The sequence below is a fragment of the Mustela putorius genome, unplaced genomic scaffold (genome assembly GCF_011764305.1).
Source record: "Mustela putorius furo isolate JIRA1106 unplaced genomic scaffold, ASM1176430v1.1 tig00003867_pilon_pilon_pilon, whole genome shotgun sequence".
NCBI lineage: Eukaryota > Metazoa > Chordata > Mammalia > Carnivora > Mustelidae > Mustela > Mustela putorius.
Genome location: NW_025422019.1, coordinates 16,540,629 through 17,663,135, shown reverse-complemented (window position 1 = coordinate 17,663,135; position 1,122,507 = coordinate 16,540,629). Strand labels below are relative to the sequence as shown.

Below are 1,122,507 nucleotides of genomic sequence, written 5' to 3'. Positions count from 1 at the left end.
GGCACAGGAATAGAAGGTATGTATTCTGTGGCTCTACTGCCTAGATTCACATCCTGATTTTGCTGTTCACTAGCTGTATAACTTTGGGTAATTTGCTTATCCTCAACTTTCCTCATTTGCATACTCCTATCTCATGGGACTATTGTGGGTTTTAAGACACCTAAAACCCCTATAAAAGTGCTTGATACCCAATGTCTGGCAGATAAGGAGTTTCATCTCTTCTGTCTAATTCTTACATTTACTTACTACATTACTTATGCCCTCAAGTAGAAGGTTGAGTAAAAGCAGTGATGGGGCCATGCTTTTCTTGGTTGTTACTTAATTTAAATACTTGTAAAGTCTCAAGATTAAGTGTGATATTTTCTGTAGATTTTTAATAGATGTTTTTTGTCAGGTTAGTGAAGATTCCACTTGCTAAGAGTTTCTGTTATAAATGTTGAATTTGTCAAATACTTTTTCTGTATTTGCAGTTTTTTTCTTTTAGTTTGAATATGGTAGATTACAGTAATAGAAATTCCTGATATTTTTTAGAACTAGTAGTATTTGATGACTACATGCTACTTTATATATATATGTACTACTGAATTCAACTTGCTAATATATACACAAAAATTCACTTACCTTAAATATGTTATTTTTATTAATTTGGATGATTTTATACAGTGAAGTAAGCTGTACCATAATCAAACTGCAGAACATTTTATTGTCATAGCAAGTTCCATAATACATCTTTCTAGTCAGTCTTCACCTCTGGCAACTAAAGATCTACTTTAATTACAATAGTTTTTGCCTTTTCTAGAATTCCATGTAAATGGAACAATATAATAGTCTTTTGTGCTTGATTTCTTTCTTTAAGCATTATGTTTCTGAGATACATCCATGTTACATGTTCTAATAGTTTTTGGTTTTGTTTTGGAGAAGGGGAGAAAAGGAGAGAATCTTAAGCAGACTCCACACCCAGTGTGCAGCAAAAAATCAGGGCACAATCTTACAACCCTGAGATCATGACCTAAGCTAAAATCAAGAGTCAGATGCTCAACCAACTTGAGCCACCCAGGTGCCCCAATATGTTTCTTTATATTGATCAATAATATTCCATAGAATAGATATGCCATAATTTACTTACCTATTCAGTTGATAGACATGTAAGTGGTATCCAGATTTTAATATATAATAAATAATGCCCCTATGAACATTGGAAGTCGGTGTGGACAAGTTTTCTTTTCTTTTTTTTTCTTTTTTTGTACATACTTAGGAGTGAAATTTCTGAGTAATACAGGAAGTGTAGGTTTAATTTTGTAAAATACTACCAGTCTGTTTTCCAAAGTAGCTGTGCCATTTTGCATTTCTACTAGCAGGGAATGAAAACTTAAGCTGCTCCACATTATCACCAACACTCAGAAGTATCAGGCTTTTTAATTTTAGCTGTTATAGTTATTGTATAGTGGTATCTCATTGTGGCTCTAATTTGCATTTCCCTACTGGTTAATGATGTTAAGCATCTTTTCATGTGCTTATTGGCTATATCTGTATCTTTGTGGAAGTGTCTTCATAGCTTTTGCCCGTTTGTTTTATTGGGTTGACTTTCTTCTACTTGAGTTATAAGAATTCTATATATTCTGAATAGGAGTCCTCTGACAGATCAGATATATGTTTGGCAGCTAGTTTCTTCCAATCTGTGGCTTGCCTTTTTTTTCTTAACTACCTTTCAGAGAGCAAAAGTTTTCAATTTTATGGTTGTGCTTGTAATCTGTTTAAGAAATCTCTGCCTCAGGGGCACTTGGGTGGCTCAGTGGGTTAAAGGCTCTGCCTTTGCTCAAGTCATGATCCCAGGGTCCTGGGTTCAAGCCCAGGCTCTCTGCTCATCAGGGAGCCTGCTTCCCCCTCTCTCTCTGCCTGCCTCTCTGCCTACTTGTGATCTCTCTGTCTGTCAAATAAATAAATAAAATTTAAAAAAAAAAATCTCTGCCTCAGCCAATGTCACAAGTGTTTTATGTTTTCTTCTATCATTTTAGTAATTTGAGCTCTTATATTTAGGTCTATGATCCATTTTGAGTTAATTTTTGTATATGGTATTTGTCAGGGTCAAGTTTCTTCCCCCACTCCAACCCCCCATACTGATGTTTAGTTAATTCAGCACTGTTTGTTGAGAAGACTGTCCTTTCCCTGTAGAATGACCTTAGCAGCTTTGTAGAAAAGAGTTGACCCTATAGGTGTGGGTCTATTTCTAAACTCTGTTCTATTCCATTGACCAATGTTGTATATTCTTGCACAACTACTATAGTGTCTTACTTTTTACAGTTTTAAGTAAACCTTGAATCAGGGAGTTTAAGTCCTCCAGTCTTGTTCCTCTTTTTCAGGATTAACTATTCTAAGTCCTGTGACTTTTCATTTAAATTTTTCTATCATGTCAATTTCTTTTCAAAAAGTCTGCTAAGATTTTGATTTGGATTGTATTGATTCTATAGATCAATTTGAGGGGAATTGCTATCTTACCAGTTTGAGTCTTCTAATCTATGAATATGAAATATCATCCCATATATTTTTAGGTCTTCAATTTCCCCTTGCAGCTTTTATTGTAGTTTTTGGTGTTCCATATACTAGTTCATCACATACCTGTAAATCTAACCATGTGTTTCTGGAAAGGATATATATTCTGTCCTTGTTGAGTATACTGATAGAAATGAATGGTGGTGTTCAGAATGTCCATCTTTGCTGGGTTTTTTTGTCTAGTCCCATCCATTGCAGAAATTGAACAGAAGATTTTGGGATTTTCTGTTTCTCTAATTATGTAAAATTTTGATTTGAACATTTAGAAGCTCTTTGTATCTGTTATTAGGCATATAATATAATTACAATTTTTATATATTTCTGATGAATTTACCCTTTTAGCTGACAAAATGTCACTTTATAACTGTGGTATTGCTCTCTTAAAATCTGTTATCTGATCTTATAGCTGTTAACATCTTCTTGTGCTTTTTTTTTTTTTTAAAGATTTTATTTATTTATTTATTTGGCAGGGAGACAGCGAGAGAGGGAACACAAGCAGGGAGACTGAGAGAAGGAGAAGCAGGCTTCCCACTTAGCAGGGAGCATAGTGTGGGCCTCAGCCTCAGTACCCTGGGATCATGACCTGAGCCAAAGGCAGACACTAATGACTGAGCCACCCAGGCGCCCCGTGCTTATTGTTTGCACAGATCTTTCCTTATCATTTACCTTCAGCCCACCTGTATTGGTGTTTAGTGGGTTTCTTACAGACAGCATATAGTTGGGTCTTGTTTACACATTCTGACAATCTCTACATTTTTTTATAAAGTTTTTTTTTTAAGATTTTATTTATTTATTTGACAGACAGAGATCACAAGTAGGCAGAGAGGCAGGCAGAGAGAGGGGGGAAGCAGGCTTCCTGCTGAGCAGAGAGCTCAATGCAGGGCTTGATCCCACGACCCCAGAATCATGACCCAAGTCGAAGGTGAGGCTTTAACACCCCATGACAATCTCTATATTTTAATTGGAAAGTTTGTCTGACAAGATTTAATGTAGTTGTTTATATAGTTAGATTTGTATCTACCATTTAATGTTTCCTACTTGCCTCCTCTGTTTTTGTTCCTGTTTTTCCTGCCTTTTTTTTAATGACTTTAAATATTTTTTTAGTATTTTACTTTCCTATTGGTATTTTATTTTTTTATTTTTTTTTTTAACATTTTATTTATTCATTTGACAGACAGAGATCACAAGTAGGCAGAGAGGCAGGCAGAGAGAGAAGGGGAGGATGCAGGATCCCTGCTGAGCAGAGAGAGCCTGATGTGGGGCTCGATCCCAGGACCCTGAGATCATGACTTGAGCTGAAGGCAGAGGCTTAACCCACTGAGCCACCCAGGTGCCCCTCCTATTGGTATTTTAATTGAACTTCTTTGTATTGTTTTTTAGTGGTTGCTCTAGAGACTATAATGTACATTCTTAACTTTTATAGTCCACTTAATATTTACTAATTTTATATTTAAGGATTTTATGTCTCTGTTTATAGCCATTGTTTTCTTTTTTATATTTTTTCTCCAGTTTGGATATCTATGGCATATCAGCCTCTGATTTTTGAAAAGGTTTGTTTGAGGGGCGCCTGGATGGCTCCATCAGTTAAGCATCTGACTCTTGATTTGGGCTCAGGTCATGATCTCCAGGTCATGAGGTCAAGCCCTGTGTTGGGCACTGTACTCACTGTGGAGTCTGTTTGCCATTCTCTTTCCCTATCCTTCTACCCCTACCCCTGCTCTGCTCTCTCTAAATAAATAAGTAAATACACAAATAAAATCTTTTTAAAAAAAAAAAAGGTTTATTTGAGATAGAAAGTTTTATATTTAATGGGATAAGTTTCACTGTATTCTCCTAGGGTTTTAAAAAATTTTAACTTCATCTTCTTTTATCTTTTTTTCCTCTTTCTTTAATCTGTAAGGTCTTATTAGACATTTGTCTATTTTTTAAATCTCTTCACCTAATATCTTTAGCTTTTGATCCTATCAATCCTCTCTGGGCTTTTGTTGTTGTTGTTGTTGTCGTTCATTAATTTCTGCTCTTCTGTCATTTTCCTTCCCTCTGCTTTCTTTAAGGTTTTTTTCCCCCCTAGTTTGCTAAGTTTAAACTTTCTGTTTTTATATTCTGTAGTTAATATATTGACTTATTTTTGTCAAGTTTTGTGCCATTTTTTATACCTGTATGTTTCAGCTTGGGTTCACTTTTCTTCTTTAGTACTTAATATTATTTAGTATTCCTCCCTTTAATATTTCTTTAAGTTAGAGCCTGTTGATTATAAATGCTAAAAAGTCCTGTCCTCTTGAATGATAGTTTGGCTCAGTATAAAATTCTAGGTTGGCAGTTATTTTTCCCTTAGATCTTTAAATTATTATACTATTAAACTCTTTTTGTCTGTGAACGGTTTACTGTCAGTATACTTGTTTTTCCTTTGTAATCTGGCCTCTTTCCTTGGAAGGTTTTAAGTTGCGTCTTTATTTTTGATATTCTTCCAGTTTGTGATCTGTTTAACAGTTACTCACTTTGCTTAGTAATGAATATAATGAATGTGCTTTTTGTCTAAGACCCACATCTATTTTTCTTTTCTTTTTTTTTTTTTAAGATTTTTATTTATTTAACAGAGATCACAAGTAGGCAGAGAAGCAGGCAGAGAGAGAGGAAGAAGCAGGCTCCCTGCTGAGCAGAGAGCCCGATGTGGGGCTCGATCCCAGGACCCTGGAATCATGACCCGAGCCAAGGCAGAGGCTTTAACCCACTGAGCCACCCAGTCACCCCCCACATCTGTTTTTCAATTAAGAAAACTTCTCAGCTAGTATCTCTTCAATATTGCTTCTTTATCATTTCCTCCATTTTCTATTAAACTCCGGTTGGCTGAATTTGGGCCTCTAACTATTCTCATATTTTTCATCTTTGTCTCTGTTCTGTGTTCTGATTGAGTTCTTCAGTGCTATCTTCTAATTTATTTACTCTTCAAATATGCCTAGTCTAAAATTAACCCCATTTATTGCATTTTTTCAGTGACTATATTTTTTATTTCTAAATTACTTCATTTATGACTATTTTTGTTCATAAATTCTTTGGTGGGAGTTATACCATCATTTATGCTTTCAATGTTTTATCATACTGTCCTACAAAATATTTTACCTGGTTTTATTTTTTGTTCTTGACATGTCCACATAGAAGGACTCATCACGGGGCACCTGGGTGGTTCAGTGGGTTAAAGCCTCTGCCTTTGGCTCAGGTCATGATCCCAGGTCCTGGGATCGAGCCCTGCATCCGTCTCTCTGCTCGGCAGGGAGCCTACTTCCTCCTCTCTCTCTGCCTGCCTCTCTGCCTACTTGTGATCTCTGTCTGTTAAATAAATAAACAAAATCTAAAAAAAAAAAAAAAGAAGGACTCATCATATGTAAACCCTATGGACTATCTTGAGGAGGAGGATTATAATACAAAAGAAGAAAATAATATATAAACAATAATTAAATGTTCTCTCCTAGCACAGTAGCTTTCATACTGAATTGTTGCCCAGTTGGCTTTTGTAGTAGCTGAGGGTAGCAGGCTCCACAGGAGGTTCTTTCTTTGGCTGTTGAATGGAGCAAAAAAGGATTCTAGGGTAGAATCAGATTTGTTATGAGGCTTTTGCCAGGGACAGTCTCTTGTAATACGTAACTCCGGTATTTCAGATTTCTTTTTTTCTCTGTAACTTATAGTTAAGAGCACTTTATGAAATAAAACTTCGTAGTTAACTTGGGCTGAAACATGAGTACAAGACTTTTAAATTTCTTTTTCCTTGAAGTAAATGTTTCTATATATTACATTATTATACACTTGAGTTACATAAGAATATATTTTTCAGCAAACAAGCTCCTATAAGCACTGGAAGGTGGTTTTTAAGGGGGAGGGTGTTCTTTATTCCCCCAGTTTTATTGAAATATAATTGACATATCTGGAAGTATTTAGAACATTAAAATATTCTTTTGCATGGGTCAGCCTGGTCTTTTTAAGGCTGCAGTTACAGACTCAGTGATACTGGCTTTAGCACTAATTGTAGAGAAAATAGAACATTCCCCTAATTTCTGTTTTAATTTACCCTGCTGGTATTTGAAGATTAATCTAGATTTTGAGTTGTATTTTTTATCTGGTGGCTTCAGTTTCTCAAAAGTCCAATAGACCCTGTTTAAAACAAACATTTTCATTTTGCCACTTTGTTCTAAATGTCAACACCAACCACAAAGGACTATGGTTAACTCACTAGTCAGAGTAGGCCTTTGTTCAACTGTGTGATACATTACCTCCCCAGCACAGCAGAGCCCCCACCATCTGCCCCTTCATGTTCTGACCCTTCAGACAAGCTGCATTTGTCATTCCTTCCCTTTGCTCAGCCATAAAATATTTTCTTTTTATCTCATGGGACTCTGGAAAAGCTCCTTCAACCCTTCCTTTCCTACACTTGCATCTGTCTTCCAAGATCCTGCGCACTTAGAAGAATGGTTCTTCTGCTCCCAAGTGTCAGGGTTGGACAGGAAATCCTGAGATGGCAAATGAAAAGATTACTCCAGATACCTTAGGAGGAGAAAGGAGAGGTTTGAGGACTAGATGCTCTAGTGGCAAAAGGACTTGAGCCAAGCTTTGCCTCCACTTTTATTGGGGTCTTATCAATACACCAAGTGCAAGTGCAAAACAAGAAGGAAAGTATACTTTAAAGGTCAGGACAATGATTATCACAGTGTGTGTTTTAAGGGCAAGCAGTGCTTGCGATGTGTGTGCAAGGCAAGGAGTTTGTAAAGTACGTGACCACCACAGGTGCTTGTTCTTCTTCTAAATTTAAACATTTACTCCCTAGAGCAGAACCTTGAGCTGCAATAAGAATCTGGCTGCTTTCAGCCAAGAAACTTCAAAGGAGGCCCAGCATTCCAGGCACTCCTCCTTTCCTTTTCAATTAGTCCCATCCAGGGAGGCATATACAAGTCAGATATTGTCTATCCAGGCACGTGTGACTCCCACACCCACAATGGCTCAGGATTGTCTAAATATTGATCTGTCCAAATGACTATACCCCAGGCTATTCAACCCATAGAAAACTATATACCACTTTACTATTAAGACCACATGGTTTTGCACCTAATTTTTGTCTAAAATTCTTGTTACTCTTCATTCCTGTTGTTTTTCCAAATGGATTTTTTAAACAATTTGGTGTAGGAATGGGGGATTTAAAAACTTTGAGTTCAGTCCTGATAGGAAATGGTGTGTAATTGAGTCTCAGATCTCTTCATCTGTATAGTAGTTAATTTCTGCCTTGCAGGATTGTGGGGACCAAATAAGAGACACAGGTAAAAGCTCCTTTGTAGTTCTATGCATATAAAATATATTCTCTGAACAGTTATTTTTAATGCTAAGGGCAAGGACCACATCTTAAACTTTCTGTAGCCCCATATTCATAGCAAAATGATGAATACATGTCTTGTGCCTGATACTATTTACAAATTAACTGGCTAATTTTGGTAGTTCAGGGATGAAACTTAATAATTAGCCCAGGATAAAATGTTTTTATACAAGAATTTATTTTTACATTCACATCTGGCAGTATATTGTGTTCATTTAAATCTGACTATGTGTGTATCTATTTAGTTGAAAGACCAAAGTGTGACCCAGAGAACTTTAGATCTAAACAAGCCATCTGGCTAAGAGTGATACCCACAAGTTTGTAAAGTCTTACTGGTTTTTTTTGTACACTCGTTCTTCAAATCATTGTTTGTTTTGCTTAATTTAAATGAACCACCAGACCCTTGATTGCTGCTCAGAGAGATGGGACTGGTGGCTGCTGTTGTTCTTAATAGATCAAGATGTCATTATGTCCCTAGAGCAAGTAAACGTTCTGTCTACTTACAACATGAGTAATCTTTAGGGAACTCTTTTTCCAAGTAACTTTTTAAAACCTTATCTCTTCAAGATTTTCAACTTCTCTGGCAATCAGATTGAAACACCAGCAAGATATCAAACTGGTGATGATAAGACACGGACGGAGAATTGGAAATTTGGAGTCACTGTTGATGAAGTGTAAACTGGCACTCAGCCAGCATGTCTGGAAGACAGTTTAGCAGCACATATTAAAATATGAAGGTGCATAGTCTCTGACCCGTTATTGTTAGAATTTTTCCTAAGAATACAGGTGCACAGAAAAAGATGTTATAAGGATATTTATTGCAGTATTGTTTATACCAATAGAAAAAATGCAAAAAAAAAATTTTCCATTAAATAATGCTATTGTCTATGTTATAGAATGTTAATCAGTCATTGGAAAACACAATACAGGCAGTCCTTGCTTTGCACAGTTGTATAGGACCCTAAAAATAACCATACAAACTAAATTGCAAAGTAATGTTAAAAAAGGGGGAAATTGGGATTATTCTATGACCTTTCAAATTTGTCAAACAAAAAATAGGAAACTGTTTATTTAGTATGTTTTAATTTAAAACATTACAATATTGAGAATTTAGTTGTTTTATTCCTTTGCAAGAAAACTTAGCAAGAGTAATTTGAACAGTGCGAAGGATGAAGATGTGTAATGAGATGAATGTTTTCATGCCTGCTAACACAGCATCCATTCCATAGCCTATGGATCAAGGAGTAATTTTGACTTTCAAGTCTCATTGTTTAAGAAATATGTTCATAAGGCTGCAGCTGCCATAGATAGTGATTCCCTTAATGGATCTGGGCAAAGACAATTGAAAACCTTCTAAAAAGGAGTCACCATTCACTGGAACGAGACTGATACAAAGCGAAGGTCAAGCAAAACTTTATTTCCCGCCAAGCATCAAGAATCAAACTGACTGGTCGGGGCCATCTCTTGCAAAGAGGCGACCCCTCCCAGCCTCACAGACTAACTTTTATAGAGGTAGTTTAGCCGGGCTGTACACAGGTGGCCAATGAGATTGCAATACACAGAGAAAACTGCACAGTCATGTTAGGTCACACACAGGCGGCCAATTGAATTACAATTCACCCTAGTAGATACATACGTGCCCCACTGATTGGATGTCTCTACTTGGCCTGACCTGCCCTTCTATCTGGGTTTTGCAAGTTCCTCTGGGAGGGTTAGGGTCAATCTAAGTTTACTGCATAAACAAAAAAATGGCTCCCTCTGATTAAGTAGGCCCTTATACTAATGGCATCAGGAATGGTGACTCCTTTTTAGAAGGTTTTCAATCCATAGGCTATGGAATGGATGTTGTGTTAGCAGGCATGAAAACATTCGTCTCATTACACACCTTCATCATAGCTCTTGGTCAACAAGCAGCATTGTCAATAAGCAGTAATACTTTTATAGGAATCTTTTGTTCTGAGCAGATGGTCTGAACAGTGGGCTTAAAATAGTAAAACATGTTGTAAATAAATGTGCTCTCTTCCAGTTTTGTTGTTTATAGACCACAGACAGAGTAGTTTGAGAGAATATGTAGGGCTCTAGGATATTCAGAATTTATTCATGGGAAAGGGTCAAATGTCCTATCTGTTAGTGACAGAAATCAGTACTGAGTCCCAGTATGGCACCATCTCTTGAGGAAATCAACCCTTCACCTGTTAGCAAGTTGATTACATAGGACTCTTCCACCTAGAAAGAGCAGCAATTACCCTTGACTTGACTCAACACATACTTAAGGTATTGTTTTTTCTTTCCTTTCCACAAAGCTTCATCTAGTAACAGTATCCAGCAGTTTACAAATCTTGATCTACCAACATGGAATCCCATGCTACAACCCATACTAAGAGTCCTACTTTATATCAAAACAATAGTTAGAATGGCCAAAATTAGCAAGACAGGAAACAACATGTGTTGGAGGGGATGTGGAGAAAAGGGAACCCTCTTACACTGTTGGTGGGAATGCAAGTTGGTGCAGCCTCTTTGGAGAGCAGTGTGGAGATTCCTCAAGAAATTAAAAATAGAACTTCCCTATGACCCTGCCATTGCACTACTGGGTATTTACCCCAAAGATACAGATGTAATGAAAAGAAGGGCCATCTCTACCCCAATGTTTATAGCAGCAATGGCCACGGTCGCCAAACTGTGGAAAGAACCAAGATGCCCTTCAACGGATGAATGGATAAGGAAGATGTGGTGCATATACACTATGGAGTATTATGCCTCCATCTGAAAGGACGAATACCCAACTTTTGTAGCAACATGGATGGGACTGGAAGAGATTATGCTGAGTGTAATAAGTCAGAGAGAGCCAATTATCATACGGTTTCACTTATTTGTGGAGCATAACAGATAGCATGGAGGACATGGAGAGATAGAGAGGAGAAGGGAGTTGGGGGAAATTGGAAGGGGAGGTGAACCATGAGAGACTATGGACTCTGAAAAACAATCTGAGGGTTTTGAAGGGGTGGGGGGTGGGAGTTCGGGGTACCAGGTGGTGGGTATTATAGAGAGCACAGAGTGCATGGAGCACTGGGTGTGGTGCAAAAATAATGAATACTGTTATGCTGAAAATAAATAAAAAATTAAAAAAAAAAACCAATAGGCACAATACCATGGGGTCTACTGATTGAGGAGTCTAGCACCTGGTTAAAAATCTATGCGTGATTTTTCAGGCCTGGCCATAGGTAATTACAAAGGCCTTACCTGGCTTGCCTCATAGGGGAAAATTGCCCTCCCCACACCAGACTGGTGCATGGCCAGTGCATCACAATCTCTGAAGGGAGATGAATCTCTGAATGATTCAGACCCCTTTGGCTGATCATACTCTTCACATATTTGTAGTCACAACTTTCATTCTTAGGTTTTTTCTATCTGAAGACTTGAGCAGAATCGTTCTACAGGTCTGCTCAGACCTCCTTAGAGAGGAGGGGGGGTGCACCCTGCAGGTTCATCTCCACTAGCACAAGTTTGCCTGAGAATCAACAGGCCTCTCCCCCGGAAGACCAGCACAAACCCCTCGCATGCACAAGTCTACTGATCATAAAGTGCTGCATGACTTCAGCTCTAGGGGAAATAGGATCTAGCCTCTGTTTTATTTTTTATTTTATTTTTATTTTTGGATCTGCCTTTTATTTTTTAAAAGGTTTTATTGATTTATTTGACAGAGCACAAGCTGGAGAAGCAGAGGTGGGGGGAGGAGGGGGTTCTCTGCTGAGCAGGGACCCCAATGTGGGGCTCAATCCCAGGATGCTGGAATCATGACATGAGCCAAAGGCAGACACCTGACTAAGCCAACTGGGTGCCCTGGATTTAGCTTCTTTTAACAAGCAGACCAGAACACACCTAGGATCTAACGTCCCCTTTTCCCAATGGACAAAATGACAAGACAGAAGCATTCACCCCCAAAAGAAAGAACAGGAAGAAGTAATGATCAGGGATCTAATCAATACAGATATAAGTAATATGTCTGAACTAGGATTTAAAACAATTATAAACATACTGGCTGGGCTTGGAAAAGGCATAGATGACACTTGAGAATCCCTAACTACAGAGATAAAAGAACTAAAATCTAGTCAGGCTGGAATTAAAAATACTAGAACTGAGATGTGAACCCAAATGGATGCCGTAAAAATGAAGATGAGCGAAGCAGAAGAATAAATCAGTGATACAGAAGATTCAATTACACCTGGGTGGCTCAGTTGGTTAAGCATCTGGCTTTGGCTCAGGTCATGAGCTAAAGGAGTTTGGGATCGACTCCTGCATTGGGCTCCCTGCTCAGCAGGGAGTCTGCTTCTCCCTGTACCCCTCCCCACTGCTTGTGATCTCTCTCTTTCATTCTCTCTCTCCCAAATAAATAAAAAAATAAATTCTTTAAAAAAAAAAAAAAAAGATACAGGGACACCTGGGTGGCTCAGTGGGTTAAGGCCTCTGCCTTTGGCTCAGGTCATGATCCCAGGCTCCTGGAATCAGGCCCCGCTCGGGCTTTCTGCTCAGCAGGAAGCCTGCTTCCTCCTCTCTCTTTCTGCCTGCCTCTCTGCCTACTTGTGATCTCTGTCAAATAAATAAATAAAATCTTTTTAAAAATAAATAAAACTAAAATAATTTTTAAAAGATACAATTATGGAAAATAATGAATCAGCTGAAGAAAAAAAGGGAAAAAAAGGTATTGGATCATGAAAGTAGAGGAACTCAGCAACTCCTTAAGATGAAATAACATTTGTATCATAAGAGTCCCAGAAGATGAAGAAAGAGATAAAGGGGCAGAAGGTTTAGTTGAGAAAATTATAGCTTACAACCTCCCCTAATCTGGGTAAGGAAACAGACATTGAAATCCAAGAAATACAGAGAACTCCCACTAAACTCAACAAAACCCAGCCATCACCAAGACATATGATAGTCAATTTCACAAAATACACAGACAAGAAAAGAATCCTAAAAGCAGCAAGGGAAGAAAAGTCCTTAATCTACAAAGGACAATAGTCTTTAATCTACAAGGGACAGCAGATCTGTCCACAGAAATGTGGCAGTCCAGAAGAAAGTGGCAGAATATACTCAATGTGCTGAATGGGGAAAATACACAGCCTAGAATACTTTATCCAGCAAGGCTGGCATTCAGAATAAAAGAAAAGATAAGGAGCTTCCCAGACAAATAAAAACTAAAGTTCATGACCACTATACCAGCCTTGCAGAAAATATTTTTTTAAAGGGAATTCTTTGGGGAAAAAAGACCAAAAGCAGCAAAGACTAGAAAGGATCAGAGAACATCACCAGAAACACCAACTTTACAGATAGCACAATGGTACTAAATTTATATCCATCAATAATCATTTTTTATATAAATATTAAATGCCCCAATCAAAAGACACAGGATGTTGGAATGAATTTAAAAAAAAAAAAAAACCCATCTACATGCTGCCAACAAGAGACTTATTTTAGAACTAAAGACAGCTGCAGATTGGAAAGTGAGGGGGTCGACAACCATCTATCAATCAATGGATATCAAAAGAAAGCTGGGATAACCATACTTACATCAGACAAACTAAATTTTAAACAAAAGACTAACAAGTTACATTATATCATAATTAAGGAGTCTACCTATCAAGAAGCTCTAACAATTATAAATATTTATACCCCCCCAACCTGGGAGCACGAAATATAGAAATATATAAATCAATTAATAAACATAAACTCATTGATAATACAATAATAGCAGGGGGCTTTAACACCCCACTTATAGCATTGAACAGATCATCTAAGCAGAAAATCAACAAGGAAACAATGGCTTTGAATGACACATTGCATGAAATGGACTTAACAGATATATTCAGGACATTTTATCCTAAAGCAGCAGAATACACATTCTCTTTGAGTGCACATGGAACATTCTCCAGAATACATCACATACTAGGTCACAAATCAGCCCTTACAAGTGCAAAAAGATTGAGATCATACTGTGCATATTTTCAGACCTCAGTGCTATGAAACTTGAAGTCACCCACGACAGAAAATTTGGTAAGACCACAAATACATGGAGTTTAAAGGGCATCCTACTGAAGAATAAATAGGTTAACCAGTAAAATTAAAAAGAAATTAAAAATCCATGGAACCAAATGAAAATGAAAACACAACAGTCCAAAACCTTTGGGATGCAGAAAGGGCAGTCCTAAGAGGGAAGTATATTGCAATACAGGCCTACCTCAAGAAGCAAGAAAAGTCTCAAATATATAACTTCACCCTACACCTAAAAGAGCTAGAAAACTAACAGCAAATAAAACCTAAAGTCAGTAGAAAAAGGAAAATAATAAAGATTAGAACACAAATAAATGATTCAGAAACAACAGAAATAGAACAAATAAAACCAAGAGTTGGGGGGTGCCTGGGTGGCTCAGTGGGTTAAGCCTCTGCCTTCAGCTCAGGTCATGATCTCAGGGTCCTGGGATTGAGCCCCACATTGTGCTCTCTGTTCAGCGGGGAGCCCCCTTCCCTTCCTCTCTCTCTGCAGACACCTAACCAACTAAGCCTCCCAGGTGCCCCTCTTTTTTATTTTTTTAAGATTTTATTTACTTATTTGAGAGGGAAAGTGAGCAAGAGAGAGCACAGGAGCAAAGGGAGAGGGAGCAGAAGACTCACCTGATGAACAGGGAGCCCAAAACTGGGCTCAATCCCAGGACCCTATGATCATGACCTGAGCCAAAGTCAGATGTTTAACCAAATGAGCCACCCAGGCACCCATTCTCAAATTGTTTCAAAAAGTAGAAATGGAAGGAAAACTACCAAACTCCTTTTATGAGACCAGCATTACCCTGATTCTAAAACCAAAGACCCCACTAAAGGAGAATTATAAGCCAACATGAACATGAACATGAATGCAAAAATTCTCAACAAGCTTTTAGCAAATCAACTCCAATAGTACATGGAAAGAATTGTTCACCAGGGCGCCTGGGGACTCAGCTGAGCATCCATCTCCTTATTTTGGTTCACATCATGGTCTTGGAGTTATGGCATCCAACCCCCTGTTAGTCCTGAGCTCTGCATGGAGTCTGCTTGAGATTCTATCTCTCCCTCTCCTTCTGCCTCTCACACTGATGCACTTGTTCACTCTCTCTTTCTCTGTTTGAGATTTTCTCTCTCCCTCTCTCACTAAAATGAGTAAATCAATAAAATCAAAAAAAGAAGAAGAAGAACAAGAAGAACAAGAAGAAGAACGGGGGCACCTGTGTGGCTCAGTAGGTTAAACATCTGCCTTCAGCTCAGATCATGATCCCTGGGTCCTGGGATCAAGTTCCACCTCGGGCTCCCTGCTCAGCGGGGGGGGGGGGTGCTTCTCCCTTTCCCCCTGCTCCCACTCCCCTTGCTTGTGCTCTCTCTGTATCAAATAAATAAATAAAATCTTTTTTAAAAAAGTAATTACCATGATCAAGTGGGATTTATTCCTGGGCTGCAGATGTGCTTCAATAGTCAGTCCATCAACATGATACACAGCGTTAATGAAAGAAAGGATAAGAACAATATGATCTTCTCAATAGATGTAGAAAAATAATTGAACCAAAAGCAACCATTCTTGATAAAAACCCTCAGCAAAGTAGGTATAGGGAGAACATACTTCAACATCATAAAGGTTACTACCATCCTCAATGGGGAAAAACTGAGAGTTTTTCCTCTATAGTCAGGAACAAGACAGGGATGTCTACTCTCATCATTACCATTTAACATAGTACTGGAAGTCTTAGCTTCAACAGTCAGACAAAAAAAAGAAAAGGCATCCAAATCAGCAAGGAAGAAGTCAAACTTTCACTATTTGCTGACAACATGATACTCTATATAGAAAACCCAAAGGACTCCACAAAAAAATTTGCTAGAACTATTACATGAACTCAGCAGTCCCTGGATATAAAATCAACATACAGAAATCTATTGCATTTCTATACACCAATGACACAGTAGCAGAGAAAGAAATCAAGGAACTGATGCCATTTACAATCATGCCAAAAACAGTAAAATACCTAGGAATAAACCAAATCAAAGAGGTGAAAGATCTATACTCTGAAAACTAAAAAATACTTATGAAAGAAATTGAAGAGGACACAAAGAAGTGAGAAAACATTCCATGCTCATGGGCTGGAAGAACAAACACTGTTAAAATGTCTATATTACCTAAAGCAACCTATACATTTAACACAATCCCTATCAAATATCACCAGCATTTTTCACAGTGCTAGAAATTTGTATGGAACACTCCTAAAATTTGTATGGAACCACGAAAGACCCCGAATAGCCAAAGCAATCTTGAAAAAGAAAAGCAAAGCTGGAGGCATCACAATTCCAGACTTCAAGCTGTATTGCAAAACTGTAGTCATCAAGACAGTATAGTACTGACACAAAAACAGACACATAGATCAATGGAACAGAACAGAGAACCCAGAAATGGACCCACAACTCTACGGTCAACTAATCCTCAACAAAGCAGGAAGGAATATCTAATGTCAAAAAGACAGTCTCAGGGCACCTGGATGTCTCTGTCAGTTAAGCAGCTGCCTTTGGCTCCAGTCATGATCCCAGGGTCTTGGGGTTGAGACCCACTTGGGGTTCCCTGCTTGGTGGGGAGCCTGCTTCTCCCTCTCCCTCTGTCTGCTGCACCCCCTACTTGTGGTCTCTCTCTCTCTCTCTCTCTCTCTCTCTCTCCCTGTCAAATAAATAAATAAAATCTTTTAGAAAAAAGACAGTCTTTTCAACAAATGGTGTTGGGGGACACCTGGGTGGCTCAGTTGGTTAAGCAGCTGCCTTTGGCTCAGGTCATGATCCCAGCATCCTGGGATCAAGTCCCACATCGGGCTCCTTGCTCCGCAGGGAGCCTGCTTCTCCCTCTGACTCTGCCTTCCACTCTATTTGCCTGTGCTTGCTCTCGCTCTCTCTCTCTGACAAATAAATAAATAAAATCTTTAAAAAAAAAAAAACAAAACAAAAACAAATGGTGTTGGGAAAACTGGATAGCAACCTACAGAAGAATGAAATTGGACCACTTTCTTATACCATACACAAAAATAAATTCAAAATGGATAAAAGATGTAAATGTGAGACAGGAAACAATCAAAACCCTAGAGAACACAAGCGCCTCAGCCTTAGCAACTTCTTGTTACTCTGAAGGCAAGGGAGACAAAAACAAAAATGAACTGTTGGGGCTTCATCAACAGCCCATCAAGGAAACAATCAACAAAATTAAAGCAGCCTCTAGAATGGGAGAATATATTTGCAAATGACATATCCAATAAAGGGTTAGTATCCAAAATATATACAGAACTTACCAGACTCAACACCCTAAAAAACAAATAATCCACTTAAGAAATGGGCAAAAACCATGAATAGGCACTTTTGCAAAGAAGACATCCAGATGGCTAACAGACACATGAAAAGATTCTCAATACCATTCATCATTAGGGAAATACAAATCAAAATCACTATGAGTAACCACCTCACACTTGTCAGAATAGCTAAAATTAAACCATAGGGAACAATAGGTGTTGTCAAGGATTCAGAGAAAGGGGAATCCTCTTGCACTGTTGGTGGGAAAGCAAACTGATGCCGCCACTCTGGAAAACAGTATGGGTTCCTCAAAAAGTTAAAAATAGAACTACTCTAGGACCCAACAACTGCACCACTAAGTATTTACCCAACAAATACAAAAATACAGATTTGAAGGGTACATGAACCCCAATTTTTTTTAAAGATTTTATTTATTTATTTGACAGAGAGAGATCACAAGCAGGCAGAGAGGCAGGCAGAGAGAGAGGAGGAAGCAGGCTCCCTGCTGAGCAGAGAGCCCGATGATGCGGGGCTCAATCCCAGGACCCTGGGATCATGACCCGAGCCGAAGGCAGCGGCTTAACCCACTGAGCCACCCAGGCGCCCCAAGAACCCCAATATTTATAGCAGCATTATCAACAATAGCCAAACTATTGAAAGATCCCAAATGTTTACTGACTGATAACCGGATAAAGAAGATGTGGTGTATAGATACAGTAGAATATTAGTCAACCTTCAAAAAGAATGAAATCTTGCCATTTGCAATGACAAGGATGGATCTAGGGTGTATTATGTTAAGAGAAAGAAGTCAGAAAAGACAGATACCATCAGTCATATGTGGAATTTAAGAAACAAAATGGGTAAACATATGGGAGAGAGAGAATAGAGGGGGGAAATAAACCAAACAATAATAGATTCAACAATAGAGAACAAACTGAAGGATGATGGAGGGAGTAGGTGGGGGATGGGTTAGATGAGTGATGGGTGATAGGTGATGGACATTAAGGAGGGTACTTGCTATGATGAACACTGGGTGTTGTATGTAATTAATGAACCACTGAATTCTACTCCCAAAACCAATATTGCACCATACGTTAACTAACTAGAATGTAAATAAAAATTTGGGGAGAAAAAAAATGGGAGAAGGGGGAAACCTTGAAGACTTTTTCCTACTCCCCCTCAATGTCCATGAAACTACCATAGCTTTTTTAAAGATTTATTTATTTATTTATTTATTTGAGAGAGAGCACAAGCAAGAGAGCTCATGAGTGAGGGGAGGGGCAAAGGGAGTGGAAGAGAGAGAATCCTCAGGCAGACTTCCCACCTAGTACAGAGCCCAGCTGGGGCTGGATCCCAGGACCCTGAGACCATGACCTGAGCTGAAATCCAGAATCAGCTGCCCAATCAACTGAGCCACCTGGGCACCCTTACCATTGCCCTTTTTTTAAGGTTATCTATTTATTTATTTATTTGACATAGAGAGAGAGAGAGACAGACAGAGAACAAGCAGGGGGAGTGGTGGGCAGAGGGAGTTGGAGAAACAGGCTGCCCATAGTGCAGGAAGCCCCATGTGGGACTCGATCCCAGGACCCTGGGATCATGACCTGAGCAGAAGGCCGACACTTAACCACCCAGGTGTCTCACCATTGCCTTTTGTTCAAAGCTACCTTAATAATGAGATGAACCCCACAACTGCACTGATCCACCTGACCCTCCAGCACCCATCAGTCAATGGGGGAAAGTGCAACAGAGAAGTCTTTGCTTTCTCCACTTTTAGCATCTTGCTTAATACCACTGTATGTAAGGATTTAAGTCTTTCATTTTAGGCTTCTTGCTTGAATCAGCTATTCAGACATTTGGCAGCTCAGCTCTTTCTCAACTCACCTGAGTTTCCAACACTGATTCTATTACACTCTGCACCACCCAGAAGTTTGAAACCTTCTAGAATGATAGAGGGGCCTTCTGAAGGCTTGACCAACATGCCAGCATGGAGATACTGTGCACAGAGGGGGCACAACCTCCAGGACATGGTATGTATATGCCATGAGTCAACAACCACCATAAGATGCACAGTGCCCATCAAGTGGAATACAAGTGTCCAGGATATAAGAGTTGGAAGGAGTGTCCCTGCTCACCATCTCTTCCAGTGATCCCCTTGGAAAATTTGTGCTCCCTTCTCCACAGCTTGAGACCCTGGATCCAGAGGTCCTGGCTTCAGGAGAGTAACACTTTCATCAAGAGACACAGCAGAGCCCCATAAACATGAAACCACAGCTGCTGCTCTCCCATTTTGGGCTCCTCATGCCAATAGCTAGGAGGCAAGGAAGAGTTACAATATGGCAGGTTTAACTGACCTCATTGGCAGTAGCTGTTACGCACTGTGGGGAGGGATCCAGTGGGGCTTCTCTTCATATGACCACTCACCAGATTCAGCCATGGCCTGAGAAGGGTACTGTGGTGACCCATGTCTCAGGCCCCTTTGGAATAAAGTTCTGTAAGCCACACCCAGTAAACAGTGCTGGTTTCTGAGAATGAGGAGACTCTTGCTGTGGCAGGAGTCCTGATGAGTATCAGTTGTAGCTTCAAGATCAGTTGCAGCTGCAAGCACTGCAGTTCATCCTACAAACCTTCCTCTTGTAGGTTGCCAGGAAAAGAGCCAACCAGGATCCTGGAAGGGCTGTTCCTGGGTGCAATGCAGTTACTATATAAAGCAAGTAGTTCTGAGAGGCACAAGTGTCAGTGTTAGTGCACTTTATTATATGTCATCCAGATACCCACTCTAGGACCTCCTCCCCCACAGCTGCTGGGAGTGTTGTCTGTTGAAGGCTCCCAGCCAGATCCCTTTCTGGGAATTGACCTTGACCCAAAGAAGCTGCTTCACCTCGAGTTACATCTTCACAGAGGAAACTTGCATGCAATGACTGGATGATGTTGGAGTCTAAAGCCCTGTTCCTTTGGCTTGATCTGGGACCTCTCTGAGGAGCTGTCTGACCTCCAGAGCTCCTTGTGGGACAGGCTGAGGTCTTGGTTGCAACCATATCACATTCAAATTCTCCTACTACCCCGTTGTGCTTTCTTTATCTCCACTAGGTCTTGATCCTGACCGCACGCCCCCCCAAGTCTCCTGCACACAATCCCTGTCTCAGAGTCCTTTTCTGAGGAGTCACACAATAAGGGACAAACAATCACAGGCCAGCACTCATAGAATGCAGCAGGAGAGAGCACCCTTGGTTAAGTGCAACAAAGAGATCCAGGCTTAGGGCAATACACTGAACTGTGTTTATTGAAAGCTGGTAAGGTACCTTAGGAAATGATTAGAATATATTTAAAACCGAGGCATCTGGGTGGCTCAGTCATTAAGCGTCTGCCTTCAGCTCAGGTCATGATCCCAGGGTCCTGGGGTCGAGCCCCATATTGGGCTCCCTGCTGAGCGGGAAGCCTGCTTCTCCCTCTCCCATTCCCCCTACTTATGTTCCCTCTCTCACTATGTCTCACTCTGTCAAATAAAAATAAATAAATAAAAATAAAAGCTTTATAATATGTGTAAAAACTGAATGTGGTCTCATTTTTCCATCTTAAATTGGCAAGGAAGAACAAAATTGCAGTGGTAGGACTATAATGCTGTACAGAGTACACAAGCTTTCTGGAGGTCAATGTAGTAACATATATCAAGAGTATTAAAATGTTTTCCCCTTTGACTCATTAATTCCTCATCAAAAAATTATCTGAAGATTTAAATTGGGACATTGGGACACCTGGATGGCTCAGTTGATTAAGTGTCTGCCTTCAGCTCACGTCATGATCCCAGGGTCCTGGGATCAAGCCCCATGTCGGGCTCCCTCCTCAGTGGGGAGTCTGCTTCTCCCTCGTACTCTACCCCGTTCACCCTGCTCATGCTCTCTCTCTCAAATAAATAAAATCTTTCTTTTTTTTTTTTTAAGATTTTATTTATTTATTTGACAGAGAGAAATCACAAGTAGACTGAGAGGCAGGCAGAGAGAGAGAGAGGGAAGCAGGCTCCCTGCCGAGCAGAGAGCCCGATGCGGGACTCGATCCCAGGACCCTGAGATCATGACCTGAGCCGAAGGCAGCGGCTTAACCCACTGAGCCACCCAGGTGCCCTAAAATCTTTCAAAAAATAAATATTTAAATTAAATTTGTAAAAATACACTACACAGATGGACTTCATAATAATCTAGACAGCCATTAAAATAATAATGAAATACACTTACCAACTGAAAAGATGTTCATTATATACTGTTGAATTGTAAAAGGAAAGAAAAAAAAAACAGCTTAGGTAATAGTGTGTTTCACATGGAGGGAGGTACATCACCAAAATGTTAACAAGTAATATTTCTGTGTGATACAGCTTGATATAGCTTTTTTAATATTTTTGTTTATCTGTGTTTCTGCTCTTCTTCTGTGAATGTGTATTACCTGCAGTTGTTAAAATTATAATTTACTATAAAATAAGGAATCAATGATTATCTAATTTTATGGAAAACACAATGTAAGGGCCTATTTAGCCAGAGTGGCCCCAACTCGGTTGAAGAGCCATTTTGTTGTTTATGCAGTAAAAGTTAAATTGATCCTGCCCCCACCAGGGGAACTTATTTAAAAGCAAGTCCAGGAAACCAGTCCCAGGTAACAAAGCCCAAATAAAAAGGTGGGTCAGGTAGAGATAAACGCCCTGAATGCAGGGATGAGTCAGGTCAGGTGGAGACACCCAATCAGTAAAGCACGCATACTGTCCCCTAGCTACCAAGGAGTGTGGGCCCTGCCTTTTGGGCACCAATTCTCACCAAGATGATAGGCTATGGGGTGAATTGTAATTCAATTGGCCACCCGCGTGTGACCCAGCATGACTGTGCCGCTTTCTCTGTGTGTTGCAATCTCATTGGCCCCCTGTGTGTGGCCAGGCTCAACCACATGGCTTTGCTCTATAAAACTTAGTCTGTGAGGCTGGGGGTGGTCACCCTCTCTGGAAGAGGTGGCCCCGAACAGTCAGTTTGATTCTCAATGCTTGGCACGAAATAAAGCTTTGCTTGACCTTTGCTTTGTATCGGTCTCGATCCTTTGATTACAGACCTAACAACAGTAATAAGAATCTCCCACTTCTACTTTCCTCTTTTGTATCAATTTATACTTTAAGGATTATGGTATACTGGCATATTTCTGCAATTTGTATTTGTATCCTGCCTCCATCTTTAGGTAAGTTTCTAAGGACCTACCTTTTTTTTTTTTTTAAGATTTTATTTATTTGGGAAAGAGAGAGAGAACGAGCAGGGTGGTAGGGAAGGACAGAGGCAGAGGGAGAAGCAGGTCCCTGCTGAGCAGGGACCCCTCCTCAGGGCTCAACCCCAGGAACCCAGGATCACAACCCAAGCTGAAGGCAGACACTTAAATAACTGAGCCACCCAGGTGCCCCTCCAAGGCCCTATCTACAAAAAACAGCTGCCCACTCCAAGATACTTCAACACTTTGATGAGTGAAGAGGAGTGCACTGAGCGGTAGCACAGAAGGAAGTTGCAGCACAAAACACTAGAGCCGTTTGTTCCTGTTAATTAAAATACAACACAAAACCCATAGAGACCACACCCTTGGATATTTCCGTTGAAGTCGTGCTGGGAATCAGATTCTTCATCCTGTTGCCTCCCACGTACTGTGCAACCAAATGCTTTCTAAAAACCTGCTATGGGGCAAACAATCCTCTCTATTAACTGCTAAAAGGAGCATGGGCTCTTTTTTGGTTTTGTGTTTGTGTTTTGTTTTGTTATTTCAGAATAACTTGTCAGGCTTGCAGCTCAGATCAGAAAAATGTTTCATTTGGTTCCATCTGAACTGCTTGTAGTGCATCTTTTTCTGAGCTGCCTGTCAACCACCAGTCCACTATGCCCAGGTTGAGTCTCCTGGGACTGATAAAAGATGGACGATTAACCCATGACGCTGGCACAGACTGCCATGGCTGCACACTAAGTGTATGAATCTCTCTGTCTTTGAAGAATGGGGTGTGAAATTTCCTTTTTCAGTTTCAAGCCTAGAAGATGGGTTTTATCTTGTGAAATACTGGGTAATTATTGGGCCCCAACCTGTAACAGAAACAATTTAACTGGTTGAGACTTAGTAGCAAAAGGAATAAATTATATCAGTCTTCAGTATGCTCCAGTGTGCCTGGATCCCTAGAATGTAAGCTCCATGACCCGCAGGGACTTTTGTCTGCTCACTATAGTATCTTAGTACTAACGTATAGAAGGTATATTTTCTATCTCAGTACTAATGTATAGCAGATATTCACTAAATATTTCTTGCATGATTGAATGAGTGGAACAAAGTAAGAGGATTGCTGAAATTTTAGGGCAACAGGTAGGGGCTATTGTCCAAATTATCCTTCTCCATCAGAAGACTACAGCCTGTAATTCTATGGTCAGAACTGAACCCATTTACCTTAAGGTTCTTATTTCACTTAAAATGAAAATGCTCTTTGGGCACGAGGGCGGTTCAATCAGTTAAGCATCCAACACATGATTTTGGCTTAGGTGGTGATCTCATGGGGCATGAGTTCCCCACTCAGCGGGAAGTCTGCTTGAGATTCTCTCTCTCCCTTTTCCTCTGCCCCTCCCCCCACTTGTGCACACACTGTCTCAAATAATTTAAAAAAAAAATGAAAATGCCCAACTTTATTGAAAATTAACTTGACGGTTAATGTAGATGTAGAATGTCCATTCCCTTTCACCTAGGGCCGGCCCTTCCAAGAATTTATCATCGAGAAATACACGCACATACAAAGATGTTTAATGCACTGTTGTTTCTGGTGGAGAACACAGGAAGGAAAAGAGGGGTAAAACCTAACCTAATCTAATAGCCATTGGTAAGGGATTGGTTAAAAGTTAAATAAAATTAAATAAATTTTAAAAAGTTAAATTGGTTAAAAGTTAAAAGTTAAATAAGTTAAAAAACTTAACCACTAACTCTCCTTACATTGATCAAAGATTCTCTTAGGACCTTCACTTCATTTCTCCTCCACAGTAGTTCTGAGAGGCATGAGCCAGTTCCTCATTGCTGACAACAGGGACACTTGACAGGCACAGAGGGCAGGAGATGCACTCAAATGGCTCAAAGCCCATGAGGAGCTGGAAGGAGAAACGGGTGAGCCTGGGAAGATCTGACCTGATGCATAAAAGCATCTGATATAGTGATAGAGGTGTGTTTTACATAAACACACACACAAACACATACATAAATATATACATACTATATATTCATACACACACACATATATGTATTTTTAAAGAAGGCTCATCTTTTAAAGATACATTATATACAAGAATATTTACAAAATAAATTATATGTCAGAAATTTGTCCCCAAATAATTTGGCATCAAGAGAAGATGGCGGGCTTATAGACCCAACAAGTTTGGACTAGATGATGGAAACATAGGGGTGCATAATTCTATCCTTTCTGATCTTTTACATATTTGAAAATTTTCCATTATGCACACCAAAAAAATGAAAGAAAATGTGCTCTTTCGTTTCTTAAATGATTTTAAGTCTTCCAAGTTCCCAGTTTTAATCACTCAAAGAAAATGTCTGGCATCAAGCCAAAAACCTGAAAAGAAAACCAACCAGATCAAGGCAGAAAACTGCTTGTGCCAACTGGGTGATGTAATGTTTGCAGAGTTCAGAGAAAAGAGGGAGGATCACAGGCAGGGAGGTCAGAAAGCTTCACAAAGCAGGTGGGACAGTAAGGACACAGGTCTAATAGTTACGAGTGCATATCCCATGTTGATAAGGGGACTATGGATCCCTACAAATGGGAGTGCCCCCCAGATCGGTCCCACATGGGTCCTCAAAGCACAGTCCTCAGGGGGACACACTCCTGGAATACTGGCATTTGATCTTGGCCTCTTCAAAACTCCATTCGTTTTTCCCAGGCATACATCATACACATTCTTGGTCTCTGCTCCCCAGGTGGCAGTGATGCTTATGATGCCCTTCCTAACGTCATCTTCCACCAGCCTCAACTGCTCGTCCTAAATACAGCTGAGGTGCAGAATATACCCACATCAGCAGATGGCAGTGTGCAGTTTTTTTTTAAATATTTTATTTATTTATTTGACAGACAGAGATCACAAGTAGGCAGAGAGGCAGGCAGAGAGAGAAGTGGAAGCAGGCTCCCCACTGAGCAGAGAGCCCGATGTGGGGCTCGATCCCAGGACCCTGGGATCATGACCCGAGCCGAAAGCAGAGGCTTTAACCCACTGAGCCACCCAGGCGCCCCGGCAGTGTGCAGTTTTGCAGTGTGGTGGGCTAATGAGCCTTTCCTGGTGCAGAGGGCTGTAGTGGCTCTGGCTGAGCACACATAAGCGCACTCAAAGAGCACTCAAAGCAAGGTTTCACATACACACACACACATCATACATATAGTAAACCATAATTTATAGTATAGAAATATACTTTAATTAATCAATCCTGAATGGGGTTAAATAATAGACTATATCTGTGCCAGGCATATTCACACATATTATGAAGCACTTTACACATATTCTCTCACTTAATTTTTTTTAAGATTTTATTTATTTATTTGACAGAGAGAGATCACAAGTAGGCAGAGAGGGAGGCAGAGAGAGAGGGGGAAGCAGGCTCCCTGCTGAGCAGAGAGCCCGATGCGGGACTCGATCCCAGGACCCTGAGATCATGACCTGAGCCGAAGGCAGAGGCTTAACCCACAGCCACCCAGGTGCCCTCTCACTTAATTTTTATGGCAACGGCCTGGTTAGCAGGTACTATTATTATCCCACAGATAAAACCCTCCTGCACAGAAAGGGCAGAGCAGGTCCCTCTGTCATTGCACTTGATAAACAGACTGCGCATCAGTCTGCTTCCTGGCCTCCCTTTGCCTGCCCACCGCCTGCAATCTGACTTCCATCCCTTTCATGTCCCTGAAACTCCTTTCACCAGGTTCAGTTGCTGCCAGCTGGGACTGCTCCACAGCATTGTCTACCAACAACGATTGCTTCTGGAATCTCCTCTTTTGACTTTTGAGATTCCCCTCTTATTTCTCTGGCTGTTCTTTCTTAGTCTCCCCCATGGCATTTCCTCCTCATCCTCTCCTTCACTGCTGGTCTTCAGGCTTCGTGCCTGGATGTGTCTTTTCTCTTTCGTCAGATGCTCCCTGGGTGACTACATCTACTTCCAAAGTTTCTCCATCATCTCTTCTGAGGATTTCTCAGTCTATTTCTGCTGCCCAAATCTCTCTCTTCTAAAATGAGAAGGAAAAAAAAAAAAAGCTAGCTTCAACACATCTTTATTTATACATTTTTTTAACAAAGTGTTTTCCTTTCACAATCTTTTCAAAATACGTTTCTGGAAAACGCCCACCATTTAACCCACCAAGCAAAGCTCATCCTCATTCTAAATCAGCTTAATCATACTTACTGTTTGTCAGAACCCAACTTTGTTTTTCAATTCAAACACATGTGTTCATACTTGTTTCAAAAAATAGTCTAGAGGTGCCTGGTTGGCTCAGTTGGTTAAGAATCTGACTTTGAAAAATAAATAAAAAATAAAAATTAAAAAAAAAAAAAAAAAGAATCTGACTTTGGCTCAGGTCATGATCCCCGAGTCCTGGGATCTAGCCCTGTGTCAGGGTCCCAGCTCAGCAGGGAACCTGCTTGTCCCTCTCCCTCTGTCCTCCTCCCATATGTGCTCTCTCTTGCATGCTCAATCACTATCTCTCTCTCACTCAAATAAATAAATAAAATCTTTTTTAAAAACAAAAGAAATAGTCTAATAACCACTAGGAGACAAAGTATGGAACACAATTTGTAAAAGCCATGATTATAAGCAGTCAAATTAACATCAAAATAACACAGATACATAGGGTGCCTGGGTGGCTCAATGGGTTAATCCTCCACCTTTGGCTCAGGTCATGATCACAGGGTCCTGGAACCTAGCCCTGCATGGGCTCTACTCAGCAGGGAGCCTGCTTCCCCCTCTCTCTGCCTGCCTCTCTGCCTACTTGTGATCTCTGTCTCTGTCAAACGAATAAATAAAATCTTTATAAAATAACATAGATACAATGTGATTAATGTATCCATTTTATAATAGCTATAAAAACAAGAGTAAATTTAAATACAGTTTCTCATTCTTTTAATTTATAATAATATAATGTAAGGTATGGTTTAAATAAATTGTGAAATGAGAAGTAGGATGAAATTTTTAAATATTTTTTCAGTAACTGTGTGTGTGTATAATTCTAATATTTAGCTTTTGGGAAAAATGAAATAAGTATCATATAAAAATAGGTAAACACTGCCATCATTCCCACTGCCCTTACCACTACTTTTGATACATATAATGATCAAACTTCTCATATTTAGGTAACTAAGGAGAAAAGCAAATGACTAAAAAGGCATTTCATCAAGTACTGCTAAAAACTAATTTGGTCAGTAGCTAGCATAAAATTTTATTTTGGTAATAAGAGGTACGATAGGTTAAACATTTTACAAGGTGGGGATTGACTATATTTGGAAGAAAATACCTCATAGTATGTTTGATAAATATCTTATAGATTTTGCACACCAGGTAAAATAACTCATCAAAATTTAGCCTGCTAGTTTTATTCAAAGTGAGATAAAGTGTTGGTAACCCAGGAAGATATTACAGTTTGATTTAAAAGTACATTAATCTGTACTGCTACAGCTGTTGAAGGAAGGTTCCTTCCCAGCCTAAGATACATCTCTGGAAAAATAGCCTTTTTTAATTTTAATATAGTCGATGTGCAATGTTGTATTAGTTTCAAGTGTACAACATAGTGACTCAACAAATCTGTACATTACTCAGTGCTCACCATGATAAGCACAGTCACCATCTGTCATCATATGTAATTATAATCCCACTAACTATATTCCCTGTGCTATACTTTCATTCCATGATTTATTTATAACTGAGAGTTTGTACCTCTTGATCCCCTTCACTGATTTCGCCCATTCCCATCCCCTTCCCAATCAGTTCTCTGTATTTATGATTCTGTTTCTGTTTGTTCATTTGTTTTTTTTTTAGATCCCACATATAAGTGAAACCATATGGTATGTCTTTGCTTGACTTATTTCACCTAGCGTAAATACTCTTTGGGTTCATTCATGTTGTCACAAATGGCAAGATCTCATTCTTTTTTTAATGACTGAGTAACATTCCAATACCTTGTATCTACTAGAGATTCATTTTGAAATGTTTACATATAAAATGATATATCTAGGATTTGCTTCAAATTTGTAAGGGAGTGCTAAGAAATATATTTAACCTTGGTGGTATTCCTTCCAAAACCCATAAGTACAGTTTAATCATGAGAAAAACATCAGACAAATTCAAATTGACAGATGTTTTGCAAAATATCTGAGCAGTATACCTCAAAACTATCAATGTCATCAAAACCAAGGAAAGTCTAAGTAACTGTCACAGACCCGAGAGACCAAGGAGATATGACAGTGTGATGTAATATGGTGTCCTGGATGGAATCCCAGAAAAGAAGAAGGACATTAGGAGGAAACTAGCAAAATTTAAATAAAGTATGGAGTTCAGCTAATAGTACTACACCAAAGTTGATTCTTTAGCTGTGACAAACGTATTATAGTAAGATGTTACCAACAGAGAAAAACAAGGCACAGAATATATGTGAATTGATATACTATCTTGCATAACTTTTAGTAAGTCTTAAACCATTTTAAAATACATTTTTTTTTAAAGACAGTAATAATGGTGGAGAAGGAAAAGAAGAGATGTGTGTTGTTGGACCAGGAATGGCCACATGTTGACAGTTACTGGAAGTTCTTTATACTATTCTGTCTACATTTGTGTATATTTAAAATTCTCTTTATAAGAGGGTAAAATGTGTGTGTGTGTGTGTGTGTGTGTGTGTATTTATATATGTATACATATACAGTTTGGGGGTCCTCAGTTTTGATCATTTCCTAGGAGGGCTCACAGACCTCACCATATAATTGTACTCACAGCTACCATTTATTACAGCAAAAGTATAGAAAATAAAATCAGCAAAGAGAAAAGGCACATGGAGCAATCGAAAGGAGACTAAACACAAGCATCCCAGAGTTCTCTTCCTATGGAGTCATATGGAGTGCATTTAATTCCACCCCAGCATCCAACTTGACAACAAATGTCACACTATCTACCAGGGAAGCTCATTAGAGAAGCCCAGAGTTTTTACTGGGGTCTGGTCACATAGACACCCTCTAAATAGCAATATCAAGATTCTAGACTCCCAGAACAAATTCAGCATAAACTATATTGTGCGCACAAACATTTTAGGCACAGTAGGCTATTTTTGTCATTTAGGTAAAGTGTCTTATCAGTGTAGGGAACTTTTACCCATCAAGCTCCCAAATGCTAGCAAAAGGCCAACCTTGCAAGCAGGACTTTCTAGGAATGGCAGTCTCTGGCCTACACACACACACACACACACACACACACACACACAGAGGCATTTGACTTTCTGGGACATAGCAGAGAGATATTACATAACCCACACCCTCCTCTTGCTATGGAAAGTATCCCCACGGCCGTCATTTGGAGACTTCATGTCAGAAACAAAGTTTTGAGAAATCAACCTTGAGGATAGAAGAAAAAGAGGACAGCAAAAAGGAAAAATAGGAAAGATAAGACCTTTGGAGAGGAAGTACCCAAATCGGGTTGGCAAACTGCTCCTAGCTATCTCCTAGATCCAGTGTTATTAGTATGAGGGTTATGGCTGATCTGTAGCACATGGAGTTTGAAGTTCCTAAAAACCATACAAGTGGTCCAGAGCTTGTGAAGAGCTGAGGGGTACAGGGCCACAAGTGTTCCCATTCCTTTCCAATGAGGTAAGACATACAGTCTCAGATACGCTACAGTACATCAGCAGTGAGCACTTTTGTTAAACCTTGTCTTTTGTGAAGAGTGTATTTGTACATGGGGGTTTTAAAGGAATTACAGTAACTTCTGTCACCCTATTTCAAATTAAGAAAAAAATTTTTTCATGTATGGAAAACTCAAAAAATGGAAGTGGGGGCGCCTGGGTGGCTCAGTGGGTTAAGCCGCTGCATTCGGCTCAGGTCATGATCTCAGGGTCCTGGGATTGAGTCCCGCATTGGGCTCTCTGCTCAGCAGGGAGCCTGCTTCCCTCTCTCTCTGCCTGCCTCTCTGCCTGCTTGTGATCTCTGTCTGTCAAATAAATAAATAAAATATTTAAGAAAAAAAAAATGGAAGTGGTCCAGGCTTCTCTTAATCTCTTGGAGGCCCAAGAAAGAGTACTGGTTGATGATACACAAGGTAGAACTCATCAGCACCCATAAGTGATGGTGATGAGAAATAGAAGCAGAAAAATGGGGGCACCTGGGTGGCTCAGTGGGTTAAGCCTCTGTCTTGGGCTCAGGTCATGGTCTCAGGGTCCTGGGTTAGAGCCCAATCTCAGGCTTTCTGCTCAGCAGGGAGCTTGCTTCCCCCTCTTTATCTGCCTGCCTCTAAGCCTACTTGTGATCTCTCTCTGTGTCAAATAAATAAATAAAATCTTAAAAAAAAAAAATAAGGGCCATTTATCTCCTGCCTAATTCTGATAAGGATCAAATAGGTGCTGGTTGCTACATTCTTAAAGGATCTCATAACTGCCTGTACATCTCGCCAAAAGCTAATATCAAGTTGAGTAAGCACCAGAGAACTCATATGAAAGCAGTTTTGAGTAGAAATTCCAAGAAAATATTTGTGATCTAATACTTCCTGCATGTCCCCACCCCCTCGAACACTAAATATATAATCACCAGTTTCATACAGCAAAGGTGCAGCTCTTTCTGCTTATAGGTCCTACCCCCATGCTACTTAAATAAACTTGCTAAATTGCACGATAAAAACCTCTCAAAAATTCCTTCCAAACCAGGCTTGCTCAACGATCCCGCAACAACTGGAATGAAGAGGGTCACCCAACAGACCTTCTTTAGGAGAAAGAAGGGCTCTGGGGCCAGACCACTTACGGGACGCACCGAAGAAGAGGTGTCCTCAAAGGATAACCAAGAATGGCCAAACAGGAGAAAAAGCAAGTGGAACAAAGTTGGGTAAAGATTCCCAGGGAGTGAAGAAAATCAAGAGGACAGAGGATGCAAGCCTTTGGCTATGTTTTGAGAGTTAGAATATGTCAAGGCCATAATGTTGCCTGGCTACTGAAATGATAATATACTCATTCTAAAATACTCCTTCTTAAAGAAATGTGAACTATATTTAAATTTTTGTTAAAATTTAATTTGAAAATGAAGTATCAGCATGTTCCTCTAAGTATAGATTCCAATGATTTATAAACAAATTTAGAGAGTTCTAGTTTTTCTATTAACAAATTTAATTTTGATATTATTTATGGTTAGACATTTTCATAGATCACTTCATAAACTAATTATGTTATGCATGCATATAATGAATATGTATATAATGTAAGTTTGTTGAGGTCTCTATTTGCAATTCTCACGTGTGCTGTTGCCTGGATACATGTGTATGCTATAAAGGTCTAGGTTTGTAAATAAAAACTCTTAAAGTCTCAAAAAAAAAAAAAAAAAAGCCTAGGTGGCTCAGTGGGTTAAGCCCCTGCCTTCGGCTCAGGTCATGATCTCAGGGTCCTGGGATGGAGCCCCGCATTGGGTTCTCTGCTCAGCGGGGAGCCTGCTTCCTCCTCTCACTCTGCCTGCCTCTCTGCCTACTTGTGATCTCTCTCTGTCAAATAAATAAATAAAATCTTTAAAAAAAAAATGTCAAACATTTCGCCGATTTTCCCCACTCAGCACCAACTACCACGACTCTGCCAACGACCCCTACCTAGTACTGTATATACATTTCTTTGGACTCTGATACAGAGCTTCACCTGGTGATTCACAGTTTATTTCCTCCAATTACCCGGCTCAGGCAGGTCTGAATCTTACTCATTTTTCTCTTCCATAGAAGAGAAACTGCTGCTCAGCTAATATCAGTGAAAATGATTTGAAGAACATTTGAAAAACAACCCGAGCCGAGATACAACCTTTTAACCTGCTCCAGAAGCCAAACTTCTCGCGACACCGCCACACTACGCAGGCGCAAAGGCAAAACCCGCGCGCTTCCTCCAGGTCTTTGCATTTGGCGCGAAATCCCGGCTCCGTGGGCGGGGCTGAGGGAGAAGCTGCACTCATTGGGCAGGTTTGGCGCGAAATCCGCGAGCTCTTGCGCCACGATTGGTTCTGGCCATCCCGGTGGGCCGAGGGGGCGGGCGGCGGCGGCGGCGGCGCGCGCAAAGCGATCGCGTAAGTGGTGGAGCTGCTGGTGGCTGCTGAGCGTGTCGGCTGCTGCTTGTCGCCACCCGGCAGCCATGGACCTTGCGGCGGCAGCGGAGCCGGTCGCCGGCAGCCAGCACCTGGAAGTCCGCGACGAGGTGGCCGAGAAGTGTCAGAAACTGTTCCTGGATTTCTTGGAGGAGTAAGTCGGCGGGCTCCCCTTCCTCACGGAACTTCCCGGAGCTTCCCCTCCCCGCTTCCGGAGCCCCGGCGCCCAGGGCCTGCCGACTCGCGGCTCCCGGGGCGGTGGAGCAGCAGTGCGTTGGGGACCCGAGGGGCCACGCACCTCGCAGAGAGCCCCACGCCCCACTTGGGGCTTAGCCGGGCTGTCCCGGAGGACTAAAATTCCCCAGGAGCCATTTTTCAGACTCTGAAAGCAGCGCTTTGGTCCCATCATTCCGTCTTCAGCGCCTGTAAGGCTGGTGGTCCCGTCGGCCCTGGTTACCGGTGTGGAAACTGAGGCTCGGGGAGGATAAGCGCTACCGAGAAGGGAGCCCTGCAGAGTCCTGATTGGACCAGACAGCCAGGCCCCTTCGTGTTGGGGGCACCGAGGGCCCGGGCAACCCCTGGAGCCTATGGAGATAAACTACTGGAGTGAACCCTGCACGTACGCAGATGCTGGGGGGAAGGGGAGTTCCAACCTGCTTGAAAGTGAGCACACTCCCCCGCCTTTCCTTCCGCTGTCCGCTTCCCCACGAACATTTTTTTTTTTTTTTTCCAGTTGCCTTCTAACCTTCCAAGCTCTTGGCCTCTCATAACCTCCCCTGCCTGGCTTTTTGCCACTGCCACCCGTTACTTTTCTTAGATAGTGCAGATGTATCACCTCTTTCCCTAAGCGTATGGACTTTGGACTGTTTCATTAAATTCTTTTTTTTTTTATTGTAAAATATGCATAACATAAAAGTTACCACTTAACGTTTTTAAGTGTAGAGTTGAGTGGCGTGAAGTACATACATGCATTTTATTAAGCAACTATCACCACCATCCATCTCCAGAACTCTTTTTGGTATTCCCAGACTGACACTCTGCAACCACTAAACCGTAACCCCAAACCCTTCCCAGCCCCAGCACCTGAGAACCACCCTTCTCTGTACTATGAATGTCACTATTCTAGGAACCTCATTCATATACTTGGAGTCAGTTTTTGTCCTTTTGTGACCTGCTTATTCCACCATAATGTTATCTTCAAGGTTCATCCATGTAAACAGGATGTGTCAGTTTCTTTTCTTTATGTGTGTGTCAATTTCTTCTTAAGGCTGAATATTTCACTATATGCACATACCACTTTTTGTCCTTTCATCCATGGACTCTTGTATTGTTTCCACACTTTTACTACTGTGAATAATTCTGCTGTCTTATGAAATTCTGATGTATTTAAAACCGTAATTTAATTTACATTCCCTACCTCTGCCTGACAGCTCATTTTTTCAAAGCCCAGCTAAAGACTCAACTCCGTTGTGAAACCCTATAAGCCTTTCAGTCAGCACCAATCAGTTTTTCCCTTATGCTCCTAAGGTACCACTTTCCCTTATCTCTGTAGAGTAACTTACATCTACCTGTCAGTCACTTCATCTTGCATGTAAATTCCTTTTTTTTTTTTAAAGATTTTATTTATTTGACAGAGAGATCACTAGCAGGCAGAGGCAGGCAGAGAAAGAGAAGGAAGCAGGCTCCCTGCTGAGCAGAGATCCCGATGCAGGGCTCGATCCCAGGACTCTGAGATCATGACCTGAGCGGAAGGCAGAGGCTTAACCCACTGAGCCACCCAGGCGCCCCATAAATCCCTTTCTTAACCCCACCTGATCACCACACCATATTGCAAAGGTCCTCAGTTAATGTTTGTTTTCTTTAAAATTTTCAACGTCTTTCAAGGCTGAATTCCAATGTCACTTTTTAAATTCTTGAAATCTTGGGGCGTCTGGGTGGCTCAGAGGGTTGAAGCCTCTGCCTTCCGCTCAGGTCATGATCTCAGAGTCCTGGAATCAAGCCCCATATCGGGCTCTCTGCCTGCCTCTCTGCCTACTTGTGATCTGTCAAATAAATAAATAAAATCTTTTATAAAAATTTTTAAAAAAATGCTTGGAAGTCTTTCTAGATGTTCTTGTTGGGCAGAATTAGTTTATAGGCCCACAGCACAGTTCTTATACCTCCATTTTTTCTCTGATTTTATTGTGGAAGGAACAATTAACATGAGATCTACCCTCTTAACAAATTTTAATATATTACCATTGACTGTAAGTACAGTGTTACACAATAAATCTCTTAAAGCTTAACTATTCAGTCTCACTTGGCTGAAACCTTATGCCTGTTGATTAGTACCTCCCCATTTCCCACCTCTGGCAACCACCATTCTGCTGTCTACTTAATGTAAGCTCAGCATCCAACCTGGGGCTTGAACTCTAACTCTGAGATCATGAGTCACATGCTCTACCAACTCAGCCAGCCAGCCAGCCACCCTCATTCCACTTGACTCTATCAATTTGACTATTTTAGATACCTCATATGAGTAAGATCATACAGTATTTGTCTTTCTGTGATTGGCTTATTTCATTTAGTGTGATGTCCTCAGCGCTCATTTTTGTTGACACATATAGCAGACTTTTAAAGGCTGAGCAGTGTTCTTTTGTGTGTGAATACATTTTCTTTACTCATTTGTTGTGGACATTTAGGTTGTCTTGTTATCTCTTTAATAGGAGTGTCTCCTGTGAGACAGGAACAACATTGTCATTTTTAGCTTAAAGTATCTGGCACAATGCTTTGCAGGTGGATGTCTAGTATGTATCTAACAGAACATGCCATATTTGAAGAAGGAATTGACATTTGCCTCAAAATGAATCTGCATTTTATGTTAAAAGAACAAAAAGCAAAAATGTTTGATAATCCTTTATGTTGCGTGTATAGATGTTTCTGTTTTCCTGAGAACTTGGGCAGTGAAGCACCTCATCTCTGTATTTTTATTCATGTTTTTAAATTAACAACTAGTCTGTAGTTTTCCTTATAGAAACAGAATCTTTGGATTTCACCTTGCATTTCTTGGTTTAATATTTTCCAATCTTAATTATATGTGACAATAATAAAAGAATAGTTAGCATATTTTATTAGAAAATATTAAAGTAGAAAATGCAGATTAAAATCTGAAGGCCTAGTTTTTCTGTGTTCTGGGCAAAGCATTATACAGGCATTCTTGTTTAAAATTCACAGTAATCTTATGAGATAAAGCAATGTCCTAATTTTTTTTTTTTTTCTCAAAAAAGGGGTATAAGTAACTTGCCCCAAGTTACACAATTTGTAAGGTGAACCTGTCTGACCCTAAAGCTGATGAATTTTAACCAATACACTGGATTATCAGGCATTTAGATTGTTCTTTTTACCTCCTCATTCTTAAATTTAATCTGACTTGCATGTACCTGCAGGTTCCAGAACAGTGATGGAGAAATTAAGTACTTGCAGTTAGCAGAAGAGCTCATTCGTCCCGAGAGGAACACGTTGGTTGTGAGTTTTGTGGACCTGGAGCAATTTAACCAACAACTTTCTACCACCATTCAAGAAGAGTTCTATAGGTATGGGGCATTAATCTTCTTTACTCTAAATAGGCATGGAGCCTGTGAATCCAGCTCTTCTGGGACTGCAAGTGTTCGTTTGTGAGGCAGAAGCCAGCTGTCAACAGAGGTGCTTTGATACAGCCAGTGGTCATTTTAGCTGAACTAATTTAGGCCTTTGTGGAGCTGAATATTTTTCACATGCAAATGTTGAAAATCTATGCTTTCTATGTAGTTTTCCCAAGTTTTCAGAGGACCACTTACTTTCTATCAGACATTCAGTGCTATTACTGTGTTCATTTGATTCTTTTTCTTGCCCCCAGGAATAGGTGTTTGAGAAAGTGTGTGGATCCTATTCTCGATCAGGGGTGTTTTTTTAAAGTAATGACATTGTTCTTAAAGCTTAATTTTTTTCTGATTATAAAAGTAATGTGTATGTTGTAAGAAGTTTAGAAAGTAGAGTTAAATAGAAGGAATACATACATATTTACAGATAGTGGGATTACATATATATTCTCATCATCCATAGATAACCATCATTAGCAGATCGGCAAATCGGGAGTTTCCCAAGGATCTTCTGGCACATTTTTTTTATTTTTGTATATGTAACTATTGAGATCATACTGTAGATACAGTCTCCTGCCCTTTCACTTAATAGTATAACGTAATTTTCCATATCATATAAAGTCCCTTGAAAACATTTTAATAGCTGAATGGTATTTCTTTTGGACAGAAACTAGACAATAATTTAGGCTTTCATTTTACTTTTAATTGCTGTATAGAATAAGAACCTTCTCTTCAAACAAAACTTTGTCAGCATTTATATTAAATAAATGTGACAATCTGTATAAATAAAACCAGGTTAAAATAAACATTGTGGACAGTTGTGAATGAAAAATGAAGACCCAGAAGTAATGAGAGACAGCCCTACTCCTTTACTTGGTGGGCTGGGAGGTGGATGACTTCAGTGTTTCTGGTTATATCTGATCATCAGGACTGGTTGCAGGGATAGGCAGCCGAGTTTTGTGAGCATGCACAGCAGGAAAAGTTGTATTGACAAGTGAGAGGGAGCTAGAAAATCCAGGCTGGTTGTATAAACACCTGTACTCATACCTCATGCACAGGCATGTAGCAGTTGTGTCTCCTAAAGGTAGTTCGTTGTTCAGAAGACATTCAGATCCCACTGCTTAAACAAACCAAGCTGCAACAACTATTGGGAATGTGTATAAAGACACTTCAGTCTAATCAGTCAAGTGGTATTTTTCTGCCAGTTTCCTCTCATGTCAGTACACAGATTGCTCCCTTCATCCATTTCTTTCTTTTTTTTTTTTTTTAATATTTTATTTATTTTATAGACAGAGATTACAAGTAGGCAGAGAGGCAGGCAGAGAGAGAGAGGAGGAAGCAGGCTCCCTGCTGAGCAGAGAGCCAGATGCGGGACTCAAAGGACCCTGAGATCATGACCTGAGCCGAAGGCAGCGGCCTAACCCACTGAGCCACCCAGGCGCCCCCCTTCATCCATTTCTTATCCATCAAGAATTATACCTAGAAAAATATTCCAGGCCTTGCATCAAATGAGAGACTGTCTTGCTGGATTGTAAGCCACCTAGATTGTTCAGGTAGATTCATCTTGGAGTGACCTACAGTGTCGGTGCTAGATGCTAATTTAAAGATAGTGGATATTTGGGTATAACATTTTATCTTCTGTGTTTCTTGTCTTAGATCTATTTGTGGTGGGATAGGAGAGGATTGGAAGAGGCTCATAAACCTAGACTAGACAATAGAAGTGTTCTGCATAGTTAAATTTTAAGGCTTGGTTGTAGCCAGATGAAATTGCTTAGTCTCAGCTGTTTTAAACATGGAAGGTAAAGGGGGCCTGGGCCTTGGTAGCCCTCTTGAAGATGACATGTGTTTTTTGTTCATTTGTTTGCTTTTCAGAGTTTACCCTTACTTATGTCGGGCCTTGAAAAACTTCGTCAAGGACCGAAAAGAGATTCCTCTTGCCAAGGATTTTTATGTTGCATTCCAAGACCTACCTACAAGACACAAGTAAGAAACTCTTCTTTGGAAGAACAGGAATTCACCAAACAGTATAGGCATCACTTAATGATTAAAAAACTCAGGAGGTTTAGTTGTTGGGTGCTTTTGCTTGTTTGTTTGGTTTTTTTAATATTTTATTTATTTACTTGAGAGAGAGCAATTGAGTGAGCGACAGCATGAACAGGGAGGTGGAGCAGAGGGATAGGAAGAAGCCAACTCCCAGCTGAGCAGGGAGCCCAGCACGGCTCAATCCCAGGACCCCAGGATCATAATCTGAGCCGAAGGCAGACACTTAATCGACTAAGCGGCCCAGGTTCCCACAGGTTTTGTCTTAAATGTGTAAAGAGTTAGGCTTAGTTATCTAGAAAGTTTGGTTTTGGAGAAATACATTTTTCTAGAGAGATGGAATGGGAAGTAAGTTAAATAAAGACATTTCTGGGGAATATCATATTTCAGGACGCCTTTCAGGGGACATCTGGGGAAAAATCAATCAAGGGAGAAAATAGGAAAACTGTGAACAGTCACAGAAATACATGAATCTCTGGAAATTTTTGTCAGCTTAAATGGCATAACTTTAAAACATTTTTTCTCATTAGCAATTATTATTTAAAGAATAAATTTGCTGGGAGAAATTGAAGTGATATTTTGAAAACTTACACTAATGAAATTATTTGTGAAATTAATAAGTTATTTAATGTAAAATGAGTTTGTGATATAAAGGAAGTGTTTCTGAATTTCTCAGTATACCATTTCTTTCCTGTGATAACTTTACTATAAAACTAATACATGATTGTTTAGAAATTGTAGGTAAGCAGAGAACATTTGCATATAAAATAAAATGGGATCATCTGTTTTATAATTGTAATTTCATTTCTTTGGCATCTTTATTTAGTTTTCATATTAATGATTTTTACTCTGAATGCATATACTTTCTCATTTAGGGATGGGCACATTGACTAAATCATTTTTGGAGAAGAGTCCAAAGAATTCCTTCTTGTTTTTTGTTGTTTTTGTTTGTTTTAACATAAATTTATCTTTGAATACCCTCTCATTGAAATGGAAACATTTCTTAGGTTGGAAATGAATATTTATTATCTGTCTTTAAACAGAATTCGAGAACTCACCTCATCCAGAATTGGTTTGCTCACTCGCATCAGTGGGCAGGTGGTACGGACTCATCCCGTTCACCCAGAGCTTGTGAGTGGAACATTCCTGTGCTTGGACTGTCAGACAGTGATCAAGGATGTAGAACAGCAGTTCAAATACACACAACCAAACATCTGCCGAAATCCAGTTTGTGCCAACAGAAGAAGATTCTTGTTGGATACAAATAAATCAAGATTTGTCGATTTTCAAAAGGTATTTATTAACTTCTGTGTAGTTCAGATTCAGTTTATGGTAATAATTCATCTCTAGGAACTTGCAGTTATCATAAGCTTATTTAGGTGATGTTAGTCTTGGTTTTTATGTAAGTGGAGGATCATTATATGTGACTACAGACTTAAGGCCAAAACTCTTTTTTCTTTTTTTTTAAACCCAAAACTCTTTTTTTTTTTTTTAAAGATTTTATTTATTTATTTGACAGAGAGAAATCACAAGTAGGCAGAGACGCAGGCAGAGAGAGAGAGAGGAGGAAGCAGGCTCCCTGCTGAGCAAAGAGCCCGATGCGGGACTCGATCCCAGGACCCTGAGATCATGACCTGAGCCGAAGGCAGTGGCTTAACCCACTGAGCCACCCAGGCGCCCTAAACCCAAAACTCTTGATGCAAATTCTAATTACCAGTATATAAATGTGTTTCAACCTTTAATTTAAAGTTGGATTGGAAGCACCTTCAGACTGTGACAAAATGTATTTGTCAGAGAATAAATAGTAAACATGATGATAAATAGTAAACGTGATGATGATGATGATGAAGAAGAATGAGAACTAATGTTAATAAAACTTTGAAAAAGTAGAAACTTGTTGGTTTAAGACCAATGCATGAATAAAAGGACAGGCAGAAATGGACATGTTTCTTGATAGCCGTGAAGATTATCATGACTGAAGAAGAGGAGCCAAATTGGAGATCATCTGAGGGATGATTTGGTGTGAGGCATGGAGGTTATCAGGGCCTTAAAATCTCAGGTTGGGAAATTTGGGCCTATTTTGATAAACAAGGGGAATATATTTTCAGGAGATACACTTTTCTTTTTTAAAGGAAGATTAATAGGACATTGGTGTGTAGTATATAACAAGAGACTAATAATTAGGCAGTTGTAGTTACATGGGCAAGAGTTGGATAGTAGCAAAAGGATGAAGGTTGTGGGCGGAGGGCCTCTCAGTTCCTCATAGGATTCTATAACTGTGATGGACATAGGGAAAGAAAAGTTGCAGCACCTCAAGCATTTAAACATGGGGGAATGAGTACCAGACTAAAATAATTAATATTAACTTCAGTTTTTAGTCCTTACTTACTGTTTTAATATCAATCTGGGATTTAGTTTATATAAAGCATATACCCCACCAACAACTCTGGAGAAGAGGTATTTAATATTTGAAAAAGAACATGATATAACAACCAAATACAAGTGTAAATCTGTATTGGGTCTTGGTTTGGCAAAAAACAAACAGTTGTAATAAAGGACATTATTCACAATTGAGGAAATTTAAGGATGGACTAGATAATAACAGACCTTATGGATTAAATATTTAATTGTCTTGGTGTGGTAATATCGTGGTTACAAAAGAGATGGTCTTATTCCTAGGGGATGAATGCTAAAGCAGTTAGGGGCAAAGTATCTTGATTTTTATAACACCTTTCTTTTTAAAAAAAAATTTTTTTTAATTTTTTATTTATTTGACAGAAAGAGAGAGAGCTCATGGGTAGGCAGAGAGGCAGGCAGAGAGAGAGGAGGAAGCAAGCTCCCTGTTGAGCAGAGAGCCTGATGCGGGGCTCGATCCCAGGACCCTGAGATCATGACCTGAGCCGAAGGCAGAGGGCTTAACCCACTGAGCCACCCAGGCGCCCCATAACATCTTTAAAATACAATAGAAATATATATGTGTCTAAGTAATACCAACAGTAGTGTTGAGGTGGCATGTATGAAGTATGTGAAATTTTTCATTAGGTTTCCCCCCAAAATTTGGAGGAAAATCTAACAGAGCAGAAATTTACATAGTCAGTTTGAGCAAGGAGGAAAACTTTCTTTGTTTTGTTATAAGATTTCATTTTTACTTGAGACGGCACAAGCAAAGGGAATGGCAGGCAGAAGGAAAAGCAGGCTCCTTGCTGAGCAAGGAGCCCACTGTGGGACTTGATCCCAGGACACTGGGATCATGACCTGATCTAAAGGCATATGTTTAACCGAGCCACCCAAGCGTCCCAGAAAACCTTTTTTTAATCTTAGATTTTTATTGAATTATTTGACAGAGAGACAACGAGAGAGGGAACACAAGCGGAGGGGGGGAGAAACAGGCCTCCCACCAAATAGGGAACTCAAGGCAGTGCTTGATCCCAGGACCCTGGGATCATGACCTGAGCCGAAGGCCGAGGCCTAACAACTGAGTCACCCAGATGCCCTGCAGAAAACATTTTTTAATGACAGTAAAAGTGAAGTTTTTATTTTTTATTATTTTAATTCCTGAGTAGTTAACATAGTATTTAATTAGTTTCAGGTGTGCAATATAGAGATCCAACAGTTGCGCATATTAACTCATCATGCTCATCATGATAAGTCTACTGAAGGTGGAGGATTTTTTTTTGGTTGTTTTAAAGATTTTATTTACAGGGCACCTGGGTGGCTCAGTCATTAAGGGTCTGCCTTAGGCTCAGGTCATGATCCCAGGGTCCTGGGATTGAGCCCCACATGGGCTCCCTGCTCTGCGGGAAGCCTGCTTCTCCTTCTCCCACTCCCCTGCTTGTATTCCCTCTCTTGCTCTCTCTCTGTCAAATAAATAAACAAAACCTTTTTTTTTTTTTTTAAGTTTTTTTTTTTTTAAAGATTTCATTTATTTATTTGAGAGAGAGACAGTGAGAGAGAACATGAGCGAGGAGGTCAGAGGGAGAAGCAGACTCCCCATGGAGCTGGGAGCCCGATGTGGGACTGGATCCCAGGACTCCAGGATCATGACCTGAGCCGAAGGCAGTCATCCAACCAACTGAGCCACTCAGGCGCCCAACAAAACCTTTTTAAAAAAAAAAAAAAAAAAGATTTTATTTACTTATTTTGAGAGAGGTGAAAGTGAGGGGAGGAACAGAGGGTAAAGAACAAACAGGCTCCATTCTGAGTGGTGCTGAGTGCAGAGCCCAATGCGGGGCTCAATCTTGTGACCCTGAGCTCAAATCAAGAGTCGGACACTTAAGCAACTGAACCACCCAGGCACTCCTAAAGGTGAAGGTTGTTTTTTTTTTTTTTTTTTAAGATTTTATTTATTTGACAGAGATCACAAGTAGGCAGAGAGGCAGGCAGAGAGAGAGAGATGGGGAAGCAGGCTCCATGCTGAGCAGAGAGCCAGATGCGGGGCTCGATCCCAGGACCCTAGGATCGTGACCTGAGCCGAAGGCAGAGCCTTTAAACCACTGAGCCACCCAGGTGCCCCTGTTTTTGTTTTTAAAGATACAGTTATTTATTTGAGAGAGAGCATGAGCATGCACACAGAGGGAGAGGGAGAAGCAGACTCCCTGCTGAGCAGGGAGCCCAATGTGGGACTTGTTTCCAGGGTCCTGGGATCCTGAGCTGAAAGCAGATGATGCTTAACCGACTGAGCCACCCATGTGCCTCCAAAGGTGAAGTTTTTAAACAGGTGTTATCTCTTACCAAACTGGAAGGAGTATTAGGGTAGAGAATTTTTAAGATGAATTTTGGCCAATGTCAGAAGTCTGCATATCATTAAGAGTATGGAATATGTTGATATTTGTGGCATTAATTTAGATTATATGATATTTGAAAAATAATCTCTTCTTGGCCATTGTTACAGGTTCGTATTCAAGAGACTCAAGCAGAGCTTCCTCGAGGGAGTATCCCCCGAAGTTTAGAAGTGATCTTGAGAGCTGAAGCTGTGGAGTCAGCTCAAGCTGGTGACAAGTGTGACTTTACAGGGACTCTCATTGTTGTGCCTGATGTCTCTAAGCTTAGCACACCGGGTCAGTAATCTTCGGCTCAAATCTAACAAATTCTCATTCCCTAAAACTACAGAACATTCAGCTTCTTGAATCTTGTCTTATTTTTGGCTACCCATCAGGATGAGCAAGGAAGTATGATAAGAATAGAGACAAACTGATTTTGCCTCAAAAAGTACTATTCTGAAAAATTTCAATGCCTAAATGAAATCTTTGGGTTTATAGGTTTTGTTTATTTAAGGAATTTTGATTCTCAGCACCTTTGATATTTGAGCTGTGAAACAAACTCTTGTTTGTTCTTTCAGGAGCACGTGCAGAAACTAATTCCCGTGTAAGTGGTGTTGATGGATACGAGACAGAAGGCATTCGAGGACTGCGGGCTCTTGGTGTTAGGGATCTCTCATACAGGCTGGTCTTTCTTGCCTGCTGTGTTGCACCCACCAACCCAAGGGTGAGTCTTAATAGAATAGCAAAGGTTGAGAAAGACCTCCCTTGAGGCTGCCACAATATAGGCTTCTGAAACTACTGAGTTTTATCTAGTCAGTGTTATTGGTTGACTTGGCGGGTGATTCTTTAGTTTTTGTGTTGGTGGGTTGTTTTTTTTTGGTTTTTTTTTTTAAGATTTTATTTATTTGCAAGAGAGAGAGCACACACAAGAGAGAAAGTGCGTGTGCGAGTGTGAATGAGCACAAGCATGCAGGAGCAGTAGGAGAGGGAAAAGTGGACTCCCACTGAGTAGGGAGCCTGCTCAATCCCAGGATCCTGAGATCGTTACCGGAGTCAAAGGCAATTGCTTAACCAATTAAGCAACCCAGGTGCCCCTGATTCTTGTGTTTTAAAACCAGATCTTTTCATGTCTTTCTGACCTTGAGGAGAAACCTATTTGTTTTCTTGTTTAAGAGCTCAGTGCCTTAAGAACATTGATAAGAGATTATATTCATGGTATAATTTTATTGTTTTTTGATTACCGCGGTTGCTTATCAAGCTTCTGGAGAAAGTACAAATAGAAAAATGTAGTGATCTGAAAAGTAAAGTGACTTTCTGTGAGTGATGGATTCCTGGTATTGTAGTTGTATAGAACTTGATTCTGTGTCCTCAGTGGGAAAGCAGTGAGAAAAAGTTTGGAAATTAGTCAAGTATTGGAAGAAGAAGGGTGAATATAATACTATGTTACTTTATGTTCATATCGGTGATTAACATTTTATTACGGGTCATCTCTTGAGCATTCAGATTCATTTAGATAGCAGTTTAAAACCGTGTTAGCTTTTTTGTTTTCAGTTCACTGGACAAGTGACAAACTCTTCAGTATCTTGATTAACTTAGGCCTTACTAGTTTGGGGATTTTTTTTTTTTAAAGCTTTGTAATCAGCAGACTCTGAATAACCTCCCAGGCTATTTTTTTGTTTGTAGTGAAGCTCTTTATGTTTCACTTTACATTGACTGTTCCCATGCAAGTATGTTTTCCTTTCTTCTCCACCCCTCAGTTTGGAGGGAAAGAGCTGCGAGATGAGGAACAGACCGCTGAGAGCATTAAGAACCAAATGACTGTGAAGGAGTGGGAGAAAGTGTTTGAAATGAGTCAGGATAAAAATCTGTACCACAATCTCTGTACCAGCCTGTTCCCTACCATACATGGTAAGAGTTCCTTCCATTTGTGACATAAACTTGAAATCAAAATGATGATTAAGAAACCGCAAGGAATATTATATTAACTATACTAGAACTTAAATTTTTTTTAAAACAGCAATAAGTGATTCCTTACAGCACATAAATCAGATGAAAAGATTTTTTAGTGGACTTACAAGGGGTATTAAAGTCATTTATGAAAGGACAGATATTGCATGATTCCACTTAAAATGAGGTACCAAGAATAGGCAAGTTCATAAGGACACAAAGTAGAAAGGTTGCCTGTGGGGGAAAAGGTTACCTGAGGGAAATGGGGAGTTAGGGTTTCATGGATAAAGTTTCTCTTGAGGATAATGAAAAGTTCTGGAGATGGATAAGGGTGGTGGTTATAAAACATAGTGTATTTAATTCTGCTAAATTGTACACTTAAAAATCATAGTAAATTTTATGTGTATTTTACCATGATTTTTTAAAAAGAGAAAGGTTCACTTGGGCTTCTTTTTCTGGCTTTAGGGTAGAACTGTACTTCAGTATATTTTAATATGTTAGATTAATATGCTGATTTTTTTTTTTTCCCCAAGAAGATTTCGTGATTTTTTTGGTTACATGTACTGTGTCTATACCTTCACTGGTATCTTCCTTTATGTTTCCTTGGCTCTTGGTTGCTAGTTACTCACCATCACTTAATCCCCTTTGTGTGTTGAAGGATATGACTAAACTTTTCCATCTTTCATACTGAATTGGAGTTACGGCAGGAACTCATAGGGTTATGGGTGTTTGTCTTAGGCATATTTAACTATTTATTTTTTTATTTATTTTTTAAGATTTTATTTATTTGACAGAAATCACAAGTAGGCAGAGAGGCGGGCAGAGAGAGTAGGGGAGCAGGCCCCCTGCTGAGCAGAGAGCCCGATGTGGGGCTCGATCACAGGACCCTAGGGTCATGACCTGAGCTGAAGGCAGAGGCTTAACCCACTGAGCCACCCAGGCGCCCCAGTATATTTAACTATTTAAATGTAACTTTTTTTCTATTTAGATATTTGGCCAATGAAATTGAACTGAAATCCTTTATGTTAGTAATCCTATGGATTTTAGAGTGTCCTCTCTTAATTGAGTAGGTGTCCAGATTTTGATCTACCTCTACTTCCAACGCCCCCAGAAATTTATTGGTGCATAACAAATTATCCCCAAAACTTAGTGGCTTCAAACAACAAATAGTGTCTCATACAGTCTGGGTCAGAATTTGAGAGAAGCTTAGTTGAGTTGTTCTGGCTGAGTGGTTTCTTACTCAGTCTTCTGTGAGGATGCAGCTAAGACATCAGCTGGAGGCGCAGTCATCTGAACGTTTTATGAGGCTGAAGGACTTAACCTGTTAGTGTTAGTTGTTAGTTGGAAGCTCAGTTCCTTGCCACATAAATCTCTTCCATAGGGCTGTTTTAGTGTTCTCACAACAGAGCAGCTGGCTTCCTCTAAATCATGCATCCAGGAGAGCAAAGCAGGGAGGAAATAAAATGCTTAGGACCTAGTCAGAATTTACACACCTTCATTTCATCAGTGTGCTATGTTTTTTAGAAGCAAGTTACGAAGTCCAGCCCCTTCTAAGGAGAGGAAACTTAAGCTCTATTTTCAAGTGAAAACATGAAAGAAGTATACTGTTTAAAAACCATGATGCCTCCCAACACACTTGTTTCAAAGATCATAAGTCAGAGAAGTTTTGTTTGTGGAATGGATTTTTTTTTCTGCTTTTATGGGGTGGTTTTTATAAATGTGCCCAGTGCTTAGTTGATAGAATTCACAAAAAGTCATAATAATTAGCATAGAAAAAATGGTTTTTTAACAGCACATTTTTAAAGATCCAGTTTTTTTACTGTACATTTCTTTCTTATATTGGATTCATAAACAGCTTGTAGAAGCAGCCATAAATTACAATCAGCATCTTATCTAATCCATAGCAGTTCATTTGTCATGTTTTTATATTCAACACTATTCACTGTCGGTGATGCAAAAGACGTAAAACATGGGCTATTTCCTCAAACTCTTGGTAACAACAGCAAGATCTGCTGTTAGAAAGAAGTAGCAAGTGCAGTGTGCTGTGGTGGACATAGTTTATTTATGGAGTTATTTGAGAAGTACTACATCATAAAAGGCTTTGTGAGGAAGTAGGTCTTATAAAGAAGGAAAGGCTCCCACGGTGGTGAGCATCAGCATTTGTGACATCTGTGGTATAGATGAGAGCATTGGGACAGTGGTTAGGTGGCTTTAAATTCACAAAACAAGAACTAAGATTAGACACCAGATATTTTTATTCAGTCTTACACTTCACATCAGCTCTCTCAGCTCGTGATTGGTAAACATGCCTTGTAGGTTCTTGTGAAATTATTTAACCTCATATTGAAAAATACCTGGTGTTTTCTTTTTAGGCAATGATGAAGTAAAACGGGGTGTCTTGCTGATGCTCTTTGGTGGTGTTCCAAAGACAACAGGGGAAGGAACCTCTCTTCGAGGGGACATAAATGTTTGCATTGTTGGTGACCCAAGTACAGCTAAGAGCCAGTTTCTCAAGTAAGTGTTTGCCTGAGGTGGTGCATTAGGTAAAACAGTGTGTATAGTTTCAGGCTTTCTCTGCTACCAAGAATACAGTCAGTGTGCCTTTATTAAAATAGGAGTATAAATTAAGACTGCTGAAAATATCTCTTGCTTAGATTAAGTCACCTTAATTTGTTTAACAGAATATGACAACATTTTGCAATTTTTTAGTACAGGAAAAAATTGCCTATAATCCCAATCCCATTTAGAATTCTTTTAATCCTTGTATAATGTCTTTGTATAATCTCTGTATAAGTAAGTCCTTGAATACATGAATATGTATTTTCATGGTTCTAAATCAGAGCATAGATATTTTTAATTTTAATTTGCCCTAAATAATTTTCCATGTTTATTTTCACTATTTTTTTGTTGGTGTACTATAACTTAAAAATTATTTTCCTAGTCTGTCTTCATTTATTTTAATGATTATGGATAGCTATACAGTGAACATCATGATTTGTATAAATTTTTATTTATTTTCTTTTTTTTGTTTCCCTTGGAAAGATCCCTAAGGATGGGATTCCCGAGGCTAAGGATACAAACATTTTTAAGGTTTTTAAATAGGACATGCTTTCCAGTTGCAGTGCAGTAAGGATGAGGCACGTTGTGGTAACCTTAACAGCATGTGTACTAATGGGGCACCTGGGTGGCTTAGTGGGTTAAGCCTCTGCCTTCGGCTCAGGTCATGGTCCTAGGGTCCTGGGATCAAGCCGCATATCGGGCTTTCTGCTCTGCTGGGAACCTGCTTCCTCCTCTCTCTCTGCCTGCCTCTCTGCTTACTTGTGAGCTCTGTCTGTCAAATGAATAAATAAAATCTTTAAAAACAAAAAAAACCCCAGCATGTGTACTGTTTTAGCAATTATTTGCTTATTTTTAAGAAGCTATATAGCAAATACTTGCTTACTTTCAAACTTTTTTTTTTTTTTTTAAGATTTTATTTATTTATCTGACAGAGGAAGATCACAGGTAGGCAGAGAGAGAGGGGGAAGCAGGCTCCCTGCTGAGCAAAGAGCCTGACGTGGGGCTCGATCCCAGGACCCTGAGACCATGACCTGAGCTGAAGGCAGCGGTTTAACGCACTGAGCCACCCAGGTGCTCCTACTTTCAAACTTTTAAGAAACTTAGAGGTCAAAGTAATAGCAACTAGTTTTGAAACACCTGCTGTGTTGGTGCTGTGTATGTATATCCATCTTACCCTCACAGCACCCATACAGGGTTGTAAAATAATCATCTTTTGGGGGGAAGCAAACACAACTTATCTGAAACTTAGTAAATTACCCAACTTCTTAAGGCTAACACGTGACTGCTGAGCCATAAATATTTGTACGCAGATGTATCTGAATGCAAAGCTTGTGCTCCTCATACTTTATCAAGCTGCTTTTCTTTTATTTGTTTCAGAAATTTTGTAACGTGGCACTGTTCTAGAACTGAGAACATTTTTAGTTGGTTTGGAATTTTATAAGTAAATATTATTTCCTTCACGGGTATCAAGGAATAGGCTCTAGATTTGAAAATAATAGTCCTGGGGGCGCCTGGATGGCTCAGTGGGTTAAGCCTCTGCCTTCGGCTCAGGTCATGATCTCAGGGGCCTGGGATCTAGCCCCAAATTGGGCTCTCTGCTCAGTGGGGAGCCTGTTTCCCTCTCTTCCTGCCTGCTCTCTGCCTACTTGTGATCATTGTCTGTCAAAAAAAAAAAAAAAATCTTTAAATTTAAAAAAGAAATAGCCTTTTATATCTAGTGTGGGTTTTTTGCATTTTTATTGCAATATAATTTCCATATCATAAAATTCACTTCAAATTATACAATTCAGTGGTTTTAGTATATTCATAGAGTTGTATGACCATCACCAAACTAAGTGTACAACATATTCATTACCCAAAAAGAAATCCTGTACCCTCTAGCAGCCTTCATTCTCCCTGCTGGCTATAGGCAACAACTAATCTATGTTTGCATCTATCTGGACATTTCCTGTAGATGTAATCATGTACTTTGTGATTACTTTGTGTAATCATGTACTGGCTGCTTCTACTTAGCATAATGTATTCAAGGTTCAGCCATGTTGGAGCATGCTGGTATTTCATGTCCTTTTATTACCTAATATTCATATGTATGTACCACACTTAATAATCTATTTATTAGTTAATGGGCATTTGGATTATTTTTACTTTGGCTTTTATAAGCAATGCTGCTATGAACATTATTAGTATATAAGTTTTCACCTTTTTTTAATTGTAAAATATACATCACATTTACCATTTCAAGTATTTTTACATGTACATTTCAGTGGCATTAAGTACATTCAGATTGTGCAGTCATCGCCACCATTCATCTTCAGAACTCCTTCATCTCCCAAGCTGAAAGTCTGCATTAAAAAAGTAACTTTGGAAAAAAAAAAAAGTAGCTTCGGGCACCTGGGTGGTTCATTGGGTTAAGCCTATACCTTCAGCTCAGGTCATGATCTCAGAGTCCTGGGATCGAGACCCGCATCCGGCTCTCTGCTCAGCACGGAACCTGCTCCACCCCCGCACCCTGCCTCTGCTTGCCTCTCTGCCTATTTGTGATCTCTCTCTGTCAAATAAATAAAAATCTTTAAAAATAGGAAAAAGGATGAGATCCCAGATCATCGCAGTAACATTTTAAATAAATAAACAGTAACTTCACATTCATCCCAGTCCCAGCCCTTAGCAACCACCATCCTTTCTGTCTCTAAATTTGATTGTTCTAGATCTCTCGTATACATGGAATCATATACTATTTGTCCTTTTGTGACTGGTTTATTTCACTTAGCATAATATTCAGGGGCCATCCATGTTGTAGAATGTCTTAGAATTCCTTTCTTTTACAAAAGTGAATAATAATTGCTTGTATGGATTTACCACCTTTTGTTTTATCTCTTCATCCATTGATGGACATTTGTGAATAAGACTGCTGTGAACATTGATGTGCATGTATCTGTTGAAGTCTCTGTTTGCAGTTCTTTGGGATCATTTGAGCTCTTAAAATTTAGGTCCTTTAGGTGCCTGGGTGGCTTAGTTGGTTAAGCATCTACATTCGTCTCCGGTTATGATCCTGAAGTCTTGGGTTCAGCACCACATCAGGCTCTGTGCTCCATGGGTAGTCCGCTTCTCCCTCTCCCTCTGCTCCTGCACCCACTACTGTTCTATCTCACTCTCAGATAAAAAACAAACAAATAAATTAGGTCCTTGATCCATTTTGAGTTAATTTTTTACATCGTATGAGGTAGGGGACTTTATTCTTTTGCATGTGGATATCCAGTATTTTTTAGTTTGTTTTAGAGGGAACGCACAAGAGTGGCAGGGGGAGGAGCAGAGGGAGAGAGAGAAAAAGAATCCCAAGATGGCTTCACACCCAGATTGGAACCCAGTGTGGGGCTCGATCTCACAACCCTGAGATCTTGACCCAAGCTGAAATCAAGAACCAGACACCCAACCAGCTGAGCCACTCAGGTGCTCCCTACATGAATTGTAGGATCCACTTTGTCAGTTTCTACAAAGAAGCCAGTTGTGATATTAAGTGATTGCATTAATCTGTAGATCAATTTGAGGTATATTGTCTTTTTAACAATTTTAAGTCTTTTGATCCATGAACATGTGATCTCTTTCCATTTATTTAGGTTTTTAAATTTTTTTCAACAGTGTTTTGTAGTGTTCACAGTATAAGCTAGTGCTTCTTTAAATCTGTTCAAAAGTATTCTTTTTCATGCTATTGTAAATAGAACCATTTTCTTATTTTCATTTTTGGCTTATTCATTGCAGGTGTATAGAAATACAATAGATTGTGGATCTTTATCTTGCAACCTTGCACCAGTACTTATTTATTGTTTTAGTGGATTCCATAGGGTTTTTTTTTTACCTACAAGGTCATGTTATCTGGGAATAGTGATAGTTATTCTTCCTTTCAAATATAGGTGCCTTTTGTTTTTGTTTTTTTTTCCCTAATTGCCCCAGCTAGACTTTTCAAGTATAATATTGCAGAAATCACAAGAGTGAACATTGTATCTTGTTCCTGAACTTAGGGAGAAAGAATTCATCCCGTTACCATTAAGTATGATGTTAGCTGTGGGTTTTCAAAGATGCCCTTATTAAGTTGTGGGAAATACTCTTCTATTTATAGTTTGTTGACTTTTTATTATAAAAGGTGTTGGATTTTGTCACATGCTTTTTCTGCATCTGTTGAGATCCTTCTTATCCTTTATTCTGTTGATACAGCATAGTGTTGATTTTTAGATCTTAAACCAACCCATTACTTTGGAATAAATTTCAGGTACAGTTTTGTCTTGTTTTGTTTTTTAGATTTTTTGTTTATTTGTTTATTTATTTGGCAGAGATCACAAGTAGGCAGAGAGAGAGGAAGGGAAGCAAGCTCCCTGCTGAGCAGAGAGCCTGATGTGGGGCTCGATCCCAGGAACTGGGATCATGACCTGAGCCAAAGGCAGAGGCCTTAACCCACTGAGTCACCCAGGCGCCCTTGTTTTGTTTTTTAAATATCTCTCTCTTTTTTTTTTTTTTTTTTTAAGATTTTATTTATTAGGGGCGCCTGGGTGGCTCAGTGGTTAAGCCGCTGCCTTCGGCTCGGGTCATGGTCTCAGGGTCCCGGGATCGAGTGCCAAATCGGGCTCTCTGCTCGGCGGGGAGCCTGCTTTCTCCTCTCTCTCTCTCTCTCTGCCTCTCTGCCTACTTGTGATCTCTCTCTGTCAAATAAATAAATAAAATCTTAAAAAAAAAAAGATTTTATTTATTTATTTGATAGAGAGAGAGAGATCACAAGTAGGCAGAGAGGCAGGCAGAGAGAAAGTTGGGGGTAAGCAGGCTCCTCGCTGAGCAGAGAGCCCAATACGGACCTTGATCCCAGGATCCTGAGATCATAACCTGAGGCAAAGGCAGAGGCTTAACCCACTGAGCCACCCAGGCGCCCTCTTGTTTTTTAAGTGGAAGGCCTTCTAACAGATTATTGTTGTCAAACTTTTTTTTTTTTTTTTTAAGATTTTATTTATTTATTTGACATATCACAAGTAGGCAGAGAGGCAGGCAGAGAGAGAAGAGGAAGCAAGCTCCTTGCTAAGCAGAGAGCCCAATGTGGGGCTCGATCCCAGGACCCTGGGATCATGACCTGAGCTGAAGGCAGAGGCTTTAACCCACTGAGCCACCCAGGCACCCTGCCAAACTTTATTATTAAAGACTTCTTTTAAAATGATGTTCTTGTTGTGTATGAACTTCATCTTCCATTTGACAGGAATGTATTTAAGTTGATTTAAAAGACCAAAGGAGATATAAGGCTTTCTGTTTAGTCTGTGATATATATATCTTTATGAATTGATTATGTTTAATACCTCTCTCAGATGTTCTTTAAGAAATTTAAATTTTTGATTGACATAAGCTTGTTGGCTGACATTTCTAGAAAGGACGCTTATAATCATGTGTTAATGAATATGATAACTTTGAACAGGCATGTGGAGGAGTTCAGTCCCAGAGCTGTCTACACCAGTGGCAAAGCATCCAGTGCTGCTGGCTTAACAGCAGCTGTTGTAAGAGATGAAGAATCTCATGAATTTGTTATTGAAGCTGGAGCTTTGATGTTGGCTGATAATGTAAGAATCTTTTATACTTTGGGTTATAAAGAAATCAGAATAGTCCCTATGCTATCAAAAAGGGCTGTAACTTTCTATTAAAGAGATACCCTTAAAAAAAAAACATTTTAGTAAATGATTCATAATTTCATTAATCTTGAATTTAATTGAGATTGTCATCATTAATTACTTCCTGGGCTCTGGAATGTATCACCTGCCCTGAGCCTGTGTTTGCTGTGACTAATAGTTACCAGCATTTGTTCCTTTCCAGACCATGACACCTTTATGGGTATGTTTCTTGCATTTTACATGTATTTGACATAGATCTGTTAGATCTGTAAAGGCATATATAGGCTATACCTCTATGTTTATAGACTTTATGTTCCAACTTTACCCTTCACTACCCCAGTCTAAAATCAATGCTCAGGTGCCAGAATATTTGACCCAGAGATTTACACAAGGTTTTGATGTTGAATAAGAATGCAATAAGTAACCATATATAACTATAACTGAATATAAGTAATCTTGCTCTTGGTTAAAATGAGTCAACATATATGGTTTCTTCTAGCTCTGGAATCTGTCGAACTATCCTACTCTAGTAGAGGAAATTAAGATTACTTACTTACCTTAGAGTTGTTTAGAGAATGAAAAGGTCTCTGTGGTAGCAAACTTGAGTTTATGTTTGCCATTTGGCATCTCAGAGGCAGTTTCTTATGCTAATTTGTTTGGTTACAAGGGTGTATGTTGTATTGATGAATTTGATAAGATGGATGTGCGGGATCAAGTTGCTATTCATGAAGCTATGGAACAGCAGACCATCTCCATCACTAAAGCAGGAGTGAAGGTATGTGTGTTCACTTCTGTTCTACATCATGCCTTAGGCTTAAAGACTAGTGTTGTTCTAGAGACATTCACTTGGATAAAATGCATTATTTCAACATGAAATGTTGATCATTGAAATGGGAAACATAGCCCTGAGCATTATTAATCCAAATTATAGGTACTTTTTGGGTAATTTGAAAATGTGTTGCTATGACAGAAAGCAGAGAAAGTATTGGTGAAATTTTTAGCACTTCATCTCTCAGAATTTCCATCAAGCTTCTGTATTCTTTGATAATGTGTGCTTCCAATTGCAACAAAAAATAATCAAAGTCAGTAGATTATTTAAATGAAAATAATAAGTACAGTATTTTAACCAACTTAGGAACCAAACTTCTTAAATAAAAGTAATGCATTCAAATAGGTAAGGAAAATTTAAGCAGTGGAAAAAAATATAAATTAAAGGGTGAAATCTTCCCCTACAGCTCCTGTCACCAATAAATGTTCAGAAGTTACGGCACTTGCAGAAATTTTTCGTACATAAGTAGGCATAATACATGTAAATTAGTTCTTTGCTCATTTAGGTTCATAGTTTTATTTTGGCGACCTTTCTATACCAGTACATATTAGATCCATTTAGTATTTATGTTACCACATGGTTTTCAAATCTCTACCCCAGTTTGGTTCATTAGGTTTACTAGACTCCTGGTCATTTTCCGCCTTTTGATTATAAGCCATATTGTAGTAAACATCCTTGAACATGCATTTTCCTGTACTTAGCTGCAAGATAAATTCCTAACAGATCGCTGGCTTAACGAGTGTGTGTGTGTGTGGTATCACCACCATTAATATGGGAGTATCTGTTTGCTATACATAATCAGACTTTAGTTTTGATGATTCAGTAAGTGAAAAATGATGCCTTAATATTTTGGTTTGCATTTAGTTAATTATGAGTAAGATTGAGCATTTTGTCTTGTGTTTATTGGCCATTCCCAGATGCCTTTTTAAACCTTTAACAATGATTTCTTTTGTGGTCAGGCTACTCTGAATGCCAGGACATCCATTTTGGCAGCAGCAAATCCAATTGGTGGGCATTATGACAGATCAAAATCTTTGAAACAAAATATAAATTTGTCAGCTCCCATCATGTCCCGATTTGATCTCTTCTTTATACTTGTGGATGAATGCAATGAGGTAACTGTGTGAACTGTCACTGTTGGCTTCCTTTGTTATTTCCAGCTTGATTAATTGAAGGAGACAAGACTGTAGGATGTACTCTCGAACAGCTGGTGCATATGTTCGCACTGACTTTCATTTCTCTCAGAATGGCACAAGATTGGGCAAAATGTTTATTAAGCACATCAAAATAAAGTCACTTTAATTGCTGGTTCCACTTAATTGTGTTAAGGAATATGGAGTTTTTTGTTGTTTTTGCTACTGTTTTTTATTTATTTATTTATTTTTAAGCGATTTTGTTTATTTATTTGACAGAGAGACCACAAGTAGGGGGGAGCAGGGGAGGGAGAAGCAGGCTCCCTGCCAAGCAGGGAGCCCAATGCAGGGCTCAATCCCAGGACCCTGGGATCATGACCTGAGCTAAAGGCAGACATTCAACCGATTGAACCACCCAGGCACCTCTTGTTTTTTTTTGTTAATTCTTAAGAGATGAAAGGAAACATATTACAGTTAACTCCCAGACTCCTAAAGATTTTTAGAGGGATTTTTTTGGTTGGGTATTGGTTTTTTCTGGTTTTTTGTTTGTTTGTTTGTTTGTTTTTAAGTAAGCTTAGAAAAAATTGGGATACCAAAGAAATTTTTTCCACCAAATCAATGACAAATGACAAAAAAATGACAAATGAGTCATTTATCTTCCTATATCTTCCTATCCAGTTCTTGAATGTATTAAGGTTAGCTATAAACTTGTGGATTTACTTGGTTAGTTAATTATACCTAGACTTTTTAGCCACATTGCACAGCTCAGATGTGCACAGAAGTACAAAATGACATTATATGGAAGCTAACATTATGGGCTATACTGTTAATCACTGAGCACGAAAGTCCTGCAGTAGATTAGACAAAATGATTACCTCTTGCTTAAAGCGAAACTTTATTATCTAAATAAAAGCTGTATTCCATTATCTGAATGTTTGGGGATCTTTAGTTTTTTATGTTTTTTTTCCCTTCACAAGTCCATGTAAATATTTAACCCAGTCCTCCTCCTTCCCCATCTCTACCCTCATAGCTGAGCGTTGTCTGATTTTCATATATTTTTGTTTATATGTGATTCTTTAATTTAGTTTTTAAACTTTTTTTTTTTTAAGATTTTACTTATTTATTTATTTGACAGAGATCACAGGCAGAGAGAAGCAGGGTCCCAGCAGAGCAGAGAGCCCTATGTGGGACTAGATCCCAGGACCCTGAGATCATGAGCCAAAGGCAGAGGCTTTAACCCACTGAGCCACCCAGGCGCCCCGCTTTTAAACTTTTTAATGGAAAATAATTTCAAACTTACAAAACAGTTGCAAGAAATAGAATAGTGCATGTAGGACCCATGTTCCCATTATTTCACATATTAACATGTCTATTTGGTGCTTTTTTTGTACTGTCAGAGAGAAAGTTGCTTATTTTTAGTGCGTCTGTGTGTGTATTTTTAAGATTTTATTCACTTATTTGTAAGAGAGAGAGAGCACCAAGCAGAGGGAGAAGCAGTCTCCCCGCTGAGCAAGGAACCAGAGGTGGGACTTGATCCAAGGACCCTGGGATCATGACCTCAGCTAGAGGCAGACACTTAGCCAACTGGGCCACCTAGGTGCCCCTTTTTTTTATGTTAATAACAATTCTCTGATTATCTTCATATAGTCACAAGTGGCTCTATAATGTTGTGGCTAAGAGCATGAACTCTGAACCTAGACTGTTCAAATCCTGGCTCCATTATGTATTGTGATGTCAGACAAGCTATTTTACCTCTCTGGGCCTCAACTTATCTGTAAAATAAAGACAATATTACCTACCTAATAAGATTTTTGTGAGGGTTACATGAGTAAATGCTTCTTGACAGGGGCGCCTGGGTCACTCAGTGGGTTAAGCCTCTGCCTTTGGCTCAGGTATCTCAGGGTCCTGGGATCGAGCCCCGCTCTCTGCTCAGCAGAGCCTGTCTTCCCCTCTCTCTTTCTGCCTGCCTCTCTGCGTTCTTGTGATCTCTGTCAAATAAATAAATAAAATCTTTTCTTTAAAAAATGCTTCTTGACAAACTTAAGGCAACAGTGTGGATATACGGAGCATCCAAGAAATCTGGCATATATGGAGCATCCAAGAAATCTTAAAAGTCCGTTAATTTCTTCAAGAATATTCTTAGAGTGGGGCAAATGTATGTATTAAACTTTTTGATTTTAAATGAAACTGGTACCAAACTTTGCTCAGAAACTTACAGCTGTTAGTGGCACATTAGAGCTTGTTTTTAGCTATAAGTAATTTATTAATGCCAGGGATCATCTGGAGTGGATATTGTTGTGACTGACCAAAGTGATTTTCTTCTTCTGAATTAGGTTACAGATTATGCTATTGCCAGACGAATAGTAGACTTGCATTCAAGAATTGAGGATTCGATTGATCGTGTCTATTCTCTTGATGATATCAGGAGGTATCTTCTCTTTGCAAGACAGTTTAAACCCAAGGTAACTGGCCTTTTGTATTGGAATAGGGTATTTAAGAGGGCATTAAAAAGGGTTCTGTGGAAATTAACTGAACCTGTACTTATTTTTTCTTTTTGAGATTTTCTGTTTTGAGAACAATGTTTCTTCAGAGAGTTGAGAAGAGGAAATTTTCTAAAAATGTGAATAATTTTCTTTTTCTTGTTAGGTGCTAATAAAAAATTTTTAATGGGTGAAGAATTTTGGATAACCAAATAAAGTAGAACATACTTTTATTTCAGCCGTTATTCCTAAGAATCTTAAAATTACATGAGCTCAAATCACTAGTCTACTGAATGTGCTTGAATCTTTCTCTAAGGAGAAATTTGGGTTCCTTTAGGTCATTGTGATGAACATGGCTTAATATTTTACAGTAATTGATGTAGTTCATTTAATTGAATCTGTACTGGATCCAGGACATTTATTTTAAAAGTAAACTTCATAATCCATTTGTGTTTTTCAACATTTTCCTAAAACAGTATACCAAAAAAAAAAAAATTTTTTTTTGAATACCAAAAAAAAAAATTTGAAGTTTTTACACAATTGTCTGCTTCAACTTTTGGGAATTCCTTTTAGATTTTAATTATCTGTCACCTTCACTGATTTTCCACAATATGGGATTGATTCTCACTGTCCTGAAAGAAGCTTAATGAGACATTTAAAAGTAAGGGTTATTGGTCATGTCTGTTGAAGGCGGCTTTTGTTCTCTATGACTGTGTGGTAACCGGTCCTGTGACCTTAGCAGGCTTCTTTAATTAGGCTGAGTTCCTCACTCTGAAAAACTGAGTATTCTTTTAGTATTCTCACTTTGTTGTTGTTATTCAACAAATAATAAGGTTTATTGAAACAGCTGGTGTGTACGTGCATGTGTATAGACCTCTTTTTCCCCAAAGACAGCATAAGTTAATTAACTGAGTTTCAAGAATAGTTTGAGCACTAATTTGTTTAATGAGCTTTGGCATCTTGGGCTTAAAAGGTATTACATCCTATTCCACTGCTTCAGCTTGTTTTATGTCTTTTAGAAATGGCATTTGCTTAACTACCCTGTTGTATTCCTGTTTATAAAATTAGTATATGAAATTCACAGGTGTCCTTAGTTTAGTTTCTTATAAAATGCATTTCAGTGTTCATTCTTTGTTGACTTCAAAGTTTGACCCTTTCAGTTCTCCAGAGTGTCTTAACCTGGAAGGCTCTCAAACTTATGTTTAATGCACCTCCCATTAAGTAGAAAAGCTCTGACTTTGGGGATGTTCTAAAACAGATTTCTAAGGAGTCAGAGGATTTCATTGTGGAACAGTATAAACGTCTCCGCCAGAGGGATGGCTCTGGAGTAACCAAGTCTTCATGGAGGATTACAGTGCGACAGCTTGAGAGCATGATCCGTCTCTCTGAAGCAATGGCTCGAATGCACTGCTGTGACGAGGTATCAAAGTCACTTTAATAATGGGAGGAAAGTGCAATTGATTTGTTGGTTTATAAGCACGTTTTTATCTTTGGTATGACAGTTGAATGCACATAGGATACATGATGCTAGGATTTCTCCCTTGAAAGTTGCTGTTAAGCATTTATTGAATACAGTTAGATTAATATGAAATAATCATTTTGTACATTATAGAGTACATATTGAGGTGAGTTACCATTAAGAGGTAGGTGATCCTCCTGAAGTTTTGTCAGAAAGTCAGTAGAAGACTAGTTACATCATCACATCACAGGAAGGGTGAGTACAGTGTAGTAAGTTATTTTGAGAGAGACCACATTCACATAACTTTCATTATAGTATATTGTTGTAATTGTTCCATTTTATTATTCATTATTGTTAAGCTGTTACTGTACCTAATTTAATTTAATTTGCAATTTATAATTTAATTTATAAATTAAACTTTATCATAGGTATGTATGGACAGGAAAAAAAAACAGTTTAAGTAAGGTTAAATACTACCTGTAGTTTAGGGATCCCCTGCGGTCTGGAACATAATCCCAGAGAATAAAAGTACCTGTGTACCATATTTTATTTATCCATTGATCCATCAGTGGACATTAGGGTCACTTCCACCTCTTGACTTTTGTGAATACTGCAATGAACATGGGTATTTATATGTTTTAGATATTAATCCCTTATCAGATATCTAACATGCAGATATTTTACCCCATTCTGTAGGTTGCCTTTTTTACTCTGTTGATTATCTTGATGCTCAGAAGTTTTTGAATTGTATATTATTTCCTTTGTCATTTTTCCCTTTTGTTGACTGTTCTTTTGACACCACTATCAAATCCGATGTCCTGAGGCTTTTTTTCCTGTGTTTTCTCACATATGTTTTATAGTTTTAGGTCTTCATTCTGTTTTGAGTTAACTTTTTATGTGATATAAGGTAGGGGTCTAACTTCATTCTTTTATATAAGATATCCAGTTTCCCCAGTATCATTTTTTTTGAAGAGACTGCTTTCCCCAAGGAGTGGTCTTAACACTGTTGTCAAAAATAATTTGACCATATATTTGAGGATTTAAGGATAACCATTACTTTATTTAAGCGCAGTCATAGAATATGTCCCCCCTTACAGCATTAACACTGTAAGATGTCATCCAGGTTTTGTGTAGAAGTAGTTTGCCCATTTTCATTGCTGTGTAATATTCTGTCAGTATGTCACAATGATTCACCTATTCTTTTGTTAATGGATGTTTGGATAGTTTCTGATTTGGGTTCTAGTGGGATATACATGTCTTTGGGTCTATATGATATACAGGTGTGTGTACATTTCTATTGGGTATACACCTAGAAATAGAATTGTTATAGGTCGTACGTGTGTTCAGTTCAGTAAAGACTGCCAAAATGCTTCCATAGTGGTTGTATCAATTTGCGTTCCCACCAGCAGTGAATGAAAGTTGTTCTACATTCTTTTCAATACTGTATATTACTAGTCTTTTTAAGCCATTCTGGTGAATTTATGGTGTTAACTCATGTTTTATGTGTGTGTGAGAAAACTAAAATGCTACTATGATTTGGTACAGAGAAAATCTGTGTAGTATATGAAGAACACTGACTTTCTTGATTTACCTCCTCTTGATTGGTTTAGGTCCAGCCAAAACATGTGAAGGAAGCTTTCAGATTACTGAATAAGTCAATCATCCGAGTAGAAACACCTGATGTTAATTTAGATCAAGAAGAAGAGGCCCAGATGGAGGTAGATGAGAGCCCAGATGGTATCAATGGTGAGACTCTTATTTACTGTTCCGGAGTTAGGGACCAAAGTGTTCTCTGAGATGTTATGGTAAAATATACTTGTTGTATAGCAAAAGGGGGAAAAATGGATATTGAATTATACTGCTTACAAAGTAAAATACAATTAAATAGTTAATATAAAATATATATGCTTGAAAGACTGAAAGAAAATACACCAAAATGGTGAGAGTGGACCTAATTCCCCAGCTTTATTTATTGTTATTTTGCTTTTGAATTAAACACTTGTTCTTGAGTACACTGGACCAGACAAATACCAGGTTTTTAAATTTTGTGTATAATATTGCAAATGAACTTTTAGATCATGAAATCTTTATATCTGCCATCCTTCCCATTTAGTTTTTTTTGTTTGTTCTTTGTTTTGTTTTTGTTTTTGTTTGGAGAGAGTGCACCCAAACAAGGAGGAAGGAGGGACAGTGCGAATCTTTTTTTTTTTTCTTTCTTTCTTTTTTTTTTTAAAAGCTAATCCCCAGAACCATTTTTTTTTTTTTTAAAGATTTTATTTATTTATCGGAGGGGGGAGAGCGAGCACAGGCAGAGTGGCAGCAGAGGCAGAGGGAGAAGCAGGCTCCCTGCTGAGCAAGGAGCCCGATGTGGGACTCGATCCCAGGACGCCGGGATCATGACCCGAGCCCAAGGCAGCTGCTTAACCAACTGAGCCACCCAGGCGTCCCGGGACAATGAGAATCTTAAGGAGATTGCACACATGGAGTCCTTCATGGGGGCTCAATCTCACCACCCTGAGATCATGACCTGAGCTAAAATCAAGAGTCAGACGTTTAACCGACTAAGCCACCTAAGCAACCCCTTCCAAATTAGTTTTGTCTTCACTAGTAACATTTACAAATTTGCTTCTAATTTATTTGTAGAATTACTAAATACTAAGTATAACTATATGCTTGTTTAGACGTTATTATTAAAACAGATGTAATATACTTATAAACATTTGAGAGGGGAGTGTTGGAGGCACAAAAACAAGATTCAGATGGTTGATAATTTCACTTAGGTCATGTTGACAGCCCTGCTCCTGTGAATGGAATCAATGGCCACAGTGAAGACATAAACCAGGATTTGGTTCCTAAAGCATCCTTAAGGCTGAGCTTCCCTGAATACTGCCGAATCTCTAACCTAATTGTGCTTCACCTCAGGAAGATGGAGGAAGGTAAGGCTCTACCTAGTGTGTGCACATCCTCAGTCGTTATATAAGTTTTATTTGCATAAACCAATTCTCTTGCTAAAGATTTGTTTTGTCAGATAATAAATTGTTATACAAGTTCATTTTGGCAAAGAAAATCTTTGGGATATCATTATATCTGACAGTCTGAACATTTACCCATAGGTTCATTGTCAGATAAAGGTCATTTGTTTAATGTTCTTGGCCCATTTTAATATTTTTGGGAAGCAGAAGTTGGGATCTGATAATATGTAAAGAAGCGCTTAGCAAATGTTTATACAGATGCAAAATCAGTGCTCCTTAGAATAACTTTACTTCAAATGGATGGACTCTAGGTTATTTATATTTCATAGGCAAGTAATTGAACTGAAAGGACCATATTAGCCAGTTATTTTCTACTAAAAATGAAGTAAGTAAAATCCTTGTTTCTCCATAGGTAAAGTGTGATATCTGAAACTAGTACGCTTCCTTTTTTTTTTAAGATTTTATTTATTTGACAGAGAAAGAGATCATAAGTAGGCAGGGAGGAAGGAGGGGGAAGAGAGAGGAGGAAGCAGGCTCCCCACTGAGCAGAGAGCCCGATGCGGGGCTCTATCCCAGGACCCCAAGATCATGACCCAAGCCGAAGCAGAGACAACCCACTGAGCCAACCAGGCGCCCTAGTACACTTCCTACCCTGACTGTTTTACTATGCTTTTCTAACATGCCTATCATTAATCCCCAGGCAGAAGGGAAAATGATGAAATCAAGAGGCTGAACTTAAACTTTTCATTTGGTGGTTAGCCATCAGGTAGTTCTTACTTAAAATGCTGTCTTCCCTACGTATACTCTCCTCAGTATCCTGCCTGTGATGGAAGAAGAGAACAGTAGAGATTGTCTTACTAAAGGTTTGAGCCCTGTAGTTTTTGCCCTTGTTTCCTTGGAATTGTAGGCCAGTGGGAGGAAAGAGAGAAGGCAGTGAAGAGCCACTGGGACAGACAGGTGTTAGCCCCACCCTCTTCTCACATGAAAACATTTGGGAGTTCACATCTTCTCGTGTTCACATTGTATTTCATTTTTCTCCTTATCATGCAACTGAATTTTAAACATGGCAAACCATTAATCAAACAGATATGGTTAGCACCCGGACACTATATGCATTCCACAGACAAATTCTGCTAGGTCTTCCTTTTAAAAAAAAAAAAAAAGATACTGTTCACCCAGTCAAGTAAGTTATGAATTCTCAGTCTTCAGGTGGGCAGCTCTTTTCTAGTCTAGCACAGGGAGCACAACTTTTTTTTTTTTTAAGATTTTATTAACTTATCTTTGCAAGAGAGAACACAAGCGCAAGCTGGGGGGAGAGGCAGAGGTAGATGCAGACTCCCCACTGAGCAGGAAGCCCGATGTGGGGATGTGGGACTGATCTAAGCCACCCTGTACAGGTTCCCTGTACAGGGAACACAACTTTAAACCAAGAAGGTCACTTAACAAGAACATTTAGATAATGAAATTTCAGTACATGCATAGTAAAACTTTTCAAAGGCATTGTCAGTAAAGCTGGAATTTTCTTGTCTTGATTTTATATTTTATTAGCAATCACTAGAGTCAAGACTAAGTAGTTTTCTTTTATTATACTTCGTTTCTTTTTTTTTTTTTTTTAAGATTTTATTTATTTATTTGACAGACAGAGATCACAAGTAGGCAGAGAGGCAGGCAGAGAGAGAGAGAGAGAAGCAGGCTCCCTGCTGAGCAGAGAGCCCGACGTGGGGCTCGATCCCAGGACTCTGGGATCGTGACCTGAGCCGAAGGCAGAGGCTTTAACCCACTGAGCCACCCAGGCGCCCCTATACTTCGTTTCTATAGTAGTTATATTATCCAAGTTCCAGCTTTTCTTATGACATTTAAGTTCTGCTTTGAACTCTTAAGTAGACAGTCATCCAATGTAGATAGACCTTGCTGAAATAAATTAGTAGTTTTTTATTTTGAGTACATTTCTTGGCTGATCCCAGCTGCATAAAGTCTTCCTTGTTCCAAAAGGAAGAGTTATGTTTAAGAAGTTTTGTTGCTGTTGCTAATTTATGCTTTCAGCTGCTATTGGCAAACGTTCGCATGGGTGATGAAGCATAAGGTGAAGGAAACACGTTCATAGTTTGAAATCCTAATAGCTTTTAGAAACTTGTTTCTTATGATCTCTATTTTATTAGATTTTTTCCCTCAGGATAAAGTGAAGCATAATTTAATACAAGTAATATGACAGGTTATTTCAAGCTTATGCTGAAACATTGCAAATCCTACTTTAGCAGATACGCTTTCTGACAGGTTGATGGTTATCTAATCTGTACATTATCTTGTATATGCAAACCCTACAGATTGGCAATATAGCTTGCTAGAAGGAAAATTTAATCCTTTTGAAATGTATTTTTTGTTGCAGAAGAGGATGAGTCGGCATTAAAGAGGAGTGAGCTTGTTAACTGGTACTTGAAGGAAATCGAATCAGAAATAGATTCTGAAGAGGAACTTATAAATAAAAAGAGAATCATAGAGAAAGTCATTCATCGACTCACCCACTATGTATGTACAGAACTACTCTTGCGTGATTATTAATGAGGGCGGGAGTCCATGCCTTATACCTCTGGTTCATAAATGTTCATTTTTTGTGTGTTCTTGGGATCTAGTCAAAATTATGAGTTGTTAAAAAAGAGAATTTACAGCGGTTAATTGACTTCTTTCCTCTGCTGAAACAGCAGAACCTAAGTTAAATCTGGGAAGGTGGAATTCGGATCTTACTGAGCATTTTTAACTAATGTTTTCTATTCCCTTAGCCGTAAACCTGCAAGCATTCTGACCCCCATCTCTTCTTTACTGTTTCTTCTTCCCCATATCCTCCTACATCACTGAGCTTACATGTGGTCTGTCCCAATGATCACTCTTTTCTCAAACTTTAAGCTGTAATCTCTCTGTTTTACTTGATTGGTGAAAACCCTGCATTGGTTAAATACAATTTTTCTACTATACTGCATCTGAGCAGTTAAAAGTATCTGGAGAAAGACAGACAAATCACGGGCCATGTCTTACTTTAAATATATGACCACTAATCTCAAAGGGACCGTTGTTTACTACATCTTACAACCTCACACTGGCACTGCCCAGTGCTGTGACTTCTCCCACTCTCATATGGGACCATTACAGGCATACCTCCTCCCTCCTCACATCAGTTGGTCATTCTCTATATTCAGCCTGTCCGTAACACTTGTCACTTTTTTTTTTTTTAAGATTTTATTTATTTATTTATTTGACAGAGAGATCACAAGTAGGCAGAGAGAGGAAGCAGGCTCCCTGCTGAGCAGAGAGCCCGATGTGGGATTCAATCCTAGGACCCTGAGATCATGATCTGAGCCGAAGGCAGCGGCTTAACCCATTGAGCCACCCAGGCGCCCCAACACTTGTCACTTTTGATTGCTCCTTCTAAGTCATCATATTCTCCTGGTTCTTCTCCTATCTTGCTAGTTATTTCCACTTAGTCTCTTTTCTCAAATCTTGTAACTTTTTAAATGGAGTGCTATTTCAGTCCTCAGACCTCTTCTCTATTTACATTGATTACCTGAGTGATTTCATTTGGTTCTGTGAGTTTAAACCCATCCACTAATGACTCCCAGATTTAGCTCTTAAACCTCTTCTTTAAACTCCAGATGTCTAGCCAGCTGCCTTCTTGTGAACTGTAGGCATCTCACACTCACTGTGTTCAAAACAGTTCTTCCCCCCACCTCCGCAGGATTCCCATTTACTTACTTATTCTAAGCCTTCTACCTTAGAATCATCCGTGATTCCAATTTCCCCTCATAGCTTCTCCTTTTAGCAGCAAACTGTGTGAGCCCTGCCTTCATTATGTGTATTCTGTGTTCTGTTCTCCCCACCTTTACATCTTTAGCTACTTTGCCTGGACTTTGACAGGAGCATCTTAACTGTCCTCCTGTTTAGTGGCTCCGTGTCCAGCAGCCAGACAGATCTTTTAACAAATCAAAATGTTTTAGGGCCCTACCTTCCAGTCCTTCCCTCATGTTTACAATAAAATCTTGTCTCCGTACCATGGCCTGCAAAACTTACACAATCAAATCCCCTGTTCACCTCATTGCATAGGACTCTTCCTGTTGCTCCTCAGGGGTGGTGGCCTTGTCGCTATTCTTAGACACACCAAACATGAAGACATTTCACTTGTCCTTTGTCTCTTTACCCAGATCCCCTCTTCCATTATGATGTCTGCTCGTATGTTACCTCCTCAAAGAGGTGATTCTTGTCTGGGCTGTCAGAATAAGAGCCTCCTTAGTAGCAATCCCTAATCTTGCTTCCTCTTACTTGATAGTGCTTATCATTGTCTGGTGGTAGGTGTTCAGTTTGTCTCATTAGAATGCAAGCACCAAGAGGGCAGGAACTTTGTTTTGTTAACTACTATATCCCCAAGATCTGTTGTGGTGCCTGGTATGTGGAAAGGTCAAATATTTGTTGAATGACTGAATTTCTGTGTTTAAATGGCAGATTCGGCTATCCTACAGTTTACTTTAGTGTCCACTGTATAAATATTATGGATGTCACATATCAGGGTTATGGATGTCACATATCAGGGTTGTGACATCTGCAAAGTCACTTACTTGTGAAAGTAGATATGAGTGTATGATTACAGGTGGTTATGTATTTAAGGATGCCTGTTGAAAACAGCTACTCAGATCAGAATTTAATAATATCTATGAAAATAAAGCTAAATTGGGGTGGTGTGCTTTCAAAGGTCTTTCTCTGCTGGGCAGTATGTTTGCACCAGGCCAGTCCTTCCCTCCCTAGTGTCTCCTGGGATCAGTGTAAGATAAAATGACCCACACAAGAAATCCACATTAGGACACGTGGTGAAATTAGCTGATCTAAATTGGGGCTACATTTTTAAGTTTACACCACCTGAGCTAGCTCACTACAAAAGACTAGAGAGATTATACTGTGCTGATGAAGTGTTCCCCACTGTGAGGGTGTGTTAGTACATAAAGTGAGCTCTTGAAAGTGACAATAGTGCTCATACTGTGGAGCATTTCTGCCTTCTTTGGATCAAATCACTATTTCCTGAGTTCTCTATGGGCTTGGCAGGCAGTCCCTCTCCTTTGTGGGTTTGTCTTGTTTCGGTTTTTGAGAAAGAGAACACAAACACACATGTGCCCTGGGGGGAGAGGGGGTGGAGAAGGGCAAAGGGAGAAGGAGAGAGAATCTTAAACAGCCTCCATGCCTGATCTGGGGTTTAATGTCACAACTCTGACATCATGATCTGAGCTGAAATCAAAAGTCTTTGGATGCCTAAGCAACTGAGCCACCCATGTGCCCCTCATTTGTTTGGGTACTTTAGAGTGACTTATAGGTACCTGTGGCATATTCTACCTTTTATTAGCTCATAGCTCAGAGTGAAAATTTTTCCATGTTAATTATCTTTAGATTCTACTTCTAACTGAATTATGAATGGATGGTATATGAAAGAGTTCAGTGGCCAGTGATTAAAAATTAACATAAGTGAAATTAAAACACTTAGTGATAAACAATGATAAGCATATTTATCAAGAGGATTTTGCAGTTGCATAATCTTAAACTTCATGCATTGTATTTTTTTTTCCTTTTTTTTTTTTAAGATTGTATTTATTTATTTGACAGGGAGAGACTGAGAGTGAATAATAGGGGTAGTAGCAAGCAGAGGGAGAGGGAGAAGCAGGCTTCCTGCTGAGCAGTGAGCCTGGTGTGGGGCTTGATCCCAGGACTGGGATCAAGACCTGAGCCAAAGGCAGACGCTTAAATGACTAAACCATGCAGGTGCCCCTGTCTTACCTTTTTTGAAATTATATTTACAAGCTGTAGTGTGCTAGGAAGCCTTACTAAAATCACAATGTCTGCTGAGATTATCTGTGTATTTTGTAATTTTTCAGAAGAGGTTTATGGTATGAAAAGGTCTGTATCCTAGTGGGAAAGATTAACAGAATCTTGGTAAAGATTTTCAGGGATAGTCCTTTTTCTTCTAACTTCTTCTGAAGGGGAAATGGAAGAAAATGCTAATACCAAACACTCAGGAGGGTCAAGTTCTATGGATGGGGGCATTTTTACAATATTGCTGGAAAGCTGAAGACAAATGTTTGTGTTCACAGGACCATGTTCTAATTGAGCTCACCCAAGCTGGATTAAAAGGCTCCACAGAAGGAAGTGAGAGCTATGAAGAAGATCCCTACTTGGTAGTTAATCCTAATTACTTGCTTGAAGACTGAAATATTGAAAGTAATTAACCAAGAGATTGTGGCCCCTACTTCTTGGCCTGGAGTCCGGATGTAGCTCTACTAGCAAGAGAAATGTTTCTGGGAGCAAGGGTTCAGGAAGGTTTATTTGGAGGAATAAACGCCTAGTTGGTGTCCTGAGTGTCATATTCCTATAATATGCTTTTATATTAACATAAACTATGTTTCTTGTCTAAATGAAGTTGGAACCCAGTGTGTGCTTTCTGTAAGCAAGACCATGTTTTCACATGTATAGGTAAAGGTCCAGTACTTCCATGGTATGTGAATAACTTGCCAGCTACTGTTTTTTTGTATAAGAATAAAACATTGTGTCCTGCCGTTGTCTGTTGGATTTATTTCCTCCCTTCTCTAATTACTGCTTTCATCTGCAGGTGACCCTTGAATAACATGGAGGTTAGGGGCACCAGATCTCCCAGACAGTCAAAACTCTGTGTATAACTTTTGACTTCCCAAACACTTAACTACTAATGGCCTACTGTTGACTGGAATTCTTACTAATAATTTATATAGGTGACTAACATGCATTTTTTATGTTATATGTATTATATATTGTATTCTTAAAGTAATACATTTTTTTACTTAAATTTTTTCAGTATTTCCAGGCTACAAAGTTTGTCTACAAATTTTTTCAAATTGTTGTAGATCTCTAAAAAGTTTTCCAATATACTTATGGAAAAAATTTATGTATAAATGGACCCACACAGTTCAAACTTGAATTATTGGTGGAGGGAGGCGCAGCTGTACTCACAAACATGAGTCTTTCCCTTTTGTTTAATGTGAGGCAGGTGGGTGGAAGTGTATAGCATTGTAAGCCTCTAAGATAAGGTTCCTGTGAGGAGTCCTTATTAGAATTCGTATGACTGGATAAGGGGCTTTAGGGATTACTTTCCAAAATGAAGTCCAGTTCTGCGTTTTGTTTTTTAGCATAGTCTATAAAAATTAAAACTTTATTCTACTTTTCTCATCATTAGAATGTTCATGATGTAGCAGTTCACACTGTTGCACCTTTTAACAACAGATGGCATTTGGGGGCCTGCAGGACTAGTTGGGGAATGTTTACAGGTTGTATGTGAGTTCACTAATAATAACTTCACTCTCCAGTGGCTTGAAAACAATAGAGTGAGGAGAACTGGGAATGGATGGAGAAATTGCACAGTTAGCAGATGCAGACTATAAACTCCTCTGCCAAAGATACGTTCCTAACTAATGAAGGAAGAAGCTGTGGGGAAGAGGAAACCAGGGTATAGGATATCAAGCTTCCCATTGAGGCAGTTAGGAGATGCTAGCATAAGGCACAGACAAATAACAGGCAGGACATTGGGTAACAGCTAGTGGAAACTTGGGACAGCAACAAGCCTTCTCTGTCCTGACTCCCACCATGATAAAATGAGATGGGGAGGTCCTGGGGGGGGGGGGGAGCCGACTGACAGAAATTTGAACTTTAATTTGATCAAATATTTACCTAAAAGGGAATTTGAAGCATAGGAAAGATGAGTTTTTTTGGTGAATTCTCTTACCAAATTCATCATTTGGGTAGGGGCTTCCAGAGCATAGTGATGTCATTACTATAAATAAAGCCTCAGTTTTTGCATGTTACTTGTCAAGGAGGTAAAGTGGCTAATGGATGATGGAGCATGTATTGAGATACTTATGAAGAAATTAGACACATGTTAAGTAAATGGATAGATGTGTGTGGTTGGGTTTTGGTTTTTTTTTTTTTTTTAAGATTTTATTTACTTGTCAGAGCACAAGCAGGCAGAGTGGCAGGCAGTGGCAGAGAGAAACAGGCTTCCTGCTGAGCAAGGAGACCGATATGGGATTCAATCCCAGGACCCTAGGATCATGACCTGAGCTGAAGGCAGCAGCTTAACTGAGCCACCCAGGCATCCCTGTAACATGTTTCCGAATTGGAAGACTTGAATTTTATAAAGTAACTGATCTATAATGTATTTCCCTTGAAATCACAGATACCATCAATGCGGAAATGACTACATAAATTGTGGAACAGCTGTACTGTAGGATAGTCAAAAATGGGGTAAACCTGTATGTTTGAAATGGAAATACCTCCAGGAAACATGGGGAAAAATGTGCAAATATAGGAGTGCCTAAATATATAAAGGAGTACCTTTATAAGAATATATATATATATATATATATATATACCTAAATATATAAACCAAATATTATATATATTATATATATATATTATATACATATAATATATATATAATTTTATATATTATTATATTGTATATTTATATTATATAATATTATATATAATATATTATATAAATATTATATATTATATATATTTATTTTATATATTATTATATATTTATATATATCTTATATATAAATATATAAACCAAGTATTAACACAACTAAAGGGAAAAATCGGTAGCAATATATAATAGTAAGGAGGCTTCAGTACCCACTTTGATCAGTGAATAGATAATCCAGACAAAATACCTGTGAAGAAACATTGACTTTAAAAGACCTATTAGACCAGATGGACTTAACAGGCATACACAGGATAGTCCATCCAAAAGTAATAACATACATTCTTCTTAAGCACAAAGGGAACATTCTCCAGGGTAGATCACGTTATGCAACAAAATAAGTCAATACATTTAAGAAGATTAAAATCATTGAGCATCTTTTCTGACCATAATACAATGTGAAACTAGAAATCAATTACAGAAGAAAATGGGGACGCCAGGGTGGCTCAGTCAGATAAACCTCTGCCTTGGGCTCAGGTTGTGATCCCAGAGTCCTGGGATTGAGTCCCATGATGGCTCCCTGCTCCACAAGGAGTCTGCTTTTCCCTCTCTCCCTAACCCCCACCACTGCTCACTCACTCCCTCAATCTCTTTCTCTCTCAAGTAAAACTTTAAAAAAGAAAAACTAGGAAATCAAGAAATATGTGGAGATTAAACATGCTACCAAACAACCAATTACAAAGAAGAAGTAAAAAAATTCTAAAATACTTTGAGAGAAATGAAAATGGAAATACAGCATACAAAAACTTATGGAATGCAGCAAAAGCAGTTCAAAGGACCTTTTTTTTTTTTTTTTTAAAGATTTTATTTGACAGACAAGTAGGCAGAGACGCAGGCAGAGAGAGAGGGGGAAGCAGGCTCCCTGCTGAGCAGAGTCTGATACAGGGCTCGATCCCAGGACCCTGGGATCATGACCTGAGCCGAAGGCAGAGGCTTAACCCACTGAGCCACCCAGGTGCCCCTTTTTGTTGTTTTATTAATTTAAGTAATCTCTACACCTAACATGGGGCTCAAATTCATGACCCGGAGATCAAGAGTCACACACTCTTCCAACTGAGCAGGCCAGGTGCTTCTAAGAGGGAACTTTATAGGAATAAATAGCTACATCCAGAAATAAAGATCTCAAATAAACAACCTAACTTCACATCTCAAAGAACTAGAAAACAAATGTTAGTAGAAGGAAGGAAATAAAGACTAAAATAACAATAGAAAACCTCAGTGAAACAGCTGGATTTTGAAAAGAGAAAACAAAAGGCAAATCCTCAGATTCACCAAGAAAATAGGACTCAAAATCCAAAGTAAAGGGGCGCCTGGGTGGCTCAGTGGGTTAAAGCCTCTGCCTTCAGCTCGGGTCGTGATTCCAGGGTCCTGGGATCGAGCCCTGCATCAGGTTCTCTGCTCAGCAGGGAGACTGCTTCCTCCTCTCTCTCTGCCTGCCTCTCTGCCTACTTGTAATCTCTGTCTGTCAAATAAATAAATAAATAAAATCTTTAAAAAAAAATCCAAAGGAAATGGGGGACATTAAAACTGATAGCACAGAAATACAAAGGATCGTGTGATGCCTGGGTGATTCAGCCGGTTAAGCATCTGCCTTCAGCTCAGGTCATGATTCCGGAGTCTTGGGATCGAGCCCTGCATCAGGCTCCCTGGTTGGCAGGGAGCCTGCTTTTCCCTCTGCCTACTGCTCACCCTGCTTGTGCTCTTGCTCGTTCTCTCTCTGACAAAAAAAAAAAGAACGAAAGAAAAAAAATACAAAGATTGTAAGAGACTACTGTGAGCAATTGAACACCAACAAATAGAACAACCTAGAAGAAATTCCTTAGAAATACACAACCTACCAAGACTGAGACATAAATAGAAATCTGAACAGACCAATTACTAGTAAGGAGTTTGAATCAATAATGTCCAGGATTATATGGATTCAATAGTGAGTTCTACCAAATATTTAAAGAAAATTAATGCCGGCCCTCCAACTCTTCCAAAAAATAGAAGAGGAGGGAACACATAAACTTGTTTTATAAGGCCAGCATTACCCTAATACCCAAATCAGACAAGATCACCAAATGAAAAGAAAATTACAGACAATGTCTCTGATGAACAGTGATACAAAAGTCCTTACCATATTAGTACACCCAATTAAAAAATACATTAAAAGGATCATACATCATGATCAAGTGGGATTTGTTCCAAGGATGTAAGGGTGGTTCAACATCTGCAAATCAATCAATGTGATACTCCACATTAATAAAATGAAGGACAAAAATATGACCACCTCAGTAGATGAAAAAAAAAAAGCACTTGACAAAATTCAACATCCATTTGTGATAAAAACTCAACAAAGTGGGTGTTAGAGGGAATGTATCTCAACATAATAAAGACCGTCTATAATAAGGCCACAGCTAACATCATACTCAAATGGTGAAAAGCTGAAAACTTTTCACCTAAGGTCAGAAAGGAGGTAAGAATGCCCACTCTTACCACTTGTATTCAATATAGTATTGTCCAAGCCAGAGCAATTAGACAAGGAAATGAAATAAAAGGAATCCAAATCAAAAAGGAGGATGTCACCGTTTTCACATGATATGATATTACATATAGAAAACTCTAGAGACTCCACCAAAAAAATTGTTGGAAGGAGTCAACAAATCCAGTGAAGTTGTAGCATACAAAATCAATATGCAAAAATGTGTTGAGTGTGGAGGTCAAGATGGTGGAGAAGTAGCAGGCTGAGACTACTTTAGGTAGCAGGAGATCAGCTAGATAGCTTATCTAAAGATTGCAAACACAAATCCAACGGGAGATCAAAGAAGAAGAACAGCAATTCTAGAAAGAGAAAATCAACCACTTTCTGAAAGGTAGGACTGGCGGAGAAGTGAATCCAAAGCAACGGGAAGATAGACCCTGGGGGGAGGGGCCAGCTCCCAGCAAGCAGCGGAGCAATGGAGCACAAAATCAGGACTTTTAAAAGGTCTGTTCCACCGAGGGACATCACTCCAGAGGCTAAACCGGGGTGAAGCCCACGTGGGGTCAGCATGGCCCCAGGTCCCGCGGGGTCACGGAAGGATGGAGGGTGTCTGAGTGTCGCAGAGTTTGCAGGTATTAAAATGGGGAAATCGGCTACAGAGACAGAGCCAAGGAGTGAGCTCTCAACTTGGGGTTACCGTGAACTGGTCACAGGCTCGGTGAGCTCGGAGCGCAGGCGGAGGCCAGGGAGATGGGAGTAATTGGGCGCTATTCTCTGAGGGTGCACTGAGGACTGGGGCCCTGAGCTCTCGGCTCCTCCAGGCTGGAGACTGGGAGGCCCCCATTTTTCATTCCTGTCCTCCAGAACTCTACGGAAAGTGTTCAGGGAACAAAAGCTCCCGAAAGCAAACCCGAACTAATTACTCAGCCTGGCCCCTGGTAAGGGCGGTGCAATTCCACCTAGGGCAAAGACACTTGAGAATTACAACAACAGGCCCCTCCCCCAGAAGATCAACAAGAAATCCATCCAGGACCAAGTCCACCTACCAAGGAGTGCAAGTCAATACCAAGGAGAACGGCGGAATTCCAGAGTAGGAGAAAGCAAAGCACAGAACTCCTGGCTTTCTCCCCATGATTCTTTAGTCTTGCAGTTAATTTAATTTTTTTTTCAATTTTTTTTCTTCTTCTGCTAATTTTTTTTTAATGTTTACCCTTTTCTTTTTTAACGTTTTTAAACTAGTTTATCTAATATATATTTTTTTCCTTTTTTGTATTTTTTCTTTATTCATTTTCTTTTTTTAATAGTTTCTTTTTTTTTCCTGAACCTCTTTTTTTTTTTTTTAAGATTTTTATTTATTTATTTGACAGAGAGAGATCACAAGTAGACAGAGAGGCAGGCAGAGAGAGGGGGGGAAGCAGGCTCCCCGCTGAGCAGAGAGCCCGATGCGGGGCTCGATCCCAGGACCCTGAGATCATGACCCGAGCCGAAGGCAGAGGCTTAAACCACTGAGCCACCCAGGCGCCCCCCTGAACTTCTTTTTATCCTCTTTCTCCCCCCCCCATGATTTGGGATCCCTTATGATTTGTTTAAAGCGTACTTTCCTGGGGTCTTTGCCACCCTTTTAGTATTTTACTTTCTCCTTCATATACTCTTACCTGGACAAAATGACAAGGCGAAAAAATTCACCACAAAAAAAGAACAAGAGGCAGTACCAAAGGCTAGGGACCTAATCAATACAGACATTGGTAAGATGTCAGATCTAGAGTTCAGAATGAGGAGTCTCAAGGTTCTAGCCAGGCTCGAAAAAGGTGCCACTTCCAGTCGGCGACCAGAGAAGAATGAGGCACAAACAAGTCAGCAGCAAAAGACTGGGATCAGGGGACAACAGTCAAAAAGGACTGCTGCCAAGAGCAACCCACCAGTCTCACTTTTATTGGATAGAAACAATAGCCAACAGAAGGACTGATGAAAGTCAAACGTTAATCCTGTCTTGCAGACAAGCAAGAAGGAGGATAAAGTTTATAGTTAAACAAGCACATTCAAAGGACTCATCTAACTAACAACGGGCTGGCGCCTCTGGGAAGAGAAAGGAGCGATAATGGAAAAGGGAAGCAGGCAGTTTTTATTCCACCCTGAGCTGACTGGGCGTTCCTGGGTGCTCGGCTTCCCTGAAGCCAGTGGCGTTTGGCCCTGGGCGGGCCGGGCATCCCCAGCTGCCCAGCTTCACGGTGCAACTGACCTGTTGCCAGTATATGTATATGTATATGTATTTCTTAAGGCCATATCTAAATGTGCTTGGCAACTAGTAAAATCCTCCAGGGGTTACAGTTTAAGTAACAAATTGTTCCGAGGGGCAGCAGCAAAAGGCATGGAAGATATTAGAGAAACCCTCTCAGGAGATATAAAAGCCCTTTCTGGAGAAATAAAAGAACTAAAATCTAACCAAGTTGAAATAAAAAAAGATATTAATGAGGTTCAATCAAAAATGGAGGTTCTCACTGCTAGGATAAATGGGGCAGAAGAAAGAATTAGCAATATAGAAGACCAAATGACAGAGAATAAAGAATCTGAGCAAAAGAGGGACGAACAGCTACTGGACCATGAGGGGAGAATTCGAGAGATAAGTGACACCATAAGACAAAACAACATTAGAATAATTGGGATTCCAGAAGAAGAAGAAAGAGAGAGGGGAGCAGAAGGTATATTGGAGAGAATTATTGGAGAGAATTTCCCTAATATGGCAAAGGGAACAATCATCAAAATCCAGGAGGTGCAGAGAACCCCCCTCAAAATCAACAAGAATAGGTCCACACCCCATCACCTAATAGTAAAAATTACAAGCCTTAGTGACAAAGAGAAAATCCTGAAAGCAGCCCAGGAAAAGAACTCTGTAACATACAATGGTAAAAATATTAGATTGGCAGCAGACTTATCCACAGAGACCTGGCAGGCCAGAAAGAGCTGGCATGATATATTCAGAGCACTAAACAAGAAAAACATGCAGCCAAGAATACTATATCCAGCTAGGCTATCATTGAAAATAGAAGGAAAGATAAAAAAGCTTCCAGGACAAACAGAAACTGAAAGAATTTGCAAACACCAAACCAGCTCTACAGGAAATATTGAAAGGGGTCCTCTAAGCAAAGAGAGAGCCTAAAAGTAGTAGATGAGAAAGGAACAGAGACAATATACAGTAACAGTCACCTTACAGGCAATACAATGGCACTAAATTCATATCTCTCAATAGTTACCCTGAATGTTAATGGGCTAAATGCCCAAATCAAAAGATACAGCATATCAGAATGGGTAAAAAAAACAAAACCCATCTATATGTTGCCTACAAGAAACTCATTTTAGACCCAAAGACACCTCCAGATTTAAAGTGAGGGGGTGGAAAACAATTTACCATGCTAATGGACATCAGAAGAGAGCAGGGGTGGCAACCCTTATATCAGATCAATTAGATTTTAAGCCAAAGACTAATAAGAGATGAGGAAGGACACTATATCATACTCAAAAGATCTGTCCAATAAGAAGATCTAACAATTTTAAATATCTATGCCCCCAACGTGGGAGCAGCCAAGTATATAAACCAATTAATAACAAAATCAAAGAAACACATCAACAATAATACAATAATAGTAGGGGACTTTAACACTCCCCTCACTGAAATGGACAGATCATCCAAGCAAAAGATCAACAAGGAAATAAAGGCCTTAAGTGACACACTGGAACAGATGGATATTCAGAACATTTCATCCCAAAGCAACAGAATACACATTCTTTTCTAGTGCACATGGAACATTCTCCAGAATACATCACATCCTCAGTCCTAAATCAGGTCTCAACCGGTATCAAAAGATTGGGATCATTTTCTGCATATTTTCAGACTACAATGCTTTGAAGCTAGAACTCAATCACAAGAGGAAATTTGGAAAGAACCCAAATACATGGAGACTAAACAGCATCGTTTTAAAGAATGAAAGGGTCAACCTGGAAATTAAAGAAGAATTGAAAAAATTCACGGAAGCAAATGATAATGAAAACACAACGGTTCAAAATCTGTGGGACACAACAAAGGCAGTCCTGAGAGGAAGATATATAGCAGTACAAGCCTTTCTCAAGAAACAAGAAAGGTCTCAGGTACACAATCTAACCCTACACCTAAAGGAGCTGGAGAAAGAACAAGAAAGAAACCCTAAACGCAGCAGGAGAAGAGAAATCATAAAGCTCAGAGCAGAAACCAATGAAATAGAAACCAAAAAGCAATAGAACAAATCAACGAAACTAGGAGCTGGTTCTTTGAAAGAATTTATAAGATTAATAAACCCCTAAAAGAAAAGAGAAAGGACCCACATAAATAAAATCATGAACGAAAGAGGAGAGATCACAACTAACACTAAAGAAACACAGACAATTATAAGAACATACTATGAGCAACTCTATGCCAACAAATTTGACAATCTGGAAGAAATAGATGCATTCCTAGAGACATATAAACTACCACAACTGAACCAGGAAGAAATAGAAAACCTGAAGAGACCCATAACCAGTAAGGAGATTGAAACAGTCATCAAAAATCTCCAAACAAACAAAAGCCCAGGGCCAGACAGCTTCCCAGGGTAATTCTACCAAATATTTAAAGAACTAACTCCTATTCTCCTGAAACTGTTCCAAAAGACAGAAATGGAAGGAAAACTTCCAAACTCATTTTATGAGGCCAGCATCACCTTGATCCCCAAACCAGACAAGGATCCCATCAAAAAAGAAAACTACAGACCAATATCCTTGATGAACACAGATGCAAAAATTCTCACCAAAATACTAGCCAATAGGATTCAACAGTACATTAAAAGGATTATTCACCACGACCAAGTGGGATTTATTCCAGGGCTGCAAGGTTGGTTCAACATCCGCAAATCAATCAATGCGATGCAACACATTAATAAAAGAAAGAACAAGAACCATATGATACTCTCAATAGATGCTGAAAAAGCATTTGACAAAGTACAGCATCCCTTCCTGATCAAAAGTCTTCAAAGTGTAGGGATAGAGGGCACATACCTCAATATTATCAAAGCCATCTATGAAAAACCCACCGCAAATATCATTCTCAATGGAGAAAAAGCTTTTCCACTAAGGTCAGGAACACGGAAGGGATGTCCATTATCACCACTGCTATTCAACATAGTACTAGAAGTCCTAGCCTCAGCAATCAGACAACAAAAGGAAATTAAAGGCATCCAAATCGGCAAAGAAGAAGTCAAATTATCACTCTTCGCAGATGATATGATACTCTAGGTGGAAAACCCAAAAGACTCCACTCCAAAACTGCTAGAACTTGTACAGGAATTCAGTAAAGTGTCAGGATATAAAATCAATGCACAGAAATCGGTTGCATTTCTCTACACCAACAACAAGACAGAAGAAAGAGAAATTAAGAAGTCAATCCCGTTTACAATTGCACCCAAAACTATAAGATACCTAGGAATAAACCTAACCAAAGAGGCTAAAAATCTATACTCAGAAAGCTATAAAGTACTCATGAAAGAAATTGAGGAAGACACAAAGAAATGGAAAAATGTTCCATGCTCCTGGATTGGAAGAATAAATATTGTGAAAATGTCTATGCTACCTAAAGCAATCTACACATGTAATGCAATTCCTATCAAAATACCATCCATTTTTTTCAAAGGAATGGAACAAATAATCCATCGAATAGCCAAAGGAATATTAAAAAAGAAAGCCAACGTTGGTGGCATCACAATTCCGGACTTCAAGCTCTATTACAAAGCTGTCATCATCAAGACAGCATGGTACTGGCACAAAAACAAACAGACACATACATCAATGGAACAGAATAGAGAGCCCAGAAATAGACCCTCAACTCTATGGTCAACTAATCTTCGACAAAGCAGGAAAGAATGTCCAGTGGAAAAAAGACATCCTCTTCAATAAATGGTGTTGGCAAAATTGAACAGTCACATGCAGAAAAATGAAATTGGATCATTTCCTCACACCACACATGAAAATAGACTCAAAAATGGATGAAGGAGGGACGCCTGGGTGGCTCAGTTGGTTAAACAGCTGCCTTCGGCTCAGGTCATGATCCCAGCGTCCTGGGATCGAGTCCCACATCGGGCTCCTTGCTCGGCAGGGAGCCTGCTTCTCCCTCTGACTCTTCCTTCCACTCTGTCTGCCTGTGCTCGCTCTCACTCACTCTCTCTCTGACAAATAAATAAATAAAATCTTTAAAAAAAAAAAAATGGATGAAGGACCTCAGTGTGAATGGATAAAGAAGATGTGGTATATATACACACAATGGAATATCATGCAGTTATCAAAAGAAATGAAACCTTGCCATTTGCAACGACATGGATGGAACTAGAGGGTATCATGCTTAACGAAATAAGTCAATCAGAGAAAGACAACTATCATATGCTCTCCCTGATATGAGGAAGTGGAGATGCAACATGAGGGCTAAAGGAGGTAGGAGAAGAATAAATGAAACAAGATGGGATTGGGAGGGAGACAAACCATAAGTGACTTTTAATCTCACAAAACAAACTGAGGGTTGCTGGGGGGAGCGGGGAGAGGAGAGGGGGGTGGTGTTATGGACATTGGGGAGGGTATGTGCTATGGTGAGTGCTGTGAAGTGTGTAAACCTGGTGATTCACAAACCTGTACTCCTGGGGATAAAATTATATGTTTATGAAAAATTAAAAATTTTAAAAAAAGTGTTGAATTTCTATATGGTAACAATGAACTATCAGAAAGAGAAATTTTTTTTTCCCAGAAAGAGAAATTAACAATCTCACAATTGTATCAAGAATAAAATACGTAGGGATAAATCTAACTAAAGATGTGAAAGACTTGTACATGGAAAACTGTAAGACATTGATGAAGTAAACTAAAGAAGACACAAATAAATGGGAAGATACTCCATGCTCATGAATTGGAAGAACTGACATTGTTAAATGTCCATACCACCCAATCTATGGATTGAATGTAATCCCTATCAAAATTCTAATGGCATTTTTCATAGAAATAGAGCAAACAATTCTAAAATATATATGGAAACCAAAAAGTCCCTGACTAGCCAAAGCAATCTTGAGAAAGAAAAACAAAGCTGGATGGATCATACTCCCTGATTTCACTCTATTACATAGCTACATTAATCAAAATATTATTGTATTGGCCTAAAAACACATATGTCAATGGAACAAAATAGCCCAGAAATAAACCCACACGTATACGGTATAACATGAACAGCTAGCTATCTCCTCTAAGCAGAAAAATGATAAATCAACAAGGAGATAATATTTTCATGTTTCAAAGTATCAAAAATATGAAGTTTTATAATTGGTGATACCAAAGCAGAGATTTAGGCATCCTTTTAACATTAGGTAGGATTTAAATTGAATAAGTCTGTTTGGAAAACTATTTGGACCTCAGTCAAAATTCTAATGTGTATAATTAACATTGAGTCCAGAACTTAATTTCTAAGACTCTGTCTTATAGAAATGAATATAGACAAAGATGTACAGATATAGATATTCATTTGCAACACATTAAAATTGGGAATCAGGAGCACGTGGGTGGTTCAGTTGGTTAAGCATCTGCCTCAGCTCAGGTCATGATCTCAGGGTTCTGGGATCGAGCCCCACATCAGGCTTCCTGCTCAGTGGGGAGTCTGCTTCTCTCTCTCCCTCTGTCCAGGTAGGCTCCCCCATTCCCCAACTCATGCTCTCTCTCAAATAAATAAAGAAAATCTTTTAAAACATAAAAATAAAATAAAATTAGGAATCAACCAGTGTTCTGTATGCTAGAGGTTCAATTAGGGTACATCCTTATGCAGAATGCTATGCATCTGTTAAAAAGAAGTGTTTCCGGCATCTGGGTGGCTCAGTTGGTTAAGCCCCTGCCTCCGGCTCCAGTCATGTCCCAGAGTCCTGGGATCAAGTTCCACATCGGGCTCCCAGCTCCATGGGGAGTCTGCTTCTCCTTCAGACCTCCCCTCTCATGCTCTCTCTCACTCTGTCTCTCTCTCTCTCAAAATAAATAAATAAAAATCTTAAAAATAAAAAAAAGAAGTGTTTCTATATATTCTGATATAGACAGTGTTCTAAGAGCTGTTAAGTGGAAAAGAAGAAATCAGAGGAACAATACATAAGGCACAATTGCATATATGTTAAGTTATATGTTTAAAATGTTATACATTTACATATATTTGCATTTGTATATATTTAGTAATAGTTGAGTTGCATTGTTCTAAAGATGCTAAAGAATGATCTCATTTCACAACTTATCTGTTCACCATTGTTACCAATGAGGAAACAGAGGCATGGAAAAACTAAGTAACTTTCACCAGATAAGATTTAAACTCAGGCATTCTGACTCCTGAATAACCATTAAACTCCAGAAAGAAAGAAAACTGGAAGGAAGCATAGTGTTGAGAGTACTTACCTAAGGAAGGTAAGGGGGCTTGGGGAAGGGGAATTTGCAGGTTTTTCATACATGTTTCTGTAATTGAATTTTTTACACAATGTGTTCATCATTTAATTATAAATATTTCTTTTAAGTTTTATAATTTTTTAAAAGATTTTCTCTCTTTGACTTAGAGCAGGGGGAACAGCAGAGGGAGAGGGAGAGAATCTCAGGCAGACTCCCTGCTGAGTGCAGAGTCCGATGTGGGGCTCAGTCCCAGGACCCCAAGATCATGACCTGGGCCAAAACCAAGAGTCCAATACTTAATCAACTGAGTCGCCCAGGTGCCCCTACTTATATATTTTTAAGGGGGGAAAGGCTTGCAAGGGATTCACCTTTGTTTTATTATGTAAGTGAATTTTAAACTAATTCATAATTAAGAAAAAGACGTGGAGAACTTTTCCCTTCAGACATTTTCCAGGCTCATCTGCACAAATTACGTGAGATGTTTGAGGTTTTTGTGTTATCTCTGTGGTCTTTATTTTTTTTTTTTAAAGATTTTATTTATTTGTCAGAGAGAGAGAGGGAGAGAGCCAGCACAGGCAGACGGAATGGCAGCAGAGGCAGAGGGAGAAGCAGGCTCCCTGCTGAGCAAGGAGCCCGATGTGGGACTCGATCCCAGGACGCTGGGATCATGACCTGAGCCGAAGGCAGCTGCTTAACCAACTGAGCCACCCAGGCGTCCCCTCTGTGGTCTTTAAATTTTTGATATTTCACTGGTAAGCCGCACCCTGATTTCATTACCATAGATAACCCAGTTAAATATTAAATGTCAACAATCACTCGGCATTTTACAACCTAGCTGTTGTTATAAAAGTAAGGATTTCATATGCTTCCTAACAGGTACTTGAAAATGGAGCTGGCTTGGAATTCAGTCTTTATTGTCCTCCTAAGCTTTTCATGCCGGGGATTAGATTGGGAATCCGACAGAAACTTCATTTCAGCTGCTGGTCCTCTCACCAATGCCTTGCTGTACCAGAGTAGTCCACTGGGAACCCCGGGTTCTAAATTTGCAGCAGAGGATGAAAGCATTTATGTTTGTCAACAACCACTGCCTGCTTTCCTGCCAGAGTACTTCAGGCGTGTTCATGCCAGTGGGATCACCCATTATAAAGTATTTCTGCCGTGGGCACATCTTCTCCCAGCAGTAAGCTCTGAGAATCCAGACAACAAAGCAGTGCAGTGCTACCAGCGGTTCCTTGAGACCCTCAAGACTGCACAGCTTCAGCCCCTGGTCGTTCTGCATCACCAGACGCTCCCTCCCAGCACTGTCCAGAGAAGTGAAGTCTTTGCCGATCTCTTTGCGGACTATGCCTCATTCGCCTTCCACTCCTTCGGGGACCTGGTTCAGATCTGGTTCACGTTTAGTGACTTGGAAGAGGTGATGAAAGAGCTACCCCAACAGGAATCAAGATCTTCACGTCTCCAGACCCTCGCTGATGCCCACAGAAGAGCCTATGAGATTTACCATGAAAAATATGCTTCTAAAGGTAAGTCCACACAACCCTGATCTGATGGCTGACCCCCACCGGCAGTCTTCATCACTCACCTTCTCCCAGCCTCCTCACAGTAGGACTTGACATTTCTTCCCACTCCCCTTCAATAATCTTGTCAGATGTATTTATTAGTGAGAAAATAACATGGTACTGGAAACTTCCCGATGGAGAGAGGCAGAGGTGACTTAGACTGGATAGTGCCCAGCGTTTCTTTTGAAAATATCTTTTAGGGCGCCTGGGTGGCTCAGTGGGTTAAGCCGCTGCCTTCGGCTCAGGTCATGATCTCAGGGTCCTGGGATCGAGCCCCACATCGGGCTCTCTGCTCAGTGGGGAGCCTGCTTCCACTTCTCTCTCTGCCTGCCTCTCTGTCTACTGTGATCTCTCTCTGTCAAATAAATAAATAAAATCTTTAAAAAAGAAAAGAAAAGAAAATATCTTTTAAGCCCCCCTTCCCCAGTCTTGAGTCCGTGCCATCACAGAGTATATTTTTGCCCTTCCTTCTCCAGTCCTCCCTTCCTGACTCTCCAAGGCTTTAAGATTGTCTGTCCTCCCTCAGGCTCCCCTTTTTCTCATGCAAAGCAAGTTATGCATTCTAGCTGAAGTTTTCATTCCAGCAAAGAGGACAGATAAAATAGTGATATGCTGATAGGTGGTGAGAAGAATGTAATAGCAAGTGTCCATATTCCTGCTTCAGAGCTAATTCTGATTCAAGTTCTGATTCAGTAGGTTTGGACAGGGCCAGTACACGTGTGATTTTAATAAATTCCTAGGTGAATCTGAAGTTCACTAATTTTAAGAACAAGTTTTGGATTATATATGCTTTCTGGTTTTTATTATGTACTATATGTATGTTTGTATACGTAGTAAATAACATATATGCATATTTGCATATCCTACTTTCTAAACTTAAGGTATTTTATGAGTATATTCTTATATACTCAGTGAAAGAGAGAATGAGTTTTTTAAAAGATTTTATTTTATCTCTCAGAGAGAGCACTAGCAGGGGCAGTGGGAGGGAGAGGGAGAAGCAGATTCCCCGAGGAGCAAAGAGCCTGATGCAGGACCTGATCCCAGGACTCTGGGATCATGACCTGAGCTGAAGGCAGACACTTAACTGACTGAGCCACTGAGGCACCCCAAGAGCATGATTTTCAGTGTTCTTATAGATTCTCATCATATGAATGGACCGGAGTTTTAACTATTTCTCTCGTGGGGCACCTGGGTGGCTCAGTCAGTTAAACTCAGGTCATGATCCCAGAGTCCTGGGATCCAGCCCCCAGTAGGCCTTCCTGTTCAACAGGGAGCCTTCTTCTCCCTCTCCTCCCAGCTTGCGCTCTCTCTTTCTCTCGCTCTCTCTCTCTCTCAAATAAATAAATAAAATCTTTTAAAAAATAAATTAAATAATACATATATATATATATAAATGAGAGAAATATTTATTTCTTTAAAGATTTTATTTATTTATACGAAGGAGAACAAAAGGGAAGAGGGTCAGAGGGAAAAGCAGACTCTCTGCTCACGGGAAGACTGATGAGGGCCTCAACCCTGGGACTCCAGAATCATGACCAGAGCTGAAGGCAGAGGCTTAACCAACCGAGCCACCCAGGTGCCCCATATATATTATTTATATGTAAGTTTATTTAATTTTCACCATTATGAATTACATCACAATGAATGTTCTTATATATAAACCTTTTTCTACCTTCCAATTAATTCTTTCTGATTCTTAGAATTGAAATTACTAGGTCAAAAAACGTGGATTCAGGGGCGCCTGGGTGACTCAGTGGGTTAAAGCCTCTGCCTTCAGGGGTGCCTGGGTGGCTCAGTGGGTTAAGCCGCTGCCTTCGGCTCAGGTCATGATCTCAGGGTCCTGGGATCGAGTCCCGCATTGGGTTCTCTGCTCAGCAGGGAGCCTGCTTCCTCCTCTCTCTCTCTGCCTGCCTCTCTGCCTACTTGTGATCTCTCTCTGTCAAATAAATAAATAAATAATCTAAAAAAAAAAAAGCCTCTGCCTTCAGCTCAGGTCATGATCTCAGAGTCCTGGGATCGAGCCCCGCATCCGGCTCTCTGCTCAGCAGGGAGCCTGCTTCCTCCTCTCTGTCTGCCTGCCTCTCTGCCTACTTGGGATCTCTGTCTGTCAAATAAATAAATAAAATCTTAAAAAAAAAAAACAAAAAAACGTGGATTCTTTAAGAACTTTAAAGCATGTTGCTAAATTCCAGAAAAGTTTTAATAGTATATACCAATAGCTATAAAACTGCTCTGACCCTATTCAGCCTGTCTTCGATGATATAATCATTTCTGTTATTGGTAATTTGACAGCTGAAAATTACTATCTCCTTATATGCTTCATTTGCATGTATTTGATTATAAAGAGATCAAACTCTTTTTTTCTATGTTAAGAATGAAAGCAGGGCAAGAGAAGAAAGAGTATGAGTGTGAACAGGGCCATTTCAGATAGGGGTGTCAGGAGGGTTGTCCTCAGAGAGGACAGCAAGGGAGGCAGCAAGCCAATGGATAGGAGAAGAGGATTCCAGGAGAAGAGCCCCTGCAGGGGGACAGTGACGAGCCCAGCGGTCAGTTTAGTGAGCTAGGAGTAGTGGATGAGAGATGCGGAGAGGCTGAACTTGAAACTGGAGTCTTTGGAAAGAAGAAGGAACCTTCCTTGGAGAGGGTGAGCAAGTAAATGTTTGTTGGCTGTAATTCTATTGAAGAAGCAGTGGGTAAATGAACTTCGAAAGAAGGCAAGACTGAACTTGGTTCATCTCAAACAGAAGAAAATCTATCTTGTTTTGAAGACAAACTCCATAGACTTATTTTGATTATAAAACTATATAAACATGTTATTAAAATGTTTGCAGAGCCCATTTTAAATCTTAATCAGGTTACTAAAGACTGTTTCATAAGCTCATATTTTCCTTTTCTTCTGATGCTCATTCCTCCCATCCTTCATTTTGTGTTTCATCAATATCACTAGATTTCTACCCCATTATAATGCAGGACATAAAATAAATTCTCTTTCCAGTTTCCCTCCTATTCAGAGAGGTGGTTTTTCTTCTTTCTCTCTCTTATTCTCCTCTCCCTTGAACAAAAGTGCAATCCTTTTGTTCTTTGTAAAATATATCACCTAATATACACAAAAAATTGTATAAAATATGTTGGTTAAAAGCAAAATACTATAAAAAGATAGTATACTATAAAAAGATTACTGAAGCCTTTTTTTTTTAAAAAAAGCAAAATGCTATAAAAAATACTCATGGAGTGACCTCTCAATAGAATTAAAATAGTATTAAATGGTAGTATTTAATACTAGTATTAATATAGTAGTATTAATATGTAGTAGTATTAATATCATAGTATTAAAATAGAATACCACCTTAGATCAACTAGGATGACTGTAATAAAAACAAAACATACAAAAAGAAGTGTTGGTGATGATGTAGAGAAATTGGAACCCACACCACTGAATGGGAATGAATGGTGGGAATGAATGGTGGAGCAGCTGCTTTGGAAAACAGTCTGGCAGTTTCTTGAACAGACAAACTTCAGAGTTACCCTATGACTCAATGATTTGTCTCCTAGGTATATGTCCAAGATATATACATTTGAAAACAAATGCCTGGGAGAAAACTTACCACAAACATTCATAGCAGCATTTTTCATAATAACCCAAAGTGGAAACAACCCTACTGTCCCTCAACTGATGGATAAACAACATGTGGTGTATACATAATACCCAAAAAGGAATGATATGTGGCACAACACAGGTGTACCTTGAAGACATGAAGCTAAGTGAAAGCAGCTAGTCAGAGAAGACCACATACTGATATGATTTCATTTATATTCAATTTCCAGACTAGGCATAGAGATGCTACAGTAGTATAGCAATGTCTAGGGCTAGAAGAGAGAATGGAAAGTGACTGCTAATGGATAAGAAATTTCTTTTTTGATGAAACTGCTTTAGATTAGAGGCACCTGGGTGGCTCAGCTGGTTAAGTGACTGCCTTCAGCTGTGGTCATGATCTTGGAGTCCCAGGATCGAGTCCTGCATCGGACTCCCTGCTCAGCACAGAGTCTGCTTCTCCCTCTGACCCTTCCCCCTCTAGTGCTCGCTCAGTCTCATTCTCTTTCTTGCAAATAAATAAATAAAATCTTTAAAAAAAAGAAATAGTGGCTATAATTGTACAACTTTGTGACTATACTAAAAACCATTGAACTGTATACTTTTTTTTTTTAAGAGAGAGGGGGAAGAGCAGAGAGCCAGATGTGGGGCTCAATCCCAGGACCCTGAGATTATGACCTGAACCGAAGGCAGAGGCTTAATCCACTGAGCCACCCAGGCGCCCCGAACTGTATACTTTAAAGGTTTTATTTTTAAGTAGTTTCTGTACCCAGTATGGGGTTCCAACTATCATTCAGCCCTAAACAACCACTAATTAACTTGCTGTCTCTATAGATTTCCTTGTTCTGAACATTTCATATGAATGGAATAATACAAAATGTGGTCTTTTGGGACTACCTTTGTTGGGATTTGTTGAATGTTTCTATCATGGATAAGGCTGAGATTATGAGTTTTAGGAAGGAAGATTACAGAATAAAGTGCTATTTTCATCATATCATATCAAGGGTACATACTATCAACATGATTTATACTGTTGATGTTGACCCTGATCACCTAATTGAGATTGTAGTTGTCAGGTGTCTCTAGGGTAAGGTTACTCTTTTTTCCTCCTTTCCATACTGCATTCTTTGGAAAGGAGTCACACTTAACGATTGGGAAGTTATGCTCCATCTTTTTTTTTTTTTCTATTTTTTTAAGTAGTCTCCATGCCCAATGTGGGGCTTCAACTCACTACTCTGAGACCAAGAGTTGGATGCTCTGAATACTTGGATTGCTCAGATGGTTAAACGTCTGCTTTCTAATAGGGTCATGATCTCGGGGTCCTGGGATTGAGCCCCACATTGGGCTCCCAGCTCAGTGGGGAGTCCGTTTCTCTCTCCCTCTGCCGGTCCTGCTTGTGCTCTTTCTCTCTCAAATGAATAAATAAAATCTTTTTTTTCTCATACATATTCAACAGATTTATTTAAAAAAATGAAGAGGCTGGACTTGGATGTCTCAGTGATCTAAAGGAATAAATGAATTTGTAGTCTAATCTATACAGTTTCTCTCTGGCCCAAATAAATATCAAGGAAAATTTCCAATTATTTATCATCCAGAAATCTGATTAGATAATAATATTTTCTTTTTTTTTCTCTTCTTTTTAAAAATTTTTTTATTTTTTATAAACATATATTTTTATCCCCAGGGGTACAGGTCTGTGAATCACCAGGTTTAAAAATCTTTTTTAAAAAAAGTTAAAAAAAAAAAAGAGAGTTGGATGCTCTACCAACTCAGCCAACCAGGTGCCCGAGTTATGCTCTCTCTAATAAGTAGTTTTTGTAAGATCTTTTCTAGGGGCACCTGGCTAGTTCTGTTGGCTAAGCATCTGTCCTGAGCTGAGGTCATGATCCCAGCGTCCTGGAATCAAGCCCTGGATCAGTCTCCTTGCTCAACAGGGAGTCTGCATCTTCCTCTCCCTCTGCCCCAGCTCCTGCTCTCCCTCTCTCTCTCTCTCAAATAAATAGAATTTTTAAAGGAAAAAAGTTATTTTTGGGTGCCTGGGTGACTCAGGTCATGATCCTGGGATCCTGGGATAGAGCTCCGTGTCGGGCTATCTGCTCAGCGAGGAGCCTGCTTCCCTTCCTCTCTCTCAGCCTGCTTGTGATCTCTGCCTGTCAAATAAATAGACAAAGTCTTAAAAAAAAAACTTAATGGTAAATTTTATGTTATATATGGTTTACCAATTTTTAAAAAACTATTTTCTAATCTTTCTATATTCATTATTGTAAACCTCACATTTATGTGTTCACTGTGCTGCCACTGGGGAGGATTCAATAGAAGAGAGGATTCTTGGCAGAAATGGAAGTTGGGGAGAGTGGGAACTTGCATCTCATGGGAAGAGTAGAATTGCACACAGCATCCCCCACTTGTACAACAGTAGGACACAACCCTGGATAACACTAGTAATACCAGCCTCCCAACACAGCAGTAGTAACTTGAAGCATTGATATTGGCAGTTCAATATTGGCCAGATTACTTTTATTGGCTCATTTGAGGCAAAGGTGGAAGGAGCAAAAGGAAAGGGGTTATTTTCTGTAAAAGACTACAATGGTTTACTTCCCTTTGTGGTGGAAACAGGTGAGCTTATCCTTTAGTGAGGTCTAGCAATACCTAGAAGGAACATGAATTTACACGATGCTATGCAGTGATTTTATACACAGGTTTAAACAATTCTCAACCCACAGCAAATACCAATTTTGAGCTCTATATACATGAACACCTATCTTTAATTACATCCAACAAAAATTGCAGGATAAATTATCCTAAAGCAGAGTAATTACCCCCTTCTCAGTCCCATACAAAACATAAACTGCAAGCTCAGAGTGAGAATCTGGTTTTGAGCAATCTGCATTTTGCAGTATTTTAGGAGGTCTAACTGCTCGCACTGGGAATAACTTGGCAACCATGGTTGGGAAGTTTGATTATTTTGTATGATGTATGAATTTCTGGAACGTCAAGTACATTTATTCACTCTAATTCTAAAAGCGGCTTGCAGAGTCAAATAAAAATGATTAACTGTACTACTCTTGTTTCATTTATTGGTCTAGAGATGACACTAAGCTGTACATTTTAAAATGTTCAGCACAAACTGTACGTTCCAGGTGCGCTGACGTGATGAAGAATGAAAGCACGGATATCTGTGCAAAGGAAAGGGGCCCATCAGGCACAATCACTAAGTAACTAGATAATAATTCTATCTTATCAGAACGAGGACTGAATGTCTCTAAGTGATATTCCCTACGCAGAAGATTTCAAAGTTCTATCGTGTTTATCAAAGTAAAGCCCATTTGGGGGCACGTGGGGGGCTCAGTTTGAACAGCGAGCGACTCTTGATCTTGGGCATAGAGATCACTAAAACAAAACAAAGCCAAGCACTCTTGTAGTTGTTAGCTGTGGTTCACTGTCTCAGGACAGCTTCCTCCTCTAGAGAATCTGGAGAAAAGTGAAGTCAGGAAGACAGCCTGTTTATCTCCCAAACTCCAGTACCATTCCGTTTTTGCTTAGTGGTTCCAAACCCCCACGTCTGCTATGCACCCAGCGTTGAAGGTGGTATCTGGAGGGATTGAGGAAAGGTTTTACATTTTGCCCCTCAGCGATCACACAGTGCAGTGGGAAAGACTCAGACGCATGCCGGAGCGCTAGCGCGCAAGGTGCACGGCTGAAGACGCCCGCGTCCGCGGTGGCGTGTTTATGGAAACACAGTGTGAGGGGAGCACCTGGGAGGCACTTTAAAGCGCACTCGCTGTGGGGCTCAGTCTGCCCACAAGCACGCGGAGGATTGAGACGCACTCGTGTACCAGCACCACTGTAGGTCATCAAATATCAAAGCACGTAGGTACCCGCTTCAGGTGTTTACGGTTCCTTCGGTTTTTTGTTAACCCTTCCGTGCATGCGCAGTGGGGGCGGAATGGCCGGTGTACAGGGAATGAGCACCCAGCCTTCCAACGAAGGTGAGGAAGCAGTTCTCCCCTCACAGCCTTCTACACTGTGAAGGGGCAGGGCGTGGTCATTGATATTATTTTTCTAAAAGACGTAGAGGTGTCTTGCGTTTCAGGGTCCCGTTTTAGAAGAGACTTTCTTTAAGGGGACTTTGCTGTTTTTAAAGCCACCTTGTTATCCAAAATCTTTCAGCAAGTGTAAGTCATGTAAGTGATTTTCTTCAGAAATCTCGCCTCATCCTTTTTTAAAGGTTTTACTTATTTTACTTGACACAGAGAGAGCCCAAGCAGGAGTAGCAGCAGAGGGAGACGGAGAAGCAGGCTCCCCACTGAGCAGGGAGTCCCACACGGGGCCCAGTCCTGAGACCCCAGGATCATGACCTGAGCAGAAGACAGACGTTTCACTGACTGAGCCACCCAGGTGCCCGGTTCTTTTTAAAGAACAGGAAAGGAGTCCCCATGCAGCTTCCATGGTCGCAGCTTCCATGGTCCCAGCGTCCCTCCTCACTCACCTGCAGCGGATTCCTCTGGTTGCTTTTAGGTGGAAAGCTCTCTGTGGTCCTGCAAGCTGACGCCCTCTCAGAGCTCCTGCTGGAACCGTCCACATCTTCGCTTGCCAAGGTGATGACAGCCCCTCAAAAGAGCATTTGTAACCTCTGAGGAAAGTTGGGATTTTAATTTGAGAGCACAAGAGAAGTTTTCGTCTGTTGGCTTGACATTTTTAAAAGTGCCTCTTCTGAGTGTGGCCCATTCTCTAGATTCATGTTTACAAACAAAATGTCATTTGTTGCACTCTCAGCTCTTGCCTATGCAAAAAAGTCCAACACCTCTGTTTGCTTTTTTTTTTTTTTTTTAAGATTTTATTTCTTTATTTCACAGAGATCACAAGTAGGCAGAGAGGCAGGCAGAGAGAGAAAGGGAAGCAGGCTTCCCGTTGAGCAGAGAGGCCAATGTGGGGCTCCATCGGGATCATGACCTGAGCCGAAGGCAGAGGCTTCACCCACTGAGCCACCCAGGCGCCCTGCTATGATTTTTTTTTTTTTTTTTTTTTTTATTAAGAGTCCAAAATAGCTTCTTAGAGGAGAGGCCAGTTTGTAGAAAACAGATTGCTAGGAAGATACAAGAAAGAGTAAAGGGTTTTGTTTTGTTTTTTAAGTAATGTGCTCCCTGGAATCCCATGTTGGTTCCTGCCTCCTCTAAACATACCTTTTGAACTACAGTTTTTAAAAAAGTTTTTTTTTTTAAAAAATCTGAGAATTAAACAGCCTTGACTTCTGTAAGCTTGGCAGCTGGGCAGTACAGAAAGTCACCAGAAAAAAATAGCTGATTTCTGTAGTTCTGTGGCATTTGGCAGGGTGTCATGTAGATAGCACGGGGCCCTATGACAGACACCAGTGTCTGTGTGATGATGCAGGCTCCGTGGGTCAGGGTCCGGTTCTCAGATTTACCAGCTCAGGAACTTAAAATCCAGATGTGATAAGATTCTGAATAACCAACTCCGAGCCTGACTGGATGGCCAGAATGCTGTCTAAATTAATTTACACGGGGTAATAATCGCTATCAGTTATGAACTCAGAAGACCAAAGTGCTGATCAGAAAAGTGCTTGTTGAGCAATAGCCTATGAACTGGTCTCTTTGAACTGGTCTCTTTGCTCCAATCGGTGACACCCAGGGCTTCTGGAATTTCTGAGTGCACAGTTTTTTAATCGGTTTTTATCAGTTTTCTCCTGGGTTCACTCTGAGATTTTAAAAAAGTGCTTCATGGATGGTGGTGATGGTGTCTCAACAATGTGAATGCGCTAATGCCCCTGAACTTGCTAAATTTTATGTTATGTGCATTTTGCCCAGGTTGCAGGAATTGGTACAAACTGCTCAGGGCCTTCCAGAGTGTGGCTCGCTCGGGCTGTCTTGCTCTCTCTCTCAGGTCTCCCCTCCTGTTTTCCCCAGCGTGTATGCTAGGCTTTCTTCCTGCCTTCTTGCATGTGCGCTCATGTGACCTTCCTATCCCAGCCTTGCTCAAATCTCTTCCAGCAAAATTCTACCCGTTTACAATGTACATGTGCATATGCTCTCCATCAGAAGGCCTCATTTAGTCATACTCCCTTGCTCCACCTGATGTGCTCTCTCTCCACTTGGAACACTTAGCCTTTTGTTTAGACCAGCACTTCCCAAGCCTTGTGTATCAGAATCACCTGGAGAGCTAGTAAAGCACGTAAGGGCCCCAGCTGAACGTGGAGGGACGGTCCTGTGTCTTTATAGGCTTCCCCAGTTCCCAAGTGAGTTTGACGACCTCTGAGGTGGACTTTGCTTATCATGTTTCTAACTCTTTGTGTTTTTTCATGTCCTTGGCGTACTTGCTAACACTCTCTATTAATTTGTAAGCTTTTGTGGTTCTTACGCCTCTTTAAATGTGAGTCCTCAACCATTGCACTGAGCACAGTGATGTCAGAGGAGGAACTCAATGACTGGGTGTCGCACACAATCGACAGAGGAAAGTCAGAGCTGGAGGTGGGGAGAGAAGGGTTGGAGTGGTACTAAGCAAAGCGGAGCAAGGTGTGGGCTATTTGGTGAAAACTGATGATGACTTGATTAGGAAAGCCACAGGGAAACCCTGGTGAGTCAGTTACCGAAGGTCCACAGGGCACTTGGTTGTCATCCGAAGCCATTGTCATTATCAGGGTCTTTGTCCCGAGGGAACATATCATCTCTGCAGGGTGATATCTAGTCCTGATAAGGATAGAATGACTTAGGAGAAGGGAAGAGAGGAAAGCCCAGTGGTATCTCGATGGGCTTAGACTCTGCGAATCTGAAGTTCTTAGAACATATGGAGGCCAGAGACCGTTCTGGAGGGTATGGCCAGAACTGTGAGAGCTATATTCTCTGATAAGACTCTGGGCCCAGCGAGGGTCCACTGGGGCGGACTTGAGACTGTGGCCTGACGGTAGCCAGTGTCTATAGCCTACAATTAAAATGAAACCCCAAATCCCAGTAGGGTCTGGAGAGATCCCTGAGGGTTCTGTTGGTGTCTGAGGGCTCCACTCTCTCCATCTCAGCAAAATGGGAGGGCTGGGAGGAAGGTGCTGACCAGGGCCGCACTGGCCTGACTCCCTTAGTGCTCACCTGTTTGATGGGAAGCCACCATTTCTGGCACAACGCATTTCATTCATCCACCCATTTAATCATATACATTGATCGAGCACTTACTGTGCTCCAAGCACTTTGCTGAGCACCTGGTGACATATTCCCCAAAACAGGCAGGCACATCCCACACGCACACTCTCATTCTGTCCCCACTTGTCCTCTGCCTGCTTGTCCCTTGGAAAATCTCCCTTCAGAGAATATCCATTTAGGAATAGGAGCAAGAAGGGGCGCCTGGGTGGCTCAGTGGGTTAGGCGTCTGCCTTCGGCTCGGGTCGTGATCCCAGGGTCCTGGGATGGAGCCCCACATTAGGGCTCTCTGCTCGGCGGGGAGCCTGCTTCCTCCTCTCTCTCTGCCTGCCTCTCTGCCTACTTGTGATCTCTCTCCCTCTGTCAAATAAATAAATAAAATCTTAAAAAAAAAAAAAAGGAATAAGAAAAAGGGATATTTCTGAACAGCAGTTTGCCTTGAAATTGCTTACGTTCTAATGACCCTATTTACTTATTTCTAGGATGTTGTCGATTTCCTCTCCCTTGATTTGTCTTATGAATGCCAAAGTGAGGCGAGTTTGCCACAGAAGCTGAGTAAACTGCAGGTAATTTGAGTCATTTCTCACATTGATGATGAATGGAGACGGTTCCCAGCAGCATATTAGACATTTAATGCCCAGCTGATGGGCAAACTGCCCCCACAGCTGGCAGAGAGGCCGAGCTGCACCGGGGAGATAGATCTCCCTTGCCACATTGCTGGAGAACATGGAGGGGTCGGGGGGAGAAGGTCGGCAGTCTTCTCTGTAAAGGATAAGGGGACTTATCTTGTTAAGGCAAATATTTACATGATCTCTTGTGCTGAAATCTAAGAATTAAAGTTCCAGTATTCTTTCTAAGATTTAAAAAGGCATTTCCTGGATGGTGGCCATGGTTACCCAACAGCGTGAGTGGACTTAATGCCATTGAACTATACATGTGAAAACAGTTACAATGGTAAATTGTATATGTATTTCACAACTGAAAAGAAAAAAGAAAAGACCTTTCACACCCAGGTCTGCTAAACCAGATGCCAGCCATAAGAACCTTCCTGTAACCTCAGGCCCTTTCTTCCTGTTCCCAGGATTGTTTTCCTTAAGTATAATGATTGTGACTAGTTAGCGAAAGTGTGTTGATTGCCACCTACCTAAGTGTTAGCTTTCTCCCCTATGCTTGGTCCCTGCTGAGCAACTCCTTGTGGAAGACAAGTTCCAAATTCCCAGGAGTCCTGACTGTCCCCCTCCACCTCCTCATAGGGTAGAAGGGATTTTACCTTCCGAGTCCTAGCAGTATTTCCATACTTAGCCCTGAAGAGCTACCTTCTCAGAGGCCTCTCTGGGGATGTCTGGCCACCAGCATTCACCCACACCTTCCTCTTGCTCCTGCTGGGGTGGGCACAGAGCCGCTCCCCTCTGCTTTCCGCCCCGTGTCTCCAACATCCCCACCGCCAAGCCAGGTGGGTGGTTAGAGGAATTATCTGTTGCGAGGCCAAGCTCATCAGTGTCAAACCCTCAGTGCAGCAGCTAGGTGGGACCTCCATTTGACCTGAGGCTGGAAGCTGGAAATGGATGAATTAGCATCCTTCCTACCTCTTGTCTCTGGATTTTCCTGCCACCCTTTGCAGGCACCACTGCTTTGATTATCTACAAGGAATATGATCTCAAAATCCAAGACAGCAGATGCATTTGCAAGACATTTGAGTAATAGCCACTGTGGTTTTCGTGCCTGCTGTATGCCCAGCTCTGGTTGGGATACTTGATGCTCACAATATCCACACACACACCCCCTCGCCCCCGCCACAGCCAACCCCAGACCGTAAGAAACCTAACCAAGGTCAGACACGAGGTAGGGAGCAGAGCTGGGACTGGAAGCAGGCATTCTCCTGACACCACACTGCCTCTCCAAAACAAAAATAATTCCAGGTTGTTGGGAACATTATAGTGAGGGTGGCGTTTTTGAAAATCACGTGTAATTTTAGTTATTTTTGTAACTGTCTTCCCTCCTGAACCCGAACTGCCTTGACCTGACTGTGCCCTGGTGGGCTTGTGTGCCAGATTTCTGGTCCTTCAGGGCCGCTTATGTAGCATCTTCGAAGCCCTCTGATGCCTGTGATAACTAAACCTGTCCTTTGTCTTCCTTAAGGAATTTGGCCAGAGCTTGTTGCTCAGTGAATGGATTCAGACCACGCTGACGTTTTAAAACTGTCTGGCTTATGCAGACGTAGCATGCTTTAGAGAGCCCATCAGCATTGCTTGGGCTTCATTTCTGCTTGAGAATGTGGTTTACAGGGTTTCCCTCTTTATATCAAAACATTTTCAAGAAGACCTGCCCTCACCAGTGCCTGGCGAGAGCCGTAACGCTGAGTCAACAGCTGGCCAGCTGTTAAAACCAGTAAAACCTGCCTTGGACAAACTCAGGCTGCCCTTGGTTTTGCCCTGCGGCGGTTCTTTGTTCCTTTTATTTCCTTAGGTAGGAATTAAATTTCACCGTGTTGCCCTTGACAGCTCAGATGCAGCCCAGAGATTCCGGATGGCTACTTGGATTTCCAACTATGAGGACAGAACTGAGCTGGAGAGGAGACCGGCCCTCTCCATGGTCGTTGGTTACAAGCCTGTAGTGTTCCCACACACTTAGCCCCCCAGGACAGGAAGAACAGTTGAATTCTCACCCAGGAACCCAAATCACACCACCCACAGCTTTCTTCCCCGTGTGCCTCGCGTGCCTACCATCCCTCCTTAGCGCAGGTCCCCTGCCTCCTTCTGGGTTGAATGCAGAGCAGCGGGGAGCAGGTGCCCTCTCCCTTCCTATTTCCCTCCACTCTCCCCAGAGCACGTGCACATCCTCTGAGCCTCAGGGTCCAGCAGCCGCTGCTCCTCCCACCAGCACACAGGTGCTCTGGGCTAGAGGCCATCCTCAGGGCCAGCATCTTGATAAAGAGCCACAGCACGTCTGAATTCTGAAATCTGCGGGAGGTGCATGAGCAGCCTCTCACATCCTATTAGTAGGAGAGGCTCTGCTCTCCCAGGGAATTCTCTGGTCATCAGAAGACTCCTCCAGCTCTCCCATCCTGTGATAGCACAAGCCGCCCCCACTGTGTATTGACCTTTAAGGATAGAGAAAATCCTCTGTTTCCCAGCACAGGGAAAGGACGAGGGCTGTGTGAGCTGCAGCTCCACTAATTGTGGTCCTGGGCCACTTAGCTTCGCCAATCTGAAGACCCCTTATCTATGAAGAAGGGACACTGTTGCAGGTGACTCGGAAAATAACATGCCCACCTTCTTTGGAAGTGGTTGTGTTGGTATCTCTCAGTGACCTTTAACTCCTCCGAGGAGGGAAAACTTGGTGTGGGGAAAATGACCAAAGCCAGCCTCCCCAAAAAAGGTTATTTAAAGTGAAGTCAAGCTGTATGCCGACAGATAGGTCCCCCAATAACGGGTCTGTGATCAAAGGAGCGAGAGTGATACAAAGCAAAGGTCAAGCAAAGCTTTATCTTGCGCCAAGCATCAAGAATCAAACTGACTGGTTGGGGCCGTATCTTACAAAGAGGCGATGATTCCCAGCCTCATAGACTAACTTTTATAGAGCAAAGGCCATGTGGTTGAGCCTGGCCACACACAGGTGGCCAATGAGATTGCAACACACAGAGAAAACTGCATAGTCATGCTAGGTCACACATGGGTAGCCAATTGAATTTCAATTTACCCTAGTAGATATTTGAACTAGCCTATCACCTTGGTCAGAATTGGCACCCAAAAGGTGGGGCCCACTCTCCTTCATAGCTAGGGAGACAATATGTGCGCCCCACTGATTGGATGTCTCCACCTGGCCTGACCTACCCTTGTATCTGAGCTTTGCTACCTGGGACTGGTTTCCTGGACTTGCTTTTAAGTAAGTTCTTCTGGGAGAGGCAGGGTCAATCTAAGTTTACTGCATAAACAACAAAATGGCTCCCTTTGGCTAAGTAGGCCCTTACACCAACCTTCAAATGTTTCCTTCACTGTGGAGAAGAAGATGAGAGAAAAGTCACATCTGCTCCTTTTGAATGAAGACCTCTTCTTTTAGCTTTTTATCATGGGAAATGTCAAATATATCTAAACATAGACAGGAGAGTGTCATGAATCCATCCCCACCTTCAAAATCTATTGACTTATGGCTAATCGTGTTCCATCTATCACCTACCTTCCCCTTATCAAGCCAGATTAGGCGTTTCTTTGTTGTTGCTGTTGTTGTTTTTAATTCATGACTCTAAGATCAAGACCTGAGCTGAGATCAAGAGTGGGATACTTAACTGACTGAGCCACCCAGGCACCCATCAAGCCAGATTCCTCTGACACAAACCCCAGACATTCATAAATACTGTTATGGTGGCACCTGATTAAGCTTCTTGTCATAACAAAGGCCCCTAACGTGAGTGGATGGCCTTGTTCCTGGTCCCAACACCGGGCCGGGTTCTAGGAGGAGACTTGTAAGCATGTTGAACCTGTCTCTTGGCCGGGGGTCAATGGGGAGAGTGGCTGATGTTCCTGAAAAGCGTCGACTGTTCCCGCTCAGGGTCTAGGGTCTGCTCCCATCCCTAAATGACCTGGCTGGAGAACATTTCTCAAACCAGGGTATTTATAGCTTCTCATCTTGAAGCTCTATCCCTGTTATCAAAAGACTTACTCTAGACAGCTCCTGTTCACTTTCTGGCTTTGATCTTTTTCAGACTATTGAGCCAAAAGTGAAAATTTTTATCTTCAATCTGAGATTCCAAGACTGTCCTTCCGCCAGGAAGAACTCAACCGGGCCGCTCTTTAGCCTTCTCAAGGGTGAGTGGACCATTGCTGGAGAGGTTTGTTTTTGTCCTTCTAAGTTTTTATTTCAATTCAAGATAGGTAACATACAGTGCAGTATTGGTTTCAGGAGTAGAATCAAGTGATTCATCACTTACCTAGAACATCCAGAGCTCATCACAACTACTGTGCTCCCTAATGCCCATCACCCATTTAGTCCATCCTCCACCCACCTCCCTCCATCAACCCTCAGTTTGTTCTCTGTAGGTAAGAGTCTCATGGTTTGCCCCTCTCTCTGTTTTTATCTTATTTTTCCTTCCCTTCTGCTATGTTCATCAGTTTTGTTTCTTAAATTCTGCCTGAGTGAAATCCTATGGTATTTGTCTTTCTCTGACCTATTTTGTTTAGCATAATATACTCTAGTTCTAGCCATGTTGTTGCCAATGACAAGATTTCATTTTTTTTTTAAGATTTTATTTATTTATTCGTCAGAGTGAGCACAGGCAGACAGAGTGGCAGGCAGAGGCAGATGGAGAAGCAGGCTGCCGCCGAGCAAGGAGCCCGATGTGGGACTCGATCCCAGGACGTTGGGATTATGACCTGAGCTGAAGGCAGTGGCTTAACCAACTGAGCCACCCAGACATCCCAAGATTTCATTCTTTTTGATGGCTTAATAATACTCTATTGTATATACACCACATCTTCTTTATGCATGCACCAGTTGATGGATATTTGGGCTCTTTCCATAATTTGGCTGTTGTGCATAATGCTGCTATAAACACTGGGGTGCATGTGTCCCTTCAAATCACTGCTTTTGTATCCTTCGTGTAAATACCTACTAGTGCCAATTCTAGATTGTAGGGTAGCTCTATTTTTAAGTTTTTGAGGAAACTCCATACTGTTTTCCAGAGTGGCTATGCCAGTTTGCATTCCCACCAACAGTGTAAGAGGGTTCTGCTTTTGCTGGTGAGGTTTTGAGTGATATTTGGTGCACTGGCTTGGGAGTAGCAGTTTTAAAAGTCTGAGGTTCCAATAAGAGGAGGGACCAGAAGAGGGCTGGTCTGAGAGATCTCCCCAGTTGGGCGTAGTGTCCCTTGCCTTTGTATTCTTGGTCCCTTAGCTCCCATTGACTTGAGAAAGAAGAGAGGTTCTGTACAAAGGTGACAAAGATGCTTTGGTCTTTTGGAAATAAAGACCATTAGGCTTCCAGTTTCAGGTATAAGTATGGGAACTGCTCTGTGCCTGAGTGTCCCTTTTCATTACTGCTCCCTCCAAGATCTCTCACCTTTGCCCCCCTCCACTTATCCTTGCTCTTTTCCCCATTACCTCAGCTTGGCCCTGGTGAGCACCTTACTGAAATCTTCAGATCTAAGACCCGCAGCTCATGGACCATCTTCTCCGTGTCTCTTAGTTCAAATTCATGAGAGTGAATCTGATTGGTGGACCATGGATCAAGAGATCACTCAGGGTCCAATCACATCAAGGGAAAGGTGGATTGTGTTAAGGCATCAGGGGCTGAGGTCTACTAGAGAGGGCAGGTTCCTGGGTGTCCTGGTATTCATTCCAGTCACCCTATAAGGTAGAGTAGAGTAGAGGTCAGTAGTGCCCTTTCTACTACTTGTAGCCAGTGCTGAGCCAGCTTCATAGACCTCACGACACTCACCCATAGATACAATTTAATAACCCTCACCCTAACTCACATTTGATGGCATAATGATTTCTGTTTTTAAGTTCCATCCCTTTCTAAATGGCTAAAATGGCCAATTTATTGTTTATGCATAGTTCACAACAATTTTAAAAATTCCATCTTGTTCTGATGTTTGAGTTCTTCTAAATCAGTTGTTCTCCATGTGTGGTCTTCAGACCAGCAGGGTCAGCATCCCTTGAGAACTTGCTAGATATTCAAATCCTTGAGCCCCACATCAAATGCACTGGCTCAGAAACTCTGGGGTGGGCCCAGCAATCTGTGTTTAACAAGGTCTGCAGGCGATTCAGATGCACAGGGAAGTTTGAGAACCACTGTTCTAGCTACATGGAAGTCAGTTCCCACCTCCTTACCTCTTTAGCACATGGTATTTTCCAGGGAGCTTAGAATGATTGCTTGGAGCTTGGGTGTGGAATAAATAAGAAAATAATTGATCAGCCATAAACACTGTTGGTTGGGCCTCCAGGAGCCTTATTTAAACTTCTTGTTTTACAGCCATAAGTGAACACCAGGTTCTCACCATTGGGTCTGATGTTAATACTCTGCTAAGCTGTTCACCAAGTTCCAAGAAAAGGTAATATTAGATTTCCTATTGAACTATCAATACGTGATACTTGCAGAATGCTCTTTCACGTGTGTACTCACGGGGGACTGTTGTCATCTGCCTCTTGGCCAGTGATTTTTATCCGGATGAGAAATGAAGGCTCCAAGGGGACAGCAGCAAGAGAGCCAGTCTCCCACTGCATCTGACTCTGGGCTCACGTGTTTTTGCATCCTCCCTCGTCTTTCTGCCCTTGTGAGCCTAGCGGTTTGCCCAAGTCCACACAGCAAGCAGAGCTGGGATTTTGAACCCTTGCCTTCTAGTTGAAGAGCTTGCTGGAGGTAGTGTGTGTTTGTGGAAGGCTGGGTTAGAGATAGATCTGACTGTCCCATTGAAGTTACATGACCTGAACAAGTGAGGGGAGTTCTCTGCACCCGTTTCCTCCTGTGAACTGTGAAACCTCTTTCCCACAAGGGGCCAGTAGTGTAGGTTGGAGATTCAGCTGTTGCAGTGAGGCAGAAGCCTAATTCAGGGATTTTCTGAGAGGTTTTATTTTATTTTTTTAAAGATTTACTTATGTGTTTTAGAGAGAGGGAGTGAATGGTGGGGGGTAGCAGATGGAGAAGCAGAGAGAGAAATTCAAGCAGACTCCACACTGAGCACAAAACCTGAGCGGGGCTTGATCCCACGACCCATGGGATCACAACTTGAGCCAAACCCAAGAGTCAGACATTTAACAGACTGTGCCAGCCAGGTGCCTCTGAAAGGTTTTAATCTATGGTGTGGTTGCAGATAATTTCTTACTGAATGATTGAAGTACCAAAATTTGTAAATGACATATTAAAAAAATTAGAGTGGATATGAGGTTACCCCAATAATGACACCCTCACACACTCTATCTAGTCTGATATGCTTCTCAAGTGAACAAGAAAAAGATGGTGTGGTGAGCAACACCGCAGATCGTTCCCTAGATCCCTCAGCCTTCTATGGGTGTGTTAAACGCATGAGTTCACGCAGCATTTGTTGACAAAGGACAAAGACTGGAAAGAAGCATTTGGCTTCCCAGACTTTCAGGTAGAGCTCTCCTTGTCCTTCACCTTAGACTTCACTAGGACAGCTCAGTCTAAGGTCATACACTTTAGCTGCTACCACCTCTTTGTCCTTTTCCTCTCCCAACACTTGTATACTCTGTTGTTCAGTCCTCTCAACTTACTTTAAGCCAGCAGGTCACACCAACAAGCCCAAAGCAGCTGCTGCATGTAAGACTTTGTCCTGGGAGTATGAACGGTGGAAAGAGGAGACAGGCCAGAACCGCTCCCTGACCACGCTTGGCGTCAGTGGAGGCATGCTGGCCACATCTTTTCAGAAAATAATACTCAAGAGGCCATACAAAGGAGGGCTACCCTGAAAGCTCAGTGCCTGCAAAACCACAAGATGTCATGTAACACCTGTTCCAAGGCTCTCCCTCTAAACCTTGGCCTGAAGCAAAAGTCCAATGCCTGCTAACAGTAACCTGACATCCAGGGGTCCTCACTCAGGTGGACATCGGTGGACAGCCCACTGGGGGCTGGACAGCCCAGAGGGGAGACAGGCCCACAAATGACTCTAATGCCAGACTGTGAGAGAAGCACTGCTCCCCAGATGGGGGAGAAAGAGCATTATCTGGGATGATCCGAGGTGGCTGGGGGCAGGGGAGGGACAGCTGAAGGAGGGCTACCTGAAAGGCCTAGGCATAGGGATCAAGGCTTCCTGTGCTAAATCTCTTCCCAAGTTAGGCAAACCCTAGACTCCCCGCATTAAACCTTTAGAGGGGCGCCTGGGTGGCTCAGTCATTGAGCGCCTGTCATCAGCTCAGGTCATGATCCCCCCAGGATCAAGCCTCGCACTGGGCTCCCAGCTTGGTGGGAAACCTGCTTCTCCCTCTCCCACTCCCCTGACTGTGTTCCCTCTATCACCGTGTCTCTCTCTGTCAAATAAATAAATAAGAATAAAATCTTAAAAAAAAAAAAAACTATAGAGTAAACGAGGGGCACCTGGCTACCTCAGTCAGAAGAACCTGTGACTCTTGATCTCAGGGTTGTGAGTTTTAGCCCCACTTTGGGTATAGAGATTACTGAAATAATTTTTAAATTAAAAAATAAAAAAAGCCTTTAGAGCACACTGTATTTTGTCCAGGAGCTGTTTGTTTATTTCTTCAAGACCTAATTTCTTCCAAGCTAGGAGGACAGCCAGGATCAGGAGGGCTGGGTCAGAGCAGCTGAGGCTGTTCACTGAGTGGGTGTCACTTGTGTCCTGATTGTGCTCCAGAGACCTGCATATATTATGGATAATCCATAACTATAGATCATCCCCCCCCCCACTGCTGTTTTAGCAAATGTATTAGCGAATGCTTCATAAAACAGGAGGTGTTTAGGTTTGGAAAACCCAGCTTTGCTCCATGGCATTGAGGTCCCTCTGCAGTGTCCCTGTCGCTTCTACCAGTTCTGTGCTCTGTGCCAACCTAGTACTAATGTCATCCTCTCTCCACAAGATGGCACTTGGACAGGAGATGCTCTTGGATTGCACGTCCTTGGGCCTCCCTCACCCCCACCCCATATATTTTCTTCCCTGGACCGAACACACCCACCTTCACAGACCTTTCCTCAAGGTTGCCCTCTGGTGGTATAACTGCCACAAACTTTTTAAAATTATTTATTTATTTATTTATTTATAATTAATTATTTTTATTAACGTATAATGTGTTCTTTGCCCCAGGGGTACAAGTCTGTGAATTGTCAGGCTTACACATTTCACAGCACTCACCATAGCACATACCCTCCCCTGTGTCCATAACCCAACCACCGTCTCCACACCAGCAACCTTCAGTTTGTTACATGAGATTAAGAGTCTCTTGTGGTTTGTCTCCCTCCCAATCCCATATTGTTTCATTTTTTCTTTCCTACCCCGCAAATTCCCCACTCTGCCTCTCAAATTCCTCATATCAGGGAGATCATATGATAATTGTCTTTCTCTGTTTGACTTATTTCGCTCAGCATAATACCTTCTAGTTCCATCCACGCTGTCGCAAATGGCAAGATTTCATTTCTTTTGATGGCTGCATAGTATTCCATTACACACACACACACACGCACACACGCACGCACACACACAAATGTACATATATACACATACACCACATCTTCTTTATCCATTCTTCTGTTGATGTACATCTAGGCTCTTTCCACAGTTCGACTATTGTGGACATTGCTGCTATAAACATTTGGGTGCACGTGGCCCTTCAGATCACTGCATTTGCATCTTTAGGGTAAATACCCAGTAGTGCGATTGCTGGGCCGTAGGGTAGCTCTATTTTCAACTTTTTGAGGAACCTCCATGCTGTTTTCCAGAGTGTCTATACCAGCTTGCATTCTCATTAACAGTGAAGGAGGGTTCCCCTTTCTTCACATCCTTGCCAACATCTGTCGTTTCCTGACTTGTTAATTTTAGCCATTCTGACTGGTGTCAAGTGGTATCTCACTGTGGTTTTGATTTGAATTTCTGTGAGGCTGAGTGATGTGGAGCACTTGTTCATGTGTCTGTTGGCCATCTGGATGTGTTCTTTGCAGAAATGTCTGTTCATGTCTTCTGCCCATTACTGCCACATGCTTTTGAACTGTGCTTTCCATCCCGCAGGGCAGTATTTGGAGATTGGGAAATCAATTCAGGGTTTGTTTTGAAATATTAGAAAAAAGTGTTTTATTTAAAAAAATGAAGGATGGAAAGACAGAAGGAGAGAAATGGACTAAAAATAAAACAAAATAGAAAATAGACTATTCATGTAAGGATAGCATTTTTACGTTCTGTTTTATTTCAAATCTATATTTGTCTGAATTTTATTATATGAAATATTAAAATATATAAATATCTACACACAAATATAGTGATGTATGGTTAAAAGCACACTTGTTTATAAAGATTTTATTTATTTGAGGGGCTCTCAGTGAGTTGAGCTTCTGCCTTTGGCTTGGGTCATGATTTCAGGGTCCTGGGATTGAGCCCCGCATTGAGCTCTCTGCTCAGCAGGGAGCTTGCTTCCTCCTCTCTCTCTGCCTGCCTCTCTGCCTACTTGTGATCTCTCTCTGTCAAATAAATAAATAAAATCTTAAAAAACTTTATTTATTTGAGGGAGAGGGCGAGCAGAGGGAGAGGGAGAAGCAGACTCCCTGTTGATTAAGGAACCCAACAGGAGGCTTGATCCTAGGACCCTGGGACCACAACCCAAGCCAAAGGCAGACAGTTAACCAGCTGAGACATCCAGATGCCCCTAAAAGCACAGACTGCTGTATGACTTGCAAACTATGTGATCAAGGAGTTCTCATTTAAAAGAAAATGAGATATGAGTTCATTTACATTAAAAAGGCTGGAGATGGATAATCTAGAGAAGGTATAATTATTGGGAATCCAGGCTCCTATTTCATTTTGTCATCCTTAGTAAGGCTTCTATCTTATGGCCCCGGATGGATGCTTGAGCTCCTACTTTTATATCCACAGTCCAGGCATCATGGAGAAAGGACTGCCACTCACCATGCTCCTTCAGTACCCCAGGGCAGGTCCCAGTGGAAGAGCTAGAGTTAATATTGAGCCACTGCATATCAGTAGAGCTATACCAGTAGCTCAATTATTGAACTGCTTCTGTACCAGCTGGTAACTAGGTGCTGGTCTGCTGATGCCCAGAACTTACTCATTTCTTAAAGTCTCAGTTTCCTTTTCTGCAGGATAAGGATACATAATTGTAGTGCTTATCTCATAAATCTGTAAGTATTAAATAAGAGACCAACATTCTTATCATAGTAGCCAGTACAGAATTAAGGCATAATAAATTAAAGCCATCATTATTGGCTATGTTGTTTTTATTTAGTTAATTAAGTTATTGAGAGGTCGGGGAGGGGCAGGGGAAGACAGTAAATCTTTTTTTTTTTTTCTTTAAGATTTTATTTACTTATTTGACTGAGAGAGACACAGCAAGAGAGGGAGCATAAGCAGGTGGGGTGGGAGAGGGAGAAGCAGGCTTCCCATGGAGCAGGGAGCCGGATGCAGGGCTCAATTCCAGGACCCTGGGATCAGGACCTGGGCAGAAGGCAGAGGCTTAACGACTGAGCCACCCAGGCACCCAAGAGAGTAAATCTTAGGCAGGAGCCCAGCACAGGGCTTGATATCAGGACCCTGAGATCATGCCCTAAGCAGAAAAAAGAGTCCAGTGCTTGCCCAAGAAGCCACAGAGGCACCCCAATTAGCTATGTTTTTTATAAATAATAATAAGGAAAAAATGGCATAGAACCAAAGACAGTACTCAAGGACAAGCTAATACAGGGAACAGTGGGCTTGGCACAGTGTTTGACTCCTGCAGGAGCAATAATAACTGACCTAAGAACAGGCAGTAATAGTAATTTCCCGACCCATCAGTCACTTCCTGTCGACAACTTTGTGGGTATGGTTTTTTCCCTCCGTGTTTCTGGAACCTCCCCTGATGACCCACGTTGTCGCTCTCCCTCTGTCTCAGGGCGGAGGTAAGCCGCAGAGTCATCCCTGTGTCCCTTTGTCTTCCCAACCCTGCAGCGGGCCCTGCTCTCGGACTGGCAGCCGGTCCCTTCAGGCCTCCGCGCCACGGGATGTGGGGCGCGCAGCCGGCTCCTCGCCTCAAGGCTCGGCCTACCGGAGAGTCTGGGCAACCTTTGCCAACCAGTCCAGGGCTGAGAGAGACGCTTTCCTGCGGGATGTTTTCCCTGAAGACTTCCTCTGGGGTGTCTCCACCGGAGCCTTCAACGTGGAAGGCGGCTGGGCCGAGGGCGGAAGGGGGCCGAGCGTCTGGGACCCGATGGGGCACCTGAATGCCGCCCGGGGCGCAGTGACGCCGGAGGTGGCCAGTGACAGTTACCACAAAGTGGACATCGATGTGGCCCTGCTTCGGGGCCTCCGAGCCCAGGTGTACAAGTTTTCCATCTCCTGGTCCCGCATCTTCCCCAGCGGCCGCGGGCACCGGCCCAGCCCCCAGGGCGTCGCGTACTACAGCAGGCTCGTGGACAGCTTGTTGGCTGCGGGCATCGAGCCCATGGCCACGCTCTTCCACTGGGACCTGCCCCGGGCGCTGCAGGAGCATGGCGGGTGGCAGAACGACAGCGTGGTGGACGCGTTCCTGGACTATGCGGCTTTCTGCTTCGCCACCTTCGGCGACCGCGTGAAGCTGTGGGTGACCTTCCACGAGCCGTGGGTGATGAGCTACGCCGGCTATGGCACTGGCCGCCATGCGCCAGGCCTCTCCGACCCAGGCGTGGCCTCTTTCAAGGTATGTCTGGGCCCACCTCACTGGGGGAGACATTTCTCTGGGAGTAAGTCATTTTCTCTTCCCTTCAGCAGGACTTTCCTTTTTGTCCTTTAAAAGAAGCCAGAAGTGGGAGGGAAGGCACTGGAAATTGTTAATCACCTTATTTTTCCAGATGCTGTGCTGGCACTTGGAAAAGTCATTATGTCCGTGGCACAGCGCAGCTGGCTGAGGGAATGGGGGTCGGAGAACAGAAACTGCTTCCAACGGTGTCCGTAGAGGGCTGGCGTTTGGGGCCAGAATTGGGGCCAGCACATTCTCCATGTGGAGAGTGGAAAGTGACAGAAAACCGAACCCAGACTAACCTAAGCAAAGAGGGAATCTGTCTCCGTAGGAAACTGAAAAGCTGGGTTTTAGCTGGTCCCAGTGGAGTTTGATCAGACCTAGAACGGTGCCACTAGTACTCAATTTTTCTTCTTCTCTTGCCCCCCCTACTGGCTTTCTGCTTGAATTGCCTGCTAACCAGATGGCCGCAGCCCGGCTCTCCTCCAAGACCAGCAGGAAAGCAAGCTTGCCTCTCTTCTGGCATTCCCAGCAAATGCCTTCCTGTGTCTTGTGGCTGCTGCCTGGGTTGCATGCCCACCCCCGAGCCAGTCACTGGGTCTAGGCTAGGGGACTAGAATGCACTGGCTGGTCTGGGTCCCCATGCCCCCTCTACCCTTCACACACTGGCTGAGAGGAAAGGAGGGAGAAAGGGTTCAGCTTTCCAGAGGCTAGTCAGTGTAGCATTCCCATAAGAAGGGGAAGTATATACTGGAGACAATAATTTAAATGGCTTAGTATAGGCCCTTTCCGTCCTTTCATATTTCTTCAAAATCTCAGCCTTCCCTGGCAGCCTTCTTCAGGATGAACTGGTTAGTCTGGCTTTCTCCCACCACACTTGGGGTTCTCTTCCTGAAATAGGAGTCTTTGCCTCATACTATTTGTTAAAGAGGACGCTATGGCTCATGTCCTTGAGATATAAAGCTTTTTGGAGATGATACAAATACACATAAGAAAATTAGAGAACAGGGCACCTGGGTGGCTCAGTGGGTTAAAGCCTCTGCCTTCAGCTCAGGTCATGATCCCAAGGTCTGGGGATCGAGCCCCACATTGAGCTCTCTGCTCAGTGGCGAGCCTGCTTCCTCCCCTCTCTCTCTGCCTGCCTCTCTGCCTACTTGTGATTACTCTCTGTCAAAAAAATAAATAAAATCTTAAAAAAGAAAATTAGAGAACAGTCTCAAATGTCCACAATGAGAGAGAAAAATTGGAATTGGTGACTTGATGAAATGCCAAAAAATCATAGCACTGAAGTCAAGGCTTCTACTCTGTTCCCATTCAGCAAGTGACCATACACACTGAAAGAGAACACTTCTGAAAATGGAAGGTTGGAACTTTTCTCTTCATCTCTTCATTGTAAAACTCATACTAACCTCTTCTCCTTAGGCTTCTTATCCCTACAAGTGTGGCTCCTGGAAAGCCTACCTCACTTTGGTCCTTCACATCTTGCTCTTATGTATTAATTAAAACAGTATAATGCCTTTAAGGGAAAATTTCATAGAAAAAGTTTCTCTCCTGATTCTTCCCATGTTTCCTTCCAGTCCTGGCTCCCTTGCATTCACAGTGTACCCACAGTGCACTTGATTTAGTGCATTTTTTAAGTTGACTTTATTTTTTATAGTAGTTTTAAGTTCATAGCAAAATTGAACAGAAGTTACATTGATTTCCCATATACTGTCTGCCCCCCGCCACAGCTTCCCCCATTATCAACACCCCCCATTACCAGCATGGTACATTTTTTTACAATTGATGACTCTACACTGACACATCACTATTACCCAGTGCCCATTTTTCACCTGACTTGTCATTAACACTTTTCTGTGTTCTGCAGCCACAATGGCTGGTTCTGCTAGTGGCCTGATAGCCCACCAGGCCCTCTGCCTTACATGGACTCATTTAGGAGGCAAGCAGTCCTACCTTTTAGAAAGGAGCGCAGTTTGCCATGGAGTTTAGGACCCAGTTAAAGACTAACATTTGGAACATGAAAAGCAGTGAGGAATTTCATTTCTAGAGCCTATTTTGATATGAAATTCTTCAATAATAAGTGTCATCATCTTCAGAAGGTAAAAATGAAAAAGGAAAGAAGCTATGCAGCCACAAGCTCCTGCCTGCACTCCAGGTTTCTGCTTGGTGCTTGTATACACTTTTTAAAAAGATTTTATTTATTTATTTGACAGAGAAAGGGAACACAAGCAGGTTGAGTGGGAGAGAGAGAAGCAGGCTCCCAGCTGAGCAGGGAACCCAATGTGGGGCTTGATCCAAGGACCCTGGGATCATGACCTGAGCTGAAGGCAGATGCCCAATGACTAAACCACCCAGGCACCCATGTATCCACAATCTTCTTTAGTGCTTCTAAATGAATCCATAATTACTGCTTCTTGCAGAAAAGGAAACTGAATGAGAAAATTGAGTTTCCTGAGCAAGTTAGTGACAAAGTCAAGATTAAAATCTATGTGTATTATACTCCAGGCACACCTCTTTTGCCTGTTTTCCCAAGGTGCTCTGCCAAGGGAAGCTATTGACCTTTGTAAGACCTTGAGTTAAGTCTACAAAGAGGTTCCTGGGCATGGGTTTTCTTCCTAGATTTCACTATAGAAAGGAGGACAGGTAGGTTAGAATTATCCCATTCCTTGTATGGCGACTAAAATGATCCTCCCAAATTCATTGTTGATGAATTAGTCAATAAGGATTATTGAGGGCAAAGGCAGAATAGCATTGTTTGGGACAATATAGGCCTAGAGTCAGACTTCCTGCATTCTACCCTCTCTGGATCTTGTTTCCCTCATTGTACAGTGGTAATAATAATTATACTTGCCATATAAGGTTGTTGTAAGAAATACATGAGAGAATTCATTAACAATGTTTACTATGAAATATGGTGCTGCTGCTGCTGCTATTGACCTGTCTGTGGTGGTGGTGACTCATTGACATTGTCATTGACTTTCTGTGTCTGTTGTCTGCATTGTTGATCTTGCCAGCACTGGTGTTGATGGTGTTGTCAGTGTCAACAATGTCCATGTCCTTGATTTATTGACATTATTAGCATCTGTCTTAACTTCTTATTGATATTGTTGACTTGTTGACATTGGCATTAACTTGCTGATGACTTGCAGATGTTGTTTATGTTACTTTTTTTATTGATGTGGACATTTTCACTGTTAATGTTGTCATTAACATTGGTAACCTTGACATTGGTGTTAACTTGTTGATATTGTAGACTTGTTATTGGCTTATGATTGTTGGCTTTGCTGTTGGTGGTTATGAAGCACTGTATTCCCTTCTTTCTTCCTCACAAGGTGGCTCACTTGGTCCTCAAGGCTCATGCCAGAGTTTGGCACCACTATAATAGTCACTATCGTCTACAGCAGCAGGGACGTGTAGGCATTGTGTTGAACTCAGACTGGGCAGAACCTCTGTCTCCAGAGAGGCCCGAGGACCTCACAGCCTCTGAACGCTTCTTGCATTTCATGCTGGGCTGGTTTGCACACCCCATCTTTGTGGATGGAGACTACCCTGCTGCCCTGAAGGCCCAGATCCAACAGATGAACCAACGGTGCCCCAGTCCTGTGGCCCAGCTCCCTGAGTTCACCGAAGAAGAGAAGCAGCTTCTGAAAGGCTCCGCTGATTTTCTGGGTCTGTCTCATTATACCTCCCGCCTCATCAGCAAGACCCTAGAAGATTCCTGCATCCCCAGCTATGATACCATTGGGGGCTTCTCCCAACATGTGGACCCTATGTGGCCTCAGACCTCATCCCCTTGGATTTATGTAGTACCCTGGGGTATAAGGAGACTGTTGCAGTTTGTATATTTGGAATATACAAGAGGAAAAGTTCCGATCTACCTGGCTGGGAATGGCATGCCCATAGGGGAGACCGAAGATCTCTTTGAGGATTCCTTGAGAGTGGACTACTTCAATAAATATATCAACGAGGTGCTCAAGGGTAAGAATGATGTTGGTGATTGGAAAGTGGGTGGTACTTCTCCAAGTCTTCAGAGTTTTTTTAATGAGACAAAGATAGTCTTCCAAGAAAATGAAGCCAAAAAGTAGTAGTAGTAGTAGTAATAGCATGAATCCTTCACATTACTCTCCCCCAGAAGCCTCAAGTTTTTGCTTCTGTGTTCTTATTTCCTATAATGCCTCCTTCTTCATTCTGCCCATCTGAGTCTTAGCCACTGATCAGGAATCATCTTCTTTTAATGCATTCATTTAACAAAAATGTATTCAGTGCCTATTATGTGCCACACATTGCATAAGAGTGTAGGGGTAAAACATTGAACAAATATCACTTTTTCCCAGAGGACACTCAGAGTCTACAGAGGAACCCAGAAAGTTATAATATAGGATGACAATGGCATTATAAGATGGAACTCTAACCCATTAAATCTTCCCTCATTGTTCTGGCCACATTAATCTCCATCTTCTTTAACCAGCTATAACATCTACATTCCACACCATTAACTTTGACCCAGTTAATTCATACTTACAGAATCATTCTTGCCTAACAAAGCTTCAAATGTATTTTAAATTTTTTAAAAATTTTAATTCCAGTATAGTTAACATACAGTGTTATATCAGTTTTAGGTATACAATATAGTGATGACAATTCTATACATTACTTAGTGCTTATCATGATAAATGTATTCATAATTTCCTTCACCTATTTCACTCATCTCCACACCCCCCTCCTCTTTGGTAACCATCAGCTTGTTCTATGTGACTAAGAGTCTTGGTTTGTCTCTTGTATTCTTTGTTTGTTTTGTTTCTTAAATTCCACATATGAATGAAATCATATGGTATTTGTATTTATCTGATTGACCTGTTTCATTTGGCTTTATACCCTCTCCATACATCCATGTTGTTGCAATTGGTAAGATTTCATTCTTTTTTATAGTTGGGTAATATTGTGTTGTATATATAAATACCACATCATTTTTTGATAGAGACTTGGTCTGCCTCCAAAATTTGGCTGTTGTAATTAATGCTGCAATGAACAGGGTACATACATCTTTTTGAATTACTGTTTTTATATTCTTTGGGTAAATACCCAGTAGTAGAACTACTGGATCATAGGGTAATTCTATTTTTAATTTTTTGAGGAACTTCCATGCTGTTTTCCCCAGTGGCTGTAGTAATTTACATTCCTACCAACAGTGCATGAGAGTTCCTTTTTCTCCACATCCTCACCAGCACTTGCTGTTTCTTGTGTTTTTTATTTTAGCCATTCTGATGGGTCTGAAGTGATATTTCATTGTAGTTTTGATTTACATTTTCCTGACGATGAGTGTTGTTGAACATCTTTTCATGGGTCTGTTGGCCATCTGTATGTCTTCTTTGGAGAAATGTCTGCTTGTGTTCTGCCCATTTTTAAAATTGGATTATTTATTTTTTGGGTATTGAGTTGTATCAGTTCCTTATTTTGAATACTAACCCTTTTTTGGATATGTAGTTTTCAAGTATCTTTTTCTATTCCAGAGGTTGTCTTTTAGTTTTGTTGATGGTTTCCTTGGCTGTGCAGAAGCTTTTTATTTTGATGTAGGCCCAATACTTTATTTCTGGTTTTGTTTTGTTTGCCTCAGGACAGATCTAGAAAGATGTCGATATGGCCAATATTAGAGAAATTACTGCTTATGCTCTCTCTTTTCTATGATTGTTATGGTTTCAGGTCTCATATTTATATTTTTAATACATTTGAGTTTATTTTTGTGTATGGTGTAGAAAACTGGTCCAGTTTCATTTTTTTACATGTAGCTAACTTTTCCTATGCTATTTTTTGAAGAGACTTTTCCCCATATGCCTTTTTATTCTAAGTAAAAAGGAATGGCAAATAGTTTTCCTCATATGTCAGTGCTAATCAACTGATTATGGCGATAAGTGGCGAGTCACCTGCCTATGTTAAGGGGGCTATGTTGAGAAGATTTCAAGGCCTTGTCTAGATTTCCTGAGGCCACTCTCTCTTATACTCTGCTTGTACCCTTAGCATCAAGATTACAATTCTGTAATCTTCACAATCCTGGAATCCCTTTAAGAGATTATCTCAAGTGATCTTTGAAACAGCCTTGTGCAGAAAATAGGGGCATATATTTTAAAAATATTTTATTTATTTGAGAGAGAGCATGTATACAAGCTGGGAGTTGGGGAAGAGACAGAGGAAGAGGGAGAAGCTAGCTCCCCAGGGAACAGGGAGACCAAAGTGGGGCTTGATCCCAGGATCCTGGGATCATGACCTGAGCTGAAGGCAGCTGCTTAACTGACTGACGCACCTAGGCACAGTAGGGGCAGATATTATCTTGATGGGACAATTGTGAAAAATAATGCTCAGAGAGATTACATGATGTGCCTGATCAGCCAGTGAGAGGCCTTTTTACTTCTGTCTCAGCAATACCCTATGACAAACCTATGAGACTTCTATTCATCTTTGTTTCCAGAGCCTTTTACAGCCTGGGACAGTATAGGTGCTTATTAAATTATTTATTGAATGATTAAGTAAACTATACATAGCATATGAATTATGCCTCTTATACAATTAGTGTTTGTTGAGATTCTGTGTAATCTGATAAAAATAGGGCTTAAGACTTTGCTGGTTCCCACTTTGAGCCCAAAGCTGTTGCTTTACTCTGAGGCTGGTTTTTCCTTGGCTCACCAGACTTTTTTTCCTCCTCCTCCTCCTCCTCCTCCTCCGCCTGCCTGCCGAGAGGCAGCAGAGACAGAGGAAGAAGCAGGCTCCCTGCTGAGCAAAGAGCCCAATGCAGGGCTTGATCCCAGGACCCTGGGACCATGACCTGAGCTGAAGGCAGAGGCCTTAACCCACTGAGCCACCCATGTGCCCCAAAAGGAAAACCTTTAAATAGCAACATCAGTAATGGAGACTTTAAAATAATCCTGAATTTTGTTTCTCTCTGTAGCTATCAAGGACGACTTGGTGGATGTTCGATCTTACATTGCTCGTGCCCTCATGGATGGCTTCGAAGGCCCCTCTGGTTACAGCCAGAGGTTTGGGCTGCACCACGTCAACTTCAACGACAGCAGCAAGCCGAGGACTCCCAGGAAGTCTGCCTACTTTTTCACCAGCATCATTGAAAAGAATGGTTTTCTTCCCAAGGTAGTAAAGAGACTGCCATCACCCAGTACATCAAACTTTCCACCTAAAATGAGAGCCTTCACTTTTCCATCTGATGTGCCCTCCAAAGCTAAAGTTGTTTGGGAAAAGTTCTCCAACCAACCCAAGTTTGAAAGAGATCTGTTTTACCATGGCACTTTCCGGGATGACTTTCTGTGGGGTGTGTCTTCATCAGCTTATCAGATTGAAGGAGCTTGGGATGCTGATGGCAAAGGCCCCAGCATCTGGGATAACTTCACCCACACACCAGGGAGCAATGTGAAAGGAGGTGCCACTGGAGACATCGCCTGTGACAGCTATAACCAATTGGATGCAGATCTGAATATGCTTCGAGCTTTGAAGGTGAAGGCCTATCGTTTCTCTCTCTCCTGGTCTAGGATTTTCCCAACGGGAAGAAACAATTCTATCAACAGACACGGTGTTGATTATTACAACAGGCTGATCAATGGCTTGGTGGCAAGCAACATCTCACCCATGGTGACACTGTACCACTGGGACCTGCCCCAGGCTCTCCAGGATATTGGAGGTTGGGAAAATTCTTCCTTGATTGAGTTGTTTAACAGCTATGCAGACTTTTGTTTCCAGACCTTTGGGGACAGAGTCAAGTTCTGGATGACCTTTAATGAGCCCACATACCAGGCATGGTTAGGTTATGGCTCAGGGGAGTTTCCTCCACAGGTGAAGGACCCAGGCTGGGCACCTTACAGGATTGGCCATGCAATCATCAAAGCTCATGCCAGAGTCTATCACACTTACAATGAGAAATATAGGCAGGAACAGAAGGGGGTAATCTCTTTGAGTCTTAGTACACACTGGGCAGAGCCCAAGTCACCAGAGATCCCGAGGGAGGTGGAGGCAGCTGACCGAACGCTGCAGTTCTCACTGGGCTGGTTTGCCCACCCCATTTTCCGAAATGGAGACTATCCTGATGCCATGAAGTGGAAAGTGGGGAATAGGAGTGAACTTCAACACTTAGCCACTTCCCGCCTGCCGAGCTTCACTGAGGAAGAGAAGAGGTACATCAGGGGCACAGCCGATGTGTTCTGCCTGAACACCTACTCCTCCAGAATTGTGCAGCACAGAACACCCAGGTTAAACCCACCCTCCTATGAAGATGACCGGGAGACAACCGAGACGGAGGACTCTTCATGGCCTGCCACAGCAATGGACAGAGCTGCGCCCTGGGGGATGCGAAGACTGCTCAACTGGATCAAGGAAGAGTATGGCGACATCCCCATTTACATCACCGAAAATGGAGTGGCGCTGACCAATCCAAAAGTGGAAGATACCGACAGGATATTCTACCACAAAACCTACATCAATGAAGCTTTGAAAGGTAGGTGAGCATTGATACCCCCCTTACAATCTTCCAGCATCCATATGTCACATGCCTGAAATGGTTTGGCAGAGTGGATTACAGACCATCAACAAGTCTCTCTTAAGGCCCAACTCCATAATTCTTTTCCCTTCCGAGGTTACATATCCCTTTGGAAATCTAAAAAAAAGCTATGGTCATCTTCCCACACATACAGAGTATTTTCATGGGTCCATCCATTCCTTATTGAGCAACTGCTGTGTGACGAGTTCTAGTCTAAGTTCAGTAACAAAAAGATAACATGGGGCTTATATTCTGGTGAGTTCCAGGCACCCCAAACAAGAAACTCTTTAATTCACATTTGTATGATTAACTTCCAAAGTGGGCTGAGACTCTTGCTTTGAGGCACATTCCTTTTCCCCAACAAAAGAATTTGATTTTGCAAAGATTGGCCATTAGTCATTGCTTTGAGGGCACCAGTGCTGGCAAAAAAGACCAGGTGATTTGTCTATCTGGGCACACATTATTTGTGTGTAGAAGGTAACAGCTTAGGACTACAGTCTTCAATGAGGTGCCAGTCTTGGCTGGGCTTCTTGGGGAACCTCACCCTCCTGGTGTAAAGTTCTTCTCTTCTCCCTTTGGGATGTTCCCAGCCTACAGACTCGATGGTGTAGACCTTAGAGGCTATTCTGCATGGTCTCTGATGGACAACTTTGAATGGCTGAATGGCTACACAGTCAAGTTTGGACTGTACCATGTTGATTTCAACCACACAAACAGGCCTCGCACAGCAAGAGCCTCAGCCAGGTACTACACAGAGGTCATTACCAACAATGGCATGCCGCTGCCCAAGGAAGACGAGTTTCTCTATGGACATTTTCCTGAGGGCTTCATCTGGAGTGCGGCTTCTGCTGCTTATCAGGTGAGAAGCCCGGGATCATTCAGCAACATCTGTTGCATACCTCCTAAGTGCCAGGCTGTGGGCTCAGTGCCAAGGGCAGGATGGGTCAGGTAAGAGCACAGGGTTCTCATAGACCTGTGGGAGGGAAGTACTAGGTGCCATGTGGGGAGTCACAGAGGTCCTTTCCCTGGGCAGCCCGGCTTCTTCACATTCCCGAATTCAGGCAGACCAGCGTGGCTTCTAGGGCTGTGCTGAGATGGGTGTTCAGAGGCAAAATGGAGCAGGTGAAGTTAAGCACCAACACTTAGGCAGAGACATGCAAACAGGAAGCTTCTCTGCTAGAATGTGTCTCTTATCACCCAGTCTCTTCCAAGCAGGCAGTTGACTCAGAGTGGCTGTCACAGGGGCCTGGGCCTGTTCTGATGTCCTGACGACATCCCAGTGTCAGCTTATTCGTGCCAAATGAAGCTCACCAATACAGAAAACATAAGGGTTTACTTTTCCCCCAGAAAAATGAAAGATAAAAAGCAAAGAGTGACTTGCCCAGGCAGTTAGTGGGGAGTCTCTGCTTTATATCTTCTGCCTCCGTTGATTGTCTTTGAGGCAGGAGTTGGGGGGATCTGTGTGTTCCCTGTGGGACCTGCTCAGGATCAGCGTGGTGAGCTGATGTGACCCTGGGTGTGCTTAGCCCTTGGCTGTGTTCTATATAGAGCTGCTGAAAATGTTTTTGAGGGAGGTGAGGGTTAGGTACCCCAGATGACCGCCCTGCTAGTTTACAGTGGAGTCTCAGACCAAATTCTGCTGTGTTGAGACATGATTAAGTAAATGTACAAACACAGAAACTGTTCATGGAGCCTGTTCCGTGGGGTGGAGGCAACCCCAGTTCTTGGTCCTCTTCAGGGCTCTGGCCAACACCTTGCATGAAAGAATCATTGGAAGATCTATCAAGATTTCATATTCTGTTACTCTCACTTCAGGCCAACAGAACCCGCTGTCCAGGGTTTCCCCAGTTCAGCCTGATGGACACTGGCATGGATGATTCCATGTTGTGGGGCTTTCCTCTACCCTATTGGGTGTTTAGAAGCCTCCCTGGTCTGTAGCCACTAGATTGTAGGACATTCCTCCCCAACTTGTAACAACTAAATATGTTTCTGAAGGTTGCTAAATGTCTCTTCAGAGGAAAAATAGCCCCTGGAAGAAAACCACCACCCCACAGGTTTACAGCTGGACACAGGAAGGGTTAGGAATTGATTCTAGGGCACAGGGTACAGATGCTACAGGATTCTTAAGCCCGGTCTGTACAAGGGATAGGAGTGTCTTAAAAAGCTTTTAGCCAGCCCACATCTTGAATGATTAAATCAGCATCTGCAAGCCCCCTTTTCTATTCATCAGGTGGTCAGCAGGCACAATTCTCTCCATTTGTGACCTTAAATCGTCTAATTAGCAAAGTGTCACATATAAAAATTGATGGGAAGAGGGAGATTCAAATTAAAACCACATTGAGATATCATCATACACCAGTTAGAATGGCCAAAATTAGCAAGATAGGAAACAACATGTGTTGGAGGGGATGTGGAGAAAGGGGAACCCTCTTCCACTGTTGGTGGGAATGCAAGTTGGTGCAGCCTCTTTGGAGAACAGTGTGGAGACTCCTCAAGAAATTAAAAATAGAGCTTCCCTATGACCCTGCCATTGCACTCCTGGGCATTTACCCCAAAGATACAGATGTTGTGAAAAGAAGGGCCATCTGTACCCCAATGTTTATAGCAGCAATAGCCACGGTCGCCAAACTGTGGAAGGAACCAAGATGCCCTTCAATGGATGAATGGATAAGGAAGATGTGGTCCATATACACTATGGAGTATTATGCCTCCATCAGAAAGGATGAATACCCAACTTTTGTAGCAACATGGACGGGACTGGAAGAGATTATGCTGAGTGAAATAAGTCAAGCAGAGAGAGTCAATTATCATATGGTTTCACTTATTTGTGGAGCATAACAAATAGCATGGAGGACAAGGGGCGTTAGAGAGGAGAAGGGAGTTGGGGGAAATTGGAAGGGGAGGTGAACCATGAGAGACTATAGACTCTGAAAAACAATCTGAGGGGTTTGAAGCGGCGGGGGGTGGAGGTCAGGGTACCAGGTGGTGGGTATTGGAGAGGGCACGGATTGCATGGAGCACTGGGTGTGGTGCAAAAACAATGAATACTGTTATGCTGAAAATAAATTTTTAAAAAATTGATGAGAAGTGCTTAGAGTGCGGGCTATAGCTATCTGGCTAGATATCACCTGGTTGTACATTTTTTTTTTAACCTTAAAGATTTATTTGAGAGATCAAGTGAGAGAGAGCACTTATGGGGGGAAGAGCAGAGGGAGGGAGAGACAGTCTTAAATAGGCTTTGCACTGAGCACGGAGTCCAACACTGGGCTTGATCTCACAACCCAGGGATGAGGACCTGAGCGGAAACCAAGAGTCAAACACTCTCAACTGCCTGCACCAGCATCCCCCTACCCCTGATTACACATGCGTTCTTTTTAAAACCTTTTATTTGGAAATCTTTTTGAACAGAGAAAAGTTGCAAAAATAGTAGAGGACTCCTATAAACCTTTTCCCCATATTACTCAACTGTTTAAAATTTTACCATTTGCCTTATTTTCTGTGCATGTGTATACATAAACACAGATATATGTATATGAAACTGATTCTATCACTTGAATGAGAAGGTGTTTGCCTGGTTTCTCTACTATAAAATTATTAAGTATTCTGTAGTTATAAATAGTAAGTATTTTGTGGGGAGCTACTTGGAGACCTTGTAAGTAACCTGTTCCTCATCAAATTTTACCCACTACTCTAGCAACTGTTAATAATTTTTGCCTGAATTATTATTCAAATCTCACTGAATGATTATTCAGTGAGAGCCAACAGTTATTTTCTCATTTTATCATTCCGCTTATATTTATGAAGTGGCATCCAACAGAAGGGTCAAGCTTTGACTTTTCCCCTAATTATTTATGCTCTATAAATATGCATCAGCAGCATGGCCTCATGAAGTCCTGTTTTATTCAATGAGTTATAGTTTTGCTAGTACTATGCGTTTTTTTTTAAGTATTATGTATTTTTTTAAAAGATTTTATTTATTTATTTGACAGAGAGAAATCACAAGTAGATGTAGAGGCAGGCAGAGAGAGAGAGGAAAGCAGGCTCTCTGCTGAGCAGAGAGCCCGATGTGGGACTCGATCCCAGGACTCTGAGATCATGACCTGAGCCGAAAGCAGCGGCTTAACCCACTGAGCCACCCAGGCGCCCCAAGTATTATGTATTTTAATGCTCACATTTTCCCACATTTTACTATGGGGAGTGCCTTTTAGCCAGATCCTGTGTCCTTTCTACATGGTCTGTCATTCCTTGAGCACTTCGTTAGTTCTTCGTGGTACAAGATGCTCCTGGCTCATCTTGGGCCTTTTCTGCCCCCGTCCTGTAACCATCCTTTCCCAAATGAGCCCCAGCCTCTTAGACTGGATGTGGGCATTTAGAACCCGAGGTCTAGGTGCTGGGTGTGCTCACTGCCATTCAGGGGTCAGCATTCTTCAGCCCTTGCAGCAGACAGAGCCAGGAAATACAAGTGTGAACATGTGCGCGCACACGCGAGCACACACACACACGCACTTGTATGTATTTCTACATCCACCCCATCTCTCTAAGTAGACTGAAAAATAGTGAGTTCATACTGATACCTCCGATTCCAATCCAACTCCACAGGCTAAATGCTGGCCTTTCCATCACCCATATTTGTATCTCTTTCTCTAGTGATGAAAAATCTAGCTCCTAAGAGCGTCAACGCTGTCACTTATTTTCTCCATTTCCCTGCATTAACTAATCTCCCAGCCACCAAGGCCATCTCCTGAACTGGAGTGTGCCTACTGGCCCTGGGCCCGCCGCTCTTCTGGGGGCTGTGCAGGCCACCCCTGGGCGTGTGCTCTTGGCTGGGATACCAGCACTACCTTAGTGGCCTCCAGTCATATAACATCACATCATCTGTGCTGTAGTGCTTTAAAGTCAAGTAGGGGCTCCTGGCTGACTCGGTTAAGCGTCCAACCCCCGATTTCAGCTCTGGTCATGATCTCAGGGTTGTGGGATCGAGCCCCATGTTGGGCTCCTCACTTGGCAGGGAGTCTGTTTGGGATTCTCTCTTTTTCTCTCTCTCTCTGCTCCTGCCTCCCAACCCGGCTCATGCATGCTTGCTCTGTCTCCAAAATAAATCAGTATTTTTTTTTTATTTTTAATTTTTTATAAACATATATTTTTATCCCCAGGGTTACAGGTCTGTGAATCACCAGGTTTACACACTTCACAGCACTCACGTAAATTATAGAACTTGTACCTGTTCCATTACCTAAGTCTGTAAGTAGGCATTTGTCTAGTGGCTTATGGTCAATTTCCCTATAAGATAGGTAGGTAGGAGAGAAAGGAGGCACAGGAGCCACAACACGGGTCCTAATTAGGAATTCTGCCTCCAGGGGTGCCTGGGTGGCTCAGTGGGTTAAGCAGCTGCCTTCGGCTCAGGTTATGATCCTAGGGTCCTGGGATCGAGTCCTGCATCGGGCTCCCAACTCAGTGGGAGCCTGCTTCTCCCTCTGCTCTGCCTGCCACTCCCCTTGCTTGTGCTCTCTCTCTGACAAATAAAATCTTGAAGGAAGGAAAGAAAAAAAGAAAGAGGAAGGAAGGAAAGGAAGGAAGAGAAAGAAAGAAAGAAATTAATTCTGTCTCCACAGCTGGCATCAGTGGTATTTGTTTGACCATGGCTGGGGTTGGAGGCATGGGGCATTGTTCATTCAGACTTGTAGTGAGCCCATGCCATACACCAGACACTGCCCTGTTAAGTGCTGGGACACCAAGACCAAAAGACCCCATGCCAAGGGAAGTCCATCTGCACGCCCACAACTGCGTGATGCAGTGTGGCAGTGCTGGCATGGACAGACAGCATGTACAGAAGGCTGTAGAAGCTCAGAAATCAGAGGGTGGCCAGAGAATTTTCTCAGAGGAGGTGACTCTGACTTGTGACACCCTCATTGACAGAAAGGAACTTGTGGGGGCTCAACTACAGAACTTAACTAGAACATGTCTTTGTCACCTTGAGATTGAAGGTGCGTGGAGAGCAGATGGCAAAGGACTCAGTATTTGGGACACGTTTTCTCACACACCACTGAGGGTTGGGAATGACGACACCGGTGATGTGGCCTGTGACAGTTACCACAAGATTGCGGAGGACGTGGTCGCCCTGCAGAACCTGGGGGTATCCCACTATCGCTTCTCTATCGCCTGGTCTCGAATCCTCCCGGATGGAACCACCAAGTTCATCAATGAAGCGGGCCTCAACTACTACAAGCGGCTCATTGACGCACTGCTGGCTGCCAACATCAAGCCCCAGGTGAGGTCGGGCGCCAGCCAGGTTCTGGTCAAGTCCCTGTGCGGGAGCCAGCTGGGCTGGGGGCTCTTTATTTCGTGAACAAAATGCTGTTTTCAGATTCAGTTTTTGAACTGTCAAAAATTCACAAGGTGCAGAATTTTAAACGTAGAAGAGTCCACAGTGAAGATTTTCCTTTGATCTCTGACTCCCAGCCATCCAGTTCCCCTGCTTAAAGAAGACAGTCCAGTTTGCTAGGTTCTCATGTCCTTCTTTTGCAGTGATTACCTAGAAGATGTATACATGTGTGCATGTTTGTTCCTTTCCTGCCTTTTTTCATACTGGTCACATACATGCAGCTTGGTACTTGCTTTTATTTAACAGTATTTCTGACCCATATTTCTGTATCCATATCTAGTTTCCTCACTGATTCTTTTTTAAAGTTACATGCAGTTCTGTTTGTATCTTACCTCTAGAATTACTTTCCTGTTTAGCAACAGGAAACAGCCCTGTGATTCCAGTCTTTTGCCATTTTAACCTCTAGTGCAGTGAGTCATCACAGACATTCCTAATTTTGCCTTGTTATAAATTGATCTGTAGGTTTTGGTTCTAGGAGCAGAGTTACTGGGGCAAAAGGGCACATGTTTTTCAGCTGGGAGTTATTATGAATAACGATACAGAAGCTCACTTGTGAGCTTACTTGGCTCTCATCAAAATTTTGTGAGCCTAAGGACACCTCTGCATTTCCTCTGCTGAGATTACATACTGCAGCCAGACTGTCGCCTCCAGGGTTACAATTTCCCCCCCCCCACCCCTGGCTAATAAAGTGCTCTCTGGACTTCTTCCCTCATACTGGTACGTGATGTGCAGGTCTTTGTGCCCAGGCTAGGGTCACACAGCTGGTAGGTGGCAGAGTCGGCACTCAAACCGGGTCTTCTCCGACTGGGATGTTGACTCACTTCAGCACTGCTGCCCTCCCCCTCCCACCAAAGAACCTTTGAACTGCTTGGTCTCCTCCTTTGTGCTCATGTGTGCAGCAGCAGTGATTTCCCTTGAAAGCAGATGGATGGAGCTGCTGGCCTTGCTTTCTCCACAGGTGACCATTTACCATTGGGATCTGCCCCAGGCACTCCAGGATGTTGGAGGCTGGGAGAATGAGACCATTGTGCAGCGGTTTAAAGAGTATGCAGATGTGCTCTTCCAGAGGCTTGGGGACAAGGTGAAGTTTTGGATCACCCTGAATGAGCCTTTTGTCATCGCTAACCAGGGCTATGGCTACGGGACATCAGCTCCAGGTGAGGGTCCCAGTCTCAACTCGCCAGCTCTTTGGAGCATGGCATTCTGAGCCCCACCAAGACTTGAAATCCAGGTGGCCCTGGAAGAGAAGGCCAAGAAAGCTTGGTAGCACTGCCTCAGAGTCCCTGCCTCTTGTTCAAGGCTGCCTGACATGCAGCAGATTTCCCCTTCTGACGCCACTTTTGGTGAAATACGGATTTTATGTGTCAGTACCTCCAAATGGCTCCATTTCTTTGTGCTTTTTCTTTGCCCTGCCTCAAATGGAAAGCTTCCTGAGATCAGGGACAGGGACTAATGGTTGTAGGAAAGGATGAGCTGTCGGACTATACAGGTCCACAGTGTATTTTCTGCAGCTGCAAAACCCAAGTTTCCCAGAATCAGTTTGGCTGACCTGAGCTCATCCTGACTTGAACCAATGGAGGGACTGCTCATGGACATGATCTCACTTAGTGTGGGCATTTCTGTTACAGATATGTTAATTACGGAGAGCTCGCCTGGGTCTGGTTGGGGTGCTGTGTAAACATACTATCTGCCAGGTGGTACTTCTCTAAGACACAAAACCCTTGTACGTCTGGACCACATAATCCCTAAGGATTTTGAATAAGGGATTGTGGACTTGTCTTTGTCCCATTAGAACCATCCAATTAACCCTTTCTCAAATTTTGAGCCCGAGAGAGTGAATTTGTGTTCAGGTGACTCCTTGGGATCACGTGTAAAAGCTGGAAGAGGGGTGCCTGGGTGGCTCGGTGGGTTAAGGCCTCTGCCTTTGGCTCAGGTCATGATCCCTGGCTCCTGGGATTGAGCCCCACATCAGGCTCTCCTCAGAGAGCCTGTTTCCTCCTTTCTCTCCCTGCCTGCCTCTCTGCCTACTTGTGATCTCTGTCAAATAAATAAATAAATAACATATTTAAAAAAAAAAAAATGCTGGAGAGAGCCACAAATCGTTACCACATTTATCTTGTTGGTCCTTGGTGCTTTGGTTTACCATTCCTTCAACTTCCTGCAACATGTGAGAGTTGGCCTTTCTCATGACGTTTCTCTCAAGGAATGTGCTTCCATCAGCTGAATTCTCGAACCCTCACTTCCACTGTGGGTCCCCAGACAGTGCTAGGATGTTAGCTCCCAAGGCACATACTCTGCTGGGTACCTGGCCTGATAACTTTACCAAGTATCTTCTTACCAGACACAGTGCTGCTCAGGTTTTCACATACGTGCTCTCATTTCCTTCTCGCAAGAACTTTCTTACTGCTCACTTGGCCAAGGAGGAAGCTGACAGACTGAATTATCCAAAGTTACACAGCCAGCTAGAAACCAAAGTTACATAGCTAGGACTTGAATTTGCTTCTTCCTAACACCAAAATCTACAACTTTCTCCCCAACATAGAAACCATCTGTAGGGAGAGAGTGATATTCTTGGTCATGTTCACTCTTCATTGACATCTGTGTGTGTGTTTCCAGGAATCTCCTTCAGGCCTGGCACTGCCCCCTACATTGTTGGCCACAACCTAATAAAGGCTCATGCTGAGGCCTGGCATCTGTACAACAGCACGTACCGTGCCAGTCAAGGTGGCGTGATTTCCATCACCATCAGCAGCGACTGGGCTGAGCCCAGAGATCCCTCCAACCAGGAGGATGTGGAGGCAGCCAGGAGATACGTTCAGGTCTGTTTTCCCTCTGGGCATTGTTAATTCTCTTGCATGACTTTCCCTCCATTCTTGAGTGAATGGAAATGGAATTACATGGCAAAACAAAGATTTAGGTTTAAGACCCCGTTTTGCTATTACCCGATTTTGTGAGCTTTGGAAAAATCACCTAAACATTTCTCGTACCTTAGTTTTCTCATCTATGAAGTGGAGACGACCTATCTATATCATAGGTTTGCTGTGATCAGAGTTCTTTGAGGTTGAGTTTTTAAGTCTTAAAAATGATTTGTACCTGTAGTCCTTACTGCATGCAACACCGTCTGAAAGTAACTAACAGAAATTCCAGCTCTTCAATTTCTGGTTTGACTATAGTAGCTGATAGAGCTGGGCTGCAATGTCACACTTCACCTGTAGGTGTCACCATCTATTTTTATTTATTTGGCCTAAGAATTTCTTGGGTTGGGGCCTTTGGATTCTGTGAAGCTCATTAGTGCCCGTAATTTTCCACTTCTGTGAGTTTAACATAAGGACATGCACATGCATAAGGAAATAAGGTCATGGAACTGTGCTCCTAGAAAGTAGTCACAGGGTGCCTGGCTGGCTCAGTTGGTTAAGTGTCAGGTTCTTGATTCTGGTTCAAGTCATGACCTCAGGGTGGTGAGATGGAGCCCTGTATGGGGTTCTGTGCTCAGCACAGAGTCTGCTTAAGATTCTTCCCCTCTCTTTATGTCCCTCCCCCTGCTCACACTCTAAATAAATAAATCTTTAAAAAAATAATAAAGTAGAATCACTAGTAAGCAGACGCCAACAAACTAGCCCATCCTCCTTCAGTGTGAGGCCCTGATGTGAGGAGAGAAAAGAATGGTCTTTTTCAGGGCACAGCCTTTCCGTGGCTCTTGCTCGTGTCCCTGATGGGGTTAGAAAGCACCCTTTCCCATGTCTTAGCATCAGAAAAGGCAAGTGTCTCTTCTCCACACCAGCCGCCACTTTTGGCTCTGTGGAGGAGCTCAAAGGCAGCAGTATTCGAGGGGAGAACATGGGTCTTTGCTTGCCAGACTTCTCACAAGAGAACTTGGTAACAGCAATCAAATTAATGAATGCAAAAAGAGCTTAATTTTCCCATTTGTTAGCCAGGTGGGGAAAAGCCCTTGGGGCAAAAATAATGCATCTCTCCTTTTAGGCTCACAGAACTGGTAAATTAGAGCAATAATTATCCTGAAATCAAAACCCCCAAACCCTCAGGAAAAGGTTAGGCTTTAACTTCATCAGACTGAGCCACTTGCTGACCTGTGATACTGAGGCCCAGGACGATATACACGTACCCTAAAATCAGCTTCCACGGAAAGGAACACTGTTGCCTCAAGTGCACAAAGCCTCTTTCACCAGGGTATGTGTATTCCAAAGCCACCTGAGAATGGAGGGCTGCCCTCCCCCACATTTTAGGCATTAGCCAACAGGTGGGGGGGGCAGCGATGAGGAGAGACTGAAGAAGCCTCTCAGGACCTCAGCATCATAGCATTTGGGTGCCACATATCCACCCTAAGGGTAAGGTGGTCTGGACCCCATTCCAGAAAATGGGCTGGAAAATTCCACAGGGAACTTTTGGCCTTGAGCAGCCAGGAAAGCCTTGCAGCTCCGCCCTCCTCATAGAGTTCTAGTTGATCCTTAGGCAGATGATGGGGAAGGGGCTTGCTGCGGTGAGAGGAAATCCACAGCCTGGAGGCTTCTAGTCTCTTCTGGTCTTCTGCGAGACCCTGCCAAGGACAGTCTGCTGAGTCCTGAGGCAGTGCTCAGTGCAGTTCATCTCCTTTTGGGGTGCAGTGGTTGACAATCTCTGCAACATGCAAATAGCTGCAGAGGGGATGTGAGTTTAAGCCCAGGGTGGGGTGGTGGTTCAGAGGAAGGGGAGGGTTCTGAGGTCCGTGACTTAGGAGCAGGAGAGCAGCTGTCTCCTAGTGTGACCCCCCGGTAATGCCCAGGCTCTCACCCCCACCCCACCTGCAGTTTATGGGAGGCTGGTTCGCTCATCCTATTTTCAAGAATGGCGATTACAACGAGGTGATGAAGACACGGATCCGTGACAGAAGCTTGGCCGCAGGCCTCAGCAAGTCTCGGTAGGTCCTGGTATCTAAACACTCAGCCAGGAAAAGGTCAGGAGAAAGTCTGGTCTGTGATACCAAACTGGCTTCTGGTGGACAGCTCAGTGGTGAGTGTGTGGCCGTTGGGTCAGAGAGGCCGGTCTTAGGTTGCTGGGAAGACTGAACATGATTGTGCATGTGAAGCTCTCAGCCCAGGGCAGAGCCTTGCTATGTGTTTAACAAAAGGTAGAACAGACAGGAAATTTGTCTCAAAGGCACCCACTTCTTAGCAACCCACTACTTCATGCAAGGACAAACTCTCCAGCTCATCCTACTTACGTATCACCACCTTACAAGTGAATGTGGGTAGCAGTGGGTGACTGCCAGCATGTGCATTCTGTCACTTGGCCAGTAGGGGGCGATGGTTGCACCAAAGTAGCCCACTCCTCTTCCTGTCAAGGGAGTAATAGCAACAGGGACACCTAGTATTTATACATCTTCTATTGGCACTCCTGAGTCATATTTAAGGAGGCACAAAGATTACGGCAAGACTGGGCACTTGGGTGGCTCAGTGGGTTAAAGCCTCTGCCTTCCACTCAGGTCATGATCTCAGGGTCCTGGGATGGAGCCCCACATTGGGCTCTCTGCTCAGTGGGGAGCCTGCTTCCTCCTCTCTCTCTGTCTGCACCTACCTCTCTGCCTACTTGTGATCTCTGTCAAATAAAATCTTTAAAAAAAAAAAAAAAAAGATTATGGCAAGATTATCCAACTACTTAAGTAGAGCTGGGATTTGAAACCAAGTGGACTCCAGGGCCCACACGCTGAGTCTGAGAATCATCTGGCTAGGATTAGAGGTGTTTGGTGCAGAAGGGGAGTGACCTGGTCTTATGGGAAAACACCCACAAGCTCCAAGGGGACTCATGGGACCATGAGACCATGGGACCATGAGCAGGGAAGGTAAAAGGAATTCAGAGGTATGAGTTCTTAACATAGCTGGCCAGTCTTCCCTTATGTAGCCCAGCTGTGCAGTCTCAATAATCCAGTCCCCATCCTTAAAATGCACTCCTGTCCCAGTTGGGGTAAGTCCTGTGGAGTGGGCTGTGCCTCGGGGTCTGATGTGCTAACTCTGGTCTCCACTAAGCATGCTGGCACTGACACAACTCTGCTGAGCACCTACCGTGTCCCCAGATCAGGGCCAAGTCAGTAAGGCGTGTATAAGGAGAGGCTTCCGAGTCTGGGTCCTCAAGCTGCCGACATGCCAGCTGGGAAGAGAGTAAGCTCCCCACTACAGTTCTCTGCGTGAATTTCTCCATATAAAGAAAACTCAGAACAATGAGATGAGGGTGGGCAGAACAAGGAGACTTCATGGACAAGGCGGGACACCAGTTAAGCTGGGTCTTAACCATGAATAGTGTGTGGGAGAGCAGAGGGCATTCCAACTGTGGGGAAGTGTGTTAGCGCTGGCCTGGTGGGAATGAGTGGGACACCTGCAATTGAGAGCTGGGGGGGATTGGCTCAGTGGCTGGGGCAGGAGGCAGGGGGCAGTGGCAAGGCCACAGGGCAGAGAGCCTGGAGGCCAGGCACAGGGCCTCAGCCTTGATGTCACAAGCCCTAAGGAGCTACTGCTAGCTCCTGGGTGGGAGAGTGAGGGGCATGAGGGGTTTAGGCTTTAGTTTTCTTCCAACATTTCAGAAACCCCAGTGGGGGAAGGTTTTGATCCACTAGGTTACTGGCAGCAAAAATTTCAGTCAAGATGAAAGTGCCAGGTGCCCAGGCAGGGTAGTTAGAGCGCTCCCAAATCCTGCCCCAGGACATTCTCTCCCCGAAGCATGATGCTCAAGCCCCACACTTGTCATGGCTCCTTCCACCCAGGCTCCCAGAGTTCACGGAGAGTGAGAAGAAGAGGATCAGTGGTACCTATGACTTTTTTGGGTTTAATCACTACACCACCATCCTGGCCTACAACCTGGACTATGCCTCCTGGATCTCTTCCTTTGATGCAGACAGGTAAGTCGGCCCACAGGGCATCTGGAGCAGTCTCTGGGGAAGACAGCAAGGAGCCCCTTTGCCCAGCTCTTACTGCACAGCCTAGAAAGCTGCCTCCTGACACCATACATCCTGGAATTTGATGATGAGTCCCCTCCTGAGACACCTAATCAAACCTCTGTCAGTCTACTAATAACACCAGCTAGCATTTCCAACGTGCTTCCTGTTGAGACAGACATGCTTGGAGTTTTGTGAAACATGTTCAAGACTTTAAATATTTTTCTTCCCTTGTTTTTCTTCTTTGGTTGAATTGGTTTCAATTATCAGATGTATTTCAGTCAAACAGTAAGGTTGGGTCTTCCCCCGGCTTTGGGGTAAAGGTGAAACTATAAACTATTATTTCTGCATTACACAAATGCAGTCATGGTGGAAACATCAGAAAGCAAGAATAGGAAATTCTTGTGGGTGTCATTCCAGAAGTTTATGCATATGTGTAAAGGGTAAGCTACCTCTCCTTCTCCTCATAAATAGAACATGTAAATACATACATTATATAAACTATGTAAGATATATAGTATAAACTATGTAAGATATATAGTATAGTTTATATGGTATAGATATATATATCTTATATAAACTATATAAGATATATATAGTATAGTATATATAAGATATATATATTCAGGGGCAACTGGGTGGCTCAGTGGGTTAAGCCTCTGCCTTCAGCTCAGGTCAAGATCTCTGGGTCCTGGGATCAAGCCCCGCATTGGGCTCTCTGCTTGGCGGGAAGCCTGCTTTCCCCTCTCTCTCTCTCTCTGTCTGCCCCTCTGTCTACTTGTGATCCCTGTCCAAAAACAAAACAATATATATATATATATATATATATATATATATTCAGTTATGAATTTATACATAAAAATATATTACCCCAAACTGAGATTATATGTATATATATATACGGTCTTGCTCCTTTTGTAACAAGTACATTTCCACATCAGCTGTGAAACTGTCTAGGTTCTTTTAAAACAAACACCTACCCATCCACTGCATTCTGCAACCCCCAGAGTTGGGACTCTGACGGGGCTGAGAAAATACCTCCCTGCTGGTCCCTGCCTGAGCACTCATGGGACTCTTGCTGCCTCATGATTCCTGGCACTGTCTCCTTGTGACCTGTGTTCACACTTTAAAAATGTTCTGGATCCAGTTCAGCTGAGCACAATAAATTGTTACTGATAAGACTTTTTTTTTTCTGAAGGATTTGGACGTTAAGATCTAAATAATTGGTCCTTATTTGAAATGTATGACTGCCGAGAAAGACAAATAACATATGATCCCATTTATATGAGAAATTTAAGAAGGAAAAAAGATGAACACATGGGAAGGGGAGAAAAGGAAAGGAGAGAGGGAAACAAACCATAGGAGACTCTTAACAAAAGAGAACTGAAGGGTGGTAGAGGTACATGGGTGGGAGGTGGGCTGCGTGAGTGATTACGGAGGGTACTTGTGGCGATGAGCACTGGGTGTTCAAGTGATGAATCACTGAATTCTATTGTGGAAACCAATATTGCACTGTAAGTTAAGCAAAATTAACAACAAGTGTGATTCTGGAGACATTCAAGTTTCTGTGCTTTTCCCAGCAGTTGCTACTTTGGCATAAGATATTGCCCTCTCCAGGTCCATCACTGGACAGAGGCAGGGCCTTGGGCACTTAAAGCAGGTCTCAGCCTATGTGTTCCCTGTACTCACACAAATGGGGGTCCCAACCATGGGTGCCTGCGGCCACACCACACCTGTGGTGCTGACTAGATGTCCTTTATGCAGGGAAGCCCATTCTCTCCCAACACAGCACTCAAATCCTACTGGACACTGTGATCAGGGAATCCCAGAGCCTTTCAACCCTTTGGAGGGTATAGTCCATGAGTGAAACCGTTCATCTGTAGAGGTGCAAACAGCTCAGGTGGCCTGTCACAGCTAGGCCAGCAACATGCAGTAAGAACTAATGAAAAGAGAAGAATGTGAGGCAACCTGACTCATCTGCAGTTAGCTATGACTGTTAAGTCTAGACTAAACCTAATGCTTTTCCTAGTAAAAACCTTGCTTTGTGTTTATGCAAAGGGCCTCTTGGGATTGACACATTGAGACCTATCTCTTGTGTTTGAACCTGTAGGGGAGTGGCCTCCATCACAGATCGCTCTTGGCCTGACTCTGGCTCCTTTTGGCTGAAGATGACACCTTTTGGCTTCAGGAGGATACTGAACTGGTTAAAGGAGGAGTACAACAACCCCCCAATTTATGTAACAGAGAATGGAGTGTCCCAACGGGGAGAAACGGACCTCAATGACACCCTAAGAATCTACTACCTCCGCAGTTACATCAACGAAGCCCTCAAAGGTAGGACAGGCCTATCCCCTCCTCCCTGTGCACCTTTTACCACTGGAAACACCTGCTAACGTCTCCAGTTGGGGGAATACTGCAACCACGAGACCCCATCATGAGAAAGAGGCAGCTTCTCCCTCCTGTTAGGCTTAAGCTTTTCTTTGAGGCTGCACTCTTGAGTCTTCTCCTTCTTAGATGTAAGTTCAGCAAGCGAACCCAGTTGCCTGATACAGCGAGACTTGAATTCCTGGCAGTCATCAGCTCTGCCAGATCATCCCTGATGTCTGATGTCCCTGAACAGCAGTGGCCTGCTGAAAGCAGGCGCTGGGAGGAGGAGGGTTAAGATGCGGGAGCAGTCTGTAGGGTCTTCTGTTCCTCAAGTGAAAGTTTGAGACCCTCAGCTCAGCAGGATGGAGTGGGATAAGATGGGATTAGGACAAGGGACTGTAACGCGGAGTGAAAAAGTGAGTGCTGTAGCAGTGGAAAGAAATGGTTAGAAAGTCCTAGTCCAGTGGAAATCTTTTCCAAGGGCCACTTACTTTTGGAAAAAGCATGAACACTTAAGGCACTCCCCAAGACTGGTATCCCAACATGTGGAGACAGAGAGGATGGCAGGTGCCTGAGCAGGATTAATGTAGTCTACCCGTGCACTCCCATTCAGGAATGAGCCTTTCTGGGAAAATGCTGATGGCTCTTAGTCCATCCACAGCCAACTCTTCACCTGCAGGCGGGGACTGTGGGACAGCCGTGGGCAGGTGTGGCTTCTGTAGGCCTGGTAGAATGGGCTCTTGTAAGACAAAGGAAACTCATGCTGTGGCCTCTGCATTTGGGCAGCTGTGCAGGATAAGGTGGACCTCCGAGGATACACGGTTTGGAGTGTGATGGACAATTTTGAGTGGGCCACAGGCTTCGCAGAGAGGTTTGGTCTGCATTTTGTGAACTACACGGACCCTTCTCTCCCAAGAATCCCAAAAGCATCAGCCAAGTTCTTTGCCTCTGTAGCCCGGTGCAACGGCTTCCCTGACCCTGCTGCAGGGCCACACCCTTGTCTCCAGCCAGAAGGTGAAGAAGGTGAGATATGGCTCTGGGAGGGACTAAAACCAGAGGGTGAGAGGGACATTTTCAGTCTATTCTCGTTTATTCCCCTCCTCTCTGCCTTTCCAATATTTACTTTTTTTTTCTTTTTTTAAAGATTGTTTAATTTATTTAACAGACAGAGATCACAAGTAGACAGGCCGGCACGGGGGGAGGGGCGGGGGGGGCGGAGAACAGGCTCCCTGCCAAGCAGAGAGCCTGATGCAGGACCATGGGGTCATGACCTGAGCCGAAGGCAGAGGCTTAACCCACTGAGCCACCCAGTGCCCCTCCAATATTTACTTTCATTCATTCATTCAACCAGTATTTTCTTTGAATGCTCCAGCCATTGGTAGGATGAAACCAAGGAACCGAGGATTAATGTTACATCTAAAAACTAGGCCCTGGTCTGGGAAGAGCAAGTCTAGATTCTTGTCCCAGCCCTGCCACTAACTGTGTAACCTGAGGCAAGAAACTAGGCACACACCTCCAGGTGGACATGAGGGTCTAACATACAATACTGACTGCAAACAGTGATTGGCCTGATGTAAGGGGCCCAATATTTGAATGACTGAAAAAGCATAAATTACTACAACAGAAAAGAAGTAATTATCCGGGGCACCTGGGTGGCTCAGTGGGTTAATCCTCTGCCTTCGGCTCGGGTCATGATCTCAGGGTCCTGGGATCGAGCCCCACATTGGGCTCTCTGCTCGGCAGGGGCCTGCTTCCTCCTCTCTGCCTCCTCTCTGCCTGTGTGTCTGCCTACTTCTGATCTCTGTCTGTCAAATTAAAAAAAAAAAAAAAAGTAATTATCCACTTTACTCCAACTGTTGACAGATTTTTAAAAAAAAAAAAACAACAACTACGTTCCTTCATTCACAGGTTCAGTAACTCAGTAAAAGGGCTACATCCTGTCGTCACCTCAGCAATGAGCTCGCTCTGGATACCTGTGTGACTCTATTCTAAGGACCTAGCTTGGGCTTAACATCAGTTAACATTGATCTGATAACCAGATCTGTAGGAGTGCATAAATTGTCCTTTGTCTTCCTCTCCTAGATGCTGGACCTACCATCAGCCCTATGAGAGAGGAGGAAGTGCAGTTCCTGGGGTTAACACTAAGAGCGACAGAAACCCAGACAGCTTTGTATGTACTCTTTTCTCTTGCAATTCTTGGCGTCTGTTGTGTGACATTTCTGTCATACAAGTACTGTAAGCATTCCAAGCAAGGGAAAACACAACCAGGCCAACAGGAATTGAGTACTATTTCTGCATTCTGACCTACAAGTTACCACTTGCTCCACTTCTGCAAAACAAAAGCCTAGTTTGCCTGTATACCTTCACTGCCCACAGAAGTCCTCAGGATCTTCTATTCTGCCCAGGCGGGATTTCTTCACCAGGCCTCTGCACTGTTAGAGAGTACATGAATCTTACAACTCTCTAATTAAGATGGAAATACATGCATCTTGTCCCAGTATCAGGAATTCATCAGAGTACTGGAAGACCCTGCACCTGGCTCTTGTGGAAAGATACAAGTATGGACCTCATCTGGTGATTCTGTGAGCTACTTAACCGGGTCGTTTTAAGGTTCAGCAGCTTCAAAGGTAGAAATATGAGCAAAAACCATAGCAATCCTTTTAATAAGACACTGTGCATATGGACTGCATTGTCATCTCCTGCCCTCCTTCAAACTCCCAGTCTCAGACCTTGTGTTGCTCAGAAAAAAATGGTACTATAAGCTACGCCCTTCATCCTGTAGCTGCTTCTCCTTGAGAAGGCAGGTTCCACAGAATTCATGCAGTCACACAAGCCCTCTCAGGTTTCTAAGCTTTTCCACCAGACACATGCTTTCTGCTTACATTATATATTCCTTGGGCAGAGATACCCTGACATCCAAAAAGAGAGGACCTCTGAATGATCCTTTCTTAGCCACTTTTATGTCCTTCCTTGCTTTCCCCTGCTCAGGATGACTTCTAAGGACCCAAGTATAGCCTTCAAAGGCCTTGTAATCTGACCATGGTTCACTTAACCTGTTTCTCTTCTTTTTCTCTGTTTGTGGTAATTCTGAACCTTGTGTAAGCCCTTGACTATGCCCTCTTCCTCTCTTTGCAAATATTCTTCTTCCTAGGATGCACCTTCTTCTGAAAACGCCTCACATCTCAGCTCAAATAATGCACTTTTCCCCCTGCATAGCTTCCCCTATATTCCCCAAAACATGTCTCCTCCCTGTCCCTTCTGCCTAAATGGAAGGGACTATAATATGGACAGCTTATCCATATTATACTGGGAGTGTGTATTTCTCTACTGTCAGCCTCTTGAGGATAAAGGACCATGTCTCTACCAAGCACATTCTGGAGACAGGGCATAGAAAGCACACCTGCTCCTTTTCTGTGTTTATTCACAAAACACATCCAGAATGCTGGTAGGAGCACAGAAAAATGATGTGGTCTTTATCAATTCCCCTCAAGGTGCTAATAATAGTAAGACAATCCCAGTGTAGAATACTTAAAAACTTATTTGGTCTATATATTCTTTCTAGATACCAGGGAAAATGTTATTTAAAAATAAAAAGTAGTTTTCAGCTAGATTTAGGGGTGATCATGGGGTGCCCAGCTGGCTCAGTCAGTGGAGCTTATGACTCCTGACCATGGGGTCATGAGTTTGAGTCCCACATGTGGCATGGAGTTTACTTAAAGTAAATGACTGATTATGCTTGAAATTTTGTTCATTTCAGGCATTCCTTACCTGAACCTGTTGTATCTGTAGAAAATTCCTATCAAATGTTTCACTGCTGGGTGCCTGGGTGGCTTAGTTGGTTAAAGCAACTGCCTTTGGCTCAGGTCATGATCCTGGAGTACCGGGATCAAGTCCCGCATGGGCTCCCAGCTCCACAGGGAGTCTGCTTCTTCCCACTCTGACCTTCTCTCTCATGCTCTCTCTCAAATAAATAAAATCTTAAAAAAAAAAAAAAGTTTCACTGCTAGGAAGCATTTTCCTCCATCAGTAGATTGGAAAAGTTTTTGTCAGAGGGGGCTAAGGGTGGTTCTGAGAGAAAGACTCAGTATTTTAAGTTGTCAATTACCTCTAAATCTCAAAATCAATGTAACTTTTTTGAGGAGGGGGACACAGACTGATAGAAAGTTCCACATTAAATAAACTTGTAGGAAGAGCCAGAACAATCTGGGCAAAAAAAGAACATTAAAACATTATAGAGGGGCACCTGTGTGGCTCACTTGTTAAACATTTGCCTTCAGCTCAGGTCATGATCCCAGGGTTGAGCCTCTCATCAGGCTCTGCTCGGTGGGAAGCCTGCCTCCCCTCTCCCTCTCTCCCTGCTTGTTTTCCCTCTCTCACTGTCAAATAAATAAATAAAATCTTAAAAAAAAAAAAACACAAAACATTACAGAGCTAGTTATAAAAAAAAAATAGTGCGGTAGCAGAAACAGAAAAGAGATCAACAAAAGACAAGACTGTACACATAACTACGTATGGGCAAAAAGGACAGGACAAAGGTGGCATACCAAATTAGGGGGACAGAGTAGTCCATAAATGGTGGTGGTCAAGAGGTTAGCTCCTGAAGATGTTAGCCACAGGGAAGGGAGCCAGATCCCATCCCAGGATACTAGATTTAAATATATATATATAAAAGAAACCATGAGAAAACTAGGACAGATGGGTGAATTTTTAAAAATTAACTCTCGAAGAGAGGTATTTATAAGCAAGACTTAGGACCCAGAAGCCATAAAGAAAAACATGGTTAATCTGATCATACAAATACTGTGGCAAAAAATTACTGTCAACATACTCACAAAAGATAAACAAGGAGAAAATACTTATAGCATATTCTAGACAAAGGGCTAAATTTCTTTATGCACATGGAATTCTTATAAATTAATAAAGATGAAAAAAACTGGCAAATACAGGCAGTTCTCAAACTGAAATGACCAATAATATTAAAAGATGCTCAACTATATTTGTGATCAATACAATGCATATAAAATGCAAACACTTTTCCATTTACCACTGACAAAGATGAAAAAGTGTGTTGGTAAGAATGTGGGGAAATCAACATTCTCACACACTGTCAATGGGAGGGTATATTCACAGAGCAGTTAGAGGCGGCATTCTGGCAGTTTCATTTATAATCCAAACTGCAAACACTCCATGACTCAGTTATACAAACATATTCCACTGGTGTATTTTCACAGCTAAGAAGATACTGTCCCAAAGATGTTCGGTATAACAGTATTTCTAATAGAAAAACAAGTGGGAAAAAAAAAAAACAACCTGTAATAATTAATGGATGCCACCAGAGAACAGATAAGTTGGGGTATATTTATCAAGTAAAATATTACATAGCCATTGATAATGAGGTAGCTATGTGTTGACAGGGAAAGAGCTACACTGTGTAAGTAAACAAGATGCAAGTGTATATAATATGATCCTATTTTAAAATTACCACATATTGGCTTATAAATGCTTAACATTTTTCTGAACATTATAAAAGAAACTCTTATTAAAGGTTACCCCTGGGGACTAAGATGTAAGGAAAGAGACTTTTATTTTATAGCCTTCTATATTGTTTGGAATTTTTTACCAAGTATACTTTTTAAATTATAAAGCTGAGGAGAGAGATCCTCCTACTCTTACATATGTTTCTCTGAAATTTAATTTTTTTCAAGCAAACAGACTTGAGGTACTCCAGATTTCTGCAAGCATATTTCACACCCATTTTAAAGGTTTGGGTTTTTTTTAATCACATATTGCTGTATTTTTTAAGATTATAATCTTTACTTAAACAGGATGCTTGGTGGAAATTTTTCTTTTCCAAACTCACTTTTTAAGCTATCTAAATAATATGATCATTGCAGAAAATTGGGAAAACCTAGGGTTTTCCTAATAGGGTACAAAAAGAATTAAAAGAACATATAGCCATCTCACCATTGCTAATGTTTGGTTGTTTTCTTTACATTTTATCAATACAGGTACTATCTGTATATAAAACGTGTGTACAAAGATAAGCTCAGACTACCTACAACTCTGTATTCTGCTTTTCTCCCCCCGACACAAAACAGGTAGTCATTGAATATATGTTAAACTGAATTATAAATTAGTATTGTACCATTTCTCCTCATCAAAAGCTGACTATTTCTGCAGAAGGCATTTGGTCAGTTGAAGACTTAATGAGTATGTTTGTGCCTAAATTTTGTCTACATTAATGATCATTCCTCAGAAAAAATGATCAAGGAGTTTGAAACATTTAAGGTTGTTGTTGTTTTCCGGAAAGAGTATACCAGTCTTTACTCTTACCAACATCATAGCCCGGCTGTTTCCTTGTCAACACTATTACCGTTTTTAAAAATTGTTACTTCATACGTGAAAAACAGTTTGCTCTCAGAAAACTTCTTCCTCCTGTCACAAAATTAAGTCAGTCTGTAAGTACACTCAAAAGTGCTATCTTCCAATCTAAAAATGGAAGGTTAAAAGAGGAACTGTCAAGCTTACTCTCTTTTTCAAACATTAGGAGTTAGTGGTCTCCATTACCAAAAACAAAGGGATTAAGTATCATCTAAGTCAGGTTAAGAATCTCTTTAAAATTCTGGGGCGCCTGGGTGGCTCAGTGGGTTAAGCTTCTGCCTTTGGCTCAGGTCATGATCTCAGGGTCCTGGGATTGAGCCCCGCATTGGGCTCTCTGCTCAGCGGAGAGCTTGCTTCCCTCTCTCTCTCTCTGCCTACTTGTGATCTCTCTCTGTCAAATAAAATAAAACTTTTAAAAAATTAAAAGAAAAAACTCTTTAAAATTCTTAAGAATAACCAAATGAGCAAAAGTCCTATCTTTATCCATACTTCCTGTCCTACCTATAGGTACTTTAGGTCTTTGAAAGGTGACTGTCCAGAGCAAAACCTCAGGAAAAAGGTAGAAGAGAACTACCTGTAACTCAGCAGCTATTTTGCATCTGAGAAGAATAAAGACTGTATATAACATGACACCAACAAAGTGATGCCTCAGTGACTTAGGACGTACAGTACCATAGCAGCCATGTGTGTCAGAAAATGTCTTCCTCCAGTTATATGTCAAGTAGGGTGCTCACAGCTACTTTTCTGAGATAGCTCCAGGGAAGTACTGGGCAGGGGGAAAAAAATCAAACACATGACCTCAATAGAGCCCTGTGCAACAAAAAGATGCTAGGATAACAAAACTTAAAGCAAAACTAAGATCATTTCGGTTTTTGGAAAAGATTTTTTATTCAGTGTTTAAGATTAAAAACTACAAGATTTTGCTTGCAGCTGATGAGCAAAAAGAGAAAAGTTAAACATAAGTTATCATCTGATTGGCTAGTTAAAAATGCTCTGACTCAGAGTCAAATCACTCAGTGACATACCAGTTACTTCGTGTGGACTTAAGAGTTCTGGAGCAAAATAGCTCTAAACAAAACCTGTCATCTGAGAGCAAGGGGCTAACAGGTATATGAGATACTGAGTAAGAAAGCGGATAACGGGGCTGTGGCAGACGTTTTGATTCTTTTAGGCTTCTAGCAGTTGGTTACCATATGCAAGGACCTAGCAGCCAGTTACATCATCTCTTGAGCTGTCTGAGGAGTTAAACAACTTTAACCCACTAAGCAAGAATACAGAGACACTTTACAGACCAGCTAGAAAACAAAAAAGCAGCCCCACTTCTCCAGTAGAATTTTAGTTGCATTAAATCATAAGGGAAAACAATGATTATTGCACATACTGTACTTCTCACACTACATCTGTTGAGTAGAATTTCCATTCCAGGTGTTGTTTTCATCTTCACCATCATCTTGAGTCCTCAATCTGTAGATCTTCCCCTCCTTTTTAAAGTCTTCCCCTCGTTTCTCCAGCACTCTTTTCCTGACTGGGTCCCTGACGTAAGAAGAGAGGGAGAGAACAGAAGGTGACAAAAAGGGAAAATAGCAGTCGCACAAAGCTATCTCCTCTACACTTCCGTCAGGACAGGAAGCTGTCCTTTATGGAGAGTCCAGGGGAGATAATGGCATCTCCTAACATGGCACAAGACTATACACGTTTTTGGCAGTTTAACTTCAACTGTTCTCCAACCCAAACCAGCCCAGTCACTGCTCCATTTCCATGTTTCTCTTTTTTTTTTTTAAAGATTTTATTTATTTATTTGACAGACAGAGATCACAAGCAGGCAGAGAGGCAGGCAGAGAGAGGGGAGGAAGCAGGCTCCCTGCGGAGCAGAGAGCCCGATGCGGGGCTCGATCCCAGGACCCTGGGATCATGACCTGAGCCGAAGGCAGAGGCTTTAACCCACTGAGCCACCCAGGCGCCCCTCCATGTTTCTCTTGATGACTTTCTAAGTCTTAGGAGAAAGGGGCCACCTGCTAAATAACCTTTGCTTTATTATTTATGCAAACTAAAATGTGAATAACTTACATGACACCCTAGAGCTTATCCAAGCTCCATTCCTAGCCTAATTTACAAAAACAATCAATTATCAGTTTTTAATCCTTTCATAATCTGTAAGGACTGATTTACATAAAATCTATTAAGAATAAACAGGCTGACTGTGTCCAAGATGGTGATGAGCAAAAAGAGAAAAGTTAAACACAAGTTATCATCTGATTGGCTAGTTAAAAATGCTCTGACTCAGAGTCAAATCACTCAGTTACATACCAGTTACTTCGTGTGGACTTAAGAGTTCTGGAGCAAAATAGCTCCAGAGGAGGAGTAGGAGACCTAAATTTTGTCTGGTCCCAGGAACTCAGCTAGATAGCTATCAAACCATTCTCAACACCTGCAAACTCAGCCAGAGATCGAAGAAAAGACTAGCTACAACTCTATGAACAGAAAAGTGACCACTTTCTGGAAGGTAGGAGGTGCAGAGAAGTGCATCTGGGACGACATATTGGAAAGACCGCGTAGGGAGGGAGCCTTGGTCAGCCAGCTACCAGCAAGAGAGCAGCAGAGCATGAAATTGGAACTTTCAGAAGTCTGCTCCACTGAGGGACATCACCCTGGTGGCTAAGCGAGGGGTGGAACCCTTATTGAAGAGTACAGTCTCAGGACCCTTGGGGTCACAGAAAGACCGGGGGTGCCTGAGTGTGGCAGAGCTCCCAAGTACCAGAGCAGAGAATCCGGCTGCCAACACTGAGCCCAGGAGTGGGCTTTCTGCTCAGGGTTGCCACAAACCATGATATGCTGCACAGCTGGGCCACTGCTCTTCAAGTAGGGACCCACAAGTGGCAGATCCAGGGAGATTCCCCTTCCTCCCTTGGCAGAAGCAGAATGGGAGTGCACCCCAGGAATCTGCTGGGTTTGGGGAGTCCAAACAGGGCCAAATGCCAGAGACAGAAACACTTGGTCACACACTGGGTGAGCACGGCGTGTGGACAGAGACCAGGGAGAAGGAGTGATGGACTGCTTTTCTCTGAGGAGAAAAGTAGTGCACTGAGGAGGGGAGCCCAAGCTCAGTTCCTCTGGGGCCAGAGAGTGGGATGTCAACATGTTCATTCTCAGCCTCTAAAGCCAAGAAGAAAGCCTTCAGGGAACAAAAACTACTGTAACCCGAGCAGATTACTTAGCCTGGCCCCTGGCAAGGGCGGTACAGTTCGGTCTTGGGCAAAGCCATTTGAAAATCACTGCAACAGGCCCCTCCCCTGGAAGATCAGCAAGAATAGCCAGCCAAGACCAAGTTTCCGATCAATGAGAACTGCAAAATTCCAGTGCTAAGAGAATGCAGCACATAGAATTCATGGCTTTTTACCCATAATTCTTTAGTCTTTGAACCTTTTGAGAAACGGTCTTTGAATTTTTTCTTTTCTTAAAAAATTGTTCTTTCCTTTTTCAACCAACTTATCAATTCCTTTCTTAAAATCCTTTTTTAATTTTGCATTTTACAGCCATATTGTATTTAACCTTATTTTTGCACATATATATGTAAGTTTTTCTTTCTTTAAAATTTTAGGATGCAGCTTCTTCTAACAGACAAAATATATGCAAAATCTAGTGTATGGCTCTGTTCTATTCACCAGCCTGATCATATTCTACCCACCCCCCAACCATTTCAGGTCTCTTCTGATTTGTTTAGGGTACATTTCTCTGGGGTCATGGTTGCCTTCTAACTATTTTGTTTTCTTGTTCATATATTCTCAACAAAATTACAAAATATTTTGTTTTCTTGTTCATCTATTCTCAACAAAATTACAAAACGGAAAAACTCACCTCAAAAAAGAGAAGAGGCAGTACTGACTGCCAAGGATTTAATCAATATGGACGTTAGTATAATGTTGGAACTAAAGTTCAGAATAATGACTATAATGACACTAGCGAATCCCTTCCTGGAGAAATGAAAGAACTAAAATCTAAAAAATCTAAAAATTAAAACCTATTAGTCGAAATCAAAAAGGTTATTGATGAGTTGCAATAAAAAATGGAGGCTTTAACTGACAGGATAAGTGAGGCAGGAGAGAGAATTAGTGATATATAAGACCAAATGATGGAGAATAGAGAGGCTGAGAAAAAGAGAAATAAATAATTACTGGATCATGAGGGAAGAATTCGAGAGATAAGTGATAAAATAAAGCAAAATAATATTAAAAATAATCAGAGTCCCAGAAGAAAATAAGGGAGGGGCAGAAGGTATACTGGAGCAAATTATAGTGGAGAACTTCCCTAATTTGGGGAGGGAAACCGACATCAAAATCCAGGAGGCACAGAGAATGCCTGTCAAAATCAAGAAAAATAGGTCAACACCCCAATATCTAAAAATAAAACTTAAAAATCTCCAAGACGAAGAGAAAATCCTGAAAGCAGCTCAGGACAAGAGGTCTCTAACAGTAACAGTAGAAACATTAGATTGGCAGCAGAGCTATCCAGAGAACTGGCAGGCTATAAAGGATTAGCATGATACATTCAGGTATTAAACAAGAAAAATACGCAGTCAAGAATACTTTATCTAGCTAGGCTGTCATTAAAAACAGAAGTGATAAAAAGCTCTCAGGATAAACAGAAACTAAAACAATTTGTGATCACCAAACCAGCCTACAAGAAATATTGAAAAGGGGGCGCCTGGGTGGCTCAGTGGGTTAGGCCTCTGCCTTCAGCTCAGGTTATGATCTCAGCGTCCTGGGATTGAGGCCCACATCAGGCTCTCTGCTCAGTGGGGAGCCTGCTTCCCCCTCTCTCTGCCTTCCTCTCTGCCTACTTGTGATCTCCCTCTCTCTGTCAAATAAATAAAATTAAAAAAAAAGAAAGAAAGAAAGAAAGAAATATTGAAAGGGGTCCTCTAAGCAAAGAGAAAGCCGAAAAGTAACATAGAACAGAAAGGAACAGAGACAATACATAGTAACAGTCACCTTACAGGCAATACAATGGCACTAAATTCCTATCTTTCAATAGTTACCCTGAATGTAAACTGCTAAATGCCCCAATCAAAAGACAGAGGGTATCATATTGGATAAAAAAGCAAGACCCATCAATATGCTGTCTGCAAGAGACTCATTTTAGACCCACAGACACCTCTAGATTGAAAGTGAGGGGGTGGAAAACCATTTATCATGCTAATGGACATCAAAAGAAAGCTGGCATAGCAATCCTTGTATCAAACAAATAAGATTTTAAACCAAGGACTATAATAAGAGATGAAGAAGTACACTATATCATAATTAAAGGGTCTAATCCAATAAGAAGATCTAACAACTGTAAATATTTATATCCCTAACATGGAAGCAGCCAATTATATAAACCAGTTAACAACAAAATCGAAGAAACACATGACAATAATACAATAATATAGGGGACTTTAACACCCCTCCCTCACTGCAATGGACCAATCGTCTAAGAAGATCAACAAGGAAATAAGGACCTTGAATGACACACTGGACCAGATGGACTTCACATATACATTCAGAACATTCCATCCCAAAGCAAGAAAATACACATTCTTCTCTAGTGCACATGGAACATTCTCCAGAATAGATCAGAACCTGGGTTACAAATCAGGTATCAAGCAGTACCAAAAGATTGGGATCATTTCCTGTGTACTTTTGGACCACAATGCTTGGAGACTCAATCACCAAAGGAAAGTTGGAAAGAACTCAAATACATGGAGGCTAAAGAGCATCCTACACTAAAGAATGAGTTGGTCAACCAGAAAATTAAAGAATTTTAGAAAAATCATGGAAACAAATGAAAATGAAAACACAACTGTTCAAAATCGTTGGGGTATAGCAAAGGTGGTCCTAAGAAGGAAGTATATGGCACCACAAGCCTTTCTCAAGAAACAAGAAAGGTCCCAAATATACAACCTAATCCTAGCTGGAGGAAAAACAGCAAATAAAGCCTAAACCCAGCAGAAGAGAAATAATAAAGATAAGAGCAGAAATCAATGAAATAGAAACCAGAAGAACAGATCAACGATACTAGGAGCTGGTCTTTCAAAGAATTAATAAGATTAATAAACCCCTGGCCAGACTTATCAAAAAGAAAAGAAAAAGGACCCAAATAAATAAAATCATTAAAGAGGAGAGATCACAACCAATACCAAACAAATACAAACAAGTATAAGAACATATTATGAGCAACTATATGCCAACAAATTAGACAACACAAAAGGAACAGATGCATTCCTAAAGACGTATAAACTACCAAAACTCAAATAGGAAGAGTAAACCTGAACAAACCTATAACCAGCAGGGAAACTGAAGCAGTAATAAAAAAATCTCCCACCAAACTAGAGCCCAGAGCCAGATGGCTTCCCAGGGAAATTCTACCAAACATTTAAAGAAGAATTAGTACTTATTCTTCTCAAACTATTGCAAAAAATAGGAATGGAAGGAAAACGTCCAAACTCTTTTTGAGACCAGCATTATCCTGATCCCAAAACCAAAGACCCCATCAAAAAGGAGAATTACAGACCAATATCCCTGATGAACATCGATATAAAAATTCTCGCTAAAATACTAGCCAATAGGATCCAACAGTACATTGAAAGGATTATTCACTATGACCAAGTGGAATTTATTCCTGGGCTGCAAGGTTGGTTCAACATTTGAAAATCTATCAATGTGATACAATACATTAATAAAAGAAAGGACAAGAATCATATGATCCTCTCAATAGATGCAGAAAAAGCATCTGATAAAGTACAGCATCCTTTCTTGATTATAACTCTTCACAGTGTAGGGATAGAGAGTACATACCACATCATCAAAGCCGTCCATGAAAAACCCACAGCAAACATCACCCCCAATGGGGAAAAACTGAGAGCTTTTCCCCTAAGGTCAGGAACAAGGCAGGGATATCCACTATCACCACTGCTGTTCAACATAGAACTATAAGTCCCAACCTCAGCAATCAGACAACAAAAATAAAGGGCATCCAAATAGGCAAAGAAGTCATCAAACTCTCATTCTTTGCAGATGATATGATACTTTATGTGGAAAACCCTAAAGACTCCACCCTAAAACTGCTAGAAATCATACAGGAATTCAATAAAGTGGCAGGACATAAAATCAATACACAGATATCAGTTGCATTTCTATATACCAACAAGGAGACAAAAAAAAAGAGAAATTAAGGAGTTGATCCCATTTAAAATTGCACCTCAAACCATAAGATACCTAGGAATAAATCTAACCAAAGAGGGAAAGGATCTGTATTCAGAAAACTATGGAATACTCATGAAAGAAAATGAGGAAGACACAAAGAAATGGACAAATGTTCCATGCTCATGGATTGGAAGAACAAATGTGTAAATGTCTATTCTACCTAGAGCAATGTACACATGCAATGCAATCCCATCAAAATACAATACCATCAACTTTTTTCACAGATCTTGAACAAATAATCTTGAATTTGTATGGAACCAGAAGAGACCCCAAATAGAGGAATGTTGAAAAAGAAAACCAAAGCTGGTGGCATCACAATTCCGGAATTCAAGCTCTGTTACAAAACTGTAATCATCAAGACAGTAGGTACTGGCACGAAAACAGACACATAGATTAATGGAACAGAAAAGAGAACTTAAAAATGGATCCCTGACTCAACAGCCAACTAATCTCTGACAAAGCAGGAAAGAATATCCAATGGAAAAAAGTCTCTTCAAAAAATGGCATTGGGAAAACTGGACAGCCACATGTGGGAGAATGAAACTGGACCATTTCCTTATACCACACACAAAAATAGACTCAAAATGGATGAAAGACCTCAATATGAGACAGGAGTCCATCAAAATCCTTGAGGAGAAAACAGGCAGCAACCTCTTCACCCTTAGCTGCAACAACATCTTGCTAGACATGTTGCCAAAGGCAAGGGAAGCAAGGGCAAAAATGAATTATAGGGACTTCACCAAGATCAAAAGCTACTGAACTGCAAAGCAAAGTCAACAAAACCAAAAGACAATGACAGAATAGGAGAAGATATCTGCAAATGACATAGCAGATAAAGGGCTTGTAAAGAACTTACCAAACTCAACAGCCAAAGAACTAATAATCCAATCAAGAAATGGGCAGAAGAAATAAACAGATATTTCTTTAAATAAAACATCCAAATGGCCAACAGACACATGAAAAAGTGCTCCACATCACTCGGCATCAGGGACATACAAATCAAAACCATAATGAGATACCACCTCACACGAGTCCAAATGGCTAAAATTAACCAATCAGGAAATGACAGGTGTTGAGGAGGATGCAGAGAAGGGGAACCCTCCTTCACTGTTGGTGGGAATGCAAGCTGGTACAGTCATTCTGGAAAACAGTATGGAAGTTTGTCAAAAAGCTGAAAATAGAGCTACCCTACAACCTTGCCATTGCTCTACTGGGGATTTATCCCAAAGATACAAATATACTGACCTGAAGGGACACATGCACCCCAATGTTTACAGTAACAAGATCCACAACAGCCAAACTATAGCAAGAGTCCAGATGTCTATCAACAGATGAATGGATAAATAAGATACAGTATGCACGTGCATGCATGCATGTGCGCGCAAGCGCACGCGCACACACACACAGACACACACACAGGTATATTACACACAGGTATATTACACACACAGGTATTCATCAAAAAATGAAATCTTGACATTTGCAATGATGTAGATGGTACTAGAGAATATTATACTAAGCAAAATAAGTCAATCAGAGAAAGATAATTACTGTATGATCTCACTGATAAGCAGAACTTAATGGGAAAGAGAAAAGTGAAACAAGACAAAACCAGAGAGGGAGACAGTCCATAAGAGACTCTAAATCTCAAGAAACAAACTGAGAGTTGCTGGAGGGAAAGGGGGTGAGGGAATGGAGTGGTTGGGTGATGGAGATAGGGGAGGGTATGTGGCGAGTACTGTGTACAGTGTAAGATTGATGAATCGCAGACTTGTATCCCTGAAACAAATTATATGTTATATGTTAATAATGAAAGAAAGAAAGCAAGAAAGAAAAAGGAGGCAGGGAGAGAGGAAAAGAAAGGAGAGCAGAAAAAAAGAAAAGTTAACTCATGCAATAATCTGGTTAAACCAAGGGCCAGACGCAAATCTAGTGGTAGGAAGATCAACTGGATTACTCCAATGAATCTGGTGAGAAATTATGAGATCTTTGACTAAGGCAGTGGAAAGGAATGAAACAAAATATATTTATTTTAACAGATTAGATATAGAAGAGTAAGGGAAAAGGGAGGGAAAAAAGTTGACTATGGATTTTATTTCTTGAGTGACTAAATGAATAGATTTAGAATAGAAAAGAAAAGGTTTGTGGGAAAATGTTTTATTGTCCAATGAATAAATGTATTTCATAAATGACAACTGAAAAAAAAAACCCACAACAAAAAGGCTTTCAGCATCTGAAAATGGAAAGGAAAACGGGTGAAATTTAAGCTAAGGCAATCTCCTTTGAATGGGGGGGTGCCAACGAACAGTGGGACACAAAGCTTTGCTCTCCAGATATGCATTCACCCATCCTTTGCCCCATCCCAGTAGCTCTTCCCTTATTCGAAGTAAGTTTTAAAAGCCCACACAGCAAGGCACCTGGCTGGCTTAGTCAGAAGAGCTTGTGACTCTTGGTTTCGGGGTCATGAGCGTGAAAGCAATACTTTAAAAACACGAACACACACACACACACACACACACACCCACACAGCAAGCTATGCTGTGTAACAGTAATTCAGAATTAAATACTTCTACCCACTACTCAGTAAAATTCAGCACTAATAAGACCTAGTCTGAATGCCGTTCCCAGGCTAGAGAAGAATTTCCCTGTATCCTTGCTTAAGTAAAGTACTAAGAATATGACTGGTTTTCCTAATAGTTACAAAAGAAATCAAGATAAAGGCTGAATCAGCCCAATCACAGTACTCACTAAATCTTCATCTAGAGAGTCAAAAGGATATAAAATCAAGGACTTTACTTACTGATGGCAGAGGCAAGGATTTTCATTACTTATCACATAGAATTGGTGTATGTGCTATAACGCCTATTAATGGGCTCAACAGTGTTTAAAGTGTTTTTTTTTTAAAGATTTTATTTATTTATTTGACAGACGGAGATTACAAGTAGGCAGAGAGGCAGGCAGGGAGAGAGAGGAGGAAGCAAGCTCCCTGTTGAGCAGAGAGCCCAATGCAGGGCTCGATCCCAGGACCCTGGGACCATGACCTAAGCCGAAAGAAAGCAGAGGCTTTAAACCACTGAGCCTAAGCCACCCAGGCGCCCCTCAACAGTATTTAACAGCAAAAGGCATATATTATAATAAACCATGCTATTATTTAATCAGAAAAACTACAATCCTACCTTCCAGGAAAATACTTCCCATTAATCTGTTTCAAATACGCAGAATCTTAACAGAGGTATAAGCTAACATCATTGGTATTATTTAGAATTACCATGCTAACCTTGGCCATCTGCAATAAAAAGAAGGCCTCTTGTTTAAGGGACCAGTGTAAAATAACACTCTGAAGAAGGCACCATTTTCAAATGAATATCCAGTTTTCACAGCCTGGTCTTTCTCTGAATGAAGACCAGTAGAAGACAAGAAGCAGACCAAAGCACAGTGACACCTCCAAAAAAATGTATGCAAGATAATGTGAGAAATTAATTAAATGAAATATCTTGTTGGACAAAACATGGTTAGCAAGAAAGATACTACTATTTAGTCCTACCAAAAAAAAAAAAAAAAAATGTGCCCTTACAGTTATGGGATAAGGAGAAGTCAATAAACAAAGTAGTAGGAGTAGGTTCTAGAAAGGTGGTTGAAAAAACTCAGGTAGTGAGCTTCCCAGGAGAGATGATACAGTAAAACTTCAGAACATTTAAATTTTTCCCCTTATGTAGAAAGATGGCATACTACCCATAACAAAAATGTTCATTTTGAATAAGGCACTGGGCATTACTAACACATTCTGTAAATGGGAAAAACACAGATACCTTTTTTCTGAGTTGCTAGTTGATGCAAGGTTTGAGGACTCTGATGTTGCTGCTCTCACAGAGGTCTGTGCAGGAGGGTTACTAAATAGGAAGTTGCTAATCAATCTCCAGATGGCAAGGAATGGGTAAAGGACTGTCCCCAACAATGTCCAAAAGTCTCCACTGGAAGAATGTACCATGGATGTATTTGGTCTTCCGGCCTAAAAATTAAGAAATAAACCTCAATAAAAGCTATGTGAGCCAAATCACATCACACTCAAGGTTCTAGATTAACCTTTTATCTAGAAAACAAAGTCCTATTGACTTTAGTTTACTGCAAGAAGGTAAAATTACCATCTTCTGCTCCTTTTCAGGTGTATATTTTATACAAACTTCTGGGAACTCCAGGAGCTTTGTTTTTTAAAGGAGTACTCACAACAATGAAACTAGAAAATAGTTCTTGGTAAAATGAACCAATCAGTTTTAAGAAAACTAACCTTTTTGTAATGAAATTAACAACTTTGGTAAGAAAAGTCTTCCTTGCTTATTAAAAAATAGGCAAAGGTTTCAAAACCTTAGTGAATACAAATTAATCCTTATTACTGGAAGGCTAATTGTTTTAGGTGTGGAGCTCTAGTTCAGAACCAGGAAAACTATTCTAATCAAAATATAGAAGACCAGGCTCTCCGTCTCTGGAATTTAGGGGATTCCTTACTAAAGTCATTTAAACTTTCCGAGCCTCTTTATCAAAGATTAAAATATTGTTGTGAAGATCAAATGTGATGAATATGTTTAAAAATCAAAGTTACTTTTATGTTAAAATTTTTTTTTAAAAACTTGGTAAACCAGTTAAGGTCATACATACATGAAAGACACTAAAATATACATTAGACCAATACTATGTATTTCTTATTTTCTTCTCATACTGGTCCTTTTTGTACATGAAAATAGGTGAGGAAAAAGGTGAAAACTGAAGTATTTATTTAGTGCCTCATTAGCAATACAAATATAAAACGCACAGGATAATGGAACAATAAATTAATCTAACATTTTTTGGACAATCTGAATTTAATTACCCATAGTACATGCTTTACCATCCCTTCCATTGATTTTAAGAAATGATCAAGAGTAGAACAAACAGGATTGTAGAGACAGAAAAAAATACATATATACGTACTGGCAACAGTACCACTGAAGCACTTGGGGCAAGTTCCAAATCCAACAATTTCTTTTTATAATCTTCTTTGGTAAATTCCCTCCGGGGAAACATGGTTGCTAGTGAAAAATTACCGTAAGTGTTGCCAACAGTCTGTAACATAACAGTTGAGTTTTAAAACCTTACAAAGGTGCCTTTTTAAAGTAAGATAATACACACCAAATGCATCCAAAATAACTGTTTTTTTAAAAAGATTTTATTTATTTGACAGAGATCACAAGCAGGCAGAGAGGCAGGGAAAGAGAGAGAAAGGAAGCAGGCTCCCTGCTGAGCAGAGAGCCCAATGCAGGGCTCGATCCCAGGACCCTGGGACCATGACCTGAGCTGAAGGCAGAGGCTTTAACCCACTGAGCCACCCAGGCACCCCCAAAACAACTGCTTTAATTCAAAATGCCTTAATTTTAAAGTTCATTCAGGGGCTCAGTCAGTTAAGTGTCTAACTCTTGGTTTTGGGTCAAGTCATGATCTCAGTTTTGTGAGATCCAGCCTTGTATCAGGCCCTGCTCAGAGCAGACTCTGGTCCAGATCCTCTTTCCCCTTCCCTCCTCCTGTGCCCCACCCTGCACATGCTCTCTCTCTCTCTCAAAAAAAAAAAAAAAAAAGTAAATCCTTCCTCAAAAAGTTGAAAAGAGAGCTATCCTATGACCCAGCAATAACACTACTGGGTATGTACCCTAAAGATACAAATGCAGTGATCCAAAGGGGCACGTGCACCCATTGAATGTTTATAGCAGCAATGCTCACAAGAGCCAAACTATGGAAAGAAACCACATGTCCATCAACAGATGAATGGATGAAGAAGATGTGTGAGATATATATATATATGTCTATAGATAGATAGAGATCTCTCTATATCTACAATGGAATACTATGCAGCCATCAAAAGAAATGAATCTTGCCATTTGCAATGACATGGATGGAACTAGAGGGTATTATGCTGAGTGAAATAAGTCAATCAGAGAAAGACAATTATTCTATGATCTCCCTGATATGAGGAATTTGAGAGGCAGAGTGGGGAGTCTGGGGGGGTAGGGAAGGAAAAAATTAAACAAGATGGGATTGGGAGGGAGACAAACCACACATAAGAGACTTTAAACAAACTGAGGGTTGATGCAGGGCAGGGGGGAGGGTTGGATGGCTGGGTGACGGACACTGGGGAGGGTATGTGCTATGGTGAGTGCTGTGAAATGTGTAAGCCTGATGATTAACAGACCTGTACCCCTGGGGCAAATAATACATCATGTTAATAAAAGTAATTAATTAAAAAAATACATAAAATCTTAGAAAAAAAATTGGGACACTTGGGTGGCTCAGTGGATTAAGCGGCTGCCTTCAACTCAGGTCATGATCCCAATCCTAGAGTCCTCGGATTGAATCCCTCATCCAGCTCCTTGCTCAGTGGGGAGCCTGCTTTTCCCTCTGTTTGCCTCTCCCTCTGCTTCTGCTCTCTCTGACAAAAAGAAAACCTTAAGAAAATATAGTAAATTTTAAAAAGTTCATTCAAATGTAAACTCACAAAAACCTTTATAAAAACTCTGTGCTTCAAAAAGTAGCTCATGGGGTGCCTGGGTGGCTCAGTGGGTTAAAGCTTCTGCCTTTGGCTCAGGTCATGATCCTAGGGTCCTGGGATCGAGCCCCATATCCAGCTCTCTGCTCAGCAGGGAGCCTGCTTCCTCCTCTCTCTCTGCCTGCCTCTCTACCTACTTGTGATCTCTGTCAAATAAATAAATAAAATCTTAAAAAAAAAAAAAAAAAGTAGCTCAAAGCTACAAAATCCAAATAGTACCTAGGCTTTTACAATCCCAAAATGACAACATAGCAAGACTATAGTTCCTAAAACCATCTAAAAAAATTGAACAAAAATGAACAGTTGTAACATCTCTTTTGAATATTCCTGCAGTTTGCCACTAGTTTTCACTATACTTTGGCAAACTTTTATTACTATCTCTCTGATGTACATCTGAATTATAGGAATTCCCTATTAAAAATCTGGAATATTCCAGAACTTTCCTCATATACATAAAATCAGGAGTTCACGTCTTCCTTGTCCCAAAAAAATAAACGTCCCATAGTCAATCCGTGCTACACACACAATCCCAGATGCAGGAACCCACCACACTGGGCAGCAACATGATCACCTTCATAATTTTAAGTCACCTATACTTGTAAACATCTTAGCCAAGAGTTTTTCTCTCCCTAGAAGATTCCAAAGAAACAGACTAATGCTTTAGATTTTTGTATTTTTTTAAAAACTGGAGATCACATACATACCTCTCACTTCTTACTCTAACATGAAGACATATAAAAATACAAAATTAGGTGGCTCAGTGGGTTGAGCCGCTGCCTTCGGCTCAGGTCATGATCTCAGGATCCTGGGATCGAGTCCAGCATCGGGCTCTCTGCTCAGCAGGGAGCCTGCTTCCTCCTCTCTCTCTCTCTCTCTGCCTGCCTCTCTGCCTACTTGTGATCTCTCTCTGTCAAATAAATAAATAAAATCTTTAAAAAAAAATACAAAAGTGGGTTACTGCACTGAAACAAAAGTTTTTTTTTTAATTTAAAAAAAATATATTTTATTTATTTATTTGACAGAGACACAGTGAGAGAGAGAACACAAGCAGGGCAGAGGGAGAGGGAGAAGCAGGCTCCCGGCCAAACAGGGAGCCCGATGCAGGGCTTGATCCCCAGACCCTGGGATCATGACCTGAGCTGAAGATACATGCCTAATGACTGAGCCACCCAGGTACCCCTGAAATAAAGTTCTAATAGGACTGATGCAAAGCTCTGTTTTCTCATGTGGCTTCCTCCTTCACTTACCTATGGTAGAAATGGTACAACTCAGGCCAGGACTAATTATTCCCTTTTGGGAGGCCCCAAGTGGGGCACCAAGGCAAAAGAAGAACAGAGCTACTGGGATTGTTCCACTATAAGCTTAGGGAAAAAGAACTTTTTTTTTTTAAGATGTTATTTATTGATTTGACAGAGAAAGATCACAAATAGAGAGGCAGTCAGAGAGAGAGAGAGAAGCAGGCTCCCCACTGAGCAAAGAGCCTGATGTGGGGCTCGATCCCAGGATCCTGAGATCATGACATGAGCGGAAGGCAGCGGCTTAACACACTGAGCCACCCAGGCGCTCCTAGGGAAAAAAGAATTATTAGAAGTGTTTTTACATTGCAAAGCCCAGCAATGGCAAATAGCTCTTTAGGTACCCTCTTGGGATTCATAAGTGAAACAGCAGAGTAAATGGGGAGATGAGGTCTAGGAGAAAGATCTGAACCCTAATTTCAACCTTGAAAAGTCACATGAAGGGACATATGATGAGCCCAGATCCTAAAGGACATCTAATGCCTAGAATCCTTTTTGAAAAAGGCTCATTCAGAGAATAAAAACAGCTTACAGCTGACTTTTGAATAACATGGATGTGAACTGTGTGGGCCCACCCAGACATGGATTTTTTACAGTGCAGCACTATAAGTGTATGTTCTCTTCCTTATGATTTTCTTAATATTCTCTTTTATCTAGCTAACTTTAAGAATATAATATATAGTATATATAATATACAAAATATGTGTTAACTGTTATTATTAAGGCTTCTGATCAATAGTAAGCTAGTAGTAGTTCTGTTTATGCAGAACTGAAAAGTATACATGGATTTTCAACTGTGCAGTGGGTTGGCAACCCTTAATACCCACACTGTTCAAGGGTCAACTGTAATTGGGAAAGTACTCATATCTTATTTTCTAAGATATAAAATTTCACACCAACTCAGATTTTGAGTAAGGCCACATTCTGGAAGTAAATTCCTGAAGAAGATACTTGTGACCAAAGAAAGATTACTGATCTTTAGGTTTGGCCACCTGGCAGATGGCAGGAAAATGGCCAGCCCAAGGTGACCTGCAGAAAATGTGAAGAGAGAGGAAGAAAAAACTGCATCCCTTTATAGGCAACAACTCCCTCAGATTAGACCTCTGAAGAATCATTTGCAAGAGCAGTGAGAAAAGTTTCCAAAACCTATTGTATGCTATTAGCAAATCCCTATTTCTACACAACAAACAGATGTGCTTTCTCTCTGTGGCACTAATGCATGATGGAAGCTCCACAACACCCCAAAGGGGTCTGATGCTTCCCTCCTGGGGATAAGTCACGACTTATACTCTACAAACCAGGCTTGGAAATTTTCTCCTCCTACATTTTAATAACCTTTTCATCTATCTTTACTGTAAGTCAAGACAAGACATAAATTTACCTGTGCAGCAAACTGTCTTGCTTCTTCTAGAGGAGCATCAGAAGGGAACTGATTTGTAAAGGAAGAACCATCAGGAAGACGAAATTGAATTCTGGCAACAGTGCTATGAAAATAGAAAATTAAAATCAGCATCTTAACAAATTCTCAAACAGTATCATTAAAAGAGAAAATGGAAGTGAAAATGTGCAAAATGAAAAAACAGGTTTTTCCCATGTCAGACCCCTTCATTTATTATTTTTCAGTAACAGCTTTATCAAGATATAATTCACATAACATAAAATTCACCCTTTTATTTACTTTTTAAAGGTTTTTAAGTAATCTCTACATTCAAGGTGGGGCTCAAACTCACAACCCCAACCAAGATCAAGAGTTGCATGCTCCAATGACTAAATTTTATTTCACTCTTTTAAAGCATACAATTAGGGGTGCTTGGGTGACTCAGTTGGTTAGGTGTCTTCCTTTGGCTCAGATCATGATCCTGGGGTCCTGACGTGAGCCCCACGTTAGGCTCCCTACTTGGCCGGGGCCAGCTTCTCCCTCCCCCTCTCGCTATCTCTCTCTCAAATAAATAACATCTTCTATAAAAGATAAAGCATACAATTAATTTAGTGGTTTCTATTATGGTCATAGTTGCACAACCATATTTAATTCCAAAACATTCTCATCAATCCAAAAAGAAACCCTGAACCCAACAGCAATTGCTTGCTACTCCTCCCTCATCTAGCCCCTTGGCAAGCACTAATCTACTTTCTGCTTCTAAGAATTTGCCCAGTTCAGGCATTTCATATTATGGAACATAGGAATGTTTGACTTTCTGGTAACTCACTTTCATGTAACATGTTCTCAAAGTTCACCCATGTTGTAGCATGGGTCAGCATTTCATTCTTTTTAATTGCTAAATGGTATTTATAATCCCATCACCATATAGGAGAGTTCCAAAGTGTCCACATCCTCACCAAGATTTGTTACTGCTTTTAAGTTTAGGAATCCTGGAGGGCATTAAACAGTATCTCATTGTGGTTTTGATTTAATTTTCCTAATGATTAATAATGTTGAGTAGCTTTTTATATGGCTAACTGACCACTTGGAGATCTTCTCTGGATAAATGGCTATTTAAATCCTTTTCACATATTAAAATCTGAGTTGTTTGCTTTTTATTGTTAAGTTATTAAAGACTCTTTTTTGTACTCTAGATACAAGTCTTTCATCAGATATATGGTTTGCAAATATTTTCTCCAATTCTGGGGGCTATCTTTTCACATTCTTAATGATGTCTCTTGCAACACAAAGTTTTTAATTTTGATGAAGTCCAACTTATCTATTGCTTTCTCTTGTTGCTTGTGCTTTTGGCGTCATGTCTAAGAATCACTGCCTTTTCCAAGATCACAGGAATTTCTCATTTTTTTCTAAGCGTTTATACTTGAGGAAAGGGTTCAAATTCATTCTTTTGGATGTGTCCAAGAACCATCTGTTGAAGAGCTATTCTTTCCCCATGAATGACCCTGGTAACATTTTCAATCATAATCAATCATAAACGCATGGGTTTTTTTTTCCTAAAGATTTTGTTATTTCAATTTTTTATTTAAATTCAATTTAGTGGGCACCTGGGTGGCTCAGCGGGTTAAGCCGCTGCCTTCGGCTCGGGTCGTGATCTCAGGGTCCTGGGATCGAGTCCCATTATCAGGCTCTCTGCTCAGCGGGGAGCCTGCTCCCCTCTCTCTCTCTCTCTGCCTGCCTCTCTGCCTACTTGTGATTTCTCTCTGCCAAATAAATACATAAAATCTTTAAAATAAATAAATAAATAAATCCAATTTAGTTAGATATAGTATAATATTAGTTTCAGGGGTAGAATTTAGTGATTCATCAGTTGCATAAAACACCCACTGCTCATTACCTCAAGTGACCTTCTTAATGCCCATCACCCAATTACACCATCCCCACCCACCTCCCCTCCAGCAACCCTCAGTTTGCTCCCCATAGTTAAGAGTCTCCTATGGTTTGCTTCCCTCCCTCTTTTTATCTTATTTTTCTTTCCCTTCTTCTCTGTTTATCTGCTTTGTTTCTTAAATTCCACACAAGTGAAATCCTATGGTATTTGTCTTTCTCTGACTGACTGATTTCATTTAGGATAATACCCTCTAGTTCCATTCGCGTTGTTGCAAATGGCAAGATTTCATTCTTTTTTGATGACTGAGTAATATTCCGTTGCATATATACACCACAGCTTCTTTATCCATTCACCTGTTGATGGACATCTGGGCTCATTCCACAGTTTGGCTATCGTGGACATTGCTGTTATAAACATTGGGGAAATGCATAGGTTTAGTTCTGAAGACTCAGTTCTACTACAGTGATCCATATATTCATCCTTATGCCAATACCACATTGTCTGGGTTACTATAGCTTTGCTTTAAAATTTAAAAAATCTGATTCTCCCAAGTTTGTTCTTTTTCCAGGTAATTTTGACTATTCTAGGTCCCTTGCATTTCTACATGATTTTTATGCAAAAATTTTGGCAAAAAAAAATCACTTGGGATTTTAATGGGGATTGTGTTGACTCTACGGATCAGTTTGGGAGTACTGCCATTTTTTCCCCACTTTTCCTTTTCATCTCTCAAGCCCCTTTTGTACTGCCATCTCAACAATATTTAGTCCTCTGATCTATGAACACAGAAAGTCTTCCCATATATTTATGTTTGCTTTAATTCTTTCAAAAATGTTTTCTAGTTTTCATTGTAAGAGTCTTACACCTTCATTAAATATATTCTTAAGTATTTTATTACTTTCGGAAAATAGTTTTTAAAAAGTAGTTTTTACTCATGTTATGAGCTTTGTACTTTGTTGGTTGGTACTGCTTACAGAAAGGTTCACATAAACATTCACTGTCTCTCTTTGACTTCATCTTTCTGCTGCCTACATCCTTTGCTTATTCTCTCATACTCTGTTCCCCCTTCCTCCACTAGTACCTATGCAACAAAAAGGGAAGGAAGTATTTATTTCCTCAAACTGTATCAACTTAATAAGGGCGTAGAAATCATGATTATAAAATAAGCATGGTAAAAACTGAAAAATCAAACAAAAAGTAGTTTTTTCTGGGGTGCCTGGCTGGCTCAATTGGTGAAGCATGAGTTAGAGCCCCAAACTGGGCATGGAGATTACTTAAAAATAAAATTATTAAAAAAATAAAGTTTTTCTGAATAACAAAAGTAATGCTCATTAATTTTCCAATATAGAAAATACAGAAAAGTAAAGGAATATCTAGGTGGCTCGGTCGGTTAAGCATCTGCCTTTAGCTCAAGTCATATCTTGGGTCCTGGGATTGAAGCCCGCACTGGTCTCTGTGCTCAGTGGGGAGTCTGTTTCTCCTTCTTTCCTCTGCCCATACCTACCCCCCACTCATGCCTGCACACTCATGCTCCCTCTCTCTCAAATAAATAAAATCATAAAAAAAAGACAAGACAGAAAAGTAAGAAAGAAAATATTAACCATAATCCAACTAGGACATACTGGAAATCTGTATTTTTCTCTTTACAATATATTTTTGTTTTGGGAAATGCCTTATTCCTGCCACCTATCATTCATTCTGGTATGATTATCAGTAACATTTCCCTAACCTCCTCGCCACCAAAGTAGGCATGTGAACTCCCCCAACCAGGGAGCCAATTTAAGTAGACATAGGGATTGATCTGAAAGTGGCCGCATCCGCCAAATAAGGCCAATCAGAATTCTCCCTACTTAATGATATAGGATCTGAGAAAGAGTTTTTCCTCTCTGGGATAAGGAGCTCAAGATTCTGAATGTGCCAAGAGGCCCTGGGTTCACCTGACATCATCATAAAAGTTTCTCTAAGAATGAAGCTAAAACAGAAAAAAAGCCCAAGAGATTAAAAAGAGAGAAAATGTTCTTTTAAATCCCTGAACCTAGCTATACCTACCAAAACCATCAGTGGAAATTCCAACTGCAGAGCCAACAGATTCCCTTTTTGCTTAATCCTGTTTGACCTGAGATAATCACAACCTCAAGAATCCTGATATAGGGCACATGAGTGGCTCAGTCCTTAAGCATCTGTCTTCAGATCAAAACATGATCCCAGGGTCCTGGGACTGAACCTGGCACGGGGTTCTCTGCTCAGCAAGAAGCCTGCTTCCCCCTCTCCTACTCTACCTGCTTGTGTTCCCTCTCTTGCTGCGTCTGTCAAGTAAATAAAAGGGACGCCTGGGTGGCTCAGTTGGTTAAGCAGCTGCCTTCGGCTCAGGTCATGATCCCAGCATCCTGGGATCGAGTCCCACATCGGGCTCCTTGCTCCGCGGAGAGCCTGCTTCTCCCTCTGACTCTGCCTTCTACTCTGTCTGCCTGTGCTCTCTCTGACAAATAAATAAATAAAAATCTTAAAAAAAAAAATCACAATACATGTAAGATAACCACTGTAATCATTTCAATATATGTGTTTTCTGTCTTTTGAAAACATTCAGTGACAAGTACCACTGGCAACTGCCACACTGGTCATTATGTCCTCCTGGAACTACTTATTAGAGCCACAGTGCACAACAGTGTTAAAAAGCAGCTTACAACTGCTGTTCTCCTCAGTGGCTATGAATTGAGGGAATTGAGTGGGAAATAAAGTACCTTCTTTCTCTTGCAGAAGACTCCCTTTTGACTTCCATTTCTGCCTGTTTGGCCAGCAAAGCAGCAGCTTTAGCAGCTTCTACTTCTTCTTTTGTCTTTGCAAAACGAGCAGCTCTCTCTGCACGGTCCTTTAAAACAGGTATTAGATACTAATTAGCTTTCATTGCTAGAATGGAACAAACATAAGGAACAAATACAAATGTATGTAAGATTCCTTAAAGCCATCTGTAAACTTTATCACTCTGGAGCTGGTATTTTTTAGTTTTATGAATGATCAGAGACCAGCAAGTTGCTTATTGAACAAACAAGGACTTAATTTTGGTTACTACTGTATCGCCAGAGCCTGGGAAAAGGTCTGGCAAACAGTAGATAATCAACAAATATTTGTTGCATAAACAAATGAACAATATTAAGGTAGAAATGGCTTTCATATGCACTACAACTGCTCAATTCTAAAGGCAGCTGTTTCAAAACCATCTTAACCTCCTATTTGATGTATGTAAATCTTCTGAATGTCCCACAAAAGAAGAGTTGTGACTAGAGGAGAATGCCACATAACCAGTTCTAAGCTTCTTTTCTAGGGATTTTTTTTTTTTTTTTGAAAGAAAGGCAGACTGCCATATGTAGCACTTCATTTGGATGTGTCTGAGTCTTGAAAGCCTAATTACTCTATGTTCTCCTACAAATGGACCTTGAAAACTTCTTTGGAGGTTCTAGCAGGGTAGCTCAGCTTCAGAAAGAATACACATGAAGCAGTGAGGGAGGAAGGGGACACCCATCTAGCCAGCCAGATCACTTGGTGATCAATGCTATGACAGGTTTGGCAGCCAGATCGCCCTCACATCCCTAGGGAATTTTTGAAAGCTACCTATTGACAACGGTCTCATAACACAAAAAAAAATTACTTTGAAAAAAAGCATCTCAATTTTAATCTTTTATCAAGTTTTTGTTTTCAGTATAATGAACCTACATTGTTCTTTTAGCTTCAGGTATACAACATATAGTAACCCAACAATTCCATACATCACCTGGTGCTCATTGGACAAGTGCCCTCCTTAATACCTTTCACCTACTTCACCCATCACCTGACCTTCCTCCTCTGTAACCATCAGTTTGTTCTTTACAGTTAAGTGTCTGTTTCTTGGTTTCCCTCTCTTTGCTCATTTGTTTTGTTTAATTTCACATGAGAGAAATCTTATGGTATTTGTCTTTCTCTGACTGACTTATTTCACTTAGCATAATACTCTCTACCTCCATCCAAGTTGTTGCAAAAGGCAAGATTTCATTCATTTTATGGGTGAATAATATTCCATTGTATATATATACCACAACTTCTTTATCCAATCCCAATTTTTAATCTTTTTTTCCAAATGGGGTGAGGGAAGAGGAAAAAGTAGAGAGAGAGTCTTAAGCAGGCTCCATGATGTGTAGCCTAATCTCACAATCCTGAGATAAGGACCTGAGCTGAAATCAAGAGTTGGCCACTTAACGACTAAGCCACCCAGGTGTGCCCCCCAATTTTAATCTTAATATGTTATGTTGTTTTGGAAGGGAGAAGCGGTAGAGGGAGAGGGGGAATTTTTTTTTTTTTAATTTTTATTTATTTACAAGAGAGTGAGTGAGAGCGAGCGAGCCAGAGCAGGGGGAGGGTCAGAGGGAGAAGCAGACTCAAGGCTGAACAGGAAGCTTGATGTGGGGCTCAATCCTGGGACTCTAGGATCATGACCTGAGCCGAAGGCAGTCACTTAACCAACTGAGCCACCCTGGTGCCCAAGAGGAGGAATCTTAAGCAGGCTCCACGCCCAGCTCGGAGTCCAATACAAGGCTCAAACTCACAACCATGAGATCACAACCTGAGCAGAAATCAAGAGTTAGACACTTAACTGACTGAGCCATACGTGTATCCCTTAACTATATTTTAATCCAATATACAATTTCTACTAAAAGGAACCTGAAAATTGTACTCTTTGAGTCACTAAAGTCTACTATTTTTATGTACATGGCCTGGTAGTAAACCAAAACCACTGTGCATGGAAAAACAACTGCATGAGAGTGAAGAATTAAAAATAAACTTATTACTCACCAATGCAATCTGCTGTTTTATGCGCTCTCGAGCTGCCCTATCTTCTGCCTTTTCTCTGTTTCTTTCCTCTAACATTCTTTTTGTTAGTTCTTCTTCTTGCTTTCTTTTATAATCCAACATTTCTTTTCCAGTTTTTCTCCTCTCAATTTCTTTCTTAATTTCTCTCTAAATTAAAGAGAAACGAAGTATTATGAGCCCAAAAGACAACTTACTAATCTGCTTAGGTATTATTTTATATGAGCTGGTTGTAGGGCACAGCTAAAGGGACAAAGTAATTTCATAAAATGTAAGGGTCTAAAAGGATTTATTAATAGCATGGGTTAAAGGTCAAATGTCTATCAATTTACAAATCTCAGCATTTCTATTAAGGTTGTGATGTAATTTGAAAAAAAGGATTACAGGTCTTTGGTTTGTAAAGTAAATGTTACCCTCTAAGGACACAAAGTAGTCATTTATTTGGCATAAAGAATTAATAACTTTCTTATAATCTCAAAAGAGATGACATAGTTCAGGAGCACACGATGAGAAAAATGAATGGTGAACCAGAATTTGGCAACACCAGAGGGAAAATACAGCAAAATACCTACAAATTTCTTTTGCATAGAAAGGAGCTAAGAATTTCATCTGCATCAATATAATACAATTTTACTTCAATTCTCTTTATTCTTAGTGTAAAAGACTCACTGCAGAGAGAAGATTAAACTTATTCCTAGCAATTTACAAAAAACCCACAAGAAGTATACACTATGATCCTACTAAGGAATTCAGGTTAATTACCTTCACTGTGCTTCAACACTCAACTGTAACCAGAAAGCCATCTAAGGTCTGCCAAATTCAGCAGGGAATCAAACATTTCCTTACTGGAAGGGCAAAATGATGATGTACATGAAGTTTACCTGTTCCTCCTCTTTCCTTTTCTCTTCTCTTCTTTCTTCGAGTTTTTTAGTGAGTCTGTATATAAAAAGTTTTTAAAAAATACATTAATGGAGACTTATTAATATAATGAAAACATATGGGTGACTCCCTTTGCTAAAATCAACGGGGAAATAAAATAACAAACAAAAAAAGCTCATGCAGACAAAGCAACAACTCATCTGCCTGGCCCCCAGCCCCAACAGAAATCCATAATCAGTCAGCGGGAGCCTTTCATTTATTTATTTTTATTTACTTATTTATTCTTATTTATTTATTTTAGAACCTTAATTCCACCTCCTACTTAACCATTAGTTTTTCTCCCCCCATCATTATATCTGATACTGATTTAAAAATATACATACACATCTTCAAATGAGTACATAAATTAGTAAGTTACAAATGCTTTCCCCCTACATAGAAGTAAACAGCAACATAGCACAAATTCTAAAATGCTGAAGGCTAACGTTTATAAAAACTAATACCAAAACTGATTCCCAACTCTAAAAAGTTCATCAATTAAAAATAATTATGGGGCGCCTGGGTGGCTCAGTGGGTTAAGCCGCTGCCTTCGGCTTGGATCATGGTCTCGGGGTCCTGGAATTGAGTCCCACGTCGGGCTCTCTGCTCAGCGGGGAGCCTGTTTCCCTTCCTCTCTCTCTGCCTGCCTCTCTGCCTACTTGTGATCTCTCTCTGTCAAATAAATAAATAAAATCTAAAAAAAAAATTACGAAAGCAAAGAGTAATAATGGTTGCGCAATTTAGTGAATACATTAAAATCGACCATGAATTTTGTGATATGTAATTACCTCAATTTTTAAAAATTAATGGTACTTCCTCAGAGGGATTTCGGTTACAAAGGCCTAAGTGTTTGCTAAAGCTCACTTGAAACAACCTGAGCCAGAAATCAAGGGAATGCTCAAAGAATGATGGGGACATATATCAAAGAACAGAAAAGCAAAAATGAAGAGGATGTCACTAGTCAAATCAATGGCAACGAGTGCACCAAAAAGAATGGTAAGAGAAATGAATCGTAACACAGTGGAAAAATGGGATCCATAAAATGTCTTACTGCTGAGGGGAGTTATAAACTGTTACCTACCACTGTGGAAAAACTGTTTGCCAAGTATTTATGACCCTTTTCTGCTCTTGCAAATACACCCAAAAGATATGTCCACCAAGACATGTACAAGAATGCTCATATAGCATATATATCTATTCATAATAGCCCCCAAAATGAGAACAATTCAAAAATCCATCAACAGGGGTGCCTGGATGGCTCAGTGGGTTAAGCCGCTGCCTTCGGCTCACGTCACGATCTCAGGGTCCTGGGATCGAGTCCCGCATCAGGCTCTCTGCTCAGCAGGTAGCCTGCTTCCCTCTTTCTCTCTCTGCCTGCCTCTCCATCTACTTGTGATCTCTCTCTGTCAAATAAATAAATAAAATCTTTAAAAAAAAAATCCATCAACAGAATGAATTAGTCAAATAAAAGAATACTATACAGCAACAAGAGTGTACCAATTCCTGTCACATGCAGCACCACAAAAAAGCTGAAGCAAAGGAGAGCAGAGAGAGAACATGAGTGAAGTTTATGAGCAGGCAGAACTCATCTATGGTGCTGATGCAGAACAGTGGTTATTTTGGGGAGGAAAGTAGTTACTGTGAAAGGGTTATCAGGCCCCTAATGTATGGACTACACTGGTAATTTTCTATTTCTTGATCTGGGTGCTGGTATCTTTTAAGTTTACTGAAAAAAAAAGTTGGGGAAAGAAAGCAGAAGAGGTGGATAAAAGCAGTTCTCTACAGAAGAATGCCAGCTAAGAAATACATACGGCATAAAATTAGAAGGTACAAACTAGAAAAAACGGTGTCTGGGTCGTTATGCATTTGCCTTCGGCTGGGGTCATGATCTCAGTGTCCTGGAACTGAGCCCCCACATTGCATAGGGCTCTCTGCTCAGTGGGAAGCCTACTTTTCCCTCTCCCCCTGCTTATGTTCCTGCTCTCTCGTTGTCTCTCTCCGTCAAATAAAAAAATAAAATCTTAAAAAAAAAAAAACTACTAGGAAAAAACCCCCACCATTTTCAACTACAAATGAAATAACTGATCCAAGCAAAAATCAACAGATGCCAAACCACTGGGTTAAAGCTTTTGAGGAACAGCATATTCATGGTTTCAAAGAATCACCCTATAAATACTTATTAATTAGGGAAAAGGTATCTTTATAATCAAGAAATCCAACAGACACCATCTTAATTAACAATTAAACTTGACATCACCAATAAGCAAACATCTGGTATCAGATGCCTCCTCATGTGAGTAATAAGACAAACATTACTTAGGTAAGGTTCTCAAACTTTAACCTGAACCTAGAATGAAAAATAGGGACCAAATTAAAGGACATTTTAGAAACTTGGGCACCTGGATGGCTTGGTGGGTTAGGCATCTTCCTTCAGCTCAGGTCATGATCCCAGAGCCCTGGGATCCATAAGGCAGTGAGCTCCCTGCTCAGTGCAGAGCCTGCCACTCCCGCACGCTCTAACAAATAAATAAAATCTCAAAAGAAAAAAAAAAAAGACATCCTAGAAACAATTAGCCTAGACACTTAAAGAATGTCCAAGTCATGAGAAATAAAAACAAAAACAAAATAAAGGAAATGTTTTGAATTAAAAAAAGAGACTACACTAAATTCAATGAATGATCTTCGAATGGATTCTGTATCGGGGAAAAAAGTTATAAAGGACATTATTGAAGTAACTGGGCAAATTTGAATGACCGCTTATCAGATAATCTTACTGTATCATGTATTTATAATTTGAGTGTGACAATGGGATCATATTAATATCTGAATGTCTTTAATTACACCCCACCAGAATTGGTGAATTGCAGAATTCTCTTCTGAGAAAAACAGATGCTATTTTGTTCTAATCTAGTTGAAAAGCCCATTGCATCTTACTCAATGACGGAATGACCAACTGTTTCATGACTGCCGCATCCAGGAATCTACTGCTAAATTGTGTTCATTGGTCTGAAGGAAAAGGTAGGGCGTGAATCAGTAGGCAGAGACTCCCAGACCCCTTCCTAGACTGCAGTCCCCACTCAGAGCTGATAAAATCTCAGACAATGTTTTTATTCTTAGGAGATATACACTGAAGTATTTAGGGTAAAATGAAATGATGCCTGCAACTTTCAAATAAGTTGGCAAAAAAGAAGAAAAAAAGTCATTATACTATTCTTTCAACTTTTGAGGTTTGTAATTTTTCCCAAGTAAAGGTTGGCATTGATTGGTACAATTTTTTTTTAAAGATTTTATTTATTTATTTGAGAGACAGAGACAGAAATAGCAACAGAGAACATGAGTGGGAAGGAAAGGGAGAAGCAAGCACCCTGCTGAGCAGGGAGCCCAATATGGGCTCAATCCCAGGACCCTAGGATCATGACCTGAGCTGAAGGCAGACAGTGAGCCACCCAGGCACTCCTTGACAGTAATTATTTGATAATATCTTTATTATCTTTCCCAAAGATTCTACCAATTTTTAAACATAATGACATAAAAACATAAGCAAAATTTAACTAAAAGATGTATCTTTTCGTGTGAGTCGCTAAAAGATTCAACTTTCAGGGGCACCTGGCTGGATTGGTCGGTAGAGCATACAATTCCTGATCTCAGGGTCATCGAGTTCAAGCCCCACATTGGACATAGAGATTAATTAAAAGAAACAAAGAAGATTCAAATTTCACAAATTTTAGCTTTGAAAATAAAACTGTATATATAGTTTAATATTAAGCAAAACTTAATTTCTCACAGATTACATAAGATCTCACAATTACAAATCAATCTGTTTCTTAAAAAAAAAATCAAGTTTACTTCCTTGAAAAGACTATTTAAGATAGATTTTTTTTCTTAATATGTATAGGATAGGATGAGTTTCTGAGGTGACATCAATTTGATTTAGTGACATTTCCCCTAACAAAATCCTTGAAGCCAGATGAGGAAAAGCCTAAGATCTAGTAGAAGTACTTAGTCTTTCCAAGTACAGAAACTTGATCTCTGGAAATAAATGTTATCCTTGAGAGGATGACAAGAATCCTAATATTTAATAACCCGACCTTCCAAATTTTAAGGCTGAGTTTTTTAGTCTGTAGGACAGAAATTTTAAAATACCATCAAAGTTAGAGGAAAAAAATGTATATATTTTGCTTTATAGAACTTGGTATTACAAAATTCTATAAATATCAGATTATACACAGGTATTTGACGTGTCAAATTTATCTGGGCTGTGAAAAAGCACCGCAGGTCAGTTCTATGAGACCGAGAAACTAACAGCACATTAGGGTTTCAGTGTAGAATAACCTGCAGCTGATGGGTAAGTCAAAGGCATAAAAGCACTACAGAGTCTATGACAAGGGATGGTGGAGATGAAGGCCACCTGAAGGGTATAAATGAGGAGCTAAGATGTCATTTGGGATAGGAATACTATACAGGATGTTGTTTTTAGTTGTCACTGTCAATGAAACCAATTCCACAAAAAAACAAAATTCCTAATTGGGTACAACTCAGATGAATAAAATATATGACCACAGAATAGGAAACTAATCTATTAGGACCTAGGCCCTACTGGGTAGCTGAGTCTGATAAGTTAATCTCAGCACCAATTTGAAATGCTTTTATAGTTTTAATTATATGATGTGGATTTTTCAAAAGTTGTTTAAACAGAGAACAGTTACTTTCCAATAAAAACTGTTTCATTAGCAAGTATGCCAACATTTCATCCAATTTTAATACTAGTACTCTTTTAAAGGGCCCTAGCCCACATGCATTTCATGTAATGGGTTCTAACGGTATATGGTTTTAAAAAATACACATGTATGTATCTCTAAGAGTGCTTTAAAAGTTTTTTTCAGTTTAAGGATCTCAAACAACCTGTAGACCCACTCTGTCCTGATATGCTAATTATAAAAGTAATAATTTATGCTCAATGAAGACAGTTTGGCAACTTCAAAACAAAGCAAAAAAAAAAAGTCCCTAATTTCCCTTCCATAATATTAACATTTTCTTCTATGTCTTAAACTGTCTTTATCTGACTCAATATACTATATTTAACACATATACACCAGTGTCGTCACTATATGTAACTCTTTTAATTAAAGATGGTATATTATTTTGTTTGTAGTACCATGCAGAGTTGGTCGGAAGGTTGTGGGTTATTGTTAAGCTATAGTACCATGCAGGCAGAAAGGGGCAGACACTCTCTTAAGAATGGAAGCTATTATGAAACAACAGCAACTTCCCTTTCACATTGCCATTAAATAGCACTTAAGCCACCCTACAAGGCTACCCGCTGTGTGTCTTTTCATTCCCTCCAAGTCTCCAAATCCTTTTCTGATCTTTTATTGTCACTTCCCAAATGTGGTGCAAATAAAGATACCCAGTAGTGGACTTGGTGTTAGCAAAACAGAATGAAACAAAGAGGATGAATCATTGGGAACTTTGGTTCTCTGCTACACCACTTCTTACCGCTGTGAGCAAATCTATCCTTTTAACTCAAGATCTTGGCCCTGCCCAGACACCTACAAAGAACCATCAGAATCCAGGTTTTGCTGAAATGAAGATGATTCTTAGTCATGAGCAAAACCAAATACCCAATGTTAGTAATCATTTTGAAACTTGTTCCCCTATGGCATCTGTGTGAACAAGAAACTCAAGTCTAAAAATTTTTCTTAACTTCCATATAACCCCAAGTTGTGGGGTGCCTGGATGGCTCAGTCATTAAGTATCTGCCTTTGGCTCAGGTCCTGATCCCAGGGTCCTGGGATCAAGCCCCAACAGGCTCCCTGCTCAACAGGAAGCCTGCTTCTCCCTCTTTTACTCCCCCTGCCTGTGTTCCCTCTCTCACTCGCTCTCTCTCAGTCAAATAAATAAATAAAATCTTCAAAAAACAAAAAAGCCTCGCTAAGTTGTTTTAGGTCAAGATTAAAAAATATTCCTGCTTTATCCATATACAATTCATATAACTTAAGAATCATACTATAAAGGGCTCTAGTTTGGAAATTTCTGTATTATTAAAAATACTAAAGTACAAATCACAAAAAGTCAGAAATCTGTACCTGATTATTAGACCAGTAACATATGACACTTAACAGACACCCACTTATGCAAAACCAAGGCTCAGTACAATCATAAAAGTAGCTGAAGTTCGTCCCATTGGGAACTTACTATCCTATGGCACAGAGAGTTAAAAGCAGAAGTAATGGACAGAAAAACACATGTATCAAAAACCAGTGAAAAAGAGGCTGTTGGGCTGATCAAACCTAAAGGTGACTGATGACTTCAAAGATACCTAACTTTACTTGTAGAATATAGTTTTTATGGATACAAGTTGGCCAGGTAATAAAAAATTTCAACCCAGCAGAGTAGCGCAGCGGAAGCGTGCTGGGCCCATAAAAAATTTCAACCCAAAATTCTGAAACTTCATTTGTCTAATTTTAACTTTTACTCAAATTAATGAAATAACTGAGAACCACTCTCTCTTAAAAATATTACTTGCAAAAATAAGAGCAAACCTTTCCACTCTGACAGTGAGGTCCTCCGGAGATTTCTGATTTGAACATCCACCAGGATCCTGAGATGGACTGGCATGGCCTGAACCTTCTCCTCCTTAATTATTTAATAAAAAGAAAGAAGAATAATATTGTATTTAATGCCAATTTTTAAAATGTATAAATATTTTGGATTATATTTGTTAATCTTAAACATTACAAATTTTTCTTAATAATGGAGAAGAAAAGAAATGAGTGATTACTGGGACACCCGGCTGGCTCAGTCATGCGATTCCATGTTGTGAGTTTGAGCCCCACACTGGACATAGAGAAAGGAAGGAAGGAAAGAAAAAGGGAAGGAAGGAAGGGAGGGAGGGAGGGAAAAGAAAAAAAGAGGAAGGAAGGAAGGAAGGAAGGAAGGAATGAGCAATTCCTAATTCTGGCATTTGGATCTGGATACAACAATATATAAGTGGGAAATAAGCAGTTACCCCGTTGAGGGCCACCAAAGTCAGGATCAAAGAGAAAACATGAAAAAGTATTAATCTGGCAGGAGGGGACTATAACAAAAGTAGAGTTAAGCATAACTGACCATGGGTAGGCTTTACTCTAGAGCATTGCTGTCCAGTATCTATGCTGTCCACTACAGTAGCCACTGTCACATGTAAAGCTCTAGAGGCAAAGTCTGATCCTGGGTATCACTCTAGAATTAACACAGGTCCAAGTGATCTGTTTTTGCAAACCAGAGTAATTCCTTAACAAAGCTATCCGTATCTACACTAGTACTAGATGGCCCCCAATTTAACTATGGTTTGCCTTATAGTTTTTTGACTTCATGATGGTATATAAGTGATATACATTCTAGAAACCATACTTCTGGGACGCCTGGGTGGCTCGGTTGGTTAAGCAGCTGCCTTCGGCTCAGGTCATGATCCCAGCGTCCTGGGATCGAGTCCCACATCGGGCTCCTTGCTCAGCAGGGAGCCTGCTTCTCCCTCTGCCTGCCATTCTGTCTGCCTGTGCTTGCTCTCTCCCCCTCTCTCTCTCTGATAAATAAATAAAATTAAAAAAAAATAAAATAAAATAAAAGAAACCATACTTCCAATTTTAATCTTTTCCTAGGCTACAGATATGCACTAAGCTACTGCCTTTGATAGACCGTGGCAACTCTCAGTCAACCACAAAATCACAAGGAAAAAGAACACATTTACATCATTCTGTACCCATACAACCATTCTGTTCTCACTTTCACTACAGTAGTCAGTAAGTTACATCAGTAAGTTCATTATAAAACAAGCTCTGTGTTAGATGACTTCGCCCAACTGTAGGCTACTGTAAGTGTTCTGAGGATGTTTAAGGTAGGCTAGACTAAGCTATGATATTCAATAATTTAGGTGTATTAAATGCGTTTCTGACTTACAATATTTTCAACTTAGAATGGATGTATCGGGCTGTAACCCAATCATAAATCAAGGAAGATCCACATACTTTAAAAAATTTCCTGGGGCATCTGGGTAGCTCAGTCAGTTAAGCATCTGACTCTTGATGACTCTCATGACCCGGAGATCTCCGGGTCATGAGATGGAGCCCTATGTGGGCTCAGCACTCAGCATAACAAATGCTTGTCCCTTTCCCTCTGCTCTTCCCCAGTTTCTGTGCTCTCTCTCTCTCTCAAAAAAAAAAAAAAAGTAAATAAAATCTTAAAAAAGAAAAAAAAAATTTCCTTAAGGCCAGAATTTCCTACTTGGCTTGTAGAGAACAGCTATTTTTTGGTACTTCCCTTTAGAACCTGTCATTGTCTTCCTTACCACTTGCAACTTACTTGATTCTTTACATTTCTGATCTTTGAAAGAGTAAGGACCTTGAAGCAACAAAATCTGGATTCAAATCTTATCCTATTACTTTAGTAAATTACTTAACCTGGGTATTATCTGTATAATGAGAACAGTAACCTCATAGAATTGTTATGTTAATGTATGTTAATTCACATAAAAAGCTTAGACTTCTACAAAGATAGCACAAACTAAGTGCTTCAGCTATTACAGTGGTGGTGGGAATAGGAGAATAAGCAGAGCTGATGATGCACATCTATCCCTACCTCTACATTCAGTGGCATTACCTAGGTAGTGTGAAATCAGCCATAGTAGGAGTAGTACACCTTGGAAATTAGCAAATACTCCCAGCAAGGGCTCCCCACCACCCTACACCCCCCCCACCCCCCACCAGAGCCTCTTCTTTAATATTTACTGGCACATCACTAAATGCAACCCTTGAATAAGAAGTGGTTAACCACTAGCATCCAGTGTGTGTTCAATTGGAAATAAATCAATTTCATTAGTAAATTAAATTAATGCCAAGGACATTCATACCTTAATACAGCAAACAACTTAACAGAACTTTGGAAGATAACTTGCAGGTAGTTGGAAAAAAAAAAAAAGGTGCTGAACAACAATACAGTTAGATTTATGACTAAAAACAAAGAAAAATGGATAGATGTCATATACAGTAAGAATTCCAATGGCATGGCAGAGTTGTCTTTGGCATTGTGTAAATGACTTATGAGTATGGAATATACATTTATAACTTTATGCATGAAACAGCTTATATGAGCTTATATTTAACAGGTAATCAATGAATGGAATGTTCCAGATTTCCTAAAAACTTTTAAGCTAAAACAACGATAAACACCCAAACATAATGAAAATTTATTAGAAGTTCTAACTTCAGGTTTAAAAACATAACTGGATAATTAGGCATAATGTATCTCCCACTTACAAAGCAGTCTTGCCAAAAAATAATATATAATGAACCTAAATCTGATCAAGCCTGTAATGTTAACTACCAACTTAGAAGAATATTTACATAATACCCTAAGAATGCAGCAAAGTCCAGGTGGAGGGGAAGATGGAGGTGAAGTAGGACCTTAGGCTGGTCTCATCCCACAAATACAAATACATAACTATCAACTTATCCTAAATACACCAGTAATTGACCTGAAGACTGGCAGAACATACTCCACAACTAAAGGCAGAAAAGAAGTCACATCGAAGAAGGTAGTAAATGCAGAGACACACTTCGGAAGAGAAACAAATCATGGAAGTTGAGGTGGAGAGAGGACTGTGGTGGCAGAGAAAGGGTGAGAAACAAACAAGACAAGAGAGTGCACAGGGAAAACGAACCCACACAGCAACTGGCCTGGAAAGCAAAAGGGTCCAAATTTCATGAATTCTTCTAACCAGCAGGGCTTAAAGCCTGGAGTTTTTAAAGGTCATTGTGTTTGGCTCTGGGAGAGTTCAGAGGACACTGGGCCTGCTCTTGGAGAAAAGGCAGGGCCAAGAGCCCACAGATACTCAGCATGGAAACAGTGATCTAAATAGTACCTGGAGTCCCAGTAGGGAGGTTAGGTGCTCATCTCAGATTATATCCCAGAGAAGCAGTACTGACAGAAAGATCCCTCCAGAAACAAACAAACTGGCCAGTGCCATTTCTCTCCTTCACCCCTCAGCATAAACAGAGCCATAAGCGGGAAGCAGCACAGCACCCAGACTGGCTACCTAACTTGCTTTCAACAAGCCCTGCCATGTCACACTCTGGAAAAACTACTCTTCCCAGTCACATCTGCCTCAGTCTGGGCATGATGAGCCCTCCTCCCCAAAAGACCAGGCCAAATCCCTGCTCACAGAGCATAATCCCTAATCCCAGAGGATAGTGAGGCCTCTATTCTGGCAGCGGTGGTAACAGGTCTCATTTCAGAAGCAGACCAGGGCACACCTAGTTAAAACGCATCACTTTCTGGCCAGGAACCAAACACTATCTGCAAAAGACAGAGAAACAAAGAGAGCATCTGCAGACAGCTAGCCTGAAGCATAAAGCAACCAGGAGACAACAGCAGAGTGCACGAAGCACACACTGGACACACTCCCAGAAGCGCAGGCCCTGGGGAACAAAGGACGCTACACTGCAGGGCACTATAGGACCTCAACTTCGTTAAACCATTACCCTCAAGAACAGGAGATGTAGCAGACTTTCCTAACACAGAGAAACAGGCACAGAGACTTAGGCAAAAAGTGAAGACAGAGGAATTTGTCACAAATGGAAAACAGGACAAGACCACAGCTGGAGATCCAAGCAAAACAGATATAAGCAATATGCCTGATGGAAAATTTAAAGCAATGATCATAAGGATACTTACTGGATTTGAGGAAAGAGTAGAGGACATCACTGAAAATGAACACAGAGGTAAGAAATAACATAGCAGAGGGGCAACTGGGTGGCGCAGTCAGTTAGGCAGCTACCATCAGCTCAGGTAATGATCTCAGAGTTCTGGGATCAAGCCCTACACTGAGCTTGCTGCACAGCAAGGAGTCTGCTTCTCCTTCTTCCCCTTCCCCCAACTCATGTACACACGCATGCTCTCAAATAAATAAAATCTTTAAAAAAAAAAAAAGAAAGAACATAGCAGAGATAAATGGCTCAATAAACGAAATGAGAAACACAACTGATGGAATGAATAGCACACTGAAAGAAGCAGAGGAATGAATTAATGACTTAGGAGACAAGAGTAATGGAAAGTAAACTGAACAAGAGCAAAAAAGAAAAAGTATTATGCAAAACAAGAAGTGACTGGGAACGCAATAACAATATCAAACATAAAATTCGTATTACATGGGTCCCAGAAGAAGGAGAGAGAGAAAAGGGAACAGAAAATTTATGTGAAGAAATTAATAGCTGAAAACTTCCCAAATATGGGGAAGGAAACAAATATCCAGATCCAGGATGCACAGACGATCCCCAACAAAATCAGTAAAAGCAGATCCACACAAGACATGCTGCGATTAAAATAGTAAAATATAGTAAGAGAGAAAAAATATTAAGGAGTTCCTGTCTGGCTCAATCAGTGGAGTGTGTGAATCTTGATCTCAGGGTTGTAGGTCTGAGCCCCACATTGGGTACAGAAATTATTCAAAAATAAAATCTTAAGGGGCGCCTGGGTGGCTCAGTGGGTTAAAGCATCTGCCTTCGGCTCAGGTCATGATCCCAGGGTCCTGGGATCGAGCCCCGCATCCGGCTCTCTGCTCAGCGGGGAATCTGCTTCCCTTCCTCTCTCTCTGCCTGCCTCTCTGCCTACTTGTGATCTCTGTCTGTCAAATAAATAAATAAAATCTTTTTTTTCTTTAAGATTTTATCCATTTTATTTGACAGAGATCACAAGTAGGCAGAGAGGCAGGCAGAGAGACAGGAGGAAGCAGGCTCCCCGCTGAGCAGAGAGCCCGATGCGGGGCTCGATCCCAGGACCCTGGGATCATGACCTGAGCCGAAGGCAGAGGCTTTAACCCACTGAGCCACCCAGGCACCCCAATAAATAAAATCTTAAATAAATAAATAAATAAAATAAAATCTTAAAAAAAAAAAAAAGAAAAAATATTAAGCAGCAAGACAAAAGAAGACAGTTACATACAAAGGAAATACCATAAAGTAATCAGGGGATTTTTCCCCCAGAAACTTTCCAAGCCACAAAGGAGGTGCATGATATTAAAGTGCCGAAAGGAAAAAATCTGCAGCCAGGAATACTCTATCCAGCAAGGCCATCATTCAGAATAGGAGGAGAGATTAACAGTTTCTCAGACAAACAAAAACTAAAGGATCTCATGACTACTACACCAGTCCTGCAAGTAACATTAAAGGGGACTCTTAGTGTAAAGGAAAGACCAAAAATGACAGTATGAAGGCAGGAAACACAAAATAGTAAAAATGAATATTTATGTAAAACAAAGTCAAGAGGCTCACAAAGTAAAATGATGTAAAATATGACACCATATACCTAAAACATGGGGAGGAAAATTGGTTCAAATTTAAACAACCATCAAGTTAAAACAGAGTGCTATATGGAGAATATGTTACATACAAATCTAATGGAGACCACAAATCAAAACCCACTAATAAATATGCAAAGAATAAAAATTTAAAAATCCAAATATATTACTGAAGAAAATCAGCAAACCATGAAAGAGAGAAAGAAAGGATCAGAGAAAATCTCAGATACAAACACAAAACAAGTAATAAAATGTCAATAAATACATATCTATCAATAATTACTTCAGATGTACATGGACTAAAGCTCCAAACAAGAGATACAGGGTGACAGAATGAATAAAAAAACAAGACCCATGTATACGTTGCCTATAAGAGATTCAATTTAGACCTAAATACACCTGCACTGAAAGTTAGAGGATGGGGTGTGTGGGTAGCTCAGTAGGTTAAGCATCTGCCTTCAGCTCAGGTCATGATCCCAGAGTCCTAGGATCGGGCCCCATGTGGGGCTCTCTGCTCAACAGGGAGTTTGCTTCTCCCTTTCCCTCTACCCCTCCCCCTGCTCATAGTTTTTCTGTTTTTCTGTTTCAAATAAATAAATAAAATCTTAAAAAAAAAAAGTAAGTGAGGGGATGAAGAAACATTTACCATGCAAATGAATGTCAAAAGAAAGCTAGGTAGCAATACTTATATTGGACAAAACGGACTTTAAAACAAAGACTATAATGACATAAAGAAGGATACTATATAATAATAAAAGGGACAATCCAACAAGAAAATAATTGTAAATATTCATGTACCCAAACAAACAAAAAGCTGTTTCCCTAAAGAACGAAACAAGGATGGCCACTCTCACCACTTTATTCGACACAGTATTGGAAGTCCTAGCCACAACAATGAGACAACAAAAAGAAATAAAAGGCATCCAAATTGACAATGAAGAAGTAAAACTTTCACCATTTACAGATGAAAGATATTATAGTGAGAAAACCCAAAAGACTCAACCAAAAAACAGCTAGAACTGATAAATGAATTCAGTAAAGTCGCAGGTAACAAAATCATTGCACAGTAATGTTACATGTCTACACACCAATGAAGCAGCAAAAAGAGAAATTAGAAAACATTCCCACATACAACTAGACCAAAAATAATAAGATACCTAGGAATAAACCTACCCAAAGAGGTCAAAGACCAGTACTCTGAAAACTAAAACACTGATGAAAGAAAGTAAAGAGGACACAAAGAAATGGAAAGACATGCTACACCCATGGACTGGAAGAACGAGTAATGTTAAAACGTCTATACTAGGGGCGCCTGGGTGGCTCAGTGGGTTAAAGCCTCTGCCTTCGGCTCAGGTCATGATCTCAGGGTCCTGGGATCGAGCCCCACATCGGGCTCTCTGTTCAGCAGGGAGCCCATTTCTCCCTCTCTTTCTACCTACTTGTGATCTCTCTCTCTGGCAAATAAGTAAATAAAACCTTTAAAAAAAAAAGTCTATACTACCCAAAGTAATCTACATATTTAATACACTCTCTAACAACATTTTTCAAAGAACTAGAACAAACAATCCTAAAATTTGTGAACCACAAAAAAGTCTCAAACAACCAAAGCAATCTTGAAAAGCAAAGCTGGAGGCATCACAATTATAAACTTGAAGTTATATCACAAAGTAGTAGTAAACAAAACAGTACAGTACTGGCACAAAAATAGACACATAGATCAATAGAACAGAAAACCAAAAATAAAGCTACAACTTATATGGTCAATTAATCTTTGAAAAAGCAGGAAACAATATGTAATGGGAAAAAGAATCTTCAACAAAAGGTACTGGGAAAACTGGAGAGCTACATGTAAAGAATGAAACTGGGCCAGTCTCTCACACTATACACAAAAATAAACTCAAAATGGATTAAAGACCCAAATGTGAGATCTGAAACCATAAAAACCCTAGAAGAGAGCACAGGCAGTAGGTTCTCTGACATCAACTATAACAACATCTTTCTAGATCCTTGTCCTGAGGCAAGGGAAACAAAAGCAAAAACTATTGGGACTACTTTGCATAGCAAAGTAAATAATCAACAAAACTAAAAGGCAACCTCTAGAATGGAAGAAGATATCTGCAAATGATATATCCGACAAAGGGTTAGTAAGTAAAATATATAAAGAACTTAACAAAAATTCAACACCCATGGGGCAACTGGCTGGCTCACTCAGTGAAGACTTATAAAGAAGACTTTATAATCTTGTGGTTTTGAGTTTGTGCCCACACTGGGTATGGAGATTATTTAAAAATAAAACCTTAGGGGTGCCTAGGTGGCTCAGTCAGTTGGGTGTCCAGCTCTTGATTTTGGCTTGGGTCATGGTCTCAGGGTGGATGGGGTCTCAGCACTCACGGTCTCAGGGATACAGTCCTGCACAGGGCTCTGTGTCCAGCAGGGAGTCTGCTTGTCCCTCTCCTGCCCCCTTCTCCTCCTCCTCCGCCCTTTCCCCACTCATATGTGCTCTAAAATATATAGAAATCTTAAAAAAAAAAAAATCTTAATACAAAACCTCAACACCCCAAAAATGAATAATTCAACTTAAAAATGGGCAGAAGACATGAACAGACATTTCTCCAAAGATGACATCCAAATGGTTAACACATATATGAAAAGATGCTCATCATCACTTATCAGGGAAATGTCACTCAAAACTACAGTGTGGTATCACCTCACACCTGCCGGAATGGTTAAAATCAAACAGAAGTATTGCAGAGAATGTGGAGGAAGGAAAACCCTCTTGTATGGTTGATGGGAATGCAAACTGGTGCAGCCACTCTGGAAAACAGTACGAAGGTTTCTCAAAAAGTTAAAAACAGAACTATCCTATTGACCTAGCAATTGCACCACTGGGTATTTACTCAAAGAGCATAAAAACACTCATTCAAAGGCATACATGCAACCCAATATCTATACAGCATTATTTACAACAGACAAATTATGGAAGCAGCCCATCGTCCACTGACTGATGCACTGTTAAAGATGATATATGTTTACACACACACACACACACACACACAGGAATATTATTCAGCCATAAAAAAGAATGGGATCTTGCTATTTGCAGCTGCATGGATGGAGCTAGAGAGTATAATGCTAAATGAAATAAGTCAGTCAGAGAAAGAAAAAAACCAATGAATTCACTCATATGGGGAATTTAAGAAACAAAACAAATAAGCAAAGGGAGAAAAAAGACAGACACAAACCACGAATCAGACTCTAACTATAGAAAACTGATGGTTACCAGAGGGGAGGTGGATGGGTGGGGGGATGGATGAAATAGGTGATGGGAATTAAGAAATGCACTTGTGATGAGCACTGGGTGATTAAAATACAAACTTAAAAAAAAGAATGCAGCAAAATCCAGACTGTGGGAAGCTACAGAAAAAAAATCAGTGAGAATGGGAATCTATTTATGAAATGAAAACTAAGATTCAAGGGGCACCTGGGTAGCTCCGTCGGTTAAGCGTCTGCCCCACATCAGGCTCCCTGCTCGGCAGGAGGCTTGCTTCTCCCTCTCCCACTCCCCCTGCTTGTGTTCCTGCTCTCGCTATCTCTCTCTCAAATAAATAAGTAAAATCTTAAAGAAAAAAAACACTCAAAAAAAAGAAAAAGAAAAAAGGAGATTCATCAAGCAGCAACAATATACTGGACTCCAAACAAATAAAAATTTAGTATAATGTAAATATTGTCTAGATAAATAATGATAAATAGGAGTTACTGTTCAATTTTCTATGTTTCATAAGGGATACCAATTTGCGGTTATTTTTTAAAGTTCTTATCTTTTACAGGCACCTGCATGGCTCAGTCAGGTAAGTGACTCACTCTTGGTCTCAGCATCACAAGTTCAAGCCCCAAGTTGGGCTCCACACTGGGCATGGACCCTACTATAGACAGGTAGATAAAGTTCTCATCTTTTACATACTAATATTTTAAAATAAAATTATATGATGCCCAAAATTTGTTTTAAATAATAAGTTACAAAGAGATGAGGAATAGGGGGCACCAATGAAACAGTATCAGCCATGAGTTGGTAGGAATTGAAGACTCCTAAAGGCAATGAGTTCATGGGATTTCTTATATTTTCTCTACTTTTCTAGAGGTCTGAAATTTCCCATAACAAAGTGAAAAAAAAAAAACAACAACCCACAAAGAACTGAGATTAGAGCTTCTACTCACACCTCACACTTCAATAAGACAGAGTTTGAGTTGAAGTAAGGTAAGTGTCTACTGAAACAAAAGCATCAACACTAACAGAATCCAGAGTGTCTGTAACAATGTACAAGACACAAAAATTTCCTGACACACCACCCAAAAGGAAAAGGTGACCCATTCTCAGGAGAAAAGACAAAAAAAGGGCAATCCTGAGATGAGACAGAGCTATTATAACTTAATGAGGTAAAGGAAAATCAAATAAATTAAAAGATAAATAAAATGTTGGTAAAGGGTACACTGGGACTGAGTATCACTACTTTAACTTTCTATGAGTCACACTATTTCAAAATAAAAAGTTAGAAGAGGAGGAGGAGATAGAGGGAAGAATAAGAAAATCCAAAATAATTTTACCTGCAAATGGTACAGCCAATTTGGAAGACAGCTTGCTGGCTTCTTACAAAACTAAACATTTCCTGAGAGCACAATCCAGCTATCACGAGCTTGGTATTTACCCAAGGACTCATTAGTTTTAACAAAATGTATCACTTTGGTGGAGGATGTATATAGTGGGGAAGAAGGTATAGAGGAAATCTGTTCCTTCCTCTTAATTTTGCTATAAACATAGAACTACTCAGTTGGTTAAGCATCTGATTCTTGATTTTGACTCAGGTCAAAAAAACTTATGTAAACACAGAAACCTGCACACAGATGCTTACAGTTTTATTCATAACTGCTAACTTGGAAGAAACCAAGATGACTCTTCAGTAGGTGAACAGATTCATAAACTGTGGTACATCTAGACAATGGAATATCATTCAGCTCTAAAAGAAATGAGCTATCAAGTGATGAAAAGACACGAGGGAAGCTTAAATGCCTATTACTAAGTGAAAGAAGCCAATCTGAAAAGACTACTGTACGACACTCTGGAAAAGGCAAAAACTATGAAGACTAAAAAAATCAGTAAGAATGAATAGGCTGAGCACAAAGGACCTTAGGGCAGTACAAATACTTTGTTCTATACTGATGCCATAACAATGGATACATGCCATAATACATTTGTCCAAACTCACAGAATGTATTAACATCAAGAGAAAACTCTAATGTAAAGTATGGATTTTGCCTGATTATAATGTGTCAAATGTGGACATTTTAACAAAATGTATCACTTTGGTGGAGGATGTATATAGTGGGGCAGAAGGTATAGAGGAAATCTGTTCCTTCCTCTTAATTTTGCTATAAACATAGAACTGCTCAGTTGGTTAAGCATCTGATTCTTGATTTTGACTCAGGTCATGATCTCAGGGTCGTGAGATCGAGCCCCACATGGGGCTCTGTACTGAGCATGGAGCCTGCTTAATATTCTCTCTCTTTCTTCCCCTTCCTGACTTGTGCAAGTTCTCTCTCTCTAAAAATAAAACCATAAAAAATATTTTGAAAGTCTATTATAAAAAGTTAACTTAAAAATTATTACCAAGGGGTGCCTGGGTGGCTCAGTGGGTTAAAGCCTCTGCCTTCAGCTCAGGTCATGATCCCAGGGTCCTGGGATCGAGCTCCGAATCAGGCTCTCTGCTCAGCAGGGAGCCTGCTTCCTCCTCTCTCTCTGCCTGCCTCTCTGTCTACTTGTGATCTCTGTCAAAAAAAAATAAAAATAAAAATAAAAATTCAGTAGGGGTACCTGGCTAACTCAGTAGAGAATATGACTCCTAATCTCAGGGTTTTAAATCTGAGCTCCACAGTGGACACAGAGATTACTTAAAATAAAAATCTTAAAAAAAAAATTAAAAAAAACACAATTCATTAGATGGGCTTAAGAGTAGAAAGATGATAAAAGTCGGTGAACTTACAGATCAGTAAGATTATCCAATCTAAATAAGAGGGGAAAAAAAAGAAAAATGTGAATCTGTGGGATAATATCAAGAAGCCTAACATATATGCAATTATTTCCAGCAAGGTAAGAGGAAAAATATTTCAATAAATAATGGCTCCAAATTCCCCAAATTTAGCAAAAATCATATATTTACAGATTTAAGAAGCTCAGCAAACCCCAAGCAGAATAAACACAAAGAAAAAGCAGAATACAGTCAAACTGCTAAAAGCCAAAGAAAGAGAAAATCCTGAAAGCAGAGAGAAAAGCAAAATATTCCATATATGGGAAACACTGCTATCAACAGAAACTTCTCATCAGAAAACTATGGAGCCCAGAAGATCCTTAAAGTGTTGAAAAAAATAACTGTAAACCCCAAATTTTGTGTCTAGTAAAAATATCTTTCTAGAGTGAAGATAAAACGGACACTTTCATTTTTCAGAGACAAAGGATTTATTTTGCCAAAAGACCTGAGTAATCAGAAATACTAAGCAAGGAGTACTTGGGTGGCTAAGTCATTGAATGTCTAACTCTTGATTTCAGCTCAGGTCATATTCTCATGTGTGGTAAGACAGAGCCTTGCACTGGGTTCCACGCTCAGCAGGGAGTCTGCTTGAAAATTCTCCCCCACCCTGTCCCTCCTTCCACTTGAGTGCCCTCTCTAATAAATAAATACATCTTAAAAAAAAAAAAAGGTGGGGGTGCCTGGTGGCTCAGTCGATAAACATCTGCCTTCAGCTCAGGTCATGATCCCAGAGTCCAGCGATCAAGCCTCGCTTTGGGCTCCCTGCTCAGCAGGAAGCCTGCTTCTCCCTCTCCTACTCCCCCTGCTTGTTCCCTCTCTCACTGTCTCTCTTTGTATCAAATAAATAAAAAATATCTTTAAAAAAAAAAAAAAGAAAGAAAAGAAATGCTAAGGGAAGTATTTCAGGTGAGGAAAAACAATACCAGAGGAAAACATATTCAAAAGGGAACAAAGAATTTGGCAATGATAAGTATCCAAGTAAATGTAAAAGTTAAGTATCCTGCTATACAGCTATATGGGCTACATTCATTATAGCATTCCCTAGTTTTGTGTGCATCCAGAACCTAAGCGATCTGTAGATGAAAACCTCAAAATGAGACTGAGAGGGGACCTGGCAGCTATTCTTCAAATATTCAAAACCTGTTACATATAACTTCAGCTAGAGTAGAATTATCTTTTAGGATACTAATCTACTAACTTCTAACTTTTTATATAACTCTGTGTTGCCCAATACAAAGATATTTTACACCAAGCATCTTTGAACACAAATCCCTAATGTATGGTATAAATTTTCTCTTTTGCCTTTTTCTATCAACCCCTCTGCAATCACATCTCTTATTTCCACAATTTTACAGTTACCTTTAATTCTAATCTCTAAAAATGCAAATACTATTTTTTAAATGTGTATAGCATATTACAGGTCATAAAAACAATTCCAAATACATTAGTTCATTTCAACCTTTCAAAATCCTCTGGCTGGAAAGATATTTATAAAATTGTTAAGTGTCATAATAACAGTCCCTGAATATAGCACAGTAAAAGAAATTACAATTCAACTATTCTGGACTGTTGCCTATTTGGATTTGAAAGGCATATTCACTGACTTCATTCTCTTCTGCGACTATCAGACCAACACATGTATTTAAGACAACCCTTAAGTCTTAAGTTAAATGAATATGAGAGGAGAAACAGTATTTTTCTTTTTAAGGATATTAATCCCTGACCTTTAAAACAAAATGATGGAGCACTTCTACCTATACCCAAAAGGGTACACTAAAAATTACCTGTTGCAGAATCTGACTTTCTGTCAGAAGTGGGTGGTGTCTCACAAAGCTCCGCATTTCTAGACTGAGAGTTTTCAGAAGTGTTGTTAGGTTCACACGAGGTGGGTGGAGTAGAGACTGAACTTTCTGACTGGCTGCCATTTGCCACCAATGTTTCACCTTTTAATGAGTGCATCTAGGGCGAAAATACACTGGAATTTAATAAATAGGTAAGAATCTAAACCTACCTGGCAGATGATGCCAAAATAAAAGCCAACTGTCTCCATAAGAGGGAAAAGTACTAAACCTTCTAAATAGATGAATATAAACTGTATAATCCTAAACATGGCATAATCACACTGTAGAATTCAACTACAATGTGACAAAAGCATAAAAAGATTTTCAAAGCACAAGGATTTTCCTTCAAATTGTTCAAGGAAAAAAGTTTCAAGCTATCTTAGCCATTTGCCCAAAGAGGATACTAATGAGAAACTGACTAAATTCCTTAAAATGTGTCAAGCAATACAGTTTGGGACCTTAATGTGAAACCTTTCTCTTGCAACAAAGTAATAGTGATGCTTATTATTAGTTGACTGAGGGAGGAAAAAAGAAGGGAGAGTAAGAAGTCACTCATTAGGTTCAGGTACTTATAACTTCACAATGCTATATTCAAAATCAATCCAGGAAAATATTTACTACCTTTAAAGTTTAATGGCATGGCAAGTTCCCGGTTATACAGACAGCTCCAAAAATACTCCAATGTCAAGTTTCTGACACACCATTTTCCCATGTTTATAAAAAAGAAATTCTGTTCTTTCTCACCTGCCGGACTTTGTGAATTCTGGTAACAAGTTCATCTGCAGAAACACTTCCTGCTATTACTTCCAAGGGAATTCCACTGTCTCCGATAAAGAAACTGGATGGAACACACACTACGGGATCTGTACAATTTAATTAAGTCTAACAATTCATGAAAAACAAGGCGATAATTTCATGAAATACTACTGACAACAAAGCAAAACAAATCTTTGTGAATTTCACAATGTTACCAGCTAACATGTTTACTAATTAATTTCAACTATCTTATCATTATGCTTGTCATACATGTGATAAACTAATGATTTATCTGTATTGTATAACTGAGTGGGGATCATCCACTACATTCTCCTCCTTTGTAACTTCTACATCTATCTTGCAGCTTGACAGCTTCTTCTAACATTCCAACCAAACTGTCCCATATTGCTTTCCAGATATTGATAGTAAATATGATCCCCATTGCTACAATAGGGATCCCTATGATCCCCTTTGTATTATCTCAAAGAACACTTAGTAGTATAAATTTCCCATAAACAAGAATGCAAGAGTTCCTAAATAAAAATGATTAATTTCAAAATGTCATGAATTAACCAAAAGAAAGGCAATTCCTCAAGCAAAATATCTGTCCAACCAATTCTTTATTGAAAGGATACAGATTTGTGAAAATTGTAGGCAGGCTTCACTGTAAAACAAAATCAAACAGAAAATCACTAGATATATGCATTTCCCCAATATTCAGTTGTTTCATAAAAATTTACTGATATCATTAAAATGATTTTTTGAAGCACTATTTTCTTTCATATTCATCAGCTGGAAGGAGAAAAGTACAATTCTTATTTTACAGACCTTTTCTGGTTTTTTAATTTTCAGATTATATTCATTCCTTGAACCCACAAACTGGTGGCCGGATCTGATGACTAAAATCAAGTAGGTCTCTGCCATGTTGCTTCCTAAGCATCAAGTATTCCTGAATACAATATCTTAACTTGTAACAACAGAATATTAATGCTTATGATTTACTTGTGCAAATGATAATACAGTACTTTGTATTAATATTTCAAAACAACCTAAGTATCCACTAGTAAAAATTAACTAAGCAGTCTTAAAAAAAGACAGAAAAAAGGTATATCAAAATGCTACCACTTCTGTAAAAAAGAGAGGATAATAAACAAGAATGTAAGAGAGGGGAGGGAAATAAATTTTACTGATTTGGTCACTCCAGAGAAGGGGAACTAGGTGGTTAGGGACAGGGATAAAGTGAGACTTTACATTCTGATACAAGTAAGACATACTAATCAATGTAGAGTAGTAATACCAAGAATCAAATTAGTATTTCCAAGAATTAGAAAATTGTTTCATTTTCTGAATATAAACCATAACTACCATAAAATCATCTGAAAACTGAATGGGAAAAGTATAAAGAAAAGAAGTACCAAGAGTTCTATCTTCCCAAAAATAACCAAAGTGAACTTTAAAAAAAAGATTTATTTATTTTAAGGGGAGGCAGGGGCAAAGGGAGAGGAGGAAAAAAAAATCTTCAAGTAGACTCCCTGTTGAGTACAGAGCCCAATGCAGGGCTCTATCCCAGGACCCTGACATCATGACCTGAGCAGAAATCAAGAGTGGCACTCTAAAATCCCTGAGCTACCCAGGCAGGTGCCCCACCAATGTAAACTTTTGATGCATTCCGTAACAGTTTATTTTCAACATGGGCTATCTCCATAAATAAATACACACTAGAATACTACAAGAACATTAATTTCATAATTTTTATATAGTAAATAAAGTTAACTTTTCATCATATTAGATTCTATTAGCAGGCAGTTCATAAAGAAACAGTCCATAAAGAAACGTCACTACACACGGGTATTCCTGCAAATGATTTTAGAAATTTGTTTTTAGAAAAGAAAGAAAAAAAATAAATTTTTTTTTTTTTAAATGTTAAATACAGGGCTCCTGGGTAGCTCAGTTGGTTAAGTGTCGACTTTTAGTTTTGGCTCAGGGCATGATCTCAGGGATGTGAGATCAAGTCCTGCAATGGGCTCCTCATAGACCATGGAACCTACTTATGATTCTCTTTCCCTCTCCCTCTTGTCCCTCCTCTATCCCCCTTCCTTTTTCTCAAAAGAAAAATTGGTAGTTACATCAGTCTGTGTATAACCTGTATAAAAATTTGTATAAAAATCCTGATATTCTCAAAAAAAAAAAAATCCTGATATTCTCATTTCTTCCATGTTTCCAATATACCCCTATATTCCTCCTGCCATTACTGGTGCTTCTGGAAATAATGGATAATATAAATGATAGGATATACATTAAATGGTAAGATTCTTTTTTTTAAAGTATTACAGCTCAATAAATACATAGTTCAACAATTCCTACTGTGAGGCAAACCACTGTGATTTGTTTTATGACATTTTTATATTAAAAAATTTTTAATGAAAAATTTGCAAACTGAGGCACCTGGTTGGCTCAGTCAGAAGAGCATGTGACTCCTAATCTCAGGGTCATGAGTTCTGAGTCCCACCACGGATGTAGAAATTACTTAAATAAATAAAATTTTTTTTAAAAACCCTACTAACTTACAGGTAAATTGCAAATTATTTTGATCTTGATGGTAATTTTTAACCATCACTCATTCATTCTGATATTATCAGTATCCAAAGGACAGGAATACCATTTTATAGCTGCTAATGAATTACTGTTTCTAGGCACTGATCATTGATGCCTGCTGCTAACATCATAAAGACAACAAGTCATTATATGTCTTCTAATGGAAGAATGGAAGACATACCACCATTTATGAAGTAGTCATCATGGGAAAAAAAAAAATCTAACCTGAATCCAACTGTCAATTTACAGGAAATAGATGATAGAGGAACAAACTAGGTAACACTAACAGGGATGCAGTCAACAAAATTCATACTGCAGGAAACTAAAGAATGAATCTCCTAGTTTCCCTAAAATATTAACTGCAAAGAAAAAAAGGGGGGGGGGAGTCTACAGACTAAAAGAGACTTGAGAGGTCAACACATCACAATGTGTAGACCTTGATGGATCCTGTGTCAAACAAACTATAATAAATTTAGAATACAACTTTGACATAGATAAGACAACAGAAAATGTGAACAGTAGCTGGATATCTGCTATTAAGAAACAGTTATTATTTTTTTTAGTATTATAGCTATGTTAAGAAATTTAGTTTTTCACATACTAAATTTAGATTAATTAATGTTAAAAAAATATATCTTCCAGAGACATACTAAAATATTTATCAATGAAGTGACACGAAGACTATTTGCCTCAAAATTATATGGGATGGGTGGAAATGGGTCATGGTACTGATGAAACAAGACTGACTAAAAATTGATAATTACCAAAGTAGCTGACAAGTACATGGGAGTTCATTATACTATTCACTTACTTTTGTGTATGTTTGAAATTTTCTACAATAAAAAAAAAAAAAAGACATTTTTAAGTAGGGTTGGGGATAGAAGGAATGGATTGACAAATAAGAGACTTGCAGATAACAAGTACTGTGAGGGACCTAAAAAAGTCCTTACTCCCACTGAAGTAAACAGCTTCATTCCTAAAAATAGGATCCAAAAGAGTGGTCAACCTTTCAGAGATAACTGATATATAATTTACAGTTACTTCTAAGTTCTTAGAAGCTGAGGATCACAGTTCCTTTGCATTCCTAGTACACGTCACATTGTTGTTTGGTGGACCAGCAGAACTTAAAGTTTTTCAGCAAGATACCATGATGTATTTGGAAAATGGCAATCAGAATTTAAGTTCCTAATATGCCTTACAGAAAAATCAACATTCTTAAAGTCTAAGAGTATCACCATAAATCACAAAAGACAATTATTATAATACTTTAAAAATTAATACTTTTATAAGCAAACCTTTTGGTATCGATTTTAATAGCAACAAAACTGTCTGAAGATGCTTCTGTCACTTTCTCATCTTCCCAACTTGCAGCCATCTGTGTAGACTGCTCATCATCACCTGTAAAACATTTCATGGATACTTATAAGGCCAATATCTGCTGATTCTTTCCCCTTGGAATATGGAATTTCAAATAAAATATATAATTCCATAAATACTACAAATAAATTGGTATTTTCTACCAAATGTGAAAACTAAAATTTTCCAATAAAGTGAAAAGCATGATTATATGCACTGTTAACTTTATAAAAAGTAACAAAAAACAGCTTAGGCTGCCAAAAAAATATATATATATATGAAGATGTAATGAAAAAGAATGAAGCTATCTAGATTTTACAAAATATTTTCTAAAAAAAGACATCCAAATTATGAAGCAAGTAGTACCACAGTAATTACAAGTCATCGTGGAAATGTACAGCAGCTATTGTGGCTTTTGTACACGTGATTTTAGAATAAATATGCAATAGCCTTCCTTTATGTAGTACTTTTCTGTCAAGCTCAATGTCCCCACACCACAGCATCACTCTCCAGAATTCCCCCAAGGTAGACAGAAGCAGGTGCAGTTGTGATTGCAGTTTTGGACTTGCTTTTTATCACAGGTACGTTAATTTTAGAAGATATACTTATCCAGGGGCACCTGGGTAGCTCAGTAGGTTAAGTGTCCACTCCTGACTTCGGCTCAGGTCATGATCTCAGCATCCTGAGACAGAGACCTGAGATGGGCTCTGCACTCAGCAGGAGTCTGCTCCTCTGTCTCCCTTTCTCTCTGCTCCTCCCCCTGCTTGCAAGCATGCAGGCATGCTCTCTCTCTCTCTAAAGTAAATAAATCTCAAAAGAAAAAAAAAAAAAGGTATGCTGATCCAAAAGTTATCTATGGTGATAGAACTCAGCATATTAGTTACCTGGGTAGAGGTGCTACTGATTGGGAAAGAGCATGAAGGAGCCTTCTGGGGGTGCTGGAAATATTTATATCTTCTCTGGATGAGAGTTACATGAGTGTGTTAATACATAAAAATTCACTGAGGGGTGCTTGGGTGTCTCAGTGAGTTAAGCCTCTGCCTTTGGCTCAGGTCACGATCTCAGGGTCCTGGGATAGAGCCCCGAGTTGGGCTCTCTGCTCAGCAGGGAGCCTGCTTCCCCCTCTCTCTTTCTCTGCCTCTCTGCCTACTTGTGCTTTCTGTCTGTCAAATAAACAAATAAAAAATTCACTTAGCTGCTCACTTAATATACTTCACTGTATGTCATACTTCAATGACAAAATGTTTTAAAAGTTCTATCTATCAAGATATTACTTCCTTTTTAGACTTATAATGCCTAGACTTTGATGTAACCACTTACTGATGGACAGAAGGAAACTTACCCAAGTAAGTCAAGAAAAATACTTCTGACGTTTAGCAGAAGTGCTTTCTCAAAGGTGAACAACCTCTGCCAATTTACAGATTTAAAAAGTTCTCAGGTCAAATTTTTTGTTTAAATTCAAAATGAATTGAATTTCAAATTTCAAATTCAAAAATGAATTAGGGGCGCCTGGGTGGCTCAGTGGTTTGGGCTGCTGCCTTTGGCTCGGGTCATGATCTCAGGGTCCTGGGATCAAGCCCCCGCATTGGGCTCCCTGCTCCGCAGGAAGCCTGCTTCTCTCTCTCTCTCTCTCTCTCTCTCTCTCTCTCTCTGCCTCTCTGCCTACTTGTGATCTCTGTCAAATAAATAAATAAAATCTTTAAACAAACAAACAAACAAACAAAAATGAATTACAAATACAAAAAAAAAAAAATTCTGTATCTGTTCTTCCGTAAGTTGTTTTCTTCTCATGTGTAGCTATTTTCCCAATCCACCCTCAGCCTTCCTCATCTCAGTTACCTGTTTGAGGTAATTCCATCCCTTCAGTTTTTTAGGCCAGAAACTAGTTATCCCTGACTTCAGCTCTCTCTCCAAGATATATGCAGAATGTAACTATTTCTTACCACTTTCACTGCTACCACCCTGATTTAAGCTACCACATCTCACCTAAATGATTACAATAGCCTCCTAACTGGTTTCCCTGCTCATTCTAGCAGCCCCATCAATGCCAATCAATACAGTTTTCATTCCATCTTTAAAATACCACAAATGGGGGCACCTGGGTGGCTCAGTGGGTTAAAGCCTCTGCTTTTGGCTCAGGTCATGGTCTTTGTTCTGGGATGGAGCCCTCGTCGGGCTCTCTGCTCAGCAGGGAGCCTGCTTCCCCCTCTCTCTCTGCCTGCCTCTGCCTACTTGTGATAGCTCTCTCTGCGTGTGTGTCAAATAAATAAAATCTTTTTAAAAAATACCACAAATAAGTCTGAAAAATCATCCAGCATCTTGCTGTTGAGGTAGCTGGACAACTTAGATCTTATTCATCAGTCTCCTGAACTCTTCCTTTCTCAGAAACATAGATACTGTCCAAAAATTTTCTGATATCTTTGTTTTTAACTGTTGTGGCTTGCTAAATCAAAGCAGCTGAGTTTGATACAAGTCCAATGTCATTTCCTTCAAGAATTAACTCATCTTTCTGAACTTGAGATACTGAACAAACAATACGTGGCCCCATTCAAACCCGCAGATGTGTTTTCCATCCAAGAAATTCTAGATTTTAACAAAAGAACCATTCTCCCGAATAACAATATTGATGGGGAAGTGATCATACAAAGACCTCATCTTGTAAGGGAAGCCTAGCGTAGCCCCCTTGATCATGTTGTTTTGTTTTGTTTTTTAAAGTAATCTCCACAACCCATTTTGGGCTCAAACTCACCACCCCAGGTCAAGAATCACATGTTCTGGGTGCCTGGGTGGCTCAGTGGGTTAAGCTGCTGCCTTCAGCTCAGGTCATGATCTCAGGGTCCTGGGATCGAGTCCCACATCGGGCTCTCTGCTCAGCCGGGAGCCTGCTTCTCATTCTCTCTCTCTCTCTCTCTGCCTGCCTCTCTGTCTACTTGTGATCTCTGTCTGTCAAACAAACAAATAAAATCTTAAAAAAAAAAAAAAAAAAGAATCACATGTTCTACTGACTGAGCAAGCCAGGAGCAACCTGTCCCCCAGATTATATACTGTACATGACTACAGGTTATGTGAACAGTAGCCAGTTCTTTCCTATTTCCCCACCATTTGTCAACTCAGAGCCTCCTCTTTCTCCTTCCGAAGAGATGGAGTCCTACACTGACATGACTAAAGTCCCTTTGCAGGGTTCCTCTGGGGCCTTTCACAGTAACTGTGCATCCCTTCACAGTGATGTCGACATTTTCTGGAATGCCAAGTCTGACTGCTGACTGCAGTAGATGTGGCAAAGCTGTTCAGTCGATTATTAGCATGGCAACTTTAATTAAGAGTCTTACCACATCAATACTCTGCTCAAAATCTACAATGGCTCCCAATTTCCCTTACATTATAAGTCAAAGTCCCTACAAATGGCCTCACGCCTCCAGTTACCTCTCTGACCTCCTATCTCTTTACCTTTTTCCTATTCTGCTAATATAGAAAGACGCTTACTTTAAGGTCTTTGTACTAGTTGCTTCCTCTACCTTGAATATTCTCCCCACAGATATTTACATGGTCAACACTCAACTCCCTTAAGTTCTTGGTCAAATATTACCTTCTCAATAAAGGCTTCCCTACTATATGCTACTTTTTTTTATTGTGTTATGTTAGTCACCATACAACACATCATTAGTTTTTGATGTACCGTTCCAAGATTCATTGCTTACATATAACACCCAGTACTCCATGCACTACATGACCTCCTTAATTACCCACCACCAGGATCACCCATCCCCTCCACTCTTCTCCTCTCAAAAACCCTCAGTTTCTCAGAGTCCACAGTCTCTCGTGGTTTGTCTCCTACTCTGATTTCCCCCTCTTCACTTTTCCTTTCCTTCTCCTAATGTCCTCCATGTTATTCCTTATGTTCTACAAGTAAGTGAAACCATATGATAATTGACTTTTTCTGCTTGACTTATTTCACTGAACATAATCTCCTTCCAGTTCCCTCCATGTTGATACAAAAGTTGGGTATTCCATCCTTTCTGATGCCTGAGTAATATTCCATTCCTCATCATCTTTATCCATTTGTCTGTTGAAGGGCATCTCGGCTCTTTCCAGTTTGGCTATTGTGGACATTGCTGCTATAAGCATTGGGGTACATATGGCCCTTCTTTTCACTACATCTGTATCTTTGGGGTAAATACCCAGTAGACTATACACTACTTTAAAATGACAGCCTTTAGGGGCAGCTAGCTGGCTTAGTTAGTAGAGCATGCAACTCTTTTTGATCTCAGGGTCATGAGCTCAAGGCCCACAAGTCCCATATATAAATACAAATAAAAAATAAAATGACAGCCTTCAGACATTCCCAAAGTTCCCTAATTTCCTAGTCTTTTTTCCCCTGTAATACTGTTGACCTTCCAACAGACCATGTGTTTACTTATTATATTTACTGTCCCCCACAAATTAGAATGCAGGCTCCATGAGAGCAAGGATTATTTTTTTAATATAATTTTTATTATATCTTTTTAAATATAATTTTTTAATATAACTCAAATGCCTACAACACAACCTGGCATATGTTAAGTACCTGACATATAGCAAGCTCTCAATAAGTATTCTGTGGAACGAATAGCTAAATTTCTTGTAGAGTAAGTATCCTGGCATACCTATAATAATTGACTAATGCTGCATATTTGAGTATTTTCTATGTGAGATGATCCAGGAAGAGGAGCTTGACAAATCTGGCCATGGAGAAGTAAAGAGGGAGTAGAACACACCCGCAGATCAGGACCAAAAAGAATGCCCATTAGCAGATTCCCAGATGTTGAGAAAGCAAATGGGGAAAATTATCATTTGCAGCGACATCATTCTGAGCACATCTTCCAACACTGTGGGGTGGCACGTAAAATTCCAAGTGAATGACAAAATTATCAACCTAGAAAATAGCTATATGGGAACATTCTTACTACAAACATTCTTAGAGAAGAATGTGAGGCAAGAAAGACCCTTTTTATTCATTCTTTTTTCATACATTCACGATTTTATTCTACATTTACTTTGTCCGAGGCAATGGGCTATAGATAAGCTAAATATGAAACAAATGAGATACTGTCTGCTCTCAGTGGAGTTTAAAAATCTAATGCTACAAAAAATGTACTTTTTTGGTAAACAATTATAAATAATTATACTAATAAATACTATGAAAAAAAGAACAGATCTAAGAAAATAATGAGACCTTTTGAGATCAGACAGGGAAGCCTTCTCCAGGGTGACATTTAAGGTAAGACCTAAAGGATGAAAAAGCTGAGCTGGGCCAAGAGCCTGAACAGTTCACTAAGCAGGATTTTATGCGTAGGAAAAGGCCTGTGCGACTGTGTGACTGTGTGTCATAAACAACACGGAACATGAGATAAGAGATGACTAAAGAGTTGAGATTCAAAGATAACTCCCACAGTACGGTTTATCAATCTGGATGTAAAAGTCACGCCATTTACTAAATGAACAACACTGGTGGGGAGAAAAACAAGTTCAGGCAGTAAATATACTTTTATACTTGAGGATCTTGTGAGGCATCTAAGTGGGGATGACAAGGGGATAGCTAGAAGTATGGATGTCCTGCTCTGAAGTTGGTACTTTTCAATATGTTGTACCACATGGGGACAGTCCCAAATATCACATCCCCACTAGCAGTGTCTGTCCATAACTCAGCTTAGTGGCAGCAGCAACAGCTGCTTGACCAACAGAGATGTAAGGCTGAATGGAATTCCTTAACTCACTGAGACTCACCTTAATTCTACAGAGTAAAATTACTAACCAACTTTAGTATCTTTACTTACTTATTAATCAGTACATGAACTATGCTATGGAGTTAGGCCAGCCTAAAATTTTAGTAGGAAATGTTGTATCTTTGGTAGTATCAGCAGCATCCAAAGTAAAGACACTTAAAAAGAACAATACAGGGGCATCTAGCTAGCTCAGTAGGTAGAGCATGTGACTCTTGATCTCAGGGTTGTGAGTTCTGAGCCTCACACTGGGTGTAGAAATTTTTTAAAAAATAAAATAAAATCTTAAAAACAAACAAACAAAAGAACAATACAAACTCAGAAGCAAAGAGTTGCAGAGCTTAGTACAGCCAGGAATTCCAACCCAGAAAATGTCAACTAGTCAAAATCTAAAAGCTTTTGTGGTCTTTCTGAATCAAAAAAGGCAGTAAATAGTGTCTGTCATGAAAAGTTTAGCCCACTAGCAACACTAGTCTGTGAACTGACACTTTGCTTCAGGATCCTTGTCAGAATATTCTACCTTCCCCAAAACAGAATCACAATCTTCAGTTTTATTTCTTTCAAGTTACAAAGATATAACACTTTAAAAATACTTGCTAAGTTCTTGTCTGAATTAGTAGTAATCTCTCCAGTTTTAATTTTATAATTTTCTTTAATTCATCCACGAAAATTTCACTAAATATAAACAACCTGCCTAAAGTGCTTCCCAACTGAGGGGTTATATGAAACAAAGTATGCCCTCAAGACCATTCTTCCAGCCTTTCAGATATCTTTTTAATTTTCTTTTTTTTAAATTTTTATTTATTGAGAGAGAGAAAGAGAGCGAGCATGAGAGGGGAGAAGGTCAGAGGGAGAAGCAGACTCCCCGTGGTGCTGGGAGCCCAATGCGAGACTGATCCCGGGACTCCAGGATCACGACCTGAGCCAAAGGCAGTCGCTTAACTAACTGAGCCACCCAGGCACCCTTAATTTTCTTTCTTTTTTTTTTTTTTTAAACATCTTAATTTTATTTTTCTCAGTGTTTCAAGATTTACTGTTTCTTTCTAATTTTCTACTGAATTGCTTTACTTTTGTCAGGGTATCCCATCTAAAAAAATCATGAGTTCTGGCTATAACAAAGGTCCAGGCAATATGTAAGGGTTGCAGTTTCAAGACCCCACTAACTACATACTCTTAGAGTGAAACTAATCCCACCTAGTGTTCGGGATTAATGTACGAAAACTCTAGAAAAGCCAACAGTATTTTAAACAGGCCAAGAGGCAAACTCCTTTGACAGATGCTAACGGAGTTCCTACAAACATTCAACAGAGTCACAGATATTTCGCAAACATGTAATATGTGCTCATCAGTAAGTTGTTAATGGAATACACACACATACAAACAGAGAATCCCAAAGACCTCTAACTTTATTTTGCTACAGTAATAACTAGCACTGTTTCCTAATGTTCGTTAATTAAATCTAGCATTTCTTATTTCAAATTAACTATTTAGCCCAAAAGTATCTTCTAGGAACATTTAGACACCATCAGTTGTGGTTTTAGTTTCAAAAATGACTACCATCAAGGAGCCTGGGTGGTTCAGTCGGTTAAGTGTCTGACTCCTGATTTCAGCTCAGGTCATTATCTCAGGGTCCTGGGATCAAAGCTGGCATTGGGCTCCCCACCCAACTGGGAGTCTGCCTGAGGATTCTCTCTCTCTCATTCTGCCCCTCCCCCATAAAACAAATACATATATACATATATATATATATATATATATATTTTTTTTTTAAATGACTACTGGGGCACCCTGTGTGGCTCAGTCAAAAAGCATCTGCCTGGGGCGCCTGGGTGGCCCAGTGGGTTAGGCCTCTGCCTTCAGCTCAGGTCATGGTCCCAGGGTCCTGGTATCAAGCCCCGCATCGTGCACTCTACTCAGCGGAGAGCCTGCTTCCTCCTCTCTCTCTGCCTGCCTCTCTGCCTACTTGTGATCTCTGTCTGTCAAATAAATAAATAAAATCTTAAAAAAAAAAAAAAGCATCTGCCTTTGGCTCAGGCCATGATCCCAGGGTTCTGGGATCAAGCCCCACCCTGGACTCCCTGCTGGGCGCCTGGGTGGCTCAGTGGGTTAAAGCCTCTGCCTTCAGCTCAGGTCATGATCCCAGAGTCCTGGGACAGGGGCCCATATTGAGCTCTCTGCTCAGCAGGGAGCCTGCTTCCTCCTCTCTCTCCCTCTGCCTGCCTCTGCCCACTTGTGAATTCTGTCAAATAAATATCTTTTTTTAAAAAATTAAAAACAAATTAAAACAGGGGCGCCTGGGTGGCTCAGTGGGTTAAGCCGCTGCCTTAGGCTCAGGTCATGCATGATCTCAGGGTTCAGGGATCGAGCCCTGCATCGGGCTCTCTGCTCAGCGGGGGGCCTGCTTCCCTTCCTCTCTCTCTGCCTGCTTCTCTGCCTACTTGTAATCTCTGTCTGTCAAATAAATAAACAAAATCTTTAAAAATAAATAAATAAATAAAATGGAAATTAATTAATTAATTAAATTTAAAAATTAAAAATTGACTACCATAATCCTAGATTTCCTGACTTCTATATCAATTTCATTAATCCATGAGGTCTACAGTTGCTCAGTTTTTCTCAAGAAACAAAAAGCAAAACAAAAAACACAGCTTTTGGAAGCTGCTAAAAAAAATTTGTCAGGACAAGATGGAAATATTTTGTGATCCTGGTGCACATCACTTAACCACTGTGGACACAAATTTCCTCAACTAAGAAATGAGTACAGGGTGCCTCAGCTGGTTGGGCAACTACTTTCGGCTCAGGTCAGGATCCTGGAGTCCCAGGATCGAATCCCATATCGGGCCCCCAGCTCCACGGGGAGTCTGCTTCTCCCTCTGACCTTCTCTCCTCTCATGCTCTCTCTCACTGTCTCTCTCAAATAAATAAATAAAAAGAAATGGGTACAATAATATCTGCTCTACTTATAAAGAATCAAGGAGATTTTATGTGAAAAACAACTTAAAATGTCATAAAACTACTACTATGCTCCTAATAAGTATAGATAATTTAATTTTCCTTTCCTTTTTAATCCCTTTTTATCCCACTTTTTCTTCTTATAGGATTATAGCAGTTATGCATCTAAAATATAACTCTAAAGACACATAAGAGGATCAAACTGCTCTTCTAATTAACAATTAACTAAAAATTTGTCATAACTTAAAACAATTATAAATTTCAAACTTGATTTGAAGTGAAGCTCATATTTTAGCCTCTGTTCACGGCGTTGCATAAAGTTATAGAGCTGCTATCTAGTCTCCCAAGGGTCATTAAGTTAATGAGTACACCGTTATTAAGCATAAATTGCTGAAATAATACACCTCAAATTAATAGAAATCACAAACACGAATTTGGCTCATATGACGAGAATAGCAAAACCACAGAGGCTTAGGTCTACTGTAAATCTAGAAGATTTTTGTAATAAAATAGGGTAGTCATAAAAGACGGAGCAAAATAAACCAGAGTAACACAGGATAAATGAGTTAGCTCAGGTTCTCGAAACTACAGACATTAGACTAGGTAGACAAAACGAACCAAAGACTGAAAGGCTACTTCTTCTAAACAAACGGTACAAAAACCAAGTTGCAACAAAGCAAATACTCCACATTAGACTCTCCCCCTGTTAGAATAAAAAAAAAAAAAAAATCCAACCTATATAAAGCTCAAAAGTTTGCGTTTCAGGAACGTACGATCGCCAGTAGCCGTGAACATCAGGTGGTTTCTCTTTGTTGCTAACCGATGACACAGCTTTCTTCCTGACAGTCCACAACTAATTACGAACCCAATTGCCTGCCTAATGGCCTGTCTCTATCACCACCTGAACACTTGTGCTACACAAACGTTAAGCATCCCGAAGTGGGTCCTCGGGGGCAGAGACATCTACCGGGGTGCCCGAGAGAGGGCTGTTGGGGTCTAAGTGCGCCAACTCCTCAGGGGGCGCAGCGGGGGTACGCGGCTAGGGCCTTCCGGACGCGGCCCCGTGCCCTGCCAGAGCTGTAGGCGGGGCTCTGAGAGCTGTGGGGGCGAGGCGGGGACCGAGCCTCCCGCCGGGGTGCTGGAAGAAGCGGGAGCTGGGGGCCTCGCCAGGCCCGGCATGCCCCAAACGGTAGGGGGAAGCGCTGGGAAACCAGGGACGGCAGCCTGGGCCTGTCGGAGTTCGGAGGAAAAGCTAGAACTGGAGGTAGGCCGAAGGAGTGTCCGGCCACAACTCGGGCCCCCGCCCCCTTCACCTGCCACGAATACCACGAAGACCGCGCCGCTCCTCTTGGCCGACGCGATGGCGGCCGGAATGGCGCCCTGGAACCACAACATCGCTCTCCTCTGGCCCAGGCGCTCGCTCGGAGTGTTGCTGCCGCGGTCCCGAAGCTGACCCCGCCCTCTCCTTCGTCTGGCCCCGCGGCCCCCGCAGCCCAAGCTGATCTGGCCCCCGCCTCCGCGCAAGCACGCAATCCCGTCAGCAGTCCCCTGGGACGCGCGCAAGCCCGCGGACCAGGCGCGCTCTGCGCCCCGTGACGCCGCACGTCGCCGTGGGCACGGCGCCCCAGTGCCTTGTCTCGTTGGCAAGTTGGTGTGGGCGTGCGGCCGCTAGGCCTCAGACTCCGCAGTTCCGGAAATGGAAAGAGCCAGTGAGAAAGATGACTAACGGCTACGGTGCGACGGCGACGCCTTCATAAGGCATGACGGGAATTGTAGTCTTCTTAGGCTTCTTTTCCTCCTATGGGGAAAACGTAACTGTGGTTTCCGGGGCACAACTGAAGGGGGCAGCAGTGAGAGAGCCTTTTTCCAATCTGTAAAGGGGAGGAGAGGACACGGTGCCCACGGTCTAGGAGGTGTTCTCCGCTGTCTCATTGAGACGTTAAGTATGGAAGAAGTCGTCCCCGCCCCGGTTTGAAACCTTAATTGTGGACGATGTAATTCTTTATGATGATTAATGGCCATTGTGTGATAGGGTAGGTGCTTCTCTGTATGGAACTAAGTGGGCTTCGTCTCCTGCTGAACTTAGTTCAACCTTAACCCAAACCTGAAGAAGAGCTTAGTTCAACTTAGCTCAACCCTGAAGAAGAGAAAGGATAAAAACCGCAACGTCAACCTCTGTAATACCATACAGCCTGTGATCTGCGGGGAGGTGTTGGTAGAATGCAAGCCTCCGCAGTTTCCTAGTCGTTGGCCAGACATCAATCCAAAACCTCGAAACACTGGCTATGCTATCGCCACAGCTGCTTTCTAAAGTGACTGAAACGCAGAGAATAAGCATTCGTTCTCCGTGGTAATACAAAAGAGGAGGACAGGTAATGCTTTTGTTTACAATTTTACGTGAGAATGTTCCATAATCAAGACAATGGCATGTTGTGGTTGGTTGCCATTAAAATAAAAACAGATCCCAGGGCTCCTGGCCCACTCAGTCGGTGGAGTAGGTGACTCTTGATCTTGGGGTCATGAGGTCCAGACCCACCTTGTCTGTAGAGATTACTTAAAAATGAAATCTTTAGGGGCACCTGGGTGGCTCAGTGGGTTGAGCCGCTGCCTTCGGCTCAGGTCATGATCTCACGTTTCTGGGATCGCATCGGGCTCTCTGCTCAGCGGGGAGCCTGCTTCCCTCTCTCTCTCTCTCTCTGCCTCCCTCTCTGTCTACTTGTGATCTCTCTCTCTGTCAAATAAATAAATAAATAAATAAATAAATCTTAAAAAAAAAAAAGGTGAAATCTTTAAAAAATAAAAAAACTTTTTTAATAAAATGAAAACTGGCCCATACTTAATACTTTCTGGAGTTACAGAGTCTCGAATAACTATTAGCTAAGGTTTATATATTTTTTAAAGTTGCATATGTTATATTATACATTTTACATCAATTGAATTGTCCCCTCGGCAGTACAAGCATTTGGCAATCTTTGCAGGATTAAGGGGCTACATCTGAAAACACCTCTTTCCTATAAACATTCCTCTAAACATTTCCTATAAAGATTCCATATAAACACCTAAAAATAGTTAACAGATTGCACTCTGATTTGTATTTACTTTTTTCCAATAAGGCCTCTTATATAGTGTTATTATACACTGAAACATAATGCTGATTACAGACCATTGTTGCTTATATAGGACATAATTTCTCAAGAATTAAGAGTTGATCTTCCATATTAACTTTAAGTGGGTTTCTAAAAACTCAATTAACCTATAAATTCTTTCAGTAGAACAATGTCTTTATTTCTAATGTTAAAATTAAACAATGTAAGAATCATTCATAGCCAGAGCGCCTAAGGCTCTGCCATTTAAGTGTCTGCTGCCTTCAGCTCAGGTTATGATCCCAGGCTCCTGGGATCAAGCCCCCTGTCGGGTTCCCAGCTGAGTGGGGAGCCTGCTTCTCCCTCTCGCTCTGTCTGCTTGGGCTCTCACTCTGTCAAATAAGTGAAAAAAATCTTAAAAAAAAAAAAAAGAATCATTCATAGCCTTTAATTCATTTATCAAATATTTATTGCTCATCTACTCTGAACTAGACATGCATACCTGGCAGTGAGGCAATCAGACAAGGGCCCTGCCATTGTGACTGCACAATCTAAATAGGAAGGCAGACAACTGATTGTAAGTGAGGATGAATGTCACAAAAGGGGAGATTCTAAGGGCTTCAGAAATGTGTGATGATGACTAAAATTGTGTGATGGCCAAACATGGATAGCATGGTTAAGAAAAGTCCTTTCTGAGGAAATGTCATGTCAGGGAAAATCTAACCAGGTGAAGGAGAAGACTAATCAGGGTAGAAGAAGCATTAATTTGAGAACAGCACACTTGAACTGAAATGTCCAGAATGGCTAAAACATAGAAAGGGGAGTGTGGTGCAGATGAGACTGGAAAGATAGGCAAGAATATCATACAAGGCCTTGGAAATCATGTTAAAGATTACAGACATTATTCTCAAAGTTGCAGAAAGCCACTGAAGAATTTTAAACAGAGAAGTTACATAGAAGACTTGTGTTTTTAATATGCAACTATGCTACAGTTTAAATGGACTGGATTGGGAGGGGGATGGGTGAATGTGAAGAGGCTGTGTAAGGGAGATGGAGAGGTGGATACTTTTGATGTTTTCGAAGCAGACCCAATAGTTTTGTAGATTTATTAGATATTAGATACAGAATTTGAGGAAGGAGGAGTCAAGAAGAAATCTTGGGTTTCTGTCTTAAGAAATTATATAGAAGGTGTTACTGAGAGGGAAAATATTGAAGGAAGAGAAAGTTGAGGGGGAGGAGTGCATGAATATGTGAGTTCAAAACTTGACATGTTTTTGGAGTGCTGGAGACACAGAGTGGAGACACAGGCATATGCTAGGACTGGAGCTCAGAAAACGGTTCTTAAACCTAGAGGTAGGAATTTCTACATACAGCAGATAAATGATGCTCTGGAGGATGCTGTCATTTGTGGAGTATGCAAAGTGAGGTGAGGACAAGGGGATCTGACTGAAGTTTCAACCTCTAACATCTACAGGGTTGTATGGAAAAGTGTAAATCAATAAAGCAAACTCAGGAAAAATGGTGAGTTGGACGGAGGGACTGTGTGGAGGAAAGTGAGAGGGTAGAGAGAGTTTTGAGAAGGGAGCGAGAAGCAGCTGTGTTGAATCCTGCTATTGGGTCAATTTAGAGAAGATTTTTAAATGTCCATTGTTTTTAGCAACACAGTGGTGATTATCAACTTAGCAAGAAGGACTTTGGATTCTTCTCTGTGTAAGTTAGATGGCAGTTGGGTGGGTTGAAGAGAGAAGGGGGAGGTAAGGAAGAGGTATCAGTAAGTGTGAAGGGAGGGAAGAAAGGGATTTGGAGTGGAAAAGAACAACCCATTTAAATGATTAAATAAACGTGTACACAATTAGATACTGATAGAAAAGAGCTATGGGGACACAGGAATGCAGGAGGGCTCTATGAAGACTGGAAGGAATATGAGGTATATGGCAAATTCTGCTAATAGCCCACCGGACAATCATTCTTTTCCCACAACCCCGAGGAGTTTCCCCAATAAGAGTGGAAACTGCCAGACACTTATTTTTTCAACCTCCTTTTCCTTTCAGGGCTTCATGGTAAGGGAGGGGGCACTTCTAGGAGGAGTTTTCCTAGTAAAAGAAGACACATGGAAGAAAGCACAACCCGTCTTGCTGTAAGTGGTTGTGGGCACACGATGCCTGGTACTGCTGCAGCTATCTTGTGGCCACGAGGAAAGACATTGCCAACACTCTGAGAATGACAAAATGGAATATGGAAAGCACTTGTATGTATGATGACACAAGTCTAGTCTTGTGAGATAACTAGGACAGTTACTGTAAGTCAAATGTTGCTTATTGTAGACAAGCTGGAATGGGACCCAGAGCTCAGGCAGAAGAGATACCCTTTCCATTTTAACCAGAAGAAGAGAAAGAAAATAACATTAGACATAAATCCATTTGTAAGTTTTGAGACATGCAATATTCACAAGAAGGTGAATGATTCAGTGCCAGCCCTTTACCATTGCTTGAAAAAGAAGTCAAAGATGGGTTGGTAATATAACCTTGAAATATAAAGTTCTACACCTGCTTTTTAACACCTGCCCCTCCCCCCTTTTTTTAAATCCACAGAAGCTTGCACCTGTTTACCACCAGAGGAGGCTATATGACTTGTATATTGAGAAGCCATTTATATAAAAAACAACTAAAGGGAAAATTATATTCTCTGGTTTTGTTTTTTCTTGAATGAAAGAGGGAAAAGTGTAAAGATATTAAAATGATAATACAGGGGCGCCTGGGTGGCTCAGTGAGTTGAGCCGCTGCCTTCGGCTCAGGTCATGATCTCAGGGTCCTGGGATCGAGTCCTGCATCGGGCTCTCTGCTCAGCAGGGGCCTGCTTCCTCCTCTCTCTCTCTCTGCCTGCCTCTCTGACTACTTGTGATCTCTCTCTGTCAAATAAATAAATAAAATCTTTAAAAAAAATGATAATACAAAGGATAATCACTTGCCTATAGACCAGTGAGAGAATAGTTTAGTTATAATGTAAGGCTTATGGACTCATGTACATTTAAAAAGGAGAGAAGGAACATTTGAATATATTCCAAACCCCACAACAATCACATTTTCATGAGTAAAGATGGGATGGATTCTTTCCTGGCTTCTTGTAGAGATCCAGGTGAGTAAGACCAATAAAAAGTGGCAGTGACTCTATTAGCAAGGCATAAGGCAGTAATTGAAGTAGGTAAGCCCATGGACTGGAGTTAGGTTTTCCTGGTTCATTTATACAGCCAACACTTACTGTGTGACCTTGGGAAATTTCTTCACCCCTCTCACACTTCAGTTCCCTCACTGATAAATTGGGATAAATATAGAAACTCTCCTTTTACAGCTATTGTCATAAAATAGGGACCTTTGTAAGTGTTGAGCAAGTGCTAGGCACATAGTAATTACCTGCTTTATACATGCTAGCTATTATTTCTGCCTGCCTGCCTGCCAAAACCATGCTTCAGAAAAATAAATATGTGCCTTTAAGGATCCGAAGTGTTTGATTCAGCCAGATCACTTCTTCATTTAATTACCAGACTAATATTTATTGAGAAAGGCCTGGTAAGATCTGAGAATGTATTAGTAAACAAAAGCAGTAGTCATTTTTCCTGCTCTGAAAATTGCATGCTGATGGATAGGAAAGCATTAGCAACTAATTGGCCAATTACTCATACAATTACCATTGTGATTAATGCTTCAAAGATAAAGTACGTTAGGGTTAATACTGGCAGGAATGACTTAGTCTGGAGGACTAAAATGGGGAGCTCTGGGGGAAGAGCGGGTTACCCAAAGGAAGTGGTATTTGAGGTAAGATCTGAAGTGTGAGCACAGATTAACCAGAAGTTGGAGGAAAGGTGGCAAGAATAAATGTTCCAGGCAGAGGGTAAGTTACATGTGGAAAAAATCCTCAAATTTCAGTGGCTTAACACAAGAAAGGCTTATTTCTCATTCATTTCACAGACTATGCCGATCAGAGATGTAAAGGGGAATCGGCACATGGGGTTCTGCTCCATATAGTCAAGAACTCTTGAATCTTCCCATCCAGCAGCTGCTTCTTTTCTTGACTATTGCCGTTTCTTGAGATTGCCGTTAGCTCCTCCACATGCGGCCAACAAACAAATTTCAGTGTCTACAGATCACCTGAAATCTTTGTTAAAAAGGTAGATTCCGGGGACACCTGGGTGGCTCAGTGGGTTAAAGCCTCTGCCTTTGACTCAGGTCATGATCTCAGAGTCCTGGGATTGAGTCCCGCATCGGGCTCTCTGCCTGGTGGGGAGTCTGCTTCCTCCTCTCTCTCTGCCTGCTTCTCTGCCTACTTGTAATCTCTCTCTGTCAAGTAGGTAAATAAAATCTTAAAAAAAAAAAAATGTAGATTCTGAATCAAGTAGGTCTGGAGTTGGACCTGAGACTGTGCATTTACATTAAGCCCTCTGGTGATACTGATTAACAGCTAGTTTCTAGCCCCCACTCTGATTAACAAAGACAGAAGGAATGTCTCAGAAGGTTTAGGAACCGGGCATATTCTTCTGCTCATGTTGTTGGCCAAAACAGACACGTGGCCATCTAGGAGCAGAGGACAGGAAACTTAATCTGGCAATGTGCCAGGGAAGAGACACAACTCCACCTCCCATAGTTTGCGGAAAAACAAACTGATCTCTGCCATAGATGGGGAAAAACCCCAGTTTCTGGCAGAAGATTACTTTTGTACAGAACTCTGGAGAGGACAATTTGGCATGTTTGTGAAGCTTAGGGAGGTCCAGTGTGACCAGAACATAGGAAGAGAGAGGGCAAGTGCCAGGTAAGTCTAGGCAAGGGTCACAGCATGCAAGACTTAGGAGGTGATGTTAAGGACTTTAGACAGTAGAAAGTCCCTGAAAGGTATTAAACAGGAAAGGGATATGAATAGGATCTGTGTTAAAAAGTTCACCCTGGGGCACCTGGGCGGTCCATTGGGTTAAGCGTCTGACTCTTGGTTTCAGCTCAGAGTTGTGGGATCCAGCCTCATGTCAGGCTCTTGGGCTGAGCAGAGTCTGTTGAGATTCTCTCTCCCTCTCCTTTTGCCCTTCTCCTGCTCACACAAGGATAGTCTGTGTCTCTCTCCGTGTCTCTCTCTCTCAAATAAACAATATTTTAAAAAATAATAAAAAATTAAAAATTCACCCTGACTGCAGAGGAAAGAGCACCCAGAACCTGTCACAGATGGCCAGGTACGAAATGGCAGGGATCTTCAGACACGATGTTGCTCTCCTATGCTACCAAAGATAGAAGACATGTTGACTATTCTACCCCATATCTCTGCATGTTTTTGAGCTTCTACTCTCAAATCATACAACTCACACTTTTTTTAAAAAGTAAACTCTATACCCAATGTGGGGCTCACGACCCCAAGATCAAGAGTCACATGCTCTCCTGACTCAGCCAGCCAGGCACCACTGTACAGTCCCTACTTGATTTTCACTGTATTTGCAGTCTTTGTCTAGTCAACATTTATTGAGTCTACTGTATATAAAATTCTACTGGACATTGAGGATGTATGAGACATTATTGCAGTTTTTTTAGGACAGTGTTGTCTCATAGGATTTTCTGCAATGGAGGGAATGTTTTGTAGCTCTCAATTCAGTGCGGTAGCCACTAATCACAGGTGGCTATTGAGCATCTGAAATGTGGCTAGTGCAACTGCAAAACTCAATTTATAGTTAATTTGATTTCAATGTAATTCATTTACTAGCTACATGTGTCTAGTAGTTACCATTTTGGATAATAGAGCTTCAGGAGTTGGAATAAAATGAGAGGATAACTAGCAATTCTTGACAGTACATCATTAAAACCAAATAAGTCACATAAAATAGAATAAACTGTGTTGGGGCGCCTGGATAGCTCAAGTCGGTTGAGAGTCTGACTTTAGCTCAGGTCATGATCCCTAGGTCATGGGATCAAGCCCTATGTCGGGCTCCCTACTCTGCAGGAGAGTCTGCTTCTCCCTCTCCCTCTGCCCCATCCCTGCTTGCATGCGCACGTTCTCTCTCTCTAATAAATAAATGAAATCTTAAAAAAAAGAATAAACTCTGTTACATACAATTAAGATAGGGATACAGAGTTTAAGGCACAGTCTTCAGAGTTGTAGAAGTGATGAAAAGACTTAATTTGCTGTTTAATCTCTCTAAGCTTCACTAAAATGTAGCTAGTCATACTGACCTCCATGGGTTATTTTCAGAATGAAATGAGATCATATATGCAGTACAGACACAAACAATACAACTATAGGGAATTCTGTGCAGTGCCTGCCTCCTGTCCTTGTTCTCTTAATCCCATTCTCCTGGATGGGAACATGGCTGGTGGAGCCATGAGTCCTATCACAGGTCCTATCACAGCCTCGGTCTCCTGAGCAAAAGGGAAGCTGGGAATTGAGTCATCCTGGCCACTCTTTTGGGGGAAGAAGGACTTGTAATGTGAGAATTTTCCCAAATAGAAGAATAGAAAGGGTATTCAAAAGGTGTCCAAATTTGACAAATGTCCTCAAGAGTGATGTTTTGGTGACAGTGGAATACAGAATAATGTAGACCATAATTATAGAGGAATAACTCAAAGATATTTGTACTGATGTGATACTGTGGGGGCCAAAGTACAAAATGAGTACTTCATTGGCTTTTGTCCATATTAGTTAAAGATGCTTGTTTCTTCTGTTTACATGTGGGGTTAAGGACACTAATGATGTGTTAGAGCTCTGTGATTTTCAACTACTCGTAGGAGTCTTCTCAGGACTCGAGAGAGGTCAGCTTCAGAACTGGGTTGTTGAGTCTTCTCAACACCTGGAATAATAATAGCCTCTTCCTCTCAGGATATCCAGGCAAGTCCTAGTTTAGCCCTGTGCTTAGAGTGACTTCTCCAAAAATAGGGATGCCTTAGTGCTTTGCTACTCCAGGTGTGGTCTGAGTACCAGCAGCATCATTGATTTGGAAATTTGGTAGGAACATGGGATTTTTTTTTTAAAGCTTTTATTTATTTATTTGACAGAGACACAGTGAGAGAGGGAACATAAGCAGGAGAAGTGGGAGAGAGAGAAGCAGGCTCCCTGCTGAGCAGGGAGGCAGTGCTCTATCCCAGGACAATGGGATCATGACCCGAGCCCAGAGCAGATGCTTAAGATGGAGCTACCCAGGTGCTCTGAAATGTGGGGTTCTTGAGCCCTATCCCGGAACTACTGAATGAAGGTTTGCATTCTAAAAGATTACCCAGAGGATTTATATGCACCCTTTATTCCATTTTCTTTTGTGACCAAGCAGCATTGCCGTGGTCTCGGTCATTAAGGAATCAAACTAAGTGCCAAGAGATCCAGAGCACAGCATGTGAGTCATCCTTCTATTCCAGCTCCCAGCCATCTCGGACATCACTTAGTAGGAGAGCTCAAGACCAGCAAAGTGACCACAGCTGGAAGTTAGGATTCTTCTGACCCTCTTTGTCATTAAATATTTGTTGAACAACTAACAGGTGCTTGGGAATACAGCCACAAGCAAGATAGGCAAGATCTCTGATCTCATTAAATTTATACTCTAGTCATAGACAGAAAACAAAGAAATGACCCAATAGTGACAAATGACACGCAAAAAAATTGATATAAAATGATACATATATATAAAATGATACATATATAAGGTGATTGGGTGGCTAGTAGGCTTGGCAGAGTTCACGGGAAGAGCATTCCAGGTAGAAGGAACAGCAAGTACAGATACTCTGGATGGTATAAGATCAGAGACTCGGCAGGGCTAGATCACGTAGAGTTCTGTAAGCCAAGATAAATATTTGCTATTTGGTAATAGCCATTGAGGTTTTTTGGCAGGGGAATTATCATTTACGTCATTCTGGCGATGTGAGGACATGGGAGCAAGAGTGGAAGCTGGGAGGCTGGGTAGGGAGGCCATTCCAGTGGTTCAAACACTAGATGTTGATAGCTTGGATTAGGTGGGGATAATGGAGATGAAGAGAGGTCAGCTTCAGAACTGGGTTGGGAGACAGAGTCAATGAGACTTTTTTGATCTATTTGTGTTTGTGGTAAATTGTTTCCAAAGATGGTTGCTGCCATGTCTTTCACCCTACATGCCTCTGCTGTGGGCTGGCTCCAAGACTTTGTTTTAGTAGTAGAATGCAAAAGAAATGACATTCTGGGACTCCAAGACTGGGTTTTAAGAGGCCTTTAATTATACAACCATAAAAAAAAAAAAAAAAAAAAAAAAAAAAGGAAGGAAATCCTGCCATTTTCAAAACATGGATGAACCTTGAGGGTATTATGCTAAATAAAACGAGTCAGAGAAGGACAAATACTCTATGATCTCACTTAAAAAACCCCTTACAGAAACCAGGCATCCTGGGGTGGGGGGCCATGGATAAAGGTGATCGAATGTTCAGCGTGGTGACAAGTCCAGGCTCTGCTGTTGGAGAAGCCACATGGACACAGCTTCCTCAAGGAGAGAGAGAGACTCCCCATCATAGTTCACAGATGTGAACGAGACCATTCTGGAACTTCCGGTCCAGCCCATCTTGAGCTGAGGGCAGCTAATTTCAAGTAGAGAGGAGCTGAGCCATCCTTTTTGAAGTCCACCCAAATTCCTGACCCATAGGATTGTTGCTTTAAAGCATTCAATTCTGGGTGGTTTGTTAAACAGAAAGGGATAACTGAAACAGTCTAGGATTTTTCAAGGGGTACTGGGAAGATCATGTAGCTAATGATTTATCTATTTCAATACTTTCACCTCCCTTTGCTAAGAACCAACTTCTATTCTTACAGAAGTTCCTACTATCTTTTCATTATACATTTCCAATATTCTTATGCTGGTGAAATCACACCAAAATGATCCCAAGTATAGACACAAAAGGGGAAAATAACTGAAAGGTAATATGTAGCCTAAGCATATTTAGGCATGGGGTAAATTAAAGGGCAACCATACCTCCCTGTTTCTAGACTAGTAAAGGGCTACATCTAGGCTGCATGTTTTCATGTGAGCTTCTGGTTTTCTTTTAGCATCAACTCATAAGTCTTCTAGAATTCCAAGCAACATGGGGTTAGATTTGAATCACACCAGCATGTATAGAGCACTTTGGTGCTGCCACCATACTGGACCCTAGTAGGAGATGGAGTTTGTGCTTTCTGCTTTTGAGGACTAGACATACCGTATTTCATTATGTAGGCAGGTAGTATACTGGGATAGGGGAACTGGCTGCCTTCACAAAGGCTCTGTGGCTGGCCTCTGTTAAAGTCTTACACTTGCATTTTTTCTGTTGCTGATGACACGTGGAGAACCCAGCTTCTGCAGCTAACTGTGGATGTATTGGCAATATAGGTTCTACTGAGACCAGTGTTTGCCTACTATTCCCAGGCTGCGGTCTCCTCCCGTGGATCAGAACAATGGCTAGCTTGGGTGAGGGTTCAGACACCTATTTTGTTAGCTCAGAGGACAAGCTGATGATTAATTACTGCTGGCACCATGGCAAACACACTTTGTGCTCTAGACTCACAAACACATACCCAATATATTCATGTTCTTCATGGATCAAGGGCTCAAAACATTAAGCTACATCCTCAGCTTTCTAATACATAAACTGGAAGTAGACCAAAATTTGTAAAGTGACCTCTATCATTCCAAAAAAAGAGGCTGCTGGAGCTATTATTGGCATAGGCAAGAATGGCCTGTTTTATTGGCAAAAGTACTATCTGTCCCGAAATACAGTCAGTGCTCTGAGAAAATCCACAGCCAAAGCTGTGGGACATTTGAAGCTATCTTTAGGAAGGCTTAAAGTCTGGGCCAAATCACATCTTAAAAGCTTCCTGCGTGTGCTTCTTCCTCCCACCATTTTTCTGTAAGTGAAATCAGATTCTAGAGGATCAAAAAGAACAGGGGAATATAGTCTATGGAAGGTGTGCATATTTTTTATAATAATGGGGGTTTGCCAATATTCCCATGTGATTGTCAGGGAACTGCAGGGGTGGTGGCGGGGTGGCTAAGAACTGACTTCACAATAGCTTTGCTCTGGTTTCTGACCCATTTTCTCTGAGCAGGGTTAAACCAAGGGTTTAAAAAATAAACAAAAAACAGGCTTTAATGTATAGCATGGTCAGTATAGTTAATAGTACTTTATTGTATATTTGAAAGTTGCTAAGAGAATATGTTTTAAAAGTTCCCATCCCACATAAAGGGCACCCAGTTAAGTGGCTCTTGATTTGGGCTCAGGTCATGATCTCATGGTTGTGAGATTGGGCCTGCGACAGGTTCTGTTCTGGGCGTGGAGCCTGCTTATTAAGATTCTCCTTCTCCCTCTGGCTGCCCCCTCCATCCCCGCTGCCTGTGTGGGCTCTCTCCCTCTCAAAAAAGAGTTCTCATCAAAAAAAAAAAAAAAAAAGTTCTCATCACGCACACAAAACTGGTAACTACACGAAGTGATAGATGTTACCTAGATATTGTGGTGAGCATTTTGCGATGCGTACAAATATCAAATCATTATGTTGTATACCTGAACTAATCTAATGTTGCATGTCAATTATATATTAAAAAAACACTTAATGATGAATCTCAGACCTGTCCCCTGAAACAAAAATACATATATGTTAAAAAATAACAACAACAACAACAACAAAAAAACCCAAACCACTTCAGTTTACCAGGAATCCTATTGCAGGAGTCAAATATTCAGAGAACTGAAATAAACTAGTAGGTGGTGGTTTTTGGTCTCCATCTCCCATGTATGATGACTAAGTAATAAATTCTTGCTGTAGTGCTGGCCCTGTGTATCCTCTCCTTTGACTCTCTCCAGTCAAAAAAATTAAAATTCAACTGGTCTTGGCAGTGAGGCACTTTCACAGTGCTCATTCTTACTTTTTCTGTGCATGGCTCCTTAATCTGACATGGTTCAAAGGCAGCTCCAATTTCTCCCAGGAGTAAAGTATTCAACATCAGAATGTACCAGCTCTCGAGGAGGCCTGGGATTCCCTGAGACCAAGTAGGGCTTCACAAAAGCTTTAGAGTGAGTGAGCATCTGTGCCAGAATCTGGGAACACCTGCTGCTCTTAAGTCACAAAGTCAACCTTTAGTCTGGGCTAGAAGAAAACCAGGCTCCAGGCAAGTGGCAGATGGCAGACACTCCTACTTTTTGGGTGTCACAAGCAGTCTGACTGTGCTCGGCTAGCAAATGGAAAAAGCTTTCTATAAAGCAGTTGAGCTAAACTGGACAGTGGGGTGCTCAATATATCAGCTAAAATCACGGATTCTTTATCCAAACAAACACATGTTCTATTTTCAGTTGTCTGATTGTAAGTATATTCATATTCAAAACTGTCTTTAATTGATTGGTATTAACCTTATGATAGAACAAAATGACAGGAATCCCTCCCACCAATAAAGTAATGCTTTGTAGAACTTTTGAAAAATAAATGGGTTTACTGCCTACCATGTTTTATAAATTTAAAATTGAAATCTCCAAGATGGGTTAAGTCTTCAATACTGATACTCATTTAAAAAAGTGTTTTGGGGGCACCTGGGTAGCTCAGTGGGTTAAGCCTCTGCCTTCTGCTCAGGTCATGATCTCAGGGTCCTGGGATTGAGCCCCACGTTGGGCTCTCTGCTCAGCAGAGAGCCTGCTTCCCCCTCTTTCTCTGCCTGCCTCTCTGCCTACTTGTGACAGCTCTCTGTCAAATAAGTAAATAAAATCTTTAAAAAAAAAAGATGTTTTTAATTTACAAAAGACAAAGTGGGTCTATATTTGTAAACATTTATTCTCTTGAACTGAAAAAGGCTTGCATCAGCACACATTGTACAGCCTTGCAAATTACACAGAAATTGAAAAAAAGGTTCCTTGTTCATAAGTGCAATGAATCTTTGATGTCCAGTGATCCGCTGCAAACAATGAAAACAAATCTTAAACCACTTAAGAAGTTTCCAGCACTCATCAAATGCATTTCCTTAGGTGACAAAAAATCCACAAGGAGGGGAATGCAAATAAGTGGCATTTAGTTATCAGAGGGACACTTAAAAAAAAAAAAAAAAAGTGGAAGTATTTTCCTGCCTAAAATTATTCCTATTCCCCTTTGAATCTAAGTGTTAAGAACATAATTTACTTTACACTCAATGTTCATACTACCTAAATGAATAAGGAAAGGACCCTATGAAGGAGCTCTGTATTTTCTGAAAATTTTTTCTGTGTTTAGAGATACAGGGGAAGAGTAATCTTCTATTTATGGGCTCTCCTTAGGCACCCTCCAGCCCTCCAAGAAAGACAGAACATGGTTTTGACTTGGTTATTCCACTCCTGCATTCTTTTCCCCCCAAATTCTATGTTGGGTCACATTGTGCTGGTTGCAAAAAAGAAATACAGGTTGCAACTGGTTGTAATCATTTTGAAGAATAATTTGCTGTACAATAGAGCTTTGGATCTGATACAAGAATTCAGAAATATAAAACAAAATAACTATAAAAGTTAGGAGGCATTTGAACAGCATTTCCTCAGAAAAAGCTGCTAACTCTGTATCATTCTGATGTGGATTCCTACAGTCATTTGGGGTGAAATGTGTACTTCTCCCCCTTTGCTGAATCACTGGCCTGTCTTCAAAAGCTATAACGCCATGACCACACGTCCTAGGAGTCTCTATCATGTTAACAGAAGCTCCAAATACCAAGCCAATTAAAGATGGGTGAGGACAGGGGTATCATAAAGGCCAAGGGTCCAAGGTGGCTCTGTTACTGAGAACTTGCCCTTTCCAGAATGTGAAAGTCATAGTGCTTCTTGCTTGTTCTCAGCTTAAACTTGTTAACCGAGTTAATTTGTTTCTTCAATGCATTCTGTGCAGCTGAAATGGAGGGGAATGTGGCTAAGACGGTGTATGTGGAGGCCAAGTCACTGGGTTTAGAGCGTTCAGGGTTGACAGTGTTGTCCCCGCTACCACAGCAGAGGGGGTGACGACGCAGCTGGGGCTGGGATTGAGGGTCCCGGAGCCACCGGATCTTGGCGCCAATTTTAAAGAGTTCCCCAAAAAGCTTCTCAGCTTCCATGCGAGTTATTCCATCTGGTAGTTCAGTAATTTCCAAGACCTTCCCAACTAGAATGGAAAAGGTGTAGAATTAATAATCCCTGTAACTAAGATGGTGGGCAAAAAGTACTGAAGACCCAGATATCACATAAGAAATGAACGGGATTTTGTGAAACCCTTCAAACCCCACAAAACTATAATTATGGCCGTCTTTTAAAGCACTCCTACTTAGCCCTAAGGCAGGGGGTGTAGAGCTAATAGTATTAAACTACCCATCTCAGTCCTGGCTGTTAGCTGTACATAGAAAACACAGCATTGTATAGTGGATTCTCTAAGTTAGGTGTGTGTTCTTGGGCTGTTTCCTGAATAAAACAGCACTTGCCGTAACCCCCAAAGCTGCTGAGTGCCCTCTGAAAGCCCTCTGCCACAGAAAAGCAGTTATCTGTCCATCAGACTGTCTCTGCGTGGGTGGAAGGACTACTTCCTTTCTCCAAGGACACAGAAGCAAAGAGTGTCATTCTGCCTGTTCCTTTCACACATAACTTTTCCTTTTGGTCCCTTCGTCCTTCCTAAATCCTCCTGCACCTAACTGCACTCTGAAATCTGAAATAAGACAAAAGAATGTATTTTAAGAGCCCTATATAACAGACAGCACCATTTCTTGTAACATATAGGACAGGATTTTAGGAAGCAGAAAGCCCCTTTCTGTTTAAAGACTGTTGAACTGGTCAGCAGTTTGTGGAACCACATCCAGTTGCCTCTCAGGGACATACCTGCTTCTCCGGCACCAAGATCAGTGGATGCAGCTTTTTTAGCTTGTTTCCTTCCTCGGTTTCCATGCCTGTTGCCAGACTGACCCTGAAAACCCACAATCAGATGAGAAATAAAATTCATAGTGCTGAAAAATATAACTGTGATGTTTAAACACTTAACACCTAAACATACTCAGTCTGGATTTTGTACTTCAGCAGAAAAAATTCAAACACATACCCTTGTGGCAATGGCATTTCTGTCCCTCACTATGACCAGTCACTTGTCGTCTTTCATAAGCAAGGGTGCCCTGACGCCCCAGCACTGTCCACCGCCCTATTTGGAGTGCACGAGTGTGTGACTGCTCATGCAAATAGCACATCACCTTCTCCCTTGCCTGCTCTCAGCCGGGCCAGACCCAGACTCAATGCAGCCAGATGACACTGATAACTCAGCTGGCTGAGGCACACGGGTCTCCCTTGTGACTGCCAACAGGTGGGCCCAGGCCGCCTACACTCTCCACCACCCAAGTATGCTTTTCTGCCAACCAAGCCTAGGTCGTCAGACAGCTAGCTTTCACACCTGTTGGGCTGGAATGTGTCCGTGCAGAACAGCAGGAGGGTTGTACTGCAGAGGCTGGCCAAGTAACGGATATCTGGCATCTCCTGAAAGTCAATAACAAAACATTTCTAAGTTGTTCTCTGCTCAGTTATAAAAGTACATCCCAAAGTTTTCTAAATTGTCCAAAATAGTTCAGATTTGTTAGAATAAAAAAAGTGTAGGAATGACATATATATATATATATATATATATATTTTACTTTTTTTAGATTTTTTACTTTTATTTATTTGAAACAGAGAGAGAGAGAGATCACAAGTATGCAGAGAGGCAGGCATAGAGAAAGAGAGGAGAAAGCAGGCTCCCCGGTGAGCAGAGAGCCCGATGCGGGCCTTGATCCCAGGACCCTGAGATCACGATCTGAGCCGAAGACAGAGGCTTAAGCCACTGAGCCACCCAGGTGCCCGGTACTGACATATTTTTAAAAAGGATGAAAAGTTTCCATTTTCCCTTTAAAGAGCTGGGGTAAACTTCTGAGAGGAATGAAGACTAATAACAGTGGCTATAGAGGAAGGTAAGTGGTGGGAACTGGGTGGAAAGGGGATAGGATAGAGAGAAACTTCCCTAATTTACCTTAATATTTGATACAAAATCCTCCAAAATAAGTCTAATACCCATTCCACCCACTTGAAATGCTAAAATCCACATTTTCTATGATGGTTAAAAATTGATATAACTGGGCGCCTGGGTGGCTCAGTGGGTTAAAGCCTCTGCCTTCGGCTCAGGTCGTGATCTCAGGGTCCTGGGAGACCTGCATCAGACTCTCTGCTCAGCGGAAAGCCTGCTTTCTCCTTTCTCTCTGACTGCCTCTCTGCCTCCTTGTGATCTCTCTCTCTCTCTCTGTCAAATAAATAAATAAAATCTTTAAAAAAATTGATATAACTTATATTTCAGAAGAAGGAAAAATCCTGGAAAAACATTAAGCTATCTACCCAAAGTCACACTGCTTTTCAAAAAAAGACATTTTTTTTCCCAGTAATCTCTACACCCAAGGTGGGGCTCAAACCCATAACCCCGACCTCCAGAGTTGCATGTTCTACTGAATGAGCCAGCTCATTTGTATTAATTTGTATTAATTACTACAAATATGTGCACTTATACCTTTATATATACTCCTTACAAACATTTCTTTTAAAGTTAATTTATTTTGGGGTGCCTGGGTGGCTCAGTTGGTTAAACATATGACTCTTGATTTCAGCTCAGGTCTTGATCTTAGGGTTGTAATATCAAGCCACTCCACACCGTGTGGAGCCTGTTTAAGATTCTCTTTCCCTCAAGAGAGGAAAAAATAAAACAAGATGAAATGAAAGAGGGAGACTAACCATAAGACATTCTTAATCACAGGAAAGAAACTGAAGGTTGTTGGGGAGCATAGTGGAGGGATGGGGTAACTGGGTGACAGACATTAAGGAGGGCATGTGATGTAATGAGCACTGGGTATTATATAAGACTGACAAATCACAGGCCTGTACCTCTGAAACCAGTAATACATTATATATTAATTAATTGAATTTAAATAAAAAAGTTAAATAGGGGCGCCTAGGTGGCTCAGTGGGTTAAGCCGCTGCCTTCGGCTGAGGTCATGATCTCAGGGTCCTGGGATCGAGTCCCGCATCGGGCTCTCTGCTCAGCAGGGAGCCTGCTCCCCCCCCCCCTCTGCCTGCCTCTCTGCCTACTTGTGATCTGTCTCTGTCAAATAAATAAATAAAATCTTTAAAAAAAAAAAGTTAAATAAAACAAATATAATGCCATTGGAGGGAAAAATTCTTTCTCCCTCTCCCTCTGTCACTCCTCATCACCTCTATCTCCCTCTCAAAAAAAAAAAAGAAAAGAGAGAAAGAGAGAGAGAGAGAAAGAGAACAAAAGTTCTAAATCAAAAAAAACAAAAACAAAACAAAACAAAAAAAACAAACAAACTCTAAGGGTACCTGGGTGGCTCAGTGTCAGTGGGTTAAAGCCTCTGCCTTCGGCTCAGGTCATGATCCTGGGATCAAAGGTCCTGGGATCGAGCCCCATACCGGGCTCTCTGCTTGGCAGGAAGCCTGCTTACCCCTCTCTCTCTGCCTGTTTCTTTGCCTACTTGTGATCTGTCTGTCAAATAAATAAATAAAATCTTAAAAAAAAATAATCTCTACATCCATTGTGGGGCTTGAACTCATGACTGAGATCGAGAGTTAAGCTCTTTCAGCTGAGCCAGCCAGGTACCCATTACAAACATTTTTATAGTCTTAACCAATGGGTATATTTACACTTTAGGTCTTGGGTCTAGTCTTAAACACTCTTTAAAGGGATTAATAAATGCTGATCGCAAAAACCTTGTCCTGGAGAATGTTTTCATTTGTTAATATTCTCATTTTAGGGGCAACTGGGTGGCTCAGTCGGTTAAGTGTCTGACTCTTGATTTGGTCATCACCTCAGCCAGAGGTAGAGCCCTACATCAGGCTCCACGCTCAGCGGGGAGTCTGCTTGAGGATTCTTCTTCCATCCATACCACCCCTGCTACCCACTCTCACATGTGTACTCTCTCTCTAAAATAAATAAATCTTAAAAAAAATCTTCTCATTTTATTTTAACCGTAAGTTTCCCAATTCACTACATTCTGCATTTGAAAGGGGATTATGCATAGGTGCTAGAAAAACACTTCAGGGAATCATACATCCCTTCTCCTATAAGCTTCCTAACAGAGAAAAGGAAGGTATAGACTTCTCTCTACTCTATGGAGCTCTTTTCAGATGGACAGTGTGAAGGTGCTAGGGCAGCTCCCTGGCAGGACACACCCATGACACACTTGCTCCTTCCCAAGCACTATCTGAAGGGCAGATATGCCATGGTGGCTTGATGTTGAGATCAGAGAAGCATGAAGATTCATACAAAACAGTGCAAAAGAGTCAGAATTATGTTTAGACCCATGGAGCAGTATACTTTTGAAATATGGAGTTGAGCTGTAGACAGCAATAATCAAAGATTCCTCCCTATAGGCCATGCTGTGCTTCTCTTGGGGCACTCGTACTAGACCATGTATCTGGTAGTACCATATTGCCATATACTGTTTAAATTCATTATTTATAACATGTTCTATTTTTCTAAATTATTAAAGTATGTGGCTTTGTAGAAAATTTGGAAACAGAATTACAAAGGAGAAAATAAAAACCTCTCTGGTAATTCCATCACTTTAACATTTTGGCGTGTATTTTTTCAGTGTTTGTTCTACTTATGCACACATGTGCATATATATATATATATATATATATATATATATATATAATATATATATTTTAAAGATTTTACTTATTTGAGAAAGAGTGTGTGATCAGGGGTGGGGAGGAACAGAGGGAGAGGGAGAAGCATGATCTCCCTGAAATCATGACCTGAGCTAAAGGCAGATGCTTAACCAACTGAGCCACCCAGGTGGCTCTATAAGTCTTTAAAAAATTGAGACAATAATTTACGTAAAATAAAATGCACATCTTTAGTATTGGGTCTGATGAATTCTAACAATTGTAGAAGTCCATGTAATCACAACCCCAAAAAGACAATGAATGCTTCCATCCCCTGAAAAAATGTTCCCTCAACTCCTTACTAGTCAATTCCATATCCCATCCACATCACTACCTGATTTCTAACATCATAGCTTAGTTTGCCTATTACTGGATTTCATTTAATTAGAATCGCACATTAGATCTTCTTTTTGTGTCTGACTTGTTTTTTGCTTAACAAGACTCTGAACTTCATCAATGCTGTTGCACGTCAGTTTGCTTTGTTCATTCAAACTGTTGATCAATATTTCATTTTAAGGATGCCTTACAATCTGTTTAATAGTCTTTGGTTGGTGGACATGAGGTCGTGTCCAGTTTGGGCAATTATAATAAGGTTTTTACATATGTTCTACAAATGTGCATAGACATATTTTCATTTTTCTTAGGTAAATACCTAGGAGTGGAATTGCTGCATTGCAAGGTAAGTGATTAACTCTGAAGAAACTCAAATCTTTTTCCAAAGTGGTTTTAAAATTTTACACCTCTACACCCATGTGCAAGAATTTTAGTTGCTCTGTAACTTCACCTACATTCTGTTGTGTTAATCTTTTTGTTACAGCCATTCCAGTGGGGGCAAAGTGATATTTCATTCAGATTTTAATATTCCTTTCCCTAATCAACAATGAATGATGTTGAGCACCTGTTCAAAGGCTTACTGGGCATTTATAGATCTTCTTTTTTGAAATGCCCAGGTAACTTTTATTTTTAATTAAAAATAAAATTTAAATTAAGTAATCTCTATGCCCCACATGGGGCTCAAACTCATGACCCTAAGATCAAGTCAAGAGTCACATGCTCTACAGTCTGAGCCAGCCAAGTGCTGCTTTTTTACATTGAAGTATAGTTGACACACAATGTTACATTAGTTTCAGGTATACAACATAGTGACTCTACAACTTATATGCTATGCTATGCTCACCACATGCGCAGCTACCATCTGTCACCATAAAATGCCATTATAATATTACTGAGTATATTCTCATATGCTGGACTCCCCATCCCTTTGACTTATTCATTCCATAACTGCAAGTTCGTATCTCCCAACTCCTCTTTATGTATCCTGTTTTTTAAAATCACTCACTGTACTGTGAATATTTCTTCTAACAATTCTTTAAAACATGATTTGTGGATAACTGTATAGTATTCCTTATACAGATATACCAAATCTAATCCTTACTAATGGACATTTAGGTTGTTTTGCATTTTTCTGCTACAGACCAAACTCTTCTGTGGATAGATCATTGTGTGCATTATCCTTAGGATAAATTCCAGAAATTAAAATTAATGTTTTCCATATTATTTTAGAATTATCCATTTGCTGTTCCTCCAATTAGACTGAGGTCAGGTAAGGACTTCTCCTTATTCATCTTTGTATCTCAGGGGCACAATGAGGACACAATAACTGTTGAATACACTTTTGAATAACCTTTTAATATATACTACTCTGATAGAGAAATTAGAAAAAAAAAACCAAATTTATAGCATTGCATATTACTACTATAGAGAAATGGAGTCTAAGGATAGTAGTTATGGTCATTTGAACTCTATCACATAAGTAATTATTGAATGGAAGTAGTTACTAAGATAGTAATTATTAATTAGTGATGAAACATTAAGGTTAGGAGAGTATATGGTAATAAACGCATATGCCTGGGTGGAGGTGAAAATGCAGTCCTGTGGACAAGTGAAAGTAGTACAAGGGAAATCACAAAGTGATTGGGAAGGGATGTCTTTTATCTTCAATTAAAAAAAAAAAAATTAACTTCAGTGTAGTTAAGATACAGTGTGGTAAGAGTTTCAGGTGTACAATACAGTGATTCAACAGTTCCACTCAACACCCAGGGGAGGGGATACCTTCCAATCCTCTGAGGCTGTGACTAGTTTCGTGCACTTACCTTGCCCTGGAACAAAAGGTCTAGAAAACTGAGGTATGATGGAAAGGGGTGGTCCAGAGGGACGGACAGTTTTCAGGGTGGTCAGCTGAGCTGGTGCTGGCGACTGAGCTGGTGAAATAATGGGACTACTGAGTTGAGGGCTGTGCTGTAATCACAACAAAAAAACAGGTTAGCATTTTAGTGATGTTCTTTGCAGATTAACTTTTGAACAAATTTCTTATTTTTTTCAGATTACAAATATGAATTAATCATTAAAAAATTTAAACACAGAGATTTATAATTTTCAGCTCCCAAAGATAAACACTGGAACAGACTGTTTCTAAGCATATGCAGCCATACATCTACACTTTACAAAAACGGAAGTAGACTGACTATAATCCAACTTTTGAATCTTGCTTTTGTACCTGGACATTAATATTGTAGATACTTTTCCATGACAAAAAAATATACATTTATCTTATTTTTTTGGTCATGTTAACAGTTTCTTTAATATTTTGTTTTTAAACAATTCATCCCTAAAGAACAATTACCAAAAATAGTACAAAGAACTCTCAGATTTCCCAAATGTGATTTTCCTATATTTTTATATGTCTCTCTGCATATTTTTAAATCTTTATTATCTCTCTCTGTATACAGTTATTTTTTTCCAAAATATTTGAGAATGAGTTGGTTACAATACCCCATCCCAAAATAACTTAGTGTCTTTTTCCCAAAAACAAGGACATTTTCTATATAATTAACCAGCATAGGCTGATCAAAATCTATATAAAAGTGATTCTACTCTCTACGTAATAGTGTTCGAGAACACTTTGAAATAAAGATGTTTCTAAAAAAGTCCTTGAAGAAAAACATTTATCAAAATCAGGCAATTAACAATACAGCAATATTATGTAATCTATAGAGTTTATTCAAATTTCACCAATTGTCCCACTAACATACTTTACAACAAAAAGGAAAAAAATCTCCGCTTCTAGTCCAAAATCAAACGGTGCATTTAGTTGTCACGTCTCTTTCATCTTTTTTTCTTTTTAAAGTAGCATGGGGCTTGAACTCACAATCCAGAGATCAAGACCTGAGCTCAAATCAAGAGTTCGATGCTTAACTGACTGAATCACTCAGGTCTCCTTTTTCTTTTAAATTGGGAACAGAGACTTAGTCTTTTTTCTCTCTTGACTTTGACTTTTTTGAAGGTCATTTTGAAGATGAGTTATTTTGCAGAATGTCCCTTTGGTTTGCTGGCTGCTTCCTCATGCCCAAACTGACAAAGTACATTTGAGTGAGGACTAAGAGAAGGGATATGTGTGCTTCTCAATGCATCACAAGAGGGAACTTGACATCCATGTGTCAACACAATCTTGGTGACATTTACTTCCATCATTTGGTTAAGGTGGTATCTGCAAGGTTTCTTTGTTGTTAACTATTTTTTCTTTTCTCATTATAAGTGTCTTAGTGGGAGATCATATTACCTATAAACAGAATATTACTTCTTCCTTTCCAACTTGGATGCCTTTTATTTCTTTTTCTTGCCTAACTGCTCTAGGTAGGACTGCCAGTTACAATGCTGGCTGATGTGTACCTTTTAAAATCTACTGAGATTTAACTTGTGGCCTAACATACAGATGGTCTATCTAAGAAAATGTCCCAGGTACACAAGAAGGATGTAAGTGCTGTTCTTGTCAGGGAGAGTGTTCTCTATACCTCTGTTGCATCTATTTGGTTTGTTTTGTTTAAGCTCTCCATTTCCTTAACTCTCGCCTCGTTGTTAAATCCCTTATTGAGAGTAGGGCATTAAAGTTTCCAACTGTTACATGATGGTTTGTTCTTGTAACTATTTCACCTTCTTGCTGTACTGAACTTTTGTATCTTTTTTTTTTAAGATTTTTAATTTCTTATTTGACAGACAGAGATCACAAGTAGGTAGAGAGGCAAGCAGTGAGAGGGAAGGCAGGCTCCCCGCTGAGCAGAGAGCCTGATTTGGGGCTCAATCCCAGGACCCTGGGATCATGACCTGAGCTGAAGGCAGAGGCTTTAACACACTAAGCCACACAGGTGCCCCCGAACTTTTCGATCTTGAAAATTTTTTGGATCTAGAGTCTTATTTTGTTTGATATTAGCAATAACAACCCCTATTCTCTTTCGGTTACTATTTTCGTGAATTATCTTTTTGCATCCCTTCATTTGCAATTCATTTGTGTATTTGGACCTAAAGTGAGTTTCATAGATAGCATGTAATTAGATCAGGTGTTTTTAATCCATTCTGCCAATCTCTGTCTTTACAGTTAAAATAACCACTGATAAAGAGGGACTTACCTTTGTCACTTCACTGTTTTCTATATGCCTTTTAACTTCCTCCCCACCCTCACTTCCTGCATTAGTCTTTTGTGTTTACTCCATTTTTTGTAGTAAGATATTTAAATTCCTTTCTCATTTCCTTTTGTATATGTTGCCATGGTTTTTTTTTTTTGAGGTGGGGGATGGTTTGGCTTGGATATTACACCTAACATCCTAAAGTTTTAACACCCTAATTTGAATTTATACCAGCCTAACTTCAATAACATACAAAAACTCTGCTTCTTTATGGCTCGTCCCCATCTCTTTTGGTTGCTGATGTCATAAAATTACGTCTTTATACACTGTGTGCCCAGGAACATAAACTAATAATTCCTTTAAGGGTATTAGTCTCTTATTAAATTATGTAGAAAGCAAAAAATACAGTTATGGACCATTGGTACAATACAACTAGCTTTTATATAATTGCCCATGTGTTTAACTTAATAATTGAGAACCTTATTTCTACATATAGCTTTGTCTTACTGTCTATTGTTCTACTTCACTCTGCAGGACCCCTTCGAGAATTTCTTGCACAAAGGGCTCGGCTTTTATCTGAGGATATTAATTTCTATCTCACTCTTGAAGGGCAGTTTTGTCAAATACAGGATTCTTGGTTAACATTTTTTTCTTTTATTTTTATTTATTTATTTTTTTTAAAAAGATTTTTATTTACTTATTTGACAAACAGAGATCACAAGTAGGCAGAGAGGCAGGAAGAGAGAGAGAGGAGGATGCAGACTCCCCAGGGAGCAGAGAGCCCGATGCGGGGCTCGATCCCAGGACCCTGAGATCATAACCCGAGTTGAAGGCAGAGGCTTTAACCCACTGAGCCAGCCAGGTACCCCCAACATTTTTTTCTTTTAACACTTTGAATATACTGGCCTGCTGCCTTTGGCCTCCAGTTTCTGATGAGAAATTTGCTGATAATCTTTTCTGAGCATCTTTTCTATGTGTCAAGTTGTTTCTCTCCTGCTGCTTTTAGTATTCTGTCTTTATTTTTTGAGACTGATTATATTGTGTTTTAGTGTGGGTATTTTGGGAGTTCTTACTTGGAGTATGTCAAGCTACTTCACGTTTATATTCATGCTGTTTATCAAATTTGTTAAGTTTTCAACCATTATTTCTGCAAATATTTTCTCTTCTCCTTTTGGGACAACTGCAATGTGTCGGTCATTTTGATGGTGTCCCACAGGTCCCTTGGGCTCTGTTCAATTTTATTCATTCTTTTTCTGTCTGTTCCTCAGACTCGTTCATTTCCACTGTCCTGTCTTCAAGTTCTCTGATTCTCTCTCTTCAGCCTGCTCGCATCTGCTACTGAATTCCTCCAGTGAACTTTTCATTGCAGTTATTATATTTTTAGCTCCAGAATTTCATTCTGGCTTCTTTTTAGGTTTTCTATCACTTTATTGATATTTCCATTTTGTTCATACATTATTTTCTTATCTTTCCCTGTATCTTCCTGTAGTTCTTTGAGCAGTCTGAAGACAATTTTAAGGTCTTTGTCCAGGAGATCTGTCATCAGATCTTTTTCAGGGACAATTTTATGTTGACTTATTTTTTTTCCCTTGAATGGGCCATCCTGTCTCCCCTCTCTGTTGAAAACTGGACATTTGGATCTAACCATGTTGGTAAGTGGAAATCAGATTCTCTCCCCTTCCCAGGGTTTGTTCTGTTTTGTTGCTGTTATGGTTTTTGTTTACTGACTGTTGCAGGCTGTCTCTGTGCCAAAGATTGGCCTGAGGTATAACGCTGAGGTCTTTTCAGGGTTTGGCCTATGCCTTTTCCTGGGCAAGTGCCCTATATATTGATTTGCTTTTGAATGTTCCAGCCCTTACTGTGTGGCTCCCAAAATGGACTCAAAGAGAAAGATAAAGGGAAGGAAAACAGGATTCTGGTCCTTTAAGTCCCCTAGAAGTGTCATGGGAGAGATGTGCAACAATGTGGGGAGGTGCAACAACAATGGTATTGCCCCTTTGTCTACAGCTCTGTGATTAGAAGCTGAGACCCATCATGAGAACACAAAGCCTTTGTATTTGGAGGACAGGGCCCTTTTTTGCCCACCCTGGCTTCTGTAAGCTGCTCTAGTAACAATGTGCACAGTTGCCTGTTAGGGGGTGAAGGTAAGGATAGGCACCTATTACTGGGCTAAAAGCCGAATTTGACTGAATTTAATTACAATTTATCACCCAAGCTTTTCCCTGGCAATTGCAAGCCTTCAATAGATTGTAGTGCTCCAAAACTGTTATATCAGACAGATTCTGCCAGCGCAATTATTTCCAGGGGGAGAGAGAGACTCCTGATGCTTCTACTCTGCCATTTTCCTAGAATCCTCTCTCGTCCAGTGATGATTCTTGCCTGGTGGTTTGCAGATGGTGATTTTCTAATTCTAGCATTCTTTCTATTATTTACAGTTCATATTTTATTGTGAAGAAGAGCTTCACTCTTTCCCCATTCATTCATTTATATCAGGATGGACTCATGGATTCTATTTTATTTTAAGGGTGATCATTCATTTCTTATTTTATTTCCAAAGTATTTGAGCCTGGACCTGTGTCTCTTGACACATCTCCATCACCCTTTAAGTATTTTATTACTTTCTGGCACAGCAACATGTTCCAAAATCACCTTGTATTTTATCCTGAATGAATCCTGGCAACAGTCATTTCACTACGGAGTCCTCGTTGCTTTAAGTGGAGAATGATATTTAGAAGTACCACTTGGGTAGTAGGTGTATCTCATTCTTTTTAGTATATACACTTAAGATATTTTCCTAAATGGTATAGTAATTTATTTAATCACTTATCTCACTGTTGTATATCAAGATATTTTTAGTTTTTCAAGGTCAACAACAGGTAAGAAAGAAATATCCAAGTACACATATTCCTGTGTGCTTGTTCCACAATTTTTATTGGACAAAGTTCTAAAAGTAAATTTGTGGATCAAAGGCTTATGTACCTTATGTACCTTCTACATAAATTTTTTCTTTGAGTACAGCTGACCGTTACACTAGTTTCAGGTGTAAAACACAGTGATTCAGCTTCTATATACATTACTCTATACTCACCACAAATATAGCTACCATCTGTCATCATATAGTACTATCACAATTATCACTGACTACCTTCCTTATGCTGAATGCTTCATCCCCATGACATACGCATTCCACGTGCATGTATCTCCTGTATCTCCCACTCCCCCTCATTGACTATATTCACCTCTCCACCTTCCAATCTCCCATCCCTCTGGCAACCATCAGTTTGTTCTATGTATTTACAGGCCTGACTCTGCTTTTTTAAAAATTCTATTTATTTTGTTTTAAAGATTTATTTATTTATTTGACAGAGAGAGATCACAAGTAGGCAGAGAGGCAGGCAGAGAGAGAGAGAGGAGGAAGCAGGCTCCCTGCCGAGCAGAGAGCCCGATGCGGGACTCGATCCCAGGACCCTGAGATCATGAACCGAGCCGAAGGCAGCGGCTTTACCCACTGAGCCACCCAGGCGCCCCTATTTATTTTGTTTTAATGTTTATGCATTAGTTTTGTTTTTTAGATTGCACATATGAGTGAAATCATATGGTATTTGTCTTTCTCAGTCTTATTTCACTTAGTATAATACTCTCTAGGTTCATCCACGTTGTTGCAAATGGCAAGCTCTCTTTTTTATGGTTGAGTAATATTCCATTGTTTATATATCATATCTTCCTTATCCATTAGTATGTCAATGTATGCTTAGGTTGCTTCCATATCCTGGCTACTGTAAACAATGTTGAAATAAACTTAAGGCTACTTAAATTTTTTTGAATTAGTGTTCCCATTTTCTTTGGGTAAATACTCAGTAGAATTATTAAATTTCATGGTATTTCTATTTTTAATTTTTTGAGGAAAGTCCATACTGTTTTCCTCAGTGGCTGCACCAGGTTGCAATCCCACCACTAGCACACTACCTTTTCCTCCGCATCCTCGCCAATACTTGCTATTTCTTGTCTTTTTGATTGTAGCCATTCTGACAGGTGTAAGGTGGTATCTCATTGTGTTTCTGACCTACACTTCCCTGATGAGTGATACTGAACATCTTTCATGCATCTGTTGGCCATCTGTAGGTCTTCTTGGGAAAAATGTCTACTGAAGTCTTCTGCCCAATTTTTAATTGGATTGTTTGTGGATTTGGTGTTGAACTGCTATGTGCATTCTACATTTTCAAAAATGTCACTAAACTGCCTCCAAGAAGAGTTCTATCAATTTGCAGTACCACCAAGAATGTACAGGAGAGTTTGTAATTGGACATCTCTGCCAACAATGCAAATTTTAGTCTTCTTCAGTTTTCCCAATATAGATAAAAATATTTTTATATTTTCTTCTGATTAATGGCCACTGGCCATTTAGTTTTTGAGTACAGCTAGTAGCCTATAAATATCTTTGCCCTTTTTATTCTGCTATAATTTTGTCATGTGGATTTTATTCAGTTCATCTTTAAAAATATTTATTTATTAATATTTTCTTTCAGGATTTTATTTTAGTTTTTCTCAGTAATCTCTACACCCAATGTACATGAACATAATGAACTTCCATGAACCCATCACACAGCTTTGATTGTGTTTTCCCCTGCTTTGTTCCCCCGAAAGAGTTCTGAGCAAATCTCAGGTATTATAGCATTTCATTTGCAAATAGTTTAATGTACAAATATTTAAAAAAATATTTTTATCTAATGGAACTTTTTTTAATTTTTTATTTATTTTTTTTTTTTAAAGATTTTATTTATTTATTTGACAGACAGAGATCACAAGTAGGCAGAGAAGCAGGCAGAGAGAGATGAGGAAGCAGGCTACCCGCTGAGCAGAGAGCCCGATGCGGGGCTCGATCCCATGACCCTGGGATCATGACCTGAGCCGAAGGCAGAGGCTTTAACCCACTGAGCCACCCAGGCGCCCCTGGAACTTTTTTTTTAAAGTAGGTTCCACACCCAGTATAGAGCCCAATGAGGGGCTTGAACTATGACTGTGAGAACAAGACCTGAGCTGAGATCAAGAGTCAGACTTCTAGCCTACTGAGACACCCAGGTGCCCCAGGAATTATTTTCTAAAAAGAAAAGGAAAAAAAAAAGATTCTCATACTAATGAAATTAACATATTTAAATATTCCCTTTATGCTGAAAAATGTCTTTTGAGTGTTCAATTTCAAAGGAAGATCCACAGGTTGTATCTGATTATAACTCCTGAGTATATTTTAATCTACGAAAGACTCAGCATTAATTTTTTACAAGATTTTAAAAAATTACTAACATATAATGTATTATTTGTTTCAGGGGTACAGGTCTGTGATTCATCAGTCTTACACAATACAGTGTTAACCATAACATACACACTCCCCAATATTCATCACCCAGCCACCTTATCCCTCTTCCCCACTCCCTTCCAGCAACACTGTTTGTTTCCTGAGATAAGGGTCTCTTGTAAACGGTTTGGTCTTGTTTCATTTTTGCCTCTCTTCCCCTATGATCCTCTTGTTTCTTAAATTCTGCATATCAGTAAGATCGTATGATAACTGTCTTTCTCTGATCTATTTCTCCTAGCATAATACCCTCTAGTTCCATCCATGTTGTTGCAAATGGCAAGATATCACTTTTTGATGGCTGCATTGTATTCCATTGTATATATATACCACATCTTCTTTACGCATTTACCCAGATGGACATTTGGGCTCTTACCATAGTCTGGCTATTGTGGACATTGCTGCTATAAACATTGGGTGCAGGTGCCTCAGCCTTCATTTCAAAATGCTGTTTTTTGTTTGTTTTTTTTTTTAAGAGAAATTAGGTCAATTTGTTCAGAAAAATATTCCATGGTATAAGCTGTTCTCCCCCACCCCCGTATTTTTTGTAATTAATAGCTAGATTTAGGGACTTGGTTAGATTCAGGCTCTGTGTTTTTTATGAGTACATTACAGGTGATGCTATGTACTTCCTTCTACACTACATTAGGAGGCAAATAATATTTGGTTGACCCACTTTTAGTGATCTTATAATTGATCAGTTGCTTCAAGTGTTGTCTGCTTAATTTATCCATTTTAAATTCTCCCATAAAACTTTTTCTTATGTTCCTGACATGTGCTGATGATTTTCTTTGATCCATTATTTTATTGAGATTCCAAAATGGTAATTTTAAAATTCCACCATTACTTTTATATTTATTGACTATATTTCTTCTACAATAAAGTGTGTTCTTGCATCAACTTTCTGGTTGCACTAATAGTTCATATGGGAAATGTAGGAAAACTACTTAATTTTCTTTATCACATTATAGATCTAGTATATCTTCTGATTTTTTTATATTAAAAATATTTTGAATATGAAAAAGTTGAAAGATAATATTTACATACTGAAAGAAATAGTGTGGATACAGAGAATGTTCAAACTTCTTTACTAAGATCCATCATATGTGACTAAAATGCTGAAAGTGTTAAAATTGTATTAAACAAAAGAAGCATCTTACCTGAACAATATTGTCTACGTTGCTAAATTCCACACACTTCTGCCCTCTCTGGTGATCACAGTAATACTTGTTTTGTTTCCACTGTGGGGGTGAGTGGGCGCGAGATTGTGGATTGTTTGGTACATTGAGCTGCATCATCACCATCCCTCCACCGGGGGGCGGAGGTGGCACAGCTGGAAAGCAGAATTAGGACAACGGTATCAGTATCCTATATATTAGGATATCAGTATCAGATCTAACTAACTGGTAGATCTTTAAATACTAAGAAAATGGCAATTAATTTTACACTTCTGAACAAAACTTTACTATCATATATGCGAGCCAGATTTAAGCCCTAGAGCTTTATGCTACAAGTGTGTGTTTAAAAAGGCATTAAAATGGGACTCTGTAGGCCTAAACATCTTATTCTAAAAACAGGTCCATAGTTATCTATAAAAGCAATTAGTTTAAAAAATAAATTAATTTAAAAATTGGTATTAAATCCACAAAGAAGAAAAAGTTTGGGATGTGGGAATCAGAAAGCACAATTTTAGTACTCTGAAATGTCTTGTAACTCTGGGAAAATCATTTAACCTCTTTTATTACATGTTCTCATCTGAAAAAGGCAGCAAAGACCTCCTTGGCTAACTTTAAAAAGTTGTTATGATCATATGCATGCACAAACACTTGTTAATTGTATGGCAGAGGTAAGTAGACTATTATATCTGACTTATTTCTCTCGTGTAATAGTCTACAGCACCACTAGTATTAGGCATGTATGCTGTCTGCCACCCACCCCCTCAGCTTAAGGTAAGGTAGGATTTTTATGCCTTGAGGGCCATAGTTTGTACCGCGGTAACCAAAATGGTAGTTTCCAGTTCCCTAGAAAGAGATCCAGCCTGATTGGCTAGGTAAACCACAGAGGGCTGACTGCTTAGGGACACCTCAATTATAGAAGCCCATGTTGAATGTACACTATTAGTCATTTATTTCATAATCATTTACTGTTTCTTTGTTTCTCAGAGATTTACATACGTCAATAAATCATTATAATAAAATAAGGTATCATGATAAAGGATTATTTAAGATAGCATGAAAACCAAAAAAAAAAGAAGCAACCAACTCTAGTTTAAGTACTAGGGAAGCCAGTGTAGAATAGGTGATTTTTGAGTCAGACCTTAGAGATGAGCAGGATTTTGGCAAATAACAGTGGATGGGCATTCCAGGCAGAGGAAGAGGTACAAAAGTATCTTCAGCATGAAAAAGCATGGTACTTTGTCAAAAACACAGTTCTGTTCGACATGAACATGTAAGCATAATTAGGAGTCTTACTTGCTAGGGAGTTTACATGGAGAATCCATGCACTCTAGACTCAGAGAAATGACATTAAAGAGACTTTTGTTTCAGGAAAGTATCTCTTGAACAGTATGTATGTGTGTGTGTGTTGGGAAGGAGGAAAGCTGGGTGTGGGGGACACGTGGAATGAGCATAATACTCAGGAGACTGCTGCAAATAAGATGTGAAAAGAGTGACCAAGAATGGTGGCAGTGGGGAAAGAAGGCAGGCATGAGATCTGAAGGAATGGTGGCAGCACGAATGTGAAAGAAGAGACCTGAAGAGAGGTGATTAGGACTCTGCAAACTTTTTGGTCCCTAGAGAGAGGGTGAGGTGAGGGATGCAGGTAGAGGGAGGAGTATTAAATCTAAAGTGCCTCTGACAATACCAGGTAGGGATGCCCAGATGGCAGTTGGCTATTCGGCCTCTTCTCAGCCAAAAGAAGATTTGAGAGGCGCTGGCAAAAAACAGTTGTTGAAGCGTAGAAGGTAGATGCATCTGCTAGGAAGAGCATGAAAAATAAGGAGATGATCCCGGAGAACATCAATGCTTATGAGGTGGGGAAAGAAGGAGAATCTGAGAAGAGAAACAGGATAGCAGTGTGGGAGTTACAGCAGTTGAAAAGGAAGGAGCGGATGGGAACTGTTAGCTCTGAATTTGCAAGGCACCCTAAATACCTTGGGTATATCTCAGCATATAAGAAGCTGAAAATCGTGTTCTAGACATGCCTAAGGAACTTAATTTCTCAAATGGACAAACCATTACCTATTTTCCAGTTATATTCATACCTGCACACTGGTGGCTTTGAAGCTGCTGGGAATTGCATGGTGAAGTAGTTCGAGGAAACTGTACTTGTTCTGATCCTGGATGTGGCAAGTAACCTACTGATGAGCTAGAGGCGAAAAAAATGAGACAAACACAAAAACAGCACAGTGAGATGGAGATGACTGTAAAGACCCTGAATGAACAATCCTACAAATTTATTTAAATGAAATTATTTTTCAAAGTGGTTAGGAGTAAAAATAAAATTTACCACTATTCTCTGTGAGTTATAAACAATTACTTTTTGGATAAAAATCTCCTTATGTTTATGACAATAATACTGATTCTTTTTAAATCAGGAAACACCACTCCTAATTTCATTGCTCTTAGTCCTTTACAAATTACTCTAAATATGACTTTTTAATTATTCAAATAATTATTCAGAAAAGAAGAAAAATAACTTTATAAAATGGAAAAGTAATTTATTTGGATCTCACTTAGCTATATTTTAGAAAAGAGAATATGCAGTTTGACAACAATGAGACTCAGAGGATAATGTTTAACCACCTTTTTAAAAAAAGATTTTAGGGGTGCTTAGGTGGCTCAGTTGTTAAGCGTCTGACTTTGGCTCAGGTCATGATCCCAGGGTCCTGGGACTGAATCCCACATGGGGCTCCTTGCTAAACAGGGAGCCTACTTCTCCCTCTGCCTACTGCTCCTCCCGCTCCTGTGTGTGTGTCTCTCTCTCTTTGACAAAAAAGTAAATAAACAGATCAATAAAATCTTAAAAAAAAATCCAGACTACAGGACACTTAAAAAGACAAATGTGTAAAAACATTAGCAATATTTGTAGGGCAGCTGGAAATAAAAATGCCAACTAGATATTTGATATAACTAATAAGTTAACTACTACAATTTTTAACATGTGAAAGTGTTACAGTTTTATGGGTTAAAAAATTTTTTTTAGGGATTTCTATACAGAAATACTCATGAATGAAATGCCACAATATCTGAATTTATTTAAAAATCATATGGGAAGAGGATGAGGTAGAGCTTTAGAGGAAAACAGATGGGTCATTAGTTAATATCAGTAGAAGTTACGGGTACATGGTGGTTCAGTGCACTTTATGTTTATGTACATTGAAGAATTTCTGTAATAAAAAGTTAGAAATGTTTCTTTAAATCAGGCTGATAATTCTCCAATTACTAAAAATTCATTAAGTTTTATGGCTTCTTTGTGGCAGTAACTCATTGTGGTTCAATAAAAGAAAAAAAAGGGATATAAAGAGAGTATGCCACAAAAGGGGATTCTGGACTACAAGACAAAACGTAAAAATAGTACTTCCTGATGTAAATTACGATTGGGATGCATTATGAGTCTCAGCTAAGCAGTGGAAATAACACAGCTCAAGACATGGTTTGTAAACATGCTGCTACTAGGAGAAGAGAAAGTTTCTCTAGAAGGTAGAAGGATTTTTAGGTTCTAATTGGGATACATGCCCCCTTGAGCCATGCAGTACCCCTCACCCTGATCTTGGTCACTAAGCACCTTCTAATGGCTTATCCAAGTTCTGAGGCTCATGAATGACAGGAAGCCACCCAGAATAGGAATAAGAATATTCAGGTTACTGAGATGAGTGAGATATCCCATACTACTAAACTACAAATTGACATTCTACTTCACCACTTTAGTGGGTTTTAGTTTTATATAGTTAGTATAAACTGGCTTGCTAGTCTCAGATTACCCCTTAAGTAAATGAATTACAAAACTGAGTTCCAAGACCAAGTGATCTCCTTCAAAAGACATGAAGACACTTTAAGGGATATGGATCGGGCAATAAGTAGCTCTCTTAAATTTCTTAAATGCCCTACTTTCAATTACCATCAAATTTGTCTTTTACAAAGGCAGAACTAGAATAGGTTAGAAAAAAAAAAAAGAAATGCAAAAGGGTCAGCTTTTTAAATACCACTCTCACTTTAAAAATGCAGATATTTATAATACATCAAAAAGGAAAAACCGTTTTGTAGTAGTTTCAAAAAGTTTTCCTTTGGGAGACGTTATAAGCAGAAAGGGGACTTTTTAAAGCAAAACACCAGGCCTAGTTCTTAAAGAAGTTCATACACTTCCACTGAACAGGAAAATAAAACATCAATTCCATTAATCCATTTGGTCCCAAGCTTCCTAAAAACCATGAATGTAAATTAAAACTAATAATATCAACTTTCAATTGCAACAAAAACTGGCCTTGACGTTTACACTAGTTGTTTTGCTCTATTTTTTAGGAGCTGTCCCTTCCCATTCTATAGTACAGCCCAGTTAAATTGCTGCAAAACTGCCTCTCCAGGATCAGCAGAATGGATAAATGACGTAAATATCCAAAAGGTTTCTTCTTCTGGGTTTTCTGTAACGTTCATCTTATTCCTACAATGTTCTATGATAATTCATAGGTAAAAATTCCTCTTTTCTCTAGCCATTTGTTTTTTGCATTCTTACTGTATTCTGGAATCAAACCCATGATGGAAGAAATGATAAACATATTATGTATTTTTAAAATCAGAAAACCACTGAAGTCTACCAAAGTCTGAAGAATGTTAAAAAATGTCCTATAACCATTTATGAATGCTTAAAACAGTCTTTTTAGGTAGTACTCCCAATGCCTCTTTGATTAGATCATGGTAATCTATTTGATACACTATGAGTGGAAATTAATTCTTATTAAGATATACTATCTGGGTACTCTTGCAAATTCAAAGTGATGTTACATTGCTATCTATTTTAATGGCTTTGACATTTAATACTTGATACAGTGGAAAGCACCATGGATTTTGGTGTCAGGAGGCAGCATGGGTTTGAGTTCAAAGTCCACTTATTGCAGTATGTCTTTGAACTTCAGTTCTCTCATCAATTAATGCGCCATTAATCCTTACCTTACTAAACTATGAGGAAAGACCTGGCCAAATAATTCAAAATACAAAAAGTCAAATGCAAAAATGTACATCTTCATTAATGATGAAATAACTGAATTAAAATGAGATATGTTTCTATTATGAAGCATGAGAACAAGTCAGTACCTAAAAAGATTGTAAGTCAAAGGAAGATTTTGTCAAAATACATGAAGAACCTTAAAAACAGACCTATTTTTTAACTTATTAATTCCCTCTAAGGACTTTACGTCAAGAAAGAAATTCAGATTGCTTACTAAATGGTTCAATTAAGTGAAAAAGGTGAAAAAGACCTGCATGTTCTCCTTCTTCCTCGTTTCTTTAAAAAAAAAAAATTATTTATTTATTTATTTGAGATTTATTTATTTGCAAATTTACTTATTTGAGAGAGAGGGAGAGAGAGAGGGAGAGTGTGAGCAGGAGGATGAACAGTTGGGGAGGGAGGATAAGCAGACTTTTTGCTGAGCGCAGAGCCCAACATGGGGCTCGATCCCATGACCCCAAGTTAATGACCTGAGCCAAAATAACTGTCGACGCTCAATGGACTGAGCCACCCAGGTGCTCAACCTATATGAAAAGAAAAAGCTATATGAAACTGTATGAAAAGAAAAAAGAGAAAAATATGAATGTGACAACAACAGTTAACTTAGGGTTGTAGGAATACAGCTGATTCTTGACAATTTATACTGTTTGTTATTTTCCAAAAAAGCATGCATTCATTTTATAAGTATAAAAAAATAAACACTAAAAACATCCAATGAAAACTGCCTGGTAAGTTTGACTTTTAAATCTTGCTTTGGGGATTTAATTCCAGTGAATGATCTGAATCTCCTTCAGAACTCCTCAGCAGATGTCAGAGCAAGGTCATCTGGAGACAGTTACACTGATTCTATGCAACATAAACCTTCAATTCATCTGAGGGTCAATGCACAGCTGAGCTTGCTGTCTCTAGAAGAAAATACGAGTTTTCTACCTTATAACCTTTCTGCAAGTCAAGGTGATTTCTAGCCTATCTATTTTTGTGGTGATGATATCTATTTAGGACAACATAAATAAAACTCTCAACTAATTAGAATTTGGTCAAACTATACGCTCAATTAATAAAAATAATATCAGGTAAAAATTTTACTGTACAATATTTCAGGTTTTCCCTTAAATGCAAAAGGCCAACTTTCCTTAGCTTTCTGGTTAAATGTTCACATTTATACAGATACTCATTTACAGCTTACCTATTCCCTATACCTGTATTTTGAATTATTCGGCCAAGTCTTTCCTCATATTTCTAAAAACTCAATAGACTTAAAAGTAGAGAATAGAAAATACTTAAAAGACAAATAAAACAAAGATGGGACAAGGCCACCGGAGACAGCATTGTTGCTTTCACTGAACACTGAATGTGTGTTTCTTGGCAGCTAAAATAAAATGGTGAATCCAGAGGATAAAACTCTGCCAGGATGGTAAGAGAAGCAAGCATTTAAGCCTCTGGTAGGTACTGTATTACAGACATATCGTAACCACATTCTTTGATGAATTTAAAGCATGTAGTTAATTACAGAAGAATCCAGTCTTCTTATAGGAGAGACAGTTCACATTTTACTAGGAAACTGAGGGACTGGGGTGGAAAACTGGCCCTACGATAAGATTATTTCCCATTAAATAAACAGGCTGCAAAAGCCTCTGCAATAAGAGCTAATATTTTCCTTACAAATGAACTTTGAATACTTCAGTTACAGGTATGAGAGCCAAAAGTCCACTATAATATTTCATATAAAAGATGTCTTCGGCTTGAGCACTGTAAGGGTAGCTATAATCAAACACAATCAACCATAAATATATCTCTGTTACTGTTGGGAGAATGATTTTGAGAAGGACCATATTCTGACCAACCCATTAGGATGAACTTGATATCATTAAGCAGAGGCATTATTGGACCTGTTGGATACACCACTTTAGTAACTCAGTGAAGTGGTAGAAAGCATCAGCCAAACAATAGTTTTAGCTTTATTATAGTTGATCTTAAGCTGCTCTTTCTGGCAGTAATTTAGCTACTTATTAGGTCTGCTCTTAGAGTGACACCATAATATTGCCATTGACATGGAGGATAATTCTTATACACCAATGAGTAAGCTAAGGAACACAATCCTGTTCCTCCAATAGTTTCATCAAATCTTTTAAATATAATTTCAAAAGATGAGATGCCAGAATAGTATCGTTTCATATTGTTTAAATCAATATTTCACCTATTAGAAACTGACTTCTAGCATGACAACATTTCTGTTAAACTGCTCCCTAGAGGAACTGGTGAAACTATAAAAAAGCAACCGCTTAAAGCCTCTGGAAATGGTTCTAAGGCTGACCAGTATATAAGAAACATCTTAAGAACATCTATAAAAAATCAGGCAGGAAAGGTTAGTCTGGTATTTGAACCAAGACTGCTCCCCCTTGATCCCCCAGTTTAGTGAGGGATAGACTACTCCAGAGAGCTGCAGCCTCCAAAATATGGAGCTTTCTCTCCTTGCTGCACCCAGATGGAGGGCTTTCTTCCAAGGAGGAATGGTATGTCACCTTTCTCATCCTGCCCTCAAGTACCTGTGCTGAAGCTAAGTCCAAAGTGAGTGAGGTCGAGAGGTGGAAACTCCTATTCCCTCAACCTCCATTTGTGGAACTGAGGGTCTACTTCAGGTGTGACATGCTGAGCAAGTTCTGGACCCTGGCCTGATCACTCTTGTCCCAGCTCCTTAAGTGAGGATTCCATGCCAGAAGAGGTAATGTGAGGACCCCTCACTCTCCACCAAATATTCAGCTCATAGGGGAGATAGGGTGTGATTTTTAGAGAAGCCTACAATGTCCATATCTCCATCTCCAGAGCTCTCACTCGGAGATTCTTCTGAGCAGCAAACCTCATAAAACAGATAGGACCTAATTTCCTCCCAAGAGAACTATCTTCAGTTGCAACAGAAAGGGAAAAAGTTCAAGTCTACATGTGTGGTCAAGAACAGCAGAGGTTGTGTAAAGACAACTGGGAGAGTCAGGCTAAACTGTAGGCCTGCTAGTTTGCAGGAAGGCATCAGGTGAAAAAAACAGTTGGAAGGAGTCTTCTTGAGGTCAGAATAAAAATCAAACACTGACCCCAGAAACTTGACCTTCAAAGGAGCCAGATTTTGAAAGGATTACTTTGTAGAGCAATTTATGCACCAGGGCATTTCTAAAAACAATAGAGCAACCAGCTAACAGGTAGTAGAGTTTAATAGTTGGGTGTTTTGTTTTTTTTTTTTAAAGATTTTATTTATTTATTTGACAGATCACAAGTAGGCAGAGAGGCAGACAGAGAGAGAGGGGCAAGCAGGCTCCCTGCTGAGCAGAGAGCCCGATGCGGGGCTTGATCCCAGAACTGTGGGATCATGACCTGAGCTGAAGACAGAGGCTCTAACCCACTGAGCCACACAGGCACCTCAACAGCAGGGTGTTCTAAGTGAGAGAGGAACAGAGTCCTACTAAAACAACTGTCATCCTAGAACGACTATGAGAATACCCAAAGCTTTCCTTCCTTGAGGAACATCAGAGGTAGAACTTTGGAGGTGGGGAAATGGGGAGGAAGTTTAAGGAGACTTCACTAAAATGATCCAAATCCAGTAAGTCACTAAACAAATAAAGTAAACAACAGGGGTGCCAAGGTGGCTCAGTTGGTTAAATGTCCGACTCATGATCTTAGGATTGTGAGCTCAAGTCCTGTGTTGGGGTCTATGCTGGGCGTGGAGCCTACTTTAGATTAAAAAAGAAAAAGAAAAGATGAAAAATGTAAACAACATCAGGCACCCAAAGCTGTTACAATATATAATCTAAAATGTGTAACTGAAAAAAAACATGGGACATGCAAAAAATAGCAAAGTATGACTTATACATTAGATAAAAGCAGGGAACAGACAGTTTCTGTGAAAAAAAACAGATTTTTCACATTCATCAGAAAAAGACCATCAAGTAATCATTAGAAAAGAAGCTCACAGAACCAAGGAAACCATGTTTAAGGAAGAAAAAATGGTGACAATATCACATTAAAAAACAGAGAATACTAATAAAGACACAGATATTATAAAAAAGAACCAAATGGAAATTATGGCATTGAAAAACAGATAAAATAAAAAATTCATTAGATGGGCTCAACAATAGATATGAACTGGCAAGAGAAAGAACAAGTGAACTTGGAGACAGATAGATCATGCAAGCTGAAGAACCAAGAGAAGAAAGAACACAGAGAAAAAGGAGCCTCAAAGAAATGTGGGACATCATTAAGTATACCAACACATGTATAATGGGATCATCAGAGAGAAGAGAAAGAGAAAAAAAAATTCCAAGAAATAATAGCTGAAAACATCCAAAATTTATTATAAAACAATGACTTACTCATCAGGAACCTCAATGAAATCTAAACAGGATAAATGCAAAAATCTGAAGAGACACCATAATAAAAATGCTGAAAATCAAAGACAAATAGCAAGGAAAATAAATTACTGGTAACTTAGAATGGAATCCTACTAAGATTAATAGCTGACTTTACAGCAGATGGGATCCCGGAAGGTAAGGAGACAGTAGGATAACACATTCAGAGTGGTCAAAGAGAAAAAACTGTCAACCAAGATTCCTATATCCAGCAAAGCTATTCTTTCAAAAATGAAAGGTAAAATAAACTTTCCCAAGTAAATAAAAATATTTACCTTACAGTAAATACTAATTAGAATATACGTAAAATGATAAGTAGTATTGGGATCATGGACTGAATGTTTGCTTTTCCTACATTCATATGTTGAAGCCCTAATTCTAATGTGATGGTATTGGGAGGTGGGGCCTTTGAGAAGTAATTAGAGTTAGATGAGGTCATGTGGCCCTGGTCCAATGGACTTAGTACTCTTTCAAGAGACATTAGTGAATTTTTCACTCTCTCTGCTTGTACATACCGAGGAAAGGTTATGTGAGCACAGAGCAAGAAGGTAGCTGCTGACAGCCCAAGGGGAGAGTCCTTGTCAGACACCAACCCTATTGATACTTTATTCAATCTTGGACTTCTAGTCTCGAGAACAGTGAAAAAATATGTTTTTGTTTTTAAGCCAAGTAGTCTATGGTATTTTGTTATGGCAGCCTACAAGGATGGACACAACCAATATAGGAAATTATGTGATTGTACAAGATAGTAGAAATGCATATTTTACTTCCTTTCTTCTTTTTAAAAAAATTTTATAATTTATTTACTTTTAAAAAGATTTTATTTATTTATCTGACAGACAGAGATCACAAGTAGGCAGAGGCAGGCAGAGAGAGATCCCAGGGCTCAATCCCAGGACCCTGGGATCATGACCTAAGGTGAAGGCAGAGGCTTTAACCCATTGAGCCACCCAGGCACCCCTACTTCCTTTCTTCTAATTGATTTATAAAGAAACTGTAGAAAAGAATATGTATATAATGTAATGTTGGACCCGCAGCATATAGAAATGTAATATATTTGTCAATAATAGCACAATGGAAATAGGTGGAGCAAAGCTATAGTGGGATAAAGAAATGCCTATAGATGTTAAGGTGATAATTATAATGGGTACTTTTTTCTGTATGACACTACAATTAAACTAGTATAAATAAGAAGTTGATGTGGATATGTTAAGATGTATATGGTAAATCCTAGAAAAATCACTAAAAAATATTCAAAAAAAGTAAAAAAAAGAAACAGTAAAGAAAATGTTACATTATAAAATATTCATTTAATGCAAATGAAAGCAGAAAAAGTAGAAATGAAGAAACAAACGCATGAGAGAGAGAAAGCAAAATGGTAGACATGAGCTAACTACATCAATAACATTAAATATAAATGGATTAAGCAGTTTGGTCAAAATACAGAGACTGTCATAAGAAAAAAATGATTATATACTCTAGGAGACACACGGGAATAAAAGGATGGAAAAAGATGTATCACACAAACAATGACCATGAGAAAGCTTAAGTGATTATATATTAATATCAGATAAGATAGACTTTATCATCTTTTTAAAAGATTATTTATTTGAGAGAGTGAGTGAAAGAGAGAGAGCAGGAGTTGGAAGAGAGAAGCAGACTCCCGGCTGAGCAGGGAGGCTGACATGGGGCTTGATCCCAGGAACCTGATATCATGAACTGAGCTGAAGGCAGATGCCCAACCATCTGAGCCACCCAGGCTCAGATAAGATAGACTTTTTAAAAAAAATTTTTTTTAAAGATTTTATTTATGTATTTGACAGAGAGAGATCACAAGCAGGCAGAGAGAGGAGGAAGCAGGCTCCCCACTGAGCAGAGAGCCCAATGTGGGGCTTGATCCCAGAACCCTGGAATCATGACCTGAGCTGAAGGCAGAGGCTTTAACTCACTGAGCCACTCAGGCACCCCAAGATAGACTTTAAAACAAAAGACAGATTGAGAGATAAAGCATTTCGTAATGAAAAAGTATAAGTCATAAATGGAACAGTTATAAACATATCAGCCCCTAATAAAGAGCACCAAAATATATGAAGCAAACATTGACAGAAATGAAGGAAGAAATAGACAATCCATAGTAACAGGTGAGGAATGCAACGGTCCACTTTCAGTAATGGATAAAATAGTAACACAGAAAATTAATAAAGAAATAAAGACTTGGACAACACTAAACCAACCAGACTTAGAAGACATCTACAGAACCCTCTATCTAAGGACAACAGAATACACAATAATTTTAAGTGCACATGGCACATTCTGCAGGACACACCATATGCTAGGCAACAAAACAAACCTCAATAAATTAAAAAAGAGAGAAAAAATACAAAGTATGTTCTCCAACCACAATAGAATGAGGTTAGAAATCAATAGGAAAAGACTGGGGACATAAATAAGTAAAAATTAAACAACACAACCCTACATAACCAATGGATCAAAGAAGAAATCAAAAGGGTAACTAGAAAATACTTTGAGATGTATGACATTGAAGACAGAGGGAAACCCATGGCTGTGAATGCCTATTTGAAGGAAGAAGAATGATCTCAAAGCAATAACCTACATTTTCATCTTAAGACATGAGGGGAAAGGGGAAGAGCAAACCAAACCTAAAGCAAGTGAAAGAAAGTAAATAATAAAGATTGCAATGGAAATAAAATGCAGAAAAGAAAAATAGGAAAAAAACCCCAAATCCCAAATATGGTTCATTGAAAAGACCAACAAAACTGACAAACTTTTTGTAACACTGACCAAGGGAAAAAAAAGAAAACTCAAACTATTAGAATCAGAAACAAAGAGGGGAGATTTCTACTGACTATATAGAAATAAAAAGCATAATAAAGGAACACTATGAAAAACTGTACACCAATAGATTAGATCAAATTCCTAGAAATATATAACTACCAAAACGGAATCAAGGAGATATAATCTGAATAGACCTAAAACAAACCAAGAGACTGAAGTAGTAATCAAAAACCAACTGATAAACACAAAAGCTCTCACACAGAAGCCTTCAACAGTGAATTCTATTGAACATTTAAAGAATTAATACTTCCTCATAAAATCTTCTAAAAATAGGAGAACATTTCCCAACTCCTTCTATGAGGCTAGTATTACCCCAAGACTAAAATCAAATAAAAGTATCACAATAAAACAACAGACCAACATTTCCTGTGAATATAGATGAAAAAATTCTTAGTAAACTTAAACTAGCATGTCAACCCAGCAACACATGAAAATAATTATATACAAGACAGAGTAGGATTTATCCCAGGAATGCCAGGGCCATTTAGTATCTGAAAATCTATTAATGTAATATATCCTATCAATAGACTAAAATACAAAAATCACATGATCATCTCAATAGGTGCTGAAAATATATTTGACAAAATTTAATACTCTTCCATAACAAATATTCAACAAACTAGGAACAGAATACAATTTTCTCAATATGACTTAGAGTTTCTATAAAAAATCCATAGCCAATATCATAGTTAAGGTGAAAGAATGTGTGCTCTCCTGCTAAAATCATAAACAAAGACGTCTGCTTTCATTACTGTACTCAACACTGTACTGAACTTCTAGACAGAGAAATTAGGCAAGAAAATAAAAGGCATCCAGATTGAAAAAGAAGCAAAACTATTATGTTCCCAGATGACATGATTTTATATATGGAAAAACCTAAAAAATCCTAAAAATAAATTGTATTTCTATACATTTCCAATGACTTATCAAAATAAAATTAAAGCAATTCCATTATAGTATCATTAAAAAATGAAGTACTTTAGGTATAAATTTAAGAAAAGAAACACAAAATTAACTCTGAAAACTCAGGAACACTGGTGAAATAAAAGATCTAAATAACTGGAAAACATCCCATCTTCACAGAATGGAAGACTTCACATAGTTAAGATTCCAATATTCCAAATTAATCTACAGATTCAATGCAATCCCCATCAGAATCCCAGCTGACTTCTTTGTGAAAATTGACAATCTGATTATAAAATTCATATAAAATTGCAAAAGACACATGATAGCCAAAACAATCTTGATAAAAACCAAAGTTGGGAGGACTCACGTATCCCACTTTCTTTCTTTTTCTTTTTCTTTTACTTTTTCTTTTTCTTTTTTTTTTTTTTTTAATATTTTATTTATTTTGTCAGAGAGAGAGAGCGAGCGAGAGTGAGCACAGGCAGAGAGTGGCAGGCAGAGTCAGAGGGAGAAGCAGGCTCCCCGTGGAGCAAGGAGCCCGATGTGGGACTTGATCCCAGGACGCCGGGATCATGACCTGAGCCGAAGGCAGCTGCCCAACCAACTGAGCCACCCAGGCATCCCACGTATCCCACTTTCAAACTTCATCAATATAGTGTGGCCCTGGCACAGGACAGACATATTGAGCAAGAGAAGAGTATAAATAAACTCAGACATCTATCAACATCTGACTTTTTTTTTTTTAAGCGTTTATTTATTTAAGAGAGAGAGCATTCGTGCAAGACAGCAAAGTGGGGGGGTAGGTGTCAAGAGAGAAGGACAAGAAGACTTCCTGCTGAACACAAAGTCCAGCGTTGGGCTAGCTCCCAGGAACCCAGGATCATGACCTGAACCAAAGGCAGATGTGTGACTTACTGAGCCACCCAGGCACTCCAATCATCTGACTTTTGTTAAGGGGTGTTCCCATTCAATGGGAGAACAGTCTTTTCAACAAATGGTGCTGGGGCAACTAGACAGCCATGTGCAAAAGACTGTAGTTAGATCTAGTCCCATACCATATAAAAAAGTTAACTAAAAATGGATCAAAGATTTAAATGTCAGAGCTAAAACTATAAAATTTTTAGAAATATATACTATGAATCTGTGATCTTAGAGTTGGTAATTATTTGATATGACACCAAAAGAATAAGCAACAGTAGAAAAATAGGTAACTTCATCAAAGTTAAATACTTTGTACTTGAAAGGACTACATCAATATAGTGAAAAGACAACCCACAAAATGGGAGAAAATATTTGTAAGTAATATATCTGCTAAGGGACTTTTATCAGAATACAGGGAGAACTTAAACAATTCAATAATAAAAAGACACATAACCCAATCATATTGGGCAAAGGAACTGAACAGACATTTCCCAAGGAAGATATACAAATGGCTAATGAGCACATGAAGAGATATTCAATATCTTAGTCATCAGGGGAATCAATATCAAAAGCACAATGAGACATTACTAGAATGGCTATCATAAACAAGTCCTATAATTAACAAGTATTGGCAAGGATGTGGAGAAATTAAATCACTCATGCATTACTTAAGGGAATTTAAAATGGTATGGCTGCTTTGGAAAAGTCTGGCAGTTCCTCAAATGATTAAACAGAGTCACCATGAGATTCAGTGATTCCATTCCTAGGTATATACCCAAGAGATATGAAAACATACGCCCACACAAAAACTTACAAACTAATGTTTATAGCAGCTGGTGTGGAACCAACCCAAATGTCCTTCAGTTAACAAACGGTTAAGCACAATGTGGTAGATCCATACAATGGAATATATAAAAGTAGTGAACTACTTATTCTGATAACATAGAAGAACCTTGAAAACATTATGCTGTGTGAAAGTAGCTTATCATAAAGGACTACCTATGATTCCATTCATATGAAACGTCTATAATGGAAATCTATGGAGAAAGATTAGTGATTGGGAAATGATGGTGATGATAGTATCAGATGGTGAAAGCTAAAGAGTACAGTTTTTTTCCTTTTTATTTTCATCAGTATATTCACATTAAAACATTTAATTGTGGTGAAACACACATAACTTTCAATTTACCATTTTTAAGTATATAGGTCAGTGCCATTAAGTATATTCACATTCTTGTACAATCATTACCACCACCCATCTCCAGAACTCTTTTTCATCTTGCCAAACTGAAACTGGACCCAGTAAATACCAGTTCGCCACTCCTTCTTTCCCCAGCCCAGGGCAACCACCACTCTACTTTGTATCTATGAATATGACTACTAGGAACCTCATATAAGTGGAATCACATAATACTTGTATTTTTGTGGGGCGCCTGGGTGGCTCAGTGGGTTAAGCCGCTGCCTTCGGCTCAGGTCATGATCTCAGGGTCCTGGGATCGAGTCCCGCATCGGGCTCTCTGCTGAGCAGAGAGCCTGCTTTCCTCTCTCTCTCTCTCTCTCTCTCTGTCTGCCTCTCTGCCTACTTGTGCGCTCTCTCTGTCAAATAAATAAAATAAAAATCTTAAAAAAAAAAATACTTGTATTTTTGTAACTGGCTTATTTCATATACCATAAAGTCTTTAAGATTCATCCATGATGTAGCATGTCTGAATTTCCTTCCTTTTAAGACTGAATAATATTCCATAGTATGTGCACCTCGCATTTTTTTTTATCCATTAATCTGCTGACGGACACTTGCTTTTATTTTCCCCCACCAGAGGGTTTCTTTTTGAAGAGATGAAAATATTCTAAAATTTACTGTGGTGACAGTTGCACATCAGTGAATATACTAAAAACTACACTTTGAGGAGGTAAACTGTATAGTATGTGATTTTTATCTCAATAATACTGTGCAAACAAATAAGGAAATGGGAGAATGGGCAAAAATGGTATATATATAAAAGGTATTCACAAAGGAGTTCTATCACATGAAGTTGCCCACCAAAAGGCTGATGACTTAAGAAAGCAGTATAGGATGGGGCGCCTGGGTGGCTCAGTGGGTTAAGCCTCTGCCTTCAATGCAGGTCATGATCTCAGGGTGCAGGGATCGAGCCCCACATCGGGCTCTCTGCTCAGCAGGAAGCCTGCTTACCCCCTCTCTCTGCGTGCTGCTCTGCCTACTTGTGATCTCTCTCCCTCTGTCAAATAAATAAATAAAATCTTAAAAAAAAAAAAAAAAGGAAAGCAGTATAGGAAATTCAAAACAAAAATGATGGAGTGCCTGGGTGGCTCAGTAGGTTAAGCCTCTGCCTTTGGCTCAGGTCATGATCTCAGGGTCCTGGGATCGAGTCCTGTGTCAGGCTCTCTGCTCAGCAGGGAGCCTGTTTGCTCCTCTCTGCCTACTTGTGATCTCTCTCTCTCTATCAAATAAATAAATAGATTTTAAAAACATTATTGCCATCACTTATTCTGTATGGTTTTGTAAATATGTCTGTTATTTCAAATTATTATTTTTTTGGATGGGAGACAAGGACTGAGTGTATTCTTCTCAAGCAGTAATTAATTCATTTGAAAAGCAAACTCCATAACTGCTACAGTTTTGAGTAGCTACTAAGGATGATATCTTTAAAAAATTATGAACAGTTGGCAAGATGTGCTAGAAGTCATTTGGTTTTCTGCCTTTTTAAACTACCTGATGTCTGAAAGCTTCATGAACTTATAACATTACCTAGTACCCATAGCCATGTTCCCTGAAGATGTAATTAATCAACATAATCCACTTGGGGACTGCAGTAGTCTGGGTATCACATATTTAATTCTTCTGAATTAAAAAGACTAAAGCAGGGGCGCCTGGGTGACTCAGATGATTAAGCATCTGTCTTTTTAGCTCAGGTCAGGATCCCAGGATTCTGGGATCAAGTCCTGTATCAGGGTCCTTCCTCAGCAGGGACCCTGTTTCTCCCTCTGCCTGTTGTTCCCCCTGCTTGTGCTCTCTCTATCCCTCTGACAAATAAATAAAATCTTAAAAGGAAAAAAAAAAAAGACTAAAGCAGTTAACATAGAACAGACCCTTTGAAACCCACTGGTCCCAATGTCTCACTTACCATGTGTGGCAATGAAGCAAGTTTCATTACAGTTTTTTTGTTTTTTTTTTTTAAAGTAGGCTTCATGCCCAACATGGCGCTTAAATTTACAACCCTGAGATTAAGAGTTGTGCACTCTAGGGCGCCTGAGTGGCTCAGTGGGTTAAGCTGCTGCCTTCGGCTCAGGTCATGATCTCAGGGTCCTGGGATCGAGTCCCACATCGGGCTCTCTGCTCAGTGGGGAGCCTGCTTTCTCCTCTCTCTCTCTCTCTGCCTGCCTCTCCATCTACTTGTGATTTCTGTCAAATAAATAAAATCTTAAAAAAAAAAAAAAAAGAGTTGTGCACTCTAGCGACTGAGCCACCCTGGTGTGCCTCTATAAATTTAAGCTGAAATTCATCAGTCTAGCAGAAAAATAGAAAATTAATAGTTTGTTCAAAAGCCAGAGTGCCTGGGTGGTACAGTTGATCTGGCTCTTGGTTTTGGCTTAAGTCATGAACTTAGGGTCCTGAGCTAGAGCTTGTGTCAGGCTCGATGCTCACTGTGGAGTCTGCTTGAGATTCTCTCTCCATCCCTCTCTGGCCCTCCCACTCATGCTCTTTCTCTCTAAACAAAACAAAACAAAACAACCCAAACTATTCAGGGGCATCTGGGTGGCTCAGCTGGTTAAGCTTCTGCCTTTGGTCAGGTCATGATCCTGGAGTCCAGGAATCCCAGGCTCAGGCCCCACGTCCGGCTCTCTGCTCAGTCTATTTCTCCCTCTGCCCCTCACCCTGCTTGTGCTATAATATAATAAATTTATTTATTTGACAAGTAGGCAGAGCAGCAGGTGGGGGTGGGGGGAAGCAGGTTCCCCGCTGAGCAGAGAGCCCAATGTGGGGCTCAATCCCAGGACCCTGGGATCATGACCTGAGCCAAAGGCAGAGGCTTTAACCACTGAGCCACCCAGGTGCCCCTCAAATAAATAATATCTTTAAAAAAGTTCATCTTCAAAATGATTCTGTAGAAGGTTTTAAAATCAATTATTGTGGGTCTACTTCTATGTCTCTGTTAAATGCTCTGCAGTATTTACTTATGTTTCCTTAAAAATACTCAATTTTAAAGATTTCTTAGTTTTGCAGCTTTTCCCTTCATTTTCTTTTCTTTTTATATTTTTTGTTAAAGATTTATTTAACAATAAATATATGTGTGTGTATATATATATAAAATAAAATAAAATAAAATAAAATAATGTAAAATATAAAATAATATTAGAGGGGACACCTACTATATGCCAGGCCACTGGAAATGTGGCAAAGAGAGCCATTCAAAATCTTGGGCTGTGCAGAATGTCACTGTGGATATTTAGAAGTAATTTGGAAAAACTTAGAATGTACATGGTGAAGAAAGTGGTAAAAATCTAATGATTCAAAAAGTAGGCAGGGAAGACTAAGAGATTTTCTTTTCCCCTAATGTTTAAAAAATACACTTTTTAATCTGCATTTTTCCTTTATATCTTTCAAAAAACTAGTATCTATTTTTGAATAAATACCCTGGATCCTTCATAAACAAGTGGGTCTCCAAGCCACTACACACTGTCTGGAGGGTTGCAAATGACCTCTTCTTCTTACATCCAATGTCTTTTCCTCTTAATGGTTTTCATGCTCCCCAGCAACACCTGACTGTTAATCTTTGAAATCTCATTGTATGTTGGCTTCTCCTTCCCTCTTTTCTTTTGTGATCAGCCTTCATTTCAGACCATTTCTTATTGATCTTTTTTGCTGGCTACTAATCATCTACTATAGGTACTGGCCAACTATGACCACTGGGCCAATTATGACCCAATGTCTGCTTCTGACTAGCCCACATGCCAAGAATGGTTTTTACTGATAAACACCTGCAAATAATTTGATGACAGAGAACACTCACTTGAGCACCAATTAAATGAAATGTTATCTCCCTTAATAGTATTACCTTAAGTAATACTATTTTCATTAGTAGGTCTGTGTTAAAAAAAAACTGTGCTCAATTATTGCTATATTTTGAATTTTGTCAATAAAATTTCTTTAGAATTTATTTAGAATTTATTGATTTAAAATATTTATTTATTAGAGAGAGAGAGAGAGCATACAAGCATGTGAACAGGGAGAGGGAGACAGGCAGACTCCTGCTAAGTGGGGAGCCTGACATAGGGCTTGATCTCAGGACCTTGAGATCATGACCTGAGCCAAAATCAAATATAGGATGCTCAACCTACTGAACTACCCAGGTGCCCCTGGAAATCTACTTTCCCTTTCATTACATAAATTTCTAAAATAGTATCCACAATTTCATATTCTTGCCTTTAAAACCTAAAGTATTTCCTTTCTGGACTGTTACAGAAAGTCTGTTGACCCTACAACTAGTAGGTATTTTTAAGTAAAAAAATATCCAAATAATAATTACACTTATCTCCAACCCTAGCATTCTATTGTTGTTAGTGAAACATTTTCCACCAAGATATTTGAATTTTTTCTTTAATCCTTTTTTTAAAATATTTTTATTTATTTATTTGACAGACAGAGATCACAAGTAGGCAGAGAGAGAGGAAGGGAAGCAGGCTCCCTGCTGAGCAGAGAGCCCTATGTGGGGCTCGATCCCAGCACTCTGGGATCATGACCTGAGCCGAAGGCAGAGGCTTTAACCCACTGAGCCACCCAGGGGCCCCTAATCCTCACTTATAATATCACCAAATATTTGTATCTTCTTTCAAAGGGTCACCTAAATGTATCCCCTTCCTACTGCGACCACCACAAGCACGGATCTTGCTACTTGATGCTTGTGGTCTCTGCTCAATTCAAATGTGTCTCCGTGATTGCTATTGAGCCAATAAAAAAAACCCCAAACAAACAAAAACACGTTATCACATCAATTCCATGCTTCAGAAACCACATTTTTTGCTATTATTAGATGTCTAAAACAAATTCCTTGGCCTAACCTCTTACAAGCTGGTTTCTCTCCATCCTAACCTAAAAGGAGAAATTAAAATATTCTGTGGAAAGATGTTCAAAAGTAACATTTAATGAAAAAAAGCAAGCTGAAGAATAAATCATTTCTATAAATAAATATACGTATGCAAAAAATTTCACAGTAGCAACAAAAATATTCCTAATCTCTCTACCTTAAAAACAAAAACAGTGATGCTCTTTTTCCAAACCACAGCTATTTTACATATCTACTTAAAAGTAGTAAAAGTATTAGAAAGGTACATACCAAAGTCTAAATTGTGATTATTTTGGTGAACAGTAATTGCTTTGCACAAAGGGCAATGGATAAGGCAGAATTTTAAAAATTCTACTCCATGTATTTTTATGTGGTTTAATTTTTAAACCAGAGCTGATGAATAATACAATTAAAAATACAGAAATATGCAGAAACATTTAGTTCCTAGTAAAGTTTACATATTATGTGTGCACTGAGATGACTTGAGAAGTGCACCAAAAAAATTTTTAAAAAGATTTTATTTATTGGGACGCCTGGGTGGCTCAGTTGGTTAAGCAGCTGCCTTCGGCTCAGGTCATGATTCCAGCATCCTGGGATCGAGTCCTACATCGGGCTCCTTGCTCAGCAGGGAGCCTGCTTCTCCCTCTGCCTCTGCCTGCCATTCTGTCTGCCTGTGCTCGCTCTCCCCCCCCCCTCTGATAAATAAATAAAATCTTAAAAAAAAAAAAAAGATTTTATTTATTTATTTGAGAGAGCAAGCACATGAAGGCGTGGGGTGGGCAGAAGGAGAAAAGCAATCTCCCCACCGAGCAGGGAGCCCAATGCAGGGCTCCATCTTAGGACCCCAGAGGTCCTGACCCAAGATGAAGGCAGACACTCAACAAACTGAGCCACGCAGGTGCCCCCACATCAAAATTTAACAGTAATTATTTCTGTGTAGTGAGGCTGTAGTCAATTTCCTTTTTTACACTTTGTAATTCTATATTTTCAAATTCTCTACAATGACTATGTATCATATATCATGAGAAATAGGGAAAAGACTGTTTTAAAGACAAAATACAGATGTAGGAGAAATATTTTCTGTTGTTGACAGACACCCACTGAGTGAATGAGGGAGGGCCAAAAGTATGGTCAGTTTACTTATGTATAAAATGATGAGATTTTTACATGAAAGGTCACTGCTCCCCGCAATTCTTTAAATACTATTAATTTAATCTAAAATATTACGAATATCAGTCATCTTGGTGAATGCATAAAAAATGAAATAGCTATAGCACCCTTTTTCCTTCCTATTTAACATCGTTTTCGTCGGTAAAAATTTACTAATGAATTTGCTGATAAATTCATGCCTACAAAAATAGTAAGATTTTATATTCAGTGAAGAGAGAATGAATGTTATGGAAAGGCAATGTTTTAGCTCCAAAAGTCATTTTCTTTTTTGATTTTTTAAAAGATTTTATTTATTTATTTGATAGAGATGACAAGTAGGCAGAGAGGTAGGCAGAGAGAGAGAGAGGGGGAAGCAGGCTCACTGCTGAGCAGAGAGCCTGATGTGGAGCTCCATCCCAGGACCCTGAGATCATGACCTGAGCCAAAGGTAGAGGCTTAACCCACTGAGCTACCCAGGCACCCCTAAAAGTCATTTTCTTATTACATTTTATTTCTCTAGGCTACATAACACAGTATACATAACTTCCTTGTTAATAACAACAAAAACAAAACTTCACCAAAAGATATGGGTCAGACTGATTCTTTGTTATTGACAATTATTTTAAAGGATGGCTGAGGCAAATGAAGAAATTAAAATGCAAAACCAGAAGTTTAGAAGAAATAAAATGAATTCAAGACAGGTTCCAGAAGTAGGACAAAGGGGATACCATACGAATAGTAGAATATAAAAATGGGGAAAAACATACTGTGGGGAGGAAAAAGGGAAAAGACTTAAAAGTAGGTTTTCTTTTTCATCATCTCATAAAGATACTGTGAAGCATTTTGTAGCAAGTACTGAAAAATAGAGGTTACAGTCTCTTCAAAGTTTCTCTTCGTGTATGCTAGCCCTTTGAGATGACAGATCAAAAACAAAGGTATATATTCTCCTTTTGAGTTTCAAGATAAAAATGAGAAATGAAAGGTAAAGCAGGAGGAAAAAAGCCACCAAAAATGAGGGCATTCTGAAGATTTATCTAACTAGCTTGCCACTTTTGAAGACACTGTAGGAATGGAGCTAATTTTCTCTCTATACCAAAAACTGAAGAGAAATCCCACGATTAGTTGTAAAACTAGTTTCTCTGACCACTATATGGCTTGCTTGGCTTGCTGAAGTGGCAAGACCTGTAAGGTGTATCAGGCTATGCCAAAACTTCACAGTATACATAACAACACAATCTAATCTGAACACAAAGTCTCCTCAGTGATAACTCAAAGGCTGAGCTGAAAGCAAAAATAGTAATTCAAATTCTATTTTTCTGCATAAGGAGCTGCAAAAAAAATAAAAAGAGAGAGAGAGAGAGAGAGAGGGAGGTTGCTAAGCAACTCAAGCTAAGGAAGACATTAGTCAAAACAAAGTCTCACTTAATGTTTTTGCAGAAATCTTATCTCTTCTTATAATCTGGTAATGGAATGGCGTTCATTACAGTCCATTTAGTAAAAACATAAAGAATGTTTGGATGAGGACCCTGTGAGCTCAGAATTTAATATCACTTTACATCTAAAACTGAGTATACTTGTTGGTATGAGGAAATTTACACAGTTTTAATCTTCAAATACTGGGTCTTGGATGAACGTTTGCAAATAAACAGTGACAGACATAACTTTCTTGCAAATGTGTAAAATATTACTGAGTTGTGGCTACACACGGCTCAAGTCTATGGTTAGCGAGGAGAAGGGCTGGTTAGGTGCAGGTGAATGGGTCTTAACTCTTGTTGCCTGAAGAATCACCCAGAGGACTTCAAAAAATAATTATGTTCAGGCTTAAGATCATCAGGCCCATGCCAGGGAAAGGGTAATGTGGAGAACTAGGGGTTATGACCAGTATTTTTAAAGAGCCCTATAAGTGATTCTAGGACGTGATAAGATTAGGAATCATTGGTAGATATGTTAACAAGGTAGGGTGCTAGAAATCAGGGTCAAAGAGTTTATGCCTTCAGGTTAAATTCTATGGTTAACCTTTTCCATGTTTCATAGTCTATATGTAAAATATAAACAAACACACATTCTTCTCAGAGAACACTCTGAGGACAAGCTTCTAGGCAAGTAAAACGTTTACACAAGAAAAAACTTTGGAAGAAAGGTTTTATCTGCATTTATAAGCTTTTTGTAATAGAAACACCATTTTAGAGGAAATGAAACTGAAGGTGAAGAAATGTTGACCACGTAGGGCTCAAATGATAATATGGTTATATAACATTTGGTTAGCAAAATGCTTAATATCTATAAATACTTTGTTAATACTCTCAAATTATCTCTTCCTTTTTTTTCTTTTAAAGATTTTGTTTATTTATTTGAGAGACAGAGAGCATGCATGAGCAGTGGGGAGGGGCAGAGAGAAGAGGGAGAAGCGGACTCTGACGTGGGGCTCTATCCCAGGATTCTGGGATCATGACGTGAACCCCAGGCAGAAACTAATCGACTGAGCCACCGAAGTGCCCCAAATGATCTCTTCCTTATATGCATTTTGTACGAATTTCTTTTTCCTTATGTATAAATTTAACTTTCCATAAAAAACTACAGCTCCCTAAGGACAAGGATTATGTCCTATCTTTCTTCCATTATCTAAATATATTTTATAGTCTTTACTTGACCGTCATGCTTTACTAAGATTAAGTAGGCTTTAGCAGTAGTAATGATTAAAACTCAGTAACAATACAAATTCTATATTACTATTGCATTCTGCATGTCTTATAATGTCTAACATTGTATTAGGCTTAAGACTCAGTTGGTTGTTGTTACTCCAGACAATTATGTTGTGAAAGTCATACGAACACTGAATTAGCAAATACCGGGCCATTGTCCCTGAAGGAAATATAGGGTTAGGTTACTGAGAGTCTCTGGTCACAATATCCTTATCAACTGTCCAATACATAACCTGTTTTTGTGTTGTTTCTGTTTAAAGACATTTTATTTAAAATAGCTTTCTTACAATAACTAATTACATGCAATATTTCTTATTAATGAAACATTATTTGAGAAGGCTTTAACATTTTCCTGACCCAGAGTTATCTGTGACCATAAATCTCTTTGGCTTTTGGCCTCAGAACAATGCTGTCACTATGCTTTTTTTTAATTGGTTGTCATCCTAGAAATCCAAAAATTTTTCTGCTTTTCCATCCTTTCCATAGCTTGATCACACACTTTAGATGTTACTTTAGCATTTTCTGGAGTGATCTCACCTACAGATTGGTGAATTTCTTTTTCCTTTTTCTGAATATGCCGCATTGTTGATTCTTTAACATTGATCTGATGGCCAACAATATAATTAATGCCAGAACATACATATTTCCTCCATCAGACAGATCACATAGCCTTCTTCTGATTAGGAAGACTAGAACTTCAGTACTATGCTTGGAGGCAATTTTAAGCAGTAAAATCACCAAATAATAGCACAAAAATGCCAAAACTGTGACACTAGGCTGAAAAGAATATTCACAGTATGAGAACTAAAGTAAGGAGGAAGAGGGTCAACCTGTTTGACCTCAGCTGAGAATGTGTTCATTGGGTGACTGAAATTTTTCACTGTTCTGTGCATATCCACAATGACTGAAAAAGCCTGTAAATATCCACTTTGGAATTACAAATAAATTGTAGGGAACATGAAAATTTGCAAATACAAATCCGCAGTGTCATCAACTTCACATATTTCTCTTTATGTGAGTTACTCTGAAGAGAGAATATATTTTTTCTTTCCTCAGCTTAGTGTTTTAGCAAAAATACAGGTTTCCAATTCAGTGAAGTAAACAGAGACAAATTTTTTAAAATTTACGAAATGTAGTGTCCTTTAAGAAGTCTTGGCTTGGCATACTAGAAAAGAAAAAATACGTAAATTCTGTTCACACAGAAAACACAATACACAAAACAAATGAACATTTTACTATATTTAGTCTACATGGGAATAACACGTAAAAATACTTTCTGTTTTAAGGACAGACTAATGATATTCTATGGTTTCTTCCAGCTTTCTTACTGCTTTTCGGGAAAGTGCACAGCCACCATGATGTTGGGGAAGAGAGCTTGGAACCAGGTAAGCAGTAAAGGCATGGAACTATTAAAATAATTCACAGAAAAAAAAAATCATAAATTCCTCAATCTTTTTTTTTAAATCAATCTTTTTTCAAAGTAGAGCCCTCCAACATCTGACTCACAGTGTTTCTTTTAAAAACTTAGTTCTGGTAACTGCATTGCAGATTTAAAGCACTTATACTGACAATAATGACAATGAAAGATCCTAAGTTTAGAAAGTAAATGAAGATATCTCCAACATGCTTCAAATTTCTGTGGGGGCACAATAATTACATTGTAATTACCAAAGCTCAGGATTATGGCTCTGAATCAGCAATAAAAAGTTTAGCTATTTTTATTGTCCTCTACTTAAGAACACAGGCAAGTATATATACTAGAATAATTTCCACACACAAAGTCCTACACATGGAATTCCTCACACCAGTCCTATGAGGTACTCATATTTTACAAAGGAGAAAACCAAAGTGCAAAAAGACTAACCTGCCTAAAGTAACAAAGGCTTCTTGAAGTCAGGTTTTGTTTGATTCCAAATCTCATCTTCTTTCTAACCATATCATGCCCCCCCATCAATGACTAAAGGCACAAGATTCAGTTTTTTAAAAAAGCAGCTAAGTTAGACCATCTCAAAACCTGATATCAAAGCGGTTAGATTCCATGATGAAGAGCCTCAAGGAATAACGCATACATTTGGGCTCTTGAGAAAATGGCAGAGGTTACAAGCACAGTGTCGTAAAATAAACAAACAAATGAAGTTACAGGAAAAAAATCTGTATCATTTGTAGATACAAATTAAATTCTTTCATCATATTTCAAATGTGATATGGTTGTGTATTTAAAAAACCCAAACTATAGACATTTCATATTTTAAAAATTATTTATAAATTCCATTTTGTGTCTGTGTTAATCAATCTTAATTGTGTCTCTATACCCATTATCCATGTTAGCATATGATTAGGTACAAGGAGGAAAGTGAGGAAGGATATAAACCAGGATAGAAACATGGGTTACCCAGGATGTGTGTATATGGGGAATAATTTCATTGAAAGGGTAGGGGGAGAGAAATACGTTATAGCAACAGAAAACTGCTTGTGTGACATGATTTCATTTACGCAAAATTATGTTTGTGAAGAAATGAGGAAAAAAGCCACACATAAGACAAGAATGTCTTAGACTAAATTTTACTAATCTGATATTCACAATACACTATTGAAGAAAAATTGCAAGAAAATGTCTATTTCATTAGAATCCACCACTTAATTTCAATATACATGTATTCTATATGTGTATATGTTTGTTTGGTCAGGAGACTAATGTGACAGAATGCACACACTAGCATGGGAACACTGTTTACTGGAGGTAAGCACAGAATGGGGCATGATGATTAACTTTGTTTTTACACATCTTTGTACTGACTGTTTAACTTGTGTCAACAGCATAATTTATTTTGTAGTAAAAAAATTAATGAAAAATTTTAAAAGTACATAAAGGTTACCAAAACAAAATATTACTAAGGCCAGTAATTATACATAAACAAGAATGAAGAACATATCTGTATCAATCCATATTTGTAAATTGGCCTTTACCATTAAGGAAGTATGTTCATTCAGTATGCATTTACCAAGTTTCTATCCTGGGCTGGGCCCTGCTCTAGATGCTGGAATATTCAGACAAATCTCTGCTCTGCATGTAAACACAGTGGAATATGTATGATTAAATATAATTTATATAAGCTAGTAAATCTAGATTTATAAAGGAATGGTCTCTACAGTATTGGCCCTTGCACAGTAATGATCTGGTTAATAAGTGCCAAGAGTTGATTTTTAAGTTGGAAATGTGAAATATTATGGCAATTTGCTTATTAAATATTGCCCAGAATCAGAAACAAAATTTTCTGGAAAGAATGCTGTTATATTTTGAAAAATAACATTAGTTACAAATGTTTTTCACCCAAAGGTATCCTTAATTAATTCTGTATGACTTGTATTCCTATCTAATAACCAACATAAAAGGTACCAGAATACAAGACTGACAGGATACACATTTTTGATTTATGTGCAACTCATTCCATTTCTCACACTGGTAATCCATAGTTAGAAGAGATTAATGCTAGTTTGTTACACAGTAATAATCACTACCATCAAGTAACAGCTAGCTTATTTCAAATTTCTTTAATTCTCTTAGGTTATAGCCCTAACCTGTGAATAATTCCCAAAACTTTTTCTCAAGATTCAAGCTGGAGAGGAACTTCACTTCTCTTTTAATTGCTGGGCTTCCAAGCTATTCCTCTGGCCAAGGCTAGCTCAGCAAGTTTTTGTTTTCTTGCAGAAGCAGTCCCAGGAACTAAAAGTTGGTATGGTTCTTTTCAAAGTGTAGTTATTAGCATCTACTTGACAGCTTTTATTATTTTAATTTTTATTTAGTTTTTTAAAAAGATCTTCTTTATTTGTCAGAGAAAGAGAGAGCAAAGGCAGAGGAAGAGCTGGCAGAGGCAGAAGCAGCTCCCTGCTGAGCAAGGAGCCCAATGTAGGACTCAATCCCAGGACCCTAGGATCATGACCTGAGCTGAAGGCAGACACTTTAACCAAATGAGCCACCCAGGTGTCCACACTTGACAGTTTTTAGCGCCTGCTGTCATATTTAAAGTTGAACGTGGGGGACAGTACAAAGCTGTGCTTTCATCTCTACACATACTCCTGGGGTCACCTCTCTTGCAAATCGAGGAGACAAGATTGCTTCTATTTCAAGGTATTGATAAATATAACAAACACAGGGAAATTTAAAGTCTAAGTCATTTTATATAGGTCCTTTAAGGCCTGATCTTCCTTCAAGAATTCAAGCTTATTGAATGTCTACCCAGCATGTAGGTCTACACAAGTTAACTTATAAAAGCAGGTGTTTTTTTATCTCGAACAAGTCACTGTATTAATACCAACTTCCCTTAGCCTCCGTTCTACACTGGAATGATTTCTTTGGTAATTTTCTCTCAGGTAAAAGGTTATACTTTGGTTCAAAAAGTAGATAACCCATCCATTTTCTGTTTCTTCTTAATATATATATATATATATATATATATATATATGTATATATATATATATATATATAAAAAGAAGAAAATATATATATATATTTTATTTATTTATTTGACAGACAGAGATCACAAGCAGGCAGAGAGAGAGGAGGAAGCAGGCTCCCTGCTGAGCAGAGAGCCCGATGTGGGGCTCGATCCCAGGACTCTGAGATCATGACCCGAGCCGAAGGCAGCGGCTTAACCCACTGAACCACCCAGGTGCCCCAACCCATCCATTTTCAAACTGTCCATTTCACCTGCTTTAGCACAGAATTCTGCTTTTGATAGTTCTGAACCTGAACTGGCAATACAAATCCCAAATTTACAGAAATTGGGAAAAGAGGCTCAGATTGGGAGTATCTTCTTATTTAGAAATTTTAAACTTCAACAACAAATGGGAAATTTGACACAATACACATTTCTATTTTCATTGTGTATTTCCTCTACCGCTAAAGAGCTGGGGCTCATTAGAATATAAAACTCCAAAGTTGCCTATGATTCACAACTAACTCACTGTTTAAAAAGCCTGCACATTTCAATCTGTGACAGCCACAGAGGTGGAAAGGACAAGGAAGTATGTGAGTCATGTGTGCGTGTGACAACAAATAAGATGAGAACCAAGACTGAGGAAATATGTGAGTTCTTGTGTGTGTGTGTGTGTGTGTGTGTGTGTGATAACAAACAAGAGCCAAGTTTCCATTCTCCCAAGTAGATTCAATGAAGCACGTCTGTCAATCCCTTTCTCACCTCTAAATACCATTATCTGTAACCATAACCAGTGACAACCTCTTATCAGCAATTGGAACACAGGTTTTCCTTCTTAAAAAGAGCACTGCTGTCCCTCTGGCGACCTCACAGGGATGTCATGAAATAAAAGACTACAGTACTTTTCTTTCTTTCTTTCTCCTTCCCTTCCTCTTTTTTTTTTTTTTTTTTTTTTTAAGATTTTACTTATTTGACAGAGAGAGAGAGAACAGAGGGAAAGTGAGAGGGAGCAGACTCCCTGCTGAGCAGAGAGCCCAAGGTGGGGCTGGATCCCAGAACACTGAGATCATGACCTGAGCTGACTGAGCCCCTGTAATACTTTCTGAATAACTGACTAAAGTTATCCAATTCAAAGGACGATTACTCTATATCACATTCAGCTTATCAGAAGAGCTTCTGCTCCTCCAGTTTGAAGTAGCTAAAGTAGTAGCTTCATGACTTGCTTTTATATAGAGCCACTACTATCTTTGCTTCTCCTAAATGCCCCCCCCCACTCCCGCGGCTTCCTCTTAATGATGGAAAATGAGCTCTCTAGAGCCTGAAAATTTTCAGAAAGAAATTCTGTTGCTGAGGTTATATACAAGAAGTACCTTCTTCCCCAACTCCTACAAAAGTCTTAAATAGTAAATGCTCCAACTCCAGGGTCTATGGCCAACTACTATTCCATCTGGCTAAGGGAAGAATGGCCTACTTTTAGGCACCTGAGAGAAGATGTGACCCTCCTTTAGGTTACATATGAAATGTTTGGCTTATCTTGATTTTGTTAGAAAATCTATGAGAAAAGGAGACTCTATCCCACTTTCTCAATTCTATATTATACTAGATAATGATTTCAGGTCATGCTCCTTAGTCAATTTTAAAATTAGTAACAGATCATAATCCTGATAAACAATTAGCAGCTATAGGATTAGGTTTCTTAGTTGTACTCACCTTAAATTATTTTGTTGGCCAGGTGGAATGACACTATAGTAAACTGGCATTCCTGTTGTGGGCATAGATCCTTGATTAGACTGATTAGGGAACATAACAGGCTGTTGATAAGTCTGATGGGCAATTCCTTGAGAAGTTTGAGGCAGTGAAACCTAAAATTTGAAAGACAATTTAAAGGGAAAAAGATTCTTCAAAACCTTGCAAATGATAATGTCTCTTGCCTCCATAAACACTTCTAGTATCAACATTTAGAAATAAGCTCAAGTGCCAATAGTCTTGATAAGTTAGCCACAGTACCACCACTTTATTTATGTTCCTTTCAGCCAGCTTTAGCTTTTGGCTAGCATTTAGCAACTGTACAGTAGGCTAGATGCATTAGATTATAAAAATAAGATGTGACTTATATCTTTAAGTAAAAGTTGTTTTAAAAAATAAGTGGTTTCCAAATAAGCATGATCATTTGACGTGGAAGAGTAGATAATACAGTACATCTCAGACAGAGCTAAATAAAACTTAGGTAGGGCAGCAGTGAGATACACTGGATCAGAAAGATTGAGTTTTGGAGTTTAAGATATCTAGATGTGAGACTGGCTTTATCCTTTAGCTTTCTATGAAACATTAGGCAAATGACTTAACTATTTTGAGGTCCAACAACTCCTTATGTGAAAAAATGAGATGCTATCCCCATCTCATGGGAGGCATTATCTCCACTGTAATCTCTGCTTGTAGGATCTTGCAGAGTAGACATCTGGTGAACAGCGGATCTTTCAGTTCTGTTTTCTATATTATCTACATAGAACCCGCATGAACAGAATGGATTTTTCAGGTCTCTGGTTTCTAAAATAGAAACCACAGATACAATGGACTCTTCTGTTGTTGTTTTTACTATTGCAATGGGTTCTTAATTTATAAATGAGTTATAACATTACAGGTGGATTATACTGATTTTGGTAAGTAAGGCCAATACAAAAGCTTCTGATGGTTATGATGATGATGATGTTAGCAACTGTAGTAGCAATAACAGATGATACTGATGATAATGCAAATTAACATTACTATTTATTTATCACCATGCATCAGGTTCTGTTCTAATAACTTTATGCATGTTATAATATTAAGTCTTCCTAATAACTATAAGAAGGTACTTTTATCATCCCTATTTTATAGATGGGGAAAACTGAGGTTAAGTAACTTGTCCAAGGTTGTATGGCTAGTAAGCAGGGAAGTTAAGATTTGAAACTATACCTTCTGGTTCCAGAGCTTCAGCTCTTTAACCATTTCATTATTCTCTATACCTGGCTTCCATGATTTAGAAGGTGATTAACTTCTAATAAGTATTGTTTCTGAAATGCAAACTAGTCTTTTCAAAACACACAGTAATCCCTTAATTACTTTCAATTTGGCTCAGTTATTGCAAAGAGGAAGTTATTCATTTGATGTATCCAACTCTGTATAACATAATATATATCAGTCTTTTGTGCCTACTGTGGGAGTGTAACATTCTAAGATTATTATTTCTGATTGTATCTAAGTTAATATATACTCAATGCAGATCCAAGGACAATGACACAGTTCAATCCAGACAATTAAGCTATAGAACAAATCTGTAACTAGTGGTAAAGAAAAACTAAAAAAGAGAGGGAACAGTATGTGAGACATATGGCCACCAAATACAGTTTACTGAGGATAGATGATTTTTCTTAGTTTTTAGACAGCATTTTATCCCTCACTCAGCCTCTCTACCAGAGGTAGCAGGAATTATAAAGCAGGCTCTAATTGCTCTACAGGGCCACCCTTCTCATAGTCTTTTACCCAGTATGACGATTATATAAAATACTTTAAGAAATGATTTATAACTTATTAAAAAAGTACACTATAGAAATTTTAATTATTGTCTTAGTTCTAATACATTTCCAGTATCTAGCTTAAAAAAAAAAAAACAAAACCCAAAACCCTACATTAACAAGTCTATAATTTATTTAAAAATTGTATTACTTGCACTAGACCGTGAGTCCCTAGAAGTAAAGGGCAGATCTTAGTTTCACAGTACCTGGACATCTAACCGGTGCTCAATGTACTGGGCTAGGTAGCACAACCAAGGTCCTTGACAGAAGAGATTTCCTGGCCTGGTACTGATCCTCTCTAATGTCTAGCTATGGAGAAGAAGGGAATGGGCAGTCTCATGTGCCTGGGCTCAAGCACAGAGGATAAGGAAGCATGGAGATGGGAGAGAAAACAAAGATGCAAAATCCGGTTTCATGCTCCATCTTTTCTTTTTTCCTTAGCTGCTTTCTATTAGTAAGAAACTAGAAAACTAGAGAAACATATATATATATATATATATAATTTTTTTTTTTTAACTAGACATACCCTTAGAGCTCACTAGTCCCTGACAGTTCCATAGTTTACATTTAATTCCAATTTAAAATTTCTGGAATTACACGAAATATGCTAGCATCTTTACTCATATCCCTTCCCATCCCCAGAATTTCTTCTTAATGAATTTATGCCCGTAATTTTGTTTTAAGAGACAGTTAAAGGTTTTTATTTTTCTAGAGAACTTCTACATTTAGGTTCCTAATCTATTCATGGCTCTACTTCATAATCCCTTTAGTTATGGGTCCGTGCACTATCATCAACTTGTTTACATGTACATTTATCTTCCTAACTAGACTGTCTTTACCTTGTTGAGATGAATGAAGACGGTCTCTGTTTTCTTAGCATTAGGTTCAGCTATGGAAAACCATGAGGCCTATTTGCAAGTAATTCCAAAAAAACCCCCCTCATTTAAAAGTAATTCCAGAAAGATGAAAGAAGAATAAAACAAATTTCTGAAAATATGCCATATTATACTAGATATATTTCACTTATTCATGGAACAATAGATATTTCTACTTTAGAACTGTAAGTTAAAATCCACATTTTTAATACATGATATCATATACATGATATGCCATTCTTTTTTGGGACTGAGGTGAGGAAAAAGACCAGTTCCAGCATGGAAAACAACCTTCTTCTCTATAAACACTCATTTATAGTTTGTACTCTACCTCACTCTTTTAGATACCTATCTCTACCATTATTTTCCCTCTCATTCCACTCTTCCCTCAAAAGAGACTATATAAGAAGCTGAAGAATAGAATAAGATACTTTCTTATTATACATTTATATCATTGGAAACACAGACAATGCCAAATAAAATTTACTTGCTACTATCAATGTGGTTAATATTGTAGTTCACATATAATTTTTAATAAAAATTACAGAAGTGAATGAATAAAGCAGTACATGAGGGTAAAACAAAGCTGCTATACTAATAAAACTCTTGAGACCATAAAGTTATGTATCACAAAAGCATTTTCTCCATATTAACACGAGAGGAGATGAACTGTGGCTATACATTTTATTTATTCCAAATCTCCTCTACCCAAAGATGGCAATAGTGACAACATACCTGGTATGATGGCACTGAAGGATATGGGATGACTACTCCTTGGATCTGATTTCCAATGCTGTTGGGCTGGCCACCAACTAGGCTCTGACTCTGGGGTTGCTGAACTCCAACTAGTCCTTGGTAATTTTGCTGGTGATTGGGTATAACTTGATAACCTGTAATGGCACAATGAGTTAAGCCCTGCTTCAAATTTATTTATTTATTTTTTTAATCTAATAGAATGTTTTTGTGTTTTAAGCAAATATTTTTGTGTTTTGAAATGACAAAATTCTGTTAAAATAACAAATCTTAAAAACCCTCTATCATGAGAGCTAACTTTTAAAGGGTTTACTGTATAGGTAACTCCCAGCTATATTTTTCCCCACTTAAAATACATTCAAGTAAATTTTGTGTACAAAGATTTCCTTTATAGTTGAGGAAATTTATATGGTCACAGATTTGGTTTATAGACAATTAGTTTCTGAGGACCAGTACTGGCAAGTACTAGGACCAGTACCTAGGCAAGAGGAAAATGCAGGACTGCTTGTTAAAAATTACTGAGAATTTTGAGTTGGTAAGAGCAGAACATTAAACCAAACACAGGGCCCTCCCTGTGTTAGATCAGAGGTGCATGCCCAGGAAGCTGGCCCTTCTGAATACCAAAAGCAGGAAAGAAGAGAACTACTTTTACAGAATGGTTATCACACTAAAATAGGAATCCTTATATTAGGAATGTGTCAAGAGCACAAGGAAAAAAGAGTCATTCAGCAAATTTTTAGATTATTTCCTTATTATATTACTAAGGTCACTTGGCAGAGAAACAGATCATTAAAGAGATTAAGTAATTTGACTGAAGTCACGAATCTGACACCTAAGGGACAACTCTTCTCTAAACTAAAGGCACTGGTAGTAATTTACTACTTAAGTATTTACTACTTAAGAGTTACTTAAGTAGTAAGTTGAGAGTATAAATTTACTTTTTTAAATAAAAAGCAATTATTTATTTAAATAAAAACCCACAATGATAAGCTGAGTAGTGAATTAAGAATTGTATTTAGGGCGCCTGGGTGGCTCAGTGGGTTAAGCCGCTGCCTTCGGCTCAGGTCATGATCTCAGGGTCCTGCGATCGAGTCCCACATCGGGCTCTCTGCTCAGCAGGGAGCCTGCTTCCTTCTCTCTCTCTCTCTGCCTGCCTCTCAGTGTACTTGTAATTTCTCTCTGTCAAATAAATAAATAAAATCTTAAAAAAAAAAAAAAAAAGAATTGTATTTAAAAAAAGAAAGAAAAGAGGAATTGTATTTTGTTTCTTGACCCCAAGAGGATTCCTTTTAGGTAAACCAATTATCTCAAAACTTATGTAAATTACTAGACGTTATCAGAAATCATTTTTTTCTTTCTTAAAAGAAACCAGATAAAAATAACGAACCATCCAGCTTCAGGGTATTTAAAAAAGTTTCTACAAAAGATGAACAAAACTATAGTATTGTCTATACAAACTTTCACAACTAAATGTCAGTTAAATGATTTCTCTGGTAATACCATAAATATATCTCACTATCTTATAAATATCGGTTCATTTCTATGTTTATTAATCCCCAAAGCAACAGAAATGGCAAAGATCGCATCTCAGGTATTTAACTATAGACAAAAGCATCACTGTAGCTGTCTTGAAGTCTCAATGATTCTGCTCAATGACTAAATAATTTAATAAAGTCTAGGATCAACCTTTTCTAAAGATAGAAATACAAAGCATATTTGTTAACTAAAGAACATATTAACACCAACAAAATAAAAATGCAATTATAGTGAACTATTATTTACAATGAAGGGTTTTGTAAAATTATGCTACCTCTATGGCAATAGTGCATTATGGCCATGTTACAAATGACAAATCGAACTTAGTACAAAAAATTTAAATTCTAATCCTAGTCAGTAATGAAGTGATTGATAATATGCTATTTCCTCAACTTTTCTGTGAATGTATTTTCTGTAATAATTAAACTTGTAGGCAGAGAAAGAACCAGAGGAAGCTCATTTCTTGCCCTTTAGTCTTAACAATTAACAGTCAGCCCTCTTTTCAGTTTATCAAATCACGTGTACTTCAAATTCATGCTCTAACTTCCAAACACCATGAAAACACACATTGACACATTTCCACTCCTAGGAACATAAAGAGCAGGAATGGAAATGGGATGTGAAGATACAACCTTTCCTTGTGTTGGAAACACTACCTCAGAACATACACATAGAGAAGCATAAACTGTAGTGTCAGAATTTGGGCTGAGCTCTAAGTAAATTACAATGGTCTTATGAGAATACAGTTCACTACAATTGAAAAGAAAAATGTAGAAACCTGGCAGAATTCACTGTAACATAACCTGACTTAAAATACCTTGACTTATACAGTCACATCCCCCCAAGGAACTTCAACTATTTCTCATACTACCCTTGTAGTTTATTCAAAGTACTTTTAAAGTTATAGCTTACCTTTGCAATATAACTTTGAAAAAAAAAATGTCAATGCATGGGCAAATGTGGCTCTGATCTCCTTTACTTAAATTTACTAATTTTTGGAGATTCACATTGGAGCCTTGGAGCATTGGAGAATTTTTCATATGAAAAAAAAAGTTTGACAGAAAACTTTTAATAAATAGTTATAGATTCCATGTCACAGGATACTACATTATAGAATTTGCACCAGTAAGTTTCCAGTGGTATTTTAGATTTCCTAATGCAACCAAATCCCAATCAATATCCATTTCACAGTATTATCTCCACACAAACATCACGCACATTTTCAAAACATGACAACATAACATGAAATCTAAAATATCTGATTCTAGCACCTCACCATTTGTAACAGATGGTAGTATGTTGTGAACCCGGGGTGTGACTGGTGGGTGATATAAAGATAAGTAATGTCTCTATCTTTGAATTAGGTATGCTTAGCCCTGACACTGCTATTAGAACAGCAGTATAAATAGGACTTAGGAAAATAGGAGGGAGAAATTAACCCTGACAGAGGTAGACATTTGAGCTTGGACTTAAAAAAAAATGATAGAAAAGAAGTATAAAATGAATAATATCTGTGGGGAAGAGTAGAAGAGTTGTGAGAACACAAAGTTCTAGATATGAAAGACTTGGAAAATAGAACAATGTCTAAATATTAGTACTTCATTCAAAAGTAGCATAAATACACTGGTAGCATATTCCTAAAACAATAGTGGAGCTATTAAAAACAAAAATGTCAAACACTTTAAAAGAAAATATATTTCCTAAGAAGCTCATATTAATCTTCACAGAATTTTGTTCCTTATTTCCAGACATTTTAAAAGCTATAGGTAACCCTCCTAAGTGATTTTTGCTGCATTATACCCTCCAAGCAGCTGGACAGGGATGGGAGGCACTCCAAAGTGACTCCTGCCTTGGGGAGAGGGGAAGATAACCAAACAAACTAGCTCCACTGCAGCCCCAGCAGATGGAATGGGGGCAGACATCTGATCTGCCAGTCACACCCCCCAACAAAAACCTCTCAGGGGCAGCACAAGAAGAGAGCCCTGTAGTTTGGGATCACTGCAGCCATGCCAGACAAATTGGAGGCAGGGATCTAGTCTGACTGCTGGCCCCACCTACCTACAAAAGCCTCTCAGGGGACCCTGCAGGTTGGTGCTATTGTAGCCACAGTGAACTGGATGAGGGCAGGCATCTGGTCTGATTGGTGAGAATGCCCAACTACAAGCCCACAGTGGCCCTAATCTTTGCCCTAAATAGCACAGGGACTAAATCCTGCCCACAGCATGCAAGGTGGGCCATTGTAGCTAAGAGAAGTGAAGATAAATGTGGCTCAGATACAACAGCAGAGAACATGCAACCCACGGAGGAGACACCCTGAAGAACCTGGTTCAGGTAAACAGGAGACACTGTGCAACAGGGCATTGCCCTTCTTCATAAGGCTACTACTTTAAAGATCAGTAGACATAGCTCACCTTCCTAATACATATAAACAAACACAGAGTTATACAAAACGAGGAGAATAAAATATGTCCCAAATTAAGGAACAGGACAAAATCACAAAAAAAGAGATAAATGAAAGTGATATCAGCTATATTCCTGGATAAAGAATTCAAAGTAATGTACTTTGTAATAATACAAAGATACTAACTGGACTTGGGAGAAAAAAAAGGGACAAACTCAGTGAGAACTTCAACGAAGAGAAAGTAATAATAAGGGGGAAAAAAAAAACCCCAAAAAACCCGGTCAGAGATGAAGAATTCAATAACTGAAATGAAAAATATACTAGAAGGAATCAACAGATTAGAGGATGCAGAAAAAGAGATCATTAATCTAGAAGGCAGGGTAATGAAAATCAAAAAGAAAAAATAATAAAAAATGAGATTAGGTTAAGGGAGCTCAGCAACATCATCAAGTGTAATAATATTTGCATTTTGGGGATCCCAGAAAGAAATGAGAGAGGAAAGGAGGCAGAAAATTTATCTGAAGAAAAAAATAGCTGAAAAATCCCCAAATCTGAGGCAAGAAATATATATTTAAATCCAGAAGGCAGAGGGCCCCCAACAATATCAACCCAAGGAGGTTCACACCAAGATACTTAGTAGTTAAAAGCAGTGATAATGAGAGAATTTTAAAAGCAGCAACAGAAAAGAAAATAGTTTCTTAGGAGGGAAATCCCAGAAGACCAATAAGCTGATTTTTCAGCAGAAACTTTGCAAGTCACAGTGACATGATACACATCAAAGTACTGAAAGGAAAAAAACCACGAACAAGAACACTTTGCCTAGGCAAGATTATCACTCAGAATAAAAAGAGAGAGTTTTACAGCCAAGTAAATGTTAAAGGAATTCATCACCATTAAACCAGACTTACAAGAGAAGTTAAAGGGGATTCTTTCAGTGGAAAGAAAGCCATAATCAGTAGTAACAACATTATGAAAGAATAAAATATCAGTAAATATAAACACTATAAAAGTGGTAGATTAATCACTTATAAAATCATTACAGAGGTTAACGTGCAAAAAAAATTACATTAAATTCTATCTATAAAAAGCATTCAAGGGATCCACAAAGTAAAAGGATGTAAAATATGACATCATAGAATGTAGGTGCGAGGGGATTTTAGGTTGGTTCTTTTACAACAGGTTCAAAGTTAAATGGACATCAATGTGATACAGACTGCTACATGCATATGATGTAAATAAGAACCTAATGGTAACCACAAAGCAAAAACCTGCAATAGATAAACAAAGGGAAAGGAATCTAAGCATTTCACTGAAGAAAACCAGCAAACCACAAGGGAAGAGAGCAAAAGAAGAAAGGAAAAGAGAAGAACTACAAAAACAACCATAAAACAAGTAACAAAATAACTGGAAGTATATACCCATCAATAACTACTTTGAATGTAAATAGACTAAATTTACCAATCAATCAATGAACATAGGGTGAATGAGTGGATAAAAAAGCAAGATCCTTGGGGCGCCTGGGTGGCTCAATGGGTTAAGCTTCCACCTTCAGCTCAAGTCATGATCTCAGGGTCCTGGGATCGAGCCCCGCATCCGGCTTTCTGCACAGCGGGGAGACTGCTTCCCCCGCCACCCCTGACTACTTGTGATCTCTATCTGTCGAATAAATAAAGAAAAATCTTAAGGAAAAAAAAAAAAAAAAAGCAAGACTCTGGGATGCCCTGGGTGGCTGATCTGGTTAAGCATCTGCGACTCAGGTCATGATCCCAATTTCCTGGCATCAAGTCCCGCACTGGGCTCCTTGCTCAGCAGGGAGCCTGCTTCTCCCTTGACCTATGGTACTCCCTGCTTGCGCTGACAAACGAGTAAATAAAATCTTAAAAAAAAAAAAAAAAAAAGCAAGACCCATGTATATGATGTCTACAAGAGACTCACTTCAGATCTAAATAATCATGCAGATTTAAAGTTAAGGGATACAAAAATAGTTACCATGCAAAAGAAGTGGAAAGAAAAAAAAGCTGGGGTAGCAATACTTACATAGGACAAAATAGTCTTTAAAACAAAGACTGTAACATGAGACAAAGAAATACACTACATCATGATAAAGGGAACAATCCCACAAGAGAATATAAAATTGTAAATATTTATGCACCCAAGATGGGAATATCTAAGTACATAAAGTAACTATTAAGAGACAGCAAAGAAGAAACTGACAGTAATACAATAATAGTAGGGGACTATAACACGCCATGTACATCAATGGATAGATCATCCAGACAGAAAAGAAGGAAGCAGTGGCTCTGAATGACACATTGGATCAGTTGGACCTATCAGATATATTCAGAACATTTTTTCAAAAAACAGTGTAACATACATTGAAGTGTACATGAAACAGTCTCTAGAACAGATCACTTTGTTATGCCACAAAACAAGTTTCGGTAAATTGAGAAAAACAGAAAACACATCATGCATATTTTCTGACTACAATGGTATGAAACTAGAAATCAATTATAAGAAAAAGTCTAAAAAGAACATGAATACATGGAGGCTAAATAACATCCTATTAAACAACAGATGGCTCAACCAAGAAATCAAAGAGGAAATCAAAAAATACATAGAGACAAATGAAAATGAAAACACAATGGTCCAAAATCTTTGGGATGCAGCAAAAACTGTTCTAAGAGGGAAGTTTACCACCATACAAGCCTACTTCAAGAGGCAAGAAAAATTTCAAATAAAAAACCTAATCTTAGACCTAAAAGAGCTAGGAAAAGAATAAACACAGCCCAAAGCCAGCAGAAGGAAGGAAATAATAAGGATTAGAGATTAATAGAGTTGAATAGAAATGATATAGAAACTAAAAACACAACAGATCAGTGAAACCAGAAGCGGATTCTCTGAACAGATACCCAGATTCATAAAGAACGAGAGAGAGACAGAGAGAGAGAGAAAGGACTTAAATAAAATCCAGAAATGAAGGAGGAGAAATAACTGACAGCTACAGAAATACATAGGATTATAAAAGAATATTATACAAAATTACATGCCACAAATTGCACAGTCTGGAAAGAATGGATACATTCTAGAAACACATAATCTTCTAAAATGAAATTAGGAAGAAATAGAAAATTTGAACTTCTCAATTACTAGTAATGAAAATTGAATCAGTAATCAAAAAACTGCCCCAAAACAGAACTCCAGGACCAGATGGCTTCACAGGGGAATTCTATAAAACATTATTTATTTATTTATTTATTTTAAAAGATTTTATTTATTTGAGAGAAAGATAAAAAAAGGGATGTGAGAGAGAGGGATCACAGGCAGAGGGTAGGTGTAAAGGGAGAAGACCCCCTGCTGGGCAGGGAGCCTGAAGCAGGACTCAATTCCAGAACCCTGGCATCATGACCTGAGCTGGTCAGAAGCTTAATCCACTGAGCCACCTGGGTGCCGTCTACCAAACATTTAAAGAAAAATTAATACTTGTTCTTTTCAAATTACTCCAAAAAAAAAAATAAGAAGAAGGAAAGTTACTTAGTTCATTGTATGAGTCCAGAACTACTCTGATACAAAAACTAGATACACTACAAAAAAAAAAAAAAAAGAAAAAAAGAAAAATACTGGCCAGTATCTCTGATGAACACAGATATAAAAATTTCAACAAAATATTAGCAAACCAAATCCAACAATACATTTAATAAAAAATCATTCACCAGTGTAGAGTGGAATTTATTACAGGGATGGAAGGGTGGTTTAATATTTGTGAATCGATCAATGTGATATATCGTATTAAGACAAAGGATGGGGCGCCTGGGTAGCTCAGTGGGTTAAAGCGTCTGCCTTTGGCTCAGGTCATGATCCCAGGGTCCTGGGATCGAGGCCCTCATCGGTCTCTCTGCTCAGCGGGGAGCCTGCTTCCTCCTCTCTCCCTCTGCGTATTTGTGATCTCTGTCTGTCAAGTAAATAAATAAAATCTTAAAAAAAAAAGAGAGAGGATAAAACCACATTATTCATCTCAGTGAATGCAGGAAAAGCATTTGATAAAGGACAACTTCCATTCATGATAAAAACTCTCAACAAAGTAGGTTTAGCGGGAACATACATACATAATAAAGCCCACATATGAAAACCCCACAACTAACATCTCACATATTTAGTGGTGAAAAATGGAGCTTTTCCTCTAAGATCAGGAACAAGACAAGGATGTTCACTCCCACTACTCTTAATCAACAAAGTAATGGAAGCTCCAGCCCCAGCAGTTAGACAAGAAATAAAAGGCACCCAAATTGGAAAGGATAAGTAAAATTTTCACTCTTGGAGATGACATAATATTATACAGAGAATACCCTGAAAATCCCACCAAAAAGCTACTAGAACTGATAAATGAGCTTAGTAAGGACACAGGATATAAAAGCAACTTACAGAAATCTGCTGTATTACTATACACTAATAATGAAGTAGCAGAAAGAGAAATTAAGAAAACAATCTCACTTATAATTGCTTTAAGAAGAGTAAATAAACTTAATTGAGAAGGTCAAAGACTTCTACTTTGAAACTATCAAACGTTGTTAAAGAAATAAAAAATGATACAAGTGGAAAGATATTCCATGCTCATGGATTAGAAGAATCAATACTGTTAAAATGTCCACACTACCTAAAACAACCTATATACCAAGATACCAAAAACATTTTTTACAAAAGTAGAATAAATAATCTGAAAATCTGTATATAACTAGAGAAGACCCTGAATAGCCAAAACAATCTTGAAAAAGAACAAAGCTGGAGGTATCACATTCCTAGATTTCAAACTATAGTATAAATCTCTAGTAATGAAAATAATATGGTACTGGCACACAGACAGAAACAGAATAGAAAGCCCAGAAATATATAATACTTACATGCTCAATTTATGGATGACAAAGGAGACAAGAACATACAATGGGAAAAAGTCTCTTCAACAAATGATCCTGGGAAAACTGGAAAACTACATGCAAAAGAATGAAACAGGACCATTTTCTTATCCCAAACACAAATAAGCTTAAAATGAATTAGAGTTATAAGTATGAGACCTGAAACTATTAAAATCGTAGAAAAAAAAATGCAGTAATTTTTTTTCTTTTTTCAAAAGAGTTTACTTAACTCATTTTTAAAAAGTAATTTCTACAGCCAACATGGGGCCCAAATTCATGACCCTGAGATTAAAAGTCACATGCTCTATTGACTAAGTCAGCCAGGCTCCCCACAGGCTACTAATTTCTTCTTTGACATTGGCCTTAGAAACATTTCTCTAGATAGGTCTCCCTGGGCAAGAGAAACAGCAAAATTAAATGATTGGGACTATACCAAACTAAAAAGCTTCTGCACAGCTAAGGAAACCACCAACAAAACAAAAAAGTAACCTACTGAACAAGAAAAGATATTTGCAAATGATCTATCTGGTAAGGGGTTAATACCTAAAATATATAAGAAACTTATACAAGTTAACAACAAAACCCTCAAAAAATCCAATTACAAAATGGCAGAGGACATGACAGGCATTTCTCTAAAGAAGACATCCAGATGGCCAACAGATACATGAAAAGATGCTCAACATCACTCATCATCAGGGAAATGCAAATCAAAACAACACTGAGATATCACCTTACATTTGTCAGAATGGCTAAAATCAAAAACACAGGAAATAAGGGTTGGAGAGAATGTAGAGAAAAAGGAACCTTTGTACACTGTTGGGAGGAATGTTAACGGTGCAGCCATTGTGGAAAATAGTATGGAGGTTCTTCAAAAAATTAAAAATAAAATTACTATATGATCCAGTAATTCCACTACTGGGTATTTACCTGAAGAAAATGAAAACAGTAATTCAAAAAGACATATGCACCCCTATGTTTACTGCAGCATTGCTCACAATAGCCCAGATAAGAAGGTAACCCAAATGTCCATTGATAGATGAGTGGATAAAGAAGATGTGGTATGAAATATGTACACCATGGACTATTACTCAGCCGTAAAAACAAATGAAATCTGCTATTTGCTACAACACGGGTACACCCAGAGAGTACAATGTTAGGTGAAATAAGTCAGTGAGAAAAAGACGGATATCATACAATTTCACTCCTATGTGGAATCTGGAAAACAAAACAAAGGAACGAACTGAAAGATTGAAACAAAAAACCAGACTCTTAAATAAAGAGAATAAGCAGGTGGTTATGAGAGGGGCAGGATGGGTGAAATAGGTGAAGGAGTACAGGATCAGGAGTACAGGTATCTTGATGAACACTGAGTAATGTACAGAACTGTTGAATTATTATATTGCACGCATGAAACTAATGATACTGTATGTTAATTATATAAAATTCATCTCTTTAATTGTTTTCTCATGTGTATGCCTTAATAAACAAAAAATGAAATGATGGGCTTTTTAAGAGTAAGTTAGAAACTTTAACATCTCCCTTCCCCACTTCCATTAAAAACAAAGAAACCCATATCAGCTATTGCAGAGCTAAGCCAGTAAGTACGCACTCAATATTTACACTCACTGAATAGATAATAGAGAAAAACATATTCTTAGCAGAATAGAATAAAAATAATATATGTTTCTAAATGAAACCAGAAGATTACTACGCATGCTGACAGACTGAGAATGGTGTTTTTCATTCTCCATGTTCAGCAAATGGCTCCGTAAGCAAAAGCTGAACTTAAAGTTTTAAGGTAGTGTTTAAAATAAGGTTAAACACATTTAATTGCCATTTCATTAAAATGAAAGTTGACTGCATGATTACGAATCACCTCAGTGAATTCATGAATTTTGGGTCGCTCACAAGTCCTCACCTTAGAAACTGTACTGCAGCTGAAATGCAGATTTCATGTCATTTACCCCAAACAGTTTACTTGATAAGGAATAACACAAAACTGTTCTGATTCACATTTAATATATAAAGTTTGAAACAAAAAGGTTTTATTTCAATATTTCTGAGTAAGTCTGGACATTTAAGACATCTCTTAAAAAAAGGCTTACTTACATGATTAAACTATAGGTTTTTACAGTAGAACATTTGGAAAATACAAAAAAGGAAAAAGCTACTATGGAAAAAAACATTTCTGTAAGACAATTACTCATAGATAATCACCATTTACATGTATATATAGTTAGCCTTATTTCCATGCAGATATAAATATCCACTTACATTATTTATAGAAATGGCATACAAACTGTTTTAAAACCTTTTTCATAGCTATGGATAAGATTAACAAATTTATAAAAATGATGGGAAGTCAATCAGAGAAAGACAACTATCATATGATCTCATTCACATGTGAAGTTTAAGAAACAAAACAGAAGATCATAGGGGGAAGGGAGGGAAAAATAAAACGAAATCAGAGAGGAAGACAAACCATAAGAGACTCTTAATCATAGGAAATAAACTGAGGGGTGCCTGGATGGCTTAGTTGTTAAGCGTCTGCCTTCAGCTCAGGTCCTGATCCTAGGGTCCTACGACTGAGCCTCACATCAAGCTCCCTGCTCAGTGGGGAGACTGCTTCTCCTTCTCCCACTCCCTCTGCCTGTGTTCCCTGTCTTGCTGTATCTCTCTGTCAAATAAGTAAAATCTTTAAGAAAAAAAAAAAAAAAAAAGGAAATAAACTGAGGGTTGCTGAAGGGGAGGGGGCAGGGGGACTAGGTAACTGGGGGATGTAATGAGCACTGGGTATTATATAAGCTTGATGAACCATTTAACTCTCCTTCTGAAACTAATAATAATATACTATATGTTAATTGAATTTAAATAAAAACTAACAAAAAAAGATGGGAAGGAAAAGGAAATTTTTTAGAACATATTTAGACCTCAAGTTAACAATCCAAGCATGAGAAAAGGAGTCATCTGATGTGAACTCTGTTGTATTTTAAGGAAAAGGCATGTGTTAAGAAGCTAACAAGACAAAAGGACTAAATATTTTAGAACCAACTATGTCAGTATCCTCCGGCCACTCTGGAATTCAGACCAAACACAAATTTAGCCCCAAATTCCTATGCCTTTTCATTTAGAATACTACATAATGTTCATTTTTTTTTTTTTTTTTATAGCACCACAAAGTAACATTAGTAGCTAACACTTACATGACATTTATTAGGTTTTGGGTACTGTTCTAAGTACTTTGTATATGAAGTGAGATGAAGAAACAAAACAAAGAGGTTCACACCTTGCCCAAGGTTACCTCCTGGTAAGTTAAAAGTGGGATTTCCACATAGTAGTCTGATTCTAAAATTTACTTTTCTTAGGTACAAATGTTGAAGTAGAAAGAGTATTAGGGTAATACTGCTCAAATAAGTGGAACACTATACACTTGGTCTCCTTCCATTTTTTCAGTATTTTGGTTAATGAAGGCTTTTACTGTAGTTTAAGATTGTGCTCGCTTCGGCAGCACATATACTGTAGTTTAAGATACTTAAGTTTCATGATAATTATAGGAAAAAAATATTGCAAATAGTCAATCAATCAGGGAACCTATTTCACTTGAATTTAAGATTATTTGTATATATAAATGTGATTATCCCAAATAAGAATCAGAGTGAAAGTTGTTGAAGAGTTAGTGCAGATGGTAGTTTGATAAACTTGGAGCTAAAAAAAGACTATATATCAAAGAGCTTAAACAATCAGCCCATAATGCCCTACCCTTGGAAGGTATTCTCCTTTAGTTGTTTTGCCCATTACTCTCAAGATGCGTAGTTTGTGACTTCTGTATTTTAAGGTTACACTTCCTTGCCTTATTATAATTAGATCTCACATGTATATGAAACAGTTGGGAAGAGGAAAAGGAGGCTCAAATGGTGACATGTTTCTGGTTAGTGTCCTTTGATCTGTGTACTTTCACGCCAATCTTCAATGTTTCTTGTTGGTGTTTAGCTTTGCTATTTTGTTTCAAAGGCTGACTTTGCTCAAAATGTACATTCTGTTGCTATATCCCATATGAGTGCACACAAGATTTAACAGAACTTTCATAACCTGGTTCTCTTCTCTGCAAAGTTGACTTGTTTTGCTAAGAAATCAGACTTTACCTAGTGGGGTAGGTAAAGTTTTTTTTTAAATGCTAAACTGTAACAATTTTCACTTTTTTTTTTTTTAAAGATTTCATTTATTTATCTGACAGATAGAGATCACAAGTAGGCAGAGAGGCAGGCAGAGAGAGGAGGAAACAGGCTCCCTGATGAGCAGAGAGCTCGATGTGATCCCACAATGCTGAGGCTTTAACCCACTGAACCACCCAGGTGTTAAAGCTAGATTTAACCGGAATGCCTGTGTACAAAGGGCAATGTTCTGTAGATTAAGCCTTAAGTTCTTGTGAAGCAATGATTCTTTTCTATACAGAGTAGCTTTACATTAACGTTTATGTTTGAGGCAAGAAAACTCACCAGGTATGAACCACACTGGGCAGGAAGCTGCCAGGACCTAACGACTCTTTCTAGGCCTGTCATGGCTGAAAAAAGGTATCATTTAACATTTGATACTCTGTATGACTAGCTCCCCAGCAGGGAAATTCTACTGGTAATTTGGAGAGGTACCTGAAGGTTTTTTTAGGCGTCACAATGAGATGTTTGACCATTCATTTCAATAATGAAAATAAAAAACCTACAACCTAGTAAATAGTTAAAAAGTATATAATTTTTTTTTTTTTTTAAGATTTTATTTGTCAGAGAGAGAGAGCGCACAAGCTGGGGGAGTGGCAGGCAGAGGGAGGAGAAGTGGGCTCCTTGCTAAGCAGGGAGGCAGCCATGGAGCTAGATCCCAGGAACCTGGGATCATAACCTGGGTCTAAGGCAGATACTTAACTGACTGAGCCACCCAGACACCCCAAAAGTATATAATTTTAGAGTATATTCTCTAAAGAGCAGGATATTAAAAGTTGCAAAAAGACTGGGGTGTCTGGCTGGCTCAGTCAGAAGAATGTGTGACATTTGATTTTGGGGTCATGAGTTCAAGCCCCATGTTGGATGTAGAGATTACTTAAAAAAAAAAAAAAAGATTTGAAAAAAGGATTAATTGACTTTTTTGGTTGATGTAAGACCACGGGAACTATGTTGGTTAAAGTTACTATAACTGCAGGGAAAACTAGAAATATTCAGTTAGAAAGCACTAAAAACAGAAAAATTCACCACATCATTCTACTAATCAAAGATAAGAACCTTACCACTGTCCATGCAAGACAAAGTCATTAATTTATTATTATTAGCAACATAATATAATCACAAGTATGCCTCACTTTATGCACACTTGGTAAATAAAATTTACATTTAAAATAACTATTCAAGTTGTTCACAAATTCCTCTGAACCTATGTTTAAGCAAAGGAATCTCAGGCTGCAGAGCATCAACTGTTACAGCATAGTATTTAGTAGAGAAGTGGCATTGTGGTCCAAGTTCATTATGTAAATTCAGTCTAAAGGATAGTTCTGATAGTTTAGAAGGTATAGTTTGAAGATCAACAAGTATGAGGAAAAAAATCCAGTGATCTAGAAAAGAGGGAGAAAGCTGAAGACTAGAAAAAGGAAGTAGATTCCTAGAGAATGAAAAGTACCATTAGGTTGCTGGAAGGGAGGTGGGCAGGGGGATGGGTTAAATAGGTGATGGGTAGAGACACCTGCCTGGCTGGCTCAGTCAGAAGAGCATGTGACTCTTGGTCCCAAGGTTGTGAGATCCAGCCCCATGCTGGGTATAGAGATGACTTAGATAAATAAACTTTAAAAAAAAAAATAGGTGATGGATATTAAGGAGGATACTTGTAGTGGTGAGGACCAGGTGTTGTATGTAACTGATAAGAGTGACTAAATTCTACCCCTGAAGCTAATATTGTACTCTATGTTAACTAGCTGGAATGTAAATAAAAACTTGGGAGAAGAAGAAAAAAAAATTCGAAGAGAAGAGTATTTCCAGTAATCTAACACATACCACCAACTTGGCTACACCTAAATTATTCTTTCTTTAATAATAAGTGTTTCAGTGTATCAGAAATTAACAACAACACAAATCCTTCCTGTGATCTGTCTAGGTTTTAACCTGGGAGTCAGAGGAAAACAGGATCTATATCATCTTAGAAATTTGTGTCAATATTGTGGGAAAACATGCATTTTGTAAAGTAAGCATGCCATATAAGTGATACGAAACAACAGAATAAAAATATCCAGACCTCAACATAGGTGTTATTTAACACTGTCATTCTCCTTTGTTAAAGGACTGCACTGCTGCAATATTACCCCATTTCTTCTAGCACTTTCAGAGGAGAGCACAATCAATTCTGCAAGCAAAGAGAACTAGGACAATATAAATTGATGGCTTAGGCACTTCCCTGGAGGGCTCCAAAGAATATTCTATTTTTAACTCTCTTTCACTTCAACAGAGAAGAGAGCAAGAAGAAAACACAGTGCTCAGCAGAAAAGTGTTGCACAGGCTTTAATAGGCTAGCTTTACTTTGTGCAGGTGACCTGAACAGCATTTTTATTAAAGGAAAGCATTCTTAGTAATACGAATTAGATATAATGAGAAAGATAATAAAAAGAACCGAAAAACTGCTTTGTCAGAACAGCCCTAAATCTAAGGTGATTTCATTTAAGTTTTTCAAGACAAAATTTGTACAGGAGAAGCAGTATGAGTGTAGATCTGTGTTGTTGTTGTTGTTTTTTGATAAGCAATTTTTGCCAATTCTAAGTTTATCTGTATCTAGTTTAGATGAACTATTTTCAAATCATCAAAACCTCCAGTTTATAATCCGGGTCTATCTTACACACCTGCAGCACATTTTTAGTGAGCAGGCAAGTTCAACTAAGGATAGCCTCTTAGGTGAATTTAGAAGAAAACATAGGCACCAGACCAACACACCTTCACTATTCTTTCTCCTATATCACCATCTGCTCCACTATTTCTGTGCCTGAAAAAAATCATGAACACAAACACACAAAAAACGAATCTAATAAAAACAGCCACGTAGAGGTTTGAACTCACAGCTATTTAAATGATGACCCTATGGAAAAGTCTGTATAGCTCAAGGAAATCTGTGGATACTTACCAGATACTTTTGGCTCCAGGTTTCAGTGGCAGCAGGTTAATGGAGAAGGGAAAAGGGAAATAGGTGGATTTGTAGGTATTACACAATGTCTGAATCTGTGCTGGTCACACAATACTCAGGAAAGCTCATAGAATCAATGAAAAAATGATAACCAGGGCCATCAAAAGTAGCATCATTACAAAATTCCTATCACTTGAGTCAAAAGATGCCAGCAAAGAAACTAACTTTATACCAAAGTCCCTATTTAAGAGAGCTAAGTCCCCGTTAATATCATCCCTTAGGTGCTTATTCAATGGGTCCATTTCTTCCTTGTTCGCCCTTTACACCAACTCAGCTTTAAATCTGTGTTCTGCAATGCTGCCAATATTCTCCACACATTACAGACTGTTTATCCTAAAATATTCCTTCTATGTGTGGTTCATCTGGAACCTACTATAGTCTGCTGATAACAAAGCTTAACTGGAACCACATAGTTGAGTTACTTGAAAAGCTAACACGGATGATATAATGCATTGATATTCTCTGAATTTATCAACTGGCTGCAAAACTAAAATGACATTTCATTTTACAGAGTCATTTTGCTTCCCACATGCATATAATATCACAGTTTGGGGGAAAAAATTGAATTATATCCCCAGTCAGAGCCCAAGTAGTTTCAGATGGTTTTAGATGTCATAGGTCCATTAGATAGCATGCATTAATGCACACTAATATTCTTTAAAAGTTATGTAGCAATATAGAAAGAGATGTACTTGACTTTTGCTAATGAGTTTGGCATGCTTAAGACATTAGACTTTTAAGAAAAGCTATAAACCAAACTGAAACTGCCATTTAAATCTGCGTTAAAAGAAATTAAAGCAATAGCTTTCACAAAATTTTAAAAGGTAAATTATATTAAGACAACGTTGTCATTTAAATTCAAATCCCTCTTTCTGAGTATGATGCATGATTAAAAGGCATTATAATGGAAAATATAAGCAAATATTAATACTTTAATACAGCATTAAAAAAAAAAAAGAAAGAAAGAAAGAAAAAAAGCAGTGGAAACCTGAGTAAAAAGAAGCCAGGAAGCAGCTGAAAAAGAGACCGGTTCACTGTGAGAAATGTAAACCTCTCAGACAGTGCTACGGCCCCGAATCCAACAGCTCAGGAACAAGGCCAATTATTGCAAAATATTAAACATATATGGTAAAGCTGCAAACCTTTCAAAAAAGAGTCATAAGAATGAAAGCGGCTACACAGAAAACAGCTAGGGCCTCATAAACCCAAAATCTTTGCTATAAGTGATATGCAGGAACAGTTTCTTTATATCAATCTCCTTACATGTAGTATACTTTATAGTATTTAAGCTATAAATTTTATGATAAAGGGTTAAGATAATAAATTCTTACTACTGTAATGGCAAATAACCATATCTATTGAAACAGTTGCTTGTGTGACTCCAGTTACTGACAGTAAGTCACTAAACTATTGCAAACCAGTCTTCCAGTATTCCACCTTTCTGAACTAAAAAGGACTCACATATGATAGAAACACAGAATCATGGAATGTTAGAGTACACAGAGGTTTCAACAGACAATACAGTAAACCTCCCTTAACAAGTAAGTAAACAAACCCAGAAGCTTTAAGTGATAGATCTAGCACCAGTTAAAAATGAATAAGGGCCATCAGGATTTTATTCCTATTTTATTTCACACTATACAATCCATTGTCTGAAAAGCCTCATGTAGCCAGAATTTTTTCTGCTTCTGTTGAGTGGGGTTGACTTAACCTTGTTTTTAATGACCATGACAGCTTCACATACATAATACAAGATATGTCTATTCATTCCTCAGCAATAGTGTGCTGTTCAATTCCTGTAAGATGAGAGGTTTACTGTCAAGAGGATCAATAACTACTGTGGACCTCTGGCACCCATGTGGGATAGAAGACCAAAGCATTTTATCCTTGAGCTATCTCCCCAACCTTCCTGCCCCCAAAAGGGAAAATAACAGATAATTTTTTATTTCTCTTGCCATATCCCCTGGTTTAAGACTACTTAATTCAATAGGTAAAGAACAAAAAACAAAACAAAACTCTCAAAACAACCATTTAATTCCACTGAATTTGTTAAGTTAGGGGACAATTTCTTTAAATTCATATACAAACATTTGAAAATTATTTATTTGTGCCCCAGTGAAGAACTGTTCCGAATCTATTGTTTTCATTATTTGGTTCAACAATTAGTTTTACCCTTTAATGTGATAAAAGAAAATATGCTTCTTCACTAAATGTTTGGTAAGAAACAAAAACGTAAGAGACATTAACAAATTATTTCCAATTTTAATCAAACCAGAATGGTGGAATGTAGGGAAATAGAAGGAAAAGAATAATAAAAAAAGAAATCCAGAAAGTATGATGTATACATATCAAAATGTAAATTATGGAGACAAAAATTGCTATAAATTTGTTTAAAAAACAATCAGAAAAAGTTGCCTTGTCCTTTTCTCACTGCATTGTACTTTTCCATTAGGATATACACAAACATAAATGCACACTTTTCTGTATGCTTTAACATAAAAAATAACCATCAGCTAACTACAAACAAGTGTTTAGATTGTAACTTTTTTAGTAATTCAAATCCTACTAATTCCATTACAAGGTCTGTTAAAATTACCAACAAAATACTTGCCACTGGCACTACTGAACTCTTCTTTAAAGAGAAATTTGCTATTGTACTTATTAACATTTCTTTCGCTTTCAGATAAGAAGGATGCTTTGAGGATTTATTTCTCTTTTCTTCTTCACACTGAATGATACTCCACTAATTTTAGTCTGTAAACTGAGAGGACAATACATAAAATAACTGGAAGGACAAATTCTATATAACATGTTACACTATGAAGACTTTACGAGTCAAACACAATGTCAAAAACTATTCAGACATACTCTTTCTTCTGTGCCTGTATTATACAGATGCAATCTAACTTACTTTTGTTTCCTTCCTTCTCACCATAATTGGCATTAGAAAAAAATACACAATTAAAGTATCACTGATGATAAAAAACACCTACTATCTATAACATAGATATTTTGGCCCTCAATTGGGAGGAGTGGCGTATTCAGTTGTTTCCCATTAAGTGGGAATATTTTTGCTGAGATGCATTTGTAAAAGCACACTGGTTTGACCTGTGATTGAAAGTTTAATTCTGCAGGGAGTTTGACAATGCAGAGGAATAAAAATCTAGTGATGGAAAAGAACAAAACTAATAAACTCACACAAATACAGAGCAAAGGATATCTGCTTGCCTCATTAATAGGCTATACTAATAAACTAAGTTATTAATCAGCCACACAGAAGATATTTGAACGGGGAGAATGAAGGTAAATTTCTTTTTTGTTATCATGATATTAACTATAGTCTGTATTATAATTTTGAAAGAAGAAAATCAAAACAAAAACAATATGAAAAGTCAGTCACTGTGGCTCAGGAAAACTCAGAAAATAATTTCGATTAGAATAAAATAACTAACTAACTAAAGCTAATGAATGAGCAGTGTCACAATGAATGCTCCCATATAAAGAACTTCTGATGACTTTCAAAATTTGAGCATGTACTAATCTGTATTTGAAGCACACTGTCTTATCAAACTTCAGGAAAACCTGAACTAAAAGGAGTCATAATTAAGACAGAAGACCAATTAATTCTAAGTTGGCTAAAATGAACAATGTTTGTACTCAATATCCTTTGGAAGAACATTTCTCACACATACAATACAGGGCTAGTAACACAAAAAAGGGAAGACCTTCTATTAAGTATAAGATGACTCCTAGGAACAATGGATTAAGTACCTGAAAGATCCCCTATGGGGTGATAAGTAAGAATCCTCTCTGGTTAAGGAAGTTGGTGAGTCACAATGATCACTGAAAACTGCATGAGTGGGGAGAAATGAAAATACTTCTCACCAGACTGCCCTGTGCAGATGTCTTTCTCCTAAAACTGCGGCTCGCCTTAAGACTTGCACATAGTATCAAGAGCAAGAAACTGCCTTAGTGGAGGGTTATGTGGCCTTAGTGAGTCACGGTGATATAATGTGAGTCTCCAACAGTGACAACCAGCTAAAAAGGCCTCAAAGATACCAATAAACATCACACTTCAACTGCTAGAGTTATGAAAGACTGAAAAGTATCTTATTACACATCTAGGGCAGAAGTACAAATTGAGGTGGGAAGCACAGAAAGAAATGAATTCAGTTAAGACAGGTTTTTACTCTGAGGTCAATAGTTTTCACTGAAAACTTAAAGAAAATTTAAGAGGAGCATAAGGAAAAGGATCTTTTGAGTTTTAATATATGTGATATGCCTAGTATTAGACTGCATTTGGTTTAAAAATACCTTTCACTATACAGCCAGCAAACCGAAAAATTAAACACAAAAAAGTTTGACCATTATTCCTTTAAAAAGCATACTGAGACCAAGACATCAGAATATCTCCACCAGGCTAGATTCTCGGAGTTGGGTCATTTGGGTACTTGCTTCTAGTTAGCTGCTCATGAGACATCTTAGCTTACACTGTCTCTCTTTCGTTGTTAACAGAGGTGGATTATCGGGTCCCAAAGGAGGCTTTACCACAATGGCAGTGAGTAACAGGAAGCCAATCATCACTTTGCGTGGCCTAATACAGTCTTCTCCTTATGGCTCTAAACACTTTACCATATAAACCTGGCAGAGTTACTTTCTGGCAGGTGCTAAGATTTGCCCACTCTTTCAATCTCAGTGGTTTGTATATTCATTTGGGCCATACCTGAGACCCCTGACAGTCAGACTGGAGCACTATCTTAATAGTTAGACTGAAATAAAGCAGAATGAAAAAAGCAATAACCACAGCTAAGAGAGTATAGCCTCAGAAATATTACTCACCTGTCTGCTGTGCAGGCTGTGGCAGTGGTTGGTTTAGATGTGAATTGTAATGGACAGAAGGGATTGGGCGATACTGAGGTTGATTGGAGTGATAGTGGCCTGGAGAACAGAAACAGGCTGGCATCTAGGATAAGTATTGAGAGAAAAAAAATCAATTTCATTTGCAGTAGAAATGTCTTCTCTGAGGAACAAAAGAGTGTAATGAATAATACTTCTTTTTAATATCATTAAAAACCAGATTTTCTTAGCTTTAAATTTAACTGGAAAATTTTTAAAAAATTTCAAGCATGCAGTATACGTAACGAAAGACACCTACAAATATGCCTAGCAATTAGATTTAATAGGTTTAAAGTTTTGGGGCATTTTTTCTTTCAGATTTTTCTCCTTTTATAAAACCAAACACTATTAAAATAGCTAAGGCCTCACTCTAACATTCTTTTGCCCTATGTTCAACAGAAAAACCATTATCCTATAGTTGGTATATATGATTCCTATAAATGTTTTTAAACTGCTACTATATATATATGTTATCTGTAAAGAAAATTGTTGAGGATTTAAAAAATTTACATTTATGGTGCTCTACTATATACAACTCCATGCTACTTATTTTGTAATTAATATTTTTTCCAAGATTTACCTTGATTGAAACATGTACAATGCTAGCTCATCCAATCTGAATGCTGAACTGCAATCACTGTACAAATTAGCCAGTCTATCTATAATCTATTGCATTGGTCCCATTCTTTTTCTCATATCTCTGATGTAAATTAAAATGCCAATACAAATCTTATTTGTCAGTTGCATCTTAACAAAGCTGGGGAAGAAACCAGTAAGACTAGCTTGATTCTATTTCCTTCTGAAGCTATTTATTTTAATTGTGCATTTCTCTTAAGGTAATCTGACCTAGTTTGAAATAAGGAATAAACAATTAATTCAGTGATGTAGAAATTTGTGGTAAATTAACTTTATTAGCTTCATAAGCTCTTTCAGGTTCTGCTCTTCTAATCAGGTTACTTCTAAAAGAAGAGACATCTGTAAACATCTTAAAGACTGCCTATTTCGTCTGGAAAGAAGTTGAATAGAGAATTTCTGAATCACTTATAAGCCAAGAATCTCCTAAATTTACCGTAACATTCTTCTGTTTTTGAACCATTAGATACAATACATACGTGATCCCTAATTGTTCCTGGAGGTATCAGCAAACAATAGGTATGTCTTAATTTCAGATCGTAATCATTATTATGCTTTTCATATGTGTATATATACATGAGTATATACTTTTCTCCCCCTTACTTAAAAAACGACATCAATGGAGACCCAGGGTGGCTCAGTGGGTTAAGCCTATGCCTTCCGCCCAGGTCATAATCTCGGGGTCCTGGGATTGAGCCCCGCATTGGACTCTAGGCTCATCAGGGAGCCTGCTTCCCCCCTTTCTCTGCCTACTTGTGATCTCTGTCAAATAAATAAATAAAACCTTTAAATAAAAAAAATTATTGTTTAATGCAAAAATTGTACCATGATGTATTTTATTTAAAAAGTATACACACATAATGTATATGACAACAACAGCACAAAAAACTGAAGGTAAATAAGATTATACTGTTAATGTGACTACTGTATTTTACTTGCAGTTTCATTTGAACTTGAAATAGATAGCAATAACCTGAAGATACATATCATATCCCTAAAGAAACCATACAAACATAAGATTTAAAGGACTGTGGTAGTAAAAAGGCCAAAGAAAAACTAAATTAAGACACTGAAGGAGTTCAAGGAATACAAAAGGCAGGAAAGGAGGCATATAGGAATAAAACAGAGATAGAACAAAGAGAAAACAAATGGAAATGTGGCATACCTATCTCTAACCATGTCAACAGACATATTAAAGCTAAGAGGACTACACATTCCAATGAGACAAGATAGAACAGCAGAGATGAACTATATAACTATATGCAAAAGACAGCCTTTAAATATTAAGGTCACAGGGGTGCCTGGGTGGCTTAGTCAGTTAAGTGTCTGCCTTCGGTTTAGGTCATGATCCCAGGGTGCTGGGATCGACTCCCACACATCAGGCTCACTGCTCAGCCAGGAGTCTGCTTCTCCCTATCCCTCTGGCATGTGTACTCTTGCCCTCTGTCTCTCAAAATGAATAAACAAAATCTTAAAAAAAAAATGAATACTAAGGTCACAAATTAGAGGGTGGAAAAGGCATACCCTTGAAACGCTCACCAAAAGAGTGCTGAAGTCACTATAAAAGTCAGATAAAATGTTTTAAGATAAGAAACAATACTAGAGAGAGAAAAACATTTCATAATGAGACAAGTCAATATTATCAGGAAGAAATGAGAAATATAAATTGCTCAATATAGGTTTCAGTGTTATTTTAAAAACTGGCAGAATTTAAGAGAGAAATAGACAAATCCACTATCACTTATTGATAGAACTGGATAAAAGATCTGAAAGACATGAAGCAACCACATTGGCTCAGCTGATACTTACTTAGAGAATACTAAATGCAAGAAACAGTAAAATATGAAAGAAATCAAAGATGACCTAAGTAAATGGAAAGGCATCCCATGTTTATTAGACTGGAAGATTTAATATTAAGATGCAGTGATATCCAAAGCAACCCACAGATTCAATGCAATCCCTATCAAAATTTCAGTGGCCTCATTTGCAGAAATGGAAACGCCAATCATCAGATTAACATGCAATCACAAGCCATATAGGCAAATAGTCAAAGCAGTGTTGAAAAGAATAGTTGGAAGACTCACAATTCTTGATTTTAAAACTTACGACAAAGATACAGTAATAAAATAGTGTAGTATGGGCACAAAAGTGGAAATGGAGAATAGCATAAATGTTAAGAGTCCAGAAATAAACTCTTACTTTTAAGGCCAACTGATATTTGATAAGGATACCAAAACCATTCAATGGGAAAAGAACAATGGCTTCAACAAGTGATGCCAGAGCAGATAGCTACACACATGCAAAAGAATGATGTTAGACCCTTATACCCTATTATCATATGCAAAAATTAACTCAAAATGGATAAAAAACTTAATTATTGAAGCTAAAGACCATAAAACCCTTAAGAGAACATAAGGATAAAATCTTCATGACCTTGGATTTGGCAATGGATTCTTAGATATGATAGAAAAGCAAAGGGCAGTAAAATGAAAAGATGGGTAAGATGGATTTCATCAAGGTTAAATTTTTATACATTAAGGACAGTATCAAAAGGTCAAAAGACAAGTGATAGAATAGTTGAACATATTTGCAAATCACATACCTGATGAAGGTCTAGTATACGAACAGATGATCAACATCACACATCATTAGGGAAATACAAGTCAAAACAACACAAACAGTAAGAGACTCTTAATCTCAGGAAAGAAACTGAGGGTTGCTGGGAGAGGTGAGGGATAGGGTAGCTGAGTTATGGACATTGGGGAGGGTATGGGCTATGGAGAGTGCTGTGAATTGTGTAAGACCTGTACTCACAGACCTGTACCCCTGACGCAAATAATATATGTTAATAAAAAAATAATAAATAAATAAAATTATTAAAAAAACCACAACAAAGTACCCATTTCACATCACCAGGATGGCTAGGATAATAACAATTTTTTGGGGGGGGGGATAATAACAATTTTTAAAAAAGTAAATAGTTGGGGCGCCTGGGTGGCTCAGTGGGTTAAGCCTCTGCCTTCGGCTCAGGTCATGATCTCAGGGTCCTGGGATCGAGCGCAGCGTAGGGCTTTCTGCTCTGCAGGGAGCCTGCTTCTCCCTCTCTCTCTCTGCCTGCCTCTCTGCCTACTTGTGGTCTCTGTCAAATAAATAAATAAAATCTTAAAAAAAAAAAAAGTAAATAGTGTTACTATCAAAATATGGAAAAATTGGCACCTTTATACATTATAGATTGGAATATAAAGTGACACCGTGAAAAACAGGCTGGCGATTTCTCAAAAAGTTAAATAGAATTACCATATAATTCAGCAATTTTATTCCTAGGTATAAACTCAAATAAATGAGTGGACATTTGAATAAAAACATGTACCTACATGTTCATGTACCTACATGTTCATAACAGCACTATTTACAATGGGCAAAAGGTGGAAACATCTCAAATCTATCAACTGTTGAAAAGACGAATAAATGGTGGTATATTCATATAATGACATATTATTCAGACAAAAGAAGAAATGAGGTACTGCTAAATGTTACAATGTGGATTAACCATCAAACATGTTAAGCTAAAGAGGCCAGACACAAAGGTAACATTGCATGAGTCCATTAATATGAAGTACCCAAAACAGGCAAATCTTTAGAGACAGAATGGAGGAGACTGGTGGTTGCCAGGAGCTGGAGGATGGGGTGAATAGGTAGTAACTGCTTAATCAGTACAGTTTCTCTTCTGGGGTGATAAAAATAAAATGTTTTGGAACTAGAGAGAGGTGATGGTTGCAAAACAATGTGTATGTACTAAATGTCACTGAAATGCTCACTTTAAAATTGTTAATTTTACATTATGTGACCTTTATCTCAAAACAAAACCAAAAGAAATCACAAAACACTAAAATGACAGAATACAAATTCTTTTCAAGTGCACATGAATCTTCCCCCAAAAGAGTACATACTGGGACATAAAATAAGACTTGAGATTCCGAAACAAAGGAATCTTTTTTTTTTTTTTAAAGATTCTATTTATTTATTTATTTAATTGACCGGGGGCAGGGGCGGGGGTAGGCACAGCGAGAGAAGGGAACCGAAGTAGGGCGAGTGGTGGTTGGTATTATGGAGGGCACCTATTGCATGGAGCACTGGGTGTGGTGCATAAACAACGAATTTTGGAACACTGAAAATAAAATAAAATAAAATGGAAAAAATATTTAAAAAAATTTTTAAAATGTAGAAAATAAAAAAGAAGCAGGGGGAGTGGGAGAGGGAGAAGCAGGCTCTCCACTGAGCAGGGATCCTGATGCAGGGGTCGATCCCAGGATCCTGGGACCATGACCCAAGCCGAAGGCAGACACTTACTGACTGAGCCACCCAGGCACCCCCAAAACAATGAAATCTTAGAGTAGATTCTCTGACCACATGAAACTAAAACAGAATCAATAATAAGGTATTTAGAAAGCCTGAAATATTTGGAAATTAAATAATACTTCTAAATAAATCATCTGTCAAAAAAGTCACACACAGGGCGCCTGGGTGGCTCAGTGGGTTAAGCCGCTGCCTTCGCTCAGGTCATGATCTCAGGGTCCTGGGATCGAGTCCCGCATCGGGCTCTCTGCTCAGCAGGGAGCCTGCTTCCTCCCCTCTCTCTCTCTGCTTGCCTCTCTGCCTACTTGTGATCGCTCTCTGTAAAATAAATAAATAAATAAAAATCTTAAAAAAAAAAAAAGTCACACACATACAAAAAAGAGACAAAACATTATGAATGAAATGATAACAAAAACAAAACACATTCAGTTTTGTGGTCTGCAGCTGAAATGGTGCTTAGAAGGAAATCTATAGCATTAAAAATTTATGTTAGAAAGGAAGAACAATCTAAAAAATCAATGATCTATGCTTCCACTTTAAGAAGTCAGACACAAAGGAGCAAATGAATATAAACAAAATAATAACAAAATAAATAAAATAAACAAAAGGAAGAAAATAATGGTAAAAGTAGAAATCATTCAAATAGAAAATGAATACAAAATTAATGAAATCCTAAGTTGGTTTTTAAAAAACACCAATGCAATTGATAAATCTCTTAAGTAAATAAAGCAAAAAGAAGATAGGAGTGAAATTACCAACATTAAGAATTACAGAGGCAATAAATACCACTATCAATCCTTAAGATACTAAAATTATAATAAGGGGATATCATGACTGACCATTTGCCAATAAATTTGACAAACTGACACAAACTAGAAAATTCAATCCAAAAAGGAACAGGAAATTGGATTAGCTCTATATCTACTAAAAAACTGAATTTGTAATTTTAAAATCTTCCCCACAAAAAAAACTCCAAGTCCAGAGGGATGCATTAGTGAATTCTAGCAAATATTTAAGAAGGATGTTTAGAAGAATCCTATACCAACTGTTTTAGGAAATGAAGGAGACAACTATATCCAATTCATTTGGAAGCCAGTATCACTGCCATCTTGATGCTACAACCTGAAAAAAGACATTACACACAAACAATAGACCAATATCCATTAAGAACATGCATGCAAAAATTTGTAAGAAAATATAAGCAAAATGCACCCAGTGATATATAAAAAGATATTCTATCATGACTAAGTGGGAGTGTGCTCTCAAATGAAAGTATTAACTTTTTTTTTAAAAGGTTTTATTTATTTGACAGACAGAGATCACAAGTAGGCAGAGAAGCAGGCAGACAGAGAGGGGGAAGCAGGCTCCCTGCCTGCTGAGCAGAAAGCCCGATGCAGGGCTCAATCCCAGGACCCTGAGATCATGATCCAAGCTGAAATCAGAGGCTTTAACCCAATGAGCCACCCAGGAGCCCCTTAAAGTATTAACTTAATGTTCAAAAGTCAGTCACAATAATTCACTGTACAGAGATAGAATAAAAGAGAAAAACCACATGATCATCTCAATAGATGAAGAAAAGGAGATTTTATAAGATTTAATACTCAGTTCTACCAAGAAAATTTTCACCAAACTAAGAAAATTTTCTCAGCCTGATGGAGGGCATGACAGAGGACAAAAATCTCAGATAATATTATAGTTAATAATGGAAGACCAAATACTTTTCCTAAGACCGGAAAGAAGGAAGGATATGAGCTTTTAAAAACTTTGTTTTAAGTTAATAAATGAATTCTAGGGATTTTACTGCCCACCTGTTGTGTGTATATTCAACATTAGAGCTTGTAGGCAATTCAATAAGGCAAGAAAAAGGAATAAAAGGCATATGCACTGGAAAGGATAATGTATGTAGAAATGATGTTCAATTTGGAAAATCCTAAGCAGTCTATGAAAAAAGTACCAGAATAATTAAATTTAGAAAGTCCACAGGATACAAGATCAAGATCAAAAATCAACCTTATTTCTACATATGAGCAAATGATGAACAGAAAATGAAATTTTAATATAATTTCCTTTAGAGCACCAAGAATTTTTTTTTTTTTTTTTTTTTTTTTTAGATTTTATTTATTTATTTGACAGACAGAGATTACAAGTAGGCAGAGAGGCAGGCAGAGAGAGAGAGAGGAGGAAGCAGGCTCCCTGCTGAGAAAAGAGCCCAATGCGGGGCTCGATCCCAGGACCCTGGGATCATGACCTGAGCTGAAGGCAGAGGCTTTAACCAACTGAGCCACCCAGGTGCCCCAAGAATTTTTTTTTTTTTTTAATGATCTTATCTACTTGAGAGAGCGAGAGCATGCACAGGGGTGCGGGGAGAACAGGGGTGGGGGAGAACAGAGGGGAGGGGAGAAGGGTTAGAGAGAGAGGGAGAAGCAGATTCTTCACTGAGCAGAGAGCCTGACGTGGGGCCCAATCCCAGGGCCCTGAGTTCATGACCTGAGCTGAAGGCAGATGCTCAACTGACTGAGCCACTCAGGTGCCCCATGAAGCATTTAAAAACATTACATACTTAGAGATATATTTAATAAAGTACATGCAATACTTATATAATGAAAACTAAAAAATACTGTTGAGAAAAATTAAGAAATATTCAAGTAAATATAAAGAAATAACAATAAAGCTTTATTAGTATTGTGATGTTAATTCTCTCTAAACTAACCTACTTCTTCCTCAAATGCATCATTTTATTTTTATAGTGTGTTTACCTTGTGCTTCTCTTAAGCTAATTAAAACAAAACATATAAATCAAGAGGAAACTCAAAGGCTGCATACTTTTAACCATCCAACTGACATGTTTACTAGTCATGTGGTTGTCTAGTGTGATTTGAGAATCTCCAGAGAACGGAAGATGATGACCTGCTTTGTTTATACACTGTCATAAATTCTCTCTATGTGAAATTAAAAGTAAGCTTTCTAGTTAGGGTTAAGGTGATCTGAAAAGAAAGTTTCCATGGGAGAAAAAAGATGAAAAAGCGACGTACCTGTGGTGAGGGCTGCTGAATATATCCCTGTTGCTGAAGCACAGGCTGGCTGACAGGATGGCCAGAGGCAGAATAGCCAGCAGTAGGGACTGGCTGCCCAGGTGGCAGGGGAGGTGGGGGAGGTGGTGGTGGCGGCGGCGGCGGTGGTGGAGGGGCTGCTGTCATGATATAACCAGACTGCTGTGGGGACTGAAGAACAACAGTGGACTGGAACATGGTGGCGTGAGGGTCAGAACCATCTGCAGATGGCTGGCGGGTAAGACTCATGTGGCTAAACTGAGACCCCAGGTTGTCCTGCTAAAAAAGGGAAAAGTAAGAAATGAGTACGCCTTCCATACACACCTACCAAAAAGCTTACCAAGCTTAACGAAAAAAACCCCGCTTCATATATTTTAAGATAATTTGCAGTGTATGCATTAGGGATATCATACATCTGTAACAGGTATGATTTAATAGAACAGTTCCAATAAAATTAGAACTCTAAGGCAGGGAGGTAGGAATATTACAATGCTGTCATTACAAATTACTTATAAAGTGTATCTAGTGGAGTGCATAGCATGCAGAAGAGTAGGGTGTAGCAACACTTCACAATAAAATAATGGAAAGACACTTATTTAAATGATGATTAAAGGCACATTATGATGTGGAAATGAAACTGGACATATTTATATTATACGGTTAACATTTTCTGAAGGGACTTCAAGGACCAGGTAACTAGCAGGCATGGTACTAATTACACTCTTTATCTCTCTTCCTAAAAGACAAGATTCTGTTTCTATGCAGAATGAAATAAAATGAAAGGAAATAAAATACATAAAATCTATCTACCCCAGTCTTCTAATCTCTCAAAAATAATTTGGCCATAAACCTTATTCTTCCCTAATGTTTTTCAGTCTCTTCCTAAAGTCAGATGATAATACAAATTTAATCCAAATAACAGTTTCCTACTGCTTTTGCTACTTAGTGAGCAGGCAGTGGTGTCTAGCCAAGAGACAGTTATGATTTAACATGCCATCTGACATATGTTTTCTCTGACTAAACAGCCTAAAGACCAGTTCTGACTGGTCTAGATAAGATCACTGAAATGACCAAAATGGCATCCCCTTGGCTCCCAAAGAGCCACAGATTGGCAAAAGTATATGCCACAATTTGTTAAGAGGAGAATTTTTGAAAAAGTTACTTTAAAAATTGTGGTCATTGAGTTGTCAGATCAAAGTTGACATGTCTGCAATTTCTACAGTCGCTGTTTTTTTGCAAAGTACACTATGGCTCTGGAGAAGACAAGGGATTGAAAAGGGGAACCTGATTCAGTGACTGAAAATATGTGGTTTACTCTTCCCAATGCTGCTCTGACATATTCTAGCACTATTAGCCTAATTCAACGAATATTTTCAAAAGGGAAAAATGTACCAAAATATACTTAGTAGCTGTAATTATACAGTAATCTGGCCAAACATTTTAACTATACACTACCATCAGTGTCATCTCAAAAAAAAAAAAAAAAGTCATTTTCTTATTCCAATAATCCACTATCTTTCAAAACATTTTTGAGACTTTTATGCTATTCTTGATGATGCTTTTCATCTTTTCAATGCTGGAAAAATTTTATTCTTTCAGACTGGAAGTCATTTCGAAAATCATTCAGAGCTGATGCTGTTACATAAGGTTGCCACCAGCTCAAAACAAAAACACTCCTAAATAAAAGAAAATGTTTCTAAAAAGTGTCAAGTGATTTTTAAGATATAGCTTACAATTTAACTTGAAAAGTAATGTTAAAATGTGATGCCATATAGTCTAGAAAAGTAACAGCATCATCACTGGGAAAAGTATATTGGGCTGAGACTCATTTTAAGGGAAGGAAAGTAACACTTACTGAATACTGATTTCATGTTAGTCACTGGCAGGAAGTACTTTACACGGTTGTTTCCTATTCTTAGTAACTACAGAAGGTCATAGAGAGAACACATGGTACTGGTGCTTCTAAGCTCTTACTGAGAGGTATAACTTGGTGCATGCTTTGGATTGAAGGAGGTACAGTTTCTTTACAGTCATAGATTAAATATCTAGGGATCTTCTTGAGAAATATACATTATGTCTTATGTAACCGTAAGACCCAATTCACCTTAATAACTGGTATGAAGTCTACTGGACCTATGTATTGGGGAAAGACTAGAAAGTCTCAAACCCAGATGAAAGCTGCCATTCCAGGATTGCAAAGATACCACTGATCTCAATGAAAAAAGTAGCTAACCATCTTAGGACTAGAATAGTCAATCTGAAAATCACTTCATTATGAAAAGGCAGGAAAATATTAGGATTTATACCATCACTGTAATATGCCAATATAACAAATATTATGTAGTAGAGATTAAATTATTTCTAATATAGGTCAAAAACACTTTTTCGGTATATTTGTGTCCATGACTTTAAATAATCACAGAAGATCGTATCACATTAATTACATTCATGAGCATCCACCACACATCAGCCCACAGAAACAATGCAGGAGGTGAATAGAGATATAGTACCACGGAGTATTGCTGGGTGGGTGAGACTGGCAGGAGCGGGGATGGGTAAGGGGCTGTAGAGTACTGAACAGGCTGTGAAGAGGACTGCAGAGGACGAACAGGCTAAGGAATAACAGGTTGGCAAACAATGTTAATGTCAGAATAAAACGTTACAAGAATTGCATAAAATGGAAAGTTACACTTTTCTGGCAGTAACTTAAACTACATTTACAAAGTCATCTTATACAACAATATAGGGAACAACAAAAATGATGCTAAATGAAGAAACTGCATAGTAAAAATTTTTTAAAAATCCCTATGCTTTAATATACAATTGAGTAATTTTTTCATAAAAATATTTCTTCATTAGATTCACAGAAACAGGTAATTTAGATATTTTAAAACCTACTATTATACTATATATATATACTATATATACTATTATACTACTATACTATACTACTATTATAACTCCCAGGTTAAGTCAGTAAAAGCAAAATCACTCATTCTTACTTCCTTATTTGATGGAAGAGTTGCTATACTTAGCATTATGACAGTAAAATAAAAGTAAAACTTCACCGATTATCAGATAATAAAAATTTATATACTACATATACCAATTGGCCTTTTTGATAAGGCATGATTAAGTACTCTTTGGGACCAAACTGCCTGAATTTTTAAAGAAAAATACACTGTGGGTACCATTAAGAATAACAGCCTAAAGAGTAACACATACATACACACACATACAGGCACATGCATACACACAAGCATATCTCTTCTACACAAGGAAGATAAACATATTTTTCCTACAACTAAAAATTTTTATTGAAAGAGTGGATGCTAGGAGCTGAAAAAGAAGTTACTTGAAATTTCTTTTGGTAATGAAACACTCCTGCATTTCAGAAAAATAAGTTTTATGTTTCCCAGGGACACTCAAAAACAGGTGTTATAAAAAAATGAAAAGTGTTTTAATCATTTCTAAACCTTAAGGAGTACAGCTGGCCATCTATGCTAACACTGGCAGCTGATTTAGTTTCCCAGTCTTGGATTTATATTCCCTAGTTTATTCCAAAGGGGTAATAGGCATACTGGCTTGAAGACTCGTCATCCATGTTATAGGTGGCATTCAGGCTAAGTGACCTGTAGATAGTCATGTAAAGCCACCACTAGAGGAACCCAGGTAATTTTATCCAGTGAAAACTCTTACTTTCGGTTAAAATGTACATACATGAATCTCCCTCTGGACAGTATTTTCTAAAAGAATACTTTATAAAGGCAAAATAAATGAACTGAATAAGACTGCCCAGGAAATAATCTAAATAAGAAGAAATTGTTCTGACAACTAAGATGTGTAATGATGAGTTGTATTTCTACCACAAAATCAATGTAAGGCTTATATCAGAATCCTACAAAAAAATCTAAAATTAAAGTAAAAGTACTACAAAAGGTAAAAGCTGAAAGATCTATAGAGCCACTGGTCCCTCACTAACCTCTTAATCAGAAATTAGCAAGCTTCCTAATGGATGACAGCACAAATCACACTCAGTGAGGTTCAGTAGCTCTAAAACTCCCAAAGTACTGGCTAGTCTATCTGTTATTAAGTCAGACAACTATTAAGACATAACTTTCTTCCAGACATCCTGACCTACTATGTAAGTGTTAGATGAAACAAAAGCTTTAGACTGCTGGAGGATAAAAGAAAGGGGAGTCCTAGGAGCACCAATGGTATGAATTAATGTCTCCCAAGGTGTCAAGTAGTCATGAGACAAACGTGGGTGAGAACACCGGTAGATCAAAGTGAAATTCTGACACCACTTAGAAAAGAAAAAGCCTTAGCACTTCTTGCCCTACTTAAATTGCAACTGGCTGCAAAACAACATCCACTTGAAGTGATTGGTTTTAAGACATGTAGCCCATCTGAATCCTTTGGAAATCACAGCATTATTTTGTTTGGTTATGTGAAATTTCATGGGTGGATTATCTCAGTGAAAAAAATGGTTACTGAGTATCATTTGTTCATCAATTCTCTCTCCTGATATCTGATGATGTGTTACCTGAAACACCTGAGGCAATGCCAGGAAAATCAGCCATGTAGTTTGACGCATATCCTGAGATTCAAATCACAATCCATTAAGGCTCTATTCCTAAAGTAACCTGCCTTCATTTAGGATCATCTCATCTTTGAATCAGACAAAATTATTTCTAAGAGATAATAGTCGGAAATATATAACCATAGATAAACCCTGAGACTTTTTTGAGTCTGCCAAACATTATTTCTACTGAATAAAATGAAAATCACGCCTATAAAAGCTCCTGGTGAAATACATAGGACTACAAAGACAACTACATGACAGCATGATCAAGGAAAAACACTTCAGGACCAAACAAGGCAAGGCACAGAAGGCCAGGGAGGGAGTTTTACAGAGTCTAACGTGTACCTGAGCGTTTGTAATCAAATGGGGCTGGGAAGCAGATATGGAACTGTTTGGAAACAGTTTTAGGCAACTTTCTCTACATATATTTGTACTGCCTTAGAAGCACAGCAAAAATCTAGAAATCCTTCTACTTTATTTCAACTGCCTTGCCTATTAGGAGTCTTCATTGCCAGAGGTACAATTACCGATACAAGTATCAAAATATTTGATAATCTTATCAAACTGTTCACACATTCTTCACCGTTGGAATACAAACAATATGACTTGTGAGCAAAACTAATGAAATCTCTCCAGTTCAAGTTTCTCATCATACTTCTTTCATACATCATCAGAAAGTATTCTGCAAGTTCTCACCAGTGGAATATTAAGATAGTCTAATGGGGAAAAAGAGGTACAACTAACTGTACAAACTGTCTTTGAGATGTTACATAATCTTTAAAATATAGGATAAAAGTAAAAGAGTTTACACTGGTATAATCAAGTTCCCCAAGGATGAATGACACACCTATAAGGGAAAAGCCAGAACAGGAAAGCGTATGTGTCAACTCTAAACATGTATACGAATTCAAGACATTACTAAGAGTGCTTCTGCGAATTCTAATTTGGAATGTTTTTGCCTCTCTCTTTCATAGGGTAGGTGGGATGAAGGGTATCTTATAGAACTTGAGCAACTCAACTCAGTCTTTTCTATCTTCTTAATCTGTTGAAACTTAGCACAACTTACTTTGCTCACTGGGATAATCTTAGTTTTGTTTTTATTAATTTCTTGCTATTGTAGAATGGGAGAACATACTCACCACACAGGCTCATAAGACACAAAATTTATTTCTTTCCAACATATATTCTGTATTTATTAGCTGAAAAATCCTGTGAAGTTAACCTCTCTTCCTTCAAGCAGGGAACAGGACATCACTGGTACAGAATATTAGAGTTCTAAAACATAGTTGGGCTACCCCAATTATAATTAGTGAGTTAAGTCTTAAACATGCAAAAGCAGATGAACTTAGCACTATATAATCATGGATATGTGCACCTGTGAGAAAATGTGATTAGCTGCTTGTTGTTGAGTTGGTGGGGGTGGCAGAGGTGGCTGTGGAGGTCCAGGCACTTGGGTTCTAACTGGTTGTTGAGTCATAGGAGGATTATACACAACTGGACTTCCGTCTGGGTTTATGAAGGGCTGACCTGAAAAATTAAAAGAGGAAGGAAAAAAACACTTACAATAGAGACTGAACATAGGTCATTCCATGCACAATTTATAACAAAATGTCTATAATCCTTATTCACAATCCTAGAGACCCAAGTTTCTGAAAATCAAAAGATTTTCTCATCAGGGGAGAGAAGTCTGACCTTACATGAGGTTATTTTAATACTCTTTATTTTTGTAACTTAGTGTAAATATGTAAAAATTATGCTGCAGCATTTTACTATAGGGGTGCTGCTCCAAAACCTACTGAAGTTATTCATAATACGTAGTAGTTTTTGAAAAACTCTGAATCCTGAAATCTTGCTCATGGGACTCAGGTACAGGATTGCGGTCCTGCAGTGCTGTTGCACATTTTAGTTTTAAGAAGAAATTCTTGACTTTGGGATACTGGAATATTATTAACTAGCCTGTAAGAGGTGGTGAGAAAGAGCTAATTTATAGACTGCACTGCATATACTTGATTAGTGAAATTAACAGTGGATGAAAATTAAAAATGGTTGACAGCTTCAAATTTCAAATCATGGACTCGATCTATGCCAGAGTCCTTATTTTAAAAACTTCTAAAGTTGTAAATAAGTTTTGAATTCTAAAGAATTTTCTAAAATAATTTCTTCTTAATTCCAGTGAGCTTGATTCTTAGGTTAAGAGAGAAAACTTAAATATTGATTTTGAGGCTTGTTGTTATTGCTTACTAATTACTGGGGGGATATCCTAAGTGCCCAAGAAAATAAAGTCTATTCTCTTTTCTATACATATGTTCTAAACAACTTTTTAAAAATTATTGAAAGTAGTATTTTTATTGTGGGAAAATAACCAAAAAATAGAGATCAAAAGAAAATAATCTTATAGTTATCAATTTAGATACCTTCTTCCATACTTTTTTCAATGCACATGTAAATAAATTCACAAAAATTAGTATTTTTCCTTATCCTATACATTATTTTACTTAAAAAAAAAAAAAGAAAACAAAAGAAGAGGACTGTGTGAAATACACTATGCTATATCCATTTAGAATGGGAGGAATATAGAAGAAAGTAAGAGATATTTGACTGAATAATAGTTTTAAAAATTGTTTTCATAATATCCTTTCTTCCATGGTAAATCCCTCTCCCCATTTTTCTTTGAAACTTACGAAATACAATAAAATAACTGTGGGGAGAGAAGAATATACTGCTCCACTGATAACCAGAGGAAAAGGGCCTTCATATTCAAGTAATTTTCATCAGTCTCTTGATGATTTAGTTATATGAAAACAAGTCATGCTGGGTATTTATTGCTGGTTAAATAATTATGAAAAAAATGGTAGAGAAGATTTGGGTGGAAGCGTGTTTTAAAAGTAACTTAAGGGGGTGCCTGGGTGGCTCAGTGGGTTAAAGCCTCTGCCTTCGGCTCAGGTCATGATCCCAAGGTCCTGGGATTGAGCCCCCCACCCCACCCCCATTGGACTCTCTGCTCAGCAGGGAGCCTGCTTCCCTTCCTCTCTCTCTGTAAGCCTCTCTGCCTACTTTTGATTTCTGTCAAATAAATAAATAAAATCTTTAAAAAAAAAAAAAGTAACTTAAGGACTGACTGAAAAGTTGGATATGTTGTAATGCTGTTCTCAAAAAGCAGAGATCACTTTTGGACACATTTAAAATAAAGACTACAATTCAATTTCAGGTTGATCAGTTAGCTGCTCACTCTGATTTCCTATTCAGTTGAACCATTCTATTATCAAAAACTAATTAACTAAGACGTTTTGAATGAAAAATAATAATAAACAGTACATTAAGTCATCTTTCCTGCTTCAGGAAAACAAGAAGTTTAGTAATATAATAAATCTGAAGGATAAGAAGATAATGGTTATTAAGGAAAAACTGAATTTCTGAATAGTCAGTTATTCAATTCTTATAATAGAAATAATAATAGTTCCAACTTTTGATCTTAAAAAGAGATACCGAAAAATCTGAAGGTAATGAGTTCCAAGCCATGGTCTTCTCTACAACCAACAAACAGAAAGGTTCAGGAGCACACTGAGACCCTGATACTCTCACCTGTACCTACCTTGCCCAACTACGACCATACTGATGTGACCACAACAGTTAGGTGTGAGAATTTCTAAGGAAGGATATCAAATGATTTATAAGATTGTTTTCATTATCTCACAAAATTATTGGGCTATAATACTGTGAATAGAGACCAAGACTTCATGTGAACTTTCAAAAGATCATATTTTCTATATTTGCTCATATCGCATGCATAACAAAACATATCATGACTGTAGTTTGCGTCTCTGAGGTTCAATTTCATTCTCTGTATGAGGATTTCACTTACCTAAAAGGTTATAATGATTATAAATAATGTATTTAAAGCCCCTAACACATTACATAGCACACAGTAAATGCTGAATAAATGAGAATTATTACCTAACTGCAAGAATAGGTGTGTTCAATATTAATTCATAAAGATATCTAATTCTTTTTTCTAATAGTAATAATAATAATAATCCCCTTACCTTTTCCTCAGGAGAAAACAATTACCATATTCAGAAGAACAATTACTTATAGGTTCTTCCTACTTCATTACATAATGAATAAGCGCTGCTCACTTTCTCCTTCTTCATGAAATGCATAATATTTTCCCCAGGATAATTTTTATTCTTTTAAAATCAGGTAAAGATCTTTCAATGGTGGTTATCTCATATCTAGAAAATGAACTTTTTTTTTTTTTTTAAAAGTTATGGTTAGGCCATTATTTGGCCTAAAAGATGACATCTGGATGCTTCAAAGAGAATGCTTTCTGATATAAATATGTCTTTGAACATTTTCTAGCAGAAATGTTTTATTGAAGTTCTAGGGAAAATGCTAATTACTCATGAAAAATAAAAAGCTGGTAATACATATACAAAAAATACATTTACTAACACACATTCTTTAATTTTCAATAACTCCTGCTATCTCAACTGAAATAAACACCTTTTTCTGGATACCAACCTGTTTGTGGGTTGATCAGAATACTGCCAGGTGGTATGCCTGCCGCTTCCAAGGGAAGCAAAAAGAAGCTAGTGCTAGGAGATGCGACTTGCCCATTTAGGCCACCATCAAAGGAAAGAGAGCTATGAGTGCTGACAGTTGGATAGACGACAGGTGCGCCATGAGAAGACTGGCTGAGAGCTGTACCTGGAAGAGGCTGCTGGATGTGAGAAAGAGAGCCCGTAGATGACCCTACACTACCAGAAGACTCAGAACCTAGGGGAGGAGTAATGAAAAATATGGATTTTTTAAACCTCATATAAAAGTGCAGGTTTTAAATATGTAACAATAAAATTCACATTGCATAACATGCGGTTACCACATAAAAGCATTGGGTATTTTGATTTACTGTATAATTTTGTTTCCCCTCCCCATCATGAAAAAGTTTAATACAGCAAAATGATCACATAAGTTGTCAGAGAAGTCATAGCCCACATGCAACTTAAGCAAGTTTATAACCCCATCAGCCACAGATAGCCACAAAAAGCACATTACCCACATTCCCCAAAGCACAAGGTTATGTACATTTTACCACTTTAGATTAATATACAGATTATAATTTTCTCCCAGGAAAAAGAACATAGCACAGCCAAATGCCCAAAACCTCTTATATCAGAAACCCCTTATCTATAAGAACACAGAAAGATTAATAGTGTAGGAGATAACAAAAATGGTAAGTTCTCTATTAAGAGAAATAATCGTGAAGTTTCACTGCAGAATTTCATTTTAAGCTCATAATCATAATATTTTCCTATAATGTAAAGTCAACTTTCTGTTTTTTATCATATCAAGGGACAAAGACAGCATGAAAAATAATCCAAGTACTAATATTAGCATCAGTTTAAAATTTATTTTTCACTCACTAAATTTGAAAATTTATTTTTAGCTGTTTTCATTCCTGCAATCTTATTTCCTTTTCTATTACCTAGAGACTGAAAATGTCACTGATTTTCAGAGTAACAGCAAAAAGTGGATAAAACAATCAAATAAAAGGAAAGATTTTGAGGGCGCCTGGGTGGCTCAGTGGGTTAAGCTGCTGCCTTCGGCTCAGGTCATGATCTCAGGGTCCTGGGATCGAGTCCCGTATCGGGCTCTCTGCTCAGCAGGGAGCCTGCTTCCTCCTCTTTCTCTCTGCCTGCCTCTCTGCCTACTTGTGATCTCTGTCAAATAAATAAATAAAATCTTTAAAAAAAAAAAAAAGGAAAAGATTTTGAAAATGTATATAGTTAATTATGTTTTGAATAAGAGTTGGCTCGGGAATGGAGAATTAATCTTTAATGAATGAAATATACAAATATGTTTATGTGTGATACACTGCCTTCTGAAGGATAACTTCTATTTTAAGTTGTGCCAAATGAATACTAATACAAACTCTATCAAAAATAATTTTTCCCAGGGCACCTGGGTGGCTCAGTGGATTAAAGCCTCTTCCTTCGGCTCAGGTCATGATCCCAGGGTCCTGGGATCGAGCCCCATATCAGGCTTCTCTGCTTTGGCAGGGAGCCTGCTCCCCTCCCCCTCTCTCTGCCTACTTGTGATCTCTGTCAAATAAATAAATAAAATATTTAAAAAAATTTTTTTTTTCCCTGGGGCGCCTGAGTGGCTCGTGGGTTAGCCTCCGCCTTTAGCTCGGGTCACAGTCTCAGGGTCCTGGGATCGAGCCCCACATTGTGCTCCTCGCTCGGCAGGAAGCTTGCTTTCCCCTCTCCTTCCGCCTCTCTGCCTACTTGTAATTTCTATTTCTTTGTCAAATAAATAAATGAAGTTTAAAAAAAAATTTTTTCCCTATTAAAAGAGGTGATGTTTCTTTTCATCTCTGAAGATAATATAAATTACAAATAGTACATGATCTTAAAATGTTTAAATTAGCAGTGTATGCCTAAGTGACATACTCAAAAATACAGTACTTTTTTTCTGTTGTGATGACTGAGTGGCCATTTTTGTAAATAAATGTGTATCTTGCATATGCATAATTTATATTAATAAAATTTACCTATCTCTAGCAATATTCTATCATAGACACTAAGATATTTTTAATAACCATATTATGAGCTGAAAGGGTGACAAGGGCAATTCATAAGCCTCAATAATTTAAAGAACTGACTACAGATAAGGTTTAAAAAAAAAATACTTGGCTACCTTCAAATCTCTCCCTTTGATTGTTATCTGTACAATACCATATGTCTAGGTTAACCCAAATAGGTAAAGATAGAGAGCCATTTTTGCTAACTTTCAATGCTTATTTAGGGATAAAAATAAAGATCTATAAGGATTCTAAGAGAGATGTGAGCTTTTATAGTACTGAATGCAGTTGGTGAAGGTGAAGAGAAAAGGTATGAGCCTAAATGTAAGGCATTATAAAAGCAAAGAAACTAAGAAAATGAGGATGCTACTAAAATTTTTACTCATTTAACTATAATTACATCACATTATTTTTCCTCCAGTTTTAAAATTCCTCAGAAACTTCTTGACAATTTTATTGATTTTTTGAATAGCAAGGAAGGACTTTATCATGAAAAATGCAATGAATATTTCATAGCATTAGCTGAAAATGCAATCAATGTTAAATAATCTCGGGTGAGAAACGAGGCCTTCCTATTATAAAGAAGCAATGAAGAATTTCCAACTACCTCTGGGGACTCAAATAAGATGTGACATTTCACTGAACTAACTTGATTTAAGTTTATGTCACAACAGAGAATTTTTACTTTAACTGATGTTTGTAAATCTCTCTCCAACAGAGAATGAATCCTAATGTTGATACATATATTACCTCTTAAGTACTGCGGAGGTGCTCAATGCACTGCTGGTAAGAATTTTATGTTAGGATAATTGCAGAAGCCACAGGATAAATAAAGAGGTAAGACCACAACAGGGAAACTAATGGTTTGATTGCACAGTTCTAGACAAATATTTATACCTGTTTTTGAAAGCCTGCCTATGCTTTTGCTGCTCCCAGAACTATCACCTCTTGTCAGGACTGAGATTCCACTGAAGCTGCTGGCTTTGGTTACAGCAGGCTTGAAGTTTCGAAGAGAACTGTCAGAATCCGTGCTGCTCCAGGGTCGTGGTTCAGAATACTTCAGCTCGTTCTCAGTGCTGCTTTGATGGCTATTTGTTGATCTCCCCGAAGCATCTTTATTAACTCTGCAATTTAGAAATACAACTTTGAGAAGCTAGTAGGAACAAAAGGGGAAAAAATAGAGAAGATAATGCTTTGATTTTTCAATACAGCATGAAAACATGCTTCCAGTACCTAAATATCTGACGCCTCTGCTGGGTACTACTAGCATCCTCGTCTTGGATTCTGTTGGCATTTTAATAAGACATTTTTATTTTTATTTTTATTAGCATCAGTCAGATAGTTAACAAATGAATGTTAAAAATTCCCTCACCTTTTGTCAATAATATAATTCTCTTGGGAACACAGGGACTAGAAAGAAAGAATAGATATAAAAAGTTGAGCTTTTGTCAAATACATCATGCATCTGTAAACCAATGATGACAATCAAAATTGTATGTAATAATATTTAAAAAGCATTACCCACCCTGCCCACAAAATCCAAAATGGTGACAAGGATACACAATAAGTAATAATGAAATTATTTCTGGCTTGGAGGTACTATGCATTCTTTTAATAGATAAAGATCTTTCAACAGATCTTGAAGCCATTCATTTTTGTGGTACAGATTAAATGGAAATTCAAATATTCTCTTCTAAACAAGTGAACCCATTTTCATGATTATATATTAAAGGTATACACAAATCTGTAGGTTCTACCTTATTCACTCAACTAATACTTCGCTTAGCTGTGGTTTGGCTGTGGCTGTGGCAGTGAGTAAGGAGCTATACGTCAATGTAGCTCATAGCCAAACTCTTCTAATGCTATTAACTTAGGTCAGGCAACCACCATTCTTCCTTGTATTATGATGACAGTCTTCCAACTAGTTTTCCAGCTACCAACTTTTGCCCCTTTCATCCAGTTTAAACAACAGAAGCCACAGAAGTCTCTCTAATATGTCAATCTGATCACGCATCTTCTCTTCTTAATAGCTCCCTGACGATCTAGCACAGGGGATGGCAAACTATGGTCAGCCACCTGTTTTTGCAAATAAAGTTGTACTGGTACACAGCTATGCCCATTCATTTATGTATTTTCTAGGTCTGCTTACACATTAGAAAGGCGGATGTGAGTTGTAGCAATAAAGACTGGATGGCTCTAAAAACCTAAAAAACTAATTATATGGCTGTTTACAGAAAAAGTTTGCGGACTCCTGCTCTAACTAAAAGCCCAACAACCTTAACCAGCTTTCATGGTCATGTCATCTACTTCCTGCTTACTTCTCTAAATTTTCCTCACTTCTTGTCACCTATGCTATAGTCCAGCTTCTCTGAATCTTTTAAGTCCTTATCTGTCAAGTTCTCCTTTATCTCTGAGCCTATGCTTGGAGGGTTCCTTTAGGTCTCCTTTTGGAACCCAACTCTCTCCCTCACGCCTCAGTTCTGGTTTGTGTTGCTTCTAAGCTGTGTCTTTTATTTTACCTTCATGTCTCTGCACATATCATATACTGTATTGTCATTACTTGGCTATTTATTGGGGCTAAGACTTCATAAACTAGAGAGAGAAATACATATAGTTTAGGCTCTGAGTATAGCAGACCTGGGCTAAAATCTCAACTGTGTCATTGTCTATCTACACAATCTTTTGCTATTTTACTTAGCCCCTTAGAACCTCAGTTTCCTTATCTGTAAAAACCAAACAGTGATAGTATCTACCATATATAGGATTGTGTGGGGGAATAAATCATTTTAGTTGTTCATGGATATGTCCTCCAGGGCCTAATATAGCACATACTATTGGTGCTCAATAAGGTTTGCATGAATATTAACTGATAGTTTAATTTTAATGTTACTCTTTATTTTTATAATATTGAGGAAATTTTTATCTCTGGCAGTGTTAACCCAGATTACCTGCATTCATATATCCTTGAATAATACCTAGTACTGTACAGAATAGACACTTAATAGACACTGGTAAAGCCAAACTGAATCTCTTCTCAAATACATATACAAAATAATTAGCCACTTGAAAGATTTCTTTCATATAATCACTTAAAAATAGAAAACAGATAGAATACTAAAATTAATTGGTTTAATTTGGTTTTTTTAAAAAGTAGGTGTCATACCCAGTGTACAGCCCAATGTGGAGCTTGAACTCAGAACCCTGAGATCAAGACCTGAGCCTAGATCAAGAGATTGACTCTTAACTGACGAAACTATCCAGATGCTCCTAATTAGTTTTATTTTCAAAGAAGAAACAAGTTACTTATTGAGGAAAGTCTACTACAGAGAAGAATTTAGAGTACATGATTTTGTAGACTATGACCAAAGTTCTTAAAATCTCAAGTCTGTGAGAAGTCTGGAAGAAAAAAAAATTACACGAACTTTATACTCAGTCTGATATACTGCTCCAATAGTCTACCTGCATGCAACTTTTGAAATATTTATATAACTGCTGCAATGTAGCATTTTATAAATTATTAAATTATTGATACGAACAAGACAGACCTCAATATTCCTAACAAGTGACTTTATACATAACAAATATGGTTACAACTAAATGATCAATAGATGATAGGAGGAATGAGTTCCTATAATCCAAATTAACATATACCTAATAGTGAGATCTAAATCTAAGTCAGTACATACATCTTGGGAAAATATTCGGTCTCTAGCTCTCTGGTATTCCTCTTCCCTTTCTTCTATAGATTTACTTCTTCTGTCATCTTTCAAACGTATTCTCATCTAAAGAAACAAGGACAATTAATTCTTGGGAAAATGACCTACTGGTGTTAATTCTTGCACCCAGAAAAAAGCTGCAATTGTCGCAGATTACCTGGTTATCATCTTTGTCAAAGCTGGAGTTATCTCTCTTGAGGATATATCGTTTCTGAAAATCTTCACCTTTATCATCCTTAATATGTTCATTGAATTTCTGATCAGGTCTAAAAAAAAAAAAACCCCAAAGGAACAGAAGAGATAGTACACATTACTTACAGAAAAGTTAAATAGAACATTTTATGTAAAGTAATCAAAGCAATAAAAAATTACCACTCACTAGTGCCACTAATAATTAATACTTGTGTTACCTCATTTACTCTTCATAACAATCTTATGAGAAAATATTAAGTACTTTATGTTATGATTTAAAGGCCGTTATGAAAAATACACTGTGGGCGCTGGAATCAGACTGCCTGGGTTCAAACATTCAGTTTTACCCCTTTAGTTGCTTCAGGATGTGCACAAGCTACTTAAACTTTCTGTTCCCTAGTTTCCTCATTTATAAATTGAATTATAGTATACCTACTTCACAGACTTGCTCTGAAAAGGAAATGAATAAATACATGAACAGCACTTAAAACAGTAAACACTCAACAGAAGTTTGTTATTATAAATATTACTGAAAAAAGACAAAACAAAACAAAACCGAGGTTCCAATGGCTTAAGTAACTGTCTAGGATCAAGAGCAAGTGTATGACAAAGCCACATTTGGAGTGCTGGTACGTCAGACTCAAAGTCTATTTATCCTTTTGCATTGCCTCCTCTAAATTAAAAAAAAAATTCAAAGAAAAAGAAAAAGTATATGGTACTTCATCTTATGTTACACTCTTACAATACCTGGTTTGGTGTGACATGATTAAAAGTAATAAAATATTCTGAAGTTTAATTACCTAAAACCTAATAGGCTCATTCAAAATGCTACCAAATTACCAAGAATTCTTAATTATAACAGGGTATATCTTTGTTTTACACTACTGGAAACAGGTTAAAAAAGAAACATTTCTTTTTTTGGGGAAGTTAAAGTTATAACCTGAAAGAATAATTATGAAATCATAACAATATATTAAACGGCTGATTGGTCTTTTCTCTATAGAGAAAGTTCCAATGAGATCCAGAAGACAGACATAAGGTTATGGTCTGTGGAAAATTAAAACTATGTAAAACTTCACTTTCTAAAATATACTATCAACTTCAACAAATTTATTTAATATTCTTGTGACTTAATAACATCCTATTTAAAATTGGAATTAGTCTTTTGAAATACATGATACATAAAAATACATTTGGAGGCACAAAGTCTAATTGAACTCGAGTAGATTTTTATATATAGTTTAAATATATATTATATAGTGGCATAATATATTGTGAACACCCTAAGTAAATTTCTAAACCAAATAAACCTAAGTAATGACATCTTCAGCAAATGTGATCATATATATGTCATTATATATGTATATATATGTATATATATATATATATGTATATATGTATTATATATGTATATATATAGTCAAGTAACTCTGTTGAATATTTAACATAGTGAATTTTTAATAAAGCACTGTTTCTACATTCTGTCAAATTATGCAAAAGGAGATTTAAAAATAAGAATTATCTAAGTAAGCTGAAGAAATCTGTATTTTAAAATATACTCAAATAAGTGAAACAAAGAGATATCCACACAGAACTATAGACATAACTAGGAAGAACAATAAAAAGAGTAAAAACAATTTCATGGCCAAAATGACGAGAAAAAGATTGCTTTCTTTAGTAGGAGTGTGAAAGATTATTATCTATTAGTTCTGAAGATGGCAGTATGTTGTTACTTCTGTCATGACTGCCCTGCTTACGTTTATCAACTATTTCTATAGCTGTTTGAAGTAATTTCTTATTGAAGGAGTCTATACTTGGATTAGAGATTCTCATTCCAAAGCCAACTATAATGTTTAACCTAGGGCCTGGCAACTTTTCTAAGAGCAGCTGGATTCCCACACCAAATAGCATTGGCAGGCATTTCAGCTAACCTTAAGACTGTCTTACCTCTCTTTTATTGATGCCTGAAATTACTGCCCTGCAATCGCCAACTTCCCGCTCCATTGAGACACCCCAGTGGACACCGGGTTGTTGACATCCACAACACCACTGGTTCAAGGCTGGAGCGGGTAATTTGCCTATGAGGAAAAGGTAAGTTTGCATTTATTCAATGTGGAGCAGATCTCTAAGGTTTTCTGATTTACAACTTTCTTCATATTCCAGGAGATATATAAAATAAGAATACAGTGTAACTTCAATGATCTGAAGGTCCAGTTATAATTATACTACTGATCCATTTTTCTTTAAGTATATCATGATCATCTGTGTTTAGCTCAGCTTTTGATGACTTTGATTAAGAGAATCCTAAAGCTTTCTGACATCATTGGTAGCATTCAAATAACTGAGGTTACACTGTATCGAAAACCTTAGAGAATCATCAGTCGAAATGTTAGACAAAATGCCTGCTAATGTACATGTGGTTGGGTATCCAGCAGCTCTGCGTATTGCTGAAAGGTACTGGTTAAATGAATTAGACTTCTATTCACCTTCATTTCAGGTCGTATCTTATGGTTACTTGATCTATGATATAATGAATTGGAAACAGACTAATTGAGGATATTTTTAAAAGAATAAGGGACAAGTAGAGGAAAACTAAATTAGATTCACATTTGCAGTAGGTAAAATATAATCTCTAAAGAAAGACAAGATCCTTTTCAAAGACATCTATCTTCATTAATTTAATTATAGGAACAAACATTTAAAACTACTAGCCTCCACCACCGTTATCTATTTAGTTGACACAATACTATATGAAAAGGAAGAAAACCAAGTTTGTTCTAGTAAACAAGATGGCAGCTATAAGAGTAAAGGCCATTATAACAGAAGGGATATGAATGAATTAAATACCACCATGTCAACAGAATGGTTCATAGATAAGACCCTAAGAGAAATACAGCTTCAAGAAAAGCATAAAAATAATTAATTTTTAGCATTATCTATGTTGTCAGAAGCTGACTGCTGCTCATTCCCAAAGACCCACTGCTGCCACATATAAAATTGATAAAGAAAATGCTTCAGATGGGCAGATTACCACCAAAGTATAAATATTAGCTGAATCAGTTGCTTTAGGATTAGTTTTACAAATAGGCAAAAAAAGGTGCTGTGTACAAAATTTTAGGTGCCTTTGATTGGGCCTTTTACTTCCAAATAGCTGCACTGATGATATAATTCAGTAATACTATAAAACTTCTGAGCTTGTCTCTCTTTTCCTTCCTTCCTTCCTTCCTCTCTTTAACGTGTAATGTATTATTTGCCTGAGGGGCACAGGACTGTGAATCATCAGGCTTACACATTTCACAGCACTCACCGAGCCCTTACCCGCTCCAGAGTCCATAACCCAACACCCTATCCCTACCCCCTGTCCTCCCAGGAACCCTCAGTTTGTTTTGTGAGATTAAGATTCTCTTATGGTTTGTCTCCCTCCTAATCCCATCTTGTTTCATTTTTTCCTTCCCTACCCCCTACAACCTCCTGCCCTGCCTCTCAAATTCCTCATATCAGGGAGATCATATGATAATTGTCTTTCTCTGATTGACTTATTTCGCTCAGCACAATACCCTTTAGTTCTATCCATGTTGTTGCAATTGGCAAGATTTCATTTCTTCTGACGGCTGCATAGTATTCCATTGTATATGCATATACCACCTCTTCTTTATCCATTCATCTGTTGACAGGCTTCTAGGTTCTTTCCATAGTTTGGTTATTGTGGACGTTGCTGCTATAAACATTTGGGCGCATGTGCCCCTTTGGACCACTACATTTGTATCTTTTTTTTTTTTTTTAAAGATTTTATTTATTTGACAGATCACACAAGTAGGCAGAGAGACAGGCAGAGAGAGAGAGGAGGAAGCAGGCTCCCTGCTGAGCAGAGAGCCTGATGCTGGACTCGATCCCAGGACCCTGAGATCATGACCTGAGCTGAAGGCAGCGGCTTAACCCACTGAGCCACCCAGGCGCCCCTACATTTGTATCTTAAAGTAAATACCCAGTAGTGCGACTGCTGGGTCGTAGGGAACCCTATTTTCAACTTTTTGAGGAACCTCCATACTGTTTTTCACAGTGGCTGCTCCCGCTTGCATTCCCACCAATAGTGTAGGAAGGTTCCCCTTTATCCACATCCTCGCCTGTCGTTTCCTGATTTGTTAATTTTAGCCATTCTGACTGATATGAGGTGGTACCTCATTGTGGTTTTGATTTGTATTTCCCTAATCCTGAATGATGTTGAGCACTTTTTCATGTGTCTGTTGGCCACCTAGATGTCTTCTTTGCATAAATGATTGCTCACGTCTTCCACCCATTTCTTTTTTTTTTTTAAAGATATTCTTTTGTTTATTTGACAGAGACAGAGAGATAGAGTGGAAACACAAGGAGGGGGGAGTAGGAGTGGGAGAAGTAGGCTCCCCGCTGAGCAGGGAGCCTGATGGGGGAATCAATCCCAGAACCCTGGGATCATGACCTGAGACGAAGGCAGATGCTTAATGACTGAGCCACCCAGGCACCCTCTTCTGCCCATTTCTTGATTGGATTACTTGTTCTTTGGGTATTGAGTTTTTTGTTTTAAATTTTTTTATTAAAATATAATTATTAACCCAGGGGTACAGGTTTGTGAATCCCCAGGTTTACACAATTCACAGCACTCACCATAGTACATACCTTCCCCAAGGAGTTTGATAAGTTCTTTATAGATTTTGGATACTAGCCCTTTATCTGATATGTCATTTGCAAATATCTTCTCCCATTCTGTCAGTTGTCTTGGTTTTGTTGACTGTCTCCTTTGCTGTGCCAAAGCTTTTGATTTTGATGCAGTCCCAAGTTCGTTTTTGCCCTTGCTTCCCTTGCCTTTGGCGATCTTTCTACGAAGATATTGCTGCAGATGAGGTCAAAGAGATTGCTGTCTGTGTTTTCCTCAAGGATTTTGATGGATTCCTGTCTCACATTAAGGTTTTTCATCCATTTTGAGTCTATTTTTGTGTGTGGTGTAAGGAAATTGTCCAGTTTCATTCTTTTGCATGTGGCCGTCCAATGTTTCCCTCAAGGATGTTGATGGATTCCTGCCTCACATTGAGGTCTTTCAACCATTTGAGTCTATTTTTGTGTGTGGTGTAAGGAAATGGTTTCTTTCATTCTTCTGCATGAGGCCGTCCAATTTTCCTAACACTATTTGAGGAAGAGACTGTCTTTTTTCCACTGGACATTCTTTTCAACTTTGTCGAAGATTAGTTGACCATAGAGTTGAGGGTCTATTTCTGGGATATCTTGTTCCATTGATCTATGTGTCTGTTTTTGTGCCAGTACCATACTATCTTGATAATTACAGCTTTGTAATAGAGCTTGAAGTCTGGAATTGTGATGCCACCAACTCTGGCTTTCTTTTTCAAAATTCCTCTGGCTATTCAGAGTATTTTCTGGTTCCATATAAATTTTAGGATTATTTGTTCCATTTCTTTGAAAAAAAAATGAATGGTATTTTGATAGGGATTGCGTTAAACGTGTAGATTGATAAAACTATCACTTTTTAAAACAAGTGGGTGCTCTTAAAAACTTTTCCTCAATCAATTAAACATAGCTCAGAAGGGGGATACAACATTATGGATAATACTATATTAGCCAACAGTCCCAGTTTCTTGAGATTTGTAGGATTAAAGAAGCAAAATCAAAGGTTGAAAAGATGATAAAATGATGGGAGATTAATTGAATGGGAGGGTGTCAAAATCTGCCTTAAATAAATTTTTTTACACTATGTTAACTGACTTGAATTAAAACAAAACAAAACAAGCAAAACCCCGTCAAATTTGCCAAAGACTGGCCACAGCTATCTAAAATACATTAATTAAAAAATCCAAGTGAATGGTTTTCAATTATCAGTGATACGACTTCTGAAGTTTTGTTTTTGCTTTTTAAACCAGTCCTCATTGACCTGCTTTATTTTAGTCTAGACTGGTTCATTTTGTATCTAGTACACTAAAAGAAATTTTATGTATTTTTTGGCCCTATCACATAAGGTTACTATAACATTTAATTAGGCTGCTAAAACGTGGAAAACCTCAGATGAAAGGTGCTGCTGAAAGATAAAGTATGGTCACGTAAGTACTTAACAAATGCCTACATTGTTGATACTTACATTCTTGTATTACTAGTTTTGTTTACTATGACAGACTTTCCACTCTGATCAACATTGTGGTCTAATCCAAAGTAGGCGGCTACTCTGTGTAATAGCATCCTATGGTAAGATGTCATTGGGGGAAATTTTTTACGTGGAGACCTAGAAGTAGAAGAAAAACTAATTTAGTAAATCAAGGAGCACCATGGTGACAATTTGTTTTCTTGTTAAATGTCAGGACTTACTCATTATTACCAATGAAATCTAATATTTCTTGTTCCAATTTCAACAGCATCATTCTGTCCCTGAAACAAAAATATGAAGGCTCTTAAATATAAAACTTAACACTGAAATAATCATAAACACTGAATTATTATGACTAAATTTTTCCCTAAAAACTGCACTTTGAAGACTATCACAAACTTGATGCCAGAATATACACGTGACTTCTAAAAAAGTAATGTTTAGGAAAAATAAAAGATGACTTTTTTTTTGTTTAATTTTTTTTAATGGAAAATTTCATACATACACAACTGTAGGGAGAATTGTGTAATGAATCTCAATGTAGCTTTTACCCAACACCAACAATTACCAAACATGTGACCATACTTAAAACACATATTTTGATCTAACTATCACTACATTAGAGTCTGTTCTGTAGATACATGGATAATAAGAGCATATTAATCTTTACTTCCTTAATAAAGCTGAGAAATAGCAGGAACACAGGCATCTTTAGTTAGTTAGGCTCATGACTTTGTTATCCTCAACTCTATAGAAACAGTACTCCAATGCAATGCCAGTAACAACAGGAATACTCCTATGGGAATCGAATGCTAGTATACAGATGGAATTATGGCAGAGAAGTATGAATTACATTACTAATTCTAACTCAGAAGGAGAAGCCTTTTCAAATCATCAGATGAGCTTGTACAATACATTTTTAAGACTTTGGAAATTTTTGCCACAAAAATAAAAATGAACCCAAGGCTTTCAATATGAAAAATAAATAAGGACTCTAGGGAAAACTGGCATGTGCTCCATTAGACCACTAGGGTCCTATTTAATGTGCATATGCTGTAACGAATATTAACAGTATCACTACTCCCCGAAGGACTTCCTTGCTCACATACTAAGGACATGGCTCAAAGCAGTATTCTTGGGCTCACTGGAAATTTCATGTGCATGTGAAACAAACAAACACTCTGAGAATTTTCAAACTAGAAGTAGCTTTACAGATCATTCAGTTCTAGCCCTCAATTTTTAGAGATCAAGAAAACTAGGCCAAAGGTTAATGTTTGCCTCTCAAATAAACAATACAGAGTAGAATCCTCTAATAGGACAGAAGATGTGGTGCTTTTGCTCAAGCTGCTTGAAAGTCTATACTATACGTCAGCACTGAGTTTGACCTTCCCTCTAGATTGCAAATAAGTCTCATAAAACCAAGTAATATTTGACACACACACACACATATAATAAATATTTAACATTAGTTGAAAACTGAAGAGAAAATATGCCTACCTGGTGACTTTAAATCCAAAGCTGAAAACATGATTACATTTTAACACGAATTCTAGCAACATTCAATTCTGTCCCAAGCCTGGTTCACCTTTAGTATTCCTCATTTCAGTAAGTGGCACACTATCTTTCACCCAGTATACTGTACTAAAAGCATCTGTGGTCTGCTATAATCCTTTTCCTAAACCTCCTATGCAGTTAATTAGTACTGCAAATTTTATCAACCTTCTATTTTTTCTTCTGTTTCTCACTGCTGCTAACCTGGATCCAAGCAAGCAGGATCTCTGGCTTGACTACTAGAACCACAGTCTATTGTTTCTCTCTGTCTTCCCTCAATACCACCTTATTTTTTCTACCTGAACATCCGTAACATCTTCCAAAAACACACGTGTGACCACATGTTACTGCCTTGGTTAAATATTTATGATAAGCTTCCCACTGCTCTTCGGTTAGAAATAAGCATCTGGGGGCGCCTGGGTGGCTCAGTGGGTTAAGCCACTGCCTTCGGCTTGGGTCATGATCTCAGGGTCCTGGGATCGAGTCCTGCATTGGGCTCTCTGCTCAGCAGGGAGCCTGCTTCCTCCTCTCTCTCTCTCTCTGCCTGCCTCTCTGCCTACTTGTGATCTCTGTCTGTCAAATGCATAAATAAAATCTTAAAAAAAAAAAAAAAGCAATAAGCATCTGTAATGGGGCCTACATTCATCTACCTCTTCAGCCTCATCTTCTGTCTCTTAATCACAAAACTGTTATCGTTTGGCTTATCTCTGTACTTGCCAAGCTCCTTCCTGTTTCTGGTTACCTGAACATGCTGTTTCCTTTGCCTTGAACAACTTCCTATAGTCTTTCTTAGAAACTGTTTCTTTCACACTTTTCTTTAAAAGCATTTATCAAAATTATCATTGCATATTTATTTGGACTATATAGAGGAGCTCAACAAATGTATCTGCATGAAATCTGTTAATCAAATTATAAAGTCTTTTGATATAAAAGATTCATAAAAACTTTTAATCTATTTTACCTGAAATTTTTTAGGGAGGTTACGAAGTTTTTAATTCAGAAGGCTCCCCCCACAAAAGGACTTATATAACTGTAAGACACACTTTTCATCTAACCTTTTGAGTACGATGTGTATTGAGATGAAATAATTCTAACTTTTCTGATGTACTTTATATATATAGTTATATATATATAAAGTTTATATAGTTATATTTTTAAAAAAGAAAGGAATCGGAGACAGGAAATTTATTAAGCATTCATGAAATAATACTTTCAAGTTGGTCTTCTGTTTCACAGGTAAATGCGAACATGTAATAAAGGTAGTAGATTAATCACTAATAAAGCTAATATGGAGGTGAAAACACAGAACTGGTAAAATAAATTATACCTATAAAAATCAGGCAAGGGATACACAAATGAAAGGATGTAAAATGTGGTATCATATACATAAAACATGGGGGAAGGAAGTAAAAATTTAGTGCTTTCAACGTGTTCAAACTTAAGCGACCAACAACTTCTTATAGACTTCTGTAGGATGTTATATATGAATAGAATAGTAACCACAAATCAAAAACCTACAATAGATGCATACAAAAAAAAAAAGAAAGGACTCTAAGTATAACACTGAAGAACTCATCAAACCACAATGGAAGAGAGCCAAGAGAAAAAGAAAAGAACAGAGAACTATAAAACAACCAGAAAACAAGTAACAAAATGGCTAAAACTACATACTTACCAATAATTACTTTAAATGTAATATAAATGGACTAAATGCTTGAATGAATGGATTAAAAAAACATGATCCATGTATATGCTATCTATAAGGGACTAATTTCAGACCTAAAGACACAGGCGGATTGAAAGTGAAGGGATGTAAAAACGTTTACCATGCAAATGGAAGTGAGGAGGGGGAAGGTGTTGGAGTGGGAGGAAGGGGGAGGGGAAGCCAAGTCAGGAATACTTGTACCAGACAAGATAGGAAAAAAATGGTTTCCTGTTTTTGAACAGTGGGCAAAAGATCTGTGAAATCTTCTGCAGGGAATACATTGCCACTGAAAAGAAATTTCTGTTGTCTCCAGGAAAGAAAAAATTCTAACAATTCTACTAGCCACTAATAAATATTCAGACTTTTTTTTTTCTTTCACAGGTCTATCTATGGGCTGCAGAGGCTTTTTTACCTTATCTGGACCATGTACTATTTAAACCAAGCCTCCCTATTTAGTGTACTAAACTTTTAGTTACTAAGAAGTATAACTTTTTAGAAAAATAAGGCTGGTAATCTTCCTAAGTTCATAAGATTTACATCTCCAGCCTTTTGTCCACTATAGCTTAGTACATGCTTCCTATAATATATAATCAAGGTTAGATATTTTTGTAATGATTTTAAATTAAAAATTAATAACCTTTAGAGAAGCAGTGCATATAGGACTCAAACTAATAGGTCCACAAATTACTCATCCTAAGCCATAAGGTTTAGCACATGAACCTCAAAGTAGGCATAGTTATTGAAATTATTGTATAGTCTTTTAAAGGGAACCAAGGTATGCTGTCTATTATTTAAAAAATAATAAGAATAGGGATCTCAATCAAACCAATCAATAAGCTATTACCTAAAGCTAAAATGAAGGGGCATCAGTTTTTTACTTATTAAGTATTCTAGCCATTTTATCAGAAATAACTTTAGAGAAACTGTACATAGCTGGTATACTAGTGGCAAATAAAAAAACTAGAAAACAATAATGCTTCTATATGACCACTCCTTTCCCAATATTCCTTACGAGCCTGGCCAAACATTTGCAACAGATAAGAAATAAAACAAACATTACTTCCAATAAAAGCAATTTTAGAAATTAAAATAGAACCATTATATGATATTCTCCAGAGCAAATCACATTACTTTTAAAATATCCCTTCTCAGGATTAATCCAAAAGTTTCTCCCCTTTATCAGTTATGTAACACAGTTGCCTGTATTATACCTATTTCTTCACTACATGTGGAATTTACACAAAATGGGTATAAAATAAATACAAAAATAGGTAGAAGATTATGTCACTGAATATAATTTCTATCAAAATCAACTTTAGGTTCTTAGGTTCTAATTCAGCAATGACTAGCTTAGCCCCTGCAAATATTTTTTGCAATAAGAATTCCAGATAAATTAGTTTACATTGGGAGCTAAGTTTATTTATTTGGTTGAGAATAAGCTAAAGATTTAATGATTAGAAGAAAAATTTTGAAATGAAATGTTGGCTGAATTTTTATATTACTAAAAATAAAACTGCTTAAAATCTAGAACTCTGAGCAATACTGAATCTTCAAAGTTTTAGAGGAAACTTGCAATATTTACTACTACTTCTGTACCATGTATATCTGGCAATTGTGTGTTTCACTGAGAGAACACTGAGTCATGAAGTAAATCTTATTTCTCACAAAATTTAACATTCGCTCCAAATATCTAAATCACATCGACATTACTATTAACTTATACACCAGCCATTACATGAATTATTCACTTATATGTTTATTTAAATATAAATGCATACACAGAAAAAAAAGTACTGATACATGCTACAACATGGATGAAACTTGAAAATATTATGTTGAGTGAATGAAGCCAGTCCACGAAGGCCACATACACATAATTTCATTCATATAAGATATTCAAAACAGGAAAATCTATAGAGTTATAAAGTAGATTAGAGCTCAGAGCATAGGAAGGTGAGAGCTAAAGAATAGACGGTTTCTTTCTGGAATGAAAAAATTCTAAGATTGACTGTAGTGATGACTGTAACCTATCTGTGGGTATAATAAAGCCATTAAATTGTACATTTAAAAATACATACGCAGATAACTTTAAAACTTTCACTTTTGTAAAAGATATCAGAGAATTGTAAATAGAAAAATATTTGGGAATGGATAAAAATAGATCTCTAATTGTTGTCCTTACTGAGGTCTCTCCTATAGGTTAAAAGGAAAGAAAAATTCTGCCTTTCTAGCGTCCTATTTTGTTTTATGGAAATTAGCTATGTGTTTTCTACCTTCCCCCTTATTACTCAACGCACTGAGTTCAGGTTTCTACCATCCCACCCCAAATGAAACAATTTATTAAAAGAGTCAGCAATTTCCTAATTTCTCAACCTAATGAGCAGATCCCTGTGTTATTTTATCTTTCATGAAACAGCTCCTGGCTTCTGACCCCTGGGGCTACCCCGTTTTTTTGTTTTGTTTTGAGAAAGAGAAGGTAAAGTGAAGCCAGGGAGAGGGAATGACAGGAGAGGGTGAAAGAATGAGAGAGAGGGAATCTCAAGCAGGCTCCATACCCAGTGCGGAGCCCTATGAGGTGCTCAATCTTATGACCTTGAGATCATGACCTGAACAGAATTCAAGAGTCAGATGCTAAACTGACTGAGCCATCTAGGCCACCACCCCCTGCCCCAGCTAACCAAGACAAATGGTCTCATAATTGTTCCACTTTTAAGACTTAGTCTATCTACATTTTCTATGCTGTCTTTCCACAGAATTTTGTCCTTGTCATTTACTCCATCTCTCAGAGCAAACACATCATCCTCAAGCTTTGTTTCTAGTAGTGACTCCGAATCTATTACTTGATTCAGGCTCATTTACTTGAAAACCAGAACTCTTTAATTTTGGACAGATCTTATCTCCTGAGTTTTCCAACAGGCACCTCAAACTATACTTATTTATATCAGAACATGCCCTATTCCATTCAAGCCTGTTCCTTACTCACTTTCTCAGTTAATGGGACTATCAGCCTAGCCAGAAACCAAGAATTTATTCTGTTCTACTATATCACACCATCACTATGGTACTTCCTAAATATTTTCAAACATGTCCTTCCCTCTCTATTCTTCCCTATAATCTCCTAGCCACGATCCTTGTTTATGGTATTGGCCCCTCAGTGCCAAAGTAATCTTTCTAAAATGCACGACTGATTATGTCATTGCTCTATTCAAAATCCATTAATTATTTCTCAACTTATCATGTCATATTCAATACTTCTTAAATGGTACGCTATTGGCGTTTTAAGGAAGACTGTTTTTCACTGTTCATTACTGTCTTAAAGATCTTTTTGGCATCCCTGCCGTCCTAGTAGCACTCCACACTCACCACCCCAGAATGCTGGTACAATCTTAGGTCAAGGACAAATAGAAATGGGTTGTTTTGATGCCCAACCATTCATAGAAATGGTTTTTTTCATACCCAACCAACACCTTCCCCATCACTTTCTAAAATTACTTGCCACATGCCTCCATGCTGGAGTCAGAATGTACAACCTCACACACTAGTGTGTGAGAGAGGAAGTATACCACCGTGTCTTGTCAATGCACATGTATCTATCTAGAATGCTTTTCTCATTTCTCCATATAGATAGCTTCTATTTAAAGCACTGTGAATTCAAGACTCAGCTCAGGCATATATTGTCAGTGAAGCCTTCCCATAACCTTTCAAAAAGAGGTTGAGGCCTTCTCCTTGGATTTTTATAAAACTCAAAAAACCTCTTTTACAACATTAATTCTATTTAATTTTTAAAAAAAGATTTTATGTATTTATTTGACAAAGATGAGAGAGAGAGAGAGAGAGAGAGAGCAAGGGCACAAGCATTCAGAGCAGCCGGGAGAGGGACAGGCAGAAGCAGGCTCCCCACATATCAATTCTATTTTAATTATATATCATGTTTCTTTTTCCAGCTCAGAGATGGTGAATACTTTAGGGTAGAGACTATATCTTCTTTTTATCTACAATGTTTTTAGCACAATGTTTAGAACATGACAGATGCTCAGTAAATGCCCGTTCAATGAACTAAGGAATTAATTCTTCTATTGTGACCACTGAGAAATAAACTTGAACTGAAGAAAAAAAAAAAGTCACGTAGACTTATCTTCCTTCTCACTCCGTACTAGGTACTCGTTCAGCCCTTTTTACAAGGAGACCACTTTTCATTTTGGTGGTTCTCTTTTTGTCATTTATGTTAAATGTAAAATAGAAAACCAAGATGATGCTGACTACAATAAATCCTGAATGAAAATAAAGCTTATGTTAAATCATGACATAAATCTCAGGGAGAATAAAGAGAGTTATTCCTGTTCTCTTCCTTGTGCATATACCCAAAGAAACTTTTATTTTCATTTTAGTGTATGTTAAAGAACTATCACTTTGGGAAGCTAACATCCAGAGGAGGGGTTCTCAACCTTGGAATCTTCTACCCCATGAACGTGTTTGTTAGATTTTTTTGTAGATAAGACTTTTTGTGGGGAGAATGCCACAAAGGGGTCAATGACCCACCAGAAAGTTAGAGTCTATTCATTAGTACCCTGGCAACACAAATGATTTCACAGTGACCCACATAAGAACCTTAAAAATCTATGAGTTGAAAGTTAATATGTAAGAAGGAACAAAAATTCTTCCTTTAGCTATATTCAAAAACTCACTATAAATGGATACACCAAGCTCTTATGTGGTTGAGAGTATTACTATGAGGGAAGTTTTCTCTTCTTCTTTTCCATGATTCATGATTACCTCTCTACCTCAATTAAGAGCCAAAATATCTTGGTGATTCTGTATTTCCAAAAATTCCTATAAAAAGGATGAATTATTTTTATATCATGGGACATGAATAATGCAAAGAACTATTTATACATGTGCATATAGTAGACCAACATCTTAGCCCTAAGGAACTAAAATGTTTCTGGTGTACTTCAACACTGCAATCTTATTCTAACATTCTAACTCTGTAATGAAAACAAACATAGCAAAATTATGGTACTCTAAGCAATGTAAACCTTATAAATTTAATTTTTACCTGGGATTGTTTTTTAATGTATTTACTAAAAATTCATGTAGATCTATGCCAGTTGAATCAGTGTATTCTTGACTGGAATCTAAAAAACAACAACACAAAAACCCAGTATAAAGCTGTTTGAAAACAAATCCCTTTCTCTTTCACACATGATGCATATCTTAATAAAATGAGATGCCCCACACGGGAAAAAAACTGACAAATTAGGAAAAGGGAATTTATGGTGAACTCTGATGACCACAAGCTTTCTACTCCCATAAAATAAACATGACATAGATTTATATAACTGCATATACAAGCATGTTCTTAAAATTTTTTCTCACATGTGTCAGTTTACTCTAAATTCTTTTTAAGACCCTTTTATATACACACAATTCTCATGACTAAAAATGTCTCCTTGAGTGAAAAATTAGAATGAGTTAAATAATCATCGAAATTTAGTGCAAATTAAGACAGCTTAGTTCAGTTACGAATATAAGTAGAGACAATAATTTGGAGGTAGGTAGAAATTCTACTTCTGAAAGAATATTCAGTTAGATTTGATCAGGTCTATCATCAAAGGCTTGCTTTCAAAATAGTTTTCCAGACTATGCATGCATAGTTTTGCACATTTACATTCTTCCCCCTAAATGTAATATACTTATGTTATTTATAACACTGGCCAATGTAACTCAGTTTATAAATCAAAGAAATTTTTATTAACTTGCAATGCCAGATGATGGTGGAGTTCCTTGAAACTGATTATGAAAGATAAACATTCTGGGTTTCCAAGAATATTCTTACTGGATACAGAATATTTTGGCATCAGCTCGTTGTATCATAAAGAATTAAAGAGCAATATTATTTTTAGTGGAATCAAGTATGCAAATTACAGTGATTCCAGTATTTCATTATGAGAGACCAATAAGAGGTCAAGAACAGTTACCTGCCTCAGTGATTCTGGCCTATGTTGCAGTTTTTTGGCTGAAGCATCTTACTAATGTCCAGATTTGTGTTATGTCATTTTGCCCAGATTAGCAAATATTCTATCATCCCTTCGGTCTGTTCTGTTAGCATTTTTACTGCAGATATACTATTTTTAATTTTTCTGGGGGTAAAGGATGGCATTATTGATGTTAAAATTAAGATTTTGTTTGAAAACACAGAAATAAATTGCAAACCTCTTGATAACATTTTTCTGGGCAACTTATCACTGGCTTTTTCTTTTTCTGCTTCATCTTTTGAGGGCTTCTCCTCTTTTTCAAATGATTGTGTTAACTGGATCTGAATTTTCTCCTGTTGGAAGGCAAAATCGGTTATAAATGAAAATATAAAGCAATTTAGTTAATACCACATATTTTTATTTTTTTGAGTAACACAAAACTGTACAGAGGAGGAAAGGGACAAAGATTTTTATGCTATTCAACTAGATTTTTCAAAATGGAATACAACTTAATATTTTTATCACTTTTATCTAAGTCTTGATAGAATATGTTAAAATTAATGTTTGAGTTGAATATATCAATTGAAACATATCCTCTAAATTACTTCAGAGAGTTTTCCATATTACTCAGAAAAGAGCTACTTGTGAAACCTCTAGAGGACCAGAAGCAAGGTCTTCTTAACCTATTTTTGTACTGGAGAAGCCACGGCCAAACAAAAGAATAATAATTATCACTGGCCAAAGAAAAGAATAATAATTATCATCAATCATGACGACAGTAACAATTGACAAGCCAATACCTAAAAAATAATTTTTTCAGTATCCATTATAATCTCATATTCCTCCATTCTCTTGCCACATAAATATATAAGTAAAGCTTTCCAAAACCAAATCCACACAACTGATTATTTTTAATTTATGATTTACACATTACTGTTCTTCCTTCAATCACCACAAAGATTGAGACAGGTTTCAAATAAGACTGTTTTCCTTCTGGATATGTAATATTTAATTGGGAAGTAATCATATCCTATAAAACTGAAAAGAAGAAGGAATTCTACATTTCATTTCAAAAATAGTGTCATTACATGTAATTTCAGAAACCAAACAAGTAATTGTAAACGAATTCACATAGCCTAAGAGGACAAAAAAAAAAAGGAAAAGAAAAGAAAAGAAAAGAAAAAGTCACACAGCTCTGTTTATTCAGGTGAAGTTATAAAGGTAGAATAACTTCCAGACCATTTCTACTAACGACAGAAGTATGATCTATATGTTGACTACATAATACTATTCTTTAGTGATGAAAAACATTGATCAGACAATTACTTCACTTTTTTGGGTGATAGCTGTGGTGGAAATAGGTCTAATAAGTCAACATCAAAGGGGATATAAGTTTCAGTGGTTGAACTTGTAGCCACAAGAATTTTATTAACCTGTCCCTGCCCCGGCACATATTTTTTTTTCAAATAGTATTTGGCAGAATTCCAGATCTCATATATATACGTATGCATTTTTTTCCTATAGATTTGCTGACTGCTATGTTTACCTTCTTTTACTTCTGCTTCTCATCCTACCACAGTTCAAATTTGTGCTTAGAATATAGGGCAAAAGCTCTGCATGGGCAATTTTTATTAGAATGATGAATACTTGGCTTTATGCCCTCCTTTGTCTTGCTTACCAAACTTCATACATTAATCAACTTCATATCTTTATCAACTGGTAAGTCATTTTTTTCATAATGACTTATTTTCTAATCTACTTTCCTTATTCTGTTCCTAAATGTAAAACAGATATTTAAAAATGAAACTATGTTTCAGAAGTAGAACATTACAGAAGTTTTCCTGATTTACACATTCTATGCCAACTCAAGAATAATCTATGAAATCCATGTTGGAAGAAAAGATTTCACATTTAGACCTTCACTAAAAGTAACTTCCACGATCAGATTTCATTTCTAAATTCCCTTCCCAAAGCCCTACGTTTTAATTACAGATATTAAATTATTTTATCAAGATGAACTGTATTTAAAAATCCAGTAGGCTTCATACACTGAGGCCTTGCTTTCCATTAGTACCGAGGCCTTGTTTCTAGTAGCAAATAAATGAGACATATTTTAAACTCAGTAGCCTCTTCACTGTCATTGACATCTGTTATTGAGGTCACTTCCCTCTCATAAGCTCTCATCAGACACAAGTGACATCTCTCTCTTTTTTTTTTTTTTTTTAAAGATTTTATTTGTTTATTTGACAGACAGAGATTACACATAGACAGAGAGGCAGGCAGAGAGAGAGAGAGGGAAGCAGGCTCCCTGCTGAGCAGAGAGCCCGATGCGGGACTCGATCCCAGGACCCCGGGATCATGACCTGAGCCGAAGGCAGCGGCTTAACCCACTGAGCCACCCAGGCACCCGACATCTCTCTTTTAATTGCCTCTCAACCTTTTGAATAATGAGTTTTACTCCGGATTAATTCCTCAAAAATCACATTCTGAAGCAGGCATTATCAGTTGGAAAGTGTCTCTACTGCCAAGAATTAGATACTACCACATTTTATGAGAAATAGTTCATTTTCTAATACCCATTTAGGTGCACTTTAGTTAACTCAAGGCTTAGAAGAAGATAAATTTCTACTAAAAGCAGTATCTTTTATTAAGAGAATAATAATGGGTTATTATCTGAAAAGAAAAGAATTACTGTATCCAAGAGAAATTGAGAAAGAATCTATTAAGTGGAATACTGAACTCTGGCATGAATACCTTATTCATTATTCACATGCTATAAACTCAGCTCCTTGAACTTTATATAAACACAAAAATTATCTCTGATCAATAACATATACATTAATATACAACATACACTCTTGATATTAATTTTTTCTCCTATAAATTTTCACTAGACATATTTGTTGTACTGTGAGAATTTTCCCTCTAATATTTTTCAGATCAGGTTAAAATATACTGAATAAAACCTAAGATCACATTATACTTTTTCTCAAAAAGTATGTACTTTTTCCATATTAACAGACTTATGAATGCCCGACCCTTCTCATTTTCTCAATATCCTTGGATTAATTCCAGGAGGCTAAGATGACGCAACATATTGGACAACGGAATGAAGAAATGAATTTTCAAAAAACCTTATAATATTCATTGTTTCACCTTGTACAAGGTGTTTACTCTAACTTTTACAATATAACTTTTAAAATTGCTATTTCAAAAAAATTTCATTGATTTCTTCCAAAGTGTATCATAACTCTTCAGCCTTGTAAACAACCATGTAAAAGCCAAAGGTTAACATTTAAAAATGTTCTCCAGGCAATAATTCTTAATAAAATATTTTGATTATATTTTAGCTTCTTGTTAGAAAGTTCATTCATTATTTTATTACTGAAGTGTATCTACTTTATAGAATATGTAACTGTCTTCTAACCATGTAGTTTAATTTTAAATAAAAATCACAAATTTTGAACCCCATGTTCCTGACACTTGAACAAATTTCAAAGGAAATGAATCTGTATATACTCACTGACAATAAATAATTTATTTTCAAAAACTTCCTTTTCTTGTATTTTGGAAACAAAGAAGTGAAGTGTTTTTAAAGAACTCAACACGTTCTAAATATGTGACAACTATCTTCAATATCTATAGGAGGGTTTTGAGGTATCAGCTTCTAAATCAAGGTAAAGTATAAGTCTTTTGAATTAATAAATGTACAACTGGCACTTATTTAAAAAAAAAAAAGTACAACCTGCCATAACCATTTTTTTCCTTCCTCTTTTTAGTCACAGTTTCTTAAGTAGCCAGGAAGTTGCTTTAATTCTTTGAAAGTGGATTATTGGGATATAAAGGGATGTCAGTGCTCAAACCCTTAAGAAGTAGAACACACCATCAACAGGCAAAGTTATCACACTTGATGACACTGGTAAGAGGGTCCTAAAACATTTATGTATAAATATCCAAAGGTAACACGAGACGAAGATCAGGGCATAGCTGAGATGATGAGAAAAGTGAAGTTATAGCATTAAAGAAAATACAAAAAGCAAACTGAACCATTTGCTTAAACCTCACTTGTTCAATATTTTACAAGCACAGACAGAAGAGATATTAGAAGTATTAAACTATTACAGCCAACCTAACTAGAAAACTGGCTTCACCATGCATTCAGGTTAATAAGTAAAATAATACATCAAGCCAAAGTCTGGGTCGTTTCCTCATCACACACAAGCAGTAAGTGTTTAACAAATTCATAAAAGCCAAAATCAAAAGTGCAAATTTCACCACAATTACAATCACTCTAAGTATTACATTAATATTTTATAACTTTTCAATAATATATAATCCTTTACAGCCATATTCCCAGTTAGGTATGTAGTTCCTACTTTTTTCCAAAGGGAAGCTACTACACTAAGCCTCAGATTGAAATAATAAGGTTTTTCCACCTTTTCATTTGTATCTTCAGTGGCACCGATTATGAAATCAGTTTCACTCATTAAAAATAAAACAAACAAATGAAAACACATACATAATGCACACACATGCATATACAACTTTTATTTAACCTAATGAAAAAATATTCTCCAGGAAGCAGGTTACTGCACCAAGTCTTTAAATAACAATTTTCTTGTTTTGTTTTTTGTTTTTGTGTTTTGTTTTTGTTTTTGTTTTACCTGGTTCTCCTGTGATATCTCTGCTGTAGGGGGTGGTGGAGATTCTTCACACACTGCAAGGCTCCGAACTAGCTTTAACTTTGAGCTTGACTAAAGAAAAGTATTTAAAATTAACACTACATTTCACAAATCTAGGGCATATCCAAAAGCCCCCTAGAGTTTCTTAAGTTTCTTTATAGTTTCGGCCATGTATAAAAGTAGGTGAAATGTGCAAGTTAAATATATCACTAAATATCACAAAACGCTGTTAAGAGTGAAAACAATAACTGCAGTTTCAAAAACTGTAGCAATAGCAAGGATGGGACTAATTTCAATTTCAAAACCCAAAGAATGGTAAGAAAGCCATTTTCTCTACAGAGAACCATTAGAGATATAGAAGCAATGCACAAAAGCGACTAGGCAAGGCAAAAACCCCAAATAAAACAAAATAAGCTTTCTGCCCCAAACAAAATATGACAAAACTAAACTGAATGCAGCGCTGTATGAAAACAAGGATTCATCAAGCATGAAGGAAGGCCCTTGGCATGCCAGCACAAAATATTTACTATACCTTAGACCTTTTTCCTGTCTGTCCAAATGACTGCAATGGCCGCTGAACACACAAGAAAGATTTGTATTAAATTTCATACTGAAACAGAGAGATTGTTGCTTATTTCATAATCCTAAACCACAGAGAAACTACCTGCACAAAGTATTGGAAATAAGGAAATCAAAGTTGGTTTTAAGTAAAAAAAATACTGATTCCTCCCAGAAGCACACTTGAGGAAGATTCTCTAAAATCATTCTGTGGGTTGGTATTTTCTTTAAGTCAGCAAATGGCCAGAATTTCCATGTTAACTGAACTAAATGGAACTTGCAAGGTGACTTCTTAGGTAGTACCAAAATAAAATACACTTCGTAAGTTATTTTATAACACATTACACTTTAACTAAGATTAGGAAGAACACACACAGACACACACAACTCTGAGGCATTTTATGTAGCTGTGCTTAGAAAAGTTCCAAACTTACTAAGAAGAACGTTTCAAATGCACATTGAGTCAGAGTACAACCACCTATCTATGGCATCTTTTCAACACTTTTCACCAGTTTATTAGTGACGGAATCCTATTTGCCTGATCTAGGGTAAGGCAATGAAGCAGAATCAAAGAAAAGAGAGTAGAGTTACAATGTGCAGGTTCATTCAGCAGGACTGTAAGATCATCAGTCACATGAGCGGGACACCTGCTGAGGCAACCAGCTCTAGTTTGTGATACTGGGCTTTGGTTCGGGAAAGCAGCTGAAGTGCCTGTGAAATACAGCCAGATAGGTTTTAAACACCCTGTACTTCCTCCCACCTCCTCCAATCTACCCCTCAAACCCCTATACCAAACAGGTATCCATCATCCACACATATTAAAACCAAGAAGCTAGTTTGGTACCAAACATGAAACAGATAAAAAAAAAGTCCTTAATACCTAGATTACTACGCTTCGCATATGAAAAAAAGCCACCACCTCATCCTAATATCCAAGAAAGCCTTCTGTAAAACCAACAGAAATGAGAATCTGCAGTACCAATGTGTCCTGTCCCCCATTTTGTGCCTAAAGTTCTTGAAAGATAAGCAGCACTGTATTTTGGGGGATTTTGTCCCTGGATTATGCATACTACAAATTTAATAGCGACAATAAAAGGAAAATAGAAAAAATAAAGGAAAGTGATTTTTCATGTCTTACAGAGAAGAAAACAGCACGTAAGTACATGCAGATGCACATATCAGTGCTCCCTACGAGCTTCTACATGTCGGGACTGACCTCTGTTCCCATTTACTTCCTTTAATTTGATTGAGAGGATTTCTAATAGTCTAAACATAGAATTAAAAGAGTTATGCTACATAATGGAATGAGGGCTTACAGGCAAAATAGTGGGAGAAAAATCAAGAAATGAATACTAGAAAATGCAGAAAACTGAATTGAGTTCCAAGGCATTAGAAGAAAAAATTTGTAACTTACTCCCATCCTCAGACATACCTTAAAATTCTAAGTATAAAGGGTACAAAACTCCTATTAAAACACTTTAAAATAAAGATATTAAAATATCTTGAAATCTTTAAAAAAGTTTTTTAAGATATCTTAAAATCTTCTTTTTAGAAGAACAAGATGTTGACTGTGACAAGTACATATCTCTAAAATAATGCTTCTAAAATTACTCATTTATTGAAATCTGTATGAAAACAGAAGGATGTTAATAGCGACAAAGTGCATAAAACCAAACATCAAATTTTGAGCAAATTAACATACTAGGTAATTTTGCTAATAAAGCATGATTTTTTTTTCTTGTTCACAATCTGCTCAAAATATCTTTATACCAACAGGGTGGACAGAACATTTAGGTTTAATATCAGTTACACAATATTAACATAAACTTCCACAAGTACAGATAGGATCTTGTTTTCTTTTGAGCTGGCAAAGTGACTAAGACAAAACACTTTAAAATAAAGATAAAGATATAAAAATAAAAATATTTTATTTAAAATAAAAGAGATGGGGAACTTGCAAGTACAAGCAGTATTTCCTATGCAGGAGGACTGCACTTAAATCTCTAGCTTTGCTTATTAGTAGATGACCCTGGTCAAATTTTTTAGTTTATTCTCATCTGTATAAAAGGTCATACTATTTGTACTTAGTTTTAAAGGCTCTTGAATAAGTTCATTAAAAGGCAGATTTTAAAAAGGGGTTTTGTAAAACCTAAAGAAATATAGATATATGCTTTATATATATAGAGATGTATTTATATTATATAAATCTATAATATATATCTATATATTTATAAATATATATATAGATAGATAGATAAATATATAGAGATATACTTATATATCTCTCTCTATAGATATATATTTATATATATATTAAGTTAAATGTTAGGACTAGTGAGCAGAAGTAGGACATTGATCTTCTGACACACTAGATTCCTAACCTTTAATAACTATAAGGTTAGGAATCTAGTGTGTCAGAAGATCAATGTCCTACTTCTGCTCACTAGTCCTAACATTTAACTTAAAAATTAAGTGAGGATACTGTATGTTATTCCTATAGTAATGACTTAGAGTTTTCATAGACTTATATATGCATTCATCAGCTCAGTTTTAATTCAGAAGGAACCTCTGATGACAATGAAGATGAAAAGAGAGATGTAGAATTATCTTAGTATGATTTCATTTAATTGATATATTCTGCGTTCCTGCTTACATACAAGACACTGCCAAGGCACTGGGGCTACACAGATGAGTAAGACAATTTCCAGTCTCAAGAACATAACAGCCCAAGTTCGGAATTCCTAAGGAGTCAAGCAGAAACCAAGACCTTCAGAATCTAAATCAAGTGCACTTTACATCAGTCCTATAAAAATGTTTTGTGGATCAAATACTCCTTGTGACAGAATACTAAAGATGGACTCCCCAAATTCCCATCCCCCATTATTTAATCAAACTCCAAACTAAGTCAGGCTGTGAGGGAGGTTTTATAGATGTCATTAAAGTCCCAAGTAAATGGATGTTAAGATATAGATAGCTCAGTTGGGTCGGATACAATCAGGAGAGCCCTTTAAAAGTTGAAAGTTTACTTTGGTTGAGAGCAGAAAGGCAAGTCAGAAACAAAGGTGAGAAGGACATGACACATTATTATTGCTGGCTTCCAAGATGCAAAGGCCAGGGGAGGACTGTAGGTAGGCTCTAGGAGCAGAGTGGCCCTTGGCTGAGAAGTCAGTCAGGAAATGTGGATCTCAGACTTAGAGCTAGCTGTAAGGAACTAGATTATGCCAGCAACTAGAATGAGCGTGGAGGTAAATTATTCTCCCAAGCCTTCAGATGAGGGCCCAGGCTGGCCAGCACCTTTTGGCATTGTGAAACTCTAGACAAAGAACTTGGCTGAGCACAATTTAGCTTCTAATCTACAGAACTGTGAGTTGACAAGAGGATGTTCTTTTAAGGATCTAAGTTTATGGTAATATGCTATGTTGCAACAGAAAACTAATACACTACTACATAAGATTACTATTACCTGCCAAAGTAGCATTATTCAATAAAAATCAGTTATAATTTCACTTCAAATAGCAAAGAACTGAAATTACATAATACATACAAAAGAACAAAGCAGAGAAAATCAGTTCTGTTTATTAGAGTAAATAACCTTTGTTTTATATTTTGGTATCAATTTGGCAGCCAGATTTGACTTTAATAGGAAAACAATTTTTAGAAAAATGTACCTTATTATTTAAAGCACTGTTTAACTTTTTGCCATTTTTTAAACCAGAAAAATAAATACACACAAAATTTACCATCTTAACAATTAAGTATACAGTTCAGTAGTATTAAATACATTCATAACTTTGTTCAACTATCACTACCATCCACATCCCCAACAACTCTTTTCATCTTGTGAAACTAAAACTCTATACCTATTAAATATAACTCCCATTCTCCTCTCCCCACAGTCCCTGGCAACCACCATTCTTTTTCTGTCTTAAGTTTGCTTTGAAGTACTTCTTGTTAAATGGAATCATATGGTATTTGCCTTTTGTGACCGGTTGTTTCACTTAGCATATGACCTCAAGGTTTATCCATGTTATTGCATATTGCAGAATTTCTTTCCTAAGGCTTAGTAATATTCTATTGTATGCAGATACCAGAATGTACTTATCTATTCAAATATTGATGGATGCATTTGGATTGATTCAACGCTTCAGCTCTCATCAATAATGTTGCTAAGAACACCAGCATACAAATATATATTCAAAATCCTGCTTTCAGTTTTTTGAGGGTTATATACTTAAAAGTGGAATTGCTGGACCATATGGTTATACAATTTTTAATTTTTTGAAAAACTGCTATACTGTTTTCCAAAGTGGCTGTCACATTTTAAATTCCCGCCAAGAGTGTACAAGGTTTCAATTCCTCCACATTCCTGCCAACACTTGTTTTCTGGTTTTTGATATGCATCCTAATGGGTATGAGATAGTACTCACTGTAGTTTTAATTTGCTTTTTCCTAATAATTAATGATGACGTGTATCTTTTCATGTACTTATTGGCCATTCACAGAACTTCTTTAGAGAAATGTCTGTTCAAGTCCTTTGCCCATTTTTGAATAGAGTTGTTTGTTTCATAGTTGTATTTTTAGTAATTTTCTACATATTCTGGTTATTAATTACTTGTTGGATACACAATTTACAAATGTTTTCTCTTATTGGTTGCCTTTACATTCTGTTTACAGTGGCTTTTAGGGCACAATTTAAAAAAAATTTCTATGAAGTCCAATTTTTCTTTTGTTACCTGTGCTTTCAGTGTCAGATCAAGAAATCATTGCTAAATCCAAAGTTTTGTTCCAATTTAATTCTCCTCCCCCTTTTAGAGATTTTGATTTATGTTCTCTTTGGTATTCTGATTAGAGTAAGACCAGTGAGAATTATGCTTTATAAATACTACAAGATATGGCTTTACATTGTATATGGAGAAAAATTAACACTGGAATTAAGGCAAATCCGTTACTCTGACACAGCCCCTTAGTAAAAAGCTCTTTCAGTTAGGTGATAATTGATACTGGTGCCTGGGGGTCAGTCATTGTTTTGAAGGATAAGCTTTGAAGGCTTCACTCATTTAAAAAAATACCTCCTACTGGCCCATAAAGGCCAGAGGGAGACTTTGCTAATCTCCACTGTTGTCAATTGCAATAATTGTGCCTACCGTCTTCTGATACACCTGACTGAACATCTCTTTTGTTTGTATAAGATCAAACTTCAGTGACCATGATCCTGATTAGGGTGGAGTCATCTGTGTTGACACCTTTCATGGACTAGTAGAAGCTCTCAGTAAAGAAAAAGAAAGCAAGGTGGTCTTCAAACCACTTTCAAATCAACAGCCAACACTGCCTAACAAACCTTGATTAGCCTTGATTAGCTTTTCCTGAGCCAACTGGTGGCATATATGCATGTGAGCTTAGGATTTTATTTTCCCTTTCTAAAATCCATCCATCTTAAGAACAACCTGGCTATTTTATCTGACTCTAATCAGCCAAGTCACACTAATTAGTAAGCAAGTCCAAGCCTTGGACAGGGATGCCCCCTGAAGTGTCCTCATTTTTTGCTATGTTGTAACAGCAACAAGAAATGCACTGAAACACAGAAGGGGCTTTTAGGGTAGCTGAGCAAAAATGAATATCACTGCTCTGGAAAAATCAAATGGAGGTAGAAGACTAGAGGTGAGTCTCAATTATACCACTGGCTCTCCAGGTGACCCTGGGTAATTCACTTCCATTTATCTAGAAAATGGAAGGAGTGCTCAGATGAACTTTGGAAACTTTAGCTCTGAATTTTTGAGTTTAATGAATTTAAATTCAAAATGCTCAATCATTATTTTGAGCTTCTCTTGTCAACTCAGAATCTTTTTTTTGGGAAGAAATGTCAATGGGATTAACCGAGGGCACCTCACCTCCAAGGCATTTCTTCCTCAGGTTCTTAATGAGTAATGGTGGTGATGATAACCTCCACAGATGTCTATGGTTTTCAAAAGGAAACCCATATTCCACCCTGAACCCGAACACATACTCTCAGTTCCCAGGCATTGGGTCTGGGACCAGAAGACTAATACAGTCTTGTCTCAGATCTCAGTATTGACTCTTTTCTTGAAAATGCCAGAGTCCCTCTCTCATAATGCTGAACCAGCCTACTGTCTTTCCTCCTGCTGTCTGTGGGGTCATGATCAGTGTATCCGTGCTCTGGGCTGTGTGTGTTTTCCTGGAATCACCCAAGGGTCAGGGAGTCTGGTGTGACTAATCATTTGGTTGGTGTGGCTTCCATAGCTTAATGGTTATTTTCCTTTATTAGTGTTGTGCTTTTCCCTTAGGCATCTTATGTCCTCATTGTTCAAAGTAAAGCCCAGTGGCCTGGGGATGGCGAATACAGACACCAGCTGGGAGGTTGTTGAGATGCAGAATCTTGGGGATATCAATCCATACCTTCCTCATTATGTTTTGTGGTATTCACCCTTTGACTTCCTTAAAGCAGTCAACTCTTAATAGGTCTGGCAGCCCCAGCTCCACAGCCTCTTCTCTCTCAGATATGCAGATTGTAGCAGGTATCCCTGGGAACTGGGGTGTCTTGGAGCTGGGGTTAGTTAGGGACTGAAAAAGCCCTCTTGGCTGGCCCCTTTGGTGACAATATTTAAGAAATCATTGCCAAATCCAAAGTTATGATGCTTTAGCCCTGTTTCTTCTAAGAGTTTCATACTTTAGCTGTTATATTCAAGTCTTTCATTCATTTTGTGTTTATTTTTATATACAGCATTAGGTAAAGCTCCAACTTCCTTCTTTGGCTATCCAGCTGTCCCAGTCACCATCTGTTAAAAGGACTGTCCTTTCTCCATGGTGTTGGTACCTTCTCAAAAATCATTTGACCATATATGCAATGCAAGGGTTTATTTCTGGGCTATTTTCTTACATTAGTCTGTAAGTCTGTCTTTATGCCAGTACCACAGTTTTGATTACTGTAGCTTTCACAAAAGTTTTGAAAATGGAATGTGTGAGTCCTCTAATTTTGTTCTTTTTAAAGATTGTTTTGGTGGGTGCAGGGTGGAGCAAAATGAACAAAGGGAATCAAGGAGTACAAACATCCAGTTACAAAATAAGTTACAGGGGATATTATGCACCACATGGGGAATATAGCCAACAATATTATATTAATTTTGTATGCTGACAGATGATAACTAGATTTATTGAGGTATACATTTTACAGTGTATACAAAGGCTGAATCACTGTTGTATACTTCAAGCTAATATACTGTATGTCAACTAATCCACAATTAAAAAAAAAATACGTTGGTATTCTCGGTCCTGTCAGATTCCCTATGAATTTTAGAATGGGTTTTTCTATTTCAGCAAAAAATGTCATTTGGATTTTGATAGGATTGCATTAAATCTACAGATGACTTTGGGTAGTACTGACATTTTAACATCAAATCTGTTCATAAACATGGGATGTTTCCATTTAGTTATGTCATTTTAAGCAATGTTATACAGTTTTCATTGTACAAATCTTTTACCTCCTTGATGAAGTTAATTCCTAAGTATTTTATTCTCTTGATTTTTTTTTTTTAAGGGGGAGCAGAGGGTGAGTGAGAGAGAGAATTAAGCAGGTTCCATGTCCAGTGCAGAGCCCAATGCAGAGCTCCATCTCACCACCCTGAGATAATGACCCAAGCCAAAATCAAAAATTGGACACTTAACCAACTGAGCCACCCAGATGCCCCAGTATTTTATTCTTCTGATGCTATTACAAATCGAATTGCTTTTATTATGTCCTTTTCAGACTGTTCACTGTTAGTTTATGGAAGCACAACCCATGTGTATGTGTGTTGATTTTGTTTCCTGCTACTTTATTAAATTCATTTATTAGTTTTAACAGATTTCTGGGGAGTCTCTATAGTTTTCTACATAAGAGGTCATATCATCTACAAAAATTTTGTTTCTTCCTTTCTAATTTAGATGTCTTTTATTTCTTTTTCTTATCTAACTGCTCTGGCTAGAATTTACAAGTACTATGTTGAAGAGAAGTGGTGAAAACAGCATCTTTGCCTTGTTCCTGAACTTGGAGGAAAAGCTTTAAGTAAATCTATGATCAACATTGGTTTTTTATATATGGCTTTTATTATGTTGATGTAGTTTTCTTCCATTAGAAGCTTTTTTGAATTTTTATCAGAAAAGGGTGTTGATTTTTGTGAAATGCCTTTTCTGCATCAATTAAGAAGGTCAAATGTTTTATTCCCTTCATTCTGTTAACATAGTATGTTTGCACTGATGGATTTTCATCTGTTGAACCATCCTTGAATTTCAGTAATAAATCCCACTTGGTCAGGGCATGTAATCTTTTCATATGTTGCTGAATTCAATTTACTAGTATTCTGCTAAAGATTTTTACATCAATGTTCACAAGGAACACTGTTCTTTAGTTTTCTTCTAGCATCTTTGTCTGGCTTTGGTATCATGGTAATACTGGAAAAAGAATGAGTTAGGAAGAGTATCCTTCTCTGAAATTTTTTGGAAAAGCTGGAGAGGGATTGGCACTACTTTTTAAAGATGTATTTACTTATCTTAGAGACAAAAAGAGAGCGGGTGGAGGGACAGAGGAGAGAATATCAAGCAGACTCCCCATTGAGCACAGAGTCCAATGTAGGGCTTGATGGCATGACCCTGAGATCACAACCTGAACCAAAATCAAAAGTCGGACACTTAACCAACTGAGCCACCCAGGAACCCCTGTGATTTTTAAATGGTTGGTAAAATTCACCAGTAAAGCCATTAGGTCTGGTGCTTTTCTCTGCTGGAAGAATTTTGATTACTGAATCAATTGCCTTACTAGCTACAGGTCTTTTCAGATTTTGTTTCTTCATGATTTAGCCTTGTCAGGTTTTATGTTTCTAGAAATTTGTTCATTTCATCTACAATATCCAATTTGTTGGTGCACAGTCATTCACAGTACCCTCTTGTAATCCTTTCATTTTATAGAATTGGTAGTAATGTCCCCACTTTAATTTCTGATTTTAGTAATTTGAGACTTTTCTTCCTTAGTCCATCTAGCTAAAGTTTTGCCAATTTGGTTGATCTTTTTGAAGAAGCAACTTCTGGTTTCACTGATTTTCTCCATTGTTTTGGTTTTCATTTTTACCAGCATTTTATTGCCACAGTAAAAGTTTAGTAGGTTGTTTAACAAACCTTAACATCTCTAGAAAGATGCTAAGGGACAAGGTCCCCAATTTATAATTAGCATTATTTGATACAAAACATGTATTAGGCCAATAAATGCATGCAGAATATGACATATGCTTAAAGAACTTCAGTTTGAAATGGGTCAGAACTACAAGCTACTAGCCTGAAGAAAAACCAAGATTTAGTAACAAGTAGTTAAGGTGTAATATCACAATAAATGTTGACTATTCTTAAATTTACTGCCCTGTAGATAAATTTTGAGGGCAAAGAAAAGTAAACATCATTGATGATTTTAGTACTTTGGTCTTTTGTTTACAAGAAAGGAACTTTAAACAGATCTAAAATTTGTTTCAGAATATGAATGTGGAAGGATTCTCAAAACATTACTTGTACCTTAATTGTTAAGCCACACCAGAGTGTTTTACAACTAACAACAAAAGAAACAGAAACTTAAATCTAAGCAGTCAACTTAATATAAAGTAATGTTACATAGGGTTGGTTTTTTTTTTCCCTTTAACCATAAATGTCTCTTTTGGTCTAATAGTTTCAGTAGTTTTCTTTACCTTTCCCTGTACTACTAAGGCAGTTTAAATCTGTTTGAAGGCTCTTTATTACAAAAGAAAACTGAAAAAAAGAAACATAAAAAACAAAATGTGGGAATACAGAAATGATGAACCACCATAACAATTAAGTACTCTAAGAAAGAATAATCTTTATGAGTTATATTGTGTGTTCACATAAAAATAGCCACCTTAAAGACACTCAATTAAGAGGAACTCTATTTCAAAAAGGGGATCACTTTTCATATGTAATTACTATGAACAAAATAAATTATAATGGTTAAAATGCTTCAACTAAGACTCCTAATACATCTTGAAGAGTTTACTAATGCTCAGTACTTTCCAAGGTAATAGTAAGAATTTATGGTAATTATGCTGGAGGAGATAATAAATTAAAGTGTCAAATGTCTAGCTAACAGTCAGCAGCAATAAAAACCATGGAGTTGGGCTGATCATTTCTACTGGAATAATGAGTTGGAAGACAGGACTTTTAAATCAATAAACTGCCAAGTAATTTAATACATCATTTAATACTCTGGGCAAAGGAACACAAGATTAAATATCCAAAAACCTAAATCTTAGACTCTAAGGAAAAGTCCATGGAGAAACTCAGACTTATCTGGTGTACAGTTACCCCTCATATTAAAGATTAAGGATCTCAGCATCCCATTGGTGCTACACACGGAAATTACTGAAGAAAGTAAAATATTACGTAAAAAGATTTATTTGTAAGAAATGAACTACTTTATACATGTAATAATGGGAGCACCGTGAAAAGCTAATATGTTTTTAAGTGCTAGCTATCTTATGCACATATAACCCAGGTTCAACAGAAAGATTACTGAATCCTTATAATTTAAATATTTTTATAATTTAAATATAAATAATTAAAAAATTAAAGTATACTATGGGAAGTATTTTAGTTTTAAAAGTTGAACTCATTAAATACTAACAAAAGACAACACAAGTACAGTATACAGATCTAGAACTTAATGCAAAGAAACAAAAACTGAAACAAAAAAATGTAACCAATACAAACTGAACTGGCCACACTATTGTTCAATAAATAGTTTGTTGGAAGAGAGACCATTGTTTAAACTGCTCTAAATAAGCTTTGGATCATGTTTACATACACATGTACACAGATGAACACACTTAGACAAAACATTTGTCAAGTAAAGATACAACTGTATAAAAATGGGAAAGCTGAATATGAACCATTAATAAGTAAGCAGAATACAAGATTCCTAATTTTACATTTCAAATAAATTATTGCAAAAAATCAAGATAAGTAATTTACCCTAACTTTTATCTGAAAATTCTATTGCTGAGAAAAAGGAAGTGCCAGACATCATATAAATTAGTTATACAAAGAAGACCAAAGCAAACACTTCCTTCCCTGGCCTCACCATTCACCCCATATTAAGGATTAGTTGTAGTCAAACAAAATTTAGAAACTTGGCTTCTCACCACTCCAATCTTCTACATACTTCGTAATTACAGAAAGTCCAATATGCAACTTGTAAGATTTGAAACAGGAATAGGTATGGCAGTAGAAAAGTTACTAAGCAAAAACTCTGTACCATTATTTGGAATCATAATCAATAGTTCAGAACAACTCCATTGCAATTACATGGGTAAGTTAACTTCTGGATATTAATGTACACAGATTGCTTGAATTAGAACTAAAGTATTCTTAAGGAAGTAATCCTTAAAATTCTGTAAAAGATTATAACCTGAAACGAAACTCTGAATGAAAAACACAACTAACATTTTTAAAAAGTAGAGAGTCATGCAAGGAGAATTACTTCCCAAAGCAAAGGTTAAGCTCTATGAGACAGTCTCTACTTAAAACAATTCAACGTGGTGATAAAGTAATTACATACTTCCAATGTCTGCTGGCCTCTCCCTAGTTTGATGAAAATTTTAATGTAAATGCTATCTTTAACAAATAGTAAAAAACTTAAAGATTTCTTCATAGTATTAAAGAAGCTAATATATCCCTTCATTTAAAAATGACTTTTTCTAGGGGCACCTGGGTAGCTCAGCTGCCTTCAGCTAAAGTCATGATCCTAGGGTCCTGGGATGGAGCCCTGCGTTGGGCTCCCTGCTCAGCGAGTGCCTGCTTCTTCCTCTCTGTCTGCCCCTCCCCTTCCGCTTGTGCTTCTGTTTCTCACTTTCTCTCTCTCAAATAAATAAATATCTTAAAAAAAAAAAAAAGACTTTTTCTAAATAAAACACTAAGGGGATGGAAAGGAAATTAAGACTTGGAGATGTATAAAATGTATGATTGTTGAGGAAAACATTTTCATTTTCCTAGGTCACTTCAAGTGTTACTGTGCTGAAGCAAGACAATGGACATAAGTTTATTCATGGTAGTTCACTTTCAGAATGATATAGAAGAAAGGAGGAAATTACTCGTTTATTCAAAATTCTTAAGGGGAAACCTATGTTAGTTGGCAAATACATCTAAATTTGAGTTAAAAAAAAAAAAACAGTTGCTATTTTCAAGGCTCAAACTCATAATCCTAAACTGAGATCAGGAGTTGCATACTTAACCAAATGAGCCACCAAGGTTCCCCTAATAATAGTTGCTATTAAAATTAAATCTTTAGCCAGGATGTTAGAGATACCAAAGAAAGATGAAATGTCTCCTACTATGTCAGAAGAAAGGCATTTCATAAAGAGTAACTCTGTATTAAGTTAAAAGGTAACTTTGTATTAGTCGTATTCTTCTTAACAAGACTATTCTCTGTTCATGTCCAACACAGTTGACTTTATATTAGGTGAACATACAGGAAAACCTTTTCTACTTATTAATCTTTCATTCCTAATTCCCATTACTTAAATCTCTCCCATACAAGTTATTTTGACTGTAAGCCTCTTCTTGCCAGACACCTTGTATGGAGGCACCTTGGATCTCAAAAAGTTCCAAGCAGAGTAAATATTCTCACCCATAGTAAATTCTTAATAAACATTTGAATAAACTATGAAAATAGTATTCAATGGATTAACATAAAATGAATACTCATGTTCTCTTTGTTCCTCTTTCCAATCTTTACAGTCATAATTCTATATGGAATATGATATCAAAGACCATGTCCATTTTTGCTTACTATAGTAGGTCCTTGGCATAGAACAGGCTTTCAATAAGCGTCTGGTTAATGAGTGAAATTTTCCTATAATATCAACAACGGGGCCTTGATTCAATTGTGGTCATCAAAATGCTCTTGTGCCTATTACCAAGGGTAACACAACAGACATACCAGGAAATGTAATAATCCAAATTAATCACTTGTTTATTAGCATGACCTAGATGAGTGAACATTAGGTATAAAAAAGGGACTAAAAGGAAATCTACTATTTCAATCATGAATAAAACAGAATTTTAGCAGATTTTCTCTGATTTAATTAGGATACTGGCATACTGCCATCACCTTAGTATAGTGATTGCAGGCTTAGCAATTTTTTGTTTTAAAAAGTGTTATTACTAAAAGTGACTAGAAAAAGTATGTTATTTCTCCCAATTTCTTAGGTAATTATCACTTGACTATACTTAATCAGTGGGGCCTAAATGCCTTTTTTTTTAATAGCTGTGTGAGTTGCTTTCATTTTCTAACACATTTCTGGCACATACTGGAGAATAAACCAAATTTTTGACTGAATGAAGGAATGATATAACCTTTAGAAGAACCTTCTTATTAAAAAAAAATAGCCCTCATATAGCACTCAAGATCTTCAGGATATATTAAGAGTGATAAGAGTAATGATAAAATACTTTCTCCCAAAGTAGAATTCTTTATTCACAGGACTAAACTAAAACAAATGAGTTAGAAATAGTATTTTAAGGTAAGTTTTTGTGGCAGATTAAAGGTCTTTCCTACTAAAAGGCAGGCTGTAATTCCCTTTCCCTTGAATCTGGGTTACCTTTATTGACATATGTCACTGAAAGAAGAAAGAGGAAGAGACATTCTGAGACTTCTGAGCCTAGGTCAAAAGAACCTTTGCAGCTGTGCTTGGCTTTTGGAACATGGTTTTTGTGACTCCTGAGTCGTCACACAGTAAGTCTAACTACCCTGAGTCTCCCATGCTATAAGGGCCATAGGTAGGTGCTCCCAGTTCCAGCTGAGAATACATTTCTGCCATTCCCACCAAGGTGCCAGATATGTGGGTGAAACAGTCTGGACCTTCTATGCCAGCCCATCTGTCAGTTAAATACCAGCAAAAACCATTTTTGATACCTTGTGCAGTAGAAAATTCAGTAAACCAAGCCCTTATTCTGTCTTCCTGGCTTACGAATCATATAATATGAAAAAATTAAATGGTGTTTAAAAATTGTTAGTCCTTTGTTTTGCAGTAATGTCTTCTAAAGCAAGAAGATAACTGGAACACTTAGAAGTGAATGTATGTACTACTTGAAATAATTTTTTACCTATCTTGAATCTGTTGACTAACTCATCAATTTCCATCTATGCCTGGAATTAAAAGCCTTCTCCACAGTTAATTCTGTCATCATATATGTGTAGTGACAAAAGCCTCAAGTGACTTCTTTTCTCCCCACCAACCACTTTTCTTAGTCATGGATGATTGCTTCCCTGGAGGATTGTTTTTACTGAGAGAACTAGTTTTTTCAACCTTGCTTATTCTGCTCTCCTTTAAGGGCTTTTAGGTTAGACTCTGTACTCTCACGACACTAACAGTTGCAGAGTGGTATGAAAAAGTAGAAAGCCAATTAAAAAACATACTGGCCACATACGAATAAAAACAATTACATTACAAGTAAATACAAAACAAATTAAAGATATAAGCAATTCAAAGAGCTACACTCAACAAGCTATTCCAGAACACTGAAAACCAGCTGGTCAACATGTCCCAAAGGGTCAATTTACCCTTTTACAATTCTGAAAGTGTGTTTGGTATGAAGAGTATAACTACATCTTGAGTATTTAGTATTTGTAGCCAAAGAGAAAATCCTGTTTACCTGCAAATCAATATTGTTTTCAATACAACGTTCATTCTTCTCTGCCAAAATCTTCCCATAGTTTTCTGATTTGATAAGATTTTCAACTCTGGTTGTATCTTTCACTTCTGCCTCCAAATCCTTCATTGTTTCAGTTTCATTTTTTACAGTAACAGTATCAGACATCCTCATCAGCAAAGGTTATTTTAGAATTCTACAGGGAACTTGAAGCCTTAGCAAGAAAGGGAAAAAAAATTAAATTCAGTTTGAAACATGTCTTAAATTCACCTACTGTACAATATTGACTAAGCGCCCTCTATGGTCCAGGAACAACATTGAATTTACATAGGTAGAAGCAAGTTTCCTGCTTTCAAAGAGTATAGAGCTTAGTGGCAGAAATACACAAATCTAAAAAAAGCCTAATACAACAAGCTAAGAGCTATAATAAGGATACGAGGTAATTCTGGTGCACATATCGCCCTTTTTCTTTTTTTAAGATTTTTATTTATTTATTTGACAGAGAGAGAGAGAGCACAAGCAGGGGAAGCAGCAGGCAGAGGGAGAGGGAGAAGCAGAATACCCCACTGAGCAGGGAGCCCAATGCCAGGTTTGATCTTCATTATTATGAAAAAGGCATTATAATTTAGACACGTAGGCACCTGCACATTACCACTTTTAAAGGGTCTTAAGAAACATTAAAGGAGTGAGCCATAACAAAGTGAAACGTAATGTTGTAGAGTTATAAAAAATACATACTTAGATAACATGAGAAATCTTTTTTTCTAAAAGGATGTCAGGAGTATCATCCTGTAAGAAAAATGTGTTCCTATTATAGCTTTCATTTAGGTTCCTAAAGTTCTAAATTTCTTGAATTTTCCTTCAATTCCAAAAGGAAACAATTAAAAAATAAATAAATAAATAAACAGCAACATGGTATACAAACATAGCTGGGTTGTGCATTAACAGTCCGCTTTAGGAATCAAGCACTGAAAACTCTCCTCACTAATGTGAATCAGTGCCTAACAACACAGTATTACCAGACACTCAGGAAATCAAATCCATAAGATGCCATATATTTCCATATATTCCTATATATTCCATCCATATATTTCCTATCTTTAGTGAGGTTAAGAAAACACTGGGGACCTTATACTGGATATATCAGATAAGAATGTATGAGGGACAGGTGTCAATTTATATCCTGTAAGAAATGTGATGTTTAAAAGGAGAATTTGACGTCAACAACTTTAATTTTTTCTAGTAAGTTTAAGGTGCATGACCTAATGATTTGATAGATGCATATACTGTGAAATGATTGCCACAATGTATCACTTAACATAATTACAATTAAATATCTAAATAAATGAAAAAATATCTAAACATCTAAATAATATCTAAAAAATATCTAAAAATCTAAATTTCAGAAATCCATAAAATGGATTTTTGACAACCTGAAAAGGGTAAAAAACAAAAAAAAAAGAGGGAGAAGTAGATCCTAGAGTCACAGACGGACTAAATGGAATTTAAATCTTCATTAATTATATTCTATACCAGAGTTAATTGGCTTATTCTCAACACAATATGGTTACTAAGAGGTAGGGCATTTCTTAAAATACTCTGGCTCTTTGCTTTTTCTATTAAGATTTTGAAAGAAAAAGGTATATGTTTTTCTCTCAAGTGTTAAAACAGATTACCTGAAGTATCCTATGGAACTGGGATTGCGGTGTCCCACAAAAATAAAATAAAGTAATCCAAGGTTCTTTTTCACAGTTGTCAGCCAGGATGTCAAGTGTATTGAACCATCTGGAATCTGGCAGGAGGAGTCCCATGTCCTTGTCACCACTGTAGATTCCTGGGCTGAAATGGACCGTTGTGGATCAAATATATCATACCTTTCAGTGTCCTAAAGTTAAAACAAAAGGAAACCTTTTAACAAAATAGCCAAGAGAAGTAGAACACTATATAGTAATTTAGAAATTAAAAATGCTACTATTGGTGAATTTATTATTTTCTTGTCCTAACAAGAAAATAGTTATGACATGTATTGGTTTTGTGAGCCTGAAATCACTCAGGGCACCTAGAGAATTTAGCAGTAAAAGCAGAGACGAGAAGAAAGCAAGGGAACTAATATATAATATATAATAAGAATTTAGCATGTGGTCAGTGTTGTAAGGGAGGTAACTGTTTATTTTATAGATAAAGGAAAAAAGGTTTGCCTAAGATTGTGACCAAGAATGCTTAACTCCAAGAAGAGTTTTCTTCCAGAGCTACAATTCTATGGACTTACGGGAAGACTGTAATTTTCAGTAATGATCACACTCTAGATTTTTAAGAGTACAAAGAAGAAAAGGTTGTAATAAATCATTTAACATTTTCAAAGAAACCCACATTGGTCTGTTAAAAAGCAAATGTCTATAAAGGGTAGAATCACTATTTTTAAAAGACATCTGAAGTGCTAAAATTCTTTCAGTGTCATTTTTTTTTTAAAGATTATTATTTATTTATTTGACAGACAGATCACAAGTAGGCAGAGAGGCAGGCAGAGAGAGAGAGAGAGGAGGAAGCAGGCTCCCCCCTGAGCAGAGAGCCTGATGTGGGGCTCGATCCTAGGATCCCGGGATCACAACTGAGCCGAAGGCAGAGGCTTTAACCCACTGAGCCACCCAGGTGCCCCCAGTGTCATCTGCTTTTAAAGTCACTTTCATTTTATGTTTCTCTAGTGCAAAGAAATTTATTATAGCAAATAAACAGCTCTAAAAATCCTACATAGCTTTCCCATTTTCCTTTGACAGCGCTCTTGTCAATAAACAGAACAGTACAGTTTAAAGGTGAAACAATTGAAAATAGTACGGTGTAAGCACAAAGAGATAATAATATTGCCAACCATGCATCACAGAGCCATTCACATCTTATACTAGCTCTTCAAAAACTATTTTAAAATATAATTAATTTAGAACCCTGATATAAATTCAGATCAGTTTTCATGTCTCAATTTCACTAAGAGATAACAGAAAGGAGGAATCAAGGAATGCCCAAGTTGTTTTCTGACATTGCCTTCTCTGTTTCACCGAGGTTGCTAGGCCACTAAATCAAATAACTTCTTTTATTAAAATTTTTACAAAAAAAAAAAAAAAAAAAAAAACCCAAAACCAAAAAATAATTCAATATAATTTTTCTAATTTTTAACTTTTTCTCTCGTAAAATGGTAGGCACAAGATGGCAGCACCCACTAAGCACCCAAATTATTGTGGTTTTGTTTTAGTAAAGTGACCTGTGATTCAATCATAAATCCTTTAAGTTTGAAATTGTGAAGCAAGGCTATAATCTATATAAGAAAATAAAAGGGGGTGCCTATATGGCTCAGTCAGTTAAGTGTCTGACCCGTAGTTTTGGCTGGGGCCATGATCTCCAGCTTGTGAGATGGAGCCCTGTGTCAGGCTCCATGCTGAGTGGAGCCTGCTTGAGATTCTCTCTCTCCCTCTCCCTCTGCCCCTTCCCCTGCACACACTCTCTCTCTAAAGTAAATCTTTAAATAAATAATAATAAAAAAAGAACTAAAAAAGGCAACAGCTGCAAGGGGTAATGAAGATGAGGCACAATGTAAAGAGGCAAACACTCAGTTCTGAGGAACCCCCACTGAACCTTTGGAACCACCTAGTTGAATCTTACAATTTACCATGCAAGCTATCAGCACTAAGAAGTCCAATGACCTGCCCAAAGTCACACAACCAATGTGATAACCAATACTTGTCAATATTCCACACCACTTGACAAACTAAAGAAATAAATGTTTCTGAACCAAAATGACCAGTTATTATTTCCTGGGAAAGAGATAAGGATCAAGTGCATTGCCATTTTATCAAAGTTTAAAACACAGCTCTACCAGTTATGACTTAGGAAATCACTTAATCTTTCTGAGCCATAATGAAGGAGGAAAAGGAACATTTCACTCATAAACTTATTGGGAAGACAGTTTTTAAAAAAGATTTATTTATTCATTTGAGAAGGAGAGAGAGTGAGTGGGGGTAGAGGCAAAGGGAGAGAATCTTCAAGCAGACTCTGTGCTGAGCAAGGTGCCCCACGCAGGGCTTGATCCTTTGAGTCATGAGATCACAACCTGAGCTGAAACCAAGAGTCTAATGCTTAACCAACTGAGGCACTGAGATGGTCCAAGACTGGATGCCTGCTCACTTTATTTATTTATTTATAAAGATCCCCCCCCTTTTTTGGACAGAGACACAGTAATAGAGGGAACATAGTAGCAAGAGTGGCAGAAGGAGAAGCTCCCTACCAAGCAGGGAGCCTGATGCAGGGTTTGATCCCAGGATCCTGGGATCACGACCTGAGCTGGAGGCAGACGCTTAATGACTGGGCCATCCAGGCGCCCCTGAATATTTTAAATAAAAATGTTTTCCTCTCCACATCTTCAAATAAAGAAGATTATTTAGCTTTTGGGTACTCACTAAAACAAAAACTTTTTTATCTTGGCATAATGCCTATACACCTGGAGTTACTTAAGGCTGTATGGGCATGTGGGGGTCAAGTATGGGAAGCTACAAAATAGGGATGGCATATGGTGTTGCTGCCGTAACAATTAGGAGTCAATTACATGCACCACCCTTATGTCACAAATTGTTATACAGTAAGTGAAAATGATTTTAAAACGTATATAAATTTGGAAGTTACTACAAGCAGAAAGGCAACTTAGAGAAAGTCAGCAAAATGTTGATATTTATTAAGTGCATACATGTGAGTTGGTGATATTTAAAAATTGTCTCAGGGCACCTGGGTGGCTCAGTCAGATAAGCGTCTGCTTTTGGCTCAGGTCATCATCTCAGGGTTCTGGGATTAAGCCCCATGTCAGGCTCCCTGCTTAGTGCGGAGTTTGCTTCTCCCTCTCCCTCTGCCCCTCTCTCTAATAAACAAATGAAATCTTTAAAAAAAACTGTCTCAATCTATTTCAACCTAAAAGAGATGGATATATGTGCTCAAAATTCACATTCAACTTTGAATAAACATTCTTGCAACTGCTAACATGTTACTAGGAACAAGTCAGAGATCTGATTATATATAATTTCTGTGCCACCAGGTAGACAACAAAAGATAAATGCCTGTATATATAATAAAATCTTCAGAACCACATGCACAAAAAGGCTGGCACCCACCTGGTACTACAAGCAAAAGGGAATCAAAGGTAAAATTAACGATCATTACCTAAAAGAAGAAACTCTAAAAGTACAAGGAAATATAAGAAGTATATATATTTTTAGATTTTTAAATTTATTTATTTGTCAGAGAGAGATCACAAGTAGGCAGAGAGGCAGGCAGAGAGAGAGGGGGAAGCAGGCTCCCCGCTGAGCAGAGAGTCTGATTCGGGCTTCGATTCCAGGACCCTGGGACCATGACCTGAGCCAAAGGCAGAGGCTTTAACCCACTGAGCCACTCAGGTGCCCCTATAAAAAATATCTTTATAATTACTTGGAGGGAGAGTCCTTACCAAGCATGACATAAAAATCTAGAAGCTACCAAAGAAATATAAATAAAGCTTACAATAAATTTTTAATATTTCTGTGTGAAAAAACAAGAGATTAAAAGGCAAATGATAAAATAAAATCTATTTCCAACTGAAAGGGTCAAAGTATTTAAAGTAAAAAAGCTTTTATAAGTCAAGAGGAAAAAAGAGAGAAATGGGGAATAGGCAATCTACAAAAGAAACACAAATAATTACCACCAAAAATTACTAACTGGTGTATAGCTTACCACATGCCAGGTATTCTACTACCTTTCATTATTAATAAATTTAGAACTTATAACAATTCTAAGTAGGTCCTGTTATCACCCCTGTTTTACAGATTAGGAAATTAAGGCACAGAGAAATTAAGTGATTTTGTCCAAGGTCACATAGCTACTCAGTGTGGGGACAAGGACATGAAACAGGGCAGACAGGTGTCCCACTCCAGGCTCTCACCCACAATGCTCTATCATTCCTACATACAAAGAGGAGGGGCAATATGTATTTAGAGAACACCTTTATTTCAAGACTTCTTTCTTCGTTTTAAAATGATTTATTTATTTGACAGAGAGAGAGAGAGAGAGAAGAGAGAGTGTGCTCACACAAGCAGAGGGAGTGGCAGGCAGAGAGGGTGAGAGAAAGAAGCCGGTTCCCTGCTGAGCAGAGAGCCCAGTGTGGGGCTGGATCCCAGGACCCTGTGATCATGACCTGAGCCGAAGGCAGACGCTTAATCAACTGAGCCACCCTGGTGCCCCTAAAGAGTTTTTTTTAACACGTACTAACTCCCTTAGCATCATATTCATTACAAAAAGCAAACTTCACCTTTTCACAGGGATAGGAGCTATGTATTGTTCTCTGCTGCACAGCAAGACAGCACTGTTAACTTATTAGTTGTCAATAAAGCTAATCACTACTGAAATATCAGAACTGCTGCATACCATCGAGTTTCTCTTAACCTCCCTATCTCTTGTAATCATCAGTATCAAACAAAGTAAACCTGGTTGGTACTAAGGATTCAGTTAGTGGCTAAGGAACATTGTGAAACCTCATACTTTACAAATGATGACTATGAATACTTAAGTAACTTCCTCAAAGAAACAAAGCAAGACAGAATTGGGATCAATATTTGAAAAGACAGACTAGTATATGCAATTCATGAATGTGTAGTTTCTTTAGTGAAAATTTCAGACAGTATTTTCAGCAACAAAAACACAATACTGCTAATTCAAAGGATCACTTTATTATGCCTGGGGTCTAATGTTAGGCATTTACAAAAATAAATAGTCTACTTCCACAAGAAGAAAATCAGTTTATTCTAGGTTAACAAAACATCAAAAACTCAATTTTGTTATGGGGAAAAACTCTGGCTCCTACAGGTAAAAACTAAGTACTTTGCACATGGATATTGAGAAAAAAAGAATTATATTACTGAAGTTATTTGAAACAGAATTTGGCAAAGCACACTGCATTTTTTTCCCCTTATGACTACCTGGTTATTCAATGTCATTTCATTAGATGAACACAGTGCTTACTTCTTCCCTCAGAGCAAAACATGTAATCAGGCACCGGCATTTATAACATAAACCAAGTTGCAGAAGACCAACATACACCAGATTCTTCTCTTAAGGGTTAGCCATCAACACAACCTATTGGTCATGGGCCTTTGGTAAGAAAGACAAGGAAAATGGTTTATCCTGTATTTATAAAGAATGAAAATTCATTGGGACGCCTGGGTGGCTCAGTTGGTTAAGCAGCTGCCTTCCGCTCAGGTCATGATCCCAGCGTCCTGGGATCGAGTCCCACATCGGGCTCCTTGCTCCGCAGGGAGCCTGCTTCTCCCTCTGCCTCTGCCTTCCACTCTGTCTGCCTGTGCTCGCTCTCGCTCGCTCTCTCTCTAACAAATAAATAAATAAAATCTTTAAAAAAAAAATGAAAATTCACATTCTTAGCGTCAGTTACTTGAAGAAGAACATAGGCATTAGTATTTCAAAAGGCTAAATGTCTATGTGATTTATAAATAGTTACTATCAACCAGAAATCTAACAAGGAACCACAGAAAGCAAGAAGCTGCAGTATTAGCTATGTTTTACAAGAGTAAAAGAGAAAGAATTACCTTGACCTAATGGGAATTGGTCAAACTCGAAAGAGATGGTTAGCAATGACATTTATCAACAAATACATAAAATAATTTTAATATGATATATAGAGAGGGTAAAAAACTTGGTAAGTTGAAGAATAGGCACAAATAACTTATTAGTTGAGTTCCACAAGAATATGAAACAAATTACATTTAGAGAAGAAGTGATACACAGAGGTAAGATCTTACAAGAACATGTTGCTTTCTCAATGGAGAAATGGGGAAGATAGGAAAAAGAAGCCCATTTAAAGGAAAGAGAGTACATATGCTGGGGTTGAAGAAAACAAACAAACAAATCTGATGATACCCAGAAGTGGTGATGGCATAGGGAATGGGAACTCTCAGCCGCTATGAGTTCACTTTAGTAAATAATCTGTGATCTCGAAAGAGGTTTAAATTCCTCTTATGCTACAGCCCAGCACTTGTACTTCTCCACCTACGCACTAAATAGACACATATACGTGCATGAGGAAACACGTACAAAAATATCCGCTGAATTGTTTTATTTAAAAGCAAAGTATGGGAAAGACCAAATGTTTACCAACACCGGCACTGATTTTGTTTTTTTAAAAAGTATGAGAACAGTAGTAAACTCCTACTGCACAGTATGATAAACGATTAAAATGAATGACCTAAAGCTGTATCAATACAAGTCTCCAAAAGAATGTTAGAATGTTTAATGAAAAAGCAGAATTATGACTACAATACAAAGCAACTTAAATATTTAAAAACCACACAAGCATTGACAGTAAAGGTACAAATCTATTTCACACAATTCTCTCTGGGAAGGGAAAGGAAAAGGTTTCAGGTGAGAAAGAAAAGGGACTTTAATCAAGGTCTTTATTATTATTCTATTTCTTTAAAAAAAAAAAAGACCTGTAGCAAATATAACAAAAGGTCAGCATTGCTAATTTTGAGTAGTAAGTACTAAATGTTTGCTAGAATGCTCCTTTTTTTTGGTCCTGACATTTTTCATTAAAACATGTTCTAAAAACAAACAACAGGAAAATAGCACCAAAGGGTGGATATATTTGAAGTTAAGATTAGAAGTTTACTCTTGATCTCATGAGGGACAGAGAGCCTGAATAACGGGAATTTTAAGAGAAGCCATGGAGAATTATTTGTTACAATTGTAGATGGACTCTGTTCTAACAGGTAAACTGTTTTAAAAACTGTGGTGTAAAGTGACTAGAGCATAGCAAAGGACTGAGCTGAAAGGGAAAGAAGAGATTTCATTCATTCATTCTAATCTTTTGGTTACTATGTGCTAATAGCACTGCTCTAACTACTAAGGATATAGCAGTGAACCAGGCAGACAGGACCCCTTTACTTACAAACGCATGCATTCTACAGCAGGGAAAAACCAACAAGACAATTACAGACAGTGATATGTACTTCGAAATCAGTAATATTAACAGGAAACTCTGATATACCTATTATTATTCACAAAGCACTATTCTCAAAGCTTTCCCTGTATTAATTAATTTAATCCTCATAATAACCCTATCAGGTTGGTACTCTTATTATCCCAATTCTACAAATGAGGAAAGTGAGGCAGAGAAAGACTAATCAGCTTGCCCAAGGTTGTTAAGACTACTGAGTGGCAGAGTTAGAATTTGAATTCAGATACTCTGGTTCTAGGGCCCGTACTATTAGCCATTCCCTATATATACTGCTTCTAGAAATGAAGAGATATGACAGAAAGTAACTACTTGGGGGAAGCCAACTAGTTATAGGAGCGGTCAGGGAAAAGGTTAGGGTTGTGATAACTGAAATAGTTATGACACAACACAATGAAGGTGTAGGTGGTGCTTGCTACCTACAACATAGGAAATATCTGAGGGGAGAAAAAAAAAGATTTAGTGCAGAACAATGATTTCAGTAATGAACAAAGTAAGTTTAAGGTAACTTCGGGACATTCAGGTAGAGAGATCTAACAAGATGTCGAATGACCTGGAGCTAAGGAGAAAAGGCAGGGCTGATGTTATTTATTTGGGTAGAATAATTGTATAGATGGAAGCCCTGAATTATCAACATAGATGAAACTGAGAAGGAGTCACCAAGACAGACAAGAAGTAGGCTTAGCATAGAATCCCCAGGGCACAAAAAACCCTTAAAGAGATGAGTAGGGAGGTGTAGGAACAAAACGTCTACCAGATTTGTCAACAAAGTTGGTACAAGATGCAAAGCTAATGCAAGACTGTCAGTATGGAAAGTGTGTAGGCCAAAGAGAAGCCAGAAAAGAAAGGAGAGAGATAGAGGTGAGAGGTTTAAGAGGAAAAAAGAGTAAGAATGAGAAGGAAAATCTGAAGTGGAAAGAAATTTAAAAAAAAAGTGGGGTCCGAAACACAAATAGAAGACATAGACCTTAAAAGTATTCATTGTCGGGGTGCCTGGGTGGCTCAGAGGGTTAAAGCGTCTGCCTTCGGCTCAGGTCATGGTCCCAGGGTCCTGGGATCCAGCCCTGCATTGGGCTCTCTGCTCGGCAGGGAGCCTGCTTCCTCCACTCTTTCTGCCTGCTTCTCTGCCTACTTGTGATCTCCATCTGTCAAATGAATAAATAAATAAATAAAAGTATTCATTGTCTTGAGAACCTGAACGGAATATGGCAGGAAACTGAGGGAATTCATATCGAATAAATACCTTTTCTATTTTACCTAAAACACTACTTGATGGAAGTCAGGAAGTTGAGATGGCTGTAGGGTTTGGGGAGAACCGGGGGTACAGATAAATCTTGGAATGAGTCTCTAAGGAGACGGATCATTACAGCTGACACTTATATCCAGGACCATTTAGGCACAGTTCTTCAGAAGTCTGTAGGCTATAAGAATTAGGGTTTCTATAATTCTGTAACTGAGGTCAGTGTAATGGGAGTGATTTAAATGAGATAGTTCAGGTGCAGTTCGGCTATAGAATAGGTCAAATGCCTTTCACAACCATTCCATATCTGACTTTTTATCACTGCATGGTACAGTGCTTGAGAAACCTAATAATGCCAGGGGTGCTTGGGAGGCTTAGTTGGAGAAGTGTCTGACTCTTAATTTTGGCTCAGGACATGATCTAAGGGTTGTGTGGCTTAGAGGGGGGACCCTGCTTTTCTCTGTCTTCCTCTGCCCCTCCCCAAGCCCATGCGTTCTCCCTCTCTCTCTAAAAAATAAATAAAATCTTAAAAAGAAATCAAATCAAAACAAAACCAAGTCAAAAGGTAAAAAGTTAGAAATTAGGAGAGCCAGAGTACTAAAAGAATTCTACATGTATCTTTAGATAGCAGTGGTCCTAGTTTGAGCCAAAGCAGAAGCTAAAGGGAATGTTTTCATTTGTGAACCAAAGGAGCAGAGAAGTAGGGGACAAAAAGCTTATTTTTTAAAAAGATTTCATTTATTAGATACAGAAAGAGAGAGATCACAAGTAGGCAGAGAGAGAGGGGGAAGCAGGCTTCCTGCTGAGCAGGGGGGCCCAATGTGGGGCTCAATCCTAGGACCCTGAGATCATGACTTGAGCCAAAGGCAGAGGCTTAACCCACTGAGCCACCCAGGCGCCCCCCAAAACCTTTATGATACTCAGGTGATGGAGCCCAGAACAGAAGACTCTAGGGGCTATGGTACCCTGAAAACTAATGCTGGATGCTCTAGGAGATGCAACCTTGGGCAGGGACATGAGCAAATTTATGACAAGTACTATCAAAACTGGCAGTGTGGCAGAAAAAGACAAAATCAGAATAGTATACAAGAGCTGTTCAGGAGCTCCCAGGAGGTAACTTGGGGCATCCCAGGGTAACCTGGCAAGATTCTAAAGGCACTGAGATATTGGGAGATGAAGGCAAGAGACAATGCAATAAAATGAGGGCCATCAATGGCACTCCATTCTTGAAGTGTTTATTAACTACCTCTTAATACAGTGCTAGTGAGGATAAAATATCTTTTGCCTTAATTCTAAACCCATCACAGTCCTGGATTAAACTGGGAGCTCCCTACTTTTGTGTTAAATGTAGGATTGAAATAGATCAAGTTCTAATAAGCTCTTTTGACACATAACAAAAACTCTTTTAAAGACTACAAAGAGAAAGAAAGACTGGTCTTACCATCTGATCATGCTTTGGGAAATTAACCACGAATATTTAAAGGTATAGATTCCTGGAAACTGAGCACAGATAATGAGGATGAGAGAAGAACTTAAGATAATGGGCATGTAAGGAGAGAGAACATAGATTTTTATTGAGAGAGAACATAGATTTTTATTGAGTTTAAATGATTATAGTTCATTCTTTAAATAGTATATTATCTACTCAGAGATTCTTCTAAGCAATGGAACTGGTTAGAGGGAACTGGTTGGAGGGAGAAATATCAATGTATTCAGACTTGACCTCAAGTTTTTTCTTCTAAATAATGAGAACCACAAAAGTAAATTACTTACCTAGTACAGAACATCAAGCAATATTGCTAGAGAGTAAAATATTGTATAATGGAGAATTTGGCTGGCCTTTGTCCTTGGTTCCTGGGAGGTAGCTTCTAAATCCTTGCTATGGGAGTATCTGTTACTGATGGTGTGTCTTGATAGTTCACCCTAATGAGCTGCTCATGGTAGGCCCCAAAGTGGGTTTATGCTAATGAATGATCCAGGATGGGGACAGTCACACCAGGAAGACTAACTAGGTAATTAGCAAGTTGGGGTTTTGAGTCATGCGATATCTGCATGACTGCTTAGAAGACAAGGGTGGGGTGGGAGTTTTGAGTTCAACTGCATGGCCAATGGTTCAATCTTTCATTTAACAGAGCTCCAATAAAAACTATGAATCCTGAACCCTGGGCGAGAGTCCCTGGACTGCAATATTCTACATATCATCACATACCACTGAATGTGAAGATAATGCATCCTAACTCCACAGAGAGAGGACAAGGAAAGCTCTGCATTTGGGATCCTCCTAATCTGGCCCTTTGTTTCTTTCCTTTGGTGCTGATTCCATCCTTTATAATAGAACTACAATTTTAAGTACAGCACCTTCCTGAGTTCTTTAAGTTGTTCTAGTAAATTATCAGTTCTGAGAGGGTAACAGGAAACTTCACAGTGAACTGGTCAGAAATGAGGATGGCTTGTGTCTGAAGCAGAGATTTGTAGGTGAAGTTAAGCGCAACTCTGGGTTAGCTGGTATAAGAAGTCATTGAAATTATCAATCTTTTGCATTGTCTAGTCTCACATGTTACATTCCTTACTAAAGTATTTTGTGATGGTTTCACAGCATATCTGTAGTATATAGCTCATGAATAAAAGTGAGCATCATCATGAACATAATCCCAGTTTCTTTACTCAACCATTCATAATGCCATCAATGAGAAGGTATAGACTCTCCACAGACTGTGCCAAGTGCTAGGATATCCCATAAGAAACCTTTATAGTCTTTGTGGTATTTTAGCTAGACTGTGATGTGATGTTCCCCCTACTCATTCAAAATTCTTTTTCACTTGGTATTTTTTTCTCTGTAGAACTAATATAACTAAATGAATTCACCTCCATGTACTTTTTAGCCATGACTAGCATTTCACTTTTATCAAAAGATCACAATGAAAATTCTTTGAAGGCCTTAGAAGTATTAAGCTCTGTCATCAAAGAGTCTTAGTAAAACTCATGCTGGGCTTCTGGAACATGTATCTAATCCACCCAAAGTTTCTTTGATGGCTTAATATATTTCATCAACATGTGAAACTTCATATTCATTTGAATCAGTAGACCTAACAACCCATTTCTTTCTTACACAAAATCTGTTTCCTTTATAGGATTTTAATTTAGGTTACACTTGGCAGAATCTGTTTTATAACTACTAATATGCCACCCTTCACTTCTTCAACTGCCAACTACATTCTTTCTAACAAAGGATCACATCCCTCTTTCAAGAAAGCACCTAGGGATTATGTTCGGAGGGAAAAAAAAGAGCTCAAAAATGTTTTATTTCTTCTTTTGGTCAAAGAACATTTCATGGTCAGTAAAAATAGCTTAAAAACAGCTTAAGGTAGAACAGGTGTTGTCTTTCAGTTGCCCTCGTCTACCTTTAGACTCTACAAAAGGCTGTGTACAACAAAGTGCAAATACTTTTATAGCTTGAGGATGCTGCTACTAGGCATGAGTGAACACTGCTGAGACCTTCATGGTCTCTAGCATTCATACTATACACCTAACTTGTACAATGAGCAGATAAAATTTCTCTTTAAAATACCCAAGGTTCTGTCCAATTTAATTGGTTCAACTGCCTATGGCTTTGCACACAATGAATAAATTCAGAGTCTAATACATTTCAGACCTAATTTTTTAAGGACTTTTGTTCATTATTGCCTAGCCATGTCCACCACATCAAATTGTTTTAGTAGTTATTAATATAAATTTCTTGCTTTCTTTACAACTGTCTCATTGGAGCTCAATGGAGGCATGCAGTATTCAATTATTTTGGCATTTATTTTAGATATATTAAAAAAAGTTGTGGTTTAAGAAGCACTTTGAAAGTACTGATGAAAGAAAACATTCTGCTGTATCTCTCTGGTGATCCCGTATTGTAGTCTGACATCAGATGTATATGGTAATCAGTCATTGCATATGTTCAAACTACTTGAAAAAAAACTACATATGATTTTTTGTGGAAGTGCCTGCTGCTGGAGGAAATCATTACACCCTTCTAAGCATTTGAAGATAAAGAGAAAATGTTAAATCCACACAGATTGAGTAGTGATTTATAGACACCATAAAGCAGTAATTCTTAATTATTTTTAGACCATGAAAGGATCCTCTTGAGAGTCCTATTAAATCCAACAACCCTTTCTGTAGAAACGTAGCACTCATACTCGTGTATGTTCAGAGACATTTTTGCATGTGCTTCTCAGGGTTTCTTAGTTCTCTAGAAGCATATACATGAATCCTAGCTAGCAATTCTTATTTTATATTTTACATGTAATATTTTTATATGCATGTTATACATAAAATATAGAATATATGTTCTATGTAAATATATATTCTAAAATATTCTATCTATAAATAAATACATATATTCTAAAATATAGAATATGAATTTATATATATATAATTGCATACACACATTTCCCCTCCCTTCATTGGCCCTCCCGCTCCCCCAAACCTTGCTCTGGTCAAACGAGAAGGTGGGGCTGGATCAAGAGACATTAACTGGGCTTCAGGCTTCCCTCTAGTCACCAAAGCACATCTGTACAACTCTATGGCTTAGAGGATCTCAGTTTAAAAAAATAAAAATCACTGTCTTAACTTTATTAAAGATAACCTATATCAATTAGAATAAGCGTTGGTCAGCCAGAGAGGTGTGATGAGAAGGTTTACAAGACAATGACTTTTCTGTCCTATTTCACTCCCACCCCACAGGACCAGGAGTCTGATTTAACAGCATAGAAGCAAACTATAAGAAGCAGGGCAGGAATCAAAAGAAGGTAGCAATGACAAGTACTACATAAATTTTAGAGGAGGGATACATATGAAAATGACATTTAACTCTGTTCTGAAAAGATTCACAGCTTTCTTTGCTTTTTAAACATATATAGTTTGTTAACTGTGAATTTTTCTTCCCTGATAGTTCTAGTTATCATGAAACCATGATGCTATATGAGATATACTATGTCTTCATCAAACTGCTGTCTCAATCTGCTTTTACAAAACTAAGCAAACACAGTATAATGGCAGTTGCTTGGTTTGTGATTATGTAAACAGGTATATGATAAGTGAATTTTTGTTTTTCAGAATATTTTTAAAAAACTGAGACACTAAAAACAAAATCTTGAGGAAAACATTTAAAAAAATCCTGAAAATCTTTAAAAACACACAAGGGAACTCTGTGTACGATTTTTGCTGTTTCCTATAAATCTATAATTATTTCAAAGTAAAAAGTTAAAAATGAAAGAAAAAAATCCCAACATATGTCCAAGTAACAGTTTTGGAAAATATAGGATGGTATAAAAAAAGCCATACAGGTATAAAAAAATAAGTTTATCATAACCTGGAGCACCATCATGAGATGGGATATTGTCTTAATTATCTTGAAAAGTAATTTTAAAACTGCTTTCTAAAAATCTTGAAAAATACAAAAATTAAGAGTAAAAGCTTTCTCTTTAACAGTGTAAACATGTATCTTTGGAAGGCAAAACATTTTAATGATAATTTCAATATGTGATCTTTTCAATCCACTTGTAAGGCATGAAACATAAGTTTCTAAAAATACAGAAATTGAGACAAAGGGTAGATATCTGTTTATTTAAAATATATTTGATTATTTACCCATTAATATCTTTTAGAAAGCAGAGTTTAATTAACATAAATTAAAATGCAACTAGTAACTTATTAATTAACCAAAAAAATTTAAAGTCAAGTGCAGATCTGGTTCTAATGAAAAGGAAAAACTGTATGACAATGAAATTTACAAAGTACATGTGTGTGAGTAAAGCTTGGACAGGAAAGATAGAAAAAGATCTTGACGGTAGGGTGGAAAAGTGAGCAAAATGCCAAGAGAGGGAGGGAGGGACACAGAAAGAGAAGGTCAGTCAGGGAGACCGGGAGAGACAGAAATAGGGTCAGAGAGGCAGGGAGGAGGTGAGGCACGTAAGAGTAAGAAGATGGTAAGCGAGGAAGAAGGGGTAGAGGAGAGGGCAGACAGAAAGATGGAGGGGGGAAGAGGCACTCTCAGAACCAGAGACAAAGGCAGAGGGAGAGACAGAAACAAACATAAAGGGAGAAAAGGGATAGACAGAGAAAAAGAGGGAGCTACAGAGATAGCTAGACAGGGACATGGAGGCAAAAACAGAGAGGGAGATAAGGAAGAGGGAGAGTCAGAGGAGCAGAAAAGGAAAGAAAAACAGGGAGAGAGACCCTGAGATACAAGATAGATGGACAGAAAGGGACAGAGACAGAGACAAACTGGAAAAGACCAATGGGCTAGGGGAAGAAAAGAGGGAGAGAAAAGGGAGAGAGAGGAAGAGACACTCAGAAAGTCTCTCTCTCTCTCTCTCTCACACACACATGCACATACACACGGGTGGGGCAGGGGAAGGCAGAGAGAGATGCAACCAGAAACCTAAGGGAAAAAAAAAAGAATAAAAAAGAGGAAAGGTATAAAAAAAATGTAGAATGTGAAAAAGATGGGTGAAAACAGTTGTAGACAAGATTCAGAGTACCTGCTGTGTAATTTTTTTCTTTTCTATTTCTCAACATAAAACTTCAAAGAAACCCTGAAGCTTAAAAGAGAAATGATGAAATCCTCCTGGCATTAGGTTGAAATAATGTATTAGATAAGAGACCCTAATTTTATTAATAGCTATTAATATTTTCATGATCCTAATTACTTACACAGTTAGGAATGAGAAAGAAACAAAAGAAAGAAGTAATGATATTCAGCACTGATAACAGGCAATTTAGTGATTTTCTTCCTGTTTCCTCTAAAAGAGATGAGTTATTTCTCAGGATCAAAATTACTTTCATATGGGGAGGGGGTTTGAAAATAGCACAGCAATTTCATATGCTGGTAAAATTTTGCCTAATTCTAGGTGAAAAGGGAGCAAACTCAAAAACCTTTCAAACGAGCCAGTTACACACTAATAGACATATTGTAGTCATGTCACTGTATCTTACCTCTAAGGTAAGAGTCCTGTTTTGAAGAATTAAAAAATTTGAAGGTATATGTCAAAATTTTTAGACAGTATGACTAGAAATAAGATAGTTCTTCAAAATTACAGAGTTTTATTAGCATTAGCTCTTTTGCAATGTGGTATGATCATGCTAATCAAAGCAATGACATTGCTATGTATCTAGGTAGTGCCCTGTTATAAGTGCTTTAAAAATTATTCTACCTCTTCCCCCAGAAGGATATAAAAAAATTAACATTAGCTTTTAAAGTTAAGGTTCTTAGTTTCTTAATTTTCAAAAGAGGAGTCTCATCTACACTGCATTTATTCCACAAATAAATTTTTAAGATTCAACAAGCCATAAGCATATCTTTTCATGAGGAAATTGAAAGAGAAATCATTTCTTCAACTGCTATACACAAATAATAAGGAGCATACAGGTAAACTGTTCAATCAATACAGCACAAAGAGTTATCACAAATTTTGGGGTAGGGAAGGAAAAACTTGTCCTCAGCTAAGAAGTAAATGAATCCTACTACTCATTCTATCAACCTAAACAAATCCACCTTTGCAAAAATAAGCAAAAACCATTTTTAAAACATGCTGTCATTTTGGACATGGTAAGGATTTTACCACACATGCCCCTAGCAAAATTATGGCACTTAGTGACACGAAGAATAACTTCACAGAATTGATTACCTTTTGTACACATTTAGCAAATAAACAAAGAGTCACATACATACCTTCATTGTACTGGCATTCGCTTCATCATAGAGAGTGAATGAAGATGTATTTTCCATAGTATCTGTAAACTGATGCTCTGCATTGCTCCTCTACAGAGCTCACCGCACACACAGACAGCTGATTAGTCAGGCATTGGGAGAGCGCTGCTTTAGAGCAGTCTAAAGCACTTGCCGAGGACTCAGAGACAATAGAAAGTCAACAGCTGTATGTTGTGATGTCAGTAACACTCTAGCCAGTCACCACCAAGAATATCTGAAATGCATCAGAAGCTATATTGAGCTCTTCATTAGCAATTCAGGAGCAATGATGCAAAAGCCCATGAAACTGTGAATGTGCAAAGGCTGTCAGGATATTTGAGATTTCTCGCTCTTCAAATTTTTTTGCACACTGATTCCTGACCTCACACTGGTGAAAAAAGTTAAGATAATTATCTTCTTCTCAAATTCCCTAAAACAAAATGTATAGAATCTAGGCGTGGTTAATACATCAGGTTTTTAATAACTCTCTTTGACACTTTTAGTATTATTAGCAAAAAGTCTATAAAAAAACAAAGAATCTGCCTACGAAAACTGACATCCCATGATTATTTTGCATCTTTATACTGACTTAATTGTCACAAAGGAAGAAAATGCAATTAAGAGCACAATTCCTTATTTGTTAATTTGTTTTTGCTAAAATTAAAATGAGCTCGCTTATTCTGGCAAGAGCATTACTTCTTCACACCAACAGATGGAGACAGCAAAAGAACTGAGATCAGAGGACAATTCTGCCTTGTGTCAGATGCTTGTTGTCTAGATGAGCTCAAGTGATCGACTTATAAGAAAAGGAATGAACCGAAACCAAGTTAAAAACAAAAACAAAAAACAACAAAAAATACACAGCTTATTAAACATTCAACAACTAGGAGCAGATGCACAAAATAAAGAAAACAGACAACCAACTGTGTCTGTTGGGTAAAACACCAAATAAGCAGACAAGTGTGTTTTTTAAATTCTAAGCATTGATTTCTCTGATAGCTGGGTAATGCACACGCTTGTTTCCCATTCGGCGAAACAAAGATCATACTTTCTGGAAGCACACAGGAATCTTGTATGGATCCTAATCAGACAAAGCTTATACATTACTTGTACTACTGGAAGAAAAATGTATCCCACCAAGCAGACATACTGCTTTTTCTGCCACTAAAAGGTTAAGTCTTAAAGAATTGATAAGCCCTTACAGCCTAACAGATCATCCGTGCACAATATATTAACTAGCAAACAGCAAAATAAAGACACTGACTTTTTAACTTGGAAATATTATTCCTCTCTCACAAATAGGCTCTATTTCAGCCCTATAACTAACTTAATATAGATTTAAATCCACAAAACCCTTTCTAACTATACAAACAAGAAAGGTGGTAACAGCAGCTATTATCAGTGATTTTTGACTAAGAGGTTTCACGTTAATTTAAAGTTCCTCAAAATACCTACCTCCCTAGAGTACAATCCTTACCATGCCCTGTACTCTTCAGTATTTAGATGTGTTCAGAGGTAAAAATCAAGCCTGAATATCCCAAAACAAATATCCAAGTTTCTGACTTTTCCTTATATGGTTACTGCTTTTATCAAAGGGTACAAATGATTTTTTTCCTCAGAATCTGTTACATATGAGAAACATAAATTCAAGGCAGCTTTTCTTAAAAACCATAATAAAGGCTTTTGTTATGAAACAGATGGATACACTAAAATTAAGAATGATGAAGGAACCTACTGTTATTGTAACAAAAATTAAAAAGAGTATTCCTACTAGTCAGATGGGTCAGGATAAATCTACTTGTATATCGGGATGATAATGTTCCACATGATTCTATTTTCTCTCTGAACTTTGGACATTTTTAGGCCTTATAAATTCAAGGAATTTTGAATTAGTGAAAAATCGTAACTAAAAAATTTTAAAATGTAGTTATACTACTGTCAAGTAGATTCTGAAGGGAAAGGACTCAGATGTTAACAGTGAATTCCATGGATAATGAACCTTTCATTTAGGAACAATCTACACCTAGCCAATAAGACACAGAGCCTTCAATATTCCTTTTGGATACTATACCATTAATAACCATTAATGGATGCTATTAGAATTAATTAGTAGGTCACCTTGTCTGTACCCTTTAAGTGTTCCATACAAATAAACAGTGAAACAGATTTGGAAAGGTTTCTTATGATGTCTTGGAAATGTGCTTAAAACACGCCAACAAGGTCAGGTAACAAAAGAAAACTTTCAAGAATAAATCCTCAGTAAAAGAAAGATGAATTAAAAAAAATTCATTTTGGGCGCCTGGGTGGCTCAGTGGGTTAAGCCACTGCCTTCGGCTCAGGTCATGATCTCAGGGTCCTGGGATCGAGTCCCGCATCAGGCTCTCTGCTCAGCAGGGAGTCTGCTTCCTCCTCTCTCTCTCTCTGCCTGCCTCTCTGCCTACTTGTGATCTCTCTCTGTCAAATAAATAAATACAATCTTTAAAAAAAATTCATTTTTTGCTTAATCTCAAATTTCATACTGTACTTCTTAGAATGTTCAGTAATGTCCTCTGTAAAACCTGAAGCACACTGCCTCTATTAACATAGTGTTTAACTGTAGTTATGAGGTGAAAACTTAATTCCCAACCGAATTATAGGAACTAGGGCAACTATGGGACTAATAACAGAAATTTAATTGTCTAAATCTAATTACTGACATTCCCGATAAACTTTAACTTTTTATTGCCTTAGCTCTCACCTGACTTTTTAAGTCAAAAACAGCATTTGAATCTAGTCCTCTCACGTATTTCCCAACATTATTAATAAAAAGAGCAAATAATTACCATAAGGGACATCTTATGTCTAAACTATTTTTTTTTTAGAAAGTTAACATTTTCTTATAAGAAGAAAATCAGTATTTCGCAATTAGTAATGCAGTAAGATTCTGGCAAGTGTCAGAAATACATGACACAACCTATTGGGTGAAAGACAGTTACTAGATAAGATATTCTTCAATTTATGATAACTTTTAATTACAAAGAGTAAAAGGTATGTTTACAACCTGCAGACTCTACCTTAACCAAGTGATCAAACTTAATATCACCCATAACAGGAGAGACAAACATTATAGGCCTCCTGATGTAATGTAGTAGGGGACAAAAATAACCACCTATGTAATATTACTCTGAAAATACATAATCTGAACCCAGTCGTGAGCAAACAATCTGACAAATTTATATTGTGGACCACTCTACAAGACAGCCAGCTTAAACTCTTCATATATCAATATTATGAAAAAAATATGCAAACTTATGAAAGACTAGAGAGAGATGACAATAAATATAAAGTGTTACGTTTGACTGGATTCTGATTTTTTAAAAAAAACTATGAAGGGTATTTACAAACAACTGGGGGATGTCAATCATGTGATTAGTACATGAGTTGAAATTTCATCAATATTAAAATTTGGGGGTATGATAAAAACACATTAGCCAAAGAGACAGAGCAAGTGAATATGGCAAAATATTAAAAACTGGTAAAACCAGAAGGTATTTGGACACTCATTATACTACTATCTTTAAACTTTTCTGTAAAACCTTTTCTAGCGGCTTTCCTTTCTTTTTTTGTTTTGAGATAAAGTCTTAATCTACCGTAGCTTTTTTAATGCATGGAATTTGACACATCTTTTAAACTGTGAGAGCACTTTTATTAGGATTATTATTTTTTTAATAATGTTTTAAAAGGGGGGCAGAGTGACTGTCATAAAGCATTAATCTATTAGCAAATATATTTTCTTTTTGAAACCTCTGTAATTTGAAGTAAAAATACTTGACTTTGAAATATTAAAAAATAAGATGCAGAAGACATTATCCTGCTAAGGGAGGGTTCTTTCCACTATTCTATGCCAAAGGGTTTTTACACCTCCCTCCACCACCTAACACACTCCTTGTGTTACTGAGTAAGTTATCTCTCCAAGTAGTATTCTGTGCTAGAGACACATTTGAACCCTGGCAATTTCCTCATTTCCTTAAGATTCTGCTACTTTTACTGAAAATGAAATCATGCAACATTAAAAGAAGAAATTCATTTCCTGTAGCCTGTTTTTTTCAGCCTGAATAGCCCCCTCAATAGAAACACTCATTTCCAATAATTGTCAATAAACAATAAAAGTACTAAAATCTTGAGTCTTGGCTTGGTCAAGGCACTTCTATACAGATTACACATCTTTAGTAAAATGCTTTCGGAAATAACTAATAGAATTTTATACATTTGCAATGGACCTCAGAAACACTCTTACCTAGTCCCCACCTTATTTTATAGTTTGGAAACTAAAGCTCAGAAGTAAAGTGACATGGTAACTGCCTGTCTTAATGTAAACTGGATAGTAGCATAAACTAGCTAATTGGATTTTTCAAAGACTTATTTATTTGGGGGGGAGGGGCAGAGGGAGAGAGAGAAAGAACTCCCCAAGCAGACTCCCTGCAGAGTCCAACTTGGGGCTCGATTCCAGGAACCCAAAATGACTTAAGCCGAAAGCATGAGTCAGATGCTTAGATGACTGAGCCACACAGGGACCCCACTGATTAGATTCTATAACAAGTTTCTATCGCACACTACTTACAAGTGGCCCCAAATTAATCTGGCTTAATCTGCTGGCTTGTTTGCTCTCAGTGGATTTGATAAATTGCAAAGGTGAATAATATAAATGCGAAGGGATTATGTTCTTCATGGGTTCTTGTGAACCATGAAGTTCACTTTTTTTTTTTAAAGATTATTCACTTACTTATTTGATATATAGAGAGAGACAGCAAGAGAGGGAACACAAGCAGTGGGAGTGTGAGAAGGAGAAGCAGGCTTCCTGCAGAGCAGGGAGCACAATGCGAGGCTCGATCCTAGAACCCTGGGATCATGACCCGAGCCAAAGGCAGACACCTAACGACCGAACCACCCAGGTGCCCAAGATAATGCATTTTTGACAAGAATACCACAGAAGTGAAATTATACCCTTCTCAGTGCACTATATCTGGGCATACATGATGTTGCCATATTGTCTTGTAACTGGTGATTTTTACTTGGATTACTTATGGTGGTGTCTGCCCTGTTTTTCCTATACAGTTGCTATTTTCCCCTTTGTAATTAATAAGTATCTTGTAGAGAGGCATTCAGTAACTTTGAAAACATTTTGTTTCTCCTCATAATTTTGCTCATTTTAGCATCCACTGATACTTCTGCATGCAATAATTACTACAATGCTGTTTGCCCAAGGATGATTTTGATTTCCTTCTTCTCTTCTGTACTTATTGGAAGTATATAGTTATTGGACCACTGTAAGAAAGCACTATCCCATCTCGCTCTTCATATTTTATATGTATGAACATTTGAATACGTATTATAACCTAATACTATTATATAATATTATAACCTAATGCCATTATTTTAAAAAATTACTTTCTGGTACTACATGATGTTCCAGGTTCATTTGTATTTTCTGGGCCCCAGACTCAGAAAAAAAACATTTCTCCAAGGATCCATGTTTCCAATTTTTGGAAATAGTATTTCCAGAGGATCTGGGCACTGATATGCTCAGTCTGACTAGGGTCTCAGTGCTCTTTGTCCCTCTCAAGAGAGAGAGATAGACATATACATTCATACCTCTATATTTATTTTTGTATTTCTGCATTTGTATATGCCTTTAATCCCGGCTTCCTGATTTAATGATATGTCCAACTCCAGTGAAAGACTACTCTAGACTATTCTTTTCACTATCTTTAAGTGCTTTATCCAACAGCGAGAAATCATACTTTTGTTATCTATGAGATAATCACTTAGTTGTTGAAACTTAGTATACAAAAAAGTTAGTCTCAGAACTCCCAACCAATACCTCTGGGAGAACACAATTAGTACCCAGAGCACAATATTTGTTCTTTTTGCCTTTACATAATCAAAGTTTCCCAAGGTTACTTAGTTTTTCTCTTCCCCACTCAATAACTGTACTTATGTTATTCATTTGTAATATGGTCAGGTTCATTCGCTAGCATTTATATTCCATTTTGGAATCCCTACTCCCACTCCTCTGCCTGCCCAAACACATATACTGGGTTGGTTTTTATTTATTTTCGGAGTTCTAAGAGTCAGAGTTATAAAGAAAAGTATAGTTGGAGACATGTCACTTCCTCCTCATCCCAAGAATCTCATTCCCACTAACCCCAACCTTTCTACCACATTCCCACTCCTTCTCTATAGGAAACCAATTTCATTAGTTTTTGGTTTATCATTCCTGTATTTTTTGCACAGATGAGTAGGCACATGTATATACATCTCTCTTCTAACACAAAGAGTAGCAAAGTACATAGATACTTTTATACTTTATTCTTTTCACCTAATTGCACTGCAACAGTTCAGAGATACTCCTCATTCTTTTTTTTTTTTTTATTCACTTGACAGAGATCACAAGTAGGCAGAGAGGTAGGCAGAGAGGCGGGGGCTGGGGGGCAGCAGGGTTCCCTCTGAGCAGAGCCTGATGCAAGGCTCGATCCCAGGACCCTGAGACCTCCTGAGCCAAAGGCAAAGGCTTAACCCACTGAGCCTCCTCATTCTTTCTTACAGCAATACAGTACTCTATTGTGTGGCTTTATTATAATTGATTCAGCCGTTCTCCTGTATGGGCATTTCAATATTTTGAAACTAGAAATGCTCTTCTAAAATGAACAAACTTGTCCATATGGAAGTGTTATCATTACAGAAGATTTCTACAAGTGGGACTGCAGTGTCAAAAGTGCATATGTAAGGGGTGCCTGGCTGGCTCAGTAGGAGAAGCATGCGGCTCTTGATCTTGGAGTTGTGAATTCAAGCCCCACATGTGGTGTAAAGATTAAATAAAAATTTTTCAAAGTGCATATGTTTTGGCCCACCTGGATGGCTAAGTTAGTTAAGCATCTGCCTTCAGCTCAGGTCATGACCTCAGGGTCCTGGGATTGAGCCCCATGTTGGGCTCCTTGCTCAGCTGTAGTCTGCTTCTCCCTCACCCCCCACTGCTCTCCTGCTTGTGTGGTCTCATTTCGATAAATAAATTCTTTAAAAAAAAAATGCATGTGTATTTATTAGGGATTGCCAATTGCCATCCAGAAGAGCTATGCCAGCTTGCATTTCCACCAGTGTGTAATGAGAGTGCCTACTTCCCAATAGCCTCAAAGAGAATGTGCTATCATTCTTTTTAATTTTCATCAATCTGACCAGTAAGAAATGTTATCTCAATGCTGTTTTAATCTGTGTTTCTCTAATTTTAAGTGAGATCAAACTTTTAAAAAAGGATTTAAGGGTCATATTTACATTGTGAGTTGTCTAGGTCTTTTAGACATTTTTCCATCATGTTTTTGGTCCTTTGTTTCTCAATATATCTGTATTTTATGCCCTTTAATTATTAAGAGTTCATGGGGAACCTGGGTGGTGTAGTCAGTTGTGTCAGACTCTGGTTTTCATTCAGGTTGTGATCTCAGGGTCATGAGTTCAAGCTCCACATCAGGCTCAGTGCTCAGCCTACCTGGGACTCTCTCTCCCTCTATCTGCCCCCAATCCCACTCCTGTCAACCCCATACACACCTGTGCACTCTCTCTCTCTCAAATAAATAAATCTTATAAAAGAAGAAAAAAAGAGAGCTCTTTACTAGCCTTTTGTCTGTGGTATATATTGACAATAGTTTTTCCTAGTTTGTCAGCTGTCTCAACTTTCCTCATAGTGGTTTTTGCCACGTAAAATTTTCTTATTTTTATTAAGTCCACTTTATCAATCTTTTACTTCTGGACTTTTGAGCCATAGCAGCACAATATTTCCATACACCATGGTTGAACAAGAAAAATCCATTTTCTTCTTATATGATCTCTCTGTCTCAGTCTTTCCCTCTTTTGAAATTTTTATCCATTTGCAGATTATTATTATTATTTTGGTAACAACTTTATTGATATATAATTCATATGCCATACAATTCAACCATTAAAAGTATCTAATTCAATGGTTTTCAGTATATTCAGTTGTTCGACCACCACTACTACCAAATTTAGAACATTTTCATCACTGCAAAGAGATTAACTTTTTTAAAAATTAACACATAATGTATTGTTTCAGGAATACAGGTATGTGATTCATCAGTCTTACACAATTCACAGCGCACACCACAGAAAATGCCTTCTCCAATGTCCATCACCTAGCCATCCCATTCCTCTCCTACCCTTTTCCCCTCCAGCAACCATTAGTTTGTTTCCTGAGACTGAGGTCTCTCTGGTTTCGTCTTGTTTCATTTTTCCCTCCCTTCCCTATGATCCTCTCTGTCTTGTTTCTCAAATTCCTCACATCAGTGTGATTCAGTGTGAGCATATGATAATTGTCTTTCTCTGATTGACTTATTTTGCTCAGCATAATACCCTATAGTTCCATCCATGTTGTTGCAAATGGCAAGATTTCATTTTTTTTTGAAGGCTGCATAATACTCCATTGTATGTGTATATACCACATCTTCTTTATCCATTCATCTGTTGAAAGACATCCGGGCTCTTTCCACAGACTGGCTATTGTGGACATTGCTGTTATAAACATTCGGGTGCCCATGCCCCTTCGGATCCCTACACTTGTACCCTTAGGGTAAATACCCAGTAGTGCAACTGCAGGGTCATAAGGTAGCTCAATTTTCAACTTTTTGAGGAATCTCCATAATGTTTTCCAGAGTGGCTGCACCAGCTTGCATTTCCACCAACAGTGTAGGAGGGTTCCCCTTTCTCTGCATCCTTGCCAACACCTGTCATTTCCTGACTTGTTAATTTTAGCCATTCTGACTGATGTGAGACGGTGTATCATTCTGGTTTTCATTTGTATTTCCCTGATGCCAAGTGATATGGAGCACTTTTTCATGTGTCTGTTGGCCATTTGGATGTCTTCTTTGCAGAAATGTCTGTTCGCATCTTGTGCCCATTTCTTGATTGGATTATTTGTTCTTTAGGTGTTGAGTTTGATAAATTCTTTATAGATTTTGGATACTAGTCCTTTATCGGATATGTCATTTGTGAGTATCTTCTTCCATTTTGTCAGTTGCTTTTGGTTTTGTTGACTGGTTCCTTTGCTGGGCAAAAGCTTTTGATCATGATGAAGTCTCAATAGTTCATTTTTGCCCTTGCTTCCCCTGCCTTTGGGGATGTTTCTAGGAAGCTGCTACAGCTGAGGTCAAAGAGGTTGCTGCCCAGAAACACCGTACCATTTAGCAGTCACTCCCCTTTACTCCAAATTCCCTTAACTCCTGGCACCCACTCACCTACTCTATTATCATTTGCCTGTTATGGATATGTAAGTAATTAATACAATCCATGGCCTTTCCTGACTACCTTCTTTCACTTTGCATGCTTTCAAGTTTCTTCCATGTTGTAGTATGTATGTATCAGCACTTGTTCTTGCCATATTATATCTCTTTGTATGATTATTACACATTTTGTTTATCCATTTGTCAAGTGATAGACATTTGTGTTGTTTCCACATTTTGGATATTATGAATAATGCTATGAACATCTGTATATACACTTTCATGTTGAGACTACTCTTGTGCAAAATGCATATCTTTCCAAATGGCTACCCAGATACTCTGATACCTCTATTAAAAAGTTCTTCTCTATCTGAGTGTTAAGAAATACCACCTTTATTATTTCCACTGGTACCTTGGTTTGTTTCTGGGCTTTCTATCCCATAGCTCTATTTTACTTGTGTGGGCGTAGGACACTTTTTAATTGTAGAAGTTGTACAGTAGATGTTTTAAAGTCTGGTATGGGAAGTACTTTCTGGCAGTTTTTCCTTCTTTAGTCTCTTCCCGGTTATTCTTGTATGTTTGTTTTTCCATATAACTGAGTACCAATGAGTCCATCTTCATTAATAAGAAGTTTCTTGTTACATTCCCTAGGATTGCATTAAATTTAGGAATTATAATGCAGTCGTCCTATTCAAGTCTACCACTGACCTTCAAAAATGTTAGGAAATTATTCTTCTACAGGTTTTGCACAATTCTTTTTAAGTTTATACTTAAGTATTTAACCCTCTTTGTTGCTATTATAATTGGGGTTTTCACCATTATTAGAAGTGTTAATTAGTAATTGTGTATATGAGGCCAAGTTAATTTATATACTGCTACATTACTCAATTCTTTTGTTTTGATTTAGTCTTATCAGTGATCCTCTCATGTCTTCTAGCTATACTACCATGTAATATTGCAACAGAGATAATTTTACTTCCTTTACCCATTTTCTCATGTCTTAATTCCTTATCTAATTATATTTCCTAATACTTTCATTACAATGTTGAATATTAGTAGAGATAGCAGGCATCACCTTGTCTTCTTTTCCTTTTTTTTTTTTTTTAAAGATTTTTATTTATTTGACAGAGAAACAAGTAGGCAGAGAGAGAGAGTAGAGCCTGATACAGGGCTTAATCCCAGGACCCTGGGATCATGACCTGAGCCAAAGGCAGAGGCTTTAAAACCACTGAGCCACCCAGGTGCCCCCCCCTTTTAAAGATTTTTATTTAACCTTGTTTTCACATAATGTGGAAATACCACTAGTATTTTTCATTGTATAAGCTTTCTGGGTTTAGAACTAAGGATTTTAAAAGATTAATCAATCAATTAATTAATTAATTAATTAAAAAGATTTTATTTATTTATTTGACAGACAGAGATCACAAGTAGGCAGAGAGGCAGGCAGAGAGAGAGGAGGAAGCAGGCTCCCTGCTGAGCAGAAAGTCCGATGCGGGACTCGATTCCAGGACCCTGAAATCATGACCTGAGCCAAAGGCAGCGGCTTAACCCACTGAGCTACCCAGGCGCCCCTAAAGATTATTTTAAAAAGTATCCTTCAATTTCTATTTCCTTGAATGGATATGTGTGTTTTATTTTAATCACAAATGGGTGCATTTTTTATTGAAGCTATTTCAGTATCTATTGAGATAAATGATTTTTCTTACCAAATCTATTAATATGGAGCATCATATTAATAGATACTCTAATACTGAGCCATCCCTGCATTCTTGGAACGAATAAATCTCATAGTACTTAATAATAACATTATTTAGTATTTTCTTATCAATATTCATAAGGGATATTGGTTTATAGTACTTCTCTTTTTATTTTGTACTGTTGTCATCACGTTAAATATCACTACATTTATTCCATAAAAGGAATTAGGATTTTTCTATAATTTTCAATGCTCTGGAACAATTTATATAGTAGTGGAAATAAAATGGTCTTTGGAGGTTCAGTAAAAATCCTCTATGAATCCATCTAGCTTTTTAGCTGATGCTTTTTAGTGGGGGTAATTTCTTAATGACATTATTCTGTGGAAAGTGGTCTGTTTAAAATTTCTCGCTTAAGTTTGGTAATCTGTATTTCTCTAGGAAATTACTCATCTAGGTTTTTCAATTAAATGCTGTGAGGTCTGCTAAATAGTCTCTTATGAATTTTAAAACAAAAAGAATTGTTTTCACTGGTTATTTTCACCCTTATCTTATTTTGCATATTTTTGCTTTATTCCTCTACAATGATCAAGTTAGCTAGTAATGTCTATTTTGGTAATTCAAAAGAAATTATAGTTTAATTAGGCCTACTATTTTTCTATTCTCTACCTCATTAATTTCTACTTTATCTTTGTTATTTCCTCCCTGTGCTCTCCTCATGTTTACTCTGCTGTTGTTCTAGATTTTGGTTTGAGCTAGAAAAGGAATTCACTAATTTTCACTTTACAGATAAATCTGTTTACTGCTATGAATTTTCATCTGAATACTATTTTATTGGGATGATACACAGATACCTGTTTTAATGATGCCCTCTTCTGTCAATATTGCAAATTCCAGATATTTCAGCCAACTGTTTGTTTTGTTCTGGCAGGAGAAGTTGGTTATGAATCCTGCAGCTTTGTGGTTCCCTTTGTCTTGCCGGATTTTGAATTTTCTGCTTTTGCTTTATTCTTTCTTCACCACCCAACCACGAAAGAAAGCGTTTCCCTTCTTTATGTGCCTTCTTCCCTTTCCTGAAGCTAGACATTCTGAAAGCTGCCTCCTCAAACTGTATCTTTACACTCCTCCCCTACCCAATTTCAATCATTCTCTTTTAGAATTTTTAGGGTGCATTTAGTCTTTCTGGCTCAGTGTTTAGATCAAGCTTAGTTTCCCTCTTCATTCTGCCCCCACTTCCCCTTTCTGGTCTTTGCTTGCCACAAAATGTTGTGTGGCAGGCAGGATAGAGGGAATGTGTGAGTTCATACGCTAAATTTGATATTTTTTCTTTTTACTTAAAGTTATTTTGAGGTTTTAAATTCTTTCAAATTTATGCTATGTCTACAAGTTTTATATAGATTTTTTCTTCTCATTCTGTATTTTTTCCAAGGAAAACTGAGAGACAGTAGCTAGATGCCCACCACTGTCTTCAGTGGAAGCTCTCCTGACATTTATTTTCTTATAACAGTTTATTGAGGTAGAATTCACATACCGTATTATTTGCCCATTTAAAGTGTATAATTCAATAATTTTTAATATATTCACAGAATAGTGTAACTATCACCACAATCAATTTTAAAACATTTTGTCACCCCATAAAGAAACCCTGTATGGTTTTAACTAGTATCTCCTAATCCCTACAACTCCCATTAACCCTAGATAATCATTAATTATTGTTTCTACAGATTTCCCTATTCTAGATATTTCATACAAAAATGATAGATATTTGGGGGTTGTTTCCATCTTTTGGTTATCATGAATATGCTATGAAAATTTGTGTACAAGTTTTTGAGTGGACATATGTTTTTATTTCTATAAACGATATATCCATGAATCAGATTGCTGAGTCAAATGGCAACGCCACTTTTCCAAGTGGCTATACAATTTTGCATTCCCACTAGCAGTGTAAGAGGGTTCCTATTTCTCTCTATCCTCACTAACATTTATTATGTCTTTTTTTTTTTAAGATTTTATTTATTTATTTGACAGACAGAGATCACAAGTAAGAAGAAAGGCAGGCAGAGAGAGAGGAGGAAGCAGGTTCCCCACTGAGCAGAGAGCCTGATGTGGGGCTTAATCCCAGGACCCTGAGACCATGACCTGAGCTGAAGGCAGAGGCTTTAACCCACTGAGCCACCTAGGCGCCCCATATTATCTGTCTTTTTGATTGTAGCCATCTCAGTAGGTATAAAGTGGTATGATTGTAATGTGCATTTCCCCTGATAGCTAATGATGTTGGTTACCCTGCATGTGCTTTTTGGCCATAGGTTTATCATCTTTGGAGAAATGTCTATACAGATCATTTGCCCATTTAAAAATTAGATTATTTGTCTTCACTATAGAGTTTTAAGAGTTATTTATGCATTTTCCACATAAAAGTCCATTAATTAAGTAAATATTTTCAAACAGTTTATCCTTTTCAAATGGGTTGTCTTTTCACTTTCTTAATGATGTCAACTGAAATAAAAACCTGTTAATTTGACAAAAATCCAATTTATCTATATGTAATATATTTAAAAACAATTATCAACAAACATTTCATACTCCTCATCAACTAAAAATACATACTGATTCTGGTAGTAGAACATGTATCAAAGTCATCTTTGGGTTCAAGAGGAATGAGTCAAAGAATGTTAATAATGTGTATTCTGACTTTTCTAAGGAATAGAAAAGCAGTTTTTTTTTTTTAAATAAAGTCATTGCTTAAATGAGTCTTCCTGAAGGAAATTTTTTTTTTTTAAAGATTTTATTTATTTACTTGACAGAGAGAGCTCACAAGCAGGCAGAGAGGCAGGCAGAGAGAGAGGAGGAGGAAGCAGGCTCTCTGCCGAGCAGAGAGCCCGATGTGGGACTCGATCCCAGGACCCTGAGAACATGACCTGAGCCGAAGGCAGTGGCTTAACCCACTGAGCCACCCAGGCGCCCCTGAAGGAAATTTTGTCACAAGAAACACATACTAGGTGGCTCAGATGGTTAAGTGTGTCTCTTGATTTCATCTTAGGTCATGACCTCAGGGTTGTGAGATGGCTCTGTGCTCAGCAGGGAGTCTCTGAGATTCTTCCTCTTCCTTTGCCCCGCTTTCTCTCTCTTAAAATAAATAAATAATTAATTAAAAATAACAGTTTTGAAAATGGGATAGCAAAGCCTAATCGAAGACCAAAGGACCGAGAGTAATGAAAATGTGTACCTGATATCATGCAAGAGTAACAAGGCTTCTGGTAATACTGGTGAAAAGCTTTACTGTACCTCTCAAAAGCAGTATCTATGAATTACTTAATTTCATTCTTTTCATGCTCATTTCTACAACTTTGGGAGAACTGGATAGCTGTAAGGGGAAAGTGATTTTTTTTCTTTTGTTTTTAGAAAGGGAGGGAGGGAGAGAAAGAAAAAGAGGGAGAGACGGAGATGGGGGGCAAGGCAGAGGGAGAGAGAGAACCTTCAGCATGCTCCACACAGAAAGGAGCCTGATGCGGGGCTGGAACTCACAGCTCTTGAGATCATTACTTGAGTCCAAATCAAGAGTTATATGCTTAACCAACCAAGCCACCCAGGCTCTCCAGGGGAAATAATTTCTGATTCTTGCATGAGGTGGGAAATACCATTTTGTTTTTTTCAAAGAGGTTTTCTGTCTATTTGGGTACATGAACCAGTTTTTCTGGTGTTGATCTTCCCCTTCTCTGCTGACAAAATTAAGTTATACAAAATAAATTTCCAAGAGGCTGAAGGTAACCAGCTAAGCCCTTAATCACAAATAAATGAAAGATCTTTTTTTTTTTTTTTTGGTCAAGCATATGGGCTAAGACAATATTTGCTCATGCATTCCTAAATTACAGAAACATGTAAGAAAATGCATTACAACTGGACAGGACAATCAACATCCGGATCACTTAACTTGTATATCAAATAACAAAGAATTAATCCAGAGATCAATTGGTGGAACACAAACTTAAGTGGCAGAGAATAAGGATGACTTAGTTGTTTAAATTTTAAAATGACTCACCTCGAATACTCTATTTAAATAAAAGGGCTATTGATAATTAATGGATGCAAATTTGTTAGCTGAAGAACAGGTTCTTTTAAACCTTGGACAAAAAAAGGAAAAGGACCATGAGTTAACACTTAAAAAGGGTTTACTATGTGACAGGTATGTTCTAAGCATTCCCTATGAGGTAAATAGTACAAGTATCCTTGTAAGAAAAGTGAAACACAGGTACAGGTATAGGTAGGCAGGTTTTAGCTTTGCCCAAGGTCACACAACTAGCTAATAGTAAAGCAAGGATTTGAAATGAGTAGTCTAGCTGCAGAGTCCATATGCTTAATCACTTTGATATATCACTTATTTGTGACTGTATAATTTTTAAAATGTCTTCTGCTTTTTTTTTTAATGGAAGGATCCTTTAATTAATTAATTAATTGATTAATTAATTTGAGAGAGTGAATGAGCACAAAGAGGAGGAGAGACAGAGGGAGGAGGAGCAGCAGACTCCCCGCTGGGCAGGGAGCCCGATTCCCTGCTTGATCCCAGGACTCCAGGATCATGATCTGTGCCAAAGGCAGATGTTTAACTGACTTAGTCACCGAGGCACCCAACGTCTTCTACATTCTTAATTGGTTTAAATGGCAAACATTATCATCTATTCTTATTTGTTTCCTTTTTGTGGTACAAAGTAGGGCAAGTCTGGTCCATATACTCCAGAATAAAAAGCCAGTGAAAACAAAACAAAACAAAACAAAACAGCATCCATGGTAAAATTTGCAGGACATGGTGAATTACTAAACTGGGGGGAGACAGAGAAAATAAATGTGATGCTAAAGTTTCTGGCTTGAGTAACTGGTTTTACAGAGTTGAGGTTTGTTAAGATCATGATTCTCTGGGGCGGAAGCAGGGGAGGAAGAAGTCTTCCCTTTGCTGTCTCTTTGCACATTCTTTGGCTTTCACATTAGAGAAATCCCAGAACAGAACTGTTAGTCCTCTCATCTACCTGAGGTGGTTACCTATGTGGAAATTGTTCCCTTAGCAGCAAAGTGATAAATCCGAATCCCCCTAACAGGTCACCCAATATCCACCCTTGGAATAGGGATTCTTTTAGTGAAAAATTGTAGAGAAGAATAATAAAAAGACCAAACAAACAAACAAAAAAACCCCCAAACCCCAAAAACCCTACATATGGAAATAAACCCTGAAATGAGACCAGATCAGTAGGTGATTCTCAGGCATGGTTTAGCCCTTCAATGAAAAGGAGCTGTTATGGGTGCCTGGGTGGCTCAGCGGGTTAAGCCGCTGCCTTCGGCTCAGGTCATGATCTCAGGGTCCTGGGATCTAGTCCCGCATCGGGTTCTCTGCTCAGCAGGGAGCCTGCTTCCTCCTCTCTCTGCCTGCCTCTCTGCCTACTTGTGATCTCTCTCTGTCAAATAAATAAATAAAATCTTTAAAAAAAAAAAAAAAAAAGAAAAGGAGCTGTTATGAGTACCATGTCATTTTAGACATTTAACTAAAAATAGGAAGAGCTAACTTAATTTTTTTAAAGATAAGATATGATAGCTTATCTTGACATACTCTGCTTTGCTGGAATTATCAGCTTTACCATTCTTGGCAGTACTTTAGGCAAGCAGTGCGCCCCCAACTCTCTCTCTGCAGTCAAAAGAATATTATACTATATGGGTCAAAAGTAAAGCTTATGTGTAAATGTGCATGCAAACATACTATATAACTGTTTATCTTTGGGAACAAATCAAGTCACTGTAAATGTGACTTCAGAGTTTAATAGACCTAAAGTACCTGGGTATACAATCTCAAGGAGTGAGTACTAATTAATTATATTGGGCCTTAATTGGACCAAGTCTATAAAGAGAAGCAAGAATGTTAGGCTACAGCAGGGATTACCAGACTACAAACTGCAGACTGCTGAGCAAAAGAAAGATCTATATTCCAGGCATTTTACTACTGACCTTTTAGAAATTAAATTCTTTCATACTCGAAAAAAGTTGAGAACCTGATCTTGAAGACAAGTATGAGAGTCAGGAGTGCCAACACCAACAAGGGAGAAGCCATTTTGCCCAGGCCTATAGATGTGATTGCTACCTTTGCTAGAACATGTATATTCCTCTGCGACCATCCAACCAACCAATTCACTTTAATCTGAATCCTGGTTACCAAACAACCTAATTATAACCAGCTAGCCCATGCAGGTTACCCTGGAGAGAAGGCACTGGTAATGCCAACGGAAACAAAATTCAATTCTCACAATGAATTAGTAATTTGACATCTGGATTTATTCACTCTCTGTAAACTTTATTAACATATGTGACCTCTGTACTTGCTATAATTCATAGGAATGAAGTAAAACAAAAACAAAACTTCAAAGCTGAGGGTCCAAACACGAGAGCTATGTAAATCCACCAGCATAAATGATATCTTGTGAAGTCTGTTGGGAGTGCCACTCCTACCCCTAACTCATGCCCTTTCTATAGATGGAACAGGTGTAATAATACCAAACATTCTATATGTATCCTAGATCAGTATTTCAAAGCAACTGCCAAGTTTATGAAAACAGAAAAAAAGAAAAAAGCTAGTGTTTCTAGCTCAGAGATAGCGGTTGTTGAGAGCCAGATTGTAATTCCACTAGTATTCCACTTACTTAGTGTTTCTAGCTCAGAGATAGCAGTTGTTGAGAACCTGTCAGATGAAATGAAATTTAAGAGTGATATATGGGGGTGCCTGGGTGGCTCAGTGGTTTAAGCCACTGCCTTTGGCTCAGGTCATGATCTCAGAGTGCTGGGATTGAGTCCCGCATCGGGGTCTCTGCTCAGCGGGGAGCCTGCTTCCCTGTGTCTCTCTCTCTCTGCCTCTCCATCTACTTGTGATTTCTCTCTGTCAAATAAATAAATAAATAAAATCTTAAAAAAAAAAGAGTGATATATGAATTATAAATTATTTAGGAAGTTTTCAATTCACTATACGTATATCTACATTTAAATTTCAAACATATCTTCTCATTGCACAAGGCAGTAATTTATTCTTATTGTTGAAATTGCAAAGTATCTTCAGTTAGCTCTGTGCAATAATTTCCAGCAGCAAAAATTTAATAATTACTGTCAAAGGATACTTTTAATTTCTAAATAAAGAAGATGAACATACCTGTGAAAGTAGGCAAAAAAATAAATAGGTATTCCACAGAAAAGAAATTAAAAGGTTTTTGGTTAAAGAAAAGCACAATTTTGGAGAATAGCATTTTTCACTGGCAAGGACAGAAGAGAACTCTGACAACTGCATGGAGGGCCCAGAAAAATAGACATTTTTATACACTGTTGGTGGAAGTGAAAAATGGTCCAAAAGCTTTGGAGGTAAAATTTAGCAGTATATATCAAAAGCCTTATACTGAACATATCCTTTGATCCATGAAGACTACTCAGAGGAATTTCACCCAAAAGAAAAAATTACAACATATATCATAGTACAGTTAGAAAAACTGAAAAAGTGTAAACACTACAGGACTGGCTGAGTAAATGGAAGTACACTCAACAAGATGCAGAAATTCCTTTATTGGCATTCAAGATGATGATACTTAGGTGAAAGAAAAAACAAAACTGTGCCACAAAACAGTATGTAGAAAATGATCTGATTTTTTGTTAAAGAAAAAAAAAAGGAATTACTTATTAATTAGTGGTAACTACTTGTCCAGGAAATGCAAAAAAATATGTTTTTTAAAGTCTGAAAGGATATATACCAAATGTTAACAGTGGTTTTTCTGTGTGTAATAATAATTTACTAGTGGCTAGTTTTCATTATTTTGGTTGATTTGTATTTTTCTTAATTGTCCTCTAAAATTTATATTAGCTATTTGTTTATAAAAATATCAGTTAAAATCTACATGCTACTATCTATACTTGTGGGAAATGTGACTCTTCCAGACTTAAGTCTCAAAAATAGACACAAAGAGTTAAGTAAGCAACTGTCCATGACTACCTTATTGCTGAGGTAAAGATACAAAATATACAGGACAACATATAACACAGAGCCAGATTGTAAACATTAAAACTTACTTTAAAGCTAGTACTATGTAGCTAGCTTATTTCTAGTTGTTGGTTTTTGTTCTCTGTACCTGGGTTACAAAAATAGTATATTCAGCTTTGGGTACTCTCTCTACCTAGCCTCAGTTTATTTCAAAATTAGTCATGACTAACATTTGTTGAGTGCTGAAAAAATTATGATTTTATATCAAATACCTTGCCCCAAATTTAAGATGGCTTCCAAAGTGCCAAAGAGTATTCCATAAAATCACTCTCATGGAAAGGAAGACATGTATTAACTATCAAAACAGCTAGAAATCTACAAATACCTGATTGAGGATTAATTTGGATCTGAGTATTACAGCAGAAAGGGCAAAAGGGAAACAAGAAAGACATGCCGTTTTCATTCTCAGAAAATGAGAAAATGTACCAAATCCTTCAGAACAGAGAGAATTTTTCTTTTTTTAAAAGGCAATTCTAGGGAGCCTGGGTGGCTCAGTGGGTTAAAGCCGCTGCCTTCAGCTCAGGTCATGATCCCAGCATCCTGGGATCGAGCCCTGCATCGGGCTGTCTGCTCAGCAGGAAGCCTGCTTCCCTCTCTCTCACTCTCTGCCTGCTCCTCTGCCTACTTGTGATCTCTCTCTGTCAAATAAATAAATTTAAAAAAAAAAAAAAGGCAATTCTAAGGGGCGCCTGGGTGGCTCAGTGGGTTAAGCCGCTGCCTTCGGCTCAGGTCATGATCCCAGGGTCCTGGGATCGAGCCCCGCGTCGGGCTCTCTGCTCAGCAGGGAGCCTGCTTCCTCCTCTCTCTCTGCCTGCCTCTCTGCCTGCTTGTGATCTCTCTCTGTCAAATAAATAAATAAAATCTTTAAAAAAAAAAAAAGGCAATTCTAATACTTCCTTTGGTGGTGCATAGACAAAAATTAGGTTATATGACCCCTGCACAATGATGACATATACATGCCTGAATTATTTTCTGTGCTAAGGATTTCAGAGTACCCAAATATCATCCTGTAGACTACTTATTGTGTAAGGGATAAATGAAGCAATCAAGTAACCAGCCAAAAAATCAAAAACATTTCTGCCCATCATTGCCATAAGTGAATGACAGAAAGAATGACTATGTAATTTTTTGTCCAAACTAGGGAGAGAGAAAGGGGGCACATTATTTTTCACAGGGCAACAGGTGTAAACTGGTACTTGTGGTCCCATAGTTATCACTAAGAGCAAATGGTAAGGTAGGAAGTAAAAGGAAGAGCTCAATTATTTCCACAAGAAACTAAATGAAATAAATAGTAAACACTTACTGCACTTGAAACAGGAAGTTTACCTTTCTTAAAGCTGAATTTATCCCAGCCAGACAAGTTTAGTTTACTAGACACAGTTGGCTATAAAAAGATACTTGCTATAAGGAGTAAGGTAGGGATAACAAGGTGAAAACACATAGCCAACTTAAAATCTCAACTGATCATCTGTTAAGGTCATCTCATGAACCTGACAGTGTAAATAAACCTGAACTGGTAAGTTTTTTAAAACTAAGGAGACAAAATTTTTCAGAAGATATTGGTAAGTGATCTCCCAATTTTCAATAAATGGTGTAAAGACTGGTAAATTTCAGATCCCTAGCAAAATTCTAAACTGAATTATTATAAGAAAAGCAACTAAAAAAGAAGGAGAAAACAATACATGATCTCTAATTATTAAGAACTAGGATGGAAGAGGATATAATAATAACCATAGGCTTTTTTTTTTTTAAAGATTCTATTTATTTATTTGACAGGAGAGAGAGAGAGAGCACAAGTAGGCAGAGAGGCTGGCAGAGAGAGAGGGAGAAGCAGGCTCCCTGCTGAGCAAAGAGCCTGATGCAGGGCTCCATCCTAGGACCCTGAAACTGTGACCTGAGCCGAAGGGAGAGGCTTTATCCACTGAGCCATCAGGAGCCCCATAACCATAGTTTTTGATAGAGCTACTTTTTGTTACTATACTATAGACTATATGCTTTTTGATTCCAAAAAAGTTAATTACCAAATACGCTATGAAGCTTTAGGGATAATCCTCAAAGATGGCTAGAAAGAGCAAATGTAAATGTTAATATTCACTTTTGGACTAAGTGCTTAAAGCTCACAAACCTTGAAGCTCTGATATCTCAGTGTCTCCCTAACCCTCAATATCCATATGTCTTATTCCCACAAACAGCCTAAATTATCCATCCTCTGCAAAGAGACAGAGATAAAACTAGTAAAAGATGGATTTCATTATAAACACTTCAGTACGACCATACGGTGTCTGATGGCTCACTTCTCTTTAAAATGAAATATCCCCAATTTCTTTAATCATTTTCTCTGAGCTATGGTTTCTAGACTTTTGGTCTAGCCATCCTAGTGACCATTCTTCTACACTAACTTTGTCAATTTTTCCTTTAGAACTTGGTTGCCTTGAATTGAATAGATGTGGCTACGCTAGTTGTTAGTATAGTAGAAAGATACCTGCACTAAAAAAAAAAAAAAGTTACAATTGGATCCATTTTTCAATTGTCATTTTACTGCTTTATACTAAGTTTACATTTTTTCCTCATGAACTGAGTCTAATTGTCTTACCACGTATGCAACTCTTTTTCCTAAATTTAAGTGCAACTTATCACTTTCTAGTTTATATAATTTTATTCCGAGTTTAATTTTTAAAAATAATTTTTTATTCTGTTTTCAAAATTATCTCTACAGGAGAGATCTGAAAACTATCATATAATAATAAGAAGCTGCTATAAAGTATAAACTTAAACCAGAGGCACAAGTGGAACCAACAGATAAAATGGAATCAAGGAGTTGGCGTACTAAAAAGAGAAAAGTTTCTAACATCTGGAGTTGAATTATATGGAACAGGCCTTTTCACAGAATGTATAATATGGAGATTCCTGATGTCAGAAGCATTCTTGAGGAATCTGGTAGGGTGAGGGATTCAGATGAGATCACCTGTATCTTAGTCAGATTATGTTATAATAATTAACACCCACAACTCATAAGATTAACACAAAAACTTCTGTTTCACTGGCACCATATGATACCAGTCAGGTGACTCTCTAGTATAGAGGTCAGGGCCTGCTGCCCATTTCGTATGTCCCTTGAGCTAACATGGTTTCCTTCATTTTTAAAGATTTGTGAAAACAATACAAAACCAAAGATAAAAAACAATGTGTGACAGGAATGACACACAGTCTGCAAAACCTAAAATATTCACTATCTGCCCTTCATGTGGTGATTCGAAGATTCATGCTCCTTCCACCTGTGATTTCTTGGTTCCTTCTCTAAGTGTCTCTGCCATGACAACACCTACCCTCCAAGACAATCTTTTCTGCTCACCCTTAAGGACTCAGGTGGCACCACTTAACTGCAACGGGGCTGGGAAATGTATTGTGCCTGATGTCCAAGGAAGCAGAAGAATAATGGTATGGGAAAGCACTGCCAAGTCTCCACCACAACTTGCATACTTCATTTTAACTCAAAGATTCCATGGTTCTAAATACCTCAGCTATAATTTTCATTTTTAGTATAAATCTTAATGAAAGAGCTTTATAACTGACTTAGAAAGAAATGTATCATAATATTGCAGCTGGTGATAAGGTAAAAATGCTTTATGTTTGAGTTAGAACTAAGACAAAGGAACCTAAATATCATCTGCAGGATGTCTGGATTCAATTCTTTAGATTACACAGCCTCCAATTTTTAATATGCCCATAATGTTCCTAATGAATCATAAAAACCTGAAATTTTAAACATTAAATGATTTAGAACAGAATAATTCATAGGTCTTGCAAAAAATATGTACACGTACTAACTTCGTAAATAAAAATAAAGCAAGTCCTATGCCATCACTTCAGGGAAAACTTGGTAATTTGGTCATTTCAAAATCTCAACACTTTCCACTGAAGTGATTTAGTAAGTTATGGAACAGCTGCAAGCTGAATTATACATGATGATAGCAAAATATTTTATAGATTGTTCAGCCAGATCTACTGGGCATACTAAAAGACATAAATTGGAGTATCTCTTTTTCCTTTAATTTAGCAAGTGAGTATCTCATTACTTGGTAAAAAAAAAAAACTTTCATTTACACAAACATATCAAGCTTTAAAAACTTAGTACACAATTCCAAATGGGTTTTAAAAAACCCAGGTAAGTCAGCATACCTGCCCTATACTCATCTGTCGAGCATAATAGGAAAATTACATAAATGTGACGAAAAATATTTTAAAATTCACACTAAAGATCAAATGACAGAAAAAAAAAAAACTAATCATACCAGAATACATTATCACATGAGGAAGACTGAAAAATAACTAACAGTCTACATCTCACAAGGAAATTACAAAAACTAAGATTGCCTTTTTATGATGTTAATAATCAATTATCAATATAGAAAATGAGGGAGGAGATATGAGAAATAAGATGAAGTGCAACATATAAATTTTAAACAAAGTTCACCACCAGTATTACTATGAGAAAACCAAAAACTTGTAATTAATTTTAGTTCCACATTTCAAAAAGACAAAATACTGTGTCAGGCATACTTCGAACATTCACTGGGATAGATTTTTCGAAGAACCATGGATAAGAACCAACCAACTACTAAACAACTGTCTAAACTATTCAATTGCAGATAATAAACAGGCAGACTGTAGTCTGAGAGGGAAATGCAAAGGCCCAAGGGACTCAGCATCACTTAAGTATCCAATGATAATGGATCAATTAAGATAGTCAAGGACTTATGGATAAAATTAAAAAATAGAAGAAATGCATGAAGAACCCAGTGATTTTTTTCTAAACATTTCAAAACATTTCTGGAAATAAAATATCACACAGGTATTAAAGGATGAAAAAAAAAAAAAAAGAATGACAAGTAACATATGCTGTGAAATCATGAACGCCATTAAGCATTAATAAAGATCAGTTTTAAGATCTCATTAGGCAAACAATTTAAAAATAGATTTAATAGTAGATTAGCAATCTCTAAATTTTGTTTAGTTGTATTCTGACTTTCAAAGAAGGAAATTATTTTTTTTTAAAGATTTTATTTATTTATTTATTTGACATACAGAGATCACAAGAAGACAGAGAAGCAGGCAGAGAAGCAGGCAGAGAGAGAGAAGGAAGCAGGCTCCCTGCTGAGCAGAGAGCCCGATGCGGGGCTCGATCCCAGGACCTTGGGATCATGACCTGAGCCGAAGGCAGAGGCTTTAACCCACTGAGCCACCCAGGCGCCCCAAAGGAGGAAATTCTTAAAGTAAGGTCATAGCTATTACTAACAAATAATTTTAAAAGGTTTCCAAGTATTTTTAAAAACATGATTGTCATTTTAAGGGTTTCAAAATGCATTTGGAAAGCATTCCAAGTACATGTAGAATGTCAAAATACAAAATGGAAAATACTGATCAAATCACCATAAATTGTGTTCATGGACTCTTGGTTTGATAGTTTCCCAATCTCTCATGACAATTCCAAGAGTTGACAATACTTAGCACTGAAATGTTCTTTCCTAAATCTCTCCAAGCTACATTTAACCCCATTTTCTAAACTCAATAATTCAGCCAATAAGGTATACATTACAGTAAGTGGCCCAAATGCTACAGCTCCAAAGATCTTAATGGACTACTGGCCCCCCATTTCTTTAGCTCCAATTCCAAAGTGATGAAATGATGACAACAAAGATGATAATGACTAACACTTGAGTGCTGTCTACCAGGTACATGGTCTGAATCGTTCCCCTAAAATTCATGTTGAAATACAAATGCCCAGTGTGAGGGTGTTAGGAGGTAGGTAGGCCTTTTGGGAGGAGCTGAGGTCATGAAGTCATAATTCATGGAACCCTCATGAATGGGATTAATGTTTTTTAAAAAGACACTTCACAGAACTCCCCTTTTGTTGAGTTTGGATTTCTACTGCTTAAAATTGAAGGAGCACAACACTAATCAGAGATAAAGAGTTCAAACACCCTTGGTATTGTTTGGGAAGTAGATAAGACACTAATGATATATTTATATTAAATATGCATAGTAAAAAAGGGTAACCACAGGGGGCCTCGGTGGATCAATCAGTTAAGTGTCTGCCTTTGTCCTCCCTGATCATCAGGAAGCCTGCTTTTCCATCTCCCTCTGCTCCCCATGCTTGTGCTCTCTGTCAAATAAATAAAATTTAGGGGGAAAAAAAAGGGTAACCACTAAAAGAAATAAAAGAAATTCCAAATTAGTAAAGTGAAAGCAAAATAAAAGGCAGCTCCCCATCCCTGCCAGATAACCAGGAGTAAACCAATAAAAGAATATCAACTTAGGGTAACTATATTGCTAACTGCCACTGCTGAACAAGTAGGACAAGAAGCGCACTTGTCCTAGACTCCCAGTTCTAGGTCTCTAAGCTAGAGTCAAGTTGAGGGTTAAATTCACTAATTAATAGGGCACCTGGGTGGCTGCTCAGTCGTTAAGCATCTGCCTTCAGCTCAGGTCATGATCCCAGAGTCCTGGGACTGGGCCCCTGAATCGCTCCCTGCTCAGCAAAAAGCCTGCTTCTCCCTCTCCCTGCTCTCCCTGCCTGTGTTCCCTCTGTCAAATAAATACACAAAATCTTAAAAAAAAAACTTCACTGATTAAGAAAGAAAAATGGCTGTCTAAGCCTAGACTTTAGTCTTGTGTTTTATGTTATCCAATATTTAACCTATGGTACCTTTCCTACAAGGGTAAAAAACATTTCTATAGGAAGCTATAGCAGAATGATCTAGCTATATAGGAAAATGATAAAATCATAAGATCTAGAAGAATTATAAGTTTTTCCCCCTCTGAAATCTAGTACTGATCCAAAATGACAATTTTGATTTTTGTTTTACTGAAGTTAGTTGTTAATGATCCTGTTTCTACAACTAAGAAGGAACTTAAGTCTCTTGTCTTTTCATACCTAGTATTTAACAAAGAACCTGATATACAATATGTGTAATACTGATTTATTTATCATTGTACCTTGGTGAATGTTAATCTCTTTTCAAATACAAATATCTTTTATACAACACAGTTAAAGTTTTGAAGACTAGAAACAAAAATGAAATAGTTTTTAAAGAAATACTGAACTAACCCCAAATGTGTAGTCTAAGATATTTATGAAACAGCCAAGTGGTACAGGTATCAGAATTTTAGTAACAGCATTCCTTAGATGACTGATATTTTCAACAATAATATAAGTTGTAAACTTGGGAAATCCTAAAAAGTTTATAATGCATCTTAAAAACAACTTCATCAATTAAGACAGAATTCTAATTTACCATTGAAATGCATAATTATACTACACTCCTAGTTGATTTATTGAGAACTGACTGAAGAGTAAAGTTAATTTCTTAAAAACCACATATAGTGTATATTTCCCATGTCTAACTTAGTCCTCTGAAAACAACTTGAAACTGTACAGTGTCTAACTATATTCCGGATAAATAGCTTTAATTGTTGCTAAGAAAAAATACCAGTACTCATTATATCAATACTTTGTGAAGCATCCAATATATTTAGGCTTCTAGTTACATGTACAGGACATTTTACCACATGTGTCATTAAATAACAATGGAATCTGTTTTTTCAAAAGTACTGTTTATAACTGAAGTCCAACAGGGGCGCCTGGGTGGGTCAGTCCTTAAACATCTGCCTACAGCTGTAGGATCAGGTCATGGTCCCAGGGTCCTGGGATAGAGCTCTGCATTGTGCTCCCTGTTCAGTAGGAGGCCTGCTTCTCCATCTCCCACTCCCCCTGCTTGTGTTTCCTCTCTCACTGTCAACTAAATAAACAAAATCTTTAAAAAAAACCCACAAAGAACAAAGTCCAACAAATCATAATATAAACAAAAAACACCTCCAACTCAAAAATAAGAGAAGAAATAATCACATTTATAAAAATGGGCAAAGGACTTGAACAGAAATTTATCCAAAAAAGATATGCAAATGGAAACACCACATGAAAAGATGCTCACTGTCATAAATAATTAGAGAAGTACAAATAAATAGAGAAATACAAATAAAGGCCACCTCACACCTAATACTAAAAGAAAATAAGTTTTGGTGAGAATGTGGAAAAACTAGAACTCTTGTACAATGTTAGTAGAAATCTAAAATGGTGCAGGCAATGTGAAAAATATCATGGTGAATCCACAAAAACTTAAAAACAGAATTACTACATGATCCTGTAATTCTACTTCTGGCGATATACCCAAAAAACCTAAAAGTGGGGTCTCAAAGGGATATTTGTATACTTCTGTTCACTGCAGCACTATTCACAGTATCCAAAAGCTGAAAACACCCCAAATGTCCACCAACAGATGAACAGATACACAAAATGTCATACATACCAACCAAAGAATACTACTCAGACTTTAAAAAAAAAGGAAATTACCTACAGTTTTGTTTTTCTTTTTCAAGACTTCTTTGGCTATTCAGGGTCTTTTGTGGTTCCATAAAAATTTTAGGATTGTTTGTGCTAGTTCTGTGAAAAATGCTGTTGGTATTTTGACAGGAATTACATTAAATGTGCAAATTACTTTGGGTGGCACAGATAATTTAACATTTGTTCTTCCAATCCATGGACACAAATGTCTTTCCATTTCTTTGCATCATCTTCAATTTGTTTCATCAATGCCAGACTTCAAGTTATACTACAAAACGCAGGAATCAAACACAGTAAGGTATTGGTACAAAAACAGACACAAAGATAATAGAACTGAATAGAAAACTCAGAAGTAAAACCCACAGTTATACGGTCAGTCTTAGACAAAGGAGGCAAGAATATGCAATGGGAAAAAGACAGTATCTTCAACAAATGGTGCTGGAGATCTACACAGAAAAGAAAGAAACTGGATCATTTTCTTACACCATATATATATATTCAAGATCGACACCAAAAATAAATTCAAGATCGATTAAAGACCTGAATGTGAGATCTGAAATCATAAAAATCCTAGGAGAGAGAGAGAGCGCACAGGCAGTAATTACTCTGACATTGGCTGCAGCAACATTTTTGTAGATATGTCTCCTGAGGCAAGGAAGCAAAAGCAAAAATAAACTACTTTTGACTACATCAAAACAAAAAGCTTCTACACAGTGAAGGAAACAATAAAACTAAAAGGCAATCTATGGGAATGGGAGACAATATTTGAAAAGACAAATCTGATGACATGAACGGACATTTTTCCAAAGAAGACATACAGATAGTCAACAGACCCATGAAAAGATGGTTAATATCACTCATCATAAGGGAAATGCAAATTAAAACTACAATGGGAGGGGTGCCTGGGTGGCTCAGTGGGTTAAGCCGCTGCCTTCGGCTCAGGTCATGATCTCAGGATCCTGGGATCGAGTCCCACATCGGGCTCTCTGCTCGGCGGGGAGCCTGCTTCTCTCTCTCTCTCTGCCAGCCTCTCTACCTACTTGTGATCTCTCTCTGTCAAATAAATAAATAAAATCTTAAAAAAAAAATAAATAAAACTACAATGGGATATCATCTCACACCTGTCAGAATGGCTAAAATTGAGAACACAAGAAACAATAAGTATTGATGAGGATATGCAGAAAAAGGATCCTCTTGCATTTTGGTGGGAACACAAACTCGTACCGCCACTGGGGAGAACAGTATGGAGGCTCTAAAAAAGTTAAAAATAGAACTATCCTATAATCCAATAATCAAACTACTGGGTACTTATTTAAAGAATATAAAAACATTAATTCAAAGATATACATGCACTCCTATGTTTATTGCAGCAATATTTGGAATAGGCAAATTATGGAAGCAGCCCAAGTGTCCATAGATAAAGATGAATGGGAAAAGAAGATGCAAGAATATTATTCGGCCATAGAAAAGAATGAAATTGTGCTATCTGCAATAACACGGATGGAGCTAGAGCATATAATGCTAACTGAAATAAGTCAGAGAAAAAGAAATACCATATGATTTTACTCCCATATGGAACTTAAAAAACAAAAATAAATGAACAAAGGGAAAAAAAGAGAAGACAGACATGCAACTCCTGATCTTGGGATTGTGAGTTCGAGCCCCACACTGGGTGTAGAGATTACTTAAAAATAAAAATAAAGTCTTTTTTTTTTTTTTTAAAGATTTTATTTATTTATTTGACAGAGAGATCACAAGTATGCAGAGAGGCAGGCAGAAAGACAGGGGGAAGGAGGCTCCCTGCCAAGCAGAGAGGACCCTGGGATCATGACCTGAGCAGAAGGCAGAGGCTTTAACCTACTGAGCCAGCCAGGCACCCCAAAAATAAAGTCTCAAAAAAAGAAAAAGTGGGGTGCCTGGGTGGCTCAGTTGATTGAGCATCTGACTTTTGGCTTCAGCTCAGGTCATGATCTCGTGGTTCGTGGGATTGAGCATGGTGGGCTCTGCACAATGGTAGGGAGTCTACTTCAGCCTCTCTCCCTGTGCCCCTCCCCCAACCCTGCAAGGGCATGCACACTTGCTCTCTCCCTCTCTCAAATAAATATACAAAAAGCAAAGAAAGAAAGGAAGGAAGGGAGGAAGGTAGGGAGGGAGAAAGAAGAGAAAAGGGAAAAGAAAAGAAGACTCTTAATGATAAAGAACTGATGATTACCAGAGGGGAGGTGAGTGAAATAGGTGATGGGAATTAAAGAATACACTTATCATGATGAGCCTTGAGTAATGTATAGAAGTGTTGAATCATTAAATTATACACCTGAGCTAATGTAACACTTTGTTAACTATACCGGAATTAAAATAAAAAACTTAATTAACAAAAAAAAAAAAGGAAACTCCGACACATAGATAAACTTTGAGGACATTATGCTCAATAAAATAAGCCAATCACAAAAGGACAAATACTGCTATGATACCAATTGAGGCACCTAGAGTAGTCAAATTCATAGAGATCCAAAGTACAATCCTGGCTGCCAGGAGCTGTGGAAAAGGGGACGGGGAGTAACTGTTAGTAGGCATGGGTTTCAGTTTTGCAAGATGAAGAGTTCTGGAGATTGCTTGCACAACATGGATATACTTAACATTACTGAACTATACACTTAAAAATGGTTAAGATGGTAAATTTTGTGTTATGTGTATTTTTATCACAATTAAAACCAAACCAAACCAAACCTGCCAATCACCCACATTTTCAAGATTTTTCTGCCCTAGGTTTAGAGTCGTGTATACATAAATTCATAAAGAGAGCACATATTACCTATACAAAAAAGTACTACAATCCAGTGAGCTACTGTATTGGTGTATAATTAGAAAATAAAATTTTACACACACACACAAATGCATGTACACACACTCACATGCACACACACTGACCCTTGAACAACGTAGGGGCTGGGGTACTGACCCTTGCATAGTTGAAAATCCATGCATAACTTTTAACTCCCTCAGAACTGAACTACTAATAACCTACTGTTGACTAGAAGTCTTAACCAGTAACATAAGTAGTCAATTAACACATATTTTTTACATTATATGTATCATGTACTATATTCTTTTTTTTTTTAAAGATTTTATTTATTTATTTGACAGAGAGAGAGAGAGAGATCACAAGTAGGCAGAGAGATAGACAGAGAGAGATGAGGAGAAGCAGGCTCCCTGCTGAGCAGAGCCCGATAGGGGACTCAATCCCAGGCCTCTGGGATCATGACCTGAGCTGAAGGCAGAAGCTTAACCCACTGAGCCACCCAGGCGCCCTCATGTACTATATATACATATATATATATATTTTTAAAAGATTTTATTTATTTATTTGACAGAGAGAGAAATCATAAGCAGGCAGAGAGGCAGGCAGAGAGAGAGAGGGGGGAAGCAGGCTCCCCGCTGAGCAGAGAGCCCGATGCGGGACTCGATCCCAGGACCCTGGGATCATGACCTGAGCCAAAGGCAGCGGCCTAACCCACTGAGCCACCCAGGCACCCTGTACTATCTTCTTATAATAAAGTAAATCTTAAGAAATGTTAATGTTAAGGAAATTGTGAGAAAATACATTTGTAGTACTATAGTGTATTGAAAACAATCCACCCAGAAGTAAATACACGCAGTTCACACCATGCTGCTCAAGGGTCAATTGTATATATAATTTTGTACATATCACACACATTTCATATGCATAAATTATACATATAAAATAAAAAATTACTGGATTTAAGCTGCTCAAAGGGTTGGGATTAGTAAAATAGATAAAGGAATCTTTACCACAGCAGAGATCTTCAGCTTTTTCTTTTTAGCTACTACAGGCTTCAGAGACATAATATATTCCTTCCAGAAATCTCAAATGGGAAGGAAAAGGAATCATGTAACAGAGGTTCCCACTACTTATCTCTTTGAGGGAAAATAATCTTTCTCCTTTCCATTTAAAATTTTTCTACTTCTAGGAATACAAAAAAACCCCCAAAAAACAAAAAAACAAAAAACAAAAGACAAGGACAAGAACACTGCAAACAGCACAAACACATACCAGTAAGCTTCTTTTAAGAATTATATTGGGGCACCTGGGTGGCTCAGGTCATGATTTCAGGGTAATGGAGCCTGCTTAAGGTTCTCTCTCTGTCCCCCAACCCCACTCTGTTGTGTACTCTCATAAAATAAAATAAAATAAAACCTTATTCATTACTGTGTTTCCTAGAAATCCTGTCACAATCCCTGGCATATAGTTAGGGACCAACACATTCTAAAAAAACGTGAGGAGTAGGTTTGAAGGGGAGGGAAGTCTCTTCACTTGGGAGTCAGAAGAAAAAAGTATAGGTATTGAGACAGCTACTTTTGAAGACCCACACCTAATTCAGTGATCCTATACATAATACATAATAAATAACCTCAATGTCTTGAGTAAAAAAGGAGAGACATCCATTTATGAAAATAAGAGGAGGCAAGACAGCTTAAAGACAGAGAAAAAAACCATAAATGTAGGCTATGGAAATACAAAAGAGGTAATTAAAAGTGTTATGATCCAAGTCCAAGCAGACCTTGATCAAAGAAAAGGTTAAATACACTTACTTCTGTATCTTCTTTTAACACCACCCACATATCAGAAAAAGCATAGAAAGAGATCATGTGGGTGATCTAGAAATGAAGGTCAGGGCACTAGCCTCATTGAAGTAAGACACCAATGAGAATTTACTGTGAAACAAAAAGGGTGAACACATGGCTAGCATCTCTTTGAAAAAGTTTCTACAAGATGTAATTTTCATATGGCTTAACAGAACAACAGCCTAGTACAAAACATTTTTTTTTTCAGGTTAGTATTTATTTTTTAGCAATTACACTATCAGTTTCTTATATGGCAGTGTTCAAAACAAGACAATGTCAACTAGCAGTTTGAAAATCAATTCTCTCAACTAGACAGAAACACTAGTTCCTCAAGCAGCCATGAAGACCTGCTCTAGTCCAGAGAGGAAACATGAGAATATCAGGAAGGATAGGACAGTTCAGTGTTGATGGCCAAATCAACCAAACACAGTGTTAAGACTAGGATATGGCATTAACTGGGATAAAGGCATCAGGCTAATGAACAGGACATGAGTCATGAGTTCATTAAAAAAAAAAAAAAAAAAAAAAAAAAAGGGTATCGGCCAGCTATCAGACTGTTCTTACCAGAGTCACTTAAACCAAGGGGGAGAAATTTTACTTAAGATAAAGTTTTGACAAAATTTTACCTTGAAGTACAGGATCTCTGAATTTCTGAAAAAGTTTCTTTTTCTAAATCTTACTAAAATATTCTAGAGCTGGATGGTTCAGCTGTACCATTCTCCCAAATCAATACAGGATATCTAGTTACATTTAAATCCAGATTTATTAAGTACAGTGGTATACAAAGTATTCTATCAAGCTGATAAAAGTCCTTTACCTCAGGTAATTTTAAAATGGAGCAGTGCTTCTTTGGATATAGGGGGGAAGGCAGGTAGTTAATGGAGGAGAGGTTGTGTACATGATGAATTACATAAAACACAGGGTTCAGAGTAATAAAAAGTTAAAAATGACACAGATATAGTACCTCAGAAGAATAAATGTGAGCGAGCAGTTCTGGCATGTTTCAAAATTGGCATTTAAGAACAGGTTACAGAAACATGTGACATACATAGTGGGGGAGGGAAGGATTAGTAAATGCTAAGTTCAGTTCAAAGAAATACGAGCAAAGACTGGAAGTGAGGAACTGCATGATGATTTTAGGGTTCACACAGTTATTCTATCTGAGTAGGGTTAACCCTGTGTGTTAAGAAATGGTATGGTTAAACAGGAAAAGCTTTATCCATTTCATCTTTAAATGTTTTTTGACACACATAGGAGATTAAATATGCAGATTAGTGAAATTTTATTATTTATTATTTCATTATTCCTGTGCCCATTAGTATTTATGGCATCCCCGTTTACTGTTACTTATCTATTTTCTTATGATTCTGTCAATTATTAGGTACATATAATTTAAAATGGCTATTTTCCTTTTGAATGGAACGTTCTACTCTTATAAAGTACTGTTTTTTGGATTAGTAATGCTTTTTTGCTTTAGAAGCTACATTGCTATGAGGTTATATCTGTTAAAAACAAAAGAGAAATGGTAAAGTAAGAATTAAAGCAGGATGCTGCTCCACTGAACTGTACCCTGTATGTACCTCAACACACTTTTTTTTTTTTAAACAAACAAAACAAATTATATCAAGTGCATTTCTAATTACTTATTTAGATTGCCTCTCCTATTAGATTGGGCTCCTCCAGGGCAAAAGTCCAAATCATTGATTTTTGAATTCTCAAAGCCAGGGCTTGGCACATGGCAGATACTCACTGAATGTTTTTTTGAAATAATTGCTGACTGAACAAACGGTATAAGAGAGCCAGATCAGAGAATCTTAAATGCTTACTATTGTCTTCTGTAGGAGATTAAATGATAATACTTTATGTAGTATCATATTTAAGGGACAGTTAATTCCTAGGAAATAAAATAGTCAAATACTAGAAAATAAAAGCAGGAAATTACTCTAAAAGCCATAAAAGTATTTAAAGTATACATAATCCAACATTAAAAGTAGAGAATTTCTACCATTTAGGCTTATGAATATGGTTTTAAGACAAAATAGTTGAACTGCTTTACCTGTACTTCACATTTTATACACAGTTTTTACCTGAATATTTGAAGTTAAAAAATAAATAAATGAGATAAAATAGAAAAAATACTCTTGGGATCTTCTCACTTTTTCCTAAAGTCTACATTTATAAGGTCCATGGATCCTTTATGACATTCCAGAAAAAAAAGGATAATTTTCAAAGAACCTAGATGTCCATCAACAGATGAATGGATCAAGAATATGTGGTATATATACACAATGGAATACTATGCAGCCATCAAAAGAAATGAAATCTTGCCATTTGCGACAACATGGATGGAACTAGAGCGTATCATGCTTAGCGAAATAAATCAAGCAGAGAAAGACAACTATCATATGATCTCCCTGATATGAGGAAGTGGTGATGCAACATGGGGGCTTAAGTGGGTAGGAGAAGAATCAATGAAACAAGATGGGATTGGGAGGGAGACAAACCATAAGTGACTCTTAATCTCACAAAACAAACTGAGGGTTGCTGGGGGGAGGGGGTTTGGGAGAAGGGGGTGAGATTATGGACATTGGGGAGGGTATGTGCTTTGGTGAGGGCTGTGAAGTGTGTAAACCTGGTGATTCACAGACCTGTACCCCTGGGGATAAAAATATATGTTTATAAAAAATAAAAAATTAAAAAAAGAAGATAATTTTCTTAAGCTGAACTTGCTTTGCTTCTCTAAATACATATTTTTAAATAAAATTCAAAAAAATAATGAGACAGTATAATTTTGGATCTTCACATACAAGGAGGGCCCATTATCTTTCAATTTTTCTGGACTCAGTTATGTTTCCTAAAATTCATGTTCTTGAAAAATCGTAATATTTACTGAATTAAGCCATACACTAATACTACAATAGTAATGGTAATTATTTTGCCCCTCTCTTCCAGATCTAGTATTATTACTTTACCGTAGGTAAAGAGATTTGATAATACCAAGAAAAATAAGGTGACAGGTTGTCTGTAAGTCAATTAAAAACAAATTTAAAAATCAATTTCCTGATAACCACAACTAAAGTATTAAAGGAAAAAAGGTTAACAGCATAAAGAGGCAGAAATAGCATTACAAATACCTCAAGAAAAACAGAGCTCAAGTAACAATAAGGCAAGGAAACCTGAAATCAACTACCTTGCTCAAGAAAAACTTCAGTAGTTCCCCTTTACTCAGAGGACCCAATTTAAATCCGTCAGTTTGGCATTTAATATCTTCCCCAAACTTAACTTTCCATTTTTATTTCCCCTCAACCATCCCAGACTGCAGCCAAGGCAGACCATTCACCTTCTATAACCTATACTCACCAGTTCTTTCTCCTTCTCTAGAATGTTCTTTCATCCATGTCTACCTAGTGAATGAATCAAATCTATTCTCTAGGCTCTAGCTCAGACTCCACTGGACCCTTTCTTGTGTTGTCTTTACCTGTTTCATGACCTACTTTCTTCCTCACAACTTTCCCTAACTTCTCCTGTCCAGCCATTTTTTATTCTTCTGAACTTCTCAAGCATTTATTATTGTGTTTTTCATTTGGCACGTCATTATTTGCTCTTGTTCTCTCAGATAAATATATACAAATGAAAAGTCACTAGCTTTTGGAGACAAAAGTACTCATTCCATAAATATGGACAAGTCTTAGTAATAACCCAGTGTAAATCATCTTCCTATAAATAATTCATGACAGTTTCCCCAAAGTTAAATTAACAAGCTGTTTCATTTCTTCACTCAGTTACTGTATGCTTCAAAGACAAATTACAATGGCAGACTTGCCATAGTATCAATTAAAAAAAAAAAAAACAGAATTTCTTCCAAATACACTTTGAATATATGCAGTTCTTTGTACATCCATTATACCTCAATAAAAAAAAAAAAAGTCCCACCCAACAGTTTTTTGATCAAATACTGTGTTGTGGATAATTATACTGAAGACTGTGTTACTTGGTATTATAACCCATACAAGAGGGGTGCCTGGGTGGCTCAGTGGGTTAAGCCTCTGCCTTTGGCTCAGGTCATGATCTCAGGTTCCTAGGATGGAGCCCCATATTGGGCTCTCTGCTCAGCACAGAATGTGCTTCCACCTCTCTGTCTGCCTCTCTGCCTCAATTGTGATCTCTCTCTCTCTGTCAAATAAATATATAAAATCTTTAAAAAAAAAGTTGGCTTGAGTTTCTGGCTAATGGAAATATCATGAGGCAACAGTTATGTTGGAATACAGATAAATTCCTAACTTTCCAGCCATTTCTTAACTAATTTCTTAATTATATGCCATTGGTGGTAAAGGGTGATAAACCAAATGACCAGATATGAATGGCCCAGTATTAAGACCCTACAAGAATAATTAGTGTATATCACTTGCTTTATATTGAGTCAAATGTGTTTGCTTTCATCTTAAAGACATTTATACAATTAGCAAATAAAAAAAATCTTTACAAACATGGATGAGCATCTGTGACACTTGTGTAAAAATACAGATCTTTTACAAGTGCCTGACTTACAAAAGACCATATATACAGATATTCTCAAATCTTACTGACCCCCAAATATATAAAAATCAATAGTACCATATGCTTTCTTCTGTAACCTAGCCTCAGGATATGAAAAAACTTCTTCCACACCCTTGCCATTAGTTCTTGATCCTAGTTCTCAAGTATGAAGAACATCTTCATGAATCTCTCCTCTACTCTCATCCAGCTTCAAGGGAGCTATTACCAAGAGGCTCAGTTTTGCTCACTGTCTCCATCCTGAGACAACCCTACTTCTAGAAATTTATTTCCCTTTACTTCCCCATACTCTTTTGTTCCTAAGAGCCTGTCCAACATGTGTGTTATGAAATATTCCTCCTCTATCATTACTTTAAGGAGATGGACAGTGCTAGCTTATCAAATAAAATTATTTCTCTCCAATTTTAACTTGGAACTCATTGTCCCACTAAAACAATGATAATGGATTTTGGGTCACAGAGCAACACCAGCATTCTGCTTGAATAATATAAATGTGCTTGACCTTGAAGTTGCTAAAAACATTATTTCCAGGCACTTTTCTTAGAGATTCTAATCTAGTAGGTAGCAAATGTGTATTTAAATACTCCAGGTTAATTGTCAGTAGGATGGCCATATAATTTATTGTCCAAATCAGGGCACTTCAAAGTGAAAGAGGGCACTTTTATAATTATGCCACAACAAAGCAATTCAATTAATGGTTAACTGGGACTGTCCTCCTAGGCAAACTGGTGACTATCCTTATGTAACAGGTAAGTTTGGAAAAACAGATGAAACAGTATCTCTCCAATTCTCCAACAGGACATAGAACTAACTACGACCTTAAATGTGTTCATATATACACTGGCATTTTATGTGGAACACAGAGCCTAAATACTGAGTAATTGTAGAGTGCATAAAAGCTACAAAAACATTTAGATATCAAGGTCTACATTAAATCATTAGCCAATAATAAGTACATGAAAAGATGTTCAACATCTTTAATCATTAGTGAAATGGAGATCAGAACCACAACAAGATCTAACTGCACACCTAAGAAAATCGTTATAATTAAAGACTGACAATGACAGCACTGGGGAGTATGGGGGAGACTGCAAGCCCTTTATACTGCTGCTGGGAATGCAGCTGGGAATACAGCTACTCTGGAAAACGGTTTATCTGTTCTTCAAATGGCTAAACATGGAGTTATCACATGACTCAGCAATTTTACTCCTAGGTATATACCAAAGGGAAATGAAAACATACACCCACACAAAACTTACACAAGAATTTTCACAGCAGCGTTATTCATAATTGCCAAGAAATATAAACAACTCAAATGGTCCTCAACTGATGGATTAAAAAATTGTGGTATATCCATACAGTGGTGTATTATTCAAACACAAAAAAGGAAAGAAGCATTGATTCATGCTACAATATAGATGATTCTTAAAGACTATGCTTAAGTGAAAAATAGTCACAAAAAATGACATATTGTATGATTTCATGTATATAAGATGTCTGGAAGAGGCAAATCTATAGTGACTAAAAGTAGGTTAGTGGTTCTCTAGGTCTGCTTTTAAGACGAAAGCAAACACATTTGACTCAGTATAAAGCAAGTAATATGCACTATTTATTTGTGGAGGGCTATTCACATTTGGGCTATTCACATTTGGTTGATCACCCTATACCACCAATCACATATAATTAAGAAATTAGTTAAGAAATTGCCAGAAAGTTAGGGATGCATCATCTGCATCTCAACATTGTGAAATTTCTTAATTTCAAATGAGTAGCTCAGGTTCTGTTATAAAGTAGTCATAAATGCTAGCACTTGAGTCAAGAGAGAAAGTCCTCTAAGTACAATAAGTAATTAGTTTTAAGCAGGTAACACTATAACTTACAGATGAATAAAGTATGGAGTTTGATTGCAGTATGACAAGCTAACTATCTTTAAATATTCTCCAATAAATTTGCCTCCATTAAGTTCTGGGGCTACAAAAAAGCAAATTAATTGACCTGATTAATTTCTTTATACTTGGTACAGTATAAAGTTTGACTTATAGTTTAGAGAAGTGGGATGAAGTCTTGGCTGGGCTGTTAATTTAGTGTCTTTGAAGCACAGGATGCCAAGTGAAGAGCTGTGAGAGAAATGAGATTAAGACAAGAATGCTTGTATTTTTTTTTTAATTAAAGACTTAATTTATTTGAGAGAGAGCAAGAGAGAGCACAAGTATGGGGAAGGGCAGAGGGAGAGGAAGAAGCAGACTCCATGCTGAGCAGAAAGCCCCTAAACATAGGGCTCAATCACAGGACCCTAGGACCATGATCTGAGACTAAGGCAGACACTTACTTGACTGAGCCACCAAGGTGCCCCTAGAATGCCTATATTCTTTATGACAGGATTTTATGATAGGATACATAAAAGCAATTCAATTACCTACCCACCAACTTTCACTTGATTTTCTGTTGTGCATTTAGAAGGTTAAAGCCTATGTCATCCTTGATACTGCATATATTTAATTAAAAATAACACTGATTGAGACTCTTGCCCCCCCCTTTTTTTTAAAGATTTCATTTGTAAGTAATCTCTACATCAACTGTGGGGTTCAAACTTACAACCCCAAGATCAAGAATGGCATGCTCCAGTAACTGAGCTGGCCAGGTGTCCCTTGCTCCTCCTTTTTCACAGCTCATTCATTCTGTCCTATCTCTAAGTAAATGTGACCAAAGAAAAAGGGAAAGAAGAGAACAAATAAGTGGAGGAGAAATCAAGAAAAGGAAATGGAAGCTACATTTATAATATGGAAGACATTTATAATATGGAAATTTTGACTTTAATGGATTTCCATTAAGTCATGAGCTTCTTGAAAGCAGAGGTTATATCTTCAAAGACAGAAGCAATTTATTTAGTAGTCATTTCTGTGATCTTAGTGGAACTTGCACAAACAAGAACATCAATTATCCTTTATCTTAGTACCAGCATTTCTTTAAGCATTTTCACAAATGGCACATAAACCAAGAGAAAAAGACATGAGAAAAGATGAATAAGTCCTTTCTAAAATCAAAGTATAGGTGTTAAGTGCCAATAAAGTCCCAAGTACACATAAGCAGTATTTAACATTTATAAATCAATCCTCTTAAAACTTTTGCCTATTTTATTATTGGGTATTCCATTTCAGTAGTAAGGTAAATGCTACTGAAATGCTGTGTAGCATTTGCATGTAGTTTTCAGAAAAGCCATAAAATAAATTTCATATACCACAAACACAGCCTGAAAACTAGACTACAAAAGACACTACTCTCTTTTTGTTTTAATTTAATTTCAAAATTAACAGTCATTAGCCATAACACTAACACTCACAAAAAGCCATGGAATGTGTACACTGGAACATTACACCAGAATAACCCTTTTGTGTAATGCAATATGGCAACCAGAAAATTTCATTCTTAATTTAACATAGAAATTTAACAAAACTTTAAAGGTAGAAAGGACCCTCTAGATCATGATCTTAAAATCTACAATTACTAGTAGAATTGACAATCTTTATAAAAAATAAGCAAAATACACAGTACTCCTGCATGGTAGACACTAAACATAACTCAAAAGGGTCATGCCTCTCTAGATTAAGGGTGATTCATATGAAAGTTAATGTCAAATAAGGGGCTCCTGAGTGGCTCAGTGGGTTAAAGCCTCTGCCTTTGGCTCAGGTCATGATCTTAGGGTCCTGGGATCGAGCTCCACATCGGGCTCTCTGCTTAGCAGGGAGCCTGCTTCCTCCTCTCTCTCTCCCTCTCCCTCTCTGCCTGCCTCTCTGCCTGCTTGTGATCTCTGTCAAATAAATAAAATCTTTAAAAAAAAAAAAAAGTTAATGTCAAATTAATATATTCTTTAAAAACATCTACTTCTAAAATTCAATGACTTTGTGCTGAAATGCTAACTTCTAGGAAAGACAATTTAAATACCCAATTACCTAAAATAAGTCAATGGACTAGGAAACACAGGTTAATCCTAAAATTTCAATAAAAATATTCAAAACTTTAAAAATATGGGGTGACTTTATGGGGTTCCTGGCTGGCTCAATCAGTAGAGCATGTGACTCTTCATCTTGGGGTTGTGAATTTAAGCCCCATGCCGGGTATAGAGATTATTTTTTTAAAAAGTGGGATGATTTTATTATCTTTTTTTTTTTAAGATTTTATTTATTTGTCAGAGAGAGAGAAAGAGAGAGAGCACAGGCAGACAGAATGGCAGGCAGAGGCAGAGGGAGAAGCAGGCTCCCTGCTGAGCAAGGAGCCCGACGTGGGACTCGATCCCAGGACGCTGGGATCATGACCTGAGCCGAAGGCAGCTGCTTAACCAACTGAGCCATCCAGGCATCCCAAAAAGTGGGATGATTTTAAATAATCTTCCTACTTTCTCTTTGTACAGCAAGAAACAAAAGAAACCATGCCAACATTCTCATCTAAGTTGTGCCTTCATTTTGTATTAACAAAAACTCAAGATCTAGGAAATGAAAGGAAGAAAGAAATAAACAAATGGATTTTTGTGCGGTATGCTGCATGTTAGCAGGTATTTCTCATTTGAATACTTAAAACTTATTCTCTAATACTCTTGCAAGTCAAATAGAGTTTTTTATTTATGGTAAAAAGCAGAAACAGCACATAGGTGGCAACCAACAGAATAAAAAAACGAATTGCATATTTATACAACGAAATACTACTCTGTAGTAAAAGAGCAACTATTCATACATGCAACAACATGGATAAATGTGAATAATATGCTAAGTTAAAAAAAAGAAGCCTGGGGCACCTGGGTGGCTCAGTGGGTTAAAGCCTCTGCCTTTGGCTCAGGTCATGATCCCAGGGTCCTGGGATCGAGCCCCGCATCGGGCTGTCCACTCCGCGGATAGCCTGCTTCCTCCTCTCTCTCTTTCTACCTGCCTCTCTGCCTACTTGTGATCTCTGTCTGTTAAATAAATAAGTAAAATCTTTAAAAAAAAAAAAAAAGAAGCCTTACACAAAAGAGCACATATTGTATGATTACATTTATGAAAGTTCCTAGCACAGGAAAATATATGATGAAAAAGAATCAAAACTTTTGGTTGTTGTTTATTAGCATGATGGTAATGTTTTATACCATGACACGAGTCTATGTATACAAAATTCACTGAATGGTAAATTCCTGATTTATGCATTTTCTGAATGTATATTTATCCATAAAAACATAAACAAATACTGAACTCTAGTTAATTACATGCATGCCAAAGTGTTCAGGACTGAAGTATACTGATTCCTGAATTTATTTTGAAACGTGCCAAAAAAATGAGATGGATTGGTATAGAGTAAAGCAAACAGAGCAAAATGTTAACAAAAAATTTATTAAAAAAATTTATAAAAAAAAAATGTACTTCTTCCTTTAAACTCTGTCTTCAGGACAACACTGCTGAACATCAGTAATAAGTATAAGTTCCATCTCCATCTCCTCCATTTCATGGCCTTTGTACTTTGTACCTTCTACATGGAGTGTCCTTCCCTTACGAATCTCATAGCTTGTTCCCTTCATTCAAGAGTTTGCTCAAATATCAAGAGGTCTTCCCTGGTCACCCTGTCTTAAATAGACCCTATTATCTCGTTCCGTCAATCTTTAAGCTATCAAACTGCTTTTGTTTTCACTGCAATAGTTTCTATATTTCTATCTGACATTATATTTTATATATATTTCATTTCTTTGTCTCACCCACAAGAAAATGAGATCTAGGAGGACAAGGGTATTATCTGTTTCAAAATACCAGTAGAGGGTACAAAGTAAGTTTTCAAAAAATACTTGTTGAATGAATCTACACTTTCCATGTCCTATAAAAAATCAATTCACTTTATTTAGCTTTTCAGATAAATGCAAAGTTATACCTACTACTCTAATGATATAGAGTTTAAGTGGCAAGAGTTTGTTTTTTTTTTTTTTTTAAGAACATCATGTATGATTTGGTTCAGTATTATAGAATCATTAAAGATTTGGAGTCATTAATACTTCAAATTTATTAATTATAACAGGGAAAATACATACTAAAGAACCACTCTTTAAGGCAGAGGTTTTTTTTTTTTTTTTTTTTTTGCAGTTTCCTTCATTCTACAAAATTAGTAGCAGGACTGGAGTGAGTGACAAATGGTCTGAAAGGAGGCATCAATTTTACTCCCTCATTTCTGATAAATTTTTTTACTTTCTTTGTGGACCCTTCTCTTTCCTTCTTAACATGATTTGTAGCTAAAAGGAATAATAAAAGACTATATGAATAAAGCTCCACTCTTAAGTAAATACCACTACAATGAACCAAATTTATATAAAGGCTACAACCATGCTGTGGTATGTAAACATTCAGTGGGAAAAAATTAGCTAATCCCATACAATAGACAGAGGTGGACAAGTATAAATGAAACAGAACAAGAATCAATTCTTTGGTGGTTTCTGTATATCCCAAACTTTACATACATGATCTTGTTCCCTCCCTTCAAAGTATGGTGTCATTATCCCCAATATAATACAGATGAAGAAACAGATTGAAAGGCTAAGTTACTGGCTCAAAAGTCACATCAGTTGTTGAGTGGCAGACTTGTAGTATTTAATCAAATCTTTGAGTTTCCAAACATATTGCTTTCCACTGGAGAAGCTGTTTGCAAAGTGTGGTTCAAGGACCACTGCCGATCAAGCTCCTTTCAAAGGGTCCATGAGGACATGTGCTTACTTTTCTTCTGAATATTTGTATGTGGCCAAATTGCCTTCTTATTATTTCAACCAAAATCAAATGTCCTATCAGAGTGAATGCAAAAGCAGAGTGAATGCATAAAAACCAGCTATCTTCTGATAAGTCAGATATTAAGAAAAAATGTAAACATAAAACAATCCCATTCTTGCTATTTTTTAATTCTGCAAAGTCATTTTTCATATAAATGTAGTATTTATATTAACATGCAATGAGTTTATTATTCTTTTAAAATGAATCATTACACGTTAAAGAAATTCTCTCATATAATACTGTTGAATATGGTATTACTTCCCAAATTGCAAAACTGACCTACGTTTGACACAATCTTTATCAAAAATTCAAGCTGGCTTTCTGGCAAGCTGATCTTAAACTATATAAAGAAATCAAAGGGACTCAGAATAGCAAAAACAATCCTGAAAAAGAACAAAGTTGGAGGTCTCACAAGTCCCAATTTCAAAACTTGTTACAAAGTTACATAATCAAACAGTGTGGTACTACTGGTCTAGTAATAGACCTATAAATCAATGCAATAGAATTTAGAGTTGAGAAATAATCTCTTACATTTATGGTCCACAAGAGCCAAGACAATTCAATAGGGAAAGAACAGTGTTTTCAACAAATGGCGTGGAGATAAAAATGATATCCACAGAGACACCTGGGTGGCTCAGTTGGTCAAGCGGCTGCCTTGGGCTCGGGTCATGATCCCAGCGTCTTGGGATCGAGTTCGTTCGTATAGGGCTCCTTGCTCAGTGGGGAGCCTGCTTCTCCCTTTGCCTCTGCCCGCCACTCTGTCTGCCTGTGCTTACTCTAAGAAATAAATAAATAAAATCTTCAAAAAAAAAAATGATATCCACATGTAAAAAAATGAATTTGGACCTCCTACCTCATACCATACATAAAAATTAACTCCAAATGGATCAAGGTCATCTGTATCACAAAAAAGTATCCTCCCCAAGTTGGTGGTCTACACTTTTATTTTTGACCTCCTTATGTTACTTTCCAATTGCTTTAGAACATTTAGTACTTTTGTATTAAAAAGTGTAGGGTCATACAGTAATTAGAGTAACTTAACAAGCACTTAAATAACTTTCTTTCCCCAAATGATTTATTTGCTGGTTCTGTATGTCTTTACAAGAAGATAACATCTTTTATTTTATCTTACAAATAATCAATAGGTTTAATATATAAATATCTGGTTAAATAATGAATGTATCACCTCTTGATAAAAATCCTTCTATTGCAACTGGAAAATGAACAATATAGATAACTAAAGTCAGATTCTTTTTAGTTTATACAAGAAAGGGTTGAAAAGTGAAAGGGCAGCAAGCCTTTATAAAAGGAGAATGATGAAAGAATTGGCATTTGGGGAAACAAGGCTTATAAAATGAAAACAGAAATTGCACCTTGGATATGTTTGATGTAGAGGTATTTCTGTTGTGTTTCAGATGCATGTGAACTTGGTAAAACTAACACAAATGAACAATATAAAATGTATGAACGGTATATTGAAGGTATTTGCTTAAAATTATACTTTTTTCAATACTATACAGGAACATATATATAAGTATCAGAGTTTTTTGCTTAGCTTTCTATTTTTCAAACAATTACACATTCATAGGCAGTTGCAAAAATAGTATAGAAAGATCCCATGTACTCGTCACTCAATTTCCCTCAATGACAATGAAAATATAGTTCAGCATCAGAAGCAGGGATTGGCATTGATATATGACCTTATTCAGAGTTTGCCAGTTTTACACACATTCATTTGTCTGTTTCTTTTCTTTTCCTCTTTCTTAGAGAGCAAGAGAGAGTGCACATGCACAAGTGCTCATGCGTGAATGGAGTGAAAAGCAGGGAGAATCTTAAGCAGGTTCCATGCCCAGCGCAGAGCCTAACTCAAGGCTCCATCTTACCACCCCGAGTTCATGACCTGAGCCAAAATCTAGAGTCAGACACTTAATCAAAAGAGCCACCTAAGAGCCCCATTTGTCTGTGTTTCTATGTAATGTAGATTTAGGGAACCAGCATACAATCAAGATACATAAACGTTCCAGTATTACAAAGATCCCTCATACTACCCCTCTCTAGTTACAACCATCCTGCTTCCTCAAACCCCATCCCTGGAAACCACTGATCTGCGCTCTAGCTCATAATTTGCCATTTCGAGAATGTTATATAAATGAGACCACATGGTTCTCCCATTTTAAAACTTTTTTTCATTTGGTATATTACTTTAAGATCCACATAAGTTGCTTTACCAATGTTTTCTTTCTTTTTATTGCTGCATAGTAGTCCATGGTATGGATATAGAATGGTTTAACCATTCACTCAAGGAAGGGATTTGGGATGTTTCCAGCAAAAAGATACTATTTTTAAACATAGCAATTCTGTAATAAGCATCTGTCCCAAGAGCACTTTAAAAATGAGGGCCTTGTGTTCATTTAAGTCTTTGCTTTGCATATATTTAATTTTATCCCCACAACATTAGACCTTTCTTTTGTAATTCCATAGCTTCTCTACTGAGAAACAAGGCATCAAGGTAAATCTGCAGTTAAACTTCCAACTCAGACTTTAAGGTGATATACCGGTTATGGAATTTCTTTCAAGCAGAAGAAAGGTTAGTGAAGTTAACTGTACAGCTAGCTCACAAAACTAATTTTTATGTCATTGATAAATATAAAGTTGGGAGAAGTAAAATTATAATACTTTAAACAAACTCTTTCGCAGGATGATATCAAATTACGCCCTTCAAGAAGAAAGGTAAAAAATAAGAACATAATGTAACTTACTTCCCATACTTAATTTCTTTTTGAGAGAAAGTACTTTTAAGGAGTTATAGATGAAAACACTAGTCAAGCAGGCAATAAGAATAATCATTTAAACATGCTATATGATTTAGTATTTATGAAATAAGAAGGCACAAGAGAAGTGGGCTTACTTGTAGGAGGTTTTGTTTGTTTGTTTTTTTAAGTTACAAATCTACAATTCAGAAGACAAAGAGAAAAACAAAGACCTTAAGTACCAGCTTTCAAAACCAGAAATTTTTAAGTTAATGGGCACATGTAGAGACTAAGAAGGTAAGAAGAGGTAATATTTTCAAGGATAAAATCTGAGAAAAAAACAAACTTTTGGAGAATAAGACACAGAACTAGATTCGTGCCAGAATTAAATAACTCATCTTTTGTTTCAACCATCACCCAATGACTAACTGAATTAAATTCTGGAGAAGATACACATGCTTACATCTTAACAGGTACAAACAAATTTGCTTAATTTATATAACGTATCCTTATTTGGAAAGCAAAGTTAACTTAATAAAATTTTGTTTGATTTTATGATTTGATTCTTTGCACATGTCTATATTACTAATAAACATTATGATACTTCACAGGATCAGACGCAAGACTATTTTACCTTTCTAAGAAAATATTCTATTATGGTAAGACAAAACTGACATCTCCTTACGTATCTTAGTTATCTTAAATTATAAATAATAAGTTATCATCAATGCAGTGAGGTGTAACTACAAAGAAATAGAGTCTATGATTTGGAAGCTACAAGAGCCATTTGAAAAACTGCTACTTGTAGCCACAACTCTTTGACACACAGACTGTCAGAGTATTTACAATATTTACAATAGATCATCGAAGTGTTAATAGTGAAGTTTTCTAATTCAAATAGCAACAATGTATTATAAACCCATCAAGGCTTAAGTGCTTATTATTGTAACATTCTCAAAAAGGGAGAAAATAAAACCTTTATCAACTCTCAGTATTTCTCTGTTTCTGCAGAATTAAAAATTAACATTAATTTAAACGTGTATAATTAAGTATGCTAAAGTGTCAGTACTAGAAAATCTCTTTTATTATTTGGAAAGGCCTGGCACTGCATTTTTTCTGCATACTTTTTGAAAAAGTTTATTTCAATTTTATAAAATATTCTGCTGCTGCCACTTAACGTTCCCCAAAAGAGCATCCAATTGTACTGGGTTCATTCACCATTCAAAATAAGGTACAGCTGCCTTGAACCCTGGCCAGGCCTTACTGTCAGGAGACTTTGTAATAAACTTTTCATGTTAAACTTTAATTTGTCTACCAGGACAAACTCAAAAGACACTATTATGTGTGAAGACAAATACATTTTCCAAAGTGCCTGAAAAGAGAAAGGAACAGTGTGTCTGTTGTTTCACAGAAAAGAAAAACTCAAGTACTGATATATACTGAGAATTAAAAACAGCAAGTCGGCCTATGGCCATAATGAATTCAAATGACTCACTTAATCTTAACTCTGTATTAAAGAGTTGCCTGTCAGTAGCCTGATAGCACAGTGAATATGGATTGCAAACAATATAAACCTTGAAACACCTATCAGCTAAGTAAAATTCAAAAGATTTTACAATAATTTATCATTTCAACAATTTACTACATCCTTTTATTCCAAATAATTCATCTGAAATATATTCTAAACATAGGGATTTTGACGCAAAAATTTAAAAACCTTCTATAAAATCAACAACTCTTCAGTATCTGATTTCCAGTTTGTCACATACCTTTTACTTTGAAAATGGCTAGCGGCAAATGGCAAGAATTTAAGTCCCTATATAAATGAAAACTCCCATAGTACTCCTCTACCATAAAAGAGCAAGTTCTGAGGCTGCAACATGTGCATGTAAATAAACTCATTCTCTTAAGATGCATTAAGTTAATATTTAATAACGCATACTATGCATTAAACACAATAGTAGGAGCTTTATACATTTCATCTCTAATCCTCACAACTCCAAGTGTTAAGTGCTATCATCCCAATTTTATACCTGAGACTCGGGCTCACAGAAGGTCCACAGCTAATAAGACAATGTAAAAGCCTCCTATTCACCAGCCTTTTCTGTATATAAAGTATATGACATCTGAAAGTATCAATTCTATATCAATTAACCAACAAGTTTTAGAAAATGCTGATACATGAAAAAAAATATATGCATACATATACATATATATATATACCAGTGCTTTGTAGGAGCTGAGCAAATTTACCTTTCAGGGTTATGTTTCTTTCTTTTTTTTTTTTTTTTTAGCACACATTGACATTTCTTCCAGATCCTGAATCTAGGATCTATGTAATTCTGTATGCCAATGCATGAGTTATGGAAATATGTAAGATCATTAAGGCAACAGGGTCTCCTTAGACCCTGAAGAAATGGTCTACACAGGCAAATTGATTATTTCTTCAGAACCCAAGTTTACACTTAACAAGTTAAGCCTCAGAAGTGGGCCTAAAATTTTACCTTTGATATGATCATGTTTACTACAAATTACAGAATCCATTATTTAAGGACATACTCATCCAAAACAAAACAAAACAAAAACAACCCCCCCCAAACCAACCCCACAAGGTGTGAAAAGATGAGCACCTAATCACTGTGTGAGGAAAAAACATTCGTTCTCAAATATGCCAAATTTTATTAGGTTGAGGTATGTCCAGGTACTCTAGGTACACTGGTAACCGGCTATATTAAATATTACATAGATCTTACTCTTTCAAATATTACAACTCGCTTAGCTTCCAGTTAGACTTTAACCACCTTTTAATTACTCAAAAGTTCTTCTAATCAATGACATCTAAGCTAATAGCAAAGGGTTTCTTCAGAATTACAATTCTGCAAACTACAACCATGGATACTTAGATCTATACACATCTATTTCCTGGGACCTCATATTAGAAAAATCATCTGCTACTTACTAAGCCTTACTTTTACTTAACTTGCTATCCAGGACAATTACACACGGGACAAGATAGCCTCAACAATTTGTTCCTACATAAAAGCAAGCTCAAAAAGAGAAGCACTCTCCTCTGCACCTAGTAACAAAAAAGAGAACAAAAAAAAAACTTCAAAAACACAGGTTTGAGCCCAAGGCTCAACCATAAAATGTGTAAATCTGACCCCTGGGGTCCGTGGCACTGACAGTCATTCAACTTTCTTTTCAATAATCCCATTGTGCTTTTTCTGGTACAACAGGCAAGATATGCCTACATTTCACCAACCGGTCGGAACGCCTTATTTCCTTTCTAAAAATTCTCCCGGTGCAAGGCGGGGGGCCGAGGCGTGGGGTGGGCCAGGGAGCCCGAAGCACCGGCGCCAGCCACCGGAGAGAGGAGAACCACGCACGGCACCCGCTCTTGGCAGGCCTGCTGTGGCTGGTTCCCGAGTCCCTGGGGCTGCAAAGGCAGCAAGCAGCAGCCATGGCAGGGACTCGGGAACCTTTCCCCTGCCTCCTCCGCTAGGCCTCGAGGGGTTTGCTTTTCACATGGCCCCCGGGTGGGGGCGGTGGGCACAAGGTAGTGGATGCAGCTGCAGCCGCTGCGGCGGGCCAGGCGAGCAGGGCTCCCTCGGAAGCCGACCTCCCGGCGGGCTAGCAGCAGCAGCACCTCGGCGGGGGCCTGGCTGGATCGCCGATGGTTCGGCGCGGAAGGCCACCTTCTCATACACATCTTTCCCCTGCCTGCCTCCTTCTCCGTTAGCGCTACCGGTTGGCGGGCGGGGGAGGGGAGCGAGGCGCGTTATTCCCGGGGAGCTGGAGGGGGGAGGGGAGGGCATCTCTTACCCGCGTTACTGAGGAGGAGGAGGAGGAGGAGGCGGCTGGAGCGCGGCGCGGCGGGGCGACGGCGGGGCTGGGTGGGTGCAAGTAAGAGTCTTACGAAAGGGAATTAACCCCATCACCAGCCCGGACACCGGCTCCAGCGGCAGCCGCGGCTGGCAGAATCCCGCCCCTTCCCACCACGCACTAGCCCCGCCTCTTCGTTCTCTTTGAGGGACAGTCCACAAATCATAGATTATACATCCTCCGAGTGACATGAGGATCATCCAATCAGACCTGAACAAACTGCTTTCTCTCCACCCCTTTATCTCCTCCTGGGCCGCGGCAGAGCCGTGCCAAGTCTTCCTCCACCCTCAAGGGAAAAAGAACCAATCGGTGATAAGTAACCGCCCTTGAACGACGCAAAGGACAACCAATGGCAAAACTAACAAGACAGCCATTTTGCCCACTTGTAAAAAAGGCACCTTTTCCCACGAGTTGGGAGCCTGAGGTGGAGGAGTTCTGTGGAGTTTTTAATGACCTGGAAATATTGGAAAGACAGCCATACTTCTTCAGGGATTACTTATAGAGCTTTCTTGGAGTTAACATTTTTATTCAACATGTGGGGGGAAGTGAGGAATGCTGCTTAAGGGCTTAGCTCCTCCCTTTAGCGGTAACGGGTTCTAAGCCGAACACCTGGTTTCTCCTGCTTCAGTGGCGGGGGAGGCGGGGCTATTGCGCGGTTCGGCCTGCAGGGGACTACATTTCCCAATCTGCTTTGCCCCAGCCTCTGTCATTGCCTCCTTTTTCTTCCTGTGAGGCCTGACGGGAGTTGTAGTTTCTGGGAGATATCCAGGTCTCTTCGTTGGCCAATGAGAGGGAACAGACTTAAATGATTTGGAGTTTGGGGCGGAGAACCGGTTGCAAGTGAGTGGCAAATCCTTTTCGCCACCCTAACAGAAGACGGAGGCATAAAAGAGAGGGGTAGTCAGAGAAGAGTTTTCTCAGAACGCCATACGGGTTTTAGATTGCTGTTGTTTGAACTCTTGTTACTTTCAGAGTGTCCCGTTGAAGTCACTTCCGCCTTGGGGCGGACGCAAGCCAAATCTGTGGCGGGAGTTGGAGATTCGGCAGCGAATATACCAGGTGTGGCTTTTGGAGTGGCGTGGCGGGCAAGTCAGCTTCTGGAGAGAGAGAGAGAGAGAGACGAACGGCATGGAATTGTGTTTTAAAAGAAAGAGTGGGTGAAATGAGATGGCGGTAGTTCCTAAGTCCAGAATGCCGTTCTCCACTCCTAGTCTTCAACCCGGGAGTCGCATTTTTATCGTTTGACTTGCTCACTGTTAGATTGCACCCATCTATTCATGGAAGCTGCCTTTAATGTTTTTACCCGCTTTGGTCCTTGGAGTATGGCTTCAGGTTATCTGTTTGACTAAAAATAGGCTTAGAAGTTCTGAAATAACAACTCCCTCGTATACAAACACTATTAAAGACTAGTTGGAAGGAGATAAGCTAGAAGGGTACAGGATTAGTACTCAAAAATGGCCCACAACCATCCCCCTCTCCCCCGCGTAAAGCATCAGTGTTGTGGGACCAACAGTCAAAGAATTATCTTTTTTAGTAATTTTTTTATTTTAACTAAAGTTTTTCAACATACAGTATTAGTTTCAGGTGTACGATATAGCTCTCTTGTTTTCTTAATGCAGTTGGGATTTTCAGTATAATTTTGCAGTGTAGTTTTCTATATAGATGTTTATTTTTTTGTTTTTGTTGTGTCCTGAATTCTTCAAGTTAAGGAATAGTAAATATGACCATCATTTTATTGAGTGTTTCCTCAGCCAGAATGGTAATAAGTGCTTTAAGTACATTGTTTTGGGGGGGGGGTGGTCAATCTGCAAGTATTGTTATGTGACATTTAGTTGAAGAAATTGGTGTTCAAGTGACATTCATGAAGACTTTAAGGCCTTGATCGGTAAATTTGGGAGCTGAGATTCATATCCAAATCTGTCTTATTTCTGATCTCTTAATCACTACTCATCTTGCCTCTCAAATATTTATTAATTCCCCAATATGTGCTATAGACACATGAGAGAGAAATGTAAAATTCCATTCTAGAAATCTGGAACAAATGGTGGCAGTCACTAATTGTGATGTATCCTCTGTCATCATTTGAATAATATGTACTCATTGTATTTAAAAACAAGAAAAATATGAAAAGGAGGTCATCTGTAATACCGTTATCCAGAGATAATACCATTAAATTTGGGTGAATATCCTTACAGACCCATTACAGGTATAGACATTTGCATGAATGCTATCATACTACCTTTTCTGTGAACTTTTTTTTTTTTTAATGCAACAATGGGTTGTGGATATGACTGGATATATGTTAATATCATTTTAAAATTAACATTTTTGATTGCTGTCTGGTATTCGTTGTATTGCTCTAACATAATCAAGTCCTACTTGATGGATATTTACATTATTTTTTATGAACTTTATTTGATTGTGGTAAAAAACATAAAATTTACAATCTTAACCATTTTTAAGCATATAGTAGAGTAGTGTCAAGTGAATGTACCTTGTCATTAAACATATATGGGACTTTTTCATCTTGTAAAACTGAAACTGTACTTTTGGTACAACTCCTCTTTTTCCCCTCCCACAGCCCTTGGCATCTACCATTCTACTTTTTTTTGAGTTCACCCACTTGAGGTATCTTGTATTGGTGGACTCATGCAGTATTGGTTCTTCTTGACTGGCTTATTTGACTTACCATTGTATCCTCAAGGTTCAACAGTGTTGTAGCATATGACTGGATTTCCATTTTCAAAGCTGAATAATATTCCTGTGTATGTGTGTCTGTGTTATATTTTATTTATCCATTCCTCTGCCAATAGACATTTAGATTGCTTCTACCTCTTAGCTATTGTGAATAATGCTGCACTCAACATGGGTATGCACTTAAGTCTTCAAGATCCTGTTTTCATTTCTTTTGGATACATGCCCAGAAGTGGGATTGTTGGGTCAATTATTAACTTTTAAAAAGAATGCTCTTGTGAACAAATCTTTATATGCTTTTTTGATTATCCTGTAAATCTGACTTTTTAGAGTTAGGTTATTTAACCACAATTACTTTATAATTCCTGAATTGCTCTTCAGAAAAGTTGTGCCCATTTTCTTTCTTACTAACAGTGTTTGTGAGCACCCACTTCCCGTCTTTTATTCCATCCAATCTGATTGCAAAAGTGATTCTTCATTATTTTGTTTGTAATTGAATTCTGTTGATGTTAAGGATTTTTTATATGTGTAGTGTGCATTGTTTAATCTCTTTTAAGTAGCTTGTTATTGGTTATGATAATCTCTTAATAATTTTAAAGGAATTACTTCTTAGGTTTTTTAACTCATGTATTTTGTAGGCCTTGACTCTCATTTTGAAATTTGTCTTTTTAACTTTTAATGCTGTTTTTCCATGAAATAATTCTAATTATTTTACTTTTGAAATCTTTTTCTTTTATAGTTTCTAGTTTATTTGTGATACTTAGGAAAGCATTTGTGATGCTTATAAATTAGATAATAAAAATATGTATACATAATTTAAAATTTGTTCTTACATTTAATTTTACAATTTATACATACTTGATTTTGCTTGGATTCTGGTGTTTTTTTTGTTTTGTTTTGTTTTTTGTTTTTCTTTTTTTCCGTTGTTCTGTCTTTGACTGGAACTCTACACATTATCTTAATTTCTCTAACTTTAAACTATGCTTTGATGTAAAGTGTGGTTCCACTCTTCTTTTTAGGTATTTTCTTATTGTTCCCTTATTTTCTTGTATTTTTTTAGGTGGATTTTGGTACCATTCTGCCAAATTAAAAGTACATCTTGGTACATCTATATTTTAATAAAGTATAAGTTTAATATTTATATAGATACTGAATGCTGCTTAGTGACAAGCATTTAATTTCATATTAGTAACACAGAATTTTTCAGATACAGTCAAGACTCAATGGGGCCCTCTGCTTTGTGAAAACATGCTTATATTGCAGAATTAGATAAAAAAGTTTCTAGTTTAAGAGCATTTCCAATTTTTAAAAAATTATGTGATCACTTTTTATTACAAAGGTGCTTGCATTTTACATGTTGTTTCCAGTAGAAGCTGATGACTTCTGCATGTTTATTTTTTAAAAAAGATTTTATTTATGTATTTATTTGAAAGAGAGAGAGGGAGAAAACATGAGATAGGGCCAGGCGTGGGGGTCGGGGGTGGGAAGAAGGAGATGCAGACTCCTTCCTGAACAGTTAGTCTCATTCAGGGCTTGATCCTAGGACTCCAGGATCATAAACTGAGCCAAAGGAAGACACTTAGCCACTGAGGTGCCCCTTCTGCATGCTTGTTATAATAACTATCCCTCTGTACGTCATAGCCTCCTTTGAGTACTTCAAACTTAACATGTCCCCTAAGCCTGTTCTTCTCACTTGTTTATTTGGTCACGTAATATTTGTTGACCACCTACTAAGAGAAGTACTGACTAATAAATCAAGAAAATGGGCTCCAGGCTGCCTAGGTTTGATTGTGGGTTTTACCATGTAATTGTTGGGTGACCTTGTGCAGATTAGTTAACAATCTGTCCCTTTAGTTTTCTTATCTATAAAATTGAGATAAGAGAACACCTACCTCACAGGTTATTGTGAGGATTAAATGACTTCATTCACATAAAACACAAATTAGTGCCTGGCCTATAGTAAATGTGTAGTAGTTCTGTAAATATTGTTTATTGACCTGGCTGATGCTGGCATGCTGAAGTAAAATGGAAAACAAGACAGTTAGTGGTCCTTGATTTTATGAAGATATTTGAATAGGAGGGAAAGACAAAATTCAAGTAAATAAATAAAAGGAATTGCTAATTATAATAAGTGCTTTAAGGAAACCAACTGATATTAAGGATAATGTCAGGGAGTCCATTTGGGAGCTATTGCAGTATTCCAGTAGAGCAGTGATAGCTGGGGATGGCAAATGGACCTGGAAAGAAATGAATGCATTTGAGTTATGTCTTAGGAATAATTAGTAATGAATGGATTTAATTTGGTGGCTAAAGGAGAGGGAGAAATCAAGAGTGCACCCACGTTGCTGGTTTGAGTAACTTGCATGGTTGTACTATTACTGAGAGATTGCACAGGGAGCACACAGGTTTGGTAGAGAAATAAGACTTTGGTTTTGGACATTTAGGCTAGAAATGTCTGTGAGACATCCAAAATGTCAGGTAGGTATTTTCTTGTTATTCCCATATTTTCTCGTATTTTTTTCTTCAGGATTTTTCCTGAAGTCATCAGGATGACTTCATCAGTCATTTGAAGTTATTAGCTTCTACTGGAAACGGCATGTTTAGGTGTCTTAAGTGAAGAAATTATAAATTGTATTACCTTAGCTATTTGTGGTATACTTCTAAAAGATTGTCCCCACCCTCACATCTGTTTTTCCATATTTGACAAAGTAATTTTTGTAAACTAATGGCCTCTTTAAAGTCCAAGAAAGGCCCCAAGTTTCCTATAGGATAAAGTCCAGTTTTCACATGGCAAATGAGCTAGCCTATTATTACTTCTTTACCACTGGTCACAAGAATTGTATTTTTTAGCTATACTAAACTGCTTAGGATTTTCTGAAACTTAGTGCTTTTGCAAATAAGGCTTCTTTCTCTCTGGAATATCCTTATCTTGATTGTTCATCTGCAAACCCTGCTCTTCCTTTAAGTTTCACTGATGAGTTGCATCAGTATTTAATTTAAATAGGGGTGCCTGGATGGCTCAGTTGGTTAGTTGTCTGATACTTTATTTCAACTCAGGTCATTATCTGTGTCCTGGGATTGAGCTCCATGTGGGGCTCTGCACCCATTCTGCTTGGGATTCTCTTTCCCTCTTCTTCTGCCCCTCCCCCATATGCCCGTGCCCACTCGCTTTCAAATAAAAAAATAATTTAATATGAGGTCTCTTATATACCAAGCATTTTTTTCTCATAAGTGAAGCCTTCTTTGATTGCTTGCTACCTTATACAGAGCAAACACTTCCAATATTATATAGTATTCCTAAATATACTTCTTTCATGGCGCTTATTACATTGTGTTCCAATTATTTGTTTATAACTCTTATTTCTGCCCTGGATTGGGCTAAGATATGAGGCTGCAATGGTGCAAATTCATCTTCGTATACGTGGTATTTTCTGCAATGCCTGGTATATAATGGCTGCTCAAAAAGTATTTGTAGAATGAGTGATTTTAAGAGGCAGTGTTGTGTAATGGCAAAAATTCAGACTTAAAATTAGAACAATCACAGTTCCAGGTTTAATATAACCAGTTGCTAACTAGTAAGAAATTATTTCACATCAATTTTCCTGAACCTCAATTTTCTTGACCTTAATGTGAGGATAATAATACTTTGTGAGTTGTTCTGAGAATTATAAGAGATTTTAAAAAATGTTCCCACAGAGAGGTCACTTAATAAGTGGGCGGTATTTTATCATTATTTTGAAAACTGTTGCTTATAGAATGAAAGGTTCTAGTGTCCTTGCTTTTAGAGTAGTTAGATATTAGATATGGTGGTTCTTAAAGTCCCATAAATGATTTTTTTTTTAATAATTCTGTAATTTACTGAAATTAACCCATTATCATTTTAGGAAATTCAGTTTTATTGACAAAAAATGTGATTTCCATTTACTTAATTTAGGTTGTAGCTTAACTGACAACTTTTATTTTTTTAAAGATTTTATTTATTTATTTGTCAGAGAGAGAGAGAGCACAGGCAGAGTGGCAGGCAGAGTCAGAGGGAGAGGCAGGCTCCCTGCGGGGCAAGGAGCCCGACGTGGGACTCGATCCCAGGACGCTGGGATCATGACCTGAGCCGGAGGCAGCTGCTTAACCAACTGAGCCACCCAGGCATCCCAACTGACAACTTTTAAATAAAGCTACATCAGATATAAACGTAAAGAGAATGTATGATATGACAAACCATAAGTGACTCTTAATCTCACAAAACAAACTGAGGGTTGCTGGGGGGAGGGGGTTTGGGAGAAGGGGGTGGGATTATGGACATTGGGGAGGGTATGTGCTTGGATGAGTGCTGTGAAGTGTGTAAACCTGGCGATTCACAGACCTGTACCCCTGGGGATAAAAATATATGTTTATAAAAAATAAAAAATTAAAAAAAAAAGAATGTATGATATTATCAAAGCATTGAGTGTGTTAAAATGTGACATAGGTACATTTTCAAGCCTTGGTCAGATCTGAAGCATTCCTGTGATTGAATATCTGACTTTGTACATAATCACTTTGAAAATACTTGAGTGGATAAGTAGACCTCTTTATTGACTACCTTTTGAAACTTATAACGATAAACTTTGTTTTTGTGTGTATGTGTGTGAATTTGTGGTTTCTGGAATCCATGTACTTTAAAGCAGAGCTGTCCAGTAGCCCTCCATATTAACCACTTGCATGAACTGGCACTTTTTCAAGCCAAATTTGTATCTCCAATAACTATATAAATGGATTTATTTATGTTATTACGTGGTTACTTAGCCAGTTGGTAGAAGTATTTACTGAGGTTCCTGGCTTCTAGTCCTTTTCCCTTGCCTCTGTCCACCTGCTTGCTATTATTAGTGTGATGGGAGGAGAGGAGAAGTGAGTAATCATATGTTTTATCATAGCTCCTCCAAGATTTGTTAAGGCATTTCATTTCGCAGCATTTACTCGTTGTATCTATGTAGCCAAATTGCTATCCTTCTTAGAACCATTTCCACTGATCAGTTTGTTTGACTAGGATGAATTTAAGAATTTAGTTATCTGGACCAACTGAATTTGATCTTAAATTCAACAGATTTGATTGATATTCTGTAGTAGAAAGAATTTTCCATATGTAGACATCCTTTCTATCTTTGAACTCTCTAGGGTGTTCTAATAAACTAATATCCTAATAGGGAGCCTTAATTTGTATTCAATATACAACCCTCCCTCTAATCTTAATCATTTTATAAACTGCATTCCCAATTTCCCTGCTATAACTTGAATTTGATTTACTGTCTTTTTATCTACTTAGGGTGATTTCTGCATTTGAATGTATAGCCCAATGGACATAAAATGCTAGTTTCTTAGTTCCTAGACTGCTGTGTCTCCTGTGAATTTGATTTCCACATTAGTTTAGCCATGCACTCCTATGGTCCTACTTTATACTTACACATCTCATAAACTATTCTACCTCCAGACTCTCTAATCATGGTACCCCTGTCCTTTGAAACTTCAAAGTAACAAATAATTCTGAGTGCTTGGTGCCAGGCACTGCTCTAGGTGCATGGAATACACCAGGAAACAAAAGAGATAAGAATTTCTGTCCTTTTGGAGTTTATACACTAGTGGCGAAAGACCAACTAAAATTCTACAGGAGGAAACTAAATCATATAGTGTCTCACAAAGTGATAAGTGCTGTCAAAGAAGATGTAGGGTAAGGAAGAGATAATAAGAAGTTGCAATTCTTGTTGGTTTTTTGTTTTTAAAATTTTAAACTTTTTTTTTTTTAAAGATTTTATTTACTTATTTGACAGACAGATCACAAGTAGGCAGAGAGGCAGACAGAGAGAGAGAGGAGGGGAAGCAGGCTCTCTGCTGAGCAGAGAGCGGGATGCAGGTCTGGATCCCAGGATCCTGGGATCATGACCTGAGCAGAAGGCAGAGGTTTTAACCCATTGAGCCACCCAGGTGCCCCTAAAATTTTAAGCTTTTATTCTGAAGTAGTTTAAGACATACGAAAAGTCACAAGAATAGTGCCATATGCCCTTGACCCAGAATCACATATTGTTGCCACATTTACTTTAAAATTCTTTCTCTGAAAAATATGTAACACTTCCTGAATTTGTGTGTCATCCTTGTGCATAGGCCATGCAAATCTCTGTATCGTTCCAATTTTAGTATATGTGCTGCTGAAGCAAGCACAAAAGTTGAAATTTTAAACAAGATAGTCAAGTTTTCATTGAAAATTTGACATTTCAGAAAAGACTTTTGAAGGAATCAAGAGAAGTAGCCATGCAGGTAATTGGGGGAAGAGTGGTACAGGCAGGTGGACCAGCTAGTGCAGAGTCCAAAGCAGGAACACATAAGGACATCACTGTGACAGAGAAGAAAGAGTGAGAAGGGATGGTAATAGAAGTGGGAGCAGATTGTAGAAGGGCTTATAAACCATTAATAGAGCTTTTATCTGAGTAAACCTGGAAACTGCTGAGGAGTTCTGGGGAATGTTAGGATCAGACTTACCTTTTCAAAATATCTCAGTGACTGCTACATTGAGAGGAGAATGTAGGAAGGGAAGTAAAGGCTGAGATACCAGATTCTTGCAGAAATTCAGACTAGAAGTGAGAGTGGCTCAGATCGGGTGATGGATTTAGAAGTAGTAGGAAATGGTGGGATTCTGGGTATATTTTGAATGTAACAGGAGTTGCTAATGTATCGGATATGCAGGATGAGAGAGAACTGAGGGGAGTGAAGGAATTGGTATGGACAACTGGAAGGATGAGATGGGGAAGATTGTGGATGGAATAGGGTTTGAGAGAAAGATCTAGTGTTCAGTTTTAGTTGTGTTAAGTTTGAGATGCCCATTAGACTGCAAGTTAGCGATGTTTGGTTAGGTATTTGAGTCTGAAGTTCGGGAGAGGCTGATCTCTCTCTATAAATGTGGGAGTCATTGGCACAGAGGTAATATTTAAAGCCATGATAATAATGATATCTCTAAAGGATAGAACAAAAGTTACTAAGAACTGAGCCCTGGTACACTCTAATCTTAAAGTGGGCAGGGAGATGAGGAAGAACCAGCACAAGTGTAGACTGAGCAAGAATGACTGTTGAAGTAGGATAGAAACTGTGGGGATGTGGTGTTCTAGAATCTAAGTGAAACACATGGTTTAATGAGGACGGAATGATTTACTGATAGGTCCAGTAAAATGAAGACTAAGAATTCCTACCTGCTGTCTGCCTTTTATTCCAAATTAGGCACTTTGTATATCCTTTTCATCTGGTTATTGTGTACTCTGTATGTCTCAGCTTTGATGTATATATCTCTTAGAAAGCTTTCCAAATCTCCAGATTTGGAAACTGAATTTTTGTTACATGCTTCCTTAACAGTTGGTACTTTCCCTATATTATTTATTCAAAACTACATCTATTTTTTTTAATTATTATGTTTGCAGAAGCTCTGCAAACATATGATATGGAACTCTGCTCCATATCAATACCCAAATATATTTTTGTTGAATGCATGAAAGAATGAAATTCGGGAATAAAATTCATCAGATAATTACTTATTTTTTAATTGGAATTCTTTTCAGAACAAATATTTTGACTGTTTAAAATGGATATTTTAACTGTGATTTAGCTCTGAAGCAGGGGTGGCGCATTCCTGTGTTGAAAAGGAAGCAAAGACCCAGATATATGATTTACCTGTCACTGGCTACATGATCTTAGAATATTATCTTTGTGGACTTCATTCTTCCGCACTTTGAGATCCATTGCTATGTGTTTTCCCATTTTTTTAAATTAAACTTTTTATTTTGAGATCATTGTGAATTCATATAGTGTTGAAAACATAGGGTGCATATATCTTTTTGAGTTAGTGTTTTTGTTTTCTTTGGGAAAATACCCACTAGAGGAATTGCTGGATCATTTTTAATTTTTTGAGGAACCTTCATACTGTTTCTCACAGTGGCTGCAGCAGTTGCAGTAATGTGTGAGGGTTCCTTTTTCTCCACATCCTTGCCACTGATTGTTATTTCTTATTTTTTTAATTCTAGGTATTCTGACAAGGTTAAGGTGATAACTCATTGTAGTTTTGATCTGCATTTCCCTGATGATTAGTAATGTTGGGCATCTTTTCATGCGTCTATTGCCCATCTGTATGTTTTCTTTAGAAAAATATCTATTCAGATTCTCTGCCCATTTTTAATTGGATTTATTTGTTTTTTACGGTGTTGTATACGTTCTTTATATATTTTGGTTATTATTGCCTTACCATATATATCATTTAAAGATATCTTTTCCCATTCACTAGGTTGCCTTTTCATTTTGTGGAAGGTTTCCTTCCACAAGGTTTCCTTCCCTTTTTATTTTGTTACAGTCCCAATAGTTTATTTTTGCTTTTGTTTCTCTGGCCCGAGGAGATGTATCTAGAAAAATGTTGCAAAAGCGAAGTCAAAGAAATTACTGCCCATGTTTTCTTCTAGGAGTGTTATGGTTTCATGTCTCACATTTAGGTCTTTAATTCATTTTGAGTTTATTTCTGTGTATGATGTGAGAAAGGGATCCAGTTTCATTATTTTGCATGTAGCTGTCTAGTAGTCCCAGCACCATTTATTGAAGAGTCTGTCTTTTCCTTATTATATATTGTCGCCTCTTTTGTCATACATTAGTCGACCATATAAGCATGGGTTTATTTCTGGACTCTTTTTTCTGTTCTGATGATCTATGTGTCTTGTTTTTTTTTTTTTTTTTGGCCAGTACTGTACTATTTGGATTACTGTAGCTTTGTAGTATATCTTGAAATCTGGGATAGTCATACCTTTTTCTTTCTCATGATTGCTGTGGCTCTTCAGGGTCTTTGTGGTTCCATACAAAGGTTATTTGTTATAATTCTGTGAAAATGCCATTGCATTAGGGATTGCATTGAATCTGTAGATTGCTTGGGATAGTTAGCACATTTTAACAATATTCTTCCAGTGCGTGAGCATGGAGTGTCTTTCTGTTTGTTTGTGTCATCTTTAATTTCTACATCAATATCTTATAGTTTTCAGAGTAAGTCTTTGATCTTTGTGGTTAAAGTTTATTTCTATGTATTTTATTCTTTTTACTGGGATTGTAAATGGATTTGTTTTTTAATTTTTTTTTCTCCTCCTTTGTTATTAGTGTATAGAAATGCAACTGATGTATGTATATTAATTTTGTATCCTTCAACTTTACGGAATTCATGTATTACTATTAATAGTTTAATGTGGAGTCTTTAAAGTTTTCTTTTTTACTTGAAAGATTTTATTTATTAGAGAGAGAGAGCATGTGCACATGAGCTTGGGGAAGAGCAGAGGAAAGGGAGAAGGACAAGCAGACTCCCTGCTGAGTTCTGACCCTCCACATTGCAATCCTCAGTCCCAGGACCTGAGATGATGACTTGAGCTGAAGTCAAACGCTTAACCGACTGAGCCACACAGGTGCCCCTGGAGTCTTTAGAATTTTCTATCGGGTCATCTACAAAGAGTGACAGATTAATTTCTTCCTTAGTAATCAGGATACTTTTTATTTCTTTTTCTTGTGTGATTGCTCTGGCTAGAATTTCCAGTATTATGTTGAATAAAAGTGGTGAGAGTAGACATGCTTGTCTCATTTCTGATCTTGAAGGTAAAGCTCTTTGTTTTTCATTGCGGAGTATGATGTTAGCTGTGGATTTTTCATATATGTTTATTATGTTTAGTGTGTTCCCTATAAACCTAATTTGATAGTTTGTCATGAACAGATGGTGAATTTTGTCAAATGCTTTTTCTACATCTATTGAGATGATCAAATGATTTTTATCCTTAATTTTGTTGATTTGTGGCATATCATGTTAATTTGATTTGCTAAAATTGAACGATTATTATGTCCCTGGAATAAACCCACTTGATTGTGATGACTTATCCTTTTAATGTATTGTTTTGAATGTGGCTTGCTAATATTTTGTTGAAGACTTTTGCATCTGTGTTTGATTTTATTTTTTGGTAAGTCTAGCCAAAGGTTTTCCAATTTTGTTTACCTTTTCTAAGAACCAGTTCTTAGTTTCTTTGATATTTTCTGAGTTTTTGTTTGTTTGTTTTGATTTTGTTCTATTCTGATCTTAATTCCTTTCTTCTACTAACTGTAAGCTTTGTTAGTTCTTCTTGTTCTAGTTCCTTTAGTTGTAAGGTTAGATTGTTTCTTTGAGATTTATATTGTTTCTTGAGGTAGGCCTATATCACTAAAAATTTCCCCCTTAGAACTTTTTTTCTCTGTCCCAAAGACTTTGAACCATTGTGTTTTCATTTTCATTTGTCTCCATGTATTTTTTAATTTCCTCTTTGGTTTCTTTGGTCACCATTGGCGTGTCTGAGCTTCTGCCTATTTGTGTTTTTTTTCCAATTTTTCTTGTGATTAATTTCTAGTTTCATACTGTTGTGGTCAGAAAAGGTGCATGATATGATTTCAGTCTTCTTAAATTTACTGAGACTTGTTTTGTGGCCTGAGATGTGATCTGTCCTGGAGAATGATCCCTGTTCACTTGAAAACAATGTGTATTTTGCTGTTTGGGGATCACGTGTTCTATATATAGCTGTTAAGTCCTTCTGGTCTAATATGTCATTCAAAGATGGGTGTTTCCTTATTGGTTTTCTGCTTGGATGAACTATCCATTGATAGGTAACTGAGGTGTTAAGGTATCCTACTATTATGGTATTACTGTCCATTCTCCCTTTATCTGTATTAATTTTACATGATGTGTTTTGGTGCTCCATCATGGGTATATAGATATTTATAATTGTTATATCCCCTTTTGAATTGTCCCCTTTATCATTATGTAGTGTCCTTTTTTGTCTCTCATTATATTCTTAATTTTAAAGTCTGTTTTGTCTGATATAAGTATTGTTCCCTGGCTTTTTTCTCACTTTGTTTGCATGAAATATCTTTTTCCTTCCTTTAACTTTCATTTTCTGTGTATTTTTAGGTCTGAAAGGAGTCTCTCTCCCTCTCTCTCTTTTAAGATTTTTATTTATTCATTTGACAGCTCAAGCAGGGGGAATGGGAGAGGGAGAAGTAGGCTCACTACAGGGAGCCTGATGTGGGGCTCTATCCTAGGATTCTGGAATCTTTATCTGAGTGGAAGGCAGATGTTTAACCAGCTGAGCCACCCAGGTGCCCCTCAAGAGAGTCTCTTATAAGCAGAATATGGATGGGTCGCTCTCTCTCTCTCTCTCTTTTTTTTTTTTTTTTAATGTTCCACCCTCCTCTTGTCTTTAATTATATCATTTAGTCTATTTACATTTAAAGTAATTTTTTTAAAAGATTTTATTTATTCATTTGACAGAGATCACAAGTAGGCAGAAAGGCAGGCAGAGAGACAAGAAGGGAAGCAGGCTCCCTGCCACGCAGAGAGCCTGATAGGGGGCTTGATCCCAGGACTCTGGGATCATGACCTGAGCTGAAGGCAGAGGCATTAACCCACTTAGCTATCCAGGCACCCCCATTTTAAGTAATTATTGATAGACATGTGTCTATTGCTATTTTGTTAATTGTTTTTAGTTGTTTTTGTAGGTCTTCTCTGTCCTTTTTTCTTCTCTTGCTCTCTTTCCTAGTGATTATTTTCTGTAGTATTATACTTGGCTTTCTTTCTCTTAATTTTTTGTGTATTTATTATAGGTGTTGTGTTTGTGGTTACCATGAGGTTCATATATAGTATTGTTATTATATAGCAGTCTGTATTAAGTTGATGGTCACTTAGGCTTGAATGCATTGGAAGTTCTAAAAGAACTTCTTTTTACTCATCCCTTCCTTGCTTTATTTATATGATCTCATATTTTACTTTTTCTTGTTTTTTTTTTTTTTTTTTTTGAGAAGGAGAGCAATGGAATGTGTGTGTGCACAAGTGGCGGGAGAGGGCAGAGGGAGAAGGGGAAAGAAAATTTTAAGTGGGCTGCACAACCATCTTGGCCTGTTGTGGGGCTTGATGTCACAAGCTGGAGATCATAACCTGGGCCAAAATCAAGAGTTGGATGCTTAACAGACTGAACCACCCAGGTGCCATTTATTTTTTATATTTTTATTTGTAATTTTCTTTTAATTATGAACTTTTCTTTTCCACTTAAAGAATTTCCTTTAAGAATTCTTTTAAAGATGGTTTAGTGGTGATGTATTCCCAACTTTTGTTTATCAGGGGATTCTATCTCTACCTCAATTCTGAATGATAATTCTCCCAGATAGACTATTTTTGGTTGTAGGTTTTTTTCCTTTGACCATTCTGAATATATCATGCTACTCATTTCTGGTCTTTAAAGGTTCTGCTGAGAAATCAGCTGACAGCCTTATAGTGTTTCCCCTGTATGTAACTTACTTCTTACGGATTTTAAAATTCTCTCTTTATCTTTCAACTTTGACATTTTAATTATTATATGTTCTAGGGTACACCTTCTTGGGCTATCTTTTCTGGAACTCTCTATGCTTAGCGAACCTGGTTGTCTGTTCCTTCCCAGGTTAGGGAAGTTTATGTCTATTATTTTTTTAAAATAAGTTTTCTGCCTTTTTCTTTCTTCTTCTGAGACCCCTATAATGTGATTGTTCATTTGGTCTTATCTAAGAGCACCTTTAGCTTATCTTCATTTATTAAAATTATTGTGCTTTTTTTTTTTTTGTGGTTTGCTTAATCTCAGGTATTTTTTAAACCCTGTCTTTCAGATCTTTGATCTGTTCTTCTGCATCCTCTAGTGTATTGTTGATTCCCTCTAGTATAATTTTTATTTCACTTAATTGTATTCCTCAACTCTTTTTTTTTAATGTTTTCTCTTTGTTGAAATTCTCATTAAGTATTTCTACTCTTCTATGAGGTAAACATTTTTGTGATCATTACTTTAAACTTTTATCAAGCATATTGCTTATCTTTGTTTCATTTAGTTCTTTTTCTGAGGTTTTGTCTTGTTTCATTTGGAGCATAATCCTCTCTCTCCTCATTTTGTTTGACTTTTGCTTGTTTGTTTCGTGAATGAGATGGGACAGCTGATTCTCTGAAATTTGAAGGAATGGTCCAATATATGGTTGTTGCCTGGTGACTTTGGCTGGCTGGCTGGAGTGGTGTCTGTGTAGGCTGTGGGCTCCTGGGACACTCTGTACTCGTGCTGACCCTATATGATGACCTGAGCTAAAGTGGGCATATGCTGGGGTGGTCTTAGGGCTCTTTGTGCAGGGGGCACTCTGGCAGGACAGCTAAAGTTGAAATGCATGCTATCCAGTGTGTCGTGGGACTCTGTGCAGAGAATGCCTTGGTAGGGCAGCTAAAGCTGAAGTGGGTGTGGGCCAGTGCAATCCCTGGGTTCTCTGCACAAAGGGCACCCTGGCAGGGTAGCTGAAGTTGAAATGGGTGGAAACCAGGATGTCCCAGGGCTTGCTGCATAGAGGGTGCCCTGATGGGGCAGCTGGAGCTGTAGGTGAGGCAGGGTGCTGGCCAGGGTGTCCCTTGTGCTACATGCAGAGGCATCTTGGCCAGATAGCTATAGCTGAAGTGTGCATGGGCTGGGGCATTTCCCAGGGCTCTCCATGTAGAGGGTGCTCTGGGAGGACAGTTGAAACTGTGGGTACAAGAAGTGGGTATGAGCAAGGATGTCTTGGGATGTGCAGCACAGGGGATTCCCTGCTGGGGTGACTGGAACTGAGACTGACTGGTGGAGACTGGAATGTTCTGGTGTGCTCATGCAGGGGGTGCCCTGGCAAGGTGGCTGGAAACTTTGTGGGGCAGGGACAGTGGTGTCTTGCGGCATTCCATATAAAGGGTGCCCTTGGCAGGTAGCTGAAACTGATGTGGACATGGGCTGGGGATTCCTGGGGCGCTCTGTGGAGGGGTTGCCTTGCATGGGCAGCTGGAGCCTAAGCAGGGGTGAACCGGGAGGTCCTGGAGCACTCTGTGCCAGGGCTGCCTTAGCAAGCTGTCTGGAGCTAGAGTGGTGTGGGCCTGGTGTATTCTGGGGTGCTTTGGTCCTGTATCAACATGGCAGTATGGCTGGAGTTGTAAGCTAGTGCTGTCCAGGAGTGTCCTTGTGTGTGCCGCTCTGGTGCTGTTTCTGTGGGATGGTTGGGCCTGGTGTGGGCTTCGGGCTTACTGAAGGAATAAGCTACATAGGGCACCCAGACCCTATGTAGCTCCTGTGTACCCTATCGAAGTGGATACAGAACGTAAACTGTGATGCTCTCTAGCTCTTCCACCCTGCAGAGAGTTCCAGCAGCTCCATCAAACAGATGGAGATCTATGGGTGGATACTGGATATTTGACAAACTAGCTTCTCTTTCAAACCCTGACATTTTCTTCTGTACCCAGGGCATCCAGAGCAGCTATGGGCCAGAGACCCAGTGGTCACTAATCTGGTAGGCTGGCTATTAACACCTGGACCCTGTACTCTCAGGGTAGAGGATGTATGTAAAAGTGGGGTTTGCCAGCCTCTCATGCTTGGAGAGAGTTCCAGCAGCTCCTGCCACTATTCAGCAGGGTTTTAGAGCTGGTTCCTTTATGTTGTAGTTGCCCTTTTAAACTGTGGCTCCCCCCCCCCCCGCACCCCAGGGTAGAAGACTCTGCTCTGTGTCTCTCAGTCTTATCCCTTCACACTGCAGATTGCAGCATCAGAAGTGAGGTTTCTTTTGTTATATCCTGTCTTCAACTGGTCTTCTTTTGTTGTATAGAAATTGTTCAGTCAGCCCTCAGTTCTTCAGGAGGAATTATTCTGTAGTAAATAGGTAGAGAATTGGTATGGAGGAGGGAGGGGAGTTCAGCCTCTTCTCCGTTGCTGTCTTGGACTGGAACCAAATTTTAACTTTTTTTCTGTTCTTCGTCCTTTTCCTTTTGTCTTATTCAACTGAGGTGATGGCACTGTTAAATAAAATTGGCAATAATAGACATATTTGTGTTTTTTATGATCTTGATGGGAATGCTTTCAACATTTAACCTGAAGTATGATATTTGTTGAAGGTTTTTGGTAAAAACTTTTATCATATGAAGGATGTTCTATTTTTTCTATGTCAGGTAACTTTTGTTGTAAGTGAATTTCAAATTTTATCAAATGCTTTTTTTTTTTTTTGGCCATTGTTGGGATGACTGTACAACTTCTTTATTTTGTTATTTTTGAGAATTACTGATGGAGCTTTTTTCACAGTGCATTTTTTAACAGCTTAATTGAGATGTAATGCGCATACCGTAAAATTCACTTATTTTGCAATTCTGTGAGTTTCAGTATATTCCTAGGTTTTGGAACCATCATCACAATTTAATTTTAGAACATTTTCATCACTTTAAAAAGAAGCCCAGTACTCATTAGCAGTTGCTCTCTGTTCTCTGCCATCCTACTCTTCCCACACCCTGTCCAGACTCTGGCCCTAGGCAACTGCTCATTTACTGTATGTCTGTATGAATTTGCCTAGACTGCACCTTTCATATAAATGGAATTAGACAATATGTGGTTCATTCTGACTGGCTTCTATCACTGAGTGTAATGTTTTCAGTGTTCATCCATGTTATAGCATGTAGCACTATTTCATTGCTTTTTATTGTCAAATAATACTCCATTGTATGTATACGCTGTATGTTCTTTACCAGTTAATCAGTTGATGGACATTTTGTTTGTTTCCCATTTTAACTTTCATGAATAATACTGCTATGAAAATTTGTTTGCAAACTCTTTGTGTGCATGTGTATTTTCATTTCTTTTGGGTGTATACCTAGAGATAGAATTTCTAGGTCTTATGGTAATAATGATGAACTGCCACACTGTTTTCCATGTGCTATGCTTTTATACATTTCCACAAGCAGTGTTTGAGGGTTCTAATTTCTCTACACTCTTGTCAACACTTGTTACTGTCTATCCTTTTTCTTTTAGCCATCCTAATGATTGTGAAGTGTCTTAATTTGGTTTTGATTTACAGTTTCCTTACTACTAATGGTGTTGAACATCTTTTGTGTGCTTATTGGCCATGTATATAACTTCTTTGGAGAAGTGTATTTCAGATCTTTTGCCCATTTTTAAATTGGATTGTCTTTTTATTATTCAGTTATAATTCTTCATATATTTTTGTCAGACATAATTTACAAATATTGACTCCCCTTTTTTGGGTTGTCTTCATTTTCTTGATGATGTTATTCGTAGCTGTAAAGTTTTTAATTTTGGTAAAATCCAGTTTATTTTGTTGTTGTTGCTTTTAGTTTTGGCTTTGTATCTAAGAAAGCATCGCATAACCCAAGGTCATAAAGATTTGCTCTTTTCCTTTTAAGAGTTTTACCATTTTCATTTTAGTCTTTGATCTATTGTGAGTTAATTTTTATGTATGGTGTGAGTTATGGGCCCAAGTTCATTTTTTTCTATCTGGATATCTGGTTGTTCTAGTGCTATTTCTTGGAAAGACTGTTATTTTCCTGTTGAATTGTTTTGGCACCCCTGTGAAAAATGAAGTAACTATAAACATAAGAGTTTGTTCCTGGACTCTAAAATCTATTCCATTGATCTATTTGTGTATCATCCTGCTAGTACTACACTGTCTTAGGTAGCTTTGTGCTAAGTTTTACAATCAGGAAGTATAGGCTCACCAAGTTTGTTCATTTTCAAGATTATTTTGGGTTTGATTTTCGAAAGTTTAACTAGGCTTGTGTTCTTAAAGTAAGCTCATTTTATTTTATTTTGTTTATTTTCTCTAAAATAAGCCATTTTGCATATGCTGATATTTTAGGCTTTTAATTTTTGTTGTCTTTGGTTTGCTAATATTTAGTTTACCCATGAATATGAGAAAATGGCTTGTGTGTGTGCGTGCGCATGTTTGTATTGTGTTAGTCAGATCAGTGTGTTTCTCCTGATCTGATGGGGGCCCTCAAATGTGGGGTGACAATTGGGTGGGGGCTCTTGGTATGGGTGGTGAAAGAATTCACCAGAGGCAGACAAAAGGAGATAGAAGTTTATTGAACACACCACAAGGGAGCAGGGGGCAGGACAGCAGAGGAGAGACTATCTGCAGTGAGGTGGTGGTTGGGGGCTGTTTTTAAGGGAGGAAGCAAGGAGGTATTGGGAATCTATGGAATTTTCCCTTTTTTGGTAACTTTGCATGTTTGTCAGTAGTCCGTTGGTCAGTTAGGTCAGTTGGGCTCATGGATATTTTGAGGTGGGTTGCCTGATGGGCATGTCTGTAATTAGCTAGGTAGTCCCTGTGGACCCTTTTGCCTTGTTCTACATTCCATTGCTCAAGCCTGTTGTCTAAAAGCAGCCTCTACAGGATGCTTGGTTGGCTTATTCAGTTAAATGTCTGCCTTTGGCTCAGTTCCTGATCCCAGGGTCATGGGGTGGAGTCCCACACTGGGCTCCTTGCTCATCGGGGAACTTGCTTCTCCCTCTTCCTGCTGCTGCCCTGCTTGTGTGCTCTCTCTCTTTCTCACTCACTCTGACAAATAAATAAATAAAATCTTAAAAAAAAAAAACAGCCTCTACAATCAAGTTTAGACTATAAAATGAGCTTGAAAACAATGTATCTGTCATTTACTAAGTGGCTCATGTTTGTTTATTCTGTTTTTCAAATCTTCCATATCCTTTTATATTTTTAATCTGCTTCTATAATCAGTTACTGAAAGGAACTATAATTATAGATTTGGCTATTCTCCTTTCTCAATTTTTTCCTTTTGTTTTTATGTATTTGCCTTATATTTTAAGGCAATGTTTATGTTTCTAGTAAATTAAACCTTTACCATTATAAAATACCTTTTTTTTCTAATAATGCCTTTTAGCCAATATTAGTTGCTTTATTTATTTATTTATTTATTTATTATTCATTTATTTGTCTGTGAGAGAGAGAGTACATGCAAGCAGGCAGAGTGGCAGGCAGAGGCAACAAGAGAAGCAGGCTCCTTGCCGAGCAGGAGCCCGATGCAGGACTCGATCCTAGGATCCTGGCATCATGGTCTGAGCCAAAGGCAGCAGCTTAACCAACTGAGCCACCCAGGTGTCCCTGTTGCTTTATGTTAATAAAACTATGCCAGCTCTGTTTTGGTAGGCATAATACGTCTTTTTTCATCCTTTTCCACTCAGTGTTTCTACATCATTCGGTTTAACTTGTGTCTTTTGAAAGCAGCATATACATACGGATTTTTAAATCCAGTGTGATAATCTTTTTCTTTTAATTGGCATTTTACTCCATTTCTATTTAATGTCTCTTCTATTCACAAATTCTCTCTTTGTCTATGTCTATATCTATTGCTTATTTCATTCAACAAATTCTTTTTTTTTTTTTTTTAAGATTTTACTTATTTAGTTGAGAGAGTGAGAGAGCACAAGCCAGGAGGAGAGGCAGAGGGAGAAGATGGAGCAAGCTTCTCACTGAGCAGGGAGCCTGATGCGGGGCTTGATCCCAGGACCCTGGGATCATGACCTGAGCCAAAGGCAGGTGCTTAACAACTGAGTGACCCAGGTGCCCCTCTTTTTTTTTCTTTCTTAATTTAATTTTATTTTTAAGTAATTTTTAAAGCCAGTGTGGTGCTTGAGATTACAACCCTCAAACCAAGAATTGCATGCTGTACTTACTGAGCTAGCCAGACATCTCTCATTAAACAAATTCTTAATTAAAAAAATAAAAGCAACAAAATCATCTCCTTAAAGTCCATAATTTCTCTGAGTAGCCATTTGGTTTTTATTCCCAAATAAATTTATTAGTACTGTATTTCAACAATAGTTGATTCTCCTCAACACAATTCTAATATTTATTTAGGAATGTATCAGTAAATTCCATTTGAGCTTGTCTTGTTTCCAGTTGATTTATAAAAATGCCATCTTCTAAATACAATACTGAAAAAAAAATTCCCTTTATTCACTTCTCAAGTGTTGTTTATCAAGAGAATTGCTTAGAAAGTGAGTTCTGCTAGGTTTTGCTTTCACTAAATTTTCCTAGCCAATGTTTTAATTTTGATAATTTAAATGACGTGGTATTAAAAGACAAATACTGCTAGTTCCATCTTACCAGCTCCCGCAACCTTACTAAAAAATAAACTTGTATGTATACAATGATTAAAACTGTTTCCTAAATTTCTGATTTAAATTCTCTATAGTTTTCATGATTAGATGGACATGCACATTTATTATTAGTATTGGTTTTTTGATAAGTTAGAAGATGAAGCCTGAGTCTTCTGTTATTAACACAGTGTTGGTTACAACTGATCTTTTGTAGTAGATGAACCTATGTGGCTGACCTAAATGAGGTATTTTTTATTGTAATATAATTTTTAGACTTTCTATAATATAAGGGGGAAAGGGAATTTTAAAATTATTTTACTTTGAATATTAACTGTGTTATTAATTAATTTTACCACTACTTATTTTTAAGTCCTTTATGTATCCAGATACCAATTTAAAGCACCAGGGAAGCAGACATACCATAATTTTAGTTCAGTGGAAAATTTTCTACACATTTTTTTACTATTGTAGACTTATTTTATCTTCATCTTTATTTTTTCTCTTATTGGTGACTCTCTTAAAACTGTTTTTTAAATTAATATGGCTTTAGTTTCATTGTTTATTTTTACAAATATAATACCTGATTCGGTCTTACTAAAATAAATCAGATAAGTTACAGTATAACCTCAGTTTAGCAGATATTTTTTTCTTGGTGTTGGTTAAAATCTTTTACAATGTAAAAAAAAAAAAAAGCAAAGATAATAGACAGTAAAATGGTTTTTGTATTTTTTCTGAGCTTCTTGCTAATATTCCACCCTAAACTAATAGTATGAAGTACTCCTTATACCAATGACCCTCAATAGTGCTTCTGGAATCCCTATTGCTTTTGGAAAGTGGACAAGGCACTTTCTGCTGCTGCTACCCTTGCCAGAATGGGTGTCACTTATTCTCTGCTTCTTTGAGTTTTGACTCTCTGGATTAAAGTCTGGAATGGGTATGTCTGAATAGCGAATCCCATTTTTGTAAGGCAGGCTGAGAAAGCAAGAATTTGCCCTTTCCAGCTTTTCTATTGGGACATGATATTTGACTCCTACTCAAATTTGTAATGTGAAGAAATTCCTAAACATTGCAGGGGTCCCAGGTGTTGGGTGGCCTCAAATAATGATGTAGGTGGACTGTACTGTGTCAACTCCCAAATACATGTATACAGCCTTATTCTCTCCCTAAGTTCCAGACTCATGTATTTCCAAATCTATTAGACATTTCCACTTAATAATTTACAAACATCTCAAAGTTTATGTATTTCTGAAAGATATATTGTTTCTCCCCAATCCATTTCTTCCTCAGTCTTTACCATCTCAGTAAATTTGCATCAATTCCATCACTCTAAACGTATGTTGAGTTCCCATGTCCCTCATTCTCCTCATATCCTCCAACAGCAAGTTCTGTTTGCTTTACCTCTGTTTCATTTCCTGAATCTCTCCAGTTCTACTGCCAAAGATGATGCTTGCCTTATTTCTTGCATCCTGGTAATAAATTTCTTGCTTTAATGCTTTACCTTTTTTGAATCATTGTCTGTTATTGATTCAGTGTTTTGGTGGTGGTGTTGAGAAGAGGGGCCCATGCGACGGTGTTTAGGAGGACCTTATCAGACAGGTCTTAATCTTTCATAAGTCATATCTAAATCCAGTAGCCAACAGATGCAGTGGGGCCTTTACGGACTAGCCAAGTCCTCTAGGGACATTTATCTCCTATTTTTTTATTAATAGCTTTGTCCTCTACCAGTAGTTTTTAAAATATAAGATTGTGTCCCTCTCCTTAAAACTCTCCGGTAAGTGCTGTCTAATAATAGCTTTCAGTGAAGATGGAAGTGGTCTACATCTTCGCTGTTCAGTATGATAGCCACTATCCACATGTGGCCACTGAGGACTTGGAACATGGCTGATGTGACTGAGGAACTGAAGTTTTAATTTTACTTATTTTTATTATTTTTTTCCAAGCCAAACTGTATCCACCTTTTTTTTTTTTTTTAAGATTTAATTTATTTGAGAGAGAGACAGTGAGAGAGAACATGAACGAGGAGAAGGTCAGAGAGAGAAGCAGACTCCCCGTGGAGTTGGGAGCCCAATGCGGGACTCGATTCCAGGACTCCGGGATCATGACCTGAGCCGAAGGCAGTCACCAACCAACTGAGCCACCCAGGTGTCCCCTGTATCCACCTTTTTTTAAAGATACTTTTCATAAACAATGATGGTATTTCAGGCAGGACATGGGAAGATAGCCATTAACAATATTTACAACTTTTATACTCCCTTCTTCCATGGATTACCAAAATCAGAAAGCCACTATAAAACTGAATGCAGTCTTCATCTGATTGCCTGAACAGGGAAAGTTTAGAGTGAGGGTTGACATTTCACATTTAGCATATTGTTCAACAACTTTTCACAAGCAGATGCTGACTATCAGGAAATGAAATGAAGATAGCATAATTATCAATCTGAAGATCCACAAGCTAAAAAAGGAGGTCTTAGAGGGGTGCCATCTCCATGGTGACACTGTAAAGTCCAGATTGCCTGACATACACTGAGAACTATGTCTTGGTGTCAAGTTCCAACAGATCAGGGCTTAAGAGAATTAAGTCTATGTTGAAGGCAGACAGGGATAAGAGGACATAAACAGAAATTTGAATTTGTGCCAGGATGGCTAATGTGTTTCAACATCAAGGAATCCCTCCTCCTGGGAACCAAAAGGAAGATTTTCAAAACTGAAAGGGAGTGGTGGTATTACATTTGTATCGGTTTAGCTTCAGAGATACTCTGTTAGTGATAAAAGCCCCCCCCCCCAGACAACAATGAAATGTTTTGTGTGCTAACATAGCTTAAAAAGAAAAAGGTAAAACAAAATTCTGCATTTTTATAAAACTTGATAAAAAATGGTATATCAAACTGTACAGTCACAAGAAGTACACAGCTATCAAAAATGCACACACTTCACCTGACATCTCCAGCACCTTCAGCCTTCTGTGCCTGGTCTGTTTTGGCATCTCTGTTTTCTACAGGGTTATTCCCACTATTTGCCAACAACAGTCCCCACCCCACCCCTTTTCCCTTTGGGTACCTTCTCTCCCTTCTTTGCAAGGGTCATTCTTGTCTCTTCTTCACATCATGCCTGAAGTTTTAATTTTTAACCCAAAGAGCCACTTCTGGCTAATAGTGTTTTGGATGGCAGAGCTGCACTGGTTCTTCATTCTTCAAAACAGAATCCAAAACCCTTATCAAGGCTTTATTTAATTTTACTCTTGCTTATCTCAGTAGCTTCATCTCATACTATTCTCTCCCTTGTTTCAGCCACATTGGCCTCCATTGTGTTTCTAAAAATCACTCAACCCTTTCTCAGCTTGGAACCTTTCCTCTGATTGCTGTCTGTTTGGGAGTGCTCTCCACTCAGTTTTGAACTTGGTTGACTCTTTCATACTTCAGTTTATGGACTAAGTAAGCATCACCTAGGAGAGTCCTTATCTGGTCAGCCTACCTAAATTGGCCATTATTCTCTTGTTCCTTCCTAATATTTACACTTTACTGTAATAATTAATCATTTATTCATTATTTTTAGTCTGCCCCTTAAGAATGTAAGACCCATGAAGGCGTTGTCCTTGCTTCTTCAGATCCTGGAATATAATATGTATTTCTTATTAGCAAATACACACTGAATTCTTGAGATTCTTAGATATTGGATACAGAGGTTGATTACTTTTTTTTGGGTGGAGTAAAATTTTATAAGTCTGCAAGCAATTGAGAAAAGAGCAAATTTTTTTTAAAGATGAAGTGAGATTACATATAAACAGATGAAAAATTGCAATCTAAATATAAAGTGTTATTAAAGAAGTTTTATAGTTCAGTGATTTAATAGGACTCTTTCTTGCAGAGCTCTGAGAATTTATAGACATACGAAATTTTCATAGAGAAACTTAAAATGACATTTGTGGAAACCCAGTGTTGAGGAAGGTACCAGTCAGGCAGAGTTTATATTGTATATTCATTTGATTTAAAAGAATTCATTCTAGGGCGCCTGGGTGGCTCAGTGGGTTAAGCTGCTGCCTTGGATCAGGTCATGATCTCAGGGTCCTGGGATCAAGTCCCGCATCGGGCTCTCTGCTCAGCAGGGAGCCTGCTTCCTCCTCTCTCTATCTGCCTGCCTCTCTGCCTACTTGTAATCTCTCTCTGTCAAATAAATAAGTAAAATCTTTAAAAAAAAAAAAAAGAATTCATTCTAATTTTTTTAAATGAATCTCATTTAATATTGGTTTAATTTAATTATAAATTTGGAGTTAGTATCTTCATATTTTATAATTTTAAAAATGCAGTTTTATCCTGTTCTTAAAAAATTTGGTGTGATAGGAAAATGTGGATCTATAAAAGGTTTAATTATAAAAGAATTCCTTTTTCTGTAGCTAATCATTCCTTATTTTAAAAATTATTTAGTTTTAAAAATCTGGCTGATTTGTAAATTTTCAGTAAAAAATTTGTTGCTTAAAACAGAATAATTATTATGTTATGGTTCAGTTTGAAATACAAATGAAATAAAGGATGCTGAATTCCCACACTGTGCACTGAATAACTGATTTTGGACTTAGTGCTTTGAATTTTCTTAGTAGATCATTTTGGATTATGATTTAGCCACTTTATATCTATGTAGCTAGTATTTCAGGCCACAGATAAGTACTTTAATATTATTATTTATGTTTAATTCTCTAATACATTCAGTAATAGCTATTTCCCTACCCCTCCCTTTTGTGGTTTCTTTTTTTTTAGGATCAGGATGCCTAAAGTTCATGCGATAAAAAAGTCTCTTATACCTCAGATGTCCTGTTTGACAAATGAATCTTATAAACACTTGGATTTTTTGCCTGAAAAACTAAGAGCAAAGCTACTTCCTTTCCAGAAAGATGGCATTGCTTTTGCCCTCAGAAGAGATGGCAGGTAAAGTACTTTCTTCAAGACATGCTAAAAATATTTAATTCTAGAGTGTGTGTATATATATATATATATATAAAAGAAAACAACAAAGGTTTGTGCAAACCAGTTTTTTTGTGTGTGTACATTGTCTTCCCATTTTTTATTGCATCTTGAGATAATTTTAAGATACACCATTTTGCCTTCATTTTTGAATGGTATTTTAATTGACAATATAGTTCTACTTAATAGTCCTTTTTTCCTAGCACTTGGAAGGTTGTATTCTATTGACTTATGTCTTTCATAGTTGCCATTAAAAAGTGTGCTCTTGAGTCTCAAAAACTTACTTTACAGGTGACTTACAGATTACAAAGAGAAAAATTATAAAATGTTCATTTAGTATAGCCAGTAGTGGGGCAGCTATAGGCACAATGTGCTGCATTGGAGTTGTACAACATTTCTTTCTGGAAATACTTGTTCTTTCGATAATGGGGAAACAATCAAACCAGATTAGAATACGGGATATTTTTATAGGATATTTTATAGGACACAGTGTCTGAAAAACCAAGGGAAGTGATGAGAATGTCCTAAATTGAGAGACCTAAAAGTTAAAACATCTGAAAGTAATACATAAATCTTGATTAGATTCTTGATAAGTAAAAAGAAAAGCTTTAGAGGACATATGAGGATAACTGGGAAAATTGCATCGGGCTCTCTTAGAGTGATGTTATTGAATTAATGTCAGTTATCATGGATTGAGGTAATGGTGTTTTGGTTGAATGTTCTTGTTCTTGGAAAATGCATGATAAAGAATTTGGGATGAAGAACTGTGATAGCAGCCTACTTTCTATATTTTCCCAAAAGGAGAAGCCATATATATGTTCAGATAGACTTTGAGTGAGTCAGTCACAATGTTAACATTGAATTTGATGAGTGGTGTTAAGATTGTTCACTATAGTTTTCTCTTTGGATTTTCTGTCAGTTTGAAAATTTAAAAAAAAAAAAAAACAGGTCAGTCTGATTTTCATTCCTTTGTGGTCATCTGTCTTTTCTGTTTGGATCTGATTTTTTTCTGTATCTGATTTTAAGACTTTCTCTTTGTTTTTGGAGTTCGGCGGTGTAACAACAATTTATTCAGTCTGGTTTTCTTTTTGTTTATTCTCCTTGAGATTATTGTGCATTTTTAAATCTGGGATTTGTGCCATGTTGATTCTGGAAAAATCTCAGCTATTATCGATTTTTAAAAATTATTTTTAAGATTTTATTTATTTGAGAGCAAGAGCGTGAGCTGTGGTGAGGGGCAAGGACAGGCAGACTCCCTGCTGAGCAGGGAGCCCAAAGCAGGGTTCCATCCCAGGATCCCAGGATCATGACCTGAGTTGCAGATGCTCAATCAACTGAGCCACCCAGGCATCCATATCTCTTTAAATATTGATTCATGGGACTCCTGGGTGGCTCAGTGGGTTAAAGCTTCTGCTCAGAGGTCACGATCCCAGGGTCCTGAGATCGAGTTCCACATTGGGCTCTCTGCTTAGCAGGGAGCCTGCTTCCCCTCTCTCTCTGCCTACCTCTCTGCCTACTTGTGATATCTGTCAAATAAATAAATAAAATCTTAAAAAAATATATTTAAATATTGATTCATACCCATTCATTTTGTTTATTTTCTTCTGCAATGTTGATGAGACTTAAACTACCTTTTCACTCTATCCAATGCTTCCATTAATGTGTCTTATATTTTTTGCATCTACCTGTGGTACAGTATGGCTACTTTTAAATATCTCTTTTTAAAAATAAAAGATTATGATTCAGTTATTCTAATATGTTTAACTTACCTATTCAGTGTTCAAAGAATTTTTTTTTTTTTTAAAGATTTTGTTTATTTATTTGACAGACAGAGATCGCAAGTAGGCAGAGGCAGGCAGAGAGAGAGAGAGAGAGGAGGAAGCAGGTTCCCCGCCGAGCAGAGAGCCCAATGCGGGGCTTGATCCCAGGACCCTGAGATCATGACCTGAGCCGAAGGCAGAGGCTTAACCCACTGACCCACCCAGGCGCCCCTCAAAGAATTTTTTGAAATGATCTACATTTTATGCTTGTGTACAAATGTAGAACTTGAAGAATTTTTACAGTATTGCCATCACCAAGATCAAGAAATAGTACCTTACCTACATCCCAGAAATCTTTCTCTTGCCCCTTCTTGATCACTTTTTTAAAAAAATTTTATTTATTTATTTGACTGAAATCACAAGTAGGCAGAGAGAGAGGGAGAAGTAGGCTCCCTGCTGAGCAGAAAGCCCAATGCAGGGGCCATTCTGTTGTCCTTTATTAGTAAGTGCCTGTTCATCTCTTACCCATTTTCTACCAGGTTGTTTGCCTAATTGTTTTCTTGGAGTGTTTTGTCATATTTATATTCTGGATACAAATTTTTTGTCATATGTATATTTTGCAAGTAAAATTGATCAGGCTAAGGTTTTCTTATTCTCTCTCTTACTGATCACTTTTGATAAGCACAAGATCTCAGTTTTAAGGTTATCTTAAATACTCTTTATTGGTAGTGTATTTTATGGCTAGCACTTTTTGCATCTTATTTCACAAACCTTTGTCTAAACAAGGTCTAAAAACTATTTTATTTTTAATTTTTTAATTTTAAGGGTTTTTTTGAAGAGTTTATTTGTCAGAGAAAGAGGGCATAAGCAGGGGAAGGGGCAGGCACAGGGAAAATGAGGCTCCCTGCTAAGCAAGGACCGCAATGTGGAAGTCGATCCCAGATCACGACCTGAACCAAAGGCAGATGTTTAGCCATCTGAGCCACCCATTCATCCCTGTTTTATTTTTTACATTCAGATCTACATTCCACTTAAAATTGATTTTTGTATGTGGTATAAGGTGGGGATCAGAGTTGATTATATATTTATTACTGTATTATTTACTTTTGTCTATCAGTGTCTGATTGACCCATCATAATTTATTGGAAAGACTAAATTTTCCCTACAACATTAGACCTTCGCCATAAATCTTATAATTTTTATGTGTGCCTTTCTAGATAAATGCTTTCTAGTGGAATTTTCTGCCATTATGGAAATGTTCATGTATATGCTGTTTAATTTAGTAGTTATTAGCTACATGTGACTGCTGAGTTCTTGGAATAGGGCAAGTGTAACTAAGGAATGAATTTCATATTTTAACAAATTTTAATTTATTTAAATTTAGCCACATGTCTGGTGGCTACCATATGGGACAGTACAGGTATAGATTCTTTGTTTTATTTTTCTGATTGCCAATTTTTGTGTCAGCACCGTACTTCTTAATTATTATAATTTAATAATCCATATTTTGGTCTAAGATAGTGTAAGTCTTACAACTTTGTTATTTTTTCAAGATTGCTTTAGCTATTCTTGAGCCTTTGCATTGCCTATAAGTTATAGAAATCATTGATCATTTTTCACCAAAAAAGTTGCTGGACTTGTGAATGGAATTTTGCATCTGTAGATCAGTTTGGGGAGAATTGATATCTTTACAGTATAAAGTATTTTAAGTATTTAAATAAAGTACTTATTTTTAAATTCTTATTACTAAGTGCTTAAGTATTTAAATAAATAAAGTATTTATTAAATAAAATACTTTAAAGTATTTTAAGTATTTAAGTATTACTTTATACTTTACAGTGTAAAGTATTCCATTAATGTGAATATTCTTCCATTTATTTAATGCCCTTCATTTATTTTCATCTCAGTTATTTTCCCATTAATTAATTTCTTTTTAATAAGGTTTTATAGTTTTCAGTATATAACTTTCATATATGTCATTATATTTATTCCTAGGTGTTTAGTATTTTTGATGTTTCTATAAAATGTCATTTCCTCCCTCCGGCTGTTTATAAGGTTTTCTCCTTGTTTGGTTCTCCAAAAGTTTTGCTAAGTATGATGTGCCTAGATTTAGATTTGTATTTATAGTTTTTTTAATCTCTGGGTTGATGTTGTTTAGTAGTTCTAGGAGAATACTCAGTATCTTGAAATCTCTTTGGATACTATTTTGCTCTTTTCTTTTCTCCTTGGTCTCCCATTATACCTATATTAGACCTTTTCTTTGTGTTCTATATATCACTTACTGTTTTCTTCTTTTTTTTAAAAAAATGTCTATGCTTTATTTGGATATTTGTTGTTTACTTATATTCTTGGTTTACTAATCTGAAAATTTTGCTATTAATTTATTGGATTTTCTGAAGGAAAAGACCATCGCTCAAAATACTTGAAACCAAAACCCATTCATTATGGCTGAAAAAAAGAGGCTGAATATATTACTTGCTAATCAAGGGAGAAACTGTGCTTCTTAAACATGGCAAACAAAGCAAAGAGTTGGTATTGAATCAGACTTTAGGAACGTTTGGAGGCTTTAAAAAGTAGGAGTGTTTAAGTATTTGCTCAGTATCAGAGTATGCTTTAGAGATTAGCTGAGTGATGTCAAAGAACAGTCAGTCCTTCCCTGTCTTGAAATTGGAGAATAGAAACATTTTATTTTCTGTTCTTGATGTGAGATAGTGTATTTTTTTTTTTAAAGATTTATTTATTTATTTATTTATTTGAGAGAGAGCATGAGAGGCGGGAAGGTCAGAGGGAGAAGCAGACTCCCCATGGAGCTGGGAGCCTGATGCGGGGCTCGATCCCGGGACTCTGGGACCGTGACCTGAGCCAAAGGCGGTTGCTTAACCAACTGACCCACCCAGGCACCCCGAGATAGTGTATTTTTAATTCCTAGAATATCCATTTCCTGTTTGCTGGTTATGTTGATAGTATCTTGCTTCTTGCCCTGTTTTAATTCCATCTTTTCTTTCTATAAATATTTAGAACATACTTACTTTACATATCCTTTATAGGCTAATTTTGCTTTTGTTCTTGTTATTCATGATGCTTTATTTCCCGATATATTTGCTAATTAAAAAAATTTTTTTGTTTTTATAATTAGGTAATCTTAATCTCTGTGAATCTTGAGAGACTTAAGTAATGGGCAAATTTTGGGGGGGAGGATTTGTAAAGTTAAGTTGTAATCAACCTCATCCCCATTGAAAGGAAACTAGTAAGCTGACTTTTGTCAACAGAATATGTTTTTTATGGTTACTTGATGCTGTTTACTTTTTTAATTTTTAATTTTGTAATAATTTCAACCTTGATTTTAAAAAAGTACAGAAATAACTTTTCTATACCCTTTACTTTGATTCACTAATTTCTAACATTTTAGCACGTTTCCTTTATTATTTTATTATTTTCTCCTTGTGTCTTTCTACACATACAGACACACGTGTGCATTTGCACACACAGTAGTATTTATTTTTTTTCAAGGCCATCTGAGGTTAGGTTACATACGTCTTGCTCCTTTAACCTACAGTATTTAAGAATAGTTCATATTTTAAGAACAAAAATATTCTCTAACATAGCCACAGTACAATCATCAAATTCATGAAGTTTAATCTTTTATCTCTGTATATGTTTTTAATCGTCAATCTTTTATGAAATTTTTTTCTTTTAGTGCAGGATCCAAAGTAGGATTGCTTATTGCATTTAATGATATCTCTCTCTGTTTCCTTGAATGTTGAATAGTTTTTCAGATTTTCATGTCACTGAATATAGGCCAGTGTATTTTATATAATGTGTTGCAATTCTTTTAAACATTTTCTCATTATAGGATTTAGCTTGTACAGTCCATTCTGGATTATTACACAAGGGAGAAAGAAGTCTTACCCTTCTCAAGAAATTGCTTTTGAAGGCACACAGCATCTATCAGCCCCTCAACTGGCAGGTTGTTGCTTTTTTTTTTCTCAAGATGGTAGTGTTGATTTTGATTGTTAGTCAAAGGTTATAACTACAATACTCTCTACATGTAGTTACTATATTTCCTTCTCACAGTTGTTGCCTGTTTAACAAACAACTAACATGAGATGTTCAGACCATGTAAATATGCTTCCTTTTAACTAGTTTTTTCTCTTCGATTTAGCTTCTATACATGTTCTTGCTCAAAATAATTTTTTGAAATTATTTATGAAGTGATTTATTAATTGGAATTTTACTGTAAGGAAGAGTCCTTCCTTCTGTTGCAACAATATCTCTTTCTCTTTTTCTCTGTTTCTACCCATTCATCTATCCATCCATTCATCCATTCTCATGGATTCCTAGTATAATCAGTGGGTTATAATCCCTTACTGTACCATAGCTTACTTTAGTTTGTTTCGGAACTTGTTACAAATGGAATCATGCAGGTTATATGTGTCTCTGTCTGACTTCTTTTGCTCATCATGTTTTTTAGATTCATATATATTGTTTTGATCTCTGAATATAAGACAGTTATTTTGTTCATTCACTTACTGATGGACATTTGTTTGATTTCAGTTTGGGAGTCTTATGAATAAAGATGGTATCAACATTAATGGAGAAGTCCTTTGTGGACATGTTTTCAATTCTATTGCTTTTTTTTTTTTTTTTAAGATTTTATCTATTCGTGAGAGAGAGAGAGAGAAAGAGAGTGAGCATGAGTGGAGGGAGAGGCCGAGGGAGAGGGAGAAGCAGACTCCCCACTGAGCAGGGAGCCCAGTGCTGGATCCCAGGACCCTGAGATCACAACCTGAGCTGAAATCAAGAGTCTGATGCTCAACCAACTGAGCCACCCAGGCACCCTGGTAGCTCACAGATTTTTAATTTGTATTTTCCTAAAGACTAATAATGTTGGTTATATATATATTTATTTATAAATATTTATAAATATAAATATAAATATTTATTTATATTATTGGTATGCCCCAATAATGGGACTGTGAGATTGAAACGCACACAGGACACTCCGCAGTGATGCTAGGTGACCAATTGAGTTACAATTTACCCTATAGACATTTGACCCAGCCTATCCCCTTGGTTGGGATTGGTGCCCAAAAGGCTCCCAAAGGGCGGGGCCCATACTCCTTGGTAACTAGGGAGACAGTTTGCATCCCCCCACTGGTTGGTTTTTTCCACCTGGCCTGACCCACCCTTGTATCTGGGCTTTGTTACCTGGAGCTGGTTTCCAGGACTTGTTTTTAAGTCCCCTGGGGGAAGGAAAGCAGGGACAGTTTAAGGGTTAAACAACAATGTTATTGTTTAGCCTCAATAGAAGCCTCTGGCTAAAATATAAAAATATAAAATAGGTCCTTACAGTTGGCATCTTTCAACATATGTTAATGTCTTATATATGTTTTAATGTTGTCTATTATTGATTTGAAAGAGTTCTTTTATTCTGCATAGAAGACCCTTTGTCAGATATATGTATTTTAATTTCTCCTGGTCTGAAGTTTGCTTTTAAAATTTTCTTTGTAGTATTCTTTGATGAACAAAAATTTTTAATACTCTGGCTTTTCTTCATATGGAATAAATATTTTGCATTTTGATGAACAGAACTTAAACATTTTTTTTTTTAAAGATTCTATTCATTTGAGAGAGAGAGAAAGAACACAAACCTGAAGGTGGAAGAGGCAGAGAGGGAGGGAGAAGCAGACTCCCCACTGAGCAGGGAGCCCAACATGGGACTCCATCCCAGGACCCTGATATCAAGACCCAAGCTGAAGGCAGACACTTAACTGATGAGCGACCCAGGCGCCCCCAGAAATTTTTAATTTTCATGAAATCTACTTTATCAAGTTCTTATGTAGTTAATGCTTTTTATATTGCCACAAAAAAGTCTTTTCCTACCCCAGGGTCACAATGTCCCTGTGTTTTGTATTGGAAGCTTTCTAGTTTTAGCTTTTATGTTTTGATATATGATTCATCTCAAATTAATTTTTGTGTGTGGGATGGGTAAAAGTTTTAGGTTCAGTTTTCTTTCATATTGATATTCAGTTACTCTGGCACCATTTCTAGTAAGGTCTCTTCTCTCCCATAAATTACCCTGACATCCTTCTGAAAAAGTGCTTGACCATATGTATATAAATCTGTTTTCACGGGGTGCCTGGGTGGCTCAGTGGGTTAAAGCCTCTGCCTTCAGCTCAGATCATGATTCCAGGGACCTGGGATGGAGCCCTGCATCAGGCTCTCTGCTCAGCAGGGAATCTGCTTCCCTTTCTCTCTCTGCCTACTTGTGATCTCTGTAGGTCAAATAAACAAAATCTTTAAAAAACAATCTGTTTTCAGTCCCCCCCCACATGTGTTTGTCTTTTTTTTTTTTTTTTTAATTGTCACACCTTTTCCATTTTTTCTTAAGTTGTAGCTTTCTTAGGCTCAGTTTTGTTTAGTAGACTCATTTCCAATCTCTGCTTTGTGTAGGTTTAAGACCTTACTACCATTGCTCTGTTTGGCTATTAAGTCTTAAGAGTCCCTGTTAATGGTGTTTGCAGACATCTTCATTGTGGCCTGTAGCTTCATCACTCACCTTTGACTCAGGTTTTGATACTCTCTTTTGTTTCTGGCATTTGTGGATTTTTTTAGTTTTCTTCAGGCCAGATCTGCATTTTAAAAGATGGTATTTTACCTAAGTTAGCATTTGTAGGTATTTGCAAAGAGAAGGATCTGAGACTTTCTAAACCACCATAGCAGTGGGAGCTGAAATCTTACTGTTAAGTCTTCATTCATTAACGATTATACTTGCTATCATTGTAAAATACCTTATTACAGAATTACTTAATTCTTTCCTATTACATTCCAAATTTAATGTTATATAATTAATTTCCCCAAACCAGTTTCTTTCTGGTCATATTTTCCTTGCATTCCTTTAACCATCTTCCTATTTTCAACATTTTTGAGACAGTTCTTTTAAATGAGTTTTTAAGTTCCAGATTTGTATTTCACTTTGTGATTCAGTTTGTCTGTTGTTTTAAGTAATATTACGCTCACTTTCTTTCTTTTTTTTTTTTTTTAAAGATTTTATTTATTTCTTTGACAGAGACAGATCAGAAGTAGGCAGAGAGGAAGGCAGAGAGAGGAGGAAGCAGGCTCCCTGCCGAGCAGAGGACCCTGAGATCATGACCTGAGCTGAAGGCAGAGGCTTTAACCCACTGAGCTACCCAGGCGCCCAACTCACTTTCATTCATTGACATTAGAGCTGTATTTGGTATTAATTCTGCCATTGTAGCATTTGTTAAGGTTTTGTCCCTAAAAATGTGTCACTATATAATCACTATATGATTCATTAAGTATATTACTATGTCAAAGTTTTCTTCATGTTTAGTATACACTTTCAGTAATCTGCAAGGTTTGGGGCTTGAATTCATTAGTAATCTTTATAACTACAGCTTTGCGTAATATAGTTGATTCTCCATTTTATTAAGCAGTGTTTCCTTATTCCCAATTATGTACAGTGGCATTTGGTGGATTACCTTTTCCTTCTTTCTCACTACATCATATTAATTGGTTAAGTTATATTTCTTGATATTCACCTTTGTATCTTTAAAAATATTTACAGTTTGTTCCTATGAAATATGTATTATATATTTTTTGCCAACTTTAGATGATCTTTGCCTTTTTCTCCTCTATGCCTCTTGTTAGATATGTAATTTCTATGAAGTCATTGTCTGTAACTGCTGCATCTTCTTTTGTACCCTGATTTTTCAAACAGCTAAGTAGTTTCCTTGCTTTCCTCCTATTTTGTTTTTGTAGTGTTCTTTTGTTGGGGTTATCTTCTCAAAATCTTTTAGAAGGGCTGTAAGGAAGTTAGTTACCCAATTTCTTGCATTTAAAATGTCTTTTCACTGAGTTTATACTAAATGACCAATTGGCTGAGTAAGAAATTTCTCAGTCCCAGTTTCTTTTCTGGCTGATGTTATTGTTAGTGTTCCACTGTTTGTTGTAGACAAACCTGAGGGCTGCCTGGTTTTTTTTCCCCTTGGAGATGGTTGATTTTTTTTTTTTTTTTTTGGTCTCACTACTTATTTTGGCAATCCAGTACTAGGGTGTAGCTTGTTGTTGACAGTTATGTGTCTCTTTTTTTGTTGTGCTATATTATTTTAATCTCTAGTTTATCTTTTTCTTTAATTTCTGAAACTTTTCTTGAATTATCTTAAGAACAGTTTTCAGTTCTTTTATTTTGAGGTCTTCTGTGAAGACCTCAAGTATGCCTGTATTGATTTGTCTTGACCTATCATCTATAGATATCATTTGTATTTTCTGTCATTTTCTTTCTTAACTTATTTTTTCTCAAAAATTCCTTTGGTTTCTTTATTCCCATTGAAAATTTCCTTTCAATCCTGTCTCATGTGTACTCCTCCTTTTTCTTTCTTTCTTTCTTTTTTTTTTTTTTAAAGCAGTACCTATTCTCTCCTGCTTCCATTTGGTCTTCATTTCAGTGATGTTTATTTTTTGTTTACTTCTCTGACCTTAAGCTCACATTTAGGTTCTTCATATTTCTTCCCATGTCTTCCCTGAGTCTTGTACCTCTGCTTTGTGTTTCTTGTGTTATAAAGGTGATTGCTTCTGTAAGTTAATTTATTTTTTATTTTTATTTTTTAAGATTTATTTATTTAAGAGAGAGAGAAGGAGAGCACAGGGGAGAGGGGCAGGGGAGAAAGAGTCATAAGCAGACTCCTTGCTGAGTGCAGCGCTGGACTGGGGCTCAGTCTCAGGACCCTGCATTCATGACCTGAGCAGAAACCAAAAGGCATACACTGTGCCACTCAGGCACCTCTGCTTCTTTAAGTTCAAATTTGTGGCAAAATGTTTGACTGTGATTTTCATCTCTTCATAAGTACTTTTTTCCTGTGTGTTTTTCCATTTGACTTCCCTTTTCCCCCTTTTTAAAATATTTATAGAATTGATCTTTTTATTGTTGTTACTACTCTGTATTCGTTGAGGAACATTTTTTTCCCTGAGCCTGCTATTTGCAAAAGATCACCTGAGAGAGGGCCAGAATAATGTAACACCTAGTCTCTCCACAACATTATTTTTTATTTATTTATGTATTTATTTATTATTTATTTATTATTTCATTATATTTCCCATGCCAAAAGAAATCAACATAGCAGAGTGCTAATGTTGCAAATCTATCACTCCTGCCCTTACTTTGCTTCCTCCCATCTGGGAGTTTTCTTTGAAGGCCTTGCCTTCTCTGCTTCTCCTTGTAGCCTGGCTGGAGCTGGGGGAATTCCGGACACCTGTCTATTTTTCTTCTTGTGGTAATGCAAAGAAAGGATCCTTTTTAAATTTTTTTTTAGATTTTATTTATTTATTTGAGAGACAGAGAGAAGAGAGAGAGCAGGAGCAGGGTGAGGGGCAGAGGGAGAAGCAGACTCCCTGCTGAGCAGGGAACCCAACATGGTACTGGAGCCTGGAACTCCAGGATCATGACCTGAGCTGAAGGCAGACACTTAACTGACTGAGCCACCCAGGCACCCCAGGAAAGGGTTCTTGATTATGATACAAATGTCCTCCTCACTTTGGAACTATGTCTTCTTGTTTTGTTTTGTTTTGTTTCAGTTACCTGAGATGTTTAGCCAAGTGTTCTTTCTAGATATTTGACTTCAGTTGTTGTTGTTCTTGTTTTTCATACTTAATATTTCTGGTAGCCCATGCACTTTTTTGTCTACTTTTCAAAGATGATAAGAAACCATGCATTAAATTTTTGAATCTGTGCTCCACTAAGCTGTGTATTATATCCATTACTTAGCTATTTATTAAATGATTATTTATATACATGCATTTATGTCTATATATATGTGGACTTACATGGTTAAAAATAATTGACAAACTTTTTACTATATGAAATTTTCGGTATACAGTTGAACAAGACATTTTGCTATCTGTTGTTTGTTTATTGAATCTGGTGAGATGTGAGAAACCTGTTACTGAATGAATTATTAGACTTGTCATTGTTACCTTTATCATTAGTTAATACTCTTCGTATAGATGGTGTTCTGAAATAAACTATTTCATTTCTTCTGAAAATGCTGGCAGAACAATTTGTTTTAATTATGTGTCTGCATGGAGGAAGAGAGGACTTTGTGGTATTTAAAGCTTTTACAAAAAGTATGAGATGATTTTGTAGTAATTTGTATTCTTTAAAGGTATCATTGATGATAGCCTAATTGCTTTCATTGTTTTCTTTTCTCTCCTAAAATTGAATAGTTTTCTGTTATATTACCCATTTAGATATACTGCTTTTGTAGTGTTACAGTCCTTACTTGTTTGGTTGAATGTAGATTAAAGTATTGCATCAGTGAACAAATATATTGAAACACCTGGTGGTTTTGCTATGAGAAAATTCTTTGTTAGACTCTTTTAATATTAGGGTATAAATCTCCATGCTTATCGTTTCAGTTTAAGATAAGGATAATTAAGTGAAAGTATGAATGAACCTTGAAGTATGGATATAAAAAAGCCAGAAGAATTAAGTTATATAATTTTACTTATTTTATACATTTTCAATAATCTGATTTATGAAACACAAAATCTTGCTATTATAAATAGTGTTAATTTTAGTTTCAGAATAAAGTCATTGTTTTGCCTCCTCCCTAAGCAGTGAAGGACCGTATAAGGGTGTGTAGAGAGAGACTGGGCTATGTTGAAAAGTTTTACTGATCCATAGGTATACATTTTGCACAAGCAAAGAAAAGCAGAAATAAATAAATGGGGCTACATCAAAATAAAAAGTTTCTTCTGCACAGCAGAAGATACAGCCAACAAAATGAAAAGGCAACCTATTGATTGGGAGAAAATATGTACAAACCATATATCCATTAAGGGTTTAATATCCAAGATATATAATAAACCCATACGATTCAATAGCAAAAACTCCACAAATAATTCAATCAAAAATGAGCAAAGGACATGAATAGATATTTTCCAAAGAAGACATACAAATAGCCAACAGGTACAATGAAAAGGTAGTCAACATTACTAATGATCAGGGAATTGCAAATCAAAATCATAATGATACAAACTCATACTTTTTATTAGAAAGGCTCTTATCAAAAAGACAAAGGATAGCAAATGCTGGTGAGGATGTGGAGAAACAGGATCCCTTGCACACTGTTGGTGGGAATGTAAATTGGTAAAGCCATTATGGAAAACTGTATGGAGTTTCTTCAGCAAATGAGAAGTAGATGTACGGTGAGCTCCAGCAATCCCACTTAATGGGTATATATCTGTAGGAAATGAAATCAGTATCTTTTTTTTGTTTGTTTTGAAATCAGTATCTTTTTCTTTTTTTTTTTTGAAACCTTTTTCTTTTTTTTAAAGGAGATTTTATTAATTACCTAACATGCACCAAATCTCTTCCTGTATAATGAGAACAGGAAGGGAAGAAATGATTCGGATAGATGAGGTATCAGCTGTTGCCTTCAAAAATACATTTTTTTCGTGACTGTAAAATGTAGGCTGCCGCTTAATTCCTTTTTGAAAGATTTTATTTGACAGAGCAACAGCACAAGCAGGAGGAGCAGCAGAGGGAGAGGGAGAAGCAGACTCCCCACTAAGCAGGGAGCTTGACATGGGGATTGATCCCAGAACTCTGAGATCATGACCTGAGCCGAAGGCAGATGCTTAACCAACTGAGCCACTCAGGTGTCCCTTAATTAATTCCTGATGGAGCCAAATAATCTTCCTCTGAAATATGAAACGAGGACAATGGGCAATGTGAGTTTTCCCACCACCTATCCTCACTTCAGAGGGGTTGAAATCAGTATCTTGAAAAGATATCTGCAACCTCACATTCATTGTAGTGTTAATCACAGTAGCCAAGACATGGAAACAGTCTTAAGTGTTCATTTATGGACGAATGGGTAAAGAAAATGTGGAATGTGTGTATATGTATGTATGTGTGTATAAATATATGTATTCTTCACAATGGATTATTATTGAGCCATAAAACAAGGAAATTCTATCATTTGTGACAACATGGGTGAACGTTGTTGGCATTATGCTAAATGACATGTCAAAGAAAGACAAATGCTGTATGATCTCACTTAGATGTGGAATATAAAAACACTGAACTCATAGAAACAAAGAGCATATTAGTGGTTGCTAGGGGATGGAGTGTGGGGGCTTTGGGAGATGTTGGTAAAAGGGTACAAATTTTCAGTTGTAAGATGAATGTTATAAGGATCTATTGTATAGCGTGATGACCATAGTATATTTGATTATATCCATAATATACTATATGAATACACTTAACTGTTTACTTGAATGTTACTAAGAGAGTAATCTTAAATGTTCTCAGCACACAAAAATTGGTAATTTTGTATGGTGAAGGATATGTTCATTGGCCTTATTGTGGTAGTCATTTCAAAATATATGTGTAAAAATATATACATACATCAAATCATCACATGGCACACATTAAACACAATGTTATAAGCTGATTATATCTTGATAAAGCTGGAAGAAATAGGTATCCATTTTAATAGATGAGCTTAGTTGCTGCTTTCACTTTAGGTAAACTGATTTAAAAATCAGACTTTTTTATTTGGAAGTATTCTGTGGATTTGGGGAATAAAAGTTAAATATGCTTTGATCTACGTATGTACTGATTTCTGTTGGAGATGTATATAAAAGCAAAATTGCAATACCCCTACTCACCCACCAGAATGGCATAATTTAAAAAAGAAGTCAGGGATTTGAAACATCTATAATTATCTTACACTACTGTTAGAAAAGAAAAAAGTACATCTACTTTGGAAAACTCTTTGGCAGTATCTACTGTAGGTGAACATATACATATTCTGAGACCTAGTATTCCTGTGCCCAGGTGTATAGGTACATATATATGTTCACTCTAAGAATGCTCTTTACGGCATTATCGGTAAAACTAAAACTCAATTGTCCATCAGCAGTAGAATGGGAAATAATTGTAGTATATTCACACAACAGTAAAATAATGAGAAAAATTAGGATGAATCTTACAAACACAGTGGTGAGTGAAAGAAGCCAGATATAAAAGAATACATACATTAACTGTCTATATCCATTTATATAAAATATATGTAAGATATTTATTTATGATCACTTGTGTAAAATAAATATACTAATTTATGGTGTTAGAGCTCAGGAAGTGATGACCCTTAGATGGGAAAGCATTATGAAAGGAAGAGGATTAGTCAGTCACAAGGGAGGTTTCTAGGGGTGTTGATAATATTCTGTTTCTTGATCTTGGTGCTATTACATGGCATATTCATTTTATGAAAATTCACCAAGTTGTAGTCTTAAGATTTGTTTTATTTCCTATATTTTTAATACTTGAATAACAAATTTACCAAAAATATTAAACGTGGGGACACCTGGTTAATGAGGTTGGGCATCAGACTCTATTTATTTATTTGTTTGTTTGTTTGTTTATTTATTTGATAGAGAGAGAGATCACAAGTAGGCAGAGAGGCAGACAGAGAGAGAGAGGGAAACAGGCTCTTTGCTAAGCAGAGAGCCCAATGTGGGCCTCGATCCCAGGACCCTGAGATCATGACCTGAACTGAAGGCAGAGGCATAATCCAGTGAGCCACCCAGGCACCCTGGGCATCAGACTCTCGATTTCAGCTCAGATCATGATCTCAGAGTCATGGGTTTGAGCCTCCCATCAGACTTTTTGCTTGTCAGGGAGTCTGCTTGAGATTCTCTTCCTCTACCCCTCCCTCACTCGCTGTCAAGCTGTCTCGCTCTATCGCTTGCTCACTCTCTAAAGTGAATAAATCTTTCAAAAAATATTAAATGTGCTTTGCTTTCAAATACATATACATATGTATATGTATATATCTGTACATATGTGTGCACATAAATTTTTTAAGCATAGACCACTACTGAAATATTTGTGTTTCACTACTTTATCAAATAGAATGCAGGGACCCCTGGGTGGCTCTGTTGGTTAAGCATCTGTCTTCGGCTCAGATACTGAGATCAGCCCATGTTGGGCTGCCTGCTCAGCGGGGAGCCTGCTTCTCCCTCTCCCTTTTGCCTCCTCAACACTTGTGCTCTGTCTCTCCCTCTCCCTTTTGCCCCCTCAACACTTGTGCTCTGTCTCTCCCTCTCTCAAATAAATAAATAGATAAATAATCTTTTTTTAAAATGCAGTTTCTTTTTTGGGGGGAAGATAAATGTTCATAGTAGCTTGATAAATCATGGGCAAAAACCGGATAAATTCAGTGTCCATTAGCTGATGAATGAATAAACAAATTATAACACACTACTGTTCAATAAAAGACAGTGAACTATTGATACATGGATCAACGTGGATGAATTTCAAAATAATTAGACTGAGTAAAGGAAGCTAACTCCCCACACCCAAAAAGACTATGTACCATATGATCCCATTTGTATAAAACTCTGGGAAATGCAAAATAATCTCTAGAGACAATCAGATAAGTTATTGAATATAGCCTCATTCATTTTTGTAAGTGCTCTGTGAGTGCTTTAAGAGAATATGTATCCTCTAATTGTTGGATATATAATTTATTTATGTTATATTAAATTTGTTAATTTTTTTGTTCTCTACCCATTTGAATTTTATTGTCTCTTAATCTACAAATTACAGAGAGGCATTTGTTAAAATGCCCTTCTTTGTCAGTTTAACTCTTGTACTTCTGCTTTTTTGCTTTACATATTTTGAGGTTATGTTATTAATTACAAACAAGTTTATAATTACTTCATCTTCCTGAAGAGTTTTTCCATGTTCCTTTCTCATTATGATTCTTGGTAATGTTTTCTGACCTTAAGTCTAATTTGTTTAATATTGATAGAGTAACACCAGCTTTCTTTCTGTTAGTAATTTCTAGCTATACCTTTCCTTATTCTTTTACCTTCAATTTCTTTATATTTTTGTGTAGATTTTTGATAATAATTGCTAATAATTCTCAACAAATTTTAATATAATACACACATAAGATTTCTATATATGTTACCTGAACTTGTTAATACTCTGTCTTCTTATACTATTTAAATATTCAATAAATATACTTAAGTGGTTAAATTTAAGACATTCTAATGAGGGACTTTCAGCAGGTATGGGTGAAGTTTTGGGAGCCAACATATAGCTAGGGGCCACAAGCAGCACCTATGGTTCTGGTGGGACCCAGACACTCCCAAACCTCCTTCTTCCCATTCCCTTATTACCTCTCACTACCTAATCTCCAGCTGGTAACTTCATTTCTTAAACTGAGTTTGAAGCCACCTGGCATGGGAGTAATCTATAGGAAGAAGCGAACGGATAATAATCAGTAAAATTACTTGGACCTTGGAAAACTCCTTCTAGATAATTCATATGGAATATGTTGTTTTGCCTCTGATGTACTATTTTTGGTGATTGTGATATAAAATGTACCATCTATCCATCCACACATTTCTCTCTCTTTCTCTTCCTCTCTCTCTCTTGTTTTTATTGAAGTATAGTTGACACTTCTTACATTGGTTTCAGGGGTACAACATAGTGATTTAACAATATATGTTATACTGTTCTTACCACAAGTGTAGCTATCATCTGTCACCATACAACACTATTAAAATACTATTGACTATGTTCCCTGTGCTGTACCTTTCATTGCCACGAGTTATTCATTCCATAACTGGCAGCCTATATCTCCCACTCCCCTTCATCCATTTTGCCCATTCCCTACTCTCTTCCCCTTTGGCAACTATTGGTTTGTTCTCTGTATTTATGGGTTTATTTCTTCTTGTTTGTTTGTTCTTTTGTCTTTTAGATAACACATATAAGTGATGTCTAAAGTCACATGGTATTTGTCTTTTTCTGACTTAACTTATTTAATGTAATATTCTCTAGGTCCATCCATGCTGTCACAAATAGCAAGGTCTCATTCTCTTCTATGGTTAAATAATATTCCATTGTGTATATATGCCCCATCTTCTTTATCTTTTCCTCTTTCAGTGGATACGTAGGTGGTTTCCATATCTTGGTTATTGTAAATAATGCTGCAGTAAACATAGGGGTTCTCTTTATATATAGGCACATATACGCACGTGTATGTGTATTTACACACACACTTCACAATGACTAAGTTAAAATTAACACTGAACTTAATTAAAATCCTTAAGTAAAAACAGTGATGATTTGTGAACCAATATGAATGTAAGAGTTTAAGATGGTTGAAGAAATTTGTGTCATTAGAAATGTGGAGAACTGAATACAGGTTGAATTTTGCAACACAATTACCCCAAAGTTTTATACTAGAAAGAAATCTTAAAAAGCACAATACTGCCATTTGTTTTATCCAAGCATTTTTTTTTAAGATTTTATTTATTTATTTGAGAGAGAGACAGTGAGAGAGAGCATGAGCAAGGAGAAGGTCAGAGAGTGAAGCAGACTCCCCATGGAGCTGGGAGCCTGATATGGGACTCGATCCCGGGACTCCGGGATCATGACTTGAGCTAAAGGCAGTCGTCCAACCAACTGAGCCCCCCAGGCGTCCCTATCCAAGCATTTTTATTATGGAAATTTTCAAGTACATTTGAAAATGGAATAGTATACAGGAACTTCATGTAGTTATTACCCAGCTTTAATAATTATGAACATTTCTAGTTATTTGTTCTATTCTGTATTTCCTCCATACTAGCATACTTTTGTTTAGCAGCTATATTTTAAAGTAAATTCAAGAAATTATATTTATCCATAAACAGTTCAGTTTTAATCTCTAAAAATAGGGATGTAAAAAATAATTGGTGTAATTATCTCAGCTAATAAATTCATGGTAATTAATTCCTCATTATATCGATTATATAGCTCTTTTCACAATTTTCCCCACTATCTCAAAGTGTCTTTTGTACTATTCGTTTTTCATACCAGATCAAAACAGGGTCCACACGTTGCATTTGACGGGCTCTTTAACTTACAGATCAGCAAATTAATGGAATATTATATTTTTGTTTATAAATTTGCCTTATTAACTTTTCAACTTTTTTCCTTGGTTGAGCTGCACTATTTTTAACATAAGGGAATATTCTGTAATGAATTTAAATATCCACTAACACTTTTCATTTTTTATGAATCCTCAAAGAATCTAAAGGAATAAAGAAATGCTCTACTAACTGGCCTTTCCAGAAAATATCTACATAGTGCCTACTGTGGTGCCCTGCACTTGAAAACACTGGTGTGGAGCAAAAGGGCATGTGCTTTAGCCATAGCTGGCCTCATGTCTGTTGGTTCCCTTTAAGCCACCATTACAGTCATAGTCATATTCTTAAAACTTTGTGAAATGGGGGATGATAATGTGATTCTCACTTCAAGAGAGATACCCAAGAAGTGTTAGATATAATTATTATGAGTTAGTTGCTTAAAATATTTATGAGATTAATTATATCTGGGAACTTCAGATATTCAGAATGACTGCAGTCAGAGAAGAAGTTGGAGGGCAAGAACATATTCTCTAGTAGGAAAGACAGGGTAACTGAGACCCTAGTATTAAGTGAACACTTCATGTGTAAGTATAGACTCAGTGATTAGACCTGATTAGACTATTGCAGATGGAAGAAGGTCAGATTTTTAATCAGTTAGAAGTCTGCTTTTTTATTCAGAAACAGACTTTTGGAAATCCTAACAAAAAACGGGAAGCATGTTACCTTGATCAGTAGTTACTGTTTCTGGCAGCAGTTAAAAGTGGTCACTGGGAGAGTGAATGGTTGATTCTATCATTATAAAGGGAGGAAACCAACAAATGAAACCCGAAGTAAAACAGTCCTTTGTTCTGCAGAAGAAAAATGCCACCATAACTATCTCCTCCTGTAGGCAGAGCCAGATGGCTGATATCCCATAGTAAGTCCTGTGTGTGAATAGTGTGGGTAGGTGGTGTTTGTTGGAATAGGGTCACATCCTTTTGAGTTTCCTCTTAGTTCTGTGTCTCTGCTACCTTTCTGGTATTTATATATACCCTCCCTGCTTTTAAAATATTTAACCTTCATCCCATCATGGTAACTGAAGTATACAGAAATCAAACCACAGGTATTGTTAAAAATATTTCAGTATCTATTCTTTCGTACAAACAAATTCAGGGCAAGAGTTGGGATCAAATATGTGGTAGGGCGCCTGGGTGGCTCAGTGGGTTAAGCCGCTGCCTTCGGCTCAGGTCGTGATCTCAGGGTCCTGGGATCGAGTCCCGCATCGGGCTCTCTGCTCGGCAGGGAGCCTGCTTCCTCCTCTCTCTCTCTCTCTGCCTGCATCTCTGCCTACTTGTGATCTCTCTCTGTCAAATAAATAAATAAAATCTTTAAAAAAAAAAAAATATGTGGTAGAGTCCAGTGAATTAATATTCGTTACTCCAAACTAATTCTTCTTGATTTTATTGTCATAGATTTCTGTAGGTACATTTGTCTATTAAGCAAGGTAAGTTTCCCTTGTCAGAGGGGATTCTTTCTTTCTTTTTGATTGGGAGCTCTGGAGCTGAGAGTGATTTCTACTGCTCTGGGCCACACTGCCACCTGGGGGCCAACAGGAAAGACTGTTCTGGTGTTGTCCTAGCCAGTGCCAGAAATCTTTGACATTGACCTTGATTTTATTAAGACAAATACCAAGACACCATTATCTATTGGTAGGTACCAAAATAATGCAGTTGGCTTACCTGGTGGTGTGGTACACAATATTATAAAGACATATTTAAAAATATAATGTGGTTCTTCCATATTCTTTTGCTGTCTTTCACTTTTCACCTGTATTTTAGGGTATGACCAACTATCTTGAGATACAGTTAACATACATTTTCTGGGTCCTTTTATATGTATACTGCTGCTTTGTACTTACAGAGAGTAGTATGTGAGTTCTGGTAATGGTTTACCATTTATACCATAAAATTGGTTAGTATATGAATGTCTTTCTAGCAGAAATATTTTGAACATGTATAAACATTTTTGTACTATTGATTTGTATGCGTTTCTTTATTTTTTTGATGAAAGATGATTTTTGTTACTATATAGTCCTGATGCTTTAGAATGTATAACTGAAGAACAGAAATTGTGTGATTTCACTTAAATGAATTACCTGGAACAGTTGAATTCATAGAGATAGAAAGTAGAGTAGTAATGGCCAAAGGCTAGAGATAGGAGGGGTTAATGGGGGGTTATTGTTTATGGGTACAGTTTCAGTTTGGGATGATAAAAAGTACAGGAGATGGACAGTGGTGATAGAAACATGGCAATGTGGGTGTACTTGATACCGTGGGATTAGACACTTAAACATGGTGAAAATGGTAAATTTTATGTTATATATATATTTTACCACAATAGAAAAGGTGTTACTTTAGGTATTAGTGGGTGGCATACTTTCTTAGGGGATAGGAATGAGTAGGTATGTGTATTTCATTTTATAAAGCAGATACTATGTGCTAGAAACTTCACATGTATAAGGCTCAATGTGGTATATACTTAGATTTTTTTTTACCATTAAGAAACTAAAGCTCAAAGAAGGTCTTTTATAACAAATTCACTGACAGCTTAACTGTTTGCTCAGCTCTCAGGATAATTTGTCACAAGTATATGATTAATAAGCTAATGAAAGATGTTGCGGAGATGTGGACCTATTCTGCTTGACTCTAGCATGTGTTCTTTCTCTTCCACCACCCTACCTTTCATAAGAATATTGCAGGTTAATGTTTCAGTGAAATGCTGACGTGGCATCCTGTTATACTGTAGATTCTGACGTGTCATCATTTAAGATTAGAAAAAAGTCCTATAATAGCAGTGGTAACACCCTGAGATAACCCAAGCTATGTGTAACATCTGAGGGCTTTAAATAGGCCATGTCTAATTTGAGGAGACTATATAGGTAGAAATGACTCATGTGCCAAGAGGTCATCTCATATAGTATTTTTTATTTTAAACTAGTTTTCCATCAGACATAATGTTGCTGCTTTTCATAATACCACAAGTCTCTAAGGGAAGAGGTTCATTCTTGTATCTGTTATCTTAAATTGCATTCTTCATTCCTATCTCCTTTTCTTTCTTCCTTGGGGAGACTCCTTCCTTCTAGTGAAAGAAAACTGAAGTTATCTCATCATGATAAAAAAATTTAATAAAAAAGTCTCAGTATAATGATTTTTAAACTCTCGGCATGAAACTACTCTCTTTCAGTAATGCTTTAAGCAGAAGAATTTTAGCATAAACAACAAATAAGATCTGGACGTTCCCTTTATATATGTGGTAATCTGATTTTACGTATATAACCTTCCAATTACCTTGGAATTGGAAGGCAGCTATGCTAACCACTACACCACCAACGCTCTAGGAATTGGATATTTAGAATATTTCATATACTGTGGAGAAAACGAAATCAATCTCACTTTTCTTGAAACTTAGTATTTAACCATCTTTAGTATTCCTGAGAATAATTCCCCAATAAGAATGTAATTGTTAAATCACTGCCTAATTAGTTGATTTTTGTCTACATACAAAATAACTAGTATACGTAAGACACCAATTTTTTTTTTTAAATAAAGTTAGGATATTTGATTACAGTGAAACAATTCACATATTTTGTTAACATGTTCCCCAAACTCAAGTGTACTGAGCCATAGTGGAATGCTTCTTTGGAGGCCAGGGAACTTGTTGCTGACATAGTAATAATTTGGTTGTTTGCACATTTTATAAAATATTAAAATGTTCTGAGTTACCATAGCCCTTGAATAACTTAGGGTGAGATGTTATCTGTGAAGTGTTGGCTTGTGAGTAGGAGGGAAATTATATGTTACAGTGTTATATAAAACTGACTCATATGAGTGGGTGAAAAATCCCAAGAATACCAGACACCCACACTTGAAAAAGCCAGTATGTGTCGTTATTCTCTTTACACCGTGTTCCTGCAGGCTGCTTAATGGAGCTGCATTCATTAAAGAAATCTCTTTAAGTTCTTTCATTGACTTCATGAATATCTTCCTGTTAAAAAAAAAGTGAAATAACATTTTTTGTCATTTTAAAAAAATCATTGTTCACAGGACAAAAAGTTTGATTCAGTATTTGAAGTAATCCACTTCTCTGTGCTTCAGCTTTGTTTTTTAATTAGTTAAAATCAAGAGAAACAAATAAACCTACTTTTGGAGTATCTTAGAATATTTGATAATCATATATAAATATGATTAAATTATCTTTTAGCAAGAAGTAGTCTAGGTCTTGATAAATAGCTCATCCTGTTTTACTGATTAAAAACAGTATATTTTATGGGAATGTTATCACAGATTCAGCCCATTAAATAATTCAAGTTTAATCAAGGTATTCCTTTGCATAGTAACATTAGATATTCTTAAATATATTTGTTATGTTATCCAAAATGTTTTGGTTGGATTTCACAAATTAGGTTTTGTTTTTATGGAGATTTTTGTTGTTTGATTTTTAAAGAACGCTTCCTTGGTTCTTGCATCACATGTGCTAGCTAAGCCTTACTGTTTTATTCAAATTCTCATTCCTCTTTTTACGATTCTTTGTCCAAACTGAGACTCTCAACTGTACTAAAAAAAAAAAAAAGTTCCTATTGGTTGAGAAGAATGTAACCTTCATATGAAAAACAGTAAAAGGGCATCTTGCTTTGAAACATGCTTTCCAAAAATCAGTTTCATTTATGTTATTTAATTATCATAAGACATCCTTGATGGTGATGCTGTTATCCCAACTTTTTTGAAATGAAAGCTATAGCTTTGAGAGGTAAAGTAACTTGCTCATCTAATAGCAGAGTTGGGATTTCAACCTAGACAAAGCCTCTGTTCTTTTATTTTTATTGTGTTGTAAACCACAGTATGTCTGCATTCTTCATAAATCTTCTTTTGAGGGGTGTTTTGTTACTGTTTACAGAGGTAGCATATATAGGTATAATTTCTGTTGCATTGCATGCCTATCTTGAACTCTGTTAAAAATAGAAATCTAAAAAGCAATTTGTCCCCTTAATCTTCTAAAAATGAGATTCTATTCAAACTGATTTCTTTATGATTATTATGAATATATTTTTAAAAATGAATTTAATATGATTATTAAAATAACTCCCCTTATGACCCAATAGTTATTCTTGTTAGAATTGTCATACCCCATCATGTAACTAAAGCTGTGATCAAATTACCATTATTATTTTTACGAACTGCTTATTTGCTTTAGTAAAGAGGAGGCACTTAAGTGAAAGCATATTACTAAATCCTAATTTCTGTGATATATATATATATAATGTATCCATAGGTATGTATTTATCTTTTTATATTGTGTACGTATGTATCATAAAATTTTAAGTAGGGTATGTTGCACATGTGGAAAACTATTGATTTGTCATTTTTTCTGAGAGTTTTGTTGGTTAATGAAAAGTTAATTTGATCAGCAGGGACCTCAGGATAATTTTAAGTTAGGATCTTTCATACTTGTATCTAACATTATCTGCTTGGATTCATAGGGGATCTTTATTTTTTATCATTTATACTTTTATTTCTATGATCTCATCTCATCTTAGATATTATTCCTACTGTATGCAGATAGTTTGTTGAGGTGAATAATTTTTGATGCTTTTCACAGTGCTGCATAGTGTCATGTAGAAGTAGGATATAACTGTTTGTGACAACTGATTCTTACTTAGTTCTTTCCACTTAATCATTGTTTGCAAATATGTCTGTCATATCTATGGGAATTTTTTATTTTGCCTTTTTATCTTAGGGATAAAAGTTCTATAGGTAAAAACTGTTTCCAGGAATAATTCCCAGTTGCAATCACATTTTCATAGAATTAGACTTTGCTTTTCTTAAGCCAGTGTTCCTCACATTAGAGTCCAAATAACTTGTTTGTTTTCTGAGGTCATTTCAATAAATATCCATTGACTGGTTATGTACTGGACAAATAGAGAAGCCCTTGGAGTGCAGAAATGAATAAGATATTGTCTTGTTTTCAAGAAATACATTGCCTAATAGAATATACATAAAGAAATTTTATTGTAATGTGATGGATGTTACTGTAGAAGGGTATTTGAGGTACAGAACGCATACTGATTGAAAATGGGGGCATGGAACAAAGGATTGTATGAGAATGCTTCTCAGGGGACTAAACCTAAGCTGATTTTGAGGGACAAATATGCATTTACTAAGAGGCTGGAATGTAGTCAGGGAATTTTCATGGGCTCACTTCAGGTAATGTGAACACTGTTTAGGGAAATATATAGAAAAAAAACATTTATTCCAAAAGATTATTTTTAATACGTTTCTCCTTGTTTGTTTGTTTTTTAATTTTTTATTTTTTATAAACATATATTTTTATCCCCAGGGGTACAGGTCTGTGAATCGCCAGGTTTACACACTTCACAGCACTCACCAAAGCACATACCCTCCCCAATATCTATAACCCCACCCCCCTTCTCCCAATCCCCCTCCCCCCAGCAACCCTCAGTTTGTTTTGTGAGATTAAGAGTCACTTATGGTTTGTCTCCCTCCCAATCCCATCTTGTTTCATTGATTCTTCTCCTACCCACTTAAGCCCCCATGTTGCATCACCACTTCCTCATATCAGGGAGATCATATGATAGTTGTCTTTCTCTGCTTGACTTATTTCACTAAGCATGATACGCTCTAGTTCCATCCAAGTTGTCGCAAATGGCAAGATTTCATTTCTTTTGATGGCTGCATAGTATTCCATTGTGTATATATACCACATCTTCTTGATCCATTCATTGGTCGATGGACATCTAGGTTCTTTCCATAGTTTGGCTATTGTGGACATTGCTGCTATAAACATTAGGGTGCACGTGCCCCTTCGGATCACTACGTTTGTATCTTTAGGGTAAATACCCAGTAGTGCAATTGCTGGGTCATAGGGCAGTTCTATTTTCACCATTTTGAGAAACCTCCATGCTGTTTTCCAGAGTGGTTGCACCAGCTTGCATTCCCACCAACAGTGTAGGAGGGTTCCCCTCAATGTGCAAAAGGAATCCATCAAAATCCTTGAGGAGAACACAGGCAGCAACCTCTTCGACCTCAGCCGCAGCAACATCTTTTTTTTTTTTTTAAGATTTTATTTATTTATTTGAGAGAGAGACAGTGAGAGAGAGCATGAGAGGTGAGAAGGTCAGAGGGAGAAGCAGACTCCCCATGGAGCTGGGAGCCTGATGCGGGACTCAATCCCGGGACTCCGGGATCGTGATCTGAGCCGAAGGCAGTCGCCCAACCAACTGAGCCACCCAGACGCCCAGCCGCAGCAACATCTTCCTAGGAAAATCGCCAAAGGCAAGGGAAACAAGGGCAAAAATGAACTATTGGGATTTTATCAAGATCAAAAGCTTTTGCACAGCAAAGGAAACAGTTAACAAAATCAAAAGACAACTGACAGATTGGGAGAAGATATTTGCCAACGACATATCAGATAAAGGACTAGCGTCCAAAATCTATAAAGAACTTAGCAAACTCAACACCCAAAGAACAAATAATCCAGTCAAGAAATGGGCAGAGGACATGAACAGACATTTCTGCAAAGAAGACATCCAGATGGCCAACAGACACATGAAAAAGTGCTCCATATCACTTGGCATCAGGGAAATACAAATCAAAACCACAATGAAATATCACCTCACAACAGTTAGAATGGCTAAAATCAACAAGTCAGGAAATGACAAATGCTGGCGAGGATGCGGAGAAAGGGGAACCCTCCTACATTTCTCCTTGTTTTTAAATAAAATATTACAGTAATTAGAGTATTTATCAAGAACACTAGCAGTGATCTCAGTAGTCAGCCATCTTGGATCGTTGGTGAGCATTAATGGTGGTCCCAAATAGCAGATAATGGAAATGAATAAGATATCTGGATTTTCTACCAACTTTTTATATATAACTCTATTATGGCTAACTGAAAATGTAACTGTATGTTACTTAAACTGTATGTTACTTACAGTTAAACTGTATGTTACTTAAAGTTACATAATTCTGTGCCTCGTTTATTTAACATACATGTGTTGAATTGGTACCCCCACTTTATAAGCCAGAAAACTAAGGTACAGAGGTGAAGTAATTTTCCTACACATACTGGTATAAATGGAGGAGACAACATGCATTTTTATAAAAAAGATCAGTAGACAGGAGTGGTGAGGGTGAGACAGGTCACCAAATGAGGCTGGAGGCTTGGCTGTGCTGAGGTGGGAGAGAGTCAAGCTAGAGAGGCAAAGTAAGGAAAGGGAGGCATTCTTGTTTATTTTTAACTTGAGCAATACTTAGCCTATGGAAATGCTAATAAAATGATCCAGCAAAGATGGACAATTAGAAGATACAGGTGGCAGAAAAGCTAATCAATAATGAAGTGTCTGAGAATGTAAGATGGGGTGGGATGCCTCCCAAGAGGAAGGGGATGAGCATGGTACTGAGCAGGTGAGTTAAGGTTGGTGTTAGGAAATTAGAGTTGGTTGAGATATCACCTGCACCAGCCTATTAGGATGCTTCATTTGTGTACATCATCTTTAATCGATCTCTGTGGTATACCTGCAAGAGCAACCATACACAGTTTAGAAGTGTTCATGGAATTCTTTGGGGAGTATAATAACTGAAGAGGACAAGAGTAAGAGACTTGGTATTTGGATGTCTTCAGGGAGAAACCTGTGACTGCAGGGTACAAGGGGGAGAATGAAGTCATAGTCTGCTTAGTTGAAATGGAAGCAGAGAATGAAAGCCACTTAGCTAGCCTTTTTTTTTTTTTTTTAAGATTTTATTTATTTATTTTGACAGAGAAATCACAAGTAGGCAGAGAGACAGACAGAGAGAGGAGAGAAGAGGCTCCCTCCTGAGCAGAGAGCCCGATGTGGGGCTCGATCCCAGGACCCTGAGATTATTACCTGAGCCGAAGGCAGAGGCTTAACCCACTGAGCCACCCTGTTAGCCTGCCACTTAGCTAGTCTTAATTAAGCTTGGGTCTAGGAGAAGCTGTAGCAAGAAATACAACTAAATTATAGGAAGAAGTACTGGATTGAGAGAAAATAGCTCTACCTAAAGGAAATGAGACATGCTGCCCACAGTAATAGTGATACATCATACCTTTAAGAATGTAAACTTTTTCTAAGAGCCTTTGTATGTGATAACTTTTCAGATCAATGAATCCTAGAATTCTAAAGCTGGAGGGTACTTATGTACTATTATTGTTCATTTAATAGAAAAGAGAACTGAGACCCATAGAAGTGAAGTGATTGATCCAAGATCTGAAACACAGTCATTGGTGGCAAGGTCCAAACTCATACTGCAGGTTCTTAAATCATAGTTTACTGTTCTTCCCCCCGCACAATGCTGCCTCCCATTTCAGCAACTTACCTAAAACTGCTTTTGCAAGGCCCTTCTATGTATTTGAAGATTGCCTCAACCTCGCTTTTGTAAACATTTTTTCTCTTACTGTAATTTATTCATTCATTCTTCTTATGTTGTGCTTTTCAGATTCTTCACTGTCCTGGTGAGTTGCTAGCATTTAATCAATACTTCTCTTCAAGTATCTAATTTAGATTGTCAGCTGCTTGGTCTCCATAATACCTGTTAGATGAAAACATGAACTTTATTTTGCTACTCATTAAACATTTATGATGCGGTCGGCTAAATACTCTCAGAGTGAATATGCCACTTCCTTATTAACTTATATTTTAATTACCTTATTTAAAAACTGTATCAGAGCATCCTTTCTAAGTTTAAATTTCAACTTTTTTTCCTCCCCTTTAACTGGCAGTTACCTAATCTTTTTATGAAAATCTTTGGAAGTTTAAAATTCAGGTCAAGTGACAGTTCATTATCATTCTCAGGATGTAATCAGACCGACTATTCCAGAAGGAATTTGGCAAACAAATGAAGCAATGACATTTTATATTTTTCTGAATTCTTTTTTTTTCTTTCGCTCGATTAAATTAATTTGCAGAACATGAAACTGAATATGTATGTGAAGTTGAAAATAAATGTTTAATCACTCAGACTTGTACTCCTGGATATAGATTTCATTAAGTTTTTATAGGGACAGATGGGTAGGGTGATGACAGAATTAGGTAACTGCCAGTTAAGGGAGAAATGTTTACCTGAAACTTGAAATACAGCAAGAACTAAGAATTTCTGAATCTAAGATATTTTGCATGAGTGTCCTTTGATAAGTCGGCTGAGGATTTATTCTCTTCATCGATAGGATGAAGAAACTACATGCATCGATAGGATGCATGTAGGAACTGTTTGCATCATACCTACTCCCACCAGGAACTGAGGGATACCATTCCAATTCTAACCTTCCATTCTGTTCTCCTTCTGCTTTCCTGCAGACTGAAATGCCTTCTTCCACCACTTTCTTTTGCTGTGCAATCAAGCTGGACCTGTTTCTTAGTTCATTCTGTTTGCCCGCAGTACAGAAGCTTCTAACTAAATGTGTCTGGAGTAGTTCGTATAGTTTTCTTTTGAAGCAGAGCTGAGTCCTAACACATCTAGTCAGACTCCCATTTGGGTAACTCGTGTCCTCTTTTACAACATTAAGTGATAGATCCTTAAACTGTAGGAGTTAGATGAGTGGCCTATGCATGCTATGAAAGAAGCACACATATTAGTTAAATTTTACTGTAGATCCTCTTCAGAACCACACTTCAGCTCTTCCTGAAACTAACTTGCAGGGGCCAAGTAGGTAACACATACCAGTGTGGCAGGCTGATTGCAAAGTAGCACTTACCTCATTTCTCAGGCGATCCTTGCTCCTTGGGTCCAGCCAATTATTGTCATGCCAGAGGACCCATCCAGTACTGCCATATTTCTCCATTTTTCAAAAAATTTTTTAAAAGATTATTTATTTATATATTTGACAGAGAGAGCAAGCACAAGCCAGGGTGGGGGGCGCAGCATAGGGAGAGGGAGAAACAGGCTCCCCACTGAGCAGGGACCTTGTTGTGGGGCTTGATCCCAAGACCCTGGGATCCTGAGCTGCGCTGCAGGCAGATGGTTGACTGAACCACTCAAGTGCCCCTTCAAGGGTTTTTTTTTAAATGAAGTACTTGGATTTTTAAATGTTAGCAACAAGTAATGAATTTCCAAAAAACTCCCTGGGTCCAAAACAAGTCCTCCTGTGAGCCAGACTGCTAGTTTGCAGCATTTATTCGGGGAGAACAGTAGGACATAGATCCCTGGACCTCTCCATAACCCCACTTGATACCACTGCCATTTTTATTCTGTCTCTGAGACTGGTAAAGAGGAAGAATAACAAAAGCAAGTGGAAACTTACTTGGGTAAGTTGTATTACTTATTCCTTTTTGAAAAGGAAAAGCATTAAACATTAAAGCATTAAGCCCATTTTCCTCTGAGAACCTTTTTTGGGTAAGTTTATGTCAGAATGATTACTGCTCAGTTTCATTTCAAGAATTGACCTTACCCGTCCATTGAGATTTTAAAATTCAGCCTTCTCCTGTCCTTTTTGCTTTCTAAAATTATGAGAATTGTGGATATTTGCAAACATTTACAGGTAGAAGCTTATGGTTTATAGATGAGTGGATTTGGAACTTAAAGTACTTGATTTTTCTCTTGATTTTTCCCAAGCTTTTTTTCTTTTTTTAAGGCTTTGTTTATTTATTTGAGAGAGAGAGAGATCATAAGTAGGTGTGAGGGATAGAGGGAGAGGGACAAGCAGACTCCCTGCTGAGCAGGGAGCCTGATGCAGGGCTTTATTCCAAGATTGTGAAATCATGACCTGAACATAAGGCAGATGCTCAACTGACTGAGCCACCCAGGCACCCCAGACAATTCTCAAGCTTATAATTCTAAAGCTAATTTCTGGGACGCCTGGGTGGCTCAGTTGGTTAAGCAGCTGCCTTCAGCTCAGGTCATGATCCCAGCGTCCTGGGATCGAGTCCCACATCGGGCTCCTTGCTCGGCAGGGAGCCTGCTTCTCCCTCTCCCTCTGCCTGCCATTCTGTCTGCCTGTGCTCGCTCTCTCTCCCTCTCTCTCTCTGATAAATAAATAAAATCTTAAAAAAAAAATAAAGCTAATTTCTGTGGCCAATGTTTATGTTAGTTAGGAGAAAGTTTCTGATACATTTTTGGGGGAAAACGGAAGGAAACCAAGGGGCAATTGGCATTTGTAAGCAAGACTACATGCAATTTATTGAAAAGGCAAGACTACTTAAAGATTTCTACTTATTTATGTCATCCTTCCATAAAAATTTTAAATGTTCAGTATAGATCCTTTCAAACATATATGTAACAGAAAAAGAATAATATAATAAACCCTCATGTACTGATCAGCTTCAACAAGTTACGAACCTACATAGATTCCCCCAAGCTTTATCATCCTACTGGATTTTTTTTTTTTTTTTAAGCAAAATCACAAGCTTTTAAGTATTAGGCTCCTGTGTGTATACTCAGTTATATGGAATTGTCCCCATAGATTTCTTGTATAACTGGATGCAGCCATTGGGAATAAGTTTTAAGTTTACCATTGGGGGCTCAGTTACAGGGAAGTAAAGGCTTTGTAGTACTTGTGATCAACTGAAGTAAAGACGACTCCTACACTTACTAGATTTGTCAAACGAAGTGGCTCTTGGTGCTTTTATGTTATTACTCAGTCCATAAAGCATTTACTAGTGGCACAACAGTTTATTCAAATGTGTGTATAAGTATATATATCTGAAGATTGAATAAACTAAGGTAATAAATGTTTATTTTACTTTAAGTTACATTTGTCTTCTAATTTGAATGCACATCCAATTTAGTCTTTTTCAGGCTAAGAATGTTTATTGAATTCTTAACTTGCCTAGAGACTCTGCTAAATGATTTACATGTTTTAAATTATTTAATCCTTGTAACAGTCTTTTGAGACATATACTATTGTCTAGGTTTTGCTAATGAATAAACCAGACTCCAATGCATTTAATGTTTCTCAGCCAGAAAAGGGTAGAATCCTTATTTGAATAGTTTGTTTGATTAATGAACTACTGTCTTTTCATCATACCCTAATGCCAAAGGGCCTATTCAGAGCTGTCTGGTCAGTGTAAATGCAGGATTTTGAGTTTATCAGCTCACAGTGTTAGTCCCATACCTGTACTACTAAACTATAATACCATAATCTACTGTAATATTAATGTTGATTATATTTATCTATAGCAAAAACCTGCTTCATGAACTATGACCAGACCTAATTCACAGGCCTTTTGTTTACCATTTACTTGGCTGTGAAGGTCAAACCTGCCATTCTTATTCATAGTGTAATTTATGAATAATGTATGCATCAACTATCCAGGAGTGAAGAAGGTGAGCATATAAATTTTTCACGTTTATCTTCAATGGGAATATCAAGCTCAATGATGATTTTCAGGCCTTTTCTCTGTCACTGTTTAGTAGAACTTTCTTTAACGAAGGAAATGTTCTTTGTGGCTGTCCATTATAACACCTACTAGCTACTATGGCTTTTGAGAACTTAAATGTGGCTAGTGTGACTGAGGAGCTGAAATTTGTTTATTTGTTTCATTACATTTTTATTGAAGTATAGTTGAAACACAGTGTTACATTAGTTTCAGGTGTACAGCCAGTGATATATTAACTCTGTATGAAAGACATTTTGTAGAGGTTTTCCCAAATTAGGTAACATTTCTAGAAATGCACATGACTTATTAATATTGAGTTGAGAACTTAAAATGTTATTTGTTGTTTTTTGTTTTGTTTATTTTTCTTTTAATTCCAATATAGTTAACATACAGTGGTAGTTCCAGGGATTACAATATAGTAATTCAGCAATCCTGTACACTGCTTATTACTCATCATTGCAGTCTTAAACCCCTTCACCTATTTCCCCCATCCCCCTACCCACCTCCTTCTGGTAATCATCCATTTATTCTCAGTAGCTAAGAATTTATTTCCAGGTCCCTTTTTTCCTTGTTCGTTTGTGTTGTTTTTTAAATTCCATATGTGTGAAATCATATGGTATTTCTCTTTCTCTGACTGACTTATTTTGCTTAGCATTATACTCTATAGATCCATCCATGATGCTGCAAATGGCAGGATTTCCTTCTTTTTTATGGCTGAGTAATACTCCGTTGTGTATGTGTATACGAATATATACATATCCATATATATATATATATACATGGATACAATGAATATCAGTGGATAAATTCTTCCACTGTATATGTACACACACACACACACACACACACACGGGTCTATTCTTCTATTAATAGACACTTAGGTTGCTTCCATAACTTGGCTATTGTAAATAATGCTACCATAAACATACATAAAAAGATGCTATATACATCTTTTTAAATTGTCTCTTCGTATTCTTTGGGTAAGTACCCCATAGTAGAATAACTGGATCATAGACTAATTCTATTTTTGATATTTTGAGGAACCTTCATACTGTTTTCCATAGTAACTGCACTGATTTGCATTCCCACTAACAGCGCACCAGGGTTCCTTTTTCTCCACATCCTCTCCAAAATTGTTGTTTCTTGTGTTGTTGATTTTAGCCGTTCTGATGGAGTGAAGTAATCTCATTGTGGTTTTGATATACATTTCCCTCTGATAGTGATGTTGGCCGTCTTTTCATGTGTCGGCCATTCATTTGTCGTCTTTGGAAAAATGTCTATTCATATCTTGTACCCATTTTTATTTTTATTTTTATTTTATTTTATTTTATTTTTTGTTAAGATTTTATTTATTCTTCAGAGAGAGAGGGAGAGAGAGCGAGCACAGGCAGACAGAATGGCAGGCAGAGGCTGAGGGAGAAGCAGGCTCCCTGCTGAGCAAGGAGCCCGATGTGGGACTCGATCCCAGGACGCTGGGATCATGACCTGAGCCGAAGGCAGCTGCTTAACCAACTGAGCCACCCAGGCCTCCCTCTTGTACCCATTTTTAAATTGCATTATTTCATTTTTGTTGTTGAGTTCTATAAATTCTTTATATATTTTGGATACTAACACTTTGTTGGGTTGTCTTTTACTTTTGCTGATTGTTTCCATTGCTGTACAGAAACTTTTTTATTTTGATGTAGTCCCAATACTTTATTTTTGCTTTTGTTTTCCTTTGCATTGTTTTTTGAATACTGATTCACTAGTCCTAGCTAGAAAAATGTTGCTATGGCCAATGTCAGAGAAATTACTGCCTATGCTATCCTACAGGATTTTTATGGTTTTAAGTCTCACAATTAGGTCCTTAAACCATTTTGAGTTTTTGTGTATGTTGTAAGAAAGTGGCTGACTTTCAAATTCTTTTGCATGTAGCTGTCCAGTATTCCCAGGATCATTTGTTGAAAACACCATCTTTTTCCTTTTGCATATTCTTGCCTCCATTATCTAAGGTTGATTGACCATATAACTGTGGATTTATTTCTGGACTCTCTATTCTGTTCCATTGATGTATATGTCTATTTTTGTGCCATTACTATAGCTTTGTAGTATGTCTTGAAATTTGGGATTATGATACTTCTAGTTTTTTTTTTTTATTTTTCAAGATTGCTTTGGCTATTCAGGACTTCTGTGGTTCCATATAAATTTTACCATTATTTGTTCTAGTTCTGGGAAAATATTGTTGTTATTTTGATAGGCATTGAATTAAATATGTAGATTGCTTTGGGTAATACATACGTTTTAATGATACTCGTGCTTCCAATCCATGAGCATGGAATATTTTTCCATTTGTTTGTGTCAACCTCAGTTTTTTTTCATGAAGATTTTATAGTGATTAGAGTACAGGTCTTTCACCTTCTTGGCTAAGCTTATTCCCATATGTTTTGTTATTTTTCGTTCAATTGTAAATGGGATTTTCTTAATTTTTCTTTCCGCTGCTTCATTATTAATGTATAGGGATGCAACAGATTTCTGTATATTGATTTTGTATCCTGTGACCTTACTGAATTCATTTATCAATTCTAGTAGTGTTTTCATAGAATATTTAGGGTTTTCTATTTATAATTTTATTTCATCTGCAAGTAGTGAACGTTTTACTTTTTCCTTATCAATTGAGATGCCTTTTATTCTTTTTTCTTGTCTGATTGGTGTGGTTAGGACCTCCAGTAGTATGCTGAATAATAGGAGAGTAGACATCCTTAGCTTGTTCCAGATCTAAGAGGAAAAGCTCTCAGTTTTTCCCCATTGAGCACGATGTTAACTATGGGATTTTCATATATGGCTTTTATTTATTTATTTATTTATTTAAAAGATTTTATTTATTTATTTGACAGAAATTACAAGTACACTGAGAGGCAGGCAGAGAGAGAGAGAAGGAAGCAGGCTCCCTGCTGAGCAGAGAGCCTGATGCGGGACTCGATCCCAGGACCCTGAGATCATGACCTGAGCCGAAGGCAGCGGCCTAACCCACTGAGCCACCCAGGCGCCCCATCATATATGGCTTTTATTATATTGCGAGATGTTTCCTCTAGATCTGCTTTGTTGAGGGTTTTTATCATGAATATATGTTGTACTTTATGTTTAATGCTTTTTTTGCATCTACTAAAGTGATCATATGGTTTTTATCCTTTATCTTATTGATGATTTGCAAATATTGAACCACCCTTGCATTTTAGGAATATGACACTTGATACCACTTGATTATGGTGAATGATTTTTTTAATGCATTGTTGGATTCATACTGCCAATATTTTTTGAAGTTTTTTGCATCTATGTTTGTGAGAGATAGTGGCCTATAGTTCTCCCCTTTTTTGTAGTGTTTTACGTGGTTTTGTTACCAGGTTAACGCTGGCCTCATAGAATGAATTTGGAAGCTTTCCTTCATCTTCTGCTTTTTGGTATATTTTGAGAAAACATAGGTATTAATTAACTCTTTTTAAATGTTTGGTTGAATTTACCTGTGAAGCCATTTTGTCCTGGGCTTTTGTTTTTTGGGAGTTTTTTTGAATACTGATTCACTTCTGTTTCTGGTAATTGATTAGTCTATCCATATTTTGTTTCTTCTTGATTCAGTTTTGGGAGGTTATGTGTTTGTAGGAACTTACCCATTTCTTCTAGGTGGTCCAATTTGTTGTCATATAATTTTTCATAATATTTTCTAATAATCTCTTGTATTTCTATGGTGTTGGTTGTTATTTTTCTTCTTTCGTTTCTGATTTTATTTACTTGGGTCTTATTTCTTTTTCTTTCTTTCTTTCTTTTTTTTTTAATTTAAATTTGGTTAAAGGTTTTTCAATTTTTTTGATCTTTTCAAAGAACCAGCTCCTGGTTTTGTTGATTTGTTCTACTGTTTTTTAGTTTCTATTTCATTTATTTCTGTTCTAATCTTTATTATTTCCTGCCTTCTACTGGTCTTGGGTTTTCTTTGCTCTAATTTTAACTCCTTCAGGAGTAAGATTAGGTTGTGTTTTTTATTTTTCTGGCTTCTTGAGATTGGCCTGTATTGTGATAAACTTCCCTCTCAGAACAGTTGTTAACAACATCCCAAAGATTTTGGAACAATGTTTTCTTTTTCATTTGTCTCCATGTGATATTTTTATTTCTTTGATTTCTTGGTTGAGCCATTAATTGTTTATTAACCTCCAAGTATTTATGTTCTTTCTAGATTGTTGCAGTTGATTTCTCATTTCATACTGTGTGGTCAGAAAAGGTGCATGGTATGATTTTGATCTTTTTGAATTTGTTGAAGCTTGTTTGTGGTCTAATATGTGATCAGTTCTGGAGAATGTTCTATGTGCAGTTGAAAGGAATGTGTTCTGCTGTTTATGGATGGAATGTTCTATCTGTTAAATCCATCAAGTCCAGTGTGTCACTCAAAGCCACTATTTCCTTGTTGATTTTCTGTTTGAATGATCTGTCTCTCAGATGCTTTATGTTTGTTATTAACTGTTTTATGTATTTGGGTGTTCTCATATTGGGTACATAAATATTTACAATTGTTTTATCTTCTTTTTTTTTTAAATTTTATTTATTTGACCGAGAGATCATAAGAAGTCAGAGAGGCAGCAGAGAGAGAGAGAGAGAAGCAGGCTCCCTGCTGAGCAGAGAGCCCGATGCGGGGCTCGATCCCAGGACCCTGGGATCATGACCTGAGCCGAAGGCAGAGGCTTTAACCCACTGAGCCACCCAGGCGCCCCCAATTGTTTTATCTTCTTGTTGGATTGTTACCTTTATGATTATATAGTGTCTCTCTGTCTCTTGTATACTTCCTGAAAGGTCTATTTGTCCCATGTTAAGTATTGCTGCCTTAGCTTTTCACTTACACTTGCATGAAAAATGTATCCCTTCACTTTGAATCTACATATGTCTTTAGATCTCAAATGAGTGTCTTGTAGGTAGGCTATAGATAGTCTTGCTTCCTTATCCATTCATTCACCCTGTGTCTTTTGATTATATCATTTAGTCCATTTACATTCACAGTAATTATTTTTTCAAAAGATTTTATTTATTTGAGAGAGAAAAGGAGAGAGTTAGAAAGAGCATGAATGGGGAATGGGGAGAGGAAGAGTCAGACATGGAGCCCAATGCAGGACTGTATCCCAGGACCCTGGTATCATAACCTGAGCCAAAGGCAGATGCTTAACCAACTGAGTCATCCAGGTATATTCATTCACAGTGATTATTAATAAGTGTGTACTTATTGCCATTTTGTTGCTTTTCGATGGTTGTTTATGTACTTCTCTGTTCCTTTCTTCTCTTGCTTTATATTGTCTTTTTCTATGTGTTAAGAAAGTCATCTGTGTCTCTTGCTCTTGAAAGTAGTGACCTTATGAAGGTGGAATCTTGTAGTGGATTCTGTGTAGTGTCCCCTCTTTACCAGGACCTGACACTTTAAGGATATTTCCTCTGTGTGTTGTGTGTACCCTGCTGTTGTGGCTCAATTGCTTTTCCCTTCAGGCCAGTTGTCTACCATGGCTCTCTCTTCCTGTTGTGGACAGGGATTGGTCCTCATGTTGTTGGTGGGCAAGTATGGGTCCTCCCTGGGCTAAAGTTGAGTCTAAACAGGCATTTGCCAGAAATGCAGAGCTCCAAACTACAGGGCGCTTTCCTTGTGTTATTCCCTGAGAAGCTTTTGTTGGTGGGCAGGGCCTACCATCAGACCTCATGTCTGCTGGGGCCTCAGTTAGACTGTGATTATATTTCCCTTGCCCCTGGGACAGGAGTTTTTTGGAATGGTACTGGCTGCCATCAGGGCTGCTTGCACATTGCCAGGTTTGTGACACCACTTTGAATAGATTCCAGCCAAGGGCTTGTGGAAGGGGAAGGTCTATAGGATAATGTGGCGGTGAATTGCCCAGTGCCAGCAAGGATTGCACCAGATTGCTGAATAAGGGGATCTGCAGCTGCCAGGACAATTTGAGGCAGTGGATTTATATAGAAGTCCATGTGGAGGCATGTGATGTGTGCAAAGTTTGCCCAGATCTGCTTTGGGAGGAGACCTGGAACCGAGGCTTGGCTAGAGGGGGCATGTCCACAGCATAAAACATGGGTGGGGTGTGCTGTTAGCAAGTTATGTAGTAAGTATTGGTGCTGTCCTCATCGGGGGCTGAATTTTTTTTTTTTTAAGATTTTTATTTATTTATTTGATAGACAGAGAGAGATCACAAGTAGGCAGAGAGGCAGGCAGAGAGAGAGGGGGAAGCAGGCTCCCCGCTGAGCAGAGAGCCTGATGTGGGGCTCCATCCCAGGACCCTGAGATCATGACCTGAGCTGAAGGCAGAGGCTTAAACCACTGAGCCACCCAGGTGCCCCCGGGGGCTGAATTTTTAATTTAATTTAATTTTAATTAATTTAGGTTTTGTCTAGTGGCTACCATAATGGACAGCACAGCTCTATAATAACCCTTTAGGCTAATAGTTTGTGTTAGATACGAATCATACATGTTAGATGTTTAAGTCAAAAATAAGGTACTTCATTCAGTTTGGTCCTGAGAAGCCTTATTGGAGCAAGGAGTACAATTTATTAAATTAAATACTTGCTATTTGTAAAGGAAATAAGAAATTGCCTTACTCAGATAGCAGAGACCTTATAAAACTAAACTTACTTCGGTTTATTTTATGCAAAAATCATTAAATAGGAAGTTTAACATAATAATAATGCTTTTGGCTGGGTGGAAAATTTTAAGTTCATAAGTTGCTAGCCATTTGGTCAATTTGCTGTTTAAGCAGTAGACAGGAAAATAAAAATGATAATTGCAGTAAGGAACTTTTGTGGCTGCATTTATAAAAAATTTGAAATAAATCTTAGCCAGGTCAGGAAGAGAAGTCTTAAAATCTTACCTATAGGGGCGCCTGGGTGGCTCAGTGGGTTAAGCCGCTGCCTTCGGCTCAGGTCATGATCTCAGGGTCCTGGGATCGAGTCCCACATCGGGCTCTCTGCTCAGCAGGGAGCCTGCTTCCCGGTCTCGCTCTCTCTCTGCCAGTCTCTCTACCTACCTGTGATCTCTCTCTGTCAAATAAATAAATAAAATCTTAAAAAAAAAAAAAATCTGGGACGCCTGGGTGGCTCAGTTGGTTGAGCAGCTGCCTTCGGCTCAGGTCATGATCCCAGCGTCCTGGGATCGAGTCCCACATCAGGCTCCTTGCTCAGCAGGGAGCCTGCTTCTCCCTCTGTCTCTGCCTGCCATTCTGTCTGCCTGTGCTCGCTCTCTCCCCCTCTCTCTCTGATAAATAAATAAAATCTTTAAAAAAAAAAAATCTTACCTATATTGCCTCTCCCACCTCACATTGATCACCTTCTCACCCTCTGAATATTCTGATGTAACTCCCTTTCTGTTTCAAGTGATTTTGTAAAGTGAGAAATGTTACTGATGTTGGTTATATACATACCTCTGAAAATGATGAAGATAATGGGGGAAAAAGACTTGAGCCCCAAGTTTTTAAATTTAATTGTTTGGGATAAATCAACTAAAGATTTGATACTTTAAATTCTTCCTTCTTTTAATTTAAAAAGTTTTATTACCACTGTCAGATTATTGGAAATAATTCAACCCGCTGCTTTCTTTTTCTCTTTTCTTTTCCTTGTCCATATTTCAGCAGATTATGTTGAAATTTTGAATAGAGTCTGCTAAAGATGACTACACTGTTAAACAGTTTTCTTCATAAGGAGAATTTCTAGAGATTCTGGCCTGAGAACTGGAGGAAAACTTTTTTCTTTGTTCCGTTCTTAAAGTACTTTGTTCAGTACTTTTTTGGACCTTTTTTTTTCTTTCTTTCTGATTTTAAAAGAAAGTTAAATAACTTTTTTTTTTTTTTTTTTTTTTAAATCATAGAATCACAATTTTTCCTTGGAGCACAGGACTCTGGTTTTTTCTCTCAGGGGCTCTCTTCAACAGAATGATAATAGGACAAATTTGGTAGGTATTTGTAGTAATATTCATTCTTTTGTGTCCAGGGCATGCTTCTTTGTTTTCCCTTTGATTTAAACCTTAGACTTAACTCTGGACAGAGTGGGGTACTAATACTGTCAGAATAAGCTGAAAATGTATTAAAAGAGATGAACAGATGAGTTCTATTAGCATGTTGATTGCACTGCAGCCCAAAATATCTCATGTGTATGAGAATAATCTTGTGTTTTACCTGAGAGAAGAATGAGGTAGAAGGAGATAACAAAGTAGAATGCTTATATTTCTTATGTAATTACCAATTCCATTGTTAGATTATTAAGATCTTGTTAATTCTGGGAATCTCAGAATCTGTCATACAGTAAGAAAAAGTCATGAACACTAGCTTTTTTTTTCCTTTTCAGTTATTCAAGAGGAGTAATATGGTTGGGGAAAACCTAAAATTAGAATTTCTCAACCACAATGCCTGTCTGCTGGATTAGGAGTTAAGAGACCTGGGTTCCAGTTTTGTTCTAATGTTAATTATGTATTTAACCTTGAGCAATTTACTTAACTTCTCTTTTTTTTTTTTTTAAGATTTTATTTATTTATTTGACAGACAGATCATGAGCAGGCAGAGAGGCAGGCAGAGAGAGAGGAGGAAGCAGGCTCCCTGCTGAGCAGAGAGCCTGAGCGGGGCTTGATCCCAGGACTCTGGGATCATGACCTGAGCCGAAGGCATAGGCCTCAACCCACTGAGCCACTCAGGCGCCCCTTTTTTAACTTCTCTTGATGTTTTATTTTTCCCTTCAAATCTGTATTAGGGTTTTCAAGAGAAACAGAACCAAGAGCATATCTATATTTTGGTCAGTAGTTATTATGAGGGATTGGCTTACATGGTTATGGAGGCCAAAAAGTCTTGAGATCTGCAGTTGACAAGCTGGAGACAGGAGAGTTGATCACGTAGTTAGTCCACATCTGAAGGTGAGAGAACCAGGAGAGCCAAAGCTATAAGTTGTGGTCCCTAAGATACAGGCTTGAGACCGAAGAAGAGCTGATGTTTCAATTCAAGTCCAATTATGAAAAAAAAAAAAAAAAACTATCGCCTTTGCTTGAAGATAGGCAGTAGGTGATCTGTTTACTTGTAGAAAGGTTAACCTTTTTGTTTTGTTCAGGCACTATTTTTTTTTTTTTTTAAGTAGATTCCATGCCCACTGTGGGGCCCATTGTGGGTTCTAACATGGGACCTGAACCCATGACCCTGACATGAAGACCTGAGCTGAAATCAAGATGCTCAACCTACTGTACCACCAGGGGCCCCTTGTTTTCTTCAGGCTTTTAAGTGATTTAATAGGACCTACTCTGATTAGGGAGAACAATACACTTTGTCAACTGATTCTAATGTTACTCTCATTCAGAAATACCCTCATAGACACACCCTGAACTTTTGTTTCTGGGCAACCCATGACTCAGTGAAGTTGAGCTATAAAGTTAACCATCATACTGTGGCTTCCCACCCCCCCACCAACCCTGCCATTTCCAGGCTACATTCAAACACTTCAGTACATTCAAAATAGCATATGTAAGGTGTTTCTAATAAAGCAAAGTAATAAAATTAGCATTGTCAACCTACAACCCAAATTAAAAAATAGAATATTAGTGATGATGTGGAGAAAAAGGGCAAAAGAAATGTTGGTAAAATTAAATCTCCTTACAACTTGTAGCCCTCTGACAAATACTTAAAGCAGGTATAATGACATTCCTCAAGAAACGTATAACTGCCTTAATGTTAATACTTTACTAAAGGCAAAAAACCACGTTAGCCTCTCATTAACCGGACCTCCGGGATCCTGTAAGTCTTCTTTAAACTACTTAAGTTCCTTTGGAAAGGTCCTTTATCTCTATCCTGCCCCCACCCAGGATATATGTTAGTAGTCATCCTTCAAACATATGGCCCAGTAATCCGTATCTGAAGGGTCTCATGACTTATGTTTAACTAGACTGTGGCAAATAACCTTATCTTAATAGCAGCTAGCCCCTCAAGGTCAATGAAGTCTTGCTTCCAAATTCCTTAGAGATTTAAGCTATCCCTAACCCCTACAAACTAAGAAGTATATAACCAGTTACTTGTTATCCCAGTGCAGCTTTTCCAGCACACAGGTCCTGTCCCCATGCTTTAATAAAACCACCTTTAAAAAAATAAGATTTATTTATTTATTTATTTATTTATTTATTTGACTGAGAGAGAGAGAGAGAATGCATGAGTACAAGCAGGGGCAGTGGCAAGGAAGGGGAGAAGCAGGCTTCCCACTGAGCAGGGAGCCTGATATAGGGCTTGATCCCAGGACTCTGAGATCATGACGTGAGCCAAAGGCAGATGCTTAACCAACTGAGCCACCAGTGCCCCCATAAAACCACCTTTTTGCATTGAAAACATCTCAAGAATTCTGTCTTGCTTGTTTGCTCCCAGACCCCAACATCACATCAAGTGATACCATTGAATTTAATACAAGATGCTTTTTATTTTTTTAATATTAAAGTGTTATAATAGATTTCTATTTTTTGTCATAAATTTTTCAGAATCCAAGTGATGTTGATTGAAATTTGCATCACTATTTTTCAGTAGTGGTCAGTATCCCTGTAGTATCCTATTTTATTGAGGAATTAACATAGTATAAAATAAAAGTCTTCTGTGAGCTCTAGAACTTGTAACTTCTCCATTTGCACATCTGATAGATATTTCAGAACAGTACATCTGAAACCAATCTATATTTCAGATTCAGTGCAATCTCTGTCAAGATTCTGGCTACCTCTTTTTTTTTTTTTTTTTTTTTTTTTTGTAGAATTGACAAGCTGATCCTAAAATTCGTATGGAATAAGGTGCCCAGAATAACCAAAACAATTTTGAAAAGGAAAAACTCTTATTTCCCTGTTTCAAAATTCCTACAAATGAAATCAGAAATGAAAGGTATGGAAATACAAAGGATCATAATAGATTACTATGAACAATTTTATGCCAAGAAGTTGGACAACCTAGATTAAATGGATAAAGAATGAATTATGGGGACACCTGGGTGGCTCAGTTGGTTAAGCAGCTGCCTTCAGCTCAGGTCATCATCCCAGCGTCATGGGATCGAGTCCCACATCGGGCTCCTTGCTCCAGAGGGAGCTTGCTTCTCCCTCTGACTCTGCCTGCCACTCTGTCTGCCTGTGCTTGCTCTCACTCACTCTCTCTCTGACAAATAAATGTATAAAATCTTAAAAAAAAAAAAAGAATGAATTATGAAGTAGAAAATCTGAACAGATGGATTACTAGTAAGGAGATTGCATAGGTAATCAAAAACCTCCAAATAAAAGTCCATGACCAGATGGCTTCACTGTTGAATTCTACCAAGTCTGCAGAGAAGAGGTAATACCAATTATTCTCAAACTCTTCAAACAACAGAGGAGAGAATGGTTCCAAACTTATTTTATCAGACAAACGTTGCCCTGATTCTAAAACCAGGCAAGGATGCTATAAGGAAACAAAATTAAAGGCCAATATTCCTGACTAACTCAGATGTAGAAATCCAATAAAATATTAGAAAGCCACATTGAGCAGTGCACTAAAGGATTATATACTGGGGAGCCTGGGTGGCACAGTCAGTTAAGCATTCAGCTCCTGATTTCAGCCAGGTTGTGATCTCAGAGTTGTGAGATTGAGCCCTGTGTTGGGCTCCACACTTAGCACAGCTTGAGATTTTCTCTCCCTCGCCCTCTGCCCTTCCCACTGTGCTCTCTTGCTCTCACTCTCTTTCTCATAAATAAATAAATCTTTGGAGAAAAAAGACTGAGGCACCTGGGTGGCTCAGTTGGTTAATTGGCCAACTCTTGATTTCCACTCAGGTCATGATCTCAGGGTCATGGATCAAGCCCCACATTGGGCTCCTTGCTTGGTGGGGATTCTGCTTAAGATTTTCTTTCTCCCTCTCTCTCTGCCCCTCACCACACTTATGTTCACTCATGTGTGTTCTCTCTCTCACTCAAGTAAATAAAATCTTAAAAAAAAAAAAAAGGATCATACACCATGGTCAAGTGGGATTTATTCTAGAAATGCAAGGATATTTCAACATCTGCAGATCAATCAGTGTCATACACAACAATAAACTGAAGGATAAAAATCATATGAGCATCTTAGTATATGCTGAAAAAACATTTGATAAAATTCAGCATTAGTTCATGATAAAAACTCTAAACAAAGTGAGTATAGAGGGAATGTACATCAATGTAATAAAAGCCATATATGACAAGCCAAGAGCCAACATCTTTCTCAGTGTCGAAAAGGTGAAAGCTTTCTAAGATCAAGAACAATAGAAGGAAGTCTACTTTTTCACTTTATTCAACATAGTTTTGGAAGTCCTAGCCAGAGCAATTAGACAAGAAAAAGAAATAAAATCATGCAAATAGGAGATAAAAAAATAAAATTGTCACATTTACAGATGAAATCACATTTTATATAGAAACTGCTAAAGACTAGACCAAGAAATTGTAAGAACCAGTCAATAAATTCAGTAAAGTTACAGTATTCAAAATCAGTATATGAAAATCTACTGAATTTCTATATACTAATAATGAAGTCTCAGAGAAGTTAAGAAAACAACCCTTTTTACAATTGCATCAAAAAGAGTAAAAATACCCAGGAATAACTTTAACCAAGGAGGTGGAAGACCTTTACACTGGTTTCAGCTCAACTGTGATCTTATTAATATGATAAGGTGTTAATGAAAGAAATTGAAGGGGTGCCTGGGTGGCTCAGTTGGTTAAAAGTCTGCCTTCAGGGGCGCCTGGGTGGCTCAGTGGGTTAAGCCGCTGCCTTCAGCTCAGGTCATGATCTCAGGGTCCTGGGATCGAGTCCCGCATCGGGCTCTCTGCTCGGCAGGGAGCCTGCTTCCCTCTCTCTCTCTCTCTGCCTACCTCTCCATCTACTGTGATTTCTCTCTGTCAAATAAATAAATAAAATCTTTAAAAAAAAAAATAGTCTGCCTTCACCTCAGGTCATGAACCCAAGGTCCTGGGATCAAGTCCTGCTTTGGGCTCCTTGCTCTGCAGGAAGCCTGCTTCTCCCTTTCCCTCTGCCTGCCATTCCCCCTGCTGTGTTCTTGCTGTCTGTGTCAAATAAATGAATAAAAATTTTTTAAGAAAGAAAGAAATTGCAGAAAACACAAACCAGCGGAAAGGTATTTCATCCACTTGTGTTAGTAGAATCAATATTGTTAAAATGTCCACTTTCCAAAGCAATCTACAGATTCAGTGCATTCCCTATCAAAATTCCAGTGGCATTTTTCACTGAAATAAACAATCCTAAAATTTGTCTGAAACCACAAAAGATCCTGAGTAGCCAACGCAATCTTGAGAAAGAAGGACAAAGCTGGAGGCTTCACACTCCTTGATTTCAAACTGTATTTCAAAGCTGCAGAAATCAAAACAGTATAGTACTGTCATAAGGAAGAGCCACATAGATCAATGGAATAGAATGCAGTACAGAAATAAACACATGAACCTATATGATCAATTAATCTCCTGTAAAAGAAATTAGAATATACAATGGGAAAATCACAGTCTCTATTGGTATTGAGAAAACTGGAGCACTCTATTATACCATATACAAAATTTAACCTAAAGTAGATTAAAGAAAAAAATCATAAAATGGATTAAATTGAATGTAAGACCTGAAACCATAAAACTCTTAGAAGAAAGCATAGGCAGTAAGCTCCATTACATTGATCTTGGCATTTATTTTTTTGGCACCAAAACCATAAGCAACAGAAGCAAAAAATAAATAAGTAGGACTATATAAAATTTTAATTTTAGGTCTAAGCAAAGAAAAACATCAACAAAATGAAAAGGTAATCTTTCAAATGGGAGCAAATATTTTCACATCATATATCACATTATATATCTGATAAGGAGTTAATATCCAAAGTATATAAAGAACTTCTAAAACTCAATATGAAAAACAAACATACATCCTGATTAAAAAATGGTCAGAATATTTGAATAGATATTTTTTCAACGAAGACATACAGATGGCCAAAAGGTACATGAAAAGATGTCCAAAATCACTGATTATCAGAGGAATGCAAATCAAAACCACAATGAGGTACCACCTCACATTTGGAATGGATATTATCAAAATGATTTAAAAAACCAGTCTAACAAAACTAGTATTGGTGAGGTTGTGAAGAAAAGGGAACCATGGGCACTATTGGTAGGAGTGTAAATTGGTACCACCACCATGGAAGACAGTATGGAGGTTCCTCAAAAAATTAAAAATAGAACTACCGTATATTCAGACAATTCCACTTCTGAGTATTTATCCAATGAAAATGAAAACACTGACTTGAAAAGATATATGGACTCCCATTTATTGCAACAAGGGAAATGCCTGTTAACTGATAAATTCATGAGTGAAGTTGTATATCCATACAATGGAATATTATTCATCTTCAAATGGAATGAAGTACTGTATACTCTGCAATATGGATGAATCTCGAAGATATACTGAATTAATAGAGCCAGCAAAAAAGGCCACATATATGATTGCATATATATATAATTTCTTGTGAAATTATATAATTATATATTAAATTATATATAAATTCCTGTGAAATTATATAATTATATATAAATTATATATATATAGTTATATATAAATTCATTGATTGTTGTACAACCTTGTAAATATACTAAATATCACTGAATTGTACAGTTTAAAAGAGTTCATTTTGTAGTGTGTGGATTGTATCTTAATTTAAAAATACTGGATTTATTTAGTTTTTTCCCCCCATACTTGCCCCTTCCAGTCATCTGTTTCAAAAGGTAGGGCCCATTTGAAAGGTATTCTAATGTTCGAGGTGACAGATTATTGAATCAGAAAGAGACTCAGAGATAATTAATGGAGTGGTAGCTTGAGGTTCTCTAGGAATAGACTTTTTACCTCACTCTTGTACATCCCACCTACCTGAAAATCTTTGTCAGGCATCACCTAATGCAGTGGTCTAAGTGTGGCTTTCTAGATTTCTTGGAAAAATCACCTGAACTTTAGGTAGCCGGAAACTTCCAGGATGAGTGAGAATTCCCTCACCTACAAGATTAGCTAGATTGACATAGTCTGCCTCAAAGCAACTCCCTCCCATCTTTCCTTTAGAAACAGATTGTTATAAATAGTGCTTTAACAGAATGGCTGTGACAAGACTGATAGCTATTCACCCCAATTCCATTTCCTTTTCTTCTTGGGTATACAGCTGTATGCATTTCCTCACTTTTCTTCTAGGTAAAAGTCAAGTCACTTGACTGAAGTCTAAGCAATGAAATAATAGCAAAAGAGACTTTCTGAATGTATTCCTTCACTTTCCGCTTCTGCCAGCAAGATGGAAAAGCTAGGTAATGGCAGATCGTCTGTGTGCTTAAATTAGATGGACAAGAGGTGCTTACCATTCAGAGACAACCCTTTTGTATTACTATGTAATTGGGAAATAGATTCCTTTCTTAGTTGAATACTTACACACTTTGGGGTCTCTTTGCTATTACAGCCATGCCCACCCTAATTAACATATGGGTGACTGCAGTTCTAACAAAAATAATGACAAAGAAAAATCACCAAAGTATTTTAACAGTAGAGGCATGTTCTATTAGATATTTTTATATTCTTTTTAAAAAAGATTTTATTTATAAATAAATAAATGTCAAATTTATTTATAAATACATATTTATAAATACATGTTATTTTATTTATAAATATTTATAAATGTATATATAAATAAATGTCAAATAAATATTTATCTATTTGACAACCAGAGATCACAAGTAGGCAGAGAGGCAGGCAGAGAGAGAGAGTGGAGGAAGCAGGCTTCCTGCTAAGCAGAGAGCCCGATGCAGGGCTCAGTCCCAGGACCCTGGGATCATGACCTGAGCCAAAGGCAGAGGCTCTAACACACTGAGCCATGCAGGTGCCCCTAGATATTTTTGTATTCTTACGAATATTTTTGAGCTTTGTTCTAGGACCCAGCTAATTTATCTAGAAGTGGTTTGATTCTTTTGGGTCTTTTTAAAAAAGTTTGTCAAGTAGGACCAAAGCAGTGTTGATTCTAGAGCTAATTTTGCCTTGCTATGAAGCAAGACCATTCTGAGTTCCCAGCATTCATGAATCATGGCAGAAAGCATTCCTGGTCTGGAGGGTTTTCTCTCTGATATTTCAAGTGAGTGTTTCCTTGGATTTGGCCATTCCCTGATCAGTACTTGGGCAAAGAGAGGATGCTCTACAGATCTCTGAAGCTCTCTCTTTCGGCAGCTCTTTCCTCTTCTTTGTTCAGCCCTATGAAATTTGATCTTGGTCTCCCCACATTCCTAGTACCATCTCAGCTCAAGGAGACTGTGAAGACTACCAGAGTGGTGCTCTTGGAAGTTCTGTCCATGTAGTAACCTTTAGCACTTGTAGGGCCAATGTCATTTGACTTGTCCTTCAGAAATCACTACCCTTTTTTGTCTTATGTGCAGTGTCTTAAAATCCATTGTTTTGTTTGCAGGTCGCCTGGGTGGATCAGTCAGTTAAGGAAGGGTCTGGACTTGATTTCAGCTCAGGTCATGACCTCAGGGTTATGGGATTGAGCACTGTGCTCAGTGCAGAGTCTGCTTAAGACTCTCCCTCTCCCCTTGCCCCTCCCTGCTGAGCTCTCTCTCTAAAATAAATAAATAAATAAATCTTTAAAAATATATACATATGTATTTTTTTTGCATGGTTTTTTTTGGTTGTTTTAGGTGGAGGATAAATGTAGTCTCTAGCTGAAACCTTTTGTTTAATTGTAAGAATAATATAAAAGCAAAATGAAAAGGGTCTGAATCTTTATTGCTTCAATTAAAATGGTGGCCCTTAGACTAATTAGCTGTTTGACTTTGGGCAAATTAAGTTCTCTGTTTCAACTTTCTAATCTATAAAAGGAAAATAATGATAATACCTCCATTCTATAGGATGTTTGTTATTAGTACATGTGAAATGCTTCAAAAAGTGACTAGCATATAAGCTCTCAGTAAATGAGTTATTACAGCTATTATTATAATCATAAAAAATATCTAATGCAAAAAAACTTTGAAGGAAGGGAGTTCTTTGTTTTAGTAACCAGCTCTACCACTTATTGTGGCCTTATATTTAGCCTCTGTTAATCTCATTTTGCTTATTACAAAAAGTGGGTAATAATAACACCTCATTAAATAGTTGTGTGGGTGAAATAAAATGATAGTAGTACAGCATTTGGCATGGTGCCCAACACAGATTGGTACTAAGTGATTGTTATTATTTGGATTATCTTTTGCTGCGTAATAAATTGCCACGAAGCTTAGTAGCTTAAAACAGGAGTTACTGTTTTATTATATCTACTGGTTTGGAGAGGTAGCTAAGCTCAGAGAATCAGTTCCCATTCAAGTTCTCTCCTGCAGTTGTAGTCAGATAGCAGTGGGCCTGCAGTCATCTTGAAGGTTTTCTTAGTCATCTCTCTTGTAGTTGATTCTGACTGGGATCTCTTCAAACCCTCACATCATGGTGACGAATTCTAAGAACAAGCATTTTAACAAGATTAGGCAGAAGCTGCATACCTTTTTATAATAGTCTCCAAAGTCAAAACTGATGAAGTTCTAGAACCTAGGTGAGGTTCAGTGGGCTGGGGTCCGGAGCCGATGACCAAGAAAGAATTCTTGAGACATCTTTGGTGCAAAATGGTGGTTTATTAAAGCACGGGAACAGGATCCGTGGGCAGGAAGAGCTGCTGCCCCGGGTTGTGAGGGTAGGCATGTTATATACCTTGCGGTTGGGGGAAGGTGAGGAGAAGGGATGGGAGATTTCAACAGAGTTTTCACATGTTAAGGAGGGCCTACAAGGTGCCGGGGGGAGGCCTTGCCCTTATGGCTTGATCAATGTCATCTTTAGGTTAGGCATTAACATCAAGATAGTTGGGAGATTCTTGGTGGGGTGTTATGATCCTGCTATCATTTACATTTCCTTCTATCTCATCCTCCTCCAGTTTATGGTGGGGAGAGAGACATTAGGGTTTCAGGAACTGAGAGTTATTTACCTCTGGAAATTTGTGATATTGATAAGGTAACCTCCCTGTTTAGATCTCTAGGACATCTGTAGAGCAAGGGAGATTCCTGTTCTGCAGGATTGTGATCCCTGCAAGTTAACTATTTATCATTTTATGGCAGCCAGGGGTGCCTGAGGAATGCTACACATATGGAGGAGAGCAGGTGGAGAGGGGGTGCAAGGCGCCAGCTTTTTTTTTTTTTTTTTTTTTTTTTTTTTGCTCTGTCCTCAGCCAGCCTCCTGCTCCCTCATCAAAAACCACTTAGTATTATTTTGGTTGTAGTTACAGGCCTACCTAATTTAAGGAGGAGAGTCAACTTCACCTTGCAAGAAAAATGTGTGTAATGGGAGATATTGGTGCATCGTTTTTAGACAGTACAGTCTGCCACAATTAGCTACATATATACAAACATTTGCATAAAGTTTTCATCTCCCCCTAACACCGCACTTCATAAAGTTTTCTGTGTACTTTTTAAAGCTTTTTAAAAAAATTTTTAATTATACTTAGCATACAGTGTTATATTAGTTTCAGGTGTACAATATAGTGATTCAACAATTCCATACATCACATGGTGCTCATCACAAGTGCCCTCCTTATTCCCCATCACCTATTTCTCCCATCCCTCTCACCTCCCCCCCCCCTCTGTGGACCATCATTTTGTTCTTTAGAGTTAAGAGTCTCTGTCTTCGTTTGTCTCTCTCTCTCTCTCTCTTTTCCCCCTTTGCTTTCTTAAATTCCACATAGGAATGAAATCATAAGGTATTTGTCTTTCTGTGAGTGCCTTATTTTGCTTAGCATTTTATTGTTTAAACTTTTATTTTTTAAACTTTATGTTTTTATTTGTTTTTAGATTTTATTTATTTATTTGAGAGACAGAGAGAGGCAGTGAGTGAGTGAGGTAAGGGGCAGAGGGCAAAGCAGACTCCTCGCTGAGCAGGGAGCCCGGTGCAGGGGTTCGATCCCGGGACTCCAGGATCGTGACCTGAGCTGAAGGCAGATGCCTAACCATCTCAGCCACCTAGGCAACCCAGCGTTACATTGTCTAGGTCCATCCATGTTGTTGCATATGGCAAGATTTCATTTTTTCTTATGTCTGAGTAATATTCTATTGGATATATAGATCACGTCGTCTTTATCCATTTATCAGTTGTGGGCTGCTTCCATATCTTGAGTGCTGTAAATTATGCTGCTCTGAACATTGGGGTGCATACATCTCTCATATTAATGTTTTTATATTGTTTGTATATATACCCAGTGTTGCAATTGCTGAATTTTAGGTTTAATTCTATTTTGAAAATTTTGAGAAAACTTATATGGTTTTCCACAGTGCTTGCAGCAGTTCGCATTCCTAACGTGAGTGCGGAAATGTTCCTTTTTCTCTACATCCTTGCCAACACGTTTTGGTTTTTTTGTTGTGATTTTAGCTATTCTGAAAGATGTGAGGTGATCCTTACTATAATTTTGATTTGCATTTCCCCAATGATCAGTGACATTGAACATCTTTTCATGTGTCTGTGCGTCTTCTTTGCCATCTGCATGTCTTCTTCGGAGAAATCCATTCATGTCTTACCATTTTTTTTTTTTAAGATTTTATTTATTTATTTGGTGGAGATCACAAGTAGGCAAAGAGGCAGGCAGAGAGAGAGGAAGGGAAGCAGACTCCCTGCTTCGCAGAGGGCCTGATGGGGGCTTGATCCCAGGACCCCGGGATCATGACCTGAGCCAAAGGCAGAGGCTTTAACCCACTGAGCCACCCAGGCGCTTGATATCTTCCCATTTTTTAATTTGATTATTATTTGGCTATTGAGGTTTAAAAGTTCTTTATATATTTTGGATTCTAATCCCTTATTGGATATGTTTTGAAAATATCTTCTTCCATTTTGTAGATTATCTTTTAGTTTTGTTGATTGTTTTCCTTTGCTGTACAGAAACTGCTTATTTTGATGTAGCCCTCATTGTTTCCTTTTGCTTTTGTTTTCCGTTTTCTCAGTGAACATATCTAAAAAAAAAGTTGCTACAGGCAATGTTAGAAATGTTACTGCCTGTGCTATCTTCCAGGATTTTTATGATTTCAGGTCTCACTTTTAGGTCTTTAATCCATTTTGAATTTATTTTTGTATGTGGTATAAGAAAGTGGTTGATTTTCATTCTTCGCATACTACTGTCCAGTTTTCTGAAACACCATTTGTTGAAGAGTCTTTTTCCCATCGGATATTCTTGCCTCCTTTGTCGAAGATTAATTGACCATAAAATTGTGGGTTTGTTTCTGGGTTTTCTATTCTATTCCATTGATCTTTGTGTCTCTTGTGTCTCTTTAATTGTGCCAGCACCATACTGTTTTGATTACCACAGCTTTATAATATAAATTGAAGTATGGAATTGTGATGTCTCCAGCTTTGTTTTTCTTTTCCAAGATTGCTTTGGCTATTCAAGTTTTTTCTGGGTTTTGTTTTTGCTTTTGTTTTGTGCTTCCATATAAATTTTAGGATTGTTTGTTCTAGTTCTATGAAAAATGCTGTTGGTGTTTTGATTTTATTAAATGTGTAGATTGTTTGGGTACTATAGATACTTTCACAGTATTTGTTTTTGCAGTGCATGAACACGAAATGTCTTTCTATTTCTTTGTGTCATCTTTAGTTTTTTCATCAGTGTTTTATAATTTTAGAGTACCAGTCTTTTACTTCTTTGGGTAGGTTTATTCCTCAGTATCTTATTTTTGTTGTGATTGTAAGTGGGATTGTGTTTTTTTTTTTCTTGCTGCTTAATTATTGGTGTATAGAAATATAACAAATTATAGAAATGCAACCCAAGTGGAGTGCGTAAATTTTTCTATTTGTTATATCTTCTTTTAAGATTGTTCCCTTTATTATTATACTGCCTTTCTTTGTCTCTTGATATCATCTTTGTTTTATTTTATTTATTTTTAAAGATTTTATTTATCTATTTGAGAAAGAGAGAACAAGAGAACTAGAGAGAGCATGAGTTGGGGGCCAGGGGAGGAGAAGAAGACTCCCTGCTGAGCAGGGAGCTTGATATGGTACTTGATCCCAGGACTCCAAGATCATGACCTGAACTGAAGGCAGACGCCTAGCCACCCATAACCACCCAGGCAGCCCCTGTCTTTGGTTTAAAATGTATTTTGTCTAATACCCAGCTTTCTTTTGACACCCATTTGTACGAAAGATGTTTCTCCATCCCCACACTTTCAATCTGAAGGTATCTTTAGGTCTAAATGAGTAGCTTATAGGCAGCATATAGATACATCTTGTTTTTCATCCATTTTGTGACCCTGTGTCTTTTTTTTTTTTTTTAAGATTTTATTTATTTATTTGACAGACAGAGACTACAAGTAGGCAGAGAGGCAGGCAGAGAGAGAGGGGGAAGCAGTCTCTCCGAGGAGCAGAGAGCCCGATGCGGGGCTCAATACCAGGACCCTGAGATCATGACCTGAGCCGAAGGCAGAGGCTTTAACCCACTGAGCCACCCAGGCGCCCTACCTGTCTTTTGATTGTAGCATTCAGTCCATTTACAGTCAAAGTAATTATTGATAGATATGTATTTATTGCCATTTTATTACTTGCTTTGTGGTTGTTTCTGAAAAGTTTCTTGATCCTTCTTTGCTTTCTCCCATGGTTTCCTTGTTGTTTTTTGTTGCTGTTGTTTTTAAGTGATATATTTGGATTTCTTTCTCTTTATTCTTTGCATATCTATTATAGGTTTTAGATTTGTGGTTACCATTAGGTTTGTTTATAACCTCTTTTTTTTTTTTTTAAGATTTTATTTATTTATTTGACAGACAGAGATCACAAGCAGGCAGACAGGCAGGCAGAGAAAGGGAGAGGAGGAAGTAGGCTCCCTGCAGAGCAGAGAGCCTGATGCGGGACTCGATCCCAGGACCCTGAGATCATGACCTGAGCTGAAGGCAGCGGCTTAACCCACTGAGCCACCCAGGCGCCCCTATAACCTCTTCTTCATATAGCAACCTACACTAAGTTGACGGTCATTTAGTTTTGAACCCATTGTTTACTCCCTTCCTCCGCATTTTTAGGTATATAGTATATAGTGTAAAATATATTTTACATCCTTTTATTTTGTGAGCTCCTTGACTAATTTTTCACAAGAATATTAATTTTCATTGCTTTTGTGTTTCCTACCTTCATATTGTCACTTTTGGTCTTTCTACTTAAAGAGTCTACTTTAATATATCTTGCAGAGCTGGTTTAGTGGTCATGAACTGTTTTAATTTTTGTTTGTCTGGGAAACTATCTCTCTTTCTCTTAGGAATGACATCTTGCTGGGTAGATTGTTCTTGGCTGCAGATTTTTCCCACTCAGAACTTTGAATGCATCATGCCACTCCCTTCTGGCTTGAAAAGTGACTGCTTAAAAAGATCCTGATAGTCTTATGGGATTTCTCTTGTATGTTATTGTCTTCTTTTGTCTTGCTGCTTTAAAATTTTTTCTTTATCACTAAATTTTGCCAATTTAATTATAAAACATCTGGTGTGGGTTTACTTTTGTTGACTCTCCTTGGGGGTCCTCCTTGCTCCCTGAATCTAGGTATGTTTTATTCCCTAAATTAGGGAAATTTTCAACTATTAGTTCTTCAAATAAATTTTCCACCCTATTTTATCTCTCTTCTTCTGGGAGCCCTATAATATGAATATTTTTATGTTTGATGAAGTCACTGAGTTCCCTAAGTTTATTCTCGTTTTGCATAATTCTTTTCTTCTCTGTCTTGTTTGGTTTGATTGCTTTCCATTCTTCTGTTTTCTAAGTCATTAATTCGTTTTTCTGCATCTTCTGTCCTGTTGTTCATTCCATCAAGTGTGTATCTCATTTTGCTTATTGTGCCTTTTATCTCTGTTTAGAGTCTCACTCAAGTCTTCCACTCTTTCCTCTATTCCAGTGAGTATCTTAATGATCATCACTTTAAATTCTCTATTAGGTATGTTACGTATATTTGTCTCACTTAAATCTCTGGTTGTAGCCATGTCCTTTCTTTCATTTGGGACAATTTCCTCTGTTTTATCATTTTGTCTAAGTCTCTTTGCTTTGTTCTGTGGGTTAGCAAAGTCAGCTACTTCTCCTGTTCTTGAGGGTAATAGCCTTTATTTTTCATAAACATATCTTTTTATCCCCAGGGGTACGGGTCTGTGAATCGCCAGGTTTACCCACTTAACAGTACTCACCATAGCACATACTCTCCCCAGTGTCCATAACCCCATCCCCCTTCTTCCAACCCCCCTCTCCCCAGCAACCCTCCATTTGTTTTGTGAGATTAAGAGTCACTTATGGTTGGGGCGCCTGGGTGGCTCAGTGGGTTAAGCTGCTGCCTTCGGCTCAGGTCATGATCTCAGGGTCCTGGGATTGAATCCCTCATTGGGCTCTCTGCTCAACAGGGAGCCTGCTTCCTTCTCTCTCTCTCTGCCTGCCTCTCTGCCTACTTGTGATCTCTCTCTGTCAAACAAATAAATAACATCTTTAAAAAAAAAAAGTCACTTATGGTTTGTCTCCCTCCCAATCCCATCTTGTTTCATTTCTTCTTCTTTTACCCCCGTAAACCCCCCCATGTTGCATCTCCACTTCCTCATATCAGGGAGCTCATATGATAGTTGTCTTTCTCCGGTTGACTTATTTCGCTAAGCATGATACCCTCTAGTTCCATCCACATCATTGCAAATGGCAAAATTTCATTTCTTTTGATGTCTGCGTAGTAGTCCATAGTGTGTGTATGTATGTGTGTGTATATATATATATATATATATATATATATATATATATGGCACATCTTCTTGATCCACTCATCTGTTGATGGACATCTAGGTTCTTTCCATAGTTTGGCTATTGTAAACCTTGCTGCTATAAACATTCAGGTACACATGCCCCTTTAGATCACTACGTTTGTATCTTTAGGGTAAATACCCAGTAGTGCAATTGCTGGGTCATAGGGTAGTTCTATTTTCACCATTTTGAGGAACCTCCACGCTGTTTTCCAGAGTGGTTGTACCAGCTTGCATTCCCACCAACAGTGTAGGAGGGTTCCCCTTTCTCCACATCCTCGCCAGCATCTGTAATTTCCTGACTTGTTAATTTTTAGCCATTCTGACTGGTGTGAGGTGATATCTCATTGTGGTTTTGATTTGTATTTCCTTGATGCCAAATGATATGGAGCACTTTTTCATGTCTCTGTTGGCCATCTGGATGTCTTCTTTGCAGAAATGTCTGTTCATGTCCTCTGCCCATTTCTTGATTGGATTACTTGTTCTTTGGGTGTTGAGTTTGCTAAGTTCTTTATAGATTTTGGACACTAGCACTTTATCTGATATGTTGTTTGCAAATATCTTCTCCCATTCTGCCAGTTGTCTTTTGGTTTTATTGGCTGCTTCCTTTGCTGTGCAAAAAGCTGTTGATCTTGGTAAAATCCCAATAGTTCATTTTTGCTCTTGCTTCCCTTGCCTTTGGCGATGTTCCTAGGAAGATGTTGCTGCGGCTGAGGTCGAAGAGGTTGCTGCCTGTGTTCTCCTCAAGGATTTTGATGGATTCCTTTCTCACATTCAGGTCCTTCATCCATTTTGAGTCTATTTTCGTGTGTGGTGTAAGGAAATGGTTCAATTCCATTTTTCTGCATGTGGCTGTCCAGTTTTCCCAACACCATTTATTGAAGAGGCTGTCTTTTTTCCATTGGACATTCTTTCCTGCTTTGTCGAACATTAGTTGCCCATAGAGTTGAGGGTCTATTTCTGGGCTCTCTATTCTCCATTGATCTATGTGTTTGTTTTTGTGTCAGTACCATGCTGTCTTGATGATGACAGCTTTGTAATAGAGCTTGAAGTCTGGAATTGTGATGCCACCAACTTTGGCTTTCTTTTTCAATATTCCTTTGGCTATTCGAGGTATTTTCTGGTTCCATATAAATTTTAGGATTATTTGTTCTATTTCTTTGAAGAAAATGGATGGTATTTTGATAGGAATTGCATTAAATGTGTAGATGCTTTTGGTAGCATAGACATTTTCACAATATTTATTCTTCCAATCCAGGAGCATGGATCATTTTTCCATTTCTTTGTGTCTTCCTCAATTTCTTTCTTGAGTACTTTATAGTTTTCTGAGTATAGATTCTGTGCCTCTTTGGTTAGGTTTATTCCTAGGTATCTTATGGTTTTGGGTGCAATTGTAAATGGGATTGACTCCTTAATTTCTCTTTCTTCTGTCTTGTTGTTGGTGTAGAGAAATGCAACTGATTTCTGTGCACTGATTTTATATCCTGACACTTTAGTGAATTCCTGTACAAGTTCTAGTAGTTTTGGAGTGGAGTCTTTTGGGTTTTCCACATATAGTATCATATCATCTGCGAAGAGTGATAGTTTGACTTCTTCTTTGCCAATTTGGATGACTTTAATTTCCTTTTGCTCTCTGATTGCTGAGGCTAGGGCTTCTAGTACTATGTTGAATAGCAGTGGTGATAATGGACATCCCTGCCGTGTTCCTGACCTTAGCGGAAAAGCTTTCAGTTTTTCTCCATTGAGAATGATATTTGCGGTGGGTTTTTCATAGATGGCTTTGATGATATTGAAGTATGTGCCCTCGATCCCTACAATTTGAAGAGTTTTGATCAGGAAGGGATGCTGTACTTTGTCAAATGCTTTTTCAGCATCTATTGAGAGTATCATATGGTTCTTGTCCTTTCTTTTATTAATGTGTTGTATCACATTGATTGATTTGTGGATGTTGAACCAACCTTGCAGCCCTGGAATAAATCCCACTTGGTCGTGGTGAATAATCCTTTCAATGTACTGTTGAATCCTATTGGCTAGTATTTTGGTGAGAATTTTCGCATCTGGTTCATCAAGGATATTGGTCTGTAGTTCTCTTTTTTGATGGGATCCTTGTCTGGTTTGGGGATCAAGGTGATGTTGCCCACATAAAATGAGTTTGGAAGTTTTCCTTCCATTTCTTTTTTTTTTTGGAACAGTTTCAGGAGAATAGGAACTAGTTCTTCTTTAAATGTTTGGTTGAATTCCCCTGGGAAGCCGTCTGGTCCTGGACTTTTGTTTGTTTGGATATTTTTGATGACTGTTTCAATCTCCTTACTGGTTATGGGTCTGTTCAGGTTTTCTATTTGTTCCTGGTTCAGTTGTGCTAGTTTGCATGTCTCTAGGAATGCATCCATTTCTTCCAGATTGTCAAATTTTTGGCGTAGATTTACTCATAGTATGTTCTTATAATTGTCTGTATTTCTTTGGTGTTAGTTGTGATCTCTCCTCTTTCATTCATGATTTTATTTATTTGGGTCCTTTCTCTTTTCTTTTTGATAAGTCTGGTCAGGGGTTTATCACTCTTATCAATTCTTTCAAAGAACCAGCTCCTAGTTTCATGATCTGTTCTTTTTTTTTTTTTTTTTTTGGTTTCTCTTTCATTGATTTCTGCTCTGATCTTTATGATTTCTCTTCTCCTGCTGGGATTAGGGTTTTTTTCTTGTTCTTTCTCCAGCTCCTTTAGGTGTAGGGTTAGGTTGTGTACCTGAGACCTTCCTTGTTTCTTGAGAAAGGCTTGTACCGTTATATATTTTCCTCTCAGGACTGCCTTTGTTGTGTCCCACAAATTTTGAACCATTGTGTTTTCATTATCATTTGTTTCCATGAATTTTTTCAATTCTTCTTTAATTTCCCGGTTGACCCATTCATTCTTTAGAAGGATGCTGTTTATTCTCCATGTATTTGGGTTTTTTCCAAACTTCCTCTTGTGATTGAGTTCTAACTTCACAGCATTGTGGTCTGAAAATATGTAGGGTATGATCCCAATCTTTTGATACCGGTTGAGACCTGATTTGTGACCCAGGACGTGATGTATTCTGGAGAATGTTCCATGTGCACTAGAGAAGAATGTGTATTCTGTTGCTTTGGGATGAAATGTTCTGAATATATCTGTGATGTCCATCTGGTCCAGTGTGTCATTTAAGGCCTTTAAAGGATTGACACTCCTTCTTTCTTCTGATGTCCATATGCAAATTGTTTTCCACCCCTTCACTTTAAATCTGGAGGTATCTTCATATCTAAAATGAGTTTCTTGTAGGCAACATATAGATGGGTTTTGTTTTTTTTATCCATTCTGATACCCTGTGTCTTTTGATTGGGGCATTTAGCCCATATGTTCAGGGTAACTTTTCAGAGATATGAATTTAGTGCCATTGTATTGCCTGTAAGATGACTGTTACTGTATATTGTCTCTGTTCCTTTCTAATCTACTACTTTTAGGCTCTCTCTTTGCTTAGAGGACCCCTTTCAATATTTCCTATAGAGCCGGTTTGGTGTTTGCAGATTCTTACAGTTTTTGTTTGTCCTGGAAGCTTTTAATCCATCCTTCTATTTTCAATGTAGCCTAGCTGGATATAGTATTCTTGGCTGCATGTTTTTCTCATTTAGTGCTCTGGATATATCATGCCAGCTCTTTCTGGCCTGCCAGGTCTCTGTGGATAAGTCTGCTGCCAATCTAATATTTTTACCATTGTATGTTACAGACTTCTTTTCCCGGGCTGCTTTCAGGATTTTCTCTTTGTCACTAAGACTTGTAAATTTTACTATTAGGTGACGGGGTGTGGACCTGTTCTTTTTGATTTTGATGCTTGTTCCCTTTGCCATGTTAGGGAAATTGTCTCCAGTAATTCTCTCCAGTATACCTTCTGCTTCCCTTTCTCTTTCTTCTTCTTCTGGAATCCCAATTATTCTAATGTTGTTTCGTCTATGGTGTCACTTATCTCTCGAATTCTCCCCTCGTTGTCCAGTAGCTGTTTGTCCCTCTTTTGCTCAGCTTCTTTATTTTCTGTCTTGGTCTTCTATATTGCTAATTCTTTCTATTGCCTCATTTATCACAGCAGTGAGAACCTCCATTTTTGATTAGACCTCAGTTTTTTTTAAGATTTTATTTATTTATTTGACAGAGAGAGATATCACAAGTAGGCAGAGAGGTAGGCAGAGAGAGATGAGGAAGCAGTCTCCCTGCTGAGCAAAGAGCCCGATGCGGGGCTCGATCCCAGAACCCTGGGATCATGACCCGAGCTGAAGGCAGAGGCTTAACCCACTGAGCCACCCAGGCGCCCCTTGATTGACCTAATTAATAGCTTTTTTTATTTCAACTTATTAGATTTTAGTTCTTTTATTTCTCTTTTATTTCTCTTAGGGCTTTTATATCTCCTGAGAGGGTTTTTCTAATATCTTCTATGACTTTTTTGAGCCTGGCTAGAACCTTGAGAATGGTCATTCTGAACTCTAGATCTGACATATTACCAATGTCTGTATTGATTAGGTCCCTAGTCTTCGGTACTGTCTCTTCTTCTTTTTTTTGTGGTGAATTTTTGCGTCTTGTCATTTTGTCCAGATAAGAGTATATAAAGGAGCAAGTAAAATACTAAAAGGGTGGCAAAGACCCCAGGAAAATATGCTTTAACCAAATCAGAAGAGATCCCAAATTGTGGGGGTAGAAAGGGGATAAAAAGAGTTTCACAAAAACAAAACAAAACAAAGCAAAAAAAGAAACAATTTAAAAAAGAAAATGAATAAAAAAATACAAAAATGAAAAACATATATATATATTAGATAAAGTATTTAAAAAACGTTAAAAAAAGAAAAGGGTAAAGGTTAAAAAAAATAAGCAGAAGAAAGAAAAAAAATTCAAACAGAAAAAAATGATTAAATTAACTGCAAGACTAAAGAATCATGGGGAGAAAGCCATGAGTTCCGTGCTTTGCTTTCTCCTCCTCTGGATTTCCACTGCTTTCCTTGGTATTGAAACTGCACTCCTTGGTAGGTGAACTTGGTCCTGGCTGGGTTTCTTGTTGAACTTCTGGAGGAGGGGCTTGTTGTAGTGATTCTCAAGTGTCTTTTCCCCAGGCGGAATTGCACTGCCCTTGCTAGGGGCTGGGCTGAGTAATCCGCTTGGGTTTGCTTTAGGGAGCTTTTGTTCCCTGAGTGCTTTTCATAGAGTTCCGGAGGATGGGAATGAAAATGGTGGCCTCCCAGGATCTGGCCCGTAGGAGCTGAGAGCTTGGGGCCCCACTCCTCAGTGCACCCTCTGAGAATAGTGCCCAATAACTCCCGTCTCCCTGGCCTGCGGCCACACTCTGAACTCACCAGGCCTGCGACGGGTTCAAGGTAACCCCGAGCATAGAGCTCACTCCTTAGCTCTGTCTCTGTAGCCGGCTTCTCTGTTCTAATACCTGCAAGCTCTGCGACACTCAGACACCCCGATCCTTCCGTGACCCTGCGTGACCTGAGGCCATGCTGAACTTCTAGCTTCCGCATGGGCTTCACCCCGATTTAGCCTCTGGAGTGATGTCCCTCAGCGGAGCAGACTTTTAAAAGTCCTGATTTTGTGCTCAGTTGCTCCGCCACTTGCCGGGAGCCAGCCCCTCCCCCTGCAGTGTATCTTCCCGTCGCTTTGGATTCACTTCTCTGCCAGTACTGCCTTTCAAAAAGTGGTTGATTTTCTCTTTCTGGAATTGCTGTTCTTCTCTTCAATCTCCCGGTGGATTTGTAGGTGTTTGCAATCTTTAGATAAGCTATCTAGCTGATCTGCTGCTACCTGAAGTAGTCTCAGCCTGCTACTTCTATGCCATCTTGACTCCTCCCCCGGGCTAATATACTTTTTTTAAAAAATTTTTTATTTTTTATAAACATATATTTTTATCCCCAGGGGTACAGGTCTGTGAATCGCCAGGCTAATATACTTTTAAGGCAGAATGTCAACACATTTTTACATAAGTATTACCAAGGTTGACATCTAATGTTAATTCCAGTGTATTTCTTACACAATGATAACTTCCAAATGTTATTCTTGTATATTATTTTGTATTTCCCTCTGTTACTTGTCACACTTTAATAATTATATAAGACCATTGATTTTAAAGGGCAAAGTCCTAGATTTTTTTCCTCCACATCTAATTAAGTCTAGTCCTGGGACTGCAGTGCTGCTGGTTTTAGGGCCAGCTCTATAATGTTACAACTACTGTTCAGTTGTTAGAGTAGTCAAGTTCATAGCAACAGAAAATAAAATGTTGGTTGGCAGGGGCTATGGGAGCAAAGGGGTACTGTTTAATGGATCTAGAGTTTCAGTTTTGCCAGATGAAAAGTTCTAGAGGTTGGTTACACTACAGTAAGAATATACTTCATACTACTGAACTATAAACTTAAAGTGGTACACTTACATTGAAAAATTTTATGTTTGTGTATTTTACCTTAAAAAACAAACAAAAAAGACAAAAAAAAAAACCCTATGGATTTTTTCAGCAGAACTGGGGGAGTGGAAGTGGTATAGATGAGAACAGCCATAGGCAAAAAGTCCACAAATGTCTGCTGTTCTTACCTGAAGCTTTAGTGTGACTTTAAGAATAAATGTTTTCAGCCTCAATTTAATGACCTAAAATTGTTGTTTTTATAATTCTGTACAGTTTAAAGACTGGTTTTTGTGAAGGGGAATCATGAACTCTTCATTCTTACATTTATTACTGGATGTCACTTCCGTGGCTACTACTTCTTGGTGTTTTGTGCAGGTCTTACTTATGGTTCCTTTCTTATAAATGATAGAAGGTCCTAGAGCATAGTCCTTGGACCCTTTCTCTTTTTCTTCTATGTCTTCCCTTGGAGATCTCATCAAATCTCAACATTTAAAATATTGTATGTATGCTCATGTCTTCCAGTTTTCCAAGTGTTGACAAGACTTCTACCCTACTCTCCAGATCTTTTTATCTATCTGCCTGTTTGACATTCTACTTACATATTTGATAGATATCAAATTTAATAAGGCTAAAACCAAATTCCTGATATGTGCTGCCAGAAAATGGATTTTTTTTTCTCAGCGTACTTTATCTCAGTTATTGATGTTTTCTTTTTTTTTTTTTTAAAGATTTTATTTGTTTCTTTGACAGACAAAGATCACAAGTAGGCAGTAAGGCAGGCAGAGGGGTGGGGGGGAAGCAGGCTCCCCACTAAGCAGAGAGCCTGATGCAGGGCTTTATCACGGGATTCTGGCATCATGACCTGAGGCAAAGGCAGAGGCTTAACCCACTGAGGCACCCAGGTGCTCCATGATGTTTTCATTTTTGTACGTTTTTAGGCCAATAACTTAGGGTTGGTTCTTGACTCTTTTCTTTCATAACCTTAAGTCTACCACGTCAGAATACCCTGTCAATTTTATCTTAAAAATATACGTGGAATTCTGTTCTCTTTTCAGTATCCTCACTACTGCAACCACTTTCAAACCACTCTACCTATAATTAATAGGCTTCCAACTGTTTCATTCTTACTGTACTTTTCTCCTTCAGTATGTTCTGAGTAAAACAGTCAGAATGATCCAGTTTAACATAAGTGGGATCCTGTTTATTCCTGTGCTCAGATTCTCCCAATGGATCGTTTCTCACTGCACTCTGAATAAAAGTCAAAGTCCTTACCAAGACTCACTAGATCCTACAGAATCTTGCTCCCCCTTACTTTCCCAACCTCATAACCTCCTAGTCTCCTTCACTCAGCTCACTTTGCTCCTCCAAAACTCTAGGCATATACCCGTCTCAAAACCTTTTCACTTATTGCTCTTGACTGGAATGCCTCTGGATGGCCCCAGCCACACTTATCCTCATGCTTTTGCTTCCTTACTTGCTTCAGCTCTTTAACTAGAATTGACTTGCTGTGTGAAATCTTCCTTGGTCATCCCATCCAAATTTCTATGCCTTCTTTCCCAATATTTCAGTTCCACTTTCCTACATTTTTTTTTAAGCTTCACATTTACCAGCATTTACCTTTGTTTCCTTCACTACCGTTTTAACCCCATGAGACAGAATTTTTGTTCTTTTTATATTATGCTACTACCCTAGCACTGTGACTGGCATTTATGTTTGCAGTAAATGTAGGATGTTTATAATGAAAGGTGAAAAAAGGCACCAGGTTTTAGATTAAGTAGTTTCTCTAAGAACCAAGTAGAATGAAGAAGACATTCTTGTGACATTTCAAAATATCAAGATTATCTTATCTGCCAAACAGATTCTGGAGAAAAGAAACAAAAGTCTACAAATTAGGAAATGTGGATGATGTAAGGCAGTAGAACATGGATACTACAAAACAGTAGGACAGTTTCATCAAAGCTTTGAAGAAACATGAATTAAACTTAGAATTCTATACCCAAGCAAACTGTCAAAAATGTGAGGTCAAAATAAAGTTTTTTTTCCACACAAAATGTTAAGATAAATGAAGAGATAGTGACATTTATCTCTCAAATAGCTGAGGATTTTGTTTGTCAAAACAAGTATGGAAACCAAGAAAGTGTGCAACAACTCATGAAATTTACCCAAATTCCAATGAGTACAAGTTCCTGAAGACATTTGTGCAGCAAGCAATAAAAGCAATGATACTATATTAAAGTAAGAATTGTTATGTCCAAAAAGATTGGAAAAAAATTTGGTAAATTAGAATTAACAGGCACGATAATATTAGACTGTGGTTAAATATACATTTTTCTTATCAATAGTGATGTCAGAAAGTTCAGGAGAGGGGTGCCTGGGTGGCTCACTGGGTTAAGCCGCTGCCTTAGGCTCAGGTCATGATCTCAGGATCCTGGGATTGACTCCCGCATCGGGCTCTCTGCTCAGCGGGGAGCCTGCTTCCTCCTCTCTCTCTCTGCCTGCCTCTCTGCCTACTTATGATCTCTCTCTGTCAAATAAATAAATAAAATCTGAAGAAAAAAAAGAAAGTTCAGGAGATAGAAAAATGTAAATAAATTAGTGTCCATCTATTATGTAGACTCAAAGTAATATGATTTTGATAATTTTTTTAAGATTTTATTTATTTGAGAGAGGTAGCAAGAGAGAGAACAAACAGTGGAGGGGGAAAGGTAGACAGAGAAGCAGGCTCCCTGCTGAGTGGGGAGCCCCACATGGAGCTTGATCCCAGAACCCTGAGATCATGACCTGAGCGAAAGCAGATGCTTATCCAACTGAACCACCCAGACGCCCCTCATTTTGATAGATTTAGCAGAGTATAAGAAAAGAGTCTCCTGACCTTGAGGTAGCATAGTACTTCTTGGTTCTGTTCTACATGGTTTTATATAAACTCCGATGTTGTGCATGCTGTGTATTTATTTTAATTTTTTTAACTGAACATAAAGATTAAAATTTTTAAAGAATTAGTTTTAAGTCTAAAGTATGTGTCTCAATAATGGTTATAGAAAATAACCTACCTTTTACTAATCTAAAAATTGTTTTTAAAAAGTAGATGTGGGGCACCTGTGTCTCTCAGTTAAGTGTCTGCCTTCAGCTCAGGTCATGATCCCAGGATCCTGGGATTGAGTCCTACATCGGGCTCCCTTCTCAGTGGGGAGCCTACTTCTCCCTCTCCCTCTGCCTGCCGCTCCCCTCTGCTCTGTTCTCTTCCTCTCTCACGCCCTCTCAACTAAATAAAATTAATAAAAATCCTAAAAAAAAAAAAAAAAGTGGGTGTGACATGGGCATTTGGGTGGCTCAGTCGATTTAAGTGCTGACTCTTGGTTTTGGCTGAGGGTTATGGGATTAAGCCCTGTGTCAGCCTCCTCATTCAGCATGAGATTCTTTCCCTCTGCCCCCTCTCTGTCCCCCTCTAAATATAAACACACACACACACACACACACATATATATATATATATTTTTTTTTTTACAGTATCTGTGACAGAAGTTGAGAATGACAGGCGTGATTGCTACTATGAAAATATTTATTCCATATGGCAGTTCTCAAACTTTGTTGCGCTTTAAAATTGCCTGGGAGCTTCAAAATCTTGATGCCCGAACTACATCAAACCTCATCTTAACAACTAAAACCCCAGGGTAGAACCTTGTTTGTTGTTGTACATTTTCCAGGTGATTCCAGTGTATAGTCAAATTTGAGAACTGGTGGTCAAGTTCATGAACTGGAAGTAGAATCCAAAAGATATGCTTGAAAGTTACAAATGTGACTAATAGTAGAATCATTCTAATAATTGTTATCATTGGTTAAAAAAAGAGTTGGTGAGGTAGGAAGATGTTAGAAGTGAGCCAAATTTTCCTTAATGGGAGGCCACATCTTCTTTCATAGTGGGATGTGGTAATCAGCCAAGAGTCTACATTTTGATTCAGAGTTCATTTGTTAGGTGTTTTATTTTACCTTCAAAAGGGAAATGCCCCTTTAGTCATGTTTGTAATTTTATGAAAATCTATACCATCTTTTTATATAGATTGAGTTAATTAGAACTAGAACAATGAAGTCATTATGAATAAATTATTATCTGAATATTAAAATCAACTTCTTCTGGCAAACATAATTTTACATTTTTTACTGAATAGATAAAATTTTGTATAAAAAATATTTTAACAAATATAATTTCCTCTGACATACATTTTAGACACACGATTACATGTTAATCCTCTTTAGATTATTGAAGTCATTTATATTTCTTAGCAAACAACATGGACAGAAACCAACTTTTTTTGAACATGAGACAGAAAATAATTCTGGTTTTGTTTTAAACTCTATGGAAATAGGAATGTAAATATATTCCATTCTTTTTCTTCTCTAATTGTCTCAACATTGCATCATCCTTGTCATGCATTGGAATTCCTGGAGGAGTCTGTAAAAAATAAGCCTCCTCTTTTTAAAAGTTATTCATCGAAATTGTGAACTGGAACTTAATGCTCATACCTTAGAGATACTTTTCTAGTCAGGCTAGAATTCAGGATTTTGAATTTGTGGTTTCCTGGTTTCACAGAAGTCAGCAAATAATATCTGAATTTGGTGAATAATGAAACTGCAAAATAATGATATTAAAATTAAAATATTGCCTTTCACAAGTGGAATTAGGACTGGGGGTGAAGATAGATAAAGGTGGGGACAATTGCTCTTCCATATAAGCTCCTTTTACTATGCGCTTTTTAAAAATAAGAACTATGCTTATGAACTACATTAATTTAAGAAATTAATAGTTGTAAAAGTATTACTCCCCTATATTTTAAAATAATACAATGATTTTATTTTTTTAAGATTTTATTTATTTGACAGACAGAGATTACAAGTAGGTAGAGAGGCAGTCAGAGAGAGAGGAAGCAGGCTCCCTGCTGAGCAGAGAACCCGATGTGGGGCTCGATCCCAGGACCCTGGGATCATGACCTGAGCTGAAGGCAGAGGCTTTAACCTACTGAGCCACCCAGGTGCCCCTACAATGATTTTTTTAAAAACTTATTTATTTGAGAGAGAGAGAGAGAGAGAGAGTGAAGAATGGGGAGAGGGAGAGAGAGAAACAGACTCCCTGCTGAGAAGGGCTCAACACTTAACTGATGGAGCCTTCCCGATGCCCCAATAATATAGTGTTCTTTATGTGACTCAGAATACATAAAATCAATAAATGTCATTATTTTATATTAAAAATAATTCTAAAGAATCATTTTTAGAAAGTTTCGAATTGATTTTTTAGAATAAACTTTTTACTAAATATATCTTATGTTTGATAATTGCCCTCATCATAAGTGAACAGCTATTTTTCACAAAGAGAACACTCCTATATAACCAATGTTCAGGTCAAAAATTACATATCGCCTGAGCCCAAGAAATCCAGAGTGTGCTGTCTTCCAACCACTGTTCCTTCTTCCTCCACTGTCCCCACCAGCCAAAATTCTAACTTTGAACACCATTGGATAGCTTTTTTAGTTTCTGAACATTATGTAAGTGGAATAGTATATTATGCACGCATTTGTCTTTGTCTTCCTTCATTGAACATTATGTTTGTGAAATGTATTTTGTCATGTTGGGTAACTGTCCTTCTCATTGCCTTCTATAGAATTCTGTTTTAAAGATATGCTACAATTTAATTATCCATCGTAGTATTGATAAACATTTATGTTTCCAGTTTTAGTTTTCATGAACAGTACTGTTACAAACATTCTTTTGTATAGCTTTTCTTGTAGTAGATCTTTATAAAATTTATGTTTAGGAGCTATTGCCAAGGAAATTGCAGTGAGATATTAAATGATTATGAAAATAAGCATGACGTTTACTTTCCTTTCACAAAAGACTTGTGTGTGGCTTTTTTTATGCTAAGATTTTATTTATTTGTTTGTTTTAAATATTTTATTTTTTTTTAAATAATACCTACCTCCAACCTGGCACTCAAACTCACAACCTTGTGATCAAGAGTTGCACACTCCACTGAGTTAGGCAGGCTCCTCTAGACCTGTGTGTGGTTTTAAGAGTGCATATGCAGTGTGTACTTCTATTGTTTAGCTCCTTTATGGGTGGTAAGACCTGGACTAATAATTCATATTTTACCTTTTGAACAAATTCACAGTTGGATCTGTGAAGTACTCTTGATAGGAAATGGTGAAACAGGATTGACGTTAGTAAAGCATCCTTGAAAATGGTGTCAGGGCACATCTGAGAAGATAGGGCTAGCAGTGACCGTTTGAAGGGAGAGAGTTTGCCTTACAGCTCAGAGCAGCTGTTGATTAACTCAATCTCAGAGGATTAATTCCTCCTAATCCACATAGAATTCCCTGTGTTTTGCCTCTTTACCTAGACCCATTAGAGTCCCAGCTCAGGGTACACAGGATAGACCACTAGCCTTGGCACTTCATATGGTCTTTCCAGGAGTGAAATATGCAGTCTGCTGTTTTACCCAAGAATTTTTCCTTGGAGAGGAGAGAAATAAGCACTTCAATCTAGCTTGGCCTTAATTTTCCAGGGGCACAAACTCCTAATGCCAAATAGCCATGGCTATTTGGAGTCAGAGAACATTTTTCCTGGTGCATTGAGACATTGACATAGAATATTCTTGCTAGACTCTGGGACAGGAACTTGACCTCCTATTAAAGGCATAGCCAATCAACTCCCCACTCCACACTTTTTCATTTCCTCCTAGAAGACCTTAGTTAAAACATTTCCGGTAAGACTTTCCTCCTTTTCAAATGCTCGTCTTTGGGCTAACTAAAGCCTGGAAGAGGAGAAGGGATGGAGAATAGTTTATTTATTATTTATTTATTCATTTAAAAAGATTTGTATTTATTTGACAGAAAAAGTGCAAGTAGGCAGACCGGTAGGCAGAGGGAGAGGGAAAAGCAGGCTCTCCGCTGAGCAGGGAGCCCAATGTAGGGCTCCATCCCAGAACCCTGGGATAATGACCTGAGCTGAAGGCAGCTGCTTAACCATCTGAGCCACCCAGGTGCCCCAGAATAGTTGATTTAAAGGTTAAAATGTACTTCAGTCCCCAGTTTTACCACTTATGAAAATACCTGGAATTCATAAATATTGTCAATCCTGTTTGTCAGGTACTGTTCTCTCTTAAAAATACTGACTTTAGCAAACTTTACATCAATCTTTCAGAAAATAGTCAGAAAATCTTTCTTACACAATCTCCTTATACTGTAGCTTATAGGTTTAGGTTTTACTTTGATTGCTTATCTTGACTTAGGATTTTTTTTAAAATTTTAACTTTTTATTTAAAAACTTATTTTAATGGAAGTATAGTTGACATGCAATATTCTATTAGTTCCAGGTATATAACATTGGGATTCCATGTTCATATACACAACAAAATACTCACTATGCTAAATGTAGTTACCATCTATCACCATACAAAATTATTACAATATTTATTGACTATATTCCCTCTGCTTTACTTTACATCCACATGATTTATTTATTGTATAACTTGATGTTTGATTTTGCACATTCCCTCATGTGCTCCCCTTTGGCAAGCACCAGTTTTTCCCCTGTGTTTATGATTCTGGTTTCTTGGGGTTTTTTGTTTGTTTCATTTAAAAAAAATTTCCTACATATAGGTGAAATCATATGGTATTTGTGTTTTTTCTGACTTCTTTCACTTAGCATGATACTTTCTAGGTTCACCCATATTGCAAGTGGCAAGATTTCATTTTTTGTTTTTGTTCTTGATTTTTACTGATTATAACATAGAATGATACTTAATCTTTATTTATTTACTTATTTTTTCCATTTTTCTTGATAGTTGACATACAGTGTTATAGTAGTTTCAGTTTTACAACATAGTGATTCATATAGGTGCTATACACTGTGCTCACCATGATAAGTGTGGCTCTCATCTGTCATCACATAACATTATTACAGTGTTATGGACTATATGCCTTATATTGTACTTTTCATTCCTTATTTATTGACTTACTTCTCTTAGCATAGTAGTCTCTAGGTCTATCCACATTGTTGTAAATGGCAAGATCTCATTCTTTTTTTTTTTTCATTCTTTTTTTTATGACTGATTAATACTCCACTGTACCACATCTTCTTTATACACTCACCTATTAATGGACACTTGGATTGCTTTCATATCTTGGCTATGGTACCTAATGCTGTCATAAACTTAGGGGTGCATATATGTTTACAAATTAGTGTTTTTTTAGGTAAATACCCAGTAGTGGAATTATTGGTTCATATATATGTATTTTTACTTTTAATTAATGAGTAACCTCCATATGGTTTTCGCTAGTAGCAAAACCAATTTACATATCCACCAGCAGTGCACAAGGGTTACCTTTCTCCACATCTTTTCCAATACTTATTATATCTTGTCTTATTGATACTACCCATTCTGACTGGTGTGAGTTGACATTTTGTTGCAGTTTTAATTTGTATTTCCCTAATGAATAGTGATGTTGAGTGTCTTTTTATGTGTCTCTTAGCCATCTGTATGCCTGCTTTGGAAAAATGTCTATTCATTTGGAACAATGTCTACCCATTTTTAATTCGATTGTTTTATTTTTGGTATGGAGTTGTGTGGGTTTTTTTTTTTTTTAACATTTTATTTATTTATTTGACAGACAGATTACAAGTAGGCAGAGAGGTAGGCAGAGAGAGAGGTGGGGGAATCCCCGCTGAGAAGGGAGCCCGATGCAGGGCTTGATCTCAGGATCCTGGGATCATGACCTGAGCTGAAGGCAGAGGCTTTAACCCACTGAGCCACCCAGGCGCCCCAGGTGTTGTTTTTTAGAATATATTTTGGGGGTTCCTGGGTGGCTTGTTACTCTTGGTTTTGGCTCAGGTCATGATCTCAGGGTCATGAGGTTGAACTCAAGGTCTGTCTCCATGCTTAGCACAGAGTCGGCTTGAGATCTCTCCCTCTCTTTCTGCCCCTCCCCCAGCCTGTGCACAAGCACTTGCTCTCTAAGTAAATGAATAAATAAAGTCTTCAAATTTCATATCTATAGATGTTAGTCTTGTATCAGATATATAATTTGCAAATATTTTTTCCTATTCTGTAAGCTTTCATTTTGTTGATTTCATTTTGTTGATTTTCATTTTGTTGTTGTTGCTGTACAGAAACTTTGTAGTTTTATATAGTCTCACTTGTGTTTTGCTTTTTTTGCCTTTACCTGAGGATATAGATCCAAAAAAATACTGCTAAGACTCATGCCTAAGATTTTATTGCCCTGGGAGTTTTATGGCTCCAGGTCTTACATTTAGATCTTAAATTCATTTTGAGTTTTATTTTTGTATGTAGTATAAGAAAGTGGTCCAATTTTAATTTTTTAAATATAGCTGTCCACTTTTCCCAATATCATTTATTGAAGAGTCTCTCTGTCCCCAGTTTTTTAAAAAATTATTTATTTTTCTGAGAGAGAGAGAGAAAGGGCACATGTGTGTGCAAGAGGAGGGGTAGAGGGAGAGGGAGAGAAGCAGACTCCCACTGAGTGTGAAGCCCACTCAGGGTTCAGTCTCATAAACCTAAGGTCATGACCCGAGCTGAAATTAAGTTGGCTGCTTAATGGACTAAGCCCTCCAGCAACACCCCCCACCCCCGCGTTGTATATTCTTTACTCTTCTGTTGTACATTAATTGACCAAATAAGTGTGAGTTTATTTCTGGACTCTGTATTATATTACATTGTTCTGTATTTCTATTTTTGTGCTAAAAGTATAGTTTGAAATCAGAGATTGTGATACCTCTAGCTTTGTTCTTATTTCTCAAGATTACTTTGGCTATTTGGGGTCTTTTGTGGGTCCATACAATTTTAGGATTATTTGTTGTAATTCTATGAAAAATGGTGATGGTATTTTGATAGAAAATTGCATTGAATCTTGATTATTTGGGTAGTTATGTACATTTTAACAATATTCTGATTTATGAGCACGGTATATATTTTCATTTATATGTCATCTTCTATTTTATTACAGTTATACAATTTTTAGAGTATAAATCTTTCACCTTGGTTAAATTAACTTAGGGTTTTTTTGGTGCAGTTGTAATTTGGATTGTTTTAACTTTTTTCTGCTAGTTTGTTATCAGTATAAAGAAATGCCACATATTTCTGTATATTAATTTGGTATTCTGGAGCCTTATTGAATTTATTTTTTATAAAGATTTTATTTTTATTTACTCAAGAGAGAGAGGTAGAGGGAGAAGGACTTGATCCCAGGATCCTGGGATCAGAATCTGAGCTGAGGGCAGATGCCTAACCAACTGAGCCACTTAGGTGCCCTATGGAATTTATTTAATAATTCTAATAGTGACTTCAGAGAATGACAATTTTATTTGTTTCTTACCAATTTGGATGTCTTTTATTTCTATTTCTTAAGTGATTTCTGTGTTTAGGAGTTTGAGTACTATGTTGCATAGAAGTAGTAAGATTTGACATCTTGTCTTGTTCTTAATCCTAGAAAATCTTTTAGCTTTTCATCTTTGAGTATGAGATTAGCTCTAGCTAGGACTTCCAATATTTTGTTGAATAGAAGTGGCAAGAGTGGGCATTCTTGTCTCCTTCCTAATCTTAGAGGAAAGGCTTTCAGTTTTTTACCACTGAGTATATTTGCTGTGGGCCTGTCATATATGGCCTTTATGTTGTGGTATATTCCTCAATCCCTACTTTTTTGAGTTTTATCATGACTCATTGTTAAATTTTATATGCTTTTTCTCCATCTATTGAAATGATCATATGATTTTCAGCTTCATTTCATTAATGTGGTGTATCTCGTTGATTGATTTATGGACATTGAACTGTCCTTGCACACCTGAATATATCCCACTTCATTGTGATGCATGATCCTTTTACTGTATTGTTGAATTCAGTTTGATAATATTTTGTTGTAGAATTTCACATCCATCCTCATTAGGGATTTGGCTTGTTATTTTCTTTCTTTCTTTCTTCCCTTTTTTTTTTTTTTTTTTGAGGGGGGTAATATTTTCTCTAGTTTTGGCAACACAGTAATGCTGACTTTGTAGAATGAATTTAGAATTCATTCCTTTTCTCTTTTTTGGGAATAGTTTGACAGAAATAGTTACTAACTCTTCTGTAGGTGTTTGGTGGAATTCACCCGGTCCTAAAAGCCTCTGGTCCTGGACTTTTGTTACTTGGGAGCTTTTTTACAATTAATGTAATTTCATTACCAGTAATTGGTCTATTCAAGATTCTCTGATTCATCCTGATTTGGTTTTAGAAGATTGTATGTTTCTAGGAATTAATCCATTTCTTCTTGTCTAACTTGTTGGCATGTAATTTTTTTGTAGAAATATTATAATTTTTTGTTTCAGTGGTTTTGATTACATCTTCTCCTTTTTCACTTATGAGTTTTCCTTCTTTTTTCTCTTTTAAAAAATATTTTATTTATTTATTTGACAGAGGGAGACACAATGAGAGAGGGAACACAAGCAGGAGGTGAGGGAGAGGGAGAAGCAGGCTTCCCATGGAGCAGGGAGCCCAATGAGGGACTCATTGTGGGGCTTGATCCCAGGACTCTGGGATCATGACCTGAGCTGAAGGCAGGCACTTAACGACTGAGCCACCCAGGTGCCTCTCTTTTCTCGTTTTCTTTTTCTTTTTTTTTAAAGCCAGACTCATCTGGCTTAATGTGTATCAGTTTTATCTTTTCAAAGAACCAGCTCTACATTTATTCATCTTTTCTTATTTTTTAGTCTCTCTTTCATTTATTTTCACTCTGATCTTTATTATTTCCTACCTTCTACTAACTTCGGGCTTTGATTTTTTTTTTTTTTAACTTCCTTTAGGTCTAAATTAGATTGTTTGAGATTTTAGTTGTTTCTTGACCTGCATCACTGTAGATCTGCATCACTATAAACTTCTGAGAACTGCTTTTGCTACAAACAAAATTTCAGAAAATTTTGTTTCTATTTTCATTTGTCTCCAGTTATCATTTGATTTCCTCTTCGATTTCATTGTTGACTCATTGTCTGTTTAGTAGCATGTTGTTTAGCTTCTTTGTGTTTCTATCTTTTTGTTTTGCTCTGTTTTGTTTTCTTCTGGTAACTGATTTCTACTTTCATACCATTGTGGTCAGAAAAGATGCTTAGTATGATTCCATCATCTTAAATTTATTGAGACTTGTCTTGTTGCCCAACATGTGATCTGTCCTGGAGAATGCTACATGCTCCCTTGAAAAGAATGTGTATTCTGCTGTTTTGGATTGGATGTTCTGTATAAATCTGTTAAATTCATCTGGTCTAATGGGACATTCAAAGCTGTTATTGCCTTTATTTTCTGTCTGGATGATCTGTCCTTTGATGTAAGGAGTTTAAGTTTTTTAATACTACTATATTGTCAGTTTCTCCCTTTATGTCTATTAATATGTGCATTATATATTTAGGTGCTTTTATGTTGGGGTCATAGATTTTACATTTGTTAACATCTTCTCATTGGGTTATTCCTTTATCATTAGAAATGCCCATCTTTGTCTCTTATAGTCTTTGTTTTAAAGTCTATTTTGTCTCATATATATATATATATTGCTACCCCAGGTTTTCTTTTGTTGCCATTCATGGAATATCATTTTTGTTCCTTTCACTTAGAGTCTTTATCTGTGTTTAGGTCTAAAGTGAGCCTCTCGTAGGAGCATATAGAGATGGGTCCTTTTGTTTATCTTAAATCCGTTTGTTCACTCTTTGTCTTCTGGTTAGATCATTTAGTCCATTTACATTTTAAGTAATTACTGATAGATATGTACTTACTGCTATTTTGTTTATTGCTTCCTGGTTCTTTTTCTAGTTCTCTGTTTCTTTTTCTCTTGTACTCTTCTTTTGTGATTTGATGACTTTCTTTAGTGCTATGCTTGGAGTACTTGTGTGTGTGTGTGTGTGTGTGTGTGTCGTAGATTTTTGATTTGTGATTACTTTGATGTTCATGTATAATAACATCTTATAAACACATAGCTATCTGTTTTAAGTTCATGGATGCTAGTTTAAACACATTCTGAAAGTACTACATTTTTATTTCCCCCTTTCTCACTATATATATTTGATGTCATAGTTTACATCTTTTTATTTTGTGTATCTCCTAATTAATTGTTGTAGGTAAAGCAATTAGTATAGATGTAATTAAAATGACTACTTTTGTCTATTTACGTTCATACTAGCTTTATAAATAATTGATCAATTACCTTTAGTATATGTTTCTTTTACCATTGAAGTTATTTTTTTTTGTAATTTTCTTCTGGTTGTGACTTTTTCTTTTTTCTTTTTTTTTTTTTTTAAGAGTATTTATTTATTAGAGAGAGAGTTAGAGTGTACATGTGAGTGTAGGGAGGGGTGGACAGGAGAGGGAAAGAGAGAATCTCGAGAAGACTCCCCACTGGGCACAGCCCTGAACTTGGAGCTCAATCTTTTTTTTTTTTTTTAAGATTTTTATTTGTTTATTTGACAGAGAGAGATCACAAGTAGACAGAGAGGCAGGCAGAGAGAGAGGAAGGGAAGCAGGCTCCCCGCCGAGCAGAGAGCCCGATGTGGGACTCAATCCCAGGACCCTGAGATCATGACCTGAGCTGAAGGCAGCGGCTTAACCCACTGAACCACCCAGGCGCCCTGGGTGCCTTACTACATGAGCCAAAATCAAGAATTGGACACTTAACCCACTGAGCCACTCAGGTACACATAGTTGTGGCTTTTTCTTTTCTGCTTAAAGAAGTCCCTTTAACATTTATATTAAGGCTGAGTTAGATTGATAAACTCCTTTCACTTTTCTTTTTCTGGAAAACTCTTTATCTGTCCTTTACTTCTGAATGATAACTTTACCAGGTAAATTATTCTTGGTTGTGAGTTGTAGCTTGCCAAGTTTCTCTGAAAATCTGGTGATAGCCTTATGGTGAGGAGGAGGTCATTCGTGTATAACTTGCTGCTTTTCTCTTGCTGCTCTTATGACTCTCTATTTTAATTTTTTCACATTTTAATTATTAGTTGTCTTGGTGGTGATCTCTTTGAGTTCATCTTGTTTGGGACTGCCCATGCTTCCTGAAGCTACCTGATTGTGTATTTCCTTCTTTAGATTAACAATATTTTTTCAAGTAAGTTTTTTGTGTCTTTCTCTCTCTTCTCCTTCTGGGAGCCCTATAATATGAATGTTAGTATACTTGATGTTGTTTCTATGGTCCATTATCCAATCCTTATTATTATTTTATTTATTTGACAGACAGAGATCACAAGTAGACAGAGAGGCAGGCAGAGAGAGAGAGGGAAGCAGGCTCTCCACTGAGCATAGAGCCCAATTCGGGGCTCGATCCCAGGACCTCGGGATCATGACCTGAGCCGAAGGCAGAGGCTTTAACCCACTGAACCACCCAGGCACCCCTCCTTATTATTTTTTAATATATTTTTTTCTTCTTGCTGTTCAGCTTGGATGACCTCCACTAACCTGTTTTCCAGATTGCTAATCTGTTCTATATCATCTAATCTCCTGTTGAGTCCCTCTAGTGTATTTTTCATTTCAATTATCGAGCTCTTCAGCTCAAATTGGATCTTTTTTATATTTCCGGTCTTTTTGTTGAAGTCCTTGGTGAATTCAATCCCTCTTCTTTCAAGTCTGCTGAACATCTTCATGATCATTACTTTGAATTCTTTTTTTTTTTTTTTAAGATTTTATTTATTTATTTGACAGAGAGAGATCACAAGTAGATGGAGAGAGAGGCAGGCAGAGAGAGAGAGGGGGAAGCAGGCTCCCTGCTGAGCAGAGAGCCCGATATGGGACTCGATCCTAGGACCCTGAGATCGTGACCTGAGCCAAAGGCAGCGGCTTAACCCGCTGAGCCACCCAGGCGCCCATTACTTTGAATTCTTGATGAGGTAGATTGCTTGTCTCCATTTTGTTTAGTTATTTTCTGAGGTTTGGTTTTATTCTTTCATTTGCAACTTGTTGCTCTGTCTTTTCTTTTTTGTCTCTCTGTGTTTGTTAGTATATATTAGCTCAGCTACCATAGCCTCAAGTAGGAGTGCCCCATGGGCCCTAGGAGCTCCATCCCCCTGGTCACCAGAACCAAGCACTCCAGAGTGGCTGCTGACTGCTGTCATTGCATTGACAGGTGGGGCTGGCTACCTTGACTTGCTGTACAGCTGGCTGAGATGCCTTGCTGCAGCTGCTGTTAATATGCTGATGGGTGTGGCCCCATTCCCCTCCCCCAAGGAGTTGCTTTGGAGGGTGCACAAGTCTTGGCCAGGGCTGCCTGTGGGTGTGGCAGGGTGGTAGTCACTTTGAACATTGTTGTTTTGGGGTTTGGTGGTCCCCACTTATATTGCCTGCTAGGTTTACTGACGCAGAAGTTCTTTGGGGGGTGCCAGCCAGGGCAGGCTGGTGAGAATGGGGACAAGTGGTGTCAACAGGGTAGGTAGTGGGTGCCACAACTGGCACCCTTCTGGGTTGGGCTAAGTAGGTTGAACGAGGGAAGAAAAATGGTACTTACCAACTCTTCCATTTTTGGAGAAGGTTCCTACAGATCCCTGCCCCTCTTGCATACACCTAAAATTACTTAATAAATCTCTCTCACATGTGGCCCAGGCACTTTTCAAGTCACTCCTTCGCTGCTTTGTCTCAGAATGAGTGATATTGTGCAGTGACCTTTAAAATGGAGTCAGTTTCCAATAGCCATCTGGCTCTCCTTTCTGACTTTAACAACCAGATGTTGTGGGGGCTCCTCTTTCTGGTGCAGATTTCCAGGCCAGGAAGGGAGGGTGCCTGATGTGGTGCTTAAAGCTTCTGCTGCTCAAGAAGCTTATGATATCTTTCATACTTAGGTGTCACTGTGCAGGGGGTTTGGTTCCTGATCATTCAACTTGAAATTTTAGAGTAAAAAAAGCATTTCCATTTTTATAACCTTTTAAGAGACTTAAAAGTCCCCATTTTTATATATTTGAATGACTATTTATGTTTAAATTCCTTTAGAAATATTTGAATTCTTATTTTTTATTATGGTCTATTTGGGATTATTTTGACAGTTAAGATCCCAGTTGTATAATTGAGAGGTGCTTGTATGTATTATTTTTGTATTTTCGATTTCCTGCTAGCTTCATTTTTTTTTTTAAGATTTTATTTATTTATTTGACAGAGAGAGATCACAAGTAGGCAGAAAGGCTGGCGGAGAGAGAGAGAGGAGGAAGCAGGCTCCCTGCCGAGCAGAGAGCCTGATGCGGGACTCGATCCCAGGACCCTGAGATCATGACCTGAGCTGAAGGCAGCGGCTTAACCCACTGAGCCACCCAGGCGCCCAGCTTCATTTTTCTTATTCTGATAACCTCTTGTTATTTTTTTAACTCTTAAGAAGACTCTCTGATCTTTAAAATTAATTGAATATTGTCTTTTCCAAGATTATAATCTCAGTAGTTGGAATCATATCGACATCTTTATTTCTAGTATCATAATGGTTTATTAAAAATGTTTTAAGGATGGGGCACCTGGGTGGCTCAGTGGGTTAAGGCCTCTGCCTTCGGCTCAGGTCATGATCCCAGGGTCCTGGGATCGAGTCCCGCATCAGGCTCTCTGCTCGGCGGGGGGCCTGCTTCCCTTCCTCTCTCTCTGCCTGCCTTTCTGCCTACTTGTGATCTCTGTCTGTCAAATAAATAAATAAAATCTTTAAAAAAAAATAATGTTTTAAGGACAGTTTAATTTACATATAGTATAATTTACATATAGTAGAACTCACCCTTTTAAAGTGCGCAGTTCAGTGTGTTTGGATAAGTTTACACAATTTTGTAACCGCCACCAAAGTCAAGATAGAGAAGGCTTCCTTTATTTTAGGGAGCTCCCTTGTACCCTTTTGTGAACAGTCACCTCTTATAAATCTAACTTTTCACAACAATTTTTGTTTATTCTAAACTGCCATATAAATGGAGTCATACAATTTGTAGCATTTTGTGCCTGGCTACTTTTATTAACATAATACTTCTGAGATTGATCTGTTTGTTGAGTGTATCATTCCTTCTTATTACTGAGTAGTAATCTATTGTATGGGTGTACCAAAATTTATCTAGCCATTTGATGGACACTTTGGATTGTTTACAATTTTTCATTTCTATGAGTAAAGCTACTATAATTATTCACATGCAGGTCTTTGTGTGGGCATGTTTTTATTTCTCTTGTGTAAATACTCAGGGGTGGGTTGGATTTTTATGACATATGGCAAATTTATTCTTAACTTTATAAGAGACTTCTGTGCTGTTTTTTAAAGTGAGTGTATATTTTTTATTTGCCCCAGCAAATATATGAGGGTTCTAGTCACCCTGCATCCTTGCCAAGATTTGGCCTTCTAAATCTTTATGATTTTAGTCATTCTACTAGTTGTGTAATGGTATCTTATTGTGGTTTTAATTTTCAGTTCTCAGATGACTAATGATGTTGAGCACATTTTTTGTGTGACTCTTGGCCATCTGTACATCTTTTTGGTGAAATACCTTTTCAGATCTCTTGTCCATTTTAATAAATTGCATTATCTTCTTATTGAATTTAAGTGTTGTTTATATATTCTGAATACAAGTCTTTTGGGGGCTAGTACATACTTGTTGTCCTAGGCTGTGACTTATTTTAGCAGTGTGTCTTGAAAAGCAGATGTTAATTTTGATGAAGTCCAATTTCTCAGCTTTTCAGTAGTTTGTGCTTTTTGTGTCTTATCTAAGAAAAAGAGTAAATATCACAGATTTTTTTGTTTTCTTCCACAGATTTATATATTTTTAAAAATATTTTATTTATTTAGGGAGAGCATGTGCAGGGGGAGAGGCAAAAGGAGAGGGAGAGAGAATCTCAAACAGTCTCTACACTAAGCACAGAGTCTGACACAGGGCTTGATTTCATGACTCCAAGATCATTACCTGAGCTGAAACCTAGAGTTGGACACTTAACTGACTGAGCCACCTAGATGTCCCCACAAATTTGTATTTTTATCTCTTACATCTACTTCTATAATACATTTCAACTTGAATTTGTAGTTTTATGTATGGTGTGAGGTAGATTTGAGGCTTTGTTTTGTTCTGTTTTCCATACCTAGTTACTCTAGTACTATTTGTAGAGAAGTCTGTCCTTTCTCCATCAAATTACCCTGGTATGTTTGCTGATAATCAATTGACCATGTATGTGTGGGTGTATTTCTCAACTCTGTTCTGTTCTTTTGATTCATATACCAACTTTGGACAAATACCACATTGCTTTGATTATTGTAGTTCTATAATTAGACTTAAAATTGGTTTATTCTTACCATGGAAAAACTAGTATTGAATTGAAATTTTTTCCATCTATACTTTTTTCCCTTTGGTCCTATGATCCTGTTGGTTCTATTATTCTAGAATGTTCTTTAGAGTAAGATTACCTCCTATTTTATATGACAGTCTTTTACCTATTAGTATAAATAAATGTTTACACAATTTAATTTGTACTAAGCTTCCATAGGCTCAAGATCTTTTAAATTTAGGACTTTTTTTTTTTTTTTTTTTTTTTTTTATTAATCAAAAGAGCTTACCACGATTTAGGAGTTCAGTAAATATTAGTTGGAAATGAATTGAACTCTCTATGGAATAATTATTTGTTAGTATCCTTAAAGCAGGTTACTTAAATTCAACATAGCAAAGAAAGCATAGCTCCTGTGACTTTAATTTCATTAGGAAGCTATGGTTCTCTTAATCAGGAAATAAATCTTTCTGAACAATTGTTTATACCCTTTTTATTTTCCAGTTTTAGACATGCTTATTAGGTTATTTTCATATTATGTCCTAGACACTGCTTGGGCTGTTTCAGTATGAAAGCTCAACTTCCTTTAGTTGGAGAACTTTAAAAATTGTTAATATCAGTATAGTTGATATCCTCCTTGTTTTCTCTTTTTATTCTTCACACATTATTCAGATATTGTATGTTTTGAGTTGGTCTTCCTGTTTTCATCTCATTATCTTTTTGTACTTCTTTGTGAGAATTCTCCTCAACTGTATCTTTCTATTCTGTTAAGCTTTTGATCTCTGGTTTTGTTTTTTAATTTTCAAGCGCTATTTTTTGTTCTCTGAGTATTTTGTATTACATTCTGTTCTTACTTTATGGGTGATATCTCCTTTCTGAGAATATTAATGACAATTTTTCTTGAGTTATTTTCTCTTTAAATAGTCACGATTTCCTTCAACTTGCTTTCTTTCAGTATGTTTTGAATATTATCTATCTTTAATATTATTAGCTGTGCTTAAATGTCTAGTGATCTTTCTCTGTCTAGTGATAAACTCTGTTTTACTCTCTTCAGAGGATAAACTCACATTTGATAGGGTGTGGGAGGGCATTGTATCAAGTAGAGAATCTGGGAGTTTAACTGTTTCATAAGCTTTTAACTAATCATATTGTTTTCTTCCCTATTTTTACCCAACTTGGAAAAGTACCTTATTCTGCCACTTTCTGAGCTCTTTGGGGGTTACTCAGTGCCACTCAAGTTGCATTTCAACTTTATTTTCTGCTGAGGTAAGGTTTCACTTAGGTCTCCTAAAGTGCTTTTCAGTTGTTCATCTGGTTTCATCTTCTGGTATTTGCTTGCTGTTTTCTCCTTCTGTCCTATGGGTTTATATTTTTAAAGAAAGTTCATTTATTATAACAATAAGATGGATTCACTGTGATGAAGAAATAAGATTTCTAGTTAAAGATAGCATTTGAACATACTATGTATCTACTTAAAACTTCTCTTTAATCAGAAACCCTTCTTCCATTTCCTTAGCCAAAAATCTAGTTTTTTTTTTTTTGTTTTTTTTTTTTTTAAGAGAGGGAGAGAGGTGGGGGAGGAACAGAATCCCAAGCAGGCTCCATGCCCAGCGCAGAGCTTGATGCAGGGCTAGATCTCACAACCCTGAGATCATGACCTGAGCCAAAATTAAGAGTTGGACGCTTAACTGAGTGAGCCATGCAGGTGCCCCTCAAAACCTCATTCTAATCTGAGGGGTTATTTTTATGCTGTATATCAATGTTTTCATTAGTAACTTTGATTACATATGTGGAATATAGTAGACTTCCCATGCCTGTCCCCTGTTGCACTCCTGCAACGTGCTGGTGGTTATACCTTCAATATAATACTCTGCTGCTTTGAAGACTTAGAATAAGAGTGAAGCTGAAGCTACCATTCAATCTTTCTCCTACCTCCTCCTGCCCCCATCCCCCATCACAAATATACAGGAGAAGACTTACACACTTAGAGTCATTGTTTTCCTCTGAGCAGAAGTAGCTGTTTCTGAGGGTTTGGAGGAGTGGGGGTTGGGGGTTGGGTGAGCCTGGTGGTGGGTATTAAGGAGGGCATGTATTGCATGGAACACTGGGTGTGGTGCATAAACAATGAATTTTAGAACACACACACAAAAATTAATTTAAATTAAAAAAAAAAAAAAGAACTAGCTGTTTCCCTGTTTCTTGCACATGTATACTGTTGGTATCTTTTGAGAGTGGCACCATTAAGCGTCATGACCATTTTATGTGCTTATTCATTTTTTTTAAAGATTTTATTTATTTATTTGACAGATAGAGATCACAAGTAGGCAGAGAGGCAGGCAGAGAGAGAGAGAGAGGAGGAAGCAGGCTCCCTGCTGAGCAGAGAGCCTGATGCAGAACTCGATCCCAGGACCCTGAGATCATGACCTGAGCCGAAGACAGTGGCTTAACCCACTGAGCCACCCAGGCGCCCCTTATGTGCTTATTCTTAATTTCATCTCTTGGTTTCTAATTCTTGTTTTCCACTGTTAAGGGTATCAAGTTCTGTGGTACACATTTTATTGCTTTCTTTTACCTTTCTCTTCCTTTCAAAACGAAAATTCAAGGTTTGTCGCTTCCTTTAGTGATCATTTCTCCTCTATTTTTTTTTTTAATGTAAAATAGCTAGCTCCCATGGATCTAATGAACCAATTAAAGTATTTCCCCTAAAGTGCTGAAAGCCAGCTAATGCATTTGGCATGCTAATTGAATATTTATTCATTTATTTTCATGAAGTACTATCCTTACTTAAGTATAAAGACTTCCAATCAGATCATCTAGGGACCATTTTACCCAGTGCTCTGATTGGCTGCAAGTCTCTTATCTTTCTCTTTAGCAATCGTGAGGCAGATACCCTTTCCATAGAGAATAGAAATCAATGGTTTGTTGCCTTTTCCAATAACAAAAATGTTGGGGAGGTGGTGGCATAGCTGTTGCTATTGGCATCTTTCACAGGAACATCAAAAGAACCAAGGTGTTTCTGTCTATGGGTTGTCACACCAATTCTTCCCAAGTTAGTACCTCCAGTTACCATACACAGATTACCACTATCAAGCTTGATAAAATCAGTCATTTTTCCAGTCTCCAAATCAGTCTGAATGGTGTCATTCACCTTGATTAGGGGATCAGGATAGTGGATGGTGCAAGCATCATGGGTTACCAGATGAGGGATTCCTTTTGTCCCCACAAAGATCTTTCTCACTTTGCACAAATTATACTTGGCCTACTCAGGTGTAATCCAGTGAAGAGCAAAGTGACCCTTGGTGCCATAGATCAGAAATAGAAATTCTTCTCAGTCTTGTCAATGCTGATGACAGCCATAAAGCCAGCAGGGTAGGTTATATCAGTTTGGATCTTGCCTTCAGTCTTAATAAAATGCTGCATACAGATATTCTTTACCTCATCTCCCATTAGAGCATACTTAAGTCTGTTCCTTAGGAAAATGATGAGAGGGAGACATTCTGTCATCCTAAGGGGACCAGCGAATGGATGAGAGGCAAACACACTGGTCAGTTTATCCCCATCCAGTGCTTTGGAGCTGCTGCATGCTTCAGATGCTTCTTGGAACCATGAACCATGCCTGCATTAGGCCTATATATTTAATCTTTAGTTGTCACTATTGCATTGGTTGGTGGTTCCATTTCCAAAGGAGACGTCTTTGTTGATGACAGGATTTGAGAGGGATCTATGCCTAGATTTGATAAAGATATCTTACTTGTGTCTAGGTAAGATAAGGGTTTTGTTTTTTTTTTTTTTAAAGACATTCTTCTTCTTTTTTTTTTTATATTTTATTCATTTATTTGACAGAGATCACAAGTAGGCAGAGAGGCAGGCAGAGAGAGAGAGGAGGAAGCAGGCCCCCCGCCGAGCAGAGAGCCCGACGCGGGGCCGATCCCGGGACCACGGGACCATGACCTGAGCCGAAGGCAGAGGCCCCAACCCACCGAGACACCGAGGCGCCCCTAAGATAAGGGTTTTAAAAAAATAATCCATTTGTGCTCTTTAATCTTAATTTATGTATAAGGAATAATACTAACAAGGCATGAAAGATTTTACAGTGAAAAGTTTTCCTTTTCCTTTCACCTGCTCTCTAAGTCCCCCAGTCCCTCAATTTCCCTTTCTAGAAGTAACCGCTAGAACCACATTTTTCTCCAGCTCTTTAGAGATCTCTGAACTTACAGCATTTACATGCATATAGGTCAGAAATGTAGTTTACTACATTTAAAAGAGGCATTTACTCTTGCCTCTTCTATTCAGCATAGTACTGGATTTCCCAGCCAGAGCAATTAGGGGAAAAAAAAAAGATAAAAGGCATTGAAATTCAAAAGGAAAAAGTAAAATGGTCTCTATTTTACATATAAAAACCCTAGGGTGCCTTGGTAGCTCAGTCAGTTAAGTGTTTGCCTTTGGCTCAAGTCACGATCCCAGGGTCCTGGAATTGAGTCCCACATCAGGCTCCCTGCTGAGAAGGGAGTCTGCTTCTCCCTTTCCCTCTACCCCTCACCCTGTTCATGCTCTCTCTCTCCCTCTCTCATGCTTTCCTTCAAATAAATAAATAAATTTTTTTTTTAAGATTTTATTTATTTATTTGACAGAGAGAAATCGCAAGTAGGCATACAGGCAGGCAGAGAGAGAGGAGTAAGCAGGCTCCATGCTGGGCAGCCTGATGTGGGGTTTGAAAAAATTGTGGTGGTTTATATACATACAGACACACACACACGCAGGAATATATTATTCAACCTTAAAAAGTAGTTCTGTTATTTTCGACAACACTGATTAAATGAGGACGTTATGCTGAGTGAAATAAGCCAGACATAAAAAGAGAAATAATGCTCAGTCTCACTTATATGGGAAATCTAAAAAAAGGTCAAATTCAAAGTAGTAGAGTAGAATGGTGGTTACTGGGGTGTAGGGAAAGCGATATTGGTCAAAGGGTACAAACTTGGGGCGCCTGGGTGGCTCAGTGGGTTAAAGCCTCTGCCTTTGGCTCAGGTTATGATCCCAGTGTCCTAGGATCGAGCCCCGCCTCGGGCTCTCTGCTCAGCAGGGAGCCTGCTTCCTCCTCTCTGCCTGCCTCTCTGCCTACTTGTAATCTCTGTTTGTCAAATAAATAAATAAAATCTTAAAAAGGGGGGGGTACAAACTTTCAGTTGTAAGATGAAAGAATTCTGAAGACCTAAAACATGGCATGGTCACTATAGTTAATAATCATACCTTATATACTTGAAACATTAAGAGAGTAGATTTCAAGTGTTCTCACCACATACGCACAAAAATGGTAACTGTGAAGAGCTGGATATGTTAATTAACTTGATTGTGGTATATATATATATTAAAACATCTCATTGTATACCTTAAATATATTTGATTTTTGCTTGTCAGTCATACCTCAGTAAAGCTGGAAGAAAGAAATACAGTGTTTTTAAACTACAACCTCAGATAGCATTAGGTTCTTAAGGGTACATTCAATAGGTGATGTGTTATATATGCCATCAACTAAAATTTACAGATTTTTAAAATATGTGCAAGGCTGTGGGAACAAAGGCCACAGACTCAAAGTTTAGAGTAGCACTTACTAAGTTACACCTAGGAAGTAATGGGGATGAGGACATATTAACTGTAGTCACCTCAATTCCTAGATTGGCTTTTTATAGATGCTCAGTGTATATTCTTGAAAAAAAAGCATATAAGATTAGGCAGCACATTTCTTCCCAGGCACATTAAGTCACAAGATCATGATGTCAGAATGTTGTAAGAAATGTTATATTGCTTAATATTTTCTGCTGTTCTTATAAATGAGTTGTACTTTGAGTGCTATTTGTAAAGAATGCTGATAACATGCTTTTGAAAGAGAAAGATTTCAGGATTTGGCCAAAGGAAGTAAAGCACAACATTTTAACAATTTGAGACTACTTTTTCTCTAATTGGCTGTCTTTGTGACATTGTAACTCTTTCAATCTATGTCATCTGATTTCTTTCTCAACTATTATCTTGTATTTCCTCAATTCTGAATTTATAACAATTCTGTAATTAAAAGCACAGTTAAATTAAATTAAAAGCACAGTTCTTTGAACTTAGTCCCATAAAATTACTTCTGTTTGTATGGACTTTGCTCATTCTTCTGATAAATCCAGATTTTGTTTCTTCATACAGTGTTAATAGAAAGGTTTTATTTATCATGCCCAATTCACAACACTTTGGCACTGTACCAGAAGCTTCCTCTAGGTCATTAAAGGTAGTTCATGAATATATTCTAAGACAGAGGTTGGCAGATTTTTTCTATTAAGGGCCAGATAATAAATATTTTCGACTTTCCATGCCATACAATCCCTGTTACTACTATTCAGTTCTGTCTTAGTCACACAAAAGTAGCCATTAATAATATGTAAATGAACAAGCTGAACTGTATTCCCCTAAAACTTTATTTACAAAATTAGTTGGTAGGCCAGATTTGGCCCATGGACAGTAATTTGCAAACTCTTGTTTTAAAGCAGTCAGAATTCTTGTTTTTAATTGTTTAGTGCTGAGTTTTCATGTGGATTATAATCCAAAAAATAGTACTCTAAAAGTTTCTGGATTATCTGAATAACTGCTTTATTTAATTATGTGAATATGGTACTGTTTTACATTTCGGATTGAGTGAGGCATCTTTCCTCTTGCACATACTCAGGCTAAATACTTGTTACTATGGAACACTGAATGAGTAGAGGCTTTTACAATAGTTGGAATAGAGAAAAGTGAAATAATTGAGGTATTACCTGAAACATAGGAGTACATGCAGGCAGAGCATCATAGTAATAAGAGAACTGACTTTTCTAGCTTCCAGACTTTAACTTTAATTATCAGTAACTGTGATAGTCAATATGAAATGAAGTACTTCTTTTCTTCTTGAGTATAGCCATGGCCATATACCTATTTGATACAGATTTCAGTAAAACCCCAGAGCTGACTTGATCTGAATGTGACAAAGGCTATAGTGTTTCCAAATCACTCTTATTTAAAATTGACCTTAGAATTTGTGGCAGAGCCTGTGGTTGCTTTCCCAAATCCCTTGTTACCTTTTCCTTCACAAATATAACCCTGGGCATGGGGGTATATGTGGCCAGCTGAAACATTTTTTTCCAAACTCTATTTTGATTAGGAGTGCTTATGTGAAACTGTGTGCCAGTGAGACACCAGTAGAAGTCACTGGATGGTGATTCTGGAAAAACTTGTTAAAATAGAGTCAGCTTGTTTGACAAGTACACTTTTATCCTCTTTTCTCCCTCATCAAATATTGATGTCAAACCTGGAACTGTGCCAGGTATCTTTTGACCTACCTGGAAGGAAAGGTCAAGAAGACTGTAGAGTCCTCAGGTTCTTGGCTGCTGCTCCAGCGTGGACTTACCTAACTCCAAACTTCTGGTTGAAGAAGGGGGTGTGGTGGTGGGTGAGGTAGAAAACAATCCTATCTGTTTTAACCATTATTATTTGGCTTTATATTATGTGCAAGTGGCTCAAGTCTCTATCGTTAAAGAAGTAATATTGAATATTGAAATAATATGATAGTAAGTTGAGTTTTTATTTTGTGCTTTATTCTTAAGTTTGTAAATGTATTCTCATTTTTGAAATATTTTCTGGAGTTATTTACATATAATTCAATAAATCGCAAGCCAGGCAAAAAAGGAATTCATAAAGAATTCCTATTATATTCTATTATATTCTGAGAGAGGCTCTCAATTTGTAATAAATTATTTAACTTATTTCTCCATCTACCTGTCTACATTTAAGTATCACTGATGTACATGTCTTTATTAACAAAGCAATTTTGGTACTAATGAATCATTTTTTCTACCTTTAAAATCACTTTAGGGTAGATTAAGCAGACCTAACTTACTTCTTAGTTTCTTTTTATATAAACTGTATTTTCTTCGTAACTCTAATATATTCTAATGAATGTTACTGTTTGTTATTGTCTAATTAAGCCTTAAAAATCTTCCACTAATTGCTGTAGGAATAATCAACTCCTTTGACCTGAAGCTTTATAGACAAGAATAAATAATTGTGTAAAAGCTAATATGTGATATAATGGCGCAGTGGGAATTATTATACATCCTGAAAACAATAATAATTCTCTCAAAACAGCTGATACACACCTTTTTTAAAAAGCCATCTAGGCAAATACAGAGATTTTTTTTCCCATCTTGCTCTTATTAGTAAAAGTTATGGGGCAGTTTTGTGCTAATGAAGTCAGACTAATGAAGCACAATATTTTCAAGGTATTATCAAGCATTAGGGACTAGTTTAATTTTTTTAATGCTCATGAACAGAAACAGCAATTCTTTTTAAAAACTTACTTGGTTTTTGGTATACACATAGGATTTGTTCACATTACCTCACATCTTTTAGGTACCTTTTATGCCCTTTCTGTATGACTCGTGTTTCATAATGGGTAAAAAGAGCTAAAAGAAGACAAAGCACTGAATATCATTCTAACTTGGTTAGTTTTTCTTTTTTCTTTTTTTGAGATTTTATTTATTTATTTGAGAGAGAGAAAGAAAGCGTGCATGCACAAGCAGGGGGAAGAGCAAAGGGAGAGGGACAAGCAGACTCCCTGCTGAGCAGGGAGCCCAGTGCAGGGTTGGATCCTAGATGTTAGAATCATGACCTGAACTGAAGGCAGACACTTAACTGACTGAGCCACCCAGGTGATTTTCAAAGTCGTAACAGGTGTAGCACATGTGAGTTGCTTTACCTAAAGTCTTTCTTCTCTTACTTTCCTGAATCTGGAGCATATGCTAAAAACAGGTACAGATTTAGGACTTAATATGGTATCACTTCAAACTAAGAGAATGGATGAGAGCCTTAGGAATAGAGGTAGAACACAAAGAGGAGATGATTAACAGACTCTAGAATTCTTTAAGGACTCTTTTCCCTGTGCTTCTGAACATTGGTGGGTAAGGATGAATTGTCTGGAGCTTACTTAGGATGACAGAATAGAAAGATGATATGAATGGGCTGTGGAATTAACCACCCTGGAACCATCCCACTCCAGAATTTCTTGTAATTAATTATGTGATATATTAATTATTTTTCATGATTAAGCCATTTTGAATTGAGTTTCTATTCTTGGATTGTATCCTAAAGGAAACATTGTTTATAACACCAGTTTTTTTTTTTTTAAAGATTTTATTTATTTACTTGAGAGAGAGACAGTGAGAGAGAGCATGAATGAGGAGAAGGTCAGAGAGAGAAGCAGACTCCCCATGGAGCTGGGAGTCCGATGCGGGACTCGATCCCGGGACTCCAGGATCATGACCTGAGCCGAAGGCAGTCGTCCAACCAACTGAGCCACCCAGGTGTCCCATAACACCAGTTTTTAAAGTCAGTTTCATATCCTTTTGTTTTTAATGCCTAAATTTGAAGCTCCTGTTCTCTGTAACCTCCCTATATCTATTGCCAGTATTTAGTTACTGACACTGAGCATCGTTATTTGTTGAACAGAACTTATCATCAGCAAAACAACAATAAAGTTTTTATGGTATCTTTCCATTTACAAAGCACTCTTTTACCTCATTTAATCACAGCTCAGCCTACTTGCCTTAGTCATTTCATAAAATAGATGAGATGAGGAAGCTGGATATAGAGGTCTAGGATATATTTAATCATATACTTGCAAATAAAAGCACTGCTTTAAGGTTTTACAGAAATCCAGCAGACTGCTTTGATATGCAACCAAAATAAATACTGTTGTTTTGTAATTTTAATTTTAAACAGAAATTTCTGGCCCAAGGACAAGAATCACAGACTCAGATCAATTGTTTGAATAATTCCTTTAGAAATCTTTATTTTATTTTATTTTATTTTGTTTATGTCTAGGGTTTACTTAGCTTTAGTTTCAGATATCAACATGCATAACATGTGATAATAACTTCAGGGTATCAAGGGAAAAAAAGATGTCCAAATAGTGGTTTTATTTTTATTTTTTTAAAGAGTTTGTTTATTTATTTGACAGACAGAGATCATAAGCAGGCAGAGAGAGAGAGGAAAGGAAGCAGGCTCCCTGCTGAGCAGAGAGCCCGATGCAGGGCTCCATCCCAGGATCCTGAGACCATGACCTGAGCCAAAGGCAGAGGCTTAACCCACTGAGCCACCCAGGCACCCCAAATAGTGGTTTTAAATTTGAATCTGGAGCATATGCTAAAAACCTTAGGTACAGATTTAGGACTTAATATGGGTATCACTTCAAACTAAGAGAATGGTTGAGAGCCTTAGGAATAGAGGTAGAACACAAAGAAGAGATGATTATAAAGGTTGAACACCAAACAAGGTGTGTAGAGGTGGAGGCATAGAGGAAAGAGATAGAGATTAGAGTTAGGAGGAGAATCAGGAACATCTGGGAAGCCCAGGAGAGCTTTTCTAGAAAGTGGTTCTATCCCAGGGGTCTATGAAGAGGCCAAACTAGAGAAGAGCTGAACTTTAAAGTTTCCTGACTATATGTGTGTGTATGTATGTATGTATGTATATATATGTATGTGTGTGTATATATACTTGTCATTTGCCAAAGAAATGGAAACAAGAATTTAAAAATATATATAGTTTTAGAGATTTTATTTATTTGAGAGAGAGACAGCAGAATTAGGGGGAGAGGCAGAGGGAAAGGGAGAAGCAGACTCCCTGCTGAGCTGGTTGCCAGACATTGGGCTCAATCCCCAAAGCTGAAGGCAGACACTTAACTATCTGAGCCACCCGGGCACCCCTAAAAAATAATTCCACCTCAGTTTTTTTCCTTTTCTTTTTCATCCTGTTACATGCTATATTGTGCACTTTTGGGATTTCATACAAGATCAAGAAAGGTTAAATCTAATGTTATTGATATGTGTGTGTACACACACACACACACACACACACACACCCATGCTTAAACAAAATATTTCTAAAAGGCTACACAAGCAATTGGTAACTTTGTCATTTTTAGAGCAGCTAATATCTGGGACACACTTGACGAATAGAGATTGGAGAAGGACTTTCCACATTTGTACCTCTTGAATTGTGTACATGTGGATATATCCCTTGTTCAAAAAATAATATTAAAGCTAAACAAAATAAAGGCCATTTTATTATGTTGAACTTTTGTAGTTATGAGGGAAAAGTATTTTGAGACTTTGCCCTGGCTGCAGAAAATATTATGATTTGATCTTCTGAAACCATGGTCCCTGTAGTTTTGTCTCTGGGGAGAGTGCTGGGGTGTTGTTAAAGTTGCATTAAGTTAGCACTGGACAGGTATATATACTAAAGCGTAGTATGGTATATAATATAATTTAGTATATAGATGGTTGATTCTTCCTCAAGGACAAACTGTGTATAAATATATAGAAGGTTAATATTTTCCCAGAGGAAATAGCCCACTTCTGAGGCCAAAGCATGCATAGTAATTGACTAAGCAGACCTTGTGTTCAGGTACCAAGTCCTGGTTTCTGCACTTAGGATTCTAAACATCTTACATATGTTCATCTTACATGTGTTCACCTCACTGAGTTGTCAGTGTTGCCAAAATAATCGCTGGCTGTTCTCTTGCTGCAGTGTTACCAAAACACTCTTTTGCTGCTTTCTTTTTACAGACCTGATATGTTCAAGAAATATGGGTGGTAGTTATTTAAAAGGTGGGGTTTTTTAATATAAAAAATTGGAGTAAAGCTTTGAGTTAAAAGCAAATTGTTCAGTTCTGTGAGTCTTAGATTAGAAATTTAGCTGGTGGGTAAAATGATTCTCGGAAAACTATAATGCTGTTTAGCTTTCTCTCTTCTAGCTGTATGAAAATTTGAGCTAAAAATAGCAAACACTAAGCATGTGCATCCAAAGATATGGCTGCTGCAAACACTGGAATATATATGTCTTGATGCTGTAAGTGGATGATTAATTTAAGGAGCCTCAAGGTTTTGGAAACAACTCAGTGAAATGAAAAGTTGCTTTTTGATGTCTGTAGCCAAGCTGGATAAATTATAATTCAAGCAGTTAACATGGATTTTGGAACAAAGAATATTATTTATTTTTTGTAACACTGGAAACTGAACTGCTTGTAAAATTCAGATAGAATTATATGGCTGTTGGCACATCACACCAAATACAATAGATACTCCTTTAAAGGCTTGGCAACTACAATAGATACTCCTTTAAAGAAGGAAGTTTTCTTTTTAGCTATAGGTTAAAGTACATGTAATTCATGTTGTTCTTACCATTTCCCAATGAAAGAAAAAGCTATTTTTATTTCTGTGGATTATTACGGTTATGGCTATAGTTTTTTGATTACAAAGTAAAATTTAGTTTCAATCAAATGTGGTGTAAAATTTCTCTGAAGTGAGAAATTGTATTGGCTATATTTTCCCTTTTTAAATTATGGTAACACAGTTAGGCCTTCATCAGTCAGCTTCCTTGTTTTCTTTCAAAGTTTTGACCTCTTGCCCATTCTTAACGTTTCCAACATGTTCTATGCTATTGCTCTATTTTTAACCTTTTTTTTTTTTTTTTGGCTACCAAAATTTCTTTTTAATTACTCTTTATATGTTGACTCCATTTTTTGCTGCCCACCATCTTCTTAACCACTTTTGCAATAACGCTTACAAGTAAGCTCCTGGTAACTTTTATGATGGCCTTTTAGCCCTCATCCTTTGCAATATCCTTGTGGCATTTGGACACTTAACCCATTTTCTCTGTTAATGTATTTCTCCATGGCTTCTTTTTTTAAAATTTTTATTTATTTATTTATTTGACAGAGATAGATCACAAGTAGGCAGTGAGGCAGGCAGGAAGAGAGAGAGGGAGAAGCAGGCTCCCTGCTGAGCAGAGAGCCCAGTGCAGGGCTCGATCTCAGGACCCTGAGATCATGATCTGAGCCAAAGGCAGAGGCTTTAACCCACTGAGCCACCCAGGCACCCCTCCCCACGGCTTCTTAAACCCTAATCCTGTTCTCTTTCAACTTTTTTTTGTTTCCTTTTTTTTCTAAATGAGGTTGTTTCCCAAGGTACTAGCCATGAAAAATTACTATCTTTTTACAATTTACACATGAGAACCTCATTCTCTATGATCATCTGCATGCATAGCTCCTTTCTCATTTTTAGTTATTGTCTTCACTTGATTCCTTAGTTCCTGATCCACACTTCTATCTGCCTACTAGATATTTCACTCATAGGATCAATAAGATACCTAACCTGGGCTATTTATACTATTCTGTGTTTTTAAAAAAAGTCTTCTCTGGACCCTAGTTTTCCTGTCAACTACTACCATGTTTCTCTGCTTCCTTTTACAGGATAATTCCTTGCACCAGTAATCTCTATTTACTATTTCCCTTTTCTATCTTCCCATTCTCTCTTGAACCCACTCACAGGAGGCTTTTGTCTCCTACCATTTTATCAGCCTTGCTTTTATAGAGTTATGAATGATCTCTTCCCAAGTCAAAGGGTCAATTCTCAGACCTCATTTTACTAGATTTTTTTAAGAAGCCTTTACTATAGTTCATTCTCCCCTTCTCAAAAGAATGTCTTTATTTGGCTTCTAGGGCATCACATTCCTCTTATATCTTTTTATATTATTGGGCACTCCTTCTCAGTCCTTTTTGCTGGGTCCTTCTCCACTTTGTACCCCTATTTGTGGGAGTCCTGCAGGGGTCAGCCATAGCTCTCTTCTCTTCTCCCTATACTCTTACTTCTTAGGTAATTTCAATTAGTCTCCTGACTTGAAAAATTATGTTTGGTGTTCTGCTCTGGAATAGTGTTAGTACCCCCTCTCCTTTATTACCTCTCTTTAATTTTTCACTTACAGATTTTCAGGGTATGTCTCTTTTGCTTCTAGAGTCCTTAGGTTGAATATACAACACCCATTATATTCATAGACATGAACCTTCATTGTTGACAGGATTTCCTTTTTATCTTCTCCTGTTTTGAATCTGTGTTAAGGTGTGTTTTTTGTTTGGTTATTTTTGTAAGCATTTTTCCTCCTCTGGTTTACTTGTGTTTTATAATCTTGGAGATATTGGTTGGTCTCAAATATCTTTTTGCCGTTGCTTACAAATAATGGGAATCTTGGCTAGATAAAAGATTCATGAGTTCTGCTTTCTTTTCAGGTAGTCCAGATCCTCCTTCATGGTTTTTTAGCTTCCAGTGTTGATGATGATAAGAATGCCATCTTGGTTTTTCCATTTATGGATAGTTGTTCTTTCTGTCTGAACATTTGCAAGGTTTTTTTCTTATTCTTCAATCAATAATTTTATAAGGATATGAGTAGATATTTGCCTTTTCTTTTCCAACCTGAAACTTAGTTACCCTTTCCAATTAGATATTTTTTCAGCCTGGAGAACTTTTCTTTTATTACTTACTTAATTGTTCCCTCTTTCACATAGTGTCTTTTCTCTATTTGAATACATATTTTTCACATATTAATTTTTTGGGTCTATCCAAGTAATTTTTCTTTTCTGTTACTACTATCATTTACTTAAGTCTGTGCTCTGTGTTTTGAGATAACCCTTGCACTTCTTCCCATCTACTTCATTCTTTCATCTTCCTATCTACTTAATTAGGTGTCAATAATGATCTTTTTTAAAAATTCATGTACTTATTTTAATAGCTTGAAAATCATGGTTTTAAGCTTCAGTGTGTATGTGTGTTGTATTAGAAATTATGTAAATGCTCTAACAATTTTAGTGCAAGTCTTTTCTTTTCTAGCACTTCCTTTTTCAATAGGTACATGTTCTGATTATTCAGTCTTACTTTGTTCTTTCATATGTTGGAGCCTCTTACATGGTCCTTTGTTTTTTTTTATGATGGCTCACTGAAAATCATGTCTGGTTGTTGAACTGTTCTTAACTGCAGGAATCCTGGAATTCATAATAGGTACAGCGCCTGAAGTGTAAGGACAGTTAGCCCACTAGAGATCCCTAAAGGAAGTATAATGCTCTCTAATCTACTTGAACTATTCTCATTCTAAAGTAAGGAATACTCATCTGTTTTATGATAGGAAAATACAGCATATTCCAAGAGATTAGAGGTAATTTTACTATGGGGGTCTTCAGATACCTGGAAGCCAAGTTATTACAGTGATGATACTTTTCAGTAAGTTAGCCACTCATGGGACAATGTAACTGTACACCAGTTTGCTCTGATGTTACCTCACTAGAGCCTTAAGATATATAATAGTGTGCAGGTCTCAGCAGCTGCTTATCATTAGAAAGTTCAAGAACTTGGGAGTTGGCATAGAAAGGAAAAAGCCACAGTCAAGTTGTCATGTTTCAGAATACTTTCAACCCTCACTCATTCCTGTGCCATTTAGATTCTGATAACTTTCAACTTTATTATATCTCCAGTCCTTACCATTCCTTTGATGTACATATCCTGTTGTCTACTCAACAGTTCATCTTGGTAATCTAATGGATACAAACTTTGTATCCATTTGTATCCAGCAAAGGTTGTATGTTCAATGCTTGATTGTCATCACCAAACCTACTTCTCCTAAGTCTTTCTTATCTCAGTGAATGGCATCTCTGCCATTTTTTATGGTTAATTGCATAAGCCAGTATCTTAAGATTCATTCTTTTTTTTTTCATTTTATTTTATTTTATTTCCTTTCAGTGTTCCAGAATTCATTGTTTATGCACCACACCTAGTGCTCCCTGCAATACGTGTCCTCCATAATACCCACCACCAGGCTCATTCTTGACTTCTGTCTTTTATTTTTACATCCACATTCCAATTAATTCACAAATCCTATTGGCTTTTCTTTCAAAATGTACCTAAATTGATCACTTCTTACATCTCCGCCTGTACCACTCATCTGTACATCATTGTTTTCCTCTTAGTCTACTGCAGGTGCCTCCTCAGTATTCTTCCTGCTTCTGCTCTTGCCCTCTACAGTTTATCCCCTATGAATCAGAGTAATCTTTTTTTGAAAGGTAAAATGTTGTTTACCTCCAAAGGATTCTAAGAAAATCCAAACTCTGTGCAGTTGCTTACAAGGCTTTCCATGCCATAAGGCTCTCCCAGCTGCCTTCCAACCTTATTTTCTACCATTTTCCTGACTTAGTGCATGTTAGTCTCATTAAGCTTCCTTGTTCCTTCTTAACTACTTGTTCCTTATCTCAGGGCCCTTGCTCTAATGGATCACTTTGTTTAAGAATACTCTTCTTTCATATTTTCTAACAATTCCCTTCCTCATTAAATTTGTGTATTGGGGTCGCCTGGGTGGATCACTGGGTTAAGGCTCAGGTCGTGATCTCTGGGTCCTGGGATTGAGCCCCACATCGGGCTCTCTGCTCAGCAGGGAGCCTGCTTCCCCCACCACCCACCCTGCCTCTCTGCATACTTGTGATCTGTCTGTCAAATAAATAAATAAAATATTTAATAAATTTGTGCCTTGCTCACATGAATAGACATTTCTCCAAAGAAGACATGCAAATGGCCAACAGACATATGAAAAAAATACTCAACATCATTTGGCATCGGGGAAATAGAAATCAAAACCACAATGAGATACTGCTTCACACTGGTTAGAATGGCTAAAATGAATAACTCAGGAAACAACAGATGTTGGCGAGGATGCGGAGAAAGAGGAACCTCCTTACACTGTTGGTAGGAATGCAAACTGGAGCATCCACTCTGGAAAACAGCATGCAGGGTCCTCCAAAAGTTAAGAAGGAGAACTACTCTATGACCCTGCAATTGCACTACTAGGTATTTTTCTAAGGGATACAAACATAGTGATTCAGTGGGGGTACATGCACCACAGTCTTTATAGCAACAATGCTTGCAATAGCCAAAGTCTGGAAAGAGCCCAGATGTCTATTGACAGATGAATGGATGAAGAAAATGTGGTGTATATATTGCTCAGCCGTCAAAAAGAATGAAATCTTACCATTTGCAATGACAGGGATGGAATTAGAATGTATTATGCTAAATGAAATAAGTCAGTCAGAGAAGGGCAAATACCTTATGATTTCACTCATATGTGGAATTTAAGAAAAAAAACTTATGAGCATAGGGAAAGGGAAGGGACTGCTCGTGATCCTGACCACACCTACTATTCTTTCTTTTTGCTCTTTGGATTTTCAGTTTATGACGCCTATCTTCAGTTTTCAGTGGTTAGAATTTACTTCTATAGGTGAATAAGAAAGAGTAGAGAAAAGAAAATTTAGCCAAATAATAGAAACCAAAATTCATCTTGAAAGTAGGCTCAGCATATATAATGCAGTGTAGAAAATTGTAGATATAACATGCTAATATGTGGCTAAGATTTATTTTCTTGTGCTTTAATATAGTATTCTTCTAATCTCTAAAGGCCAATTTTAAGATTCATTAGTAAGGAGGGAAGTCATTGGTAAGTCATTTGCCATTTTGCCCTCATTTTTGAATGGTTATTCTGACTATGGTGGATGTGGGGAACATTTCTGAAATTCTAACCCTCCTGCATACCCATGTGCCTACCACTGGAAGATGGAGAGTCTTATAAAATCATCTCTGGCCCATGTTCTCAAGCACATTTGTAGACACCTCTCTCTGGATTAGTGCTTTAACATTTGTAAACTGTTTTCTGTCAAGCTACTTAGAATTTTTAAAGTGATTGACTTTGATCATTAAAATATTAACTTGGTTTTATTTTTATTTTTTCCAGGTGTATGGTGGCTGATGAAGTAAGTGTTTTCACGATTTTTATGTCTTTTATAAAATTCCACAACCAATTTTTAGTGTCTGCTATTTAGCAAGTATTCTTTGTCATTCCATATGACTGTATGTCTATATACGGAGAGAGAAGGAGAGGGGACAAAGAGAATGAGAATGAACGTGTCTCTGTTTGTGCATGCACATATTATGCACACGCAGGTGTGTACTTGAAACATATTATTATTAACATTAGTGATACAAAATTTTATGTTGTTGGCAGAGAAAGCATGAATGTGCTTTAAAATTCAGCCTCAGATGAAACTGAACTCTTTCTTTTGGTCATAGTACTGCTTGCTTAAAAGTTGAATTTTTAAAAAATTGCTCTAGAAGTTATTGTTAATTGTTCCATATGAGTGTGAAACATAATATTAAAGTACTATTTTATTATCACTAAACAAAATAGTTTGATGCATTTAAGTACCATGTACTTATATATAATATTGTTTTCTTGCTGAAATGGATATTCTTGTTATATAAACCATGATACTCTTTACATACATTCTCAGTAAGGTGAATCAATAAGTTCAAATTTTTATTCATTTTGAGAAATGTGTTGCTGAGAAATGTGATGCCTTTAAAAGTAACAGCAAACGTTTAAAAACTAGAAATGACGAAGCATACTGAATTTTTTTTTTTAAAAGATTTTATTTATTTGACAGAGACACAGCAAGAGAGGGAACACAAGCAGGGGGGTGGGAGAGGGAGAAGCAGGCTTCTCACCGAGCAGGGAGCCTGATGCAGGGCTTGATCCCAGGACCCTGGGATCATGACCTGAGCCCATGGCAGCTGCTTAACAACTGAGCCACCCAGGCACCCCACATACTGAATTTTTTTAAAAAATAAAAGTGGAACCAAAGGGATTCTCTTGATTGACTGTCTTAGCTTTAATTACATAAAGACTCACCAGTGGCTTATCTCCACAGTCTCTTCTTTAGGGAAAAAATGAATTACAGTGTAACATGAACAAGAATGGTGTGCAGAAAAGTTAATACGGGGTTACTTGGTTTATGCTGATTTATAATTACTAAAGTTTTTAGTTTGAAATCTTTATTCTGCAGGCATTTGTTTAGATTTGATGTTAGGAGTTAGAAACATAGTCATTGCCTATGAAGGACTTCAACAATGTAATTGAAGGGACAGAACATAGACATTTGGGAAACAAAAGCAATTTCTGTTTTGGAACAGGATGAATTCCAAAAGCCTCTTCATAAATTAGTAAACTTGTTAGTCCAAAATGACTGAAAGAGGTTCACGTTTTTTGTCCCTGATCGTTTTTCACAAATAGGAATGTAAACTTACCCTTCAACCTTCAAAACCTCAAAACTAGGCATAACCATTTTGTTTAATATGTATAAAATATATCTGTGATACATATATGATGCATGTGTGTATTTATATCAGTTTTTTTATGGTAGTCCATTTAAAGGTTTTATTTATTTGTTTATTCTAGAGACAGAGTGTGTATAAGTGAGCAGGGGGAGGAGCAGTGGGGGAGGGAGAGAGAGAAGGAGAGGGAATCTGAAGCCAACTCTTGATGGGGCTTGATTCCACAACCCTGAGATCAGCACCTGAGCCAAAACCAGAGTCTAACACTCAACTGAGCCAGCCAGGTGCCTCTATATCAGTTTTTGAACAAATCAATTTTATGTCTATAGAGATGATACTGTGTCAGCTAACAGCCATCTGATAATCTCTCTACAAGTGATTGAGAAAGAAAATCTTAACAGCTGTGTTACATCATTCCTACCTTGTTCTTCACTTTGATGTTATGGAGACATCATAGACACATGTGAATGGGCCTTAAATCTATGGAAGTGTCCATGGATTAAAATAAACATTTGATTGACCCCTTAAGTCTCCTTAACTTTTCTTCAACCAACTCCTGCTTCTCCTCAATTAACATTAGACTAAGGATTGTATGGACCTCGTGATGAAGCTTTTAGACAGTAAGTTTTTCATTATACCAACTGCTTTTCCTCATCTCTTACTATTTAAAGTTTCACAGCACTTGTCACATGTTGAGTGATTTTAACACCATTCTTACAACAACATTCTTATTTCTTGATTTAATAGATTTAAAAGAACTATTTAATATCTCCTCAGCACTTAAAAAAAAAAAACCCTCCACTTTGTGTCCATCATAATTACTTCTCTCTTTTCACCCACATTTTAAAGACTCAGTCTTTTGCACCTACTTGACTTTACAGGGTTATTATGTTAAATCCTATCAATGATGTTAATTATGAAAAAAGAATCCTCAATGGTGTGATACACAAATGCAAGATCATAGCTCACAACCTCTAATATCCTCTGTTAGCAGTAGACATGAAATGTCATTTTTATGGAATCTTACTAAACTAATGTGAATTAAAGTAAATTAAAAGTGTTGAAGTAGAAAGAACTTGTATATATGTAAATTATATGAACTCTGGTTTTGACCTTTATTCGGTTTCTTAATACTGTTCTTCTTTTCTTGTTCTTATCACAAAGTGGTAGTCAAGTCAGAGAAGGAAATGCAGTTTATAATCTAGAGGTCATCCACCTTTTTCTGATTTTTAAATTAAAAAGTGTGTTTTGGTATGATGAATATTTGACTTATCAAATAGCTGAAAGCCTTAGAAGGGCAATTTTACATCTCTGTTATCAAACCTCCTTTTTTAAAATGCTTGAATACCCACTTGGAATATTGTGTAATTTAGCTGTCTACTGTGATTTTTCTTCCCTAGCTTTAGAAACAAATGATTTCCTTCAAGTGGCATTACTCCCCCTTCCAGTATTTTCCACTATTATCTTTCTTGTGATGTATTCGTTCCCTGTGAACTTATATAATCTATCTATAGTATTTAAGGTAATTATTAACTTTAAATTGGAATGATTTAAATTTGTTTAATTTTAATTATGTGATCATTGTGTGTTTCAGTTGTAAAATTAAATTTCAGAGAACACCAAAGCTGCAACATTTAATAAAATTAACTTTACAAACTGTTTTGAAATACTTCCTATTCACCCTTCTCCCCCATCTTGGTTTAATGAATTAAATGTTGTTTCAAGAACTGTGTAATGAATATACAGAAACTCTTATGAATTTGTGTTGCGTAAATACTGGATTCAGACCACAGTCTATAGTCAGGCTGTTGCACTGTTATCTTGCTTTTTAATAATTACTTGTAAACCACTTTGTCCTTGTTCTTCAGTTGAAAATTATTTCAAGTGTTTATTCATTAAAAAGTTGTAAATGGGGGCACCTGGGTGGTTCAGTGGGTTAAAGCCTCTGCCTTCGTTCTGGTCATGATCCCAGGATCCTGGGATCGAGCTCCACATCCGGCTCTCTGCTCAGCGGGGAGCCTGCTTCCTCATCTCTCTCTGCCTGCCTCTCTGCCTCCTTGTGATTTCTGTCTGTCAAATAAATAAATAAATCTTTAAAAAAAAAAAAAGTTGTAAATGCAGGGGCACCTGGTAGCTCAGTCAGTTAAGGGTCCAACTCTTCTTTTGGCTGGGGTCTTGCTATCCAGGTTGTGAGTTCAAGCTCTTCATTGGGCTCTACACTGGGCATGGAACCTACTTTAAAAAGTAATTGTAAATGTGAAAAATAGTTTCACATTAACACAAACCAGGTATTTTAATAAGATATCCTTGAAGGAAAATATTAAAACCACACATTTCCTAACTTATTTGTCAAGTATTTAAAAACTATTGTTCTCAGGGCATCTGTATGGCTCAGTTGGTTAAGTGTTTGCCTTCAGCTCTGGTCCGCATTGGAATCCCTGCTTAGTGGGGAGCCTGCTGCTCCCTCTGCTCCTCCTCCTGCTTGTGCTGTCTCTCTCTTTCTCTCTGTGTGTGTCAAAAAAATAAATAAAATCTTTAAAAAAAAAACTATTGTTTTCTGTAGAAGTATAGTATTTAGAAAATTTGACAATGTTCATTTTTACTTCAGATGGGATTAACATCCTGGATTTACCTAATGGCCTAATGTTATGTCATAATGGACAAAAGTTTCAGTACGTGGATTCTGTCTTCACTTGTCTATAGTATCTATTATCAAAGCCAGAAAATTCCTACTTTCATCTTACATAACATTTTTTTGTTAGTACTCTATTTTAGTCCCCCTCCCTAACACACACACACACTCTCTCTCTCTCTCTCTCTCTTTTTAAGGTTTCCTCCTTCCTGTTACTTGAGAAAACATTTGTGGTGGAGTGGGGTTGGGGGGGTGGGAGGTATACCTAATAAAGCATTGCTTCCTTCCTTTTTCAAAAGAAAAGGAAACCATTTGTTAAGCTGACCTACTTGGTTTCCCTTTGTGGCTATTTTGGAACACATTAATAGGTAAATATTTGGAACAAAGGCCCTATAGTTATCATTATCAATGCTTTTCTTTTGGTCAAGGTGCTTCTCTGGAAGAGCACTTTGGAGGGGAGAGGCTGTGGGACTTGTTCCATGTTGGTAGAAGTATTTCTATAGGCAAAAGTCAAGTTTGAAAACTGTTGTCAGTTTCTCTGCAGGCAGAAATGTGTAGGTGTGTGGAAAGAGAAGGACTCTTTTTGAAGGTTATTTTTGCTCAGAAGATCTTAAAATTGGTACTGAGATATAGACTCTGCCAATATTAACTTTATAGATTTGAGGACTAAGAAATTAAAATAGACATGAAGAATTTTAGCTTTTCTCTTTTATAAGCCTACCCACATTTGACAAAGTGAGCTGAGATAGCAATTTTTATTCCATTGGTATCTACAGATCTTAGATTTCCTTTACCAGGCTCAAGCTGAATTACACTCGCTCCTTGAGCTCTTCACAGTTTTGGATTTATAACCCTCCTGTGTCTATAGAACCATTTTGTTGAGTGGTTGAGCTAGTTAAATAGTTAATATGTAACACCTGTGTGCCAGGTTCTGTTGTAATGCTTTTCATGTATTAATTTACTTCATCCTCACAACAATTCCTATGAGATGGTAATATTATTATTATTATTATTATTCTCATTTTATAAATAAGATAGCTGAGGTACAGAGAGGTTAAGCAAATTGTCCAAGAATGTACAGAGAGTATGTGCTAGGAACGGAAATATTTGACCTGAAGTAATCCAACTCCCAAGTCTCTTTTATCAATTACTATTCTACATGAAGTCTCCAGGTGCCAGACTTTCTATATTTAGCAATGAGAGTCATTAGGACAGAATAATCTGTAGGACACGGTACTCAAATGAATGAAGCTGACTGTTAGAATAAGGGTAATGGCATAAAAATTTTGTGCTGGTGAGAGTATCTGTATTCCTTTAAATCAGTATCATTTGCCTGTTTCCTTCCTTTCCTTATTTCTAAGGCTAGCCTTATTTTTAATATCCTCTTTAAAAAATAATCTTTATTTTAGATTTTTAGAATTATTTAGGTTTTATATTTGTAGCTTTATTATATAGTATAGAGTTCTTGAGTACCCAGTCCCCTATTATTATCATAGATTAATATAGCATATGTATCTTAATTAATGAACCAATATTCATGTGTTAAGATTAACTAAAGATCATACTCTATTTAGGTTTGCTCAGTTTTTTGCTAATGTTTTTTTCTGTTCGAGATCCCATCCAGATACCCATTGCATTTAGTAGTCATGTCTATGGAGGCATCTGGGGGTTGTGAGAGTTTCTCAGACTTTCCTTGTTTTGGAAAACCTTTATAGTTTTAGAACTAAAGGTTTAGTATTTTATGTAATGACCTTTAATTGGTATTTGTCTGCTGTTTTTCTTATGATCACACTAGGATAATGCATTTGGGGGAGGAAGGTCATAGGGGTAAAGTGCTTTTGTCATTATGCCAGATCAAGACTTACTTATCAATGTGACTTATTGCCATAGGTGTAATTCACATGTCTTGATACAGTGTCAGATTTCTTCAGTGTAAAGTTACTATTTTTTCCTTCCTTTCCATACTGTATTTTATTTGAAAGAAAGTAACGGAGTTATACTCCATTTCCTTAAAAGCAGAGTAAATCCATAAATTATTTGGAATTCATGCATTCACTTTATTATTTGTTTATATTGTATGGACTCCTGGATATTTATTTTTATGTTTTGGATTATTATCCATTGCTACTTTTTGTTGTAGTTGTTGTTGTTGTTGCTCAAATTGTTCTAGCTTAGGCCAGGGGAGCTCTTTCAATTCACTCCAGTGTCCTTTTGACAAACCCCCCTTCATTGTAACTGTTATGTTTGTCTGCGTTGGTTTTTTTGAAGGATTTTCATTTATATTTTGAGCACTTTCTTACTTCTTAGTACCATGGGATGATCCAGGCTTGTCTTCTATATTTATTGCCCTGGTCCTAGAATCAGCCAGTTCTCTAAGAAATCCTGGCTTCTCTTTATTTGAGAATGGTATTAGAACCAGAATCTACAAATTAGGTGTGTATTTGTATCTGCGGGGTTGTCATTTCTTCTAGATCCTTTCAGCTGATAGAGCAAGGAAAAATGTGTGTGTCTGTATACACACATACTTACAGATACTTACAAATATTTTTATATGTAACCATCTGTTCATACTTATGTCTCCAACTCTAATTATTACCACATAGTTAATTGTAGCCTCTTCCCCTTGCTTATCTATAACCTCCCATTCTGACAGTAAGAATCCTGGCTTCCACCATCTGTCATGCATTTACTTAATTGTTCAATTCCAGTATACATGTATGGTGATTTCAGTGCTTATGTACAGTTCCTTTTGCCATTATTCTTACAGATTCCACTCAATTCTAAAATTACTTAGCTCACCATCTTATTCCTCTACTTCCTTCAGTGAGAGTGTTTCATATTTAATGATATATTTAAATTCTTTTATCACATTCTGCATTCCATCATGGGATCCCCTATCTAACTTTTTAAAAAATTCTTTGTGGACATTAAAGTTTACTCTCTGTAATGTAAAGTTCTATGGCTTTTCATAAATGTTTGATGTCTTGTATTCACCATTACAGTATCATACAGAATAATTTTACTGCCTTAAACAATTCCCTTTGTTTCACTTATTTAATTCTTCCCAAGCCAATACCCCCAGATAACCACTCATGTGTTTAATGACTATTATTTTGCCTTTTTTAGAATGTCATGTAATTGGAAGGACATAGTTCACTGATTTTTCAGACTGGGTTTCTTCAGTTAGCCGTATGCTTTTAAGATTCATCTGTGTCCTTTTGTGGCTTGGAAACTTTTCCTTTTTATGACTGAATAATCCATTTTATGGATGTGCACAGTTTGTTTTTCCAGTCACTAAGATAAAGTGATAGCATAGTTGCTTCCAGTCTTTGACAATTATTAAGGCTACTGTTACTGTTGACATGTAAGTTTTTTGGGGGTAAGTTTTTAAATCAGTTGGGTAATTATCTAGAACGGCAGTTGCTGGATTGTATATTTGGTTAGGCTCCTAGAACTGCCTTAAGGAAGTTTCACAAGCTCTGTGGCTTAAAGGAACAGAAATTTAATCCTCTCACAATTCTGGAGGCTAGAAATCTGAACAGAGTGTGTCAGGAGGTTTGGTTCCTTCTAAGGGCTCTGAGGTAGAATACGTGTGATGCCTTTCTTCTAGCTTCAGGTGATGGCCAGCAATCTTTGGTGTTTCAGGGTTTATAGATGCATCACTTAATTGCCACCCCCATCTTCACAGGCTGTTCTGTTTGTTTATGTCTCTTCTTCTTTTATAGGAATACCAGTCAGATTGGATTAAGGGCTTACCCTGCACCAATATGACATATCATCTTAACGAACTGCATGTGCAATGACCCTATATCCAAATAAGATTACATACTGAAGTACTGGGATGTTAAGACTTAAGTATATCTTTTTGGGAGGACACAATTAAACCCATAATATATGATAAGACTGCATTCACTTTTGTCAGAGGCTGTCAAACTGTCTTCTAAAGTGGCTATACCGTTTTGTATTTCTACTACCAATAAATGAATACTCTTCCTCAGTAACATTACTAATAGTTGGTATTGTCAAATTAATTTTTTTTTAATTTTAGTCATTCTACTCTGTGCAGTAGTGTCTCCATTTTTTTTTTTTTTTTAAGATTTTATTTCTTCATTTGTCAGAGTGAGCACAGGCAGACAGAGTGGCAGGCAGAGGCAGATTGAAAAGCAGGCTCCCACTGAGCAAGGAGCCCGATGTGGGACTCGATCCCAGGATGCCGGGATCATGACCTGAGCCGAAGGCAGTGGCTCAACCAGCTGAGCCACCCAGGCGTCCCTAGTGTCTCCTTTTTATGTTAATTTGCAATTCTCTAATGACATGATGTTGAGCATCCATTTGTATATTTATATGCCATCTCTCTATATATTTTTGGTGTGGTCTCTGTTCAGTTCTTTTCCTCATTTTTTAAAGGTGGATTGTTTCTTTTTTTGTTATTAAGATTTAAGAGTTCCTTGTCTCTTTTAGCTCCAAGTCCTTTATCAGTTACATGTTTTGCATGTATTTTCTCCCAGTTTGTGGCTTGTCTTTTTATATTCTTAAAGGTGTCTTTCATAGAGCATAAGTTTGTAATTTTAAGACTAACTTACCAATGTTTTCTCATTGATTTTCCTTTTTGGTCTTTTATCTTTTTATGCTGTGATATCTGTATTACATTGTTCTTTTTGTGATGAGTGCCTTTCCTTCTGTATCCCATTCTTTCCCAAGTCCATCAACAAAATCACCATTCAAAATAGTCTTCAGATACCTCTTACTCTAGATCACCATCCTTGTTGCCTCTTAGTTCCTCTGAGCTTGCATTTCTACTATAGTTTAAATTATATTCTGTACTCATCTGCTTCTCTCCCACAGATGGGAACTCCTAGGACTCAAGCCATATCTATCTAATAGTATCTGGGGAATACATTTCCTGTTAATGCTTTATGAATGAATGGATGAATGAGTGAATGAATGAGAGAGAGAGAAAGAACTTCTTTTCTCTTATTAATGTTTCTGTTGTCATTGACGTGAAACCATTGGAACGCATCTAAGTAACATCTCTTTATTTGGACAAGAGGGATATCTTGTCTGCCAGGCACCAGTACTTTAAATCAGGTCCACAGCCTGTTATCCACCTTCACTTATTCTAGGCACAGGGGTAAAGGAGAAAAGATGGAATTAGGGGATCTTCTAATACACTTTATTAAAAAAAATTTAGGTACACTCTTTTTGCTTTCCTTTAAGTTATCTTTTAGTGTGAATTTTTTTTTTTTACCTAGAATACTAGCAAAGTACAAATGCAGTTGATTGCATTTTTCAATTTTAAAGAAGTTTACCCTGATTTCTTTGGAAGCTGATGTAATTTTGTTGAGGGCTCCTGCTATTTCATACAGCTGGGTTATTACAATGTTCTCTCAATAATATTGGAAAAAATCCAAACTGAAAAGCAGAGGTGTCTGCACTGGGAAGTTAAACCCTATCCAGATACAATCAGATACAAAATATCTTTCTGGAATTTAATATTTACAGTCCACAAATGCATTTGAAAGGCTCTACTTCTATTACTGAACCTTAAGGCAACTTTATTATACATTAACATTTCCAAGTATATTATAAGGTGGATGTTACAAACATTCCTACCTCACCAGTTTTGGTCTTTTTTTTTTTTTTAAGATTTTATTTATTTATTTGACAGAGAGAGAGGAGACCATAAGCAGGCAGAGAGAGGGGGGGAAGCAGGCTCCCTGCTGAGCTGAGAGCCCGATGTGGGGCTCAATCCCAGGATCCCGAGACCATGACCTGAGCCTAAGGCAGTGGCTTACCCCACTGAGCCACCCAGGTGCCCCATCACCAGTTGTTTCTTTTTTTTTTTCTCTTTCTCTCTTTTAAAATTAACATACAATGTATTATTTGCTTCAGGGAGACAGGTCTGTGAATCATCAGTCTTAAACAATTCACAGCACACATCTTAGCACATGCTCTCCCCAATGTCCATAACCCAGCCACCCTATCCCTCCCCGCCACCCCGCAACAACTCTATTTGTTTCCTGAGATTAAAAGTCTCTTATGGTTTGTCTCCCTCCCTGGTTCCATCTTGTTTCATTTTTTCCCTCCCTACCCCCAGAACCTCTTGCCCTGCCTCTCAAATGCCTCATATTAGAGAGATCATATGATAATTGTCTTTCTTTGATTAACTTATTTCACATAGTGTAATATGCTCTAGTTCCATCCATGTCATTGCAAATGGCAAGATTTCAATTTTTAATGGGTGCATAGCATTCCATTTTATACACAAACACACACACACACACCCCATATCTTCTTTATCCATTCATCTGTTGATGGACATCTAGGTTCTTTTACAAATGTTGGGTTTCTCTGTGATGTTTTATTTGAAATGGCTTATGTTGCTTTTAAAAAGTTTAAGAAATGTTTTTATAGATTTTTAGTGTCCTGTTCTTGTACATTACACTGGTATGAAGTATGTATCTTTCTTAACCTTTACCTAATTTTACTCATAAGTGATCCAAAAAGTTATAGGAGAATGATTCGATCTTTGTTATTTTTTCCAAGTTCTAATCTCATTCTCCTCTCAACCTCTAAAGCTAATTTAGAATGGTAAACTAGAATATATATTTTGATGATGATATTTTCATGTTGTGAAATATTATGCATCTAAGCCTGTTAGAAATGAAATGTTTCTTGAGAGTCAAAGTTTTTAGGACAGCTAAGCATCCAGTTTTTTTTAAATCTAACAATTTTGAAAGGAAAATATTTTTTCCATATGATTTCTGTTTCTGTGTCTTTAAACATTGTATACTAAGGTTAATTTAACCTTTTTTAATTTACTCAAGGTTATCAATGAGAAAAGTTAGGCCCTTTACTTAAATCTTAGACTATTTTGTTATGTGTCTGCTTATAATTCTTTATTTTTGCTACTCTAAGGCCTTTTTCTTCCATGTCTTAAGTTTCAAATGTTATTAAAAATTCAACTGAGGGGCGCCTGGGTGGCTCAGTGGGTTAAAGCCTCTGCCTTCGGCTCAGGTCACGATCCCAGGGTCCTGGGATCGAGCCCCGCATCAGGCTCTCTGCTCAGCAGGGAGCCTGCTTCCCCCTCTCTCTCTGCCTGCCTCTCTGCCTACTTGCGAACTCTCTCTCTCTCTCTGTGTCAAATAAATAAATAAATAAATAAATCTTTAAAAAAAAATTCAACTGAGTAAAATTTAAAGATCTAATTGGCTTTATTAATTGATTGATTAATGAGACAGCATACCATCTAGACGTAGAGGAGAGCTCTAAAGGGCTACAGAAAAAAGTGTTAAAAGGCAGGAAAAGAATGGAAAAAAATTATTAATAAAGAATTCATTATTTTAGGCAAGGTCTCCCTCCTAAAAGGATCAGAAGGGGTCTACCAATAAATTTCCTAGTGCCGACCAGGAAACTCCTTTATGTTGACTGGTTAAAAGTGACCTTTAAAGGGGTTTGAAACTGCAGTTAGGTTAGATATTAAGTCTTTGTTTATTGACTTGGGACTTTGTGCTAAGTGATGCCATTTTGGGGCCTGTGGTTTTCTTTTGAACACTTAGCCCCTTTGATCATACCTTGAGCTTAGCTGAGATGTGACCAGAATTTAAGGCATTAGTTCCACTCTCAGCTACTCCTCTGAAGTTCTCACAGTTGCTGTTCCTTTGTGTGGTGTTCACAGTTCATGATGTTTTTACTTGACCTCTGTGATACTCACACATTCACAATTTGTAAATTGGTCGTTCTCGTAGTTCTTTTGCCATTTCAGTCTTAGGGAGATCATTTGTTTGGTGGTTCATGGCTACAAACATGTGTTTAAAACTTTTGAGAGAATATAACACACCAGGGACATTATTATGATTACTATAAACAGGGTAATTCCTACTGTTCTGAGTGTATTTTGAAGCCCTGGTTCCCAAGACCCAAACCAATCAAAATCAAACAAGTGAAATAAGACCCTTCTGAAGGAGTCATTCTTTAAGCCAAATGACTTGCTTGGTGATTTTATGTAAGTGAGTTTCAACCTCCATGGAAGTGTTAATCCATGTATAGCACACGGTGTTGGCCCCAGAGCACACCTCCTCACTCAGGTAAAATATAATCAAGAGCTATAGTATTATCCAGAACTCTTTTAGCCAAAGGGTCTAAGAATCTTTGTTGGCGCCTACTGCCTGAACATCAGTTTCTGCAGTAATTTCAAAAATTAAAGACAAGTTCCTGATCATAACCTCCTTTGCATTTATCCTTAACCAGGGTAGTGGGGACCTGCCAAAAGGAGTGAGTCCTCAGTTCACTGGTACGTCCTTTCCAACTCGTGATGAAAATCCAGGAGAGTCAACAATAAGATTTCAGTTTGCTTTTTTCTTAGCCTGAAATAAAAGTATGCTCTAAATTCTAATTGTTGCCCCCCTAGCAGTGGCCTGGGAGATGTAGTTAAGGTTATCTTTCTAGGCCAGAGTCAGAATAAAGGAAAGGAAAAGGAGAAAAGGTGCCATGTTTAGTTAAAGTATGAAGCCTTAATCTGTCCTCTTGGGCAGAAGCAGTCTTCCTTGATGTCAGCTATTTCTCTTCCTCATCAGTTTGTTTTGGAGGTGTCCAGCATCTATAAAGGACCAGGTATCAGGTAGATAGATGTGTGATGTGTATCCAAGGATCAGTACCTTTCGTTTTACAACATTGTTAGTGGTCAGAAGCACTTGGTAAGTTCCCTTCCAATAGGACTGCGTGCTGTCTTTCTCTTAGGTTGTTTCTAGAATACCCAGTCACTGATCTCTAGACTGTAGCCAACACATTCCTTTCAATTGGGATCCAGAAAGGTTTTTTTAAAAACTGTTATTGGCAGGCTTAAGTATAAGACATTAGAGACTAATAGTAGGTTGTCTTACTAGCATTAGACAAGGGATAAGCAAACAGTTATATACTCATAGATTCCAAGAAGTGTATAAGGTTTTCATTAAGGCTTATATGTTTTGCCCAGTGAAATAGGTGCCTCAGTCACTGGCGAGTTTACAAAGTTATATCCCCAAGTGGGAAACACATTTTCATTTAGTTTCTTTGCCAATATGAGGGCATCAGCCTAGCCACAGGAAAAGGCTTCAATCCATCTAGAAAATATGTATACAATAATAAGAACATAACTGATAGCCCATACTAAGTGGCAGATGAATGAAGTCACACTACATGTGTTCAGAGAGTCCAGAGGAGGAGTCTGAGGCCTCTTGAAACAAAAATAGTTTTTCCAGTTATCTGATCTGACAAATCAGATATTGTTGGTAGACTTTTGTTGCATTATTACAGAAGATTCCCCACCAGTGTCTCTTTATAATTTGAGTCACCTTAAATTCACTATGGTGGGTGAAGGAACGTAAAAACCAGTAAGTCGGGCTTGCCAAGGAGCCATGTGGCTGTCTTGGTTTTCCTATAACCCTGTTTATTTAATTTGCAGCCATTGTTCACCCACTTTAATTTCTCTGATTCGAGAACAGATTACTGCCATGTGACAAAGATATCAGGATGGCTAAAGCCTGATAATGAGGCGTAAAAAGTCCATTTGCAGAAGCAGAATGGACTTTTTTCACCATGTGCCAACAGTTTTAAAAATACAATGTAAAGTAAATTTAGTGCTACCTTTTTTTTTTTTTTTAAGATTTTATTTGTTTGAAAGCAAGTAAGCGAGAGAGGGGAAACACAAGCTGAGGGAGGGGCAGAGGGAGAAACAGACTCCCTGCTGGCTGAGCAAGGAGCCCGATGTGAGGCTTATCCCAGGACTCCGGGATCATGACATGAACTGAAGGCGGAGGCTTAACAAATTGAGCCACCCAGATGCCTCTTAGTACTACTTCTTTTTTTTTTTTTTCACTTGATTTTTTAAAATTTTTTTCATTTTTTTTAAATTAACATATAATGTATTATTTACTTCAGAGGTATAGGTCTCTGAATCAACAGTCTTAAACAGTTCATAGCACTCATCATAGCACATACCCTCCCCTATGTCCATAACCCAGCCACCCTATCCCTCCCTCACCACCCCCAGCAACCCTTAGTTTGTTTCCTGAGATTAAGAGTCTCTGATGATTTGTTTCCCTCCCGATCCCATCTTGTTTCACTTTTCCTTCCCTATCCCCCAAACCCCCCTCCCTTCCAGAGAGATTATCATATGATCTCTCTAATATGAAGAGTTTCTTCATATGAGATTCTTCATATCAATTCTTCATGTCAATTCTTCATATGAGAGAGATCATATGATAATTGGATTTCTCTGATTGACTTACGACGCTCAGCATAATACCCTCTAGTTTGATCCAGGTCGTTGCAAATGGCAAAATTTCATTTCCTTTGATGGCTACAGAGTATTCCATTGTATGTATGTATACCACATCTTCTTGATCCATTCATCTGTTGATGGACGTCTAGGTTCTTTACATAGTTTGGCTATTGTGGGCATTGCTATAAACATTCAGGTGCACATGCCCCTTCGGGTCACTACATTTGTATCTTTCGGGTAAATACCCACTAGTGTGATTGCGGGGTTGTAGGGTAGCTCTATTTTCAACTTTTTGAGGAACCTCCGTGCTGTTTTCCACAGTGGCTGCACCAGCTTGCATTCCCACCAACAGTGTAGGAGGGTTCCGCTTTCTCCACACCCTTGCCAACATCTGTCGTTTCCTGACTTGTTAATTTTAGCCATTCTGACTGGTGTGAGATGATATCTCACTGTGGTTTTGATTCGTACTTCTTGATGCTGAGTGATGTGGAGTATTTTTCATGTGTCTGTTGGCCATTTGGATGTCTTCTTTGCAGAAATGTCTGTTCATGTCTTCTGCCCATTTCTGGATTAGGTTACTCTTAAATGCTTAAATGATCTTATACAATTGGGATGCTCCCCATTATGGCCATAGTATTTCTAAGTTGTAATTATCCTGAGGGTTGGCATCATTTGGTAGGACCTGGCTGCAAATGGAGTTAACCCACATATCTGTCTGGCCTTATTTTGGGGTCCCCCAACCTGACAGTTACCAATCCAAGTTCCTTAGGGCAGAAGACCAGCTTAGTAAAATTTTACTGTTTCTCCTAGATATCTGTAACTTCCTAGGCTATAGTTCTTAGACATAAAATAAGTAGATGTGCCACAAGGTTACCATCTACTTGACTCTTTGGAATTTAAGGATCCCATTCACTAAGGCTTTGGATTTTTTGTATCGAACTAAGACCTAAAACAGATGTGCTGCTGGGTTGGGGATTGTGCATATTTTACAATGTACCTTGTTGCACAGAAGTTTTCTTTTGCTTGGTGGGTAGACTAGTGTTAATTTAACCTGTTCTGTGACCAACTTATTTTATCATGGGAGTCTTCTTGAGGTGTCATGCACTCTAACAGCCTTTACATGATCAGCCCAGGCTCATCAGTTTTTGCAGTTTGTAGGTCTTTGAGATCCCTGTTAGCAATAGCCTTTATACACACAAAGCAAGACAAATGAGCTTGCATACCTTAATGTATTGGTAGTAACCAAGAGAAATTACTACATCCTGGCACAAGAACCCTATGCACGCCACAAAAGTTCATTTGGCACTTCCAAGGGTTTTCTGCCTGGGGAACTATTGTCTGAAAAGGGAGGGGCTTGGATATGGGCAATTATGCCAGTTCATTTGGGCTCTAGGCAAACCTTTTGCCAGCTCAAGCAAACCTATCCTCCAAGGGAATCCAATTCGATCAGGTGCTTGAATGCAAAAAAAGCAAAGCTCAGATCCAAGAGAATTTACCCACAGCCCCTGCAAATGGCAACAAAGATAATGTAGGCGGTGTACTCAGAGGATTTGCAGAGCACAATGCCTGTGTTTCTCGTTGTCTTGAAATGTTCCATAATTCACTTCAGATCCGCCTGCTGCTACCAGTGTGTTAAATGACAAAAATTCAACTGAGTAAATTTTGAAAAGATCTAATTGGCTTTGTTAATTGATTGTTGAATCAGGTAGCATCCTATCTAGCAAGTAGAAGAGAGCTCCAAAAGGCTACAGAAAAAGAAAGGTGTTTAAAGGTAGAAAAGGAGTGGAGAGAAGGAAATTATTAGTAAAGAATTCATTTTTTTAGGAAAAAGTCACCCTCCTATGGGAAATAAGAGGGATTTGTGCATAAATTTGTTAGTGCTGATCAGTAAATTCCCATGTTGACTGGATAAAGGTGACATTTAATGGGGTATTGATGCTATTAGGTAGTAAATCTTGGTTTACTCACTTGGGGCCATAACCTAATGAAGCCATTTGGGGTTTGTGGTTTTCCTTTTAATACAACATAAAATGAAATGACTCTTCTTTTTATTAATATTAGTATTGAGGCTATTAATGATAAACAGTATTATTTATTCTATAAATAATATTAGAAAGCATAAATCAACAAATATGATTAGCGTATATTCTTGTCACCTTTTAATATATTTTTATGTAAAATCCATATATTGGTTTATTTCAAAATATATCATTGATTCATTGATTGTATTGGCTATCTCACTGTTTTTATTCTAACATTTATTACTAAAACGTACTACTTTTTTATTCCAACATTTTGATATTTTCTTTAACTTATTAGTTATTACATTGTATTAACAATGAATTTAATGAACTCTATCTTTTTTATATTGAAAAATTCTTATTTATTTTTATATATTTTTTTAATTAAAAAAAAAAAACCTTTTGGGGTGCCTAGGTAGCTCAGTGGTTTAAGCCACTGCCTTCGGCTCAGGTCATGATCTCAGGGTCCTGGGATCAAGCCCTGCATCAGGCTCTCTGCTCAGCGGGGAGCCTGCTTCCTTCTCTCTCTTTGCCTGCTTGTGATCTCTCTCTGTCGAATAAATAAATAAAATCTTAAATAAATAAATAAATAAATAACCTTTGTGATGAACATATAATGTATTATGTGTCCCAGAGTTACAGGTCTATGAATTGTCAGGCTTACACATTTTGTAACATTTGCCATAGCACATACCCTCCCCAATGTCCATCACCCAATCACACTATCCCTACGCCCCCACTCCGCAGCAACCCTCAGTTTGTTTTGTGAGATTAAGATTTTTTCCTTTCCTACCCCCAAGCCCCCCACTTTGCCTCTCAAATTCCTCATATCAGGGATATTGCATGGTAATTGTCTTTCTCTGTTTGACTTATTTCGCTTAGTGTAATATGCTCTAGTTCCATCCATGTTGTGACAAATGGCAAGATTTCATTTTCTTTGATGGCTGCATAGTATTCCATTGTATATATATATACCACATCTTCTTGGTCCATTTATCTGTTGATGGACGTCTGGGTTCTTTACATAGTTTGGCTATTGTGGGTATTGCTGCTATAAACATTCAGGTGCACATGCCCCTTCGGATCACTACATTTGTATCTTCCGGGTAAATACCCAGTAGTGTGATTGCGGGGTTGTAGGGTAGCTCTATTTTCAACTTTCTGAGGATCTTCCATGCTGTTTTTCATAGTGGCTGCACCAGCTTGCATTCCCACCAACAGTGTAGGAGGGTTCCACTTTCTCCACACCCTTGCCAACATCTGTTGTTTCCTGACTTGTTAATTTTAGCCATTCTGACTGGTATGAGGTGATATCTCACTGTGGTTTTGATTTGTACTTCCCTGATGCCGAGTGATGTGGAGTATTTTTCATGTGTCTGTTGGCCATTTGGATGTCTTCTTTGCAGAAATGTCTGTTCATGTCTTCTGCCCATTTCTTTGTTTTATTTTTTTTTTAAGATTTTATTTATTTATTTGACAGAGATCACAAGTAGGCAGAGAGGCAGGCAGAGACAGAGAGGGAAGCAGGCTCCCTGCTGATCAGAGAGGCCGATGCAGCCTTGATCCCAGGACCCTGGAATCATGACCTGAGCTGAAGACAGAGTCTTATTAACCCTCTGAGTCACTGAGATGCCCCTTCTGCCCATTTCTGGATTGGATTATTTGTTCTTTGGGCATTGAGTTTGATAAGTTCTTTATAGATTTTGAATACTAGGCCTTTATCTGATATGTCGTTTGCAAATATCTTCTCCCATTCTGTCAGTTGTCTTTTGATTTTGTTAACGGTTTCCTTTTCTATGCAAAAGCTTTTTATTTTGATGAAGTCCCAATAGGTCATTTTTGCCCTTTCTTCCCTTGACTTTGATGATGTTTCTAGGAAGAAGTTATTGTAGCTGAGGTTGAAGAGGTTGCTGCCGCTATTACCCTAAAGGATTTTGATGGATTCCTGTCTCACATTGAGGTCTTTCGTCCATTTTGAGTCTATTTTTGTGCGTGGTGTAAGGAAGTGGTCTCAGTTTCATTCTTCTGCATGTGGATGTCCAATTTTCCCAACACCATTTGTTGAAGAGACTGTCTTTTTTCCATTGGACATTCTTTCCTGCTTTGTCAAAGATTAGTTGACCATAGAGTTGAAGGTCTGTTTTTGGGCTCTGTATTACTCTTCCATTGATCTATGTGTCTGTTGTTGTGCTAGTACTATACTGTCTTGATGGTGACAGCTTTGTAATAGAGCATGTAGTCTCGAATTGTGATGCCACCAACTTTGGCTTTCTTTTTCAACATTCCTCTGGCTATTCAATGTCTTTTCACATAAATTGCATATAAATTTTAGGATTATTTGTTCCACTGCTTTGAAGAAAATTGATGGCATTTTGATAAGGATTGCATTGAACATGTAGATTGCTTTAGGTAGCATAGACATTTTCACAATATTTATTCTTCCAATCCATGAGCATGGAACATTTTTCCATTTCTTTGTGTCTTCCTCAGTTTCATTCATGAGTACTTTATAGTTTTCTGACTACAGATTCTTTGCCTCTTTGGTTAGATTTATTCCTAGGTATCTTATGGTTTTGGGTGCAATTGTAAATGGGATTGACTCCTTAATTTCTCTTTCTTCTGTCTTGCTATTAGTGTACAGAATGCAACTGATTTCTGTGCATTGATCATTGATTTTATATCCTGCTACTTTACTGAATTCCTATACAAGTTCTAGCAGATTTGGAGTGGAATTTTTTGGGTTTTCCACATAAAGTATTATATCATCGGCAAAGAGTGATAGTTTGACCTTTTTTTTTTGCCAATTTGGATGCCTTTTAAATTTCTTTTTGCTGTCTGATTGCTGAGCGTAGGACTTCTAGCGCTGTGTTGAATAGCAGTAGTGATAATGGACATCCCTGCCATGTTCCTGATCTTGGAGGAAAAGCTCTCAGTTTTTCTCCATTGAGAATGATATTCACTGTGGGTTTTTCATAGATGGCTTTGATGATATTGAGGTATGTACCATCTGTCCCTACACTTTGCAGAGTTTTGATCAAGAAAGGATGCTGTACTTTGTCAAATGCATGTTCAGCATGTATTGAGAGTATCATATGGTTCTTTTTATTTTCATTTTTTAAAGATTTTATTTATTTATTTGTCTGAGAGAGAGAGAGAGACCACACACAAGCAGGCAGAGTGGCAGGCAGAGGTGGAACGAGAAGCAGACTCCCTGCCAAGCAAGGAGCCTGATGTGGGACTTGATCCCAGGACCCTGGGATCATGACCTGAGCCGAAGGCAGGGGCTTAACCGACTGAGCCACCCAGGAGCCCCTCTTTTATTAATGTATTATATCACATTGATTGGTTTGCAGATGTTGAACCAACCTTGCAGCCCTGGAATAATTCCCACATGGTTGTGGTGAATAATCCTTTTAATGTACTGTTGGATCTATTGGCTGGTTATTTTGGTGAGAATTTTTGCATTTGTGTTCATCAAGGATATTGGTCTGTAGTTCTCTTTTTCGATGGGATCCTTGTCTGGTTTTGGGATCAAGGTGATACTGGCCTCATAAAATGAGTTTGGAAGTTTTCCTTCCATCTCTGTTTTTTGACGCAGTTTCAGGAGAATAGGTATTAATTCTTTAAGTGTTTGATAGAATTCCCCTGGGAAGCTGTCTGGCCCTGGGCTCTTGTTTGTTGGGAGATTTTTGATGACTGCTTCAATCTCCTTCACGTTTTCTGTGTCTTCCTGGTTCAGTCATGGTAGTTTATACATCTCTAGGAATGCATCCAATTCTTCCATATTGTCAAATTTGCTGGCAAATAGTTGCTCATAATATGTTCTTATACTGTTTGTATTTCTTTGCTGTAGGTTGTGATCTCTCCTATTTCATTTATGATTTTTATTTATTTGGGTCCTTTCTCTTTTCTTTTTGATAAGTCTGGCCATGAGTTTATCAATCTCATTAATTCTTTCAAAACAACCAGTTCCTGGTTTCATTGATTTGTTCTGCAGTTCTTTTGGTTTGTTTCATTGATTTCTCCTCTGATCTTTACTATTTCTCTTCTTCTGCTGGGTTTAGGCTTTCTTTGCTGTTCTTTCTCCATCTCCTTTAGGTGTAGGGTTAGGCTTTGTACTTGAGACCTTTCTTGTTTCTTGAAAAAGGCTTGTACTGCTATATATTTTCCTCTCTGGACTGCCTTTGTTGTGTCCCACAGATTTTGAACCGTTGTGTTTTCATTATCATTTGTTTTGACGAATATTTTCAATTCTTCTTTAATTTCCTGGTTGACCCATTCATTCTTTAGAAGAATGCTGTTTATTCTCCATGTATTTGGGTTCTTTCCAAATTTCCTCTTGTGATTGAGCTCTAGCTTCACAGCATTGTGGTCTGAAAATATGCAGGGAATGATCCCAATCTTTTGATACTGGTTGAGACCTGATTTGTGACCCAGGATGTTATCTATTCTGGAGAATGTTCCTTGTGCACTAGAGAAGAATGTGTATTCTGTTGCTTTGGGATGAAATGTTCAGAATATATCTGTGATGTCCATCTTGTCCAGGGTGTCAGTTACGGCCTTTTTTCCCTTGTTGATCTTTTGCTTGGATGATCTGTCCATTTCAGTGAGAGGGGTGTTAAAGTCCCCTATTATTATTGTATTATTGTTGATGTGTTTCTTTGATTTTGTTATTAATTGTTTTATATAATTGGCTGCTCTCATGTTAGGGGCATAGATATTTAAAATTGTTCGATTTTATCCGACAGACCCTTTGAGTATGATATAGTGTCCTTCTTCTTCTCTTATTATAGTCTTTGGCTTAAAAATCTAGTTGATCTGATATAAGGATTGCCATCCCAGCTTTCTTTTAATGTCCATTAGCATGGTAAATTGTTTTCCACCCCCTCACTTTAAATCTGGAGGTGACTTTTGGTCTAAAATGAGTTTCTTGTAGAGAGCATATTGATGGGTTCCCCCCCGCTTCCCCCCCCCTTTTTTTTTAAGATTTTATTTATTTATTTGACAGAGAGAGATCACAAGTAGACAGAGAGGCAGGCAGAGAGAGGGAGGGAAGCAGGCTTCCTGCTGAACAGAGAGCACGATGCGGGACTCAATCCAAGAACCCTGAGATCATGACCTGAGCTGAAGGCTGTGGCCCAAACCACTGAGCCACCCAGGTGCCCCATGGGTTTTGTTTTTTTAATCCATTCTCATACCCCATGTCTTTTGATTGGGGCATTTAGCCCATTTACATTCAGGGTAACTATTGAGAGATAAGAATTTATTGCCATTGTATTGCCTGTAAGGCAACTGTTACTATATATCGTCTCTGTTCCTATTTGGTCTACTACTTTTAGGCTCTCTCTTTGCTTAGAGGACCCCTTTCAATGTTTTCTTAGGGCTGGTTTGGTGTTTACAAATTCTTTTAATTTTTGTTTTTCCTGGAAGCCTAGGTGGATATAGTATTCTTGGCTGCATGCTTATCTTGTTTCATGCTCTGAATATATTATGCCAGTTCTTTCTGGCCTCTCAGGTCTTTGATAAGTTTGCTGCCAATCTAATATTTTTACCATTATATGTTACAGACTTCTTGTTCCAAGCTGTTTTCAGGATTTTCTCTTTGTCACTAAGACTTACAAGTTTACTATTAGATGACAGGGTGTGGACCTATTTTTATTGATTTTTAGGTGGGGTTCTCTGTGCCTCCTGGATTTCGATGCTTGTTCCCTTTGCCATTTTAGGAAAATTCTACTATAGTTCTCTCCAATGTACCTTCTGCCCCCCTCTCTCTTTGTTCTTCTTTTGGAATCCCAATTATTCTAATAATGTTTCATCTTATGGTGTCACTTATCTCTCGAATTCTCCCCTCGTGGTCCAGTCATTGTCTCTCTTTTGCTCAGCTTCTTTATTCCCCATCATTTGATCTTCTATATCACTAATTCTTTCTTCAGCCTCATTTATCCTAGACGTAAGAGCCTCCATTCTTGATTGCACCTCATTAATAGCTTTCTTGATTTCAGCTTGGTTAGATTTTAGTTCTTTTTTTTCCTCCAGGAAGGGCTTTTATTTCTCCAGACAGGGTTTCTCTAATATCTTCCATGCCGTTTTTGAGCCCAGCTCGCACCTTGAGAATTGTCATTCTGAATTCTAGATCTGACATATTACCAATATCCATATTGATTAGGTGACTAGCCATCAGTACTTTCTTTTAATCTTTTTTTGTGTATGTGGTGAGTTTTTCCATTTTGTCATTTTATCCAGATATGAATATATGAACGGAGAATAAAATAGTAAAAGGGTGCCAAGACCCCAGAAAAATGTACGCTAGCAAATTGGGGGGAGAAGAAAGGGGGCAAAAAGAAATTTAAAAATTTTTTAAATAAATAAATATATAATTAGTAGACTGTTGAATAGAACAGAGCCACCCACTTGATTTTGTGTATATTTTGGTCTCTTAGTAGAAACTACCTACCAAAATTTTAAAGAAAGGAAAGCTTATATATATACAAAAATAAGGATAAGCATGATGAAGGGATGGACTATGACTGTAAAGATGAAACTTTATAAAAATTCTAAAAAAGGAATTGATAAGTTGGTTCTATAAAGAAAGAATATGGACATGGAGACAGTTTGCTCAGGCTGGAGACTGGAACAAAGCCCTGGTCTTAATTTAGGGTGTATTTTGATCTATTAGAAGAAATTGTATCCCAAAATTTTTTAGAAGAAAAAGCCTTATATGTATACAAAAAATAAAGTTAGGTACAATGAAGGATACAATATGAGTATAATAATGAAGGTTTAAAAAGTCTTTTTTTAGAAAGGTATTGTTAAGAACTAGTTAAAAACGTTAAAAGAGGAAAGTGGAAATGTTAAAAAATTATAATAAGAAAAAAATAAAATAAAACAAAATTTAATTAACTTTGGAAGACGCTAGAATCATGAAGAGAAAGCCATAATTCCATGCTTTGCTTTCCTCTCCTCTGGAATTCTGCTGTTCTCCTTGATCAGTGAGCTTGATCTGGCTGGATGTTCATGCTGATCTTGGGGAGGGGCCTGTTGTAATGATTCTCAAATGTCTTTCCCTGAGGCAGAATTGCGCTGCCCTTGCCAGGGGCAAGGCTAAGTAATCTGCTCGGGTTTGCTCTCCGGAGTGGTTCCTTCCCTGAATGCTTTCTGTAGATCTCTGGAGAAGGGGATGAAAATGGCAGCTTCCCAATCTCTGGCCCAGAGGAGCCGAGACCTTGGGGCCCCACTCCTCACTGCACCCTTAGAGGAAATCAATCAATCACTCCCATCTCCCTGATCTCTGGCCACGCTCTAAGCTCATCCGGCTTGTGCCTGAGCATTTCTGTCTCTGGCACATAGTCCTGTTTGAAGTCTCCAAACCCAGCAGATTCCTGCTGCGCTGCTCTTCTGGCAGAGAAGGTTGGGTCTCCCCGAATCTCTCACTTGTGGGGTCCCTGCTCAAAGAGCCATGGTCCAACTGTGCCACAGATCACGGTTTAAGTTAACCCCAAGCTCAGAGCTTACTCCTCTGCTCTATCTCTGTAGTTGGCTTCCCTGCTCTGATATCTGCGAGGTCTGCCACACTTAGACACCCCCAATCCTTCTCTTACCCCGTGGGACCTGAGACCACACTGTTCCTGCGAGAGCTTCACCCCCGCTTAGCCTCTGTAGTGATGTCCCTCAGTTGAGCAGACTTCTAAAAGTTCAGATTTTGTGCTCCGTTGCTCCACTGCTTGCCAGGAGCCAGCCCCTACCCCTATGTTCTATCTTCCCATGCTTTGGATTCGCTTCTCCACACATCCTACCTTTCAGAAAGTAGTCAATTTTCTGTTACTAGAATTGCTGCTCTTCTATCTCCTTTTGGGTTTGTAGGTGTTTGGAATGGCTTAATAACTATCTAGCTTAACTCCTGCAACCTGATGTTATCTCAGTCTGCTACTCCTCTGCCATCTAGACTCTCCTCTTTTCTTTAATATCACTAGTACTTCAGTAATTTAAAATCAACTCTGGTTAGATCTTAACATATGCATCATCCTCACATAAATGGACTTTTATTATTTGTGCTTATTGTTATAGTCATTAATATTTTGCAAGTGACACTTATTTTGATTCTAAACCCAATTTGAATTTATTTTTTAGCAAGTTTTCATTAAGATAACATCTTCATTAAGTTTTATGTCATTCCAATATATTACCTTTTCTCTATTCAACTAGTTCTACAAAAGCAGAGTCCATTTTTTTTGACATGGATAATATTTAATAAATGAGGGCTAGCATATGATGCCATTATCATAATTTTGACATATCTCATTTCTTTTCATGGATTATAATTGAATTTTGTAACTAATAATTGACGGCTATACACTTTTGTGCCTTTTTTATACATAGATTGATTTAAGAAATTTGGAGCCATCATTAGTTCTAGTAGAAGAAAAAGAAAAAGAGAACATACAAGATATCCAATAAGATGTTTACCAATATTGGGAAAGCAGGGGGCATCCCTACCCAATAAACATTTCAGGAACTGAATATATTTCACCTTTTCCCTGGGGTTCATGTGACATTTCATTGTAGGAGAAATTATCTGTAACTTTATCTAATATGGAAGCAGTCTATACAGATTCTGCCATAGGGAAGAAAATTACATAGTTTGAATCCAGGGGTATCTATCTTGATATGGGGTGGTTTCTTTGGGACACACACACACCTCTCTAAATATTCTCTAAACATATAAAAATTCCCTTTAAATAATAAAATATTGATGGTTTTCTCTCTTTTATTCCTTAGTAGCCCAGGATTTTTTTTTTATAGCTTAAGCAAATTTAAACAGCAATTTTAATTTTTGGTAAGATTCCATGTCTTTTTCTAAAATGACAAATTCATTTTGGAGCCTTATTTGATTCACATTCTTGTTTCCATCCCAGCTATAATATTCTAGCCCAATCTGAGTCTTTGTTGGCCGTCTTTTACTTTTTAACTGATGAGAGCTTATCTACCCAACTCATTAAGGATCCATTTTTAGTCAATAGTGGCATTTTGGCAACTGGTAGAAGATGTGATTAGCATTTTGTTTCTTTTTGCATGTTTCCTTTTCATTTTATATGACCATTTAAGTGAGTTCTTACTTTTCTCTTAAAAAAAACTTTTCTTAAGAGGGCTTCTTTTTTACTTCTTTGTTATATATGTAAGACTCATCTTGAAAGGGTCTCAGTTCAGAATCTGAGTACTGAATCTCTGACATTACTTAATTAACATCTTCAAAAATTACTGGATTGAGATTTCAGGTTCTTTCTCAGGGTTCTTAAGTGATTGCTATATGTTAACACATGAACTGACAGATTAATTCAAATACTTTTTAAACTGAGGGCATTGTAATAAACTTGTAAAAATGTTATCTCTGAATCTGTGATTGGTTTGCTTTTTATTCATATACATTTGATTCCTTATTTTGGAAGAATTTTCTTCATGTCTCAAATAAGTGGTAGACTTACTTATTTACTTCTACCACAATTTTTATGTGTCATTATATAACTGAAGAAAACATTATTTTAATATTCTAGTCTAAATTTCAAAATGACATCCTTTATTCTTAATTCTCATGATGTCTTAAAATTACTGTGTTGCTGTATAAAAAAGGATACAGAGCTTTCCACTGTAGTCATTTACTGTGCTAAGCCAGGGATTTATTCATCTTACCTTTTATAAAATCTTACATTGATTTTAACTATGATCATCAGTGGCAATAATAAGGCGTGAGAAGGGCAGATATTTACTGTTCACTGAGGCACCTCAGGATTTCATTTTTTTATGGCTGAATAATATTCCCATGTGTGTACACATGGGAAGATGTACACATCTTCTATCCATTCATCTATCTATGGACCCTTGGGCTGCTTACATAATTTGGCTGTTGTAAATAAAACTGCAATAAACATAGAGGTGCATGTGTCCCTTTGAATAAGTGTTCTTATATTTTTTGGATGAATACCCAAAGTATGATTGCTAGATCATGGGGTAATTGCATTTTAAACTTTTTGAGGAACCTCTATACTGTTTTATGCAGTGACTATACCAGTTTTCATTCTCAACAGCAATGTAAGAGGGTACCTTTTTCTCCACATCCTAGGCAACACTTGTTTTTTGTCTTTTTTATTTCAGCCCTTTTGACAAGTACGAGGTAGCATCTCATTGCAGTTTGATTTAGCATTTCCCTGATGATGAGTGATACCGAGCATCCATTTTAGTTTTTTTATTTTATTTTTTAGAGAGGGAGGTGAGGGAGTAGAGAGAAAGGGTGAGAGTGAATCTTTAGCAGACTCCATACCCACCATGGAGCCCAGTGTGGGGCTTCATCTCATGACCTTGAGATCATGCACTTTGCCGAAATCAAGAGTCAGACGTTTAACTAAGTGATCCAAGCACCCCACACATCTTTTCATGTGTCTGTTGGCTATCTATTTGTCTTCTTTGGAAAAATGTCTGTTCATGTCTTCTGTCCAGTTTTTAATTGGATTATTTGGTTTTTAGGTGTTGAATTCTATAAGTTCTTTATATATTTTAGATACTAACCTGTTATCCAATATGTCATTTGTAAATATCTTCTCCCATTCCATAGGATGCATTTTAGTTTGCTGATTGTTTTCCTTTGCTGTGCAAAAGCCTTTTATTTTGTAGTCACAGTAGTTTATTTTTGCTTTTGTTTTCCCTACTTTAGGAGACAGATCTACAAAGAAATTGCTATGAATTATGTTAAAGAAGTTATTGCCTGTGTTCTTTTCTAGGATTTTTGTGGTTTCAGGTCTCACAATTAGGTCCTTAATCCATTTTGAGTTTATATTTGTGTATGGTGTAAGAAAGTGGTTTACTTCCATTCTTTTGCTTGTTACTGTTTAGATTTCCCAACCCCATTTGTCAAAGTGACTTTCTTTTTCCCATTGGATATTCTTTCCTTCTTTGTTGAAGATTAATTGACCATAGGATGATGGGTTTATTTCTGGGTTTTCTATTCTGTTCCATTGATCTATGTGTCTATTTTTGTGCCAGTACCATACTCTTAATTACTACAGCTTTGTAATGTAATTTGAAATCCAGAATTATGATGCCTGCAGCAGAAGTCTTTTTAAAGAATGCTTTCATTCTTAAGGATCTTCTGTATTTTCACAAAATTTTAGGATTGTTTGTTCTAGTTCTGTGCAATTGCTGTTGATATTTTCTTTCTTTCTTTTTTTTCTTTCTTTTCTTTTTTGCTCTTGGTATTTTGATAGGCATTGCATTAAATACATAGATGGCTTTGCATCATATAGAGATTTTAAAAATCTTTGTTCTTCCAGTCCATGAACATGGAATATCTTAACATTTCTCTTGGTCTTCCTCAGTATCTCTCATCAGTGTTTTTATAGTTTTCAGAGTACAGTTCTTTAAAATCTTTGGTTACATTTATTTCTAGTTATCTTTTTATTTGGGGTGCAATTGTAAATGGAATTGTTTCCTTAATTTTTCTTTCTGCTGCCTCATCAGTGTCGTATAGAAATGCAACCAATGGCTGGCTCAGAAGAACTTTTGATCTTGGCATTCTGGGTTTGAGCTCCACATTGAGTGTAGAGATATCTTAACAAAAAATAATGAAAAAAAAAAGCAACAGACATCTGAGCGTTGATTTTGTATCCTGTGACTTAACTGAATTTGTTTATCAGTTCTACCAGTTTTTTGGTGGAGTCTTTGGGTTTTTTCTATATAGTATCATGTCGTCTGCAAATAGTGACAGTTTTACTTCTTCCTTACTGGTTTCAGTGGCTTTGATTTCTTTTTGTTGTCTAATTGCTGTGGCTAGGACTTCCAATACTATGTTGAATAAAAGTGGTAAGAGTGGACATCCTTGTCTTTTTCTTTTTTTTATTTATTTTTATTTTTTTTATTTAAAGATTTTATTTCTTTATTTGACAGACAGAGATCACAAGTAGGCAGAGAGGCAGGCAGAGAGAGAGGAGGAAGCAGGCTCCCCACTGAGCTGAGAGCCCCATGTGGGGCTCGATCCCAGAACCCTGGGATCATGACCCAAGCCGAAGGCAGAGGCTTTAACCCACTGAGCCACCCAGGCGCCCCATCCTTGTCTTTTTCTTGACTGTATGGGAAAAGCTCTCAATTTTTCGCCATTGAGGATGATGTTAGCTCTGGGTTTTTCATATATGGCTTTTATTATGTTGAAGTGTGTTCTGTCTAACCTTTCTTCGTGGAGGTTTGTTTGTTTGTTTGTTTGTTTTGTTTTGTTTTGTGTTTTATCATGAATGGATGTTGTACTGTCTCAAATGGTTTTTCTGCATCCATTGAAAGGATCATGTTCTTGCCCTTTCTCTTACTGATATGATGTATCACACTGATTGTTTTGCAAATATTGAACGGCCTTGCATCCTGGGAATAAATCCCACTTGATTGTGGTGAGTGTTGCGTGTGTGTGTGTGTGTGTGTGTGTGTGTGTGTGTGTTTAATGTATTGTTGAATTCGGTTTGCTAATGTTTTTTGTTTTTTAAGATTTTATTTATTTATTTGACAGAGAAATCACAAACAGGCAGAGAGGCAGGCAGAGAGAGGAGGAAAACTGGCTCGATCCCAGGACCCTGGAATCATGACCTGAGCCGAAGGCAGAGGCTTAACCCACTGAGCCACCCAGGTGTCCCTCAGTTTGCTAATGTTTTGTTGAGAATTTTTGCTTGTATGTATATATTTGGGTGGTCCTCTTTATTATTATATATTTCCTTTGTCTTAAAGTCCTTTGTCCCTGTAAAGCACACTAATCTGGCTTTCTTTTGACACCCATTTAAAACATACAGGTTTCGTGGCACCTGGGTGGCTAAGTGGGTTAAGCCTCTGCCTTTGGTTCAGGTCATGATCCCAGGGTTGTGGGATCGAGCCCTGCATTGGGCTCTCTGCTTGGCAGGGAGCCTGCTTCCCCCTCTCGCTCTGCCTGCCTCTCTGAGTACTTGTGATCTCTCTCTCTCAAATAAATAAATAAAAATCTTTAAAAAAAAAAAAAAAAGAAACATACAGGTTTGTCCTTCCCCTCACTTTCAGTCTGCAGGTCTCTTTGGTCTAAAATGAGTCTCTTGTGGGCAGCATATAAATGGGTCTTTTTTTTTTTTTTTCCTAGCAATTCTCTCTCCCTGTCTCTTTTGATTGGATGGTTTAGTCCATTTGCAATCAAAGTAATTATTGATAGCTTTGTATTTATTGCCAGTTTTATTCCTTATCTTCTGATTGTTTCTGAAGATTTTCTCTTCTATCTTTCATATTTTGCTGTCTTTCCCTAGTGATTTATTTGATTTTTCTCTTGATTTTTTGCATATTTTTAGTGGTTTTGACATACAGTTACCAATAAGTTTGTATGTAACTTCTTGTGCATATAGAAGTCTATATTAAGATGATAGCTGTTTAAGTTTCAACCCATTCTCTCTCCACATTTTAGTTTCATTTCTATTTTATATCCTTCTGTGTGTTTGTGTGTGAGTTCTTGACTTTTTTATAAAACAGAAATATTTTTTGTTGTTGGTTTTTTGTTTTCTACCTATATACTCTCACTTTTGGTCTTTCCTTTCCAGGAGATACCAGTCAGTCCTCTGTAGTATTTCTTAAAGAACTGGTTTAGTGATCATGAACTCCTTTAGTCTTTGTCTGTGAAACTTTTTATCACTTTTTCTATTTTGAATAATAGCCTTGTTGGATAGAATATTCTTGGCTGTAGATTTTTCTCACTCAGCTCTTTGAATATATCATGCTACTCCCTTCTGACTTTCAAAGTTTCTTTTGAAAAATCTCCTGATTGGCTTCTGGGTTTTCCCTTGTAAGTTGTCTTGCTGTTTTGAACAGTTTTTCTTTATCAGTTATCTCAGCAATATAATTCAATATGTCTTGGTGTGGGTCTGTTCTGGTTGATTTTGATGGGCGTTTTCTGTGCTTCCTAGGTCTGGATATGTATTCCCTCCCCCAGATTAGGTAAATGTTCAGCTATTAATTCTTCAAAAAAATTTCTTGCCCCCTTTTCTCTTTCCTCTTCTTCTGGGACTCCTGAAATATGAATGTTACTACATTTGATGGAGTCATTGAGTTCCCTAAGTGTGTTTTTGTTTTGCCTCATTCTTTTCTCTATGTTTTATTTAGCTTGCTTACTTTCCATTATTCTGTCCTCTAGATCGCTAATTTGTGCCCCTGCTTCTTCCATCCTGCTGTTCATTCCATCACACCTGTTTCTCATTTTGTTTATTATGCCCTTCATCTCTGCTGTGCCATTCCTTATCTCTGCATTAAGGGTCTCACTTATTTCTTCCAGTCTTTTCTCAAGGCCAGTGAGTATCCTTATTATCATTGCTTTAAATTCTCTATCAGTCATGTTACTTATATCTGTTTTGCTTAGATGTCTGACAATGGCCTTGTCCTTTTCTTTTATTTGGGATGAATTTCTCTGTCTCCTCATTTTGTCTGCCTGTGTTTGTTTCTATGTGTTAAGGAAGTTTGGTATATCTTCTGCTCTTGAGAGTAGGGACTTTATGAAGAAAAGCTCCTGATTGCTCTTCAGTGAAGTGTTCCCTGTATAGCATAATCTGGCAGTTCAGCACAGTATCCTATGTGTGTCACTTATACCCTGCTGTTGTGTCTGAGTCATTTTTCCTTTCAGTGTAGTTATCTGTACTGGGTCTCTTCCTCTTTTGGGCTGCTTTTGGTCACTGTGTATTAGTGAGACCCAGGTAGGCAAGCTCTTAGGGTATGTGCCTACCAGGCAACTTGAGAACAGAGCTTCAGTGTTAGCATAATTTTCATTGGGCCACTAGACCTTTGGATCCCCCAAAGCATTGTGGAAGGTGGGGGCTGGGGGCCAAAATGGCCAGGTTCAAAGCTGGGAGTGGCTTAGCACTATGTGTTATGATGGCTGGAGCACCAGGCCTGGCAAGTGAATGTGGAGCCCCTCAGTTGCTGTGTACCTAGTGACTTGCTGAGCAAATGCACAGCTTTAACAAATTTGCCCTGAGCCCAGGACTGAGGTTAGCAGACATGGGGAGGGCAAATCCTCAGGACAACTCATGAATGTGGGGCACTGTTAGCAGGTTAAGTATCAAGTGTCTGTGCAGCCCCACATTTCACAGGTGGCTCTGTGTTTATGCTGGCGGGCATGAGAGGAAAATGGCACCTGCCAGCTCCTTTGTTTTTGATGTGTTCCAACATGCTCTGAAATCAGAAAGAACAGATCTGTCTCCCATTGGCCCCTGGCATTTATGAACTTCAGTTCATACAATGAACTGTGTACAATGAACTGCAGTTTTTATGTTACCTCTCAGTGTAGGCTGTTGTCTCCTTAAGGGTATCGACCTGCCCTCCCAGTGCTCTCCCAGTTCCTCCAGTGCTGTCAGCTAACTTTTAAGCTACAGGCTCCAAGTCACATTGGTTTTACAAACTTAGAATTCAGGGACTAAGTCACTTAAGTGTACAACACCTGATTTTGGCTCAGCTCATGGTCTCAGAGTTGTGAAATTTGATCCTGGCATCGGGCTCTGTACTGAGTGTGGAGCCTGCTTAGGATTCTCTCTCTTCCTCTCCCTCTGCACCTCCCACCCTCTCGCTTACAGGCTCTCTCTATCACTAAAATAAATAAATAAATGAATAAAGCCCCACACTTATGGAATTCAAACCGTCTGTCCTTTGAAGGCAAATGTTACGAGGATTAGTCTTCCATATGTGCGCTTCCTCAAGGGCCCTTTTTTCTGCCCTCTCTGCGCTTGCAGCTTACTCCTTCCAGTGGGCAGCCTCCCTCCACCTTTCTGCCCTTCTTAACCTTTCAGATAAAACTTCTTCTCTATATTTGGTTGTGCACTTTGCCAGTATTAAGATGGCTCTCCAGTTTATTGTCTCAGAAGTGGATCATACATGGCACACAGTGATCTTCGGGTCCTCCTACTCCACCAACTTCCCAAACTCCTGTCTTTTGTTTCTTAGTACGGGTTTTCATATGCCTTTGAGAGACTCTTTTGTTTCCATTTCTGAACAGCGTATTTACAGTGTTACTATAACACATGGGTAATTTTGTATTTTTCCACACATTTTGCTTCCCTTTCACCATCTTCCCAAGCTCCTGTTCTTTGTTCTTAGTCCTTGTTTTCATATGCCTTTGAGAGACTCTTTTGTTTCCATTTCTGAACAACATATTTACAGTGTTATTATAACACATGGATAATTTTGTATTTTCCCACACATTTTGCTTCCATTTATGAATCATTTATGTTTGATTTCTTTGTGTTCATCATAACTAGATATTTTAGTGATGTAAGTTATTTATTCTTCCAGTTTTTAAATAGTTAAGTTTTGATGATAACTTCTTTAATATAGCCCTTTAATTGACTATATAAAATAACAAGTAAAGCAACATGTAAATTAGATCCCCTTTTTGAGCTTTTATTAAATTTCTGAAATGTCTTTTTCTGTTAAATTATTATTTCATCTAAGTAGATTTTGAAGATAGAAGCAGAATTCTATTTTTGTTTAAGTTATTCTATATTCTAAATAGCAAAGTAGTGTTAGAAAGACAAAATTCAACTGAGTAAATTTAAAGATCTAATTGGCTTTATTAAACAATTCATGAATCAGACAGCATTCTATCTAGAAGTAGAGGGTAGCTCCAAAGGGTTGTACAAAATGAAAGGTTTTTATAAGGCAGATGGTAGAAAGTTAGAGCAAAAGGAAAGAATAGCAAAGTCTCTTTTCCTTAGGCAGAAGAGGAGAGGATCTTATCATGTAGATTACCTCATCTTTTGGCAAATGGTCAGTGTATGTGAAGACTCATTGGTGTCCATCATAAAATTCTCACTGACCTGTTAAGACTGCATTTTGGGGGGAAGTTGTAACTGCTGTTAGATGAGGTACTAAGTCTCGTTTTACTAACTAGGGGTCTTACTCTGACAGACATCATTTTGGGCCTATTGTTTTCTTTTTAGCAGTAGAAAGCACTATTTATGGTACTGCCTTGGAATTGTAATTTAAGATCACTTATGGAACAAGGTTATATAGAAATTAAGATGTTCAAAAACAAAATCCTATTAAGTGTCAATTCTGGTTTCACCTTTTTTTTTTCTTATATTCGAGAATAAAATGGCCAAATTTAAGCAAAATGCTCTTTAGGAGTTTTTACCCTGAAGTTTACTCTTTTTTTTTTTTTTAAAAGATTTTATTTATTTATTTGACAGAGAGAGAGATCACAAGTAGGCAGAGCAGGAGGCGGGGTAGGGGGGGAACAGGCTCCCCACTGAGCAGAGACCCCCAATGTGGGGCTTGATCCCAAGACCCCGGGATCAAAACCCAAGCCGAAGGCAGAAGCTCAACCCACTGAGCCACCCAGGCGCCCCCTGAAGTTTACTCTTTAGAGTAGTTACTCTCAGAATACATCCTGAGAGCCATCTACTGAGAATCACTTTAGGAGTCATTATTTTAAAAGCCCAGTTTAAAAAAGAAATATAAATAAATGTAAACATTTTTAAAAATGTGTAGACCAAAAATAAAAGTGTCTCATTTCTTTAAATTACAATTTGGGAAGTTGGTGCCTTACAGTCTGAATTTTGAACTAGTGAGTTATTCGTAAGTATGTTAGATTTTAAGAACCTCGGTCAAGGGGTGCCAGGGTGGCTCAGTGGGTTAAGCATCTGACTCTTGATTTTGGCTCAGGTCATGATCTCAGGGTTGTGATATTGAGCCCCATGTTGGGCTTACCCTCTGGGCATGAAGCCTGCTTGATTCTCTCTCCCCTCCCTCTGCTCTTCCCTGCTCAAAAAAAAAAAAACAAACAAACAAAAAAAAACCCATGATCAAAACCAAAAGTTTAGGCTCCTTTTTTTTCCTATTCCCTTTTCTTTCTTAATTTCCTCAGCATCTATAATTATGCTGTTTGTGTTCTGTTGGAATTTTGCTTTCAAAAAAGCCTCCAGGCACTAATCCCATAATACATATGGAGAAAATGAATAGAATCTTATGACAGTTTGTTCATCTGATTTTAATTTTACAAAGCAGGTTTCAAAAAAGATACAAAAAAAATATGGAAAATCTCCTGAACTATGGAGCTTTACCACCAATCAATATTTTTCTGTCATGATATTTTATTTATTTTATCTCAAGAGTGGAAATGTTTGAATACATAATACATATATATTTCATATTATACTTACATATCTCGTGTTTTACTATGTCTTATGACTCTTTAAAGCTAAATATGATTGTAAGGGAGGAAATATCATTTTCCCTCTACCCTTCTGAGCTCTTGGCTGAATATTCTGGTATAAAAGACAAAAAATACGGGTGCTTGGGTGGCTTAGTCATTAAGCATCTATCTTTGGCTCTGGTCATGATCCCAGGGTCCTGGGATCAAGCCCTGCATTGGGCTCCCTGATCAGCAAAAAGCCCGCTTCTCCCTCTCCCACTCCCCCTGCTTGTATTCCCTCTCTTGCTTTCTGTCTCTCTGTGTCAAATAAATAAAATCTTTTTTTTAAAAAAGACAATAAATATATAAATAGAAGTTTATTAAAATGAATACTTCATATACACAGTGGAAGTACCCAGGAAAAATGATTAAACTCCCTGAGGTGGCCCAAGCCACCATGTTAAATACCATCTTTAGCTAAACCAAAAGAAAGATGGTTCAGGGAGGGGTGGGAGGTTATCAGGAAAAGCATGGTAAACAAGGATTGGATTAGTTATGCAGATTTCGGTCAGTGCCTTCTCCAGTCACAGGAGTTCTTGTAGTTTTCAGGCATCACTCCCTTGCAGATACAGAGAGGGAGACACAGAAATAGAGATTTCTTTTTAAATGTAAATTTTACCTACAAAATTATAACAACTACTCCACCTTCATAACTTCTTCTATATCTGCTGTTTCTCAAAAATAGTCACCTCAGAGTAATCCTTACTCCATTGAGGCTTATTTCTGATTTCCTTCATTAGCCAATTTTCCTAATAGCTTTAGTTGAATGAACCATTGTTTTCAATAACTTAAAATGCCAGTTTGATCATGTTCTCAGTTCCCATAGGTATTTTGTGTGTTGTTATATTCTCTTCTGTTTCATTGTTCTGTTGTGATTATTCCTTTCAAAATACCAAAGTACCAAACTTTTTTCATTATAATTTGGAACTAGTTACTTACCTGAATTCTGTATGTGATACTTAGGTGTTACTACCAATAATGATAATTATTTTCCTATTGATTTTTCTGGTTTCCCAAGTATTTGGTAATATTACCTGCAACTAATGTACTTTTTACTTGTCAATCCTAATAATATTTATACATCTCATTTCTCTCTACTGTTTCTGATATTAATGGGAATGTTTTATCTATTAAAAACTGGACAGCCTTTTTGTTTGTGACCATACTTTTCTCCTGTGAAGAGATAATCCCCTTGGTGTAATAGTCAGTAAACAAAGAGCTTTTATCAAGAATAAATATTGATTTTTTTAGCCTTTTTAGAATATAATGATTACCATAGAACATTTGATTACCATAACATAATGATTACCATAAAACATTTTTCTGTTGACCTTTTACCATTGTGAATTATAGTAGCACACTTACTTATGTTGAACAGTCTTTTTCTTCCTGGACTTGATCTCCTCTTAGTCATTTGTTACACTTTCAATGGTCTACCAAATTGTTATAATCTACTTAAAATGATTATGCCAGTACTCACAAGTGAGATTGATCTTTTATTATCATACTTCAGGTTTTCATATGAGTGGTATGTTGACTTTTAAAAGTAATTTTTAAAGAATTGAGAAGCTTTTCTTCTTTCAGCACATCTGGAATAGTTTAGTATCATTTCCTCTTGGCCACTTCATTTGAAATATAGGACAGGCTTCTCATTCCTCCTTCCAACACGAGTGATTCTAGGTTGTGGAGCTGTAACTTTTTTGTCTCAGGTTTTAAAAAAATTTTTTTAATTTTTTTATTAACATAATGTATTATTAGCCCCAGGGGTACAGGTCTGTGAATCACCAGGTTTACACACTCTACAGCACTCACCATAGCACTTACCTTCCCCAATGTCCATAACCTGTCTACCTTCCCCCTACCCCTCTCCCCTCCAGCAGTCTTCAATTTGTTTTGTGAGATTAAGAGTCTCTTATGGTTTATCTCCCTCCCGATCCCATCTTGTTTCATTTAGTCCTTTCCTATCCCTCAACCTCCCCACGTTGCCTCTCAATGCCTCATATTTTTATTTGAAAAGTATTTCATTCATATAGAAAAGCTGCAAGAATATGAATAGTACAGAGAATTTCCATATACCCGTTACTCAGATTTACCTATTGATAATATTTTATCCTATTTGTAAGGATTCTAATGACTCTTAATGAAATTTTCCTAGAAATTTGGCAAGGGTTAAACTTCATTATTGAAAGCATAAAAGTTAACTGCTAATAGTAGAAATGGTTATTTTTGAAGTACATTTGCTCATATCTAGCCTCTCTGTTCGTTCCAGAACCTCATCACTATATTCTTTTTGCTCTCCTCCACATGGAATCCTAAGCTGTGCTTTGGGTACTGACGTACTTGAGTTTTACTGTCAACTCGGTGTCTTATTTTTAGATAGAGAAGTATTTTATCACATCATGTTGCCCCCTAAGACCACCTCCTTCCCAGCCTCAATTGGTCTCAGTGTTTTCCCTTCAGGAGAAAGCCTCCTCCCATCCATGAGTAAAAGCTAGACAATCAGAGAAGTGTGACAACACATTTCTGAAAATGTCACCTGTTCCTTCTTTTTGTTTTTGTTTTTTTTTTAAACATTGCATTTTATTTTTTTTTAATTTAAGATTTTATTTATTTATTTGACAGACAGAGATCACAAGTAGGCAGAGAGGCAGGCAGAGAGAGAGGAGGAAGCAGGCCCCCCGCTGAGCAGAGAGCCTGATGCGGGGCTCGATCCCAGGACCCTGGGATCATGACCTGAGCCGAAGGCAGAGGCTTTAACCCACTGAGCCACCCAGGCGCCCCACCTGTTCCTTCTTCAGTGAAGAAAATATCAGGCCTGTATGTCTGTATCCCTGTGGTCCGTTCTCTCTCTGAGTTTTCTGTAAGACGAATGAACCCACACATGCACATACACATCTAAGAACAAACAATAATTTTGCAACATACCATCTGAACTACCTATAGGAAAGGGAATTATAAAAGTACCTTGGAGATATTGCAGGTGCAATTCCAGACCCCCACAATAAAGTGAGTGAAATGAACTCTTTGGTTTCCTAGTGCATGTAAAAGTTGTGTTTCCACTATGCTGTAGTCTATTAAATGTGTAGTAGCATTATGTTGGGTTATGTTGGGGGAAAAAATAATGTGTTCATACCTTAACTTAAAATACTGCTGCAAGGGGCACCTGGTGGCTCAGTGGGTTAAAGCCTCTGCCTTGGAGGCTCAGGTCATGATCCCAGGGTCCTGGGATCCAGCCCCGCAGGCTCTCAGCCCAGCAGGGTGCCTGCTTCCCCCCTCTCTCTGCTTGCCTCTCTGCCTACTTGTGATCTCTGTCAAATAAATAAATAAAATCTTTTAAAAAAATACTGCTACAAAATGCTAACACTTCTTGGGAAGGAAGACATTTCCTCTGCCCTTGGAAGTACTTCTGGCTAACCAGAGGGTCAAATTGACATGAAATACAGATTAGCAGGAGAAAATCCAATTTAATTTCATAGATGTTGGGAATTCACACAGAAATACAATTGCAAAGACAGTTAAAAAGGGTTTATATATCATTTTGAACTAAAGAGAAAGGGAAGTTATGTTGGACTTAAAAGGGAAGGAATGCAGTTCACAAGATGATGAAAAGAGTAACTGGTAAATAAATGTTAGCTGGGCCATGTAGAAACAGTGGGACATAAAGGACTTTCCTGCCTGCCTTCCATACCTAATACATACTACAGTGCAGTTATCTATAGTGATAGGTCTCCTCCTGGAGCAGATCCTCCATCTAAATTCTTTTTGGCAGTCATGGGGGAGGTAAAGAGCTTTTCCTAAATGTGGGGTTTGAGTGTTACTAATTCAAAATAATCTTAGTGACAAATTGCCATATTTTGGGGAGACCTGTCACAAACCACTTTACCAAGCTTTCATGAGCTTTCAGCAAGTCATGAGTCATAACTTTCTTGCTGCCGGATGGTCTTGCCTTGATGTTGATGGCTGTTCACTGATCAGGTTGGTAATTGCTACAGATTGGGCGTCTGTGGCATTTTCTTAAAAATAAGACCCAGGTGGCTTAAGGAAGTGTTGAATCACTATATTATACACCCAAAACTTATATTACCCTGTATATTAACTAACTGGAATTCAATTGAAAACTTAAAAATACACAAACAATTCTTTGTAGCATGTGATGCCATTTGAGATAGCATTTTACCCACATAGAGTAAAAAGTAGAACTTTTTTTTTTTTTTAAGATTTTATTTATTTATCAGAGGGGGAGGGGAGAGAGCAAGCACAGGCAGACAGAATGGCAGGTAGAGGCAGAGGGAGAAGCAGGCTCCCTGCGGAGCAAGGAGCCCAATGTGGGACTCGATCCTAGGACGCTAGGATCATGACCTGAGCCGAAGGCAGCTGCCCAACCAACTGAGTCACCCAGGCGTCCCAAACTTTTTTCAAAATAGGAGTTAGTCCTCTCAAATTTGACCACTGCTTTATGAACAAAGTTTATGTAATATTCTAAATCCTTTGTTGCCACTTAGACAGTCTTCACAGCATCTTCACCAGAAGTACATTCCATGTCAAGAAGCCACTTTCTTTCCACATCCATGACAAGAACGTCCTCATCTGTTAAAGTGTTATAGGAGATTATACCAATTCATCACATCTTCAGGCTCCACTTCTAATTCTGGTTCTCTTGTTGTTTCTACCACATCTGTAGTTACTTCCACTAACATCTTGAACCTTTCAAAGTCATCTAAGAAGGTTGGAATCAACTTTTTCCAAACTCCTATTCATGTTGATATTTTTACCACTTCCCATGAATCATGATGAATGTTCTTAATGTCATCTAGAATGGTGAATACGCTCCAGAATGTTTTCAGCTGACTGCTCAGATTCATCAGAGGAATCACTACGACAGTTTTATCCTTACAAAATGTATTCTTTCAAGATTATTTATTTATTCACTTGAGGGAGAGAGAGCGTGAGAGGGGAGAGGTCAGAGGGAGAAATAGACTCCCCATTGAGCAGGGAGCCTGATGTGGGACTCCAGGATCATGACCTGAGCTGAAGGCAATTGCTTAACCAACTGAGCCACTCAGGTGGCCCACAAAATGTATTTTTTAAATAATAAGACGTCAGTGTCAGAATTGCTCCTTGACGCTTAGGCTGCAGGACAGATGTTGTATTTGCAGGCAAGAAAACAACTTTCATCTCATTGTACATTTCTTTCCATCAGAGCTCTGGGGGGGCCAGGTGCATGGTCAGTGAGCAGTGATATTTTGAGCTGCATCTCTTTCTCTGAGCAGTAGGTCTCAAGAGTGGGCTTAAAATAGCCAGCTAACCATGTGGTAATCAGATGTGCTATCATCCAGGCTTTTCTGTTCCATTTGCAGAACACAGGCAGAGTAGATTAAGCATAATTCTTTTTTTTTTTTTTTAAGATTTTATTTATTTGACAGACAGAGATCACAAGTAGTCAGAGAGGCAGGCAGAGGGAGAGGAGGAAGCAGGCTCCTCGCCGAGCAGAGAGCCCGATGCAAGGCTCAATCCCAGGACCCTAGGATCATGACCTGAGCCTTGAAGGCAGAGGCTTCAACCCACTGAGCCACTCAGGCGCCCTGATTAAGCATAATTCTTAAAGGCCCTAGGATTTTTGAAATGTAATGAGCACTGGATTCAACTTAAAGTCACCAGCCATATTAGCCCCCACCCAGAGAGTCAGCCTATCCTTTAAAGCCTATCCTTTCAAGCCAGGCATAGACTTCTCCTCTCTAGCTATGAAGTCTCAGGTGGCATCTTCTTCAACAGAAGGCTGTTTTGTTTACACTGAAAATATGTTGTTTAATGTAGGCCCCTTCAATAATGCTCTTAGCTAGTTCTTCTGCAGAACTTGTTGCAGGTTCTACATAAGCACTGTGGCTTCCCCTTGCACTTTTATGTTCTGAAGACAGTTTTTGAACCAGCATCTGCTAACTTCAGACTTTCCTGCAGCTTCCTCATCTCTCAGCCTTCACAGAATTGAAGAGAGTTAGGTTCTTGCTCTGAATTAGGCTTTGGTTAAGGGAATGTTGTGGCTGGCTTGCTCTTCAATCCAGACCATTGAAACCTTCTCCACATCAGTAATAAGGCTCTTCTGCTCTTTTATTATTCGTGTATTCCCTGAAAGAGCACTTTTAATTTCTTTCAAGAATGTTTCACAACTTGGCCAACTGTTTGGTACAAGAGGCCCAGCTCTTTTTTTTTGGCCTTTTTCAGCTTTTGACATACCTTCCTCACTAAGCTTAGTCATTTCTAGCTTTTGAGTTAAAGTGAGAGACTTGCAACTCTTCCTTTCACATGAACACTTAGAGGCCATGGTAGGGTTGTTAACTGGCCTAATTTCAATATTGTTGTGTCTCAGGAAATAAAGAGGCCTAAGGAGAGGGAGATAGATGAGGGAACAGCTTGTCAATGGAGTAGTCACGACACACACAATATGTGTTTAAGTTTGTGTTTAATTATTTAAGTTTGCCATCTTATATCAGTGCAGTTTGTGGTGCCTCAAAACAATTAAAATAGTAATGTGAAAGATCCCTGATCATAGATCACATAATCAAATTCAAATTTGATTATAATTAAAACATTTGAAATATTGCAGGAATTACCAAAGCTTGACACAGATACATGAAGTTTGAAAAATGGCACCAACAGATTTGCTTAATGTAGAGTTTCCAGAAACTTCCTATTTAAAAAATAAACTATTTGCAAATTGTAAAAATGAAGTGTAGTAATATGACGTATGCTTATATAATTTAATCTACAAGGATATGGGAATAGTTTTCCTAAACCATGTCTACAGTGATTAAATAATCAAATATAGGATTTCAGCCTGACATTTCTATATGTGGGTTTCTTTACTCAATTCAGTCTGTCATTAAGATTTAAAGTCTGCATATCTGAAAGTCTTCTTTAATGGAATCTCATCTAGAACAAATTGATCATCTACTCTAAAGATAAGCCTACATCCTTATCCTAAAAATACAAATTGCTTATAACTTTAAAAAAGTTTTTGGAAACTTCCAAAAAAAATTATTTTCATTGGAAACGTCTAGTCAAATGAAATTCTCAGTCAGAAGGCATTTTCTGATTTATGCATTTGTTGTGTAAATTTCAAAAAAAAATTGAAAATGGAATTCTTTGTGTCAGTTAAGATCATTGTTTAGTACTTTTGTGGAATAAGACATTTAGAAAATCCAAAATTATTCTCCTAAATAAAAGTGATTTTTATTATTTTGAGTACATTGATAAAATAAACTTTTGAAGTTAAAGTGTTCTATTTAATTCTTCTTACGTAGTACCTAGATTGAGGTACCATTATTGTGTAGTGCTTTTAGTTCTTAATAATTGACTTAGACTTAATCATCTTGAAACACTAGACCATTTTACTTTAACAAATTCTTTTATAGTGAGAGCCAAAGGCTTTGAACCATCTATTGAGTATAGTTACTTCTATATACCTACATTATTTGAGTGTGTTTTGGTTTTCTAACTCATGCTATTCTAATTTTTTGGAAAAATACTTGAAATTCAAGTGTATTTTTAAAAATTTATATGTTTATATTTAAAAATACTTATATATACATATATAAATACATATAATATATACATAGTAAAAAATATTGTCCTAGCAATTATTTTCCTATTTACAAATTTTATCTAGAACTCAGTTTTCCTGTATTATGTGATCCCCTCTTTCTTTAATGGGAGTGTGAGATTTTAGCCATATACTTTTAGATTGAATCATGTTTTATTTGAGGATGTTCTGTGAACGAGGAAAGGAGACTGACTGGGTTTTTTGTTGGGTTCGTGGAGTTGACCTAAGATCTTGGTTTTCACCGCGAGGGCTGTGGTTTTGTGGTTTTGAATTTCCCTCTGATGCTAAAGAAAGTAATGCCCATATTTACTTATCAGCTTGCCTGGATTTAGGACAAGAGGGTAAGGGGGACTAATGGGGCTTAAAAGCTGTCAACATTCAAACATTAAAACATGGAATCAGACTCTTTACCGCACCCTTTGCTTTGCTCCCATTGTTGATTCTTGTATTCAACACATTACTTTCTTAGCTAAATTAATCCTTCCATTTCTTATACTTAAGACTCGTTGGCTTGGGAACCTTTCTTTCTTTTATAATAGTTCCTTATTTCTTAATTGATACTTACTTTTTAAAAATTTAATAGTTTAGTTCTTAAAAGGCAGTCATAATATTTTATGTTATTAAGAAATCATGTGATAACATTGCTGGGAACAATAAAAAATATTTAGAATTTCATAAACTTAGTGAAATAGTACATTGATAGCTCCCCAAATTGACTTCTTGTTCTTCAGCTGCCTAGATTCATCACTGTATCTTCAGTGCTTTCTCTTCTTAAAGCCATGGGCCACATATTTGAAACAGGCTGCTTAAACCTGTTTGTATCAGAGAATACTCTGTCTTGCTATCAAATCTGCATTGTACCATTGGGAAATGAAGAGAAAAATCCCAGAGAGAAGGTAATTTGAGAGAAAGACCAATGAAATCTGCATAGATATTATTCTCACATCATTGGCTATCTCTTAAAGTGTTCATGCACAGGATGCAGCTCCAAAAAGCCCAGCAGAAATTTGTAGTTAGAGGAGAAAGAACAAGGCAGAGATTTTAGCATTATTGTGGAGCCAAGGACACAGATCAGAATTGTGTTTTGTTGAGGGAGAAGAATCTTGGTAAATACCCTGCCTGGGCTTGTAGTGACCTCCAGAATTACACCTTCTAATAGCAAACACCATATCCTAGTAATAAGGGCAAATCTGAAATAAACTTGCTCATAAAAAGCCTAAAACCAACACTTAAAGAGAATGAGGTATCTGCTATTACTCAGTTTGCATGCTAAAATAAAACTTAACCTAATTTCCATATGGGGGAAGATACCATCCAAAGCTTCTATAATTTCTTCACCAATCATTTTCTGGAATCCAATTAAAAGTATAATATAAGGGATGCTGAGAAACAGTACCAAAAGAAAAATTAGGTAGTAGAGTTCATAGTTGGTCAGATTTTGGTGTTATCAGAAAGAGAGTTCAAAAACAATGATTTTTTTATTCCATAGAATCAAGGAGTGAACAACAGAAGTAAACAGATAAAAAAAATTTCATAGAGAATTTAATCTACTAAAAAGAATCTAAAAATATATTTCAAAAGATTCTAGTACTTATTTTAGAGCTGAAAAATGACATATCTGGAATTAAATACTTACTCATTTGGCGTAATATAGCAAATATACAAGGAAGCAGGTTTAGGGAACTAGAAGATAAAAATAAATTCAAACTTCTAATAAGAGTAGATTTTCAGCAGATCTTTTTTTTTTTTTTAAGATTTTATTTATTTATTTGATAGACAGAGATCACAAATAGGGAGAGAGAAAGAGGAAGAGAAGCAGGCTTCCTGCTGAGCAGAGAGCCAGATTCGGGACTTGATCCCAGGACCCTTGGATCATGACCTAAGCTGAAGGCAGAGGTTTTAATACACTGAGCCACCCAGGCACCCCCAGCAGATCTTGATTATTCTTATTCTTTCCTGTATTTATGCCAGTTCCCTATATCTTCTTTTCTCAATCCATAACTTCTCTTTCCCCAACTTTTTTCCTGCCTGTTATTTCAGTTCTTACTTCCTACATCCCTTTTGAAGACCTGTGTCCCTGATATCAGTAGCAAACAATAGTAGGAAATTTAATTAAGGTGACTGGCAGGTTAACACAGAGAACACTGTTAGTTCTACTACATGAAGTACACAAAACTCTAGGTAGACAGGCACCAAGTAAACTTAGCAACAAGCAAAAGATGAGGATCTGGTGATAGAATCTGAGGTGCAAAGGCTTCTACTTTCCAGAAAATCAGGGTATCAAACACATCCCTATTTCCAGAGAAACAGAAGTTAAGAAAATGATCTATGAACCTATTGCAGGAAGCAAAGCCAGGTAATTATAGGTATGGCAGAGAGTTACTTAGTGGTATAGTCTACAGACAAAGAATTGACTGTGGCTCGGTTCCTGGAATTGGGTTCCTTTATCATAGTTGTTGGGTATAAGCAAACTAGGAAACATCTGTAATTTATAAATTCCAATTGCCTTGGAATCATATTAGTCCCAGATCTAGTGATGTTTAAGTGGGTTCAGCTATGAGGATTGGTGGGCTTTTGAGGACAAGAAAATATACCAGTCATTATATCAGTTGTTGGTACATAATTGCTCTTAGGTTTGGTTTTATAGAACTAAGTTATGTATAAGTTATTTATTTCTCTTAGGGGTTAGGTCTATTATCATCAGATAAATCTTTAATTTGGCTGTGTCAGCCTATTAGTTTAATGTTATATGCTATTCCTTAGAGATACAGAATATTGGGCTGTAAAATGATTTAATTTTGTAATAAAGTATGTAGGCTGTGTGTGTTTGTGTGTGTGTGTTTGTGTGTGTGTCTATATTCCTAAGTTACCTTCGCTGGTTACCAAGTCCTGCCTAATTTAACCATTCTATTCTTCAGCCCTAGATAGGAGACGATTTTTATCCGCAAATGGATCTTGTTTCAATATTAAAAACTTACATATCCAGTATTTTTTATAATTTTAGGCTTATTGAGGTATAGCAGAAAAACAAATTTCAAGACCTAGAAAGTATACATCATGATGACCTGACACATGTGTACAGTGTGAAGGGATTTCCTCTCTATATTTAACACACCAGTCTTCTCGCATATCATCTCACATACGTTTATGGGTTTTTCATTTTATTTTGTTTCATTTTGTTGAGAACCTCCTAGTATCACCATCCCACCAAATATCAATCATGCAACACCGTGTTATCAACAGTAGTCACAATGCTTTCCATCAGGTCCTCAGACCTTATTCATCTTGTAGCTGAAAGTTTGTACCCTTTTACCAACCTCTCCCTATTCTCCCTATCCCTTAGCCCCCGTAACCACTTTTTTTACTCTCTGTTACTGTGAGTTTGGTACTTTTTTTCTTTTTTGTCCAAAGATTCTATGTATCTTTTGTCCAAAGATTTCATATTCTATGAATCTTTTGTCCAAAGATTCTAGGATTTCTTTTGTCAATGATACCATGCAGTCAGTATCTGTTGTTCTCTGTGAGGCTTATTTCACTTAGCATAATGTCTTCACATTCCATTCAGGTTGTGGCAAATGGCAGGATTTCCTTTTTTGTCAAATAACATTCCACTGTATATAAATATGGTGACTTCTTTATCAGTTCAACCACTGATGGACACTTAGATTATTTGTATACATTAAAGGTTTTAGATTTAGCATTGGCTCTTTTTGGGAGGGGGATGGTTAGAGGGAGAGAGGATCTTAAGCAGGCTCCACACCCAGCACAAAGCCCAACTCGGGGCTCACTCTCACAACCCTGAGATCATGACCTGAGGTAAAATCAACAGTCAGATGTTAAACTGACTGAACCACCCAGCTACCCAAACGCCCCTGCTTTGATTCTATTTTTGAATGTGATTTGCCTCAGAGCTTTGAAATTTTGGTTAATAATATTGCTTTTGCATTAAAATCTTTTCAGTATTCCTTCCTATTTTTTCTCTGCCTGGTTTTTGCCTGTCCCACAGAATTTAATGACCTTGATCTTTATTTACTTATTAATTCACTCATGGATTCAAATATCTGAGTACTTACTGAACACCAAGTCAGAAATAAAGTCACTTCCTACATTTCATTTACCTTGTCTCCATTTGACAGTCTTTATTCCAATCAAAAGAATATCTTCCTAAGTAAGTCACACTAGTTTTCTCTTTCTGAGTGTGACTGAAATAAATGTTAACTTGCTTTGAATATTCTAGGATTTCTTTTGTCATTGTTTATTAACAATGTAGTTTAACAAAGTAGTGGTTCAACAAAAAATATGTAAAACAAGATTTTCTTAGTGGAGACTTGAAAAACCCCAAACTTCCTATTTGTCTTTTCTTTAATTTTGCTCAGCATTTAAAACTCATTTTAAATTAACTGTTTTAGGTATTTATATCTTTTTTCTCTTTGAAACATCAAGTTAGGAGTACTTAAATTTTTTAGTCTCTCTTTCTCATGTCCACAATAATAACTACTTTTTTTTTTTTAAGTCTGTGTTTTGAGGTGCGGTTCACTCTCTTAGGTTAATTTATTTAAAAAATGAGCAACTCTCAGGGCACTTGGGTGGCTCAGTGGGTGAAAGCCTCTGCCTTTGGCTCAGGTCATGATCTCAGGGTCCTGGGATCCAGCCCCACATTGGGTTCTCTGCTCAGCAGGGGGCCTGCTTCCCCTTCTCTCTCTGCCTGCCTCTCTGCCTCCTTGTAATCTCTGTCTGTCAAATAAATAAATAAATAAAATCTTTTTAAAAAATGAGCAGTTCTATAACTTGACAAATCCGTACAGACATGTAACTGTCATCACAATCAAAATACAAAGCAGCCCCATCATCCCAAAAGTTCCCTCTTGCTGCTCTCCTCCCACTCCTTTACTCTGATGTGTTTTCTGTATAACATAAACATGGAATGATATGATATGTGGCTTTTGAGTTTGACTTCGTTCTTTCAGCAAAATGATTTGGGTTTCACTCGTGTTGTTGTATATAGCAATAGTTTGCTCCCTTTTTGTTGATAAATAGTATTCTATTACATGGATATACCCTAGTTTTTATCCATGTACCAGTTGAAGAATGTTTGGGTTGTCTTCAGATTCTGGCTGTGAAGAACAAAACCACTAAAAACATTGATTTAGTAACTACTTTTTAAATGGGTAATGCTTAGAAATGGGACATTATGATATAAGTGTGGAAACAATTAAGTGGGAAGACACCAGAGACCTCAGCTCTCAAAATAGTTTTGCATTCAGTTAACTGTTAGATTGAATAGAGAATTTAACTACTCTATGCTTTTTTCTTTTGTAAAATGTGCATGATGTAGGGCTTACTCTAGCTTTAAAGTAACTTGATACTGTGATGTATAGGTAAGGTATTTATCCTTGTACTCTCTAAGAGATGAACTTATAAATGGTCATATACATCTTTATAAAATTAAGTTATATAAATTAAGTATAACTAATATTTTAAATAACAGGTTATTTTGTCTCTAAGTCCAGTTATAAATGGTTAGAAAATAACATAGTTTGCTTCATGAATTTTAAAGGTCATCATAATCTTGTGCTTTTTATTAACTATGTGATTCAATTAATTTTACATTGGAAAATTATTTTGATGGTAATACTCTTAAGTAAACCTTTGATTAATATTTTCATTAAAATATTTCAGCATTTTGGGCGCCTGGTTGCCTCAGTGGGTTAAGCCGCTGCCTTCGGCTCAGGTCATGATCTCAGAGTCCTGGGATCGAGTCCCGCATCGGGCTCTCTGCTGAGCAGAGAGCCTGCTTCCCTCTCTCTCTCTCTCTGGCTGCCTCTCCGTCTACTTGTCAAATTAATTAAAAAAAAAAAAAACTTTAAAATATTTCAGCATTTATTTATTTACTTAAGTATTTATGTATTTTTAAATTTATTTTTTTTATTTTAGATGGGTCTAGGAAAGACAATCCAGGCAATAGCAATTGCTTACTTCTATAAGGAGGAATGGCCTCTTTTAATAGTGGTCCCTTCATCTCTGAGATATCCTTGGGCAGAAGAAATAGAGAAATGGATCCCAGAGCTGGGTCCAGAAGGTGTGAATGTTATTCAGAATAAAACTGATGTGGGGTAAGAACAACTTTTTGATCATTAAGCGGGTAAAAAAAGCCTTGCGTGTATTTATTATATACTGATATTTGGAATAAAGTATAACATGTAAGTCATAATTTAGAAATAAGAGAATAGTGTGGAGCATTTTATTTTACATTTTTAAATGTAATTTAATGATTATTATTAAATTATTAAACATTTTTAAATGAATTATTTATCCAAAACCCAACAGTATATTTGATGTTAAATTCCTTTAGGATATAATTTAAAAGTAAACAGAAATATATATACTTTTGAAGATTTATGTAATATATCTTTCATCTGAACTTGAAATATACTTAAAACTGGTGATTTGGGGGTTGAAAATTAATATGAAGCTTGTGAGTTTTTATTATCTGCAGCAATGGCAGATTTTGCCTTCCAAGTTGTTGGTTAATAGGCAAGTTTTATATGTAACTCATCATTATATATAATATGTTGGCACTAAATTCATATCTCTAATAACTACTCTGAATGTAAATGGACTTAATGCTCCAATAAGAGCACATAAGGTATCAGAGTGATTAAAAAAAATGACCCATTGATATGCTGCTTACAAGACACTCATTTTAGACCCAAAGACACCTCTAGATGGAAAGTGAGGGGATGGAGAACCATCTACCATGCTAATGGACATCAAAAGAAAGCAGGAGTAGCCACTCTTATATCAGACAAACTAGATTTTAAACCAATTACTGTAATAAGAGATGAAGCAGGACACTGTATCATAATACAGGGGTCTATCCCACAAGAAGATCTAACAATTGTAAATATTTTTGCCCCCAACTTGGTTGCAGCCAATTATAAAATCAGTTAATAACAAATTTAAACTCATTGATCATACAATAATAGTAGAGGACTTTAACACCCCACTCAAAGCAACAGATAGATCATCTAAGCAGAAAATCAACAAGTAAACAAGGGCTTTGAATGACACACTGGACCAAATGGAATATTCAGAGCATTCATCCTAATGCAGCAGAATACACGTTCTTTTTGAGTGCACATGGAACATTCTCCAGAACAGATCACATATTGGGTCACAACTCAGGCCTTAATGGGTGTGAAAAAATTGAGATCATAAACATGCATATTTCAGTCGACAATGCTGTGAAACTTTTTGACCACAAGAAAAAATATGCAAAGACCACATATACATGGAGGTTAAATGGGTTAACCAGGAAATTAAAGGAAAAATTTAAAAATACGTGGAAGAAAATAAAAATGAAAACATGACAGTCCAAAACCTTTGGGATCAGCCACGGCAGTCCTAAGAGGGAAGTATATAGCAATACATGTCTTCCTCAAGATGCAAGAAAAGTCTTAAATACACAACCTAACACCTTACATTTAAAGGAGATGGAAAAAGAACAGCAAATAATGCTGGAGGAAACAATTAAGGGAAATAATAAAGATTAGAACATAAATAAATGATATAGAAATTAAAAAAAAAACAGAACAGATCAATGAAACTAGAAGCTTGTTCTTTGAAAGAATTAACAAAATTGAGAAACACCTACCCAGATTTATCAAAAAGAAAAGAGAATGGACCCAAATTAAAAAAAAAAAAAAAAACGAATGAAAGAAGAGAGATCACAAGCAAACCTCAGAAATACAAACAATTATAAGAGACTATTGTGAGCAATTATATGCCAAAAAATTGAGTAATCTGCAAGATATGGACACATTCCGAGAAACATAAAAACAACCAAAACTGAAACAGGAAGAAATAGAAAATTTGAATAGACTCTTAACCAGGAAAGAAATTGAATCAGTAATCAAATATCTCCCAACAAATTAGAGTCCAGGGCTGGATGGCTTCCCTGGGGAATTATACCAAACATTTAAAGAATTCATTCCAATTCTTCTAAAGCTGTTCCAAAAAGTAGAAATGGAGGGGAAACCTCTAAACTCGTTAAATGAGGCCAGCGTCACCTTGATCTCAAAACAAGACAAAGACCCCACTAAAAAGGAGAATTACAGACCAGTAATGCAAAAATGGATGCAAAAATTCTCAACAAGATACTAGCTAACTGAATGCAACAGTACATATTCACCATAATCAAGGGTGATTTATTTCTGGGCTGCAGACGTGGTTCAATATCCGCAGATCAATCAATGGCATTATATTAATAAAGAATAAGAACCATATGTCTTCTCAGTAGGTGCAGAAAAAGTACTCGACAAAATATAGCATCCTTTCTTGATAAAAATCCTCAAGAGAGAAGGGGTAGAAGGAATATATCTCAGGATCATAAAGGCCATATAAAAGACCCACAGGTAATATCATCCTCAGTGGGAAAAAACTGAGAGCTTTCCCCCTAAGGTCAGGAATACAGCGGGGATGTACACTCTCACCACTGTTGTTGAGTATAGTACCGGTTCAGCTGGTTTTATAAATAGCTTCTGCACAGGAAAGGAATAAAAACTTCTGTAGAGCAAAGGAAACAATTAACAAAACTAAAACGCAACTGATGGAATAGAAAAAGATATTTGCAAATGATGTATCTGATAAAGGGCTAGTATCTAAAATCTCTAAAGAACTTACCAAGCTCAGTACCCCCAAAAACAAATAATTGGCAGTTAAGAATTGGGTGGAAGACATGAATAGACACTTTTCCAAAAAAAACATCCAGATGGCTAATAGACACATGAAAAAATGTTCAACATCATTTGCCATCAGGAAAATACAAATCAAAACCACAATGAGATACCACCCTCACACCTGTCAGAATGGCTAAAATAAACAACTCAGGAAATAACAGATGTTGAGGATGCAGAGAAAGGGGAACCCCTTTGTACTGTTGGTGGGAATGAAAACTGGTGTAACCATTCTGGAAAGCAATATGGAGGTTCCTCAAAAGGTTAAAAACAGAATTACCCTACAACCCAGCAATTGCACTACAAGGTATTTATCCAAGGATACGAAAATGCTAATTGAAAGGAGCACATGCACCCTAACTTTACAATAGCACTATCAAAAATTTCCAGGGGCGCCTGGGTGGCTCAGTGGGTTAAGCTGCTGCCTTCGGCTCAGGTTATGATCTTAGGGTCCTGGGATCGAGTCCCGCAGCAGGCTCTCTGCTCAGCAGGGAGCCTGCTTCCCTCTCTCTCTCTCTCTGCCTGCCTCTCCATCTACTTGTGATTTCTCTCTATCAAATAAATAAGTAAAATATTTTTTTAAAAAATTCCAAATTATGGAAAGAGCCCAAATGTCCATTGACTGATGAATGGATAAAGAGGATGTGATATGTATAAACAATGGAATATTACTCAGCAATCTAAAAGAATGAAATGTTGCCATTTGCAACAACGTAGCTAGAACTAGAGTGTATTATGGTAAGCAAAAGGAGTCAGAGGAAAAAATACTGTATGATTTCACTCATATGTGGAACTTAAGGAACAGCACATATAGAGGAAGGGAAGGAAAAACAAAATAAGATAACAGATAGGGAGCAAACCATAAAAGAGTCTTAAATAAAAAGAAGAAACTGAGGCTTGAGGGAGGGGGGATGGCTGGGAGGATGTGATAAATAGGTAATAGGCATTAAAGAGGACACTTTTTGGAGGAGCCCTGGGTGTTATATATAAATGATGAATCAAATTCTATGCCTAAAACCAATACTATACTTTATGTTAACTAAGTTGAATTTAAATAAATAAAATAATAGAACTACCATATGATCGCACTACTGGGTATTTCCCCTAGGAATATGAAAACACTAATTCCAAAGGATATATGCACTCCTATTTTATTGCAGGATTATTTACAATACCCAAATTATGGAATCAGCCCAAGTGCCAACTGATGGATGAATGAATGAAGAGGGTGTGGTGTGTGTATATATGTGCACATACAATGGGATACTGTTCTGTTATAAAAATGAATGAAATCTCGCATTTATACCAACCTGCAATGTTATAGATTATAATACTAAGTGAAATAAGCCAATCGGAGAAAGACAAGTATCCATGATCTCACTTGTATGTGATATTTAAGAAACAAAACAAGTGAATAAGGAGAGAAAAAAAGAGACAAACCAAGAAATGGACTCTTGCCTGTAGAGAAAAACAGAAGCTTATCAGAGGGGAGGTGGGTTTGAGTGGATGAATGAAATAAGTGAGGTGATTAAGAGTACTCATACCTTGGGGCGCCTGGATGGCTCAGTGGGTTAAAGCCTCTGCCTTGGCTCAGGTCATGATCCCAGGGTCCTGGGATTGAGCCCTGCATCAGGCTCTCTGCTCCGCGGAGAGCCTGCTTCCCCCTTTCTCTCTCTGCCTGCCTCTCTGCCTACTTGTGATCTCTCTCTGTCAAATAAATAAATAAAATCTAAAAAAAAAAAAAGAGAACTCATACCTTGATGATTACTTGTTGAATCACTGTATTGTATACCTGAAACTAATATAACACTGTATGTTAACTACACTGGAATTAAAACTTTAAAAATAAATAAATTTAAAAATTTTTGAATGCAATTGTTATGTTGTACTATTTAGGAGCTCTGCCATTTCTCTTAAGGGGTACAGAGCTGCAGAAGATTGACTCTAGCCTTTATATTTTTACTTGTGATACAGAAAATGCAAAATTAATGTGTTTTATTATTAATGCATTTGTTTATCTAGTTATTTCATTCCACAAACTGATTAGGAGCCTAGCACTATATATACAAAGACAAGTGAGACACATTCTTTGTCCTCATCAGTTTTATGAAGTAGCAAAGGAGATATATATGTACATGAATAATTTCATTACAGTCTGGGATAAAATACTATAGATATATGAATAATTAAGTAGTTCAAAATATTAGCAGTCTCTTTAGGCCAATGTTTGCATAAAGTTGTATCCTCCATTCCTCATTCCCATGCTTTGGATCACCCTTCAGCGAGTGAATTTTTGTTGTCACAATTTCATACACTCTGCTGGCCTTTAATGTGACAGTCCAGGAATATGAAATGCCTTGCAGTACACTGGACAGCCTTGCAATACTAAGTATTGTATTCAAAATTCCAGTAGCACCAGGCTTGAAAAATATTGCTATCCTCTTTGTGGGAAGGCTTCAATGAATAGTCAGCTAATATTTAAGTATCCCTTTTATCCATGATTCTAGAAATAAATATTCTTAGAGAATAATGTCCTTATCCTAGTAAAATGTGGCTTTGTGGATGTCAAACTCTTCCAAAGAGCATTTAACCAATATTTAATTTTGGTTAACCAAAACTTTAAATTTTAGATTCTGGTTAATCATACCTGAAAACTGTCAAATCTTAAGAGAATTTTAATTTTAGCAGTATAATACCATCTCTTTTACTTTTCCCCTTATTTTCTTTATTTTCCTTTCCCAAAGAATTGTTTTATGATAACTTGATTACTTGATTAATATTTTTAAATTACATAGATACTTTTTCTTTCTAGGAGAATATCGACTGGCAAAGTGACAGTTCTGGGTTATGGTCTTTTAACCACAGATGCAGAGACTCTGATAGATGCATTGAATACTCAGAAGTTCGAAGTAGTTATAGTGGATGAATCACACTACATGAAGTCCAGGAATGCAGCCCGCAGCAAGATTCTATTGCCAATAATACAGAAAGCCAAACGAGCCATTCTTCTTACAGGAACTCCAGCTTTGGGACGACCTGAAGAGGTATTAAAATCCTTAAATTTTGGCCTAAAAAAAGAATCTCTCGCCCCACCCAAAAAAAACCATCACTGGGAATTTCTAGATGGTTATTAATGATAAAATACATTTTTTACTATGATTGTTTTCTCTGTTTACATGTGAACCTTACCTGTGCTTGTGCATGTATAAAAAAAGTTTTTACTTTCAGTATAAGGTTTTCATATTTAGTATACATGTGTAATATTAATCACATTTGCTTTCTTGTGGATTCTCATATGCTTTTAGTCTTCATTTATCCAGTTTCTTTGACATTATAAGCTCCTTAGGATTGGAATTTAATCCATTTTGTATCTTAGCAATTGCATTATAGATCTTCCTTCTGTTTCCCCTTTAATTTAAGGTACATGTTTGAGGGGTGCCTGGGTGGCTCAGTCAGTTAAGCATTGGACTCTTGGTATTGGCTCTGGTCATGATTTCAGGGTTGTGGGATGAGCCCTGCTTAGGGCTCCACACTGAGCACAAAGTCTCACTGTAAGAGCTATGTAGAGTATAGAGTAGTTAAAGGGTTGGAAAGAAGAAATGGTGGATGAAATTCTTATGAGTCTGTAAGGGTGGCTGTAACCTTAGAGAAGCCCTTTCTGTTAATGGACACTGAGTCAGGAAAAAACGTACTTTTTGTCTTGTAGGGTTTTAAGAGTTAAAGGATATACTGATTTGAAAGTATCTTTCTCTGTGCCCTAACACATGGTAAGCACTCAACATACAATAGCCATTTTTATTACTGATTAGTAAACAAACCATGGAAGATAGCTATTGATAGGGTATATTATGTTCATTCATTTTCACATGTTAAACCAACCTTACATTCCATGATCAATCTCTCTTGACTGTATGTCATTCTTTTTGTTTCTGAATTCACTTTGCTTTATTTTGTTGAAGATTTTTGTGTATATATTCATAAGAGTGATCTGTAGTTTTATTGTTTTATCTTTGTATTTGGTAACAAGGCAATACTGGTTTCACAGAATGAGGTGGGAAGTATTCTTTCTTTTCTAAAAGGAGTTTGTGAAACATTGGTATTACTTCTTTTTTAAGTGTTTGGTAGAATTTAGTGGATAAGCCATCTGGGCCTGAGTTTTTCTTTGTGGATAGTTTTAAAATTAATCATTCAGTCTCTTCTCTGAATATATGTCTATTCAGATTGTATATTTCTTGTTGAGTCATTTTGACACTTTATGTTTTTTTTCCGCTTTATCTAAGGTATCTAAGTTATTAGCATACAGTTGGTCATAATATTCCCTTATAATCCTTGGTATTTCTGTGAGGTTGATAGTAATGTCCCCTCTTTTATTTCTGACTTTGGTAACTTGAGTCTTTTCTCTGTTTCTCTTTTAATTTGGTTAGTCTAAGCTAAAATTTTGTCAATTTTCTTGTTCTTTCCAAAACCAATTATTTGGTTTCATTGATTATTTTTTCTGTTGTTTTTCCATTTTCTGTGTTTATTTCCATTCTAGTCTTTATTATGTTACACCTTTTGTGTGTTTTGAGTTTTGTGTACTCTTTCGTTCCCAGTGTCTTAGGTAGAAAGTTAGATAATTGTTTTGAGATCTTTTTTTCTTTTTTAATAGAGACATATATAGCTATAAATTTCACTCCTTGGAAAACATACTGACAATTACTTAGAAAGTTAAAAATAGAGTTACTAGAAGATGTAGAATTCCATTTTTAAGTTTATACACAAAGAACTGAAAACATACATTCACAAAAATACTATATACAGATGTTCATAGTAGCATTATTTATAATATCCAAAAAGTAGAAAGAAGCCAGTGTCCATAACTAATGAATGGATAATGAAAATGCAGCTATAAAAAGGAATGAAATACTGATACATTCTACAGCATGGGTGTGATGGAGAGGGAGAATAGGAAATGTCTAGTAATGGGTATGGAGTTCCTGTTGTCATAAAAATATTTAAGAATTATATAGTGGTGGGGCGCCTGGGTGGCTGGGTGGGTTAAGCCTCTGCCTTCAGCTCGGGTCATGATCTCAGGGTCCTGGGATTGAGTCCCGCATTCGGCTCTCTGCTCGGCAGGGAGTCTGTTCCTCCTCTGTCTTTCTGTCTGCCTCTCTGCTTACTTGTGATCTCTCTGTCAAATAAATAAATTAAAAAAAATTAGATAGTGGTGATTGAGGCATTTTGTGAATATACTAACAGCCATTGAATTGTACACTTTACAAAGGTGAATAATCAAAGTGGTATATGAATTGTTTCTCACTAAAGCAGCTCTTTCAAAAAAGGTATATTAAAATAACAGTGAGATACTACTATGTGCAACTGCTCAAGTTATAAAAATGAAAAGATTTCATGATGCTATTGGTTGGACCTGCTTTTTACAATATATACCACAGTAGCATCCATCAAACTTCAAAAAGCATATATTTTAAACCTCCTATTTCATTTCTGAAAATATATCCTACGGACTCATCTTATGGAAATACAGATTGGTGGGTGGGTGAGTGGGTGAATGGATGGATGGATAAATAGATAAATGATTGATAAATGAGATGTAGATACATATACCTATACCTACATATATATGAATGCACACATATACACCCATAGACTTACCTGAAGTTATTAACTTTTATAATTGAATAAAAGCTAGAAATACACTATATGTCCATGATCAAGAGACTGTTTAAATATCTTATAGTACTTCTGTGTAATAATGGTTGCCATGAGTCTTTAAATGGTGCTTTATTATACTAATACCATTGCTTAGGTACTTTTCAAAACTAAGTAAAAATAGATGTACTCTAATGATGTCTAAGACATATTTTAGGGGACAGAATCATAGTTTTATATGTATAATATCATCCTCATGTGAATAAAAGAGAATATATACATATCCCTATGTAGGCATGCAAAATATATAAATGTATACTAGAGAAAAGTATAGATAGCAGTTACCCTTGAAGAATAGGATGGCAGAGATGGGTGGATGGAGGAAAAGGAGACATTACTATTTGCTATTTATTTAACTAGATTTATCATAGTGATAATATTTACTTGAAAATACTGCTACATATTGAGAACACTTGTATTGTTACAGCTTTTCATGCAGATTGAAGCTCTCTTTCCACAAAAATTTGGAACATGGACTGAGTATGCCAAAAGATACTGTAATGCACATATCAGGTATGACAAAATATTTTCTATAAATTTTAATTCTTACATATTTACTGTGAACATAAGAGTTTTATTAGTCATTCTTGGCTCCAGTGCTTTTCAAACTTGTAGCTATGGAATAATTTCTTCAAGTAAAATCTTGTGGGGCTCCTGGGTGCTTCAGTCTGTTAAGTGTCTGCCTTGGGCTCAGATCATGATCCCAGGGTCCTGGGATCGAGCCCCACATGAGGCTCCCTGCTCAGCAGGGGGGACTTATTCTCCCTCTGCCCCAACCCCTTGGGCTTGTGCGCTCTCTCTCTCTTTCTCTCCCTCTAAAATAAATAAATAAATCTTTAAAAAAATTTTTTTCAGTATTCCAAGATTCATTGTTTATGTACCACACCCAGTGCTCCATGCAATACATGCCCTCTTAATACCAACCACCAGGCTCACCCCATCTCCCCACCCCCCAAAACCCTCAGTTTTGTTTCTCAGAGTCCACAGTCTCTCATGCTTCATCTCTCCTTCCAATTTCCCCCAATTCACTTTTCCTTTCCTTCTATTCTTTATGCTCCTTATTCCTTATGCTCCACAAGTAAGTGAAACCATACGATAATTGACTTTTTCTGCTTGACTTATTTCACTGAACATAATCTCCTCCAGTCCCCTCCATGTTGATACAAAAGTTGGGTATTTATCCTTTCTGATGGAGGCATAATATTACATTGTATATATGGACCATATCTTCTTTATCCATTCATCTGTTGAAGGGTATCTTGGTTCTTTCCACAGTTTGATGTTTGTGGCCATTGCTGCTATGAACATTGGGGTACATATGCCCTTCTTTTCACTATATCTGTATCCTTGGGGTAAATACCCAGTAGTGCAATTGCAGGGTCATAGGGTAGCTTTATTTTTAATTTTTTTAAATTATTTTTATTAACATATAATGTATTATTTTCCCCAGGGGTACAGGTTTGTGAATCATCAGGCATACACATTTCACAGCAATCAACATAGCCCATACCCTCCCCAATGTCCATAACCCAACAACACTATCCCTACCCCTTAGCCCCCAGCAAACCCTCAGTTTGTTTTGTGAGATTTTTTAAGAGTCTCTGATGGTTTGTCTCCCTCTCAATCCCATCTTGTTTCATTTTTTCCTTCCCTACCCCCAAGCCCCCTGCCCTGTCTCTCAAACTCCTCGTATCAGAGAGATAATATTGATAATTGTCTTTCTCTGATTGACTTATTTCACTCAGCATAATACCCTCTAGTTCCATCCAGGTTATTGCAAATGGCAAGATTTTGTTTCTTTTGATGGCTGCATAGTATACCATTGTGTGTGTGTGTGTGTGTGTGTGTGTGTGTGTGTGTATTTCACATCTTCTTTATCCATTCATCTGTTGATGGACATCTAGGTTCTTTCCATAGTTTGGCTATTGTGGACATTGCTGCTATAAACATTCAGGTGTACGTGCCCATTTGGATCACATTTGTATCTTCAGGGTAAATACCCAGTAGTGCGATTGCTGGGACATAGGGTAGCTCTATTTTCAACTTTCTGAGGAACCCCCATGCTGTTTTCCAGAGTGGCTGTACCAGCTTGCATTCCCACTAACAATGTAAGAGGGTTCCCCTTTCTCTGCATCCTCTCCAACACTTGTTGTTTACTGTCTGTTTAATTTTGGCCGTTCTAACTGGTGTATGGTGGTATCTCACTGTGGTTTTGATTTGAATCTCCCTGATGGCTAATGATGATGAACATTTTTTCATGTGTCTGTTTGCCATTTTTATGTCTTCTTTGGAGCAGTGTCTGTTCATGTCTTCTGCCCATTTTTTGACGCAATTATCTGTTTTTTGAGTGTTGATTTTGAGGAGTTCTTTATAGATCTTGACTATCAGCCCTTTGTCTATAGTGTCATTTATGAATGTCTTCTCCCATTCCTGGGTTGTCTCTTTGTTTTGTTGACTATTTCCTTTGCTGTGCAGAAGATTTTAATCTTGATGAAGTCCTAAAAGTTCATTTTCGCTTTTGTTTCTTTTGCATTTGGAGACATGTCTTGAAAGAAGTTGCTGTGGCCAGTGTCAAAGAGGTTACTGCCTATGTTCTCCAGGATTTTGATAGATTCCTGCCTCACGCTGAGGTCTTGTATACATTTTGAGTTTATCTTTGTGTATGGTGTAAGAAAATGGTCAAGTTTCATTCTTCTATTCATAGCTGTCCAATTTTCCCAGCACCATTTATTGAAGAGACTGTCTTTTTTCCACTGGATATTTTTTCCTGCTTTGTCGAAGATTATTTGACCGAAGACTTGCAGGTCCATATCTGGACTCTCTGTTCCACTTGTTTGTCTATTTTTGTACCAGTACCATACTGTCTTGGTGATCACAGCTTTGTAGTAAAGCTTGAAATCAGCCAATGTGATTGCCCCAGTTTTTTTCTTTTTCAACTTTCCTTGGCAATTTGGAGACTTTTCTGGTTCCATACAAATTCTAGGATTGTTTGTTCCAGCACTTTGAAAAATTCTGGTGGAATTTTGTTCGGGGTGGCATTGAGCATATAGATTGCTCTGGGCAGTATAGACATTTTAACAATGTTTATTCTTCCGATCCAGAGCATGGACTGTTTTTCCATCTTTTTGTGTCTTCAGTTTCTTTCATGAGTGTTCTGTAGTTCCTTGAGTACAGATCCTTTACCTCTTTGGTTAGGTTTATTCCCAGGTATCTTATGATTCTTGGTGCTATAGTATTATAGCATTATATTATATAGCATTATAGCTATAGTATTATAGTATTATAATATTCCTTTCTGTATTTTCATTGTTAGTGAATAAGAAAGCAACTGATTCCTGTGCATTGATTTTGTTTCCTGCCATATTACTGAATTGCTGTATGAATTCTAGTAGTTTAGGGGTGGAGTCTTTTGGGTTTTCCATATAAAATATCATGTCATCTGCAAAGACAGTTTAACTTCTTCATTGCCAATTTGAATACCTTTTATTTCTTTTTGTTATCTGATCATTGTTGCTAGGACTTCTAGTACTATGTTGAAGAAGAGTGGTGAGAGTGGGCATCCTTGTCGTGTTCCTGATCTCAAAGGGAAGGCTGTCAGCTTTTCCCCAGAGAGAATGATATTCGCTGTGGGTTTTTCATAGATAGATTTTATAAAATTGAGGAATGTTCCCTCTACCCCTATACTTTGAAGAGTTTAAATCAGAAATGGATGCTGGATTTTGTCAAATGCTTCTTCTGCCTCAATTGAAAGGACCATGTGGTTCTTCTCTCTTCTGTTATTAATTTGTTCTATCACACTGATTGATTTGTGAATCTTGAACCGCCCTTGCATCCCAGGGATAAATCCCACCTGGTCATGGTGGATAATCTTTTTAATGTACTGTTCTGTCCTATTAACTAGGATCTTGTTGAGAATATTGGCATCCATATTCATCAGGGATATTGGTCTGAAATTATCCTTTTTGATGGGGTCTTTGCCTGGTTTGGGGATCAGGGTAATGCTAGCTTCATAGAAAGAATCTGGAAGTTTTCCCTCTGTTTCTATTTTTTGAAACAGCTTCAAAAGAATAGGTATTATTTCTTCTTTGAATGTTTGGTAGAATTCCCCAGGGATTCTGTCAGGTCCTGGGCTCTTGTTTTTGGGGAGGTTTTGATCACTGTTTCAATCTTTAGTAGATATTGATCTATTCAGTTGTCAATTTCTTCCATTTCAGTCTTGGTAGTTTATAGGTTTCTGTAGATGTATTCATTTTTTTCTTGGTGCTTAACTAATTGGCATATCAATGTTAATAATAATTTCTGATGATTGTTTTTATTTTTTTTGTGTTAGTCGTGATCTCTACCCTTTCATTTATAATTTTATTAATTTGGGTCCTCTATCTTTACTTTTGGATTAGTTTGGCCAGTGGCTTATCGATCTTATTAATTCTTTCAAAGAACCAGCTTCTAGTTTTATTGATGTGTTCTACCATATCTCTAGTTTCTAACTCATTGGTATCTGTTCTAATCTTGATTATTTCCCTTCTTGTTTGTGGGGTTGGCTTAATTTGTTGTTGATTTTCCAGTTCCTTAAGGTGTAAAGAGAGCTGGTGTATTCAGGATTTTTCAGTTTTTTTGAGGGACGCTTGGATGTATGTCTATGTATTTCCCCCTTAGGACTGCCTTTTCCATATCCCACAGGTTTAGGACCGATGTGTGTTCATTCTTATTGGTTTCAATGAATTGTTTAAGTTCTTCTTTGATTTCCTGTTGATCCAAACATTCTTGAGCAGGATGGTCTTTAGCTTTCAAGTGTTTGAATTCCTTCCAAACTTGTGATTGAGTTGCAGTTTCAAAGCATTGTAGTCTGAGTATGCAGGTAATAATCTCGGTCTTTTGATATCAGTTGAGCCCTGATTTGTGAACCAGTATGTGGTCTCTTGTGGAGAAAGTTCCATGTGCACTCGAGAAGAATGTGGATTCTGTTGTTTCAGGGTGGAATATTCTGTGTATATCTATGACGTCTATCTGGTCCAATGTGTCATTCAAAGCTCTTGTTTCTTTATTGATTTTCTGCTTGGATGATCTATTTCTGAGAGTAGCATGTTAAGATCCCCTACAATTAATGTATGCATATCAATATAAATCTTTATTTTGATTAACAGTTGTCTTATGTAGTTGGCTGCTGCCATATGGGGGGCCTAAATATTTAGAATTTACAATTTACAATTGTTAGATCTTCTTGGTGGATAGACCTTTTAAGAATGATGTAGTGTCCTTCTGTATCTCTGACTACATACAGTCTTTAGCTTAAAATCTAATTTATCTGATATGAGAATCGCTACCCCAGCTTTCTTTTGAGGCCCGTTGGCATGAAAGATAGTTCTCCATCCCTTCATTTTCAATCTGGTTGTATTTCTAGGTTCCAAATGTGTCTCTTGTAGACAGCATATGGACGGGTCCTGTTTCATCCAGTCTGCAACCCTATGCTGATTTATGGGAGCATTTAGACCATTCACATTGAGGGTGATTATTGAAAGGTTAGTTTTTATTGATGTCGTGTTGCCTGTGAAGTCCTTGTTTCTATAGATTGTCTCTGTAAGTTTTTGTTCTATGTCCATTCTTGGGTTCTTTCTTCTTTTTATAGAAGCCCCCTTAATATTTCTTGTATTGCCGGCTTGGTGGTCACATACCCTTTTAAACCTTGCCGGTCTTGGAAGCTCTTTATCTCTCCATCCATTTTGAATGTCAGCCTTGCTGGATAGTATTCTTGGCTGCATATTCTTCTCATTTAGTGCCCTGAATATGTTTTCCCAGCCCTTTCTAGCTTGCCAGGTCTGTGGACAGGTCTGATGTTACTCTGATGGAACCTTCTTTGTACATAAGGAATCTCTTCCCCGTAGCTGCCCTTAGGACAGCTATATATTATATAATATAGAAATCAGCTCTCTGTCTATAATAAAAGTCCCTCACATTTTTCCCAGTGTGTGTGTGTGTGTGTGTTCCTTTATCCTTTCTACAACTTTTTTTTTTTTTTTTAAGATTTTATTTATTTATTTGGGTGAGAATGAGTGAGAGAGAGCATGAGAGAGGAGAGGGTCAGAGGGAGAAGCAGATTCCCCAAGATGCTAAGAGCCCAATGCAGGACTCAATCCTGGAAGTCTGGTGTCATGACCTGAGCTGAAGGCAGTTGTCCAACCAACTGAGCCACTCAGGCACCCCCCTTTCTACAACTTTTTAAAGTAACCCTCATATGTTTTGATGCTTTTTAAGGGCTTTAGAACACAGAGATAGAAAGAGTCCTTCCATATTGTTTGTATGAAGGCATTTAACACTGATAGCAAAATCAGATATCATACCAAAAAAAAGGGCCTTTTTACTTAAAATTATAAACGTAGAAATCCGTAATATAGATCGGAAACTCATGAAAGACCTAATGTTAACCAGATGCAAATGGAAGTCATATCAGCAAGTATAGTTTAATATTAGAAAATGTATTAATATAGTCATTACTAATGAAAAGGAAAAAACTTAATTATATCATCTTCATATACGCTGAGATGTAATTTGATCAGATTCAACATCCATCCTTTTATAATATTTATAATTTTTAAATTATTGAAGTATAGTTGACATACGATGATAAATTAATTTCAGGTCTACAACATAGTTATTTGACAATTCTGTACATCTCTCAGTGCTTACCACAGTAATTGTAGTGACCATCTGTCACCATTCAACTTATTACAATGTTATTGATTTTATTCCATATACTGTGCTTTTCATCTCCATGTCTTATTTATTCTATAACTGAAAAATTCTACTTCTTAATCCCCTTTACCTATTTTACTCAACTTCCCCACCTCCACTCCACCCTGGAAATTACCAGTTTGTTCCCTGTGTTTAAGATTGTGTTTAGTTTGTTTGTTTGTTTGTTCATTATTTTTTTTAGATTCCACATATAAGTTAAATCATATGGTGTTTTTCTTTCTCTGTCTTATTTCACTTACCATAATACCCTCTAGGTCCATCCATTTTGTCTTTAATGGCAAGATACCATTCCTTTTTATGGATGATGGTTATTTCTTATATTTATATACCACATCCTTTTTATCCGTTCATCTATCAGTGCACACTTGGGCTGCTTCCATAATTTGGCTATTGTAAATGATGCTATTGTAAACAAAGGGGTTCATGTATATTTTGAATTAGTGTTTTTGTTTTCTTTGGGTAAATACCCACTAATGAAATTGCTGGATCAAATGTTATTTCTCTTTTTAAATTTTATAAGGAACTCCCATATTGTTTTCCATAGCGGTTGCATCAATTTACATTCCCAGTAACAGTGTGCACGGGATTCCTTTTCTCCACATCCTTGACAACACTTGTTATTTCTTTTCATACTAGCCATTCTGACTGAGCTATATTTAGAGGAAGCTGTAAATACAAATATAATTTGGAGAAGGCAGGACATTTAGATTTGCATTTCCTTGATAATTAGCAATGTTGATTGAGCATCTTTCCATGTGTCTATTGACTATATGTATTTCTTTGGGAAAATGTTCAGATCCTCTGGCCATTTTTTAATCACGTTGTTTGCTTTTTTGGTATTGAGTTTTGTAAGTCCTAATATATTGTAGATAATAACCCTTATTGGCTATATCACTGTCAAATATCTTTCCCCATTCTCCAGGTTGCCTTTTTATTTGTTGATAGCTTGCTTTGCAGAAGTTTTTTAGTTTGGTATAGTCCCAATAGTTTATTTTCGCTTTTATTCCCTTGCCTAAAGAGACAGTCCATAAATGTGTTGCTAAGGGTGATGTCTGAAAGATTACTGCTTCTGTTTTTTCTTGTAGGAATTTTATGGTTTAAGGTCTCACATTTAGGTCTTTAATCCATTTTAATTTTATTTTTGTGTATGGTTTCAGAAAGTAGTCCATTTTCTTTTTTTTTGCATGTAGCTGTCCACTTTTCATAACACCATTTATTGAAAAAACTGTCTTTAGCCTCATCATATATTCTTGTCCCCTTTGTTATAAATTAGTTGACCATGTAAGCATGGGTTTATTTCTGGGTTCTCTATCCCATTCCATTAATCTATGTGTTTGTTTTTGTGCCAGTGACATATTCTCTGAATCCTGTATCTTTGTATTATATCATGAAATCAGGTATTGTGATACCTCTGGCTTTATTCTTTTTTTTTTTCCAAGGTTGCTTTAGCTATTCCAGGTCTTTTGTGATTCCATATGAATTTTAGGATTATCCTAGCCCTGAGGCACCTGGGTGGCTTAGTGGGTTAGAGCCTCTGCCTTTGGCTCAGGTTATGATTCCAGGGTCCTGGGATCCATCTCTGCGTCAGGCTCTCTGCTCAGCAGGGAGCCTGCTTCCCTTCCTCTCTCTCTGCCTGCCTCTCTGCCCACTTGTGATCTCTGTGAAATAAATAAATAAAATCTTTTTTTAAAAAAAGGATTATCCTAGTCCTGCGAAAAATATCATTAGTTTGTAGTAGGGATTATACTGATTCCGTAGATTGCTTTGTTTAGTGTGGACATTAAAACAAGATTAATTCTTCCAATCCATGAATATGTGGTTTTTAGTGATCTTAAGGTATATGTGTTTATGTGTTCCGTATTCAAAGTCACTGTATCATATGAAACTTTAAATCCGGAGCAAGGATGTTCATTGGCATCAGAGTTTACTTTATTCGGGTAGCAATAATCAGTTTAATTACCTCCAAAAAGGTAAAAATTAGGAAGAAAAAGGCAAAATTATCATTATTTTCAGCTGATACTGTTTATTTGGAAGACCTGAGGGGATTTTCTTTTGCGCAAAAGGGAATTTATTAAGATGTCCTAGCAAAAAGTTACTATTAAAAAATAAATTGTCTTTCTATACATAAATAATAATAAATAGTTTTAAGATATAATGCCAAAAAGACATGATCCTACATATTGTTAGGAAGCTTTTTGTTACAATTTTTGCAGACTATAAATGCCAAAAGTTTGCTTATATAAAACAAACATATTAATTGAATTTATCCTTGGGGAGTAGGAAATCCTAAATGATCAGAAAACATTCCATCTTTTCTGATTTACTTTCATATGACAATAGAAGTGTGTAATTGTCCCTTTCTTGATTATCAAAACACATCCTGTTTCAAAGAAAAATTTATATTTTGGAAATGATTTATGATGGGAGAGATTGTGTTCTTTTTTCTGTTTACTAGAGGAAACCATTTTAAAATTATTATTATGTTTCTCAAAAGATATTTTCTTCCAGATTCCATTTTAAAATTTTTTATGTTACTCCTTTTCTTCATTACCTTCAAACCAGTATGGTATCATAGACTCTGATTCAGATCAAGGCACTTCCTGGCATTTTAAGTTACTTTGGAATGTTAAATTTTTTCCATAATGTTTTCCTTTCATGAAGATGTCATTTTCACACTATAATTTTGTAGAAAGCAAATTTTGGTTAGTTATTCAGTTCCAGACCCATATTTTATATTTGAAATATCATGACTGTATCCAAATGAAGTTAAATGAAGCTTAAGCAAAAGTACAACTTTATAAGGTTTATTTCATACATACATGATCAAACAGAAGTATACTAATACAAATGTGGCTTAGAGATGAGAAGTCTAGGTATAGGTAACTATTTATCTGGTTTGATTTGAGAGACACAAAGAAAATATAATTCAACCAGAATATCCCATGTCCATAATTATTTACATCATTCACTCTACTGCATTATATTTAGAGGATGCTATAAATGCAAATATTATTTGGATAAAGCAGCACATTCAGTTGTCAACCATTAGCACATCAGAGCTAGGAAAGACTTTACAGATCACCCAATCCTCCTCACCCCCACTTTATTACCTGGCAACATGATTATTACCTGGTAACATTAAATGATTTGCCTAATATTTGACTTCATCTTGCATGTTTTTCTCATGTTTCCTGACAATAGGAAAGACCTCAGGAATGGCAACTTTAATAATGTTCTTTTACACAGAAAAAGAGGATACATAGGTAATCCAGTGAGGCATTCTGTTATCAGCAGCCACCTTCAAAAGGCATGCTATGGGAAGACAAATTTGTCCTCCCTGATGTCATGCTTAAAGGTTAAGAATATCTCAGCATATTTTTATGAAAATTAAAATTTCTTTACTGCTGATATTTTGTGCCATTTCTACCTCTTAGGAGAAATAGTTGTCTAAATTTTTATGAGAGGGGGAAATGCTGAATGATAATACATATTAAAGGTATTTTAGCCATTTTCCAAAAGTGTTAATTAATAGGTCATGTCAGCTTCAAGAAATGTCTCTTATGGAATTGCACTACTTTGTCTTTAGCACTGTCACATATAATGGTCTTATCCATGGGCTAAATAGAGGGCAGGTCTATTCCATTTGCAAATGGTTCAAATCTGAGAGAAATAGTTAATATACTGGATGGCAGAGATAAGTTTGAAAAATAATTAGATAAAAATTAATAGGACAAATCTTGCACTTATGCTTGAAAAGTCTGCCTTGTGTGGAAGGGATTTGAAAAATCCTCACCTTTTATCACTAATTTAGTTAAAAAAGACTTCTGGTTTTGAATAACCCTAGGCTAAATTGAAGTCAACTGTGAAAACTAATAAAAATAAATTAATATTGGGATGTATTATTCAGGTTAACATTCAGAGTAAGGGATGGTTCTGTTCCACTCATTGTTTAACCTACATCTGGAGTATGGTTTAATTTTGATTAATCCATTCATTCAAAAAATATTTAAAGGGTATCTGTTATTTTCCATGCCATGTGTTATTTATGTATCAGATATGCACTAGAGAATAAGACCTACATAGTTCCAACCTTCACTGTGTTCTCAAGTCAAACACTAACTAGATAATAATGGTTGTGATGAGTGTGGTAGATGCAGAAGTGTCAAGGGTGTTACAGCAGGGTTTAAAAGAGTGAACTATCAAGTCACAGGGGACAGAAGGGGCATCCTGTGAGTAAGTGATAGCTATTTGCATTCCAGAACGAGGAATTTGTATGCTCAGCCTGAGAACCAGAGAGACTGCTAGGCCTTTGAGAAACTAAAAGTAGTCTAGGTCATATGAATATTCTTGAACTAAGAGAAGAGAGTCTTAGGACAAAATGGTGTTAGGCCTGCATCATGTTATATGGGGTCTTTTTCTTCATCAGAATAGCAGTAAGAAGGCACTGGAAGGTGTTATAAGTACCTTCACATTGTCATACAAACATCACTACCATCCACCTCCAGAACTTATTCATCATCCCAGACATTAAACAGTAACTCCTGCCCCCTAGCCTCTCATCGTGGGATTTTAAAACATGAAAGGCACAAACATGACTAGATGTACAAGTTTAGTCTTTTATTTATTTATTTTTATTTTTTAAGATTTTATTTATTTATTGGACAGACAGAGATCACTACTAGGCAAAGAGACAGGCAGAGAGGGAGAGAGGAGGAAGCAGGCTCGCCGCTGAGCAGAGAGCCCAAGGCTCGATTCCAGGACCTTGAGATCATGACCTGAGCTGAAGGCAGAGGCTTAACCCACTGAACCACCCAGGTGCCCCTGGTTTGTTATTTTTTAAGAACATTTTCACATTGTTCAGCCTTCTAAATCTATCTGAGTATATGCTTAAAAATCTCCCTTTCACTCACTTTTTTCTAAAAAGTATAGGTAGTTTTTAAATTTTTCCACAGAAATTGTGTGCAATTTCAAGGAATTCATATTTTTTACCCAGATACTGGATAGTATAAACATACACATTGTTTTTTACATAAATAATTTCATACTTTTTTCTTATGGCAGCATGGTATTATGGAGAATATCCATAGTTTCTGGGGTGACAGGAAGTTGAGGGAGTTTGCATATGATGACTTGTTTTTTTCGGGGAATGGAAAAGACAATTATGTATTTAGAGAAATGGAAAAGTAGAGAATTGAATGTTTGAGGAGCATCGACAGTGTGAAATATTGCTGAAAGAGAGAATGAGATCATGAGGTGAGTGTGATAGAATTGGCAGCAGTACCGAGTAACCATTTGAGAACAGAAATTTTAGATTTAACCAGTGCTCTCAGAGGTACGATTTTCCCAGCAACAACCAGCAGTGTGGGTATAGTCTTAGGAAAGGCTTTTGGTTGGGTCTGTTCAAGACTTTTGTTACCAACTTGTGATGCATGGGCTGATGGACAAGGAAATTATGTGATATTGATAAAAGGAAATGTAATGTATGAGCAAGGAAATCCAAACAAGGTGAGGAAGGACATGAAGACAGGAAGGATGTTGTGGGTATGGTCATGACGGAAAGGTCCTGATGTGGTAGTGAAGTTACAGTGGGTACAAGTGAACAAGAGGGCAAGAAGAGTGGGACAGTGCAGAGTGCAATGGCTAAATTTACCATGTAGAGCTGGTTTTCAGGACTGTTACAGTCACGGGAATGGAACAGTTGGAAGAGAGTTTTAGAAGGTCATTGAAGATAAGGAATGTGAGGAACTGAGAGGAAACCTAAAAGTCGTATTGTAGGAATCACGTTAACAAATGAAAACATATCTGGGAAGAGGGGACAAGAATAGTGAGAGTATTTCATATTCATCTCTACAAATGCCTTTATTATTGATTGCCTACTATATTTAAGACATTATTTCAGACTTGCTGGCAATATAAAGATGAGTAAGACATAGTGCTTGATCTTATGAAGCCTATAGGGATTTGAAAAGGAGAGGGCTTGGAGGAGGAAGTCGTTAAATATTTAAAGATCTGTCATCTTTTAAAGGAATTAGACTTTTGTCTCTGTGGCCTCAGGGGCAAAACTGTTATCAGTGAATGAAAGTTAATGGGGTGGTAGATTTTGACTTAATATGAGTAAGAACTTACACATGCATAAAACACGACAAAAAATCGTATAATACTATATAATAAAACTGGAACAAAAAAATAATCAAATATACTACAAGTAAATTGTTTTCTTTTTTTCTTTATAGCCTGTATGTAATGCTGTCATCTGCTAATTTTTTAAAAAAGATTTTATTTATTTATTTGAGAGAGAGAGAAAGATCACAAATAAGCAGAGAGGCAGGCAGAGAGAGAGGGGGAAGCAGGCTCCACGCCGAGCAGAGAACCCAATGTGGGGCTTGATCCCAGGACTTGAGCCAGGGCTTGAGATCATGACCTGAGCCGAAGGCAGAGGCTTAACCCACTGAGCCACCCAGGTGCCCCTTTCATCTGCTAATTTCACTTAACATAACCGACCCATGCTTTAACATTGTCTTTCTCAGTTGTTTTATTGTCCTTTACTTTTACTAATTTAAAGATAGTGTATTGCTTTGGAAAAATGATTATTTTAACAGATCAAACAAAAAAAGGTTTTTTAAGTAAGTAATAAGTCACTGAATTCTCACTATGTGTAAATAACCATTACTAAGTGTGTTTTGATAACTTTCCCACTAGGTTATTTCTCTGCTTAGGTCAGTAGGGATAGAGAGAAAAAGAGGGAGATAGATAGGTAGGCAATTTTAAATAAATAGAGCCATGTTATACATACCCTTTGGTACTGTGCTTTTTCATTGAACACTATTTTTAGAATAGCTTTCTATATCAGTAACTAAAATATATCTTTTTATTAGCTTTATATTTTAGATATATTATTTTTAATTCTTTCAACAATTCTACATGGATGATGATGGTACATCCTCTTTGTAGATGAGTAAACTGAAATTTTGGGAAGGTTAAGTCCCTTGTCCAAATCACAAAACTAAAATAATGAAAGAGTAGTAATTGAAACACCCTTTGTCACTATTTTTCTTCCATTCTCTTTCTTGTGTTTGAATTATTTGATAATGCAGTGTCCGTGTGTATGTGATTCACTAAATAAATAGAAAAAATGGGCTAAATAAATTAAATATTGTTCTGTAAAAGATTAAGTACTTGACTGTTTCTTTCCCAGTCAACTTTTTATCTTATAATTAATTATTTCCTTTTTTCCATCTCTGGTTTTCAATAAAGCAATCACAATTTTTTTTATTCAAAGACTTTAGCAAATCTATCAACTTCCAATATGCCAGATAAACACATAAAATAATTATTTTTCATATGCCTGGAGACAACTTTCTTACAGCCTTCTGTTCTGCTCTAATTCCAACTGCTTTTTCTATGGACATAGGTGCACACGTGTCATCCTGAATTTTCTTTTGCCATTCTGCTATATTGCATTCCAAAATTCCTGGATTCCATGACTTTTGTTTTTTCCTTTATTTTCTAGTCCTCTTTTTAATATTTTTATGGAAAAAAATCAGTATATACAAAAGTAGACAGAATAGTATAATGAACTCCACATGTGCTCTTCATCAGCTTGAATATTTATTAATTCATAGCCAGTCTTGCTTTAGCTATATAGGCATGCCTCATTTTATTGTGCTTTGCTTTATTTTGCTTCATGGATAGTGCATTTTTTACAAATTGAAGGTTTTTGACAACCCTGTCCCAAACAAGTCTATCAGTGCCATTTTTTAAATAGCATTTGCTCACATCATGTGTTTGTGTCACATTTTGGTAACTCTCTTATTATTTCAAACTTTTTCATTATAATTATATTTGGTTGTGGTGATCTATGATGAGGAATCTTTCATATTACTATTGTAACTGTTTTGAAGCATCATAAAACAAGTCCATGTAAGATGACAAGCAATTGATAAATATTGTGTGTGTTTTGACTGTTCCACTGACAAGCTATTCCTCCAACTCTCTCCCTTTCCTTGGGCCTCTCTACTCCCTGAGACACAATAATATTGAAATTAGGCCAATTAGCAACCTTACTTCTAAGTGTTCATGTGAAAGGAAAGGCTGCATGTCTCTCACGTTAAGTCAAAAGCTAGAGGGGCGCCTGGGTGGCTCAGTGGGTTAAAGCCCCTGCCTTCGGCTCGGGTCATGATCGCAGGGTCTTGGGATCGAGCCCCGCATCGGGCTCTCTGCTCAGCAGGGAACCTGCTTCCCTTCCTCTCTCTCTCTGCCTGCCTCTCTGTCTACTTGTGTTCTTTCTCTGTCAAGTAAAATAAATAAAATCTTTTTAAAAAAATAAAAATAAAAAATAAAAAGCTAGAAATGATTTAGCTTAGTGAGGAAGATATGTCAAAAGCTGAGAAAGGCTAAAAGCTGGGCCTCTTGCACCACACAGTTGGCCAAGTTGTGAATGCAAAGGAAATATTCCTGAAAGAAATTAAAAGTGCAACTCCAGGGAACAGAGGAGTGATAAGAAAGCAGAATTACCTTATTACTTTTTTCTTAAGATTTTATCTATTTATTTGAGAGAGAACGAACACAAACAGGAGGGAGAAGGAGGGGGAGTAGAAGACTCCCCGCTGCATGGGGAGACCCACCTGGGGCTCCATCCCAGGACACTGGGATCATGACCTGAGCCCTAAGACAGACGCTTAACGGACTGAGCCACCCACATGCCCCAGAATAGACTTGTTACTGGTGTGCAGAAGGTTTCAGTGGTCTGGACTGAAGAGCAAGCCGGCCACACCATTCCCTTAACCAAGCCTAATTCAGAGCAAGGCCTTAACGCTCTTCAATTCTGAGAAGGCTGAGAGATGAGGAAGCTGCAGGAAAGTCTGAAGCTAGCAGATGCTGGTTCAAAAGCTGTCTCGAGAACATAAAAGTGCAAGGGTAGGGGCGCCTGGGTGGCTCAGTGGGTTAAGCCGCTGCCTTCAGCTCAGGTCATGATCTCAGGGTCCTGGGATCGAGTCCCACATCGGGCTGTCTGCTCAGCAGGGAGCCTGCTTCCCTCTCTCTCTCTCTCTCTGCCTGCCTCTCCATCTACTTGTGATTTCTCTCTGTCAAATAAATAAATAAAATCTTAAAAAAAAAAAAAGGTGCAAGGGTAACCACTAGTGCTGATGTAGAACCTGCAACAAGTTCTGCAGAAGAACTAGCTAAGAGCATTATTGAAGGGGCCTACATTAGACAACAGATTTTCAGTGTAAACAAAACAGACTTCTATTGAAGAAGATGCCATCTAGGACTTTATAGCTAAAGAGGAGAAGTCTATGCCTGGCTTGAAAGCTTCAAAGGATAGACTGACTCTCTGGGTAGGGGCTAATATGGCTGGTGACTTTAAGTTGAATCCAGTGCTCATTTACATTTCAAAAATCCTAGAGCCTTTAAGAATTATGCTTAATCTACTCTGCCTGTGTTCTGCAAATGGAACAGAAAAGCCTGGATGATAGCACATCTGATTACCACATGGTTAGCTGACTATTTTAAGCCTACTCTTGAGACGTACTGCTCAGAGAAAGAGATGCAGCTCAAAATATCACTGCTCATTGACCATGCACCTGGCCCCCCCAGAGCTCTGATGGAAAGAAATGTACAATGAGATGAATGTTGTTTTCTTGCCTGCTAATACAACATCCGTCCTGCAGCCCATGGATCAAGGAATAATTTTGACACTGAAGTCTTACTATTTAAGGAATTGTTTAGGGAATACATTTTGTAAGGGTATTGCTGTCATGGACAGTAATTTCCCTGATGGATCCAAGCAATCAACTGAAAACATTCTGGAGAGTATTTACCATTCTAGATGACATTAAGAGCAGTCATGATTCACTGGAAGAGTTTACAATATCCATATGAACAGGAATTTGTAAGAAATTGATTCCAACCCTATGAATGTCTTTGAAGGGTTCAAACTTCATTGGAGGAAGTAACTGCAGATGTGGTAGAAACAGCAAGGGAACTAGAATTAGAACTGGAGCCAGAAGATGTAATGAATTTTGCTACAATCACATAAAATTTTAATGGATGAGGACTTTCTTCTTATGTATGAATGAAGAAAATGGTTTCTTGAGATGATATCTACTCCTAGTGAAGTTGCTGTGAAGACTTTTAAAATGACAACAAAAGATTTAGAATATTAACTAGATTTAGTTGGTAAAGAAGGAGCTTACTTTGAAAGGATTAACTCCAATTTTGAAAGTTCTTTGGGTAAAATGCTATCAGACGTGTCACATGCTATAGAGAAATGATTTGTGAAAGGGAGAGTGAATTGATATGGCAGACTTTACTGTTTTCTTATTTTAAGAAATTGCCACAGCCACGAGGCCATCCACAACCACCATCCTGGTCAGTCAGCGGCCATAATCATTGAAGGATGATCCTTCGCCAGCAAAAAGATTATGACTCACTAAAAACTCAGATGACAGTTAGTAATTTTTAATAATAAAGTATTTTAAAATTAAACTATGTATGTTGTTTTTTAGGCACATTGCTTTTGCACATTTAATAAACTACAGAGTACTGTTAATATCACCTATATGTGCAGTGGAAACCAAAATTTGTCTCTCTTTTTGCAATTTCCTTTAATTTTGGTGGTCTGGAACCAGACCCTCAGGATCTGCAGTGTATGCCTGTATTCCCATGTACGTTCACCACGTTATGTTGAAGGAAAATCTACACATCCCCTTCTACCTATAAAATATTTCACAATATATGTGTAAAGAGTAAGGACTCCCAAAAAACCAAGTAATTAGAATCTCATTATCATACATAAAAGTTAAACAATACTCAGTCTTTAATGTCAAAAAAATCCAGTAGATGTTCAAATTTTAATTGTCTTTTGCAAGTTTTTTAAATTGTCTTCACCTCTACAGTTTGGATCAGTTCCCAAATAAGGCTCAGAACTTACAAATGTTAAGAATTTCCCTTAATCCCTCTAGTTAAGTCTCTCTTAATCTCTAGGATTTCCTTCTGTTGTCTAGTTTTATTTCTTTATTTTCAATTTGTTGAATAAAATAATTTATTACTATAACCTGGATTTTGCTGCTTCCATCCCTATGATGTTATTTAACATGTTCCTCTATCCTCTTATTTCTATATTAGTATTTAGATTTAGGGACTTCAGTTTTTTGGAAGTTCTTTTTCATAGGAATGTTGTGTTCTTCCATTGGAGGGTCATGATATCTAAGGCCTCTTTTTTTGTAATGTTAGTAGCTGTCAAGATTCAGTACTTGATCTATTAAATCTTTAGGCATTTACAAAAGATCTGTAGCCTAATACTCTTCCTTTATTTATTAGCTGACATAGGTCTATAGAGAAAAACCTCCCTTTATCTACTATTTGGAAACTCATTCATTCAGTTTAATTAGAAAAAGCAGGGAAAATGCTTACTTTCTCTTATTTATTAGTTTTCGAAATAGCAAGTTGTTTGACGAACGTTCTCTAATGATTTCCAAAGAGGATTTTCAGTTTTTAAATTGGTAAGTGTAAGCCTTCTAACTTTTTTATTTTTCAAGAGTTTTTGGCCGTTCTCTAACCCTTGCATTTTTAATCTGAATATTTGGATTAGCTTGTTAATTTTTGCAAAGAGTTCAGCTTAAGCTCACATTATTAGAGGGACTTGAGCCATTTTAATAATATGACCTCTTCCCAGTTAATATAGGGAAATGTCTTTTTATTTAATTTGTTTCTACAGTGCTGTGTAGTTTCCAGTGTATAGTTCTCACAATTTTTTATAGATGCTATTTATCAGTGTAAGGAAGTTACTTTGTAATCTTTGTCTGTTGAGTGTTTGAGAATTTTATTTATAACTCATTTTTTTTTCAATTCACTTCATCTGTTATATTTATTGATGATTAAATTGTTCCACCTTTAATAAATGGGACCATTTTCAGCAGGATACTTTTGAAACAATGCTAGTAGGCTTTGATTGCTTTCTTAGTATCTGATGTGAGAAGGTGTTCCAGGATCATTTTGTACATTTTTTTCTTTGGTTCCTTTTGGAATATTTCTTGGTTTTCTGGAAAGATAACCCTTAACAGCTTCCTAAGAATAGTGCATAGAAAGCAAACTTTTTGAATTCTTGTATAACTGCTTCTAGATAATCTCTAAATAGATAATTTTAGATTTCTGTGTTGAAAATCATTGTTCCTTAGACTTTGAGGTTAGTTCTTCATTGCCTCTATTACCAAGGTTGCTATCAAGAATCGTAATGCGTGAATGCCTGGGTGGCTCAGTCATGGTTTTAGCCATAGAGGTGGTTTTATCCTGGGTGGCTCCGTTGGTTAAGTGTCTGCCTTCAGCCCAGGTCATGATCCCAGGGTCCTGGGATCAAGTCCCATGTGGGGCTCCCTGCTCATACTCCCTGTTGCTTTCTCTGTCTCTGTCTCTGTCTCTCTCTCAAATAAATAAATAAAATCATTAAAAAAAAAAAAAAGAATCGCAGTGCTTGCCGCACCTGGGTGGCTCAGTTGGGTAAGCATCTGACTCTTGATTTCAGCTCAGTCATGATCTCAGGGTGTTGGAATTGATCACTCCCTCTGGCTTCCTGCTCACTGGGCACACTCCTTGTCTTTCTCTCCCTCTGCCTCTCTCTTTCTCTCAAATAAATGAATGGATCTTAAATTTTTTTAAAAAATCACAACACCATTCTCATTTTTGATCCTTTCTATGTCTCATGTATATGAATATGTCTCCCCATTCTGGAAGCTTCTTAGATTGTCCTTTATTATGGTTAATCTTTAATTTTATAAAAATATGCCTTTGTTTAGGTTTTTTTAATTCTAGTGATAATAGGTATTCTCTTTCAACCTAGTAACATAAGTGCTTATGTCTGGAAATTACTCTTTTTTTTCCCTTAAATTATTTTTATTAACATATAATGTATTATTTGCCTTGGGGGTACAGGTTTGTGAATCATTGGATTTATACATTTCATAGCACTCACCATAGCCCGTACCCTCCCCTCATTGTCCATAACCCAACCACCCTATCCCCCCAGCAACCCTCAGTTTATTTTGTGAGATTAAGAGTCTCTGGTGGTTTATTTCCCTCCCAATCCCATCATGTTTCATTTTTTCCTTCCCTACCCCCCACGCCCCTACCTTCCTCTCAAATTCTTCATATCAGAAAAATCATATGATAATTGGATTTCTCTGATTGACATGTTTTGCTCAGCATAATACTCTCTAATTCCATCCAGGTCATTGCAAATGGCAAAATTTCTTTTGGTGGCTGCATAGCATTCTATTGTATATATATATACACACCACCATCAAACATCTAGGTTTGATGTTTTGATGATGTTTTAATGATGAATGGAAAATACATCTAGGTTTTTTCTATAGTTTGGCTATTGTGGACATTGCTACTATAAACATTCAGGTGCACGTGACCCTTCAGATCACTGCATTTGTATCTTTAGGGTAAAAAGTAGTACGATTGCTGGGTTGTAGGGTAGCTCTATTTTCAACTTTTTGAGGAACCTCCATGCTGTTTTCCAGAGTGGCTGCACTAGCTTGCATCCCCTCCAACAGTCTAGGAGAGTTCACCTTTCTCCGCAGCCTCGCTAACATCTTTGGTTTCCTGACTTCTTAATTTTAGCCATTTTGACTGGTGTGAGGTAGTATCTCATTGTGATTTTGATTTGTATTTCCCTGATGCTGAGTGATGTTGAGAACTTTCTCAGTTGTCTGTTGGCCATCTGGATGTCTTCTTTGCAGAAATATCTGTTCATACCTTCTGTCCATTTCTTAATTGGATTATTTGTTGTTTGGGTGTTGAGTTTGATAAGTTCTTTATAGATTATGGATACCAGAGCTTTATCTGATACATCATTTGCAGATCCTTCTCCCATTCTGTCAGTTGTCTTTTGATTTTTTTTTACTGTTTCCTTTGATGTGTCAAAGCTTTTGATCTTGAGGAAGTCCCAATAGATCATTTTTGCCTGTGTTTCCCATATCTTTGGCGATGTTTCTAGGAAGAAATTGCTGCCATTGTGACCTGTCTTCTCCTCAAGGCTTTTGATGGATTCCTGTCTCACATTGAGGTCCTTCATTCATTTTGAGTCTGTTTTTGTGTTTGGTTTAAGAAAATGGTCCAGTTTCATTTGTCTGCATGTGGCTTCCAATTTTCCCAACACCATTTTTAACTGATTTCTGAGCATTGATTTTTATATCCTGACACTTTACTGAATTCCTGTATGAGTTCTAGCAGATTTGGAGTGGAGTCTTTTGGGTTTTCCACATAAAGTATCATATCATCTGCAAAGAGTGATAGTTTGACTTCTTCTTTGCTGATTCAGATGCCTTTTTTGTTGTTGTTGTCTGATTTTTGAGGCTAGGACTTCTAGTACTATGTTGAATAGCAGTGGTGATAGTGGACAGCCCTGCTGTGTTCCTGAACTTATGGGGAAAGCTCTGTTTTTCTCTATTGAGAATGATATTCACTGTGGGTTTTTCATAGATGGCTTTGATGATATTGAGGTATGTACCCTCTATCCCTACATTCTGTTAAAAGGATCATGTGGTTCTTGTTCTTTTATTAATGTGTTGTATCACATTGATTGATTTGTGGATGTTGAACCAACCTTTCAGCCCAGGGATTAATCCCACTTGGTCGTGGTGAATAGTCCTTTTAATGTACTGTTGGATCCTATTGGCTAGTATTTTGGTGAGAATTTTTGCATCCATGTTCATCAAGAATATTGGTCTGTAATTGTCCTTTTTGATGGGGTCTTTGTCTGTTTTGGGAATCAAGGTGATACTGGCCTCAAAATGAGTTTGGAAGTTTCCCTTCCATTTCTATTTTTTTGGAAAAGTTTCAGGAAAATAGGTATTAATTCTTCTTTAAATGTTTGGTTAGAATTCCCCTGGGAAGCTGTCTGGCCCTGGGCTCTTGTTTCTTGGGAGATTTTTGATGACTGCTTCAATCTCCTTACTGGTTATGGGTCTGTTTGGGTTTTCTGTTTATTCCTGGTTCAGTTTTGGTAGCGTATACATCTCTAGGAATGCACCCATGTCTTGCAGATTGTAACATTTGCTGGCATATAGTTGCTCATAATATGTTCTTGTATTTCTTTGTAATTCTTTGGTGTTGGTCATGATCTCTCCTCTTTCATTCATGATTTTATTAATTTGGGTCCTTTCTCTCTCTCTCTCTCTTTAATAATTACGGCCAGGGGGACGCCTGAGTGGCTCAGTGGGTTAAGCCTCTGCCTTCAGATCAGGTCATGATCTCAGGGTCCTGGGATCGAGTCCCGCATCGGGCTCTCTGCTCAGAAGCAGGGAGCCTGCTTTCCCCTCTGTCTCTCTGCCTGCCTCTCTGCCTACTTGTCATCCCTCTCTCTCTCTGTCAAATAAAAAAATAATAATAATAATAATAATAATGGCCAGGGATTTATCTTATTAATTCTTTTGAAGAACCAGCTCCTAGTTTAATTGATTTGTTCTACTATTCTTTTGGTTTCTATTTCATTGATTTCTGCTCTGCTCTTTATTATTTCTCTTCTCTGGCTGTGTTGAGGCTTTCTTTGCATGTTCTTTCTACAGCTCCTTTAGGTGTATTCATAGGTTGTGTACTTGAGACCTTGTTTCTTGATAAAGGCTTGTATCATTATGTATTTTCCTCTCAGGACTGCCTTTGTTGTGTCCCAAAGATTTGGAACAGTTTTTAAAAAATTAACATTTAAAGACTAAAGAATCATGGGGGGAAAGCCATGAATTCTTTGTGTTGTATTCCTGTAGCTCTGAAGTTTTGCAATTCTCACTGATCGGTGAACCTGGTCTTGGCTGGATATTCTTATTGTTCTTCTTGGGGAGGGACCTGTTGTTCTGATTCAAAGATTTTGAAGAGTTGTGTTTTCATTTTCATTTGTTTCTGTGAATTTTTTTAATGCTTCTTTAATTTCCTGGTTGACCCATTCATTCTTTAGTAGATGCTCTTTAGCCTCCATGTATTGGAGTTCTTTCCAACTTTCCACTTGTGGTTGAATTCTAGCATCAGAGCATTGTGGTCTGAAAATATGCAGGGAATGATCCCCATCTTTTGGTACCAGCTGAGACCTGATTTGTGACCGGATGTGATCTATTCTGGAGAATGTTCCTTGTGCACTAGAGAAGAATGTATATTCTGTTGCTCTGGGATGCAATGTTCAGAATATATCTGTGATGTCCATCTGACTAGTATGTCATTTAAGGCCTTTATTTCCTTGTTGCTTTTTTGCTTAGATGATCTGTCCATTTCAGTGAGGAGGGTATTAAAGTCCCCTACTATTATTGTATTATTGTTGATGTATTTCTTTGATTTTGTTTTTAATTGGTTTATATAGTTGGCTGCTCCCATGTTAGGGGCATAGATATTTAAAATTGTTCAATATTATCAGACAGACCCTTTGAGTATAATATAGTGTCCTTCTTCTTCTCTTATTATAGTCTTTGGCTTAAAATCTAATTGATCTGACATAAGGATTGCAACCCCAGCTTTCTTTTTATGTCCGTTAGCCTGGTAAATTGTTTTCCACCCCCTCACTTTAAATATGAAGGTTTCTTTGGGACTAAGGTGAGTTTCTTGTAGAGAACGTATTAATGTTTTGTTTTTTTTTATCCATTCTGATACCCTGTGTCTTATGATTGGGGCATTTAGCCCATTTACGTTCAGGGTAGCTACTGAAAAATATGAATTTAGTGCTATTGTATTGCCTGTAAGGCAACTGTTACTGTATACTGTCTCTGTTCCTTTCTGGTCTACTACTTTTAGGCTCTCTCTTTGCTTAGAGAACCTCTTTCAATATCTCCTGTAGGGCTGGTTTGGTGTTTACAAATTCGTTTAATTTTTGTTTGTCCTGGAACCTTTTTATCTCTCCTATTTTCAATGACAACCTAGCTGGATATAGTATTCTTGGATGCATGTTTTTCTTGTTTAGTGCTCTGAATATATTATGCCAGTTCTTTCTGGCCTACCAGGTCTCTGTGGATAAGTCTGCTGCCAATCTAATATTTCTACCATTATATATTACAGACTTCTTGTCCTAAGCTACATTCAGGATTTTCTCTTTGTCACTAAGACTAGTAAGGTTTACTATTAGATGACGGGGTGTGGACCTATTTTTATTGATTTTGAGGGGGGTTCTCTGTGCCTCCTAGATTTTGATGCTTGTTCCCTTTGCCATATTAGGGAAATTGTCTACTATAATTTTCTCCAATATACCTTCTGCCCCCCTCTCTCTTTCTTCTTCTTTTGGTATCATATTTATTCTAATATTGTTTCATCTTATGATATCTCATCTCTTGTATTCTCCCCTTGTTGTCCAATAGTTGTTTGTCTCTCTTTTGCTCAGCTTCTTTATTCCCCGTCATTTGATCTTCTATATCACTAATTCTCTCTTCAGCCTCATTTATCCTAGCAGTAAGGGCCTCCGTTCTTGATTGCACTCATTAATAGCTTTTTTGATTTCAGCTTGGTTGGATTTTATTCTTTTATTTCTCTAGAAAGGGATTTTATTTCTCCAGACAGGGTTTTTCTAACATCTTCCATGCCTTTTCTGAGCCCAGCTAGCACCTTGAGAACTGTCATTCTGAACTGCAGATCTGACATATTACCAGTGTCTGTATTGATTAGGTCCCTAGCTGTCGGTACTGCCGACACCTTGTTCTTTTTTTTTCTGGTGAATTTTTCCGCCTTGTCATTTTATTCAGATAAGAATATATGAACAAGAGAATAGCATACCAAAAGGGTGGCACAGCCCCCAGAAAAATATACACTAACCAAATCAGAAGAGACCCAAAACCAGGGGAGAAGATAAGGGAAAGCAAAAGAATAAATAAAAAATAAATATATATTAGCCTGGTGAATAGAACAGAGTCACCCACTTGATTTGGGGTTTTATTCTGTCTTCGAAGAAACTACCTCCCAGAATTTTAAAAAAAGAAAAACTTATACACACACATACACACACACACGCACACACAGACACAAGTAAGGTAAACTTGATGAAGGGATGGAATATGACTGTAAAGATGAAAATGTTTTAAATATTCTAAAAAAGGAATTGAGAAGATAGGTTGGTTGGAAAAAGGAAAAAAAAAAGAGGAGAGAATGTGTTCAGGCTGGAAACTAGAACAAAGCCACGTGCTAGATTTAGGGTATATTTTGATCTATTAGAAGAAATTGTATTCCACAATTTTAAAGGAAAAAAACCTATATGTACATAAAAAATAAGGTCTTGCTGATCTTCTGGGGGAGGAGCCGTTGTAGTGATTCTCCAATGTCTGCCTGAGGCAGAATTACACCACCTTTGCCAGAGGCCACACTAAGTAATCTGGTCGGGTTCACTCTCTGTAGCTTTTATTCCCTGAACACTTTCCATAGAGCTTTGGAGGACGGGAATGAAGATGGTGGCCTCCCAGTCTCCAGCCCCAACCAGTGCCCCACTCCTCAGTGGAGCTTTAGAGAAAAGCAGTCAGTCCCTCCCATCTCCCTGGTCTCTGGCTCCAAGCTCACCCAGCCTGTGACTGATTGTTTCCATCTCTGGCACACAGCCCTGTTTGGAGTCTCCAAACCCAGCAGATCCCTGCCATGTGCTGCTCCACCCAGTGGAGGAATAAGGGGGTTTGTCTGAATCTGCCACTTGTAGGGTCCCTGCTCAAAGAACAGTAGTCCAACTGTGCCTTGGATCACAGTTTAAGATAGCCCTGAGCTGAGAGCTCACTCCTTGGCTCCATGGCTGTATCCGGCTTCCCCTGTCCGATACCTGGCAGCTCTGCCACACTCAAGACACCCCTGTTCTTTCTGTGACCCCGCAGGTCCTGACACCTCAGTGTCCCCTCAGTGGAGCAGACTTCTAAAGGTTCTGATTTTGTGCTCTGCTGCTCTACAGCTTGCTGGGAGCTGGCCTCCCCATTCCCCCTTCCCCCCATCCCCCTTTCCCCCATCCTCCCACCCCCGTCTATCTTCCCATTGCTTCGCATTCACTTCTGCACTAATCCTACCTTGCAGAAAGTGGTTGATTTTCTGTGAAATTACTCATTTTTAACTTTTTTCCCTCCATTCCTTCAATATACCCTTCAATTTATGTATTAACTTTCTAATGTTTTTGTTTTACTTTTTGAGATATTTCTTCCTTTATCACCCAGGTATTCTGATGCATTTTTTGTTTGAACTAAAGAAAACTGCTAAAATGTTGTAAATTTTTAATCTCTCTCTCTCTCTTTTTATACCCTTATTCACTTTTCTTTCTTTCTTTCATGGCCTCTGATGTTTTGGGATGCTTTTTGTTTTGGGATACTTGTTGCTGCTCAGGTTTTTGTTATTTTGTTTTATTTGTAGTTCTTAATTTTCTTCTGTTTGCGGCATTATGTGTTTACTCTAAGTTTTTTTTGTTTTCATGTCTGTTGTTCATATTAGATGCTTTCTTCAATACCTGTTGGTCCATGAATATCCACTCATATTTTAAGATCAAAATTTTAAAAGTTGATTAGAAAAACTTTGACTAGAAAAGTATAGGCTTTTCTAAATGTTAATATACGGAGAAATCCCTAAATGTTAATATACGGAGGTTGTCTTTTTGTGACCTCTTAAACATTTTTTTAAATTTATTTAATTTCAATTTAGTTAATATATAGGGTATTATTAGTTTCAGGGGTAGAATTTAGTGATTCACCAGTTGCATAAAACACTCTTTGCTCATTACATTAATTGTTTTCCGTAATGCCCATTACCCAATTACCCCATACCCCTGTCTACCTCCCCTCCAGCAGCCCTCCGTTTGTTTCCTAGAATTAAGAGTCTCCTATGGTTTTCCTCCTTCTCTGTTTTTATCTTATTTTATGCTTCCTTCCCTTCCCCTATTCTTATAGGGTTTGTTTTTTAAATTCCACATATGAGTGAAATCATATGGTATTTGTCTTTCTCTGACTAACTTATTTTGCTTAGCGTAATACCACATCACTGTGAATGGGAAGATTTCATTTCTTTGATGTTTGAGTAATATTCCGTTGTATGTGTATACCACATCTTCTTTATCCACTCATCTGTCAATGGACATCTGGGTTCTTTCTGTGTTTGGCTATTTCCATGTTTGGACATTGCTGCTCTAAATATTGACATGAACGTGCCCGTTTGAATCACTATTTTTGTATCTTTTGGTAAATACATAGTAGTATAATTGCTGGGTCATAGGGTAGTTCTGTTTTTAACTTCTTGAGGAACCTCCATACTGTTTTCCAGGGTGGCTGCACCAGTTTGCAATCCCACCAGCAGTGTTAAGAGGGTTCCCCTTTCTCTGCATCCTCACCAACATCTGTTGTTTCCTGTGTTGTTAATTTTAGTCATTCTGACTGGTGTGAGGCAGTATCTCGTGGTTTTGATTTGTATTTCCCTGATCCTGAGTGATGTTGAGCATTTTTTCATGTGTCTGTTAGCCATTTGTATGTCTTCTTTGTGACCTCTTTAAATTTTTAAGAAAAAAAGGTCTTCTGTGCTCTTGTGTTGTGTGTGGAAGTTCAAAAATAGCTACCATCTTTGTGGCATAAACAAGGGAAGCAGAATAACGTTGTCAATCCTCAGTATGTAGACTTAATCTCAATCTGTCTTGGTTCCATATGGCACCCTCCCCCAACCCAAAGACTATTCTTAGTCTTTTAGGTTTGAACACTAGTTCACTTTCTTTATAGAATAAAACCATAGTCTTATGGGGATGGGATTATAATACATTGACATGGGAATGACTAGAGAATTGGCATTTAACCATTTCTTACAAAAACTTTAAACCAGTGTCCCTGGTTTTAGCTACCATATCATACTTCCACCTTCTAAGGTACCTGATGCTTTTTGTCTCTGAGACATTCCAGTTATTCCAGTTTGTGGACAACAGCCTTTTAAGTGTCAGTATTTAGCTTTTGTGGTTTTGTTAGCTTCTTCGATTTGGGGGGGGGGGTTGTTTTTATTTTGTTTTGTTTTGTTTTTTTGCTTCTAGAATATTCTAGAATATATTGTTGGCTCTTGTGGTTTTTGGTGTTTATTTCTGTTTATGCTTTTCTGTTATCTTTGTCCTGGTAAGTTAACACATTCATATTAATTTGTATTCATTTTGATTGAGGATAAATGTATGTATTTATTCACCATGGTTTTTTTTTTTTAAGGTTTTACTTAAATTCAAGTTAATTAAAATATAGTGTATTATTAGTTTCAGGGGTAGAATTTGTATATAACTTATACCCAGTGCTCATTACATCAAGTGCCCTCGCTAATGCCCATCACCCAATTATCCCATCCCCCCACCCACTTCCCCTCTAGCAACCCTCAGTTTGTTCCTTATAGTTAAGAGTTTTAACCAGAATATCACCTCTACATACCTTCTCTTTTCCATACTTTTTTGAAATTGCTTATCTACCATTTCTTTTCTTGTTCTCTTTGGTCTTATTATTTAATAGCTTTTAAATTCATTTCTTCTCATGTTAGGTTTCCATAGAAATATTTGACAACTATGATTAGGTTGCTATGCTTAATTATATGTCCCTCTGCATAGTCCAGTTATTGTTTCACTTTTTGCTTCCTAAGGTATTTCTTTTCTCAAGAACTGTGGGTTGTATTCATTAGTCACCTCATTCATTTGTTTATTTATTCATAAACTACTTATTATATGTCAGGCATCATACTAGGTGCCAGGAATACAAAGACATGGTCTTTGCCATTAAGAAACTTATACTTAGGATATTCGCAGTTCTAACTTAGGTTTATATAAGAGCTGCAAAGTCACAGTATAACTTTGAGATATTTCATGGAATAATGTGTTTTCATAGGCCTGAGTAAATTTTTAACTTGCTCCCAAATATATCTAAATAGCTAGAAAAATAGTTCTTGGATTCCTGTTTGCTTATCTCTGTAATTGACATAAAGGTGTACTTTGTTTAGATGCATAGTTTGCTTCAGTTAAATCAGCTTCTTTGGGTCCTGATCACTATTTGATAATTCAGATACATCTTAATATTTGCTCTGTTAAAGAAACATAAAACATTATTTCCATCTGTGTGAATTTCTTATACACATTTGAGTTTCTTTTCACTGAACTGGTTCCTAGTGCTTCAAAATATGCTATTTAACGTAGCTAAAAGAACTTTACTAACAGGAGATGAATGTACTGCTGAGAAGCCATCTGTCCCATACACATGGCTCAGCTGCATCTGAATTCTTATAGTCCTTTAAATGAAATACCAGTTTCTTACTTTTTCCCAAATTTTAAAGTTTAGAGCACTCAGGTGTCCACTTATACTGACAAACATAAGGTCTTCTGGGCAGTGTATTGTGTCTCAGAACATTGGACTTCCCAAAGATTTTTTATCTCAAAAGTCAGTTCATGGAATGGTAAACATTTTTATAACCAAGTGTCTGACTGGATTAAATAAATATATTCTTCTTACCTTCTTTTTTTTTTTTTTTTTTTTTTTTTTTTTTTTTTTTTTTTTTTTTTTTTAAAGATTTTATTTATTTATTTGACAGAGAGAAATCACAAGTAGGCAGAGAGGCAGGCAGAGAGAGAGAGAGGAGGAAGCAGGCTCCCCGCTGAGCAGAGAGCCCGATGCGGGACTCGATCCCAGGACCCTGAGATCATGACCTGAGCCGAAGGCAGCGGCTTAACCACTGAGCCACCCAGGCGCCCCTCTTCTTACCTTCTTCAAGCATTTTCCATATCTTTCATTCCATCAACTGACTATGGTTAGGGTGGGGAAAAAAATTACAATTTGATGATTCCTTTTATCTGCAGCTTGATTATTTACTTTCTTATGTACCTTTTGCTCTTTTCATGTTGATACCTTGTTTGAATTTCAGAGCAACTTAATATTTCAAGATTTGTGGAATAAGTTTGTGTTCTACTTATCCAGTCTGTTATTTTTTATCAACTCTATAATCTCTCCTAGCCATTGTCTTTTTACTCTGAATATTTCCAATTTTTCAATCTATATTTCTGTAATAGATCTTCCCCACTCTTATGTTCTTTTCCTGATGTGTTTGTATTATATTGGTTCCCCTCTCTAATCTGTATATTCTCCGTTGTTGATACAGTTAAAATTACACATTGGATTACACTTGTGGTGTATCATTATTTAATGTAAGAATAGAATTTTCTAAATTTCTCCCATTTCTATTATTTGTCAAAGTTTTTAGTGTTAAATTTTCATATAGTGTAGTGGAAAAGCAAAATGCTATAGCTATCTTTTTTTTTTTTTTTAGATTTTATTTATTAATTTGACAGAGAGAAATCACAAGTAGACGGAGAGGCAGCCAGAGAGAGAGAGAGAGAGAGAAGCAGGCTCTCCGCTGAGCAGAGAGCCCGATGCGGGACTCGATCCCAGGACTCTTGAGATCATGACCTGAGCCGGAGGCAGCGGCTTAACCCACTGAGCCACCCAGGCGCCCCTATAGCTATCTTTATAAAAAAAAAAACAAAAACCAGTTTGGTTGCTTTTTTGTAGAGTTGAACTATAGAAACTACAAAACATTGAAGAAAAAATAAGAGAAGATCCAAATAAATGAAGTAAAATACCATGTTCATGGACTAGAAGACATAGAAGAGCCACAATTTTTGAAATGACCATTCTCAAATTGTTCTATTGATTCAATGCAGTAATAACCAAATTTTCAGGTTTTTTGTAGAAATTTACATTTTAAATCTAAAATTTACATGCAAAGGCCAAGGATAGGCATAACTTTGAAAAAGAACAAAGTTGGAGACAAATTATTTTTGTGTATATTCATCAACAAAGTGGAGATATGCAGATCAGTGGGAAAGGACAGAGAATCTAGAAATAGACTCATATATATATAAAGAGAGAGCAAATTGATTTTAATTATCTGTTTGTATGTTTTATTCATATATGTTCAAATTCTTTCCATAATCCTTTGAAAAAGGTATTATTTTCCCATTTTACAGATGGGAATAGTGAGGATTAGAAGATTAAGTGATGGGTTCAATATTATGTAACTAAGAAGTACAGAACTCAAAATTCAAACCTTGATACTCTGACTTACAGTCCCAGGATCTTGTTATTTCACCACGCATCCTACTTTCAACCAAGATTTTATTTTCAGTTTTTGTGCCTCTACTTCATCTCCTTTTTTCTGTTTTCCTATTTTTCTCTTTTTTCCCCACTGTTACTCCTTTTTACAACCTTAGGCCTTCCCTTAGCTGATAATTTGAACTCTTCTGTACTGTGTCTGTTGATCCCTGTTTGCAAGAAAGAACACTTTTTTCTAGATATTGAAAATGATTTGCTTTTGCATGAGAATCTGAATTATCTCAGATTGCCCTTTGTGTGCTAATATGGATCCTGATTTGCTTTTATAGTTCTGTTTATTCAGAATTAATAAACCTGTCCTGAGAGTAAGCTCTGGAGAGTAAGCTCTGGAGAGAAGGGATTTTCTCATTAACATGTCTTGGGCTATTTCTTGAGAGATACACAGTTGTTGGTGGTGGTATGTTGTGTGTGTGTGTGTGTGCACATGCGCGTGTGTGTGCGTGTTTGTTTTTGTGGGTTTTTTTTTAATGGAGCTTCTTCGTGGAACATGTGAAAAAAAGATGGTGAACTGAAGGTTGCACATTAAATCTTAGTTTTTGCTCATCTTACTTTCTACTGCCTGATTTTGTTAAATTTGTTTCTTTCCACTAACTGTTTTCTTCTAGACCTTTTGAATATATTTTCTAGGATTGGTCATCCACGTCAGGCTTGATGTTGTGAGGTTGGCTTAACACCTGCAGGGTATGGTCCAGAGGCATGGAGTCTTAAGGGGTCATACTCAGCTCTTGGCCTCTAACCGCTATTTAATTAATTTTCTTTCCTGGCTGTCCTTAGTCTTGCCAGAAATTCCAGTTTTGTCCTCAATGCTCAGGAACAGCCAGGTAAAAGATGCATAGGGCAAGATATGGGGAAGGGATATGGAGATTCCATCTCCTTTCTGGTCATTCCACTTTCCCCCACATCTCACATATGTTCACCAATTAGGAAACTGATTGGTCAACTGATTTTTTAGAAAGATGCAAGGCAATCCCATGTGGAAAGGTGTCTTCTTTTCACCAAATGTTCCTGGAATAATGAGATAATCCATAAGATAATAAAGAGAGAGAGAGAAGAAAAGCAGAAACAGCAGCTCAATTCATATCTCACACCATATATAAAATTTAACTGAAATATATGATAGAGGATGCTAGGAAGATGCTAGAATAGGAATCATCAGGAATCTATCTTTCCATCTAGACAGCAATTGGCACTTGTGGAATCTTTGATACCACACTTTTGGAACTCTGGAGTATTTTGAAGACTGGCAACTTCCAGGGGAAGGCCTGGACAGTAAATTGTGGTTAATTTCTGTTAATCCCATCTCTTACCAAAGTATAGTTAGCATCCTCCACCTACAGCCCCATGACACATAGCTTCATTGATCTTCTAGAGCAAGTTGCACACAATTTGTGGGAGCCATGATGTGCAAAAATGACCATATTCTCCAAATATCAAAGTTCCCTTCTCTGATAACTGACTGCTGCTTCTCATCATAGAGGTTTAAATGAAGTGGGAGCATCCATTGTTGTTGGACCTATCCCCATTGCAAGCCCTCCACCCCAAATTTTGGCTCAAGTAACTATGGAGGATTTAAGGGGCTGGTGCTATTCCCCTAGTTTTTCTCCCCCCCCCCCTTTTTGGGACCCAGTCAATAAAGACTAAGACATCCAAACACAACTGTGTATGTGGATTAAATTTGAAAGTGACTTTCCATGCCCAGAGAAAGGAACAGGCTCAGAAGAGAACTGAGAATACCTCGAGTTTTTACCTCAGGTTTATCCTCGGCACAGAGACAGCTTACAAAAGTTAAAAGATAAATGCATAATTTATCAAAAGGAATAATAACAACAACAACAAAAAAACCCATAGTAGAACATGGAGGAGGGGGAGAATCTGATTTATTTAATTACCACATTATTAGATTTGAACATTTAGTTTTCAACAAAAATCATAATGGATATAAAGCAACAGTAAAGTGTGACCCATTGAAAGGACAAAAATAAGTCAACAGAAACAGTCTCTGAAAAAGACCTAATGACAAAAAGTAAAACAACTTTAGTAAAGATACTCAAAGTACTAAAGAAGATGTGGATAAAGTCAAGAAAATGATGTTTGAACATAAAATAAAGAGGTAGAAAACCTAAAAGAAAGAAACCAAAACGAAATTCTAGAGCTAAAATGTCTAAAAACCTGAAATGGAAACTTAATGGGTTTCAGACACAGATCTGAGCAGGCAGAAGTGAGAAAGACCTTGAAGATAGGACAACGGAAATTTGTGAGTCTGAGGAATAAAAAAGCATGAAGAAAAGTGAACAGAATCTAAGGTTGTATGAACCATCACATAGATAAACATGTACACTGTGGAAGTTCCAGAAGAAGAGATAAAGAAAGGGGCTAAGAGAATATTTGAAGAAAGAAGGTGACTGAAGATGTTCCAAATTTGATGAGACATGATTACATACATGCAAAAGCTTAATGAACTCCATGAAAAATGAACTCATAGAAACCAACTCGGAAATACAGTATAATCAAACTTTCTAAAGACCGAGAAAATCTTGAAAGCAGCATGAACAACTAACTCCTCACTTACAAGAGATCCTCAAAAAGATTTTCAGCAGATAGCTCATCAGAAACAATTCATTGGGCTGAATTGTCATATGGTCCAGTAATTTTACTTCTGGGATATATTCCAAAGAATTGAAAACAGGGTCTTAATGAGATATTTGTACACCTGATTCATAGCAGCATTATTCACAGTAATGAAAATGTGGAATCAACCCCTCTGTCCATTAATGGATGATAAGCCAAATGTGGTTTATACAGATTTTGAAATAGTGTTTAGCCTTAAGAAGAAAGGAAATTCTGACTTAAGTTTCAACATGGATGAACCTTGAGGACATTATGTTGAATGTGATAAGCCATTTTCCAAAAGACAAATACCATAGGATTCCTCTTCTATAAGGTACTTAGAGTAGTCAAATCATAAGTAAGTAAGGTAGAATAGAGATGGCCAGGACCTGAAGGTACTGGTGAATGAGGATATTATTTAATGGATACAGAGTTTCCGTTTTATAAGATAAAAAGAGTTATGGAGATTAATGGTGGTAGGGCTATATACTTTATGAATTATTTGATATTGCTGAACTGTGCACTTAGAAATAATTAAGGTGATGAATTTTATGTTATATGTATTTACCACAGTTGAAAAATTGAAAAAAATCAATTAAAAATGAATTCTAAACTTAAAATTACTCAAAAGATATAAAGGAGAAAATCTTTGTGGCCTTGGGTTATGCAAGTATTTTTCATTATATAGGGTATAAAAAACATGAACTATAAAAGGCAAATATGATGAATTTTATATATTTGTAAAGCACATATTTGATAAACAATCTATGTTTATGTATATATATATATTTTAAAATATACAAAAGAATTTATAAAAGAGTATATCAGATCTCTCAAAACTCAATAATAGAACAAAAAATATTACATCATTAAGTTAGGGACTTCAGCTAAGAAGATACAGGGAATTCATATAAGCACTTCAAAAGTAGATATTGGGGGCGCCTGGGTGGCTCAGTGGTTAAAGCCTCTGCCTTTGGCTCAGGGCATGATCCCAGGGTCCTGGGATCAAGCCCCACATCGGGCTCTCTGCTCTGCAGGGAACCTGCTTCCTCCTTACTCTGCCTGCCTCTCTGCCTACTTGTGATTTCTCTCTGTCAAATAAATAAAATTTAAAAAAAAAAAAAAAAAAAAAAAAAGTAGATATTGAAGAGATGGTAGCTGAAACCGCAGTGAGATACCAATCCACATGCATTAGAATAGGTAATATTTTATGTGCTGATAATATGAAATGTTGGCAACAGTGCTGAACAGTGGAACTTGCATATATTGCTGGTGGGAATGCAAAATGGTATAGGAACATTGGAAAACATCATGCCAATTTCTTATGAACTTAAACATACCCCTAGCATACACCTCAAGGATCCCAATTTAGGTATTTAGTCAAGATAAATGAAAACATATGTTCTCCCCAAAACTGTATGCAGAATGTTTACAACAGCTTTTTATAGTCACCTAAATCTTAAAACAATCCAGATGTCTTCAACTGGTAAATATATAAATAAGTCATGATATATCCACACAGTGGAATATATTACACATCAGAAAAGAAATTAACTAAAAATATATACAACAACATAGATGAATTTCAAATACATTATGATAAGTGAAAGAAACAGATTTAAAAGGTTACACGCTGCATGATTGTGTTTGTATACCATTCTGGAATGTGCAAGACTATAGGGGCAGAAACAGATTAGTTTTTCCCAGGAGGTGGGAATTAGAGAAAAGGATTGCTATTAAGTGACATAAGGGAACCTAAAATTTAAAAAAAAAAAAAAATCAGAGGGTAATTTCCAAAATCCAGTGCTAACTCTGTATGTGTGCTTTTATGTGTTCGTGTGTCTGGGTATATGTTTCTAGGAACACAAATAAGCATGCTTCTTCTTTGCCATAAACTTTCTATTTCACCCTCATGAGCTAATAATTTGTGCCTATAAAGAAATGCCTTTTTAAAATTATATATTATCAAAAAAATTCTTATTTTTTTTCCTATTCTTACTTAGAAAAGGAAAAATGAAATTTTGCTTTGTAAATCTGAATGAGAAAACGGCTGTATTAATCTTAAAGTAGTTTTTAAGATTCATGTTTTATAGCTTACGTAGAGACATTAGAAATTTTGTTGTTAATTTTATGTTATAGGAATTGAGTTTTCTTTTTTTTTAAAGATTTTATTTATTTATTTATTTATTTGATGGAGAGAAAAAGATCACAAGTAGGCAGAGAGGTAGGCGGGGGGGGGGCGGGGGGGTAGCAGGCCCCCTGCTGAGCAGAGAGCCAACATCCCCCCCAACATCTGTTCTTAACTGACTTGTTAATTTTAGCCATTCTAACTGGTGTGAAATGGTATCCTACTGTGGATTTAATTTGTATTTCCCTAATGCCGAGTGACGCTGAGCACTTTTTTATGTGTCTCTTGGCCATTTGGATGTCTTCTTTGCAGAAATGTCTGTTCATGTCTTCTGCCCATTTCTTGATTGGATTATTTGTTCTTTGAGTGTTGAGTTTGATAAGTTCTTTAGAGATTTTGGATATTAGGCCTTTATATGACATGTCATTTGCAAATATCTTTTCCCATTCTGTCATTTGTCTTTTGGTTTTGTTGACTGTTTCCTTTACTGTGCAAAGCTTTTTATCTAGATTGATGAAGTCCAAATAGTGCATTTTTGCCCTTGCTTCCCTTGCCTTTGGTGATGTTTCTAGGAAGAAGTTACTTTGGCTGAGGTGGAAGGGGTTGCTGCTTGTTCTCTCCTCAAGGATTGTGATGGATTCCTGTCTCACATTGAGGTCTTCCATCCATTTTGAGTCTATTTTTGTATGTGGTATAAGGAAATGGTCCAGTTTCTTTCTTCTGCATGTAGCTATCTAATTTCCCCAACACCATTTGTTGAAGAGACTGTCTTTTTCCCATTGGTCATTCTTTCCTGCTTTGTTGAAGATTAGTTGACCATGGAGTTGAGGGTCCATTTCTGGGCTCTCTATTCTGTTCCATTGCTCTATGTGTCGGTTTTTATAGAAATAAGCTATTTTAATATTAATAGACTGAAAAATCTCTTTCTAGTTCAGTTTTGGTGTGTGTGTGTATGTAATGTAATATCTATATATTATATGGGTATTTGTATTTTGTGCTCATATTAGAGTATCATTAGAGAATCATTAAGCATTTTGGGGGATCAGGGTAAGAGGAAAGTTTATTGAAGATATATTTAGTTCAAATTTAGTGGGCTATATTTTTGTAGTTCTCCGTGTAAAGTTTTTCCGGCGACATAAACACAACACCAGGCAAACTGGGTGCAAGGCAAGATTTATTAAAAACACTCTCCGGCAAACTTTCAGGGCTCAGGAGAAGGGGAGCCAGGAAAGTTGTGCCGGGAGGAGGTGGGCACCCTCCGGCGAGGTTCTGCAACTCTGGAAAGCAGAGTGGCGGAAGTCACATCCAAGGCAGGGAGAAGGGGGCTTTTAAGGGGCCTCTAGGAGAGTTCAGGGGTCTTTTGGCTTTTGGCAAGTTTCCCTTATTTGGATATTTCACCTGCTGGTTGGGGTCCCATTGGTCCACTGGAGCCCTGGGCAGAGATCTCAGATTCCCACTTGTCAGGGTCCCACTGGTCCACGGGAGCCCGGGGTGGGAGGGTTTTCAGATTCCTGCTGGGTCTTTGTTCTCCTCTCCAAGCTCAGGTTTTGTGGCAGGGACTTTCGCCATCTTAAGTAGCCCTTTATTTCTGCCAGCCCAACATTCTGACCTTTTGCTTTATATAATGTTGGCAGGGGCGTTGACTCAGTTTTGGCTACTTCCTGCTGATGGGGGGGTGTCGTCATAGGGGTAATCGGAAGTAGGCAGGCAAGAGTAGGGCTGAAGGAGGAGTTGATTGACGGACACTTGGGCAAGTTCTTATAGGGGACCCTGCAGACATAGGAAAAGACAGGGAGCAACTGAGACTAGAAGGAGGATTATGCATACAGGTCCTGCCAAAGGGAGCAGCCAGGTTACCCAGGTGTAGAGGTCCAGGCCCCAGGAAGACGTGTCTTGCCGCCGTGCTTGAATCTGATCCCTGAGTTCTTTAATCCTGGAGGTAACTATACCTGATTGGTTAACAAAGTAACAACATTCTTCATTTAAGTATAGGTAGGTCCCCCCTTTCTCGGTCGTCAGAAGGTCTAAGGCCTGTCGGTTCTGTAGGGCTAAGGCCGCCAAGCTGGTAACTTGTGTCTGTAGGGCTGTGAGGGGGTCAGCAATCCATTCCATGTCATCATTCAGGGCTTGGGAGAGTCTGTAATAAAAGTCTATGGAAGTTCCTTAGCTGTTCCAGTTGCCACCCGTGTGGCTATTTCTGCCCCTATTATGAATGGGAGGAAGGCAGCCCTTCCTCCACGGTGTTGGGGGAATATGATGGATTGCAGCTGGGATTCAGAGTAGATGGTGGTAGAAGGAGATAGTAGAATGAATATACAGCCTAGGGAGTCATTAGTGGTCAGGCAGCAATAGGTTCCCTGAAGGCACGAGAGAAATATTTCCTGGGGAGTATAGTACGGGAGGGAGGAGTTAATGATGTTGGCAGCTGCGGTGGTAAGGGGGGAGGACACATTAATAATAGGTATGTTTTCCCCAATGGGGCCGATATGGACCGTATTACTTGTGGCCGTGGAGTTGGGGAGTGGCCAGGGAAGGGTATCCCTACAATGTTGGAACATGTTGAAAAGGGGAAACAGATCCAGCAGTCACTGTCACCGTTCTTCGACACATTTCACCATAGGTTGTAACTGGAGTTCAGGAGGGCCACTGTCAGTTGTTCGGTTGTAGGGAATTTTTGGATGCTACCAAGATTGATGCCCTTATAGACCGGGTCACTGGGGGTTTGGAGGCGGCTAGCCTGGTCCTGGACCCCCCACCCCCACCCCATCAGAGAGACTGACATGACCCAGATAGGTCCAGCAAACTTTTCCAGACCTGGGGTAGATGTTGCAGGGGGCAATACCGCGTTTGGCTGTCATGAGGTCAGACACCCAATAGGTTTTCTGGTCATACGTACAGGTTGTTGGTTTCTTTCCCTTATAGCAGGTTGCAGGCATATAAGTAAAGACTGAAAATTAGCGAGAGGTACCTGAACTCCTCATGCAGCTAGACTCACATGTATCCGCCTGGTTTGTCTGGATTAGAAGGAATATGAGAAGCGTCCCTAACCAAGTGGAGTTTGGTGGGGCCTGCCATCTGGGAAGTCCAATCAGTATCTGTGGGTGCCCGTTTGAGATTGTTGATATGTACTCATGCAGAGTGCCCCAACAGTTTTGCAGCAGTTGAGGCCATATGAAGCCCAGTCGACCAGGTTTGTAAGCAGCCTGGCCACAAGCTTTTGAGAAGGACCTGGTCCCAGGAGAGAGATCTCGTATATCCCCTTCAGAAGCATGGTCGCTTGGAGCTGGGATGACAGTGTTGGTGTGGGCCCTTAAGAGCGCTTGGAGGAGAGTGAGGTAAGGTAGATAGGATAAAAGAGGCTGGGAAATGACCAGAAGGCTATGATTTATAAGAAAGGGCCGGAGGTATAGTAATTTGAATGGGCTTAAGCCCGAAGGCCAGCGGGGTGTAGCCCGGAGTCTGAAGTGTGGGCCAGGAAAGGTGGGTCTCTAGGGTAAGTTTGGTGAGTTGGGCTTTGAGCAGCCCGTTGGTTTTTTCTACCTTACCTGATGACTGTGGGTGGTATGGGATGTGAAGTTTCCAGGTTATGTTGAGGCTCTCAGCAACCTGTTGGGTTACACTGGAGATGAAGGCGGGTCCATTGTCCGACTGGAGGGTCGATGGAACCTCAGGATGATGTGCTAGATGAGTATTGTAGCCACCACATCCGCTGTTTCCCGGGCCGTGGGGTATGCCTCGATCCAGCCTGTGAATATATCAATCCAGGTTAATAGGTAGGGAAAGGTTTTATGATGAGGCATGTGAGTGAAGTCCAGTTGCCAGTCTTCCCCCCGCTGATGACCTCGGAGCTGATGGTTAGGCCCTGGTCTGCGGACTCCTTCTTGTGAAATCACAGCCGAACAGGTTTTACAAGCCCTGTGGACAATTTCGATTACCTTAGATAAAGAAGGATGATAGAACAATGGCTGAAGAAATTGGTGGAGAGCCTTTGGGCCAATATGGAGGGATCGGTGGATGTCAGTAATTAAGGTGTGGGCCAGATTGCCTGGCAGGGCAATCCTGTCCTGAATGTAGATCCACCCCTTATCTCCAATCTTTCCTCCCCGTGCCTGGAGGGCTTGTGTTTTCTTTGTACAGTAGGAAAGCTGGTGAGGGGTGTTAAGAAAGAGGATAGGAGATGCAGAGGTATTTAGGGCCTTTGGTCTGGCCACCGAGTTTGCCCTGTTGTTACCTAGGGAGACCAGATCCTTGGCCGATTGGTGGCCTCAACAGTGAACAACTGCTATCTCAGCGGGCAGACTAAGGGCCTCAAGCAACTTGGCAATGAGGGGTCCATTAGCTATAGGGGTGCCCTTGGTCGTTAGGAACCCCCATTCTTGCCAAAGAGTAGAGTGTGTGTGAGTTATGAGGTAGGCATATTTTGAGTCAGTGTAAATGGTGACTCATTGTCCCTTCGACAAGTGTAATGCCCTGGTGAGAGCTACGAGTTCAGCCTTCTGGGAGGTGGTTCCAGTTGGGAGGGGAGCCGTCTCTAATACCACATCCATGGTGACCACAGCGTAAGCAGCTTGTCTTTGGCCATCTGAGGCCAGGAGGGAACTGCCCTCCACGAAGAGTATGCGGTCAGGGTTGGATAGTGATCAGTGAGACTGGGATGGAGAATAGTGAGGTCCTCTATAAGTTGTAGGCAGGAATGAACGGGTTCCGGGGTGGGCAAGGGTATAGGGAGTAAAGTTGCAGGGTTTAAGCGGGGGGAGGTAGAGAGAGAAATATGCGGGTTTTCTAGGAATAGCAGATGGAATAGCTGGAGACGAGAAGGAGTCAGATGGGCCACAGATCAGTGGCTAAGGAGGTCCGTGAGTCCGTGGGGAGAGTAGACCATGATAGGCTGCCCTAAGGTCAGTTTGAGGGCCTCCTTTATAAGAGAAGTGGCTGCTGCTAGGGCCCTGACGCAGGGCTGCCATCCGTGGGCGGTAACATCCAGTTGCTTGGACAGGTAGGCTATAGCCCTATGTGTAGGCCCCACCAGTTGTGTTAGGAGGCTGGTGGCCGAGCTGGAGTGCTCATCAGTGTAGAGATGGAATGGTTTAGAGAGATCGGGTAGGGCTAAGACTGGCCTGGTGGCAAGGCGATCCCTTAGTTAGAGAATGAGTGGTGGATCGAAGTGGGATCAGTTAGGGGACCCTGGGGGGTCTTTTTAGCTGCCTGGTACAGAGGATGGGCCAGGATAGAGAAATTTGGAATCCAGTGTCTGAAAAACCCAACCAATCCAAGAAAAGAGAGTATTTCATCCGCCATTTGGGGAGGTTGGAGTTCTTGGAGGAGTCGTATGCAGTCCCTGGTAAGAGACCTAGAAGTGGGAGTCAGAAGTATGCCCAAATAGGTAAATGAAAGGGCACACAACTGGGCCTTAGATGGGGGTGACTCGCTATCCCTTGGCCCCCAGGAAGTTAAATAGGGCAGAGGTGTCATCCTGGGAGACCGAGAGGGAGGGGCTACAGAGGAGGAGGTCATCCACATATTGTAGTAGAGTACTGGCCTTAAGGATGCACTGCTCTAAGTCTGTAGTCAAGGCCTGGCTGAAAATGTGGGGGCTGTTCCTGAACCCCTGGGGTAGGACAGTCCAAATTAGTTGTCCAGAAGCATGCATGTTGGGATCATCCCAGGTGAAGGCAAGAAGAAAATAGGAATCAGGGTGCAAGGGGACGGTGAAAAAGGTATCCTTTAGGTCCAGTACTGTAAAGTGAGAGGTGTTTGGGGGAACGCGAGACAATAGCGTGTAGGGATTAGGAACGACTGGGTGGAGGGGGACCATGGCCTCGTTGATAAGCCTAAGGTCTTGTACCAGTTGATAAGCCCCTGAGGGCTTGCATACTGGGAGGATAGGGGTGTTACAGGCAGAACTGATGGGGATCAGGAGTCCCTGACATTTAAGCCGTTCTATGATGGGTTTCAGGCCCTGGCGGTGGGCTAAGGAAATAGGAAACTGAGCTCGAAAGGGAAACTTGGAGTTATCCTTAAGCTGTACTTTAACCAGGGTAAGGTGGGAAGCGATGATGGGCTTTGAGGTGTCCCACACCCAAGGATCTACAGTGAGTAGGTCATCTGGAGCAGGGGTCAAGGGAGTGGAGAGGTGTAGGATGAGACCGGTGGAGGTGGAGGGAGGGGAGGAAGGGGAGAGGCAGATAGTTGCCCTCAGTTTCTAGAGAATGTCCCTCCCCAGTAGAGGGACTGGGCAGGAAGGAATCACTAGGAATGAGTGGGAGAAGGGGAACCCATCCAGGCTACACCCTAGGATTGGAAGAGGTCCCATCGATTCCCATAACAGTAATTGGTGAGGTTCGAGTAAGTCATGAATAGGAAGGCAGAACAGAGTTGGTAGCCCCCGTGTCCAGCAGAAAGGAGATGCACTTACCCGCTACCTGGAGCATGACCCTGGGCTCGGCCTGGGTGAGAGGGTGGCCGAATCTGGGCTTCGTCTGTCGTCCCCCAATCTGAGCAGTTGAAAAGTCGGACTTACTGTCTCGGGGGCTGCCCCACGTTGCGGCACCGAAGATACCCCAAGGTTAGGGCAGTTGGATTTCCAGTGGCCCATTAAATGGCATTGAGGGCAAGGCCGAGTTGGCGGCTTTGGATTGAGGCACTGGCGAGCCCAATGTACCTCGGCCCCACATTTGAAACAGGCCCCGTGGGGAGGGGTGCGATTGGTTGCCCCTCTCTGTTGGCTCCTGGAGCTGGCCGGCTGCAGGGCTGCTACCAAGGCTTGGGTCTGCAACTGAACCTTTTGCTGGAGTTTGGCTTGTCGTTTAAGCTCAGCTGCCTCCTCACGGGAATTAAAGACCTTAAATGCCATTTTCACCAAGTCAGAAATGAGGGTCTGAGGGCCCTCTTCAGCCTTTAACTTTCTCTATATATCTGGTGCCGATTGAGAGATAAAATGAATAGCCAGTACCGTGGCCCCTGCAGGAGAGGCGGGGTCCAAGCGAGTGTACTGGGTTAAAGCCTCAGTCAATCAGTTAAGAAACATGGTGGGGTTTTTGTCAGGGGCCTGGACAATCTCCCTAATCTTGTCATAATTAATGGCCTTATTAGAGGCTGCCCGCATGCCGGCTATGAGACATTGGACCATGCGGTCACGGCGCAGGTGGCTATCTTGGCCATCCTGATAATCCCAACCTGGTTCTACAGCTGGGACTGCCTGGGCTCCAACTGGCATGGCAGCATCAGTGAAATGGACCTGATCTGTGTGCTTCTGGGCAGCAGCCTGGATGCGTTCCCTCTCCTCTGTGGTGAGGGTGGTGATCTGGACCACATGTAAATCATGCCAGGTAATGTCATAGGCTTGGGCCAGACATTGGAATTCTTTGATATAGTTATCAGGATTGTTCGAAAAGGAGCCCAAATGTTTCCCAATTTGGGAAAGGCCTTGTAGAGAGAAGGGCGCATGAACAACTTCCTCAACTCCAGCAACCTCCCTTAGGGGGCAGACTAAATCAGGGGAGGGTTTTCGAGCCCTAGTGCAGGTGGAGATGGGAGGGGAGGTTGGAGGGGTCGAGGGCGCCAGTTCAGAAATCCTGAACATAAGGGACCTTGGCCCATCTGCCTTGGTGTCTGCCAAGGTTATTTAGGTCCATGAAAATCTGATAATTAAACTTGCCTTCCAGAGGCTATTGGGACTGATTGTCTAATCGGTATTTTGGCCAAGCAACAATACAATAACGTCGTTTTCACAGGTCCTGGTCCAGTTCCAGGGTTTTAAGATTGGCCAGCAGGCACCCCAGGGGTGTTTTAGAGTCGAATTTGGATTGGGAGATCCCCATGATTCGTTGCCCGGCAACCCAAGGACTGGAGGAAGGTGTCTCCTCTTCCATCACTGAGTTGTGGAAAAACTGTGTGGACTCCCATAGAGGTTAGGACGTCTCCCAACCTCTCGGAGTCACGGTGGTCACCTGGTGACTGGCAGGGTCCGCCCTGACGCAGCCGTGATTAGGGCAGGGCTATCCGGAAGAAGGCGTGGAATCAAGGGAAAACTCACCAGGGCTTCAGAAATGGCGTTCGGCAAGGCGGGTCCAGGCAGGCTAGGGAAAGAAGGGAGCCTCCCCACTGGGGTGGGGGCTCAATCTCCTTCCCAGTTTCGGCACCAAATGTAAAGTTTTTCCTGCGAGATAAACACAACACCAGGCAAAGTGGGTGCAAGGCAAGATTTATTAAAAACACTCTCCAGGGCGCCTGGGTGGCTCAGTGGGTTAAGCCGCTGCCTTCAGCTCAGGTCATGATCTCAGAGTCCTGGGATCGAGTCCCACATCGGGCTCTCTGCTCAGCAGGGGGCCTGCTTCCCCCTCTCTCTCTGCCTGCCTCTCTGTCTACTTGTGATCTCTCTCTATCAAATAAATAAATAAAATCTTAAAAAAACAAAAACAAACAAACAAACAAAAAAAAAACACTCTCCAGCGAAGTTTCAGGGCTCAGGAGAAGGGGAGCCAGGAAAGTTGCACCGGGAGGAGGTGGGCACCCTCGGGCGAGGTTCCGCAACTCTGGAAAGAAGAGTGGCGGAAGTCACGTCCAAGGCAGGAAGAAGGGGGCTTTTAAGGGGCCTAAAGGGGAGTTCAGGGGTCTTTTGGGCAAGTTTCCCTTATTTGGATATTTCGCCTGCTCGTTGGGGTCCCATTGGTCCACGGGAGCCCGGGGCAGGAGGGTTCTCAGACTCCTGCTTGGGTCTTTGTTCTCCTGTCCGAGCTCAGGCTTTGTGGCAGGGACTTTTGCCATCTTAAGTAGCCCTTTCTTTCTGCCAGCCCAACACTCAGTAATTTCCATGTATAGTTAGAATTTTGGTAGTCACCTTAATGAGAGAGCAGCTTCCAGGAATACTCTAGAACAGAGACGGCAAATGTACTGCTTTGTGAACTTGTTCTTGGTACCTGGTGCTGGAAGGATATGAATCATGGAGAAACAAGGTTGAGATGTACAGAGCCAAAGGATTAATCTGTGAATAATTCTATGACTCATAGAGCTGATATATGGCAGAAGCTTGATAGATTTTTCAAATTTGACAATTCAAAAGTAATTGTATACAACATGCTGATAAGTTACAAACCTGGAAGAAACTTTTAGAAAGTAACAAAAATAAAAAGCAAAATTTGATCATCCATGCTTGATTCAAGTCTGAATTATCTTATTTCATTGTAAAAAATAATACAAAGTTGTCCTAGGAAGAGGCAATCAAAGCATAAGCCAAAGAAAATATTGAAAAGGCACTCTAAATATGTTTCCAATGGTTAATTAATAAAAATGTCTTATTCTCCTCAATTTAGAGATGTGGAAATATTTATAAATTTTTTTAATTGAGTTGAAATTGGTGTATAACATTATATAAGTTTCAAGTGTAAAGCAATATGTTAGACATCTTTATGCAAGGATCAAAGATCATAGTCTAGTTACTATCCATCACCATACACTTGATCCCCTTCACCCATTTTTCCCACCCACCACGGCCCTTCCCTTTGTGACTTATTTCACCTTGAAGATCAATCCATGTTGTCACAAACAGCAAGATTTCATTATTTTTGTGTGTGTGTGTGGCTGAGCAGCACTTCATTGTGTGTGTATGTTTGTGTGTGTCTGTGTGTATATGTATATACCACATCTTTATCCATTCTTCCATCAGTGGACATATCCATTTTTTAGCTGCTTTTAATAATGCTGCAGTGTGTGTGTATGTGTGTGTGTGTGTGTGTGTGTGTGTAATGTATATATACATAATATATATATATATATATATATATATATGTCTTTTTGAATCAGCATATTTGTATTTTTTGCATAAATACCCAGAAGTATAATAGATAGATCATATGGTGGTTCTAATCTTAATTTTTTGAGGAACCTCCATACTGTATCCCATAGTAGCTATACCAATGTACATTCCCACCAACAGAGTATGAGGGTTCTCTTTTTTCTATATCCTCTTTAACACTTACTATTTCTGATCTTTTTGATAATAGCCATACCAAAGGTATGAGATGCTCTCTCATCATGGTTTTGATTTTCATTTCCCTAGTAATTAGTGATGGTGAACATCATTTCATGTGCCTTTAGGTCACCTGTATTTCTTCTTTGGAAGAATGTCTACTGAGATCCTCTGTCCATTTTTTAACTGGGTTGCTTTGTTGTTAAGTTGTATGAGTTCTTTATATATTTCGGATATTAATCCCATGTTGGAAATATGATTTGCAATAATTTTCTCCCATTTTCTCCAACCCATGCTTGGTTCTTATGAATAGTTGCTTTATAGTTCATATTTGGCACAACCTACATTGTGTTCAATCATTTGTCTGAAATAGAGGAGCTTCCTGTTTAATACATTTTGGAAATTGAGATTAAGGAAAGAAAAGGGCAAGACCTGAAGTCAGGAATGCTTCCTAGTCTCAGAATCTCCTGACTTTTATATACTTTCCCTTCCAAAACACACATACACAAATAAACTCAGACATAACAAAATAATCCCAGTTCCATATTAAATATGAAATTATTTACCCAAGATGGGTTTTATTCAAGTAGGACTTTAGGTTCTGTCTGCCAAGTTTGAATCCTAGTGTTGCTGTCACCATCTTTGAGAGCCTGGACAAATTCTTCAACCTTTCTATACTTCTGTTTCCTTCATAAAATAAAGGTGATACTCGTACTTTACCCATCTTACAGAGTTGTACGTGTTTAATGAATTACTTCATAGAGTGCACTTGATTATACTGTTATCATTGGGATTGATGTATTGACATTTGGAGCTAATACTTTGGGGGGATTTTTTAGGTTTTGAGCTTTTTTGCTTTATTTATACTATTGTTATATTTTTTAAGTTTTTTTTTTTTAATTTATTTGAGAGAGAGAGCATGAGTGAGGGAAGGGCAAAGGGTGAGAGAGAAGCAGCCTCCCCACTGAGCAGGGAGTCCAAAGTGGGGTCTGATCCCCAGAACCCAGGATCATGACCTGAGCTGAAGGCAAATGCTTAACCGACTGAGCCACCCACATGTCCCTATTTCTCTTATTTTTAAAATCCTCCTGTGCCTTTGAAAATTCTTGGTCCATGTGCACTTAAAAGGCCTTTAGCTCAAGATTTAAACAATTTGACATCTTGGGCACTCTTGGCTAAGAAGATCCATAGACTTAGTGGGCTTTTGGGAATAGAAATTGAGGAATATGGAGGGCAGAGATGGATATATACAACCCACCCCCACCACTTTTGTTTTAATTAATAAACTATTTTTTAAGAGCACATGTGTGTTCACAGCAAAATTGAGTGGAAAGTACAGGAAGTTTCCACATACCCCTGTCCTCACAAATGTAAAACCTCCCTCTCTATGAAATTCTGCACCACATTGGTACATTTGTTATAGTCCGTGAACCTGCACTGGCACATCATTATTACTTTGTGTCCATTGACATTCTGTGTCCATTTACATTTTGGTTCACTCTTGATATTATACATTCTGTGGGTATTGACAAAGGCATAAAGCATGTATCTACTATTGTAGTATCATATGGTATAGTTCTATTACCTTAAAATTTTTCTTTGCTTTGCCTGTTCATCCCTCCTTCCTCTCTAATTTCTGGCAACCATTTATTTTTTGATTGTTTCCATAGTTTTGCCTTTTTGAGATTATTTAGTAGTTGGAATCACATAGTATATAGTTTTTTCAGATTGGCTTCTTTGACTTAGTAATATGCATTTAAGTTTCCTCCATGTCTTTTCATGGTTTGATAGCTCATTCTTGTTTAGTGCCTGATAATATTCCATTGCTGGGATGTACTGAAGTGTATCTTGGTTCCTTCCAGATTTTGGCAGTTTGACTATAAGCATTCATGTGCAGTTTTTATGTTTAGACATAATTTCTCAAATCCTTTGTGTAAATACCAAGGAGCATGACTGCTGTGTGTATGATAAGATTATATTTAGTTTTGTAAAAAACTGCCAGATAGTCTTCCAAAGTGACTTTACCAGTTTACATTTCCCCTAATAATAAATGAGATTTTTTTGGTTCCACATCCTTGTTAGCATTTGGTATTGTTGGTGTTTAAGATTTTGCCATTCTAATAGGCATATATGGGTATCTCATTGTTTTATGTTGCAATTCCCTAATGATTTATGATATTGTATATCATTTCCTATGCTTTCTTGGAATCTCTATCTTCTTAGATGAGATGCCTATTTATATCTCCTCTTTTGCCATTTAAAAATCAGGTTGTTCTTTTTTTATTGTTTTATGCATCTTTTTATATTTTGGAAAATGGTCCTTCATAGATACATCTTTTTTTAATTAACATAAAGTGTATTATTTGCTTTGGGGGTACAGGTTTGTGAATCATTAGTCTTACACAATTCACAGCACTCACCTTAGCACATACCCTCCCCAATGTCCATAACCCAGCCACCCTGTCCTTTCCCCTCCACCCCCCAGCAACACTCAGTTTATTTCCTGAGATTAAGAGTCTCTTATGGTTTGTCTCCCATATTTTGCCCAGAGTGTGGCTTATCTTTTCATTCTCTCGATATTGTCTTTCATAGAGCAGAAGGTTTTTATTTTAATGAAGTCCCACTCATCAGTTATTTCTTTTTTATTCTCAAGTTCATGTTGTATTTCCTTTTTTCTTTTTTTTAAATGATCAACAATTTTTATTTTATTTATTTTTTTAACATCAAGGTTGGTATTTTTTGATGTAGTGTTCAGCGATTCATTAGTTATGTATAACACCCAGTGCTCATCACAACATGTGCCCTCCTTAATATCCATCACCTGGTTATCCCATCCCCCCATCCCCTTCCCTTCTGTAACCATCAGTTTGTTTCCTGGACTCCAGAGTCTCATGGTTTGCCTCCCTCTCTGATTTCTTCCCATTTAGTTTTCCCTCCCTTCCCCTATAGTTCTGTGTGCTATTCCTTATATTCTACATATGAGTGAAACCATATGATATTGTCTTTCTCTGCTTTACTTATTTCACTAAACATAATCCCCTCTAATTCATCCATGTCATTGCAAATGGTAGGTATTCATCATTTCTGATGGCTGTGTAATATTCCATTGTATATATGGATCACATCTTCTTTATCCATTCATCTGTTGAAGATTGCACCTTTGGTATTATATCTCAAATGTCATAGCCATACCATGGTCAATAACACTATACTACTTTCAGTGGTAGTGCTGGTACCTTATACTATCAAAATAATCCTGATTCCTCCCTGCAATCCCTTGTGTCATTGTCATTCATTTCATTTATTCATTTTACTTACGTATAAGCATAGTTAGATAGAAAGAATGTAATGGAATACATTGTTGCTATTATTATTTTGAGCACATTGTTACTTGTTACATAATTCAGAACAAGAAAAAAGTTTTTATTTTACCTTCACTTGTTCTCTAGTTTTCTTCTCTTCTTATATACAACTGATTTTCTAGTCTATATCATATTCCATCACTCTAAATTTAGAACTTCTTTTAGTATTCCTTGCAAAGCCAGTCTCTTAGCAAAAAATTTCTTTAATTTTTGTTTGAGAAAGTCTTTATTTCCCCTTGACTTTTGAAAGCTAATTTCACAGAGGGATGACTCGGTGGCTCAGTCAGTTAAGCGTCTGCCTTAGGCTCAGGTCATGATCCCAGGGTCCTGGGATCAAGTGTTGCATCAGACTCCTTGTACAGGGAACCTGCTTCTCCGTCTCTCTCTGACAAAAGAAGAGAAAAGAAAAAGAAAAAAAAAACTAATTTCACAGAGTACAGAATTTGAGATTGGTAAGTTTTTACTTTCAACACCTTAAATATTTCTCTCCACTCTCTTGTTTTAATGGCTTCTGAGATGAAGCTGTATGTAATTCTTACTTTTGCTCCTATATAGGCATAATATTTTCTTTTCCTTTGACTTCCAAGATTTTTATCTCTAATTTTCTGAAGTTTGGATACAACATGCCTATGTTGTTTGGGGCATTTATGTATGTTGTTTGGGGCATTTATCCTGCTAGATGTCCCTGAACTTCTTGGTTCTGTGATTTGGTGTCTTAACATTAATTAGAAAAATTCTCTGTCATTATTTAAAAATATAGTTTTAAAATTTGAAAAACAGCAGCTTAATGCTATAGACAGTCTTCTAGTCAAAAGTAAGTTCATATGGCTACAATGAAAGTAGATGGTAGACAGATCCTAGTTAGTTAGCTTCTTAGATTGGTTAGCTTTTTTTTTTTTTAAACAACATGCATCACTCTTGCCAACATGAAATCACATGCTGTTAGGGTCTACTTCTAATAGTATTTAAATCAAGTTAAATAATATTAGGACTTAACATCTGAAATGAATAAGCAAACAAAAGAATTAATAGAAACTGATAATAAAAGAGCATATATTCATAAGCTATGTCTATCTCTATTTTCAGATGCTTTGATCTTGTATATAGAAAATCCTAAGAACTCCACTAAAAAACTGTTAGAACTAATAAATGATTTCTGCGTTTTTGCAGGATATAATATCATTGTATAAAAATTAATTGTACTAATTGTATTTCTATACACTTGCAGTGAACAATCCAGAAATTACATTAATTCTGTTGACAATAGCATCAAAAAGAATAAAATACTTAGGAATACAAAAGACGTGTAAAACTAATATTCTGAAAGCTACAAAACGTTGAAAGAAATATAAGAAGATCTAAATTAAACATCTCGTGTTAATATATCAAAAAGACCCAGTACTGTTAAGATGGCTATACTCCTTTAACTTGTCTATAGACTCAATAGTCTATCAGTATCTCTGCTGATTAGAAGGGTAATCACAACAATGTAATCAAGACATTGTTACAAGGATAAATATCTAGATCAACAAGAGAATCAGTAGCCCAGAAATAAACTCATACATTTACAGTTAATTGATTTTTAAAGACGAGACTAAGACTATTGAATGGGGGAAAGAATAGTCTTTTCAATAAATGGTGCTGGGATAGCCATATGCAAAAGAATGAAATTGGACTTTGAACTCACTCTGTATACAAAAATCAACTCAAAATGGTTCTGTAAAAACAAACTATAAAACTATCAGAAGAAAGTATAGAGGTAAATTTATTCCTTGGTTTTGACAAGAAATTCTTAAATATGACATTGAAACCACAAGCAACAAAATACCAACTAGACAAATTGAACCTTATGAAAACTAATAACCTCTATACTTCAAAGGACTCAACCCAACCAGAGAAAATGAAGACAACCCACAGAATGGTAGAAAATATAGGCAAAGCATATATTTGATAAGTGACTCAGGTGTAGAATGTGTAAAGAACTCATACAATTCAATAATAAAAAGATAAGCAACCCAATTCAAAAATGGGCAAAGGATTTGCATAGACATTTCTCCAAAAAAAAGTATGCAAATGGCTGACAAGCACATGAAAAGAATGCTTGCCATCATTAATCATCAGGAAAATATAAATCAAACAGTATGGCTAGAAGCAAAAAGTCAAATAACAAGTGTTGGTGAGGCTTTGGCAAAACTGAAATCCTTGAATACTGCTGGTGGGAATGTAAATTGGTAAAGCTGCTTTGGAAAACAATCTGGCACTTCCTCAAATAATTTTTTTTTAAAGATTTTATTTATTTATTTGACAGAGACAGCGAGAGGAGAGGGAGAAGCAGGCTTCCTGCTCAGCAGGGAGCCCCATACAGAGCTCAATCCCAGGATCCTGGGAACATGACCTGAGCCAAAGGCTGACACGTAACAACTGAACCACTCAGGAGCCCTTCCTCAAATAATTAAACATAGTATTACCGTATAATTCAGCTTTTCAGTATGTAGGTGTATACCCAAAAGAAATGAAAAAATATATGTCCAAACAAATACTTGTTCATGAATGTTTTCAGAATGTTTTTATAGAAGCCAAAAGTTGGAAACAACCAAAATGTCTATCAACAGGTAAATGGATAAATAATAGTGAATTCTCCATACAATAGAACATTATTTGGCCTTAAAAAAGAATGAATACATGCTAAAAGCATGGATGAACCTTGAAAACACTGAAAGAAGAAAAATGAAAGGAGGCAATCACAAAAGAGTATCTACTATATGAATCTGTATATTTGGAAGTTTAGGAAAATCTTTTGGGAGAGGAAATAGATTAATGGTTGCTTAGGACTCAGAGGCAGGACAGTGATTAAGGGAGTGATAACTAAAGATTATGGGGTTCCTTCTTGAGATGTTGAAAATGTTCTCACATAGATTGTGGTGATGGTTGCACATATCTGAGAGTATATGAGAAACCATTGAGTTATATACTTTAAATGGATGAATTATATATGGCATTATGAATTACATCTCAATAAAGCTGCTTTAATAAAAGAATAGGCTGCTCCAAAAATATATATAGTTACCATCAAATTTAGCAGAGAGAGACCAGACATTTATAGGTGGCATTTCTTTTAGCCTTCCTTCCCCATCTCATTTCCCTTTTGTACCCCAAACTTGAAGTAGGAGGTTCAGCATACCATCCTGTCAGTAGTGGGTTTTGGTATTGTTTTTTTTTTTTAATTTTTAAGAGTTTATTTATTTGAGAGAGAGAGAGCGCAGAAGCAGGAGGAGTGGCAGGCAGAGGGAAAACCAGGCTCCCTACTGAGCAAGGGCCCAATGTGTGATCCCAGGACCTTGGGATCATGACCCAAGCTGAAGGCAGAACCCAACCAACTGAGGCCACCCAGGTGTCCCCTGCCAGTGCTCTTTAGAAAAGTCATTGCAACCTGCCGTCTGACTCCGGCCTAAGGAGAAGGGTTTTGGGAGAAAGGATTTCTCTAAACCATGGCTCATACCAAGCATAGGGCTTGCAATCAACCAGTGGTAAAGCATCCAGGAGGTAACTGGCTACAAAAGCTTCTCTCAGTAGTTCATCCTCTCCTGGGTAAGAAGTGAAATAACCTTTTTATCACAAGCCTGTTACAAGTACAGTGGCATCTGAAATTAGATTGCTCTGACTTCTAAACAGACATGCCCTTTCAGAGCACAAATATTGGTGCTCTGAAGGAGGCAAGTGCAGCCTGTGTGGTTGGCTTGTTTGAAGACATCTGTGTGCTGTCCATGCCAGTGGGGAACAATTGTGCCAGAAGACTTCCACCTAGCATGTTGTAGTCCTATAGAATATATTGCATAGGTGGAGAATAAGTGAAATAATTCATTTTAATTGTAAACATTTCATTTGCAAAAAAGCTAAAGACTCAACCTCTTTTTCCCATCGTTGGTAGTTCTGAACACTAGAATTTTTTTTTACCAGAAGGTCAAAATGAACCTACGTATATGATTGTGAATGGACAAAATGGTGACGTAATTGGGTAGTGGCACATTATTTTTCCATTTTTATTACTGTGTGAATTTTTAATATTAATATGGAGACATAAAACATTAAAGGAAATCAACTGTCAGTAATATAATTTATGACAAATATAAATAAATCTAGTAAATCTTTTTTTTCCAATGCCACCACTTAGCTTTTTTTAAACAAGAAATGATTTTTTATCACAATTGAGGAGTAGCTATCATTTTATCATCTATTCACTCAACTTTTCTCATTAATTTTACATGCAAGTGCATGGTTTTTCTTAAAGATTTTATTTATTTACTTAATTTTTTTTTAAATTTATTTAAGACTGACAGAGAGAACAAGCTGAAGGAAGAGAGGAGAGAGAGAAAGAGGGTGAGAGAGAAGCAGACTCCTCACTGAGCAGGGAACGTAACGTGTGCGTCAATCCTAGAGTCCTAGAATCATGACCTGAGCTGAAAGCAGACCCTTAACTGACTGAGCCACACAGCCTCCCCTAAGTGCATGTTTTTAATGTTGTCTGTACTATTCTTGTGTATTTGTTATCAAATATGTTTAATTTTAAAAATTGTTAGCAAGTTTCAAATATCTCAAATTGACACTGTTATGCTAAAATACCACACAAATTCCATTAAAATGGGTAGTTTATTTATTAATATCAGTAATCATGTTACAACCTACGAGGAGTTTTTCTGTTCTTAATTGTCTTCTATCACTGCTCTTTAATCATACGGGCCCCTAGAAGATGACTCAGAATTTTGTGGGTAGTTTTTCGGTTGTCACAATGATAGGGGCATGTTAGGAGGCCAGCTATCTTGATGCCTAAGTTCAATATACCCATTAGATTCCAACCCTTGTCTTTATACCTGCTCTCAGTGCTTGCTGCTTCCAATTCCCAGACTTCTAGATTAGGACATGTTCACTTTCACAAGCATTTTACATTATGGCTTCTTTTCTTTTACCAAGTCAGTCACCACTTATCTGTCAGCATTGACTTCTAAACATCTGTTGAAATTTTTTACCATGTTTTCTTTCCCATTCTCTCTTACATAGTGGGTTTCTGTCCTTTTTTTTTTAAATTCCTTTTAAAATTATTTATTTATTTCAAAGATATTATTTATTTATTTGACAGATAGAGATCACAAATAAGCAGAGAGGCAGGCAGAGAGAGAGGAAGGGTAGTAGACTCCCCGCTGAGCAGAGAGCCTGATGCGGGGCTCGATCCCAGGACCCTGGGATCATGACCTGAGCCAAAGGCAGAGGATTTAACCCACTGAGCCACCCAGGTGCCCCTTAATTCCTTTTTTTAATTTAACTTTATTTTTCCAGTGTTCCAAGATACACTGTTTACATATAACACCCCATGCTCCATGCAATACATGTCCTCCTTAATACCCACCACAGGCTCACCCATCCCCTCACCCCTTCCTCTCTAAAACCCAGTTTCTGTCTCAGAGTCCACAGTCTTTCATGGTTTGCCTCCCCCTCTGATATCCCCCAATTCACCTTTCCTTTCCTTCTCCTAATGTCCTCCATGTTATTCCTTACATGTTCCACAAGTAAGTGAAACTATATGATAATTGACTTTCTCTGCTTGACTTATTTCACTGAACATAATCTCAAGTCCCATCCATGTTGATACAAACGGTTGGGTATTCATCCTTTCTGATGGCTGAGTAATACTCCATTGTATATATGGACCATATCTTCCTACTGTCTGTCCATTGTTTTCAAAGGCCAAGCGATCACCAAGAGATGAATCTGCTGTGCTTAACAGCTCAGTGGGTGATAGCTCGTCTTAGAGGATATGGCAGACATTTTAGGTAGTTTGGCTATGGTGTAGACTAGCTGGTGTCTTGGTAGTTAGTGCCTAGTTGGGGCTAGATCTGTTAAGCACATTGCCATTTCTGAGCCCACCTAAAATGCCAGTTGTACTTAAAGTTATCAGCACATATTCGTCTTGGCAGTTAGTGCCTAGTTGGGGCTAGATCTGTTAAGCACATTGCCATTTCTGAGCTCACCTAACATTCCAGTCATACTTAAAGTTAGTTCATTCTAGCCTTGCATTAACTCACTGTGAACAGTATTTTAGACAATTAACATTCTCTATGAGTGAGAGTAATGTGTAATCTTACTCATTACTTTTTCTCAGGCTGAGCTTTTGGAAACTGATTTGCATTCAGAAGTAACAGTATGGTGTTAATGACAAGGAGCAGTAACAGTGTGACGGCTCCTTGTCATTAAAAGGAAAACACTGGATAAATTGTTTTCCTATTCCTAACATTCAGCTTTGCTACATATAGTTTTTCTTCATATTAACAGATTTTTTGGTAGAAGGCCTCAGTGGGATTGTAGAGGGGCATCAAATCTGAATGAACTTCATCAGCTATTAAGTAACATAATGATCAGAAGATTGAAGACTGATGTTTTAACCCAGCTGCCCCCCAAAGTCAGACAGCGTATTCCCTTTGATCTTCCATCAGCAGCTGCCAAGGTGAGAATGCTTATTTGATTCAAAGTCTTACTTTAAGTCATTTTAATGAAACATTGCACATATTCGTATTTCATAGAAGGAAAAGTCTGTTTTCTTAAAATGGGGTTAATTAATAGAACATATGAACTTCATTTCAAGAAGAGAACATGAAAAATTTAACTTTAAGTCATCAAATAATGTGAAAAGATTCAGTATCCTATTGATTTAAAAAAAATACTTCTGCTCAATATAAAATAAAAGTACTTCAACTGCAATGAAGATTTAGTATTAAGAATTCTAAGTACCTATAGGGTGTAAAGCTCAATAATTAGGAAGCAAAGTTATGTTTCTTGCTCTAGGATTTTTTTTTTTCAAATATGAGCTGTCTTCTAGAATAACTTGGATATAGCTTTCTTCTTGAAGATCGGAAAACTCTAATCATATTGAAAGATGTGAAGGTCTATATATTAGAAAGTCAAATTGTATTTTACCTAATCCTTATCTACATTTACTTTTAGCATGCACATGCTTATATATTCTCTGAAATTTCTTTAAATCTGGACAGGACTTGACAAAGACTATTTATTATTGCATTGTTTTATCTTGAACGTTTAAGGTAGACATTTTATAACCATTGAGCAATATGTTACCGATAAAATAGGAATAATCTGATTTTCTTTATCCACCATTCTAGCATTAGGAAGAAAAGTGAAAGAGTCAGTGTATGATTACATTACATTTTTATTTAGCTGATATTCCTCATGCTTATTTATTTATTTATTTGTTTGTTTATTTTAAAGATATTATTTATTTATTTGACAGACAGAGACTACAAGCAGGCAGGCAGAGAGAGAGAGGAGGAAGCAGGCTCAGCAGGGAGCCCAATGCAGGGTGATCCCAGGACCCCAGGATCATGACTCAAGCCAAAGGCAGAGACTTTAACCCACTGAGCTACCCAGGCACCCCGATTTTCTTTCTTTTTTTTTAACCTTATAATGTTTTTATTATGTCGTTAGTCACCATACAGTACATCATTAGTTTTTGTTTGTTTGTTTTTTTGTTTTAAAGATTTTGTTTATTTATTTATTTGACAGACAGAGATCACAAGTAGGCAGAGACGCAGGCAGAGAGAGAGGAGGAAGCAGGCTCTCTGCCGAGCAGAGAGCCTGATGTGGGGCTCGATCCCAGGACTCTGGGATCATGACCTGAGCCGAAGGCAGAGGCTTTAACCCACTGAGCCACCCAGGCACCCCACATCATTAGTTTTTGATGTAGTGTTTCATGGTTCATTGTTTGTGTATAACACCTAGTGCTCCATGCATATTTAAATGAAAGCATATCTTGTTATGAAAATACTTTGCTACCATATACATTTTCACTGTTTCCTTTTTTATGTATATAAACTTTTATTTTTACTTTTCAAAATGTTTTACCTTAAGAAAAACTCTAATTGCTTGATTTATGTTAGCAAAGAGCTTGGCTTTCACCCACAGCTTTTCATTGGTTTCTGCCTTTGGTGTGAACATGTGACTCACCTTTCTCCATATTGATGTTTTTAAGTGAATACATTGATATCTTTGGGAATTTGTTCTCATATCTTTACAAAGAAAAAAAAAGGACAAAATTCATTATTGCAATAATTGTTCTTTTTTTTTTAAAGATTTTATTTAGTTAGTTAGTTGAGAGAAAGAGCACAAAGTGGGGAAGGATCAGAGGGGAAGGGAAAAGGAGGGGGAAAGAATCCCAAGCAGACTTCCTGCTGAGTGCCGACCCCAAGTTGGAGCTGGATCTCATAACCCTGAGATCATGACCTGAGCCGAAATCAAGAGTCAGATGTTTAATGGACTGATCCACCCAGGGCCCCTGTTCTTCTGTCCTTTATGCCATATTTCTAAGCATTGTTATTTTCTCCCACATAGGAATTGAATGCCAGCTTTGAAGAGTGGGAAAAATTAATAAGAGCTCCAAATTCAGGTGCTACTGAGATTGTCATGGGGTTGATTACTCGCATGTTTAAACAAACTGCTATTGCCAAGGTACTTATTGCTGAGACATGTGTTTCTCTTGATAAAAATTATTTAATGTATTTTAATGCTTTTATTTAAGCAGCTTATTTGCATACTGTAACGTGTCTTTGCCATTTAATTTTTTGTAAGACTTTTTATTTATTTATTTGACAGAGATCACAAGTAGGCAGAGATGCAGGCAGAGAGAGAGGGTAAAGCAGGCTCCCTTCCGAGGAGAGAACCCAATGCGGGGCTCGATCCCAGGACCCCAGGATCAAGACCTGAGCCGAAGGCAGAGGCTTTAACCCACTGAGCCACCGAGGCGCCTCATCCATTTAATTTTTTAAATCTGATATGGAAAATTCAGGCATATTCAAAGTAAACAGTGTTATAATGGACACCATTATATCTGTCCATATATTGGTCTTTTCCAACATATGGGTACACTTTGTTGAGGGAATATAATATGCTTTACATGTTCTCATTTAAAGGACATACGTGTATTCATCTTTGTCATCAGATTTTTCTGTGGTTTTTGATACATAATTGCTACAAATAATGTTTTTATTTAAGTCAATCATTTTTAATTGGTATTGTGATTCTAGTTCCCTACAGAGATAGATGTGCTCATATTCTATCTAAAAGTGCAAATTAGAGGTGTTAGAGTTTTTAAATCTCAGTGTGCATATAAAGTAGATTCATCACACGTTCTTGTTTTTACTAGCGTGATAGAACTTAGACATGCTAATGAGTGTTACTCTTTTCCAATTCTGAAATTTTTTATATAAGATAATTTTTTTAAGTGAAGTATGTTGAGGTGTAATTCACATTCAATGAAACTTGTCCTTTTAAAATACATAGCCTAATGAGGCTTGACAAATACATAGGGTAAATCACCAGTACAATCAAGATAAAGAATATTTCCATTTGCCCAAAACTTCCCTGATGCACCTTTGCAGTTATCTCCCTCACACCCTGCCTTCTGCACCTCAGCAGTCACAGATCTAATTTTTACAACTGTAGTTCTGCATTTTCCCGAATGTTCCAAAAATGGAGTCACAGAGTATATAGCCTTGTGCTTAAAGCATAAAGCTTTTGAATATTGATCCATGTTTTGCATATGTCGTTAGTTTCTTCATTTTTATTTCTGAATAATGTTTCAGTGTTTGGATATATAACAATTTTTTTCCCCTCCACCAGTTAATGGTAATGGGATCTTACCAGTTTGGGCCATTATGAGTAACTATAGGAATCATTCATGTACAGGTCTTTGTATGGACAGATTTTCATTTCCTTTGAGTAAATAACTGGGAGTGGGAATGTTGGGTCATATGGAAGAAACAGGTTAAATTTTATAAAAAGCTGCCAAATTGTTTTTCAAGTTATCATTGTCCATTCCTAGTAGCAACATGAGTGTCCCAGTGGTTCTGCATCTTTGTCAGCACTTGGTATTGACAGTCTTGTTAGTTTTAGCAATTTTTCACAGTATTTACTGGTATTTCATTGTCGTTTTAATTTGCCTTCTTCTAATGTCTAGTGATAGCATATTTTCATGTGTTTTTATCTATAATAGACATCATATATTTGTTATATATCATAAAGTCTGTGCATAGCAAGCCCATATTTATATTGCATTATAAGAGTTCTTTTTTAAAAAGATTTATTTATTTATTTTAGCAAGAAAGAGAGTGGGAGTTGGTGAGAGAGGGAGTAGGAGAGAGAATCTCAAGCAGACTCCCCACTGAATATGGAGCCCAACAGGAAGCTCGATCCCATGACTCTGAGATCATGACCTGAGCTGAAATCAAGAGTGAGAGGCTCAACAGGTCAAGGCACTTGAGTGCCCAGAGCTCTTTATATATTTTAGAAGCAAGTACTCTAACATATAGGTCTTTCCAAATATTGCTTCCAAGTCTGTATATTCCACTTTATTTTCTTGAAATTGTCTTTAAAAGAACAGAAGTTAAACTTTGAAACAGTCCAGTTTATTATTTTCTCTTTCATGTTCTCTGCAATTTCAGTCCTAATTAATTTTTGCTTATTCCAAGTTCACAAAGATCTTCTCTGTGTTTTCTTCTAAAAGTGCTATATCTTTGGGTTATATAAGTAAGTCTAGAACTATTTTGAGTTAATTTTTTTTAACGTGGTACAAAGTTAAAGATAGAGATTTAGTTATTTTGTTTTGGTTCCAGTGGGTTTTGATATTTTTTTGTTTGCTTATGGATTTTCAATTTTCATTTGATACTCATTATGGAAACCATTTTTCTCTCGTTGACTCACCTTAACACCTTCATAAAAAAAATCATTTGGTTATATATGTGTTGATCTGTTTCCGAACTCTTGTCTGTTTCATTGACCTATACATCTCATCTGACAACACTAAAGCATCTCTTTAAACTATCTTTCTAATAAAGCTTGAAATCACATGATGTTCACTCCTACTTTATTCAAAATTATTTTGTCTGTTTTAAGTCCTTTGCTTTTCCATACATTGTTTAGAATTAGCTTATTAAGTGTGCAAACTTTTGATTGGAATTGCATTGAATCTATAAATTCATTTGGAAGAATTGACTTCTTTTTTTTTTTTTTAAGATTTTATTTATTTGACAGACAGAGATTACAAGTAGGCACAGAGGCAGTCAGAGAGAGGAGGAAGCAGGCTCCCTGCTGAGCAGAGAGCCTGATGTGGGGCTCTATCCCAGGACCCTGGGATCATGACCCACGCTGAAGGCAGAGGCTTTAACCCACTGAGCCACCCAGGTGCCCCAAGAATTGACTTCTTAATAGTACTGAATTTCCTGATCCATGGAAAGAATATCTTTTCTCATTTCTCCCAGTTTTGTTTCCTAATTTCATTGAATACATTTTGCTAGATTTACTCTAGTTTTTTCATGTATTTTTATGTACTTATAACTATTTTTTTCTATTTAAATTCAGTTAATTAACATATACTGTATTATTAGTTTCAGAGGTAGAGTTCACTGATTCATCAGTCTTATATAATACCCAGTACTCATTACATCAAATGCCCTTCTTAATGTCCATCGCTCAGTTACCCCATCACCTCACCACCCTCCTCTCCAGCAACCCTCAGTTTATTTCCTATGATTAAGAGTCTCTTATGGTTTGTCTTCCTCTCTGATTTCATCTTGTTTTATTTTCTCCTACCTTCCCCTATGATCCTCTGTTTTATTTCTTAAATTCTACATATGAGTGAGAGCATATGATAATTGATTTTTTCTGGTTGAATTATTTCACTTAGAATAATATCCTCTAGTTACATTCACGTCATTACAAATGGCAAGATTTCTTTTTTTTTTTTTTTTACTGGCTGAGTAGTATTCCGTTGTATACATATACCACATCTTCTTTATCCATTCATCTGTCGATGGACATCTGTGATCTTTCCATCGTTTGGCTATTGTGGACCTTGCTGCTATGAACACTGGAGTGCAGGTGCCCCTTCAGATCTCTACATTTGTATGTTTGGTGTAAATTCCTGGTAGGGCATTGCTGGATTATAGGGTAGCTCTGTTTCCACTTTTTGAAGAACCTCCATACTGTTTTCCAGAGTGGCTGCACCAGCTTGCATTCCCACCAACAGTGTAGGAGGGTTCCCCTTTCTGCACATCCTCGCTAACATCTTTCTTTTCCTGACGTGTTAATTTTAGCCAATCTGACTGGTGTGAGGTGGTATCTCATTGTGGTTTTGATTTGTATTTCCCTGATGCTGAGTGATGTGGGGCACTTTTTCATTTGTCTATTGGCCATTTGGATGTCTTCTTTGCAGAAATGCCTTTTTATATCTTCTGCCAGTTTCTTGATTGGATTATTTGTTCTTTGGGCGAGTTTGATAAGTTCTTTAGAGATTTTGGATATAAGCCCTTTATCTGATAAGACATTTGCAAATGTCTTCTCACATTCTTTTGGTCCTGCCCAGTACTGTCCATAGACATAGTGTGGTGTCAGGGAAAGAGAGAGAAACTCCCCAAAAGTGCCACCTTTAAGTCTCAGCTGGATCAAGGAGACTGCCTTACATTGAATTGGCTGTAGAGACCAAAGATGTCCCCTGCCCCCTACCAAGAACTTAGCACTGAGAAATCACCCAGTTATGCCTACCTTCAGGGGAGAGAAACACCTGTGTATAGTGCAGGCATATAGGAACTACTGGAAGCTGAGAATGCAGTAGAAGAACGTATGACATACATTATCACAAGGTAGAAGCATCCTCTTGCTGGGGGAGTCCAAAGTTTTTAGTGTACTAAGAGTAAATGTAACAAAAAGAGAGTTTAAATACAAGGGAACCTAAATAAAACTCAGTAATGACTAGATTCTCTCCTACCCACACTATCACCCTGATCCCCTCCACAAAATACCTGAGTGTATAAATACCAATTATTTCAGACTGTCCTGTTCTTCTACACATAATTTCTAGCACATAATAGAAATTATGAAATAAACAAAAAAGCAACTTTAAGAAACTAATATATTCTCAAAAGATAAAGCAATCAATAAAACCAAATTGATTAGTGACCTAGACTGTAGAACTATTAGACAAGGGCTTTTAGGAAGCTATGAATAATGTTATGTGATCTGGTAACAAAGATAAACAACATGCATGAAAAGGTGGGAATTTCAGAAGAAATATGGGTATTTTAAAGACAGTAAAATGGAAATGCTAGAAATTAAAAAAAAACAGAATAAAAAAATTATTTCAATCAGCTTATAAGCCAATAGAGAAGATAAAATGTAATCATAAAAAATCTAAATGTCCTGGATATTTATCCTAGAGAAATGAAAACTTGGGTTTACACAGACTCCTTTATGGAAATTTATTTATAATAGCCAAAAACTGGGATATAACCCATATGTTCTTAAATTGTAGTATATGCATACAATAGAATACTAAATTAAAAGGAATGAACTATTTATAAACCCAGTAAATTGGAAGAATCTTTTTTTTTTTTAAGATTTTATTCATTTATTTGACAGAGAGAGATTACAAGTAGACAGAGAGGCAGGCAGAGAGAGAGAGAGAGGGAAGCAGGCTCCCCGCTGAGCAGAGAGCCCGATGCGGGACTCAATCCCAGGACCCTGAGACCACGACCTGAGCCGAAGGCAGCGGCCTAACCCAATGAGCCCCCCAGGCGCCCCAAATTAGAAGAATCTAAAGGCATTATTCTGATTGAAAGAAGCCAGTCTCAAAAAGTTTTCATATATCATGACACCATATTTATAACATTTTCAAAACAATGGAATTTTAGTGGTAGAAAATATTATTATACAAATGTCACTTTCCTGGTCACAATATTATATAGGAAATTATCATTAGGGAAGCTATGTTAAAGTTATGCATGAACTCTATTATTTTTGCAACCTCTGGTATATCTAAAAGTATTTCACAATAAAAAGTTTTAAAATGTACATATAGGGGACTCAATATAGTAACCCAAAGCAGAAAACATTCTACATTAATCCAGAAGAATGCAGAATAGAAAGGAAAGGAACAAAGAACAGATGGGTCAATCAGAAGACAACAAGATATTAAGTTTTAAGCTAGTTCAATCAATAATTACATTAAACATAAATGATCTAAACCCACCAAGTAGATGGTAGGAAGTTATCATATTGCATAAATCATGATATCTGCAAAAAGTTCTTTTTAAGTATGAAGGCTGAAAGTTGAAAGTAAATGGATGAACAAAGATAAAGCATGCAAACAATAATCAAATGAAAGCTGAAGTAGAACTGTAATATCAGATAATGTAGATTATTACCATGATTATAGGAAATTTATAGATCTCTCAGATGACAGCATAGGTTGTTCCTGACTTTGGTTCCCCTCATAAAAACAATAACGAACGACTCTTCAGGAAGAAGGTACTCCTAGGAGAATCCTAGAACACAGGGGTGAAATTGAGACATGTCCCTGTATCCTAAAGACCAAGACAGACTACATTACTAGGATAAGAGTAGTGGCTACATGTTGACCTCATTGCCATGTCCTCAGACCAATGTAGCACCACTCAGGGAGATCCCACCCTGAGCCTCTGGCTCTTCCAGCAGGAAAAGAAAATCGATGGGGAAACACCAGCACCACCATCCCATCCCACCCCTCCCCATCACCCGGGATTGTGGGTTGCTTTGCCAGAGCCACTACTCTGATCTTTACCCATGGGGATTGCAGGAGAGTTTGTGAGGCTCAACCACTGGGAAACTGACAGTGACAGAAAGCGTAAAGGCTCTTGCAATAACCAGCACTTAACTCTTGGCAGACCAAGTTTGCACCTGCAGCACCCAAATTATTGTCATGGGGTTACTTTTCTCGAGTACAGAACCACATTGGTAGCATACTCTGACCCGGAAGCTTGGCAGGGTGCAGATCTGCTTGATTCAGAGTCTCATATGAGGGTTTTTGCCAGCCCCATAGCTCAGTTTCCCCATGCCCAGGCAAGGAAGTGAGTCATAGTCCCATTTGCTGTAGAGGAAGTGTTCTGGCTACATTTAACCAGAAGAACTGGTGAAAACATCTGGAAGCAATGCAGCACAGCAGTTCTCAAGCCAAAAGGCAAATGAGCCAAGCTGATTGTCCCCAGAGCAAAGCCAGTTCTAGGCATAAAGTTTCCTGTGCTAAACACAGGCAGGGGTCTTAATTCACATCTCAGGCTCACAGTAGTTCCCAAACCCTCCCAGAGAAACTGTCTGGGAAATTGAGAGTTGCCCAGAACAGCCCCACTCCTTCCAAATGAGGCAAGGGTGAGACTTAACTACCCTTACCCACTCTAATTCCGGGCCTCATCTGACCACAAGGACTGCCGAGAACACCTGGAAGCTATGTAGCCCTGAAGCACCCTAGCCGAGGGTAGGGAAAGCAGAATTGACAGTTTGCAGGGCATAGCCAGGGACCTGTTCAGCCAGCGAATTTGGGGCATGGGTCAATTTGAGTTTAAGACAACAAAGAGCTTTACTACCATTATAGCTGCTTCTCCATTGCACTCAGGCAGGGAAACTAATTTGTAGCCCCACCCATTATAGAATATAGCCTCCAGCCTACGGGACCAGGAAACGTTACAAGAACATACAGTATCTGCACAGCCCATCCAACAACTCTGCTTACAGTCGCATTCGATCACAGAAGTCAGCCTATGGCTTTCCTCATCTCCACAGTAAAACCGATGGCCTCACCTGACTAGTATATACTCTTGCCTGATTTGGGTCCCCAATGAGACTTCGAGTCCCATCCTTCTGCCTTGTAGGGCAAGGAAATTAATTCGTAACCCCATCTGTTACTGAACCAAACCTGATCGTCTAGTCAGCCTAACCAGAGAATCCAGACACTTGTGGAGCCCATTCTAGCCTCTCACTTGGTTAGAGAATCAAGCCAGCAGTCCAATCCACCTATTCTCAGCCAGTAGCGTACTCCCTTATCCTCAACCTCAGAGCTCAAACAGTTTCCTTGCCACATTCATTTATGATAAAACCTCTCAGCATACTAGGAATAGAAAGGGACTTTATCATCCAAATAAAAGGCATTTATGAAAAACTTAATTAACATCATACTCTGTGCTCAAAGATGGAAGGCTGTTCCCTTAAAATCAGGAACAATACAAGAGTCTGTTCTCACCGCTTCTATTCAACACTATATGGTTCAATATTGTTCTTATAACTGTGTAATAAGGCTAGAAAAACAAATAAGATGTACACAGATTGAAGAGGAATAAGTACAGTTGTCTGTATTTAGAGACAACATGATTGTCCACATGGAAAATCCAGGAACACTTCAAGCCACTAGAATTAAGTGAATTTATCAAGGTCTCAGGATTCATATTCAATATACAAATCATTTGTAGTTTTATATACTAGCAATAAAAAATTGAAAGTTGAAATTTAAAAAATACAATTTACAATAACATCAATAAACATGACCTTCTTTGGGATAAATTCAACAAAGTGTATGCACCAAAAACTACAAAACGTCATCTAGAGAATATAAAGCAAACTTAAATAAATGACAAGATAGATCATGTTAATGAATTGGAAGATTTAGTGTTGTTAAGGTGCCATGTGTTTGTAAATTTTCAGTGCAATGCTAATCAAAATCTGTGGCCTTTGGTAGAAATTAACTAACAAGCTGACAGTAAAATTCATGAAGCAGCACGAAGGACTTACAGCCAAATTAATCTTGAACAAAGTTGAAAGATTCACACTGCATGATATAAGTACTTCCTATAAAGTTACAGTAATTAAGACTTTGTGATATTGGCATTAGGATAGCCATTTAGATTAGTGAACCAGAGAAGACAGTCCAGAAATAGACCTATCAATTGATGTTAGGGAAGGGGATGAGATAACTCAATGGGGAAATCATAGTCTTTTCAAAGAATAATATTTGGACAATTTGGATAGCCGTGGGAGGAGGAGGGAAGGTCTCGGACCATTATTTTGCCCCATTCGTAAAAGTTAACTTGAAGTGGGTTATATACTTAAATGTAAAAACTGATTTATATAGGGTGTCTGGTTGGCTCAGAAAGTTAAATGTCTGCCTTCAACCCATGTCATGATCCCAGCTCCTGGGATCGAGCCCTGCATCAGGTTCCCTACTCAGTGGGGAGCCTGCTTTACCCTCTCCCTCTGCCTTTTCCCCCACTCATGCTCCTTCTTTCTCTGTCTCTCTCTTCTTCAAATAAAGGAGTAAATAAAACCTTTTTTAAAAACTGATCCATAAAACTATTTTTTAAAGATTTTTTTCTATTTCTTTTTTTAAAGTAAACTATATGCCCAACATGGAGCTCTAACTTAAGACCTTAAGATCAAGAGTCACATGTTCTACTAACTGAGCCATCCAGGCACTGGCTAATTTTCAAAACTTTTAATAGTATACATAAACAAAAATATTACCAACCTTTGGGTAGACATTTTTTTAGATAGGATGAAAAAAACACTTTAAAGGGAAAAAATGGGACTGAAAACGTTAAAACTTATGGTGTTTTTTAAAAGGTATAGTATACACAACACATTGTTTTGAAAATGAAAATGTAAAACACAGATTGGAAGAAAATATTTGCAATACATTTCTCCCTGCTCCATTTTCCCATGTTAAAATTTTTGGTTTGATCAGTGCTCATTGTTTACAATATAATGACTTTGTTAAACATTTCACAGTTGAGCTATAATTACATTTCTTTTATTTGACAACTGTTGTTTTTCCTAGATTTAATAGCTGGGGTTTTGTTTGTTTGTTTGCTTGCTTGCTTAACTTAGCTTTCATAGTACTTAATACTTACTGAGTACAGAAGCTTGCTTAAGGATAAAGAGTATATTATGAGAGCCTTTTAGATAATTTCTTGTCGGTGATGAGAAACCCTAGTTGGATGTCAGAGAAATGTCAATCATCAACAAATTTGGCACCAAATTCCTAGGATCCTTGAAAGAAAAGAAAGGAAATGAAATGTTGTATGTCTCGAAATTGGAACATGAGCCCAAAGATTAATGACAGCAGAAGACCAATTCTTGCTACCCCAATTCCTATTTTAGTCATTTTTCATTCCCTTCCTAATAGAACCTCTGTTTTCAACCACCTATGTAAGCTGGAACTGTATATTTCTATTTCTGGGCTGCAGCAAGAAATCATTAGTTCATGATTCCAACTTCATTCCAAGTTGGAATTCTTAATACATTTCCCCCAGAAACATTAGTGATAATATCCCATAGTCAGGTTCTATTGTAACTATAGATTATATAATTTATCTGCATTATAGATGAAATAGACTCTGGAGGAAGTAGCTAGTTATAGACTGCATGTAATATTGTTTCTATGAGAAAATGTGTTTCAGAGTACTCCCAAACCAATTTATAAATGGGCTTTTGAAATACCACAGTTAATAAATTGGCTACTATGTTGTTGCATAGTAGCCTTGAGACGTCCTTTCTTTGGTTATGTATCTTCTTGACTTATTCAAGAGATATTTATTGAGTGCCTTTTGTTTAGCAAGGATCATGCTTGGTGATAGGAAGGCATGGTGAACAAGGTACAGTGTTTCCCTCTCAAGGAATTTGTGGTTGTGGTCCATTGGAGAGGACAGTAAAATAAATGTTCAAATACAACACAGTATAGTTAGTATTTAAATTAAAAATAGGATGTTGTAGGAGTACTTGGGAGAAGACACTTAGCCTAGTCTTGGAAGCTCAGGAAAGACATTCCAAGGAATGAACAAGGAAGATTTAGCCAACTAGAGTGGAGAGGGGTGAAAAGGGGAGGGCATGGTGTTGATGGAGTATTTGTCAAGACAGATGAATACTTTTTGCACACTCAAAAAGATTAACCAGAAATGGCGTATTTAGTGTATCAAAAGTAGGTCATCATAGCTAAGGCATGAAGTGTCAGGGAGGAATTCTGGGACTAGGCTAGAGATCACAGAGAGCAGGAACCCTATCTTAAAAGGTCACATTTCATAGTTTATAATTTATCCTAAGGGTTATGAGCAGTTAGGTATAGTGAAATAGAGTAAAATGATTGGATTTGTGTGTTGGGAAAAGAACTGTAGCTATGTGGAGAATGACTGGAAGGAGTAAGCCTGTAGGCAGGGAATCCAGTTGAGTAGCCACACTGGTAGTCCAGGCTAACAGTGGTGACACTAAACCAAGGAGCTGAAGGTAAAATTATCAGTGTTTCTGGTAAAAAGTCGACTAGTGAAGGATCCCAGATAATTAGAATTACTTTTCGGGGCACCCGGGTGGCTCAGTGGGTTAAAGCCTCTGCCTTTGGCTCAGGTCATGATCTCAAGGTCCTGGGATCGAGCCCCGCATCGGGCTCCCTGCTCAGCAGGGAGCCTGCTTCTCCCTTTCTCTCTGCCTGCCTCTCTGCCTACTTGTGATCTCTGTCTGTCAAATAAATAAATAAAATCTTAAAAAAAAAAAAAGAATTACTTTTCTTCTTCTCTATTGTTATTTTTATTCCTTTGTAATATTTGTTGAAGTACAATGGATGAAAATAACAAATACTTTACATTTAGGATCAGCATAGTACTCTTTTTGGGGAAAAAAGACAGATATAAGTGGTATGGTTTGGCCAACCCTCAGTTATTTTCTGGCACACTGCAACACCTAATTTTTAGAGAAAACCATTTTAAGAGAAATGTCAGTACCTTTTCTGTGAAAATGATTAAAGTAACCCATAATTTTAAATTTCCTGTCACTTTGGGGATGACAGCATTCTTTAATGCCTTAAAAACTTTTTAAAAGGCAAACTGCTCTAAACACATTTCCATTATGCACCGGGTGCATTTCCTCTTTGCTGGCTTGCCTCAGCAGCTTGACACCGGTAGAATCCTATTTATAATATGCAGTGATGTATACATCACGGATGTATGAGGCCACTGTAATATTCCTTGCTGCAGAGGGATTGGGATGTTGTTACCTTGTCCTGTGCTTGTTCTTTTGTATAGCAAAGGGACTCTGACTCTAAACCAGACACATTCTGTCTCCTGTTCATTGATAAGGAGATGCTCACTAAAAGAAAAGTACAAATAAAACAATAAGGCTATCATTTTAGATGAAGAGAGAGATAGTATGTTAGCTGTAAGGCAGTGTAGGGTGAAGGAAGGGTTTAATAAAGATGGAGCAATATCCATTTGAGAAGGAAGAGCAGTGTAAGGTTTTTGAGGTGACAGGAATGGTTCAGTTTGGAATCACAGATGGAGAGATTTGCCTAGAGAAAAGAAGAAATACTTCTCCTGTTATAAAAGGAACTGAAATGGGAATGAGTGAAAGTAACAAAAGGTAAAAATTTTCGTGTGATGAATTATCTTTTCTCTGTGGCAGTGGGACATTTGAAGGCCAAAAGGCATGGGTTCTGATTTTGAAGAAAATAGTAAAGGTTGAAGTTGTTTTTGTAATTTGCTGGGGAAATACAGCAATAATAAGAGCTAACACTTTTATTTTTTGTTATTTTTTTAAAAGATTTTATTTATTTGTTTGACAGAGAGCCAGAGAGAGAGAGAGATCACAAGTAGGCAGAGAGGCAAGCAGAGAGGGGAAGCAGGCTCCCCGTCAAGCAGAGAACCCAATGTGGGACTCAATCCCAGGACCTTGAGATCATGACCCGAGCCAAAGGCAGAGGCTTAACCCACTGAGCCACCCAGGCATCCCAAGATAACACTTTTCAAGTGGATACCATGGGCCAAGCACTACTCCTTATCTATTTTATGCACTACGTCATTTAACTCTCACTACCAGTCCATGAGGAGTTAGGTACCTTTTCCCCCTTTTTTGATGGAGAAACTAAAGCACAGTTTAAGTGACTTGCTCAAGGGCTCAGGTTGTAAATGATAGGAGGCCAGATCTGAACCCAGACAGTCTGGCTCCAAAGTACATACACTTGACCATCACTGCAGTAGGATAGCTGAATAAATTTAATATTTGTTCATGGTTTAAGGTAGTATCTTTTTCCTATTAGTGATTTTTAAGCATCCCTGTGCAAGTATGGAGAAGATTTAGAATTTAAAATTCTATATTTTGTTATATATATATATATATATATATATATATATATATATATGGTTCAGTTGGTTAAAATTATATATATTCTGTGTTATAATTTTTAACACCCAAATAAGGTTTATTCATGCTTATGCTGTGGTAGTACAAATTTGATTACTTTATTGACAGGACCAGTAGACAGAGTTGAGAAAGAAATTGAAAATATTTTGAAAATTGAATTTAATTTTAAAAGAATTAGATTAGCTGTGTTGATCAATGACTTTTATGATCAAACTTCCATGAAATCAACTTTCATTAAAACAACTTTTTAGAAGTCTGTAATATTATTATTAGGTTTACTTCCTAACTTTTAATTGTTTAATGTTTAATGTTTAATTGTGGGTAAACCCAGTAAAATTGTCACCAGGTAGACCCTAAGACCTGATCATTACTGATTATTACTGCTAACATGCTTACACCCACCAACCTTTATCCCACATTTTTCCTTAAGCTCTTTTTTTCCAGCTTATCTCTTAACTAAGGCAAAAGACCTAATGGGCATAGCATTTGGTGGTGGAAACCAAAACTACCCCTCAATCAATAATGCTTGCCCAGACCACCTAGGTGGACCATGGAGTGATCCATGAAATGACCAATAGTTATTACCTTTATGTCTTTATAATACTAAAATTTCTGTCCAAGGAGGAGTGCAAACCTCATTTACATAATATACAATGTATATAGAGGCATATTTCCTTAAGGCGCATGCATGACCTTAAGCTTACGTCTATATGTAATGACAAGGCTCCCCTTTCTAAATAATCAGCCTAACCCTAAATAAAAGGAACTAATTCACCCTTGCTCTGGGAGTCATGGCTTTGGAAATTATTCCCTGTGATTTCCTTCTTTTGCGTGACAAGTCCTTCTGGTATAGTTTCTGTCTGTGACTCACCAACAAGCAGAGTCACACAGTTCAGTTACAAAATATATCTTTTATGGGAATCTTAGGTAGATGATAGATAGATAGACAGGAACAAAGTATGAATTCGATAGAATGATTATTATATTTTGTTCCAAAAAGTTTTATGGAAGGTTTAAGATCCCAGTTTCTTTTGTAAATTGTACTGGCTTAAGTATTAAATTAGGGTTGCCCTCTTTTCTGGTTCTGTAGCCCATCTGATTTACTGTGAAATGGGCTGCTTGTAAAACTTAGTGTTAAAAGATTAGATGTATTAGAAGTGCTAGATTTTCTATCTACAGATAATTTATAAGGGAATAAAAGTAAAATCACTATATGGAAATCTGTTGCACTCCTATACACTAATAATGAAACAGCAGAAAGTGAAATTTTAAAAAATCTTATTTATAATTGCACCAAAAACAATAAAATATCTAGGAATAAATGTAATCACAGAGGTAAAAGACTTATATTCTGAAAACTGTTAAACACTGATAAAAAAGATTCAAGACGATGGGAAGAAATGGACATTCCATACTCATGGGTTGGAAGAACAAATATTGTTAAAATGTCTAACTACCCAAAGGAATCCACAGATTTAATGCAATCCCTATAAAATACCAACAGCATTTTGCACAGAGCTAGAACAAACAGTTCTAAAATTTGTATGGAACCACAAAAGACCTCAAATAGCCAAAGCAGACTGATGGTTACCAGAGTGGAGGTAGGTTGTGGGTATGGGGGATATACCCCCAACTTACCATGATGAAAACAAAAATTTAATGAAATGAGAAAAGAAAAGAAACATCCCTAGAAATAAGAAAGTAATACTTCTAGTAGTTCACCGAAACCTTCTTTGGAAGTAAAACTATTAATTTCTATGGAAAAATTTTGGTGTGGGGCTGAGTGAAAATGTCCAATATACTTTCATCATAGTATGGGACTACCATTCTTCCTCTGAAGGCTGTCTCCTCCTGGAGGAAAATATTTACTACCAGATTTGAAAATATTTTTTCAGACTGACAAAATGGTTTCTGAATGAAGAGCCATGGGCAAGGGGGAAGGGGTAGCAGAAGATAGATTTTTAGCCTTTCTTTCGTGAGGGGGGGTGAGAGGTGAATAAACAACGCATATTCTCTTTTACTTTTATACTTTCCTTTCCTCTTATAAGATCATTTTAAAGGATAAAAGAGAAGTCACAGTTAAATTAATCACAGATAAATTAGTAAGAAACAGTGTAAGGTGAACGAGATAAATGCATTAAAAACAAGAGAAGGTACTAATTGGAGAATGGCCAAATAAATGTGATCTATCCATACCGTGGATTATTATTTCGCAATAAAATGAAATTAAATACTGATACATACTACAACATGGATTGAAAACATTTAAGATTACAGTGTATTAATAATTTTACATGAAATGTCCAAAGGTGTCCAATTCATAAGGACAGAAAGTCAATTAGTGTTTGTCTCAAGCTCTAGGGTATGATGGCTGAGAGGTGAAGGGTTTCTTCTTAGGATAATGAAACTATTCTAAAACTGTGGTGATGAATACACCACTTTGTGAATACCCTAAAAGCCACTGAACTGTATACTGTAAATGGGTGAATTTAATGGTATATGAATTATATCCCAATAAAGGTGTTGTGTTTTGGGGGGTTTTGTTTCTGTAAAGAACCCAGCTTCTTCTGGCTTTTGCTTTGGGTATGGTAGTTTGCTGCTTGTCCTTACTGGTTTCAGTAGTACCCCAAGATGGCTGCTGCAATTCCTTATATTAAGTACAAACCATAATATCCAAAGCAAGAAAAAGCCTTCCTAAGGGTCCCTTTGTCAGTGAGGATATTTTTGGAAGGTCCCTGAAGACTTCTTCCATTTATTTATTAGTCAAAAATAACTTAGAGGAAGAATAGAAGTACTAGGCTTGTTGATTAAGAAGGTTTTGGTCCAGAAGACATTTTCTTAAAGCATGGCCACCCAATATGTATATAAAACTGCAATTGCTCTGGAGCCTAAGGACTTCAGAATTTAAGGAGGAGCTTCTTTTGTGCTCACACTCCCTCAATTGGAATTCATAGCAGCTACACAAAACAATAGTTCTGTTACTTATTAAAATGGTATGGAAGACTTCATTCAAGATCCTTGCAAAGGAATCAATCTTTTTTTACAGTTGTGGAAAGAGATAGTTCAACTCTGAATACAATAAGAACCAGTGGGGATTTATAGCCACTGAGCTGGATAGGGGAGCGGATCAATGAATGCAAAATTACTAAGAGGAGACATTAAGAGCAGGGGGATTCTTGCTCAAGGTAGATCGAAGACTTAGACCTCTTAAGTGGGGGATAAGGAACTTTATCAGATATCAAAAATTGATCAGGTAGCAAGGTTAGGGGCTTTCTTAGCAAACTGACTCATCAGGATTCTTGCTGAGATGGGGCTGTGTAGGCCTGGCCAGGATAGGCTGAGGCCTAGTCAAGAGGGCCTGGGGAAACCCAACTAAAGTTCTGTCAAAAAGAGACTCTGTGTCATAGTGCACATTTGATGTTTTTTCTTTCTTTATTTCTCCCTTTTATCTTTTGAGTAAAAGCTGACAATTTAATATCAAGTAAGTTTCATCAGGTCTTAATGCAGTTTAGATTTTTCTCTAACTACTTTCACTTCAAAAAGTACGATGTACACCTACTCACTAAAAAAGAAATTTAGGAAATAAATTTACCACATATTATCCTCATTTCTGCATTTCTTTAAATGAGATGTAGTGTGTAGTATTTGTTATGTAATTTAGAGCTTGGACTAACAGACAGTTTTAGTAAGATAAGATTGTGAACACAAACATTTTTTTCAACTTCTACAAAACCTGTTGTGGCATAACCAAAATGCCGCTCAGGACCTGCCATTCCACATAATTTGTATTTGAGATAGTTTGAAAGCAAATCCTGCTCAGCTTAAAATATGACAATGCAATGACAGTTTTTTTTTTTAATTTAATTTTATTTTTTTTTCAGTGTTGCATAATTCATTGTTTATGCACCACACCCAGTACTCCATGCAATACGTGCCCTCCTTAATACCCACCGCCAGGCTCATCCAACCCCCTACCCCCGTCCCCTCCAAAGCCCTCAGTTTGTTTCTCAGAGTCCACAGTCTCGTGGTTTGTCTCCCCCTCTGATTTCCCCCAACTCACTTCTCTTCTCTTATCTCCCAATGTCCTCCATGTTATTCCTTATTCTCCACAAGTAAGTGAAACCATATGATAATTGACTCTCTCTGCTTGACTTATTTCACTTAGCATAATCTATTCCCAGTCCAGTCCATGTTGATACAAAAGTTGAATTGGAGGCATAATACTCCTTTGTATATACGAACCATAACTTCTTTATCCATTCATCTGTTGAAGGGCATCTTGGTTCTTTCCACAGTTTGGCGACTGTGGGCATTGCTGCTATGAACATTGGGGTACATATGGCCCTTCTTTTCACTACATCTGTATCTTTGGGGTAAATACCCAGGAGTGCAATTGCAGGGTCATAGGGAAGCCCTATTTTTAATTTCTTAAGGAATCTCCACACTGTTCTCCAAAGTAGCTGCACCAACTTGCATTCCCACCAACAGTGTAAGAGGGTTCTCCTTTCTCCACATCCTCTCCAACACTTGTTGTTTACTATCTTGTTGATTTAGGCCATTCTAACTGGTGTAAGGTGGTGTCTTAGTGTGGTTTTTATTTGAATCTCCCTGATGGCTAATGATGATGAACATTTTTTCATGTGTCTGTTAGCCATTTATGTGTATGTCTTCTTTGGACAAGTGTCTCTTCATGTCTTCCGCCCGTTTTTTGACATGACTATCTGTGTTGAATTTGAGGGGTTCTTTATAAATCTTGGATATCAGCCTTTTTCTGTGTGACAGTTTTTTTTTTTTTTTTTTGTGTGTGTGTGTGTGTGTGTGTGTGTGACAGTTTTAATTAGAATAAAATCAGAACAATCCCTGGTATAGTACATTTTAAGATGTACTCCTTTACAGTCCCATATTAAGAACCTAAAAAAAAAAATACTAGAGTTTATTTGTTACATAGACATTTTGGCTCTCTTTCTTGTAGGAAGCAAGGTCTCAGTGATGAAGTTACCAGGCTAGTCCCATGAAACTGTTTAGCCCATTATATAATTGAAATTTGTAATGTTTATATTAACCGTAAGCCTTTCTAAACCAGTGATTAGAAGAGTGGGGAACAGGAGGCTTGGGCTTTGACATCAGCAGTTTTCTGTTGTAATGAGGAAGGGGTGGAGGGGACTCTGGCAGAAATAGTTTGCTCTTCAGGCAGGGATTGCATCTGAAACTGGGAGTATAGTGGTTGTATAATTTTAACTCTGTAATGTGTGGTAAATGGATGTACCTTAAAAATACTCCAACTTGACATGTGTTTTTTGAAAGACTTATCACAGTAAATACAGCACTTTAGTCAAACAAGCAGTTTATTAAAGTGGTTCAGTTCCCATAGCAACGTATCTGGAATTTATAGCTCCTTATTTTGAGAGGACTTCATTTCACTCTCTGAGGCACTGAAATCCAAGCCTAAAGTTCTTAATGGCCTCCAGTCTCATTGGATCATGAATTTCTATTGTTTGGAAAATTTGTACATATAAAATATAACTTGCAAAATCAGTTCTGTGACTTCATAGTGATGTGTATTAATTTTAAATAGGTATTTTTCCATTTGGAAACGACACTCTTTAAATTTTTTTTTATTACCAAAACTACATATGATCATAGTTTAATGAGGAAAACAGCTATTTGAAAAAAAATAAGTCTTCTAAAGTTATTCCCTGGAGGCAACCATTTTCTGTTCTTTTAGCTGTTTTGTTTTGTTTTGTTTTGTTTTCAGTATTTACTTCAAATCCCTCAGCAACATGTTTATATTGCTTCTTGGTTTGTATTACTGCTTGCTTTGTAATTTTGGCTGTCATCAAATATTTGAGTCTCAACATATTCAAAAATGGCTTTATTCTACTTTTATAACTGATTTTTAATTTAGCTGGGTATAAATTCTTAGAAATAATTTTCTCTCAGAATTACTAGTACTGATGTTGAGAAATCCAATGCACTTCAAAGCTTTTATTCTATTTTAATTCTTTTCCTCCACTCCCTGGAAACTTATAGAATTATTTCTTTGTCCCCAGTGTTCTAAAATTTCATGATGATGGACCTTGCACTAGGTCCATTTTCATCCATTGTGAAGGATCCTCAGAGGACCTATTCCATTTTCCATTTTGGAAACTTATGCCTTTAAGTTCTGTAAAACTTTTATTATTTCTCTGATTATTTTCTTGCCTCTGTTTTCTCTGTCGTTTCTATAAATTTTATTATTTATGCATTGCATACTTGTCTTGATCCTCTAACTGTCTTATACATTAAAATTTACTCTATTATTTTTCATGTACTTCCTGGAAGATTTCAACCTCACAACCAGTGAATTTTTAATTTCTGCTATTATACTTTAAATTTCCAAGAGTACTTCCCTTCCTTTCTCCCTTAATCATTCCTTTTTTGGAGCATCCATTTGTTTTATAAATGTAGTATCTTCTGGTTATGCTGATGGGAAATTCGGTACATGGATATAGCTTAGAGATTATGGCCTTCAGTAAAGGACAATCTGGTTGAATGTCTTATGAAGGGACCTCTCTATCAGAATTTTTAGTCTTTTCTCTGTGGCTTGTCTGATTCCCTAGAAAACAATCATTTTATATGATTCTGCTCTCCTGTGTAGAAGGCATAAGCTTCTTTATCTTTTGGGGGACATGGGAGAATAAGAAGGCTGAGGGAGAAGGCAGATGTCAGCATTTATTATGTTATTTTTATTTAATCCCTATGATACTGTAGAATAGTCTACCATCACTGTGGGATTCCTTTATCCAGATACCTTCTCTTTTACCCTCTCTAGAAAATAAATCTCTACCTTCTGCCAGAGTAGGTTGGAGAAGTACTCTATCATCTGGAATGGGTACAGAGAGAATATAGACCAGTGTTGCACATAATCCACTACTTAAATATACTTTGACCAATCTTCCTGTTGTAGCCACACCCCCAACCTCTCACTCCCCTGGAACAGTTTCCTAAGCCTTTTTTCATTACCATATTCTAACTCACATGCTTCTCTATTTTCCATATTGCTACCTTAGGAGCTGTCAGTTTGGCTAATAATTACCAAACAAATTTTTAGTTTCCAGGGTTTTCTTTCTGTTTCTTTTTACAAATTTATTTATTTGAGAGAGAGAGAGCACACATGCACAAGTTGGGGTGAGGGGATGGAATAGTGGGAAAGAAACCTAAGCAGATTTCTCGCTGAGAATAGAGCCCTATGCGAATCTTGATCTCACGATCTGAAAGCCACCTGAGCCAGGTTGAAATCAGGAACCCCTGATTTCCAAGGTTAACCCTTTCTGATTCTGTCTGTACACCTTGCTATACAGCATTGAGGGGGAGTCTAGGTCAAATGTGTTCAGCCTGATTTCTTTTCCCTAAATTTCTAAATAATTAATTTTTAACAGTTAAGACACTATATTCATGTTTTAGATTTAATTGATGCTCTAAATTTAATTCCTATTTAATTCATCTCATATTCTCATTCTTTTTTTTTAAAGATTTTATTTATTTATTTGACACAGAGAGACAGAGATCACAAGTAGGCAGAGAGGGAGACAGAGAGAGAGGAAGGGAAGCAGGCTCCCTGCCTAGCAGAGAGCCCTATGTGGGGCTCAATCCTAGGACCCTGGGATCGTGACCTGAGCTGAAGGCAGAGGCTTTAAACCACTGAGCCACCCAGGCAACCCTCATATTCTCATTGTTAATAGGTAACTTTTCCTCAAGTTAACTAAGAAAAGTCTTTTTAGTCTGAGCTTTCTTGATTTTCTCCTTTCTACCTCGCAAGTTTCTTCATTTGTCCCCCTGTGCTCTCAGACCTCCCTCTGTTCTCTCCATCCTATCACTCCAACCTCTTCTAAAACCTTCTCCATCCTGGAGACAAGCTAAATCCCTTTATTTTCCAATTCTCTTTGCCTGTCTACACCTTAAATGGCCTGTTCTTAAACCTATCAAAGTTTCTTAGTTAAGAAAATGAATGATTCAGCTTTCCTTAACCCTTAAGCTCCAGTCCAAGCTTTCTTATTTTTTAGTTCTTAGTTAGCTAACCCTATTCCACTTAGTCTTTTATATGGGCTTTTTTTGAAAATTACTTGCTAAACAAAACCACCAACCCCTTTTTGGCCACATCCTAACTACTATTTTCCATCAAAACTTTTTCTTCTCTTTATTGTCTTGTTCTTGTTTTACTTCTCAGAACTGTTGGTTGTTTTTTTCCCCTCTTTTGTGTCCTTTTGTCCTTTTTCCCTTTTTCCCTTAGATGTGAGCCTCTCTTTCCCTAGGTTACCTACATAACAAAGCAGTTGAAAGTTCATAGAAATTTTTGACTTTTGAAAAGTATTTTTTTGCGTTGTTAAAATAACGTGATGTGATTTTTTTATTTTTATATTTTAATTATTTTTTTCTCAACATAGCACATACCCTCCCCAATGTCTATCACCCAGCCACCCCTCTAGTTCCATTCACATCACTGCAAATGGCAAGATTTCATTTTTTTAAAATTTTTTATTTTTTATAAACATATAATATATTTTTAGCCCCAGGGGTACAGGTCTGTGAATCGCCAGGTTTACACACTTCACAGCACTTACCATAGCACATACCCTCCCCAATGTCCATAACCCCACCCCCCTTCTCACAACCCCCCTCCCCCCAGCAACCCTCAGTTTGTTTTGTGAGATTAAGAGTCACTTATGGTTTGTCTACCTCCCAATCCCATCTTGTTTCATTGATTCTTCTCCTACCCACTTAAGCCCCCATGTTGCATCACCACTTCCTCATATCAGGGAGATCATATGATACTTGTCTTTCTCTGCTTGACTTATTTTGCTAAGCATGATACGCTCTAGTTCCATCCACGTTGTCGCAAATGGCAAGATTTCATTTCTTTTGATGGCTGCATAGTATTCCATTGTGTATATATACCACATCTTCTTGATCCATTCATCTGTTGATGGACATCTAGGTTCTTTCCATAGTTTGGCTATTTTGGACATTGCTGCTATAAACATTCGGGTGCACGTGCCCCTTCGGATCACTATGTTTCTATCTTTAGGGTAAATACCCAATAGTGCAATCGCTGGGTCATAGGGCAGTTCTATTTTCAACATTTTGAGGAACCTCCATGCTGTTTTCCAGAGTGGTTGCACCAGCTTGCATTCCCACCAACAGTGTAGGAGGGTTCCCCTTTCTCCACATCCTCGCCAGCATCTGTCATTTCCTGACTTGTTAATTTGAGCCATTCTGACTGGTGTGAGGTGATATCTCATTGTGATTTTGATTTGTATTTCCCTGATGCCAAATGATATGGAGCACTTTTTCATGTGTCTGTTGGCCATTTGGATGTCTTCTTTGCAGAAATGTCTGTTCATGTCCTCTGCCCATTTCTTGATTGGATTATTTGTTCTTTGGGTGTTGAGTTTGCTAAGTTCTTTATAGATTTTGGACCCAGTCCTTGATGATATGTCGTTTGCAAATATCTTCTCCCATTCTGTCAGTTGTCTTTTGGTTTTGTTAACTGTTTCCTTTGCTGTGCAACAGCTTTTGATTTTGATAAAATCCCAATAGTTCATTTTTGCCCTTGCTTCCTTTGCCTTTGGTGATGTTCCTAGGAAGATGTTGCTGCGGCTGAGGCTGCCTGTGTTCTCCTCAAGGATTTTGATGGATTCCTTTCACACATTGAGGTCCTTCATCCATTTTGAGTCTATTTTCGTGTGTGGTGTAAGAAAATGGTCTCAGTTTCATTCTTCTGCATGTGGCTGTCCAATTTTCCCAACACCATTTATTGCAGAGGCTGTCTTTTTTCCATTAGACATTCTTTCCTGCTTTGTCGAAGATTAGTTGACCATGGAGTTGAGGGTCTATTTCTGGGCTTTCTATTCTGTTCCATTGATCTATGTGTCTGTTTTTGTGCCAGTACCATGCTGTCTTGATGATGACAGCTTTGTAATAGAGCTTGAAGTCCGGAATTGTGATGCCACCAACTTTGACTTTCTTTTTCAATGTTCCTTTGGCTATTCAAGGTCTTTTCTGGTTCCATATAAATTTTAGGATTGTTTGTTCCATTTCTTTGAAAAAGATGGGTGGTACTTTGATAGGAATTGCATTAAATGTGTAGATTGCTTTAGGTAGCATAGACATTTTCACAGTATTTATTCTTCCAATCCAGCAGCATGGAACATTTTTCCATTTCCTTGTGTCTTCCTCAATTTCTTTCATGAGTACTCTATAGTTTTCTGAGTATAGATTCTGTGCCTCTTTGGTTTGGTTTATTCCTAGGTATCTTATGGTTTTGGGTGCAATTGTAAATGGGATTGACTCCTTAATTTCTCTTTCTTCTGTCTTGCTGTTGGTGTAGAGAAATGCAACTGATTTCTGTGCATTGATTTGATATCCTGACACTTTACTGAATTCCTGTCCAAGTTCTAGCAGTTTTGGAGTGGAGTCTTTTGGGTTTTCCACATATAGTATCATATCATCTGCGAAGAGTGATAGTTTGACTTCCTCTTTGCCGATTTGGATGCCTTTAATTTCCTTTTGTTGTCTGATTTGCTGAGGCTAGGATTTCTAGTACTATGTTGAATAGCAGTGGTGATAATGGACATCCCTGCCATGTTCCTGACCTTAGCGGAAAAGCTTTCAGTTTTTCTCCATTGAGAATGATATTTGTGGTAGGTTTTTCATAAATGGCTTTGATAATATTGAGGTATGTGCCCTTGATCCCTACACTTTGAAGAGTTTTGATCCGGAAGGGATGCTGTACTTTGTCAAATGCTTTTTTAGCATCTATTGAGAGTATCATATGGTTCTTGTTCTTTCTTTTATTGATGTGTTGTATCACATTGATTGATTTGCGGATGTTGAACCAACCTTGCAGCCCTAGAATAAATCCCACTTGGTCGTGGTGAATAATCCTTTTGACTCCTATTGGCTAGTATTTTGGTGAGAATTTTCGCATCTGTGTTCATCAAGGATATTGGTCTATAGCTCTCTTTTTTGATGGGATCCTTGTCTGGTTTGGGGATCAAGGTGATGCTGGCCTCATAAAATGAGTTTGGAAGTTTTCCTTCCATTTCTATTTTTTTGGAACAGTTTCAGTAGAATAGGAATTGATTCTTCTTTAAATGTTTGGTTAAATTCCCCTGGGAAGCCGTCTGGCCCTGAGCTTTTGTTTGTTTGGAGATTTTTAATGACTGTTTGAATCTCCTTACTGGTTATGGGTTTGTTCAGGCTTTCTGTTTCTTCCTGGTTTAGTTGCGGTAGTGTATATGTTTTAGGAATGCATCCATTTCTTCCAGATTGTCAAATTTGTTGGCATAGAGTTGCGCATAGTATGTTCTTATAATTGTTTGTATTTCTTTGGTGTTAGTTGTGATCTCTTCTCTTTCATTCATGATTTTATTTATTTGGGTCCTTTCTATTTGCTTTTTGATAAGTCTGGCTAGGGGGTTATCAATCTTATTAATTCTTTCAAAGAACCAGCTCCTAGTTTCGTTTATTTGTTCTATTGTTCTTTTGGTTTCTATTTCATTGATTTCTGCTCTGATATTTATGATTTCTCTTCTCCTCCTGGTTTTAGAGTTTCTTTCTTGTTCTTTTTCCAGCTCCTTTAGGTTTAGGGTTAGGTTGTGTACCTGAGACCTTCCTTGTTTCTTGAGAAAGGCTTGTACCGCTATATATTTTCCTTTCAGGACTGCCTTTGTTGTGTCCCACAGATTTTGAACCGTTGTGTTTTCATTATCATTTGTTTCCATGAATTTTTTCAATTCTTCTTTAATTTCCCGGTTGACCCATTCATTCTTTAGAAGGATGCTGTTTAGTCTCCATGTATTTGGGTTCTTTTCAAACTTCCTCTTGCGGTTGAGTTCTAGTTTTAGAGCATTGTGGTCTGAAAATTGCAGGGAATGATCCCAATATTTTGATACCAGTTGAGACCTGATTTGTGACCCAGGACGTGATGTATTCTGGAGAATGTTCCATGTGCACTAGAGAATAATGGGTATTCTGTTGCTTTGGGATGAAATGTTCTGACTATATTTGTGATGTCCATCTGGTCTAGTGTGTTGTTTAAGGCCTTTATTTCCTTTTTCATCTTTTGCTTGGATGATCTGTCCATTTCAGTGAGGGGAGTGTTCAAGTCCCCTACTATTATTGTATTATTGTTGATGTGTTTCTTTGATTTTGTTATTAATTGTTTTATATAGTTGGCTGCTCCCAAGTTGGGGGCATAGATATTTAAAATTGTTAAATCTTCTTGTTGGACAGACCCTTTGAGTATCATATAGTGTCCTTCCTCATCTCTTATTATAGTCTTTGGCTTAAAATCTAATTGATCTGATATAAGGATTGCCACTCCTGCTTTCTTCTGATGTCCATTAGAATGGTAAATTCTTTTCCACCCCCTCACTTTAAATCTGGAGGTGTCTTCGGGCTTAAAATGAGTTTCTTATAGGCAACATATAGATGGGTTTTGTTTTTTTATCCATTCTGACAACCTGTGTCTTTTGATTGGGGCATTTAGCCCATTAACATTCAGGGTAACTATTGAGAGATATGAATTTAGTGCTATTGTATTGCCTGTAAGGTGACTGTTACTGTATATTGTCTTTGTTCTTTTCTCATCTACCACTTGTAGGCTCTCTCTTTGCTTAGAGGACCCCTTTCAATATTTCCTGTAGAACTGGTTTGGTGTTTGCAAATTCTTTCAGTTTTTGTTTGTCCTGGAAGCTTTTTCTCTCTTATTCTATTTTCAATGATAACCTAGCTGGATATAGTATTCTTGGCTGCATGTTTTTCTCATTCAGTACTCTGAATATATCATGCCAGCTCTTTCTGGCCTGCCAGGTCTCTGGATAAGTCTGCTGCCAATCTAATATTTTTACCATTGTATTTTACAGACTTCTTTTCCCAGGCTGCTTTCAGGATTTTCTCTTTGTCACTAAGACTTGTAAATTTTACTATTAGGTGACGGGGTGTGGACCTATTCTTATTGATTTTGAGGGGTGTTCTCTGCGCCTCCTGAATTTTGATGCTTGTTCCCTTTGCCGTATTAGGGAAATTCTCTCCAATGATTCTCTCCAGTATACCTTCTGCTCCCCTCTCTCTTTCTTCTTCTTCTGGAATCCCAATGATTCTAATGTTGTTTCGTCTTATGGTGTCACTTATCTCTCGAATTCTCCCCTCGTGGTCCAGTAGCTGTTTGTCCCTCTTTTGCTCAGCTTCTTTATTCTCTGTCTTTTGGTCTTCTATATCGCTAATTCTTTCTTCTGCTTCATTTATCCTAGCAGTGAGAGCCTCCATTTTTGATTGCACCTCATTAATAGCTTTTTTGATTTCAACTTGGTTAGATTTTAGTTCTTTTATTTCTCCAGAAAGGGCTTTTATATCTCCCAAGAGGGTTTCTCTAATATCTTCCATGCCTTTTTCAAGCCTGGCTATAACCTTGAGAATTGTCATTCTGAACTCTATATCTGACATATTACCAATGTCTGTATTGGTTAGGTCCCTAGCCTTCAGTACTGCCTCTTGTTCTTTTTTTTGTGGTGAATTTTTCCGCCTTGTCATTTTGTCCACATAAGTGTATATGAAGGAGCAAGTAAAATACTAAAAGGGTGGCAACAACCCCAAGAAAATATGCTTTAACCAAATCAGAAGAGATCCCACATTGTGAGGGGGGGAGAAAGGGGATAAAAAGAGGCTCAGAAAGAAAAAAAAGAAAAGGAAAGAAACAATTAAGAAAAGAAAATGAATAAAGAAAAAGTATAAAAAAGAAATATATATATATTAGATAAACTAGTTAAAAAAAGTTAAAAAAGAAAAGGGTAAAAGTTAAAAAAAATTTAGCAGAAGAAGAAAAAAAAAATTGAAAAAGAAAAAAAAATTAAATTAACTGCAAGACTAAAGAATCCTGGGGAGATAGCCATGAGTTCCGTGCTTTGCTTTCTCCTCCTCTGGAATTCTGCTGCTCTCCTTGGTATTGAAACTGCACTCCTTGGTAGGTGAACTTGGTCCTGGCTGGGTTTCTTGTTGAACTTCTGGAGGAGGGGCCTGTTGTAGTGATTCTCAAGTGTCGTTGCCCCGGGCGGAATTGCACCGCCCTTGCTAGGGCTGGGCTGAGTAATCTGCTTGGGTTTGCTTTTGGGAGCTTTCGTTCCCTGAGTGCTTTCCATAGAGTTCCGGAGGATGGGAATGAAAATGGTGGCCTCCCAGTCTCTGGCCCGTAGGAGCTGAGAGCTTGGGGCCCCACTCCTCAGTGCACGCTCAGAGAATAGTGCCCAATAACTCCTGTCTCCCTGGCCTCCGGCCACACTCTGAACTCACCAAGCCTGCGACCGGTTCAAGGTAACCCCGAGCTGAGAGCTCACTCCTTTGCTCTGTCTCTGTAGCCAGCTTCCCTGTTCTAATACCTGTAAGGTCTGTGACACTCAGACACCCCCGATCCTTCTGTGACCATGCGGGACCTGAGGCCATGCTGACCCCACATGGTTTCATCCCGGTTTAGCCTCTGGAGCGGTGTCCCTCAGCGGAACAGACTTTTAAAAGCCCTGATTTTGTGCTCCGTTGCTCCGCTCCTTGCCAGGAGCCCCCCCCCCCCCCGGGTCTATCTTCCCCGTCACTTTGGATTCACTTCTCCACCAGTGCTAACTTTCAGAAAGTGGTTGTTTTTCTGTTTCTAGAATTGCTGTTCTTCTTCTCTTTGATCTGTCGATGGATTTGCTGGTGTTTGCAATCTTTAGATAAGCTATCTAGCTGATCTCCTGCTAGCTGAAGTAGTCTCAGCCTGGTACTTCTCTGCCATCTTGACTCCTCCAAGATTTCATTTTTTGATGGTTGCATAATATTCCATCATATGGGGCGCCTGGGTGGTTCAGTGGGTTAAGCCGCTGCCTTTGGCTCAGGTCATGATCTCAGGGTTCTCGGATCGAGTCCCGCATCAGGCTTTCTGCTCAGCAGGGAGCCTGCTTCCTCCTTTCTCTCTCTGCCTGCCTCTCTGCATACTTGTGATCTCTCTCTGTCAAATAAATAAATAAAATCTTTTAAAAAATATATTCATCATATATATATTCATATATATATATACATATGTATATATCACATCTTCTTTATATATTCATCTGTTGGTGGACATCTAAGTTCTTTTTATACTTTGGGTATTGTGGACATTGCTGCTATAAACATTTGGGTGCATGTGCCCCTTTGGAAGTGATTTGATTTTTTAAAAATTATTTTTATTGACATATAATGCATTCTTTACCCCAGGGGTATAGGTCTGTGAATCATCAGGCTTACACATTTCACAGCACTCACGATATCACATACCTTCCCCAATGTCCATAACCCAACCACCCTCTCCCTACCATCCCCCCAGCAACCCTCAGTTTGTTTTGTGAGATTAAGAGTCTCTGATGGTTTGTCTCCCTCCTGATCCCATATTTTTTCATTTTTTCCTTCCCTATCCCCAAAACCCCCGTCCTGTCTCTCAAATTCCTCATATCATATGAGAGATCATATGATAATTGTCTTTCTCTGATTGACTTATTTCGCTCAACATAATACCCTCTAGTTCCAAGTGATGTGATTTTTTTTAATAAAGATTTATATACCATTAATAAGGTTTAACTTTTAATATTTAGGCAGGTGCTGTAAAGGACTATATTAAGATGATGCTTCAGAATGATTCACTGAAGTTTCTGGTTTTTGCTCATCATTTAAGCATGCTCCAAGCTTGCACAGAAGCAGTCATAGAAAACAAGGTATGTTATCATTTTTCTGTAAAATACTTTTTAGGATGCAGGTTTTTAATACACTAAACATTAATTGTAGTCTTGTAATTTTTGGGGTTCTTTTGGCCTTCTTTAAATGATGATATTTTCATTATGATTAGATTGTTTTCTTGCTAATTATACTAATATCATATTATTATTATGTTGATGTTAAACTATTAAACTTTTTCTTTTATTCCAGGATTATAATTTTCCACTGAACTAATTATCTGGATTGGTTAAAAATATGCTGACTTGATAGGATATATTGTGAATTCCTTTATTCTTACCAGATATACCTTTTGAGACTGGTGTAGAGAGTTAAAAATTAAAATTTTTAATTTACCTGCAAGTCAGCCTTAAAATATAGGTGATGTCAAGGGAAACAGAATGAATTTAGCCAATTTTAGTCCAGCTGCAGTCACACCTTTTAAATTTCCAGGGAACATATTCTGTAGAGTATGATGTAGAGTAAGATTTAGTACAGGTGAGTTTGAAACAGATGGGCCAAGTACCCTCTCCAGTAAGCTTCCCAAACCTGCTGGCCTTGCTGCATTTTCTTAGGTTCACCTAATTCCCCAGCAGTCTTCTCTATCAGTGACAGCATCTGCCATGTTTTCTTTCAGAGTTTAAATCTGGTATTTCTCTTTATGTGCTGAGGGCTTTTAGAGATGCTCAGAAACAGCCAGAAGAAATTTCCTGACAAATCGTGTGAGCTTAATATACATGTCGCAGCAGAACCATGTGCTAATGTAGGTAGAGTTTTTAAGTGAAGAATTAAGCCATGTTTTTGTTTTTATTTTTTTAAAGACTTTATTTATTTATTTGACAGACAGAGATCACAAGTAGAGAGGCAGGCAGAGAGAGGGGGTGGGGAAGCAGGCTCCCTGCTGAGCAGAGAGCCCAATGTGGGGCCCGATCCCAGAACCCCGCGATCATGACCTGAGCCGAAGGCAGAGGCTTTAACCCACTGAGCCACCCAGGCGCCCCTAAGCCATGTTTGTTTGTTTGTTTTTAAAGATTTTATTTATTTATTTGACAGACAGAGATCACAAGTAGGCAGAGAGGCAGGCAGAGAGGAGGAAGCAGGCTCCCCGCAGAGCAGAGAGCCCGATGTGGGGCTCGATCCCAGGACCCTGAGATCATGACTTGAGCCAAAGGCAGCGGCTTAACCCACTGAGCCACCCAGGCGCCCCCTACGCCATGTTTTTTAAAACTTCGTATATATTTTTTGAACATTTGCCAGTATGTTTATTAATATTACCAAAGAAGTAATCCTAGTGTTTCCTTCATAGGAGGATTGATGACAATATAATAAAATGCTATCTGTTAAAAGGTGCTCTCACACTGATTATAATATCATATCTTTAAAATGCCTTTTGAGGGAAGAGTTTATTAGCCTTTGAAATATTATTTTTAATGATTAGGCAATAAAATTAAATTCATAATATTTTCTATTCTGATTCCATTAAGCTTAAAACTAAAATTCCTGGGATCTATTCTAAGTATAGCAGTCTATTCTCCCCACTTCTCCTTTACTGATATGTTTAGAATCCCATTTAGTATCACTATCCATTAAAAACAATAGGTAGTCATCGGTTGGAGGTGAATCTCGCCCAAAGTCTCCCTAGCCTGACTATGTGTGTTTTCTTTAGAAAGACTGTTGGAAGATTTTATAATCTCCCTTATGGGATTTTAATGGATCACTGGTCAATGTATATCTGTTTGTGAAGACATAGAAAGTTAATATGGGGCATTCTATTTAATGATTAACCATTTCCTTATGAAAGTGAGTATTTGTATGTCTCAACTATATAAGGTTATGTTTTCCACAGAAGTGCATATGTAAATGAGACTATTTGAAATTCACGACTTCATACTGAATTTTAGAAAGTTGAGTAGTGAGTGCTTTTTAGCTACTTTAACACACCCTGATTGCTCCCTTTTCCTAACCCAGATCATTCCTAGAAGACACCACTGTTGAGTTTAGCACTTACTGTTTCCCTACTTTTTAAAAATGTGTGTGACTGTCTTGGTTCCCAAATTCAATGGAGGAGACCGTTTCACATATTTCTGTTAAGCTTAGGAATGCAGGGACGCCTGGGTGGCTCAGTTGGTTAAGCGGCTGCCTTCGGCTCAGGTCATGATCCCAGCGTCCTGGGATCGAGTCCCACATCAGGCTCCTTGCTTGGCAGGGAGCCTGCTTCTCCCTCTGCCTCTGCCTGCCACTCTGTCTGCCTGTGCTTGCTCTTGCTTCTCTCTCTATGACAAATAAATAAATAAAATCTTTAAAAAAAAAAAAAAAAGCTTAGGAATGCAAAAAAAAAAATGAGTTCAAATGGTATACTAAAAAATATATTTTCCCAGTTAATATTAGGATATTTCAGAAGTAAATGCATTGTTCTTCATGAATCCATAATAATATGGATAAAAACTTCTTTCTCTCTTTTCACCTGTCTGGCTTTATTTTTACTTTGGAATCAGTGAACCTGTAACTTTCAAGTTAATTTGATCCATAATTTAAAGTTTGCATATGAATTCACACAGAATTTTACTAACGGCATTAGCTTAATTCAGTGATGATTTATGGAGCTCCTGTTATATACAAGGCATTGCACTTGGCATTGATGGTGTGAGGATGAATTAGACATGGAGCCTACTGTCAAGTAGGTGAAAAGATTTAAAAATACGGAATTGTTATAAGAAGCTATTAAGAAACTTGATTAAAATTCTTCTTATTTAACATTTACTAACATTTCATCTTACCCCATTTCTATTTTATTATTTGAGCATAAAAATACGGTATAAAACATATTAAATGAGATGGGTGCATAGGGTTTTGTGCTAATTTTGCCATTTCCCTTGTTGATACTAGGCTCGGTACATTAGGATAGATGGAAGCGTTCCATCTTCAGAAAGAATACATCTAGTGAATCAGTTTCAAAAGGATCCTGATACTCGTGTGGCTATCCTAAGCATTCAGGCTGCTGGCCAGGTAAGAAATTCCAGGAGGAGATTATGCTAAGTAGAATAAGTCAAACAGAGAAAAGTCAATTATCATATGGTTTCACTTATTTGTGGAACACAAAGAATAGCATGGAGGACATTAGGAGAAGGAAGGGAAGAATGAAGGGGGGGGGCATTGGAGGAGGAGATGAACCATGAGAGACTATGGATGCCAAGAAATAAACTGAGGGTTTTAGAGGGGAGAGGGGTTACCCCAGTGATGGGTATTAAGGAGGGCATGTATTGCATGGAGTACTGGGTGTTATATGCAAACAATGAATCATGGAACACAACATCAAAAACTAATGATGTACTGTATGGTGACTAACAAAATATAATAAAAAATATATATAAAAAAAAAAAGAGGTCAGTGTCATGAAAAAAAAATGTCCATGATATTAGTGAATCCCTAAACCAGTTGCAGAATTGTACATACACTGTGACCTCATTCCTATGTTTTAAAATTCGAAAGAACATAGATGTATATATTTGTTAAAATTCACAAGATGCTAAGTTTAAAATTGGTGCTTTCTATTTTATGGAAATTATACCTCAGTAAAGTTTATCAAAAGAAAAAAAAAAGAAATTCCAGGTATAAATTGGATAATATCATTAAGATAATAAAAAGGTCATTAGCCATAATTATAACTTTGTATCGAGACAAAAGTGTAATAAATATTCTGCTTTGGAGAGATAGAAAGTATAATAGAAGGAGACCTCAATACCTCCGACTCAAATCTTCTTAAATTTTCAAGGAAAGAATTTCCTAGATGAGTATAGTTAATTTAATCCTAATACTTTTCCATTACCTTTTTTCTTTTTTCCTAACTTTGAATTTGCATAGAATTTTCCTTTCTTTTTCAACATTTCCTTGGCAATTTGGCGTCTTTTCTGGTTCCATATAAATTTTAGGATTGTTTGTTCCAGCACTATGAAAAGTGCCATTGATATTTTAATCGGGATGGTGTTGAAAGTATAGATTGCTCTGGGCAGCTTTCATTTCTTATAGCACTTATCTTACTTGATCGGTTTCACCAGAGCCTGTGAGGCAAGGTGACCTGAGAGAAAAGAACTCTTCTGTCTGAGGACTTTTTATGGAGCACCTCTGGTTTGACCCTTAGGATTGGGTTTGGGTGCAAGTAAATGAAAACCCAAATTAAGAATGACTCAAATACACAAAGTTTAATTCTCTCATGCAGACAGTCCAAGGTTAGCATGGTAGTTCCACAAAGTCCTTAAGGCTTAAGCCTCTCCAGCTTTCTATACCATTCCTAGCAGATACCTCTTATTTAAAAGAGCTGCTCTAGTTCCTCCATCATATCTGTGATCCAGGGCACTGACTGGAGAAAGGCATGCATCATTGCTTCATTTCATTCACCTGCAGTTAGCACCTTGGTTATAGCTAACTTCAAGGGAAGCTGGGAAAAGTAGCCTTTATTTCATCTAAAATCTCATTGAAAATCAGGTGTTATGTTACAAAGAAATAAGAACCAAATAGCTATTATGGAAGATAGTGACAGTCTCTGTCACACTATGTAAGGGGGATCCTTCTGGACTTTTTTCCTGCTAACATTCTACAATATTTTTATGTAAATTCCCAAGCCAGGATATTTAACATAGGGAAAAGTGATTGAAAAGATTTTCTGTGCATCCAGCCTAATATATAGTAGATCTGTCGACTCTGGAATCTAAACCAGGGCCAAAGATCTGCTTTTAGCCAGGTAACTGATGTCTATAAAATTTTATATAGAGATAAGCTTCATAAGGATTTGGAAGTTCTAGAACTCACCAGGAGTTCTTACCAAAAGGAGGGTTGTCTCAACACTACACTCATGTTGGATTAAATCTCTACAAGTCTTAAGTTTTATATCAGTTAGAATATTCCAGCCAAAGAGAATTTCATCAAAAAGAGCTTAAAATTAGAAATGGAGTACTCATAGCATGGGAGAAGAAAAGTAGAAGGAAGCCAGGCAGGAGGATTTGGGGGTGGCTTGATAAAAGACCTTCTGAAATTAAGATTGTTTAGGACACCCATATTTTATTCAAGGCTGTATTCCTGAGAACCTGGTATAATTCAAAACTCATACACTTGAACACTAGTATGTTCATAGGAATAAAGGAAACTAGAAAGGGCTTTGTTCTTAGGGCATGTGAATCTTCCATTGTAGTTTAGTGGTATGTTAGAGGAGTTTGGGTCTTGCCAGCTTATTTCCCCTTTATTCTTGTATGGTTATATGATACCTCTAACACACTTAAAGGTGTTCTTCCTTCTTTAAATACTATTTGTTATTTTCTAGCATCATCTCTAATGTTTTGTGGTGTTTTCTGTCCTAAATATCAGCACAGTTTAGCTTGATGGTTGTTGGCTTTCCATGTTTTTATCACTTCTAACTTCTGTTCCAAAGTGATGGGTCTTTAGTGAATTTTTCAGCTTGAGAACTCATGCCTCCATTTCATGAATGCTAATAATAATGTTGTTATATGATATAAAAATATTTTAAGTTAAAGCTATGTAAAAATAACAGCACAGCAGTCACAAAAGTCATTCTCTGATGGAAGTTCCAGGGCATATGAACAGCAGCATGGATTAGATGATGCTTTCAAAGAATAGTAGGTATTTCTTTCAACCACATAACATCACTGACTAATGTGTGACAATAGCTTAAGTATGCTTCACGTTTTACCAGCCTTTCAACTTTAAAATCATGCATTTTTTAAAATACTCTTTAATTCGAGGAGATTTGCATTATTTTTCATATAATGATTATACAAGAAGACCTAGTTAATAATGTCACACTATTTCAAACTGATGTAAAATGCAATTGCACAAAAAATCCAATTGTGTCATATATATTGAGATAGAAGCCAGTAAACTTAAGGGTGTTTGAGATGTAACATGAGAAATTTCATAGGAAGAGAACAGTGTGACTGAAGACATGATTTTCCTGTTTTATAGAACAACACTATGAATTAAATGAATAGAGGAAGTCATTGCTCTCTGCCTAGTTGCTATGGATACCATGTGTTAGAAATTATATTCTCATTTATAATGTATTTTATTAGATTTTCCAGTGGTAATGTGAATCCAGTCTTCATCAGAGGATAAAGTGATTTTGTTTATATATATATATATCCATCAAACTAACTTTTGAAATATTGAAATACCTTTTAAATGTGTTTTTTGTAGTTCACCTGGACATTTGCAGTAAGCAGTCTTCATTTGCCTTTCATGAATTAAATTTTCTTAATTTGGCTTAAAACGAAAGACTGATTTATTTTTAAGTCCTTTAGCTTTCTCTTGTTCATTTAACATGTTCAGAAAGACTTTATTATATCTGGCTCTCTGTTACATTTTCAGTTTATTTGCATCTCAGTTTCTTCACTTTATTTTTCTTAGGGTTTGACATTTACTGCTGCAACTCATGTTGTATTTGCTGAGTTGTACTGGGACCCTGGACATATAAAACAAGCAGAAGACCGGGCTCACCGAATTGGACAGTGCAGTTCTGTGAATATTCACTACCTTGTTGCAAATGGGACTCTAGACACTCTTATGTGGGGAATGTTGAATCGAAAGGTAAAGCTTGAATTCAAACCAGGTTACCTTTTTTTCCAAAAATTTTTTATTACTTTTTTAAAATTAACATATAATATATTATTAGCCCCAGGGGTACAGGTCTATGAATCGTCAGGCTTACACACTCCAGCACTCACCATAGCACATACCCTCCCCAATCTCCAGGTTACCATTTTATTCATTATGTGGAGCCTACGTAAGTTAAGAGGCTGAGTTGTAGTGTTTTCAGGCAAAGGATATTCAAGTACACTAAGATAGTGATGTTGATAGGAACCAAGGTTAGAGAAGTCTTCAGTTGGTAGTACCTTACGTATCCTCTCCATTAAGGGAGAGATGTACACTTACATGTGTTCTTACTGTCTTCCATGGCCTTCATCTACTATTTTAGAGATCAGAGAAGGATGGGCTAGCAAGGAATAATAACAGTGTCAAACCCCAAGTCCTTTTTGTAAGCTAAGAATAAACCCTTACCAGGAAGGATTGAGTTCCTGGCTAATTTTGAGCAGAGGACAGCCTGTACCTGGACCCCAGAAAGGGTAGGAGGCATGTCACTAGTTCTGTCCACTCAACTGTCTCTTCTCCTCACCAGCCCGGAGAGGTATTCATAGAAAAGATTTGACTAATTATTAGAGGATGTTTTTCAAGCACTGAGTATATATGTATTTAAAATGGCCAATTATGTGGGTTTAGTTTCGAAGTTTATAAATATTAGAATAAAGTTTTTATAAGAAAAGCAAATAGTATAACTTCTCTGGTGAGACATTTTCCTCATTAAGTATGGGAATCATCTACTTGGCAATTTGTTTGTAATTTTGAAAAATTTTATTAATGAAGTCCATGATAGGTTGAAACACTAAGTGTCTTTGATGAATTGCTTGTGGTTTAATTGCAAAATCAGGTCACTGCTTAGTAAGTATCAGCTGTGAGAGAACTTTTGTAAAATTCTTATGCTTCTTCACTTTACAGACACAAGTTACAGGGAGCACATTGAATGGTAGGAAGGAGAAACTTCAGGTTGAGGAAGGTGATAAGGAAAAATGGGACTTCCTGCAGTTTGCTGAAGCTTGGACTCCAAATGAAAGCTTTGAAGAGCTCAGGAATGAAGTTTTGTTCACTCACGTAAGATTATATGACAAATTCTTTTCTTTTTTTAAGTTTTAATGTCCTAAAACTATAACTTTATCATATTTTTATAGCAAATTTTGATTGTGCTATTGAAAGGAGGTTCCATGTAAAACTGGAAAACCTAGAGCCACAAGATGACATTGAAAGGAGGCTGCACCAGTGGCTTGTATCTTCCAACAGTTAATGCCAATGCTCACTGTTATCCTTAGAAAAGCAGGCTCAATAGAATCCAGCCTTCAGAAGAAGACGTAGGTGGCTATTAGATGTACAATCAAGAGAACAGGGGAGAATGTATAAATTTGCCAAAAGTGGAACACAAGCAGGTCACAGACTCTGTAAAGACATTTGTATTACAATGTCCAAAGTATATAAGAATTTATACAATGTAATTAGTAAAATACAAACAAGGCAACAGAAAAATAGACCGAGAATGTGAGCATTAGAGGACACCTGAATAACCAATAAGGATGGGAAGAAACTTTGCACCAAATTAAGGCGAACTATAAAGACACATTTTCCCTTGACAATTACTAAATAATCTGTGGTGTGGTGTTCTGAGATTATGTGGCTGTCCTGTGTCCAAAACCTTTCATCCAATGGTCTTAGCATTCACTGTGATCTTTGTCTAGGTTATTTTGAAATAGTGGTTTTTCTATTTCTATCTTTGCTTCTATATTTATTAGTTGATGTTTTTCTGTAAAGATAAACTTTATTTTTCCTCATTTAAAAAATATATCACTAAGGGGGCGCCTGGGTGGCTCAGTGGGTTAAGCCGCTGCCTTCGGCTCAGGTCATGATCTCGGGATCCTGGGATCGAGTCCCGCATCGGGCTCACTGCTCACTGCTCAGCAGGGAGCCTGCTTCTCTCTCTCTCTCTCTCTGCCTGCCTGTCTACTTGTGATCTCTGTCTGTCAAATAAACAAATAAAATCTTTAAAATATATATATATATATATATCACTAAAACTTGGGATAATAGTAACAGAATTGTTACTATTACTGTGTTATAATTCTTTACTTTTATTCTTTGTTTTTCGTAATATCTGGCTTATGGAAGCACCTTTCTTTTCTTTTTTCTTTTTCCTTTTTTCCCTTTTCTAATTTTATTTCTTTTCAGCGTAACAGAATTCATTGTTTTTGCACCACACGCAGTACTCCTTGCAATACGTGCCCTCCTTAATACCCATCATCTGGCTCTCCCAACCTCCCACCCCCCACCCCTTCAAAACCCTCAGGTTGAACCTGAGGTCCATGAGAACCATGGTCTCTCATGGTTCACCTCCCCCTCCAATTTCCCTCAACTCCCTTCTCCTCTCCATCTCCCTATGTCCTCCATGTTATTTGTTATGCTCCACAAATAAGTGAAACCATATGAAAATTGACTTTCTCTGCTTGACTTATTTCACTCAAAATAATCTCTTCATGTTGATACAAAAGTTGGGTATTCGTCCTTTCTGATGGAGGCATAATACTCCATAGTGCATATGGACCACATCTTCCTTATCCATTCGTCTGTTGAAGGGCATCTTGGTTCCTTCCACAGTCTGGCGACCGTGGTCATTGCTGCTACAAACATTGGCCCTTCTTTTCACTACATCTTTATCTTTGGGGTAAATACCCAGTAGTGCAATTGCAGAGTCATAGGGAAGCTCTATTTTTAATTTCTTAAGGAATCTCCACACTGTTCTTCAAAGTGGCTGCACCAACTTGCATTCCCACCAACAGTGTAAAAGGGTTCCCCTTTCTCCACATCCCCTCCAACACATGTTGCTTCCTGTCTTGCTAATTTTGGCCATTCTACTGGTATAAGGTGGTATCTCAGTGTGGTTTTAATTTGAATCTCCCTGATGGCTAATGATGATGAACATTATTTCATGTGTCTGATAGCCATTTGTATGTCTTCATTGGAGAAGTGTCTGTTCATATCTTCTGCCCATTTTTAAAATTTTTTTTAATTTGTTTTTTATTTATTATCAGCATAACAGTATTCATTGTTTTTGTACCACACCCAGTGCTCCATGCAATACGTGCCCTCTCTAATACCCACCCCCTGCTTCCCCCAACCTCCCACCCCCCCACCACTTAAAACCCCTCAGATTGTTTTTTCAGAGTCCATAGTCTCTCATGGTTCACCTCCCCTTCCAATTTCCCCCAACTCCCTTCTCCTCTCTAACTCCTCCATGCTATTTGTTATGCTCCACAAATAAGTGAAACCATATGATAATTGACTCTCTCTGCTTGACTTATTTCACTCAGCATAATCTCCTCCAGTCCCATCCATGTTGCTACAAAAGTTGGGTATTCATCCTTTCTGTTGGAGGCATAATACTCCATAGTGTATATGGACCACATCTTCCCTATCCATTCGTCCATTGAAGCGCATCTTGGTTCTTTCCACAGTTTTTCTGCCCATTTTTTGATATGATTATCTATTTTGTGTGTGTTGAGTTTGAGAAGTTCTTTATAGATCCTGGATATCAACCTTTTGTCTGTACTATCATTTTCATTTTCTTTTTATGCAAGTCCCTACATTATTCTGAGTGCTTTCTAGCTTTTCAACAAACAATTTGAGATTGATCTTATATTTTCTTTGCCCCAGTCCTGGAGCTGGACATTTCTTTAACGAGTCCTGATTCATTTAATGGGGGAATGATACTTAGCAATCAGGATTTTTTTTTTTAATTCCTCGGGATATCATCACTTCTGAGCTATTTTCAGTGTATAGAGCGATTTATACACATATACACATTTTTGCATGGATAGGTTAATATGTATTTGTATGTATATGTGTGCATTTTTAGTTCATATGTTCACTCTAATACTCCAGTTCAAATCCAACACCACCAGGTTCTTTTTCACCTTTGCCATATATCTATGCAGACACAAGTATTTATGTTTCCCTTATCTAATAAGCAAAAACTGTTGTTCCTGACTTCATCATCGTATTTGCTCAGTGGCTCTGTCCTTCCATGCATGCAAAATACTTTTAAAGTAACTACACTAAAAGCATACTTTACACCTACTAGATTGGCAACAATGAAAATACTTGACATGCCAAAAATGTCAGCAACATTTCATATGCCAAACTCTCATATACTGCTAGGTAGGCAGATAAGTTGTCATAACTCCTTCGAAGAGCAATTAGACAATATTTGATAAAGTTGGAAACGCCCTCCAACCAAACTATTCCATTTCTAGTAATATATTTTTACCTGTGGGTATAAGGATACATGTACAAGGATGTTTATTGAATCCGTTTTTGGAATGCCAAAGATTAGAAACAACCAAAATACTCATCAATAGGTGAATGACTACTTAAAATTGTCTTAAGAAGGGAGCCTAGGGGGCTCGGTTGGTTAAGCATCTGCCTTCAGCTCAGGTAATGATTTTGGAGTCCTAGGATCGAGCCTCACATCAGGCTCACTGTCCAGTGAGGAGCCTGCTTCTCCCTCTCCCTCTCCTCTCGGCTCATGCTTGTGCTCTCACTCAAATAAATAAGTAAAATCTTAAAAACTAAAAAAATTTTTTAAATATTCATAAGATACCATTTAGAAGTTAACATGAATGAATTAGATTTATATATTTTAACACAACCAGACTTAGCATAACATTATTTTTAAAATGCACAGTACACAAACATACACACACAAATAATATTAGGTATTTATATATGTATATTTAATCAAACATATAAACCTAGATTAGAAAATCTCGTATACTTGTAATATTGATTTTATCTGGAAGGCGGAGAATGGTTCTGGGGAAGAGTAAAAAATGGAATGGCAACCTCAACAGAAATATTTTATATTAATAAAGTAGGAAGTAAACCTTACAATATTAGTATTTGTAAATCTTGAATGGTGGTATGTCTCTGTATAATACCAAATACTATCAAAGTCCATATATAACTGAATAAGAAATTGTACATTAGAAAAGCTTAGTTATTCAGAATGTCTGGGTTTTTTCCTAATCCTTTTGGTGCAATATGGTCTGAAAGTTAGGAGGAGTTTAAAATTTTTTTTTGAATTTAAGTATAGTTGACACACAGTGTTACATGTGTACAAAATACAGTTTTAGGTATACAAAACAGTGATTTGAAAAGTTTATGTATTATGCTATGTTCTCAACAAGTGTAGCTACTAGATGTCCCCAGGCATTTCTATTAAGTATCATTGACTATTCTTTATGCTGTGCCTTTTATTCTTGTGAATTATTCATTCCGTATGGGGAATTTAATTTTAATTTTTTTTAAAGATTTTATTTATTTATTTGACAGAGAGAGATCACAAGTAGGCAGAGAGGCAGGCAGAGAGAGAGGAGGAAGCAGGCTCCCCGCTGAGCAGAGAGCCCGGTGTAGGACTCCATCTCAGGACCCTGAGATGATGACCTGAGCCAAAGGCAGCGGCTTAACCCACTGAGCCACCCAGGCGCCCTAGTTTTAATTTTTTAAAGAATTGATCATATATTATAGAAATAAAAGTAAAGTCTGGAAAGTTTAGTTCCATAGGAAGAAACAATTTTTTTTATGTGAAATCTTACTAAATCTTTTTCTGTATCTTATTTAGAGTTAGTCCTTTTTTTTTTTTTTTTTTTAAGGATACTAGAATGTTTTCTGTCAAATACTGCTTAAAAAAGATAGAGGGATTAGTTCTAAGACTTTTTTCTTTTGTTTAAAAACTACTTTCCTTTTGGTGTTTCTGTGTTTTCGTCTATTGAAAAAATCAATAGGTATTTAAAGTCCTAGATATTTTAAAAATATATAACTAAAATTATAATTTGTAGCTGTTCTCTAAAACTTCCAAACTATTGAATTATATTTAAGGGTTCATTTTTAAGATAGTATTAAGAATTTGAACTATATCTTCCTACAAGTATACATGTTTATTGTTTTTAAGTGTAGCTGAAGAAAAACATGTATCTATGTACAAAGTTGTTTTTTTTAAAAAAAAAAAAACACCCAATTACCTTTCTTTCATGAGTCAAGTGTTTTTTCTTTCACACTTTAGTATTACCTTGCACAGATTTTTCAATGCATGTCATTTTTTTAACAGCAAATATTTTAAAAAATTTTTTACTGCGGTAAAGTTGGTGTATAACATTGTTTCAGGTATACAACATAATAGTTCAATTTTTGTATACACCACAAAATGATTTCCACAGTAAGTCTCATTACCCACAGTCACCGTACAATTAACCTCCCTTACCCTTTTCAGCCATGCCCCAAGTCCCTTCCCCTCTAATAACCACCCCTGTGTTCTCTGTATCTATGAACTTGGTTTAGTTTAGTTTGATTTGGTTTTTTATACTCCACACATAAGTGAAATTATATGGTATTTGTCTTTCTTTGTCCAAATTATTTCACTTAGCATAATACCCTCAAGGTCCATTCATGTTGCAAATGGCAAGAGTTCCTTTTTTATAGCTGAATAGTAGCCAGTGAATATATATAGACAATACATTTTCCTTATACATTCATTCATCAGTGACTACTTGGGTTCCTTCCATATCATGGCTATTGTAAATAATGTTGGAATGAATATAGGGATGCATGTATCTTCTCAAATTAGTGTTTTTGTTTCTTTGGATAAATGCCCAGAAGTGGAATAGTTGAATCATATGGTAGTTCTGTTTTTAGTGTTTTTAGTACTCAACATATTCTTTTCCATAGTGGCTCCACCAATTTACATTCCCATCAGCATACACATTGTTCCCTTTTTCCACATCCTCACCAACACTTACTGTTTCTTATCTTTTTGATAATAACCATTTAACTGGTGTGAGATGATATCTCATTGTGATTTTATTTGTATTTCCCTGATAATTAGTGATACTGAACATCTTGTTATGTGCCTCTTGGCCATCTATATGTCTAATTCTTCTTTTTTTTTTTTTTAATTCATTTGTATGAATGAATTAACAGTATAAAGTTATAGTAATCAAGACAGTCATGGTATTGGCATAAAAAGAGACACATGGATCAATGGAATAGAGAGAACAGATAAAAACCCACATATCTACAGTCAACTAATTTATGATGGACAAATTACCTCTAAATTTTCTGCCCATTTTTAAATTATATTCTTTGTTTTCTGCTATTGATTGAGTTCTTTATATATTTTTTCTATTAACCCTTATCAGAGATATGATTTACAGATATATTCTCCTATTTAGTAGGTTGCCTTTTTTTTTTTAAGATTATATTTTTATTTATTTGACAAACACAAGAGAGGGAACACAAGCAGGAGGAGTGGGAGAGGGGGACGCAGGCTTCTCACTGAGCAGGGACCACAAAGCAGGGCTCCATCCCAGGACCCTGGGATCATGACCTGAGTGGAAGGCAGATGCTTAATGACTGAGCCACCCAGATGCCCCTGCCTTTTCATTTTGTTGATGGTTTCCTTCACTGTGTAAAAGCTTTCACTTACTTATTTTTGCTTTTGTTGCCTTTGCTTCACGGTCAGATCCAAAAATTTAACTCCATGACCAATGTCAAGGAGCTTACTGCTTATGTTTTCTTATACTTTTATGGTTTCAGGTCTTATATTCAAGTCTTAATCAATTTCGAGTTATTATTTATGTACAGTATAAGACAGTAATCTAGTTTCATTCTTTCATATGTGATTGTACAGTTTTCCTAATAGCATTTATTGAAGATACTGTTCTCTCCCCACAGTATGGACTTAGCTTCTTTGTCATAAATTAGTTGACTGTAGATATGTGGGTTTTTATCTGTTCTCTCTATTCCATTGATCCATGTGTCTCTTTTTATGCCAATACCATGACTGTCTTGATTACTATAACTTTATACTGTAGTTTGAAATTAGGGTGCCTGTTATCTCCACCCTATTACTTCCACCTTTGTTCTTCTATCTCAAGATTGCTTTAGTTATTTGAGGTCTTTTGTGGTTCCACACAAATTTTAGGATTATTTGTTCTGGTTCCGTGAAAAATGCCAGTGGGATTTGATATGGATGTATTAAACATCTAGACTGTATTTTTATGAGCACAGAATATATTCCAATTTATTTGTGTCTTCTTCAGTTTCTTTCATCGGTATCTTATTAGTTTTCAGCATACAGGCCTTTTCCTGTCTATGGATAAATTAATTCATGGGTATTTTATTCTTTTGATGCAATTGTAAATAGGATTTCTTTTCTTATTTTCTCTTTTTGATAGTTCATTAGTAATGGACAGAAATGTAATGTTTATGTATATTAATTTCATATTCTCCTACTTCACTGAATTCACTTATTAGTTCTAACCATTTTTTGATAGAGTCTAGGGGTTTTACATGTGTAAAATCATGTCATCTACAAATAGTGACAATTTTACTTCTTCCTTTGTGACTTAAATGACTTATTTCTTTTTTTGTCTGATGGCTGCAGCTGGGAATTATAATTCTATGTTGACTAAAAGCAGTGAGAGTGGGCATTCTTGTCTTTTCCCTACTCTGAAGAGGAAGAACTTTTTCAACTTTTCCACATTGAGTATGATGCTCATTGTGGGTTTGTCATATATGGCCTTTATTATACTGAGGTATTTTCCCTTTGTTGAAAGATTCTATCAAAAATGAATATTAGATTTTATTAATGTAGCATAATTATTAATTTGTGGATATTGAACCATTCCTGCATCCCTGGAATAATTCCCACTTGATCATCATGTATCTTCCTTTTTATTTATTATTGAATTCTTTTTGCTAATATCTTAATGAGGATTTTTGCATCTATGTCCTTTGGGGCTATTAGCCTGTTGTTTTCTTTTTCTGTGGTATACTTGTCTAGTTTTAGTATCAGGGTAATGCTGGCCACTTAAAATGAATTTAGGAGCATTTTCTTCTCTTTAGTTTTTGGAAGAGTTTGACAAGTATGTTTTTAAATCTTCTTGAATGTTTGGTAGAATTTACCAGTGAAGCCATCTCTTCCTAGACTTTCGTTTGTTGGGAATTTTGTAATTTCTGATTCAGTCACTGCGTTATTAGTCATCTGTCTACTCACATTTTCTGTTTCTTCATGGCTCACTCTTAGAAGATTATGTGTTTCTAGGAATTTATCTACTTCTTATAGGTTGTACAAGTTGTTGGCCTATAATTATTCATTATAGTCTCATATGATCATTTGTATTTCTCTGGTAACAGTTGTGGCTCCTCCTCTTTCATTTTTTATTTCATTAAGCCCTCTCTTTTCTTGAGTCTAGCTAGAGGTTTGTCCTTTTTTTTTAATGATTTTATTTATTTGATTGAGAGAGAGAGCATGCAAGTGGCATGAGGGGCAGAGGGAGAAGCAGGCTCCCCAGAGACCAAGGAACCCAATGCAGGGCTCAATTTCAAGCTGAGCAGAAACCAGACCCTGACAGCTGATTTTTTTAAGTTTGCAAATATATTCGGTCCTATGGGATGGTACTCATAACCCCTGAGTACTCATAACCCCAGGTGTGCCCTGGTGGCATTTGCACATGAAGGCTCCAGACAAGTAGATAAGCTCCTTGCTGGGGGTTACTAGCAAGTAGTAGTGAGGCCAGGGAAGAGTAGAGCTGGTGTCTCTCAGCCTACATTCCCAGAGAATTCCTCTGTTGCCTCTAGTTGTGTGGTAAATCTGTAGTCTGTTCCTCAGGCTGACCCTCTAGGGCATGTAACAAAGCCTTTTTCATAGGAAGACTGGGCTTGGCTTCAGTGTGCCTGGTGTTAATCATCTGCCAAGAACTGTCTCTCTGATTGTTTTAGTCTCTTGGGGCCCAGCAATACAGGCCACCCTGGCCACCAAAGCCAGCTGTCATAGGGGTTTCCCCTATGTTGACTATACCTGCCTGCCAGCTTCAGCAGAGCTGTGGGAATCTTGTTAGCCATAGCGGGCAACAGGAGAACACATCGGCTGGACTAGCCCACTGGTTACAGTAGCAGAGCAGGAATATTCAGGGCCAGGGCAAGCCCACTGGCTTCAGGAAACTGCAGGGGACCCCAGGGCCAGGGCAGGCCTGCCAGCCTCTGCATGACCATGAGAGAACATTGGGGCAGGGCAAGCTCACTGGTGCTAACAAGGGTGGGGGAGTACCAAAGAGGTGCCTGCCAGCATGGCAAGGTGGAGACAGCACTCAAAAATGACACTCACCAGTACCTCCTTCCCCAGCAGATGCTTGTCAATAGCAGATGCTTAAAGAATGGCTAACGAATCTCCTTTGCATAATCTTGGCACACTTTGCAAACTTCTGCTTTTGCCCTGGGTCCCAAGATGAGTGAATCTGAAGACTTTAATCACCTATTGCCTTTTGGGTCTGGATGTAAGCCCGTTGATTTTTAGAGCAAAACTTTTTGAGGTTTATCTTTACAGTGTAAATCCCAAGGGTTGGGGTGTCTGATATGGGACACAAGCTTTGCTCCCCTGGGAGAAGTGCTAACCTGCTGATATCCCTCCCTCTGGCCAAGGTAGGGTTTTTGGCAAAACCATGTCTCTGCCTCTCCTACCCATCTCAATGTAGCCTTCATATCCTTTGTTGTAGATAACCTCTTAGTTTTCTAGTCTTTTTGAGAGGAAATGAATCTATACGTAGCTACGTATTTGTATACTTGGGAAGAGGTAAGTTCGGGATCTTTCTACTCTACCCTCTTGAACCACTCTGGCCTCACTACATGTCTCTGTGCATGCATGGTTTTCTGCAAATTGGATTTCTGTAATGTAGAGACCATTTGTTTTGATTCGGTTTTGCTTTGTTTATATTTGGTTGGATCCCGGCCAGGATGTAAAATGTGTTTTAAATGAGTTTAGGTGTCCATGCTACTTACCACTTTGTCTTTATACCCTCCAGCTTCATGCATTTTAAGAAATACTCCATTTGTTGAAAGGTCCTAAGATACTTAGTCTGATGAACATATTTTTCTTATGAATTTTGCCAAAATTTTAGCATTTCCTATGGGACTATTTCTATTTATACTTTCTTTCTATAATTTCTTTCTGATCCTTTTTTAAAGCTTTTTAAAAATAAAATTTCTTACATTTAACATTTTTTTTAATATTTCCAATTTTCTCAATTAATCTTTGCCAAATTTGCCCATTGTCATCAAAAGCTTATTTATCTGAAAAGTTTATAAGAGTTCTCATTGGATGGTTTTTAACAGTTTGTGAATATTTCTGGAGTGTTAGCATTTTTAGAGATGTTCATTTTCTACCTGTCCCAGTACCCTGTGGCTGTAGCTGGAGGTTTGAGCTGCATATGGAAAAGGGACCTTCCATTACAGGGAGAAACAAAGTTGTATGTTAGCACGTAACTCAGCCTGGCCCATCAGCCCTGGTGAATGGGAGACTGAGAGTCTCAAAGAGAAGGAGACCAAGGAGCAGAGAATGAGTTTGAAGGGCAAGGAAAGGATAAACTCAGGGCCGGGAGAGAGTCAGGAGGCCCAACTCCCAAGCTCCCCAATCTTCTTAACCTGGCAAATCTGTCATGTTCAAAATGTTGTGAACTCTAGAAATGAGTTTTAGAAAACCAATAAATTTGGTCATTTTGGCAAGTTGGTCTTCAGGGAATTGGGCTTCAGGTCATTTGTCTTTTAGCATATGGATTTTTGGAAAATTGATTTTCTGTGAATTGAACGAGAACCTAATATTAATATGATTATGTGTTTGGGGGACAAAAAGCCTTGTGATTGCGAAGAAGAGGCGGGCAAGAATGAGAGCAATGTTTCTGGACAAAGTTTTTATCTTAGTTTTGGTATCTCTTTCCATCTCTCTCACCTGGTATTCATTGCCTTTCAGAATGGCATTATCCATATCTCCTTCTTCTCTTAATCAGAATTCTCTTTCTGTCATATAATTCAGCTAACTATTGGGATTTTAAAAAAATGGTAGCAGGGCTGATACTGTACCAGTATATATGGGTGTAAGTGTCCCGGTTGTTTGCAATATTCAGGATTTTGGTAATGTTTGGTAAATAGCCACTTCTTCCATCACTTCATTGTACTCCCTCACCTCCACAAGGACATCTGTCCATGCGTGTGATCTGGCGTAGCATGGGGGCCTCTGGACTCTGCCTCAGTGCAACACTGGTTAATGCTTCTGCTATAGCTGTTGGGAAATAGTTGACTAATACCTGCGTGGAATTAATCCCCACAACTGAATGAGTAACATTTCTTTACCCATCCTAAATACATTTACATTTTTTAAAGAAATTATTAATCGAAACGTAACTCAAATTGAAGTCCAACTCAGTGAAAACATCCCATGAGGGATGAGGAAATCGATGAGGAAAGACGGCTCTGTACAGCCAAATTAACTGTCCCTTAAGTAACCAGTACTGCCTGAGAGTCTGTCACCAGCGTCACTGCCTCAAATGCAGTCCTGTTTCTCAGGCTTCTTCCTTTTTTTCCTACCTCTCATATACATGACATCTAAGTACTGTTTTGGTTTTGAGGTGTTTTGATTTTCCTACAGTGGCTTATGTTGAGTGATAAGGTTGGTCATTTATAGGTGAAAGGAGAGAAAGATATGGAGTTTATTATTCTGTATTGTCATTTCCAAGTGATTAAAGGCTGTTTCTGAATAAAATACACTCAATAGAGTAGTCTAATAGGAAGCCTTCCCACTCTCTCTGATACTCATTTATACTCCATCATCTGAGGGATATCCCTTTCTTGAGCAATACCTATGAGAATTGGGCCCTTCCCTTAACTTCTACGGAGGCTTTTCTCTCTTTCGGCCTTTAATGGATGAACAGTAACATCATTACCCAGCCATTTGAGTCCCTAGGTCACTGGATGACATCTGAGGTCCCTTTCATCTATTATATATACACTATAAAGTATCCAAGGAGAAACTTAGTGCATCAGTGATCCATAATGATCAGTGAGCAAAAGAAGGAACTCTAATTTGGTATGGTAACAAGTCCAACTCCTGCCTAGGGCAGGTCTTTCTGTTTGGTTTCTCTTCTTCAAGTCCATTTTGTTACTTCAGACAGTAGTTCTCTTTCCATTTTGGAACAGATCTCCAGATCCCAACTCAGTCTCTGATTTTGAGATCTGTTTTACCTTACCTGTTGTTTTCATTTTGTGGGCTCATAGTTCAATATCTCACAGTTTTACTCTCCTCATTAGATTCTAACTGGTTGCCTACCTTTCTTACCCTGCCTTCGTACTTGCATCTTTGACCTGGCTCATACCACTGCTTTTCTCTAGCATAACCATCCCATCCTCAAGTCTCCTGGTCTGCTGTCCTCAAAGCCTCAAACATCCTTTACCCAAAGCAAGTTTGTATTTTTATTTTTTAATTTGTATTTTAAACACTCACACTTGTATTAAAAATGTGTAGGATGGTTGCTGGTCTGCTGCAAAAAATATTGTGTATAGTTGGGAAGGAAAGCTGTTTAGTACAACTATGAAATTTTAAAATATGCCTTCAAAATTTAAAAACAAACCTTGCATTTTTTATTAAATACCAACATTGTATGAAATGTTTGTCTTGTGGGCTAAGGAGGGCAATAAGAAATTATCTCATGCAAATGAAAAATAGCCTTCTTTTCCACATAGTGTCTAGTTGGTAAAAATGGTAATAAGAAAAGAAAGTTGACCATAGGAGCTGTGGCATTCATAAAGTCTAAATTTTTCTTACCCCAAATCTTTTGTTTTTGAATATGTGAATATACTGCTTTCTTGACGCTAACACATCTCAAATTAGAATATTTATATATCTGTATTTTAGAATTCAAACCACTCTGTAAACATTATAAGAGGATAACCTCATTGTTATGCACAGAGACATAAATTTCGCTGTCATGGCTTATATCACATAGTACTATTATTAGGCATTTGTCTTTATTTGTCTTCATCACTTCACTTCACTCAGTAATAATAATTCACTCAGTAGTAATAATCAACATATATTGAGCGGCTATTCCATGCAGCCACTGTGCTAAACCCTTAAAACACATAATTTTATTTAACCTTCATAGCTACCAAGAGGCAGATGCTATAGCCATGCCCCACTAAAGCTCAGAAAGGTTAAATGATCTGCCCAAGTTTATGCGGCCAATAAGCTGGGCCTTTTTTCCCCCACAGTCTGCCTTCATGACCTTGCCAGACTAAACCAGATGCATGAGAGTTAGCACAGTGAGGAACCTTACTTATTTGTGGAATGAATAGAATTTGATTTAGTTAGTGTTTATGTGATGTGTATTATGTAGAGGGTGTTTAAAGATCATTCATTGGGGTTCCTGGGTGGCTCAGTGGGTTAAGCCTCTGCCTTTGGCTCAGGTCATGATCTCAGGGTCCTGGGATTGATCCCCGCATCAGGCTCTCTGCTCAGCGGGGAGCCTGCTTCCCCTACCTCCCCGTGCCTGCTGCTCTGCCTACTTGTGATCTCTCTCTCTTTGTCAAATAAATAAAATCTTAAAAAAGAAAAATAAAGATCATTTATTATATAAACATTTATTAAAGTTATATTAAAACCACAGTTAGATTCCACTTCACACCTACTAAGATGTCTAAAAGTAAAAAGATGGACAACATGTATTGGCAAAGATACAGCAAAATTGGAAACACTCATACATTGCTAGTAGGCATATAAAATGGTACAGCCATTTTGAAAAACAGTCTGGCGGTTCCTTACAATGTTAAACATAGAATTACCATATGATCCTGCAGATTCAGTTTCAAGGGAATTCAAAATATATGTCCACATAAAAACTTGTGCATGAATGTCACAGTCCAAACATCCATCAGTTGATGAATGGATAAACCAGATGTATATTCACACAACAAAATATTATTTAGCCATAAAAAGGAATGAAGTTCTGATACATGTTACAACATAGAGGAATCCTGAAATCCTTATGCTAAGTTAAAGAAGCCAGACACAAAAGGCCACATATTGTCTGGTTCCATTTATAAGAATTAGCTAAAATGGGCAAATCCATAAAGAAATAAAGTAGAATTGTGGCTGTAAGAGGCTGGGAGGAGGGAGAGATAGGGAGTGACTGCTTAATTGGTATGGGATTTCTTTATAATTAAATAGTGGTGATGGGTGCATAATTCTGAATACACTAGAAGTCACTGAGTCAGACACTTTAAAAGAGTGAATTTTATGGTACATAAACAGATTATATCTCAATAAAGCAACTAATTTTAAAAGACTATGTGCTAGGTGCCAAGATAAAGAAAACAGCTAACATTCCTTTGGAACTTACTCTTTAAGTGGGAGAGACGACTATAATTAAATCATTTTAATGAGATAGAATGCATGTCAAAATAGAGATATGTAAACCAAGTTGTCAAATCACAGAACAGAATTAATAAACTACATGGGCTTATGGGAAAGTTTCCCTTTGGAAACACCTGAGCTGGATTATGAAGGATGAGTTCAGAAGGAGTGGGTCCTAGTTCAGCCAGCCCTCAGGAACACTAAAAGCATTTCTCAAAGCACAGTGAGCGCAGTTATCACTTGTTCTGAAGATGGGAATTGCGCGTGAATGTATGAGCATAGGGCACATAAGACGCAGTTCAAATGGGAAGAATCCCTAAACTTTGGCCCTGATCAGATGGAGAGGAGGCCACATGGGTAATGCCAAGAAGTTGGGTATATCCTGAAAATAATGTAGTATCATCAGAGGCTTTTAAGCAGATGAATGACATGAGCAGATTTCTGTTTTCAAAAGATGATCCTAGTAGCAGTGTGGGAAATGAATCAGAGGGAGAAGGGGCAGAGGTCCTTGGAGGCAGTGGTATTTGGGGAAGGGATTATGTCTGCCGTCCCTCCCATCTCATTTTAAACTATGGTAAAGAGATACTCTGTCTCTACTCAGTCTCAGGGCTTTCTCCCCTTATCCCTGAGGGATGATTTTTCAGAGCTGAGCACTTGGCTGAGCCACAGCTGAGGGCTGATGTGTTACTGAGCTCCCCAGAGGCATATCTGTCCTGCACTTGTGTCTCCCTGGCAGGCCCTACAGTCAGCATTTGGGCTGAGAAGTAGGAAGTCCTATTATGGCCTTGGGTTTTAGCTGGTTTTTGAAATACACCTTTTACCAAAATTTTACTTGTAATATTTGACATGTACAGGTCTATTAGTAAAGTCAGTTTGTTTTTATTCTTAGGGCTATTACTATATAGAAAGCTGCTTTGTCAAGGGATTCCCAGATGGAATTTGGGGCACTTAACGCCACCCTGAGCTCCTGACAGTGGTAGTGGTAATAGGAACAGAAAAATTCCAGACATTGCAGAGGTAGTATCAACATAGTAGGGCCTGGGAGGAATTCTGTCTAATAGTGGCCTGTGCAGGAGGAGGAGAGGGGAGATGCCATAACCAGAGGCATGTGAGTAGGTGACATTCCAGTCACATTCTTCCAAGTCACATTCTAGTCACATTCTAGAGCTTTCCTATACATTCTTATTGACCTTATTAGAAGAGATGGCTCTTCCCAAAGACGTTTATTTGCTTCACTACTTTTGATGTCATCTTTATTTTTTTTTTAAGATTGTACTTATTTGTCAGAAAGAGCCAGCGAGCACAGGCAGGGGGAAAGGTAGGCAGAGGGAGAAGCGAGCTCCCTGCTGGGCAGGGAGCTTGATGCAGAGCTTGATCCCAGGACCCTGGGATCATGACCTGAGACGAAGGCAGACATCTAACTGACCGAGCCACCCAGGCATCCCTGATGTCATCTTTAAAAATAAATAATAGCTTTTCTTTTTACTGCTGTGTTTTTTAAAAACCAGTGTTGCTTTGTATTGTGTGCTTTGTTTTCTTTATGGCCACGGAGGAAAACATATTGTTCCTAAGAGAGGATCACTGTCAAAATTTTATTTAACTACATGAGAGTCTGAAAAAGTCCCCTTTTAGGAAAACCGAAATTCATTTTACTTAGATGGTTAAGATGGTACTTTAGTAATTTTGTATCCTCTGGCTTGTTTACAAATGTTAGTGAAAGCTCTTTAGTTCCAGTTCTGGGCATCATTCATCTGCCATTCACCCATTTGTATCACAGCGGTTTTGTTCACTCTTTTAAGAACTGGAGACAGATGACATGAGACAGTAATGATTCCTACCAGAGCTGCCCTTTGATCAAAGTCTATGAGACCCGACATCGGTGCTTTTGGTGGTTGGTGTGCTTTGAAGTGCTTTCTTGTTTTTCATGAGTTTTACGAGATTTCCTTTTCCTCTCCTTCAGTTCTAATAACTGACTTTTAATCCTGTCATCATGACCAAGAAATTTGTCTCTAAAGAACAGTAATTTACCATGGTGCAAAATAGCAACTATATTAGGTCCCTGAACCTTACAGATAAAAACACACGTTTTGCCACCTTAAGCATTTTGTAGTTTTTATTTCCTGCACTTCTCAGTGAAAGCAGTATTTTTTCTTTTGTTTTTCAAAAGCAATATTGAACAAAAGTCAGGAACACAATAACTGAGTGTCAGCTAAATAACTGAAGAAAGGAGTATCTTCTATTTTCCACATCTTATGACATGAGCATGTTGACTTAACTATATTTTTCCCAAAGCCTTGTGATAAAAATTACTATAAGCTTAGATCATTCCTCCTACTTACCAACACCTACATTTAAGTTCTTTATTTATCACATATTAAAGGGGTCACTTAATATAGTTCTTTCTTTACAAGGATAGTTAGGATGAGTTAGGATCTTTGTCAATAATTTGCTAGTAAATCTCTTCTAAATGCAAAAATGTAGCCATGAAAGAATAAAAAAAACCTTTTTAGCTTAATTGTGCTATTTAAGGAACAAAGCTTTCCTAGGCCATAAAAAATATTTTGTCTTCCTGTGTTCCTGCTTATCTTTACCTCTGAGAAATGCCGATAACATTAATAAGGTCAGTAATTTTCCTAATACAGACCTGCCAGAACAGGATGGGTACTGAGTATTTATCAGTGTGGCTATTGTAACCTGAGGATTCTGGTCCATTCTGGTAAGACCAATAAAGCTTGCTCCTATAGGGGGTCTTGTTACTAATAAACCTAATCTTTTTAGAAAATGTTTTTTTAGGAAGCATTTTGTTTAGTTATTTCTTACTGCCTTTCTTGGGTGCTTTAATCAGTAGGCCCACATTTACTTTATAAAAGATTAATTTAAAAAGGACAAAACAAAAGTAATTAGAAGCATCTTACAGATATAGAAGTTTTACATTCACTTTTAGTGTCTGTGTCTTGTTAAAGATCACTTCCTTCTTTCATTAATCAGACATAGCCCAAGAACCTGCTGGGTCTCCATGAGGAGCTGATGGTCATATGTCCCTGTCTCAAAACATCAAGGATAGTGTGTAGTTTCCAGCTGACCAGCGTGACGGTAGAGCAGTGAGTCCTGTCAGCACAGCCTTCTCTGCTCTAACTTGCCCCCCTCACACCTCCTGCGCTCGCCTCTGCTCACTCACCTCCTCAGTAGCTTTCTTCGCTCCAGCCAGCCAGGCACTCCCATGTCATTTCAGTTACCATGATGGACAGAGGAGCTGAGTGAGCCTGTTTTGTGCCTGCACAGAAGTTACTTTGTTTTGGTATTACTCCATTTTTTGAAAAATTACTATTTGAGAACAGCTAGAGGGATTCTCCTTAAGTGTTTAGGGAATTTCTTTCTTTGTTTTTTTTTTTTTTTTTTTTTTTAAAGATTTTATTCATTCATTTGACAGAGAGAGATCACAAGCAGACAGAGAGGCAGGCAGAGAGAGAGAGGGAAGCAGGCTCCCCGCCGAGCAGAGAGCCTGATGCGGGACTCGATCCCAGGACCCTGAGATCATGACCTGACCCAAAGGCAGTGGCCTAACCCACTGAGCCACCCATGCGCCCGGAATTTCTTTCTTTCTTATCTCCTTAAAGAGTTCGTTCACCGCCCCTATGTATGCTCACATAGGAACTTTCTCAACCTGTCTTACAGGCAGTGAAGGAAAGAAACGGAGCTCCTCAGACCACAGGCTCACAGTCAGCGAATTTATTTTAGTCCAGTGGCTCTTAACCTTTGTTGGTCCTGAATCCCTCTGAGACCATGGAGAAGGTAAAGCTCTCCAAAAATGTACATATGATACAGACAATATTTTATAGACCATCTCAGAAGTTTCTCGGGCCCACAGTTAATCAGGCCATTCTAGGTCTTGTGAGAGGCCCATGGTTCCTACGTTAAGAACACCTGCAGTTTAGTAAACCTGCAGCCCTTCTCTGTTCCAGCCAACACGTGTGATTATCGTGAGGTTGTGTCAGAGAGATTTTCCCACCTGTGTTTATCGCTCCTAGCTGCCAAGTAGCAAAGAAACCGCATCAACCACCCTCCTGCCTGATTGCTCAGAGGCTACACTCAGAAAACATAACTGTTAACATAGATAAGGCTTGTAACTGATTACCCCAGAGGAAGCCTTCATTTCTGTTGGGCCTTAAGGCTTCTGGCAGCTTCGTGGCCGCAGTGCTAAGTTCACTACCTATAGCCACATTCACCATTGTCCATGTAGCCGTCATAACATTAACTAAAGTCATTGCTACTAATTAATCTTGCCCTCTCCTTTTTCTAAAATTATACTCTAAGTGGATCCTTTGGTTCCCAAAATTATATAAAATGATTCCCTTTACACCCACATACTCCTTTTCTGGGTTTTACGCACTCAAGTCTCAATTTATTATAACTCAAGAAGCTGAGGTTTCAAAATAACACCTATACTGCTTACTCCCGAGTAGAAGTTAGCCCTCATAGCGGCAGAGGTAGCCATCAGTTTCTGATTACTGTCAATCACTGCTAACCTTTCTGTGACTTGCCTCTGGCACAAAACGAGAATTTCTCACATGTTAATTTCTAAAATTAGTCATTACTTAAATAGTGAAAGATGTTCTTTTAAAAACAGCTTAATTAAATATCTTAATTAAAGAGATCAACTGTAAAAGCTGATACTTTAAGGCCCTGAGAATTCTTTTTTTTTTTTTTTTAAGACTTCTTAGGTTTTTGTTTTGTGTTGGGAGGGCTGCTTTTTTACAAACAAATCTAAAAGTATTTTGTTTTGGTTTTTTTGGTGGGAAGATGGAGAGATTAAAAAGTTTTTACAGAAATAAATTCCTTGCCAGTAGAATGGGATAGAAGAGTCTGATACTATCTAAACATTATTTCATGTAAGTGACAGTGGCCTGTTATTATACATTTTATTCATTTTATTTTTTGTGTTTTCTGTTTCCTATTTTTTATATTTTATTTATTTATTTAAATGTTTTATTTGCTCTTTTTAAATGGTGCCTGGCTGGCCTAGTCAGTGGAGCGGGCAACCCTTGATCGCAGGTTTGGGGGTTCCAGCCCCATGTCAGGTGTAGAGATTGCTTAGAAATAAAATCTTTAAAAAAATGTATTTCAAGATATGTCCAGGAAGAGAGCCAGTTGAGAGAGGGGGTAAGGCAATAAATTGAAAAGAATCATACTAAGTCAAAGCCTCCTTAATTAATGATAGAATCCTTAGCACCCTTCTCCTAAACAGCTCCTGGTTTACTGGTAGCCAGCACTGTACCCTTCAGGCAGGAAATTGAAGGACTCCTTTTTGGGGAACCAGACTGGACCACGAGAAGACTATGGAGACTGACAGGGCTCCCTTGACAGTCACTGGTGATCTCAGTGAAGTCCCCCACATGAAACTTGCCATCACATTTTATTCTTAATGCTTATTAAGTCTCATTCTTAAATATGAATGGACAGTAAAGGCCTCCAGGCCTGGGGGAAAGCTTTTCACTTGAAAAGCAGAGACCAGGGACGCCTGGGTGGCTCAGTTGGTTGGACAACTGCCTTCGGCTCAGGTCATGATCTCGGAGTCCCGGGATCGAGTCCCGCATCGGGCTCCCATCTCCATGGGGAGTCTGCTTCTCTCTCTGCCCTTCTCCTCACTCATGCTCTCTCTCCCTGTCTCTCTCTCAAATAAATAAATAAAATCTAAAAAAAAGAAAAGCAGAGACCAAAACAATCCTGTAAGCCAAGAAAGAGATCAGAAAAAGCAGAGACAATCGAACAAACTGAAGAAGACTTTAAAAGGAAACCCGAAAACTATTACTAATGTCCATAGAGAAGTGAAAGAAAATACTGTGCCCATGAAACCAAAACAAGGAGAGGTAATTAGACAAGTGAAAGCTCTTAGGAATTGAACCTGTCATATCAGAAAATAGTAATTCAACAAGGCTGGGAAAGAAGGTAATGAGGCACTCACAAAGAAAGAAGGACAAATAGCAATCAGAAAGTGTGAGAAAAGTTGAAGAAAATCAAATGATTAATCCAGAAGCTTTTGTCTAATAGGAATTCCACAAAGAGAAGACAGAGAAAATAGAGGTAGAAAAAATAATATAAGAAAATTTCCTAGAACTGATGGACATGGGTTTTCCTGTTTTAAAGTGCCCACCGAGGGGTGCCTGGGTGGCTCAGTGGGTTAAAGCCTCTGCCATCGGCTCAGGTCATGATCCCAGGGTCCTGGGATCGAGCCCCACATCGGGCTCTCTGCTCAGCAGGGAGCCTGCTTCCTCCTCTCTCTCTGCCTGCCTCTCTGCCTACCTGTGATCTCTGTCTGTCAAATAAATAAATAAAATCTTAAAAATAAATAAATAAATAAATAAATAAATAAAGTGCCCACCGAACACCTAATAAATGAGTGGAAAACCAAAACACCTGCACACACTCACTAAAGCTACCACTCTCCTGATTTTTCTCCCTTTCTTACTGCTGTTTTTGTGTATCTTTCCTTAGTATCGCTTCCTCATTACACCCTTAATGCTGTTTCTGTGCTTTCTGTCTTTGACTTTGTCCCTTTCTCACTACCTTCTCCCATTATGTATCATGACATCAAGTCTGATATCTTTAACCACGTCTCTATGTTAGTGGTTCCCAGATGTGTGAATCTAGTTGTTTCTTTCTCTTGAACTCCAGACCTGCTTCCTGGACTCTCTACCCTGGTACCCAACAGTCCTCACAAGGATGTAAAAGTGAGCTTATTTCCTTACCTATTCTCTTTTTGTCTTTTCATGAGCCCAGTATTTTCCCGTATTCCCTATCACAGGAAAATATCATTTCTACAGTGTTGCAAGTCAGAAATATAGGAGTTTAAGTAATCACCCTGAGCCCCTCCATTTTCCTCCCCTCTTGTAGTCAATCAGTATGTCCTTTTATTTTTCTATGTTTTTATTTTTTATTAAGTTCAACTAGCCAGCATATAGTAGTACATCATTAGTTTTTGATGTAGTGCTCAATGATTCATTAGTTGCATGTAACACCCAGTATGTCTTTTTAGACCTTTGTGGTGATAAGCCCTATGTGTCCCACATTCCCAGGAAATCCTTCTGTTCTTTCATTCACATGTATGCAGGGACAAGCAGGGTCATTGGGTAGTTGGGGAGGAAATCTATAGCATGAAAAAGGAGAACAAAAATAAGCTGATAGAAGAATTAACCCTAAAGATAACATTTTAAAAACTCAAAGTAGTAGCCTCACATTTAAGATGCTACTGCAAATATAAATAAAATCAGACTACTATGACAAAGGAACAAGAAACAAAAAAGGAAATTTTAAATGTTGAAAATATGGCTATCAAAATAATTCTGTAGTCAGGGTTGCGAGATAAATTAGAGAAAAACTCTTAAGAATTTAGAGAGTCAAAAAACAAAAAGAAGGAAAATATGACAATAAGAGATAGGACATTACATCTAGTTCAACATTCTGCTAACAGTAATTCCACAAAAAAAGAAAATAAAGAGGAAGAAGCTATCAAAGAATAGTGGAAATTTCCAAGAGCTAAAGCTACTGAGTGCCGTTTAAAATTAAGGTATCCTGGGTGCTGAGCAGAAGGCAGATAGATATAAATGACACAGATACAGAAATATAGATTATTGTGAAATTGTAGAGCACCAGGGATAAAGACAAGGTCTTAAAAGTCTCTAAAAGGAAAGTGCAACCTATGAGGGAACATCATCAGCATCGCCTGGTGTTGGAAGAAGTAGAGCAATGTCTTTAAGGACTTGAAAAGAATTGCATGCCCAGCGAAACTACTAAGGGTTAGAAACAAAATCAGTTCATTTCCAGACATGCAAGGACTCAGAAGGTCATGCTTTAATTAGAAATAGCTGATGGGATTTGTTCACGTTTTCTGAACATTTGCTACTATTTTCAAAATCCTGAAAGCCCTCTTGGCCATCCTATTATACGGAATAGAACATTTTCTTTAAATATTTAACTATCTTTTTTGCTTTGTTACTTTTTTAAACACCAAACTCTGTTAGTCTGCTAATCTCTCTGCTTTTCTTCACCCTTTTCTTAGAATTTCCCTTGTGCCTTATTTTAAAAATCTTGTCTCATGGTTAATAATCTCCTTCTTTATATTTTTATCTAAATTCTGTTACTTCCATAACTAAGATAACTTTTTATAATGCGTGAGGTTGTATAAATAACAGCCACAGAAAACAGAAGCTGTACATTTTGGGGGGATGATTTTTTTTTTCCTGTTACGTTTCAATTTTACCAATATGGAAACAGCCTAAATCTTCCTGCTTTCCTCCCTTCTTTTTTTTTTTTTTAATTTAAAAATTTATGATTATATTTGTAAACATATAATCATAAAGCTTGCTGTTTTAACCATTGTTAAGTGTACAGTTCAGTGGTAATACTACTTAATATCACATTCACAATGTTGTGCAATTGTTTCCACTATTTTCAAAACTTTCATCACCTTGGACGGACTCTGTGACCATTTAGCAATAACTACCCATCTCCCTTTCCCTCAGCCCCTGGTAACCACTAATCCTTCTCTCTTTATGGATTTGCTATATCTTGCTTTATTATGCACCATTGCTAAGAAGGGCAGGTAAGATATGTTACATAAAATATTTCTTTACAATATACTTTGCTATCATTATCTGTAGAGTCTGTCAGTGTTATCTATCACTACATAACAAATTAACCCCAAAATTTAGTGTCTTCACACAACAATACTCCTATATTATTTCTTACGGTTTCTGTGGGTGAGGAATTCAACCAGGGTGTAATGGAGATGATGTGTCTCTGCTCCACAATGACTGGGGCCTTTACTAGAAGACCCCAACTCTGAGATCTGGAAACATCTCAAGGCTCATTCAGTGATGTGTCTGGCAATTGATGCTGTCCTATAACCTAGGGGCCTACCAGGAGTTGTCAACTCAAACAACCACACATCGTTTCTCCCTGTGACTTAGGCTTCCCCACAACATGGTGGTGAAGCTCCAAAGGCAAACAACCCAAGACAAAAAGAGGAAGAGATTCAGAATGCCCGCATCCAAGTGAAAGCCATATAATCGTCAATAACCCAGCCTCAGGAGTCACACAGTGTCGTTTTCACTGCATTCTATTGATTGAGACGGTTAGAAAGATTCACCCAGATTCAGAGGAGAGGAACACAGACCCCACCTCTAAATGTAGCATGTCAGTGTCACATTGTGAGAAGAGCATGTCAAATAGGATAAGAACTGGTGTGACCATCTTTGGAAATGCAGTGTGTTTCCACCATGGTACCCCTAACAGGAATTCTCTAAAATTGACTCCTGGGGCGCCTGGGTGGCTCAGTGGGTTAAGCCGCTGCCTTCGGCTCAGGTCATGATCTCAGCGTCCTGGGATCGAGTCCCGCATCGGGCTCTCTGCTCAGCAGGAAGCCTGCTTCCTCCTCCTCTCTCTCTCTGCCTACTTGTGATCTCTCTCTGTCAAATAAATAAATAAAATCTTTAAAAAAATAATAATAAAATAAAATTGACTCCTTATCTTCCTTCACTGTTTGCTAATCAGTTGTGGAGCTATGTATCCCACTTTCTCTAATAAGGAAGTTGAGATTTATACATTGAAAACAAAAATTTTCTTAAAAAAGGGAAATACATTTTTTGAAAGCAAGATAATTATTAAGATGTGTCTGTTAAAGAAGCAGCTCTAATTAATCGCTTTAATGCTATTTGAAAAAATGCTCCCAGGTCAAGAAAACATTTAATATGAAAAACGTTGTTTATGAATGCTGTATTTATAGTTTGGGCATGAAACCATTTTGGTAGGTTCTTGGAATATTTAAATATTTAAATACATAATTTTCCTTTCCCTGACATACCTCTAGAGCAGATAGTTGATGAAGTATAATTTTATTACATAAATTCTGTAGCCACGTTACCTAACATCTCTAAAGCTTTAGTGTCCTCATGTAAAATATAGGAAGAAAACTAGTACCTGTCTCACAGAGCTGGCATGAAGATTAAATGAGTTAATATATGTAAAGTGCTTGGCACACTGTAAGTGCTAAAAAAAAAAGACACAGGAAGTATATAGATGTGTTAATGATATTCTGCATATATGTATATATGAAGAGTCATAGCATAATTGAATTCATTTCCAACAAGGTATTCAAAAAATGAAAGAATATGGTTACTGAAAATAGTTGGTTAATCTGTTTCATTTAGGAAGAACATATTAGATGGCTTTTTAATTTGATAACTTTGTTTTTCCTAGTTTGAAAAAGAAAAGCAGCATGATATTCGATCATTCTTTTTACTAAAACCTAAGAAAAGACAGTTGGTGACCTCCTGCGATGAATCAGGAATATTCCAAGAGAAAAATACTGTCGTGCCAGCAGACCCTGGAGAAAGAGCCACAAGACGCATCATTGATTATGAAAGTAATGTTGAACCTGAAGCTAAAAGATTGAAGTTGGTCACCACCAGTAACCACTGCAGTGCCCCAGAGGAGAAACTGTCCTGGCCCAGACAAACCACGGCCCTAGCCCAGGCAACCAGCCCACCCTTTCCTGGAAAGGGCTGGCAGTGTGGTTTCTGCACCTATATCAATAACTCAGTGTTACCTTATTGTGAAATGTGTGAGAACCCTCCAGGCAGAACTGGTGAGTACATGGAGTGTGGCCCCTGGGAGGGGGCTGGTGGTGTCATCTTCACATGGTCTGTGTTTTTAGAGGCAACTGCTGTTAGCACAGGTTAGTGGGACTCAACACTGACTTTAGCTGTTAAGCTAGAGTAAGAACTTTACATAGTGAAGACTGAATTTATCCCCCGGTGGAATGTGGAAAGCTCCCAGTTCTGTCAACAATGTATATCCCTGAGCGTCTGTGACATGGCATTAATTTGGCACAAATGGACATTTCTCATTAATGCCAGCAGGATGTGAATTCAGTGGGCAGGAATAGAAGCTCTGTTGCTATGGCAGCAAATATGCCTTATAGTCATAGACCTGCTGTTTTCTTTCTCCTGTAGATAATACTTGTTTTTAAAGAAATTTTAGATTATTTTTGTTTAAATAGCAAAATAATCCAGTGTAGCTTCTTTGCCTAGTAAAATATACATTGTGTCCTGTTTCTTGCATGACAAATCATAAAAATTCCTCTGTAGATCTTTGAAGAACCAAATTGGTATCTGTTTTCTGAGTTTATTCTTTACCAAAAAAAGTAAAAATTATAAACATACCTCAGAGTATGTTTTTAGAGCATGGTATTATTCTGATGATTTGTATTTGAAATGATTATTAATACTGAGGTTGTCTTAAGAAAAAAGATCATTAGTATTTCTTTTGTTTCCAGTTTTAGAGACTATTTTCATGGCAACTTAGAAGGCCAAGTTGACAGTTTGGGAAGCTGGAAGAAATCACTTTATTTTATCAGTTGTAATAATTGTACACATCTCCTTTCCTGTCATTAGAGAAGTGGCATTAACAGAGTCCGCTAAGATAAAGGCTCTGCTTGCGGTTCCTTCCTGTCTTTCTTGTTCTCCTGTGTCTTAGTTTTAATCTGAAAGAAACTGTAATCAGTAGCTGAGTCTTTCCTCTTTCAATTCTGGGTGTTCCTACAAAAATGACAAGTCTGCCATCTGGGTGGTTATATTTGTAACGTGGACACCTGTTGTCTGTGAACTAAATTGGAACCACAAGCTTATCCCATATAATATCTCTCAGAATTTGCATTATCTCATTCAATTTCCAACTACTCCAGGTCATAAAAATAAAGTATCTCATGACTACAGGATAATGCCAGTTCACATAGAAGTATAAGTTGAGTGATTTAGCAATGAAAATCATAGTTTAATAGGGTTTTAAAGTTCTGATTTTTCTTTGTGATACCAAGAGCAACAGCAAAAATTTCTAGACCCCTGATTTAATAAGCAAACTCTCAAGCAACCTAAAGAAAAATGAAACTTTTTTTGTGACTTTGAAAGTCTGATTTAACAGAAATACATATATGTAATATTGATACTAATGTATGCAAAAGGTTATATTTATTAGGTTAATATTATTGTACTTGGCATAATGATTTCCAACCCTGATTTAGGATGTACCCCCAAAAGTATTGAAAAGCAGAATTAATTCTAATTCATCCAAAATTTCTAATCAGTGTTTGCCATACAATACTTTGAGGAAATGGAATCCAGAAAACTAAAGGAGAAGGGCGCCTGGGTGGCTCCGTCAGGTAAGTGGCTGCCTATGGCTCAGGTCATGATCCGAGGGTCCTGGGATCAAATCCCGCATGGGCCTTTCTGCTCAGCAGGGAGTCTGCTTCTCCTTCTTCCTCTGCCTGCCAGTCCCCATGCCCGTGTGCTCATGCGCTCTCACTTGCTCTCTCAAATAAATAAATAAAATCTTTAAAAACAAACCAAGAAAAAGGAGCAATGTTAGGAAATTACACTCCTATAAAGTTTGCTAATACAGTCTCCAGGACATTTAGTACATTCGGTACAATTTGGTATAGTATATATTGAACACTAATATTTGTCAATAGGTAACCCTTACCTTGGGCTTTGTTTTTTTGTTCTTGTTTTGTTTTTGTTTTTGTTTTTGTTTTAAGTAATCTCTGTGCCCAACATGGGGCTTGAACTCATGACTCTGAGATGTCGAGTCGCTTGCTCTACTGAGCACCCAGGTGCTCTTCTTGTGCTTTGTTCCTAACGTGCACATAGCTACATAGCTCATACTTGCCATCTTATAGCTCATAGGCCCATATTTCTGTCGCCTGCTTGAACCGCAGTTCGTGCATATGCCTCTGCCTCCTCTGTCCTGCTCATGTGATGGATGCCTCAAGGTGACCATGGCCCGCGGTGGAGTTCTTGATTCACCACCACATCTAACACCAAATCTTCTCTTCTCTCATCATGCGTCCATGATACTAGAAACCCAGGCAGCGTCCTTCATTCCTTTCTCTTCTCCCACACTTGATTTGTCAGGTTCTGCCAGCATAACTTCCAAAGTCTATCTCAATTCTGGCCATGTCATCTTGGTTGCTATCATCCTACTGGAGTTACCATTTTCTCCCCCAGACCTCAGTGGCCTTGCAGCTCGCCTCCCTGTGGCCCTTCAGTACAAGCAGCTAGGGTGAGCTGTTAAAAACTCAGATGATTCCATTCCTTTTTCTACAACCCTCAGTGGCTTCGTTTACATTTACAATTCAGTTTGAGAATACAGACCCTCGGGCTGGGCTTCTAGATTCCCAAACAGCCCTCAGCTCAAATGGAACTCAACCCAGAGCTTGGCCCTGTGGACCTTTGTTCCCCACCAACCCCTGATTATGAAACCTTGTTTTATTTTCTTGTTTTACTTCTCTTTTTCTTTATTCATTGGCCTTTATTCTCTTTCTCTGATGTACTTGTTTCTGATACTTAAAATGGAAACTCTAGGAAGCAGGGATTTGTCTATCTCACTCCTCACTGCCTGTTCGGTACCCCATCATTTGCACATGGGGCATTTAGTGACTCCCAACAGGTGTTTGCAGAGAATGAATAAAAACTGTTGACCATGTTTCCTTTTTTTTTTTTTTAAGACTTTTATTTATTTGACAGAGAGAGCACAAGCAGAGAGAGGAGCAGGCAGAGGGAGAGGGAGAAGCAGGCTCCTTGCTGAGCAAGGAGCCCAGTGTAGGACTCCATTCCAAGACCCTGGGATCATGACCTCAGGTGAAGGCAGCCACTTAACTGACTGAGCCACTCAGGCATCCCAACCATGTTTCTTTTTATAAGACCTAGCTGTAACTTTTTAAAAACTGGCCTTAGAGTAAATAATGATTTTATCTAAATTTGTGTGTAAATTGTTTGTTTGATTTTCGTAATTCTACAAATAGACAGCTCTACCCAAGATAAAAATGAAAACAAGAAAGTTGATCCTGGGAAAGACACCTCCAAAAATGTTTGGACTAGTTCTGACCGTGAAAAACAAGTCCTTGCACCCTCAGATCCTAACCCGTTGGCTGAGAGCAAGGAAGCAATATCAGAAATCAAGAGAGAAGACACACTCACACCCCAGCCAGGTGATGGTAAGTCTGGTTTCCACTTCCAGTGTTCAGATACTAAGTATGCATGTAGATAGATAATACTGTGGATAGACTTGCAACTAGTACCCCATTCCAGGTTCCTTGTATTCTGATTTATATTAAACATACCAACAATTGGAAGCACACACTGAAATACCAGATGGCTGGAAGAGCAAAGCTGTGGGCATTCAGACATAACGCAGCAGAACTGACATGTAGCTCTGCCGGTGCTGCCCCCAGGCTGCTCGCCCAGCCTCATGCGGGTCGGGCCCATCCACGAGTGAGGGTGTGGTTTTGACACTTGTGAGGTTCTTTAGGACAAAATAGTAAGAATGGCATGTTAACAGCTACTTAACAGATCATTAATTGTTTGCCCACGAATTTCTTTTAAATGGTTACAACTAATTGACCTAAATTTAGGACTTGGGGTGGGTTTTTTTAAGAAACCGTTCTTAAGGTACATAATTTTAAGACTATAGGAATCATGACTGCACTCGGAGCCAACCATGTAGTGTTTGGATTTATTTATTCTTTGGTTGCTTCAATCCATTACTTCAAGCTGTGATGGTTGGTGTATACCCGCCCATAGGTCACACATCACTGTTGTTATATGTGGCCAGAGCTGGAGTTCATGAGTACTTTGGGGTTATTTTCTTTGTTTATCGGTTAGTGACCATAGTAACCTACAGACTGATGTTCTCATTACAACAACACCAAAACTGTTGAGATGGGACAGTTAAAGTTTTTCTTCTAACTTAGTTGCTATTAAACACAGATATAACTCAGAGTCAGATTCATAGTTTTTAAATGAAATGTTCATTTAAGAATTTCTGAGCTCGGGGCATCCTCCTTTTTTTTTTTCCCTCAGCCTTCTTCCCTCTAATGCCTCAAGGTCTTCTCAAATAATATCTTGGAATGGACCCTCTTTTAGATGTGTTAATTTTAACAGTCTTTGGGTATATGGTGTCGTCTCAGGTGGGGCTTTCCTTCCTCCTGCTCTGACAATCCTTCAAGTGCTGATGAAGCCCTTGTTGTAGGACAACATGTAGCTCACTGTACTGAACATCTGACTAAGAACAAACAACTTATGGGCCATGAGTCTCTTCATGTATGGCAGAGAAATTCTGGTTTTGTAGTTGGAAATCGGTTCCTTGATGAAGGCAGATGCTAGGTTTACTTAAACATACTTTTCAAAAATCTCTAGACCTTTAGAAATTCTGTTCTGCCAGTGAAATATGCATTGGTCTCATCCACGCCAGACAACGCCATCTTTTCCCCCATACCTTCCCTCTCTTCCTTTCTTTGACTTCTGAGATCACTGGGCTGAGAATTCCATACAAGCGATATGTTCACCTCTCCCCACTAACATGTATTTCCATGGGAAAAAAAAAAACAGAAGGATGACAGAGGGGGCACACTATATGAAAATGTTTATTCAGTGCACATAAACCCTTCTAGAACTGCAGTGGCATGTGCTTTGCAGGGACTCTGGTTTTGTTCTAACTGGAATTCTAAGGGTCTGGAAGAATGGCTATGTCTTCACAAGATGCATCATCTCTAGTCTCAAGCCATTAAATTATACTTCATAAAAACAACGGAAAGAGAAATATGTTCCCCAATGTAGCTGCTAACTACCAAGAATATCAACTGATTTGGAATCAATCCTATAACGCTTTTTTATCAGAGAATGACTTCTAATCTTTAAATATTAATGCATTAACCGTGGTTCTTCAAAAGATCTGAAGATGGACTGATTGTATGATGCACTTATTGTATGTACATTAAGAAAGAAACTCTAAAAATTAAATCATGACTTAATTCCCGAATGAGATCCCAGACCAGGTCTTACCCTCTGTTGCTTTGATAGTTCTTTCATTGTCCTGGGGGATTCGGCAGTCCTTCTGCCCTCACTTGTTGTGTTTGGCATGTACTAGGCAGCCCTTCTGCACATCTCAGGATCCAGATGTGAGAGAGCCTTCTCTGTCTGCAGGGATCTCCTTTCCTTGGGTTCCATGAAGCACTTGTTTATTCCTTTGCAAGAATATAAAAAAATTTTGATTATTCCTCAAATGATACCGTATTTACTTCTTTAATATCAAATTTATGCTCTCCTGCTTTATGTGCAAAAATTTTTGGTATGCATGTTGACTTTTTATTTCAATACCAAATCATAGTAAAACATTTTGAAGACATTTTAGAGGTAATTAAATTCAACTCATGTAATAACAAACAACACATTTGACTCAAGTGTGGTGTTGAAGTATTGTACAGTGGTATTGTAGTTATGATTAAGCTCATGTGTGCTCAGGCAGTGACAACCACTTCACAACTGTCACCTGGCCAACAGTGATTATAAAATGACATGATTATTGGCTGTATAACATGCCAATTTTTGAGATGTTAAAGCATGGGAAAAAATGACATTTTTGAACTTATGAAATATGGGAATAGTCCCAAGTTTGTAAAATGACCAGTGGCTTGACTAGAAAAATTAAAATATGATAAGGTTGCCAAGTAGAGTGAAAAATCATAGACTTCTAGATCTAGGGGAACACATTAAAAGGTCACTGAAGAAAAAATAAAAAATAATGATGATGATGGAAGTCATTTAGGAACTGTGGCAGAGGTTAAGGGCACAAGCTCTGTAGCCACGTTACTGGTCTGAAGCCTTCTTACTGGTGGTGTGACTTTGGGCAAATTAATGTGCCTCAGTTTTCTCCTCCGTAAAATGCACTACTTATTTCTGAAAGCTGTTAATGTATGTACTGAGAAAAGTGCCTGGCACATTGTAAGTACTTGATAAGAGTTAACCGTTAATTATTATTTAGATCCACTGTGATGACCCTCTCTCTCTCCATATATATTGGTCAGTGAGACTGAGAGGTGGTAAATAAGATTATCAGGAAAAAAGCTTGTCCACATATCCCCTTTGGTGAATGTGAAGCACGGGGTTATAGGGAATCTGGCATTTAAGTGGGATTTCACAGGCTGGATTGCTGCCAGCAACCAAAATGGTGCTCCTGCAGTCCCAACTTAAAACCACTCTTGGAGAAGCCCAGATTCTAGACTCCTTTAAGACCAGTAACAACTCTTAGTGGCAGGAAATTCTCTCTCATACCTAACTCATATCTTTTCAGCTAATTCTGAATTTATTTCTCTCTTGTAGAGTCATTAGCAAAAGTGCAAAGCAACTGGTTTCTATATAAGCCAGTGTGGTCTTAGGTGGCTTGCCATCACAGTTTTATTTTAAGTGCAGACACGTGTTCTTTGTCAAATACGGTGATACATTTTATATAGCTTTTTCATCATTCTAACCCATAGAAGATTGAAATAAGCTATTTTGGTTAGAGGAGAGGTAAGCCTTCAGGTCCTTTTTTATCTTCTTAATTAGAACAGTTGAAGAGTTCAGACAACTTGCCAGTGTATGAAACCTTAATGTTCTGTGCAAGTAGGAATACGGACCGGATTCACCTCTATACTAAGGTAAGCATTATGCAGATTCTGTACTTGAAACATACAAAAGACTTCCTTTTTTTTCATGTTTCATTGGAAATATTTAATTTCATTAACAATGAGATAGGTATCTGGTTCTTTTTCTTCTTAAGCTAATTCTAAAATTCCTTTGTTAAATCTAAAGATAATGAGAGGAAAAACAGCATATAGTAGTTAAGAGCACAGACTTCAGGGCCAAACTGCCTCAATTCATATCTGTTACCGAGTGTGGAATCTTGAACCTATTCCTTAACTCCTTTGTGCCTCGGTTTCCTCAACTGGAAAATGTGAAGAGAAGTTGTTGCAAGGCAAGGTTAACATGAACAAATTCCTATAAATCGCTTAGCACTATGGCTAGCCATAAGGAACTCTCAGTAAGAGCTCTAGTTGTCACACACACACACACACACAGCTACACAGCTACACAATGGCATATTATGCAGCTATTAAAAAAAGAACAAGATCTTTCCACTTGCAACAACATGGATGGACAAGGGAGGGTGTGATGGTAAGTGAAATAAGTCAGACAGAGAAAAACAAATACCTCATGATTTCCCTTTTGTGTGGAATCTAAGGAAGCAAAACAAATGAACAAACAAAGCAGAAAAAGACCCCAAATCAGAGAACTAACTGGTGGTTACCAGAGGGGACAGGGTGGGGAGGCGGGCAAAATGGGTGAAGAGGAGTGAAAGTTACAGGCTTCCGATTATGGAGTAAGTCATAAGGATGAAAGTGACAGCACAGGAAGTACAGTCAATGATACTGTGATAGTGTTGTATGGTGACAGATGGCAGCTACACTTGTGTGAGCACAGCGTAATGTATAGACTTGTCAAATCACCATGTCGTACACCTGAAACTTATGTAACATCATGTCAACTGTACTTTGAAAAAAAAGTTAGATCCTTCTCGGATCATTTGTAGCAGCCACAGCACCATTGCAGAAGCCTGACTCTGCCCATCCACGTCAAATACATTCTAGGAAGCTTTAAAAATTTGATTGCTCAGTTGCATGCCATAGTCTAGGTTTGTGGTGCTCAAACTTTTTAGTCTCAGGAGCTCTTTGTACTTTCAAAATTTGTTGAGAACCCCGAGGAGCTTTTGTTCCTCTGAGTTATATCTGTGAGGAGAGTTGGCATTGTTTTACATTTTTTTTAAAGATTTTTAAAAAATTTATTTATTCTAGAGGGACAGAAAGAGAACATGGGGAGGAGCAGAGGGAAAGGGACAAGCATGTTCCACACTCAGCAGGAGCTTGACCTGGGCTGGATCCCAGGACCCTGAGACCATGACCTGAGCTGAAATCAAGAGTTGGGTGTTTAACCAACTGAGCCAACCAGACACCCCTGCATTGTTTTACACTGTTAGCAATTTCTCTCGAGTTTTATGAGAAGACTTTGGGATTCTCCTATCTTATCTGTCCCTGGAAAATCACTGTGCATCTGTGAGAGGATGAGGGTGAAAGGGCAAATGTTGTCTTACCGTTATTATGAAAACACTTTTGCCTTTGTGGATCCCCTGAAGTGTTCTCAGGGCCCTGTGAGAATCTTTGGCCTAGGCAACCTAGTGTGAGTATTTGAGGAAAAACTTGCCGAGATGATGAGTACTTCTGTTTGGTCTACAGTATCAAATTTCTAATCTTTATAGGTACTAATAATATAATATTTATAACTTCATACCATCATGAGCCAGCCTACTGAAAGAATGCCTTTTTTCAAGATAACTTAGATTACAGGTTTTACACTAAACCAAATAGAAATATAGATAGATGGCAGGTTATGTTATAATCTCCATTGCCAATTAATAATTAGAAGGGATTTCTAGAAGATTAGGAAATGACTATGATCCTGAATGCCAGAAGACCCACGCTGCTTCTCTCATGGGACCACAGCCAAGAGAGAGACACCAGGAACGAAGCCAGGCAGTGAATGATGCTTCTCTTTAAGGCTTGGACCCCCGTCCCCAAGGCCTTCTCAGACCGCCATGTGAGAATAACAGAACTGGTCCCCAAAGGGGACTGAAGGTCAAGAAACCAAAAGGCAGACACCAGGAAGAGTACAACACAGAATTCAGAAGCCCTTAAACTTCTTACACTTTCTATTCTGTACAGTGAAAGCTCTGCATCCTGGGTCATCTGATCAATGTTTCTACATTCGATCAAAGTTCCATCCTTCGGGTGGAGGGAGGAGAGAAACCGCAAAGTCCTGGTGTGACAGCTTTGCTGGCCCATCTTCTAGCATCCAGCCTGTGTCACGTGGGCCCCCTCACCTTCTTGACTTCTCTCTTTTAACAGTCTCAGGTGCATTTTTATGAATGAGCTAAATATTTGCGTGTCCCTTTACCGTAAAATGTTATTCAATCTTCTAAACATGAGACACTAAGCAAAGGACACACGAACGGGTCCATTCACAGCTATAAACTGAGCTGAGGCAAATCCGGAAGTAGGAATTTGGATAAAAACCCCTTAAAAGGAAGATCAGTAACAGCTGTTAGCATCCTATGTTGTAGTAACAGTATCCCTCCAAAGATCTATTCATGTTAGCCAGAATCCCAACTCTGATTCAGAGTTTAGAGTTAACCATTACATGTCTAATCTTTGAATCAATATGTTAAGCGCTTTTTGTGTGTTTTTTCCAAAGCGATTGTGGAAGCTCTTTCTTTTGAGCTGAGGGAATTCCAGTATGGATTTAGCTTTTGTTGATGCAATGGATTTTCATATGCAGAGGTTTTTCTTCCCCTTTATGAAAGAAATACCCATATTTAAACCTCATGTTTAACTACAGCCCTCTACGTGGTATTGTTACCCTTAAGAGGGAGAGCAGTGGGGCATTCAGAGGGTCTGGGGAGCCTGTCCCCTCCCGTCACCCGGCATCTGTGCAGGGCAGCTGTGTGGGTAGAACCTTGTTACAGTGTGCTACCTTCATTTATCTGTTAGAGACTGGGAATGTTGTGCGGGAATATAATTCTTTACTTTTAAAATAATTAGTAGGGCCTACAGACCAGTTGGATTAATAATGCCTTCCTAATCTATAATCAGGATGGAAACCAAATGAACTGTAACTTCATTCCTTTGGATATAAAATTAGACCTTTGGGAAGACTTGCCAGCAACCTTTCAGCTGAAACAGAATCGCTCCTTGGTAAGACTAGTCCTATGCATTTGTTTTAAGTTAAAATCTGTTGAGTACTTTAAGACCATTTTGAGTTTAAGAAAGGCAAAGTTACCTCCTGGCCTCGTGCAGAGTCAAATCACTGGTCGCATTTTCGTCAGTGCGGGTGCTGCCTGTGATTTACCTTGGTGCTGAGAATAAATGTGAGATCTGTTTCCTTGGTGAGTGATCACACCTAGGGTTGCTGTTTCTGTGGATAGAATTATCCTCACATCATTTAATTTCTCCTTCACAGGATTAGCAACTGTGATATTCGTATCTGACACAATCTCATTTTATCTCTGATGGTTAAGTTCTACCAATAACAAATTCTGAAAGCAGGGACGATGCCGTGCGGGGGGACCCTGGCACCCTCAGAAGCACCAGCCCACAGCCGTAGGCCAACGATCTGCTTGGGAGGCCTTAAGCCTCATCTGTGGCGGATTGATCCTCACTGCTAAGAAGGGCCAGTGCATGTGGGGCTGGCAGCATGCAGAGTACCACTTTTTACGAGAAAATAGCGATTACATTTCTGTCCTTGGAGTGGAAAGCAAACATTGCCCGTGGCTCAGTTGCACCCATCAAGGAAGAGGTAGCAGTGAGCTACTTTCTCTGATATCATTGAATCCTGATTCTCACTCAGATTCCCAGAAAATAGCCAGTTACGTACAATTGACTAATAATAAGAGCAACGCAGGTAAAAATGTCCCAGATTTATTGCTGGCTATCTTCCTGTGAGAAGTCAGGTAGTCAGATAAAGCAGTTCTCAGATGTGGCACTGAAGCCCGCCGCTGCTCTTAGACCCGCTCTCCCCAAGACCACTTTTGCCGGGGCCCTGCTGGCTTTGTGCTTCTGACAGCCGGACCTCTTTCCGTCTCGCTGAGCACATTGTTGCCATTGGTCCCCGTGTGTGTTAAGGACATATGCTGGGTGTCCTAAAATGCACCTTTTGAGTCTTTGCGTTGAAAGAGACCTCTGCAGAACTGGCCACAGGTATTTCACAATAGATGTGAAGATGCATCAAACTGAAGAAAGCCTGAAATTGTAGCATTTGGAAACCTATTTGGGGATATAATAAAACAGCAGTTTTCTGATGGGATAAGGGGCTTTACTTTCAAAGGAAGATGCCTGGTGAGCTGGAAACTCTTTTCATTATCTCATGTTCTGGCAGATTTTGAGGTTTGTTCGAGAATGGAGTAGTCTAACGGCCATGAAGCAAAAGATTATCAGGAAAAGCGGGCAGCTCTTCTGTAGCCCACTTCTTGCTTTGGAAGAGATCACAAAGCAACAAACCAAACAAAATAGTACGAAAAGGTATGCATTGTCTTTCTTTTTTATTTTGTAGTTCATTATTTGTCATGGTTATTTCTGCCGCGGGCATGGCACAGGGTTGGGGGGCGGGGTTCTGAGACGTTTTATGTCATCGCTAATGAAATAAATCCTGATGAGTTAAGAGAAAATCATACATAAAATAACAGCTTGTTTTATAGCACCATAATTAGATATTTTGTGAATTTGATCAGATCTGCTGGAAAGATCAGGTTTTCTGGGTCTTGGTTCCCATGAATCCCCACTTATCAGAAGAGACGCCAGAGTGACAGACGGTGTGACCTGTGACCTGCCAAAGCCAGGACACAGTTTACCGACAGAAAGACACATCCCTGTTAGAAGAGCCACTGCCCTGTGCTCCTGTAGCATGAATCTGGGTGCCATGCAGCAGGGGACCAGTTCTTGTCACATCAGCACCCAGAGGGTGGCAGGGAACTAGTCTCTTGCCCATGGCCAGAAGCAAAAGATCAAGTGTGTCCTGTCTATGTTTTACCTTAATCATTACAGGTTTTTTCCTAATCCTGTACATGTACTTTTCCTTTCTTGGCTACCTAGTCATCTCTGCCCTGCTCAGGCATACCCTGCAGGACCTCAGGCCCCCTTCTCTGTAGACTGTCCCCTCAGCAGGAAGCAGCGATGCACAGTCCACTGTTCTGTTGCCCAGCTCCTGCATGGGAAGAGATCCCAAAGCACCAAACTGAACAGCCACGTGGCAGAACAAGCTCCTGTCACTCTTGCTGTCTCCACACACCAGTCATGTGTCTTCACCCCACCAGTTTACAGTCTCTAGCCTTGTCCATGCACACAGGTAAAAAACATCCAGCAATGATACGTGAGAAGATGCAGCTGATCATCCAGCTTGTATCCCTGTACAGTGACAGATCCCTTCAGCTGTTGCAAAATGTGGCATATGGTATAGTCATATGTGAGAAGAAGGAATGATACTTGTGATACATTATTAAGAGTAAAAATAAGTGTTAAAAAAAAGGATGGAGATACAGATATATGTAATTGCTGTTATGACACAGAAAGTATCTAGAAGGGTACCTTAGAAACTCTTATTAGAGGTTTCTTTAAGACAGTAGTTCTCAGCTGAGGGCACTTTGACTCTCCCAGGATGGCAATGTTAGGAGACATTTTAGTTTCTTATAATTAGGGGCTACAACTGGGGAACATGTAGTGGCTAGAGGCCTGGGATACTGCTGAAAATCCTACAGTGAACAGAACTGCACTCCCAAGAAATTATCTGTTTCAGAATGTCGATAGTGCCCCTGATGAGGGGTCTTGCTATAGACCATATAATAGAGGAGTCGTGGAGATAGTAGGGACTGTATACTTTAGGCCTGGATCGCAAACTCCTTTGACTAAAAGCAAAGCAGGAACCATAAATGAACACATGAGATCAAGTGTAAAACCAGAAAAGGTTGAGGTAGGGGGGAAAGTATGACAAATTGGGAAATGCCTAAACCATCTGAAGTCATTCAAATTCAGGCTAAAGGTAAAATACTATATGAATCAGTTAAAGCCCTTTGACTGGTTGGATTTGTCTAGAAGCTGCCAGTTTGGGACTCATCTAAACTCTTCCATAGTGCTTAAGTATTTCCCATGAATGCTTATTACTTTATGTAAAAAAAGACATTTAAAATATATGTGTATGTTGATATATGTATATATACACACATGCACACACACCCCTACACATACAGATACCCACCCGTGTGTAACAGAAAGCATGATGCCTGCCTATGCTGTTCCTCTCAATCCTGTTTCCTATATTTTCTCATTGTCATCACCACCGTCTTAGTTGCAGTATTGGTCTTCTCTATGCATGACCTTAATCTCCTTCTTAACTAAATTTACAGCCCACTCCAGCCATTCCTAGACTTGTTGCCTCCCCATCAGACATGGACGACCACTTAGAGAACCACCCAAGAAAGCTGGCTGAGCAGGTGTAAAAGCAGAAGTTATGAAACCAATACAAACCCAAGTCAGGCACACGGCGTTACCTATCAAATTTTATGGAGATGCTATATGAAAGCTAAGACCTGTGTCAAGCAGCAGAGTCATCAGTCGGACTTGTTTTCCAGAGCTCGCCCTGCCAGCAGTTGCGAAATGAGATCAAAAGGGAGGACCTGAAATACGGAAGCAGGTTGCATTGGCTTTCTTCTACTGCCTTATGTAACACATCACCACAAACTTAGCAGCTCACAGCCACAGAAATGTATTCTTTCACAGCTCTGTACGTCAGAGGCCTGAGCTGGCTCTACTGGTTTCTCTGCTCTGGATTTTCTAAGGTTGAATTCAAGGTGTCAGCAGGTTGGACTCTCCCTGAGAGTCCGGAGTCCATTTCCACCCTCAGTGAGGTCGTTGACAGAATTCAGTTCCTTGTGATTGCAGGACTTGGGTTTTCTTGCTGGCTGTCAGAGTGCGGCTTGCCCTTAGTTTCTAGAGGCTTTTTTCTAGTTCTGACAGAGGAGTTCCTACATCCCTGGGCCAGCAATGGTGTGTCAAATCCTTCTCATTCTTGGAATTGCTCCCTTTCTTAAGGTCAGCTGATTAGTAACCCGAATCACATCTACAAACCCTTTACCACAGGACCTAGATGAGTGCTTGCCTGAATATGGGAGACAGGAGGAGTCCTAGGGAGAGATGGTTAAGATACTGCCTCCCACATAAGTTAAGAGACATTAGGAGGGATGGGAATGGAGGAAAGAGGATGGGGAGTGGTGCCGAGAGGTAGATCTGGAGACCTCAGTGACTGATGAGAAAGCGGGAGAGAGGGAAGGCTCTAGGGAAGTGGACTTAGCAGAGCAATGAAAACAAAACTGTGTGCCCGCAGAGGGGTGTGCTTTGGGGAAGCGTGCTTGTTCTTGCTGGACAACCCCAGCAGGCCCCGTGACTTGGCATAACTGTGTCTCTCTTAAAGCAGGTGTGAGAGATGGGGCTGCGCAACAGCCCTGACTGGAAGTCTGTCTGAGGAGCAGGTAGACACTGGATGCCTTGCCCTCCCATTGTCCTACCAGTCTACTTTCTATTGAAACTGAGCCAGGGAGGCACCAGCCTTGGAAACACCAGGCTTAGTAGAGATAAAGGAAGAGATGTTCTATTGGAAACCAGCACTTGCCAGGCCCCTTTCTTCACTTCCAGGGTACTACACACATTTTACTTCTGAGCAGAAAATTAGAGGATTCCTCTCTAAAAAAATGGAATGGCCTTAGAATAAAGACACACAGACACTAACTTTAAGCAGTGGCTAGATCTCCAGCCAGATTATCCTGCAGTGATACACACCATTTCGTGCACGGAACCCTTCCAAGCTCAGATTTTGCAGTTAGCTTTGAGTAGCTCTGTCTTAAATGTGAATGGAAGCCAAGGTCACCAGCTCTTGTTCCAGTTGCTTAGTTCCCATTTGTCAAAGGCAGGCCTGCTTTCCTTGGAGCCCTGTTGGGTTTAGGATGCCAGCGATTTCTTTTGACCCCCAAAGCAGGTCAGCATCCTAGAGCCCAGCACTGTTTTCACTATTGTGGCCACTTTCCAACATACTCTTCTCTTCTCTAAAATTTGCCATCTAATACTGCCATGCCCACCCAGGAATTACTTCAGTAGGCAGTGTTCCCCCTTCCCTATTCTTACCCTAATCCTTTTGAGAGGTGGTACACTTACATCAGCTTCCCAGCAAACCTCAATGGAAAATTAAATGGTGGTAACACAGCCATGTTTGAGAAGATGCCAACCTCCCGCTTTGGGGTTGATTGATCTCTTTCTTGTGGTTTCCAGAATTTTGTGCTTAAATCTCTTGTAGGAAAGGTTATTTTTAGCTCTTAAATCTCTGAATAGATTTCTCAGCATCTTTTAAAGTTACTGAATTAGGTCTCGAAGCTTTTAAACACTGAATAATACCTGAAGCAAGGCTTAATATCCCCTTGCCCCTCAAAGCCAGGAAGTGTTTGAGTTCATTAGAATCCACTGAAATACTTTAGTGAAGTGCTTTTGTCGAGGGAATGAAATGGTTGAAGAATTGGGGGATGAGGGGATATGGGAAATTTGGGAACCAAAAGGGCAAGTTAGAGAATTCTGGAAGAATTCACTGTGATTCTTTTTTTCTTTTGCTTTTAGAATAACACACCAGTAGAAATGCAAATATATGAAAAGAGGGTCACTCCTCCCAGGAGAAATGCAGATTTAAAGCTATAAGGAGATATGTATCACCGTTAGCAAAGATGTTTTTAACTGACAGATCTTGTGCTAGTTTAAGTGTGAGGAAACAGGTCCTCTCCCACATTGCCAGTAAGCCCCTCTATTGGTTGGTATAAACCCAAAGGAGAAAGCGATGTGTCAAAATCTGTCCAAATTTAAAGTACCCAAGACCTTTGACCCAGCAATTCTGCTTCCAGAAAATTTATTCTACAAGGATTTAATGTGTAGAAATAAGTGTGGGGATATTACAGCACTATTTGAGATAGCAGAGACTAGAACAGCGATAAACATATTATATGGTTTATTGAAATAATGGAATAACATGTCATCATTAAAAAACAGGGCAACCCGTATGTACTAATCTGGAAAGACCTCTCGGATGTGTAGGTAAAAAAGAACAAGGTGGAGATTAGCGTGTTTATTATGCTACCATTTGCTTTAAAAAAAAAAAAAAGTATAATGAGGAGTGACTGCTAATGAATACAGGTTTCTTTCTGGGGTGATGAAAATGTTCTGGAATTAGTGGTGATGGCTGGACAACCTTGTGAATGAACTAGAATGCCCTGAAATGTAAACTTTAAAATGGGAAATTTTATGGTATATGTCAGTAAAAATACCAAGAAAATAAAAGGTACAAACCTATACACAGAAAAACATTCTAAGAGGATGTGTTAAAAACTGATCACAGAGGTAACTTTGGAGGAGGGATGGGAATGGATGGGAAACTTGCTCTTCACCATAGACACCACTGCCGACCTTTTGAATTTTGAAATACGTGCATGTATCAGCTAGTCAAAAAATTAATAGTTTATAAAAACCAAATCTGTTATTAAATCTACTTTAACAGAAAAGCAAATTTCTAAGATCTTACCTACAATTACACAATTCCATTGTGATTTAACTTTATTGTCAAGATACCAAATTAAGAAGTACTTGGAAATATGAAGAAATTCATGTTTAAACTAATTAAAAAGGAAAAAAAATTACAAGAAGTGTAAACTACCAGAGAAAGTGGGCCATGCTAATTAGAAGAAATTAATTGGGTAATTGCATTTTACCTACTTAAATTCCCCCGTCACCTTTAATTGGAATAACTTTCCTCTTTACTTCCAGTCCCTAAACCATTGTGTGGGATCAGTAGTGTTGTGTAATAAGGTTCTGAATCCCACATCAAGAGTGGCTTTATTTATTATGGAAGATTCCATAAACCCTGTATGGCTGATAATAATGGAAACAGCCTTAGGAATATAGAAGATGTGATGAAACCTGGTTAACTAAAAAGAGAGTCACTTTTCCCCAGTACGCTGATACCCTGTTGTAACTGACCAAGGTGGCTGAAGGAACTTGGACGAAAAGGCCAAGAGGGAGGTACACATGCAGTGAGAGATTCTCCACGCAGCGGGGCAAGCTATTTACTCACAGCTGTCAGTTAGTTGTGCATGGATTTGGTTCTTATCCCTACACCCACTCCTCTTGTCCCCAAAGTGAAAACTGGTCCAGAGGATAATGAATGACTCTTGAAAAGACTTAAAAAAATAAATCTAGAAAAAACCACTTTGGAACAGAAATGTGTTTCCCACACATGGAGGCCAATGGAAAGGTAGGAAATATTCCCTAATATTGGTAATTAGCACCACGAAGGCTCCTGTCTTGCCTTTTTTCCTCTTGCTTTTACAAGGAGGAATAGAAGCATGAAATAGAAAAACTTAGAAGAGAGGAAATCTACTTAACATGTAATTGTTTTAGATACATCACCAAAGAAGATGTTGCTGTAGCATCATTGGACAAAGTGAAGAAGGATGGGGGCCGTGTCCGTCTCATCACAAAGGAGTCCGGGCCACAGGAACTTCCTACACAGTAAGGTTTTGTTTATGAGGAGGACCATAGTACTATGTGTCCTCCTTTAGAGTTCTGTATTCATGTTTGTGATCATGCTTGACCTTGATATGGCCACTTAACAGGTTAGAAAGAGCTTTCACGGTATGGTAGCTCTTCCATCCTCCTAGTAACCCTGTGAGGAGTAGGATGTCCTCACCTTAGACATCAGAAGGACCCTGAGACCAGGTAGACCAAGTGACCCACCCAAAGACACTAGATGTTCCCAGGCATGAGCTCTTTCTATCCCAAGAAGCTTTTTCTTTTTAACACTTCTAACAAACAGCCATGGAAAATAGGCAAGCAGTTGTGGTAATTCCGTGTAGTACCTTTCAACATAATTGAGGAATGTGCCTTTTCCTTTTAAAAAATTGAGTGCATGTTCTGTCGTGTTTCATTTCTCATTTTAATTTAGTCAAATCTGGATTTACCTGTAGAGGCACATACTTAGCAAGTCTTCCATTCCAGTTCATAAAAACTCTGTTAGCACCTTGGCTCTGTCATTCTGTGGGTGTGCCTGTCTGCTGTAGGCCAACAGGGACTGCCACAGGGTGTCATGGAAGCCTTAGTAGATGACCTCTCTGTCCTGCTGCGGTGTGTGGTCCCAACACATGCAGAGCATAGGAGCCCCAGCTTCGGGTGGGGTTTCACATTAGTCTGTCCTTTCTCAGCCTGAAAAAGAATTTTCTAACTTCTCATTTGCCAGCTTCCCCAGGTATTTCCAAGTCTGATTGTTTAACTTGAAGATATCTAAATTCCCAAGAGAGGCAGCATATTTGTATTCAAATGAATTTTGTAACACCCCCATTCTTTCCTTTATTTGGCATGGAGCATGGAGTGCTGACTCCCTCTTGTTTCTGGAGCATCGAGTGCTGAGTCTCTGTTGTTTCCACACTGAAATCGCAGAATCTGTGGGTCCTGCATTTACTGTTTATCAGTACAGAACCTTTGAAGACCGTTCATTATTTGAAGTAGTGACTCTTTGGTATTAAGTGCTCATTAGTTACTTATTGCATGTTTTGCTCAATTCTAGAAAGTTCCTTGATGATGGAGTATGTGTCCCATTTCTAAATCCCTGCGAAGCCCAAGCTGTTCTCACTGGGAAGCCTTCTATATCCAAAGGCTATGTGCAAGCTGTGGATAATGAAGGAAATCCACTTTGCCTTCGCTGTCAGCAACCCACTTGCCAAACTAAGCAAGAGGGTAAAGTGAACGCTTGGGATTCACGGTTTTGCTCTCTGAAATGTCAGGAAGAGTTTTGGATTCGATCTAATAACAATTACCTGCGAGCCAAAGTATTTGAAGTTGAACACGGTGTGTGTCAGCTATGTAATCTGAATGCACAAGAACTCTTTTTACGTCTGAGAGATGCCCCCAAAAGCCAGAGAAAGAATCTTCTGGATATTACCTGGATCTCAAAGCTCCCACTGGAACAGGTAAATTATAATTCTGTGACAGAAGTCTGCATTGTACTGAGTGATGAATATTGACTCAACTTTTTTAACTTTTTAATATGGCAGTTTTTGAAATATACATACAAAAATAGAAAAATCAACCCACAGACCCATCACCGAACTTGCACCGTTATCAGCATTTTGCCTTCATTTTCATTTGTCCCTCACCTCAGTCGTTTTTTTCTCCTGGGATTATTTTAGAGCAAATTCCAGACAACATTTCTTTCTTTCTTTCTTTCTTTCCTTTCTTTTCTTTTCTTTTCTTTCTTTCTTTCTTTTTTTTTTTAAATAATCTCTACATCCATTGTGGCACTTGAACTCAAGACCCTGAGATCGAGTTGTATGCTCTACCAACTGAGCCATCCAGGTGCCCCTCATTTGCTCTTTAAAAACTTCCATTATGTACCTCCCACAGAGACTTCCTTCCACCCTCCTTCTTTTTGTCTCTTTTAAAAATATAATCCTGTACCCCAGTACCCATTATCATACCAAAACAATTATGATTACTTAGTAACTCCAGGTTTGGTTTCCCAGATTCTCAAAATATCTTTTTGCAGTTACTTTGTTCAAATTAGGATCACAATATGATTCACACACTGCATTTCTTCATTATATTTCTTATTTTCCAATTAATCTATAATATCACCCCATTCCTTTTTTTATACTATTGACTATTCAAGAAACTGAATCATTTGCCTGTAGGATTTCCTACATTATGGATTTGTCTTCCTGTATCCTCATGGTATTATTTGACATGTTTCCCTATCCCCCTGATTCCAGAATAATAGTTATAAGATATAGTGGCTTAATTAGATTCTGATTAAATTATTTTGGGAAGAGAGCTTAACAGATGATACATGCATTCCATCAAGAAGGACCTATGGTCTGGTTGTTCCACTTTTCATGATGTTAGTATTGAATGACAAGAGGAAGATAACCCCCAAAATATAGTTCATTACAATGAGAAGAAAATATTTATGTTCATCCCACTGTAAAATGTAATTTTGGCAGAGCAATTGATGGAAAAAATATTACTCTTAGAAAACAACCAGTTTTTACTTTTATTTCCAAAATTCAACTGGTTTCTAATGTTGTGATCTAATCAGTTCTAAGTTTCAGACTAGAGAAAAATGTTTAATTTTAAAAGTCACTCCTGAGCCATTCTCTCCCCACTAAAGTAATGGATAAATTTCTGCCAGTTGGTCAAATCAGACATTTTTATTTGCCTAGTATCACCAAATTATGACAGAATTAGTTAAACATCTCTACAAAGATGAATTAACATGACTTTGAGAGCTAGGGAAATACAATGTTTCTTTCATGATACCCAGAGTTCCCGAAATATCCTTTAGTCTAATTGGTGAGGGACACATGCACCCATCCCAGGGGTGTCAGCCAGACGGCAGTAACTGTCTGCTGCCCCAGAGCAGTCTTCCAGAAGACACACAATGAAAGGACACAAGGACATTCCTCTCCAGGAACAGAAGTTATTACATAGTATTCTATTAAAAGTGTTCCAAGGCTAGAGAGCACCATAGGGCTCAATTGGGGAGGACCAGTCCGGAGACGGAGTGGTTGTTTTAAGAGTTAAACAGCTGAAGACTGACCCCATGTGACTGGGAACTACTAGAAGAAATAGAGAAGCACCTCTGGATTAGAGAGTCCACCCGAGCCTGTCGTGAGCAAAAAAAAATAATTACAAAAAGCAGACAAAATGGATATTCTTTCCTAAAAACGCATCATTTGCTTGATGCACAAGACGGCCATCTGTAACTGCTGCTAACAAGGCTGGCCTCAGCTGGAGAGTTCAGTGCTCCAGCCTGCTGCCTCTTGGGGCTCCTCTCGGGCTGGGCACTGCTGGTTAGGTCCCTCTGCCTCCACATGTCTGACAAAGTGTGTTAGAACTATGACACAGGTTCCCTTGGCCAGCAGCATGCAGCGATTTTAATTTCGGCCTTGTCCAAGACCATGCAAATACAAACAGGCTTCATGCTCATCTTTATCATATTGAAAAAACTACAATGCTGAGCTGCATTTACTGCCTCGAGCAGGATGTTAAAATACATCCCATTTTTATGTAGGTCATCACAGATAAAATATAAAGTGCATATATGTGAGCAGGCCTAAATAGTGCTGCTTTACGTGGACAACTTTGTTTATTCTAGATAGGCCAGTGAGAGAGATCTGTTGTGGAAACTTCATTCCAGTCCATGGAACTGGGGAGGTTCCCAGATGAACGGCATAAAGGTTCCGGCTGACAGCTGTTGAACTTTCACTGTTTATAACAACAAATGACTTTAGGTATAATTAAAGATTATTTGACTCAGTAATATTCAGAAGTTTTTTAAATTTCTAATCTGATCTCATTCTTGTCACAGTTTTCTTTACTGACTATCTAAACTAGCTCAAAGGTGCAGAAGCAAGTAATTTTCCCCATCTGTCAGGAGTCTTGGTACTTTATACTTGCTTGTAATTTTTTCAAAATGGGTTAGGTAAGGGAGAAAGAACTTTTTCCAGAAACATATTTTATTGCTTTCAAATTGCTAACCTAGAGGCTTTTTCCTATTCACAATAAAAGCTATAAAAAGCCATCCTAATGTATTTTTTGCTGTGATTTTGCTGTATAAACATGATTGCACAAGGCAAAACCACCAGTTCCCACAGCGTATGTTGAAAAGTGCTGATCTTGTGTTCTTACTGCAGCTTAATGAAATGATAAGAAGCCCAGGAGAAGGGCATTTCTGGCAGGTGGACCACATCAAGCCCGTATCTGGTGGAGGAGGACAGTGCTCCCTGGACAACCTGCAGACGCTGTGCACAGTGTGTCACAGGGAGGTGAGTGACACTATGCAGACCCATGTGGCTTCATCCTGGGACAGCAAAGAAAAGTGTGTACACAGGCATAGGAGGCTGAGTGGATGAAGCCGTATCCCTTGTCTGGGTTCCGAGATGGCTTTATTCCCTTCATCACCTGAGTTTCCTCTCAAGGCTGATATGAGTTCCCAGTCCCAAACAGAAGAGAAGCTGCTTTCCTTTGAATTCGTTCTAGGACAGGAAATTGTCACCACCACCTAGAAGAAAATGAATGTAACTTACATGGTGTGGAAGTGACCCAGACCATCAGCCCAGCAGACTGGTGAACTGAGGCAGTGGTGTGTGCTGACGCTTGCAGCTAAGGCTATCCTGACATGTCAGAGAACATTAATAAATTCTTTCCAGGATCCCCACCCCCACCCCGCCTCAGTTCAACATGCAGACATTACACTCTTGGCCAAAGTGCAAAACTTGTTAACCTTGGCACCTTTTTGAACTATTACCTGTTGCTTAAAACCGCAGGGGAAAATATTTACCAACAGTATTATTTACCAACTATTATTTACCAAGTAGCATGGATTTTTAACAGGCCATTTAGCAAAAGGATCTGCTAATTAAAGTTTTCTTAGAAAGAAGCACACATTCAATATGCACTTTCTGTTTTTCTAATTGTGACAGGATTTATTTTTTTTTTAAGATTTTATTTATTTATCTGACAGACAGAAATCACAAGTAGGCAGAGAGGCAGGCAGAGAGAGAGGGAAGCAGGCTCCCTACTGAGCAGAAAGCCCGATGCAGGCCTCGATCCCAGAACCCTGAGATCATGACCTGAGCCGAAGGCAGAGGCTTTAAACCACTGAGCCACCCAGGCGCCCTAATTGTGACAGGATTTAAGCATTTTCCCATGTTCCCATAATAAGCATTTATGTTTATCATCCAAAATGGCTACACATTATTCTATTGAGTATATGTCTGCTATAATTTATTTAGCCATTCCCAGACTGATGAGCATTGAAGTGGTTTATATTTCCTGTTTATACACTGTTCTGCTTTGAGGTTGTTCCTTTAGATCCTCAAATGTAAAACCATGGAGTGAAGGGTTTGACTGTAGGAATTTAACTTCAAGCAGTTTCCCAAAGGACTGTGTTCTCCTCCTGTCTCCCAGCCCTGTTGAGGGACGAGAGTGCCCGTTGAACTGAGCAAGCTCATCAGTGCTCATCTGAGGGCGTAAGAAGGGCCTGCCACGATTTTGTTTACCAAAGATACTGAGGGTTCTACAAATGCTAATCAGTGGTTTGACACTTTCAAAAACTGTTCAGATCCTTTGCCATTGTTCATACTGTATAAGCACTTTTAGCCTTATTTTAATATTTTAGGTTCCTCAGTTTCTTCACAAATACAATTTTTACATAAAATGGACCTTGTAATGTAAGTAGGGTTTTTTGCTTTTAGTTTTAACCCTCTTTTCTCTCCCCACACCTGCCACCTGGATAACTTCACATACCTGAACTGGGAAAAAAGTCATCCGATTTCTCAGCCGTGAAAATTATTGGCACATGCAAGACCTATTAAGAGAATTACTATGTAGCAAAAAGAAAACCCACCCCTTCTGTAATCATTTTTAGATTCTCATGAGAAATTTTATTTGTGGAAATAGCAGAAGAATCCAGTTTTGATCTACCTCATTTTGTTTTTCTGCATTGGCTTGGGAGTGGCTTCTGAGACCCCAGAATGGGAAGCCAGTAGGCTTACATGCACCACACTGGGAGAAATCACAAGACGGCTTATGTACGCCCTTACTTAGATGAGGAGAATTGGGGCCTCCTGTAGTCCTCAAAGGGAGGGAGTCACAGTCTCAATGGGGAGTAAGTCATTCTCCAAAGCATCTGGTCCTAAGTGAACCTAGGACCTTGGGGCATTTACTAAGCTATTGGGGTCCTCTTCTTGTGGTGTGGTGTGCCATCTGAGGGCAAAGCACTGAAACAGGGCATGGTGATAATGTAGATTTTTCCAGACTGATGAAATAAAGTTTTTGAGATTCCGGAACTAGTACTCTCTTCCTAACAGGTGTACCATTTATATTTTTTAACTTTTAGAGAACTGCCAGACAAGCTAAGGAAAGAAGCCAGGGGAGAAGACAATCTCTAGCATCAAAGCATGGATCAGACATCACAAGATTTTTGGTGAAGAAGTGAAGTTGAATGGATGACAAATGATTTACATGTGTAGGAACCGAACACATTTTTTTCATGTTTCTATATGAAGAGTGAACATTTTTAGAGCAAAAAATCAAGAATTCAACTTTCCCTTTCATATTATATGCTTTTAGTGTCCAATACCTTTTGAAAGTTCTTAACACAAACTGAGATAAAATACTAAATATTTCTGTGATCTTCATGATTTCAGGCAGGCTCTCAATTATGTTTCAGTCAGGTTTTGTTGAGCTTTCATTTCCCCCTGCAGTACCTTAATCATGGTATTATGCATAGATTGTATTTGAAAAATACTTGGAAATGCTGCTGGATTAGTATTGGTTATGAACTGCTGCGTGTAGATTCAGAGTACTGGAAAACTACAAGGGAAATTTCGGAGGCAAATCATCCAGGAATTCGGGGGCAAGCATGAGCACCCTGGTTTGTATGCGAGAGAGACTCTTACTCACTGACTGCCTCCAAAATGGGCTTTGGGCACACATTTTGAGTGTTGCCCTATTTATTTCTCAACAGATTGTCTTTATTGAAAAGATGCTTCTGAAAATAAGCTAATTGGACCTACAGTATTGGTAGACAATTCGGGGTTCTAGATTTGTTAAACCTAGTGATTGTTAAAACTGTTTAAAAACTGAAAACATAGAATGTCACTTGAACTTCATTTGTCAGTTAGTTAATTTTAATGCATAAAACTACATTCAATGTCCAAGTGCTCTTTATCTCCTGGCTATTACTTTGTTTTTAAAATCCCAGTCTTATTAAAAGTGTATTTTACTGGTACCTCTTTTAAAAAGAGTGAGGACAATCAAACACTTTATATTAAAGCATGAGCAGATGGAGATATAGGTTTCAAAAAGACAGTGGTAATACTAATATATCATTGATATTCAAAAATAAAAGCATGAAAATAAAACAAAACCAGGGTACAGTCCTCCAAAATGTCAAAGTCATGCGAGGTAAGAGTTAGAACTACACAAACTACAGGCCCAAGGAAGAATTACATTCATGAAAGTCCTGTTTGTAAATACTGTTTGGATGTAAATTTCATTTATTTATTTCAGCACTTTACAGTCTTCATTAGTAGCTGATGTTTTACAATGTAGAGGACTTGTTTTTAAAGAAAGATTATCCAATCATGAATTATCCTTTTAGAGTTCTTAAGGTTTATAACTTTTATTGTATGAGAGCAAATAGCGGTGTTTCTTTTATAAATTAGGTCGGGCTTGCTTTCTTCTCCTTTCTGCTTTGCTGGTCAGGCTTTTTGCAGTTTTCTGCCTCATTGCCAGGGTAACCTAGGATTCCTCACGGCTGAGAGCTGAGAAATCGGCAGGCTGTTTTTCCTCCAGCATGGGGTGCTTGCAGTGAGACTTAGGTCTAAGTAGGTCAGGTATCAGTGGAAGTTACTCTTTATTTTTTTTTTTTAAGATTTTATTTATTTGACATAGAGAGATCACAAGTAGGCAGAGAGGCAGTCAGAGAGAGGGGGAAGCAGGCTCCCTGCCAAGCAGACAGCCCGATGTGGGGCTTGATCCCAGGACCCTGAGACCATGACCTGAGCTGAAGGCTGAGGTTTAACCCACTGAACCACCCAGACACCCCAAGAAGTTACCTCTTTAGATTAAACTAAGGTGGCAGTTCTAGGAACAGTGTTCTCAGATGGAATAAATGAATGATGGTTTAAGATGAAATGACCCATGTGCCAATTTTATGGCCAAATAAAAATGCCATAAAAACATCAAAAAGAATAAAATACTTAGGAATACATTTAACTAAGGAGGTAAAAGATATGTACACTGAAACTACCAGACTTTAATGAAAAAAAAAAAGAAAAAGACACAAATGGAAAGATACTCCATATTCATGGGTGGGAAAAATTTATATTATGAGAAAGTCCATACTACACAAAGAAATCTATAGATGCAGTGTAATCCCTATTAATAATCCAGTAGCATCTTTCAAAGAAATAGAAAAAAATTTTTTCTTTAAAATTTGTTGGGGGCGCCTGGGTGGTTCAGTGGTTTGGGCTGCTGCCTTCGGCTCGGGTCATGATCTCAGGGTCCTGGGATGGAGCCCCGCATCGGGCTTTCTGCTCCGCAGGAAGCCTGCTTCCCTCTCTCTCTCTCTCTCTCTCTCTCTGCCTGCCTCTCTGCCTACTTGTGATCTCTGTCTGTCAAATAAATAAATAAAATCTTTAAAAAATAAAATAAAATAAAATTTGTTGGGAACCACAAAACTAAAAATAGCAAAGCAATCTTGAGAAAAAAGAACAAAGTTGGAGGAATCAGGCTTCCAGATTGCAACTATTTACAAAGCTGTAGTAATCAAAACATTATGGTATTGCTATAAAAACAAATCCATAGATCAATAGAAGAGCATAGAGGGCCCAAAAATAAAACTATGTCAACTGATTTTCTTTCTTTTTTTTTTTTAAAGATTTATTTTATTTTAGAGACAGAGGGGAAGGGCAGAGAGACAGAATCCTCAAGCAGACTCCCTGCTGATCGTGAAGCCCAATACCAGGCTGGATCTCACAAACCTGAAAAAAACAAGAGCCGGCCACTTAACCAACTGAAGCACCCAGGTGTGTCCCTCCCCCGCCTTACTAAATTTATTTTAGAGAGAGTCAACTGATTTTCACAAACGAGCCAAGAATATAAAATTGAGAAAGGATAGTCTCCTCAATAAATGGTGATGGGAAAACTGGACCCCCTACTTTATACCATGTACACAGATCAATTCAAAATTGATTAGAGTCTTGAATATAAGACCTGAAACAATAAAACTCCTCAAAGGAAAAAGGGAAGATTTAGGTCTGAGATGGTGGCTAGGAAGACCTTTGGCTTACCTCCTTCCACAAACATACCAAATCTATACCAACATCTAGAGCAGCTTCCCCTCAAGAAGAACTGAGGACTGATTGAACAGCTTCTGTACAACAAGATAGAGAGGCCACACAGAAAACAGCAGGAGAAACAGAGACACAGTTACAACAGGAAACCCAGCCCTGATGTAAACTGCAGCAGGAAGAGATAGCACAGAGGTACCCATGCACAGATTCACCCATGCTGTGGCATGGAAAAGGAGCAGCAGTTCAAAAGGCAACTAGACTAACTTGACTAAGAACTAACTAACTAGGCAACTGAACTAACCCTAGGCCATTCAACAAACAGCGAAGGAACTGCTAGAACTTTCCCCGGACTCATGTGCTAGTGATTACCACTGTTTACATTCAGCCTTACCTTGACGGCACAGATGGGCTCAAGGTCTCAGCACTGTAGCCAGCCTGCTGCATTAGCAAACACCAGGTCCCTAGCCCACACCAGCCTGACATCTTCCCAACACGGCCCCTACACGCATGCCTGCCAGCTCCAGCTGTCCCCCCAAGGTGAGCCCAACACAGTGCACACCAGGTCCCTCCTCTAGTTGTGCCCATTACAGCTGCAGCCAACTTCCCCAGATAATAAAGGCACAAAGCACTCCAGGACACCCTATGCCTCCACCTGTTTTAGCTCCAGCCAACTCACCTCAGTGCCCTGAGGTCCCCTACGCCACACTGACTATAGCTGGAACCATCCCTCCAGGATTCTCCAAGCACAGAATGCCGGGGGACCATCCAGCCCATGCCCACTTCAGTTCCAACTATCCCACCAGGGCACCCCTTTGTGAAGCACCCAGGGACCTCTGCTCTCTGCCTGCTTCAGCCCCAGCCGTCTTATCAGAGTGACCCAGAGTAGACCGCTCAGGGAATTTTCAGACCACACCCCTCACTGCTATAACCAGCCAGCCCAAACCATCAGACATACACAGTCTACATCAGGGATATTCCTGTACACGTCCTATCATCCAGAATGGGAGAGGTAGCTGCTTTGCCTAATTCATTCAAACAAACCCAGAAAGTAAAACAAAATGAAAACAGAGGAATATCATCCAAACAAAAAAATATGAGAAAAGGGGCACCTGGGTGGCTCAGTCGGTTGAGCAGCTGCCTTCAGCTCGAGTCGTGATCCCAGGGTCCTGGGATTGAGCCCTGCATTGGGCTCCCTGCTCAGTGGAGAGCCTGCTTCTCCCTCTCCCTCTGCCTGCCGCTCTGCCAACTGGTGCTTTATCTATCTGTCAAATAAATAAATAAATCTTTTTTAAAAATGAGACAAAACTTAAGGGAAAGAACTAAATGAAATGTTGATCATCAGTCTATATTATAAGGAGTTAAAAGTAATGGTCAAGGGGCACCTGGGTGGCTCAGTGGGTTAAAGCCTCTGCTTTCGGCTCGGGTCATGATCCCAGCATCCTGGGATCGAGCCCCACATCCGGCTCTCTGCTCGGCATGGAGCCTGCTTCCCTTCCTCTCTCTCTGTCTACTTGTGATCGCTCTCTCTGTCAAATAAATAAATAAAATATTTAAAAAAAAAATAATGGTCAAAAAGATGATTGTCAGACTTGAGAGAAGAGTAGATGAAAGATGGAAGTATCACAATTCTACATTTCAAGATATACTACAAAGCTCTAATAACTAAAAAAAAATATGGTACTGACATAGAAATAGACAAATCAAGGCAACAGAATAGAGAGCCCAGAAATAAGCAGATACATATAGAGTCAATTAATCAAATACAAAGGAGGCAGGAATGTGCAATGAGGAAAAGGCAGCCTGTTTAGTAAATGGTGTTGGGGAAACTGGACCACTTTCTTACACCATACACAAAAATAAGCTCAGAATGGATTAAAGACCAAAATGAGAGACCTGAAACCATCCAAATCCTAGAAGAGAACATAGGTTGTTATTGCTCTGATATTAGCCATGGCAACATTTTTCTAGATCTGTCTCCTAAAGCAAGAGAAACAAAAGCAAAAGTAAATGGGTGGGACTACAACAAAATAAAAAGCTTCTGCACAGCAAAGTAGACCATCAAAGGGCAAAGTATAGAATGGGAGAATATATTTGCAGATAATCTGTCCTATAGGGGTTAATATCCAAAATATATAAACAACTCCTATAACTCAGTACTCCCCCCCCCAAAAAAAGCCAACAAAAAGAGAAATGTGAATAGGCATTTTTCCAAAAAAAGATACACAGATGGCAGATATATGAAAAGATGCTCATGACTAATCATCAGGGAAATGCAAATCAAAGCCACAATAAGGTAATACTTCACATCAATTAGAATGGGTAATATCAAAAAGACACAAAATAACAAGTGTTGACAAAGATGTGGAGAAAAAGGAACCTCATGCACTGTTGGTAGGAAGGCATATTGGTACATTCACTATGGAAACAGTATGGAGGTTTTTTTGAAAATTAAAAATGGAAATAACATATAATTCAGTGATTTGAGTGCTGGGTGTTTACCCAAAGAAAATGAAAACACAAATTTGAAAAGATATATGTGCCCCTATGTTTACTGCAGCATTCTTTACTATAGCCAAGATTTGGAAGCAACCCAAGTAGCCACCAGTAAATGAATGGATAAAGAAGATATATATACAACGGAATATTACTCAGAAAAAAGGATGAAACTACCATTCCTGACAATATGGATGGACCTAGAAGGCATTATGCTACATGAAATAAGTCAGACAGAAAAAAGACAAATACCATGTATTTTCACTTATCTGTGAAATCTAAAAAAAAAACAAAAACAAATAAAAAAACCCAGAAACAGACTCTCAAAATACAGAGAACAAACTGATGGCTGCCTAAAGGGAAGAGAGGCAAAATAAGTGAGGGGGTTAAGTAGCATAAACTTAATTTACAAAATAGTAAGTTATCGGGGATGGAAAATAAAGCACAGGGAATATTATCAATAATGTAGTGATTCTGTATAGTGAAAGATGGTGACAACACTTACTGTGGTGAACACTGCATAATGATGAATCACTACATTGTACAGTTCCAGTTAATATGTCAACTATACTTCCGAAAAAATAGAGGGTGAGCTCCTTGATAGCAGTCTTGGCTATAGTCTTTTGAATTTAACATCAATAGCAACAAAAGCAAAAATAAACAAGTGGGACTATATAAACCTAAAAGCTTCTATAAAGTAATGAAACTATATGCAAAATGAAAAGACAACCTCCAGGGGCGCCTGGGTGGCTCAGTGGGTTAAAGCCTCTGCCTTCAGCTCAGGTCATGATCCCAGGGTCCTGGGATCGAGCCCCGCATCCGGCTCTCTGCTTATCAGAGAGCCTGCTCCCTGCCCCATGCCCCCGCCTGCCTCTCTGCCTACTTGTGATCTCTCTCTCTCTTTCAAATAAATAAATAAAATCTTTTAAAAAAAAAGAAAAGACAACCTCCAGAAAGAAAAAATATTTGCAAACACACTCAATAAGAGGTTAATATCCAAAATATATAAGGAACTTATACAACTCAATAGTAAAAAAAAATAAAAAGAAAAAAGAAAAACCCAATTTAAAAATGGGCAAAGGACCTGAATAGACATTTTTCTAAAGAACACATAAAATGGCTAATATCTCTAATCATCAAGGAAATGCAAATCAGGACCACGATGTGATATCACCTTGTACTGTTCAGACTGACTACTATTAAGACAAGAGATAATAAATGCTAGTAATGATGTGGAGGAAAAGGAACCCTTATGCACTATTGGTGGGGATGTAAACTGGTAAATTTCCACTATGGGAAATGGGTTGGTGCCTTAAGCAATTAAAAATAGAACTACCATATGAGACTACTATTGCACCGCTCCACGTATATCCAAAGTGAATAAAACCACTATCTCAAAGAGGTATCTGTACACCTTCCATGCAGCTTCGTTCACAGTAGTCAAGGTATGGAAACAACCTGTCTACAGACAGATGAATGGATAAATTGTAGTAGGTGTCTACAATAAATATTCAGTTTTTAAAAAGACAGAAATCCTAGTGGGGTTCCAAGATGGCATCATAGAAAGATCCTGGGCCTACCTCTTGCCATGGACACACCAAAGTTCTAGTACATACAGACTCATCTTTTCAGAACAGCTCCTCCACAACACAGGGCAGAAAAAAGAGAGACTCCCACCACCAGTGCATCAACCCACAAAAAGGAGGAATATCACAAACTCATAGCCCCTCTCTGAGGAACAAGAGGTCTGAGCTCCATCAGGCACTCTACCCATAGGTCCTGCACTGAAAAGAAAGGCCTCCAAAACAACTGCCACTGAAATCAGCAGAGCTAACGTCCAAGAGAGCCAAAGGACTATAGGAAACAGATTCTGCTCTTTAAGGGCTGACACATAGACTCACTTGCTATAAGTCCCAATGCAGAGGCAGTAGTTTGTGGAACTGAGCTGTGTGTGAGGGAGGTTCATTTACTAGTCTTAGGGAGTACATCAGAATGTCAGGGATTGAGTATAGTTTTCTGCAGAGAGAGATGCTGGCAGGTGACTTTTTAATTTTCTCTCCTTCCTTGCTAGCCCTGTGCTGGCCAGTGCCATTTGTGGTGCTCATAATCTTACTCTTTAGTCCCACTTCCTCATTAATGTTGTCCCCCCAACGTCTTGAAGCCCTACCCTACCGGATCCAGCCCAGTGTTTATCCACCATGCCTCCACTCTGTGAGATCTGACATGTGGACTCAACCCCCACAGTGCTCCTCCACTAGGGCCCCCAGCCCACCAGATCCAGTAGAAGGCTTATCCAAGCCCTACACAACTCCATGGTGGCCCCTGCCTTGCCAAAGCCAATGGATAAGGTGCTCCCCAATCTGGTGCTTATCCACCATGGCCTACAGCTTGCCAGACCCCAAAAGTGAACGCACTCTGCACAGGCAGTACTCCCTGAACATTGGCACTGGCTTGCTATGGGGTGCGGTTGTATTTCTGGGCTCCATAGGACTGAAACATTCAAGAGAGACAGAGCTTGCCAGGCTTCCACCCCAGGGCATGAGTAACCCTTCAAGTCTGGGAGAGAGTATTGCTTCCCAGACTATACAGAAATAAACACAGAGAGCCTCACAAAATTAGGAGGCAGGGGAAGATTATCCAAATGAAAGAAACAAGACAAAACTTCAGAAAAATATTTTAATGAAATGGAGATAACCATTCTACTAACTAAGACTTCAAAGGAATGGGCATAAAAGTTGTTCACTAAACTCGGGAGAAAAATGAATGAATACCATGAGATCTTCAACAAAGAAGAAGAAATACAAGAAACCTACCCACAGAAGTTAAAGAGCTGAAGAATATAATACCCAAACTAGAGGAGTTCAATAACATACTGGATGAAGCAGAAGAATTGATCAGCAAACTGGAAGAAAAAGCAGTGAAACATTGGACAGAGCAGCAAAAAGAAAAGTAATATTTTTTTAAAAGGATGATTCCTTAATGGGAACATTAGGACAACATCAAGTGAAATACACATTCACATTATAGAGTTCCCCAAAGAAAAGCAAATGGACCAAAAACTTTTTTGAAGAAATACTAGCTGAAAACTTTCCTAATTTGGGGAAGGAAATAGGCATCCAGGTCCAGGAAGTCAAAAGACTCCCAAATAAAATGAACTTCAAGAGATCCACACCAGTACACATAATTGCAATGTCAAAAGTTAAAGAGAATCTGAAAAGCAGCAAAAGGAAAACAACTTATCACATATAAAGCTTTCAGCATATTTCTCAGCAAAAACATGGGAGGGCAGAAGAGAGTGGTATGACATATTCAAAGCGCTAAAAGGAAAAAATTTCCAATCAAGAACTCTCTACCCAGCAGGGTTATTCAGAATTGAAGGAGCAATCAAGAGCTTTCCAGGGGCACCTGGGTGGTTCAGTCAATAGAGCACCCAACTCTTGATCTCAGCTCAGGTCTTGATCTCAGGGTTGAGTTCAAGCCTTACGTTGGGCTCCATGCGAGGTATGGAGCCTACTTAAAAAACGTTTTCCAGAAAAGCAAAAACTGAGGGAATTTTTCACCACTAAACTGGCCTTACAAGAAATGTTACAGGGAATTTTCTGAGCTGAAAAGAAATGGTATTAATAACAACAACAAAAAAAACCATACAAAAGTAAACCTCTCACTGGAAAAAAATACATAGTAAAGGTAATGGGTCAATCACTTATAAAGCAAGTGTGAATGTCAAAAACCAAGAGTAATAAATTTAAACTATAATAATTAGGTAAGGGATACATAAAATAAAAAGATGTAAAATGTGACATCAAAATATGAATCACTGAGGGGCACCTGGGTGGCTCAGTGGGTTAAAGCCTCTGCCTTCAGCTTGGGTCATGATCCCAGGGGCCTGGGATTGAGCCCCATGTCAGGCTCTCTGCTCAGTGGGGAGCCTGCTTCCTCCTCTCTCTGCCTGCCTCTCTGCCTACTTGTGATCTCTGTCTGTCAAATAAATAAATAAAATCTTAAAAAAATATATGAATCATTGGGACTGACTTAGTAAAAATATAAGGGTTTGGAATGTATTCAAACTTAAGTTGCTAGAATAAAACCAACTGTTATATACATAGGATCCTGTGTGAGACTCATGGTAACCATAAGGCAAAAGCTCATGGGTAAATGCACAAAAGAAAATGAGAGGATTCTAAACATCACATTACACTACAGAAAGCCATCAAACTACAAGGCAAGAAAGAAAAACTATTAAAAAGCCAGAAAACGATTAACAAAATGGCACTTCAAAAAATGGCAATAGGTACATACTTACCAATAATTCTTTTTAATGTAAATGGACTAACTTCTCCAATAAAAAGACAGAGAGTGGCTCAGTGCATGAAAATACAAGACCTATCAATATGCCACCTAAAAGACTTCAGAAGAGAGACACACTAAGGCTGGAAGTGAAGAGACAGAGAAAGATGCTCCATGCAAATGGAAATGAAAAGAAAGCTCATGCAGCTATACTCATATCAGACAAAATAGACTTTAAAACAAAGACTGTAATAAAGACAAAGAAGGGCATTGCATAATGATAAAGGGGTCAATCCATCAGGAAGAAACAGTGTTCACACATACACACTCCATAGGATTACCAAAATATATCAAGGAAAAATTAACATAATCAAAAGGAAAAACTGACAACAATGCAATAATAGTAAGGGATGTTAGACTTCTATCAGTGAATAAATTAACAAGATAGAAAATCAATAAGGAAACATCAATCATAAATTGAGTATTAGACCAAATGTACTTAACAGATATATATAGAACAGTCCATCCAAAAGTAGCAGAATACTCATTCTTCTCAAGGCACATGGAACATTCTCCAGGACAGATCATATATCATGCCATAAAGAAACATTCCAATAAATTTAAGATTTAAAGCATAAACACCATCTTCTCTGACCATAGTGAAACTAGAAGTACAAAATAGAAGTACAAACTAGAAGTACAAAAATAAAACTGGAGAAAACACCAAAATGTGGAGATTGAACAACCAGTGGGTCACCGAGAAAAATATGACAATTTAAAACAGAAATAGTACATGCCAAAATCTATCGGATGTTGCAAAAGCAGATCTCTTAAAAGGGAGGTTCATAGCAATACAGTCTTACCTCAAGAAGCAAGGAAAATCTCAAAAAAAATTAACTATACACCAAAGAGAACTTGAAAAATAAGAACAAATAAAACTTAAAGTCAGTAGAAGGAAGGAAATACAGATCAGAGTGAAAATAAATGAACTAGAAACTTCAAAAAACAATAGAAAATATCAGTGAAGGGGCAACTGGGTGGCTCAGTTGTGCATCTGGGTCAGTTGTGCATCTGACCTTTGATTTCGGCTCAGGTCATGATAGAGGTCTTGGGGTCAGTCCTTGCTTTGGGTTCCATGCTGAGTGATGCGTCTGCACTTTCTCCTTCTCTCTCTGCCCCTCCTAACTGCACACTCGCTCTGTCTCTCTCTCTAAAATAAATATAAATCTTTTAAAAAAAGAAAGCATCAATGAAACTAAGAGTTGGTTCTTTGTAAAGATAAATAAAATTCACAAATCTTTACATAGAGTAACCAACACAAAAAAGGAAGGGTTAAATAAAATCAGAAATTAAGAAGTTACAGCTGATATCACAGAAATACAAAGGATCATAAAAGACTACTATGAACAATTACATACCATCAAACTGGACAACCTAAACGAAACATGCAGAAACATGCAGTCTTCTTTTCTTTTTTCTTTTTTTAAACATGCAGTCTACTCTAAGACTGAATCATGAAGAAATGGAAAATTTGAATAGACTGATTACTAGTAATGAAATTAAGTAATCAAGACCTCTCCCAAAAACAAAAGTCCAGGACCACATGGTTTCACTGGTGAATTCTACCAAATATGCAAAGAAGATAAAATACTTGTCCTTCTCAAAGTTATCCAAACAATAAAGAGGAGAGGGGGGAATGCTTCCCAACTCATTTTATGGGGCAAGCCTTACTGTGATAAACCAACCAAAAATTAAATTAAACCAGACAAAATAAAAATCAGACAAAACAACACCAAAAAAGAAAATTACAGGCCAATATTCTTACACTGATGCAAAAATACTCAAAAATTTTTAGCAAAAAGAATTGAACAATACATTAAAAGGATTATATACCATGATCCAGTGGAATAGGTTGGTTCAACATCTGCCAATTTTCTGATATTACACACCACATTAACCAAATGAAGGGGGAAAAATCATATGATCATTTCAAGAGATGCAGAAAAAGCATTTAACAAAATTCAACATTAATTTATGATAAAAACTCTCAACAATATCAGGATGGAGGAAATACACCTCAATGTAAGAAAGGCTATATGAGACAAAACCACAGCTAACTTTATACTCATTAGTCAAAACTGAAAAATTTTCCTTTAAAATCAGGAACCAGAAAAGAATGCTTACTCTTGCCACTTTTATTCAAGATATTTTAATTCCTAGCCACAGTAATTAGAAAGAAAAAGAAATAAAAGTCGTCCAAATTAGGAAGAAGTAAGACTGTCAGTATGTATAGATGACATGACACTATAAATAGAAAACCTAAAGACTCCACAAAAATACTGTCATAACTAATGAATGAATTCGGTCAAGTTGCAGGATACAAAATCATTATACAGAAATCAGTGGTGGTTCTTTAAAGATTGTTTTTATTTATTTATTTGACACACAGAGAGAGAGAGAAAGCAAGCACAAGAGGAGGACGGGCAAGCAGGGGAGAAGCAGGCTCCCCACTGAGCAAGGAGGAAAGATATTCTGTGCTCACAGATTGGAAGAATCAATATTGTTAAAATGTCTGTACTACCCAAAGCAATCTACAGGTTCAATGCAATCCCTGTAAAAATTCCAGTGGTATTTTTCACAGAGCAAATAAATCAAAAATTTGTGGGGAACCACAAAAGATCCGTAATAGCCAAAGCAATCTTGGAGAAACAAGGACAAATATGGAAGTATCACACACCCTAACTTGGAACAATATTCCAAAGATATAATAAAACAATATGGTATTAGCATAATAAAGACAGATCAGCTGAACAGAAGTGATAACCCATAAATAAATAAACACAAACACACATAATTAATTTATGACAAAGGTGCCAAGAATATACAATGTAGAAAGGACAGTCTCTTCAATAAATGGTGCTGGGGAAACCCGACAGCCACACGTAAAAGAGAACTGAACCGCCATCTTCTACCATACACAAAAATTAACTCAAAATGGATTAAAGACTTGAATCTAAGACCTGAAACTAGAAAATTCCTAGAAGAAAACATAGGCAGTTAGTTCCTTGACCTCGTTCTTAATGGTGTCTTTCTGGGTCTGACTCCAAAGGCAAGGGAAACAAAAGCAAAAATAAATAAATGGGACCACATTAAAGTAAAATGTTTCTGTGCAGCAAAGGAAGCCATCATCAAAGTGAAAAGACAACCTGTAAAATGGAAGATGTTATTTGCAAATCAAATATTCAAAAAGGGGTTAATATCCAAACTATAAAAAGAACTCATTCAGCTTAACAACAACAACAACAAAAACCTAAACAGCCTATTTACAAAAATGGACAGAGGACCTGTATACACATTTTCCCAAAGAAGACATTCAGGGGCCAACAGACACATGAAAGATGTTCAACATCACTAACTTTTAGGGAAATGCAAATTAAAACCACAATTACTTCACAAGGAGAAGACTGGCTAACATCAAAAAGACAAGAAATGATAAATGTCGTTGAGGCTATGTAAGAAGAGAACCCTTATACTTTGTTGACAGGATTATAAATCAGTATATCAGTATGGAAAACAATACGGAGATTCTGCTAAACATTAACAATGGAACTACCATATGATCCAGCTGTCCGATTCTGGGTATTTATCCAAAGAATACGAAAACATTAATTCACAAAGATGTATTTGATATTCAGAGCAGCATTATTTGCAACAGCCAAGATATGGAAACAACCTAAACTGTTCACTGATGGATAAATGTATAAAGAAGATATGGTTATATATGTATAAAGGAATACTACTCAGCCATAAAAAGAGTGCTATCTGACCATTTGCAACGACATGGATAGGCCTTGAGGGTATTAAGTTAAATGAAATAAGTCAGAAGGGGAATGAAAAAAACAGTACAGGCTCACTCATATGTGGAATCTCAACACAAAACAGATAAAGAAACAAAAGCAAAGACACAGACACAGAACAGACTGCTGATTACCAGAGGTAATCGGAGGGTAGGAGAAATGGGCAAAAGGGTCAGATGAATCATGATAGATGGTCAGAGGTCAAATTATAATGTATACCTTAAACTTATATAATGTTGCATTCCAATTTTATCTCAATGAAGAAAAAAGAAATCCTGACATTTTAACAACATGAACTTGGAGGACACTGTGCTAAGTGAAATAAGTCAAAGAAAGAAACTGGATAGTACCTTGTATGGGGAATGCAAAAAAAAAAAAAAGTAATTTTTAAAAGGCAACTGCACTACTGGGTATTTGCCCCCAAGATAAAGATGTAGTGAAAAGAAGGGCCATATGCACCCCAATGTTCATAGCATAGCAGCAATGTCCACAATGTGGAAAGAGCTGAGATCCCTTTCAACAGATGAATGGATAAGAAGATGTGGTCCATATATACAATGGAATATTACTCAGCCATCAGAAAGGATGAATACCCAACTTCTGCAACTTCTGCATCAACATGGATGGGACTGGAGGAGATTATGCTGAGTGAAATAAGTCAAATAGAGAAAGTCAATTATCATATGGTTTCACTTACTTGTGGAACATAAGGAATAGCATGGAGGACATAAAGAGAAGGATGGGAAAGACGAAAGGGGGGAATTGGAGGGGGAGACAAACCATTAGAGACTGGACTCTGAGAAACAAACTGAAGGTTTTAGAGGGAAGGGGAGTGAGGGGATGGCTTGGCCCGGTGATGAGTATTAAGGAGGGCACATATTGCATGGAGCACTGGGTATTATACGTAAATAATCCTGGAATGCTACATCAAAAACTAAGAACGTACTGTATGGCAACTCACATAACATAATATACAGATATATAGATAAATAAATAAATCGACCACATAACATTTTTTTATATATATATACACACACACACTCATCATATATGTGTGTGTTTGTGTGTGTGTGTGACACATACATACATACATGAATGAATATATGTCTAACCCTTATAAACAGAGCGTTGAAAAATAATTACCACAAACAGGGAGGTGGAGGAAATAGAGAGTTTCCTAAAAGGGTGCAAACTTTCAGCTTTAAGATGAAGAAAATCCAAGCATGTAATCTATAACATGGTGATTATAACTGGTAACACTGTACTATGTAAAGGAATTTTGCTGACAGTAGAACTTCAACATTATCACCAAAAAAAGAAGATAAATACATGAGGTGACGGATGTGTTAACTAGATGGTCATCCTTTCACAATGTATACGGCCATCAAATCACCATGTTGTGCACTTTGAATATCTCACAATTTTGTCAATCATATATCAATACAGGGGTGCTTGGGTGGTTCAGTGGGTTAAGCCTCTGCCTTCGGCTCAGGTCATGATCTCAGGGACCTGGGATCGAGCCCTGCATCGGGCTCTCTGCTCAGCAGGGAGCCTGCTTCCTCCTCTCTGCCTGCCTCTCTGCCTACCTGTGATCTCTGTCAAGTAAATAAATAAGATCTTTAAAAAAAAATTATATATCAATACAGAAAACAAACAAAAAAAAAATGCTGTAAGGAACAATAAGTATCTGCCACACAGGATGTTGACTGGTCTGTCCCCTCCCTTCCTGCTGTCAGGCACACTGAGGGGAAGCATTCTGGGACTAAATATAACAGTAGAAATCCATTGAAAAGCAACAACCTGAGAAGGTAAGTCCTGTAGGGCCATCTTTCACCCTCAAGATCAGAGAAAGAAGCTGCACTCTGTTGTGCAAATGGAAGGAAAGTGTCAGGGCAAAGGTGGCCCCCCAGTGTGGAAAGAAGTGCAGAGGGGTCTCTGAGGAAGAGGACAGCAGCTCCCATACAGGAGATGGTAACTAAATGGAATACACTGGGGCAGGGAGGATATGAAGAAGGTAGGGCCCAGCTCTGAAAAGTCTCAGAAGATATAGGGCATAGTTTAGGCTTAGAAAAGAGAAGGCCCTGGATCTATGGAATAATGGGAATTAATAGCTGAAGAATGAACCAATTTACAATATGGGGGCTGAGAAAATATGCCTGCATGGAGAAATGTGGTGTGCCCGTCAGTGAGGCTGTGCCCTCGCCCTGCTCTGGAAAGTACAGCTGACTGGATTCCAGGCTGCCGGAGGCAGGGGGTGAGGACCTCCTGGTCAGGGTGGTTCACACACTCAAACTACATACAGCTGGTGTCAGGCTGAGTGACCTCAATCTCCAGACACTCCAATGATGGACAGAGTTGCTTTTTGTAGTCCCAGAGCCATACAAGAGATCTTGCTTGGAATCTCTAAAGAAATCATCCCTCAGCATTAATCACAGCCTAATGTACACTTCTTGGGGAGATTTTCCAATGACAAATGAATACCTTTCTGTATTTCCTTAACTGTTCATGGAAAAAGGATTTGCTGTCCACATGTCTTACTAATAAATCTTCAGGTGCTTGAGTGAAACATTTAAAATACGGTTTCTTTGTAAATAAAAGTATGAAGCACTTTAAATTACATGTCTAAGAAGTCAATATTCTTGAGCTCTTGGAGTAAAATGGAAAAACTGTGTTTACTTAAAGGATACAGAATCATGGAGATTGAACATCAGAAATAGGTTGTGGAAATAAAATCTCATTTTCTGTTCCATGTTATTAACCTCTCATTCCACCTTTTATTCTTTGAAACTGGAAAATGTGAGCTCCTAGTCATTGCACAAATCTATCTGAATTATCCAACCACCAGAAAATTGTCCCATCGCCTCTCCCATTTGTCATTGGCTTTATAGTGCTGCAAGTGCTTTGCAGCTGTGCTTGTGTTTATATTTACTACTGAGAAATGTTACTGGTACTGAGATGATTCCGAGCTCTGTACCACCTCTCTGTTTCAACAGCATCCCTCCTGGCTCTTTGAAATTACTGACTTGCTCTGTCTCATTAGTATATACCAGCTTTTTAAAATAGCAACTGGCATATGGAACACCTAAAAAATATTGTTAATTGTTCTGCATGTCCTAACATGTTCATATTTATAGTCTCTCTGCTTTTATATATTTGACTTCTCTGTAATCAGAATTCTTCATCATCTTACAGAAACCCCAAACATCTGTATCTGTGTGACAGCTAAGGTCTGTTTAAGAAGGATCCCAACAAGATTTTGACTGTTTTGAGTGTTAAAGAACCACTATCCCAGTACCTGACCCTAGCAACTTCTCAACAAGCATAGTTTACACACAGATCCGACACATAAAGCCCAATCCTCTTGGCTGTAAAGCCAGACTACTACAGTCCACGGTGGAGCCACCTGTTCAATCCTGTAAAATGTTTTACCTGTTTTTCACAGAATATTCCCTTGAAGAACCATGTCTTAACTCTAGCCTCAGACTTCAACAAATGGATTTTTTTTAAAGATTTTATTTATTTATTTGACACAGAGAGAGAGAGAGACAGTGAGAGCAGGAACACAAGCAGGGGGAGTAGGAGAGGGAAAGCAGGCTTCCCACCGAGCAGAGAACCCAACACAGGGTTCAATCCCAGGACCCTGGGATCATGACTTGAGCCGAACGAAGGCAGATGCTTAATGACTGAGCCACCCAGGCACCCCAACAAATGAATATTTTTAAAAGGCATGAAATCACTAGGACTCCATCAAAATAAAAGCTTCTGCACAACAAAGGAAACAGTCAACAAAACTAAAAGATGACCTACTAAATGGGAGAAGATACTAGCAAATCCCATCTCTGATAAAGGGTTAGTATCCAAAATACACAAGAACTTATACAACTCTATACCAAAAAACAACCCAATTAAAAAATGAGTAGGACATATGAACAGATATCCAGATGGCCAACAGAAACATGAAAAGATGCTCAACATCACTCATGATCAGGGAAATGCAAATCAAAACCACAATGAGATATCACCTCATACCTGTCTGAATGGCTGAAATCAAAAACATAAGAAACAAGTTTTAACAAGGATGTGAAGAAAACGGAACCCCTTGCACTGTTGGTGGGAATGAAAATTGTTGTAGCCACTGTGAAGAACAGTATGGAGATTCCTCAAAACATTAAAAATAGAACTACCATATGATCCACTAATCACACTACTGGGTATTTACCTAAAGAATATAAAAACATTAATTCAAAGGGATACATGTGCCCCTATGTTTATTGCAGCATTATTTACAACAGCCATCTTATGGAAGCAACCAAAGTGTCCATCAACTGATGGATAAAGAAGATGTGGTAGATGTGTAGATGGTGTAGGACCCTAATATATTTTGGAGAGCAAGCACAACTCCCTAAAACCCTGCCCCACAGCCACTTGGCCTCATCTTGGGGACAACAGAAGCATCACTAGGCCTATCTGCAGGGCCTATGTCCTCAGCAGATCAGAGTGGTAGAGCAGAGGGCGCCTGGGTGGCTCAGTCAGTTGTCTGCCTTTGGCTCAGGTCATGATCCCATGTCATCAGGATCCCTGCTCAGTGGGGGGCTTGCTTCTCCTTCTCCCTCTGTCTACCACTCCCCCTGCTTGTGCTTTATCTCCTTCAAGTAAATAAATAAAATCTTAAAAAAAAAAAAAAAAGTGGTAGAGCAGAAAGTCTACCAGAGAGAGGAGAAGAGGCAGGCACTTTAATGCTCTATATCTTCTCCTAAATTCTCCAAAGGTATAAGTCACTCTGTCTCCATCAGGGAGGAAGAAGGACTAAGGGAGCAGAGAGGCCAAACATTTTCCCTTTTAGCAGAATCTGAGGTGTGAAGCATCAGTGTGTCATTTCTTAGCACTGTGTACTGCCTTATATAGCACAATGACAAAATTAGCTCCTAATGAATGTTATCCTGTCCCTGAACCCTGGAAATGTATTCACTAGTTCCTGAATTCCCCTTGGGCTCTGGAAGCCATCTGCCACCCTGAAATTGATTCTTGCCCTTATGTGCATCTCTGAGAACCATTTTGTTCTCCCATGCCTAGAGCAGCTTCTAGGTAAGTACGACTCACTTTAAGTACTAGTGACAGCGAAACAACTAAGTTTACTAGCTCCTGAACACAAGATGTCTTTCCATTTTGTATGCCTTCTTTAATTTCTTTCAGCCATGTTTAAATTTTTTAGTTTACAAATCTTCTTTTCCCTCATCTTTGGTTTTTGACAGTTTGATTGAATGTGTCTGAATATGGGTCTCTTTTGAGTTATATATAAAGTTCATTGAGCTTCTTGGGTATTAATGTCTTTCAACAAATTTGAGGTTTAGGGCCATTATTTCTTCAGATAATCTCCCTGCCCTTTTCCCCGTTCTCATGAGACCACAATATATATGTTGGTCTGCTTTATGGTACCCCACATGTACATAGGCTCTATTTACTTTTCTTCCATCTTTTTTCTTCCTGTTCCTTAACTCAGTCATTTCACTCATATTTTCAAGTTTGTGGATTTTTCTAGCTCATATCTACTTTTGAATCCTTCTAGTAAATTTTTGCTTTCAGTTATACTTCTCAGCCCCAGAGTTTCTTTTCACTTCCTTATGTTACCTATATCTTTATTGAATTCCCATATTATTAATACATCATTTTCTTGACTATGTCCTCATCTTCCTATAGTTCTTTAAGCATCTGTAAGATAGTTGTCTCTGTGTAGTATGTCCACCTCTGGGCTTTCTCAGGGATGGTTTCTGTTGTTAAAATTTCATTACTTTGAATTGGTCATAGTTCTTTTTTTTATCTTGGGATTTTTTGTTAAAAACCTGACATTTATTTATTTAATATTTTATTTTTAAGAAGCTCTACATCCAGTAAGGGGCTCAAACTCACAACCCTGAGACTGAGAGTCACATGTTCTACTGACTGAGCGAGCCAAGTGCCCCAAAACTGAACATTTAAAGCTTATATTGTGATAAACCTGGAAATCAGCTTTGCCACCTGCCGCAGGGTTTGCTGATTTTCTGGTTGTTACTGTATAGTATCCCTGTGCCTAGGATGAAGTTTAGGAGAAACCTAAACTTATTAAGACCTTCCCAGATCTTTTCTAAGTCTGCACTTTCCCTAGGTATACACTGTGACTTTCTAAATTCCCTGTCTCTGCAACTGCTTTTTAATGACCTAGTCCTTAAAATGTCTAGCTGCCAACAAAGGAGAAAGGGGAAAGTGAATGGGTAAAGAAAAATAACTCTGAGTCTTTAAATACCCTGGAACCCACTTTAGATGGTGGGGTTGGGACAATGAGCGCTCATCTCTGTGTCTACACCTCTGTATTCACAAGCTGCTCCAGGTACATATGCATGGCTGCCTACCTTGGCAGTGAGAATGGGGAATACATAGCCACTAATGTGCTAAAAGCTGAAATTGACCCAAATTAACCACAATTTACTGTCCAAGACTTACCCTGGAAGTTTTAAGTCTTTGAATAGTCTGCAGAGCTCTAAAGCAGCTACATCAGGCAGACTGTGCTGGTATAATTATCTAGGTAGAGAGATGGATTCCCGGTTCTTCCTATTTCACCAACTTCCAGGATGTCATGCCACATTTGTACTCTTAAATTGTACAGTAATCACTTTTTTTTAAAAAGATTTTATTTATTTATTTGACAGAGAGAAATCACAAGTAGATGGAGAGGCAGGCAGAGAGAGAGAGAGGGAAGCAGGCTCCCTGCTGAGCAGAGGGCCTGCTGCGGGACTCGATCCCAGGACCGCGAGATCATGACCTGAGCCGAAGGCAGCGGCTTAACCCACTGAGCCACCCAGGCGCCCCTAGTAAACACTTTTAAAAGCAAAAAGAAACATATAAAATCTTTAACAATATCTAACCCAGTGTATCAAAACTACGATCATTCAATTTAATCAACATAAAATTTTTTTTTTACTATCTTCAAAAGTGTGTGTTTTATACTTAGAGGAAATATCAACTCAGATGGTAATTTCCAATGGTTAAAGTGAAGTGTTGTACTGCCCAAGCAATAACATGCTTAAGAAAACAATATTTCACATTGCTTTTGTTTTACAAGTTTAACCTTAGTCATAATTAAACAAAACATAAAGTCCCATTTCCCAAGTTGTGGTAGCCACATTTCACTTGCTCAGTAGCTCCATGTGGCAGTGGCAGCTCTAGACTCCCATCTCCAAAAAACCGAGATTTATAAGATGAAGTTTGATTTGGTTTACCTTCTACCCTTTACTGAAGGCCCTTCTATTCCTTGCTTTCCCAGAATGCCCACTGGATTTGGTTAGACACTTACCCTGGCCGGCAGTCAAGTCATCTGCAGAAGGCTGGCAGGTTGCTGTCTCCCTCTTAAAGGCCACCACACAGCATAGGAATGAGTGGCTGTATCTTCCAGGCATGAGTTTCCAGAAGGCATGAGAGATGCGAGTCATTTGGTACTTGCCTTCCATTCTAGAAGCAGCAGCACATTCACACTCAATCCAGGAAAAACCCACCAGTTCTGAAGAGAATCACAGGGCTGGCAGCAGCTTTGGCTTCATTTTACAAGCCCGAGGAAGTTCCGCTCTGTGTATGGGAATCACGCTGTGAACATCCATGTGTTGGATACCAGCTGCTTCAGGGAAAACTGTTCTTAATATCGCTGAATGAGTGTGACAAAAAGAACTTCAGCATTTTTCAATTTTGGGGTTTTTAAAAAAAATTTCAGGTAACTAACACAGGATGGTGAATGTCAGCAAAAGTGGGTTAAAACCATAAGAAGATACCATTTCACACACATCAAATTGGTTTAAAAAAATTATCTCTGTCAATGTCAAGAGCTGGCAAGAATAGAAAGTAAAATGAACTCTCATCCAGAATTAGTGGGAATGTAAGTTATTTCAGCCACTTTGGAAAAACACGCCATTATCTGATCAAGCTGAAGGCACAGATCCCTCACTAGTATGTGCAGAAGTCCCCACTTATCCATGGGGGATATTTTCCAAGACCCCCACTGGATGCCTGAAACTGTGGACAGTACTAAACCCTATATATACTACATTTTTTCCTACACATGTATACCCATATAAAGTTTAAAATTAGGCACAGCAGATGAGCAACAATAAAAGAGAACAATTATAACAATATACTGTATTAGAAGATGTGAATACAGTCTCTCTCATACTGTTTTCCTCCTATGCACACATGTCTATGATCAACTTTAATTTGTAAATTAGGCAGATTATTAAGAGATTAACAGTAACTAGTAATAAAACAGAACATTTATAATAACACACTGTACCAAAAGTTTAGTGAATGTGGTCTTTCTCTCTCACAATATTTCTTATTATACTGTACTCACCCTTCCCCTTGTGATGCTGAGGTGTAAAATGCCTAGGTGAGGGGAATGCCTAGTGAAGGGAACGACGTGGGTGCTATGGTGTAGTGTTCGGCTACTACTGACATTCTGAAGATATACCAGGAGGATCATCAGCTTCTGGACCACAGCTGACCACGGGTAACTGAGACCATAATAAGAGGAGATGATGTGAGGTGATGTAATAATAAATGCACTTTTTTTTTTAAGATTTTATTTTTTGGACAGAGATCACAAGTAGATGGAGAGGCAGGCAGAGAGAGAGAGAGAAAAGCAGGCTCCCTGCTGAGCAGAGAGCCCAATGCGGGACTCAATCCCAGGACCCTGGCATCATGACCTGAGCCGAAGGCAGCGGCTTAACCCACTGAGCCACCCAGGTGCCATAAATGCACTTTTGTATCAACTCTTCTGCTTGTTCACTTAACAGCATATGTAGTGCAGGAACTTGATGGATTAGAGAAAGACGCAATGGTCCCCACCTTTGAAGACTGCATGATCTAGCAGATTCAAAGAGCTTACATGCCTGCTGCTACCGTATCCTGACAATCACAACTGGCCTCTTTTATGCTAGCATGAAATACTTCATTAGATTAGCAAGAAGGGTTGGGTAAATGTATTGATGGAGAGCCTACAGAGGGGGGTATATGAATAGTGGGACCAACCAGGTGGCAAACTGGATGTAGAGAGGAGAGGGTACAATTCTCAAACAGCAGGATTTCAAATATATGCCTCACCCATTATATAGTTTTGCTGAAAATCAACTCTAAATCTTAGGAATTATACGTCAAGTATATGGAAGAGATCTTCTCATTTTGCCACTAGAAAAACTGACATTTTCCTGCTTACCCTGTTCAGAAGTACATGGTGGTATTTAGCCAGACTAATCAAGAAAAAAAAAAAAAAGAGTAGTTAAATAAATGAAATCCATTATTATAGAGAAGTTACAAATGATACCTCAGAAATATAAAAGATCATAAAACACCATGAACAATTATATGCCATCAAACTGGACAACCGAGAAGAAATGGATAAATTTCTAGAAACATACAATCTTTTGAGGCTGAATCAGGAAAAAACAGAAACCGGAAAAGACTGATTACTAGTAATAAAATTGAATCTATAATCTAAAAACTCCCAACAGGGACGCCTGGGTGGCTCAGTTGGTTGGACGACTGCTTTTGGCTCAAGTCATGATTCCAGAGTCCCGGGATCGAGTCCTGCATCGGGCTCCCAGCTCCACAGGGAGTCTTCTCCTTTGACCTTCTCCTCGCTCATGCTCTCTTTCACTGCCTCTCTTTCAAATAAATAAATGAAATCTTTAAAATAAATAAATAATAAAAATTTAAAAATTAGCACTCCCAACAAACCAGTCTATGACCAGATGGTTTCAAGGTAAATTCTAGCAAACATTTAAAGAGTTAATACTTATTTTTCTCAAACTATTCTAAAATACAGAAAAGGAAGGAATGCTTCCAAAATCATTATAAGAGGCCAGCATTACCTAGATAGGAAAACTAGACAAGGACACTATAAAAAAGAAAATTGACTAATATCCCTGATGAACACTGATGCAAAATTCCTCAAAATTTTAGCAAACAGAGTTCAAAAATATATTAAAATGATCATTCACCATGACCAAATGGGACCTAATCCAGGAAAACAAGGATGGTTCAATATACATAAATTAATCAATGATATACCCCACTAACAAAATGAAGGATAAAAATAATGCCAGCATCTCAAGAGATATAGAAAAAGCAGTTTACAAATGGTTTTTGTTAAGGTTTATCCCTTAACATGTGGAAAGCCCAAAGTGGGCCAAGCAACCCTCTTCCACTTATACCCACCCACCTACACCAGATAGAATGGGATCCTCCTGGGCTGTCATGCAGGGGAAAGGGATAGATGAGCCCTGGGGACCTTGACTACCTCCTCAGCTCACAGATCACTAGCCTCAACACCCTCATCACTAGGGGAAGTTTTCATGAGCTCTAACTCTCTGCCTTGCTTATGGAGTATCTTCAATTTTCTACCCTAATATAGTACCTATAAGGGCAGAGCAAAGTGACAATTATTGTCAGGAAATCTGAGGGGGTACAGCCTTAAGGGAGTCCCAACCAGTGCACACTTTCCTTAAAGTATTTTAAAACATCATGCATATTTGCACCTTGCTCCTTGTTACACCCACATTCATTTCCATATAAAAGTCTTTCCTGATACCAGGAAAATACTGCCTCTCAATTTTGCAATCCTACACCTTACAAAATTGAATGTTCAGTTCCCACTCAATATGCTAATTTTTAAAAATAGTAAAATGAGGGGTGCCTGGGTGGCTCAGTGTGTTAAAGTCTGCCTTCGGCTCGGGTCATGATCTCGGGGGCCTGGGATCGAGCCCCATGGTGGGCTCTCTCCTCAGTAGGGGAGCCTGCTTCTCTCTTTCTCTGCCTGCCTCTCTGCCTACTTGAGATCTCTATCTGTCAAATAAATAAATAAAATCTTTTAAAAATAAAAAAACAAAAATAGTAAAATGAACAGCAATATACCCACTACCTAGTTTTTAAAAAAATAGGATCTCTCCAGTACTTTTAATGTTTGTATGCTTCTCCCCAATTACATCCTATTGCCTTCCCCACAAACAGAACTACTGTTCTGAATTGTGTATAAATCATTTCCTTGCTTTTCTTTATAGGAATACTACATATGTACATATTCCTGAACAGCTTCTTGTTCAGAGTTTTTGACTTTTAAACAAATGAAATCATACTGCAGAGATGCCTCTGTGATAAGATTTTTATCCGGAGTTTTGTGCCATCCATTCTAGTAAGTGTCACAGTGGATTGTTCATTTTCACTGCTCTAGGGACACACCGTAATAGGATTATCCTTTCTCCTGCTGAAGGGTGTCAGGGCTTCTAGTCTGCGGATTTTACGAAGTGCTGCTGTGAACACTCCTGCTCAAGTCTCCAGTACACACACACATCAATACTTCTTAAAAGCAGTAGTTCCAAACTTGGACGTGTATCAGAATCACAGGCAAGGTTTGCTCAAGAACATATTGCTGGCCCCAGACCAGTCTCTGGTTCGGCAGGTCTGGGTGGCTAGAGAAGGTACATCTTTAACAAGCTCCCAGGAGATGCTGATGCGGGATCACAGGAATGCAGGTCTGTGAGAACCACTCCCTAAAGCACACGCCCATGGATAAGTTATGGATATTGTAGGTTATGTATGTGTTCACATTTTATCAAGAAACACAAATTATATTTCCAAAGTTGTACCAATTTACACTGTTGCTAGCAATGGATGAGGCCTGGTTGCTCCAAATTCTCGTTGACTCTCGAATACTGTCTAACTTTAAAATTTGTGCCCATTGGTTAGGTGTAAAATGGTACCTCACTATAATTTTAATCTGCATTTCTCAAATTACTAAAGAGGATAAATAGCTCATTAATGTTTTGCTCATTCATTTTTTCTCCTTCTGTGACCTGTTAATGTCTTTTTCTATTTTGCTAATAGGTTTTCAACCCTTTTTAAATAATTCATGGTGGGGAGGGGTGGATTTTTAAAACTGTTCTGGACACTAATTCATGTTGGCCATCTGTGTGTAAATACCATTTTCCAGGCCATGGGTTCTCTTCTCATAGTCTTTATGCTGTATGTTGAAAAGAAGTTCTTAATATTAATGTAGCCAAATTAATCAATCTTTTTCCTTTATGGTTTGTATCTTTTTTTTTTTTTTAAAGATTTTATTTATTTATTTGGAAAGACAGAGATAGTGAGACAACGTAAGCTAAGAGAAAGAGAAGCAGGTTCCCCACTGAACAAGGAGCCTGACATGGGGGCTTTGATATCAGGGTCCTGGGATCATGAGCTGAACCAAAGGCAGACACTCAACCAACTGATCCCCCCAGGCACCCCCTTTGTCTTATTAAGAAGATCTCCTTACACTAAAATTGTAAAGCTACTTCCCCACATAGTAGTCTAAACATTTTATGTGGGGTTTTTTGTTTCCTGTTCTTTGTACTTACGTAAGTCTTTCATCTGCTAGGAATTAATTTTTGAGTAGGGAGTGATATAATAAGCATCCAATTTCATTTCTCTTCCCTCTTGGGATATAAGGAAAACGTTTTGTCCAAGCACTATTTATTGAATACCCCATCATTTCCCCACTGATCTGCCCGTCTCTACCAGAATCTAAGTTTCCTTACATGTCTTGGGCTCTCTCTGTTTTTTTAAACTACCATACTCTTAATTATTATATAATTATAATAAGTCTTAATATCTCATAAAGCAAACCCTCCTAATTTATTGTTCTTTTTCAAGAATAGTTTGGTTGTTTGTGGCCATTTATCTTCCATATACATTTCAGAATCAACAATTCTAGTTCCACCAAAACTCAAAAAAAAAAAAAAAAAAAAGAAAGAAAGAAAGAAAGAAAAGAAAAGGGAAAGAAACCCATTTGGGATTGTATTAGGAATAGTATAGGTAGGACATTGTGGGGGAACCGACATCTTTGTGATACCAATTCCTTATATGCAAGAACACTGGCATTTCTCCCAATTTATGCCTTTTGTTTCAATAAAGTTTTAATATTTTCTCCTTTAAGAAGTTTGCATATCTTGCCTGAACAGACATTTGTCCAAAGAAGACATCCAGATGGCCAATAGACACATGAAAAGATGCCTAATATCACTCATCAGGGAAATGCAAATCAAAACCATCAAGATCTCTTCCCTCACCTGTCAGAAAGGCTAACAACAAAAACATAAGAAACACCGGCGCAACTGGGTGGCTCAGTGGGTTAAAGCCTCTGCCTTCGGCTCAGGTCATGATCCCGGGGTCCTGGGATTGAGCCCCACATCGGGCTCTCTGCTTCTCAGGGAGCCTGCTTCCTCCCCTCTCTCCCTCTCTGCCTGCCTCTCTGCCTACTTGTGATTTCTCTCTCTCTGTCAAATAAAATCTTAAAAAAAAAAAAAAAAAAGAAAAAGAAACACCAAGTGTCAGTGAGGATGTAGAGAAAAACAAACACTTGTGCACTGCTGGTAGCATGCAAGCTGGTACAGTCACTCCAGAAAACAGTATGGAGTTTCCTCAAAAAGTTAAAAATAGAACTATACTATGTCCACAAATTGCACTACTGGGAATTTACCAAAAGCATACAAAAACACTAATTCAAAGAGATACATGCATCCCTATGTTTATAGCCAGCATTATGGAAGCAACCCAAATGTCCATCAATTAATAAATGGATAAAGATGTGGTGTGTATATATATATATATGTAATAGAGCATTACTCAGCCATAAAAAAGAATGAGTCTTGCCATTTACAACATGAATGGATCTATAGAGTTTAATGCTACATGAAATGTCAGAGAAAGACTATATGATTTCATTCATATGTAGAATTTAAGAAACAAAACAAATAAGCAAAGAGTAAAAAAAAAGAGAGAGAGAGAAGAGAAGAAACAATTATGAAAAAGTCTTAACTACAGAGAACACACTGGTAGTTACCAGAGAGAAGGTGGGGGGGGGGGTGAAATAGGTGAAGGGGACGAAGGAGTGCACTTGTCCTGGTGAGCACCAGGTGCTGTATGGAAGTACTGAATCAGTGTATCGTACACCTGAAACTAATATTGCATTGTATGTTAACGAACTGGAATTAACATTTAAAAACTTAAAAAAAAAAAGTCAACACTCTAAATATATGCATATCTTTTGCCAAACTCAAGGCTAGGTAAATTTTTTGTTGTTATTGTAAATTGGTATTTAGGATTTCAGTTGCTTTGGCTATGGTTTTTCAGAGAATCTAGCATGTCATTTTCTTAAGCTTTATTTCATCTAAATGATTTTGTCACATGCAATGAAAATAACAAAAGATCTCTACCATGTCTGATAGGATTCAAATTTGAAAACATTATCCCCTAAATCAGCTCTATACTCTACTCATAATTTCTTTTCTGAGAATCAGCCCAACATAGCTTTTGTCATTTCTCTCCATCACAACAGAGGGGGAAAAAGAGTTAAGTGAGCAGAGGGGAGATAGAGACATTCATCATCTCTATTTAACATAGATTTATTAAAAACTAGGCTAAGAAAATAAAACCTTAGGGCGCCTGGGTGGCTCAGTGGGTTGAGCCGCTGCCTTCGGCTCAGGTCATGATCTCAGGGTCCTGGGATCGAGTCCCGCATCGGGCTCTCTGCTCAGCAGGGAGCCTGCTTCCCTCTCTCTCTCTCTCTGCCTGCCTTTCCATCTACTTGTGATTTCTCTCTGCCAAATAAATAAATTAAATCTTTAAAAAAAGAAAAGAAAAGAAAACCTTAAAAAAAGTATTTTTTTAAAAGGCGCGCCTGAGTGGCTCAGTGGGTTAAGCTTCTGTCTTCAGCTTGGGTCATGACCTCAGGGTCCTGGGATCGAGCCCCACATCAGGCTCTCTGCTCAGTGGGAGCCTACTTCCCCTCCTCTCTCTGCCTGCCTCTCTAACTACTTGTGATCTCTCTCTCTCTCTCTCTCTGTTAAATAAATAAAATCTTAAAAAATAATAATAATAAAAAAACTAGGCTAGGTAGGAGACTAAAATGGCAAAATATTGACAAGGGATGAACCTGCATAATGGATTTACAGGATTTATTTGTACTGTTCTTGCAACTTTCTAAGTTTGAAATAATTTCTAAATAAAATATTAAATAGAAAATATAAGGAATAACAAAAATCATGAACATGCCCATACTAGAGTTATTGCCACACCTCCTGCAGAAGGAGTCTTTCCTGATCAAGACTCTCTCCTAAAAGGGCAATCCGTGGACATTCATGAACATTTCTCAGCTGTAGTTGAAGGGATCATCTGCGGAAGTTAATCTGTTGGCTGGCCCATGACCCACAAATTATGCCTAATGCACTGGATGAAAAGATGAACTGGGCTGATCAGGTACTTTACAGAATTGGAAAAGTATATGAGTAAGCTAGGAAGCAAGAGAAGCTGGTACTGAAAGATGGTGATGTGGAAGGGAGGAGAAGCTGTCTTGGATTCTAAGCAAGCTCAACGTCCACGGGAACCAAACTATGAACAAGACATGGGAGGTAGCTAGCACCAGGACAGAAGGATGGTCACTTGGAGCCAGATCACATTCATGGTCACACACTAGCAGGGGGGATGCTGTGAATTCCTGCAGCTAAGCTTCTCTAGAGCCAACCCCAATTTTAAAACCTACTCCAGACTCTAGACTCCATGAGGTTAAGTCCTATGATGGTTCGGTTTCATTTCACGGCCTTCACTGCTCACCATGAACCCTTACTTTGGGTCTTTATTTGTTATAATCAAACGAACCAAAGTAAATTCCACTAACCAGTAAGTTTCCCTGTGAAACTGAAAGTGTACAATCTTTAATGATTTTATAAATATAAGCCCAAAGTCATATACAAAGTTCTGCCACTAAATGCTATATTATATTCATTGTATATAACTACATCAATAACCAAAGCCATTCTCCCTTGGTCAGCTAGGCTGTTATGACAAAATACCATAAACAGAAAGTTTTCCCAACAAAAGAAATCTGTATCTCATGGTTCTGAAAGCTAGAAGCCTCAGACCATGGAGCCACCATGGTTAGGTTTTAGTGAAGGCCCTCTTCTGGGTTGCAGACTGCTGTTTATAAGAATGAGAAAGCTCTCTGGGGTCTCTTTTATAAGGACACTAATCCCATTCTTGAGAGCTCTATCCTCATGATCTAATCATGTCCCAAAGGCCTCACCTCCTAAAATCATCACACTGGGGTTTAGGACTTCAACATGAATTTGGGGAGGACACAAACATTCAATTACCCCCCCCCCCTTTTTTTTAACTTTCTTCTTTTTCCTCTGTGGCCATCTTCCTTTACAGAACCAATATTCCACATAGAACCTATGTGAACACAGACAGTAAGGCAGACACTGGGTAGCCAGCCAGTTATTCACTAGCCTTCTTGCCTCTAGGCAGGATTCAAACCCCTGCACCAGCCAAAGGACAAGTTAACCAGATATCATGGTTACCACATGCTACATCCGAGACACACGAGTGAATTGAACCTCTGACCTTCCATGCATCTGGCCACCCTTCTATAAGCGGCTCTTGCAGCCGGGTTGGGCTTCCACCTCCTCGGCTCCTACCATCACTAATCCTGGAGAGCACATCGGGTGGCTGCAAACTTAGAACTGTCCTCTGCACAGAGCTGGGAGGAGGGCTAGCAGAACTTACACCCATGCACCCATGAACATTTCTTCACAGGCAGGGAGCATTTACATACAGTAAACCCTTACAATGGATGTATAAAGTTTCAGCTCAGTGTTGTCCATTTAATCCAGGATTGTGATTTAATCCAGGATGTGCTGTGTTTCTATCTGGAAATAATTCTCTACCACATCTGACAGGTTCCATACACCTTTCTCCCATCTCAGGGTCTAAGGATACAGTCCCCAGGGTCTTTTTGAGTTCTGTGATGCTTCTTAAAGTGTTACTGTTTTGTTTTCATTTCAGTGGTAGGCTGAGCAATGATTATTCGCTATTCTCACATGAAGACTGGGGTGCCCACATTTACAGGTGAAATCCCCCTCACAATGCCGCTAAGTGATCTGAAGACAAATGCCAGGGTCTGTAAGAAGCTGTGCCTTTAAGATACACCATACATTATCTGTGCTTGAGAAACTCTGGATTAGTTTATTTAATTGTGGGACAATTACCTGCTCTAAGAGCATATATAATTAGATGATTTGCAACAGTTTCAGATCAAATCTTCAGTGATGAGGGTCACCTATATCCTGACTTTCTCACAGGACTTGCTGAGCTGAACTGTCCCCATTAGGACCTGAGCAGTCCTTCTTGGGCTGCGCCCAGCAGCACCCCTATGCTTGGAGGTGGGTCAGCTTTCCCCACAGGTTAGTCCTACAACAGCTACCAGAAGCAGTTTCCAATCAATCAGGATACTCTTGGGGAATCTCCTAAACCCAGGAAGGAAACCTGTCTGGCTCTCCAGCCAGATGGCATTAAGATCTGAAACTCCTAGGCTCTTTGGACAGAGTCATTTTTATAGGCCTTCTATGGCTCATCTGAGATGCATCCAGTTGGAACTGAGCAACTTTTGCACAGACCCATTCCAGGAAAGCTGCCTTCTTAGGCCATAACCAATTAAGCTACACAAGCCTCCCGACAGCCAGCAGGGAACAAGCTTTTCAAACTTATTCAAAGTATTTCTGCTCTCCTGGTCTGACCCCCACAGGGGGTTCAGCCTGTCACTGGACTGCATAAAAAGAACATTTCATTTGCTTGTGATCTCCCCTGGCCAATCATTTGAATATTCTGAAGCAACAGAAATGAAAAACAGTCCTTAAGAGTATCAGCTGCTGAAAATGTAAAACTCTGTGCAGAGAGGAGCTCTTGCCATTTGGCCAGGGAGGGTAGGGCACCAGGAAGTTTCCCGCCAGTTTGCAAGGACCAGGTTCGGCCTCAACCAAGAAAGACTGGCCTCCTCCCAATGGAGTCCTCCCTCCATGACGTTATGCCTTCAGGCCCAGAATAGTTGAGAACGTTTGGGAAATTCACACTCCAAAAATATTTCCTTTTTTCCTGTAGGCAAGATAACACAGGAGTGACAGTGGGTTACTAAGAATGCAGTTCCCTCATTATGTAACGGGGACAAAAATAAAGAGTGTTCTGGGCCAAAAATAGAGCTGAGAAAGAAGAATGTGAATAAATAGCACCAAGAAGTCATTATTTACTCAAACTGTCAAATGGCTGAAGAACTTAAGAAAAGTTTTGATCTGTGTCCCATCACTTGTTAGTCAGGTCTGACTAGTCCCTGGAGGGAGCCAATGTCACATTCCTGACAAATGCTTAAAAGAAGCCAATGTGTGTGCAGAGAGGCTGCTTAAGGAAAGGTGAGCAACACCGGCGCTCGTTCTCCTTCCCTGTCATTAGCAAGCGAGTAAGACTGAGGATTCCTGGATGCTGTATGTAATGGGCATTTCCCCATAGACATCCTTCTTCCATGGGTCCTGTAACAAAAACGGTGCAGATCTCACTAGAGTGGGGACAGAGCAGTCCTCTTGCCGGGGGCTGCTTCCGTGGCAAGTGGCTGTGCTTAGGCTAGTGACGTACCACAAATCCGAGCCAGGCACTGCCTCTCGTGACAGAGCAGCTGGCCCCTCAGGTCAGAGCCATACAGAACACATCAGCCTTCACTAACCACCTCCTGCACTTCAAGTCCTGCCAGTGTCACCTGCTAAATGTCTCATCCCATCACCACCACTTCAACTATCAAGGCCATGGCCATCCCTTGCAGGGATCACTGTGGCTCCTAAGAGTCTGAGTCAAATGCTCCTCTCTCTCTCTCTACTGAAAACCTTTCCAGCTCCTCCACTATCACTTGACAAGGTCCCAGTTCTTACAGAGGGAAGGAAGACTCTGGAACCTACCACCACTTCCTCTGCTACTACCTTGCCTCTCTTTCCTCTCACTATTCGCCCTGGCCACACCAACACCAACACCGTGTCTGCAGGACTCTCCAGATAAGCCCCTCAGTCTGGAACGTGCCTCAACTCTTCCCAACTTCCCACCCCAGTCCTCTGACTTGACCAAGTCTATTTGGCTGTTAAATACGGTTTCCTCCAGGTAGGCTGTGACTCAAGGAGCAGAAAAGGGATCAAAAGAAATCAGTACATTTGATGAGATGGTAGGCAATTTCAGTCACTCTTCTCTTGATGGGGCTATCCGGGCTGCCATCTCTAGGAACACTGGCTGGGTGGGTGTATTCCTCAAGTTAAACAATGGCTAACCATTCATTTGCCCACAGCTGTACCACTTTCCAGTACAGTTCCTAAGAACAGTTTGTCTTTATTAAACAACTATCTATACTATGGGCATTTCAGTTAGTATCTTAGTTAATTAGTTAGTATCTTATTTATTTAATTTTGTTACAATGTGTCAGATACTTATTTTTGTCTCCACTTTGGCTGAGGAAGGCATTAGGTACCAGCCCAGGATTAAGGAAGGCAGAGAACGAAACTTCTCTATCCAGAAGTGGGCCCATGCTTTTACACATCATGCCCTGTGGCCTGCCACCAACTAGATGGGTATCCACCCAATCAGGTGAATTATGATCCCTGTTCCCTTTCAAAAAAGAAAGACACGTTGATATCCTAAACACCTAGTACCTCAGAAAGCGCTGTTTGAAGCACAGTCATTGTGGATATAAGAGTTCAGATGAGGTCATGCCAGTGGCACAGGAACAAAAAAGACACAGACACACAGGAGAGAAGGCCACGTGACAACAGAGGTATAGACTCTAGTTCTGTCCCTGCAAGCCAAGAATAGCAAGGACTTCCGGCAGCCAAGTGAAGCCAGAAAAAGGCAGGGAAGGATTCTCCCCGACAGGTTTCAGAAGGAGCATGGGCCTGCCAACACCTTGATTTCACACCTGTAGCCTCCAGAACTGTGAAAGAATAAATTTCTGCTGTTTTAAGTGCCCAGTCTGTGGTACGCTGTTACAGAAGCCTTAGTAAACAAATACAGTGACTCATTCTCATTTTCTTCCCTGGGGAATACTTTTTATCACAAGCTTAGGTACCGTAGATCACCATCTCACCAGCTTTGAACCCAACCAGCAGTTTCTCCAGCATGAGCCAGCCCAGCATGCACAGGTCTCCCTCAGGCTATTCATCTGCCTTATTCTGGGACAAGATGAAGACCAATCTGCAAACTTAAACAAAGGACAGTCCATCACGGTTTTACCTGGGGAAAAAAATCCAGCTGTTTATCAACCAGAGAGGGAAAAAAGGTACTTTTCTTAGAAAGGCTCATCCACGGGCTCCTGGGTGGTTCAGTGGGTTAAAGCCTCTGCCTTCGGCTCAGGTCATAATCCCAGGGTCTTGGGATCAAGTCCTGCATCGGGCTCTCTGCTCAGCAGGGAGCCTGCTTCCACCCCGCCTCTACCTGCCTCTCTGCCTACTTGTGATCTCTGTCAAATAAATAAAATCTTTAAAAAAAGAAAAAGAAAAAGAAAGGAAGGTTAGGAAGGAAGGAAGGAAGGAAGGAAAAGAAAGGCTCATCCAGTTGGAAAGCCTCAGGGATATGTGTGTCTTTGTGGTGACATTGAGGTCTCTGCCAAGAACCGTCAGAGGACCCCAGAGCCAAGGAGGGCCACACAGAGGGGACATGAGGAGTGATGCCCACAGACCAATCAGAGACTGGCTCACACGACTAGGGGCCAAGTAGGGGCCTTCTGTTCAGCCATCTTCCTTGCCTGGTAAGCTCACCCAGGAAGGCTCTCCACAACAGATGATGCTGTTCACTTGAGCGAGATTTACCCACGACCACCCATCAGACATCACAAGCCGCCAGGGGGAAACTGCTGGCAAAGAAGGCATGCTAAGATGAACGAGCTTTATTCTATATTTTAAGAATTAGTCAAGCCCATTTATAGAGGCTGAGGCCATGCCCCATTTCTCAGAGGTGGAGAAATGCTGACAACAGGCCTCTGGCTTCCAGAACCTCATGTTCTGAAATATTCTGGCTTCATGGTGCCCAATGCAAAAAACTAGAGTCCAGAGGATTCAAACACTACAGTGGGACCTCTCTCATCATCAAGAGGTATTCATCCATTCATTGTTTGTGGAGTGCCAAGCCCTATCCATTACCCTGTGTGCCAGAAGTGAGAAGGCAGCAGGAGGGGGGCAGGGAAGAAGGGTACAGTTGGCTTGAAACAGTGGCTTCATGCTCTTGGCCTCTACCATACCCTACTTACACCCCACCTAGAAGCCCCCTGCCCTCAAGTTCCCGGCAATGAACAGTGCACGACAACAACCACAACCCCATCTGGCTTGAGTAGTGGTGTTAAATGCAACCAGCCTCCCTCTGGCCAGTATACTTCTCTCTTTCCCAGTAAGAACTGTATTACCTTTCTGTGTGCAGTTGCTACTCTGCACCCACAGGTATGCAACAATCCATCCTGAGTTCTTGTCTTATTTGACGTCTCAATGGCATCTGACACAGTTGATCACCTCCCACCTCCTTCAAATATTTTCCTTCTTAGCTTCTGAAACATCATCACACTTACCGTTCTCTTTCCACCTCAGCACTTGCTCCTCCTTAGCCTCCTGTGGCAGTCCTCCTCTTCTTCCTGATCTCTGGTTCAATCTTCAGACCTTCTCTTCCTGCTGCATTCACTCCATAGGGCTTTCCTACTGTCTGTGCTTAAGTACATATCTATATTTAAATTCCTCAATTTACTGCACAAGTTCTAACCTTTCCCTGAGACCCCAAACTCACTTAATCACTTGGGTGTTTTGTTATTTTGCTGTGAAACAAATGTAGTTTAAAATAAAAACATTACCTCACCCCATCTCTGAGACTCCGCAATCCAGGGCTTTACATTTGCTATTCCCTGTCTGGAATCATTTCCCAGACTCTCACAAGATTGGTTTGCCCACTTCCTTCAGGTCTCTGCTCAAATGTCACCATCTCACAGACGTTCCCTTATCACTTGTCTAAAAAAAACACTGAATGGCTCATTTTAGATAATTTGTTTGTACTTGGTGTCTCTGAAAGCAATATTTATGGGGTCTTTTATCTGTCCTGTTCACTGCTGTATCCCCATTCCCAGGACAGTAAGCACCTGGCATATAGTTGGCACTCAATAAACATCTGCTGGACAAATGAATAAAATACAAATAGAAATGGTTAGAAATGCTTAGAAAATCTGAATTACTATGGTGCTATAGGAATTTATAGGTGTGGGAGGATCCCAGAGTGAGGACATTTAGTTGGTTCCACAAGCATTTGTCAGGCTCTTTATAGCACATTACAAAGCACAGAGGAAGATTTAAAAAACAAAAAATAAAACAACAACAAAAAGAACCACGGATGTAACTGTGACTTTCCAATTTAGTACAAGATCCAGGATGTGTATACACTTTCTTAGCTTCTCCAATCCATTTGCCCTGCTACAGTGTGGTCTGAAACCAACAATGCCACTCCCTTGATTAAAACTCTTCAATGACTGGGGCACCTGGGTGGTGAGGTCAGTTAAGCAACTGTCTCGGTTTCAGCTCCAGTTGTAATCTCAGGGTCACGGGGCTGAGACCTGGGAGGGCTCTCTGCTCAGAGCAGAGTCTGCTTAAGACTCTCCCCCTTTAACCTGCCCCCCCACCCCACTCTCTTATATGCTCTCCCTAAAAATAAATAAATCTTTAAAAACAAAAACAAAACTCCTCAATGACTCACTACTGCCCTGAAGATAAAACCCAAACCTGTGGTTCTGCTTAACACAGAATTTCTTGGTCTCAGGTTACCTAACCAGCTCCATTTCTTGTCTCTTTTCACTCCCAGCAAACTAAAAGGCTGGCCTATCTCCAAATATCTGTTTTCTTGTGTCTCTGAGTTTCTGCCTATTTGTTCTCTACCTGTAACACTCTTCTCATGCCCTGCAGCTAATCTCTTTTGCTATGTAACAAACCACCCAACTCTCTCTTCCTCCATCAGGCTTCTCCACATATCTAAGGGTTCCCAGAGGAAGAGAGGCAAGCCCCAAGTTCCAAGTACTTTTCAAGTCTCCGCCTGTGTCACACTTGCTAATACTCCAGTGACTGAAGAGGTATGGTTAAGTCCAGACTGGAAGACAAGTAATGTCCAAATATACAAAGTAAACTCCACTTCATGGGTGCAGCAGGAAAAGCACAATAAATTATCAGCAAATGTACAGGACGTAGTTCTTTAACAGCAACTTACCATTCTTCCCCAACTCTTTATCAGCTCCTACTCATCTTCTGGTCTCAATCTAGAAATTACCTCTAAAAAAGATTTCCCTTATCCCTAAAGCCTGAGTGAAAAACCTCTCTCATCACACCTTATTATTACACACATTACTCTCTTCACTAATATTGCATGTATTACTCTCTGTTGCCGGTGAATGAATGAATGCATTTATACAATAAATGCTGGACTTCCAATTCATTCAGATGAGTTAACTGTACTCTCCATTTTATTGCAATGTAACATGAAGCCTCCCTACATGACAGAAAGAAAGGTCACTGAAAAAGAAGGAGTGTTCTGGTGTCTATTTCATCTTTACTGCCTAGCACAGCACTTGATATAAAATAGGTACTTAAAAATATCTACGAAATAAACCAACACATAACTATAATAAAAGTAAACTGGGGTAACTGCCACTAAGAAAGAAGGCACCAACAATGTACTTGAGACCCCTGCCAGACTCAGCAGGCTGCAAACATTTAGAAGACATGAGACAGCATTAAACTAACTGAAATAAGACTAAAGTGACAGAGGAGAGAGAAGAAGTCAGAGAAAGCAAGACTTTCCTTTTTATTAGATTCACAGTGCCATTTTAAAGTTCAACTTCTCTTTGAAAAACATTTCTTTGCTATTAACTTCCTCATTGGAAAGCAAACAAATCCTGTCCTTGAAAGATACATTTTCTACCTGGTACAGCACTCAGTACTCAAGCCTGCACCTGCACGGTTTGCCAGCAGCAATCAAGTTCAGCATCTCAGAGAAAAGCACTGTGAAGGCTGGGAGGTCACCAACCAGGGCCTCCCCTACTTCATATATACTTATATACATATATATGTACATATATGCATATATACGTACACACACAGTTGTTTTTTTTTACAAAAATAATATAATAGGGTTTTTACACAGCTCTATTAATTCTTTAAATTACATAGCAAGGTCTATGCTTCAGTATAACCATTTTTTGCTTTGGATTAAAATGAGAACTTTAGACTTAAAAATAGATTTCAGATTACTGAACAGAGGCCATACAGCAACACAGACTTAATAATCTTGATCACCACATAACTAGAAATATGCTGCTATTATCCTTACGCTGGGTGCTATATATCCACATCAATTATTTTCATTTTAACTAAGACACAAAGCAAAATAGTTCACTGAAATAATCTTGTATTCACTACATTAACACACACACCAAATTATACTAAGTGCATGATAATCTCTATGTTCCAAAAGCTATATTTGTAGCATGTGCTCATCGCTACTCCATTAAATATAGTATCTAGCCAGCAATCACAAAAAAGGAAATGCATGCTGTACAGCAGAAGAGAAGTTTGTAGGTTGATATCTTACAGGCAACCAAAAACAAAACAAGAGAAACAAAACTTACGAGATAAAATACAAAACTAATTTGCAGTGACATTTAATATATAGTTTACACTTAGATCATAGTTACATGGAAAAACACATAAACTATATGAAATTCCAAGTTTTCTCCTAGAATATTCAAAATACTAATCAAAAGTTAATTAGTACAACCAAGATGGCCACTAGATGATTGAATAAACAGAATGTCATTTAGTATTTCAAAAACACAGATTCTGGGAAGAGAAGATACCACCAAAATATCCAGAAATCTCAATTAACAGATACTCTGTTTTGTATACCTGATACTAACAAATGCAACAAGTGTGTTTACACAGACTATGAATGCAAGGCCATAGCCTAAGGGATAGTCACTGGAAAGAATAAATGAGCAAGATCCCACTGGAGTGAGTACAGAGAGCTCCTGCTGTTTTTCTGGTCCCTGCACATCTCCCTACAACCTACCCCTGACTCCTGGTCAAACACTGACCAGGTCAAATGTTTTTCAAGATTTTCAAAGATTTGGGGAACAAATCTTTCAACAGCTCAAGCCCATTCTCTCTAACCCCACCAAGATACAACAGAGCTCAAGCATGGTGCTGGAAAGTCTTTCAGATGCTGGTATGATTCCTAATCACTGGACTAGACAGGTCCTCTTCATGGCCTCTCGAGTTCTGACTGGCACAACCTTCTTCCCTCAGAAGGGGTCAGCATGGTCTCTGAAGCCATAAATGAGGTGGCTCTAGAAGAATTAGAAGAAGGAAGTATCTGATGAAAAGGCACCTGCAAGTCTGAAATCCTCTTTGGTGAGAACACTGTACATGCGCTGAGGCAGAGCTCGGGAGTACGGAGCCGGGCGTGGCACAGTGGTGCGCAAAATGAGTTCCCGGCCAGCAGGAGGTGGGAAGTCTGACACCGAGTTCTGCCTTCTCTCTTCTGGAGAGCCCATTCTCTTCAGTTCCTCCTCTGGTGGAGCCATTGCTGCAGCCTTGAACAGAATCAAATGCTAAATTCAAGAGCAAGTCCAATGCTAAAACTTAGACCATTTTGAAGGACAGATGAATAAACATGACAAATATATTTTTTAAATGTTCTACATTACTCGGTAATGCAGTCAGCCATGTTATGATTACTCAGAAACCAACACAGAAAAAGCAAGAAGCTTGAAACACTGCATGAGCAGCCAGAGATTACACATAAATTGGTGACAGAGACAAAAGAGATAATGACTGCTAGGCAATCTGCTTTGAAAAGTGAGGGCCATATTCCAACATCTGAAGAAGAGGGAAAATGTAGCAGTGGTTTCTACACATTTCTTCTAGCAACAACCCAAGTTCAAGTCTAATGTCCTTAGTCCAGTAAGGAGCTGCTTCTCCCCCAGAGTCTGGAGAGATGTTTTTTATCTCCACTCTTTCGTTTCTTTTTAAAGTTCATTTGCCATATTAAAACTGGGGACACTGGTTTTGTTTGCTGAGTGGCTAAGGTGATACAGAAATGACAGAAGTCCATGTAATGTAGCAATGGCCACAAAAGACATGTTTTCAATATTAAAGGCATCTATTTTTTGCATTAAAACTGCAAAAAAAAAAAAACATTCAACTAGAGCCTTCATTTTACCGTTGATCACTATACTTCTTTCATTTCTCTGATTACTAGATTCCTTTCACAATACCATTGATTGAAAAAAAAAATAAAGTACTGTCTTGGCAATGGAAATATGAAATCATGTTATACTAAACATCAGCATGAAAAGTGTGCCAAATCCAGACTGTTAAAGAGGTGGTTAGTCTTAATGACCTTATGAAGTTAGAGGGATGGGAAGGAACAAGGAACTATGAGGGACAAAGGCTATTTTGTTACCTCATCAGAAGATTCAGTCAGCTTGAGAAAAGGTGAGAAAAGAAACAGTGATGAAAAGGAAACAAGCAAGATGGTTTAAAAAGAACTAGACAAGATTTCAAGATCATTTCAAAGACAGCATGCACTACATTAAGGAACAGGATCCTATCAAAAGAATATCAAGACAAACACACACCACATAAAACACACCTAGCTGTTAAATTGAGCAGACATATCCTACTTCTCATGCATCTGATGGTTCAACAGGCAATGTACAGTCATTTAATGGGCAAAACTGATAAAACTGAAGCAAATCCAATCTGTGGTTTATTTGCTGAATTCCAGTGGAATACACCACTGACACATGTAATCATGATGAAGTTTATTAAAATGTGTAATTTAAAGCAAAGAGTTCTAAATACGCAAAACTGCTGTATGCTATACAAAATTCTCACTAAAATTTCATTACCTTCTAATAAAGTGAAAATTGATATAAAATAAAATAAAAATAAGTAAATAAAAAATAGTAAATAAGTAAATAAGTAAAAATAGTAAATAAGTAAAATAAAAAATCAGTAAAATTGATATAAAGTGTCAGTTAATTATGAAAAGTTACATAAATAAACTTTAATTGTTTACATCATGCAGATATTTAAGGTCTGAGTTAAAAAACGTACCAACCAGGTGCCTGTTACATGGATTAAAGTCTACCAATTCCCTAAAAACATTCCCTACAAGGTTTGAAAGTCTGAAATCTTTTATAATTATATAATGCAGGAAAAATGTGCAATTTCATCCCTTAATGGGTATTAGCTATACAAGGCCACTGAAAAGATGATACACTCCTGTATTTATTAATGTAACAAGATAACTAAGAGGAAAACAAGAATAACATAGTAAATCACAGAATATAATCCTATTTTTGTAAAATATACATATATTTACATATACTGCTTGTCAAATACTGATGGTGATCATCAGAGGGTAGTGAGATTAATGTGATTAAATTTTCCTTTATAATTTTTTGTATTATCCTATGTTTTACAATGAGCCTTTACTGATATTACTGGGGGGAGGGTTGGAGGGGGAAATTATTGCCACTCTGGGAAAAATAATTTTGCTTAAATATTTACAGCAAGTAATAGTCTCAGCATTAAAAATAAAAATGCCTAAAATCTTAAAAAAAATAAAAATAAAAATGCCTTAGATTTCAGGTCCTCTTAACACACAAGCTTCTTAAAGTAAGGACAGAGGAAAGAATACCGGCAACAGGAGGAAAATTCATATTGGTGGTGACAAGGAAATGGGGTTGTTAACTTTCGGCTAGTAAGCTACTGAAAGATAAAGGATGCAAAAAACAAACTTAGCTCCTGATTTCATGCCAAAGACAAAAACAAATCAAAGTGAGCATCTACTGTTTTCTAGAACTCTAATTTCTAAGGAAATAAAGGAAATAAAATACTTGGTTTTAACTTGAAATTCTTAAAGTTGGGGAACAATCCCATAAACAATTGCAGGTTTCAATTCTTGCTAAAAATTCAGGTCAGTACATTTGACTATGAAACTGAATATATTAACTAGATACACTCCAGACAGATTCAAAGGAGATTATACAGTTTTTATTTTGTATGTAAACCCATGAAAATTCTTATTTGATTCTGAGAATTATACTTTCAAAAGTGGGTCATTCTAGAGTCATCACAGTTCCAGGTAAAGGGCACCCTTGTACTTATGTATCTTCCTTGACTTACAATTGTGTTACATGCCAATAAACCCATTCTAAGTTGAAAATATCCTAAGTCAAAAATATATTTACTACACCTCACCTACCAAACATCATAGCTCAGCCTAGCTTACTTTACTTACTTTTACTTACTTCTGAGCTCAGAACATTCACTGAAGCCTACAGTTGGGCCGAATCATCTGACATAAAGCTCATTTTCTAATCAAGTATTGACTATCTCACACAATTTATTAATATCGTGCTGACAGTGAGAAACAGAACAGTGTCTGGGTCAAGTAGTCATAAAGTATGTTGGCTGTCTGCCCTCGGGTTCTCATAGCTGACAGGGATCTGCCACTGTCCCTGACCAGCATCATGAGAGGATTATGCTGCATACACCACTAGCTCAGAAAAAGAATAAAATCCCAAATTCAAAGTATGACTTCTACTGAGTACATATCTTTTTCTCCATCATAAAGTTGAAAATCCTAAGTCAAATTATCTTAAGTCAGAGACTATGTGTAGTATACTCTATAATATTTTTATCACAATCTTTCATAATAATGAGCCCTGACATGAAAATCCTCTTAATCAGTAAACAAGATCAGTACAGAGAGCACCCATACAAAGTGTGATGAGCATCACCTTCATAAAAATTCAATTTTAAGAATTTCAGAATGTTAGAAAGTTTGAACCTTTACTTTCAGTAGTAGAGGTAATAGCAAAGATAATTTGTCAACCTGGGCTTGCTTTTTTGCTAAAGCCTGTGTCCATAGTCCTAAACGTCTGAAATCTTGCTCTTCCTTAGATCAATTCACCATGACAAAAACAGATATACTAACCTCACAAGTGAAATTATGAATCCATTTGCAGTACATGGAGTTTAAAATTTGTAAAACTGAACTCTATTCTAAACTGAAAGTAGTCAACATTTTTTCTTATCACACAGCACTGGTGGTCACTGCTAACTGAGTCCCTATTAGATTCTGTAACAATGGATTTCAGAACCTTCTAACTTTGGAAATTTATATCCTAAAATATACTTATTATATTACTTAAACATGTAAGAAAGCAAATGGATTTCAAAGACTCAAAAATCACTATTGAGAGTTTTTTTTTTTTTTTTTTTGATGTTCAAACCCAATGCCTAGACATACACTCAACAGCTGCATAATCAGCCAAGTGAGGGAATCAAAACAGCATCTTACTGAGTAGAGGTCTGGAGAGATCATGATCAGTCAATAAGGAAATTCACATACCCTCTGAGCATTCACAAACAGCTTGTGAATGATTTTGCCAGCATGTCCTCTTCCTGCACCCACGACTAACACTTCAGGCTGCTCCAAAAGGCAACTCACAAACCTAGGGGAAAGAGGTAATGAAAGCACAGAAAGCAAGCTGCTGCTCAGTTCACACTGTGTCAGTCCTCCCAAATTAATTTTGTAGACAAACTCTCAAAGTGATACTGGCTAAACCTACTAAGGCTACAGCAGAACTTTTTAAAGTGGAACTTTTATAAGGGACATTTAGAAATAAAATAGACTCAAGTGACAATCTTACTGCCTTTCAACTGTTTTCATAAAATTTTTTAAAACTCATCTCTGGGGGTGGCTGGGTGGCTCAGATGATTAAGTGTCAGATTTCTGATTTCAGTTCAAGTCATGACTTTAGGGTCGTGAGATCAAGCTCTGTGTCGGAATCTGCATTCAGTGGGAATCTGCTTCGATATTCTCTCTCTGCCCCTACACTACTCTCGCTCCCCTCTCTCTCTCAAATAAGTAAATAAATCTAAAAAACAAAGCTAAACAAAACCTCTGTCAAAGGGTAAAAAGAAATACAGACTCTATTTCTTTGAGACTAGAAGCTTAGAAAATACTACAGTAAATAAAAGATTAATACAATATTTTGGAGGGGGTGCCTGAGTGGCTCAGTTAAGCATCTGCCTCTTGATTTCAGCTCAGGTCATGATCTCAGGGTCATGAGATCGAGCCCCACACTGGGCTCCACCCTGTGTATGGAGACTGCTTGAGATTCTTTTCCTCAGCCCCGCCCCCCATTCACACCTGCTCTCTCTAAAGTAAGTGAATAAATATAATCTTAAAAACAAAACAAACAGTATTTTTGGACAACAGAAACCAATTCATACATATACAGCAAAGCAATCATCCATAGCTCTCATTTTTGTTCCTTTAAAGTGGGTGTATATGTATGCCTGCATGCATATGTGCTTAGAATACACATTTTGCTTGGCAAAGCCTCAACTGTGCCACTATGTGCTGGAAACACTACACCTCCAAGTCACAGAGAACGTATGTGGAGCTATCAGCATCGAAGGCACCATTCTTGCACCACTAATTCATACTGCTATTTTAGAAACAATTCCCTTGATTAGTGCTTATTCTTCTCATTTAAAAAGGAAGGAGTTTTCAAGAGCAAAGAAGGCTAGGAAAAAATTACTCTCAACACAAGATTAAAATTCTAATAAGAACTTGTTAAGAGCTATAGCACATGCCTTGATCATATTATCTTCATTAGTTAGCATCAATAATGCCACTTCATTTCTGAAAAGGGTGAAGAAGAATTTAAAGTTATGATAAATTCAAGTTGTTGAAATAACAAATTTGGAAACACTTTATCGCAATTAAAATAATATTGTTCTTTCAAGTACCACAGGCAAAAATGGAAAGGGACTCATACTGACAGGTAATGGTGCCAAGTCTCTCTCAGGAGGAGAAGATTGACCCGGTCATCTGTATCATGCTGGAGAGGCCATCTGGTCATCCTTTCAAAACATGTTCACAAGGTGCACAGGATATGCACCTTTGCTTTCAAAAATCTTGTTTAAAGTTAAATAAATAACTAGGAATACTGAGCAGAAATACAAATTCAGAACACCTCAGTCTGTGGTAAAGGAACAGTGAAAACTAAGCAAAGAGAGAAAGCAAAGCTCTGGGGCATGTCAAGTAACAAAGAGTGACTAGCTTTTCCACAGGAAACTGCAGGGACGTCTCCAAGAGCAAACAAGGACATACTAGAAAAAAAGACCCAGTAGACTTGTTTCTAAATGTGAAAGGAATGGAAATGCCTCACAAATACCCAGAAATACAAGAGAGGTCACAGTCTATGATAATTAAATATTTTTCTGTCTCTAGCTGATGCTTGTTACAAATAATATAGGGTACCACAAAAGAACTGAAATATTCTATTAAAATGTTCTAAAGAGAGTGGTGGCTTTTCCTACAGACAAAAGGTACTCAAATATCAATTACCTTTCAAGATCTTCTTTTTCCTCCTCTTGTTCACATTTCTCAGTTCCAAACTTGGCTTTCAGTGAGCGGGCTCTGGCAATTATAGCTTCTACATTAGTAATTTGATGGATGATTTCCTAACAGTGGAAAAGGGAGAGACATACATTGGAAAACAGGAGAGGGAAAAAAGCAGCCTTTAAAAATTTATCTTCAAAATAATTACTGCCAACTAGGGAGAACACTTGGCAAGATACTGATACCACAGCAAACTTACTTCCAATTTCTTGTCTTCTGGATTGGGGAAGTGCAAAACTTTACTGGAATGGGTTATTATCTGCTTTATAATCTTCTTAACTGAAGAAATGTTTTCCAGATTTTCTATTTTTAAGAAGATCAAAACCATTATTAAGCCAGGGAAAATATACTTCCATTTTGGAAATGAACTAATGACTAATCAAATAAGATATTTACCTTCTTCCTTTACCTTGAGTACAGCTGCATGAATTACACAAGGTAACAGGTGCCGAGCAAGGTCTGCAGGTTTCTGTACTGCCAGATAGTGCAGCACCTGAAGGAGGCATAAAGATACACGAATGATCAATGTAGCTATTAAAGAATAAAACAGCCACTTAGGAAAGAAGAAAAAAATCCTGTGCATCTCTGAACTCACATCTATAACAAGAGTTGAGGAGAGCTCTCTTCTCTTAGTACCTTGCCCTACTCATCTAGTTAAGTAGCTACTACCCACAATGGTTAAGAATAACATTACTGAAAATTAATAAGGACTTCAGCATTTTATAGTGATGAATATGCCCCCATTTTTTTCTTCTTTCCAATATGTAATATATGGAAATTAGGAAAATACAAAGAAAATAAAAGCCTTCTGTAAAGTATACCACCTAGAGTAACAATTGTTGATGGTGGAACATTCTCCTTCCAGGATTTTTTAAGACACAGAATACACAGACTAGGTGAACTAATATTAGGTTTGTAAAATACTGTTTTGTAACCTGCTTTACTCACTTAACATTTCTAAACATTGAGACCTTCGACTAATTTTTTGGTTTATTGTTTTTCCAAAATGGAAATTGTTTTATTACTGTTCTAATGAAAAAAATACAGAGAAGTTGTATATAATACATGGACCTACCTTTAAGCTCCTTATTCAACAGCAATAAAGACAAAATAAATCTAATCTCATAACACGAACCTGGATGATAAATGCTCAGATTTCAAGAATGAATGAATGAATACATACATACATACATACACAGAAGTATAATGCAAAAGATCTCCAGAAATCCTACTTCCTAAGGAGCAACACATTTTTGTGTTTATCTTCTCAGACTTACTTCAATGTCCATTTAAACACAAAGACAGAAGCATATTCAATTTCTTAACAAAAAACTATACTATAGGGGCACCTGGGTGGCTCAGTCATTAAGTGTCTGCCTTTGGCTCAGGTCATGATCCCAGGGTCCTAGGATCAATACCCACTTCGGGCTCCCTGCTCAACGGGAAGCCTGCCTCTCCCTCTCCCACTCCCTCTGATTGTGTTCCCTCTCTTGCTGTGTCTCTGTCCGTCAAATAAACAAATAAAATCTTAAAAAAAAAAAACAAAACCCTACAGTATACATACTATTTATAACTTGCTTTCTTCATTTAATGACTTATAACCTTTACTTTTTGGCTTGGAGAATTCTGTGTGGTTTGAAAATTTTTTTAAATTAAGAAATATACATACCGGAGTACTAATACATAGCCTAAAGATAACATGAACACTTGTTTACACACCACCAACCAGCTTAAGAAAAAGAACATCACCAGGACTTTCCATATCCCTGTGTGCCTCCCTGATCAAGTCTCCCCTCTGCATACACCCCACCATCAATAAGTAACTACTAATCATTCTTTTGCTTGTCTACATAGTTTTCTCACATATGTGTGTAGCCCCAAACAATGTATTGCTTAGTATGGTCTGGGTCGAATCTTTGTATAAACGGAATGTTTCTGGTTCTGATCCTCAGCGACTTGTATACAGCATTGTTTTTGAGATGAGTATGTTGATACATACTGTAGTTTATTGATTTTCATTCATTAAAATGCTCCTCCACTAATGGACAGCCCCTCCCATTTTTGGCTATTACAAATAAGGCTCCCGTTATATTATTGGGTATGTTCCTTAGTGTACATGTAGAGGAATTTCTTTAGAGGAATTTCTTGAGGGCATATACTTAAAAACAGAACTGGATATATACAAGATAATGCCAAATGATTTTTTTTTGTACTGAAATCATATTCCAAAGGAATATGGAAGTAGGCTCCCCGCTGAGCAGAGAGCCCGATGTGGGGCTCAATCCCAAGACTCTGGAATCATGACCTGAGCCGAAAGCAGAGGCTTAACCCACTGAGCCACCCAAGGTGCCCCAGTTTCACATTTTTGCTGTGATGAATCATCCTGTCAATATCTGTATATTCAATCTCCTCAGTTTTTATTTAACGTCCTTTTCCTATTCCAGGAGCCCATCCAGGATACCACATTATGTTTAGTAGTCATATTTCTAGGCTCCCCTCACATGTGACACTTTCTTAGACTTTGCTTGTGTTTACTGATCTTGACAGTTTTTGTTTTTAAGATTTTATTTATTCATTTATTTAAGAGAGAGAAAAAGTGAGTGTGGAGCTCAACACAGGGACCCTGAGATCATACCTGAGCTAAAACCAAGATTCAAGTGCTTAACCAACTAAGCCACCCAGGTGCCCCTGACCTTGACAGTTTTAAGAAATTTTAGTCAGGTATTTTCTAAAAAGTACCTCCAATGGAACTTATGTAATGTCTTTCTCATGATCAAAATGGGGTTAGAACTTTGGGAGAAAGATGAGAGAGCTGTACTCTTTCATCACCTCTTACCAAGAGTACATGAAACTCATCAGTATTGATTTACCCATGTTGCTAAACTTGCTTACCTGGCTAAGACAGTATTTGTCAGGTTTCTGTACTGTGAAGTTACTCATTTTCTCCAATTTGCATACTGCACTCTTTGGAAGGAAGTCACTATGCACGGTACATGCTTACACAATGGCGAGTTCTGTTAAATCTCATGGGCAAAGCAGGTTTGAAGTTCTGTATAGATTTGTCTCTTCTCTCCAATTTATTCAATCATTTATTTGTAATACTACAGACTCAAGGATGTTTATTTTATTTGAGTTACAGTCCAACAGTACTTTATTTTGCTGCTCCAATTGCTCTAATATTGGCCATTGGGTAATGTTTCGATTGGTACCTGTGTCCCTTTAATATACTCAAAAGAGTTGTGTGCTGTGGATTTTATTTTTCCAGCTCTTTTTCAGAACAGAAGGTTTCTCATTTTGGGTTTACCTAATGCTTCCTCATGTTTAGATGCAGAATATGCATTCATGGGTCACTGCATAAGTACTCTTCGATCCTTCAGAGTATCACTTCTCGATGCAGACAATCAGCATCTACCCCTTATTAATATTAGCTTTGAACATCCACTCAAGGTATTGCCCCATTTCTCTACTACACAGTTATTATTTCATTGCAATTTTCCAGTTGTCTTGAAGAGACACTTCAAAAGCTTGCAACTATGATACCCTTCACCCAAATTTCCACCTAGACATCTTCTGATGATTTTCACATGAACCAATCTTTCCTATGAATATGGTCATAAAATGAAGAGTTTCCTACTCCAGTATATCCTCCACATTTATCGGTCATCTTTGAGCTGAAACGCCTCCAATCTCTCCCATTTTTTTAATCTGCAAATTGTCAATGTGGACCCATGGGTTCCAATTTTTTCCCAGTCATTTATAGTTCATTTCTTCCTTAGTTATTTGCCATTCAAACTGTCCATATTTGGTAAGAATCCCTTCAAACTACCTCCTTATGTTATGCCCCTATCTTTTTTTAAGCAGTTCCTTATCTCCTGGCAACATAGAATGTTCCACACTCATACCTTCCTTGTCCCAACTCTGAAATCAGCTATTTCACAGAGGAAAGCTTGGTTGCTTTTAATGAGGAATATTCTAGAAATCAATATACATATATATGTGTGTGCGTATGTTCACTGCTACTGAGATGTCACTTCTTCTAGACTCTTTCAGAAAAAAGCTACAAAATATATATTCACATATGGACATACCCACATATCTATCCATACTTTAGAAACCTATGGGTCTACACCAATACCACCAATTCTAATGCACTGCCATCTGGTCTTCCTTTCTTTCTTCAATTCCATGTTTGTATCTCACTTCCACAATGAGAATTCTGGCTTCCAACAACACCAAAACATTTAATTACTCATTTGCTCAAAATATGATCCACCTAAAAGTTTCAGAATTGCTTACCCAACACCACTACAAAAAAAAAACAAATCTAGAAAAAAGAGTTTAGGATTTATCTGCAGTTCTCTCCCAAGTCTCCCCATACCTGGGGGTATATATTCAAACATAACGTATGTGATCTACCTCTGCTTGCTTTCAGTTTTGGTCATTTCCCCTCTTTCCAATCTTGTTGGTTTATTTTAATTTTTGAATATGCAGACAGTTAACATTTTTCCAGAAGTCAAAAGTATATAGAAAGTATACTCTTTGCTAAATGTCATTTCCTCCCATATTCCTTTTACTCTATTTTTTCCTCCCCATTCAAGCATTCTGGATAACTAATTTCAGTGTTCTCTGTTTGTGAAGATAAATTTCTCTTTGTGAAGATAAACAGACACATTTTCTTAATCTCCCTTTTTTACACAAAATGAAGCATAATATACATATATTCATTTGCACTTTACTTTTCTCTTAAAAATATATCCTAGAAATCACTATCAGTTAATAGATATTCTCCTCATTATTTTTAACAGCTACATAGTCCTCAGTTATGAAGATGAACCACAGTATTCAATAAAGCTTCTAAGTTGGGGCATATAGAGAGTTTCCACTATTTTCTAATTACAATTTATTGAGCAATGAACAACTTGGTGCATCTTTATTTTTCGTTGTAGAAAGTATTAATGTAAATTCCTAGAAGTGGGATTGCTTTTGGGGTGGAAGGGTAAATGCATATGTAAATTTCATTAAATACTGCCAAGTCCACCTGGGGTTGTATCATCCTGCCTCTCACCAGTAATGTATGAGAGTTGTGGCCTCAGGGCCTGAGTGTTAATTAAGCTGTTAAATTTTTACCAATGTGATGTGTGAAAAATGGTTATCTCAGTGAAATTTTCTAATTTGCATTTCTCTTATTATGAATGAAGCTGAACATCTTTTTGAAAAGTTTAAGGGTAATTATCTTTTGGGGGATGAGTTATCTCCTCGTATCTCTTGCCCATATTTCTAGAGTATTTTGGCCCTTTATCCGTAAATATATATATTTCTCCCAGTTTACAAATATCTCTATCATTTGTCTTTTGACTTTTCTTTCTCAGTCCATTCTTGTGTGTGGTATGAGAAACAGATCTAATTTTATCTTTTGCCAAATGGCTATTCAGTTACCCCAAAACAACTTATTAAAAGGACCATCTAGGAGAACCTGTGTGGCTCAGTCAGTTAAACACCAGATTCTTGACTTGGGCTCAGGTCATGCATGATCTCAGCGTTGTGAGATTAAGCCCCTGGTCAAGCCCCTCGTCAAGCCTGAGTCCAGTTCCATGCACAGCATGTTTAGATTCTCTCTATCCCTCTCCCTCGGCTTCTCCAACCCCCTTTAAAAAATACCAGTGATTTGAGATGCCATTTTTATCATAGACTAGATTTCTACAAGCACCCATGAACTTTCTATTCGGTTATACTGGGCTGTCTAGTTATGCACCATTATCCCATTATTTAAATAGTGAGGCTGTGGGGGGCCTGAGTGGCTCAGTGGTTTAAGCCGCTGCCTTTGGTTCAGGTTATGATCTCAGGGTCCTGGGATCGAGTCCCACATCGGGCTCTCTGCTCGGCAGGGAGCCTGCTTCCCTCTCACTCTCTCTGCCTACCTGTGATCTCTGTCAAATAAATAAATAAAATCTTTCTTAAAAAAATTTTAAATAAATAAATAAATAAACAATAAGGCTGTGTACTATGCTTTAGTATCTGGTCAGGTTATTTGGCCCCCATCTGCCCTTGCCACCCCTCACCCATTTACCTACCTCATAGCTCTTTCTTTTCAATCTACTCTTAGCTACTCTTGCATGCTTTTTTAAAATAACAATTTACCCACTTAAAGTGTACAATCCAATGGTTTTAGGTATATTCAGAGTCGTACAACCAAAACCACAATTAATATTAGAACCTTTCCATCACCCAAAAAGAAACCCATTAACAGTCACTCTCTAAACCCCTGAGTCCTAAGCCTGAAGGTTTCTTTTTCCAAATAAATTTAAGTATCAACTTGTCTGGCTCCATGGTAAAGACTTTTGGTATTTAAAAAAAAAAAAAAAAAAGACATTTGGTATTTTATTGGGACTGCATTAAATTTATAAATTAATGTAAAGTGAACTAACTTTAATGATGTTGAGACTTTCTAACCAAGAACAAGCAATATCTATTGTTCAAGAGTTTTACTGTCTTTATTCATATTTCTAACATTTCTGGTTAGGTTTATTTCTAGATATTTCACCATTTTTTCCCTCTTATAATGAAGAGAAAATGTCATTTACATCTTCAGAGTGATTATTATTTGTGTATATGACTACAGCTAGATACATATTAACTTTATATCCTGCTGCCTTGCTGATTTCTTCAGAAGGAATTACTTTCATCACTGATTCTTTAGATTTTTCCAAGTATACTGTTACCTTATCTACAAATAAAAAGTTCTTCTTTTCATGTCTTAGGCTTCTGCTTTCTCTCTTTTTTTAAATTTTTATTTCTATGGTTTTATTTATTTACTTATTTATTAAACATTTTGTTTATTTATTTGACAGAGAGAGAAATCACAAGCAGGCAGAGAGGCAGGCAGAGATAGGAAGGAAGCAGGCTCCCTGTTGAGCAGAGAACCCGATGCGGGGGACGGATCCCAGGATGCTGGGATCATGACCTGAGCCAAAGGCAGAGGCTTTAACCCACTGAACCACCCAGGCGCCCCTGCTTTCTCTTTTTTAATTGTAGTGGGTAATAACTTCAGAATAACATTAAATGGAAGCGGAGACAGTAGGCACCATTGCCTCATTCCTGACCTTAGTGAGAATAACTTTAGGGTTCCCCCTGTTAAGATGCTGTGTTTAGGACTGAGGTATATATATATTTTTCATTTTAAGCATATCTACTCATTCTTATTTCTCAATTGTATTAGGAGTATTAAATTTTATCGAAGACTTTTTCAGTATATATGGAAATGATATATTTTCTGCTTAAGCCTATTAATGAAGTTAATAAGTAGATTTCCAAATAATCATTGCTGCGCTCAGTCAGCATTTATTATTTTCTTAAAGTGGGGAGAGTCTTGTTCACTTACGATTTTGCATTCAATTTCTTAAGTACTATAGTCTGTACTTTCTTTTATATACTACTTTTATCAGAGTTAGTGACCAATGTTATAGTCAATGTTTCCCATAAAAGAGTTTGGGATATTTCCTCCAACTGGTATGTATGGAAACAATAAGTAGCACACAGGGACTACGTGGTCTCTCAACACTTAGATGAATTCACCTGTGAAACCATCTAGGACTGTTAGTTTTTTATGGGATCATTTCTTGGTAACTGTGTCCATTTCTTCTATGGAAATGTCTGCTTACATCTTCTATCTTTATTCATTTTTGATATACTGTATTTTCCTAGGAAATCACCCATTTCATTTTCAAATTTATACAAATTTATATACAGAATCATCAAAGTATTGGGGATTTTTTTGTTTTTGTTTTTCTACTATTTCCACTATATCAAGCTGTTGGCACTTTTTGCCATTTCTTATTTTGTATGTGCATGCTCTTCTCTCTCTTGTGATTAAAGCAGTCAACCATGTGTCTATTTTGATTTTTTTAAATAAAACCAGATTTATTAATTTGATCTGCTTTTCTGTTCTCTACTTCATCACTCTTTGCTTTTATCTTTATCACTGCCTTCCTTTTACTTTATTTTTTTTGGTTTTACTTTATTCTTCTTAAGTTAGAAATTTCTAACTTCTTAAGTTAGAAGAAGTTAGAAATTTATTAATTCAGTAATTTTCATTCTTCTGTTTTTTCTTGATGCAGGTATTTAGTTTATGGATCTTCCTTTGATCACTCCTAAAATATAGGTTCGAGTATATAGTATTTTCATTATTTTTCAGAAATTTGATCAGTGTTTCTCTTTTACCCAAGAGTTAATATAAAGCTTTTAGATTTCCAGGTAGAAGTCCTAGTTTTTTGTTATTGTTTCATTTCTAATTCCTAGTTTTACTGCAGAGATCAGAGTACTGGTTATATTTCCATTATGAATCCTGCTGATATGAGACCTAATATATTCTATCAGTTTCTCTGACTTTTCCATGTGCGTGTGAAAAAAAGGTCGTTTCTACTGTCAAGGTGTAGTGTTTGGGATATATCTAACAGATCAACCTTATTACCTTGTCCCAATTTTTCTTTAGTTTTGTCTACTTGACTGTCTTGTATTAAGAGTAATGTGTTCAACACCCTCTGTTAGTAGTGTTTCAATCTGTTTCTCCCCTTACCTCCTGGGGTTTCCTATTTTTATAGATGGCTACAGTGATATCTAGTGTATAAACATTAACAAATGTTACATCCTCATTGTAAAATACCTCTTCTAGATTATAAAGAATCTCTGTGTCATCATTTAATGCTTTTTTGCTTTATTTCTACTTTATTTCACATCAGGATCATAAATTCTGCTTTCTTTATTGTCTTCATGTAACTGGTAAATCTTTGTCTACTGTTTACTTTGTAATCTTTTTGTGTGTGTGATAAAATAAAATTTAATCATATAATTAAGCACTGGCAGAAAACTAAGGGAGTAATTTGGTTATACCCTTACTAGGATCATATCTCTACTCTATGTATTTTGGGTTTTATTTCATTAATTTTTGAAGCATAATATACAATGTTATATTAGTTTCAGGTGTATGATATAGTGATTCAACAATTCTATCTACTTCTCAGTGATCATCAAGGTAAGTACTCTTAATCCCCTTTAACTATTTCACTCACATCCATCTTCCTTCTGGTAGCCATTAGTTTGTTCTCTGTATTAAAGTCCGTTTTTTTCCCCTCCTTTTGCTTTATTTCATTTCTTAAATTCCACTTATGTGTGAAATTACATGGTATTTGTCTTTCTTTAACTTATTTCACTCAGCATTACATTCTCTAGATCCATTCATGTTGCTGCAAATGGCAAGGTTTCATTCTTCATGGCTGAGAAATATTTTACTGTAGATATATATCAAATCTTCTTTATTCATTCATTCTCTCAATAGACACTTTGGCTGTTGTAAATAATGTTGCAATAAACACAGGGGTGCATGTATCTTTTCAAATTACTGATTTCATTTTCTTTGGGTAAATACCCAGTAGTGGAGTTATTGGATCATATATTAATTGAAGAACAGTGGATATACCAATTTGCCTTCCCACCAACCATGTATGAGGGTTCTTTTTCTCCACATCCTTGTCAACACTTGTTATTTCTTGTCTTTTTTATTTTATCCATTATGACTCTGTAGCCTTTCTGAATCACTGAAACCCTTGTAACAGAGTTAGGTTTTATATGACTCACTATACTGTGTTTGATTGTTACTATGTGTGTTTTTCTATTTGGTGTGTTCTTTGCGTTTAAAAAAAAAAAGGTGGTTTATATTTTTATTCTAGTAGAGATCTTTGCAGTAATACTTTTTATACTATCCTTAATTCCCTTGCTGTAAGTGTTTTATAATCTGGTCTGACAATTTTAAATGCTATCACATCTGATTACCATCTTCTACCCACAACCTCACCTAGTTTTATTCTTAGCTCTAAAACTAAAGAAATAAAATGCTCACCACTGGCCCTTTGCCAAAGTTTCTACAGTCATCTCTTGGTTGGATCAAGTCTATCCTTCTATACTATGTTGTTCAATATGAACAAGGCAGAAACTAGTCCCATGCAGCTATTTAAAAATTCAGTTCCTATGTTATGCTATAGAGTCTTATGTGGCCAGTGCCTGTAATTTTGAACATCACAGCTGCAGAATGTTTCTAACACTATAGAAAGTTCTATTAGGGCAATTCTGGTGGACTCCTCAGAAAGGGTGCATGTGTACAAAAATTTGTATGTGCAAAACCTCAGAGAAAATTTTCTTAGAGCCTTGATTATTTGGGCATCTTGGTAGGATATAAATCTTTGGTTTGTACTTTTTGCTTACATTTTTTGAAAATGCTGTTTATGTTATCTTGAGAAATATGACACCTGCCTAATTCTCTTTCAAGTTATTTTTATCTTTTTGACTAGAAGTCCTAAGAATCTTTTTTTCTTTAAATATTTAAGTTCCAGTAGTTTCAAAGTGATGTATTTTGGAGTTCATTATTTATGGTATTTTCCCCTGCATCTAGTGAAAAAGCCCTTTCAATACGTAAAAGAAAACTGGGTTTTCTTTTATTTCCTGAAAGTTTTCTTGGACTGCAGTTTCAACTATTAGTTCTGTTCCAATATTTTGGTTCTTCCTCTGAGAATATGAATATTATTCCTACTTTTCCTATCTTTCATTTCTACTGGTTTCTCTTCAATTCCTTTTACTCATTATCCATTTTCTTTCTCTTGGCTATTTTTGCTGCTTTTTCTTGGTACCTTTTATTAAATTTAAAAGTAAACCTATTCTCCTTTGGGCCCTCTGTAATTTAGTCTTTATTTTTGATATGAATGTCTTATACTTCTACTACTATCCTGAGTTAAACCAGCTCTGGTTTCATTTCTCTGTGGGGTTTTTTGGTCCATTTCTGCTGTTGGCTTTACTACTTCTGATTAAACATGATTTTTTTCATACCCGCCATGCTGGTTTGAGAACATCTGACTATTACAATTTTTTTCTGCTTCATGGTCAATTTTCTGGGAAATGTTTTTATTAATTCAAACAATCATACCTGCATTTTCTGCCTTTTTTTTTAATAGTTTTGTATGGATATGATCTGCTCTTTACCAATCCTAGTCATGTCACACTTTAAAAGTGGCCTCTTCTGTACCATTTCTTTAACGAATGGAGTAAGGGTGATAGAGGTTGGTAGGTCCTATTTCTCTTGCATTTCTGCAGAATCCCTAAATCTCCCATTCTTTCTTTTTTGCCATCACTGCTTTATCTCAAAGGGATATCATTCCTACTCTATATATCTGGTTCTAGCCAAGGCAGTGTCTCTCTGAGTGTCCACTTCTATTCCTGCCCACTTCAAGCCCCTTCTCTATGGCCAGTGCTGTGAACTATCAAACCATACTTGCATTGCGTATTCTGCACTGAGTATTAATGTTAGGTTCTCTTCCTCTAGGGTGACTCTGTGATCCATCCAAGTCTCCTACATTCCTTGGCTCTTCTTTTTAAGATTCCCTGCCCCCACTCTCTATATACAGGCTTACAGCACTAGGAACTCCATTGAAATGTGGCTTCTCTATTTAAAGTTAATTCAAAGGTCACTATAGTCTCTATTCTCTATTAGTAATGCTGAAGGCAAAGATTTATTATTTTTTTTTCTAATTTCAAGGGGTTTTGGGGCAGCTAAGTGGGGAAGTGTGTAGGACAATTTGTTATCAGGAGGCTCTCACGATTCTCCAAAACTCCAATTTTTTAAAATAATTACAAAGCAGTCCACCAAATGATTATACCATACTTACTGAACCAAGCCTTATTTCTGAAACTTCTGTTCTATCTACCTTTTCACTAGAAAACTTTGTTGAACATCATTCTTCTACATTAATATTTCTGTATTTCTTATTATTTCCTTAAATATTTTGGTAGTCAAACTGCTAGGTAAAAGGATGTGACCAGCTTTAAAGCTTCTAACATATACTATTAGACAGTCCAATGGTAAGCATTATATATAAAATATACATGTCTTATTCCCCGGCCTAGTTGCAACTAGTTCTTAAATCTTAAATGTGAATAGCAGATATATAAAAGACTCATTAAATTTCAAAGCTTTGCTTCTCAAGTCCAAAGCTTTCATGTCTACTATAGTGAGTTTTTAAAAATGCTAGAACAATTGTTAGCTTTCTAGTATTGGATACTGAAACCTCAGTTACCTTTTCAGCTTCCCGTGTGTCATCAAAAAGTCTCCTCTGCCTTCTAGCAGGAATTGGCTTAGCGGTTTCCCAGGCTTCTACCCACATATTGCTTGGAATCTTCATTCGGGCACTCAGTTCTCCTTTCAGAACCATGTTGCCTTTTTCGTCAATAACCTCCTCTTCAATATAATCACGGGGTGAGTACCACCTCACAAAATCTTCCAGAAAACAACCTGGATTAGCTGCCTAAAATAAGGCAAAAAAAAATTCAGCAGAATCAAATAAAAACCAACAGGTAGTGATAAACCTATTTATAGGGCGCCTGGGTGGCTCAGTGGGTTAAGCCTCTGCCTTCGGCTCAGGTCATGATCTCAGGGTCCTGGGATCGAGTCCCGCATCGGGCTCTCTGCTCGGCAGGGAGCCTGCTTCCCTCTCTCTCTCTCTGCCTGCCTCTCCATCTACTTGTGATTTCTCTCTGTCAGATAAATAAATAAAATCTTTAAAAAAAAAAAAAAAAAAAACCTATTTATAAAAATCATACTTTCACAAAAAGCTTACCTTAACAAAACCTAGTATGTGACATGAGTCTGGGTGTAACCTTTAAAACAGGTCAGATGTTCAAGTGTCAAAAGCATTTTCTTTTGTTATTTCCATTTTACAGAAAAAGAAAACATGTAATGAATTTAGAAATAAAAAGTTGATGTGAAGTGAAAATCATTCTCTTAAATGAATTGTAAGTTACATAAGTTAGTTTAAAATTATAATATAATTACTCAATACTTGGAAAATATCAAATAAACTCAAGTAATTAAATAATATACAATATGATCAGAATAATAACACAATAATAGAAAAGCTCTACTGTTTTTTTCCCCTCAGCAAATCAATACTGGTACTGTAATAAGTATCAGCTAACCTCAGAAATGTTCTATTCAGTCATCAATTCTTGTGCTTTATATAACAAATTACTATCACATAAATTTTTTTGTCCTGTTAAGGAACTGGAATTCAAACTATTGCTTTTCAGGTTTCTGAAACCAACTAATTAAACTTTTATTTAGTAGATAAGTCTATAGAATTAATGATAATGCATACCAAAATTCTTTAAGGAACTCTACAATTAAGACTAAGAAAAAGAAGCAGCTTCACAGTGTTAGTGGTAACGCATGGAAGTCTTTTTTACAAGTGTATACACAGAGATACACACACACACACACTCAAAAGATATGTGTGCATATATTAAACACATAGCTTTTTGGTTAAATTCTCTACCATGACATATACTTACTGCCAAGAGTACTATTTTATTTTCCTGAAATAATTAAGTGATATAAACATTAACAAGGATATGCTAATAAGCAGATCATTTTCTTCCTTTTTAAAGGAAGTCTTAAATGTGAAGAGCAAAACTGCCCATTTCTCCTCATTGAGTTCACAATCTCTCAGCTTCACCATCCCCATCAATTTAGGAAATCCACCCCCGAGGGATAAGGACTCAGAGGAAGGTCCTTAACTGAGAATCAACAACATAAATTTCTAAGGGCTATGGCATCATGGCAACAACAACAACAAAAAAATGCTGTGAACTGCAATGGATCAAGATTGCTGCATGACTCAGGATTCATGTACAAAGATCTGGTTATTAACCAGGCAACATCATACTCACACAAAAACTTAAGAACTTAAAGAAAATAATAATTGAATTAATGCACTACAAAGTTTAAAAAAAAACAACAACTTTTCACCCAAAAATTCTTCCATCTGTCTGGACCTTACTGTACCAGATTGAACGTACAGTTACCAGGAGAGGGTCAAGGCTCATTTCAGCTATGGCTTTTCTTCTACTGTTAAGGTATGTACTCCAAGGACATGTTTGAGAATAGGCCCTGTCCTACCACAAGGTGTAGGAACCTCTGGTAATATCAGCATTCATCCAAAGCTCTGCAGACTCTCCTAAGGGCCCCTAATACCGAGTCATCCCTATATAAAAAAGGAAAGGCAACCATATCTATTTTAGAATGAATTTATAACCTTAAATATATTAACTGATTCCCACACAGAGGCAAATGTGTACATTGGCTATTTGAAATTAAAACCATGTTTTAATGTGGAAAGAACCAAGATGCCCTTCAACGGACGAATGGATAAGGAAAATGTGGTCCATATACACTATAGAGTATGATGCCTCCATCAGAAAGGATGAATACCCAACTTTTGTAGCAAAATGGACAGGACTGGAAGAGATTATGCTGAGTGAAATAAGTCAAGCAGGGAGAGTCAATTATCATATGGTTTCACTTATTTGTGGAGCATAACAAATAGCATGGAGGAGTTAGAGAGGAGAAGGGAGTTGGGGGAAATTGGAAGGGGAGGTGAATCATGGGAGACTATGGACTCTGAAAAACAATCTGAGGGGTTTGAAGTGGCGGGGGGGTGGGAGGTTGGGGTACCAGGTGGTGGGTATTATAGAGGGCATGGATTGCATGGAGCACTGGGTGTGGTGAAAAAATAATGAATACTGTTATGCTGGAAATAAATAATAATAAAAAACTAAACAACAACAACAAAAACCATGTTTTAAGAAATTTGTAGGTACTCAAGTTAGTCTAAAACAGTCTAATGAACCCAATTTTGTGAGGTACAGTGTTGTCATTATACAGAATGTTCCCATGAGGAGCCAATATGTTTCTATAAGGAAAACTTTTACAGTTCCACTTTGGAATTTCATCTTGTAAGTACCTCTGCAAGGATGCTCTAGCAGGACAGGGGCATATAAATATGAAGGTAGCTACAAGTCAGGTATGAAAACAGCTGCTAACGAGGTCCTACCATGTACATACACCCTTTTCTACCTTTGTGATTTATCAGATGTCCTGAGAGTCAGCGGTCACCTCTTTATCCATTATACCAACTATTTGTTTTAAAACAATTAAGTCTCTCTTCTTGCCTCATGGGAGAACAAAATGCTCAGATTTTTCTGCATCTTTTGTATCTCTAAGAAAAACATGTACCTCTCAAGAGGCTTCCTGAAGATTTTTTTTTCTTTTAGTAAAGATGGGGAAAATAAGCAGAGAATAAAAGCATTCCCTTTTACTCTCACTAAACTCTGCTAACAGGAAAGATAAAAGTGACATCGGTTTTCGTAGGGTATTTATATTGGAAAAAAAAATCAAACTCAGGCTGGCATACAGTATGAAAGCAGGACTGATTGGAAGCTACAGAATGGGGAGATGGAGGCGAGGCCATCAGAGATAGTAGCAGGTCAAGGAGGAAAATCTGGGTATGAGAGACGGTTCAGAGTTATCAGCAGGAGGCACAAGGAAAGCCTATGGCCCACTAGACTACCCACCTGGTTGTTTTGTTGTTGTTGTTTTTAATATACATGGTTTTACCTGGGCTTTCAAGAATAAGTAATTCGAAAACAAAAGACCTTTTTTCCTCCCTGGGGTTTTAAGCTAATAAGCTAAATGTCACCATTCTCTGAATCCTCTATGTTCTAATACAGGCCTATATCTAAGCTTAAAATTATCTTCTCCAGGTAAAAATGCCCACTCATCCTAAAAGGTGACTCTTCTGAGAAACCCTCCATGACCCACTAAATAAAGTCAGTCACCTTTCTGACATTGCCTTCATAAGTGAATATCACGTTATTATTTACAAATATCTCCCTCCATAGCTTCAACAGACTGTAACTGAGGATAAGCATTGTATTTCCTACTTATCTAATCACACAAGTCACAAAGTAGGCAAGCAAAAGGTCTGTTGAATGAAGCAGCCTACATTAAATCCTAAAGGTTTAGCATTAAATTGGCTAAACACACACAACGAAGAAAAACATTCCAATGCACATAAAGAAATGATTCAATTCTCAAGTTTTGACTACGATTCAAAGACTGTTCTTTACTTTTTTAAATTTAAGAAGCAAGTCTGGCTACGACCTTTAGGAGATAAATGTAGGTTGTTGTAACTACTAAGAAATCAAAACGTTTAATAAAAAGGACATTCAGGCCTTCACACCACTTTAGAGAGTGACTTTCACAGCTTTATCCCAAAATAGCTCAAAATAGACTCCCAAGCTCTGACAGTGTGACCCACCTTAAAAGACTCCATATCTGAAAGCAGACAGGCACTCTGCATGCGTGCTCGGAGGTGAGCCCCTTCTGCTGATGTACCTAATTTAGCCAGAACCTCCGACTGCTCTTCTAGCAGATCTTCTGTCATAGGTGCTGGTTCCTGTGAAGCACAAAAGGACAAACCTCATGAATAGCTTTTTTTTTTTTTTTTAGAAAAAGCAGAACTATAAAAATAGAATAAAGACAACAATTATATCAGCTCTAGCAGTCACAAGATCTGTATTTAAAAAGATTTAGAGAAATTCCAAGTTTTTTGGAACCCACATAAAAAATTAACAAATTAATAATAGATATGACTTTCAGGACCCCCCCACAACAAATAAGATTATCATGTCTTCCTTGACAGGATTAATAAAAGAGAGAGGAATCCGGGTGCACTGAACATTTTCCTGCCTCTTAATTGTAAGAAGTGAAGTCTTAATGATATGCTTATATATGCCATCGCAGTTCAACCAGGCTTTTATTTTAACTCATAAGAGAAAAAAATTTGAATACAAAAATTAAAATAAAGGCAAATTAACTGAATCCCAACTAAAAGACCCCAAATAACTAAGTTTTATGTTGGAAAAGCTGCTTTGAGTATAGGTTCCAAAAATATTCTAATTACTAATTCCCACAAGAAGTTTTTGGACTTTTTTTTTTTATAATTTTTAATTTTTTATAAACATATATTTTTATCCCCAGGGGTATAGGTCTGTGAATCACCAGGTTTACATACCTCACAGCACTCACCAAAGCACACACCCTCCCCAATGTCCATAATCCCACCCCCTTCACCCAAACGCCCTCCCCCCAGCAACCCTCAGTTTGTTTTGTGAGATTAAGAGTCACTTATGGTTTGTCTCCCTCCCAATCCCATTTTCTTTCATTTAGTCTTTTCGTACCCACTTAAGCCCCCATGCTGGAGAAAGAACAAGAAAGAAACCCTAAGCCCAGCAGGAGAAGAAAAATCATAAAGATCAGAGCAGAAATCAATGAAATAGAAACCAAAAAAACAATAGAACAAATCAACGAAAGTAGGAGCTGGTTCTTTGAAGGAATTAATAAAATTGATAAACCCCTGGCCCAACTTATCAAAAAGAAAAGAGAAAGGACCCAAATAAGTAAAATCATGAATGAAAGAGGAGAGATCACAACTAACACCAAAGAAATACAAACTATTATAAGAACATACTATGAGTTTTTGGACTTTTATTTTGAGAATCAGAGACATTATAGATTTTAATGGTAACCCCAAATAAAAAAGAAGCTAAGGCAAACCTAAAGGAAGACACAACTATAGAATCATTCTGAACATTCCAAGCTGTTCAAAGGCTCTTAGGAAAGTTCTCTAAGAACTGATTCCATTAGATTTTATATCTGAAATATGAAGCACTCAACAATCCAAAGACTAACCAAACAAAACTTGCCTGCTTTACTGTTAACGCCAAAAAAAAAAAAAAATCAACTTTTCTATTCCTAGATAGTAACATAAAGCCCAATAGAAACAACTTTTCAGAGCATCTTCCCAATAAATACATTCCTTCTAGATTTCAAGAGCTTACTATAAAGCAGGGTTTTAGAGCCCCAGCACTAGTGACATTTTAGAATAATTCTTTGTGGTGAGCCTGTCCTATGCATTGTAGGATGTTTAGCAGTGTCTACTGCCTCTACCTTTTAGAGGGCTATTATCACTACTCCACCTCACAACAATCACAAGTGTTTCCTGATATTACCAAATATCCCTGGGGGGCAAAAATCACTCCCCAGTTGAGAACCACTGCCACAAATATAAATAATTTTCACAAATATCTGTCAAAAATAAATTAAGAGCATGGTAAAGCTATGGCATTCAAAACACAAAACAAAAAACAAAAGAAAATAACTTTTATTCTACTATCCTCATTTTTGAAACAAACCTAAATGGGACACTTTCACACACTGCTGAAGAGAACATAATGTATAAACTTTTCTAGATGACAATCAGGGAATCAATACACAGCATTAATGATCATGCTCTCTGACCCAATAATTCACTTCTAGAAACAGCACCACAGGATTACTTATAATAGTGTGATAAATGGAAAGAATCTCAATGTACAATAATAGGAAAATTGTTTGATAATGGAAAAATTGAAAGAAACTGCTCTACCAGTGATCATCTGTGGATTATAGAATTACGAATTTTTGTTTTATGTAAAATGAACATGCATCACATTTAAAGTCTCACACTGATACTCAGGGTTGAATAATCATAGGTAAGGCAATATGACACAGTGGTTAAGAGCTTGGGCTCTAGAAACAACGTGCCTATGTTTGAATCCCAGCTCTAGGACCCCGGACAATCACTCAAGCTCTCTGTGACTCTTTCTTGTGAAGAAAAAATCCTGCCACATATTCAATAAATGTTAGCTAGCAATTGGAAACAAAATAGTTAGGTTTTAATTATAACCTCCCACTGATATCAAATACCACAAATTAAAAAATTATATGAACAAGAGCAGAGGCCTTCAGTCTCTTCATTAGGAAGGAGCTACTTTTCATTGTCCCATAGCCCTGAAATCTCAGGATTGCAAGAAAGGAACAAGACATTGAAAAGATACTGATACCCCTCCCACCTGGAAATCTCGAGCCAACTGTAAGTAAAGAACAGATTACAAGGAATATAATCAGCAAATAGCCCGAGGACCATCCATAAACTTTCATATCTACCACTTCTAAATATGCCCAAAGCTTTCTCAATATACATGATCTCATATAATCATGGAGAGGAGGTCAGAGCATTCCACAACTGATGAAACTCAGGTACAGAGATAAGTGAACTAGCCAAAATCAAGTGGCAAAACTCAAGTGTCAAACTGAACACACAATCTCAGACATCCATCTGATGCTGACTTTGAGAACTACTAATTTGGTTCAATCCACTAGTTAAGGACTCTTGCTCTAAGAGATTCTCCACAGGTTTCTCTTCTAGCTCTGCCTCTAGAATATTAGGTAAAGTCTTTGAGCTTTTCCTAGCCATAAATTTTAGGTTGAACTATGTCTATAAGAAAGAACTATGAAAGTGTGCTTTAATTCCTACGAAGCAAGGATCTATATAAAGTTTTATTTGTGTGTGTGTGAAGTGGGCAACTGATTAATGGCACATTTTAAGATAACTTTGTGAAATTTTAACTGTTTTAACTGAGATCATTTTGAACTCCAACCATTTATGTAAAATACACATACAATGATTATAATTTAAGTGAGATTAACTTTAAAGTAAGAAAGTAAAATAGACTAAAAATCTGCCCTGATTTGCCTAAACAAATCAGGCCTAAACGTAAAATATAAAAATGAATTTTTAAACACATAGGATGTATGTTGAGAAAAAAAGTTTAAATTATTCCAGATTTATATAATAAATTTGAATATAGAAAATGAATCATCTAAAATGAATGAGGAGGGTACAGCCTTTTGAAAAGAAATAATGCCTGAGCTTCCAGAAAAACTTTCCTGGAATCTTCATTAACCCAATCAAACCAAGACAACATAGATGTAATTAGATCATTAAATATAAGGAATACTGTTATTAAAACTTGGAAAGAGAAAAGATAAAATAAATTAACCTTTGCTGGATACTTACATGCCAAATGCTTTTAAACATATGTGGTTTAATCCTTAACAGCCCAGAGTAATACAAACTACTACTGGCTTTTAAAATATTTAATATTTGATTATTAAACAAATAAACAGGGTTTTGAACTGAAGATATGACAGAGGAGAAAGACTTTTCTTCTGTCAATCACTGATCACAGAACCACTTAACTTTTTTAACCACTTTTGTGAAGTATAATTGACATAGAGTAATTTAAAAGGTCAATCACCAAAATCTAAATAATGAATATATCCATTACTCCTCAAAGTTTCCTTATGAAAAATGAATGGATTAACAAACTATGGTGTATCCATGCAATGGAACACTACTAAGCAATACAAATGAATGAACCATTGATATAACAACAATATGTCTGAATCTCAAAATAATTATGCTGATAGAATTCCTATACACACAAAATAAAAATGAATAAAATTTACACAAAATTCTAAAAAATGCAAACCAACCTATTATTTTTATTAGAGATCAAAACAAGTCTCAGAAAGAAAACACAGCTTGTACTAGCAATACTGTTTATTAAGTGGTGTGCCAGAATATAAATCTAGTTCTGGTAGATTCCAAAACCAATGTCTATACCACAAGTCCTCAATGCCAAGTGCATGCTCCCATACAAAATTAGATTAACTATACACTTGTTCTATAGTATTAGAGTATTCTTTCCTGATACTAAAATTTAATAATGAAATACCTATGAAATATAATTTACTTTTAAAAGGATATAATGAACAAAAAGCATACAGCCTGTCAAACAAAAAAAACTAATCTTGTAAATGATAGCCACCTGGCATAAAACTGTGTAAGCATGGATAAGAGAGTTATTATCAAGCAAACATCCCAATATCCAACTGCATAATTATTGAAATTAATCAACCTATTTTAAAATATATAAACTGCTGGGGTACCTGGGTGGCTCAGTGGGTTAAAACCTCTGCCTTTGGCTCGGGTCATGATCCCAGGGTCCTGGGATCAAGCCCCACATTGGGTTCTCTGCTCAGCGGGGAGCCTGCTTCCTCCTCTCTCTCTGTCTCTCTCTGCCTGCCTCTCTGGTTACTTGTGATCTCTGTCAAATAAATAAATAAAATCTTAAAATATATATATACAAACTGCTTACAACTTTTAAGTAAATCCTTGCATCCTGAGAAGCAATACTAACCACTTATGTCTTATAAGAAAAAGTGCTCAGAAGAATAAAAGCTAAAAACTGAGTGCTTACTGTGTACTAAACAATGTTCACTTATTATGTGCTGTTTCACTTAAAATTCACGATTAGCTTAATGATAAACTCAATATGCAGAAAAGCTCTGGATAAAATATAACACCTGTTCATGATAAAAACCCTCAAAAACTAGGAATAGAAAAGAACTTCCTTAATATGATAAATGATAACAACATCAGATACACTCAACGATTATTATATGTTTTCCTCCTGAAATTGAGAGCAAGAGCAGGTATCCATACATTAATCAACACAGTACTGGTGGTCCAGTACAATAAAGTATGAAAAAGAATTAAGAAGTATAAAGGTTGGAAAATCAAAATTCAAACTGTCTATGTTAACAGACAGCATGAGTATATATACAGAAAACTCCAAATAATTTACAAACTGCTGGAAATAATATGTAAATGTGCTAAGATTGCTACATCCAAAGTCTGTATGCAAAAATCAACTGTTTCTACATTTCGGGGGGGAAAATTTCAATGGAATTTTTTTTTTTAATTTATTTATTTGGCAGAGAGAGACAGAGCAAGAGAGGAAACACAAGCAGGAGCAGAGGGAGAGGGAGAAGCAGACTCCCCGCTGAGAAGAGAGTCCAATGTGGGGCTCGATCCCAGCACCCCAGGATCATGACCCGAGCAGAAGGCAGACGCTTAACAACTGAGCCACCGAGGCGCCCCTCAATGGAATTTTTTAAATGCCATTTATAACATTTAAGAAATAATGAAGACTATGAATTAAATCTAATAAAAGATGTGCAAAACCTCTACATTGAAAACTATAAATCACTGATAAGGGAAAGTAAAAGAAATCTTAAATAAAATGAAAGGTATTTCATGGTCATGGGACTCAAAATAGTTAAGAGGTCAATTCCCCCTAAATTAATTTGTAAATTCAATGCAATATAGAATAAAAATCCCAGCAGGATTATTTTGTACTGTGAAAAATGACAAGCTGATTCTCAAATTTACATAAAAATGCAATGGACAGCCATGATAATCTTGAAGAACAAAGTTAAAAGATTTATACCACAAGACCGAAAGACTGTAAGTTACAGTAATATAGTACCTTATTGGTACAAGGATAGAGAGTAGTGGAGAGAATAAATAGTCCAGACATAGACCAAAACACATAAGATCATATGATTTACAACAAAGACACTACTGCCATTCTGTGGGAAAAAGCAGTTCTTTTGAATAATGGTGTTGGAACATAATTATATATCCTTACAGAGAAAAGACAATCAGCCTTTTCCTCATACCAAACACAGTCAATCTGAGGTGGGTCACAAATATAAATGCAATAAGTAAAACAATAAAGCTTCCAGAAGGAAACATAAGAGACTATCTCCAGGACACTAGGGTAGAAAAAGATTTCTTAATAGGGAGACAAAGCACTATGCCCATAAGAAGAACACTGACAACTCAGACTTTATTAAAATTAAGAATGTCTATTCAACAAAAGGCATCATTAAGAAAATGAATAGACAAGCCATAGATTGGAGAAGTTATCTATAATACATATATCTGGCTAAAAACTCACACAAAATACATTAAGAAACAAAGCAAAACAATACAAAAAAACCCCAACTTTTAAAAAATAGGCAAAGATTCTGAATAAGTACTTCACCAAGGAAATATCCAAATGGACAATATATAAAATATAATAATGAAAATGTATTCAGGACCATCACTCACCAGGGAAATGTAAAAACATGAGATACTACTACATACCCACCAAAAGGCCAAAAATTAAAATGACTGAAATAGTCAAACAGTCACAGAAGACTCAACATAGCAGACTTCAGACTGCTAGCCTCTGAAAGGCCTGTTTGCAAAGTTGACCCTCTGTTGGCATCTAGAAACTTGGATTCTGACAGGGTCCCCACCATACTCAGAACTGATAAAAATGGCACAATGTGCCTAAATTATTTGTGCAAACAATATGGTTTATGCTGAACACCTGCTTTCCTTCCGGTAATCTGGAATTAAGGTACATGCTAGGTGAAGGGTGCCAATGTGACCAGCCCCCCAAGTAAAACCTCGGAGCACCGACCCTCTAAAAACACCCTCCAGTAAACAACATTTCACATGCAATCATAATTTATTGCTGGAGTGAGAATTAGGCATATCCTGTGTGACCAAACTAGGAGAGGACTCTTAGAAGCCTGTATGATATCTTCCAAACTTTGTCCTATGGGCCACTTCCTATTCCTGATTTTGCTTTGTATCCTTTTACTATAATAAATTATAGCTATGAGCACAACTATATGCTGAGTCTTATGAGTCCTCCTAGGAAATCATCAAACCTGGGACTGGTGACACACCAAATGTTAGGGATTATGTGGAATCAACAACAATTGTTATACACTGTTGGAGGGAATATAAACTATTCAACCACTCTGGGAGATCATGTGGCAGTATCTACTAAAACAAGAACATATTTCTACCATATGGCAAAAACCATCCTACTCTTAGAAATGTATCTAAAAGAAAATGAGTGCCTACATTCACCAAAAGACACTTATTTGGTTTTTTTTTTTTTTAAGATTTTATTTGTTTATATGACAGACAGAGATCACAAGTAGACAGAGAGGCAGGCAGAGAGAGAGAGAAGCAGGCTCCCTGCTGAACAGAGAGCCCGATGCGGGACTCAATCCCAGGACCCCGAGATCATGACCTGAACCGAAGGCAGCGGCTTAACCCACTGAGCCACCCAGGCACCCAAGAATGTTCATGTATTTGTAATAGCTCAAACTATAAACAACTCAAATTCCATCAGCAGGTGAATGGATGAGCAAACTATGGCATGTTCACATAACAGAATACTATAAAGTAATAAAACACACACACAAATAACGACTCATGTGACAACATGGAAGAATCTCACACATGGTAGTTTTAAAAAGGCTCAATGCAAGAGTAAGAAATGCATGACTGCCTTTATAAACAAAAGAGTAAACAGAACATAATTGCATGTATGAGATTCAAAAACTGACAAAATTAACCTATGGTGATAAAGGCAGAAAAAAACTTACCTGGAGGGGAGTACTGGGTTATGCTATCCAATATACCAGGCTATTTAAATTTAAGTAAATTTAGTAAATTAAAAAAAAAATCAGTTCCTCAGTTGCATTAGCCACCCTTCAGCACTCAATGGCTACAAATGGGTAATAGCTATAGTACTGGATAGGACAGACAGAAAATGTCCATTTCTGTTTTCACAGAAACTTCTATTGATCAGTATTGTTCTAGGATGATGGGAATTTTCCACATCATGATCTGGATGGCAGCTACCTGAGTTTTCAAAAATGAAAAAGCTCACCAGCAGTAGCTCTAAGGTTTGTACACTTTATAAATAGTTTATAAATCAATAAATAAGCAAATGTCTTTTAAATGACAGGAGAAAACATGTACAACATATATAACAAAGAATCTATATCTAAAATATGAAGGACTAATATAAATAAGCAAGAACAGGTCAGCAACCTAAAGGAAAAATGACAGGGAAGTCAAAGAAAAAGATGGCCAATAAATGTACTAAATGATGCTTAAGTTCATAACAAATCAGAGAAAACTATCTAAAACATAGAGATACTACTCTTGTCCATTATACTGGTAAAAATTTACATGACTGGTAACATCAATTACTTATAAAAAATTAAGTAAAATATGAATATAAGTTCCATGAGTACAAGAACCTTACTGTCTACTGCTAAATCTCCAAGTTCTAGAATAGTGGTTGGCATATATTAGGCACTCAATATAGGTTTGGATGAGAAAGGAACTAAGAAAGGGAAGTTGAGTAAAGAATAGTATTCCCTCACTTCTATATGCACCAGTGACCAGAGTATTAAAAAGGCACAGCCTTTTTGAACAGGAATTTTGTAATTTGTGTATCTGCTTATCTAGCAAATCCTTTTCTTATCTTCTTCCTTAAGAAACATTCATATGTGGGAGTGCTTGGGTGGCTCAGCCAATTAAGCATTAGCCTTTGGCTCAGGTCATGATCCCAGAGTCCTTGGATCAAGGCCCATATCAGGCTCGCAGCTCAGCGGGGAGTCTGCTCTCCCTCTCATTCTCCCTCTGTGCACTCTCTCTTTCTCTCTCTCAAATAAATAAAGTCTTTATTTTTTTAAAAGATTTTATTTATCCATTGGACAGACAGTAGTAGTAGACACAAGTAGGCAGAGAGGCAGGCAGAGAAAGAGGAAGGGAAGCAGGCTCCCCGCCGAGCTGAGAGCCCGATGCGGGGCTTGATCCCAGGACCTTGGGATCATGACCTGAGCCAAAGGCAGAGGCTTTAACCCACTGAGCCACCCAGGAGCCCCTAAATAAAATCTTTAAAGAAAAATTATTCCAGTGTGAACACACAATATGTGAAAAACTGCAAGAGTTTGTACTGTAGCACTATAATAGCAAAAACTAGCAAATAACAGCGTGCATTAAGAAGGGAATGGTTAAATAAACTATGTCTCTTCTTCCCCATGAAATATTATGCAGCAATTAAAAAGGAATAAACTAGACCTATATGTAATGACATGGAAAGATCTCCAAGACATACTAGGTTAAACAAAAAAATTGTACAACAATGCATACAATTAAAAACAAAAAAGAGGCGCCTGGGTGCCACAGTTGGTTGAGCTTCTGACTCTTGGTTTCAGCTCTGGTCATGATCTCAGGGTTTTAAGATTGAGCTGAGTGATGAGAGTCTGCTTTCTCCCTCTTCCTCTGCCCCTCCCCACTACTATCCTTCTCTCTCTAAAATAAATAAAATCTTAAAAAAACAAAGTCCAGACCAAAAAAATCCACAAACTATGTATCTTATGTATACACATATATATACATCAATATATAGCAATATATAGTAACAGATATAAGGAATTATAACCCAAACCAGTAACAATGGCTACTTCTAGAAATGTGAGCTACTAGTGAGTAGTGGCTTTTACTTTTTCTAGATTGAGTTATTCACAATAAAATGTATCCACATACTTATGTAAAAATAACCCAGTGGAACTACTGTTCTTGCTTAGGTGTTAAACTGTTGTTGTTCTACTTCCTAATGGTATAAAGTGGCTTCGAACTGTATTTTTGAACAGACAAAACTAATCAAAGAAATTAAAGGGTTTTTACTTTTGTTCCTTCTCTATTTGGGGGTTTTGTTTCTTAAACACCTCTGTATTTACTACTCATTTTAAGAAATAACATATCACCTTAACCATGATGAAGTACTATCTACTCTAACTTTAAAACACTTCTCAATTTCAGAAATGATAATACCTGAAAGCCCCAATAGTTTATTTAGATTTGAAATCTTAGATCTTTGAACATAGCTTATTTAAAGAATTGCTCCTACTCAAAGCAATCATTCCCTACTAGGATGAAGATAAAAACAACAAAATAAAAACAATTAAAACTTAAAGAGCCAATCCATATCCTACCTGGGTCACTGGAATATAGAGAGGTTCTCCATTATGTAGCAGTGTGAGCTTTCCATGCTGATATAGTCGTCCTTCTGGTTTGAAGCTTGTCATCTCCTTAGGCCCTCCTTTCTTAGCACTCTCTTGTCCGTTTCCCTTAAGTTCTTCAGTATCACTTAGGCATTCAAAAAATTCTTCTTCACTGTCACTCCAAGAATCCCAAGATTTTCCTACCTCTCCCTTTTCCTTATCCATATCTTTTAGATTATCTGGCCCCAGCTGGTCTCCAGCTTTTCTAGCATCCCCTGGATGCATATCTGAAGTATTTGTCTTTCTCCCCTCATCACGGGCCTTCTTTCTTTCAATACAACAATTTAACATCTTAAGAAAACAGAAATAACATTTAAATTAGTTAGGCAAAATAAAAATCTATCCACTTCCTCAATATTTAATTTGCCTTCTCCAACCCTTCCCTGGACCCTGTTGTGAATGACAGTGACTACAAGTAACCTACAGCAGCATGATGAGACTAGCCTATAATTCATTACTATATTTAGTATTAGAATAAACTCCAATAAATTAAGACCATTATTTAGACACTGTCATTGGGAAATCTTTACCTGTAGTTTCTGATGTAGTAAACAACATCTTAGATCTGGGGGTCCACTTGCTAATCTATCAAATAAAGCAGTGGGAAAAGTTTTAGTAAAATGGCTCCAAGTATGCGAATTTCTTATATGACTACAAATTTCAGCCATTTGATAGGAAATCAAAACTAGATTTCAATAGGTAGGATAACTAAGATGGGGCAAATAAGAATAAGAAATCAAAACTTATTTTATCCTCCTTGTACACCAACAGCAAATATATTTTTCAAAGCATAAAAGCAAAGTAGTAACAGCTCTCAAGTTAAGGGAAACTTAAAATGAACAAATGTCTCTAAATCCACCCCAGGGAGTAGCTAGTATACAGTATTTCACACCATACAAAACAGATTAGATTACATATTCAGTTCTCAATTATTACAGTGGGTTCTCAATATTAAAAAACATTCATTTTCACCTCTCTTTTGCCAAGAGGAGCCTCTAGTTCTAAACCACTAAATTCCCAAAAATTGGCGATGAGATAATCCAGCTAAGCAGAGACTGGCAAATGAAACAGAAGTAAATATTTTTCGCTCAATCACCAATTTATATTACTAACATCATAATTCTGCCTTAATATATGTAGATGAGCAGTAACTTATGAATTATTTAAATACATGGGAACTAAACTCTTCTACTGCATTAAGTGAAATGTCAACATAAATTCCTCCCAAAAATTACAGATAATATTGAGTATCTGAACTTACAAACTCTAAAATAGCTTTCTCTTCAACTACAATACGTTCACACACACACACACAAAAGAATTTATGTTCACTACAAAAGACTTAGAAAAATATATAAATGTATAAAGGACAAAAAGAAATATAATTTTACACCTGGGAAAAACTGTTAACATTTGGCTTTATTTCTTCCCCATTATGTTTCTATAAATATAGATCAGCAAAACTGAATGCACTTGGTATACAAAATACTATATTCTACTTTACTACAAATATTATGATCATTTTCTATGTTACTAGAGATTCTTGAAAACAACAACATGTAATGGAGCCATTAACTTTCCATTGTAGACATAAATCATGATTTACACCATTCTTTTATGTTTGTACTTAGGCTGCAATACCTTTTTTCCCCTATTATAAATTTGCTACAATGAACACCTTTGAGTATAAATCATGTCTAAAGTTTATTAACACTTTCTTAGGGTGGATTTCCTAGAAGAGGAAAATTAATGGGTCAAAAGACTAATTACACTAAACAAAAAACCTACATATAAAAAAGAAAATTGAAATTTTTACCCTGGAATCAGAAAATTGTTTTCCCATCTGAAACGCATTTCAAGAACAAATTCCTGCCAGAGGTGTGCCACTCCTTTTAATCCTCCATGGTAGAAATTGATCATACAAAGACACAAAGCCAATTTATATGTTAAACTGTCAGATGGTGCAGATTTGAACTGATTGTAGAGATTCTGGATTTAACAAAACAGAAACAAAGCAAAACTTTTTAACAACATATTTGCAGGGGCAGCTGGATGACTCAGTGGATTAAGCCTCTGCCTTCAGCTCAGATCATGATCTCAGGGTCCTGGGATCCAGCCCTGCATCGGGATCTCTGCTCAGCAGGGAGCCTGCTTCCCCCTCTCTCTCTGCCTGCCTCTCTGCCTACTTGTGATCTCTGCCTCTCTGTCAAATAAATAAATAAAATCTTAAAAAAAAAAATTTCCAGGTATAATCAAAAACTGTGTGGGGGGAGATATTAATACCAAAATTAACCTAGTCTACAAAACTACCTTTTATTAAAAGCTTTAATACATTACTATCTAAACTGTTCTTAAGGCAGTACCGTGTTTTCAAAATTTCTGCAAGGATCAAAAGACTGATGCTACAGTTTAGAAAAACTAAAGTCACAACTTTCAATTTCTTCTGTAGGAGCTTCAAGATGTATTCCAAATATGCTTTTGTAATTTTTTTTTAAAAGTTTTATTTATTTGGGAGAGAGAACACGAGAGAGAGCACATACATGTGTGAACATGAATGTGGAGGAAGGGGGAAAGAAGGAGAGGGAGAAGCAAACTCTCTGCTGAGCAGAACACAGGACGTGGGGCTCCTTCTCAGAACCCCCAGGATCATGACCTGAGCTGAAGGCAGATGCAACTGATCCACACAGGCACCCCTTAAAATCTTTTAATTATGAGTATACACTTATTATCAAAATCAGAAACATAAAATCAGAACTATATAAACTGAAAATATAAAGCCTCTGCTTTTCCTTATTTCATGAAATCTACTTCCCAAAGTAACGACTGAAAATAGTTTGATTTATCTCTATGCCTGTCTCTTAAACATCTCATTTCTCAATTTATTAAAGACCTAGATAAGGAACATGTGAAAATTTTGCTTCATTTTACACATTTTATTTCATTAGTGTTCCACTCACCGTCTGATTTTGAAATAGAGAAGAAACAATGGCAAAACATCAATTTGATAATTGTATAAAAAAGTCTAAAATGAGGGAAATCCTACAATCATACACAATATACTTATTTTTTCACTGTTTCCAGAAAAGTTTTTGCCACTCAAAATACATATGTATAGTCAATGTATCATAATTTGAGTGGAGGCCATGATCTCTACTCAAGCTTTCCTAAGGCTTTTTTTTAACTTTTTTTTTCCCCCAGATTTTATTTATTTATTTGACAGAGAGAGATCATAAGTAGGCAGAGAGTCAGGCAGAGAGAGAAGAAGGGAAGCATTCTCCCGCTGAGCAGAGAGCCCAATGCGGGGCTCAATCCCATGACCCTGGGATCATGACCCGAGCCAAAGGCAGAGGCTTTAACCCACTGAGCCACCCAGGTGTTCCTCCAAGGTGATTTTTAAAATAAAATTGATTCAGTAGGTAAAGTGGCCAATTCCTTTTTTTTATTTGAGAGAGGGAAAGAGAGAGAGAGAGAGAGAGTGCATGAGCAAGCGGAAGAGACAGGGGCAGAGGGAAAAGCAGACTCCCTGTTAAGCAGGGAGCCTGATGTGGAGCTCGATCTCAGGACCTTGGGATCAAGACCTGAGACAAAGGCAGATGCTTAACCAACTGAGCCACCCAGGCACCCCAAAGTAGCCAACTCTTCATTTTCACTGAGGTCATGACCTCAGGACCCTGGGATGGAGCTCTGCATTGGGCTCTGTGCTCAGCAGAGAGTCTGCTTGAAGATTCTCTCTCCCTCTGCCCTCTATGCCCCCGTCACCTGGTCATATGAGTATGCTCTCTCTCTCTCAAATAAATAAATAAATAAATAAATATTTTTAAAAATTAAATTAAATTAAAAAATAAAAAGTCCTTATGCTACTAAACTAGCAATATAGTAACCCCTTAGAAATTCAATGCATTTTAAATATTTTAATATTGAACTCCAACTTACATAATCTTCACTCCCTGATATAGGATTATTGTTGTCTGTGGAAGAACTTCCATCTAAAGGTTTCTCAGAAGCAGCATCAGGGAATAAGAACTTAGGGAGAAAAAAAAATAACCACATTTGAACCAAAGTTCCTACTTTGTTAATATTCATAATCCATATAAACACCATTTTATTTTTTCATGGTTTTGCTATTAAAACAATGGCAATGTGCTTATAATAGTGGCCAGTGGGTTCTACACTTTATCAAATATTTTGCGTTTCTTTGGAAATATGGAGTTTCAGTGATAAGCCAATTTTAGAAATCAGAGATTTTTCTTAAAACCACCTGGTTTTGTAGACTAAACAAAGCAAAACCAAAATCTCTTCACTACTATCCATGGTCATTAAATTTCTGAAAAAATATTACACAAAACCTAAGAGAACAATTTTAAATATGCATATATCCCTGAGGCTCTATGAAGTTATATAGTTCATTATATTAAGAATATGATATGTAAGACCAAAACTTAATGAGATACCCCTAGAAAGTGGAAAGTAGTCTAAACCTGTAATGACCAGTTCATCTTTTCCACGTGGTTCCTGTTTATGTGTGTGTAAAAATGAAAAAAAAAAATTCAGTGTCTATAATAATTAGAATAAAATCTCTAAGGATATATTTTTAAGAAGGAGCCTTCCCAGGATGGTTGGGTGGCTCAGTCAGGTAAGCAGCTGACTCTTGGTCTTGATCTCAGGGTTGTGGGTTCAGGCCCTGCATTTGGCTTCCCAGCATGAAATCTCCTTTTAAAAAAAAAAAAAAAAAGAAGGGGCCTTCTCTGCAGAAATTTATTTTCAGTCCTTTTATCACTGTTCTTCCCAAGTGTTTTGTTGTACTGCTGACTTGTGATTCCTTCTACTACACATACTATGCCACATATTACAGGAGACTTTTTTAAATTTAGAGGAACTACTCTGTACCAACCCCCACTACTAGGTACACTTACAATTAATATCCTAATCTAAAACCACTGTGTAAGGTAAATATTACTGCCCATTTCTTACAAATATACAAGCTTAAAATCTGGTTAGGGGTCTTATTCAGTTAATGACTGGGATGACATTAACATCAAGTTTCGAAGCCCAATATTTTTTTCATTGCACTACTAAAAGGTTGTTTCCAAGACTGTCTTAATGCACAAATTGCAGAAATATGATTATACCTACAATTACAGTAAGAATAGCCATCATTTACCAGAGGCCTATTATGTACCAGGCAGTTTAATAGATGGTCCTTTCATCCTCCAAACGATCTAACAGGGTTTTATTAGTTTCATGTATAGATGACAAAACTGAAATTAAATGACCTACTCAAAATGGTACAGTAAGTCAGGATTAACCATGGTGTGTGTGGTTCCCAGGCTGGGCCTATTCCACCACTCTATACCTAGGAGACACCTTAGCTCTTTCTAGTACTTATCATAAAGCTTTCCCCAGACTTTTGTGAAATGAAGCTTTCAAAAATCTAGTTCTGATGTTGACCTTATGCTTAAAATAATATTAAACTGCAAGATGAACCCCAGCGTTTCAGCACTGTTCCTCTGTTTCTAAAACCTTCTCTTCATAATGCAACTCAAGTGTCCTTCTTTATGACACCTTTACGATCTAATTCCCACTGCCCAGACAGAGACAGACACATCCTCTGCTGTGTTCTTACAGCCATTTTGCCAGACTACTCCCATGCAACATGGTATTGTTAACTATGGTTTACTTTCCTTCTTCCTATTAAACTAGTGGGAATTTTCTAAATGTGGAGACTTTGTTTTACTCATTTTATATTTCCAATCCAGTGCCTGCCACATAGAAGGGACCAGACAGATAATGAATAAATGAGTATGCATACAGATATAGAAAGATACTACATTTAGTTACCAAGAGAATCGTATTGAGGACATCATTATTCAGTGGTGACTCTTCTACACCTCTGTGTTTTCGTATTTTCTTCTTTGCAGTGTGTACCATATTTGAAACTGATAATTTATGAATTGGAACTGGTGCTGGCTCTGTCAACTTTGACAAAGCATGAGTTATATCAGCAATTTCTATAAAAAGAATAGAAATGAAGAGAAATTGTATCACAATCTTAGCAAGTTAAAATGATGAGTAAACTGTTGATTGTATAAAATATTTTAGTTACTCTTTTCACTGAATTATATGGCCTCAGAATTATAAAATTGTAAGACACATATTCAGCTTTATATGCATCCATAATGACAAAGGTATAACACAAATTATTTCTCTCTAGAAGTTTAAAAATAAACCTCTAAAACCCTGCTTTTCAAAATACCTTACATTTTTGGTAGAAAGCCCTTATTAAATGTGCATAATTTTTAAGCTCAGAGTATAGCCTGGAGAGAAATGGTAGCACTCTAGTCCATCAAAACTTGTTTTTCGGGCGCCTGGGTAGCTCAGTGGGTTAGGCCGCTGCCTTCGGCTCGGGTCATGATCTCAGGGTCCTAGGATCGAGTCCCACATTGGGCTCTCTGCTCAGTAGGGGCCTGCTTCCCTATCTCTCTCTCTCTCTGCCTGCTTGTCCATCTACTTGTAATTTCTCTCTGTCAAATTAATAAATAAAATCTTTAAAAAAAAACAAAACAAAACTTGTTTTTACAACTTAATTCAAATGTGAAAATAGATGAAAAGTTACCAGAAAAATGCCTAAGAAAAAGGGTTAGATGTTTGAAAATAACTTAAAAAAATAAAAAAAGAAAGAAAGAAAACAGGTCACCTCTCCCTTCTTCCTCAAATGTGGATCGTCCAAGAATCTCATCAGTTGACTCCTTTCGACGACAAATTTTAAAGAATTCAGTGACAAAATCACCTACAGAAAAAATATTACTCATTTTTGACACTTAACTAAAAGAAATCAGAACTACAAATTAAAATACATGTCTTTTCACAAAAGCTTTAAGTAAGATATGGTAGAAAAAGAAACCATTCAGTTTCTCCACCCAAGACAAAAATTAATCCTATTCCAAAAGTAACCTGTTCTTCCCTTCTCTCCATGTCCCAGGATATCAAAAAAGTTTTTCCTTAGAATTCCTTCTAGAATGAAAGGAAAAGCAATAGTACCTAGTAAGAGTAAGCACTTACTATGTGCCTGAAGAAGACAAATAATTATCTGTTCTCAATGAGTTGTAGAAGTAAAAAGAATATTACTATATGCACATATTATCACCTTAACTGCCACCCTTCTAGAATTCTGAGTCCATTAAAAAAAATTAAAAAGAAATTCTCGTCCTTTCACGAAGATGGTGCCAAAGGCCAAGAAGAAAGCCCTTGCCCTTCCCAAAGAAGCCAAAGTAAAAGCTTTGAAGGCCAAGAAAGCAGTGCTGAAAGGCGTCCACAGTCACAAAAAAAAGGATCCACAAGTTATGTACGTTCCAACGATCCAAGACACTGCATCTCCAAAGGCAGCCCAAATATCCTCAGAAGAGTGACCTCAGGAGAAACAAGCTGGTTCACTATGCCATCATCAAGGTCCCCCTAACTACTGAGTCAGCCATGAAGAAACTAGAAGACAACAACACACTTGTAGTCATTGTGGATGTCAAGGCCAATAGGCACCAAATCAAAAAGGCTGTGAAGAAACTCTATGACACTGATATGGGCAAGGTCAACACCTTGATTAAGCCTGATGGAGAGAAGGCGTATGTGTGACTGGCTCCTGACTATGATTGCTTTGGATGTTGCCAACAACACTGGGATCATCTAACCTGAGTCCAGCTGGCTAAGTCTAATTTTTTTTGGCCACAAAAAAAAGAGAGACAGAGAGACACATGAGAGAGAAAGAGAGAGTGAGAAAGAAATTCTGAAGATATGTTTCTAGAGGATTAAGAAATCATGTAGCATAGTTATTTCAGTTTCAGCTGCATGTTAATCATACACTTCACTTCCTTTCATGTTAATGGTATACTTCCTAATCATTATTATAAGGGGGAAAGGTTGGCTATCTTCTGAAGAGTTGCAATGAGACATTTGTACAAAGAAATTAAAATTTAATAGGAACTGTCAGTTGCAAAACTATTAGACAATACAAGATCGGAAGTATATCTTAAGTTTTAGAATTCACCAACCAGTTCTGAACAAATCTAGAACACTTTCTGAACCTCTTCAGAAAATAAGATAATCTTATAATTCAATCATATAAACTATATGATTCTAGTTAATTATTTATGACTATATAATCCTTTAATCTCATCATATAAACATATCAAAGAGATAGGGTGGGATCATGGGACAAAATATTAAAATGAGAATACTTTAAATTCTAAGGTCCTCTGCAATTATCACAGAAGTCAGTGGATGAGAAATAATACGGAACTAGGAAACAATTTAGTAAATAAATTTAATAACTTAATAATCCAATGATTTAACAAGAGAAACTATTTGCTGAGCATTTACTATACAAAAGGCACTGTATTAAATGTGATACACAAAGACACACATAATTTTATTTGATCCTCTCAATAACTCTATGCATATACTGTTATCTCTATTGTACTGAGACCTGAAGAAAGTAATGAAACTTGTTCAAACTGGCAGACCTAGGATTTAGAATAAGGTCTAACCAATTCTTAAACTCTTGATATTAACCCTCCACTGTCTCCCTAAAAAATACCCCAAGACAAACTCACCAATGGCAGGAATTTTACCTTATACATCTTTGTATTCACCATTATGTAGTTAGCAAAAATGGCAAGTGCTAATTAGCATTTAATGAATAGCATATGATGAATTTTAAAGAACCCAAGAAAATAATACTTTAGAGAAATGCATCATTACTGCATTAATAAATATTTAGTAACTCCATTAGTTGGATGGTAATATATCAGGTTATATGGAGTGAAGGTGGCTTATATGAAAACAGAAATGAACTATCTTCGCATGTACTAAATATGAGAGAAAAAGATGGAAAGACTCATTGAGGAGATGAGTTCAAAAGACTTCATGAAAGACACACATCTACAAAAATAATAAAAGAAAGAAATGCCAGACATGGGATATAATAACATTAACTCGAAGGCAAATCAACATTTTTTGTTATTTCTATTTATAGTATTTCACTTGATCCTCTACACCTCTTTCCCTCTATCAGTAAATGGGTTTCCAGATATGGTACAACTCTATGGAAGGGCTCTAATTAGACTGTCAAAATCAGTGTTCTTCCCTTCATATACCACAGCTCCAGAGGATGGCAAAAGGCACAAAGTGCTACACTAACAAGAATGGAAGATGCAAACTGCCACAAGAAGAAAAAAAGGGAGTGACGTAAAAGCCTTAGAAGAATAAAACTTAGATCATGAGAAAATATGTGGGAATTCTGAGCTGTAGACTGCTTAAAACTAAAAGACAAGAAAGAAATCCTGCTAGTGCTATTCAAGACTTAGGATTCACTGCTGTTGGCAGTGAATATTTCTTTTTTAGTGATATTTACCAAGAAGATCACAAATGTAAAAAAAAAAAAAAAAAAAAAGTACCCTTTGATAGGTGAAATAAAGTATAAAGAATACATTCAGTCTTCCTAATTTGGAAGATGGGTAGACTGGTGGGGAAGGAACATAATTTCAGGAAAGGACCATAAGCATGTCTTACCCAGCAAACACTGAGGATTCTCAGCTTTTCGAACTCTAACAGACCAATGGGGAGCCTGAATAGGATCCAAATCACTAAAATACAAAACAAATATAAGATCCTAATTATGACAACGTACAACTCATTAATTTATCAAAATTCAGTCTAATTAATTATATAAAAGGACAAGCAATCCATCTTGCCTCCCTTAAACTTACTGTTATTCAGATGATCAGGCTACTTGGATAAGTTTTAAAAAACCCAGAATCTTAAGAAAACAAAAGGTCTTTTGTTTTCGAATTACTTATTCTTGAAAGCCCAGGTAAAACCATGTATATTAAAAACAACAACAACAAAACAACCAGGTGGGTAGTCTAGTGGGCCATAGGCTTTCCTTGTGCCTCCTGCTGATAACTCTGAACCGTCTCTCATACCCAGATTTTCCTCCTTGACCTGCTACTATCTCTGATGGCCTCGCCTCCATCTCCCCATTCTGTAGCTTCCAATCAGTCCTGCTTTCATACTGTATGCCAGCCTGAGTTTGATTTTTTTTTCCAATATAAATACCCTACGAAAACCGATGTCACTTTTATCTTTCCTGTTAGCAGAGTTTAGTGAGAGTAAAAGGGAATGCTTTTATTCTCTGCTTATTTTCCCCATCTTTACTAAAAGAAAAAAAAATCTTCAGGAAACCTCTTGAGAGGTACATGTTTTTCTTAGAGATACAAAAGATGCAGAAAAATCTGAGCATTTTGTTCTCCCATGAAGCAAGAAGAGAGACTTAATTGTTTTAAAACAAATAGTCGGTATAATGGATAAATCAAAGTTTATAGTTTATAAAAAGTTTATAAAAAAACACAAAAAGAAAAACCACAATCAAAACAAAACAGAGGGGTGCCTGGGTGGCTCAGTGGATTAAAGCTTCTGCTTTCGGCTCAGGTCATGATTCCAGGGTCCTGGGATTGAGCCCCACATCAGGCTCTCTGCTCAGCAGGGAGCCTGCTTCCCCTCTCTGTCTGCTTGTGATCTCTGACAAATAAATAAATAAAATCTTAAAAAAAAAACCAGAATAATCAAAACCCACATATAAAAATTTTCTGAACAGGCAACACTGATAATCTAATAAAACAATTAAGTTTAGAAAACAGTAAAAAAGAAATGAGAAGAAAGCATGCACAATGATCTTAATCAGTTTTTTATAGCACTAACAGTAAAAACAGAGACTACTAAAATTTGTACAAGATCAAATATGCCCTATTTTCTCAATTAAATAGGTTACACATCAACTTAATGGATTATGCAACAATTTTAAAAATAGTAACACAGATCTTTATTAGCATACACAATATGTAAAGATACATACCCAATAAAACAAATCAATAAATTTAAATTTTAAAAAGATGTGTTCCCAGGGGCGCCTGCATGGCTCAGTGGGTTAAGCCTCTGCCTTTGGCTCAGGTCATGATCCCAGGGTCGTGGGATTGAGCCCCACATTGGGCTCTCTACTCAGCAGGGAGCCTGCTTCCTCCTCTCACTGCCTGCCTCTCTGCCTACTTGTGATCTCTATCTGTCAAATAAATAAATAAAATCTTAAAAAAAAAAAATGTGTTCCCATACAAAATACCGAATCATTACGTTGTCCATGTGAAACTAATATAATGTTACATGCCTACTACATCTCAATTAAAAAAAAGTATACATCCCAAAATGCTAACTGGCCATTTCTTAAGTAATAGGATTGCATGCAGTCCTTATCTCCTTCTTTGTATCTGTCTAAATTATCTGATTAAGAAAGCTCATGTTACTTTTATCAACAAATACAACCCATTTATTTTCTGATTAAGAATGCTCATATTACTTTTATCATCAACAAATACAACCCACTTATTTTAATTACAACAAAAAAAGTGTCTTACTTCTCACTGTTCTGCATCATGTGTGATAAGGTACTAAAATTGTGTTCCTCTTTCTCCACATTCTTCCTAGATATTGTTTGCTATAATTTTTTAGTTGTTTCCATTGCACAAGAGTATATGACTGGGATGTTTCAGTATTTATGACATTTAAAGTTCAAATATTACTCCTACATATTCTAATGACCATTACCTCTTCAAAATATTTTACCAAATGCTTCTAACTAGCTAAGAAAAGTTCAACAGAATTAAGCACTGTATCCCTGCTTAAAGATACCTTTGCTAAAACAAAGTAAGACTGAGATTGTTCAGGGTAGGAGGGATGGTTCAATAGGTGATGGCAATTAAGGAGTGCACTTGTGATAAGCACAGGTTCATGTATGGAAGTGTGGAATTACTATGTTGTATACTTAAAACTAATAGAACACTGTATGTTAATTAATTGGAATTAAAACAAAACTTAAAAAATGAGAAACTGTACATTATCCCTGAACTAAAGATCACATTCCCAGGGTCAACAGCTTAAAATACATCTCTAATACATGTCTAATCAGCCTAAGAAGTGACCTCTAAAAATAAAAAATCAACCAACCTCATTAGAAACTGACAGAAAAAGGGAAAGTTGCTAACCCAAACTTGGTGATTAATTTATTCTACTGAAATGTTTGAATCTCAGTATACTCTTCTTAACATACTTACGAATAAACATCATTATCCACAATGATACCTTCAGTCAGGTGAGGCCATGTAGTTGCTAAATGGAGTTCACTAAAACAAATAAAACATAAAATAGATCCAAAAGTTTTAATAGTATATGTATATCCTCTGACTCAGCAATTCTACTTCTAGAAATGTGTTCTAATACCAGAAATGTACATACAAGTATGTTAAAAGTAGTGCTATTTATAATGCAGTAAAACAGGAGACGACTAGTTTATTAGCAAACAGCAGCACACCCATATGAAGCTAATGCCTTGCAGACATTAAAAACACATACTATACATAATAGCCCAAAAGTGTAAATAACCCCAATATCTATCAGCTGATCAATGGAGAAATAAAATGTGGTATTATCCATATAATGGCATATTCCATGCCAACTGAAAGTAATGAAATACTGACCATGCTACAATAGAGACGAACCTGAAAAACATTCTGCTAAGTAAAAGAAGTCGGATATAAAAGGCCACATACTGCATAACACAATTCATATGCAATGTCCAGAACAGGCAAATCATAAGGAAAGAAGGTAGATTAGTATTTGCCTAGAGCTGGATGGCCTAGGCAAGATCCTAGGGAGATCAGCGAGATGACAGCTAAGAGGTGAAGGGTTTCTGTTTGGGATGATGAAAGTGTTGTGGAATTAGAAAAGGATGATGATAGCTCAACTTTGGAAACACCAAAACCACTGAAGTGTATACTTTACATGGTGAATATGGTACATGAATTATATCTCAATTTTGAAAAAAAATATGTTATAGATCAGAGGTTAATAAACATTTTCTATGAACAAACACAGAGCAAATATTCTAGGCTTCTGGGACCGGTAGTCTCTGTTACATTCTTGGTTTTTTCTTCTAAACCCCCAAAAATGTAAAAGCGATACAGAAATAAGCTAGTGGCCAGATTTGGTCCACAGGTCATAGTTCTCTGACTTTTTAATATAGATAAATTTTAAGTTCCAAAAAGTTTGCATATAAAATAAAGAAAACAAGCCACTAAACATATAGAGGATGACATACATTTATAAAATATACAAACATATCGAGGGAAGAGTTATCATAGCAGACCTGATACTTAAAAAAGGACAACCTACAAGGTTCACCTTTGGATTGCCTTCTGGGAACTTAGATTTCGGGGGGGTTCCTATCATTGATTGATAAGAGTAGCTCACTGTGCCTCCAACTACTGGTGCAAACAATATGGTTTATGCTGAACACCTGCCTTCCTTCTGGTACATGGAGAGAGTGCCTAAGTCACCAGCCTCAGATAAACACACCACACACTGAGCCTCTAATGAGTTTCCCTGGTAGAAAGCCTTTCATACATGTTGTCAAAATTCACTGCTGTGAGAATTAAGTGGTCCTGAGCAACTACACTGGGAAAGGAAGCTGGTCCTTGGTTGGCTCAGGACCTCACCCTACGTGCATTTTCCCTTTGCTGATTTTTACATTATATCCTTTCAATGTAGTCACTATAGCCATGAGCACAATTAAATGCTGTGAGTCCTCCTAGCAAATCACTGAACTCAAGAGTCTTGCAGACAGCAAGCTGTCATCAGTGACTATCTATGCATAGTGGGATTATCAATTTAGTGAGGGTTTTATTTTTCCCCTGTTGAGATTTTGAACCCACTGCTTGGAGAGTAAAGTTTGGAGAATAAAGAAGCCAAAAGAACCAATTACTTATTTCTCTGATCTTCAGTGGTGCTCAACTGACTGGCAACTCCAGTCTGGACTCCACATTTTAGAATTCACTGTAATAACAGGGCCAGAATTTATAACAATATAGTATAACCTTGGTTAATAACTGGACAACTAAAAAATAATAATAATAACTGGACAATTAGCCACCATTGACTCAAGCCTATTTTCTGAGCTGGATCCTACAAGGGTCCCGATTAAACCTCTCTGTGTTACCAAGTACCTCTTCAGTAAGAGGATTTTTTGCCTGAATTAGTCACAGTTGACTACTATAGTTTACAACTAAGAAACATGACTAGCAAATATATGATTTTTGCCTCTTTTCACGTTTTCTAAATTTCCCTTACTTAGCATAAATTTATTACTTTCATAATAAAACAAATTTTTAAGGTAAAAAAATGACTAGACAATACGTGATACTAAAGGACATAAATGATTACAAGTTTAAAACTCTAAGCTCTGAAATAATTTAGGTATTAACCTCAGATTTAGTTCCTAAACTTTTAGGACTATGTTCTCTCCTCACCTTCTAACAACAGAACAACTTCTTTGACAAGGAGAGGACACTGAAAAATGCCTCATTTCCTGTTCTACCATCAAAGATTCCTTTTCAAAAGCACTGTGCATGCCCACAGCATTTGCTAACCACCATGTGATTTAAATGGTCTACCAAATATACCATCTCACCCCCAAATTATTTTTGTACTCTTCTTCGATCATCTTTTTCTCTTGCTGATTCCTCACTGCAATTTAAAATTAAGAAATATTTAGTTACTAATTCCTTCACATTTCTATTACTTGGTCAATTTTATTCTCTCTCCCTAAAATTTTCTCTAAGCAGGATCGAATGAATGAACCAGCTGGAGGGCCACAAATACACCATTTCTCCCTTATTTACTATGCCATGATGGCCACCTTCTTTATCCTCTGATAAACTCGCCAAACTCTTCCCTGCAATTACACAGGCTCTTCATTCCACCTGCAAAGGTAATTCTCTCTCTTTCTGCCTGGCTAAATCCTCCCTAACTGAGACACTTCCTTTCAGAACACTTTCCTGATGGTATCACAATCCAAATTAGTTTCTCATTTTAATGTTATTATAACCTGTACATTTCCTTCAAAGTACCCACAGCTTGTAACTGTACACTTATTTAGATGATTGTTTTGTCCATTTCCTTCAATCAGACTATAAATGCAAAGAAGCCAGAAAAATGTTTTATTTACTTCTATATCTTCCTAATTCATCATAGTGTCTACCACATATAATAAATATTACAAAAGATACTTATTTTATCTTTTCCTTGAGTGATTTTAAGTTTAAAGTATTTTTAAATTTTATTTTCTTTTTTACAGTGTTCCAAGATTCATTGTTTATGCACCACACCCAGTGCTCCATGCAATACATACCCTACTTAATACCCACCACCAGGCTCTCCCATCCCCACACCCCGCTCCCTTCCAAAACTCTGTTTGATTCTCAGAGTCCACAGTCTCTCATGGTTCGTCTCACACCTCTATGTAAGAGTATTAAGAATGTATGTATGCCCTTTGTGGACGTGATTAATCTCCCCACAACAACATGCCACTGGCATAGAACCTCCTTCATTCGTTCCTGGAAGAGAAAATTCAGAAGCACAAGAAGTGGTGCCTGGTGCAGAGCTCAAATTCCTACTTCATGAACATGAAGTGCCCACGAGCCTACAAAAACCACCAAGATCTTTAGCCAAGCACAGTTTTGTGCATTGGCTGCTGCTTGTCCTTTGCCAACCTTCAGGAGGAAAAGCAAGGCTTACAGAGGATGCTTCTTCAGACAGAATCAGCACTAAAAGCACCCTGAATCAAGATGAGTGGGAAACCAGACCAATAATCACATTTTTGATACCAAGAAAGAAAGGAAGGAAGGAAGGAAGAGAAAAAAAAGAAGGTATGGATGTGTGTGTATATATTTTTTAATTAACCAAACAGTTTAAACAAATAAGACAGTTTCTGAACCAGGACTATTTATAACTTTCCAAATATTTTGCTCTCAGTGATTAAATTTTCCAAGTCTTACATTTTCTTATAAAGCAAAATTTTCTTCAAGTTCAGTAGCTCTTCTAGAAAAGCAGTTGGGTAACCTAAGATGTTTGACTTATGCCTTAATTTGTACATTTGGAAAAAATGGTCAGGAAAGATGTAAACATTTGTTAATTCTCCATTTTGAATACATTAAAGTTTGTTATATATGACATTCTCTGTGCTTTTCAATTTATAAAATGTTTCCCAAAAAGCAGGCCAAGAATCACTTCTATAAAGAATAATCAGTAAGTGGTATATACATATTTTATGTATTATTTAAAAGTGTCTTTTATTTCTAAATTACAGAGGAAAAACAACAAATGGACAGATTGTTAGGTGTAGGTCTGCTTCTGGTATTATACTCATTCCAGAAGGCTACAAAGCACAGTAAAATCAGTATTAATAGAATTTAAAAAGTCAGTCCTTGGGCGCCTTAGTGGCTCAGTCAGTTAAGCATCTACCTTTGGCTCATGATTTCAGAGTCCTGGGATGGAGCCCCATATCGGGCTCCCTGATCAGGAAGGAGTCTGCTTCTCCCTCTGCCCCTCCTCTCTGCCACTGCACATGTGCTCTCTCTCTCAAATAAATAAAATCTTAAAAAAAAAAAAAAGTCCCATAATTCAAATGATAGATTGAAATTCCCACCTTATAGGATCTTCACAGGCACCAAATGGTAACTTGCCAAACTCCAAGCCTCCAACTTCTCCTCCTACAAGGGCATCTATATCTAAACAAAAGAAGTAATTTTCCATTACTCAGCAAAAAATGAAGAAATAAGAATTTAATTTAGTTAGGTTAGCTCTTTGAGAAAGCATAGATTTACACGTGCCTCTATCAAGAGAATACACAGAAAGTTAGAGAGCAAACAGTCTTTAACTAGACTGCTTGTAATACAAGCATTTACAATAAACAGAATGTTATAATAAAAGAACAATTAATTCCTATTTGTACAGTGTTTCATTCAAGCCAAGCATTCTATATTTTACCCTTTTTAAATACTCCTTAAGTAATGCTTAAGAGAATATTAATCATGTAATTTTTTTGCATTTTCTAAGAATGTGATTAATATAATCTAAAAGAAAGATTATTCGAGTATTAAAAAATTCAATCACCAACCTACATTCATCAGTTTTGCTGTCAATAATTTTTGAATAGCAAATTAGTTATCATTAATAAATTTTTATTTCAGTTGGTAATACACAGAAATATTTAAAGTTCTACAAAGAATTTCCCTTCTGTTATGAATAATATCTGAGATTAGAAGAGAATGTAGCAGGTAAATCACTCCCCTTAGCTCCTCCCCTCTTAGCTCCACCCCCTCTTAAATAATTAATAAACACTTCTAAAAGACATCAAAAAGATTTATTTCTCTTTGAAATAATTCAGATGGTTGCTTTTCATTATTTGCACTATAATGGGAATTCTACAAATTAAAGTCTATTATTAAGTTATGAATATTCCCCAGATTTGCTAAATCATGTCTGACAATTATCTACAACCTAACTAAATTAAAATTAGTCATTAAATATGTCTCAATTACTTGATTCAGTAAATTTTCTCAAGTCAATATCATTCTACTTTTCCAACTAAAGAATCCTTATAATAGTAAAAATTGCAATGACTAGCTTTATCATAAGATGTGAATTTTTAAGAGCTTCAAAATGTGTAAAAAGCGTATTTTATAAATAAGCTAAAAATTATTACTAGACCATAACTGTGCAAAAGTTTTCATTCAATTAAAAGTTCCAAAGTGGGGCATAAGAGTGGCTCAGTCAGGCATCCGACTCTTGATTTTAGCTCAGGTCATGATCTCAGGGTTGTGAGACTGAGCCCCATGGCAAGCTCCACGCTGGGAACGGAGCCTGCTTAAGATGCTTTCTCCCCTTCTGACCCTCCATTCTCTTTCTCTCTTTTCTCTCTCTCTCCCTCTCAAACAAACAAACAAAATAAAACACCACACCCCCACAAAGTTCAGAAGCAACAGTGTGGAATGAAAGTATCATGGGATTTGGAGTTTGACCAGTGTTTGAAAGCAAACTTTATCATGTGATGATGATGTAACCCTGGGCCAGTTACCTATGTTCTCTAAGACACATATATTCTCTAAGAAACATTAACACCTGTCTCACAGATAAGTGATAATTACATGAAAAAATATATAAAATGCCAAGCACAGTGTGTGTCCCATATTACATGTTCAAATCCCTTTCTTTCCTTTATAGGAGAAAATAGTAAAAATCTATAGTCTTCAAATCAGTGAAGAAGATGATTAATATCTTGTTCACCTTTTAAAAAGAATTGGAAAGAGGCCTTACTGGCAATCAAAATTATAATGCTAACATTCTGGCTCTTGGGCTTCCTCTTAGATCACTATAGACTGTATCATGCTGGGACATATTTTAAATTGACTAATAAGGGATGCCTGGGTGGCTCAGTTGGTTGGACGACTGCCTTCGGCTCAGGTCATGATCCTGGAGTCCCGAGATCGAATCCCACATCGGGCTCCCAGCTCCATGGGGAGTCTGCTTCTCCCTCTGACCTTCTCCTCGCTCATGCTCTCTCTCACTGTCTCTCTCTCTCAAATAAATAAATAAAATCTTAAAAAAAAAAGTATTAAATTGACTAATAAGGGAGTAGTCTTTGAAAAAAGAAAAGGAGAGCAGGAATTGAAACTTTCACTGAGAAGCTGGTTAAAATTATCTAGAGGACACTGTCTGGAAACTAAAATTACCAAAATGAACATTTGAGTCTTTCTTCTACTTTAATTCTCAGCTTAGCTTTTATTTCCCTTTGCTATACTTTAGTTGTAGTTCTTGTATTGTACATTAGAATTTCAAATTATTCTGTGGTACATAAATAAAATACTGACAGCATATATAACTACCAAAGGCTAAGGATGTACTACATTAATTCTAATATCATTCCAAAACTACCAATTTTCCATCCTATAAATAACCAACTACTTGGAACAAAAACAGTAAAGAATATTGTTTTATTCTGATTTATTTTTCTCTGAGGGAGATAGAGTGAAAAATGTTTTCAGGCTAGTAAAATCTGTGTAATTATTTATAAGTTTGTATTACATTTCTTATTAGATATACTTAAATATAATTATACTTCTATGTGAGAGAAACACCCAGGAACCAAACCCTCACTTAATTAGGCTTACATTTCTTATTAGATATACTTAAATATAATTATACTTCTATGTGAGAGAAACACCCAGGAACCAAACCCTCACTTAATTAGGCTATATGTTCATAAAGTGAACTTTTCTACAATTTAGGTAATGTCTTGTTTACACCAACAGTCCAAACATCAGCCCATTATAGGCTAATAATTAATGATTACTGAATGAATCCGCATATTAGTATATATCGCTTTATGGCTAAGCAGGTAAATTGATTTTAATCACATCAAAAGCAAGTTAAAGTAAAATATTCTAGAGCTCTACCCATCATAAGTATATGTGTATATACAAATTTTTTCTCTCTTTTCTGCTTTCCTTATTTAGCACTCTTCTTCAATCTCTACTTTCCATAAGATTCTCAGCTTATGAGGGTGGCTTCTGTTATTACAGTCTAAAAACAGACATTTTAATCATTCACTACATACTAATTTGCAGCACATGATGTTCCACAGCAGGGGAATGCTTTATAAATAATGTTAGCTTTCAAAGACAGATTGTCACATATAGAGTAATGCTGTCTCTGGAACAAACTTCAGAGCTTTTTTCAAGAGAAAAAAAAATGATAAAGGCAATGAAATCAGCAATACTGCATTCAGAATGAATCACAACCATTTCAAATTTAAAATACTTGAAACACACTGGTAAATAAGTTTAGTTTCTGAATATATTTTCTTTTCCATTTATATTCAGTAAGTTAAATATACTCTTAAATTATCTCACCTGGAGGTTGCTGAGGCCAAAAATACTGCTGCCAATCCTGAAGTACATACGTAAAGCGAATAGCAATACTAACTGGAGGCAAAGGAGTTAAAGGACATCCCTAGGAAATAAATGCAAAGACAATATCATATAGCTTTAAAAAAAAAAAAGTGTTGCAAAAATAATGCCAGAGAGAATATGAAGCCGTTTAAATTACTAACTGGAGGACGGCATATGTGAGTCAGGGGTTAAGCCTCTTGACTCTTGATTTCAGCTCAGAACATGATCTCAGGATCCTGAGATTGAGCCCCTTGTGTCTCGGGCCCAGCTCTGCATTAAGCCCATGTCACATCCCCGGGTTCCCCACTTAGCATGGAGGCTGCCTGTCCCTCTCTCTCTCCCCTTCTGTCCCTCCCCAAGCTCATGCTCACTAGCACTCTTGCTCTCACTCCAAAATAAATAAATCTTTTTCAAAACAAATAAATAAATAAACTGCTACCTGGAAACAAAATAAATACTCCTTCAAAATATATTTAACAATTTCGGGGCGCCTGGGTGGCTCAGTGGGTTAAGCCACTGCCTTCGGCTCAGGTCATGATCCCAGGGTCCTGGGATCGAGTCCCGCATCGGGCTCTCTGCTCGGCAGGGAGCCTGCTTCCCTCTCTCTCTCTCTCTGCCTGCCTCTCTGTCTACTGTGATCTCTCTCTGTCAAATAAATAAATAAAATCTTTAAAAATATATATATATATATTTAACAATTTCAATTATACAAATATAATTTCCTTCTGATATGAGGAATTTGAGAGGCAGGGGAGGGGGCCGTGGGGGACAGGAAGGGAAAAAATGAAACGAGATGGGACTGGGAGGGAGACAAACCATAAGACACTCTTAATCTCATGAAACAAACTGAGGGTTGCTGGAGGGTTGCAGGATAGGGATAGGGTAGCTGGGTTATAAACACTGGGGAGGGTGTGTGCTATGGAGCCGAATATGGAGCTAAATCCCAGGACTCTGGGATCATGACCTGAGCTGAAGGCTGAGGCTTTAACCCACGGAGCCACCCAGATGCCCCTCACTAGTAGTTTTAACCAAATACAAACTCAATCTAAAGTCAAAATACAAGGTGGCTGCCACCAAAAAAAGATAATTCAGTTTTGGGCTGCTGTGTCCTAGACAAGCAAGGTTAAGATTCTGGCTGGTCAGGAATAACAGACTTCTCAGTCAAGTGAGGATATTAGATGAGTGTTCACCCGTAAGATACAAATAGTCTAAAAACCATAACCACGTTGCTTTGACACATAACCTCTGCTCCAGTTACACAGCAACACAGATAAATATAGAAGAGATAACCAGAAAGGAATACCTAGGATCAAACATGACACAAATACATCTTTCTGGGCCCTTGAAAAGGTACACAAAATCCCAAGTTTTAAGTGGGGCTTAAGACACATGCCTGCTGAATTCTGGATGTGGAAGAAGCCAATGACAGCCTAGGATTACAGACTGTATTAAGTGGAACTGCAAGTTCAACTCTGCCCAGTCTTGCACTGCAAGGCTCTTTTTTTTTTTTAATGGTTTTATTTATTTATTTGACAGAGAGAGAGAAGAGAGACAGAGAGGGATCATGAGTAGGCAGAGGGAGGGAGAAGTAGGCTCCCCGCTGAGCAGAGAGCCCAATGCAGAACTTGATCCCAGGACCCAGAGATCATGACCTGAGCCGAAGGCAGATGCTTAACCGACTAAGCCACCCAGGCGCCCTGCAAGACTCATAAGGCAAACACTGGGGCAGGGCACACCTGCTTGGTACAGTTAGCTTTGCTAGAAGCTATAGGGTGGACAAAGTTACTGAGTGAGGGAGGGGAAATACTCTCATAATCTAAGCAAGCAATCCAATAATCCCAAAACCAGATACGTAACACTCCTAATATCACCACAGAGCAAAAGTCTCCAAACACCATTTTAAAACCCAGTTCTGAAATTTTCTGCAGGTATGGAGCAATCACAATTACAGAGCCACAAGGGAGGATGGGAGAAAAAGTTAAAAATTTTAGATAAAACATTCATTCTAAAAGAGCCTGCAAACAAAATTTCCACAAAAGATAAAGGAATATAGTTCCAAAATAGACAAATATCCAAATCAACATTCAAGAGTATAAAACCAAGATATTTAAAGAACATCTGAAAGAAAGAAGAATGTCTAAGTGAAAGAAGACTAGAGTATGAATTTTCACAAACTTAGAGGATTATGGCAGAATTTAAATTTAATGTACCCCAAAGGGCAAAACTGACCTTCCTACCCCTACCAGAAGGAAGCCTTTTTTTTTTTTAAAAGATTTTATTTATTTATTTGAGAGAGTGAGAGAGAGAGAGAGAGAGAGAGAGAACATGAGCGAGGGAGTGGAAGAAGCAGCAGCAGGCTCCCTGCTGAGCAGGGAGTCCTATCCGGGACTTGATCCCAGGTCTCTGGGATCATGACCTGAGCTGAAGGCAGACTCTTAACCAACTGAGGCACCCAGGCACCCCAGAAGGAAACCTTTTCTAATAAATTAGATCTTTGCAAAAATGAAATAAACTTCCAGTGAACGGTGAGTATCATGGAACATTGCAAGCAGGTGTTAAACAGTAATTTTTATAAAGATAGCTTTAGAGATATGTAACAGAAGAGTTACATACTGGGTAGCTTTAGCTATATAAAATCCCTAAAGTACCCAAACAATTCTCAATTATTTTAAGTTCAACTCTTATCAAATCAATTTTGAGGGGCGCCTAGCTGGCTCAGTCAGTAGAGAACACAACTCTTGATTTCAGGGTCATGAGTTCAAGCTCCACTTTGTGCATGCAACCTACTTTAAAAATAATAATAATAATTTTGAGGGATATTTCATACCTAGGTGAGTGAGTTTTGTGAAAGTTCTGCCAGATGATGTGATGAACTGATTAAGAACACTTTTCACTGGAAGTACAACTAGCAGACTATCATCATTTAAGTTATGCTTCACAGATCAACGTGATCCCTAGTATCAGTAAAGAGAAGTTCAGCTACATAAGGGACATAAAAGATCCAAGGAAATAATGTTCACTAATGTTTTTGAAGAAGGAATAAAGTATTAATATTTGCATCTGACCAGAAACCTGATCTGACCAGAAACCTGATGTAAAAATATACAATTAAAAACTTCTGGTGAGGGCGCCTGGGTGGCTCAGTGGGTTAAGGCCCCTGCCTTCGGCTCAGGTCATGATCCCAGGGTCCTGGGATCGAGCCCCTCGTCAGGCTCTCTGCTCAGTGGAGAGCCTGCTTCCTCCTCTCTCTCTCTGCCTGCCTCTCTGCCTACTTGTGATCTCTATCAAATAAATAAATAAAATCTTTAAAAAAAAAAAAACTTCTGGTGAGAGAGCAAAGGGAAACAAATGGGACAGAAACATATACATACTTATCTTTTTTAAGTATTTCTCAAAACACATACAGAATGAAGCGGTACTTAAAGCTTGTCAAAGTTTTTGAAAAAAATTTACATACATACCTGGAACTCTGTAAAATATATGTGATTACTATAAAACAACTGTCATACTCAAGAATTGTAATACTGACACATTTTTTAAGATATAGTCCATACTAAAATTGTCCCAATCATATCCTTTTTGGCTATTTTGTTTTGGTCAGGGATCCAATCAAGGATTTTGCATTGCATTTAGCTGTTATGTCACTTTAGTCTTCCTTAATTTAAACAGCTACCAATCTTTGTTTTGCCAAGCATGATACTGACTTTTTGGGTCTAAGCCAGTTACTTTGCAAAATATGGCTCAGTTCGGAAATATGAGACTGTTCCTGCACATGTTGACTTATGTTAAACACTTCAGATAGGAATGGAATGCAGGTGATAATATATTCTGTTGAATGTATCATACCAGGAGACACCTGCCATCAGTTTGGTATGATCACTTCAGTGAGATGGGTGTCAACTTACGCCCATAAGGAATATTTCTCTAAATGGAAGACCCTCATCTGGCTTTGCTCTCTAACAGCTCCTCGACTTAAACCCTAATTTTCTTCCTCCGGAGAAAGAGGTAAGATACGGAGGTAAGTCCTCCGTATCTCTGTGGTAGTGTTTTTATGGAACACCAAGGATGTTCTAAGTACCGTCCGTTTAGCCTTATTGCTCTCAGTCGTAAAATATAAGCCACGTTAATTCTAAAAATCAAACAAAATGAAGATTTGGGGTGGGGAAGGAGATAATTCAGAACCAAAAGTGTTGAGGTGTCAAGGAGCTCAAAGGCAAAATCCCGAACAGGCAGCTACCTGAAGCACACTCATCTGGATAGGGTGGCAATAGCTGACCCCTGAACATGGGTCCGAACTATGCAGGTCCACTCACAGATGAGCTTTTTACAGTACAGTGTTATAAATGTGTTTTCTCTTCCTTACGATATTCTTAGTAACATCTTATTATCTCCAGCTTACTTTAAGAATATGATATATAACACACAAAATATATGTTAATCAAGTGTTTATGTTACTGGTGTAGCTTCCAGTCAACAGCAGGCTAATGATAATCAAGTTTTGGGGGAGTGAGACGTTAAAAGTATATTTTTTACTACACAGGGGAGATGCAATGTTAAGGCACCAACCCCTGTATTGTTCAAGGGCCAACTGTTTTACTATAGAGAAGAGTAGAAAGAGGTAACATAGTAAATAAATGTTAACAAACTAAACAAAATTATTTTAATTAGTTGTTCTTTAGCATTAGCACACTAAAAACCTAACTGCATACTGTTTCTTTGAACATACATAGTCAATTACATCTTTCTTTCACATAACTACATTAATGTTTCTACATACTCAATAAAATTACCAAACGGCCACTTTCATCTGGATCCCAGAGAAGACTGACAATATCAATACAAACTCACAATCTTTGATTTGAAGATATCCAGCAGACCTGATAAATGAGTGTACTGATTTGGCACTTTCCGAAGATGAACCATTTCAAAATCAGTTCGGACACCATGACCCTGACATTCGCCCACATACATTCTTCGCCATTTGTGATGAATTTGCACAAAAAGTGGCACCTGGCTGTAAGACATAATTAAATAGGAATAGACTTTAAGTTCATTAAACACTGAGTAATTCCTAAAACTAAAGATTTCCCCATTATTTTAATCTCAAATATTTAAAAACACTAAGCAAGGATCACTCATGAGACTTATATTTATAAGAGACACTGTGAGTTTCTTTTCTCCTCACACTAATAAGCTTAAGAAATGATCATCTAATGGCACTTTATATTCAGAAAATTGTTTTATAATAGCTGAAAGTTAAAAAAGGCACAATGAAAATTTTCTTGAATAAAAACGATCATACTGAGATAGGGAAACTGAAGGACTCCATAAAAATCTTTTTTCTCCTTTTCCTGCTTCTATTCTTCTAGGAGCTGCACCCCTACTTTACACATGCCTCAGTAGTTTATGTCCTCCTTATAAGAGACAGGGAGTTAGTGATTTCTCTAGAATAGATAACATTTAAGGAAGGACCAGGTGAGAATGACCAGACAAAGCTATCAGATGCACATTCTGGACCACTAGCACTAGGCATCTTCATGCCAAGACACCCTGGCTCCAAGGAATAACACAGGGCCCTCACATTTGTTCTAGCCAGTTCCTGGATGCCTAAGAGGGCACATACACCAGACCATGATCCTCAACAGAAACCCCAGACCCCAGCAAAGATGAGACTTCCTCCTTTTCTGAGTCTCTCAGATACTCTCCCTGCACTCTCTCTATGCCTTTAATAAACACTGCTTTCATCTCCTGCTAGCTCACCTTTGATTTCTATCCTGCACACATCCAGGGAACCCCCTCAGATGGTCCTGAGGGACCCTCTCTGGGTCCAGATCAAGCCTGCCAGCATCAGTATCATATTAGCCTTTCAAAGGCAAAATAAAATTTGATCCACAGATATGAAACAATACAAATCAAACCAGCATTAGTGGTATTTTTTACTTTATCATTTGAAGATAGAGCCAATCCTTATTATTCACAGATTTGCATATTTGCAAATAAGCCTACTTCCTAAAATTTATCTGTAAGCCCAAAATCAATACTCTAAGCACTTTCAGTCATTTGCCGACATACACAAAGCCGCAAAAAGTTTGAGTCATCTGATATGGGCAATCTCATTTGAGGCTGACAAGGGTCCATTTTTAAGTGTGAAAATTAGATTTTGTAAAATTTAAATAAACTAAACATTTGAAAGCAAAACATAAAAAGAGCACAATTTACTCTTCATTTCAATTATTCATTGGTTATTTCAGTAAATTTCCCTTTAGAAATGCACTCACTAAAGCTTTTGAGTTTACCCTTCTATATGATATTCTAATATAATAATGCACAAGTAGGAACAATAAGAATTTACTTTTTTAAAAATCTAACTTAGGAACCATTTTCCTTCATAAATTAAAATTTAAAAGTTTTTAATCCATTGTCTAGGTTTTTCAAAATGTCCACCTACCAGCCAGTGTTTCCCAAAGCAATAGACACAGAACTCAGAAGAAGATTGCACTTAGATTCACTGAGAACTGCATCATGGTTTGCAGCAGGGGCAATCACCACAAATTCCCGTAGTCCATACCTTTAAAAAAAGAATTACTGCCATTAAACAGAAAACTTCAGAATACAAAACCATTGTTTGAAAAGCCTGAAAAAATCTCCCTGAGGTTTAGCAAGTCATGTCTAAGATACATGTTTCTCTTTTTTTTCAATGGCAACTGAACTGACAAATAACATGAATTTCCTTCATTTAGTAAAAGACTTTCATTGGTCACCTAATTCCTCTCAATTCTTGAAAAATTAAAAGCAATTTGCTGAAATCACAAAAGAAAAAGCATTAACAGTTCTGCCTTAAAGTTAAGTTTCCAAGACTGAAATCTTGCTTTAATTAGCCGATAGCGTTGGAAAGATTCCCCAAATGGGAGAAGATAATTATCAGCCATCATGTATTTGTGCTAACTAAATGTGAAAACACGGTTTACTCAATTAAGGGATTATTATTATATTGTTGTTTTTTGTTTTGTTTTGTTTCTTAACAGAAGGGGAAAGAGGGTGGGGGAGCAGCAGAGAAAGGGGGAGACAATTTTAAGCAGGCTCCACCCCCAGCACTGAGCCTGAAGCAGGGTTCAATCTCCCAACCCTGAGATCATGACCTGAGCCAAAATCAAGAGTCAATGCTTAAATGACTGAGCCACGCTGGTGCGCCAACAAATTCTTATATTCTTTTGCTCAATAACAGCTGATGGGAGTCACAAAATAATAAGAGAATGGCTTATATTGGTACAGTATCTTACAAAAATGAAAACCTCTTATTTAGTTATCAAGTCCTTTAAATACCACAAATTTGTGGCCAAACTTTACAAAAATATAAAAGGTCATATTAGTGATTTTGCCTATTGAAAATTCCTATTCCAGTCACTCCTAAATGTATTTTTATCTAATATTTTTAAAATTAAATTATGAAAGGCATTACCCATTTGCCTAATTTATTTTAACGCTGGATATGTAGAGTTGTGAAGGCTTATTTTTACAAACATTCTCAAGAAATCCCACAAACAGGGGCGCCTGGGTGGCTCAGTGATTTAAAGCCACTGCCTTCGGGGGCAGGTCATGATCCCAGTGTCCTGGGATAGAGCCCCACATTGGGCTCTTTGCTTAGCAGGGAGCCTGCTTCCTCCCCTCTCTCTCTCTGCCTGCCTCACTGCCTACTTGTGATCTCTGTCTCTCAAATAATTGAATAAAATCTTGGGGGAAAAAAAAAAGAAATCCCACAAACAGTGATAAAGATAAATAAACACAGTCCAACCTATAATCTATTTATTGTTTAGATGACAAAAATTTAGTTCATCTTCTCATCTTGCCTCCGTTCTTCTACTCCTGAAATCAAAAATTAGTTATACAGAAATGGCATTAAATACTGGAAAGAATCCAGAGCTATGAATTTTTCAGATGAACCTTGAAGACTTGATGCTAAGTGAAATAAGGCAGTCACAAAAGGTTGAATACCATATGATTACACTTACATGAGTTACACAGAGTAGTCAAACTTACAGACAAAACACAGAACAGTGGTTACAGGGCCTGGCAGAGGAAGCGTTGAGCTATCATTTAATGGGTACAGAGTTTCAGTATGGGATGCTTGAAAAGCTCTGGAGATGAATACTCGTGATGGCTGCACAAAAATATTAATGTACTCAATACCAGTATACAGTTAAAAAATGGCTAAAACAGTAAATTTTGTTGTTTTACCATAACAAAAAAATGAGCAAAACTGATACATATTTTAAAGAATAAGAAGTATCAACAGATAAGAATTCTATTCAAAGATGTTCAACTACTGGTGATTAGGAAAATAAAATTAAAAGAGATAATCACTGTTTACCAATTTAATTGGCAAAAAAATATAAAATATTGGTTAAGATCCAGTATCAACAAGAGTTTGGGACATGACACAGATGGTGGTATAAACCTTTAAAACATTTGGAGAACAAAAAGGCAGACTATATCAAAATGTAAAATTCACAAACTTTGAACTAATTATATTTCTTTGTATCTATTTTACAAAAACATTCATACAAATGCACAAAGCTATACAGGCATACCTTGAAGATACTGTGGGTTCAGTTCCAGACTACCACAATAAAGCAAATATCAAAATCAAGCATGTATAATGACTTTTTCAGTTTCACAATGCATATAAAAATTTTTTCTATACTATACTGTAGTCTATTAAGTATGCCAACAGCATTATGTCAAAAAAAGTATAAATATCTCGGGATGCCTGGGTGGCTCAGTTGGTTAAGCGGGTGCCTTCGGCTCAGGTCATGATCCCAGCGTCCTGGAATCAAGTCCCACATCGGGCTCCTTGCTCCACAGGGAGCCTGCTTCTCCCTCTGCCACTCTGTCTGCCTGTGCGCGCGCTCTCTCTCTCTCTTTGACAAATAAATAAATAAATAATCTTTTTTTTTAAGTATAAATATCTTAAGTAAAAAATACTTTATTACTAATAAATGCTAACAATATTCTGAGATTTCAGCAATCACAGATTACAAAAACAGAGAATAATGAAAAAGTTTGAAATACTACACGAACTATCAAAATATGACAGAGACCAGAAGTGAATACCAGAAAAACAGACTTGCAGAAATAGACTTGCTCAACCCAGGGTTTCTACAAACTTTCAATTTGTAAAAGAGGCAGAATCTACAAAATACAATAAAACAAAGCACAAAAATGAGGTATACCTTTATGTGTAATGATGCTCATTGTAACAGTTTAACTGTAAAAACTAAAAACAACCTAAAATGGGAAAAAAAATGGGTAATTACAGAACACTCTCATACTACATGATACTACATGATACTTGACAGTCATTAAAAAAATAACAAGGTATGGGGTGCCTGGGTGGCTCAGTGGGTTAAGCCTCTGCCTTCAGCTCAGATCATGATCCCAGGGTCCTGGGATCAAGCCCCACATGGGGCTCTTGGCTCAGCAGGGAGCCTGCTTTCCCCTCTATCTCTGCTTGCCTCTCTGCCTACTTGTGATCTCTCTTTCTGTGTCAAATAAATAAAATATTTTTCAAAAAAAAATAACAAGGTATGAAAAAAGTTTACTGACATAAAAGCAATCATGAAACGGTAAGACAAATGTATATCAGAATATGCACTGCAGAATCTATGAAAAAATGTCACAACTCAAAAAAGCACAAAAACATATACATGTAACACATACTCATAAAATAGCCAGATGGACATATCCCATATTTCTCATGATTTCCTGCTTGGCTACCCAAAATTAGTAAGTATGAGATGTTTAAGCCCCCTTTTTTATGGGTGTATAAAAGGAGGGATCGGGGGGAGAGAATGGGAAAAATGAAGAGGGAGTGAAATAGTAAGGTAAGTTTCATTAATAAATCTTTATGTATCCTACAATATCTACTCTAATAATTTAAGTTTATGAGGCACTCAAACATATCAACATAAGTAAAAATTCCACTATGGTAATTTTTTTTTTAAGATTTTATTTATTTATTTGAGAGAGAGACAGTGAGAGAGAGCATGAGCAAGGAGAAAGTCAGAGGGAGAAGCAGACTCCCCGTGGAGCTGGGAGCCCGATGCGGGACTCGATCCCGCAAATCCGGGATCATGACCTGAGCCGAAGGCAGTCGTCCAACCAACTGAGCCACCTGGGCGTCCCACCACTATGGTGATTTTTAATAACAGAACTGTTTTATCTAACAGATTACACATGTTCATGCTAAATACTAAATGTAAATATAAATGTGCCTTCGTATCACATTCTCCAACTGAGAAAGGTAGTACAATCATTCATTTTTATCTATTTTGTTCTAAAATACATTTTCCTTTCTTGCTCCAATAAAGACTGAAAGTAACAACGAATAACCAATATTTGTTGTGCCTGTTATTTATTTTGCATAGGAAAATCATAAAAACACACCACCAACTCTGACTGCTACCATTTTACATCTGTTACATGTAGAGTTTCTTTCTTATTTTAGAAATAAATATATTCAGGGACAGCTGAGTGGCTCAAGTCAGTTAAGTGTCCAACTCTTGCTTTGGGCTCAGGTCATGAGGGTTGTAAGACTGAGCCTCATGTCAGGTTCTGTGCTGGGTGTGGCACCTGCTTAAGATTCCCTCCCTCTTTCCTCCTGTCCCTCCTCCACAAAAAAAGAGAGAAAGAAATATATTCAGAGCTTCTTCAAATAGTGTAAAGAATATATGCATAAAACACTGGAGCACCAAAAACAGTAATGATAAATAAAAAGATTTCTTGGGACATAATTATTTCTAACATGTACAATATACCTGAGAAAATGGAAGTGTTCGAGAGAGAATTTCTTTTTTCAATTTCATCCTCCCAGACATCCTGGGATATTGCAATCTGTACCTTTAACTTATAATCTATTCAGATTAATTCTGGTAAAACCTAGCAATTTTACACAGTATAGCTCCATTTCCTCCCCTCTTCCTTTGTGTGATACTGCCATATACCTTACCCTTACCCATGTTATAAACCCAACAGTACAATTACAAGAGCTTTGTTAGTTAAAAGAATATCCCTTTTGTATTTACTAGAGTTTTTCCAATGCTCTTCATTCCTTCCTATATATCCAAGTTACTATCTAATACTGACTATAAGGTAGGTCTCCTGGCAATAAATTCTCTGCCTTTGTTTATATAACAATGTTGTTATTTCATCTTTATATTTTGAAAGAGTTTTGTGGGAAATAGAATTCTTGGCTAGCAATTTTTTCTTTCAATACAGTTTTTTCTTTCAATACTCAGTATGTCACTGCATTGCCCTCTAGCCTCCAATGTTTTTGTCAGCAAACAGTATTTATCTTTTGTATATGACAAGTCATTTTTCTTCTGCTGCTTTTAAGATTCTCTTAGCTTTGGGCTTCAGCAAGTTGACAATAATATGTCTAGATTTGGTTTGCTGTGTTTATCCCACCTGGGATTCACTGAGAGTCCTGGGTCCATAAATAAGCATTTTTTTCATCAAATCTAAGAAGTTTTCAGTCATTATTTCTTTGAGTATTTTCCCCCTCTCCTTTCTCTCTCTTCATCTGGAACACCCATTATTACCTGTATGCTTTGGAACACCTGATATTGACCCACAGATATCCTGTTCATTTTTATCTATTCTGCTTCTTTCTGTTTTTTGGATTGGAAAACTTCTATTAATCTTTCAAATCCAACTCTTTCTTCTGACTTCTCAGATCTGCTTTTGAGCTTATCTGGTGAAAATTTATTTCAGTTATACTTTTAAACTCTAAGATTTCCATCTGGCTCTTCATTATAGTTTACTGAGATTTCCAATTTGACTCATTGGTAGCATATTTTTAATTCTCTGAATATATTTCCTTCAATTTTTTTTAACAGAACCACTTTGAAGTTACGGCTCAATCCCATCAAGAGTCCAGTTTCTGCTAACTTTTTTCCCACTTACATATGGATCACATTTTTCCTGTGTGACCCTGTATACCTAGTAATTTGTTGTTGAAAACTACATTAAAATAATACAGTAAAACCAAGTGTAACTTTTCTGAGGGTTCTTTGCCTGTATCTAGTAACTTGTCAAGATTTAAACTGTACAATCTGTCTTTTCCAAGATATTCAACTATTGGTGTCTCTATTCAACTATTTTATTTTTCTTAGCCTGGCTCCCTGGGGTTACCCACTGTCAATACTGCTTTGCAGTAAGACAGTAACTGAGGTAAAGAATATGCTCAAACACTAGAGACTATGAGACTTTCATTTTCTGCTGACTGATCTGGTGGGAAGAGGTGTAGGTGCATTTAATGTTGCAACCAGTTCTTAAGTTTGGGTTTTCTTACATCTCTCCTGCACATACATAGTTTTCCTATGATACAGGGAAGTGTAGAAAGTATATTCAACTTTCCTATGGCTCTCATACATATAGTATGTCTCTATTAAATTTCTGACTAACCCACCAAATGCCTTGAACTAGAACTACAATCTCAGCTTAGTTCAGATACAGCTTTTCCTCATTCATCCGTGCTCAATCAAGTCCACTACTCTTAGATGGCAGAGCTACAGGTTTTTGCCCTTTACCCAGATCAAGTCTGCTCATCTGCCAACAAAACAGTGGTTTTCATGACCAGTCTAGACTGGAAAGCCACAGTTCTCACCAACACAGACTGGGGAAAAGACAGGCAGTGGTATAAACAGTCACAGTAAAAGGGCCAGAGTATCCATCTATCTTATAAGAAACACCAGAGATTTAAAAAAAAAAAAAAAAAAAAAATGCTTCTCAATTTGTTGTCTGCCTTTGGGTAATTTTCAGTACCCTGAAATAGTTGTTTTGCCAATATTTTCCAGTTTTATGCTTTTTTTTCTTTTTGCAGAAAAGGAACTGCCAACTATGTTATGTCACCATCACTAGAAGTCTTCTGAACATTTCTGCTTTTGAAAGAGTAAGAACATCTTACAGGCCTTTAGAGCTACTCTAAAATACCATTCTCTCAAAACTATCAGGTCCTTTTGCACATATCTTTTTCTAAAGCCACCCAAAAAATGCATTAAAATCATAAAAATAAATACATATTTTTTAAAAGCCATCATAATTATTCAACTATACAATTTATAAGATTGTGGGCCATTTCTTTACATTGTTGCTGCTATTCCCTTAAAGTGTGGTTGAGCTGAAAGTCCAAAAACTAGGCTAGACAAAGGCAAAACCACAGACACAAAAATCATCATGAGTTAAATCCAGCTATACTTTCAGTGTATTTTTCCAATCTCCCACATATATAGCACTTACAGCCCCACTTTTTGTGTTGTTCTCATACTCCTGCTATAACAAATGAACACAAAATTGGTGGCTTAAAACAAACTTATTATCTTATAATTCTATAGGTCAGAAGGGCAACAAAAGTCTCAGCATGCTAAAATCAACAGGTCAGCAAGGTTGTGTTCCTTTTGGAAGTTTCAAAAGCTGGAATTCATGCCTTCCCTTTCCCTGTTTCTAGAGGCTCCCCTCATTCCTTAGTTCCTGGCTACCTTCTTCAAACCCAGCAATAGCAGGTCAAGTTCTCATGTTACACCACTCAGACACTGACTCTCTTCTGCCTTTTCTCCACATTAAAATACTCTTCTGGAAAGCCTGGGTGGCTCAGTCAGTTAAGCGTCCAACTCTTGAGTCAGAGTTTAGATTCTGGCTCAGGTCTTGAGCTCAGGGTTGTGATAGCCCAGTGTTGGGCTCTACACTTGGCATGAACCCTGCTTAAGATTCTCTCTCTCTCTCTGCCACTATCCTCCCCAATCCCCCAGCACACACACTCTCTCTCTCTAAAACAAAACAAAAAAAAAGAACTCTTGTAATTACACTGGGCCCACCCAGATATTCCAAAATAAATCTTCCAATCTTAAACACAGCTAATTAACAACCCTAATTCCATCTGTTCCCTTGATCCCTTTGGCCATATAACCTAAATTCACAGGTTTTAGGATGTGGACATATGTCAGTTGTAGAGAGGTTCATTATCCCGCCTACGATTCCTTCTTATTAAAACCTCGGCTCAGTAAAGATCTCACAAATTTATATTTGGGCATAAATGTCTCCTAGGTTAACATCTATATCATTTCCAGGACTACTTATTTTATAAGGAGTAACAATCAAGGGAATAAATCTCTCTCTACTTATGGTTTCAGGAATCTACCATCAGAAAAATAGCCAACAATCACATCATTAACATCAATTATCTTGCCTATACCATAAAAACTGATCAATCCCACGTATCTTTTAAAGATTCGTTTTATAAAATACCCTTAAAAAATTTAAACAGGCTTAGAGCTTACGGGCAGTTGCACAATATAAAAAGTGACATTACAAGATTTCAAAATAGATGCAGATAGATGAACTATCAAAACAGTATTGCCATAAATGCCAAAACTTTATTTTGTAAAGTTTGATTTTAAATGTGTTTTGGGTTTTTTTAAAAGATTTTTAGTTTATTCATTTGAGAGAGAGAGGGAGCAATCAAGAACACGAGCGGGGGCAAGGGGGTAGTGGGGAGGGGAAGGTTAGAGGAAGAAGGAGGAGCAATCTCCCCACTGAGCAAGAAAGCCCAATGGGGGACTTGACCCCAAGATCCCAGGACCATGACCTGGGCCAAAGGCAATCACTTAACCAATTGAGCCACCTAGATGCCCCCAAAATATAAGTTAATCATAGATTAATTTTATCTCATTTCAACAGGGTCAACCCATACTAATTGTATATGTACGGTATAAATGAATATTTTGCATAATAGTTATCAAATTTTCAATGTCATTGTTTTAGTATTAATTTCAGTTTTTTTTTAAAAAGGAAATGTTTATAGATGAACACTTCTGTGTATGTTATTCTTCAGGTGCTAAGAAGCATGACTGATTATTTATAACCTTGAAAATTGTGAAATTTTAGTTTGCAACAGTTATAATCTCAAAATTCTATTTAAAAAACAAGTTCAAGAACATTATGGAGGCACCTGGATGGCTCAGTCAGTTAAGTGTCTGCCTTCAGCTCAGGTCATGATCCCAGGATCCTGGATGGAGCCTGCTTCTCCCTCACCCACTCCCCCTGTTTGTGTGCTCTCCCTCACTCTCTTGCTCTGCCATATAAATAAAATCTTTTAAAAACATTATGGAAAAAAAATAAGAACATTATGAAATCTTCTTAAGATGCCCACTTCATATTAGGCCCAAAATACACAGATACCCTCTCATCTTTTGTCATTCTCAACCCTCTGTTGCTACACTCCAGGCTTAACAAACAAACTACCTGCATGTTTAAAATTTCTAATTTAAGCATTAACATCTTCACTAATGCTTTTGTTCTGCCTTGAGTATTTTTTTATCTAAATTCACCTGGCTTATTCTCACTTGTCTCTCGGGATTCAAGTGAGGTAATACCTCCTCCAAAAACAATTTCCTGACTTAACCTATATTATAAAGAGACACTTCATGGGGCGCCCGGGTGGCTCAGTGGTTAAGCCTCTGCCTTCGGCTCAGGTCATGATCTCAGGGTCCTTGGATCTAGCCCCACATCAGGTTCTCTGCTGAACGGGAGCCTGCTTCCCCCTTTCTCTCTGCCTGCCTCTCTGCCTACTTGTGATCTCTCTGTCAAATAAATAAATAAAATCTTAAAAAAAAAAAAAAAAGAAAGAGAAAAAGATACCTCCTGTGAGTATCAAGCCCTGTGCTGTCTTCCATGAGAGCGTTTATCAATACTGCTGCCACTGTTCCCTTATCTAGCCCCCTACTAATCCCAAAGTTTACTGAACCAGGGATCATATTTTATCCTTGGTATCTCAGTATCTCGTTCCCAGTAAATGTTTAAAAATAATGTTTGATGGATAAAAGAAAACACATATGCCTTTAATACGGTTAATTATCAAATAAGTATTGAAAGTCTGACTGCTGGCCTAATCTTTTAAGATCAAATTTTTTTAAAAAGGGAAGCAACATGGCTGAATGACATGACATAGACCTCCCCACCAAAACAAACCAAAACACTTTATAAAATGTAACAATACTTTTTTAGATACATAGGTGAACTTCAAAGGAAAAAAAGGAGATAAAAAGGGTAACAGAAACAAAGAGGGAACTGAAAGCCAGAAGCGAGTACATAAGTGACTCTGAAGAAACCCAGGGAGATTATCAACTCTAGGTGACAGGCCCTAAGAGCTAAGAACTAGGGATTGCGATTTAATAGGATAAGCCTTTTAGCTGCTAAAAGCTTATAAATGTGACTCAGAGATGTGTGCAAAACTGACCATGCTCTGATAGATTTAAAAAACTAAGAATTGTAAAAGAAAAGTCTGTTTATGTGTGCAAACACTGTGTACCTTAGCCCAGCAGTGATAATGTGAATTATGTAACTCTTGAGATTGATAAGGTATACCCAGCCCAGGGGAGGTGGTCTCTGGCATGTATCCAGATGGGCTATGTTTAAAATTATCCCAGCCTCAGTAATTATAAATAAAGTGAGATCTGGAAACTATGATTCTATAAGCTTATCACTCAGGTTATAATCATCCACTGTGTCCTTGCTAACAAAGCACCAGGAATAGGAAGCTGCCTATCCTTTCAACAATGTCACCAATCTCTCCACAGACCAGCTCTCTTTTATATCCTTTAGATTTATTCAAGCATTGCACATGGACATTGCATCAACCCAAATCAGTACAGAGGTTGTATTATTTTGAATGGCTCCTCAGGGACACGGGTGTACACACAAGGAACTGGAACTAGGACTTCTACTTAACGCCCACCTAGAAGAGATTACTACTTCAATGAAATGAAAACTCCAGACCCTGATAATTTTAGTGGCAAATTTCACCAAACATTTAAAAAAGATAACACCAATTTTACATCATCTCTGCCAGAACACAGAACAAAATACTTCCCAATTCACATTATAAGGTCAGTATTTCCCTGATATCAAGATAAAGTACAGTACTCCATTTCTTAGTGGGGGACATGTGCCAAGACTTCCAGTGGGTGCCTGAAACCACAGATAGTACCCAACCTTAAATACACTGCTTTTTCCTATAAACACATATGATGAAGTTTAAGATATACACTAGGCACAGTAAGAAATTATAATATACTGTAATTATAATATACTGAAGAAATAATATACTGTAATAAAAGTTCTATGAGTGTTCTCTCAAAACATCTTATTGTAATCATCCTTCTTGTGATGTGAGATGATAAAAAGCCTACATGGTTAGATCAAGAGAGGTGATGACACAGGCATTGTGGTATAGCACTAGGCTACTACTGACCTTCTGATACATCACAAGATCATTTGTTTCTGGACCGCAGTTGACCTTGGAACTGAAACCATGGAAATTGAAACTGCAGAAGGGGGCAGACAACAGGAACTACTGTTTAGAAGAACTAGAACCAATATTCCTCATGAATATAGGTACTACAGTCCTCAACAAAATAACAGCATTATCACATCTGGCAATATATGTATGTACAAATACAAATTATACCACAAAACGTGGGGTTTATCTTGGGAAGACAAAGGTACTCAGAAATCCAAATATCATATCAATTTACACAGAAAAGGCATTTGACAAAATTGAGCATTCATTCATGATAAAAACTCAACAAACTAGGAATAGAAGGGAATTTTCTCAACCTGATAAAGAGCATCCATGATAAATCTGCAGCTAACAGCACACCTAGTGGTAAAGGACTGAATGTTTTCCCTTTGAGATCAGAACAAGCAAAAATGTCCACTCTCACTGCCCCCCATTCAATATTTTAATGAAAGTCCTAGCCAGTTTAAAAAGGCAAGAAACAGGGGACCCTGGGTGGCTCATTCAGTTAAGCATCTGCCGTTAGCTCAGGTCAATATCTCGGGGTCCCAGGATCGAGCCCAACTTCTCCCACTCCCTCTGCTGCTCCCCATGCTTGTGCTTTCTTGCTCACTCGCTTGCTCTCTCAAATAAATAAACTCCCCCAAGAGACCAGCACAAACCCCCCACAAGCACCATGTCTACTGATCATAGAGTTGTGCAAAGCTCCAGCTTCCGTGGGAATCAGGTCTCTTTTAACAAGTAGACAAGAGCACACCTAGTTAAAATTCACCATACTCTGGCAAAGATCCAAACACTCCGCCTTAGGCAACAAGAAACTCTGCAGAGGACTGACCTGAGGGAAAGAGCAGTCAAAATACAGTGGCAATGTACACATAGCATACAACGGAGACACTTCCTGAAGCCACCAGGCTCGGAACAGTACGTCACCTCTTCTTCATAAAACCCTAACTCTCAGAAGCAGGAAACATAACAGGCTTTCCTAACACACAGAAGATAGAGACCTAGACAAAGTGCCAAGACAAAGGAATTCAGCCCAAAAGAAAGAACAGGAAAAGGTCATCATTAGGATCTAAACAGATATAAGTAATACGCCTTATCCAGAATTTAAAGGAACAATCGTAAGGATACTAGCTGGGCTTGAGAAAAGCACAAAAGACAACAAGGAGTCCCTCATTACAGACATAAAAGACCTAAAAACTAGTTAGGCTAAAGTGAAAAAAAGCAAAAACCAAGGTTCAAAACCAACTGGATGTAATGAACACAAGGATGGAAAAATCAGAGGAACAAATAAGTGACACAGTAGATAAAATTATGGAAAATAATGAAGGTAAGAAGAGGGAAAGACAAATATTGATCACAAATGTAGATTTAGGGAACTCAGTGGCTCCATAAAGCATAATGACATTTATATCACAGGTATGATAAAGAAGAAAGGGAAGAAGAGAGGGAAAAGGTATCAGAAGGTTTACTGGAGAAAATGATAGCTGAAAACCTCCCTAATCTGAGGAAGGAAAAGACGTTCAAATCCAGGAGGCACAGAGAACTCCCAACAAAATCAACAAAGGCAGGGCAACACCAAGAAATACCATAGCTAAATTTGCAAAATATAAAGAAAAAATCCTAAAAGCAGCAGGACAAAAACATTGGTTTTATGGTTTACTAATGGTTATATGTATTTGTAAATACATATAAACAAGGGAAGACAAGTAAGGTTAGCAGCACATCTTTCCAGAGACACTGGCAGTTCAGAAGGGTCTGGCATGATATACTCAATGTGCTGAACGGGAAAAATACTCAACCAAGAATACTCTATCCAAGCAAGGCTGTCATTCAGAACAGAAAAAAAAGATAGTTTCCAAAATAAACAAAAACTAAAGGAGTTTTTGATCACTAAACCAGCCCAGAAAGAAATATTAAAGGGAACTCTTTGAGTGGGAAAGACCAAAAGCAACAAACACTAGAAAGGAACAGAAAATCTCTAGAAACAACAAGCAATAAAATGGCACTAAATTCACATCTATCAATAATTACTCTGAATGTAAATGGACTAAATGCTCCAATCAAAACACTTAGGATATCAGAATGGATTTAAAAAAAATCCATCTACACACTGCCTACAGGAGATTCATTATAGACCTAATGACACTGGTAAATTGAAAGTGAGAGGACAGAGAACAATTTATCATGATAACAGACATCAAAAGAAAGTCATATCAGACAAACTAGATTTTAAATAAAAGACTGTAACAAGAGATGAAGACTATATAATAATAAAGGGGACAATCCAACAAGATCTAACAAGTGTACATATGCCAAGCTGGAACACCCAAACACATATAACCATTAGTAAACATAAAGGAACTCATTGATAATAATACCATAATATAGGAGGGAACTTTAATACCTCACTTACATCAATGGACAGATCATCTAAGCAGAAATTCAACAAGTTAACACTTAAGACAGAAATCAGAGGAAACAAAGAAATGGAAAAACATTCCATGCCCATGGAGATCGTAAGAAAAATAATTGTTAAAGTGTCTATTACCACCGAATGCAATCTACAGAGTTGATGGAATCACTATCAAAATACCACCAACATTTTCCATAGAGCAGTCCATTGTTCATAGAACAAAGAATCCTAAAAATCCTAACAGACCCCAAAAAGCCAAAACAATCTTGAAAAAGAAAAGCAAAGCTGGTGGCATCACAATTCCATACTTCAAGTTATATTACAAAGTTGTAGTAATCAAGAGAGTATGCTACTGGCACAAAAATAGACACAAAGGGGGCGCGTGGGTGGCTCAGTTGTTAAGCACCTACCTTTGGCTCAGGTCATGATCCCAGTGTCCTGGGATCAAGCCCCCATCAGGTTCCCTGCTCAGTGGGAAGCCTGCTTCTCCCTCTCCCACTCCCCCTGCTTATGTTCCCTCTCTCACGGTCTCTCTCTCTGTCAAATAAATAAATAAAATCTTAAAAAAAAAATAGACACACAGATCAATGGAATAGAACAGAAAACCCCAAAACGGACTCAATAACTATACAGTCAACTCATCTTCGACAAAGGAAGAAAGGATATCCAATGAAAAGAAGACAGACTCTTCCTACCACAAATGGTGTTGGGAAAACTGGTCAGCAATACACAGAAAAATGAAACTGACCACATTATATACCATACATAAGGATAAATTCAAAATGGATAAAAGACCTAACGTGAAATAGGAAACCATCAAAATCCAAGAGGAAATAGGCAGCAACCTCTTCGATATCAGCAGTAGCAACATTTTCCTAGATATGTCTCCTGAGGGACAGAAAACAAAAGCAAAAATGAAACAAAAAGTAAAAAGGGACTTCATCAAGTGAAAGATTATGCACAGTGAAGGAAACCATCAACAAAACTAAAAGGCAACCTTCAGAATTAGAGAAGAAATTGCAAATGACATGTGATAAAGGGCTAGTATTCATAATCTATAAAGAACTTTTCAAATTCAACACCCCAAAATAAATAATTTAAGAAATGGACAGAAGAGGGGTGCCTGGGTGGCTCAGTTGGTTATGCATCTGCCTTCGGCTCAAATCATGATCCCAGGGACCTGGGATAGAGCTCCACATCTGGATACCCTGCTTGGCGGGAAGCCTGCTTCTCCCTCTGCTGCTCCCCCTGCTTGTGCTCTCTCTCTCAAATAAATAAAATCTTTAAAAAAAAAATAATCTGACATCCAATTCCTACATTAAAAAAAAAAAAGCTGAAGAAATGGGCAGAGGACATGAATAGACATTTTCGCAAAGAAGGCATACAACTGTCTTAACAGATACATGAAAAGATACTCAACATCATTCATCATCAGGGAAATACAAATCAAAACTACAATGAGATATAACCTCATACCTGTCCAAACAGCTAAAAAAACCACCACACAAAAGAACAGATGTTGGTGAGGATACAGAAAAAAAGGAACTCACTTACACTACTGGCAGGAATGCAAACTGATACAGTCACTCTGGAAAACAGTACGGAGGTTCCTCAAAAAGTTAAAAACAGAACTACACTATAATCTAACAACTACACTACTAGGTATTTACCCATTTCAAAGGGATACATGCACCTATGTGTTTATAGCAGCATTATCAACAATAAGCAAATTATGGACAGAGCCCAAATGTCCAATGACTGATGAATGGATAAAGAAGTTGTGGTATAGGGGCACCTGGTGGCTCAGTCAGTTAAGCATCTGCCTTCGGCTTAGGTCAAGTTCCCAGGGTTCTGGGATCAAGTCCTGTATCAGGCTCCTTGCTCAGCAGGGAGCCTGCTTCTCCCTTTCCCTCTATCTGCCTGCCAAATAAATAAATATTTTTAAAAAAAGAAATTATAGGGTATAAACACACACAAACAGGAATATTAGCCATAAAAAGGAATGCAATCTTGACATTTGCAATGACTTAGATGGAGCTAGAGTGTATTTCACTAAGTACAGTCAGTCAGAGAAAGGCAAATACCACATGATTTCACTCATATGTGGAATTTAATAAATTCCACATTCCAAATTAATAAAGGAAAAAGATGAACATGGGGGAGGAGGAGAAAAGGAGAGAAGAAAACCACGGAACAGACTCAACCATAGAGAACAAACTTAGGATTGCTGGGGAGGAAGTTGGCAAGGGTATGGGTTAAGAGGATAATGGGTATTAAGGTGAGCACTTGTTGTGATGAGCAATGGGTGTTATATGTAAGTGATGAATCACTAAATTCTACTCCTGAAACTAACATTACACTATATATCAATTGACTGGAATTTAAATAAAAATCTGGAGAAAAAAATCTGATAAAACATATACAGGATTTACATGCTGAAAACAGTAAGACACTAATAAAAGAAATCAAAGAAGATGTAACTAACTTGAGAGACCATGTTCATAAAATGAAAGACTGCATAGCAAAGATATCAGTTCTCCCTAAACTGTCTAGAGATATAAGGCAATTACAATCAAAATTCCAGCAGTACTTTTTTTTTTTTTAAGATTTTATTTAGTTATTTGACAGAGACACAGCAAGAGAAGGAATACAAGCAGGAACAGTGGGAGAGGGAGAAGCAGGCTCCCTGCTGAACAGGGAACCCAAAGCGGGGCTAGATCCCAGGACTCTGGGATCATGACCTGGGCCAAAGGCAGATGCTTACCGATTGAGCCACCCAGGCGCCCCAGCAGGACTTTTTGTAGATATAAATAAACCAATTCTAAAATGTAAATGGAAAAACAAAGGAGCTAGAAAAATCAAAACAAGTGAAAAAAGGAGTTGGACGAATCACACCACCTAAATTAAAAACTTAAAACTACAGAAACCAAGAACATCCAGATATATACCCACACAAATGTGACCAAATGATTTTTGACAAAGGCATAAAAGTCAGTCAATGGAAAAAGGAAGCTCTTTTCAACAAATGATAGTGGAACAACTGAACATTTGTTTGCAAAAAAAGAACCATGACCCAAAACTCTTACCTATACAAAAAATTAACTTGAAATAGATTCTAGATCTACATACAAAACATAAAACTTTTAGAATAAAACACAGAATTGGCCATAGGATCAAAGTTAACATCACTATTAAGTCATGTTGATAACATGACCTTCTGATATGTGATGAAAAGGCAATTCATCTCAATGGTATTCTTTCCAAAATCCCACAACCCCAACTGTTATCAAAAGCAAAAGAGAGACAAACTAAATTAAAGGACATTCTACAAAATACCTGACTCAACCTCCTAAAAACTGTTACGGAGATGAAAAATAAGGAAAGACTGAGACACTTTCAAAGACCTGAGACAAACTAAAAAGACATGATGACTAAATGCCTGGATCCTAAATCAGAAAATGAACTTTAGTGTAAAACTAGTTAAAGTTAAGCTAATAACAAGGGATCAATGTTGGTTTCTTAGTTTTGACATATATATCATGGTAATATAAGCTGCTAACAGTAGGAAGAGCTTGGTGAGGATATACCAGAACACACTGCACTATCTTTGAATCTTTCTATAAATGTGAAATAAACCAAAAAAACTTTTTTCAGTTTATTTTTAAAACATAGGAGAAAACTCTGGGACATAGTGCAAAGAGTTCTTAGACAAGGCACTGAAACATGACCCATAAAGTAAAAAATTAATAAACTGACAGGACAACACACCTATTACAATGGCTAAAATAAAAAATACTGGCAGCAAATGCTGATGAATACAAAGAGCAAATGGAACTTTCATACATTGCTGGTGGAAATGCAAAATGTTCAGTCACTCAGGAAATCAGTTTGGTCATTTCTTTTTCTTTTTTTTTTTTTAACTGTTTTTAATTCCAGTATAGTTAATATACAATGTTACGCTAGTTTCAGGTGTATAATATAGTGACTCAACAATTCCATACATCACCCAGGGCTCATTATGACACATGCACTCCTGAATCCCCATCACTTATTTCATCCATCACTCCACCTACCTTCCCATCAGTTTGTTCTCTATAATTTTGTTTTTTATCTTTTTTTTTCCTTTCGTTCATGTTTCTTAAATTCTACATGAAGTCATGTGATATTTGTCTTTATGACTTATTTCACCAGCTCTAGCTCCATCCATGATGTTGTAAATGGCAAGATTTCATTCTTTTTACGGTTGAGTAATATTCCACTGTGTCTGTGTCTGTGTGCATGTGTGCACACACACATCTTTATCCATTCATCTATCCTCGGACACACTTAGACTGCTTTCTTATCCTAGCTCTTGTAAATAATGCTGCTATATAAACATAGGGATCCACGTATTCCTCTGAGTAAGTGCTTTCATATTTTGGGGGTAAATATGCAGTAGTGTGAAGACTGGATTATAGGGTAGTTCTATTTTCAACTTTCTGAGGAACCTCATACTATTCTCCCCAATGGCTACACCAGTCTGCATTCCCATAACAGTGCAAGAGGGGTCCTTTTTCTCCACATTCATCAACACTTATGGTTTCTTATGTTTTTGACTTCAGCCATTCTGACAGTTGTGAGGTGGTATCTCATTGTAGTTTTGATCTTCATTTCTTTGATGATGAGCGATGTTGAGCATCTTTTCATATGCCTGTTTGGCCATCTGGATGTCTTTTTTGAAGAAATGTCTGTTCATGCTTGCCCATTTTTTAAATGGGTTGATTTTGGGGTGTTCAGTTGTATCAGTTCTTTAATATACTTTGGATACTAATCCTTTATGGGATAGATCATTTGAAAATATCTTTCCCAATCAGTAGGTCGCCTTTTAGTTTTGCTGACCATTTCCTTCATTGTGCAGAAGCTTTATATTTTGATGCAGTCGCAATAATATGTTTTGGCCAATTTTTATAGTTAAAAATAAACACTTACCATATAACTAGCAATCTCAACCCAATCTTAGCCCAGTGAACTAAAATGTACTTTCACACAAAATTCTGTGCACATATATTTGTAAAGCTCTAATCATAAATGCCCAAACCTAGAAACAGCCTTAATATCCATCAACAAGTGAATGAATAAACAAATTGTGGTATACCCTTACAAGAGAATACTACTCAGCAATAAAAAGGGATAAGCTACTGATAAGAATTACATAAAAGGATCTTGAAAGCATTATATGGCAAGAAACTAGTCTCAAACAGTTACTATATGATTCTATCTCTATGACATTCTTGAAAAGACAAAGCTATCAAAAATATATCATTAATTGCCAGAAATAATAATGGACAAGAAGAGTTTTTTTAGGAGGTAACACTTTGTTGTATATCCTGATTATAGTAGTAGTTTTTAAAAATCTATACATATGTGTTGAAGGTTAATGAACTATTCATTAAAAAAAAAAGTCAATTTTACTATATGCTAATTTTTAAAATAAAAAAATTTTAAAATTAATGTAAAGGTTAAAAAAACTATTAACAAGTGATTTTCATTAATATGAAGAAATATATCACTAACAAGTACTTCATTAATACATAGAAAGGTTTTGCTTGTTTATTCAACAAATATTTTTAAACTATGGACTATGTGTCAAACCCAGTTTTAGGAAATAAATACCAAAAAGCTGAAAAGAATGAATATGTTTTATCTGTGGAATGGACATGAATTGGGGGAGATTAGATGTAAGACTGTAATGGGTTACATAATGTTCCCTCAAAATTCATGTCTATTTAGAAACTTTAAAAAATACAGCTGAACAGAAATTATGTAACAGCACTCAGAGTCTGGTAAACATACTATGTACCATTATTTTATTAAATCCTCACAGTTACTCTGAAAGGTACCTATTATTTATTATTCTGTCTTTACCAACTCAGAGAAATTAAGTAATTTTCCCAAAGTTGACAATAAGTATTGAGCTAGAAATTAAACTTCAGTGTGTTTAATTCAGTGTCTGGCCAAATAGTAGGTATTTAATTAATGTTGACTGAATGAATACAAACAAAGTCATGTTCTATGAATTGTGCTGCCCTCTGATGTATTCTGTCATTTTAAATGTATACATTCACATTTTAAAAGATCAGAAGAGAATCTGGATGGATTAAGTTAAATGGTAATGTACTAAATTCTCTTATATTTGTTTAAGTTGTTTAAGTTCACAGTTACTAAAAGATCACACTAAAATGACAAGCATACTTACAAAACAATACCCAGTTTATCTGCATCTGCAATTAGTTTTTTTAGTGTGCTACAGTCTACTTGTTATAGTAATCAAACTAGCTAGCAAAGATATCTTTTCCTTTCTTAGAAATTCTTTAATAAAAAATCAAGGGGTGCCTGGGTGGCTCAGTTAGTTAAGCATCCAACTCCTGATTTCGGCTCAGGTCATGATCTCAGGGGCATCGGGTTCCTTACCTACTATGGAGTCTGCTTGAGGATTCTCCCTCTCCCTCTGCCTCTCCCCCCACTTGCATATCCATTCTCTCTCTCTCTCAAATAAATAAATAAATCTTACCAAAAAAAGAAATTAAAAGACCAACTCACACCAACACACTAATGTAAAACCAGTATATAAATCTATTTTAACTAGGTCTCCTTTCTTGACCACACATTCACACTTGAGACATTTTGGTGGTGGTATGCTTCAACACCACCCCTACCAAAATAAAATAAAATAAAATAATGCCTTTTTAAGTGTGATGTACCTCTTATATTAACTTAACACATTTATAATTAAGATATAAGTGAGGGGTGCCTGGGTGGCTCAGTGAGTTAAAGCCTCTGCCTTCGGCTCAGGTCATGATCCCAGGGTCTTGGGATTGAGCCCCACATTGGGCTCTCTGCTTGGCTGAGAGCCTGCTTCCCCCTCTCTCTCTGCCTGCCTCTCTACCTACTTGTGATTTCTGTCTGTCAAATAAATAAATAAATAAATCTTTTTTTTTTTTAAATGATTGAGTCATGATGTTATCATGTAACTGAGATCAACATTTTACTTCCATTCAATTTCCAACAATACATATTAAGTTTTCTGTGATATGCAAATGTTCCATGCTAGTCATCAGAATTATAGTTAGGCTCTAACTTAGATTATGAAATATATTGTGTAGAAAAGAGTTAACAGCAGGCCTGTGACTACTATCCTTAGAATGGCCTGCAGGCAGGGGCGCCTGGGTGGCTCAGTGGGTTAAAGCCTCTGTCTTTGGCTCAGGTCATGATCCCAGGGTCCTGGGATCGAGCCCCACATCAGGCTCTCTAATCTGCGATAAGCCTGCTTCCCCCTCTCTCCCTGCCTACGTGTGATCTCTGTCTGTCTGTCAAATAAATAAATAAAATCTTAAAAAAAAAAAAGTATGGCCTGCATGCAAGGCTGACCTTCGGCAGGCTTCTAGGAATTTGGATTTTGAGAGGGTTCTCAAAAAACTGTCCAGTAAGAGTTACTGTGCTTAATCTGTTTGTACAAACAATGTGGTTTATGCCAAACACCTACTGCCCTTCTGGGAGTCTGAAATTTTGTTATGTACTAGTCAAAGGGTGCCAGCCCCCAACTATAAACCCTAAGAGCTGAGCCTCTAACAAGCTTCCCTGATAGAAAACATTTCACAGGTGCTGTCACAACTTGCTAAGGAAATTAAGTACGTTCTGTGTGACTCCATTAGGAAAGGACTCAAACACAAATTCCTCCAAACTTTGCCTCAGCCACCTTTTCCCTATGTTAATTCTGTTTGCAGATTTCGTTGTAATAAATCATAGTAAGTATACCCATATGCTGAGTTTTGTGCATCTTCCTAGCAAATCACTGAGCCTGGGGGAGATGTTGGGGTCACCCCAAACCACATACTAAAAGTTACCTGAGTAAAAGTATACCTACCATCTTACCAGGCAATGTGCTCTTGGAGGAAAGTCATTATTCATACACAACAAATCTTGCATAGATTGTGGAATAACATCTACAAAAACATTTAATAATGAAAAAATTAGTATGTTCAGTCTAAGACAAAATTTTATAACATGACTGGAAAAAAAAATCACATTATGTAACATATCCTGCTAGTCCATGTAGTTTTGCAATTGCTCAAGGATTGATTGATTGATTGATTTTTAAGATTTTATTTATTTATTATTTGACAGAAAGAGATCACAAGTAAGCAGAGAGGCAGGCAGAGAGAGAGAGAGGAGGAAGCAGGCTCCCCACTGAGGAAAGAACCCAATGTGAGGCTCGATCCCAGGACCCTGAGATCATGACCTAAGCTGAAGGCAGAGGCTTTAACCCACTGAGCCACCCAGGCGCCCGCTCAAGGATTTATATCTAGGACTTGCTCTACGATTTGGGGTGAGAGAGATTTCTCTTTCCCACTGCCTTATTTCAAAAAAGCCAGCCTCTAAAAACAAAAAGTATTATTCCTACATGTATATTTTCCTTTCTTCTAAGTCATGACTCAAACGTTTCCTCATCCTTCCTACAAAGCCACATTTTATCTGTTCTTCTTGATCTGCCTTTGACCCTACTTTTGTTCAAAATTTTACTTAGAATCCTGTCAACACTTTATCATCTCCTATGGCTAGTCTTTGCTAGCCTCTGGCCATTTACATAAGGGCTTCTTATAACCACTAAACAAGGATATCTCAGTCGTTAAGTATCTGCCTTGGGCTCAGGTCATGAGCCTCGGACAGAGCCTAGGACGGAGCCCCATACTGGGCTCCCTGCTCAGCTGGAAGCGTGCTTCTCCCTCTCCCACTCCCCCTGCTTGTGTTCCCTCTCTCACTGTGTCTCTCTCTATCAAATATCAAATAAATAAAATCTTAAAAAACAGAAAACAAAAATTAAAAAAAAAAAACACTAACCAGGTTCCCACTTTTTACCCATGCATCTTTAAGCACTTGTATTGTCATTTATAATAAGACAGTGACATAAATGATTCTTAGTTATGCATAAATTCATAATAAATTCAAAGTATAAAGAATATTTGTTCATAAAAATATTTCCTTTTATTGTATAGCCATAATTCCTTAGGAAATATATATTTTCTTAATTTTCAAAAAGAATAGAACACTAATGACAATGCTTTAACTGAAGCAATGAAAACCCAACAAAATAAAAGATCAGTGCTCAAAACTTTTGACATCTGATAGTATAATTTTAAATATGTATCTCCAAATTAAATGAGTTGATGATTTACTTGTAACTTCTATCATTAGGTATAGCTTTAATCACAACCAAATTAAAACTGCACAATACATATACATATGCCATAATAATGACTTAAGTAACCCAAACCCATTCATCTTCTCTCATACCACAGCCCCCTATACGAGTTTACCTTAGAAAAACTGATTCTAAGCCTCGTCATTGTAACAGCTTTTCCTTGATGTACACTCTTCCCTCAAATTAACAGCCCTCAAGATTTCTCTACCTTTAACAGGTCCTTCGTTACTCAGCAGAATGTAGGACCTGGCAATCTCTGAGCTATTATCAGACTTCCCATCAGTTGCATCTATTTCCCTCACCCACTTACTCCTGAAGTACACATATTCATATTTTGTTGTAATCATTTTATTTAGTCTTATATATGTGTATAGATGGTCAATGTGTATAGATGGTCCTAGTTTATGAATCTGAATACATAAACTAGGTTAGAAACAATAACTACTTTAATAAACTATTGTTAGAAACAATAAATACTTTATTGTTTCTAAAAAGAATGCATATAATACAAAAGGTTATATAATTTTATTCCTATACAAGAAAAGGTACAAATATTTCAGGCCTACACTTACAAATGATAATCTGTTTTAAGCAGAAAAACTTTTTTCCTTAATTTATTTATTTTATTTTTTCAATTGAAATATAACTGACATTTAACATTATATTACTGTCAGGTATACAACATCATAACAACTCATTAATTGTATACACTGCAAAATGATCACCATTAAGTCTAGTCAACATCTGTCACCAGTTAACAACAAAAATTTCCTTGTCATAAGAACTTTTACAACTTACTCTCTGAGCAACTTTCACATATATGATACAGTACGATTAACTATAGTTACCATGCTGGACATTAATTACATCCCCATGACTTATTTATTTTATAACTGTAAATGTGTACTTTGACCTCTTTCATCCATGTTGCCCACCCTTCAACCTCCACCTCTGGGAACCACCAGTCTATTTTCATAAATGTAAGTCCGATAAGTTTTGTTTTCATTTTTTTTTTTTAGATTCTACATATAAGAGATATCATATAATATCTGCCTTTCTCTTATTTCACTTAGCATAATATCATCAATTGCCTGAAAAACTAACACACATTCTGCATGTGTTTATTGTTTGAGTAAAGAAGGATATTTGACTGACAGCTCCAAGATTCATATTTTTCCAATACCTTGGTCTCTCACTATTACATGCTACTCTACCTCAAGGAAGAGATTTTGGGGGGTGCCTGGCTCAGTCAGTTGAGTGTCTGCCCTCGGCTCCTGAATTCTAATCCATTTGATCTGACTACAAACTTTGGGGTATAACCAAAACACTACACTGATAAATCAGAAAATAACTTATTTTTAAATCCTTCAAATCCCAGCTTATTGCTTAATTCTTCATTACATCTTCCCTGATCTCTCTTCAGTTAGAACTGATCGTTTCTTCTCTGAATTTCAGTAGCACTTTTTCTGGGCTCTTTGATGGCACTTATCATTTTCTATCTCCTATGACCATTAGTTATTTATAGACCATATATCCCTTACTGGACTATAAATTTCTTTTAACTGGGGGTTAGAAGTGCACGCAATAAATATTTTGCTAATCTAATTAATTTTGAAATGCTGCTATGCCTGTTCTTCTAAAAAGATAATATTCTATCTCAGATGTAGTGAAACAACTTCGCAAATGCAAAACATCTCCAGAGGACACTATTTAATTAAAAGAACTAAATTCATAATTCAAAATTATAATCACTCTTACAGTCAAGAGTTTCAAAATATGTAGTTAACAACTTACCTTCCAATACTTCATCCTTTCCTTCTTTATCAGTGGAATCTTGTACAAGATAATGATGAGTGATTGAGAACTTGAAGTCAGCAAAGGAAATTTCATCTGATTTCTCTTCCCATGTGCCAGAAGTAAATATACCCTATATTTAACAATAAAATGGAAAAATACATCCTCAAGGAAGTTCCCTTAAAATATTAACTATCCAGAGACATACAAAATTATAATTTTTGAATAATTTTTATAAGATATATATATAAAATCAAGAATGTATTACAGTTAAGTCCCATGCCTCTTACATTAAAAAAAAAAAAAAACCCTTTCTACCATTAGCAGAATCTGAGTTACTTTCAGCTGAGAATGGTAACATTTCATAAATTTTAAAATTTAGGAAAAAATATGGCAGCAAAATATATTTTTATCATAAAAATCTCAAATTGATATCATTATATAGTACAGAGCATTACTGGACATCAGGAATTGCTTAATAAAAAGCAGTTTGTAGAATCAACTTGAGTGACATGACATTTGTCGGACTTACTTTCTTAACATATTTCTGCAACCTCCTTTAGCAAGCTTTGGTATTTAAATATTTTCATTTAAATAGCAACTCCTTGACTGGAAAACATTTTAATTTAAAGTTCCAAAGAGCCCCCTGACTTATACAACATAATTATAAAAAAAAGATTTTTCCCATTTTCTAATCTGCCATAGCTATTCCTACCACTGGAGAGGAGGTATACAGTCACTGCAGCAGAACACCACTATGAGGCAGGAAATACCAACCCAGCAACTTGCCAAGCAAAGACAGTTCCAAACTAGACAGAAAATATGTAAGTAATGAGTCTATGAGTTATTGGGTTTTTATAAAAAGTGTTTTCATGATCATACCTAATGTAGAACACTCAAATTTTTTATATGTGTTTCTGGAAAAGTATTTGTAATTCTGAATGAAGTTAAATCATATTTTAAATGTCTTACAGGTAGATTATATTAATATATCAAACACCAATCTTTTTATTAAGAGAAAAACCATCACATATGATACATATCAAAACCTATAATTTTATATGTTGGGTTTCTCTAAAGTAAGGTTAATCTGTATTGAATTAAGATATATATGGCCCATACCAAAATTCTCAAATTGTATACTTAAGAGCTTGGTGTGCTACAAGGAATGCCCACTATAAAGCAATCAAGGCTAAAACTAAGGACAAGAGCAAAGTCCAGAAAATGAGAGAAAAGCACATTCTTCAAGCTTACAGAAAAGCTGAAATACTCTACTTAAATGATACAAAGAAACATTACCTGACCCTAATTTTGGATTCTGAGAACTACTGTCAACCTTACCAACAGCCATCTCAAGGAGGATTTGCTTGTATTCAATAAACAAGTGGTATCCAGGTTCTGGCTCCCAAACAGACTTTTTAAGATAATCAGTTCAACAAAAAACAATACTCTAATCTGCCTCCTTCAATTCCATTATGATATAGTCCTTTGACACCAAATTTTAGTATGGTATATATTTATGATTAGAATCAGAAATGAGGGACGCCTGGGTGGCTCAGTTGGTTAAGCGGCTGCCTTCGGCTCAGGTCATGATCCCAGCGTCCTGGGATCGAGTCCCACATCGGGCTCCTTGCTTGGCAGGGAGCCTGCTTCTCCTTCTGCCTCTGCCTGCCTCTCTGTCTGCCTGTGCTTGCTCGCTCTCTCTCCATCACTGACAAATAAATAAATAAATAATCTTAAAAAAAAAAAAAAAGAATCAGAAATGATAGCTCTGGTTCAAAATTAATCTAGTGATTCATCAAAAATAACCTCTGAGGGCACTGATCAGACCATAAAAAAGAAACAAGCATATATAATGGAAAGAAATAAAACTGTCTGCATTCACAATGATCTGATATGTACCTAGAATATCCAAAGCAATGTACAAACTACTAAAACTAACTGATGAGCTTAGGAAGTTAAGAATTCAAGATCAATATACAAAAACCATCTGTATTTTTATATACAGGCAGCAAACACTTGGAAATGATTTTTTAATCAACATATATTATTTGTACAGGTCTGTGAATCCTCAGTCTTACACAATCCACAGCACTCACAATAGCACATCCCCTCCCCAATGTCCATAACCCAGCCACTCTATCCCTTCCCCCCAAACACCCCAGCAACCCTCAGTTTGTTTCCTGAGATTAAGAGTCTCTTATGGTTTGTCTCCCTCCCTGGTCCCATCGGAAAATGATTTCTTTAATACCACTCTTACAACATCAAAAATAAATTAACTAGAAATATATGTAACAAAAGATGAGCAAGAATTCTACCTAAGAATGCTTCAAAACATTGATAAGCGACTATTAAAGACCTAAAGAGAGCTCAATGTACTTGGATTGGAAGACACAACAGCATTAAGATGTCATTCTCCTCAAATAGATCTATAAATTCAACACCATCCTAATCAAAATCCCAGCAGGCATTTCGTAGAAATTGACAAGCTAATTCTAAAACGAAAATGAAATCCAAAGGACCTAAAATATCTAAAATAATTCTGATGAAAAATATACTACCTAATTTTAAGACTTATTTTGCTATAGTAATTAAGACACTGTAGTAGTGGCATAAAGACAAACAGATCATTTAGACATAATAGTCCAGAAATACATTCACACTTATCCATTTTACAACAGAGGAGCTACTGCAATTCAGTAGGGAAAGGGGAAAGGATGGTCTTTTCAACAAACGGTCCTGGAATAATAAGATATTCAAATAGAGGAAAACAGAGAACTGTCTTTACAAACTTGAGATTGGCAAAGACTCCTTTGACAGGGCTCAAAAGGCACTAATAATAAAATAAAAAATTAAGAAAATGAGGAATACCCAAATACATAAAATAGCTAATAACAAACCTAAAAGAACTAATCAATAATAACACAGTAACAGTATGGGGCTTTAGCACCCCATTCACATCAATGAACAGATCATCTACCTAAACAGAAAATCATCAACAAAACAATGCCTTTGAATGACACACTGGTACAAACGGATTTAACAGATATTAGATATTTAACAGAAATTATTATGCAGGATATTCCATCATATGAAAGTAGAATACACTTCTTTTTAAGTTTACATGCAACGTTTTCCAGAACAGATCACATATTAGGCCACAAAACAAGCCTCAACAAATTCAAAAAAGACTGAAGATATACCATGTATCTTTTCTGACAATACTATGAAATTAGAAGTCAACCACAAGAAAAAATCTGTTAAAACCATAAATACATGGACATTAAGTAACATGCTAATAAGCAATAAATGAGTCAGGCAGGAAATAAAAGAGGAAATAATAACGTACATGGGGGGAAAAAAGAAAATGAAAATGTAACAGTTCAAAACCTTTGGGATATATGAAAATGTTTTAAAAGGGAAGTTTATAGGGCGCCTGGGTGGCTCAGTGGGTTAAACCGCTGCCTTCGGCTCAGGTCATGATCTCAGGGTCCTGGGATCGAGTCCCGCATCGGGCTCTCTGCTCGGCAGGGAGCCTGCTTCCTCCTCTCTCTCTGCTTGCCTCTCTACCTACTTGTGATCTCTATCTGTCAAATAAATAAATAAAATCTTAAAAAAAAAAAAATAAATAAATAAATAAAATAAAAGGGAAGTTTATAGGAACAGGTCTATCTCAAGAAGCAAGAAAAACCTCAAATAACCTAACCTTACATGTAAGGGAGCTTTTGTAAAAAGAGCAATTAACAAAACCTAAAACCAACAGAAGGCAGGAAATAATAAAGATAAATAAATAAATAAAGCAGAAATAAATGAAACAGAAACGTTAAAAAAAACAAAAACAAACAAAAAAAAAACACTAAAACATACCAATGAAACAGGAGCTGGTTCTTTAGGGGGAAAAAAAGAAATCAATAAAATTGAAAAATCTCTAGCCAGACTGATCAATATAAAAAGAGGACCCAAATAAAGTCATAAATGAGAGAAGAGAAATAAAAATATCAAATATCAAAGAAATATAAACAAAATACAAATACAAAGAAATACAAACAATTGTAAGAGAGTATTATGGAAAACTATATGCCAACAAATTGGACAACCTAGAAGAAAGTAAAATTCCTAGAAATATATAAACTATTAAAACTGAAACAAGAAGAAATAGTAAATTTGAACAGACCAATAACCAGCAAAGGAATTAAATTCATAATCGAAGTCCAGGACCAGAGGACTTCACAGGTAAATTCTACCAAACCTTTGAAGAGCTGGGATGCCTAGATGGCTCAGTTGTTAAAACATCTGCCTTTGTTTGGCTCAGGTCATGATCCCCGGGGTCCTAGGATCAAGTCCTAAGTCAGGCTTCTTTTTTTTTTTTTAAGATTTTATTTATTTATTTGATAGACGGCGATCACAAGTAGACAGAGAAGCAGGCAGAGAGAGAAGAGGAAGCAGGTTCCCTGCTAGGCAGAGAGCCCGATGCAGGGCTCGATCCCAGGACCCTGAGATCATGACCTGAGCCGAAGGCAGAGACTTTAATCTATTGAGCCACCCAGGCGCCCCCTAAATTGGGCTTCTTGGGGGAGCCTGCTTCTCCCTCTGCTTGTGCTCTCTCTGAAAAATACATAAAATCTTTTTTTTTTCTAAGATTTTATTTATTTATTTGACAGAGATCAAAAGTAGGCAGAGAGGCAGGCAGAGAGAGACAGAGAAGCAGGCTCCCTGCTGAGCAGAGAGCCCAATTCGGGGCTCGATCCCAGGACTTTGGGATCATGACCCAAGCCGAAGGCAGAGGCTTTAACCCACTGAGCCACCCAGGCACCCAATACATAAAATCTTTAATAAATAAATAAATTAAGAGTTAATATCTATTCTTCTCAGGTGCCTGGGTGGCTCAGTCAGTTAAGTGTCTGCCTTCAGCTCAGGTCATGATCCCAAGATCCTGGAATCAAGTCCCATATCAGGCTCCCTACTCAGCAGGGAGTTTGCTTCTGCCTCTCCTTTTGCCCCTCCCCCCACACTTGTGTTCTCTCACTTGGCACTCCCTCCCAAATAAATATATTTTTTAATTATTTAAAAAAAAATCTATTCCTCTCAAACTATTCCAAAATACAGAAAAGGAAAACTTCCAAATTCATTCCAACAGGCCACTCTTATCCTAATACCAAAACCAGATAGACCAAAACCAGATAGACACCACAAAAGAAGAGAAATACAGACAAATATTCCTTGAAGAACACAGAAGCAAAAATACTACACAGAATCTAGAAAACTGAATACAACAACCATTTAAAAAAAAATTCATTCACCCCAATCAAGTGGGATTTATTCCCAGGATACAAGGGTGGTTAAATATTTGCAAATCAATCAAAGTGATGCATCACCCCAGTAAGAGGAAGTATAAAACCCATATGATCATTTCAGTAATGGAGAAAAAGAATCTGACAAAGTACAACATCAACTTGTGCTACAAACCCTCAATAAAGTATGTTTAGAGGAAACTACATCAACATAATAAAGGCCTGATATGAAAAACTCACAACTAACCACCATGCCTAAATGGGGAAAAACAGAGCTTTTCCCCTAAGGTCAAGAACAAGACAAGGGTGGCCACTCTGACCACTTTCACTCAACATAGTACTGGAGTGCCAGTCACAGCAATCAAACAACAACAACAATAAAAAAAAAAAAAAAATCAAAGGTTTCCAAATCAATGAGGAACAAGTCAAACTTTCACTATTTGCAGATGATATGATACTATATAGAGGAAACCCAAAAGATGCCACCAAAAAACTGCTTAGAACTCATTTATGAATTCAGTAAAGTTGTAGGATACAAAATTAAGGTACAGAAATCTGTTGCATTCCTTTTTTTTTTTAAAAAGATTTTATTAATTTGACAGAGATAGAGACAGCAAGAGAGAGAACACAAGCAGGGGGAGTGGGAAAGGGAAAGCATGGGAGAAGCAGGGCTTCCAGCTGAACAGGGAGCAGTATGCTGGCCAATCCCAGGACTCTGGGATCAGGACCTGAAGCAAAGGCAGATGTTTAACAACTGAGCCACCCAGGCACCCTGTTGCATTTCTATATACCAGTAATGAAGCAGCAGAAAAAGAAATTAAGAAAACAGTCCCATTTTCAAGTGCACCAAAAACAGTAACACACCTAGGAAGAAACTTAACCAAAGAGGTGAAAGATGTGTACTCTAAAAGTATATATAAAACACTGATAAAAAAAATGAAGATGATACAAAGAAATAGGAAAACATACTATGTTCATAGATCAGAATAATAAATATTGTTAAAATGTCTACACTACCCAAAGCAATTTACTCATTTAATGCAATCCTTACCAAACTACCAACAGCATTCTTCACAGAACTAGAACAAATAATCCTAAAATTTGAATTGGAACCACAAAAGACCCCAACTAGCCAAAGCAAACGATCTTTTTTTTAAAAAGATTTATTGGGGCACCTGGGTGGCTCAGTGGGTTAAAGCCTCTGCGTTCGGCTCAGGTCATGATTTCAGGGTTCTGGGATCGAGCCCCGCATCGGGCTCTCTGCTCAAGCAGAGAGCCTGCTTCCTCCTCTCTCTCTCTGCCTGCCTCTCTGCCTGCTTGTGATCTCTGTCAAATAAATAAAAATCCTTAACAACAACAACAACAAAAATTATTTATCTTAGAGAGAATGTGTACAAGTAAGCAAGGGAGGGGGCAGAGTGAGACAATCTCAAGTGGACTCCCCACTGAGTGCAGAGCCCAACATGGAGCTCAACCCCACAACCCTGAGATTATGACCTGAGCCAAAATCAAGAGTCAGAAGCTTAACTGAGCCAACCAGGAGCCCCCAGCCAAAGCAATTTTCAAAAAGAAAAACAAAGCTGGAGACATCACGATTCCAGATTTCATGTTATGTTACAAAGCTGTAATGATCAAAACAGTATGGTACTAGCACAAAAATATACACATAAATCAACATCACTGAATAGGAAACTCAGAAATTAACCCACAACTGTATGGCAAATTAATCTTCAACAAAGCAGGAAAGAATACCCAATAATAAAAGATTATCTCTTCAACAAATGTGTTTGGGAAAAGTAGATAGCAATATGTAGAAGAATGAAACTGGGCCACTTTCTTACACCATATACAAAAATAACTTTAAAATAGATTAAAGACCTAAATGTGAGACCTAACACCATAAAATTCCTAAAAGAGAACACAAGCAGTACTTCTCTGCAACTTGGCCATAGCAACTTTCTTCTAGATATGTCTGCTCAGGCAAGGGAGACAAAAAACAAAACTATTAGGATTACATCACAATAAAAAACTTCTGCACAATGAAAGAAAACTAAAAGGCAACAAACTGTATGGAAAAGATATTTGCAAATGACATACCCCATAAAGGGTTAGTATTCAAAATACATAAAGAACAGATACAACTCAACACCCAAAACACAAGTAACCCAATTAAAACTGGGCAGACATGAACAGACAATTCTCCAAAAAAAAGACATCCAGATGGCCAAAAGACACATGAAAAGATGCTCAGCATTGCTCATTATCAGGGAAATGCAAATCAAAACCACAGTGAGATACTATCTCACATCTATCAGAATAGCTAATGTCAAAAACACAAGAAAATAGTTTTGACAAGGATGTGGAGTTAAAGGATCTCTCTTGCACTGTTGGTGGGAATGCAAACTGGTGCAGCCATTGGGGAAAACAGTATGGAGGTTCCTCAGAAAGTTAAAAACAGATCTACCCTATGATCCAGTCATCAAACTATTAGGAGTTTACCCAAAACATACAAAAACTCTAATTCATGGGGCTACATGCACCCTTATGTTTATATGGCAACATTATTTACAATAACCCCGATATGAAAGCAGCTCAAGTGCATCCATCAATACCTGAATGAAGAAAAATTAAGTGACGTACTCCTCATTAATGAAACAGACTCTTAATTATAGAGAACAAACTGATTGTTACCAAAGGAGAGAGCCTTGCAGGGATGGCTCAAAGAAGTGATGGGGATTAAGGAGTGTACTTGTGATGAGCATCAGGTGATGTAGGGAATTGTTGAATCACTCTAAGTGTACACCTAAAACTAATTTAACACTGTATGTTAACTAACTGGAATTAAAATAAAACTTCAGAAAAGTTTAAGAAAATGAACTTCACTAAAATAAAAACTTATGCTTATCAAAAGACAAGAAGAAAATGACTGAGGAAGCCATGACTGAAGGAAAGATTCAAATACATTTTTTTTTTTTTTCAGAATACATGTATTTGACAAAGGACTCACAACCAGAGTATGAGGATAATTTAAAAAATGAAACAATCTCAGGGGCACCTGGGTGGCTCAGTGGGTTAAGCCTCTGCCTTCAGCCGGGTCATGATCTCGGGGTCCTGGGATCCAGCCCTGCATTGGACTCTCTGCTCAGTGGGGAGCCTGCTTCCCCCTCTCTCTCTGCCTTCCTCTCTGCCTACTTGTGATCTCTGTCAAGTAAATAAATAAACTCTTAAAAACAAAAACTAAACAACCTCATTTAAGAAAAAAAAAAGGAGCAAAAGACTAAAAACTTAGCAAAAGAAGATATAAATGACCAATGAGGGTACTTGGGTGGCTTGGGTCAGTTAAGTGTCTGACTTTGGCTCAGGTCATGATCCCAGAATCCTGGGATCAAGTCCCACATCCAGCTCCCTGCTCAGCAGGGAGTATGCGTCTCCTTCTGCCTCTCCCCCTACTCATGTACTCTCTCTCTCTCTCTCTCTCTCAAATTAAGTAAGTTAACACAGTTAACTATCATGAATTAGTGGATACTACCACATATTAGAAGTCATCATGAAATCCAAATTTAAAAACCACATTGAGATACCACCTCAGACCCAATGGAATGACTAAAAACAGAAATCTGACGATCTCACCTGTCAGAAAGAATGGAATAACAAATCTCATACATTGCTAAAAACATAAAATGGCATGACCAGTTTAGAAAAACGGTTTAGCAGGTTTTTTTTTCTTGAGATTTTGTTTATTTATTTGATGAAGAGAGAAAGAGAGCACACATGGGGGAGCCGAAGGGAGACAGAGAAGGAGACTCCCAGCCAAGTAGGAAGCCTGATGCCAGGGAGCTGACGTCATAACCTGAGCCAAAGGTAGACACGTAACCAACTGAGGCACCCAGGCGCCCCACTAATCATTTTTTTAATATATTTATTTCTCCACTAGACTGTAAAAAGCAAAGACTATGTTCTATTCTGCTTTACATCACAGAACTCAACAATACCTACACATTTAATAATTACCTTAGGAATTACCTTTTTTTAATATTTATGATAACCCCCATATGTCCCAAAGATGCTAGGAAATACATAATACATCTTAAATAAGTGAAAATATTTAAATATACTTACAAATATTTGTGGATGTATTAGAAAAATGTAATATATTTGGATAATATATACATTGTGATCTACTCTATCTGAAAGGTATACTCTCTGACTTGAACTGACATATGTACATCAGAGTCCTCCTGCTGTGTTTATTTGGAAATTTATTTTCTCATTGCATGGGAAAACAGAGGAGTAAACTCACTGCCTTTCTGTATTAAGAGATCTTCTCTAACACCTAAACACAAGTCATCTTTAGGATTTACTTGTTACCAGAATCTAATTTCATCTTAAATGGCCTATGATGTAAAATATAATCCTCCATTTAAGAAATATAAATTTAGGGGCGCCTGGGTGGCTCAGTGGGTTAAAGCCTCTGCCTTCCGCACGGGTCATAGTCTCAGGGTCCTGGGATCAAGCCCCACATTGAGCTCTCTGCTCAGTAGGGAGCCTGTTCCCCCTCTCTCTCTGCCTGCCTCTCTGCCTACTTGCGATCTGTCAAACAAATAAAATCTTTTAAAAAAAAATTCATATATATATATAAATAAATTTAGGGTGCCTGGGTGGCTCAGTGGTTTAAAGTCTCTGCCTTAAGCTCAGGTCATGATCCCAGGGTCCTGGGATCCAGACCACATCCGCTCTGCTCAGCAGGAAGCCTGCTTCCCTTCCTCTCTCTCCCTGCCTCTCTGCCTACTTGTAATCTCAGTCTGCCAAATAAATAAATAAAATCTTTAAAAAAAAAAAAGAAAAGAAAAGAAACATAAATTTAAAAATTAATTGTTTAGCAAACTAAAAACTGTTTCTTCTACTGCCAAATGCAACACATTATTGAAAGGGAGAAAAATATAGTAAAGCATTAAAAAAACAGTGAATTTTTTTCCATTTCTTTTTTTGAGGAGGATATAGCTATGGTTCTCAACCTGATTAGACTTTAAAATCACTGAAGAAGCTTAAAAAATGTACTGATAAATAGGTTCCACAACAGACCAATTAAAACAAAATCTCTGAGGTTGTAGCCAAAACACTGTAATTTTTTAAAAGTTCCTCAAGTGATTCCAGTGTGCACCCAGGGTAGACAACCACCTGGTATGGAGCTAAAATTAGTTTTCAACCACAGGAGTAAGAAATCCTTTTGACCACAGACAGTATTAAAATATAAGCATTAAAAAATCATCTGTAGACAACTGAATATCCACATGCAAAAAAATGAAACGGGATCTTTTCCTTAACTCGAAATGGATCACAGATCTAAATGTAGGAGCAAAAACTATAGATACTATCAAGAAAGTTAAAAGATAACCCCCAATGATAAATGTTACAACATGAAAAACAGGAGGAAAGTATTCGCAAATTATACAGCTAAGGGACTTGTATCCAAAATGTATAAGCAACTCTTATACTGAATAATACAAAGACAACCCAATGTAAGAATGGGCAAAGGATCTGAACCGACATTTCCCTAAAGAGGTATACAAATGGCAAAAAGGAAAATGAAAAAATATTTAATATCAACAGCCATTAGGCAAATGCAAATCAAAATAAGATATCACTTCACATCCACTAAGATGGCTATAATCAAAAAGGTAACAAGTGTTGATGAGGATGTGGAGCGATCAGGACAAATACATTTTTGATAAAATGTAAAATGATGGGGCGCCTGGGTGGCTCAGTGGGTTAAGCCTCTGCCTTCAGCTCAGGTCATGATCTCAGGGTCCTAGGATAGAGCCCCGCATCGGGCTCTCTGCTCAGCAGGGAGCCTACTTCCCCCTCTCTCTCTGCCTGCCTCTCTGCAAATAAATGTGATCTCTCTGTCAAATAAATAAATAAAATCTTTTAAAAAAAAATGTAAAATGATGTAGCCACTTTGGAAAACAGCCAGGCAGTTCCTCAAAAGGTTAAAAATAAAGCTACCATATGAACTAACAATTATGCTCAAAAGAAATGAAAACATACATCCACGCAAAAAACATATACATGGGGTATGTGCTTTGGTGAGTGCTGTGAAGTGTGTAAACCTGGTGATTCACAGACCTGTACCCCTGGGGATAAAAATATATGTTTATAAAAAATAAAAAATTAAAAAAAACATATACACGAAGGGTCAGCTTTACTTGTACTAGCTAAGAATTAGAAGCAATGTAAATGTCAATCAACTGATAAATGTATAAATAAAATATACTGCATCCTTACAATGAAATAGTACATAGCAATAAAAAGAAATGAAAGACTAATAAATGCTACAATATAGGCCAATCTTGAAAACTTTTTGCTAAGCAAAGAGGCTACATATTGTATGATTCCGTTTATACAAAATGTTCAAAACAGACAATTCTACAGAGACAAACAGTAAGTTAGTTATTGCCTCAGGAGAGGACAGAACAGTAAGTAACTGCTAACAGGTATAGGGTATCTTTTGGGAGTAACGGAACTCTTCTAAAATTGTGGTAATAGTTGTACAGCTCGATCAATATACTAAAAACCAATGAATTATACACCTTAAACTGGTTAACTATGGTATATAAATTTTATCTCAAAAAAAAAATTTAGACTGGGGCGCCTGGGTGGCTCAGTGGGTTAAGCCGCTGCCTTCGGCTCGGGTCATGATCTCAGGGTCCTGGGATCGAGTCCCGTATCGGGCTCTCTGCTCAGTGGGGAGCCTGCTTCCTCCTCTCTCTCTCTGCCTGCCTCTCTGCCTACTTGTAATCTCTCTCTGTCAAATAAATAAATAAATCTTTAAAAAAAAAATTTAGACTGAGAAGATTTTCCTTTAATCACAACATCTTACCACTATCTACTCAGCCTGAAAAACATTCCACAGTTTCAAATCTGAATGCACAAGAATCTTCTTTAAAAATAAAGAGGGAGCACATGGGAGGCTCAGTTGGTTAAACAGCCGGCTCTTGATTTCCACTTAGGTCACAATCTTGGGGGTCCTGTGTTGGAACCCTGCACTTAGCTCTATGCTTGGCGGTGGGGGTGGGGAGGGGGTCTGCCTGGGGATTCTCTCTCCCTCTCCACCTGCCCCTCCCCCTGCTCACACTCACACATGCACAAGATCTCTCTCTCTCTCTCAAATAAATAAATCTTTAAAAAATAAAAATAAATAAAAATAAAGATTTTTTAAAAATAAAACTCACTGAACATTTCATCTATTTATGGAATAAAACATACCAAGTTCCTAAAACAAAACAAATATGTTAGTATGCTGGAGAAATAGCATACAAATAAATACCTAGTACAATAGTCACCCCTCACCCGCAGTTTTGCTTTCAACAGTTTCAGATAACCACAGTAAACGTCGGTCCAGAAGTGGATGATCGTCCTCCTGACATATCGTCAGAAAATCAGTAGTAGACTAACACTGTATCACAGTGCCTATGTCATTCACTTCACTGCATCTCATCATATAGGTGTTTTATCATCTCACATCATCACAAGGAGAAAAAAATAGGTGAGCACAGTACAGTAAGACAGACATATTGTTTTACTGACATATTATTATAATTATGATGTTTTATTATCAGTTGTTGTTAATCTCTTACTGTGCCTACTTCAAAAATTAAAGTTTACCATATGTACGTACAGAGAGGCAAAAATATCTATAGGATTCAGTACTATCCATGGTTTCAGGATTCCAAGGCATTTTTGTAACATGGATAAGAGAAGCTATAGAACTCAATTCCAACAGGTATCTGATGATTTCAAACAATAACTAAAAGACAGCAAAAAATGTGAAAGAACATATTTAATCCAGAAAGTAGAAGCTGACATGGCATTCTCCATGTATTTTGTAAAAATTAGATTTGTTACATTTAAGGAACTTGTTTCTTGTGAAATGGACAGAAGTATGTGACAAGGTTTCCAATAGTAATTAATGTTTCATGGCAAAGTTTCCAGTTCAGTATATTTATTATACAGTCATGGATACTGGCCGTGACAACTTGAAATTAATAAAAAATTACATCTAATCTCACACAGACACACAAACAGTTGTCACAGGCAGCCTGGTTGGCCCTCAGCCTGGATTAGGATCATTCCACTAAAAGCAAAGAAGTAGAGATAGGAATGATATTAATGCTCAATCCGGAAGCTTCAACATGGAACTTTGACTTTAGTTCCAGAGGGTTATTAAAAACCCTAACAAAAGAAATTCGGAAACAAAGGGGAACTTGATATTAGCCCCTCCTGAATCAAAAAAGAGCCACAATTCATCCAGAGAACATTCAACTACCCAAGAACTCTAACAGTAGAGATCCTAAGAAACAGGGACACAGCCATCTACAAGTGAATCATAACAAATACAACAGGCTGATCCTCAGGGAAAAGAACTAGCCAGTAGATTTAAGTATGCACAAGACACACTGGTTGGCACAAGTAAGTCTGCTTTACAGGAAACAAGTACTCTACGGCCACCTCAGGCACTCGGCTCTAATAAAAGTTTGGGCCTACCTCCACAGCCAGAACTTAAAACTCTTCTGAGTCAGAGTGGCTTGTAATTTAAGCCTAAGCATTTCATCTCTTGATCTGACCTCTTCATCTGTAGAGATGACCTTTCTCATTTGTTTATACAGCATTTGTTTGTACAACGGCATAGACCCTACACCAAACTGAAGTTCAAAATATAATTCATGATGTACACTGAAAATTTTACTTCACTCTGAAAGAATGTTGTGCTATAACTCAATGGAAGCAAAAAATCCTTTCAAAACAAACAAAGGAAAGAATTAGGAAATAATAGAACTAAAAACATCTGAAGACACCTCTAAACTATCTCAGAAGAAACACGAGTTTTCTCAGCCAGAATACACTACATAAAACTTCATTTCTCCCCAGGTAGATGCTAAATGTTTAACTTCTAGGAGCTCCGAGGAATCAATGGATCGATTTTATTGTAAAAAAGTGTTAAGTAATTCTATGTATTTATATTCTACTCTGCTTAAGCAACTACCATTTTAAAGCCTCTGGTGCATACTTCTGAGAGAGATGCAGCAGCACAAGCACAAGCAGCAGCAGCTGCTAACTGAGATGGCACAGTGTCACATGGGGTTATGGTAAGCAATAGAACTAGATTTCCAACACAAGCAGTATAGAGCCCAGACTCTTCATCACTCAGCTATCTCTTTAAAGATACCTCCTGACACTTCCTATTATTAATTAAAAACTTTAATACAGGGGCGCCTGGGTGGCTCAGTGGGTTAAGCCGCTGTCTTCGGCTCAGGTCATGATCTCAGGGTCCTGGGATCGAGTCCCACATCGGGCTCTCTGCTCGGCGGGGAGCCTGCTTCCCTCTCTCTCTCTCTCTGCCAGCCTCTCTACCTACCTGTGATCTCTCTCTGTCAAATAAATAAATAAAATATTAAAAAAAAAAAAACTTTAATACAACAAAGAACTAAAAAAACTTTCAATTTGAAAGAATAGGAAACATGATAAAATGCTAATTTTTTCCTTCTATATAATATTCAGAAAAGTTACATACACTATGGTTATTATTGAAAGGAAAAACAAAAATGGAGGGGAAAAAATACTATAAACATTATCTTAAATAATCCTATTCCTAAAAACATTATAGGCAGCTCAATGTTGATTTCATTTTAATTTACTGCATTTCTTTTTTTAAAGATTTTATTTATGTATTTCATAGAGAGATAGAGAAAGAGCTCAAGTAAGCAGAGCGGCAGGCAGAGTGGGAGAGAGAAGCAGGCTCTCTGCTGAGCAGGGAGCCCGATATGGGGCTCAACCCCATGACCTTCGAATCATGACCTGAGCAGCCGCTTAACCAACTGAACCACCTAGGCGCCCCTAATTTTCTGCATTCCTGAAACACTATTCTCATCACTGATCCTCAACTGTCTAATTTCCAAAATCTTTTTCTTTATAAGTCTCTAATCTATTACACATTTAAATGTTCTAAAAGAATGCAAATAAAGGAATCTAAATTGTTTATAATGTTTCTGTCAGTCTCAAGTTTGACATATTGTTATAACTTAGTTTGGGAAGTTTCTCACAAAGAGAAAATGTGTAATTCAAATTTATTTTACATTTGCTATATGAACTTTAACTACTGAAGTAAGTGTCATTCCAATCTACTAAGTGGGTATGAAAAATGTGAACTCATTTCAGTACTATTATAGTCATTATTCTTTTAATATTCTCAAGTAATGATTCTTCTTCCATAAATTTTTAGTGAGGTAGGAGTCAATCACTGACTGAACAGTTCAATTACCAGCTCATGCTATACCCAAACTTAACATCTCACAATAAGTACTTACAATTTTTGCTGGCTACATAGAATCATAAAATTACAAGGCTAAAAAGGATTTAAAAGGTCATTTCTTTCAATCCCCTGCCTTCAAGCAAGCTCACACTCATACCACCAAGACTTTGAACCAAGACTTTTAACTATTTTATAAAGCCTAGACACTAAAATTCCAAAATATGCTTTAGGAACTTTTTCTAATACTTCCTCTACCTAAGTTTACATTTACTTAATCTCTCAAACCAAAAACGGCAGAATAAAATAAAAACATCAAGGGTGTTAAAGCCAAGTATGACCTAGGTGTAATCCTGTTTAAACTATAGGCAGAAAGACCTTGAGAAAATTACTACAAGAATCCAAAGTCTTACTTACTGTCCACAAAATGGGATAACACTTAATCATTAAAATCTGCCTAAGAATTAGGATTAAGTAAATTAATAGACACAATCCCTATTATATTGCATGGCACCCTAACTCATGCTCAAGTAACTGCCATTTCCACCTCTCTTAAAATCATTTCCCGGCATCTCAGAGTCTGTTATGGTAAAGGAGCTTAGTCAGATTAACGATCCTTCAGATAAAAATTATAAAATCTGTACAAAAACAAATCAATTTTTCAAGGCTCTGAAGAGTGACCAAAGAGTGACCAAGCAGAAACCAGGGTGTCCATGAAAAAAATAAATGTTATCTGATAAGATTTGCGCGTTTCTATTTTTTGTCTAAAATAGCAGTTCTCGAAATTTTTTACCTCAGGACTCCTTTGAACTTTACTCTTAAAAATTACTGAGGGGGCGCCTGGGTGGCTCAGTGGGTTAAAGCCTCTGCCTCTGGCTCAGGTCATGATCCCAGGGTCCTGGGATGGAGCCCCTCATCCAGCCCTGCATTGAGCCCTGCATTGGGCTCTCTGCTCAGCAGGGAGCCCGCTTCCTCCTCTCTCTCTGCCTGCCTCTCTGTCTACTTGTGATCTCTGCCTGTCAAATAAATAAAAAATTTTTAAAAATTTTAAAAATGTTAAAATTACCGAGGAACCCATATTAGAAATTAAAAAGGAAAAAATTATAAATTTTTGAATTCATTTAAAAATTATAATTAACTTATTACATGTTAATGTTCTACCACTATTTTCCAGAACAAACAAAAATATAAAGGGGGGGGGCACTGTTTCACATTTTGTAAATCTCTTTAATATATAATTTAAAAAAGACATTTGGATTCTTGTTATCTGTACTTTCATTCAATCTTTGCAATCCATTGTTCTGACTGAAGTATATGAAGAAAGCTGGCCTCAAATATATAATGTAGTTAGAAAAGGCAGGGCCTTCTCAACCCATGAAGGGGTCTCTGAGAACAGGAGTCCTCAGGCCCCACATCTTAAGAACTGCTGATCTAAGGGCACTCTATCCTATGCACAACTCAGAGTTGCAGAATGATGGAGCTTTACTGGATTCAAGCAACAGAGGACAAACTTCAAAAATGACAGGAAAGTTCTAAAGTTAAGACATAAATTCTGGAAGGGAAGAAACCAATGGGGGTAAAAGCCCTGAAATTTGTATATAAACTCTGCCCCAAATTTTTGTTATCTATTACACCAGGCACGAACAGTGGAAACCCCACAGTACAGTGACAAAGAAACTAAAAGAAAAGATTTCAGGGGTGCCTGGGTGGCTCAGTTCAGCTCAGGTGTTGATCTCAGGGTCATAGGTTTAGGCCTGAGCCAAGCACTGAGTCCATTTAAAAGAAAAAAGAAAAACTTAAGTGCTGTCACCAATGAGAGAGAGGAGGTTTAGCACAGTCAAATGAACTGCCTGCAAAAAAAAAAAAAAAAATACTCTTCAGAGGAACACAACAGAATCTACATTTCATTCAAAATTCAAGCATATAATTAAGAAATTACTGGATACCCACATGCACAAGACAAACAAAACAAAACAGGAAAATGTGACCTATACTCAAAAGAATATAGTCAATAAAAACCAAAACCAAGAAGGCCTAAATATAGCAATTGACTCTAAACTAGCTATAATAAATACACTCAAGGACTAAACAGAAATATTTTCAAAAAGAATTTAGAAATGAGGAACCTCAGAGAATTGGAAATTATGTAAAGAACCAAATTATGTGTAAAGGCCTAAAAAGCATAATAACTAAATTGAGAAATATATCAAATGGACTTAACAGTAAATCAGAGACAGCAGAAAAAAGAGTAAATGAACTAAAAAATAAACCAAGAGAAAGAGAGGGAAAAAAATGAGGACAGCAGAACCTGAGAGACCTGTGGAAAAGTATTAAGAGTTCAAAGAAAAATTATGTCACAGATAAAGAATAGAGAATGCAGCAGGAAAGTATTTGAAGAAATAATAGCCTAAACTTCCCTAGTTTGGTGAAAAACAAAAATTTATATATCCAATATTAACAAATCTAAGCCAGAAAAATGACAAGTAAATATACCTAAACTGTAACAGTTAAATGGCTTAAAAAGAAAACTGAAGGAAAAAAGCTTAAAGCCAGCCAGTGAGAAAAGCACCAAAATAGAAAAAAAATATGAATGACACCTAACCTGTAATCAGAAACTATTGAGAGAAGAAAAAAATAGGACTACATCTTTAAAGAACTGGAATGAATGAACAAATGAATGAATAAATGATAAATAAGTAAACATCAACCCAGAATTCTTCAGCAAAATTATCCTTCAGAAAAAAATGCAAAGTAAAGGTATCTTCAAATAAACAAAACAGAATTTGCACACAGCCAAGTGTACAGCAATTTCTCAAAAAATTTTTAAAATTATCATGAGACCCATCGATTCCACCTCTGGGTATATATCCAAAAGAAATGAAAGCAGAGACGTGAACAGATATTTATACAACCACACTCACAGCAGCAGCATTCATAATAATATAATTCATAATAGCCAAAAAGTAGGTATGTTATTCATATTCATAATAGCCAAAAAGTAGAAACAACCTAAGTGTTCATCAACAGATTAACAAATGGATTAACAAAATGTGGTATATACATACAATGGAATATTCTATCATAAGAAAAAAATTCTGACACTTTCTACAACATGGCTGAACTTGAAGACATTATACTTAGTGAAACAAGCCAGATACAAAAGGATAAATACTCTATGATCCCACTTATATGCGACACCTAAACTACTCAAATCCATAAAAACAGAAATAGAATAGTGGTGGGCACCGATGACAACTATGAAGAACCTATGACATTCTTAATGTTGAAGCACTGAACATCTCTCTTACAACTGGAAGAAGGTAAGAATGTCTGCTCTCAACAGCTCTCAAAATGTTACTAAAAGTGCTGGTTGGGTGTGCCTGGCTGGCTCAGTCGGTGTCTCTTGATCTCAGTGTCATGAACTTAAGCCCATGTTTGGCACAGAGTTTACTTAAAGAAACAAGCAAAAAAGACCACCCTGACAACACTGTGCATAACTGTGCATAACTGACAGGGGTCACTAGCTATTTTAGAGAAGAAAAAAAAAAAAGTCCTGGTTAGTGTAGTAACAATAAGAAATAAAAAGGACAAAAACTGAAAACAAAGTAAAACTGTCCCTATTTGCAGGGAACATGATTATGAATGTAGAAAATGCAAAGAATTAACAATAAGATCATGATTCTTTACTTTAGCCAAGTGTGAAGATACAAAGTCAACATACAATCTATAAATACAGAGAACAAACTAATGGTTGCCAGAGGGAAGGTGGATGAGGGGACGGGCAAAATGGATGAAGGGGAGACACAGGTTGCCAGATATGGAATAAAAGGCACTGCATAACGAATAAAGTCAATGAAGCTGAAATGGACTGTATGGTGACAGATAAAAACTACACATGAGCATAGTATAATGTATAAACTCACTGAATCACTATGGTGTACACCTAAAATGAATATAACACTGTGTGTCAACTCTACTCAAATAAAAAGAACTTTTTTAAAGTCAACATACAAAATTCTATTGTATGTCTGTGTTCTAGCAATAAACAAATGAAAAACAAAACTAAAAAACAATTCCATTACAACCACATACAACATAAATACTTGGTAATAAATTTAACAAAAGATATGCCAGACCTCCACCAAAAACTTTAAAGCACTGTCAAGAAAAATTAAAGACTTAAACAAATGGAGATATGTGGAATTTTCATGACTGGAAGCTTCAAGACTGTCTAAATGTCACTTCTCCCCCAGAGTATCCTATAAATTGAACACAAACCCAATCAGTTCCAGCAAAATCATAATCTTTTCTATGGAAACTGAGAACCTCACTCTAAAATTCATAATGGAAACATAAAGAATCTAGAATAGACAAAACAATCTTGGGAAAACAACAAAACCTAAAGACTTCAAATTAACCTCAGGACTTAGTATAAAGCTATTTGGTAATTCTCAACTGAGGGCAACTTTGCCTCTCAGAGGATATGTGTCAATGTCTAGATACATTTTTGGTTGTCATCACTGCGGCAGTGTTATTGGCATCTAGTAGTTAGAGGCCAGGGATACTACCAAATAATCTATACTGCATGAGGCAGACCCATAACCATCTGGCCCAAAATTTTAATAATGCCAAGGCTGGGAAACTCTAATCTCCAGTAGTTAAGACAATGTGGTACTGACACAGTATAGACAAACAGATTTAATGAAACAGAAAGGTAATCCCCTACATCAACAATTACCAGAAGGTAATCTCCTACATCAACTGCCTGAAAAATGTAACGGAGTAAAGTGTTTTCAACAGAGGGTTCTAGAATAGGATACCCATATATAAACACTGAAACGTGACTCTGCACTTCAAACCATATACAAATATTAGTTCAAGATGGATCACAGACCTAAAGGCTGAAATGATAAAGCATGTCGAAGAAAACATAAAAAGAATATATTCACGACTTCCAATACTACTATCTGAAAAGACTGAAAAGCAGAATACATAAAAGAACTAAAATACTCCTAAAACAAAAAAAAAAACTCAAACCAGTCTAAAACATGGACAAAAAATTTGAATAGACAGTCCACAAAGACAGACAGACAAATGGCTAATAGTAAGCATATTAAAAGTTGTAAATATTAATAACAGAAATACAAATGAAAACTAGAATGAAAAATACAAATAATTCCACAAACTACATACCCAATTGAAAGATCAAAATTTTTAAAACTGAAAACAAGCAACTGGTGAGAATGTAGAGCCACCCAAACTCTCATGTATGTATTGCTGGTAGGTGAATAAAATGGTATAAAAAGCTTTAGCAGTTCCTTCAAGTTAAACATATACCTATCCTATGATCTAGTAATTTCACTCCTAGGTATATATCTTAGAGAAATAAAAACATACGTCTCCAAAGGGCTCATACAAGAACGTTCTGCTTTATTCATAGCCAGTATGTCTGTCAACAAGTGAAACAAACTGCAGTATATTCATACAACAGAGTACTACTTTGCAAGAAAAACAGTGATTCTTGCAGGCACAAAGAAGCCAAGCACAAAGAGTATATACTATGATGCCATGTACATGAAATTCAAGATCCAGGCAAAAGTAATCTACAGTTTAAAAGAAAAAAATGAGAACAGCAGATGCCTGGGGAACATGAGTAAGGAGCACTGGGATTAACTGGAAAGGGCTGCTAGGGACCTTTCTTGGGTGAAAGCAATGTTCAATATCATGAATAAGGAGTGCTGTTACACTGATAAAAACATTTGTCAAAATTAAGCAGTTTTGTGCATTACAATATATGTAAATTTTATTTTAAAAAACTATTTTAAAAAAATCTAGTGGGGGTGGAGAGTTGATAGAGGTACTACTGAAACAAAAAAACAGCAGAACATTGTTGAAACGGAGTGATGGGCACACGGGGGTTAATCATACTATACTGTCTACAAATGTTTGACATTTTGCACAAAGGGTTTTTTTTTTTTTTTAATTCCTCTTAACTCTCCCCCTTCAGTGGAGGAAGAGAATTGGTAATCACTATCCCTCATATCAATTAAAATCTCTTCAGTCACTATCTAAACTTTCTTTTATAATCTCAATAATCCCTGTCCTTTACATTTTATTTAATCTTATTCATCATAATTAACAGCTTACCTTGCTATCAATCCATTCACGTTTTCCCTAACTGACTTATTTACCACTATCTATAGGGAGAAAGGGGTTGGATAGAGTAAACCTTCCTTTAGCCCTTGCCAGGCAGTATGCTATGTACTTTGAATACATTACCCAATTTATATCCTAAAATTGAATTTAGCATCTAAATTTTAATCTTATCTATTACTTCTCTCCCTCATCAGAATTTGTGTTCAGTGGCAACATGGATCTCGTCTTGTTCATTATTTCTTCAGATCTGGCACACAGTAGATATTCAGTAAATATGCAAAAATCAAAGTATTAACAATTATAAATAATATCACAGCTCACTAATACTCAGTTTGGCTCTCTTTTTGGTGTTGCAAATCATTCCCCATTCCAGTTACAGCTACCTTATTTTGCCCTTAATTTTACTATCATATATCAATTGTTGTTATGTACTTGTTTCAAGTGGAATAGAATGATCTATGTTTGCAAACTTACATTTTCTCTTTATTCAAAAATGTAATCATAAAAATATTTTAGGGGCGCCTGGGTGGCTCAGTGGGTTAAAGCCTCTGCTTTCGGCTCAGGTCATGATCCCAGGGTTCTGGGATTGAGCCCCGCGTCTGGGCTCTCTGCTCAGCAGGGAGACTGCTTTCCTTCCTCTCTCTCTCTCTGCCTGCCTCTCTGCCTACTTGTGATCTCTGTCAGATAAATTAAAAAAAATTTTTTTTAATAATTTAATAAATCAATTTATATTTCAGCATATCTTTAAATGATTTTTAATGATGTGTGATTTCTATATGCAGTGCTACTTTCTCTGCTCATATTCATATGAATAAAGAAGAAAATCCTAATGCTTTGATAATCTCAAATTCTGTTAACATCACCATAAAGCTAAAAAAATCCTCACAAATATTGAGAGTTCCTTACAGAGGGATAAACTGCAGTTAACAACAGACTTATAATAAAAGTGATCAATTTTACTTCAAAAAAATTATCTAACAAAACAAAGCATCTACATAAGCCTAAAATCAAATTGTTAGTTCCCATTAGTGCAAAACAGAAAGTAAGTTTGTTCTCAGAGTACATTCTTTAGTAATTATTTGGGGCATGGTTTATCTTAGATTAGAATTAAGTATCTTAATTAAGTATCCAGCAATATCTTAGATTAGAATTAAAGTTCTACCTCACTTTTGAATAATTTCTTTATTCTTAAATATCCTCAAAACTTTCATGAAGTTAAAAAAAGGGGGGGGAGACAAATACTATTAGTGGTATTGTAAAGTACAAAACTTGAGTGAAATTGCTGCTAACTAACAGCAAGTCAGTTAAGAACAAGATTTTTCCTCATTAGTTAAGCAAAATACTCTACCATGAAGTTGGTAATTACAACGTTCCTCTGACTAAAAAACTTGTAAAAAGATTTTCTAATATTCTAAGGGGGAAAGCTGACTAAAAAACTTGTAAAAAGATTTTCTAATATTCTAAGGGGGAAAGCAAGAGAGAAACATCAGAAGAAACAAAATCACTCACAAAGAATGACATTATACAGGTAAAATTTTATTTAAAAACAGTTCACAAATGTCTTACACATATTTTTTGCCAGATTCAAATCCAAGTTCTTCCAGATGCCACTTTATGTTCATAGATCATACATAACTTTAAAAAAACATTTAATTCAAAGGTACCATAAGCAGCGAAGGGCTTTAAAAAATAGGGAGGAATTCAAAATAAATTCAAAGTAAATACTTATTTAGAGACACCAGCAAATAGATCTGACCTTTTCAAGTGGCTTTCCCAAACAGTTTCCAATCAGTTTCCAGTCATTTAAGACTTCTTCAATTTTGGAAATAAACCTAGGAAAGAATAAAAAACAAAAACAAAAAGGCTTTCTGTACATGCAACAGCACTTTTTTTTTTTTTTACTACTGTCATAAAATTTCTTTCAAAAAGTATTTTTTATATTTTAACAATTTTATCAGAGAAGGCTCACTAAGGTTAGTATTATTAGTCTAATTTATGGATGTGGAATAAATGTGGAAATAATCTTCTCTAATCCAAAAATTCTTATTTTTTTTAAATAAACATTTTTTAAGCAAACTCTTCCCTTACCATAGGACTCAAACTCACAACCCCAAATCAAGAGTTCTAGGCTCTACTGACTGAGCGAGTCAGGCACCCCAAATTTTGACTTTTTTAAAGTCTACTACTTACCTAACAAAGCATCTGCTTCTGTAAGATATAAATTAAGAATAGATCTCTAAAATGAAAGAAGATGGGATTGGGAGGGAAACAAACCATAAGAGACTCTTAATCTCATAAAACAAACTGACGGTTGCTGTGGGGAGGCAGGATATAGAGAGAATGGTTGGGTTATGGACATTGGGAGTGTATGTGAAATGATGAGTGCTGTGAAGTGTATAAGCCTGATGATTCACCAACCTGTACTCCTGGGGCAAATAATATGTTAATAAAAATAATTAATAAAAAAAATAAAACATGGGGTGCCTAGATGGCTTAGTCGATTAAGCGTCTGCCTTTGGCTCAGCATGATCCCAGGGTCCGGGGATGGAGTCCCTCCCTCATCAGGCTCCCTGCTCATCGGGGAGCCTGCTTCTCCCTCTCCCTCTGCTGCTCCCCCTGCTTGTGCTCATAAATAAATAAATAAATAAAATCTTTAAAAAAGAATACATTTCTATATTAAAATGAATATAAATTTGGAACAGAAGTAAAAACTGACAAACTAAAAGGATACTATTAAAGATAACTATGAAACTCGGATGCCTGGGTGGCTCAGTGGGTTAAGAGTCTGCCTTCAGCTCAGATGATGATCCCATAGTCGGGGATCCAGTCCTTCGTCAGGCTCCTTGCTCAGCAGGGAGCCTACTTCTCTCTCTCCCTGCTGCTCCCCCTGCTTGTGGGCTCGCTTGTACATGCTCTCTGTCGCGCGCGCGCTCTCTCTCTCTGACAAATAAAAAAACAAAATCTAAAAAAAAAAAAGGGTAACTATGAAACCGATCATCGTTCCCTACCCTCAAAACAACTATTCTATTTAAATTAACTTCTCTTTTGAAGATACTTAGGAATTGATTTATCTTCCTCTCCCCCCAAAAATTAACATTCAGAACCTTTGCTCATTAAAATAAACCATGTTTGGGGCACCTGGGTGGCTCTTCAGTTTGTCCTTGGCTCAGGTCATGATCCCAGGGTCCTGGGATCTAAACCTGCATTTGAGTCCCTGCTCCCTGGGAAGCCTGCTTCTCCCTCTCCCTCTGCCTGCCCTTTCCCCTGCTTGTTCTCTCTCTCTCTCTCTGTCTCTCTCAAATACATAAAATAAAAAATAAAAATAATATAAAATAAACCGTGTTTTAAGGGACAGCTGGCAAGAAACTATAGGCAGATTTGTCAGCCATAAGGAATAAAGATTAACTGATGGATTTTAAAACGAATCACTATCTAATCTTTAAATCTACTGATGAAACAGATCTCTGAAAAAGAGAATGAATTGTGACTAATTCACTAATTCAGCAAATTAAAACTGTCAAATCTCAGTAGTACCATTAAAAGACACTTTTTTTAATAAAAGAAGACTTTTATTACACTAAGAAGGTAACTTCTCATATAAGCATGATGCAATTTAATAGCAAAACTGATCTCCTACATCATATTGCTACAGTAGCAGAGTTAATTCTAGTCAAAATATATTCACAGGCATCAGGTTTTTTCCTTCAGTGACATTATTAGTTAATATTTACATCTGTTATAAGTCAGTAATGACAGTAATGATAAATCAGAGTTTTTATGATTTAAATGAAACTTCTAATTAATTCCTCTTTGAAATGAAAGGCAGTATTAATAAATATACTAATTCACTTCTGGGTAGTTCAGTCAAAAGGCAATTACTGGTTATGAAATAAGTCAACATGTTTATCAAAAAAAGTAAATAAAAATTTTTAATGGACCCAAATGTGAGCAAAAATGTGCATGTGAGGGGCCCCCAGGTAGCAGAGTTGGTTAAACTAGAGACCCTTGGTTTCGGCTCAGATTGTGATTTCAGTGTCCTGAGATCAAGCCCTATAACAGGCAGCGGGAAGTCTGTTTAAGACTCTGTCTCCCTCTGCCCCACCCCCACGCTCTCTAAAATAAATAAATAAATCTTTTTAAAGATGTGTATGTGAAATGTACACTGCATTTATAATAGTAAAAAACCGGAAGCCACCTAACTGTCCAACTCCAACAAGCAGCTGTAAATTAATGGTATCCTCTGAATGGATCATGTTTGAAGGCCATTTGAGGAAATAAGAAAATGCTCATTTCATATATGAAATGAAAAAATGAAAGCTATAGAAGTGTTAATATGTTTTGATACAAAATGTTTACAATGCACAGATTAGAAGAAATTTTCTCAAAATATTAATAGTAGCTATCTCCTAATGGTACAATTATAGGTTTCTTAGATTTTTTTTTTTTATTCTACTGGGAGGTATTATAATAAAAATCATTTAAAATAATATTGCTTTCACAATAAAAGGAACATATCAAAATACTTATTTTATGGTTTCTACTGGTACTAGCTAAAAGAGTAAAATTGGAGTCTACTGAAAATATTGAGATTTGACTAGGAAAATTTAATTAACTATCCCTGAAAAACCTCAAGATTACAATACAGGATCATTTCCTCTGACTCCTCACTCTATATTAAGTTCCTTTGTTATATACCCTTTTAAGACCAGGTGTCTTTCCCCTTCTCAGCTCTCATTTCAACTGTAATTAGACTCATTTGTATTGTTATTTGATTCATGTGTCTCTTCCACTACACTATATGTTAAGAGCAAGAATTGTCTATTTTTATTGACCATACCCCTAGGTCCTGCACTATATTTGACACACACACACACACACACATACACACACACACAATAAATATTTCTGTGAAGCACAAATGATTAAAAAGAGGGGGTTCCATTCAATACTCTCAATAAATTGTATGGCTCCTAACATATTAACAAGAACTTTCATTCACACATTAAACTCAAGGTTTAAGAGACTCCAAAGCCTTAACATTTTCCCATGAACTATAAAACACTACTTCAGCTCTAGAGAGAGCATGAAAGCTAAAAACCAAATTTCCTACTTTGTGGTAGTTCTCATAACTGGGTTAACAATTATTCCCGTATCAGGAGTAAAGGGCTTAATAATGCACTTCAGGATATTTTAAATATTTAGCTAAGAGGGGAAAAAATCATGTTTCCATTCCATACTCTTGTTGCTTCCTCACCCCCACTCTCCAAGATTCAGGTTATATTTTTCTATCTACCTTCAAGACATCAAGTTATTGGGTGCCTAGGTGGCTCAGCGGGTTAAGCCTCTGCCTTCAGCTCGGGTCATGATGACAGGGTTCTGGGTTCAAGCCCCACATTGGGCTCTCTGCTCAGCAGGGAGCCTACTTCCTCCTCCCCCCCCCACCCCCAGCCTCTGCCTGCCTCTCTGCCTACTTGACATCTGTCAAATAAATAAATAAAACATTAAAAAAAAAGACATCAAGTTATTATTTCAAATTCGACAGGTCTAAAACTGCATTCTTCCCACTTTGACACTTTATCTTCATTCTTTCAGGCAAGAAATGCCAGTTGCATGTTTCTTTCTACTCTAACATTTCATCAAGTGTATCTATCTAAAACTCTTATTTGAAACGTCTTACAATCCTCCTTCCTATCCTGCCTTTCTCTCCAATCTCCAAATCACCGACCTAACTACTGATCAAAGTCAGTCACTTGGCTTCTTTTTACCTAATCTCCTGCAACAACTCTCATCCTATCACTTTGCCACTCTAAAATCAAGGGTCTCTCACTACTGTGATTTGATGGTTTTTCTCTAAGTCTCCCGACCAGCAACATCAGCCTCACTTCAGAACCTAAGAAATGCACATTTCTCAGTCCACGTCAGGCATGATCAGAAACTATGATTCTGATGCACACTAAAGTTTGAGAATCCCTGGTCTTAAAGCACCGAGTCTAGAGATTCCTCTACTCAGCTTTGAGGCTGTCCGCGATCTGTCTCTATTAATTCTATGTATTTACTTCAATAGATAGCCTTCACTCCAGTAGAGACATCTTCATGAAGTCCCAAAGGCTCATTTTCACCTACCTCTCTGAGCATATTAATACCTTCTCATGTCTAAGCAATCACTTCCCACTTTCAAGGCCCAGCTCATTTCGTATCTTTTCTATGAAAGTATCTCCCTTCATTGTAATCTACAATATCATCCTTCTTCAAAGTACTATTTTTAGTTAATACCAGTTTGCTTAAAACTTAACCATATGCTGTTTTGTTTAACACATGGATCAAAGGTTTTGTTTTATTCTTTTTTTCCATTAGTTTAACTCTGGATACAGAGTTCTACCTGCTCAACAAAGCATTGCCCCTAGGGTTATGTCTTACTGACTTGTCTTTTTTTGGAGGATACCACAAGTCAAATTGTTATGCCAGCGAGGACATTTTTTTTTTTTTTTAAGTAGGCTTCACACCCTACTCCAGCATGGAGCCAACACAGGGCTTGAACTCATGACCCTGAGATTAACACCTGAGCTGAGATCAAGAGTTGGCTACTTAACCAATTTAGATCATCCAGGCGCCCCTCCAGGAGGGATCTTTTATAATTTCCCGTCATGTAATGACATAACATGCACAAATTTCCTCTCCCAACCAGAAAGATTATAAAATATTGCAACAAGCTAATTACTGACCTCCACACCCAGAACAGTCTCTGTGACACCGACCAGAAAACTTCACAATCTAAGCAACCACTCCTTCACAAAGGTGGTTTTCAACTAATTTCAGTGATACAGCAATTTCACTCAGCTGTTCTGTGAGGTCTGATAGTCACAGGAAGCCTGGGCACATTAGCCAATGAAATGTAACAACTTGAATCACAGAATTCCAAAACCATCTGTAGCCTATCTTAAAAGGTTATTCTAAAGGGCAGAATGGAGATGGTGGGCGTGTGGCAAATGGACAACTACGAGTACTCTAAATGCCCCCTCCAAAAACGGGTATACCAATGCACACGAGAGGAAAAAAACAACTGCCAAGTTTACTGCTTATGATAAAATGAGTTAAACGGAAATGAAACCAGGAACGGAAGTGGCAGCTACGGAAATTGTTTCCACTGGTGGGAACAGCCAAGGTCTGAGGGAAGTGGTCTCAGAGTAAACAAAACTTTTTCTGAGAGCCGCGTCCCAAGGGTTTGGCTGACGGGGGCGGGCCGGGGCTTGTCAGACGCGAGACGCGGAAGAGGCTTGCAGCACACTGGGGACAGGAGAAGACGCAGAGCCGGGGGTTCGCCGGTTTTTTTTCTCAGAAGTTGCAACACATGTGGTCTACGTTGTGGAAGCTGCAGGGGGACGCAGAGGCCCAGGGTACCGATAACCAAAGCTACGACTCACTCACCTTTCCCATTCCGAGGCAGTAGTGAAGTCAGTGATCTCAAATACCTCGGACTCGGGCTACAGGTAAAGGAAAGGGAGGAAAAGAAAAAGAGATTGAGCGCCCGGGCGCTGACACGGAGGAACGAACTTAACAGACAGGGAGGGATAGGTGGGGAGGAAACAACTCACCTCACTGTCGGCCGCCATCTTGAGGAGCGCCGGGAAAGGCGCTAAGGCTGCCGGGAGGACGAGGAAAGGAGGATAAGGACAGCGGGGAGCAAACGGGGGCGGGGCCTCAGGGCCGACCAGCCCCCGGAGGCACCTCCCCCTAGTATTGAGTCCTGCCTGGAAAAGTCCTCCAAGGCTGAAATCATTGACTAAAAGAAACAAACAGAAAAGCTTTGAATTTGAAATTTTCATTTAGATTAATGAATTCTGGAAGATAACAGAAGGGAGGAGGTAAGACAAGGCTCTAAGTTACTGTGGATAAAGTGGTATTAAAAAGCCAAAACCACATTGAATTTGTTTTCATTCAACCTCTATTTATTGAATGCAAGGCGCAAAGCTAGATGCCGGTAATACCCACCGTTGCCTCCCCCCGCCCAGCCTGAAACAATTTACACAGTTTGGTTAAGTCATGAAATAAAATCATTTTGCTAGTTCTCTGGTTTCTCGGAAAAGCAACATACTGTTCAATGTATGTTCAATGTACTCTTCAATACTCCACTTTTTAAGCCACTGAGGAACAGAAGGAGTAGCCCCTAGCAATTAATAATTATACTTCATTCATGCTCAAGTATATATCATGAAATGATACCATGTCCAGGATTTGCATGAAAATAATGGGAGGGAGAATGGTATAAGGAGTAGGGCTAGGAATAAAACCAGATTAGCTATGTGCGGGTAATAGTTTAAGCTAGTGATGGGTACCTGAGTGTTTATACCGTTCTCTCTACTTCTGTTAGGTCTGAAATTTTTCATAATTAAAAGTGGAAAAAGATTAAATCTCATTTAATGAGTTTTGCAACGCACAAGGAAGAATTTGGTGGTAGAGAACTAAGAAAATCAGTGATGAAAAAAATATTAACCTTGTGACTCAGTTGGTTAAGTGTCCAGCTCTTGGTTTTGGTGTAGGTCATGATCTCAAGGTCTTGAGATCGAGCCCTGCTAGGGGTTCTGCACTCAAGCATGGAATCTGCTGGAGATTCTTTCCCTCTCCCTCTCCTTTCCCCTTTGCTCCTCCCTCCACCCCACCCCTGTGCTTTTGCTCTCACGCTCTCTCTCTCCAGGAAATAAGTAAATAAAATCTTTTTTAAAAATTTAATCTTAGGGGCACCTGGGTGGCTCAGTGGGTTGAGCCTCTGCCTTCGGCTCAGGTCATGATCCCAGGGTCCTGGGATCGAGCCCCGCATCGGGCTTTCTGCTCTGCAGGTAGCCTGCTTCCTCCTCTCTCTCTGCCTGCCTCTCTGCCTACTTGTGATCTCTGTCAGATAAATAAAGAAAAAATCTTGAAAAAAAAATTTAATCTTAAAAGGTTAAAGATATCAAAAATAGAGTGATATAGATAGGGCAGATGAGGAAACTAAGATGAGAAGAATTATGACAACCGATAGTTACTGCTAGTGCCAAATCTTGAACCCCTGTCTTCTGATGTTCCTTCTAGTATCTATCTACTATACCACTGGGGGATTGTGAGTTACCACTAAAGCAGTCTTTCCCAAGAGGTCTCAACTTGCATACTCCATTCATTTACAAGCGTTTAACTATAAGTCAATCACTGCTAGGATATTAAGATGTATTATGGATATAGTCCCTGACTTTAAGGAACTCAGAGTCTAGTAGAGAAACTGGAAATTCACTGCACAACAGAATGAAGAGGTGCTGCATGTATCAGCATTAATATTAACAATATAGAGGTCAATGGTAATCTTGACAAGAAGAATCTTGAAGGAGAGCTGAAGGATAAGATGGGCCAACCAGGGGGGGAAAGCTTCTAAGCATGTCTAGAGGCTCAAAGGTGGGAAAATCTGATCCATCCAATGAACAAAAAGGGAGCACTTTAGAGCAAAGTGTTTGTGCTAGAATTGGAGAGGTAAGAATAGGCCAGACCAAATAGAGCCCTCTGACCAGAGTTGGACTTTATTTTTTTTTTTTAAAGATTTTATTTATTTATTTGACAGAGAGAGAGATCACAGGTAGGTAGAGAGGCAGGCAGAGAGAGAGAGAGGGAAGCAGGCTCCCTGCTGAGCAGAGAGCCCGATGCGGGACTCGATCCCAGGACTCTGAGATCATGACCTGAGCCGAAGGCAGCGGCTTAACCCACTGAGCCACCCAGGCGCCCTATTTTTTTTTTTTTAAAGATTTTATTTATTTATTTGATTTGACAGAGAAATCACAAGCAGATGGAGAGGCAGGCAGAGAGGGAGATAGAGGGAAGCAGGCTCCCTGCTGAGCAGAGAGCCCAATGTGGGACTCGATCCCAGGACCCCAAGATCATGACCTGAGCCGAAGGCAGCGGCTTAACCCACCGAGCTACTCAGGCGCCCCCAGAGTTGGACTTTATTTGAAGCACAACAAAAGTCACAGAAATGTTTTCAGCAAGAGAGCAATATGATCCAATTTGCATTTGGCAGAAGTTCGGGTACTATATGAACAGACTGGGGGTGGGGGCATTGCAAAAGAAGTAAGGACAGGTGGTGACTATTAAAGCATCCAGTGAGAGATGACGGTGTGGAGTCTTGGACTGGGGTGGTCAGCTGACATGGTGAAATTATTTGATATGCATTTTGAAGAAATGATTGGTGGGACTTGATGCTGGATTAAATATAGAGGTAAGGGAAAGGAAGGAATCAAAGATAATTTTCAAGTTTCTGGCCTAAGCAAATATATGGGAGATGATGCCATTTCCTGAGATGAGCAAGACTGGAAGGAGCAAGGAAATTAGTGTTTGGTTTGGGTAGTATGAAGTTCGACAGGTTTGTACCCAAGGATACTCAAGGAGGGGTGTCAAGGAAAAAAAAAATGGGTATAAGAATAGGACTCAGAGGCAAAACCTAATGGTGAAGATTTTGGGTGGATTTTTAAATCACAAGAACAGATGAGGCAATTTAAGAAAAGAATGTAGAAAGAGAAGAAAAGAGCCTCATCTAAAGACCCGAAAACATTTTATATTTAGAGAATGGATAAAGGAATAGTATCCAGTGAAAGAAGGGGAATGGCTTGAGAAATAGGAAAGCAAAGAAAGAGTGATGGCACAGAACCCAAGAGAGGAAAATGCTTCACGATGATAAATATTGACTGCTGCTGGAAAGTGAGTGAAAGAGGAATATAGTGGGATCAAGGGTGATTATTGTTGTTTCTGGGGTTTTCCTTTGTCTTTAAGACAGAGGAAAACAGATATGTTTGCACATGAATGATAATCTAAGAGAGAGAAGTTGACTGATGATGAAGAGGACCTGGAAGAGCTGAAGTTCCTATTAAGGGGAAAAAGAAGGAAATCCAGAGCTGGGGGGGGGGCACCAACACCAGGGGGCACCATTCACGTTGCATTCAGAAATCTTGCTTCAGAAGAGGCCCCTTCTTCCCCTCTCCCCTTCTTACCATCCCCTCATCCCATCCCACCCCATCCCCCCAACCCTTCCCCACACCCCTACCCCTACTCCTGCCCCAACCAAGATCACTTTTCAAATAGCAGTCCCTGGAGTGAGCAGAGAGCCTGATGTGGGACTCGGTCCCAGGACCCTGAGACCATGATCTGAGCTGAAGGCAGACACTTAACTGACTGAGCCACCCAGGCATCCCAAGTTTGTAGGTCTTAAGGTCAGACAAACTCAGATTCAGCCATTTACTAACTACAATATATCAGTTGGAGCAAATTACTTAACTCTTCCAAACCCCTGGGTCTTTATTAGTAAAATAGGACTTCTAAGACCTCATATTACAAAGGGTTGTGGCAAAGATTAAGTTCTATGAACCAATGTAAGATGGTTAGCACAATGTCCTGGCATGTAGAGGTGATCAACTGTGGTAGGAGCATTTATCGTGTGAATTTACTATGAAACCAGAAATTGCTGCTCACATGTAAGGCATTACTTTTTCTTCCCCCTTGTTTAGCCGTGAAGAAATTTCAGTACCAAAATGAGAAACTAAAAAATCTCAAAGACTTTGCTGCCTGAAGTTAAATTTTAGAAACTGGACAAAAGAGCCTTACTGGGTTGCTAGGTAAAGTTTTCTTCCAGGATATTTTTGGCTTCTTGTCTTCTCCCTGGAGAAACTTTTAAAATAAGTTATTTGTTAAAGTGAAGTGTGAAGCCAGGATGCTAATGATGTAAAGTACCCAAGGGAGACACACTTTTATTAGATTTTCACTGGTTCACAAGGCAGAAAAGATTTTGTTTCTTCAGTATTAAGAGCTCTTTGGCTACACATCCAAAGGCAAGGGATTTTCTGTTGAAAGCACGTTTCCTCACTGGCATAATTTTCAGTTATTTCAAGGTGTTAACCAATAATAGCCACGGGGAGAATTTTGACGCTTAGGCAATTTAAGAGGTTAGATGCCTGGAAAAAAAAAAATCACCCTTGGCTTAGTCCTCAGAGGAATGTGGGGGCATAACAGTTTAATTAGGTCTTAGTGAAACAGCAAACATTGTGAGAGGAGCAACAGCATAGGACTATGCCGTCCCCGCTTAGCTGGAAGCTCCGTGCAGGGAGAAAACGGCAGTAGAAGGTAGAGCTGTAAGGCAAACGTATGCTATGATCATTAGAAACTCTTGGAAGAGAAATCTCTAAAGCCAAATTCTCAGACATTTTTTTCACTCAGTAATACCCATCAAGTCATAGCACTGTGGTCAGTCCTATGGAGGGAGTAAAGAATAATCCCTGCCCTCAATGTGCTCACAAGTCTGAGAAAAGACCTAAGTATGATATGGTTTAGAAAGGGATGCAGGATGGTTAATCCAACTTCAAACTCTTTTCAGAATCAATGGTAGGAAAATATCTAAGTGACCTTTCAGAACACACACACAATATTTTTTTAAGATAATTTGTTTATTGGGAGGAGGGGCAGAGGCAGAGGGAGAGAGAGAGAAGTTCAAGCAGACTCCCTGCTGAGCGTGGAGCCAGACACGGGGCTCTATCTCATAGCTCCGAGATCTTGACCAGAGCAGAAATCAAGAGTTGGATGCTTAACCAACTGAGCCATCCAGGTGCCCCAAGAACACACACACACCATATTTTATATCCTAAAGAAGTACTCCACTATCAGGATGCCTGGTTGGTTCAGTTGGTTAAGCTTCTGCTTTCAGCTCAGGTCATGATCCCAGGCTTAGCAGGAACCTGCTTCTTCCTCTGCCTGTTGCCCCCCTCAACACGACCTTGTGCTCGCTCGTGCTCTCTCTCGCTCTCTCTCTCTCTGAGAGAGAATAAACAAAATCTTTTTTTAAAAATTAAAAAAATAAATTTTTAGAAAAGCACTCCACTATTCCTTGAAATAGAAAAAGGTACAATCACCAAGGCAAGGAATCTCCCGGAAATTTTAAGAGAAGTGATTTATTCACTCCTTCACAGTCTTCAGTCACTTACCATTCAATCTGTCCTTTCTTTATTCACTAAACATTTATTAAGAGCAGCTGCTATGTGCCTGGTACTTCATAGAAGCTGGGAAACAAAAACATAAAAACAAGGTGCCTGCGGTCAGGATGTTTCAAGTAAGATGAGAATAAGTCAAGAACAGCCAGTTCCAATTCTTAAGTGTGTCACCTGTCTGGTAGACTCAGTTAAGAACAGTACTTGTTGAAAGGTTGATTTACTTTGTCCAAGTTTACGTGTTTCCATTTTTAAAATATTTTAGTGGGTCTTGAACTCAGAACGTAGGAAACAAAAAATTAACTGAAGAGTCATGAGAATTGTGTACAAGTTTATGGAGCAATCATATCCTTCTAGGGGCATCTGCGTGGCTCAGTTGGTTAAGCATCTGCCTTTCATGATCCCAGGATCCTCGGATTGAGCCCCACATCAGGCTCCGTGCTCAGTCGGGGGCCTTCTTCCTTTCCCTCTGCTGCTCGCCCTACTTGTGCTTGCATTCTCTCTCTTTCTTTCAAATAAATAAATAAAATCTTGAAAAAAAAGATACAATCACTAATACTAGGTAAGCATGAATCCTTTCAGACCTCTACCTATTTTCCATACATATTTATATATATGAAATATATAGTTTTACCTTCTTTTTAATCAATTTTTTGCACAAATAAGCATGTTTAGTATTTAATATGCACCAAATATTCTTCTGAATGTCTTATTGGAATTAACTCATTTAATTCTTAAAATTGCCCTGTGAAGTAGATATTGTTCCTATCATACACCCTTACTTGAGGTAATGAAATGAAAACAGAAAGACCATAGGTAACTTGCCCAGGTTGTACACCGAAGTGGTCAGGCTGGCTCCTGAGCATGTGCTCTGAACCTGCTCATACCAGTATCACTACCATGTATGCATTATGCAGCAACCGGTTCTTTTTTAACTGAACTCTATGTGTTGGAGCGCATTTTGGACATGATATAAAGCTCTTTCCTCCTTTTTTATACTGCTACACAGCATTCCAGAATTCAAAGTACAGATGTACTACTTTTTATTTAATTCTCTTCTGTGATTTAACATACTTGATCTACTATTTAAAGATATGAATAATATCCTTAGATGGGCGACAAGTACATAGCGGTTTGTTGTACTATATTGCTTACTTGGCTTGTTTTAAATTTTCCAAAATAAATTTTCTAAAAAAGTTATATAAAAAAAATTCTACCCTCTCTCTAAAATAAGGGGCACCTGGGTGGCTCAGGTGGTTAAGTGTCTTGCTCTTGATTTCGCCTCAGGTCACAGTCTCAGGCTGACATGAGGGCTATTGACTCAGAGGTCAAGTCCCATGTTGAGCCCAGCATCAGGCTCTTTGATGAGAGTGGAGCTGGCTTGAGATTCTCTCCCTCCTTCTCCCTCTAACCCTTCCCTGCTCTCTAAATAATAAATAAATAAAATTAATTTAAAAATAAAAATAAAACAATTTAAAAAATTAAAAAAATTCTAGGGTAAAAATTTTATTATACCTGCATGCTTGTGATCACCTCTCAGAATTACTCTAGGGTGAATACTGAGAAATGGGAATACCAAGTTGAAGAATGTGTGCATTTTTTAAAAAAGATTTTGATTATTTATTTGACAGAGACAGAAAGAGAAGGACTACAAGCAGGGGGAGCGGGAGAGGGAGAGGGAAAAGCAGGCTTCTTGCTGTGGGTCCAGATCCCAGGATCAGGAGAAGAGATCCTCAGCCACCCAGATGCCCCGAATGTGTGCATTTTTTTTTTAAGATTTTATTTATTTATTTATTTGACAGACAGAGATCACAAGTAGGCAGAGAGGCAGGCATGAGAGAGAGGGAGAAGCAGGCTCCCTGCAGGGCAGAGAGCCTGATGCGGGGCTCCATCCTAGGACCCTGAGACCATGACCTGAGCCAAAGGCAGAGGCTTTTACCCACTGAGCCACCCAGGTGCCCCGAATATGTGCATTTTAAAAGGCAATAGATAGCACCAGATTGCAATGTCCAAAAAGAGCATTACAAATTTATATACATTCTAATAGTGTGTAAGAGTTGCCATTTCCCCACACATTTAATATTATAAGTCTTTTAAATTTTTGTCCATATACTAAACAAAACATGATTTGATTTACGTTCTCCTGATCCTTAGTGAAGCTAATGTGATTTAAATGTGTTTCCTGGCCATTTGTATTCCTCTCTTATTAAGAGTGATTTCAAATCTTTCATTTGTTTTTCTATGGTCATTTATCTTTTCTGTCATTGATTCAGGTTATATCTCCATCATTTGTTTCCTGATCCATTACAATAATCTTTTAACATTCCTATCTACCCCTTTCCTTCAATTAAATCTTCATTCCTGCTATCAGGGGGATCTTCCTAAAATACAGATTTGATCATGTCTCCCCATGAATAACTGGAAATTATTTCATTTCAACTGGAAATAGCCTCACTTCCCTTTGTCTCCCTGCCCCCTCAATGTATTCTGTTTTCCAACCACACATATACAACCCAAACACAATATTTTCGACATTTCATGCTTTTATCTTTCCTCTGGACATGCTGTGGCTTAGTTTATCGGCAACATTCATCTGCCTGTCGTTTACCTGGTGAACTATTTGCTCTTCAAATTTCAGCTCAGATCATTGTCACTTCTCTGAAGACTCCCTGTGCTGTTATGGCCTGAACTGTGTTCCCCCCATAATTCGTATGTTGAAGCCCTAATCCCTAGTACCTCAACATGTGATTATATTTGGAGGTAAGATTTTCACAGGGGTGAATAAGTTAATAGAGGCCATTAGGGTGGTCCCTAATCCAATCATATTGGTGTCCTTATTTTTTATTTTTTATTTATTTATTTTTTTTTGTCCTTATTTTTTAAAAAGGAGATTAGGCCACAGTGAGAGACATCAAAGGGCTTGTGCACAGAGAAAAGACCCTGTGAGAACAGTGAGAATCAGCTACCTGCAAGCTGAGGAGAGGAGCCTCCGGAGACACCAAAGCTGCCAACACATTGATCTTAGATTCTTAGCCTGCAGAATGGTGAGGGAATACATTTTTTTGCCTAAGCACGCCCCTCCTCCAGTCTGTGGTATTTTGTTACAAGAGCCCTAGCAAACTAATATACCCCAGCCCTTCCAACTGAGAAAGTTCCAGGTTTCACTAGAGCGTTCTACATAGCTCCGTGGTGGCCTTATCACCTAACACAGGAGCACCCCCATATCCTTGGTTTCCGTAGTTTTAGTTCCCCATGGTCAACCACCCTCAGGAAGCAGATGATCCTCCTTCTGACAAATCTCAGGTCAGTAGTAGCCCAACTCTACATTACAATCCCTGCGCCATTCCCCTCACCTCATCTGGTCACGTAGGCATCCCAAGACGGTATGAACACAGTACAGTAAGTTACTCTGAGAGAGAGGCCACATTCACGTAACTTTTATTACAGTAAAATGTCATAATTGTTCTATTCCACTAGTAATTATTATTGCTAATCTCTTACTGTGCCTAATTTATAAATTTAACTTTATTCTAGGTGTGTATGTATAGGAAAAACCAGTATATAGAGGGTTCGCTACTATCTGAGGTTTCAGACATTCACTTCAGGTCTTGAGGTATATGCCCTAAGGATACGGGGGTGGGGGGGGACGACACCGGATTCTCCTTGTTGTGCATGCTTTTCTTGCCACTCCTTCTGAAAACTTACATTTCTTGAAAGAAACATGATTTGAATTAATGACTATTTCTCAAACTGAGAGACAAGGGGAGGACTGCTCTTTGCGGAACCAATAAAAAGATTCATGGATTGCAGACCAGCCTGAGCCCAAGCGGAACACTGCAGAAATCCTAAACATCAGAAAGCACAGCACTTACAACTTTCTCTTGACATAAAAGCTAAGAAAGAGTACTGTTCCTCCTGGCAGCAGAAACACAGAAGGAGATAGAAAGTAAAACAGAGTAACAGCCTGCAGGTGCTTGGATTAGCGTTAAAGCCGTTCAGGCTGAATGAAGTGATGAAAGAGTTACAGAAACCTAGCAATCGCTGAGTGGTCTTTTACCCAGAAAGGTTCACTGACTCGAGAAGTGTGTGAGTGTGAGAGAGAGGGTGTGTGTGTGTGTGTGTGTGTGTGTGTGTGTGGTTGTGTGTGTGTGTGTTTGTGTGTGTGTGTGTGGTGTTAGCATTGTAAAAGGGATGAATGCTTCAACAATGCAGTCAGGCTGCTTTGGTTCAGTCCCTAGGTCTACCATTTATTAGCTTAAAATTTCTTCTAAGCCTCAGTGTTCTCATCTGTAACATGGGGAATGATGGTGATCATAGTCAACTCCTTAGAGCTGTTGTGGGGGTTAAATGACATCATGAACGTAAAAGACTAACCTAGTAAGAATTAAATAAATGCCCTCTGTTGTTACAATAAAATATTTGCACCCTTTGTGGTTGAGTATATACAACAAGGCCATTTTTAGAAGAAAACCCCCTGCATCCTCCAATAAGTGGCATAAAAAAAACCTAACAGCACACAAATGGCAGACGACTCTATGTTTTAGAGCACCTTGAGTCTACTTCCTCATGAGTGTTTTTGTAGTCCACAACTTCAAGTCTCTTTCAGCTGGGTTTATTAGCATTTATGACTCAAACAAAAATACAGTCCATTTCCTAAAGACTGCTTGGGAATATCACAAGTCTAGGCAAGAAATAGGTTCCGATGGAAGAACTTTGATTCCTGGTGCTTTCTCAAACATGACTCTAAGAGTACAGCCAGTCTGGGGGTAACCTGATGGAGTCTCCTGCAGGGTACCTTAGATTTAGATTTGGAAAGGGATCCTTCTGGCACGTTATGGCAATAACAAAGTTTGGCTTTCCTGGAGAAAGTCTCGGTGAGGAAGATGATAACGGCAATTGTGCCAAGCATGGAAGTACACCAAGGTCCAACTCCTTCAAGCACAATGCTTGTTTTCCTTCCTGGATGATATTGTCCTGCCTTCAATTCTCAAAGCTAAATGCACAATGGATGGTTGCCTGGGTGACAACCCGTAAACGAAGCAGTCTCTCTGCAGCTAACTGGAGGCTTTGTGCACACAGAACCAGTTTTAATTATTTTTTTAAGTAAATTGAGCTGTGCAACATTGGAAAATAATCAAAGAAAAAAAATCTGTATCTATGCTGCTTTTCAATGGATCTTTTACTGAAGTGTGGGTTGACAGCTATCCCAGAAATCAGTGCCACAGTAAAATAGGATGACATTGACTGCTGTTTTTCTTGGTCTTTCTTCAACTGTGTATCAGCTCCCTCGGCAAAACACAACATAGGTAAGCCAAATCTCCACTTTTTGGCACATTTTAGGTATGTCCCTGTGTTGCAACTTTTTTTCTTCTCCCCAGAGGATGTCCCAGAGGAGGAACGTCAGGTAAACTGATAGAGGAAACTATATCCTAATCTCAAATAATTATATCCTTAGAGTTGCTGTAGTAAACTATCTTTGATTTTTCAAATATCAAGACAGTCCTTTCTAATACCTATGTGAATGCCTCTAGATCACAGGCTAAACTGATAAAGGCTAGAAAAGTATATGAGAAAACTTCCTTCGATTTAATTATACCCAGGGACATCTTTCATTTTAGTTTAGTCACTTAAGTATATGTTAACTTTAATTGGTGTAAGTCTTCTTATAAACACTCAGTACTGTATATATGTGAACTGGTCATATCTTCCCAACATGAAAAGGGGTTCTCATTACTTTAAGTCTTAATTACACAAGATTCCAAATGAAATGTACAGTGTAATAAAATGCTTTGTTTTACAAGGAGACTTCCCATGCACACAGAGATAAAAGACATTGGGTTTTACCAGATGCTAAACCAGATATCCCTGTGGAAAGAAATATTATTGCTTAAAAACCATTACTCAAAACAATCCTAAAAGGAAAATTGAGAAACATTTTCTTTTTTTCTTTTTTTTTAAAGATTTTATTTATTTAACAGACAGAGATCACAAGTAGGCAGAGAGGCAGGCAGAGAGAGGAGGAAGCAGGTTCCCTGCGGAGCAGAGAGCCTGATGCGGGGCTGGATCCCAGGACCCTGGGATCATGACCTGAGCCGAAGGCAGAGGCTTTAACCCACTGAGCCACCCAGGCGCCCCGAGAAACATTTTCTTATTTAAAAAAAAAAAAAGAAAAGAAAGAAACTTGGAAATGTGCAGATTGAAGATCAGAAGAGTAAATGGAACTCACTAATAAAAAGCAATGTGGTATAATCTGGTATTTCGTGAAATTAAATACATGTGTCCATGCTAATTGGAAGAACTTACCTATGTATAGAAATCTGTTATATGCTGATCTAATCTTCATAGTCTTGCTCCAGCCACAATTGAGTGTGTGAGATGATGAACGACCAAATAATGACCACATTGCCCAGTACGGTAGTGATTTGATTTGATAACGTTCAGGTTGCAATTTGGTTTAACTCTTTTTTTTAAGATTTCATTTATTTATTTGACAGGCAGAAATCACACGTAGGCAGAGAGCCAGGCAGAGAGAGCGGGGGTGTGGGGGGGGAGGAGCAGGTTCCCTGCTGAGCAGAGAGCCCAATGCGTTGCTCAATCCCAGGACCCTGAGATCATGACCTGAGCCGAAGGCAGAAGCTTAACCCACTGAGCCACCCAGGCGCCAAGTTTAATTCTTTTTTAAAAAAATTTTTTGATTCCAGAGGTGCCTGGCTGGCTGTTGGTAGAACATGAACCTCAGGGTCATGAGTTCAAACCCTACAGTGGGCATAGAGCCTACTTTCAAAACAATAACTCCAGTAGAATGAACGCTATAGCCTTATAATAGTTTGGTTTAAATTTTAATGTGTATTTTTTTTTAATTGGAATGGCAGCTACTACTTGCAAAATGCTCTCACTTAAAGGTAACATTAAAGGACTAAGCCACAACCCCTGAACATGCATTGTCATTTCATTGCTAGGGGGAATAACCTTGCAAAGAAGTCTCTTTGGGGTTTTATTCCCACTTTATGAATAAACTGGTGATATAAATATATATTTCTTGCCTAGTCATTATTTGAATATCTGATTTTCAGCTTTACGTTGTTTCTGAAGCTGTTTCTTTTACCTGTGATATTGCAAATACTGTTACGTTTTCAAAAAGAATTATATAAATCCAAGTTTCAAAGCCGTTTACCGGGATAGATATGTATGCTGATTTTAAAATTTTTCTATGGCCTAATTCCAAGTGTGTCATTTGATCCTTCAGCCCCTAGCAATGTTCCAAGTACAATGCTTTTTCAATGTTAATGATAATGATAATGATGATTAAGTGACAGCAATCAACGAAATGTCTGCTTCCTTTGGAAGAGCTCAAAGAAAACAGTCAGGCACTACTGGTGGGAGTGTAAATTGGTGCAGCCATCCTGGGGAATAATCTGGTAGTATTTCGTGAAATTAAATACATTCAACTCATTCACCTTAGAGAAACTTTTGCACAGGGCCTAACAAGGCCTGAACAGGGATATTTCTTGCAGCGTTGTTTATGGAGTGGGAAGTTGGTGGCAACTTAGTTGTACGCAACCAAGTGACGGAATAATAAAGTGTGGTGGAGGCCTGCTATGCAGCCATTAGAAGCAAACAACCAGAGGTTTGCGTGAGTACAAGGTTAAAGCTTTAAAAAAAGGTATTAAAAAGTAACTAACAGGGTGCCTGGGTGGCTCAATGGGTTAAAGCCTCTGCCTTTGGCTGAGGTCATAATCTCAGGGTCCTGAGATCAAGCCCCACATCAGGCTGTCGGCTCACCAGGGAGCCTGCTTCCCCATCTCTCTCTCTGCCTGCCTCTCTGCCTACTTGTGATCTCTGTCAAATAAATAATCAAAATCTTTTAAAATAAATAAACAAAAAGTAAGTAGCAATACTATTTGTTCAAATTTAAGACAAGCCCTCATATGTAACAGCACTATATGCTTTTAAAGCAATCTAGCACATCAGATTGGCTCCCGTGAGGCAGAGGGAAGTGGGAGGGATCAGAGTTGAAGAAAGAAAAAATAAAATAAAACAAGAGGAAAACTAGATCTAGCCTAGTACTTCATCAGTACTGCTAGTGGGTATGATTAACCCACTCCTCTCTACCTAGGATCCAAAGAAGTGAAAATAAGACTACTTTACGAATGTTCCTTTAAATACCAGTTGCATTAAGTCTTTTTGGGTGCTAGCACCCACATGTCTCCTGGGTGAGAGCCCATTTTGCTAACACCTGTGCCTAATTCTCTTCACCTCTAAAATATGGTAATAATACTACTCTCCTGATGGTGTTGTTTGGAATTAAATAGATAAGATATATGCAAAGCATTTAGAATGGCATATGGCATGTAGTAAGCATTCAATAAATGTTAGACAACATTGCTGTTATCATTATATTATTATTATTATTATTATGTAACAGCACTTTGAACAAAACTAGGGAGAGACTTGAAGAATTGATTCTCTATTTCAATTTTTTCTCTATTAGAAATTTAGGGAAAAACAGTATTTATTCTAAGAAATTTGAATCAAAAGGAGTAAGTGGTAATGCTAAATGTCAATTAGAAGATAAAACGAGGAGCTCTGGGTGGCTCAGATTAAGTGTCAGTTAAGTGTCTGACTCTTGGTTTGGGTTCAGGTCGTGATCTCATGGGTCACCGAATCGGCTCTGTGTCAGGCTCTGCATTCAGTGGGGAGTTTACTTGGAGATTCTCTCCCTCTGCTCCTTCTCCCATGCTCACACTTTTCTCTTTCTCTCTCTCCATGTGTTACGTAAATAAATGTTTTTTTAAAAAGGGGGAAGGAAAGAAAAGAAAACAAATAGCAAGAAAGATTAGATTCTAACCAAGGTCAGTATTTCCAGAAATTGTCTAATGATAGAAATCACCTGAATGCTTGAGCAAAAAAAAAGTGTGTCCAAGAAACAGTAAAAAGATAGGTGGTTGCCAGGGAATGAGGGTCAGGGGGTTGAATAGGTGGAGCACAAAGGATTTTTAGCAGAAAATACTCTTATAGTATAAAGGTGGTTATATATCATTATACATTTTTCCAAAGTCCTAGAGTGTACAACACCAAAAGTGAGTCCTAAGAGTAAATTCTGAACTTTGGATGATAATGATGTATGTAGGTTCATCAGCTGCAACAAATGTACCAGTGTGGTACTGGGTCTTGATAATGGGGAGGCTGTGTGGACAGGGGTTGGGGAAGGGTTGTCAGGGGTATATGGGAACTCTCTGTGCTTTCCTGTCAATTTTGTTGTGAACCTATAGTACCCTAAAAAAAAAAAGTCTATTTAAAGCAAGTCTACTAAAAAAAAATGACTAAATAGGGACACCTGGGTGGCTCAGTAGTTTAAGCCTCTGCCTTCGCCTTGGGTCATGATCTCAGGGTCCTGGGATTGAGCCTCATATCGGGCTCTCTGCTCAGCGGGGACCTTGCTTCCTCTTCTCTCTCTGCCTGCCTCTCTGCCTACTTGTGATCTCTGTCTGTCAAATAAATAAAATCTTTTTTTAAAATGACTAAATAAAATGAGTCTATTAAAAATTTTCAAATTATCGCTTCTTGGCCTTTTGGCTAAGATCAAGTGTAAACATTTTCAAATTAAAACAAAAATGGGGGACGCCTGGGTGGCTCAGTGGGTTAAGCCGCTGCCTTCGGCTCAGGTCATGATCTCAGGGTCCTGGGATCGAGCCCCGCATCGGGCTCTCTGCTCAGCAGGGAGCCTGCTTTCTCCTCTCTCTCTGCCTGCTTGTCATCTCTCTCTGTCAAATAAATAAATAAAATCTTAAAAAAAAAAATAAATAAAACAAAAATGGGGGGAGTATCCAAGCCTTATTCCATACATGCTAAATTGAAGGGAACCTGGAAATCTTTATTCATAACTAAGAACAGCAAAATTCTTATGCTTGTGCTAGTTTAGGAAACTGCACTCACCTAAGGCCACATTTCGTGGAGAGCCAAGGAAACAAGACACCCTACTTATATGCTGGCTCTGTTGCTGACCTTGTTGATTATCATTCTATAAAAGCAAGTGGTTGCCTACCCCAGCATCAGGTCTTCCCCAGTTGCCCAAACACATCCTCTTGGACCCATTTCACATTTTCTATTGCCCATCAGTCACAAATCCTTTAAGTTTACTTTCAATTTCTATTTTTGTCTTTCTATTCTCTAGCATAATAATCTTCTCAAAATACCACTGTTCCTAAAAGACACTACTCAAAACTCTCCATGGGCTTCCCAGCTTGTTCAGAAGTAAAGTGTAAATTCCCTTCTGGTCCACTCTCTCCTCATTGACCCTGGTTGTGGGTCTCTTTCATGCCCTTCCCCTCTGTCAAAACTGTCGTTTCCTCTTCACTCCACTCCTCCAAATATTACTGATACCCTTTTTCCAACGGAGATGCTCCAGTCACATAGCCATCACATTTCTCTGACATTGTAAATTTCATTATTCGTTGCTTGATTTGACATTTAACCATAATTTTTTTCCTTCCATTTTTGTCTTAGCTATTTTATGATATTTTCCACCGTGACAGGTCAATGAAACAACTGAAAGACATATAGTAGCCTCTTAAATGAATGAATGAATTTATCAAATAGTATTATTTCTGGGGTGAAATACATGTTCTCTCTGAAAAAGAAGGCTCTATATAGTGTGGCCTATGAATTCTAAGGCATTTGTGTATATAGAACATTAAAAACCAATTCTAGACATTTTCTTGTTAATTTTTGTCAACTTTATCCACAAAATTGTACTATGAAATGGGCTTTTTGTTTTCTTGCTTTCAACAAAATGCCAGTTCATTGCAAGTAAATTGCCAGTTCAAAGAAATAACGTGCCTACTTGCAGTGACTATGGTATCAGAGGCTTTCTGAAGATGGAATATAGAGTGTGACAAATGATTTTGTGCTGTTTCCAACAGCAAGAGGCTCCATGGGGAAGATTGTCTGGTGACTTCAAAAATTGCACTCTGTTGGGGCACCTGGGTGGCTCAGTGGGTTGAGCCTCTGCCTTCAGCTCAGGTCATGATCTCAGAGACTTGGGATTGAGCCCCACATAGGGCTCTCTGCTCGGCAGGGAGACTGCTCCCCCACCCCCCGGCTGCCTCTCTGCCTATTTGTGATCTCTAGCTCTCTCTCTGCCAATAAATAAATAAATAATATTTTTTTTTAGAAATTGCACTCTAAGAGATATTTCAATGATTTGGAAAGCTGAGATGGCATATTTAAAATACGTTTTTTTCTGGAAAATCTGGAATGATGGCCACCATGCTCTTCAATGACTCACATTGTACAAGAGTTACTGAGGATACAAAATATAAGGCATAGAATGTTCCTGCTACTGAGGAGTTTATGGTATTGTTAGGAAAATAAAACTTCCATAAAGAAAATAGTTACAGGGATTTTAATAAATGACACTAAAGAAAATAAAAACCTGGAACACCTGGGTGGCTCAGGTCTTTGGGCAGCTGCGTTCGGCTCAAGTTGTGGTCCTGAGGTCCTGGGATCAAGCCCCCACGTCAGGCTCCCTGCTCAGCAGAGAGTCTGCTTCTCCCTCTCCCTCTGCCTGCCACTCTGCCTACCTGTGCTCTCTCTCTCTCTCTCTGTAAAATAAATAAATAAAATCTTTTTTAAAAAAAGAAAGGAAGGAAGGAAGGAAGGAAGAAAAAAAACAAAATCCTGCAAGAATTTTAACCAATAAAATGTGCCAAAGCTTTTTAAAAAGTATTATTTATTTAAAATTTAGTATTTATTTATTTAAATTAATATTTATTTAAAATTTATTATTATTTATTTAAATTTGACTAGCCAACATGTTTTACATCACTAGTTTCTGATATAGTGTTCGGTGATTTATCAGTTTCATGTAACACCCACTGCTCATCACCTCAGGTGCCCTCCTTAATGCCCATCACCCATTTACCCCATCCTCTCTACTATCCCCCCTTCCACAACCGTCAGTTTGTTTTCCAGAGTCAAGACTCTCTCATGGTTTGACTCTCTGACTTCTTCCCACTCAGTTTTCCCTCCCTTCCCCTATGACCCTCTACACTTTTTCTTATATTCCACATATGCGTGAAACCATATGATAATTATCTTTCTTTGATGGACTTAGCATTATATCCTCCAGTTCCAAACATGTACATGTAAATCCTTTCTGATGGCTGAGTAATAGTCCATTGCATATATGAACCACATCTTTATCCATTCATCTGTTGAAGGAGTGCCAAAGCTTTGGATATAGTACTTCAGATCTTCACCATTTGAAGAGGGGATTGTTATTTCCATTTTAGGGATGAGGAAATTAAGCTTGGAGAAGCTTGAAATTAATCATGCTCAAGCTTACACAGTTGGGAATCTGTGGAGGAGAGATTTAAGCCCAGGTTCTTTAAGGTTCCAGAGCCTCTGTTCTTTCCATTCTAGTGTTGATCCATCCTTTCTTCTCCTGTACCACAGCATTTCTCACAAAGTGATGGTGAAAATTGTTATTTATAATTTGAAACATGTGCACAGAGCCAACACTGATAGAATTACTGTTTCCTCTTTTTCAAAATTGTCTTTAAAACCATTATTTCATACATAAAAGAGGGGAAAGAGGTGACACTAAAGATAGAATATGTTACATTTGAACAACCCATGCTTTGTTGGTTCTTGTTTAATTAAATTGTTTCTCTTCTTTGGCAGGGTCAGGTGATTATGTGGAATTAGCAAGATGAATAAAAATAAACTGATTCATGATTTCCTGGAAGTAGTTTCAAGGGGTGATGTGGAACTCATCTGTGACTATATTACTAAAGTCTATTCCATCCTTGGAAACCTTGACTTTCAGCATCCAGAGACTGGGAATACACCTCTCATTACTGCAGCAGAAGAAAATCTAACAGAGGTACCGTGTTGTGTCCTGGGGCCCATGGGTAATCTTCTAAGCTAAGGATTTCAAGAATGAGGTGCTTACAAATAGCAAAACACTTACCTCTCTATGAAAGAATGCCTGAAGGCAGGCTTCAGAGGGAATGTGAAATGGCTTAGGATGGGGACAAGAAGATGAAAAACACAATTTCACTCAACTGAGCAGGCTGATGCCTCTATAAATTCTTGAGAGTCTAAATGGAAGTGGACCCTCAACCCTGCTTAGCTATCTCAATATCCTCTCTCTTGATGATATTCTTAGCTTTTTTTTTCTCTTTTGACTCCTTTCTAGTAACACTTTTTAAACAAATTATAAAATGTAGCATATAAAAATGTATATACAGCTTAAAGAAAAATAATGACACTAGCACCCATGTACCTATCATCCAAACCAAAAATTAGATGCTGCCATGCCTCAAAAGCCTTTTATATTCTCCTCCTGAATTGTGTTCCCCATCTTTATAATCATTATCCTGAATTTTGAGTTAATCATTTCCTTTGTGTTGTCCTCTCTGCTTATATTCCTAAATAATGCATTATTTACTTTTTCCTGTTTTTGAATTTTACAAAAACAAACTTATACTACATGTGTTCCTGTCTAACTTCCTCATTCTTATCATTGCATTTTTTTAAAGATTTTATTTAGTTATTTGACAGATAGAGATCACAAGTAGGCAGAGAGGCAGGCAGAGAGAAGGAAGCAGGCTTCCCACAGAGCAGAGAGCCTGATGTGGGGCTCCATCCCAGGACCCTGAGATCATGACCTGAGCCGAAGGCAGCGGCTTAACCCACTGAGCCACCCAGGTGCCCCATCATTGCGTTTTTTGATATTCAACCATTTTGAGACACATAACTTTGTGGGGTTTTTTGTTTGTTTGTTTTTACTGGTGTCTAGTAATACGTTTATGCCACAACATATTTGTCTTTCCTACTTTGAAGGACACATGGGTGCTTTCCATATTTATGTTATTACAGACAACAATGCTACCTTCCATTAGAATTTAATATGTTTAGGTATCTCCTTTCTGATGACACACAAATAAACAAACACCTCCACTGATCCCACATCCTCCCCCAACTACATCCTCTCCTCTCTCAGACTTTTTCATCTGAAGATCTATGTCAAGAAATATGAAAGATCTACGATTTTACTCTGCTTATAAGCTAACAAATTAGCCTGCCCCAATTTCTTAGATCCTTGGCATAAGACATCAAAGCCCTTTGTCAGAGACAAAGAGCACTTTATTACTCATAACAATAGGATTACCAGGATATTATCAGTTTTGTATCATCTCACTCATCCTAATTCCCACATAATAGTAGGAAGAGGACCAGATGACCCCTGTTCAGACAGTAGGTTGGATTGCAGGACAGGAGCTCTAAATTTAGGGAGCCCAAATCTTTTATAATGGGTAGTAAGCAAACCTAATCCTTGTTTCCAAGGCTGTTCACTACACAAGCAAGCTTGAAAAGAGTGTCTGGGGCAAAGGCATTCCGTGCCTCTGCTCATACAACTTATAGAAATGTGAGAGACCCAGAAAGTCTTATTTCCTAAAAATATCTACCTTTCATTTCTACTCTGTCTTGGCTCCTGGTGAATTTTCCCATGTGCATACCACTCTGATTAATCTGACCAACAGAGGTGGAAACCACATCCATTAATTTGTCTCATACAATATTCAGTTAAAGCTACTATCAAGAGAACTCCAAGCAGAGGAACAAGGCCATACTGTAAACTAGTGTCAATCATGCCATCCATGGTCTTGAACCCCTCCAACTCAACAAATGCCATCAACCAGATGGTTTTCTCCTTAAGTTTCTCTGTTGATCTTCTCACTTGGTCCAAGGCATCAACCCAGGTATTGCAGTCTCTATCATCCATTGCACAGACTTCACCTTGACCCACAGGAGGAAGTCTAGAGCAGTTCTATCATTTGTTATCTATTCATAACTACCCTGGCCAGTGACTTGACTGCTGACCTGAATGTCTTGCAGGGATGAGGTGGTATCACTGATAACTTTAGCTAAAGGCAGAAGCAAATTTTGTTCTACTTTTTCTAATTGGACATCTGTCTTAGGGATAGTTGTCCACAAGGGGCACATAAATGACAAGTCAGCTATCCCTCGGGGAAACTCCCTCAAGTAACCAATGGTAGCTTCATTTTGGGAAACTCTGAAGTCATCTGAGGCTACATATCTACAGATGGTATTTACTTAAAGATTGGAAAGTCTCTTATGACCACCCCTAAAGCATAAGTCATTATGTTTTCAGGCGCCATACAAAGTAATGCCAGGTTTCTCTATAAGAGCTATAATCCTGGGAGTACCCCTTGGGCAGAAAAAGGTAGTGTTATCAATCATTGGGCTTCTTTGAGTGGGACCTACATTAGTCAGGGGGCACAGGTTGACAGTGTCTCTTTGTGATCGCTCAGCTGGCTGGTTGGTCTTAGGATTCCCAGTTCAATCTGAATAACTGAGTCTGGTCCTTGATTTGGGAGGATTATCAGTCCTATTTGTTCCTGCCAACAGCTAAGTAGCATTCATCCACCCTCACAGAATGAGGAGTGATGGCTGTGAGAATGGGAGTGGGAAGAAATCTGGAGGTGTGGACAGATGTTTCACATGGAAGGTGCAAGAGGTGGGGCTGTTGACTGCAGTTAGTAATAGACTCCTAGGCAAAGAAGGGAATTGGCAATCGAGTCATGATCAGGGCTGTATGGCAAGGAATGGAAGACCCAGTAGTCAGTCACATGTAAGGTGCTTTGAAGAGTTTGGGAAAGACTCTCCAAGAGATTTTCTTTCATGAAGAAAATGTCCTGGGTAGTTCTAAAGAACAAAGGTCATCAAAGTCTCTCCCTTCCCTGTACTCCATAAGGTTGAAGATGTTCTCTCTTTAGGTATCCTCAAACACCACAAAGTCTACATATCCTATTTCAGTGGCTGCAGCTTCACCCCTATAACAGTTCTTTACTTCGTGTCCGGTCTGTGTTGGTGGCTGTATTGTCATGTCTAATATGATGATGGATTCAAGCAGCAGGGGAGAAAATCAGGGTTGTACAGTATCAATCAGTAGTTTTATTCTTGTCTATCTCATCAGAGAATGGACTCTTGCCATGGGCTTCTACATGAGTTGACCCAGATAGTTTGCTTCCACAGTTCATGGCCCTAAAGAGAAGTGCTTTTTAAAATCTTCCAGTCTGTAATTTTCTAAGTGGCAGACCCAACAGCCAGACCACTGGCAGCAGCCCAAGAATCAGGAAAAATATAACAAAGCTTATTACAAGGAATATTGGCCAGGGCTACGAGAAGTGCCTTGAGTTTTACACACTGAGTGGAACAAGCATGTCCATTACCAGTTCTGCATAGCTGGCACCGAGCCCAACCAGCTGCATTAGCCCAGTGCACACATCAACTTTCATCTTGACTGAACCATAATGGACACAGGCCCAGGCACTTAGGGGAATCCCTGAGAAGCGAAGTATCCTTGGCCAGCAGTTTTGCTTTAGGTGGTAGCGGTGGGGATGGGAGGGTAGAATTTCCAGCAAAAGAAATCATTCTTTCATGTAAAGCAAAGATGCCAATGTGCCTAGGCTGGTTACATTCTTAAATACACCATATCCATTGGACAAAGAATGCTTGTTGGGCCTTTCCTTCCTTGTTAGGCATTGAGTTCTGGTTCCCCCAAATGGAAATATTGGACACAAGAGCCACAAGATCTCCTTGGATAAGGCATTCAGGTTTGACAAAAACCCACTAGCAAGCTAATATCTGCTTTTATTTATTTATTTATTTAGTTAGTTAGTTACTAAGTAATTTCTACACCCAACATGGGACTTAAATTCACAACCCCAAGATAAAGAGTCGCAAACTCTACCAACTAAGCCAGCCAGGCACCCTTAATATCTGCTTTTTCTAAGTGATATCCCGGGGTGCCTGGGTGGCTCAGTTGTTGGGCGTCTGCCTTCAGCTGAGGTCGTGATCCCAGGGTCCTGGGATTGAGCCCACATGAGCTCCCTGCTCAGTGGGAAGCCTACTTCTCCCTCTCCCACCCCCTTGCTTGTGTTCCCTCTCTTGCTGTCTCTCTTTGTTAAATAAATAAAAAATAAAAGTGATATCCCTAGTAGACATGCTGAGGAGGCAACAAGTCCAAATCCCCAAGAAATGCCTCCAGATAGAGACTATTTCCCTTTGCCAGAATTTTGCCCAAATGGCAAAATTATTAGTCACAGGGACTCAAAAGGATCAGGAATTCTAAAGATACTAGCACTTCTCTACATACTAGCTCGTCACAATCAGAAGAATCCTCTTGATACTTAATGGGATGGGGGAAATACACATAATACATTAATTCCTATTATACATTCAGATAGAAGCCACAGCAGTAATCCACTGACTTGGCCCAAAGGGCCCCACGTACAGAATCATGTTAGCTTTCTTTGCTAACTTTGCAAACTTTGCTCAAACACCATTAGCTGAATTCAGACACTCACTTTTCCCAAGGGACTAGACAGAATGCTGACTTGGGAATCTGAATCTAAGAGAGCTGTAAAAGTTTGAGTCTCTCCTTCCCCAGTGTTTGTCACATAGTCATGTCAGTGGCTATGACTTTCAGGCCCTTTTGAAGACTGAGTGTTCTTGGTCCCACTTAAAATGATCCTTCTCCTTAAATAGCTGAGGTCAAGGTACAGGGGAAGGGAAGGATTAGGAGCATGGTGGAAGAGAGTTGCTCCAGACCGATAAGCAGAGGATATTTACTTTTGGTTTCCGGAAGCATTGAGGTTTCTTGCTTTTCAACAAAATGAACTTCCAATGTTTTTGGTCCATACAAAGCACTTAATCATGTGGCAAGGTCATTATTACTGACACCATCTATTTCAGCCTCAGAGATCCTTAACTTAGTGGCCATAGCTACATTGCTTTCTGACTAGAACTGTAGGTTTTGCCCCCTTTGATTGACTCAGGTTTGGCTTTTCTTTGCAGGAGCTTTTACAAAAAAATTTTTTTTAAACTTTTTAAAGGATTCTACCTTAATCTGAATTATTTGCTAACCCTTTGTCATGATAATATCCTTATATTTTCACCTGGTTTTAACATAGGGATAGGGGAGTTTTCAGAGTAGTGGGGGTAATCACAAAAATCTACTGGATTTCTTTGTCATTTTCTCTCTCTCCAATGGGTTATCTTCATTAGTATTATAACCCAATCCAGCCCAGTAAGAACCTGAACATCCACTTCTGTGCTTTATCATGGGAATTTGTCTATATCCAGGAAATCTCCCCAGGAGGTCCAAAGCTCCCTTACAGTAGCTAAAACCCCCTGCAAAAAATTCTGAGACTTTTATCATTAAATGGACATAAGTTTGTCAGCAGGAATGGCTGACTTGTAATATAGCTATTATCACTCTTCCTTAACAAATATAATGCATCTCACCACCCAGATCCCAAATGAATGAGCCAAAGTTCAAAGTTTGCCTGTTTTTTTTTGCTCATATCAGTCATGAATTTTCCTTCTTTCCTGCAGTGGAGATATGCATCTCAGTAACTGTTGTCTGAAAGGGTGTAGAATCTTCTGCCTACCCAGGACAAATCTTGTATTATAGTGGCATGGGACTGAGGCCGACTGCCAGTTTGGTGAGGAAGATAGCAACGATAGAAAAATTATTAAAAACCAGGGAGCAATTGTTTTTTGAACTTATTTCTTATTACTCAGCCTTTTTTTTTTTAAAAAGATTTTATTTATTCATTTGACAGAGAGAGAGAGAAAAAGAGAGACAGAGAAAGGGAACACAAGCAGAGGGAGTGGAAAAGAGAGAAGCAGGCTTCCCGCTGAGCAGGGAGCCCAATGCGGGGCTCAATCCCAGGCCCCCAAGATCATAACCTGATCTGAAGGCAAACGCTTAACAACTGAGCCACCTGACTTTGACTGCCTCCCAGTTCCTTAAAGAGGCTTTGCTAGTCACTAATATGGGGGATCGTTTATTGCCCAACTGACCATACAATTTGGCCAGCCTATTTGCTACCACTTCCCGTGAACTTTCTATAAATCTCATTAATAACCCCATGACGCCCTCATTGTTCCTCTATCATTTCTGTCTCTCTGATCATCTCATCTTTTGCAAAAACTAGTAACTGCGAAGCATCTGGGATTTTTCCTTACTTGTCACCCAATAAGTTAGCCTACCACAGCTTCAGAGTCTGGCAGAAGACATGAGACTCCTGGGTCAGAGAAAAATAACTGTTTACTGTTCACAACAGTAATGGTCAGAGTATCAGCATTTCCTTCAGTTTCCACAAGCCAACATAAGGAAGTGATAACTGTACATGCAGTGGGTTGAATAAAAGATGGGAAACCTGAGTCTTTCACAGTAGACAGTAAGCATGTTTTCTCAATGTTCCCAATGCTCCAGAAAGAGATGCTGTCTCTATCTTACAAAGCCATTCACTGTATAAACATCTTTGAAAACATGGTCTGGAACAAAGCTCACCTCTGTGAGCACCTTTGCTCACAAGACCTACAAAAACACAAGTTCCTGGAGTTTCTGGAGAATTGTCTTCCAACAGCCCCTCTAAAGAGTGGTCCTCTGGTCAGTCCTCACTGCCTCCACTTTCTCATCACTTCAAACTACTGCCATCTGGCACTGTTCTCTACCAGTCCATTGAAACTGCTCTTGGTGATGTGACCTGTAATGTCCTTAATATTGGTATTCCTTAATAATACTGGTATGGCTCCTAATTCTGTATCTCTGCCCACATCTCTCACCTGAATTCGTCTCTCTCTGTGTGTGTATAATGTTGAGCTTCCAACCATATATCTCTGCTTACATGTCACAGATCTCAAACGTAGCATATCCACATTGTCTTCATTGTTTTTCTCTCCAAATCTAATTCTCCTGAGGAGCACCAGCATCAGTGCTTTCCATTTTGTTAAGTAGTGTCAGCATCTGTTTATCTTAAATCATTCACTCACTCATTCCTAAAACATTTATTCATGTGGTAAGAGCTCTCACAAGGTGGACTTACATTCTAATGAAGGTGAAACACAACAAATAAGGAAACAAAAAATGCTTAATTACATTACAAATTACTGTTAGTGCTTTGAAGTAACCAATAGAGTGATTCCTTGTTTGATAAGGTGGACAGGAAAATCTTCACTGATATGGTTACATTTACATTAAAACTAAAATAATGATAAAGGATGACATTTGAAGAACAATTGGGGAAGTAGGGATATCAGAGATAAAGCCTCTTGGTTAGGAAAAAACTTGCATATTTGAGGTAAAAAGATGACTAGAACTTGCAGAAGAGGAAGATTAGCATAAGATGAGGTTGGAAAATGGCAGGGCCCAAATCCTGCAAGACCACAAGGCATGAAAAGGTATTTTTAAAAACTGCTTTAGTGAGATATAACTCACATATCATAAAATTCACCCATTTAAGGTGGGTTTTAGATCACCACAGTCAATTTTAAAAACATTTTCGTCATCTTAAAAAGAACTACTCACCTCCCTTCCCGCAAAAGAAACTCTGAACCCATTAGCTATCAGTTTCTATCGTTCCTCCTTTTCCCTGCCCTAGCCCTAAGCAATCACTATTCTACTTTCTGTCTCTATAGATCTTCCTATTCTGGACTTTCATGTAAATGAAATCATACAGCATGTGGTCTTTTGTGATTGGCTTCTTCTACTTAGCAAACTGTTGCAGCATGTATCAGCACTTCATTCCTTTTCATAGTCGAATAATATTGGGTTATATGGGTGTACCACATTTTCATTGTTCATCTGTCCATTGACGGAAACTTGAGTTGTTTCCCTGTTTTAGTTACTATGAAAAAGGCTGCCACAAACATTTGTGTATAAGTGTTAATGTGGTCATATGTTTTCAAATTCTCTTTCATTCCTCTTCCTAGGCGTGGAATTACTGGGTCATATGGGAACTCTATGTTTAATCATTTGAGGAACTGCCAGAATGGTTTTTAAAGTGACTATAACATTTACAACAGAGTGTAAGGGTTTTTGATTTCTTCAGAACCTTGTGAACACTTCTACTTTCTGACTTTTTGAATGTAACCACTGTAATGGGTTTCAGACAAAGGTATTTGGAAATGGAGAGACCGATTAGAAGGTTGTTGCATTGTTTCAGGCCAAAGATCACTGTGGTCTTGTCCTCAGTGGTAGTAGGGAAGCTAGACAAAAATGGACGGAAGTGAAAAACCTGGGAATTATCTTGATTTCTGGCTCACCATCAACATCCACATCTAATGAGTTCTACCTCCTAAATGTTCTTGGATTATGCCCTCAGTTGCTCCATTTCTACCACCACTTCCCTGATTTGGTACCATTTTCTCTCCATGAGGCCACTGGGTAGTCTCATTGGTCTCCTGACTTTCGTTCTTCCCACAGTGATTTCTTTGAAGTGCTGACCTGATCATGTCATCTCTCTGTTTAAAATCTCTCACTGCCTTCCCATTGTCTTGAAGATACAACTCTAATTCCTAAAGGGAGTTGGTAAAGCCATTCAGGATTTCGCTATGAAAGACCCGCGGATCCCCTTACCCAAGAATCCAACACTGCCACTGGATGCAATCAGCAAGAGGTTCTTTATTGTTACCCAGGCGCCTGCGGGTGGTCAGCGCGCGCCTGCGGGTGGTCAGCAGCTCCTGCTAGCTGAGCACACCCAGCTGGGGTGGTGCCGGGTTTTTATAGACAGGTACAAACAAGTTTTGGGTGGGGCGCAACTGATTGGTTGACAGTTAGAACTTTTGAAAAAGGCATACGTGGAGTTTGCTGATTGGCTTTGGGGACCCGCGCGCGAAGAGAGAGGCGGGAAGGGGGAACAAGCTGATTGGTTCTGAGGGCCCGCGCGCGGGAGGAGAGAGGCGGGAAAGGGGAACAAGAAGGGGGAAGGTAGGAATGCCATCATGGCGTCTCTATTATTTCTATAAGCCAAGCGGTTACAGAAGGGCAAAAGAGCGATTAATAAGCAATTAATAACGTAATTTACGCCTAAAAGCCAGCGGTTCACAGAAAAGCAAACAAGCGGTTAGTTATCCTATCTATCTTCTAGGGGAGGGGTCTTTCAGCTACTGTTGACTTCTCCATCACATTTCTTTTTTTTTTTTAATATTTTATTTATTTATTTGACAGAGAGAGAGATTACAAGTGGGCAGAGAGGCAGGCAGAGAGAGAGAGGGGGAAGCAGGCTCCCTGCTGAGCAGAGAGCCCAATGCGGGACTCAATTCTAGGACCCTGAGATCACGACCCAAATGGAAGGCAGAGGCTTAACCCACTGAGCCACCCAGGTGCCCCTCCATCACATTTCTTTACCCTCCGTTCTCCATCCTGAGCTCCAGCCATGTCTAATTTAGTCTTCCAGAGCTTTGAGTGTTATTTGTTCTTTTGTCCTCTGTATTAGTCATCTTGGGCTCTCTGTAGCACACACCATGGCTGAGTAGCTTAAATAGTAGAAATTAATTTTTTAATAGTTCTGGAAACTGGAAAGTCCAATATCAAGATTCTGGCCAATTTGGTTTCTGGCAAGAGGTTTTTTCCTGTCTTAAGGATGGCCACCTTCTCTCTGTGTTCTCACTTGGCAGAGAGAAAGAGAACAAGTTCTCTTAGGTCTCTTCTTATAATGACACTAGTCCTATCAGATCAGGGCCCCATTTCTAGAACCTAATGTAACCTTAATTACTTCCTAGAGGTCTCCGCTCCAAATACAATCACATTGGAGGCTAGGCCTTCAACATATGAATTTTGAGGAGAAAGAATTCAGTCCATAGCATCCACAGTACTTTGTTTACACTATATCTTTTGCTTCAAACAATCTTTCCCCTAGTCTTTGCCTAGTTAATTGAGTCTGATCCTTCAGTTCTCAGCTTAGACATTTTCTCTACAAAGTCTTCCTTGACCCAATGAGACAGCTTAAATTCATTTCTTCTAAGTGACACCTTCACTCTTCTATATTTACCTTATCACTCTATTTCTCACACTATGTCACAATTGCTTTTTTATCTGTCTCTGTTCCTCATTAGTTTGTAAATGCCTTAAAGGCTGGTCCCTGTCTTGTTCACTGTTGGAGCCTCAGCACCAAGGACAGTTCTTGACTCATGCTAATCACTCAATCCCATTTGTTGAATAAATTATGCATCAACATTTTGAATAGGATTTATTTGCTTCCTAGAAATACTTATGGAAATACTGGCAACTTTCGAGAATGTTTGTCTAAGTTTGGGGTTTATATTTTATTTTTTTCTAGAAGATTTTATTTATTTGAGAGAGAGTGCAAGAGCAAGGGGAGGGAGAAGCAGACTACCTGCTGACCAGGGAGCCCATCGCAGGGCTTCATCCCAGGATGCTAAGATCATGACCTGAGCCAAAGGCAGACATTTAATTGACTGAGCCACCTAGGAGCCCCAGGTTTTGCATATTAAATTACAGATCATACTAATAGGACTTTGATGCTTTATGTGGGTTTAACATAATATATTCACAAACTTCTAATTTTAAGAAAAGAATAGTATCTCCAAGGAGTGCCTGGGTGGTAAAGCATGTGACTTTCTTTTTTTTTTTTTAAGATTTTATTTATTTGGTGGGGGAGGCAGACTCCAGGCTGAGCATGGAGCCCAATGCAGTGCTCAGTTCCAGGACCCTGAGAACTGGCCTAAGCCAAAGTTAGATGGCCTAAACCAAAGTTAGATGCTTAACCAACTGAAGGACTCAGACACCACAAGCATGTGACTCTTGATCTCAGGGTTGTGAGTTCAAGCCCTGTGTTGGGTATAGAGATTACTTAAAAATAAAACCTTAAAAAAGAAAAGAATAGTATCCCCAAACCATCCGTGTCATGGAGATTTTTGTTTTCCTAATTTATAAAAGGCAAATAGCAGCCATCGGCATTCAAATCAATTCTTCATTTTTATGCCCCTCTTATTCTCCCTTCGTCCATCATGAATCAAAGCCATGTCTAAGTTTTCCAAGAAACCCTGAAGATACTGTTTGCATTCAAAAATGTAAATAAGAATGTTGTGATGTTGCAGGTTGTTGAATTGAATGTTGTGATGTTACAGGTTGTTGAATTTCTTCTGGAAAAGGGAGCAGATATCACCCTTTGTAATTATAGCAATCAAACTGCAGTTCACGTGGCTAATTGCAATGTGCGAAGACTACTCTTGGCCATCAGTGGAATCCAGGCTCCCCAAATGCAACTTCTACAAAGTTCATGGCAAGGTGATCTTGAACAACTTCAGCACTTGCTGGTCAGTTAAATTGATGTTTGCTTCTGCCTTTGGGTGGGTAAATGGTAAGAAAAGCCTAGACTATATAGGACTCCTTTTTTTCTTTCTTTTTTTTTTTTTTTTAAAGATTTTATTTATTTATTTGTCAGAGAGAGAGAGGGAGAGCACAGGCAGACAGAGTGGCAGGCAGAGTCAGAGGGAGAAGCAGGCTCCCTGCGGAGCAAGGAGCCCAATGTGGGACTCGATCCCAGGACGCTGGGATCATGACCTGAGCCAAAGGCAGCCGCTTAACCAACTGAGCCACCCAGGCGTATAGGACTCCTTTTAAAGAAAAATAAGTTATTTTCAAATGCAGTCCCAGAAAGCTTCAGGAAGAATATAGGGGAAAGAAACAGGATCGAAGAGGATAGTCGGGTGGAAAACAGGGTAATAAGAGAACACAGCAGCAGCCTGTTTCCACCTTCCTCCAGCTGGATGTTAGAAGTCACGCAGCACCCACGGGAAATGATATGCTCTCAGGATGTCCCTAGAGAACGGCTGTCAACTTGCTCAGAGGAGCTCCCTTGACATCATTGCCATTTGTGCAATTGGTGTTTAGATCCCTTTGGACCAGCTGCACTTATTATCTTTATCCTGAAAAGGGAATCAGAGAGCCTCTGCTTTGCATAATATTTAGTTGTAACTAGAGGAGTTAAGAGGGTGTGTTTTTTAAGTGCTTCCTTCTCTGGATATTGATCTTCTTGTTTAGATCTTCTAGCCACAGACACGCTTTCCCAAAGTAACTTACGAAACCATATGCATAACCAGGGACTTTAATTATTGGTGACCGGCAACTGTCTATTCTTGGTATTTACCTTCAGAGACACTTTCAGATCACATGACCTTCCAACTGAAAGAAAATCAATTGCTGCTAGGAAACAGTTTCTTCCAGTCCCTTATGGTAGAGATACAAACAGATAAAGAGAAAGTGAACAGAATTCTGTCGCCTAGAGTTCAAGGAAATCTACAACAAAATCCAAAGGACTCTTTAAATTCTTTTGTTGTATTAAACCATAGTCTAAAATTGCCATATGTCATAACTGAAGTTTAGAACACTTTTGAAAGACAATAATTTTATTTCAATGGTATTTGTAATAGTTGTTATAATACAATATGTTTTCATAACCACATTTTTTCACCGTAAATATTAGCAGCCACTTTTTAAGAAACTGGTGCCTATAACTGAATCCAGAACTTAATAAGCAGATGCTGAATTAAAGTGCTATTGTAAGACTATTCTCAGCTCAAACCTTTCATGCTGGTTCTAACTAAGAATAAACATTGATATAAGAGGTAGCTTCTTTTCAGAGACTGAAAAAAATATTAACTAATTAATTCCCACAGCACCCCTCTGAGGTAATATCATTATCTCTAGTTTGTCCCTAGAGAAAGTGAGGTAGAAACGTTGATATGGCATAAAGTGAAATAAAGTGGAAATTAGTGAATTGCTTTGGTCTATAAAATAAGCAATTTGGATACTTTGGCCTTACAGTGGTTTTTCAGTGGTGAATTATCCAAATTAAGTTCCATTTTCATTAAAACAACAAATATCACCTATATACCCACCTCCATTTGACTGTACATAGACGGTTAAGTGAGCTACATTCTTATTGTGGATCATTCATTCATTCCACAAATGTTTATTGAGCACATGTCAAAACTCTACTCAGTGCTTTTCATATGCTGTCTCCAACCATCAAAACAACCTCACAGAGGCAGGGAGTCTGCCTTTCTTCTCCCTCTGCCTGTCCCTTGGCTCGGCTCATGCTCTCTCTCTCTTGCTCACTCTCTCAAATAAGCAAAATTTTAAAAAACAAACGAACAAAAACAACTCCATAGAAAAGACATTTTTCCTACTGACAGCTGAGGATTCTGAAGGTCAGAGAGTAGGACTGCCGGATTTTGCAAACAAAAAATACAAGACTTTCAATTAAATTTGAATTTCAGATAAATACCAAACAAATATTTTCCAAATAAATCTTTTAATATGATTATGTCCCCCATGAAAATGATTCATTGCTTAACTGGATGTCCCTTATTTTATTAGGGTGATTTTATCAAGTGTTCTTCATATAATCCTGTCAAGAAAGTTAAAGAATGAGTTTAAGGAAGTAAAATTCAAACCCAATTCTGTCTGGCTCTCAGGCCTGTGTAATTTCATCAGCTCCTCCTCAATATAGATGCTGAGAAAGAATGTATTGAAGTGAAAATGAAAATTTGGCTAAACAAGAAAAATGCAAAGATTGGTATAAGTAGACACACACTAAAAACAAAACAGAAATAAAACTTCTTGTTTTTAAAGGCATCTGAAGAGCTCCTGGATATAAATTTCCCAAACCAACATGGCTTGACCCCTCTGATGCTGGCTGTGAGGGATGTGGATCTGTTCGAGAGTCTTGATATGTCAACAGCCTACAGACCTGTGGAGGTTCTCTCTGAGCTCCTCCAGCATCATGCGTGAGTATGAGTGGTCAGTCAGCATCAGTGGAAGGGCGTCTTGTGTCACTGTTATTTTCAGAAGTCACTTGTAAATCTGAACATATAGACTGCTTTTTAAAATTCTACATGTTGGAGAACCTGGCTGGCTCAGTAGGTAGACTGTGATTCTTTATCTCGGAGTTGTAAGTTCAAGTCCCATGTTGGGTGTAGAGATTGCTTAAAAATAAAATCTTAAAAAAATTTATATTGAATTGAATGCACATATATGGTCATAAAAGGGACTTAGCAGTTGCAAAGTGATATATAGATGTTAGATGTTGCTATCTATTATTCTTATGATGTTGACCATTTATTTAAATAATCTTATGGTAGTTATGAGAGTGTCAGATACTTCTTGAGTAGGCAGCTCCCTACCCCCAAAATGTTACTAATTATTTCAGAAAGCATTGTCAGTTATCAAAAGCAATTTTGATTTCCAGTTATCTAAAAATCGCTAAATGCCAAAATGCTCTTTAGGAGGAGGGAAAGTAAACAATTAGCTTTTTTTTTTTTTTTTTTTAATCACAGGATTAAAAAACAGTTTTTCATGTTAGAATTGTAGTTTCCTAACAACTAGATATCTTGTCATCAAATTCAGTACTTCGTATGAATTTTGTTTTAGGAATAAAAGAGGAAAGGGAGTTTCAAGAACAAAAGTAGAGTTAAGAACATTAGCTATTGTAAAAGGATCAGTTAGTATAATAGGATGAAGACGGAAGTTTGAAGCTACCCTGGACTTTAGTGTTCAGAAACCACTGAGATTGTTTAACATGGAGAGTACCGGACACGACTCCGAAGATGGTGTTCAGTAGGCCTGGAGTGGGGTCCAGAATACAGGAAATCAAAAAACACCACATTGAGAAACACTAATCAAGGCAAATGAGCAAACTCAAGTCCCAATGAGTTAAATGACTTATGGCCACATATCAAGGCAGTGCTGTCCCCTGATTCTGGGTCCTATGCTATTTTTTTGAATCATGACCTTCAATATAGAAAAAGCTGTAAGAGATTAATTGTTGCAGATGATAAAACATTAACCTGTCCTGTGAAAAAACAAAAACAAAAACAAAAAATCCTGTCCCGTAGCAATAAGGAGATTCAGATTCAAAGCTGTTACATTGGAGACCACGACTGATGTGTTCCTTTTCCCAGACTGTGACTAGCAAAGCAAGTATAATCATTGTTTCCCTCTCCCTAATCTGTCAACAGGGCTCTCATCATTTACCTTCTGGATCTCTCTGAGCTGATGTCTAATCCTAGGATTCAGTATGACACAGAGAGGATGTTTGTGCTTTTGAAGGAGTGCTAAGATCAGTCAGTGGGCTTAATAATCACAGAGCAAGGCAAAGAGAAATGAAAAGATCATGCAGAGGGATTTTATGACCAAGATCCGATCCACTCAACGAGAGCCTGTGAAATAAACATATCAACTTAATTCTATGCCATTCTACTATTTTGAATGGTAAAAGCTAGCTGTTAGCATTAGAAATAAAAGAACTATGAAGAAAGTAAGCAGTTAGCTAAATCATTGAAAAGGAAAAAAGCAATCAAGTCATCTATTTGGAATGATAAGACAATAGTTTATCAGGATGTTTGTTTCAATCTTCACTTAATTTACTCATCATTAAAGAATTATGAATTTTTTTGCCCAAAGTTGGACATTTTCTACAAATATTGGAATTTTTTAGGTTGGGAGTAGAAATAAGATATCCAACATAATCTTTTTACTTAAAAATGTCACTCTCTCTTACATTTTGAAGTTATTGTTGTCAGCTCCAAACTACATGATTGCTCTTATTTATTCGAGGTCAATGTTTTTCCTCTTATATTGGTTCTTTCCTCAATAGATTTAACTGAATTATCTTTGATGTGATTTTATTCTTCCTAGAGATCCTAAACTCTGTGATTTTAGTGGAAAATCAGCAATACATTATGTGTCACAAATACAAAGTTTTAGGAAACAACAATTATTGGACATTCTAATGAATTCTATGCCAAAACCAGGTAAGTACTTCTATTTCACTTTCAAAATTCCCCTTATTGAAAAGCCTTATTAGAAATCTTTCTTTTTCAATGTGTATTTGATGGATTCATTTAAAGATATCAAAGCAGGGCACCTGGATGGCTCAGGTGGTTAAGCAACTACCTTCTGCTCAGGTCATGATCCTGGAGTCCTGGGATGGAGGCCCCTATTGGGCTCCCTGGTCAGCAGGGAGTCTGCTTCTCCCTCTGACCCTCCCCCCTCTCATGCCCTCTCTCTCTCTCAAATAAATAAATAAAATCTTTAAAAAAAAATAAAGATATTAAAAAAATAAATAAATAAAGATATCAAGGCAGCAGCAATTTATTGAGCAGTGACTATATACAAGGCCCATGACTAAGTATTCTGGGGGATGCAAAGAAATCTAAGACATAGCCCAAACTCCTGAAAGTATTTAGTTTGGTCAGGGACACATCATGTAAGTCAGGAGAGAAAGAGGTTTTCATGAGCTTAAAAGAGGAGAAGGGACATACTATGGTCCTTAAATGCTAGATAAGATTTGGAAGGAAGAGAGGGACACCTGGGTAGTTCAGTCAGTTGGGAATCCAAATTTTGGTTTCTACTCAGGTCCTGATCTCATGGGCTGTGGGATCGAACCCCACCTCGGCATCCTAGCTTGGTGGGAAGTCTGCTTGAAAGATTTTCTCCCCTTTTCCCCTGCTTGTTTGCATTCTATCTCTCTCTCAAAATAAATAAATAAATCCTTAAAAAAAGATTTGGAAGGAAGAGAAAAAGAGACAAGGTTTGATACAAGTAGGGAGAGAGAGTCTGAACAAAGAAATAGAAATAGTCACAGAGAAAAAAGTAGAATGAAAGAAGTTTCATTGAGTAACATGTGACCTTGTAAAAGCTGCTTGACTTTCTTGTCTGACTGAAGCTTCTGGGCTGGGAACAAGGCCGTTCCAAGTAAGGTTTCACCATAGAAGTGAAACACAACCTGGTCCTTGAAAAGCGATGGGATCTGATTTTGTAGAGCAGAGGCATCATGGTGTAAGTGAGCCTCACTTATACCAGGGGCAAACAAGACACTAGGAAGTTCCTGTTGGGGAGCAGGAATACATAGTAAGATTAGATACCAAAAGAAACTGGGTCCATTGAAGATCGATTGAATGCAGATTTTTTTCAATAAAATAGAGTTGCTAAAGAAGTTTAAGCCAGTGAGTGATGAAAGCCATGTTTTAGGAAAATTAAGCTGTTGTTATTGTGTAGAATGGACTCGAAGGAAGAGATTCATAGCAGGGAGCTCTATTAAGAGAGTACAGAAGTGTGTGTGTGGTGACAATGGTCAGAGAAGAGTCCTGGGTTTGGTGTGGGACTGCGCCTGCCAGGAGCTGGGTGCAGTGACCCTAAGAGCTATTGTGGAAGAAAAATTCACAGCATTTAGTGATGTGAGCATTTAGTGATGAGACAAAAGTCAGGAGAGTTCAATTTGATTCCAAAGTTTCAGCCCAGGGAAGGGGGGGTGGGGGATGGAAAGACAATCAACAAAAGAGAAGACCACTCTTATTTGGTGAGGATATTGAAGGTAATGAGTTCTAAAGCACTGTGTGTGATGGAACCTTGCCTTTCAAGTAGCAATGTTCTGTAGGACAGGGTTGTGGGAGGGGATGAGTTGGTATTTGGGAGTTCACTACAAAAAGGGAATTGTGAGGATCTGCGAGCAGGTAAGATCACTGGAGGATTGCAAAGGGCTGAGCAGAGCAGGGATTCCCACAGTTAGGGAGTGGTGTGCACTTAGGGACCCAAGGGCAGTGAGACAGAGAAGAAGGAACTGGGGAGAGTTGCAAGAAGCAAGGTGTAGGAAAATACCAACTTGGAAAAGAGGTTGCAAAGCAGATGTGGTAAGGAAGTGTGAAGTTTCAGTGATAGGATAGAGGCAGAAGACTGCACGGAGTAAGGAAGGAAAATATGGAGGGTCCGAGTAGAGATAAACCTTGTGCAATTTTGTATCAGTTACAAAATAACTGGAAGAGATCTTGGAAGAGGAAGAGGTTTTTATCAAAGAGCCTGCCCTTATTTGAAAAAGTCATGATAGCAGGAGGGCTGCATAGGAGACCACAGTCCCTCAGTAACGACCTGGGAGTTCACCGTTCGGTGTTCAGAACTCTGCCAATTGAATCTGGCTTCAAGTGTTAGACAGAAAATGTGCCTGGTCTTAGCAACTACAGAACAGATATAATTTCCAGCCCATTACTAGGGGTTTCACTTAGGTTTCACTGTGCCTAACTTTTGTTTTTTAAGCAAACAAAAACCTATCCAGTCTGTGGACTCTTGTCCTCACACCCTTTCCTGTGATAATTATTGCCTGAAGCCTCATCAGGATCCCAGATCATGATTTTAGGAAAATCTTTGACAAATGGAACTGGTTTTAGAACCAAGAGCTAGATCTTCCTATGAAATTGAGAGAGATGAGTCTTATCAAAACAAATTTTCCTGTTTCTTTTGGCAGAAAGACATGCTGAATCATTGCTTGACATTTCTCATGATACAAACTCTTCTCCACCCAGAACAATGACAGTTACTACAAACCGAAATATAATCTTGCAAAGCATCAGCAGCAGTGAGGTAAGATGTTTTTTCTTTAAAGAAACTAACAGGGTGCCTGGGTGGCTCAGTGGGTTAGGCCACTGCCTTTGGCTCAGGTCATGATCTCAGAGTCCTGGGATTGAGTCCCACATCGGGCTCTCTGCTCAGCAGGGAGCCTGCTTCCTCCTCTCCCTCTGCCTGCCTCTCCATCTACTTGTGATTTCTCTCTGTCAAATAAATAAATAAAGTCTTTAAAAAAAAAAAAACTAACAAAAAATGAATAACCTACTCCATCGACAACTTCATTTGTATTGCTTGAATATTTTGTAACAATCGCACATTACAATTATATTTTTAATGTAATCACAAAGTAATTGAAAGCACATTTAATAAGACAGTGTTTCCGGGGCGCCTGGGTGGCTCGGTGGGTTAAAGCCTCTGCCTTCGGCTCTGGTCACAATCCCAGGATCCTAGGATCCAGCCCTGCATCAGGCTCAGCAGAGGGCCTGCTTCCTCCTCTCTCTCTCTGCCTGCCTCTCTGCCTAATCTCTCTCTGTCAAATAAATAAATCTCACTCTGTCAAATAAATAAATACATAAATACATAAATTTTAAAAAAAGTAAGACAGTGTTCCACAGGTTTAATCTCAGACCACTAATTAGCTAGTCAGCTTGGAGTCTTGTGCATTGTGTGTGTGTGTGTATACCTAATACCACAGAATTTTGGACCCATATTAAATAATAAAATATAGCTTATGTTTATGTGTGTAAATGTGGAAAAAGAGAAGACCATTAATCTGATCATGTCAAATCCATCAGAGGGTACCACAAAGAAGGTGCTTCTTCTTGGCCACAGTCACCACCACACCCCAAAAATCCCCTGCTATGATGAATGACTCCACAAAAAGTCCCTCACAGTTCAGTAACAGTACTAGTAACAAACAGTGTAATCCATAGAAAACTGTGGACTGATACACCATATATACAATAAACTGGTAACAGTTGTTGCCTACAGGGAGAGAATTGGAGACAAACTTTGCACTGTGTACTCATTTGTACCTTTTCAGTTTTTATGAAAATTAACATAGCCCAGACAGTTAAAAATATTGCTACCCTATATTTTATTGGTAGGAAAAAATATGGCCACAAATTGTTTATTTTTAAAAGTTGATGAGGGGGATGTCTGGGTGGCTCAGTTGGTTAAGCCTCTGCTTTTAGCTCAGGTCATGATCCCAGGGTCCTGAGATGGAGCCCAGTGTCCTGTTCCCTGCTCATCAGGGAGCCTGCTTCCCTTCTACCCCTGCTGCTCCCCCTGCTTGAGCTCTCTCTCTCTCTCTCTGTCAAATAAATAGATAAAATCTTTATTTAAAAAAAAAAGTTAATGAGGTATGGAGTATAATATTTATAAACAACAATAAGGACTTTTGGAGATGGTGGAGTAAAGACCTTTCAGTCCCTTTCTCCTTTGAAAAATCATCCCAAAACAACAAAGGAAACAAAAACCAAAAATTTAATTTGAAAAAATTTCTTGGGGCGCCTGGGTGCTCAGTTTCTGCTCAGTAAAGTTTCTGCCTACATTTCAGTCCATGATCCCAGGGTCCTGGGATTGAGCCCCATGTAGGGCTCCCTGCTTAGCGGGGAGTCTGCTTCTCCCTCTTCCTCTGCCCTTCCCCCCGACTTATTCTCTCTCAAATAAATAAATAAAATCTTAAAAAAAAAAAAGAAACAAACCAAACTTTCTTGTTTTGAAATAATTATAGATTTATCGGAATTACAAAAATAGTACAAAGACATCCTGTGTAAACTTCACCAGCGTCCCCCAATGGGAACTATTATCATAACTATAGCAGATTGTCAAAACTGGGAAGTTGACATCGATGCATTACAATTAGCTAAACTACAGACCGTGCTTGGATTTCACTAGAATTTACATACATTCTTTTTTCTTTCTTTGTCTGGTTTTGTGTGTCTGAGTATACAATTCTGTGACATTTCTTTTTTTTTCCTAAGATTTTATTTATTTATTTATTTGTTTTAGAGAGTGAGTCCCCATGCTGAATGGGGAGCCCCACGGGGGCTAATCCCATGACCCCGAGACCATGACTGGAGACAAAACGAAGACTAGGTCACCTAACCAGCCGAATCACCCAGGCACCCCTGGTTCTGTGACGGTTCATCCCCTGAATCACCAGAATCAAAAATTCGAAACTGCCACCACAAGGGTGACTTCATAGCCATACCCTCTTCCCTTCCCTAACCCCTGGCAGCCACTGATCTGTTCTCCATCTCCATAATCTTGTCATTTTGAGAATGTCATATAAATGGAATTACCATACATAAAAACTTTTCAGATTGGCTTTTTCTACTCAGCATAATGCTCTTGAGATAGACCCAAGTCCTATTAAGTTTTCTTTACACTGCTAAGTTGTATTCTATGGCACAGATATTCACAGTTTACTTAACCATTCACTTGTTGAGTCATTTAGGTTGTTTCCAGTTTTGAGCTATTATATATAAAGCAACTATGAACAATTGTGAATAGATTTCTGTATAAATATACATTTCATTTCTCTAGGATACATGTCCAAGAATCCATTTACTGGGTCATATGGTAAATGTCTGTGTAACTTTTTTTATTTTTAAGATTTTATTTATTTATTTGACACAGAAAGAGAGATCACAAGTAGGCAGCGAGGCAGGCAGAGAGAGAGGGGGAAGCAGGCTCCCTGCTGAGCAGAAAGCCTGATGCAGGGCTGGATACCAGGATCCTGGAATCATGACCTGAGCTGAAGGCAGAGGCTTAACCCACTGAACCACCCAGGTGCCCTAGCTTCTTAAAAAACTGTCAATTTTCCATGGTGGCTCTATAATTTTATTTATTTATTTATTTGTTTGTTTATTTATTTATTTATTTATTTATTTGACAAAGAGAGAGAGAGAGATCACAAATAGTCCAAAAGGCAGGCAGAGAGAGAGGGGGAAGCAGGCTCTCCTCTGAGAAGAGAGCCCAATTCAGGGCTTGATCCCAGGACGCTGAGATCATGACCTGAGCCGAAGGCAGAGATTTATTACACTGAGCTCCCAGGCACTCCTTTATCATTTTATATTCCCACTAGCAATGAATGAGATGTCCAGTTTTTCTGTCCCCTGGCCAGCATTTAGCACTATCAGTATTTTTTATTTTAACCATTTTAATAGATGTATGGTAGTCTCTCATTGTGGTTTTAATTTGCACTTCCCTAATGACTGATGTTGAACATTTTTTCATGGGTTTACTATTCCCCATTAGCATAAATTGTTCAGACTTTTTAAAGTTTTCTGATTGGTTTGTTTTCTTAGCGTTGGGTTTAGAGAATTCCTTATGTATTCTGGATATGTGATTTGTAAATATTTTCTACTAGTTAATAGGAAGAACTGGATTGTTATTTTCATCTCTGTAACTTGGCTTTCATCAAACAGAAGTTTTTTTGTATTTATTTATTTATTTTAAGATTTTATTTATTTATGTGACAGACACAGCAAGAGAGGGAACACAGGCAGGGGGAGTGGGAGAGGGAGAAGCAGGGGGGAAGCAGGTTTCCCATTGAGCAGGGAGCTGGACACTGGGCTTAATCCCAGGACCCTGGGATCATGACCTGAGCTGAAGGCAGACGCTTAACAACAGAGCCACCCAGGTGCCCCCAAAAGTTTCTGATTTTGATGAAAATCAATTCATCTATTTTTTATGGGTCTTAATTCTCATGTTATATCTAAGAATTATTTTACTTGATCTGGGTCCTGGTTACACAAATGTGTTCAGTTTATAAAAATTTACGGATCTATGCACGTTTCCGAATGTTTGCCACACTTAAATTGAAGGTAATGGCAAGGGGAGGCATATGCTTTCAAATACCTGAGAAAAGAATTTTTCCCAGCCTCGGATTCTATATCCAGACAAACTATCAATCAAGTATTAGAATTGAATAAAGAAATTTTTCAGACATACTTAACACTCAAGCATTTTACTTCTCAAAAACCTTTTAAGGAAGCTACTATGTGCCCTATTAAATTAAGGGAATAGAGGGGCAGCTGGCTGGCTCTTGAATTTGGGTTTGTAAACTCGAGCTCCATGTTGGGTGTAGAGATTACCTAAAAAAAAAAAAAAAAAAAAAAAAATCTTTGGGCCACCTGCGTGGCTCAGTGGGTTAAAACCTCTGCCTTCGGCTTGGGTCATGATCTCAGGGTGCTGGGATCGAGCCCCACATCGGGCTCTCTGCTCTGCAGGAAGCCTGCTTCCTCCTCTCTCTCTCTCTGCCTGTCTCTCTGCCTACTTGTGATCTCTGTCTGTCAAATAAATAAATAAAATCTTTAAAAAAATCTTTAAAAAAAATTAAGGGAATAGATAAAAATAAAGAAGGAAAATTGGACCATGATGCAGGGGATCTGGACTCTAACACAAGAGATAGAGAATCATTGGTATTATGGAGAAGGCAAGTTCCAAGGTGTCAGCCATGTATCAAGTCTAGGGAACAAAGAGCTGAAATAATTTGGGGTGGAGGAGGGGAGAAGAGCAGGATAATGGGGATTTCCAGGAAAGCAATGGAACTAATATATTATCTCCTATATTTAACCAAGTGGAGAAATCACTGGAGGTTGGGAAGATTTAGGGATTAAAAAATATAAGAAAATGAGTAAAACAAAACAGAAATAAAAATGGGGGTATAAGAATATGATACTGTCTACATAATAAAAAGTCAGTAGGTAATATTTTATTTTGATGACTCAGGAGATAGCAGGACTATTGTATCAGCTAGAGATATGGAAGAAAATATCAAAAGAAACAATTAAAAGGTTGGAAGTGGTTACCTTAGAGGGAAAGGGTGGGGAAGGACACTGATGACCTTTACTTAAAAGTTTTTACCATTATTTGACTTTTTAAAAAACATGTAAGTTGGACACACATTGAAATTAATTTGAAATTAAAATATAGAGATGGTTGGGGGCAGCTGGCTGGCTCAGTTGGTGGAGGATGCAACTCTTGATCTCCAGCTGTGAGTTCAAGCCTCACATCAGTTGTAGAGATTACTTAAAAACAAAATCTTTAGGGGCGCATGGCTGGCTCAGTTGGTTAAGTATCTGCTTTTGGCTCAGGTTATGGTCCTTGAATCAACCCCCACATCGGGCTCCCTGCTCAGGAGGGAGTCTGCTTCTCCCTCTCCCTCTGCTCCTCCCACGGCTTGTGCTCTCTCTCTCACTCAAATAAAGTCTTTTTTTTTTTTTTAAGATTTTATTTATTTATTTGACAGAGAGAGATCACAAGCAGGCAGAGAGGCAGGCAGAGAGAGGAGGAAGCAGGCTCCCCGCTGAGCAGAGAGTCCGATGCGGGGCTCGATCCGAGGACCCTGAGATCATGACCTGAGCCGAAGGCAGCGGCTTAACCCACTGAGCCACCCAGGCGCCCTTCAAATAAAGTCTTAAAAAAATAAAATATTTTAAAATATATGTATAGAAATGGTTAAATCAGGACTCCTTTGGGGCATGGGATGGGATGAGGTAGAATGGAAATGTGTATTTTAATACTATTCTTACTATTTTTTTAATATTAAAAAACAGTGTAAGGGTGTCTGGCTGACTCGGTAGAGCATGTGACTCCTGACCTTGGGATTGTGAGTTCAAGTCCCACAGTGGATGTACTTAAAATCCTTAAAAAATAAAGAAATAAAAACCCAGCTTATTTAATACTATTTGAGTATTTTCCTTTGTGAATTTATAATTTTTTTTAAAGATTTTATTTATTTATTTGACAGAGAGAAATCACAAGTAGATGGAGAGGGAGGCAGAGAGAGAGAGAGGGAAGCAGGCTCCCTGCTGAGCAGAGAGTCCAATGTGGGGCTCGATCCGAGGACCCTGAGATCATGACCTGAGCCGAAGGCAGTGGCTTAAACCACTGAGCCACCCAGGCACCCATGAATTTATAATTTTTTAAAGCAGGTTAAAAAACAAAAACCAAACCAGAGTTGCTCTGATACACTGGTTCTCCACAGGGGGGCGATCTTGCCCTCCTGCCAGGGGGCATCTGACTGCATTTGGAGACATTTTTTATGTCACAACTCGGGTGGAGGGGCAACTGGCATCTAGTGTGGGTAGAGCTGAGGGATTCTGCTAAACATCCTGGAGGGCACAGAATCATACCCACAATGGCAAGTTATCCAGTCCCAATGTCAGTAGGGGTGAGGCTGAGCAACCCTGCAAGGAGCACATTTTGTCACAACATTGAAGGTTGTCTTGGTTTTGGTTACTAATATTATATAGTAATTGAAATAAAATACCTAGAGACTAATCTTGAAAGTAACAGTCATGCATTAGAAATTGGTAAACAAAAACACATTTGCTTTGCATTTTTTTATGGTATGTTTAAGCAATTTTCTTTTGTAAAAGAACTAAACATCCCTTTACAGTAGTACATTTTTTTCCATGCAACTTAAAAACACTTACTGAGCCTTCCCTCCATATTTTTCTTATTATGATTGAAATAACTTTGAAGTCATTTCTGAGGGAGAAACAGACTCTGACTATTGAACTTGCCTTTTCTTCTTGTGCTTTCTCTAGGGTTTAAATCATAAAACCCAAGGTCATCCTTCACTTCTTTTCTTTGAATGAAAGCTTGGTTTTCTTTTTTGCTGTCTGCAATAGGTTTTTCTCATTTACGAAAATAGGCAGCTGCCTTACTTGTGGGATTGCCCCCTGCGAGACTTTACAGCCTCTCCCAATCCCCTTTCATCTAAGAAGAATCTTCCTTTCCAACTTAATTACTTATGTTTCTTCTGCCTCTTTTCTCTTCTGTATGTTTGGGATTCCGTTGTTTGAGATTCGAATACTATACTAGTCTATTTTTTCTAGTCTATTGTTTTCTAGTCTATTGTTATCTCCTGCACCATTGTCAGTGGTTTATGAAATCCATTTATGTTGGGGTTGTTCTAATATTTTCTCTCCTTCACTCATGACTGAGTATCATTATTTCAATTGTCCTCCTTGGGGCACCCAGGTACATCTTAAAGTCTTTCATATTTATCATTCTAAAGGAAGTTAGAAAATCTGGAGCTGTTTCTGTTTTAGAGTCTTCATTTCCATGATGACCTTCAAAGTATATGTTATTCTTTGTATCCTTTTTGTGTATGTGTGATGCTTATGGTTTTTTCAGTTTATTCTATGGAAGAAATTGTCGTCAGATACTTACAGGTGTCACATATCTTTTTTTTTTTTCCCCCATGCAAAACTTACAAATTGGGTTTTAGTATTCTTGTCTCTTAATTTTGCTTACTGTTATTGATTCTTTTCTTTCTGGTCCTTTTTTTTCCCCCCCTTAAGATTTTATTTATTTATTTGAGAGAGAAAGAGCATGAGCAGAGAGGAAGGGCAGGAGGAGAAGGACAAGCAGACTCCCCACTTATCAGGGAGCCTGACAGTGCTCTATCCCAGGACCCTGGGATCATGACCTGAGCTAAAGGCAGACACTTGGCCTACTGAGCCACCCAGACACCTTCTGGTTCTTTTTGAGATTCTTTTCTTTTTAAAGATTTTATTTATTTATTTGACAGAGAGAGATCACAAGTAGGCAGAGAGGCAGGCAGAGAGAGAGAGGAGGAAGCAGGCTCCCTGCTGAGCAGAGAGCCCAATTCGGGACTCTGATCCCAGGACCCTGAGATCATGACCTGAGCCAAAGGCAGCAGCTTAACCCACTGAGCCACCCAGGCGCCCTGAGATTCCTTATTTTAGGCATTTCATGATAGCATGAAAGCAGAAGGTTAAGGGCTCTGGAACCAGACTTCAGAGTCTGAGTGTGATTCCAGCTCTACCACTAGCTAGCTACATAACTTTGGTTAACCTCTCTGGGCCTGTGTGTAAAAAGAAAACAACAGTTCTTACCTTTAGAGTTAGTGTGAGGATTAAATGGTTAATATGTGTAAGTTGCATAGAGGAGTGTCTGACACTATGTATGTAAATGCTAGTCATCATCATGGGTTTTTGTAGGTAGGTGTGCACAGACTCTGCATCTTTCAGATTTTCCAAAAGGACCAGCTAATAAATGAACTGAGCAATAGAGACTGATCACAGCTCATTAACAACAGATACCTGATGTGAAGACCAATCGTATATTAAGACTTCCATATGAAGGCTGCTATTTTCCAAAGCTTAACATAAAAATTTCATTGTGTCGCTGTAATTATGTGAAATCATAGAAATCTATTTCGAGGTCTCATAGAGTATTCCAGACTAAGGATCCAAACAAAAACTATATATATATATATATATATATATATACACACACACATATTTTTTATATATTTATTTATATATGTATGTATATATTTGTATTTATGTTAATATAAATTATAATATAATAATAATAATAAATTTATAATATAAAATTATATTTATATATTATATATAATATCTACTATATAAATATTATAAATATATAAATATTATAAATATATTATATATTTATAATATTTATATATTTATAAATATATTATATATATTATATATTATATTTTAATAATATTTACATATTTATAAATATATTATATATTTATATAATAGATATTATATATTATATAGAATATAGAATATATATTTATATGTATTTATATGTATTTATATTATATATTAATATAATAATATTTAATAATAATCAAATTTTATTATTTATTTATTAAATAATAAATGATATTCTTATTTAGTAATATTTATATAATAAATATATATTTATATATGTTTATATGTATTTTTATATATTTATATTATATTATAATAATATATTATTAATTATTAATTATATAATATAAATTATATTATAATTTATATAATATAAATATAAATACATATAAATATACATTTATTATATAAATATTATATATTTAGTATATATAAATATATATATAATATATTTTTTTATAACGGAAAAATTCAGGGGTCAAGAGACATGTGAAACTATCTGTAAACTTTTTTACTAATCAAGGTGTACACATTCAAAGAACAATAAGATGAGTAATTTCATGTATTATATCCCTAAAAATGAAAAGTGATAATTTTGCTAAGGGGGCAGATGTAGTAAAACACCCTCATGCATTGCTGGTAGAGTGTAAGTAGTAAGTGCAAACTTCTAAAGTAATGGGTGAAGAGGCTCAGTGGGTGGCTCAGATGGTTGAGCATCTGCCTTCGGCTCAGGTCATGATCCCAGGGTCCTGGAATTGAGTCCCACATCAGGTTCCTTGCTCAGCAGGGAACCTGCTTCTGCTTCTCTCTCTTTCTGTCAAATAAATAAGTAAAATCTTTTTAAAAAATTAAATAAAAATGGGGCGCCTGGGTGGCTCAGTGGGTTAAGCCTCTGCCTTCAGCTCAGGTCATGGTCCCAGGGTCCTGGGATCGAGCCCCGCATCGGGCTCTCTGCTTGGCGGGGAGCCTGCTTCCTCCTCCTCTCTCTCTCTCTCTGCCTGCCTCTCTGCCTACTTGTGATCTCTGTCAAATAAATAAACAAAATCTAAATAAATAAATAAATAAAGGTAAAGTAATGTGTGTAAAACAACTTAAAAATGCTCATACTCTTTGGATCAATAATTCCATCTAGAAATTTACTCTAAAGAAATAATACAGAAGCGCCTGGGTGGCTCAGTGGGTTAAGCTTCTGCCTTCAGCTCAGGTCATGATTTCAGGGTCCTGGGATCAAGCCCTGCATTTTGCTCTCTGCTCAGCAGGGAGCCTGCTTCCCTTCCTCTCTCTCTCTGCCTGCCTCTCTGCCTACTTGTGGTCTCTGTTTGTCAAATAAATAAAATCTTAAAAAAAAAAAGAAATAATACAAAATTGGGGTATTCATTGCAAGGATGTTCACAGCATAATGTGTAATATTGAAGAATTAAGAACTGCCTAATAAACATTATGGGCTTCTATTGTAAGACTCACGGGTTTAACTAAACATTGTTATGATAGATATTTGTTGAAGGAAAGAATTTACAATTACATTAAAATAATGTTTACTTAGGAAATTGCTATGTAATTTGTACTTGTCTTCAGTGAAAAACCTGGACAAAACACTGTATGATGCAACTATATATTTTTTTTTGATGCAACTATATTTTTAAATACTTTGGAAAAAGACTAAGGAAATATTATTTCTATGTTAACAGAATTTGCTTTTCATTTGTAGGGTAATAGGAGATTTTTTTTCTACTGCATTAAAAAACATTTTTTTTTGTATTTCTATATATTCTAAAAAGAGTTCCCCACTCCCCCTTTGTAAATTAATGGGATGGAGAAGAAATGTGCCCCATAGTGGTAGAATTTTTGAAATGCAGAGAAGAGCAAGCCATGAAATTCATAGCAGCCTAGTATCAGGGTGACCCAGCCCAGGTCTCCTATTTGCCAGTGACAACCGGGATGGTCTGAGACAGGGTTCCTAATACTTGCCAGGCGATAGGAAATGCTTTAAAAAGCAGGTCCTACTGCGTAATATGTATGACTATGAAGTTATTATGATTGAATACCTAAAACATTTTAATGGCAGTGTAAATGAAGGATTTTACTTTTAGTATTTTCTGTGATAATTAAAATGAACAAAGTGAAAAAGATTCCCAAGCTTGACTGGTTATGAATGAATGACATATCAGAGTCTTTGTGATGGACTGCCTTGCCCACCTGTGTGACAGGCATCTGCGCTTAAGGCAAAGACTTTATATCCACCAGTTCCCTTAAATAGGTGGCTCACGCAGATAAGAGAAGCCAGAGAGCTCATTGTAACTTCCGGGTTATGAGGGGGTATTTTAAAAACCTCTTGCCTCTATCACTGTTATAGACTTTAAATAGGGGAAAATCACTGGACGCAACAACTTCTAAGGAAGGAACCTATTGACAACAATGAATTCTAATAAGAAAACACTTCTCATTTGGAGAGTTAGGGATTACTTTTCATAAATCAAGTTGGTTTTCAACCATGGTTCTTAGCATAATGATTACTTTCTACATGGTAGAAAGGAAGTTTTTCCTTCCTTGAGAGGTTGCATGCCATGATTAGATCAGAAAGCTGTCATAGTGAAAACTTTAATCAGCTTTGCTGTCTCCTTTCAGTCTAGAGTTATATCTGCAGCTTCCATATGGGGCAGGTTTTCCATCCTTGCCAACTGTAAATGATGCCCCTGGGAGGCGTTATGGAAAAAAAATCACGTTCCTTTGGGGTTGTTCACTGCTGTGGCCAAAGGATTCTTTCCAGTTAGCCCAGATAGAATTCGTGGCAGCTTAGCAGCCTGGATGCTGACATGATGAAAAGTATAATTTCTATGTGTCCATGTGATTTCAGCTTTGATCTTCATTTTCGATTATGCACTTAATCATGTCCATGGGACTGTCTGAGCTTGGTGCTCAGGAGGAGATACTTTTCCCATTATTTCGGTCTTAAATACTTTCTCCAACTTAAAAGGAATCCACCGTGTGTAACTTAGAAAATCACTATTCATTTTGTCTTAGAAAATCACTATTAGAAAAATCACTATTCTTTTTTTTTTTTTTTTAAAGATTTTATTTATTTATTTGACAGGCAGAGAGGCAGGCAGAGAGGGGAGAAGCAGGCTCTCTGTGAGCAGAAAGCCCAATGCAGGGCTTGATCCCAGGATCCTGGGACCACCGCCTGAGCCAAAGGCAGAGGCTTTAACCCACTGAGCCAAACAGGCACCCCCCAAAATTACTATTCATTCTGTCAACAAAGTAGTACATTAAATAATTGAGTTGCTATTTCATGATATTGCAGGAGTTTGACCAAGATGAGGACTGTAGTCATTCCATATTGGTTACTGAAGGAGGAGATCCAAGTGGTGATGGACAAGATTGGCAATCCGGGACAGAAGGTATCTGGGCTATTATTTGTGTTATTGTATACACTGATTATTTGGACCCCACTCTCCCCCCACCCCGCCACCCCAATTTCAGTAGTCTTGGTAGAGAACTTTGAAAACACAGAAAATCTCAAAGGTCAAGAAAACCCACTCACAGTCCTATCCTTTGATCTTTATCTCAATCAGAGTCTTGGCCACTTGCCAGCTAAAATGGCCATCTCTCTTATGTCTCTCTCTTGATTCACCTCACTCTCTCCCGCTTTCCTTTTTGTCCGATAACATCTTTCTCCCCATTTCTTTCCTCTCAGAATCTTCCATCAGCTCCAGGGATCTGTTCTCTTCCAGAAACAAGCATTTCTCCATCAGCTGTTATCCCAGGGCTTCTCTCTTCTGAAAAAGATGGGGAACTGAACAAGGCTCTAAAGCCCCAAGTCTCAGTCTTTTATTCCATGAGGACATACGTCTGGAATTTTCCAGAACAACACCCATTCCAAATATGTTATCCTGTCATATCCATGAATGCCTTTGCATTTAACAGAGCACAAGGTATTTGCAGATTCTCACTTCAGAAAATGGTCTTCACAAAGATCACAATGGTCTACTCACCTATAAATTTCTTAAATTAAATGTTTATTCACACTGCTCCAGTTTCTCTTCGGCAATTTTCTGGCTTCCATTTCTAACTCTGCAGGGAAGCTGTCCGCTTTGATTCTTTTCTCTGCAACCCTGTGAACCTCCTCAAACACCGCAGTGCCGGCCCAACCACGATCTCCTTTGGCCTCTTATGCGATGCTGCCCTCTCCTGTCGAGCTCCTGTCTCTCTCAAACTCACTTGGAATCTCCTTTGTCCAGGCTTAGGGTGGAGAATAACTAAATAATTAAAATTTAAAAAATCCTGGCCCTCTTCCAAACACCCCTTGTGGTCTGACTTTGACTTTTGAACACTTCAAAGCAGAGTTCTCAGAACAGTTGTATCCCAAGTACCCTCCAAGAGATTAAATAATTTGTTTATTCTACTCTATTTGGAGATGACTTGCCATTTGAGGTGCAATTAATTCTTTTAAAATAATTTATAATGTCAGGGGGAACTGGGTGGCTCGGTTAGTTAAGCTTTTGGCTTCAGCTCAGATCATGATCTCAGGGTCCTGGAATGGAGCCCTGCATCGGGCTCTCTGCTCAGCAGGAAGCCTGTTTCTCCTTCTGCCTCCCACTTCGACCCCCACTCCTTGTACTCGCTCTTTTGCTCACATTTTCTCTTTCTCAAATAAATAACATCTTTTAAAACGTTTATAGTTTTTTTATAAATTTAAAATATAAAAAATTTTCATAGAGGAGTCATAGCACATATGTAACACCTCCACTAAGCTCTTGCTTAGAATTTGAGCTCTTGCTTAAAATTTTGCTTGAAATTTCTCAAATTTGAAAGAAGCGATTATGTTTCTGGTATATTTTCTTCTCATAGTTATTAGTCTTTAGTAGTTACTCTTTCAAGTCACAAGTGTGAAACAAAAACGTGTGGAGCAGGGTGCCTGGATGGCTCAGTGGGTTAAAGCCTCTGCCTTCGGCTCAGGTCGTGATCCTGGGGTCCTGGGGTCGAGCCCCACATCGGGCTCTCTGCTCCGTGGGGAGTCTGCTTCCTCCTCTCTCTCTCTGCCTGCCTCTCTGCCTACTTGTGATCTCTGTCTGTCAAATAAATAAATAAAATCTTTAAAAGAAAAAAAACGTGTGGAGCACTAGTGTGCGTTGTATTCATCTTAAGTATCAATAAGTCTCTTTAACTCCCATTTATATATTTTTAACATACTTGAAGTTGTTGATGTGTAAGTGCTTGCACACTTTATACAGACTTTATGTATATGCCATGTGAGTTTCTATCCTGTTGTAGATACACACATTTAATCATTTAGTTTATCTTTTTGTTCACTGTATTCTATTCAAAAGGGAGTATGACCAAAATATATATAAACTCTATAATGTTTAGATCACACCCATAGACTTTTAACAGCTAAATATTCCTGCAGCTTGCATTAGCTTAATTATAGGCTTTTATAGAAGGTAATTTATAAAGTACAATTTATGCCACCCCTAAAAAATTCCTCATCTTGGGCACTTGGGTGGCTCAGTTGGTTGAGCAACTGCCTTCGGCTCAGGTCATGATCCTGGGGTTCTGGGTTTGAGTCCCACATTGGGCTCCCCCTGCTCTGTGGGGATCCTGCTTCTCCTTCTCCCTCTGCCTGCCACAACCCCTGCTTGTGCTCTCTCTCTCTCTGTCACATAAATAAATAAAATCTTAAAAAAAAAAACAACCCTCATCTTTTTCCTTAGTATAAATATCTTCTTGCATTCATCAATCAGCTAAGTTCCTAGAACAATTATCAGATGCAAACCTCAAAGACTACCTTGAACATGTAAAATTCCTCTCTTCATAAATGGAATAAGAATCTATTTCCTAAAAGTACTGTGCTTGAAAATTTTTAATGCACTGTATCCATCAGGATTCTTGTTGCAGAAAACAAAATTTAATTGAGTTAGAAATGAAGGAAGTTAAAAAAATATATTAGAAAACTCACAGACCATTGAAAAGCCAAAGGAGAAGGACAGACTCTAGGTTCGATTGTCAGGAAGAATTCTGGTAATCACATCTCAAAGCCGGCTGCTCACCCCCACATTACGTTGCTCTGCCCCAACCAGGAAGTTGCTCACTTATCAAGCTTGGAAACTCATCCACCTGCAGACAAGAACACCAGCAAAAACGATGACTGCATCTTACCTTTTTCATGTAACTCATGAAAAGACTCTGGCTCTCCAGTTGGCTTTCTGAACTCGAGTGGCAAAGGAGACTGGAAAATATAGTTAAAAAAAAAAAAATCCGTGTTGAGATTCACAGTTTAGGAAATTATAAAACTGTGGAAAGGGTGTCAAAATATTTTGAACTTTGATGCCCATCAATTTAAACAGAACCAGTAGAAAACACAGGAAAGGAACACAGTTCTGGAGATAATAATGTTTCATCACTGACTGAATTAGACTGGGCCATTTTTCAGTTTTCATTTTAAAAATGGCTGAACTTTAGCAAATTAAGGATCATTTTCCCACTTTGAATATCATTTTCACCTCTTTTGCAAAATTGTTTCTGACTATATTTAAACGTTGCCTTAGTTTCTCTCTACCGTAACCTTTTTCTGCTAGGCTTACTTTACCTCTTCTTAAGCGGAAGGGCACACTCAGGAGCAAGGGTTCTACTTCTACATGTAAAAATCTTTTCTGGCCCACTGGGTAGGTTCAGAGGTTCCCACAACCATTCGCACTATTAGAGAGACAAAATGGGGAACATCTGTATGTTCCCAGCTGATTTCAGAGCCAGCATGTTCTATAATCCCCCCCCCCGGCCCAATTTAGGACCAACAATTAGGATAGGACCATTAGTTTTTAACAATTTCCACAAAGACAGTCACACAGGTATTCCTTATATTTGAATTCCAAGCCTCTCATTTTGTGCTGATATATAGTGTGGTGGTTAGGCTCTTTGAAAAAATTTTAAGAATATATTGACCATTCCAGGGAAGCCTCATTTTTAGACACGTGCTCCTTGCTATTTATTAGAAAACCTGCAGTCATGTCATCATATTGGGAAAACATCAGGAAAACCAAAGGTAGATTATTCAGGAACATTCCCGAAGTCACCCACGAAGAGCAGAGGTGGTCCAGATCTATCTGATTCATACCCCTCTTTGATCTTCTCTGCTCTGCTTCCTTCCTAGCATTCTATCAGTGGGGCTGATTAAAACCATAGCTCTTCTAGGCCTAGGGAGACTCACTAAACGGCCCTAAGAGATAGGACTGAAGACTGGAACAAGCACCGGGTTGTTCTAGAAGGATACATCTCTATGTTCCTGCAACAACATTTGTATACTTCTATCACAGGGTTTAACTTGATACACTCTGTGCTTTTTTATTTGCTGTCTTTACTAAGGTCACAGTGATACCTTGTTTATTTCTGTATCTTCAGCACAAAGGGTTAGGCTTGGCGTATACTTAATAAGAGTATATGAATACCTGACCAAACCTTAAAGTAGCATGATTCACACTAGTTTTTAAATGTAAATTTAACATGTTATATTGTAAGCAAGCATTGATTCTACAAGTTGGAACTTTCTGTCTTAAGGGTTATACTGGAAATCATTCCATGGAATCAGATAGGAGTTGATCAAAATTCACACACAAGCAAGTTACTAGGGGGCCACGTAAATGAGCTCATTGAAAGTTCCCAGTGGTTGTGTGCAGTAGGTGTCATTAGTTGTACAGAATGAGGTCTTGTTTGCTCCATCCAGGGAGAAAGCATTGCTCATCATAAATCTTTATTTCATACCTGAAAAGTTTTGTTATGCACTTTTTTTTTGCTCATGTATCTGTCATTTGGATGTCTTCTTTGGAGAAACATCTGTTCATGTCTTCTGCCCATTTATGAATTGGATATTTGCTTTTTGGAGTTGAGTTATATAAGTTATATATTGAATACTAACACTTTATCAGATATGTCATTTGAAAAGGGCTTCTTTCATTCACTAGGTTGTCTTTTAGTTTTGCTGATTGTTTCCTTTGCTGTGCAGAGCTTTTTGTTTTGGTGTACTCCCAATAGTTTATTTTTGCTTCTGTTTCCTTTGCCTCAAGAGATATATTTAGAAAAATGTTGCAATGGCCAATGTCAGAGATATCACCAACTGTGCTCCCTTCTACATTTTTTATGGTTTCAGGTTTCACATTTAGGTCTTTCATCCATTTTGAGTTTATTGTTGTGTGTGGTGTAAGAAAGTTGTCCTGTTTCATTCTTTTGCACATAGCTTTCGAGTTTTCCCAGCACCATTTGTTGAAGAGACCGTCTTTTTCTCATTGCACATTCTTGCTTCCTTCGTCATAGATTAATTGACCATAGAGTTGTAGGTTGATTTCTGGGCTTTCTATTCTATTCCACATTCTTTAATTATTAAAAGCATTAGCTAAATAACCAGAAATAAAATACTCAGTTCCCAGATGTCACTGGCATTCATTACTTTCTTCTTTTTATCATCATCATGTGTTTCTACAGGTGTTGAGATTATTGTTACTTTTCCAAGAGATGTCAGTTATCTCCAAGAAGTGAGCCAAGAAGATTTGCAAGAAAACACGTAAGGAATTTTCTTTGAAAGTTTAGGCTGAAATTTAAGTACAAAGGGATACTTGTGTGGTAACCTACATTTTTAGTAATCCACCCTCCAAAAAACACTCTAAAGCAGGGGTTGTAGTAAATATTATTGTGGCAGGAGCTGGATGATACACATTTTAGGCTTTATGGGTCATGTGGCTTCTGTTGCAATGATTCGGCTCTGCAGTAGTGGCTCCAAGGCAGTCATAGACAGTATGAAAACAAATGGGTACGTTTGTGATCTGATAAAATTGCAAAAACAGACTGAAGGCTGACTTTGGCTCCTAGGGCAGAGTTTGCTGACCCTTACAGCAGTGCCACTTAATATGTGATTCTGTGGTCCTTCTATTACCAGTCCGTGATGAAGTCAGGACAGAAGGTGAAAATGTAAACACTTAAAAAGTTGTATTCCAATGTGACCAGGTAATTTTAGGTTCACTGATCTGATAATGAAAAAACTGGGTTTTGTTTTCATGGTTTTGATTTTTGTTTTATTCTTATAATAATTCACTTTTATTATAAGAATGCTACAAAAGTGTCATTCCACAATGGATTGGAAAATTTAAAAACTGGTCCTTTCCCAAAGATAGTTTGAGAAGTCCTGAGCCAGCTAATGCCTTTGGGAGAAGGAAAAGAGTGCATCCCTTATGTCTGCACTTTCCCCCTCTGATTTCTCTGCCCAGGGAAATAGGGACGCAGATGATGTGGGGCGTGAGTCAGAGGGTGGAGAGGTCTTGTCCTTTCAAGAGTACATCTCTTCCATTCAGCAGCACCACTTGGAAATAGTTCTCCAACTTTCTGGTGATATCAGGCTAGACTGAGAAGTGGAGATCCAGAAAACACAGGGAGTAAGTTTTGCATGAAACTCTGTCCTCCCTTTTAGTCAGATAGCCCCAGTGCATGGAGAATGGGCACGAGCACATGCTGTTTCTCTCCCAAATGAGATGGTGGACTTCCCGACCAAGACGCTGACCATGGGACCTTTACTTTTGAAGAACGAGGAAAGTTCCAAGGAGCTCTGTGATGAGCATGTGGGTCTTGTGTTGCCAAGACCTTGCTTAGAACCAAATGTCTCCATGTCTGTAGTCAGAGAAGATGTTCCTCACTTTCTGAAGGGGCAGCAAAGAAAATCTGAAGGTGAGTTCATTCAATCACAGTGACCCCTTTATTCTTCTGCCAATAAATGATCTATCTATCTATCTATCATCTTTTTCTTGAATGTTTGAAAAATCTTTACTGTGAACTCGTATTTAGTTGATGTTTACCTGTGGGAATCTGGGGGCTTACATGGAAGATGCCTTCCTCCAGGATTTGAGTTTGCCATTCTTTCTAGCCCAAGACTTATTTACCAGATAGCAGCCCTGGTGCCAGCATTTTCCCTTATGGCAATGCTGTCTTTGGTATTTGCTCACCACTGTCGTAAACCAATTGGCTTAAACCTCCGGGGACAAACCGGAGGTTTGTAGTTCAACACAGTGCATTTACTGGCTTACTGCAATAAAAGAAATCGCAGAGCAGAGAAGCTGTCAGGGCAGGATTTTCAGTAGGGTGCATTTCCAGGAGCTTCCCGAGAAGAGGTGCATAAAGTATACCATGATGGTTTTTCATGGTCTCCGTTTCTTTTGAACTCTGTTCTTTCTGTTTGTTTTGTTCTCTGTATTTTCACATCAGAGGCTTTCCTCACACATCCATTGTTCCTTGGCTTGGCTATCTATTTGTGTTTCTTGGGACTAAAAAGTGCTGTGTGCTCCAGGGAGCAAGTTGAATGGGCAGAGAAAGACCTAGATGGTTGAGTGAGGGATTCCCCAAGTGTCAGTATGCACAGATAGGCTTTTCTCTTGGCCGCTGTTTCCTAGATAGGGAAAACCCAAGGCCCTGACTGGATTGAAAGTCTCTCAGTTTGCCGGCTTTCCCGTAATCCTTTTATTTTCACTCCGGCACCTTGCTTCTGCTCTCAACTATACCTCCCTAGCTCCTTAGTATCCTTGTCCCAAACTCTCCAGAAAGTAAACTTCCAGCCATTGCCAGGAACAGAGAAGAGCAGCTCTGGTGGAGTGGGGCAGGACAGGGAAGCTGGAAACCACTTCTTCCCCAGACTTACAAGCAACCCCTTTTTTTCATCCTCACCTTCGGAGGTACCCCGCATCTTCAATTCCGGCTCCTGTCTGGAGTTCTTATTTCTTACTGAGTTCTTCCCCTGCAGGCTGACAGCCAATCAATTCTTATTCATTCATTAAGTTTTCATTATGTAAAGTTTTGTTGACTTTCCTTGGCTGTTGTCTTGTCCTCTGGGCTTTTGTTGTTGTTGCTGTTCTTGTTTACTCCTTTTTAATTTCCCTTACTATCATTAGAGTGAGGTTTGTGGAGTGGAGAAAACCTGGCACATTCCATCTTTTAACTGGAATTCTATAGACATTGTAGAAAGGCCTTCTACATTTAATGCCAAAGTACCTACCAGCAAGATCTCACCTCTACAATCTCACCAGAAATGTTTGAGTGTTTTTCTACCTCATGTCAAGCCTTCCCAACACTGAATAGCATTTATTCAAATATTTATAATAAGGTTAGAAAGGTTTTTTCTTTTTTAAATCAGGAGGTTATGCACATGCACCCAATTATACTTTATATTTAGTTGTATTTCTGGTATTACCTTGCAGCATCTTCTCAACAGGGAAACCTCAACCTCCAGAATATGACCTCTCAGAGGGCAAGGATTTTGTCTTTGTTGTTGATAACTCTATTGCCATCTGTCAGTCACTTCTCAAACACTCAATATTTTTTGGAGAAATGCATAAAGAATTGGAAGGTGGTTTTGCTAGCTATGGCTAAGAGGAATGCTCAAACCCCTCCTATTTGTATCCTCTTCTTAGGTACCATTTTCCACCCACTGATGTCTTCTTCACCTGTGTTATATCTTAGAGAGGTCTGTTTCTAAGTCAGATTTTAAAATGGCAACCTGTGGGGGCATCTGGGTGGCTCAGTGGGTTAAAGCCTCTGCCTTTGGCTCAGGTCATGATCCCAGGGTCCTGAGATCGAGCCCCACATCGGGCTCTCTGCTCAGCAGGGAACCTGCTTCCCTTCCTCTCTCTCTGCCTGCGTCTCTGCCTACCTGTGATCTCTGTCTGTCAAATAAATAAATAAAATCTTAAAAAAAAAAATAGCAACCTGTGACTAAAACGGACCTGGATTATATTATGTTCGACCTTCAAAACACTAAAAAAAGGGGATGGGTGGGAAATTTCACATAAAATCTCCAACTCTCTGGCTTCTCTTGATGACTGGAGAAACTAGTAGTACTAAATTATCCATTTGGAATGGAAAACATCACTTGGAATTGTGTAGTAGATGTCTTTTTATTTTTTTATTTTTATTTATTTTTCTTAAGATTTTATTTATTTATTTGAGAGAGAGAGAGTGTGTGAGAAGGGAGAAAGTCAGAGGGAGAAGCAGACTCCCCATCGAGCTGGGAGCCCGATGCGGGACTTGATCCTGGTACACTGGGATCATGACCTGAGCCGAAGGCATTGGCTTAACCAACAGAGGCACTCAGGCACCCAGGGGACACATAATTTCAGCTTACTACTGTCCCTATCTGTCTCATTTCATCCATTTATGGGACCTGCCTTGACACTAGACACATGGGACCTTTTGGCTTTAACTTCAAGCTGTGGTGGTGAGTGGGGCTTTAGGCACCATTCTGACTTTTTGGTAAAAGGCAACCACTAGGTCGACACTACCTAGTAAATCCCGTGTATGATCTATCCCATGTTTAAGTTCAAACAATTGTCCCTATTATACATGAATATTTGTTTTCACATTTCTGTATGGCCCAGGTTTTATGAACAAAAAGCTCTAAGGGGGCGCCTGGGTGGCTCAGTGGGTTAAGGCCTCTGCCTTCCGCTCAGGTCGTGATCCCAGGGTCCTGGGATCAAGCCCCACATAGGGCTCTTTGCTCAGCGGGGAGCCTGCTTCCTCCTCTCTCTCTGCCTGCCTCTCTGCCTGCTTGTGATCTCTGTCTGTCAAATACATAAATAAAATCTTTAAAAAAAAAAATGCGCTAGGAAATGAGGTTAAAAGATGATTGCATGATAAACATGTCCTGGAAATTAGAGTTAGTGTACTGCTCCAGAGAGATTCAGACCTTTATTTCCTCAGGAGCTGTTTGCTTACATTCAAGGATCATCACACCCCAAGATACATGCCCATGCCCCCTTTCTCCATTTGCTTACATTTCATAGTAAAGGTCACTCTTTCTTGGGAGAGAAAGAAGGGTCGAAGTACCCATCACTCTGAGTCTCATAATTCCAGGGTTTGTTTTTGTGGTGATTCCCCACAGGTAAACATCTGGTGCTCACTGTGTTGCCCTGTGGGGAACTGAGGTGTGGGAAGCTGGTGCTATGATACTTTGTGAGTAATGATTGCTCCGTTCTCTGACCCAGAAAGCTTGTATTTCCTATCAGAATATAAACATAAACATAAATATGATTATGAATATAATTGTGAATGTAAATGTAGATATATGAACACAAACATGTATGTGTATGTATATAATATGCATATTATATATATATATATATGATATACATTTACAGTTGACCCTTGAACAATGTGAGAGCTGGGGAAACTGACATAGAAAATCAATGTATAACTTTTGACTCCCCAGAAACTTCACTACTCATAGCCTACTATTAACTGGAAGCCTAATCAATAACATAAACAGTCAAGTAACACATATTTTGTATGTGTATTATATACTGTATTCTTACAATAAAGTGAGCTAGAAAAAAGAAAATATCATTGAGAAAAATCATAAAGGTGTACCTGAGTGCTCAGTCAGTTGAGGGTCTGACTCTTGGTTTCAGCTTAGGTCATGATCTCGGGGTCTTGGGACTGAGCCCCATGTCAGGTTCCATTCAGCACAGAGTCTGCCTGAGATTTTTTTCCCTTGCCCTTCACCTGTACTCCTCCCTCTGCTCTCTCTCAAATAAATAAATAAATAAAATATTTTTAAAAAATCATAAAGAGGGACGCCTGGGTGGCTCAGTTGGTTAAGAGCTGCCTTCAGCTCGGGTCATGATCCCAGTGTGCTGGGATCGAGTCCCACATCGGGCTCCTTGCTCGGCAGGGAGCCTGCTTCTCCCTCTGCCTCCATCTGCCAGTGCTCACTCTCTCTCTCTGACAAATAAATAAATAAAATCTTTTTAAAAAATCATGAAGAAGGGCGCCTGGGTGGCTCAGTGGGTTAAGCCGCTGCCTTCAGCTCAGGTCATGATCTCAGGGTCCTGGGATTGAGTCCCGAATCGGGCTCTCTGCTCAGCAGGGAGCCTGCTTCCCTCTCTCTCTGCCTGCCTCTCCATCTACTTGCGATTTCTCTCTGTCAAATAAATAAATAAAATCTTTAAAAAAAAATCATGAAGAAAATACATTTACAGTACTGTATTGCATTTATTGAAAAAGTTCACATGTAAGTGGATGCATGCAGTTCAAACCCATGTTGTTCAAGGGTAAACTGTATATAAGAAAACCTTATATATAAAACAGCATCCTCCTTCAGCGGTGGAGCCTGAAGTTTGTTTGTTTGTTTTAAAGATATTTTTTTATTTATTTGATGGGGGAAGGGTAGAGGGAGAAGCAGACCTCCCATTGAGCAGGGGGCCCAATGCGGGGCTCAGTTCCAGGACTCTGGGATCATGAACTGAGCCGATGGCTGTCGCTTAACTGACTAAGCCAGCTAGGGGCCCCCATTTTTTCTTTAAACCTTAAGGTATTTTTGGGTTTTTTTGTATTTTTTTTAAGATTTTATTTATTTATTTGACAGACAGAGATCACAATTAGGCAGAGAGGAAGGCAGAGGGAGAGGGGGAAACAGGCTCCCCGCTGAGCAGAGAGCCCGATGCAGGGCTTGATCCCAGGACCCTGAGATCATGACCTGAGCCGAAGGCAGAGGCTTAACCCACTGAGCCACCCACGTGCCCCTAAGCCTTAAGTTTTCTATAATCATTCTATACCCACCTCTGTGTGGATTACAACTTGAAAAGTTCTTTTATTTATTTATTTATTTATTTGAGAGAGAGTGTGAGAGTGAAGAGGTCAGAGGAAGAGCAGACTCTCCGCCGAGCAGGGAGCCTGGTGTAGGACTTGGCAGTTGCTCAACAAACTGAGTCACCCAGGCGCCCCACAACTTGAAAAGTTCTTAATTTTATCTTTTCCTCAAACCTTATCACTAAGATCACTCCATCTCCAACTCTGGCTTAAAACCTACTGTGTTCTCTCTATTACTAAGAATATCTAATTATTTTATTTTTTTCTTGTTATAGAGTTTTCTATTTCTGATATGAAGTACAGTAACAGAAGAATCGAGGTAAGATTAGTTCTAGCATTTCTGACTTAAGATTTAAAACCAAAGAACCTCTTGTTAGAGACAAACTCTATCAAAGAACTCAGAACTAAAATCCTCAGCAACTATAGCTTGCAAAACAACAGCTCACAGTTTAGAGAGTCGCAAATAGCTACTAGGACAGTTATACTTTGCCATGTACATTTCTTTTCTGGCGTGTCTTCTGTTCACTATATAATGTGGTAAGTAACTCTTTTAGACATATTTTTCCTTCTTTGAACATGTCTAGAAATTAGGTAAAATTTCCCCCCAGTGATAGATTTTCCCAATTTAGTTTGTAAGTATAGTTTTTGGAAAGATTCTTGAAAACCTCTCAACTGCCGGCCTCTTTTCTATCCCATGAGCCTATAAGAAAGCGCATAGTGGGGCACCTGGGTGGCTCAGTGGGTTAAGCTTTCGCCTTCTGCTCAGGTCATGATCTCTGGGTCCTGGGATCGAGCCCCCACATCAGGCTCTCTGTTTAGCAGGGAGCCCGCTTCCCGCTCTCTCTATGCCTGCTTCTCTGCCTACTTGTGCTCTTTCTCTCTCTGTCAAATAAATAAATAAAATCTATTAAAAAAAAAAAAGAAGAAGAAAGAAAGCGCATAGGTCCTGCTCAGTATTGTAAAAAGAAATTTATTGGCCTTAAAAACGAATAAAAGCTACTACTAGGGAGATGTTTAAGCCCTTGCAGAATCTGTCTTTATTTAATTAATTAATTTATTTTTAAAGATTTTACTTACTTATTTGACAGAGAGAGATCACAAGTAGGCAGAGAGGCAGGAAGAGGAGGAGGGAGGGAAAATCAGGCCCCCTGCTGAGCAGAGAGCCTGATTTGGGGCTTGATCTCGGGACACTGGGACCATGACCCAAGCCGAAGGCAGAGGCTTAACCCACTGAGCCATTGAGACACCCCTGTCTTTATTTCTGACATTATGTTTAAGCTACTGAAGAAAATCATCTGGACAATAGAAGTGGGGAATCTCACCGCTTTTCACTACTTCTAATTAATAGGTCTCTAGTGTCAGCTTCCTTTTCCTTTCTTCTTACAAACAGGTAGCAATACAATGACAATTAAACATATAGCTCTCGATTGTCATGCATGATCCCTGCCTATAAGTATTCTAGTATAGTTAGGTACCAAATCTGGGAAGAATCACGGTGGAAAATCATTTTATAACTCAATAACCATAAAGCTTAATTTTATATATTGGGTTACACTGACCTCTAGAGGTTGCCGATAGTAAAAACTAACTTTTTTTGAAAACAGTTGAGAGGGCAAAGAAGTAAAAACTATTCACGGTTGCTAGATTTCAAGTGTATAGTGTGGCATCTTTCTAAGCCCTGCTCAACAAAACAATTCATCAAAATATTAAGGAGTAGTTGTGCTCCAGATACAAATTCTGAGTTAGTCTATAACCTAATAATCATTGTTAAAGTAACTGTAATAGATTTATTTATTTATTTATTTATTTATTTATTTATTTATTTATTTATTTTTAAGAGAAAGAGCATAAGCAGAGGCAGGCAGGAGCAGAGAGAGAGGGAGACAGAGAATCCCTAGCAGGCTCCTTGCCCAATGTAGAGCCCACACCCAGGTGCCTCTGTAACGGAAATTTTAAGCTAAGTGGGTATTTTAAAAAATCTTAGAGATCGTTTCTATGGAAATGAAAAGGAAAAGAGAAGAGAAATAAAATTTCTCGTCTTAAAATTTTAATATTAACATGGGCACCTGAGTGGCTCAGTTGGTTAAGCGTTGGACTCTTGATTTCTGCTCAGGTCATGATCTCAGGCTCCTGGGCTCAAGCTGTACCTCGGGCTCCACAGTCAGTGGAAGTCTATTTCTCTCCCTCTCTCTCTGTCTCTTTCCACTCTCACACACACTCTCTCTCACCCTAAAAGAAAGATATTTTTAAAAATTTTAATGTTTACATTACAGGGCCTTTATTTTATTATAAATACATAAACTTGAATCTTTATAGCTATGCTAATCTTGGTTTTTATTTTTTATTTATTTATATTTTAAAAGATTTTACTTTTAAGTAATCTGTACACCCAACATGGGGTTTGAACTCACTGCCCCGAGATCAGGAGTTACCTAGTCCACTGACTGAACCAGCCAGGGACCCCCGACAATCTTGGTTTTTAGAAGTATTGTTTTACCCGAAATACCAGAAGTGAGCTTTTAGTCTTTAAAATTGGGATCCCTAGTGGACACCTGGGTGGCTCAGCTGGTTAAGTGTCTGCCTTTGGTGCAGGTCATGATCCCGGGGTTCTGGGATCAAGCCCCGCATTGGGCTCCTTACTCAGCAGGGAGCCTGCTTTTCCCTCTGCCTGTCACTCTGCGTGCTTGTGCTCTGTCTCTGACAAATAAATAAATAAATAACATCTTTAAAAAAATAGAAAAATAAAATTGGAATCTCTAAGATAGCCTTGTAAAGGGCTACCTAAAGAGAATCTTAGAATCTATCTGGAATGGATGGGGAGATGGGGTAACTGGGTGATGGACATTGAGGAGGACATGTGATGTGATGAGTAATGGGTGTTTTATGCAACTGATGAGTTGCTGAACACTACATCTGAAACTAATGATGTACTATGTGTTGGCTAATTGAATTAAAAAAAAAAGAATCCCTCTGGATTACTTAAACCACTTAATACGATATCATGTACATTTCTGTGTTCATTAACCTTTTTCTCTTTCCTTTTAGTTCCCTCTGCCACAGTTGTCACTTTTGTCCATGAAACCTGGTCTTCATACAATCCCCCCAAATCACAAGGATCAAAAGGAGAGAGAAAGAAATATTCTGAACTTTATATCCTTCGTACCTAAGCTCTCAGAGCCTGGAAGTCGATCTGAGGAGTTTAGACCATTACACAAGCAGCAGGAAACTCCATTTAAGGTGTTTGTGGATCAGACTCTTAAGTCCTCTGATAGCTCCATTTGGTCCAGAAACATGTGCTCCTTTTGGAAGGCTAGCCATCACAGACAATACATGGAGACGGAGGAGAATAGGATTTCCAAGGAAAATGAAGGAAGTGACAAAATCACAACCTTTGACTTCGGAAAAGGACAATCTTTGGTGTCCTTTGAGAATCGTAAGCAAAGCAGTTTTCCGACAGATAGGGAGGTGGATATTGATTCCATTGGTCATGAAATGAGAAAAGCAGAAGAGAATTCTCAACATCTTTCGTCAGGAAAGAAAGAGGGTTCAGTAGCCAGAAACTGTAAACAAGGCTGTGAAGTTGGATGTACCATGCCAATCAAGTTCCAAGAATCCCAGCATTCAGAAATAATTCTAAACCAGGAAAAAGAAACTAGAAACGATCAGACTGATTCCAAAAGTGCTTCAGTACATAAAGGTGAAGCACTTGAGCCAAATCATATTTTAGAAGAGTATACTGTTCTTAAAAGTTTGTCCAGTGCAGTCCCTGATGGCCCCACTGAGAAGCTCCCTCAAGGTCATAGAGGCATGGAGACAAACATAAAAGTATCAGTAGCAGAGGCCACCAAACCAGAAATGAATGGAATAGTGCCTCTTATCCACATCACTTTCCCTGGACATGGAACTCCCAGGGAACCTGCCAGAGCCAAACCGAGCCTCCCAAAAAGAAAAGGCACTCCTCAAAACAACAATAGCTTCAACATACTCGCACACCCAGAAACTGATGGGCATAAGAGGAAAACCCACAGAAATAAGTTGGAATCAAAGACCAAGAGCAGTAACAGGACACCCCAGAATTTCATGATTTCCATTGAAGGTTCCATCAAGCCTACCATGCATAAAAACAGCATTAAAACTCAAGTTTTCCCTGCCTTGGGGCTTGTTGACCCCGGACCTCGGCAGTCACCCAAGTTTCAAAGGCAAATGCCACAGGTAGAAAAGAAGCAATCAAGTCACCGGGCTCTAACACCCAAAAAGCAGTCTTTTCCTTGCCTCTGTAAGAATCCAGGAATAAAAAAGTCTTCTGTTCCCCTCTCTGCTCAACCAGCAGTGCCGAGACTCAATTACTTAGATCTTAAGTATAGTGACATGTTCAAAGAAATCAATTCAACTGCTAATGGGCCTGGAATCTATGAAATGTTTGGGACTCCTGTTTATTGTCACATGAGAGAGGCTGAACGTCATGAGAACAAATACTACCGAGAGATAGCCTCAGCTCCAAATGGGAGAAGTATTACCAGCAAATGTCGATCTTCACACAGTGAGAGGAGCAGCAGTGGCAGAACAAGATTTTCTCAGAAAAGACCACATATTAAGCCTTCAAAGGCTTCATTTGACATTAAACAAAAGAACAAAAGTTTAATTTCTAAAGAAAAGGGTTACAAGGCCGTAGGTACCAACTTACAAGGCATTGGAAATGGTGATGATATTTCAGATCCAGAGTGGCAGGTAAAGTCTTCGGGAAGTGACTTTCTCTCTTCCAGGGATGAAGTTCAGCCCATGAACTTGGCTCTGCCGCACAAGCGGGCCCCTGAACAGAATGAACTTCCTGTTACAGATTTGTCCACTGTTGAAGAAGTCTCTATGGAAGAGTCTGGCGATGAAGGAGACACTTCTAACAATCAAATACTTGCTACAAGCCTCAGAGATCTGCATGAACTGGAAGAGCTACATCACCAGATCCCACTTGTCCTTTCCGAAAATAGCTGGGCAGTGCCCAGTGACAAGGGTTCCAACAAGCGTGCACAACAAGAAAAGCAGAATACACCCTCTCTTGGTAAAATAAATGCCAACCAAATTTTAACTAATGATATAGGGTTCGAGAGGGTTTTAGATAAGTCTGAAACACTTAAGAGTTTCTCTTTCCAAGAGAAACAACAGAGGGCATCTTCCCAAGCATATCAGCATTGGGTACGTTCTTTGGATCCAGATAGTTTAGCTGATGAGTCGGTTACATATCACACATTTGAAGACACTTTAAAGGAGGCAAATTCAATTTCACAAGAAATTCTAGATTCTGTGAAGAGCGAAGAATTGACAGATGAACTATTAGGGTGCCTAGCTGCAGAACTCTTAGCTCTGGATGAGAGAGAGAATACCTCTTGCCAGATAATGGCAAATGAAACAGATCCTGAAAACCTAAATCTTGTCTTTGGTAGGAGAGGAAAAACCACGGCAGAATTGGGCAGAGAGACAACAAATGTTAAAATACAGGTTGGTATAATTAGAATCAGTAATCCATTGAGGCAGGAAGAGACCTCAGAAACAGTCTGGTTCAGACTCCTTATTTTCAATTGAGGAATCGGAAACCTGGAACAACTAAACAGTTTGTCAAGGTCTCCCCTGTTTGGTTGCAAGTTTGGCATCCAGATCCCCTGACTGCCAGGCTAAGATGTTTTCGTTATACGGCCTTACTTCTGGAATTCAGCCAGCCCAACACTGCTGTGGCATCACTTTGGGCACATTAATATAGCAAAACCATTTATTTAAAGTAGGTCAATATTTTATTCAGTGAAGATGTTTTCAATCAACAAATAGCAGAGAGATAATTATGGGTAAAACATTGCTCTGGGTGGTATGTGAAATAGAAAGAAATGCATATAGCCCCTAAAGTAGCCTACCAGCTAATTCCAAAACAGATACGAAGACATGAAATGTGAAAACTTTAACACAGAAATATTATTGGTGCATCTTGTATTTTTGGCACTCGACTAAAAACTAGAGACATGTTGGGATACAAGACTTAGCCATTGTTCTCAAGGAAAATAAGTAACAATCCTGAAAAATTAAAAAAAAATTTTGTTTGGTGTTGGAGTGCGGGTGGGGAAGAGGAATACTGAGTTTTGTTTTGTCTGTTTCAATTCTCACTGAATTACATGAGCCTCTTGTTCTACTCAGATTGTAAAGGCAGAAACTGTAGGTTTACCTGAAGTATTTATTGAGCACTGACTGGGGCTATATCACCCTCTATCCGGATTAGGAACAATCATTGCAGTCAGCTGATCAAAGGATACACAAGGCAAATAGTTTTATCATAGCTGGGTTTACTGAGAACTTACCACGTAGGAGTGAGATATGTTATGTTGTCTTCTTTATATGCTTCATAACGGGTCTGTGACATAACAAGTCCCCATTTGGCAGATGTGAATACTGAAGCTTAGGATGTTAAGACAGTCAGTGAGTGGCGGAGCCATGCATTCTGATTCCAGCCCATACCTTTAATCACTACACAGTGAGATTACTCCTTGTCCCGAAATGCCAGCTCTGTCCTCATGGTGAACTTAATTTCTGTTGGGAGGAGAGAGTGGTTCAGGAAGGCCTCCAGGCTGGGGTAGGAAATGGAGATATGAGTGTGCACATCTGTGTGTCTGAGATGAGTCTAGAACTCTGCCATTTTAGGTTTTTTTTTTTTTTAACACTTATTTATCTGACACAGAGAGAGAGAGAATGTGCACACATGTGCATGCAGGAGGAGGGGGAATGGGAGAGATCTTCATGCAGACTCCCTGCTGATCCCGGAGTCTGACTTGGGGCATGATGTCAAGACAGATGAGATCATGACCCATGAGATCATAACCAAGAGCCAAAACCAAGAGTCGATGCCTCCACCGATTGAGCCATGAAGGTGCCGCACAACTCTACCATTTTAAATTCAAGTAAAGCTATCAAGCTAGTAAAATCATCAGCCTGTAACCCCATCCTGTAGTGATGGAGTCAAAACTGACTATTTGCAACCTTTTCCTTCCCAAGCAGTCAAGTTTAGTTTGGGTAGAAACATGAAAGGATGGGGGAGGAGGAACCCAAATGGTCTTTTCATTCCTGAGGAAGGTAAGCTTGCAAGAAAGTCTTGCTCTTCATAGCCTTCACCATGTGTCTGCGTCACTATCGTTTGTTTTTAAGAACTTGTGGAGGAGATCAAAACAAAGCATTTTTGGCCCTGATCAACCAGTTGGAAAACATGGTCTACATTCTGCAGAGATTCTTGTTCTCTGACTTCTAGGGCAAGACTTCTCTAAGTTTATTGTGAATGCAAATCACTTGGAGATCATGTTAAAATGTAGGCACTAATTCAGTATGCTTGGGGCCCGAGATTCTGCATGTCTAACAAGCTCCTAACAGATTCTCCTTTGAGTACCAAGGGTCTAGAGGACCATGGATCATCACTCTATTTATGCATTGTGGCTGTGCGCAAGGGAGAGAGAGTGTCTCTGTGTATATTTGTGTATAAATGTGTGTATGTATTTAGGTTTATGTATATATGCGTGTGTTTGAGTGTATGTTTGTGTTGTGGAAATAACTGAAGAACAGACAAAAGCTATTCATAGCTTGCTATAGCAATGGAGTCAGCCACTAACACTGTGTTTGGCAGAGATTCAAAGACAGGCAGAGGAGTGGGAAACCTTAGAGGGAAAAAGGGCAGGCTTCAGTTGCCCTGACTGGAGGCTCTTGGGATGGGGAAACTGCAGGTGAGCTAACAAGCAGTGTCCTATGTGACTAGTCAGGGTGTGCATATTTGGCCTCTCTAGTTGGTCCCAAGTTAGAAGAAAGGAAGACTACTTTCCTGCCCTCCCTCTATCCCAATGACTCAGAAATTAATGGTGACTTTTCTTTTTGTCTCATTTTCCCAGAGATATAGCAATGGGTTCAGAATATACAACAAGGAGGAGAAATTTCTCAACTCAGATGAAAAGAAGACATTTTCTGAAAATAGTTTGAAGTATGAAGAATCTATCCTGTGGACAAAGGGAGAGATCCTTGGGAAGGGAGCCTATGGCACAGTAAGTTAAGTGGGAAACATGATGAAACCCCAAATCCCCACTCCTCCTTGACCACCCTTTCTCCCTAATCCTCTTCTGCCCTCCCCACTCTGTAAACTCTTTTACATGGAACTTTTTCAGTTGGAAGTAATAGGAAACCCAACCCAAACTGGCCTGGGGGAAAGGATGTTCACTGGGTTAAGTAACTGAAGGGTGAAGAGTAGGTGTGGTTCTGGGCATAGCTGATTTCAGGGGTCAGACAATGTCACTAGGGTCTGGCCTCCTGGTATCTCTCCTACTGGGTCTCATTCTCAGGGTCTATGTAGTGGGGTGATGGCCAATGTATTTCTAGCCTTTCATTCTCCTGGGTCCAAGTCCAGTGGGAGAGATGTCTCATTGCTTGACAGCTCAAGATGTTACAAGAAGTTGGGAGAATCATTGTTGAGTGGCAAAAAAAAAATTAAAAATAAATAAATAAATAAATAAATCCTTACATTTTTTGAAAGACTATCTAAAATCCTAGCACATTAGATAGTGTTTACATAGATTGGTAAAAAGAAGACTGATCCAAAGATGAGAGAGGTTATTTTCTAGCTGGGGACATATCAGTGAGAAGCTGGAAAGACATGAAACCACTGAAAACGCATGAGGGGTCACTGCAACATTACCCCAGGACCTGGGTTCCCCTCTTTCCTTAGAGCTTTAGCACTGAAATAGGCATTTCACTTATTTGGTGAGGAGTTTTCCCAATGTAGGCATGTAGATATCTATGAGGTAAGAATTCTTATCTCAGTGTTATAGATGAGAAAAACTTAAGTCAAAAAGATTATGCAACTTACCCAAAGTTACATAGCTGGGGAATGGCGAAGCCAAGATTCTATCCAATCCAACCCAGTGTAATATCCACTCACCATGCTACTCCTCCCCATTTTGGCCTCACTGAAACATTGAATTTGCTTAAGTACTTTGCTCTTACGTAGGGATGTATCGACTTAGAAAAAGAGAAGGGTTTGGGAGGAGAAGGGAAAGACAATGGTCACCTGAGGCATTTTGTGAACAAGTTATATCATTTATATTTAATAATAAGGTTTGCTTCTAGGTATATTGTGGTCTTACTACCCAAGGACAGCTGATAGCTGTAAAACAGGTGGCTTTGGATACCTCTGATAAATTAGCTACTGAAAAAGAATACCGGAAACTGCAGGAAGAAGTAGATTTGCTCAAAGCACTGAAGCATGTCAACATTGTGGCCTATTTGGGGACATGCTTGGAAGAGAACATTGTAAGCATTTTCATGGAGTTTGTCCCTGGTGGCTCTATTTCTAGTATTATAAACCGTTTTGGGCCATTGCCTGAGATGGTGTTCTGTAAATATACAAGACAAATCCTGCAAGGTGTTGCTTATCTTCATGAGAACTGTGTGGTGCATCGAGATATCAAAGGAAATAATGTCATGCTCATGCCAACCGGAATAATAAAGCTAATTGACTTTGGCTGTGCCAAGCGTTTGGCGTGGGCTGGCTTAAATGGCACCCACAGTGACATGCTGAAGTCCATGCATGGGACTCCATATTGGATGGCCCCAGAAGTCATCAATGAGTCCGGCTATGGAAGGAAGTCGGACATCTGGAGCATTGGCTGTACTGTGTTTGAGATGGCCACAGGGAAGCCCCCATTGGCTTCCATGGACAGGATGGCAGCCATGTTTTACATTGGAGCGCACCGAGGGCTGATGCCTCCATTACCAGAACACTTCTCGGAAAATGCAGCGGACTTTGTGCGTGTGTGCCTAACCAGGTAAGAAACTAAACACAGGAGGAGGAGAAATCCCCAGAGTCCAAGATTGCTGACATTTCCCCTGTAGTTTATAGCCCACAAAAATAAAAATCAAGCAGAGAATGATTTTGTACTGAAAGGAATCATGATTAGCCACCTTGGGTGATTGTGCTTCTTGTTGTGTCAGGGTAGGGGGGTAATGGTTCAAGTAGCAAGTGTCTCAATTAAATGTCTAATCAGGGACAGGCAAATCAATGGGTGTGCAAACTTTGCCACAGGTCTACTTATTTAGGAGTGGGATGTCTTCCAAGGGACTTGGCATGGTGCAATGACATTAACTGTGCATAGGTTCCCCTTTCCTGAGATGCCTTTCCTCTTAAGCAACCAGTGTTCTTACCTTCTTCCTAAAACTGGCTCTAGGGAAAGTGTGTGAGAAATTCATTCATGTTGAGGGATTGTTATGAATTGACTGACTGATGACCGACAGCTCTAATGTATTGGTCCTCCCAGAAATGCTTGTATTCAAAGTGAGGGGAAACATTTGAGCTTTTGATCAAAAGATACAAATCTCTAATTGAAGCATTTCATGCATCAAGTGTGGGGAATAAGTGGGGAAGCAGAAAAGTAGTGAAGATTGCCTATTTTTTCCTGTTCCAATGCTCCCTAGTATCTATGGAATAAAATGTTGGGGGAAAATTGTTAGAAGGGACCTTAGAGATTACCCACTTGTGTGGTTTTCAGACTTCTCTTAGCCAAGCAATTTCTGCTCATACAAATTTTTTCTTTTTTTTTTAAAGTAGACTTCACACCCAGAGTGGAGCCCAGTGTGGGGCTTGAACTCACAAGCCTGAGATCAGGAGTCAGATGCTTCACTAACTGAGCCACCCAGGTGCCCCGCATATGAAGTTTTAATTCAGAGAATAAAACATAAGAGCAGAGAGATGGCTCTAAGTAAAGAATGTGTGTATGTGTATGGTGAGGGAGAGGTAAAGTGTAGGGTGGGGTGCTAGTCTTAAGACTACTATGGTTGCCTTGTTCTGAATTGAACAATTATCTATTATTAATCCACAAAAACTACATGCTATTTTCATTTTCTTTCAAGCTGTCACTACTCAAACACACACACACACACACACACACACACACAGCTTTAAAGAGAAAGGGTGAAATCTTTTTTATGGCTCTCCTTTTGAAACATGGCTTCATAAACTAAGCAATACAGAACTCATACCATTAATGATCAATTAATAGAGTTACAGAGTATGGGGCATGTAATTAAGGCTCTGTAGTTATTAAATGTTTGGGAGAATATTAATATTAATATTAATATATACTAATTAGTGTCATATACAAGCATAAGATTATCTCTTGAAATTCAAAGGCAAAGATCCTAAGAACTCTAGAGTCTTGCCTTATGACAATATTCCCTGGAGGTGTGGATAGTCAGAAGTAAAGTTGGGTGGGAGGCACTCCTAAAGATTCAGAAGTACAGATGACTAGGTATTGACCAGGAACAAGGACTGGATAGAACAGAAATGAACTTTGGGGAACAATAGGATGTATGAGTTGGGGGTACTGCTATGGGCAGTTTGAAAATTTTGCGAAGGGGCACCTGGGTGGCTCAGTCTGTTAAGCATCTGCCTTCAGCTCAGGTCATGATCTCAGGGTCCTGGAATGGAGTTCTGCATTGGGCTCCTTGGTCAGTGAGGAGCCTGCTTCTCCCTCTCCTGTCCCCCTGCCTGTGCTCTCTCTCTCTCTCTGAAGAGAAAATGAATAAATAAGTGAGAGAATAAATAAATAAAATCTTAAAAAAAAAAACAAAAACCAAAAAAGACAAAAAAAAAAGAAAGTTCTGGGAAGTCAGGCCAAAGGAAGTTAGCTTTATGCAATAGGCAGTGAAGAGCAGGGGACCGCAAAGAATTTGGGGCAGATCATACCGCAAATAAACTGGCCTTTGGGAAAGCAAGTCGGATGGCAGTGCACCGAAGGGCTTCAAATGGAGGCTGTTGGGACTAGAAGGCCAAGCAAGAATCCAGAGCTTGGACTTGGATGGTGGTGGAAGCAGTGGGACTGTCAAGAGAAGGGTTCCTAAACATTCCAGGGGAAGGTGAATCAGCATTTGGTGATGGGGGCATGATAGGACTGCATGGTTTTGAGTATGAATAATGGAAGAAATAATAAAAAGTTTTGAAAGAGGAGCAAGGGAGGGAATTGAAGAAGGCCCACCATTTAAAATTTAAAAAAAATTTTTTCCCTTACTTTCTTTTTAAAATTTACTTTTTAAAACTTTTTTTGTTTGTTTCAAAATTCATTGTTTATGCACCACACCCAGTGCTCCATGCAATATGTGCCCTCCTTAATACCCACCACAAGGCCCACCCAACCCCCCACCCCTTCCCCTCCAAAACCCTCAGTTTGTTTCTCAGAGTCCACAGTCTCTCATGATTTGTCTCCCCCTCCCGTTTCCCCCAAGTCACTTCTCCTTTCCATCTCCCAATGTCCTCTGTGTTATCATTTATGCTCCATAAGTAAGTGAAACCATATGATAATTGATTCCAAAGACCTCAACGTGAGGCAGGAATCTATCAAAATCATAGAGGAGAACATAGAGGCAGTAACCTCTTCAACACTGCCCACAGAAGCTTCTTTCAAGACATGTCCCCAAAGCAAACAAAAGCAAAGCAAAGCAAACAAAAGTGAAAATGAACTTTTGGAACTTCATCAAGATTAAAAGTTTCTGCACAGCAAAGGAAACAGTCAACAAAACAAAGAGGCAACCCACGGAATGGGAGAAGATATTCGCAAATGTCACTACAGCCAAAGGGCTGATATCCAAGAACTCCTCAAACTCAACACACACAAAACAGATAATCACGTCAAAAAATGGCAGAAGACATGTACAGACATTTCTCCAAAGAAGACATACAAATGGCTAACAGACACATGAAAAAATGTTCATCATCTTTAGCCATCAGGGAGATTCAAATCAAAACCACATTGAGACACCACCTTACACCAGTTAGAATGGCCAAAATCAACAATACAGTAAACAGCAAGTGTTGGAGAGGAAGTGGTAAAAGGGGAACCCTCTTACACTGTTGGTGGGAATGCAGCCACTTTGGAAAGCAGTGTAGAGATTCCTTAAGAAACTAAAAATAGAACTACCCTATGACCCTGCAATTGCACTACTGGGTATTTACCCCAAAGATACAGATGTAGTGAAAAGAAGGGCCGTCTGTACCCCAGTGTTCATAGCAGCAATGGCCACAGCTGCCAAACTGTGGAAAGAACCAAGATGTCCTTCAACAGACAAATGGATAAAGAAGAAATAGTCCATATATACAATGGAGTATTATCTCTCCATCAGAAAGGATGAATACCCAACTTTTTGTATCAGAATGGATGGGACTAGAGGAGATTATGCTGAGTGAAAAAAGTCAAGCAGAGGGGGCCCACCATTTAAGGAAACTTTCAAAGCTATGGGATTGGAGCTCAGGAAAGCAAATGAGATTGGAGGAACATCTTTAGAAATCAGAAGTTTGGGAAAAAAAAAAAAGAAAAAAAAAAAAAGAAATCCGAAGTTTGGTGGCTATAGCTGTGAACAGCTTAAGAGGGTTGAGGAAAATGTTTTTGAAAATGCTCAGAGGAGAAGTAATAATAGACATAGCATCAAGTCTAGCACATGGCAAAGGAAAGGAGGGAAGAAGGGAGGAGAGTTGTCCCAAGGTGGGAAAAGAACCAAGAAAAGTTTCTTCCAAGTCTATGAAGAGATTGTTTTGAAAGGAGGGGGTAGCGAATGCTTCAAATGCTACTGCCGAGATGAGAAGTAGGATGAACTCATCACATTTGGCAATGAGAAGATTATGGTTAATTATACGAGGGGAATTTCTATAGAGAGGAATGGGCCAAAAGGTAAGGATTTGGCATAATGCACATTGAAAAAAAAGTCACTAGGTTTGGCTATATTAAGGAAAGGATTTTTGGAGAGGAGAGATTTCTGTGTATTTTGAAGACAGGAGAAAGGGCCTCCAGAAGGGGAGGCTTTGTTTCAAAATAATTTATGGTCCCTTTATTTTTATGATCCTTTCCACCTGGGCTATTCTTGGTAGTTATCCCCTGCAACTGTCCCCCAACACCTGCCCTGCTCCCTGGTACCCACATTATCAAAAGATGGCCACTTTAGCCAAAATAATGTCTCTGGAATAGGTCATTGCAGGTAACTATCAACTGGTTCACTGCTTCATTGACTAATTTATTGGGAAAAGTTTAATTTGAGGAAAAATAACCTAAACCAAAATAGGACTAAATATATGTCTCCCGTTGCTTTATGCTCACCTGAGTGCCCCAAATGGGATTATTTCAATTAATCACCAAAATGTCTCCTTGTTTGTTTTATAAGTTTTTATTTACTTATTTGAGAAAGAGAGAGAAAGAGAGAGTGAGCATGAGCACAAGCGGGGGAGGGGCAGAGGACAAGGGAAATGCCGGCAGGGAGCCCAGCTCGGGGCTTGGTCCCAGGACCCAAGGACATGACCCGAGTGAAGGCGGATGCTTAACCGACCGAACTACTGAGGCATCCCTAAATGTTTACTTCTTAAAGGCTTAAAAAAAAAGATTTTAGATTTTATTTATTTGGGGGTGGGGTGAGGGGCGGAAAGAGAGAGAGAATCTCAACCAGACTTCCCATTCAGCGCAGAGCCCAACACAGGGCTCCATCTCATGACCCTGAGAACATAACCTGAGCCAAAATTAAGAGTTGGGCGCTTAACCAACTGAGCCAGGCACCCTCTTACAGGCTTTTCAATTCTGGATTCCAATGCCTCTAAATTTTAGAAGTAAATTTAATGCTAGTTAAAAGTGCTTTAAACTGTACATCTGAAAGTGTGGCTTTTCCTGTGTATAAATTACACCTCAAACGGAACAAAGAAGTACAACTAGAAAGCAACGCCCAGTTTTTAATCATAATAGCGACTACTTTTTAGACTATCACTATGTGCCAGACACTGTTTAAAACCTGTTTATACATTATTTAATTCTCCCAGTGAGTTAGGTGTAACTGTTATCCCTGTTTTAATGATGAATTTGTGTCCCTGACCTAAGCTCACATAGCTAAAATCTTATATGGAAGCAAATCTGTTTGGCCAAGATTGTACATCCATTTTTATTTTAAAAAAATTTTAAAAACATTTATTTTAGAGAAGCATTGTGCACACAAGTGGTGTGTGTGGGGAGGGGCAGAGGGAGAGGGAGAGAGAGAATCCTTAAGCAAACTCCCCACTAAGCACAGAGTCTGACCCAGGGCTCAGTCCCAGGACCCAGAGATCATGACCTGAGCCAAAAATCAAGTTAGTTATTTAACCAACTGAACTACCCAGGTACTCTTCTACTTCCATTTTTAAAGTTGGCATTTTGGGGCACCTGGGTGGCTCAGTAGGTTAAAGCCTCTGCTTTCCGCTCAGGTAATGATCCCAGGATCCTAGGATCGAGTCCCACATCAGGCTCTCTGCTCAGCAGGGAGCCTGCTTCCCTCCCTCTCTCTCTGCTTGCCTCTCTGCCTATTGTGATTTCTGTCAAATAAATAAATAAATAAAATCTTAAAAAAAAATAAAATTGGCATTTTGAGTCAAGTACATCCAGTTGGGAGGCACTTATGGGGTGCTGTTTCTAAATTGTTTTTCCTTTCCTAGGGACCAGCATGAACGACCTTCTGCTGCCCAGCTCCTGAAGCACTCCTTCTTGATGAGAAATCACTGAATGTACATCAACTTCTCCCTCCAGTTCCTTTATAGGCACTCTGTGATTGCTTCATTGTGGGAATGATGGTTAAGGGACCTTTGTTTTCTTACTGTTAAGTCCCATCAACCCAATTTAACCAGATCCTGCAGTGTTGCTAACTAAAAAGTATGTTACATATTAGTCTCTTCACGCTTCAGGCATGGTTACACAAGTATATGGGAAAATTTTCATCGGTAACAACAAAAAACCTATTCCAGTGTTTACAGCTTGACTGTCCAGGAATAACCACCTCTATTGCTATATAGGATTTTACCTTTTATTTTTGGCTTGTCAACTTTAATGTCCTTAACTTAAAATAAATTGTAAAAACAAAAAGAAAAGTGTTTGTTTTGACTTGGTGGGTAAAAACTTTTATTTCTTGCAAAGGAAACTACAGGAAGGTGAGAAATGAAAAACAAGAGACGCTAGGTTGTTTACTTTGGCAGCAATTTTAATCTGGCAGACTATAGGGGCCTCAAAGCTAACAGGAAGAGCTAAGGGCCTTGGCATTTCATTATCAGAGGGTCCCCTAGCTCCAAAGTTTCTCCCTAAAAGAACCTGTATTGTTCAAGGTGACTCCATAGGCCTCAGGCTGCTTTCCCTGTAATTTACAGTGTGACTTAAAGATTTCACTTATTTGTAGGGTGAATTAGGTCACGGCACATCTAGAACTACATAAACCTAAGCCTGCTAGTATGACAATAGCTAGATCTGATCAAGGGGAGTGGAACTGAAGCCCAATACCAGGATTCTGAGATCATGACCTGAACCAAAATCAAGCCAGCCGCCCAATTTACTGAGTCACTGAGGTACCCCTGAAATCAATCATCATTTCCATTTCTAGAACATTGAAAAAACCTCACCAGAAAAAGTGGACAAATGGTCAGAATTATTACAAGGCCTTGTTTTATGTTGGTAGAAGCATTGTTGATAAGGCTTCTACTGCCCTGACTCCGCTCATCTAAATTTCACCGACATCTATTGTTTTGAGCTAGTTCTACGGAATCTTTCTCTTGGCCACTATCATTTCAAAAGTGGCACAAATACAAATTAACTTCAGGTGTATTCCAACACCGGTTGTCAGACTTTGTCAAAATCAAGCTGGTTCTTCCTAAGTTTTTGAGAAATAACTGAAATCTAGCCAAACTGAGATAAAAGATTTTACTTTAGTTAACATGTTTAGATACATCTTTGTGGATACACCTTCCCTGTCTCCAATGTGTACAGTTCTTTTTCTCATATTTGATGGTAATCTGAGAGACACATCCCTCACTTACTTGTGTATCAGCATAACCTGACAAAATAAAGTATCGTTTTGTTAAAGTGCTTTTTAAAAAATTTTAATTGGGCTCTTAAGCATTCTTTAAAATCTGGGTAGTTTTTCTTTCTTTCTTTTTTTTTTTTTTAAGATTTTGTTTATTTGATAGAGAGATACAGCAAGAGGGAACACACGCAGGGGGAGTGAGAGAGGAAGCAAGCCTCTTGAGGAGCAGGGAGCCCAAGGTGGGGTTCGAGACCCTGGGATCATTACCTCAACTGAAAGAAGATGCTTAACAACTGAGCCACCCAGGCGACCCTAAAATCCTGGTAGTTTTATCTGATTTAGGAGCAGAGAAACTACCTAAGGGAAAGACTAGGGAAAACAGCATACTCTACAAATGGGTATCGCAGCAATGGACACATAAGGTTGGTGTTAACAACTCTAACTCTCTTCTGTCTATAGAATACTGAACACTACTTGGGAACATTAAACAGAACCTTCAAAAATTTTGTTTTAAGTAGGTGACCCTTGACAAAACAGAGGTCAGTTGTTTTGTTATTCATTGTGTTTAAGACAGGCATTCTGCTCTTATCATTGCCCAGCTGCTGCTCCCTTTTTAATCTTCCTTTGGGAGGAGCTTCTGAGAGGGGATGGGGAATGCAGATAAGTGGTGGCTGGAAGTACTAGCATTTACTGAGCTCGTAATATAAAAAAGCACCTCATTTAATTCTCTTGTTTAGGTTGGTAGTATTACTCTCACTGTATTAATGAGTGATAGGGTTGAGAGCTAAGTGACTTTCTCAAGGCCATCTGACTGGTAGGTGGAAGTTGGGACCGTCACTCAGTAATTTGTGTGACTTTACAGCCTGCTGCCTCTCAGATGTGTGCTTTATAAGTAAAATTACATTGTTAGGTTTTACCCAAACAAAACCCCACTGGGACGCTTATTAAATTAAATTCCACCAGTCCGGTTAGTGACTTTGAATGGTGTGAAAAGTTTTTCCTTTTTCATTGAACAACAGCTCCCGTTTTACCACACGCAATGCCTGTTTTTAATTATATTCAAAGGTACACTTCATTATGTACTGAATCTGCCTGTATGCTCCACCAAAGGAAATCTAACTCCCCACAGTAGTTCCAATGCCACAGCACTTCCCTAACTTGAACCCACTTTAGACTTTGTATGGCAGACATTTCCCAGTGCCTGGGTGAAGAGAGCTGCCAGAGTGGAAAAGAGTATGGGACTAGGGTGTACAAGATTCCATCATCCACCTCCTCCAGCAGGATTGCTACAGCAGTCCATTCTATACTGGAAAGAAGAGCTCCAAGATAAAAACCTCTAAATCTGCTCAATGAGCAGTCAAAACCCCCCATCACCTACCAGTTCATCTTTATTTCTCCTACGTGTTGCACTTGCCAGTGTTAATTCAGCTTGAAGCCACTATGTAGAAACTTGCATTTAAAAGAGCTTTTCAGGAAATTGTCAACACTGAAGTACTCAAGGTAGGCAGTTCCTACCTTCACTGGTGATCAGTACAATTAACAAGAGAAAGAGTGGAAAAAACTCTTTCCACTAGCAAACAATTCTGAAGAAAATATCAAATACTTTGTCCTACTGCAAACACTTCTCACACCTGTGCAAAACTATGGCTGAATTCATCCGTAGAGTAATTGCTCTTAAAGGATTATGACTTGAAAGACTAAAACAAAACCAGAACCAAAAACTGATCTGGGGTATATGCCCTGACACCTGTAAGGTCCAAAAGCTCTTAACTTCCATGGTAATAAAAGCAAAAACCCTCTCCACTGCTTTGGGAGGTACTACTGGGGAGAGGGAACAAGGCAGTTCATGCAGCAGAGCTGTAACAAAAATGTACAATTGTTTTCATTATATTGAGAACAGCAGGGCAAAAAAAGAGGGAAGAAACGAGTAGGATGGATTACAAAACAGAATTACTAACTTTGGTTAAGTGGAACTGACAGACTTTGTAATGTTCCTAAATAAAAACTTTATTATTTGCTAACACAACATGCCCTTATTGGTGTTATCAACAGAAGATGAAGACAACTCTCTTGTAATTGATTTCAAAACATTTATTTTACATTTAGGCTTAAGATGCATTTTAGAGAAAGCAACTTTTCTATCCTAATTTTATTTTACTTAAGCCACTGCATGGCTTCAATTTTCTTTCAAGTGGAAGGTACGGGCAAATCGGTGGAGAAGGCAAGGGGTTAGAGAGAGCAGCAATAATAAAGAAGTTTATGATTAAATATTTTTTCATGAATAATTCCCCTCTCAGATAATCGCAATTTCTCTTTGCTTTTTGGGGGAGGTGATGCAACAGTTTAACCAAGAAAATCCCAAAGTATGAATTAGAATGAACAACTTAAATTCTGGAAAACAGTAGGCATGCAGTTTAATACACATCCAAGTTTAATGCCCGTGGACTGGGTTTCATCATTCCCTCTAATAGCTAGAGTGTACCTCTATCAAGAATCTCGTTAATGCCATCTATTCTACTTAGCCTTCCCTGATCGTTCAAACCTTAAACCTCACAACCCTATGAATATGTACATTCTGTAGGTAAGATAAGGCACAAAGTCAAGTAATTCACCCAAGAACATCAGCTACCAAGTGGTGGGTTTGAGAGTAGAATACAGACAATCTGAATGAACTCAAAAGCCACACTCTGTGAAGATTTATGAAGTTACTCAGATAAAGAGAAACACATTAAGACCTTATTTCCTGTATTTCCCAGGGCCTGAAAGTTACTTCTGATTCACATTAACAACACATATTAGAATCTTGGATTTACATTTTCAATAAACAAATTTTATTAATAATTCCTCGTAACAGATACTGCACTGAAATTCAGTAACTAATCAAATTCATGCCACACACACACACGTTCCGATTTTGGATTTTCTATCAGCAAACATCCTATTCAATAGTCCTTGAGGGTTCTGAGTATATTCAGAAAACAAAATCCTAATCATTGCAGACAACAAATGAGTCAGGTGAAGTTTGTCAAACCAAGTGAAGCTGCTGGAAAAACACACCTTAAAAGTAAGAATGTACTCATTATTAAACAACAGGCAAATCAAACCAACTACTAAACAGGTTTTAAGTGCGGCTTCCTCCCAAAAGTTGGAAATAAGGGAAATTAGCCCTCAGAATTTCCTTTGGGGTTAAAGGATCACAGTGAATGGGTAAACTCACCTTTATGAAAACAGAATTACTCCTAGCCATACAACCTTCAATGTACCTTGCTTATCAGCCTATTCTAAAGAACCTGTCAGGCAAAAATAGATACTAGTAAAATTATATGGAAGAGAAAAAGAGGAGTCACAGAAGCAAAAGCTGGCTTTGCCCAAAGTGTCATTGTGGAATAAAAAAAATGGACGCATTGTCAATCAGACTAAAACACTGAGCATTCTAGACCCACTGGCAAGATCATCTCAACTACAAAGGCAAACTTCCCTTATAAAACAAGCTCACTTCTAATCTGGTTTACAGCAATCAAATTTCAGATATTTGAGTAACTGTAATTCTCAAATTAGTTGCTATTATAACTTGGGAGGGCAGAAGACAGAATGTGCTGTTTTCCAATGCGGAGATCCCAATCTAAATCAGCCTACCATAAATAAATACAAGGGCACACAAAATTATCAAGTATCGTTCTGTGAGCTCAGTTAACACAAGTTTCCTGATGCGAGATTCACTGATCTTTCATTTGGGTAAATACAGTTAGTGAACCCTAATGGCTCCCAAGAAAGCCTCTTGAGCAAGAGCTTGCTAAATCAAAGATTCTTCACAAGAGCTCTCAAATTTTTCTCAGCAGAGATCTTAAGTCACCCAGCAATTTAAGCCTAGTAGTAGCTAAGAAATAACTTCTTACTGTTTAGATAAAATTTGAAAATGGTGATACTTTGAGAATATAACTGTCTTCCTTTAGCTACTATCATGTTAAAACAAAACAAAACCCTCCTTATTTCCACAGTGAATGCAAAATACCCTAACATATCTAATTCACCCAAGATACTTCTACAGTACACAAGTCATACATAAGTATGCAGTGGTTTATTTCTAAGGCTGGTTAAGGAATAAAACCCATCAATTTAAATACTCAAATATAACTGAAAAATGTGCTTAAAATGCTAGGAAAGGCAATTGGTAACTAACAAAAACCTTCAAAACGTGGTTCTCTGAAGTCATGGAAGACAGACCAAAAAAAGATAAGGTAGTCTACCTAATTATAATCTGTTGGTACAAAGTCATGCAAGCACCTCTCATGACATTCCACATGAAACCACTGATGTTATCATGGTAGAAATCTGGAGTCAACAACTCTAACCAGAATGCACCTGCACAGACAGAAAAATCAAGATGCACCTGTAACTGCTTTCAAAGACAAACCTAAGAAATGAACCTCAGGTCCAACAACAAAAAGGAATTGGGACATTTTGCAAGGTTTTATCACTAAAGGATACGATCTCCAGTTTGGTACACCGGTTCGTACCAGTTTGGTACAGCAGGCCTCCAAGAATGTTTCAGTGAAAAAAACACTCTTTCTGCTTTTTGGTTCTGAAAACATATTGTTAAGTAGCTAAGGCATATATTTAGGGGGAACAGCTCAATATTGGAAAACTATGTAAAGAGGTAGAAGTAAAGCCTTTCTATGCAATGTACTTCTGCATAAAGGTAACAAAGCTATGATCTAGGGAAAACACAACTGAAAAATGAATCACTCTTTTAAAGGATTTTTAAAGATAATGCTTTTTAATATTTCAAATATTAAAAAAAAATCTCATCAAAAATGTAAATCACCTTAACAGTACTTTGCACATGTGGAATTTCATACCTAAATTTGATGTACTATTTTGGTTTATTTATGGCTACTTACAAGAAGACTCAAAAATAATGTCCATTCATTGGAGTCTTTTTCTTTGGTTGAGCCTATTGGGAACAGGCCGATGAACTATTTTATGCAAATGAGATGGGGAAAGCAAATTAATGGTAGTATGAGTAATAGGGGTTTTTCACTTACTGAAAATGAAACGTAAAAGGATTTTCATATTCATCCCCATGGTGGTTTTAGAACCTATAATCCTGTTCAGAGGTTAAAGAGTTTGAATAGCTCACACAATCCTGTACAAATTACAACTGGCTGCCCTTTAATAAATAAAGTCATTGTAAAGAATTACATTTACAGAGTGAAAAGTGAATACATAGCATTTCAAATTCAATTTTGGAAGTACTAATAAGTACTGACCCATAACAATATATACTAGCTACCTTTTAAACTGTCCATCATTAGCACCAATAAAGATTCAACAAAATTACCTTTATTCCCACATCTCAAAACAACTCTTCAAATTCTTAGTGAAGTTTAAGTATAGTCACAGACCTTAAATATTCACATTGTTTTCTATGTTATACTGAAAATAAATTCACTACTTTGGATATTCTTTACAAAATCTTATTAAAATTCCTGGTATTATCATCCCCAATTATACAGTAGCACGACCACCCTATGTCGTTTCACATGATAGCTCCTTAGAGGTTTCACATCTAAATTACCAAGAACAAAACCCTTCCCCGCCCTCATCTTGCACTCAGCTTAATTCTATACTAGTCCTCGGATTATGTACCACTGTAAAAGTATAACTGTATCAAAATTACCATGTTTATGGATACAATAATATGCCATACAGAGCAACAAAGTTACATGTAATGACAAAGATTACTAAAGTTATGCAAGACAAAGAACAAATGTTAGGACATGCTACCTAGGCAAAGTCCCTAGAAAGAGGATCCTAGTATCCTAAGTTCAAATAACATTGACAAAATAATGAACAGTTATCTTAAAAAAAATTATAAAGCTACTGGCAAATTAGGTAATCGCTAAATAAAGGTAGAGTACGAGATTAAACTCTAATATTTACAACTGCAACATACTTGAGTAAAATTACAATTGTGCACATATCAGTGGCTTTGTAACAAAAATAATTCATATACATAGAAGAAAAAATTAAGACAGTTTTCAGTTCAATGAAAAGTTGAATTCACCCCATCTAAAGACACTCAACAGCTCAAAGATTTACCACAGAATAAATTCAAGATTAGCTGATAAACCGGAGCCACATTACTGGTGTTTAAGACAGATTTTAAACAAGTTAAAGTCTATTGTTTGTTCAGAAGTTAGATGACTGTGCAAACTTGACCTCAACAGGAATATTCTGAGATGTGCAAACAAATGTAAAACCTCCACTAGTTTACTTGGAGGCTAACCCCTTTTTCTCACAGAGCTTCCTGAAAACAACCATAAGCTATAAATACAGGTACAATGCACAGTCAGTGATCTTTTCTTTTTATTTATTTTTAGAATATAAAAGAACTGAGAGACAACAGGTTTAATTTCATTTCTATAAGGAAGACTGCATTTACCTGAAAAAGAAATATGGCATCACACACAAACACACTTCATGGGAGGAGTATGTTTAAGAATATGGTGTCATTCTGAACACTAATGGAAAAGCAATCCCTGTTTACTGTTAAAATATGTAGTGTTAAAGTTCCTTATTAAGAAAAAAACCTACTAATTCTTCACTATATAAGTTTTGTGGATTTAGTTTCAAATCACAGTAATCTACATAACCATTATTACAGCTCTGTGTTTATAGTACTGCAACAAGCCAACAAACATTTCAAATGCACTTCACATCAAGAGTATGTAAACTTTATTTTTTCCTCTTCAAGCCTTCAGAAAATTAGGGGCTATTTCAGCAGCCAACTTGGTCAGAAGCTCTGAAGGCAAAAGTTCAGTGCCTCACAGTGTAAATAAATGACCATCTGTGGCACTGCATATCCATCTGGTAGTGAAGTGTCCCCCGCTTCAGTGGCTTCCAGTAAGGCCTAGAGTTTAAGGTTAACATGAAAAAGTGCCACCTTTGTTTTAGATTAGTGATGGACTCTGACAAGATAAAATAAAGTTATATTGTTATACTTACAAGCAGCTCCAATCCTGAGTATTTATGGTAATATCTAAACATACAAAAATGTATGTACATTTTTCTCCACTTTCTTGTAAACAGTTGTCAGTATACTGTTTTATCCCTTTATCATTGAAACATGCAAATCATACATACAAGTATAAATACACAAAAGAAAACAATTTACACTCATTCAAAAGCCAAGCAACAACAAAAAATAGCTACAGTATTCAAATTATAAATAATGAATGCTTGAGGCATCTTATATTCCTAGAAGCAGCCAGCCATTCATCCTAATGTTCTTAGCTGCAATTGTAGAAATACTGAGTTTTGCACCTTCCATGCTTTTACAGTATTTATAACACTATCATATGTGGAGATAAAGACTTGTTTACTATCATCTCTTCTTTTCAGAATGAAGAATAAAGCAGCACTTACAAATATTGATGCAGTGGCAGCAATAGCAGGTGTTACCACTGCTAGATCAGGAGGAAATTTTCCATTCTAACAATTTTTAAATTAAAAAAGTAAAGGAAAAATTGACCTAAACAAATGATTACATGTTCATTCCTTGGGCACTTAACAGCGAGTCCAGCATGTCGAATGTGTCTTTGTAGTCCATATGCTGGCTGTTTGTACTGTACTCGTGATTGACATCAGGACCGTTGGTCTCCACTGGCTTCTTGTCCAGTTTCACGAGGGTGCTGAGATGTCCGTAGCCCACCTGGTATGTGACAGGGGGAGGAGGGGGTAAGGGATGGTTAAAAACAGAGTTGTGAGAGGATATATACTGCTTAACAGAGGAGGAAGAACTAGATGAACTACCTGAACTTTTGGAACTTTTGCTCATTTTGGAGTGATGGTTGTGAGATGCATCATTGACATGCAGCTTCTTCCTCGAAGAGCTGGAACTAGAGGAAATGCCATCACTGCTCAGGCCGACAGGACTCCTCAGAACAGTGGGCGGTATTCCATCAGCACTGTGTTTACTGCCACCGCTGCTGCTGCCACTGTGTGAGTGGGAATGCTTGTGACTGCTGAGGTGGTGGCGGTTTGAGGGATGGTCCTTGTGCCTCTCCTTATGGTCTCTGCTAATATGTGGGCTCGAATGCTTGCTCTTCCCACTGCCCTCATCAGAAGAGCTGTGTCTTTCTGAGGAAGAAACTTTTATTTTCATTTTCAGTTCTTCTTTACTAGCACTCTTATCAGTGGGTGGTATTGGAATCCGTAATTTCAGCGATCCACTCTTTTCCTTCTTATCTGCCGTGTATTTTTCAGGTTTTTCAGTACTTGTGATGGGAATTTTCATTTTAATGGGAGAAGTGACAGAACTGCTGCTGGCTGACTGTGACTGCACATGTTTGTGTTGCTGTTCTACTTGGGCAGCTATATAATGATCTCTTACATCCAGATCAAGGGTTTCTAGCTTACGTTTTTCTCTATATTTATCTAAAGACATTTTCTGAGGAATTACTCCAGGAGTAGCAGAAATTGGCCCATGGTGTTTACTGCTCCCTGCTTTATGAGTATATTCTTGCTTCATGGATGAATGATCAGAAATTTTGTCAGGTCTGTGATGTAATCCTGAATGCATTGATATGGAAGGTCCTTGCTGGAAGTTGATGTTGTATTGAGTACCAGACAAAGATGTCTCTTGTTTCTGTGAATACATCTGTTCTGTCCGTGCTGACTCTTGATGTTGAGGCCATTCTTGGTGTGACGACAAACTGTAGGAGGTACTTGGCATTCCTGTTGCTAGCATTGACAAATTATCAGATGTATGGCTGTCCTGAACAGAAATATTTCCTGAATTTAGAGGTACTGGTGCAGGGAATGCTGATGTAGATGGTTTCTGAAAACTTGGGTTTGTAGGCACACCAGTAACACTATCTACTAAAATGGAATTCTGGACCAAAGATGAACCAAGAAGTGGAGTTTCTGAAACTTGTCCATCTACTTTTGGTTTCTTAGCCGCCTGATTAGCCTATTTAAATAAAACACAAAAGAAGCAATGACAGCAAAGGAATTTAATACAAATTTCCTTACTTTATAAAAATCTATGTTAAACATATGCAAACAAAATCACCTGAGGTTTAAGGCTTTTTGTTGCCAGTAAATAAATGTCTCACTTAGAGGCACAGAAGGCTATAAAAAGTGGAAACCACTGGTTTTGGAGTTAGATATAGGTTAAATCCTGGCCCAGCATTTGCGAAAGTAATTTAACTTGTCCAGGCTTTAGTTTGCCCATTTGAAAAATAAGGAGAATATTTCCATTATAATCACCGTGAAATTAAACACAAAATTTATAAAGTACTTAGTTAACAAAGTCCACTGGACACAGCAGCTGAATAAACTATGAGGGTATGCAGCTTACGATACACTGTAATTATTTAGGAATACTGGAAATAAGAATATTTCACCAGAAATTCAAACTGGTCAGCTATGTAATCGTTAGATAAGCGACAAACTGATATTCTATTAAACCCTGCCAATTCTCTTACCCTCCAGTTTCGAATCCTCTTCAACCTATTAGGTGTTTTCTCCAATATTTGTAGAAACTCATGTGTTAGCTCTAAAAATAAAATTTAAATTTAAAGCTTAGAAGGTGTCCTTAGGATTCATAGTTCTCTCAAGTGGGCAATATTAAAAAGGGGCCTCAAGAGTTCATCTACTTCACTGTCACCCTTCTATTCAATCTTCAGCAAATATAGTAGACATAGATCTGAACTGCTATTTTCAAAGATTAATCCCTTAAAAAAAAAAATCACTCTCCCCACACCCCCATGCTTAGAATCTCTGGAAAATTTAGTAGCATTAAAAAATTCCCCTCAAACAGAAAATCTTCATTAAGCAAACATCATAGAAATTATTGCAGGCAAGATCTATCAATAGATTCTTTAAAATTAATGGACAAAGTTGGAGGAAAAAGAAGATATATGTATAATCCTAAAATACCTTCTTCAAGATATTTAATTACAAAGAGAAGAACAGTAACTTTAAAACAGAGAAACCCAGCAGATACCACCTTAACTATGTGATCATGGTTATTACCAGTAATAAGGTAAATCCTTTGAGGAAAACAAAACAAAACAAAACAAAAAACAACCCTTGAGAAGATGCACAGGGCAAGGTAAACCCTTTTTCCATTTCTGTGGTACTCCTACCCAAAATGCATTATTTCAATCTAATATTGAGAAATATCAAACCTCAACTGAGGAACATTCTATAATGTAACTGGCCATTCTTTTTCCTTTTTTTCTTCCCAGAAGATTTTATTTATTTGACAGGGAGCGTTTGTGCACATGTGCACAAATCGGTGGAGTGGGCAGAGAGAGGAGGAAAAGCAGGCTCCTCGCTGAGCAGGGAGTGTGATATGGGTCTTGATCCCAGGACCCTGAGAATCATGACCTGAGCTGAAGGCAGACCCTTAACCGACAGAGCCACCCAGGTGCCCCTCATCATTATTTTTCAAAGTGTTAAGGTCATAAAAGAAAATGACTAATAGAAAAACTGACTAATTTAGAAGAGATTTAAGGGGCATTTCAAGCAAATGGAACATGGGATCTTAGAATAGAAAAACTCAGGACATAAAATAAAACCTGCAGTTAGGTAACAGTATTGTAACAATGTTAATTTCTTGGTTTTGATAACCATGTATATAAGATGTTAACATTAGAGAAACCAGGTAAAGAGTATATAGAAACTGTATTATTATGTAGTTTAAGTTTAGAATTATTTCAAAGTTAAATGAAAAAAATTCCTCCATCTATACTCATAGACTCCTAGTAATTATTACTATTAACACAGTAGTAAAACCACCTTGGTCATGTATTTTTACCTCACTTTTTTCTTAAATTTGGGATTACAGTGAGATGACTCACTTTTCCAAGGCAGTGTGGTTCCAAAACAGTGCTATGAATAGAGCTATTGACCACTCAAGACAAATATCCATACCAGTCAAATGAATTACAGTATCACATAATATTAGTCATGCCAATTTAATAGACATAGATTCATATATTATTTTTTAGTACGCACAGTAAGCTTCTCTATAAATGATTCTAGGCAAACATGCCAAGACTGATAATGAAAATGAAGACAATACAAAATTTTTCTTTAAGGAAAAAATGTGCAAAAACTCAGCACTTATTATATGTTCATAAGCTGTGACAACTTAAACTTGCTTGTGAACTTTTTGATCCAATTTGAGTGAAAACAATCTAATGCCTGGACTACTATCCTTCCTAATTTGAAAAAAACCCCACATTTTTATACTTGGTACTAAGAATCTGTCAAATAATCACTGCTAATATATTACTTAAGTGCACAACAACCATAGATGATGCTTAAAACAGAGCCAGTTTTCCCTTCCAAACTAGTATACAGAAAAAAAAAATTCAAAATGCAAGAAACACATGAAGGTCTGTTATTAATCATAGAATAAAAACAAACTGCAAAACAACAACAAATGTTACAGGTAGGCCAAGTCCAAGCCAATGCTGTTTTTGCAATAGTCATTAAATGAATTATTATTATTATTTTTAAGATTTTATTTATTTGACAGAGATCACAAGTAGGCAAGAGGGCAGAGGGAAGCAGGCTCCCTGCTGAACAGAGAGCCAGATGCGGGGCTCGATCCCAGGATCCTGGGATCATGACCTGAACTGAAGGCAGAGGCTTTAACCCACTGAGTCACCCAGGTGCCCCATAAATGAATTATTTTAGTGAATACTGATTTTTAGACACCAGGCTAAAATTCAGATGTATCTTAGTGTCTTAAACTGTTACATTTTTTTGTGATTAAAACACAAAGAATGCTATACGAAATGCTGAAACTGTCAATGTCTTAAATGTCCCAGATTCCTCCTCAGTGGCTCTTCAAATGAGTAACAGACCTGAGCCTTTTCAGAATGGAAACAGAGAGATTTTTTAGGTGGCCTCTGCTGTGTCAAAAAAAAAAAAACAAACAACTTTAACTATAACTTATGAGAACTGTAAGAGGCAGATTACCTGCTTTTTGCGAACTTTGTTTTAGGATCATGTATATAAATTATTTTTATTCCGATTATACCTACTTTATCTTATCTGTTACCTGCTGAAGTAAGATGGTGGCACAGATAACTTAATTTTCAAGTCATAGATGAAAAAAAGCCCCCACTGGCTTTTAGAAGATGTCATTTCCACTCACTGAAGATTTTCTTCTCTCTCTCTTTTTAAAAAAGATTTTAAGTATTTATTTGGGGCAGGGGTGTAGAGAACACAGAGGGAGAGTGTGAGGCTTAGCAGGGAGCCTGACGTGGGGCTCCATCCCAAGACCCTGAGATCATGACCTGAGCTGAAGGCAGACGTTTAACTGCCTGAGCAACCCATGCCCCTCCCTCCCTCTCTTGTTAAACTTAAAAACAACAACAACAACAAACCCCCCAAAACCCCAAAACAAAAAAGCCTCTGGCAATGTGAGGAAAAGAGCATAATTAAGTGGCAGTAATACAGCATGAGCTACACACTCTTGAGAAAATTTTCAGGGAGGGGAAAAAAACCCCTAAAATCAAGAAATCTAAAAAGGAAGCTTATTTTACCAGAAAGGTGGGCAATATTGCACATAGACCTGTACCCTGTGTTTGGAAACAAAGTTTTGTTGCGACACAGCCACACCTATTCATTTATAGATTGCCTATCGTGGCTTCCCAGCAACAGGGGCAGGGTTGCATAGCTGGCATAGACAGAAGGGACCTAAACCCTAAAAAGAGTTACTTTTGGCCCTTCACAGAAAACAAACATCTAGGTTATAGAAACATGCTGAGATTTTACTGGAAGATCACATGTGAAACCCAAAGAGGTCTCTATGTAACAGATGTCCTCAGTATCAACAGATACAAATCCTATTTTCCCATTAGCTTCAATTTTGCAACAAAAGTTAGGGAAAGCCCACAGAAGAACAGGCTGAAAATCTAACATACAGTTTATATCTTCAGTAAGAAGTGTAATCTACTTCCTTTCTGAAATCTACAGTATTTGGTTAAAATGTCTTTTTTTCTTTTCTTTTTTTTTTTTTTTAAAGATTTTATTTATTTATTTGACAGACAGACCACAAGTAGGCAGAGAGGCAGGCAGAGAGAGAGGAGGAAGCAGGCTCCCCACCGAGCAGAGAGCCCGATGTGGGGCTCGATCCCAGGACCCTGGGATCATGACCTGAGCTGAAGGCAGAGGCTTTAACCCACTGAGCCACCCAGGCGCCCCTGGTTAAAATGTCTTAATCCCCAAGAATCTCTCCTACCTATGGTCAGCTTCTCTTATCTGTTACCAGAGAAGTTTCTTATTAAGAGAGATCTAGTTCCAAGTTCACAATTTATAGTATTTGTACCCTAATTTTGTCAATTCATATTTAATAACGAAAGGCAATAATGACACACGTCAGTGGAACTACAGAACATGGAATGTTACCCTGAAATATCTCTAGCTCACTGCTTCACAAGTTCTACAGTAAGTTATAACCAACTATCAACCTATAGTGTTACAAATCATATATACATAAATATATTTTTGAAAAGTCCTAAAAGGGCTTTAGATATTCACTGGTGGTTAAAACACGTTCAAATTTTTTTGTTTTGTTTTGTTTTTGTTTTTAGCTTTTCCTTTAGGCTAAGGAATCCTTATTTTCATCCTGTTCATTTGCCTGTGTAATTATGCTTTTAACAATTCTATTACCAAATTGTTAAAATGAATTTATAGTTATGTTTCTAAGGAGTATCTTATCTCTTGAAACACAAACTAAAATATTAATAGTTGAAGAGATATCTGGGATTAATATCAAGAAAAAACTACAGAGGAAGGAGAAAATGGTGGAGCAGCCAGAACTAGTAACTATTCACTTAAGTATGACTCTACAGGGATTTGCTTTTTTTTCAAATCTAGACAAAAGCAGGCAGACTTTTTCAATAATATAAAAATGTTTTCCACATTAAAAAAATATTTCTCTACTTACCATCTAGTAATTCTAGAGTAACTGTAGGATCCACATATTCCCACCAATGTTTTCCATCAGTTGACACAGGAATCTCCCAATTGGACCATTTGCAAGCCAAATGAATACATACACATGCTATCACTGTTGGTTTGTACTGAAGACAGAAGGTGGTAAGGTGTAGACTGTTGTAGAGCAGGTGTGAAAACGAAGAACCACAGTAATTCAAATATGTAAAACAAAGAAAAATATTTACCAGTAAGATTAGAGCAAAAACAAAAGGTTTTCTTAAGTCTACAATACAAAACCTTATTTAATTAAAATTTGTCACTATAGTTATAAAATCCTAATACTAAAAAACCCACACAGATTATGAACATTCTCCACATTCTGACTCCCCAGAGCATTTCTTAATACTAATATATAAAGATTTCTAAATTTTGAAGTATATTTACTTCTTTATAAGAGGGGAAGACAGTGTATTTCTAATAATCAGCACAAACAAGTATAACATTTTAATTTTTTTGGCAGTATTTTTGTTTCTTTTGTAATGTCTTGGCAAAAAAGTAAAGAAAAAGCAATAGACTGTAAAACTGACAAAGTAATTTCAACATCACATTACAGAATCAGGAATTCTACCATTTGGTATGGGTTAAGAAACAGAATTCTCAAGTAAATCAAAGAGAATCTAACACTTAATCTATGTAAACCTCTGTCTTCTTTTCAGCAAAGCTACAGAGAAAACTTACCTTTTGGTGAACAGCTTCGAGGCCCAATGTTGCTAAGTACTAGAAAAATGCTACCTTTCTCCTTCTACTATATGCCCCAAACTGGGCATATAACATGTTACAGCTAGCCTTTTCTAACTGAAGTATATTTAGTACTTTCTTTTGTTGCTCAAAATTCCTAGGGATAGAGGTTAAATCCCAACAACATATACCTAAGAAAATAAATTGGTATTTGCCAGTCCAAAGCTTTACATAAAACTTAACAGTGTCACAAGAAAGTTAGGAACACACAGTGCTAGTTTGGTCCCCTCCTCCCAAACAACCCATTTAAAAAACAAACTGAAAGCATTAATATAATCAACCTAGAACAGAATTATGTATTAAAGGTTTTAAAAAATTATTCTTCCAGTTCAGTTCAGAATTGATGAAAAATGTTTATCAACCACAAACCCACACTATTTTTTATATAAACTGAAAAGGAAGCAAATTTTTTTAAAGTAAAAATTGTACTTAGTCAAATCTAGGCACTGACAGGACTTGGCTACTTCTGATTTACAACTAGTGGGTATTATCTGGAAGAAAAACCCAAGTTATATAAATTTTATTTATTAAAAAAACTTTAATGATTATTTTAAAGTTAAGACTGGATCAATGTGAAATTTTAAAAAATTGTCATTTAACTATAATTGTAAACTAGAAATAGCTTTATACTTACCAAGTTGCTCGAATTTCTACGTTAAGTTTAGCTCTTTGTAATCTTTAGCTGCTATTCAGGCTACCAATTTTAGACTTATGCACTCACAAATCGAGAATATGTCATCAGAAAGCACCACTACACTTCACAATGTGCATTTAACCCCTCTGTGCCAAAAGTCCCTTGTACAATACACCGCAAAGCAGACAGGAAGGTACCACCACAGTAGATGGTCCAGTCTCCTGTTGCAACAAGGGTAAGAGACACATTGAGGGGGCCCTGCATTAAAGGAAGCTATAGTGTGCTACAACAGTGCAACAAAGAGGGTCAGGATAACAACCTGTTGGTAGCCATGAAATAGGATGTCTGTGCCAAATCCTTGCTTGCTGTAAGAAAAGAAAAAAAAAACGAAGACAATACTATCAGCTTTATTGTGCTACCATCAAAAAGTTCTCAACACAACAAAAACTTCAAAGTTTTGTACACAAAAAGTAAATTTTACTTACTACTTACAAATATCACAAGAGCGCCATCATTTTCTATACTACTGAAAATCTTCAACAACATTCACTCAAATGTTTCTTGCTATCCCCCAAAGATCTGAGAAACAAGCCGATTTGCTTTTAGCTAGCCAGTTACAAGGGCTAAACTTGTTACTAAGTTAAGCATCTAGTCAGCTAAAAGTTGCAATAAAGCATTCTCCTGGATTTAAAAAAAAAAAAAAAGAAGAAGAAGAAGAAGAAAAGATTTTGAAGTCTAATACAAAATACAAAGAGGTGCCTGCCAGACTTAATCCTCAGTCATCATATTTAAGTTGGCTTAAGTACTTCCATCCAAAGAAAAGAAAACAAAACAAACCCTCCACCCCCCAAATTCAAGAGAGCATGAACTGCTCAGTTTTTTATGCTACTAAGCATCAACAAGGAATAAACAAACTAGAAACATCCTAAGGGCGTAGATATAGAAAACTCCACCGCATGTATTTTTCTTACAGAATCCAATTGTCAACTTTAGAAAAAGATGTAAGTACTCTAGGGAATCAGGATGCTCCAACACTGGTCCCCACAGGAAAAGCAATTTAACAACTAGCTTTTAAGACATTGAAATTGAAAACAGTCCCCCGCTCACTTTATCTGCTCTCTTATTCTTCCCAACAGGGATTCTTTGCTTTAATTTCCCGTTTCCCCCAATTACATTCATAATCATTGATGCACCTTTCCCCTCTGCTCACCTAGGATCTGATCAGTTCACCTCAACTCACCCCTCTCTAAGAGGCCTCACATTTGCCCTCTATTTTTTTCATGGCACCTGTAATCCCTGCTGCCCCATGTGGATCACGAACATAAGGTATACAAAAGGGATTTGGGCTTAGCAGAGTTGTGCTAAGGAAGAGTGTCAAAGCATCAGATGTCTTGGAGGCAGTGTGACTTATGTATGGCATTCTTTCCTGGTGGGGAGGGAAGGAGAAATCACAGAAATGAAAGGTCCCTGTAAAATGACATTAGCCAATTCTGCAGCAAAGTAGCATAATATCAACTTTCTCATCTCCAGAGGGGGTGGGGGGTGGGAAGAACTTTAAAGAAACCAAACCATTTACCACCCCTCATACCTCCAAAGAATCAAAATATGTAGAGAAGGAAGTAAAAATAATTTTAAATTGCCATAGCAGTTTTTACCTCAAAATATACCTAAATTCAATAACCTCTTAACAGTGTACAATAGAGGAAGAATGTAGGAAAAATGTTCTTTTGTTAGCTGAAAATTTTAACAGAGCAAAGAAAAACAGACAGCAAACATAAAAGAATATTTTTAAAATGAGTAAGATGTAAACTACAGTTACCTGAAAATGTTAGTCAGACAAAATGGAAGTTAAACATATGTTAAGATTTGTATTAAAATTTAACAATCGGTCACATTTTAAGCATTAACAACAAAAAATTAGATTTAAATATTCTACTTTGAATAAAACACCAAATTTGTAGTTTTTCTGAATTTTAAAAAACTTACTAACCAACTTTGTAAATGACTGGACTTGGTGTCTCTAGCTTTAGATATAGAGCCACATGTACAAAAGCTACTAAACTCTGATTAAAGATCAGGACTCAAATTTCACAATGATGCTAAGCTAAAAATCCAGTTTCATCTCCTACTAGGTACCTCTATAAATTTTAACCTAATATCTTTCTTCATTAACTTTTTTCATTAGGCTTGAAGCAAAGTTACATGGCTCCTCATTATTTTCACAAAATAGCTTATTCTTTCAAGTTTTCAGGAAAACCACTCTAAAGCCTTTTTCCCCCTTAATTCAAACACATACACTAGTTATCTAATATAATTCTAGACTATACTGTAATTCTGGGATGAAAATGTGCTCTAAATTATATTCCAATAACCATGAAGTACAGGAACCATAATTAAATATGTTCTACAAGTCATAACATGTACTAGTTATTAGAATAATAAAATATTAACGGGACTTTCAGAAGTCCATTTCTCAACAATGCCACTGTAATAACAGGTTTGTTTGTTTTAAATGTAGCCATTAACATAATAAAATCCTACCAGGTATAGGAATTCAATTTAGAATGAATAAAATGTGAGAATATTCAGGTAAAACACTAAAAAACAAAGAAAAGCCTTTAAAAGTCTTACCCATTTTGTTTTGAATAAACCTAAGGAAAAAAGTCTGGGGGTAAAAGAATGAAACTGCAAAATTTCACTTTCAAAAAGTAATAGAAAAAGGTACAACGAAAGTTCCAAGTAGTTGCTCTTAGTACATTAACACTTCAAATGGGAAACAGGAAAGTAGAAGTAAGAAATAGTGTAACAACATGCAACTGTGTAAAGTATTTCTAGGGATACAAGAACAGATATGTAGGATTCATTAACAAGAGCAGAAAAATGTATACCACACACTTTATAAGTCATAAAGCAAATAATACAAAAAGTTCCTACTCCTGTTTTAAAAGGTTTAATAGGCACATTACATGCTGTCTGTAGCATACTATGTATTTCCCCATTACACACAAAAAGGAAATTATTTTTAGTAATACTAAAGAACTTTGAAGAATGTATTAAGTCAATTTTGCTCAAATGAACGTGGGGAAAGTATTTCCAAAATGGCAAATCTGCTAAGACAATTTTAATCTGAAAGATCTGAGGATGGTCTCCAAATTCTTAAACTGTAATAACTTTTCTAGAAGTCAATGGAAGCTTCAGACAGACCAGAAATTTTCTGTGTGTATGTGTTAATAGCCAACTTCTTAAATATTAAATGAAATGGGACTGGCTTAGCCTAATGGGGAAGTGAAGAGAGTCTTAATATTTGGAGGCCCTCCAATTTTTCAGTGAAAGGAGATTCTCCTATAAGTTTAAAGGCCGCTAATTTGCCAGGTAGAAACACATGCAGAAGTAAATAAATATGCAGATGCAGGACACCAAAAAATGTTGCTTCAAAATGACATTTCCCCATTTTGATAAAACTCATTCAAATAATAAAAAGCTTTAACAATTTAGAAGTTTCAAAGATCACTTACCTCTTACTAACTGGGTACATTTCACCACATCTGTGTGTGGATGTTCAATGGTGATCTCAAAACCTGAAATGAAAAGCACTTTTTTCCCAATCACTTACCACACTACAATACTTGCCTGAGAAATGCCACCCATCGGCACAACCATAAATGTATAATATATTGTTCATTATTAAAAAGATCCAAAGACAAAGTTATTTTCTATCACTGACATGCTCATTACACACCTTCAATGACAAGAAATAATTTCTTCTAAAAACAATGTTCCACTTACTGAAAACTGGTTAACAAAGCTATTTGCAGATTGGGGTGGTATTTATTAAAAATTCTCAATTATGATTACCTTGAGATTACCCTCACATTAAAAACAAACTAAAATTACAGAAAATAAAACTATAAAGCAAAGACTTCAACTACATAACATATTTTTAAAAGTGTATTACAACTCTTTCAGAAGATGTAAAGAGTATTTTTCATAAATATAATCCCTGGCCCATAGTGGGAGAAAAATCTTTTAAATGATTTAGAGTCGTCTTATTTTCTTAGTATGTCGTAGATGAAAGGGTTTCAACCATTTAGTTTACAATCACATTTCATTTATGTATGTACATACGTATCAATTACATACATTTATGATAAAGTTAAGACTTGTAGTTAAAGTTAAGACTTTAACTTAATTAAAGTTAAGACTTGTAAGTTAAACTTGTAGCCTCAAGATTCTTTAAATCAGGTTCTAAAACCAAAGATAAAATGCTGAAAGAGCTTTCCATGTCTAAATAACCCTTAGGGAGGGCTGGGTTTTTCCTTTTTTGAAAAAGTGGAGGTCACATTAGTGTCTTCAGGAGAAGTAAACAAATAACATTCTGACAAACAGGTAATCCAGATTTTTAAAATTGTTGTGTGATCTACTTGTATTTCTACTGTAATTAAACCCACAAAATCATACTTTAATCAAAGCCACAGAAGTACAGCTTATAAATTCTAACTTAAAATAATTCCCCTTAATTTTCCTTTTAACCTTTATTATACAAACTTCACCTTAATATAATTTTTCTTTTAACCTTCATTACACAAATCTTTGTAAATTTCATATTTATATAATCTCATAAAGCAGTAACATGCTAAATTATTGGATTTGGAGATAAGATTCTCACTTTTATTTTTGTATCTTTTTATGCTATAAAAATATCAAACAAGTTGCATTTATTTTAAACAAGCTACTTTTCTTTAAAAAAAAAGTATGTAATGACAGGAGGCTGATTATTAAACTTCTTTTTGTTTGGGAATGGAGTAATAAATAACTACCATAATAAATAATATAGCGACTTCTGACACATACTATGTGGTACATGTTTTTTATACACTATCTCTCATCTTCAAATTCACAATGTTAAAGCAGATATTATTACTCTACCCTGCGTATACAGAATGGAGGTATAAAGGTAAAATGACTTTGCCCAAGTTTAAAAAGCAAGTCAAAGGCATATGGATTTTAAACCAAGAGCTCCATAAAGCCCGTGTTATTCCCATAATACACTGCCAGGTTCTTCCAGAAGTAATACATGACTTCACACAAGACAAACCATGCTAAGTCTCAATTTCCTCAACTAAAAAGTGAAAGATTTGAATAAATAATCTTTAGAGATCACTTAAATTGCAAAAAATTTGCAATGCAATTTTCAGAAAAAGATGACCAATGTTTAAATAACTACCATGTCATATTAAAAATGTGATAAATTCGTTAAATACTGACTGTAGTCAGAGTATTTGTACACATTACAATCATATGCAGCCTTTCACAATGAAAATATGTTTACTGTTCAATTAATGATAAATGAAATTAAAAAAAAAAAATGGTTTCCTTATAACCAGGTAATACTATTCTGGCCCCAAACCTTGTTTTAAAATGAAACTTTATTCAGTGGTAAAATTATTCCATTTTTAGGACACCACACTGAAGAACACACACAAAAATAATATCTGATGAAAATACATACCTAGGGTTTGTAGCATTATGGTTTCAAGTAAAACCAGTTCTTGAGTCTGCTGAAGGTAAGCCTGCCAGGTAAAAATAATAACATTAAAATGCTTAAGATAAACACTACTAGATCATGGGACCGTTAAATCTCATGAAAATTAACAGATACATTAAATCAGGGTAGTTTGGAAACACAAAGGAAATAATTTGAAGGTGACAGAGAAATCCCATTTTCTACAACCAATCTAAACTTGTTCACTTCTAATATAGAATATGTAAACAAGGTAAAAAACAACAAGTTAAATAACCCCTAAAAAGACAACAATAATATGAAAGGAAGTAGAGCTTAACTGAAAACAACAAACCCTCCCGTCTATACTATAAAACTTCATGTAGGCACTGTGCTTCAAGACACATTATGACAGGAAGCACCAACTCAAGTAAGAACATCAAATCCAAACCTGCCTGTAAAGAAAAAACATAACAATTCACTCTAAGATATTTTGTGTGGTAATTCCTTGATGGTCAGAGTAAGTCAGTGAGTTTTTTTTTTTTGAAATTCCTCTCCTCAAAAAAGACAAAATATAAATCAAAGCAAACCCTCAAATCTCTAGGTTAACAGAAAACATTTTAGATATGAAATACCAAAAGAATGTATCACACACCCATGGGAAAACAGAGGGTCTTCTCTTTTACTTCAACAAATCATCCCCCTATTGTAATTACTCTGGGAATAGAGAGTATAAAAAATTTCTACCATTATCAAATTTCTTAAAATTATGACAACCGAGTAAGGTGATTAAAAAAACAACACATCATAAATATTCACGTAAGGTCGTGTGGCTAAACTCATAGTGAAAAGCACCTTTATTTATGTCCCATTTTGAAAAGATCACCAAGATGATTTTTTAAAACACAGATTTCTATTATTTGAACAATACCCTAAGTATTCACCAAAATTAACTCTGAATCTTAAAGTTAATAGAAATTATAAGAACAATCTCTGAATAATCACACATTCTTTATAACTGAATGGTAACATTAGTATCTCACTCCCTTAAAGCCGACATTAAAGATAAAACTTGTCATTAATAAACTCAGATATACTTAAAAAAATCAGATATACTTAATCTGGACTTTAAGATTAACTAAATGAAAGTAAACTAATATAATCTGGCAGTCATTCAGTAGTTACAAAGTTTCTGATAGAGGAACTCACCTATAATACAAGAGCTGGGAAAGTGAATTTAAAGGCCTAGAATTCCACCTTCTGTTTTAAGATGTCATAATATTTTAAAATGGCACTTATAAACAAGGTATATTAAAATGCTGATAATGAAAAAGTTGTTTAGAAGCCAGCATTACTCTTGAGGAAAATTAAAAATATGAAAAAAACCCTCTCATGAAAGTATGGTAAAACAGCGTCTCTATGGATCAGTATCAGAGTGATAACTATTATTATATATGCATTAACAACGAAACAATTCTGTAAAATTACTATTTACTGCTCTAGAGGCCAAGTCCAGAGATTTTTCTATTTTCTTTTTCATTGTTGACAATTTAAGAGTTATTTATCTCTGGTCTCAAATGGACCCAAACAATGGAGGTGATATGACTTACCCTCCACATATATCATAGGTTGGCTGTGAGGATCAACAACAAAATGTGAAACACTTAACCTTTGAATCACAGCCTTGACATGATTCAGAACAACACTGAAACTCATGTACATACATGAAATATGTTTGTTAGCTCACTCGCCGGTATTACATTCCTAAATGGTAAAAAGAATAAGCAGCAGTTGGAAGGCATCACCAATTGAATTATTATTACGTACATCACATTTAGTATCCAGCAGTGGCTCTAGGGGATGAAGACAAGCATGTGCTACTTTGATAACATGTTCAAGTTTTCGAGCCTGTTCTTCCACTTTTGCAGCCAAAAATAATGCAGTAGGTGATATTATCTGCAGAAAAGATAAAAATTTGGTGACTTAGAAGTAAAAAATTTTGGAAAAACCTTCTATTTTCTAAGGGAGGGGCGTGCAAAGAAGGAATGTAGTATTAAAAGTATGAATTGTGAGTTGGGCTATAACAAGACTGATATAAGAGTTTTAATTAAATAGAACTCATTACCCTAGTCTATAAAACCTGCTTTACTTGTTTTGCAAATAGAATACCAAAGGGAAAAAGGAAAAAGACTTTTACTTGGGCTAACTCAAAGAAACTTTAAATCATATTAATGCACGTAAAGGGGGGGAAAAAAACCTCAAGCAAAATAATAAAGCCACAGCTTAAAAAAAAAAAGGAAAGTAGTAAAATATACCCAAATTTTCCTTCTTTTTAGGTACAGCCACTACTTTCTACAGTTTTTTTTTTAGATTAATCAACAATTCATTGTGTGGCTAAGAACTACACAGTATTACTTTTGGGACAGAAAAAGAATCTACAAGGCAAAATGAGAAGATTCTGAATGTGATATTATTACCTAGGATCTGTATTACTTCACTACAGCAATACTAAAAGCAGCTTTAAAAATAAAAGGGAATAAACATGTAAAATAAATCAATAAAGTAGAAACACTGCCAACCGGAGATCAAGAAATAAGCAATATTTTTTGGCTTTATTAAGTTATATGCTCTTGGGATTGAAGTACAAGAACATAGCACTACAAAGACACTGACTAAGACAGAGAAACATCAATTTTGAGCAATTTACCCCGAAATTAGGAATAAACCAAATTAATTGCTGATTCAGAAAATAGGCACATCCAAAATTCAAATAATCTAAGATTATACAGAAGAAACTTCTCATGGGAAGATGATCTCTAAATGTCAAGATTCAGATTATTTTTTAAGAAACGAACATCTGAGTCTCCCTGTATCTTGGGGGTCATCAATCACTACATACAATCAATGCCAAAAAAGGAAGGGGAGGAGAGAAAGCATGAATCATGCTACATGACTTGGGTAGTTAACATGAGAAGAAAGTTTCTGATACAAGGACAACTCTTTCCTCTGAGCTTTTAAAACAACTTATAAGTAATGCTGAGCCATGAAATTTAACCACTGGATTTTGGATCTGAAAGGGACCTTCACTAATCCAACTGCATTTGCAGATGAATAAATGGAGTAAAAATGACTTCAAGAAATTCTATTCCTGATGTATACATGTTTAAAACAGACCTAAAATTAAGTGCATTTGGCTCCAAACTACCAGTAATGTTACCGTAAAAGGACTGAGTAATTCAACTTGGGCTTTCAACTTATTTCCATCCTTTAGAATTAAAGTTACAAAACAAGGAAAAGATGTAAAAATTGAGAATGCTCAAAAAAGCAAATTATTCTTAGTTTTCACAGACTTAGAATAAACTAATGTTATCTTTATAACAGATTTAATTAAGCAACACTAAAATTAGGTAATACCAGCTAAATAGCAGTCATGCAGGCAGGGGGTTTTCTGAAATGCAGAGAGTACAAGACAATTGGAGAATCATTTCCTAGCTCAGTTATTTCTTCTACATACTGAAAATTTCCTACCCTGCTACCTACTTCGTTTGATTAATTTCTTTTCTATTTAAAGGCTTACCTCATCCTAGGGAAAATTCCTGAGTCAGAGTGAAGTGCCCTTCTTTATTCAGTAGGAAGCTACATACCTCTATTATTTTACGTTCACTGTATTCTAACTTTTGGCTTATTAATTTTATCTACTATACTAGTCTAGAAGCAGCTTAAATATAGAGATTGAATTATTCATTGATGTTCCCATTGTCTCCCATTGTGCAGCTGCTGTTCAATATACTTGCCAAATGAATGATATGTGGATAATCCACATATAATTGTAAAGGCACTGATGTTAAATTCCAAGTATTCCTAATCCCACAGTAAAAATCTAAGAGCCAATATCACAGGGTAAGAAATGCAGCAAACTATAAAGATACTTTGTTTCCCATGGTCTGTCACAATTTACCTAAGTGATGTCTAAAAGGGGAATGGCTAAGCCAGCCATCACATGCCAGAACTATTTACCAAAGAGTGAAGCAATACAGACACCAGTCCAATGTCAAATTAGACTGAACTTAATACATAAACTTCCTTTCTAACTGCCAGATGATCCAGGATTTCTCTTACTCGCCTAAAAGGTACCTCTAAAGTCTTCAATGAGTTCTTCTTGGTAAAATCTCTTAGGATTCCCAGTCACCGCTTCATTCTCTTCAGACTTCTTGTAAGCCTCAATATCAAGAAGTACTTTCAAACCACACAGCTTTTCTCCTTACAAGATAGTCTCAATGGAAACAAAGTATGTGTACTAGAGAACGGTTCTAAAATTCTACAAATAATTAAAAAAATTAAATGTTCAGAGAGCTAATGAATGATCTTCAGGGTAGATTCCTGGTTTATTTACCCACACTCCTCACAGAAGTCTTTCTGTTCCCTCTAAATAGGGCTCAATTCTCATCCTCCTTCCAGTGCAACACTAATACCCAACACTCTTCCAAAGTTCCTGGTGAAATCCACTAACTCCATTCACATTTCCTCCTCTACAGCCTGCAAACATTTTAGTCCATCAGGGCTGTAAAAACAAAACAAAACAAAACACCTTTTTAGATAATGCTTTGTGAATATCCATGTGAGGCATTAATTTTAAGGATGACTAAAGAAGGTAGTCAAGTTAGGTACTTTTTTTTTTTTTTTTTTTAAAATAGAAGGCTGATTCGTTGTGTGGCTTACTGAAAGGAAAAGAATTCCAAAAATTTTAAGTAATGGCTATATTATTACTGGTCTGTGGCTTTTAAAGGTGAGCATACTTTTGAAGGCAATAAACATTCATTAGTGCACATAACCTTGGTTCAAAGTCAAAGAATTCACACTAATATTAGAGTAGATACTTGGTTTGAGTGAGCAAACAACTATGAACTGAGATTTTAGTTCACTGGGGATAGGGACCATGCACTACCACCTTTGTGTTCCATTATCTAATAAAGCTTCTCGAATTACTATTAACTACAGGAAATAAAAACTGATTTTTAAATAGTATCCAGAGTTTGTGAGCCTAGAAGATGTATAACTATTTCAAAGTGATAGTACATTCTCAAAACAAGACAAATTTCTACAGAAATATACCATACAAATCATGAAGAGGGGGAGGTAGAGGTGATGAAGCCAGCTGTAGCACAGTAGTCAGGCTGCCTCAGTGGAATCCTGGCTTTGTTATCTGACTAGCCTAGGCAAATTACTTATTCTTTGTGGCTCAGTTTCCGCATCTGTAAAATGGGAGAAATAGTATCTGCTTATAAAATTGTGGTGAGGATTCATTGAATCAATGTATGTAAAGCACTTAGTATAGTGCCCCAGAGTAACAGGACTCAAATAATATCATTATTATGTTGTTAAGTTAAACAACTGTGTATCGCTACTGCTGATCTTAAAAAGGATTTTGCATGCTTTTAAAAATCCCCTTCTTGGGGCGCCTGGGTGGCTCAGTGGGTTGGGCCGCTGCCTTCCGCTCAAGTCATGATCTCAGGGTCCTGGGATTGAGTCCCGCATCCGGCTCTCTGCTCAGCAGGGAGCCTGCTTCCCTCTCTCTCTCTGCCTGCCTCTCAGTGTACTTGTGATTTCTCTCTGTCAAATAAATAAAATCTTAAAAAAAAAAAAAAAATCCCCTTCTTTCTTGCTCTTCTTCCTTTCTTTCTACATACTGAAAATTAAGTTAAGTTAAACTGTTAAACTGAATTCTTTAAAGGTTCCATGGTAGCCCTAACTAAGATTCAGACACTAAAATGATAACACATATTTCTTCAGTCACTGCAATACACCAGTATTTCTTTTGTCCCTTCTCCCTCCAGTTGTTTTCAGCCCCTTCTCTTTTTCTAATCCTTTATATGTTTCCATTCCTACCTCTTGATCTGACTCCCTTCCTTCTCCATCTTTTCTCCTCCTGCCCATTCCTGGCCCCTGTCTCTCCTTTCTGCTCATGATGCCCTCACTGTTGACATTCTTTACTCTCCACTGCTGGCTTCAACCTTGATATTTGGAGGTAAGGTCAGTTTGAATTAACAGAAGCCTGGGTAATTCCTAAATCACTGATGATGGCTGTGTGCCAGTCAGTTTCAAATGAATCATTCTGGTCTTTACTCTTTTAGTAATTAATTTTGTGCATATACCTTGTGTGTACATCTGTAGTTAAGAACTAGCTACAACTGTTTTATTACTCTTCAACTTAAAATTTCCTAATCCAAAAGACTCCCTAACAGAAACAAAGAAAATGCCCCCCTCCCTTTTTTGGGGGGGGCTAATATATCATCAGTAGGCTTGTTCTAATCTCTTCTTATGTTTCATCTTTAGGCCCTATAGGCTGGTGAAGCCACTTCTGCCCTGTTACTCAACTGCTCCCAAACCACCTCCTCCACTAGGACTAGGATAACTATTTTCCTGTGCCTTCAGGAAGCTTCATTTTTGGGGTACCTGGGTGGATCAGTCATTAAGCATCTGGCCTTCAGCTCAGGTCATAATCCCAGGGTCCTGGGATCAACCCCTGCATTCAGCTCCCTGCTCAGCAAGAAGTCTGCTTCTCCCTCTCCAGCTCCTCCTGCTTGTGCTCCCTCTCTCTCTCTGTCAAATATATAAATTAAAAAATCTTAAAAAAAAAAAAGGCTTCATTAATGAATATACAGTTCTACGTATCACAGCTCAGAATTGGGAAACGACACACCTGAGGCTATAGTTAAAGAAAAATGGTAATGGTACAACTTTGTAAGACTCCCAGAAAGGTTTTAGAATAGGAAAAAGGAAGTAGAAACTTAGATGTAACAAGGGGGTAACAGCTCTCAACAAAGAAGAAAACAGATTAAGTCAAAATGTCGATTTGTTCAAAACAAAGATCACTAAGATTTACCAATCAGATCAAAATTCCAGTACAAATTTAAGTGGTCCATATCCTTAATTTTGATGCACTGAAAAGACTGATATCCCAGGATTAGAGAAAATGTCATTAACTCAGTCTGGTATTTTAGTTGTTTTTCTACCCATATAATTATGCATGAGTGTAATACTGTCAACATAACAAAATTTATACTGAGAAATAAAAAAATCTTCAAGTTGGATGTTATTTGGGATTTCTAATTACATCTAAAAGAGAGCTGGTCTATTAAAGACTAACTAGTATTCAGTATTGCTGAAAAGAAGTAATAATTAAGAGAACAGACCCTGATATCCACAGAGTAAATACATGATATTTAAAAGAATTTAAATGCTTAATGTAACTTGGCATTTAAAAATTTATTTATGGAGCCTATGTTACCATTACAAATCTGTTAGAAAAACAAAAAATTTTCAACTTACAAAGTACATGTAGTACTTCATAGGTAAGTCTCTACTCTCCCTTAGACACCCAGCTCCTACCAGCCAATAATAAACAGTCATAGATTATTAGTAAACAAGTTGCACAGGTATTAAAAATTTCACAAAATCTTTAGAACTCCACTTTCCTTCAAATGGCTAAACAAATAAGAACTAATATTACTGAAGACTTAATACTGTGGATAGTATTCCCCAAACTGATCTACAGATTCACATATTCCTTGTCAGAATCTCAATTTCTCTGCAGAAATTGACCGGCTGATCCTAGAATTCCTACGGAAATGCAAGGGACCCAGAACAGCAAAAATAATCTTGAAAATGAAGAACACAAAGTCAGAAGACTCATACTTCCTGAGTTCAAACCTTACTACAAAGCTAGAATAATTAAGACCATGTGGTAACAGTCTAAGGAAAGACATAAAGATCATAGAATAGAGTTTCCAGATATAATCATTTAATTCAATGGAAAAAAAATTAGCCTTTTCAATAAACAGTGCTGGGTCAACTGTATATCCACATGCAAACAAACAAACAAAAACAAAAAGAAGCTAGTCCCCTTCTTTACACCATAAACAAAAACTTACTAAAAATGGATCACAGACCTAGATACAAGAGCTAAAATTATAAAACTCTGAGAAGAGGAATAAATCTTCATGATCATAGATCAAGCAATGTTCTCTTTGATATGACATCAAAACGCAAGTGACAAAAGAAAAATCCTAGTAAATTAAATGCATGTATTATGGATGAAATATCAGCAAAGTGAAAAAGGTAACCCACGGAATGAAAGAAAATATTTGCAAATCCTGTATCTGGTAAGGGATTGGTATCTAGAATATACGTATAACTCTCACAATTTGATAGAGAGATGATGCAATTTAAAAAATGGGAAAGAGGGGTGCCTGGATGACTCAGTGGATTAAGCATCTGACTCTTGATCTCAGGGTCACGAGTTCAGGCTCTACCAGACATGAAGCCTACCTTAAAAAAAGGGGAGGGGAGGGATAAGAAGATATTTCCCACCAAAAGATACTACAGATGGCCAATAAACACACGCGAAGATGCTCAATAACACTAATCATTACAGAAATGCAAATTGAACCACAAAGAGATAATGCTTTTTATACTCACTAGGATGCCTGTAAGATGGGTATAATAACAATAATAATTTCAAAAAGACAAACAGATAGTAACAGTTACAAATGTTGTCAAAGATGTGGAGAAATTGGAACCCTTAACACATTGCTTGTAGGAAGGTAAAATGGTATGGCTAATTTGCAAAACTGTGGCAATTTCTTATAAATCGTTTTTAAAAAGCTTTCTGAGAGGGGGAAGGAAAAGAATAAATGAAACAAGATGGGATGGGGAGGAAACAAACCATAAAAGAAACTCTTAATCTCACAAAACTGAGGGTTGCGGGGGTGGGGGGCTGGGGGGGCTGGGGGTGGTGGGGTGGTGGTAGGGAGAAGGTGGTGGGATTATGGACATTAAGGAGGGTGTGTGCTGTGAAGTGTGTAAACCTGGTGATTTGCAAACCTGTACCCCTGGGGCTAATAATACATTATACATTTATAAAAGAATTTTTTAAAAAATTTAGAAAAAGTAAAAAAAAAAAAAAAATTGGAACCGATGTTTAAGTCTACATAAAGTGAACCGTACTGTTAATTCAAGTAGGTACTCCTGTTAGTCACTCTAAACAGCAATCACTGAGCTAGAGCAATACAAACTAAAACTATTTAACAATGTGGGGAGTGTGTAAAAATTTGATTATCTTCTCTGAATCAATGCATCATTTAAAGACTTTCCCCAAATCCTCAGAATTTCCTTTCTCTGCTGAAAGCTATTTTTTTTTCTAAGCATGAAACTATGATAGTTTTCATGATCTCAAGATTTTTGGCCAGAAAAGAATCATTATCATTACTTTTTAAAATTTCTGAATGAGCCCTCTATTTAAAATTAGCTTGTTGACAGATACAAATGTCTATACTTTTCATTAGTTAACTGGTATTACTTTTTAAGAGTTTATAGCCCAAACCAGCACCATCAAATAGAAATGTAATGTGAGCCACAGTGTAATTTTCCTAGCAGCCATGTTAAAATAGTAAAGAAATGTGAAATTAATTAGCAGCACAGGTTTAAACCCACAATTGACATTCTAAAGAAAATGATTACATTAAAATGATATGAAACAGACTGAAATGTATTAAATGTTCACTGGCATCTCAAAATAGCTCAAACTGATTACTTTTCTGAGTTATTCCCAGAGCAGAAAGACAAATTTTTTTCTCTCTCTCACTAGAATGTAAATCCCTTAGGAAAAACACTATTTCTTATTTATCAAAAAAAATATCATGCCTACTTTGCACACTGCTTGTCACATAACATGTACTCTATGTGGACTAACTACTGTCACATAAACACATAGCATCACGTAACAAAGTACAAACCATTAAAGCTGTAATATTTAAAAATTTCAGCGCTGAACAAGTAGGTGAACTTCTACAGTCATTTGTTTCTTTTTCGGTGTCAGACTCAAATAACTTTAAAAAACCTTCATTTTACATGCTTTTCTGTAAATATGGTATCAGGACTACTTACTAAATACCTTTACATCTAGAACAGTAACTTAGTTTAGAATAAAATCTCAGATTTCCATCATCTCCCCCATTGTAAAGTATATAACAATCTGATTTTCTCTTAAAAAAATTATTTTACCCAATCTTATGCACTAAAAACATCTTCAGAATTTCTGTTCCAATTGCCTTCAAAGTCAATTTATAAATTTATAAATTACACAGAGACCTTTGTGTGTCTTGGGTAATAAAAATACTCGACACACATTTGTTAATGTAAAAATCTGCTCTATTCTATACATCAGTTAGTTTAGAAATGCTACATTACCAAATTGTATAAAATCCTTTCTTATTTGAAACAAATGAGCTAGAGCTACCCTAAGAACATGAACTATCAGGACTAACAGACACATTAAGTGTGTGTTTGCGCACGTGCATGTAAAAAAGATTTGATTTGAACCTTTTACAATCATCTGAATTTTTGGGGAGAAAAAAGAGCTGCTTCACAAAGACTTTATAAAGACTTGTATAATACACTGCCCAATACACTACATCAGTCAACAACCCTCTAATTAGGCAGGCAGAGTTCCATGTTTCAAAATAACATTGAAGTTTTGTGGGAGAACATTCTAGAGTTCTTTTCAGAATTCATTTGCAAAAAAATCGGTCAATAATATCATATACGCTTTTTATGTCTATTGATAAACTGTTCCAGATGGATCATAATGTTCCTTCTTTAACAGAAAGAAGTTCAAGTGACTTAATTATTCCTAAAAAATTACCCTTATCTTCTTAGACATTCTTAAACCTATTAAGGGACGTATTAAACCTATTAAGGTTGTCCCCTGAACAATGTAGGTGTTAGTAGTGCTACCCCCCTACACACACAATACAAATGTAACTCTGACTCTCCCAAAACTCTGTAAGTAACCTATTGTTGGCTGCAAGCCTTATAGATAGCCAATTAACACATTTTGTATGTTATATGTATTATATACCATATTCTTCCAATACCTCATTTTTCTCAAATTTTCAGTTTTTCTAGGCTATATAGTTTGTCATTGAGTTTTTTCAAAATTATTGCAAATCTCTAAAAAATTTCCTAATATATTTACTGAAAAACATCTGTATTAAGTGGACCTACAGAGTTCAAACCTAAGGGTCAACAGTACATTTAGATGATAGTCTATTTCCTTGTTTGGAAATTAGCCTATCATCTCTTAAAGTGACGGACAATTACCTTTTAATGTCTTATCTGAAGAATTCTGAGAAGACAGGGGCAGACCCGTGGTAACGAAATCCCCACAGAAAAGCAGAGTAACAAGAGAACAAGAGCAAAACTCCACGGATATTTATAACCAAACTACCTGGCAAGGCATTCCTAGGAAATTCAAATACAAATGGATAAAGGACAAAACTGGCAAATATGTAGCCATAATTCCTACCCAGTATCAGCATCTACTCATAATCCCTACCCAGTATCAGCATCTATGCAACAAGAAGCAAAGCAAAGTAATAGGCTATTTGCTGGGCTTGATAAAAGAACCTCAAAATAGCCCAGACATTTACTGGAAATCATGGTGGACCAATCAGGAAACAGCAGCTGAACTGGGGAGGAATTCTGTCAAGATCAATTAAGTGGGTATATGTCAGAGGCCTAGAGAAGAGCTAAAGGGTTAAAGTTAACTTCTTATGTACTAATCAAACAGATCTCCCAAGGCTCTTTTCCAGGACTCCACACTGGAAAGAAACTTTTGAGATCCAAAGCAGAACTGGCAGGACAGGGAGAAGGTAAACAGAAAATAAAAACGAGGGAGGGGAACATAGCCAGGGAACCTCAGAAAGTAAACTGTTATATTTTTGTATATGTAAATGAAAAGTATTTGGGCCATACTAAGACACCGTAAGAAAAAAACAGAAGAGTTAACCCTAAGCAACAAAAATCATACTAGAAAGAACTGCTCAAAAAAACAAAAAATGGTACTGGGAAAACTGGTTATACACATGCAAAACAATGAAATTAAACCCTCACATCACACCACACACAAAAATTAACTCACAATGGTTCAGTGACCTAAATTTAAGAACCAAACCTGTAAAACTCTTAATAGAAATCGAGAAAAGCTCCATGAAAGGTTGGGCAATGATTTCTTAGAAATGACACCAAAAGCATAAGCAACACAAGAGAAAGTAGGTAGACTGGGTTCATCAAAATAAAAAACTTTTGTTCATCAAAAAAGTGAATGAGCTTACAGAATGAAAAAAAAATTGCAAATCATGTATCTGGTAAGAGAATAATATCCAGGGTATATAAGGAACTCCTATAGCTTAAGAAAAAAATCCTATTAAAAAATGGATAAAAGACTGGTTAGATATTTCTCCAAAGAAATACACAAATGGCCAGTAACCACACGAAGAAATGCCAAACACCAGTAGCCACCAGAGAAATGCAAACTGAAACTACGAGATACCCACTTCACATTCATTAGGATGGTTATTATCAGAAAATCAGAAAAGAGCTCATGCTGGTGAGGACATGGAGAACTTGGAACCCTTATTCATTGTTAATGGGAATTTAAGACAGTGCTATTGCTGTGGAAAACATGGCAGTTTCTCAAAAATTAAATATGGACTCACAATGTGATCTAGTAATTTCACTTCTGGGTATATGCTCAAAAGAGTTGAAAGCAAGGACCTAAGTAGATTTTTATAAACCCACATTCACTACAGCATTATTCACAATAACCAAAAGGTAAAAGGAATCCACCCGTGGTTCATTCATGCAAAGGAATAACATTCAGTCCTAAAAAGGAAGAAAATTCTGACATATGCCACAACATGGATGAATCCTGGAAACACTATGCTAAGTGAAATAAAACAGACACAAAAAAGGACAAATATTGTATGACTCCACTTATATGAGGTAAACAATAGTGAAATTCATAGACTAAATAGAAAGGTGGTTTCCAGGGTCTGCGGGGAGAGGAGAATGGGGAGTTTGCTCAATGAGCAGAATTTCCATTTGAAAAGATTGAAAAAAGTACTAGAACTGGATAGTGGTGATGTTTGCTCAACAATGTCACTGAACTGTACTCTTAAAAATGGTTAAAATGACCTTTAAAAAGGAAAAAAAAAAAGAAAGAAAAAAAGGGACACCTGGGTGACTCAGTCCATTAAGCATTTGCCTCTGGCTCAGGTCATGATCCCAGAGTCCTGGGATCAAGTCCCACATCAGGCTCCTTGCTCAGCAGGGAACCTGCTCCTCCCTCTGACTGCTACCCGCCCTGCTTGCTCAGTCTCTCTCTCTCTCTGACAAATAAATAAAACCTTTAGGGGTGCCTGGATGGCTCAGATGGTAAAAGCATCTGCCTTTGGCTCAGGTCATGATCCCAGAGTCCTGGGACTGAGCCCCGCAATGGGTTCCTGGTTGGTGGGGAGCCTGCTTCTCCCTCTCCTTCTTACTGCTCCCCTTGCTTATGCTCTCTTGCTCTCTCAGTTAAATAAATAAAATCTTTAAAAAATGGTTAAAATGATAAATTTCATGCTATGTATATTTTACCACAACAAAAACCCAGAAAAATTAAAAGAGTAACATACCTCCAAACTAACAGACACTAAGGATTCAAAACACAAAACATAAGTAAAAAAGACGGGCAACCCTCTCATGTCTCCTCCCTCTTTGATAGCTTTGTACTATCAATAAGTTTTGCTTCAATATCACTCAATAAACCTTGTTCTGCTGCCCCCCCCAAAAAGATAATGTCACACATTGAAAGATCCCCTGAGTATATAAACCGAGAACAACCAACATCAAGATAATCCATAGTAAAATTACTGGATTACAAAGGAAAAAAAAAGGTCCTATAGCCATAAGAAAACTAGATCATCACCTGTAGTAGTGCTTTATGCCAGGAAAAAAAGGTGTTACGTATTTAAGATATCTCAGAAAAAAAAGCATGAGTCAAGAATTTTATACACAGCAAAACTGACCTTGAATATAAATATCACAGATAAACTATTATCAATATGCAAAGATTCAGAGAATTTTGTTTCCATGATGTTCAAAAGAACTTCAAACAATCAAAATGACTATAGAGACATCAACAAAAGCATTGGCAGTGAACAAAAATAGTTACGTGTAGAACTAAGATTAAATAAGGATTAAAAGGGAGAGTTTTATTAATGGCTATTTAAGCTAATGTAGTAGCCATAACAGGACTTTAAACAGCAGGGGTGAGAGGGAAAGCAAACAAAAACATTTTATTGTTCTCAATAATTATACTGGTGGTGATAGTACTGCTATTTCAACACTTATGTGTGTAATGTGAGGGTAAATTAATGAGTGATGATGGGATAAATTCTCTAATTCTACATTAAAAATTTTTTTTATTTATTTACTTGAGAGAGCACAAGCAAGAGGGAGTGGCAGGTAGAGGGGGAGGGAGAATCAGCTCCAGGCTGAGAGAGAGCCTGAAGTGGGGCCAGGACCCGGGGATCATGACCTAGGCCAAAGGCAGACGGTTAGCCAACTGAGCCACTCGGGTGCCGACAAATCCCACATTCTTAAGAACTATTTGTGTGGAAGGTCACAGAAATATACCACAAAGAAAGGTTAAGTAAAAAATGCTGCTATCTTGAATTAGCAAAACTCCTGAGGTATTTAAAATATACATTTAAAAGAAATACCTATTAAAAAAATCTGGTTAATATATTTCATATATTTAATGTGTAAATGAATAATAAACACTTAATATACCAATTTGTATAATAAATGTGTATTTATGATACTATATATTTCCTCTCTCTGTTCACTGTAGATGCCTAGAAACAAGACAAATACAGTAATGAGTATCCCTAGTGTCCAGCTCACGGTTTTGAAATACCACTTCCTACTAAAACAAACGAGGATTACTTAAAGAAATGGCGATTCCAGCTGTGGAAAAGAAAATGTACAAGATAAGCCTGGAATACCTTGTTGTAACAGATAGTCAGGAAGCTATACAAGATTATTGCGGTATAGAGTTACCATATGGTCTAGCAATTCTACTTCTGTACCTGAGAGAAATCAAAGCATATGTCCATCCAGAAACTTATACATAAATGTTCACAGGAGCAGTATAACAGCCAAAAAGTGGAAACAACTCAAATGTCCATCAACTGATAAATGGATATATAAAATGGAGTACAATGGTAGTTTGGAAGAAAAGTTAAGTGAAGCTTACACTTCACTTACAAGCTACAATAAGCTTATAAGCTACAATACAGATAAATTTAAAAACATTATGCAGTAAGGGAAAGAGGCCAGTCAGAAAATACCACGTATTGTATGTTTCCACTTATAGGAAAAGTCCAGAATAGGGTGGGGGGAAGAAGGTAAAGAGACGGCCAACTGGTGTAGGGTTTCTTCTTGGGGTAACGAGAATTTCTAAAATTGACATACAACTTTGTGAATACACTTAAAAAACTCCACTGAACTACCATTTCAACTGATGAAACGTACAGTATATGAATTACATTTCAACAAAAGTAGTACATGTAGGGTAAGAATCATGTATTTATCCTGCTTTTCCTTTAAGAACTACACAACTGGGAGTCTAAGTAGTGGATGAATCACAGCATTTCATTACGAAAATATTCCAAATTACTAATGAAATGAGAGTATCACAATGAACGAAAGGATCTAGATGTTGAGTATCAATCAAACGCTGCTAACACAGAGATAAAAAGACATCAGATGGCTCCTAATTAGGCATCTCAACACCTGTAGTCTTACTAAACATACTCGTCTAACCTGAGTTTGATGAAATTTCTAGATCTACCTGCAATTTGCAGGGACTTCAAGAATAAAAGAACATGATAAACTGCTCCATGAGTATACAATCAGCAAAATCCAGACTCTACAGGTCTATTGCCTTAGGTTCTTCAAGAGATAAAATTTAAGGGAAAGAAAGGGATGGAGGAGAAAACTGTAGATTCAGAGTTTCAAAAGAGTAGTCAAATTTTTAATAATGGGCAAGATGAAACTGAAGCATTTAGGAATGCAGGATTAGGTGGTAAAACTATATGAAACCGAAGTGATAACTGTAATAACTGATAACTATAATAATTCTTTTGTGGAGGGAGGGAAGGGGTTGACATAAGGATGGGGCACATGAAAACATTTCCAGGATAGTTAGCAAAGTTCTCTTTCTTGAGTGGTGGTTACAAGGTTGTCTGCCTTATTATAATTCACTAAGCTATACATGGTTGGTGGTTTTATGTTTGTGTTGTATTTTACAGTAAAAAAACAAACCCTGGGGCACCTGGGTGACTAGTTGGTTAAGCTTCTGCCTTTGGCTCAGGTCATGGTCCCAGGGTCCTGGGATCAAGCCAGGTGTCAGGCCCCCTGCTTGGTGGGAAGCCTGATTCTCCCTCTCTCTCTCCCTCTGCCACTCCTCCTGCTTGTGCTCTCTTGTGTACTCTCTCACAAATAAGTAAATAAAAATCTTTATATAAAAAACCCACTTCACCTCATAAATGCAGTTACGCTGTAGCAATAAAGGACACCAAATAGATGGAATACAATAGGATGTGAACAGGACTCAAAGAATAAGAGAGAAATTCAGAAGTCAAAGAGTGGAGTTTGGAGTTATCTTGGGAATGCTTCAAGAAGAGTTAAACTTCACCTGTCTTAAAACCTGAGAGACCATTGTTACATGAGAAGAGAATGCACCATCTGGAAAAAGAGGGATGCACAATGCATAAATGGTAAGACTCATATATATGGCTAACAGGGGACTCTGGGGCCTAATTCAAAGGAGGACTTCTAACAACTATGAAACCAAATCCAACTCAACCCTTTTTGGGGGCACTAAAAAAGTTATACATACATAAAAGCTTGAACAAGCAGAAAATATTTCTGAAAGGGCACGTTAACAGCACATGTTCTGGGGCAGTGGGCTTACACACTCAAATTGGAGGATGGTTTATCATATTCCCCTCTCTACCATTTTCATTTACTATGTGCCTATATTAGTTTTCAAAAATAAAATATTTAAAGCTTGTCTCTGTGGAGAGGACACATACAGAGGAAAATGTGTAAGAATTCAGTCAACAGATTGTGAGAAACATGATTGGATCCATCTTATTAACAAATGGCTGCTCTATTATCTACTTTATGTGAAGTACTGGTGACACAACCATCAGTAAAACCAAAAAAGAAAGGAAACAAACAAAATCCTGCCCTTACATTGTTTACCTTCTAATCTGAATGTATGTGTCGGGAAACATTTTTATACTTAACTTCATCTATGTTACTACATTTGAGAGAAATTAAGGGCTTTCACAATAAAAATATAAGCAAAACCCTTTAGCTAACCAAGTTCCCCAAAATGCTGGTTTTCTCTCAGAAAAGACAATCATGTAGGACAATTTTATGACTAATTTGAGTATAAATATGCACAGTATAAACAAGATAAAAACTACTTCAAAAGTCTTGAATAAATTCCTATTGCAGACTATTCTTAAAAATTATAATGGCAGAATGCTGTATTATCAAAGAACAGGGACTATGGTCATTTCTGTAAGTGGATACAAGAATAGCTTTCCTCATTAAGTCTTTATGGGGGGGAGAAAGGAATGCAAAAACAACATCTGCAGACTTTCAAATGACATCTAATAGTCAAAAGTCAGGTCAACTGATAAAGATTATAAAGATTTTAAGCAAGAAGTGGTAAACAAATTTTGGCACAAGCAAAAATACAAGTTTGCTTATGTGTAGCAGCTAATCATCTAACTCAGACGTATAAAATGTAGACATGACTTAGATGATGCACTCTTAGAAGTCAATATAGTCATTCCTTAATATCATCAGTCCTGAATACTGTCCTTAACTGTGTACTCTTGGAACCTTAGCAGAAATACAGTACATTAAATGAGAACTTCAATACATTTAAATCTGGTGGATTATATATAGTTCTGAATGCTGCTGCAGCTCAAAAAAAAAAAAAAAAAAAAGAGGCAATGGAACTAAGGACAGTTAAGAGAAGATTAAAATGGCCATGTGATCTGGAGAGGTGCTATGAGAATAGACTGTGACCACCAAAAACACTAAGAAAACAGTATGTTAAAATCTGATCTTAAGAGAATTCACTAAACTTGGAATTAATAGAAGAAACAAATGCATCATGAACTTGACAAACCAAATTAATGAACAGAGTTTCTAGGAGAAGTTGGGTCAATATTTATTCCAAGATTGACACTGTAGAGGATATTCTCCCACGGTATATAACTTGGAGGCACTCTTGGCGCCAGGGCTTTTATACTTTACTAGATTTATCTCGAGCTTGATGCTGCAAGGTCATTCTTTAATTACTAACCCGAATTACATAAACCTCACTGCATCCAGTGAGCAAAGGGTGGACTTAACTAATTAGGTTACATATAAAAGTCATTTACTGCTGATAGTGATCCAACCCTCCAAGAGATACTGACAATAAAACTCAATAATAAAAGACAGTTTCTGGGTCACCAACACATGTTGACATTGATTTTATTCTTAAACAATAGCATTTAAAATTTAGGGGACATTTTACTTTTAAATTAGTCAACGTGGGAAAACACAATGAATCCACATAATCATTAAACATTTTAATACAACTAATGCACGGTAGTTATTACAAAACTAGCTATAGTTTGTCCCTAGCATCTTCAAATTTAAACTTGTTAGGAATTTACTGAATGGTGTTCAGTTTACTTTTTGGTGAAATTCATGCTTTTTGTAGTTTACTATGACATTCCATTATAACCCTACAAGAAAAATTTTCCCAATGATGTGGGGGAGTATGAATTTAAAAGTGACTCACATTCAATTTGAGACCACCCCCTTCACCCTAAAAGAATAGAAAAAAAAAAAAAAAAGATAAAAGAGTGAGGCTGTGCAACTGATGCAAGTGCACAAATACAAATATTAAAACCACTTTTGATATAACAGCAAAGGTAAAAAAGACAACAATTAGATATGAAGGGTGCAATGCCACTTTTTCAAATAGAAATTAATATCAGATTTCAATTGCTAATAACATTTTAATGTAAAATGCTGAGTTTAACTTTGTACATATACAAGACACTAAGTGGGGTAATAAAAATACTTTGGCTTTTTATTGATGATGGCATTTAAGTAAATTAGTTCAAGAATGCAAAGGACCTGGGCTTCACTAGTCAATTTAAAGTTAAAGCTGTGAATTTTGGCTATAAGCTAGATAACTGTTTTAAAGCACACCAACCAGGCCACAGAGACAAATTATGAAAGAGGGAGGGTTCAAAAAGAAGTATAGTCTTGTGGTGAGATTATTTACTGGAAGTAGAAAAGTAAGCCTGTTTAAGCAAATGGGACATCTGTAGCCACATCAAGAAAATTTCCAGGACTATTTTGACTTATGATTTCTACCAGCATTTTTCAGGCTACCTAGGAAAGTCACATTTATATTAGTTTTCATTAGTTTACCACTGCCTTTGGAGCCAATTTAAATTTCATTCTCTCAATCTGAATGTTATTGCCAAAAAGGCTTCCTCTCTCTTCCATAACACTATCACTGACCCAAGTTCTGTGCAAAGAAATAACTAGGAAAACAGAAATAGAACAAGAATCATGTAGATATAAAAGAGAAAGAGAAGAAAAGGAGCCTTTAGGAGACCAAAACGTCTTATGATCAGAAGAGATTAAAACACGAATCAATCTAAGCTATGAAGCTGTTCCTTCCAATCAGAAAAAAGTATTTCAAGGACCTTTTCAAAGATTGTTTTCTTAGCAAAAAGGTCTTAATGACAAACTACAAATAGCATAAAGTCTTCCACAATTCATTTTTTTCTACACACACCTTTCTGAATAGCATTCTAAAAACAGCTGTGATAAAAAGAGCAAAAAAATAGTGACAATTAAGACAGTTAAATATTAGGCAATTTTGTTAACAGATGCAACACAGTATGCATATTACTCTGAAAAGGACAGACACCAAACTCACACCTTTCACAAGGTAAAATAAAAATTTCAATCCAACACTATTAATTCTTCAAGATTTACAGGTTATGTTCTTTAGTCCTGGAAGATAAATTTTACTTCAAAACTGATTATACATATACACACCTCTGATAATATATGTGTGAATTCAGGAAAATTTGATGTCTAACTAACCAAAGATTTAAGTAGACAACTAATGCTGTGATAAAGAGGAACGCTGATACCTTAAGAAATTTTAATAGCAAATAAAATATTTCTGCTAACCATTTAACTTTCAAAGGGTCATTTAAAAAGAATGTCACAATTAAGCCCAGTTCACCGTATTTCAAACGCAAGGAGTCCAACACATTTAAGATGTACATCAGAATGACTAGGCCAAATTACACTGTACATTACTATCTGAAATTATCCAAAAGTATAAAATTTAAATGAATACCGATATAATAACTAAGTAACTAAACGTTTATTACTTTTTAGCTCAAAACCTTGGCAGAGCCTAACACAGTGCCCGACAGTCTGTCATCACAAATTAAAAAACAAACCAGGAACATTTTTCATTTCAAGCAAAAACGTTTATCACGCGGTTTACCTTCACTATTAATTTACAACACTAAGTCCAAAAGTAAAGTCAACGACCAACTTTTTTCTGCGTATCCATTTACCTCAAAATTTGGTTATGGTAAAAACAAACAATAAAATAGTACTTACATTTCTACTGAATTTGGTGAAAGAATGGTGCATATAAAACCTGTGCATATAAACAATCGCAGTGTTTATTGTAAGCTGAGAGCTGGAACGTAACATTTAGGAAATATCCGAGAAAAAACAATATCTAATTTACAGAACAATTTTGATGGAAAATTCCCGATCTACGGTGTTTTTCCAGTGCTTACTGTTCACTCAAAACCAAAAAACCAATCCCCAAACTACACATACATATATATGTATATACATATATATGTATATATATACATATATATATAAATAAAATAAAACCTTGCAGGGTGGTGGTAGGCTCGACGCCAACAGTAATAATAAGTGCTGAGCATCTCACTCCAATATTGCTATTAAGTAAGCCGGGAAGGATTCATCAATGGCTAGGGCTGACTAAGCTCAGCATCAGACAGTTGAAACGCGCGCGCGCACACCCATACAAAACCACGCCAAGAACATAAAGACCTCCAGAGAGCTCCCAAGGTACGAGACCCGCCATCAAACCACCGAGGAGCGCGGGGAGAGGCCGCGGAGAACACTTACGCCTTTCAGCATCGGTAACCCTCCTACCATTCGACCCTTTCTCCGACTAAAAGTCGAAGTAGCCTCCTCTTTTCTGCGATAATCCCTAAGATTCCCTTCGGGTCTCGGCGCCACTCCCATCCCCCGCCGCCACTACGCGCGGCCCCAAACAGATTACACAACGCTGCCTCCCAGCCCGCATTCCCGGACTCCTCTCCTCTCCTTCACTGGCCGCTTGCGGCCTCCCGAGCCCGAGGCTGCCTTCCCTTACAGCGCAGCCGAAGCCCAGCGAAGGCCGAGGCGGCGGCGCCATGTTCGCGGGGCAGCAGGCCCGGCAACCAGGCGACTGGACGAATAGTAAGGAGGGACAGGGCGTGAGCGGCGGAGGGCCAAGAATAGGAAAGGATACACATTGAGACGTTGTCCCATGTCCTGGATGAGGTTGGCCGCCTGCTGGCGGTATGAGAGCTCTTTATCCGCCTCCATACCGCAGCGGCGGCTTGGCGTGTTCTCCAGCTGTTCCCGAGTAAAGAACCAGCGAGAAGAACCTCCACGGCCCGACGCCATGACACTTCCTCCTGCGCCCGCTCCCTCACCCACCCCCCTCCCGTCCCGGCTCGCGGACTCCCGGCCAAGGCCGCGCGACCCCGCCCCACTCCGCTCGCCGTAGACCACGCACCGCCCCTTTTCACCCTCGCCGCTGCCCGTGCGCGTGCGCAGGGGCCGCCCTACCGGCTCGCCCCTGTCTTTTGCTTTCTTTTTCCTGCCTCTGGTCTCGCTCTCACGCTCGGGACCACAATGCTCCGCGCCACTTGTCATTTAGAGGCGCCCGAAGGTGGGGGTCGGCTGGGAAGGAAAAGGTCGGAGCGGTGCATGCCGGGTGTAGGATTGGCTGGGCGAAGGGTTGGGCAGAAGAACGAAGGGGCTGGCCCCGGGTCGCTTGCGGAGGGAAGGCAGGCGGGCGGCTGCGTGGTGCGACCTGGGCGTGGACTTTAAAGCCGGACGGGTTCTTGGGCCGGGAGGCTGGCGGCGCTTTAGTAAGAGAAAAGCTGTCCCCTGTCGCACGCGCACGGCTCAGCCCCCATTTTCCTTCAGTTTTAATGCGCGCAGTCTCGTTGGCTTTCTTAGGAGTTGTCCGCGAGGAAAGCCTGTGTCTGCTGGCGGCTCTAGGAAGGAAGAACGCGTCTGGAGGAGTGCAGGAGAAACAGCACTCCACGTTTGTGGTGGATTTGAATGCTTCCCCGGCCCCCAGCGTAGTCTTGTTTGGATTCCGCAGCCACTTAGGCTGTGAGTCTTATTTTTGAGATTTCTGGCCAAAGGTTATCACGTTAGAAAGGGGAGGTGAATTTTTTTTTTAAAGTTTTTATTTATTTATTTATTTATTTTAAAAAAGATTTTTATTTATTTATTTGACAGACAGAGATCACAAGCAGGCAGAGAGGCAGGCAGAGAGAGAGGAGGAAGCAGGCTCCCCGCTGAGCAGAGAGCCCGACGCGGGGCTCGATCCCAGGACCCTGGGATCATGACCTGAGCTGAAGGCAGAGGCTTTAACCTACTGAGCCACCCAGGCGTCCCAGGGAGGTGAATTTTTAAAACCAAATTTTGAGTCAATATGGTTACTGTGTTTTTTTTTTTTTTTTTTTTTTTTTTATTTATTTGACAGAGATCACAAGCAGGCACAGAGGCAGGCCGAGCGAGAGGAAGGGAAGCAGGCTCCCTGTCAAGCAGAGATTCGGATGCCGGGCTAGATCCCAGGACTCTGGAATCTTGACTTGAGCCGAAGGCAGAGGCTTTAACCCACTGAGCCACCCAGGAGCCCCTGGTTACTGTGTTTTTACACAAAGCTATTATTTATTTACTTATTTTTAAAAGATTTTATTTATTTGGCAGACGGACACAGCTGGAGAGAGAACACAAGCTGGGAGGGGGAGAAGCAGGCTTCCCGGGAGCAGGGAGCCCAATGCGGGGCTCGATCCGGGATCATGACGTGAGCTACCCAGGCACCCCCAAGCTATGATTTAAAACAAGGTTAGGGAGGAACAGATAAACCAGAGGACCTGAATTTACTTTGTTTTGTTGCAGTTAAAAGTGTAAGACCGCACGTATGATTAACCCCTTCTGTCCTTGTAAGAGAATACCGCAGAACTCTGTTCTCGGAGTAGATAGGTCTCCGACTCTGAGCCAGTGCCTACTGTGTGTGAATAAAATCTGCCTTTTAAAATTTTAACTATTTGCCAAAGACATAATACAGGCAGACATATTTTTCTTTCTTTTTTAAGATTTTATTTATTTGATAGGGATGCAGTGAGAGAGGGAACGCAGGCAGGGGGAGTGGGAGGAGGAACAAGCTTCCCGGGAGCAGGGAACCCCATGCAGGGCCCAATCCCAGAACCCAGGGATCAGGACCTGAGCCGAAGGCAGACACTTAAAAACTGCGCCACCCAGGCGCCCCCAGGCAGACATATTTCTAAAAGGTAACTGATAATGTTTTTAAGTGAGTTTTACTGGTTAATAATCCAGGCATTTGTCCTTGTTTTTGGGCTCCTATGCCCAGTGTACTGCTGTATCTTTGCTTTGCCTTCCCTTTTCACATATTCGATATAGACCTATTGATTTGGTTGCAATAGGCAGTTTGGAATAGCTGTGTGCATAACTTTATTTCCTATTTCCCTTGCTTGCTTCCCATTTGTCCCTGCTTAGAGAAGTAATAGGATAGAATTATTTAAAGCAGCATTTATAAGGTGCTTACCCTAACAGTCATTTATGATAAAAACTCTATAAACAAATTAGAAATAGAAGAGAACTTAGCTTGATAAAGAAAATTTATAAAAACCCTCCAGTTAATATCATACTTAATGGTGAGAAATTAGAAGATTTCCTGCTAACAAGAATATCCCCTTTCACCACATCTTTTGACATTGTGCTGGAACCCTGGAATCCTACCTAGCTAATACAGTAAGAAAAGTGAATGAAAAATAAACAGATTGGGGAGGGCAAAAAATGAATTTGTTCAGGGGTGACATAATTGTTTTTGTAGAAAATCTCAAAGTATTAAAAATGTGGAGGCATACCTGGGTAGCTCAGTCTGTTAAGTCTCCAACTCCTGATATTGGCTCAGGTTTGATCTTGGAGTGGTTTGAGCCCCACATTGAGCTCCAGGCTGGACATGGAGAGTACTTAAAATGTAGAACAGGTGATTATGGCAAGATCTTAAGATACAAGGTTAATCACAGGAATCATTTGCTTTCCTATATACCAGCAATGTATAATTGAAACTCAAAATTTATAGCATAGTGTCATTTACAAAAAGTCATACTTAGGAATGAATCTAAAACATGTACAGGATCTACGTGTAGAAAACTACAAAACTCTAAGGCAGTCAGAACAGATATAAATGGAAGAATATTGTGGGTTTATGGGTTGGAAGACATTATCATTTGGGTCATTTCTTCCCAACTTGATCTATAGATTCAATGCAATCCCAAAGTTTTAGCAAGTTACTTTGTAGGTATCACCAGATTGATTCTAAAGCTTATGTGGAAAGGCAAAAGGCCTCCAAATAGCCAACACAATCCAAAGAAGTTGGACTAACACGACCTGACTGCAAAGCTACAGTAATAAAGAGAGCATATATTGACAAAAGAATGGACAGATCAATGGGACAGAATAGAGAGCCCAGAAATAGACCCACAAAAATGATCAAGTGATTTTTGACAAAGAAGCAAAGGCGATTTAGTGGAGAAAGGAAAGTCTTTTCAACAAGTGATGTTAGAAGGACTGGATATCCATATGTAAAAAAAAAAAAAAAAAATTTTAGATACAGACCTTGCACTGTTCACAAAAATTAACTCTAAATGGATCATGTCCCTAAATGTAAAGTAAATGTACATGTCCCTAAATGTACATGTAATATGGAACAGGAGAAAATCTAGGTGACCTTTTCTTTGGCAATTATTTTTACACACAACACCAAAAGAATGATCCATGAAAGAAAAGATTAAGTTGATTTAATTAGAATTAAGGAACTTTGCTCTATGAAAGACTGCTGTGAAGAGAGTGAAAGTACGGGGAGAAAATCTTTGCAAAACACATATCTGATAAAGGACTTGTATCCAAAATATAAAAGAAATTTTAGAATTCAACAGGAAGAAAATATCCCAATTTTATTTTTTTTATTTTTTATTTTATTTTATTTTTTTTTAATATTTTATTTATTTATTTGACAGAGAGAGATCACAGATAGGTAGAGAGGCTGGCAGAGAGAGAGAGAGAGAGAGAGAGAGAGAAGCAGGCTCCCCGCTGAGCAGAGAGCCTGATGTGGGACTCGATCCCAGGACCCCGAGACCATGACCTGAGCCGAAGGCAGTGGCTTAACCCACTGAGCCACCCAGGCGCCCCAACCAATTTTAAAAAATTGAAGCAAAATTGACATACAATCTTGTATTAGTTTCAGGTGGGAACATGTACATTCACAATTCTGTGAATTACTCAGTGCTGACCACAATAAGTGTAGTTATCATTTGTTACCATACAAGATTATTACAGTGTTATTCACTATATTCCCTATGCTGTAGTTTTCATCTCAGTGACTTATTTTATAACTCAAAAATCCTCTTTATATATTTCACTCATCCCTCCTACCAAACTCCTACCAAACTCACTTCTGGCAACCAAGCTTGTCCTCTGTATTTAAGAGTCTGTTTTATTAATTTTGTTTTTAGATTGCACATATAAGTGAAATCATACTGTATTTGTTTTTCTCAGTGTATTTCACTTGGCATAATGCCCTTTATATTATCTCTTTTGTCACAAATGGCAAGCTCTCACTCTTTTTTTATGGCCAAGTATATTTGTGTGTTTATGTGCACACACATGCATGCATGGATGCACATGCATGTATGCAATAGCTTCTTTATCCATTTTTCTATCAATGGACACTTATCTTGGCTATTGTAAATAGTGTTGCAGTTGACACAGGGGTGCATATATCTTTTCAACTTAGCGTTTTCCTTTTCTTTGGGTAAATACCCAGTAGTGGAGTTACTGGATAATGTGTTTTTATTTTTAACTTTTTGAGAAATCACCATACCATTTTCCATAGTGGCTATAGCAGTTTCTATTCCCACCAATACTGCATGAGGGTTCCTTTTTCTCCATATCCTCACCAACACTTGATATTTTTGGTGTTTTTGATTTTAGCTGTTCTGACAAGTGTGAGGTGACATCTCATTGTGGTTTTGATTTGCATTTCGCTGATGATGAGTGATGTTGAGCATCTTTTCATGTCTGTTCACCATCTGTATGTCTTCTTTGGAAAAAATGTCTATTCAGGTCCTCTGCCCATTTTTAATTGAAAGATTATTATTGTTATTGGTGTTGACTTGTATAAGTTCTTTATATATTTTGGATATTAATCACTTATTGGATATATTGTTTGCACATATCTTCTCTCATTCAGTAGGTTGCCATTTTGTTTTGTTGATGATTTCCTTCACCATGCAAAAGCTTTTTATTTTGGCGTAGTCCCAATAATTTATTTTTGCTTTGTTTCTTCTGCCTGAGAAGACATATCTAGAAAGATGTTGCTAAGGTCAATGTCCAAGAAAGTAATGCTTATATTTTCTCCTAGTAGTTTTATGGTTTCGGATCTTTAATCCATTTTTTAAAGATTTTATTTATTTATTTGAGAGAGAGACAGTGAGAGAGAGAGCATGAGCAAGGAGAAGGTCAGAGGGAGAAGCAGACGCCCCATGGAGCTGGGAGCCCGATGCGAGACTCGATCCCGGGACTCTAGGATCATGACCTGAGCTGAAGGCAGTCGTCCAACCAATTGAGCCACCCAGGCGTCCCAAGATCTTTAATCCATTTTGAATTTACTTTTGTGTATGGTGTAAGCCAGTGATGCACTTTCAGTCTTTGGCATGTAGCTGTTCAGTTTCTCCAGCATCATTTAGTGAAGAGACTGTCTTTTTGTCATTGTATATTCTTGCCTCCTTTATTATATTTTAATTGACCATGTAAGCATGGGTTTATTTCTGGGCTCTGTATTCTCTTTCATTGATCCATGTGTCTTTTTTTTTTTATATTGTTCTGATTATTACAGCTTTATAGTATATCTTGAAATCTGGGATCATGATACCTCCAGCTTTGTTCTTTTCTTAAGCTTGCTTTGATTATTCGAGGTGTTTTGTTGTTATATACAAATTGTAGTTTTATTTGGTCTAGTTCCGTGAAAAATACAGTTGGTATTTTTGTTACTGTATCCAAGCTTGGCTGCCCATTCCTAAAAGGCCATTACTGAAGAGAAAATTTTGATTGCAAAGGAATTTGAGCTTTATTCAGAAGGCCAGCAACCTGAGAAGAAAGCAGACCATTGTCCAAAAGCTAATGCCAAGGTTTCTGCCTGGCCCAGAGGTTTTTAAAGTGATTTAGAGTGGTTGATCAGCAAAGGGAATGTAGGGGCCTGCAGTATTTTTTGATTATGTGAAGACTTGATGATGCCAGCTATAAAAGTTATCTCAGTGTTTGGGGACTGTATGATGGGGTCTGGTTCTTGTTTCATGATATGTAGGAGTACTCTGTTCCTTCTGCAGAAGAGGGCCAGGTTTACAGATACACAAAGGGAGGTCAGTAAAATCATTTTGCTAAAAAAATTTTAGGCTAATCAGAAAGCTGAGCTGGCTTCAAACAGAATTTCTGGCTTCTGTAGCCTGGTAGAGTTCTGGTCCTCCACTCCTCAAGGCCAATGGTCTGCATATCTCAAAGAAAATAAATTAGTTCTGTCACAAATCAAGAGTCTTAGGTCAGCAAGTAAGGAGTGTGTCAACTTGAAACAAATTAGCCCTTAGGATAGGCTGAAGTGCTGTTACAGTTTGATGAGGATTGCATTACATCTGTAGATTGCTTTGGGTACTATGGACATTTTAATAATGTTGATTCTTCTAGTCCATCAGCATGGACTATATTTCCATTTGTGTGGTCTTTCACTTCTTAGTAAAGTTTATTCCTAGGTATTTTATTCTTTCTGGTGCAATTATAAATGGAATTATTTTAATTTCTCTTTCTGCTACTTCATTATTAATGTGTAGAATGCAACAGATTTCTATATGTTAATTTTGTATCCTGCAACTTTACTGAATTCATTTATCAGTTCCAACAGTTTTTTGGTAGAGTCTTTTTTTTTTTTTTTAAGATTTGTTTATTTAGGGGCGCCTGGGTAGCTCAGTGGGTTAAAGCCTCTGCCTTCGGCTCAGGTCATGATCCCAGAGTCCTGGGATCGAGCCCCGCATCGGGCTCTCTGCTCAGCAGGAAGCCTGCTTCCCCCCCCCCCCCACCGTCTCTCTCTCTGCTTGCCTGTCTGCCTACTTGTGATTTCTCTTTCTTTGTCAAATAAATAAAATCTTTAAAGAAAAAAAGATTTGTTTATTTATTTACTTAAGACAGAGGGTGGGGGCAGAGGGAGAGGAAGAAGCAGGAAGCCTACTCTCCGCTGAGCTTGGAGTCAGACTAGCAGCTCAATCTCACCACCCTGAGATCATGACCTAAGCCAAAATCAGGATCAACTGAGCCACCCAGGCATCCTTTGGTGGACTCTTCAGGATTTTCTATATATAATATCAACAAATAGTAACAGTTTTACTTCTTCCTTACCAATTTGCATGCTCTTTACTTTTTGTTGCCTGAGCTGTGGCTAGGACTTTCACTACTGTGTTGAATAGAAGTGGTGGACGTCCTTGTCTTGTTCCTGATCTTAGAGGAAAACCTTTCAGTTTTTCACCATTGAGTATGTTAGCTGTGGGTTTTTCTTATATGGCTCTTACTATGTTGTGGTATGTTCCTTCTAAAACCACTTTGTTGGGAGGAAAACATCCCAATTTTAAACTGGGTAAAAGATCTGAACCCACACCTCACAAGGATTATATGCAGATGGAAATAAAGCATATTAAAAGATATTCAACATTTTATGTCATGAGGGTGTTCTTAGTTGTAGTTTATCACTGCAGAAGAGTGGAAGGGATCCTTGAATTGAGGCTTGGATGATTTGGTACTTCGCTGCAACAAAACACTGTTCAGGTATTAAAAAGAAGAAGGCATCAAAATGCTGAAAGAGAGAAAACTGCCAACCGAGAATACCTGGCAGTTTCCTTCAGAATTGAGGGAAATACAGAGTTTTCCAGATAAAGAAAAGCTAAAGGAGTTCACTACCACTAGACTGGCCTTACAAGGAATGTTAAAGGGACTTCTTTAAGCTAAAAATAAAAGGGCACTAATTAGTAACAGGAAAACATAGGAAAATGTAAATCTCACTGGTAAAGGTAAATATGTACTAACAAAATAATCTAATGTTGCAGAGGTGTTGATTTAATCACTTATAAAGCTTGTGTAAAGGTTAAAAGACAAAAGCAGTATTAACAGTAACTATAATAATTTGTTAATGGATACATCAGATAAAAAGATATAAATTGGGACATCAAAGATGTAAAATTTGTGAACTAGATTTAAAATTGTAGAGCTTTAGGGGCACCTGGGTGGCTCAGTGGGTTAAAGCCTCTGCCTTCGGCTCAGGTCATGATCCCAGGGTCCTGGGATTGAGCCCCGCATCAGGCTCTCTGCTCAGCAGAGAGCCTGCTTCCTCCTCTCTCTCTGCCTGCCTCTCCACCTACTTGTGATCTCTGTCTGTCAAATAAATAAATTAAATCTTAAAAAAAAAATTGTAGAGCTTTAGAATGCATCCAAACTAAAGTTACCAAATTAAGATAGACTCTTATAAAAAGAAGGCAGCTTATATATGGAATGACCACCAAGGTATTAAGTAGAAACAAAAAAGCAAGATGTCACTGGGTAAAGTGAACAAAAGAATCTGCTCAAGTAAGTGCTTCTATAATCATCCATGATCTTTGCAAGAATATCCAAAAGAATAGGTAAAAATGGTTTCTTCTGGGATAGGTTGAATTTGATCTTTTTTTTTTTTTTTTAAAGATTTATTTATTTATTTGACAGAGATAGAGATCACAAGTAGGCAGAGGCAGGCAGAGAGAGGGAAGCAGGCTCCACGCTGAACAGAGAGCCCGAGGTGGGGCTCGATTCCAGCATCCTGGGATCATGACCTGAGCTGAAGGTAGAGGCTTTAACCCACTGAGCCACCCAGGCGCCCCTGAATTTGATCTTTTTGAACTATTCTAACATAATCATGTATTGATTTTTCAAAAAAACCTAAAAATTTTAGGTACTTAATAAAAGTGAGCAGTGTTTTATATTTAAAATATTTCATTTTATTCAATTTGATTGGAAAAAAGCCTTAGAATCTTCTCTTAAGCAAATACAAAGTGCGTATTTATTTTCATTAAGTTAATCTTAATTACCTGGGATATAAGTTGATGTTTTTTGGTTGGATAATAAAAATTGAGTCAGATCTGATTTCTTTCTTAGGGGAGGTCAAAATGATGGGGAAGGGTACCATATAAGGAAGAGAAATGCTTGGATGGCTGTGAATCAATGTCCTCTGGAATCTGATGGTGGTGGGATTTTTTTTTTTTCATGGATATATTTTGGGAAAGTTTGTATATTAGATGACGAAAGAGAGAAAAGGCTGAAAGAGTGATTTTCCCGGGAGAATTTTGAGATTTGGGATGTGAGCAGTATTGTTTTAGAGCCAGAAGGATCTTTTCAAAATTTAACTCCAGCATGTCTTCCCCTACTTAGACATCATTGCTTTTTGACAGATAAAATTCTTTAGCTGAACTGTGACCCCACATGATTTTGCCACTTACCACATTTACCAAAAACGTCTTGCTTTCTCACCACCAGTCTCAGTGGTCTTATTTCTTGCTGTCTTTTCTCTCCTGCCATAAGATTTTTATTTATGCTGTTCCCTCTGTCTCAAATATTCTTCCCGCTCTCCTCTTCACCTCTTTCCCTTTCCCTCTCACCTCTTGCTTCCAGTCACAGCTCAAACAACATTTCATCTGAAAAGTCTCTTCCCAGTTATGATTAATTAAATTTTATTTTTACATAAAAATTAAAACTTATATAATAATTAAAATTTCTTTTTATAAACTTTCTACCTCCTATGTGCCTCTCCTTTCTAGCTCTTGTTATGGTAGCAATTTTATATTTGTTGCTTAACTGATACCTGTCTCCCTCACTAGATTATAGGCACAATTGAGGACAAGAACCTTGTTTATTTTTACATTATCCCAGCTCCTATAATGATTCTTGGCACTAAATAGGCCCTCAATAAATACTGCATAGCACCCTCTAGGTCCATCCATGTTGTCATGAGTGGCAACATTTCATTCTTTTTAATGGCCGAGTAATGTTCTATTTCATGGTGTGTGCACACCTGCATTTGTGTGTGTAATATACATAACATTTACTGTTATATATGTTATGCATATACACGCAATGGAATATTATATGTTACACATGTAATTAAATATATAGTATGTAACATATATATGTATGTACACATCCCACATCTTTTAATTTTTAATTTTTTTAATAAACATATACTATATTTTTATCCCCCGGGGTATAGGTCTGTGAATCGCCAGGTTTACACACTTCACAGCACTCACCAAAGCATATACCCTCCCCAATGTCCATAACCCCACCCCCCTTCCCCCAACCCCCCTCCCCCCAGCAACCCTCAGTTTGTTTTGTGAGATTAAGAGTCACTTATGGTTTTTAAGGGGGTAGGAGAGCACATCCCACATCTTTATCCATTTATTTACCAGTGGACACTTGGGTTACTTCCATATCTTGGTCATTGTAAATAATGGTGCAGTGAATGCAGAGGTGCATAATCTTTATTTATTTATTTATTTATTTATTTAATTTATTTATTTTCAGTGTAACAGTATTCATTGTTTTTGCACCATACCCAGTGCTCCATGCAATCCGTGCCCTCTTCAATACCCACCACTTGGATCCCCCAACCTCCCACCCCCCACCCCTTCAAAACCCTCAGATTGTTTTTCAGAGTCCATAGTCTCTCATGGCTCACTTCCCCTTCCAATTTCCCTCAACTCCCTTCTCTTCTCCATCTCCCCTTGTCCTCTATACTATTTGTTATGCTCCACAAATAAGTGAAAACATATAATTCACTGTCTCTGCTTGACTTATTTCACTCAGCATAATCTCTTCCAGTCCTGTCCATGTTGCCACAAAAGTTGGGTATTCATCCTTTCTGATGGAGGCATAATACTCCATAAGTATATGGACTACCCATTCGTCCGTTTAAGGGCATCTTGGCTCTTTCCACAGTTTGGCGACCGTGGCCATTGCTGCTATAAACATTGGGGTACAGATGGCCCTTCTTTTCCCTACATCTGTATCTTTGGGGTAAATACCCAGTAGTGCAATTGCAGGGTCATAGGGAAGCTCTATTTTTAATTTCTTGAGGAATCTCCACACTGTTTTCCAAAGTGGCTGCACCAACTTGCATTCCCACCAACAGTGTAAGAGGGTTCCCCTTTTTCCACATCCTCTCCAACACATGTTGTTTCCTGTCTTGCTAATTTGGGCCATTCTAACTGGTGTAAGGTGGTATCTCAATATGGTTTTAATTTGAATCTCCCTGATGGCTAGTGATGATGAACATTTTTTCATGTGTCTGTTAGCCATTTATATGTCTTCATTGGAGAAGTGGCTGTTCATATCTTCTGCCCATTTTTTTTATATGATTGTTTTGTGTGTGTTGAGTTTCAGGAGTTCTTTATAGATCTTGGATATCAACCTTTTGTCTGTACTGTCATTTTCAAATATCTTCTCCCATTCTGTGGGTTGCCTCTTTGTTTTGTTGACTGTTTCCTTTGCTGTGCAGAAGCTTTTGATCTTGATGAAGTCCCAAAAGTTCATCTTCGCTTTTGTTTTCTTTGCCTTTGGAGTCATATCTTGAAAGAAGCTGCTGTGGCTGATATCGAAGAGGTTAATATCTATATTCTCCTTTAGGATTCTGATGGATTCCTGTCTCACGTCTTTTATCCATTTTGAGTTTATCTTTGTGTACGGTGTAAGAGAATGGTTGAGTTTCATTCTTCTGCATATAGCTGTCCAGTTTTCCCAGCACAGAGGTGCATAATCTTTTTGAATTAGTGTTTCCATTTTCTTCGGTAAATATGCAAAGGTGGGATTACTGGACCATATGGTATTTTTATTCTTAGTATTTTAAGGAACTTCCATACTGTTTTCCAGAGTGCCTGCACCAATTTACATTCCCACCAACAGTGCATGAGGGTTCCCTTTCCTCTACACCCTCACCAACACCTGTTATTTTTTGTCTTTTTTACTTCAGCCATTCTGACTGGTGTGATATTTCATTTTGGTTTTGGTTTTCATTTGTCTGGTAATTAGTAATGTTGAACATGTGTGTCATTGGCCACCTGTGTGTCTTTTTTTTTTTTTTAAATGTCTATTCAGGTCTTCTTCCTACATGCATGCACACAAACACACACATTATTTATTTATTTGAGACAGAGAGAGTGAGCAAATTGGCAGAGGAACAGAGGGAGAGGGAGAAGCAGACTCCATGATGAGGTCAGAGCCAGTCACGTGGCTCAATCTCAGGACCCTCAGATCATGACCTGAGCCTAAACCAAGGGTCTGCCACTTAACTGACTGAACTACCCAAATGTGCCTGTATCAGATTGAATTTATGTGTGTATGTGTGACATAATTTCCTTTTCTTATAGATAAATCTTTTATCCAATTGCTGTTGGAGTTTTTCCTATGTTCGATGTGGGAAATGGCTCTAATCTTGTAGCATTATTTTTAATGGCAAATATTGGAAATTATATATAATGTCCAAATATAGGAGATTGATGGACAAAGTGTGATACACACATACATACAGATACCTGAGAATCAACCTTGATTTCTTTCCTTTCTTTCTGTTGGTTCTATCTACAACCACATCCCATTTTATTAGTTTGCCCAAGTCACCATTTCTTGCTTTGTCTCCCTGCTACCTTTCTTACCCCCTTAAATAATTGTCACAGTTGCTAATTTTTTTTCTTTTTTTAACACATAAGTCAGACCATTTCACAGACCTATTTCTATAACTCCAATGGCTTCCTGGGAAACTAAATATAAAATCTGAACTCTTCCCTATGACCTAGTTATCTAGCTATCTTTTCAGCTTCACTTCCTACCTCTTTCCTCCTTGCTCACAAAACTGCCATAAGCTCTTTCCTGCCTCAGAGGTTTTTCACTTTGCCTGGAAATCTCTTTCTCATGGCTCTTGGCGTTCTACCATTTAAGTCTTAAAGCCCTGTCTAAAGAGGGCCCACAATTTAATGTTTTCTCCCCCATCCTTCCTCTAGTCACCCTATACAGTTCCCTGTTTTAATTTCTTTATAGTGTTTGTTAGCATAAGAAAAAAATTTCCTTCCTTCATTCCCTCCTGCTTTCCTTCCTTCCTTCTCTGTCTCCATTCCTCCTTTTACTGTTCTCTCTCCTTTGTTGACTTGTGCATCTTATTCTCCAGATTTTAAGTGTCATCAGAGAAGGACTTTTGTGCTTCTTGTTTACTTTCGTATCCCTACTTCTCCAGCTCTGACAGATCATATAAACAGTCTGTGTGTATGAATATCCTTGTTTGTATCTATTTAATGTATCTTTATTTGTCTGTGATATTGAGTAAGGGTTACTGTTCATAATAAAACAGTGATTAAACACTACATTAAAAGTATTCAAATGTAGGATATATGAAAAAGAACAGACATTTCCCCCCAAAGAATGGGGAAGGAAAAAGGAAAAACATATGCTTCATGTTGCCATTTTGCTCAACTTTTGTTTTTCTTTTGAAGCAGATTGTAGTAGTAAGCAGAATGGTGGGTGGGTAATGTCCTAGAAAGCAACAGGAGGAGCAGGAAAGAAAGAGAATACTGAACTAAATAAAGCAAAAATAATGGGATAGGTATAGTTTAGCAAGTTAGATCACCTAAAATTCTTGCCAATACTCAACCCTTGGTTTTCTGGACTAATAAGATGGAAAAGAACTATGAATGAGTTTAAAGCAAGAGGATCACTTTGAAAAATTGTATTTGGTTTTAGAATTCAGCCAGAGGTATATGATCCACAGATGTCCATTACCCCTCCCAGGACCAACTTCATTTTCAGCAGCCTGGGTAGGACAACCATAAATGAACTCAGTAGAACATAGCTACCCTGGTATTTCCTTGCGCAATCTCTGTAACTAGCTTTATACATTTTGCTCAGTATTTTAAACTAAAAGAGCTTCTGGTAAAAGTAAATTACAGACTGGAACTTTTCTCCAGAATAAGTAAGTTCTCATTCAGTCTGAAAGCCCTGTTCTTTTTTTAAGATTTTACTTATTTATTTGACAGAGAGAGATGACAAGCAGGCAGAGAGGCAGGCAGAGAGAGAGAGAGGAGGAAGCAGGCTCCCTGCTGAGCAGAAAGCCTGATGCGGGACTCGATCCCAGGACCCTGAGATCACGACCCGAGCCGAAGGCAGCGGCTTAACCCACTGAGCCACCCAGGCGCCCCTGAAAGCCCTGGTCTTAATAGTTTGGCCTCTTTGTCTATTTCCCACCTCCCACTTAGGCTTGTCCATCCTTAGAGACTCAGCCCAAATTCTGTGAAGATCTGTTCAAGTTTGAATCCAGATGAATTTTTCTTACCGAAACTTCTGCGCCTCCCATTGTATTGCTTAGTTATTATTCCATGAACATGTGTCTTGCCTCTTTAATTGGAATATAAGCTCTCTAGAGGTTATGTAACATGTATATCACTTATTTTTTTGGATTATAAAGCATTCCTGGCCCCGTTGTGGGCTAATGGAATAAAAATGGATAAAAAATGTTTTTTGGGGGCCCTCCCTATATATTTACATATACCTGCTCAAAGTAGAGAACCCACTTCAGCCCTCCAGAATGAGTCTGGTCTTTCTACATATAAATCATTAATGACCTTTACTTTTTAATTTCTGACATGAATTTAAAAAGTTCTGGGAATATCATTTTTGATTTGCACATGAAATAATGTGCTGTTTTTCAGAATGAAAACATTCTGAGAGTCATTTTTGTTATGAATAATTTAGAACATTTGTGGATATTCTATTTCTGGGTAAAATAGCACAAAATAAGATTTTAGTAATGCATGTGTGATATATAGTTAAAAACAAAAAATATCTTCTTGAATGTTTGCCTTTGTAGTAAATTCAGTCACTCAAATTGTTTTCTCTCAAGGCCCAAAAATGCTAGGGCATTGCCAGCTTTGAGTTTATCCTGCAAAAGAAAAGAGAGGTTTTAAAGTATTACTTAATGGTTATTTCAAAATACTTTACTGAATGTCTTTAAAAGATGAATTTTTAAAAGATGAATTTCCCAATGTGAGAGAAAAATATTAGTAGGTTAAACAATGAACATTCTTTTTTTAAAAAGATTTTTATTTATTTATTTGACAGAGATCACAAGTAGGCAGAGAGGCAGGCAGAGAGGGAGAGGGGGAAGCAGGATCCCTACTTAGTAGAGAGCCTGATGTGGGGCTCAATCCCAGGACCCTGGGATCATGACCTGAGCTGAAGGCACAGTGTTTAATCCACTGAGCCATCCAGGCACCTCTAAACAAGAAATCTCTTAATCCCTGTTCTGCCTCACTATTTAAAATCTAAGTTTGTGACTTGGTCATGGGAAGAAAGGACAATTAGAAGGGGGAAAGCCCCCTTAGGGAAAAATGCCCTTCTTTAGAAACCTCTGTAGGACTCTCTAATGGGTTTCAAGGACTATTTAGAGACAAATACAGTTGACCCTTGAACAACACAGGTTTGAACTGTGCAGGTCCACTTACATGTGGATATTTTCTTTCTTTCTTTTTTTTTTTTTTAAAGATTTTATTTATTTATTTGACAGAGAGAGATCACAAGTAGATGGAAAGGCAAGTAGAGAGAGAGAGAGGGAAGCAGGCTCCCTGCCGAGCAGAGAGCCCGATGCGGGACTCGATCCCAGGACCCTGAGATCATGACCTGAGCCGAAGGCAGCGGCTTAACCCACTGAGCCACCCAGGCGCCCCACATGTGATATTTTCAATAAATATATTGGAAAATTCTTCAGAGATTCATGACAATTTGAAAAAAACTCACAAACTGTGTAGCCTAGAATTACTGAAAAAATTGTAGAAGGTTAGGTATTGAAAGAATACAGCATATGATACAAGTAAGATACAAAATACAATAAGATACAAAATTTATGTTATCAGTAAGGCTTTTTGGTTGGTCAGTGGCAAGCTATTAGTAGTTAAGTATTTGGGGAGCCAAAAGTTATATGTGGATTTTGATAAAAGGGTCAACACTACTAACTCTGTGTTGTTCAAGGTCAACTTAATAGAGAAAAGGTACAGGTTAGGTCTGTGGGACAGGTGAGCTAGAAATAGTGCCCAGAAGTCATCTAGACATCCTCCAGTTTTTAGACATAGGTGTTGTCCCTTCACATGGCCTGAACAAAAGGTATTTTAGTTTGGCACAAGAGAAGTGGTAGATGAAGCACCTCAGAATATGCAAATATGTAAATTTGTAGATTTCAGATGAAAAAAGGCCTGCCAAATTTTTCTTCAGTTTCTTTCCAGTTATAGATTAGGTCAGCCCTACAGAAAGAACTCCTGTGAGCTGGGGCACCTGGGTGGCTCAGTTGGTTAAGCCTGTGCCTTCACCTCAGGTCATGATCCTGGAGTCCCCAGATGGAGCTGCGTATTGAGCCCCCCTGCTGGGGGGGGGGTTCTGCAGCTCCCTCTGCCTGTCCCCTGCTCATGTGCACATGCTTCCTCCCCACCAAAGAAATAAATAAAACCTTAAAAAAAAATACTGTGAGTTAAGGAGATCACTTCTAGATATATGTCCAGCTTGCAAAGGGCCCCATGTAGGTGAGAGTAGAAGCAAACATGCATAGGGTATCTGTGGATATTAATGCTTCTCTATATATTTTGATCACTTCAGGGTTCTTACACAGTCTTGGACAGTGAGGGATTTGAGGCAGGGACCTCTTACTCAGGGTTCTTCCCTGATCCACATTTGTGCCATCCCCATCTTAAAGGGAAGATTTAGAAGAGAAAACTGTTTACTTTTAAAAATAGGTTGGTACCAACTATCATTTGAAGAAGGTACATTATTGCATGTCGGATTTGGTGTTGGGTCCATGTGCTATAATCTAACAGGTAATATTGCCTTTGGCAAATCACCCAGCACCTAAATCTTCCTCTGCATTTACATGGTGGAATGCATCTTCCTGTCTACCTCCCAGTGCTGATGTGGTCATCAAATGGGTGACCACAAATTATGGGGCTCAAAATTCAAAGGTTGTAGATGCTTCCTTTCACTACTGCCATCCAACCAGTACTTTTTCTTCCCAGAGTTACCAGTTTCTTGTCTTCTTTCCCAGAGATATTTTATGCATATATAAGCAAATACTTATATTTAGGTATATGGACTTTTTTTCACAAGTGGACAGTGTATTAAACACAAATGGAAGTACATTGTATTCGTTGTTTTGTACCTTGCTTTTTAAACTTAAGATACTTTCAGAATTGATTTTGAATTTTTTATGGGTATATACATTCCATTATATGGATATATTATTTATTTAACTGTTATCCTGTAGATTGTTTCAGTATTTTATTATAAATAATTTTATAGTAACCTTATATAGAATATCATGAATTTGTGAGCGTAATGTTTTCATTTTTTATAATTTGACCTTAAAAGTCATAAGCACATAAAATAAAGAACTAGAGGCACAAAATAATAATAATTATCTGGTAAAGGTCAAATCAGGAGACTTAAGGTAATTTGGTTTCAGTTTAATTTTGGTTAAGGGAACTTGGATTCTAGTTTAGAAGGAAGCCAGGAATTATGCAAAAGGATTATGACTGAGACTTTTTTAAAAAAAAAAAAGGTTATTTATTTGAAAGATAGAGGGAGCATGAGCAGGGAGAGGGGAAGTGGAGAGGGAGAGGGAGAAACATACTCCTTGCTGAGTGGGGGGCCCGTGAGCAGAGCTCAATCTTAGGACCTCTGAGTCACTGAGCAGAAGGCAGACGTTTAACTGACTGAGCCACCCAGGCGCCCTATGACTGAGACTTTTATAAGATTCATTAAGAGTTTATATGTCCCTGTGTCTTCATCTTGGGCCACCCTTGACCTCAGTTGTGATTTGCAGTGAATTCCTGAGGAAGAACTTGTTTTATTGTGGGGTACGGGTGGGATGGGAGGGAGTGACAAAGGAGAGGGGATCTGAGGACATGGATTCTGATTTTATTTTATTTTATTTATTTATTTAAAGATTTTATTTATTTATCAGAGTGGTGGGGGGGAGAGCAAGCACAGGCAGACAGAATGGCAGGCAGAGGCAGAGGGAGAAGCAGGCTCCCCACTGAGCAAGGAGCCCGATGTGGGACTCGATCCCAGGACGCTGGGATTATGACATGAGCCAAAGGCAGCTGCTCAACCAACTGAGCCACCCAGGTGTCCCTGGATTCTGATTTTAAACTCACGTTGGTTCATAAGCTGAAGGGGAAGAATAGGCAGTGGCAGCATTATAGTACATTTTAGTATCATTTACCCACACTAAAAATCAAATGCCAAAATTTAAAAATCGTTACTTGAGAGTTCTGGTTCTTTGAGTATTTGTTAATCAAGACTTTAATCTCAATATCTAAATAACCAGAATCATTACAATTTTTGAAATTGGTAGATTTGTTACAGAAATGTTAAAGAAAAACTTAGACATCTTTCTTGTTTATCTAACATACAAGCATAAATACTATGATATGCTTCTCTACAGTTTCTGTTTTTGGCTCTATGAATTTAGTTGTACTAGAACTTTCAGCTTTTAAAAAATAATTTAAAAAATTTAATTCCAGTGTAGTTAACATAAAGTTAGTTTCAGGTACAATGTAGTGATTCAGTTGTTCCACTCAGTGCTCTCAAGATAAATATACTCTTAATCCCCACCACCTATTTCACCCATCCCTCCAACCATCTTCCCTCTGGGAACCATCTATTCTCTATAGTTAAGAGTCTTTTTCTTGGTTCATCTTATGTTTTCTCTTTTGTTTGTTTTGTTTCTTAAATTTCTCATTTGCGTGAAATCATACGGTATTTGTCTTTCTCTGACCAGCTTATTTCACTTAGCTTTATACTCTGTAGCTGCAGCTGTGTCACTGGAAATGGCAAGATTTCATTCTTTTTTATGGCTGAGTAATATTCCATTGTATATATACACCACATCTTCCTTTGCCCTTTAATATTTCCACTATTTCTAGTAGCAATTCTAGGAATATTAAGCATAATGTTTCCCTTGTTCTTTGTTGTCATATTTGAAAGTACTATAAGACCAAAGAATTGAGTGGAAAAACTCAGGAAGAAAACCATGAAGCAAAAGACGTATACCTTTGTTTCTGCATCAAATTCTTCTATGGACTCTATCAATTTCCCAGGTTCCAGCTCCCCTAGTGGAAAGGGGTAATCAGTTCCCAAAATGACTTTATTCTGAAAAAAAATTTTTTAACTGTAACTTGATGAAGGATCAAAGAACCTTCCCTAAATATAATTATATTTACTTATTACAAGCACTCCTATGATAAGATAACAAATCCTTTCAGTTAAGAGAAACAAACTGATCTAAAATGTTTGATTTAATGGATTCAAAGCATATTTTGACATTTTCTCCAGCAGGTGTCGCTATTGGGTTTCTTAAAGTTGTGAATCCACCTGCCCCCTTCCTTCCTCTTTTGAGTAACTGAAATATGTAAGAAGTAAGCATCTATTTAATAAAACATGCTGATATCTGCAGATGAAATTAAGGATTCTATATTTCTTAGAATGACACACTGCAATTGATCCCATAATTTTTTTTCGGTTTTATTTATTTATTTGATGGGGGGAGGAGAGAGGACTCATGAGCCTTGGGGAGGGGCAGAGGGAGAGGGAGAAGCAGACTCCCTGCTGAGCAGAGAGCCCAGTGTGGCTCTACACTCAATGTGGGGCTCAAACTGAGACCAAGAGTTGCACACTCCATGGACTGAGCCGACCAGGTGCCCCTGATCACGTAATTTTTGAAAACATGCTGCAGTTGAAAAGGGGAAAAAAAAAAAAAAAAACAACTGGATGAAAAGTAAAGACAAACAAAAAACAATCCCCAAAGAATTCTAATCTCTACAAACTGAATAGTTGTCTTTTTTTTTTAATGTTGTCACTTTGAATCTCCGTTTGACACTTTGTACAACAAAGCAGTACAGGCTTGTCCATCAACAAATATATAAAGCAGTATGTCAGTCAGTATGTTAGAATCTAATTATCCTGGTCAACCAAACAGAAATGGTCCCTGTCCTCAGAGAACTCATAATGTAATAAGTAAGAGAGATATTAAATCAGTAATGGCAATCTATCAAAATAAAATAAAAACATTTTTTAAAAGATATTTATTTGACAGAGAGAGAGAGAGATCACAAGTAGGCAGAGAGGCAGGCAGAGGGAGAGGGGGAAGCAGGCTCCCTGCTGAGCAGAGAGCCCATGCGGGGCTCCATCCCAAGACTATGAGATCATGACCTGAGCTGAAGGCAGATGCTTAACCCACTGAGACAGCCAGGTGCCCCAATAAAAACATTTTCAACCAGAAATTTTACTTCTAGAAAAATGTTCCACTAATACACATGTAATAGAAATATACACAAGGAAATTAATTGCAACATTATTTGTACCAGCAAAAGACTAGCAAACTAAATATAGTATATCTAAACAAGAGGAATGAGGAATACTTACATATGTATTGGAATAATCACTAAGTTATATTGTAAAGAGGAATAATGTTGAGGTTTTATAGTAAAGAGAAAAAGTCTACGACAGTGTATCTGCTATGATTGTATTTCTGTTTTTAACAAGGGACCTATAGACAAAGAAATATACTTTTGTATGTATACAGTCTATTTCAGGAATGGTACTCATGAAACAAATAACATTAGTTGCCTCTGAAAAGAAGATTAGGATTTGGAGATGGAGGAGATCCCTGCCTCCCTTTAAGAAATGTAATTCATGGGGCGCCTGGATGGCTCAGTTGTTTGGGTGTCTGCCTTTGGATCAGTTGGTGATCCCAGGGTCCTGGGATTGAGCCCCACATCAGGGTCCCTGCTCAGCAGGTAGAGTCTCCTTCTCCCTCTCTCTCTGCCCCTCCCCTGCTCTCTCTTTCTCTGTCAAATAAATAAATAAAATCTTAAAAAAATAACTCATGTAACTTAAAATTTAGCCTTTTGAATGTATAATTCAGTGCATTTTAGTGTATTTATGAATTTGTGTAATAATTCCCACCATCTTATTCCAGAACATTTTTATCACACCAAAGTTGATCCCATACCCATTAGCAGGCACTCCCCATTCCCTCCTTCCTCCCTTCCTAGTGTAAACCATTTTATCCTCTGTGTCTATGGAATTGCCAATATTCCAATGTATAGATGTACCATATTTTGCTTATCCCTTAGCAGGTGATGGACACGTGGGTTGTTTCTACTTTTTGACTTTTATGATAATGTTGCTCTGAACATCTTTTAAAATTAACATATAGTATATTATTAGTTTCAGAGGTAGACTTCAGTGATTCATCAGTTGTATATAACACCTAGTGTTATATATATATATAAAATATATATATCATATATATATATCATTACATCACGTGCGCTCCTTAATGTCTGTCACGCGCTTACCCCATTCCCCCACCCACCTCTCCTCCAGCAACCCTCAGTTTGTTTCCTATAGGTAAGAGTCTCTTACAGTTTGTTTCCCTCTCTGATTTTGGGTTATTTTATTTTTCCCTCTCTTCCTTATAATCCTCTTTTATTTCTTAAATCTCACATGTGAGTGAAATTATGATAATTGTTTTTCTCTGGTTGACTTATTTCACTTAGCATAATACCTGAACATTTTTATACAAGTTTTTACCATGAGCATGTTTTCACTTCTCTTGGATATATACACTTAGGAGTGGAATTGTTGAGTCATATGGTAAGTCCATTCCCACCAGAAATGCATAAGGGTTCCAGTTTCTCCAAACCCTCATCAGTTCTTGTTATTATTCATCTTTTTGATTAAAGCCATCATAGTAGGTATAAAGGAGTATTTCTCTGCGGTTTTCTAGTGACTAAATACGTTGAACATCTTTTCATGCATTCATTGGCCATTTTTGTCTTTGGAGAAATACCTATTCTGATCCTTTGTGTCTATTCAAGCCCATGTATTTACTTTTTTTTTTTTTAAGATTTTATTTATTTGTTTGACACAGAGAGACAGTGAGAGAGGGAATACAAGCAGGGGGGAGCTGGAGAGGGAGAAGCAGGCTGAGCAAGGTGTCTGACTCCTAGCTTGATCCCAGGATGCTGGGATCATAACCTCAGCTGAAGGCAGATGCTTAACTGCTGAGCCACCCAGGCGGCCAAAACCCCTGTATTTTCTTTTTATAGTTAGATTGTAAGAATTTTAAAATATTTTCTGAATATTAGAGATTTATCAGACATAAATTTATAAATATTTTCTTCTGTGTGGGTTGTCTTTTCACTTTACTAGACATATATTTGAAGTACAAAAGTTTCATTTTGATGAAGTCTAGTTTATCTGATTTTTTCCTTTAGTTGCTTATATTTTTGGCATCATATTTAAGAAATTATTTCCTAAACCAAGGTCACAAAGATTTACAACTATATTTTCTTTGAAGCGTTTGTAGTTTTAGCTCTTCCATTTAGGTCTTTGTTCTATTGGGGTTTATTTTATTTTATTAAAGATTTTTATTTATTTATTTGAGAGAGAGACAAAGAGAGCACAAGTAGGGGGAACAGCAGAGTCAGAGGCACAAGCAGACTCTCTGCTGAGCAGGGAGCCTGATGCGGGACTTGATCCCAGGGCCCTGATATGATGACCTGAGCTGAAGTCAGATGTCTGACTGACAAAGCCACCCAGAGGCCCCTGTTGGAGTTTATTCATTTTATTTATTTATTTATTTATTTATTTATTTATTATTTAAAAAAAAGATTTTATTTATTTATTTGTCAGAGAGAGAGAGAGGGAGAACACGAGCAGGCAGAGTGGCAGGCAGAGGCAGAGAGAAGCAGGCTCCCTGCTGAGGAAGGAGCCGGATGCGGGACTCGATCCCAGGATCCTGGGATCATGACCTGAGCTGAAGGTAGCGGCTCAACCGACTGAGCCACCCAGGCATCCCTGGAGTTTATTTTTATGTAGTGTGTACATAAGGGGCACAATTTAAATTTTTTGCATGTGGATATCCGGTTGTGTCAAAAGACTATTCTTCCCTCATTTAATTGTATTGGCACTTGTCTTCAAAATGTCTCTTATGCTAGTACTACACAGTTTTGACTGTGGTAGCTGCATAGAATGTTTTGAAATTGGAAGTGTGAATCCTTCAAATTTGTCCCTCTTTTTCATATTGTTTTGGTTATTCTGGGTCCATTGGCTTGTCAATTCCTGCCACCCGCCCCCCTCCCCCCGCCCCCGGCCCCAAAGGCACCTGTTTTTTTTTTTTGTTTTTTTTTTTTTTTAGATAGGGATTACATTGAATCTTTTAGGTCAAATCAGCACTTCCATACATCACCTAGTGCTCCTAACAGGTGCACTCCTTAATGAACATGGGATGTCTTTTCATTTATTTAGGTCTTCTGTAGTTTTCTTCAACAATGTTTTATAGTTTAGTGTCCAAGTCTGGCATTTCTTCAGTTGGATTTATTCCTAAGTATTTTATTCTTTTTGATACTATTATAAATGGAATTTCCCCCTCAATTTCATGTATGGATTATTCATTGCTAGTTTATTGAAATACAATTATTTTTAAAAAAGATTTATTTATTTATTTGAGAGAGATAGGGAAAGGGGCAGAGGGAGAGGGAGAGAGAAACTCAAGTAGACTCTGTGCTGAGTGCGGAGCCCATTGTAGGGCCCGATCCCACAACTCTGAGATCAGATTTGAGCCAAAACCATGAGTTGAAAGCTTTAACTGTGCCACTCATACACCCCTGAAATACAATTAATTTTTATATACTTGTCTGTTACCTACAACCTTGCTGAATCTGTTTATTAGCCGTAATAATTTATTTGTGGATTCTTTAGGATTTTCTATATATAAGTTCATGTCATCTGAAATAATTTTGCATCTTCCTTTCTAATCTGGATGCCTTTCATTTATTTTTCTTCCTTAATTGTCCTGGCTAGAATCTCCAGTACAATATTGAATGGAAGTGGTGAGAACAGAACCTTTCAGTTCACCATTAAGTTTGTTAATGTTAGTTGGGGATTTTTCACAGATGCGCTGTATCAGATTGAGGAAGCTCTCCTACTAGTTGCTGAGTGTTTTTTATTATGAAGTACTTTGTTGAGTACTTTTCCTGCACCTATTGAGATGACTGTGTTGTTTTTGTCCTTTATTAATATGGTATATTATATTAATTTTTGTGTGTGTGTTGAAAAACTTGCATTCCTGGGATAAACCTCAGTAGGTCATGGTATATACTTCTTTTTACACATTGCTGGATTGAGTTTAATAAATATCACTGGGGGAGAGCCCCTGGGTGGCTCATTCGGTCAAGTGTCTGCCTTTTGCTCAGGTCATGATCTTGGGGTTCTGGGATCGAGCCGTAAGTTGGGCTCCCTGCTCAGTGGTGAGCCTGCTTCTCCTTCTTCTGCTTCTCTACCTCATGCTCTCTCTCCCAAATAAATAAATAAGTGAAACCTTAAAGAAAATAAAATTACCAATTTAACCTCTTTACTTGTTAGAGGTCTATTCAGATATTCTTTTTCCCTTGAATCAGTTTCTGTCATCTTCCTAGGAATTTCATTTCATTTAGCTTATCTAATTTGTTAGTGTACAATTGCTCATTGTTTCTTCTTATAATTCTTTTTATTTCTTTAAGATCTATAGTAATGTCCTCCTCTTTCAATTCCAATTTTAGTAATTTGAATCTTCTCTCTTTCTTGATCAGTTTAGCTAAAGGTTTGCCATGTGAGCTTATCTCAACCAAATTTTGGTTTTGTGATTTTCTCTATTTTTCTATTCTCTATTTTTTTCATATCTGCTCTGATATTTATGATTTCCTTCTACATGCTCACTTTGGGTTTAGTTTGCTTTCCTTTTTTTAGTTTCTTAAGGTGCAAGCCTAGGCTATTGAGTTGAGATTTTTCTTCCTTTCACTATAGGTATTTTGCAGCTATAAATTCCCCACTAAGTACTGCTTTAATAGCAGCACTTCATGAATTTTGGAATATTATGTTTTATATTGTATTTGTCTTAAATATTTTCTAATTTTCCTTGTGATTTCTTTTCTTTCTAGTGTCCTTTTATTTCAGCCTACAGGTATGCTCTTTAGCATTTCTTGTATAGCATGTCTACTAATGATGAATTCTCTTTGTTTTTGTTTATTTTGAAACGTTTTCATCTCTCTTCATTCTTGGAGGATACTTTTGCTGGATCTAGAGTTCCTGATTTACAGTTTTTTTTCTTTCAGTGCTCTAAATATGTTTTCCACTGCCTTCATGGCTTCTGATGAGAGCTAAGGATAGAGCCATAGAGAACATCAACATTGCAGGTGGAATGGTTGCAGAAATGGAGCGTAGAGGGAAGTCCCCACAAAAGAGGTAGAGAGAATGATTGAGGTGGAAGGAAAGCCAGAAAAAAGTGGTATTAAAAAAAAAATGCAGGGGTGCCTGGATGACTCAGTCATTAAGCATCTGCCTTCAACTCAGGTCATGATCCCAGGGCCTGGAATTAAGCCCTATGTCAGGCTCCCTGCTCTGCAAAGAGCCTGCTTCTCCCTCTCCCACTCCCCATGTTTGTGTTCCCTTTCTCGCCGTCTCTCTTTCTGTCAAATAAATAAATAAAAATATTTCAAAAAAAGAAAAATGCAAAGAGAGATATGTAAAGTTTTTACTAAGTAATGCTTTAGAGAGCATAAAAAAGGTAAGCACTGAAGTTTGTCTATTGGTTATGCCATCCTTATTAAGTACACATCCAGTGGAGTGACAGGGAGAAAAACAGCTGAATTGTATGAAAAATAAATGAATAGTGAAAAAATGGCAAGTGTCTCTTAGCTTGGGGGCCCCTCTTCTCTTTTATTGCTGTTCTATTTGTGCTACTTAGGCAGTCTTGTCTGTAAACAAAGATCTAGCTCCTAAGCCTTGAGTCTTGAGTATAGGTCTTCCTGCTGGACTTCGCGCCTCAGCTACCTCAATGGCAATTAAAACTCAATGTTACCTAATATTGAAGTCCTGATCTTAATATTTATTCTGCATCATGTTCATTCTCATTCTCTCTCTTGTTCTCATTTTCCCACACTCTTACTCTTTTTCCCATCCCTGTCCACTTGTATCCTGGATATCTTCTGTTTGCTTCTCTAGATCCACTCTCCATTCTTCTTTAGTGTTTGTCCCCTGGAGACTGACCAATGTGAACTATGCAAATACTCCCTTATCTTAGGCTTCTAGTTGAGTTTGGCTAATAGGTAACATGGGTGGCAGACTGGAGAGTAGAGGGAAAGTGTTTATGTTTCAGGTCCCTTCCTGTGGAGTTATTCAGCTTAGCTCTACCTCAAAGTCTCTGCTCTTGTTATACAGATCCTTTCACAGAGTCCTGTCTTGAAGTTTTGGTCTAGAATGGAAATGGAGCTTTCCATACCTTTGTAAGTACTCCATTTATTAATTTTCTTGTAGTTTTCCCAGTTCAAGCTTACCATCTTATTTTTTGCTGGAACCCTGTTGTCACAGTGTGTACTCATTATACCAAACATTATAGTTTCCTGAATTTATTGGGTTGATTGCATCCAGCCCTGAACAACTGTTTTTGATTGATTGACTGATTGATTGATTGATGTGGTGGATACCTCTTTGTTTTGCCAAAATTTCAAACTGATAGGAATGTTGCAGGGTAATTTAGGGATCTGCTATTTAACCTTCACCCAGATTCACCAATTTTTTACATTTTGCCCCCTTTGCTTTATCATTTTCATTTTATGGATAATTGTGTATATATGCTTTTTTTCTGAACTATATGTAAGGTGGAAAATCATGGCTCCTTACATCTAAACAAATTAGTTTATTACCTAAGAAACAAGAACATTTAAAAAATATAATCACAGTACAGTTCTCAAAATCAGAACAGTTAAAATTAATATAATGCTATTATATTATTCCTAGTCCATACTCAGTTTTGTCAGCTGTCCCGATAATCTTTTTTCCCAGTCTAGGATCCAGTTGATAATCACATTAAATTTAATTGCTCTGAAGTTTCTCTTAATTTAGAACACTTTTTTGTTTGTTTGTTTACTCTTGACCTGGATTTTTTTTGAAGAGTACAGTCTAGCTATTTTATAGAATGTCCTTAAGTTTGTGTATGTCTGATTGTTCCTCATGATTACATATATTATCTGTTTTTGGTAGAAATCTTACAGAAATGATATTGTCTTTTTCAGTACATCATATTAGGGGGGCATGACACCAGTATGTCCTAGTATTGGTGATGTTTAATCATTTAGTTCAGTTGGTGCCCACCTAGTTTCTCTACTATAAAGTTATAATTTTTTCCCTTCATGATTAATAAGTAATTTGTGTGGAGACACTTTAGGATCACATAAACATCTTGTTCCTCATCAAACTTTTACCCACTGGTTTTTATCATATTTTATCAGTAATGATTTTCTAGCTCTATAATTTTTTCCACACTCTTTAATTCTAAGGAAGAGATTTTATTATATATACATGCTTCTTTATTGAAATATATATGCTCATGTATTTATTCACATATATTCTGCACCCATTTATATATATAGATAGATAGATAGATAGATATCTATCTATCTATCTATATATCATTCTGGACTTTATTTAATTTAGTGGGTTATAACCCATTCCTGTCATTGTTTATTTTTGATGAACAGATCATAAATTTGATCAGTGTGAATACCTTCAAGTTGTTCTCTGTGTCCTCATGTTATTTCCCCACTATTTTTTTTTTTTTAAAGATTTTACTTGTTTATTTGACAGAGATCACAAGTAGGCAGAGAGGCAGGCAGAGAGAGAGGGGAAGGGAAGCAGGCTCCCTGCTGAGCAGAGAGCCCGATGCGGGGCTGGATCCCAGGACCCTGAAATCATGACCCAAGCCGAAGGCAGAGGCCCTAACCCACTGAGCCACCCAGGTGCCCCTTCCCACTATTTTTTAAGTACTCTCAAGCACAAGTTGTTTTTCCAGCTAATTTTGTACTTTCTCTGTTCTGAAATCAGCCATTTCTTCAAACAGCCCAGTTTCCCTATTGTGAAAAATGGTATCAGTAAACTAAGATCTGGGCAGAATGTGCAGAAAAGATTTTCAGAATTGCTGATACATAGTACTGCAAAAAGTAAAGTTAGCTAGAATTTTATATATATATAAAATTAATCTATACATTGAATGTAATCCAAGCTGAGTCCAAAATGTATAGGGATATACAAAGGACCAGAGAGCCAAAATAATCTAGAAAAAGAAAAGTAAAATTGGAGACCTGCATTAACTGACTTAAGAGCTATTATAAAGCTATAGCAGTCAAAACAATGTGGACACACACACACAAACACACATATATGTATAGAATTATATATATAATTCTATACATATATGTGTATATATTAAACATTTTATTTATTTATTTGAGAGAGAGTTTGAGAAGGGGGGGAGGGTCAGAGGGAGAAGCAGACTCCCTGCTGAGCAGGGAGCCCGATGTAGGACTCGATCCTGGGACTCCAGGATCATGACCTGAGCCAGAGACAGTTGCTTAGCCAACTGAGCCACCTAGGCACCTCTAGAATTCAGTATATTTTTAAGGTAATAATTACATAGATTAAATTATAAAATTCTTAAGTATTCAATTTGATAAGTTTTTTTCTTAATTTGGTAAGTTTTGACAAATGCATATACCTGTGTTACTCCTACCCCTATCAAGATGCAGAACATTTCCATCACCCCAGAAAGTTCTCACATGTCACTTCACTTAAGATTGTTTCTAGTTTTTGGCTGTTTTGAGTAAAGCTGCAATGAATGTTTTTGTAAAGTCTTTTTGTGGATATATGTATTCATTTCTCTTGAGTCAATATCTGGGAGTATGTAGGAGTGTGTTCCATAGCAATATACTGAAGTTTTGTTGTGCCATATCCTTTGCAATGCAGTTTTCAGTCTCTTTGTTTTTAGCACTCTAGTGATGTGTGTGGTTTATCATATTACATTTCCCCAGTGAACTAATGATGTGGAGTATCTTTATCTATTTACTTATTTTTACCATTTTAAAGAGCGTATTTCCTTTTAGTTTTTTCTTTTTTTTTTCAAGTCTTATAGAGATAAATTAACATGGAACATTATGTTAGTTTAAGGTGTACAACATCATAATTTGACATATGTATATATTGGAAAGTGATTACCTCTGTAAGTTTAACATGTATCACCTCACATAGTTAAAACTATTTTTTTCTGTGGTGAGAACTTTTAAGATCTACTCTCTTAGCAACTTTCAAATACACAGTATAATGTTGTTAGCTATAGTCACCATGCTGTATATTACATCTCCAGAACTTATTTATCTTACAACTGGATGCTTGTATCTTTTGACCACTTTGACTCGTTTCCCTTGGTATCTTTAAACATGTTTATTGGCTAGTTGTACATCTTTTGCAGAATGGCTATTGAAGTCTTTTGTCTATTTTTAAGTTGGGTCATTTGTTTTTTAATTACTGAGTTGTAGTAGTTCTTTATTTTAGATGTAAGTCCATTGTCATACATATATTTTATGAATATTTCTGCCATTCTGTGGCTTGCCTAGTCACTTAATTTTTCTTATAAAGAGAGAATTTAATTTGATGATGTTTAACTTGTCTTTTTAAAAATGTTTACAGTTTTCTGTGTCCTGTCCAACAAATTTCTGTTGGCTACGATGTTAAAGAGATACTCTTCTATTTTTTGTTTCTTGAAGCTTTATAGTTTTAGCTTTATGTTTAGGTATATGATCCTTCTCAAATTATATTTTGTTTATGGTGTGAGGTAGAGTCAAATTTCATCCCTCCCCCGCCCTATGACTACCTACTTGTGCCAGCCCCATTTGTGAGAGGACTTTCCTTTTCCTTTAGTTGTTTTTATACCTTTGTCAGAAATTAATTGATCATATAAAAGTGAGACCATTTCTGCACTCTTATAGTCTATTCCATCCACCTATTTGCCTGTCCTTATGCCAATACCACATTGTTTTGACTGCTATAGCTTTATAATAGCTCTTAAGTCAGTTAATGCAGGTATCCAATTTTATTTTTCTTTTTCTAGATTATTTTGGCTTTCTGGTCCTTTGTATATCCCTATACATTTTGGACTCAGCTTGGATTACATTCAATGTATAGATTAATTTTGACAGAATTGTCATTTTTTTTTTTTAAGATTTTATTTATTGGGACGCCTGGGTGGCTCAGTTGGTTAAGCAGCTGCCTTCGGCTCAGGTCATGATCCCAGCGTCCTGGGATCGAGTCCCACATCGGGCTCCTTGCTTGGCGGGGAGCCTGCTTCTCCCTCTGCCTCTGCCTGCCACTCTGTCTGCCTGTGTTCACTCTAGCTCCTCTCTCTGACAAATAAATAAATAAAAATCTTAAAAAAAAAAAAAAAAAAGAATCCAAGAACTCAATATTGTTAAGATGGCAATTCTCTCGGGGCGCCTGGGTGGCTCAGTGGGTTAAAGCCTCTGCTTTTGGCTCAGGTCATGATCCTAGGATCCTGGGATCAAGCCCCGAATCTGGCTCTCTGCTCAGCGGGGAGCCTGCTTCCTCTTCTCTCTCTCTCTCTCTCTCTCTGCCTGCCTCTCTGCCTACTTGTGATCTCTATCAAATAAATAAATAAAATCTTTTTTTTTTAAAGATTTTATTTATCTATTTGTCATAGAGAGAGAAGCGAGAGCAAGCACAGGCAGACAGAGTGGCAGGCAGAGGCAGAGGGAGAAGCAGGTTCCCCGCCAAGCAAGGAGCCCGATGTGGGACTCGATCCCAGGACGCTGGGATCATGACCTGAGCCGAAGGCAGCTGCTCAACCAACTGAGCCACCCAGGCATCCCGAGTTCTTGGGATTCTTAAACACTGTTTATCTTTCCATTTATTGTTTTTTTTTTTTAAGAGATTTTATTTTATTTTATTTTATTGTCAGAGAGAGTGAGCACAGGCAGACAGAGTGGCAGGCAGAGGCAGAGGGAGGAGCAGGCTTCCTGCTGAGCAAGGATCCCAATGTGGGACTCGATCCCAGGACGCTGGGATCATGACCTGAGCCAAAGGCAGCCACTTAACCAACTGAGCCACCCAGGCGTCCCATTTATTTGGGTTTTTAACAATTGTTCTCAGTCATATTTTATAGTTTTCATTGTAGAGGTATAGCACATCTATTGTTAAGTTTATTTCTGCATACTTGGTGGTTATTAACACAATTGCTAATTGAATTGTTTTGAAGTTTTATTTTTTATTATTGTTTTTAAAAGATTTTATTTATTTATTTGACAGAGAGAGAGCGCACAAGCAGGGGGAACAGCAGACAGAGGGAGAAGCAGGCTCACAGAGCAGGGAACCCGACATGGGGCTTGATCCTAGGACCCTGGGATCATGGCCTGAGCCTAAGGTAGATGCCCAACAACTGAGCCAACCAGGGGCCTTGAAGTTTTAGTTTACAGTTGTTTGTTCTTAGTATATGGAAAGACAATTGATTAAAAAAAAAAATTCCTAATGGGGGTGCCTGGGTATTTTAGTTGGTTAAGCATCCAAGTCTTCATCCATTCAGGTCTTGATCTCTGGATCAGAGACTTGTGAGTTCAAGCCCCATGCCCAGCATGGAGCCTACTTAAAAAAAAAAAAAAAAAAAAAAAAATTGCCCTCATGTCCGCAATCTTGCTAAATTCAGTTACTAGTTTTAGCAGTTACTTTGTAGGGTTTTAAAAATTTCTGCATAGACAATAATGTCCATTTGCTAACAAAGACAATTTATTGCTTCAACTAATTTGTATGCCTTTTATTTCTTTTTTCATCTTTCTATGCTGGCTAGAATCTCTAGTACAATGTTGATTAGAAGGGGTGAGAGTGAACATCTTTGTCTCTTTCCCTATCTTAGGGAGTAAGTGTTTATTTCACCACTAGATAGGGTGATGACTCTAAGTTTTTTTTTTTTTTTTTTTTTAAGATTTTATTTATTTATTTGACAGAGAGAGATCACAAGTAGGCAGAGAGGCAGGCAGAGAGAGAGAGAGGAGGAAGCAGGCTCCCCGCTGAGCAGAGAGCCCGATGCGGGACTCGATCCCAGGACCCTGAGATCATGACCTGAGCAGAAGGCAGCGGCTTAACCCACTGAGCCACCCAGGCGCCCCTGACTCTAAGTTTTTTGATAATGCTCTTAATCAGATTGAGGGCATTCATTCCTATTCCTTAGTTTGTGAGAGTTTTTTTAAAAATCAGGAATGACTAATTAATTTTGTCAAATATCTTTTCTTCATCTATGAAATAATCATAGTGTTTATTCCATGAATATGGTAAATTACATTGATTTTAAGAAGTTAAGGCAATCTTGCATTCTTAAAATAAACCCTGCTTGTTCATGATGTATTATTTTAAATTATTGCTGAATTTGATTTACATATATATGTATGTGTGTATACATAAACATATGTTTTAGAGAGGGGAAAAGGGTGGAGGAAGAAGGGAGGAGAGAATCTTAAGCAGGCTCCATGCCCAGCACGGAGCCTGAGGCACAGGGCTTGATCTCATGACCCCGAGATCATGACCTGAGCTGAAGTCAAGAGTTGGACACTTAACCAACTGAGCCACCCAGGCGCTCCTGATTTACTAATATTTGTTAAGGATTATGCATCTTTTTCTGGAGGGATAGTGATTTGTAATTTTATTTTCTTGTGTAGTCTTTGTTAGGGTTTGGTATTAGGTTCATTCTAGCCCCTTTATGGGAATTGAGTTGGGAATTGTTTCCTTCTTTGTTTTTCTGGAAGTGTTTATATGGGATAAGCATTATTTTTTCCTTAAATGTTTGATAGAATTTACAAGTAAAACTACTTGGGCTTAGTGTTTCCTTTGTAGAAAGATTTTTGAAAACAGATTGTTTCCCTTAATACATATTAAAGTTTCGGTAAATTATGTAATTCAAAAAATTTGTCCATTTAATTTGTAAAATTTAGTGGCAGAAGATTGCTCATAATATTTTATTTTATTTTTTCATAATATTCTTTTGATATCCTTTTAATATCTGTATGATCTGTGGTTTTATCCCACTTTTAGTCCTGATGTTAGTAATCTGTGCTTTCTTTTTCTCTCTCTCTCTCTCTCTCTTTTTTTTTTTTTTTTTTTTGACTTGACCGATCTTTATAGGAGTTTACTTTACTGATCTCTTAAAAAGAATCCCAATTTTGGGGGTGACTGGCTGGCTCAGTCTGTTAAGCATCTGCCTTCAGCTCACGTCATGATCCCAGGGTCATGTTGGGCTCCCTGCTCAGTGGGGAGTCTACTTCTTCCTTTCCCTCTGCTCCTCCTTTTGCTTGTACTCTATCCCTCTCTTTCCCGCTTACTCTCAAAGAAATAAAATCTTTTAATCTTTAAAAAACAACAACAAGCAGGTTTTTATTATTTTTGTTAAGTAAGCTCTATATCCAATGTGGGGCTTGAACTTCTGATACCAAGATCAAGAGTTGCATTCTTTACCAACAAAGTCAGCCAGGCATCCTCAAACACCCAAATTTTGATTTATAAACTTTCTTTATTGTTTATGCTGGTTCTGATTTTTTATTTTGGCTCTTTATCATTTCTTCCTAACCGCTTACTTTTTTATTTTTTAAGATTTTATTTTTATTTATTTTCCTGAGAGAGAGAGAGAGCACAAGCACAAGCAGGGGGGAGCAGCAGGCAGAGGGAGAGGGAGAAGCAGAAGTAGGCTCCCCATGGACAGGGAGCCCAGTGTGGCACTTGATCCCAGGACCCTGGGATCATGACCAGAGCCAAAGGTAGTTGCCTAACCAACTGAACCACCCAGGCGCCCCCTCTGCTTACTTTGAGTTTAATTTTTTCTAGTTTCTTTTTCTTTTAAGATTTTATTTATTTATTTGTCAGAGAGAGAGAGAGAAAGAGAGAAAGAAAGAGAGAGCACAAGCCAGAGGAGCAGCAGGCAGAGAGAGAAGCAGCCTCCCCAAAGGGCAAGGAGCCCAGTGCGGGATTCTATCCCAAGACCTTGAGATCATGACCTGAACCAAAGGCAGATGCCTAACTGACTGACCCACCCAGGGGTTCCACCTCTTCTATTTCTTAAAGTGGAATCATAAATCATTGATTTTATACCTTCTTTTTCTAATAGATATATTTAAAGCCATACATTAAAAAAAATGAGGTATAATTGACATACAACGTTAAACAGTTGACCCTTGAATAAACACTGGAATTGGGGACAGGACAGTTGAAAATCTGAGTATGTGCTTTCACTCATATGTGGAACATAAGCAATAGCACAGAGGACCATAGGGGAAGAGAGGGGAACCCAAAGAGGGGGAAATGAGAGAGGGAGATAAACCATGAGAGACTCTGGGCCCCAAGAAACAATCTGGAGGTTTCAGAGGGGAAGTGGATGTGGGGAGGGGGTAACAGGATGATGGGTATTGAGGAGGGCATGTGTTGTGTTATACTTAACTAACAAATCATTGAACATTAAATCAAGGACTAATTATGTACTATACAGTGGCTAACTGAACATAATAATAAAAAAAAGTAAAAAAATACATTAAGAAAAACTAAAGCATAAGTTAGTGGTTAAGCATTCCAAAACTGGAGTCATACTGCTAGGGTTTGAATTCTGGCTCCAACCCTTACTAACTATATGTCCTTGGTAAAATTGTTTATACTTTCTGTGCTTCCCCCATCCATAAAATTATCATATTCTAGTATTTATATCCTTTGTGAAAATAAATATTTTGAAAATTAAATGAGATGGTAAATGTAAAACTTTTTGGAGAATTCCTGACCAGTAAAGAGAATCAAGGTATATATGGTATTTTTTTCCTCTCCCCTTCCCAGCTTTATTCAAGCATAATTAATAGCTAAACTAGTAATATGTTTATTTCTATTTTTTTAAAGATTTTATTTATTTATTTGACGGAGAGAAATCACAAGTAGACGGAGAGGCAGGCAGAGAGAGAGAGAGGGAAGCAGGCTCCCTGCTGAGCAGAGAGCCCGATGCGGGACTTGATCCCAGGACTCTGAGATCATGACCTGAGCCAAAGGCAACGGCTTAACCCACTGAGCCACCCGGCGCCCCTGGTAATACGTTTATTAAAAAAAAAAGAATCTGAATATAGCTTCTAACTCCCCCAGAACTTAACTATGAATAGCCTACTGTTGATGGGAAGCCTTACCAGTAACATAAACAGTGAAATAACACATATTTTGTGTGTTACATGTATTAGATACTATATTCTTACAATAAAATTAGCTAGAAAAAAATGTTATTAAGAGAATCATGAAGAAAATACATTTATAGTACTATGCTACAATACCGCAAAAAATGCACGTAAAGTGGACCTGTACAGTTAAACCTGTGTTGTTCAAGGGTCAACTCTGTTTCAGGTGTGCAACATAATGATTCACTGTTGTATATATTGTGAAATGATAATCACCACAGGTATAGTTAACATCTCTCATTTATAGTTGCAAAATTCTAAATACAAATTCTAGTTACAAAATTTTGTTTTCTTGTGATGAGAACTTTGTTTGTAGTATTTTATTGCCTTGCAAAATATTTTTACAATAACGAAGTTTATTAATCTTTTTCCATGTAGTTACTAGATTTTTGAGTCATCATTCGGAAAGGTTTCCCTACTTCCAAGATATAGATGAATTACTTCATATTTTCTTCTATATACACTTGTCATTTGTCTGTTTTCCCCTCTAAAATATAAAGTGTTCCCATATATTAGCACCAGTCATGTTGTTAGAGCTTAAAAATACTTCATGAATGTGAGAATGACATTTTCTTTTTTTTTAGTCAGAAGTAATGTTTTAAACTATTACATGGAGAATTCTTGGGGACTGGAGGACAGGGAGCAGCATCAATGGAGTTTATATAAGAGAGATGGGGCAGGAGTGAGGGGGAGGCCTGCCAGACAAAGCTTCCCTCCTGACTTCTACTGCCTAATTAGAACAACTCTGCTTTTCTCTGTTTTACTTGTTTACACAATATTATAAGACCTTGTTGACCATATGTTTCCATAGGTTAAAAGCAAAGTTCCAAAACTAGAGTGTTTCTAAGGTTCCTTGTGACCATAAATTATAGATTCTTATTGATGCTAACCCATTGTTTTTCCACACTACTTGTACATTAATATCACCTAGGGAACTTTAAAAAAAGTGTTCACCTTAGAATCTACCCCAAATCAATTAAATCATCGTATCTGGGGGTGAGACCTAAAAATAACTAGTAACATTAGCATTTTTTAAAAAATCTCCCCAGATGATTCTAATGCATAAGCAGAGTTGAGAACCACTGAACTAACCCATGCTCTTGGCCTCAATTAACCTACATTATATTCATCTGAGTTAATAAGTCTGCTATTGGGCCAACAGTATAGGGACATTTGGAAAATAGTTAAAATTGAGCAATTAGATTTATACTGTAACTGAGTTTAGGATTTTAATGTGCCTTCCATAATAATGACTTTTTCCAGTTGCGGATATTAAGTAACAACTCTGATAAGATTTTTTTGCCACTGTTAACTGTGAATTGTATCTTGGGCATTAATTGGGTAATTTCACAAATTCTAATGACTCATGCATGATTACTTGATAGAGCATGAACCCAAACCTGCTTTTCCTTTAGGTTGATGGCATTACTTTTCACCCAGTTGCCCAAGCTGGAAACCTGGGAATCACGTTGGACTCCTCCTCTGTCACCTCTGCATTTCATGGGTCACTGAGCGCTTTGGATTCTACCTCTGTCATTTCTTGCACCCATCAGTTCCTCTCTACTTCCCCAGTTCCTCCCTCAACTCAGGCTCTTACCCTCCCTTCACTCAGCCAAGTATGACTTCTGTTCACCTAAAGCATCCTGCAGGTACTTTGATTCACAGTACTTCTTAAATTGCTGTGAAATAATCCCTTAATAATAATAATAATAATATCTAACATATATTAATTACTTACTATGTGTGAGGTGCTGTTCTAAGCCATTTGCATTCATTAACTCATTCTCACAGCCTTTCTATGACATGAATCCTATCATTATCCCCATTCAACAGACAAGGAAACAAAAGATGATAACTTGCTTAGAGCTGCACAGCTAGTATGTGGTGGAGCCAGGTTAGTGTCTCCATTTCAGATAAGAAGTGGGGCAAAAACTGTCTCCAGCCCTGAGCAAAAGGCTTGGAACAGAGTGGATGTTTATTGAATTAAATTAACTGCTACTATAGTTTTCTAACTGATTTCATTCTCATTTATTTTAATCAATATCTAACACTGAGAAGGCTGTTTTATTTTATTTTTTTTAATTTTTAATTTTTTATTAACATGTAATGTATTATTAGCACCATGGATACAGGTCTGTGAATCGCCAGGTTTACATACTTAACAGCACTCACCATAGCACATACCTTCCCCTATGTCCATAACCCAGAGAAGGCTATTTTAAATAAAAATTTGATCATGCCACATTTCTCCTAAAAATCCATTAATAATTTTCTGTTGTCCAGAAGGTAAAGCTCAAATTTTCTTAGCATGGAATAAAATGCCTCCAGTAAGTGTGAGAAAAACAAGTTGTCCTGAATCTGGACCGAGGTAGAACTTTGTAATCTGGTATGACTATCTGCTCATCCTGGGAAATAATGAGCATTCTTTCTTTCTTTCTTTCTTTCTTTTTTTTTTAATTGACCTATAATTGATATATAGCATTATGTTAGTTTCAGGTGTATGACATAATGGTTTGATACTTGCATATATTATGAAACGATCACCACCAAGATAAATTTAGTTAACATTAATCACCGAAGGTAGTGTAGCATTCTTTTTCTTTTCTTTTTTTTTTTTTTTTTTAAGATTTTATTTATTTACTTGACAGAGAGAGACACAGTGAGAGAGGGAACACAAGCAGGAGGAGTGGGAGAGGGAGAAGCAGGCTTTCTGCTGAGCAGGGAGCTTGATGCGAGGCTTGATCCCAGGACCCTGGGACCATGACCTGAGCCAAACGCAGATGCTTAATGACTGAGCCACTCAGGCACCCCCATAGTATAGCATTCTTGATAAAATATTTGGTCAATTTTCTCATAGACTTTAATGATCTTAAGAGTTTCTAGGACACCCCCTCCATTGACTATTAGTTTTCAAACTAGTCTAAGACTTTTAATTAATAATACAAAGAGGCTAATTGTCCTTAACTGGATAGTTGTCTTCTTTTTTTTAATCCAGTCAATAGTAACTGTTTAACCATGTTTTCTCCTATAAAATATCTCTGCCAAGATAGATTCTTTGAGTGGGACTTTTCAGAAAGCCTCTTTTTTAAAAAAACAAGTATGAAATAAAACTCTGACATATGATTATAATAAATCTGAGAGTGGCTTTGTGTTTTGAAAGAATGAATGTTTGATTATATGAAAGAGGGAAGTCTGATTGTTACTAGCCCTGAAATATTAAATATATTTTATTTTATTTTTTGATGCAAAATGGTGGTTTATTAAAGTACTGGGACAGGACCCGTGGGGAGAAAGAGCTACTGTCTATATATATTTTAAATATGTTAAATTTTAGCTCCTGTAAGAATAAATGACATTTTGATTTATACCAGGAAAAAAAGGATTTTCCTAGGTTTTTATGAATACGTTTACATGAAATGATATAGGAAAATATATAATAAAGTTAGAGGAAGGCCATGATGGACTAACAACTCTATTTCTAGATTCTTGTATTCATTACTGTAAAAGTCCAAGGAAATACACCTGCTTATAGAAGCCCTAAAGGCCCAAAGTTATATCTACTCACATCTGTGCCAACAGCTGATCTCGTTCTGAATGCCTGCTTTGTATTCACTGGAGCTTCATTTGTTCTTATTTTTGCTTCTCTTGCTAAAGCTGTTTACAATTCTAAAACACAACATAATTTTAAAAAGTCCCTTGCTATATTACATTTGTTAACTACGTTAACATGAAATTGAAATTTAGAAATGTATTTTGCTTCCTAGTCAGGAATTCTTCCATTTTCAGTATTATGGCCTTCTTGGATATAAATACATTTTAAGGGGGGAATGTATCTGTTCCATTTTAATATGGAGAGAGTAAAGGATTTTAAAGCAGAAATGAAGACCACTCCTCTGCATTTTATCCTTCCTAGTTAAGATACTTCCCTGCTCTCCTTGCTAACTTGATTGTGGATGACTTTTGCCAAACTCCAAACTCATCATTTGGCAGTATTCAATTATTATTTAATAGCTATTGTTCACAGCTCCTCTCTACAGGAGGTTAATTATCCACTTGTGATAATTTCTGTTATGTTAATTTTTCATACCCTTTATCTATCTGTATACGTTTTATTGATACTTTCTGGTAAATTTCTGTCCATTTCTAACTTGTTAGGAATTCTGTAAGAGATAATGAAGTAGGCATAAAAAAATGGAAGTGAAGTTCTTGTTAATGAGAATTCTTGTTCAGAGGGAGAAGAGATAGTAGCAGGGAAGAGGTGGGATTCCTCAGGAAGAAGGAAGAAGATGAAGTTCCTCAAAATATGGTCCTGTATGATGAAGATTACATTCTCCATTGCTTAATACCAGTCTTCACTTGATAGAAGCTTAATAAATATTTCTTGAGTTAAAAATACTTTTTGTATTGCTATTTTTATCACCTTTTGTCTCATAACTGCAAATTGATTGTATTTTAAAGGGATTACATAGAGAATCCTGGTTAAGGAGGCAAAGGATATGGACTTGGATGACTGTTGCCCTATTTTCAAGCTCTCATGGAATCCTAAGCTCTTGTGACATCTCAGGTTCCGAAATAACATACCTGATTCTGGTTTTCCAAAAGCTAGAACTCTCTCCTTCTTGTCGTCTTCTTGCCTGCGATCTAGGATTCTATTCCCATGGGATCCACCATAATCATGATTTTTTAAGAATATATGTGCTAAGGATTTTAAGGATATATGTGCTAATATAACATTTGACAACAGCCACATTTTAGTAGGACTTTTCTAAAGACTCCAAACCCAAAGGAATAATTATAATGGTGGGCTTTTTAGTTACCATGGCTGCTTCTTCTGGGATTCTGGAATTATACTGTCTACCAAGACAGTGACTTTCTTTATGAGACAGTAGATAATCCTGATTGATTTCTCAGCCCCAGCACTCTGCCCTGACATACGTTTTCCTCCCCAGTGCTGGCAACACACATTCCCTATGAGGTCAAAGACTTACTGAGATGATAATAATAGTGATTAATATTCCTGCCAGGGAAAATAAATAAACTGCTCACCTGCTGTATGTATTAACTTTTTCACATTTTCAGGAAATGTTGTGAATACTGAAAGATGTGGCTTACTATTAAATTCAAATAATAGAAGAGAATTCATTTGTCTTCTAGAAAAGGAACATTTAGCTATCTTCTCATTAGCCTATTTCATCAGCAGCATATGCAGTAAATACAACATAACTCTATTATAATGTAGCTTACTATAAAAATTCTAACTTAGCAAAGATTCAGTTTGTTCTCTGAGACATAATTTCCTGGAGAAGGAGCCTGGCTTCATTCAACCAATGCACAGTAAGATTAGCTTTATATCCATGAAACCATTATACAAACTCAATTAAACAAATATTAACTCAATACCTACTATTTGTAAAGCACTAGAATAGGTGATATAAATTGCTGACATTTGTATAGTCCTTTGGCATAGTATTATACCAACTCCTCATATCAATTCTGCATGGTGTCATTTCCATTTATAGTTATGGAACCTGAGGATGAGAGGGATAAGTGACTTAATATTAAAAGTCACCTGAGCAGGAGAGGAGAAGATGGTGGTGGAGTAGGAGGAGCCTAGTTTTGCTTTATCCCATGAACACAACTAGATAACTATCACATAATTCTAAATACCCCAGAAATGGATCTAAAGGCTGACAGAAAACCTCCACAATTAAAGGGAGAGAAGAGACCACATCAAAGAAGGTGGGAAGTGCAGAGATGTGATTTAGGGGTGAAATGGTTCATGGCTCTGTGGAAGGGAGGGAGCCATGGCCATGGGGAAGGGTGAGAGAAAGAAGCACACAGGGGAATGCACTAGTAGAAGAATGTTTCCCTGAAGCCATTACCTTGGAAAATGAAAGGGACTGAATTTTGTGAGTTCTAGCAACCAGTGTGGCTTTAAGCCTGTAGTTTTAAAGGTCAGCGGACTCAGCTGGGATGGAACCTGTGGAGTACTGTGGAGGACTGTGGAGGACTGTGGAATACTGTGCTCCAGGAAACCAGGGGAAGACATCATGGAAATAGTGATCTGAAGAGTTCTGGGGGCACACAGTGGGGGAGGTTATTTGGTCTTCTTAGAGTGTATCCCTGAAAGGCAGTGTTACCTCTCTGGGAATAAAGGACCTGGCCTATGCCATTTTCCTTCCCTACCCCTGGGGATAAACACAGAGCCACCTGTGAGAAGTAGCACAGCACAGACACTGGATGCCTAACTTGCTTATACCAAACCCCTGCCCCACACACTCTGGAAGAACTTCCCTCCTCATTTATGCTTGCTTTAGTACCAGCATCAAGGCCCCTCCTCCAGAAGGGAGCACAAACCCCAGTTTATACCACATCTTATGGCCAGAGAGTTTTGCAGGGCCTCCTTCCTTCCTTCCTTCCTTCCTTCCTTCCTTCCTTCCTTCCTTCCTTCCTTTCTTCCTTTCTTTCTTTCTTTCTTTTTTTTAGATTTATTTTAGAGAGAATGAGAGTATAAGCAGGGGGAGGGCCAAAGGGAGAGGGAAAAGGAGAGAAGCAGACTCCTCACTGATGGGGAGACTGACATGGGGCTTGATCCCAAGACCTGAGCCAAAATCAAGAGTTGGATGCTCAGTGAACTGAGCCACCCAGGCACCCCTGCAGGGCCTCAGTTCTAGTGGAGGTACTGACAAGTTTCTTTTCATAGGCAGACCAGAGAACACCTAGCTAAAACTTGCCACATTCAGATCAGGGACCAAACATTGCTCACACCTGGCAAGGAGAACCTTTGTAGAAGACTGGCCTGAAGGATAGAGCAGTCAGGACACAACAGTACAGTATACACAGCACACACCAGAGACACTCCCTGAAGTGCCAGGCCCTGGGCACTGCATGGCCTCTTTTTCATAAAGCCATTACTTTCAGGAGCAGGAGATATAACTGGGTTTTCTAATACAGGGAAGAAGGTAGAGACTTAGACAAAATGCAAAGGCAGAGAAATTTATCCCAAATGAAAGAACAAGATAAGGCCACAGCCAGAGATCTATATATCTATATAAAATCACTTAGATATATAGATATCTATATATCTATATACATATAGATATTCTAAATGTATTCTAAATCAGGTTTATATATATATATATATATATATACATATATATCTAGATATATGTATATACATATATATGCATATATATATTAACAATCCTGATTTAGAATTTAAAGCAACAATCTTAAGGATACTCATTAGGCTTGAGAAAAGAATAGAAGACATTAGTGAGACCCTTGCCACAGAGATAAGAGAGTTAAAAAAGAATTAGAGATCAAGAGTGCAATAAATGAGATTAGAAACATGCTGGATGCAATGAACAGCCAGCTGAAAGAAGCAGTGCAACAAATTAATGACCTAGAAGACAAAGTAATGGAAAGCAATGAAGCTGAACAAAAGAGAGAAAGAAGAACTATGCAAAATGAGAATAGATTTAGGAAACTTAGTGACTTATTCAAATGTAGTAACATTTATTTTATAGGAGTCCCACAAGAAGAGAAAATGGTACAGAAAAATTATTTGAAGAAATAGTAGCTGAAAAGTTCCCTATCCTGGGAAAGGAAAGGGACATCCAGATCCAGGAAGCTCAGAAAACTCCCATCAAAATCAACAAAAGGAGGCCAATACCAAGACATATTGTAATTAAATTTGCAAAATATAATGATAAAGACAAAACTCTTAAAAGCAGCAAGACAAAAGGAGTCATTAACTTACATGGAAACACCCTTAAGGCTAGTTGAAGATTTCTCAAGAGAAAGTTTGTAAGACAGAAGGGAATGGCATGATATGTTCAAGGTACTGAATGGGAAAAATTCACAGCCAAGGATACTCTATCCAGCAAGCCTATCATTCAGAATAGGAGAGATAAAATAGTTTCCCATAGAAACAAAAATCAAAAGATTTCTTTTTTTTTTTTAAAGATTTTATTTATTTATTTGAGAGAGAGTGAGAGAGAGCATGAGAGGGGAGAAGTTCAGAGGGAGAAGCAGACACCCCACAGAGCTGGAAGCCCAATGTGGGACTCAATCCTGGGACTGCAGGATCATGACCTGAGCCAAAGGCAGTTGCTTAACCAACTGAGCCACCCAGGTGCCCACAGAAACCAAAAGATTTCTTGACCAAAAACCAACCCTTCAAGAAATATTAAAGGGGACATTTTGAGTAGAAAGGAGATACCAACAGTAACAGTATAAAGGTAGGAAACATGAAAGCAGTAAAAATGAATATTTATGTAAAAATCAAAGAACTCACACACATGAAAAGTATATAAAATATAATAACATATACCTAAAATCAGGTGTAGAGAGGAGAAGAGAATGGGTTCAAATTTAAGCAACCATTAACTTAATGTTGACTCCTATTTGCTGAAGAGGTAATATACACACTAATGGTAACCATATATGGAAACCACTAATAAGTAAGGAAAGAAAAAACAGAAATCCAAATACATCCCTGAAGAAAATCAGCAAGCCATGGAAGAAAGACAAAAAAGGATCAGAGAAAATATTTAACAACCACCACAAAACACATAATAAAATGGCAATAAATACGTATCTATCAAAATTACTCTGAATGTAAATGGACTAAATGCTCCAATCAAAACACATATGGTGTCAGAATGAATAAAGAAACCAGACCCATCTATAAGCTAAGACTCATTTTGGTCCTTAAGCATCTGCAGATCTAAAGTGAGGGGATGGAGAAACATTTATCATGCAAATGGATGTCAAAAGAAAGCCAAAATAGTAATACTATGTCAGAGAAACTGGACTTCAAAATAAAGACTGTAACAGGAGACAAGGATGCTATAAGATAATATAGGGGACAATCCACAAAGAAATCTAAGTTGTACATATTTATGCACCTAACATGGGACCACCCAAGTAATAAAAACTATTAATAACAAACATAAAGGAACTAACTGATAATAACGATGACAATAGGGGATTTTAACATTCCGTTCATATCATTGGACAGATCATTTAAACAGAAAATCACCAAGTAAACAATGGCTTTGAATGACACACTAGATCAGATGAAGTTATATGTTTAGAGCATTCCATCCTGAAATAGTGGAACACACATTCTTTTCAAGTGCACATGGAACATTCTCCAGAGTAGATCACATACTAGGTCACAAATTAGACCTCAACAAATACAAAAAGACTGAAGTCATACTGTGCACCTTTTCTGACTTTAATGCCATGAAGCAAGAGGTCAGCCATGAGAAGAAATCTGGAAAGATCATCAATACATGGAGGTTAAATAACATGCTACTAAGAATGAATGGGCCAAAGAGGGGGAAAAAAAAAAAAGGTAAAAAAAAAATACAGGGTCGCCTGGGTGGCTCAGTTGTTGGGTGTCTGCCTTTGGCTTGGGTTGTGAGCCCAGGGTCCTGGGACCGAGCCCTGTGTGTTGGGCTCCCTGCTCAGTGGGGAGCCTGCTTCTCCCTCGCCTACTCCCCTTATTTGTGTTCCCTCTCTTGCTATGTCTCTCTCTGTCAAATAAGTAAATAAAATCTTTAAAAAATACACAGAAACACATGAAAATGAAAACACAACAGTCCAAAACCTTTAGGATGCAACAAAAACTGTCCTAAGAGGGCAGTATATAGCAATAACAGCTCTAACTCAAGAAGCAAGAAAAATCTCAAATAAACTACTTGACCTTACACCTAGAAGGGCTAGAAAAGGAAAAATAAATGTAGCATAAAGCCAGTAGAAGGAAGGAAATAATAAAGATTAGAGCAGAAATAAATGAAATAGAAACCTAAAAAACAGATCAGTGAAACCAGGAGCTGGTTCTTTGAAAAAAATAAATAAAATTGATAAACCCTAACCAGACTTATTAAAAAGAACAGAGAAAGGACTGAAATAAATTAAATCACGAATGAGAGGAGAAATAACAATCAATACCACAGAAATACAAATAATTATAAGAATTTTATGAAAAACTATTTGCCAACAAATTGGGCAACCTAGAAGATAGGGATAAATTCCTAAAAACATAAAACCCACCAAAACTGAAACAGAAAAGAATAGAAAACTTGAACAGACCGATAACCAGCAAAAGTATTGAATCAATAATCAAACAATTCCTCCAAAAATGAAAGTCCAGAGCCAGATGGCTTCACAGGTAAATTCTACCAAAATCTAAAGAAGAGCTAATACCTATTCTTCTCAAACTATTCCAAAAAATAGAAAAGTAAGGAAAACTTCCAAATTCATTTTATGAAGCCAACAGTATCCTGATACCAAAACCAGAAAAGGACACCACTGAAAAAGAGAACTACAAGTGAATATCCCAGATGAACATAGATGCACAAATTCTCAATAAAATACTAGCAAACTAAATCCAACAGCACATTAAAAAAATATCATTCACCATGATCAAATCGGATTTATTCCTGGCATGCAAATGTGGTTCAATATTCACAAATCAGTCAGTGTGATACAGCACATCAATAAGAGGAAGGATAAGAACTGTATGATCTATTTCAATAGCTGTAGAAAAAGCATTTGATGAAGTACAACATCCATTCATGATAAAAACCCTCAACAAAGTAGATTTAGAGGAAACATACTTCAGCATAATAAAGGCTATATATGAAAAACCCACAGCTAACATCATCCTCATTGCGGAAAAACTGAGAGCTTTTTCTTTATTATTAGAAACAAGACAGGGATGTCTACTTTCACCACAGTTATTTAACATAGTACTAGAAGTCCTAGTCACAGCAATTGGACAACTCAAAGAAATAAAAGGCATCCAAATCAGCAAGGGAGAAGTAAAACTTTCAATTTTTGCAGATGACACGATACTGTATATAGAAAACCTGAGAGACTCCACCAAAAAATTTCTAGAACTGATACACAAATTCAGTAAAGTCACAGGTTACAAAATCAGTGTATAGAAATCTTTTGGGTTTCTATGCAATAATAATGAAGCAGCGGAAAGAGAAATTAAGGAATCAATCTCCTTTATAATTGTACCCCAAACAATAAGATACCTAAAAATAGACCTAACCAAAAAGGTAAAAGATGGGTACTCTGAAAACTATAGAACAATAATGAAAGAAACTGAAGATGACACAACAATGTCTTTCCACTTTCGTGGATTGGAAGAACAAGTATTATTAAAATGTCTACACTTCCCAAAGCAATCTACAGATTTAATGCAACCCCTATCAAATTACCAATAGAATTTGCCACAGAACCAGAATGAATAATCCTAAGATTTGTATGGAACCACAAAAGATCCTGAATCGCCAAAGCCACCTTGAAAAAGAGAAGCAAAGCTGGAGGCATCACAATTTCTGGACTTTAAGGTATACTGCAAAGGTGTAGTGATCAGAACAATATGGTATTGGCATAAAAGTAGACACATAGATCGACGGAACAGAATAGAAAAACCCAGAAATGAACTTACAACTATATGGCTGATTAAAAAGTAAGAAAGAGGGCTCCTGGGTGGCTCAGTGGGTTGGGCCGCTGCCTTCGGCTTGGGTCATGATCTCAGGTCCTGGGATCGAGTCCCGCATCGGGCTCTCTGCTCGGCGGGGAGCCTGCTTCCTCCTATCTCTCTCTGCCTGCCTCTCTGCTTGCTTGTGATCTCTCTCTGTCGAATGAATGAATGAAATCTTAAAAAAAAAAAAAAGTAAGAAAGAATATCCAGTGTGAAAAAGACAGTCCTCAACAAACGGTGTCGGAAAAACTGGACAGCAAGATGCAAAAGAATGAAACTGGACCACTTTCTTACACTATACACAAAAATAAACTCAAAATAGATTAAAGACCTAAATGTGAGACCTGAAACCACATAAATCCTAGAGAACACAGGTAGTAACTTCTTTGATACTGGCTATAGAAACTTTTAAATTAAATTAAGTTAAGTTAACTTCTTAAAGTTGGTTCTATGCCCAATGTGGGGCTTGGACTTATGACCCCAAGATCAAGAGTCACATGCTTTATCAACTGAGCCAGGCAGGTGCCCTCACCCTCCATAGCAACTTCTTTCTAGATATGTCTCCTGAGGCAAGGGAAAGGAAATAAAAATAAACTGCTGGGACTATATCAAAATATAAGCTTCTAAAAAAAATAAAAGCTTCTTCTGCATAGCGAAGGAAACAGTCAACAAAACTAAAAGGTAACCTATGGAATGGGAGAAGGTATTTGCAAATGACATATCCAATAACGGCTATTATCCAAAACATACAAAGAACTTATAAAACTCAACACCCCCAAAATGAACAATCCAATTAAAAAATGGGCGAAGGACATGATTAGACATTTTTCCAAAGAAGACATCCAGATGACCAACAGACACATGAAAAAATGCTTAATATCACTGACCATCAGGGAAATTCAAATCAAAACTACAATGAGATATCAACTCATACCGTCAGAGACTTGGTAATTTAAGTCCTCCATTTAACTCAGTGTTTTAGAAATAGTAGGGGCTCAATAAATAGTTTTGGTATAAATATATATTTCCTTCTCTAAATGTTTATTATTCTCTTTATTTTTCTCTGTATATTCTTTGAATTTATTTACTCCTAAGGTATTATATAAATTTTTATTTATCAAAGTAATGCCTATACATAGTTAAATAATCAAATATCACTAAAATGTCTTTCTCATTAAAAAACAATCTTGTGGGGCGCTTGGGTGGCTCAGTGGGTTAAGCCTCTGCCTTCGGCTCAGGTCATGATCTCAGGGTCCTGGAATCGAGTCCTGCATCAGGCTCTCTGCTCGGCAGGGAGCCTGTTCCCCGCCCCCCCCCCCGCCTGCCTCTCTGCTTACTTGTGATCTCTCTCTGTCAAGTAAATACATAAAATCTTAAAAAACAAACAAACAAACAAAAACCCCAAAAAACCAATCCTGTGCCTATGTTCCTAACTTTTATCTTCAACTCAGTCACTTTCACGATTTTAACTTGCATCTTCTGATAATTACCTTTATTGTTCTATATAATTACCTTATTCCTATTCTTGATTTATTAGCTTTAGAGAGCATTTACTGACTTCTCATTATGGTCTTTGAGAATTTCTTTGGTACCCCAAATTCTCTCCTCCAGTTTCCCAATTGAATTAGAATTTTCATTTAAACTAGTACTTAGTATTTACCCTATTATGACTATAAATATTGTTCACTGCTGAGTCAAGTAATGTACAATGATTATCTGCCCTCGTATGGGTGTTTTTTTTCTTGGAGTTAATTATTTCCTTTTCTTTCATTTGCTTAATTTTCTATGTATATACTGCTGATTTGTTCCTAATAGCATCAATGCATCTGTTGAATTTGAATGCCTGGTAGTCATCCTTTCGAACTCACAAACCCATGAAATAAGACATCAGTTCCCTTTTTTCCCTCCAGGAGACCTTCCTTTTATACCTCTAATGATTCTCTCTTGTCTGAGTGTCATGCTGGGACTTTCCTCAGCCATTTTAGCTTGGGGGTTGTTTTTGAGAGAATTTGTTAATGTGGCTATAACAAGAACGAAGAAGCATTAATATTTTAGAGAGAATCCAAACTATTAATATATGTATTACTTCTGTGTCCTGGATTCACCAGACAGTGAGGTCACATAAAATGAGGTTGCATTTGCTTTTGATGCCCAAATTATAATAGCTCAAGCCTTCATAGTTTGAATGCAAATTCTGAGCACCACTAACTTTGCAAAGTGCCCTCTCAGTGTTTCTGAGGGTTTCTAAAAGGGGTGTGCTCACAGGAGCTCACTAACTAGTCCATCTGCTAGTTACCACAAAGCATTTGCCATGTTCTTCCTCTTTTGCTCTGAATCCCTGGCAATATGTATTTCCCTGAATTCTGTTTGATGTTTGTAGTATCCCTCACTGCTAATGGTATGTATCCCTCATAAGATGGATGTTATATTTGCCAGGGGTATTATCTCCAGATTTTATCATTTCTAAGAATACCAGGGGTACTAGGTTTGATGGAAGGTCATCAGAATGACTCTTACCCCAATTCCACGCCACTTCCCCACACCCCCTTCTCCATTGCTCAAAGTCCAGAACTCACAGTCTCTTCTAGTTTTTTTAATTTCCTCCCCATCACCCCAGTGTCCAAACCAATAATCATCAACATTCATAACCCACTGCTAAGCACCCATTTTTGCAGTAACAACATAAAAGCTAGAAGACCCAGAAGAACAGCTCAACTATATAATTTATTACCAAACCAGAATGTTTAACATCTATATTCTAGTGAGTTTCTTAAGCCAGAAAAACAGTCAGCTTTAAAATAAGATGAAGTCTCCATTTTGGAGATGGAGAAATTCTTGCAGCTTTGCAATGATGGACTTCTTTTTCTTTCTTTCTTTCTTTTTTTTTTTTTAAGATTTTATTTATCAGAGAGAGAGGGAGAGAGAGAGAGCACAGACAGAATAGCAGGCACAGGCAGAGGGAGAAGCAGGCTCCCTGCTGAGCAAGGAGCCCGATGTGGGACTCGATACCAGGCCGCTGGGATCATGACCTGAGCCGAAAGCAGCTGCTGAGCCACCCAGGAGTCCCTGGACTTCTTTTTCTGCTAGACAAATTTTAAATGCCTTAGAGTCTACTCTCAATCTAAGCACCACATTGCAAATCTTTAAATATGTTCACATTTTTAAAGAAATTCTTATGGTTTTTTTTCCTTAGAAAATTTGGAAACCTTCTATAGATATTTGTAAATAATATGAGGGCATTGAAATAGTATATATTTCAGATTTTTTAATGATTCAAACTGGACTTTGCCCTAAAAATTGTGTAACTTATAGAGTCTGCACTTTCAAAAAATACTTAAAAGTAGAAATGCCACCAACAAGGAGATCTATGAGCAGATGACAACAAAGGAAAGACTCGTGAAGTTTAAAGTAATACCATGTTGGTCTTTTTGGACTACATGAGGGAATTGTTTTCAAAATGAAGGCTGTACCGTATTATTCCAGAAAAAACTTTCAGGTGGTTATACAGACCCTTCATCATCTTCCCCTGCCTCCCTGTCAAGTGTCATTTCCTCCTTCTTTAATGTTCCAATTTTCATTTAGTGGATGAAGACAGTTGGGTTCATAATTTACCCAATTAGTAAGAGGTAAAGCCAAGATTTTAACACAGGTCAGTTTGATTTCAAAATTGGTATCTCCTTTCCTGCTTACCGTATTGCAACTTGTCATTTTGGGTGACTACAAAGATGACCTTAAGGAAAAGAGCTGACATAAGGGAATTACCAAGGCATGTGGATTATCTGGGATCTCCCTGGGTATATATAATGGTTCTCTGGTAATACACACTGTGTTGAAGAAGGCTGTGGAGAGGGATCTCTTGTACAAGCAAATCTAATCCTAAATCTCACTGTCTCTCTTCTTTCTTCTAATGCCTTTTCATACATCCCCTTTTTGGAGAGAGGCCATGTACCTGGTTGCTGATCCTTCACTTTGCTCCCCATATGCCATGCACATGGTAAACTCAACTTACCTTTCCTATGACATCTGTTAACAGCTTGAGTGCCAGAGGATCATGAACCAAGGAGTCTGTGTAAAAGGAACCAAGGTATTTCTTTGGGTTGGTTGGATTGTCCTGGGCACACAGATCTGGGCGCATGTTGAATCCATGGGAAATTCTTCCGACTGTGAAAGGGAAGGCACCTCCTGCAAGTAAAACCCATTAGTGAGGGGCAAGTGTCAGTTGAAAAGTTTATTTTTCAATCCTCATGGTATATACAAAGAGGAGTTACTGTAGTCCAGTATTTACCAAGGATTTATTGTGTCCCAAATGCTGGGAGATGACAGAACTAATGATATGAACTCATCTATAAATTCATGTTTGAGGAATTTATCCTAAAGAAAGAATACATGTGTGAAAGATATGTGGTCAAAGTTTTCAAATGTAATGTGCTTATAATAGCAAAATACAGAGACAGCCTATGAGCTGGGAAATATCTACATAATGATGGCATATCCATAAAATGTATTGCCATGCGTGCAACCATCAAAAGTAGTGGTCGTTGTGGTATGTGTGTGTGCCCAAGAGTCAGAAACTCAATTACCCGCAGGGACCAAGCAGGAAATATAAATGAATAAAATTAGCCTATTTGTAAATAATAGAGAATGGTAGGGACTATTGCAAACTGGAGAGCTTGTAGTCTGATTAGAGGGATTTAAACAAAAACAAAACAAAGCAAAATTAAACAAAAACTATGCCAACCAAACTAACCTTGTCCACAAAAATGGAATTTAGTTCCCAACCATCATATACTTTATGACTAGAATGATGGCTGCAGGCACGTTATGGACTGAATTATGGGGTCTCTCTAAAGTGTTTAATGTTGAAGCTCTAACCCCCAATCTAACTGTATTTGGAGACAAGGGTAATTAAGGAGGTAATTTAAGGTTAAATGAAATTATAAGGTGGAACTTTAACCTGATAGGAGAAAGGAGAGGGACAGTGAGATTTGGGATTAGATTTGCTTGTACAGGAGATCCTCCCCAGCCTTCAACACAGAGTGTGTATCGCCAGAGAGCCATTATATACACCAGGGAAATCCCAGATACTCCACATGGCTGGCTGATTCCCTTAGATCAGCTCCTGTTCCTTAGGATTATCTCTCTACCCATCCAAAATGACATGTCATGTGCATAGTAAGAAAGTAAACCTCTACAATCCAGGAAGATAGGAATCACCAGAAACTAATCCTGCAGGCACTTTGTTCTTGCACTTCTAGCATCCAGAACTGTGTGAAAATGAAGTTCTATTGTTTAAGTCACCGAATCTATGATATTTTGTTATGGTAGATTGAGCTGAGTAACACAGACAGTGCCTTACCTCCATGTGCAAAACACACTTTCAGTTTAGGAAATTTCTCAAACACTCCTCCCATGATCATGGAGCAAATGGCAGTGGTGGTCTCTGCTGGCATTCCTAAAAGAGGAAATAGCCACAGGGTGTAAGGCTTGTCATCTCAAGCAAGAAGAAGCTCTCTTGGTTGGGGGAATGGCAGCTTGCTGTGATTGTCAATGCCGAGAAATGTGAGGTCCCTCTGTCCCAGCTTGGGTTGGTTGTCTAGAAGCCATTACTTTGGCAAACAGACCATTAGAAGCTTCCTATTTGCCACTTAGACTCCTGTGGAGTCATCTAATGGACAAGAGAGTCAAGGAGCCAAAGGACCTAGCTTTTGTCCTGATTCTTCCACTTCAGTGTGGATATGATGGAGCAAGAAGAGTACAGTGTCTGGTTGAAGCCTAACTCTTCTAATTTCTTGTTTCCTGTCCTTTGACAAATTATTTAATGTTCCTGAGCCTGTGCTTCTTCACCTTAAAATGGGGATCCTGCTGCCCATCTTGCAAGACTATTGTGGAGCCTTGAAAATGATGATGTTGGGAAAGGTTCTAGCCCTAACTTCACATTGGAGGTGCTCAACTCAAGTATTAGTTGCTTCCCTGTGCTTCAGCTGTAGAATGTGTTTGTTCTTGCCACTTAGTTCTCAATAAATATTAACTAAAATTATAATTCCTGCCAAATCTTTGCTGCTTCTTAGAGATGAGGTCGAAAATAACTGAATTAGAATGAGTTATTTTGGGAGGACTGGGTGGCTCAGTCAATTAAGCATCTGCCTTTGGCTCAGGTCATGATCCCAGGGTCCTGGGATTGAGTCCTGTATCAGGCTCCTTGCTCATTGAGGAACCTGCTTCTCTCTCTGCTTGCCACTCCCCCCTGCTTGTGCTCTCTTTCTCTCTGACAAATAAATAAATAAAATCTTAAAAAAAAAAATAGATGAGTTGTTTCAAGTGCTTTGTGCCCCTCGAAGAAGCATCTGTTCCATGCCTGGTGCCTTCACCTCCACAAAGTTAGTCTGGGTTACATTTCCAGGCAACTGCGTTTCAGACTGTGATCAACAAATCTCTGGGGGCTCCACAGGTAAGCCTGTACCTTCAGGGGAAGACTTACTCTCTGACTACCAAATGGGATTTACGAGATGCTCATCCTTCCCCAAGCCTGTCATCGCTCTATGGAGAGAGATGGTCTGACTCCCTGGCCTTGTAGGAATTCTGGAAGAATGACAGATTCATATCTGTCTGGGAGTGGTTTGTGGGCAGAGCTTCCTGAAGGCAGGAGGATGGACAGCATCACTTCCTTTTGGTCCTGTGATTCTGCTCTCCATTAATTATTTGGACCACAGTTACATAATCCATTCTCTATACAGGAACCAAAGTGGAATATTTACAGTGTCAGTTGCATCATGTTCCTCCTTTACTGGGAGTCCTCCAATCGGCTGATGACTACTTTTGTATCCAGAATAGAATTCTGAAATTAGCCTTTGTTTGTTTGTTTATAAACTGTGTCTCTGTTTGTCATCTCTTTCTTCTAACCAGAGCATTGGCTTCAGGAAGGCAGAGGTTTTGTCCATGTCAATGTCCTCATTGCCTGGTACAGGGCCTGGCATGCTGGAAAGGATCAATATATACGTGTTGCATAAATGAATGATGAAATGTCTCTTTATGCAAATGTTCTTCTGTTTTTCATGTGGGAAGTTGTAATACAAATAAGTTTGTGGGACTAGTCAAAGTGTTGTCTGAATTAGGATGGATTTTCTTTGGAACTAGACAGCATTGGTGCCTTTTAGGTTGTCTCTTCCTGCTAATTCTTGCTGAAAAATTTGGTGGAGGATGGGTAGGAAGCTGCCTTACTAAATACATTGGTCTCTAAAAACAATCAGAGAGACATAAAATGCCAGAGCAGAAAGATAGTGAAGACCAGCTCTCCCACTTTACACATGAGAAATGGGCCTGAAAATGTGAAGTGATTTGCCACAGGTTATACAGAGAACTAGAGCCTAGCTGGAACTAAAATTCAGTTTTCTTACTTCCAATATACTGCTCCATTAGTTCTTCATGTTGGTTACTTTATCATTACTTGTACTAACTGGGCTGAAGAGAGAATGGAATAATGGCCTCCCTAAAGAAAATCCACTCCTTTTTCAACTGGGAAACCCACTACTGGATTTGTAGATGAGCCGCACTTTTTACCTGTGACCACAGAATTGCCACCTGTCTCCATTTCCTGTTATCAGGGGGTAATAAGGAGATTGGATAGGCCAAGCAGAGGTCTCTCCTCTTATCCTCTCCTTTACCTTCATGTGGAATCATGAATGGATAGAGCAGGAACAAAGAGCAGCAGAAAGAAACAGATAACAGAAAAATTGAAAGCCTGGGTCATCTACAATCTAGGGTGGTGGGAGTTGACCTTCTACTTGTTAACTCCAGTGTTCTCATTGTAAGAGCGGATACTCTTTTTCTCTTCTTTTTTTTTTTTTAAGATTTTATTTTTTTATTTGACACAGAAAGAGAGAGAGAGAGAGAGAGAACACGCAACAGGGGGAGTGGCAGCAGGAGGAGAGGAGAAGCAGTCTCCTCTTCGCTGAGCAAAGAGCCCAGTGTGGGGCACAGTGCCAGGACCCTGGGATCATGAACTGGACTGAAGGCAGACACTTAGCTGACTGAGCCAACCAGGTGCCCAAGAGCTTGTTGGCTCTTTAAAAAATTCTATTACGCAGGCATGGTTACTTATTTTTGGAGCTTTTTTGGGAGTCTGTGTAGTGAGGTAGCTTTGGAGTCAGACAGATTTGTGTAAATTCCATTTTCACTTATTAACTGTGTTACTTGGACAACTTATTTAACCACTCAGAGACTCGGTTTCTTCCCTATAAAACGGTTATTATAATGTCATCCTCATAGAGTTTTATGTGGATATGTATATATTGAAGTAATATATATAGCATTTATCCAAGAGCTCAGTAACTCGCAATCCTGTTAATTATTCATACTTTCTCTTTTTGACATAGGAGGGTTCCAGAAATAATTGGAAAAAACCAAAAACTTGATCCTCTTTTTTTAGAACCAAGCTGATACAAACCTACAAGCCAAGGGAGCCAGTATTTGGCCATCCGTCCATCCATCTGCATGTCCCAGGGGTGCACAAATAGGGAGCAGTTCAGCTTTTCAGCCACCTTTAAAGAAGCAATGAGAGAGAGAGGGAGAGAGAAGGACTGTTATTTGGGTGAACCAGCAAATATAAGGTACTATTTTAGGGAGACTTTTTCTCTGGGTCTATATTGATTTGAATAAATAAGCTAAAACATTTTTGAAATTGTTTCTTAATCTCTATAAAAGAAGCATTGAGAAATTCTCCTCCTGCTTAGAAAATAAGAAGGCCTCTTAGAATTAACAAGGGGGTTGGTGGACTTACCATGGAGGTCAATGAATTTAATATATTTTTGGCAAAACAAGTCACAGGAAACATCCAGTATTCAAGTGTTGTAGTTGAGAGCAAAATGCTCAAGGACTGATCCCATGCCTTAAATGCAGGGGAAGCTTCCTCTGCTGGTTCCTACTTGATCCATTCTTTTAGGAGGACTGTTCAGATTGTACACTGAGTCAGGGCTAGAGTGTTACTTGTTTCTCCCACTTGGAAACCTGAGGATGTGAAAGTGAAGAAGCGATAGGTGGGGGCCAGAGGCCGTGACTGAACTGGAGCAGGCTGGCCTGACCCAAGCCATTGGTCACACAGAGCCCAACACTGGCTGGGAGTTTCTGGGGGTCTACAGGTACTCACAAAGCCTCAGTAGCCCAGCTGAGTCCCTGAACAGTCTGTTGCGAATGAGATGACTTTAGAAAGTCAAGAGCTCTCAGTTCCAGCCCCACAGGTACTGCAATGAATGTCATGGGCAACCCCATTCCAGGTCCTTCTGGGAACTGGAAATCCTATCTGGATGGAATGACTTTTATTCAACAAAATATTTAATTTGAAAAAGTTCCCTCAATGAGCATTGAGTTTGAGTGCTTAACAAGATTCAAAACCAATTTTCCTTAACTCATTTCTTACCTAAATATATTGAGGTGCTGGAGGGATTCATTCTACCTTTACATATAAATATGTGGGCTAAATAGGGTGATGTAATATGAGTTCTGGACATAAGCATTTTTATTTATTTTTAGTTTTAAATTTCATTTATTTTTTTAAAGAAGAGAGAAAGGTGCGCTAGTTGGCTGAGTGGGGGAACAGTGGAGAGGGTGGAGGAAGGCAGAAGGAGAGAGACAATTGAGCCCAATCCAGGACTTGATCTCACAACCCTAAGATCATGACCTGAGCCAAAATCAAGACCCTGGTGCTTAACTGACTGAGGCATCCAGCTGTCCCTGGACATATGCATTTTAAAAATGGAGATGCAATTATTGGAGAACAAGAGATTCTGGAAGTGGCAGACAAGGGGTAGATTGGAGAATGGACTTCTAATTTCATCAGGTTCTGGGGAAGAAGGGAGAGGAGGTAATTAGTTTCTGATAATGGATATAGGCAGAGTTAACTTCTTGGGATGGGTTGAGGTTGACAAAGGCACAAAATCATGGTATCTCAGTGGGATTTGACTCCTTATTAGGATAAAATGTTATTTATGCACCTGTGATGGTGCTTTTCTCCAATTCAAATTAGTGATTACTCTTGATCCCTTCTGTATGTAGACAATCCAAAAAGAAGTCACCTAAACTCTCAAAATTGTGATAACTCATATTAAGAACTTACTGTATGCCAAAGCTGTTATAAGAATTTTATAATTGTTGACTAGTTTAATCCTTTATAAGATAAGCACTTTTAAAAATTGAAATATAGTTGACACACAATGTTCCATTACTTTCAGGTGTACAGCATGGTGATTTGACAACTCTGCCTTATGCTGTGCTTACACAAGGGAAGCTGCCCTCTGTCACCGTACAGCACCATTACAGTATTGATTTTATTCCCTATGCTGGACTGTTCATCTTTGTGACTTACATATTTCATACCTGGAATCCAAGTATCCCCCCTGCTCCGTTTTACCCATTTTGCCCATCCTCTTGGCAGTCACTGGTTTGCTCTCTGTGTCCATTGGGTATATCACTGTCTTTGTTTATTTTTCTTTTAGATCATATGGTATTTATTTGTCTCTGACTTGTTTCACTTAGCGTAATATTTTCTGAGATGAGCATTTTTATTACTCTTATTTTACAGAGAAAGACACTAAGGCAGTTAGAGGCTAGGTAAATTACTCAGGTCTTGTGTCTGATACATGGGAGAGGCAGGCAGTCTGCCACTGCCAGTCTGTCTGCCTCATATTTGTACTAAGGACATTTTTGTGCTTGAAAACTGACCTGAGCATGTATGGTTGGGTTCACTTACTAACGAGGGAGGTCTAGGAAATAAAGGAGATGGCTAGACACGTTGGAGGTCCAGGCTCCCTTGAAATGACAAAGCCAACTTGGTTCATGGTAACTCCTATCATTTGTTTTAGCCATGTTATTGATGCAAGCTAGAGACTAGTGAGGCTGTCAAGTCTTGCTAGTTGAATGAATGTGCTGCCAGCCCCAGGATATCACAGATCTGCTGGGGTCAGGATACTCTCCTGAATTCCCTGAGAGACCAGCAGCCCCCAAACAGCCTATTTAGAATGAGTGATTTGTTGAGTGAGTCATACAAATGAAAATATCCATTTGGACCACAACTGACCGCTCTTGCTTTTTGAGCTCTTTGGTAATTCATAAACCCAATCCCAGTGAATAATAAAATGACTTGCAGCTGAAGGCTTGCTCACATTGTGCTGAAACAACTTGGATGCACAAGTAAATAAATCCTCTTTCAAAGCCCATTAAAGTTTCTAGAAAACATTCACTGCCTCAGCTCAGTCCCTGCAGCCAATAAGCTTCAGGGAGTTCAATATTTAGAGGAACATTAAATCTTTCAGGTTATTGGGAGGCAATTTAACAGGTAACACCCTAACTGGTGGGCAGTGTCCATAGATATGAACATGGAAACATTGTTTTTAAAAGATTCTATTTATTTATTTGAGAGAGAGTAAGAGAGAGCATGAAAGGGGAGAGGAAGAAGTAGCCCGATGTGGGACTCAGTCCTGGGATGCCAGGATCTTGACCTGAGCCGAAGGCAGTTGCTTAACCAACTGGGCCACCCAGATGCTCAACATGGAAACATTTTTGCATGTAGGCAGGGCTCAATAAACACAAATAAATGATCTGTGGTTATAGTGCTGGGCAGTACACCGACATCTATTTATTTATTATTTTTTAAAATTGTTATTTTTTTTCTTTTAAGATTTTATTTATTTATTTGACAGAGAGAGATCACAAGTAGGCAAAGAGGCAGGCAGAGAGAAAAGGGGAAGCAGGCTCCCCGCCAAGCCAAGAGCCCAATATGGGGCTCGAGCCCAGGACCCTGAGATCATGACCTGAGCCGAAGGCAGAGGCTTAACCCACTGAGCCACCCAGGTGCCCCTAAAATTATTTTTAAAGATTTTGTTTAATTACTTGTCAGTGAGAGAGAGAGAGAGAGAGCACAAGCAGCCAGAAAGGCAGGCCAAGAGAGACTGCATCTCCCCCTAAGCAGAGAGCCCGATGTGGGACTTGATCCCAAGATCTCAGGATCATGATCTGAAGGCAGACGTGTAACTGACTGAGCCACCCAGGCATCCCCACCAACATCTATTTAATTCACTATTGAAGATTTTGCATTTACAATGAAAATAATAGAAAGCAATACTATTATCATTCTAGAAATAAAGAAACAAAAATGCAATTGAATGTAGAATTATGCATCTTGATTCCTGATATGAAGAAAAGCATGCTTAGTTACAGAAAGAACAGAAGGGCAGAGGAGGACTGGAGAGGACCATGGGACTATGGACACTTAATTTGTATACTTGGAAGATGAAAATGGCACTGAATTCCTGAAAATATACTTTATAACACAAAATTTCAAATGTAGAAAGTTGTAAACAATGGTACCATGAACTTCCATATACTCACCAGCTAGTTTCACCAAATATTTTGATGGCATTGTTTTTGTTACATGTATTAATTATACATTTTCAAAGTATATGGCATAAAGAGTATATTAATTGAGGACTGGTTAAATAAATTAAAACATATCCATATATTGAAACATTAGGCAGTTATTTAAAATTCATGCATTAAGAGAATTTTCATTTAGATTAGAAATTCTTCATTAGGATATGAAATCACATGTATAATAGAATTCAGATTTCATTAAAATATAGATATATGCAGAAACATGCAAACAAAATGAATATATAATAACAGTGATTATCTTTGGGTAGTGGGATTATGAGTTATTTTTGTTTTCCTTTTTATGCTTTTCTGTATTTTCCAGAATTTATTCAAAATCCCTTCATAATTTTTTTAAAAAGATTATATTTATGCATTTGAGAGAGAGAACAAGAGAGAGGATGAGCTGGGGGAGAAGCAGATGGAGAGAGAGAGGGAAAGGCAGACTCCCCGCTTAAGCCTGTTGGGGAATGGATTCCAGGACTCTGGGATCATGCCCTGAGCAGGCAGGTGTTTAACTGACTGAGCCACTCAGGCACCTGGAAAACAACTTCATGATTTTGAAAGATAAGTATTTTTTTTTCGAAAGCAAAATAAATTCTTTTTTTTTTTTTTTTTTTTTGCATGTCACTAATATGGCCTTTTGTACTATGGCTGTGATGAGGGTAATATTTCAGCATCCAAATGAAAGGGTAGAAAGAGAGCATGGGGGATGGAAAGGAAGTGAGATTTCCCTGGCTAACTCCGGGCTGGCCTGTGAAGCATTTCCACCTGTCTCTCTTCTAGTGGTATGGCCCACTCCTTTTGGAGAACTCTTTCCGTATTTCCTGCTATATGCAGCATGTCATCAGGCATCTTTCTTCCCCCCTGCCAGGGAGGTGACATATTCCTATTCTGCTCTCCAGCACCCAGCACCGTGCCTGGCCCCGCCGCATGCTGGCTGAGGTAACCCCGCGTACTCACGGAATAGACAGGGAAGAGTTCCGGCGCGTTCAGGTCCCACTCGTTGATGTGGGAGCCGATCTGGACCCCGGGAAAGCCCAGTTCCTTTATGCAGCGCTCCATCTCCTTAACAGCAAGCTCGGGGGCCTGCATGGGCAATGTGCCCAGGCCCACAAACCTCTTGGGGTGGTTCGCAACAGTGGCAGCCAAGTCATTGTTTAAAAGCTGGCACAGATCTAAAGTGTCCTGAGGTTTGGCCTGGCGGAGACAGGTAAGGGAAGATCATATCATTCATAACCTACTTCTTTAGATATTTACTCTAACAACACCACCTGGGCTGGGCTGAATCATGTGTCACTATCCATTGCTTTTACTCCTCAGCAAGCTGGGGGGCACAGATTGAAATGGCCCCTGACTGCAGGAGACCAAAAGCCAATCACTGCAAAAGTAAAGAAAACTGCTAGTATATTGCTGATTAATTAGAAAAATGGAAGTTATAATCAGAAGGGATGGACACAATTACTGGGCCGGTCATCCTATAGAAGAGTTGGAAGGAGGGTGGACCACACCCTCCCCATCCAGGGATACACCGAGGGCCAGGAAGGTGGTGTGGAGTGTTACAGCTCCTGCACACAGGGGGCTGGGCCTAATGAGTGTCCGGTATCACCAGCAGCTCACCTCCTTGTCATGCCTCATCGTGGGATGCCAGACTGTTTATGGACCCCTCCTGTCCCTGTGTTCCTCCCTGTCCTTTCTGCTGGCTGCGACACTCAAGAGTTACCTTAGCAAAATATCGATACAGAAAGCTTCTCTTTCTGTTCCCCTAACTCTCCCTTCTTTTTAATTTTAATTTTTTTTAATTTTTTATTTTTTATAAACATTTATTTTTATCCCCAGGGGTACAGGTCTGTGAATCACCAGGTTTACACACTTCACAGCACTCACCAAAGCACATACCCTCCCCAATGTCCATAATCCCACCCCCCTTCTCCCAACCGCCCTCCCCCCAGCAACCCTCAGTTTGTTTTGTGAGATTAAGAGTCACTTATGGTTTGTCTCCCTCCCAATCCCATCTTGTTTCATTTATTCTTCTCCTACCCACTTAAGCCCCCATGTTGCATCACCACTTCCTCATATCAGGGAGATCATATGATATTTAATTTTAATTTTTATTTTATTTTATTTTACATGTTCCAAGATTCATTGTTTATGCATCACAACTAGTGCTAGGTGCATCACACCTAGTGCTCCATCCCTCCTTATTGCCCAACACCAGGCTCATCCCCAGTTCCCTCCCCTCCATAACCCTCAGTTTGTTTCTCAGAATCCACAGTCTCTCATCTGTCATCTCCCCCTCTGGTTTACCCCAATTCTCTTTTCCTTTCCTTCTCCTAATGTCCTCCATGTTATTCCTTATGCTCCACAAGTAAACGAAACCATATGATAATTGACTTTCTCTGCTTGACTTATTTCACTCAGCATAATCTCCTTTAGTCCCGTCCATGTTGATTCAAAATTTGGGTATTCATCTTTTCTGATGACTGAGTAATATTCCATTGTTTATATGGACTACATCTTCTTTATCAATTCGTCTGCTGAATGGCATCTCGACTCTTTCCACAGTTTGGCAATTGTGGACATTGCTGCTATGAACATTGGGTTACATGTGGCCCTTCTTTTCACTACATCTGTATCTTTGGGGTAAATACCTGGTAGTGCCATCGCAGAGTCATACGTTAGTTCTATTTTTAATTTCTTAAAAAATCTCCACACTGTTCTTCAAAGTGGCTGTACCAACTTGCATTCCCACCAACAGTGTAAGAGGGTTCCCCATTCTCCACATCCTTTCTAACACTTCTTTCCTTTCCTGTTGATTTTGGCCATTCTAACTGGTATGTCAATGTGGTTTTGATTTGAATTTCCCTGATGGCTAGTGATGATGAACATTTTTTCATGTGTCTTAAACATTTGTATGTGTTCTTTGGAGAAGTGTCTGTTCATGTCTTCTGCCCATTTTTTGACACGATTATCTGTTTCGTGTGTGTTGAATTTGAGGAGTTCTTTATAGATCTTGGATATCAACCCTTTGTAGTGTCATTTGTGAGTATCTTCTCCCATTCTGTGGGTTGCTTTTTTGTTTTGTTGACTGTTTCCTTTGCTGTGCAGAAGTTTTTTTATCTTGACGAAGTCCCCAAAGTTCATTTTTGCTTTTGTTTTCTTTGTTTTTGGAGACATGTCTTTAAAGAAGTTGCTGTGACCGATGTCAAAGAGGTTACTGCCCATATTCTCCTCTAGGATTTAAATAGATTCCTGCCTCACGTTGAGGTCTTTCATCCCTTTCGAGTTTATCTTTGTGTATAATGTGAGAGAATGGTCAAGTTTCATTCTTCTATGCATAGATGTCCAATTTTCCTAGCACCGTTTATTGAAGAGACTGTCTTATTTCCACTGGATATTTTTCCCTGCTCTGTCAAAGATTATTTGACCATAGAGTTGAGGGTCCATATATGGACTTTCTGTTCTGTTCCTTTGGTCTATGTGTCTGTTTTTGGGCCAGTACTATACTGTCTTGGTGATCACAGCTTTTTTTTTTTTTTTTAAAGATTTTATTTATTTATTTGACAGACAGATCACAAGTAGGCAGAGAGGCAGGCAGAGAGAGAGAGGGGGAAGCGGACTCCCCGCTGCACAGAGAGCCTGATGCAGGGCTCGATCCCAGGACCCTGGGATCATGATCCGAGTTGAAGGCAGAGGCTTTAACCCACTGAACCACCCAGGAGACCCAGTGATCACAGCTTTGCAGTAAAGCTTAAAATCAGGCAACATGATGCCCCCAGCTTTGTTTTCATTTTTCAACATTTTCTTAACCATTCAGGGTCTTTTCAGTTTCCATATAAATTTTAGGATTGTTATTCCAACACTTTGAAGAAGGCCAGTGGAATTTTGATCGGGATGGCATTGAAAATATAGATTGCTCTGGGCAGTACAGACATTTTAACAGTGTTTATTCTTCCAATCCGTGAATATGGGTTGCTTTTCCATCTTTTTGTGTCTTCTTCAATTTCTTTCATGAGTGTTCTGTAGTTCCTCAGGTACAGATCCTTTACCTCTTTGGTTAGGTTTATTCCAAGGTATCTTATGATTCTTGGTGCTATAGTAAATGGAATCATTCTCTATTTCCATTTCTCTATTTTCATTTCTAGTGTATAAGAAAGCAACTGATCTCTGTGCATTGATTTGGTATCCTGTCACATTACTGAATTGTTGTATGAGTTCTAGTAGTTTGGGGGTGAAGTCTTTTGGGTTTTCCATATAAAGTATCATGCCATCTGCGAAGAAAGAGAGTTTGACTTTTTCATTGCCAATTTGAATTCAAATTGCCAATTTGAATACCTTTTATTTCTCGTTGTTGTCTGATTGCTGTTGCTAGGACTTCTAATACTATGTTGAACAAGAGTATTGAGAGTGGACATCCTTGTTGTGTTCCTGATCTCAAGGGAAGGCTGTCAGCTTTTTCCCATTGAGGATTGATATTCGCTGTGAGTTTTTCATAGATAGAGTTGATGAAGTTGAGGAACGTTCCCTCTATCCCTATACCTTGAAACATTTTAATCAGAAACAGGATGCTGTGTTTTGTCAAATTCTTTCTCTGCATCAATTGAGAGGACCACATGGTTCTTCTCTCTTCTCTTATTGAGATGTTCTACCACATTGATTGATTTATGAATGTTGAACCATCGTTGCATCCCAGGGATAAATCCCACCTGGTCATGGTAGATAAGCTTTTTAATGTACTCTTGGATCCTGTTCACTAGGATCTTATTGATCCCTGGCATCCATATTCATCAGGGATATTGGTCTGAAATTCTCCTTTTTGTTGGGGTCTTTGCCTGGTTTGGGGATCAAGGTAATGATGGCTTCATAAAGTCTGGAAAATTTCCCTCTGTTTCTATTTTTTGAAACAGATTCAGGAGAATAGGTATTATTTCTTCTTTGGATGTTTGGTAGAATTCCTCAGGGAATCCATCAGGTCTTGGGCTCTTATTTTTTGGGAGGTTTTTGATCACTGCTTCAACCTCGTTACTAGATATTGGTCTATTCAGGTTGTCAATTTCTTCCTGTTTCAGTCTTGGTAGTTTATAGGTTTCTAGAAATGTATCCATTTCTTCTAGGTTGCTTAACTTATTGGCATATAATTGTTGATAATAATTTCTGATGATTGTTTCTATTTCCTCGGTGTTAGTTGTGATCCCTCCCCTTTCATTCATAATTTTATTAATTTGGGTCCTCTCTCTTTTCTTTTGGATTAGTTTGGCCAGTGGTTTATTGATCTTATTAATTCTTTCAAAGAACCAGCTTCTAGTTTTGTTGATGTGTTCTACTGTATCTCTAGTTTCTAACTCATTGATCTCTGCTCTAATCTTAACTAATCCCTTCCTGTGCATGGGTTGGCTTAATTTGTTGCTAATTTCCCAGATCTTTACGGTGTAAAGAGAGTTGGTGTATTCGGGATATTTCAGTTTTTTTTTGAGTGAGGTTTGGATGGCAATTTATTTCCCTCTTAGGACCACCTTTCCCATAACCATAGGATTCTGGACCAAAGTGTCTTCATTCTTGTTGGTTTCCATGAATTGTTTAAGTTCTTTGATTTACTGGTTGATCCAAACATTCTTAAGCAGGGTGGTCTTAGCTTTCAAGTGTTTATATTTCTTCCAAACTTCTTCTTGTGATTGAGTTCCAGTTTCAAAGCATTGTGGTTTGAGAATATGCAGGGAATAATCTCAGTCTTTTGGTATTGGTTGAGCCCTGATTTGTGACCCAGTATGTGGTCTATTCTGGAAAAAGTTCCGTGTGTGCTCGAGAAGAATGACTATTCTGTTGCTTTAGGGTGGAATGTTCTGTATATATCTATGAGGTTCATCTGGTCCAATGTGTCAATCAAAGCTCTTGTTTCTTTGTTGATTTTCTGCTTAGATGATCTGTCTGTTGCTGAGAGTGGCATGTTAAGATCCCCTACAATTAATGAATTCATATCAATATGACTGTTTATTTTGTTTAACAGTTGTCTTATGTAGTTGACTGCTCCCGTATTGGGGGTATAAATGTTTACAATTGTTAGATCTTCTTGGCTCAGTCGTTGGGCATCTGCCTTCGGCTCAGGGCATGGTCCCGGGGTCCTGGGATCGAGCCCCACATTGGGTTCCCTGCTCTGTGAGAGGCCTGCTTCTCCCTCTCTCACCCCTCCTGCTTGTGTTCCCTCTCTTGCTGTGTCTGTCAAATAAATAAATAAATAAAAAGAATGATGTAATGTCCTTCTGTATCTCTGACTATAGTCTTTAGCTAAAAATCTAATTTATCTGATATGAGAATCACTACCCCAGCTTTCTTTTGTGGCCCATTGCCATGAAAGATGGTTCTCCATCCTTTCACTTTCAGTCTGGATGTATCTTTAGGTTCAAAAATGTGTCTCTTGGAGACAGCATATGGACGGGTCCTATTCTTTTATCCAGACTGCAACCCTATGCCTTTTTATGGGAGCATTTATGCTGTTCACATTGAGAATGATTATTGAAAGATAAGTTTTTATTGACATCATGTTGCCTGTGAAGTCCTTATTTCTATACATTGTTTCTGGAACTTTCTATTCTGTCACTCTTGGGTTCTTTCTTCTTTTATAGAACCACCCCTTAGTATTTCTTAAACTGCTGACTTGGTGGTCACATAATGTTTTAGACCTTGCCAGTTGTGGAAGCTCTTTATTTCTCCTTCCATTTTGGATGTCAGCCTTGGTGGATAAAGTATTCTTGACTGCATATTCTTCTCATTTAGTGCCATGAATATGTCTTGCCAGTCTTTTCTGGCTTGCCAGGTTTCTGTGGACAGATCTGACGTTATTCTGATGGTTCTTCCTCTGTACATAAGGAATCTCTTCCCCCAGATGCCCTTAAGACCTCCTGTCTGAATTTATGATTTGTGAATCTCACAATTAAGTGTCTGGAGTCTTTCTAGACTCGTTGATCTTGGGGGGTGTCCTCTCTATCTCTAGGACACACACACTTGATCCATTCCCCAGAATAGGGAAATTTTCATCCAGTATTTGTTCAACTATATCTTCTAGTCTTCTCTTTCTCCATCCCCTCAGGGATCCCAATAATTCTGACATTGGAACGTTTTGTTGTGTTACTTATTTCCCTAATTCTGTTTTCATGGCTTTTAAGTTGTTTGTTCCAGGCCTCCTCCTGATCCTGCTTTTCTATCTTCTGTCTTCTAGATCACTAATCTGATCTTCTGTCTTGGTTACCCTAGCTGTTAAAAGTATTTAGATTAGATTGGATCTCTTTGATAGCATTTTAAACTTCTTCTAGGTTGGATCTCACTTCCCCCTTAGAGATTCTATGTTGCCACTAATGGTCTTCTCCAACCTAGCCATTGCCTGGACAATTTTTACCCTGAATTCCATTTCCAAAGTATTATTTATGTCCATATCCAGTAGTTCTGTGGCAGAGGTCAAAGTCTCTGAATTTTTCCTCTGTTGGGTGTTCCTCTTCCTAGTCATTTTTGTGAGAGGGGTTGAGGCGATGTATAGCTGAATATATCAACCATGATACAGTCAAGGTGTCCCTTGGAAAGTTTTGGAACAATGGGAAATCATCACCAAAAAGAAAGAAAAAAGGAAAAAAGAAAGAGAAAAAGGAAAAAAAAAACAGCCAAAATGAGTTCCAAAAGTAAAGTTTATAAGGTACATAAACCAAAAATGAAGAAACAAGAAGACTGACAAAAGTAAGAGACAAGAAAAAAAAAAAGAAAAAGAAAAACCCACCCAAAATGAACCCCAAGAATAAATTTATACAGTGCAAAAACAAAAAACAAATGCACAGAAACACTGACAGAAGAATAAGATGGGAAGGTGGTTATAAACCCTTGATGTGGGTGAGGAAGGTTATTTCAGTACTTCCTGGGTATATCTTGTTATCTTTGTTAAAGGACCCAACTTCCCAGAGATACAGGGAAATTAAAACTATCTTATATATAGGGGTAGTATCAAATAGGGAAAAAGAATTACCTTGAAGCTCATATCTATATATATGTAGAAAAAAAAAAAAAGAAAACCCCAGGTATATATATGAAAAAAGCTCAAGTTAAAAAGTTATTAGGTAAAAACAAAAAAAAAGTTATTATGCAATATGTTGTATTAAATATCTAGTTGTAATGGTGAGTAGGTTAAAAAAAATAAGATGAACCATGAGAACTAATTAAAAAGAAAAGTTGTATTTGTGAAATATACAGGTTTGAAGGCAATACTGGGGGCTTAATATACTGTTTTCCCCTGATATTGGGGTTTTACAGTTTTATGGGGACCCTGTGGTTATTGTCCTCTTGTTCTTTTAGCTTGTCTTCTGGGGGAGGGGCATGCTGCGTTGTTTTTCAGTGGGTCTTGCTTGGCTGAGTCACCCTGCCCCCTATCAAGGGGCTGGGCTCTGGGGAAACTAGGTTTTTTAGGTTTTTGTACTTGAGGTTTTTGTTCTTGGGCAGTTTTTTGCAGGCTTTCAGGAGCGCTAGTGCAAAAAGTAAACTGTCCACAAACAGTCCTCGTCTCAGAGAGAAGCCTCAGTCTGCTCCCCCCTGCATTGTCCAGAATACACAGACTCCCCCTCTGCAAACTCCGCTGAACACTGCAACTTCCCAAAGGCAGGTGGCGGAAGGCTGCAGATCTAGAGACTGCTGGATGGTGCCCACACCAGGCTCTCTCACGTGCGGGTGGGAGTGTGCCCAGCCAAGCAGTGGCACAAGCAGCGGAAAGCTGGGGGCTCAGGGATCATGGACTGGGGGCTGTGCTGCACTCTCTCTGGCATGGGTGGTCATAGGCACTGGCCATCCTGGGTCCATGGGTTAGGACTGTGCCCATGGCCACCCAATTCCACAGTTGCCCTTTAAGAAATTTTGCTCTTTTTGAGTGCTTTTAAACAGACTCCAGGTTAATGCTGGTCCCCAAGCACAGGGTAATTTCATACTGGGGTATTACTTTCCAGTAAGTCACTTCTGGTGGCTCATTCCCCCTTTTGTTTATCCTTCGATATCAGTCTGAGCATTCCCCTCCATTTTACCTCTCCACTGATGATTTCCTGCCCCCATAGAGATCCAGAAGTGTATAATCTTACATCTCAGGCTGATTTCTTGGGTGTTCAGAGTGTTCTGGTAGATATTTAGCTCACTTCAGGATGGGTTGAAACCGGGTCTCCTACTTCTCTGCCATCTTGCCCCTCCTAACTCTCCTTTCTTTACTGTTTCTTTCCTTTTAACTTCAGCCCACCTCCACTGGCAGCCATTTGGTAGTCTCCAGAAATTCCAGCTGTTCAGTCAAAATAGTAGACACTTTGATAAATTTGCACATATTGAAGTCTTAGTGGTTTTTATTAAAAAAAACAATTGAGTCTAGAGGTGCCTGGGTAATGCAGTTTGTTAAGCTCCCAAGTCTTGATTTCAGCTCAGGTCATGATCTCAACATCATGAGATGGAGCCATCCTTGGCCTCTGTGCTCAGTGGGGAGTCTGCTTGGGATTCTTTCTCCCTTTCCCCCTGCTCCTTCCCACTCCTTGCACTCTCTTTCTCTCTCTCAAAAATAAAAAATAAAAGAAAGTAAAAAAAATGAGTCTAATCACAGGAACAGCTAAAGACTAAAGCAGTAATAGTGGAATATGAGCATGGGTGGGGAAAGTCCGTGTGAGCAGGTGATATTTCCATTATTCCTTAAATCACACACAAATGAATATTCACTTGCTTGAGCAGATACATAGTGCATCCCCAGCTGTGACCTCCCACAGCCTGTGATCATTCCTGAAGCTCAGTGCTAGAGATTTAATCTGTTGGGGAGAGGCATCCAAGTGCAGCAATCCCCTTTTGAATTGTGTATTTCCCTCAGAGAGCCAGCATATCAGGCCATTATTATTGTTCTCACTTTTTGGTCATTATCATCTCAGAATAAACTGGCTTGTCAGTGACTGAGCAAGTCACTGCAGGAATGAATCATGAGACAGGAACGTTCTGAAGGAATTCAGGTCGAGTCTAGAAGTACCCTGTTCAGTGGAAATGTAATGTGAGTCACACGTTGACATGTGGCTCCTGGCTACTGTTCTGGACTGTGTGGGTCTAGAGCAAGAACATGACTAGGAAGAATGTCTGGGAGGGGACACTGCAATATGCAAAACTGGGGGTCCCTGGTGATCTCTAAAGGGGAGGAGAGCTGGGGGGGGGGAGGATACTGTCAAGACTTGAGTCATCTGTCCACTCACTAGTGAGCTGAACATGAACCTTCACCAACCAATGAGACAGTTTGAGTTTTCACACTTACCCAGTAACTAAACATGACAGGAACTGTGGAAAGGGCTTGCACAGTCACTCCTAGACACAGACACAAAGAAAGGCAAAGGTGATGAGAAGAATAGTCCAGGCATTCCTCCTGCACTTGCCAGGGCCCAGCATGTCTCCATCCCACCCTCCCCTCCCCTGCATCTCTTCCCTATCCCCCTGAAAGACTCTCTGTCCCAGGCCTCCCTTATCCCACAGTCCCAGGTCTAGGGGGAAGAGTAAATGCTGGCCAAATATAAGCTCATTCAAGAAAAAACTAAGAGGCCCCATTTGTAAAGGGATATTTCTACCCTCCTCCCCCTGTGAAGTTTTATTTAAGGAAGACATTTTTCCATCAGTTCTTTCAGAGATTTTCATCTTAGGTCATGAGAGCGCTTCACAACCACCTTCCCTTTTATTTATTTATTTTTCTTTCTTTTTTTTTTAATTTTTTATTTTTTATAAACATATATTTTTATCCCCAGGGGTACAGGTCTGTGAATCACCAGGTTTACACACTTCACAGCACTCACCAAAGCACATACCCTCCCCAGTGTCCATAATCCCACCCCCTTCTCTCAAACCCCCTCCCCCCAGCAACCCTCAGTTTGTTTTGTGAGATTAAGAGTCACTTATGGTTTGTCTCCCTCCCAATTCCATCTTGTTTCATTGATTCTTCTCCTACCCACTTAAGCCCCCATGTTGCATCACCACTTCCTCATATCAGGGAGATCATATGATAGTTGTTTTTCTCTGCTTGACTTATTTCACTAAGCATGATACGCTCTAGTTCCATCCATGTTGTCGCAAATGGCAAGATTTCATTTCTTTTGATGGCTGCATAGTATTCCATTGTGTATATATACCACATCTTCTTTATCCATTCATCTGTTGATGGACATCTAGGTTCTTTCCATAGTTTGGCTATTGTGGACATTGCTGCTATAAACATTCGGGTGCATGTGCCCCTTTGGATCACTACGTTTGTATCTTTAGGGTAAATACCCAATAGTGCAATTGCTGGGTCATAGGGCAGTTCTATTTTCAACATTTTGAGGAACCTCCATGCTGTTTTCCAGAGTGGCTGCACCAGCTTGCATTCCCACCAACAGTGTAGGAGGGTTCCCCATTCTCCACATCCTCGCCAGCATCTGTCATTTCCTGACTTGTTGATTTTAGCCATTCTGACTGGTGTGAGGTGATATCGCATTGTGGTTTTGATTTGTATTTCCCTGATGCCGAGTGATATGGAGCACTTTTTCATGTGTCTGTTGGCCATCTGGATGTCTTCTTTGCAGAAATGTCTGTTCATGTCCTCTGCCCATTTCTTGATTGGATTATTTGTTCTTTGGGTGTTGAGTTTGCTAAGTTCTTTATAGATTCTGGACACTAGTCCTTTATCTGATATGTCGTTTGCAAATATCTTCTCCCATTCTGTCAGTTGTCTTTTGATTTTGTTAACTGTTTCCTTTGCTGTGCAAAAGCTTTTGATCTTGATGAAATCCCAATAGTTCATTTTTTCCCTTGCTTCCCTTGCCTTTGGCGATGTTCCTAGGAAGATGTTGCTGCGACTGAGGTCGAAGAGGTTGCTGCCTGTGTTCTCCTCAAGGATTTTGATGGATTCCTTTCGCACATTGAGGTCCTTCATCCATTTTGAGTCTATTTTTGTGTGTGGTGTAAGGAAATGGTCCAATTTCATTTTTCTGCATGTGGCTGTCCAGTTTTCCCAGCACCATTTATTGAAGAGGCTGTCTTTTTTCCATTGGACATTCTTTCCTGCTTTGTCGAAGATTAGTTGACTGTAGAGTTGAGAGTCTATTTCTGGGCTCTCTATTCTGTTCCATTGATCTATGTGTCTGTTTTTGTGCCAGTACCATGCTGTCTTGATGATGACAGCTTTGTAATAGAGCTTGAAGTCCGAAATTGTGATGCCACCAACGTTGGCTTTCTTTTTCAATATCCCTTTGGCTATTCGAGGTCTTTTCTGGTTCCATATAAATTTTAGAACTATTTGTTCCATTTCTTTGAAAAAGATGGATGGTACTTTGATAGGAATTGCATTAAATGTGTAGATTGCTTTAGGTAGCATAGACATTTTCACAATATTTATTCTTCCAATCCAGGAGCATGGAACATTTTTCCATTTCTTTGTGTCTTCCTCAATTTCTTTCATGAGTACTTTATAGTTTTCTGAGTATAGATTCTGTGTCTCTTTGGTTAGGTTTATGCCTAGGTATCTTATGGTTTTGGGTGCAATTGTAATTGGGATTGACTCCTTAATTTCTCTTTCTTCTGTCTTGCTGTTGGTGTAGAGAAATGCAACTGATTTCTGTGCATTGATTTTATATCCTGACACTTTACTGAATTCCTGTATAAGTTCTAGCAGTTTTGGAGTGGAGTCTTTTGGGTTTTCCACATATAGTATCATATCATCTGCGAAGAGTGATAATTTGACTTCTTCTTTGCCAATTTGGATGCCTTTAATTTCCTTTTGTTGTCTGATTGCTGAGGCTAGGACCTCTAGTACTATGTTGAATAGCAGTGGTGATAATGGACATCCCTGCCGTGTTCCTGACCTTAGCGGAAAAGCTTTCAGTTTTTCTCCATTGAGAATGATCTTTGCGGTGGGTTTTTCATAGATGGCTTTGATGATATTGAGGTATGTGCCCTCTATCCCTACACTTTGAAGAGTTTTGATCAGGAAGGGATGCCGTACTTTGTCAAATGCTTTTTCAGCATCTATTGAGAGTATCATATGGTTCTTGACTTTCTTTTATTGATGTGTTGTATCACATTGACTGATTTGCGGATGTTGAACCAACCTTGCAGCCCTGGAATAAATCCCACTTGGTTGTGGTGAATAATCCTTTTAATGTACTGTTGAATCCTATTGGCTAGTATTTTGTTGAGTATTTTCGCATCTGTGTTCATCAAGGATATTGGTCTATAGAACTCTTTTTTGATGGGATCCTTGTCTGGTTTTGGGATCAAGGTGATGCTGGCCTCATAAAATGAGTTTGGAAGTTTTCCTTCCATTTCTATTTTTTGGAACAGTTTCAGGAGAATAGGAATTAGTTCTTCTTTAAATGTTTGGTAGAATTCCCCCGGGAAGCCGTCTGGCCCTGGGCTTTTGTTTGTTTGGAGATTTTTAATGACTGTTTCAATCTCCTTACTGGTTATGGGTCTGTTCAGGCTTTCTATTTCTTCCTGGTTCAGTTGTGGTAGTTTATATGTTTCTAGGAATGCATCCATTTCTTCCAGATTGTTAAATTTGTTGGCGTAGAGATGCTCATAGTATGTTCTTATAATAGTTTGTATTTCTTTGGTGTTAGTTGTGATCTCTCCTCTTTCATTCATGATTTTATTTATTTGGGTCCTTTCTCTTTTCTTTTTGATAAGTCTGGCCAGGGGTTTATCAATTTTATTAATTCTTTCAAAGAACCAGCTCCTAGTTTCGTTGATTTGCTCTATTGTCTTCTTGGTTTCTATTTCATTGATTTCTGCTCTGATCTTTATGATTTCTCTTCTCCTGCTGGGCTTAGGGTTTCTTTCTTGTTCTTTCTCCAGCTCCTTTAGGTGTAGGGTTAGGTTGTGTACCTGGGACCTTTCTTGTTTCTTGAGAAAGGCTTGTACCACTATATATTTTCCTCTCAGGACTGCCTTTGTTGTGTCCCACAGATTTTGAACCATTGTATTTTCATTGTCATTTGTTTCCATGATTTTTTTCAATTCTTCTTTAATTTCCCGGTTGACCCATTCATTCTTTAGAAGGATGCTGTTTAGTCTCCATGTGTTTGGGTTCTTTTCAAACTTCCTTTTGTGGTTGAGTTCTAGCTTTAGAGCATTGTGGTCTGAAAATATGCAGGGAATGATCCCAATCTTTTGATACCGCTTGAGTCCTGATTTAGGACCGAGGATGTGATCTATTCTGGAGAATGTTCCATGTGCACTAGAGAAGAATGTGTATTCTGTTGCTTTGGGATGAAATGTTCTGAATATGTCTGTGATGTCCATCTGGTCCAGTGTTTCGTTTAAGGCCTTTATTTCCTTGCTGATCTTTTGCTTGGATGATCTGTCCATTTCAGTGAGGGGAGTGTTAAAGTCCCCTACTATTATTGTATTATTGTTGATGTGTTTCTTTGATTTTGTTATTAATTGGTTTATATAGTTGGCTGCTCCCACGTTGGGGGCATAGATATTTAAAATTGTTAAATCTTCTTGTTGGACAGACCCTTTGAGTATGATATAGTGTCCTTCCTCATCTCTTATTATAGTCTTTGGCTTAAAATCGAATTGATCTGATATAAGGATTGCCACTCCTGCTTTCTTCTGATGTCCATTAGCATGGTAAATTCTTTTCCACCCCCTCACTTTAAATCTGGAGGTGTCTTCGGGCTTAAAATGAGTTTCTTGGAGGCAACATATAGATGGGTTTTGTTTTTTTTATCCATTCTGATACCCTGTGTCTTTTGACAGGGGCATTTAGCCCATTCACATTCAGGGTAACTATTGAGAGATATGAATTTAGTGCCATTGTTTTGCCTGTAAGGTGACTGTTACTGTATATGGTCTCTGTTCCTTTCTGATCTACCACTTTTAGGCTCTCTCTTTGCTTAGAGGACCCCTTTCAATATTTTCTGTAGAGCTGGTTTGGTGTTTGCAGATTCTTTCAGTTTTTGTTTGTCCTGGAAGCTTTTAATCTCTCCTTCTATTTTCAATGATAGCCTAGCTGGATATAGTATTCTTGGCTGCATGTTTTTCTCGTTTAGTGCTCTGAAAATATCATGCCAGCTCTTTCTGGCCTGCCAGGTCTCTGTGGATAAGTCAGCTGCCAATCTAATATTTTTACCATTGTATGTTACAGACTTCTATTCCTGGGCTGCTTTCAGGATTTTCTGTTTGTCACTGAGACTTGTAAATTTTACTATTAGGTGACGGGGTGTGGGCCTATTCTTATTGATTTTGAGGGGCGTTTTCTGAACCTCCTGAATTTTGATGCTCGTTCCCTTTGCCATATTGGGGAAATTCTCCTCAATAATTCTCTCCAGTATACCTTCTGCTCCCCTCTCTCTTTCTTCTTCTTCTGGAATCCCAATTATTCTAATGTTGTTTCGTCTTATGGTGTCACTTATCTCTCGAATTCTCCCCTCGTGGTCCAGTAGCTGTTTGTCCCTCTTTTGCTCAGCTTCTTTATTCTCTGTGATTTGGTCTTCTATATCACTAATTCTTTCTTCTGCCTCATTTATCCTAGCAGTGAGAGCCTCCATTTTTGATTGCACCTCATTAATAGCTTTTTTGATTTCAACTTGGTTAGATTTTAGTTCTTTTATTTCTCCAGAAAGGGCTTTTATATCTCTCGAGAGGGTTTCTCTAATATCTTCCATGCCTTTTTCGAGCCCGGCTAGAACCTTGAGAATTGTCATTCTGAACTCTAGATCTGACATATTACCAATGTCTGTATTGATTAGGTCCCTAGCCTTCGGTACTGCCTCTTGTTCTTTTTTTTTGTGTTGAATTTTTCCATCTTGTCATTTTGTCCAGATAAGAGTATATGAAGGGTCAAGTAAAATACTAAAAGGGTGGCAACAACCCCAGGAAAATATGCTTTAACCAAATTAGAAGAGATCCAAAATCGTGAGGGGGAAGAAAGGGGATAAAAAGAGGTTCAAAAAGGAAGAAAGGGAAAAAAAAGAAAAAAAAAAGGAAAGAATTAAAAAAAAACACCTAAGAAAAATGTAAAAAAGAAAAAATATATATATTAGATAAACTAGTAAAAAATCGTTAAAAAAGAGAAAGGTAACAGTTAAAAAAAAAATTTACCCGAAGGCGAGAAAAAAAAAAAAACCAAAAAATAAAAAAGAAAAAAATTAAATTAACCGCAAGACTAAAAAAAATCACAGGGAAAAAGCCATGAGTTCCGTGCTTGGCTTTCTCCTCCTCTGGAATTCTGCTGCTCTCCTTGGTATTGAAACCGCACTCCTTGGTAGGTGAACTTGGTCTCGGCTGGATTTCTTGTTGATCTTCTGGGGGAGGGGCCTGTTGTAGTGATTCTCAAGTGTCTTTGCCCCAGGCGGAATTGCACCGCCCTTATCAGGGGCCGGGGTGAGTAATCCGCTCGGGTTTGCTTTCAGGAGCTTTTGTTCCCTGAGCGCTTTCCGTAGAGTCCCGGAGGAGCCGAGAGCCCAGGGCCCCACTCCTCAGTGCGTCCTCAGAGAACAGCGCCCAGTTACTCCCGTCTGCCTGACCTCCGGCCGCGCTCCGAGCTCACCGAGCCTGCGACCGGTTCAAGGTAACACCGAGCTGTGAGCTTACTGTGGGCTCTGTCTCTGTAGCCGGCTTTCCCCGTTCCAATACCCGCAAGCTCTGCGACACTCAGACACCCCCGATCCTTCTGTGACCCTGCGGGACCTGAGGCCACGCTGACCCCGCGTGGGCTTTGCCCCGGTTTAGCCTCTGGAGCGATGTCCCTCAGCGGAACAGACTTTTAAAAGTCCTGATTTTGTGCAAGGTTGCTCCGCCGCTTGCCGGGAGCCGGCCCCTCCCCCCGGGGTCTATCTTCCCGTCGCTTTGGATTCACTTCTCCGCCGGTCCTACCTTTCAGAAAGTGGTTGTTTTTCTGTTTCCAGAATTGCTGTTCTTCTTCTCTTCGATCTGCCGATGGATTTTCAGGTGTTTGCAATCTTTAGATAAGCTATCTAGCTGATCTCCTGCTAGCTGAAGTAGTCTCGGCCTGCTACTTCTCCGCCATCTTGACTCCTCCTTCCTTAGTTTACTTCTAAAAAGCAAACAAGTCTCTCCAATTTAAAAGAATTTTTAAGACTATCTAAAATATGGTATGATGGCCACGTTGTACTTCACTTATTACTACCTGATTGACTGTATGACTTGAGGAAAATATCCTCCAAGAAGATGCACTGAGCCTTCTAGACACATGTGAGCCCTGACCAGAGGCTGTGACAGGGAACTCACTACTATAATACTGTCAGGCCTAAATTTCAACATGGGTAGTCTAGAGTTAAATAAGAAAACAAACAATGCATACACACAATTGAAAGAGCAGCTTGGAATTATCACCTTCTTAATCAAAGGCAAATTTATAAGAACTTCAAACGTATACAGAGATAGCAGAAGACATTTTATACCAAAATCTACACAAAATGAGTTAACTTGCCAGTCCCAAATAAGGAGGTAGTCTTTGGCATGTTAGAACTTGGTCTAGGATACTTCCTTATAGGTTTTTTTTTTTTAAACAATTATAAGTATACTTAAATAGCATTCAAAATGATTTTTACAGAAAGTCTAAAGTACCTCTGTGGACCATTCCACAGAACACAGAGTATATGCCCCTGTTCCAGAAGTATATGGGAGTGGGAGAGGAGTGAGAAAGAAAAAGCTTCCCGGGCTTAGAGAAAAGAGCAAGGTTTGAGCTACATGTGAAGTTCAGAGTGAAGATGGTGGAGGCATAAGGGCCCTAATTTCATCTAGTCCCTGGAATTCAGCTAGATAGTTATGGAGACTATGAAGTACGTCTATGGACAGCATGGAATTTGAAGAGGATTTTCTCATAGTTTATCTCTTAATTACATTTGCTGCGTTTCCTCTCAAGGAAACATATGAACTTAGGAAGCAGTTTTTCACCTCAACTAAAGAAAATAATTTTTTATTTTCCTTAAAATCTCAGAGGGAGAGGAAAAAAAAAACAGGGAGATAAGAGTGATCGACTGCTTTTCTGTAAGGACTCACTGAAGAGTGGAGTACACAAACTGTCAGCTCTGGAACTAGATAGATATTGGGGTGTTGCCACTTTCAACCTCCCTCCCCTCCCCCAATGCAATCAGTGCTGAAAGCCTTCAGGGATCAAAACAGTACTACTTAGTGCAATCTGGAACTGCTTACACTGAGCCTGGTCCCCTGGAAAGGGGGTGAAATTCTGTCCAGGCAAAGACACCTTGCAAATCAGTACAACAGGCCCCCTCCCCCAGAAGACCAGCACAAACATCTGGCAATACCAAATTTACCAATCACAGAGAACTGCAAAACTTTAGCTCTTGGGGAAAACAGTATACAGCATTTGTGGTTTTTTCTTATTATTCTTTAGTCTTTCCATTTTATATTTTTTCTTTTCAGCTAGTTTATTTTATCAATTCTTTTTTTAAGTCTTTTTTATTTTTAATTTTACATTTACATTATATATTTTTTTCATTTTTTGTTTCCTTGTACTCAATTTTATTTTTATATATAGTTTTTCTTTCTTTCCTATTTTAGGACCTAGTTTCTTCTAAAAAATGGACCAAAATACACCCAGGATCTAGTTTACTGTTGTGTTCTCTTCTACAGCTTGTTTGACTGTTCTCTCTCGCTTGCTTGCTCTTTATTTATTTTTTTTCTGTTATCGTCTGATTTGTTTAGTGCATATTTTTCTGGTATTGTTGTTGCTATTTTTGTATTTTCTTCCTTTCATCTATTCTTTTCTGGACATAAGGATGAGATTGAAAAACTCACCCCAAAAAGAAAGAACAGGAGGCACTACTCACTGCCAGAGATTTAATCAATATGTATATAAGTAAGATGTCAGAACTAGAATTCAAAACAATGATCATAAAGGGCACTAGCTGGGCTTGAAAAAAGCATAGAAGACACTAGAGAATCTCTTACTGGAGAAATAAAAGAACTATAATCAGGCTGAAATCTAAACAATTATTACTAAGATGCAATAAAAAAATGGAGACTCTAACTGCTAGGATAAATGAGGCCAAAGAGTCAGTGATATAGAAGATAAAATGATGGAGAATAAAAATGGTGAAAAAGAGAGATAAACAACCACTGGATTGCAAAGGGAGGATTTGAAAGACCAGTGAGTGATACCATAAAGCAAATGATATTAGAATAATTGAAGTCCCAGAGGAAGAGGAAAGAGAGGGGACAGAAGGTTTATTTAAACCAATAATAGTTGAGAACTTCCATAATCTAGAGAAGGAAACAGGCATTCAAGTCCAGAAGGCACAGAGAACCCCGCTCAAAATCAATAAAATTGGTCAACACCTCAAAATATAATAGTCAAGCTTGCAAATCTCAGAGATAAAGAGAAAATCCTGAAAGCAGCTCAGGACAAGAGGTCCTTAACCTACAAGGGTAGAAACATAAGTCTGGAAGCAGACCTGTCCACAGATACCTGGCAGGCCAGAAAGGACTGGCATGATATATTCATGGTGCTAAATGAGAAAAAAATGCATCCAAGAATACTTTATCCAGCAAGACTCTCATTCAGAATAGAAGGAGTGATAAAGAGCTTCCTGGACTAACAGAAACTGAAAGAATCTGTCATCACTAAACCAGCCCTGCAAGAAATACTAAAGGGGATCCTTTGAGTGAAGAGACAGCCCAAAGGTACCAAAGACCAGAAAGGAATAGACAATATACAGACATGAGGACTTTACAGGTAATACAATGGTCATAAATTCATATCTTTCAATAATTACTCTTAATGTAAAGCTCCAATCAAAAGACATAGTATATCAGATTGGATGAAAAAACAAGAACCATTGATATGTTGTCTATAAGAGATTCATTTTAGACCCAAAGACACCTCCAGATTGAAAGTGAGGGGGTGCAGAACAACTTGCCATGCTAATGGGCATCAAAAGAAAGCTGGAGTATCTTGCATCAAACAAACTAGATTTTAAAACCAAAGACTGTAATAAGAGATGGCAAAGGACACTATATCAGAATAGAAGGGTCTATCCAACAAGAAGATCTAACAATTATAAATACTTATTCCCCTAACTTGGGAGCAGCCAATTATATAAACTAATAACCTAAATAAAGAAACACTTTGATAATACATTAATAGTAGGAAACATCAACACACAACTCACAGCAATGGGCAGATCATCTAAGCAGAAGATCAACAAGTAAACAAGGACTTTAAATGACACACTGGAACATTCTCCAGAATACTTCACATACTGGGCCATGAATCAGGTGTCATCCAGTACCAAAAGACTAGGATTATTCCCTGCATATTATCAGACCACAATGCTTTAAAACTTGAACCCAATCAAAAGAAAATTTGGAAGGAATACAAATACATGGAGATTAAAGAGCATTCTACTAAAGAATGAATGGGTCAACCAGGAAATTAAAAAAGAATTTTAAAAGTTCATGGAAACAAATGAAAATAAAAACACAACCATTCAGGACCTTTGAGATGCAGCAAAGGTGGTCCTAAGAGGGAAGTATATAGCAATACAGGCCGTTATCAAGACACAAGAAACATCTCACATACACAACCTAACCTTACACCAAAAGAAGTTGGAGAAAGAGGAGCAAATAAAGCCTAATCCCAGAGGGAGAAGAGAATTAATAAGGATTAGAGCAGAAATCTATGAACTAGAAATCAAAAGAACAGTAAAACAGATCGACAAAGCTAGGAGCTAGTTCTTTGAAAGAATTAACAAGATCAATAAACCCCTAGACAGACTCACAAGAATAAAAGAGAAAGGACCTAAATCAATAAAATCATAAATGAAAAAGGGGATCACAACCAACACTGAAGAAACACAATTATAAGAGCATATTATGAGGGGCGCCTGGGTGGCTCAGTGGGTTAAAACCTCTGCCTTCGGCTCAGGTCATGATCTCAGGGTCCTGGGATCGAGCCCTGTATCGGGCTCTCTGCTCAGCGGGGAGCCTGCTTCCTCCTCTCTCTGCCTGCCTCTCTACCTACTTGTGATCTCTGTCTGTCAAATAAATAAATAAATAAAATCTTTTTAAAAAAAAAGAGCATATTATGAGCAATTATATGCCAACAAATTAGGCAATCTGGAATAAATGAATGCATTCCTAGAAACATACAAACTATCAAATACAAACAGGAAGAAATAGAAAACCTGAACAGAGACATAACTAGTGAAGAAATTGAAGCAGTAATAAAAAAATCTTCCAACAAACAAACTTTAGGGTTGGATGGCATCCCAGTGGAATTCTACCAAACATTTAAAAAAGAATTATTACCTATTCTTCTGAAGCTGTTTCAAAAACAGAAATGGAAGGAAAACTTCCAAATTCATCCTTGAGGCCAGCCTTACCTTGATCCCAAGACCAAAAATCCTGCCAAAAAGGAGAATCACAGACCAATATCCCTGAAGAATATGAATTCAAAAATTCTCACCAAGATAATAGTTAATAGTATCCAACAGTACATTAAAAGGATTATTCACCACAACCAAGTGGGATTTATTCCTGGGCTGCAAGGTTGGTTCAATATCCACAAATCAATCAATGTGGCATAGCAGATTAATTTTTTTAAAAAAGGACAAAAACCATATGATCCTCTCAATAGACACAGAAAAAGCATTTCACAAAACACAGCATCCTTTCTTGATAAAAACTCTCTTCAGTGTAGGGAAAGAGAAAACATACCTCAATATCATAAAAGCCATATATGAAAAATCCACAGAGAACATCATCCTCAATGGAGAAAAACTGAGAGTCCTAGGGTTAGGAACATGACAGGGATGTCTATTCTCACCACTGCTATTCAATATAGTACTAGAAGACCTAGTGTCAACAATCAGAGAACAAAAAGAAATAAAATGCACCCAAACTGGCAAAGAAGTCAAGCTTTCACTCTTCATAGATGACATGATACTTTTATATTGAAAATCCAAAAGAGTCCACAAAAAAATTGCTAGAACTCATACAGAAATTCAGTAAAGGGGTGGGATATAAAATCAATGCACAGAAGTCAGCTACATTTCTACATTTCTACAGTAACAATGAGACAGAAGAAACAGAAATTAAAGAATCAATCCCAATCAGTATTACAGCCAAACCATAAGATATCAAGGAATAAACCTAACCAAAGGATCTGTACTCAGAAAACTATAGAACACTTATGAAATAAAAATGAGGAAGACACAAAGAAGTGGAAAAAATAATCCATGCTCATGGGTTGGAAGCAAATATTGTTCAAATGTCATGATACCCAAAGCAGTCTACACACTTAACGCAATCCCTATCAAACTACCATCAATATTTTTCACAGGGCTGGAACAAACAACCCTCAAACTTGTATGGAACAAGAAAAGACCACAAATGGCCAAAAAAATGTTGAAAAAGAAAACCAAAACTGATGGCATCACAATTCTGGACATCAAGCTCTATCACAAAGCTGCAATCACCAAGATAGTATGGTACTGGCAGAAAAACAGATACAAATAAATGGAACAGAATGGAGAACCCAGAAATGGTCCCTCAACTCTATGGTTAATGAATATTCAACAAAGCAGGAAAGAATATCCAGTGTCAAACTGGATAGCATCTTGCAGAAGAATGAAACTGGACCTTTTTTTTTTTTTACACCATATGCAAAAATAAACTCAAAATGGATGAAAGACCTAAATGTGAAATAGGAATCCATCAAAATCCTAGAGGAGAGCATGGCAGTAAACTCTGAGACCTTTGCCACAGCAACTTCTTGATAGATATGACTTCAAAGGCAAGGGAAACAAAAGCAAAAATAAACTATTGAGATTTCATCAAGATAAAAAGCTTTTGCACAGCAAGGAAACAGTTGACAAAAACTAAAAGATAAACTATAGAATGGGAGAAGATATTTGCAAATGTCTTATCAAACTCAACTTATCAAACTCAACACCTCAAGAAAACAAAAAATCAGTCAAAATATGGGCAGAATTCAGGGTGCTTAGGTGGCTCAGTTGGTTAAGTGTCTGCTTTTGGCTTGGTCATTATCCCCGAGGTGCTGGAATTGAGCCCCACATCAGGCTCCCTGCTCACCAGGGCCTCTATTTTTCCCTTTCCCTATGCCTCTCCCCACACTTGTGCATGCGCTCTCTCTCTCTCTCTCTCTCTCTCAAATAGATAAAATCTTTTTTAAAAATTAAGAAATGGGAAGAAGACATGAACAGACATTTTTCCAAAGAAGACATACAAATGGCTAACAGACACATGAAAAAATGCTAAATATCACTCAGCATCAGGGAAATATAAATGAAAACCACAATGAGGTATCACCCTACACCAGTCAGAATGGCTAAAGTTAACAAATCAGGAAATAACAGATGTTGGTGAGGATGTGCTGAAAGGGGAACCCTCTTATACTGTTGGTGGGAATGCAATCTGGTAAAGCCACTTTGGAAAACAGTATGGAGGTTTCTCAAAAGGTTAAAAATAGAGCTACCCTATGACCCAGCAATTGTACCACTAGATATTTATCCAAAGGACACAAACATAATGATTTGAAGGGGCACCTGCACCTCAATGTTTATAGCAGCAATGTCCACAGCAGCCAAAATATGGAAAGAACCCAGATGTCTATCCACTGATGAATCAATAAAAAAGATGTGTTATGTATATATATACAATGGAATATTACTCAGCAATCAAAAAATGAAATTTTACCATTTTCAGCAACACAGATGGAACTAGAGGATATTATCCCAACTGAAATAAGTCAATCAGAGAAAAACAATGATCATATGATTTCATTCACATGTGGAATTTAAGTAACAAAACAGAGGACCATAGGAGAAGGGAGGGAAAAATAAAATAAGATGAAATCAAAGAGGGAGACAAACTATAAGAGACTCTGATCTCTAGGAAGCCGAGGATTGCTGGAGGAGAGTTGGATGGGAGATGGGGTAACTGGGTGATGGGCATTAAGGAGGGCACTTGATATAATGAGCACTGGGTGTTATATGCAACTGATGAATCACTAAAATCTACCTCTGAAACTAATAATACACCATATGTTAATTAATTGAATTTGAGTAAAATAAAATTAAAATTTAAGAAAGAAAAAACAAATAAATATGAAGTTTGAGCAAGGACTCATTGTTTCAAGGAGAAAACTATTGAAATGAGATTCAGATGGCTGTTGTGAGAATCACAGCTTATGACTGCAGTTTAGATGGAGTGTGTCTCCTTTGGGTTTTGTTTTGTGTTCCATTCCATGGCTATCCTTGAGAGAACTGTCATGACTAACCCCGGCTGAGCACTTACTTTGCACCATGCACTGTTCTCAATACCTATCATGTATTAACTCACTTAATCCCCATAACAACCCTAGGAGATCGTTTCTACTACTATGCCCATTTTATAGAAAAAGAAAGTGAGGAACAGAGGTTAAGCGAATTACCCAAGATCACACAGCTTGCAGGGGGCAGAAACAGGATTCAAACCCAGGCAGTCTGACACCCCAGGGGCTTAACAACAATATTCTACCACCTCTGTGGAGGTAAGAAAATAAAATGATGAAATGCCCAGAATAGAAGATTTCAGCAATCCATGCCATCTTCATGGGGAGGAAAATGTAACCAGCAGACCCTGGGTCATTTCACCACAAGATCCAACATGGAGCTGAGAAAGACCAAAATAGTAAGAGAACAAGATGATATATCTGTGTTCCCAAGTCCTCAACTAAGTTGGGTTCCTCTTGAAGCTGGTTCTGGGATCAACCCAGGAAGGTCAGAACTAGAGAGGGATCTAGGCCTGGTAAGGGCTAGAGTGGGAACTCAGTCCTCTCTGCATGAAGGACGCTAAGAGGCCCAGTGGAGGCTGAGGGATGTGAGCAAATACCTGCTCACACTTCATCCTCTCTCAATGTCTCTGAAGGCAGGTATTATTGTAAATACTGTACAACAGGAACTGTGGAAAGGGCCTGCAATAGGACCCATTGTACCTACTAAGGGAGGCAAGGAGGTTAAGTGATTTGTTCAGGATCACACAGCTAGTAAATGGCAGATCTAGGATTGTACCTAGGGCTGTTTCTCTTATTCTACCACAAACCTCTCATTCTCCCCAAACCTCTCTCAGGATAAGGATTGCCTGGGATGCTTGTTAAAATTCTTTTTCAGGCCCACTCCACTGAATCAGAATGTCCAAAGGAGGGCCTAAACATTCGTGGGGTTTTTGTTTTGTTTGTTTTGTTTTAATTTTTTAAATTTATTTTCAGCATAACAGTATTCATTGTTTTTGCACCACACCCAGTGCTCTATGCAATCCGTGCCCTCTCCAATACCCACCATCTGGTTCCCCCAGCCTCCCACCCCCGCCCCTTCAAAACCCTCAGATTGTTTTTCGGAGTCCATAGTCTCTCAAGGTTCACCTCCCCTTCCAATTTCCCTCAACTCCCTTCTCCTCTCTAACTCCCTTTGTCCTCCATGCTATTTGTTATGCTCCACAAATAAGTGAAACCATATGATAATTGACTCTCTCTGCTTGACTTATTTCACTCAACATAATCTCTTCCAGTCCCATCCATGTTGCTACAAAAGTTGGGTATTCATCCTTTCTGATGCAGACATAATACTCCATTCGTTTTTATAACAATCCCCCTCACCATTTTAATCAAGAGGTAAGTCTGGGGAGTTTGCCATAGGGTGAAAACCCCCATTTTAAAAAAGAGAAGTTCCAAATGGATTAGGCTTCTTTTTTCCCTTTCAGTTCTCAGAGACCAAAGAATATGTATCCAAAACAAGTGATGCATAAATAGTGCAATTTTAATCTGAACTATGAGACATGTAATGGCCCATGAGGTAGAGGGAAGGAAAAAAAGGTTGGACAGGAGCCTCACCCCACCACTTTCAAACCAGTAACCTTACATCTAATCTATAAAATGCAGAAATGAAATAGTGTAATATAGGCAAAAGTATTTAGGTAAAATGTAAAGATTTTATAATTGAAAGGAGCTCATCTGTTTTATCCTCTGTTTTATAACAGAGCTCATCTGTTAATCAATGAACATAAACATTACAGCAACAGTGTTTTAACAATGCTCTCTAATCAAACACTGCAGTCTCTAGTCCTCACTAAATAATGATTAATTCTTTCATTTACTGGGTCTGTTCAACATGCCAGTCATGGCTCTAGACACTAGAGATATGGCATGGACAGTCAGGCTTAAGTAGTGTCTACCTTCATAGTGGAATCCACAGAGTAAACAACTAAACACAGTAATGACAGATTACATAGAAAAGGGAAGAGTGGCTGGAGTTGGGGAAGGCCTCTCTGAGGAGGTGACATCCCAATTGACCTAAGGGTGAAAAGGAACCCATCCTGTGATGAGCCCAAGGACATTCCACTCAGTGGAACAGCAGTGCAAAGTTCTCGGGCAGGAAAGCACTCCAAAGAATAGGCAGAGGGCCAAAAAAGCACAAGGTGAGCCCTGGGAGAGACTGTGGGGGGCCTTACAGAGCACATTCAAGTCTAGATTTTATCCCAAGTGTGATGAAAAGTCCTTGGAAGTTTGAAGCAAGGAAGTGACTTAATCTGATTTTTAAGCCTTACTCTGACTTCTGAGGAAATAACAAACTTTAAGAGGACAAGAATGATAATAGAAGACCAGCTGAAGCTTCTGCAGTGGTGGTCCATGTATGCTGGTGGCTTGGACCAGGTAGTAACAGGGGTGGGAGAGGTGGGCAATGAAAGGAATCAGAGTAACTAACCGGACTTGGCAGTGGGTTGGATGTGGCTACAAGAGAAAAAAGGGCCAGCTCAGTCTGGCAGCACCTCTCCTGATACCCCAGCTCCTGGAGCTTGAAGACAAGAGATTTTAGGCATCCTGGTTGCTGGATTCTGGAGCCTACCAAAGACTCATTCTGTGCATTCCAGACAGTGGGACTCTACCCAGGCTCCCTAAGGAGATGAATTAAAAGGGAAGGTGGGGAGGAGGAGTCAAGATGGTGGAGAAGTAGCAGGCCGAGACTACTTCAGCTAGCAGGAGATCAGCTAGATAGCTTATCTAAAGATTGCAAACACCTGAAAATCCATCGGCAGATCGAAGAGAAGAAGAACAGCAATTCTGGAAACAGAAAAACAACCACTTTCTGAAAGGTAGGACCGGCGGAGAAGTGAATCCAAAGCGACGGGAAGATAGACCCCGGGGGGAGGGGCCGGCTCCCGGCAAGCGGCGGAGCAACCTTGCACAAAATCAGGACTTTTAAAAGTCTGTTCCACTGAGGGACATCGCTCCAGAGGCTAAACCGGGGCAAAGCCCACGCGGGGTCAGCGTGGCCTCAGGTCCCGCAGGGTCACAGAAGGATCGGGGGTGTCTGAGTGTCGCAGAGCTTGCGGGTATTGGAACGGGAAAGCCGGCTACAGAGACAGAGCCCACAGTAAGCTCACAGCTCGGTGTTACCTTGAACCGGTCGCAGGCTCGGTGAGCTCGGAGCGCGGCCGGAGGTCAGGCAGACGGGAGTAACTGGGCGCTGTTCTCTGAGGACGCACTGAGGAGTGGGGCCCTGGGCTCTCGGCTCCTCCGGGACTCTACGGAAAGCGCTCAGGGAACAAAAGCTCCTGAAAGCAAACCCGAGCGGATTACTCACCCCGGCCCCTGATAAGGGCGGTGCAATTCCGCCTGGGGCAAAGACACTTGAGAATCACTACAACAGGCCCCTCCCCCAGAAGATCAACAAGAAATCCAGCCGAGACCAAGTTCACCTACCAAGGAATGCGGTTTCAATACCAAGGAGAGCAGCAGAATTCCAGAGGAGGAGAAAGCCAAGCACGGAACTCATGGCTTTTTCCCTGTGATTTTTTTTAGTCTTGCGGTTAATTTAATTTTTTTCTTTTTCATTTTTTGGTTTTTTTTTTTTTTCTCGCCTTCGGGTAAATTTTTTTTTTAACTGTTACCTTTCTCTTTTTTAACGATTTTTTACTAGTTTATCTAATATATATATTTTTTCTTTTTTACATTTTTCTTAGGTGTTTTTTTTTTAATTCTTTCCTTTTTTTTTTCTTTTTTTTCCCTTTCTTCCTTTTTGAACCTCTTTTTATCCCCTTTCTTCCCCCTCACGATTTTGGATCTCTTCTAATTTGGTTAAAGCATATTTTCCTGGGGTTGTTGCCACCCTTTTAGTATTTTACTTGACCCTTCATATACTCTTATCTGGACAAAATGACAAGACGGAAAAATTCAACACAAAAAAAAGAACAAGAGGCAGTACCGAAGGCTAGGGACCTAATCAATACAGACATTGGTAATATGTCAGATCTAGAGTTCAGAATGACAATTCTCAAGGTTCTAGCCGGGCTCGAAAAAGGCATGGAAGATATTAGAGAAACCCTCTCGAGAGATATAAAAGCCCTTTCTGGAGAAATAAAAGAACTAAAATCTAACCAAGTTGAAATCAAAAAAGCTATTAATGAGGTGCAATCAAAAATGGAGGCTCTCACTGCTAGGATAAATGAGGCAGAAGAAAGAATTAGTGATATAGAAGACCAAATCACAGAGAATAAAGAAGCTGAGCAAAAGAGGGACAAACAGCTACTGGACCACGAGGGGAGAATTCGAGAGATAAGTGACACCATAAGACGAAACAACATTAGAATAATTGGGATTCCAGAAGAAGAAGAAAGAGAGAGGGGAGCAGAAGGTATACTGGAGAGAATTATTGAGGAGAATTTCCCCAATATGGCAAAGGGAACGAGCATCAAAATTCAGGAGGTTCAGAAAACGCCCCTCAAAATCAATAAGAATAGGCCCACACCCCCCGTCACCTAATAGTAAAATTTACAAGTCTCAGTGACAAACAGAAAATCCTGAAAGCAGCCCAGGAATAGAAGTCTGTAACATACAATGGTAAAAAAATTAGATTGGCAGCTGACTTATCCACAGAGACCTGGCAGGCCAGAAAGAGCTGGCATGATATTTTCAGAGCACTAAACGAGAAAAACATGCAGCCAAGAATACTATATCCAGCTAGGCTATCATTGAAAATAGAAGGAGAGATTAAAAGCTTCCAGGACAAACAAAAACTGAAAGAATCTGCAAACACCAAACCAGCTCTACAGAAAATATTGAAAGGGGTCCTCTAAGCAAAGAGAGAGCCTAAAAGTGGTAGATCAGAAAGGAACAGAGACCATATACAGTAACAGTCACCTTACAGGCAAAACAATGGCACTAAATTCATATCTCTCAATAGTTACCCTGAATGTGAATGGGCTAAATGCCCCTGTCAAAAGACACAGGGTATCAGAATGGATAAAAAAAACAAAACCCATCTATATGTTGCCTCCAAGAAACTCATTTTAAGCCCGAAGACACCTCCAGATTTAAAGTGAGGGGGTGGAAAAGAATTTACCATGCTAATGGACATCAGAAGAAAGCAGGAGTGGCAATCCTTATATCAGATCAATTCGATTTTAAGCCAAAGACTATAATAAGAGATGAGGAAGGACACTATATCATACTCAAAGGGTCTGTCCAACAAGAAGATTTAACAATTTTAAATATCTATGCCCCCAACGTGGGAGCAGCCAACTATATAAACCAATTAATAACAAAATCAAAGAAACACATCAACAATAATACAATAATAGTAGGGGACTTTAACACTCCCCTCACTGAAATGGACAGATCATCCAAGCAAAAGATCAGCAAGGAAATAAAGGCCTTAAACGAAACACTGGACCAGATGGACATCACAGACATATTCAGAACATTTCATCCCAAAGCAACAGAATACACATTCTTCTCTAGTGCACATGGAACATTCTCCAGAATAGATCACATCCTCGGTCCTAAATCAGGACTCAAGCGGTATCAAAAGATTGGGATCATTCCCTGCATATTTTCAGACCACAATGCTCTAAAGCTAGAACTCAACCACAAAAGGAAGTTTGAAAAGAACCCAAACACATGGAGACTAAACAGCATCCTTCTAAAGAATGAATGGGTCAACCGGGAAATTAAAGAAGAATTGAAAAAAATCATGGAAACAAATGACAATGAAAATACAATGGTTCAAAATCTGTGGGACACAACAAAGGCAGTCCTGAGAGGAAAATATATAGTGGTACAAGCCTTTCTCAAGAAACAAGAAAGGTCCCAGGTACACAACCTAACCCTACACCTAAAGGAGCTGGAGAAAGAACAAGAGAAAGAAACCCTAAGCCCAGCAGGAGAAGAGAAATCATAAAGATCAGAGCAGAAATCAATGAAATAGAAACCAAGAAGACAATAGAGCAAATCAACGAAACTAGGAGCTGGTTCTTTGAAAGAATTAATAAAATTGATAAACCCCTGGCCAGACTTATCAAAAAGAAAAGAGAAAGGACCCAAATAAATAAAATCATGAATGAAAGAGGAGAGATCACAACTAACACCAAAGAAATACAAACTATTATAAGAACATACTATGAGCATCTCTACGCCAACAAATTTAACAATCTGGAAGAAATGGATGCATTCCTAGAAACATATAAACTACCACAACTGAACCAGGAAGAAATAGAAAGCCTGAACAGACCCATAACCAGTAAGGAGATTGAAACAGTCATTAAAAATCTCCAAACAAACAAAAGCCCAGGGCCAGACGGCTTCCCGGGGGAATTCTACCAAACATTTAAAGAAGAACTAATTCCTATTCTCCTGAAACTGTTCCAAAAAATAGAAATGGAAGGAAAACTTCCAAACTCATTTTATGAGGCCAGCATCACCTTGATCCCAAAACCAGACAAGGATCCCATCAAAAAAGAGTTCTATAGACCAATATCCTTGATGAACACAGATGCGAAAATACTCAACAAAATACTAGCCAATAGGATTCAACAGTACATTAAAAGGATTATTCACCACAACCAAGTGGGATTTATTCCAGGGCTGCAAGGTTGGTTCAACATCCGCAAATCAGTCAATGTGATACAACACATCAATAAAAGAAAGTCAAGAACCATATGATACTCTCAATAGATGCTGAAAAAGCATTTGACAAAGTACGGCATCCCTTCCTGATCAAAACTCTTCAAAGTGTAGGGATAGAGGGCACATACCTCAATATCATCAAAGCCATCTATGAAAAACCCACCGCAAAGATCATTCTCAATGGAGAAAAACTGAAAGCTTTTCCGCTAAGGTCAGGAACACGGCAGGGACGTCCATTATCACCACTGCTATTCAACATAGTACTAGAGGTCCTAGCCTCAGCAATCAGACAACAAAAGGAAATTAAAGGCATCCAAATAGGCAAAGAAGAAGTCAAATTATCACTCTTCGCAGATGATATGATACTATATGTGGAAAACCCAAAAGACTCCACTCCAAAACTGCTAGAACTTATACAGGAATTCAGTAAAGTGTCAGGATATAAAATCAATGCACAGAAATCAGTTGCATTTCTCTACACCAACAGCAAGACAGAAGAAAGAGAAATTAAGGAGTCAATCCCAATTACAATTGCACCCAAAACCATAAGATACCTAGGAATAAACCTAACCAAAGAGACACAGAATCTATACTCAGAAAACTATAAAGTACTCATGAAAGAAATTGAGGAAGACACAAAGAAATGGAAAAATGTTCCATGCTCCTGGATTGGAAGAATAAATATTGTGAAAATGTCTATGCTACCTAAAGCAATCTACACATTTAATGCAATTCCTATCAAAGTACCATCCATCTTTTTCAAAGAAATGGAACAAATAGTTCTAAAATTTATATGGAACCAGAAAAGACCTCGAATAGCCAAAGGGATATTGAAAAAGAAAGCCAACGTTGGTGGCATCACAATTTCGGACTTCAAGCTCTATTACAAAGCTGTCATCATCAAGACAGCATGGTACTGGCACAAAAACAGACACATAGATCAATGGAACAGAATAGAGAGCCCAGAAATAGACTCTCAACTCTACAGTCAACTAATCTTCGACAAAGCAGGAAAGAATGTCCAATGGAAAAAAGACAGCCTCTTCAATAAATGGTGCTGGGAAAACTGGACAGCCACATGCAGAAAAATGAAATTGGACCATTTCCTTACACCACACACAAAAATAGACTCAAAATGGATGAAGGACCTCAATGTGCGAAAGGAATCCATCAAAATCCTTGAGGAGAACACAGGCAGCAACCTCTTCGACCTCAGTCGCAGCAACATCTTCCTAGGAACATCGCCAAAGGCAAGGGAAGCAAGGGAAAAAATGAACTATTGGGATTTCATCAAGATCAAAGCTTTTGCACAGCAAAGGAAACAGTTAACAAAATCAAAAGACAACTGACAGAATGGGAGAAGATATTTGCAAACGACATATCAGATAAAGGACTAGTGTCCAGAATCCATAAAGAACTTAGCAAACTCAACACCCAAAGAACAAATAATCCAATCAAGAAATGGGCAGAGGACATGAACAGACATTTCTGCAAAGAAGACATCCAGATGGCCAACAGACACATGAAAAAGTGCTCCATATCACTCGGCATCAGGGAAATACAAATCAAAACCACAATGCGATATCACCTCACACCAGTCAGAATGGCTAAAATCAACAAGTCAGGAAATGACAGATGCTGGCGAGGATGTGGAGAATGGGGAACCCTCCTACACTGTTGGTGGGAATGCAAGCTGGTGCAGCCACTCTGGAAAACAGCATGGAGGTTCCTCAAAATGTTGAAAATAGAACTGCCCTATGACCCAGCAATTGCACTATTGGGTATTTACCCTAAAGATACAAACGTAGTGATCCAAAGGGGCACATGCACCCGAATGTTTATAGCAGCAATGTCCACAATAGCCAAACTATGGAAAGAACCTAGATGTCCATCAACAGATGAATGGATAAAGAAGATGTGGTATATATACGCAATGGAATACTATGCAGCCATCAAAAGAAATGAAATCTTGCCATTTGCGACAACATGGATGGAACTAGAGCGTATCATGCTTAGTGAAATAAGTCAAGCAGAGAAAGACAACTATCATATGATCTCCCTGATATGAGGAAGTGGTGATGCAACATGGGGGCTTAAGTGGGTAGGAGAAGAATCAATGAAACAAGATGGAATTGGGAGGGAGACAAACCATAAGTGACTCTTAATCTCACAAAACAAACTGAGGGTTGCTGGGGGGAGGGGGTTTGAGAGAAGGGGGTGGGAAACTAAGGAAACTAAGGAAAATCAAGCAGTTCTTAGAAATTGTTAGAGATTCAGCTTTGAAACAAGAATTTCCCAATTTTCCTCTTTCAAATTTTTGATTTAGTTTCATTGTTTTTTATTATTATTGTTGGTTTCATTGTAGAGTATTCTGAGATTATTATGCAATTAACTCTCTTTTTAACTACTCCCGTTTCCACCCCTTTTACATCAATGGGGACATTCTGTGTACTGTGCATTGAGACAAACTATAGAAAGAATATGGATCCTGAATCTGATAAGCAAGCAGTTGGAATCCTTAATTGTGAATTCTCATTTTTATGGTTTTAGTTGACTTCATAGTAAGTACTCTACATTTGAACTTAACAAGTTTGAAATAATAAAATACTATTTTTATCTTTTTGATGATGTAACATTCTACTTTAAAACAGTGTATACCTGATTATAAAAGTTTAAACCCACACTTTATATAAGCATTGTATTAGAAGCAAAGCTGGATAGCCTGTCCTGTAGAGAAAAGTCAATCAGAAGCTGCCATCACATTAATCATATTAAGTGGTGAACAGACTTTTAGAGGCAGATGTTGTTTTTATATCAGTTGCAAACATTGGTAGCATTTCTCGCCCAACTACCTGTTTGGTCCATTTCTCTAATACGGACTTCTGTATCCCAGCAGTTCTCTTGGATCACTCTGAAGACCTTCCCATCTTTCAGCATCTTTGCTTCTCCCTAGGGCAGAAAACTCACATTAGCAAAAGGTTGACCTAAGCTTACTTAGATTTATTCTTCCTTGTATGCTTTGGAACATGTGCTTTGGAGCATGGTTCTCCGCATGTTCCAAAATTTGGGGCAGGGAGTGGTTTACTTAATCCTTAGAGAAGTAGAAGTCTGTTCATTTAATGGGACTCAGCTTTTCATCCTCATGCCTTAATGTTGGCCTGGAATTGAAGAGGTGTGCTCTCTTCGTGTCAGTGGCTGGACACAGAGCAAGGTCATGGTTATGGCCTTTTGGGACTGCGTACTGAGGATGGCTGGTCATCTTGCTGATCTCAACTGCGGCCTATAGGACCTGAGAGGATGGCCCAGTGTCTGGAAAATTCCAGACCCATAACATTTTAGACTTGGAAAGGGCCTTTGAGATAGACTGTCTAGTCCAACCCTCTTGTTTTACAGAGAAGCAACAGATGGGTAGTGACAGTAAATGAGTTGTCTAACAGAGCAGGGCTCACTGATGTCAATACCTGCAGGACAAGGCAGACAATGAAGTGAATCAGTCTAGTAGCAGGTATGAAATTCGGTGCTAAGTTGTTAGCTTCCACATCATGCCTGCCTGTGTATGTTACATTTAATACTCAGTGCAAGGAGTCCTCTAAAGTGTACTTTCAATTTGTAATCCCTAAAGAAAAGGGAAAGGTGTGATCAAGGTCCCTGAAATCATAGTGATCAAGTTCAAATCCCCATTCTACCACCTACTGTGTAAACTTGAGCAAGTTAAACAATATCTCTGAGCCTCAATTTGCTCATCTTTAAAATAGGAATAATAATGTGACTTACCTTGAAAGGATCTTGTAAGCATGAAATGGGATAATCCATTTAATACACTTAGTGGAGTTTCTGACACAAGTTAAGTGCTAGTTATTCTAAGTATTAGTTTTTAATGATGTATGGCTAAATAGGGAATAGGCTATCTTCTGATATTTGCCTGCTTTGATGGCACATCACCCCTGGTGGTGCTTCAGGGCCTCAGGATTGCCCTTGTGCCCTATGTGATGACTTAATGGTCATGTGGTGATCAAAGGCCTTGAACTCTGCTTGGTGGAGTCTTTCACCTTCCTCCTCTTCCTCTAGGCTTGATCGTGAGTTGTACACAGGCCCTGCCACAGCTTTTTTCTTCATCCTTTTATTCCTTGGACAAGACCTTCTCCATCCCACCCATGGAGAAATTTGACCACTTTTCACTTTCAAGTGTGGCAGCCCATTCATATCTGGCATGAATACGTAAGACCTCACATCTAATTCATCTCTCATGGCTGGGGAAAAGATCAGTGAACAATGACTTGTATACTTGAGATAGATGTCCATACCTAGGCAGACCTGAGCCTCTTGACATTAGGACATCATGATTTATTTGCCTCAGTTCCCATCCTTTGTTGACCTGGCAGCATCTGAACCACCTTCCCAGACTGGGCAATCTCCTATGAGAGTCTTGGTGGAGGTAGGTCTCATAAAGCCCCAGAGCCCCAGTGCTTGCTCTCCTTGCCCCAAGTTTGACCAGCAATACTTAGTTTTTAATCAAGAGGAAGTGATGCAAAAAGACAGGATTGGTAAATTCTGCCAGTGATCAGCAGTGGCCCTGTGCTGTGTCCTTCAGCAGTAGTGATGGTGGCAGTGTTCAGTGTCCATCTGGGAGGCAGCAGCTCCCTAGCCAGGTTAGGAAGTCCTGTGATGTGGCCTTGGCTGTGGCTTCAATCATCTGAACATCTTATGAGTGGTTCCACAGGCATTTGCAATTCTGGAGGGGCTTGAGACACTTGCAACCAATTCCTTTTTTGCTTAAACTGGCCATTACTGGTTTCTGTTGTTCACAAAAAAGATTCCTGAATGATACTGATTGCACAAATAGAATATGGGAACATTTATCTTTCTATTAAGTGAAGAAGGGAGGGGAGAGAATGACAATAAAAGAAAAAGTGAAGAAATAAACTTTTATTTGGCAAATTAGAGGCTTTATTTTTCTTTTGCTCCTAAGTAGAAAAGCTTAATCACTATAAAGTACCCAGGATAGCAGAGTGCAGAAAGAGCATGCATTCCAACAGACCTGGGTTTAAAATCTCATGAAGTTACTTTCTACCAGTAGAATAGGATTGGTTAGGGGATTTTTCAGTTGAAGACTTACTTTTTCTATCTGCAAAATGTGGACAATTATATTTGTCATGCTGTGGCCACCCAGCATCTCTGGAACACTTCTGTGTGTGAAGAAATTTTATGAGGGAGAATCCAGAGTTCACTTTCCCAGCCTCCCTTGTAGCGAGGGTACGAACAAATTGCAGAAACTACCTTCTGGTAGGGGTGTTGTCTGAGGTGCCAGATGTGGCTGGAGCAGAGATGTGAATACTCTGGTTTCCAGTCTCATCAGCGTCAGCATAAGTTTCTTGTCTGTGGCCAGGCACTTGCCTTTTTGGTGGTGCAGGCCCCCCACCACCCCATGATTAGGCATTGCCCATGTTAGCAAAGCCTCATGGTTTGATCTCTTGTCTTCCCAGGGGGTTTGTGAGCTGCCTTTCTTCTTAAGCAAGCTAGAGTGGGTTCTGTTGTTTGCCACTAAGAACTGGGTGAAACAGAAGATTCAATAATAAAGTATTTGGCAAAGGAGGAACATGAGTTTCTCTGGGAGATGCATGAGTAAGTTTTGGTTTTAGGTAAAGCAGGATGCATTATAGCAGAAATGGATCATTTAGTTCAAGTCTTGCATTTAATAGTAAGTCCATAAAACGTGGTGACTTGTCCAAGGTTATAGATCCATTTCCCTGGTGAATCGCCCAAAATGTATGGAAGACATTTTGAAGCCACAGACATTCTTGTCAGTAAGATCAGCCGGCAGTCCATCGATGCCCTCAAAGACTGGTTCAGAGATGAGATGCAGAAGAGTGATTGGCAGCTTATTGTGGAGCTGAAGAAAGTATTTGAAATCATCTAATTTTTCCACATGGGGCAGGAATTGGAATAAATGCAATATTATGTTGTAAAATCACCAAGAAAAAACAGACAAAAATGGAACGGATGTATCTGGACACTGATGAACTTAAGCATGGAAGGAAAAAAATAGGTGTATAGAATGTTTTCCATGAGAAACCAAGAAACTTACACTGGTTTGACAGTGGTCAATTACATGTCCCCACAGTTCCAATGTGCCTGTTCACCTGACCCTTCCTTTCCCAATCCTTCTCTACCGGCTGCTGTTTTAAAGTTTGCCCTAACCCAAATTTAGATTTTTATTACAGATCTAAAGCTCTTTCAATTTTATGCTGATTAAATCAGTACTGCAGTATTTGATTAAATAAAAAAAAATTGGTAATTGGTGTCTATTTAGTAGGCAAAGGTTAATTGCTTTCATTTCCTACAGAGTCTGATATTTTGAGAGGATGGCCCTCATTACATGGAAGGAGAATTGGATTCACTAAACTCTCTCTACATCCTTCATGCTGGATCCATGGTAAGGCTAATGAATGGCAGCAACTGTCAATAGAACCTTTTCTGAGTGAAAAGTACCACAGAGCAGCTGTGCCCTATAATAGGCTCCCAATCTGCATTGTTTCCTAAGCCAGAATTTTGGGAGAACCAATTCCTGATCCATCTCACTTTACATTTGGGAACTCAGTATCCCTGCAGGGCTGTTAATGTGCCTCAGAAGGCAGCACCTGTTGCTAGGGGAGGGACAGAGGGGTTTCTTAGGTTCTGTTTTTAAATTGACCTTGATATCAACCAAGATATTAATAAACTAATAATTAAGTTTATTAATATTAATAAACTAATAATCAAGTAATTGGAGTAAGCTGCTCTAATTTATCCAGCCCACAAACAAATCCTGTTTCTCTAAACTCTCAAAAGAAAACCAAGTTGTTGTTTTTTAAGGAGTGTCGCCCAAGCAGGGTGCCTGGCTGGCTTAGTCGGAAGAGCATGTGACTCTTTTTTTTCCCCTTTTGAAAGATTTTATTTATTTATTTTTGTTTTGTTTTGTTTTAAATTTTATTTATTTATTTGTTTGTTTATTTATTTTTTTCCCAGTGTCCCAAGATTCATTGTTTATGCACCACACCCAACACCAGGCTCACCCAACCCCCTCCTCTCCCCTCCAAAACTCAGAGTCCACAGTCTCTCGTGGTTCGTCTCCCCCTCCGATTTCCCCCAATTCACTTTTCTTTTCCTTCTTCTAATATCCTCCATGTTATTTCTTGTGCTCCACAAGTAAGTGAAACCAGATGATAATTGACTCTCTCTGCTTGACATATTTCACTCAGCTTAATCTCCTCCAGTCCTATCCATGTTGATACAAAAGTTGGGTATTCATCCTTTCTAATGGAGGCATAATATTCCGTTGTATATATGGACAATATCTTCTTTATCCATTCGTCCACTGAAGGGCATCTTGGTTCTTTCCACAGTTTGGCGATTGTGGACATTGCTGATCTGAACATTGGGGTACCATGGCCCTTCTTTTCACTATATCTGTATCTTTGGAGTAAATACCCAGTAGTGCAATTGCAGGGTCAAAGGGTATTTCTATTTTTAATTTCTTAAGGAATCTCCATATTGTTTTCCAAAGTGGCTGGGCCAACTTTCATTCCCACCAACAGTGTAAGAGGGTTTCCCTTTCTCCACATCCTCTCCAACACTTGTTGTTTACTGTATTGTTGATTTTGGCCATTCTAATTGATGTAAGGTGGTATCTCAATGTGGTTTTGATTTGAATTTTCCTGATGGCTAGTGATGATGCACATTTTTTCATGTGTTTGTAAGCCATTTGTATGTCTTTTTTGGAGAACTATCTGTTCATGTCTTCTGCCCATTTTTTGATGTGACAAGGTTGCCTCCTTGTTTTGTTAACTTTTCCTAAATTTTTATTTTTATTTATTTATTTATTTATAATATAATTTTTTATTTTTTATAAACATATATTTTTATCCCCAGGGGTACAGGTCTGTGAATCACCAGGTTTACACACCTCACAGCACTCACCAAAGCACACACCCTCCCCAGTGTCCATAATCCCACCCCCTTCTCTCAAACCCCCTCCCCCCAGCAACCCTCAGTTTGTTTTGTGAGATTAAGAGTCACTTATGGTTTGTCTCCCTCCCAATCCCATCTTGTTTCATCTATTCTTCTCCTACCCACTTAAGCCCCCATGTTGCATCACCACTTCCTCATATCAGGGAGATCATATGATAGTTGTCTTTCTCTGCTTGACTTATTTCACTAAGCATGATACGCTCTAGTTCCATCCATGTTGTCGCAAATGGCAAGATTTCATTTCTTTTGATGGCTGCATAGTATTCCATTGCGTATATATACCACATCTTCTTTATCCATTCATCTGTTGATGGACATCTAGGTTCTTTCCATAGTTTGGCTATTGTGGACATTGCTGCTATAAACATTCGGGTGCATGTGCCCCTTTGGATCACTACGTTTGTATCTTTAGGGTAAATACCCAATAGTGCAATTGCTGGGTCATAGGGCAGTTCTATTTTCAACATTTTGAGGAACCTCCATGCTGTTTTCCAGAGAGGTTGCACCAGCTTGCATTCCCACCAACAGTGTAGGAGGGTTCCCCATTCTCCACATCCTCGCCAGCATCTGTCATTTCCTGACTTGTTGATTTTAGCCATTCTGACTGGTGTGAGGTGATATCGCATTGTGGTTTTGATTTGTATTTCCCTGATGCCGAGTGATATGGAGCACTTTTTCATGTGTCTGTTGGCCATCTGGATGTCTTCTTTGCAGAAATGTCTGTTCATGTCCTCTGCCCATTTCTTGATTGGATTATTTGTTCTTTGGGTGTTGAGTTTGCTAAGTTCTTTATAGATTCTGGACACTAGTCCTTTATCTGATATGTCGTTTGCAAATATCTTCTCCCATTCTGTCAGTTGTCTTTTGATTTTGTTAACTGTTTCCTTTGCTGTGCAAAAGCTTTTGATCTTGATGAAATCCCAATAGTTCATTTTTTCCCTTGCTTCCCTTGCCTTTTGCGTTGTTCCTAGGAAGATGTTGCTGCGGCTGAGGTCGAAGAGGTTGCTGCCTGTGTTCTCCTCAAGGATTTTGATGGATTCCTTTCGCACATTGAGGTCCTTCATCCATTTTGAGTCTATTTTCGGGTGTGGTGTAAGGAAATGGTCCAATTTCATTTTTCTGCATGTGGCTGTCCAGTTTTCCCAGCACCATTTATTGAAGAGGCTGTCTTTTTTCCATTGGACATTCTTTCCTGCTTTGTCGAAGATTAGTTGACCATAGAGTTGAGAGTCTATTTCTGGGCTCTCTATTCTGTTCCATTGATCTATGTGTCTGTTTTTGTGCCAGTACCATGCTGTCTTGATGATGACAGCTTTGTAATAGAGCTTGAAGTCCGAAATTGTGATGCCACCAACGTTGGCTTTCTTTTTCAATATCCCTTTGGCTATTCGAGGTCTTTTCTGGTTCCATATAAATTTTAGAATTATTTGTTCCATTTCTTTGAAAAAGATGGATGGTACTTTGATAGGAATTGCATTAAATGTGTAGATTGCTTTAGGTAGCATAGACATTTTCACAATATTTATTCTTCCAATCCAGGAGCATGGAACATTTTTCCATTTCTTTGTGTCTTCCTCAATTTCTTTCATGAGTACTTTATAGTTTTCTGAGTATAGATTCTGTGTCTCTTTGGTTAGGTTTATTCCTAGGTATCTTATGGTTTTGGGTGCAATTGTAATTGGGATTGACTCCTTAATTTCTCTTTCTTCTGTCTTGCTGTTGGTGTAGAGAAATGCAACTGATTTCTGTGCATTGATTTTATATCCTGGCACTTTACTGAATTCCTGTATAAGTTCTAGCAGTTTTGGAGTGGAGTCTTTTGGGTTTTCCACATATAGTATCATATCATCTGCGAAGAGTGATAATTTGACTTCTTCTTTGCCAATTTGGATGCCTTTAATTTCCTTTTGTTGTCTGATTGCTGAGGCTAGGACCTCTAGTACTATGTTGAATAGCAGTGGTGATAATGGACGTCCCTGCCGTGTTCCTGACCTTAGCGGAAAAGCTTTCAGTTTTTCTCCATTGAGAATGATCTTTGCGGTGGGTTTTTCATAGATGGCTTTGATGATATTGAAGTATTTGCCCTCTATCCCTACACTTTGAAGAGTTTTGATCAGGAAGGGATGCCGTACTTTGTCAAATGCTTTTTCAGCATCTATTGATAGTATCATATGGTTCTTGTTCTTTCTTTTATTGATGTGTTGTATCACATTGACTGATTTGCGGATGTTGAACCAATCTTGCAGCCCTGGAATAAATCCCACTTGGTCGTGGTGAATAATCTTTTTAATGTACTGTTGAATCCTATTGGCTAGTATTTTGTTGAGTATTTTCGCATCTGTGTTCATCAAGGATATTGGTCTATAGCTCTCTTTTTTGGTGGGATCCTTTTCTGGTTTCGGGATCAAGGTGATGCTGGCCTCATAAAATGAGTTTGGAAGTTTTCCTTCCATTTCTATTTTTTGGAACAGTTTCAGGAGAATAGGAATTAGTTCTTCTTTAAATGTTTGGTAGAATTCCCCCGGGAAGCCGTCTGGCCCTGGGCTTTTGTTTGTTTGGAGATTTTTAATGACTGTTTCAATCTCCTTACTGGTTATGGGTCTGTTCAGGCTTTCTATTTCTTCCTGGTTCAGTTGTGGTAGTTTATATGTTTCTAGGAATGCATCCATTTCTTCCAGATTGTCAAATTTGTTGGCGTAGAGATGCTCATAGTATGTTCTTATAATAGTTTGTATTTCTTTGGTGTTAGTTGTGATCTCTCCTCTTTCATTCATGATTTTATTTATTTGGGTCCTTTCTCTTTTCTTTTTGATAAGTCGGGCCAGAGGTTTATCAATTTTATTAATTCTTTCATAGAACCAGCTCCTACTTTCGTTGATTTGTTCTATTGTTTTTGTTGGTTTCTATTTCATTGATTTCTGCTCTGATCTTTATGATTTCTCTTCTCCTGCTGGGCTTAGGGTTTCTTTCTTGTTCTTTCTCCAGCTCCTTTAGGTGTAGGGTTAGGTTGTGTACCTGAGACCTTTCTTGTTTCTTGAGAAAGGCTTGTACCGCTATATATTTTCCTCTCAGGACTGCCTTTGTTGTGTCCCACAGATTTTGAACCGTTGTATTTTCATTATCATTTGTTTCCATGATTTTTTCAATTCTTCTTTAATTTCCCGGTTGACCCATTCATTCTTTAGAAGGATGCTGTTTAGTCTCCATGTGTTTGGGTTCTTTTCAAACTTCCTTTTGTGGTTGAGTTCTAGCTTTAGAGCGTTGTGGTCTGAAAATATGCAGGGAATGATCCCAATCTTTTGATACCGCTTGAGTCCTGATTTAGGACAGAGGATGTGATCTATTCTGGAGAATGTTCCATGTGCACTAGAGAAGAATGTGTATTCTGTTGCTTTGGGATGAAATGTTCTGAATATGTCTGTGATGTCCATCTGGTCCAGTGTTTCGTTTAAGGCCTTTATTTCCTTGCTGATCTTTTGCTTGGATGATCTGTCCATTTCAGTGAGGGGAGTGTTAAAGTCCCCTACTATTATTGTATTATTGTTGATGTGTTTCTTTGATTTTGTTATTAATTGGTTTATATAGTTGGCTGCTCCCACGTTGGGGGCATAGATATTTAAAATTGTTAAATCTTCTTGTTGGACAGACCCTTTGAGTATGATATAGTGTCCTTCCTCATCTCTTATTATAGTCTTTGGCTTAAAATCGAATTGATCTGATATAAGGATTGCCACTCCTGCTTTCTTCTGATGTCCATTAGCATGGTAAATTCTTTTCCACCCCCTCACTTTAAATCTGGAGGTGTCTTCGGGCTTAAAATGAGTTTCTTGGAGGCAACATATAGATGGGTTTTGTTTTTTTTATCCATTCTGATACCCTGTGTCTTTTGACAGGGGCATTTAGCCCATTCACATTCAGGGTAACTATTGAGAGATATGAATTTAGTGCCATTGTTTTGCCTGTAAGGTGACTGTTACTGTATATGGTCTCTGTTCCTTTCTGATCTACCACTTTTAGGCTCTCTCTTTGCTTAGAGGACCCCTTTCAATATTTTCTGTAGAGCTGGTTTGGTGTTTGCAGATTCTTTCAGTTTTTGTTTGTCCTGGAAGCTTTTAATCTCTCCTTCTATTTTCAATGATAGCCTAGCTGGATATAGTATTCTTGGCTGCATGTTTTTCTCGTTTAGTGCTCTGAAAATATCATGCCAGCTCTTTCTGGCCTGCCAGGTCTCTGTGGATAAGTCAGCTGCCAATCTAATATTTTTACCATTGTATGTTACAGACTTCTATTCCTGGGCTGCTTTCAGGATTTTCTGTTTGTCACTGAGACTTGTAAATTTTACTATTAGGTGACGGGGTGTGGGCCTATTCTTATTGATTTTGAGGGGCGTTTTCTGAACCTCCTGAATTTTGATGCTCGTTCCCTTTGCCATATTGGGGAAATTCTCCCCAATAATTCTCTCTAGTATACTTTCTGCTCCCCTCTCTCTTTCTTCTTCTTCTGGAATCCCAATTATTCTAATGTTGTTTCGTCTTATGGTGTCACTTATCTCTCGAATTCTCCCCTCGTGGTCCAGTAGCTGTTTGTCCCTCTTTTGCTCAGCTTCTTTATTCTCTGTGATTTGGTCTTCTATATCACTAATTCTTTCTTCTGCCTCATTTATCCTAGCAGTGAGAGCCTCCATTTTTGATTGCACCTCATTAATAGCTTTTTTGATTTCAACTTGGTTAGATTTTAGTTCTTTTATTTCTCCAGAAAGGGCTTTTATATCTCTCGAGAGGGTTTCTCTAATATCTTCCATGCCTTTTTCGAGCCCGGCTAGAACCTTGAGAATTGTCATTCTGAACTCTAGATCTGACATATTACCAATGTCTGTATTGATTAGGTCCCTAGCCTTCGGTACTGCCTCTTGTTCTTTTTTTTGTGTTGAATTTTTCCGTCTTGTCATTTTGTCCAGATAAGAGTATATGAAGGGTCAAGTAAAATACTAAAAGGGTGGCAACAACCCCAGGAAAATATGCTTTAACCAAATTAGAAGAGATCCAAAATCGTGAGGGGGAAGAAAGGGGATAAAAAGAGGTTCAAAAAGGAAGAAAGGGAAAAAAAAGAAAAAAAAAAGAGAAGAATTAAAAAAAAACACCTAAGAAAAATGTAAAAAAGAAAAAATATATATATTAGATAAACTAGTAAAAAATCGTTAAAAAAGAGAAAGGTAACAGTTAAAAAAAAAATTTACCCGAAGGCGAGAAAAAAAAAAAAAACCAAAAAATGAAAAAGAAAAAAATTAAATTAACCGCAAGACTAAAAAAAATCACAGGGAAAAAGCCATGAGTTCCGTGCTTGGCTTTCTCCTCCTCTGGAATTCTGCTGCTCTCCTTGGTATTGAAACCGCACTCCTTGGTAGGTGAACTTGGTCTCGGCTGGATTTCTTGTTGATCTTCTGGGGGAGGGGCCTGTTGTAGTGATTCTCAAGTGTCTTTGCCCCAGGCGGAATTGCACCGCCCTTATCAGGGGCCGGGGTGAGTAATCCGCTCGGGTTTGCTTTCAGGAGCTTTTGTTCCCTGAGCGCTTTCCGTAGAGTCCCGGAGGAGCCGAGAGCCCAGGGCCCCACTCCTCAGTGCGTCCTCAGAGAACAGCGCCCAGTTACTCCCGTCTGCCTGACCTCCGGCCGCGCTCCGAGCTCACCGAGCCTGCGACCGGTTCAAGGTAACACCGAGCTGTGAGCTTACTGTGGGCTCTGTCTCTGTAGCCGGCTTTCCCGTTCCAATACCCGCAAGCTCTGCGACACTCAGACACCCCCGATCCTTCTGTGACCCTGCGGGACCTGAGGCCACGCTGACCCCGCGTGGGCTTTGCCCCGGTTTAGCCTCTGGAGCGATGTCCCTCAGCGGAACAGACTTTTAAAAGTCCTGATTTTGTGCAAGGTTGCTCCGCCGCTTGCCGGGAGCCGGCCCCTCCCCCCGGGGTCTATCTTCCCGTCGCTTTGGATTCACTTCTCCGCCGGTCCTACCTTTCAGAAAGTGGTTGTTTTTCTGTTTCCAGAATTGCTGTTCTTCTTCTCTTCGATCTGCCGATGGATTTTCAGGTGTTTGCAATCTTTAGATAAGCTATCTAGCTGATCTCCTGCTAGCTGAAGTAGTCTCGGCCTGCTACTTCTCCGCCATCTTGACTCCGCTCTTATGTTAGTCACCATACAATACATCCTTAGTTTTTGATGTAGTGTTCCATGATTCATTGTTTATGTATAACACCCAGTGCTCCATGCAATACATGCCCACCTTCATACCCACCAGCAGGCTCACCCATCTCCCCACCCACCTCCCCTCTAAAACCCTCAGTTTGTTTCTTGGAGTCCACAGTCTCTCATGGTTCGTCTCCCCTTCTGACCCCCCCCTTCACTTTTCGTTTTCTCCTACTGTCCTCCGTGTTATTCCTTATGTTCCACAAGTAAGTAAAACCATATGATAATTGACTTTCTCTGCTTGACTTATTTCACTCAGCATAATCTCCTCCAGTCCCATCGATGTTGATGCAAAATTTGGGTATTCATCCTTTCTGATGGCTGAGTAATATTCCATTGTATATATGGACCACATCTTCCATTCATCTTCTGAAGGCATCTTGGCTCTTTCCACAGTTTGGGTATTGTGGACATTGTTGCTATGAACATTGGGATACTTATGGCCCTTCTTTTCTCTACATCTGTATCTTTGGGGTAAGTACCCAGTAGTGCAATTGCGGAGTCATAGGGTAGCTCTATTTTTAACTTTTTGAGAATTCTCCACATTGTTTTCCAAAGTAGCTGTACCAACTTGCATTCCACCACCAAAACTGTAAGAGATTCCCCTTTCTCCACATTCTCTCCAACACTTGATGTTTCTTACCTGTTAATCTTTGCTGTTCTAACTAGTGTAAGATGGTATCTCAATGTGGTTTTGATTTGAATTTCCATGATGCTAATGATGATGAACATTTTTTCATGTGTCTGCTAGCCATTTGTATGTTTTCATTGCAGAAGTGCCTGTTCATGTCTTCTGCCCATTTTTTGACTTATCTGTTTTTCGAGTATTGAGTTAGGGAAGTTTTTTCTAGATCTTGGATATCAGCCCTTTGTCTTTAGTGTCATTTGTTTGTCATTATGTTACATAATACTATATGTTTCTATAGGTACATGTAATGTAAATAAAATAATGGGAAAAGGTCTGGAAAGATACCCACCAAACTGTTAATAGAATGGAGCACTGGGTGTTGTAAATAAACAATGAATCTTGGAACACTGTATCAGAAACTAATGATGTATTTTATAGTGACTAACATAACACAATAAAAAAAAGAAATTACTTTTTAAAAAAGATTTTATTTTTAAGTAATCTCTATACTTGACGTGGGTCCTCAAACTCATTAACTGAGATCAAGAGTTGAATGTTCTACCAACTAAGCCAGCCAGGCACCCTGATAAGAATTACTTTTGAGGATAAGGAGTGCTGATCCATGGGAATTAACTATAGCTTTATCTCCAAAAGCCTAAATTTTAAAAGGAAAGTTTATTCAAATATTACTTATGTAATGAAAAATTAACCTTAAAAATAAAAACATGAAATGAGGGCATTGGAGGAGGACTTTAATCAGTATTGGCCATGATACCACATTAAGAAAGGTATTTTGCATTGTGATACGTTACACCCCTGTGTATCTATTTATACAGGTACAGACTGAGACAAAAGTTTCATGAAACAATATTTACTCTTACCACGAATGTATTCTGCTATTCTCTTTTGTAATCTATTTAATTTTTTAAGCTGCTCTAACCCACTGCATTGATATGACTCACTGTTCTGTTGCAGCCCATATTCTCAAACACTGAGATTCTTTCATGAAAATAGCCCTGTGCATTGGCTTTCCACCTCTCCTGAAGTCCCTTAGTATTTTTTTGTCTCTTTTGCTCTGTTAGCACAAAATTATTGCTATCTGTGTGTTCTTTACCCGTTTGGGTGTCTCCCTGGTTCCCTAGTGATGGAGTGTGAAATAATAGATAATATATATATATATATATATATATTGGTCTCTGCCTCTGGTTCCTGGCACATTTCTCCTAAAACCCTTGTAAAATTTCCTAAGTGATAAGAACACTAGGAGTTTCTCTTTTTTTCTTTTCCAAATTTTTATTTAAATTCTAGTTTGTTAACGTATAGTGTAATATTGGTTTCAGGAGTAGAATTTAGTGATTCATCACTTACATACAACACCCAGTGCTCAACATAACAAGTGCCCTCCATAATACCTATCACTCATTTAGTCCATCCTCCACCAACCTCCCTCCATCAACCTTCAGTTTGTTCTCTGTTGTTAAGCATCTCTTATGGTTTGCCTCCCCCTTCATCCTTCTCTCTCCTCTTCCCACATATACATCTGTTTTGTTTCCTAAATTTCACATATGAGTGAAACCATGGGATATTGTTCTTTCTCTGACTGGCTTATTTTTCTTAGCATAATATACTCTAGCTCCATCCACATCATTGCAAATGGCAAGATTTCATTATTTTTGATGGCTGAGTCATATTCCATTGTGTATATTATACCACATCTTTTTTATCCATTTATCAGTTGATGGACATCTGGGCTCTCTCCATAGTTTGGCTATTGTTGTAATGCTGCTATAAACACGGTGGTGCATATACCCCTTCAAATCTGTATTTTTGTATCCTTTGGGTAAATACCTAGTAGTGCAATTGCTGAGTTGTAGGATAGTTCTAGTTTTTACTTTTTGAGGAACCTCCATACTGTTTTCCAAAGTGGCTGCACCAGTTTGCATTCCCACCAGCAGTGCAAAAGGAGTCCCCTTCCTCCGTATCCTCTCCAACATCTGTTGTTTCCTGTGTTGTTAATTTTAGCCATTCTGACAGGTGTGAGGTGGTATCTCACTGTGGTTTTGATCTGCATTTCCCTGGTAATGAGTGATGTTGAACATCTTTTCATGTGTCTGTTAGTTATCTTGATGTCTTTGGAAAAATGTCTGTTGATGTCTCCTGCCAATTTCTTAACTGGATTATTTGGGAAGTTTTTTGGGTGTTGAGTTTGATAAGCTCTTTCTAACTTTTAGATACTAACCCTTTATCAGATATGTCATTTGCAAATATCTCTTCCCATTCTGTAGGCTGCATTTTAGTTTTGTTGGTTGTTTCCTTCACTGTGCAAAAGCCTTTTATCTTGATGAAGCTCCTAGAGTTCATTTTTGCTTTTGTTTCCTTTGTCTCTGGCAATGTGTCTAGTAAGAAGTTGCTATAGCTAAGGTCAAAGAGGTTGCTGCCTTCTAGGATTTTGATGGATTCCTGTCTCACATTTAGGTCTTTCATCCATTTTGAATTTATTTTTGTGTATTGTGTAAAAAAAAATGGCCCAGTTTCACTTTTCTACATGTGGCAATCGTTTTCCAACACCATTTGTTGAAGAAACTGTTTTTTTTTCCATTGCCTATTCTTTCCTACTTCATCAAAAATTAGTTGTCCATACAACTGTGGGTCAATTTCTGGGTTTTCTATTCTGTTCTATTGACCTATGTGCCTGTTTTTGTGCTCAGTATCATACTATGTTGATGACTACACCTTTGTACTATAGCTTGAAGTCTGGAATTGTGATGCTTCCTGCTTTGCTTTTCTTTTTCAGGATTGCTTTGACTATTTTGGGGTCTTTTGTGGTTCCATACAAATTTGAGGTTGGTTTATCCTAGCTCTGTGAAAAATGCTGGTGGTATTTTGATAAGGATTGCATTAAATGTGTAGATTGTTTTAGGTGGTATGGACATTTTAACAGTGTTTGTTATTCCTACCCATGAGCATGGAATTTTTTCCCATTTCTTTATATCCTCTTCAATTTCTTTCATAAGTGTTCTATAGTTTTCAGCATATGGATCTTTTACTTCTTTGGCTAGGTTTTTCCCTAGGTATCTTATTGCTATTGGTACAATTGTAAATTGGATCAATTCCTTGATTTCTTTTTCTGCTGCTTCATTATTGGTATGTAGAAATGCAACAGATTTCTGCACAATGATTTTATATCCTGGGACTTTGCTGAATTCATGTATTAGTTCTAGCAATTTTTTTGGTGGAGTCTTTGGGTTTTCTACATAGAGTATCATGTCATCTGCAAATAGTGAAAGTTTGACTTCTTCCTTGCCTATTTAAAACATTTTATTTCTTTTTGTTATCTAATTGCTGTGGCTAAGACTTCTAGTACTATGTTAGAGAGTAATGGTGAGAGTGGATATCCCTGTCTTGTTCCTGACCATAGAGGACAAGCTCTCAGTTTTTCCCCATTGAGGATGATATTAGCTGTTGGTCTTTCATATGTGGCTATTATGATGTTGAAGTATGTTCCATCTCTGCCTACTTTGTTGAGAGTTAGTTACTAGGAGCATCTCTTACTTTAATATTTGGTCTTTAGTCCTCTGACATAGGATTGCTAAAACCCTTGTGAGTTCCTAAGTGGGTAAGAGCACTAGTAGCATCTTTTGTTCTATTTTTTTAAAAAGATTTTATTTATTTGACACACAGAGATCACAAGCAGGCAGAGAAGTGGGCAGAAAGAGGAGGAAGCAGGCTCTCCGCCAATCAGAGAACCCAATGTGGGGCTCGATCCCAGGACCCTGGGATAATGACCTGAGTCAAAGGCAGAGGCTTTAACCCAGTAAGCCACCCAGGCACCCCTCTTTTGTTCTATTGATGTGACTGACTCTGAGTAAACCCCTGGATGGCTCTTGGATGGGGCTGGTCATCAGAAAGACCAAGCCATGATTAGAAGCTTGGCATTTTCAGTCCCCTACCAGTTCTCCAGGGAAGGAAGAAGGGCTAGAAATAGAGTTAATAATTGAATATGCCTTCATGAGAAAACCTCCATAAAAATTCCAATAGCATGGGGGTTTTAGTAGTTTCCAGGATGGAGAACGCATCCACACTGGGAAGATGATGCACCCCAGCTCTGTAGGGATGGAAGGTCCTGTGCTTGGGACACAGGTGAAAATCTGGGTAGGTTTTTCTATCTGAGGGAAATCATTTTGAGAGCAGCAACCTGATGAGATCACACAGACTAGTGTGTGAAAAATGCTAATTGGATGGAAATGATGTGTTTGTGTATATGCATGCACAGGCACGTGTTTATGTGCACATGTGTGCATGTCTGTATTTGTATTCCCAAAGGCCTGGAAACCACTCAGTAGCATGTTTCTAGATTCATCTGACCCATGGATTTGAAAAGGACCCTATGTCTACCCTCTGAAATGCTCCTAGGTATTTTTTCACCACCCTAAACGGCTCCCGAAAGGCTACACAACCTGGCTTGCTACCTATACTTTTATCACCACTCAACCAAGGATAAATGGTGTTTTTTAGTTCTGAACAAAGCTTTCCTGTGGCAAACAAATACTTCTTGGTTCATTCCAAGGGCACTGAAAAGCCAAAGGTTAAAAAGAGAAACAAATGGCAGACCAAAGAAATGTTTTGGAAAGATTTTTCTGAGGACAGGAATCTCTGAGGCAAATCAGTCTTGGGGGCCACAAGCTATTTATTCAAAGGAATGTAGGAGAACAAAAAGAAATTTCAGCTCCAAATACTGGATTTTCTCATTGCTTAGCCTAATTTCTATATTCATATATATTTGCCTGTTGTTTTTCCAGTGGCTGTAATCTCTGACCATTCTAATTATGAAAAATACATATTCGGTTCTTTTGCATGTTCATTTGTTTTGTTTTTGAGAGAGAGAGAAATAGATTGTCACTGTTTTGTTCTATTAAATTCTGTACAGTTTTGCTGGAGATATGTAGGTAGTAGATATGAAATATTTTCATTCCTATTTTCTTTTGGAGATTTAGTGTTTATGCAATCTCTTGACATGAAAACAAAATGAAATGAAAGCCATTCAAATACAGTATCAAGGTTACAAATGAGACCTGTCTGTCCATTCCTGTGGACTTCTTAATAGCCTTGTAATCAGCTCTACTCAGAATGTACTCTCCCTTGGGGAGATTTAAGGCCAACTGACATCACCAGCTCCCCTAGGAACTAGCACTTTTAATGGGAAAAGTGTAGCACCGTGTCTATAGCAGCACTTAGTGGGCCCTCTTTAGTGGAGGTGAGAGCGAACTGCCCCAGAGTATTTCTTTCTGGGTCAGTAGGTTACTCCTGGTGCTAGGATTGGTGGGCCTGACACAAAATAGGTGTCAATATAAATCATTAAGTGAGTAAATGAATGTATGACCCCAAGGTTCTCAGATTTGAGTGAGCGTCAGAATCACCAGAGGCTTGTTCAAACACAGATTGCTGGCCTGACCCTCAGAATTCCTGAGATGGCAGGTCTGGGGTGATACCCCCAAATTTGCATTTCTTCCAAGTCACCCCTACGCATGGTAATTGTGCTTTCCCAGACCATGCGTCCTCTAGGGTGTGCTTCCATGCTCTGTCTACATTTAGCTGGAAGCTCAGGAATGTGACCTTAACTCCATGAGAGCATGAGATGCCTCTGACAGAGCATGAGATGCATCTGTGTAGCTCTAGACTTCAGCTCATGCACAGGCCTCACTACTTACAGAATGCTTTGCCCCAGGCTTTCCTCCTCTTGCTTTTTCTCTTACCAGACTCAACCTTTAATAAAAGTGGCTTTTCTCCTCTTTGTCTCCAGTGTTTAATTTCTCCAGCTTGTGCACAAACCTAAACTGTGCCATTTATTTGGTTGGCATTAATATACTGTAATAACCTGTGGAAAGAGCCCAGGTCACTTTCTTGAGGCAGAACAATAAATGCTAAAATTGGTTCTAGGGTAGGAAAAAAAAAAAGATTTCTTAATGGTTTCTCAAATTGCAATTTTCTCTTCTTAAATACAGCTCTTTGAAGTCACCCTCATTTTTCCTAGTAATTTTGAGAAACTCAGTACTGCTTCCTTGCTTATTACAAAGTCAATAAGAGGACATGAGTTGAGCTCCCTGGAGGCCCACCTGCAAGAACATCTCAGGCTCAGGATGTCCCTGTCTAAAGCACATTCACAATTTGGGGAAAACTCACCTTGCTGTGGTGTTGGAGCTGCACCCAGCCTCCATAGCCAAATCTCTGTGGGGGAGAAGCACAGTTAGACTGGAAGAACAAAACAGGAAGGACTGCAATAAAGGAGCATCTCTGGGGCAAAAGATGCTGAGTTCCATCCTACCAGGCATCACTTTCCCTTTTTCTCCCTGTACACCTATGTATCACATACTTTATTGGTAGTTAAATCAATTCATTTTTTTCCCTCAAATATATTTATTTCAGAGGAAAATTCTATGTCATAGAAGTGCTTATTTTACCTAGGTTGCAATTTTTTTTTAAAGTTGGGTTTGTTGAGGTATAATTTACATATGGTAAAATTAGATCTTTGTAAGTGTATGTTCCATGCAATCCCACATTGCAATCAAAATGAAAATAGAGTCAGGGGCGCCTGGGTGGCTCAGTTGGTTAAGCGGCTGCCTTCGGCTCAGGTCAAGATCCCAGCATCCTGGGATCGAGTCCCACATCGGGCTCCTTGCTCGGCAGGGAGCCTGCTTCTCCCTCTGCCTCTAGCCTGCCACTCTGTCTGCCTGTGCTTGCGCTCTGTATCTCTCTCTCTCTCTCTAACAAATAAATAAAAATCTTTAAAAAAAAAGAAAATAGAGTCTTTCATCACCCTGAAATATAAAATAATGCTCTTTCACAGTCAACACTTGACTCATTCTTGTCCTCAGCCTCTTACAGCCACTGGTTTGATTTCTCAGTTTGTAAGTTTCACTTTTTTCCAAAATATTGTTTAAGTTAAACCATACATTATACATCCTTTATGAGCGGATTTGTTTTCATTTAGTAATATAGTTGAGATCCATCCATGTTGTTGAATGTGTCAGTAGTTCAGTCCTTTTTTAGAGATGAGTAGTATCCCATTCTAGGGACACTTGGTAGACATTTTGTTTTTCTACTTATCTGCTATTATGAATAAGTTGCTATAAACATTTGAAGACAGTTCTTTGTGTAGAAATATATTTTAATTTTTTTTAGGTCAATATCCAGGAGCAGAATTGCTTCATGAGAAACTGCCACTTAGAAACTGTGGCTAAAGTGGCTGTAGCAGTCTGTATGCCCAGCAACAAAGTATGAGAATTCCAGTTGTTCCACACCCTCACCTGCATGTAGTATTGTCAGTTTTCTTAATAAAGCCACTTCAGTAGGTGTGTAGTGTTATACCATTGTGGTCTTATTTGTATTTCTCTAATAACTAGAAAAGCTTTTCAAATACTCATTTGCCATATTTTCTTTGGTGAAATATCTGTGAACATTTTTGTCTAGTATTTTTTTTTTCTTAACTGGGTTATTTGTCTTCTTATTACTGAGTTTTGAGAGTTGTTTATGTGTTCTGCACCAGATATCAGACACTAGTTTGCAATTTTTAAGTGAGGATTAACATTAAAAAATACTTGTTCATGCACTATCTAAAATCTTTTCACAGACCACCAGAAGTATGTGGACTATAAAGTCTACTCTTTAAGAAATACCATCTTAGAATGTTAACACTGCTCTTCAAACCATGAGGTGCCCATTAGTAGATCATGAAATCAGTTTAGTGGATGGTGACCCAGACATCCTAAAAGCCAAAATAATTTATGTAATGAATGCTGCCAGCTTTCTACCTATTTTCCCTCTTTTTAACACTCCTGTACACACCAGCTCTCCTACACCTGCCAGCCCCTGCGTTTCTTTGACAAGGACTTCCCTATTCCTACTGAAGCTAGCTTTTATGCAGTCCTTCTAGAAGGTCAGAAATCTCAGGAGATTAATGTCCCCATTCCTGACCCCCTGCCTCCATATCCCTCAACCAGTGACTGAGGATGCCTATATTTATATACATTGAATACCCTGGTTTCCCCACCACTTGGACATGATAAGTCTGAGATGAGGCACACATTGTACACTTTCATTGGTTGACTTGCTTTCCCTGTCTCATTTCTCTTCTCTCCTGGTGTTTCTGAGATCACCTCCAAAGTAAACTACTTGCATTTGAATCTTTGTTTCAGGGTCTGCTTCTTGGAAAACCCATGTTAAAATAGGAATGAAATGGAATGGAATGAAGCAGAGTGGAAGAGAACAGAACAGAACAGAATAGAATAGAATAATACATTAGAATGTTTCCCATGTGTTATTAGTTTCATTAGACGTTTCCATTATATATACACGAATGAACTGAGTCACAATATAAAATATATTTCTTCTTGAGATCATGCGTAAGAAGTTTTCAAAGTCTGCCTGAGAACATAGGTATATATGACTCACATAACTAGAGGTTTTCAAATCTCCTTTTGTTCATTCATTCTTCAAATTCTCAGAGAATCCCACCCATGACCAGCCTTACTAGGGCAGAGAAAATGAAGGACACTTCCAGTCTTGAACATGTGGGGGTGGGCTGTCAAGTATTGAAGGGTAATGGTATGTGAGACGTGCTGTGGCCGAGTAACACACAAGCTCTCTGGGAGCCTGTAGGAGGGTACTGGCCACCAACTTGAGTCGGGTGGTATCTATGGAGGGAGATTGAAAAGATAGTCTGGGGTCAGAACTTCCAATGTTCAGCATTTCCTGGCTTCAGAACAGTGACTCCCACCGTGTGATGGAAGAAGGGAAGATGAGGGGCCAGAAACAGTGATATGAAGAGCTTATCAAAAGCAGTTGTCAGTAGTGTTGGGTAGAGAAGCTGAATATCAGCTCACCTTCTTGCTTATTATAGTTGGATGAAACCAGCTAACAGTGATTCATTTTCATGTCATGTTATAGGGAAGTTGTCTTGAGGGAGTCAGTCCTTGGCAGGTTTCTTTTCCGAGCTACCCTCTCACCTCCAGACTGAGAGGGAAGGTCTAGGCCTGCAGCACAGGGCTGTTTGTATGTCTCTGTGTCTGTGACTGGGGCCACCCCAAGAAAGATTTAAGATTTTGTAAATTCTGTACCAGCTTTGTTCTACCTTGACATAAGGTCTGTTCTTGAGTTCTACTTCCAAATAATCATGTTAGCTCTGAAAAATCAACCTGCCCCCTTCCTAAATGACACCATAGGACCTGGAGTAGTAGCCTGGGCATGCAAAGGAAACTGTCCATCAGGGGCCTGGATTCTCTTCTTTGTACCAAGTCTCTCTTTTGTATCCCACCACCCCACTCTTCTCCTTTCATGCATTTAATTCCCTCGTGCTCTCCACCTCCATCTTCTCCTGGATAAAGCTGATGAGAGATTTATATTGGTGGAGGAGGTGGCATATGGCCTCAACCAGTTACACTTTAAAGTCAATAAACTTTCTCTTGAATTGGGAAATTGTCACTGAAATTTTACTTTACTGTAGAAGAAAAAGTTTTGTTTCCTTGTTTCCTTCTCTATTCTTTCTTTCCTCTCTCTCTTTCTTACTTATTCTTAATTTGCTAAGGATCTTTAGCCCATAAGTTAGCAGGTTAAAGATGTATTCTCTTGGAGGAAGGGCAGAGAGGCAGGGGGAGGCAGAACAAAGGGATCTTGTCACATATGACCAACCACTTACAAGATTCTGAATTTTGTTGGAGTAACTTAGCATCTCAAAGTCACTCTTTCCTTATGTGTCAAGTGAGGCTACATTTTGTGCTTCATATTTAGCTGTAACATAGCATTTTATAGGAATTTAATTGAGATAAAATTCATAGAGAGCTACTGATGCCAGACCTGGCTTATAGAAAGGGCCTCATCAATGCTAACAATGATTATGATGATGATGACATTGGCATTGGTAATGATGGAAGTAGTGGGGGTGATAGTGATGGTTGTGGTATTTGTAGGGATGGAAGTGGTGGTGGCAATGGTAGAGGTTGTGAGGTGGTAGCAGTAATGTTAGTAAGCTTGGTGGTGGTGGTGGCGGCAGCCAGGGGTGGCATTAGACGTAGCATAGTGGTGGCAGCCTATTTTATCCTTAGGTGGTAGAAGAAGGCATACTCTAGCTCCAGACATTAAAGAGTGCTCTGAAAGAAGGAGCTTTTGTCACCCTGTGTTCCTCCTTCCTCTTTCTTGGAAAGCACAAAATTTGACCACTTTGTGTTTCTTCTAACCCCCCTGGAAAGGCCTAACCTATTTAGGGCAACTGCTGCAAGTCTGGGTTCTACATAGTTCTGCAGCTATCATCCTAGGTTGAATCAAGCCTGGGATCTGAAATTTATGACCTTGAAAATAGTTTTGGTGAGAGCATATGCCAAGGGGCATTTACAGTCTGAAAATATTTGACTGACAATGACCATAGGTATTTAAGGTCATGACAATAAAAAACAAACTAAAAAAATCAAGGGAATTCAGTTCTACATACAAGAGATATGTTTCTGAAATAGATTTATATCAATTAGAGATAGATGAACTGAAAGGCATTTTTAATGTCTTGGGACATCACACTTCATGAGGTGAATAAGGAACTTCCTGTATGATGATACCAGATATCTATTTCCTCAGAGGGGTTGCTTAAAAGTCAGATTATGTCTGGAATTTTATTTCCTAAAATCTGACAGTGATCAAGTACAATTAAATCATTGCTAATGAAAAAAATATGTAAATATATATTTGTTACTGGCCAGCATTTTTCAAACCCATTTAAAACTGGAAGAATCTTTGCAAATCTTACTATTGGGGACACAGTAGGTGGTCTGTAAATTCTTACTGAAGGAAAGAGCCAAGACCTTATTATCATCATTGTTATGAATAATCTCATCACGGATCAACCTAAAACAATGTTCACCATGGTTCCTTGGGCCACCATCCTCCTCTTTCTGAGAGCAGAGAGTAGGGGTCCTGATGCATCAGAAACACAATTTAATCAAGTGCTCCCTGCATCTGCTCTTTACACCTGAGATAGATTTTCCCCCTACGGATCTTAACTGTTAAGTCTGAATAAAATGGTTATTAGCAAGTGAAAATGAAAAGATTTCTCAGATCCCAGTTGTTAATAATCATTAGTTAAATATCAACCCAGGCATTTTGACTCTACTTATCTGTTTCTTCACTGCATTAGGAGGTCAAGGTTATTGAGGTGTGTTCATTAATGTTTAATAAGGAAAGGCAGGTTGGAAAACATGTTAGTTCTTCCAATGGGGCTTCATCTTCTGAAACAAAACTGGCTTCTCCTTCTCATTCTTTTATTGGAAAGTTTGGGAAAATGGTGAGAAAAGATCAGAGATTGATGTTTTGAAATAATATTTTATCCCTTGAGAAACAATTTGAAGATAAAGGAAAATCTGCTGTAATTACTGAACCATATGAACACCAAGGACTCAGGTCACTTTAATGCTTACATTATTCTGGCTATATGTACTGGTAATGGGGTGAGAGGAAGAAGAGTCCCATTTTTATCTCACTCCCAGTTTGAAAACAAACTGTTTTTCAGCTGTTTTTTTTTTTTTTTTTCATCACTGGTTTGCTTGCAATCAAATGAAGACTTTACCACATAACAAATCCACTTACTTGACCTGTGGGTTGAAGTTAGGTTCCAGTGACCCTGTGATGAGGCTCTCAGTGGGTTTACACGAATGTGGGGAGTTGGGGAACAGGCTGGTGTGGAGGGAGACAGTGGGGGACAGAGGGAAGCAGAAACATCCCTCATAGAAGTGATAGTCTCCTGCGCAAGCTCTATCAAGGTGGTTGCAGTGGTAATGCTGCAGAGGGGCCACCATGGTCCCACATAGCTCTGGGATTAGAGGCTCCTTTCTGTGTCTTGGATACTCATCTGTCCAGCAAGGTTAATAATATAAATCCTATCTGCAATTTACATGATTTTTATGTGAATCTAATACATATGTATCTTGCTCCCTGGCAGTTTAAGAGTATAATGGTTATTATTACTATCATTATATCATCAATATTATTAAGCTTATCAGTCATCTGCAGCAAATGAGACTACTAGATAGAACCCTGGTTTACTGGGACATAAACTGAATGCCCCTCCCCTCTTTTTAGGCGACAGCTAGAGGTTAAGAAGGAGAAGGGAGGGGGGGTTGCCTGGATGGCTCATTCACTTAAGTGTCTGATTCTTGGTTTCAGCTCAGGTCGTGATCTCAGAGTTGTGAGATCAAGCCCCTCATCAGGCTCCACACTGAGTGTGGAATCTGCCTGAGACTCTCTCTCATCTCCTGCTGCCCCTTGCCTGCCTCAAATAAATAAGTAAATCTTAAAAAAAAGAAAAAAAAAAAAAGGAGAAGGGGCAAAAAGAGCCAGCAGAGCATGTGGTTGGGAGGTCTCCAGGGCACATATTTATGGTTATAGCCTCCCTAATCTCTGCATCTTTTGGCTTCTTAACCAGTTTCAACAATGCCTTCAGGGCCCTTCATTGGGTGGGGGCACCTAGAAATTGTCAGCTCTTGACGACAACTTCTCTGCTCAAATTGGAGGCAAGCTTCTGGGTGGGAGGCAGACGAGGGGAGGTGGATTTGTGACTCTAGGTAGATAGTAGGTAGAAAGTTTTCTCCCTTTAGCAAAGAGGGGGCACATTTTTAGGCTGCTCTGGGTCTTCATCACTAACCTTGTAAAGTGGGGTTTACACTTTAATAAAACACGATGAGTATAATAACATTTAGAGCAGCAATGTCCCATGAAGGCCCTTAGACTCCTGCAGGGGTTAGCTAGTGCAGTTAGTTTTTACTACCTGCTACACCAGGAAACACTTTTAAGATGGTTCAGCATCATATGTATTTTTCAAATGACAATGTCTACTATTCATTCACCTTACCTAAAGTACCAGTGGAGAAAGAAACAAGATTAACGTTCTTCTAGGAGACATTTATGAAAAGAAAACAGTTTCACTTACTTGCATAATAAACTGTATTTTAATTAGAGTTTGTGTTAATTCATTTTTCCTCACTTGGGATAAAAAAGATGAAACATTATTAGTGGCATGAAAATACTAGAGAGAAGATTAGGTAAAACCTGATACTTAGCCTGAATAAAGCTCAAACCAGTTATACATTTCTTCATGTTCCCCACCTCCTTCTTTTAGTATTCATTCAAAAGTTCTTAATGACAAAAGGAAATTTCCCTCTTTTGAGAAACAGAGAAAAAGACACTCATTGTACAAAGGCTTCATGTCATTTTCTCTAGGGTTTTTTGATGTTCCTACTCTCTAGTTCATAACAAGGATTTACAGCTTAAAGAACATCAAAAGGAAAGGTTTCAGACAGTGTCCTAAAATAGACTTTTAAAAAATTCCACAAAGCTATCTCTTAGTGCTTCTAAAACTTATTTTAAACATTTTGGAAAGGAGATGTGTTTTAGAAGTCTTGGAAGCCTATCATATTCCATTTTTTAATAGTCTTTTGCTTGAAACTGTAACTTTAAATTCTGTAGTTGGCACGTATCTTCCCAGCAGCTGAATATGTGATTTAAATGGAAGTAAAACTGCCTGACTTAAATTGTCCAGAAATTTTAAAGACTGCTTCATTTGAGAAGAAAAGGGGATTTTGAGAAGGCACTTATTTCTTTGATCAATATTCTTTGAAAATAAATATAAAGCTAATTTTTAAAAAACTGGGAAATCAGAGCTACCAAATAATTTTAAATCACACCTAGAGCAGAGAAACTTAACATCTAATTCCCCAAAGAATAAACAGATCTGTAGTAGAAGCAATGAGAAACCCTGGAGAAGATCCAGAAATAATTCATCAGATTAATCACCATTACCTTTTTTAGATCTGGCCATTCTTTTGGTAGAATATGACTATGGATGTCAATTTTCATCTCCACAGGATCAGAGAAGCATGCAAAGAAAGAAGTTTTGGTACCAAGCGATCTCCATAAAAACAATGGAGTTAATTGATTTACAGAGTCTCTTTACAGCTACTTTCTGGCACCAGTCAGTAAGCTTAGTCGGCTCAATCTAAGTCCACTGGAAGTGCCTTATTAAAGTTCAGAATTCTGTTTATTTGTCAACTTGGCTTTGGATCAACAACTCTTTGGTAATCGGGACTCTGGGCACTAAATTAAAAAATAAAAAAAAGACTGTACTAAACCTCACGAGGTCAGATGTACTACTGGGTGCTTTTGAATTACAGCAGGTCCAAAATCGGTTAATCTTTGCTTTGAAATATTTCTTTTTTTTTTTCTTTCAAGATATACATAGGAAAAAAATGGAGTGCCTGGGTGGTGTGGTTGGTTGATTGTTCAACTTTTGGATTTTGCTTAGGTAGTGATCTCATGGTCATGGGACTGAGCCCTGCATGGGGCTCTGCACTCAACATGTTTGAAATTCTCTCTCCCTGTTCCTTTGCTCCTCCTGCTCATGCAAACACTCTCTTTCTCTCTCAAATAAATAAATCTTTTTTTAAAAAGATACAGTAAAAAATCAAGTAGAACATGGTTAAAAATCAAATAGTACAAAGTGTTGTTAAAGAACAGTAATCACTGACTCACCTTATCATTACTTCCCCAGAAGGAACCAATTTTAAAACTTTTGCTTTTCATTCAGTTATTTACCTTGATGTCTTTAAACAGTATTGATCAATTGGCTTGTTCATGAAAATTTAACATGTTGAAAAGTTGTGGGGGAAGTTTCACCTTTACTTTTAAGTCAGAGAAAAAGTCTATTCTTCATACATGTTATTTTTTCCATTGCCTTTTTCTTTCATTTATTCTTTTTTTTTGTCTTTTTTTAAAAATTTATTTTTTATTTTCAGCATAACAGTATTCATTATTTTTGCACCACACCCAGTGCTCCATGCAATCCTTCTATAATACCCACCACCTGGTACCCCGACCTCCCACGCCCCGCCCCTTCAAAACCCTCAGATTGTTTTTCAGAGTCCATAGTCTCTCATGGTTCACCTCCCCTTCCAATTTCCCCCAACTCCCTTCTCCTCTCTAACTCTTTCATTTATTCTTGCATTTAATATTTATTAAGGCTGAATGAGGTAAAATTATGCATATGTTGTAATAGATAACTGTATACAGCTTAAGTGCAGGGATAAAAAGAGGGAAACCATTCCATACTGAGAGTTCTCAGAGCCCTTTGGGGAGGTCTTCCACTGGAGTGTAAAGTGGGGCTATGGGTCATGTCTCTAAAGAAAGCCTAGAAAAAAACAGCCCTTTGTTATTCTATGTTAACTCTTTCCTATTCCTGGAAAGCTTAAAAA

The 1,122,507-nt window shown here is 38.0% G+C and overlaps 9 protein-coding genes, 2 long non-coding RNA genes, 1 other non-coding gene and 2 pseudogenes across 34 annotated transcripts; 6 read left to right on the top strand and 8 right to left on the bottom strand.

Moving 5' to 3' along the window:
- Positions 1 to 32,525: 32,525 nt before the first annotated feature.
- Positions 32,526 to 68,581, top strand: MCM6 (minichromosome maintenance complex component 6). Of its 2 annotated transcripts, XM_013046763.2 has the most exons (17): positions 32,526 to 32,722; positions 35,994 to 36,140; positions 38,058 to 38,168; positions 39,269 to 39,518; positions 43,117 to 43,282; positions 43,564 to 43,709; positions 44,743 to 44,893; positions 47,305 to 47,446; positions 52,938 to 53,079; positions 53,795 to 53,902; positions 54,916 to 55,071; positions 57,423 to 57,551; positions 58,828 to 58,989; positions 60,639 to 60,774; positions 61,809 to 61,964; positions 64,387 to 64,526; positions 68,120 to 68,581. In XM_013046763.2, the coding sequence occupies exons 1-17, from the start codon at positions 32,616 to 32,618 to the stop codon at positions 68,234 to 68,236; spliced, it is 2,466 nt and encodes an 821-aa protein (XP_012902217.1). In that variant the 5' UTR covers positions 32,526 to 32,615; the 3' UTR covers positions 68,237 to 68,581. The 2 variants fall into 2 exon arrangements, with proteins under 2 accessions (XP_012902217.1, XP_044922412.1); XM_045066477.1 differs by lacking the exon at positions 58,828 to 58,989.
- Positions 68,582 to 82,346: 13,765 nt separating this feature from the next.
- LCT (lactase) lies at positions 82,347 to 134,018 on the top strand. The gene is made up of 17 exons (XM_045066512.1): positions 82,347 to 82,983; positions 91,130 to 91,209; positions 94,239 to 94,322; positions 98,459 to 98,561; positions 100,726 to 100,804; positions 106,367 to 107,093; positions 110,465 to 111,110; positions 114,073 to 115,623; positions 116,256 to 116,524; positions 121,643 to 121,933; positions 123,006 to 123,204; positions 124,664 to 124,866; positions 126,853 to 126,962; positions 128,799 to 128,933; positions 131,080 to 131,303; positions 132,123 to 132,359; positions 133,419 to 134,018. Exons 1-17 carry the CDS (start codon positions 82,347 to 82,349, stop codon positions 133,637 to 133,639), a joined length of 5,796 nt encoding a protein of 1,931 aa, XP_044922447.1. The 3' UTR covers positions 133,640 to 134,018.
- Positions 134,019 to 138,580: 4,562 nt separating this feature from the next.
- On the bottom strand, positions 138,581 to 197,215 carry UBXN4 (UBX domain protein 4). Its single transcript, XM_004774253.3, has 13 exons — positions 196,831 to 197,215; positions 186,746 to 186,848; positions 183,491 to 183,519; positions 182,844 to 182,962; positions 182,043 to 182,217; positions 168,390 to 168,483; positions 161,811 to 161,865; positions 160,915 to 161,079; positions 158,832 to 158,959; positions 154,206 to 154,308; positions 149,924 to 150,055; positions 148,768 to 148,967; positions 138,581 to 139,250 (listed from the first exon to the last, which is right to left on the bottom strand). Exons 1-13 carry the CDS (start codon positions 196,910 to 196,912, stop codon positions 139,112 to 139,114), a joined length of 1,524 nt encoding a protein of 507 aa, XP_004774310.1. The 5' UTR covers positions 196,913 to 197,215; the 3' UTR covers positions 138,581 to 139,111.
- A 13,131-nt stretch (positions 197,216 to 210,346) lies between these two features.
- On the bottom strand, positions 210,347 to 408,420 carry R3HDM1 (R3H domain containing 1). Of its 12 annotated transcripts, none has more exons than XM_004774254.3 (27): positions 408,238 to 408,420; positions 341,951 to 342,159; positions 340,278 to 340,488; positions 325,552 to 325,593; positions 325,002 to 325,091; positions 320,576 to 320,690; positions 319,419 to 319,497; positions 311,328 to 311,387; positions 311,104 to 311,244; positions 304,948 to 305,056; positions 304,761 to 304,856; positions 302,447 to 302,484; positions 302,308 to 302,358; positions 301,972 to 302,198; positions 299,013 to 299,267; positions 295,867 to 296,018; positions 292,417 to 292,518; positions 289,889 to 290,185; positions 281,811 to 281,934; positions 260,907 to 261,061; positions 257,453 to 257,604; positions 229,336 to 229,439; positions 227,234 to 227,406; positions 218,417 to 218,561; positions 212,950 to 213,032; positions 212,391 to 212,475; positions 210,347 to 211,686 (listed from the first exon to the last, which is right to left on the bottom strand). In XM_004774254.3, the coding sequence occupies exons 3-27, from the start codon at positions 340,446 to 340,448 to the stop codon at positions 211,328 to 211,330; spliced, it is 3,405 nt and encodes a 1,134-aa protein (XP_004774311.2). In that variant the 5' UTR covers positions 340,449 to 340,488; positions 341,951 to 342,159; positions 408,238 to 408,420; the 3' UTR covers positions 210,347 to 211,327. The 12 variants fall into 12 exon arrangements, with proteins under 12 accessions (XP_004774311.2, XP_004774312.2, XP_044922490.1 ...); XM_004774255.3 differs by lacking the exon at positions 408,238 to 408,420 and adding an exon at positions 358,269 to 358,501; XM_045066555.1 differs by lacking the exon at positions 408,238 to 408,420 and adding an exon at positions 355,023 to 355,042.
- Positions 408,421 to 409,060: 640 nt separating this feature from the next.
- Positions 409,061 to 732,777, top strand: ZRANB3 (zinc finger RANBP2-type containing 3). 2 transcript variants are annotated; one of them, XM_013046760.2, is made up of 21 exons: positions 409,061 to 409,137; positions 434,714 to 434,881; positions 533,148 to 533,166; positions 581,183 to 581,361; positions 586,796 to 587,027; positions 590,120 to 590,205; positions 644,926 to 645,097; positions 646,996 to 647,112; positions 675,282 to 675,401; positions 678,286 to 678,405; positions 681,814 to 681,993; positions 682,960 to 683,112; positions 707,552 to 707,939; positions 711,153 to 711,344; positions 714,733 to 714,824; positions 717,870 to 717,971; positions 719,152 to 719,294; positions 725,253 to 725,363; positions 726,415 to 726,817; positions 729,539 to 729,670; positions 731,746 to 732,777. In XM_013046760.2, exons 1-21 carry the CDS (start codon positions 409,103 to 409,105, stop codon positions 731,842 to 731,844), a joined length of 3,243 nt encoding a protein of 1,080 aa, XP_012902214.1. In that variant the 5' UTR covers positions 409,061 to 409,102; the 3' UTR covers positions 731,845 to 732,777. The 2 variants fall into 2 exon arrangements, with proteins under 2 accessions (XP_012902214.1, XP_012902215.1); XM_013046761.2 differs by having other exon boundaries at positions 409,075 to 409,356.
- On the bottom strand, positions 417,077 to 417,180 carry LOC123387958. Its single transcript, XR_006602447.1, has one exon. It is a non-coding gene; the product is annotated as a U6 spliceosomal RNA (small nuclear RNA).
- Positions 518,303 to 519,091, bottom strand: LOC101678231 (annotated as a pseudogene).
- LOC123387907 lies at positions 726,873 to 754,937 on the bottom strand. Its single transcript, XR_006602402.1, has 2 exons — positions 752,672 to 754,937; positions 726,873 to 729,906 (listed from the first exon to the last, which is right to left on the bottom strand). It is a non-coding gene; the product is annotated as an uncharacterized LOC123387907 (long non-coding RNA).
- Positions 754,938 to 769,050: 14,113 nt separating this feature from the next.
- On the bottom strand, positions 769,051 to 883,472 carry RAB3GAP1 (RAB3 GTPase activating protein catalytic subunit 1). Of its 3 annotated transcripts, XM_004774263.3 has the most exons (25): positions 883,380 to 883,472; positions 883,213 to 883,268; positions 877,544 to 877,619; positions 854,035 to 854,167; positions 850,906 to 850,984; positions 829,685 to 829,804; positions 828,085 to 828,250; positions 823,198 to 823,297; positions 819,933 to 820,014; positions 815,506 to 815,574; positions 812,915 to 812,988; positions 810,048 to 810,140; positions 809,192 to 809,361; positions 807,287 to 807,376; positions 805,170 to 805,342; positions 803,884 to 803,938; positions 803,285 to 803,644; positions 792,951 to 793,088; positions 788,874 to 789,101; positions 777,154 to 777,250; positions 776,957 to 777,060; positions 776,704 to 776,819; positions 774,694 to 774,796; positions 771,733 to 771,753; positions 769,051 to 770,860 (listed from the first exon to the last, which is right to left on the bottom strand). In XM_004774263.3, the coding sequence occupies exons 1-25, from the start codon at positions 883,395 to 883,397 to the stop codon at positions 770,624 to 770,626; spliced, it is 2,958 nt and encodes a 985-aa protein (XP_004774320.2). In that variant the 5' UTR covers positions 883,398 to 883,472; the 3' UTR covers positions 769,051 to 770,623. The 3 variants fall into 3 exon arrangements, with proteins under 3 accessions (XP_004774320.2, XP_004774321.2, XP_044922496.1); XM_004774264.3 differs by lacking the exon at positions 771,733 to 771,753; XM_045066561.1 differs by lacking the exon at positions 877,544 to 877,619 and having other exon boundaries at positions 883,380 to 883,422.
- On the top strand, positions 818,809 to 819,055 carry LOC123387933 (annotated as a pseudogene).
- Positions 883,473 to 893,808: 10,336 nt separating the features above from the next.
- MAP3K19 (mitogen-activated protein kinase kinase kinase 19) lies at positions 893,809 to 959,995 on the top strand. 2 transcript variants are annotated; one of them, XM_004774266.3, is made up of 14 exons: positions 893,809 to 894,079; positions 901,458 to 901,659; positions 912,747 to 912,935; positions 915,256 to 915,410; positions 917,320 to 917,435; positions 919,922 to 920,037; positions 931,777 to 931,873; positions 936,948 to 937,026; positions 937,927 to 938,180; positions 943,361 to 943,404; positions 946,131 to 948,578; positions 950,993 to 951,142; positions 952,221 to 952,918; positions 958,585 to 959,995. In XM_004774266.3, exons 2-14 carry the CDS (start codon positions 901,486 to 901,488, stop codon positions 958,649 to 958,651), a joined length of 4,587 nt encoding a protein of 1,528 aa, XP_004774323.2. In that variant the 5' UTR covers positions 893,809 to 894,079; positions 901,458 to 901,485; the 3' UTR covers positions 958,652 to 959,995. The 2 variants fall into 2 exon arrangements, with proteins under 2 accessions (XP_004774323.2, XP_004774324.2); XM_004774267.3 differs by lacking the exon at positions 952,221 to 952,918.
- Positions 959,996 to 962,744: 2,749 nt separating this feature from the next.
- CCNT2 (cyclin T2) lies at positions 962,745 to 1,002,614 on the bottom strand. 7 transcript variants are annotated; one of them, XM_013046758.2, is made up of 11 exons: positions 1,002,396 to 1,002,607; positions 1,001,459 to 1,001,540; positions 999,597 to 999,623; positions 982,661 to 982,789; positions 980,843 to 980,903; positions 978,849 to 978,911; positions 975,653 to 975,698; positions 973,912 to 974,075; positions 969,428 to 969,498; positions 967,752 to 968,910; positions 962,745 to 967,650 (listed from the first exon to the last, which is right to left on the bottom strand). In XM_013046758.2, the coding sequence occupies exons 1-11, from the start codon at positions 1,002,551 to 1,002,553 to the stop codon at positions 967,583 to 967,585; spliced, it is 2,028 nt and encodes a 675-aa protein (XP_012902212.1). In that variant the 5' UTR covers positions 1,002,554 to 1,002,607; the 3' UTR covers positions 962,745 to 967,582. The 7 variants fall into 7 exon arrangements, 6 of the variants coding, with proteins under 6 accessions (XP_012902212.1, XP_012902211.1, XP_004774328.1 ...); XM_013046757.2 differs by having other exon boundaries at positions 962,745 to 968,910; positions 1,002,396 to 1,002,608; XM_004774271.3 differs by lacking the exon at positions 999,597 to 999,623 and having other exon boundaries at positions 1,002,396 to 1,002,606.
- A 13,811-nt stretch (positions 1,002,615 to 1,016,425) lies between these two features.
- ACMSD (aminocarboxymuconate semialdehyde decarboxylase) lies at positions 1,016,426 to 1,121,276 on the bottom strand. Its single transcript, XM_045066543.1, has 10 exons — positions 1,121,060 to 1,121,276; positions 1,113,407 to 1,113,451; positions 1,095,203 to 1,095,299; positions 1,071,690 to 1,071,739; positions 1,062,362 to 1,062,598; positions 1,057,425 to 1,057,518; positions 1,054,338 to 1,054,433; positions 1,052,991 to 1,053,163; positions 1,021,391 to 1,021,489; positions 1,016,426 to 1,017,236 (listed from the first exon to the last, which is right to left on the bottom strand). Exons 1-10 carry the CDS (start codon positions 1,121,114 to 1,121,116, stop codon positions 1,017,174 to 1,017,176), a joined length of 1,011 nt encoding a protein of 336 aa, XP_044922478.1. The 5' UTR covers positions 1,121,117 to 1,121,276; the 3' UTR covers positions 1,016,426 to 1,017,173.
- On the top strand, positions 1,037,521 to 1,041,862 carry LOC123387930. Its single transcript, XR_006602427.1, has 2 exons — positions 1,037,521 to 1,039,118; positions 1,041,700 to 1,041,862. It is a non-coding gene; the product is annotated as an uncharacterized LOC123387930 (long non-coding RNA).
- Positions 1,121,277 to 1,122,507: the final 1,231 nt, after the last annotated feature.

Excerpts from the sequence above, each read along its gene's own strand:
- MCM6 (XM_013046763.2), top strand. The coding sequence starts at position 32,616 with ATGGACCTTGCGGCGGCAGCGGAGCCGGTCGCCGGCAGCCAGCACCTG. Across the intron at positions 38,169-39,268 it reads GACCTACCTACAAGACACAA|AATTCGAGAACTCACCTCAT; the intron begins GTAAGAAACTCT and ends GTCTTTAAACAG. Across the intron at positions 53,903-54,915 it reads TCACTAAAGCAGGAGTGAAG|GCTACTCTGAATGCCAGGAC; the intron begins GTATGTGTGTTC and ends TTTTGTGGTCAG.
- LCT (XM_045066512.1), top strand. The coding sequence starts at position 82,347 with ATGGAGCTGGCTTGGAATTCAGTCTTTATTGTCCTCCTAAGCTTTTCA. Across the intron at positions 82,984-91,129 it reads TGAAAAATATGCTTCTAAAG|GTGGAAAGCTCTCTGTGGTC; the intron begins GTAAGTCCACAC and ends GGTTGCTTTTAG. Across the intron at positions 98,562-100,725 it reads GCTCTTTAGCCTTCTCAAGG|CCATAAGTGAACACCAGGTT; the intron begins GTGAGTGGACCA and ends CTTGTTTTACAG.
- UBXN4 (XM_004774253.3), bottom strand. The coding sequence starts at position 196,912 with ATGTTGTGGTTCCAGGGCGCCATTCCGGCCGCCATCGCGTCGGCCAAG. Across the intron at positions 158,960-160,914 it reads TAAAACAGCAGATTGCATTG|GACCGTGCAGAGAGAGCTGC; the intron begins GTGAGTAATAAG and ends CCTGTTTTAAAG. Across the intron at positions 150,056-154,205 it reads CAAGACAGTTTGCTGCACAG|ACTGTTGGCAACACTTACGG; the intron begins GTAAATTTATGT and ends GTTATGTTACAG.
- R3HDM1 (XM_004774254.3), bottom strand. The coding sequence starts at position 340,448 with ATGAGGATGTCTGATACTGTTACTGTAAAAAATGAAACTGAAACAATG. Across the intron at positions 319,498-320,575 it reads CAGAAAAATGTTATCAAGAG|ATTCCAGTCAAGAATACACT; the intron begins GTTTGCAATTTA and ends GTTGTTTTTTAG. Across the intron at positions 305,057-311,103 it reads AAAACTAGTAATACAAGAAT|ACCTGATCAGAAATTCAATG; the intron begins GTAAGTATCAAC and ends TTTTTTTTTTAG.
- ZRANB3 (XM_013046760.2), top strand. The coding sequence starts at position 409,103 with ATGATTTGGAGTTTGGGGCGGAGAACCGGTTGCAA. Across the intron at positions 647,113-675,281 it reads AACAAACTGCTATTGCCAAG|GCAGGTGCTGTAAAGGACTA; the intron begins GTACTTATTGCT and ends TTTAATATTTAG. Across the intron at positions 707,940-711,152 it reads GAACCCTCCAGGCAGAACTG|ACAGCTCTACCCAAGATAAA; the intron begins GTGAGTACATGG and ends TTCTACAAATAG.
- RAB3GAP1 (XM_004774263.3), bottom strand. Across the intron at positions 820,015-823,197 it reads TTGGCCTCAGCAACCTCCAG|ATATAGATGCCCTTGTAGGA; the intron begins GTGAGATAATTT and ends TCTTTTGTTTAG. Across the intron at positions 777,061-777,153 it reads ACTCAAGGTAAAGGAAGAAG|AAAATCTGGAAAACATTTCT; the intron begins GTAAATATCTTA and ends TCTTAAAAATAG.
- MAP3K19 (XM_004774266.3), top strand. The coding sequence starts at position 901,486 with ATGAATAAAAATAAACTGATTCATGATTTCCTGGAAGTAGTTTCAAGG. Across the intron at positions 931,874-936,947 it reads TTGGCAATCCGGGACAGAAG|GTGTTGAGATTATTGTTACT; the intron begins GTATCTGGGCTA and ends GTGTTTCTACAG. Across the intron at positions 952,919-958,584 it reads GTGCGTGTGTGCCTAACCAG|GGACCAGCATGAACGACCTT; the intron begins GTAAGAAACTAA and ends TTCCTTTCCTAG.
- CCNT2 (XM_013046757.2), bottom strand. The coding sequence starts at position 1,002,553 with ATGGCGTCGGGCCGTGGAGGTTCTTCTCGCTGGTTCTTTACTCGGGAA. Across the intron at positions 999,624-1,001,458 it reads TCACCAAATTCAGTAGAAAT|GGTGAAGGGGGTGGTCTCAA; the intron begins GTAAGTACTATT and ends CTATTCTTTTAG. Across the intron at positions 978,912-980,842 it reads CATAATGCTACAAACCCTAG|GTTTTGAGATCACCATTGAA; the intron begins GTATGTATTTTC and ends TTTTCATTTCAG.
- ACMSD (XM_045066543.1), bottom strand. The coding sequence starts at position 1,121,116 with ATGAAAATTGACATCCATAGTCATATTCTACCAAAAGAATGGCCAGAT. Across the intron at positions 1,071,740-1,095,202 it reads TAGAGAAATGGACCAAACAG|GAGTGACTGTGCAAGCCCTT; the intron begins GTAGTTGGGCGA and ends GTCTGTGTCTAG. Across the intron at positions 1,017,237-1,021,390 it reads AATTTGATGCAGAAACAAAG|GATAAACTCAAAGCTGGCAA; the intron begins GTATACGTCTTT and ends TTTCTTTTGCAG.